Below are 1119143 nucleotides of genomic sequence, written 5' to 3'. Positions count from 1 at the left end.
CCTCAGCTCAGCTGACTCACATTCATTCCTTTTTATGGCTGAGTAATATTCCATTGTCTAAATGTACCACACCTTCTTTATCCATTCATCTGTCAGTGGACATCTACTTTGCTTCCATGTCCTAACTATTGTGAATAGTGCTTCTATGAATATTGGCATACATGTGTCTTTTTGAATTATGGTTTTCTCAGGGTTCACGCACAGTAGTGGGATTGCTGGGCCATATGGTAATTTTATTCCTAGTTTTTAAAGGAATTTCATACCACTCTCCATAGTGGCTGTAACACTTTAAATTCCCACCAACAGTGTAAGAGAGTTCCCTTTTCTTTGCATCCTATACAGCATTTATCTTTATAGATTCTTTGATGATGATCATTTTGACTGATGTGAGGTGATACCTCATTATAGCTTTGGCTTGCATTTCTCTGATAGTAAGCAGTGTTGAGAATCTTTTCTTGTGTTCCTTGGCTATCTGTATGTCTTCTCTGGGCTTCCCTGGCGGCTCAGTGGTAAAGAATCTGCCTGCCAATGCAGGAGATGCGGGTTCAATCCCTTGGTCATCAAGATCCCCTGGAGAAGAAAATGGCAACCCACTCCTGGAGTTTTGCCTGGGAAGTCCCACGGGCAGAGTAGCCTGGTGGGCTACAGTCCATGAGGTCAGAAAAGAGTTGGACATGACTTAGAGACCAAATAACAACGTCTTCTTTGGAGAAATGTCTATTCAGGTCTTCTGCCCATTTATTTCTTAGATTTAAAGTCACAGTTTAAGTTACCAAACTTATAAGCACTAAAACAGTTAATACTGTCCTTCACTGAGCTTTGCCTCTGTTCATTGCTGGTTTAAAGAGACTGATCAGTTGGCTGACTTATTTTTAATATGTTTTTTTTAAGTTTTGAACAGAAAAGTTGTGGAAGTAGTAAAAAGAGTCAAACTGCAAGTGTCTGTGCATATTCATGAAGCACATTTTTTTTTAAACTGGACAAACAGAGGAAGGTTAAATTTTGCATGATGGAAAAATTAACAAGTTATATCTCAAGCATCAGAAGTAGGGACTTGGCTTTGCTTCATTCATCGTTTTTTTACTTCTTAATTTAACACAGAGTTAGAGCAGATACTTGAACCCGTAACAAATATTAGGCCCTATCCTTGTCCCTTACCAACAGTTCTTACTGGAATTTGTGTATTTAGAATCCAATTAAAGCAAGGAGTCATCTGCTGGCTTGAAACTGCTAATTTCATAGCACAAAAGCTCTGAATACCCATATTCTACATCCTAAAGACCCTTCAGTCTGTAAGTTACAGCCTTCAAGAACAGCAAAGAAAAGAGAGCTTTCACAAATCATTAAGTAGGTTTTTAATGTGGTAGGACAGTCGGTGGTTTCCGCATGAATCATGTATAAACATGTATATATACCTGAATATATATGAATTTATAGGAGTGGCCTAGGATATAAAGAGCAGTTAATGGAAATAAAGAATTCAAAATTGATAAAAGTTATTTTTATGGTGAAGTTTAGTTTTCTTTGAGTGAACTCAAATTTACCAATTTCTTTTCTCTTAGTTATTCTCACTATGATTAAAAATGATTTTTTTAAAAGATGCAAACATTTTCCAAGCTAGGAATTTTCAGGCCTTTGAAAGTGGAAGTCATTCCCAGACAGGTCGTGTTCCCAAGGCCTGTGCGTTAACCAGAGCACTTTTTTCTTCATTTTCCACCTTGTTAATTTTCCAGTCTAGTTTTCTCTTGTTGAGCACTAGTACATGATGAGAGATCATGTAACTATTATTAATATTATAAATTAATCTTGAGTGATGCCATGTAATTTATGCTTACTCTTGACTAGAAGCACTTTGCCTCTCTCTCTTCTTTTTTTCAAGAGAAAAGCAATAAAAATAGGACTCAGCAATTACTCAGCACTTGTACTGGAGAAATGCCAATTGACTTTGAAATAATCATGAGTATTCTCAGGTTCGCTAATCTACCAAAAGGAAGAGGTAGAGAGAGGAAAGATACATTGGTTTATTGAGTAATACTCAGGTTTTTTTTACTCTCTATTGTCCTGGTAATTAAGTGCTGTTGAAACTATTTTAAAGAAGAGAATTCTGAGGCTGAGGAAGGTATAAAAATGTGCTCAGGCCTATCATGCTTAATCAGTAGTCAGAAGAAAATTTAAAATCTCTGAATTCTGACATAGAAGGCCAATGTTTCACCATTATATGATGTCATATCCCCAAGGTAAACCTTTGGAATACAGTATCGGGAGTTTTAAGTTCAGAAAATTTCTCATTCAATTTGATGCTCCAAGATACAAAACAAAGTTCAGAGAATAAGCAGTTTAGTTACAGGACAAATTAGTTGACTAGATGAATGAGTACAGAACATATAATCTGAGAGCAATAAGGCCCCAGGTTTTTTTTTTTAATAGGATTGCCATATGTCTAAAAGAAATTCATTCCTATACTTGATTTGATAAAACTGCTCATTACTCTATTTCTGTGTCACTTTCCCTTCATCTTTCTAATTATTTTGGCTAAACTTAAGCTAATCACCTCATGACCATGAGATTCAGCAATATGTGGATCTGTCATTGAGTATCCAAAGTTCAGTTAATCACAAAATATGCGAACTTCGTTATATTTAACATAGTCAGCTTGTATGAAGTTTTATCGGAGGTTCTCACACTTCGCTTTACTGGCTATGTATAATTCAGTCTTCCCTGGTTGCTCACATGTAAGGAATCCTCCTGCAATGCGGGAGACCTAGGTTCGATCCTTGGGTTGGGAAGATCCCCTGGAGAAGAGAATGGCAATACACTCTAGTACTCTTGCCTGGAGAATCCCAAGGACTATACTCCATGGGGTCACAAAGAGGCGAAAACAGCTGAGCGGCTGACACATACACACATAATTCAATAATTCAGTGTACGCCCTTCACTCAGCAGAAGCATTGAGTGGAATTTCTTAAAGTATGGTGCACACTATGATGCGTGGTAATGTGATTTGTTAGGGAGAGCAACAGTAGCTAGAAAATGAGGTCTCTTTTTACGTTTCTTTTTATATTTACGTTTGGACCATCCAGAATCCCAAGAAATGATAGAAAACACAGAGCTAGTTTGGCTTTCAGAATCTTAAAATACTTTTCATGTCATGATTTTCAGCAGCACTGTGGGAGGGGTCAGGCCCCATCTTAAATATACCTCAAGGGAAGTAGATTAACAATGTTCTATCTGTTACTGGGATATTTTTTCAGATTTTGCTCCAGACTGCTGCCTTTGCTTCTCAACAGCATAACAGATAACTCCTCCTTCACCAAAGGCTCAATTAGAAAAACTCATTAGCCAAAAAAAAAAAAGCAAATAAGCAGGCATTGATGGTTTTCTCTTGTGGGTTGTGTTTTCTTTTTGGAATTGTGCAAGTGTAATATCTCTTTAGTCAGATTTTCCAATCATTCCAGTCTCGCCAGCATCCATCAATCATAAGTTCATTCCTTGGGTGTGTTCTCCTTTTGTTTTAGCAGCAATATATCCAAAATTTTAACTTGCATAGATTTACATTACAGAAAACAGGAAGACGCAACCTTCGTCTTTATGTATCAGGATTATCCATGAATCTTTTTAAAAATTAAAACTCTTGGTAAGGACATTGGAATTCTGGTTTAGTAAGGTTCAAGTGGTGCCAGAGAGTCTGTACTCTTCAAAATTCTTTTAACTAAAAAGTTACAGAGGGGAAGAAGGGGGCGACAGAGGATGAGATAGTTGGATGGCATCACTGACTCAGGGGGATAGTAAAGATAGGGAAACCTGCCTTGCTGCAGTCCATGGGGTCGCAGAGTCAGACATGACTGAGATACTGAACAACACCAACAGAGGCTATAAGCAATCTAGAGTGAAAGAAAACCTCTCTAGATTCTAGCCTTGAGTTTCAGAACCATGCAGGAGAGATGTACAATGTAAGGGAATATTGTTCATATAGAAAATAAAAGAATGGGATGATAATGATTAAGTAAGTAAGCATGTATATTTCAATATGTCACCCTGAGAAAAATATCACTTTAGTATAAGGTTATTTTGCATATACTTACAAGCCTGTGGGGAGAAGAAAAACAAACTGAAAGTTTAAAACCTAGGTAAGCATCCTTGAGACTGGGGAGAAGAGGGAAGTCTAGAAGGCAAAGAGATGTGATCAAACAAGTATTGGTGCCATGGCCCTGTTTATGTTTGCTCCTGGTATTTCATTTAACAAGATATTATTAATAGCAGAATTAAAATGTGCTGGATTAGGTTTGGTAGACAGCAATTTTGTACTTTTGGCTTTTGCCAGGGCTTCTTGCGATAATGTGAAAGATAGATGTGCTGTGAAGAGAATTCTCACTTTAACACAAAGTTACATATGAAAGATGTCCACATATCATGGTTTCTGTACCTCCCACTCTGCCCCATTCAGACAAAATGCAGCTTCACCGGTAAAGTGATGTGTGCCAAGGCAGTCAGTGTCTAAGGATGGCTAATTCCTTCCAGGCAGGAGATGTGGGGTATCTATGTAACAATGGCATCCGGCGGCCACGTGGCACCCTCAGAAGACTTGCCTTATCCTGTACAGTATCCTACAGGAACAAAATCATCAGGCTGCTAATTTGCATCAGTAAGTCAAAGAATACTAAATAAATAAATGCATGTTTAATGCTGTTTTGAATTTTTCCAGAAAAATCCATCCTAAGTATATAGCTTGTATAAAATGTTTATCAGTCTGTACTATTCACAGGGTGGAGAGAGGCTTAGTGAGACCACTGATTGTATGGAAGCTAGAAGAAATCAATTTGCTGGTGAAGCAGTAGCATTTATTTCAAAGAACAGTCCTTATTTTAAGAAAACTCTATCTAGAATCTAGATAATCAGTATGGAGGGTTTTGTTTTTTAATTTGTTTTGATCACATGGTTAGTTATTTTTAATTTTTGAAAGAATTTTATTTGGGGAAATAGTTTTAAATATACTCTTCTATAAGTATGCAATGTAATAGAATGGATTTTTGTTTAATTAATAAGTATGTGTGTGTGTACATGCATACATTTGTGTGGGTGTAAATGAATGAAAGCGAGAGATAAATCTTGTTTGGCACAGTTTAGACAGTTACTCTACCAGTAAGCGCTGTGTAATCTGTTCATAATATTTTGAAGACAGGAAATTCTTCCATGTTCTTAAACACTAACATGATGTGTCCTGTGATGAAGTGCTCCAAATGAAGTTAAATTCTAAATATATTAACTTAGTAATTAACAAGAATTAAAGCAGTTGTACCTTACAAACCCTTACTAAGTAATACAAATTTGGTCTGATGTATTGAAATCGTTGAAGGGTAGTTTTTTTTTATTATTGACCAGTTTCAAGAGTCCATTCAATCTGATGAAGACTTATTTAGCAACTCTTACATTTAATTATTCATTCATGAAGAGTTATCTTACAGGGGCTCATGTTGAGTGGTTTGTTGTTCAGGCTCATCTGTGATGTCTGATAGCGTAGTATTTTTTAATTTGTGGGCTGAGGTTTATCTGCATCAAAACACCTCCTACTCCCAGGGCTCCCTCTCAGACTTAAGGAATTCAGACCTCAGGAGATGAATTCTAGCATCTACAAAAATAAATAGCTCTTGAGAGATAGGGGGTGGTTCTTTACACCCTAAAATGGAAACATTTATTTTCTATGGGAAAAAGAAGGTTAATATATCCTCTGATATTTAGCAAGAGATTTTGTGCCCCAGCAGTATTTTTTATGTTTCAAAAGCTTCCTTTTGAGCTTATGATGACTGGTTCCTGAGTAATTTGGAATATTCTTTCCCACTGTCCATAAACAAATGATTCTTCTGTCCCTTTCACTACAATATTGTAAAGTAATTAGCCTCCAACTAATAAAAATAAATGGAAAAAAATAAGTATAAAAAATAAAATATGAATGCTATGTAATATTTTCAGCAAAATACCCAGGACAACTTTTAAGTTTAAAAATAAACTTTCCCCCAAAGAAATGCCTTAATTTTTAAATTTTTAAATTTATTGCAATATTGATTTACAACAATCTGTTAATTTCTGCATATAGCAAAGTGACTAAGTATATATATATTATGTAACTGTGGGCTTCCCCGATGGCTCAGTGGATAAAGAAGCTGCCTGCAATGCAACAGACACAGGAGACGCAAGTTTGATCCTTGAGTCAGGAAGATCCCCTGGAGGAGAAAATGGCAATCCACTCCAGTATTCTTGCCTGGAAAATTCCATGGACAGAGGCGCCTGGCAGGATACAGTCGGTCCTTGAGGTTGCAAAGAATCAGACACAACTGAGCACACGGCACACACACACACACACATATATTTATATATACATACATACATTCTTTTGTATATTCTTTTCCCTTATGGTTTATCCTAGGGGATTGGATATAGTTCCCTGTGCTATACAGTAGGACCTTGTTTTGTATCCATTCTAAATGTAAGTGCTTGCATCTACTAAACCCAAAATCACAGTCAATCCTCTACCCTCTCCTCTCCTACTTGGCAAAAATCTATTCTCTATGTCCATTAGTCTGTTTTGGTTTCATATATAGGTTCATTTGAGCCATATTTTAGGTTGTACATATTAAGTATATCATATGGTATTTGTCTTTCTATAAAGTTATAACATGAAAAATAAAGCCTCCTTCATCGATTAAAGAATCCTAGAACAATTTACAAATTGTCATTCTTAGTTTTCAGACATGCTTCCCTTTATAATTCCTATTGTCTTTGCTTTGTGTTTTCTTTTCAGTTCCTTCCATTTCTTCTCCCATGCTCATCTTTCCTACTAGTTAAGTTAAAGCAGTTTTATATGAAGTATGGTCTACTTTACCTGCTGTAGACTTATGGTCACATGTTGCTACTAGATGATAAATTACTTCTTTGCCCTTCTTTTCATTCTTATGGAGAGAAAAATCTCAGGTAGTCCCTCACTGAATACTTCCTCTGAAATTAAAAATAATTGCTCACTGCTTAATAACACTAGGAAACCTTGAGTACAGGCACTACACAAACAACTCAGGAAATTCAGGTCGTAGGATACTGATGAGTCTAGTGAGACTCATGGAACAGTAGGGGAAGTCCCAGAACACAGGAGGAAATTCCTTCCTGACAGTACCAGGAAAACATGCACGTTTTAAATTTATTATTAAATGTGAATGGTAAACAATACTCATTTAAGGAATTGTTATACTTTTTCAGAAATGTAACCTATCAGCTTAAAAATGCAGCAAGAAATTGTTTCTCTACTTACCTCTCTGTACTGAAATATATGAGGCAAAGGCCATATAAAATGGCTTTTGGCTTTATTTGGACATCTTGATAATTGAAAATCACCGTCACAATCTCATGAGACCCCAGAGAGTATGGGGGGGGGAAAGTGATATACATGTTGTATGTATGTGATATACATGCATATATATGTATATATACATATATATACAAGTGATATACATGTTGATAGAAAAGTTTGCTCCTGAAAATTCTGTTGTTTGACAAATTCAGCAGCAGTGATTGCTGCACAAAGACTTTTGCTGGTGGCTCACCAACTGTTTCTCCAGGACTCCTCTTGTGATTCTCAGTAATTCAATCACATAAGTGATCTCTCTATTACACTAGCATCTCAATTCCTTGGTCTCCTTGCCCAGTGATTTTGTTGTCCACTTTATATCAGGCATGTTGTCATTACAATAACTGTAATTCACACATAGTTTGTTCAAACGTATCTCTGAGCACTGATCTCTCTTTTCAGCCCACTGCCTTTGGTACGCCACGGCCACCTTTGCCCCACCACGGCATCTCCACTGCCTTTCCACCTCCTCTCCCTTTCTTATGTTCTTACTTTCTTGTGTGTGTGCATGAAGTCCCTTCAGTCATGTCCGACTTTTTGTGACTCCGTGGGTCACAGGATTAAACAGGATAATGAAGAGGACACATCTAAAACAGATAAAGTGTGTGTGTGCTAAGTCACTTCAGTTGTGTCTACTCTTTGCGACCCTATGGACTGTAGCCCACCAGGCTCTTCTGTCTGTGGAATTCTGCAGGCACGGATACTGGACTGAGTTGCCAGTATTTATTTTCTAGATAGTTGAATTTCATGGTCAATCATGATAACTGCTCTTTTGGTCTTAGTATTGATACATCACCAAAACGATTAAATCCAACTATAGGTCTTCTGCATGTTGGTCCTCTTGTAGCTGAAAAATGGATAGAGAAGTACACAACCATGAAAATGACCTATGGCTGCACACCTCAAGTGAGCTCTTAATTCTGTTGAGCTGTCATGCTCTCCTCCCCCAGTTCTGTTCACTCCTCCATTATCCTTGATTACTGCTTCCTACTCCTCAAACTTCCAAAATGTCCTCAGTATTGGTTAATGACCTTGTTCCTTTTTTCACTGAAAACAAAACAAAGAGAACTTCACCTGTCTAACCTACCACCCAAACCTGTGTCTATTAATGAGCTACTCCTGCTCTTAAATAAAGCTAACCTCTGCGCTCAAGTCACAGTTTCCATCTGCTTTAGCAATTCTCAGTTTTTCTTCTATGTGTATTATTTCTGTCAATGTACAAAAATGCTGTTATTTGTCCCAACTTTAAAAAAGTTATTAGTTCATTCCTCCTTTGCTTTTAGCTAGCCCTATTTATCTCCATGTCCTAACTCAAATTGCCTTCAAGGAGTTATCTATAATCCTTGTTTCTCATTTCTCTCTTCCCATTCTCCCATGGACACACCCTAGTTGGGAATTTCTACCCTTCCTGCCTCTCTGAATTTGCTCTTTCCAAAATAGCACAGTGCTCAGTTGTTAAGTCCAATCACCTGTTCAAGGCCATTCCATTGCTGGACTTCTCAGCAGCGCTGACAGTTACCATGCTGCTGCTGCTGCTAAGTCACTTCAGTCGTGTCCGACTCTGTGCGGCCCCATAGACGGCAGCCCACCAGGCTCCCCCGTCCCTGGGATTCTCCAGGCAAGAACACTGGAGTGGGTTGCCATTTCCTTCTCCAATAGTTACCATACTGTCCTCCTTCAAATACTTTCTTCCCTCTGTTTACAGAATAACTCACTTCACTAGTTTTTCTATGAACTTATGGACCCCTCTTGCTGGGTTTTCTCATCTCTCTCTTCCCTAATCCTTTCAGTGTTCAGGGCTTAGAACTCAGTCTTTGAGTTTTCTTGATGTCTATGACTGACAGCACCAAGCTGCGACGGCGCAGGAGCGGCCGAGAGGAGCTCACACATGCCCAAGGCCAGGGGCGGCAAGCCAAGAGGAGCTACCCCACGTTCAAGGTCAGGAGCGGCAACCGTGAGGAGATACCCCTCGTCCAAGGTAAGGAGCAGTGGCTGCACTTTGCTGGAGCAGCCGTGAAGAGATACCCCACGTCCAAGGTAAGAGAAACCCAAGTAAGATGGTAGGTGTTGCAAGAGGGCATCAGAGGGCAGACACAATGAAAACATAATCACAGAAAACTAGCCAATCTGATCACAGGGACCACAATCTTGTCTAACTCAATGAAACTAAGCCATGCCGTGTGGGGCCGCCCAAGATGGACAGGTCATGGTGGAGAGGCCTGACAGAATGTGGTCCACTGGAGAAGGCAATGGCAAACCACTGCAGTATTCTTGCCTTGAGAACCCCAAGAACAGTATGAAAAGGCAAAATGATAGGATACTGAAAGAGGAACTCCCCAGGTCAGTAGGTGCCCAATATGCTACTGGAGATCAGTGGAGAAATAACTCCAGAAAGAATGAGGGGATGGAGCCAAAGGAAAAACAATATCTGTTGTGGATGGGACTGGTGATAGAAGCTGGGTCTGATGCTGTAAAGGGGAATATTGCATAGGAACCTGGAATGTTAGGTCCCTGAATCAAGGCAAATTGGAAGTGGTCAAACAGGAGACAGCAAGAGTGAATGTCGACATTCTAGGAATCAGTGAACTAAAATGGACTGGAATGGGTGAATTTAACACAGATGACCATTATATCTACTACTGTGGGCAGGAATCCCTTAGAAGAAATGGAGTAGCCATCATGGTCAACAAAAGAGTCTGAAATGCAGTACTTGGATGCAATCTCAAAAATGACAGAATGATCTCTATTTGTTTCCAAGGCAAACCATTCAACATCACGGTAATCCAAGCCTATGCCCCAGCCAGTAATGCTGAAGAAGCTGATGTTGAATGGTTCTGTGAAGATCTACAAGACCTTTTAGAACTAACACCCAAAAAAGACGTCCTTTTCATTATACGGGACTGGAATGCAAAAGTAGGAAGTCAAACCTGGAGTAACAGGCACATTTGGCCTTGGAGTACAGAATGAAGCAGGGCAAAGGCTAATACAGTTTTGCCAAGAGAACACACTGGTCATAGCAAACACCCTCTCCCAACAACAAAGAGAAGACTCTACACATGGGCATCACCAGGAGGTCAACACCGAAATCAGATTGATTATATTCTTTGCAGCCAAAGGTGGAGAAGCTCTACACAGTCAGCAAAAACAAGACCAGGGGCTGACTGACTCAGATCATGAACTCCTTATTGCTAAATTCAGACTTAAATTGAAGAAAGTAGGGAAAACCACTAGACCATTCAGGTATGACCTAAATCAAATCCCTTATGACTATACAGTAGAAGTGAGAAATAGATTTAAGGGACTAGATCTGATAGAATGCCTGATGAACTATGGACGGAGGTTCATGACATTGTACCAGGAGACAGGGATCAAGACCATCCCCATGGAAAAGGAATGCAAAAAGGCAAAATGGTTGTCTGAGGAGGCCTTACAAATAGCTGTGAGAAGAAGAGAAGTGAAAAGCAAAGGATAAAAGGAAAGACATTCCCATTTGAATGCAGAGTTCCAAAGAATAGCAAGGAGAGATAAGAAAGGCTTCCTCAGCGATCAATGCAAAGAAATAGAGGAAAACAACAGAATGGGAAAGATTAGAGATCTCTTCAAGAAAATTAGAGATACCAAGGGAAAATTTCATACAAAGATGGGTTCGATAAAGGACAGAAATGGTATGGACCTAACAGAAGCAGAAGATATTAAGAAGAGGTGGCAAGAATACACAGAAGAACTGTACAAAAAAGATCTTTACAACCCAGATAATCACAATGGTGTGATCACTCACCTAGAGCCAGACATCCTGGATTGTGAAGTCAGGTGGGCCTTAGAAAGCATCACTATGAACAAAGCTAGTGGAAGTGATGGAATTCCAGTTGAACTATTTCAAATCCTGAAAGATGATGCTGTGAAAGTGCTGCACTCAATATGCCAGCAAATATGGAAAACTCAGCAGTGGCCACAGGCCTGGAAAAGGTCCATTTTCATTCCAATCCCAAAGAAAGGCAATCCCAAAGAATACTCAAACTACCACATAATTGCACTCATCTCACACTTTAGTAAAGTAATGCTCAAAATTCTCCAAGCCAGGCTTCAGCAATACGTGAACCATGAACTTCCAGATGTTCAAGCTGGTTTCAGAAAAGGCATAGGAACCAGAGATCAAATTTCCAACATCTGCTGGATCATCGAAAAAGCAAGAGAGTTCCAGAAAAACATCTATTTCTGCTTTATTGACTATGCCAAAGCCTTCGACTGTGTGGATCACAATAAACTGTGGAAAATTCTGAAAGAGATGGGAATATCACACCACCTGACCCACCTCTTGAGAATCCTATATGCAGGTCAGGAAGCAACAGCTAGAATTGGACATGGAACAACAGACTGGTTCCAAATAGGAAAAGGAGCACATCAAGGCTGTATATTGTCATCCTGCTTATTTAACTTCTATGCAGAGTACATCATGAGAAACGCTGGGCTGGAACAAGCACAGGCTGGAATCAAGATTGCCAGAAGAAATATCAATAATCTCAGATATGCAGATGACACCACCCTTATGGCGGAAAGTGAAGAGGAACTAAAAAGCCTCTTGATGAAAGTGAAAGGGGAGAGTGAAAAAGTTGGCTTAAAGCTCAACATTCGGAAAACTAAGATCATGGCATCTGGTCCCATCACTTCATGGGAAATAGATGGGGAAACAGTGGAAGCAGTGTCAGACTTTACTTTTCTGGGCTCCAAAATCACTGCAGATGGTGATTGTAGCCATGAAATTAAAAGACGCTTACTCCTTGGAAGGAAAGTTATGACCAACCTAGACAGTGTATTAAAAAGCAGAAACATTACTTTGCCAACAAAGGTCCATCTGGTCAAGGCTATGGTTTTTCCAATGGTCATGTATGGATGTGAGAGTTGGACTGTGAAGAAAGCTGAGCTTTGAAAAATTGATGCTTTTGAACTGTGGTGTTGGATAAGTCTCTTGAGAGTCCCTTGGACTGCAAGGAGATCCAACCAGTCCATCCTAAAGGAGATAAGTCCTGGGTTTTCATTGGAATCACTGCTGCTGAAACTGAAACTCCAATACTTTGGCCACCTCATGCAAAGAGTTGACTCATTGGAAAAGACCCTGATGCTGGGAGGGATTGGAGACAGGAGGAGAAGGGGACGACAGAGGATGAGATGGCTGGGTGGCATCACCAACTCGATGGACATGAGTTTGAGTAAATTCCGGGAATTGGTGATGGACAGGGAGGCCTGACGTGCTGCGATTCATGGGGTCACAAAGAATCGGACACGACTGAACTACTGAACTGAGCTAAACACTCACTGTCTAGATGTCACCCAATCATAGTACTAACATCATCTGTAGAATGAAACCCTTAAATGTGTATCTTTAGCCCATAATTACCCATCTTGTTATAGGCTCTTATCCATTGTCTTTGCCTCTTCAAACATAGTAGAGAAAAATGAAATCTTGTCTAGCACTTACGATGTGCCAGACACTATTCTTTTTTTTACATTTTTTAACTCGTTTGATTCTCACAGTAGCCTTTTGAGGTTGATGGTATTATCCTCGCTTTTCACCTTCAGAAAACTGAAGGAGATTAAGCACTTTACACAAGTTCAAACAAACAGTAATAGCACTGCTAGTATTTGAACCTAGACATTCTGTCTGATTCTAAGATATATATGTGTGTGTGTGTGTGTATATATTTTACTGAGTTATAGTTGACTTATAATGCTGTGCTAATTTCTACTGTATAGCAGTGATTAAGTTATACATATATATATTCTTTTTAAAATTTTTTCATTATAATTGATCACAGACATTGTATAAAGTTGTCTGTGCTATACAACAGGATCTTATTTTTTATCCATAAAATCTACACTGTTATCCCCTGTAACTATGCCACTACACCTCTTAAATTAGATAGTTAAAAGGTGTCCTTCAGGTGTTGAAAACTGTGTTCTTGTTATGCCTCTTTTCCAGTCCTTTGCATCTTGGTTGTAAGCACTTCTCACTGCTCAGGCCAGAAACCCTGGAATTGTCATAAAAGTGAAAATGTTAGTTGCTCAGTCATGTCCAACTCTTTGCAACCCCATGGACTATAGCCCACCAGACTCCTCAGTCCATGGAATTCTCCAGGCAAGGATACTGAAATGGCTATTCCCTTCTCCAGGGATCTTCCCAACCTGGAACCTGGGTCTCCTGCATTGCAGGTGGATTCTTTACTGTATGAGCCACCTTCTTTTTTCTCCTTCCCCACCTACAAACCTCTCGCAAAACGTGTTCAACAAACCTCAAAATATATTCAGAACACCACTCTTCTCACATTCTTGCCACCTGCCACTTTGGTTCAAGCCATTACCCTTTCTTCTTAACATTACAGTATTGTTCTAATTTGTCTCCATGTTTCTAACTTCTTCTCTTTAGTCTCACTAGGCAACCAGAAGGATTCTGTCAAAATATGTCAGACAATGTCATTCTTAAAACCCTCCAACAGCTACTTATCTACTCAGAGTAAAACATACCAGCGAACTATGACTCATAAGATCCTACATAATCCTGCCAGTTCATACAACTTCTCTGAACCCGTCTTCTCAGGCACCCACCCCTGCTTCACTTCTCTCTAGCGATACTGGTCTCCTCATCGTTCAGGTCTCCCTGAACTTGCATTAGGAATTTTTACCCTTGCTTTCTTCTGCCTGAAATGTGTTCCTCCACTTGTAGGCATTATTGGTTGAAGTGTGTCCACTCAAAATTCACCTGTTCGAGTCTTCACCCCTACTGCAAACCTGAGAATGTGCCCTCATTTGGAAATATCATAGTTAACAGAAGTAATTAGGTTGAGATGAGGTTATACTGGAGGTACATGGACCCTAACCCAGTGTGACTGGTGTCCTTATAATGTGGAACTTTTGACACACATACACACAGGGAGAACGCCAAGTAAACATGAAGGCAGAGATCAGAATGACATACCTACTGGTCAAGACACCAAGATTGCCAGCAAGCTACCAGAAGCTAGGAGAGAGGCATGCAGCATATATTCCTTCACAACCCTAGCAAGGAACCAACCCTAGTGACACTTTAATTTTGGACTTCTAGCCTCCAGAACTGTGAGATCACAAATTTCTGTTGTTTCAGCCACTCAGTTTGAGGCACATTGCTATAGAAGCCCTAGCAAAGTGATACTATTTGTATAATTTGGCCTCTCAATTTAACAGGTCTTTAATTAAATGCCTTCTGATTGAGGTTTTCTCTCACTAATATCTCATACACATCCCAAAAGAGTTTTTCTCTTTATTTTTCTCCATATTATTTGCAAGCCTTAGTTTCCCTAATTTTTCTTGCTTATTTTCTTTAGATCAAAAGAGAATATTTAGTACTCTCCACTGTGTCCTCAAGAGCAGGGATTTCTGGGATTTCTGGTTATTTATTAGTGCTGTTTCCCCAACTACTGAAGTAATGACTGACACACAGGAGGTACACGATAAATATGTGTCCTGCATGAATTACTGAACTCCCTAGTTATTTCAGTTCAGTTCAGTTGCTCAGTTGTGTCCCACTCTTTGCGACCCCATGAATCGCAGCACGCCAGGCCTCCCTGTCCATCACGAACTCCCGGAGTTTACCCAAACTCATGTCCATCGAGTCGGTGATGCCATCCAGCCATCCCATCCTCTGTCATCCCCTTCTCCTCCTGCCCCTAACCCCTCCCAGCATCAGGGTCTTTTCTAATGAGTCAAATCTTCGCATGAGGTGGCCAAAGTATTGGAGTTTCAGCTTCAGCATCAGTCCTTCCAATGAACACCCAGGACTGATCTCCTTTAGGATGGACTGGTTGGGTCTCCTTGCGGTCCAAGGACTCTCAAGAGTCTTATCCAACACCACAGTTCAAAAGCATCAATTTTTCAGCACTCAGCTTTCTTCACAGTCCAACTCTCACATCCATATATGACCACTGGAAAAACCATAGCCTTGACTAGACGGACCTCGTTGGCAAAATAATGTGTCTGCTTTTTAATATGCCATCTAGGCTGGTCATAACTTTCCTTCCAAGGAGTAAGCATCTTTTAGTTTCATGTCTGCAATCACCATCTGCATTGATTTTGGAGCCCCAAAACATAAAGTCAGCCACTGTTTCCACTATTTCCCCACTTATTTCCCATGAAGTGATGGGACCAGATGCCATGATCTTAGTTTTCTGAATGTTCAGCTTTAAGCCAACTTTTTCACTCTCATCTTTCACTTTCATCAAGAGGCTTTTTAGTTCCTCTTCACTTTCTGTCATAAGGGTGGTGTCATCTGCATATCTGAGGTTATTGATATTTCTCCCGGCAATCTTGATACCAGCTTGTGCTTCTTCCAGCCCAGAGTTTCTCAGATGTACTCTGCATGTAAGTTAAATAAGCAGGGTGACAATATACAGCCTTGATGTACTCCTTTTCCTATTTGGAACCAGTCTGTTGTTCCATGTCCAGTTCTAGCTGTTGCTTCCTGACCTGCACGTAGGTTTCTCAAGAGGCAGGTCAGGTGGTGTGATATTTCCATCTCTTTCAGAATTTTCCACAGTTTATTGTGATCCACACAGTCAAAGGCTTTGGTGTAGTCAACAAAGCAGAAATAGATGTTTTTCTGGAACTCTCTTGCTTTATTGATGATTCAGCAGATGTTGGTAATTTGATCTCATTAGTTATTTAAGACCATATATTAACCCGAAGTAAAACTGATATTCTTTCAACCTCCATTTTGGCTGAATCCCAAGGTAATAGTTGGCTTCACAGGTGACACAATGGTAAAGAATCTGCCTGCCAGTGCAAGAGATGCAGGAGACGTGGGTTCGATCCCTGGGTCAGGAAGATCCCCTGGAGGAGAAAAATGATAGCCCACTCCAGTATTCTTGCCTGGAGAATCCAATGGACAGAAGAGCCTAACAGGCTGCAGTTCATGGGGTCACAAAGAGTAGCACAATGACTGAGCCACTGAGCACACACACGTACAAGACAATATTAATAGTTACCAGCTAGTCCTAATTCCAAAGTGAGATCATGGAATGCTAGGAAAGACCTCCATCATCTAAAATTAGTGCTAAGTTTCATGATTCCTCACAAGAAAGAAGATTTGTGAGTTTAGGAAGTGAGGACACGAGAATTTCTGGAGAGAGCTGGATGGGGTGGAGACTCCGCCTGTCCCTCCTTTCATGTGGGGAAAGGTGGTGGTGCTTCCTTCCCGTTCCCTCAACTTTGGCACGTGACACTTCAGAAAGTCGAGTTAAGTGCATACTGTCATCCCCTGAAGTTTGTGGCATGTTTCAGCGGACTCCTGTCTGACCCATCCCTGTCTGGCCAAGCAGCCAGTGACTGCATGTGGAAAGTAACCCCACTCATGGCACTGAATCTCATTTGCAAGTTTTCCCATGAACTGGGAACCACAGTGAGTGTGAGAGCTGGCATAGGACAGTTGTGGGGACAGGATGCTGGCTGAGAGATGCTGGGAATGTACAGCCAGATGCTGGCGTGAGGGTGGAGCCAGGAGCCGCAGCTGGGGAGTCATCACTATTGTCGGGAGTTGACCCGAGAGATCCTAGTGGACACAGTTAGCCTTAAACACCCAGGGTGTGGGGGAAATGGCAGGAAATCAATGGTGGCCAGGAAGGCTTTTTCCTGACTCTTCTGCTTCAACCATGACTAAACTCTGGGCGTTAGGAGAAAAGATGTGACAAAGAGAAGCCAAGATCTAACCCCTAGTATTCCTCCGACACAACACACACACACACTCACACACTCATTACATACTTCTCACCTGCAGCAAGCCAAATTGGAATGTAGGAGGTCACAGGAGAGGAAGAACATCTGATAAAGTTCAGAATTGCTTTTCAACCAGAGACACTGACATATTCATTTTTGAACTGAGAATATTTGTACGACTAAAATGATTAAAGAAACTATAGATTCAAAGAGGACTTACGTCATGTATAGATACTACTCAAGATTCGTTCAAGGGCAAAGAAATGACTGACTTTACAGAGAGAAAGGAGGGGAAATGGAGAAAATTAAAGCAACTGTTTTGTTTTCTGTGAGTATGCTACATTTTCAGCATACTGGTTTCATACTCTGCTGCACAAACAAGGAAGAGCATCTCTTTATGAAAATTATTTGAAAATTACAGGCAGGATGCAATCTATCTGCTTTAAGTAAAGTAAACCCCAGACACTCTCATTTTCCAAATCTGCATCATTTATAACTGATTTAAAAACAATACAATTTAAACAAAATTATTAAAGTTTTTTTTTAATGTAGACTAACTCTCTTGAGACTTCTGAAAGATGGTGTGATCAGATTATTTATCTACTTTTTAAAAGTTAAAAAAAAAACATGACTTTATAAACCAATTTCTGTTGCTAGCAGCGTGGGAAAGGTGAATAGGTCTAAAGTAATTTTTTTTCTGTTTCAGCACTTTTGAAAGGCACAAAAGGAAATAAGACCAATCCAGAAAATTCATTATTTCTCTCCAATTTTTCCTTTTCCCATATGAGCAAGGCCTGGAAGTGTGCAGACACAAGAGGGAATGTTTCCACTGTGTGGGAGTAACATCTGCAGACTAGGCCTTGGACCACCAGAAGTGGAGAGAAAGAAGCATGTGGGTGTAGAGGGAGCAGACACTGAAAAGAAAAACTGGGAGCTGCTTTGGCCCTACATCTCCCTGACTTGCCTAACCTTCAGTTTACCTTTTCTGTTACATAAGACATCTAAGAGCAGTCACATTCATGTAAAAAACAGCTTTTAAGTAATGGTGGTGAGATAGAGATCAGAGCATGCCCTTCAATTTCTTTTTTTTCCCCCTGTGAGTATGGGAAAGGACACAGGGCTTCTGAGATGGCTCAGTGGTAAAGAATCTGCCTGCCAATGCAAGAGACATGGGTTCAGTCCCTGGGTTGGGAAAAATCCCCCTCCTTCCCCACCCCCAGCAGAAGGATATAGCAACCCACTCCAGTCTTCTTGCCTGGGAAATCCCATGGATAGAGAGAGGATTCTGGCAGGCCGTGGTCTATAGGTCACAAAGAGTTGGACACGACTGAGTGACTAAACACACGTGCACTCTATAGAACCTAGGCTGGTGGTTTTCATGGGTTTCTTCCTGTTGGTCCTTTGCAGCCATTTATGAAGATGGCAGGTGGCGCTAGTGGTAAAGAACCTGCTGCCAATGCAACACAGGTAAGAGAGGCAGGTTCGAGCCCAGGGTTGGGAAGATCTCCTGGAAGAGGGCATGGCAACCCACTCCAGTATTCTTGCCTGGAGAATCCCATGGAAAGAGGAGCCTGGTGGGCTACAGTCCATGGGGTCACAAAGAGTCGAACACAACTGAAGTAACTTAGCATGCTCGCAAATGAAGATGGCTAGGCGGAAGCCCAGAAGCTGCAGGCCTCTGCTAAAAGCACAGGCAGGCCCAGTGAAGAGGAAGCTAAACTCTGGGTGAATTCCTCATAAAATACCAGGGACAAAAGGGACCTTGAAAATGCAAATGATTATAATGATCATCATAATGAAAGTAATATGCGACTACTGCAGAAACATTTGAAAGCATAATGTGGTCTAGGAAAACAACCCTGCAATGTGCATTTAATCACCACTGACCAAAAATGCTTGCAATGGGCCTTTGTTTTGTAGGGAGCCAAGTGTTTTCTGGAACTCATGAAGCCGGTTTCACCAAGTGGCAAATTACCAACAGAATGTAAGTGAAGAGACAACAAGCCTTAGACTGAACTTTTCCAATAAAGGGGAGACTCTTCAGCTGTAATGACCAAGGTATTGAAAGCAAAAAGAATATTGATAGACATACCTGTAAATGCCCACAGATGAGTTTTAGGGGTTGGTTTGGTTATGTCTACAGCATGTGGGGCTTGATAGCTTGCCCACTGAATAGCTTATGCATGAGGACAATTAAAATTCAGTATATAAAATTTTGAAATTATGTGGGGCAGAGGTATATTTAGAAAATTGGGCAGGAAAAATACATACCATGAACTTTTGGAACCTATTTAATTAATTTTGATTCTAGGACAATTTAATAAGTCTCTTTGTTACAGTGGTATTGAAACTCTATCAACCTTTTTCTCATAGAAAACAAGATACACATTCTTTAGAGATCATGGTGTGGGCTTTACTGTTCACCTTTGGTTCAGAGCCTTAGTGAGCAAGGCTCCTGGATTCCAATCTTCAAGAAGAAAGTTCTAGCCCTGGTGATGATTAAGTTTCAGGAAATCATCTGCCTTCACCCCTCACCGTTCACACCTGGCATCCATGAGAAGGGGAGCCTTCCTGGGATGTGGACTGGACGTCAGAAGGCAGAAGCCCTGTTGTCTTTCATGAAAGAACTACTTATCCTAGAGTCATATATCATATTTGGCCAAAGTGTGTGGTTTAGGAGATGTCAAACATACTCAGAAATCCTAGGCCTCATTCACTCAGCTACCAAAAACGGAAATATATTCATAAGAAGACTTTCAAAGTTAGAATGAAGTTGAGACCCAATGTGTTTACTGCCAAAAAAACAGGCAAAGCAAACTGAAAGACCTTAGATTTTCTGACTTACATCTATTGTGTCTTTTATTTTATTTTTCTGAAAAGAAAAAGAAAAGGTCAAAATCAATATTCAACCAAAATGCGCATTAACAACTAACAGTAAATGAGATAATGACCACTTTGAAGGTATTTTTAAAGACATTACAGTAAATTATAATATGGATATGAAAGAAATGCTGTCATTAATTTTTATCTTACAGAATCTTTTTTACTTTATATTCTGGGGAACATTTAGAAGAATAGATTCTTCAAATGTTATTGTTAATGCCAGTGTCAGATAATAAAATAATTTATTAGTAGCTCTCATGATTCTTATAAAAATAGCCTTCATTCTCTCTCCATTCTTCCTTCCTTGTTTCTTTCCTTCATTCCTTCTCTCCTTACTCCCTCCCTCCCTCTCTCCCTCCTTTCCTTCCATCTTTCATCTTTCTCCAAAGAGAAATGCCATTTTATTTCTTTTAAAGCTTCAGAAATTCAAATTCAAGTGAGTGTTCTGATATTTGAGATGTAGATTAAATATAGGAAAATTGTCAAAATATTCAGATTGGTGGCGATAGAGAAGATTACATTAAAAGCTGTTTCTCCAGGAGGTATTACTTTTAAGAGTGTTTTTAAAGGAATGATTAGAACATCTGTTTTTTGTCTAATTAATATGGACTTGACTAAGACAATCACGTTTTAGAAAACTGTGCTTTCAAAGAAAACATGTATCTAATTTTGTGAGTTTAATAAACTGAAAAATCCCTATGTTGTCTTTGTTGTGCCCCTTGTGGCATCAAAGAGAATTGGTTTTATACATGTTTTTACTTGAATATAATTCCTTGGTGCTAAAAGGCCTAATTCACTCTAACTTCAGTTTGGCCCCCAAATATTCATAGATGCTGACAGGTTATCAGTTTCTTGACTTATATGCTAACTCCTTGAATCTTCACACTGACAATATTAATGACTGACAGTCATTTTTATCTATTTGGTAGCTGAAACACTGAGCCTTTGAGAGAGTGAGCAACTTGCTAAAAGTCACATGTACGTGCGTACTAAGTCACTTCAGTTGTGTCTGACTCTTTGTGACCCCATAGACTGTAGTCCATCAAGCTCCTCTGTCCCTGGAATTTTCCAGGCAAGAATACTGGAGTGGGTTGTCATTTCCTACTCCAGGGAAGCCCATGGTGGTGGTTAAATGGAAGGATCTGAAAGAGAACCAGGAATATTTGAATCTATAATCTGGCATATTACCTCATCTCTCACTGGACTGAAAGTCAAGAACGAAACCTAGACAAATAAAGGTGTTTAAGCCTGTTTTTTTCCCTAGGAAAATGAATAATTTAAAACATGAAATTAACATTTTATATGTTGCAAATTGAAACATTAGAATATCATGAGAGGTAAAAAAAAATGAACACTTGCAAACTTCAAACACCTGGTCTATTGTTCTCTTTCACCCTGCAGGATGGATGGGGACCCTGAGATCCATTTACTTGGATCTTCTTCCAAATGTGTGGGTTTCGGATATGAGCAATTTTATTTTCTCTGAAGTCAGGAAGGGGAAAGGAAAATATATAAAGAGGATGAAGTAGACATATAAATACAGAATTCTTCTCAACTGCTGATACATGCCATCATGATCAATAATGAAAAGCATATGTGAACAAGAAATACATTCTCTAATATGTTTTACTAGTGTTTATTGTGGTAAAATACACATAATATAAAACTGACCATTTTAACCATTTTTAAGTGTACAGTTCACTGGCATTAAGTATATTCATGTTGTTGTGTAACTCATCCCACCATCCATCTCCAGAGCTTTTCATCTTCCAAAACTGAAAGTCTGTGGCCATTAAACACTAACTCTCCCTTCCTCCTCCCTCCATCCCTGGAAACCACCATGCTACATTCTGTTTCTATGATTTTGAGTATTCTAGGCACCTCATAAAAATGGACTTATACCATATTTGTCCTTATGTGCCAAGTTTATTTCACTTAGCATAATGTTTTCAAGATTCATCCATGTTGTATGTGTCAGAATCTCCTTCCTTTTGAAGGGTGACTAGTCCATTATATGTACATACCACATTTTGTTTATCCTTTCATCCATTGATGGGCATTTGGGTTGCTTCCACTTTGGGGCTCTTGTGACAATGCTGATATGAACACAGTTGTATAATGTATGTGTTTATAATTATGTGTGTGTGCTTGCTCAGTCGCTAAGTCATATCTGACTCTTTTGCCACCTCATGAACTGTAACCCTCCAAGCTTCTCTGTCTATGGGATTTCCCAGGCAAGACTACTGCAGTGGTTGCTTTTCCTTCTCCAGGGAATCTGTCCGACCCAATGCATCTCCTGCATTGCAGGCAGATTCTTTACCACTGAGCCACCTGGGAAGTCCATCTATAAAATTAACTAAATAAACTATCTGCAACACCCTCAGAAGCTTTTGAAGTCCCTGAGTTCTACTACCTGCTGCTGCTGCCAAGTCACTTGTCGTGTCTGACTCTGTGCAACCCCATAGATGGCAGCCCACCAGGCTCTGCCGTCCCTGGGATTCTCCAGGCATGAATACTGGAGTGGGTTGCCATTTCCTTCTCCAATGCATGAAAGTGAAAAGGGAAAGTGAAGTTGCTCAGTCGTGTCCGACTCCTAGCGACCCCATGGACTGCAGCCTACCAGGCTCCTCCGTCCATGGGATTTTCCAAGCAAGAGTACTGGAGTGGGTTGCCATTGAGTTCTACTAATTCACTATTAACAGAGTAACAAAGTTTCCTTTTAAATATAATAAAATCAAGAGAATTAGATCACAGATATCCAAAACTCCAGTAATTTTACATTACAATGAATATTAAAGAAAAAGGGAAGGATTCCAATTTTAGATGATATGTTGGACCAACAAGTCTATCTTCTTTCCCTCTAAAAATCTATTCCTTTAGGTGTAATGGAATAAAAAGTATGTATCTACAAATAAAGAAGAGAATACTAATGGAGGAATTAGAAAGCTAGAAGCTTTGGGGAGACGAAAGCTGATTCATGGATGAGTAGTGACTGGCAAAGTAGTCAGGCATAGGATCCAGTGAAGAATATGGGGCTCTGGCTCAGAAAAAAGGAGATTTGTCCCTGAGGAATTTCAATAGATAGAAATGGATAGGGAAGAAATGTGGGAATTAAAATAAGAATCCATTAAAATTTCATGTGGAAGACTTCTCTGCATTTAGCACAAAATGCCAAGTGCCAGGTGATTCTGCCCAAGAAAAAGAAAATAAGCATTTTTCTCCACTAATGAACTTTGAACATTGGTACTCCAGGACAAAGTCTGCTTCATTTGGGCCTTAAATGGTTTCAAAACTTAACACAAGGCTTCTTGACCATTCACCTACAACCTAAGTAGGAGAGACAAGAATCTGTACTTGTGGATGAAATACATACAGTCATTTTAATTAGAGCCTCATTCTCATTAACAAACTAGATAGAAGGGGAAAGCCAGCAAAAAACAACAACAACATATAAGACAAACAAATAACAAACCAATTTACACATGCAGGAAAACAAAAACCACAGAAAAAGATCAATAATCAGACACATCACCATGAAATTTCTGTGAGTTAAGGATCAATCTTAAGTGTTTCCAGAGCAAAAGACCAGGTTATGGGCCAAATGTTTTTCAGATTTCCTTCTCCATAGCAATAGTCTGGGGAAAGATGAGGTAACAATGCCTTCAAAGGGCTAAGGGAAAATGAGGTTTAACTTAGAATTCCAAATCAGGCAATATATCAGTGAAGTAGGTAGATAGAATAAAGACATTTAAGTCATTCAGAAAAATTGTCCCTGGAAATCTCCTTTCTTAGTGAGTTTTTCAACAAAATGCTCTGGCAAAACAAGGAATAAACCAAGAAAGAGAAAAATATGGTATAGGAAACAACAGATTCAACATTTCCAAGAAGGTAGTAAGAGGATTTTTTAGGATGAAGCTAAGTACCAAGAGATTGGAAGAGAAAGGAAGTGTGCAGAGTCAGGAGGGCTGGAAGGAGTGGGATATGTAGATAATGTGATCTTGGGCATAACTGGGGATTTCTTGGGATATAAATATGAAATAAATTTTACCCTGAATTTTTGCTATGGAGAGACACAGGAAAGAATATGGGCACAAGCAGGAAAAAGAAAGAAATAATATTTATTCTTAGAATGCTTCTTGGAAATAGTATACAATATAACTGGCTATTGAAGAGAATCTATGCATCTTTAAATTCAAAATTATAAAAGAGAATCACACAGAAAGTAAAGAGTGGGGAAGAGACAGAGAAAAGTGGAGGTATTGGTGGAAGATCTAATGTCTTCCATTTTACAGAGAAAGGGATCAAACAATGCTGTTGATGATGGAAAATGGATGAAAAATGGAGGTTTAAGACAGTTTTCTGATGTAGAGAGGGGAGAGAGATGTGGCAGATGACATATGTGAGCTAATTAATTTCTATTAATAGACATTTTATGTGTACATGCTAAATCACATCAGTCATGTCCGAATCTGTGCAACCCTATGGACTGTTGTAGCCCACCCAGCTCTTCTGATTCTCCAGAGAAGAATACTGGAGTGGATTGCCATGCCCTCATCCAGGGGATCTTCCCAACCCAGGGATCGAACCTGCATCTCTTAAGTTTCCTGCACTGGCAGGTGGGTTCTTTACCACTAGCACCACCTGGGAAGCCCAGACATTGTATATGTTTTGTGAATTCCAAAAAAGTGTTAAAAAAGTTAAAAGATCAACATAAATACCAGTGCAACTGAAACCAAAAAATAGTAGGGGGATTTGTTTCTGAAGAGATAGAATTTGTAGTTGACTGGGAGGATACTATTCATTTCATTATATTCTTTTCATTATAATCCTTCTTACGCTGTTTGGGTTTATTTGTTTTGTTTTACAGCATTGAGTTAATTTCAGGTGTGTTATTATTGCAAATATAATTAAATACTCTTTAAAATCCCTGTACTCTAGGTGTATAGCAAAGTGAATTAGTTATGCATACATATATGTCCACTCTCTTGGATTCTTTTCCCATATAGGTCATTACAGAGTATTGAATACAGTTCCCTGTGCTATATAGTAGGTCCTTACTAGTTCAGTTCAGTCGCTCAGTCATATCCAAATCTTTGCGACCCCACAGAGTGCAGCACGCCAGGCCTCCCTGTCCATCACCAACTCCTGGAGTTTACTCAAACTCATGTCCATTGAGTCAGTGATGCCATTCAACCATCTCATCCTCTCTTGTCCCCTTCTCCTCCTGCCCTCAATCTTTCCCAGCATCAGGGTCTTTTCCGATGAGTCAGTTCTTCGCATCAGGTGGCCAAAGTATTGGAGTTTCAGCTTCAGCATCAGTCCTTCCAATGAACACCCAGGACTGATCTCCTTTAGGATGGACTGGTTGGATCTCTTGCAGTCCAAGGGACTCTCAAGAGTCTTCTCCAACACCACAGTTCAAAAGCATCAATTCTTCAGTGCTCAGCTTTCTTTATAGTCCAACTCTCACATCCATACATGACTACTGGAAAAACCATAGCTTTGACTAGATGGACCTTTTTTGGCAAAGTAATGTCTCTGCTTTTTAATATGCTGTCTAGGTTGGTCATTACTTTCCTTCCAAGGAGTAAGCATCTTTTAATGTCATGGCTGCAATCACCATCTACAGTAATTTTGGAGCCCCAAAAATAAAGTCTGCCACTGTTTCCCCATCTATTTGCCATGAAGTGATGGGACTGGATGCCATGATCTTAGTTTTCTGAATGTTGAGCTTTAAACCAACTTTTTCACTCTCCTCTGTCACTTTCATTAAGAGGCCCTTTATTTCTTCTTCACTTTCTGCCATAAGGGTGGTGTAATCTGCATATATGAGGTTATTGATATTTTTCCCTGCAATCTTGATTCCACAATTGTAAAGCAATTATCCTTCAATTAAAAAATTAATTTAAAAAATCTGTTGGGACCTAATTTATACTGATAACATATGATTAAATACAAATTTCAGAGTAAATTCCTTCCCATTTTTGACAAAATTCTAAATCCTTGATTTTCTCCAGTCTTGAATTCTATATGTTGTTGATGAATAATTTGAAAACTCTGGTAACTAATATTTATTCTTAATATAATGTCTCATTTAAGGTAAGTTAAAATTCTATGATAGTAAAAACAGAATGGAGATAAGGACTAGTGATGTTGTTTTAAAAAAAAAACACTGTGCATTTCAAAGGCCATGTAAAAATATGTCAACTCCTTTTTTGAACAGAAAACCATTTGTGAATTAACATTTGGAAATGGAAACTAACAAGGAGGAATTAGATCTTTATACAGAGAAGAGGCATAAAGAAAGAACTAGGGATTATTTAGAATACACTCAGATGTTTCCTTCATATTTTCTTTCACTGGAAGTACCATAATTCCTACCTACACTAACTATATGAATTACTACCCCCTCCAAAAAATAATAACCATTGTGTGTTTTAAAACTACTTTCCCTTGTTGAATCATTTAGACCAACTCTAGCAATTAAAATGGCAACCCGCTCCAGTATTCTTGCCTGGAGAATCCCAGGGACAGAGGAGCCTGGTGGGCTGCCGTCTGTGGGGTCACACAGAGGCGGACAGGACTGAAGTGACTTAGCAGCAGCAGCAGTAGCAATTCTGAATACATGAAACCATAAAGAAGGGAAAAGAATATTCTCCTTTGTACTGCAAGACAGTTACATTAAATGACTAGACTAGCTCTTTTCTTTTTTGATACTGACATCTATTGGAAAACAGGAGAATATGTGTATGTTTGTCTTTTGAAGGCAAATAAAAACTGATTCATTAAATTTAAAATCCCAATTAAGTTAAAAATTAAGAATGTAAAATAAATTAATCATTTTAATGACAATATTTTCTAGTTGCTTGAAAACACATTTACATGAGTTTTCAATATTATAGACCTTTTTAAGAAGCCAGTAGTTGTTACTACAAATATAATTACATACTCTTTAAATTCCTGTACTCTAGGTAATATGTTCATGATTCAAACTAACAATTGAACATTACCCAGAGAAAGAAAAGAGGGAAGTTTGACTTAAAATAGAATGTACTCTATCAGACTCTAAAGAAAAGATTTTTTTTTCTATCATGAATCTATAACATAAAAAAAGGAAGTGATTTGAAATAAGTTCATTGATTCAACACATGAATATCCTTTTAAAAATATTTGGGAAATAGTTTAGCTAGGTTTTTCCAATCTATTTATCACTTGAGCAAAAATATGTCTGCCCAATAAAGCATGGGCTTCCTGGTGGCTCAGACAGTAAAAGATCTGCATTGCAAGAGACTTGAGTTTGACCCCTGGGTCAGGAAGATCCTCTGAAGGAAGGCATGGCAATCCACTCCAGTATTCTTGCCTTGAGAATTCCGTGGACAGAGGTGTCTGGCAGGCTACAGTTCCTGGGGTTGCAAAGAATAACAATAAATAATTTTCAATAAATTATGCATGTTATTCTATAACTGCAACTCAAACTTCTCTTCAATTAAGTATGTCTGGGTATACCAGTTCTACAAAGGGCATTTTGTATCTAAAGGAACTAATTCTCAGACATTTCCACGGAAATACAGAACACAAAACTGTTTTGTAAAACAACCTATAAGGTACACATCTTCTCCACACTGAACTGGTTTGCAAACCTTACGAAATAACTCGTCATTTTTCTTTGAGCTTTAATCAATATAAGAAAATCATGCATGTGATGGAGAAAAGTGCTCTTCTTAAAATTTAACTTCTCTCTTTTCTTGATTAAAAATTTGACATTTAGAATTATAAAAGTAATATAGGATTGAATGCAAATAGTATATAGAGAGTAAAAAGGAATCATTCCTTTTTTCCCTTCCCTAATACCACTTCTCTCTTGCCCAGAAAAACTGCCAACTTAATTTTTCTAGACTACATGAATTTATATATATATGGATGTGTATGTACAAAAGGATGGCATATGTATCTATTTATTTTATACACACATGCATCTATGTACTTGGGGGCAAATATCAAGTCTAGCTCGATTCCTGGATTGGGAAAATCCACTGGAGAAGGGATAGGCTATGCACTTCAGTATTCTTGGGCTTCCCTCACAGCTCAGCTGGTAAAGAATCCACCTGCAATGCAGGAGACCTGGGTTTGATCCCTGGATTGGGAAGATCTGCTGGAGAAGGGAAAGGCTACCCACTCCAGTATTCTGGCTGGAGAATTCATGAACCGTATAGTGCATGGGGTCACAAAGAGTCGGACATGACTGAGTGACTTCCACCTTCACGTTTTGTCATCAAGTCTAGCAATTCAAAAATACATAGAAGTATTATAAAAATTCTAAAAAAGAAGTAAGAATCCCCCCAGTGTCAAGAAATATTGGCCCTCAGTTTTTACAAACAGCAGTTCAGACCTCTTGCATCAATAACAAAGATATAAATAAGAAAGATAAAATGTGATCATATTCTTCATGTTATTTTAGTTAATATGACATTTACAGAACTAGAAGAAATTTAAATAAAGCCAAAGAAATCACTGAGCTTTAAATAATGTTTTTTGACACTAACAGATACTAATTCCTAAAGATAAATCCTTCTAAACATAGGAGAAAATATGAAGGTAATATTAAAGAAATATAAATAAAAACATACTTTTTCCTTACGCTACATTTCCAGATTCCTACGTTATTTATTGACTCTTTGTTAAATGAAATAAGAAACTTCACAAACTTAAGCTCTCAGCTTCTTTTTTCATTCCTCATTCCTTTTTCTTATAGCCATATTGATTTCACAGGATCACAGCTCTATAATCTAAGTACTACAGTTTAGTAATTTTATATTTCTCTGTTTTATATTTCATTTATAAAATTTAATTATATTAAACTCATCCCTTTCCCCATTCCAGTCATAGTTTCATGTTGAATCTTGGGGTGATAATCAATGGGCTAGATATATAGCTTAATTTCAACCTGGTTTTCAGGGGACTGATATTATGCATGTTGCTAAAGAAATCAATGTGGATTTTAAAATGTTTGGAGTCAATACTACATAAAAGTCCAAGAGCTGGAAAATTTATTTCATAAAAATAGATATTTTCTCCCTTTCAATAAAATGTGCCATGATGTTTCTTTGTCTTTAACTTTTGTTTTTTAAAAATCTATACAGGGGTATCCTTTGAATGAATTCCTTTGCATGCATTTGGCCTTTCTGCTGTGATATAAGGAGTTGTATTTAACAGAACTCGGTGCAAAATCAAATTCAGTTTAAAAAATACATATAATAAGAGAAGATATAAAGACATATTTTGCCTTTTAAGTAGATGTAATGGGATATAATTATTGATATTTCAGAAGTAGTTATCTTTAAGATTTTATCACTTATGTTTTTGTGTCTGTCAATCGTGCTGGTCAGAGGTTTCAGACATAAAACCTTTACCGGGTGAAGTTCATGTTTGGATGCAATGGAGAGAAAGGCAAAAGAGCACTCCCCACTTTCCCAGCACCTCACCTGTTTGTTCTTTTCCACCCATTTTGGATTCTGGAGAAGTATCATCCTTGTCTCCAGCCTGTGGAGGCACTAACAAGCTTGGCTTGCTGAGCCTTCAAGTCCACTACTACAATGCTAGGACTGGAGTTCAAGGAACTCTCTTGGGTCTCTCCCACTCTAACTTTCAGAAGAGAATGTGTTCAACCACCAGTGAAAATCTTAGGGTTGCAGTCTGTCAACAAATTCTGCTCTTCACCACAACCAAGTCAAAGATCTTCTTGAGGTCATGATGCTTTCATTAACCCAGACATACCAATGAATCTCCTCCAACTTTGCTGAGGCTTACAGAATGACTACTGCCATCCCACTTCTGGCCATCTCTGTGGGACTAGAAGTAACTAAATAAGTACCGTCTTCAACCTGAGTCCTCAGATGGCTGTGGGAGGAAGATGAATTGGAATGACTTAACCCATTCAACCTACCCACTGATACTCCCTTATCAGAGTCACTTATCAGTGTTTGGGGGATATCCACTATAGACAGCTTCTTATCTCTGTCTGAGATCCTGACCATTCTGTGCTCAGAGGGTAGGCATGAATACCTCTTTCCTCCTCATTCCTGAGTCTGAGAGTGTGGTATCCTTGAAAGAAATCTGGAGCAGCAAAAGGACGTTAGGTAAAAACTAATGAATATGAATTTAGTATGGACTTTAGGTAACGATCATACATCAATATTGGTTTATTACTTGTGATAGATGTTCCATACTAGTGTAATAAACTGGGCACAAGTTACAAGGAAAGTCTGTTGTTGTTTAGTCACTAAGTCCTGTCCAACCCTTTTGCAATCCCATGGACTGCAGCCGGCCAGGCTCCTCTCTCTATGGGATTTTCCAGACAAGAATATTGGAGTGGGATGCCATTTACTTCTCCAAGGGATTTTCTCGACCCAGGGATCTGGGTTGCCATTTACTTTTCCAGGGGATCTTCTCAACCCAGGGATCAAAGCCATGTCTCCTGCATTGGCAGGCAGGTTCTTTACCATTGAGCCACTTGGAAAGGCCTCTGGAGGACTGTACTTTTCTGTTTATCTAAAACTATTTAAAATTTTTAAGTTGCTGAAAAACAAAAGTAAACATTATGCATGGTATATCCTTGTTAACCTAAAATACACGCATGTGTATATATACCTAGGGCAACATCTGGAGTGACATGATAATATGTTAACCTTTGTTGTCTTTTGAAAGCGGACTTTTTTCCTTTTTATCATTTTTTAAATCACTAATAATTTATTATTTATGCAGTGAAAAGAAAAGCAAGTGTAAAATCAGCGTGTTCCCCTTTAATTCACTTCAGTTCACTTGCTCAATCATGTCTGACTCTTTGCGACACCATGGACTGAAGCACGCCAGGCCTCCCTGTCCATCACCAACTCCCGGAGTTTACTCAAACTCATGTCCATTGAGTTGGTGATGCCATCCAGCCATCTCATCCTCTCTTGTCCCCTTCTCCTCCCTCCTTCAATCTTTCCCAGCATCAGGGTCTTTTCCAATGAATCAGTTCTTCACATCAGATAGCCAAAGTATTGGAGTTTCAGCGTCAGCATCAGTCCTTCCAATGAATATTCAGGACTGATTTCCTTTAGGATGGACTGGCTGGATCTCCTTGCAGTCCATGGGACTTTCAAGAGTCTTCTCCAACACCACAGTTCAAAAGCATCAATTCTTCAGCACTCAGCTTTCTTTATAGTCCAACTCTCACATCCATACATGACTATTGGTAAAACCATGGATTTGGCTAGCTGGACCTTTTTTGGCAAAGTAATGTCTCTGCTTTTTAATATGCTGTCTAGGTTGGTCATAGTTTTTCTTCAAAGAAGCAAGCGTCTTTTAATTTCATGGCGGCAGTCACCATCTGCTGTGGTTTTAGAGCCCCCCCCCCCCAAAAGTCTGCCATTGTTTCCACTGTTTCCCCTTCTATTTGCCATGAAGTGATGGGACAGGATGCCATGATCTTAGTTTTTCTGAATGTTGAGTTTTAAGCCAGCTGTTCCACTCTCCTCTTTCACTTTCATCAAGAGGCTCTTTAGTTCTTCTTAGCTCATTATATATATAAGCTACAGAAGTCTTGCATAATGCATAAATGCATTTGCTTACAAAAGAAGACATCCGGGGTAAGACGGGCCCTACTCATGAATGAGTCAGAGCTGTGGAAGCTTTCCCCGTCTCTCTCAGCTCTGTGTCCCCTGCCTGCCAGCTTTGTCCTTGGGTTTGCTTCCTTTATGGTCACAAGATAAATGCCAGCATTAATCACATGGCAATGCACTTCCTTGTTCATATCCAGTGACGGAGAAGAAAAACAGCTCCTCCAACTTTGAAAAAAGATTTGAGTCAACTCAGGTTGCTGTGCCCATCCCTAAGTAGTAACATTTACCATCACTTGTTACAGATGCTCAATGGCCTTCAGCCAAGTTTCTTGAACCAGTTACCTTTGGAGGAGTTGGAAATGAAGGCTTAGGTCTAATCAGGATCCAGTCAATTTCCCCTGATACATGGGCTGACTGGAGAGGCCTGAAACAAAGTGTGTTAGACAACTCCTTGGGACAAAGTCTGCAAACGGGACACGCTTGCCTCTGCACTGACTCTCAGAGAAGTAGGGAGAATACACACCAATGATTTGCTGTCTACCTGCAATAGTTTACTCCTGTACGATTGAGAAATATGAACTAATGCCATGATCCATCAATATGGTAAATCTATACCCACAAGAAGGAGTAAAGGGTAGAACAAGAGACTAGAAGTATAGCTTTGACAGATGGCTCAAATCAGAAAAAGAGACATCATGGTGGGTAAAAAGAGCTCCACTTTAACACAGTAGTTAAAGTTACCTGTCAACTTAGTATAAGGATCAGCAGACACTAGCAGCCTTTGGGCCATTCCAGCCTACGTCCTGTCTTTGTATAGCCTAGGAGATAAGAATAGGCTTCAGGGACTTCCCTGGAGGTCTAGTGGTGAAGAATCCGCCTGCCAATGCAGAGAACACAAGTTTGATCCCTGGTCTGAGAGGACCCCACATGCTGCGGAGCAACTCAGCTCACGCACTGTTGAGCCTATGCTCTAGAGCCCAGGAGCCACAACTGCTGAGCCCATATGTTGCAACTACTGAAGCCCTCACCCTAAAGCCTGTGCTCTGCAACAAGAGAAGCCACCGCAATGAGAAGCCTGTGCACCTCAACCAAGTGTAGTCTCTGCTCACTGCAACTAACTAGAGGAAGCGCAAGCACAGCAGTAAAGACCCAGCACAGCCAAAAATAAATAAATAAAATCTAAGAAAAAGAAAAAGAATGGGTTTCAGTGTTTTAATGGTTGCTATGTGTGCTAAGTGACTTCAGTCATGTCCGGCTCTTTGCAACCCCATGGACTGTAGCCCGCCAGGCTCCTCTGACCATGGGATTCTCCAGGCAAGAATGCTGGAGTGGGTTGCCATGCCTTTCTCCAGGAGATCTTCCCAACCCAAGGATTAAACCCACGTCACTCACGTCTCCTGAATTGGCAGGCACATTCTTTGCCACTAGTGCCACCTGGGAAGCCCTTTAAATGGTTAAAAAAAATCAAAAAGGGAATAATTTGTGTAACACATGAAAATTAAGTGGAATTCAAATGTCAGTGTCCATAAAAAGAGTTTCACTGGCCATAGCCACATTTGCTTGTTTACATATTGCCTATGGATGGCTACATTTGCACTACATATTGGAACAATTGAGTAGTTGTGATAAAGGCCGCCTGGCCTGCAAAGCCAAAAATATATACTGTCTGGCCTTCACAGGAAAGGTTTGCTGGCCCCTGACGTGGAGTCAATCAGGGGCTTCACTTCCTCTCTTAACAGCATACATTAGCAGTCTTTCTGGCCAAAATGCATCTACCTTCATGAGGGCTCCTCCAGTACCAATCCCTGCTTTTCTGGTTATCATCCTAAGGGTAATAAGCAGATGGATGTTGCCCCTAGAACGACACTCCCAGAAGGTTCTGAACTAGATCAGAGCAGCATATTCACCTATGCAATTCCAAGGCTAAAAATTATCTTTTTCCAGGGTCCAATCCAAATTATTTCCAACTGTGCTATTGCATATAGCCTAGCAGGAATTTCTAAAGTACCCTCTTGCAAAATTTCAACATATGTATAATACCATCCCCAATCACCAGGTTTAAGTACCTTTTTCCCCCATCTAATATGTTTTGTATTTGTGCATCTTCTTGCATGCTCAGTCATTTGTGACTCTTTGCGACCTCATGGAATGTAGCCCACCAGGCTCCTCTGTCCATGAGATTTGCCAGGCAAGAATATTGTAGTGGGTTGCCATTTCCTTCTCCAGGGGATCTTCCCGACCTAGGGATTGAACCTGTGCTTCCTGAGTCTCCTTCATTGGCAGGCGGGTTCTAAAGGATTCTAATTCTCCTGTTGGTTTGAGTCTGTTTCTAACACCCCAAAACTGAATTGAGTGTGGGCTCCATCTAGTGACTGAGCGTGGATACTCTCTTGTGAGTATTTTCAATTCTGTCTTTTAGGAACTGTTCTACCGCTTCTTTCTGTGAAAATGCATAGGCTTAAAAATAGCCAACTTCCTTGAAAAGAGTCTTGTCTGTGTGTGCGCAGTCCTGTCTGGCTCTTTGTGACCTGCCTGAGAAGCCCCCAGAAAGAGTCTTCCTCTCATATAATTAACCATTGAAGAACCAAATGGAGACCACGTGGTGGGGGCGATATTCAATGATATGAACAAGCCCTTGAATCCAAAGCTCATCCTCCACTATCCCTTCTTAGCTCTGTGTGAATATTAACATCTCTGACTTGACATGCTTGCTAACCAGGTAATGTCCTACCAGTTTTGTTTGTTTGTTTTTTAATTTCTTATTGCAAGATATTTGCTTTACAATATTGTGTAGGTTTCTGTCATACATCATCGTGAATCAGCCATAGGTATACAAATGTCTCCTCCCTCCCATCTCCCACCCCATCCCCTCCTCTAGGTTGTCAGAGCACTTGGTTGAGCTCCCCGTGGCATACAGCAAGTTCCCACTGGCTATCTATTTCATGCATCTTAATGTAAATGTTTCCATATTACTCTCTTCTTTCGCCCCACCCTGTCCTTCCCACACTGTGTCCACAAGTCTGTTTTCTATGTCTGTGTTTCCACTGCTGCCTTGCAAATAGGTTCATCAGTACCATTTTCCCAGATTCCATATATATGTTAATATACAATATTTGTCTTTCTGACTTACTTCGCTCTGTACAGTAGGCTCGAGGTTCATCCACCTCACTAGGGCTGACTCAAATGCGTTCTTTTTGTAAAGCTGACTAACATTCCTTTGTATATATGTACCACAATTTCTTACACCTAGGATCTTTTAATGCTTTACAGTTTAAAAGAAGGAAATGTTGCTCTGACCATCGATATATAAAAGGACTACAAAGACTCCCTTTGTTTTTTCTTCGCTTTTTTTTTTTTTTTTTGAATCCTTACTTCTGTTGCACCTGCTTAGTAAAGCCCCTGAGACTTGCCAGGATGCTCATCTCCTTTCCCTGCAGTAGCCATAGGAGGCAAAATGAGAGCTATCATCAAATGGAGCATATGTACCCTGAGGCTCCCCAGGCTTGCTAATGACCTGTGACCTTACTGAGGTCAGTGCAACTGGCATTGCTTGCTAGACCCTGTGCACCCAGAATTTGCCTTGGATACCTGCATGCCTAACAGATGTGTATTTGCTGAGATATGTTTGGCCCCTGGACCATTCCTGAGACCTGCTTTGACCCAGTATGCTCACTGAATTTCGATAGAGATAACCCGTTACCTGTAGACAAGGTCACTTTGCGTGCATGCATGCTAAGTCACTTTAGTCGTGTCTGACTCTTCATGACCCTATGGACTGTGGCCTGTCAGGCTCCTCTGTTCATGGGATTCTCCAAGTAAGAATACTGGAGTGGGTTGTCATTTCCTCCCCCAGGGGATCTTCCCAACCCAGGGACTGAAGCCGTGTCTCCTGTGTGGCAGGTGGATTCTTTACCCACTGAGCCACCTGGGAAGCCCCAAGGTCACTTTGCGCAGCAATATATGATGATGTCTACATCTTATATTTATTAAGGTTTAGAAGTGTTCCCCTAGGATACAGCATTTAATAGTCAATTACACTTCCATTTCTAAAATATTTTGCAAAACTCTACGACTGGGAATTTTACATGCCTGTTGTTACACAGTTACAAACAGGCTCATTATGCCATAGCACAGATATTGATGGTAGATGTAAATTTTTTGTTGAATTGGCCTTGAAGAAGCTTCTGAAGTGATTGTCAAGCTCTCAGAACAGTGATCTTAGTCAAGTAATTTCAGGTAGACGTGAACTTCAGTTTTCAGTCAGATCTGAGAACCCAGTGAGCAGCTGAAATGTGTTAAAGTTGCTTTGCTTTTAAAATGCTCTCTGGTTTTTTTCTTTCCTTTTTCATGTTTGGAGATTCTAATGGCTTTCTAAATACATTGATTATAAAACACATAGTATGCTTTTAATTGTGCTTTTCAAGAATGGGGGTTTCCCAGGTGGCTCAGTGGTAAAGAATCTGGCTGCCAAGCAGGAGATGTGGGTTCAGTCTCTGAGTCTGGAAGATCCCCTGGAGAAAGAAATGACAACCCACTCCAGTATGCTTGCCCGAGGAAATCCCATGGACAGAGGAGCCTGGCAGGCTGCAGTCTCTGGGGTCACAAAGAGTCAGACCTGAATTAGCAACTACACAGCAGCAGTAGAATTCAAGAATGGGGACTGTGTGGAAAGTAGTATAAGAAAGAGTGTTGTGTTTTTCAGTCACTCAGTTCATGCCTGACTCTGTGACCCCAAGAACTGCAGCAAACCAGGCTTCCCTGTCCTTCACTATCCCAAAGTGTGCTCAAACTCAGGTTCATTGAATTGGTGATGCCATCTAACCATCTCATCCTCTGTTGTCCCCTTCTCCTCCTGCCTTCAAACTTTCCCAGCATCAGGGTCTTTTCCAAGGAGTCAGTTCTTTGCATGAGGTGGCCAAAGTATAGGAGTTTCAGCTTCAGCATCAGTCCTCCCAGTGAACACTCAGGACTGATCTCCTTTAGGATGGACTGGTTGGATCTCCTTGCAGTCCAAGAGACTCTCAAGAGTCTTCTCCAGCACAATTCAAAAGCATCAATTGTTTGGCACTCAGCCTTCTTTATGGTCCAACTCTCACATCCATACATGACTACTGGAAAAACCATAGCTTTAACTATTCAGACCTTTGTTGGTAAAGCGATGTTTCTGCTTTTTAATATGCTGTCTAGATTTGTCATAGCTTTCCTTCTAAGGAGCAAGTATCTTTCAATTTCATGGCTGCAGTCACTGTGTACAGTGATTATAGAGCTCAAGAAAACAAAATTTGTCACTGTTTTCACTTTTTCCTTATGTATTTCTCATGAAGTGATGGCACCAGATGGTATGATCTTTGTTTTTTGAATACTGAGTTTCAAGCCAACTTTTTCACTCTACTCTTTCACCTTCATCAAGATGCTCTTTAGTTCCTCTTCACTTTCTGTCATTTGAGTGGTGTCATCTGCATATCTGAGGTTGTTAATATTTCCCCTGGCAATCTTGAATCCAGCTTGTGATTCATCCAGCCCAGGATTTTACATGACGTAGTCTTCAAAGAAGTTAAATAAGCAGGATGACAGTATACACCCTTGACATACTCTTTTCCATTTTGGACCAGTCAATTGTTCCATGTCTGGTTCTAACTGTTGCTTCTTGACCTGCATACAGGTTTCTCAGGAGACAGGTAATGTGGTCTGGTATTCCCACCTCTTTAAAAATTTTCCAGTTTTTGTGATCCACATAGTCAAAGGCTTTAGCTTAGTTGATAAAGCAGAATGCTGTCCTTGATGTCAAAAAATAAAATAAATGACTCATAAAAGGGAAACCTCTGTTTTCAGAGCTTCTCCTGTGTCTGCTGTTTCTTAAACATAATCCTTTTACCAAAGAGATATATTTTGCGATGGCAAATTTACCCCCAACCTTTGCAGGAAAATATCATTATTTTTCTAGAATGAAGCAGAAAAGCTGAGGTATTTCAGGTACTTGTTTCACATAATGCATCATGAGCTGAGACATAATCAAGATTAAATCTTTAGTTTCTGGATGTTTTAATTGCCTAGTGTATTAAGTTACACTGTCTTGCAATATATTTCCTGAGATTTCTGGTTATTTTTTATTTTTTGTATAAGAAAAAAATGTCAGTAAGAATTAGGAATAAACCACTTCATAAACCAGTAAATAAATCATAATTAGTTCATACTCATGGCATCTGTATCCTCACGGCTCTTCTTTTGGTTTAAAAGGCTCTGGCCACTTGGTGTGAACATCTCTGAGAGGGGCTGCAGGAGACAGGTGAATGGAAAGGAGCAAATGGTGATTTCATGACCACACTTCACTTGGCTTGAAACTCTATCACTAGAGAAAGTTCAACTCCTAGAAAAGAATCAACTCCATTGGCCCAGAGTTGGTGTGGAATTTGGGAAGAGTACTAATGAAAATAATCAACTTTACCATAATCATGAGTAAGGAATGAGGGAATCCTTTTGTCTCAGCAACAAGGCTCTCTAGGGTAGCTTATGGGGTCATATATTCCTTCACTTCTCCAAAGGACCTATTGTTTAATCCTCTCATATGATTATATCCACTTCCATGCTATTATACTGATGTCCCCAGGTTCCTGGGAGTAATTTTTATCTTTCCTTCTTAATGACAAATTATAGTCACCATTTCACATTTCAGGTGTATGCCAGATGCAATAGTTGTTTCCCATAAAGTCTTCAAATGTGTATGTTTGTATGCGCTTAAGATGATCAGTCCTGTCTGACTCTTTAAGACCCTGGAGACTGTGGCCTGCCAGGCTTCTCTGTCCACGGGATTTTTCCAGGCAGGAACTGGAGTGGGGTGCCATTTCCTCCTCCAAGGGATCTTCCCAACTCAGGGATTGAACTTGCATCTTATCTCTCCTGCATTGGCCTGTGGGCTCTTTACCACTAGCGCCACCTGGGAAGCCCCTATTGAGGAATTTTTCTTCCCCACTTTTCTGTGGTTTTTTTTTTTGTTTGTTTCCTTAGACATTAAGGAAACCAGAAAATCAGTGCACACATTTTTCATCTCTTAGAAAGTGGAAGTGGCCTATTCAAAGCTCAAAAACTGGCCAAAGAGATTCTGAAAATCCCCCCAGTCACTGTGAATTACACATGTGATCACTTTGAAAAAATGACTTCAGCTACACCTCAGTACTGCCCCTATATACATTTTATTTGATCAACTCATATTTTTGTTGTGCTGAAAACCAGTAAAACCCATGAAACAAAAATACTTTCCACTTGTGACCTCTTATTTGGGATGAGAATTCCTCTGGGTACACTTGCCCTATATCACCGTCTCGTCACTTGAGATGAGAAAAATCACTAAGAACAGCAGTGAAAAAGGAACAACACTGACATCAGTTGTACTAGCCGTTGGCACAGCAGACAGTTCTCACACTTCCTGACTAATCAGGATAGGGACCACCTTTCTGTGCTCAGGGTATCCCCTCCTCCTCGGACCTTTGAGTGAGTAGTGCCTATCTGTCCGTGGGAAGCTGAAAATGGCAAGCTCATTATTTCCCAGAATCCTTTGCATCCTCTGCTCTGCTAGGCTCTGAAATGTGTCCTAATGATGCAAAGAAGCAAGACCTACAGAATTCTCCCCAAGAGTGTCAGGTACAGGGAAACCAGTTCCTGAGGTGGAGTGCTGACTCTGTGGAGAGCCCGATAAAATATCCACGGCAGCCAGTTTTGGGTTGTGGGAGCTCCAGTTAATAGTGCCTTGGGGCAGACACAGTGTCCTGGCTAGATCAGTTTTCCAGGACAGCTTTAAGCATTATTCACTGTACATCACTTACGATCTTAGTTCTTCAGCCCTTCTCATTAGGCTGAGTATTACTCAGTATTGGATAAATTCATTTTCTGCTAATTTATAGTCAGAGCTAATTTATTTTACTTACAAGTAAAACTACTGACTGCCATACCAAGCAATTATTTCTGCCTTATATGAAGAGAAGTATATGAACTTTTGAACTTTTGAAAAGTTCAATCAAACCACTGACTGTAAATTACTTTCAAAGCCAAATACTGTATAATGAACTCTCCAAAGGATGATTAAATTATTGTATGATGTGACTCCTTCAGAAAATTAGAGGGAACAAATTTTGTGTGTTTAAACCACCCCCACTCTGAAAATTTTCTAAAAATTTACTGAATAGATCACTCCTTTTCACATAGTCAAGACAGTCTGTTATGGAAAAACTATGTGTTCTCATGTGAATTGCACTATTTTCTCTTTTCATTCTTCACAGCTCCAATATTTTAAAATAATTATATTCAATTAATGTTTGGTTATTAGTTTATTTTTTGATTGTTTTGGAAATGTGAGCAGGCAGCAGAATCAGAAAATCATCATTGTACCTCTGAACATATGGTTTGTTATTCATACCTGTGAATGCAGGTCAATTTGATGTCTTGGATAAATTGCATAGAGAAAACAAAAACATGTGCAGTTGATTGGGCATTAAAATGTTGGAAGAAATTAAAATAATTTTCTGGCCAATATTTGCAAGTGATAATTACAGGATGATGCCTTAGAGATATTTGGGCTTCATATTATGGAAACATGCTTAGAACAAGCATGTGCAAAAAAGAGGAATTTATTTTGTGAGGATAGAACTATCTTATGAAAACTAAGAGTAAAAAGTACACTGGGAATTCATAATGGAAATGATGGAACTAGAGATCCACAGAGTCATTTTCTGATTTCTTTTCTTTTTTTGTCTTTGAGTCAATATGTCTCATCCTAGCAGCTTTTTTACATCTCCAACATTGTTCTTTATCTAGTTCAACTTATTTGTTTCTCAACAGACAGGTTCTTCACCTCAATACTGACCTGACCACCTTCAATAACCTAACCTGGTGCAAAATACCTGCTGACCTCAATTTCCATTTTACTGGAGGGAATTTGGTTAAAGTTGAGTAAAATGTTCACCCCTGGCATAACCAGTGCAACACAGATGGTAAGTCTCATATATAAAGAAGGCTCCTAAGGGCCCTTCCTAATGAGGTCTTTGGTATGGGAGATGGAGATCTCAGGAAACCAGTATTTGTGAGATTGGAACTACATCAAAACTTGCCTTCTACTGAATTTAATAAAAGCATCCTCCTAAAGAAAAGTTAAAAGTCATTCCATTTTGTTTTAACACTTTGAGATTTAAAATAATTTCAAAGTCAAAATAACTCTTGTAAGTCATAATATTTACAAAATAAATGTTTAAATTACACATAAAGTTGTCAACTTGTTCTCTATCCTGTATATTATTTTAATGAATTTGTTTGTATTCTGAGGTTTCATTACAGGAACATCTTGGGAAGTAGATATAAGGAAGAAGCAAAATACGCCTCTGTGTGTGTGTGTGTGTGTGTGTGTGTGTGTGTGTGTGTGCGCGCGCGCTCAGTCACTCAGTGGTATTGATCTCTTTGTCACCCCATGGACGATAGCCTGCCAGGCTCCTCTGTTCATTGGATGTCCCAGGCAAGAATACTGGAGTGGACTGTCATTTCCTCCTCCAGGGGATCTTCCTGACCCAGGGACTGAACATGTATCTCCTGTGTCTACAGCACTGGCAACTGGATTCTATATCACTGTGCCACCAGGGAAGCCCAAAGTGTGCCTAGTTCAAATATTTGGAAAACTTAACTGCCATTTCCCTGAGGAATCAAAAAAAATGCCCAGTAACCTCTATCTCTTTTCAGATTTCTATGAAAAATGTTATCTGAATATACATGATAGTAATTTTAGTATTTATACCACCCTTATAAAGAGAAAAGCACATACCAGGAGAAAGGCTGGCTCAAGAACTGCTCCATCAGGAATATTTTTAATGCCTGTGATCTAGCAAATCAACAACAGTTAATTTAAGGACAATTCCATCTGAGCTATTTCAAATCCTAAAAGATGATGCTGTTAAAGTGCTGCACTCAATAGGCCAGCAAATTTGGAAAACTCAGAAGTGGCCACAGGACTGGAAAAAGTGTTTTCATTCAAATCTCAGAGAAGGGAAATGCCAAATGTTGTTCGAACTACTGCACAATTGCACTGATTTCACATGCTAGCAAGGTAATGCTCAAAATTCTCCAAGCCAGGCTTTAACAGTATATGAACTGAGAACTTCCAGATGTACAAGCTGAATTTAGAAAAGGCAGAGGAACCAGAGATCATACAAAAAGCAAGAGAATTCCAGAAAAACATCTACTTCTGTTTCATTGACAATGCTAAAGCCTTTGACTGTTTGGATCTGATTTCTTTTCTTTTTTTGTCTTTGAGTCAATATATCTCATCCTGGCTGCTTTTTTCCACAACAAACTGTGGAAAATTCTTCAAGAGATGGGAATACCAGACCATCTTACCTGCCTCCTGAGAAAACTGTATGCAGGTCAAGAAGCAACAGTTAGAACTGGACATGAAACAGGTGACTGGTTTAAATTGGGGAAAAGAGTACATTAAGAATGTACACTCTCACTCTGCTTATTTAACTTCTGTGCAGAATATCATGCAAAATGCTGGACTGGATGAATCACAAGCTAGAATCAAGTTTTCCAGGAGAAATATCAACAGCCTTAGATGTGCAAATGATACCACTTTAATGACAGAAGGTGAGGAGGAACTAAATAGCATCTTGATAAGAGTAAAGAGGACAGTGAAAAAGCTGGCTTGAAATTCAACATTAAAAAAACAAAACAAAACAAAAAACACTAAGATTGTGGCACCCAGTCCCACCATTCTGTGGCTAATAAAAGAGGGAAAAGGGGAAGCAGTGACAGATTTTGTTTTCTTGGGCTTCTAAATCACTGCACACAGTGACTACAGCCATGAAATTAAAAGACACTTGCTTCTTGGAAGAAAAGTTATAACAAACCTAGACAGCATATTAAAGAGAAGAGACATCACTTTGCCAACATCACTTTGTCTGTATAGTCAAAGCTATGGTTTTTCCAGTAGTCATGTATGCATGTGAGAGTTGGACCACAAAGAAAGCTAAGTACCGAAGAATTAATGCTTCTGAATTGTGGTATTGGAGAAGACTCTTGAGAGTCCCTTGGACTGCAAGGAGATCAAACCAGTCAATCTTAAAGGAAATCAACCCTGAATATTCATTGGAAAGACTGATGGTGAAGCTGAAGCTCCAATCTTTTGGCCACCTGATTTGAAGAGCTGACTCATTGGCAAAGACCCTGATGCTGGGAAGGACTGAAGGCGAAGGAGAAGGGGGTGGCAGAGCATGAGGTGGTTGGATATTGTCACCAGTTCCATAGACATGAATTTGAGCAAACTTCAGGAGATAGTGAAGGACAGAGGAGCCTGGCATGCTGTAGTCCGTGAGGTCACAAAAATTCGGACATGTTTTAGTGACTGAACAACCACCAGTTTTATGTGTGTTTTACTCACTCTTTAAAAGATTCTACCTCCTCTCTGGTTCCTGTTTTCTCTAGGAAGGCAAAGGCAGGACGTTTTTTAACATGCATAACTGCGGATGAGCATAGGGAGAATTCAGTAATCCTCCTTTTTTTTGGCTATGCTGGGTCTTTATTGCTGCACACAGGTTTTCCCTAGTCTGGCAAGCAGGAACTACTCTTCATTGCTGTGTGTGGGCTTCTCTTTGCCGTGAGATCTCTCTTTTCAGAGCACAGGCTCTGTGGTGTGCAGGCTTCAGAAGTTGCAGTTCGGGGGCTCAGTAATTGTGGCACATGCGTCTAGTTGCTTCGCAAAATGTGGGATCGCCAAGAACCAGGGATTGAACAGGTTTCCCCTGGATTCCAAGGCAGATTCTTAACCCCTGGACCACCAGGGACTCTCCAGTCCTCTGTTTTGTTTTTTTTTTTTTAAGTCCTGAAAAATAGGCCCTGAAAACATGTAGCGAGGAGAAACAGAAAAGATGGAATCTCAGCAGAATTAAAAACAAAGCAGTGAGTCTCCACTGGGTCTCCTAGATTTTCTTTTAGAGCTTCAACGCTTTTTTCACAGTTAAAATCTGAGAGATTTTGAAAAGTTTGTTTCAACCAAAGTCTGTGTTGGAGAAAGGAAAAATCTCCTTTATCTTTTCTCGGTTCTTCTGGATGGTCTAAGAATTAAACTGCCATGTGTGTGCATTAGTCGCTCAGTCATGTCCAACTCTTTGTGACCCCATGGACTGTAGTCCGCCAGGCTCCTCTGTCCATGAATTCTCCAGGCAAGAATACTGGAGTGGGTTGCCATCCCCTTCTCCAGGGGATCTTCCCAATCCAGAGATTGAACCCCGGGTCTCCCACATTGCAGGCAGATTCTTTACTGTCTTAGCCACCAGGGAAGCCAAATTGACATGAGACATGAGGAAATCAAATATAATTTTTTAAAGGTGGCCCCATAAGAAAAATGAGACTTATCAGCATTCAGATGGTTGAAGCTTATGTGCGGTCTTGAACTAAGCACAAGAGGGTAGCCGTGCGGGACTTCAAAGGGGAGAAAGATGATTTACAGGAAGATGGGAAAAGCAAGTGTTTGATAAGCAGATGTTTGCTGGGCCATGCAGAGAAAACTGGACACAGAAAGGACCTTGGGTTTCAGGCCCTGCCCGGTTCTCCCTGCCACACCTAGACCAGATTCTTTACAGATAACTCTGGTGCTCGTGCTCTTCCTAGACCAGGTCTTTTATCTAAATTATTTTTTAAAAATATTATTTACTTTATTTATTTGGCTGCGCCAGGTCTTAGTTGTGTCATGCGGGCCTTTGATCTTCATTGTGACATGGAGGAGTTTTTGTTGTGGCATAAGGAATCTTTAGTTACGGCATACAGAATCTTAGTTGCAGCCTGTGGGATCTAGTTCCCCAATCGAGGATCGAACCCTGGCTCCCTGCTTTGGGAGCACAGAGTCTTAGCCACTGGACTACCAGGGAAGTACCCTTTGTCTGAATTCTTTTAGAAGGCTAAGTGAGAGGTAAAAAGAGAGACTTCTATTTCTTAAAAATAATGAGACTAAAATAATCTTTATGCCAAAAAGACACATTTGGGGGCAGCAAATTTTGCTCCCCCATATTTGCAAACTTTGCATGCATGCAAAGTCACTTTAGTCGTGTCTGACTCTGCCACCCTATGGACCATAGCCCACCAGGCTCCTGTCCATGGGATTCTCTAGGTATGTATAATGGAGTGGGTTGCCATGCCCTCCTCCAAGGGATCTTCCTAACACAGAGATTGAACCCGCATCTCTTACGTCTCCTGCATTAGCAGGCACGTTCCTTATCACTAGCACCAGCTGAAAACTGATTCATCCTCAGTCAGTTCAATTCTGTTCAGTCACTCAGTCGTGTCCAACTCTTTGCGACCCCATGAATCGCAGCACGCCAGGCCTCCCTGTCCATCACTAACTCCCAGAGTTTACCCAAACTCATATCCATCGAATTGGTGATGCTATCCAGCCATCTCATCTTCTGTCATCTCCTTCAATCCCTCCCAGCATCAGGGTCTTTTCCAATGAGTCAACTCTTCCCATGAGGTGGCCAAAGTATTGGAGTTTCAGCTTCAGCATCAGTCCTTCCAAAGAACACCCAGGTCTGATCTCCTTTAGGATGGACTGGCTGGATCTCCTTGCAATCCAAGGGACTCTCAAGAGTATTCTCCAACACCACAGTTCAAAAGCATCAATTTTTTGGTGCTCAGCTTTCTTCACAGTTCAGCTCTCACATCCATACATGACCACTGGAAAAACCATAGCCTTGACTAGACGGACCTTTGTTGTAATGTCTCTGCTTTTTAATATGCTATCTAGGTTGGTCATAACTTTCCTTCCAAGGAGTAAGTGTCTTTTAATTTCATGGCTGCAATCACCATCTATAGTGATTTTGGAGCCCAAAAAAATAAAGTCTGACACTGTTTCCCCATCTATTTGCCATGAAGTGATGGGACCAGATGCCATGATCTTAGTTTTCTGAATGTTGAGCTTTAAGCCAACTTTTTCACTCTCCTTTCTTTCACTTTCATCAAGAGGCTATTTAGTTCCTCTTCACTTTCTGCTATAAGGGTGGTGTCATCTGCATATCTGAGGTTATTGATATTTCTCTCAGCAATCTTGATTCCAGCTTAGTTTATCCCATTTCCCAGCCCTCACAACGAATGACCAGAAATATGATTTTGTAACCTGTCTCAAATTGTTTCTTCTTTCATTAAGTGCAAAAAGTTATCTTTGAGGAATCTCAACTTTTATGGTAATATAGAGGTGCTATTGGGAATCAAATGCAAAAAATATATAATCAAGAAAGCATCTAATGATAGAGATAAGATATACACATATATAAGTGGCTTAAGAGAATATATTGAATAGTTTCACAAGGACAACGTCTTGCAGTACTGAGTACTATATTTGGTTGTGCTCAGCACTTTTGTATTTATATTCATGGTTGAATAAAATATTAAATTTACTTGTTTTCTTGGTTTTCATCATTAGCGTTTCTTAAGGAGTCCCCATCGATTAAAGAACTGTCCTAAATCCTGGAATATATTATACAGTTTATTTCCCTGCAGGAAGGAGATTAAAATTTAATTCAGAGACAGGAAACGAATAAAAACAAATCAATTTTATGCTGGAGCTTTATAAACACAGCAGTCTGGGAAATTCTTTACGAATGGACCTAGTTTATCATAACTTTCTTTTGCTTTTGGACTTTAATTCTCAGAGGGGGCTTGTAAGATGAATTCATTGGTCTAGAACTATTTCCTACAGCAGTAACGCTATTGTGATTCTATTGCAAGATCAATCCATGGGAAAGAAACAAAACTTGAAAATCAGATGTGTTATAAGCATAAGACATAGGGTGGGGTGTCTGCTATTTTTCAGAGCTAAATTTTGCCATCAATATACTTTTTAAATAGAGAAGAAAATGGCAAACCACTCCAGAATTCATGCCTGGAAAATCCCATGGACAGAGGAACCTGGCAAGCTATAGTCATGGGGTCACAAAAGAGTTGAACACGACTAAGTGACGAGATAACAAATTCTTTTTAAAAAGTGCCTCCCCACAAATATGTTGCCTTCCATATGAAGGTTGGTTTTGTTGTTTATCCTTCAACATGATCACAGTTTCCTTCAGGTCCTGAGACTCTCAAGTCCTCTAGCAGCACTTCTGGAACTTGTCTAATGAGCAGAATCACCAAGGGAGAGTTACTAAAATGCATATTCCTGGTCCCTAGTCAAACCTAGTAACAGGACTAACTTCTCCATTAGTCATGTAGACACAATCCCTAGGGTCTATGATGTGTTGGTTTTTGTGTGTGCTCAGTCATGTCTGACTATCTACAACCCTTTGAGCTGTATCCCACCAGGCTCCTCTGTCCATGGGATTGCCCAGGCAAGAACACTAGAGTGGGTTGCCATTTCCTCCTCCAGGGGATTTTCCCCACCCAGGAATCAAACTCCCATCTCCTGTGTCTCCTGCATTGCAGGAGAATTATTTACCTACAAGAGTATTCTAATATCTCTCAAAATTGGCAGTTAAAAGAAAAACAAACAAACAAACAAACAACTTAGATTATATTTGTCTTTATATCAACAGTTGTAAAATATAATGTTTAATATATTTTTTATGGATGAAAAGGTACCCTGAGGACAAAAGTGTCTAGGGCCCATAAAAGTCACAACTTGGCCTTACTTAGCAACCAGAATGTCTGCACTTAAGGAGCACACACAAGAAGGTTTTGGAAACAGTACTTGAGCAGTATTTCAATGCTATATTCCCTCTGGGTTCAGTCAGGGTTCAGTTAGGGATATGCGATTACTTACTGTATAATAGAATAAGCGATGTATTAGAGGCGCAGGACCACACACTATCGTGGGAGGCCTGGAGAAAGAAGGTCCGGAAAGGGGGTTTGGAGGCCAGCTCCCTGAGGACGGGCATGGATGGCAAGGTGGACGCTGGCCGGGGGTTACGGGAGGCAGTCTTTTGCAGCCGAGGAAGCAGGACACGCAAGCCCAGAGAAGTCTCTGCGGGGCTGCGACCTCTGCATCTGTTGGGGTAGGAGGCTGCGGACGGGGTTGCCCTTTGCCACCACGGCTGGCTGCTTGGCCGAAGAGTAGGACATGGAGCGAGGGACAGCGAGGCAATCTTGAATTCACCGGTAGGCACTGGATTTGGGACACTGACCGCAGCTAACTGGATGCCCTATAATGGGTAATGACTGCTTCCCTCACGCCTTTCAAACCTCAGGCAAAACTCTCCTGTGGCCAGGCGCCTGAGGCCTCTGAGAAAAGGATTCTGGGAAGTGTAGTTCTGGCTTAGCCCCGCAGGCTGCGAGTCTCTGCACCTCCCGACCTTAAGAGGATGAGGCAGTTTCACGGGTTGAATTAATTTCACCGGAGCAGGGCTGTGTCGTCCAGGTGAATCCAGTCTTTTCCCTGCTGCTGACTCACTCTCTAGCTGAGGGATATGGCAGAGATTTCCAAACTTCGTGAGCCGCACATTTCGAACATGAAACAGAGATGAGAAGAGCGCGTGCAGCAAAAGTTTTATTGTGAGAACTGAGTTAAGACAAATAAGGTGAGAAATTTCCACTGCAGTGTTAGGCACATGGTTAAGTGCTAAATAAACGTAACTGTTATCTGTCTTCGTAAAGTAGGCCACAATTCAAGTGTGTGACTCTAATATAATTGTGAAAACAGTTCTAAAACTACGTCAAATAACAGTGTTATTTCCTGTCTTAAGAATTGAATCTCAGAGAGAAGCTTCAGACTAAAAGAAAAAGTCATTAGATGACCGAGTTTATAACTTTGAGAGCCAATAGAAATCAAGGGAATATTGTAATGTGCTGAGAGAAAATAACTGTCAACATAATACTATCTTGAATATAGCAACATTTCACACATAAGAAATTTGCTAGTAGAGAAATTTTTTTTTGAATTTTAAAACTATTTTTAATGAAGCATTAGAGAACCTTTTCATAATGGAAATTCCAAAATATGTACTTTAAATGAAAGGAAAACAATTCTGGGAAGAAAAACTGAAATGTAAGATGAATGGTAAGCACAGATGTAAAATGTAACTGAAGTTAAATCAGAAACACTGCTAAGAACAGTATTAATATAATAGCTTTAGTAACCGATTCCTTCTGATAGCCTTTACAAGACTCACCTGGGTTTCTGCGACTTGTTTTGAATCTTTGCTGTAGCAAACCCCCCCAAATTTAGCTGTCTTGGTTGAGTTGGGGCATCACTCTTACAGGGTTGGGAAAGATTCCAAAATTGACACCTGAATTTGATCCTATGACAGGCATATTATTGAATAAAAGTCAAAATAATGATCATCGATCTAGGACAAGTATAATATCTAAATCAAGGAAGGACTCTTATGTTTCAATATTCTTTTAACCATCATAGTTTTTCAGGGACTAGACTCATGTCCACTAGATCCCCACACTGCTCTGGCAGCCTCCAAGCTGATCTGTGAATCTTCTATAAGCCTGTTGTTTTTCCTTTCTTCTTTTTCATTCTTTTTTAATGACTGGGTAATATTCTGTTTTTATGTATTCATTATTCATTCATACAGCAGTGGACACTCAGGTTATTCCCATATCCTGGCTATTGTGAATTGTAATGCAGTGAACATGGGGGTATATAAATGTTTTTGAGTTACTGTTTTCGTTGTCTTCAGCTAAATACTCAAAAAGTGGGATTGCTGGGTTATATGATAGTTTCAGCTTTTTGAGGACCCTCCATACTGTTTTACACAAATGTGCACCAATTTTTATTTCCACCAGTAGTGCACAGGGATTACCTTTTTTCCACATCCTCATCAAAACTTGCTATTTCTTATCTTTTTGATAATAACCAGGTGTAAGGTCGTATCTCATTGTGATTTTGAGGGACTAGACTTTCAAAGTTTATGCAAATCTGACTACGGCAAGTGCCGCTTCTTTTCTCCTGGTATATATTCTTCCCTTTGATAGAGACAGAGCTCTTTATTGTTAATTGATTACAAAGCCATTCAGAGTAGAAGTTACAACTTCCAGTCTCCCTGGTAGCCAGCTGCAGCTTTGAGATTAAATTATGAGCAATGAGCTACCTTAAACGGTAATGAATGCAAGTTCCAAGATGTAACCTTATAAGGGGAAGGACTGTGCAGTCGACTGCCTGCCACACAGTCTTTTAAGACAAAATTGTGAATGTGGCAGTGAGCAGTTTTGGACCCTGAGGAGAGGAAGTCAACCCTAGAGATAGCAGAGGAACAAGAGGGAAGGAGCCTGGGTCTTTGACACTGCAGAGTGCTCATTAGTCTGGACTTCCATGCTTTAAAGTTTGTCATTGCTATTTTATATCTGTGATACTTAATTGAACTATAGAATATGAACTAAATAATAGAGTGACTATTAAAAAGCACATGTAAATTTACAAGCACGCTGAAATCTTATTGCAAACCTAGCTTTTATCTTTATATTTCATGAAGACATTTTATGAACTATTATATGCTGTGAATACTTCAGTAATTTTGAAATCTGTTTTCATGAGAGCACTATAGAAAACTGTAGGGGATGTTCTGTGGTAATACTTTTATCTGTAAAGCATGCATCCTCCAGAAAAAAAAAGCTGTACCTTTAAGACTGAATTTTTATGCCTTGTTCAACTATATAGGTCATTTTAAGTAGCAATAAAGATAATATGATATGGTCTTTTTTGGTTTAATTTTAATAAAATTGTAATACATTCTCACAACCAAGACAACTTATATATCTAATTACTTCATTTTAATGAAAAGAACTTTGAAAAAAAATGCTGATTATTTCCTTTGTCTAGACAAAATCACTTTGTAAAACATAAAGCTAACCTTTTTTAAAAAAATTAAGAAATTATTAAAAGGCACAATATGTAAGCCTACCTTTCATGCGATATTAAATAATTCTATCCTTCTTTCTTTTAGTAATTCATTTGGGATTACAATGTTTGAGTCACATGCTAAGCTTCGTTTCATATATAAATTATTTAGATTCTACCTTTTCTTTTCTTTTTTAAAAATTATTTATTTATTTTACTTTACAACATTGTATTGGTTTTGCCATACATTGACTTGAATCCGCCACGGGTGTACATGTGTCCCCATCCTGAACCCCCCTCCCACCTCCCTCCCCATCCCATCCCTCTGGGTCCTCCCAGTGCACCAGCCCCGAGCATCCTGTCTCATGCATCGAACCTGGACTGGTGATCCATTTCACATATGACAATTTACATGTTTCACTGCCATTCTCCCATATCATCCCGCCCTCGCCCTCTCCCACAGAGTCCAAAAGACTGTTCAATACATCTGTGTCTCTCTTGCTGTCTCACATACAGGGTTATCGTTACCATCTTTCTAAATTCCAAATATAGGCGTTAGTATACTGTATTGGTGTTTTTCTTTCTGGCTTACTTCACTCTGTATAATAGGCTTCAGTTTCATCCACCTCATTAGAACTGATTCTTAAGAAACTAGTGACTTAAGTTAGATTTACAATAAGAAAATACTGACCTTGCAGACTTAAAAGAATCAGTTACCAAAAATCTAAAATTTTTATAGCATTGACATGACTTAATGCTTATATTTCAAACATTATAAAGTATATCAGAATTAACTATATGATTGTATATCAGGATTTTATTATGTTTTGAGCACAGGGTTAGATCTATGCTTTAGTTTTCATAAGAAATATGTAATTGTAGATATTTTAATAAGAAAAGTACCTTCTCCTTCTTTTCTAACATAAATTTTCCTTTAAATCATTATTTATGAACAACACTTTAGATCATACTATCCCTAAAATTTGAAGGTGAAATCAGAGCTTTCCAATTTCCTCTGGTTTGGAAGAAAGTGGATATAGATAATAGTATTTGCTCTATGGTGTTATCATGTAATAACCATTAAATTTCTCTGTTACAGAATCTCCTAAAGAGACATCAAATTATAATCCTAGCATCTTCTACTGTGAGAATAATGGAAATTGACATTGTGAAGTACATGGAGAAACATGAAAGGTGAGAATAGTTTCATTTAAGATATGGTAAAAAAGATAGCATTTCATTTTTCTTTTAAACACTACAGTTTATTGTTTTAAAAACATGGAAAAATACAGAAAAGACAGTTATCCATAATACCACTGTCTTGAGATAACCATCATTGATATCTTGATGTATTTATATTCTGTTGTTTACTCTGAATATATGTTTATATAGCTGCAACAAACCCTCAACTATTATAATAATAAATTTGCATTGTATTCATGCTTTCCTAGACCTAATACTTTTACATAATATTTTTTTATTGTGGTATAATTGCTTTACAATGTTGTGTTTGTTTCTGCCATATGATGAAGTGACTCAACTATATATATACATATATATATATATATATATATATATATATATACATACACACACACGCACGCACGCACACATATATCCCCTTTCTCTTTTGAGTATGCTTTTTAATAACTTTATTTAATATGGTTTTTGTAGTCATTTGCATTCAGAAAGCAATTATTTTTCAAATATTATTAATAGGAAGCAAGTTGAAGATGACATTTGAGACATTATTTATTCAATATCTTATTTCATCTTCTTTAAAAATTTTAGTGCAGGAATCATGTGATATTTTGACCCTATTGATGTAAATAAAGTTATTATGCCACCTGTCCTATTCCCTTGCAAATAAGACATTAAAATTTCTCCAAACACTAATGATTCTTTAGAACATCTTGGCACTTAAATTCTAATAATACCTAAAACTTTGTAGCCTGCCTTAAAGGGGCAGGCATAGATAGGTATGTAAATATATAATCATAATTGAGGAAGTGCTACTAGAGGTAAATATAATATATTTTGGAAACATCTATTATTCCTTACTAAAAATATGTGTGAACCACTCCCCCCCTACACTCACACCACTTGAGAATGTTAGAGTATTTGTAAGAGTCATGTACTTGTTTATTTTTTTTATTTGCATTTTTTGATGCTTTCGTGGGTGACAGATAAATAACCTTTTGAGATTATTTGATTGAATTTTCAATCTTTATATTCTGTGAAACATTTGAATAAAGTACTATACTCCAGTGTTATTTAAGTAACTAAAACATAATTATTGCTTATAAATCAAAGATACGGTATAGAATGGTATTGAGAAAGTCAATCAGATGCTAGTTTCTTTGGAATGTTCTGTAGAAAGTTTGACTGCACTTATGTGGCATGCTCATCTGCCTAGCAACACAAATTTTAGCCGAAGATTCCAGACCTTAAAAAATCAGTGTTCTTTCTGGGTCTGATAACTCTTTATGCATGTGAAAGAGAAACATTTGTAAATACAATATTCAAGTTTGACACAGATACTTTTTATACTGGCTAAGTAATAAAAATGTAAGATTTTTCAGTTGATCAGTGGTATAGCAAATACACATTTTATCATAGTTTGATTATATTATGAAATTTTCTATTATATAATTTACCATGTGCTATTTATCTGTTTTTAAATGTTCTTGCTTTCTAATTTCTGCCTAATCCACCATATTGGAATATTTGCAAAATGAGCAGTACTAGGATAGTGTTCGCCAGGACAGTTAAAGTCATTCTCAAAATCTGCCCATCACTCCTTCTGTTCTAAGAAAACATGACATGTTAACGGGCAAACTAATTTATAGTGGTGGAAAGTTTTATGGTATGTGTTTTACATATTTTAACTAGAAGGTTTCCATGCTATTTTCCCCTGTAAGACTTTCTTGACTGAGTAGAAGTGTATTTTTAAGTTCCTTCTGATTATAAATATGACACCAAAGACCAAATGTTTATAGAGTGTAAATATTTTACTCATTGATCAAAATGACTTTGACTGTTAAAGTACCTCTCAGCTGACTGGAGTCTACATGCTTCATTCATTGTACCTTGGCATCCAGTGCGTCCTCCCAGATGTCTAGTAAGGGAAAGAAATGAGAAAAGAGAGAGGCGCAAAACATAGCCCTGCTGACGGGACAGACACGGTGAGCAGCCTGTGCGCCCACTTCACAGAAGGGCTTAGGGCAGTAGCAGCAAGTCGTTTCAGCAAATTTGCAAAGCATGACTTTTGGGGACTGTATGGAATGGCTGGCTGTGAACAGAAGTTCTCATTAGAGAAGTCTGTCAACAGACAGGGAGATTTCCATTCATCAGTCTGAGATTCAATAACAAAAGGAGTCCAAATCCTTGGAGAAAACTATCAGAAGGCAGACAAGACATCTAAGGCTAATTGAAACTCCTAGGTGGGTAACTTTGTTTGGTTGCTAGGTCATGTCTGATGGATAACTTAGGTAGTTACTGAAAGAAGAACTGGGGCTTCCCAGGTGGCTCAGTGGTAAGGAATCTGCCTGGCAATGCAGTTCAGTCACTGGGTTGGGAAGGTCCCTTGGAAAAGGAAATGACAACCTGCTCCAGTATTCTTGCCTGGGAAATCCCATGGGCAGAAAAGCCCGGCAGGCTACAGTCCATGGGTTTGCAAAGAGTCAGACATAACTTAATGACCAAACAACAACAGAAGAAGAACTAGGGAACAAGCAAGATTTCAGGAGCCTAATCAATGACCAAAGGCAGTATAATTTATAGTCAGATTGTTGAGGTTTAAATCCTGGCTATTCAGTTTACTAACTGTGAGATCAGGGTCTGTGATTTAAACTCTTTTTAACCTTTTGTGAAATCAAGATAATAATAATACCTATTTCATAAGATTATTTTGAGAGGAGATGACAGTACGTTTCTTGGCTCCATCTCTTACACATATTAGGCATTCAAGAAATATTAGCAGTAATTATTGTGACAAGATAATACTTTGGTCTTGTCTCTCTGCCATTCTCCCTCTCCCTATCCTTCCTTGAGGTAGCCAGGATCTTTGGTGTTGCACCAAAGCCTCAGGACAAATTGCCTTGCTGGGCCAAAAGTAAATGTCTTTTAAAAGATACATCTCTTCTTGCCATTTGATGCCTAAGAGCCTTGGGATGTAGGAATTAGGGAAATGTTTATGAATGTAAGTAGAGGAGAAAAGGAAAACTTGAAACATCAAGAGAAAAGACAGAAATATTTCCTCTTATCTGACAGTAGGTTAGAAGACACCAAAACCAAGGTTGTAAGGAAAGACTATGGATACTGAACAATGAACATGAGAATTCCCAGTCACATGCGCACTACAAGTAAACCATTAAAACTGTTTCCAGGTTAGAACCTCTTCACACTTATCCAGTAACAGTTTTAGTTGTGACTACTACAGTTCAAATGTTAGTGTGTCTGACTTCCTTTTCCAGGCCATATTTCACTAAGACTGAAAAAGAACGGGGCCTTAATAATGGCTTAATTAGAATTTCCCACCTGCCACGTACTGAGACTTAGAATCCATTCTAATTTGATTATTTTAATACATATTTAAGATGGCCATTTGCTGAGTACTTGGGTTTGTGGATTGTGATTCATATGTTCTACATTATTGTCATTAGCATGCATATGTGAGTAAGGACCAAAGGATTAGGAATGTTATGAGAGTTCTGAAACTTCACATTGAACCTCCTGGTGGCTCGGATGGTAAATGATCTGCCTGCAGTGCAGGAGATTGGATTCAAATCCTAGATTGGCAAGATCCCCTGGAGAAAGGAGTGGCTACCCACTCCAGTATTCTTGCCTGGATAATTCCATGGACAGAGGAGCCTGGCAGGCTACAGTCCATGGGGTTGCAAACAGTCAGATACAACTGAGCAACTATCACTTTCCTTTCCATTTTCACATTATATACAGCTGGGGCTCAATGAATCCCTTGTTGAATAAATCACTTCTAGTTGGTAGCTCCCTGTTTGCTGAGAGGAGGAAATAAATATCGACTCTGAAAGATCACTAATTCAACTAAATACAAGCCTATCATCAGAGAACACCAAACACATAGGAAAATGAAGGACCAGGAGTGAGAGTTAGTAGAAAATAAGCATTAGTTTAGGAGCCCGATTGCCTCAGGCATTAGAATTGTATGAGAAGCAAAACTTAACCTTTAGTTAGTTCAGGTTTTCAGATGGGCCAGAGAATTTAATTGACATAAAGTGTATTACCAAGAGACAAACACGCAGATGTCAGTTTTATGCGACAGAATGAAAGGAAGACCCAAAGAAGTAATAAAACCTAAATATTTTTTATATTAGTTTGAACAAAAAGAGGCAATTATGAAAAAGTAAGATATATAGGGAGGCTAATCGAAGGTAAGAATTATTTTAGCAAGATCTGTTTGTACAGAATTCTCTAGGTTTTGGCACCCATCAAAGAATATTTCTTTTCTCCTGGTACAGGGAAGAAATTTTTTTATGAGGGTTTTAACTCTTGTTCTGGGAAGAAAGGGCTTCCTCAGTGGTTCGTAAAGAATCTGCCTGTCAGTGCAGGAGACACAGGAGACTCAGGTTCAGTCCCAGGGCTGGGATGATCCCCTGGAAAAGGGCATGGTAACCCACTCCAGTTTTCTTACCCAGAGAATCCCATGGACAGAGGAGCCTGTTGGCTTCTACACTCTACAGGGTCACCAAGGGTTGGACATGACTGAACACACACCACCGAGAAGAAAGATTAGAGTGCTCTTACATGTGCTGTTTTTCAAGTACCTTTCACTGAGAATAATCCTTGTGCCAAAGTGGCATACTTTGGTATGTATCCTTCAGAATCATCATATATAAAATATAAAATAATTATACATGAAATATTTAGATAAAAACATAAACCATAACATAATAGGAAGGAAGGGCTTTCCAGGTGGCTCAGTGGTAAAGAACCCGCCTGCCAGTGCAGGAGATGCAAGAGGCGTGGGTTCAACCCCTGTGTTGGGAAGATCCCCTCGAGGAGGAATTGGCAACCGAGTCCAGTATTCTTGCCTGGAAAATTCCATGGACAGAGGAGACTAGCAGGCTACAGTCCATGGGGTTACAAAGAGTTGGACATGACTGAGCATGCATGCAATAGAAAGGAAAAACCAACAAACTTTTTGAAATGATTGAGATATCTGGAAGAACCAAAGTAAGCTTTAAGAAAGAAAAATATAATTATTGAAATAACTTTAAAAAAAATCAATGTAGAGTTTGAACTGTAGACAAGACTAATGAGAGACTGGTGAACTGAAAAGCAGATCTGAAGAAATTGCAGTATTATACAAGGAAGCAAGGGGATTGAAAAAATAAAAGTGAGCTCTAGCTATTTAGTGAAGTCCTGGTATATATGTAATTTAAATCCCAGAAAGACAGAATAAATGAGGGAAAGGAAATATCTCGGAAAATGACCACTGGACAGTTTCTATTACTGCTGAAAATAGAGTAGAGGTAACTAATGTTTAAAACTGCTGGAGGGAAACACAAAGTGGAAAAAAATAAAAGCAGATCTTTAAAGATACTAGAGGACAAACTTCAAAGTAGTGACAATTTGATGGACAGTGTTTGCAAGAGCAATATGGATGTGACAGATCTTAGAACAGTTATCTTCAAAATGCAGAGAAAATAAGTGTAAACCTAATTTCTTATAGTTAACCAAATTAATTTTTATTCATTATTGCTTTAATCCCTTCTAGGTAAGTTTCAAGTATTTAATGAATTATTCTCTACATTTCATGGCATATTTTTATTATTTTGTACTACATTTTTCTACTTTTATATATACTTAAACATAATATTTGTGAAGAGTTGACTCATTGGAAAAGACCCTGATCCTGGGTGGGATTGGGGGCAGGAGGAGAAGGGGACGACAGAGGATGAAATGACTGGATGGCGTCACTGACTCCACGGACATGAGTTTGAGTAAACTCTGGGAGTTGGTGATGGACAGGGAGGCCTGGCGTGCTGCGATTCATGGGGTCGCAAAGAATTGGACACGACTGAGCGACTGAACTGAACTGAACTGAAACATAATATATGTTATATTACATTTTTATTATTGTCAAGTGCAACCTCTCTTTTTGTTAGTTTATTTTTGCTGCTTTTTAGCCTGAATCTCTGATTTTAATCTATTCCCTCCTGCTCTCTATGATGACCAGGATCTAATATATTTAATGCATAGCCCATAGGTGAATATATTTTGGCAAAATGTGAACTAAAAGCAAAGATGTGAATCAATGCAACTTTTCCATATTGTTGGTATACACTGGAAATCAATCAAACAGTCTCGTAAGATCAACTATTCATACACCAAATGATCCAGCAATTCTATTTCTAACCTCCACCCATCCCCTGCCCTCAAAAGATTCCGATATCTCAACACCAGTCCACAAAATATTCATAGCAATGCTATCAAGAATTTTAAAAGCCCACTTATAGAAGAATGAATATTGTAAGCAGTGAAAAATGAATGAGCAGCAACAGTAACAGTTACCAATTTGTGTGAAATTTAGAAACAAGTGTGAAAAGCAAGTCAACGATAGCGACATATACCATAATGTTTCAGAGACTTCAAAAATAAAGTCAAAAGTACATGTGCTAGAGTTGCATATTATATATGATAAAGATAATAAATATGAGAAAGGAATGATAAATATAAAATTGCATATAGTGGCTCCTCAGTTGGTAGTATGCAGAGGAGGGTGTAGGAAGGTACAGATCAAAGCAAGAGATGCTAGAAATGCTATAGATCTTAATTTGAGTGGTTAGTTCTGAGAGGGAAGTTTGTTTTGTTATTAAGCTTCATAGTTTATACATGTATGATATTTGTATATGTCAAATGTTACCTAGTAACATTTTAAAGAACTTGATTTTAAAAGCTGTTTTATCATTTTTAAGAGTCTTATTTATGGAATCAGCATGTGTACTGCATTTCATTTATTAATTCTGCCTTCATGGATATTTTATCTTTACTAGAAAGGGTTTCATTTTCTTTTGATCAACTTCATTAAGGTTAATTGAGAATTTACTATCTTGAGCTGTACATTATTTGTGAATAGGTAAGTACTGAAAAGTCAGTATTTGGGTAACAGGTTGTTCAGCTCCTCCCTGCTTAACTAAGTCTTGGTTGTATGTGCTGTAATGTATCATCCAGACAACCATGTTGTTTTAAATGCTTTCACGTTAATTTATGTCTCTGCAGTTTTGTATAGAATATACTTCTCACATAGATAATTGGAATTTTGTTTTGTATGCCTAAACTTGATGAATACTGATTCAGCAGCTCATTGCCTCGAAGTATTTTCAATATTTAGGATGTCATGCTTATGATTTATCTCGTGCAGGTGGTACAGTGGAATCTAATTACATGCTGTGTCTGTTACTCTTTGCTTAAATCATCTAGGAGTAAGGAAAATCATCAGACATACAACATGTACCTTGCCATTACTATTTAACTCAAATTTCACAAGCAATTTTTTCTGAGTATGTGAGTGACTAAAACAGTTTCCTGTCTTTAAGACATTCTAGATGAACAGGTTCAGAACTAAGTAACAGGCTCAGTGGTAAAGAATCCACTTGCCACTGCAGGAGATGTTCAGTCCCTGGGTTAGGAAGACTCCCTGGAGAAGGAAATGGCAGCCCGCTCCAGTATTCTTGCCTGAGGAATCCCACGGACAGAGGAGCCTGGCAGGCTACAGTCCATGGGGTCAAAAAGAGTCAGACGTGACTGAGCAACTAAACAAGAGCAACAATTCAAGATAAAGTAGCAATAATAGGTGTATTTTTAAAAAGAAATGTGATCAAAGGGGAGGGAGTGGAAGAAGGGAAGAGATGGGGCTCTGAGGAGCAAGTGGGCGAATTTAGAGTTGAGCTAGAATTGGAGAAGGAAATGGCAACCCACTCCAGTACTCTTGCCTGGAAAATCTCAGGGACAGAGGAGCCTGGTGGGCTGCAGTCCATGGGGTCACAAAGAGTCAGCACGACCGAGTGACTAACACAGATTTGAAATGGGTGTCCAATTTCACTTGGTGAATACAGAGGGGAAGAGCCTGACAGGGCCAGGCTACACGTTGAATGAAGGGCAGAAGAGTTTTGGGGACTCAGAAGCGAGGAGACTGGCCTTCTCAGAAAACAGTGAAGCAGGGCAACAGTTCTCAAGCAAAAGTCTTCTATATCATTTTAGTGCCTCTTACCTCATCTCTCTGCTATCTTCCCCCCCTACACAGTCAGATCACTCTTTTAAAAATACTTTCAGTCATGTTACTCTCCAGCAAAAATATTCACTGACCTCCCCTTGCATGTGGTAAAATATTTCCTGGAGCTTGAGCTCAATGACCTCCTCAATGTGATCGTAATAGTTCTTTTGGACTATCATCCCTATCAATCTCCTGCTGTAAAACTTTCATGGAAAGGAAATCTGTCCACTGTCTTCAGTCTTTGATGTGTATGCCGACCTGCATTCGATTTTACCTGTCTGCCCCTACTACGTGTCTACAGGATTCTGCCCCAAGTCAGACCTCAGGCCTTTTACCACCTGTTTAAGGACACAGAGCCAGTACTGTGTCCTACAAAACACTCTCCAGATCCCTGGGGAAGTATTTCCTCTTCAAAATTAGAGTACAAAATTAGAATATACTAAACACTTAACAATTAAAAAATAATAATAATAATAAAAGACAGAATATGGACAGGGGAAAATCATAATTAAAAAACATAGGTTGTCATATCAAAAGTACTTACTGCTTTCCAAGTAAAATGAATCAAAAAATAATTGCTCCAGTATATTCCCTAATGGCTCAGACAGTAAAGAATCTGCCTATATTGTGGGAGACGAGGCTTCGATCCCTGGGTCAGGAATATCCCCTGGAGAAGGGAATGGCAGCCCACTCCAGTATCCTTGCCTGGAGAATCTCATGGTCCGTGGAGACTGTAAAGCTACAGAACGTGGGGTCTCAAAGAGTCAGACATGACTGAGCGACTAACACTTTCACTTTTCATGCATTTCGGTATTTCTGAACAGTGTGGATGAAAAGTTTATTTTAAAAATTTCCAGAAATACGAGTCATGGACAAATGGACAAAAAGTGTTCAGAAATTCTGCATATTTGAAGGCTGTGGAAGAAGCCCTTCATATTCAAAGAGAAAATAATTTTCAATGTAGGAAAAGTATCAACCAATTGGGGAAAGTAATAAAAAATTCTCAGTGATAAGTTTATATAGCTTAACCTAGTTCTAGAGCCCAGGGATTGACTAATATCATATCATTTTATCCAAAAAATTGCAGAACTCTAACTTCATTTTGCAAGCAATTAAGCAATATTCTGCCCTTCCTGGAGCACTGTTTTATTCACCAGTGATAGAAACTGTTCTACAGATAACCAATTTTCCATTGGTTGATGGAACCAGTGTTTACACCAAGACTCTCAGGAAGCTATGGAAAGAACCTGATCCTTCTGATCTCTTTCTCCACTTACCTCCTCTTTAACAGAGTGGTTAAAAAATTATAGGCAGAAAGATTTGAAACAGTGTGATGTAACTATTGTCATTGAGAATTTTGAGTTTTTAAGCTCATTAAATTATTTTGATGTTTTAGAATTATTTTTCATAAACCAATGTTCTGTGTTCAAGGAAGTTAATTATTTTTAACAACATGACAGATGTGATACTCAAGATGTGACTGGAAAGCATTGTCACTCATTACTCACTCCTGGTAAATATATGTATTATATATATTCGTAACACACACATATGCCAGATGTTATATCATTGAAATTTAAGTGATAAGTCATTTTTAACACTATTTTTTTAATTCCTCTGTTCTTTTAATCAGTACTTCAGGTATACACAGAATTTCCTTCAATATAAAACCAAGAGCCAACAATTACGTGGATTACATGACTGAAATACTAGCATCCTAACCTGTTCCCTGTTTTCAAGTATTCCTTTACTTGTTCAATCCTTGCACTATAGTTTCCTTGCTCGCAAGTCACAGTGACTAGAGATTTTTTTTTTCATATTGAAGCATTTTTTAGAATGACTTTCAAACTCAATCATTTTTTTGCAGGAGAGAAAGAGTACAGAAACGATGTTAAAAATATGATACCAACATTCATGAAAATATTCCATTGTTCTAGAATATTATTTTCAACTGTAGGAGAAAAAAACAAAAGGGTAAAAGATTGTATATAAAAGTAGGAAAATATTGGACCACGTGCAGAAAAAAAAAAAAGATATCATGTTAAACATGAGAAAAGAAAAAGAAAAAAAATTTCTACATTATAATTATAATTATTTTGGGAACTATTGCCCTAAACAAACCCAAATAGTCAGAAATCAAAGTAAATATATTTTATGATGTTTAAAAGAAAAGTGTACTTCTAGTTTAATTCATACACCAATAAAATAACATAGAAAATTGCAAAAGGGGGGGTTGTATGTAGCATTTTACAATTTCCTATTTCTAGAACATATGTCCTAGACCCTTAACTTTTATACAATGCAGGTTTTCCATTTCTCTCTTTAAATTAAACCATTGGGATTACTCAAGCATGACTGATACACTTAGATATTATCGGGTATTCAATACACACCATGTGCCTTTGACTTCCTTGACAAGTGACAACAAGGCCGTGTTGAGTTAAGTGCAGACACTACCAATAAATGAATATTTGCGGGTCCCCCCTGTGATTATTATCATACCAGAACAGAACTCTTACTCAATATCCTGTCTGTGAAGCAGCCTCTACCAGATGGTTACAAAGAAAGGCAGAACCACCCATAATGCAATTGGATGGATATGTAATTCTATACCCCTGAGGGGAAAACTCTTCATGCTGGCCCCAGGTGGTGAGCTACTCACACTCTTCACATTCCTGTGAGGACTGGTCTCTTCAAAGGATACTTTTTTACAGGACTTTTTTGATTCTAAAATTACTTTAAGTTTAGTCACTCAGTCGTGTCTGACTATTTGCGAACCCATGGACTGCAGCACGCCAGGCTTCCCTGTCCATCACCAACTTAAGTTTGCTCAAACTCATGTCCATCCAGTTGGTGATGCCATCCAACCATCTCATGCTCTGCCGTGCCCTTCTCCTCCTGCCTTCTGTCTTTCCCAAAATCAGGAACTTTTCAAATGAGTTTCTTCACATCAGGTAGCCAAAGTAATGGAGTTTCAGCTTCAGCATCAGTCCTTCCAATGAATATTCAGGACTGATTTCCTTTAGAATTGACTAGTTGGATCTCCTTGCAGTCCAAGAGACTTTCAAGAGTCTTCTCCAACACCACAGTTCAAAAGCATCAATTTTTCAGCGCTCAGCTTTCCTTAAAGTCCGACTCTTACGTGCATACATGACTACTGGAAAAACCAGAGCTCTGACTAGATGAACCTTTGTTGGCAAAGTAATGTCTCTGCTTTTTAATATGCTGTCTAGGTTGGTCATAGCTTTTCTTCAAAGGAGCAAATGCCTTTTAATTTCATGACTGCAGTCACCATCTGCAGTAATTTTGGAACCCAAGAAAATAAAATCTGTCACTGTTTCCCCATCTGTTTGCCATGAAGTGATGGGACTGGATGCCATGATCTTCATTTTTCGAATGTTGAGTTTTAAGCCAGCTTTTTCACTCTCCTCTTTCACTTTCATCAAGAGGCTCTTTAGTTCTTCTTCACTTTCTGCCATAAGGGTGGTGTCATCTGCGTGTCTGTAGTTATTGATATTTCTCCCATCGATCTTGATTCCAGCTGATGCTTCATCCAGCCTTGCATTTCACATGACGTACTCTGCATATAAGTTAAATAAGCAGGGTAACAACATAAAGCCTTGACTTATTCCTTTCCCAATTTGGAACCAGTCTGTTCTATGTCCAGTTCTAACTGTTGCTTCTTGACCTGCATAGAGGTTTCTCAGGAGGCAGGTCAGGTGGTCTGGTATTCCTATCTTTTGAAGAATTTTCCACAGCTTGTTGTGATCCACACAGTCAAAGGCTTTGGCATAGTCAGTAAAGCAGAAGTAAATGTTTTTCTGGAACTGTCTTCTAGAACTCCAGAACTTACACAGGACTGGGGAAAGAGACTCTTGGAGGGCACAAACTAAACCTTGTGTGCACCAGGACCCAGGAGAAAGGAGCAGTGACCCCACAAGAGACTGAACCAGACTTGCCCGTGAGTGTCCAGGAGTCTCTGACAGAGGCGTGGGTTGGCAGTGGCCTGCCGCAGTGTCAGGGGCACTGAGTGTGGCAGTGTGTGCATGGAGTCTTTGAAGATGGTTGCCATTTTCTTCATTACCTCTAACATAGTTTGGTCTCAGGTCAAACAACAGGGAGGGAACACAGCCCCGCCCACCAATAGAAAATTGGATTAAAGATTTATGGAGCATGGCCCTACCCATCAAAACAAGACCTAGTTTCCCCCAGTCAGTCTCTCCCATTAGGAAGCTTCCATAAGCCTCTTATCCTTATCCTTCAGAGGGCAAACAGAAAGATATCTACAATCACAGAAAACTAATCAAACTGATCACATGGACCACAGCTTTGTCTAACTCAGTGAAACTATGAACTATGCTGTGTAGGGCCACCCAAGATGGACGGGTCATGGTGGAGAGTTCTCACAAAATGTGGTCCACTGGGGAAGGCAATGGCAGAAAGTTGGATTAAAGATTTACTGAGCATGGCCCCGCCCATCAGAATAAGACCCAGTTTCCCCCACAGTCTGTCTTCCCCATCAGGAAGCTTCCATAAGCCTCTTATCCTTATCTGTCAGAGGGCAGACAGAATGAAAATCACAATCACAGAAAACGAATCAAACTGATCACTTGGACCATAGCCTTGTATAAAACTACTTTAAATCATCAGAAATAAGTTTTTTTTTCCCAAATTACTTGAAGTCATCAGAAAAAAATTAGTTTTTTTTTTTCATTAGAGGACTAAATTTTGTTTTAAAAATTAAGACAAATCATATGTTCAAAAGAAGTATCACAAAGTTCATAGTAGGCACATAGCTGAACACAAGATACTTGTAACATTATAAAATAAAAACTAAAAAAAAGGGGGGGTTACCTAGAATATGCTCTTTGAAAACTGAGTAGTTTCTTCAGCTTCAATCAACCTAAGCTACTTTCTTTTTTTTCCTTTCCCTTAGAAAACTCCCCCTCCACCCCCTTAGCTACATGGAGATATGTCCACAGCTGCTTTTCTTCTGTCTGCCCAGGGCATCAGGCATATCTACTGTCACACATGCTTGAGTAGCTGCCAGCCATCTTCTCCTTTGAAAAGGTCTGCATAGGGAAAAAAGCCCCACCAACCAGAGGCAAATTACTAGCTAGCCCTGTTCGGATTCAGGGCAAGCAAGACAGGAGCTGTGCTATAAAACACAGAGAAGAAAATAACCAAGAAATTCATTTTCAACCCTGTGGTTGTGTTTCAAAACTGCAAGCAGTGATTTAGAACAAGAGGACTTAAGTAAGACTATGAATGGCAAAAACTGAAGGCTGGGCACAGGAGGGTCAGCAGGGGAAGAGGGAGTGAAGAGGAAAATGCTCTAAATTTCTGAAGAAACCATTAGAAGGAAGAGAAGTTAGATGAATTATGATCAACCACTTTAACTTAATTTCCAAGAATGAAAAATTAAGGTAACAAGTAGATTGACAGCCACAGAGTATCAGATTTAAAAGATTCTGTAGGGAATAAAAGAAGGGTGATTTCATTAAAATATTGACTTTATAAATATTAAAGCACATTATGAATATTAAAATACACTATTCTTAGGAATAATTCTAGATTAAAACATTCAATTTTACTTTAGGGTTTATTGTGAAGTGATTTGGATTATTGTCTCTAGACCAACAAAAGTGGATTATCATCACTCAGTCTTTGAAAGGAGAAGATTTTGTTTCCATTCATTAATTTGCAACATAATTCTCTCAGTATCTTCCATTAAGCTGATTTAAACTTTTTCTCAATGTGAAAAGATCCTGGAGACCCTGATGCTTTTACTAGAGAATAGATTTGTTGGGAATTGTTTTACATATTACTCAGTAACTTCCAAAGTTGAGAAAATGTTGGTCATTTCAGTACAGGGGACCATAGCAGTGCTACATTATGAACAGGGTATCTGAGGAAAGGGAAGACTTTGAATCATATGTTTACATGATGGTCTTTCATTTTTAGATCTGGTCACTTGAGTTTTATTTTTACATGGTACCTATACATATCCTTTTATTTCCCATGATTACAGGCAGCAATAGATTACACTAAGGGGCTGTTATAAAATTTTCATCAATTTTTATACTTCTGTACTCAGTTGCTCAGTCATGTCTGACTCTTCCAGACCCCATGAACTGTAGCCCACTAGGCTCTACTGTCTGTGGGATTTTTTTCAGGCAGGAATACTGGAGTAGGGGAAGATCCTCCTCCAGGGGATCTTCCTCACCCAGGGATCAAACCTGCGTCTTCTGCATCTCTTTCTATACTGCTGAGTCACCTGGTAAGCCCTTTATTCTTCCATTTAGCCAAAAGTCATGCTCTATGATTGATTAAAATTAGATATTATTACACTTCTTACACTATACAGTGTACATTATGTTTTACAAATGTCTTTTTTACAGTGTTACTAAGGTATAGTGGGGCTTCCCTGGTGGCTCAGATGGTAGAGATTTTGCCTGCAATGCAGGAGACGTGGGTTTGATCCCTGGGTCAAAAGGATCCCCTGGAGAAGAGAATGGCAACCCACTCCAGTATTCATGCCTGGAGGATTCCATGGTCAGAGGAGCCTGGCAGGCTACACAGTCCATGGGGTTGCAAAGAGTCAGACACGATTCAGTGACTAACACTTTCACTGTTCAGTTCAAGGTAGAATGCTACTGGTTTTATATGAAAACACTTAGATTCAAAGAGATTACATGTTTTTATGGAAATTTATAATCAGTAGGTGGTAATTTCTAATTCCAAGCCCAAATCCTTTAATTTTCAACAGTGTAATTTCTGTTAGGCTGCGTGTCTCTTGTGGCTGGTTCCAAACTTGCTCTTAGTAGAGTATACAACTTTACTGAATGCCTGAGCCTAGTTATCAATACAAGAAATCCTAGCATTTGCATAGCAAATTAATATATATACATAGAATATCTCTGAAATACCAGGTACTATATTTGATGACTTATAGATACTGTCTTTGATGCTTACAATAATTTTAAAAGATAGTTGATATTATCTCTACTTTTAGATAAGAAAATTGAGAGTCACAGAGAGTAACTAACATGTCTGAGTTCACAGGTTGACAGAATTCATACCCATGTCTATTTAGTTTTATGCTTCTTCCAGAATCTCCTGCATGTTTAACAGACAGAACACTTCTTTATTTTTATGTGACTCTTTTGTAAAGTCTTTTTATTTGCACTCCTTCCCCCAAGGACTTACCAATCGGTTTACTTATTTAACTTGCCTAGTCTTTGACTGTGTGGGTCACAACAAACTGTGGAAAATTCTTCAAAAGATGGGACTACCAGACCACCTGACCTACCTCCTGAGAAATCTGTATGCAGGTCAAGAAGCAGCAGTTAGAACTGGACATGGAACAATAGACTGGTTCCAAATTGGGAAAGGAATAAGTCAAGGTTGTATATTGTCTCCTGCTCATTTAACTTATGTGCAGAGTACATCATGCAAAATGCAAGGCTGGATGAAGCACCAGCTGGAATCAAGATCGCTGGGAGAAATATCAATAACTACAGACACACAGATGACACCACCCTTATGGCAGAAAGCGAAGAAGAACTAAAGAGCCTCTTGATGAAAGTGAAAGAGGAGAGTGAAAAAGCTGACTTAAAACTCAACATTCAAAAAATGAAGACCGTGGCATCCAGTCCCGTCACTTCATGGCAAATAGATGGGGAAACAGTGGAAACAGTGACAGACTTTATTTTTGGGGGCTCCAAAATCACTTCAGATGGTGACTGCAGCCATGAAATTAAAAGATGCTTGCTCCTTTGAAGAAAAGCTATGACCAACCTAGACAGCATATTAAAAAGCAGAGACATTACTTTGCTGACAAATGTCCATCTAGTCAGAGCTCTGATGTTTCCAGTAGTCATATATGGGTGTGAGAGTCTGACTTTAAAGAAAGTTGAGCACTGAAGAATTGATGCTTTTGAACTGTGGTGTTGGAGAAGACTCTTGAGAGCCCCTTGGACTGCAAGGAGATTCAACCAGTCAATTCTAAAGGAAATCAGTCCTGAATATTCACTGGAAGGACTGATGCTGGGGCTGAAACTCCCATACTGGCCACCTGATGCGAAGGACTGACTCCTTAGAAAAGACCCTGATGCTGGGAAAGACTGAAGGTGGGAGGAAAAGGGGACAGCAGAGGATGAGATGGTTGGATGGCATCACTGACTGGATGGACATGAGTTTGGGTGAGCTCTGGGAATTGGTGATGGACAGGGAAGTGGGGTGTGCTGCAGCAGTCCGTGGGGTATCAAAGAGTCAGACCCGACTGAGTGGACTGAACTGATCTTACTAATCGGTTTTTTGTATGTATATGGATGCCCACTGTCTAGAAGACAAACATAAAACCTCTAGCAAACATAAACATTATTACAGGAGGTTTTTTGTTTGTTTGTTTGTTTTTGTTTTTTGTAAAGCAGCATTGCGCAATGAAGAGATTAATAATAGCTAAAGCATTCTAGAGTTGAGGCTGAGGCAAAAGATAAAACATGGTTGGGAAAGATGTATTAACCTTTTATCTAAGGGCCCACCTTTATATATAGTTCTTATTATCAAAATAAATTACTTCTTTGCAATAACATCTGGGTCTCTTGACAATAGTTTGATAATAGAAACCTACCTCTAACATGTTTTTGACCCTAACCTACAGATCAGAAACCCCTCAGAGCCCCCCTCCCTCACTGAACACTTTGTAAATAGGACATGGAAGCAGGGTAGGAGGAAAACACAGTTCTAGCCCCTGTGTTCTGAAGACAAACTCATGTATTCTCACTGTACCCCCACCCTCCCTACTAGGGAAGACTCTTGCCTGGGAAATCCCATGGACAGAGGAGCCTGGCGGGCTATAGTCCATGAGGAAGCCAAAGAGTTGGACATGACTCAGTGACTAAACAACAAACGACAGCAAAGTTATACATAATATAGAATGCTGTTTTTATGAACTAGAAAGTCAATTTGAGCTTATACATGAAAGTATGTTGGTCTTGATCATAATAAAAATATTCCCACAATGTGGTTTATACTTCAGTGGTCATTTGTTTCCTGAGGCCATCCTATGCCAAAAATATTTCTCTTTCTACCTTCTAAATTTCTATGGTACTTCATGACTTTATTTTAAAATATATCAAGCCCTACTGTCGTGATTGATTTCTGTGCCCTTCTCTGCTCATTCTCAGCCATTATATTAACGTTCTCTTTGGTAGGAGCTCCCCTGGTACCCTGTATGGTTTAAGTGGGACGATGACTTCAGGCTGTGTAGGATATACCACTCTTAGGGACATTCATTTGCTATCTGAATCCAGTCACAAACAATTCTAGCATTTTAACATCTTGGCAGGTGGTTAACTGCTATTACCCCTGAGTCTGCTATCCTCCAGCTGTTACTGAGTCCAAGCTTGCTCTGCTCGGTGCACAACAGGCTAATAAATCTGAGAGATGTTGAGACAAGGAGTACCAAAAAGATGGCAGATTAATGTCTCGAAATAACCATCTTATAGGGGTCTGGATGCCAGTTTCTTTATGGAACAAAGATGGAGGGAGGCGGGGAAACAAAGTAAAAAGCACATTAATCTTGCCAATGTTTCCTGAAATGGCAAGCCTAGGGAAGGAGTGTGTTAATTTCTTCCTTCCTGTAGCCATCCACAGGTGGACAGGATCCTGAACAAAGGCACTTTGGTTTAATATTCAGGTAGAGGGGCAGGGTTCCCTGAAGCAGGTCAGTATGTATAATTACAAAAGCAACAAAAAGCAAATCTAAGAAATGGATCCAACATGGACTCAGAACTGATTCTTCCTTGCAGCACAACATTGTTGAAAAATGTCTCTCTTTAGTTCTGCATAAGAAATTATATGAAAAAGAGATGAAGAGGAGTACAATATCATCTTTTGCATCCTTTCTAAGACCAGACGATATATCAGTGAATTAAACATTTTACAAACAGGAAAAGGCTTTATCTGGTTCAAGTTAAGTGACTAGATTCAAAACTAAATTCCTCCAGCTTTTGTCTAGAATCTTTCTATATCCTGGATTATTTAGGCCAAAAGCAGCATAATATGGACTGATGAAAAATTCTATTGTCATGATAAACTGACAACCCAAAAGGCTATGGAAAAGATCTGGGCTGTGCCTTTTGAGTCACACAAGAAGAGCGTTACCAAGGAGACCCCATAGCTACGACAGAGATAAGTGGCTCAGGTAAAAAGGTCGGGAGAAAGCTGATCAGCCACCAGCAAGCAGAGGACAATACTGTTAATGGACTTTTGGTTTGTTGGTTTTGATCTTGCTTTGCCTGCCACTTATCACCTGTAACTATATGTGTGAAACAATGGTTGTGCAGTTAGCCTTCTAATCAGTTATACTATCTCCACTGAAGCTCTTCATCACAAATATAGTGAAACTCTGAGCTTTTTAGTTCAGGCTGTGCTATGAGTTACTGATTTGAGACATTTCACAAGAATATTTGAGATCAGATCAGATGCAGATTTAATAGAAAAGCTACAGAAAGTTAGCTGAGTAAGAAAAGTATCTTATCAAAGAGTCTGTGTGCATGCCCAGTCATTAAGTCGTGTCTGGCTTTTTCCAGCCCCATGGACCATAGCCCACTAGGTTCTTCTGTATGGCATTTCCCAGGAAAGAATCCTGGAGTGGGTTGCCATTTCTTTCTCCAGGGGATCTTTCCAATCCAGGGATTGAACCCATGTCCCCTACATCGGCAGGTGGATTCTTTACCACTGTACCGCCAAGGAAGCCCCTAGCAAAGGATACATCCACTTTATTATGATAAATTATTTTATTTTATTACTTCTTACATCACAGTTTTTATGTAATTAAATGAACTCATCGAAGGTTTTAAAAATCTCAGTTGGTTAACTTATTTCTCTGGTTCAGTAGTACTAAAGTAATACCCATTTTTTAAAAGCAGAATGGCCTTGTTTAACCTGTCCCATTATTACTCATCTATGGAAGAAAGCAATAAGGCAGAGAAGTTAGGAGCAGATGCTGGGATGTGGTGTTGGGAATGTGTGGGAGTTATTTTTCTGATTGTTTCAGTTTTCTCTGTTCAGTTCAGTTCAGTCCCTCATTCCTGTCTGACTCTTTGTGACCCCATGGACTGCAGCATGCCAGGCTTCCCTGTCCATCACCAATTCCCGAAGCTTGCTCAAACTCATGTCCATTGAGTCAGTGATGCCATCCAACCACTTCATCCTCTGTCAGACCCTTCTCCTCCCACCTTCAATCTTTCCAAGCATCAGGGTCTTTTCCAGTGAGTCAGCCCTTCCCATCAGGTAGCCAAAGTATTGGAGTTTCAGCCTCAACATCATCCTTCCAATGAATATTCAGGACTTATTTCCTTTAGGATGGACTGGTTGGATGTCCTTGCAGTCCAGGGGACTCTTCAAGAGTCTTCTCCAACACCACAGTTCAAAAGCATCAATTCTTCGGCGCTCAGCTTTCTTTATAGTCCAACTCTCACATCCATACATGACTACTGGAAAAACCATAGCCTTGACTAGACAGACCTTTGTTGGCAAAGTAATATCTCTGCCTTTTAATATGCTGTCTAGGTTGGTCATAGCTTTTCTTCCAAGGAGCAAGTGTCTTTTAATTTCATGGCTCCAGTCACCATCTGCAGTGATTTTGGAGCCACAAAAAATAAAGTCTGTCACTGTTTCCATTGTTTCCCCATCTATTTGCCATGAAGTGATGGGACTGGATGCCATGATCTTAGTTTTCTGAATGTTGAGTTTTAAGCCAGTTTTTTAACTCTCCTCTTTCACTTTCATCAGGAGGTTCTTTAGTTCTTCACTTTCTGCCATAAGGTGTCATCTGCATATCTGAGGTTATTGATATTTCTCCTGGCAATCTTGATTCCAGCTTGTGCTTCATCCAGCCCAGCATTTCTCATGATGCACTCTGCATAGAAGTTAAATAAGCAGGGTGACAATACACAGCCTTGACATACTCCTTTTCCTATTTGGTTCCATGTCCAGTTGTAACTGTTGCTTCCTGACCTGCATACATATTTCTCAAGAGGCAGGTCAGGTGGTCTGGTATTCCCATCTCTTTCAGAATTTTCCACATTTTGTGGTGATCCACACAGTCAAAGACTTTGGCATAGTCAATAAAGCAGAAATAGATGATTTTCTATAACTCTCTTGCTTTTTTGATGATCCAATGGATGTTGACAATTTGATCTCTGGTTCCTCTGCCTTTTCTAAAACCAGCTTGAACATCTGGAAGTTCACGGTTCATGTATTGTTGAAGCCTGGCTTGGAGAGTTTTGAGCATTACTTTACTAGCGTGTGAGATGAGTGCAATTGTACGGTAGTTTGAGCATTCCCAAAGAAAGGCAATGTTACAGCATTGCCCCAGCGCCATGCAGCTGCCGCTAATTTTCTCTGTAGGATACAAAATAATTAGTATCTTAGATTTAGGCTGGTGGGGAAGTATTGAGAATTAAGAAATTGTGAAATATTTGACTTTGGAAGTATAGTATAATTGTACGAAAGCATGAAGTACCAGTGTATTTGAGATTAATAGTCTTCTATTATAGGTGGAATCATGAATAGGTCATGTGTCTCCCTTCAGCCACATTCAGTTACAAGTGTTCAGGGGTTCATAAATTGGGTGTAATAAGCCAGGTAAATTTGACCATGTCAGAGATGTACAAAGAAACTCAGGGCATATGTAAGGGAGTGTGTGTATTGACTGACCTTAGAAATTAAGTTGGGTAAGGAAGACAGATAGAAATTGAAAAAAGCAGGGTAGTGAAATGATGGTGGGGTCAGTTTTAACATTGTAGAAATTAGAACTATCAAGTTAGAGAAAATTATATTGCTTATATGAATCAGAATACTCGTTCTTGATGTAATCATTAAAATTATACCTCACTTGATGTGATTATATTCTATAAGACAGGGTGAGAACATCTCATGCCAGGCATTATTTATTATAAATCAATTTAAAATATATGTGTATTTATTTATATATTGTTATGTAGCACTATTCCTAATTTGTTTTAAGTTTAGTAATCGTCACAAACCAATTTGCCAACTATATTATATTTTAATCATTTGCCATTATATTTTCCATTTTTAAATTTCATTTGTTACCATTTCTAAGGTTTTAAACATGGCCACATTTATATTATCATATATGTATATATACTATAATATATGAAGTAAAATTTTAAAATTATATACATATAATGTCTATTATTTGTGTATAATCAAAACATCTCTGTAGCTGGATATAGCTATACAAGTCAGGGGTACCAACTGCCTCATCCACAGGGCTATATTCAAGTTGTAAGGTGTAATTATACCTAAATGTAAATCAATTTATCCATCTATCTCCATATCTACATTTCATCCTTATATCTTAGATGCCCAAGATTCTTTCATTTCTTATTCATTTATCTTAGAGCAGGTGGAAGGAATCACTCTAGTGACATTCATATCAGCCAAGTTTTTCCTCTTATTCAGTTCTTATAAAGGTCAAAGGAAAAAAATCAATAGCTTAACTTGGTGTTTTCCATTGTTGGATATATGACAGAATCTCTTGGTAAGCTTTTAAAAATGACTGACACCTGGGCTCTGTCTCAGACCAAATGAAAATATTTGCAGTGAGAGGGGGTGGAGATCTGGGCTAGACTTCTCCACTTGTATGAATCAAATCCAGTGTTAATAGGCTGCCCATCTATTTCACTTGTAGGGATGTGGTGATCCCCTAGTCAATACAAAGATCTCTGTGGAATCAGACAATTCTGATTGATGTCTTAGCTCCATGTCAGCCAATTAACTATGTTCACTGTGTCCTTGACAATTAAGTGCTACCACCTGGCTTCTGAAACCCTCCAGGATTTTAATGGTATTTAGAAATTGATTGTAGCATTTTCATTTATAAATGGCTTACAAAGAAGAGGCACATTCAAAATGGAGGTGAGGGGCTCCCTTCATATTTTTCTCACAAGCTTGGTTAAGACATTGTTTTTTAGACTCTAGGGAGCATAGTTAAGGTTTGGGGTGAGTAAGAATGTGTTACATATTAAATTCACTTTACCATTCCAATCACACTAAGCCTTTGGTTAACTGCCTTTTCAGTTTAATAAGGAAGATACGGAAGTTGAGTTTTATTTGATATAGACTGTCTTTTGTTCATATTTTAGTCAACCAACCAACCATTCTGAACCATTGAAACTAATATATTCGATCTGGAATCAACATGTCAATAAATTCACCCTAATCAAACATTATATTATGTTCTACCCTAATCTCACACATATTCCTATGTTTCTATTAAATATAAATGGTAGAATCATGCAACTCTTCTTTTTTGCATTGCACTCTTATCAATCAAATTTTGTATCACATCTTTTGATCTAATGAGATTTATTGTTGTTGTTCAGTCACTAAGTTGTGTTTAACTCTTTACAACCCCATGGACTGCAGCATGCCAGGCTTCCCTCTCCTTCACCATCTCCCAGAGCTTGCTCAAACTCATGTCCATTGAGTCAGTGATGCCATCCAACCATTTCATCCTCTGTCATCCCCTTCTCCTTCTGCCTTCAATCTTTCCTAGCATCAGGGTCTTTTCCAATCAGTCAGCTCTTCACATCAGGTGGCCAAAGTATTGGAGCTTCAGTTTTAGCATCAGCCCTTCCAATGAATATTCAGGGCTGATTTCCTTTAGGGTTGACTGGTTTAATCTCCTTGCTGTCCAATGGACTCTCAAGAGTCTTTTCCAGCACCGCAATTGAAAAGCATCAGTGAATTTGGGGTTTGATTATAATGTCTAGAAGCAAGAAGCGAGAGTTAGTGGTAGCTGTAAGGAATATAAGCACCACTGGCAAGACAACTACTTCTGGGACAGACCTTACATGGTCTTCAGGTCAGGAAAAGTGATCTCTTCTGCAGGGTTCAAAGGGCCATTTCTGCTGGCCAAGTGGTCACCATAGAATTTATGGTTTCAGAGTCCGTAGCTTCAGTGGAATTTGTACATAAGCCACTGTTCCAATTTTCAGGGTCTTATTTCCTAAGCCATGATGATAACTTTAACAAAAGAAACTTTGAGAAGTTGGGAATTGAATTTGTGTTGTAATTCATCCATCTATAAAGTGAGACTTTGGGTCTGGTTTTTAGAAATCTTGATGGCTACAGGAAATAGAAGGATTCACAGAAAATTTGATGTCTCTTATATGTGGTCCTTATGCTAAAAACTTAAACCCTTCAGCTCCTTATTTTCTTTTATCCATGTTCTTCAGTACAGGTAGAAGGAAGAGCAGAGTTATTATTGACTTTATCACATCAGAGAACAAAAGGCATATTATCTTTAAAATTCTGTGCATTTGGAATCATACCTGGTACATTCAATTAGAAAAGCAGACTGAATATAGATATAGATAAGCTATTGTAGATATACAGTTTTTTAGAATAAGGAATTTGTTACAGATATTTGGCCTTATACAGAGACATACTGTTAGAAAGAGAAGATGGATATAAAATATAAACATTGAAGGTATAAAATTTCTTACCAGAAAGCAATAGAGATGCTTGGGTAATCCAAATAAAAGGCAAACAAAATTTCATCCCCCAAGACTTGCCCTTCTACTCATTCAACAAAACATGAAGGACAGCAGAATTTATGACCCCAAATATAATTCTTTGGCATAAGAATTATCCTGAGCCTATTATTTAAAAAACAAACAAAAAAATAAAAAACAGGAGACATGAGGGAAGTTCTGAAAACTAGTAGTTTACTCTCTCATGGAAAATACTTATAAGGGAAATCTCCATTTGTAAAGGTTTCTTCTCTGTACCAGGAAGAGAAGGATGAGTGACTCTTTAGAAATGTATCATGGAAAAGACATGGACTTAGATCGCATGGCAAACATACCCTTGTTTTCTGTGCTTTGCTTGAAAACCTCCCATAACTGCCCTCTCACAACGTCTTCTTTTGTTTTTAGCTAAAGATGGTGTTTCAGGTGGTGGGCTTAGGCCATGTCAGAGAGCTTTTCAGTTTTCCTAGGTCTCTCCCAAGTATACAGGAGCTATACAAGTTATGAAACTCTGTTTATTGTTTTCCTGTTAATCTGTCTTTAATTACAGTGGTGTCTTAACCAAGAATTTAGAAGAGTAAAGGGAAATCTGTTTTTCCTCTCCAACACTGGCTACTGCTGTGGGGAAATTTTGCAGATGTAATTGAAATTTTATACAATTGACAAGGTTATTGAGGACCAGATAAATAGTCTGCAAATGAAGTGCTTTATAATCTGAGGAAGTCTACTGAAGTATTACTAGGTGTCCTCAGTTACTCGTGGTGGAGTCGGGGTGGGGAATAGAATAAGAATTTTAAGATATGCATCAAAATATTTTATCACAGTCTCTAAGCATAATAAGACAATTATCAGGATTCCAAATATTTAATTAGCAAGTAATCAAAGCCTGAAGTAAATTTTTGTGCACCAAGTAGGATGAGGAATAAATTCCAAACAACTTTAAGATTATAAAATGATGATCCAGAATATCATGCTTCCCAGGTCTGTTTTCAAAACATTATAAAATTGAATAGATTTTGAAGTTCCATCTAAATGTATTTTAAATTTTAAACACTCATATTTATTTTAAACACTCATATAAATAATTTTTAAACACTCATATTTTAAAAATATTAAGTTTTCCTTTAATAAAACTGAAATACTAAATCCAATCCATAATTTTATATTATTCTAACGTAGCAAAATTTACAAGATTCAGTGCTCCCCAAACCAATTGCCATCTTAACACTTAAACTACAAAAATTGGATCTGTTAGATAGAATAGGAAACAGGAGTCCAGAATGGTGGTCGCTAAAAAGACAAGGAAGGGAAAAGCCCATGAAAATAGAACAAAGGAAGGTCCGAGGACCGGAGTGAGGGCCTCAGGTAGAACAAACAGCCCTCCTGGCTAGCCCAGTTTACATAGGGCAGGACCAGGGGGGAGGAAAAAACTTATAAAAAGAGGAGCCAAAGGGCTGGGCTCTCTCTCTTCTCTTTGCGTCTTTGGGTCGGCATGCCTTCCCACCTTGAGGGTGTATTTGCTTGCTATTTTCTAAATAAAACTGAGCTGTAACATGGAGCTGTAACACTGATCTGTCTAAGAGCTATAACATGGTCTGTCCGAGACCTGAAAGCTATAACACAGTCTGTCTGAGATCTGTGACACGCCAAGGGCTTTAATGTCCGTTGCTTCAAATCTTTGTTGTGATGAGACAGAACCGAGGCGATTACAGTCCCCTGACAGATCCATAAACAATACTGAAAAATGATGGAAAGCCTACTAAAGATATTGAAAGTAGAACAAAAAGGAAAGGAAATAGAATATGAAGGAATTACATAGCAAGTGTATAAACAAATGGGAAAAATATTGAACTATCTTGTATGAAAGGAGTAAAAAGTGAGGGAATCTAATTAAAAGTTGACTCCTGAATTATTTTTTGTATTTATCGCCATAGCAATTTTCATGGATATGAAACAGACTGTTTCGCTTCTGGCTTAAATAGAAGTCCAAGTATGTGGATGACAGCTCCTATTTAAACATTTGGTATTTTTGTTAACTGTATTTGCCTTTGATTTGATGAATCTGTTTGAATGAGGGTACACATTTGTTCATGATCCTTAGCCTTAAGGAAACAAAGCTCTTTTACAATGCCCTGCTCAGGAAAGTTAATTGGATTAATTTAGATAATGCAGCTGTAAGAACATTTCTGAGATGTCTAAATAAATAGTTATTATGCCAAGAACAGATCTAGATAAAATTATGACATGTAAAAAATGTTCTCAGTTCCTCACTGCCCTACTCTGGTGATAATTCCTCACCAGAGCAGAAACTGTGTTCATCTATCAAAATTTGCCCTGAGGAAATTTCTGGGACATGTTTTGTCTTATATGGAGATATAATCATGTATAAAATGTGGCTAGTAATAAACACATGAGTAAAAAGTAACAGAACCAGCATGACTTTATATCTTAGAGCATCTCTTAAGAAATATGTTTTTAAGTATTATCTTAATCTTCATTAAGCAAAGTGAAAGATTCTTCATTATTGAAAATTCAAATATTACCCAACAGAATTGGGTGGTTCTGTTTGTGTACTTTGTAGTTTTGGGTTTTAGAAAAGCTGTACCAATATTCCCTGAAATTTTATCATACAAATAAAGGATTGTTACACATATGGTTTTGGCTGAGATTAGAGGTTGGTGTTTCCTAAGTTTCTGTTGGAAAATTCACTTTAGGAAAGATCCACATAAAAGAATCTCTTTAGATAAAAAGTACAATAGAAGAGTGTACCCTTTAACCAGTGTCTTACTTTATAGTCTCAGTCATTTATTCAGATAGCATTAGCATTTAACATATACCTAGTACATGGAAGGCATACAGTTAACATTATTTGAATTAATGAATGCATGCTGTCTTACAGTGGGTGTGAAAAAATTGCATTTACCTAAAAGTGTGAAAGTGTTAGTCGCTCAGTCATGTCCGACTCTTTGTGACCCCATGGACTGCAGCCTACCAAACTCCTCTGTCCATGGAATTCTGCAGGCAAGAATATTGGAGGGTGTTGCCATTCCCAACCCAGGGATTAAACCCAGGTCTCCTGCATTGCAGGCAGATTCTTTTACCCTAAAGAAGAGATTAAAAGGAATTTTACTAAAAACATACTTAAAGCAGAGTCATGTTTGCAGGTATGGCTTCAATGTGATCAAGTAACCTCAGAATCCTTTTTGGAAAGAAATAGGTTATTGATAATTTTTAAAAAGCAGAATAATCATTTTTAGTGAGATTATATCTCTGAAAATATTTTTTAATACCTAGAAAATACTGATGTTCAGCCTTTATTTTAAGAGAAAATTTTATTCTTCTGCTCCCACCAAAATTCTCAAAACAAATTATTTAAATTCATGTGGATATTTGAGAGATATCCATGACACTGTTGTTGTTTAGTCGCTAATTCGTGTTCAAGTCTTTTGTGACCCCACGGACTATAGCCTGCAAGGCTCCTTTCTCCGTGGAATTTCCTAGGCAAGAATACTGGAGTGGTAGCCATTTCCTTCTTCAGGAGATCTTTCCAACCTAGGGATCTAACTTGAGTCTCCTGCATTGCAGGCAGATTCTTCACCGATGATCCAAGCCCACCCATGACACATAGGACTTAAAATAATAGAGGTAGATTTTTAAAGTGAAAAGGAATTTCACAGCTATCAAATGATTAGAAATCCTTGATAAAGTGAAGTAAATACCAAAAGTAATATGCTTTTCTGCTTGTATGTCCAGTATGTTTAAATTGATTAAAGTGGCTGTCAGACTCCTCTTCACAGCAGTCTAAATCAAGAAAGTTTCCATCTTCATGAGCCCATATTTACAAATGGCCTCAGGTTTTCAGCCTGTGTTCATTCAAGTGAAACATGATCCCTTGCTTAATTAGATATTCATCAGCTATTTAAATGTATACATTTTTGTTTGTTTTTGCTATTCATTTTTAAATTAATGTTTATTGAAGTATATTGAAGTATATTAGTATATTTACAGTTTTGTGTTAGTTTCTGCTATACAGCAAAGTGAATCAGTTATATGTATATACAAATCTCCACTCTTTTTTAGATTCTTTTCCCATGCAGATCTTTACAGAGTTTTGAGTAGAATTCCCTGTGCTATACAGTAGGTCCTTATTCATTATCAGGATTTTTATAGTAGTGTCTCCATGTCAATTCCAATCTCCCAATTTATCCTTCTCACCCTTTCCCTCTTGTTAACCATAAATTTGTTTTCTACATATGTAAACTCTGTTTCTGTTTTGTAAATAAGTTCGTTTGTACCAATGTACAATGTACCAATGTACACTTTTAAATGAAATCAATAATCTAACTTGGAAGAGAGAGATAAGTTTGTCATGATTTATGAGTAGTAAAATGACACCTTGACCACAAAGCAATTACATCCTGATACTGACACAATGAAAAATTACCACTAACAACAGAAAAGCAAGATTATGGTATTAGAAAAAAAAGTTGACCTCCAAAATGCCAAGAGAAAAGGCATGAAAATATTTCGTTACTCTGAATAGAACCCTGGTAATACCTGAAGTATTTACATCAGCTTCCCAATAATAAGCTAAGTTGCTTATCCATGACTTTCATTAAACTACAAGTTTAAAAAACATATGGGGTTTAATTTATTTGATCTAAAGGGCAATAACACTGTTGGCCTTATTTTTAAGGTGGAGTTAGTTTAAGTAGATATAATTTAGGCTGAAAAGTTCATGTGAGAAGTAGAACATATTAGGTATCTTAGGAGAATAACAAAGTTCTCTGAGGATCCTAAGGAACATATATAGTTGCAATTACATAACTGGAATATAAATAGAAAATTTGTTGTTGTTGTTGATTTCAGGAGGGAGCATATAAGTTTAAAGTTTGTGTATCTTATTGGTAATAGTTTGACCAGTTAAGGTGGTAGAGTAAGACCATTGCAACTTAAAATAACAGTGGAGAATACCAAAGATTTAAGAGGGAGTCAAATCAGAGAAGAGGAAGTTTGTGTGTGTGTGTGCACGTGCATGCAGTGGAAATTCAAACAGAAATACATTTTAAAGAAAATATGAGTGGCCTGATTGGTGAGTCTGAGCTTGAGAGTAAATTCATTCCCCCCTCTCCCTCTGGAAGATCGATTATAAAACCATGTAGAGGTGCACTATACAAAGGAAAAAATAGAGAACAAATAAATTGGAAGCTGATGAAGTTCGTGGCATCAGAAGGAATTGGGATTGGCTGTATAAATTACTGGGAAATTTACCTCTGGAGGCTTCTGTAATAATTTGATGCAGTTTGTTGGAGACAATAAGATCAAACACAACAAGAAGTCTTTACAAAAAGGAAGGCTGAAAAAAAAAATAGCATTCATTCCCCATTCATGTATATTTCAGCTATGCATGAGGCACTGTGCAAGGACTAAACATACAGAATGTATAGCCTCTAAACTATGAAGCATAACATCTATGTGGAGAGATAGTTAACCGTAAGACATGTGATGTACATGAGAGAGATCTGAATGAGATGCTTTCAAACCACAGAAGCACACATCTATACTAGGGGGACATGGACAGCTTTCCAGAGGGAAAGAGGGCATGTTTTTTCCAGGTGAACAAGGGATTGTGACTGGGTGGAGTTTTATGTTAAGAAGTGCTTGCACTTCTGAAACACCTGGAGTATAGTTTCCTTAATAGATGGATTGTGTGAGATGAGTCAGATGAGACACATGATGATCAAATCATCAAAACTTATATATTCAGGAGTTGGATTTTGCTGTAGATATATTTTAAGTAGGGGAGAGACATGATCAATTTTCATTCAAAATTTTAAAAAAAGACATTACTTTCAAAGAGTGATAAATTTGAAAAGAGGTAGAGTAATTAGGAATGTATCATATTAACCTAGGTCAGGAGCTGGAGATCAGATTAAGCCAGAGGAAGTATGAGTAGAGAGGTAGGAATAGATTCAAATGATGATTATGGTAATTATGATGGTACTGATGATGGTGATGCTAATGCTGTTTCTGTTATTCTTGCTGCTGCTACTGATTACAGGTAACATTTCTCAGTACTTACTATTTGACATGTTCTGTGGAAAGTTTATTATATAAATCCTATCACATAATCCTCTGGCATCCCTAGACCTATTTTTATCTTCATTTGAAATAAAATAGATTAGCACACGTATTTGAAGAATGATTTTCTCAGTTTAATGACAATAATGCCTACTCATCCTGCAATTCCACTTGAAATAAAAGATTCCTGCCCCTTGTCATCTAGTTTGCATACTCACCCATGCTCTTATATGACACACTCTAATAACGGTGCCATCTCTAATATTTGCATCAACCAGTCCATCCTAAAGGAGATCAGTCCTGGGTGTTCACTGGATGGACTGATGTTGAAGCTGAAACTCCAATACTTTGGCCACCTGATGGGAAGAGCTGACTCATTGGAAAAGACCCTGATGCTGGGAAAGATTGAGGGCAGGAGGAGAAGGGAACGACAGAGAATGAGATGGGTGGATGGCATCACCGACTCAATGGACATGGGTTTGGGTGGACTCCAGGAGTTGGTGATGAACAGGGAAGCCTGGTGTGCTGCGGTTCATGGGGTCGCAAAGAGTTGGATACGACTGAGCGACTGAACTGAGCTGAACTGAACTTACTGGCTTTTATGTGTGAGGAGCTAGATTGATAATTATAATTCTATTGCTTCTTTCATGGGCATCAGTTCTCATGAGAATTGAAAAAAGAGAAAAAAAGACTGAGCACATCCCTTGAAAATTACCTTTAGTACATGTAATTTTTTACTTGTAATAAATTTATACATTAGGGTGATTTTTAGTATTTAAATGTATGACAATCAGTCTATAAAAGAAGAAAGCCAATGCTTTGTCACGTACTCTTTCCATTATGCTGAAAAGTTAAGACTGATAATGAAGATTCAGAACTTGCACAGCAAAACCAATAATTCTAAGGTTTTACTTGGATGGCTCCTTGCATTATCAGGAACACCTTTTTGACACTATAGATGAAGATTGTGCATCCAGGCAAGCTTGATAATGGCATTCTGTCACCATAGAGCACAGAGTGAAGCCCCTGGGGCGAAAGGGAACGTCTTAAACTAAATGGACAGCTAATGAGATACTTGAAGGCACAGACAGTGAAACGTGTTATGGGAGCAAGGTCTATACAAATTTGTTTGAGGCCTCTGGTTCATTGATCTGTTTATGGAGATGTCATAGGTTGATATATCCTTTATTGCTGTTGCCAAGAATAGATTGAAGACATATTGAACACATCTTATTTGGTGAGAGTTCCCAGAGGGAGTATGAGAATGAGCAACCTCCATCAATAACATTGGAGGGTATCCTGCTTGATTTAAAAAAAAAATTAATTGTATAGTAATTGCTTTTCCAGTGTTGTTTATATTGCAGCCAATTCTGAATGTCAGTTATTTACCCTGAAGAAGCAAGCAAAATCACATGTCCTTAACATTGTCATGAAACTGTCCATCTCATTTATGTATAATTTAGCTGTGTCTAAACAAAGAAAGTAAATGAAGAATCAAGCAAGTAAAGAGGAAATTTATTTCCACCAGCCACACTAGATCACCATTTTATCAGTTTTCTCAGTAGTGCCATGGACTCTCCACTTCTGTTTCCCATGAATATAGGTGAAAACACAAATTAAAACTGAAGCACATATTTATACAATTTGTAATCATGAGTTTGAGCAGAAAGCTGATTAAGATGGTGGCTCACTGGGAAAGAACCTGCCTGCCAGTGCAGGAGACATGAATTTGATCCCTGGGTTGGGAAGATCCCTTGGAGAAGGAAATGGCAACCCACTCCAGTATTCTTGCCTGAGAAATCCCATGGACAAGAGGAGCCTGTTGGGCTACAGTTCATGGGGTTGCAAAGAATCAGACACAACTTAGCAACTAAACAAGGCAATGATATCAGCACTCCTAGAGGAGAATAAGAACAGCTCAAGGTATATACATCTCCTTTAAATGAGAAACTGGGAGAAAACTGATATTCTCAATAGGATTTTTCACATTTAAGTATTTGGATGCCAATTTACCAGAATCCCGCAGAAACACAGAAAAATCAAGTTAATTATAAAGCCCATAAAAGCAAGTCTAAAATGAAAAAATTTAAGTCAGTAGGAAAGCTACAAATACATTTAAATATATTACAGTAGTCATATCCTTGACTAGTTAGTAAAAGAGAATACTTACTCTATTCACCACATCATATGTATTTCAATGTAGTAGGAAATTGTTAATGACACAGCAGATGAAAATTTCAGTGATTCAGATTTTCTTCAATATATCACCTTATAATTTAACCATCACAATGATACACCTTTTTTGGCCAGGTGGCTAAAAATTGTAATGATGTGCAGTTTATAGCTGGAAGTTACAGAAAATCATAACATAAAAATTTAGCATTATTTTAAAAATCATAATTTCTACTGCAGATTTCAGTAACATACATTAATGATGAAAATGGACTGCTTATAATTACTAAAAGTACAACGGTGTGTATACACCTGTCATTCATCTTATTTCACCTTTTGAATCTCTCTTCTCTTTACTGTTGGACGAATTAAACTATTTGAAAAAGAGGATTCTAAAAATATTTTATCCTTTGAAGTGAAGTACTAACCACTCAGTCATGTCTGACTCTTTGAAAACCCATGAACTGTAGCCCGCCACAGTCCTCTGTCCATGGAATTCTCCAGGCAAGAATACCGGAGTAGGTTGCCATTCCCTTCTCCAGCAGATCTTTTTGACCCAGGGATCAAACCCAGGTCTCCTGCATTGCAGGCAGCTTCTTTACTGTCTGAGCCACAAAGGCTCCAGATTTTATCCTGTATCTTCACTATTTTGAGCAGAAGAATTGTGATGATTAATTTTATGTGTCAACTTAACTGTGCCATAGGGTGCCCAGGTTAAATATTATTTCTCGGCATGTCTGTGAGGGTGTTTCAGAAGGAAATTAGCTTCCGAATCAGTAGACTGAGTAAAGATTGCTCTCCTCAGTATGGGTGGGCATCATCCGATCATGAGGGCCTGAATAATAGAACAAAAAGTTGGAGGGAAGAATGTATTCTGTCTGCCTGGCTGTAGAGCTGGTACATTGATCTTCTGTCCTTCAACTAGGACTTATACCATGAGTGATCCTGGTACATTTTGACTAGATTTTATACCATCAGTTCTGATTCTTTTGGTTTTCAGGCCTTTGTACTTGGAGCTATACTAGAACTAGAACTAGAACTAGAACTATACAATTAGCTTTCCTGGGTTTTCAGCTTGCAGATGGCAGGTCATGGTAGTTCTCAACCTTGATAATTGCATTAGCCAATTCTTTACAATAAACCACAATTATAGAGGAGATGTGTGTGTGTGTGTGTGTGTGTGTGTGTGTATAAAGGAACATGGTGAGCTACAGTCCATGGGTTGTAAAGAGTTGGGTACAGCTGAAGCAACTGAGCACACATGTGTGTGTACACACACACACAATATATACATGTGTATTAGAGAGAAAGTAAGAGAGAACCATGACTAATGCCAGGATATTTCAAAGACAGCTAGTCTTTCATGGTCCTGGTAAAGAATTCTCATGTTGTACGTCACCTGTATGGAGGCATACGAGGTTATTTACAGATTATCTGTTGATGAGCATTTTAATCCTTATTTCTTAGCATATCATTGGATTTATTAATGGATCATTGGATTAATCCAATTAATAATAATTAATAATAATACATAATAATAAATGCAATTAGTCATTAGTTATAATTCCAATTGAGTTTGGAATATGACTAATAACCCATTAGTCATAAGTAAATATGAACTAGCTTAGTTACATTTGAGATTCAGTTTAGTCTACTAAATGTTTGCATCAATTCACACTGTCATTTTTGTCATGCAGAACACAGTGGGTTATGGTCACTTAACCAAAAATACCAACATCTCAGTTTAGAACCAGGTGGAATATACTTACAGCTGATTCACACTGTTGTACAGCAGAAACTAATGTAAAGCAATTATCCTACAATTAAAAAGAAAGAAAGCATGTTTGTTTCTCTTCATGACATTTCTTTGGTGAGTTCCTGTGGGTCTTCCTCTAGCTCACCTCACTACAGGCCCGAGGCTAATAGGGAAGTGGCCATCTAACTCACGCTTTGACAAATTACAGCCCGCAGGCCAAAAACAGCATGCTCCCTGTTTTTGTAAATACATTTTTATTGAGATTCAACCATACCCATCTATTTACATATTCATTTTTTCTACTTTTAACTAAGACAGCACAGTAAAACACCTGCATCAACGACCCTAAAGCCTGCCAAACCTAAAATATTTGCTATGTGACCCTTTTTGAAAAGTTTACTGACCCCAATCTGGTACATTTCTGTTGCTAAATGGGGTAAATGGAAAGAAATCGGGTGTGATGAGCCATTCTCTGGCTCTTAAAGTTTAATTCCTAAATTGAATTTCATCACATTTTATCTTTTAATCAAGGGATCATGTGTTTTATTTACCTTGACTTATTTCAATTTAGCAATATCTGCCCATTAATTTTATACTGTAAGGAGAGCTAAACTGGGGATAAAAAACATTGAATCACATTATTTTTTCCCTGGAATATTTCAGCCTTTAATTATCTCATGACACTGGATATTGATGAGAAGTCTGAGACCAGTCTGATTTTTTCTCCTCCACTCCCATAACCTCTTTCCCCCTTACTTTTGTACTCATTGCCTGAAAAAAACTTTTTTTCTTGAAATTACAGCACTTTAAACAGGGTCATTTTTCCTGAATAATCCAGTTTGTGTTTTTTTTTTTTTTAAGTAATACAACATGCCTCTTCAGTGTACTTATTTAATTCTTCTTTCAGTGGAAGAAAATATTATTCTGTTGTATTGGTTCTTTTTCTAGTATTTGGTATTAACTGTGATTTTTAAGTCCTTCATGTCATTTTATTTGGATATTTTCATTTACTCTCAAACTGATTGCTTTTGTAATATTGTTGCTTGGTTCATGATTTCATTCCCCTGAGTCTCAAATCCTCCTATTCATTTAGTTTTTCACACTAATCATCTCATGTTTAATATCTCATTTCATTCAAAGTATGCTGTCCTTACATTCTTTTATGGAAACACTTATAACATTAGTGGAGTTATTTTGTGTGTCTGGGTTTTGTTTAATGTCAGAATTGAATACTTCATTACTCTGATATTAATATCTTTAGTGTATCTTCTTATAGTGTTATGGATAGATGTCGTTTTGTCTCATTTCTCCTTTCACTCATGTCTTAAAAAAAATTTTTTTATTGTAGTAGAGTTGCTTTATACTGTTCTATTAGTTTCTGTTGTAGAGCAAAGTGAATCAGCTATAAGTATGCATCAATTCAGTTCAGTCGCTCAGTCATGTCTGACTGTGACTCCATGGACTGCAGCATGCCAGACTTCCATGTCCATCACCAATTCCTGGAGCTTGCTCAAACTCATGTCCATTGAGTCAGTGATGCCATCCAGCCATCTCATCCTCTGTCATCCCCTTTGCCTCCTGCCTTCAATCTTTCCTAGCATCAGGGTCTTTTCCAAGGAGTCAGTCCTTCAAATAAAGTGGCCAAAGTATTGGAGTTTCAGTTTCAGCATCAGTCCTTCCAATGAATATTCAGGACTGACTTCCTTCAGGATAGACTGGTTGGATCTCCTTGCAGTCCAAAGGACTTTCAAGAGTCTTCTCAGTTCAAAAGTATCAATTCTTTAGTATTCAGCTTTCTTTATAGTCCAAATCTCACATCCATACATGACTACTGGAAAAACCATAGCCTTGACTAGATGGACCTTTGTTGGCAAAGTAATATCTCTGCTTTTTAATATGCCGTTTAGGTTGGTCATAGCTTTTCTTCCAAGGAGCAAGCATCTTTTAATTTCATGCTTGCAGTCACCATCTGCAGTGATTTTGGAGCCCAAAAAATAAAGTCTGTCACTGTTTCCACTGTTTCCCCATCTATGTGCCATGAAGTAATGGGATGGGATGCCATAATCTTAGTTTTCCTAATGTTGAGTTTTAAGCCAGCTTTTTCACTCTCCTTTTTCACGGTCATCAAGAGGGTTTTTAGTTCTTCACTTTAGACCCTAAGGGTGGTGTCATCTGCATATGGGCTTCACTGGTGGCTGAGATGGTAAAGTGTCTGCAGTGCTGCCTCCTGGGCTGCAGTCCTCGTTTTGCCCCAAATAAAACTTAACTCGCAACTCTCAAGTTGTACATCTTTTTTTAGTCGACAGTTATGGCGACCAATGAAGCGACTCTGAGTGGACTTCCTTCCTTCAACCTGACTCCATGAGGAACTGGAGCTTTGGTACAAGCAGTGGTTCTTTGTGCCCATCCACCTCCTCGGGGGGTGCAGATGACACTCTAGGGTAGTTTCTGAAGCTTATCTCAGTAATCTGTGTTTGGATGAAGATCAGATGCCTCACGCATGACCTGCAACCAAGACTGGAAGAAGACATAATTTAAGGAACTGTCTCCAACCTGGATGGAAGGACCTGTCTATCAGGTACTCTTAGCTAGCTCATACCCAGTGAAACTGAAGGGAAATTGACTCTTGGGTTAACTCCCACTTCCAAAGGACCCTAAGCTGGTCTGGTCTACAGAGAGCCTGCTGACTTCAAACTCAGCTTAAAACAATGCTCAAACAGACGAAACTGCACTATACCAGGATGAGAAGACAACATCAGAAGCAGAAGCTTGCCCAAGATGCTGATCTGACTTTTATGATCATTTATAATGTTTTCTTGGTTCCTTAAACCTATGCCTATCAATCAAATATTTTCTATCATGGACATGATTCTATGCTAGTTTAAAACTCAATCCAATTGTTCGGTTATGACCAATTACCTACCTGTGTCTAGTACTTCTGGGTTACCTTGGGGGATTTCTGTTCTCTAGGGCTCTGTTGGATACACCCTAGGAAATTTATTTCAGATGAATGCTCAGTCCTGTTCTATCTGTTCATGATATTACTAGATGGGATCCTCTCACCTGGCCAATTAACAATACCTGCTCTGATGCTGGCCATAGATTTAAGTTTTCTCTTAGGGTCATTCAAACTCAATTGGAATGATGAGCTAAGTCTCAATAAAAAATTAACCTCTCATCTGTTAAAAGGAAAACTTCCACAATTATGGGGTGAATCTACATGGTTAACACCAGGCTGTGGTCATTTAAGTTTAAAACCTCGTCTATGTTGGGAATGGTTAAATCATACTAAAAATGATCAACCTGATAATTATGAGACAAGGCTGGGTGCTTTATGACCTATGCCTATTATTACGCTTAGAGAGAGTGACTGGTATGGAACTCAATGGATTTGTGGCACAAATTTATGGCCCTGACATCTACAAGGATGCATATGAAAGTGTAGCATGGGAGTCCCATGAATTTAAGGTCATACATGTTAAAAAATTAGAGGTAAGCCCAACCAATCTACCATTGGTATGATCTCAGTGGGTCAAAGATCTGTATTCTATTGGTATGACCATCTAGCAGCTTTATGTGTGTGTGTGTGTATGTAACTTCAGTGGGGTTGGAGGATGTAATTCGCCCTATCGAAGCCTTAAATTTCATAAGCTTTAAATGATAGTAACTGGGCTATTAGCCTATTGAATTCTGAGACCTCTCTGTTGAGAAAGGCAGTGCTACACAACTTCAAGGCCCTTGACACCTTACAGCATCTCAGGGAGATATCTGTGCTGCAATTCAAAGTGAACACTATATTTTCATTCCTGAAAATCCTTTAATGTATGTAACACATTTGATGAACCATATGAAAAATCAGATTTCTGCTTTAAGTCACCCATTCCCTAGTCTTGATGATCTTTTAAAAACCTGGTTTGATGTGGGAGGTTCGTGGCTAAAATATTTGCTTTTAATTTCACTAATAATAACTATACTATTTGTATTTTGCCTGTTTCACAAGATTATTGCTTCTTGTATTACCAAATGTATGACTGAGCCTCGAACAAAAATAATGATGACTGAACTTAAGCGGTTGATCAAATTTATAGCTCGATATATGATCAATGATTGCAATAGTGTAACTCTAGATATAGGAAGATGCAATGAAAGGGAATACTCTCCTGGACCATAACTAGAAGACAGGTGTCCAGAGAACTTTGACTTTTAAGACCTAGCCCAGTAATAAATAACACATTGAGTGGCCTATCAACAAAAACCTTCTTCAGAACTGGGAACAAGCCTTCCCAGCAATGTGGGACAAAATGGTCATGAAATGCCCCCCAAAGTATGGTCAGATTTATGACCACAAGAGGGCCATGTCAGCCAGAAACTGGCACTTACCAAGAGCATTGCCAAGAACTGAACAACAGAGGCATTTGCCATCTGCCTTTATAGGAGATTGAGCCCCATGCTGCTATAGCTGTTGACCTTCAATGACCCCCGAGGGAGTTCAGGGTGGAGTGAGGTGCTCCAGGAAATCTGGTGGGACAGGTCTTTAGATAGTTGGATGCTTTTAGGAGAACTTTTCAGGAGAACTCAGAGACCCTGGCTTGATCCCTGGGTTGGAAAGATCCCTTGGAGGAAGAAATGACAACCCACTCCAGTATTCTTGCCTGGAAAATCCCATGGACAGAGAAGCCTGGCGGGCTGCAGTCCGTGGGGTCACAGAGTCGGACACGACTAACGTGACTTAGCACAGCACATCTGCGTATCCGAGGTTATTGATGTTTCTCCCGGCAACCTGGATTCCAGCTCGTGCTTCATCCAGCCCGGCATTTCCCATGATGTGCTCTGCATAGAAGTTACATAAGCAGGGTGACAATACACAGCCTTGACGTACTCCTTTCCTGATTTGGAACCAGTCTGTTGTTCCATGTCCGGTTCTAACTGTTGCTTCTTGACCTGCATAGAGGTCAAGAGGAGGCAGATAAGCTGGTCTGGTATTCCCATCTCTTGAAGAATTTCCCACAGTTTGTTGTGATCTACACAGTCAAAGGCTTTGGTGTAATCAATAATGCAGAAGTAGATGTTTTTCTGGAACTCTCTTGCTTTTTCAGTGACCCAGCAGGTGTTTGCAATTTGATCTCTGGTTCCTCTGACTTTTCTAAAATCAGCTTGAACATCTGGAAATTCATGTACTGTTGAACCCTGGCCTGGAGAATTTTGAGCATTACTTTGCTAGTATGTGAGATGAGTGCAATTGTGTGGTAGTTTGAATATTCTTTGGCATTATCTTTCTTTGGGACTGGAATGAAAACTGACCTTTTCCAGTCCTGTGGCCACTGCTGAGTTTTCTAAATTTGCTGGCATATTGAGTGCAACACTTTAACAGCATCATCATTTAGGATTTGCAATAGCTCAAGTGGAATTCCATCACCTCCACTAGCTTTGTTTGTAGTGATACTTCCTAAGGCCCCCTTGACTTCACATTCCAGAATGTTGGGCTCTAGGTGAGTGATCACACCATCTCCTCTTTTTTTATTTAGCTACAAATATTTTGATTGTGAAAAGTATAATAATAATAAGCCATTTGCAAGTCCCAAAGCACCAGAATTAAGGAGAACACACAATTTTTATACACACATTTTTCGTACAAAAGGTTGATCTTTGTAGACATGTAAAATAAATGATCTATACATTAGTAGCACTGATTGCAAAATAAGTATCTTGCTCTCTGTCTCAAGATGACCAGCCTCCTATGTGGCCAAAAATTTCCTTCATATATAGATCACCACTGTCTTCCCAGGTATCTCAGATGGTAAAGAATCTGCCCGCAGTGCAGGAGACCCCAGGTTGATCCCTGGGTCAGGAAGATCCCCTGGAGAAGGGTTTGGCAACCCACTCCAGTATTCTTGCTTGGAGAATCCCATGGACAGAGGAGCCTGGCGAGCTACAGTCCGTGGGGGTCACAAAGAGTCAGACACGACTTTGTGACTCACACACACACTAGGTCCCCACAGAGCACTGAGTAGAGTTCCCTGTGCTCTACAATAGGTTCTCGTTAGTTGTCTGTTTTAGTTTCACTCATTTCTGATTTGAACAATTGTATTAATATTTTGTTTTTCTCAAGTGATTTAGTTAAATTTTCCTTAACTCTTCTTACTGTGTTATCTAAGACTTGTTTGTCTCCACCTCTAACATTTTATCTGTGAGGGATAAATTGTATGTTCTCTTTGGTTTTCCGGGAGCCTGAACATATGCCAGTATTTGTGCAGGGGAAGGTGGGAGTGGGTTAGGGCCAAAAGTGCTGAGTTAGAACTATGTATTCAGTTTGGGAACTGGCAGCGAGTCAGGAGCTCTGTCACAGGGCTTACACCACCTGGTGGGAATATGTTCTATCCTTTAAAGAGATATTTTTGAGCTTTGAATTTTTCCCCAGTGCATTTGGATCCTTTCGCTTTTGGAAAACGCACAACCCAGATATCCTCATCAATTACTTTTGTTAGTTTTTGAGTTAGGAAATTCCAGGATCAGCCAGTCTTTACTCTGCCACTTTATTTAGGATGTTAAAAGCTATTACAAATGTTTTGTCACTTTTAGAAATGCCCCAGATCATTTTTGGAGGAAAGCAATGAATAAGTAATAAATGATAGAAATGTTAGCCCTACATAGCTGGTTCTTCCACGTAAAAACCCTTTATCAACAGTTCGAGAGTATGGCTTCAGGTTATACCAACAAAATATTTTGAATGAAATTTAAACCAAGTCTCTTAAACAGGTTTCTAGCATATCTTTTTTTTCTTTATCATCCATTGCACTGCTTGATATACAAGTGGAAAGAATATTAGCTGTCAAGGTGACACATAATTGCTATTAAGAGTTCAAAATGGAATCAAATAGGCATGGGTTCAATCTTGGTTGTTTCTGACCAACTGAGTGACTTTGGGTGAATCACTTACCTCTCTGAGCTCTAGCTTCCTCTTAAATTATCCATATCTTTGGGTTGTTGTGACTTCAGCTGTGGGTTAAGTATCTGATTTAGTCTATCATAGAATATCCTCAATGGATAGTTATTACTGTTAGTTAATAACTGAGGGTTTTATTCAGTTTAATAAAAGCATAAGGTGATAACTACCCTATGGTTTTGCCATAAATGTAAAAACACATCAGTTCAGTTCAGTAGCTCAGTCGTGTCCGACTCTTTGCGACCCCATGAATTGCAGCACGCCAGGCCTCCCTGTCCATCACCAACACCCGGAGTTTACTCAAACTCATGTCCATCGAGTCGGTGATGCCATCCAGCCATCTCATCCTCTGTCGTCCCCTTCTCCTCCTGCGCCCAGTCCCTCCCAGCATCAAGGTCTTTTCCAATGAGTCAACTCCTCACATGAGGTGGCCAAAGTATTGGAGTTTCAGCTTCAGCATCAGTCCTTCCAATGAACACCCAGGACTGATCTCCCCTAGGATGAATGGGTTGGATCTCCTTGCAGTCCAAGGGACTCTCAAGAGTCTTCTCCAACACCACAGTTCAAAAGCATCAATTCTTTGGCGCTCAGCTTTCTTCACAGTCCAACTCTCACATCCATACATGACCACTGGAAAAATCATAGCCTTGATTAGATGGATCTTTTTTGGCAAAGTAATGTCTCTGCTTTATAATATGCTATCTAGGTTGGTCATAACTTTCCTTCCAAGGAGTATGTGTGTTTTAATTTCATGGCTGCAGTCACCATCTACAGTGATTGATGTAAATATTGTGGCTATGTATTGCCACAACAAGATATGAAAAATAGCTGTTGAAAAATTTGAAGACCTGAAAACAAGTGTGTGAGAATTATTCCACATAATGTCTTAGTATAATAGATCTGAAACTGTTCAAGTAAATCTCATTTACTCTAGGGAGTAAACAATACTTTAATTCTTTAATTTTTAGTTATTTTTAAATAACTGTTGATTTTCATTTATTTTGTTTCTTTCCCATTTGGAATAGTAATTTCAGTTAAAAATTTCATAGCAAATTTATACCATTTAAATTATTTAGAAAACTGAAGATTTAACAAATTTCTTCATGAGGCACATACTTTCCAGCTTTTCTTCTTTGGTAATTAATTCTCTCATATCTGCTTAAATGAGATAAACTTCCAATTGCTACTTATGGTTGCAGAAGTATAGTATATGAATCAATAAATGTAAATTAAATTAACTGAGTTTATTAACTGTTGAACTCTTCAAAACCCTCAACATCAACCAAAGGAAATACTTAAAAAAACAAAAAACAAAAAACCACATTTAAATAGAGCAATCTTGTGCTTGCACAAAATGGTAATGATTAATGTTATGTTAATGCTACATTTTTCTGAGTGTATTTTTTTAGTTTCCTCCAGGATAATCAGAGAAAGGGCAGTTTTTCATACACTGGTTGTGGGTGGTTCATGTTTTCTTCCTTGTATCTATTTATTATGTCTGCATTTTTAAAAAAATCAATAGAAAGCAATAAAAAAAATCTAAAAAACAAAATTAATTTAAAACTTTCTAAGGAAAAGTACACATAAAATCAGAAAGTTTGATTTACAGGAATTTTTGATTTGACAGAGAATAAGTGTTCTATAAAGCAAACTCCACCTAATTACATTATTTCAGTGTTTATAGGAATTATGTTTGTCCATTTATTCATTTGTTCCTTTATTTCAAAATAAAGCAACTTTTTTCCATTTTAAAAGATCTTGACTTCACATTTATGTACATCAACAAATCCATTTGATTTTCTTACAGTATCCACCTAGTGACCTGTTAAAGTCAGAAGGACAACCTCTATGAAATCTTCATAGATTTTGTTGACCTTTAACTGCCTTTTTAGTATGACTGTGGACCTCTGAACCTGTGACCTTTAGTATCTTATGAAAAATAGAAATATTATTTTACCTCCATGTTGACAGTTTTATACAAATATTTTTCCTGAAAATAATTTATTTCTGCCTAATTATGCAATCATAAAGCTTTGTTCATTATAACATGGTATTCACCATTTTATTGAGGAATTTATTTTCAAGATTCTAATAAATCCTTGTTTACATGCAGAAAAATTTTACAGGCAATTCTTAATCCATAAAGGCAGATTTTATAAGGAGCATAACTTAAATGCTTAAGCAGAGATTTCACAAAGCAAGACCACCTGACCTTAATATTCTGAGAAATGCTTCCAAGTGTTAATAGTCCAGCCTTCGGTATTATCCCACCAATGTGTACCACTTGTCTTTAAGCACTAGGTTCTCATAAGGATGCTGCTGTCTGTGGCAAGTTGACCTTTCACAGAGCAGTTGAGCTACTCAAAAAGTGTGATCACCATATATTAAGCAGTATAAATAAAGAGATAGTGCATACCTTCTGACCTAGAGGGTCTTCAGACTTTTTCATTACCTCTGCCTTTGTCTTTTCCCTCATTTTCAGAAACTATGACATATTTAATGCATTCTCGAAGGAAAGATTAGAAGCAGCATTCTCCTGGCAATTACACGTTGACTTTAGACTCTGACACAGAGGATAGAGCTCAGCCCAATGCTTTATGGGACTAAATACGACCTTTCATATTGCATACGTTCAACAAAAGAAGCCCAAAATACATCATCAGAAGATTGATATATAATAATCTATTTTTTTAGATCCAAGAGCCATTGCTCTTTGAAGGATCAACTAATCACTATTTTTCCCATTCTTTGTCTCCATCATAAGACAATTATGATGTCGTACTTGGAAAAACCAGAGCCCAGCTAAAATGGCATATGGCATTTAACAATATAAATCTCCATTTTCAGTGCTTGCATAAATCTAATGATTTTTTTCTCTTGAGCAAAGAGTCTTTAATGCCTTCCTGGTGTGTTTTGCAGAGCACTGGATCAACATCACACATGGAATATATTTGTAAAGAGACAGGCAGGATTATGTCATACCCAGAAGGGATAATAATCAGGTAACAAGCCTGCATTTGCTGTATTAATCATATTTTTGTGACTGAGAGAATTAAGAATAGAGTTGGTTAATATATTCAAGTTGACCTTGTTCTCAGTCTCTAATTTTGGTGTTTGAAATCTGTTGACCTGTCTGCGCATTGTGTCATTGATAAAGTAAGGCTAATCATGCTTAATACCTCCTCATTGGCTTAGGGCTTTGGAAAGTAAAATTTCACATTTTGCATGTTAACTTGAAAACTTTTATACTATTCAGGTGCTAATGGCTTTCTCTGGCAAAGAAAACTAAAGCATACCCTCTTAGGATTATTTAAAGATTTCTTTCTTTTTTCTTTTTTTTTAAGATTTTGTTTTGACGTGTATACACTGCTTTATTTATTTGTTTTTATTTTGGGCTGCTCTGGGTCTTCATTGCTGTTCACGGGCTTTCTCTCGTTGCGGAGAGCGGAGGCTACTCTCTAGCTGCAGTGTAGGGACTACTCCTTTTGGGGTCTTCTCTTGTTGTGGAGCACAGGCTGTAGGCACACAAGCTTCAGTAGCTGCAGCACACAGCTTCAGGAGTTGTGACTTGCCTGCTCTAGGACGTGTAGGCTTCAGTAGCTGTGGCTCTGGGGCTCATTTGGTGTGGCTGATGGGCCCTAGAGCCTGGGCGGTGTAGTTTTGATGCACAAGCTCAGTTGCTCCACGACATGTGGAATCTTCCCAAACCAGGGATCGAACCTATGACCCCTGCATTGGCAGGCAGATTCTTATCCTCCATGCCACTAGGGAAGTCCTGATTTGAAGAAGATTTTAAGTGAATAATTACATTAATATTTTAAGTCAGTTGCACATCATATTTATATCATAATATTTAGGGTTATTAGCATAAAGTAAAAATTAAACTTTAGATATTAAGGGTATTAAGATTGAAGTAAATGATAAAATGCAGTTTTAAGGAGATGATTTGGTTTTCGCTAAGATAATGTTACATTACACCTGGTAAAAGTTAATTTAGTAAAACTTTTCGGTATAGTTTAGCATCTAATTGGAAATGAGAATGACTGGAAATGGTCATGCTTTATTAGTAAGCTCTTGGGATAAATTTTATGGAATAATTGTATGAAACAAGGTAGTTGTAATACTCATCAAAAACCTATCAGTTGAACTAGAGTTATAAGTGCTGTGCTAATAAGATATTACTATTTGTCAATCTAAAAATCATATAATAGTGATGCTATAATTGATAAAAGTCAAGAGTTTGAAAAGTCATGGATGAAGGGTCTTTCTATTAAGAAATGGTCCATTTCCTAAATGATACCTCATTGCAAAGCAGTTGCACATGTCTGTCGATGTCAGCTTGCATATAGAGAAGAATACAGAATAGGGTAGAAAGTGTGTTTCTTTTTAAATTAAACAAGGTAGACTTTATAGCCATTTTTCATTTTTTCTTTTTAACAGAATGCCACTTTTGTTCAGGCACTGGAGAGCCAAATACTAAAGGTCATATATTTCAGAGTGTATGTACCTGGGGCTAATTTTGTTCAGCTAGGCCTATGATTATAATTCAGTTTTCATGCTGATGGCTGAAACATGTGGTTGACTTCTGGCTCAATAGAGATGAGGGAAAATCTGCAAGGAGGGTTCTGGAAAAGACTTATTCTCACTGATAGCAAGAAAAAGTAGAGGCAAAATAAGTCTTCTCTCTGATAGATTCTTTTGTGACACCTGAAACTTTGGCACTCATTTGGGAACATGACTTGAGCCAACATAAAAGACTTAGTCAACATACATGTAGGCAGAGAAAAATCTTAGAAAGAATGACTCATTATGATGTAATGTATCCACTAAATTAGCCAATCATTCTAACTCTGATCTTTTTAGCTGCAATATGAAATTTCTATACTGCCAAGTTAGCCTATTTTGGTTCTTCTCTAACTTGCATATAGTTGATGCTTGAAGTGTTAGTCACTCAGTCATGTCTGACTCTTTGCGACCTCATGGACTGTAGCCCACCAGGCTCCTCTGTCCATGGGATTTCCCAGGCAAGCATACTGGAGTGGGTTGCCATTCCCTTCTCCAGGGAATCTTCCTGACCCAGGGATCGAACCCTGGTCTCTGCTTGGTATTCAATATATTGAAGCACTTATTTGTGATAGACATTCTTTCTGAGTGGATTTGAAAGCGTTGAAAGTTTATATCAATGGCATGGGTGTATCAATTGGGGTTGCTTTCATCCAAATTTGTAGGACTTTTAGATAATATTGTTAAAATTTAGAACAGAGAGGACCTAAGTTAACATTTTGTACATTTTCTTTCTACCCCACCATTTTATAACAAATACAATGAAATCCTGAAACTTTCATTGGCCTACCAAAGACAGTCTAGTTTTCTGTATTTAGAGCTATATTTAAATACTTGTCCTTATTCTTGACTCAACTCTCTTTATGTTATACTATGATTTTTCATGAAGCTTAGGAACTAAATCATATATCTGATTTTAATTATTACCTTAAAACCTTGTTATGTAGTTAAGTCTTCTTTAAAAAACTTGATGGTATTTATGAATTTTCAATATTAACCAACAGACTTGGTTTAACTCTTGGTATTGGCTAGTCACTGTCCATGGTGCTATCATAGTAAAAAGAGGAAAAAAGCTTTCTAATGTTGACTCAGTTCTTACTTTTTGATATTAGGCAGTCATAGACCTGTGGTATCATTTAAATTTTATTTAAAATAAAGATTTATTTAAAAATAACTTTTAAAGTTATTGCCCACTTTAAAAAAAAATAGCATATTCACTGTATTTGTCTTGAAATTAAGATTTTTAAATTGTCTTTATTTCTTTGGGGCATCCTTGGTGGCTCAGATGGTAAAGAATCTGTCCACAATGGTTGAGACTTGGGTTTGATACCTGGGTCAGGAAGATCCCCTGGAGGAGCGTATGGCAACCTGCTCCAGTATTCTTGCCTGGAGAATCCCATGGACAGAGGAACCTTGCTATAGTCCCAGGGGTAGCAATGAGTCAGATAATGATTGAGCAATTAACACTTATTTGTTTATTATACTGGTAAGAGTTTAGATGAACATCTTTTTAGATTCTATGTGGTCTATAATAGACCAGTTTAAAATTATATCAGGATAATAAAGTAATTGCATGATTTGAGTTTTAGTTAGAAGTTTTGAGCACTGGTTTAGAAGTGGTAGTTTAATATGTTTAAATTTTTTTACATATATATCAGCATCTCAGACTGCCATAAATCAATTATTCATATTAAATATAAGGAAAGTTACATACTTTCCTCAAAGTACTATAATTTCCTTACCAAGGCCAATGAGACTCTATGTGATCTAGCCCCCCTAATCTCTTTCATGTCCTTCCAAGCTCCTCCTCTTTTGCTTGTGCCAGCAACAACTGCCTTTGTGCTGTTCCTGAAATATACCAGCATGCTCCAGTTTACACTTTTAACTCTTTGTTGTTCCTGCTTCTAGACAGCTTTTTTCTTCAGTTTCATATGAACCCACTTATCTCCTTCCTTCTGGTGTTATTTAAAATGTCACTTTCTGTAAATAAATGACAAAAAACAATGTAAAGTTGATTTACAATGTTGACAACATGGTAACAAGTCACATGATAAAAGGCCCAGTGAACCATTTTCATAAACCACCTAAATGGTTTTCATGTCACTGATAATAGAGGTATCGTCATGAGTGCTTCTTCCACCCTATTGGCACAGAACAGCTTTCTTTGTAGTTATTTATTCAGCTCAACTATGAAGAATTTCACATTTAGTTTTGTATCAACTGACATAAGGACTTACCTTTTACACATTTAGAGATAAAGAAAAAGTCAGATAACTTTCCCAAGGCCATCTGACTTATAAGTAATGCAACTGGGAGGGTATATGTTTTTAAGTAGTAGAAGTTTTTTTTTTTTTTTTTTTTTTTTTTTAATAATAGAGATCTTTAACTATCTGAAAAGCATTATATTTATTATAAACCTTATAAAAGTGATAATTGAACTTCAGCAAACTTTATGCTTTTTTGGGAAGAGCATTTTAGTGTTTTTCAAATACAGGTTGTGTTATTTTGCTTCAAAATGTTTTTTGCTTTTTAAAAAAAAAATAGTTTAAAAACTATTTTTAGGAGAAGAATCTTTATCCAGTCATACGAAAAATTCAATAAACTTGATTTTCCATAAAAATGTAGAATTGTATGTCATTCCAGTATATAAAACTCTGCAGAATTTAAGCCAGCATTGTTAGGTTCCATAAACTTTACAGTTCTCACCTTGACCCTGGACTCCAGCTCAGTTTCAGGTGTGGCTCTGTTTTGTAAAGAATATGAGCAAGACAATGATTTAAAAGAGAATAGGCTGCTAGCTCAGTTAGTAAAGAATCTGCCTGCCATGCAAAAACCCTGGGTTCGATTCCTGCGTTGGGAAGATCCCCTGGAGAAGGAAATGACAACCCACTCCAGTATCCTTGCCCGGAGAATCCCGTGGACAGTGGAGCCTGGGAGTCTACAGTCCGTGGGGTTGCAAGAGTCGGACACAACTTAGCGACTAAACCACCACAGACTGCAAGAATCTCTAATAATCTTGAAAGAAGCATTAAGCCATGAAGATCATATCTAAGTATGGATAATCCAGTGGATCCAAGAAAACAGTCATGGTAACTTGGGAATTTTTGAGTGTCTCTCTATCACATGAGCAAAGTGATAATAGCCCAGATAATTTAGAAACAATGAATTGAATCAACTGATTTCATTAAAACATGGCAAGTTTATACTGTGATAATTCATCTTTTCTATTAAAAGGATTTATATCAGTCCCTGACCAGGTATTCTGTTTGCCCACAAATATACAGTTCTTTGAAGCATTGTTATTTATTAATCCTGAAATAAACATTTTTAAAAATCAAAATTAAGGAGAGAGCTTGAAAGGAAGTTTGAAACAAAAACTTGAGAATTTTCATACTGGACAATCAGTGAAATAAAAGGAGTGGTGGGGATTTTATAGGAAAGAATTATTGAGGACAATATGCAGAGATGAAAACAAGTGTTGTTTCCCTAAATTCCATCATTATTTACTCTGAGAAACAGTTGACAGTAGTTCTTCCACAGATCTACCTGCTTTGAAAAATTGCCTATTGAATAAGCAGCCATGTGCCAGGTAAATGGTTTTCTGACCATGAATTTGTTGGCTTGGGTATGGCACTTCCACCTTTTGTTTATATACTTCATCCTACACTTTACTTTTCCTGCTGCCTCTTAACCTTTCTGCTTCAATTTGCAGTAGTGGTTGATGTCTAAAATGTGTAGCCCTGAGGAGACAATCCCAAAATGAAATTGGGCAGTCAGAGCTTGATACCATCAGTAGATCAGACTCATAATACTTCGGTTACGTCAGTCTAAATGTAATGGAGGCAGCAGTCTGTCCTAAAACAAAATTAAAAAAAACACCCCAAACCTGTTTTAAAACCTGCATTAAATTAGATTAAAAAGGAAAATGGCTTGATTATTCTTGTATGATACTAGACAGAAAATGCTGCCCAGGGCATGGCTATCTGTCCCTTGTCACTGATGATGAAGTGACCTTCTCTTTGACTTAAAAGGTTATGTATCTCAACTTGATTCTTCAATAATTTCTCATCTACCAGTATTTAATGGTGTTCCCAGAATCTACCAACATTACTGCAACAGTGCAGATGAGCACTGTATATATATAATAGAAACTGCCATTTTAGTAAAATCTTAAATATCACTGAGCCCTAGCTAGCTGTAAAAATACCTTTTTCTTACCCTTCATCTCTTTTCCTTCTCTTTTGCATTGTCATGAGGAAACTTGAGATCTCTAAAGTCCATAATTTCAAATATCATTAGAACTGAATGACATGTTGGAATGATTTTAAACCCAAAATTCAGGAAACCAAGTTTGAGGCATGGGTTCATAATTCTTGTAGAAGGGTGCATCTAAGTAACTGTACTCAAATTCTCTACTCTTTGTGATACAGGTTTTTATTACTTCCATCGTCTTTTGTTCTGCTGTCACGTATAGTTTCCACAAAATGCTCTGCACACTCTGGATTACTAGAATTAGAACTCTGCTTTTTTGTAGGAGCTATAAAGAAAAAAGAAAAATATGACTAGTTCACCAAATAAAGTTTTGTGTCAGCTTTTTCTGTGCAAGAAAGCTATAGAGGTAGTTTAAGTACCATTTCGAATTCAGGTCAAAAACCAAAATTTCTAAGAAAATTTTCAAGATCACTTCCAAGATCACCCCTGCTTTCCATCACTGTAACATGACACATTATATAATGCACACTTTAAAACTATAAACTGAAAGACACAATAACATTTTTGATATTTACATTTAAGATTCCCCCTTTCCTTCCTCCCTTCCTTTTCTTCTCCCCCCCTTTCTTTCTTTTTTGGTATTGTCTGCATCTTCTGCTGTCTCCGTTTATCCCAGATTTCTGGATTTTCACATTTTGAATCCACATGTGACTGCTAACCATTTAGTACTACCATTCGCCAACCCCTGTTTATATAGGCCAAGACACTGGAGCTAATTGGATAATCTATTGGAGACAGAGGAAGTTATCTTTGATAGATTTCTGTGTGTTCCACTGTATTTAGTGTTTCGGTCTCCTTATCCTCTCTTATGTCTTTTGTGTTATGTTTCCCAAAGTGGAGAAGTGAGTACCACCTCTTCCATGGTGGCTCCATGAAGGTTAATGACTTTTATTAATAGCAACAGACAGTGCAGTTGACTGCACCCTCTTTTTGGAACACTGGCTTCTGCAATTTACAGGACATCACACTTTTCTGATTTTCTGCTTACTTCTCTGACTTTCCCTTAGCAGATTTTTTCTTCTTTGGCTGATTTCTGTTCCTCATTTTACTCTTGAACTGGAATATATTGCGCTACATTTGAATCTTTCTTTTTTCTGTGATATATACATAATTATATATACATGATAATATATTTTCTCCCCATATGCAATGTGTCATCTCTGTATAATGCATCTCTTAATACACAGTGTATCTTCTTTACATGCATACAAAAGTATGAGTCATTAAAATGCTATTGAAAAAATGGAATATTAATAATTATAGCCAAACATATTTATGACTTATTAGTTTCTAAAAACTTGGAAAACAGTTGTGATCAATAGCATGTTATATAATGGAGAATACACTTTCTAATATTAAGATTGTTTATCTTTTGAGAGGTAAGTAATTTTCTTATGTTTATTGTTGTCTTATGCTATTTCTTTCATGTGCTTATATACTATATTTGCACATATATAGTACATGTGTATCATAACTAACATATCTTTGTATATAGTAGAGTAACAAAAACATTATTCTTAAAAAGTAATAGATCAATGAATAAAATAATTGTTAAATTTTACATATTATTCCATTAATGTTTATTTAGCTTATTTTTAGATACAGATTTTATTAGACTCAATGGATATTATGTGGCATTTATGAGGGAATGATAAGGGATTAAAATATTTGCATATATCATGTGGTCAACATATTTGGTGGGTCATATGACCAAAATCAACAGATGGTCAACACCAAAATCAGATTGATTATATTCTTTGCAGCCAAAGATGGAAAAGCTCTATACAGTCAGCAAAAACAAGACCAGGAGCTGACTGTGGCTCAGATCATGAACTCCTTATTGCCAAATTCAGACTTCAATTGAAGAAAGTACGGGAAACCGCTAGACCATTCAGGTATGACCTAAATCAAATCCCTTATGACTATACAGTAGAAGTGAGGAATAGATTTAAGGGACTAGATCTGATAGACAGAGTGCCTGATGAACTATGGACAGAGGTTCGTGACACTGTACAGGAGACAGGGATCAAGACCATCCCCATGGAAAAGAAATGCAAAAAGGCAAAATGGTTGTCTGAGGAGGCCTTACAAATAGCTGTGAAAAGAAGAGAAGCTAAAAGCAAAGGAGAAAAGGAAGGATATTCCTATTTGAATGCAGAGTTCCAAAGAATGGCAAGGAGAGATAAGAAAGCCTTCCTCAGCGATCAATGCAAAGAAATAGAGGAAAACAACAGAATGGGAAAGATTAGAGATCTCTTCAAGAAAATTAGAGATACCAAGGGAACATTTCATGCAAATGGGCTCAATAAAGGACAGATATGGTAGGGACCTAACAGAAGCAGAAGATATTAAGAAGAGGTGGCAGGAATACACACAAGAACTATACAAAAAAGATCTTCACGACCCAGATAATCATGATGGTGTGATCACTCACCTAGAGCCAGACATCCTGGAATGTGAAGTCAAGTGGGCCTTAGAAAGCATCACTACGAACAAAACTAGTGGAGGTGATGGAATTCCAGTTGAGCTATTTCAAATCCTGAAAGGTGACGCTGTGAAAGTGCTGCACTCAATATGCCAGCAAATTTGGAAAACTCAGCAGCGGCCACAGGACTGGAAAAGGTCAGTTTTCATTCCAATCCCAAAGAAAGGCAATCCTAAAGAATGCTCAAACTACTGCACAATTGCACTCATCTCACACATTAGTAAAGTAATAGTCAGAATTCTCCAAGCCAGGCTTCAGCAATACGTGAACCGTGAACTACCAGATGTTCAAGCTTATTTTAGAAAAGGCATAGGAACCAGAGATCAAATCCGCTGGATCATTGAAAAAGCAACAGAGTTCTAGAAATACATCTATTTCTGTTTTATTGACTATGCCAAAGCCTTTGACTGTGTGGATCACAATAAACTGTGGAAAATTCTGAAAGAGATGGGAATACCAGACCACCTGACCTGCCTCTTGAGAAACCTGTATGCAGGTCAGGAAACAACAGTTAGAACTGGACATGGACCAACAGACTGGTTCCAAACAGGAAAAGGAGCACATCAAGGCTGTATATTGTCACCCTGCTTATTTAACTTATATGCAGAGTACATCATGAGAAATGCTGGGCTGGAAGAAACACAAGCTGGAATCAAGATTGCTGGGAGAAATATCAATAACCTCAGATATGCAGATGATACCACCCTTATGGCAGAAAGTGAAGAGGAACTAAAAAGCCTCTTGAGGAAAGTAAAAGAGGAGAGTGAAAAAGTTGGTTTAAAGCTCAACATTCAGAAAACTAAGATCATGGTGTCTGGTCCCATCACTTCATGGCAAATAGATGGGGAAACAGTGGAAACAGTGTCAGACTTTATTTTTTTGGGCTCCAAAATCACTGCAGATGGTGATTGCAGCCATGAAATTAAAAGATGCTTACTCCTTGGAAGGAAAGTTATGACCAACCTAGATAGCATATTATAAAGCAGAGGCATTACTTTGCCAAGAAAGGTCAGTCTAGTCAAGACTATGGTTCTTCCAGTGGTCATGTATGGATATGAGAGTTGGACTATAAAGAAAACTGAGTGCCGAAAAATTGATGCTTTTGAACTGTGGTGTTGGAGAAGACTCTTGAGAGTCCCTTGGACTGCAAGGAGATCCAACCAGTCCATCCTGAAGGAGATCAGTCCTGGGTGTTCATTGGAACGACTGATGCTGAAGCTGAGACTCCAATACTTTGGCCACCTGATAGGAAGATCTGACTCATTGGAAAAGACCCTGATGCTAGGAGGGATTGAGGGCAGGAGGAGAAGGGGATGACAGAGGATGACATGGTTGGATGGCATCACTGACTCGATGGACACAGGTTTGTGTAGACTCCGGGTGTTGGTGATGGACAGGGAGGCCTGGCGTGCTGCGATTAATGGGGTTGCAAAGAGTCGGACACGGCTGAGCGACTGAACTGAACTGAACTGATGACCAAAATTATTACGTTAAAATGTTTCTCATGAAATATAATCATTATCTAATTCTATTTTCCATAATTCTCCCGTTCTACCTTGGATTTTTCCAAAGAATTGAAATTGGAAATATAAATTGGAATCTAGCTAAAATAATTTATTGCTTAAAATGTTATACTGACTTTCTTTTGAGAGTCTAATGCTGAATTTTGAAATACATGAACACTCAATGGCTTAAAACAATAAACATTTATTAGCCCGTGAGCATGTAGTTCATTGGTTTATCCTGGTCTTAGCTGCTCAGTTCTGTTCATTTTGACTGGACTTATTCTCAGATCTAGTGATCAGCCAGCTATAAACTGATGTAGGTTGGCTATGGGAAAACTGGTGCAACTGACTCTCGCCATTTGCCCTTAAGTGTCTAGGTTGAGCATATTTTCTCTGTGAGGACAGAGATGCAAGGGCACAATGGAAAGCTTCCAAGTACTTTTCAAGGCTCTGCTTTTAAAATACTTGCCAATATTCCATTGACCAAAGCAAGTCTTATGCCGAAATCCACAGTAATAGTGGGAGAGTTCTATTTGGTATTAGGTCAAAAAACATGAACACTAGGTGGGGAGCAGAATAAGGTCAGTAATGGAAATAGTCTACCACATGTGATATGAACACATTGGAAACTACTGTAGGGGTTATAATCATCTGTGGAACGTATTAACGTAAATATACATCTCTCCCTCAAAAGTCTCACTCAAAGTGTATATGTGTTCAAAAAGCCATACAGATGATTGGAATATCTACACCTGATTGGGAATCACTAGCTTAATAAATTTAATACCAAGAGATATGGTGTGGCAATTTGATTGGTCTAAGCAGAATGTACTTACATTTTTGGAGCAGTCAAGCAGTTTACCAGGTTCAGGGCATCCACAAAAACTTTAGAAGTAAGCCATTTATTCAAAGGAAAATTTCTTTCTAGGGCTTGTGATTTATCCCTTGTGCTTACTTTTTAAAATATAAAAATCAAGAGCAGTAAATATCTAACTTCAATAAAATGTTCCTCTTAGATTCCCCGTTTCATGTTTTCACTTGGTTTTTCTACTTATTTCATTTTATAATCCAGTTTTTTCCTTTATCCAGACTTTCCAAAGGATCTGTCTTCATTCTCAGACTTGCTCTGATTCAGTGGACTTTTCTAATAATAGCTTAGCAGTAAACTCTGACTAAAGTCTATGCCACAAAATAACTCTGCCTTTAGTATTTTAGTGCCATTTGAATTACTAACATGAGAATGTTATTTTCTAGTTCCATCATAAAATGTTATTTTAGTAAAAATATCTAAGATCAGGTTAAAAATACTGAAATAAGAAAATATATATGAAAATTGACTCATGAATACACATAAATACATACCAGAACTCTACCAGATTTTAACATAGGAAAAAAATGTAAACTATTTTCTCTTTTAATTTTTCCATTTTTTAATCTGCTTCATTGACTGGCTTTAAAATAATCTCTAGTCTAGAAACTTCAATTCTTATGAAAAAATAAGGCTATCTTTTATGTTCAAGAATTTTGTTGGTATACCCCTGTTTTTGTCTATTTTCTTTTTGTTGCCCTTGCCCTGGGTGTTTTATCTGTGAAACATTGCCAAACCAGTGTCATGAGCTTTTATGTCTGTGTACTCATCTAGAAGCTTTAGAGTCTGGGGAATTGTTTAAGTCTTTAATCAATTTTAAGTTGATTTTTGTTTATGATGTAAGATTAAGGCCCAATTCCACTTTTAAGTATGTGGATATTCATTTTTATAAATGCCATTTATTAAAGAGGCTAACCTTTCCTCATTGTGCGTTTTTAGCACCCTTGTCAAAGATCAGTTGACCATATGATACATGGGTTTATTTCTGGGTTTTCTATATGTTCTTCCATTGATGTGAATGCCTTTCCTTATGTTAATACCATACTTCTTTAATTACTGTATCTTTGCAGTGTATTTTATAATAAGTAAGTGTGATGCCTTCAACTTTGTTCTTTCTTCTCCAATTTTTTTTTTTGTTTATTTGGATATTTTGTGTTTCCAAATGTAGTTTAGATTGTATTTTCTACTATAAAAAAATGCCATTGGGATTTTGATAGGGATTGCTTTGAATCTATATATCACTTTGGGTAGTATGGACATTTTAACAATATTAGGTCTTTCAATCAAACTAAAAATCTTCTCCAGAGAAAAAGAAACAATGAATAGATTGAAACAACTACCAATAGCATTAAAAACAAACTAAGGACATGCATAAACATTTCTCCAAAGAAGCCATACAGATGGTCAACAGGTTTTTGAGAAGATATTAAACTTCATTAACCATTGCTGCTGCTACTGCTGAGTCATGTCAGTCGTGTCCGACTCTGTGCGACCCCATAGATGGCAGCCCACCAGGCTCCTCCGTCCCTGGGATTCTCCAGGCAAGCACACTGGAGTGGGTTGCCATTTCCTTCTCCAATGCATGAAAGTGAAAAGTGAAAGTGAAGTCACTCAGTCATGTCCAACTCTTAGCGACCCCATGGACTGCAGCCTACCAGGCTCCTCTGTCCATGGGATTTTCTAGGCAAGAGCACTGGAGTGGGGTGCCATTGCCTTAGGGAAATACAAATTATAGCTACAATGAGGTATCACTTCATACCTGTTAGGATGAATATTAAAAGAAAAAGATGTGTATTGTCCAGGACGTAGAGAAATTGCAACCCTTGTAAACTGTTAGATGAAGTGCAAAAATGGTGATGCCACTATGGGAAATAGTATGGAGCATCCTCAATAGATGAAAAACAAAACTTCCTCATGATCCAGCAATCCCACTTCTGGGTATTTATTTAAGTAATTGAAATTAGGGTCTCGAAGAGATAGTAGCATTTCCATATTGCAGTACTAGTCACAGTAGCCAAATATGGAAACCAACCTGAATATCCATCAGTGGATATGTGATATAAACATACAATGGACTATTACTCAGCCTTAAAAAATAAGAAAATTGTGCAATATGTGAAAACATGGATGAATTGTAAAAACATTATACTAAGTGAAATAAGCCAGCCATAGGAGGATATATATGGCATGATTTCACTTATATGAGATATCCAGAATAGTCAAACTAATACAAGTAGGGAGCAGAACAGTGGTTGCCAGGGATAGGAGAGAAGGGGAAATGGGGAGCTTCTAACCAATGGGTGTGAAGTTTCAGTAATGTATGCGGAATACATTCTAGAGATCTGCTGTATGTTATCATGCCTAGAATTAGCAGTTCTGCATTATACACTTAAAGATCTGTTAGGAGGGTAGAACTCATAGTAATTTTTTTAGTAACTACATGAGTAAAGGGAAGCTTCCCTGGTGGCTCAGATGGTAAAGAACCTGCCTGCAATGCCGGAGACCCGGGCTCAATTCCTGAGTGGGAAAGATCCCCTGGAGGAGGGTATGGCAACCCAGACTGATATTCTTGCCTGGAGAATCCCATGGACAGAGGAGCCTAAAGGGCTGCAGTCCAAAGGGTTGCAGAAAGTCAGACATGACTGAAGCAACTTAGCACTCATGCCAGAGTAAAACACAAATAAAAATAATATTATTGGATAAATTAGAATTAAATGTCATATTTGAAGAAGCTACTTAAATGAATGATCTACCTATTGAAAAGCTGAGGCCTAGTTTCAGAAAACTGGACCAAAGAAACTCTGAAATGCTTGAGGCATGTTTCCTGGCACCATCTTGCATCACCTTTTCTGAGCCTGAAGCCAAAACTCATAGCTTTAAGAGTAGGATGTTGATTGTCAATGTGTTACTAATCAAAAGCTAAGCCCTAAGATTTCCAAACCAGACGTATTTGCAAAACCATTGCAATTTCTTATTTTTTTCTCCAGTATCAGCTATTCATCTCACACTCCTGAAAAGCAATGCATGACTTCATTCATTATGATCTGTGCTTTGGTTTGAATAATTCAGGAATATTCATCAAGATTTACTATTAATCAGTTAAAGATGTTCATAAACAAAGCCAATGAATAATTCATATAAAATTGAGTACATGTGCTCTTATGATGAATAATTATGAACTGATCTGGAATTTGTTAATGACTTATGAATATTTATCTATCGATGGTACTCCTGTGCAATTCACAATACCATGAAAATGGCTTGCTTTCAGATTTCACTGTGTACTTCTGCTGAAGATGCCATTGGGACCATTAAGTATCTTTCCTAAAGGATTATAAGACAATAAAAATTGTCAATGTGATGTCATCTGCAAGACTTACTAAACACACAAAAATATTAATTTTTTCCATAGTCTCAATCCAGATTTTTCTCAGATAATATTGCCTTTCACCATATGATCTTCTTATATGACAAGAAGATTGCTGTGTGAGGCTCCCTTAACTAGTCAGATGTGAAAAATGTGAAAAAATAAGTCAAATTGAAAACCAAATGCTGGAAATACCATTTCCCTGAAGCAGCCACTAATCTTATGCCAGGTGCAGAATGCAATGCTCTTCTGTGAATGTCTTCTTAGTGTGCCCTCTGGCCGCTTGCAAATTGGAAATTTCAAAACAACTTTGGATTCAGTATTTATATGACATGAGATACTTCAGCCTAGGATTGTCATCAGCTGGCCCTTCTCAGGATGAGGAGAGTTAACAAGCAACATTTTTGGAACAGTTAAGGGGTTCCAAGTGCTTGGCAATCATTTATCAGTTAATCTTTATTTGAGGGAGGTCAATTTTCACATGAATTTTCTGCTTGAATTTTCATATGAAGTGTTTCACACAGATGTGAAATAATCTCTAAAAAGGACACAGGGCAGCAAATCTAGGGTAAAAGAAATAATTGGATACAGACCGGGAGCAAATTGAGGAACAAGAAAATTATACCTTTGGTCGACCATGTGGATGTTCTTTCTGCCGGCTACTCTTACCCTAAACAGTCAGTGAGTCAGTTCAGTCACTAGTTGTGTCCAACCCTTTGTGACCCCGTGGACTGCAGCACGCCAGGCCTCCCTATCCATCACCAACTCCCAGAGTTTATTCAAACTCAGGTCCATTGAGTCAGTGAGGCCATCCAACCATCTCATCCTCTGCTGTCCCCTGCTCCTCCCGCCTTCAATCTTTCCCAACATCAGAGTCTTTTCAAAAGAGTCAGCTCTTCACATCAGGCAGCCAAAGTATTGGAATTTCAGCTTCAGCATCAGTCCTTCCAATGAATATTCAGGACTGATCTCCTTTAGGATGGACTGATTGGATCTCCTTGCAGTCCAAGGGACTCTCAAGAGCCTTCTTCAACACCATAGTACAAAAGCATCAATTCTTCAGTGCCCAGCTTTCTTTATAGTCCAGCTCTCACATCCATGCATGACTACTGGAAAAACCATAGCCTTGACTAGACAGACCTTTGTTGGCATTACTTTAAAGTCTCTTCTTATTAATATGCTGTCTAGGTTGGTCATAACTTTTCTTCCAAGGAGTAAGTGTCTCTTAATTTCATGGCTGTAGTCACCATCTGCAGTGATTTTGGAGCCCCCCAAAATAAAGTCTGTCACTGTTTCTACTGGTTCCTGATCTATTTGCCATGAAGTGGATGGGACCAGATGCCATGATCTTAGTTTTCTGAATATTGAGCTTTAAGCCAAATTTTTCACTCTCCTCTTTCACTTTCATCAAGAGGCTCTTTAGGTCTTCACTTTCTGCCATAAGGGTGGTGTCGACTAAAAAAGATGTACAACTTGAGAGTTGCGAGTTAAGTTTTATTTGGGGCAAAATGAGGACTGCAGCCCAGGAGGCAGCCTCTCAGATAGCTCTGAGAGACTGCTCCAAAGTGGCTGTGGGGGAAAGTCAATACATAAGGTTTTGATGAAGGGGGAGTTCAATACCATGAAGACCTCAATACAAAAGGTTTTTTGTTAGTCATGAGGGTCTGATGTCACCATGAAGGGATTTAGTGCTTCTCTAGATATGAGGAGATGCAAGGACTGAGATCATAAAATCTGTTCCTAAAAACATCCAACTATCTAAAGACCTGTCCCACCAGACTGCCTGGATCACAGAGTGCCTCACTCCACCCTAAACTCCCTCAGGGATTGTTGAAGGTCAATAGCTATAGCAGCATGGGTTCAATCTCCATAGAGGCAGATGGCAAATGTCTTTGTTGTTCAGTCATTGGCAGTACTCTTGGTAAGTGCCAATTTGTAGTTGACAGTGGTATCATCTGCATATCTGAGGTTATTGATATTTCTCCCGGCAATCTTGATTCCAGCTTGTGCTTCTTCTAGCCCAGCGTTTCTCATGATGTACTCTGCATATAAGTTAAATAAGCAGGGTGACAATATACAGCCTTGACGTACTCCTTTTTCTATTTGGAACCAGTCTGTTGTTCCATGTCCAGTTCTAACTGTTGCTTCCTGACATGCATACAGATTTCTCAAGAGGCAGGTCAGGTGGTCTGGTATTCCCATCTCTTTCAGAATTTTCCACAGTTATATAGTGATCCACACAGTCAAAGGCTTTGGCATAGTCAATAAAGCAGGAATAGATGTTTTTCTGGAATTCTTTTGCTTTTTTAATGATCCAGCGGATGTTGGCAATTTGATCTCTGGTTCCTCTGCCTTTTCTAAAATAAGCTTGAACATCTGGAAGTTCACAGTTCACATATTGCTAAAGCTGGCTTGGAGAATTTTGAGCACTACTTTACTAGGGTGTGAGATGAGTGCAATTGTGTGGTAGTTTGAACATTCTTTGGCCTTGTCTTTCTTTGGGATTGGAATGAAAACTGACCTTTTCCAGTCCTGTGGCACCTGCTGAGTTTTCCATATTTGCTGGCATATTGAGTGCAGCACTTACACAGCATCATCGTTTAGGATTTGCAATAGCTCAAGTGGAATTCCATCACCTCCACTAGCTTTGTTCCTAGTGATGCTTCCTCAGGCCCACTCACTTGACTTCACATTCCAGGATGTCTGGCTCTAGGTGAGTGATCACACCATCATGATTATCTGGGTCGTGAAGATCTTTTTTGTATAGTTCTTCTGTGTATTCTTGCCACCTCTTCTTAATATCTTCTGCTTCTGTTAGGTCCCTACCATTTCTGTCCTTTATTGAGCCCATTTGCATGAAATGTTCCCTTGGTATCTCTAATTTTCTTGAAGTCTAGTCTTTCCCATTCTGTTGTTTTCCTCTATTTCTTTGCATTGATCACTGAGGAAGGCTTTCTTATCTCTCCTTGCTATTCTTTGGAACTCTGCATTCAAATGGGTATATCTTTCCTTTTCTCTTTTGCTTTTTGCTTCCCTTTTCACGGCTATTTGTAAGGCCTCCTCAAACAGCCATTTTCCCTTTTTGCATTTCTTTTTCTTGGGGATGGTCTTGATCCCTGTCTCCTGTACACTGTCACGAACCTCCGTCCATAGTTCCTCAGGCACTCTGTCTATCATATCTAGTCCCTTAAATGCATTTCTCACTTCCACTGTTTAATCGTTAAGGGATTTGATTTAGGTCATACCTGAATGGTCTAGTGATTTTCCCTACTTTCCTCAATTGAAGTCTGAATTTGGCAATAAGGAGTTCATGATCTGAGCCACAGCCATCTCCCAGTCTTGTTTTTGCTGACTGTATAGAGCTTCCCCACCTTTGGCTACAAAGAATCTGATTTCAGTGTTGACCATCTGGTGATATCAATGTGTAGCGCCCTCTCTTGTGTTCTTGGAAGAGGGTGTTTGCTATGATCTAAACACAGGCAGTAGTCAATTTATTCTTTGCTGCAGTCCTAAGAAGTTGGTGTTAGCGTTGTGTCCACTATACGGATGATTAAACTAAGACACACAGTGGGTAAATCAGTTGTTCAGTACATGGCTAGTAAGGGCAGAGCTGGAATTCAAATCCATTCAGCAGGGCTCCAGACTGGTCTGGCGTGTGCTTAGTTGCTCAGCCGTGTCTGACTCTTTGCGACCCTTTGGACTATAGCCTGGCCCTCTGTCCATGGGATTCTCCAGGCAAGAACACTGGAGTGAATTGCCATTTCCTTCCCCAGGGGATCTTCTGGACATAGGGATCAAACCCATGTCTTCTGTGTCTCCTACATTGCAGGCGAATATTTTACCCCCTGAGCCATCAGGGCTGGTGATCATTCTGATATGCTATCTCCACCACCTGTGAGATGTCTGCTGCCCCGTTTTGTGTCTTGCCAGTCAAGATTGTCCTGCCATATTTTGTCCACTCCAGCAATTAACTGTATATACATTTCTGCTAAGTTTTATCTAAGAAGCTTGTTTTATGTCCAGTTACTTTCTTGTCTCTGGTAGGGAGCTATTCAGTTATCCCTAGTATGCAACTCTTTTTGCTCTCTGAAAGTCTTTTGAAAGAAAAAAGTTTTGGAAATGCTTTTAAAATGCCATATAAGTGGGTCCATACTGTCCCTTTTAAAAGATTAGCTAGTCAGGACAAAGTGTGGAGTTTTATATCATTTTCTCTAGAAGATCCTAAAATGTGTCTTGGAAAAAGGGGATGCTTTTGCAGTTAAGCCAGGGAGGGGATCATAACTAACTGGATGTGCATATAATAGTAATGAGTGCAGGATTGAACCGGCAGAGGAGCTCACATGATCTTTGACTTTTTTCCTGTGATGCCAGGACATTTTCTTAAGTGCAGGTGTAGTGTTTCTGGGTATATTTAGGCAAACTACTTTGAGACTGGAAATCCTGTTGATGTCACACACTGGGTGGTTAAATTCTTCAGTTTTTAGTGAAAGTTAATGGTTGCTATGAGGTCAGTCTCTATTCAAAATAATTATTCTATTTGAAGAGAGGAAATGTCTTTGAACTATTTTACTTTCCTTTGAGTTTAGGACTATTTCACACAGTTTTAAGTGTTTATCTCTGGACCGAGCTTTTAGATTATATATATACATTTTTAGACTTCTCCCCATCTTATCAAAAGGATAGTAATATTTGTTAATAACCAGGAATTATAGTTATTAGTTAATTTACAAATATTATTGGTATAATGGGAATGATATCTGACAGCTTTAAAAGAGCTGTGACTATGCAATGGTAAATATAATAATATAATAAATTATGAAATCTGTTTAAGAGACCAAATTGAAAAAACCTAGGTTCTTAGAAACATTTCTAAAATTACCTAAATTGTTGATGTTCATAGAACCTCTTTCTTTTATATATAAGTTTAAGATTTTCTTCCTAGGAAAAAACTTCTAAGGGCCAGTAGTCTTCTAAATGTCTATAAAATTTTATGAAAACAATTCTATTCACCTTTTTCATAAACATTGTATACAGTTGTCTTCAAATAAAATAGTCTGATTCAACAACAAGAAAATGTAGCTTTTTTATTAGAATTAGCAGCAGTTTTAAATAGACTGATTTAATATTCAGGATTTTTCAAGATTTTTCTCTCTTTCAGTTTGCTAACACTTTCTATAGGTCTTAGATATTATTAATACAGATTATTCTTTTGTAGAGATACTGCAAAGAGATACTGTTTTCTCATTTATACTTATTACTTTAAAATCATAATTGCTATTTTAGCAAAATAAAATCTGTTTTTAAAATAAAAGTCTTACCTGTATTAGCTCATATACTGTCTGTTATGTCTCTCGTGTAGTTACTTTTATTATACCTATATTAAAAAGGAAAAAAATTGAGAGATTTAGTCACTCAGTATTTGGCCAACTTCAGTTTATAAATTAGGCCTTTTAAATAATCTCAGATATGCAGATGACACCACCCTTATGGCAGAAAGTGAAGAGGAACTAAAAAGCCTCTTGATGAAAGTGAAAGAGGAGAGTGGAAAAAGTTGGCTTAAAGCTTAACATTCAGAAAACTAAGATCATGGCATCTGGTCCCATCACCTCACGGGAAATAGATGGGGAGACAGTGGAAACAGTGTCAGACTTTATTTTGTGGGGCTCCAAAATCACTGCAGATGGTGATTGCAGCCATGAAATTAAAAGATGCTTACTCCTTGGAAGGAAAGTTATGACCAACCTAGATAGCTTATTATAAAGCAGAGACACTACTTTGCCAACAAAGGTCCTTCTGGTCAAGGCTGTAGTTTTTCCAGTGGTCATGTATGGATGTGAGAGTTGGACTGTGAAGAAAGCTGAGTGCCGAAAAATTGATGCTTTTAAACTATGGTGTGGAGAAGACTCTTGAGAGTCCCTTGGACTGCAAGGAGATCCAGCCAGTCCATCCTAAAGGAGATCAGTCCTGGGTGTTCATTGGAAGGACTGATGTTGAAGCTGAAACTCCAATACTTCGGCCACCTCATGCGAAGAGTTGACTTGTTAGAAAAGGCCCTGATGCTGGGAGGGATTGGGGGCAGGAGGAGAAGGGGACGACAGAGGATGAGATGGCTGGATGGCATCACTGACTTGATGGGCACGAGTTTGAGGAAACTCCGCGAGTTTGTGATGGACAGGGAGGCCTGGCGTGCTGCGATTCATGGGGTCGCAAAGAGTCGGACACGACTGAGCGACTGAACTGAACTGAATTGAAATATAGAACTTGCATTCTTAAGCAATAATTTGTTTGGGTTTTATTTATTTTATTTTATATTACTTTTCTCCAGCTTTACTGAATCATAATTGACAAATTCTGTTCTGTTTCTAAATCTCTAATAGTAGTACCCAGCTAGTGATAACAACACCCTCTTTTTTTTTTCATCACCCATTATCACTTCCCTTATGCCCTCCATCTTCCTCTTTCAAAAACTGTCTCCACATTTCTAACTAATGTAGTTTACAGAACCATGTCTTTATTTTTCACTGTTAAACTTTACTTATGGACTACATTATAGAAGAGGATTTACCTCGTAGAGTTCTTCTTCCCTTTGGGACTCTACTTCTATAGCCATTCTCCTAAAATACTAATATCCAACTTCCTGGTTAAGTCAGATTTCAGTGTTTACATTTTTATGGTTTTGCAAATATTGCTCTCAGTTGAGTCACTGTCAGAACTTTCACACTTCATTTCTGTACTAAAGACACTAACACTTCATTTCTTGTATGAGTTTTTCTTTATCTTGGAGTTACCTCATTCACTTCATTTGCTTTTTTCTATATACTTAACACTAACTCAGCACCCAAGTGCTTTCAAAGAACTGTAAAATTATTTTCAATATGGTCTAATACTTAATATACATCTATAAGTTTTACTATTTTTCCCTTGATGTGTCCTTCCTGGATCTCTCTGTTTCCCTTGCTCCCATATGACCTGTTTATTCACAAAACCCACTGCACATATGGCTTTGAATATTACCATTTTTTCATCATCCTGACTTCTCTGTTGGATCTCATGTGTTCCATTTTGGTATTTATTTCCTAATTTAGGTGGAGTATTTTCTAAGAAATCAGAAGTAAAGCATTTAAAGACCTCATATGTGTAATCATGACTTGACTTTAAATTGTAGGCTAGAATTATTTCATTGACTTTTAATTTTCTAGATTGATCTTCTAGAAATATCCTGAATACCTGTAGGTTGAAATACCCTGCAAATTTTGTATGTAATCTTTTTCCTTCTCTGGAAAGAAGATCTGAATATAGGTCTGAAGTATCATTATGATCTTGCCTGGCTTACTGTGATGTTTTTCTTCTTATGGAGTAATCAGATGGTCTTTATATATAATCTGAACACCCATAGGATTCAGGTCCAAGAAATCTCCCTCCCTGTATCTTTCTTTGTTATCTCTTTCTGGAACTATTAATTGCTGGTTAAAATTTTTGATTATCAAGTATTTATCTTCATCAGGGTTATCACATGTTTCTATAAAGGGCTAAATATTAATATCTGAGACTTTGGAAGGCCATAGAGTCTCTGACACAACTGCTCTTACTCTGCCTGTAAAAGCAGTCATAGATAACACCTAAAGGAATGGGCATGGTTATGTTCTAAGAAAACTTTATTTACAAATATGGTCAGTAGGCTGATTTGGTCTGCAGAGAATTGTTTACCAACCCTGATCTTGATCCACTTTACTGAAATCATCAATTTTAATTTTTATAATTTTCCAAATCATTGCTTTGGATTTTCTAGATGAAATCATTCAGATATAGATTTGCATAAACAAAACAGCACAAAAACATAGATTCTTTCTTTTCATTGCTACAACATTCTTTGAAAAAAAAATTTTTTTGGCCAGATGTTTCAAATGAAGGACTCAATACTATTGACAGCAATATTCTAATGTTAATGTGAATGATTCTAGTATCACATTATTCGCTCTTAGTTTAAGAGGATTTCTTAATTTTCCAAGTGATTCTTTTTTTATAACTTTAAGTACAGTTTAATTGAATTCCATAGAAACAGATATCTATTAAGGTAGTCATGATTATTTTTCCCTAGCAACCTAGGATATAATGTAATGATAATATAATGGTATTATTTACTTGATAGTCTAAATCTCAGTTAATCATGGTGTTTGATTTTAGTTGCTAGGATTAAGTAGGATCTTAACATATATTTATTTTAATGTTCTTACATAATCTTTTAAAAATACATATATAATTGATTAATTGAATCCACACTTCATGCATATGGAGCCTATATGAAAAAAAGAGCACATATGAAAAAAATTTTATTCAACCTAGGCAAATTCATGGGGTAAAAGTGGGAATAGTGACAGATATTATTTTCTTGAGCTTCAAAATCACTGTGGATGGTAACTGCAGCCCTGAAATTAAAAGATGCTTGTTCCTTGAAGGAAAAGCTATGACAAATCTAGACAGCATATTCAAAAGCAAAGACATCACTTTGCTGAAAAAAGACTGTATAGTCAAAGCTATGGTGTTTCCAGTAGTCAAGTACAGATGTGAGAGTTGGATCAGAAATAGCTGAACACTGAAGAATTGATGCCCTCAAATTGTGGTGCTGAAGACTGTTGAGGTCCCTCGGACAGTCAGGAGATCAAACCAGTCAATCCTGAGGGAAATCAACCCTGAGTTATTTGTTGGAAGGACTGATACTGAAGTTTCAATACTTTGGCCACCTGTGAAGAGCAGACCGTTGGAAAAGACCCTGATGCTGAGAAAGAAGGAGGGCAGGAGAAGGGGCCAACAGAGGATGAGATGGTTAGATGGCATCTTTGACACAGTGGACATGAGTTTGAGCAAACTTTGGGAGATAATGAAGGACAGAAGAGCCACAGTCCCTGTCCTGTGGTGTGCTGCAGTCCATGGGGTCAGAAAGAGTTGGACGTGACGCAGTGGCTGAACAAAACAAGGTGATCACTAACGGATGCTGACTTAGCAAATAGCACATTTTTTGTCCTCTCTACCCATGAGACATTTGAATTCAAAGCTTTATAAAAAGAAAATAAGTCATTAAAACAAAAGTAGATTTGAAAAACCAAAAGTGATTGGTGTAAATAAGAGATGCTAGATTGGGCTTCCTTGATGGCTCAGATGATAAGCTAAATTACATAGAAAAAATAAACATCTGCCAAGGATAGGATAAGATATATTGGCCAATTTTATGCTGAGTAGTCTACCAGTTCTTATTTTGTTAAGTTTGATTATTCAGCGGTTTCAGTTTTTTACCTTCTTTATGTATACCTTTTTTTTTTACCTTCTTTAAAACCTAAAATTAGGTTTTACACATACTGTTAATCTAAGAAATTTTAAAATGCTTGTATGAATTATAAAACGTGCAATTAGCTGTTCTTTTAAAGCTTAAAAAAGTTCACTGGTGAGTTATATTATCCCAGAGCTTTATTTGGATTTAATTTTTTTAATTTTTCAAAATGTTCCCAAGTTATTGATTTATTCATTTTTCTCTTTACCCAGTCAGTTTTGTCTTTACATGTGTTTAGAGAAATCATTTAGCTTAATGAGATTCAAATTAATTGGCCTAAGTGTGGGTATGGTATTTTCTTAAAATATCCTGAATCTCCTTTAAATATATTGGAAATGTTTAACCATGTAAACTCTTGAAAGCTAAAGGAGTGTTAAAGGACATAGGGGATGTAGAATGACAATGGTTTTCATTGTCTCTGAAAGTTAAAATATTCAGTCACCTGGCAACACTGCAAAACTCTTTTGAAGGTTATCTGCTCGGATTACCTCAAACTGGAAGTTGGTCTTGCAGTTATTTCTTTTCAGATGTAAATGTAGCAGTTTTCAAACTCAGATAGATATCATTTAATTGGCATACATACAAAAGGCAATTACAACATAAATTCACCTTGAAGACTGTTCGAGAATTATATTTCTTAGTTTAGGCCTATTTGGCAATGAGAATGTTGGTATTTTTTTTCTTCTATGGCCATTAAAAAAATAAATAAAACTGGTTAAATAGAAACAATTATGTGTGCATTGTAATTTTTCAACCTATTCTGTGTTTTCAAATATTTATTTAAACTTCATTTTAGCATATTCATTTTGAAAATCACTTTGACTGTAATTAAAGTTTGTGGGTGTATGTGTTAGTTGCTTTGTGTCTGATTCTTTGTGATTCTTTGTGTCTGATTCTTTGTGACCCCATGGACTGTAGCTCACCAGGTTACTCTGTCCATGGAATTCTCCAGACAAAGAGTATTGGAGTGAGTTGCCATTGCTTTCTCCAGGGGATCTTCCCAATGCAGGGGTCAAACCCAGGTCTCCCAAATTGCATGCAGATTCTTTACCATCGAGCCATCAAGGAAGCCCAGTTAAATTTTGCTTATGCTTTATTGTATAGCTTGTATTAATTTCCTTTTTCTTCTGAATTGGTAATCAAATTTTTAATTAAAAAAAGGAGAAATACATCTTCATAATATTGTCTATATATTATATGTAGATAATAACTGAATTTTAAAGGTATAAAATATATTTCATGCAAAATTTTTTTAACTTTGACAATTATATGACATTTTTCCCCCAGGAAGGGAGACTGTTGCAAAAAATTTTTAGAATCACTGATTTGTTTTGTGAGACTTTAAGAATTTCGCCATTGATTAAATATTTTAGCTCTTATTTTTCCTCTAATCTGTATTAGCTAAGGGCTTCCTTCATAGCTCAGTTGGTAAAGAATCTGCCTGCAATTAAGGAGACCCCGGTTCAATTCCTGGTCCGGAAGATCTGCTGGAGAAGGGAAAGGCTACCCACTGCAGTATTCTGGACTGGAGAATTTCATGGACTATGCAGCAAAGAGTTGGACACGACTGAGCGACTTTCACTCACTTTCAGAAAACTAAGACCATGGCACCTGGTCTCATCACTTCATGGCAAATAGATGGGGAAACAGTGGAAACAGTGTCAGACTTTATTTTTTTGGGCTTCAAAATCACTGCAGATGGTGATTGCAGCCATGAAAATGAAAGACGCTTACTCCTTGGAAGGAAAGTTATGACCAACCTAGATAGCGTATTAAAAAGCAGAGACATTACTTTGTCAACAAAAGTCCGTCTAGTCAAGGCTATGGTTTTTCCAGTAGTCATGTATGGATGTGAGAGTTGGACTGGGAAGAAAGCTGAGCACCAAAAAATTGATGCTTTTGAACTGTGGTGTTGGAGAAGACTCTTGAGAGTCCCTTGGACTGCAAGGAGATCCAACCAGTCCATCCTAAAGGAGATCAGTCCTGGGTGTTCACTGGAAGGACTGATGCTGAAGCTGAAACTCCAATACTTTGGCCACCTCATGTGAAGAGTTGACTCACTGGAAAAGATCCTGATGCTTGGAGTGATTGGGAGCAGGAGGAGAAGGGGATGACAGAGGATGAGATGGCTGGATGGTATCACTGACTCGATGGGCATGAGTTTGAGTAAACTCTGGGACTTGGTGATGGACAGGGAGGCCTGGCGTGTTACAGTTCATGGGGTCGCAAAGAGTCGGACTTGACTGAGCGACTGAACTGAACTGAACATTTTCAGGTAAATAAAAGCACTCCTGAAAGTTGAAGTGTTAGTTGCTCAGTCATGTCCAACTCTGCAATCCCATGGACTGTAGCCCACCAGGCTTCCATGTCCATGGGATTCTCCAGGCAAGAATACTGGAGTGGGTTGCCACTTCCTATTTCAGGGGATCTTCCCAACCCAGGGATTAAACCCGTGCCTCCTGCATTGGCAGGCAGATTCTTTACCATCTGAGCCACCAGAATATTAGCTAACATTTTCAGGTAAATGAAAATAGTTATATTGCCTAACAGTAGTTATTAATATTACAGTATTTTTCAGTTAATAGAAATATCTCTTCTATTGATATTTTACTAAGGATTTTATTTGTTTTATAATCGCAAATGGATGGTGATTTATTTTATAAAACTTGAGATTTCTTTAATTCATATTTTTTTCCTCCTTTGAACCATTAAGCAGTGAAGCATATTCATAGATTTCCTGATAGGTGTTCATGAATTTCTAGATTAAAGAAGCAAAAAATTATCATAAGGCAAATACAGTAAATTTTTCATTCATGATGAATATATGGTATTAAAACAAACCTACCATTAGCTGTTAAATTGATAAAGAAAAAACAGAAAAAGGCATAAATATTCAAAATAAGAAATAATAAGGAGAGATGACCATTGAGACATAAGAAATTTAAATTTAAATACATTTGTATATTTTCAATTCAAATAAATTTGAACACCTCAATGAAATAGATAATTTCTTAGGGAAATACACATTAACAAAAGTAATCCCAGTCGAGTTAGACAGCTTCAACAGAGCAATTCCCTAATCAAGAAAATGATTAAGGAACTATCATGTAAATGCCAGGCTCAAGTGGTTTCACAAAGGAATTCTACCATCCTTCAAACTAGATAATCTCATTGCTCTATAAATCATTTCAAAGCACTACCAGTAAGGAAAAACTTTAAAATTCCTTTTAGAAAGCAATTATAACACAGATAGCTTAGGCTCCTTCTTCTGTCTTTGGTATGGCTTTTCGTCATTTGCTTTCATTCCCATAAGCCTGTCCACGAGAAGGAAATGACATAATAGGGTGAAAGGTCATATGGTGCTATGTGGTGAATTACTTTTCTTCTTTAGTGAAGTTATGTTAAAGCCTTAGCGTTCTCTATCATCAGACTATATGAGGGTGTTATTTGTATTGAATATAATTTTTCATTTTGGTTTGTTGCTGTTTAGACATACATAGACTGAATTTGGGCTCATTTTCACTAGCTATATAATATTATTGCTCCATTGCTGGCATATGTTTTTAATCTTTATGCCTTTGCAGTATACGTACTTGCTTATATTATAGTGTGACTTCTTTCCACATTTATTGTTTTCTGCTGTGTGTGCTACTTTGCTTGAAAGTTATAATTCACCCCTTTATTTTTCAATATCTTCTTATGTAGATTTTTTTCTTTTAAGTTTCTTAGTCAATAGTGTCCATGACATAGGTTTGATGCAGAGTAAATTACTTAATATATGTAAATCACTTAGAAAAGTACTTGACATAAGTATTTGACAGTAGTATTTTGTTTTAAGTAAGCAAAATTTAGCTATATATTTAAATTCTGTGTGAGACTATCAGTTTTTGTAATGTATATACACTGGGCATATCTCAATCATGATGGATGTCAGATTCCTTCATCCTTACCTGCCTCCTGATCTGTTCCCTTGCTCCATCAGCTGCTACCATGACAACTCACCCATGTGCCCTTGGTCTTCCACCCATTTGAGACTGAAGCCCAAAGTCTCATTATCCTCCCACTACTTACAGATGTACGCCAAAGTCAAATTTGCCTGTTACTCCAGGTAACTCTCGACTTCCTACTTTTGCATTCCAATCCCATATGATGAAATGGACATTTTTTTTTGATGTTAGTTCTAGAAGGTCTTGGAGGTCTTTGTAGAACAGGTCAACTTCAGCTTCTTCTGCATCCGTGGTTGGGGCGTAGACTTGGAATAATGTGATGTTGAATGGTTTATCTTGGAAATGAACCAAGATCATTCTGTTGTTTTTGAGATTGTACTCAAGTACTGCATTTCAGACTCTTTTGTTGACCATGAGGGCTACTGCACTTCATCTAAGGGATTCTTGCCCACAGTAGTAGATATAATGGTCATCTGAATTAAATTCACCCATTTCCATTCATTTTAGTTCACTGATTTTCTAAGATGTTGATGCTTAATCCTGCCATCTCCTGCTTGACCATGTCCAACTTACCTTGATTCAGGGACCTAACATTCCAAGTTCCTGTGCAATATTGTTGTTTACAGCATCGGACTTTAGTTTCACCACCAGACACATCCACAACAGGGCATTGTTTCCATGTTGGCTCAATCAGCCTCTTCATTCTTTCTGGAGCAATTTCTCCACTCTTCCTCAGTAGCATAATGGACATCTTCTGGCCTGCGAGGCTCATCTCCCAGTGTCATATCTTTTTGCCTTTCCATACTGTCCATGGGGTTCTCAAGGCAAGAATACTGGAGTGGTTTGCCATTCCCTCCTCCAGGAATTGACTTCTGCAATTGCTGGCGAACGACCAGGTAATAACACCTGAAATCAGGGATATTAGCTCCTCTTGTCATGAAATTTGGCTTTGGCCAACAATGGAGGTGGGGGCAGGTGTGGGGGAGTGATATGACAGATATAGTAGTGTTAGTCTTTCAGTCGTGTCTGACTCTTTGCAACCCCATGCACTGTAGCTCACCATGCTCCTCTGTCCATGGGGATTCTCCAGGCAAGAACTGGAGTGAGTTGCCATGCCCTCCTCCAGAATGATAGATTTGCAAATAAGTTATAGTTCCCTTTCCATACTTCCCATACTTTTCTAAAGATAGTATTTGTATCGTGTTTGGCTGAATTAATGGACATGTCTGTTTGTGAAACTGGCTGTTCATGTAATTTTCTTGTGTTTTTTAGAATGTTGTTAGTTCTTTCCTGATTAGATGATCTTCACTGCATGATGATTTTCTGAAATAACCCATTTTTTCTGACTTGTAAACACAATAACATGTAGATTATGGATGGCAGTTTTGAACTTGCTTCAGAACCCTTTTCCACTAGGATCCACTCACAGCTAGCAACTATTCACAACTTATAATAAATGAGTTGGGATATTATTCTCAAGTGTATTGTATGTTACTTCTGAAATCTCAAAAGACCTAAAGCTGTTGTCTTAGTTGTTAGTGTCAGGAAGTACAGTGCAATGTAAAAATTTTCTTTTTATCTTAAATATCCAAGAACATCACAGGCAGTTGTCATCCTGACCCCTCAATATCTATAGAGTTTCTCCAATACTGTGCTGGTAAATGTTTCACAGTTAGAACTGGACATGGAACAACAGACTGGTTCCAAATTGGGAAGGAGTACGTCAAGGCTGTATATTGTCACCCTGCTTATTTAACTTATATGCAGAGTACATCATGAGAAACGCTGGGCTGGAAGAAGCACAAGCTGGAATCAAGATTGCCGGGAGAAATATCAATAACCTCAGATATGCAGATGACACCACCCTTATGGCAGAAAGTGAAGAAGAACTAAAGAGTTTCTTGATGAAAGTGAAAGAGAAGAGTGGAAAAAGTTGGCTTAAAACTCAACACTCAAAAAACTAAGATCATGGAATCTGGTCCCATCACTTCATGGCAAATAGATGGGTAAACAGTGGAAACAGTGACAGACTATTTTTTTGGGCTCCAAAATCACTGCAGATGTTGACTTCAGCCATGAAATTAAAAGACCCTTACTCCTTGGAGAAAAAGTTATGACCAATCTAGACAGCATATTAAAAAGCAGAGACATTACCTTGCCAACAAAGGTCTGTCTAGTCAAAGCTATGGTTTTTCCAGTGGTCATGTATGGATGTGAGAGTTGGACTCTAAAGAAAGCTGAGTGCCAAAGACTTGATGCTTTTGAACTGTGCTGTTGGAGAAGACTCTTGAGTCCCTTGGACTGCAAGGAGATCCAACCAGTCCATCCTAAAGGAAATCAGTCCTGCATATTCATTGGGGGACTGATGCTGAAGCTGAATCTCCAATACTTTGGCCACCTGATGTGAAGAACTGACTCTTTGGAAAAGACCCTGATGCTGGGAAAGACTGAAGGAGGGAGGAAAATTGGACAATAGAGGATGAGATGTTGCATGACATCACTGACGATGGACATGAGTTTGAGTAAGCTCTGGGAGTTGGTGATGGACAGGGAAGCCTGGTGTGCTGCAGTCCATGGGGTCACAAAGAGTCGGACACGACTGAGTGACTGAACTGAACTGAACTGAAATGTTTAACAATCAGCTAGCAAAGAAAAAAGGAAGTACTCTTTTTTAGATATGTAAATTCTTTCATAGAACTACTTCCACTGTTGCCAAAATTTGGCTCTCTGTGCACCAATTCCAAACTGAAATACAAAAAAAAAAAAAACAAACAAACAAAAAAATAAAAAAGCAAACTGAAATACAGAGAGTTATGGAGTAGAAGGAAAGACTGGTTTCATTAATTTGCCAGGCAAAGGGTGCTGGCACCTCAAAAACTGTACCCTCCTCCCTGGTGAATAGGAGAGGTTATATAGTCAGGCAGGAGTGTTGCAGGAAGAGGGACCTCTTCAGGGCCTGAGTGGGCTCTTGTCTAACACTTTGAAATGAATTGTCCAAGGAGCCCTACATGCTGACAAAGGAAGAGGTTTTATTGGTAAGGAGCACCCTGGAGCAGTAGCATAAGGGCACCTGGGAGAATTGATCTGCCGCTAGGACCTTCTGTCATAAAACAACTCATGTATATGGTTACTATGGTGCCTGACCAGGGTGGATGGTTTTGGTCAGTGCGCTTCCCCTAACTGGGGTATGTGATAAGGATCAAGGCAGTCATAATCTTCATCTCTTTTCTGCAAAACTTTGGAAGGGTGGGGTTGCTGACAAGATTATGGTATGTGCAGGGTCTTAGGTTGTCTACTAATCTTGATGTGCTTCTCTGGTCACTTTACCTTGCCTTAGATGGTTGCCTTAGATGCTTCTCCTTCGATTAGTGACTGTTCTGCCCTTTGGAACTCAGAGAAGGCCATGGAGGCTGGAGTGTTGCCTGCAAGGATGAGGAACAAAAAGGCCTCTATGCCCAGGAGTCCCACAGGGCCCTACTCAGCATCATCAACATGGCTTATTTCAAATTATCAAAGTGGCATTTCAGAATCCATACTTGGGAAGAGATACACACATTCGGATCTCAGAAGCTGTTGCAGGCCAGCTGCATGAAATCTCTTTTATATTCTGATAATGAATTACTAGGTGATCTAGAATATATGTAGCATTCTGCTCATCAGGATCAATATAGTTTTACTTCTAGTAGTATTAAGCTGTGTTTTTTTTCCAGTAGTCATGAAGAAGGCTGAACACCGAAGAATTGATGCTTTTGAACTATGGTATTGGAGAAGACTCTTGAGAATCCCTTGGACTTTAAGATCAAACCAGTCAATCCTAGAGGAAATCAACCCTGAATATTCATTAGAAAGACTGGTGCCAAAACTGAAGCTCCAGTACTTTGGCCACTTGATGTGAAGAGCCAACTCATTGGAAAAGATCCTGATGCTGGGAAAGATTGAAGGCAGGAGGAGAAGGGAAAAACAGAGGATGAGATGGATGGATGGCATCACTGACTCAATGGACATGAGCTTGAGCAAGCTCTGAGAGATGGTGATGGACAGGGCAGCCTGGCATGCTGCAGTCCATGGGGTCACAAAGAGTCAGACAACAACAGCAACAAAACGTTGAGCAGGGATCAACTTTTGAAATAATCATATAGTCCAGTAACACAACATAAACTGATTAGAATCAAGTGAGTCCGAGATGGAAGACAAGTCAACTTGTCTTGATCCTCAATCAGCAAGGTATATGACACACCCAGAAGCACCATGACAGTTCCAGTGAGTAAAAGTCAGTCAGTCATGTCCAATTCTTTGTGATCCCATGGACTAGACAATCCATGGAATTCTCCAGGCCAGAATACTGGAATGGGTAGCCTTTCCCTTCTCCAGGGGATCTTCCCAACCCAGGGATTGAACCCAGGTCTCCCACATTGCAGGCGGATTCTTTACCAGCTGAGCCACAAGGGAAGCCCATGACAGTTCCAAGACACCATCAAAAGACCAAAGATTGGTGGTGGCCCAACTCCTGGAAATCTCCACCCCTTAGACAAAGGGGGTGGAGAATAATCCTCCTAGAATAATCCTCCCACTCATTAGCCCGAAATTACCCAGCCCATAAAAGCTAACCATGCCACATTTTGAGACTGCCAGACTGGCCCTCTGCAATGGTCCACACTCTGTCTGTGGGGTGTGACTCTCTTTGAATCTGAATAAATCCACTTTGTCTCTTACTGAGTACCTTCTGTGATGAGACAGAAGTACCTTGATGATGAGACATCAAGAACCTGAGGTCCATTAGGTCCTGAAACCAGGTACTGTGGGTCTTGGCTGGGTTCAAGTCCTGGTCACATGGGTTTGAGTCCCAACCTGAGTATTGGCTGGATTTGAGTCCCAGCACAAGGGTTCAAGTCCTGGTCACATGGGTTTGAGTCCCAACCTGAGTATTGGCTGGATTTGAGTCCCAGCACAAGGGTTCAAGTCCCAGTCTGAGGTCAGTGGTTTTGTTAACACAAGTTGTGTGCTCAACAACACAGTGAGGCCAACCAAACTGAAACATTGGAGTCTGGAGTGGAGAAATGTTTATTTCAAGACCATACAAGGAGCTGAGGTGGCTCCTGCCCTAAAAGGCCTTGAATTCTCCCAAGAGTTTTGGTAAAGCATTTTTTAAAAGCAAGGTGAGGGAGAAAGAGGTGCATGATCAGATTGTGCACAGTTCTCTGGTTGACTGATGATGAGGGAACAGGGTGGTGTCACATGGGTTAAGATTATCAGTCCTTAGGCTCTAGGAAGCCTGGGGCTATGTGCTCACCCATCAGGTAGTTAACATATTCCTTTTGGTAGGGGGTTTTCACATCTGCAAAACAGCTCAGGAAATTTGCATCAAATACTGTTGTCTAAGTACTTCAGAGAGGAGCTAAAGCAGATTATGGGAGAAGGCCTGTCCCAGGACAGCCCCACAGGGTCCTGCTCCAATACAGTAGATTGTGTATGGTGTTCTGTAGACTACATATAAGAACATCATGTGTAATTTTGTATGGCATATCTAAGAAAATGAAAGCCTATGTTTGTACATTATGATAGAAGAGGAGAATTCATCTGAGTTCTACATTGAAGTTGCACTCTTAGCTTTAACATATAAAAGTAAGCTGCTGTTGGCCTCCTCATCATGGAGCTCAAGAAGAAAGTTCAGTTCAGTCACTCAGTCATGTTCAGTTCTTTGTGACCATGTAGACTGCAGCACACCAGGCTTCCCTGTCCATCACCAACTTCCGGAGCTGGTTCAAACTCATGCCCATCAAGTCGGTGACACCATCCAACCATCTCATCTCTGTCATCCGGTTCTCTTCCTGCCTTCAGTCTCCCCAGCAACAGGGTCTTTTCCGGTGAGTCAGTTCTTAGCATCAGGTGGCCAAAGTACTAGAGCTTCAGCTTCAGCATCAGTCCTTCCAGTGAATATTCAGGACTGATTTCCTTTAGAATTAACTGGATTGATCTCTATGCAATCCAATGGACTTTCAAGAGTCTCCTCCAATACTGCAGTTCAAAAACATCAAGTCTTTGGTGCTCAGCTTTCTCTTTGGTGCAAATCTGACATCCATACATGACTACTGGAAAAACCATAGCTTTGACTAGATGGACCTTTGTCGGCAAAGTAATGTCTCTGCTTTTTAATATGCTGTCTAGGTTTGTCATAGTTTTTCTTCCAAGGAGCAAGCGTCTTTTAATTTCATGATTGTAGTCATTATCTGCAGTGATTTTGGAGCCCAAGAAAGTAAAGTCTGTCACTATTTCCACTGTTTCCCCATCTATTTGCTGTGAAGTGATGGGGCTGGATGCCATGATCTTAGTTTTTTGAAGGTTGAGTTTTAAGCCAGCTTTTTCACTCTCCTCTTTCACTTTCATCAAGAGGCTCTTTAGTTCCACTTCGCTTTCTACCATAAGGGTGGTGTCATCTGTATACCTGAAATTATTGATATTTCTCCTGGCAATCTTGATTCTGGTTTGTGCTTCATCCAGTCCAGGATTTTGCATGATATACTCTGCATGTAAGTTAAATAAGCAAGGTGACAATATACAGCCTTGTATACTCTTCCCAATTTGGAACCAGTCCATTGTTCCATGTCCGGTTCTAACTGTTACTTCTTGACCTGCATACAGATTTCTCAAGAGCCAGGTCAGGTGGTCTGGTACTCTCATCTCTTGAAGAATTTTCCAGAGTTTGTTGTGATCCACACAGTTAAAGGCTTTAACATAGTCCATGAAACAGAAGCAAATGTTTTTCTGGAGTTCTTTTGCTTTTTATATACTCCAGCGAACCTTGGCAATTTGATCTCCAGTTCCTCTGCCTTTTCTAAGTTCTCTGTTTATGTACTGTTGAAGCCTAGCTTGGAGGATTTTGAACATTACTTTGCTAGTGTGTGGGAAGAGTGCAATTGTGCTATAGTTTGAACATTCTTTGTTATTCTCTTTCTTTGGGATTGGACTGAAAATAGACCTTTTCCAGTTCTGTGGCCACTGCTGAGTTTTCCAAATTTGCTGGCATATTGAGTACCGCACTTTCACAGCATTATCTTCTAGGAATAGAAATAGCTCAGCTGGAATTCTATCACCTCCACTCACTTTGTTCATGGTGATGCTTTGTAAGGCCCACTTGACTTTGTACTCCATGATGTCTGGCTCTATGTGAGTGATCACATCATTGTGGTTATCTGGGTCATTAAGATCTTTTTTGTATAGTTCTGTGTATTCTTGCCACCTCTTCTTAATATCTTCTACTTCTATTAGGTCCATACCATTTCTGTCCTTTATTGTGCCCATCTTTACATGAAATGTTCCCTTGGTATCTCTAATTTTCTTGAAGAGATCTCTAGTCTTTCCCATTGTATTGTTTTCCTCTATTTCTTTGCATTGATCACTTAGGAAAACTTTCTTATCTCTGCTTGCTATTCTTTAGAACTCTGCATTCAAATAGATATATCTTTTCTTTTCTCCTTTGCCTTCTGCTTCTCTTCTTTTTTCACCTGTTTGCAAGTCCTCCTCAGACAAACATTTTGCCTTTTTGCACTTCTTCTTGGCGATGGTTTTGATCATAGCCTCCTGTACAATGTTATGAAATTCTGTCCATAGATCTTCAGGCGTTCTATCTATCAGTTCTTATCCCTTGAATCTATTTGTCACTTCCACTGTATAATGTAAGGGCTTTTATTTAGGTGATACCTGAATGGCCTAATGGTTTCCCTACTTTCTTCAATTTAAGTCTGAATTTTGCAATAAGGAGTTCATGATCTGAACCACAGTCAGCTCCTGGTCTTGTTTTTGCTGGCTGACTGTATAGAGTTTATCCTTCTTTGACTGCAGTGAATATGATCAATCTGATTTTGGTATTGACCATCTGGTGATGTCCATGTGTAGAGTCATCTCTTGTGTTGTTAGACAAGGCTGTTTGCTATGACCACTGTGTTTTCTTGGCAAAAATCTGTCAGCCTTTGCCCTGCTTCATTTTGTACTACAAGGCCAAACTTTCCTTTCACTCCAGGTATCTCTTGACTTCCTACTTATGTATTCCAGTCCCCTGTGATGAAAAGGACATCTTTTATTGGTGTTAGGTCTAGAAGGTCTTGTAGGTCTTCATAGAACTGTTCAACTTCACCTTTTTCAGCATTAGTGATTGGGTCATAGACTTGGATTACTATGATATTAAATGGTTTGCCTTGAAAAATGAACAGAGATCATTCTGTCATTTTTTAGATTGCACCCAAGTACTGCATTTTGGACTCTTCTGTTGACTATGAGGGCTACTCCACTTCTTATAAGGAATTCTTGCCCAAAGTAGTAGATATAATGGTCATCTGAATTAAATTTGCTCATTGTGGTCTGTTTTAGTTCACTTATTGCTAAAATGTCACTGTTCACTCTTACCATCTCCTGTTTGACCACTTCCAACTTACCTTCATTCATGGACCCAACATTCCAGGTTCCTATGCAATATTGTTCTTTATGGTATTGGACTTTACTTCCGTCACCAGTCACATGCAAAACTGGGCTTCATTTTTGCTTTGGCTCAGCCTGTTTATTCTTTCTGGAGCTATTTCTCCGCTCTTCACCAGTAGCATATTGGGCACCTACTAACCTGGGTAGTTCATCTTTCAGTGTCATATCTTTTTGCCTTTTCATACTGTTCATGGGGTTCTCAAGGCAAGAATACTGAAGTGGTTTGCCATTCCTTTCTCCAATGGACCACGTTTTGTCAGAACTCTCCACCATGTCTCATCTGTCTTGGATGGCCCTACACAGCCTGGCTTATGGTTTCATTGAGTTAGACAGGCTGTGATCCAAGTGATTAGTTTGGCTAGATTTCTGTAATTGTGGTTTTCATTCTGTCTGCCCTCTGATGGATAAGGATAAGAGGCATGTGGAAGCTTCGAAGAGGAAAATTTTTGTCAAATCAATTTCTACAGAGTAAGTGCCAAAGAATGTGTGAAAAGGAGTCATTCCATATGAGCCGTGGCAGTTTTAGTTAAGATCACCATATTGATAACACCATAGCCCTTTACACCATCTTCTACTGGGATCCATGTGGTTCTAACCGAGGCCATATAAGTGAACTGAAGGGGACGTGTCTGTGTCTGTCTGTGTTAGTTGCTCAGTCCTGCCCAACTTTTTGCAACCCCATGAGCTGTAGCCCACCAGGCTCCTCTGTTTATGGAATTCTCCAGGCAGGAATACTGGAGTGGGTTACCATTTCCTCCTCCAGGGGATCTTCCTGACCCATGGATTGGACCCAGGTCTCCTGCATTGTAGGCAGATTCTTTAACATCTAAGCCTCCAGGGAAGCCCCAAAAGGGATATAATGTGGGCCAATCTTAGTGAATCCTTCACTTCTTTTTATGTAGATACATTGCTAATTGCTATATTATATATTGATATATTTTTAAACTAAAATCAAATACAGGTATAATAAAACTCACTTTTGTTTTAATTATGAATGGTAATTATTTGGAAAGAAACTTATGGTTCAGTCTACGGCCATACCACCCTGAACGCGCCCGATCTCGTCTGATCTTGGAAGCTAAGCAGGGTCGGGCCTGGTTAGTACTTGGATGGGAGAAACTTATGGTTCAAAGAAGCTTGTCATACATATATCTTTAAAACAGTAAGAGTTATAGATGAATAGTTTCATATATTATATATATTATTTTTCATAAATATAATTTCCTCCACAATATTTTATCTTTCTTTCTTCTCATGGAAGTGTTCAGGAGATAAACTTTCATTTTTGAAATTTTGTCAAAGACCATATCTCAAGGGTCAAACTCAATGAGTATTCACCAAGCTGAACACAGTAATGGAACTGCCCCCCAGATTGAAAGTCAGGACATTATTAAGATACCAAAAATCTTTCTTGAGTACCACATTGCACTTAATAACCCTAACAATAAAGGTAACTGCTGTCCTGACTTCTAAGAGCTTAGATTAGTTCTGCTTTTTTTGCTATTAATACAAATGGAATCATATATTATGTACACTTCTGTTTCTGACTTCTTTGTCTCAACATTTTACTTGTGAAATTTATACATGCTTTTGCCTTTAGTTGCAAATCATTCATTCCTGTTACTGTGTAGTATCTTTTTGTAAGGATATTCCATTTTAGTCAACCTAAAAATTTATAGGTAACAGCAAGGAATACCTTTTCAAGTATTTATTGGCTTTTAAATATCTAGTATCTTTTGCAAATATCTGTTCAAGTCTTTTGTACATTCTTCTGTTAGATTTTTGTCTTTCTCCTATAATAAATTTATTTTAAGTATAATTTTTGTTAGATATATATGCTGCAAATGTTTTTTCCACTCTGTGGGTTGTGGTATCTTTTGCCAAATTTTAAGATGGTAATAAAAGTTTAAAGAAGAGTGCTAAAAAATCTATTTGAATGTATTCTATCCTTCCCTATTCATTTTCTTTAAAAAGCTGATTTTATCTCTTGATATATTTAAGAACAAACATATTCTTTTTACCGATATCTGAATAGATAGCTTTGTCAACATTGACTCTCCATTATCTGAGTGAATTATGAGACTCTTTGCCTAAAGGGGGGCCATTAGTATACTAAGTAGTTTTTTACCAAATAGTTTAAGATTCAGATATATTAATTTTTAGCAAACCAGCATATTGTTGACAGTGGAATCAGTAATGCTACCAACTAATGCCTAAGTGTCAACATTTCAAGCAAATCATTTCTTATGTCATATTCAGTTTACTCAAGGAATAAGCAATTTATTATAATTATCTCTTCTCACCTTGTTTTTAGCAGATTAATTGACAGTTCTGTCTTTTTATGGATGAATGCATATATACATATGTGTGTGTGTGGTGAAATGACACACACACGTACATAGAGTTGAAAATAGTGACTTACTAGAGGATAAGATGCAAATAATATTTCAGGCCTGAAAAACATTTAATTACAAGTATAAGTTTGACAGCGTTTATTACTGTGATTTGCAACAAGTCTACAGGATTCAAATATAAAGATGTTAAATTTCCTCTAAGCAAAAGCATTAATCTGAAGACAACTTCTTCCCCTTGACAAAATATATCGGAAAAGTGTGGGAAAGGCCAAATAGAGCTATTTGTTCTTAAGTACTTTAAAGCACTGCATTTTTTTTTTTTAAGTATGCCCTAAGATTTCCTAAAGGAAATCAGTCCTGAATATTCATTGGAAGGACTGATGTTGAAGCTGAAACTCCAATACTTTGGCCACCTGATGCGAAGAGCTGACTCATTTGAAAAGACCCTGATTCTGGGAAAGGTTGAGGGCAGGAGGAGAAGGAGATGACAGAGGATGAGATGGTTGGATGGCCTCACTGACTCAATGGGCATGAGTTTGAGTAAACTGTGGGAGTTGGTGATGGACAGGCCTGCGGTGTTGCAGTCCATGGAGTTGCAAAAAATCACACGTGACTGAGCGACTGAACTCAACTGACGCCTTAAGAATAATCATTAAGTTTCAAAAGAACAGCATGTATACTATCTATGGTGAAACAGATCACCAGCCCAGGTGGGATGCATGAGACAAGTGCTCGGGCCTGGTGCACTGGGAAGACCCAGAGGGATCGGGTGGAGAGGGAGGTGGGAGGGGGGATCGGGATGGGGAATACGTGTAAATCTATGGCTGATTCATATCAATGTATGACAGTAAAAAAAAAAAAGAAAAGAAATCATTAAATAGTATTGTTGTAGCCACACGTTCTGGGAAGCAAACTCACTCAGAAGGACAGTGCAGATAGTGGAGAGCAGTTTATTACACCGGTGGGCCCAAGGCAGAGTCTCCTCTTAGCTGAGGACCCCGACCAACTTTTGTGGAAACCTTGTATACCTTAAGTGTACTGCTCAAGCCCACATCCCCAAATTCCTTAAACCTAGCCTGGAAAGTGTTAAAGGGAGATACAATCAGGTTACAGCCATGATTCGCAATCAGAAGGGTCAGCTGGTTACACATTGTAGCCTGTACCATTGGGTGCCATAAAGATGATAAAGATGATTGACCACATGGGGGTTATCACATTCTTTTTGGCGATGGGAAATCTTGGTATAGAATCTGGTGTTTATTAGTCGGGGAGGCCAGTTCAGCCATAGATATGTTGTCCGCATGGCTACCAGGCACATAGTCCAAACCTCACTGAAAGTGCAAGATGGAATTTCCTTCTTTTTCAAAATGGAGTCAGCTCAGCCTGTTCCTTTCCTCCCTCAGTATAAGTAGGAGAAAGAATAAAATGGAATTAGGGAAGTAGTAATATCAGTATTATCTAGAGTTTGTAACTTTAAAATTTCTAGTTTTTGAAAATAGCCTAATATTTCCTGCAGATTACATTAAAATAATTGTACAGCATTCTTTTCTTCTACAGTGATTTCTTTTTGTGTGTGACTAAGTGATTTAAGAACAAAAACAAATGTTCCTTTGAATTATTTTTCATTTTCAATCCATTCCTTAGGGGCCATTGTTTTTACTTTCTCTATTGAAAATTTTAACTCTAAGCCCAAAATGTTCTCTGATGCATTAGAAACATATTTTCCCCCTATGCTCTTGACTTTGCCTAGATGGATAAGTCATAAAAGGATGGGGGCACAAGCTGTTTTTAGAATTGTCCAATGTACAACTACTTCTCTGAATTAAAGAAATACTCCTTCCAAGTAAACTCCTCTTCATATACACACATATGCATATTCATGCATAAAAATAAGCTAAATAAGTCATAAGAGACATATTTTTTTCTTGGACTTTTATTTCAGGAAATGTAAAATCCAGCTGAAAGGAAATGGATTGCAGAGAATACACAGCTTATTTATTGTCAAATTCATTCAAGTTAAATGACTCAGTGGAGCCAGCAGTCATCAAGAGGAAGGGGAAGTGGAGTAATAGAAATATCCACAATGTATTAGTTAACCAACAGAGAGCTGTAATGGAAGAAAAGTGAGAGTTTTGATTGGGGTGTGGGGCTCTCTCTGGAGTGGGTCAGGGCACTTGCTGTACCTCTGTTTCATAGGCGAAAGCAACTGGGCCTCCAGGCACTTCATTTGTGTTTGATCTTTTACGGGGTGGAATGATTCCTGATCTCTGTGATGTAAAAATATCTGTGATGGTGTTCTGCTAAGAGCAAATATATAAAATAGCCAAATGACTATACTAATCTTCATGTTTTCACATCATACATATTTTTTGGATGTTTCATTTTGTTGGACTGAATATAGATTTTTTTTTATTTACTTAATGAATCAGCACATTGAAGTTAATATTATAGTTTTGTAGCATCCTTCACTAAAATTCCAAACAAGAATTTCTTCATCTGAGAATTTATTTCAGAAATCTTTAACTGTGTAGAAATAGCCTAAGCATCTAGATAACACCAATATCTTTGAAACATCAGAACAAATTTACAGTTCCAAAAACATCATCAACATGTTACCATCTCACTATTCAATACAGCATGCTTTTCTTTTCTAGTCAGGCCTTTGAAGGTAGGGTAGATAATTCACCTTGAATTTTTCTTCAAACTTTTAAATGATCCATAAACATCCTTCCATAAAAGACCTAATACTACTTTTTTGGAAAGCCTTTACATTTTTCTAATGGTTGATACAATTTGTGCAAAATGGAAATGTCAGCAGGGAAAAAAGGATCACTAGAAAGAATTACAAACTCTTCAAAAACAGGGAGCAACCTAACATACAGTCTCTTCATCTAAAAATTGAACTCTAAGCGACAAGTTTTGTTGCCACAGAGAATTCATTAAAAATTTTTTCTTCAGTCTTATACTCACAACCCCAACAAGAATGTAGCAAAAGATGAGGTTTCTTTTTCCATTTAGTAAAATTTTTACTTGAAATAAGATTCTGATAAATCTATTTTTATTCAGAGTTTTATTTTGTTTCCTGCTTCAACCAAAGTAACATAAAAATAAACTCCAAAAAAATTTTTTAGAGAAGTTTTTATTGCCTTTTTGCAACAGGGCTCCATTTGTAATAGGATATTTTGTAGGACAATCGTATGTAGCCCTTTCCTTCAAGGGAGTATTTGTTAAGGGTGTGTGTAGGAAAAAGCGGAAAAGTGGTGCTGAGTTTCTATTTTCAGTGAGTTTGGGATATAACATTGACCTGTCTGTGCTTCTCCATCATTCACTTGCAGACTGCCACTGTCTGACAGACCCAGTTCACATAACTAAGTAAGAAGGCATAACCAGTAGTGTCAGGGAAGGTAAGAATGGTAAGAATACTTCTAGTCAATGCAGAACAATAGTGCCCTTGAGCATATCCGAGAGATCACATACTACCACTGTATTTTGAATCTCTGTCTTATATATTTCATATATATTGAAGGTGAACTGGGTGCTCAACACCAAATAACTGTGGTATTCTTAGTTAGGAAAGAACAAAAAGTTTGACTTTCCATGTATTAAAATATTACAAAAGATAATGTATCCCCCCCTAGAATAGCTTTGCTATATCAGACACAAAATAACCTATTTTATTTCTTTTTTACTTTTTTCTGATAACAAAGTAAAATATAAAATCAATGTAAGCATTAAAAAATACAGAAATTAGCATAGCAAATTTACCTTCTCCAAGCATATTTTTCATAACTTGACTCATAAATATATAGAATGAACATGTCAAAGAATTTTGTACCCTTTAATGAAGGAACCAGTGGGCGTTAAAATGTAGTTGCCAGTGGTGTAGATGTGAGATGTTGTAGGACTTGAGGGCTTGGGGGAAGACTTATGGAAGGGAAGGGGCTTGCTGGGCTTGAAGCCTGGGTAGGATTTGGGCAAGGACACGTAATTCAGAATCACATCCCAGCAAAAAGGGAGAAGGAAGAAAGTGTTAGTTCCTCAGTCGTGTCCATGCTTTGCAATCTCATGGACTGTAGTCCGCCAGGCTCCTCTGTCCACGGGATCTCCTAGGCATGGATACTAGAGTGGGTTGCCATTTCCTTCTCCAGGGGATCTTCCTGACCCAGAGCACAAACCTGGGTCTGCTGCATTGCAGGCAGATTCTTTACCATCTGAGCCACTAGGGAAGCCTGGTAGTTACCAGTGCAACTGAGTATTTTTACACATTTTAAAAAAGGGACTGTTAGTAGATTTCTAGTTCAGATATAAAACTTGAGACAATAACATCCCGTTGAGCATATATTTTCTCCCAGGCAGAAATGACCAAGGAAATGACTGTGTGTAGTTTTCCACTTCTAGATTAAAAAACAACAACAACAACAAAAACCTCGATACCCAATTGAATCTCCTGGTACAGCCCGACCATTGTCTAAATGATGGTAGGTTTAAGCTCCAAAGCCTAACACTGTGAGTCTATTCCTATAGGTATCAGTAGTTAAAACAAAACCTTGTTTGTTGGTTTCCAGGAAAGTGAGCATACCTTTCTTTTTTGAAGATGAACATTTCCCTACATCCTATAAAGAACCAAGTATGAGATAAATGCAGAGACTATCTGTAGATGCTTGAGATAAATGCAGAGAATATATGTAGATGAGAATGAATAGCTGTGTTTAATTGATTACAGAACCAGTATCAGTGTGGAGAGGAATAAAGTTCTTTATCAGGGTATCAGGAATAATTCTTTCATAAGAATTGTATCAGCGTTGCCTCTGAGGACATGTTAAGGGGAGCGAGGGCATTGACAAATCTTTAGGGCTTTCAAATTCATTTTGAAAATTGTAGACTCTCTGAAATATTTATGTAATTCACAATTTACTTGTATAAAATCATCATTTACTTTGAAATCTCTTTCCATGCATCTCTTATAATAGTGTTAAACTAGGCCAAGACATATGGAGCATTTCAAATAAATCTAATTTTTTCTATTTCCCTTTTGATTAAATGAGGAAAAACAAGCCTTTATTATTCCCTAAATGTCTCTAAGAACTCTAAACCTAGTTTTAGATAGAAAAGGCATGCATTTTTTTTTACTAAATTTAGGGTTTGATCTAAAGGAAAGCAAAAAAGATTAGCATGGAAAATTTGGTCATCTGATTAAAATAGGCTCCTAGGTGTCTAAGAACAATTAATCAGTATGGCAATATAATCCTTTAAGTAAACATGAGAGAAGAAATCTCAGCTCCTTCTGATATGAGCAATATATTTTTCATTGTTTAAATATCAAGGACATGATAAAGTCAAAACAAAATCATACATTTATTTGGATACTCTGGTGAGGCATGAAAATGTCGCTCTTTGAGCATACCATTTCAATACTCCATGCCTGCTGCAGTCCACAGGGTCGCAAAGAGTTAGACCCACCTGAGTGACTGAACGACTGATGGTAAGAAATGACAACATACTTCAATTGTGATATTAATTGACACCTAAATTCAGTCTTGCATTAATATGTGGCAGTAAAAAATGCATCAGTTCATTTTTTAAAAAACTTGCTTGAGGACAAGTTCTCTTAAAACCAATAGCTTATTGCATATATACAGTCATTTTTTCCATGCCATTATAATTCTTAGTCTAATCTCAAACATCAATACTGATTATAACTTTCAGTCAGGTAAGTTCTATTGCAACTGAAGGTAGTGATTGATAACTGTCAATGTCAACCATGTTGCTAGACAACAAAGGATCTGGAGCAAAATAATGGGCTACCTACTGATACCCACACTACTTTTACCCATTCTTAATTAATGGGTGTGTTCATTAACTCGACCCCCAAGTATAGCCACTCTGTAACATGCTAAAGTAACGAAAAAGATGTGCATATATATGTGCGTGTGTATAAGTATATCTTACTCCTTGGAAGGAAAGTTATGACCAACCTAGACAGCATATTAAAAAGCAGAGACGTTACCTTACCAACAAAGGTCCATCTAGTCAAGGCTATGGTTTTTCCAGTAGTCATGTATGGATGTGAGAGGTGGGCTATAAAGAAAGCTGAACGCCAAAGAATTGATGCTTTTGAACTGTGGTGTTGGAGAAGACTCTCGAGAGTCCCTTGGACTGCGAGGAGATCCAACCAGTCCATCCTAAAGGAGATCAGTCCTGGGTGTTCATTGGAAGGACTGATGTGAAGCTGAAACTCCAATACTTTGGGCCACTTGATGTGAAGAGCTGACTCACTGGAAAAGACCCTGATGCCGGGAGGGATTGGGGGCAGGAGGAGAAGGGACGACAGAGGATGAGATGGCTGGATGGCATCACCAACTCGATGGACATGAGTTTGGGTAAACTCCAGGAGTTAGTGATGGACAGGGAGGCCTGGTGTGCTGCGGTTCATGGAGTCGCAAAGAGTCGGACACAACTGAGCGATTGAACTGATACTGATACTGAGATATATATATATATATAAAATTCAGACTTTGTAATATTTTACAAAGTATATAAATATTATTTGGAGGCTTCCCTGCAGGCTCAGCAGTAAGGAATCTGCCTGCTAATGCAGGAGACATGGGTTCAATCTCTGGGTTGGGAAGATCTACTGAAGGAGGACAACCCACTCCAATATTCTTGTCTGGAGAATCCCACAGACAGAGCAGCCTGGCAGGCTACAGTCCATGGGGTCTCAAAGAGTTGGACACAACTTAGTGACATCATGTCTGCCTCTGCGACTTCATGGATTGTAGCCTTCCATACTCCTGTGTCCATGGAATTCTCCAGGCAAGAATGCTGGAGTGGGTAGCCATTCCCTTCTCCAGAGGATCTTCCCAACCCACGGATTGAACCCAGGTCTCCTGCATTGCAGGCAGATTCCATTTGAACCACCAGGGAATCCCTAAACAAAACCAACCAAATATTGTTTATTAATGATTTTTTTTTTACATTTACTTTTATTTTATTCATTTTTAAAAATATCTTTGATGTGGACCATTTTATTAATGATTTTATTTCACTTCATGGCAAATAAAAGAGGGAAAGGTGGAAGTAGTGACAGATTTCGTCTTCTTGGGCTCTAAAATAACTGTGGATGGTGACTGCAGCCATGAAATTAGAAGATGATTGCTTCTTGGCAGGAAAGCTATGATGAACTTAGACAGTCTGTATCAGTTTAGTTCAGTTCAGTTGCTCAGTTATGTTCGACTCTTTGCAACCCCGTGGACTGCAGCACACCAAGCTTCTCTGTCTATCACCAACTCCTAGAGCTTGCTCAAACTCAAGTCCACTGAGTCGGTGATACCATCCAACCATCTCATCCTTTGTTGTCCCCTTCTCCTCCTGCCTTCAATCTTTTGCAGGATCAGGGTCTTTTCCAAGGATTCAGTTCTTTGCATCATTGGCCAAAATATTGGAGTTTCAACTTCCAGTGAATCGTCAGTATGATCAAGGCTATAGTCCTTCCAGTAGTTACATACGTTTGTGAGAGCTGGACCATAAAGAAGGCAGAGCACTGAATAACTGATGACTTCAAACCGTGGTGCTGGTGAAGACTCTTGAGAGTCCCATGGACAGCAGAGATCCAGCCAGTAAATCTTAAAGGAAATCAACCCTGAATACTCATTGGAAGGACTGATGCAGTAGCTGAAGCTCCTGCTCCAAACATTTTGGTCACCTGATGCAAACAGAAAACTCATTGGAAAAGATCTTGATGTTGGGAAAGAGTGAAGGCAGAAGGAGAAGAGGTAATCAAAGGATGAGATGGTTGGATGTCGTCACCAATGCAGTGGACGTGAACTTCAGCAAACTCTGGGAGAAGTTGAGGGTCAAGGAAGCCTGGTGTGCTGAAGTCCATGGGAGTTGCAAAGAGTTGGACACTCTAGGTGACTGAACAACAACAACATCAATAATATTTGAGATAAATCCATACCTTTGGGCTAGCCTTGTCCTTAAATAAGCAAGGATGTTGAACATTTTGTTAAGCTTACAGACAGAAATGATACTGAATACTTATTAATTCTTAACTAATACTTATATTAGCATAAAGTTTTAGCAGTTTTTTTCTCCCTAGGTTTCCTGAAACTTCGTTTAGTTGCTCAGTCATGTCCTACTCTTAGTGACCCCCTGGACTCTATCCCACCAGGCTTCTCTGTCCATGGGATTTCTCAGGAAAGAATACTGGAGTGGGTTGCCATGGGTTCCCTAATATTTGGTTTATGTGACCTTTATTAGTCTCTATAAGCTAATTAAACAGTGCCCCTTAAGAGATTTTATAGTTCAGTATATTGGTATAACATGAAAGAAGAAACAATTTCAAAACTCACATCAGGAGGTACAGGTGTTTCCTAATTATGAATACACGGATATGTAGAGCTTGCAGGTTTGATTTTACAACATCAGTCACAAAAATGGGCACAAAACAATAACAACAAAAAATCAATGCTGGGAGTCTCAAAGGGCTATTCTTCTTTCTAGTGGGCAAGAAATATTTTCTGCATTAAGTTCACAAAGAATGCAAATGAACAAAATAAAAAACTAAAGACAGATTTATATCATCTCTCACCTGACTGAAAAAGATCTCCATCACCTCAGAAAAGATTATCAAATGTTCAGATCATAGAACTAGAATTCTAATCGTTGCTGCAACCCAGTAAGAAATAAGTTATTGGTCATACATAAAGTAGAATCAGAACCATAGTTGATCAATAACCTGAAACAAAATGAGAACAGGGGGGTGGGGGGTAGATTAAAGTACTGTCAGCATATTGGCACTTGGAAATAACTCGAAAGATCCATTCTACACCTCAATAAAATGTCAAAGATTTAATACCCATTAATGAGGAAATCACTCAAATAAAAACAGTAAAGCTTATTTCAGAAACATTCAAGAAATTGAGAATTTATGGAAATTTTACAAAGCTAAAGGAGGAGTAGGAGGAAGAGAAGAGAAGAGTGTTGTAAGGATAAGATTGTTAATTATATACAATCCTATTTATTGTCTTACAAGGCAATAAATCCATACCTTTGGGCTAGCTTTGTCCACCAGACAGAAAGTTACAAGTTAATAGCAACATCACATTTTGTGAACTACAATTAAATAATAACTAGAAAGTAAAAAAAAAAAAAACTCAAAAAACAGAAACACTCTCTTGGGTCCAAAAAGTGAAAAGATTCTTATTAGAAAAGGTACATGATGACATTAAAAGAGCATGCTATATTCCATTTTGTTGTGGTTTTTCTTTTCCTGTTTGGAAATTTGTATATTATTCCTTGGTACCTTATAATTTCAAGTGGCAGAGAGTACTATTTGGTCCATAGATTTTTTTTCTCATATATATAATTGTACTTGGGGACTTTTTATGGGATCTTATATAGTTTAAAAGCTTCAAACTTTTCATGGTAGGATATAACTGCCTATTCCATACTTAATTCATTAATATGGCCAAATGGGGACTATTCTAGTGGTTCAGTTGCTAAGACTCTGCGCTCCCAGTGCAGGGAGCCTGGATTCAATACCTGGTTGGGGAACTAGATCCCATGTGCAGCAAGTAAAAGATCCTGCATGCTGCAAGGAAGATGGAAGAGCTTGTGTGTTGCAACTAAGACTAGGCGCAGCCAAATAAATTAGTTAATTTAAAAAAATGGCCAAATGGTTGTACATATTTTCCATTTTATCCTAATATGCCTCTGTTTGTTATGTTATTACATCATATAAACAGTAAAAATTTGATCCCCAATACTTTTAATCTGAGATTAAAGAGAAATAATTTTAGAACATAAGTATTTCTAAATTTTTAATTAATAGTATAATGAGAGGTATGTTTCTCCATTTTGTGTTATTTTTCAGTTGAGGTGTATGTCTCATGGTCAGTGAGTAAATGGTTTGTGAATATGAGTCTTTGAACCGTGTTCATTGTGTTTACTGTTTTGTATGAAAATGACAGATACTTCTGTTCAGTTGGTTTCTCAGTAATCATGTATATTCACTAGCTTTTTCTTTAGTTTGCTTTCTCAACAAAGAGAAGATATGTCTAGAGAGAATGTGTTATTCTCTACAAAGGTTCTGTGCATTTTATTTAGTTTTCCCCTAGGGGAAAGCCTGAAGGCTAGCAGTAATGTTATGATTTAGCTAGAAATTCTTGAGATGAATAAGCAAGTTTGTGAGTGGCAGAAAAGGGTCTGCAATAGAGGAGTAGAAGAATAGAAAGGGAAAAGGAAAAAAAATTACTTCGTATTGTAACCCCTCAGCAGCAAGTAGAACTAAACATATACCATCATCTCTAAGAAATTCATTATAGGTTTATTGCAGTTTTCTTCTTTTGTTATCTCTAGAAATAATTTTAATCTGCAGAAAAACAATATGTTGAAAGTAGTACATTTTTTCTGCCCTTTTAATCTATAAAAGAAAACTATTTCTTAGTTTTAAATTTCTACAATTACTTTATTTATGTTTATAGTTTATCTCCTAATATTGTTAAAATTTGTAGGCTGCTAAGTGGCTGAAATTTTGTAAACTCTCCTAAAATATGCACACATTTTTTCATGTTATAGAATTTATTAGGTTGATTCTTTCAATTTGAATGAATAATTTTTCTCAGACATCTTTATACTCACTAAATTGCTGGGTTAAGTCTGATTCTGGTTTTCAGTACAGCCAATCCCAAACTAAAAGGTATATCCTGGTGCTAAATTGGTCTTTCTAAACCAGACATTTTCCATTATGAGGAAATCTGTTATGCATCTCATTGGTTCCCTACAGTTTCATTTCCATTTGTTCTTCCAGATCTACCAAATATATCTGTATATATCCTAATGTCAGTATGGACTTGATTAGAAGTCATTTCCCTCAAGGGGGTCTCCAAAGTTCCCCATATAAGCTGATTTGCACTATTCAATGTTTTTAAGTTTACCTGTCAGGCGTATCCCCTCTCTGCTGTCACCCAAAATGGGTACATTGCTACATCTAAATATAATGCCTAAGTCGAGCTTTTTTGATATATAGTATTATTAACTTTACATGATATATTTTAGGATATTATAATGGCTTAATATTTTATTAGTAAAATCAAACATATGAAAGTTTCTATATTTTCCCTTGAAATTAAAAACCAACTGTCTCACAATGCATTGCATAGAGTATAACAAATTTATAACTTGACGCACTTCACAAAAAAGGACCCTAAATCATTTGTATCTGGGAGCCTAGAACTTACTACTAAATATTTGATGAGTATCAGTATGCTCATTTACCCCTAAGCAAATTAACTGAACAGTTTCTCAGTGACAAATATATTAAAATAAAATATTTTTTATTTGAGCAGTGTATTTTGTTGAACTGAAGCTTCATGTTCTCTTTCTATATTTTATCAATATTGCTTTCCATATTGTCTGTTATGATCTATTTATTAATACTGTATCTTTATGTGTTTAAGGTTCACAAATACCTTATTATTAAAATACAAAGCACAACTCTTAAAGTATAGATATTTTGGGTTTTGGATGCTATTATTGTATGTACAGATGAATACAAATATACTTTAATATCTTTATGGTGCCCATAGTTATTTCCTTTAGTAGTCTAAAATGTGCTCTGTATGTTTTCATTTCCTTCTTCATGAATTATTTGTTCTGTTCAAGAGTGATTCTATAAAATAAAACTAAAAGAGTATTCAACTCTATTTGTGTATGAATATATAATTAATATTTTACATAATATAAACAAAATATTTTAGTGAGCCTGCTATGGGCAAGTCCCTGTGAGAGGCTTTAAGGAGAGAAAATAAAATCATCTTTAATATATATATCATGTATGAATAAAATATCATTAATAAAATTTTTAATTTCTACATGTTTTGCATATTGGAAATTGAGATAAACTGCTAGGCCTGCTTCTTGGCTCCGCACTTGCCATATCAGCCGCAACCAGCTTTAAGAATGCTTCATGCAATTCTTTAATGCCTTTTCTTTGTAGCACTCTACGGATTTCAAGGAGTTTTCAGATTCAGTGACTCATTTAACTCATACACCTTATGAAGGAAAGTAGGCGGAAACAGGAGCAGATTCAGGGTTGTAAAGTGACTTGTTTAGGGCCAAAACTGAGTAACAAGTGTCTGTGAATTTCCTTCTGACTTTGACTCCAAGCTCAGATCTTTTTTCATGATAACTTAAATTCTTTTTTCAGAAATACGTTGATTATACTGGAAATGAAACTTTTGGTGGTTGCCCGGGTCCGCTTTTCTTCACTCTCTCTGGCATCTTTGTTCCCCAGTAGAGAGGACATTGACATACTTGATGGGCTGTATATAGACACATTGGAGTTCAAATTTCAGATGTGATGTTTTCTCACATTGATATGGAGAATTTGAGCAAGAGTCAATTTCTCTGGTCCTGTTTCCCACACACTGAAATGAAGAACTGTGCAACTAAATGTTTGTTCAAATCCATTCCAGCCAGATTATTCTGTTCTAGAAACTGGTTGTTTCTATTCTCTATTACAGAATTGAACTTAGCCACAAAATGATGGATCTTATTTGTCAACAAAGAGCTTTCCAGTCATGGCTCTTTATTTTTGTATGTTCCATTATGCAAATAAATATCTAAAGTGTACTTGATAAAATGATAAACCTTCAGTTTAGAGAGGGGGCCTCAAAGTGAGAAAAACCATTTATATAATCACAGCACTTGGATATACTGGAGGACATCTTTAAACACATGTAATTTTTATAAAAATCAACACTGACCTTCTCTACAAACACTACTTCCCAACATTAAATAGGATAAATCATTTATTTAGGAGAAGCTAATATGGCAGAATTACTGACTTTTGTAAATTTGAGATTAAAAATTCCCCAGATCTTGCAAATATTTTCAGCATCTTGAATTGCTAGTCTTTTGAACAAGAATGTTTCTTTTCAAAATGTCTTCAGCCTGATACATTATTACTACGACATATCAAATTGAGTTCTATCATGTAATAAAACATTCTGAGAAAGACATTATTTGGAAGTACAGCAGTCTCCTGTTATCTGAAGTTTCATCCATGATTTCAGTTAACCCACAGTCAGCTGAGTCCCAAAAATATGAACTGGAAAATTCCAGAAATAATAATTCATATATTTTAAATTGCTCATCATTCTTAGTAGCATGGGGCTTCCCAAGTGGTGCTAGTGGAAAAGAATCTGCCTGCCAATGCAGGAGACTTGGGGAGATCCTCTGGGAGAGAAAATGGCACTTCACTCCAACATTCTAGCCTGGAAAATTCCATGAGTAGGGGAACCTGGCAGGCTACAGTCCATGGGACTGCAAAAAGTCAGACATGACTGACTGACTGAGCATCATGACGAAATCTCACGCTGGCCCACCAAATGTGAATCACCCTTTTGTCTAACATATCCTGCCCACTAGTTACTTAGCAGTGTCTTCATTATCAGATCTACTGCGTGGTATCACAGGGCTTGTGTTCAAGTCACTCTTATTTTACTTAATGGCCACAGTGCACAAAAGTAGTGATGCTGGCAATTTATGCCAAAGAGAAGCCATTAAGTGTTTCCTTTAAGTGAAAATTCTGACTTAATGAGATTAAAAAAAAAAAAAAATCACATGCTGAGATTGCTAAAATGTTCAATAAGAACAGATCTTCCATCTGTGAAATTGTGATGAAGGAAAAAGAAATCCATGCACCTCAAACTGCAGAGTAATAGCTACAATACATAAATGCTCAGTTAAGATGGAAAAGGCATTATGCTTAGCAATAAGATATTTTGAGAGGGGGGAGACCACATTCACATAACTTTTATTACAGTGTATTACTATAATTGTTCTATTTTATTGGTAATTTTTGCTGTCAACCTCTTACTGTGCCTAATTTATACACTAAACTTTACCGTAGGTATGTACATATAGGAGAAAACATAATATATATAGAATTTTGTGCTGTTCTCACTTTCAGCATCCACTGTGGGTCCTGGAATGTATTTCTATCAGGTAGAGGGGATCTACTATAGTAGTCTTCCAAAACTTAGAAGAAAGCATGTCTTAAAAAAGATACAGATGTGCATATCTAAAATTTCTCACTTGCATTTTTTTTGGTAGAAAATAATAAATGTGCCCTAAGTATATAAGTAAATCATATGTAAATTTAGGCATTATATTAGCATGTCTTTGTCAGGCATTTTAAAACATTCCTTACTGAGAATTGCCTGCATGAAACTTTGAAAAATACAAGATTTTGGTAGGGAACCTTTAGAAAATTGAGTGTTTAGAAGAAAGTGTCATCACTTCTTCACAACAGATATATCTTGTCAACAAGGATTAGTTTTCATTCCTTGCTTGACGGCAAGTTAATCCTGTCTGCCTTTTCAGTGCAGAGCAGTTCCATCTGAAGCCAATGAGGAAATATATAGGCTTGCAATCATAGGAGATTTAGACATGATGACAATTTATTTGCCTTAATTTCTAATCTGTCTAACAAAGAAGCTTTGTCTCTGATTAGATTTTTGTTTTAAGTGAGGCCAGTATGTAGAAAAGATTATATACCCCCTGTATCAGTTAAAAATTCCTATTGTTTGAATGTACATTTGCAGTGTATATTGCCAGACTTTAGGTTTCTTAGAAACTGTTACCAACACTAACATTTAAGGATGCAAGTGTGGAAATTTTGAAAATTATTTCAAGAAATATTGAAATAGTTTTGAACTCTTGAGAATGTTACGGAATAAAGCAAATATTTAAGTAGGTTTGTTATGTTGTTTAAAAATTCCAAAAATTATACCATCTGAGGGTAAAGTAGAAAGGTTCTTACCACTTAAGTACTTCCTCAAGTCCTTACTAGTCTTGGTAACTCTCAGCTGAGTTCAGTTCAGTTCAGTCAGTCGTGTCCAACCCTTTGCAACCCCATGGGCTGCAGCACGCCAGGCTTCCCTGTCCATCACCAAGTCCCAGAGCTTGCTCAAACTATGTGCACTGAGTCTGTGATGCCATCCAACCATCTCATCCTCTGTCGTCCCCTTCTCCTTCTTCCCCCAATCCCTCCCAGCATCAGGGTCTTTTCAAATGAGTCAGATCTTCGCATCAGGTGGCCAAAGTATTGGAGTTTCAGCTTCAACATCAGTCCTTCCAATGAACACCCAGGACTGATCTCCTTTAGGATGGACTGGTTGGATCTCCTTGCAGTCCAAGGGACTCTCAAGAGTCTTCTCCAACACCACAGTTCAAAAGCATCAATTCTTCGGCGCTCAGCTTTCTTTTTAGTCCACCTCTCACATCTATACATGACTACTGGAAAAACCATAGCTTTGACTAAATGGACCTTGTTGGTAAAGTAATGTCTGTGCTTTTTAATATACTATCTAGGTTGTTCATAACTTTTCTTCCAAGAAGCAAGTGTCGTTTAATTTCATGGCTGCAGTCAACATCTGCAGTGATTTTGGAGCCCCCAAAAATAAAGTCTATCACTGTTTCCACTGTTTCCCCATCTATTTGCCATTAAGTGATAGGACTGGATGCTGTGATATTAGTTTTCTGAATGTTGAGTTTTAAGCCAACTTTTTCACTCTCCTCTTTCACTTTCATCAAGAGGCTTTTTAGTTCCTCTTCACTTTCTGCCATAAGGGTGGTGTCATCTGCATATCTGAGGTTATTGATATTTCTCCCAGCAATCTTGACACCAGCTTGTGCTTCTTCCAGCCCAGCGTTTCTCATGATGTACTCTGCATATAAGTTAAATAAGTAGGGTGACAATATACAACCTTGACTTACTCCTTTCCCAATTTGAACCAATCTGTTGTTCCATGTGAAGGTAAGTTACAAGGCAAAATAGCCTGGAGTTAAACTCCCCTCTGTGTCCTCCCCACCATCCTATGCAAAACAAAGAACTCTCTCACACCAAGAAAAGAACGGGCATTAAGGTTGATTTGCCCAGCTCCCAGCCGGTCCAGCCTCTGGCTTATCTCCAGAATCTTTGCCCCAGCCATTTAAGAGATAACTCCTCTGAACAACCTTGGAGAAGAACAGGCCCCCTTAAGACAGTAGCTTTCCACATATATGCATATATATACTTACTCTTTTCTTGGGTTAGTGCAGCATTTCACTAATCTGACTGCTGCCCCTTCTCTCCTCATTAAAGGTGATCTTTCCTGTAAAGTGCCGGTCTCATTCTTTTTCTGAGCCTCACTTTCTCTAACTCCGTACTCTGCAACATGTCGAGTTCTAACTGTTGCTTCCTGACCTGCATACAGATTTCTCAAGAGGCAGGTCAGGTGGTCTGGTATTCCCATCTCCTTCAGAATTTTCTGCAGTTTATTTTGATCCACACTGTCAAAGGCTTTGGCATAGTCAATAAAGCAGAAGTAGACATTTTTCTGGAACTCTCTTGCTTTTTTGATGATCCAGCGGATGTTGGCAATTTGATCTCTGGGCCCTCTGCTTTTTCTAAATCCAGCTTGAACATTTGGAAATTCATGGTTCATGTACTGTTGAAGCCTGGCTTGGAGAATTTTCAGCATTACTTTGCTAGTGTGTGAGATGCGTGCAATTGTGAGGTACTTTGAGCATTCTTTGGCATTGCCTTTCTTTGAGATTGGAATGAAAACTGACCTTTTCCAGTCCTGTGGCCACTGCTGAGTTTTCCAAATTTGCTGGCATATTGAGTACCGCACTTTCACAGCATCATCTTTTAGGATTTGAAATAGCTCAAGTGGAATTCCATCACCTCCACTTGCTTTGTTCGTAGTGATGCTTTCTAAGGCCCACTTGACTTCACATTCCAGGATGTCTGGCTCTAGGTGAGTGATCACACCATCGTGATCATCTGGGTCATGAAGATCTTTTTTGTATAGTTCTTCTGTGTATTCTTGCCACCTCTTCTTAATATCTTCTGCTTCTGTTAGGTCCATACCATTTCTGTCCTTTATTGTGCCCATCTTTGCATGAAATATTCCCTTGGTATCTCTAATTTTCTTGACGAGATCTCTAGTCTTTCCCATTGTATTATTTTCCTCTATTTCTTTGCATTGAGGAACACTTTCTTATCTCTCCTTGCTATTCTTTGGAATTCTGAATTCAAATGGGAATATCTTTCCTTTTCTCTTTTACCTTTTACTTCTCTTCTTTTCATAGCTATTTGTAAGGCTTCTTGAGACAACCATTTTGCCTTTTTGCACTTCATCTTCTTGGTGATGGTTTTGATCATGGCCTCCTGTACAATGTTATGAAGTTCTGTCCATAGATCTTCAGGTACTCAATCTATCAGTTCTTATCCCTTGAATCTATTTGTCACTTCTACTGTATAATGTAAGGGATTTGACGTAGGTCATACCTGAATGGCCTAGTGGTTTTCCCTACTTTCTTCCATTTAAGTCTGAATTTTGCAATAAGGAGTTCATGATCTGAACCACAGTCAGCTCCTGGTCTTGTTTTTGCTGACTGTATAGAGCTTCTCCATCTTTGGCTGCAAACAATACAATCAATCTGATTTTGGTATTGACCATCTGGTGATGTCTATGTGTAGAGTCTTCTCTTGTGTTGTTGGTAGAGGGTGTTTGCTATAACTGGTACGTTCTCTTGGGAAAACTCTATTAGCCTTTGCCCTGCTTCATTTTGTACTCCAGGACCAAATTTACCTGTTACTCCAGGTATCTCTTGACTTCCTACTTTTGCATTCCAGTCCCCTATAATGTAAAGGACATCTCTTTTCGGTGTTAGTTCTAGAAGGTCTTGTAGGTCTTCATAGAACCATTCAATTTCAGCTTCTTCAGCATTACTGGTTGGGGCATAGACTTGGATTACTGTGATATTGAATGGTTTGCCTTGGAGACTTGTAACTCTCTGATGCATTTAAAAATAAGATTTTATTTCTCTTCTATCTGCTTTGTTAATTGTTCTTGACAAGAAAATTGGTTTGATATTAATAAACTCCCCCACTTACAATGCACATTTCTCTTTCTAAAATTGAAAGATAAACCGTTAATTATAGAATGACTTGAAAATTTCAGCTATATCAATAAATATGCACAATCAAGACTTCTGGTATAATAACAGGCAAAAGTGAAGAATCCATTGTAGATGGCTCACCTGTATTTCAAGCTGCACATGTGGAAAAAAAATTCTCCCTACTTAAAGCCACACCATATTTTCCACTCAAGCCATTTGTAGATCGTAAGGGGAACACTTTATAATGATAAAGTGAAATTCATGACACTTTTAGATGTGTATGCACATAGAAAAATAGCCTCAGAGTACATAAATATTTTCAAATGTTGAGTAAAACTTGAGTGCTTAGAATTAAATCCCACTTGGTCATGCTGTATTATTCTGTGTATATATTGTTGGTTTTGATTTGCTAATGTTTTGTTAAGGATTTTGATATCTATAATCATAAGAAATATTGATTTGCAGTTTCCTTTCTTGAAATATCTTTGCCTGGTTTGGCTTCATAGAATGAATTAGGAAATATGTTCCTTTTGCTATTTTCTGAAACAGATGGTAGAGAAATGTTATCATTTCTTCCTAAATGTTCTATAGATTTACCAGTGAACCCATCTATGCACAGTACTTTATCTTTGGAGAGTTATTAATTCATCATTCAATTTCTCTAATGCATTTAGGCCTATTGAGATTGTCTGTTTCTCATTGTGTGACTTTTGGTGTATTGCGTCTTTCAAGAAATAGGTCTGTTTCTTCTAAGTTATCAAATTTGTGAACATAGTGTTTTTTATAATAATCCTTTATTATCTACTTAAAGAACATGGTATTGGTAATGATGACTAATCTTTCATTTTGTATCTGTAATTTGTATCTTCTTAACATTTGTTTTTAATTTTTAACATTTGAGATGCTTTTATTACCTATCTGGTCTTGCATATTGTCCACTTTTTAAATTATATCCCTTAGCATATTAGTCATAGGTGCTTTAAATTTCCAGTCTTATAGTTCCAACATCTCTGCCATAGCTGAATCTGGTTTTGATACCTGTTCTGTCTCTTTAGACTGTGTTTTTTGAACTTCAGCACATCTTGTTAATTTTTGTAAAAGTCAGACATGCTGTATGAAGTTAAAGGAACTGGGGTAGATAGGCTGTTAGTATGTAGCCTTAAGTCTAGCTGGCTAAGAGTCAGACTTTACTCCACAGCTGTAGCTGTGGTATCAGAGGTTAAATTTCCTAAATATCCTTGTTTTTATCTCCCCTGTTGTCATTGGGTCTAGAGAGTCCTTCAATAGGATCTAAGCCTTGTATGTCTTAGAGTTGTAATCCCTTACTATTGTACAACAGCCCTAGTGAGGTATGGAAAAAGGAGAAGCATTCTATATGATTAGGTCTCAGTCTTCTAGTAAGCCTGAGTTGGGTATTTCTCTTTTCCCACATCAAAGACTGGAGAAGGCTCTATTTTCATATTTCCCTTTCTCCTAGTGAGTTTGGGCTTTGGTAAAACCCCAGGCACTTAGGCTCTGATGAAATAGATGCTCTTGAGGCCGTTGTCTTGTTAAAAATCACAGGGAGTGCTCAGTGTATTTCAAAACATACTTTTTTCAATTTTATCACCTTTGTTTTGGTGTGTGGACTGGAGTGATGATTTGCAAGTGCCTTACATATAGAGTGGAAAATTTAAGTCCTCCCAGAATTTTACAGTAACTTCCCTGTGATGGTGTGCTCAGATGATACCCTGTCACTACAGTTGTCAGGCCCAGTGCTTCAACTATAAAGCCATCTGTGGTTTTGAAAGTCACAGATTAATTTTCTTTGCTCTCTTTATTGTACTGTCCCCTTTACTTTGAAAATTCTATTTTCTGGTCTCAACACTGAAGTTAACTAATTTCCACTTTTCTTTCAAAATTCACTTTATTGTAATTCTCGTTGATACTGAGCTTTCAGTGCATCTCACTAGGCTTGTACTAGCTTCTCTAATTTTACTTTTTGTAGTATATTGCAGACATCTTTTAACTTGCTTTTCTCCTTGACCAGATTATTTTGTAACACTAGAACTTGCCACATAGGAGTTGTCCCATTGGTAATGGCAATTTAGTCACTAATTGTCTGACTCTTGTGACCCTATGGACTGCAGCCCGCCAGGTTCCTCTGTTCATGGGATTTCCCAGGCAAGAATACTGGAGTGGATTGCCATTTCCTTCTCCAGGGGATCTTCCTGACCCAGAGATCGAACCTAGGTTTCCTACATTACAGGTGGATTTTTTAGCAACTGAGCCACCAGAAAGACAGTTGTTCCATTCAGTTCAGTTCAGTTCAGTCACTCAGTCGTGTCTGACTCTTTGCAACCCCATGAATCACAGCACGCCAGGCCTCCCTGTCCATCACCAACTCCCGGAGTTGAGTTTACCCAGACTCATGTCCTTGAGTCGGGGATGCCATCCGGCCATCTCATCCTCTGTCGTCCCCTTCTCCTCTTGCCCCCAATCCCTCCCAGCATCAGGGTCTTTTCCAATGAGTCAGATCTTCCCATCAGGTGGCCAAAGTATTGGAGTTTCAGCTTCAACATCAGTCCTTCCAATGAACACCCAGGACTGATCTCCTTTAGGGTGGACTGGTTGGATCTCCTTGCAGTCCAAGGGACTCTCAAGAGTCTTCTCCAACACCACAGTTCAAAAGCATCAATTCTTCAGTGCTCGGCTTTCTTTAGAGTACAACTCTCACATCCATACATGACCACTAGAAAAACCATAGCCTTGGCTAGATGGACCTTTGTTGGCAAGATAATGTCTCTGCTTTTCAATATGCTATCTAGGTTGGTCATAACTTTCCTTCCAAGGAGCAAGCATCTTTTAATTTCATGGCTGCAGTCACCATCTGCAGTGATTTTGGAGCCCAAAAATATAAAGTCTGACACTGTTTCCACTGTCTCCCCATCTATTTCCCATGAAGTGATGGGGCCAGATGCCATGATCTTAGTTTTCTGATGTTAAGCTTTAAGCCAACTTTTTCACTCTCCTCTTTCACTTTCATCAAGAGGTTTTTTAGTTCCTCTTCACTTTCTGCCATAAGGGTGGTGTCATCTGCATATCTGAGGTTATTGATATTTCTCCCAGCAATCTTGATTCCAGCTTGTGCTTCATCCAACCCAGCGTTTCTCATGATATACTCTGCATATAAGTTAAATAAGCAGGGTGACAATATGCAGCCTTGACGTACTCCTTTTCCTATTTGGAACCAGTCTGTTGTTCCATGTCCAGTTCTAACTGTTGCTTCCTGACCTGCATACAGGTTTCTCAAGAGGCAGGTCAGGTGGTCTGGTATTCCCATCTCTGGAAGAATTTTCCACAGTTTATTGTGATCCACACAGTCAAAGACTTTGACATAGTCAATAAAGCAGAAATAGATGTTTTTCTGGAACTCTCTTGCTTTTTCAATGATCTTGAGAAAGTAGGAAAAACCACTAGACCATTCAGGTATGACCTAAATCACTGGCATAGGTATTATTTTATTAGTATTTATTTTTGGCATTTCAATGTGTTTTCCAAAAGGAATAGACAAAAACCTGAGTATTCGGTCACCCGTCTTGACCTAAATATATCATTATGCAGATATTTTCTTCCAGTCTTTAACTATGACTTAACTAGTTACTAAATTAGTTTTAAAATAATAAGCAAATTCCTGACTCCTAACTGTTGACTGAAAGTCAATGGAAAAACAAAAGAAAGAACAAAGCAGCTTATATCCTTCAAAAACTTTACTGATGTTTTCTGATTATTGAGAATTTTTATAAGCTTCACTCTAAATTTTCTTTCCTTTGTTTAATGAAATTAAGCATCTCATACTTTACCAAAAGATTATAAAACAAAGTCTGGAGTAAAATACCTCTAATTCATATACCTATTGATTTAAGCTCTGGAATTTATTATTAATACAGCTAAATATAAGAGAGCATACCCTGAACATTATGAAGTGCATTTATGCATTTTTATGAATTGGTTTCTTTCTTAGCTGATTGCAGAGCCTCCATAAAATTGAATGCCTGAAGGATTTTAATAGCAGATCATTGACTTTCCATTCATTTATTACTGCTACTCCTCATTTCTATTTTCTTGGCACTAAATAACCTTAACCATAACAGCATATATTGAGTAGTCTTGACATAAGTGGAAAATTGACATATTATTTGCAAAGCGGAGAATTAGCTGGTTATAATGGAAGTATTGGACTGCTTTACTATAGGTCAAATACAAACTATTGTATGTCCTCATTCAAGCACCTTTTAATATTCTTGGTTTCCCACCTCCATATCACTACCTCAGTTCAGTTTATCTCCTTTCTAGATTCTTCACTCTGTTGACCTATATACATCTTGATCTTGTCCAATTATTTCCCACTTTGGAATTGGAGAGATTCTAATAATGTGCAAACCAGAGCGTGCCATTTTCTTGCTTAACATCTGTCAATATTTGCTCCTTTCTCTTAGGAAAAAAGACAAAATTCCCTCCCAGGAAAAATAACAACGTGCAGAATCATATTCCTTCCAAGCTGTCTACCATCTTCACCTTCTGTGTTTCACTCAATGTAGTCTGTTTTTCATAGCTCGTTCACTGAGATAAGGGCTTCCATGGTGTCTCAGATGGTAAAGAATCTGCCTGCAATGTGGAAGACCCAGGTTTGATCCCTGAGTTGGGAAGATCCCCTGGAGAAGGGAATGGCAATCCACTCCAGTATTCTTGCCTGGAGAATTCCATTGACAGAGGAGCCTGGCAAGCTACAGTTCATGGGCTTGCAAAGGGTTGAACACGATTGAATGACGAACACTTCCACTTTTCAATGAGAGATGATCCTAATTATTTCAGAGTCTTTGCATGAGCTGTTACCTCTGCTTGGAAAATACTTGGTCTTTTATTTTATAACCAAATGACTCATATATTTATATGTTATCTTTTTGGTCGAGAAACTGCTCTTATTAGTTACAACATACCAGGTGCTATGATAACATTGCAGATACACGGGTGAGCCCATAAGACATAGTCGTTGGCCCCAAGGAAATAAATGTCAAACTAGGAAAGCAGACCTAGAGCAAATTCTTGCACAAATAACCTGACAGTTATGAAAGTGCTGCAAAAGGAAAGCATGGAGCAGTATGAGAACATAAAATAAGAGTGTGATAAAGATATTTCACCTAATCATGGAGGTCAGAGAAAGTTCCCACGAAGAAATGATGATTAGCTGAGCTGTGGATGAGTAACCATTAAAGGCCAAGTGGAGGAGACACAGCATAAAGGCACTGCTAAGGGAGAGATCAAGGAAAAGTGAAGAAATGGCATTTCACTCCATGATTGCTCTGGACTGACTTGTGTCCTTTGAGAATACAAATGTTGAAGCTGTACCGCCCAGTGTGATGATATTTGGAGATGGGTCTTTTCAGAGGTAATTATAGTTAAATGAGATCATAAGGATGAGATTCTAATCAGATCGACTGGGGTACTTAGAAGAAGAGGAAGAGAAAGGCCAGGAGAGGACATAGCAAGAAGGTGGCTATCTACAAGCCAGGAAGAGAGCGCTCACCAGAAACTAGATCTGCCAGCACTTGACTTTGGGCTTCCAAACTTCTGCAACTGTGAAAAATAAATACCTATAAATATTACTAATGATATGTCATTATGATAGCCCAAGCAACCTAAGGGCTGCCCTGGAGGCTCAGATGGGAAAGGATCTGCCTGTGATCCAGGAGACCTGGGTTCAATCCCTAGATTGGGAAGATCTCCTGGAGGAGGGCATGGCAGTCCATTCCAGTATTCTTGCCTGAAGGATCCATGGACAGAGGAGCCTGATGGGCTATAGCCTATGGGCTCACAAAGAGTCAGACATGACTGAGCGACTAAACAACATCAAACCAGTTCCATTGCAACTACCGTTCTCTTGATCTCAGTTCAGCTTTCCTTGGTGTGTTTCTTCCTTCCCTTGACAAACTTCTGTTTCATGGTTTGGGAAAATGCTGCCCCAAATTCCAAGTTTATTTTATGTAGATCAACTTCTAGAGCAGGAATAACTTCCCACTATTCATATAAAAGAGGCTTCCCTATTGGCTCAGACAGTAAAGAATCTGCCTGCAATGTGACAGACCCAGGATCAGTCCCTGGGTCAGGAAGATCCTCTGGAGAAGGGCGTGGTTACCCACTCCAGTGTTCTTGCCTGGAGAATGCCATGGACAGAGGAGGCCAGCGGGCTACAGTCCTTGGGATCACAAAAAATCAGACACGACTGAGCAGCTGACACATACACGTTCATATAAAATTCCAGAGAAGGGTACTGATTGGTCCTGCTGGGTCGTGTGCCTAGACATTATTGTGAAGTATGCCAGGCTCACCTGTCACCAAGGTCAGAGTCGTGACTAGAAGAAAGATCAGGCAAGAACAATGCCAGGCAATCAAAAGCAACTACCATGACAGCCCCACACTGCGCTCGGGTTTATGCCCTCCACCACTTTTTGACCCTGTTCTTTAGTCATTTCTTTGAGAGTACCTCACTTTGAAAGATGGTTCCATCATCTTTAAATATTTAGAAAAACAACATACTTAAAGAAACTCCAAGAATCCATTTACAATGTGGCTAGTGTAAACATTCTTTTCCTTGATTTCAAGTATGTTACAGTAGAATACCTGAAATCATTAGAATTCAGAAGTAGTTTGTCGCTGCAAGAAAAACCGAAAATTGGAAGCCAAATTTTCCAGCTTTTATAAGCACCAAACCCTTGTCTGCACTCACTCATAGGACAAGAATTGGTTTGTACTAACTTTTCCATTTATATTGAAATCTACAATTTCACCCATGAAGTCTCTCAACACCTGGTAAATTCCTCTCTAGAGAAAACAGTCTATCAAATATGGAAATAACTCATCACCCTTAGCAAATTCTAATATGGATAAAAATACAATGAAGAAAATAAATAGTTTAGAGTAAACTAGATAATTTTAGATAAGTTAATATGTTAACTGTTATTTTAAGAGCTGACAGTATATTGGGTTGGCCAAAAGGTTATGAAAAAACCTGAATGAATTTTTTGGCCAACCCAGTATGTTGCTTATTGTAATAAATTCTAGAATAGGGAGTGGTGTTTTGCCCTATACTTCACAAAATATTAATAAATCCATCATACCAAATTGCTTATAGAAACTAAATTTATCTAAAACTTACAGTATAAGTATACATAGAAACAATGTTATTTAATGAGAGTGAGTTGTTAACAACAGGTATTAATTGAGTGCTTACTCTATGTTTGGCATTGTTTTAGGCACTTGGGATACATCAGTGAATAAAGCAAAATTGCTTGCACTCATACAGCTTAAGTTCTAAAAGATTATAATAATTATTTATACTCAAAGTTAGTTGAAAACTTCAAAGATATCTCACAGTAAATGAGGGATCTGGGATCATGTGCCTATTGAAAAGTGTTAGTTGCTCAGTCATGTCTGACTCTGCGACCCCATGGACTGTAGTCTGCCAGGCTCCTCTGTCCATGGGATTTCCCAGAGAATAATACTGGACTGGGTAGTCATTCCCTTATCCAGGGGATCTTCCTGACCCAGGGATCGAACCTGGGTCTCTTGCATTGCAGATGAATTCTTTACTGTCTAAGCTACCATGGAAGCCTATTAGACAGGTCCCTGTAAATTGTCTCTTACGTTGGTGAAATCAGCTCATTTCATAGGCCAGCCTTCAAATACATAGCTACAGAAACCCAATGTTTTGTATACCAAATGGTGCTTCATAAATCTCTCACAGGTGGAATTCAATTAAACTCACTGACACCAGTGTCTATGATAAAATCACTGATTTACTGGTTTACATTAAAAATTGTCAAGGCTGCTGTATAGGGACTTAAGCTCCTGTATGCATTCTTTCTCTGTGGACAAAAGCTATAATCACAAGATTGCTTGGAGAGCATAAAATTACAACATGGGAACTGAAGAGAGGTTTCAGATATTTGCAATATCAGATTTTTCAAAATCTGCTAATAGTAGCTTTCTGTGAAGTATGTAGCTCCCAATTTTTGTGCAAATTATTTTGCCTTCCCTAAAGTAAATGCATAGATAAACACAAACGTGCTTACTTCTTGTGGCTGATTCTATAAAGAGCTTTCCAGTTATCTAGTTAAGAACATGATTTCTCAGTCTTTTCATTGTCCTTCCCTCAGATCCATGCCCCTGGGAAAAGAAAAGAAAAAGGATTCAGAAAATGGGCTTGTTTCTCCTTTAAATAATTGCATGATCTTCATTACTTTGCAGTAGACCTGCCATAGCAAATGCAATATAAGATTTCAATTAGAAACTCCTTGTCTCTCTAAATCTCCAGTTAATACCTAATTAATATCCTCTAACACCTAATTGATATGTTTTTTCTAAATTTTTTTTCCCAGTCTGTGACACTCTGTTTCTGGGTTTAGTCTCTGAACGTGGATTTTGTACACTCTGAATGATAGTTACCACTTTTTCTCCACCAACCCCAGTTCTATTATTTTACCAAACTCTCACTAGTCTTCTCACTGACAGCTCTACTTTAAAACTGTTCTTACATGTTTCTGGTTCATCCTGTCTGGATGAATTTATTATGTTTATTTATATCCCCTGTTATGGTGTCCTATGACTTTGTGAAGAATTGAAGTGAATTTGGTTTATATACATATAACATAATAAATGCTCCCCACAGAAGACAATGGCATTTGTGCAAAGGCTGGTATTTGAATAAAGTGCAGCTGGAAAAAGCATTTGTGATATTGAATTACAAATGGATTATTCATGTCCGACAAATTCAATGGTGTATTTGTCCTTAATGGATCACTCTGAAACTGGCTTCTGATTCACAGTACAACCCTGCTTCCACAAATTAACATTGGGAGATCTGCTACAGATCATTGTTCAAAGTCTTCGTATCATGACCTGGAAGATAAACCCGAATTGACCTTTGATTATCGTAAGTCATGGACTTACCGAGAACATCTTGCTTTACTAGTGAAATTGCTGCTGCCAGAATATTTATTTTATTTGTTCCTTCATTCATTCAATTGTTTGGTTATTGAGCTACCTGGTGGCTCAAATGGTAAAGAATCTGCCTGCAATGCAGGAGACCCAAGTTCCATCCCTGGGTCGGGATCCAGTATTCTTGCCTGGAGTCTTCCATGGGCAGTTTGGTGGGCTATGTTCCATGGGGTTACAAAGAGTTGGACACAGTTGAGCAACTAACACCCTATGGTAGACATAGAAGTGCCTCGAGATCCCCCTTCAAGCAAGGACTCTGGAGAGCCTTACAGCTTAAACTCTATCAAGTCCGCCTCAGCTTTGCAACTGAGGACATGGTTCCCACAGAAAGGCTCCAGCAAATGACTGAGTCAGGCTGTGGCATCATGACAGGCATCTCTGCTCAGAGTGGGACTTCTCAAATTCATTACAGGTTTTGCAGACTGACCTATACCGTGATTTGATGTCTATCCCTTTCCAATCCTGCTTTTTCCAATTTCCCTTCCCAGATATGTCTCCCAAATGTAGCTTTTGTACTCCTAACTCCATAAGGGTATCTGATTCTCAGAGGACTCGATGATGCCAGAACTGAAGTTTTAGAATGGGATCACTTCCTGCCTAGCTGGAAATGATAACCACATATCAAGAGGACTGTGGGGCCTGGATAGTGCCTAGCTCAAGATGGCAGTCCAGTTACTAAAATTTCACCTTGTCATTGATAGCAAATGCAGAGAAAACTATGCATGCAAGGCCAATAGAATCTGTTGACTGAAATTAAATTCCATTCATACCCTTACTGAAAGATGTTGAAAACCTAAAAGCTTTTAACAAATAATTGAAAACTAAGTGTGAAAGCCAGAGGGTTTTATCTCCTTCAGGGGGAGAGAAAAAAATAATAAGGATATAAAGAGTTTTAAGATTTCAGTGACATTTTTAATATTCAGCTGAGCAGGTGGGAGAACCTGGGACCCTGACACATGGGATCTTGGTGAACAAATCTGAACATTCCATTCCTCAGATTTCTCTGAAGCCTCAGAGTGCACATAGGTGGCCAGTTCTACCTGTTAAGAGCTTATGGTCTCCCTGCAAGGGAAGACACTGCAAAACCTCTCCCAACCAGGGCAACAGGGGGCCATCAAGAGGATCTACCCTTACTTTCTCTCCTGTCTTCGAGCCATTAGCTAGGAATAAGTAACAGCTTATCTTAGTCAGGTCACATATCTTAAGGGAGAAAGACTTTATGTCAAAAGAGCTATAGCAATTATCTGCTGGAAATTGGCAGGAACTAGGGTAGTACAGGTGTTGCAGGAAGGGGGACCCCTTCCAGGGCCTGAAACTGGGCTCTTGTCTAACACTGGGAAATGAATTGTCTGAGGAGACACATATGCTGACAAAGCAAAAGATTTTATTGGGAAAGGGCACCCGGGTGGAGAGCAGAAGGGTAAGGGAACCCAGGAGAACCGCTCTATCACATGGCTCACAGTCTCAGGTTTTATGGTGATGGGATTAGTTTCCGGGTTGTCCTTAGCCAATCATTCTGACTCAGAGTCCTTCCTGGGGGTGCACACCTTGTTCAGCCAAGAAGGATGCCAGAGAGAAGGATTCTGGGAGGTGGGCGGACAGGTGGTGTCTCCTTTTGACCTTTCCCGAACTCTTCTGGTTGGTGGAGGCTTATTAGTTCCCTGGTCCTTACCAGGACCTCCTGTCCTAAAACAACTCATGCAAATGGTTACTATGGTGCCTGGCCAGGGTGGGCAGTTTCAGTCAGTGTGCTTCCCCTAACAACTCCCCCCTGAGAGACTTCATACTCAAGATACTACTTGGAAACTGGGGTGGAGGTCTGTTTCTTCTTCTTCCTGCTGTGCATGGGCTTAGGCCTGCCTAGCAGAGCAGAAGTCTTTTTCTACCTGATCTAAGTCAAGGTATTTTTTTTTTTTTTTTTTTTTGCCTGAAACCAGCATGCACACTTGTAATAACAGCAATTTAGTTTGAAACTGTTGGCTCCTCTCAACGATGAAAGGGGCCAAACAGGAAACCTAACAGGATGGTCATCACTGGTCCCCAGAAGCAGGAGGCAACATTTGGGGTGAGGGCTGCAGGGTTTGTGACTTTTTTTTTTTTTTTGATTGGCTGGTGGTGAAGCAACAGAGCTGTGCTCCAGGAATCTTGTGTTTAGTCTGAAGTTACCATCCTCCACCTGGGTGGGGGCTCCAGTTCTGTAGAAGAACTCAAAGACATTGTTATGCATATTTCTTTGAGTAGAAACTAGGACCCTGTCTCAAGGCTGTACCACCGTTTGATTGTTTCTCCTCTGTTTCTGTATCCCCTCCCTTCCCTGATTAGCAGTTGTTTGAATCCATGCTTTGGAACTCAGGGAATATCAAGGAGACTGAATGAAGCCTATATCCTACAGATAAGAAATGGAGAACACACGGCAGATCTGTACTCCAGAGGCCCAGAATCCTGCTCAGTTTTAATTTAGCGAACAGGGCAACTATAACTGTGATAACTTTCTGTCAAAATGAGGTATAGGACTGCCTCAGCTTGGAGAATAGACACTGAATTGGAAGTATCACTGAGTTCCAAGTCCTAAATCTGAGCCTTGTATGATTAAAATCTCAATCCCTTGGTCTGCCATTTTGTTGTAACAGACCCAGTTAGTAGCTGGAGGAGGGATAACTGGAATTTTTTAATAGACAAAATAAATCTCATTTCTTTTTAGAAGAATAGGCCTGAAACCCAGTCTGGACCTGGCACTTCAGGGAGACTTGTAGCCAGGTAGCCAGTTGCCTAGTTTTATGAAGAGTAAGGTTGCAGTTACTAGCTTCCAGCAGACATTGTTTTGAGAATGGTGGCATCTAAGCCTGACACGACTCAGAAAACTCAAGTGTTTAGCAATACAAAGTCTAATCTGAAATTACACCCATAGTAACACCTAGTTATTTCCCAGGATGTCTGAACCATAGCTACTATATTTTGACTTTTAACTGTAAGATTTACCTTAATAGACAAAGCAGATGTCACCATTAATGACATCAGTGTTTTTCTAGGTATGAGAACATGAGACAATTGGAACTCATAAAATCTTCTCCTGAAAAGATCTAACTCTCTGAAGGCCTGTTCTGCCAGTTTTTCCCAGAGCACAGAGTGCCTCATTCCTGATTTTCTCCCTGAACTCCTTTCAGGGGCATTGAAAGTCAGCAGTTGCAGTGGCCATGATTTAATCTTTGTAGATGTAGATGCCAAGTGTCAGTCTTCAGTTGGCAGAGTCCCTTTTTGCTCATAAACTTGACCATGATTTTGAGGGGAGCATTTCATGACCGTTTTATCCCATGGTGCTGAGAATCTCCATTCTCAGGTTTGGCAAAGATTTTGTTGACAGCACACTCAATGTGCTGTTACTGGACTAGGCCAAAAAACAGTTTCCAAAATTCTCTGGACCACCTGTCTTACTAGCCTCTTGGTTCAGGAAAATATTCCCTCTTGTTGCTTCTTCCCATATCTAGAGTTACACTGTTACCATCATCGATCTCATCAGTCAGTTCAGTTCAGTCACTCAGTAGTGTTCGACTCTTTGCAACCCCATGAATCACAGCACGCCAGGCCTCCCTGTCCATCACCAACTCCCAGAGTTTACTCAAACTCATGCCCATCGAGTCGGTGATGCCATCCAGCCATCTCATCCTCTGTCGTCCCCTTCTCCTCCTGCCCCCAATCCCTCCCAGCATCAGGGTCTTTTCCAACGAGTCAACTCTTCACATGAGGTGGCCAAAATATTGGAGTTTCAGCTTCAACATCAGTCCTTCCAATGAACACCCAGGACTGATATGGGACTATATATTATTCTATTAGAGGCCTCAGACACACATTTGGCAGTGTAAGAAACAAGAATTTGTAAAACAGGTGAAATACAAGTAACATAGCCAGCAGTATTAGTAAAATCACAAGTAATACTTAAATTAAGCACTTCCATTAGATGTAGCCCAATATATCTCAGGTCATCTGACTTAGTCTACTCTGTAGAATATTTATCTTCCAGGGAAATTATATATTGGCAACACTATCTATAAGGCACATAGCCCAGTTTTCTAGTGTTACTAGACTGATTATCCTTAGTATGATTTAATTGTTTCCAACACAGAGGAGACTTTAAACCTAAATTACCATAGTCTGGTGTTATCTGTATAAATCCATCCCATAATTGTGGGAGATTTTTTCCTCCTTTGCTAAAACTTTTCTTGTTGCTCTGATTGAGCTTAAATAATAGAAAAAGCTCAAATTTATGGCCAGAGTCAGAGCGGGCATTATTAATTGGCCCGGTGAGGTGATCCCACCTAGTAATATCACAGTGACCTGAATATGACTATAATTCTTTTTTTAAAGTAAATTTTCTCAGGGCCAACCAGTTAGAGTCTTATAGTAGAGAAATTTACCAAGGTAACCCAGAACTAGGCACAGGTAATTGGCCACAAACCCAACAACTGGATTGATTTGTAAAACTAGCATAGGATCACACCTATGATTGAAAAGCATTTGATTTATATGCAAAGGTCTAAGAAGTCAAGAAAACATTATAAATGATCGTACAAATCAGGTCCAGCATCTTGAGCAAGCTGTCTACCCCTGATGTCGTTATCTTCTTATCCTCGTATAGTGTAGTTTCTCCTGTTTGAGCATTATTTTAAGGTGAGATCAGGTCAGCTGTCTTCTCTATAGACCAATCCAATGTAGGGGCCTTTGGAAGTGGGAATTAATCTAAGAGTTAATTTCCCTTCAGTTTCATTGTGCATGAGCTAGCTAAGAGTACCTGATTAAAAAAGTCCTTCCATCCAGGTTGGAGACAGTCCCTTAAATTATGTCTTTTTCCAGTCCTGGTTGCAGGTCATGAGGCATCTGATATTCATCCAAAGATAGATCACTGAGATAAGCTTCAGAAACAAACTTAGGGTGTTCTTTAAGAATTCAATTAAACTTTACATTAATATCACAAAACAGCGAAGAACTATCCAAGAAATGAGTCTTACTACCTCCATTGGTAGACCTCCATTAACAAACAGGGATTTAACATTTACTGAAACATCTTTTTCTCCATAAAATTACCCTCATTTTAATCAAATATAACCAAATTAAGGCTAGCTTGTTTGCAAAATAGGTCTGTTCTCACTAATTTTGGTCTGATGATTTATATAACCATAATTGATCATAGACTTTTTATTTTGCTGAAACATTTATAGAATCTCAGACTGAACTTTTAAAATAAAACAAGGCTGGGAAACTCACACCAAAGGCTTATCACAGATTTTGCCTAACAAATCTAGGTGATTTGAGACCTTTTTAAGGTCTCAAAAATTCCTTGAGATTTTTGTACCTGTTAATGTGAATACCTTCCTAGCTCATTTGATAAACTTACTGGAAACCTAAGAATTTCAAGTTTCAGGAGGAGTCAGAGAGAAAATGTAATTGTTTTGTTTAGAAAATATAATTTTATCAAATTATTTTCATAATTAGTTTGAGAGGAAGGTTTTCCCTACTCCCAAAAAACACAAGATTCAAACCTGTAATTTTTCAGATAGAAACCATAAAAGTTATAAGCATATTCGCTGGTTCCCTCAGCCCTTTTGTTAACTTTTGCGAAGTCATCAGGTTTTTCATTAGAATAACAGGACATATCAAAATGTTAAGAACTCCATGTAATTTCTAGGATATCTGTATTAGTAATTTTACCATACATTATAACATGAGCAGATTTATTACTCATGTGATAATCTTTTTCACATAATTTAACCAACCAAATAAACACAGTTTAATATCTATCTTTGGGATGTTTCAGGGGCCCTCTGAAGCACCCCAAAGTTAGCTATAGGTCAAAGGAACTTCAAAACAATTCAATTTAGGAAGTTTTATTGAAAAGATCAATTAAAAGCATTTAGAACATTTGGGCAGATTTAGTCAATGTTGATGGGTGTATCATTTAGCTTGTTGATATGTCACAATGGTCTTAAATACCAAGGCTCAAGGTCTCAGTTCACTTCAGTTCAGCTGCTCAGTTGTGTCCGACTCTTTGCGACCCCATGAATCACAGCAGGCCAGGCCTCCCTGTCCATCACCAGCTCCCAGAGTTTACTCAAACTCATGCCCATCGAGTCGGTGATGCCATCCAGCCATCTCATCCTCTGTCGTCCCCTTCTCCTCCTGCCCCCAATCCCTCCCAGCATCAGGGTCTTTTCCAACGAGTCAACTCTTCACATGAGGTGGCCAAAATATTGGAGTTTCAGCTTCAACATCAGTCCTTCCAATGAACACCCAGGACTGATCTCCTTTAGGATGGACTGGTTGGATCTCCTTGCAGTCCAAGGGACTCTCAAGAGTCTTCTCCAACACCATAGTTCAAAAGCATCAATTTTTCAAAGCTCAGCTTTCTTCACAGCCCAACTCTCACATCCATACATGACCACTGGAAAAACCATAGCCTTGACCAGACAGACCTTTGTTGGCAAAGTAATGTCTCTGCTTTTTAATATGCTGTCTAAGTTGGTCATAACTTTCCTTCCAAGGAGTAAGCGTCTTTTAATTTCATGGGTGCGGTCACCATCTGCAGTGATTTTGGAGCCCAAAAATATAAAGTCTGACACTGTTTCCACTGTCTCCCCATCTATTTCCCATGAGGTGATGGGACCAGATGCCATGATCTTAGTTTTCTGACTGTTGAGCTTTAAGCCAACTTTTTCACTCTCCTCTTTCACTTTCATCAAGAGGCTTTTTAGTTCCTCTTCACTTTCTGCCATAAGGGTGGTGTCATCTACATATCTGAGGTTATTAATATTTCTCCCGGCAATCTTGATTCCAGCTTCTGCTTCTTCCAGCCCAGTGTTTCTCATAATGTATTCTGCATTTAAGTTAAATAAGCAGAATGACAATATACAGCCTTGACATACTCCTTTTCCTGTTTGGAACCAGTCTGTTGTTCCATGTCCAGTTCTAACTGTTGTTTCCTGACCTGCATACAGGTTTCTTAAGAGGCAGGTCAGGTGGTCTGGTATTCCCATCTCTTTCAGAATTTTCCACAGTTTATTGTGATCCACACAGTCGAAGGCTTTGGCATAGTCAATAAAGCAGAAATAGATGTATTTCTGGAACTCTTGCTTTTTGGATGATCCAGCGGATGTTGGCAATTTGACCTCTGGTTCCTCTGCCTTTTCTAAAACCAGCTTGAACATCCGGAAGTTCTCGGTTCACGTATTGCTGAAGCCTGGCTTGGAGAATTTTGAGCATTACTTTACTAGCGTGTGAAATGAATGCAATTGTGCAGCAGTTTGAGCATTCTTTGGCATTGCCTTTCTTAGGGATTGGAATGAAAACTGACCTTTTCCAGTCCTGTGGCCACTGCTGAGTTTTCCAAATTTGCTAGCATATTGAGTGCAGCACTTTCACAGCATCATCTTTCAGGATTCGAAATAGCTCAACAGGAATTCCATGATATCCACTAGCTTTGTTCGTAGTGATGCTTTCTAAGGCCCACTTGACTTCACATTCCAGGATGTCTGGCTCTAGGTGAGTGATCACAACATTGTGATTATCTGGGTCGTGAAGATCTTTTTTGTACTGTTCTTCTTTGTATTCTTGCCACCTCTTCTTAATATCTTCTGCTTCTGTTAGGTCCATACAAGTTCTGTCCTTTATTGAGCCCTTTTTTGCATGAAATATTCCCTTGGTATTTCTAATTTTCTTGAAGAGATCTCTAGTCTTTCCCATTTTGTTGTTTTCCTCTATTTCTTTGCACTGATCACTGAGGAAGGCTTTCTTATCTCTCCTTGCTATTCTTTGGAACTCTGCATTCAAATGGGAATATCTTTCCTTTTCTCCTTTGCTTTTTGCTTCTCTTCCTTTCACAGCTATTTTTAAGGCCTCCTCAGACAACCATTTTGCCTTTTTGTATTTCTTTTCCATGGGGACCTAGTTGGCTCCAACCAGTTTTCTTACGGCTGTGTCATTCCTAACAAAATCCATTTATCTAACTAATTGTAATCCAATTTTAGAAAATCCTGATCATGCATAACTTTGTTTTAGTATTTTTTCAAAGACTTTTTTTTTTTTTTAAGTGAAAACACACTTCCTACTTTCCTTTAGCAACCAAGAACTTACTTTTTTATTAGCATTTTATAGATTGGTGAGCATAAATACCCGTGATAATTTCTAAAATCCTTGCTTTCTTAGAACATTTTACGATGGCACCAAACATTAGTCATTTATAGTCCCAAATCTCTTTAGTTTCTCTGTAAAGGGAAATTGGTGTTTAGTAGTAAATGTTTCATTTAGTAGTAAATGTTTCAAAATCTTATTTTATTTGGAAATGACTTATCTGTGCAATAGCCTTCTAACACTTAGCACACTTGGCACAACCCTTAGAAATTCAAGTTACACCAATCTGGAGAGACTGTTTTAGACAGATATTCCTAAAGAATAATTATCCTTAATAGAGTTTATATAAAAGCTCATATCTCATTTACATTTTTAAAGAAGTTTTTCACTCGAGGTAATTTCCTTGTTGACAAAGTTGTAACATATAATATTTAACTTATATTAAAACTAGGTACAATGAAAATACTCTACTTAATGTTAATTACCCTAAGACATGTGTATATTAGATAGGTCAACAAACAAACATTAATATCAGGTATTTAATACTGAATATTTCCCAGTTAACATGAACCTGGAATTTATTGTTTAATTTAGAATTATTTGATTTGTAAGTGCTTACCTTTCCTTAAGTCAATTAAATAGAGCTCATTTACAAATTAACCTCAAAAATATTTCCCAGAGACAAAGACATACCAAGACATATTTAAACAGACACAGTGCAAGATCTAGTTTCATTTTCTAAGTTTAGTCATGAATTAGATATTACAATATAAAATTTACTAGTTTATTAAAAGGAAACAGTTGAAAGAAATAAAAAATTTAAAGGCCTTTTCCCCTTTTCCCTCAGTCTCAGGAGTTAGAGTTGGTCTAGATAAGTGTTCCTGAGAGCCTGGTCTCAAAGCACAGGGAAAGAAAATCAAGTTCTAACAAAATGGCGGCAGGTCTAAACCAAATGGTGGCCAGACAAAGCAAAATGGCCATCAAAAATCACAACACAGAACACAGTTAAAACACACACATATAAACCTGGCAGTCCTCATCAGACACTCCTTTAAATACAAGAATACAGTCTCTCAGAAAACCTCCTGTAGAGAAAATATCTCAGGTCTTCAAAGATTTCAAAGGGAGGAAAGGAAGCCAGGTTGAAAGAAGGGGGAGGAGGCAGGAGAGGGGGGGCAAAAGGGGTGACCTTACAGACGTCTCATGCCACCTGCAGATACCCAAGCATTACGGGACTTTACCCTGGGCCTCCAGAGAAGGGAGGACTGGATCTCGGCCCTACCAGAAATCAGACCAGAACCAGAATTCGAGTTCTCTGCCAAGAGGAGGTGATCAGTCTCCAATCCTCAGCTCAGGCTGAGGCCCTTCGACCAGATTCCTGCGTCCAGGACCGGGGGACTAGAAAAAAAGAGAGACAGAAGGGGTGAGAGATCAATAAAGTCTCTTGTTCCTTACTGGTTGGGGCACTCTGGCCAGTTGTCCACATCAGGAGGAGACCAGGGACAAAAAGGCCCAGTTGCAGCCGCTGGATCTGGTCCATTGGCAGGCAAGCTGGCCCCTGAGTACCCCGAGTGGTCAAGATGTCAGTCTCAGTGAAGAAGAGTCCCCACCAGAGTCGCCATTTGTTGCAGGAAGGGGGACCCCTTCCAGGGCCTGAAACTGGGCTCTTGTCTAACACTCGGAAATGAATTGTCTGAGGAGACACATGTGCTGACAAAGCAAGAGATTTTCTTGGGAAAGGGCAGCTGGTTGGAGAGCAGAAGGGTAAGGGAACCCAGGAGAACTGCTCTGCCACGTGGCTCGCAGTCTTGGGTTTTATGGGGCTGGGATTCATTTCCAGGTTGTCCTTAGCCAATCATTCTGACTCAGAGTCCTTCCTGGTGGTGCACGCCTTGTTCAGCCAAGATGGATGCCAGAGAGAAGGATTCTGGGAGGTGGGCGGACAGGTGATGTCTTCTTTTGACCTTTCCCGAACTCTTCTGGTTGGTGGAGGCTTATTAGTTCCCTGGTCCTTACCAGGACCTCCTGTCCTAAAACAACTCATGTAAATGGTTACTATGGTGCCTGGCCAGGGTGGGCAGTTTCAAGCAGCGTGCTTCCCCTAACACGGGTAGGACTTGATTTTAAGGGTGCTTGATCAAGAGGGTCATATAAGACTAAATTTGTTGTTGTTGTTTAGTCACTAAGTCGTGTTTGCCTCTTTGTGACCATGGACTGGATAGCCCACCAGGCTCCTCTGTCCATGGGATTTCCCAGGCAAGAATACTGGAGTGGGTTGCCATTTCCTTCTCCAGGGGATCTTCCCAACCCATAGGACTAGATAAAAAAGCCTTTACTGACTTGTAACTTCTTTTGATATACAGGATTTAATACCACATAAAATTACTAATTATTTAATATCACTAAAATTTGCTGTGGGAATGGTACTGGAAACCTGTAGAAAGTGATGACTTTGCTGGACACAATTGTGAAATGCCAGAAATCCTTTGGCAGACAGTTGAGAAATAAATTAAAAGGCTCAGAGAAGTGGGAATGAAAGAGTGGATATTCTGGGTAAAGCCTGATGTTCTAGCAGAAGATTACATTTCTGGGAAGATCTGAGAGATACAGCTGAGAAAAGAACTATATTTTATCCACATTAACATCCTCCTTCTAAACGTCCCCTCGTTAAAGTAGGGACACTCAAATTCTGGATGAGGGCTTCCTAAATGTATATGGGTAAGTGGACTCATGTGACATGTAGGGAGGATGGTGGCAGATTTGAAGTTGTGCCACGCAAATATTCTTCAAGAATGAGCTCATTGACCAGTTACAGAGACTGTGGTTAGTTGATAGTCTCATTGCTAACTCCGTCAAGCCAGCCTCCACTTTTGAGCTGAGATCACACTTCTTTAAAGCTGACAAGTTTCTTTAAAATTTGTGAATATTTTCAGTAATTTAAAGGACTTCATACACGAGCTCAAAAGTTCTTTTCACATATATAGTTCATTTATATAGCCAACAAATGGTGTTTTGAGGCTTGATGATTTATTCATACTATTTTCTACTCTTGGAGAGATCTTAAAAAAAATCTCCAAAATATTATCCTGGAAAATAGGGATGTATAACAGGTACAAATTTTTCAAGAACACATATATTGGGAGTCATTTTCATGTTGTTAGATGACCTGCTTTACCATCCATTGGGTAGAAGGCACACACTTTTTCCTACTGGCTGACCCACCCTCTACTTCTGTCCTCACAATAGGATTACTTCGTGGTTTCCTCAACTACATGCTTTGCTGTCTGCTCCCTCTTGTGGACTGTTCTTTAGTTGGTTTGTTTTTGCAATCAATTTTAGACAGCGCCTATTGCTGTATTTCTAAAACTGCTTGCAGTAACATGAGACTTATATTTTATCCTTTGAGCAATGACTGGTCAGTACAGACTGATGTATTTTACATTAAAAAAAAACTTTTAAATTAATTTTAAAATAGTCAATGATTTTTTTTAAAAGGCAGTCAATAATTTTATTGAGTTATTAACTATAGGTAGATTGTGAGTGAGTTTTTAAAATTTCCTCATTTCTCAAATATCCTATAATGTTCTTGTTGTTTTGCACTTATTTTTTAACCAGTTTTTCCTTAGCTAATTGAATTGTCTCTAATGTGCTAAGATAAAGTTTAGAATTGAATGCTTAAATTTAACATTCAGTCAGACATAGAAAGAAAGATGATTGAGCAGTCTTTTGTAGTATATCTCTTTATATTCTATACAATTTTGAAAGATTACTTTACATTTACAGTTATTAAAAAATGTTGGCTATATCCCCCATGTTGTACAGCCCACCCTTGAGCCTATCTTACATCCAATAGTTTGTACTTTCCAGTCCCCCAGCTCCTATACTGCACCCATAACCACTGGTAACCACTAGTTTATTCTTTGTCTCTGTGACTCTGCTTCTTTTTTGTTACATTTGCTAGTTTCTTGTATCTTTTAGATTCCATATAAGTAATATTATAGAGTATTTTTCCATCCCTATTTGACTTATTTCACTTAGCATTACTGCTCCTACTGCTGCTAAGTCACTTCAGTCGTGTCCAACTCTGTGCCGACCCAATAGATGGCAGCCCACCAGGCTCCCCCGTCCCTGGGATTCTCCAGGCAAGAACACTGGAGTGGGTTGCCATTTCCTTCTCCCACTTATCATGAATGCCCTCCAAGTCTATCCATGTTGCTGCAGATAACAAGGTTCATCTCTTTAATGGCTGAGTAGTATTTCATTGTTTGTATGTTGTTGTTGAATCATTAAGTCATGTCCAACTCTCTACAACCCCATGGACTGTAGTCTGCCAGGCTCCTCTGTGCATGGGATTTCCCAGGCAAGAATACTGGAGTGGGTTGCCATCTCCTCCTTCAGAGGAGCTTCCTGATCCAGGGACTGAACCCACAACTCCTGCTTGGCAGGTGGGTTCTTTACCACTGAGCCACCTTGGAAGCCCATGTATGTGTGTATGTGTATATATGTGTGTACATTTTCTTTATCCATTCATCTGTTGATGGGCACTTAGATGATTTGCATATCTTGATATCTTGGCAATTGTAAATAATTCTACATACATTGTGGGTTATGTATCTTTTTTAATTAGTGGCTTTTTTTTTTCTGGATACATATCCAGAAGTAGAATTGATGGATCATAGGGTAGTTCTATTTTTAGACATTTTTGTTTGTTTTTTAAGGAAACTCCATATTGTTTTCCACAGTGACCAATTTACATCCTCATAAACAGTGTACAAGGATTCCATTTTCTCTACATCCTTGACAACTATTTTTTTAAAATATATATTAGCCAATCTCACAGATATGAGGTGATATCTCATTATGGTTTTGATTTGCATTCCCTTGATGACTAGCTATGTTGAGCATCTTTTCACATGCTTCCATATGAAAATTTCTCTTTGTAAAATGTCTATTCAGTTCTTCTGTCCATTTAAAAAAATTTTTTTGGATGTTGAATTGTGCAAACTGTTAATATACGTTAGATATTAATCCTTTATGAGTCATATAATTTGCAAGTATTTTCTCCCATCTGGTAAGTTATCTTTTCATTTTGTTAAATGTTTCCTTTGCAGTACAAAACTTTTTAAGGTAGCCTTTTAATTAAGTCACATTTATTTATTTTTGCTTTATTTTCTTTACTTTAGGAGATGGAGTCAAAAAAATATTGCTGCAATTTATGTCAAAGAGTGTTTTGTTTATGTTTCCCTCAAGCACTTTTATAGTATTTGGTCTTACATTTAAGACTTTAATCCATTTGAGTTTATTTTTGTATATGGTATTAGAGAATGTTCTAATTTTATTGTTTTACATGTAGCTATCCAGTTTTCTCAGCACCACTAATTGAAGTGATTTTCTTTTCTCTATGATATATTCTTGCTTCTTTTGTCATATATTAATTGATCATAGTGCATAGTTTTATTTCTGGGCTCTCTATTCTGTTCTGTTTATCTGTGTGTCTGTATTTGTGCCAGCACCACACTGTTTTAATTACTGTAGTTTTGTAGTACAGTCTGAAGCCAGGGAGCATGATCACACCAGTTCTGTTCTTCTTTCTCAAGATTATTTTAGCTATTTGGGGTCTTTTGTGTTTCCATAAAAATTTATAGATTTTTTTTTTGTCCTAGTTCTGTGAAAAATGCCATTAAGATTTGATAGGGATTGAATCTGTAGATTGCCTTGGGTAGTATGGTCATTCTAACAATATTGATTCTTCCAATCCAAGAGCATTCTATATCCTTCCATGTGTTTGTGTCATCTTCAGTTTCTTTCATCAGTGTCTTACAGTTTTCAAAGTATGGGTCTTTTGCTTCCTTGGGTGTTTATTCCTAAGAATTTTATTCTTTTTGATGTGATGGTAAATAGAATTTTTTCCTTTATTTATCTTTCTGATAGTTTGTTTTTAGTCTATAGTTTATAATTTAATACTTAAATGTAACATTTCAATCATACATAGAAAAAAATGATAAAGCAGTCTTTTAAGTGCTAGCTGGGTAAATGGCAGTTTTATCATTTATTGGTTACAACTACAGTAACTAAGTGGGAAGAATTTCAGAAACTGATGATTAAATTCTGAACACATAAAATGTATGAGAAGATTGAAAAATATGCTATAAAGGAAATAAGGAAAAGAAGTAAAAATATTATATTATTTGGTCTTGATTCTCTTAAAATAAAAATTGGGAAGGGAAAGGGAGGTCTATTGTAATTTTCACATATATTTATCAGTTTTATCTATCAGTTTTATTATAGCATATGCCAATGTAAGCTCATTTTATATCTCAGAACTGTCCCTGCATCCTTATATCAAACTCAATTCCTCTTTTAATTTCCTTTTGTTCTTCCTAATAATCCTTTCGTGTTTTATCTTTTGGCCACCAATTTTACACCCTCATTTTCATTTATTCTAGTCACTGTGGATTTTCCTCCAAGACTTAATTTAGTTCCCTCATTAACACTTGCAAAACAGTCCACTACATTACAAAGAATTACTGAAATACATGGTTATGTAAATCTTTATTAACTTTCAGCTGTGGATATCCTATATTTTCTTAGCTTGTATTGTTGAAATCATATAATACTCTGTAAGACCTAAATTCTTTGGTCATTATGCATTTGTTTATTCTTATGTTTCTTTGGCTAAATCATTCATAAGTCAAAATAATCAGGGAATAGATTCTTTTCATGTTATATAGGAAATAGCTCTCTGGTACTCACTAGGATTTTTAATTATGAGGATGGTACATACATATCCTAATTCAAGTCTCTTAGTGATACTTACATTCCAACATCATTTAGGACTGTATGATGACTGAAATATGAATGGACAGTAAACAGCACATTTCCAAACTCATCACTGAATAATTCATTTCAAAATTAATTGGTTTGGGAATATGCCATTTATTTTAAAAACTTGTGATGAAACAAACAAAAAAAAGAATACATTTTTAAAAACAGAGTTAAAGAGACCTTTGAAAGTATCTTGAAATTCCATCTCTTTTTTTCTTTATTTTCCTAGAACAGTCAGCCATGGGAGATTTAACATAGATTTCAAAACTTTTTATAAAAATTCTGAGGCCTACTCATGGGAAAAAAAGTGTAAAGAGAATAATAATTATCTTCTAGTGAGCATTGAAAATGAAAGTGAGGAAATATTTTGTAATTTATCCGTTGAATGTTAAGGAAATTGACATTATTTACATATCAGTTATGAATAATTTCTTTTTTATAATTTTTTAGCTTTTAATTGGAGGATAATTGCATTACAATATTGTTAGTTTCTGCCATACATCACTGTGAATCAGCCATAGGTATACATTTGTCCCCTCCCTCTTCAACCTCCCTACCACCTATGATTAATTTCTTATTTTAAATAGGTGGTTGTACAACTTACGTCATTAAAGTTTAAAGCACACTAAAAAAAAATGTGAGTTTAGTTGTCCCAAGAGACTTAATCAATTTCCTGAGCATATAGTTTTTAGAATTATTATAATACAATTACATTTTTACAAACTTTTATGTATTTTAATAGACAATATGAACATTGGCCTACTTAGCTGTTATATCATTATTTAGTGCTTCCAGATATGTTGGTACCTAAAGCAAATTTACTGATAATATGATGAGTATATTTTCTCTCTTCTGTGCCCTTCTGTTTCATTTCACCCAGTCAGCCACCTTTGCTAACAATTACCAAGTTATCTGTCTCCTTCTTGTCCTCCTCCTCTGTCCCTCTTTTCCTTCTCCCTTCTTTTTCACTATTTTTCCCAGCTTCTCCTGGTACTTAGATTCCCCACTCATTTAAAAATTATCCAGAATTTTTTCATTGGCAATCACATTATGCTGGCTAATTATTACAGTGTTTTGTGCCTGTTCATTTTTTACTTCAAGTCTTCTATTATCTGTGAAAGGTAAAAGTTCTCCTGGGAGTTCAACCTTTGAACTCTTCAACATAGGACCTCAAGCACGTTGAAAGTTTGGGAAGGAAAAAAAAAAAAAACCCTCACAATCCTAGGCATATAATACAGTAGCTCCCCATCAGAAATGGAGAGTTCACATTTGCCATCACATAATTGTTCACATTTGCCATCACAAAAGCGAGTGGGCTCACTTTACCCTCCAGCTGTAGCTGTATATCTTCCTACCGTTGCCCCATGTGTGCCTGCAATCCATTGGTCTATCGTTGAGAACCTTGCTAAGTCTCTCATGAAGAAATAGTTCTATTAATTTCAGGTCTCCCATCTTGCAGAAACAGAGTCTAAGTACACATACCATATCATCTCTGTTTGTCTATTCTCCTACCCACAAACAGTTCAAAATGGGACAGCAGTAGAAAAGGGACGGCAAGGGTTTCTCCTTAATGCGGGCAGAAATTGAACTTCAACAAAACTAGAAAAAGATTTTAGTTTAATCTCTTTCCTACTGGACTCCAAACTCCTGTAAGAGAGCAAGCTGGGAAACATGATGTATCACAATGACCTGCAGAGCTCTGTGCCCCTGTCAGCCTTTCAAGATGGTTTTGGATATTGTTGAAACAAAAAATTAAATGGACAGGTACAAATAAAGAAGTCTTTTGAAAAGTAAATCCAAGAAAACTTGGAGATTAAAACTCCGGGGATTAAAGTTTTTGTTATTATAAACACTTCCAAAGAATAATTCAGACATATAGTTAATTTTTGGAAATGCTTTCACCTGTATATAAAGTATAACAATCAATAGATTGTTCTTATCCATCAAAGGAGAAAGAGCAGAATGATTTATATCAAAGATGAGAGTGAGAAGAAAACAAATACAGATGATTTTGGTAAAAGTAATTTTTTCCCTTTAGATTGGCCGGCAGCCAACAAAGAGGATGTTCTGAGTGTTCTGCCCTTGGGCAGCTCAGTGGGTCAAGAAAGAAAACCACTTTAATTGTTTATGGTTCTCTTGACAACCTTTGGGACACATCTAACAGGCTGTCTCTATATAGTATCTATCAGAGTGTCTTTTCTTAATACCTCCTTCTCAGAATTATACATGCTTCTCTTACCAGAATTTCGCAAACTGGATCTGAGAATTACATGACATGGCTATGCTTGTTAATGAAAGCTATACCATCTTTGGAAATGACATACCTATAATTTACTTATTCCTGGAACCATATTTTATAAAATCAGGATGAGATTTCCACATCTATCATATACCAATATGGTATTACTATGAATGAATAGGTATCCTAAACTTCTGATTGCAAAATCAGACTTCTAAATGAAACCCCCACCACTAATGATAACGTTCTCCTCTCTCAGTCTTTTCCATGCTGCTTATTTTTATTTTATTTTTCTAGCTGTCTGAGGAAAGAAACTTGAGGAGTGTTAAATTTCTGAACCTAATGTGCATGTTTACTGCACAGCCAGAAGGTCAGTGTAGCTGGGCCTAGCCTTAGCAGAAAAGCAGCAGACTTAGCGACAGATGAAGACCCATGGCCTTCAGAGGTCCTGCTCATGGAGGGGTTTTAGGGCATGATGAGAACTGTTGCTTTTACTTAAGTTGATTTTGTGTGGTTTACGTTTTAGCAGAATCCCTCTCATGAGTGTTGAGAACAGAATGCAGACTTGAAAAGATGGAGTAGGTGGGATCTATTAATAGGATAATAATAAGCCAGGGAGGAGTTGATTATGGCACTAAAGTATAGCTATGAAGGTGATGAGAAGGGTCAGATGCTGGATTAAGGATCTGTTGATGGAAAGAATGCAGGGTGAGAGAGAGAACTCAAGATTGACTTCATCTTGTCATTTTATGTGTCTTGAAGATTCTGTTGAAGCAGCCTTGATAGGATTGTGTGTCTGAACCTGTTGTGGAAATAGCCTAAATAATTAGATCAACTGCATTCATTGGGATTATTTCAGCCATCTAGATATGGGAAATCTAGCCATCTAGACAGTATTCTGAACTATTGAAAAGATGCTCAATCCCAATCACATTTACATAAAGGCAGTTACAACAACGACATATTTTTATCCTAATACTTTGGCAAAATAATATTTTCGTTCTTTCTTTTATTTTTGCAAAATCACATTTTGATAGTAGACAGATAAGGGCTCAGGAAGGCAGAATTTTTCATATACTGTAGAAATGTGGGGGAGAGTAGCTTGGTAGGACCACAAGAAAGGGGTGATATTTTCTATGCAAAAAAATTAGAAATTCGTATCTTTTAACTAGAAATTTTACTGTTCAAAATTTAACCCAGAGATAGATTTCTCAGGTATGTTTCATGCATATTTCATTGCTTTTCTTTTTTTAACAATAACAAAAACATTGAAACTGACAACTTCCTGTAGGTCATTGGTTGAATAAATCATTATTCTATGTATATCCATTTAATACATTACTATGCAATAGCTTTTAAAAAGTATACAATTTATCTCTAAGATATTTTCTTAAGTAAAAAGTGAAAGGTGAAAAATTTTTTATAATGTAGCCTTTTAGTATTAAAAGGGTTTATATATGTATTGATATATAATATGTATGCATAGAAAATTTCTTGAAGAGTACGCAGATGGTTAACTGACATAGCCTTTGTGAGGAGACTTTATTACCTCTGAAGAGATCCTTATGTTTGACCTCTTTTTCAGTGGTGGATTTATTTTTTTCATGTTCATGTATTATACATTTAATTAATTTAGTTAAAAATACAAAGCAACTGTAATGTAGAGGTGGTATGACCTAATATAGAACACAATAATCTATAAATATCCATCTGTTAACATCTGAATTATTTTAATTTTAGTTTATTCTGAAATATCTGCAATATCTAAGGTAGTGGTCAGAATTATCTGAGTTATTGTTTTATTAAGTATCTCAAGTTCTATTTTGTGTTCAAAATAGGCACTGAGTTCTTCTCCAGTGTCAGCATAGCTAACAGAGGCTGGAACATTGGAATACCAATGACTTCTTATTTACTGATCTTGTTTGTTTTTCAGACTTGTTTTGGTCTCCTTCAGGCATTACATTGCATTGACCACCACCTATTGGTAGTTACTCTATTCCACCCTGGTGGTTCAGAGGGTAAAGCATCTGCCTGCATTGCAGGAGACCCAGGTTCGATCCCTGGGTCAGGAAGATCCCCTGGAGAAGGAAATGGCAACCCACTCCAGTATTCTTGCCTGGAGGATCCCATGGACAGAGGAGCCTGGTGGGCTACAGTCCACAGGGTTGCAAAGATTTGGACATGACTGAGCGACTACACACACACACCTTGACTTCAAGATGATCACTCTTGACTTTTTTTCCCCATCTCTGAACTCCTTTTCCTTATATTCTTTAGCTGGCAGCCGCTTCTCCTTTGTGTCCCCTTTAAGGATCAATTCTCCCCCAGGGTTCTGTCAGTGCAAGTCGGGTAGGTATTCTGTGAACTTGAAGTTCAGACCTCAAAGTTGTTGTTATAATTCAGGGGGGGGAATCTATGAACTTGGATAAGAAAAAGAATTACAATTATATTCATTAACCTTTCATTTAAAATTTGAATGTAGATGAAACCCACAGTAGTAGTAACAGTACCTGTATCTTTGTGACTGCAATAGACTTTGAATCATTTTATATCACATGACAGTTATTATAGATACCCAATATATCACTTATATTCACCACTACTTTGAAATTATAGTAACTCAGTTTTCCACAGGATCTTATTATTGGTTTTTTAGTGAAGAGGTGGATGTATGATCATTCAAATGTGTTTTGTCAAATATTTTAGGAGTTGTATTTTAGTCAATGGTTTCTGTGCGACCCTGTGTATTTAATTCTACACATTTAAAAAGGTTGTTTAAGGCTTTCATAGATTCACCAGTCTGTCAAAGAAGTGAATAACACAGAAAAGGTGAAGAAAGTTAAGTCTTTCCATGGATGAGCATATCACTTCATCTAGAGTCTAGTAATCTTTGAATCTGTATCTTTAATAAATACTTCTTTCATGAACTAGACCATCCAGAAGTCTCATGGACATGTTAAATTCAAGTCGTCCCAGTCTATCTATCTGTCTATCTACCATTCCTCCCCCTCCCCACCTTCAAACCTGAATCCTGTTTACTCTTGGTTTAGTTATATTGTCCACATTCATCTAGCTTTGCAAACCAGATCATTCAGTTAGTCATTCTTTGTTTCAATGGCTTAACAAAGAGAGAAAAAAAAAATTATTCCATCTGGCAATTTTTGTGCCAAGAGCTATTTGGGATTTGCATCTCAATTTCATTTTATCTTCACATAATCCTACACAAAAAGAAGGTTACTGGCTGCTTGGTAGGCTGAGAAACATGAGCTTAGAGAAACTCAGTAGTATTATTAAATGAGAAAATCAAGATTCAAGTCCAGGTTTGTCTGATTCAGAAATCATGCTCTCTGTATCACATAGGAGGTCAGTAGAGTCCATTTTGCTGTTCCCACCCTAGCAGAAATGAAAGAAGGCGGAAGCCATGCTTTTCCCATTCATTCTTCAGACATTCATAGATCTTCCCCCATGCTTTACAGGGTCTTAGCTCTCTGCTAGGAGAAAAGATAAAGTTGAATGAGACATGATACCCACTCTTAAGTACCGTGTAGTTTAATCTTTTTGCAACTTAAACCTCTTCAGTTCAGTTCAGTTCAGTTGCTCAGTTGTGTCCGACTCTTTGCGACCCCGTGGAGTGCAGCACGCCAGACCTCCCTGTCCATCACCAACTCCTGGAGTTTACTCAAACTCATGTCCATTGAGTCGGTGATGCCATCCAACCATCTCATCCTCTGTTGTCCCCTCCTCCTCCTGCCTTCAATCTTTCCCAGCATCAGGGTCTTTTCAAATGAATCAGTTCTTCACATCAAGTGGCCAAAGTATTGGAGTTTCAGCTTCAGCATCAGTTCTTCCAATGAATATCCAAGACTGATTTCCTTTAGGATGGACTGGTTGGATCTTCTTGCTGTCCAAGGGACTCTCGGGAGTCTTTCTCCAACTTCTTTAGGCAGAATGAATTGCAGAAATTGGGGGAAAAAAAAAAAAAGCATTGTTTTAGTAATTGGATAGTGTGATAATAATACCAAATTTTTTTAAATGCCAACTAAAATAATAAAGAAATAGGTATAGCTTCAAAGTAGCAGTTACAGAATTTGTTCTGCTATCTTGAATTTGTTACCCAGTCACATTCTTATTTGTGAGTATATTTCATTCAGTTTCCAGCACTGTCACAGATAATAAATTTGCATACAAATGTGGAGAGGATCATGACAGAGACCATAAATTATTGTCAGTGATACAATCTGACTTTTTACATTTTTCTCACTGTGATTGAAACAAACAAAACTACCACACATTAGTAGATTCTTGAGAATTTCCCCTGTAACTGTTACGCCTATATTTAAATATTTGAATAATGTTTTAAGAAATGAATTTCTTATTTTCTAAAAACAGTGCATGCTTGCTGTTTTTAAAAGTGCAGTAAATCCAGAAGAAAAATGTGAAAGATCACCTGATATGTGCAAGCAAATACTATTAAAAGTTAGATAAACACAGTTCCACGTATCCCTCTCATATATTTTAAGAGAAGAATACATGAATAGATAGCTAGAAATACATACATGGAAAAATTTTAATAAAAATTGGATTAAACATGCCACTTCATACAAAGTATAAATAGTTTTTAAGTGAACAATGTATTTTTCCTCTTAAAGAAATATAATTTCTTAGTGTTTTTCGAACTAAACCTAGTGCAGTCTAAAAATGTGGTTAGTTTCCCAACTGAGTGAGGACAATCTGTTATAATTGCTTATGTGACTGCATCAAATATTGTTTACAAGCCTTCCAGTAACACTAATTAAAGAAGAAAACATTAGTTCAATAACTGGGAGGAAGGAAAACCTTGTCCTTGGGGAAAACCCTAAGAGCTGACCCATTTCAATAGCTACCCTCATGCTTTCTACCCAATCACTTTTGCCATGAGCCTGATGCTGTGGGTGGGTCTTTCTGATTCTGTCCACCTCCATGTTTACCCTTGGACAACAGGGAGCTTCATCATCATTCCTCCATCTATTTTCTCTTTGTGAAACCAGACACTACCTCTTGACAAGCTTTTATATCCTCTCTTCCTCCTCCCTTCACAGCCATACATTTTGGTTAAGCATGTCTATCTATTCAGAGGTGAATAGTTCACATATGAAGGAATTAATACATCTTTGTACCCATATAAGTTGCTTTCACAAACTGTATATCCACACTATACAAAAAGTTGCTCAACATAACTTAGTTTTACAAATATTTAAGATGCTTTGTGTTCTTTATCTTGTTGAAGTCTACTAGTCTCAGGAAAGTCTTCAGAAGAAATAAGGTATATTGCTCCCTTTTAAGAGATGGAGAAATTTAAAGAGTAGTCATTTCATGTTTTACTGGAAGTCATAGAATATATTAGAGCACAAGCAGAACCAAGATCCAAATGTCCTGGTTTCTAAAGCAGAACATTCTCCAGTACATCAAGACACACCCTTGGCTCACTGTTCCTAGTGAGGATACAAGTAGTAAGAAATTTGTAGCAAAGTACAGAGAGAAAACTGCTTATTGCATTTTAGTATATATGAACTATTCATGCTATCACAAATTTATTAAAACTCCAAAAGATTATGCTTAATTTGATTCAAGAAAGACATTTTACTTGATTTCTTCCAATTCACTGCCATCATTTCCTTTGAGAAGGTTCATTTACTGAACCAAAAATAGAAGTATCAGTTGTTCCATGACATTTAGAACATTTGTAACTATGGAAAGAATTTTTTTTCACAGTTGATTCTTAATGGAACCAAATATTATTATGCCTTCTAGAAAAAGAATTTTGAAATAGGCAAATTAAGTGTTTTAAGTTTGATTGACTACATTTTTATATAAGGTTATATTTTTCTTTCTGAACTAAGACACTTATTTTAGACACTTATAATTAGGCCAAAACCTAAACATTTTAAGTATCCATAACCTGACAAATCAGAGATCCTTAGTCCTACTTCAGAATGATTAATGATTTTTCTTTCCAGAATATAAAAATAGGCTTAGAAAAAACTGTTACTGTAGGGAAATCATTGTAATAGAACCCCAGTCTCTCTCTTCTGGGTTCCCTTGCCCAGCTCTTTACATATTCCAGGACCTGTATATTTGCAGTCTGGCTGTCCTTCAAAATCCATTCAGGCCACGTCATGATACTCAACTATGATGATGATTTATCTGAAAGTATGCTCTATTGATTGAGAGACTTCATTTTCCACTTGAGTTCTGTTCATTGCTTACTCTGTTCAACCTATATATGAGGTGAGAGCTGTTCCTCAGTGCTGCTTAACCTTTGACATCTTCATACCAGCTTGAAACAGACTGACAGCTGAAATCTAGACATGGGTTTCATGGCTTAAGAGTCTCAAAAGGATTATCTTTGCACCGTGGTTTTGTTTCAAGTTTATAATCCCTGCCAGACTATAGAGCATTCACTGTAGCAGCTGTGGGACAAATCACCAGGTTTTATATATTGAATCCAGAGGCCTAGAATGTCAAAGTGTGTGGCCCTGGCAATAATCATTTTTGCTTTTTTCCCCCCTAATAATGGAATGAGAATGCTACAGCAGATCTAGCCCTGGGAAGTTTTTTCACTATACTTAAGGTCAGATCTTGCCACCAGAGTTTCTGATTTAACTCATCTAGGGAGGGCCTCAGTCACCAGTAAATGAGCCAAGGAGGAGACAAGACGCCAACTAATGGTCCAGGCTAGAACTCACTTGTTTTCTCTTTCAAGCAAGATCCCAGAAAAGTACACACAAGATACAGTCAATCTCATAGCCATGCACATATTAGAAAAATAACTGACATTCATTATTTGACTTGGAATTACTTCCTTGACATTCATTATTTGACTTGGAATTACTTCCTTTTTGTTATATTTAACTTCCAAATACAATATGCATTCACTTTATTTATATAACTGGGATTTGGCTTGCTTTTCTGTAGGTAAGTAGTAGGTTGGGTTTAATGGCTTTGGTCTCTAGTATTCATTCCACTATAACAAAAGCAGGAATAGGAATACAAAAATAATGATTTAAACTATCTTTGTCCTCTTTTGTTTTAAGGATAGTGTTGCTACCAGCTATTGTGAGCATGAGTACTTTGGGCGTAAGAACCTTAGTTTGGATCATATATATGTATATCCTACATATATATATGTATGTATATCCTACGTATATATATAATGTATATCCTACATCCTATATATATGTATATCCTACATCATACATATATGTATATGTATATAGGATAAGAACCAAAAGGATGCCTCTTTTTCCACATAGGTTATTTAAGTGAAAGAGGAGAGTGAAAAAATTGGCTTAAAACTCAACATTCAGAAAACTAAGATCATGGCATCTGGTCCCATCACTTCATAGCAAATAGATGGGGTAAGAGTGGACACAGTGTCAGACTTTATTTTTTGGGGCTCCAAAATCACTGCAGATGGTGATTGCAGCCATGAAATTAAAAGACGCTTGCTCCTTGAGAGAAAAGTTATGACCAACCTGGACAGCATATTAAAAAGCAGAGACATTACTTTGCCAACAAAGGTCCATCTAGTCAAAGCTATGGTTTTTCCAGTAGTCATGGATGGATGTGACAGTTGGACTATAAAGAAAGCTGAGAGCTGAAGAATTGATGCTTTTGAATTGTGGTGTCAGGGAAAACTCTTGAGAGTCCCTTGGACAGCAAGAAGATCCGAACAGTCCATCCTAAAGGAAATCAGTCTTGTATATTCATTGGAAGGACTGAAGCTGAAACTGAAACTCCGATACTTTGGCCACCTGATGCGAAGAACTGATTCATTTAAAAAGACCCTGATGCTGGGAAAGATTGAAGGCAGGAGGAGAAGGGGACAACAGGATGAGATGGTTGGATGGCATCACTGACTCAATGGACATGAGTTTGAGTACCCGGGAGCTGGTGATGGACAGAGAGGCCTGGCATGCTGCAGTCCATGGGGTCACAAAGAGTCGAACACGACTGAGCAACTGAACTGAATTGATACCTGTGTAGGAATTATAGAGAATGAGCTCACAACTGAGCAAACAAATCTGAGGTTTTCAGATTTAAAGAATATTAGAAACTGGAAGAATGGGGGAAAAAAACACCAAAGAAAGGATAGGAAAGCAATTGCAAAGGCAAGGGGTGGTAAAATATCTCAGTTCCCATTTGGGATATGCATGTGTGTGGGCTGGAAAGTGGGGAGGAGGGAAGTGGATTTAAAAAAAAAAAAAAAAAACTCTCCCAGAAAAGGAAAATATTTTGTTAAAAAGGTAATATATTTTTTAAAAGTATTGGGTCAAATGTAATTATTTAGAGGGTGGCATATGAGTTGTATTAGCCATATTTAATACAGTGAGGTTGTAAAATACATAATTTTGTTTGGTTAAATACAATGATCAAATAACTATAACTCATGTAGCCTTAGAACAAAGTACTGCAATCTTTTCAAACTGAGATTATTTTTAGAGAGATCACTAATGCTTAATCACTCCTTCTTCTGTCTCTTCCCTAATTGCATCATACTTCATGCCAGGGAGATGTGAACTTTTCCTTTTGATACTTGAAAGGAGTAATACCTACTGCTTTCGTCACATAAAGATGCCTTTAAAAAAAAACACTCATGATCATTTATAATACCTGTCCTATCATGAAATATAATTCAGGGGGAAAATGTGGCTAGTATGCATTCAGTTTTTATGCATGATCTGGAAATCTTCCTATATATTTCATATATATATATATATATATATATATATATATATATATATGTTTCCCAGGTGGTTCAGTGATAAGGAATCTGCCTGCCAGAGCAGGAGACGTAAGAGATGTGGGTTCGATCCCTGGGTCAGGAAGATCCCCTGGAGGAGGGCATGGCAACCCACTCCAGTATTCTTTCCTGGAGAATCCCTGTGGATGGAGGAGCCTGGCGGACTACAGTCAATAGGGTTGCAAAGAATTGTGTACAACTGAAGCGACTTACTGTTCATGCATGGTCTTTGAATCTCAAATGATGACTAAGAAAATTTTTCAAGAGGTTTTAGAATCAAGCTGAAATTAAATAAACACATAATGAGAAAAAGCATAGTTTGTTCTTGAAAACTTTAAATGAATATAAATATGTATGTGAATATATATATTTATAAATCCACTTTATCTTACTATAATTTAGTCATGATTGGTCCTAATTAGAAACTTGACTTGGTTTAAATCATACTACAAAGTGCTTTACTGCACAGAAGAAATTGTCCTTGATTCATTTTCTATTTATTATGGAAATAAATGCTAGTTCAGGGCTTCATGGATTAATCATATGGATGATTCTCAGAAATCCTTTCCCTACAGTGTAAAATCAGATACTGTGCAAAAGGGAAGAGAGATGATTAACTTTTTTCCTCCTAGTGTAGATGATCCCATAGTCTAATCAGTGCCTCAAAGAGAAAATAATTTTTTTGTAGAAGACAGCTGTGGCTGGGCATCTGGCTTAGAATTAGAAGACCAGGTGTTATTTCTGGCACAACTCTGATGTCTTGGGGCCATGATTTATCTTCTCTGACTCTAAACTCTGATTGATAAAGCGAAAGTGGCAGTTTTTCCTCAGAAATTTTAAGGATTAAATTTAAATCCTTTATAAACTGTAATGAACTATGCAAATAATTGTTTTCTTCTATCATTGTTACAATTTATTAAGAGCATGCATGCGTGCAAAGTCACTTCAGTCATGTCTGATTCTTTGTGACCCTATGGACTGTAGCCCCCAGGCTCCTCTGTCCATGGGATTCTCCAGGCAGGAATACTGGAGTAGGTTGACATTTCCTTCTCCAGGGGATCTTCCTGACCCAGGGATCGAACCCACATCTCTTGTGTCTCCTGCATTGGCAGGTAAAGATTATTTACCACGAGTGCCACCTTGTGCATGCTAAGTCACTTCAGTCACGTCCAACTCTTTATGACCCCATGGACTATAGTCCTACAGGTTCCTCTGTCCATGGGATTTCTCAGGCAAGAATACTGGAGTGGGTTGCCATTTCATTCTCCAGGGAATCTTCCTGACCCAAGAATTGAACCTGGGTCTCCTGCATTGCAGGCAGATTCTTTACCATCTGAGCCACCAGGGAAGCCCTATTAAGGGCATATGCGGTATCATATTTGTACCGCATACATAATTGTGTGCCTCAGGAATTTGGAAAGTCTCAGCTGAGAGGTGTGTCTCTGACCCTCTCGGTATCAGATGGAGCAGCTGGGGGCAGAGGATCCACTTCCAGCATGACTTCTTCACTCACAGGCGTGCTCTCTCGGTGCCCTTTGGCTCCCCTGTCTCCATCTGCCATCACAGTGAGACTTTGACATCTTGCACCATGGTGATCTCAGGGTACTCACTGTTCTTATGTGGTGGCTGACTTCCATGAAAGAGGAGCTGTCAACCCCAGCTCAGGGTTGTGCCCAGAAGAGACACAGAATCCTCCCCAGTATGTGCTCCCGGTCAGAGCCATCTTAAGGACTGCATAGGTGCAAGGTGGAGGAGAAGCAGGTCCTGTCTCTTGGTAGGGTGGTGGCCAGGTCAGCTGGGCTTTGAATCAGATCTGACCCATTATCTTCTACTGCTTGAGTTTATTTTTTTTCCGATAGGCATTTAATAAATGAACACTTCTAGCTTCTTACATAACACACAAAGCATGCATGCTCACAAAACAGTATATGCAAAGGCATCTATTGCCTGCTATCTTACCATCTGGAAATATCCAATCACTGAACATTTGCACATACTTTTGTTACTATGACAATTGATAGCTGTATTGTATGATATTGAAAGTATGTGAAATGTCAGTGTAGAATATTTACACTTTATTTTCGCTAGGCTACTTTAAGTCTAAGGAATAATAGACTTTTGATGCCTAAGACAGCCTGGTGATGAAAATATTTTAAGACATGGGTACGATGGAGGCAGCCACCTCCTCTGCATAAGACTAGTCATCGTTTTCATAACTTTGCAGTGTGGAAATATATCTGTGGTATATATATGATGTATCAATGTGGGTGAAATGCCCTCTTTATTCCTTAGGATAGTTGACTAACCAGAACACCACATTCCTTCATTAAGTCAGAAAGGAGAAGATTTATGTTTCTAAAACTGCCATAAATTTTCTTATTAGTACTCACAGCTATAATAGCACAAGCTCTACAATGATCTTAGTAACCATGATAAAGTCGTATTGTGGCTATCCTTCAGTAATCTCAGGTAGACACTGAGGGACCATTTACTGTGTGTGTGTGGGGTGTGTGTGTGTGTGTGTGTGTGTGTGTGTGTGAAAGAGAGAGACCTCATCCTTCTCCATTCATTCTGGGGAAATTCCAATACCGCTCTTCCTCTGCTGTTTTTTCCCCTTGCCTTCTTGACGTCTGCTTTCTCTGGCATTCTCTTCTCATCTTCCACTGGTTCCCTTCCTGATAGGATTGGAAGGAAGATTCACATCGTTTGGAAGTGGCAGGACCTTGAACTGTGTGATGGGGCTCTTTTCTTCCCTGTGTCTACATTCCCATTCTCTTGCATGCTGTGGAATCTGATCTATGTGAGGGGATCACAGCCTTCAATACCAGTAAGTGCCTCACAGGAAACAGATGAATAAGATGAATCATGCAGGCTGAATACAAATAAAACAGGGTCTTTGGGATTATCTGTTTTCTCCCTGGTTGGTTCAGACATGAGTAAATGGAAATACTTTTGTATAACATAAATATTTTTCTACTATAAAAATTTTATCAGTGAAAACTGACACTCAGACTCATTGTGTAAGAGACAATGGGGAATGGTGGGGAGTGTGGCAAATGGAAGGGCAAAAGCCTTATAGAAGAGGCACAGGTATTACTCGGCTCCTGGTCACTGGAGTCTTGTGAGAATGCAGAGCTGTTATTACCAGATCCAATTTTATGTGAATTCCCTTGATTTTTAAAATGTTGATGACCATTTTCAAACAAAATAAAATTATATATAGATCAATAAAACATATCTTTGGGCCAAATTTTGCCCATGGACCACTGGTTCTTAAATTTATTCTTGACTTTTGACTGAGCTTTAGATTTATATCCAGCTACTCCTACGACACCTTCATCAAATGTCTAAAAGTCATCCTGCTTAAATGTCCAATCAGAGCTCTTACTATGTCCCCCTAAATTTTCCTATCTCTGGAAATGGCATCATTATCAGTTTAGCCATCTATCTTCATCATCTTCTTTCTATTCTTTCCTATAACCCAATACATCAATAAGTTATGCCATTTCTAATCTCCAGAATTTAGCTAGAACACATGTGCTTCTCTACATCTTCACCATCAGTCTTGATTTTTGCTCGATTTCACTTTCCTAGACCAAGGTGATGGCCTTTATGTTGTGTCTCTGTTTCTGTTCTTTTCCCTTTCATCCTTACTCTATCAGCACTGGAGAAGTACTAGATGACCTCAACAAAAACAGCAGCAACATTATTCTTTCACTAGAACCTTTTAGTGACTTCCCATTCCAATTGGAATAAAAGCCATAATCTTTTCCATGGCCTGCCTTTTAATAACCCCACTCCCTCGCTCACTGTTTGGAAGCCACATTAATCTTCCTAGTGTCATCGAAGAGGACAGGCTCTTGTCCTTTTCAAGATTGTGCTGGATGCTTTTCTCCTGGAACTTTGAATAGTTGGCTTCTTCTCAGTTTCAGGTCTTAGCCCAAGTGTCTTCTCAAAGAGGCATTTCAAGACCATCTTATCTAATGAAGCCCTTTCTACTCAGTTTCTGTCACATCACCTGATTTATTGTCTCCATTAATAAACTACTAATTTGGTTACATATTTTTTTTTTACTAGTTATAACTTCCCTCCTCAAATGTAAACTCTGGTTAAAGGAGAAATCTCATCTTCTTGTTTGTTCAGAAAATTCCTGAAAATTCTCAAATCATAAATTATCCTACATTTGTCTTTCTTAAAAAAAAATAGATATAAATTGACATGTACCATTGTATTAGTTTTAATTACATTAGTTTATGCTATTTAGTTTTTTAAAGTTTTTTTAATTTTTAGATTTTTATTTTGAAGTATAATTGATTTACAGTGTGTTAGTGCATATATTTTTTTACAGCACTTTATTCTCATATTTTAAAAATAATGTGACTACATGGTAAACAGTGAGTCACTTTTTCCATGATAGGGTCTAGTCTGGATCTAGCCTGGCACATGGTATTTAAGAATAAATATTTGAGGGAATAAATGGTTTGAATACCTATGCATATTTAGTATGAAGACATCACTAGTTTACAAAAAGTGTCTAATTCTAATGCCTGATGTTCTCTGGACCTGCCTAAGTTAATGACTGCAGTCAGCACCAGCGTTCCCCATTCTCTATGAATTGCATAATTCCTTCCTTTGGCATCATCACAGGCGTCATTTCTTCTGCCCCAGAGGGATCCTTCAGCTCAGACTCCTTTCAGTTATCTGGACTTTTTTCTGTTCTTCCTTCAAATCACAACTGAATATTGTTTCCCAATGAAGTTTCCCCTACCCACCTCACATCCCCTCACCTGAGACCTGCACTGTGTGTGTTAGACACTCAGTCGTGTTTGACTCTTTGCGACCCCTTGAACTGTAGTCCACCAGGCTCCTCTCTCCATGGAATTCTCCAGGCAAGAGTACTGGAATGGGTAGCCATTTCCTTCTCCAGGGGATCTTCCTGACTCAGGAATTGAACCCAGGACTCCCGCATTGCAGGCAGATTCTTTACCATCTGAGCCACGAGGGAGGCCCTCGAGACCTGCATTGGTTCCCCCCAAATATATACTTTTATGTCCTTTTTATCTATATCCCTTATCCCAGTTATAATTAACCTATTTTCTGTTAAAATTTGTTTACCATCTGTAAGGACCAAGTCTGTCTTGTTTATTGCAACATTACAAGCTTCCTAGAACAGAGTTGAAACTAAATAAATGTTCATTAACAAACATTTGTTACTTTATATTTGAAAATAGGGAACTCACTTTTCTGCTATCCCAGTTCCCTGGGGAGTACAAATTAATTACCATTAATAGAAATTAGTTAACATATCATCCTAAATTACTAATATAGGACCTTCATTCCCTAAAACAGTCTTCCTCCATTATTTTTGGGAGATCTTGAGGGATTTGCACATGTGCTCCTGAACCACTCCTGTCAGTTACCATAAGTCTGCTGTTCCCTCTCCTCTCCTCTGCGGATATTTGCCACTAAAGGACCTGTGGAAGGGATTCTGCCACTGTGCTCCAAGCTCTCAGCAAGTCAAATTCCATGTTTTCCTTTCAGGCACCAGTGCTTCCCAGGTGGTAAAGAACCTGGGAAAGAATGTGCCTACCCGTGCAGGAGATGTAAGAGATACAGGTTCGATCCCTGCGTCAGGAGGATCTCCTGGAGGAGGGCTTGGCAACCCACTCCAGTCTTCTTGCCTAGGAAATCCCATGCACAGAGTAGCCTGGTGGGCTACAGTCCATGGGGTCATAAAGAGTCAAAACGTGACTGAAGCAACTTACCAGGCACGTTGCTGGTCTCTGCCACCACATGTGCTACTGCTGCTCTGAAAGGACTGAGTGCTTTAAAACATTCTGTGTGGGCTCACCCCATTGGATAATATACAGAGAAAGAGCAAAGACTCCTCACTCTTTCCTGAATTATACCTGTAACAACAATAACATCTTGTATTCCAGTCCTCTGCAGATTTTTTTTAGAGAAGGAATTATTTATTTCCTGATACGTTTAAAATTTATACTCATCCCTTTTAGGAGTCAAGAACAAACCCATGAAACCCTGAGTGAGATACAGATTTAGTGACTGTTTCTCGCTTTTCTCGAAATCACGTTACTTTTCTGTTAACTGAGGCTTTGATGTGGTTGGGAGAACATGTCTCATCCATTTCCCAAGCTTGGAATACTGTTGAGGTATTCTCCACCCACCAAATTTTGTGTCAGTAAGAACACAAACAAACATGGCATCCGGGCAGATTCAGACCCCGTGTTAAAGTCTAATGGAAAATGGCAATTGTAGGGTAGGAAGAATAATTTTCCATCTACGCTTCTAAAATTCATGGTTGGAACACCCCCTCCATAATAAAAGTTCAACAGGAGAAAAACAAAAATTTATAGCATATATATCTCCTGTACGCATGGGAAATAACTGGGAAAGCTGAGTGTTCAGAATGGCCAAAGTCAGCCCATTAAATACTTTCTCCAGCTAAAGACAAAGGAAAGATATTGGGAGCCGGGAGACCAGTTGCGGGAGGTAACTGGAAAAACACAGCAGACAAGGCTTTGAAGGGAATGGTGGTTAAGCAGGTGTAAGTCACTGCCTTCTTCATCAATAAGAATTGCTGCAGATGTACAGATTTCCCTTATAAATGTAAAGTTCTTTTATGAAAGGGGAATTTCCACTCATTTTTCAGAGCTTTTCCTATACCTGCTGTTTCTTAAAAATAATCAAGCTAGAATAACCTTTATTTCAAGAAGGCATAGTTTGGGGTGATAAATTCTGCTCCCCTGAACAATTTCAGCATGACAAACCTCCTGCTATTGTTACCTATTGTGACACTATTCAAAGGCAAACTAGAGAATGCGGTTTCAGGATCACACAGCCTGCAATGGGCCTAGTTTTCAGATATAGCAAATCCGTCAAAATGATCAGGGATCCCAGCCAAAGTCCCCTTCTTTCTCCTTTTCCCCAAATCATTGCTGATGATTGCAAGAAATTTCATAGGCTTATAAAAGGGAAAAACACTGGTGTGAGACCAAGGACTCAGAATGGCATGGCGTCTGCTCTTTAGCAGGCAATGTTTCTTCAACGTGTACAGTGACTAAACTTTTCCATAGAAAAAATTTTCCACTCAGATAAATCTGCCATACTTTATGACCAAATGCAAAACAGGATGATAGACACTGAACAGCCTAGAGAAGGCCTGACCTGCCTTTTACATCCTTGAAAGAGCCAGTTGAGCTCTGAGCAGTGAAGAGCTTCAATGCCTGAAAAATACAGAAACACCAAGTGAGAATTCAGAGGAGGTCTGCTGTTAAAATGTGGGAGTTGGAACAAAATAGCAAAATCTTACTCTTAGAGAATTAGTAGAGATGGAACGACCTGGGAGGGCAAATGTTTAAATCAAGGGAGATAAAAATCATTAAGGGAAACAAAAATAGACTGAAGAAAGACCTTGCCAATTCTTAGGCTCTGCTTGTAAATAAAGATCAAAGGGGAAAGTGAATATGTCTAGAAACGAAAAACAACTTACTTTAACCTAGATCTCATATGTGCATGCGTGCTAACATGCATAGGTCGTGTCTGTGTAACCCTATGGACTGCAGCCTGCCAGGCTTCTCTGTCCATGGGATCCTCCAGGCAAGAATACTGGAGTGGGTTGCCATCCCCTCCTCCAGGGGGTCTTCCCAACCCAGGGAACTGAAACCACATCTCAGGTCTTCTGCACTGGCAGGCGGTTCTTTATCATTAGCACAACGTGGGTAGCCCCGATCACATATGTATTACTTTTGAAATATTTAAATATATTGCATGACTTTGAATGTGTTCACATAGCTATTGAAACTTCATGCTTTGTCATTTCTTGGTGATTTTTACCACCTGCACGAAGTGATGGAAGCGAATACTTCCATTCAGTGATGAGGGGGCATAAGAAAGCATTATTCACAAGTAGCTACTGATGTCTTCAGATGTGCTTAACTGCTCAGATTCTTGTTGTAATTAAATGGAACTCCCACAAGGGGGAGAAAGCGAACACGTCTCAAAGCCCTGTCCAGGCAACCTTCCAACCGAAGGTACGCTCGATTCCAGAGGGAACTGCTCAGTATTCCCCCCAGCCCCCCACCCCGGAGAATCATTTGCAGCCTGCATTTTACTGTGGGAAGTTTCTTTCAGATTTACTTTCTCTCTTTTTTTTCAGCTGCTTTTTTTAGTTGTAAATCCATGCTTCGGTTGAGCAGCAAAGCAATTGCTTTGCTGGAGTTCCCAGCACACTCCAGCAGGGAAGCATTTTCCTGCAGGATTTCTAAAACCTTGCAGAGTCAACAGAACCTTTCCCAGCGCGTTGCCAAAGGTAGCACTCTGATTACCCAGCTTGAGGCCTGGGAGAAGGACGACATAGACGGGAAGGAGACACTTTGCTTAGGGAAGATCTGGGAAAGAGGCTTCATGACTCAGAAGGAAGCACTGGGGAAGCGGGCAGGTCAGCACAATAGATGCAATTAGCAAAAGCAATTAGCATCGGCAGATAAATCCCTCCCTCTTGACTTTCTTCTGTGTATTGCCAAGGCAACCCAGGCAGTCTCCTCCTTTCCCACCCCCTCTCCATCCCAACAACCCCGGTTTCCACCCACTCCCCCTACCCCCCAATTCTCACTTACAGCCTCTGCCCTTGGAATTGAGTTTTAATCAGGTTGCACCTGGGTTAGCACGTGTCTGGGGGTGGAGGAAGGGCGAAATGGGTACGGAGAGCGAGGACCTAGGGTTTGCAGATGAGATTTTCAGTGGTGGGTTCACAATCTGGGATTATTTTACCCCTTTTTGTGATCCTCGGCTGGCATGAAAAACACCTTTCTTTTCATCACATGGGAGTTTGCAGCTGCAGTGCGGTGTACCAGGCACTTCACTATCTGCTCCCCGAGTGCATCTTCACACATTTAAATCTGCCATTAGCTAGTTTGTTGTACAATGAGCAACCTTTGGAGTTCATTTTCTTGGCCACTGATAGCTGCAAATTGTGAAGAGCAAAGTCACAACTCAGGAAAAGAAATGGGAATGACTTAAAAAATTGTATATATTATATATGCATATAAACAGTAATATCTGAGTGAGAAGTGGTATCGAGGAAGAATGTAGGCACTTTGATTTTCTGATTTAAACAGCTTTGCCTTTTATTAAGCAAATATGTAATATTTTTAAAAATACAAAACTACCCCCAAACTAAAATTCCTTTAAAACTAAAGACATTCTGATCAGTTGGGAAAAAAAAGTAAGATGTAGATTCGAAATGAAGCCAATAACTCCAATAATAGCAAAACCTTCCCTGAATGTTTTCTGCGTGCCAGGCAGTATTCTAAGCCCTCATTTGATTCTCACAACCACTCTGGGATGTAAGTATTTTTATCTCATTTTTGTCAGATGGGGGAACTGAGGAACAGAGACAACTTGCCCAAGATTACTTAGCTACTAGGCCACACTGCCTTTCATTTTCACAATTATGTGCTGTGATTTGTTTATAACATTGTATTTGGCCATTATTCCTATAGACGAGAAAGAGCAAAGAAAATGTAGGCAGCTTGATAACATTAAACATAATTAACCCTCAGGTCAACTTTGGTCTAGCGGATCATCATGTAGTTCTGGAGTCAGGTGGCACAGTGGTAAAGAATCGGCCTGCCAGTGCAGGAGACCTGGGTTCTATCCCTGGGTTGGGAAGATCCCCTGGAGGGAGGGCATGGTAACCCACTCCAGTATTCTTGCCTGGGAAGTCCCATGGACAGAGGAGCCTGGCAGGCTACAGTCATGGGGTCACGACTTGGTGACTAAACAGCAACAAATAGGTAAATGCATGTCTAGACTTCACCACTTAGCCGACTGGCAGTATAGCTTCTCAGCCTCAGTATCGAGGTGTGTACAGTAGGTCGGATAATAGCTACCTCCCTTCCAAACTACCCACTTTCCTTTTGGTTCTCATCCCACTCATCCAGTACCTCCCTAGCCCATATTTGGGATACTTTTTCTTCTTTCTTGATGAGGAAGAAAGGTTTGGGTAAAGACATTCAGATAATATTTTAGTTGTGCAGTGCCTTTCCAAGGAAGCATTGACACTGAAATAGAACTCAACTAGAAATAGAAACACTTAAACCAAAGACACTCATAATTGTTGAATATTGTGGGAATGAGTTCCTCATAGAAATTTTGCCCTGATTTGCACCTCTATTTATTATTTGCATTTTCTACTTTAAGGCTTCACTATAGTTTTCTCCGTGTAAGTCACATACATAGCACATACAGATATGTAGAAATGACAGGAAAGAAAGGAGAGACCTTATAGAATGCTCTGCATCCCTGCCCAGCCTCCCCATACGTGTGCTAAGTCTTGGCTAACATGGGTGATACGACCCAAATCTGACCTCACATTTTTCAACTGGTTTTTCCCTCCAGAGGCTGTTTTATGGGAAAAAGAAAGACTGCCTATTTAACCTCTCCAGCTTTCTTGAGATATAATTGAGATAAAAATAATACATTGATGACTTGCATAATGATCACCACCCTCAGGTTAGCTAACACCTGCACTATGTCATCTAATATTCTTGCCTGGAGAATCCTATGGACAGAGCCTGGAGGGCTACAGTCCATAGGGCCACAGAGAGTCAGACATGACTGAAGTGACTTAGCATGCACACATGCATGATGAAAACATTTAAGATCTGCTCTCTTAGCAACTTTGAAGTACTTAATTCAGTATTATTAACTATAATCACCATGTTGTACTTTAGATCCCTAGAGCCTCCTCATAACTGGATATTTATACTCTGACCAACATCTCTTCTTTCCCACGCTCAGCCCCTGTGAGTTCAGCTGTTTCATATTCCATATATAAATGGTACCATATAATATTTGTCTTTCTGTGTGACTTATTTCACTTAATGCCCTAAAGTCCTACTCATGTTGTCACAAATGTAAGGATGTCCTTTTCATGGCTGAATAATATTCCATTATATATATGTGTCACATCATCTTAATTCATCCATTGACAGACACTTAGCACTTAGGTTGTTTTCATATATTGGCTATTGTAAATAATGCTGCAGTGAGCATAGGAATATAGGTAGCTCTTCAAGATTCTGCTTACATTGCCTTAGGCTATATGCCCGGAAGTAGGATTGCTGGATCATATGATAATTTTATTTTTAATTTTTTAGATGCCTCCATAATGTTTCCCATAGTGACTGCACTAACTTACATTTCCACCTACAGTGCACGTGTTCCATTTTTTCCACATCCTTGCCAGCACTTGTTATTTCTTGTCTTTTAGATGATAGTTATCCTATCATTTGTGAGGTGATATCTCACTGTGGCTTTAATTTGCATTTTCATGATGATTAGTGATGTTGAGTACCTTTTCATATACCTGTTGGCTATTTGTGTGTTTTCTTTGGAAAATGTCTATTCAGTTCCTCTGCCCAGTTTTGAATCATTTTTGTTTGCTTGCTTTTTTTTTTATTTGCTATTGAACTGTGTGAATTCTTTATATATATTTTGGGTATTAACCCCTATCAGGTATTTGATTTACAAAGGTTTTCTACCATTTTGTAGGTTGCTTTCACCCTTAATTTTAGATAACATTCTTGAATGGGGTATTAAATGACTTAATCTCATGGAAAAACCTGCTGCCCTCCTTGGAGACTCAGGATTGAGAGGTAAATAACTGTTAGTTCAGAATAGACCCATATCAGTTCACTGGCTCGAATACCTATTTCTGGCCACTAAGGATCTGAAACTTTCCTTGATCTGTATTCAGGCTATGACTCTTAAACACCAGGAAAAAGGACTCCATGTACTTCTTTTGCAGGTAGTGAGTTTGGTTATATGTCCCAGCTGTTCTCTTGAGACTGTAGAGTTTGACAACTCCCTGAGCATGGGCCCGGGCATAAACACACACGCGCGCGCGCACACACACACACACACACACACACACACACACACACACAGAAAGAGAGAAAAATGGATCTCTCTTTGACTTACATTTTCAGGGACTATTAACATGGAGCCCGGAGGTTACAGTAGGGACTTTGGTTTAGATTCAGAGAAAGATGGAGAATCAGAGAAAGGTTTTCAGGCTTGTACAACCCTCTTGACTTCCCTTGTTTTAGATACTAGACATAGGGAGGTAGGATTAGAAGTGGGGAGACCAGCTAGAGGAGGGCTAGTGCAATAGACAGATGGATGCCAACTGCTATTTGGATCAAGGCGGGTGAATCTTGAAAGAAAACAGATTCAGGGTAGCCAAAAAGTAGCCCCAAAGGAGGCGGTGACAGGATGAATGTAGTACTTGAAAGAAAGAGGAGCCAGAGAAAACTACAGAGTATACTTTGATTAGAGAAAATAGGGTTTCGTGCTTTCTTGATTATGGTTAGATGACACTTGATGGCACAGTGCTACCTGTAAATTGTCAAAAATGGGTTAAATCTAGAGAAAAAACATTCCATGGCTCTTTAAGGACCATCTTTTTGTAGCAATGGAGTCCCCTGCGGCAAAATGGGCTGGGCTTCTGCCTGTCAATCGTGGTTCTGATAATATCTCACTTTGTTACCTCAGGCAGGTCATATCATCCTTCTGGATCTCGTTCTGTTTCATTTGCAAAAGCAAAATGACTTTACCAGGTTATCTGAGGTCCACCTCAGCTCAACATTCTGTAATTCTTTGTGCCTGTTACCTGATGGGGCAGACAACTCACTCTTCAAATATAATTGAAGCTAATGGTAAAAATGTCACACAAGATTATCAAATGGCTTTCTGTCAAAATGAGTTTGGGAAATATTTCAGAAATGAAAGTTAATTTATTTTAAAGCATTACCAATCCATAAATTGTAGACATTTCTAAAGGTCAGAATTTTAAGCCTCAGAAATAACTATTTGTAAATAAGTAACATCAATAATATGTTTTTGTTTGAATAAATTGCAGTGTTTGCTTCCCCCCAAGAGGGACTTTCCTGGTGTCCTCTTTAGCCTAACTATAAACCATAAAGAAGAAATGTTAAGTTAAAATCAGAGGCATTAGTTTTGTACTGTTTCTGAGTAAGAGATAAAAAGAAATCATTCCATATTCATTGATAGATTCTCCAGTTTGCACAGTTTATTAACTTAGTTCTATAATATTTATTTATGAAACATCAATCAAAGAGTTAAACTTTCTGAACAAAAGGATGTATTTTATGATCAAATTCAGTCTTCAATGAGTAATCTCAAAATAGTAAAGTTGTTTTATCCTCCTGCTCAAGAATCTAATCACATATTTGCTAAGAAACTATTTTTTATGAATTATTGCATAGGTTGGCTGCTTACAAACTATTAATTCTTTCATTCATTCAGTATACTATGTGCAAGCACTATTTTATGTATGAGGGATAGGACCGCAAACAAAGCCCTTAGTCCTATGAAACACTGCAATCATCTATTTCATGTTCACTTTGTCCATGTCAACTCTACTCTCTTTGAAGAAACTAGGGTGTGAGATTATCTGCAGGTGTTTAGAAATGTAATTCTTAAACCGATCTTGCTGCCTCATGAGTTTAAATCCAATTATTGACTACTACTTACCATTTTTCCTTCTTTAGCTCTCAGCATTGCTATATAAGCTGAAATTTTTAATTAATTTTTCGTCAACAAGGATCTTTCATGTAGACCACTGGACTGTGTACATTTCAATAAATTGAGGTTCTGTGGTTAAGAGTAAAGAAACTGGATTGGGAATCCAAAGTGTAAGCTCCGGCCCTGTCTTGTACTATGGACCCAAGCAGTTTACTCACCTTGTCTGAGCTGAGGCCTCCTAAGTAAATTGGATGCCTCTTGAGGTTTTCTTAAGATTCTAGTGAAATGATGTATCCTATTATTCTCACCTCTAAAAGAGCATGCTGAGATACTAATGTTTAAAACACTAATTCTTAGTTTTAATAACAGCAACCAAATTTGTTGTACTTTTGTAACATACTATATACACATTATAGAGAATGAGAAGATAGCTTTTAATTAACTTGAAACTTTTAATCATCACATCTTTTTATTCATCAAACTTATCGAATCAGAGAAGTTCCCAAGACATACCAATTTACTTCTATTATCTTTAACTTCTGACTGACAGATCCGAACAGCACACTCAAAACAGAGCGTGACAGAAAAGAAAATGTATTTACCTCTGTTTATCAGAAAGAGGATGAGCAAGGATAATTCATTTTACAATGAGAGTCTTATGCATTCCAAATATGTCCCCACCTATGGGGACATTCTTCTCATTTCCAGTGTGATTTTACCCTTCAGAGATTTACAAAAGGTGACAAAGGTGTTCCACAGGTGCTGCTGATTACTCATCAGGATGTATTAGGCTCAGTGAGATCATAAAATACAGTGCTCATTGAGAGATTTTAAGAGTCTCAACAGAGAATGGAAAATGAACAACACTGTTCCTACCAATGAGTTAAAGTGGTCTTTGAAATTTCCACAGTAAATTTAAAGACTCTAAGGGACAGAATAAAATAATGGCAGTGCCCAGGGCAGAATGAAGCATGGTTACATATGAAGAGCATATCAGTCATCTCAAGCAGAACAAGCCATCATTCTTAGTTGAACGTTAGCCTCATATTTTATTCTCTCTGTCTTCAAGTATGTCCCTGTTCTACGATCTTACTAGGTAAACTGTTTTATTTTAGAAAATCTACTTTAAATATTTGCAGGGAAGCATTTTATCTTTACCTATTTAGCATTCCTCATAAATATTTGTTGTTGTTGTTCAGTCACTACATCCGACTCTTTGTGACCTCATGAACTGCAGCACGTCAAGCTTCCCTGTCCTTCACTATCTCCCAGAATTTGCTCAAATTCATGTCCAGTTGGAATTGGTGATGCTATCAGCTATCTCATCCTCTACTGTCCCTTTCTCCTTTTGTGCTCAATCTTTCCCAGCATCAGGATCTTTTCCAGTGAGTCAACTCTTCTCATCAGGTCTTCAATATATAGACACTAGATTTTTAGATAAAAAATCTAAACGTGATGGACCACATTATTAACTCATGTTTCTTATTTTAAAATAAGTTGATACTTGGTCATGTGATTCCCACTTGAAAATAATTTGTTAAATGTTCTTGTTTGCTCGATGAAATACTGGACATATTATGGATCTGGGAACTGCCATGGGAAATAGATTAGCATAGGTCAGCATTGAGTTGACATTCAGAAACTGAATGAAGGAAAAACAAAACCAGATACAAATATCACAAATGATTGTATTACTTTACATCACTGTGTAAATCAAGTAATCAAATGGAAACAGTCTCATATAGAAACTAAGTAAATGTGTTTGGGGAAAGTTTCAGCTCATAAATTGATATGTGATGTATGTCTCACACTGACACTCTGAAGCCATTTATTTCTCCCATGCACTAATGATTAAATGCTCAGTGGCTGCACTTGGCAAACCATTTTGTCTCATGCAGCCCTCCATCAATTCTGTGTAAAAAGAAAAGCAAAATTAGAACTCAACTATATGCCATTGACAAAATATAAGTAGAGACCCACCAAAAATGTGATTAAAGAACAAAGGTGTGAGCAACCCAATTCTGAAGACAGTCATCTCCACCACATATAAGCCTAGTTTAATATTTCAAAGAATAAATACAGACAAGAGAATGAAGTGGGGGGTTTCCATGGTGGTCCAGTGGCTAAGATTTTGTAGGTGGGTGTAGGGGGTGTGGGTTCAATCCCTTTTCGGGGAGTTAAGAGTCCATATGCTTTGTGGCCAAAATGCAAAAAATAAAACAGAAGCAATATTGAAACAAATTCAATGAAGACTTTAAAAACGGTCCACATCAAAAAAAAAATCTTTTAAAAAAAAGAGAATGAGGTGAAAATAATTGTCAAACAGCAGTACAACAATCTATGTGCTAAAAGGGTGAGGGGGTGGTTATTTTAAGAATGTCTCATTTTTGGATTTGATAATATAGACTTAATCAAACTTGTTTCCTTAATGAATCTTAAATTAATATTTATTTCTTCAAAGGACAAATAGAAGATAATCAGATAACATGTCCTAAAACACAAAAGGAAATAAATTTGCCGCTTCTTCCTGCCTCTACTGTAGTAAATGTTGAGGTATACCAGTTAGACCACCCATTTAGAAGCAGTGCACAAGTTTCTCCTACAGCTGGGGGTGTTCCTGGCTCACAGCCCTCCCTAAGAATTGTCCCCTGCCAAAGGGAACTTTTTCTCCAGAACAGGTAGAAGAATAAAAGGAAACAAAACCTGAGCCCCTTTGCCTCAATTTGGGAAGTTTCTTAGGTGGAATGCCAATCCCAGAATTCCCCAGGGAATCAGATCAGTCCTCTGTGGTCACCCTTTCATATCTGACTTTTCCTTCTGCCCAACCCTGCCTCCTTACCTCTCTTTCTGGTGTTTTTCTAAAGAGTGCTGTTCAATATACCACGTGCAGACAAATGTCAGTTTCAGAGTCTGCCTCCTTGGGCACTGACCTTGGCATTGGCCTCCTCTCTAATTAATTATAGTTTGAAAATGCATACACTTTAACAGGAAATTGGGAAATATCTGCATTTCCTCATTACTTTACCATCATTTTATTAAATTACTTTGCTCATTGTCTCAAAAAGTCTTATACCACTTTCCTCTTTCTCCTCTTTAGCAATCTTGATCAAATTTTGATCACATCAAGAGGGCAGGAGACCAGCTTTTTCTTTTCTAGATGCATGATTTAATAAGGACAGAAAATTTTGAAAGGTCATTGAATCCAGTTGTAGTTCTAGTTTTCAAAAGCCAATAGACTGTGAACATTCTATTCAGTCTTCCAAATTAGCATTAGTCATCCCTGTTCAAAATGTCCCTGTCTGACAGTTCATGCAGATTTATATTCCCAGGCATAGGCTACTATGAAAATTAAGTTTAAAAGAAATGAACCAGGAGTTCTATCAGGAGCACTGTCAATTCCATTAGGTGCAATTTGTATTTTTAAAAATAACTTAAATATACCAATAATTACCTACTATCTACTAACGCTTACTATCTAGTATGTATAACACTAAATACTTTTCCCATATTATCCCTAAACCTCACCACATGGGCACGTGTGCTAAGTCGCTTTAGTCATGTCCGACTCTTTTGAGACTCCATGGACTGTAGCCCAGAGGCTCCTCTGTCCATGGGAATCTCCAGTGTGGAGACTCCATACTGAAGTGGGTTGTCATGCCCTCCTCCCAGGGATCTTCCCAACCTAGGGACTGAACCTGTTTCTTACATCTTCTGCATTAACAGGTGAGTTCCTTACCACTAGCGCCACCTGGGAAGTCCAAATCTCACTGCAAACTACAAGTTAAGTATTATCAGTGTTATACAAAGAAAAAGATGTGAGTTTCATGACTTTTAAGTAACTAGGCCATAATTGCATGTTCTGTTAGTGGTAATTCTGAAGCCCATTGGCCAAAGGCTACCAAGGACACATCTACAGTCATACAATGTCAAGTTTATTTAGCTTGGTGTAGCAAGGGAGATGGAGAAGGCTGTGGCAACCCACCCCAGTACTCTTGCCTGGAAAATCCCATGGACGGAGGAGCCTGGTAGGCTCTGGTCCATGAGGTCGCTAAGAGTCGGACACGATTGAGCGACTTCACTTTCACTTTTCCCTTTAACACATTGGAGAAGGAAATGGCCACTCCAGTGTTCTTGCCTGGAGAATCCCAGGGACGGGGGAGCCTGGTGGGCTGCCGTCTATGGGGTCGCAGCAGCAGCAGCAAGGGAGAGCACTCCACAGGCCAGCCTTGGGACCTTCTCAATCTGAGAAAATAGTGAGAAGCTTTTACAGGGTACTGAAGATTGGTTTGAGTGGTTTTAAGATGAGTTGTACAAAACAGATTATCAGTTAAGATTGGTAGAGTGAGAGAAGCAGGAGGTATTTACTGATTGGTTATGGGCTCTTAGTGTATGTGCTTAGTTGTGCAGTCATGTCCGAGTTTTTGTGACCCCATGGACTGTAGCCTGCCAGGCTCCTCTGTCCATGGGGATTCTCCAGGCAAGAATACTGGAGTGGGTTGCCTTGTCCTCCTCCAGGGGATCTTCCCAACCCAGGGATCGATCCCAGGTCTCCCACATTGCAGGTGGATTCTTTACCATTTGACTCACCATTAGCCACAGGGAAATGTTACCTCTAGTTTTCTTTTATTTAAATCTATTATCGTGACATGTGAGTTAATACTCTTTAGAGGGCCCATCAAGCAGTTTCTCAGTTGACCTAAACCCCATAGCCACCATCTGAAAGCCACCAGTGGACATGAGCCCATTTTATCTATTCAGCTCCATCATGGTGCTTTCAATCTAGGCAAAAATTCTAGAACATGGGTGGAGTAAAACATTTTCTCTAACATTTAAAACTTAATTTTAAATAATGTATAATGTCTATTGATGTGAGCCTCACCTCAGCTTTCTCTTTAGTGAGATAAGAATTTAACTTTTTCCTGCTCAGAATTGGATATTATTTTCTACAGTTAGATATACTGATCAGCAGAGTTTTTTGTTTAAGTAATTTTTAGAATTAGACGGCAGAAAATACTCTAGAACTGTGGAAGGACAGGAAAACAAGAATGAGAAATTGATTTTTAATATCACATATAGTTAGGAATTACTTTGCCAACAAAGGTCCATATAGTCAAAGCTATGGTTTTTCCAGTACACATGTGTGGATGTGAGAGTTGGACCATAAAGAATGCTGAGCACCGAAAAACTGATGCTTTCAAACTGTGGTGTTGGAGAAGACTCTTGAGAGTCCCTTGGACCGCAAGGAGATCAAACCAGTCCATCCTGGTTTGAAGGAAATAAACCCTGAGTGTTGCTTCCCTGATAGCTCAGTTAGTAAAGAATCTGCCTGCAATGCAGAAGACTCTGGTTCGATTCCTGGGTTCAGAAGATCTTCTGGGGAAGGGAGAGGCTACCCACTCTAGTATTCTGGCCTAGAGAGTTCCATGGACTGTCTAGTCAAGGGGGTCGCAAGGAGTCAGACACGACTGAGCGACTTTCACTTTCATTTCATTTTCATTCATTGGAAGGACTGATGCTGAAGCTGAAGCTCCAGTACTTTGGCCACCTGATGCCAAGAGCTGACTTATTAGAAAGAAACCCTGATGCTAGGAAAGACTGGAGACAGGAAGAGAAGTTGATGACAGAGGATGAGATGGTTGGATGTCATCACTGACTCAATGGACATGATTTTGAGCAAGTTACGGGAGGTGGTGAAGGATAGGGAAGCCTGGCGTGCTGCAGTCTATAGGATCACAAAGAGTTGGACATGACTGAGCAACTGAAAAACAGAAAAATAGTTAGGAATTACTGACAGTTTTTAAGGTAGAAAATGAAATCATAAAAATACTAGTGGAATGAATGTCAGAAACTATGAAAAGGAAAAGACCTCAAACTCATAAATGGGGCTAAGGCCTATATATTACAATACATTTTTTAAATGTCAGATGTTACAGAGCTCTGGTATTAATTTTATTTGAGCAATACAGTAGTGGAAAATGGTTCTGATGTCTTGAATTTGACTGAACAATCAGTGTTAGCTCTTTGACAAAGAGGAAAGTCGAACTGATCTGCTTTAGAGCCACTGATCTTAAAGGATGACATTTCTGCCCTTCTCACTTTCTCCTAGACCTTGTCAAGCAGAACATGAGTGATTTTGCATGCTTGTTATAACATTGCATAGTTTTGATTTACTGTGCAAGTGAGAGGCAGTCCTCTCCTCTATTCATCACTGTGGCCACTGCAGAGGATAGCATGGGTGATGTAAAGATAGTATGTCCAGCTCTGGAGCTTAATCTGGTAACATAGCTCGCCAAAGACTGTTTTCAAACATATAAGGTTAATTTTGCTAAAGTCAGGATGCCTGACTTAGGAGCTGTTATGGTTACCTGTTGCCCTGATAAACTCCCCTACAGCTTAGTGAATTAAAATAACAACCACTTTAATATATCTCCTGCTTTGGGGGTTAAAAATTCAGGTAGGGCTCATCTGGACAGTCCTGCTCCCTGTGGAAGTGGTTTGGATCACTGGTCCGTATCCAGTTGGCTGAGCCCAACTGGAGGGTCTGAGACTGTTAAGCTTACATGCCTTATTTCTTGGTGGGGATTGCTGGAGTGCTGGGGTTAGCTGGGTTTCTCTTCCTTTCTTTTGCTGTGTGGTTTTGGGGTCTCACCGTATGATATCTCTGTATCTCTACGAGGTAGTTAGACTACTTACGTGGATGTATGGGGCTCCCAGAGACCACAGTGGAAGCTGCCCACAGTCTTAAAAGCTGAGCCCAAAACTAGCATAGTTTCACTTGTGCCAAATTCTATTTGTCAATTGTCATCTGCCAGCCCAAATTAAGGGCCAGGGCTGTGAGACTCTGATTCTTAATGGGGAGAGTGCCAAAGCGTTTGTGGTCACATTTAGTCTGTGATGGGAGAGTGAGAAGTTGGGTGAAGCCTCCACTCACTGCTGTCTCGAACCTGGCAGGACCTCTCCCCACACAAGTAGAATCTATTTGTTTACTACCTTCTGACACATCAACCCTGAGGGAACCAAGGATGCTAGAAAGTCCGTATACCCTGAGTGGTACCCATCAAGAAGCCACTAGTTTTTTGCTGAAAATATGTTGTTTGAGCTTATCAAGAAATGTAGCTTGTAAGCAATTTTAGAGTGCTCATATTCGCCAACTCTCAAAACAACTAAACTGACTATAATGTAGATGGTTGAAACTAGAGGGAATATCTAGGATAGCAGTGTATATTTAAATGGTATGTGAGCTCTGCTTTTCAATTTTGTAGATCAGATAACATATATATTTTAATTTTATGAAGATAAGCTTTACCAATTTCAATTCTGAAAAGAAATTGGATTCTCAAATGAGATTTTTTAGACAAGCAACATGTTTTCTTTTGAATATTTTTTTTTACTTAAAGATGTGTCCAAACCTAGAGTCTTATTATTGACCAATGTACTTATTTACACAAAACTATATTTATAATACATATATAATGACTAGTTGAAATAAGCAGTAAATACATGTGTTCTTATTTTTAATCAATAATTCATTAATCAGAACATCAATATAAATGATGAACATCTTTTTTCAAAAGCTTTTTTATTGTGGAAAATTTCAAACATACACAAAAGTGAAAGGAGTGGTGTAATAAATCCCCATGAGTCCATTAATTAGCTTCAAGAATTATCAACAATTTCATCTCATCTATGTGTCTCTTTTCCCTCTCCATTTTTTAATGCAGCAGGTTTAATTGGTTATTTACTTTTTAATAAAGCAATGTGTATATGTCCATCTCAGACCTTTAACTCTCCCCCCTCAGGTGAGTTCTCTAAGTCTGTGAGTCTATTTCTGTTTTGTAAATAAGTTTGTCTGTATCAATTTTTTTAGATTTCACATATAAGCAATATCATACTACATTTCTCTTTCTCTAACATTTCATTTAGTATGGCATCCTCTAGGTCCATCCATGTTCCTGTGAATGGCTTATTTTATTCTTTCTAATGACTGAATAACATGCCCTTGTATAAATGTACCACAATTTCTTTATCTATGCCTCTGTTGATAGACATTTAGGTTGCTTACATGTCTTGGTTATTATAAACACTGTTGCAGTGAATATTGGGATTCATTTATCCTCTTGGACCATGGTTTTCTCCAGATATATGCCTGAGTAGGATTGCATGATCATATAGTCAACTCTATTTTTTTTTTTTTCTTATTCTTATAAGGAACCTCCATACTGTTTTCCATAGTGGCTATACGAATTTACATTCCCAATAGTGTAGGAGAGTTCTCTTTCTTCAAATTCTCTCCAGTATTTATTGTTTGTGGATTTTTCCATGATGGCAAAATTCTGACTGGTATAAGGTGATATCTCATTGTAGCTTTATTTGCATTTCTCTAATAATAATTCTGAAAGAGATGGGCATACCAGACCATCTGACCTGCCTCTTGGGAAACCTATATGCAGGTCAGGAAGCAACAGTTAGAACTGGACATGGAACAACAGACTGGCTCCAAATAGGAAAAGGAGTATATCAAGGCTGTATATTGTCACCCTGCTTATTTAACATATATGCAGAGTACATCATGAGAAACCCTGGGCTGGATGAAGCACAAGCTGGAATCAAGATTGCCGGGAGAAATATCAATAATCTCAGATATGCAGATGACACCACTCTTATGGCAGAAAGTGAAGAGGAACTAAAAAGCCTCTTGATGAAAGTGAAAGAGGAGAGTGAAAAAATTGGCTTGAAGCTCAACATTCAGAAAACTAAGATCATGGCATCTGGTCCCATCACTTCATGGCAAATAGATGGGGAAACAGTGGAAGCAATGTCAGACTTTATTTTTTTGGGCTCCAAAATCACTGCAGATGGTGATTGCAGCCATGAAATTAAAAGACACTTACTCCTTGGAAGGAAAGTTATGACCAACCTAGACAGCATATTAAAAAGCAGAGACATTACTTTGCCAACAAAGGTCCATCTGATAAAGGCTATGGTTTTTCCAGTGGTCATGTATGGATGTGAGAGTTGGACTGTGAAGAAAGCTGAGCTTTGAAAAATTGATGCTTTTGAACTGTGGTGTTGGAGAAGACTCTTGAGAGTCCCTGGGACTGCAAGGAGATCCAACCAGTCCATCCTAAAGCAAATCAGTCCTGGGTGTTCACTGGAAGGACTGATGCTGAAACTGAAACTCCAATACTTTGGCCACCTCACTCGAAGAGCTGACTCATTGGAAAAGACCCTGATGCTAGGAGGGATTGGGGGCAGGAGGAGAAGGGGACGACAGAGGATGAGATGGCTGGATGGCATCACCGACTCGATGGACATGTGTTTGAGTAAACTCCAGGAGTTGGTGATGGACAGGGAGGCCTGGCATGCTGCGATTCATGGGGTTGCAAAGAGTCGGACACGACTGAGCGACTGAACTGATCTGAACTGAATAATAATAGAGGAAAACAATAGAATGGGAAAGACTAGAGATCTCTTCAAGAAAATTAGAGATACCAAGGGAATATTTCATGCAAAGATAGGCACAGTAAATGACAGAACTGATATGGACAACAGAAACAGAAGATATGGAGAAGAGGTGACAAGAATATACAGAAGAACTGTACAAAAAAGATCTTAATGACCTGGATAACCATGATGGTGTGATTACTCACTTGCAGTCAGACATCCTGGAGTGTGAAGTCAAATGGACCTTAGGAAGCATCACTACAAACAATGCTAGTGGAGGTGATGGAATTCCAGCTGAACTATATCAAATCCCTAAAGATGATGCTGTGAAAGTGCTGCACTCAATATGCCAGCAAATTTGGAAAACTTAGCAGTGGCCACAGGACTGGAAAAGGTCAGTTGCATTCCAATACAAAAGAAGGACAATGCCAAAGAATGATCAAACTGCCAGACAATTGCACTCATTTCATATGCTAGCAAGGTCATGCTCAAAATCCTCCAAGCTAGGCTTCAACTGTACATGAAGCGAGAATTTCCAGATGGTCAAGCTGGATTTAGAAAAGGCAGAGGGACAAGAGATCAAATTGCAATACCCGTTGGATCATAGAAAAAGCAAGAGAATTCCAGAAAACCATCTACTTCTGCTTCATTGACTACGCCAAAGCCTTTGTGTGGATCACAACAAACTGTGGGAAATTTTTAAAGAGATGGAAATACCAGACCACCTTATTTATCTCCTGAGAAACCTATGTGCAGGTCAAGAAGCAATAGTTAGAACCTAGAATGAAACAAAAGACTGGTTCCGAATTGGGAAAGGAGTGTGTCAAGGCTGTATATAGTCAGCCTGCTTATTTAATTTCTCTGCAGAGTACCTCATATGAAATGCCAAGCTGGATGAATCACAAGTTGGAATCAAGACTGCCGGGAGAAATATCAATAACCTCAGATACATAGATGACACCACTCTTTTGGCAGAAAGCAAAGAGGAACTAAAGATCCTCTTGATGAAGGTGAAAGAGCAGAGTGAAAAAGCTGTCTTAAAACTCAACATTCAAAAAACGACGATCATGGCATCCAGTTCCATCACTTCATGACAAATAGATGGGGAAACAACAGAAACAGTGACAGACTTTATTTTCTTGGGCTCCAAAATCACTGAGGACAGTGGCTACAAAAGCCATGAAATTAAAAGATGCTTGCTCCTTGAAAGAAAAGCTATGAGAAACCTAGACAGCCTATTACAAAGCAGAGACATTACTTTGCCAAAAAATGTCTGTATAGTCAAAGCTATGGTTTTTTCCTGTAGTCTTGTATGGATGTGAGTGTTGGGCCATAATGAAGGCTGAGCACCGAAGAACTGATGCTTTTGAACTGTGGTGCTTAAGAAGACTCTTGAGAGTCCCTTGGACTGAAAGATCAAACTAGTCAATCCTAAAGGAAATCAACCCTGAATTTTCATTAGAAGGACTGATGCTGAAGCTGAAGCTCCAGTACTTTGGCCACCTGATTCAAAAAGCCGACTCATTAGAAAAGACCCTGATGCTGGGAAAGATTGAAGGCAGGGGGAGAAGCGGAATAACAGAGGATGAGATGGTTGGATAATGTTACCGACTCAATGGACAAGAGTTTGAGCAAGCTCTGGGAGATGGTGAAGTACAAGGAAGCCTGGCATGCTGCAGTTCATGGGGTCACAAAGAGTTGGACACAACTGAGTGACTGAACAACAGTAATTAGTGATGTTAAACACTTTTCCGTGTGCTTCTTGGCAGTCTATGTCTTCTTTGGAGAAATGTCTGTTTAAATCTTCTGCCCATTTTTTGATTGGGTTGTTTGTTTTGATGATACATAGCCACATGTGAAGGAGAAGGCAATGGCACCACACTCCAGTACTCTTGCCTAGAAAATCCCATGGATGGAGGAGCCTGGTAGGCTGCAGTCAATGGAGTCGCACAGAGTCAGACACGACTAAAGTGACTTAGCAGCAGCAGCAGCCACATGTGAATGTGTTAGTTGCTCAGTTGTGTCTGACTCTGCCACACCCTGGACTGTTGTATTTAATGAGATTTAAACAGCCTCTCAATTCACTTGATAAACATTAACTGAGCTCCCACTCTTGTCAGACTCTTCTGTGCGTGTAATGATGAGCAAGATGAATGAACCCCCATTGCCTAGAAGCTCACATTGTACTAGAGGGAGAGACATTAAATTAGTAAATAAAATAAGAACATACAATTTGGAATAGCAATTAGTGCCCTAAAGTTTAATTCAAGGAAAAGGAGAAAGATTGGTAGAGGGGGCAGGGATACTCTTATACATCACATGGTCAATCATCACATGGTCCTTTCTAGGGAGGTGACGTTTAACAGGTCTAAATAAATACAGAGAGTGGACTCTGTGTGATCCTGCCCTTCCCCCATTATCTCTTCCCCCCTGACTAAAGTCTTGTATGGCACTAATTAATATCATATAACTATATGTCATAATATCATATATAAGATGATTTTATTGTCTGCTCCCTTGAATGTGAATCTCAAAACTTAAGGATAGCAGATGCTAAGTCAGTCTTATCCATCATTCCATTTCTAAAGGGAATATTATAAATATATCTATCTATAAATATATCCAGTTCTCCAGATGAGGTAGCAAGGGTTCTTAAGTTATCAGGTGTCTTAACCCAAATCCTACAACCTAGTAAATAGAACGAGGAGGTAGAAGGAAGCAAATGAACACGTGCTGAGTGTTAATGTGTGCGAGATATTACAATAGGTACTTATCTAAGTCTATGATCTAATATAATCCTTAAATCAACTGTGATAGGCTGAATGTTAGCCTCCAAAGGATCCACATCCTAGTCCCCAGGACTTGTAAAGGACACCTGATAACAAAAAGAAACTCTGTAGATGTGATTTAGCTAAGGACCTTCGGAAGAAGAGACCATGTTGGATCATGAGATGAGCTGTAATCACAGGGGTCTGGTAAGAAGAAGGCAGGAGACCTGAGAGAAAGCAGATGTTTAATTTGGAAACAAGGTTGAGGTGATGTGAGAAGAGCTATGAGTCAATGAACACAGGTAGCCTTTAGAAGCTAGAAAAGACAAACAAGTGGGCAATCCCTTGGAGCCTCTAGAAAGAATAAGCCATGTCAACACCAAGACTTTAGCCCAATAAAATTGATTTGAAACTTCTAGTCTCCAAAACTTTTTAAGAGAATAAATTTGCGTTGTTTTAAGCCACCAGGTTTGTGGCAGGTTGCTATAACACTCATAGGACATTAATACAGAAGCCCAAATGGGGAACTCAGGTAAAGGTTAGCTACTTTGTTCGGTATCACAACCCCTCGGTGAAAGATAGTTAAGTGTTCTGTGTCTGTGCTTTTAGACAGCGCTCCAAAGTTTATCATCGTAGGCAGAAATCACTCCCATGCTTCAGAGTGTCAAGTAGTTACAAGTAATTCACAAAGCACTTACAAAAAGATGGCATGACATGTGTCTGGTTTTGTTTTGCTGGGGTTTTCTGATGGGAAAATATTTATTCATTTTAGGTTTTCACAAGCTCAGCATCAAATGCAGGTCTTCCATACCAGAGGCCACCTGCTCCAAAAGAACAGCAGCCCTTTATAGATTAGACATTCAGCCACATTCTTCAACCCTCAAGTGCCCTGCTTCCATCTCTGCAAAATGAACCTAGCACTTTCAACAAGGTAATTCTACCATGATTGTGCAGCAGCAAGAGTTTATTGGGGTGTGAGATCATTCCAAAGTCCAGTGCTTTCAGCTCAGAATGATTATCAGTATCAGTGGGGTGAGACAGCTGAAAAGCCTGTGACAATGATTCTTAAGAAGAAGGCCGTCAAACTGATGTACAGCAACCGCTCTTCTATCGCAGAGGTAAGTGAGGACCATGGTCCATGCGGCTTATATTTGTTGTGTCATCCTCCAGTCATATCCCTTGCCTTCAATGGACTCGCCTTCTCTGGGCCATCCTTATTGCTTTGATAAAATATAACAGGAGGAGGTGTACCATCTGCTTCTTCATATTCACTTAATATGGTTCTCTTGACCCTCACGCTCACACCTCATTCAGTCTAAATAAGATCTAGAAACAGATAATTCATCTGGCTTGTTGAGCTGTGAGCTCAGAAGAGAATACTGGGGCATGGAGGCTCTTTCCGTCCAAGATAAGGTGACCCATGCAAAGCATATAGAGACTGGCAGTGCCTTAAAGAAAGGCAGACCATGGTACACCTTGGTTGAATGCTTAGAGTCACAGAACCTCACAGGCTTATCTTGTGGGCTTCCTTGGAGCAGAACACAAGACACTGCTTAATTGAATCCCTGCAGGGTAGATGCATGAATATAATGAAGGCTTTGGGCTTCCCTCGTGGCTCAGTGGTAGAGAATCTGCCTGTGATGCAAGAGATCCAGGTTTGATCCCTGGGTTGGAAAGATCTCCTGGAGAAGGAAATGGCAACCCACTCCAGCATTCTTGCCTGGAATAGCCTGTGGACAGAGGAACCTGGTGGGCTGCAGTCCATGGGGTCACAAAGAGTTGGACATGTCTGAGCGACTAAACACAGCACAAGCAGATGAAAGAGGAAAGCTGCCAAGAAGAGATCCCCAGAGCCCAGCACCCACAAAACAATCCTATGCACTGTGGAGATCCATACCCACCTCCAAGCCCTCTGAAAAAACCCACACAATGCGCCTGAAGACAGCAAACATACAGGAATGCTGTCATGAGAGAAAACAAAGGCCGGACTACAGAAATAGGAGAAAAGACTTTTGCCCTTCTTCATTCAATTCCTCCTTTCTCACCTCAGTCCAAGAAGAGGCAGGAAAGGAAGGAGAAGAAGGATGAGGGAAAGTGAAAGATAAGCAAAAACGCCCTTTCTCATAGGAAGACTTTGAGCGGTGGGCCAGTCTTGGATTGTGGAGGAGAAAGAAGCTCTGAATGGAATTTGAGATCGGAACTGTGATTTAGGCTAGATTGAACTTTTGAAGAAAGTTGACCGAGAGTGAGTCATAACAGCTGAAGAGGAAACAGAAGTGACTTGGAGGTTATGAGATTTACATAACGTGCTCTCAGGGAGCAGGGAGGGCTGATCAAAAAGGAATGATAAGTGGGGTAGTTAGTTAAAAATAGACTTCCAGAACACATTTCTGTCAAATTTAGTTCACTCGATAAACCAGCTAACCTCAAAGGATGTAGGGTGGGATAGTTAGGGCTTGAGAGCAGACCTCCCATCTTACTTTCAGGTTTTCTTCGTCATAGCATACGTAACCTGGTGTCTAATATCCTTAGAAATCACCCTAACATGAGAATTTAGTCTCTCATGTCTTTCCACTGAATGTGCCTCTATAATGTATTATAAAATGCAGTGATTTGGAGCTTCCCAGGTGATATGTGTTAGTTGCCCAGTCATGTCTGACTCTTTGTGACCCCATGGACTGTAGCCTGCAAGGCTCCTCTGTCCATGGGAATTCTCCAGGCAAGAATACTGGAGTGGGTAGCCTTTCCCTTCTCCAGGGGATTTTCCCAACCCGGGGATCGAACCCAAGTCTCCTGCATTGCAGGTGGATTCTTTGCCAGCTGAGCCACAGTTCAGTTCAGTTCAGAATCTCATGGACAGAGGGGCCAGGTGGACTGCAGTCCATAGGGCCGCAAAGTCAGATGTGACTGAAGAGTCTTAGCACACAGTGATATTCGTGATCATCGTTCAATTCTGTTTCTGCCTTACAGAATCAGATTAACTTTAAACTTCCTTGGTAGGTATTTTTTTTCATTTTATTGTTTCAGTTTCTGGTTTGTGTAAGGTGCCACACTTTGTTCTTGCTTGGAAACTTTTCCATTGTTTCATGTAATAGTAAAGTAGTAGAGAGACATGGAATGATGAGAAGTTATAAAATGTATTTCCAGGAGCAAAATTTGGAGCATCTTTGAAAACACAGAGACAATATTTGTGTTTCTTTAGGGTTTATGCTTCTAATCGAAGGAGAGAAGGAGTAAAGGAAACATTATTTTCTAAATGGTTTCTTGAAAAATTTAAGGTGTCTTGAATGTCAGCTAGTAAAGAGACTGTCAATTTAAATTACTCAATCATGGTTATATGAAATAAAATAATATTGGGAAAGGTAAAGCCTATGTTTAGTCATTGAATGGCCTAAGGACATTTAGAAGATAAATAAAAGCATCCCCTAAATCTGAGACAAATTTAAACACTAAACATTAGTAAAGCTATTATACAAACTGGCTTTTAAGAAGGAAAACTCTCTTCCTTATCTTGTATTACTTGGAAATTTTAAGAGCCAACATGTCTCAACTTTTCATTTCTTGCTTTAAATCTTATTCCCGCACCAAAATAAGAAAAAAAAATCTAAGGCATTTAAATCGAAATATGTCAGATTTAAGGATGGAATTCTCTCTCTATTCTCGTTAAATGTCGTGAAAAGCATATTTGTCCACCAAAATGTTTTGAGCTTACTATATATGTGTCATTACAGAATGATAAAGGTCTATTCTTTTCCCTGTTATAAAATAAGCCATTCAGCAAGAGTCAGGTTGTCACATCTGGTTGGGATCTTAGGGCTCATCTAGATCACTCTCTTCATGGTTGAATTCTATCATCCAAGATTTCTCATCTGATAAGTTACAGATTTTGAATCAGTGACCATTTCTGCTGACTCTTATCCAGTCCACCCATTCTTTCTGGAGAGCATTTGTCCTTTTTAATTTGGCTTCAAATAGCATATTTGAATAGCATTCTTCCCCCTACTCCAGACCCCTCACCCCAAAATACAAAATAAATTTTGGAATAATTTTATCTTTCTACTTTTCGAAGTCCACAGTTGTGTTGCTTTGTGTAGTACCTTTCCCGTTCCATTTTTCGGTCTCAGCATTTCTTCTGCTCTAAGCCTTAACTCCTCAATTATTCACACATTGAGCATCTATGAACGATACTGTGGCCTAAAAGCTGGGACCCATTGTAGGAGAAATAGGATAACCTGTAGAAAGATGACGAACTAGAGAACTTAGACGGTTTGACCCGTTTCCCAATCACGCAGTGTGCTTACAAGGTTGTGTTGTAGTTTGTGTCAGATTAGCTATTTGTACCAGCATGAAAATATGGTGATTTTGACCATGTTTCCATAATCACTTCTGAGTTAGATAGGGGAGGCTACAGTGCTTTAACAACAGACTCTGAATGTAATGGCTGAAAAAAGAGACACAAAAGAATTAGTTTTTTTTCTATGCAGTGGTCTAGGACAGCACTTCTCAAAGTATGAGAACTCTAAGGGAAGTAGATTCTTGAGCCCCTCTCTGCATGCTGTTGCTTCAGTTGTGTCCGACTCTTTGGACCCCATGGACCGTAGCCCTCCAGGCTCCTCTGTCCGTGGAATTCTTCAGGCAAGAATGCTGGAGTTGGGTTGCCATGCCCTCCTCCAGGGGATCTTCCCAACCCAGGGACCAAACCTGTGTCTCTAATGTACCCTGCAATAGCGGGTGGGTTCCTTACCACTGGGAAGCCCCACTCTAGATGTACTGAATCAGAAACTCTCGTCTAGAGGGCCAGAAATGTATGCAAAACTTCCAGATATTTCTGATGCACATTAAAGTCTGTGGGACAGTTTTCCAACCCAGGGAGATTTATGATATATGAGATATATATGAGATATATGAGAGTTTATGATAGTGAAAGGGGGTATCTCTGCCTTACTAAGTCATTCAGAGACCCAAATTGATTATATCTCTGCCATCTTCAACTTGCGCTCATGAAACAGGTAAGAGCACAGAGCAGGGTATGTGGGAAGTTTGTTTCTCTCTCTTTTTTTTAGGTGTCATCTTTTTAAAATTTTTATTGGAGTTTAGTTGCTTTGCTATCCCAGGTGGCGCAGTGGTAAATCTTCCTGCCAGTGCAGGAGACACAAGAGATGTGGGTGGATCCCTCTGATGGGTAGATCCCTTGGAGTAGGAAATGACAACTTGCCCCTGTGTTCTTGCCTGGAAAATTCCATGGACAGAGGAGCCTGGCAGGCTACAATCCATGGGGTCGCAAACGAGTTGGACATGGCTGAGCAGCTGAACACACCCACACACATAGTTACTTTGTAGTGTTTTGCTAGTTTCTATTGTAAAGAAAAGTGAATCAGCTATATACATACACGTATCCCCTCTTTTTTGGATTTCTTTCTCCTTTAGATCACCACAGAGCACGGAGGAGAGATTCCTGTGCTATACAGTATACTATCCTTAGTTATTTATTTTATGTATTGTATCAATAACATATACATGTCAATCCCACTCTCCTAATTTATCCCACCTCCTCTTCCCCACTTGGTATCCATACGTGTCTTCTCTATTTCTGCACTGTAACTAAGATAGTCTAGACTAATTTTTTGAGGTTCCACATATACGTGCTGATACATGGCATTTGTTTTTGTCTTTCTGACTCACTGCACTCTCTATGAGAGTCTCAAGATGCATCCACATTGCTACAAATGACCCAGTTTCATTCCTTTTTATGGCTGAGTCGTATTCCATTGTGTATATGTACCACATCTTATTCATCCATTCCTCCGTTGATGCACATTTAGGTTGCTTCCATATCCTGGCTATTGTAAATAGTGCTGAAATGAACGTTGGAGTGCATGTGTCCTTTTGAATGATGTTTTTTTCTCTGGGTATATGCCCAGTAGTAAGACTGCTGGGTCTCATGGTAGCTCTATTTTTTAATTTTTTAAGGAACCCCTGCACTATTCTCCGGGCTTCCTTGGTGGCTCGGTGGTAAAGAATCCGCCTGCAATGCAGGAGATGCAGGAGACACAGGTTTGATCCCTGGGTCAGCAAGATCCCCTGGAGGAGGTCATGGAAACTCACTCTAGCAGTCTTGACTGGAGAATCCCATGGACAGAGGAGCCTGGCGGGCTACAGTCCACAGGGTCCCAAAGAGTCAGACACAACTGAAGCAACTTAGCACCCATGCATGCATACTTCTCCATAGTGACTTTACCAATTTATATTCCCACCATTGCAAAAGGGTTCCATTTTCCCCACACCCGCTCCAGCATTTATTGATCGTAAATTTTGTGATGATGGCCATTCTGACCAGAGTGAGGTGATGTGTCGTGCATAGGACCATTGTAGTGCTTCTTACTTGCCTTTTGAGGAATTTTAGCAAGTGGTCACAGCCAACTTTAAGAGAGGCTGAAAATATAGCTAGGCATCTTATATCCAGTTGCTATTAAAGAAAGAAGAGATTTTGGTGGATGGTCTTGGCAACAATCACATAATTGTTTTTGGACAATCGGGTTTACTGATGATGTGTTTTATCTCTCTCTTTTTTAATCTTACATCCCTATTGATGTTTCTTTCACTCAGGTGCTTTAATTCTGGCATTGTACAGGAGTATTGCATCATGGGAGCTAAAGTAAGAGGGTAATTAAAGAAAGAGTAAGCAGTTAACAGTGCCAGATGCTTCTGAGAAATCAATGAAACAAGCACTAAAAATATCCCCTAGATTTGGCAAAATGGAGGTCCTTGATGACCTTAGGAAAGATTGTCCCATAAATAAATGGTACATAGCTATGTTAGCATAAAGTATGCTAGTAGATGCATAGGAGATGAGAAAATGAAGACAGCAAAACAAAGTAATTTCTTTTAAAGACCAATTGTGGAGTGGCAGAGAGATAAGAATGTAAGTAAGGATGATATATGATAGAAGCCTAGGATGACTCCAAATTGATGGAAAAAGTCTCGTTGAGACAGTATAGTTAAGTATTAAGGAAAAGGAAGTTAGATAATATTCCTGAGAAATTATAATGGGGTCTATGGATAGGAAAAGAAAAACTCCCTTGAATGTAATAGGAAAGATGGAGACATACTGGGAAAGAGAAGAAAATTTGAATCAATCATTGGGGAAATTGAGAGAGGAAGTTTCTAGAGTAATGCAGATGGACTGCTGAGCCATATGAAAGACCTGATTGAAGCTACTTTGTACAAATCTACACAAAATCATTGTAGTAGCCTGTTAATGTTATATTGCATTGCTGTATTCATTTGGATGCTATCAGCCCTAAAACTTACATTTATTGGAGTGTCTGTTAATTTTTTAAAAACATTAAAAAACTGACCAAGAGTAGGAAAATTATGATTTTTTTTTTCTTTTTTGCCTAACGCTGCTTAATTAATCTTGGTAAGGATTCCTTAGTCAGCAGACTTCTTACAAATATAGCACTTTGTGAAATTCATAAACTCTCTCAAGACTTCAAAATGAACATTCAGATGGAAGGTTTTTAAGAGTTGACATCATTTATCTGTATTTCATTGGAATTTTAGAAAATTCTGAAAAGAATCTCATCAAATGAACCAGTATTTCATGTTTATAAAAAAGTAACTAAGAAAATTGAGTGCCTCATTTAAACATCCCATTTATGTGCCAAGAAGTGGAAAAAAAATAAAAGGCCTTTGTCAATCATTAGACCTTTTTTTAAAATGGAATCTGCCTATAAATTGTGAAGGGACTTGGATATTTATCCAAGGTGAGGTTTTTCAGCCTTGTCATCTGGCTGCTGTCAGCTTCCGGGTGTAGGATTCATTTTGCTGGAGCCCACCATGTTGCCCTGGAAAGTTAACTTCCCTTTTCAGGCTCTCCCAGTCTGGGCCACGTTGCATCACCCTAATAATGGCAAGTACCAACTTGCTCCTTGGAAGAAAAGCTATGACAAACCTAAACATTATATTAAAAAGCAGAGGCATTACTTTGCCAACAAAGGTCCATATAGTCAAAGCTATGGTTTTTCTAGTAGTCATGTATGGATGTGAGAGTTGGACCATAAAGAAAGCTGAGCTCCGAAGAATTGATGGTTTTGAACTGTGGCCTTGGAGAAGACTCTTGAGAGTCCCTTGGACTGCAAGGAGATCCAACCAGTCCATCCTAAAGGAAGTCAACCCTGAATATTCATTAGAAGGACTGATGTTAAAGCTTTAGCTCCACTACTTTGGCCACCTGATGCAAAGAGCCGACTCATTTGAAAAGACCCTGATGCTGGGAAAGATTGAAAGCAAGAGGAGAAGAAGATGACAGAGGATGAGATGGTTGGATGGCCTTACTGACTCAATGGACATGAGTTTGAGCAAGCTCTGGGAGATGGTGAAGGACAGGGAAGCCTGGCGTGCTGTGGCCCATGGGGTCACAAAGAGTTGGACACTACTGAGCAACTGAACAGCAACGACAACCAGACTTCTGGGCTTGCCTCATGGCTCAGGCGATAAAAAATCTGCCTGCCAATGCAGGAGATGTGAGTTCTATTCCTGGGTCAGGAAGATCCCCTGGAGAAGAAAATGGCAACCCACCTCAGTATTCTTGCCTGGGAAATCCCATGGATGGAGGAGCCTGGTTGGCTACAGTGTATGAGGTTGCAAAAGAGTCAGGCACAACTTAGCGACTAAATAGCAACAACCAGACAACAAAGGATAACCTTTATGCTCATGATTCAAATCAGCCCATCCTCACGAGCCTTGAAAACCTGACTCCACCCTGCCTGCCGAAGCTACCTATATGGCTACCGCCCCCTCCCTGGTTGCAACTCCCTGAGTGGCCCTGCCCAGCGGCCATCTCTCCTCAGTTGCCTTAAGTAACAAAGTGTTCAGCCTTTCATCCGCATGAATCAGTGTGTTGGATGCCACCATCAAAAGAATTCTTCAAGTCTTATAAAACACTATGGCACTGTGGTCAAAGCCACTGACTTTTGGATAACTTCTGGGGAGACGACTCCTGGCCCAGTAATTGGCTCCAGACCATGGAGAGAGCAGTTTGGGAATGAAATTTGAGCTTGAGCTTTAGTCTTGAAGCCGGAGGCCCCTTGAGCTGTGCTTTCCAGGCCGGAAGATTCTACAGGTCTGCTTTGAGTCCCAGCCTGTGATTGCCAGAGGCCTGTTCCAGGGGATTCTTCTTGCCGGTGCTGATGGTTTCTTTGTTACTGTTTGGGGCAAAACCCTGGTTGGTCTGTGTGTTTCATGGGGCCCCTGTGCAGGGAGGTGTTGGATGGGCTCCCCCACAGGAGAGACCCCGCCATGAGAGAGAAATGGCAGCTGGGTCTCATTTTGGTGTTGTTCGAGTAGGGGCGGAGACTACTTGCCTTTGCTGCTGTGTGTCTCCTTGAAACGTTATGCTCTGTAGATTCTCAGGAATATCACAGGCTGCACCTTCAGGGACCTGCTGTGTGTGCTTAATTGTGTCCGACTCTTCACGACCTCATGGAAGGTAGCCTGCCGGGCTCCTCAGTTCATGGGATTCTCCAGGCAAGAATACTGGAGTGGCTTGCCATTTCCTTCTCCCGGAGATCTTCCTGACCCTGGAATCAAACCAGTGTCTCTTATGTCTTCTGCATTGCTGGGTGGGTTATTTACCACTAACGCCACCTGGGAAGCCCATACATATATATAATGTACTGTATATATTTTTAAACAAAGGTCCACAACTTGAAAAAATTGAAAATCCAAAATTTACTAGAATAATTTCTTTAACAAAAGGATTCAAAGGCCGCAGATTGCCTTTTGTGCCTCTGCAACATAGGTCCTAAATTTACTTTAACAACTTCTAAAGTGCACCAGTTGACAAAGCTTCATGTTCTTACTTGTACTGGATCTCATATTACAGTTTTGTCAGAAGATCCTACTAAATTTAAACATGGAACCCCCTCTAACCTTAGGAGAGTAACTAACTATAAAAGAGAAAAAATAGGTATTCTTTATATTAAGTTATAGTCCTGCCTAGGTTTCCCGTAGTCATAATATCTGTTGCCCTAAAATATTCTATATTGGTTATGGACACTCTGAAACAATGAGTAATAAGTTGAAGCTAAGTAATGTCTCTGGCACTTAGAAACTGACTTGATATAAAAGGACTCCATGTACCTCCCAGTGAAAATAGTTAAGATGGCCCAATGAGTTAAGACAGGGCCTTTAAAAAACTCAAGCTTTATATAAGATCTGATTATGTCTACCACCCCTCAATTTAATAGTCAAATTTTACCTATACTTAAACCTCTTATAATTGAAGGAAAAAAAGAAGAATGCCTCACAGTGGATCACTACATTAAGGCTACGTATGTCAGAAGGGATGTCCACTGTGGCAGAAACATGGGAGAGAAACCACAAAAAAATGAAACAACACAATGAAGCATGCCAGGAAACATTCAGACGCAGAGGTGACAGAAAGCAACGTACAAAAACTCACATCCCAGTGTACGTCAGTGTCTGAGACAAAACTGTGGTAGAAGCCACACAACTGTGCTTGGTCTCGAGAGTCATATTTTCTCCCTGCTTGAGGAAAATCACCCATTTGTGTGCAAACATGCTAACTGGTGCTAAAAGTTTGCAGTAAAACATAGCCTCACAGGGAACACCATGCTGCATGATACTGACAGGCAGAAAATGAAATTTGAAGTAATAGCATCTCATGAAAAATTGAGTTGGGCCTTTCATCTCAGTGGATATATCCCTTCTAAAAGGAAGCGCTAGTGAGGCTTATCTCTGCCTTAAGACGGAGTCACTAAGTAGTATTGATCTCAACAGTTGTAGTAATTACTCTCAGCTAAATATCAGATTGTATTGTTGAAAGGACTGCAGACCAACAAGCTTAGTTCTTTTCTCTCGGAAACATATTTCTCTTTATTAAAAACACTGATTTAGAAAAAAAAAAAAATTGACAGGCACTCCTGTTAGTGGCTCCTTCATTACAAAGGTTTTATCAACCTCTCCTCATGTCTGCAGGAATTTCAGGATGCTTATGGGGCCCATAGCTTGCCCTTGGGTTTTTGATATTAGAAATTGAGCTTGGATTGGTGCTGTCCACCACTAGACCGAAAATCACTTGCCACGTACTGGCCTTTCCTAGAAATGGTGGCTCTCACAGACCCCTAAGCATGTGACCTTCTCTACCCAGTTGGCAATTATGCCCTGGTTTATAAATGCAGCACCCCTCAAACTTAGCACCTCTACTTAGGCCTTCTTCTTAAGGGATGAAACCAAACCTGAGCCTTCTGGGATATTCCACCTGAGGAGCGCTTGGTCTTTCCTATCCTCAGTCTCTTGCCAGATGACAGGCTGCTCAGTAAGGCTGTCTTTCTCCCAGTTACCTTAGCTACCAATGGAGTCCGCTGGGATAAACTGATGGACTAGAAGTGCAATTTTGTAGACTATTGGGTGACATTGCCACCATCATAAATGATGAAGCTCAGTGGTATAGCTATCAGGGAAGGTGCTCAGATGGTAAAGAATCTGCCTGCAATGCTGGAGACCCAGGTCAGGAAGATCCCCTGGTCAGGAAGATCCCCTGGAGAAGGGAATGGCTACCCACTCCAGTATTCTTGGTTGGAGAATTCCATGGACAGGCCTTCAGCCCACAGAGTCACAAAGAGTCAGACACAACTTGAGCGACTAACATTTTGGGCTTCCCTTATGGCTCAGCTGGTAAAGAATCCGCCTGTGATGCAGGAGACTTGGGTTCAGTCCCTGGGTTGGGAAGATCCCCTGGAGAAGGGAAAGGCTACCCACTCCAGTATTCTGGCCTAGAGAATTTCAGGGACCATATAGCCCATGGGGTCGCAGAGTCAGACACGACTGAGCGACTTTCACTTCACTTCGCTTCACTTCAGTGGTATAGCACCGCTTCCCATCTCCCAAGTGGTATGTCTGTTATAAAGGACAGGACCCAAGTGTCAGAAAATTTGCCATACTTCAGACAAGCATTTTAGCACTGGACGCCCTCATCAGTGAGTTACTCTGTATACATTTTTCTTTTCTTTTTACATATGCATATTCTTGAGTCATTGCCTAAAAGTTGTTCCCTCTGTTCAGGATAAAGAGCTCTGTGAACCTCTTTGCTCATAGCCCAGAATAGAAATCAAGGTCACACGTATCTCTGCATGTATTAAGGTCACAATATAAGGCCCCAGCAGGTCACTCCTTATCCCTTAGGGCATTCCAGACACTGCTGACAGTGATCAAGGCATATATTTCACTTCTCAGAATACACGGTCCTGGGCTGCCAGACTGGCAGCCAATAAAACCCAATTCTCCAGTAGGTCTCAGACAGCTGGTCTAATTGAGAGGCCTAATGGGCCCCTCAAAGAACTCTCTGTTCAGTCAAAAGATGACAAACCATTGCACAGTGTCTATCTTGCCCCCAGGCAATAATCCCTCTTAAGTCAAGGCTTCTTAGCCAACTCATACCACACACGAGCCTTCAGAAAATCCTTCCTTTAGATGTTTGCTTTATTTAAAGGGAAAGATGTCTGGCTACTTATATATAAAGATGCATTATATATGAGTTCCTTTAATAATGTCTCTTCCTGCTCTTATAGATTTCAGTTCTGTTCCCCTCCCATAGACCCATTCTCCACAGACTTTCTCGTGGGCCAAGAACCTGCCCATCTGACATGGGACTCATTTGAGCCCAAACTTCCACCGCTCCAGGAATCTTCATCAATATTCAGGATAATTAATCTTGGCTCTCCAGCCGATTTCTTCCAGAAAATTAAAATTACTTCCCTGGGAACATTCCCTTAGACAGTGTGGGCTACCAAAAGGGAGAAAACTGGACTTAGTAAATAAAATGAAGACAACATGAGGAGATAATAAAAGTAACATCGTACCCCGTAATGATGACGTCAGACAACGCCTTTTTGGTAATTATACATGCCAGAGGAAAATCTACATCAAACAATAAGTCTTTCAAGTGCAGTCACATACTATTCTGTTGACCTAGAGAAGGGAATGGCAACCCAGTCCAGTATTTTCACCTGTAAAAGTCCCAAGGACAAAGAAGCCTGGCAAGCTACAGTCCATGGGTTGCAAAAGAGTCAGACGTGACTGAGCAACTGAAGAGCTTGATCTTATTGCTCTTGGTCTGGATGCTTTCATTGGTTTGCAATTCAGAGGCTCCAACCCTTCAGCTAAGTGACTGTTTCAACCAAATGTGGCAGATTCTGGAACCCATATCCCTCCAACCTGATGTCTTCACTGGCTTGCCCATTACCCACCAAACCAACAACTTAGGTAAAGGGCCTATGGTAATTGGCTAAATTGGAGGGCTTGCCTATGGGGTAATGCTGGAGCTCCACACTCAGCCACAGATATTTTAATTTACAAACATGACATCTCATTAACAAGATGTACCCCAAATAGGTCATGTAATTTAAAACCTGTCTGCAGTAGAATCCCATTCATCATCCATCTAGACAATCTCTTGGATGATGGGAGCTTTTAGATTTGGCCACCCTTCATTAGGAATTTAATTATGTCCGCTGTGTTCTGGTGCATTGGTTCAATTATGGCAATTTCATTGAGGCAAACGTCATCTTTGTTAGCTGTGCATCCACAAAGCCTTGATTTAAAAAATGTTTTTAAGTCAAGCTCCCAGGATCAAAATTGTCTTCATACTTTACAAGAGGCTCAGTCTTGTTATAATACTATAGAGCCACAAAAACAAGACCCTTATTAACTTGAGTGGGTATCTATTTATAAAGATACTTCAGTCCCATATCCCAAATTGCTTTGCCCTGGACTAGGAGTTTGTTCTTGGAAAAGATACCACGTCAGATAATACTACCTGGGCCTAAGACTTGGAAATGACTTTGCACCCTGTGACAGAGACAGCTACTCCCGAACACCGAGACCACCATCCCAGCAACATTCTCCGACTGACTCTCCTAAGATGCCAACAAACTGGACGTGAACTCTTTATTTTATTTATTTATTTATTGAGATTTGGGATTCTGTTTGTCGGCGTTGCTGTTTACTTAGCCTGTGGTATGCTCCTTGCTCTATATTTACACTTACAGACCTAAAGGGAAATCTTATAAAGTTTACTGCTTTCTGTGCCATTCTAAAAATTAATCAAAATTATTTCTTCCCCAAGTAGGTAACTGCCTCACATTGGTCCACCCTTTAGTTGGACCTTCTGCTAACTGCCTCAAGGTCAAAAAGCAGGCAACTGAGGACTGCCCCTATGACCTGAGCCGGAAAAAGCATCCAAATTAGCCAGTCCACAGGGATCCCTCTGAACCTAGCTGACCCTCTCTCCTTTACCCTCTATAGCTTGCTGGTACCGGATTGGGTGGTGGGGAGGGCGATTCTTGCATGTCCCTGTCTGGTAGCCGTCTCTTCTTTGGAGCTCTAAATGACAGGGAGTTCTCCTTTTCATCTATCTACATGTCAGTGTTTTATGTCCCTCTATCAAAAAATCTTTAAATCTCATGAAACATGTAGTTTATTTTTTTTGACTATAAATCTATAACAGGAATGTTTCACCCAAATATGAAATTTCTAAATTCTTAGAATTGCCCCAAAGGAAGATAAATCATCTTAAGTTACCGAAAATTTAGATAAGACATTTCCACTTCCAATAAAGCCTTGTGACCTCAATGTCAAAAGAACCTAAATGTCAGAAGAAGATTAAACTCTTACAGGCATTGATTTATCATAATCATTGTCATTTTTTGTCTTCATATTTCTCCTGCCATTCTGTTCAAATCAGTTTTATCTGTTTCCTCTGATCTTAGTTTTTTTGAGTCAGTGGTATTCTAGAATGGCACTCTTTAATACACTAGCTATTAGTCAAAGTTAAATAAAATACAATAGAATTTTTTCCCCCTAAGTTACACTAACCACATTTCTAGGTCTCAGTAGGCACATGCTACTAGTTGTGACTATGTTGGTGGGTGCAAAGAGGCATTTCTTGCATAGCAGAAAGTCCCATTGAACAGCTGTCTTCTGGAACACCAGTGCCTATTAATTCCTTCAACTACTTCCAGTATTATTTGTAGGCATAGTCTTATGGAATATATCAGGTATTTTAGGTAAATGTTTGCTAACTGAAGGTCAAGATCAAACAACCTAGGAGAAAAAGTGATGAAAAGTAAGAAAGAAAGTATACACTTAGAGGAAAAAATCATTTTTAACCTAAAGAAGATGGATATACCAATTAGGATAAAAGATTCTGTGCAATCTTGGTATCTCTGATCCTTTTGGATTAGTCTTTCTTTTTTTTTTTTCCCTATCAGATATAGTGTATTATCTTGGATTTGATCTCTACTCTTCTGGGTGGTAAATGGTTTCCTGGGCACACAGGTAGTAATACAAAACAAAAACAGAGCAAGCATTTTCTCTTATGCAACATCCAAAAGACTTTCCTGAATGGATCTGAAAATATGCTCCTGATAATATGGCTAGTTATCCAGACAGAGTGTGGGCATGATGTGAACAGGTCATCATGAATCCTTTTGGGTTGTACTGTCTGTAAGTCTTGCTGAGTGGAAGCATGGTGACTTTCCGATTAGATATGCTTTGCAGCAACTTATATTTGTCTCAGTTCAGCAAACCACATGCTCACTTACAACATACGTGAAACGTTGTCCAGCACTGGTACTGGTTTTGAGGTAGCCTGAGCGTGTGTCTGAAAATTGGGATGGTTCCCCATATGTCATGCTTAAGATTAAGCCTTGATAAATTCACATTTTAGAAAATGCATGTTATTTGATCTGCTTTTTTGAGCAGCAGTATGTGGCCATGATTATCAGCTCATTTTATATATCCTGTGTGTATGTGTGTGTGTATGTTCACGTGTGTGAGTGTGTGTGTGCATGGCAGTGTTTGTAAACCTTGGCACTGTTGACATTTGAGTCATTTGCCACTGTGTCAGTCTCTGTTGTGAAGGCGGGCCTGTTCTATGCATTGCAGAATGGTTAGCAGCATCCATGTCCTCTACCTGGAGAGGGCAATGGCACCCCACTCCAGTACTCTTGCCTGGAGAATCCCAGGGACGGGGGAGCCTGGTGGGCTGCCGTCTATGGGGTCGCACAGAGTCGGACACGACTAAAGTGACTTAGCAGCAGCAGCATGTCCTCTACCTAATACATGCTGGTAGCGCCCCCTCATACCCAGCTGTGACAAACAAAAATGTTTCCAAATGTTGCAATATGTCTCCTGGGTGGCAAAATAGCCTGTATTGGGGAAGCTCTGTTCTATGATCATTTCTCAGAATTATGAATATGTTCATATGTATGTTTCTATAAATGTAAATATAGCATATGAACATGCTACTGACAGCAAATAATAAATATTGCTTTTGGCCTCCAATCCCTCTGCACTAAACCAGTCTGAGATGCTATGGTATAAGGTAAATACTCAAATATGCAAATATCAAATCTGTGGCTTGTGCAAATTGTATAAGTGGAAATAAAACCCTTGATTAATAATACCAAATCAAAATCACCTCTATGTAATCTATCTTTATTAATAGAGCCCTGAGTAAACACATCATTTTTTTACTTAACTAAAAGATAGTCAGTCGTTTTAGTGCAGAGAAATTATCATGTTTGGCCATGTCTAAGTCATTGTTTTTGACGTGAAATTACAAGGCTGGTGAAGATGCAGTGCTGCTTTTCAGAGTCCAGCCAATGAGACTGATCATAGTTTATAGTTTATCCTCCACAGAATGATAAATCTTACTCTGCTGGCACAGTCAGTGACGAGTCTGCTTGCAAAACAGTAGACCTGGGTTCGGTCCCTAGGTCGAGAAGATCCCCTGGAGAAGGGAGTGGGCAATTCACTCCAGCATTCTTGCCTGGAGAATTCTATAGACAGAGGTGCCCTGCAAGAAGAGTTGGACACAACTTAGCGACTAAACCACCACACAAATCAGAAAATGTAAATTTAAAAAACAACAACAACAAAAGCTTTTGAGTTTGGAATTTGGGTATGGTGAGGTCTCCTTTGCCCTGAGAGCCTCTTATGTCCCTTTATTTTAATTAGGGTTGATTACTCATAGATAAGGAATTATGACTGATCATATTCACACATGCATGAAGGGCATTAAGATCTCAAAATGAGGCTGCACAATCAGTCACAGATACATGCTGCCCGGATTGAAAAAGAAGCCAACGTTCTTCCAAACTTCAGCCTGGGATCCTTTACTGGTTAATATACACGGTTCATTAGGAATTACTATTTTTAAAAATAAATTCTATAATTTTGTGTGAAAGCTTTATTATTGTATCATAGTTTGATGTTCGTTTCTAAAAAGGCATTTTAAATATAGAGAATTATAATCCTTTTTGTATGTATTTATAAATATATGTATTTAAATATATGTATATATTTAAATACATTTATATAAATGTGTATATATATATATATATACTATATATATATAGTTTTCATTTTTAATATGCTGGTGACCTAAAAATGGGATTTCTCTCCATCTTTGAGAGGTTCTGCCAGTGTTCTTCTCCTTGCTTATCATGACATCCATCTGCAAAGTGTTGGAGTAAGAGGTAATTAAACCACTAAGTGCAACATCTGAAGTTTCAGTGACAACCCTTTGGCATGAAAGGTGAGGACTGAAAGTGTTTTGCCAAGACTGTGAGGGACAGAATCCAGAATTCAAGCCTATCATCACCATATCACTCTTGGAGTCCAAAAATATTAAAAAGGATTTAACAAAATAATTAAACCAGGCTCATGACTAGAGGAGCTTTTGCATTTGGCAGAGGCACTTGAGAGCAGGCTCTTCCTTAGCAACCACTTAATCATGATCTCATGGCTTGTTCACCCATATCCCCATCATCCATTCAGATGCTTGTTGTGTGTGTGTGTATATTTCATATATATATGGATATATTTATATATCCATCAGTTAGTCTAGAGCTTCCATCTGCTTTGCTTAAGGAAAACACATTTACTTGTAAAATATTAGACAGCCTATTTTTCAACATTTTGAAATGTAAATGCATCAGGAATCAGACCAGATATTTTCTCAGATAAATTGCTGCGCTGATTACCATGAAGTACGTTTTGTCACTATCACTATGACAACATTAGGACAAGAGCTCACTCTCAGCTACCTAGTAAAAGGAATTGTCATCTGTATTTGCGAATAAAATGTAACACATGCTAGGACCTCTATTTTCCTCATAAATTAGTACCTTAATGGCTAGGGAGTGTTGAATCACAGTTGGATGAAGAACCCATTCACGTTTCTGTTTCCCTAAAGGTAAGACCTGACTATTTGAGGACTCTATACTTTAACTTTTCAGGAGGTTAGAAAGGAATCAATTGTTTTATCGTTATAAGGAACTATTGGAGGCAATAATACTCTTCCCTTTATCTGCTTTTTTGTTTTGTTTGTTTTGCATTTAAGGAAGCACAGAGCTGTGAGATCAACAAACAGTCTGAATAAATAAATGAGCTTTGGGATCTATTTGAAGTTTTCTATGTGAAGCAGTTTTTGAATCAGTCCTTATGCTTTTAGGATTTTGCATAATTTTTAGCTTTCAGCTTCTTGTGATAGAAGTGAGTCACCCTCTTGTACTGTTCCATTTTTAATTAAGCAAGGATTCAAAACCATGTTTTCATTGTTAACTTTAAAAATAAGTTGATTCTCGTGTATTCTCTGTTCCCCTCCCAATAGGGATGTCCTACAGAAAATAAACGAAGGTATGCTGTACCCTTAGAGAGAAAATCTTAGTCCCCATAAACACACTCTGCTACCAATATTTTTAGATTATTTATACTGTTTTGTACTTGGTTTGTACAGTAGAGGGTCAGCATTCTGACATTTGTTGCTTAGAGAACTTTATCACCACACAACATGACATGGAACAGGTGACAAATGTCAGTCTTCCCAGGAATGTTTGCCTTTTTATTTGATCTGAGCCAAATACAAACTCTTTAGAGGAATTCCTACTTTATAAGACTTGGTTGACCTATAAAAAGGAAAGCAAAGGTATAACCTATTTTGAAATTCTACCTTTCATTTTGAGAGTTAAGATAATATGACAGATATCACATAGAAATAGGAGCTGCAGTCATAGAGATAGTCAAGGTGTTCCCTTAATTACAAAATCCTTAATGAACATGATCGAAAGACTTTTCTTAATTGTAAACGTATGTTGCATCATTTAGTGCCAGACACACTGAAGGAAAAATAAACATTTTTGACAAAAGGCGTACTATTCCAAGTATATTATTTGATGCAAAAACTCAAGTATGTTTTTATGTTACTCGAGTATCCATCTGAAACAGTTGGGGGAAATAATTGCAAAAAATTGAACATGGATAATATTTATCTGTAAACATCCCGAAGTTTCTCTGAGAAGTGATATGATTAGTTCAACATTCAGTATGTATATATTTTGGTATGAGTCTCTTAGAACACAAATGTACATATTTTGATTATACTATTTTTTCTCCTTCCCTGATTATGCTATTTTTTAAATTAAACAACTTTTGTTTTCCAAATTCTACTTATGATAGTTATATTAAACACCATCTAGTAGACAGAAAAGGAAATAAGTATTTCAATAGAAGGTGTTTTGAAAATATTTCAATGGCATCTTAAGCAAAAATTAAACACAGATAAGCATAGATATGAAGAGTAGAAAAATAATCACAAGTCTGTTGGATATGCAGAAACTTAAGAGAAGAGAGAATTTCAGACTTGTATTTTTAGTGGGAAAAAAAAATAACTTCAAATTGATTGCTTTAAGAAATTTGTTTCCATGAGGCATAATTCCCCTGCAAATTATAGTTTCTATTTTAAAGTAAGCCTTTAGCAGAGCATATTGTATATAACTAAAAAAACCTGCTCAGTATCATTCATCTAACCTATTTTTATCACGTAATAACACAAGCATTAGATTTCCTGTATCCTCTGTAAAGTTAACCTAATTTCGCCAGCCTTTTCCCACACATACAGACACAAACATACACTTACATGCTTCTGTGTTTCTTCTTCTCTGTAACCCATCTGATATGGTTGACAATAATTTTATTTTTATGTCTGTCCTTTAAAATTCTTACAAAAGTAAGCAAACTTAAAATTCAGTTCCCTGAGAACAATTTTTTATTTGAAGATTTAAGCAACCATAGATTTTATGGTAATCTCTGAGAGAGCTAGGGCATCAGAATCATAAAGGAGTTCACATCTTAGGGAATATAGTTTAGATCTAATCGGATATTAGTCCTACTAAATTAGTCACTTTAACGTGATGACTACTCCCTCACCTAGTGTTTTAAATCTAAGTTCTGTGATTTTATAGCACGCCAGAAATAGAAGACAGCTAAGTACTCTTCTTTTTCTTTCTTTAGGATTTAAAAAGCATTTTATTTAATTGCTCTGGAAATAAATAAAATTTACTGCTTATAAATTTAGAGCGAAAGGACAGCATAATCTCTGTGTTATACACAGACTGATTTATTGCACATTGCCTATTTAAGTTACATCAAATAGCTTTTACAGCACACAGGGAATCCTAACGTTTAAAAAAGTATTCAATTTAAAATGGAAACTTTTTTCTAGTATGTATGTTAGAGTATATATCAAGCCTTAGTTTCTGTGCAATGCATGGTAAAAATGGCATTTGTGACTAGCATGACAAAAGATCCCAGACACTGATTTTTACCTTATCCAGTTCCTGAGGCAAAGTAGTCTGTCATTACTTTCCTTAAACAGTATCATCTTGATTTAGCTTAAAGTTACATTCAGTGTTCTTTTATAAGCAGGTTTAGGCATGATCAGATATTAAAAAAATTAAAGGCTTTCATGAATCAAGGAATTTTTCCACATGCAGTATTGTATTTCACAAGCTTAATGTTAATATACGTAATTATTTTTCCTTTCTTTTTTCCTTGTATAAACCTAACTGGTTTCACAAAGTTTGTTTTAAATTCAGTTGATTTTGTCTTGTAATTAGGAAATGGAAAATTGGATAGATATTTTTACTCACCTACAAATTTTAAATCAAATAACTGTTTAAAAACTACTGTATTTAGTGTCCACAAATGAGATATCCTGGGACCAGACTTTTCTGCTATGAATATACTGTGAGTCTTTTGTTAATATTATGCAAAAGAAGGTAGGAAGCTTTATTTTCTACAATATAAATGAGATATTTTTTTCCCTCTACCTTCTCAAAGCTCAGTGTGCATAGGGATAGCATAAAATATATTTATTTATGATATTTATTTTGTGAGCCCAGACATGTTTCAGGCTCTAAAATACGTAGGTCCTATTTACTTGCTATATCACCATCTGTCAGAAAATATTTTGAGGTGAATAGAGGCAGCAAAAAAATGATCCAATGTGCAGATATTATTCAACTGAGAAATCAATTCCAACAATTGAAATTGTCGTTTAGGGAGCAGAGGAATTTTTTCTTTTTTTTTTTTTTTTCATTGTGATACAATAGTTTTCTTGATCTGACTCCTTGGGATGGAAAGAAAACGCTAATTATTTTTCATTCAGATTTGCATTTGAAATTGCACTTTAGGACTTAGCACAGAAATGGTTCAAGAGCCCTGTGACACTTCCACCCTCTGGCCCTGTGTTCTGTGCCCACCTAGTCTTTACAGCTGATCTGCACTCAAAAGAGAGATCTATAAATGATTTCCACAGCAGGAGTTCAGGGCCATCTTTTGGAAGAGAGTCTAAAGACTATTGCACAGTATGTTCTCATTAAGATTTGTTTCCGTGTTAAAACAAGGATAGATATTCCAGAAGAAAAATCACCAAAAAGGCAACTTTGGGGAATGGGCAGGAAATTCTGAGGGGCAATATCATTTGCATTCTCTTTGAGATTGATGAGGGAAGCATTTTGAGGTTGATTTCTATCCTCTTTGTCTTTTTCTCCTCCAAGCCATTCATTCATTCATTTCCTTTTCCCCTTGTCATTCATTTTTTAACTTATTCGTTCAACTAGTATGTACTAAGCATTTTAGCATTGTAAGCCACTTTGTTTGCTGAATTTGATCCTAATACTGAGAGTTTGCCTTTTCCTGCCACCATGTAGTATTTCTTCACTACCTGATACCATCCAAACAAATGTTTGCTACATTGTGTTTCCCTCTCAAAATTTGCACCCTGTGAGAAAAGAAATTCTCCATGTTGTTCAACGCTGACTCTCCCAGATCTAGTGGGTGGCTGGCAGCTAGTCAAAGTAGTGTTGATACTCAATAACAATAATAACAATAAAGCAGCTACCTTTTGCAAAAATTTTTAAATGTTCAAAAATGAAAGTATGAATGAAGGAAGTCGTACTAGAGGACTCACTGGCATTGATAAGGCCCAAACCATGTTAATGCACTTAATGACCAATTAATTCCATACATTTTCACTTCCAGATAACCCAAAGTTTCCTATAGTCGGAGGCTTTCTGCAGTCTCTTCTTTTTATCATCTTTCCAGCCTATTGGTACTTGACAGGTTTTAGAATTGCTTCTCGTGTGTGAGAGATTAACAGTGTATTAAAGGAACCATCACTTGAGGCCAAGCCCCTAACTGTCTTCACATTGTTTATGATTCAAAAATCCCTAAAGAAGACTGATGGTAACAGCAAGAGTGTATCCTTGCTTTGATTCCAACATCCTCTGCTTCTGGCACAGTTGTTATCAGAGTTGTTGTTAACTTTTACTATTATTTTAATATTTATTTATTTTGACTATGCTATATCTTCATTGCTGCACGCAGGCTTTCTTTAGTTGTAGCGAGCAGGGTCTACTCTTGGTTGAAGTGCGTGGGCTTCTCATTGCAGTGGCTTCTCTCGTGGAGCACAGGCTTCAGAATGTGGGCTCGGTAATTGCAGCAAGTTGGCTCAGGAGGTGTGATGCACGGGCTTAGTTGCTCCAAGGCATGTGGGAGCCTTCCAGACCAGGGATGGAATCTCTGTCTTCTGCATTGGCAGACAGATTCTTAACCGCTGGACCACAAGTCCCTTACAAATGGCATAATGCAGGACAGGACAATGAAAGTTTAAGGGTGCAATGAACAATCAAAATAATTTTGACAAATGGAAAACATGTCAAAATAAAGAGCTAGTGTTTTACAAAAATTAATGGAAATTTTTGTATTTAAGTTAAAAAAAAAATAGTCAACAACGCATAATAAGAAAATGCCCAGAGTATTAGTGTGAGAACAAAACATACCACCTTCTTTGAATGATGCAAATGTATAGTGTATATGCTAAAAGCATGAAATTTCATGTTCTTTGATAAAAATATATGCTCAAATAAGGGATATCATGCATTGCATTTATAAGGTGGATATTAAAATTTTACTTCTGTTTCAATAGGGATGATTTAATTTTGTTCATGCTCTTCTGGAGCAAGAAACTTGACTCTCACCCCAAGGAGATCTTTGGGGAAAGAATGAATAATTGTCTGTCAGTCAAGGTATAGGGAAAATTCGAGTAATGGATGGTAGAAAGGAGTGTATGATATTCAAGTCTCTTACAGGACTGAAATTTGACTATTGGCTAAGTAATTCAAGACTAAAAAGCAAACAAACAAAAAACCCAAACAGTAACAACAACAAAAACCCCAGAAAGAAATGGGAAAAGACAGAATCTGTTGTTTCCAATCATCAAAAGTAGTGGATATATTAATTTGTTTTTCAAAAGAGCTCTCTTGAGAATGTATGATTTTAGTTTCACCTTCTGTATTAAAAAGAGCTACAAATGGGTAATTTATTATCACAAATATTTTAATTTTCACTGTGAAGACAGCACTGTTGCATATATTTTGGTTCAGTTAGCCATACATGCAAACACATCAAATCAAAGATCTTTTAAATAAAATTTTCTAAAGCCTCAAATTAGAAGCTTATTATTTTTTTTTTTTACTTATTCACATTCTAATTGCTTATCAACTTAGTTGCTTATCAACTAGGAGCAGGCTTGTTCTGTTTAGTGTTTCTTGACTAATCTGAGTGAAAGTCAACGGAAGCTTGTTTTTGTTATTGTGATATACATGTTAGTATTTGGTGGGGAAGAAGGAAGCAAAAAGATCAAATTTATCTGAGATGTAAAGGTATGAGGATAATAGAAATGTTTTTGAATTTTCTGCTACCATCACCATTAAGAAGAAGGTAGACACAGATATTTCTGTTCTGAATTTCTCTGATACATAGAATATGGCTTCATGGGCTACCGCATGTTTCTCTCTATCTCTTTGCCAGAAAGATCCCCAGCAACTATTAGAGTAGATTCTTTCTTTTAAACTTAAACCTGCCTGCCTGTCTGTCTTTCTCCCTGTCTCTCAGTTTCTCAAACACTTTGAGCTCTAATTATTTTTCTGGCTAACATTCTCCAGTAGAATTTATTAGTTTTAACATACTTTGGTAATTTTTATATTTTAAACAATATTGTTCATCAGCAAAGATAATTCAAGTCTGTTCAACTCTACAATTACATGTTGCCCCAAAATCAAGTCTGAAAGTATGTCACATCAAAGTAGTTTTTTTTGGATAGCAGCCATCCTGACTGGCATGTAATGGTACCTCATTGTGGTTTTGATTTGCATTTCTCTGATAATGAGTGATGTTGAGCATCTTTTCATGTGTTTGTTAGCCATCTGTATGTCTTCTTTGGAGAAATGTCTGTTTAGTTCTTTGGCCCATGTTTTGATTGAGTCATTTATTTTTCTGGAATTGAGCTGCAGGAGTTGCTTGTGTATTTTTGAGATTAATCATTTGTCTGTTGCTTCGTTTGCTATTATTTTCTCCCAGTCTGAGGGCTGTATTATCACCTTACTTATAGTTTCTTTTGTTGTGCAAAAGCTTTTAAGTTTCATCAGGTCCCATTTGTTTATTTTGCCATATGACCCAGCAATCCCACTTCTGGGCATACACACTGAGGAAACCAGATCTGAAAGAGACACGTGCACCCCAATGTTCATCACAGCACTGTTTATAATAGCCAGGACATGGAAGCAACCTAGATGCCCATCAGCAGACAAATGGATAAGGAAGCTTTGGTACATATACACCATGGAATATTACTCAGCCATTAAAAAGAATTCATTTTAATCAGTTCTAATGAGATGGATGAAACTGGAGCCCATTATACAGAGTGAAGTAAGCCAGAAAGATAAAGATCATTACAGCATACTAATACATATATATGGAATTTAGAAAGATGGTAATGATAACCCTATATGCAAAACAGAAAAAGAGACACAGATGTACAGAACAGACTTTTGGACTCTGTGGGAGAAGGCGAGGGTGGGATGTTTCGAGAGAACAGCATGTATATTATCTATGGTGAAACAGACCACCGGCCCAGGTGGGATGCATGAGACAAGTGCTCGGGCCTGGTGCACTGGGAAGACCCAGAGGAATCGGGTGGAGAGGGAGGTGGGAGGGGGGATCGGGATGGGGAATACATGTAAATCCATGGCTGATTCATGTCAATGTATGACAAAACCCACTGCAATGTTGTGAAGTAATTAGCCTCCAACTAATAAAAATAAATGGGAAAAAAAAAGTAGTTTTTTTTATAGTTTTCTTTAATTATAAAAGCCATCCACCTAAAGTATCAATCACATTGTTTAAAGTTAGCAAGCTCTTCTTATTTAGGGTATGCTGTGTATAAAATAGTTTATTTCTATTTATTTGGGAGTTTAAAAATCCTCTTAAATTTTCCTTAGCACATTTGGATTTAAGTTTTAATTTAAAATTGCTTTCACCTTTCATGTAAAAATAAATTCTGTGGATAACCACCTATGTTTCAGTCTGAAACTTAGTATTAATTCAGTAGTTTAACTGAACCAATAACTATTTTGAGGCATATCATTAAATTCAGTCATTTCAAATTACTGGCTCCTAGAGGATTTCCTTGATCGACCAGTAGCTAAGACGCCAAGCTCCCAATGCAGGGTGTCCGTGTTTGATCCCTGGTCAGGTAACTAGATCCCACAGGCCACAAGCAAGAGTTCACATGCTTGAACTAAAGATCCTACATGTGCAATGAAGACCTCGTGAGGCCAAATAAATGAAATAAATATTAAAAAAGAGAAACCTCAAGTAACCGGCTCTTACAAAATTTCCATGACATGTAGAATGAGTAAAACATGTCATAATCTATTGTAAAAATCTACAGTTTATCCATATTATGTCCTTAAGATGGAATTTTGAAGGGCTTTAGCTATGAAGAATTTTCCATCATCTTATTTTTATATAATGATCTATAATGTAGATTTTATATGGTATATTTTAACAAAATTGTGTTAGTAATCCAACAGAAGTATTTCCTTCTCTAATTCTCAGTTGTTTGTCTTTACAATATCCCTGTGCTTGAGTTAACCACAAAAGAAAATTAAAAATTAATTAGACCTCCTGAGGTTATCGTGGACTGGAGCCAAGGGAAAAATTCAACTTTATCCCTCATCTGGCCAGTCGGTTTAATAGAGGCAGCACAGACCCTGGGAGTATGCAACTCTGATTGAACATCCTTTTACAAACTTCTCCGATTGCTGTCTAATTAGGATTTTTTCCCTTGAACAAGGAAAATGGTGCCAATCCATTCTGATATCACCAGCATGAATTACTAAAAAGTTATTTAGCAAAATTTTACTACGCTTTTAATGCTGTACTATGTGAGATATAAAAAAGCCTTTTAAGCCTTAGCCCTTCCATCAAGACACTGTGTCTTAACTAGGGAGATACATTGAAAAGCTAAATTGTATCTTATTCCTTCACTCCTAGGAAATGAGAGAAGGAAATGATTAGCATGGGCCTGTTATAAAATCACCACGGAAAGAAAGACTTGAGTCAGGCCTTGAGAATTTGGGAGGTTATAGTTTTGTTGACAGAAAGAATGAAAGATAGGTTATGATGGGAACAAATATAATTAAATATATGAGTCAGGAAGAAAATAGCATATTTAAGAGGGAAAAGGGAGTGGCCATTTTGGAGTATACTTGCTATGTATGAGTTGGGATTTTTTTAAATTGGAGTGTAATTGCTTTACAGTGTTGTGTTACTTTCTGCTGAACAACCAAGTGAAAATGCTATATGTATACATACATCCCCTCCCTCATGTACTTCACCCCCACCCTGCCACATTTCCACCTCTCCAGATCATCACTGAGCTGGGCTCCCTGTATTATATAGCAGTTTCCCGCTAGCTATCTATTTTATTCAAGGTAATGTATATATGTCAATCTTACTCACCCAATTCATCTCACCCTCTCCTTCCTGAAAATGATCTTAAATATATGGGAGTGCTGCCAAATAATGGGGAGCATTGAAAAGTCAAATATATGATTGTAGAACTGATCAGAAATTTTTTTCATAATATTTTATGTTCTTTTGATGGTAGGCCTATCCAGATTTAATAGGGTATGGATGGTGGTGTTAATATGCTATTATTACTCTGTTCTGTTTTCTTTTTCTATGTTTTGAATTACATCTATATTTCCTAATGATAACTAAGTGGTCTGTGTATGTAATGAATACAAATCATCACTAAACCACAATTAAGAGACAAGTGTTTTTGTTTTGTTTTGTTTAATTTAATGTCTCTTCTAAAATGCAGATTGCATTTTTTTCTTACACATCTTGCTATAAATGGTGCTCAGGTTTCTATCATCATTCTGCCAGCTTGAGCATCACTGATTTGGTTAAAGAAATTATACTTCTTGCTCTCTATCTCATTTAATGGCCAACAGTCAGTTATTCATCAGTCTTTTCTCCTCACTATTGTCAGCAAGATCTCTTTAAAATGAAAATTTAAAGATAATTTTTCACTGCCCCCAGATAACCCAACCCCTGTTTAAAATTTTTAACTATGTTAGAATAAATTCCAGTGTTCTTTTGATAATCTGTAAGATCTTTCTTTTTCTGGCTTTGACTATCCATCTAATTCTTTGTCTACTAAACTAATTTACGTTCTTTACTTGCCATTTATCTGAAATATTTAAAATTATTCAGAGTGCTATGTTATTCTGTGACTCTATGATATAGCACTTTATATTCTTATTTATAAAATTCAGCCGTTAAACACATCAGTTCTTCCAAATTTTTATCAGGCATCACCTCCAATGTGAAGTCTTTCCTTACTCCTAAATTTCTACCCTTTTCCCTAAAGATAATCAAATTTACTAATGTAAAGTTTTATATGTAAATTCCTTAGGGTAAATATCATATGTTTATATTTTTAATTTTATTTATACATTTTCTTTATTATTGCATTGTATACTACCTCAGGGAAAGGTCTATTCTATATTTATCTACGTATTTCCATTGCTTAATGCAGTGTCTGCAGTATGGTAGATTGTTATTAATATTGGTTGAATAAATCTTCCACCTACTGCAAGTAAGAATAAATAATTTTCGATACGTGTTAGCTGTGGAGTGGGTATATAGCTTGTGTCTAACACCAGGAGCTCTAGAACAAGCTTATTTACCAGTCACACCCTGCTCCATCACTCCCTAGCCTATCACACAGTTGTCTTTGGATTTTAGTAAGGTAATTGATTCTCCAGGGCAGATATCCCACCCACCTCAATCCAATGTGAATTTATTAAAAAACAAACAAACAAGTAGGCCAAGAGAGACAAAGTTGAGCAACGGAGAGAGAGAGAGAGAGAGAGAAAGAAAGACAGACGAGGGGCAGAGAGCACAAGTGGTTCACAAGCTCTCACTTCCGGTGGCCTTCCTTAGGACCTGTGGTTCATGTCTGGCCTAAGCTCATTTACCTGCATTTCTGTCACTTGAAATGAATGGAATCCTAAATAATAAAATCGAGTATGTATATGTATACATACATATACATATATATACATGCATATACATATGTATGTATATACATCAATATAGGCATATACATATACACATGTATGCTACTGCTGCTAAGTCACTTCAGTTGTGTCCGACTCTGTGCGACCCCATCCCTGGGATTCTCCAGGCAAGAACACTGGAGTGGGTTGTCATTTCCTTCTTCAATGCATAAAAGTGAAAAGTGAAAGTGAAGTCACTCAGTCGTGTCCGACTCTTCACGACCCCGTGGACCGCAGCCTACCAGGCTCCTCTGTCCATGGGATTTTCCAGGCAAGAGTACTGGAGTGGGGTGCCATTGCCTTTTCCATATACATGTATATACATATACACACATGTATACATATGTACACGTATACATATGTACTCATATACATATACATATATGTATATGTGTGTATGTGTATATACATATATACGTGTATACACACATATATTATACATAAGCATATGTATAATATATGTGTATATATATGTACATACATATATATACACATATATACATTATGTGTGTACATGTATATACATATATATGTATGCATATATACATACACATACATATATACACATATGTATGTATATATATATATATAAACAGCTGCAAGGTTTTGTATACTTGTTGAAAGTAAGATGGAAAATGAAAACTACACTTAAAATAATAGTAGAAGCATTTATTAGCTTTGCTACTAGTACCATCTTGTTTTGTATGTACACACACACACTACACCTACATCTATTTACAAAGAACTCCATAAACATTGATGTGTTCTAAAGAGGCAAAGGGAGACGTTTCATTGTATTTTGAATGAGTTGCATCAAAAATCTTGATTTGCCAGGATTGTGATGAAAAGGTTGTTTTTTCTAATGTGAATATGTACTTTCTACCCCAGAATAAATAATTTTATTCAAAACATAAAATCCTAAACTGATTCTGATCTTTGAAAAAGGCGATGCCATGCTTTTGCTATTGTTGCTGCTGTTATTTTCAAGTAAAAATGTGATGTCCTCTATATCTCTGCAGCTGAAGTGAAGAATGTCATTTAAAACAACTCTTTTCAAATTGGAAAGTACCTTATTCATTTCTGAAGTTGGAGAAAAAGGGGAGCTTATAATATGGATGTGTAATTTATTACTCAGGTTGGAGGGTCTGAAGTACCTCATAAAAACACGTAAACTGTTACATAATTAGTAATAAGTCATACTGATGATTATTGATGATTATAAACTTTCTCATACAGTGTTCATACTGACAAGTATTTTTTTCACAATTCTAGACAAATGGTTCTGTGGTTGGTGAGACTATGCTTATAAGGGAGTCATACATATATCATCCCATGTGATATCAAGGCTAAGAGGAGAAGTGTGTCTACCCAGTGGATAGATGTCATAATGAAGCAGCCTACACTACATGTCTCCATGTTATTATATTTTTTTCTATTATATGCAATGTGGATCCTCTGAGAAGTAGTTGCTGAAGATCTATCTACTCAGAAGGGCTGTGAAGGTTTATTGTGAAGTAAAATAAATAAATAAAAAAAAAGAAAGAAACTTGTTAAAAAAAAAAAATAGAAAAGTAGGTGAGGAGGAATCAGCAGGATTCTGCAGGAGAAACTTTCAGGCCAAGGTTTGAGCTTATTAAATTCTGCCAATCCAAGAGAGAAGTCTGAAAGAAAGGTTACTCATTACAAGAGTCCTTTGTTAAGCAGAAATGGCCCAACTTCTACACCACAGTTTACTCAACTATCTGCTGCATCCTAAGAGTGGCCTTGGCCATCAAAATTTGTGATGAATGAGAGATACCTTGGAAATGGAAGCCATCATCTGAACCACACTCTGCAGAGCTGGTCAAGGACGCTGTCCTTGCATCACCATGGCACATCCCTGTGATGTTCAGTCATGCCTGACTCTGAGCGACTCTACAGACTGTAACCCACTAGGCTTCTCTGTCCATGGGGATTTTCCAGGCAAGAATATTGAAGGAAATGGAGTGCCATTTCCTCCTCCAGGGGATCTTCCCAACCCAGGGATCAAACCTGAGTCTCCTGTGTCTCCTGCATTGCAGGAGGATTCTTTACCTTTGAGCCATCTGGGCACATTGGAGATACATAGACTAATAAGAAAGGTGTATGTTAATCAAGTTAGTAAGCACAGTTCTTTGAGAAACAGGACCATTGATCAGAATTCTAAATAGTGCGTTTTAGAATTAGAAAGGTTTTGCTTACTGAAGTATCTAGTGGTTACCAGCAGAAAGTGCTTGAGTGGCAAATGGAAGAAGAGATATGGAAATAAAATCAATATTCTGTTCAATAAAACTTAAAAATAAGTAGTTAACCTGCATGTATACAAATCTTTGAAACAAATGAAACACAAAACTATTTTCAAAATAGAATAAAAATTCAAGGATAAAAGGAACTAGAAGATGAGTATAAGTAGTCATGCCAAAGAAAATGGAATAAAGGGAAGACCTAAAAAAAAAATCTTTTCTAAACTGGAACATACATTAAATAAACCATACAACCCCTAAAATAACTATCACCTCCAAGAATGAGTTTGCCAGATGTGCAAGTGAGTATGTGAAATTAAAACATGTAATAAATCTGTATGTTCAGATGTCGTGTTCTCTAGTGTCTGAGCCCTTCTGCCTGAGATCCTGAGTAATGAAAAATTTACCAGTGGCTTTTATTTTATTTTATTTGGCAGCAAAAGAAGTATTTGTTATTAAAACTTTCAAAATCTGGATAGAGAAGATAAGTGGTTTCTCAGTACTGAGCATACAGTATTCACATCAACTTTAGAATGAATAAAAAGAGGATCTGCTATGGGACATTGACAGCAATATCACACTGGTCAGTATCAATATAGGTTTTGGAGGAAAATCACAATTGTCACTGTCATTTTCACTCCTTGGCTAGATTTGCTCTATTAAATAAAGTGATATTTATAAATTAAATTTTCTCAAATTATAATATAAACAAGTTTGTATTTGCATTTTTTTCTTTTTTACTTTCAGTAATAAAATCTAATGTTTAGAGCTTTTTTCTTGACAGCAAGGACTGGAAGAATAGAACTAAAATATTTAAATTACTGAGGTTTCCAGTGACCTCTTTCAGGTTGGCACATTGGAGCAGTTACTTAGTGAGCTAGCACCACAATATGTAATTTAGTAACAAAAATGGTTACTAGGTTACAAATGAGTTATGCCTTCCTTAGTGGACTGTAGGACTGTGAATACCCGATTTAGTTTCCTCCCTCAAATTTAAAAATATTAAATTCAAGAAATTGTATCGTGATGGCAAGTTCAGTGAATAAAGGCATGTGACTCTTGTTTACCTGAAATACCCTCAAAGGATGAAAAATGTGTTTTTAAAAAAGATCTCTCTCATGTGCTGGCAAATAAGAGCATCATGAGCCAGGTATAAAAATCATTCTGTCAGAATCAGCAGTTCTCATGTAAGCCAACTATAGGCAATTACACAGTGTAACTGAAAAAAACTAAATACCTAGAAATAGACCTATCAATAAAGGTGCAGTTATTTTATCAAGAAATTTACAGCATTTTACTATAAAAGTGTGAGAGATCTGAGCAAGTGGAAGCAAGTTCACTATTCCTGAATCTGAATACACATTTGTGAAGATGTCAGGTTTCTTCTAACTTCCCTTCCTATTGATTTATAACTCAGTGCAATCCCAAACAAAACACCAAGTAAAATAATCAGCATCAGTGATTTCTCTACAAAAAGAAGTTAATTTCAAAAACAATGTCCACAATGAAACTTTGGAATTACATAGCTAAGTTCTTTCTTGGCTTTTGATGTAAGAATAAAACTATTTATTTATAAAACTGGGATGTTTCCTTATGCCTAGAATTTTAGAACACCTGAAAGTTCCTTCTCAACAGAAGTTCCCATGGATGATCAAGAGACCATGGTGTGATCACTTCCATAGGAATCACTGTGAAAAGAGGAAATGTAAGGACATAAAGAGATGATAAAAAAATTGGCTGAGGATCTGCACAGTACCTGTGTGGAGATGATCAACAGAGGCTGGGGTTGAAAACCCTGAAGTAATGAAAACATCAGTTACTTTAAGAAATAGAAGTGGTATCTTTGGGAACTTTGGTCATAAAACCAATAATTAAAGGAAGAAAATCAGGTAGTTTGGGCTTAAAAGTATTGAACACATTTCCTGAAACTTTGACTTTCTTGCTCCCTCCCTCTCTTCCTCCTTCCTCTGTCTTTCTTTGCTATTTTAGTATTATCTTCTGGAAGGGGTGTGTATATATGTAGAGGGGTTGGTGGAGAGTGGTGTCAATGTAATTAAACAAGAAGGCCACTAGACCGAGATGGCTCTCAGGTGTTGGTAACCCGTGGAAGCAAACCAAAATCTAACTCAGAGTCAATGCAGCCACTAAGTCTGAGGAGATAAAACCCAAGGACAACCCATCGCATAGCCAACTAGGCTTTCCTGTTTAAGGCAACTGTCTAAACTATAGCCAGTCAATATCCTTGCTTTGCTTCCTCATCTTCTCTATAGAAAGGTCTCCCCTAATTCCTGTCAGTATAGCCCTACTCACTATGTTGGATTTCATGCCACCCAATTCAAACTGATGTATGCTCAAATCAACTCTTGAAAATTTAAATGTGCCTCAGCTTATCTTTAATAGGGTTGCTTAACAACCTATTACCCGGTTGTTTAGAAAGGAACCTTATCCGGTTCCTTTCTGCATGTTTACCATCTGCCATCTACTAAAATATCTTCTGTCATGTAAGGGTTCCTCTGCTGAAGAGCCCATCCTCATGAGGTCACCAGAACCGCCTGGAGGCCTTCTTAGCTACATCGCGGAAAACTGCAGATGGAAGGGAAACAAATGCCTGTCACAGCAGTTGGGGATGCTGAATGAGACAATGATTTGGGTGCCAGGTTGACTGGATGTTGATTTAATTCTTGTAAAAATTGTTTGAATAATATAATAATGATTTAGAAGTTGTATAAGGGTTTCAAAACAGTGCATTTAAATTGTACATGTACAATATAATAGAGTCTGCACCATAACAGATTCTGTGCAACTATACAAGTGTGAACTTAATTTTGAAATTTCACTGTATGTTATATTCACTCATTCATGCAAAATTCTATAAATGAGTCTATTTGCATTATTGTCAAATTATATTATTTAGGCCTTTATGTACAATATTTTGGGACAGATATAAAATCTGTAGTATATAGAAATAGGCATGGTAAAAATCATCAGAGACTCATGTATAAAAGAGGAGCTTACAAAACACATGTCAAGATGCAGTGTGAGGAAGAGGTATCAGGGTGATTGTTAGGTGAATAATAGCTAGTAGCAGAAAATACATGCATCACCCTTCCCATCCTTGTAGACACATCTGTAACCTTTCTCAGTCTTCCTTGGTTGGAATTAATCTATTTCCTTCTCATGTTCTTTTGCTTCCCAGTCCTTACTTTTAACATATTCTATTTTATATTTCAGTTTGTGATATAAGAAAGTATCTCCAGTACTAGGCAGTATTATTTATTTTATCCATCCCAAAGGTATCACAGGATAAATAACTCTTTAAGTGGGTCAAAGCAGCTTTCACATATTTCTTCTTGGAACATTTCCAGAAAGCTTCAGAAATAATATAGTAAGAAAAAAAAAAAAAAAAAAGATAATCAGCAATTTTCAAAGATTGTCTGAGAACTAATTTTTGGAGGCATTGAAACATGCTTAGAGTTTTTTTATGGTTTTTATGCCGTCTTTGTTTTTAAAAATGAAGCAAAATATTTAATAAGATAATATGTTTAAAAATATGAAATTTGAACTGTGAAACTAGAAAACTAAGAGGCTCACAAATTCAGATTTGGTGTTAGCATATAATGGCCTGCTACAGGTTAGAGAGACCATTCCTTTTGCAATGGAATTGTGAAGGGTGATTTAGAGAAGCCAGGGAGAGAGAAACAAGAAGGAAGGATACATGAATGTTTTAACGTTGTTCTCTGCTCATTTGCCTTTTGTATTTTTTTTTTTAAATGAAATGCCTTTTCTCTCTCTCTCTCTTTTTTATTAACCCAAAGCAAAGTTTCCTGCTTCATATACAACCAAAACTTCATCTTAACATTTGCTGTGCTGCACACATGGGTGTATTTATCTTTTTCTTCTCTAAGAGCCCATATTTTCTTTGCAATTAAGTTGGTTGGTGATGTTATGATAATATTTCTTGTACAGACACTGGAATGTTGTTAGAAGCCAAGAGGTTCTAATTAAAAGCAGAGAAGCTGTCATATTCATTCATGTAGCCTCTCTGGTACAGATAGAATGCATATTAATTTTTGGATAAATAGAATTAATTAGTAGCACACTTTCGTATCCCATAAAAATGTGAGCTCCTATAGTATGTTACTGGGTTTCCCTGATGGCTCAATGGTGAAGAATTTGCCTGCCAATGCAGGAGACCCTGGTTCGATCCATGGGTTGGAAAGACCCCCTGGAGAAGGAAATGGCTACCCACTCCAGTATTCTTGCCTGGGAAACGCTTGGTGGGCTACAGTTCATGGGGTTGCAGAAAAGTCAGACATAACGGAGTGACTAGACAACAATGAATATGTTACTACTTGGCAGCAGATTTTGAATTTCAAGAAAAGCTTCATAAAATCTTTACCAGATATTGAATGAAACTAATGAAATAACAGCACATACGTGATAATCAACTTCACAGTAACAGTACTCAGCCTTTCAACAAATTTAGAGTCCTTTACTATGTGGGCATCAGAGTCATTGTAAGGAGAAAAAACTAGTTTTGATTTGGGGAAGATTTGTCTACATAAATCACTGTATTCGAGAAAAGTGTCAAGTAGCCTACACTATGAATGGCAAAGGCAACTATTCTAGTTCATCTCTCAATATCTATCCGATTTTGCACTTCTGTCAAAGCAATCATGTTTCTTAAAAAGTTCCTTGATATGGTTCTTAACATACTTTGAATTGCAATTTTTGGCCGCATTTTGCCATCACTTGAGCTTTGCCAATGTTAGTTTTAATATCTGTCTTAAAATGGTCACTTTTTCCATGTTACAGGTATTACTGTCCCCCAGAAGATATATATCTCATACTGGCTTCGTCAATGGAACTTCTGATCATTCTTTCTAAAGAATTACATTCTAAAGGCTTATAGTCAAGTGAAGAAATGCCTACCTTCAAATATGCCTTCTGCTTATAGTGCTTGTACAACAAATACTTACATTGTTATTACCTGTATACTCATGATGCTGTGTGTCATCTGTGACTATCATCCTAGCACAGTTTCAGTCAGACATTTTTCCTGTTCTCGTTATCACTGCCTCCCCACTTTCACTGGGTATTGAAGTTTCAAAGTATGTCTTTCTGTTCTAGCTCCTGAACCCTTTGTTTCCAGCTGGTGTCTTCTTGGACAAGCAGTTCTAGGTTTTCCTGAAGCTACGTGTTCACATGAATATCATTAAATGTCTCTCTCCTCCTTCTGATGCTTTGCAGTCTTCGGAGGTGACTTTCAGATGTCTTTTGAAGTCAGTCACTTTGAACTGGAGCAATTTTGCTGGTTCTTTGAGCGAACTTGACTGTCCTTCAAGTTAAGTCATTGTCAGTCCATGAAGTAAAACTTTATAGGACTGGCTTTTTATAGGATTGGCTTTTCTGTTCTCAGCCAAGAAGGTTGACTCTATCCCCCAGTGAAAAGTTGGACCTGTTCAATATTAACATTAAATTTTGCCAAATAGAGGGTTTGTAGCATCAGAGGACTGACCTCCACTGCAGATGGTTCAAGGGCATTGAAGGTGTATGTAATGAGTTTTTTCCTCCTACTGACTTTAAGATACTCTGCCCTTCAGGCAGCAAATCCTTTGGCTAGGTCATTGCCCCTCAGAGTATGTAAACTTTTTACTGCGCAAGTAATCAAAGCAGCATAAAACAAAATTTTCAAGGGAAACTCCAAGATTTGACCCTTGTGTCCATAATTCAGACAGTATCATTGAAGTACCATGAAGCTGATGCAGGAGTAGTTGGAAAGACATTTTCATAGCCATAAACAGGCTCTCCTTGGTTCCAAAGGACATTGAAACTCTGCCTCTAGCCAGTAGCATCAGGGTTACAGCTCCCTGTCCAAAATCCTGTTTGTATTCTACTTTAAAACCACTCAGAGCCTGACAACCAGGACAGACCATCAGTAGGTATGAGGGAGGTGGACTCGTTTTGTACACTAGTGATATCTAACTTTGATGCAGTCACTGCAGAATTACAAAACATTACAATTTGTATAGTACATTGGGAAAATGGAAAAGACCAGTTACAGTCAAAGGAGATGAATTGTGGCCACTCTAGGCCTACATGGCCCCACTGGAAGGTTAAGAGATCCAAGCAGTGCTATGCTCAAACCAAACCTATTCAATTAAGAGTAAATAAACCTAGATTTCTGGTCCTTGTTCTGCCTCTTCAATAGCTTCATGAACTGGGTCTTCAAAATTGTAGCCAATATTTTGCTGAAAGCAATGCAGAACATAAATCATTTTCTTATGCAGTATCTTGTTTAAAACCTGGCTATCCTATGATGTTGGTCATTGTCTTAATTCATTCAGTCTTCTATATCAGAATCTCAGAACCTGGGTAGCTTAAACAATAAATATTTCTGACTATTCTAGAGGCTGGAAAGGTACATGATCTCAGTGCAAACACCTAGGTTTCTTGGTGAGGACTCTCTTCCTGCCTTGAAGTCAGCCACCTTCTTCTTTTATCTTCTAATGGGGAGAGACAGACAGCAAGCTCCGATCTCTTCCTCTTCTTATGGGTACACTGATCCCATCATGAGACACTACCCATATGACCTCTTCTATGTCTAATTACCTCCCAAAGGTCCCACCTCCAAATATCACCACACTGGAGGTGGGGGCTTATGGCTTCATGATAGGAATTTGAGGAGGACACATTTAGTCTGGAACACTATCCTATAGGGTCATTAAATCTCTTAAGTGACAAACTTAGGTTAAATGGTTCTCCTAGGACATTGACTATTACACGATAGTTGGATTTTGAATCAAAACCATCTGTCTCCAACTATTATTTTTTGTTTTAAACCATTGTATATGGCTTAATAATTTCACCCCACTTTGAAAACAAATAATTTTAAAACAATTTTTAAAGTCTTTGTAACTCTATAATTGTCTAATTCCAACAACATTGTTTTTGACTCTAAATACAATAGCAAAGCAACCATTTTTATCACATGTGGTATTCACCCTTTTCCTTCCCAAGCATTAACAGAATTACTCCTATATGACAGGTACTAGTGCCACAGGAAAAAAGAGCTCACAGTCTGCTCGAGGGGACAAGTTAACACACGATTACCGTTTGCAAAAGGTGCTATAATAGAAGCAATGCAAGCCTGGGAAAGAGACCCAACAGCAGAGGTTGGGAAGGGGAATGGGCTAAAAACTAAGTTTATATGGGAAATTATACCTGCTTCCCTGGTGGCTCAGACCGTAAAGAATCTCCCTGCAATACAGGACACCCTGGAGGAGGAAATGGCAATCCACTGCAGTCCTCTTGCCTCGAGGACATAGGAACCTGGTGGACAACGATCCATGGGGTCGCCAAGAGTCAGATATGACTGAGTGACAAAGAGTCGAGAGTCGGATACCTAAATTGAGTTTTGAAAGATGAGAAGGAAGTAATTTCTGATGGTGTGCCCAAAAGATAGAGTTTTAAAGTTAAAAGAAAGGGTTCATGTGAGAGCAAACAGAAATAATACAGTGCTTTGGGAAACTAGATGCTTTAACTAGATGCTTAAACTAGATGGTTTAAGAATTGGGCATGACAGTAAAAGTGATAGGATACGGTTTCATTAGATTGTCAAATAGTGATATTTTACAAATTGCACATTTTGCTAAGAAACTGTAGATTTCTGGTTATAAGGAGGAACCCCAAAATATTTCAAGGAAGGGAAGTAAGATGATCAAATTTGATTCATGGAATATATTTAATTTGGAGAATAAATTGTGAGAGAAAGAGCACTGTAGATTGGAACAACCAAATGCAGGTAAGCTGAAAATATATTTTTAAAAAGGATTGAAAAAAAACTGACATATGAACAGAGTACTTGATAGAGTGGTAGGGGAGGTAGAAATCAACAGAATGTGTGAATGACTGTACTTAGTCATGGTAAAGACTAGAAAGTCAAAGATAACTCCCAAGTTTCTGACTTGAGCAACTTTGTTGAAGTTCATGCCAATCACAGAAGAAAGGAAAACAGGAGGATGATCAAGAATGCATGTGTTTATTTGGGGTGAAGAGGTGGGGTTGAAGCACCACTGAAAAATTCAAAATAGAAATCTATTTCTAGAAAGAACTTAGGCAAATATAAAGAAATAGCTCTGAGGTCCAAGTTTTGCTTAATGGAAAATGTATAGTTCTGATAACTTATGAAAAGTGTGTAGAATGAAAGTCAAAAGAATGGAATCCCAAGATTTAAGAAATTAAAAGAGAATTGAGCTTGCAAAAGAGATTGTGAAGCACTATTTTAAAAAAAAAAAAAAAACTTTTTAAAAATTTTGATCTGGGCTATAGCCAACTAGCAAACAGTATTGTGTGAAGCACTAACTTTGACAAGAATTGTTTACAGGGATTCTCTCTACTTCTCTTATTCCCTCTGCAGTTGAAAAATCTCTGGCTTCTGCCCTAAAGCTTCCACTGGACTGGCACCTGCAAATTATCTTCATTGTTGAATCAAATGTGTGCTTCCAAGTCCTAGTTTTATTTGATGTCTCAACAACTTATAACAGTTGATCTCACATTATTCCAGACACTTCGTTTTCTTTATACCTGACAGTCTTCTGAGAAAGTGAAAGTTGCTCAGTCGTGTCCAACTCTTTTCGACCCCATGGACTATACAGTCGATGGAATTCTCCAGGCCAGAATACTGGAGTGGGTAGCCTATCCCTTCTCTAGGGGGATCTTCCTGACCCAGGAATCAAACTGGGGTCTCCTGCATTGCAGGCAGATTCTTTACCAGCTGGACCACGGGGAAGCCCTATTGAGAATTCTCCCTAACTCTTTGGCTTAAGCCTCTTTTGTTGGCCATTGTTCCTCTAGTGAGTCTTTTAATTTTAAACTTTCTTCAGGCTCAACTGTATATCAGCTCCTGTTTGTGTGTTCTCCCTACAGCTTCTATGTATTTGGAAAAATATTTACGTACTAGTGACATCTAAATTTGATCCTGAACCTAAACTTCTCTTCAGATCTCTAGACATATGTAGAAAACTATTTACTCATAATCCCCACTTGGTTTTCTAGTAGGCATCTACTTTACATATTTTATATATTCTATATTTAATATATTTTATTATATATTCTTATCTTCTTTGTCTTTACCTAACTGATGCTTTTGAACTATGGTGCTGGAGAAGACTCTTGAGAGTCCCTTGGACTGCAAGGAGATCCATCCAGTCCATCCTAAAGGAAATTAGTCCTGAATATTCATTGGAAGGACTGATGCCAAAGCTGAAGCTCCAATACTTCAGCCACCTGATGCGAAGAACAGGGTCGATTGAAAGACCCTGGTGCTGGGAAAGATTGAAGGTGGGAAGAGAAGGGGACAACAGAAGATGAGATAGTTGGATGGCATCACCAACTCAATGGACATGAGTTTGAGTAAACTCTGGGAGTTGCTGATGGACAGGGAGGCCTGGCGTACTGCAGTCCATGGTGTTGCAAAGAGTCGGACATGACTGAGTGACTGAACTGAACTGAATATCTAATATATAAATAATTATTGGATTTGGTTCTTCCTCCAGAATGTCTCAACTAGGTCCACATTTACTTGACACCAGCTCTGTAATCCAAAAGAATCACCACGCTTACCAGAATGACTCTGAGAGCCTCCTACTAACCTTGTAAGTTTCACTCTCTCCATTCTTACAGTTTATTCTCAATTCTGTGGCTGGAGTGATTATTTTAAATGCAAATCTCATCTTTACACTGCTTAAATCAATTAACGGCTCACTGTAATGTGATAAAATTCAAAACCTTGGTGCTCCTTGCAAGGCTTTGCATAACTTTTTATTTTTCAGCCTCATCTCATAACTCTCTACCTAATATTTAATGTATTTCTCCAAACTCATCCTCAGTGCTCATCTCTCCAAAGTGCTCTCTACCCATGACTAGAAGACTGTTCATCATGGCCATCACCATGGACATCAGTTGTCACTTTATTAGAAGTGAGCATCTTGGCACATAGAGAGCAATTTAAGGTGGAGGTCAAAGAGTCAGAGATGACGTCCAGGTTTTTGACTTGAACAAGCAGATCTACATCATTTTCTCTCTTCACGCACACTTAAATCTGAGATTCCCCAAACAGATGAAACTTCTTTAGAAAAACCTTCTTTGACCCCCTGATAGAGTGCTTCTCACATTAGAGCAGCATCAGAATCATCTGGAGGGCTTAGTAAATCACAAATGGCTGGGTCCCACCCCCGGAGTCTCTTACTCAGTAAGGCTGGTGTGAAGGGCTGGAATCCATGTTTCCAGCAAGTCCCCACATGCTGTTCATGCTGCAGGTCCAGGGACCACACTTTAAGAAGCCTTGCTCTGCTGAGAAGTTCGCAGTCTTAGCTGCATGGTAGGAATACCTGGTGGAGTTTTTTTTAAAACACCGATTCCTGTATCACATCCTAAGTCAGTTAGATAAACATTTCTGGGACATTCCTATGGGTCCTGAACTTAAGGTGGCAAGCATTAGCTTCTTCAGGTACTTGGGGGACCTACAATAACATCCTGATCTCTGATGACTAATATCTTAAGATAAAACACTTTTTCTTGTCTGTTATTTCTTATTTCTGCTGAAAGTTAAACTCCATGTTTGTTGTTGTAATTTACAATTTGGAAATGTCCTTCACATTCTAACTAACCCAGTAAAGTGTTAAATTTTTGTGTGTTGTAGTTAATACAGAGACAGCATATTTCAGTGGGATGGAGGGTAGGTTTCTAGAGGATTGGTCTGCCAAGTCATTGTTTTAAATGTCATGCTAAGAAGTTTGAAGTTAAAAAGTAAAATTTCAGTAGAAACATAAGAATGTTATGAATTTTCATAATGAGTGGATTTAAAGCAAATAATCTTTTAGTCCAGATTAAGAAAAAAACCAGTGGAGACAGAAAAGGGTAACATTAGGATGTTTGTAGTCTCAGAATTTTTCTATTTTGGATACTTTGATACGGTCTTCCTATCGAACCTCAATTTCTAGACCTCAAAAATTATCTTTCTTTTGTTGACAAGATTCTCTTCAGATAGGAAAATACAAGTGTCAATATGTTATACTTGGATTTGTAAACTGCCTGTTAATAGACAGCATTGCTCCAGGGGGGTTGGTTGAACAAGTGACTTTTTACCCTTTATTATTTTGACCTTGAGAGGAGTATATTTCACTTTGGGTCTTCATAATATGTTAGTTTTGTGTGGAAGCCAGTGATTGGGAAAGATTAAGAATTAATGTGGAAAGTTCTACAATGAAAGCAGTAAATGAATGGTAATGGACTGACTGGGGGTATTGTACCCACTAAAATAATGAAAAGATGAGAGATGCATGGATAATGCTTGTTTCAGCAGCACATATACTAAAATTGCATGGCCCCTGCTCAAGAATGACAAGAAAATTTGTGAAGTGTTCCATATTAAAAAAAAAAATGATTGGACAAAAATATTGGAACTGAGTACATTCAGCTATGTCTAATATATCTCTTTCAGCGTTTGCTTTTCACGAACTTCTATTTGAAGATACATAAACAATTTATGATACAAATTAAGATAATCACATATATTTTCAGATTTGTTTGATTCATGTATATAAAGTGCTTCATGTATATAAACCAAGAACAGTGTTTTCTTATGTGGATATTATTCAGTACATACAATATGTATGTATGATCATATAATTACATTAACCTGACTCCAGTGTGTTCAGAATAAATCTCATTAATACAAGAATAGCAGTTAAATATACGTATATATATTTTCTGTGTTTCAAAAAGTTAAGAGTGCAAAAATAAATTATTAGGTAGAAATTTACATTTGAACAGTAATTCACCTAGAAACAAGTGGAATGACAGAAATATAAATTAAAAGACTCATAAGAGAACAGTTTTGTTTTTGTGAAGGAATTTGTTTTACAAGCAAAATGACAAATGGCTTAAAACAATATTCTTGTTGCTAGGCTCTTAGATCCCTAAACAGACCTTATACTTTTTAGGTTTAAGCATAACAAACTGAAACATTATAAAGATGCTTAGTAAAAATAAGAAGATGACTCACTACAAAAGTTAGAATTTTGCTTTTCTACTAGTTCTTGAAACTGTATACAACAGATAATTCTTTCTTCAGATTTTCTGCCTTTTTTGTTAATCACATTGTCTTAACAACAGCCTCACTATGTGAATTTTTTTAATTAAAAAAAATACAATATTATTTAAATATCCTCTTAGGTTGTACCTTATTATTTCTTGCATGTTAGAAACAAACTATTTTATTTGGAAACAGTTTCCACTATTTATGTCTGATGAAAAATATAAAGTGGCTAGTTTTGATGAATCAATCAAGTATAACAATAGATTAAGAAACTTGATTCAAATGTTACAGGAATCTTGCCAAGTGGTATAGGTACAGTATTGAGAAAGGAATTTCAAAAGACAGAGTAATTTTCTTTTTCTTTTTTATTACTAATTGGCTATGTGATTGTGGGCAGGTCATGTCTCCTGAAATTTTTCAACTGCCCCACTTTCATGATGACATAGATTCCTTGGGTGCAAGACAGTCAGAAACTTTGAGGTCTTGATATTTGGGTTTCTGTGTATGCATATAGTTTTGAAGTGGGACTTGAGGATGCTGTCATTGAGCTATATCACATTCAAAAGATACAGAATCAACTGCAACCTATGAAGTGCAGATTTAAATTTCTTTTAATTCATATATTTTAAAATTTTATTTATTTATGTTGGCTGTGCTGAGTATTTGCTGCTGCCAGGGCTTTTCTCTATTTGTGGTGAGCAGGGGGCTACTCTCTAGTTGCAGTGCACAGGCTTCTCATTTCAGCGGCTTCTTTTGTAGCAGAACATGGGGCTCTAGGGTGTATGGGCTTCAGTGGTTGTGGTTTCTGGGCTCTGGAGCACAGGCTCAATAATTGTGGCACACGGGGCTAGTGGTTCCATGGCATGTGGGATCTTCCCGGACCAGTGATCGAAGCATTGGCAGGTAGGTTCCTTACCACTGAGCCACCAGGGAAGCCTGAATTTTTGTTTTTATGCAGCATGTGTGTGTGTGTTTTAAGGGGAGTGAAATCAGTTTAAACCAAAGATTACCATGATTAAAATAGAGAGAAATATATTAAGAAACGAGTGTAAAAGCAAGTGGAGTCTGGCCTAGAGAAAAATGTGATAGTTAAGAAAACAGACGGTGTATTGATTTTTCTCTGCAAGAACTGGTGCATGGTATTTTTTTTTTTTTTCTGAAAGCATTCTATCAAAGGCCAAGCTTAAATTCTACTGGAGGTGATGAGCAGATCATGAAAACCCAAAAGCGTACACAAAAAGAACTTAATAAACAAATACTTTAAAAAATATATATGTTTGTTTTGGGGGTGCATCAGGTCTAAGGTGTAGCGTGTGGGATCTTTGTGTTGCAGCTCTCAGGCTCTTCCCTGCGTCTGTGTAGGCTTCTCTGGTTCTGGTGTGCAGGCTCCAGAGCCCCTGTGCCCTCCACTGTGGAGTGTGGGCTCGGTTGTTGTTATTGTTCAGTGGCTCGGTCCTGTCCAGCTCTTTGCGACCCCATGGACTGCAGCACGCCACGCTTCCCTGTCCTTCACCATCTCTCAGAGCTTGCTCAAACTCATGTCCTTTGAGTCAGTGATGCCATCCAATGATCTCATCCTCTGTCATCCCCTTTTCCTCCTGCCTTCAGTCTTTCCCAGCATCAGGGTCTTTTCCAATGAGTCGGCTCTTCGCATCAGGTGGCCAAAGTATTGGAGCTTCAGCATCAGTCCTTCCAGTGAATATTCAGGATTGATTTCCTTTAGGATTGACTGGTTTGATCTCCTTGCAGTCCAAGGGCCTCTCAAGAGTCTTCTCCAGAACCACAGTTCAAAAGCATCAATTCTTAGACACTCAGCCTTCTTTATGGTCCAGCTATGTACATCCGTACATAGCTACTGAAAAAAACCACAACTTTGACTAAATGGACCTTTGTTGACAATGTAATGTCTCTCCTTTTTAATATGCTGTTTAGTTTTGTCATAGCTTTTCTTCCAAGCAGTAAGTGTCTTTTAATTTCATGGCTGAAGTCACCATATGCAGTGATATTGGAGCCAAGAAAAGTAATGTCTGTCACTCTTTTCATTGTTTCCCCACCTATTTGCCATGAAGTGATGGGACTGGATGCCATGATTTTAGTTTTTTGAATGTTGAGTTTTAAGCCAGCTGTTTCACTCTCCTCTCTCTCCTTCATCAAGAGGCTCTTTAGTTCCTCTTCACTTTCTGCGTAAGGGTGATGTCATCTGCATATCTGAGATTATTGATATTTCTCCCAGGAATCTTGATTCCAGCTTGTGCTTCATGCAGCCTGGCATTTCACATGATGTAGTCTGCATATAAGTTAAATAAGCAGGGTGACAATATATAGCCTTGATTTACTCCTTTCCCAATTCTGTTGTTCCATGTCCAGTTCTAACTGTTGCTTCTTGACCTGCATACAGATTTCTCAGGAGGCAGGTCAGGTGGTCTGGTGTTCCCATTGCTTGAAGAATTTTCCAGTTTGTTGTGACCCAGTCAAAGGCCTTAGCATAGTCAATGAAGCAGAAGTAGATGTTTTCTTGGAATTCTCTTGTTTTTTATATGATCCAGTGGATGTTGGCAATTTGACCTCTGATTTCTTTACCTTTTCTAAGTCCAGCTTAAACATCTGGAAGTTCTGAGTTCATGTTCTATTGAAGCCCTTGGAGAATTTTGAGCATTACTTTGCTAGCATATGAAATGAGGACAGTTGTGTGGTAGTTTGAACATTCTTTGGCACTAGCTTTCTTTGAGATCAGAATGAAAACTGACCTTTTCCAGTCCTGTGGCCACTGCTGAGTTTTCTAAATTTGCTGACTTTAACAGCAAATTAACAGCACTTTAACAGCATCATCTTTTAGGAACTGAAAAAGCTCAACTGGATTCCATCACCTCCACTAGCTCAGTAGTTGTTCCAAAGCATGTAGGATCCTAGTTCCCATATCAGGGATTAAACTGATTTCCCCTGTGTTAGAAGGCAGATTCTTAACCACTGGACCACCAGGGAAGTCCCCCCAAAATAAATACTTTTAAAATTTTATTCTATATCAAATTGTAGTGTGGATATCCTGTTTAAAAAAAATCCAGAAGAATAACTTTAAACTCCTTATTATAAATTCCCCCCAAATTTTATCATCAGCAGTTATTGCTTAGTGCATCTCTTCACAAGTATCACAGATTTCTTCTTTAATTAGCTAATTTCAGCATCCAAAAAATTCTAATGCAAACTGTTGTGGTTAAATGAGTCCAAAAAATGCTGGGTTCCTGAACCTACCATTTACAAATCTTGTAATAGTAGATAAGCTAGTGAGTCTCTATTTTTCCCAATCCTCCCATGTACAGAATATTGCCATTAGCATGTAGGGTTATTCTGAGGTTTGAATGCAATTCCCCGTGTAAAGTATGTGAAACATTGGGATATTAAAGCACAACACTAATGAATTTATTTGGTCATTCAACAAAATCTAATTGTCTAGATGCCATTGACAATGAGCCTGAATTTATTTAAAAATGACCCCCAGAAAAACCCTGCTGCAGTGATAAAGTGACCTTTGATGGGCACATTTCTTGAGAGAAGGAGGGACAGTCTTTGTAGGATGATAGCTTAAGAGCAATCCACAGCTAAAGAATTGTGGGGACCAGACGAGGAGTGAAATGCACTTAATAATAGTAAAATGTAGTAATTAGAAGACATTGATTTGCATATTTATTCACTTTATTTTAATGTACCTTGTTTAACTGTATGTTAATTTTAGCAATAGCTGTGTTTAACAATTGAATCACCAGAGTTTTGAAAATTCGGTAGTACAGTTGACTCTCCTGAGTTGGTACAATTGCCTTTTGCAAACCACTGAGGAACACTGATTGTGAAAATGCATGAGTAATACTTGCACATGTGCTTTGTTATCTCAAAACAGGCATTACAACCAAAGTTCTGTTCAGAGCTTTGGCCAAATATCTGGCCAAAAATATCTGCATATTATCACACTATCTAGAAACCAGAGTCTAAGACTCACCTTCATCATTCCCTAACAGTAAAGTTAATGTGGATAATTTCTTCTGGATTATGTGTTCATACATTCCCTGAACAGAAAATGTGTCTATAAAATAACCATCTAGTTGTAATCATTGTTATGTATTGTAGGCTACACTTGATTTATTACGATAATCTGACTTTTTTGTGGGGTTTTATTTTCCTATGACATATTATGTATAGCATTAGAATTCAGAAAAGAAATTCATTGATGTGTATAAACATGATTTTTTCCATTCTAAAACTAAGACTTCATTAACTTTAATAACATCTGGTTTCATCCTTCTAAAAACAATGTTACAGTACAACAAAAAATGACCTTTCATTATATCTCAAGTGAAGGAATCTGTACGTATTTTTTAAAAACTTCTGTATATTAAATACAGAGATAAAGAAAATAAACCTTACACTTTTTTCAATGTCAGTAAGTTACCCAATAAATATTTAATTCAATAAATATTTAACGAGCAATTACAGTATGCTTGTTAAATTATTCCAGGTATGGATAAAATAGAGCACATCTTTGCTTGTCCTTCATTTCATGTTGCTTCATTTACGTTTGTTCTTTGGAAAGAAGAGGATTGCAAGTGAAATGGAAAAGGTATTTTAAAGTGATGAAGAAAGGACCTTAGGAAAGATAACATTTGAGTTGAGGCTGAAGTAAAATAAGACACGGTGTCATGCACATATCTAGGGGTGAGACTACCTGGAAGAGAATTCCAGGAAGAGGTAGTGTGAAGCGCCAAAGCCCTGAGGCAGAGGCTTGTTTGGAGAATTCAAAGGACAGAGGGAAGCGAGGGAAGCTGCACGCGTGCCCAAGTCGCTTCAGGCACGTCTGACTCTTTGCAACCCAGTGGACTACAACCCACCAGGCTTCTCTGACCATGAGATCCTCTAGGCAAAAATACTGGGTTGGGTTATCATGACCTCCTCCAGGGGATCTTCATGACCCGGGGATCGAACCAGAGTCTCATGCGTCTCCTTCATTGGCAGGCAGGCACCTCACCACTAGCGCCACCTGGGAAGCAAGCTTGAACAGTGCATATTGAGGAGAGCAGTAAATGGAAGAGGTAACAGAATCATAGACTGAATCAGTAATTGCTAAGCCCTGTTAGGATATATCACAATATTAAAAACAGGGAAATTATGACCCCCAATTGTCCCTCTATAAAAAATATATATGAGAAAGAACTTTCAAATAAAATTGTTATTATTAATAATATAATAATACAAGTGAACAGGAATGAACATAGTGTTATTCCTGTTAAATTAACCTGCATTTCCATCTTCTGTGTACATTTTTATTATAATAACCTTTCTTTGGAGAAATTTGCTTTGTTAATTCATTTATTTACTGAGTATTTATATGCATTATTTTAGTGTCAGGCTCTTTTTTAGGAGTAAGAAATAAGAAGTGTAATGAAAAATTTCCTTTTCTCTTTTTTTTTTACACTCTATATTCAATTTTATACTTGAAAATATTATAAAGACATTTTAAAATTCACTCACTTTTCTAGCCCTCTAACACACTTTGATTCATCATTTTATATGCGATTCTTTTAAAATATTACACCTAAAACTTTAGAACTTGCATGATTATAGTAGCTGTTTCAACATATGTGGTTGAAATTATAATAGACTTATTTAAATATTGCTTATCTGTAGTTTAAAACATTATTATGAATAAAACCCGGAGTTCAGCTGTAGGAATATTTCCATGTGAAACAACCTGAGATGGTGTGCCATGCACTCATTTTGGATGCTTTGAGCTGCAAGTAATAGAAATCTCTCCTCTAAGTGTCTTAAACAGTAGGAATATTCATTAATTTATTTTCATCCCAAACTAGAAGCTAGAGTTAGGCAATTCTAGGCAATTCAAAGGCTCAACAAGTCAGAATGCTACTGAAATTTATATTATACAATTTTTTGCTCTTTTTCTCTGATGACCTAAGGATTGTTTTTGTTCCTCTATATATTATGTCTTTGACCAATCTAAGAGAGAAGCAATTCTCAATGCATGTTTCACTTCCTCATGCCTCTTTCTCTTTTGGATTGATATGAAAACCTCCCTCAGGTCCCAGTAGAAATTAGTCACTGGCAGAGGAGGACAGAGTTTCTCATTTTGGACATCCTTGATTCAGGATCTAATGTGGGGACAAAGGCTCATTTTACCTAAGCAAATTATTTGCCTAATGTAATTAAAAAAAAAAAATCTGTGGTTCTGTTAAGAAGGAAGGTAAGATTGGGAAAATTTGCTATTGAGTGGGCAAAAAATATCTGTCACTTTATATTCCTCAATTTATTTGAATTGATAAATCTTTCATGCAATAGCAAAGATAAATCTGTGAACTAGGTTAACATAAATGAGTACAGCTCCAAAGAAACTATTACTAATTGGATTCTAAAATTGACTGTTAACTTGAGTTGGAAGTAATAATTTAGTAAATTGTGAAATTATGTCTTATTAAATCTATACTGCTTCTAAGCATCCATTTTGTTAATTTTTATCTAAACTGTTTAGTATAATTTTTGTATCTTTCCATTATAACCAATTTCTAAAATCTAGTATTATTTTTAAAATCATATGTGATCATTATTGTAAGTGATTAGAAATTGACCTTCTAGCTAGTTAGTCACTTCCAGAGGATTTTTCAGAATGAGTGACAAGAAACTTAAATTAGTACTAGGTATTATTCACCAATATTTAAATAATTTTTACTAATTACCTGAGAACCACCTCAAGAATTTTTGTAAACTATCAGCTATCTCCATGAACAACGTATATGTGTATAAATTTTGCACATGTTTTCTACAGTGAACACTCTCTATAAAATCCATTTAAGCACCCCTTAATTCTACAAGCCTCAGGGATTTCCCAGGGGGTGCAGTGGTAAGGAATCTGCTTGCCAATGCAGGAGACGTAGGAGATGTGTGCTTGACCCCTGAGTTGGGAACATCCTCTGGAGGAGGAAATGGCAACCCACTCTAGTATCCTTGCCTGGAAAATTGCATGGACAGAGGAGCCTGACGGTTTACAGCCCATGGGGTTGCAAAGAATTGGACATGACTGAGCGACTGAACACACACACACACACACACAAGATAGGAATTCTGATTTAAGTTGCTATTTTAAAAATCATCTTTTATAAAAAAAAAATCATCCATTAAAATCACACATTGAATTCTTTTATGGATAAGACAGTCTCTTCATAAAACCTCCCCCATACCATCTCCAATTAAGATTCCTATTCATTATATAAGACACTACTGATTTAATAATTTTTTATATGTGCTTGAACAGATGCAGTTCTTATGATAATATCAGTTCTACTTGTAATCATTCCCACTGTCTATGCTCTATTGAAGTTAGTTGACCTTTGCTCTGAGCAAGAATAAGTAATTCATCTCATAAATTTTCATGAAAAAATATAACTCCGCTTTCCTCACATCTAGTATTTAAATCATGATCCTTACCGTTACAAGAAGTAAGATCTGTAAATCAACTATACTTCGATGGAAAAAATGCCGAAGATAAAGGTATGATCTGTACATTTTGAGACTTCAAATAATAAATTTATATTCAAAGTTTTATTTTGGACATATGCTACTTGAAAGGAACAGTCTAAGGAATTATTAAAAACCTTTTAATTTCATGTTCCTATGAAATAAAATACCTAGAATCGCATCTTACTATGATGAAATATATATATTTGAATTGAAATAGGATTTATCAGCTGTCCTTATTTGTTAAAAAAAAATGGTAACATAGGAAATGTTAATTTTAGAACAGTGATTTTTAATGCTTTTGGCAAAATATGGTCCCAGACAAATGTGCCTTACAGAAAAATATTTTTGTAGTTCCAGAAGAAAATATTTAACTTTATATATTTGTTGACATGATCTGCTTTATTGGACAAGAAAAACAATGCAACTGAAAGTTTTATGTATTTCTTCTGAAAAGTGTTGTTGCTCAGTTGTGTCCGACTCTGTGACCCCATGGACTGTAACCCTCCAGGTTCCTCTGTCCATGGAATTCTCCAGGCAAGAATACTGGAGTAGGTTGCCATTTCCTACCCTAGAGGATCTTTCCAACGCAGGGATCAAACCGGGGTCTCCTGCATTGCAGGCAGATTTTTTTTTTTTTTTTTAAACCATTTGGGCCACCAGGGAAGCCTATCTATGAGGGATACTCAAGCCTTATTATCTGCTCATCTGTTTCGGTCAGGCCAACTCCAGTGCCTAATAGTTTTTACTCTAGGGCTCTTCTTGCTTGCTGTTTTCCTCTCTTAGATGTCATTTCTAAAACTGCATTTAAAAATCCTTTCAGGGACTTTTGGAAATGGACAACAGATTGATATTTTTAACCAATTTGAAACTGTGTGTGTGCTGAAGATGTACAGATAACATGCAGAACTTCCATAGGTTTCTGTGTCACTAATTGCATCCATGAGCGTAAACACATTTGCCTACTAGGGTCCTTCTGCCTTGTGTGTAGGTTTACATACACTATAGCTGGGCACAAAGGCCGTAAAAACAGGAGAGGAAAGAAAAGGCAAGGCACAGATGTTTTGTTCATGGCTTGTTTGTTTGGGTTCTGTCTAGGCGAATCATATGTGTTATTTCATTTAATTTTTGCAACAATGCTATGAAGCTGGTATTAATCATCATCCTAGTTTACAAATGAGATTACACATGTTACCTGTATCAGATGTTTTAGAGAACATACATATTGTATATTTTTTAAAATGTCATGAAAGAAAGAACACTGCCACTCTTGCCAGTCTCTCTGCTCTGTTAAATTTTTCTTAGAATTTGAGTATTGCATAAAGAAGATTTTAAGTGGAGAAAAATATTTTTGCCACCAAGGTTAAGAATAAAACACTTAAGGGAGTTTTGGACATTTCACAAATCACTAACTTTATGTTTCCAAATTAAGTGCAAGTGATTACTTTAACATTGAGGCTAACCCTTTGTAACATGCAGGAAAAAGATCTGATTTATTACTATTTCTTTCATACTGTGGAAAATATATATTCATCACCTACTTGATTGGCACAGAATAAAATGCATGGAACAGAAATATTAATGAAGTAGTCTGGCTTTGAAGAGTTAAAATTTGATGAGTAAGATGACTTTATATCATTATGTATGATATAAAGTATGCACACAGAATGCTAGAAAAGCCTGCAAGAAGAACATGTGAAGGTTTGAAGTCATCTGGGGCTTCCCTGGTGGCTCAGATGGTAAAGAATCTGCCTGCAGTGCAGGAGACCCGGGTTCGATCCCTGGGTTAAGAAGATCCCCTGGAGCAGAGCATGACAACCCATGCTAGTATTCTTGCTTGGAGAATTCCATGGACAGTGGATCCTGGTGGGCTTTGGTCTATGGGGTCGCAAAGAGTCGACCCAACTGAGGCGTCGACCCAACTGAGCAACTGAGCTTGCTTCTACAAAACCCACAAATAGAATGGTTTTACTTTAATCATTCTCTATCCTGGTGTAATACTACTAGAATATTCCTCTAAAGGCAGGTGTTATTGGCCTGGAAACTTGGACACTGGGTAATGATACAGAATGATGGAGAGTTTCCCAAAAGGAAGTGTACATCCGCTCGCGAAAGAGGGTGGAAAGGATGCTGAGCAGGCAGGTGAGCCTGCCCTTTGTTTACATGTGACCCTAAACTGTGCTCTTTTCCTTCTCAGTTCCTCTTCTCCTTCCTTTCATGATTTCTTTAGGGGGCAGAAGAATGTTCTATATAGACTAGTCAAATGTTCTATATAGACTAGTTAAGCCGGACATGTAAGGACTGGGAAAAGGAACAGAAAGTGCCCTCTAGAGACACTTGTCTGCCATTCCCCCTGTCCCCACTGTTATAACACAGAGACGCTTCTCAAGCTTTTCTTTTTCTTCATCCTCCTCTCCACTCTGCTCCTAAAATACGTCCGTATTCATTCAGGTGGAGTACTTTCACTTGTGATTTTGATCCAGCTTAGCCAATTTTTACAGGAACTGTGCTACATCAGTTTCCTTCATCCTCATTTGTACAGTTCCCAGCTGATGTACTCAGGCTTGCCCTTTGCAGAGAAAGCAAAACAAACCTTTCCTTCAATCTTAATACCCTCTCAACCAGTCTCTCTTTTCCTCCTCGTTGCTTTCTCTCTCTCTCTCTCTCCTTTTTTTCACTCTATACCTGCTAGGTTCATTTTCTTGTCCCTATTTTTCACCTACACTTTGGTGTTTGATACTGAATACTCCACAGGTTGTTTTTGAAAAGATAACTAGCAAATAAAATCGTTTTGTGTATTTCCTTACTCTTTTTACTCTCATGTTCTCTGTATTTTCAGAGATGGAAACTTTCTTCTCTTTCGTTTTTCAAGCACTCCGTGTGTGGTTACCCTCCTACCTCTGATAGCTCCATCTCTGTCTCTTCTATGATATTTCTTACCTTCCCCACCTCCAAAATATGTGTGTTTTCTAAGCTGATTTTCAACCATTTTTTTTCATTCCACTAAACATTTCATGTTTAGACCTCAGCTAAATTTATAGGTATTAAGTGTGACTTCTCCACTCGAAACTGTATTTCTAACGTTCGGTTAGGTGTCTTCACTTACTATCCTGCTGTTGCCTCAACCATACCAAAATGGAACCTGCTTCCCAGCAAGTCAGATCCAAAATAGTGACACCTCTATTCTTGCTAAGACTATCACCTTTGTCTTTTTATCAATCATCTTATTAATAATTCATGGAGATGCTCCTCATCACTCAACCTCTGGCTCTGAAAAATCCCTCTCAGTTTTATAGTCAACAGTTCCTGACTGGCTGTCCATTTGTCTTTTGCCTAGATTAGCATTTCTCAGGATGAATGCTATAGTCTTGCTATATAGGTCTCACCAGGTAATTTTTTGTTTGTTTTTTTAATTTATTTTTAACTGGAGGATAATTGCTTCACAATTGTGTTGGTTGTGTTGGGTTCTGCCATACCACAGCATGAATCAGCCAGAAGTCCTCCCTCTTGAGGCTCCCTCCCCCCATCTCCATCCCACCCCTCTAGCTTGTCACTGAGCATCAGGTGGAGATCCCTGTGTTATGTAGTAACATCCCAACAGCTATCTGTTTTACATATAATAACGTATATGCTACTCTAGAATTGAAGACTCCTCAGACCCTACTGAATTAGAACCTGCATTTTTAATAAGATCCTTTATTTTGGTAGCTCAGATGGTAAAGAATCCTCCTGCAATGCAGGAGACCCAGGTTCAATCCCTGGGTCAGGAAGATACCCGGGAGAAAGGAATGGCAGCCCCTTCCAGTGTTCTTACCTGGGAATCCCTTGGACAGAGAAACCTGGTGGGCTACAGTCCATGGGGTCGCAAAGAGTCAGACACGACTGAATGACTAACACTTCATTTTCTGTCAAATATGAGTTCCATGAAATTTTTTGGAGAAAGACAGGCAGTCAAGAATGGGGAAGGAGGAAAGTGAAGAGGTAAGGAGGAGGAAGGAAGGGACAGATGAGGAAGGAAGGGCGGGGGAAGGAAAGGGAGCAGAGGACAGAAGAGAGAGAACCGATTGTTTTTCCTCTGAAATATTCACGGTGTGTTAGAGCCTTACATAAAGAATCCTTTGCATGTAATATATTTTAGAGGTCTTGTAAAGAGCATATTGGACACTGGTCTAATTCACTGACTCCCTCATTTTCCGTTTCATATGGAATTATTGCTCATATTCATGATTATCAAACCTAACTATAAACATTTATGTGACTGTTTTATGTGAATACTTTTAGTCAAAAATGCATGTAATAGCTTTATTATATTATTTTTACACAAAGATTTTTTTTTTGTCTGGAATTATATGATAGGATATTTTTAGAAAAGTGTTTCTTGATAGACATTATCTTGTTTGAGGTGTTACTGAGTCTTTGTGAGACTCTTTCATGGTTCATTTAAAACCTACAGAGTTCATCCTGCTGTTGATGTAAGAGAAATTTTATTTTTCTCCTTGGTTAAAAAAACTACCCTCACTGTGACACACTCACCTGTCTTACACATTTTCACAGTAAAGGCTGTCTTCCTTTCTGGAGATTTCCTATAAAAACATCATGAATTCACAGATAGATAAGGCTGCCAAAGCCAATTTAAATTGGTATCCTATTTGCAAGCTCATTAAAGCCTGCAATGAGATAGGACCTAGTCACCACCGATCTGTCAGTTGATATGTCCAAAGTAAAGACGACACGTGAATGCTTTCTTGTCCAATAAAGTTCAAAGTAGCTTAAGGCTTGTCTCAGCATTAGTAAAGTGCTTTTAGAACCACAAGACTCCAAATGTAACATTAGGCTGTAGAGAAAATGATGATGGAAAGAAATACAGTTGTATGGGTTTTCTTTTGTTTGCTTCAGTCACTGGTAAAAATCATTGAATTAAAAAAATTGGGCAGATGTCAAGTACAGATCAATATACCACAGGGCATTTTAAATCAAGTTAAGGGGGCTGATTGAAACAGACATTTCTTATTGTAATTGTTTGGCTTTATTTTTCATTTGTTTAAGTGAGTATTCATTTAGAAATATATCCATTTCTGCATATTATTTTTACATGATAAAATTTATTATATTAGACAGATTATATTGTAGAGATATAAATAGGAACAAATTGTGGTGGAATATATATAAAAGATTCACTCTTGATTATTCTTAAAATTAGCATTTAATGATTTCCTATTGTTTATAAATTCTCTACCTTGAGGTCCTCAATCAGCACGTTCAAAAAGCAATAGCTTAATCTCTCAACAATGACTGAAAATAAATAAATGAAAATGAAATTTTAATTCAATGAGATCATATTGATAATTTATAGCATGCCAAACACTCTGCACTCAAAGAATTGATAATTTTCAGATTATCAGATAATTGCAATTATAAATAGCATACATTTTATTCTTATTACAAATGCTTATTTATCATATTAAAATATACTTATAGCATATTTGCATACAGATAAATAAGGTTTGCCATTAAAACTTTTTGAAGTACTATTCCTCTCCTGTGAGTGATTTATTAAATTAGTAATTTTGAATGTTAGAGATGTCAGAAGGGAAAAATAATTGAAATTATTTTTCCGCTGATCAAACGGAAGTTGAAATTATTCATGAGGTTGAAACACTGAAAGCATACTTATTGAATCTAGAGCTAACAGGTACTTTAAATGCTCACTTTCTCCTGAGGACATTGATCATCTGCAGATACAAAACAATGAAAGGGTAGTCAGAAAGGGTGTCGTTTTTTGTGATGCCACAAAGAAAAATTACTACTGACAGGGCATCTTTTTTCTACAGAGTCAGGGGGTAGATTCTGGAGAGGATATATTGAGATGTAATATTGTTAAGGAGACAGCCTTTCCCAGTTCTTCACTTCTGTTCCATAATTGATAAAAGAGAAAATAACAAAGCAGTGCCTTGTAATTTTCAAACATCAATTGAATAGAGAAGCTTCTGGAACCATTGAAAGTGAGGTATGTTTGTTCTCTTAAATATTAACTATAATTAGTGAGCAGAAAAGCAGAAAGTAGAAAAACTGGAAAAAAAATTGAGTTCTGAGGCTAGTTGAAATTTGACCTTCCTAAAATTAATGTTTGTGTGTATGTGAACATTTTTTTCTCTTTTTATACATTACTTTTGGAAATTCCATCAACTGATGGGCACTTAACATATGCAGTTATGAGTAAGACATCATTTCTACCCCAAAGGAACTTGTGAAGTGATAAAATTAGCACAATAATTACCTAAATAAAAAGGCAGAATGTAGTAACCTTGAGAGAGGTACAAATATAGATGGAACTGATTCATGCAGCACACAGTTCCCATAGATTATATGCCAACACTGTGCAAAGAATAAAAATTTAACTCTGGGGATAAGGAAAATCTTTATAAACAAACCAATTTAAGAAAGGAACTAAGGGATTGATAGATAAAATTTCCAGTGATAAAGAGAGAACAGGAAGACAACTCCAGGGATACAAAGTTGTCATGATGTAATGTGCATAATGGCAAGTTTAAGAGTATTCAGGTGACAGAGAATAATCTATTAGATTAGGTGATAATCTACTAGAGAGTATAACCTAATAATCTATTAGAAAGTAAGTGGTGATGCTTTGCTATTGTTGTTTAGTTGCTAAGTCAGATCCTTCTCCAGGGGATCTTCCCAACCCAGGGATCTAACCTGTGTCTCCTGAATTGGCAGAAGGATTCCTTACCACTGAGCCACCAGCGAAGCCTGGAGATGCTTAAGTAGATGATTCATCTGGAAGTAAAAGTATATCCTAAGTGAAGTATCCTGTGGAGGTTACTGTTTCTCAGTGCCAGGTTCACCCATTTTATAGTATTCTCTGTGATATTGGGGATGGGAGTTAACAAACTCCATTTCTGCGATTTCTTTACTATCTGGGAAGAGATGGTGTGTTATTGGAAGGTTAGAGAAGAGCAGGGATTGTCTTTCTCCCTACAGCTTCTATCTGCATCTTTTTAGCATCAGCAAACTGTAGCAGGTCTAGTGCTATTTGGTACTTCAGAGTCAACCACTTAGCACTTTCCAAGGTGGCCCAAGAACTACCGATAAAATTCCCACCATATTCCCTTACCTCTTCTTACACCTTAATCCCCAGCCAGGTCCCTGAAGGCCACCTGGAAGCCCTCTGGTCATCATTACAGTTCTTGTTGTTATTCAGTCATTCACCCCTGTACGACTCTTTGCAACTCCATGAACTGCAGCACTCCAGGCTTCCCTGTCCTTCACCATCTCCTGGAGTTTGCTCAAACTCATGTCCATTGGGTCAATGATGCCATCCAGCCATCTCATCTTCTGTCATCCCCTTCTCCTCCTGCCTTCAATCTTTCCCAGCATCAGAGTCTTTTTTTTAATGAATCAGCTCTTCATGTTAGGTGGCCAAAGTATTGGAGCTTCAGCTTCAGCATCAGTCCTTCCAATAAATATTCAGAGTTGATTTCCTTTAGGATTGACTTGTTTGATGTCCTTGCAGTCCAAGGGGCTCTCAAGAGTCTTCTCCAACACCACAGTTCAAAAACATCAATTCTTTCATGCTCAGCCTTCTTTATGGCCCAACTCTCATATCTGTACAAGACTACTGGAAAAACCATAGATTTGACTATACTGACTTTTGTTGGCACAGTAGTGTCTCTGCTTTTTAATATGCTGTCTGTGTTTCTCATAGCTTTTCTTCCAAAGAGCAAGCACCTTTTAATTTCATGGCAGCAGTCACCATCTGCAGTGATTTTAGAGCCCAAGAAAATAAAGGCTATCATTATTTCCCCATCTATTTGCCATGAAGTGATGGGACCGAATGCCTGATCTTAGTTTTTTGAATGTTGAGTTTTAAGTCAGCTTTTTCACTCTCCTGTTTCTCCTTCAACAAGAGGCTCTTTAGTTCCTCTTCACTTTCTGCCATAAGTGTGGTGTCATCTGCATATCTAAGATTATTGATATTTCTCCCTGCAATCTTGATTCTAGCTTGTGCTTCATGCAGCCTGGCATTTCACATGATGTACTCTGCATATAAGTTAAATAAGCAGGGTGACAATATACAGCCTTGAAGAACTCCTTTTCCAATTTGGAACCAGTCCATTGTTCCATGTCCTGTTCTAACCATTGATTCTTGACCTGCATACAGGCTTCCTGGAGGCAGGTAAGGTGGTCTGGTATTCCCATCTCTTGAAAAAATTTCCATAATTTGTAGTGATCCACATAGTCAAAGGCTTTAGCATAGTCAATAAATCAGAAATGGATGTTTTTTTCTGGAATTCTCTTGCTTGATCTCTGGCTCCTTTGCTTTTCCTAAATTTAGCTTGAACATCTGGAAGTTCTGGGTTCATGTACTATTGAAGCCTAGCTTGGAGAATTTTGAGCATTACTTTACTAGCTTGTGAAATGAATGCAATTGTGTGGTTGTTTGAACATTCTTTGGCGTTGGCTTTCTTTGAGATGGGAAGGAAAAGTGACCTTTTTCAATCCTGTGGCCACTGCTGAGTTTTCCAAATTTGCTGGCATATTGAGTGCAGCACTTTCACAGCATCATCTTTCAGGATTTGAAATAGCTCAACTGGAATTCCATCACTTCCACTAGCTTTGTTCGTAGTGATGCTTTCTAAGGCCCACCTGACTTCACATTCCAGGATCTGACTCTAGGTGAGTGATCATGCCGTCATGGTTATCTGGGTCATTAAGACATTTTTGTATAGTTCATCCATGTATTATTGCCACCTCTTCTTAATATTTTCTGCTTCTGTTAGGTCCATATCTTTTCTGCCCGTTATTGTCCCCATCTTTGCATGAAATGTTCCCTTGATATCTCTAATTTTCTTGAAGAGATCTCTAGTCTTTCCCATTCTGTTGTTATTCTCTATTTCTTTGCATTGGTCACTTAGGAAGATTTTCTTATCTCTCTTTGCTTTCTTTGGAACTCTGCATTCGGATGGGTATGTCTTTCCTTTTCTCCTTTGCCTTTTGCTTCTCATCTTTTCTCAGCTACTTGTAAGCCTCCTCAGACAATCATTTTTCCTTTTTGCCTTTCTTTTTCTTAGGGATGAGTTTGATCACTGCCTCCTGTACAATGTTATGAAACTCTGTCCATAGTTCTTTAGGCACTCTGTCTATCAGATCTAATGCCTTGACTCTATTTCTTATTTCCACTGTATAATAGTAAGAAATTTGATTTAGGTCATACCTGAATGGCTAGTGGTTTTCCCTACTTTCGTCAGTTTAAGTCTGAATTTGGCAATAAGGAGTTCATGATCTGAGCCACAGTCAGCTCCTGGTCTTGTTTTTGCTGACTGTATAGAGCTTCTCCATTTTGGTTGCAAAGAATATAATCCATCTGATTTCAGTATTGCCCATCTGGTGATGTCCATGTGTAGAGTTATCTCTTGTGTTGTTGGAGAGGGTGTTTGCTCTGACCAGTGTGTTCTCTTGGCAAAACTCTGTTAGCTTTCGCTGTACTTCATTTTGTACTCCAAGGCCAAATTTGCCTGTTGCTGCAGGTGTTTCTTGACTTCCTACTTTTGCATTCCAGTCCCCTTTGGTGAAAAGGATACCATTTTTTTGCTGTTAGTTCCAGAAGCTCTTGTAGGTCGTCATAGAACTGCTCAACTTCAGCTTTTTCAGCATTAGTGTTTGGGGCATAGACTTGGATTACTGTGATATTGAATGGTTTGTCTTGGAAACAAACAGATCATTTTGTTGTTTTTAAGATTGTACCCAAGTACGGCATTTTGGACTATTTCGTTGGCTATGAAGGCTACTCCATTTCTTCTAAGGAATTCTTGTCCACAGTATAATGGTTATCTGAATTAAATTCGCCCATTATTAAGTTGTTTTGTTGAACTCTCAGTTCTGATGATACTTTTGAATTTTTTTATTTTTTTCTTGCTGTAGGGCCTGCAAATACTTCTTTTATATCCCATTTTTTCTTTAGCCTTTTGATATCTGAGTAACCAATTTTTACAGTAAGCAATCATGTTTGAAAAGCCTAGTTTGTTTCCTAATTCTTGAAAGTCCCTTAATGGATATGAACAGCATTGGTAAATTTGACAAATTAGTGAGTGTAACAAAGAGAAACTGACTCAGAAATACAGAGAACAAATCAGTTGTTGCCAGTAGGGAGAGGAAGGTTTAGGGGAAATATAGGGGTATGGGATTAAGAGGTACAATAAGCTGTAAGGGTATGTTGTATAACACAGGGAAGGTAGCCAACATTTTATAATAACTATAAATTGAGTAAAACCTTTAAAAATTGTTAATCACAATATTGTACATCAGTAATTTCCATTAGTATTGTGTAGCAACTATCAATTCAGTTTAGTCGCTCAGTCATGTCCAACTCTTTGTGACCCCATGGACTGCAGCATGCCAGGCTTCCCTGTCCATCACCAACTCCCACAGCTTGCTCAAACTCATATCCATCACGTCGGTGATGTCAAGTAACTATATTTCAATTAAAAAAGTGTTGGGAGATTTTGCCGTGGATGTGGTATAACCAGTCATATGTGTTACAAAGTTTGCCTATATGATTAATAAAATACATGATAATCTGGAAGTGTGGTATGCATTTGGGAAACTGCTAGTAATTCAGATAAAGACAAAAATATAAGTTGGTTTTGATAAAAGAGAAGTCCTTGCTGACATCACTGTTGTTAAGTCACTAAGTTGTGTCCTACTCTTTTGCAACCCCAGGGACTATAGCCTGCCAGAGTCTGCCCATGGGATTTCCCAGGCAAGAATACTGGAGGGAGCTGTTATTTCCTTCTCCAGGGGATCTTCCCTACCCAGGGATCAAACCCACGTCTTCTGCATTGGCAGGTGGATTATTTACCAATGATCCAGTCAGTGGAGCAGGGAGGACCTGCTAACATTGTTAAGAGTAGTTTAAATGACACATAGAATACAGAATACAGAGAAGAGTGTGATGAAACACTGAAGATATTAATCCAGCCTGTATATATCTCTATTGAAAAAAAAGTTTGCTTTGAAAGAATAGAGAAATAGGTAACAGACAAAGAAATAGGTGTGATCAAAGAGATTTTTATAATCTGGCAGAGAAAAGAACATATTTTGTGATGCTAATGGTTTCAATAAAATTCTAAGGAAAGCTTGATTATAATTAGCAAATTGCTAGGATAACTAGGTACTTATATGGTAAGCATTTCCTATGTATATGGTAAATCTTTATGTGGCCATAATTATGTTCATTTATGAATTAATTCAGTTCAGAAGAGCTCAGTCATTCAGTCGTGTCTGACTCTTTGCGACCCCATGAATTGCAGCACGCCAGGCCTCCCTGTCCATCACCAACTCCCGGAGTTTACTCAAACTCATGTCCATTGAGTCGGTGATGCCACCCAGCCATCTTATCCTCTGTCGTCCCCTTCTCCTCCTGCCTCCAATCCCTCCCACCATCAGGGTCTTTTCCAATGAGTCAACACTTCACATGAGGTGGCCAAAGTATTGGAGTTTCAGCTTCAGCATCAGTCCTTCCAATGAACACCCAGGACTGATCTCTTTTAGGATGGACTGGTTAGACCTCCTTGCAGTCCAAGGGACTCTCAAGAGTCTTCTCCAACACCACAGTTCAAAAGCATCAATTTTTCGGCGCTCAGCTTTCTTCATAGTCCAACTCTCACATCCATACATGACCACTGGAAGAACCATAGCCTTGACTAGACGGACCTTTGTTGGCAAAGTAATGTCTCTGCTTTTTAATATGCTGTCTAGGTTGGTCATAACTTTCCTCCCAAGGAGTAAGCGTCTTTTAATTTCATGGCTGCGGTCACCATCTGCAGTGATTTTGGAGCCCCAAAAATAAAGTCTGACACTGTTTCCACTGTTTCCCCATCTATTTCCCATGAAGTGATGAGACCAGATGCCATGATCTTAGTTTTCTGAATGTTGAGCTTTAAGCCAACTTTTTCACTCTCCTCTTTCATTTTCTTCAAATGGCTCTTTAGTTCCTCTTCACTTTCTGCCATTAAGGGTGGTGTCATCTGCATATCTGAGGTTATTGATATTTCTCCCGACAATCTTGATTCCAGCTTGTGCTTCTTCCAGTCCAGCATTTCTCATGATGTACTCTGCATATAAGTTAAATAGGCAAGGTGACAATATACCGCCTTGATGTACTCCTTTTCCTATTTGGAACCAGTCTGTTGTTCCATGTCCAGTTCTAACTGTTGTTTCCTGACCTGCATACAGGTTTCTCAAGAGGCAGGTGAAGTGGTCTGGTATTCCCATCTCTTTCAGAATTTTCCACAGTTTATTGTGATCCACACAGTCGAAGGCTTTGGCATAGTCAATAAAGCAGAAATAGATGTATTTCTGGAACTCTCTTGCTTTTTCGATGATCCAGCAGATCTCTGGTTCCTCTGCCTTTTCTAAAACCAGCTTGAACATCTGGAAGTTCATGGTTCACGTATTGCTGAAGCCTGGCTTGGAGAATTTTGAGTATTACTTTACTGGCATGTGAGATGAGTGCAATTGTGTGGTAGTTTGAGCATTCTTTGGCATTACCTTTCTTTAGGATTGGAATGAAAACTGACCTTTTCCAGTCCTGTGGCCACTGCTGAGTTTTCCAAATTTGCTGACATATCGTATGCAGCACTTTCACAGCATCATCTTTCAGGATTTGAAATAGCTCAACTGGAATTCCATCACTTCCACTAGCTTTGTTCATAGTGATGCTTCCTAAGGCCCACTTGACTTCACATTCCAGGATGTCTGACTCTAGGTGAGTGATCACACCATCGTGATTATCTGGGTTGTGAAGTACTAGTGTTGACAAATAATAGTTGCTCAGTAACTATTTGAAAGACTTATTCTATATTTTAGCATATCTATTTTCATTAACTTTTATATATAAATCTAATTTTAAATAGATTTTTGTTGCCAAGTTGAAAGGACTTCTGCAATAAAATTTTTTTAATTAGATTTCACATAATTCTAAGCAACACCATTACTTGCTCTTGTCATCTCATCTAGATATAGTACTATGAGTGATGTGTTTATAATAGCAATACAGAAGAGAGAAAAAAAGAGCCAAGGTCCCACTCATTGTGGACAAGACCACCATCCTCCCCATCTGCATAAAATCAGGATGCACAAAATCTAAATCATCTTGAAACAGTTAAGTAGATATATCCATCTCCCAACAACTCCAACAACAGGAAGGAGTTGCCTGTATCGAAAACTTGATGCTTGATAAAGAGAAAATAATCTCTCTCTCACACACACACACTCACAAAAATTTAATGATATCATATTCACATGTTCTAGAGAGACAGAGTCACCACATGCCACAGATGACCAGATGGGAGGAGTACTAAGAGAATGGGTTCCTCCACGCCGTGACAAGCTGAGAAAGCAAGGACCTGTGGACAGATGCCTTCTGTGGGGTCAGGTGGAGTATACAAGCAGAAGCTGCAAGGGGATTACATTAGTTTCTTTGAATGTCATTAGGTCTCAGTTATAGGAAAGTGAACAGGGTAATTTGTAGCAATAGCAAGCCTTATCACACTGGTGCTTATTGCAGCCTCTTTGTGGGGATATTAAAGCAGCCAGAAAATAAAGTTTTAAAATTTGCAGTACAAGTTAACATTCCTCTCATCCAGTCTCAGAAGCAAAGACAGAAGTGGGACAAGAAAAGTATGCAAAGAAATGATGGCAGAAAACTTCACAAATTTGGTTAAAGCTATAAACCTAAAAGCTAAAGCTGAATTAAATTTTTTTAAAGGATAAACTCAAAGAGATCAAAGACACATTATCACTAGACTTATGAAAACTAAAGAGAAGGAAAAATTTCTCAAAAGTGACCACAAAGAAGCAAGACATTAATTGTAGAGGACCCACCAATTTGATTGATAGTAGACCTCTTATCTGAAAATTCTGGAAGCCAGAAGGAAGGACATGACCTTTTTCAAGTTTTGAAAGAAAAATGTTAACCACAAATTCTTGATGAAAACAAACATCAAGAATGAGAAAAAATAAAGACATTCTCAGACAAAAGAAAACTAAAAAAAAGAATTGTTAGTGAACATTAACTTAAAATTCCACTTTTAAAAGTAAGGTAAAGCATTCTAAAGGGAAGTGGGATTTTAAAGTTGCCTTGAAGCACTATATCGTAATACCTAGAACACCCACTAAAAAACATACAATGCAACATATCAATATTCAAAAGCACTATGAATAAATCAAGATAAAGTCTTAAAAAACAAACTTTTAAAGTCACCTATAGAAATGTAAGAAAAGAGGAAACCAACAAAATGCAAAACATTAGTTATCATCACATACTTAAGATCTAAGATATGAATAATTAGTAAAATATAAGTAGTCAAAATACAACAGTTAAAAGACAGATTAAAATAAACCCAATCCAACTATAGCAATTTTATTTTAAACCTAACATACACAGGTTGAAAGTAAAAAAATTGAAATAATATACTTTGTAGATATTAGTAGAAAAGTACAGGAATACTTATATTAATATCAAATAAAGTAGACTTCAGAACATAGAGAATTACTAGATACTAAGAGAGCCATTACATAATGAAAAAGTTTCCATCTGCCAAGAAGACACAGTGATCTTAACTATGCATGATTGTATACTCAACAGAGCCTCAAAATATATGGCTTCTGCCACTGCTAAGCTGATTACCACTGTGATTCTCTATTTTTGCTGGTCTCTCTAGTTTTGGATGATATTTTGCCTTGTGACCTCAGATCTCTGATAGTTATAAGAAAAGTCATTGATTTCCATTTTTCAGATATGTCTTGATGTGAGGATGGGAATGACAAGTTCCAAGCTCTTTATATATCAAGGGTAACATTTTGAGTCAAGAGATTATCTTTTTTTCTTTCCATTTAGCACTTCATCCTTAAAAATTCCCCTCACATATCAAGTACCTAATGAAAATTTTCATGTCACTTTCTTCCCATTTTTATTTGATTTGATTTGATCAACCTCATACCCTTCTTTGCTCTCCTTGTCCTACTTTTACTAATGCTATCGCCTTCATCTGTAATCTTTGAATTGCTTGGTGGGCTCTCTATGTTAGGAAAGTGTGTATCATTCATCTCAGTGTTTGTAATGTGTAGCACTTTATCTAGCATGTAGGGCTTAATTTTCATAAGCGAGAATAATGAATACTATGATCAATATGATGCCTAACCTTAAGTTACATGTTTTAGTTGGAGTAACAGGGAAACTAATAGGCATTCTATATACAAGGTAAAAAGTACAAAAATTGCTGAGTGCACAGGTGCTATGTATGAGAGGATTAAGTTTCATATATTCTAGAGAAGTGGAAACCTGAACTCGATTTGAAAGAGTTGCTTGAATCAAACAAAAAGGGGTCCCAGGGGGACCAATCTTGAAAGAACAGAGATGACATCTTGAGTGAGAGTGTGACTGTGACTGACCGCATGGTGGGGTGAAGACTCACTGATCCGTATGTTGGAACATTATGTGTAAGACTGGCTGAAGCTGGGCAGAAGGCATGACAGCGTCCCCTTTCTTGATGAAGTGGAAGACAAGGTCGTTTGCTCTGAGTCAGAGGAGTGTGTCAGGTGGGAGTCTCAAGGAGAACCCTAACGTCTGAAATAGTGTATTATGAAGGGAATGAGGGCAGTGACCTTTGAAAGTGGCTCAAAACAGGAAGGGGCGACTTCAAGGGGACGGAGGAGAGATTCCGGAACAAGGCAATGTGAGAGAGGGTTTGAAGGTCGGGAGGACATAGACAAGTGTGGGGCCATGATGTGTGCAGGGCACTTGGCACTCTACCAAAGAAATAAGCCTGAGGCCGCCACTGGAATCATGACAGTGATAATGGTGAGGAAGCGGACAAGGCAATGTTCAGTCACGCTCAACTCTGTGCAACCCCATGAACGGTAACCCACCAGGCTTCTCTTTCCAGGGGATTCTCCAGGCAAGAATACTAGAGCGGGTTGCCATTTCTTCTCCCAGAGGATCTTGATCCAGGAATCAAACCCGTGTCTCCTACTACGCCTTGCATTGTCCGGTGGATTCTTTACTGCTGAGCCACTGGGGGAAGTCCCAGCTAATAGTTTCTACTAAAATACTTAGCTTTGACATTGGCATCTATTTATTTCTACTGTTGTATCTAGGTAAAGCATCTGCCTGGGAGACCTGGGTTCGATCCCTGGGTCGCGATGATCCTCTGGAGAAGGAAATGGCAACCCACTCCAGTACTCTTGCCTGGAAAATCTCATGGACAGAGGAGCGTGGTAGGCTACAGTCTACAGGGTCACAAAGAGTTGGACACGACTGAGTGACTTCACTTTCACTTTTGTATCTAGGGGGAAAAATGATGAGTTTTGTGGCTGAAACTTGTTGTTTAGTTACTCAGTCATGTCTGACTCTTTGCAACCCTGTGGGCTGCAGCATACCAGGCTTCACTGAATCTATATAACACTAAATATTTTTCATTTTAGCTTCATTAAAACAGTTCTGGCTTCTCATGTGAAGTTTTCAACAATTTCCTGTATTATTCTCCTGGTGCTTGTCTCTTTTTATTCTAGTCCATTCTACTCATTATCACCAAGTGAATCATCCTAACTGTTCTCCCAGTGAACTCATTCTTCTGAAGCACATTCTCAATGTTTCAACATTACTTGATCAACTGCTAATGTTCCTGTTGCAGACAGGTGAAACAGATCCTGGCTACTTGACACAAGAACTATCATTCCACCAGTAGAAAATGGTTCATAAATTTAAATAAACCACAATAAGACCAGGCTTAAGAAAGTTTAGAAAACAGGCTGACTTGATGATCTAGACAGAAACATTGAGGATGTTTCCATGGGAGTTTATCAATTGCAATATCATCATATAGTTTGGGAAACTTAAATTTCTAGTAAGAGAGTGCCACTGGCTTAAGTTAGTTCCCTTGACATTAGGAACAAGATATCTTTATTTACCATCCAACAAAATTGTATCCAAAGGAAAATCAGAGTTTGTTAGCAGAAGACAGGGAAGTAGAGCTAAGTGGGAGTGAACAGAAACTAAAACAAGTCCAAAAATCAAAACTCAGGTATGTTTTGAATATAGTCCAACGATCTTAGCCTGATAGCCAACCTCTTCTTTTCTTATGGCTTCCATATACTGTTTTGGTGTCATACAACATTCCAACATATTGTTATATAAATAACATCACTGACTCAATGGACATGAGTTTGAGCACGCTCTGGGAGATGGTGATGGACAGGGAAGCCTGGCATGCTGCAGTCCATGGGGTCACAAAGAGTAGGACATGACTGAGCAACAACATTCCAACATATTGTTATAGAAATAAAGTCAGAAAATAAGTAATAGAAAAATGGTCCACCACTTACTGAGTCGGACACGACTTAGCGACTAAACCACCAGCAGCACTCTCACTTTTACTTTGGCACCCTTGGTCTCCCATCTTAGATTAAATGAAACACAACATCGCTACAGCTTAACTTCTCTGGCTTATGGTGCACAGCTGTTTAACAATGTAGTTTAAAGCGCCCGTGAAAATCTCAGATAATCATATACATCTTTATCAGATGATTTAGACTTGGGAAAGTCAGTGTGGTTTTTGAAGGAAAACAAACAAGTAAAAAGACTTACCACCTCTTCTTGAATTTATTAATTTTATTTAGATGTGAGTAATTAATAAATCATTAAATTTTAGTGACTATCTGTCATTGAGCTACATGTTGAAGTTATAATAGTAAAAAAAAGAGAAATTAGAATTCTCGACTCTCATTACAAGTGACATTGACAAATATTAAGCAAATAAACAACAAATGCACTATTTAATTAATAATTATCCTAAGCCCTCAAAAGGAACATATACTTCTTTTTCAACGCCTGGCTATAACATTTACATAATGTAAAATTAACTGCTTAAAGTATTTTCAGCATTTGGACAGATCCTCACACAGACACATTTATTGATACTGTGATAATTATGGCATGTTTCTAGTTTCAGTTTTTTTTTTAAGAACTAAAACTACAAAGGCAAATGAGCATCTTTTCCTCACTGAGTTTATTGTGTAATGAGGGTGAGCCTGTTCTACTGCGCGCATGCATTTAAAGTTAACAAGATTATTAAAACACATAAATTAATGGTTCTGTTAATCTTTAATTTGGTATGATGTATATCAGATACAAATTATCAGTTACAATAAATATGCATGTGCTTGAAATAAATTATAAGATGAGAAATGTAGCTTAATTAAGATTTTAAATTGTCAAGAAATCTACTTCCAAGTAATTTAAAGTTAATATAAATTATTGATGTTTCAAATATTAGTTACATCCTGTACTGATTAAACATAGATTAATTAATTAATTAATAGATTAATTAATAGTTATCTGTTGTATTGCCTTAAGCATTCTAATTTCATATCTTAAATGATCCTTCCCTGTTAGAAGTAGAGAAATGATAATGCAGAGCTGTTCAGAATATGACATCTGGAGCCACATTATAAAGTTCTAGGCCCCTCACCACTCATCATTGAATTTGGTCCTTGGATAAATTACTTAGGTACTCAGTGCTTTGTTTCTTTGTCTGAAGACTGGAAATCACAACAGTATCTGCCTTTTGAGATAGTTTTGATTGTTAAATGAGGTACCATTGTGTATTACATAACTTTTAATTAGATTAGTGCCTAGAAGAAAATGATTTCTTATTGAACATGAATATATTTTGGTGGATGAAAAGGAAACAAAAAGTTAACATAAAGCTTTTTTAAAAAGCTATCAAGCTTTTAAAAAATGTATTTTTGAATAAGTCTTTCCAATAAAAAATTTGCTTACTATAGGTGTTTGTTTCTCTAGCTTTTAAAATAATGTCATCATTTTTTTGTATAAAGTATCATGACATCACAGCTTCCCAGGATTATCATAATAGGTGTAAACTTTCCCGTAAGCATTTGACGTCAATTCCCATTGATATAGAAGTGCTTATGAGCCAGTATTTCATGGAACTATTCAACCTCAAAAACCATTTTTAGATAAATCATCCAGGACAAATACAGTGCCTGGAATTCAGGTCATGCTAACTGAGGAAACGTGACTGATTTTTAAAAATATATTTAGTCATTGTCTGTTTTAATTATGCAATTTATTTGTAGGCTGACATGTAGTGAAGCCCATTTGCAAATTTAATTTTTCATATTGGCCAAGAAATTTAAAACAGTGGGTTGGGTATATTTATAACATAAATCTGCAATGAAAAATACTGTTCTTTGTGTTTCTCCTCATAATACTCTAAGAAGAACCACAAGGCTGAATCCCAATAATGCAATGTATACCTGAAATTAGTATACATAAGAAGAATGACAAGATCATAAAAATTGTTAAGAATGATTAGAAAAGGATGACATGACATCAAAACACCCCCTCTTTCAGGAGATCTTTCTATATGCTGAGTTTTTTGAGAATCTGACATTTAAAAATAGTTTCAATCTGAAGAGAAGAAATTACTCACTGTAGGGAGAAATGAATTTGCCTTAATAGGTATAGCTGCTTGGGGTGTACAGGTCACATATGTGATTTTTCCCTCCTTCAAACTCTTCAAACTAGATGCAAAATTCATAGAAAGCCATCACAAAGAAATGAGTTCAGTTTAAGGGGAAAAAAAACAACAACACATTTACTTAAGGCTTAGAATGAGCTTCTCTATTTTGTGCATGTGCTTAATATTTTCGTATTATATTTATCTCTTGGTAAATATTTATCTCACTGACACTGAGAAGTTTCATTGAAAAGATACATCCTGAGTTTCTCAGACTAACTTCAAATACCACACAGATGGCTGATTTCATAGTAGTGAAGATAAAGATAATGAATCTTGTTAAAATTTTCACGATTGTATAGCATTTGTCTTTTCAACAAAGTGCTTTGTTAAATTCACCTGAAACAATTTGTATGTATATACATTGTCAATGAATAGTGCAGTTGGGCATATTTTCTGTTACAGATTTTAATACAAGTTCTTCTCTTCAGGTTACCTGCCACTCTAGAAGTTATAGAAATGTAAGTTTCAGTTTAATAGAAATTTAACTTTAAATCACATAAAGAATACAATAGAAAGCTTTTCAACCTCTACCCCTGGCCAGAAATTCCTGCATTTCATCTTATGGCAGTCTTTCCTAAACTTAAATAATGTAAACCATATTTAACCAGTTAAATAGCTTAAAGCTAAAGTATCTATAAATTATCAAGCTAATAAGCTTGAAATTATCCATGGGATTTCCCGGGCAAGAATACTGAAGTGGAAAAAAAAAAAAGAATACTGAAGTGGGTTGCTATTTTCTTCTCCATAGGGGATCTTCCCGACCCAGGAATCAAAACTGGATCTCCTGCATTGCAGGTGGATTCTTTGCCAACAGAGCTATGAGAGAATCCCACAATTGCTTTTAAATATTCAGCTATTAAATGAAGACTTAGGTATTCTCTTTCAAAAATTGCATTTAAAAGGATTATTTATTACAATTCCATATCAGTGCAACTGAAAAATCTTTCAGTGTTTTCTCTTTTTAAAATTTTTAACTGAAGGATAATTGTTTTACAATGGTGCTGTTTACTGCCATACATTAACATGAATCAGCCATAAGTATACATGAGTGTTTTATGTTTGTAAGCCATGTACAAATATAAATACAATTTGACCTGTAAATCTAGGGAAAGACAAACAAATAGCTCTAGAGTGTTAGAGAGAATGACGAAGATGTTGTTCTGGGATTAGAGAATTATTTAAATCCACCTATCTGGTTTCTTAGTAACAAAAAACCAGTCATTGCAAAATAGGTATGCTTTGTCTTCTTTTAAGTCATCGGTCCAATTAATAAAGTGGGACCATACAATATAAAATATGACCATTTTCAGGAATTGTCTTGCAATTCACTCTGTGGATGACCACTGCTAAACCAATTACAGTGTAATCCACATCGATCATGGAGACAGTCAAATGAATGGCTAGACTGCTAATTTCCCATGTAAACCTTCAATTTCAATACTCCAATTTCTCTGTCATAGGTTTTCTATTTTGTGCTTTAAATCATGTTTTGCTGCATTTTCTGTAATGCTCAAGCGTGTTTGTAGCTCAGGACTTCACACAGTGTGGATGCTTTAAAAAATTTTGTTGAGCGGTTTCTTCAGTAATTATCACTGTTCTGTCAGACCTCTTTACAACACCATTTACCTTCCTTGAAGTAGAGGGGGAGTTCTGTGTGATTTTAAAAAGTGTCTTTTGTCAGACCAGCAGTGTGCTTGCTGCTCAGAAGAGAATCATGCAGATTCTACATTGTTATTCATTTAAAATAAATTAAATAACAGGACAGCCATTTACTTAAACCTTAACCTCCAGTGAGGAGGAGAGATGATCATCATAAAACTGATAGTTCTTGCGTGTGTGTAGTGTGTGTGAATGTGTGTGCATGTGAATGTGAGCATGTGTGTGTGTGTGAAAGTGTGTGAATGTGTGTATATATACGTATGTGTGAATGCATGTGTGGATGTGTGTGTGTGTATACATGCACAGGCATACATGTGCATAAGTGCATGGAGAACTCTAGCAGGCAGTGAGCTGTGAGCTGCCGAGTTCTTTGATTCTCTAAATCACTCTATGGCGCTGTTATCATCCTCACTTTGAGAGGGACCGAGATGGCAACACAGGCTCCCGAACATCTTGCATGAGCAGCTCACGGCGGCACCCCTTGCGGAGCTGCACATACAGAGCTGAGAGAAACCCAGAAACTAGCTGAGCGACTCCTCCACCTCAGGTGACTGAGAAGATACCAACATCAAAGTGGGTAGAAAAAGCTGAGACATCCTCTCCCCAGAAACCCCACTCCTGGCACAGAGCCACATACTTAGGAGGGAACCCCTAACTACTAGCTTCTCTCTGAGGAGTGAATGGTTTGAAGCACACCTCTAACGGACCAACTTTTAAGGCTTCCATGTGAGGGACGGTTCTGAAAGTCAAAGGGGCTTATGTCCACAAGACCATCTGGGCTATAGAAAACCAAGAACACCCAGTTCTTAACAAGCACTCAAGAATTAACCACACTATCACCCCAGGGCTCAACATAGAAGGAGCAGGCAAAAATGCCCAGGCTCTCAGTCTTTACTTGGAAGGGATTTTATTACATGCTTCACATGATGCTTCCTTTCTCAGGTCTAATTTGCCTGTGTCTAGGAGCAAGCTGCGATTCTCCATGATGTCAGGAGGCAGTGGGCACTTCCACTGCTTCCTTCCTCCAGCGCACTCTAACAATAAAACCAGATCACCAACATTTTTCTTGAAATAGCGCATTTAAAGACCCTGGGTCCCAGTTTTTATGACAACCACCTGAGGGGTGTGACCATCAGATCGCCTGTCTCTGACAGTCAGTACAGCTTGCATTCACAACACCAACAGAACTACAGTGGAGTTGTTTGGTTTTGTTGTTTTACTTTTTTTAAAAAAGTTGAAGTATTGTTACAATATTGTGTCAGTTTCAGGCATATAGCAAAGTGATTTGTGTGTGTGTGTGTGTGTGTATTCTTTTTCAGATGCTTTTCCCTTTAAAGTTATTACAGAATTGAGCATAGTTCTTTGTGTTACACATTAAGCCCTTGATTGTTTTTTGTTTATATATCAGTTCAGTTCAGTCGCTCAGTCGTGTCCAACTCTTTGCGACTCCATGGACCACAGCACGCCAGGCCTTCCTGTCCATCACCAACTTCCGGAGTTGACGCAAAGTCATCTCCATTGAGTCAGTGATGCCATCCAGGCATCTCATCCTCTGTCATCCCCTTCTCCTCCTGCCCTCAATCTTTCCCAGTGTCAGAGTCTTTTCAAGTGAGTCAGTTCTTCACTTCAGGTGGCCAAAGTATTGAAGCTTCAGCGTCAACATCAGCCCCTCCAATGAACACCCAGGACTGATCTCCTTTAGGATGGACTGGTTGGGTCTCCTTGCAGTCCAAGGGACTCTCAAGAGTCTTCTCCAACACCACAGTTCAAAAGCATCAATTCTTTGGTGCTCAGCTTCCTTTATAGTCCAACTCTCACATCCATACGTGACTACTGCAAAAACCATAATCTTGACAAGATGGACCTTTGTTGGCAAAGTAGTGTCTCTGCTTCTTAATATGCTGTCTAGGTTGGTCACAACTTTTCTTCCAAGGAGTAAGCATCTTTTAATTTCCTGGCTGCAGTCACCATTTTCAGTGATTTTGGAGCCCCAGAAAATAAAGTCTGACACTGTTTCCCCATCTATCTGCCATGAAATGATGGGACCAGATGCCATGATCTTAGTTTTCTGAATGTTGAGCTTTAAGCCAACTTTTTCACTCTCCTCCTTCACTTTCATCAAGAGGCTTTTTAGTTCCTCTTCACTTTCTGCCATTAAGGGTGGTGTCATCTGCATATCTGAGGTTATTGATATTGCTCCCGGCAATCTTGATTCCAGCTTGTCTTCTTCCAGCCCAGCGTTTCTCATGATGTACTCTGCATATAAGTTAAATAAGCAGGGTGACAATATATACAGCCTTGACGTACTCCTTTTCCTATTTGGAACCAGTCTGTTGTTCCATGTCCAGTTCTAACTGTTGCTTCCTGACCTGCATACAGGTTTCTCAAGAGGCAGGTCAAGTGGTCTGGTATTCCCATCTCTTTCAGAATTTTCCATGGTTTATTGTGATCCACACAGTCAAAGGCTTTGGCATAGTCAATAAAGCAGTAATAGATGTATTTCTGGAACTCTCTTGCTTTTTGGATGATCCAGCAGATGTTGGAAATTTGATCTCTGGTTCCTCTGCCTTTTCTAAAACCAGCTTGAACATCTGGAAGTTCATGGTTCACATATTGCTGAAGCCTGGCTTGTAGAATTTTGAGCATTACTTTACTACCGTGTGAGATGAGTGCAATTGTGTAGTTGTTTGAGCATTCTTTGGCATTGCCTTTCTTTGGCCACTTCAGCATTCTTGCCTTGAGAGTCCCATGAACAGTATAAAAAGGCAAAAAGATAGGACACTGAAGGTTGAACTCCCCAGGTTGGTAGGTGTCCAATATGCTACTGGAGATCAGTGGAGAAGTAACCCCAGAAAGAATGAAGAGACGGAGCCAAAGCAAAAACAACACCCAGTTGTGGATGTGACTGGTAATAGAAGCAAGGTCCGATGCCGTAAAGAGCAATATCGCATAGGAACCTGGAATGTTAGGTCCATGAATCAAGGCAAATTGGAACTGGTCAAACAGGAGATGGCAAGAGTGAACATCAACATTTTAGGAATCAGCGAACTAAAATGGACTGGAATGGGTGAATTTAACTCAGATGACCATTATATCTACTACTATGGGCAAGAATCCCTTAGAAGAAATGAAGTAACCATCATAGTCAACAAAAGAGCCTGAAATGTTTATAGATATATACACACACACACACACACACACACATATATATATATATAAATGTATATATGTTAATTTCAAACTCCTAAATTATTCCTCCTCCCTATTCTCCCCTTTGGTAATCATAAGGTTGATTTTGTGTCTGTGAGTCTCTTTCTGTTTTGTATATAAGTTCATAGCTTTTATTTAAATTTTTTGAAGTTTCAGTCTTATTGAGGTATAATCAACATGACAATTATAAGATATCTAACGTGTGTATTGTGATGATTTGATGCATGTATACAAATGAAAGGGTTTCTGAGTTGTTGTACATGGCAGTATTATCTTTCTCATCACTGAATAAAATTCCACTGTGTGTGTATGTATTATAGGTGCAAACACATTTCGCCTTTAGCCATTCATTCTTTGCTGGGCACTTAGGTTTCCATAGTTTGCCTATTGTGAATAATGATGCCATGAACATGGGGGTGCAGATGTCTCTTTGAGATCCTCTTCTCAGTTTTTGGATATATATGAAGTAATGGAAGTTCTGGGTCATATGATAGTTCTATTTTAATTTTGCTAGAAACTTCCCTACTGTTCTCTGCACTGACTGCACCAATTATATTCCTACCCACAATGCACAAGGGTACCCTTTTGTCTATATGCTCAGCAATACTTGTTATCTCTTGTCTTTTTGATGAGAGACATCCTAACAGGTGAGAGACAATACCTCATTGTAGTTTTAATTTGCGTATTCCTAGTGACTGGTGATGTGGAGTGCTCTTTCTCATATCTGTTACCATTTGTATGTCTTACTTGAAGAAATATCTATCATATCTTTGTCCCATTTTATAATTGAGTTATTATCTTTTTGGTTATTGAGTAATGTAAATGTCATTTATGTTTTGGATGTTAACCCTTTTGGATATGTGGTTTGCAAATATACTCTCTCGTTGCATACGTTGCCCTTTTATTTTGTTAGTTTCCTTTGCTGTGCAGAAGCTTTTAGATTCTTGTAGTCCACTTTTTATTTTGGTTTCCTGTGTTTTGGTATTATATCTAAAAAAATCTTTGCCAGAAACAAAGTCAAGGAACTTGGACTTCTCAGGTGACAAAAGTAGTAAAGAACGCACAGGAGATATAAGAGACACAGGTTTGATCTCTGCGTCGGGACGGTCCCCTGAAAGATGGCAGGGCAACCCACTGCGGTGTTCTTGCGGGGAGAATCCCATGGACAGAGGAGCCTGGTGGGCTACAGTCCGTAGGCTCGCACGGAGTTGGACATGCCTGAAGCAACGTAGCACCACGTAGTATGAAATGAGGAACTGTGTCAGCAGCTTTGTTCTTTCTCAAGATTGCTTAGACTGTTTGAAGTGTTTTGTTATTTTACACCCATTTTAGGGCTTTTCTATTTCTGTAAAAAGTGTCATTGGATTTCTGATAGAGATTGCATTTAATCAGTAGATTGCTTTGGGTGGAATGGTCACTTTTAAACATTAATTCTTAGAATCCATGAGCACAGGGTATCTTTTCATGTATCTGTGCTTCTAAAGATCCAGTTGTTAGCATGGTGATGTTTGGCAGAAATGAACACAATACTGTAAAGTGATCATCCTTCAATTAATAATAAATAAATTTAATTTAAAAAGAAGCAGTTTTTAAATGGGAGCAGGAGTACCTCACCCCCATACCATGATTATACACCCATACTCAACACAGAAGAAACAGGCAAAATTGCCCATCTCCTAGTTTTTCCTGCGTGGAGGCTTAACTGCATACTTTTCCAGCTGATACTTGAGGATCTGGCTTCTAATTACCCTGCTAGGTGCCGACTGCAAGCATTCCCTTTGGTGTACTGACAGGTCTTGGCACACCCTCAAATACTGGGAGCCCCTGAGAACAAAGACTGCGGCTTGGACAATCACAAAGGATTGAGCGAAAACCTAGAGCTTGAACTGGGCTGACTGATAGACTTCATCTCCTACAAGAGAGCAGTCTGTCAAGATTAGGAGACGTGAGTGTCTTACCTAATGTTCAAAAACCAACTTGGAAAGGCAAGGGAAAGGAAGAAATATGGGAATATGTTCCAATCAAAAGAACAAGATAAATCTTTAGAAAATGATCTTAGTGAAAAGGGGGTAGGTGATTTACCAAATAGAGGGTTCATGTAGACAAGCCAAAGAAAGCAGAGGTAGCTATATTTATATCAAAGAAATTAGACTTTAAGCCAAGATGGCAACAAGAGACAAAGAAGGCCATTGTATCATAATAAAGAGGTCAATTTATCAAGATTATATAACAATTATAAATATTTATACACCCAATGTCAGAGTACATAATTATATAAAGCAAATATTAACAGATCTGAAGAGAGATATAGACAACAGTACAGTAATAGGGGACTTCAATACCCCACTTTCAATAATGGTTGATTATCCAGAGAGGAAATCAATAGGGAAAGAGTGGACTTAGGCTAAATGATAGATATAACAAGCACACACAGAACATTCATTCTAACAATAACAGAATACACGTTCTTCACAATGCCCTTTGAACATTTTCTGGGACAGATTAAATGTTACGCCACAAAACAAGTCTTAATAAATTTAAAAAGATTGAAATCATATCAGACATATTTTTTCAAGCACAGCAGTATGAAACTGGAAGCCAACTGCAAGAGGAAAAAGTGAAAATGCACAAATATGTAGAGATTAAACAGCCTGCTCCTTAACAACAAATGGATCAAAAAAAAAAAAATTGTGAGACAAATGAAGTTGGAGACACAACATACCAAACTTATGAGATGCAGCAGAATCAGTTGGAAGACAGAAGTTGGTAGTGATAAATGCATACATTTAGAAAAAGGAAAGATCTCAAACAAATGACCTAGCTTTAGACCTCAAGGAACTAGAAAAAAAAAGAACAAACTAAGCTCATTAGTAGAAGGAAGGAAATAACATAGATCAGAGCAGATCAAAACCACAGCGATATGTTACCTTACACCTGTTAGGATGTCTGTTATCAAAAAGACAAGAGATAAATGGTGGCAAGGATGTGAAAAACTGGGACTCGTGAATTGTAGGTGGGGAAATAAATCAGTGTGACTTCTCTCTGAAGCAGTATGCAGATTCCTCAGAAAATTAAGAATACTGTATGATCCAGCATTCTCACTTCTGTGTGTGTATACATATATTTCCAAAGGAAAGGAAATCATGATCCTGAGGAAGTATTTCTACTTGCATGTTCGTGACAGCATTATTCACAATAGCCAAGGTATGGAAACACCCTAAGTGCCTATGAACCAATGAATGAATAAAGAAAATCCTTCTCCTCTGTCCTTGGACTTCTCCAAGGAAGAACACTGGAGTGGGTAGCCATTCCCTTCTCCAGGGGATCTTCCCAATCCAGGGATCAAACTTCAGGTCTCCTGAATTGCAGTTAGATTCTCTACTGTCTGGGCCACCAGGGAAGCCATTATTCCCATACCCACACTCACACCCCATAACAGCATGCACCTCCACCTCAGCAGGTGAACATTGTCTGGCCACTGCAGAGCATCTGCTTCTCCTTGCCCTTCAGCCTAAGTTGCATTTTTCATTCTAGACATCCTGTTCTGTGTCCTGGTGGGTACCCTCTGGGAATCAGAGAGTAACTCTCATTCCAGGCAGCAGCATTAGCTGCAAGAGTCAGCAGTGAGGTCACTGTGAGTCCCACCCATGACCTGCCAACAGTGTTGATCCAAAAAGAGCATTCTCCATTTTGTGGCCTCCACCACTCTGACTCTTGAGAGTCCCTTGGACTGCAAGGAGATCCAACCAGTTCATCCTAAAGGAGATCAGTCCTGGGTGTTCACTGGAAGGATGGATGTTGAAGCTGAAACTCCAGTACTTTGGCCACCTGATGCGAAGAGCTGACTCATTGGAAAAGACCCTGATGCTGGGAAAGATTGAGGGCAGGAGGAGAAGGGGACGAGGATGAGATGGTTGGATGGCATCACCGACTCGATGGACATGGGTTTGGGTGAACTCTGGGAGTTGATGATAGACAGGGAGGCCTGGCATGCTGTGGTTCATGGGGTTGCAAGGAGTCGGACACGACTGAACTGAACTGAACTGAACCACTCTGCAATGACCTAGAACACACAAACACACACACACACACACACACACACACACACACACACACACATATAAAACTCAGCCTTAAAAAGAAGGAAATTCTGTAGTTTTTAATAATATAGCTGATCCTGGAGGGCATTAAACTATGTAAAATAAGTAAGAGAAAAAAAGATACTGCATGGTTTTATTTATATATGGAATTTAAAAAAAATAGTTGAACTATCAACAGTAGTGGGAGAATTAGGTAGAGGCTGGTAAAAGGATACACACTTTCAGTTTTAAGATGAATATATTGTGAGGGCCTAATACATAACATGGTGACATAGTCAGTAAAACTATATTTTATAATAGAAGTTTGCTAAGAGAGTAGAAGCATTAAGTGTTTTCACAAAAATAAGAGAAAAATTAAATACATGAAGTGATGGGTAATTAAGTTGGTAATGGGAATTCTTTCATAATGTATATGTACCTCAAATTATCACACTGTACACTTTAAATATATTCTAATTTTGTTGATTATACCTCAGTGAAGGGACTTTTTCATCCATTATTGCATCAGTTGCATTTTCTGCCCATTTCTCTCCTTCTGAGATCCTTATAATGGACATGTTGCTCCTCGGGAGCTAAGTTGTGTCCGACTCTTTGTGATCCCATAAACTGCAACACATCAGGCCTCCCTGTGCTTCACTATCTCACTGAGCTTACTTAAACTCATGTCCATTGAGACAGTGATGCCATCCAAGCATCTCATCCTCTGTCGCCCCCTTCTCCTCTTGCCCTCAGTCTTTCCCAGCACTTGGGTCTTTTCCAATGAGTTGGCTCTTTGCATCTGGTGGCCATAGTATGGGAGCTTCAGCTTCAGTATCAGCCTTTCCAATGAATATTCAGGACTGATTTCCCTTAGGATTGACATGTTTCATCTCCTTGCTGTCCAAGGGACTCTCAAGAGTCTTCTCCAACACCGCAGTTCAAAAGCACCAGTGCTTTGACACTCAGCCTTCTTTTATGGTCCAAACCTCACATCTTTACATGACTACTGGAAAAAACGATAGCTTTGACTATACAGACCTTTGTCAGCAAAGTGATGTCTCTGCTTTTTAATATGCTTCCTAGGTTTGTCATAGCTTTTGTTCCAAGGAGCAGGCTTCTTTTAATTGCATCATGCAGTCACCATCCACAATGATTTTGGAGCCCAAGAAAATAAAGTCTATCACTGTTTTCATTATTTCCCCATCTATTTGCTGACAAGTGATGGGACCATATGTCATGCCTTCATTTTTTAAATGTTGTGTTTTAAGCTAGCTTTTGCACTCTCCTCTTTCACCTTCATCAAGAGGCTCTTTAATTCCGCTTTACTTTCTTGCCATTAGGGTGGTATCATCTGCATATCTGCAGTTACTTCTCGTTGTAATCTTGATTTCAGCTTGTGCTTCATCCAGCCTGGTACTTTGCGAGATGTGCTCTGCATAAAAGTTAAATGAACAGGATGACAGTATACCGCCTTGATGTACTCCTTTCCCAGTTTGGAACCAGCCTGTTGTTCCATGTCCAGTTCCAACTTCTGCTTCTTGTCCTGCATACAGATTTCTCAGGAGGCGGGTAAGATGGTCTGGTATTCCCATCTCTAACACTGTGCTGTTCCTTCACAGTGGAGAAACTGGTAAATAACCTTCCCAGCAATAAACCATGATGAAATAAGATGTTAGTTTCTAGCCTATAAAATATGAAAATTGAACTAGATGAGGTCAAGGGCCTGTCCATAGCCAGCATGTTGTGATTATTACTTTTTAAAGTCAGTTCCCTAAGATTGTATTTTTTCTGGATCTTCCCCAACCTCCCAGCCTACATCTATTGATTCACGGATTGGAAACCAGTGGAATATGCCCCATGTGACAGTCTGCTCAATTTAAGAGGTAGCTCTCCTTTCATCACCTAAGTCAAATTTGGCTAGGTTTTAAATCATGTTTGATATAAGTTTGAACTATTTTATTTTTCTAAAACATAATATGCTTAAATCAAAAACTTTTAATTACAAAGTAGGAATACATTTTTTATGGGGCCATATGTCCTTTAAATGCAGTTGGACTGTGTTTGTCTTTCCAATGCTTTGCAGTAAATGGATGTTCAGTAAATGTTTGTTGAATAAAATTAACATGACAAGGTGTTTTTAAATACCAGTTTACATAAAAGTATGTGATTGAACATGGACTTATATTTACTGTAAGTAATCTATGGTATTACATTATTTAAGCTCTGCTTCTCATAATGTTTTTATTTGTATAAGATTTACTTTATTTCTGTTTGTAGAAGGTCAACAAAGGTCTTGCTTGTAATCACTAATTCAGGACTATTATTTTAGAAACACATACTTAAGTGTGTAACATCCTATTTTCTTTAAGCATCTGGCCCAGTACTCACTTGACCACTTGCAGATTTAAGAGTCAAAAGTGGGAGAAAACCATGTGTTTCTTAGAGATTATATGGGTCCTGTTGTTACTTGTTTGTACAATGCTCAGGAAATGAGATTTTAGGGAATTTTATTGATTGAATTTGTATAGTAGAAAAACCATTTTGGAGAAGTACTAGGGACAGGCATTTATTACAGTTTTGTGGGGTCTGAGGGATACGCCTGAAAGGATGCTTGAAACCACAAGTGAGTCACTTCCCTAAAGTGCCACAGTTATTTACCAGCAGAGTAAGGGCTGGGTGAACTTAAACATCTTTATTCTCTGTCCACTTATCTTTCCAATGCCCTGCATTCATAGGCTAATTCATTGACTCATTTTCTCATTTATTTAAAAAAAAAAAGCAACTATTTACTATGCATACACATATTTTAAGCACTTTGATGGATTTCAGAGGTACATGGGTGAGCTAGAAAACCAGGACTTCTGCCATTGCAGGTTTACTGACCTTTGGCTTTTCTTTGCAGTGAATGAGTATTATTAAATCACTGAATTTAGTTTGAGAATACATGTTTCTATGGCAAAAGAGATTTAGTTGAAAGTTAAGAAATTATTTCTTTCTGTATTCCCATAAATTGTAGATTTTTTTGACTAATGGGAATTTATAGAACAAGTTCATTTTTCTATCACTATCTTTTTAGATTAAGTAAGTATACAATGATCCTTATGAAGTTTCTGAAAATTTAGAGCTGGGGGCCAAGAGGCATCTTAGAGAAATGGGCATGAGGTTATAAAGCAGTTATTTTTAAGTTTTCCTCCAAAATGGAAAATACTGAGTTACAAGGGTCAGAGATAAGGATCAGCCATCAATCCCCAACCAAAACTTTTCTTCTTCCGTTGTCAAACCTTGGGGATTGTGTGGTAGTCTTGTTAAGAAAGTGGTTTCTTCTTTAAATCTCACTAATGTTGTAAGCAATTTTTTAAAAGCCAGCCAAACTAAGTGCTCATGATCAATTATTTCAATTCTTCCTGGTTCTTCCTTTTCTATCTAGACTGGATCTTTAGTTTCCTGTTTGTCTGTAATAAAGACATCTAAGAAATTCTCTCTCTGTCTCAAGAATGTTTACAATGTAACTACTCTTCCTAAATATATTTGAATTTTAAAGTGAGAATAAAAGTAAAGCTGAACCCCCACACTGCCCTCCCCCCCATATTGCTAAACTATGGGATTTGAAGGGCAGGATAACTTTCACATCACATCACCTAGGAATAAAATTAGCCTCTGTATCAAATGTGTCTTTAAGTGATGTCCACTATTTTTGCCTAGTTCCTTAGGTTCCATTGTAGATAAATAGGAAATGTGGAATTACGCTTCACATTTTTTATTATGTTTTTGTTTATTTTTAATTGAAGGATAATTGCTTTACAATATTGTGTTGGTTTCTGCCATTCATCAACATGAATCAGTCACCGGTATACATGTATCCCCTCCCTCTTGGACCTCTTCCCCACCTCTCACCCCACTGCACCCCTGAGGTTATCACAGGGTCCCGATTTGAGTTCCCTGCGTCATATAGCAAATTCCCATTGGCTATCTATTTTACGTATGATAGTGTATATGTTTTCAATCTACTCTCCTCTTCAGATTTTTAATATCAGTTACATGTTGTATGATATTTAGTAGACAAACAGAAATTGAGGCAAAAATATGTGGCTGTTCGGCATCAGTTTTCATTAGAATTTGACATTTGAAAAGTTGTAGGTACTCTGAATTTACTGTATTGTGTGATTTTTAAAAGAAGACTTTTTTTTCTGTTATAATTGTAGTTGGGTTGGTTTAGTAAAATTGATACTTATTGGATAATTGAGAAATGCTTTGAACATTAACTGGGCTTTGTTTTGGTAAAGGCAGAGATTTTTCTAATGTAAACAGATCAGGAAAAGATGTACTATGTAATCCTTTTGGGTTTCTTCCCTCCTTCTGGGTTCCCTGTTGTATTTCCAGGGGCTTTTCCTTTTTTTTCATTAACATCTGTTCAATTTAATCCTGACTCTACAATCCCTAACAACTGGGAAAATGTATGGCATATATGAAAATTGCTCAGAGCAAAGTAGAGATAATTAAAGGTGTCCATTACTAATAAAATAAAAAATAATTAAGTTTATTTTTAGGTCAGAAAATTGAATGCTGAAAGCAGATTAAAAGTAATATTCAATTAAGGCGTGTGCGTGCATGTTCGTGCGTGTGTTCATAGTCTCCCATCCTATTACAGAACAAGAACATGATAGCAAATACATTTAGTCATTAAGAAGTATTCTAGTCTTAGAGGGTTTGGAGACCCTCTTTAACTTATAAATTCTGCTGCATATCACCTTATGTGAGAATAATCTGGTGATATAACAGGGCAGGGAATGAGCAGCCAATAAGGAGAAAGGGAACATACATAGACAGCGGTAACCAGTAGGTTTCACCAGAATTTGTAGCCGACAGTGGTATTAACACATTGAAATCACAGTAGATGTATCACAGGGGAGCTGAGAGACACCCAGGGGCATGTATATCAACATTCTCTGCATTTAAGCTGTTAAACAAGCTCCTTAATAACTGTCTGGCTTTGCACACATTTTGTAAAGCAGGCATGCTTTTTTTACTGACTTATATTTTTATTACCCCCCCAATGCATTATTTTATACACATAGCTCAAAACTTTCATTTTTACCTGTGCCCCAAATGGTTAGACATATGTACAACTCTTTTAATATTCGCCTACTCTCCCCCATCGTTTCCTTCTTCATCCTCATCCATCCCCCAATCACCTGTTCCCAGGTTACCAAGTCCGAATATAGAAAGAGTGTGCAGCTGCTACAGTTTCCAGAAGTGGGTTAGGCAGGTCATTGATGAACAATGACCCATCAAGGACTACAGTTGGCTGAAGGGAGAGGCAGACAGGTATCAGGTTTCCTGTTGGAGGGGAATTGTATTCTGAATGGTAGTAATTGCCCTGAATCAAGCTCAGAGCTTCAACGACAGCCACTCCACCTGTCCAGCCTCCTCCCTTGTCCTGTAACTGCTCCAGCAGTGAAATAGCCGTGGAGCCCCGTCTCTCCTGTCTCATTCTCCCTGAGTTCCAGCAGCAGTAGTAGCAACAGCAGCTGTAGAAGCGGCAGCCAGAGATAGGCAAGGCTGTTGCTTGCAGCCGCTGCGTGGATCGCCTCCTTCTCGCTGTGCACACACACACACACACACACACACACACACACACACTTCAATATCAACGCATCTTGCTATAAATCAAGGACTCAAAGACACGAGAAGAGCATTAGTCATGGACAACAGGTATTTCATCTCTGACAAATTCCTCCTGATGCTTATTGGTATGGGTAATAAAATAATCATTCGTGATACCTAGTGGGAGCCTGGAGGCGGCCGCGGTAGAGGAGGGGGGAAGTGGGAGGAGTGAGGGGTGGGGAGGGGGGCTGCCAAAGATGACTTTGAGGCTCCGGAAACCTCCAGCTTTCAGCCTCCGCGGTTTTTGAGTTGCAAATTGTCAGGAGCCAGGAGGCTGCCGGCAGCCCGTGTTGTTGACTGGAAGTGGATTTCCATCTCTCAGACACTAGTTAGACTGGGCTGGGTGTTCTGGAAGGGGGGTGGAAGTCGAGAGGAGGAGATGCTGTGAGCAGAGTTCTTGAAGCTCCACTCCTCTGGGGAGGCCGAGCTGTGAGGGAGCCTTCTGACTGAGCGGAGCGTGTGAATTGGAAGGGATCCTGCGAGCTGGCGAGTCCCGGTTCCTCTCCGGAAAAGCAGTCGCTCTGGCTTCAGAGCTGTGGCCAGGCTTCGCCTGCATCACACTGCAGTAAGTTCAGCTCGACACGGCTGGTAATTTGAGTGGCTTCTGGGTATGTGGTGCGGGGGGAAGGGAAGCTGACCAGAAATGGCGAGGAAAGTTAGAAAAGCAGAGCTTTGGATTCACCACGAGATATTAAATCGGTTTGCCTCTTTGACTTCTGTCCTAGTTATGCTGTAATCGAGTTACTCTCAGCTAGGTACCTACGGACACTGCTTGTCGGGTAGGTCTGCAGGAAGCACCCTGTTTATGGTGATTTTCGGCAGCACCACTGGTAAATGCGTTTTCTAGATTTACTTACAAGAGTGGGCTTCTGAAAGTTACTAATGGGTAACAGCTTGCATTTTCAACAGAAAATGTGTGAGGAGGCTGGCTTAGATTTTCAAATGCCCAGTTAATTAAGTTTCATTCCAGACTTATTCCTAACCTGTAAAGAAGCCATCAAACAAAACAAGAGTCTTTGATTTACTTTATTAAGACGTGAAGTAGGTCTTTAAATAATTGCTAGGCAACAACCTGAGGCGACACTGATGATATGAGAAACATTCAAGTACTCAGTAGTGGGTACAGGATTCCCCCACTTTCTTACAACTGCAATAATCTCTTCCACTTGCTAAACGGTGCCTTCTTTGAAATTTCTAAGTGTTGGTTTATTACATACATGGACTTATACTTAGATCCAAGCAGCATTGTGTTCACTGGCAAAAAAAAAAAAAAAGAGGCTTAAAAAACTTTTTAAAAAAAAAATGACTTCTACTGGCTGCTCAAATTGCAGATAACCAACTTTTAAAAGGAGGTAGAAACAGGTCAGACCATTGTAAAGCAAATGACCAAATGAATGTGAATACAGGCAGAACATGAAAGGTCTTTTTCAAAAAGGAAACCAGGAATAATCTAAGAACACTGGAGTATTTCTAACCAGGTCCTCTTTTACACTGACTAGATTTTTATAATGGAGAAAAAAACGGGACTCTCTCAAGCAGAAAGAATATGTCACAAAAATACTAGACCTAGCTACTGGATCGTTGAAGACAATACTATGTTACTATAGTTTTCTCCAAGAAATATTAATGGAAAAGCAGAGGTTATCCAAAACAGAATCCAGAATTTTGAGCTAAACACTTTCATGTACTGCCATAAATTCTATAGGTGGAAACGGGTGTCAAAACCTTATCAAGCAACTATTGTGAAATGTAAAGTAATCTGAATTCTCCATTATTAGAAAAGAGGAAACAAAAGACCAGACTTTTCCAATTATTTTAGTTTAATAATCTCCAAATATTTTAGTTTTCAGTTTTACCAATATTTCTCTAACCACCTAATCTTGTTTTATTATAAACATATTCTGAATATAATTTAATTACTTTGCCTACGCTTCTTAGGGATCTCCAGGTATATTTGTGTTCTTATCGTAATACCCAGCTTGTTGGAGGTAATCCATTCCATACATGCATAATTTCTCAGTTTAAAAAAACTTATATCACAAAGTCAAATATAATCCAGGGGATATATTTGTTATGTTAGTGCATGCATGATGGTGGTTAAAGTTTTTTGCAAATATGAAAAAATCACATCTATACAAAGACTATAAGAATATGTTTGTGATGAGTTTATAAGTAGTTCCCAGATAACTTTAGAATAAATCATTACCCAAACCTCAAGAATTTTGCTGCTGCTGCTAAGTCACTTCAGTTGTGTCCGACTCTGTGCGGCCCCATCTAGATGGAAGCCCACCAGGCTCCCCCATCCCTGGGATTCTCCAGGCAAGAACACTGGAGTGGGTTGCCATTTCCTTCTCCAATGCATGAAAGTTAAAAGTGAAAGTGAAGTCGCTCAGTCGTGCCCGACTCTTAGCAACCCCATGGACTGCAGCCTACCAGGCTCCTCCGTCCATGGGATTTTCCAGGCAAGAGTACTGGAGTAGGTTGCCATTGCCTTCTCTGCAAGAATTTAGCTAAAGAGAATAAAAATCAGCCTGAGAGCCTGGTTGAAACTGATAAGAATTTAGATTGAATAGGAGTCCTTCAGGATTTCTTTAAAGAAAAAACTTAGGCAGGTGGTATTGAGTTTGGGGAATACCTTTGCTTGGTATTTTGGTTGTCCTATTGGTAAACAAACCTCATGTTATATCTGAGGATAAGATTTTCAAAGCCATTTTTGGAATAAAATAATTATTTTAAAGTTTAAGCCATTAGTAAGATTTGCTGGAACAGAGTCTGAACTAGACAAGTATCCTGTGACTCATGCTTTTCCTTGCACACGTGAAAGAAGGAAGAGTTGTGGCCAGACAAGCCAGACGAAGATCATCTGGTCCCTCAATCTTATTCTGCCTACCAATCACGACTGTGATGTTGATATCTAGGCTTGAAATGATATTTTAAGAATATCCTTTCCTGGGTGCTTCTCTTCCTGGCTGGACTCAGGAATAGAACTGTACTTATGTATGCTTGGACTCTAGCATTATTCTCTTTACAAGAGCAACACCTTTAGCTTAGAAGCCCCTGCCTGGAGGAAGCTCTAGACAAGATATTGGAGAAGCCTCTTCCTATTGTTCCTCTTGCATCTATGGCATTTTCTTGCTCTTGCAAAACACCAACACAAAATAGGACCTCCAGTAAGAATCCCATGCACCTGTTCATCCTTAGGTATTGACTGTGAAGTAGGTTCAACTCCTTGATAGCTCCTTAAGTTATTTGCATGTATGGCTTTCTCACCGTGTGAACCATAAGAAGTTCCTGGTTATGGTGAGTGCAGTAATGGCAGGACTTAGGTTCAGCACTTTGTTTATTTGCTTTATAATTGTAGTCAATTTACAGTATGAGTTTCAAGTGTATAACATAGTGGTTCAGTATTGTTATGATTGCATTCCATTTAAAAATTCTAAAATGTTGGCTGTATAACATCTTTGTATTTTATTTATTTTAAACCAAGTAGTTTGTACCTTCCCCTGTCTTGCCCTTTCAAAGGTTAAGCACTTTGAATATGTTTTCTCACTTATAGGATAAGAGCTACAAGAGAGAGATGGTATTCTCTCCCATTGATAAGAAATTCAGCCCCAGAGGGAATAAGCAAATTACCAAAGGAACATATTTAGTAAACGGTGGGCTTGGATTAGCCCTCAAGTGTGACTAGCTCCAACTCTTCATCACTTTGTCACTTTGTTTTATTACAGCGGTACTCTACCATGGATCAAGTGGAATGAGCTTATTGTTTTGTGGATGGTGTGGGCTCAGAGTGCTTGAAAAATTATATCAGTCAAGAGAGAACTCTCAGCTTTACTGATACCCAAGATTGAATCTGCTTAAATTGGAACCTAAATTGACCCCAAAACCAAATTTGGCGTACTTTACAATTCCAATTTCAGTGTTCTGCTCTGGCTTCATGAATCATGAAAATGAAGCCGAGGGCATCTTTGCTGGGAAGAATGATGATGGAGTTAATGTGGGAGTAAAATAAAGAGATCACATGGTTGGAGGCTGGGCTGAGACCTTGTCTAGATTCTGTGCTCTGAGGAACTCTAAAAAAACAACCTATTTGGGCTGTGTGTGGGGTGGAGATGTTTAAAGACACAGATAAAGCAGAGAATCAAAATATCTCCTTAAATAGGTCTGATTATAAAAATTAGATTAGCCTTGTGTTCAGGTAATCTCCTTTGCGTATGTGTGCTTGTTTGTGTGTTTAAGAGTAAAAATGATGATTCAAAGAAAAGGAGGGAGAAAGACCAGATGATGACTGAAGAGGTAAAACAGTGCTTGGAAATATCACTGGCTCTTGCATAATCACCTTCTGAAAATTTGCCAGGAAATGAAAGGCCATCTTTAACTGGTGAGGATAAAAGCAAAATGGTTCATTTAGGTAAAATTTGAAGTGTTAAGGAGAATAACATGATTACTGTCATTTGTCGTCTCATCACAGAAGACAAATACTAACAAGGAATAAAATGAAAATGTTATGGGCATAATGCCAAACAGTATTTTAAGATTGGTCTTTCTCAGCATGCTAAATTTAAACAGCTGAAATTCTTTTTTTTTTTTTAAGTATTATCTGAGTCAACAATTGGAAATGAAGAATTTGCCTTGTAACAGGGAGTCTGTATGGCATTTTAAGTTTGAAACAAAATATCCTTGACTCATTTATTTCTTATTGGCAATATGCCAATCACAACAGATTAAGGAGCACAAAAGCTGTCATCTTCAAAATCAATGTATAAATGTACATGCTCCATAAGGAAAGGTGATGCTACTGAACTGCTATCATAGATCTGTATGGTGATGGGGCTTTGCAGATACATTCATGATGTCAAACCCAGTTCTTTCTCTTTTCTTTGTCATTTGTGATACTGCAGGTAGAGGTTTGGAATAGAGTTAGTTTCAAGGGTTGATTTTTGAATGTGGTGCCTTGGCTTTCTTGCCCTCATATTTTAAAAATAGTGACAGTAATTTTTATCGTGTGCTTCCTACATGCTAGTTGCTTGTTTAAGCATCTTTGAGCATTTAATCTGGAAAACACTCATATGGGATAATCCTATTATCATCATCATTTCCATTTTATAAAGGAGAACACTGAGGCACAAAAGGATTAAATGACTTACCACCCACAGAGATTAGGATCCAGCTGGGATGGGAACCCATCTGGACAGTCTGGCTCTAGAGCCCATGCTTTTAACCAAAAGCTCCAAGTCTACTCTTATCACTGGTTTGTTATGACCCTGCATGTTGCAAGCTATTTGTTCATCTCTTTTGTCTCTGCTTATGGCTATTTTTGGGCTTTCCTGGTTGCTCAGATGGTAAGGAGTCTGCGTGCAGTGTAGGAGACCCAGGTTTGATCCCTGGGTCAGGAAGATCCCCTGGAGAAGGCTATCTCTGTCTACAACTTCTTTCTGGATACAGTCAGTCTATTAGGTTTTACCTGATGATGCATCTGTATCTCTTAAGCTTCTTGTCTAGTATCATGACCTTCTTGAATTCTGTTTGTATTCTACCACTGGCCCCACTAGCCTTCTCAATGGTTCCACTGAAATGTGTGCTTGACTTTAAAATTGAATATGCCACAGAAGGTTGAAATAATCTTATCTACATTAAGGAAGAAAACCAAGCCTTTTTTATCTCTGGGACTTCAGTGCTGCAGATAGCGCCTAATACATTATTGGAGTTCAGTAATAACTTCAATAATAAGTTACACTTTTGGTACACTGAATTCAAAGCTCTAATTCAATTCTATGAAAAAAATAGACAGTCCCTTTCACAGGCTTTGTTGTTCAGTTGCTAAGTCGTGGCTGCCTCTTTGCGACCCTATGAACTATGGTCTGCCAGGCTCCTCTGTGTTCTCCAGGCAGGAATACTGGGGTGGGTTGCCATTTCCTTCTCCAGGGGATCTTATTGGCAGGCAGATTCTTTATCACTGAACCACCAGGGAGGCCCTTCACAGGCTTTACCCTCTGCAAAAAAAGGCTAGAGAATAGAGAATAGTTGTAAGTTGTAAGGTCTGAGACATGAATTTAATACATTGAACTCATAATTATTGTAAAATTACTCACAAGATATTTCTCACCCTGTCTGGAATTGCATATCTAGAACATAGGAGATAATGTTTTATGATATGATAGATGTCATACTTCCAAATCATAATATTGAAATTTTTAATGTTATCTAGCTTATGGTACTAATGTATTTTGAAGGGGGAAAACAAATATTACAATAAGTTATTCATTAAAAATGTTTTGCTCTGTGGGACAATAAAGTTGTGAAATGGTGCTTTTTATAAATTGTTGAACTCTTTTTTCTTTTGAGGAAAAGTCTTGAGGCTTTGAGTGAGTCACTGCTCAAAAATATTGAGTCATATCTGTGACCAGATGATAGAAACTTGACTACCACTAGAGAAAAATGAAGAAATGGATGAAAGTGAAAGTTGCTCTGTTGTGTCTGACTCTCTGTGACCCCATGGACTATACAGTCCATGGAATTCTCCAGGCGAGAATACTGGAGTGGGTAGCCTTTCACTTCTCCAGGGAATGTTCCCAACCCAGGGATAGAACCCAGTTCTCCTGCATTGTGGGCGGATTCTTTACCAGCTGAGCCACAAGGGAAGCCTGGAGAATGGTGGGAAAATCAATCCCATTTCTCCTCCTCCAAAAGAAGCATTTTTTGTTTATGGGATAATTTGGGTTTTACTTGTTAAATGATTTTTATTCTTTCAGTAAGTATGTAAATATTATAACAATGTGAACTAGATGGACATCACATAAGGCTTTCCAAAATACAATATTTTTATTAAAAATATCATCTTAGGTCAAATGATTCTATTTCAGTCTCTTTCTAATCCACATGAATTAGTTATGAAATATTAAATTATAACCAGGAAAAGGACAGACGGAATGAGAAGTGCGGTAGCTATTTAAAATCTCTTTGAAATTCTGTCAACAGAATATCTCTGGATAAGCTTACCCCATTGAGGTGGCTAGGCCTTCTTTGTAATATAATTATAATTAAGTTGAAAGAATCTTAGCTCATTTCATAGTTTGATGATTCATCTTGAAGATGTGGAGAAGTTGACTCCATGTATAATTTCTGAACATGCAACAATGCTCATTTGAATTTTATTATTCCCTTCTTAGACACTATGATCGGAGAAGGCAATAGCACCCCACTCCAGTACTCTTGCCTGGAAAATCCCATGGATGGAGGAGCCTGGTAGGCTGCAGTCCATGGGGTTGAAAAGAGTTGGACACGACTGAGCGACTTCACTTTCACTTTTCACTTTCATGCATTGGAGAAGGAAATGGCAACCCACTCCAGTGTTCTTGCCTGGAGAATCCCAGGGATGGGGTCGCACAGAGTCGGACACAACTGCAGTGACTTAGCAGTATCGGTAGCAGCAGACACTATGATATAGGGGTTAAAACTTACATTTTATATTCAAATTGCCTAGCTGCAAATCTTTACTACTTGGATGACCTTGAGCAAGTTAGTTAAATTCTGTGCTTTAGATTTCTCTTTGAAAAGCGGGGATAAATGAAAATGATACCCACTTCATAGAATTAAATGATTTAATCATGCAAGGGTCTGAGAACAGAAGGTACATAATAAATATTTAAAAGTATTAGTTATTTATTATTTCCTATTAAGTTTGGAGATGTTGTCTCAGGTAAAGAATGAAGTATCAATAACAGAGAAAATATTTGAGATAAAATCTAAATCTAAAAGTGGTTTTTATTTTAGTTTTATATTAAAATATGAGTCATATTAAAATATGACTCATAAAATCTATTGAATGTTATAATCAACATTCTCTATAGAGAGTCTTCTTCTTATTTTTCCCAAAAGGGTTTCATTGAATTATAAAAAATGGTAACAGTTAACCCAGATCATTTAAATAACACATGTAAGCACCACCCATAGAGTGGCTGGCAAAATTTTAAATTCACCTCCTCTTTTTTTTTTTTTTTTATTATTATTATTATTTTTTTTATTATTATTATTTTTTTTTTCCAGTGGGTTTTGTCATACATTGATATGAATCAGCCATGGATTTACATGTATTCCCAATCCCGATCCCCCCTCCCACCTCCCTCTCCACCCGATTCCTCTGGGTCTTCCCAGTGCACCAGGCCGGAGCACTTGTCTCATGCATCCCACCTGGGCTGGTGATCTGTTTCACCATAGATAGTATACATGCTGTTCTTTTGAAATATCCCACCCTCACATTCTCCCACAGAGTTCAAAAGTCTGTTCTGTATTTCTGTGTCTCTTTTTCTGTTCTGCATATAGGGTTATCGTTATCACCTTTCTAAATTCCATATACATGTGTCAGTATGCTGTAATGTTCTTTATCTTTCTGGCTTACTTCACTCTGTATAAGGGGCTCCAGCTTCATCCATCTCATTAGGACTGGTTCAAATGAATTCTTTTTAATGGCTGAGTAATATTCCATGGTGTATATGTACCACAGCTTCCTTATCCATTCATCTGCTGATGGGCATCTAGGTTGCTTCCATGTCCTGGCTATTATAAACAGTGCTGCGATGAACATTGGGGTGCACGTGTCTCTTTCAGATCTGGTTTCCTCAGTGTGTATGCCCAGAAGTGGGATTGCTGGGTCATATGGCAGTTCTATGTCCAGTTTTTTAAGAAATCTCCACACTGTTCTCCATAGCGGCTGTACTAGTTTGCATTCCCACCAACAGTGTAAGAGGGTTCCCTTTTCTCCACACCCTCTCCAGCATTTATTGCTTGTAGACTTTTGGATAGCAGCCATCCTGACTGGCGTGTAATGGTACCTCATTGTGGTTTTGATTTGCATTTCTCTAATAATGAGTGATGTAATTCACCTCCTCTTAACTAGAATCATAATAAAAGGTCTTTCATTTTCATTCTTCCTCTTAAAAATATAGTCACAGCTATCCCACTCCAGTATCATGCCTGGAGAATTCCACGGGCAGAGGGGCCTGACAGGCTACAGTCCATGGGGTTGCAAAGAGTCGGACACAACTGAGCGACTAACACACATACATCATTCATTTAAGGTACAGAATGATATTCTGTTTTCATTGATATTGACTGCTCTGCTGTTTATACCCAAGCCTGCTGGGAAATGTGACCTCTTCTGTGAGGAGACTGATTACTCCCTCCATCAGCTCCTTTTGAATTAGATGAAGTGGAAAGAGGAGGAAACAGAGGTGCTATGCAAAAGCTTTATAGGATCCTTGACCTGAAAACAGACTCCAAGCACAAAAGATGAGTTTGTAGTTTATTCAGCAAGCTGTTTTGCTGAGACAGAGAATGTAAGGAAAAGTTCTTCCTGGGCTTTTGACCAAGGAATCCCTTTGCTGGTTCCTTAATCAAAAGACATAAGAGCTGGGGAATTCTCACTTGTCTGCCCTTTGTAGTATATGTCGTAGAGATTGTCAGCAACACAGCGATTTCCGGGAAATTTAAGGGTCAGTAGACATAATTATTAAAACCATCTCCTTAAGAAACACAGCTCCTAATACCATGACACTGGGTTCTATTTCATCTCAGTCATGGATGGGCTACTGTCCTTGGCAGGCACTGGGCCAGACTCAGGGGAGGCAGTGGAAAATAATAGACAAGTTCCTACAGTACTGAACTCGTTTCATTGAGAGAGAAACAGGAAGCAGATACACTAAACAAAGACACCAGGGCATGATTTATTGTTGTGGTTGTTATTGTTGTAATACATGCTATGAAAAAAACTAAAAGCTGAATTAGAGAACAAAGATCCCATTTACTGGAGGACAAACTGGTTTCAAGACCCATAAGAACTACTCCCCCCACTCCGCCTTGCTTTTTTTTTTTCTTTTCCATTATAGAACAAATTTCTGGTGTTCACAGTGAATAGAAGGGGATTATACACCTGAGATAATCCTTAAAACCAAGACAGATGAACTCATGGTGAATCAGAATGTCAGAATTATTGAGCAAAACATTTTCATTGAGGCAAAAACATGACTCCCACATTGCTTTTCCCTTTACCTTTATATTACAGGATTATTCAGCTCGTGGCAGCTTTTAAAGATGAGAAAATGCAAGTACTTAATGTTGCTTAGTAACTTCTCTTGCCTGTCATTTTGGGCTGCATATAAACAACTCGTAACTTCCCCACACTTGTCCCAAATTACTAGAATCGGGAAAGAGCACAGAGGCTGATGAGTCATTTTGCAATCCTGTTGTTCCTAATAAGAGTTCTGATTACCAGGATGGGTGCTTTATTGTTATATAATGTTATTTGCCACGCCATATGTCAGAACTTTCTGTTTGGCAAGTAGAGTTTCCTTCCCTGTAACACATGGAAGAAAGCAAAGCATAAACGTCTTTCATGGGAGGGCTGTTGTTTTGTTTTGGGTCCTTGGTTTTAAATGTGCTGTATCCAAAGTGTACTAGACAGCATTTTGTGGGAGTAAAGTGGTAAGGTTTTTGAGCTTTAAATGGGGATTCTGTTTTAGAGCTATGAATGCTTCTGTCATTCAAACTACCTGTGTAACTGTCTGGTGGCACAGCTGGTGTTGAGGTAACTATATTATCTTAGTGTGCTAAGTCACTTCAGTCATGTCCTACTCTCTGCAACTCTATGCACTGTAGTCCGCCAGGCTCCTCTGTCCATGGGATTCTCCAGGCAAGAATACTGGAGTGGGTTGCCATGACCTCCTCCAGGGGATTTTCCCAACCCAGAGATTGAACCTGTATCTCTTATGTCTCCTCCATTGGCAGCTGGGTTCCTTACCACTTAGCGCCACCTGGGAAGCCCGTATTATCTTTATAAGCGCACTTTCAAAAAAACCCAAAAGAATGGTTTCAATGTGGCTGTAATAATTTTCCCATTCTATTGGTTGAATTTTTGAAATTAATACCTTTGCAAAAAAGAAAACACTAAGAATCTGTTAGACTTGATGTATATGTCAGTAGAATGGTAGGGCTATGTTGATCAAAATTTCTTTTCTGCTAAGAAGTGTCAGACCTCTTTTGAAGGAGTTATACGTTGATGAGTATCCTGGGTGGAGGATGCCCCATACCCTCTGGGTCTTCGACATCTGTTTTGCTGACCCTAATAAGTTAAAATCCTAACTATCTCAAGACATAAGGAAAAATTGTTTGAGAAATACCAATGTGTTTTAAGACAAGAAAAGGGAAAAGGAAGCTTTCCTTATCCAAACGTTGTTTAGTTGCTCAGTTGTGCCTGACTCTTTTGCAACCTCATGGACAGTAGCCTGCTAGGCTCCTCTGTCCACAGGATTTTCCAGGCAAAAATACTGGAGTGCATTGCCATTCCTTCTCCTGGGGATCTTCCTGACCCAGGGATCAAACCCACATCTCCTGCATCAGCAGGCAGATTCTTCACCACTCTGCCACCTGGGATGCCCATCTACACATTAAGCAAAGTTAAATAGTTTTCTATATTAAGGATGTCTTACAGTTCTTCAGGTGCAAGTGTGTGTTAGTTTCTGTTGGAATGAGATTTAGTACAAACTTCCTTGACCTTATTTAATCACAGAATCCCTCTTTACGGAAGTATCTATTAATATATACTTGAAAACCCCAGAACACAATGTGTTGTTCTAATTTTCAAGCATCTACCATATATCAGATTAGTAAGTTCTGGGAAGAAAATTATAAATAGAATCTGGCCCTAACATTAAGTAGCTTCTAAATTGGGTGTTGCGGGAAGACACATAGATGTAGAAGTTATAATATCATGGTCTATGTGCAGCAATAAAAATAGATGCAGAGGATTACCTGATTGCTATAGGAGATGAATAAATAAGACACTAAGAAATTAATCACAGATCATTTAGAGCTTGAGTTGGGTCTTGAGGGAAATTTGGAATTTATCAAAAAAAAAGGACAATAAAAGTATTCACAAGGATATATTCACAAGAGATCATTATTCTTTTACCCTTATGTGGAAACCAATATTGCTTTCATTCATCCAGCACAACTCTTGAGTGAACAGTTGGCTACATGAATAAAGAGATGAGAGCAGCAAACAGGGAAAGAGATATATACATTTTGTGGTACAGATGGTAATTCATTCCTTTGGAATATATAATAATTCATGAGAAAATACTGTAGAATGAGAAAGATGATGATTTAGGGAACAAATCTTGATGAATTCTAATATTTTTGAGTGTATTGGAGTAGATGGGATTGTGAAGAGGAAAATGAATTGTCACCGAGGAGGAAAACAGTGAGAGATTTGTGGTATTCCAAAGACCAGAGAAAAACCTCCCACAAGAAAGATGAAGTGTTCATAGCTGCCAGATGTTGCTGAGAGGTTAAGATGAGGAGTGAAAAAAAAAAAATCCTTGGATTTGAACACAGGGTGCTCATTGCTGATCTTACTTAGCTAATGATGTGATTGGGGTGAAGCCACATGAAAAATGTGTTAGGGACTGAGTAGGAGCTCAGGAAATGGAGATAGAGTGACTCGTGCCACATGTCTGTCTACAAAGCTTTTGAGAAAAGATAGGCTGGGTCTGAAGAATCACAGAAATTCGAGGAAGCTTTTTCTTTTCTAATGTGGGAGATTCTTGAGCATGTTTACATAACTATGAGATGTTGAAATAATTAAAATGTAGAAGCAAAAGGGATGTTTGATGGATACCACAGAATGTGGAATTGAGTTGGTGACTTGGACCACGAGTAACATTCTCTGTAAAGAAAGAGGAAAGGAAGGGGGAGAAGAGCAATCTGAGTAGGTGTGTGTGTTTTGTAGTGCTAAATTGAGGATATTTCTGGAATTTAAATTTATTTTGTAGAATTTGTACAAAGTGGAGAAAGTTTAAGGTTTTTTGACAATGCTGGAGACTTTATGATGAGAAATCTAGAATCTGGATTATATTGGGGGCATTTAAGTAATCAATTTACAGTGATAGTAGTAAATTACTATTTATCACTCAACCTGTGACTCCTTTCAGCAGTTCAGGGTATGGCGTAAAAAACAGTTCATCTGAGATACATTGTTTCATTTTGCTTTGCTTTTTATATTATCATCCCCAACTGCCTTTGGTATCATCTGTCATCTTCTCTATTACTCTTTCAAATTTAGAAATCTGGATGACAGTTTTTTATATCTCCTATTTTGATAATGATTAATGAAAGTATATAGGCAGATAAGTCAATCAATACCCTACAGAAATTCCTTAGCCGCCTTACCTTCATTAACATACCACTCTATTTCAGGTTAACCACTGGACAATGACTCCAGTCTGGATCTTGGTATTATCTGAAATTTATCATGTTTGAGATAATGAATCATGAAACAGTCATCACCTAATTCTCTCTACCTCCCACCAGTCTCTAGTACTTTAACATACCTTCTTTTCTTCCAATGATTTTTTTCTCATTCACCCTTTCTATACTATTCAGGCAAGGCCTACTGTACAACTTAAATAAATAACTCTTTGCCCAACCAGATCTTTATTCTTTTGTATTCTTTCATTTTATATCTGACAAAATCTACCATTTCTCTATTAAGCACCCTGGCTTTGCTTTTTCACCTGGGGTCCTGAATGCTAGTGAAAATAAAAAAACATGAAAACTAGTACCATAATAAATTTGTGATCTCCCATCTTCATCTCATCTTGATAATTCTTCAAGTGCCCATGTTTTATTTTCCTTACCATTCTCCACAGCAGCCTTCTCATAAAACCCTGCCACACATGTTCTGTATATTTCCTTAAGAAAAGAAACACTTGAGTATCTGTAACTTTTCCTCTGTGTCATTTCCTTTTCTGTACTGGCATTTAAATATTTTAATTAACTTTGGTTTTAATTTAAAAAAATATGAATAGCCACAATAACTTCAACCTTGTTCCCCATTGCCACCCACCTTCTCTATACCCTTGTTCAATGGAGAAGGAAATGGCAACCCACTCCAGTATTCTTGCCTGGAGAATCCCATGGACAGAGGAGCCTGGCGGGCTATGGTCCTAGGGGTCCCAGAGAGTCCGACATGACTGAGTGACTAAGCATGCACGGAGATAAAACTCCATGATACTGCCCCTCTTTATCTCTTCAAGAATGTCTGTTGCCACTCTGTTCTCCTCCAGCCCAGTATTCTTTTGACATTAAGCTGCTTAAAATACCCTTTCTGTCAGCGCTCCTTTCTCATCTTACTTGTTCTCCATGGTGTCTCAGGCTCTTTATTTCTCAGAGCTTAGAACAGTAGCTGGTGTAAAACAGGTACCTAAAAAAAATCACTGAATATGTAAGTGAACTTTGAAAATGTCTCTTTCTAGACTAGGGACGATGAGTTATCTTGTAGAGCATCTCCCTGGGTCAGCAATGTTTTTATCCTCATTCTCTTTAATACATTGTTTCTTATGTCTTCCCTGTGCATTTCTCAGTATGATTTTTTTACTGATTCTGAACAACTGTCTATGCTTTAGCATATGTTTTTCCCCTTGGAATATAATAGTAATGAATATATTTGCTCACTTTGGATATAAGTCATGTGATTGTTTTGAGAGAATGAGATTAATTTTTTCTTTAAATTTTTAAAAATTTGTAATTTTTAATTGGAAGATAATTGCTTTACAATGTTGCATTGGTTTCTGCTATTCAAGAAGAGATTATTTTTTTATATGAGTGTAGGAATTAGAGCTTTATTTCTCCAAGATTGGCAGCTTATATTAGATTGAGGCTTTTGTTTTATTTGTGACATTTATCTGTGGATTGATGATTGGCATTCAGTTGTGAACCTGGATATAAGGAGGGAAAAGGGTCAGGGTTGTTTTCAATAATTGACAAGAACAAGCAGGGAGACTTTGAGGGCTTATAGGAAGTAAACAGAAAGCTGAGGTCACCCATGTGGAGAGAATAGAAAATAACCTAGTCTATTTTCCCCCGTGCTAGGACACTTTCTCAGAGCCTCATTTAAATGATGATGTGCCAATAAAAAAAAAAAAAATAGTTTTCTCAGACACATCAAATACATATTAGAAAAAATGTGGAAAAATTCTTATAGAAAGCTTTCATTGTGATTTCCAGGCACAATTAGTGTGTGGGTGGTCACTTGTTCAGATTCTTGCTTTCCCATAACCCCATTCTCCCTCCATTCTTCCCATAGAAGCAGATATCAACTAAGGAGATAACTGAGGGCATTTTCTGGAGGAAATATTATTCATGTCATTCAATAAATTCAAGTGAATTTATTCATAGCTGTACATTAGTCTGCTTTGCAGTTTGGACTTTTCACTTACATGCAGCCTCAGATCATAGACTGAGGGTGTCCCTGAAAAAGCTCTTGAATTTCCAGGTTTTTTTTTTTCCCCTATGTACTTTTACCTAAGCAATATAAATAAGTAAGGTTAACTGAGACCTATAAAATCTTGTTTAGTTGCTAAGTCATGTCTGACTCTTTTGTGACCCCATGGACTGTAGCCCGCTAGGCTCCTGTGTCTATAGGATTCTCCAGGCAAGAATACCAGAGGGTCACTTTGCCTAGAACGCAATATAATATGTGCCCTCGTTAATTTTATTTCGGGGATTTGAAAAAAGTATAACTTCACAAGGAAATTAAAACTGTGTGGAAAAGCAGCCTTTCTTTTCTTTTCTTTTTTTTGAGAAGCCTTTCAAACCGGGAAGCTATTATATTTTAGATTTGGTGAATTCTGGTAAGCTGATACATGTAACTGCATATGCTAGATTTTTTTTTCCTTTTTATTGGTTTTCTACATCACTGAAAGAGGTCAATGTATTTCTGTATAATATTTATTGTAGGCCAAACAGGGCTAGCTCACTTGGTAAAGAATCTGCCTGCAGTGCAGGAGACCCGAGTTTGATTCCTGGGTTGGGAAGATCCCCTGGAGAAGGGAAAGGTTACCCTCTCCAGTATTCTGGCCTAGAGAATTCCATGGATTGTATAGTTCATAGGGTTGCCAAGAGTCGGACACGACTGAGTGACTTTCAGTTTTTTAAACAGGAAAAAAAATGAAAAACTAGTTTTCGGTTTTGAAAAATGACTTCCTTGATTGGTCTAAATTGAAGGTGGTGGAAGTCAAGGTTCCCCCTGTCTTACTTGTCCAGAGTCTGCTTATTCCACGTTTTTGTTTCTGTCAGTTGGGGTTGGAATTTTATTTTCTTATTTGACATCTTTTCATTTTCCACTTTATATTGCCAAGGGATTAATTACAAACCATTCGTTGATTCACCCGCAGACTTGTTCTTTCCTGTACGATGAGCACCTGGTCTTCCAGGTGGTTCTGTGCTAATGAATCCACCTACCAAGCAGGAAACAAGGGTTTGACCCCTGTGTTGGGAAGTTCCCCTGGAGAAGGATATGGCAACCCACTCCAGAATTCTTGCCTGAGAAATCCCATGGACAGAGGAGCCTGGCAGGCTACAGTCCATGGGATACAAGGAGAAGGACAAGACTTAGCCAGTAAACAGCAGCAATAGCATACAATGAGCAACGTGTTGGTGGCCTGTTACAAACCAGGGACTGTTCATTGTCTGTTAGGTAATATGCAGTTCTGTTTCTTAAACTGAGCAACTGATTTATGAGATGACCTTCCTCTCCCATCTGTTTTGGAGTGGGAGGATTTCCCAAGTGGGCTTTATGGTAGGCTAGAGCTAGGCCCTCTGCAGTTTGTTTGGTTGGCCTGATAAAGGACAGGAAAGAGAAGAAAGAAATAGCTCTTTGGTGCAGCAAGAGTGCCAGTAACATGAAGAGGGCTGGTCCTTTAGTACTGATATGGTCCTCCTACCCAGATGGTGATGAAAAGAACCAAATCCCAGGTCCTACACTGTGTTGGCAGGGAGGATTCCGCCCTCTGCATGGTATTCTGGTACTTTGAACTTTGACTCTGCCCTTGTGTGGAATAAAACAAAGCCTCAGGGAGCATCTACTCACTTACATTCTTAATCCTGTTTTTATTCTCTGCAAGGATTATTTGCTAGTGTAATTGTGAATCAAAGTGAAAGCCAAACAGAGCTGAGTCATGGTCCTAATTCTTGCCAGTGCTAGAATCTGAACCAGATTTTTTTTCTTCTTACCATATTAGAGTCAGTGATAGAAAAGATCTTTATTGGGCTAGACATAGATTCCTTGCCACTTTCTCTATAACATCAACACTACCTGGTTCCATGGTGTTCCTTTTTATCCATATCATACCCCCTGAAGTGCAAGATGTATAGTTTTAATAAATATTTCAGATATCATTAAGTTTTAAAAAAATTCTGACAGGTAGATATTACACTTACCAATGCTTATTTACTTACACTTCCTAATTTCAGTATTTAAATAAGAGAGTTCAAACACTACATACATGTAACCAACTTTGAAACTTCAGAGCAATGCTCTACATTCTATGATCTACAAACTCAGATCATGGCATCCGGTCCCATCACTTCATGGCAAATAGATAGGGAAACAGTGGAAACAGTGAGACTTTATTTTTGGGGGCTCCAAAATCACTGTGGATGGTAGTTGCAGCCATGAGGTTAAAAGATGCTTGCTCCTTGGAAGAAAAGCTATGACCAACTTAAACGGCATATTAAAAAGCAGAGACATTACTTTGCCAACAAAGGTCCATCTAGTCAAAGCTATGGCTTTTCCAGTAGTCACGTATGGATGTGAGAGTTGGACTAGAAAGCTGAGCGCCAAAGAACTGATGCTTTTGAACTGTGGTATTGGAGAAGACTCTTGAGAGTCCCTTGGACATCAGGGAGATCCAACCAGTCCATCATAAAGGAAATCAGTCCTGAATATTCATTTGAAGGACTGATGCTAAAGCTGAAACTCCAGTACTTTGGCCACCTGATGCAAAGAACTGACTCATTTGAAAAGACCCTGATGCTGGGAAAGATTGAAGGCGGGAGGAGAAGGGGGTGACAGTGGATGAGGTGGTTGGATGGCCTCACCAACTCAATGGACATGAGTTTGAGTAAACTCCAGGAGTTGGTGATGGACAGGGAAGCCTGGCATGCTGCAGTCCTTGGGGTTTCAAAGAGTCGGACACGACCGAGCAACTGAATTGAACTGAACTGAAGGTTCTAAGCAATGACCTTGCCTTCTAACTTTCAGATGTATGGCTCTCTTTTCACACAAAATATGAAAATGAAGAGGGTCGGTCCTTTCAATTGAAGATAGCAATTGGAAAGAGGACTCATTAAACACAGGGAAGAGACGTATTAGAGTCTTGGTTGATTAAATGATTCAAGAAATACCAACACTGGCATGTACAACGAAGGAGACCCCGGTGTTAAGAATAATGTCTACTATAGAATTCTTACTCTGGTGGCCTGTGTGTGTGTGTTCAGTTGCTCAGTTCTGTCTGCCACTTTGCAACTCCAGGGACTGTAGCCCACCAGGCTCTTCTGTCCATGAAGTTTTTCAAGCAAGAATACTGGAGTGGTTGCCATTTCCTATTCCAAAGGGATCTTCCCAACCCAGGGATTGAATCTGGCTCTCCTGCATTGGCTGGCAGATTCTTTACCATTGTGCCACCCACTAATTCTTTAAACAATTACAATTGCCATCAACATGCACCTAGATTATAATTGACCTTATAATTTATTAATAATTTCTGAATTATCAGGTGCATTTACCTTCTACCATTTCTTGTCATCTTCACCCTCTTCAGCATTAGCCATTTTTGACAGCTTCACTCACTGTTACATCTCTATCCTCTGTCATATGTTAAGAATGCACTACTAGAGCATCATTTCCATTTATTCAAGCAGTCAAAAGCACTTAATGACCATTATTTGCCAGGCACTTAGAAAACAATGCTATTCAAACACACAAATGGTTTCTGTCCCTACTGACCTTATAGTTTAGGGAGCTGGATTGATATTAATCATTTATTATTTAATTTAATAAATATATTTGGCCACCATTGTGGGAGATGTGGGTTTGATCCCCGGGTCGGGAAGAACCCCTGGAGAAGGAAATGGCAACCCATTCCAGAACTATTGCCTGGAAAATTCCATGGACGGAGGAGCCTGGTAAGCTACAGTCCATGGGATCGCAAGGAGTCAGACATGACTGAGTAACTTCACTTCACTTCACTTCAGACCACCTGGTGCAAAGTTCTATTCTAGGCATCAGAAATAGAGTGTAAAAAATAGGACATTGAAAAACTTAAATCTTCTTAGAGGAGTTGTCACTTAGTTATGTCAGACTCTTTGTGACCCCATGGGCTGTATAGGCTGCCAGGCTCCTCTGTCCATGGGATTTTCATTGTCTCACCTAGGAAGCTCAACAATTAAATATATAATTTTATATATGAGTGTCATGAAGAAAACTAAGTCAGGACAAGAAGAAAGTGATAGAGAACAAGTTTTAATGTAAATACTCTACTATTTTGTATTTATTTTAAAAATTTGTCTCATTCTCTGTATACATATTACATTTGAAATTTTTTATTGAAGTATAGGTGATTTACAGTGCTGGGTGAGTTTTAGATGTATAGCAAAGTGCTTCAGTTTTATATATATATATATACACACATATACATATACATATATATGTATATATAGGTGTGTGTATGTCTTTTTCATAGTCTTTTACATTATGATGTTTTATAGGATATTGAATAAAGTTCCCTGCACTCAACGTAGAACCTTGTTGTTTATCTAATTTGTACATAATAGGTTAAAATGTTTTTAATGTATTCAAGAGGCGGTATTAAGTAGGCAGTTGGATCAACAAAGTTGAAATTAAGGGAAGTTGTTGGAGACAAAAAATGTGAGCATCAACAAGTCAAATTAACAAACCAAGCCAAACAAAAACAGAGATACAGGGAACACAGTAGTGGTTACCAGAGGAGGAGGGTTGGAAGGGAAGAAAAGTGGGTAAAGGGGATCAATTATATGGTGATGGGGGGGAGCTCTGCTGTTGGTCACGGTCATTGTGCAATGTATACAGAAATAGAAATATAGTGTTGTATACATGAAACTTATATAATGTTATAAATCAGTATTACCTCAATTTAAAAAAGTGAACATGTGTACAGACCTGGAACCAAGGGAGGTCACCTAGAGATTGAATGTAGGTAAAGAAAGTCCAGGGCTGAGCCTTGGGGTAAATCAGCATTTCGTGGGATAGAGAATAGGTGGAAGAATCTACAAAAATAACTGAGAAGGAGCAGCAGGAGCTATCCAGGAGAATATATCACTGCTTCCCAGGATGCCAAATAAGAAAGTGTTTCAGTAAGGTCTACTGAAATGTGCAATTGCCACTGAGAAGACCAGCAGGATAGCTACAGGTCGATCACAGGATTGGAAGAGAGAGATCTTGGTTGACCTTACAAAGGGCAGTTTCAGGGAAGTGGTGGGGCCAAAGTCAGACTGAAGCAGACTGAAATGTGAGTGTGGTATTAATGTAGAAAGAAAACAAATTAAATACCAGTGCAAATAAGCTGGGAAATCACACACAAAATGAATGGTCCAAATATAACAGTATTACTTGACCTACTCAAGAGGGCTTGAAAGGTTTTATGAAGTGCTAATAAACTGAGGTCTGAAAGTATTAGCTAGATAATAAAGCAGAAATTGAAAATGATATAAGAAGACTTAATTGCATGGCATACTTGAGGGCTGAAAGAGAAGTCTTTGCAGTTTGGAGTGAGTATGTATGAGCTTGAAGAGGGGTCAGATGGTATAAAGCTGCTTTAAGGTCTGATGATTTACGGGAGCTGCTGTTAAGGGGACAATGTTATCTATTTTGATTAGATTACTCTACCTGTAGTGTGTATAGAATGAAGAGCAGGCTGATGGCAGTTGAGTAACCCATTAGCAAGGCATTGTGGTGATAAAGGTTAGTGATTATTTTAGTCTAGTTTATAGCAGTAATAGTGTAACTTGTTGTTGTTCAGTTGCTAGTTTGTGTCCAACTCTTTGCGACCCCGTGAACTGCAGCATGCCAGGCTTCCCTGTCCTTCACCCTATCCCAGAGTTTGCTCATACTTATGTCCTTTGAGTTGGTGATACCATCCAACCATTGCATCTTCTGCTGCCCCGTTCTCTTCCCGCCCTCTATATTTGCCCAGCATCAGGGTCTTTCCCAATGAGTCAGTTCTTTGCATCAGGTGGCCAAAGGAGCTTCGGCATCAGTCCTTCCAGTGCATGTTCAGGGTTGATTTTCTTTAGGATTGACTGGTTTGATCTCCTTTGCTGTCCAAGGGAGATAAAGATAAATCTGAGTGATATTTATGAACTGTGAATAGTGCTTATAGCAATCTGGTTATGAGATGATGAGGAAATGAAGTAGAGAAGCTGATATGACCTCTAAACTTCTATCATTTGGTGTAGAGAGCAGTACCTTGGCACCAAATGGAGAGAAAATTGGAGCAGGATTCCAGGGGTTCGCTGTTAATTTTGCAGACCTTAATGAATTCAGCTGCATTTGAGGGACTTTTGAGCCATCTTCATCTGCCTACTAGAATTTCCTATCATCCCACTGACTTCTCAAGAGTATTATTAAAACTGAGTTTATTTTTATTCTCTCAACTTTCTCCTTTCCATGATCCCAGGCTCAGTCACCTGAAATGTCCCCTTTTCCTGGTACCCTCTCAGCTTCCATATTAGCTGATTCAAGACAAAGCCTCTTGATCTTTCCTGTCTGTTCTCTCTCACATTTTTTCCCTTTTCCATTTTTCACCCAACCAGGCAATTTCAGACTCTTAAATTTTACTCATCTGTACTCTGAACCTGCTTTGTAGTGTCTTCATTTTCAATCCATTCCTTGCTTTGTACTTCTTTTTTAATCCTCTGTATCAAATTTTCAGTATAAGATTCTGATTTTTCTCATGTCTGTGCTCAAAATAATTCAGTGTCTCCCCATTTCCTTTGAAATAAGCCATAAGTTCCCCTTAGGTTTGCATTCAGCTAAAATAAATAAATAAATAAAATTGTTGATTTTCTTTAACTTGCTACACTGTCTAAGACAATGCTTAGGTTTAAATATTGACTTTAGCAATTACCAGTTGTGGGATTTGGGTTGCATTGGTTAGTTACAATTTTCTGTTTTTCAAATGGGGTTAATAAAAGCAACTATTTACATGGTTGTTTTAATGTCAAAATACATGAAATTCTCTTTGCACAGCCCCTGGCACAAAGTTGACACTCATTTAATACAAATTCTGGGGTAATTCTGTGAGTCTTGCACTATGTGCCTGCTCTGTATGCAGACACAGATTTAACCACATCGTGAGCACCCCTTCCAGTTCCCTTTGGTCTGATATTAGACTCCTTCCCCGATAGCTCAGTGGGTAACAAATCCACCTGCCAATACAGGAGACAGAGGAGATGTAAATTGTAACTAAACAATGCAACCCAAATCACACAACTGGTAAGTGCTAAAGTCAAGATTTGAACCTAAGGATTGCCTTAGACAGGGTAGCAAGTTAAATAAGATCAGCAGTTTTGATCCCCATATCAGGAAGATCACCTGGAGGAGGAAATGGCAACCCACTCCAGTATTCTTGCCTGGAGAATCCCGTGGGCAGACGAGCCTGGTGGACTACCATGGTGGCCTACCAAAGAGTCGGACATGATTGAGCATATGGCATATCACACATACTTCTGCCTAGAATGCTTTCTCCTTCTCTTGGCAGATCCCCTCCCCCGCCACCGCCAACACCATTTCTTCCTGTTTGAATTATTTCATCTCTTGAAGGAGTAAGTCCATTCTCTGTCTCTCCTCTCCCTTCCCCTCCCTCCTTACTTCTCTCTCCCTCTTGTACACATTCCTTATTCAGCCCTTCCGCTCCCCAGTCTCAGGTTCTGTTCCCCCACATTTTTATATACCTCAACGTGTAACATCTTACAGAAAAGCTCAAGTGAACATTTTGCCCAACCCAGTATCTTATCAGCTCTTTGTCTATAGCCTTGTCTGCTGCTTTCTTGCCTTAACCACCCAGTGGTCCTTGAACATAGGACATTTATTTGTGTAGCATCCATAGTGTTTCCAGTGTTTGTAAAGAAATGACTACGGTCTAAGTGGGCAATTCCTTCAATCACCGGTACATATTCTCTCTTCCTTCTCACACTCTGATTTTGGCTCTACTCCACATCCAGAAACATCAAATTACCTGTCCCAGATCTTTTTCCTTAAGGATAGGAGCTTTTAAGTCAGCAGGCTTCTAAACCAATCATTGCTAATGTGTTTTCCTGTGCTCTCAGGAACTCTGAGTACATTTAACTAAGCCCTTCTGGCAACAATGGGCCTGCTTTTGTGTTCCAAGTCATTAGTTGGGGGATTTTTTGGTGTCTTTTTCTCCCAGTTATACATAATTTGGAGGAAGCAGTCTTAGCAGAGGTAGCCAAACAGCCGGCTTAATACTGTTCCACTCAGAGATCTCCAATAATTGGCTTCTTTAAAAAAAAAAAAAGTGTCATAAAAGAAGAATATTTAATATCTTTTCTGTTTCCTGCCTAATTTCCTGTGGTCGAAGTTTTGCCGAGTCCTGGCCTTTGGAGCATGAGCTGCTGGTTTTTAGGATGTTCCAAAGGCATGAATCAGGATTGATTCTTATTTTATTCATGGCTATACTTGGTGGTAATTTACACAGCCTGAGATGAGGGTTTATTTTTCCCCTCTGAAGGTTTCAGGGATGTTTTTGTCAGGTTTTGGAAAATGTGCTCCAGGAGCAGTGATAAATTGAGTGCTGCCTTAGAGAAAGTCAGGCTGTCAGGGAACATATTTATCTCCACGTTTGGGAAGCAGGGCAGGATAAGTACAGACCTTTTAAAAACCTGTGTGAGAACTTTTTAAGGTAAGGGAGAAGGTCAGTCTGACGTGGCTTTCCTTCCATTTTGTTTACAATTTATGGGCTGCCTGGGCATAAAGAATAATCTCAAATCTATGACTATTCAAAGATGAATATTTCTTTTTCCTGCAGTAATGCAGAACTGAGGGAGACTGGCTAGTTAAGTTCTGTTCCAGGAATAGATATCCTGATATGAGAAATAAATAACTATATTAAAAAGTACTGTCCCAGGTTTGCTGAAAGCAGAGATCGGCCTGTTTTTGTAAACAAGACATATGGCAATGTGGCTGAAGTCATTTGTTGATATTGTTCGTGGCAGCTTTTGCACCACAACAGTAGACCTGTGTAGTCACAACAGAGACCTTTCGTCCTGCAAAGCCTAAAGTACTTGCTTGGTGACCCTTTAAGAAAAAGATCGTTAACTTCTGGCCAAGACGGACATTTTTTTCTACTCTGTTTTCTAGAATGACATGAATAAGAAGCTTGCTCTAATTGTGATAAATGACAGAACTGTGATGGCAGCTCTGTTTATTGTGTGTGTGTATGTTCAGTCACTCAGTTGTGTCTGACTCTTAGTGACCCCATGAACTGGAGCCAGCCAAGCTCCTCTGTCCATGGAATTTCCAAGGCAAGAATACTGGAGCGGATTGCCATTTCCTCCTCCAGGGGATCTTCCTGACTCAGGGATCGAACCCACATCTCTTGTGCCTCCTGCACTGGCAGGCAGATTCTTTACCCATTGGATCACCTGGGAAGCTCATCTGTTATTAATATACTATTTTACTGATTGATTCATTTGTCAGATATAATTGGGTTTAAAATAGGGCTAACAGTGAAAAGACAATAAATTTATATCAGCCTCATCCAACTAAAGCATTGATGAGGGGCTTAATTAGACATCACAGAGTTAGGTATTGGTTGTAGAGCTAGACAGTCTACTGGTGTGAGCAAATTGCCAATTAAACCTGTAGGTTCAAGAGGTTTCCAAAGAGTGATTCTCCAATTTGTTCAAAAGTACAAATGGTCACAGTGGTTAATGTAAAACCACAAAGCTTCAAGCACAGACTCCTAGCAAAAACCCTATAGACAGTCTCACACTCTACCTCTGTCTCTGTCTCTTTCCATCTCCCTATAGACTGTCTCACACTACCTCTGTCTCTTTCCATCTCTAACATCTCAATCTTTGTGTGTGTATTCTTCCATCTTACATATTCACTCAAAGAAACTAGAAAATTTGAATATATTAATACCTTATATATATCCACATATTTTGTGTTCTAGTTATGTATTAAGTGTTTACAAGCACGCATTAATGATCATCTAAGCAAATATTAGCACTGTGATAGGTACTAAAAGGGAGCAAAAAGGCATCACTCCCAAATTTATCAAGTCTTCACAATTGGTGAAGAGAAATATTTAATACATCACAAACAAATTCATATATTCATGTGCATGTATTTTTTTCCCCTCCCATTTACGTTTTATCTGAAAGGAAAGGTGCAAATCTTAAGCGTATGACTCCATGAAATACAAGCTGCACACACCCATGTAGCCAAGCCAGATCAAGAAGGAGAAAATTCCCAGTGTTCCCCCAGATGTCCCATCCTGGTCATCCCCATCCTTCAGGGAAAACCACTGCCTGACTTCTAACCTCAGAGATTCAGACCTGAAATTCCTAAAACACTGAGTTTCTGATACATACAAATCAGGAAATGTGCATGCCTGCCATCCTTTGAGAAACAGATCTTGGCTGTCCTGGGTGTGTGGACTCCCTTCTCCAGGCAACAGGAGCAGACTGACTCACCTTGTCTGGCCACCTGCCTGGCCTGCTGATTGCAACACTTGTCTTTTTGCATCTTTTGATGGCAGTTTCAAAGTCTTGGTACGTTTGACCACCTTGAGCCTTTTGTCTTTTGTGTGACAAGGTAGTGTTAGAGATATGTAAGTACCAAAAAGGAAGAACAAATTATATGTAAAATGACAAATTTATCATGTGCCCTATATAGAAGGTAAAAACAGAGTTTGTTACAGGGCAAACTTAATGTCTTTTCGTCATTTGGACAGAAGAGTTACAGAAGCTTTTTCTAATAAAGTAATTATTTAACTACTACTAAGGCAAAAAGTGAGAAGTAAGGAAAAAACAAGATGAGAGGAGAAAATATATCCCAGAGAAGTCTCTTTATACAGTCACAATTATACTAAGTACTTCACTGTGGGACTTCCCTGACAGTGAAGAATCTGCCTCCATTGCAAGAGACCCCGGTTCAATCCCTGGGTTAGGAAGGTCCCCTGGAGAAGGGAATGACAATCCACTACAGTATTCTTGCCTGGAGAATCCCATGGACAGAGGAGCCTGGTGGGCTACCGGCCATGTGGTCCCAAAGAGTCGGGCATGACTGAGCAACTAACACTTTTACTTCACTTTTTTTTTCACTTCACTCTACTAATCCCATTAATTTTTTCTGTTTGACTCTTGGTGACCCCATGGACTATACCTGTCAGGCTCCTCCATCCATGGGATTTTCCAGGCAAGATTACTGGAGTGGGTTGCCATTTCCTTCTCCAGGGGGTAGTCCCAACCCAGGGATCGAACCCAGGTCTCCTGCATTACAGGCAGGCTCTTTACCATCTGAGCCACAAGGGGGCTTCTAAAAGCTTGTTTTTATATGCTTAAAATGACACTTAACTTTTCCATTCTCCTTAAATTTTCAGCCATTACTTTTCATGCAAATTTCAGATCACTGCGGCTCATATTTCATGTCGAAACATGTAACAGAAATTCAAACATTTGAAACAGGAAATACAGCACTACCTACCAAATTACAGAATGGTCCCATCCCCACCTCTCCTTCTTTCTGCTAGTATGAGAGGAAGATTAGGTCCTCCCGTGGAGTCTAACAGACTCAGTATTTGTGGTGGTTTGGTCACTGTCATGTCCAACTCTGGGACCCCGTGGACTGTAGCATGCAAGGCTTCCCTGTCCTTCACTATCTCCCAGAGTTTGCTCAAACTCATGTCCAGGGATTCAGTGATGCCATCCAACCATCTCACCCCCCTGTCATCCCCTTCTCCTCCTGCCATCTACCTTTCCCAGCATCAGGGTCTCAGTATATCCTCTGTCAGACTCTCTCCCCTTCTTGTGGACTGCCTTGTTGCCCTTAATAATTCTCATTCTTTCTTTCTCTGTCTTATCCTTTACTCCTCTTTCTTCCTCATTCTCTCAAATATATTTACAGTTTCTGTCTTCTTCCTTCCAAACTCCACTACTCTTTATTTTCATCATTCTATTTGAGACCACCAAATTCTCTTTCTTAGGAAACTTCTGTTAAAGCTGATATATCCAGTATTTCCAAATAGGTATGTGTGTGTGTGTGTGTGTGTGTGTGTGTGTGTATGGTTTCTTTGATTGTATTTTTGGGAAGAACACTTGACATGAGATCTAACCTCTTAATATTTTAAAATGCACAATAAAGTTTCTATCATGTAAGATAAGTTCTAGAGAGCTACTGTACAACATTAGTACCTATAGTTAACTTCTTGAAATTTAAACCATGTGTATGTACTAATTTAAATGGTGTGGTTGTGTCTGTGTATATATCCATATGTACATATTAAATATATAAAAACAAAAAGTGTGTATACATTTGTAGGTGTATATAATAAATGCAGAATATTAATAGCAAAAAATATGACTTTCATAGAAGTGATTCAATATGGGCTCATTCCAAAGATTTTATTCATCAGTTACTGAAGGACCTAGTAAAATGCCCAGAATGATTCAAAAGAGAATTAGACAGTGTTGAGATTGTTACAGAGTTGGTCACTTAGGAGGAATGAAAAATTAACTAAACAAAAGATACAAAAGTGGTTATTGTAGTCATACAAGGCAATAAATAATAGCACTTGAGTTTTGTCATAGAAGTCATCTGTATTTCTCTTAGACAAAAATCATTTAAAATTTTCTCAAAGAAGGGTCATCAGCATTTCAATTAGTTCTACAAGTTAACCTTTACTTTTAGGTAGTTGCAACATATCCTGATCAATAGGAAACAGGAAGTTGAACAAAAGTACCCAGCCCTGGAGAGTCAGAAAAATCTCCCCTTTGGATGTGTCTGGTATAGAGCACCCAGCTACTATACTGATAGAACACCAAGTAATCCTTTGGCTGTTTCCAAATAGAGACAAGTGCATGACTTGATTTTTCTGTATATACTCTTAACTCCTAACATTTTCTCTAGGAAATTGTAAAATGTTATTAATATTTTGACAGTCTTATTATATAGAAATTTAAATCACCTTTATGAAAAAGGTATCAATTAAAATTTCACAAATGGTTTGTTGGGAGGAAATACATTTTATTCAAATAATAGTCAAAGTGCTAAATTCTCTCATGTTCAATGATGTGTAAAAAAACAATTTTAGAAAAGGTGATAGAGCTATAGAAAGAACAAATTATAAAAGTGATTCTGATAGCTAAGCCTATGAAATTATGCCGGTCTCAACTGTTGTCATAGAAACAAAATGATGACCATACCACCAGCACCGCCAACAGTAATATAATTCAGAATTCACCCATTAGATTGGAGAAATTTAAAAACATTTAAATGCATCCAATATTGACAAGGATATAAAGAAATTGCTCTTAGGAACTGTCAGCAATTCTGTAAATGCTGTGGAAAATTTGAAGAGCATCTTGCCAGAACTAATTAAAATTTAAATTTTCCATCATTTTTTGGCCCAACAGCTCCACTAATTTTTATTCAGTAAAGATACCTGAACATAAAATATGGCAGTGATTTTTTTTTATTGTGGCATTATCTGTTATAGCATAAAACTGGAAATAAGAGCAAATAAACATCAATAGATATTATTGAGTAAATTATACTTCCATACATGTAATATTCTGTGGATATAGAGAATGTTAGAATCAGCTGTATGTCTTTTCTGTTTTTAAAATAATAATGGTAAACTATGGAATGTGTAGCTTATGATCAAATTTTTTTTCTTCCAGTTTTATTGAGACTAAAATGGACATATGGCATTGTATAAGCTTGAGGTATACAGCATAGCGACTTGACTTACATAAAGATCATATCTTTAAAAAATAAAAATATCTAATAGAAAAGCATTAAGTATTTCCTATTTATGGTGAGGTTGTATCAGCAGAGAAAAGTTACACACAAAGTGTTACCGGTGGTCACATTGCAGTTATGAGACTGATATGAGGCTCTGAAATACATTTTTTAACTTGATAATTTCGCATTTTGTTTAAAAGAACATTAATTTTTTGAGTTTACATGTTAATTTATCTTTCAAGGGACTTCTTATGGCATTAAGAGTGCAATCTAAACTTCTTTCCCCATCTGTAACTCTTTTGTGATTCAGTTCTGCTCCAACTTGACCTTGAGCAAGTACTCTGTAACAGCCTTGAGGAACAATATCTAATTTTTAATTTATTTTGAAAGAGAGTAATTCGTTCTTAACTTAAACACTTTCTATTCACTACCATGTTTCCCAATTTTTTTTTGGCTGATTCACTTTGTCACTTGCCTGTAATTGTGCCTTTGATCCTTTAGTAGAAATTAGGTCCCCCTGTCATGAACTCTCACAAGGATTCTGAAGAATGTAGTTTTTTAATAGAAACCAAATCGACCTCATATGAAGCTCAGAATTGCTACTATGAAGGTTTTAAGCATGCTCTGCAAGATGAACTAGATAAATATTCATTAAATGTAATTTTTAAAAAGTAGAACCCTATTATGAAAGAAAATAAGGGTCAGGCATAAATTCTGGATTGTTTCATTTAGAAAGAATTTCCACTTGTCATGCAAAAGTCTCATGTGGCAAGATTATTTCAACATAGTATTAATTTGCCTTGGATAGGAATGAATGTCTTTGCTTGATCTTTATTCCCAACTATAAGGTGGTTATTGGAAACATTTTCATTGGATAAATTAAGGGAATTTTACAAGTTTGTTTACTAGCCTAAATATTTAAGATCATAGGCCTATTTTTTGGACTTTATAGACTTAGTTTGTTTCAGATTAAAAAAAAAAAGGTTTGACTATTTGGTTTAGAACCTTCTAAAGACAAATATTTAGATAGAATGAAGCATTATTTTGGATGTTCTGACAAGATGAAGTATAAACTACCCAACTAACTTGGAAGAAGAGTTAAGTGTTTTATATTTAGGGGGCAAACTCCCACTGAAGTAATAGAAACAGTCTCTTTCAAATGATTTATCTGACCAGAGTCATGTACTGAATACAAAGAGTGGGAGCTTATCATATTAAATTGCCTCATTAGATAGGCCTGGCCAGCTAACCATAGACAAATCATATCTTTAAGAGGATACCCTTTACCTCAGGTCATGAAGATTTTGAAAGGCACACATTTTGACTGTGCTGGGTCTCAGCACATTTGTGGCAGGCAGGGGCTCCCCCCAAGGAGTGGCGTGCAGGCTTCCGGCTGGCGCGGCCTCTCTTGTTGCCCGAGCGTGGGCTCCAGGGTCTGTGGGCTTCAGTAGCGGCGGCACGCGGGCCGTTCCGGCTCCCAGGCTCCGGAGCGCATGCTCAGTAGCGGCTGCTCCGCAGCACGTGGGATCTTCCGGGATCAAGGATCGAACCCCTGTTTCCTGCGTTGGCAGGTGGGTTCCTCACCGCTCAGCCTCCAGGGAAGCCCAGGTGATGAATATTTTGAAACACATCAGTATAGATCTTTTTGTTTGTTTTGCTTGGAAGGAGTTACATTACCCTGAGCTGTGAGCCTTGATACACAATACATCCTTAATAAAACAGATGTATCAGAAATCTGTATGATAGATTATTCTGTCTGGTTGCATGAGGCTATGAGTATACAATTCATTATAAAAGAAAAGCATGAATTTTTGTGTCCTAAAATAGAATGGTTTATAGAACTATAGGTTTTATTTTGGTGGTGGTGTTTAAGTAGTTGTTGGGTTTTTGATACAAGTTGAATGGCCTTATGACCTACGCTTGTAAGCTAAAATATACGTAAGATATAAAATTAATTCAATAGGAGGGAAGCAAAATTAGTATGTAAAATGTTTAAGTAGATCACATAATATAAAAATATTTACGTCTGAGTTTTTAATACCCAATAAAAATGTAGTTTATAAACTACAACTCTTCACCAGCTTACAAATTATGTAGTAAAATATGTAGTTGTATAACTACCCTAGTTGCTGGCATCACTTAAAGCTTCAATGCAAGGACATTAGTCCGAGTTTTACGCTCCATTATTATTTATGGATGTGCATGAAATAAAGGGAATGGTGGAAGTGTTAAATTCTGGATTATTATTGGCATAAAGTTTTCTAGTTCACTTGATTTATAGATGCATATGTATAACAGTCAGACATAAAAAATTTGTTGACAGACTTTATTTGTATATGTACACAGTTCACTGATAAAATATTACCAGCTTCCCCACTAATTGGACAATTTCAAAGTCACTGTAAGTTAAAATGAAAAGTCTGTTTCTGCTCTTCTGTAAAAATTGGCACAAATATGAATTCTTTTTTGAACACATATAAATTAGGCACTAGAGTTACAAAAAATCATAAAATGACAATCAGTCCCTCAAATCTAGGGCTTTGGTTTAATTCTCCTATATATAATTTTTCCTCATGACAAATCAGCATAATTTCAAAGGCTTCAAGGGACTATTATCTGTGGAACTCTGCTCTGTGGAGAGTTACTTCATTATCCCCTAGGAAAAGTTTCCTTAGTAAATAAGCAGTGAGCATCAATCACAAGCTTCATATTCTGGAGAACATTCCAAAGCTAAAGAAGGTATATATAACAGTTATAAGCCACTGACACATGCAAACCAGCACCAGCTGTGCACAAGGGTGATGGGAATGCAGTGCCCGACGGAAATGATTGCCCAAAGCAGAAGTTTTCAAAAGAATATATAAGTAGGAATGAGACCAAAAAAATTGGCTGAATTTCAGCAATAATATTGTAGAGGTTAAATTACATATATGCATTCTCAGTGGCAACAGTAATGATATACAGTAGTTACCGAACTCCCCTTAGCATCCCCAGCATTGTTTCACAAGGAGAAAAACTCTTAAGTAAAACTGTGGTCGAGACTTCCCTGGTGGTGCAGTGGATAGGAATCTGCCTGCCAACGCAGGGGACACGGACTCAATCCTTGGTCCAGAGAGATTCCATGTGCTATGGAGCAACGAAGCCCGTGGGCCACAAGTACTGAGCCCATGCTCCAGAGCCCATGAGCCACAACTGCAGAGCCCAAGTGCTGCAGCTACTAAAGCCTGTGTGCCTGGAGCCTGTGCTCTGCAATGAGAATAGCCACCCCAATGAGAAGCTCCTGCTTGCCGCAACTAGAGAGAAGCCTGCACCGCACAAATACCAGCCCAGACAAAAAGCAATGAATGAATGAGTTTAAAAAACTGTGGTCATGTAAGTCCTCTTAATTTTTTCACATGCGTGTCTAAATGTCCTTTTATTATCTTCTCAGCCCTAAGCACAGTTCTTAGCACCGAAAAAGCCTCGAGATCTTGAAACAGCAAACATTGAGAAATTTTTATTTTCTAAAACAGAATTTGGTGGCTGTTACTAATCTTCCCTAAAGAATACACAGGATATGAGGAAAGCAGTTTGAAATAAAGGTTAAAGGTTTTTTTATGATTTGATTCTATTGATTACAGTTATTTACATTGAATATACTAAGATAGTGCTAGGCACAATGGGTTTGAAGTACAGAACACGTATGTAGCCTGTTTGTTAAGGAGACATTCCTGTGTCATCAGATGACACTGTAGAGCATCGTGAAGTTCAATTTGAGCACCAGCTGCAAAGGAAAGACAAGTCCAGAAATGCAGGTGAGTTACATTGAGTTGAATTTGTTGCAACTTACAATTATAAAAAACAACAGTATAAAGCTGATCCAGTAGCACTGATATAAATAAGCATGATATATATATATATATGATATGAAGTCGCTCAGTCGTGTCCAACTCTTTGTGACCCCACAGTCTGTAGCCTATCAGGTCCTCCATCCATGGGGTTTTCCAGGCAAGAATACGGGAGTGGGTTGCCATTTCCTTCTCTAGGAGATCTTCCTGACTCAGGGATCGAACCTGGGTCTCCCTCATTGTAGGCAGACCCTTTACCATCTGAGCCACTCGGGAAGCTCAAAAACCTAACAAATATAAGAAAAACAGCTGAGGAAAGTTATTTGGGTTCTAACTTGACTCTTAGTAGTCAAGGCAAAAACGTAGCCATGACAGTTACATTATTTACTTGAATGATGCTTAATAGTGTATTAGGAAAGATCATTTCTTTCTATGAATGATTGTGAGTTAAGGATATAGTATGTGTGTACTAAAATCTAACATTTAGCATGTATGTACATATTAATTCACATTAATTTCTAAATGGTCTTCATAAGACATTATATCGGTAGTTACCATAAGCAGTTTTATTTTACAGAGGGGTGCAAATTGGTATAGTTCAAATATAGAACGTTCACTTACCTCTGTGGCTTAATGAATAAAAGCATGATGACTTCTAAAAAGTGACTGTTAAAGTATTCCTAGATTTTTAAGCTACAAGCAGATATAGGAAGCAGAATTTCCCTTCCAAAATAAAAGAAGTAGCTTTTGGCATTTAGTGAGGATGCCTGAAAAAGAATAGAAAGTCCTAGATGGCAAATAGCTTTAGAGGAACAGAACTTATATTGTCCGCAGCTTGCAGAGACAGCTTCATTTGTTCATCGTCACTTCTGTTAATATGTTGTTGATCGAACTGTGGTTAAATTCTTATTCTTTGAATGCTGTCCTGGATTTCAGGGAAATTCATTTTAACCCAGGGAAATTCATCACACTGCAATTGTTAATGACACATCGAACTCCTCTATAGATAATGAGCATTATTTTCTCACACAGAAGAAAAATCCCTTACCATGCAAAGATGCCTATGGAATTATGCAAAATATCTAGTCATTTAATTTTCTTCCCATAAGCTAGCAAGATGAAAAAAGAGTTTGGGAAGTGAAGATATTGCAAAGCTATTTTTTCCTCCTTCTTATTTTAGAAGAACAACTTGAAAATTTACATTCAGGGGACTGTGTGATCTAAGTTTTTTGTTGTATCTAATAATAAATCCATGTAGGGGGATTGATTTCAAATAATGCCTCAAAGCTCAGGATATAATGAATTTTGTTGAAATTGTTACTTTTTTCCAGTTGTTACTGAAAAGAAGTCCTATTTCAGATGACTTAAATCTTTTGTAGCAATGCTCTCCTTTTTTATCACATATGTATATACAGTATTATAAATTGTATGTTAATGTTTAGTATTATCTATTAGTAATATCACATTGTCTACTGTATTTTAAAGTAACATAATATGTTTCCTAATTATAATCTCATGGTGAGATTTTGGAGATAGGAAAATTGAAATTCTCATACATTAATCCATCTGATATATTAGGACAAATGGATGTAAACAGTGTGTTTGTATTATTAACCTTAATGGATTGAATTTGAAATATGGAAAGTATATTCTATTTCCAGTGCTAAGCTGTATCAACTAACTTTTCTCCACAAAAATTGCATTATGGTGAATGCACGTATACTGAAATGATCCATGAGTTCAATTATGATGAAATAAATCCTGATTAAAGAGAAGTAAATGGGGCAACCAAAGAGATAGACTGGAGGAACTCAGGTCCTTATTTTATCATCATTTGCAAAACAGATTTCTTAAGGGCAAGTGTGTATATATGTGTGTATGTGCATATGTCTGTAGGCATGTGTGTATGTGAGTTTGCACATGTACATATGTGTGCACGTGTGCACTTACATAGGTGCACACAGGATAACAGCATACATCTCTTCAATTAGAGAAATTCATCTTCCGATACCTTGACCAAACTAGTAGAATTTTATTCAGATGACAAAAAGGTATTACTAAAAATATTTTAAAATCACAACTGTATATTTTTTATTCATTGTTAGTAACTCAGCATTCTAGTTTTTCACATTTTGACTAATTAATAAAAATTATTTTTCCATATACATGTATTCACCACCTATGTAATATTTTATAATTAATTTACTAAAGAAATACATAAATACTGCCATTACTGAATCTGCCACTTTTATTTCTTTGAAGAAACTGAAACAGTTTTAAATAACTTTTACTCAGCTCAGACATCTTCAGTAATAATGAATTTGTAAGTTTGTACTTTGGTACCTTTGCCCAGGAATAGTGGAGCTCGAAAGTAACTACATCATTGTACACCTATGTGTCATAAAAAACCATACACATGTGCAAATGTATGTATATATAAACATGTGTTTGAATATATGTATTTAAGCATGTGCATATGTATATATATAAACATATAAAAAGTTAATTGACAGAAAACAACAGAACTCTGTAAAGCAATTATGCTTCAATTAAAAAGTAAGTTAATTTTTAAAAAGTTATTGGGATAGTTGATACTAGGTTGGTGATATTTTTATTTGTTTTGTTACATTTGGAATGTTTCACACCAAAATCATAGGTATAGTCTTCAAAAAAATGTAATGTGTTTGAACTTTTAGTATTTGCTATTCTTTGGTAACTTTTACTTGAATAACTTTCTAAATTTATATCAGTTTTATTATAGTCTTTCCTTACGTTTTTATTTTGTCATTGTGATCAGAGTATAGGGTATTAATAAATATTTTCAGATGTTAATTATGGTACTCCTAAGAGGACTGTTGTTTAGTCGGTAAGTTGTGACCAGCTCTTTGCGACCCCATGGACTGTATCCCTCCAGGAGCCTTTGTCCATGGGATTTCCCTGGTGAGAATGCTGGGGTGAGTTGCCATTTCCTTCTCCTGGGGGTGTTCCTGACCTCAGGGATCAAACCTGCATCTCCTGCTTTGGCAGGAGGTTTTCCTACGACTGAACCACCTAGGAAGTCCACTAAACAGGCTACTTTCATGATTAAGAACAAAATGTGAAAATGTTTATTTGTCCTTCATACCAACACAAGTAAAGGTGAAGTTGAGTGAGTTCATATTTGAATGGAAGACTGCAGAAGGGTAGTAGAGAGGAACGCTGGCTGTGTTGAACGTGTACTTTCTAATTAAGAAACTATCTGCAGTCATGAAATTAAAAGACGCTTGCTCCTTGGAAGAAAAGCTATGACCAACCTAGACAGCATATTAAAAAGTGGAGACAGTACTGTGTCAACAAAGGTCCATCTAGTCAAGCCTATGGTTTTTCCAGTGGTCATGTATGGATGTGAGAGTGGACTATAAAGAAAGCTGAGCGCCAATGAATTGATGCTTTTGAACTGTGGTGTTGGAGAAGACTCTTGAGAGTCCCTTGGACTGCAAGGAGATCCAACCAGTCCATCCTAAAGGAGATCAGTCCTGGGTGTTCATTGGAAGGACTGCTGCTAAAGCTGAAACTCCAATACTTTGGCCACCTAATGTGAAGAACTGACTGATTTGAAAAGACCCTGATGCTGGGAAAGACTGAAGGCAGGAGGAGAAGGGGACTACAGAGGATGAGATGGGTGGATAGCATCACTGACTCGATGGATATGAGTTTGAGTAGGCTCTAGGAGTTGGTGATGGATAGGGAAGCCTGGTGTGCTGCAGTCCTTGGGGTTGCAAAGAGTTGGACACAACTGAACGACTGAACTGAAAGAAAATATATTATTCCTAAGAAGTTTAACAGAGCTTTTGGAAAGTTCTATTTTTGAGCCAGGATACTTTTCTTACTTTTGACCACGATTAGAATTTTCCATTACACTGGTCAATTCTTGTAGATGACTCCACTCTTCGATGACTTTTTTGAACTTACATTTTGGATTGCATTTAAGTATGTTATGATTATCACTAAATAGTTGTATTCCTATTCTGTTGTTTATCAAATAAAATGTTAAATTCTTTATGCCTTTCACATTGACTATTTCAGAGTTGAAGAAGCTTCTCAGAGAAATATGTATTATTTACAGCATGCAAATATTTTAATAAGCAAGTTTCTTTGCTGGGAGCTAAGCATGAGGCTGGAAGAGTGTCTTAGAGAAAAGGCACTTATAAAGGGCACAATTCTGAAAATAACTAAAGGCAGCAAAACAAGCAGAGTTCATTTTCAGAAGTTTTGGAGCCACTTGGGTTCTTGAAACAATGCTGATGATGTCACTGCTATAGAAATATTCACTAATAATTATCTTATTCATTCAACAAGCATTTATCTAGTACCTACTGTAAATCAGTAACTGTGCTGGGCATTTGGAATATAATTAAATATATGACAGATACTTTGTCTAGATACTTCCTGTAAATTCCTTGATTTTAGAGCAGGCAAGAAATAGGTTTCATTACATATGCCAGTATTAATCAACTGGTAGTATTTGCCTCCAGTGCTTTGTACAAAGGAAGTGTCTGAGCCTGCCTCTTGGCTCAGCAGTAAACTATTTTTTTTTTTTTTTTATTAGTTGGAGGCTAATTACTTCACAACATTTCAGTGGGTTTTGTCATACATTGATATGAATCAGCCATAGATTTACATCCCGATCCCCCCTCCCACCTCCCTCTCCACCCGATTACTATTTAAATTGTTTATTTATTATCGTGGCTGTTTGAGTGTCTAGTGGTAACAGGTATGTGATGTATTTGCTATCCCTGTTCTACAATTTTCTTTTTTAGAATTGGCATTTCACTGAAAAAAGTAGTTGTGCTTTATAGGTAGCATATTTATATAAAGGATAATATGAGCAGTTTAATAAATAATAGTTCTTAAACTGCAGAAATGACTTATGATGCTCGAGTCTTCATCCTTTACAAACTCATATTTATTTTTAGGTCTAATGAATCACCATTTGCCCTTTGCTTCACAGTGAACTTAGAGAGGTGAATGTTGTTGAGAATTTTAGTCCTGTCTCAATGATAGCTTGTTTTTGGCCAAGTGCCATAACCATGATAGAAGTTTTAGCAAAAAACATTAGAGAATGTTAACATTTCAAGCTTCTAAAGATCACTTAAGATAAAAGTACAGAAACTAAATGGGTAAATACTACAGTTCATTTTGATAATGATCAGCTATTGTCTGCACCATGCCATCTGTCTTTATATCTCCCCATATTTAGCAATTAACAATAAACTTGTTTATGTTTTTACAAGATCTAAACAGTGCTGGGTACTTAGTAAAGGCTCACTGAATGCTTGTTATTTGATAGTTGGCAGGTCTATGTGTCCTAAGACTTTTTCAGCTCTATACTATGCATGTTTTATAAGAAACGAAAAGCCTAGTCTTTCTGAGTCTGAATTCTAGGTAATATTAGCATGCCAAATGTTTAGGTATATTAACATTATCAAAGGCAGAGAACAATAAACATGTTATAAATAAATAATAAACTGTATAGGACTGACCTTAAGGATAGTAAATCAGAATAAAGTTAACCTTGGAAACTAGAGACAAATTTTCTCAAGGTCAGGCTTAAGTTAGTCTTTGGCAGGATTTCCATAATTAGAGAAAACAAGAAAAGATTTTTTTTTCAAGGCATTAGAGAAAATAGCCTTAGTAAAAGGCCAAAGTGTTTTCTAAAGAATTAACTCATTATTTCTTGTGTGTATTTATTTCATTTCACTCATTTATTCAGTGTCCAAAAAATTGCTTGTGTACCTATAGTGCAGATTACAGGAAGCTGTAAAACGGAATAAACAGGGGATTGAAGCAACCACTTAATTTAAGGTATTTGTGGAATACCTAGATGAAAAGCTCAATTTAATATATGACTCTGTGGGCTTGGATGTCATGTGAGAATTAGGGACTCAGATAAGTTTAGAAGGCTTTTTTATATAGGTGTCAGTGTATCCATAGATATGGTGAGGTCACTCAGGCAAAAAGTATGTAAAGTCAAGACCCACAAGATAAAACTCTGGGCAAAGGTGTTACAGAAATTAAGAAAAGTTGAGAACAGAAATTAGAAAATAGAGAGGTGGAAGTATCGTCAGAGAGAGCATAATATAAAAAGTAAGTGCTAGATTGTAAAACATAATTTAGTATTGTCTCTCAGATTATAAACTAGATCTGACATAGCATGACCATTAATGAGTTATCTCTTATTTGTCCACTGCTGTGTCGTGATTCATTGATAGTGACTGCTGCTGCTGCTAAGTCACTTCAGTCGTGTCCGACTGTGCGACCCCATAGACAGCAGCCCACCAGGCTCCTCCGTCCCTGGGATTCTCCAGGCAAGAATACTGGAGTGGATTCCCATTTCCTTCTCCTTGATAGTGACTAGATACAATTAAATTATGATAAATGCACAGCATAATTTAAAAATCTGAATGTATTTTGTATATATAATTGTTTCAAAGAAAAATTGGTTATAGAACAGAGAAATGCCCATGTATAGTAAATGTATGTTTACTTTCCTATGAATGAACTACCTTTATAAAATTTAATGAGAATAAACTTTCAGAAACTTTTATTGAGATGATTGATTATATATTTTTCAAAGTGAAGTACTTAACTGCTATGAATTGATTGATTTATTTTAGAATGAGTTTTGATAACCATATGATACAACATAACCGCATAAACATTTTCCTACAAGTGGAATGAATATTTAATTTTTGGAGGAATGTATGCTAAATTATAAAATTGTGATAAACTGCATTAGTTAAAAAGAAAATATACAGGAAATTATGGGCTGAGGTAAGCCCTACGTATTTAATTGTTAAAACATGATAAAGTCTCCCAGTCTCTAGAGTGGACCATGATGTAAAATAAAAACCTAGACTGAATTCTTAATTGCATTTTCCAAGAATTACATAGGATATTTTTGGCTTTTCATTACTTATTTTGACGAGCAACATAACTCTTTTTCTTTGTATGTAATACTCCCTTTGGCAAGATGTCATTGCTCATCTCTGTAGGTTTACATTTTAGTGATTGCCATCTCAAGGATTTGTAACATTTAATTATAAAGAATTCTTACAGTGTTTAGATTATAAAATCTAGAGGATGTGTCCTTGCAGTTTGATAAAAACGTTCTGTCTTGAAGATGCAGTGGCAGGGATTTCTTTTTTCACTATCTTCTTGGAACTGCTTAATGTCTTTATCTTCCTTTTGAGCTATCTGAAATTTGCCTTTGTGCCAGGAAGCAAGGAGTGCACAGCTTATTAACATTGACTGAGTGCTGAAATATGCAACAGAGACTAGGGTAGTTCTTAGGGTTACACTTTAATTCCACCAGAACTCCTTGAGCTAGGTACTGTCTTCTCATGTCATACATTAGGGAGGATTTACCCTCTTCTCCACTTCTAAAGAGGGAAACTGGAAAATGGAACATTAGAAAAGCTGAATGGAAGAGAAACTGTTCATGAAGGTAAGTGGAGAGTTAAAGGGAAGGTGGGAGGAAGGCACGAGATTGAGGGTGGAACCAGAGTCACAGTGCATAGAGCTTCTCTAAGTGAGAATCCATGGAAGAGGACGGGTGAGCGTGGGAGCTATAGAGGAGCAGTGACCAAGGAGGTTAAAGGGAAATGTGTGCAATAGCGCCTTCTTATGTATTGTATTGTAAAACCTTCCACATAGTCCACATTGTTGTCAGTGAAAACCTGACCTCAGGAGGGTTCTTGGTCAGATTAGAGCCAGAACAAAGTTCACTTAGATGAAGATTACGTGTTGATGATGAAATGGAGATGCAGAGATGTTAAAGACAATGCAGTCCAGGTCTGTCTGATGCCAAATCTCCTATGTTGCTACTCCATTAGCATGCCATTTGAGATCAGCTAGATATCCAGGAGGAAACACCTCATAAACACTGCTGTATCCTTTGTTGATGATACCTTAGTTATTATTATGTTAATGATATCTGGATAGCTGATTTGATCGTTTTGACCGATAGCTGAGAATTAGACATCCATCAGAGAACCAGTGCTACTGGTTGTTGCATAAAGTCATATGTCCTAAGGAAGTGTACTTCTCAGCTCTGCTGGTATTATTAAGGATGATTCTCAAAGGAGTAAATGGAAGCCTGAGTTGGTTTCACATTGCATTAAAAGTAAAGGAGAAAATATGATTCATTTCAGATATTTATATAGGTTAACTACATTTTCTTTTAATAATTTAAAAACATTCAGAGCTTTATTACTGTTTTTCCTAAATACTGCTGAGCAAATGAATTTGAAAAATTAGTGTTCCAGCTTTAAAAAACACAAAGTCAGGATTTAGAGAGCAATTTAGCAGTACCATCTCATAAAATGAAACACAGTTCAAGAATGTATATTTTTTTTTAAATGTAAGCAGAAAAATATTGGCTTTAATATATTTTGCCTGCTGCTGGAAATTAGTTCTTAAAGTGCTTGAAACTCAAGAGAAATGACATTTTAGAAGAACAGTGTAAGTAGAAAATGTGTATTTTCTGAAAGCATTTCATAAATTTATGTGATTGGATTAGAACACAGTACCACTCTCTTCAAATAATTAAGTGGTCTCTAAAATAGTCACCAGCCTTAGAAATATAGTAATTTACCTAAGACTATACATATCAATATCTAAAAAATACCAGTTTACATTGCAGTGCTTTGTAAGAGAATTTCTCAACTTTGCCACTATTAACATTTGGGGCCAGAGAATTCTTTGGGGCTTGTCATGGGCATCACTGGGTGTGTAGCCACATCCCTGACCTTTACCCTCTGGATGCCAATAGTGACTTCAAACCCACCCCACAGTCCTAACAATCAAAAGTCTCTCCAGACATTGCCAACTGTCTCCGGGTGAAAAATTGTTACAGCGTGAGAGCTTGTGCCCTATCAAAGTCATCTTTAACTCCATCTGAGCTACCTTCGTACATTATTCTAAGGCTTACTACTTGCTTATATTATTCATGATGGCTCAGGCAATTAAGAACCTGCCTGTAAGGTAGGAGATGTTGGTTCAATCCCTGTGTCAGGAAGACCCCTTAGAGAAGGGAATGGCAGCCCACTCCATGTTCTTGCCTGGAGAATCCTATGGACAGAGGAGCCTGGCGGGCTCCTCTGGGGTCATGAGAGTCGAACGTGACTTAGTGACTAACACTTTCACACTTTCATATTATTCATAATTCTTACAAAATAATTTAGGTTTCCTGTTTGTGCTAACTTTCTCAAGCTTTGTATAATACTGTAGCTCCAAAAATTAGTATTATGACCCTCTCCATCTGGGCCAACCAAGATTATTTATTACTAATGAATGAATTAATTAAAGTCGTTTTATTTGAGGATGCTCTTCAGAAGAGTTAAAACGATATTTGTGGAACATTCTGCCCGTGACTAGACTTACTTTGATGAATGTCAATTTCTTTGACAACTACTCTCATTTTGCTTTTTAGAAATGGACTTCTTATACCTAAGGAAGAGTCCAATAAATTCAACTACAACTAAAAAAAATAGGTGCCATCTGTAATTTTAAACTTAGTTGAAACTTTTAAAAACCAGATTAATTTTTCTGACTCTCCTGTGAGCTGGTTTCTGTATGGGAGTTATGTCACAGTTGGCTAAACTCAGATAGCAAAGGAGCTAAGGTTATAGTAGGAATAACAGGAATTGCAAATAAGCAGACTGGAACTCATATGTCTCAAAAATAAAAGATCATTTTATTAATGTCCTTTTCCTTGATGATAACAAATCCATTCCTCTTCTGAAAGTGAAAGTGAAGTTGCTCAGTCATGTCCGACTCTGTGCAACCCTATGGATGGTAGCCCACCAGGCCCCTCCATCCATGGGATTTCCCAGGCAAGATTACTGGAATGGTTTGCCATTTCCTTCTCCAGGGCATCTTCTTGACCCAGGGATCGAACCTGGGTTTCCTGCATTCCAGGTAGACTCTTTACCATCTGAGCCACCAGGGAATCCAATTCTAGAGTCCTATTAATGGAATTAATATTTACTTGGGTTGTTTGTGATCATCTTCTAGTTTATCAATAGGTCAATTCTTTACAAAATTAGCTCTGGAATATCTCTAGAATTTGCCATTTCCTCTCCATCCCCACCCCTGTGACTTTTGTGTCTAACTAGGAAAGTGAAAGTGTTAGTCACTCAGTTATGTCTGCCTATTTCGACCACATGGACTGCAGCCCGCCAGGCTCCTCTGTTCATTGGATTTCCCAGGCAAGAAGACTGGATTGGGTTGCCATTTCCCTCTTCAGGGGATCTTCCTGACCTAGGGATCAAATGCAAGTCTCTTATGTTTCCTGCGTTGCAGGCAGATTCTTTTACCGTCTGAGCCACCAGGGAAGCCCATTAGAGCTCTATTTGTACCCTTACAGAGCTGCCTCCAAAATCACTGCAGATGGTGACTTCAGCCATGAAATTAAAAGACGCCTGCTTCTTGGAAGAAAAGCTATGACAAACCTAGACAGGATATTGAAAAGCGGAGACATGACATTACCAATAAAGGTCCGTCTAGTGAAAGCTATGGTTTTTCCAGTAATCATGTATGGATATGAGAGTTGGACCATAAAGAAAGCTGATTGCTGAAGAATTGATGCTTTTGAACTCTGGTGCTGGAGAAGAATCTTGAGAATCTCTTGGACAGCAAGGAGATCAAACCAGTCCATCCTAAAGGAAATCAACCCTGAATATTCACTGGAAGGACTGATGATGAAGCTGAAGCTCCAATATTTTGGCCATCTGATGTGAAGAACTGACTCATTTGAAAAGACCCTGATGCTGGGAGAGATTGAAGGCAGGGGAAGAAGGGGATGAGATAGTTGGATGGCATCACTGATTTGACGGACATGAGTTTGAGCAGGCTCCAGGAGTTGTTGGTGGACAGCCAGGAAGCCTGGTGTGGGCAGTCCCTAGGGTGGCAAAGCGTCAGACGTGACCGAGTGACTGAACTGAATTGAGAGCTGCCCCACAGGAGCCCTGCCGCTAGACTTCACTGCTAGCGCAGTTCTTGCTCAGATATGAGTACAGCCGTGAGATTCTCCTGCTTATATTTTTGCAATGATTACTGATTGTTCGGAGACTAGTCTGAAGGCCTCAGCCTGGTCTCTGACTCCATTTCTTTTACTCCAGTTATCATCTATCATCCCTTTTTCCATAGCCTCTCTTCAGTCCTGTTAAATGATTTAGAATACGCTTAGCTGTTACCTGTTTATTTTTCTTTCTTTATATGTATTGTTCCTTCAGCCTAGCTAGTTTCTAATGCTTGTATAGGATTCTTCTCAAATGCCTCACTTTTCACAAAACCTTTTCTCTAATGCCCAGGCATATGTAACTCTATTTGTATTTATCTCCTTCTCTCTTACTGTACTATGCTCAGTTGTGTATGACTTTCTGAGGCCCCATGGACTGTAGCCCACCAGGCTCCTCTTTTCATTGGCTTTCCCAAGTAAGAATACTGGAGTGGATTGCCATTTCCTTAATCAGCAGATCTTCCTGACCCAGGGATCAAACCCAGATCTCTTGCATCTCCTTCATTGGCAGGCAGATTCTTTACCACCGTGCCACCTGGGAAGCCCATATTTATCTCCTTGTATTTAATAATTTAATACATATACTCTGTCATTTGACTTAAGAACAAGTAGGAATACCTACAGAAGCATATCTATTATGTAAAATAAAGATGATTATAAAGTAGCTTCTATAGGCAAATTAAGATAAAAGTTCATAATTTTAATTTTGCAAAGTCAGTATCCTACTTTTAATATGGTATTTTTTAAGTTTTAATACATGCTACCTAAAATTTTAAAATTATATTTTAATTTATCTTATAATATTCTTAAATCTTTACACAACTAGAAATATGTAGTAAGTATACATTCCTTTTAGGTTTGAAGTGATTTTCCCATTTTCCTCATATTAAGTGGTATATTGTGAAGTGTAGTTTTCTATTTAGTTCTAAAATATGCAACTTTAATCAAGATCTTTTTAGTTTTTGTTTTGCCTTTTAGGTTTGGGCTCTGACTTTGAAGGAGTAGGTGTAGCAGATAACCTTAAAAATCTTCTCTGTGATTCATCCTTCACCTTGACTCCTTTAGCATCCCTTTCGGCCTGGAAGGTGGTCCACTCAGGATGGGGGTTCGAGGGGAAGATTACACACAGCAGGTACTGGTCCAGTGCAGTGGGGCAGGTAGGAGCTGTCCTTTCAGCACCCATTGCTCAGCTACCTGCCCGCAAAGCCAACAAAGCCCCCGAAAACCTGTCAGGTGGCTTCCTTAGGTCTTTATGTTCCCACACCTTGGAACCCTACCACAGAATGATCTGTTTTGTTTTTTTTCTTTTTGCTATAATTGCAAATTATACCCAATATTTTTTGAAATTTAGATGAGAGAAATATTAATGACATATGATACCCAAGTGATTAATACTTAATATAAACTATTAATTAAATATACAAGAAAACGGAATCCCAGTGGAAAATGGACAAAGTGAAAAAAAAGAGGCAATTCATATGCATACAGAAAATTGCAAATGTCTAATAAATATCAAAAGTTCCTCAGAGCTTCACTGCAACTTAAAGAAGTGTAATTTACAATGGTTTACCATTCCCAGACCATCAAATAAAATAAATTAAGAACAATTCAAAAGCATTCAGCATTCTCTCAGAGCTCAGCGCTATGGGCAAGTCTGCAATTCCTGACTCTGTACTAGTCCTCTTATCATCACCTCTTGTTGTGTCTAATTGAAAATGAGTTCTACTGAGAATTATTTTAAATAATAATTCCTGAGGGAAAGCACAGAAAACAAAGTAAATTTAAGGATTTTTGTGACCTTTATAAAACATTTAATGCAATAGATGTAGAGTGGTTGAAATAAAACAGAAATATACAAAATGTTTTGTAAATACACAAATTTAAAAAAATTATAAAGGTGAATAAGGAGATCCATCCAAGCCACCAGGGAAACCCAAGTTAATGATACAACTACACTATACGTTAAAAAGAAAAAAAGGAAAGACAAGTAATGAGGGCCCTTTAAAACATTTAGTCTATAAATAAGGTAGCAGTACAATTTAGTGGTTCTAATCCACTGAGAGGAGTCTCCTCCACTAGACCCCATGAGTTTGAATTCTGACTCCATCATTTATTAACTGTGTAACTTGAGGCAAATAAATCTTCATCTCAGTTTTCTTATATGAAATATGGAAATAATATTACCTCACTGGAAAGTTGTTATAACCATTAAATAAATATAAAGGGCTAAACATGTATCTAGGTTATAGAGAACACTTAATAATTGTTACCTGTTTTTTTATATTTTTCTATTTATTGATCATTTACTATTTTTAACCATTTCAGTTCACTTAAATATAGATTATGCTGAAAGTTATAATTTCATTTAACCATTTAAACACATTTTCTTCTGTTGTAAAATCTATTTAAACACATTTTCTTCTGTTGTAAAATCTGTTTAATATACTTATATTTGAAAGTATAACTGAGCAGAAATATTTTTATATATTTTACTGGATGGTTTAGAGTCTGACAAGGGCTCAGCAATAAAGAATCCATCTGTAATGCAGAGATGTGGAAGACTCAAGTTTGATCCCTGGGTTGGGAACATCCCCTAGAGGGGAAAATGGCAACCTACTCCAGTATTCTTGCCTGGGAAATCTCATGAACAGAAGAGCCTGATGGGCTACAGTCTATAGGATCACAAAGAGTCTGATATGACTGAACAACTGAGCACACACTAGAATGAGAAAGATAACATATAAAAATACAAATAGTGAAAAAAACCATACATTTATATGATTCATATACTAAATATAGTGGCCAAAGATTTTCAGGGGCCTAATATTATATATATATATGCCAGCTATCTTGAAATAAAATGAGATTGTGGGAAAATGATTCTGAGTGTGAATTCTGTGTTTGAATTTTCCCTACAGTGGTATCTTATATCACTACTAAGAGTCACTTTCTTACCCCAGTATAGTAATACAGGGATATAATGCATCATTCACTGTTTATGAAGGAAGTATTTGGCATCATTCAGAATTCCCAGGCTAAGTCAATATTTAGCATCTTAGAGACTTGATAGAATGTCACAAAATCTGTGAATTTTCTCTCTTGTTTATACACATAGTCACACAATTTTGCACATATTAATAGGGTGTTCAGAGATTCCCTGACACTGTCCGTGAATGATTACATATCCTGAGGGGAGAAACTCAAGGAAGGAGATTGTTATACATTATTCACATAATAATATTTAACTATGCCATTTGAAACTATAAAATTAGTAAATAAATATAGATTGTTATCGCTGTTTAGTTGCTAAGTCATGTCTGTCTCTTTTGCAACCCCATGGACTGTAGCCCATGTAGCTCATCTGTCCATGGGATTTTCTAAGCAAGAACACTGGAGTGGGTTACCATTTCTTTCTCCAGCGGATCTTCCCCACCTAGGAATCAAACCCGTGTCTCTTGCATTGCAGACAAATTCTTTACCAATGAGCCACCAGGGAAACCCAGATTAACACTAGAGAAATGAAATACCTCTTAGTATTTACATATCATCCAATTTTACAGTATAACAAAAAAGAGTATAGAGTATCTGTCTTTAGAAGATGATACCAAAATGCCATTTTAAAATCATTTTCTTTTACTTCCTGTCTTATCTCAGTTTTTGTCTGCCCTTCACAAAATCATTTCCTGAGTTCCAGTTTATTAGGCATTATGTACACACATAAAAGAAATACATAATGGGAGATCAATATAGGTGTACATGATTGTTGTCAGAGCTCAAAGTTTGTTCAAGAAGCACTTATGTTATGAAAGAGGCCAAGAATTTTCAAGAGTGGATGACTTTTGTCATTCAAAAGTGAATTTGTGTTTTGTAAGAAAATACTTAGTCCCTTATAGATTTAAAATATAAGACTTAAAACAGGTGCTTGAAGTTAGAAAGTTTCAGTTTCTAAAATGACAGAAATGATAGATTATATTTAAGGTATTTATTATGCTGTCTTTTACAGTCAAAGAAGTTATTTAACAAAGGAAATACCTGGCACATTGTTGTTAGACTGTATCATTGAAGTATGAAAATATAAAGCCACTTCTTCCATATATGTATAGTTAATGAATTTTTTTCTTGTCATTTTGTTTGTTACAATGAAAATAAGTAAATACATGTCATCAAATTGTTTCTTATTTCTTGCTCCTATTTTCTGACCAAAAAGCTGTTTATTGAAATCACCTTAATTCTTGCTATTAGGCCTTTTGTTACAACTTTGGCTATATGTTGCATCTCTTTGGGTGCCCTTAATGTGTATTGAACATAACATTATTGCATAAAAGAATTTGTGGACCTAACATAACTGTTGTGAGATGTGCTTTAATCTAGTTTAGGTATTAATATTTGCATTTAGCCAAGAAAGGAGGTAAGAAAGGAAGATATTTATTCCATAATTAAAGCATCAGTAATTTTCAGTGGTTTGGTAGGAGGAGACTGGAGAAGGAAATTTGTGAACTCTTGAAACAATAATGAGAAAAAAAAAAACAATCCAAAATGTCTTTCCAGCATCCTACACTACTAGTTACCTCCTTCTCTACTCTTGTATGTCTGAAGATAAAAACCAGTGATCCTTGTACTTCAGTTCTCTTGGTTCATCTTTTTGGAGTCAAGCTTTCCTATCTTTTGTGGGGCTCGCTTATATAGTCTGTTTCTGAGTCTGAGAAAATGCATATTTGATAATGACAGTACATACTTGTCCCTGGGTATGCACTGGGGATTGGTTCTAGAACTTATTTCCTCCTCACCCAATATTGTCACATATGACTGCAGAATCAAATGTCATTACCAAGACTAATAAGCAGACCCAACTCTGATACCACATCCCTTTACTACCTTCTTTTCTTGATATTCGGGCTTCCCTGGTGGCTCAGATGGTAAAGAATCTGCAATGTAGGAGACACAGGAGACGCAGGTTTGAATCCTGGGTTGGGAAGATCCCCTGGAGAAGGGAATGGCACCCCACTCCAGTACTCTTGCTTGGAGAATTCCATGGACACGGGAGCCTGGCCGGCTACAGTCCTCGGGGTCACAAAGAGTCAGACATTACTGAGCGACTAACACTTTAAATTTTCGTTATATTCAGATCGCTTGTCCAGGTGCCAGTCCCCTTTTGTTTAGATTTTGGTTTTCATTCCTGACATACCCTACAATCCATACTGTCTGCCTGGGTTATCTCTTGATTGCTGACCACAATGTTTTTGCTGCCTGGAAAGCCCTCTGTCCTGTTCTCTGTCTCCTGGTGAACATGTTATTCAAGGTCAAACTTGGATTGTACACTTCCTCTTTGTAGCTCACCCTGATCTTTCCAGCCAGAATCACATTCTCACCTCTGTGCTTCCAAAAGGGCGCCTGTTCCCCAAGCTGCCTCATGTGAAGGTGAATGTGTTTATGTTTGTCTTTCCAAATAGACTGTGAGTTCACTGAGATCCAAAAGCACTGCTTAATTATGTTTATTTTCTTCAGAACCCATGACAGTGACATGCACTTGTCACTTGATGAGTGTGTGATTTGAATACCAGTGCCTTATCCACTCTGGCTAGTTTTTATCAGCTCCCTTGACGATCTGCCTCCTGGCTTTGCTGGTCATTAATGGAGGCTCCGATTCATATCTTTTGACTTCCTGCTATTCTTGTGGTTCTTTCTCTTTCCTCTCAACCCTTGATCTGTTGCCATGTGACACTGTGACAACTTAATATCCCTCATGGTGCTCTGCCACCTAATTATAATACACATTTTGCAGGCCAAGTAATTGTGCTACCTTCAAAGCAAGTGCCACCTCATTGAACAAATTTTGTTTGTGTTCCATGGGGCAGGATCTTAATCTCATGTAGAGCTGATTGTGCCCTTTTACATATGTCTTCCATTGCTTCTGCATGCATTTCTATCTCCATATACACATACTTTCTGTTTTTACTTTCCTCAGGATGTATACATTCATACCCTACAAAAACATGAGAAGGATGTAATCATGCTAGGTCTTTGATGTATATTACTGTTGGTCTTCAACGGTCCTTTTAATTGTTGTTATCTTTTAACCTAAAGATCTGCTGTGGACAATCTCTGTGAAGTATCATCTTATGGAGGCAATTGGAAACAAATAACCTAAAGTGTGGCTCTTGGGTTTTCTTCTTTTAATAGTGCTATAGGCCAGTATTGGCTCCCCAGGAGGCTCAGTGGTAAAGAATCCACCTGCTAGTGTGGGAGACTCAGGTTCAGTCCTTGGGTTGGGAAGATCCCCTGGAAAAGGAAATGGCAACCCACTTCAGTGTTCTTGCCTGGGAAATCCCATGGACGGAGTCTGATGGGCTGTAGTTCATGGGGTCCCAAAAGAGTTGGACAGAACTTAGTGTCTAAATAATAACAACAGGCCAATATTAGAAAACAGTTTCAGCTCACATTGCAAATTCTTAACACAATCTTGAGTATTTATTTGGATTCTGTTGAAAGAATACTCTTAGAGGTCTTATAGGACTTTTACTATCTACAACCCCCTTGGCATATAATGAAACTTCATCAAAGGAGTGACCACTGCCATATTCTGTTGGTTGAAAGTAAATCAGAGTTCTCATCCACAGTTAAGGGGAAGGGATTATTTAAGGGTGTAACTCACTGAGATTCACCCTCAGATGTGTCTCTCACACTCATCTTATGGGCAAAAACTTGAGCTTACTAAAATAAGTTCAGTGTGAGGAGAAATTTTGCAGCATATAGTAAAGCGTGTTCTAAAAAGCCAGCAATCACATGTACACTTATGTGCCTGATAGATATATGGAAAAATGTCCAATGCATTATTGTTTTTAATAATGAAAAGTAAGACTTAAAATATAAATTCTATAAATAGAAAAGTAGATGGATAAATTTGACATATTCATAAACATTTTATTGAAATATAATTGATTTATGATGTGTCAGTTTCAGGTGTACCACAGTGCTGCAGTTATATGTAGAGAGATTGTTCTGCACGTATGTTCCTGTTTAGATTATTTTCCACTTTTCCACTGTGCCATACAGTGTGTTCTTGTTGATTATCTATTGTATATATAGTGGTGGGTCTATTCTCATCCCTCCTATTTTATCACTCCCTACCCCCTTTCTCCTTTGATAACCATACATTTGTTTTTTAATGTCTATGAGTCTGTTTCTGTCTTGTAAATAAGTTCATTGTATCATTTTTTTTTTTTTTTTAGATTCCACATAAAAGCAGTATCATATGGTATCTCTTTGTCTGACTGACTTCACTTAGTATCATAATCTGTAGGTCCATCCAGGATGCTGCAAATGGCATATTTCATTCATTTTTACAGCAGAATAACATTCCATTGTGTAGATATACCACATCTTCTTTATCCATTCATCTGTCATTGGACCCTTAGGTTGCTTCCATGTCTTGGCTGTTGTTAATATTGCTGGATTAACATTGGGGTACATATATGTTTTTGAATTTTAATTTTCTCTGGATATATGCCCAGGAGTGGAATTGCAAATAACTCTATTTTAGTTATGCAAGGAACCTCCATACTGTTCTTACAGTTCTTACTGTTCTTACTCCAACTTAACAGTTCCTCAACAGTAAAGGAGGTTTCCTTTTTCTGCACACCCTGTCCAGCATTTATTATTTGTAGATTTTTTGATGATTGGTACTGACCAGAGTGAGACAATACCTCATTGTAGTTCTGACTTATGTTTCTCTACTAATTAGAGATATTGAGCATCTTTTCATATACCTGTTAGCCATCTGTGTGTCTTCTTTGGAGAAAAGTCTTACTTAGATCTTCTGCCTATTTTTTTACTGGGTTGTTGTTTTGATATTGAGCTATATGAGCTGTTTGTGAAATATATTTTGGAAATTAAACTCTTGTCAATTGCGTAGTTTGCAATCTGTAGGTTGTCTTTTTGTTTTATCATTTCCTTTGCTCTGCAAAAGTTTGTAAGTTTGATTAGGTCCCATTTGTTTATTTTTGTTTTCATTTCCATTATTCTAGGACTCACATTCAAAAAGATATTGCTGCAATTTATGTCAAAGAGTGTTCTGCCTATATTTTTCTCTGAGTATCCAGCCGTATAGTTTGGTCTTTAATTTTGCCTTTATTTTTGTGTATGGTGTTAGAGCGTGTTCTTATTTCATTCTTTTGTATGTTGTTGTTTAGTCACTAAGTCGTGTCCAACTCTTTTGTGACCCCCATGGACTGTAACCCATCAGGCTCCTCTGTCCATGGGATTTCCCAGGCAAGAATACTGAAGGGGTTGCCATTTTCTTCTCCAGGGGATCTTCCTGACCCAGGGGTTAAACTCTCGTCTCCTGTATCAGCAAGCAGATTCTTTACTGCTGAGCCACCAATGAAGCCCTCTTTTATATGTAGCTGTCCAGTTTTCCCAGGACCACTTGTTGAAGAGACTTTCTTTTCTCCACTGTGTTTTCTTGCTTCCTTTGTCATAGGTTAGTTTACATAAGTGCACGGGATTTTTTTCAGGACTTTCTACCCTGTTACGTTGATCTTTGTGTCTGTTTTTGCACTAGTACCATACTCTTTTGGTGACTGTGGCTTTGTAGTATAGGCTGAAGTCAGAAACCCTAATTCCTTAGCTCTGTAATTCTCTCTCAAGAATGCTTTAGCTATTTAGTGTCTTTTGTGTTTCCACAAACATTTAAATATTTTTTTCTAGTTCTATGGAAAATGCCATTGGTAATTTGGGATTGCACTGAATCCATAGATTGCCTTGGGTAATATGGTCATTTTGAATATTAATTCTTTAATCCAAGAACACTGTGTATCTTTCCATCTGTTTGAATTTGCTTTAATTTCTTTCATAGTTTTCAGAGTACTGGTCTTTTCCCTCTTTAGGTAGATTTATTCCAAGTTATTTTATTCTTTTCTGATGCAATGTATTGATACAATGAATACTTTTGCTCCACAGAGCAGTAAAAATGAATGAATCAGAGCTATACATATACACACATACACACACATATATATATTATATATGTATGTATGTAAATATTTATTTATAGAAGAATTGAGTGAAAATTGCAAGCTATAGAAAGTGTTATCCAAAGTATATAAAGTGACAAAACATATAAAATGATACTATATAGTGTTTATACATACACACACACGTGCATATATATATATGTTACAGACACAGTAAAAGAATAAAAGAAGCTAGAATGATAAATACTGGTGTTGACATCTGAACTTTAGAAGATGTGAGTGAGTTTGTATGCATGAAAAAAATGTACACTTACCAGTTGGAAAACATATCAGTTGTAACTAAGAACTTTTATATTTGTATTTCAATGAGAAGCTTTTTTCAAAGGACACCTGGGGATCCATGTGTTATATTCCAAGCAGACAGTTTTTAAGATTTAATCTGGAATTTTTCTGTTCTTAGAAATAAGCCTCAGGAGGCTAATAAGGCAAAGTTTATTCCTTGAAAGTTGTTCAGTTATAAGTTCCCTTATAAAAAGTATCTTGAATATTATGAGATTTCATGTTTGACTATGGTATTATTTCTATCATTAAAATTGATGGAAATTCAAAAATTCAATTGTACTTTAGGTTTAGGAAAAATTTAATTACTAGTATTTATTGCATCATCTAAATTGACACTAAATGCCATAGTATAACTATAAAATGATATTTTTATATATTGTCGTCTGCATGTTTTACATTATATTTTGTTTCTATTACTTTTACCCTATTCTCAGGGTAAACAAATATCTTCTAAAGTACACACGAGCTATTCTTCAAAAGAATAGAGCTTTATCAAAAGTCATTTGCAATCAAAATAGAGTGTTAATATTTAGAAATTAAAATGAGAACAATGAATTGAGTATAGAAAGAATCTGGTCTTTCCAAAATGTGTATTCAAAAACACTTTTGGTAAATAGATCTGAGACTAGAAGAGTTTAATCACTTATAACTTAGGAAAGCAACACGCTCAACCAGTCTCTGACAAAACGGGTACATGTATTTTGTGTGTGTGTGCTTGTGTGAGTGTATGAGAGTCAGCTATGTCTGCTGATTAATGGAAATACACATTTACAGAATCAAATGTTCAGTTCTTCATCCTTGTCCAGTATGTCGTAGAAACAATTGTAACAAACATCTCAAGATTAAACGTATATGCCTTAAGTGGAAGGGACATACATCTTGCCTCTGAAAGAACTTTGAAGCTAGAATCTAAGTTCGTTGGAAAGAGTTCTCATGGGTGATTTAGGCTCTCCTTGAATTTACGAGTGCTGCTAAATTTAGGCCATTCTAACCAGGAGACGCTGAGGTGTGCTATTTCTCTGCCGATCTCCAAACAGCTGCTGCTGTTCCTCAGTCTTTTTTGAGCTAGACCTGATTTAAAATATTACAACCTCGTTTCACAGCTTGAATTCTTCTCAGAAAGAGTCATTTAATTTCGGTATCTTTTTAAAGAGACCTATTGTTCATTACAGCCTTTGCCATAAGGTTCAGTCCGTCACTGTTTCCGGTTTCTGAAGGACGTCCTACAGGCTGTCCGGAACGCATTACCCTACAGCATGCTTCTCCTGAGGAATTACTCCACAATTTTAGAATAATTCCAGAACTAGAACAATTTTTTTTGTGTATATTTCCTTGGTCATAGAAATGTTCACTTTTTTTTTTTCCCCCTTCAGGACAATTAACATATGCCTGATTTCATTAGATGATTTGTTCTTTTGTAATTCTGAGGACAAACTTCTGCAGGCTAAGAGTAAAAGCTTAACTTGTAAAAAAAAAAAAAAAAAAAGAAGTCCTTCTTTCCATTCACTTATTCAGTGTAGTAAATATGGTGCCTTCCACAACATATTTAATACCCACCAAGATTATTTATATTATCATTTTACCCAAGATAAGATATAAAGAAGTTAAATATTGTTCAAAGTAACTGTTTTAGGGCAAATATGGCTTTGAGGTTACCATGCTAAAATTGTGTTATCTTAGCCAGTTTAGAGTTTATGGTTGACTTCTATTTGCTTAATGATACAAATTGGACATTATTCTATAGATAATAAAGAACCATTAAAGGATGTCAGAGGTCAGATCGGAGGTCAGAGCCACAAATGCTGATGGATTCTTAGAAAGGGTACCTTGATTGCAGTGCTGATAATAGAATAAAGAGGGCTGAGGTCAGATGAATGAGGGAAGATGTCATATAGATATTTTGTAATGCAGTGACCAGAGGGATGGAGACAGTGTATGTTTTGCTTATAGAATGTCATGTGAAATTTAAACCAACCACCATTTTTTTACATAAATTTTAGGGAAAATAGTTACATTCAAAAAATGTCCAAGCTCACTTCTAAAAGTTTCTGTAGTTTATGGAAAAAAAAAAAATCACTAATCTTGAACACTTGGTAATTTTAAAAGATGTTTTATATTCTATTGCTGATATCTACTTGTGTGTCCGTAAAGTGAATACAGCTCTGTGTTTTTATACTGCGGATTTACTGCAAGCATTACTTGTTCCTCAGAGCAAACATCAAATTTAATTTGGTAAAAAGGTCCCTGGTGTACTTCAATAATGATTTTCCTTAGGCAGTTGTGTACTGTAACTTGAAGTTGAATAACATCTTTAGAGTTGATTATTTTCGAGGGATTAAAGGTTTGAAAGATATTAGTTCTTCCAGCAATCATCAATTTACAGGAAGTGCCTGAGACTGAATTTATTATTTTTTTTAATTAATAGAAGAAGATTATAAGCACATGCATTCTTAATTCAATACAAAATCTGAATGTACTATATTGGAGGCTCTTCAGGAAAGGAGTTAATATTTGGAGAATTATTTTTAGTGAATTTTTGCTTTCTTAAGCTAGATGTGGAAAACAGTAAAGAAACATTTTTATCAGTTTACCATAATCAGCATTCTAGGTACTGTTTCTGTTGAAGAAGTCCCAGGTCAAATAGATTGAAAAAACAATTTAATGGCATTCTTCCTTAATCAGTGTTCCATCCTGGAGGTGGAAGGAAAGGGTTATCCTTTTTCCTTTTCATTTTCTCCTCTTTATTTGGGCTTAAATTTATACTTGGAAAATCTTTATAGGAGACAAACAAGCCTTGTTTCCTGTCAAGATATAACACCAACAGGTAATTGGCATATGAAATGTATCTTTTCTTTTTCTGGGTTCATGATCTTTGCCGTTGTGTAATATATCCTGCTAGGTTTTGATTTTTTGCTCCAAGATTCTCAGTCTGTGAGCAATCCATCACTGTAAAGTCCAAAGTTAGAAGAAAACCCACATTAAATATTTATATTCCACTCCCAAAGGCTCTATTCCTTCCTTCAGAGGGAGACAGAAAATACTTGGCCATACGAACTTGACTGTGTAATGTAAGAATAGTAAAATTAACAGTTAAACACTCATAGACTCACATATATTTTGCATATTTGAACATCTGTGAAAATGTAATCAACATCACCATAGTAAAATGATATTTTTTGTACTTTGTGTGTGTGTCAAATATTGCTCCAAGTCGCTTGTTCATTTCACTGTCCCATAACAAGCCACAAAATACTCTATGCTTTAAAACAACCATTTATTGCACTCATGGACTCAGTGGGTCAGGCTTTTAGAATGGGCTTAATGGGTTCACTTGTTTTTTTCTTTTCCCACTCTCTTTGGTGCCTCTTCTGGGGAAACTGCCAGCTTGGAGAAGGGGACTGCTTGATAACTTGGGGTGGGATCATCCACAGGCATCTTCACTCACATACTTGAGAGTGATTCTGGAGGTTGACCAAGACTTCCCTAGACTGTTGGCTGGTACACCTACACATGATATCTCCAAGGGGTCCCTTCACGTGACTACTTCAGGATTTCTTCTAGAGCATCATAGAGCATCACTCCCACTGTAATCTACTGGCTAAAAAACAGTTGTAAATGTACTCATGACTACACAAGGAGGAAACAGACAGCACCTGTTGGAAAGGTATATAGCGGAGTTTTAGAAGGGCATTTATACTCAATATTTCACATTGAGAAAGGTTGTACCCAGTGCATGATCATCATTTCCCCTTACCTTCTATTCTCTATCCTAAGAGGTATCCTCCTTGAAACTATGTGTGAAAGGAAAAAGAAAATTCACATAAGGTAATTTTCTTAAGAAGAATAAAACAGTCAGGTTAAAAACCAGGACTACAAAATGCAGACTATTAATACAAAGCTTGATTTATTTCCCTGTTTTACATCATCAAAGATTTCCCTTGAAAGTGTTGGCAGAGTTAGAAAATAACACAATTATGAGTGTTTTATTAAGCCACCCACACAATCTTCTGAAAGGTTTGTAGACTTCTAATCTGGTTCCCACATATGCATACTGTGTATATGTATAAATTAAATACTATAGATATATCTTAGATCCTTACTTACAAAAGCAAGGCGAAAGGAACCGCTATTGAGAATCTTTTATTTGTTATGCACCGAGCACATGTTATTTCATTAATAATACCTGTGGGAGGTGCATGGTATTACCTACTTTTCATGAAAAAGGAATTAAAGCTCAGATAGATTAATTGAATTGCTTTACCTCAGGAAGACAACTGCAAACTTGAATGGGGATACAGAGCTATCAGATTCAGAAGTGGTAGGTTAAGAATATATTAAGAAGTAATCAATTAAAATCAGGCTGTTATAATTTTAAATTAATGAAAAGCAATATCCCATTAACTTTTAACTCTGCCTATTGTTTATACTACATACCTTTAGTGAGCTCAGTTTACGCCATTGGTGTATAATTGTTTTCAATTATACAGTGTTACTTTCCTCTTCCTTTTTCATTGCCTAACTAATCTCTCATCTAATAATAGATATATCGAGATATAAGATATAAAATTGAGAAAACCAAAATCGTCAATCAGAAATCTTCCATTTTATCAGCATCAAATCTATAAAACCACTTGTATCTATACACATTGGTAAGATTAATTTTGGTCCTCATGTAATGCATGGAACTTATCTTCTGCTGCTATTATGGACTTTTAAAGTCCTTTATGAAAGGATTTTGAAACCCCCGTCAGTTGCTCTCTTTCCTGAAGTTTGAATCACTCTTACTATTAATTCTTCTCTTCAATTCACAAGTTTTTTCCCAGGGAGTCCTACAAACAAATGAAATCCATTCATTGTACATTCTTCTTTCCTCTCCATAGCTCCTTTGGACTCTCCATTCATCCCCACAATCACACTTCTCAAGCGGTGGAAGATATTCACAGTCTTCCCAAATTCAGTTCTACTATGCAATCCATTTCAGTCTGGCATAGTCAGCTTCAGAGAAGTTGCTTTGTTGAAGTCACTAGAGACCAGCATTTTGCCATTGGATATTTCAGTTCTCTACTTATTTAACTGCTTAGCAACTTTTGAAAAGTGCCTTTCTTTCTTGTCCTTAAAGATTCTTTTCTTCCCCTTCTGTAGTTGGTTTAACACCATAGTCTTTTTCCCCCCAGTGTTTTTCCACTTGTAATCGCTAATTTGAAAATGCCCTGAAGCTTTGTCTGGGCCCACTTCCTCATACCACACCCTGTGCTAATGTGCTTGATATTTCATATCTGTCCCTTCAGACTCCCTACTTATCCTCCTCCCATTTGGGTAGGTGACTCATGGGGCGATTTCATATAGACTGCACCAATGGCTGTCTTTGCCCTATGGCTTATGATTGGGTTTGGTCAGTGTGAGGCAAGGAAAGATACTGGAGAGTTGAAAGATAACATGGTGGGGGAAGTTATTGCCCATCTCCTCCCCAGCTAAATCATTGAAAAGGAGGTACATTCTAGTATCCTACTGTTCAAGTCTATGGCTCTTATCAGATGATGTTGTATACTCTGAGCTTTCTTAGCTGCAACATCTCTAGTCCCTTTGGGCTTAGGGTCAGTAAGTTAGCAGTTTTTGCTAGAGCAGGATACAGCACCAGCCTCTAATAGCTTTTCTAATCTCTGTCCACACTTCCTAAATAATCCTTTTATTAAACTCCGACTTACTCATTTTAATGGTATCTTCTGTTTCCTATTGGGATCCTGACACATGGGATCCTTCACCAGGACACAAAGACTGAGATGGAGTTACAGAAACAAAGGCTTATCAGGAAATTATTCCTGTGAAAGATAAAAAAGAAGAAATGGAAGATAAGGCAGAAAGAGCCTTTAGACAACAATGCGGCTCAAATACCTGAGAAAAGAAGGAAGGTGGAAGAGGCAGCATTGGTTATGCATAGCATCAGATTATAATGCAGACAGGCCAGTCTCAGCCAGTCCACTGGGGAGTTTTGGAGCAAATTTGGATCTTTAAAGGCTTCCCCCATTGGACAAAAGTGGCATGACCTTCATACATCCAACACCTTTCATCATTAACCTCTACCTCTAAAGAATGTGACTTTGCTTCAAAAGCTACATGTATTCTGAAGAAAAAAGAACTCAAAACTGTCAGCTAACTGTACCCTTTGCAGCTGAATGAAAGTTCTTTCTTGAAGGCAGAGCCTAGTAGCACAGCTTTATGGTTGCCATATCAGGGAAACTGTATTTCCGTATCTTCACATATTGTCTGTATCAGACAATTCACAATATCATGCCTCTGTATTTCTTTTATTAGTTCTAGGCTTGTCTCACTGTCTACTAATCCTTTAAATCTAGAGTTCTCTTCACAAATTTGCTACATCCCAAAACAAATATACTGATTTTACTCTTCTTCTTACTCTTGATACTGCTCTAGTATTTAGAAACTTTAAACTCCAGCCTTATGTTGTTGTTGTTTAGTTGCTAACTCATGTCTGACACTTTGTGACCCCATGGACTGTAGCCTGCCAGGCTCCTCTGTCCAAGGGATTTCTGGAATATTCTGGAATATTCTGGCAAGAATAACTGGAATGGGTTGCTATTTCCTTCTCCACGTCATCTTCCTGACCCGGGGGTTGAACTCTTGTCTCCTGCAATGCTTGGTGGGTCCTTTACCACTGAGTCACCAGGGAAGTCCTCTGTGCACTGTGCTCAAGCCAAAACTGTAGGAGTCATTCCTGACTCCCTCATCCTGCACACAGTGTATCCTGTTCATTATCAGATCTGACTCCAGGAATGTATCTTGAATTTGGCTTATTACTTTCATCTCTACTATGACTTTCCTACTTAAAGCCACTACCAGCTCTCATCCAGTTACTGGAATAGCCCTCTGTTTTGGCCTTCCCACTTCCATTCGTGTTATCTTCCAATTCATTGAAGGAAAAAGAACTTTGTAAGATATATGGGGAATATGTTTGTCTCCTTCTCAAAAGATGTCAGCGGCTTCATAATTTGTTGCTGCTGCTAAGTCGCTTCAGTCATGTCCGAGTCTGTGCGACCCCATAGACGGCAGCCCACCAGGCTCCCCCAGTCCCTGGGATTCTCTGGGCAAGAACACTGGAGTGGGTTGCCATTTCCTTCTCCAATGCATGAAAGTGAAAAGTGAAAGTGAGGTCTCTCAGTCGTGTCTGACTTGTAGCGACCCCATAGACTGCAGCCCACCAGGCTACTCCATCCATGGGATTTTCCAGGCAAGAGCACTGGAGTGGGTTGCTATTGCCTTAATAATTTACTTGTGCTAAATCCTCAACATGGCCCCTAAGAAAGTTCATGTTGTGGCTTTTACCTGTTTCTGTGGTCTAATCACATGCCTCTTTCCCGCTTCCTCACCAGGCTTCAGTCATACTTGCCTTCTCTGGAGGTCTTCTCATATTTATATTCTTTTGTTTTGTGTTTGTTTCTACACTTCCAGGTTCTGCTCAAAATGTTTTTCTTCTCACTCAAGTTTATAACTATTACTCAATTTTTATGATTTAATTTAAATAAAACTTCTCTGTGTATTCCACTTTGGAACTCTTAATCTAAATCAGGGCTCTTTCATAGACTTCCGTTACCTGTATCTCATATAACTTACTCACAGTTTGGGGTGGTGGTAAAGAATCCTCCCGCTAGTGCAGGAGATGCAGGAGACCTGGGTTTGATCCCTGGGTTGGGAAGATCCCCTGGAGGAGGAAATGGCAACCCAGTCCAGTATTCTTGCCTGGGAAATCCCATGGACAGAGGAGCCTGAGAGACTACAGTCAATGGGGTGGTGAAGAGTTAGGCGTAATTTAGTGGCTGAGCACATACATTGCAGCTTATAATTATTTATTTGAGTAGTTGGTTTGTTGATGTGGATCTTTCAACCAAACAAGATCCAGGAACTGTCTTATAACTGCATTATGAGCATTTGGCTGAGTGCCTATCATGTTATTGGGTCTCAATGTACACTTCTTTTCATAGATAAATGAACAAATAATTATAAACCAAGTGATAACTTTAGTATTCCATTTAATTTCATCCTATTTTAATTTCATAAATTGTATGATTGATATTTTGGCTCTCATCCTTTTTCAGTCCTATGATTTTTCCATGGGTTACCTTATTTTTGGGGATTTATGACCCTTGAATCCCAGTAAATATTTTCAGTCATCAGGATTCATGTACATGGAGTCTTCCGTGTGCCTTAGCATGTATTAACATTATTCAGTGATTGGAGTCATTACACACTGACTTTGAATAATTATTTAGAAATCTACATTTAATATGAGTAATATGCATCCAGCTAATCGGATCCATTTATCTAGATGATGTTATTGTTGTTTAGTCACTAAGTTGTGTCTGATTCTTTTTGTGACTCCATGGACTGTAGCCAGCTATGTTCCTCTGTCCATAGGATTTTCCAGGCAAGAATACTGGGGTGGGTTGCCATTTCCTTCTCCAGGGGATCTTCCTGTCACAGGGATTGAATCTGCATGGCTCAGAGGATTCTTTACCCCTGAGCCACCAGGGAAGCCCCTTATCTAGACATTCCTTGTGCCTTATTCCTGAAGAGATTGATTTCCTTTCCTAATTCTGGGGAAATGTTTTAATTCAGGTACAACAGGCCAAAGAGCCTTCTCCAACTCCTCCATTGTCAGTATTTCCTACCACCAACTAAGCAAAATGGCACATCCATTGACTAGTTGAGAATGCATTCCAACAGCCAGCAGAGTGGATTCTTCCTGACTTTGATTTTATGTGCCCAAAGAAAACCCCATGCAGGAAAACAGGAAGTCTGTTGAAAGCATCATAAGAAATCTCAGCTGAATACTGTGATTTTCTTTGTATACATTTATAAAGAGGCAGAGACTATAAGGAAATGTTGCCATCATTCCCATCTCCTTCTGAGGCATAGCTGTGCCTCTTGATTTAATATGACACATGCAACATTTTTCTTTACAGACTTATGATACATTATTTCAACTAGTTTAAAATATTTGCTTAGGAAATATGATATGTTAGTTCAACTAGTTTAAAACATTTGATTAGGAAAACTGTCTTCATTACCCCACCCTTACTTATTTTCTTATTTGGCTGCATATGTGAGAGCTGGAAATAACCAGAATTGTGAAAATCAAAAGGCTTCCATTAGGAGAAGAATCAGAAGGAGAAATTCTATTCAGAGCATACTGGTGTTGGAGTTAACCAGATCAAAGAACCAGAGAACTTACTTTGAGTCCTTCAGGGATGTCATTACCCTTTAAATACCTCTTGCTAAAATGCAAATGGATTAGATCAATTCAGAAATCCTGTCCTTGATGCAAAAAGTGCAGACCTAAGGTGACAAGATGATGCTAAATAAAGAAAAGCTATGTAGTGTTTTTGTTAAATATCTAGATGTAATTTATATATTGTCCTGATGCTCCTGTGTAAGTGTTATTATTTTATATTGTTTAACTGACAGCTCAATTAATGCATCCCTTGGAAATGCTCATTCATACGAAGTCAGTTATATTTAACAACCAAACATAGAACCTATGTGAAGTAAAGCTTTTTTTTTTTTTTAATTGTACAAGCTTTGTATCTCTAAGCACAACTTATTTGTGCTTAGTGTTTGTGTCCAGTCAGTTGAAGGGAGGGGAGGTGGCTTTAGGGAAAGTGAAGCCTTTAGTGACTTCTGTTCCTGATACCTTCTTTATGAGCCATTTTTTCTTTATCAACTTCAGGGTCTCCTTTTCACGGCCCTATCCTTGTTTTTCATTATGGAAAAAAGCATTTAAGTGAATTCATTCTATAAATATTTACATATCCCAAGCACTCTTCTAAGCCCAGTGAACCAGCTGTGAACAGATAAAACTCCATGCCTTCATGGAACTTCTATCTTAGAGCACATGAGAGGATGGTGACTCAAAATCTAATAAATATGGTTCAGATGAAAGGCAAGTTCAACAAGTATTTTTAGTTATTTTATTTGTAGCTCAGCTGCTAAAGAATCCACCTGCAATGCAGGAGACCCTGGTTTGATTTCTGGGTCGGGAAGATCCCCTGGAGAAGGGACAGGCTGCCCACTCCAGTATTCTTCAGCTTCCCTGATGGCTCAGCTGGTAAAGAATCGCCTGCAGTGTGGGAGACCTGGGTTTGATCTCTGGGTAGGGAAGATCCCCCTCGAGAAGGGAATAGCTACTCACTCCAGTATTCTGGCCTGGAGAATTCCATGGACTGTGCAGTCCATGGGTTTGAAAAGAGTCGGACATGTCCCTTTTTGACATTTGATAATAAGACGGTGTATTCCAAACAAAAGTGTAATGGAGGGGTGGTGTGTATGAATGTTCAAGTGTAAATTGAATGACCAGGTGAGACTTTACTGAGAAAACATAATTTGTGTAAAGATCTGAAGAATGTTAGTTAATCAGTCTTTTTAAACATTTAAAAAATAAATGTTTATTGGTGTATAGTTGCTCTACAATTTGTGTTAGTAGTTTCTGCTGTTACAGCAAAGTGAATCAGCTGTGTATATACATATATTCCCCATTTTTGGAGTTCCTTCCTATTCAGGTCACCACACGCATTAAATAGAGTTCCCTGTGCTATACTCATTAGTGATCTATTTTATATGTAGGTGATTTATTTTATACATATTATCAATAGTGTGTATATATATGTCAATCCCAATCTCCCAATTCATGCCACAACCCCACTTCCCCACTTGGTGTCCATACATTTATTTTCTACATCTGTGTCTCTATTTCTGCTTTGCACATAGATTATCTGTACCATTTTTCTAGATTACACATATATTGTTAATATATGATGTTTGTATTTCTCTTTCTGACTTATTTCACTCTGCATGTCAGTCTAAACGCATCATTTTAAATTTGAGTTTCTTATACCAAATTAACTGAGGAATTTTAGTAAATTTCAGAGCAGGTATCCAGGTGGAAACCTGTAGTTAATTAATAAATTGCTATTGTAATTTTAATTAGCTTGTTGGTAATTTATCAGACAGACCTCTGGAGTCATGTCAGTTCATGAATACCCATGGACAGGCCATGTTAAGGAAAGTAGAGAGACCAGGGCAGCGGGTTAAGAAGCTATCACAATCCGAGTGAGTGAGAAACTAAATGAAGACATTGACATTTTTCCAAAATGACGTTTTCCCAATGTAATCAGGGTTCTCGCCTTTCCTGTATTTCTTTTTGTTCCTTGTTACCTTCAGAATAGTGCCCCAACCTCTTTATTTAGCATTGAAATTCTGTAAAAAATTGGCCTCTTATTGGTTTCTCTAATAGGTTTGTCTGCATTCCAGTAAAACTTGATTTACATAAAAAGCTGGTGAGCCAGTATTTTCTGTAATCAGTTGTTTGCCTAACCTTGGTCTACTTTATGAGACTTCCATTCTTAGCATATGGCTTCCATTCTAAAAGTTATCTCACTAGAATAAAAAACTGCTAAAATTGTAGCCAACGTGTCAACATTCCAGGTAGGAAGTTGGAGGCAGAGTGAAGAGATTAAAAGAGCACTTTCCAGCTCTTTCCTCAAATAGAACCTTCCTATATATCTCACCCAACATCTGCCACATCTTACTGACCACTTCTTCATGCAAAGACCCCAAGGAATCTGTTTAGGTGGATGTATTTTCATTTAATAAAATTAGGTTTCTTGTTACCAACAAAGCAAGAAAGAATGGGTATTGTGTGGGTTTCTAGCAGTCTCTGTCCTGTCTGTCAGATTCCTAACAGGCGGGTCAATTTCTTCATTTGTCAAAATGGGAGACTGTTAGTGCCTCACAGAGTTCTTTGGTAAAGATTGAATAATCCAACACATAAATGCTGTCAGGAGAATGTCCTGCATACTGTAAGCTGTTAGTAAAACTGACACATTGCTGAAATTGCCTTATTTTCATCTTTTGTGTGTTTCTTTGTTATATTTCTGGTGTCTGGAATGCTTTCAAGCACACAAGAGATTGATAAACATTTTTTGGAATGAATTAATGAACTGCCATTATCATCAGTTGAGGCTTTTAGGTTGTAGGTAACAGAAACTGATTCTGGCCCGCTTATTTGTTATTAAAATAATGATACCTTTAGAAGTGACAGGATACCTAGAGCGTCAGGCTCAAACAGGGACAGGTATCCTCATTATTGCTGTAATCATTGAGACCAGAGCTATTTTCATGCTGTTCTTGCATAACTCCATTCAGCAGTTAAAGCCCATGAGATGGAGTCTGATGATCAAAATGTTACTGAATCATCTGTCTCCCTCTGGATACAACAGGGCACCTTATTTTACAGTTCCACCAAAATGGCATCTAACTGGAGAGAAGCAAAGAGTCAGGATGAAATCAATGTGAAGGATGAAATCAGCAGAAAGAAACTGGGTGGAAAGTGCAAAATTATCTATCACATAGTCTCATTCCTTTTAGTTTGTGTTGCTTCCACAATGTTATGGTTGTGATGTAAGAGCATGCTCTGGGAGAAAAAAAAAAGATCTAGCAATTTGGCCTCTGTTAATGCATGGGTATCTTCATTTTTTTTTTTCCATTTAAAAGCAGACTGTCACCTTGTAAAACTAATTGCCGGAACCCTAAACATATGAGACCAACACAAAGAGATTTTTTGTTGTTGTTGTATTTTTTTTTTAGGGTAAGATGACAGAATATGACAGTAAGGTTGTAGGGTTGATAGTGGAGAAGAGTAAAGAGATGTTGAAAAAAGATTAGGCGTTAATGCCAAATACAGGTTCCATGCCTTTAGGTGATGACATCTATACCCTTAAGCCTTCCAGTGATTTAATTGCATAAACTAAGTAATTGTTTCTAAATATTTTAGTTTTCAATAATGATTACAGTGCCAGTCTGGTGGGTCACTGAGCGATTGATTACTGTCTCTGATAAAAAGTTAAAGCCAGATGGTTTTTCATTTTGTTTGCTTTTATAGATATTGCAGTGAATGGAGGGCCATGACAACCTAGGGGTTTATTTTTAAGCATGATTCACAGTAGTTCTATCTACTATCATTATGAAAGTCAGTCAGACATTTGAAATTGCTTTAGTTTGGTAAGTTTTATTGGGAGTTTTAAATGGTATAATTAATTTTTCTTTTTTACTGTTAGGAAAACAGTCAGTTTATACGACTCCCATACTGATGTGCATAATTGTAAATATACATGCTGTGGGCTTCCTCAGTGGTCAGTGGTAGAGAATCTGCTTGTAGGGCAGGAGATTCAGGTTCTGTCCCTGAGTTGGGAAGATCCCCTGGAAGAGGAAATGACAACCCACCCTAGTACTCTTGCCAGGAAAATCCCATGGACAGAGGAGCCTGGCAGGGCACAGTCTACGGGGTCACAAAGGATCAGACAGAGTGACTGAACACACACACACACACACACACACACACAAATCTGTGCTACCGTTGATGACCATTCCAAACCATTGTTAGAAAATTGACAGACCAGCAGATTGTTTGTTTAGGTAACTTAGATCTTACTTAGCTTCATTTAAAAATTTGGGTTTAAACATAACATTCATTTAGATATTTAAAAAACTGATCAGTTCAGATTGATAAAAATGGCACCTTTCTTTACTCTTGGAATATGGAGTTTATAAAGCTGAACAACATAAAAAAACTACTTGTATGAAACTAGACCTTATAAAATTTTCTTCATACTTTGTATTTTTAATCATATTTCTTCTATGATTTGGCATTAGAAAATGTATTTTAAATGCCATTAAAGAGTGAGCAATGAAATATTGTTATGCAAAATAGAATAATTTTGAAATATATTATTTAGGAATTAAAAATCTTTAGCATTCTATAACTTGTCAGTTTTTTTCTTCATTTAATAAAGCTAATCTTTCAATCTTTATGTTTTTCTTTCTACAGTGATTTAATACTTTATTGAAACTACAAACTCATATCCACAGCGGTCTCATGTTGACAGATTGCATAGTTTGAAAGCATGACATATTTTAAAATGAAACTTGCCATGTGGAAACTTTGAAGCCTAAATTCTGCCAAAGTCTGAATAAAGAATTCCTCACCTGGCATGTAAGAGATCTCCTGACCACCACCATGACAAACCAGGAAAAGTGGGCCCACCTCAGCCCCTCAGAATTTTCCCAGCTTCAGAAATATGCTGAGTGTAAGTATTCTTATTGATATGATTTTACTTGGTATTTATTTTAAATGACATATTATATACCTACAAAAACATATTATGGGTCCTGTTCAGCATCGGGATAAATGTCTTTTGTGTTTGCAAATAAGTGGACTTGAAGCTACTTGTTTGGTGTGAGGAAAAGGAAAATCACTAAATCTAGAAGAAAAAGAACTGGATGTTAGATGCAAAACTGAACTTGGAAACCCTCTAGCTGTCATAGGTGTGACACAAAGGATAAAGCAGTTTGGGAAAATAGAAATTGGTGAGTCTGTAACCAAGAAGGATCAGCAGAAGTAAGAGGGAAAGTGAGATTTTTTTTCCCGTGTTTTTTTAGCATAACATTTCTGTAAGACTGGGAATAGGGAGTCTTAGATACATTGTGGCCAATCCCACATGTATAATAAGAGGTTGTAAAATAAAAATAAAGAATAGAATAAGAGATTGTAAAAGAAAGAGAAGGTGTTAGGGTGTGTGTGTTAATACAAAGATAAGCCATGATGATTTGCTTTATAGTGTGCAGTTTTTAAATGTGATTATATTTACACATAAACAGCAAGATTGTATTTACTGTTTCTACCATGGATTTTTGAAAATATATATATTTCACAAATTGAGTTTCAACTGTAAATATGAGGGGACAGCTGTGTCAAGGTATTAGAGAAAATGAAGCAACGAAGAAAGCAGCAAAAGGTTGCTGGGAGCATGATGAGTAGAGAAAAATTAAGCAGAGAATGTCATAAGAATGGTGATTATGAGTGACTAAAATGCAAGAAATGGACAGTGAGAAAGAACCAATAGCACACAGTAGTGAAGGAGGCAGAAGGTGGAGCAGCTGGCTGGAGATGCTTATGCCAAGAGTTGGGGTGTGTAGGAGAGAAGTGACAAGAATGAACTGAATGATGTTTTGAAGGAGAGGTGGAGAAAAGGATTAAACTCAAATGAGGGATCTTGAATAATAATAAGTAGATAGGTGAGTGAATAATAACACTCACATTTATGGGGTACATATTATAAGACAGGAACTGTCTTAGAATGTCTGTTTATCTGAAGCGGCCAATATGTAGGTATTCCAGTCTTTCTAACTGGAGGGCTGAAGTATTCTGGGTAAGGTTTTGAGAGTGCTTGTGGGTATTTGCAAGGAAGATGCAAATTCCTTTAAGAACCTGTGAGTTTTCTCCATCAATAATGATTAAAAATAAACAAAACAAAATAAACAGCGACTACCAAATTGGGAGGGGGAGGGCAAATAATTGATATCAAAATGTGGTCCCAGCTTCAAAAACTGTTTGGAGCCCCTGAAAGCATGGTTCGTCTACTTATGTCGTCAGGACAGTTTAGTCCAGAATGGCTAAATTCTTGGCAGCATGTTTATACTCAGTAGTTTTGAAGTTGACTAAAAATTGATTTACCTATGTTTTCTAATTTTTATATGCTCTTTACTGTAAATATTTCTGAACATTTTTACAGAGAGTATTCTGCTTTGCACGGTGGGAAATGCAGATATGCATTTTTGGAATTTACAGTTCAATGAAGGCTAGGAACTGATGGATAAATGACTCTAGATCTAGATAAAATATAATCTAAGGGCTACAAGCAAAGTTTAGGTATCCGTAGGGTCACAGTGTACCACTTGAGATAGGGAGAAAGTGAAATCTTCATAAAAGAAGAATCTGAAATGAATTAAAACAAAAGACAAGGTACATGCAGAAAAATGATATATTTTAAAAGAAAAATTTAGCATCTATTTGAGAAAGTGACATGAGCCACATTTAGCTACAACACAAATTAAAGAAGTGAGTGAATTAAGGCTGAGATGAGATGGAATTATGAGATGGAATATATATGAGATGGAATTAAATATATGAGATGGAATTAAAATATACAATACACAACTTGAGTTAGACAGTGAAAAGTATTTGTAGGATGCTAAGGGTAGGTTGTTATGAACAGGACTGTAGCCCAAGAATCTGAATTTGCAAATATGAAAATAGTATTTGAAACAGACTGAAATTATGGCAGTGAGCTACTGCAATAAACTAAAAATTTGAATGGAGAAAGATGATAATAAAAACATAGATTTAATCTTATATCATTAAAACTAATGGAAGAGAATTTAGGCAATAATAAAATATGAGAATTGAGAGAGAGACAAGCAGATTTCAGCTCTAAAAATTTGATTAGAAAGACAGGGAGTTTGGTGACATAATTCCCTAAGTAAAATAAACATAATGGTTTTGTTTAGGTTATGTTGAACTTAGCTGGACTTTTAAAGTATATTTTCCAGTGCTCAGGTACCTACAGGAAGCATACCTATGGAGGCACTAATATAAAATAGATAAATTATTGCCACAGCAGCTAAATTATTATTTAGAATAACTTTTGCTCAAATATTCAAATTTCATTTGAACTGATAAGTAGAATTTAATGCTAAAGTATTAAATATATTATTGACCACTACTTTTATTTTATTGGCTAAGGAATATGGGAGTACATTTAATTACATCATTAAAATACTTCATTTTGTAATAAATTTGCAGAAATACCTATGACAGGTATAATAAAAATTGTCAAATGTAAAAGTTGTAACCTATTGAGACAAAAACTAATGGGCATTCAATAAAATAGTGAGCAGTAACACAGAAAGTATAAGAACATTGTTGAAACAGATTTTTTAAGAAGACAAGTTAACTGTAAAAGAAATAAATAGTGCTAATTCCATGATCATTAAACTTCTACTCTGTTTTAAATAACCTTGACAGCAATGAAAAGTGCTAGATTTAATCCTTGAAGTTTTCTGTATAATTAAAAAGCAAAGACCATTACAATTCAGATGTATCTTTGTGTAATAAATTGCCATTGTCAAAACATAACAGGAAACAAACTTATTAGCCTGAAGATTATAAAAGGGATATCTTTACCATGCTATTCAGTACATGTCATCAGTTTATTTGCAGCCTTTAAGGATCAGATTTTTCATGTTGCAATGCAATGTTGGCAAAGTGACATTCTTCCATAGTCTGTTGGAAAAATGCTATATTAGATTTTAATTGCTTTCTTGATTTTAATTGTTTTGTGACTTTCAATAAGAAATTGTTTATATATATTAAATGACTCAACTTTTAAAAGTTATTAACTTAAGTCTATATTTGTAGCATGCCAAGGTTATATGTCCTGGAGAAGGAAATGGCAACCCACTCCAGTATTCTTGCCTGGAAAATCCCATGGACTAAGGATCCTGGTAGGCAACAGTCCATGGGGTCGCAAAGAGTCGGACACGACTGAGCGACTTCACTTTCACTTAAGGTTATATGTGGTACATTTCAAACAAGTGTTTTATATGCTTTTGGCGAATGAAGGTGTGGTTGTCAATTTCTTGGTTGAGATGAATGAATTCATGGAACTCTTACCCCCACAAAACCAAATCACTGTGTTAGTCGTATAATACCATATAGATCTTTTCCTCAAGTCATCTGATTTTGAGTTCTCTCCACAATTGCCATAATATATAATGTCTTACTTTGTTTGGGCTGCTAAAATGAAATACCACAGACTGGGTAACTTATAAAGAATAGAAATTTATTTCTCATAGTTCTGGAGGTTGAAATTCTGAGATCAGGTTACCTGCATGGATTCTGATAAAGGTCTTCTTTTGAGCTGCAAACTGTCAGCTTCTTGTATTCTCACATGGTCGAAAGAACAAGAGGAGCAGCAAGTTCTCCTGGGATGCTTATAAAGGCTCTAATCAGAGTTCTAGGTTCAGGACCTCAGGAGAAATTGTCATTTCCTCCTCCAGGGGAACTTCCTGACTAAGGGATTAAACTGGGGTTTCCTGCGTCTCCTGCAGAGCAGGCAGATTCTTTATGACTGAGTCATTGGGGAAGCCCATTTACCTCCTAAAGTCCACCCTCCCCCCATATTGCAAAATAGGATTCCAACATATGCATTCGGGGAGACACAAATTTTATTGTACCCTGCACCTGCATTATACCCTGCACCTATATATGTTGTTTCAACTTATAGGCTTTCCTCATAATTAATAGGGGAAAAATTAAATGATATTGGCATAGCGTTCCTGGTTCGGCAGCTAGCACATCAAACAGTTTGTATTCAAGTCCTGGTCCCACCATAGTACAGCAACGTACATAGTACTTTGACTTTCAAAAGTTATATAACATCTTTGTGTCCCAATTTTCATACTTCTAAAATGGGAAAAATAATAAATATGTCAAATGTCGTGAGTATTAAATTGAATGAGTTAATATATGTCAAGTAATGAGAACAGCGCCTTGTGAGTTGCAAGTAATGTAGCTGTTTACAATCATTATTTTCATAGAGAAGGAGGGACTGTTTTGTTGGCTGTTTGAACGTATTGTTGATGATCGAGTTAAAAAGTGCCACATTTTGGAGCATGAAGAACCAATGACTTTTTTCTGCTACAGGACCAAATTTTTCCCACAAGGTAGAAGCTTCTGGTGCTCTTGGCAGCCTCCCATCTGTGTTGTCCCCACAAATGCTCAAGGCAGCTAATGCGAAGCCCGCTGTGGCCGCCTACGGCATGCTGAGCGCATGCTCCGGTTTACGTTTTCAGACCGAGTCACTCCATGGGAAGCATTTCCATTGATATGTGGGAGAGGAGTATAATTTTCTCTCCCACTCTTTATAAAGTCATCCAAACTGTTGTTGTAAGATGAAGAGCTCTCACTCCTGCTGTGTAGAGAATTGAGTTTATCAGATTATTGGTTTGTCAGTGCTTCCTGCTGTGGTTTCAAGACACCGCAAAGGGTTAAGAAATTCCAAATCTTTTCATGGATGAAAATATTTTCTATGTAAAATCTACACAGTATTTCCAAGTGATTCATTATCTGCCCACATATTGTCACTTAGGATTAGCTTTTTATTTGCTATATATAAAGAATGTTATAGAGCATGTAAATTATTTTTGAGAAATACTATGTTATTACAGTGGGAACACTTCCGAACTTCCATAAATTTCGTAGTGTTTATAGCAGCTGGCATTGTAGAGAGTTGCAAAATTATATGATGAACTTGTTCTTTTCAATAAGGACCAGTATGCCTGATATTTGGACCTAGTGTACAATCTCTTCCATTGGAGATAGGCGTGCAGTATGACTTTGTGGAAAGAACACAGGCTTTGCAGGCAAATTAATATTTGACGGCATTGAACCTCTGCTCTATTTTCGACTTATTAGCCCTGGGGTCTTGGGGAGGTTATATATACTACCTGTGCCTCAGCTTTCTCACCTGGAAAAGTGGAATTCCACCTCATAGTATGGTAGGATTTAATGAGAGAGTAGCCATCATCATCAATAATGGATTTTTAGTCCCCTGTTCTAAATACAAGTATCGATTCATTTAATACAGTAAGCCTTAGAGGAGGCAGATGATCTCTTAGGAAGATTACTTGGCCATTGATGTGGCACAATAAGTGATGACAAAGATCAAAACAGTAATAATTCATTTAATATTTCTTACAAAGATCACTTTGTTATTAAACAGGCTGTTAATCATGATTCACAAGTAGGAGAATCTGGAATCCAGGATTCGTCAGGTCCTCTATCTCCAATAGCCACAACCATCTCTCAAAGGGCTTTTGTATACAGGACAGAGCTTCTAACTGTGGCTGTGGCTTTTGCCTCCAAATGTACCTCTCTGTTCTCTTATTCTGCTTCATTGCACTGGATACTGTGTGGAATTCCATGATGCCCTGTCTTAAGTGGAGTCATTTTTCATAATCCTGCCCATGTGTCTTTCTCCTGTTTCTGTAACCTCCCTTAGTCTTCCTTATGAAAAACATGGGAGGGAAAAGAGAGGAGAATAAAATCAGCACACAATCGTAATAATAATAATAATAATAATTAAAAAAAAATTGGTGGAGTCCTTTTCAATCTTAAGTAGTTTTCCTCTCCCAAGAAACCCCACCCTCCAGCACAATGATCTGTATCTCTGAGAGCTCTTTTGTGCTTATCCACACCTGATGGTTTAGGAGTTGGAGGGAGAGACTAGACCTCCCCTGTGCATATTCAGTTTATTGGTAAACAAATTTAGATCACATATTAGCCTTCCAGTTCATCTCAGTGGGATGAGCTCTCTTCCTTTGGTCCTGGGCTCTTTGTTACATTGGCTCTATTTTGGGAGGCCAGGCCACTTAATGTTAATTACTCTCTTTGCCCAGACAGAAGAATAAATGGCTCAGAGTCAATTAGCATAGTGGCTGAAAACATGTAACTCCTTGTTAGGTTAAACTGGGTTTGAGTTCAAGTGCTGTGATGCACACCTTGTTTTCCTCACTATGCCCTAGGATTGCAGTACTGATTCAGTGTGAAGAGGCCTGTAAAGTGCTCAGTACTCAACAAATTACTCTTTTGTTGAGAATCCTGATGGTGGTGACGGGGGTGATTTCCTATGAAAATGAGGACTTTGTTCTTCGATTTATGCCTGCTCACTTCTACTACTCACGCGGACTGTCTTGACTTTGCCCGGACACTTGTCTGCAGTTGGAATCTGTGACTCTATTTTAGATAATCCATGTCTCTTGTTTCCGACCCTGTTTCTTCTTATTCATGTTGATTAACTCAGCAGTTCCTGGCTCTGACCCAGATTTTATTTCTGGAATGTGTGTTGGTGCGTAATCTCTTTCGCCTCATCCCTGGCTTTGGTTCCTATTTGTTGCACTGCTTCAGGCCGAATTTCCTCTTGGTGGCTTCTCTGGGTCCATGTAGCTTGCATTTTTCAATACCTAAATCTTGTAGTAGGAAGAAAAAGTATTAACTATGAATGTCTAAGTTTCCGTTATTTCAGTATCCTGAAAAACCATCATTTTCAATGACTTTTAACATCTATTTTTTTCAACTTTTCAAAATTGCCACAAAGCCATAAATTAAGATTTATATTAAACTTTAATATTGAAGTTAGGATTTCTGTGAAATATTTTGGTCAGAGTGGACCAAATTGGGCTGACTGGAAAAATTAACAAAATCTCAGTGGCTTAACAAAACAGAAGCTTATTTCTTGCTCCTATTACATTTCCAAATCTGAATCAGCAAATGGTTTAATTTCACATTGTCCCTAATCAAGTCCCAGTCAGATGGAGTAGTCATCAGCTTTAAAAATTGGCACATGCTGTGACAGAGAGAAATAGACTTTGTACATTGGAGGCTGACTCTTAAGGCTTCTTCCTGATAATGTCATTGCTTATGTTTCTTTGGCCCAAGCAATCCACATGATCACATCTAACTTGAAGGGAGTACAGAAGTGCATTCCTTCTGTCTGTTTAGCATTGGGGAAGATAAAAATATTTGGTGAAAACTACAAATGTGGACAGTAACTCACAAGTATTTACTGTGGGACATTAGGAAAGTCATTGCAATCTCTTTAAGCTTCTGTTTCTTCACCTTATAAAATGAGACTAGTACTTCCCACTTATAAATAATTAGTCTTGTTGTTATTACTAATATTATGATGAATTGTAACAAAAGTTATCATAAAAATTCATACATGTTAAATTATGCACTTCATCCTTAACTGAGTTGTAAATTAAAGGTTGTTATTTTCTAGAAGTTTCCTTAGATGCTGCCATCCACATTTTAGCAGGAAGTGCCCCCCCCCCACATATGCACGTGCGTGCATGCACACACACACATACACTGTAATATGAGTATGTATACTAGAGGAACTTAATTTTACTCACTGCTTGTTATTTAGCCAGAAGTATTTAGTACCTTTTGGAAGGACTGATGCTGAAGCTGAAACTCAATACTTTGGCCACCTCATGCGAAGAGTTGACTCACTGGAAAAGACCCTGATTCTGGGAGGGATTGGGGGCAGGAGGAGAAGGGGATGACAGAGGATGAGATGGCTGGATGGCATCACCGACTCTATGGGCATAAGTTTGAGTAAACTCCAGGAGTTGGTGATGGACAGGGAGGCCTGATGTGCTGCGATTCATGGGGTCGCAAAGAGTCGGACATGACTAAGCGAATGAACCGAACCCAACTGAACTCTTAGGCAGTATGCTTGGTTTCAGATAATACAGAAATGAATATCATGGTTCTTTTAGTCAAAGAGCTTAGTCTATTCAGAGAGGCTAAATACCATGGCAAATGATGATAAAGCAATAAAATACTTACTCCTGATATTATATACGCAAGATTTTTTTTTAAATGAGATACAGTTGACATATAACATTGTATTAGGTGTACAACACAATGATTTGATATGTATTGCAAAATGATTACCACAATAAATTTGGTTAACATCTATCACTACAGTTATGATGTTTTCCTTATAATGAGAACTTTTAAGATGCACTCTCTTAGCAACTTTCAAATATATAATACAGCATTGTTAACTATTGTCACTATGCTGTACTTATAAGGGGAAGTTTGTACCTTTTAAACACACTTACCCATTACACTCACCCCCTGCCCCTTGCCTTTGGAGAAGCACTATTTTGTTCCTGTAAGTTTCTAAGATTCCACGTGTAAGTGAGATTATACAATATCTGTCTTTCTCTCTTCTGACTTACTTCACTTAGTATAATGTCCCTAAGGACCACACATGTTGTTGTCACAAATGTCTTTCTAGTGGATAGATAACATATGTATAGCTATGTATATAAATTATATATGTATACACATAATTTTATTTGCCATTTATTTGTCTATGGACAATTAGATTGTTTATATATCTTGGCTATTGCAAATAATGCTGCAATGAAAATGAAGGTACAGATATCTCTTCAGGATATTGGTTTTATTTCTTTCAGATAAATACTCAGATGTGGAATTGCTGGAAAATATGGTAGTTCTATTTTTAAATTTTTGAGGCATCTCCATACTGTTTTCCTTAGTGGCTGCACCAATTTATATTTCCATCCACGGTGTATAAGGTTCATGTGTACATCCTCGCTGATACTTGTTACCTGTTTGTGATGATGGCCATTTTAAGAGGTGTGAAGTGTTATCTCATTGTGATTTCATTTGGCATTTCTTCTTATAAGTGATGTAGAGCAGCCCTGTTGGTACCTGAAATAAGCACCTTTCTCTGAGCAAATGGGTGTTTCAGGCCATAGCCTCTGCACTGTGCCCTGTGGGTCAGAAAATTAAGAACTGATACTCTGTTATAGACTTGTGAGACTTTGGAACATAAACATAAACATTATCTGGCCAGGAGAGCCAGATAATCAGGGGGTACCTCCCCTGGGCACAGCTGCAAAAGCTGGGGTATCAGACCTATGTGCAAGCTCCTTTCTGGAATATCTGGCCACCTGGAGCAAGGTAGGTAGAGAGAGAGCGAAGATGGTGCCTGCCAGCCTCCTGTCTCTGGAGAGTATTACAGTCAGCCCTGTAGATGGGTATTAAATTAGATGCTTGCTCCTCAGGCCACAGCTTTTAAGCTTTTTAACTTAAGCTTAAAAGCTTAAGTCCTTTTTAATGAAAAGACTGGACATCTTTCCTACACAAAGTGTTGCTTATTTTCTCCTGGAAGAAATCATTTTACTCATTTAATATTCTGCATCACTCCATGATCTCTCTGTGGTATTGATTACATTAATATATCTATATCTACATCTCTCTGTCTATGTACAGATGTCTGATAAACAATACATAATATAGTTTCATTTTGAAATCTGAGCATTACAGATTTAATCTGCTGCCTCTGCACTGGACTTGGGGGCTTAGCCACAGTAAGTCTGCTTGGGCTGTTATGAAAATTTTCTCAGTTCCCAATAGCCTTGTGGGCCTCCTAGACACAAGCCCCATTGGCTTCCACAGATAGACGTTTTGGAGGCGCCTCTCTCGAGTGAAAGGATTCAAAGCTGGGGCACCATATGTGGTGTTCAAACCCCTGGCTCATCAGGGAAAAGCTGGTAGTTATGAGTTCCCTCCTGGTTGTGGATCACCACAGTGGGGCTGGGGCTCATGGCAGAATTGTGCCTCAGCCTTTACTACCTATTTTGATGTGGGTTTTTTCTTGTTTGCCCTATACGTAGGGGTCATTCACATCCTCCTCATTTACGGAGTTCTTTCTTAGGAAATTATTCTATGTAGCTGTAGAGGAAGTGAGTTCAGGAGCTTCCCGTGTCACCATCTTGAACCAAAATCTAGCAAGACTCTTCGAGAGCTTTTAACTCTTCTGCACTTGGATAGGTGTTGAAAGGGGAGAGGAATTTTAGTTGAAAGTATTGAACAGAGTTTTTAAAAAAGCAGAGAAACTCCAAATAGATATCAGAGCATGTGTTGAGGCATGAAAGAAAGTGACACATTAGGGAAGAGTTGGAAATGTGTGTTGGTGTATGTATATATTTGTGTCTCAGCAGGTGTGTGTGTACAAGGACATGTGTATGAAGACAATACTAAAGAATTCAGCCAGTCATATAATACAAATCTGTAAGTGGCATTAATAAAACGTTGGCTATCAACATATAGTCATTGAGAGAAATTGAAGATACTGAGTGGAAGAGAGGCAGAATATATACAAGCTCTTTATAGAATCTTAGCCATGAGAAAAAAGAGGAAGACTCAAAGTTAATTGAATAAAAAGAGGGATTTTGTTTTTTCATGTAGGAAAGAAAGACATGTTTATAGGAAACAAGTTGGGCATCATATGAAGAAAAACACTTGGTGATGAAAGATTTTGAGCTTTACGGCCAAATCTAGAATTATGTTTTGGTTTTATTCAGTTTTCTGAAGTCCTCTACTGTTTATTTTCTTAATGTATTAGTTTTGGTCATTATCGAGTTATATAACCTTTCTAAGTTTAATTTTCTCTACTGTGTAATTAAGAAAATAAAAAGCCCACTCACAAGAATGTTGTAAGTTTCAAATAAAATAATATGTGTGGAAATGCTTTGTGAATGGCAAACTACCATATGTAAGTTAATTATTGTTTTTATTGTTACTATCTTTAGAATGTCCTGAGTTATCGTTCTATTTCTTTTCTTTTTTGTAGTTCAGTATCTCTGTTTCTCCCAAATACACATTTATAATTTTATTATTTATTGAATTGTACAGTTTGTTTCTGTGAGATTATGTGAGAAATACCATCCTATTTCTTGTGGCCTAATTTCCCACAATTTATCTTCAAATCCTGTTGCCTCTTTCAAAGCCTTGCCTAGGCAACATCAGGTACAAGGATTATTTTTGCATACCCCCAAAATGTATTTTATAAGGAAGAACATTGCCAAGACTATAGTGGGTCTGAGATCTTACCCTATTTATAGTCTTAGATGTTAGCTTGCTGTGGCTTCATAATGCTAGAAGAAGATGCAAGACTCCTGGGTCAGAGAAGGAGGAGTTTATTAATCATGTCACAGAAAACATGATGTTTCTTGTGTTATTATTGGCTCCCCTACTTTAGTTTTCACAGGGAAACAGGAAAAGGGCCTGGCGACCTTTGCACAAGTAGTGAATTGAGTAAGGGGAACTGCCAAGTTTAGGGAACCTGAATGTTTTATAACAGACAGTAAACAAATATGCCTTTTGCTCAAAATGGGGTCACAATCTGTGTCTCTCATGGTTTTCCAGTCCAAAAACATCCTTGAAATGATAGTTTAGGGGAAAAAGTAGTCTGTGCCTATGCTTGCAAAACCGGCAGAAACATGAAAGAAACATTGAGAATGGTTTCCCAGTGAATATAAACGTGTGATAGTCTTTACCACCATAATCATTAGCCCACAAATTTTTGAAAACTTTCCCATCAGATTGCCTTTCAGCTCATATAAAGACAACTTCAGATCTGTGCCCAGATATCTCCTTGTCTTGGTCTCTAATTCCTCTTCTTCCCCTGTGCCCTACCACTAGGTTTTCAGGTATATCCTATTTACACCCTACTTTTCAAGATAGGAGAGTCACTTACTTTTCTATATTCATCCAGAGAAGATGAAGGGAAATACAGTTAGTTAAAGGTATTTTAGAGTCTACTGTGAAAAACAGGCATAATTCTTACATTTTATTTTTAAAAAGTCAGTCTTTTAAAATACAGTTACAGACACACACACACAACTTGTTCTTGCAAGTAGCATCGTTAATTTATTTTTCATTGTTTCATTATAGAATGAACACAGAAAGGAAGGATCTGGGAGAAGGAGACCAAAAGCTCCACTCCAGGCAAATTCTCCCCTTTTGTTGAATACGTTGCCCCTTCCCTGGTGGTTCAGCTGGTAAAGAATCCACCTGCAATGGGAGAGACCTAGGTTCAATCCCTGGGTTGGAAAGATCCCCTGGAGAAGGCAACAGCTACCCACTCCAGTATTCTGGCCTTGAGTATTCCATGGACTGTATTGTATGGTCCATGGGGTCAGAAAGAATCAGACTGAGCGACTTTCACTTTCGGAAGCTCAAATTGTAACACATTCTGCTCCAAAGGTACTGATGACATGAGGCAGGACCCTCAACATTCATGCAATTGCAAGGAGTTCTCAAAGTGAAAGTGAAAGGCGCTCAGTTATGTCCCATTCTTTGCAACCCCCTGGACTGTTCAGTCCATGGAACTCTCCAGGCTAGAATACTGGAGTGGGTAGCCGTTGCTTTCTCCAAGGGCTCTTCCCAATCCAGGGATCGAATACAGGTCTCCCCCATAGCAGGCAGGTTCTTTACCAGCTGAATCACCAGGGAAGCCCATTTGGGCTTCTACAGCTGCCAAATGATAAGTGACTTCTAGATCTTTATAGGACTTAGGATAAATTAGGATATCCTAATTTATTGCTAAATTAGGATAATCCACTGTCCCTTGAAACCTGCCCCCAAACTGAAGACAGTGGGAAATCAAAACTCTCACATTAAAAAAAAAAAATCAGGAAAAGAGTAAAATGGTGGTAGCCATAACTTTGACTTGGACCTGAGCATCCCCCAGATGTTTACAAAATTCTGCCAAATCTTTCTCGTTTACAGTTTCCCTATGGATATCAGAGGTTGGTAATGGTAATTTTTTAATTCTTTCAACTGAGGATCTTTATCTAGAAATTTACTCGTAAAAGATATGCTTTAGTTAGGTATTCAAGTAGGTAGCTTGTAATGAAAGAAATTCCAAGGAAAGCACGGAACAGAGGTTATATTCTGATTTTTGGTGGGATATAATTTGATGTGATTACTGACATATCCTGTTACCAATATCAAATAAACTGTTTGTGATGGGAAAATATTGTATACATTTTTAAGCTTATGAGCCAGAATTATTTTAAATAAACCTTTTTAGGAGGGCTTATTTTCCTTTCCACTCCCGTCATATATTCACTTCACAAATGGCAGAATTTTAAAGAAAATTAGACACCTTAAAACATTTTGGAGTCTTTGGGACCAGGAAACTTGCACCCTCATGGTATCTAGCCTCTTTTCTCTGCTTGGGTGTTAAAGACATCAGGCGTGACTCTCAGTGTCTCTGGGAAGTATTTCTGAAGCAGCAATAACTACTTTCACGGGCCTTTCATGAGGCACTGTTACATGGTACACGTCCATTTAATGATGATTTCTGCCATTTCCCAAGCTGCTTTCTGGCAAAGGAACCTTGCAGAACTCTTCCTACTTCTTCCACTGTTGGCTTCCATCAGCATTATATTGAATTCTCTGCTCATTTTCCTTATATTACATTATCTTCCAGTCTAATCTAAAAAGCCTAGAGTTGAAAAGTGAAAAACAGCACCGTTAACTTAAGAGTTCCTTAATGTAATCCTTCAAAAGCTCCATCTTGGAGAAACAGACACTTGTAAATGGATCACGGATACAATTCCATGTCTCCTGTGATTATATGTTGCTTCAGTGCTCCTGAGTCCATATTCCATATCAAATGAAAGCGCTCTTTCTCCTACTTTGTAGTTTCCCTTTCATCTACTTCTTGCAGGTCCTTGGGTATCTGAAAACTTTCGATATCACAAAAGTTTCTGCTTTCTGTTGGCTCCTTTCCACTGCAGTCTTTAGGCTGAGACATTTGATGATATTTTGACCTCTAACTGACCATACAAGTCGGCACGAAGGCACGTAAGGGCAGCATGTGAGGATGCCACTCAGTCTTTCCTGTGAGAGGAAAGAATAGGTCAGGACCTAAAGGAAGTCGAAACTGACCTTAGGTAGCAGCATTAGTCTGCTTACAGCTGCTGAGTCCACATGTACCATGTTTCTGAAGCCCTTGCTCTCCTCTGGTAACTTCAGAGCCTTCTCAGCATAGTCAACCCAGGCGCACAGATATTTTTACACTTAGACCGTAGAGATATGCCCATATTCTTTCTAGGGAAATGTGAACAGTCATGCCCAGAGGTGAACTAAATAATAACAGTCCCCTGAGACTTGTCCAGAATTCTCCCTCTGTTAGTGCAGACACCTTGGAATCATTACACTTTTCTCAGGGTCTTGCAAGTCAGGAGCTCCAACAGGACTCTATTACAAGAAGTGCAGTCAAGATGCAATAGGATGGCATTTTTGTCCAGCTCATGCTGAAGCTGAAACTCCAATACTTTGGCCACCTCATGCGAAGAGTTGACTCATCGGAAAAGACCCTGATGCTGGGAGGGAGTGGAGGCAGGAGGAGAAGGGGACGACAGAGGATGAGATGGCTGGATGGCATCACCGACTCGATGGGCATGGGTTTGAGTCAACTCCGGGAGTTGGTGATGGACAGGGAGGCCTGGCGTGCTGCGGTTCATGGGGTCGCCAAGAGTCGGACACGACTGAGCGACTGAACTGGACTGAACTGCGGAAAGAACCCATTTGCAACACACTTACCAGCCTGTACTATGCCTTTCTCCAGAGTGTCTTCCTCAGTAGTAGGTCAGATGAGTTTTTGAAATGAACCCTATAGCTTTGCCCACTGTGTCACCTCACCTCATACGGTGAGGACTGGAAGTTCTCATTTCAGCCACCTAAAGTGTCTACTAACATCTCAGCTTTCAATTGTCTGTGTCTTATAAGCTGATAGGACCCTTACTTCATCAGCTATTTTTTTTTTTCTGGTTCTCCATAACCTCTGACTTTTCTTGATTCCTTTGAATTAATAACAACCACAGAGACACCCAGACATCTATGAGAGATGGATGGCTGGCAGAGCATGACACTGGACCATATAATTGCTTCTATCAGGTCTTGTTTGAATCGTAACTGGCTTTCTTTTTCTTAGCCCTCTTCTCCAGCATATTTTGTAAAAACTTTCTGGTATATCACAGAATTGCATATATTTTATCTTCCATTGCCCATGTGATCAAGAACTTAGCATCGGTTTCTGGACATTTCCTTCTCTAATAAAAATTTGCTTTTGAAACCACTAATAGCATAGAACTCAGTATACAGCGATACTGCCACTTTCTCCAGTTTTTCCTCCACACTCGTGTGCGCTTGCGTGCGTGTGTGCGTGTGCGCACGTGCACACACACACACACACACACACACACACACACACACAGTATAGCTTCTTCCTAACTTTTGAGTGGAGATATTATTCTCAAAGCTTATGTTTCTCCTTCAGGTTCACTTAAGAGTCCAAGATATCTCCATGTTGCCAGTGCCTTTTCTCTTAAACTGCTCTGTGATTCTACTGTCAAGTAAAATACCACAATGGAAGTTTCTGAAACTGTCTATTGTATGCTTGGATGTAAGTGTAACCATTCTGAAGGTCAAAAATCCTGGGCAATGCCTTTTCCAACTAGTTCCATGATATTACTCCATACGAAGTTCAAAGGGCATTCAGGAACTGTCCATGTTTCACAAAGAATGTAATATCATGAATATCTGATCAAAAACATAACCTAGAATATAAAAAATGGGACAAAACATTTGTTCATCGGTTCTGCCCTTTCTTCTCCTGTTTTCCTTCTTCTCTCTCTTTCTTTCTCTCTCTCTCTTTTTTTTTTCCATAGCTTTTTGCAATGTCTTGGTTCCCTCCTGCCTGAGTCCCACTGGATCAAAGCTGGCAAGACCATTATTTTGGTGTCCTAGGTAGTTATGATCAGCTATTATTCATAGCTTCATCCCATGGGCGCAAAAGATAGCTCATTGCAGACCTTGGGTCTATTTTAGAGTATTCAGAGTGGTGTGCTTTTAAAGCAAGCCAAATGTTTGCATGCTGATATTTATTATTACTCAGAACACATCTTGGATGGCAAATATAATATACTGTCTAATACTTACAAAGAGTTTACCATGAGTTCATTTTGGTCACATTTTTCTAAGTACCTGCACTTTAACTGTACTGACATATTTAATCCCCATAGCAACTCTATGAGGCCAGCAATTATTTTGATTATCTCCATTTTACAGATGAAATTAAAGTCTGGAGGAATTAAATAATTCGCCTATGGTCATAGAGGTATTAAAGTACAGAGACATGGTTCAAATCAGGTGGACTGTGTCTTGGGTCCATGCATTTAATCACCATGCTATACTGGTTGATCATTAGTTTATTTATTTAATTTTTTTTTTTTCACTTATTTATATTAGTTGGAGGCTAATTACTTTACAGTATTGTAGTGGTTTTTGCCATACGTTGATATGCATCAGCCATGGATTTACATGTGTCCCCATCCTGAACCCCCCTCCCATCTCCCTCCCCATCCCACCCCTCTGGGTCATCCCAGTGCACCAGCCCTGAGCACTTGGCTCATGCATCAAACCTGGACTGGCGATCTGTTTCACACTTGATAATATACATGTTTTGATGCTGTTCTCTCAGATCATCCCACCCTCGCCTTCTCCCACAGAGTCCAAAAGTCTGTTCTATACATCTGTGTCTCTTTTTCTGTCTTGCATATAGGGTTATCATTACCATCTTTCTAAGTTCCGTATATATGCGTTAGTATACTGTATTGGTGTTTTTCTTTCTAGCTTACTTCACTCTGTATAATGGGCTCCAGTTTCATCCACCTCATTAGAACTGATTCAAATGTATTCTTTTTAATGGCTGAGTAATATTCCATGGTGTATATGTACCACAGCTTCCTTATCCATTCGTCTGCTGATGGGCATCTAGGTTGCTTCCATGTCCTGGCTATTATAAACAGTTGCTTCCATGTCCTGCGATGAACACTGGGGTGCACATGTCTCTTTCAGATCTGGCTTCCTCAGTGTGTATGCCCAGGAGTGGTATTGCTGGGTCATATGGCAGTTCTATTTACAGTTTTTTAAGGAATCCATAGTGGCTGTACTAGTTTGCATTCCCACCAACAGTGTAAGAGGGTTCCCTTTTCTCCACACCCTCTCCAGCATTTATTGCTTGTAGACTTTTGGATAGCAGCCATTATGACTGGCGTGTAATGGTACCTCATTGTGGTTTTGATTTGCATTTCTCTGATAATGAGTGATGTTGAGCATCTTTTCATGTGTTTGTTAGCCATCTGTATGTCTTCTTTGGAGAAATGTCTGTTTAGTTCTTTGGCCCATTTTTTGATTGGGTCATTTATTTTTCTGGAATTGAGCTGCAGGAGTTGCTTGTATATTTTTGAGATTAATTCTTTGTCTGTTGCTTCGTTTGCTATTATTTTCTCCCATTCTCAAGGCTGTCTTTTCACCTTGCTTATAGTTTCCTTTGTTGTGCAAAAGCTTTTAAGTTTCATTAGGTCCCATTTGTTTATTTTTGCTTTTATTTCCAACATTCTGGGAGGTGGGTCATAGAGGATCTTGCTGTGATTTATGTCAGAAAGTGTTTTGCCTATGTTCTCCTCTAGGAGTTTTATAGTTTCTGGTCTTACATTTAGATCTTTAATCCATTTTGAGTTTATTTTTGTCTGTAGTGTTAGGAAGTGTTCTAGTTTCATTCTTTTACAAGTGGTTGACCAGTTTTCCCAGCACCACTTGTTAAAGAGGTTGTCTTTTCTCCATTGTTGATACATAGTTTAAAACAAAGTATAAACAAACAAAATAGCTCTCCAACAGAAATGAGAATAGGAAGGGGAAAAATGAATGAAGGTCCTAGGAAGTTCAAATTATTCATAAAGGACACGCATATTTGCTATGACCAAGAAGACAAAATATAAAGTATAGTATTTCTTGAAGGCTGCTGGGCTGTGAAATGAATCATTTCCCAAATGTTGGAAAAGGTGTAAAAATACACCTTTTAAGGCAGTCTGGAGATAGTTCCAATGGGCAGGGAGTTGGAGTCACTTTGAAAACAGTAAGAGTCTCATGAAAAAAATCAGAGATTATGGACAGAAGCTTTGATGAAGAAGCTATATTTCCCCCGGGCAGAATCTATTTCCGGGCTTTAGTAGGAAGAAGCATGATGGGGTCTGCCAAGTTATTTGAGGAAGCATTTAAAGGTTTGGCTCCTTTTTATTGCAAGTTTAGCACTACTGCTCTGTGCAAGCCCCTGAGCAGTGTAGGCAAAATCAAATAGGCTGCCTCAGGCAGCAACAGTTAACAAGAAATGCTGAAGGTATAATCCAGTAAGTGGGCAAAGGGAAGTTTGCAATTGGAGAGTTAAAGCAATTGACAAAAATGAAATGAATTGGCCAGGAAGCCCGGGATAGCTCTGTGTTTGTGTTCCTTCTGCCCTCTACCTCATAGTCTACCCTTTGTTGCTAGGATGTAGAGGTAAGAATTCAGTTATGTTTATGTTTTAAATGGGTAGAAATTCAGTTATCCTTTTCTTTTGAACAGAGAGTTGATTTTAGGGAAAGGAGAAATAGCCTGGATCACTTGTTTAAACTGTGAATGTTTTGAAAAGTATTTTTGTAGAGTTGGGGCAGTGCCTTGTTAGGCGGTAGCCAATGACCAGCCTAGTACATCTAAAAGATACCTTGCTCTAGAAAGGAGATCTTCAGTTCAAGCCTATAGGGTGCCATGCCTTTTCCCCCACCTAGAAAACATGCAGAACAATAGCTGAATGAATGCTCTGTAATAGTTCTGCTCACCTAGTACATAATTTTCTTGGTTTGGCTCCAATTTATATGTCCATCAAGCAAGCTGTTTCTGTTGGACTAATCCATATGAAATGGGTCCTTTATCATGAGAACTGAAACATCTAAAATTATTATTTTGCAATCAATAAAAATAGACCCCTAAGTGTTGTTTTATATAACTTTGTGATGTGATCTCAAATAACAAAGACTAATCAAACCATCAATTCAGTGATTTAAATAAATGGTAGGTGTAAATAAACTTAATGTGCCCCTGATCTCCAGAATAACCCACCTTGGTTGTGATACATCAAACCATATACACAAACTTCTCCAAATCTAGGCTAATGAAGAAACTTTCAAGTACGTTAATATATTATTTTTAGCTATATAATGTAGCATTCTGAATTCTAATCAGTAATGAAAATATTTTGCTGCTAATTTTCCTCTCCTAAGTAATTGAATTTGATCCATCTCTCACCCTCTTTTCTTCTCAGGCTATATTCTATCTTCATTCTATTTCATTACTATTTTCTTCCCTCAAACACCATTTTTTAATCATAATTCTGAGGGGGAAAGTTACCATCCTAGGAAAAATTAGCATCCTTATTGGAAAAAACAAAATTATTTTATTCTCTGACATGGAATTTTGCATCATTTATTACTTGCTGTTTATTTAGGGAGAAAATAAATGAGGTGAAAAAGATAACACATCTAAAAGAAAAGTTAATAGGGTTATAGGTTATGCTAATATAGACTGGGGAGTGAGAACAATGAAATGAATTAAAATTATTTTTAAAAGCAGTGTATTTCTTTTCAGGTAATCTGTAAAATATAGAGAAAGAGGGAAAAAATGTAGTACCTTTAGTTTCACTTCCTTCTTGATTGTTAATCTATTTTTCTGAGTTGTTTGTTTGGGGGTAATTGATTTTAAACATTGCTTGTTTTTCTCTCAGTTAAGAAAATAATCATAAATTTAAAAATTTATCTCTGACATTTTGTGAAGTACTATCAACTTTTTGCATTCTCTCAGTTGAAATTAACTAAAATATAAAGCTTTCTATGTCCTTGAGATATTTTTACCTTTAGTAAGATGCTATAATAGCTGTGTGTTTTCCTCTAAAGCCTAATTTCTTTTTTAAGATAATTTTTATTGGTGTGTCATTTGTGCTACATCCAAAAACTAATTTCTAATTTGACAAAAATATCCTATATTCAGTATACACAGATATAATATTTTTAAGAAAACACTTAAAAAATCTGCTGGTTTAGGGATCAAAAGTTGTTATTGAGGATGTAAGAAATGATAGTCAATTAAAAATTAAATGTGGCAGCTTATCTACATATTTCAATATTCTATCCATTAATTTAGTCATTTCTTTGTCCTTCCTAATTTAACTTTAGTTTGCACTGAGTTCATACTGCTTCCTTAATTATAGTTTTTGAAAAGTTTTTTTCCTACTTAGTTTTCTTTTAATGTACAAAGAAATTTTAAGCTCATAACTTATCTGAAATGACATAAGTAGATATAAATTTAATTATCAAATCAATTGTTCACAATTGTCCATGAAAAAAAAAATCAGTTGATCTAAGAAAGAAATGGAAAATTTTGTCTGAGCTAACCTGAGGATACAACCTGGGAGCAGCACCTCAGAAAGCTCTGAGAACTGTTCTACCCTTTAGAAGTCAAAGCACAGTTATCTCAGTTTTTTGAAACAGAGGGCTCTCCATTCAATGATGTATTATTGAGTTTACACAAGGTAGATCTGCAAGTACAAAGTGTTGGGTCATCCTGACCCCTTACAAGATCAAGAAGGAATGTATCTTTTAAGGAGTTGTCTTGTTGATGCCAGGAGAACATTGTACTTTATGGTGGAGCAGGTATTTCTGCCAATGGGGAGGTTTGTTCAATGCATAATGTAGATATACAGTGCACAATTGGAGGGAGAATGGAGGATAAAGGGGAGAGAAAAGTTTTTTTATGTTTAAATTTTTCATGTTTCACCATAAAATATGTATACAAAAAATATATAAATTAGTTTAAATCTTTGGTGAATTTAGCTGAGAATAGATTACATCATTCAACTATACTTAAAATATTGAGTAGAAAAATATTATAGTTTTAGATATACATGATTTCTGAGATGAAAGAAAAATCTATAAATAAGCCATCATAATCAGAACTTCAAAGTGTTAAATTTGTGATTTTGTGCTTGCAAGAACAATTGTAGAACGCTCTAATAGTTGCATCTGTCATCTAGTAGTTTATGCTTCTCCTTTCATAAGCTCCCTTGTCCCTTTACGTAGTCCCTCATTATTCTTTCACTATGAAGGGGAACAGAATTTGCCATCCTCAAACATACCTCTTTGGCATAAGTATTCCGTGGACAGAGGAGCCTGGTGGGCTGCAGTCCATGGGGTCACAAAGAGTTGGACACAACTGAGTGACTAACACTTTCACCCAGGTGGTGTGTATACCTGACAGGTGAGACTTCAAAATTACAGTTTTGAGGGTTCCCACTTATAGTCCCAGACCAAAAACTGATATAGTCATCAGTTTGTGAGCAAATTGCAGGTCTAATGTCACATTAATCTTTCTTATAATGTTGTTTGCTTTATCCTATGAGTTATAGGCTTTTGTTAAGCCCTACACACAGTTGGCTAGACCTCCTCCAGGGACTCAAGAATTCCAAGACTTGCTCCCTATTTTATCTATATTGCTGCTCATCTTACGGGTAACAGTCCGTGCACCTACCGGCAGATACCCAGTCAGATACAGATACAGTGTCCAGGCCGGTCAGAAGAAAGGTCAGAGGCCTGCTCTGCTTTCTTTTCTCTAGAGCCTGAGCAAGACTATTTCCACTTAATTTCCCTATCACCTCCCCTAAATGATCTTTTCTACATCAACATCTTTCTTTTGTCTTTTGCTTGAAATGGTATTTAAGGTGGTGGCTATGGCCATTTTGGACACTCACAATGGATATTTTGAGTTTTTCTGGGTGTCTCTGACATATACAGGATATATGCTGTGCCCAGTCACTCAGTCGTGTCCAACTCTTTGCAACCCCATGGACTGTAGCCCACCAGTTTCCTCTGTCCCTGGAATTTTCCAGGTAAGAATACTGAAGTGAGTTGCCATTTCTTCCTCCTGGAGATCATCTAGACCCAGGTATCAAACCTGTGTCTCTTTCATCTTCTGAATTGGCAGGCAAATTTTTACCTTTCTGCCACATAGGAAGCCTATATAGGATGTATACATATTATTAAAATTTTAACTTGTTTGTTGCGAATTCAGTAAATTTCCAACATTTAAGTTAGCAAGACTGAACTTTCAACTTATCAAAAAGATTATGAAGCTATTTTTAAGTACATATACCTTAAAATATGGGGGCTTCCCTGGTGGCTCAGAAAAGAATCTGCCTACAATGCAGGAGTCTTGGGTTCTGTCCCTCAGCTGAGACGATTCCCTGGAGAAGGGAATGGCTACCCACTCCAGTATTCTTGCTCAGAGAATTCCATGGACAGAGGGGCATGGTGGGCTACAGTTCATGGGGTCACAAAGAGTCAGACACGACTGAGAGACTAATGCTTTTGCACTTTTACCCTAAAACATGGGCTTCCCAAATGGTTCAGTGATAAAGAATCTGCCTGCCAATGCAGGAGATGCAAGTGACATGGGTTCAGTTTCTGCGTCCAAAAAATCCACTGGAAGAGGAACTGGCAACCCACTGCAGTATTCTTGCCTGGAAAATTTTATGGAGAGAAGAGCCTGGCAGGTTGCAGTCCATGGGGTAGCAAAGAGTCAGACATGACTGAGTGACTGAGCGCGCGCACACACACACACACACACCCTAAAACATAATTATTGCAAAAGGTTTACCTAGAAACTCTTATCCTACTTATATCTATTTACAGTAAGTCACTTGCTTCTAACAATTTTGTTTGGATTATTCATGAAAACCCATGAGACATTGAACAAACTCAGCCATCATCTCAAGCTAATTTTCTTGCTGCCAAATTTTGTAAAAGATATAATATGAATTTATTTGACTAGTAAACTCAGGCAGAATTAAAGTTGTATGTCTACATTATTTGGAGTACTTATAACTCTGAAGTGTGCTGTGCTCAGTCATGTCTGACTCTTTGCAACCCCGTGGGCTTTAGCCCACCAGGCTTCTCTGTCTGTGGGATTATCCGGGCAAGAATACTAGAGTGGGTTGCCATTTCCTCCCCGAGGGGATCTTCTGAGTCAACAATGGAACCCATGACTTCTGCACTGGCAGGCAGATTCTTTAGCAGTGAGCCACCTGGGAAGTCCTTGTAGCTCTGAAGATATACTATTTTAATTAAGCCAACAAACTTCAACTAGCTTTTATTTATGGAAGATTACTCCAGATCATATGAACTTGAAAAAATTTGGGTTAGTTTCTATACTTCCAAGAATTTTAGTATACCCCAACACCACTTATGGCAGAAAGTGAAGAAGAACTAAAGAACCTCTTGATGAAAGTGAAAGAGGAGAATGAAAAAGTTGGCCTAAAACTCAACATTCAAAACTAAGATCAGGGCATCCAGTCCCACCACTTCATGCAAATAGATGGGGAAACAATGGAAACAGTGAGAGACTATCTTTTTGGGCTCCAGAATCACTGCAGATGGTGACTGCAGCCGTGAAATTAAAAGACACTTGTTCCTTGGAAGGAAAGCTATGACCAAATTAGACAGCATATTAAAAAGTAGAGACATTACTTTGCCAACAAAGGTCCATCTAGTCAAAGCTTATGGTTTTTCTAGTAGTCATGTATGGATGTGAGAGTTGGACTATAAAGAAAGTTGAGTGCCGAAGAATTGATGCTTTTGAACTGTGGTGTTGGAGACGACTCTAGAGAGTCCCATGGACTGCAAGGAGATCCAATCAGTCCATCCTAAATAAATCAGTCCTGAATATTCATTGGAAGGACTGATGCTAAAGCTGAAACTCCCAATACTTTGGCCACCTACTGCGAAGAGCTGACTCATTTGAAAAGACCCTGATGCTGGGATGGATTGAGGGCAGGAGGAGAAGGGGACGACAGAGGATGAGATGGTTGGATGGCATCACCGACTCAATGGACATGAGTTTGGGTAAACTCCAGGACTTGGTGATGGACAGGGAGGCCTGGCGTGCTGCGGTCTGTGGGGTCGCAAAGAGTCGGACACGACTGAGCAACTGAACTGAACTGAACTGAAGGCAGGAGGAGAAGAGAAAGACAGAGGATGAGATGGTTGGATGGCATCACTGACTTGAAAGACATGAGTTTGAGCAATTCCAGGAGTTGGTAATGGACAGGGAAGCCTGGCGTGCTGCAGTCCATGGGGTCGCAAGGAGTCAGACATGACTGAGTGACTGAACTGAACTGAATTCTTATATGAGGATTGCCTGCCTTATATACTTGCAATTCTTGTATGCTTGCCTTCCACCTGACTAAATAGCCCTCTTTTACTAATTAATGTTGGCAATATCATCCAATAGTAGAGATATATCATGTCTACTCTACATGTGTAGACACATATAAGCCTAAAATCAGACACAGAGAATTTATATAGTTTTAATATTTGTGGAGAGGATTTTTCTCTTGCCCAATTTCCAAATACCCTCCTTCTTATTTTTTTCTTCTTGTTGATTAGAAACATCTCTCTAAAAATTTGCATTTCAAAGAATGGCTCTTAGGTCCTAGAAAACAGGAGTGGCAGAGAATCCAAATCACAAAAGCACAGAGAAAGTATCCAAATTTTTGGTTTTGGCTTTTGTTTTCTTCCATGATGGAGTTTCAGGGCACATTTGCTTATTATCACAGGTCTAGGGTACTTAGTATTTAATTTTTTTTCTCTTCTTAGGTGGAGAACAATTCTGTTTGTAATCTCCCAGTACTTATAGGCCTTTGGGGATGAATAGGGGTTTAGGTCTTGATAGGGTTTAGACTTGGCTGTGGAACCACACCATTGGCCTTGTGAAGATTTTCTGATGGGATGTGGTTCAATCACTAAATCATGTCCTACTCTTTGCAACCTCATGGACTGCAGCACACCAAGCTTCCCTGTCCTTCACTATCTCCTGGAGTTTGTTCAGACTCATGTCCATTGAGTGGCTTATGCCAAGCAACCATCTCATCCGCTGCCGTCCCCTTCTCCCCCTGCCTCAGTCTTTCCCATCAGGGTCTTTTCCAGTTAGTCAGCTCTTTGCATCAGGTGGCCAAAATATTGTAGTGTCAGCTTCAGCATCAGTCCTTCAATACTCAGAGTTAATTTCCTTTAGTATTGACTGGTTTGATCTCTTTGCTGTCCAAGTGACTCTCAAGAGTCTTCGAGGGAATGGTTACTTCCAAATTCTCAAAGAATTTGATTGTATATTGAGTATCAAGCACTGACTCAGTCATCAGCTAAATTATCTTCTATTTCCTTTATTATATCATGTAGAAGATTTCCAGCTAAGATGGAAACCAAAAGATTTATACCTTTGTAAACTCTGGATAAAGCTTTCTAACAAAGGCATTTGGATATTCTTTTTCTAAGTGCATGATTCAATCTTAGACCAATTCACTTTAAGGGGAAAACCTCTAATGTGACTTCTATCAAGCCTTAAATATCAGCCTCTAGCTTCTGTGCCACACTGTGTGGTTTCTGGCAGTTTTGCTGGTCCCTTTATCATGTACAAATAATACTGCTTAGCCCTATATGTGTTCTGTTTTTACAGTATTGGATAAAGTATACATTCACCATTGAGCTATAGTGTTCATCCTCAAAATACAAGTAGAAGAGACACAATGACTCTACATAAAGCTTGTTAAAGTATACCATTTTTCCTACACTGCATGAAGAATTAATCAGTTGGTATAAGAAAAAAGTGGGAAATTTTCTTAGATCCAAACTGTGGATTATAACCCAGCATAGTCAGAAGTCAGCATAGTTAGAATCCACCAGTTAGAAATCAAAGCACAGTTATATGTTTTTGAAACAGAAAGCTCTGCATTAAATGATGTATAATTGGCAGTTTACACAATGCAGACCTGCAGGTACTAAGTGGGAGGTCATCATAACCCCTTACAAGATCAAGAGGAAATGGTATCTTTTAAGGAGTTGTCTGATTGGTGTTAGGGGAACATTGCACTTCCTAGTTGAGCAGGTTGTACACGGGAAAGTTTGTTCGATGTATAATGCAGTAATGGGGAGAGAGGAGGGCAGAGAACATTTTTTTTAAGTTAAATTTTTTAATGTGTTGCCATACTATATGATTGTTAGTTCACACTATAAACTTTGTAGTTAATTCCATCAATTCTTACATCCTAACTATAAGAATATAGTTAAAACTTCATCAACAGGTTTTGTTTTTACATAGTGAATAGGAGAAGTGCTCCTGGCCAGACATAATATCTTTTCCCATAATGTATTCAGGTAAAACTGACATAAGTTCTTTACATAAAGCCTGTTTAAATGTTATACTCTTTAGAATCCTATAATCCCTGACATTCCCATAGTCTTTCAGACTAACCATTGCCCACACCAGGGCTTCATCAGTGGCTTTTGGGCCACAGTGCATGAGTCTCCTGTATACTCCTGGAAACTTTCTTTCCTTCACCTCATGATGGTTTTGCTGACTCTTGTGTAAAACGCTGTGGGTACTCAGTGAGGAATTGAGCCAAGGGACATTGGCTCTTTTGTCAGCCTTTAACTTGACTAACCTGCCTAAGTACTAACCCAAATGGTTGCTGGTCAGATATTTCATTGTAATTTCTACCTTCTAGTTTTTAAATTTCTTCAAGCTAGGGTAACTAGAGTGGACTAGTTCGGGACCTTTAATTTTGGGTGACCAACAGAAGGTTCCTTTTGTCACACGAACCTTTGATTGTGTTGTATCAAAACCTTTGCTTTAAGTCCATCTATTTTATTTTTGTTGTTGTTGTTCAGTCATTTAGTCCTGTCCAACTCTTTGCAACTCCATTAACTGCAGTACACCAGGCTTTTCTGTCCTTCACTGTCTCCCACAGTTTGCTCAAATCCGTGTCCAATGAGTTGGTAATGCTATCTAACCATCTTATTCTTTGCTTCTCCCTCCTCTTTTTGCCTTCAATCTTTCCCAGCATCAGGGTCTTTTCCAATGAGTTGGCTCTTTGCCTCAGGTGACTCAAGTGTTGGAGCTTCCACATCAGTCCTTCCACTGAATATTCATAATCGATTTTCTTTAGGATTAACTGGTTTGATCTCTTTGCAGTCCAAGGGACTCTCAAGAGTCTTCTCCAACACCACAGTTCAAAAGCATCAATTCTTCAGCACTCAGCCTCCTTTATGGTCTAACTGTCACATCATACATGACTATGGAGTAACCATAACTTTGAGCCTTTACTTTGACTCCATCAGTGGTTGATTTAACCAATTCTTTTTTTTTTTTTTTTAACTTTTATTGGTTTTATATTCATGACTGCTTGTGATTTTTAGTTATTTAACAGTAACTGATGTGCTTTCTACATAGAACAATACAATATACATAACTAAACCAGTTTTTAAAATTTTTAAATTATATGCTACTTTTTATCTAAATAATTTTGATAGAATTTTGCATTTTTTTTTTTTTTTTTCTGTGTGAGGGGTTGGCATCCCTAAATCCTGCACTGTTCAAGGATCAACAGCATTTCAGTAGTTTCCTTAGGAAGCTGATGACACTGATCTACAAAATGAAACAACTCCTTATACCCTCTGATTTCAGTAGTTTTTTAAAAATCTGCTCCTGAAGTCTTTGCATTGAGGATCCAGGATACATCTGCAGAGGATGTATATAACATCCTCTTCGCCACTGTATATTGTAAAGTAATTAGCCTCCAACTAATAAAAGTGAAAAACAAAAACAAAATATCTATTACTATGCAACCATAAAACAAAAAATGTCTAAAGTTGGCAGAGCCTGATTACAGAGGCCTGGGAAGTAGCAGTGTTACTGAACTCAGGTTTGGCTGCTTGTAACTTGCAAGCCAATACTCTAGAGGTAAGTGTTGGTTGAAAGGAAAGATGGCTTTATTGAGAAGGCCAGCAGCCTGGGGAGAAGGCATATTCATGTCCAAAACCAACTCTGAGGCTTCTGCTTCACAATGAAAACATTTAAAGGGAGAATCATTTGGGGAAGGGGTCAGAATGCTTGTAATCTACCACTTTCATCTGAATGGTTGGTTTTGAGGTAACAGGGTATTTGTTGCTCCAGGAGTCTTGTGTTCAGCTTAAAGTTACCATCCTCCACCCAATGGGTGCCTTAGTTCCTATTGAAGAAATCAAAGGTATTGTTCTGTATATTGTGTACATTCCTTGAGGAAGAAACAGGACCTGCTCCAAGGCTGAACTGTTGTTTCTTGACTGATCCTCCATTTCTCTCCATCCCCTTCCTTCCCTGAGTCAGTCAGTTCAGTTGCTCAGTCGTGTCCGACTCTTTGCAATCCCATGGACTGCAGCACAACAGGCCTCCCTGTCCATCACCAACTCCCAGAGTTTACTCAAACTCATGTCCCTTGAGTCGGTGATGCCATTCAGCCATCTCATCCTCTGTGGTCCCCTTCTCCTCTTGTCTTTCTATCTTTCCAAGCACCAGGGTCTTTTCAAATGATTCAGTTCTCATCTGGTAGCATTGGAGTTTCAGCTTCAGCATCAGTCCTTCCAATGAACACCCAGGACTGATCTCCTTTAGGATGGACTGGTTGGATCTCCTTGCAGTCCAAGGGACTTTCAAGAGTCTTCTCCAACACCACAGTTCAAAAGCATCAATTTTTCAGTGCTCAGCTTTCTTCACAGTCCAACTCTCACATCCAGACATGACCACTGGAAAAACCATAGCCTTGACCAGACGGACCTTTGTTGGCAAAGTAGTCTTTGCTTTTAATATGCTGTCTAGGTTGGTCATAACTTTTCTTTGAAGGAGCAAGCATCTTTTAATTTCATGGCTGCAGTCACCATGTGCAGTGATTTTGGAGCCCCCCAAAAGTAAAATCTCTCACTGTTTCCCCATCTATTTGCCACGAAATGATGGGACCAGATGCCATGATCTTAGTTTTCTGAATGTTGAGTTTTAAGCCAACTTTTTCACTCTCCTCTTTCACTTTCATCAAGAGGCTATTTAGTTCTTCTTCACTTTCTGCCATAAGGGTGTTATTATCTGCTTATCTGAGGTTATTGATATTTCACCTGGCAATCTTGATGTCAGTTTGTGCTTCCTCCAGCCCAGCGTTTCTTATGATGTACTCTGCATATAAGTTAAATAAGGGTGACAATATACAGCCTTGACGTACTCCTTTCCCTATTTGGAACCAGTCTGTTGTTCCATGTCCAGTTCTAACTGTTGCTTCCTGACCTGCATATAGATTTCTCAAGAGGCAGGTCAGGTGGTCTGGTATTCCCATCTCTTGAAGAATTTTCCGCAGTTTTTTTGTGATCCACACAGTCAAAGACTTTGGCAGAGTCAATAAAGCAGAAGTAGACATTTTTCTGGAACTCTCTTGCTTTTTCAGTGATCCAACAAAAAGCCACTGGAGTGGTGGCTGTGTGGCGCTGTAGCAGCTGTGAGGAGATACCCCACTTCCAAAGGCAGAGAAACCCAGGGAAGACGGTAGATGCTGAAGCGGTGGCTGTGGGATGCTGGAGCAACTTTGAGGAGATATCCCACAACCAAGGGCAAAGAAAAAGCCCCAGAAAGACAGTAGAAGGTGCAAAATGGCATTTAAAATCAAACCCCATACCCACCAGAGATGCTCAGAGGGCTCAAACAAACCTTGTATGCACTAGGACCGAGAGATCCCACAGAGGCCGAGACAGAGCTGTGTTTGAGTGTCTCCTGAGGAGGTGCGGGTCAGCAGTGGACTGCCGCAGGGGCAGGGGCTCTGGGGGCAGCAGACCCGGGCTGGGTGCAGCAGACTTGGGTATGGCATAAGCCCTCTTAGAGGAGTCACCATTAACCACACCAGAACTTACACAGGACTGGAGAAACAGACTCTTGGAGGGTGCAAACAGAACCTTGTGTGCACCAGGTCCCAGGAGAAAAGAGCAATGACCCCACAAGAGACTGACCCAGACTTGCCCGTGAGTGTCCAGGAACCTCCCCTTGGCCTCAGGTAACTAACAGGGAGGGAACACAGCTCCACACATCAACAGAAAATTGGATTAAAAGTTTACTGAGCATGGCCATGCCATCAGAAAAAGACCCAGTTTCCCCCTCAGTCAGTCTCTCCCATGAAGAAGCTTCCATAAGCCTCTTATCCGTCTCCATCAGAGGGCAGACAGACTGAAAACCACAATCATAGAAAAGTAACCAATCTGATCCGAGGGACCACAGCCTTATCTAACTCAATGGAACTGTGAGCCTTCCCTGATTAGCAGCTGTTTGAATCTGCCCTTTGGAACTCAGGGAAAGTCAAGCTTATTTCCTACAAAGAAGAGACAGGGGGACATGGAAATAATTTGTACCTGGGCGAGTCCCACAGAGTCCTGCTCCATTTCAGGAGGAGTGTTGAGAGATAGCAAACTGAGCCCCCCTGCCTGTTCTAGGTTCTTCTGCTAAATTCACCTCCTGGCTTTCAGTATTTACATGACTAACCTGTATACCAAGGTCCTGGAGATCAGGCTAGAGTGACCTTTAATCTTATAAGATAAGGGAAGCTAAAACAGGCGGATGGGGAGAGATTTTGTGGAGAGAATTTACATTGGATGTAGACCTTAATTTTTGTTCTAAGTCCAATTTCTGTTCTTTCATTCTATTAAGTAACTCCTATGGCCAGGTGTTATACTTCTTTGTGTCCTTTTCCCTTAGGTATCAATAATACAGTTGTTCAGGATGAGAATAAAAGATCCATTGTCTGTCTATTGATGAGTAGGGTCTATTAATCTCAGTAGTAATTTAAACTAATAGGCCATTCTGTGGCTTGACTAAGGGTATGAGGCAAAACACAAGAAGATTCAGAAAGTTCACTCCCAAAGTTAGCCTAGGAAAGGAAGAACTTTCCTTGTCACAGAACATTCCAGGTTCCAAGAATGTGAGATGCTTCCAGCAATAGACCCACTAATCTCTGACATTGTACAGGCGCTAGCTGAATGAGACTTTCCTAGAACTAACAAAAGAATGAAGGTTGTGATGACAAAGAAAGACCCTGTATGAATTGGAGCCCATTTTTGACAAACTCCTCTGAGAGCTGTCATGGTTGAACAAAGAGAATGCTGCTTATTGGATCAGTAGCCTGTTCAGCTGTCCACCAAATGCATCCTGTTACATACATCCTCCGATTAGTGGAGACCAGAGGGAATATTCTCACTGGTGACAAAGTCAGTCTATTAGGACATAGAACAAGATGAAAGGAAAAACCTCATGAGACTGATTTTCCTCCTTATACCAATGACACACAGAACAAAACGATAACTATCTCTGAATCATAAAACAAGAGTACTTAAAAGAAATTATTACCGAAGTTGCTTTGAAACCCTTTACCTCAGATAGGGACTTGAATCCATGAGGGCAGAACTCAAACACAGCCAAAACCTAGTTTGGGACTCGAACCCACGCGGCCAAGACTCGAACCTGGCCAAAATCCACAGTCTTCTAACTGAGATCACAGACCTGGTTTCAGGACCTAATGAAGCTCAGGTTCTTGATGTCTCATTGCAGAAAGAAATCAGTGAGAGACAAAGTGATACAAAGAAGTAGATTTATTCAGAGGGAAACAATCCATAGACAGAGTGTGGGCCATTGTAGAGGTTAGTGTGGTTGCTCCAAAATGTGGTGTGGTTAGTTTTTATGGGTTGGGTATTTCATAGGCTAATGAATGGGAGAATTATTCCAACTATTTTGGGGAAGGGGTGGAGGAATTGGGCCACTGCCCACTTTTTGGTCAATTGACAGTGCTTTGGAATTGTCAGGGTGCCTCTGGGTGTGTCATTTAGCTTGCTGATTGAGGATCAAGGGCCAGGGGATGTTGCCTTGTCTGCCATCTTGGACCCATTTTATTCTAATCAGTTTATGCTGTGTTCTCTGGCTATGTCATTCTTTCAAAAGTTGTACCCTGCTGCTTTCCCTCCGGTTTTAGCTGTACTTACATAATTAATTTCACAAGTATTTTCTCCTGCTATGCTAAATTTAGAAAAATGAAAGGATTCCCACTTTCTCAGACCCTATTGGCAAAAATTTGTGAAACTGACATCATAAGAATTCTTACCTTGGACTTCCCTTGTGGTTTGGTGGTTAAGAATCTGCCCACCAGTGCAGGGGATGTGGGTTTGATTCCTTGTCTGGGAAGATCCCACTTGCCTTAGAGCTACTAAGCCCATGCAGCTACTGAACCTGTGCTCTAGAGTCTGGGACCCGCAATCACTGAATGTATTTTTGTTGTTGTTATTGTTACAAAAATGTAACTTGTACTTAGTTTTCAGAGCTTTACTTTGTGATGACCGTTTCTTAAAAACAGCCAGCTTAAATAATCACTACACTAAAGAAGCATGTATTTTATTCCTATTCACTTACCTTCTAAAACTCAACTTTCATTTCCTTTAAATGAAGTGTGTAGGACAATAACTTCCAGATGTATGTTTCTAACCCAATCCTCTCCTCTCAACTTCAGCTCTAAATGTGCAGCTGTCTAGTTGACATCTTCAGTGGGATGTCTCCTTGACATTTCACATTTAACAGATCTGAAATTGAATTCTTGACTCCCTTCTGTTCCATCAAAATAAAACAAAAATTAAAATACAATTCTGTTACTCTATTAGGTTGCTGCATTTTGAATTTGTGCTATTATTATTCTATAACTTTGGAATTCACAAGTGTATATTCAACTTTAAACATAGCATTTAACACACAGTGGGCACTGAATAAATATGACACTACTGAGTTAATGAAACTTAAGATAGAAAAAATTGCTCTAGTCTGTATATATAGAACGGGACATGATAGGATACTCAAAAATAAACAAAAATAAACTTTTGATACAAAGATAAGCTTTTCTGATTTCAAGATTCCCCTCCTCCTAGTCATGGGTATGTTATTGACTTAGATGTGAAGAATATAAATAGACCTTTATTTTTCTTCTTCTTTTTTAATCTCCAAGTAATAACGTGTCTGTAGGACACCCCTTTGGAATCTGGTTGAAGATGTTCACAGAGCATATAGAGAACTTAGCATATTTATTGCAGATATATGAAGTGTTTCTAAAAAGCTTAGTCTGAGATTAGAACTATGAAATTTTGGTCAAAAAGTATTCAGTGGACTCACTACAATTTTCCAGTTCTGATTTAACAACAGAGCCATACTTTGTTCTATACATATCAGAGTTCTAGTTCTGAGATAAATCTTTTTGATAGTTTTAGATTAACTTTGTTAGAGTTTCTGGGCTTAAACCCGATAAAAAAAAAAAAAAAAGGCATATCAAGGCCTATTTCCCCCAAAGCATTTCATACACAGTCTGCTCACATTAAACATTTTCCAACTGTCCACCCAATGATCAACTCTCAGTTCATTAAGAGTATTTTGCTTCTTTTTTGTATTTGTCTTTGAATTGAAATACTTTGAATTTTTCAACAGGATTATTTTTTTGAGCAAGCTAGTTTAATACATGACTTTAGCTAATGGGAAACCATAAATAATAAACACTATTTCCTGCTTATATATGCAGTTAAAATTTTTAAAAAATGTTTTATAATGCTCAATACAAGGGCATTTCTCCTTGTGTTATAACACCAGGCACTGCAAAATGCCAATGCCAAGTGGTTTTTGGTTTTGGGGTTTGTTTGTTTTAAGATTTTAGCACTTAACAGAACTAGATTATAGAGATGGTCAACTCTATCTTGAAATAGAGTGTGGTCTAAGCAATTTGGAAAACAATGAGATACTACTATATACCATTGTTGTATAATACGAGATTGTCTGCATATTATTATACTAAAAGTGTAGGATTTTCTGGATGGTGTTTAAAAAAAAGAGGTTATTTAAACAGTTTAAAAGTTTTGTTTTGTTTTTAATTATTTTAATTGATTTAGAACCTTTGTTGTTTATATAGAAGGTGACCAAGCATGGTTTAAGGCACAGGGCATCATTAGATGAATGATGATTAAAGGCTTCTAGGTCTTTGTTCAATGAACTGGCATGAGGCAGTGTATTGAAAGGTTGAAAAAAATGGGTAACTTTTCCTTCTCTTCTTCCCACCTTCTCTTTCTTCTTTTTCTAGCTTTTTCTCTTACCCACAGGATCCCCAAACATATGGGGTGGGGGAGGAGGCTTTTCTTTCTGAATATTTCAACCTATCCTAGTCTCTGACTTTTCAGAATTTATTACATTTATTGGATATACCATTCATTTCACTTTTCATTTAATGACTTAACCTAATGTTTATGTACTTTTTAAAACACTCTAAGTCATATGATATAGTGGTTAAGAATGTAGTCTTAGAATTAAACTGCTTAGGTTTGAATTTTGCTTTACAAGCTAAGCAACTATGGACAAATTGCTTCATTTCTGTTCTTTAGCTTCCTCATCTGTAAAATGTAGATAATTGCAGTATATATGTCATGGGGGCATACTGCTAGTAAGTATAATTTTTACCTCTTATCATTATTGGTCAATAAACCAATTAGTTTACCCAAATAGAATACATATAACTGGACATCAATGTCTCCATGCCCATTTATCCCCCTTTTGTATCATATACACTCTATACTCTGTATGTATTAGAAAAATGATAGATATTGGTCAAAAGAAAGCAAATTTGGAAAGTAAATGTATCCTTTGCATCTGGAAATGATGGAGAATGGAATAATGGAAGCAAAAATGGAAAGTGGGTAGCATAAAGGCAAGAGCAAATGCCCTAATGATTAAGTGCAGTCAGTTCTTGTAATGAATAATTAAATGTTTGCTGCTTTATATTTATTTTTAACCTGCATAAGAACTAAACCTGTTTTCGTAGCAGGCACTCATGCCTGACTTTGTGTTTCTGCACATCCTTACAGTCCCATCATCTCTAGTTGTTCTCTTTGTCCCTCAGATAGTACCATCCCTAATAGATGGATTTTGAGCATGCAGTGATCCAAATATAGTTTCAACAACACACCATCGTCTTTATCATTAATCCCTTCTTCTTGCTTGTAAGGTGGAAACTGCTTAATAACTGGAAGTTAGATTTAGGATCCTGACTAATATAATAATTGGACTGGAGGCAATTGTGTTTTTTAGTTCTTTTTCTTTACCAAACAGCCTTTGCCTCTGCTTCTGTTTCCCTTATGTTGCAGCTATTTTATTGTTCCTTTGTTCAGATCCCCTACTCACAGCCTTACCCAGTTTTCCAGTGCTGTGGCAGGAGGAGGAAGGGAAAGGGGCACCTGCAGGGGTTTAATGGGCTGATTTTCTCCTCACTGCTGGGGAGCAGAGGGGGCCAGCCCACCTGGCTCTTTATTGCTCTCCTTTGATGTAGGTGGGTTGGCATTCTCATCTTAGCCCGCTGGTTCAAGATTCTAGAACTGCATGCGTTAGAGGGGGCAGAGTTAAATGATTGAATTAAGAAAGAATAGAATTTGGACCACCCCTGATTTCAGTCACTTTATTTTTATTTCTGGAAAATACCTTTCATCCACTTTCAATAGCCCCTTGTAGGAGGATTGCGACAATGTCTCAAATTCTCCTGATATTTTTTTAAACAAATGTGCTTAGTTGGTGAGGGCTGCCCTTCAGTGAGCCTGTAGCAGTTTCAGGCTCTTAAGAATTCATGTTCTAATCTTCTGGAACATTGATATTATCAAAGTTTCCTAGCAGAAGTCACGATTTGTATACCCAAGAGAAAACCTGGAGTTTTTCCTAGTTGGCTTCTTGATTGCTTGCTCTTGTATTAGCACATAGAAGAGCAAATCAGAATCAGCCTTGGCAGATACATGCGACGCCTACTGGTACTTCATTGTTGTTGTTACATGAATTGATTCTTGCTGTCAGCATCAGGCCATGATCTCTGTGCTTCTGCAAGCACGTGTACATTTGTATTATTATATTTCACGGGGAAGTGATTAAAAATAGACTTTACTTTGTACTGTATCATTATTGTCAATATCTGTGCCAGGGATATGGGAATACACACTAAGCAGACAATTGGTTTTGACAATATAATCTAAACATTGTGTCAGTTGTGCTTGTTTTAGATGAAAACAGGTATTTCCCTTGTAAGAAGCAAAAATGTATGTTAATTAACATATCTACTTCTGATTCAAATTCTAAAATCAATATAATACTAAAGAAGCATACCTGTTAGACACCTTAAAAAATAATATTTTTTAAAACTCTTCAAACTCCAATCTAATATTTACTCGGTTTTATTACTAATCTCTCCTTGATCATTTTTGTTGTAGTTAATCCCTAGAAGCTTTTATGTTTTTACTTATATAGTTGGTTATTTGAAATAATGTCTGACTAGATTTCATCTTTTTTAAACTAAAGCTAAATATTATACCTGTTTTTTTCTTTTTTTGTAATTAAATTCTTATTCTAGTATAACTAGACATTACTATTATGGCTAACAAATTAAAACCTGCAGCACTTACTAGACTATGAGATGGATTCTTAGTGGGACAGATGACTTAAAGTATCTCAATGGCATTTAGTTTTATGTATGTGTGTGTGGTAGGTAGAGTATAAACCAATATCTTCAGAATAGCATGTCACAATCCCTGAGCGAGATTATGATCAAATTAAAGTAAGTTGGAGATGAACTTCATGATACTCTTAGCCCGTAGGTATTTCATGAAATCTCAAAAATTGGAACAAGGTCTGAAATTTAGAAGGGATTTGAAATGAGGAAAATCAAGACAAGTATTGATGCGTAATATGAAATGGAGCGTATTACAGACAGAAAACTATCAGTAGTCCGCGAGCTTGTCTTTAGTGAGTGTGTCCTAGCAGCAGTGTAGAACATAAAGTCATAGTTTGCATCAGGAGTTCATCCCTAGGTGATACATGCATAAATATGTCGGCTTGCCTACAGGGCACTTTTCATTCAGGTTTGTTTCTCTTTGTGAACGTAATTATTATAAGCAACGTTGGTTCAGAAATTTGAGTGTTTGGTATTGCAGTGAAAGCATTTACAGTGAATACAGGTATCATCCTATAATATCATGCATCCATATGTAAAACAGTGTGCTATGTCCTTTGCTATTCTTTACTTTTTAAGAGACAGTATTATTTATACTATTTTTTAGACTAAAAAGTTTAAGGGTTTTCTTGTTTCTCATTTTTATTGTTATTGAAGTTTGTAATTTTTCTGTTTGACCTCATTCTCCCCCTCCCCCCAATTTTTTAATGCATTGATTATATATTATTGTATCTGATTCATGGCTACACACTTATTCTTCTCATACTTTTTATTAACCTCTCAACATCATTTTCATAACATTAGAGCGTGAGTAGTTACATATTTTCTCTTAGAGAGATCCTTTGAGAAATTCTTTCATCTGAGCTTCCCTTGTTTTCTTTTTTCTTTCATACTTGGAGTTCCCTTTACCTTTCTTTTGAGTTTGTTTAAACCACTTCATGGATTGTATGCCTTCTTCTTTCTTTGTTTTACTCTCTTGTTCAAAAGGTTGCATCATTCAGTAATTTAGTCAGGTTGGAAATGACAAAAGGCGTGGTGACAGCTGCCCAAACCCTGTCTTCTGAGTCTCACTGCTTCAGTCTGAATAAGTGCTCCGTGGGCCTTCTCTCTTCACTACACCCCCCTTTCCTGTTTGTCTAGTTGTGGATTTTTTCTCTCTCTGTTTTTTAATTTCTCGATTTATTCCCATATTTTGGTAACAGACGTTTTCCACTCTTATTAAGGTAGGCACGCTGTTTCTGCATCCTGGTTTTGTTTTTGTTTGTTTGTTTTGCATCTTGAATATCTAAAAATATCCTTGTTTTATCTTGGCAGTTGATGGGACACTTGGCTGAGTATAGAATTCTAGGTTAGAAACAATTCTATTCCAGGCTTTTGAAGGCATTACTCCATGGCCGCCAATGTGTATTTAGATCACTGTCCCTTTATATGTTCCCTGTATTTTTTAATACATATACATATGTGCATATATATATGAAATGTGTATATGTGTATACATATGTGTATACATATGTGTGTATATATGAAATGTGTATATGTGTATACATATGTGTGTATATATATGAAATGTGTATATGTGTATACATATGTGTGTATATATATATATGAAATGTGTATATGTGTATACATATGTGTGTATATACATGAAATCATCGAAGTATAGTTGACTTACAGTGTTTCTGGTGCACAGCAAGGTGATTCAGTCATGCAGGTACACATATTATTCTTGAAATTATTTTCCATCATAAGTTATCATAAGATATTGACTCTAGTTCCCTCTGCTATACAGTAAAGCTTTGTTGCTTGTTGCATATCTATCTTTTAATTAGAAATCTAGCATTCTATTCATCCTAAGTCAAGCAAGTGGAATCAAAATGTCATACTTTTTTAGTAAAGCAAAAATTCATGTTTTCAAACAAAAATTATGTATATATATATATGTACACAAAAGCTTTTCTACTACACTTGATAAAGACTTGAGAAAGAACATTAAAAAAAGTAGAAGAGATGGAGAAATTGGAGGACATAAACTAAATGAAATGGGAGCACTGGATGTGAAATACAAAAAGTGAAACAAACTTGACAACAGTAGAGATCATCATATCTTCTATTTGTTTTTAGATATGACTGCTCTTTAGAGATGTATCTGGAGCTCTGGAGGAAAAAAGGAATACCTGAGCATTTATATTTTTCAAAAAATTTCAAGATAATTCTGATATGCATCTGGATTTTAAAAAGTGATGACAGGTTTTTCTATTAGATCTTAGTTTTGGTGATATAGAGTTCTATTATTTGTCTGTTGACCAATCATGATAACAATGGTATTAAATGAGTAATAGTTACATAATCACAATAGTAAAAGATATTTATCAGTTTTTACAATTAATAGCCAGACCAAAATAAATAAAGATAATTACAATTACAAGCCAAAATAATTGTATACAACTTGAGTGAGGGTGATCAAGCAGAGGGATGTGGTAAGTGGAAGCGCATATAGCATATATCCACCCAGTCAGTCTATGTCTTTAGTTGGTGCATTTAGTCCATTTATATTTAAGGTAATTATTGATATGTATGATCCTATTACCATTTTCTTAATTGTTTGATTTATTTTCTGTAGTTCTTTTCTTTATCTTGTGTTTCATGTCTAGAGAATTCCCTAGGTGGTTTGTTGGTGCTGAATTCTCTTAACTTTTGCTTGTCTGGAAAGCTTTTGATTTCTCCATCAAATCTAAATGAGAGTTTTGCTGGGTAGAGTATTCTTGGTTGTAGGTTCTTGCCTTCTGGTTTATAGAGTTTCTGTTGAGAAATCAGCTGATAGCCTGATGGGATTCCCTTGTATGTTGTTTGTTGTTTATCCCTTGTTGCTTTTAATGTTTTATCTCTGTCTATTTTTTGTCAGTTTGATTACTGTGTGTCTCAGTGTATTCCTCCTTGGGTTTATCCTGCCTGGGACTCTCTGTGCTTCCTGGACTTGGTTGACTATTTTCTTTCCCATGTTAAAGAAGTTTTCAGCTATTATCTCTTCAAGTATTTTCTCAGGTCCTTTCTCTCTCTTCTTCTGGGATCCCTATAATGTGAATATTGGTGTGTTTAATGTTGTCCCAGAGGTCTCTTAGACTGTCCTCATCTCTTTTCATTCTTCTTCCTATATTCTGTTATATGGCAGTGATTTCCACCATTCTGTCTTCCAGGTCATTTATTCATTCTTCTGCCTGTTATTCTGCTTTGGATTCCTTCTAGTGTATTATTCATCTCTGTTTGTTTGTTCTTTAGTTCTTTGGTAAACATTTCTTGCATCTTCTCAAGCTTTGCCTCCATTCTTCTTCTGAGATCCTGAATCATCTTCACTATCATTATTCTGAATTCTTTTTCTGGAAGGTTTCCTATCTCCACTTCATTTAGTTGTCCTTCTGGGGTTTTAGTTTGTCCTTTTATCTGGGACATAACTTTCTGATTTTTCATTGTGGTTGACTTTCTGTAATATAGTTTTTGTTTTAGCCACAAAACAAAATGTGAGATTTTGGTTCTTCTTGCTTTTACTGTCTGCCCTCTGATGGATGAGGCCAAGAGGCTTATGTAAACCTCTTGATGGGAGGGACTGGCAATGGGGAAAACTGGATCTTGCTCTGGTGGGCAGTGCCTTGGTCAGTTCAGTTCAGTCGCTCAGTCGTGTCCAACTCTTTGTGACCCCATGGGCTGCACCACACCAGGCTTCCCTGTCCACCACCAACTCCCAGAGCTCACTCAAACTCATGTCCATCGAGTCGGTGATGCCATCCAACCATCTCATCCTCTATTGTACCCTTCTCCTCCTGCCTTCAATGAGTTTTAAGCCAACTTTTTCACTCTCTTTCACTTTCATCAAGACACTCTTTAGTTCTTCTTCACTTTCTGCCATAATGGTGTCATCTGCATATCTGAGGTTGCTGATATTTCTCCTGGCAATCTTGATTCTAGCTTGTGCTTCATCCAGCCCAGTGTTTCTCATGATGTACTCTGCAGATAGGTTAAATAAGCAGGGTGACAATATACAGCCTTGATGTACTGTTTTCCCGATTTGGAACCAGTCTGTTGTTCCACATACAGTTCTAACTGTTGCTTCTTGATCTGCATACAGATTTCTCAGAAGGCAGGTCAGATGGTCTAGTATTCCCATCTCTTTAAGAATTTCCCACAGTTTGTTGTGATCCACACAGTCCAAAGCTTTGGCGTAGTCAATAAAGCAGAGGTAGATGTTTTTCTGGAACTCTCTTGCTTTTTGGATGATCCAGCAGATGTTGGCAATTTGATTTCTGGTTCCTCTGCCTTTTCTAAATCCAGCTTGAACATCTGGAAAACTTTAATCCAATTATCTGCTGGTGGGTGGGGTTGTGCTCCCTCTCTGCTAGTTGTTTGGCCTGAGGCGACCCGGCCCTGGGGTCTAGGAGCTCTATGGTAGGGTTAATGGCAAACTCCAAGAGGGTTTATGCCAAAGAGGACCTTGCAGTGCTCCCAAGCCTGTGCTGACCCCCTGCCAACTTACACCTCACAGGAGACCCTCCAGCACTAGCAGGCAATTTTGGTTCAGCCTCCTGTGAGGTCACTGCTCCTCTCCTCCGGGTCTTGGTGCATGCAAAATTTTGTTTGTGCCCACAGGACTGGAGTCTCTGTTTACCCTAGTCCTCTGGAAGACCTATAATCAAATCCTGCTGGGCTTCAAGGCCAGATTCCCTGGGGATTCCCTGTCCCTTTGTCTGGTCCCCAGGCTAGGAAGTCTGACATGGCGTTCCGAATCTTCACAACAGTGCAAGAACTTCTTTGGTATTATCGTTCTCCAGTCTGTGGGTCACCCACCTGGCAGGTATGGGATTTAATTTTATCATGATTGATCCCCTCCTTCCGTCTTGCTGTGGCTTCTTCGTCTTTGGATGTGGGGTATCTTTTTTTGGTGGGTTCCAGCATCCTCTTTTCGATGGTTGTTCAATAACTAGTTGTAATTGTGATGCTCTCACAGGAGGTGATGGGCACTTGTCCTTCTATTACTCCAACTTGAACCAGAAGCCTCAGGTTAAGGTTTTAAGAGGTGACACAGCTTTCCCGTGTAGTCAGAAATGGAATATGTGTGTGTCTGATTACACAGTCCATGTTCTTTTTTCATTTGCTCTTCTGTTGAACGGTCACAATTCCTTCTGTCCTACAGCAAGTAGAGGCCCAAAACAATGATCTGTTATAACTTCCAACCATCAACATGGATAAGAGCTCAGAAAAAACTTGGGATAAAATGGCAAGTTGGAAACAAGGAAGCACCAAAGAGACAAACAAACAAAACATAAAAGTAGCCCTTCCTTCCTAATCCCTTCATTTCCTGATTATAACCCTTTGTATTTATTCATAATTCATAGTATTTCATGTATAATTCATAGTGTTTCATTTAAAATAACATGGATCACCAGGAAAACAGAAAATATGAAGACTAGAGAAATTATAAAATACTGTAATTGAAATGCCAGAACAAAAGAACAGGAGAAGTTGATCATAAACAGTAGTTAATTATATATTAGAATATGCCTTTCTGAGCGGAAGGACACAAGTCTGCTGACCAAAAGAGTGAACAGAACTGATAAAAAGAAACACTTACCTAAAATACTCTCATAATACTTTTAAATTTGAAAGATAAGGAAAACATTTATATGTACTTAAGCAGGTGATTTCTACATAAGAACATTTGATCAGGTTTCAGATTTCTCTCTTCTGAGCCAGTTTGCAGAAGAAAATGAAGTTATGCTAGTTAAAGTTGAGAGGAGAATAGGTTTAAAATTTGAAACCTAACCCATTCTTAAATTAACACAACAGAGACGAATACCCAGATATTTATATGAGGTTTTGTGATCTTGAAATCAGTTGGTTCTTTATTAATCAAAATAGTATTACTTGAAGAAATTTTTACTGTTAACAGTATTTTGGGCCACAGTAGTAGAAATCCTGGCTCACAGTGACTCCAACATTTATATGTATGCCTATATTTTTTCTATGTCATTTCTCTCTCACTGCTTTTCATTTCTGTGATAGCTTGATGTTCCCAAGAAAGCTGGAAAAGCTGGGGAAATATGCCTGATAAGTATACTAAATATGAGAGTAGTTTTTCTGTTGCAATTGAAGCAAAATTTGAATGCTGCATTATTTACATCTGCTCATCTCTCTCTCTCTTCCTCTCCTACTAAGGCTTGCTGAAGGAAATAGCTGCAAGTTAGGAGCATTGAATGTGTTAGAAATTCAGACAGTCAAGGTCCTTGGAATAGTGCTGGTTATTAATAAAATGATCTTATGCTTCTCACAAGTCTTTGAACACTTTAAATATGGCATTGCAAAAGTAAGAGAACAGGCTGCTTTTGCTTTGCACATCAGTTTTTCATGAGCTTTGTTTTCATATTTTTAGATCATACTTAGTACATCATTGTGTTTATTTTTCTCCTTGGTTTGGATCTTGCGCCCTCAAGGGCGTATTTACTAGAGGGGAAGAAATTACAATTGAATCCAAGTTTGGGATTGAGGATAAAAGGAAACTGGAGATAGGAGAAACACTTACTGATGCTGCAAAATTGCTAAGGTGCAATTTCACAAGGCTAAATTTAACCTAACCAAGCACACATGGTATTTTAGTTGTTGAAATCGTATTGCTTTAAAAATGAGTTTTTAATACCAAGAATAGTTCACATGTGGGAGCTGAGAGAACTAATAGAGTGAAGAGGGTTGAAAGATTGAAGCCTGGAGTCTGTGACAAGATAAATTCCAGCCCAAATGTGAAACTGGGATAATTTAACTGGGACCCAGGGAGCTGAGGGTAGAATATTCTACAGATATTTTTAATTTTCTGAATTCATTATGCAAATATTTCTACATGGACAATGACTTAATATTAAAGAATGATAATCTTAGAAGAATATAGTGAATTAAGAACTAGGGAGCAAGGGGCAGAAAAAACTGAGAAGTTTTCAAGAGAATAAATTTGTCTAGTCTATTAGGAAAATATATTGTATTGCCAGCTCTAAGAGGAAAGACTTTATTTTAGAGTGAAAGAAAAATCTGCCACCATTTTAATGAAAGAAAAATAGGAAAGATAAGTGCTCCACAAACTTAGGTAATAAAAGCAAAAGCCCAGGACTCGGTTATTTGTACGCTCCAAGTTCATAGTGACATTTTTCACAAAACTGAAAGGTAGAAGCAACCCGAGTGTCCATCACATGATGCATATATGAGCAAAATGCAGTGGAAAGAAATATTACCCTTAAAAATAAGGAAGTTCTGATACATTCTCTTACTTAGATGAACCTTGAGGACATTATGCTAAGTGAGATATTTCGGTCTCAAAAGACAACTATTATATGATTCCACTTGTATAAAGTACCTAGAATAATCAAAATCCTAGGAGCAAAGAGCAGAATATTAATTTCCAGGGACTAGGAAGAGGGAAGGGGAGAGTTAATGTTTGATCTGGGTAGAACATGTCATGTCCTTGGGGGAGGAATAAAAACGTTCTGGAGATGGATGCTGGTGATAGTTGTAGAATGTACTTAATGCCACAGAACTATACACTTAACAATGGTGACAACAGTAAATCTTATGTTATGTGTATTTTACCACAATAAAAAAAAATAGTGAAGCCTCCCCCTCCCCAATTTTAGAAACTTTTAAGTGATGAGATGAAAACGGTCAACTTAGGAAATTGTGATCTTAGGGTGTTTTAACAAATTACGTGCATAATTTGAATATTCTTTCCTTCAAGGTAGATTATTTATTCATTTCCACTTTTATAAATATAGAATAAATAAGAAAAAATATTGAAAGGACTTCATATCTGAATAATAAAAACTTAATGAAAACTGAATTTTGTTTCAGAAGAGCCAATGTTTAAAAGCATGTACTCTTCTTATTGTATAACTCCTAGATATAATTCTTTTTTTTAAAATTTATTTCTGTCAGTGCCGGGTCTTCATTGCTGTGCATGGCCTTTTACTAGTTGCAGCGAGTGGGGGTGGTCTTCCCGCTGCCGTGGCCGCCCTTGTTGTGGAGCACAGGTTCTAGGGACGTGGGCTTCACTAGTTGTGGTGCATGGGCTTAGTTGCTCTGCAGCATGAGAAATATTCTCAGACTAGAGATTGAACCTGTGTCCCCTGCACTGGCAAGTGAATTCTTATCTACTGCAATACCTGTGGTGGTGGTTTAGTTGCTAAATCGTGTCCGACTCTTGTGACCCTTTGGAATGTAGCCCGCCAGGCTCATCTGTCCATGGGATTCTCCAGGCAAGAATACTGCAGTGGATTGCCATTTCCTTCTCCAATAATAATTGGAGACTGTTGTTAATCTCCAATTAATTATTAATCTCTAGTTAATTATTAATACCAGGGAAGTCCATAATTCTTTATAATTAAACACTGAGAACAATTTAACATTGCCCTTCCTATTTCTTTTCTTGAGGTATAGTTGACTTGCAATATTGTATTAGTTTCAGAAGTATAGCAAAGTGATTCAGTTATACATACATATCTCTCTCTCTTTTTTTTTTTTTCCCAGATTTTTTCCCCTAATAGTTTGAAACAAAATATTGAGTAGAGTTCCCTGTGCAATACAGTAGGTTCTTGTTGGTTATATATATATTTAGTAGTGTGTATATGTTATTCTCAAACACCTGATTTATCCCTTATTCTTTGGACTTTAAAGCAGCGCAGCTTTACAAGTATATTAATGGAGATTGAGAAGTATGGAATATTTCAAATAGGTCTCTTCCAGTCCTCCAAAGCCCCAGCTTTTAGTTATATCATGATAATCAAAGAGCATTTTAATAATCTTCCAGCTCATGGCACTCTACTTGGCACTGTTTAAAGCTTTTGAAAACTGAACATTGCAGGCTGCATGGTCTAATACGGTAGCTACTGTCATGATAGCCACTCAAGTGTGTGACTTGGTGTTAATGCCAATTTTTGACAAATATGAAGTGAACACTACATTTCAAAGACTTAGTAAGATAAAGGTATTAATTCATAATTTAAAATATCAGTACATATATTCATTCATATTTTAAAATATCAGTACATGTTGAAATTTAATATTTTAGGTATTGTGAATTAAATTATTTAAATGAATTTTGCCTATTTCTTTTTATCTTTGTTTAATGTGGAACTACAAAATCTTAATCAACTTTTGTGGCACATCTATCTTTGTGGCTTGCATTCTATTTAAATGACAGCAAGTGCTGTCCTAGAATGTTATAACCTAAACATAGCTGAACCTCACAATGAGAAAACCACTTCAGGATGAGATACATTCACTTAGAATAGAGATTAATTGTCAGGAGTGACTAGGTTTCAGCTGGATTACCAGAAACAAGACCATAGCTTGAAAGTGAAAGTGTTAGTCGTTCAGTTGTGTTTGACTCTTTGTGAACCCATGGACTGAAGCCTACCAGCCTCTTCTGTCCATGGAATTCTCCAGGCAAGAATACTGGAGTGGGTTGTCATTCCCTTCTCCAGGGGATCTTCCCAACCCAGGCATCGAACCCTAGTCTCCTGCATTGCAGGAGTATTCTTTACCATCTGAACCACCAGGGAAGCCCCAAACCATAGTTTCCTTGTTCCCAAATCTCTGCCATTCCTTGAGAGTTGCAACATGGATGCTTCTGCCACTGATCTCTGAGTAGAGCCTTTGAGAGTTATTTTTCCTAATTTCAGGCCAATTTCTAATTTAATAAGCCATTCATGTTTGCACTATGGTACATTCTTTCAAGTCTTTGGGAAAAACTTAAATTAAGAGTAACTTAAAAATATAGAATTCAGTGATCTGAAAAAGTTAACATGAGATCCTAACAGGCTTAACAGGAATTTGCATGTGCACCAGAGTTAGTGGAAAAGAGGCAGGTAAGCACAATCCTAGAAGTTTCATATTGGAAATCTACATAGATGTATTTTTTCCTGTTAATGCAGCACACTGATATCGCTAAAATGTGCCATCTGAGAAAAGGATCTGTTGTTCACTTTCATATATGTTATCTAAAGCAGAAAGATTAAAATTCTTGAGGAAAGAACTGCATTTACTGTTTTGAATGACGTTTCTCACTCTCTACCGTTTTACTGCCTAAGACTCTGCTGCACTGTTGGCTCTAAATTATTGTATGTTTTTATTTAATATCTGTTGATCAGACATTCATTCAAACTGATTTTGTAAAACCTATTTCCTAAAACCTAAGAATCTTCATGGAAAAAGGATTGCCCACTGTTATACATTGTTTACTAGTGAAAATGAACATTTATTAGAAAATCCCAAATGTGTTAGAATATTTGTTGTTAAAAAAAAAATTCTTACTTTTCTTATTGAATGGAAGGTAAAATAAGACCTCCATGTTTCTGGGAATGATGACACCTCCCATATAATTCATACACTCCTTGACCCTAGCTTCAGTTGAACTAGAAATCTTAAACTTCATGTTTCAGTTGCTTCTTTTGATATGACCTTGAAAATATGACCTCTATTAGTAGTTGACCTGAAATATCAGATATTAACCCCTGGCCTACAGCAAGAAACCGGGTGCTCATGGGTGAATAATTAATACTGTTGTAAATTGAATCACAAATTTCACATGAAAATAAATATTTAAATATAAACACTTATGTTACTTAGAAATAATGTAGTGGAATCCTTAAATTTATAAATAGACTTTCTTAAGAGATGAGCTTGACTTATGAGTTTGAGCAAACTCGGAGAAATAGTGAAAAACAGGGAAGCCTGGCATGTTGCAGCTGATGAGGCTGCAAAGAGTCAGATATGACTGAGCGACCGAGCAACAATGAGATACTCTGATTTATGCCTTCCTCTTAATTTTGTTACACTTTCCCACAAGAGCTAGAAAGAGGGTGCTGGGTGAGAACCTGGCCTACATTTTAGTTATCGCTTTCTCAAGTTTTGCTTCTAAAGTTCTCCTGTTAAAAAATAAGAGCTTTTATACCCACATCATTTGAAAACTTGAAGTGTGTCTGAAGGGTGTCTGGTATGGTCGAGCCACCCCTGAAGTAAGAGACACTTGGAACTGTTACCTCGGTTGTCACCTGTTTTGCCCCTCAGGTTTCTGGAGGACCAGGTCCGTGAGTTATACGGAGTCACATGGCTAAGGAGTGACACGGCTGGGGTAAAGACCTGGAATATCTGTATCTCGGTATAGCTGTTTCCACTATTTCTGAAGAAGCTCTTGGCCTTTCCTGGCAAAATGAATCCCGTGAATGAAAGGCAAATTCTTCTCTTGTCTGCTTTCACTTGGGTTGCTGTCCCAGCCCAAGTCCGCGCTTGGCTCCCTTTTGTAACCTCTCGCGCTGCGTTCAGGCTGTGCTGTTCAGTCCTGTCCGACTCTTGGCGGCCCCGTGGACTGTGGCCTGCCAGGCTCCTTTGTCCACGGGCATTCTCCAGGCCAGAATACCGGAGGAGTCTTCCCTACTGAGGGGTCGACCCCAGGTCTCCCACATTGCAGGCAGCTTCTTTACTGTCTGAACCACCAGGGAAGCCCAAGAAGACTGGAGTGGGTCGCCTGTCCCTCCTCCATGGGATCTTCCAGACCCAGGAATCGAACCAGGGTCTCCTGCATTGCAGGCAGATTCTTTACCAGCTGAGCTACCAGGGAAGCCCATATATATATATATGTATATTCCCTCATTTTTAGATTTCCTTCCCAATTAGATCATCACAGAGCATTGAGCAGAAGCAACTATAGGGTCGTATTTTTTATTACTGAATTGCTCTGGCTATCAAGAATTTCATTTTTGAAATGAAAAATGAAAAATTTTAAATTTTGCTACATTTATGTCTTCCCCCAATTATTATCTTCATCAAGTCTTTATCCTGCACAATACTCCTTCACTGACTACTGATTCAGTGTCCTTACACTGTCCTTGAAATCTTTTAGATTTGCCATCTCTCTCTCTCTTTTTTTTTAAATTCAGCCTTACTACATTTCTTTTGAACTCTTCAGAGTTTTAATGGAGGGTGATGAACTCTTAGTGTTTATGCCTGACTTGAATAGTTCAAAATCTTTTGTACAGCTACTCCACTTGTTAACAAATGTGTCCTCTTCATATTGCCAATTATTTATTACTTTTGTATAAAACTCTTCCTTCTGAAGAACTTATTTGCTTCATAATAATATTTTATGTATTGTAACCATTAACATTTTTTGGCAGTAGTATTTTGGGGAATGTTCAGGTAAGGAAAATCTGATTTATTTGTTCATAGAAACAGTACTCACAGAAATCCTGTTAGTTTAGAATAAAAAGATTGAATGACCACTTGCAATGCATGAATCTAATTTAAAAGAGGAGATTAATGTACTTTCTTGTGACAACTGGGGATATTTGAATATGGTTTAAAGACTAGATATGAATTTTTGTCAGTTATTATAGGTGTCATAATGGTGTTTTAACTTGGTCATGATCCTTATTCTTAGGAGTTACATGATGAAGAAAATATAGGTGAGGTGTCATTATGTCTATAACTTACCATAAAGTAACACTGAAACATGTATTTACACAGATAAATGACAGATAAACAAATATGACAAAATACTACAATTACTGAAGCTGGTTTGAGGGCATGGTTTTCATACTGTGAAATTTTTTATAAAAAGAACCAAAACCAAATAAAGGACTATCATACTAAGAAGATGCTCTAAAGCAGTTAATACCCAAATGTTTCTCTCCTATTTGTTGCATAATATAATTTTGGAATGTAGGAACTCTATGACAGAGGTGAAAAGATGTGTGTTAGGAGGCATTTCTAGGACTTGCAACACTATCCCGCAATGCCACTTATATAATTTCTGATACACATCAGTGTTAATCTTACCTCATCAGTGTGATTTGATGCCATGTTTTTCTAAACTAATGTTTCAGTTTTTCATAGTAATTCCCCATGGGGCAGTGTAGAAGGAAAATAATATTTATTTGGTACCAGTTCAAAATATTTAACTCAGACTTGTAGACAAAATATCAATTATTTTAAATTATTAAGATCTGATCTTATAGCTATGAAAATTGATGCTTATTCATTTGTTCTTTTTTTATTGAGTAGTTGAGTTGGATACTATGATAGAAACATAACATAAAAGGATTAATAAGGCATCATCTCTGTTCGCAAGAGGCATAATATAGTGGGTGATACAAAGGAGAGAATGGGAAATTATATGATCTGGGAGGTAAAGCTCCTGCAATTACAGAGAAGCTAAACTCTAATTGTCTATTGAAAAATAGAAGAGTGAGAGAGAGAGAATTTACCTAATTACCTGAAAAATTCCAGAACTGCTCTAGCATCAGGTATAGCTTTCTACCCTCAGGAATGTGTCTCCATCTCTCACCTCTGATTTTTCTCTCCCCCAAGCTTCCTTGTCTTTCCTTCTGGCAGCAAGATGACTTGAGCAGTGACCCATGAATACCTTACTGGTGTACAAACCTGGCAGAAGGAGCTGTCATTGTTTCTGATTGTTCAGGGAAATCCTAGAGCTGACGATGCTAAATAGCGTCTCAACTCACTTGCTCATTGCCACAAGTGCTGTGGCTTTGACTCTCTGGGTCTCGATTATAGTCCCATCCAAGGAGGGCCTCTGGAATAACACTGAGAGTAGGAGGGAAGTGGATTATAAGGAGATTGGTAAGTAGGCAAATATGACAGCCATTCATTACAGGCAATGAGATGTGACAAATAAGATGTTACAAGGTGCTTGGGGACGCTTAGGAGGGATACTATCCATCAACCAAGGTGATTCCATGTGAATTAAGGACAAGAGTATGATTTCATATTCAGAATTTTTCCTCTTACTAGCCATAGCACTGTACATGCACTCACATGGTTTTTATAAAGCAGAGAATAAGTTGCCTGTTTGTGTTTACTTTTTCCTTTATTTGGGATCATGTATTTACAGAACTAGTTATGAAGAACTAGGTCTTGTGTCATGATTTTCACTGTATTTTAATTTATACATGTGTAAGATCCAGATAACTTTTTAGGAACTTTATACAAGACCTATAAGACCTATAGCCATATGATCAGTAAACACAGGAAAATGCTAGGCAGTAATCCCATATATATATGTGAAAGAATATTAGAATCATTCAAATATAAACTGGTTACAGAAAATTTTTTTAATCTTTCTGAATTTCACCTTGAATTAAAGTTAGCTATTCAGGAAGATTGTAAATTAAGATAGAGCTATAAGAAAAATGGAAGCTAAACACTACTGTGTAAAATTATGATGGAGAAATCAAAGAATAACGTGACATATAAATTTGCACAAAATATTCAAATATTTTTGGAATAAAATATAAAGAACTATTAACATCCTAGTGTATATGTAAAATAATAGTGAAATTATTACCAGAAAATTTTAGAACTGCAAATTCAAGTAAGTAGAAATGATTTGAATTGGTATAAAGATCTTTTTAAAACATGATTACATGATTATAGGATATATTTTAAATAAAAATATAAATACACTTGAGATTCAAATTCTGTGAATTCTTAGTAAAATTACTTTGGAAGGAAAAGTTATAGGCTTAAAATTTTTGAGAACCAGAAAGAAGCATAGAGCTCATTTCCTTGGAATACTTAACAAGATGGAATTATAAGGTCACACCTTTTGTTTAAAAATCTTACTAGTATTGATCAGTTAGGTATTTCAGTAGTTGAAAACAAAGTCATAGTTTATCTTAAAAAAAGCTATACACTTCCATGGACTAGAAACTGGAGAGAAACGTGAAATAAGATGTGTAACTAAATATGTAGGCATGCTGGAATTTGCTTTTAGACTCATATATAAGAGGCTGAGATTTCAGTGCTTGTGTGTCATTGAGAGCTAAAAGAACCCCACGAAAGATGAGATGCCAGAAATATGGTCAAAGTTAGGAAACAGGTTCTTTGGTGAGTCTAATCAGTGAGAAGCTTGAAAATGGTGTCCTTATTGCTTAGAATATCATAAACAAGAAAGGGGAACAAGGCAGCTAGAATCTTAGAATGACTTCCCACTGGCTTATGACTTATTCTGGGATAGTCCCATTTTCACTTGAGCAGTGTTCCACAGGGCAGCAGCTTACAGCGTTTAGATGGTTTATTCTCAGGGTTATGACTTGCACTGTAGCCCAAATAAATGGATCCACTAGAGTTGTGTGGTCTTAGGATAACAATTCACCAACCTAAAACTTAAGGTTAGACAGTGGGCTTTAAGACTGAATGAAAGCAATTATATAACTTCTATAAAGAAAGAGATGAGAATAAAACAAGGAATAAATCTACCCAAAATAGACCTAAAAATGTAAATATGATAACCAATAAGGAAAAAGAAGCAAAAAAACCACAGCCAATAAAAATAAGTTCTAACAGAATTTTAATAATTTTATGACTGAAAATTTTCACAAATAACTAGAATTTATAAACAACTGCAGGAACAAGACATAATGAACTACAATAAGTAGAAGTGAAATAATAATAGGTGCATCTGAAAAGAGGCGAAGAAATCTCTGGGAAAGAAAATATCATCACTGAGATGCAATAAACTGAATAGGTAGAAAAATGCCTAAGTTGGAAACAAGTAGATGAGTAAGTTGGAAGATAGTAGAAGATGATTCCCCAAATGTAGCACAGATGAAGTTAAAATAAGAAAGGAACATTACAGAGACATGAAAAATTAGATTGAGAATATGTCACATGTGACTGTTGGGAGTGTTAGAAAAAGAGAATGGAAGTTGTGAGTTGATGTTTGAAAAATGATTCCCATGAATTATCTAGAATTGAAGGAAGATACAAATCTTCTATTTGAAAGTGAATGCCCAGTGCTGACCAGGAAAGAGAAAGGTCGAGGGATGGATAGATGGATGGATGGTTGAGTAGAAATAAAAGAGATACATACATGCATATGTAGATAAGCACAGAAACACAAAAAATGTATTGAGACTATAATGTTGAAGCTCCAGACTATATAGGAAGTAAATATTAAAAGATATTCAATGAAGAAGACAATACCTGATTTATTTTTTAAATGCTTAGGGATTGACATCTTTTTCAATAAGTGAAATCACCACACAGTGAAAAAATAATTCAAAATGCTCAAGGAAATTAACAGGAAAAAATATACTTTTTCAAATTGATGTCAACTGATTTAAGAGTAGAGTCAAGTAAATACTAAGCCTCAAAGCTTAGCCCCAAAACTACCTGAATTTAAAAAACTACTGACAAGAACACCAAAAACAGAAAGTGAACTCAATGTAAAGAAACAATACAGGAACCAATGTGGTAAATGTAATGCACTGTTGAGTAGAATAAATAATAATGAGGAATTTTTTAAGTTCCAAAAGAAAGTATTAAAATTCTAGAAATAGTTACAAGGAAAATAAGGGCAGTGTTCACTTGTTTTTTTATTTTATTTTATTTTTTTTTTTTATTAGTTGGAGGCTAATTACTTCACAACATTTCAGTGGGTTTTGTCATACATTGATATGAATCAGCCATGGATTTACACGTATTCCCCATCCCGATCCCCCCTCCCACCTCCCTCTCCACCCGATTCCTCTGGGTCTTCCCAGTGCACCAGGCCCGAGCACTTGTCTCATGCATCCCACCTGGGCTGGTGATCTGTTTCACCATAGATAGTATACATGCTGTTCTTTTGAAACATCCCACCCTCACCTTCTCCCACAGAGTTCAAAAGTCTGTTCTGTATTTCTGTGTCTCTTTTTCTGTTTTGCATATAGGGTTATCGTTACCATCTTTCTAAATTCCATATATATGTGTTAGTATGCTGTAATGTTCTTTATCTTTCTGGCTTACTTCACTCTGTATAAGGGGCTCCAGTTTCATCCATCTCATTAGGACTGGTTCAAATGAATTCATTTTAACGGCTGAGTAATATTCCATGGTGTATATGTACCAAAGCTTCCTTATCCATTCATCTGCTGATGGGCATCTAGGTTGTTTCCATGTCCTGGCTATTATAAACAGTGCTGCGATGACCATTGGGGTGCACGTGTCTCTTTCAGATCTGGTTTCCTCAGTGTGTATGCCCAGAAGTGGGATTGCTGGGTCATATGGCATTTCTATTTCCAGTTTTTTAAGAAATCTCCACACTGTTTTCCATAGCGGCTGTACTAGTTTGCATTCCCACCAACAGTGTAAGAGGGTTCCCTTTTCTCCACACCCTCTCCAGCATTTATTGCTTGTAGACTTTTGGATAGCAGCCATCCTGACTGGCGTGTAATGGTACCTCATTGTGGTTTTGATTTGCATTTCTCTAATAATGAGTGATGTTGAGCATCTTTTCATGTGTTTGTTAGCCATCTGTATGTCTTCTTTGGAGAAATGTCTGTTTAGTTCTTTGGCCCATTTTTTGATTGGGTCATATATTTTTCTGGAATTGAGCTGCAGGAGTTGCTTGTATATTTTTGAGATTAATCCTTTGTCTGTTTCTTCATTTGCTATTATTTTCTCCCAATCTGAGGGCTGTCTTTTCACCTTACTTATAGTTTCCTTTGTAGTGCAAAAGCTTTTAAGTTTCATTAGGTCCCATTTGTTTAGTTTTGCTTTTATTTCCAATATTCTGGGAGGTGGGTCATAGAGGATCTTGCTGTGATTTATGTCGGAGAGTTTTTTGCCTATGTTCTCCTCTAGGAGTTTTATAGTTTCTGGTCTTACATTTAGATCTTTAATCCATTTTGAGTTTATTTTTGTGTATGGTGTTAGAAAGTGTTCTAGTTTCATTCTTTTACAAGTGGTTGACCAGTTTTCCCAGCACCACTTGTTATTGAAATATGCTAACACCTTTTTGAAACAGTAATAGAAAAATTGAACTATTTTGAATATAGAAATATTGGCTATTGGTATAAATACATATAAGCATAATCAACTTAAAATATAGTGTTAAGTTTTCAAAGATAAAACAAAGAAAAACTGGTACAAAAAGCACACATACCCACCTACACAAATACATAGACACTCATATATACCGTGTGATAGAAATAAATTCAATTAAAAAGCAGTCATAATTAGTCAAACACATTAACTCAGTCGTGAAGGGATGGTGCCTAACAGATTTGAAGAAAAAGAAAGCCATTTGATATTTTTAAATCAACCAAAAATGAAGAAATGAGAAACAAACAAGAAAGGGTGAAATTAAAATAATGGCAGGAGATATTTAGGTAAGTTGTAATCACTCCTAGCACACAAACACACTCACACAATTAGCTGGTATAACAATACTAGATAAAAGAATTAAAAGCAAAAGCATTAATAAAAATAAGTAGGCTGTCTCCTGGTATTGAGAGATCCAAACCAATGTAATAATAGGGGAGGAAAATAAACCACTCTCTCCTCTTAAAATGTTTGCTCAAATGACACCTTCTCCTAGAAACTTAAAATTCATTCCTCTATTTATATTGAAAACTACCCTCAGCTCAAACACTTCAAACCCTCCTTTCTTGCTTTATTTTTCAGCACTGTCATTTCTGAGATTTTTCATTATGTTTATAGTTTGTTTTTTAGTTTATGAATAAAGATAAATTGCTAAAAAATTATGAAAATTTTTTCTGCAAATATTACATATATACACACTCTCTCTGTTTATGAATTCGTAAATATGCAGCAAATGTAAAAAGAAATCAGGATGGTGAAGATCCTCTTCAGTTTTATGATGTGGTTATTTGCAGGTAGTATTGACAGGAACATGTATACAGGCTTAATGAATCTTTTTATTTTGACTGAATTTTATTTTGAATTGTTATAAGTGAGCCGAAGAAAAATATAACACAGCATTTGTTAAATATGTGTGGTGGGTACACTGATGACTATAATTTTATTCTCTAAGCTTCTCTGCATTTTTGAAATATTACTAATAGAATAATAATTTCATCAATCAGAATTTGATAACACTTCAACCTTATTTCATAAATTAATTACATTAGGAATGTTAATAAATAAGGATTTTAAAAAATATTCAGAGATGATCATAGAAATTAAAAATAATATTTTGTATGATCTTCACAAAATAGCCTAAGAGAAGCCAAATACATACTACTGGCCTTAATAATACTAGGCTGGCTAGATTTTAATGGATCTGCCAACTTAAGTGCTATAACCCCCACATTCCTACTGGTTGTAATGAACATTTGCAGAAAAATAATTGCATTTGTGAAATTAATGACAGAGAAATAAGAGAGGCAAAAAAGAATTGTAGAAAAGAATACTCCTTTAAAATTAGATTGCAGTTACAGTAGTGGCAGCGATTTTGTAAACTGGAAATTAAATCAAGTACAAAAATGATTAAAATCAACTTAATAGGCTTTAATTTGTAATATAATAGTGAACTCTTGATTTAAAAGGACCATAAATTAGGGACAAAATCCCTGACATTGATAATAATTGTAACTTTAGATATAAGAATTTCTCAGGGAGATTGCTAATCTTATCACAAATTTGCTTTTAAGGTCAACTTGTGCATACATTTTTTTTTGTAAAACCTGAGATGTGTGTACATCTCTCTGCTTCTGGAAAGCAATATTGTTGTTCAGTTGTTCAGTCGTGTCCAACTCTTTTCAACCCCGTGGACTACAGCACACCAAGTTTCCCTGTCACTCACCATCTCCCAGAGCTTGCTGTAACTCATGTCCATTGAGTCAGTGATGCCATCTCATCCTCTGTCATCCCCTTCTCCTCCTGCCTTCAATCTTTCCCAGCATCAGGTTCTTTTCTAATGAATTAGCTCCTTGCATCAGGTGGCCAAAGTATACAAGCATTAGTAATTGTCTTCTTTAAAATTCTTAAGTACAAAGTGTACAAAATATTTAAGTGATACTTTAAAATCATACAGTCTTCCCTGATTTCTAAAAGCCGAGTATTGTGGTAAGATTCAGATACCCAGACAGAGAAGGCAGATGCAGGGTCAATGCGTTCTGGAAGCTGAAAGAGGAAATACAGTATTTGAATAGTGAAGGCTGGATGGAGAAGAGGCAGGAATGCCTTCTTGGGACAGTAGTGGTGGATTGACACATCCTGATAAGTCAAGATGAAGAGAGGAATCCCATTCAAATAGTTTTGTCTTTTCTGAATCTGAGAAGCTCCATGGACTATTTCTTCTAGTCCATGAGTCTTTTGCCAATAGTCTTTTGCCAGAATGACTGCCATTATTTTTCTTAAAATTTACCCCAATATTAATGCAGAATAGCAAATGCATCTTTTTCCTTTAGGAATTCTAAGTTTCTCTAACTGTTGTCTCTGATGTTTTCATTTCCTCTTCCTCTAAGATGTATATTATAATGTATATTATACAAAAGTATGGTTAATGCAGTGCAGTCTTTTTTAGGCATCTCAACTGGTAATTTTGCCTCATCTGATTTCTTTATATCTTGTATATATTTTCATAGACATGTGCTTTCCTTTTCTCCTTAATGAGGATGTTAGTGTTCTGCTGAAAGAAAATATTTCTTTAAATTTAATTGTCAGATTCAAGAAATTTAGTTTAACATGGAGATAATTTCCTATAGAATTTCTTTTTATGAAACTAATATTATGTTTCCATGTAGGGAAATTTTCTAGTGGATTGACTTAAAGGTATTTGAATGGAAAAATTATGAAGGACTTACTGATAATTCTGGAGATATGATGCATTTTCCTTAAAGACATTTTGCAAAAAGATGAGGTGTCATTATATTAAACAAACCCAAAATGCTCTAATATTATATTTACAAAGTAAGTTTCAAAGTAGAACAATTTAGTTCTATCATTGCCCAGCTACTTGAGACTGTCCTACTCCTTCTTTGAATGGCTTCTAAGAAATATTGTCTATTTCCTTTCCACTTCTATGATGAGAATGATGATTATAATGATGGCAGTTCTTTAAGGTGTATAAGTTCCTTGCAATCATTATTTCATTTAATTTTCATTACATCCTATTGATGTCGATACCATTATTACTATGAATACAACTGAAACTCAGAGATATTAAGTAACCTGCAAGTATCACATAGCTAGGAAACAAGAAAGCTAGAATTTAAACTCAGGACTGTTTGACCCAATGTCCAATCTTGTCCCAACTAACATTACAACTAAGCTTCTTGATCCTTTACTTGAATGGAACAGTAAATGATTGAGATCCTGTACTAGACATCCCTAAAAGTTGTCCTTATCAACTACTGTCCTCACTCTTCTCACTGTCTGAAATGGGTCCTTAGTTTTCTCCTTAAATTATTTTTGAATAGGTTTAATATGTATGTGGTTTAAAAGTTAGACAGTAAAAAAGAGAAAAATCTAAGAAGTCTCATTCCCATAACAGTGAAGGGCTGTCCCTATTCATTCCTTTTCTCATCTCTGGTTCCCTGTTGGTAACTCATTTTATTGGTTTCTTGTTTATCTCACCAGTGTCTCTTTTTGCAAATATAAGCAACGTCTAATACACATTATTATCTTTCTTACTTTTTAAAACTTTCCTGAGATATATATTTTTTCTTGCACTCTGCTTTTTTACTTAACTGGTACTATTTCCCTAGCTGTATATAAAGATCTTTCTCACTATTTCTTAATAGCCATGTTGTATTCTTTATTATCTAAGGAAATTTTCACTGTAGCAGTCCTTTTTCAGTGATCCCCAAAGCTATATATATATATACATATATATATACACACATATATTTTTAGAAATTGGGAAGGATCTTTTTTTCACTCCTGGCAGTTGCCAAATTCTTCTCACATGTAATTACAGAGATAAGGTCATTTCAAATTGGTGTATCAGAGGTATACCAATGATAATGTGTATTAATGTGAATAAAAGACAGTGTAGTTATTGAGATGCCAGGAAGTTAATTGATAAATTAAAAAGTGGAATTATATAATGAGAGGTTTTGGAGACCAACCCACCCCCCCCTAAAATATAGTCATTAGGATCAGAGAGACCTGGATTTGAAGTCTTCTTTGCTATTTACTGAATCCATGAACACAAATAAGTTGTTTAGCATCTCTGATCTTCATTTACCTCCTTTGTAAAATGAGAAAAATAATAGATACCTCAGAATATCATGATGAGGATAAATGAGGTAATTAATATGAATATAGAGAGTATGCAGCATATTGTAGCCATATAGTAGGCATATAGTAGAAAATTATATCTTCTTTTTTGTCTGTTATTGTTCAAGTTAATATCCTAAAAAATATGAGTCTGCTTTTCCATCCTCCTCATCTAATCTTGTCAACGAATGGTTTAAGATGAAAATGTCTTTCTTGGTGTACAGCAATGTGGTTTTCTTTTGACCTGTTATGTAGTCTCCATCTTTCTATTTGGTCTCTTTCTATGCTAGGCTTCTGATGATTTTATAAGAAGCATCTTAAGTGATCAAGGCCACCCACTGTTTTTAATCAGAGCTGCAGAACTGCATGGAGCTAAAAACCATGAGAAGGGTAGCTACATGACAAGGTTGAATGCTAATTGGATTTGGGGATTAGAGTGGCATGAATAAGCTCTGCACTTCTTCATTCTCATATTTGGTGATGTTAGAACATTTTGCTGTGGGAAGGCAAAGCAGATTATAGCTCTGAAACGAGGCGAATGACCGTACAACTCAGTCTGAATTCTGTCAAGGCTTCCTGCCACTTGTAAGCAAATCTATTCCTGGAACCGTAATAACCACCACACCCAGCTAGATGGCTATTTTAAGTAATACAGTACTGAAAATGTCAGAAAATTCTTCAGACAGTTTAAACTGGCAAGATGCCCTCTGATCTGTGATTCATCTCACTGTCCACTTTTTATTGCTTTTGAACATTTGACAGAGGACTAGCCAATAAGAAGACACATGTGTTCATATTTAATTCCTGATGGGGACTGTAAGATGCTTTGTGTTATAGCTGAAAATGACCTCTGTGAACTCTTTCACATAAGCAGATTAAAGATACTTTTTAAGACGCACCAAATAATTTTCCTGTTTATTTATAATATTTTTATGGATATTAGCAAAACAAAGCTGATTACTCCACCTCTCCTGTGCTTCTGTTAGCTCTCTCAAGGACGTGTTTGCATTTTCCTAGGTACTTCAGTGTTATTCTTTTACCTCTTGCTCTCATAACCATGAGAGTGATCATCAGCTTACAAGACTGAACTTAATAAAAATGCAAATTTAACATATCAATATTTGTGGGACGTGGTTAATGAAGACTAAGAGGGAAATCGACAGCACTAAATGCATATATTAGAAAGAGGAACAATTCAAATCAATACTCTAATCTCTCACTTCAAGAACCAAGAAAAGTAAGACCAAACTAAATCCGACCAAGAATGGAGGATGAAAATTACAAAAACAGCAGAAGTCGATAGAATTGAAAACAAACAGCAACAAACCAACAGAGAAATTACATGAAACAAAGAGCTTTGTTTGAAAAAATCAATAAAAATTGACAAATCTCTGGAAACAGTGACAGAGTAAAGAGAGAGAAGACACAAATTGCCAATAGCAGGAATGAAGCAGGAAACAGAGCCAATCTTAGCTCACATAGTATGAAGTGGATAATCTGAATAGCCCTATAACCATCAAATAAATTGAATTTGTGATTTAATAAAAGTTCCTAAAAGAAATCTCTAGGCCTAGATGACTTCACTGAAGAATTCTATTAAGCATTTAAAGAAGGAACACCAGTTCTACACATACTGGTTTACTAAATAGAAAGGAAGGAAATACTGAGCAGCTCGTTTATGAAGCTAGCATTACCCTGATACCACAACCAGATGAAGACAATAGAATATCAAAAAGTGATAGCCTGACATTCCTCATAAAAAATGGTGCAAAAATTCTTAACAAAATTTCAGCAAACACAATGTGTAAAGCAATGCAGTATAATTAAGTTTGGCTATATTCCAGGGATATCAGAGTGATTCAATATTAGAAAATCAAGCGATTCAATATACCTTGTTAACAGGCCAAAGAATGAACATCGCACAATTCTTTCAATCAATGCAGAAAAGTCACTTGATAAAATTAAATATATGTCATAAAGAAAAACTGTCAAAAAAAGAGAGAGGGATATATTCAACTTGATAAAGAGCATCTATGTAAAAGACACAACCAACATTCTGCTTAATGGTGAAAGACAAAATGTCTCTCCTGAAGACTGGAACAAGGGAAGGATGTTTATTTTCCCCTTCTAATTCAAAGAGTGTTTGAATTTCTAGCCAACCCGATAAGGAAAGGACAGGAAATGTTGTTTAGTCACTAAGTCATGTCTGACTCTCTGTGACCTTATACATTGCAGCACACCAGGCTTTTCTGTCCTCTACTATCTCTAGAGTTTGCTCAAATTTAAGTCCATTGAGTCGGGGATGCTAGCTAACCATCTCATTCTCTGCCACCCCCTTTCCCTTTTGCCTTCAATTTTTCCCACCTTCAGGGTCTTTTCCATTGAGTGGGCTCTTTGCATCAGGTGGCCAAAGTATTGGGAAGGGAAATAAAAATAAAAAAAGAAGAAATAAATCTATCACTATCTGCTGATGAAATAGTTGTCTTTGTTGAAAATCCTCAGAAATCGATTTTTTAAACAGATGGCTGGATGGCATCACCGACTCAATGGACATGAGTTTGAGTAAACTCCGGGAGTTGGTGATGGACAGGGAGGCCTGGCATGCTGCGATTCATGGGGTCGCAAAGAGTCGGACACGACTGAGCGACTGAATTGAACTGAACTGAGAATTATTAAAAGAGTTTCTGTTTTCAAGATAAAAGATAAAGATTCCAGATCTGTTGTTTTTCTGTGAATTAGGAAAGAACATATGGGCACTGAAGTTCAAAACAATATTATTTATAATTAGTCAAAATTATAACAAAATATGCATAAGACTTGTGCGCTCAAAAGTTAAAATTGAGATGAAGGAAATCTAATAAAATCTTAGTAAATGGACAGATATGTTCATGGTTTGGAAGCCTCAACATAGCAAAGATGGAAATTATCCCTAGTATACAGATTTAATGCAATTGCTATCAAAACCTCAGCAAGATATTTTTAGTAGATACAGACAGTATTTTTCTAAAATTTATATGAAAAAGCTGAAGGAACTAGAATAGCCAGAACAATTTAGAAAAAGAATGAAGTGAGAGGAATTAATTACTCACTTTCAAAATTTTATTGTGTAACCACAGTCATCAAGACTGTGTGGTTTTTTTCAGGTTAGAGACATGATTAATGTAGACAAAGGACACTGAAATAAACCCACATACATTATGCCTAGCTAATTTTTGACAAAAGTGCAAAACTTAATGGAGAAAAGAACTTTTGAAACACGAAGTGCTTAAGCGATTAGGCATGCTTTACCTAAACAAAGTTACAAATAAATGAGCCTAAATCTTAAAATTTATTAAAAGATTAACTCAAAGTGAATCACAGCCTTAATTTTAAAGATATAATACCTTTAGGGAAAAACCAAATAGAAAAATCTTAGGGATTTCATGCTAGACTTGATACTATAAACACAGTCCATAAAAGGAAAAACTGATAAAATGGACCTCATCAACATTATGCAGTTGATTCTGTTACAAGGAAAAAAGAACAGGCTACTCATTGGTAGAAGATATTTACAAAATGCATGTGAAAAAGGACCACTATCTAAAATATTCCAAGAGCTCTCAAAACTCAACAGTAAAAAATAGAACAAACATTCCAATTAGAGCATAGACAGAAGACCTGAACAGTTATATCCCTGAAGATGGTATGCAGATGGTAAATAAGCATGTGAAAAGCTGTCAATGTCATTGATGAGACATCACTACTCACCTATTAGAATAGCTAAATAAAGAAATAGTGGCAAGACCACATGGTGGAGAGAATGTGGAGAAACTGATCATTCTTTGCTGGTAGGAATTTAGAATGTTACAGCTACTCTAGAAAATAGTTTGGCAGTTTCTTAGTAAACTAAACATGCAACTACCATATAACCCAGCAATGCAACCTTGGGCATTTATCTGAGGGAATTGAAACTATGTTCACATAAAAATGTGTACATAAATCTTTTAAAAAGCATTATAATTACCAAAGACTAGAAACAGCCTAGTTGCTCTTCACCTCGTGAATGGTTGAACAAACCTTGGGAGCTCCGTACAGAAGGATGGTAGCCAGAAATACAAATGAACTATTGACACGTGCAACAGCCTGGATAAATTAAGGGAGATTATGCTGATAGAAAGAAGTCATCCAAAAAAATTACGTACTGTATGATTTCATACATATCATGGTTTTGAAAATACAAAATTATAAAAACAAAGAATAGATGAGTGTTTGTTGGACTAAGAAGGAGGGGGCAGCTAGAGGAAACTGGGAAATGGCAAGATATTACTGTTGAGAAAAGCTAGGAAAAGAACAGATGAGATCTCTCTGTTTTATTTCTTAGAACTACATATAAATCTACAGTTATCTCAGATTTAGATGTTTGACTTAACCCCCACCCCCACCGCCCAGTGGTAAACTGCAGCTGTATATTGCCGAAGTTCAGGGTGGGAGCACCGAGGGATTTTTCTCTGTGTCCTTGCTCCATCCATTGCCATCTTCCAGCAGACCCACAGCGCCTATGGCACAGATGAAGCTTTGCTGCTGCCTCCCATGCTACAGAAGTAGACTGCTGTCCCATGCTGCTCGGGGTAACGTGTTTTAAAAATACATTATATTAGAGAGTTTGGGATGGATAGGTACACACTGCTATATTTAACATGGACCTACTGTGTAGCATAGAGAACTCTGCTCGGTGAGATGTGGCAGCCTGGATGGGAGGGGGGTTTGGGGGAAACGGATACATGTGTATGTTTGGCAAGTCCCTCTGCTGTCCACCTGAAACTATCACAACATTGTTAACCAGCTACACTCCAGCAGAAAATAAAATTTAAAAAATAGATTGTATTATTATTAGGTGTAGCAAGGCTAGCAGATCAGGGAATGCTTGCAATTGAGAAGATAGCTTGTTGCATTCACAGATCTTAAGAGAAGGGGCCCATCCTGTGATGAGGGGCTAAATGTGGAAGCACCAGGGTCAATTAGGAGGCAAAGGAAGTGCAGAGAAAACTTGAGGGAGAGCCTTTGTTATGATTTCTGTGAGAAAGAATAGTTGAGGCAGGGAAAGAATGAGTAAGTTGAGGCAGGGTAAGTCAGTTTAGGATTGGTTAATTTGGATAATTAATTTCAGCAGGCTGTGGGTTGTTGGACCTGGCTCTGGTTGTGCGGTGCTTGACGCTGGGGTAATCAGAGCAAATAGATAGTGGTCCACAGTAAAAACCTGATAAAAGAGAGGCTGGACTGTAAGCTCTGGATTGAGATGAAAAGGTCTGCTCACAGGCAAGAAGTGAAAGTGTTAGTCACTCAGTCACGTTCGACCCTGTGACTCCATGGACTATTGCCTGACAGGCTCCTCTGTCCATGCAGTTCTCCAGAGTACTGGATTGGGTTGCCATTCCCTTCTCCAAGGGATCTTTGTGACCCAGGGATCGAACCTGGGTCTCCTGCATTGCACGGAAATTCTTTACCACTGAGCTACCACGGAAGCCCCACAGGCAAGATTGAAGTGAAAGTCACTCAGTCACGTCCGACTCTTTGTGACTCCATGGACTATACAGTCCATGGAATTCTCCAGGCCAAAATACTGGAGTGGGTAGCCATTCTCTTCTCCGGGACATCTTCCTAACCCAGGGGTCGAACCCAGGTCTCCCGCACTGCAGGCAGATTCTTTTAACAGCTGAGCCACAAGGGAAGCCCAAGAATATTGGAGTGGCTAGCCTATCCCTTCTCCAGGGGATCTTCCTGATCCAGGAATCGAACTGGGGTCTCCTGCATTGCAGGTGGATTCTTTACCAACTGAGTGATCCAAGGAAGCCTGCGGGCAAGATTAAGAGTTAGCTAACCCTGCAAGGGACCATCCCTTCAGGTTCAGCAAGTCCCCAAGACATCAAAGCATGATAGTACAAGAACCAAAAGGCATGGTCAGTCTACATGCTTTTGGTGGAATAGGAAGGACAGTGCAGAGTTTCATGTCATCTATTGTGTACTCAGACTCAGAAAGATTCTGTAGACCCCCTCCTCAGGGCTCCTGAGGTTCCTAATTTTCCTGGCCTTCGCTCAGAGGCAACATACCTCTGCTGTGTATCAGGGCCATGTTCTAAAAGGCACTAGAGATTTTCTTGCTCCTCTTTCAACAGCAGCAAGCTTTTGCTTGGCATCAGTTCAGAGGGCTCTCTGTCCCTCCCCAGCAGTGTCCTACTGTGGCTTGTTACTCAGTCCAGTCCCCTGGGGCCCTGTGGCATGTCTTTGTTCTCCTGCTCCAGCCTAGTCTTAGCCATGAATTTTTTCAGAATCTGTAATACTATAAGTGTATTCCTGAAAACTTTTCTGACCTTTGCTTCCTATGAAGTTTGTAACAGGGGATATCTGCACTATTGCTTAGGAACATGAAAAGCAAAAAAAAAAAAAAAAAAGGGGAGAGAGAGATAGGTGATGCTTCCTAATGACTTTCTGCTAAAGAGTTTAAAAACTATTTGTAAATAATTTGTAATAATTTGTAAATAATTCTTTGAACTCATGGGACAGAAAGTTATAATATAGCTTTCTTTTACCCACAGATCTTTCAGCTGTAGTGAAAAAAGAAAATTTCTTCATTTCATATCTGAATATTGCACTTTTCAATACTATTGAGATCAATTTCAGTTACCCCAAATTTTGATATATGAAATAAATATTTAGCTTAATCTGGTATTTCAGAAATGATCTTATTTATGATTTTTTAGAATGTTCAGTGTCTGTACAGTTTGTGATTATGATTCAATATTTGATTTTCTATTTTGGGTTTTCAGCTTGGAAAATCAAACTTAACTTTGTGTCACACTCATCCTGTTACATGCTCTTTCTCACAAGTTTTTTGATGCAGGAGGCCTTTGATTTCTAGTTCAGTTCTCTATTACATATGTGTATGATTTAGTTCTCTATTACATATATGTATGGTGTATGATTACATATATGTACAACCATGCATATATGTATGATTTTAATGACCTAACAATATTAGAGTCAAAATAAATCAAATGACAAGGCAAGGTTAGAAAAGCAGGACCAAAGGCATTTCTTAGTAACTTTGCCAGTCATTTTCTATACTTTTCTTGAGGTACTGAGAATAAGAAACCTGAAAATGATTTTAAAAAGCTGATTAGCTGATTCTAAATCTTTGAAGTATCATATTTTTATATCATACTTTTTACCAAGTATTTTTCTGAGACTTTGATTTCAGAAATGATCATATGAGAAAATAAATGTAAACTGTCAAGGGAAAATGGAAAATAGAGATGAAAGTCATTCAGAATATTTAGATGACTCTTACTTGCTCTTTATCGTAGAAAACACATTGGTACCTTCATCTCACAGTCCATAGGGATGTAGGACATGTTACTGTGACAGAGCCAGCATCTTAGTTTAGGACAGCTGTGCTCCGGTAAAGGAAAGAGAGAGTCTTTCAGCAGTGTGGCAGTCTAGCCATGTTGAGAAGTTTTGCAAAAGTAAGTATGCATTAAAATATATTGTTGTTGAACTCACAACAAAAAAACAGAATGGGTAAGAGAACAAAGAAACCTGGTTACCCTGGGGAAAAGAATACTACCAGATAATTCAATCACTCTTAGATATATATATAATCATAATAATTTCTTATGAAGACTAAAAAATGCATAGTTAGAACTCTAATCAAATAGCATATAATTTGGAAGGGAGGTGAATATGTTTAAAGTGTTCAGTGGCTCTCTTGTTGTTCAGATTTTTATTAAAATTAGACTTTATTAATATAAGTATGTATAATCTTATCTCAAGTGTAACCATTCAAATAATATGTTACAGGATGGGACATACAAAGCGGAAGAGTACAAAAAAGAACATGGGCTGAGGGCAGTGAGTCAGTAGATAGCGATAGCTGAGTAAATTATTAAAACAATATATCCTAATCTCACTATATTTACTCCAGGAATGAAAGAGTTTTTGACACTAAAAGCGCAATTAATGCAATTTACAATATCACATTACTCTTGAAAAAAGAACATTAAAAACATTTAATAAAAGTCAATAGGTATTTTTGATTAAAAATTATTTATAAACTAGAAAAACAAAAAAAAAGTCTTCAACTTGATTAAAAGCATTTAGCAGAAAAGTATAATTTGTAATGGCAAGACAGTATAGGTGTTTCCTCTAAAATCTAGAACAAGGATGCCCATTGTCACTAATTCTGTTGAATATATAATGGAGGTTCTTATCAGTAAAATAAGAAAAGAAACAAAAGATTCAGGGTTGGAATAAGAGGAGCAAATTAATATAGTCTATGGGTAATGTCTCCTGTACTGTGTCACAAACCTCCATCCATAGTTCATCAGGCACTCTGTCTGTCAGATCTGATCCCTTGAATCTATTTCTCACTTCCACTGTATAATCATAAGGTATTTGATTTAGGTCATATCTGAATGGTCTAGTGGTTTTCCCTACTTTCTTCAGTTTAAGTGAATTTGACAATAAGGAGTTCATGATCTGAGCCACAGTCAGCTCCCAGTCTTGTTTTTGCTGATGATATAGAGCTTCTCCATCTTTGACTGCAAATAATATAATCAGTCTGATTTCAGTATTGACCATCTGGTGATGTCCATGTGTAGAGTCTTCTCTTGTGTTGTTGGAAGAGGGTGTTTACTATGACCAGTGCATTCTCTTGGCAAAATTCTATTAGCCTTTGCCCTGCTTCATTCTGTACTCCAAGGCCAAATTTGCCTGTTACTCCAGTTGTTTCTTGACTTCTAACTTATGCATCCCAGTCCCCTATAATGAAAAGGACATCTTTTTAGGGTGTTAGCTCTAGAAGGTCTTGTAGGTCTTCCTAGAACCGTTCAACTTTAGCTTCTTCAGCATTACTGGTCGGGGCATAGACTTGAATTACCGTGAAATTGAATGGTTTGCCTTAGAAACGAACAGAGATCATTCTATCATTTTTGAGATTGCATCAAAGTACTGCATTTTGGACTCTTTTGTTGACCATAATGGCTACTCCATTTCTTCTAACAGATTCTTGTCCACAGTAGCAGATATAATGGTCATCTGAATTAAATTCACCCATTCAAGTCCATTTTAGATTGCTGGTTCCTAAATGTCAATGTTCACTCTTGCCATCTCCTGTTTGACCACTTTCAATTTGCCTTGATTCATGGACCTAACATTCCAGGTTACTATGCAATATTCCTCTTTACAGCATTGGATTTTACTTCCATCACAGTCACATCCACAACTGGGTGTTGTTTTGCTTTGGCTCCATCTCTTCATTCTTTCTGGAGTTATTACTCCACTGATCTCCAGTAGCATATCGGGTGTCTACTGACCTGGGGAAGACATCTTTCACTGTCCTTTTCATACTGTTCATGGGATTCTCAAGACAAGAATACTGAAGTGGTTTGCCATTCCCTTCTCCAGTGGACCATGTTTTGTCAGAACTCTCCACCATGACCCATCCGTCTTGGGTGACCAGCCCCACACGGCATGGCTCATAGTTTTGAGTTAGACAAGGCTGTGGTCCATGTGATCAGATTGCTTAGTTTTCTGTGATTGTAGTTTTCAGTCTGTCTGCCCTCTGATGGAGAAGGACAAGAGGTTTATGGAAGCTTCCTGATGGGAGACACTGACTGAAGGGGAAACTGGGTCTTATTCTGATGCGGGGGCATGCTCAGTAAATCTTTAATCCAATTTTCTGTTGAAGGGCAGGGTTGTGTTCCCTCCCTGTTATTTGACCTGAGGCCAAACTCTGGTGGAGGTAATGAAGATAATAGGGACCTCCTCCAAAAAGTCCCATGCCCACACTGCTACACTCAGTGCCCCCAGCCCTGCAGCAGGCCACCGCTGACCCACGCTTTCTCCAGAGACTCCTGGACACTCACGGGCAAGTCTGGGTCAGTCACTTGTGGGGTCACTGCTCCTTTCTCCTGGGTCCTTGTGTGCACAAGGTTCTGTTTGTGCCCTCCCAGAGTCTGTTTTCCCAGTCCTGTGTAAGTTCTGGCAGCTCTATGGTGGGGTTAATGGTGACCTCCTCCAAGAGGGCTTATGCCATAACCAGGTCAACTGAACCTAGACCCCTACCCCTGCAGCAGGCCACTGCTGACCTATACCTCCTCAGGAAACCCTCAGACACAGTTCTGTCTCAGTCTCTGTGGGGTCTCTGGGTCCTGGTGCACATAAGGTATTTTTGAGCCCTCTGAGAGTCTCTGGTGGATATGGGGTTTGATTATGAGCACAATTTCGCTCCTCCTACCATCTTACTATGACTTCTCCTTTGCCCTTGGACATGGGGTATCTCCTCAAAGTTGCTCCAGCACCACACAGCACTCAATATGCCAGCAAATTTGGAAAACTCAGCAGTGGCCACAGGACTGGAAAAGGTCAGTTTTCATTCCAATCCCAAAGAACAGCAATGCCAAAGAATGCTCAAACTACCATACAATTGCACTCATCTCACATGCTAGCAAAGTAATGCTCAAAATTCTCCAAGCCAGGCTTCAACAGTACGTGAAGCATGAACTTCCAGATGTTCAAGCTGGATTTAGAAAAGGCAGAGGAACCAGAGATCAACTTGCTAACATCCATGGATCATAGAAAAAGAGACAGAGTTCCAGAAAAACACCTACATCTGCTTTATCGATGATGCCAAAGCTTTTGACTGTGTGGATCTCAACAAACCGTGGAAAATTCCTAAAGAGATGGGAATACCAGACCACCTGACTTGCCTCCTGAGAAATCTGTATGCAGATCAAGGAGAAACAGTTAGAACTGGACATGAAACAACAAACTGGTTCCAAATCAGGAAAGGAATGCGTCAATGCTGTATATTGTCACCTTGCTTATTTAACTTATATGAGAGTACGTCATGCGAAATGCTGGGCTGGATGAAACACAAACTGAAATCAAGATTGCTGGGAGAAATATCAATAACCTCAGATACATAGATGACATCACCCTTATGACAAAATGCGAAGAAGCACTAAAGAGCCTCTTGATGAAAGTAAAAGAGGAGAGTGAAAAAGTTGGTTTAAAACTCAACATTTAGAAAACTAAGATCATGGTATCTGATTCCATCACTTCATGCCAAATGGATGGGGAAATAATGGAAACAGTGGCTGACTTTATTTTATTGGGCTCCAAAATCACTGCAGATGTTGACTGCAGCCATGAAATTAAAATACATTTGCTCCTTGGAAGAAAAGCTATGACAAACCTAGACGGCATATTAAAAAGCAGAGACATTACTTTGCCAACAAGGTCCCTCCAGTTAAAGCTATGGTTTTTCCACTGGTCATGTATGGATGTGAGAGTTGGACTATAAAGAAAGCTGAGCGCTGAAGAATTGATGTTTTTGAACCGTGGTGTTGGAGAAGATTCTTGAGAGTTCCTTGGACTGCAAGGGGATTCAACCAGTCCATCCTAAAGGAAATCAGTTCTTAATATTCATTGGAGGGACTGATGCTGAAGTTGAAACTCCAATACTTTGGCCACCTGATGTGAAGAACTGACTTATTTGAAAAGACCCTAATACTAGGATTGATTGAAGGTGGGAGAAGAAGGGGACGACAGAGGATGAGATGGTTGGATGGCATCACCGGCTCCATGGACATGAGTTTGAGTAAGCTCCGGGAGTTGGTGATGGACATGGAAACATGGCGTGCTGCAGTCCTTGGGGTAGCAAAGGGTCGAACACGTTGAGTGACTGACTTAAGTGAAAATTATTGATTAAGCCAAAAAAAAAAAATCAAATGTTTTATAAACACATTTTGAGAATTAATAATTGAATAGGTGCAAGATGTAAGACAAATACAGAAAACATGTCTACATTCCAAAAACAAAATCAAGAAAATGTAATTAAAAAGAAAAAAAATGTTATTCAAAATAACAGTGAAAATATACTGTACTTAAAAATAATTCTGACAAAATATGTACAACAGCCTAATGGAGTAAGTTATAAAATTTTTATGAAACTTTATTAAAGCAGACATAAATATAAGGAGCAATATTTCATATTCATGGCTAGGAAGATGTATAAAAAATCACCTATATTCCACAAATTAAGCCATAGATTTAAATAATATTTTTTAAAAATTTGTAAATATTATTCTTACTGTTATTTAAGAAATTTTCACTAGATTGTTAGGGAGATTTAAGAAATTTTGCTATATAACAAAACAGAAATTTTATGATGAAGTAGGATCAAAGATTAGCAAGACATCTCTGACATTAAAATTATGATGCCAATATAAAAAAATGTTGAGTAATACAATATAATATATAGGTGAAGAAAACCTTAATGCTGTGACTGTAAATAATAGATCCATTTTGCACAAAGGGCAAAATAAAAGAAAGCTGTAAAGTCTAATATTTATTTAGTAAAAGTCTTAGAAATAATAAAGATGTTAGGGAATTTGGAAAAAAATCTACATAAGAATATCATGTTCAAAATGCTATGCAGACTAAAATGTGTGAAATGGTTTGAGCTGTTGACTGTAAGAAAATGGCATCTACTTGATGCATTTCTAATAACATATGATTAGCTTTACAGCTCCTTTCCTCAGGGAGAAATTGCACTATTTGGTTAAGAAGTAAATGTTACTATTAACTGCTTATTTTTATAAATGCTAAGTGGTTTTGAAATTTTAGAATCAAGGAACAAGGAAAATACTGAAGTGTGTTTGTTACATTGGACTCAGAAGCTCAAACAGAGAGAACTAAACTTTCTTCGATTTATAGAAGGAACAAATTTATACCCTTCCTGCACAAAACGGGTAGCGAATGTTCCAGGTCTGTGGGTGGTTCTACATCACAGTCATTTCCTTTTATCTTGTGGCCTTGCCAGAGCGCACGCTAGGCTGGGAGTAGGTCCTGTTCATTTTACAGCTGGCAAAACCAGGAAAGGGAAAGCCTGAAGAAGGTGCATCACTATCAAAGTGTCCCACTTTGGAATTAGCACAGATAACTTCCTGGTATTCCATGCCCTATTTTTACATCTAAGCTGGCCATATGCCCAGCTACAACATTAGAGGAATCTCTATCACAGAATAAAAATGCAAACATAAAGACATGGTTAACAAAAATTGGGAAAAGCAGTAGTGAAATAGTGTAGATCAAACAATTTTTCCCAGACTGCATAATAGAACAGACAACAGATATTTTGAGTTTGGAGGATCAAGAGATAGAGTTTTAGTGAATTGTTTGCAGTTATAAAGTGCCAAGCAAGAAAACTAAAACTAGTGATAGAATCAGTAAAATTCTGAATACATCTGTGCGTTTTGGGAAAGGTATATGTACAACACAGTTCTTTTCTTTTATAATAAAAGATATTGTGACAAGAAATGGATCGCTGGGCAGAACAGAGATAGCAAAAATGGTTAATTCTGGCATTTGGGTGAGCTTTTTACTTTTATACCCTTTGGTACTGATTGAATATTTTAATCCAGCATAAAATAAATACTTTAACCATATTACTCTTAAATGATGGTTACAATAATAGTGTTTCTGTAATTAAACATAGAATAATGTTAAAACATGATAGCTTTGTCTCTTAATTAAACCTTTCAAGTGCCCTTTGTTAATTCAGGCCATTGACATAAAGATAAGAACACATGTTTTCTTCTCTCTACTAAGTAATTAATATTGTATTTAAAAGTTACAAAAATGAAGTAATACATATATTGAAACTGCAGAGCTATCTCTACAAGAATAAAAGGTAAAGGTCCATTCCTTCAGTTCTTTTAGCTGAAGGCAAGAAATAAGAAAATAATGCTTTCTTAGTTGACTGGATATTTTGTATCAGAAGTGTTACATGGGACCTCAACCTTTTTCTCTTTACTTTCTAGAAAAAATCAAACAATTAGGAAAAACGGTTCCATGTCCAAAGGGTTATAGAGTAATTAATACTAGAAAATCAGTTCTTAGTTTATTTTGATACAATCCTGTGAAATGAGATTTGGTTAATAAGCAGCTAGTGTACTCATTTACAAAGAGATTTTAACGTAATCAGTGTACCATAAAGAATAGACTTTTATGGAAGTATTTTATATATCAGGTGCTGTGGAAAAAACTGGGAATAAGTCATAGTCATTTACGTAGTGGAGTTTGCCATATAGCAAATACAGTGTTTTACAACTGGAAAAGGCTTAGAAATTGCTCAGTCACCTTTACAGATAACAAAAATTAGATTCAAGGAGTATATTTGCCTTAGTAGTACTACTTTCCTAACTCTGAATCTTGTGCTCAATCCACTTGAGAGTACTTTTATTCTTCAGTCTGTTTATCTTGATATGTTCAGTAATCACACTGTTACAATGCAAGAAAAAATAATTTACTAGTAATACTTATGTCTACTTAAGACTTTCCAGATGGTGCTAGTGGTAAAGAACCTGCCTGCCAATGCAGGAGATGGAAGAGATGTGGGTACCATGCCTGGGTTGGAAGGACCCCTTGGAAGAGAGCATGGCAACCCACTCCAATATTATTGCCTGGGAAATCCCATGAATAAAGGAGCCTGGTGGACTATAGTCCATGGGCTGCGAAGAGTCGGACATGACTAAAGCAACTTAATTATTAATATTCATAGCAGTATAGAATCTGCAATTAATGTGGCATTTTTACTTGAGCATATGATCGTTGTAGTTAGACTGCAAGTAGATTTGCACCACATTTGAATCATGTCCAGACTCTATACACATATACACTGTGATGACAAATTAAATTGGTTCAAACTTGCTGAAGAACAAATCAACATGATGTAAAAAAAAGTCTTAAAATACGTTAAACCTTTGACCCGCCTGTGTTTCCTTCAAGAGTTTATCCAAAGATAGAACCAAATATGGTGTAAAGATACATGTATATATATGTCATGTTCATTATGGGCCTTCCAGGTGGAGCAGGGGTAAAGAAACTGCCCGCCAATGCAGGAGAGACAAGAGACATGGGTTCAGTTCCTGGGTCAGGAAGATCCCCTGGAGGAGGAAATAGCAACCCCCTCCAGTATTCTTGCCTGGAAAATCCCATGGATATAGGAACCTGGTGGGCTACAGTCCATGGGGTTGCAAAAGAGTTGGCCATGACTGAATGACTGAGCATGCACGCATGCATGTTTATGATGCTTTTAATATTCACATTTAAAAAAAATAGTTCTTAAATATAAGAAATTCATAAATGAAACACAGCCGCACAAGGATACAATTTTCAGCCACCGTGGATGTATGTCTATCAACTTAAAAAAAGATTTAAAATACATTAAATATAAAAGCAACTTGAAAATGCCATGTAATCTGTAATCACATTTTTTATAAGTTCTGATGACAGTTTTCTAAATATATATTTATACTTGCATATTGAAAGCATTCCAAAAGGGTATCACAGTGATAATAGTAGTCATTTGCAGGTAGAGAGATTATTGATGGTTATATCTTTTTATATTTAAGTGCATTCTGTTTTTAAATGAGTATTATTAGCTATATATTCATAAAAAATACAATGATCTTGCCTTTATATATGAAAATCTTAATGGCAAAGGAACACATGCCACTTAACAGGATGTCATTCTGGGCATTGAGGGCTGAGACATGTAAAGTAATGTGTGACAGAAGGGAGGAAAGGAGCTGGAGACTACTAAGACAATAACACATTATTGTTTATAATATCATAAGTTTGGATAAATTGGCTGCCAGTTTCATGTAAGTGGCCATCTGTCTTGGTTAATTCAGACTTTCTTAGAAAATCTAATAATTTGGAAAAGATTGTTGTATATGATATATAGTTTCTTAAACTTAAAAAAAGAATGATTGATATTCCACTGTAATCTGATTAAGCTTTAAATAGCATTGGCAAAGGGACAGTTGTTAGAGACTTAATCTGATAACTTCAGAGTAACATTCAAGCAAAACCAGTCAGTATGCCACAGCAAAAAGACAATGATAATAACAAATGAGTAGGAGAAACATAAACCCTTTCACCACTTTCCATTTCACACTGGTCTCAACTTTTCCATAATTTCAGATTTTAACTGAAACAACTTTCCAAACTGTTTAGAATTTCTTTATAGTTGTGTATGTACTTGAATTATGTGCCTTAGTTATGTAAAGCTCTTGCTAGATAATAATTAGAGTTTATTTTAATTTCTTGGAATTCTCTTAAACTTTGGAGGAGATACTTTCTCAGACTTTCTCAGGTCTCTCCTATCACAAAAACAACATCAAGATGATTTCACCATAGCCTGTAAATCTCTTATGCCCAATCATTCAGGCTTGTAACTTGTCTGTATGTGTGTGTGTGTGTATTAGTCTGTCAGTCATGTCTGATTCAATGAGACCCCATGGGCCGTAGCCTGCCAAGCTCCTCTGTCTATGTGATTCTCCAGGCAAGAATACTGGAGTGGGTTGCCATGCTGTCCTCCAGGGGATCTTCACGACTGAGGGATCAAATCCGGGTTTCCCACATTGCAGACAGACTGTTTGCAGTCTGTCCAGCACCAGGGAAGCCCAATTGTCCTTATACTCTTCCCAGTTCTGTAAGTGAGAGCAAATGACACTACTGCAAGAAAGGGCCAAAAAACCAACTCGGCAGCTGGCCGTTACACATTCTAGTAACTCAAGCCAATTTACAAAAGTCACACTGTCAGGAAAATGAGCACATTGTCATTTTTTTCCTCTTTGCTGCAGACACTGCAAAAAACTTGTGAGGCAGTGTGTGTTTATCGAGGATCTCTGTGGTGGCTCAGTTGGTAAAGAATACGCTTGCAGTGCGGGAGACCTGGGTTCAGTCCCTCGGTTGGGAAGATCCCTGGAGAAGGGAATGGCTACCCACTCTAGTATTCTGGCCTGGAGAATTCCAGGGACTATAGGTCCATGGGGTCACAAAGAGTTGGACATGACTGAGTGACTTTGACTTTCACGGGCTTATGAAGACATCACTGTCTGATACAATGGTGCTTTTATCATGTATGACAGGTTACAACACAAAAGAATTTCCCAAAGATATTGCCCAGTATAGTCATTTTTACTTATGGTTCATTTATGTCTCCTGATGATCTCATATTTTGTCCTCTGATACTCATTTTCTGGCATTTTCTACAGTATAGATAATTTAATTATGTATTCTCTGCTCTTCGTTATTGATGACTTCATGCTTTTTTTTTTTTTTTTTTTAATACACCTGAATATTACTCCTTATTTAGAACAACTGATATTGGGGACCATACTGTTCAGGTTTACCTGGATCCTCTGATAGACTGCATTAAATTCCAGTGCCATTTTTGGCTTTTCTCACTCTTGTGGTCTCTTCCTCATTACCTTGGTTATTCTTCAGTTACTTTGAATTTGCTGGGTGTATACATTCCATTTCTACATAGTAATTGGAAAGTATGCATCCCTCATTATCTAGATCAAATCTATTATTGAAAATGTGTTGACTATTGATTTTTTGAAAGAAGTCTTATGCCATTATTTTTAATAGGAAAGTTAAAATGCATTCCCAGCCTATAAGAGCACCCAAATGTTCCCAAGTTGTAATGAACACTGAAGCACCTACATATTGATAAAAATTCCACAGACTTTTGCATAATGTAAAGCACTAAAGCAACAGTTACTTAATCATTTAACACCTAATTATTTAGCACTTTTGAGTGTATTAGTGTATATGTGTGCAGTATATAAAGACACTGACATGTAAAGTATTAGAAATATAAGTTAACTTTCCTTCTAAGTACAAACTTGAAGAATGATTGATGTGTTAAAGATGGAGTAAATAAAAATAACCTTTTAAAAATAGAAACAATGAAGTGACAAGGTAGATTTTAAATTAAACTCAGACTTTTTGATTGAAGTTTAGTGGTGAGGAGAGAGGTGGAAGATATAGTCAAAGTTGCTGCTGCTTGCTGAAGTGGATAGAGGAGCAGGAGGGGGCTGGTGAAACTGTGAGAGAGGCAAGGAATAAATGCCTGAGGTCTGACCATGTCTCAGCACAAGGCCATGTCCAAGTACATGCAACCAGGAGACAGCTTTGTCCTTTTGGTTCTTTTGACTGTAGAAATGGATGATTGTGAAACTGTCAACTGATGCCGTATCTAACAACAGGAGGCTGAGACTCTTAACTCCACATTCATTTCCATTCCCTTTGTTTGTGTCAATAAAACGTGATAATATGACAATCTGAGCTATTCATATTCCTGCCATGATGACATGCATTTATTTTAAAATTTATTTAGTTAATTAAGAGTGTCTTTGAATAAGCATTACAAATAATCAGTTTAATTCAACCTTTGCAGTTGAGTGTGTCTTTTTAATATCCTGGGTAATAGAAGATTAATAAGAAACATGCATTAGTAAGGGGTTTCCCAGGTGGCTCCGTGGCAAAGAATCTATCTGCCAATGCAGGAGAAGTAGGTTCAATCCCTGGGTGGGTCAGGAAGATCCCCTGGAGAAGGAAATGGCACCCCATTCTAGTATTCTTGCCTGGAGAATTCCTTGGATAGAGAAGCCTGGAGGGCTACAGTGCCCGGAGTCTCAAAGAGTTGGACATGACTTAGTGACTAAAACAACAATACCAACATGGCATTATTAATTCTGATGGACAGAGAAATATGTTTTCCCAAGGAAAAGCACTTGCATAATTATTGGAGGTGCTAGGTGAATTAATCTCTTTTCTCATAGGATACCAGTTTTAGTTGAAAGAATAATTGACAGACTATGTTTATTAAGACATTTTGCTAAATTGTTTTTTATCTGTATGGTCTAATATTTATTTAAAGATTTGCATCAAATGTTTATATTTTCTCCCAATTTACAATAATACTTTATTTGAATGAATTTCTTGCTGCAATTCCTTGCTGTTGCATACAAACTTATTCTGCAATATTTTAACTGCTCATAGTAGTAAATGTGACCTCTATACTAGACCCAAGATGTGTGTTTGATTATTTCTCTTCATAAAAATTTTGAAAGTTTAGCAACAAAGTATAGAACAAGGTCTTTTTTCATATTTTATTTATTGTTAGGCATGAGATCTGTTTTGTATCCCAGTTGATCGATTTGAGTGTCTTTTTGATATCAGGACCATTTTGATTAATTTTCTGTCAGAGCAAAATCATCTGCATCAGCACCCCACCACAGATACTGCATCACTCATATCATATCATGTATCTCCAATATTGTCAGTACCCCTGGCTGTAATAATAACAGTGGTAATGGGAGATAGAAAGGTTGCTTGTATATTGTCTCATAATCAACAATCCTAGAAGGATGTCCTTGAGCAGGGCATGCCCTAGATATAGCAGAAGAGCTATTTGCAGAGTTTTCTTTCTTCTTGAAACTTCTTTTAAATTAATTTTTATTGCAGTTTAGTTGCTTTGCAATGTTTTGTTAGCTTCTACTGTAGAACAAAGGGAATCAGCTCTATGTATACATACATCCCCTCTTTTTTGGATTTCCTTTTCATTTAGGTCACCACAGAGTAATGAGTAGAGTTACCTGAATTATACAGTAGGTTCTCATGAGTTATCTATTTTATGCAGAGTATCAATAGTATATATGTATCAATCCTAATCTCCCAATTAACCAAACTCCCCCCACCGCTGCTTCCCCTTTGCTGTCCATATATTTGTTCTTTAAATCTTTGTCTCTATTTCTGCTGTGCAAACAAGATCATCTGTACCATTTTTTTCTAGATTCCACATATATGGGTTAATATACAATATTGGTTTTTCTGACTTACTTTCCCTATGCATGACAGTCTCTAGGCCCATGCTTGTCTCTACAAATGATCCAATTTCATTCCTTTTTATGGCTGAGTAGTATTCCATGTGGGTCTTCCCAGGTGGCTCAATAATAAAGGATCCACCTGCCAATGCAGGAGGTAGAATAGACGTGGATTCGATCCCCGGGTTGGGAAGATCCCCTGGAGGAGGGCATGGCAGCCCACTCCAGTATTCTTGTCTGGAGAATCTCATGGACAGAGGAGCCTGGCAGGCTACAGTCCATGGGGTCGCAAAGAGTCGGACAGAGCTGAGCGCGCACACACAGTATTCCATTGTATATATGTACCACATCTGCTTTATCTATTCCTTTGTTAATGACATCTAGGTTGCTTCCATGTCCTAACTATTGTAAATAGTGCTGCAGTGAACATGGAAACTTCTGGTGAATGGTGACAGAAAGCTTTTCACTGAGCTGTGACTGCCTCTTCATCATTTACCTGTTACGCTTTAGACTCACCACAGTCTTCTTCCTGGTTGCTCCTAGGCAGTGACCAAGCGTGATAGTGTTGGCAATAGATCCAGTTTTCAACAGGACAGGCTTCCAGTGGGTGGTGTTTGCTCAGGACCTCCCTGCTGCCCTGGTGGAGATTTTCTCAGAGCTGCAGCACTTCTTAGGCCTGGCTTCTCTTTTCTCTTCTTTCTCATCTCCTTCCTCAAGTGCTAGACCACTTTAGAGTCTGAGGGATCTCCCTGCCTGCTCCCTCTCATCTTGCACACATGTTCTCCATTTTTTGCATGAATATCTCAGAGAACCTGATGTAACATACCTTTTAATGAAAAATTAACCTCACAAGATCCCATTAAGATCCCTGGGTTTTTCAAAGCAATGCGGCCATAGAAGTTTTGGCTGAACATCACCTTTAAAGTGTCTGCCTGAATCTAGTGTGCAGTAGGTAGAATAGCGCCACTCAAAAAGACATGGCCAAATTCTAACCCCTGGAAACTGTTTGAGGAAAATGGTCTTTGCCAATGTCATTAAAAATCTCCATATGATCTCATCCTGGATTTATAGAAAGCTCTTAGAGGCCAGTGTCCTTTATAAACGGCAGGAGAGGAGAAGATACAATGAAACGGAGAAGGCAGTGTTCCCATAGGGACAGAGATCATTATGATGGGTCAACAAGGCCAAAATGGCCAGATTGCCGGCAGCTACCAGAGGCTAAGGAGCAGGCATAAGACAGACGGTTTCTCCTTCAGCGTCTGCAGAAGGGACCGTCCTTGATGATACCTTAATATCAAACTCCTGGCCTCCAGAACCACGAGAAAATAAATTTCTGTTGTTTTAAACCTCCAGGTCTGTGGTATTTTTTTTTTTACAGCAGCCTAAGAAACACCTAAACTGAGTTAGCTTACCTTGGGCAGCTTTTGTATTCGTGGCAGTTTTTTTTTTTTTTTCCCCCTTTTCAGACACGACTGAGAATGTTCTCTGTAGTAGAACACATTGATCAATGGATTCCTGCAATTCACTGGGGAGGCTGCTACAACCTCATTCATTCTATTTCTGATTCTTAACTGGTGCAATGGTACACGGTCCTCAAAGCATTTCTGGCTGCTTTGTAATGAAACTCCTTTACAAAATCATCACCCTTAATCATTCCCTTCTTTTCTATAGATCTTCAAAAATATTTAAATAGTGTGGGGCAAGCTTTACCCCAATAGGTGAGTGGCTGAAGCACAGTTAAACTGCATCAGAAATAAATCCTTTCACTCAGAATAGCCACCACATTTATTAGTGTTTTAGCAGGATTTTTTTTTTTAAATTTGATTGCAGATTGTGGTAAAGTCAGTTTTAAATTGTTATAGCAAATATTCCAATGTAAGTTGTAGAATGTGAGAGAAACCATTAAAAAAAATCTTCTGAATTCAGATAGTGATATTCAGAACCCTAAGTGACAATATCCAAACACAGTGTTTTATCTCCAATCTATTTTCTGATCAATAACTTGTAAAAATATAAAGATTGATTGTCACATGGTAGGTAAAATTTTCAGTTTAAAATTGTCAATTTAGGGGAATGTAATCAAAGCCAATCACTTTTCAGAGTAGTCGGTATAATTCCAAATACATTTCTCAAATATAATACCTGTGCTAATGTTACTAGAAGTTCTGATGTCCTGAGAAATTTGACATGCCAGAGAAGCATTTGAACTGGATTTCTGGCTCCTCTCTCCTTTTCTTACTTTATCTGGTAGTGGGATCAGAAATCTCCAAGAGCCTCTATCTGAACTTTCTTTTTAAAAGTTGGATGATATTTAAAAGAAGTTTGAGAAGTATTTAAGAGAGATGAGCATATTAGGAAGGGAATGTTTATGGCATGTGGAGCTGAGTGTCCTTCTCGCATATCTGGTAATGTTTTCAATTATGAGTCATTGACTGTTGTGGCTGGAAGAGTCTTTAAATATTGTTTCTTCTAATTTCCTCAGTGTTAGAGGGAGAAAATGAAGGTCTGTTTTATGAGAGGGCTATACTATAGATCAGGGGTCCCCAGTCTCTGGGCTGCAGCCCAGTACCTCCTGTCAGATCAGCAGCAGCATTAGATTAGAGATAAAGTGCACAGTAATGTAATGCACATGAATCATCCTGAAACCATCCCCTCCACCTCCATCCGTGGAAAAATTGTCTTCTATGAAATCAGTCCCTGGTGCCGAGAAGGTTGGGGACCACTGCTATAGATCATCTGAGATCCGGAGGCTAGAATAATTCCATGTATGGTGACAGCTCTCCTTTTCACATTAAAGCTTTCACTTTCTCCAGAGGCATGGTAAGGATGAGTGGGTGCAGAAAGCCGCAAGATAAATATGGCCCATTTCCCTGAGTTCTGTTTTGAATTTAAAACATGGGGACAGTATTTTAGAGTTTTATGTTCTTTAAAATATGTATGTGAGCAAATTATGTTCTCTGAAATCTGTATACCAGCAAAATAAATAGGTTTCCATTTTTCCAGATTGCATAATACTGTGTTTGTTAGTAAATGTACAGAGTGCTGGAAATTTTTATGGTCAGAAACTATTTAGAAATTTTGGTGATTTTTGTATTGTCTTAAAACAGGGTATTGTTAGCATTGTGACTACAGAATATAGTATTGTTTCCAGAATGTCTGGTTCCTCAGTACATGTTTTTATAGCCCACAAAAGAACTTAAACAGTAAAATAAAACTTACATATCTGAGCTAATATGGGTTTCAGAATTTTTAATGATTTACAGATTTAAAATGATAACTCATACTTGCATTTCATTAAATATTTTGATTGAAGCACATACACATGGCCATTTAATTCTGTTGCCTGTAAGAGTGAATTTCCCATAAGATTAAAATTAACAATTTAAATACAACTTTAAAACACTTTATATTATGTCCTGGTTATTGCTGTAAATAAGAAATTTAAAACATAGTGAAAATGCAAAAGAAAATGAAAATTAATAATAATCTGAAATTAAGGTTATGACAAAACAACAACAACAACACTCCCAGAGCTCAGTGTAAATCTGACAGCACAGATGATGATAAGGGCTCACAGTTAATAATATAATAATAAAGTGTACCAGGTACTAATCTCAGCAGAAGCACAAGTAAGGTATTATCATTATCCCATTTACAGATAGCAGTTTTGTCTTCACAAATAGTGAATGGTAGTTATTTAACACTGTGCTTGGTCGCTCAGTCATATCCACCTCTTTGTGACCCCTTGAACTGTAACCCATCAGGCTCATCTGTCCATAGAGATTCTCGAGGGAAGAATACTGGAGTGGGTTGCCGTGTCCTCCTCCAGGGAATCTTCCCAACCCAGTGATCAAACCCAGGCCTCCTGCCTTGCATGTGGATTCTTTACCGTCTGAGTCACCAGGAAAGCCCAAGAATACTGGAGTAGGTGGCCTATCCCTTCTCTAGGGTTCTTCCCAACCCAGGAATCAAACTGGGGTCTCCCACATTGCAGGCAGATTCTTTCCCAGCTGAGCTACCAGGGAACCCCCTTAGTTAGCACTAGCCAATCTAAAAGTCAATATTTAGTTGAAAAGGAGCTCATTAATTTGAAGATGTCACATCATATGTGTGAAGGAGCTGCTTGAACAATACTGCATGAAATGATTGTTTCTTGCCACTATACATCTGTGTCCCTCTACCTATCTATCTGTATAGTCTCTTTCTGGAAAAAATATTAATGCAAAGTATTCAGTATGTAAAACCTACCTTCATTGAAGCTGATAAATGACTTATGATGACATTTTAAAAGAAAGAAAAAATTATAGAGAATAAATGAGCTTGACTTTAAGTTCAAGGACTGGGGAAAGAATAAGTAACTTCAACCACACACAAGTTAAAAAGTGTCATCAAGGAATGGAGAGTATCAAGAATCATTTCACTGTTATTTTTCACCCTCTCTAAAATGAATTGAGTGAGTCTGTACTGGCGTGGGTGGAGCAGCATCCGACAGGCAGGGAAGAGCAGGGGTGGTAAAAAGGGGACAAGAGTCTTATCCTGCCTCTCTAGAGAAATAATCCTTTTCATTATGAATAGTGCTTGCTTGACATAGAGCTGAACTGCATGGGCTCTCTATTTTGTCATCCTCTGGACAAGGAAGAAAGCTGAAAAGGACCATTATTGAACAGAACATTATGTGTCTAAGTGTAATTGGATGTTTAACAGAATGGAGAGAAAATTGAAGGAACGGGAACACAAAGAAGATGAGAACTACTGAGGTACTGTTGGCTCTGGGGAAGCACACATAGAAAGCAACCCGAGGTACCAATTTCTGTCTTCCACATCCCATTATAGCTGGTACAAAGGAGGTTGGTGTCTAAGTAGAGAGCGTGAAGCTCTGAAAAGCACAGTGACTGTACAAAATTGTTCTTTCAAACTCAAGAGGATGACTAGCAACATCACAGTGGAGTCTTCCCAGGTTGAAGTAATGATCTAAAACCCAAGGGCAGCCCCCATGAGAAGTCACTGAAATTGAACCCTTGTTTCCTCCTGCAGCTCTCTTGCCCTGTCTCACTCCAGAGCACTTGGGTGGACAAACCATAACCCTAGGTAACTTGAACTCTTCCCCCGCAATATATCTCACTGGTCTAGTGAGATCGCCATGCCCCATTTCTCTTATCTGTTCCCTTTTGCTGTCTTCTGAATGACTTTTCAACACCTCAGCGCATGTGTACTGTCTTCAGTTGTGGCCAACTCTTTGTGACCCTGCGGACTGTAGCCCTCCAGGCTCCTCTGTCCATGGGATTCTCCAAGCAAGAATACTGGAGTGGGTTGCCATGCCCTCCTCCAGGGGATCTTTACACCCAAGGATCGAACCCATGTCTCTTACGTCTCCTGCATTGGTAGACGGGTTCTTTACCACTGGTACCACCTGGGAAGCCCTCAAAACCCCAGACCTTTCTTCACACCTCCATCGATTCCTCTGTTCTCTTTTCTCAGCTGATGCCCTTTCTTTCTTCTTCATTGAGTAAAGTACAGTCAGTCATCCACATACAAACAAGTTCCATCCCAAGAGCTCATTTGTAAGTCCAGTTTGTTCATAAGTCTAAAACAGTTCATGAGATTCTCAAGTCAAGAATGCTGAAGTGGCTTGCCATTCCCTTCTCCAGTGGACCACGTTTTGACAGACTTATTGGAAAAGACCCTGATGCTCTGAAAGATTGAGAGCAGGAGGAGAAGGGGCAACAGAGGATAAGATGGGTGGTTGGCATCAATGACTCAATGGACATGAGTGTGAGCAAACTCCAAGGAGATAGTGAAGGACAGAGAAGCCTGGTGTGCTGCAGTCCATGGAGTCACAAAGAGTTGGACACAACTGAGCAAATGAACATCAACCAACAGAGTAAGCCTAGGTACCTTACTAACACAGTTGGCTATATAGTACTGTACTGTAATAGGTTTATAATACCTTTCACACAAATGATGTATAAAAAAGCAAGGAAAATATTTTTAATTTCACAGTTCAGTGCCTTGTACTATACAGTGGTATAGTACAACAACTGGCCTTCAAGGGCACATTCATGTTTTTGAAAGTTCACAACTTGGAGGTTTGTATGTAGAGGACTTACTCTAATCGGAAGAGAGCTTTAAAGATACCAGCTGGACACCTAGTTCCCCCAGCACATGAACTCATATATTCTCCCATCTCCCTTAGGTAAACTGTCCAAATCCCTACCCTAACCCAGGCCTTCTGACTTCCTGCTGTGAATGAGATTGCATAATTTCTTTTCCATTATTTTAGTGGTGTTTCTCTTTTTCCCCCCTTCATTTTCAACAATTTCCCATCTACTGGATCCTTTCTATTAGCATGCTGTTTTCTTTTTTCTCCTCTTAAAAACCATCTTGAGTTCACTTTCTGCAGTCTAGCTAGCTACTGCCCAAATTCGTTGCTTCCAGTTGGAGCGATCTTTTTGATGAGCTGCCTCTGTTGCTGCACCCTTCCTCATCTTACTTTCTCTTAATTCACTCTGATTGGACTTTTTTCTCAACCTCTAAACTGAAACCGTTATTGACAAAACATGAATGACGTTCTTGCTAAATCCAGTCTGCTCTTCATCTTACTTTACATTAAATAACACTTTGCTTTCATGCCTCTTTGCTTCTCCTGGTGTTCTTGTTATTTCACTCAGTTCAGTTCAGTTCAGTCGCTCAGTTGTGTCTGACTCTTTGCGACCACATGGACTGCAGCACGCCAGGCTTCCCTGTCCATTACCAACTCCCGGAGCTTACTCAAACTCATGTCCATTGAATCGGTGATGCCATCCAACCATCTCATCCTCTGTCATCCCCTTCTCCTCTTGCCCTCAATCCTTCCCAGCATCAGGGTCTTTTCAAAAGAGTCAGTTCTTCGCATGAGGTGGCCAAAATATTGGAGTTTCAGCTTCAGCATCAGTCCTTCCAGTGTATATTCAGGACTGATTTCCTTTAGGATTGACTGGTTGGATCTCCTTGCAGTCCAAGGGGCTCTCAAAGAGTCTTCTCCAACACCACAGTTCAAAAGCATCAATTCTTCGGCACTCAGCTTTCATTATGGTCCAGCTCTCACATCCATACGTGACTACTGGAAAAACCATAGCTTTGACTACATGGACTTTTGTCAGCAAAGTAATGTCTCTGCTTTTTAATATGCTGTCTAGGCTGGTCATAGCTTTTTTTCGAAGGAGCAAGCTTCCTTTAATTTCATGGCTGCAGTCACCATCTGCAGTGATTTTGGAGCCCCCCAAAATAAAGCCTCTCACTGTTTCCACTCTTTTCCCATCGATTTGCAATGAAGTAAGGGAACTGGATGCCATGATCTTAGTTTTTCGAATGTTGAGTTTTAAGCCAGCTTTTTCACTCTCCTCTTTCACTTTCATCATGAGGCTGTTTAGTTCCTTCTCACTTTCTGTCATAAGGATGGTATCATCTGCGTTTCTGAGGTATTTCACTCAGTATTCATTCTTAATCTCCTTGCATATTCCCCTTTTTTCCTGACATCTGAGCCTTGGACTGTTTGTGGTCTCAGTCCTTGGTATCTTTTCTACATTCACTCTCCACGTGTCATTCAGTTCTGCATTTAAATGTCACTTATACAAATCACACTCAAAGTTAGTTTTTTAGCTCAGACCTTCTTCTGAAGTCCACACTTAGTTTTTATTGCTTCCTTGATGGCTACATTTGGATGTTTAGTAGATTTCTCAACTATAAACTGCCTAAAACTAAAGTTGAGAACTCTGCTTCCCAATGCTCCTTCTGTGGTGTTCCCCACTCCCCTTTATGGCAACATCATCCTTCTAATTCTTCAAACATATCAACAAAATTTAGGGATCCTTGTTGATTCTTCAGTTTCACAGCCCATATCCAATCCATCAGAAAATCCTTTTGACTCTGCTTTCAAAATATCTACTCCAACACTAATACTTTCATGCAAAGTCAGCATCTCTCTAGACTGAATTAATATAATACTTCCATAATTATTTCCCTGATTTTATCCTTCTTTTCTACAGTCTGTTTTCAATACAATATAGTGCTCTTTAAAAAATATTTCGAAATAATGATAGATTCACAGAAACTTACCAAAATATATATACAGGAGGCTCCATGTACCAGGTGCAGATGGTTACTTCTTATGTAACTACAGTTTATAAAATTCTCTCAAAACCAGAAGGTAAATGTTGGTTTTATCCACAAAACTTATTCATCAGTTTTAAATGAACAGAGTGCTTCTTTTAAAATATAAATTAGATGGGGTTTTGCCCAGATCTTGCTTTTTCACAATGGTCTGCTCTAATCTTTTTATTTTAAACCATAAACTGTTCTGCAAGCTGATAATCCTTCTTACCTTATAATATTTCTCCATAGTAGATGAAATCTTTTAATATACTGTACTTGTGTATTAATGTTTATCTTCTATCTTCTTGTACTAGACTATAAACCTGATGAGCCGGAATATTTTTGGTTTTGTGCAATGATACATTCCAGGGACTTAGAATAATACTTGTTCTAGACAAAAATATTTGAAAGAATAATTACACACTTAAAGCGGGGGCTTTTGTTTTTGTCTTTATCTCTGTTTGTTATGAAAAACCTGTTCTTTCTCCCTGAAGTATATTTTATATAAACCTTTTGTGTTTATTAGTTCATTAAATACTGTGTTATCATTAAGTCCAGTGTTATCATTTCTTCCCAGCTCCACATTCATGATGTCTTGTCGAAGGCTTGAAGTGGCCATGATGGGGATATTTATAAGAGCTAAATCAGCAAACACGTCAAGTCAGCACTCTATATCCTCAGTAATTGTTAAACATTTGCAAGCACAACACTGAATCTGGCCAGTCAATTCAGCCATCAGTTAAAATTCTTAATTAAAATTGTTTTCCTTATCAATTTTGTGATACTGTATAGATGAGTGGCTCAAATAAAAGTATATATTTCCCTAATGAAATTCTCATTCAACACAGTGTGTATACAATATATGTTATTTCACAGGCTTTTAGGCCAGTATCCAGATGCCTTCAGTTTGTCAACAAAATTCTCAGATATTTTATTTATCCAAGATTCTCTCCTACGAATATCTTGTTGTCTAAGACATTGCAGCAGAGGCACACATCAAGAAGTTGAGTATAGGTAGATGAAGAAGGGAAGAAATAAGAGCAAATGCATAAAAGTGTTTTCAGGATTAGTTGTTTAAGAGCGTTATCAGCAAATAATAAATATTAAAAGGAGAAAGGAAATTTTCTTCACAGTCTCAAATCAGCAGTTATTCGGGTATTAAATATTTGTCTTTCTGGGAAAATGGCCATAGCTATTGCAGTGCCTGTAGCCTTTTCTCTATGATATTATGGCCATTGCCTTATAAGTTAATAGTAATCCCGAGAAATTTTCAAGAATATGTGGAGAAGAAACATGCACTGTAACAGCTCATATCTCTTCTCTATGTAGTTGTATACCAGAATATTCTTCTCAGGATGTTCTTTTAAAATACACAAGTATAGGTTTCCACTAGTGCTACACTGGACTCTTTACTTTTAACAAGTTACACTTTTTTTTCAGTCTCTTGGTGCTTTTACTGTAATTTTCATTAAAAGAGATGTGAACTTCTGTCTCCTGATGACTAGTTCTCCAAATATCTTATTTTATATTGCCATAGGTGTTTCTTTTCTGCTACTGAATAGCGCTTAAGTAGAGCATCTTCTGTATCACCTGAGGAATTGCTTTAAAAGCAATATCAATTTCTGGATTTTCAAAATACCATTTTTGGCCATTGTGACTGGAGTGAGAGTTCATAAATTTTTAAATAAAATGTTCTAATACGATTTTATTTCGTGGATTGAATCTAATTGAGCAATAACCAGACTACACACACACACATGCATAGGAAAATTCAGCAGGGACTAATTGCTGATTAATTCTCAGTTTCTTGGTGTATCTTTTAGAGAATCAGATCTGTGGTTAATTCAACCTTAGCTGAATATGAGAATCATATGAGAATCTTTTTTAAAAATCCCGGTCTTTGAGATCCATCCCAGACCAATGTACTGTTTATCACAATGTTTTGGGCCCAGGCATCAGTATATTTTAAAAGTTACACAGGTGATTGTAAGTTGGATCTAGGTTTGAGTACTACTGGATTAGACACAAAACTGTTTTGGTTGGAGAAAGATAAAACTTTTTATTGATGTTCAGTTGCTAAGTTGTGCCCTACTCTTTTGGACCCCTTGGACTGCAGCACACCAGGCTTCCCTGTCTTTCTCTGTCTCCCGAAGTTGGCTCAAACTCATATCCATTGAGTTGGTGGTGCCATCCAACCATCTCATCCTCTGTTGCCCCCTTTTCCACCTGCCTTCAATCTTTCCCAGTTTCAGAGTCTTTTCCAGTGATCTGGCTCTTTACATCGGGTGGCCAAAGGATTGGAGCTTCAGCTTCAGCATCAGTCCTTTCAATGAATATTCAGGGTTGATTTCCTTCAGGATTGACTGGTTTGATCTCCTTGCTTTTCCAGTACCACAGCTCATAAGCATCAATTCTTCCTCACTGAACCTTCTTTATGGTCCAACTCTCAAATCTGTACATGACCACTGGAAAAACCATCGCTTTTGACTATATGGACCTTCATCAGCAAAGTGATGTCTGTTTTTTAGTGATCTATCTAGGTTTGTCATAACTTCTCTTTCAAGGAGCAAGTGTCTTTTAATTTCATGGCTGTAGTCACTGTCTACAGTCTAGCAATCACTGTCTAGCAGTGATTTCAGAGACCCCAAAAATAAAATCTGCCACTCTTTCCATTTTTTCTCCATCTATTTGGCATGAAGTGATGGGACTGAATGCGATGATCTTAGTTTTTTGAATGTTGAGTTTTAAGCCAGCTGTTTCACTCTCCTTTTTCACCTTCAACAAGAGACTCTTTAGTTCCACTTCACTTTCTGCCATAAGAGTGGTGTCATCTGCATATCTGAGGTTATTGATATTTCTCCCAGCTATCTTGATTCCAGCTTGTGCTTCATCGAGCCTGGCATTTCTCATGATGTACTCTGTGTATAAGTTAAATAAGCAGAGGGACAATATACAGCCTTGATGTACTCCTTTCCCAGTTTTGAACCAGTCTGTTGTTCTATGTCAGGTTGTAACTTTCACTTCTTGACCTGCATATAGTTTTCTTAGGAGGCAGGTAAGGTAGTCTGGTATTCTCATCTCTTTAAGACTTTTCCAGTTTGTCATGATCCATACAATCAAGGGCTTAGCGTTGTTAATGAAGTTGAAGTAGGTGTTTCTGAAATTCTCCTGCTTTTACTCTGATCCAGCAGATATTGGCAATTTGATTTCTGGTTCCTCTGCCTTTTCTAAATCCAGCTTGTACATCTGGAAGTTCTTGGTTCATGTACTGTTGAAGGCTAGTTTGAAGAATTTTGAGCATTACATTCTTAGCATATGAAAAGAGCACAATTGTATGGTAGTTTGAGCCTTCTTTGGCATTGCATTTCTTTGTGAGTGGAATGAAAACTGACCTTTTCCAGTCCTGTGGCCCTGGCTGACTTTTCTAAATTTGTTGCCATATTGAGTGCAGCACTTTAACAGCATCATCTTTGACAATTTGAAATAGTTCAGCTGGAGTTCCATCACCTCCACTAGGTTTGTTCATAGTAATGCTTCATAGGGCCACTTGACTTCACACTCCAGGATGTCTGATTCTTTTGCTAATTTTAAATACCATATGTTGCTAAGGGAAATGTTAATTATCACATGTAATTTTGTACCATTTACAGATAGTCCTCAATTTATGGTGAATTAACTTATTGCTTTTTTGATTTTATGGTGGTTCAAAAGAAATATATACTCAATAGAAATCCTACTTTGAATTTTGGATTGTGATCTTTTCCCAGGCTAGTCACATGCAGCACGTTACTCACTCATGATGCTGGGCAGTAATAGTGAGCTGCCGCTCCCAGTCAGTTGCAGGATTGCAAGGGTTAACAACCCACATACTTATCACCATTATCTACCCATATAATTGTTCGGTTTTTCACTTTCGGTACAGTATTCATTGGAAGGACTGATGCTGAAGGTAAAACTCCAGTGCTTTGACCACTTGATGTGAAGAGCCGATTCGTTGGAAAAGACCCTGTTACTGGGAAAGATGGAGGGCAGGAGGAGAAGGGGATGACAGAGGATGAGATGATTGGATGGCATCATTGACTCAATGTTTATGAGTTTGAGCAAACTCTGGGAGACAGTGAAGGACAGGGAAGCCTGGTGTGCTATAGTTCATGGGGTTGCAAAGTCAGACACGACTGAGCAACTGAACCACAGTAACAGTATTCAACAAATTGCTTGAGATATTCCACATGAGATCCACCTAACCTTCCAGTTGGCACTATTGGTATTGGTAAAGAATTCACCTGCCAATGTAGGAGACACATGAGGCGCGGGTTTCATCCCTGGGTCATGAAGATTCCCTGGAGAAGGAAATGGCAACCCACTCCAGTTATTCTTTTCTGGGAAATCCTATGGACAGAGGAGCCTGCCGGGCTGCAGTTCATGGGGCCTCAAAGAGTCAGACATGAATAGCATATGAATGCACATTCCACACCTTATTTTAAAATTGGCTTTGTATTGGATGATTTTGCTGAATCATAAAATCATTAATGTACATGTTCTGAGCACATTTCCTTTGGGCTAGGCCATGCTGTGGTGTTTGTTTAGATATTAGGTGTATTAAATATGTTTTCAAGTTATGGTATTTGTAGCTTATGTTGGGCTTATTAGAACATTACCCCATCAAAATTACAAATATCTGTGCTAGTATGTTATACACATGAATGCTAACTCAGTACCTATATTAGAAAAGTATGTCTAAAGTGTGTCTCTCTTTACACAGTTGCAGCTATGCAACCCTACTATTACAGGGTTAAAACAGCCACTGCAAAGATGCTTCTGACTGGGCACAGGGAAGATTTCTAAGCCACAAATCTTCTTTATGATAAGGGGAACAACCTCTGATAAGTCTAGATTTTGAAGGAAACTTTTGAAAACACTGAGTTGAGATAACTAAAAGATGGTTTTTCCATAGTCCCATGTAACATGAAGATTAAAGGCATTGGTAGCCTCTTTCAGGTTATCAAAGCTTTTATTTTTCCCTGAAAACCCCATGTCCTCACTGAAGTAGGGACCCATGGCATTGTCCAGTTTGGCAAATAAAGGACAAGATTATTAATTTATTATAAGTTCTTTAAAACTTGTTATTTATAAAAAGTGCAAATGAATTTCACAAGTTGAGTAGTCATGTTGTTAACCAGTGGAATATGATTATCTTCTTTTATTAGCTATGACTATTATTTGGATGGTAAAACTATGGACTGTCCCGTGTCCCCAGGAGAGACACTGGGGACTTGTCTTTCCAAAAGGCAGGTAGAGGCTGCCTTTGGGTCCTAGATCCAAGATCAGTAGATGGGTCCAACCCAGGTTCCTTTCAAATTACTCCTTCGCTCTGGGTCTCAGATCGTGTGAAGACTTTGCGTGTGCCCTTTAAGGCGAGCGTGTCTGCTTCCTACCATCCTTCCGTTCTCTTGATTACCAGTCCCACCCATCTTCAACACCAGATGTTCTGGGGACTTGTCTCTCGAGTGCAAGTCTTCCAGGTTGTGCCTTCCAGTTTGTGGGTCTTTACCATACCACATTTCTGTCCCTTCTATAGTCTCGTGGCTTCTTTATATCTATGGTTTTATAAGATCTTTTCTGCAGTCTTTAGGTTGTTCTCATTGCTGTTTGCTCTGTAAAGAGTTGTTATTTTGGTGTGCCATGGGAGGAGATAAACTTAGAATGTTTCTACTCCACTATCTTGGCCCCTCCTGTTATAATTGTTGTATACATAGATGATATATTCTTTGTCTGTTAAGTCAGTAAAAAAAAAAGACTATTTTCTTGTACTAGAAAGATAAGTAATATAATTTTCTGAACTAACAAATGTCATGGACTCCAAAGGAGAAGACCTGGCTATAATGGAAAATTCTATTACTTCTTTTTCTATCATAAAGAGACCAGATTTATGTTATATAAAAGAGTTTGAATCACTATTTTAATCTCTTTTATTTATGAGACTTTGAATAATAATAGCTTCTTTAACCTTGATTTTGTATGTGTTATGTGGGGAGAAAGTTTGATTAAGTAGTAAGGTATTTTGAGTTTTAAATAATTTAAGATAAAGCACTTTGCAATCTCCAAAACACTCTACACATAAAAACTTTAATTCATAGTGTTCATAGTATTCAGAGCATAAGGCAGGTATAGATTTTAAGAGAATTATTATGAGGAGTTCCACACAGGGCAAATTGTTGTCTGCTATAGTTCAAGGTGACCCTGAGAGCTTTGCGGACAAGGTGTCAGATAAATATGGGATACACTATCCTTGAACTTCATCTGATATTGAAGGGGATGCGGGGTAAAAAGAACATCATGAAGAAAGGAGGGGCTCTGAAATCATGAGTTGCCTTGGGAGTTATGTGTCTGTATATTGTTGACAGGGAAGGCACAGAAAATAATTATTTGTAGGTAGCTGTAGATCATATTTTGACACATCTGTGATGCCAATAGGAGAAGCTTGTACTTCAGTTCAAAGGCAAAAGGAAGCATTGAAATATGGTGATATGTTTGAAGTCTGTTTAGGATGGAACAGGAAAGGAAGAGGAATTTATTGAATACTTGACACTTTGCTATACACAGTGTTTCCAGGCCTGTGTCATTATTACAATTTTAAGTATTAGAAAACTGAGCTACAAAGAGGTTAAATATATATACCCAGGGACATTCAGCCAAGAGTTCTGGAGCCAAGACTCAAATCCAAATTTATCTGCCTTTAAATCTTTCTAAGACTCCATGGGACCTTTGCAATTAATCTGACAAATGCACGTTGAGTTTTTTTGAAATAAGGAAGCAAAGAGGCAGTGAAATCACAAAGGAAGCTCATTTGAGATGCAACAGATACCTAAAGAGATATGAAATGTTCTATTTTTCAGCTGTGTTTTATAGGACCTTTTAGTTTGATTCTTTTATTTTCTTAACATTGCCAAATACTGATCACTTTATTTTTATGTCAGAATTATGTAAAAAGATTTAAATTTTCCTTGAAAATCATGTACACATTCAGAATGTTACTAGCTGTACATTTCTAAAATGTAACTAGTTTAGCTCTCATGGCATTAGATATTCTGTGACTCAGCCAAACTTCAGAGGATTCACAGAGACTGAACCCTTTAAAAGACTTCTGGAACAACTCATGCACTAGAGCAGGTGCTAGAAAGACAAGCCAAAATCTCCTCTATCAATTCCCAGGTAGATTTCCTCCATTCAAGCATACATCAAAGGTATTTGCTGAACAAAATTACCCCTGCTTTTAGACTTGGTACCACCTTGCTTTTTAGATCACGCTAGGAGTGATGGAAAAGACCACCTAAAATGAACCCATTCTCTTTGTTGTGGTTATTAACATTAAACTACTTCCTCGTAGGATGGATATGCTAGTCAAAAGGCAGCAATTGGTATCCAGTGTTCTTCTCCAAGTTTCCTTTCCTGGTAGTCAGGGCAAGCTTTGATGACTCTGGAATTAGTCCTGTATTTCAGAATTGCCTCAAGTCACGATCCTCCTTGGCTTTGTAAGATACTTAGTATTTTGTGCTGAGCATCTATGCTGATTCCTTATTCCAAGGGTTAAACCAGCTGTTTGAATCTGGTTGCCCAATATTTCAGTTGTCAATCTCTTTGGAAGCTGGACCTTTGTCCCATTACAAATCCGTATTAACTGTGAATTGATCTCCCAGTTCACAGCTGCCTGCCTGTTTGGCTTCCTGCCTAGATTTCTCAGCCCAGAATCTGTCACTGTGCTCTCATACTTGAAGCTCTAATATTAGCTGAACTACGACTGAAATTATGTCTTTCACTCAGCTACTATCTGTTCATCTAGGCATCACTTCTTTGGTATGTCTTCTGCTAGAGGGTAGGGTGAATATACTTAGGCAGCCTTTCGTCTCTTTGCTGCTCCATTTATTTTGTTTGTTTGTTTTTGTTTTCTGGAGGTGCCATGTGGCTTGTGGGATCTTAGTTCCCTGGCCACGTATAGAACTCATGCTCCTTGCAGTTTAAGCTAGTGTTCCAACCACTGGACCACTAGGGAATTCCTGCCCAGTATTGTTTTAGACAGACATGATTCAGAGTTGATATAAGTGAAAAGTTAGCAATGTTTATGATTATAGGCAATAGTGTGAAATCCATAAAAGCAACTGATATACAAAATAAGTTAATATGTAATTCTCCTATAAAGGCACACAGCAGTAAGTATTTCACAGTCTAGCACAATTTGGAAATCCAAGCAGATGTGTAGACAATTTACATAAGGCGATTCTGTGTAAAAAGCATGAGGCCAAGGCAAGCCATCTGGAATGCTTTGATGTTCCATACCAAAATCTCCACCTATAGAAGGTTGGCTAGAAAGTCAAGACCTCAGTCTTTGAAAGATTGGACCCAAGAGGAGTTCCTGGGACATGAATAGAAGAGCAAGATAAGGCTGCAGGTTCTAAACTAGATTATGGAGTGGGGATTAGATTGTGGGTAAACTTCAGATGTCAAGACGTTAAAAATGGAACTTGAGAATTGGGAGAGGAGTACAAGTTTTGTTGATGGTGATTCATCTGAATATGAATCAGAGCTTCTTAAATTGTCCCAGACCCTGATCATCACTGAGCCTCAGATCATGGAAAATGCAGTCATGGAAATAGAGATTTTGGTTTTTAATTCATTAGTTTATTCTTAGTGGTCTCCCTCTAAAACTATTCCAACGTGAATTATGACCAGAAAACTGTTAAAAAGTGACAAGAACAAATCTGAAGGCTGTTGTCATCTCTTGGGGCATTTATAAATGATTACTGAATGTGTTTTTCATTCCTATGCATGCTTAAAATGAAAAGCCCATCTTCAGGTGGTATCTCTAAAGTTCTCTGTAAGGCCTGTGTATCAAAAACCAACTTTTTCTTTTTTCCCTTCAATTTTATTATGGAGCCAAGCTGTGGTTAAAATAGTCCACTGGGATATATTCTATTAGGATTTTTCTAGTTTTTACACATATGGATATGTGTATGTCTGTATATGTGTATGTCTCTGTAGGTAGGTATAGAAATTATACACCTAAATCTATAAGCAAGAGGAAGTAAAAGGTTTTGTCCTAACTTAGACTAGTGCCTTATTATCTACAGAGAAGGATTTGAGAATAAAGAATCAGCTTTTTATTCTCTTTAATATTGCACCTGGTCTCTGAAATAGTATAAGTTTCTGCCAAGGTGCATGTCAAAGCAATTACTGTAGTTTGTTGTATTTTAGGAATAGCTCTGATCATTTCAATCCAAATATTTATTGCAATTCTATTGTCTCAGCTTTGTAATAAATTGAATGTTGTGCAAAAATAAAAATGTTCATTTTCTTCTCTAGGGTCACCTACAATCTAACAAGGTACACAATAAAACAATTTAACCTGAAGCACAGTATGGAAATTGCTAGCAAAATATATAATGAAAAAAATTATTTACAGAAAGCTGCACAGATGTTAAGCACGTTATGGTACACACACAAACACTCACAACCAGAGAATCTCAGCCAAAAGACAAACAATCCACTTATAAATGGCCCAAAGTCTTGAAGAGACATTTCTTCAAAGAAGATATTCAGATGGCCAATAAGCACATGAAAAGATGCTGAAGATCATTAGTCTTTAGTAAATGACTACTCCAGTACAAACCGTAATCATTTTATCCATAGGATGACTACAGTCAAAAAACTAAAAAATAACAACGATTGACAAAGATACAGAAAAATTGGAACCCTCTTTCGTTGCTGGTAGGTGTGTAAAATAGTACAGCCCTGTGAAAATCTGTTCGGCAATTCCTCAAAACGTTAAACATAGAATTACCATATGACCCAGCAATTCTCCTCTTAGGCAAAGAACTGAAGCATATATTTGAATAAAAACATGTATATGTGAATGTTTGTAGCATTTTTATTCATGGAAAAAACTCAAATGTGTATTAGCTGATGAATAAAAAATAAACTGTGGTATATTCATAAAATGTAATATTTTTAGCTGTAAAGAGGAATGAAGTACTGACACATGCTACAATGTACATCAACCTTAAAGCCTTTATGCTAAATGGAAGAAGTCAAACACAAAGACAATGCCTTATATGATTCCTTTTGTATGAAATGTCTAGAATATGGGTTTCTTTTTTGACATGAAGAAAATATTCTGGAAGTAGACAGTGGTGGTTGCTCCACAGTGACTTGTATACTTTAAAATGGTTAAAGTGGTAAGTTTATGTTCTGTGAATTTTATCACAGTAAAAATGTACAGTCGCATACACTTACAACTAAACACTCTTTGCAATATGAAGAAAGTTATAAATTCCAAATAAAAGTATGAAGTGAAGTGAAGTGAAGTGAAGTGAAGTTGCTCAGTCGTGTCTGACTCTTTGTGACCCCATGAACTGTAGCCTACCAGGCTCCTTGGTCCATGGGATTTTTCCAGGCAAGAGTACTGGAGTGGGTCGCCATTTCCTTCTCCAGGGGATCTTCCTGACCCTGGGATCGAACCTGGGCCTCCCACATTGTACGCAGACGCTTTACTGTCTGAGCTACCAGGGAAGCCCCAAATAAAAGTGTAATTTGTGAAATATAGGCATGATGCACTTAATGGGCATCTAAGAGTGAATTTTCTAAGAGTTTTTCAAAAGCTTATTTGTAAATTAGTTTTTTTGGGAATTGGAAAATGTTTTATGGTGATTCAAATATAACTGAGTTTTGAGGGTAGGCAGGAAGGATTATATTCAAGTGCTGGGAAATAGTATCCACTCCCTATCCCCTAATAGGAAACTTAAAATCTGCTTATTTCCCACATTTTAGTTTCAAGTTCATTTTATCATTGTTATTTAAACTTGATTGAATATTTAAAAGACAATGATATTTGTAGTGTAATTTTCTTCTTTAAATATATTGTAATTCTGAGATTTCTTGATCAAAATTATATTTTGACATGATAACATTATGTTAGCAGATTGACTACATACATTTTTATTGCATTTATATATAATTTTTAAACTCATAATTGTGATCTTCATGACATGATTTCCTGTGTTAATTCAATTCTTTTTTTTATCATCTTAATATGATGAAACTCCTGAAAAGTATAAAAATTTTGGAAAATCATAATTTAAAATACTTTTGATAACATATCTAAACTCTTTTCTTAATTGACAAAAAGTAATTTGAGCCTTATGGATATTTAGAAAATTCTCTCTTGCAAAATAATAAGATGTGTAGTTTGCCTCTGAATGGATCCTATTTTTCTTATCTATCCAGCAGGGCTATTTTTAGTTAATGGAGTGATATATGGAAAATGCACTATGTATGGTAAAGAATAGCTAGGTTTTCTGTTTTTTTAAAACTATGTCATTCACTTAAATGTTATAAAGAAAAGAAAGGGGAAAAACATGCTACTGATTCATTATTTGCATATTAATTCATATAGTAATAGACAGTGGCCCCATTCTTGGACAGAACATGTTTTCTTCTGTTTCTTTTATTTTATTTTATTTTTTGCCACACACACAACTTACTGGATTTTAGTTCCCTGACTGGGGATTGAACCTGCGCACAACAGTGAAAGCGCAGAGCCCAAACCCCTGGACCACTAGAAAAATTCCCATTTCTTTCTTTGTGTGTATGTGTGTGATTGCCTTTTTCAATTATATATCCCTTCAACAATGATAAAGAATGTTTTGCATATTTATCTTAAAATTTACTATCTGGTGGTATTTATTTATATTTTAAGAAGTCTTTGTTTCTGAACTGGGTTATGCAAGCGTACTAGCAGATATAAACAATGTGTTTTCTATTTCTTATAGATTCTACAAAGAAATTAAAAGATGTTCTTGAAGAATTCCATGGTAATGGTGTGCTTGCAAAGTATAATCCTGAAGGGGTAAAGCCTTTTTTTCTTTATTTAAGTTTCATATAGATGTTTGGAGTAGGGATTTCTTAACGAAGAGTTCTTGGAAATGTATATTCATATCCAAAATGAAATTCATAATGAGATGCTATTCTGGAACATACATTAAATGGTATACTGCTTATTTTCATCCCAAAATGTTTTGCTAATGAAAATAGCATTTCTATATTGTATGCTTGGAAGTGTATAGATTATCTCTAATATATGCTAGGTTCTTTTCCTAAAAGTCAGGAAACACTTTTAGGTAGAAAAAGAGAGAAAGTGTGCCTCACTCTCTCTAAGACCTACTTAATGTTAACTCGGCATTGGGGCTGGAAGTGGTACCTTGACTGAAGGAAAATTCTGTGATGGATATAAGTGATCTGTTACTTTAAAGAGCAAGCCTTGATACAAAGAGAGGAATTTATTCTACTTATCTTGTTTTTGTCTGGTACCAGTAAGCTTTTGAGTCCCTGAAATTCTTTCCCTATAAAAACTTGATGTATTGTCTAATTGCTTTGAAACTCCTTTCTTGAATGAATGCCTGTCCCTTCCTAATTATTTGTTAATAACCTTTTCTTTTATGTTAGTTGAGAAATGTTACATATTAGATGTTTGATCATCATTGCTGTAAGTTCTTTGGTAGCTTTACCAAGTGATAGTTGGGTTTTATGGGAGTTAAAACAAACTGCCCAGAACTCTTTTACCTGGATATATTATCTAGGTATTTAGACAGCTTTGTTTGCTGATTAAAATGTGATTTGGTTTGTGTTATCATTGTTTTTGTGGTTTTGAATGTTTACAAAATGACAGTTCTTGGCTATCCTTAATATTTTACTTCTCTGGGATTTATAGAACTAATGGTTTAGTCAAAACGCAGTCTTTAAATTCTGACCTCATTTTAGTATTTTCAATACTTACTATTTTTATTACAATAATTACTCTTTTTCCTTTTATATTTTTATGCTGTCTGCATTCCAATACATAACTATATCTTTTAAAACTTTTTAATCTGAGATTCATTTTGTTTTTTTTTTAAATATAGTTAATGTTTAGTGCCTACAAACGATGCAGAAAATAGACAACTTAAAGCCACTTCTATTTGCCTATATGGAAAAAATCACATATTTGCCCTCATTCTGCTCAGATTTTATTTTCCTAGATGCTTTAGAGAGAGAGAAAAAAAATGTTGGTAGATAAATTTGTAGAAGTGAAAATCTCAAAGACAAAGAAAGCAGAGTTGAAAAGGTAAAAATGACAGCTTATTGAATTGTTATAAGACCTCCAAAATTCAGTAATTATTTACATTCTCAAACATAGTTGAAAACCTGCATGTACCTATTTACGTACAGAGAGAAAACCAGTTTTTTCTCCCTGCAGATAGTTGTCATCTATAAATTCATGTGGAATGTGGGCTTGTTTGCAAATAGACTGTTTGCTTCAATTATTTCTTATTTAAAGGACGCTCAGGACTTAATCTGACTGATAAATGGATTTATTGAGGTAATTACTAGATTTGTTATTAGACACGTATGATGTCAGCCTTCTCAATAATGTAATACCTCTCCATAAATGCACAGATTTGCTCTTGAAATGCATTATTAAAATAATGAACAGTTGAAAAACAAAAAGTTAGATCTTATTAAGACTCAAAAGTATCTCTAATTTGAGTAAAACCTCTCTCAAATTTTAAAGTTGATGGGAGGGGAATTTTCCCTTCAGGAGAAAAATTTAAAGTTTTTATGAGTCTTTTAAATACTAGTATGTATTTTATAAAAATCAATAGGAAATATTTAGAAATTTCAATGTTTAGATTTGAAATTTCAAAGTCTAAAGAGTCTGTTTGGTGCATACCTTCATCAAGTTTATAAAAGTTTACTTAAATAGTAGGAAATAATTCATACTGTCAACTCACATGTAAAAATATTACTCTCTATTGATTGGTCAAGTTGAGCTCAGAGTAGACATAGTTGAGTACCTAATTAATGTTCAGCTATACAAGAAAAACTAGGAAAGCAATTAATCTAGTCATGCTTTATAGTAAATGACTAATACTTTGTTTTCTAAAATAGACATAGTCTGCATCATCCATGGAAAGTGTTACTTCAAAGAGACTACAACCTAAATATCTCTCAAATAATTTTCTCCTTTACAAAGTAAAGCTCCTTAAAGGGTAGACGTATTATTTTTGTTTTCACTTACTTGAACTACTGAATTATAAAAACTGTATATACAAACATTCCAATGAAAATGTGACCTGTTTTAGTCTATGTGAACAGAGAATATTAAGTGTAATATATGGATGAATCATTTATTTTTAATTCCTATGAGGAAATAAATGATATAATCATAAAATATATGTTTAAACAATGGCTTTAAAGATGTTTTAAGCATAAAAGCTTGAGGAAGGTCTTGAGATAACCAAATATGATTGTAAATAAAGAAACTGATTTTAAGAAAAGTAAAATGCTTTTCCCAAGATGTACCATCTAGGTTTGTGACAATAGCGATAATTAAAATCTAGATCTGTGTAATCCCAGTTTAAGATATTTCCTGTTTACTTAATTGATGAGGCTATTAGAATGAGAGGGAAAACCAAGGGATATGAGAAGGACGAGGGGAAGGAAAACATTTTTCATACGCATTGAATGGTATTACTTATGTATGAGCATGGCCTGTTCCATTGCACCCAATTATTACTAACTCATACCCAGCAAGGTAAGAGATGCCTATTAGTTTCACCTAATTTTATGTGAGCAATGTAAAGCCTATCATTATAGGTAGATTGTAATGGCCATCCATTCTTAGTGAGAAGGTTCATAGTAAACCAGTCAGAACATCGCAGATATAATAGATTCATGAGAGTAGTAGAATTTTGTAATATGAGAATCAGTTTGTCATTGAAAATGTAAATATTTTCCCCTGGATTTCAAATTCCATATCAAACTGTTTTGTTGGCTTCTAAAACAATGGGAAGAAATTAAGTAGTGGCATATATAGAGAGAAATTAAATATCTACCTTTAAAGAGATGGAGAGAAGCTAGGCATGTTATTCTAACAGGAGGAATCATTAGAAGTGGGGAATAAGTATAATCAAATATACCTTTATATATTCTATTATATTTTCATATTCTTCTCTGGAAGGCTTCCATTATATTGTATGTGTTATTCATTATATTTACCCTATGTCAATTAGAACTGTTTGCTTATTACATTCTAAGATTGATCTATTCAATGAGTCTCAGGTTTTAGCTGGCATCAGAATCACCTGGGTTCTTCTTAAAATAGTTTGCTGCCTCTCCACTTTAGTTTCTGGAACAGAGTTCAAAAATTTATCAGTTTCCCAGCTGATGCTGAAGCTATTTCGGAACCCCATTTTGAGACCCATGCATCTAAAGTGTGTTTTCAGATCAATCTGTAAACTTGACTTTATCAGCAATATGAGGTGATGAGTATAAATTATCTGACATTAACACATGTATTCTTTCTTTCCTTGCATTCACAGAAACAAGACATTCTTAATCAAGTAAGACATTTTCTTTTCTATTAAAATCTGTCTTTTCTTTCTTTATTCTGATGTGAGCTATGAATTTCTCATCCTTGTCTCTGAGCTATACTTCTGTACCAGTGAGATTCATATATAAGATTAACTGTAATACTTATAAAGATAAAAGTGACTGATTTGTGTTCAAGTTAAAGACTCAAATAGAGAAACTATACCTCAATAGAATCAAAAAGGGTCCAAAGTGCAGCGTTCAGTTTTGTAGACTCTTGAGCTTACTTTTTCTAATTTCAACAAAACATCATCAGGCTCTGGTAAAAAGATTTATTTAATGAAAGTCTTAAATTATTAATCTATGATGAGAGATTTAACAATAGGATTTAAATGCAATTGATAAGAACTTTTGATTGGTCTACAGTGCTACTAGCATATGTGAGGAAAATATGAGTGAAAAGCTCTTGAGTTTCACCCTCCTAGGAAAAAGAGTAAACCCATCTGTGCTTTCAACCACTCTCTCCTAGTCATGTCCATTTTGTAAAGCAGGTTTTAGGTCCATAGTTAAGTTGGATACATAGAATTATAATACATTGTCGAGTTCTCTGAATGGATGTTTATATCCCAGTAGGAATGTGTGCATGTGATATTACTATTAATAAAATGCATGAGCTGTCTAAAACCATATTGTCTCCCTTGGACCGACTAGGTATGTATTAGCTGCTTCTTTTTTTATTAATATATATATATATATTTTATTGAAGTGTAGTTGACTTATAATGTGTCAGGTACACAATTCAGTTATACATATGCACATATATTACATTTCAGATGATGACCACTATAGATTATTACAAGATATTGACTATAGTTCCCTGTGATATACATTAAACCTTTTTTGCTTGTTGTGTATCTGTTGTTTTAAATTAGAAATCTAGCATTCTATTCATACTAAGTCAAACAAATGGAACCAAAATGTAATAAAAATTTTAGCTAGGAAAAAATTCATGTTTTCTAAATTATATATATTATACATAATACACAAAAGCAAAGGCTTTTTTCTATGCTTGATAAAGGCTTAGAAAGAACATCAAGAAAAGAAGAGATAGAGAAATTGGAAAACATAAACTAAATGAAATGGAAGCATTGAGTATGAAATAGAAAAGGTGAAACAAGCTAGATAAAAGGTCATCATGTAGTCCAGTTGCTTTTAAATATGGCTACTCATTAGAAATACTATCTAGAGTTTTGGAGAAAAATGTACTAACTGCTTCTTATTCACTAGTTTCCCTGTTGTTTCAATGACAGCATGCCCAGTAGTTTCATCCCTGACATGTCCCAGTATGATTGATTACATCAGAATGAACTTGACTGACTTTGACGCTGGTCCTACCTATTATAATCGCCTAGGTTGCAACACAGCTGAAATGGAAATTCGTTGCTGGTGATAGTTGTTACTAGCCCCTTTCAGACCTGACCTCTGAGGAAACCTACTAGCTCCCCCAAAGGCAGTTTCCACGAGGTTCATGTTACTAGACGGCAACTCCCATGGACAGAGGAGCCTTGCGGGCAACATTTCATGGGGTTGCGAAAGCGTCTGACGTGATTTAGTGACTAAACAACAACAACCCCTTCAGAATAAACAGTTGTTTTGTGAAGCAGGCTCTAGCTTCTGAAGGGCATTTGTTGTGTATTTTGGTTCACAAACACACCATTCCACACAAGCTGCCTTCCCGCCCCAGGCTGTCTGAAAGCTGTTGGCAGAGGAGCCTGCCTCTGCATGGGGTCAGCCTCGTGAGCTGCTTGCTTTCTCTTCCTCGTTCAGTCTTTGTTCTGTGTGCAGTTTAGCAGGGAAGCCGTTTCAGTTGCAGAGTATAAACAACGTGGAAAGCTGAGGGTAGCCTAAGGGAAAAAGCAGTGTGAGGCATGCGTACTTATTGCTCCCCGTGTGTTTTTTGTCTATTGTGTCCTGTGAGTGTAAGATGCTCTTTTTACATTTCCTGTCAGTAGATGATTCTTGGCCCAAGGCTGAGCTAACTTTTTATAGCTCCCTGGGTATACCTTAGCTCTGTACTCAGTACTCTGTACTGGGTTTATGCTAATGTGCCTACCCTTTATATTCAGACAAGTGAGTTGCCTCAATCCCTTAATAAGAAACCTGGGAATTCAGAACCTACATTTTGTAGTGCTGCTGCCTAATGTATATTTTAAATGTCTTTAGAAAGGATATTGATGCTGTTATAATTAGTAGCAAAGATAAACACCCTTCTATTTTAAGCTGTAATTGTCCTCCCAGAATCAAATTCAACCTTTGCCATTAAAGAAACCTCCTTGAAAGTATAATAGAGAAAATACAGTCTTGGGAATCCAACTGAACCGAGTTCAAATTCCATGTCTGCCACATACAAGCAGGTCTTCGACTAGTTGCTTCATCTCTCCCGGCCTCAGTTTGTTCACCTATCCAATGAAGAGAGTATTGCCTCAGCTTAGTTGTTGAAAGGGTTAAATTCTAAAGTAGACGTAAAATACTTAGCCCTGTGTCTGTGACAGGTGTTCCACTGATGTTCTGAGGCAGTGGTTGTTGGTCACACTGTAGGGAGGAACAGGCTTTCAAATGAAAGTTCTGGAGAACATATAAAAGATAAAACCAAGAATATCTGAGATATTCCAACCATTCCTAGAACCTCAATTTTCTCAGAGCCTCGGTGTTTCTCATCCAAAAAGTTAGGAGGTATAACACAGTGACTCTGATGTCTTTTTCCATCGTTCAATTGATTTCCTTCTAAGGTGTGAGTGGAGGACAAGTCGTGTGATTTGCTTCCCCCACCAAGCCTCGTTGCGATCTAGAATGCTGTCCTGGTGGTAGAGTTAGGGAGTCTGTTGTCCCCCACCCCCCACAACTGCATAAATGCCAGGACAATTAGTTAGCAAGGAATGGATGTAACATGTTTACCAATGTTTCTGCTTCACTTCTACCCTATTGCTATCAACACATTTTCAGTCATCTTCCTTCTCTTATCAAACTTGTAGCGAGAACACAGTTTTGAAAACATACCATGAGATGGAAGAATAAAATGCCTACTATCATCCTGTCATTAACCTGATTTTGATTATGTATTACTTATTGTTGAAATACTTTGTAACTTTTATTTCAACATGTGGCCTCAGTATTTATGCCCTTGATACTCCGAGAACTGCTCTCACATAGAATGGACCATGTCCAAAAATTTGAGAAAATATTTGCATAGCTCCTTGTGAGATTAATTAGTTATGCCATAATTAAACAAATCAATTTGAATAACTCCTTGCAGGTTTCTAGTAATTGCACTGAGGAACAAATCTCAACGTTTCCAAAAAACACACTGTTTTATATCTGTGAAAATATTTAGAATTTGAGAATGGACCATCTGCCACATCTTATTCTAAATTGCAAGCTTAATGATTTAACTACTTAAAATGACTAGGTGATATCTGTCACAGTCAACATGTCACAAATGATCCATTTCTCCCTTAATGTTCTGTAATAAATATACAAAAATTTGAAAATAGGTAAATATTTAGAATATATAAAATGTAATTATACTAACTGCTTCCAATTGCTTTTTCTACAGATGAGCTGCTAAAACAAGCTTAAATTGAAAAATAGACTGGTAACTCTCTTTAATTTGATGATAAGCACTAACTTTGACATGTAGTAAACATTCTGTATAGGTTACTCTTTCATTTCTTTTTTTTCCCCTAACACCGTACACAAAGATAAACTCAAAATGGATGAAAGACCTAAATATAAGACCAGAAACTATAAAACTCTTATAGGAAAATGTAGGCAGAACACTCTATGACATAAATCACAGCAAGATCCTCTATGACCCACCTCCTAAGGAAATGGAAATAACACCAAAAATAGACAAGTGAGACCTAATTAAACCGAAAAGCTTTTGCATAGCAAAGGAAACTACAAACAGGTTGAAAAGACAGAATGAGGGAAAATAACAGTAATTGGAACAACTGACAAAGGATTAATCTCCAAAACATACAAGCAGCTCATGCAGCGCAATACCGGAAAAACAGACAACCCAATCAAAAACTGAGCAGAAGACCTAAACAGACATTTCTCCAAAGAAGACGTGCAGATTGTCTTTTATTTCTTTCATAGCATTTATTAAATAATTCATGTAAGAGTTAAAAATCAGAGAAAAAGTGATGTTGGGAACTTCAGGTGATCTCTTTTACTTGTTTAAGGACAAATAGGGGCTTCCCTGGTAGCTCAGCTGGTGAAGAATCCACCTGCAATGCACGTGACCCCCGTTTGATTCCTGGGTTGGGAAGATCCCCTGGAGAGGGATAGGCTACCCATTGCAGTATACTTGGGCTTGCCTGGAGGCTCAGACAGTAAAGAATCTACCTGCAATGTGGGAGACCTGGGTTTGATCCCTGGGTTGGGAAGATCCCCTGGAGGAGGGCATGGCAACCCACTCCAGTATTCTTGCCTGGAAAATCCCTGTGGATAGAAGAGCCTGGTGGGCTACGGTCATGGGTTTGCAAAGAGTCAGGCAAGACCGAGCGACTAAGCACAAAGATAAACAGAGAAAATTCTTTAGGTGCTTGCTACACCTAACATTTATCTGAGGGTTTGTCTGCTGTGTTTGTTTGTGTGTTTGCATCAATAGGAATAGATTTTTTCAAAAGGAGTACATTTAAGGATATTAGTGGAAAATCTGGACATTTGTGTATAAGGATTTAGAGTGTCTAAGGATTTTGTTTGTTTTTTTTTTAAGTAGCTAGAGGAAATGATAAATAATATTCTTAAAATCAATAACCAGTAACACTGAAGAAGCTGAAGTTGAACGGTTCTATGAAGACCAACAAGACCTTCTAGAATTAACACCCAAAAAAGATGTCCTTTTCATTATAGGGGACTGGAATGCAAAAGTAGGAAGTCAAGAAACACCTGGAGTAACAGGAAAAGTTGGCCATGGAGTATGCAATGAAGCAGGGCAAAGGCTAATAGAGTTTTGCCAAGAGAACGCACCAGACATAGCAAACACCCTCTTCCAACAACACAAGAGAAGACTGTACATATATACATCACCAGATGGCCAACACTGAAATCAGACTGATTATATTCTTTGCAGCCAAAGATGGAGAAGCTCTATACCATCAGCAAAAACAAGACCAGGAATTGACTGTGGCTCAGATCATGAACTCCTTATTGCCAAATTCAGACTTCAATTGAAGAAAGTGGGGAAAACCACTAGACCATTCAGGTATGACCTAAATCAAATCCCTTATGACTATACAGTGGAAGTGAGAAATAGATTTAAGGGACTAGATCTGATAGATGGAGAGCCTGATGAACTATGGACAGAGGTTCGTGACATTGTACAGGAGACAGGAATCAAGACCATCCCCAAGAAGAAGAAATGCAAAAAGGCAAAATGGCTGTCTGAGGAGGCCTTGCAAATAGCTGTGAAAAGAAGAGAAGTGTAAAGCAAAGGAGAAAAGGAAAGATATTCCTATTTGAATGCAGAGTTCCAAAGAATAGCAAGGAGAGATAAGAAAGCCTTCCTCAGCAATCAATGCAAAGAAATAGAGGGAAAAAAATAGAATGGGAAGGACTAGAGATCTCTTCAAGAAAATTAGAGATACCAAGGGAACATTTCATGCAACGATGGGCTCAATAAAGGACAGAAACGGTATGGACCTAACAGAAGCACAAGATATTAAGAAGAGGTGGCAAGAATACACAAAAAACTGTACAAAAAAGATCTCCATGACACAGATAATCATGATGGTGTGATCACTCACCTAGAGCCAGACATCCTGGAATGTGAAGTCAAGTGGGCCTTGGGAAGCATCACTATGAACAAAGCTAGTGGAGGTGATGGAATTCCAGTTGAGCTATTTCAAATCCTAAAAGATGATGCTGTGAAAGTGCTGCATATGATATGTCAGCAAATTTGGAAAACACAGCAGTGACCACAGGACTGGAAAAGGTCTGTTTTCATTCCAATCTGAAAGAAATGCAATGCCAAAGAATGCTCAGACTACTGCACAATTGCACTCATCTCACACACTAGTAAAGTAATGCTCAAAATTCTCCAAGCCAGGCTTCAGCAATACATGAACTGTGAACTTCCAGATGTTCAAGCTGGTTTTAGAAAAGGCAGAGGAACCAGAGATCAAATTGCCAATATCCACTAGATCATTGAAAAAGCAAGAGTTCCAGAAAAACATTTATTTCTGTTTTATTGACTATGCCAAAGCCTTCGACTGTGTGGATCACAATAAACTGTGGAAAATTCTGAAGAGATGGGAATACCAGATCACCTGATCTGCCTCTTGAGAAACCTATATGCAGGTCAGGAAGCAACAGTTAGAACTGGACATGGAACAACAGACTGGTTCCAAATAGGAAAAGGAGTATGTCAAGGCTGTATATTGTCACCCTGCTTATTTAACTTCTATGCACAGTACATCATGAGAAACGCTGGGCTGGAAGAAGCACAAGCTGGAATCAAGATTGCCGGGAGAAATTTCAATAATCTGAGAAATGCAGATGATATCACCCTTACGGCCGAAAGTGAAGAAGTGCTAAAGAGCCTCTTGATAAAAGTGAAAGAGGAAAGTGAAAATGTTGGCTTAAAGCTCAACACTCAGTAAACTAAGATCATGGTATCCGGTCCCATCACTTCATGGCAAATAGATGGGGAAACAGTGGCAGACTTTATTTTTCAGGCTCTAAAACCACTGCAGATAGTGATTGCAGCCATGAAATTAAAAGACACTTACTCCTTGGAAGGAAAGTTATGACCAATCTAGATAGCATATTAAAAAGCAGAGACATTACTTTGCCAACAAAGATCCATCTTGCCAAGGCTATGGTTTTTCCAGTAGTCATGTATGGATGTGGGAGTTGGACTATAAAGAAAGCTGAGCACCGAAGAATTGATGCTTTTGAACTGTTGTGCTGGAGAAGACTCATGAGAGCCCCTTGGACTGCAAGGAGATCCAACCAGTCCATCCTGAAGGAGATCAGTCCTGGGTGTACATTGGAAGGACTGATGCTGAAGCTGAAACTCCAATACTTTGGCCACCTGATGCAAAGAGCTCATTCATTGGAAAAGACCCTGATGCTAGGAAAGATTGAGGGCAGGAGGAGAAGGGGATGACAGAGGATGAGATGGTTGGATGGCATCACCGACTCAATCGACATGAGTTTGGGTGAACTTCAGAAGTTGGTGTTGGACAGGGAGGCCTGGCGTGCTGTGGCTCATGGGGTCGCAAAGAGTCAGACGCGACTGAGTGACTGAACTGAACTGAAGATCAATAAGTTAAATTTTCCATTTAGGAAAATATGTCTAAAGCCAATGGGAACAACAGACTTGCGTTCAAGAGGAGACTAGTATAAATTACTGAAGAAGTCCAATCAAATGATGAAAACTGGGATGGCAAGGAGGATTATAATGGAACCTGAAGGCAGATTTAATATATAGTTCAGATATGTGGTCAAAAGTAATAGGTTACATTTAGAATATCAAAAAGAATTATAGTCAATTCAGAGTTTTCAAGATTGTGGAACTGAGATAATTATACCATCACTGTTTATTTTTATAGTTTCCCGTTTTTAGTCTAATGACTATCTTATTGATAGACTAGTCAGCAGAGTTGATGGTGACAAACCAGTTGTACTTGATATGGATATTGAAAACTTAAAATCTGCCTATAGAGTTATACTTAACTATAACATGGAAGCCTTTGAAATAATAAATATTTAGGTCCTTGGCGATAAATAGGAACTTTTGGCTTTGGGCTTTTTACTTGATGTTTCTGAGCCTCAGAAAAATCCTTTTACAGCCTTCCTGTCTATAAAATAGGAGTGATAGTGGCATTTGCTTATGGAGTTATTGTGATGATTGAATTACAGCATACACATAACATACTTAGTGCAGTTCCTAGAACACAATAGCATTTAGATAGTTTCCATTATATACAACAAACACTTTTAGGAAATTCGAATTTTATTTTTCCATTTATGGATAATAGAGCATATTACTGACTATAAAGATTGAACGGAGAGGTTGAAGGCTTTAAGAAGTAGTTTGGCATAAAAACATCTACCAGTGAGGATAAACATATAGAAAGTGAGAAAAGCACTTGGAACAAAAATTATTGGTTGCATCCCAAATAATGCATGCATATTATGTATCAGATATTGTTCCCTTGTGGCTCAGACAATAAAGAACTGGCCTGCAGTGCAGAAGACACGAGTTCAATCCCTGGGTTGGGAAAATTCCCTGGAGTAGAAAGTGGCAGCACTTTCCAGTATTCTTGCCTGGAGAATCCCATGGACAGAGGAGCCTGGTGGGCTGCAGTCTATAGGGCTGCAGAGAATCGAACAATACTGACTAAGACTTTCACTTTTACCTTCATTGCATCTGGACATGTGGAAGAAACAGAAATGGTCAAGATGATCTTTGCTACCAAGAAGTATCAATTAAATATATTTTACAGATTGCTTGCAAAGTACTTCCCTGTAGCTCAGACGGTAAAGAATCTGCCTGCAATGCAGGAGACCCCAGTTCGATCCCTGGGTCGGGGAGATCCTCTGGAGAAGGGGATGGCAATCCACTCCAGAAATCTTGCCTGGAGAATCCCATGAACAGAGGAAGTTGGCGGGCCACAGTCTAGAGGGTTGCAGGGTCGGACACGACTGAGCGAGTGACACTACACTACTAAGGAATTCTTAAGTCCTGAAAATAATCAGTGAATTCCCTGGTGCTCCTGTAGACTCTCCTTCCCTCACTCTCACATGCTAGCTGAGCACTTCCTGACTTGTCTTCTACACTTTTTCATCTTGATGTTTCTCCCTGTAATAACCCAGACATATTTGGGCCTTGATGGATTAGAAAGAAGAGATTTTTTAGGATAATATGTATTTGAAATCATTCCAAATTTTTTGTTATATTGTTATCAATACTTTTGTTGATTTTGTTTTAATTTGTTACAATATTACATATATAGCCATGTGCTATCATACTTTAAAATAATCTCATTTGAGATTTATTAAAACAATATATTCCTGGTCAAAACCTTTTTGTATTTATTCTGTTTCACAAATTCTTACCATACTACTTGAATCAGTTTTCTTTCTTGCTAGATGTCATACAAAGAGGTATTGAGTGAAATTGTGCTTATTTCTATTTTTTTGCTATTGCAGTGTCCATACTTCAAATATATCATGCTAACCTGCAATGTAAAAGAATTATGTTAAGCACTGTGTGGTTCAGAGTTGTGTTGGATCTTATAGTCTAGCGGGGAACAAGAGATACTTGTAATTTCTGCCTATACACATACCTGCATTAAGAGGCTCATTTGGGGACTTTAAAAAATTAATTTATTTTTTTCATTGAAGGATAATTGCTTTACAGAATTTTGTTATTTTCTGTCAGACATCAACATGAATCAGCTATAGGTGTACATATGTCTCTTCCCTCTTGAACCTTCCTCCCATCTCCCTCCACGAAGATGCAAGTATGCAGTCCTTAAAAACTGACATTATTAATGAAAATTATAGATGCATAGTTATTCACAAAATCTTTATTCTGTTTTATTTTTCGAGGAGAAATAACTTTTAGAGCATTTGGTGTGTGGTCCAGTAATAACTCACACCAGTTCTAGTGACAACACGAAACACAGGCAAGACAGCGTCCTACGAGATGAAGGTGGAATCTATTTTTTAAAAAATGGTACAAATGAACTTCTCCACAAAACAGAAATAGAGTCACAGATGTAGAAAACAAATTCATGGTTAATGAGGTTAGAAGAGGAGGGATAACTTGGAAGGTTGGGATTGACATATATATATATATATATATATATATATATATATATATACTATGTATAAAAGAGATAATTAATACTGTATAGCGTAGGGAACTCTACTCAATACTCTGCAATGGTCTATATGGGAAAAGAATCTAAAAAGAGTGTGTATATGTATATGGATAACTGATTCACTTTGCTATACACCTGAAACTAACACAACTTTGTAAATCAACTATACTCCAGTAAAAATTTTTTCAGAGTAGATTTCAGCTGAAGTACAAAATTTAGTGGTATACAGACTCTTGATCACAAGATATACTGAAAATCACAATAAAAGTAACCCGCTTAAAATTTTTATAATCGATAATGTGCATTTCATAATTACTAAAATAACTTGGAGTATCATTGTTTGTTATGCTTGCCATTGGCCATCTCTTACTGAAAAACACATGTCTATTTCTCTCTGTGAGACTTAGTAGATGTTAGTTTTAGGTAAAGACTGGTACAATTAATAAATTATGCACTTCTGAGGTAGTGAAGATAATTTCATTTGCCAAAACTAAGTTTCAATCCAATGTGAAATTCACACTTTCACTCTTTCTTGTTAATGGAAGTTTCTCCATGGCCGTGTAGGAGACTATCAAGGAGTGCTCTGAAAATGTACAGTCTATTGCAGGATCAATTTCAGTACAAGATACACATTAGCAATGAGGCATTTAAAATGTAGATTTTCTTTCCTGAAAATATTTTAATATCAAAATTATGTATTTGGAATCTCAGAAAGTTAGCCATACTACATATTAATGTATATGTTTTGGTTCAGTAACCTTTACATCAGTGTTTGATTTAACATAATTAGTTAATGATGTAAATTAGATATAAATTTGCATATAATGATACAGACTAGGAAAATTGATATGGAAATGGTGAAAGAAAGCCTCTGACTAACTTAAATTGCTGCCTACCTCATTTGAGTTCTTTTGCTCGGTAGCCAGCACTATTGTACACATAGTAGGCACTTAGTCAACACTTAATGATAAATGAGTTGAAGTAATTTCTTTGTTCATGGTTTTAGCTACTTAGTCTTTGATACTTCAGTGATTAATTTTTGTCTTTTAAAGATCACCTAGTGGGAAGGGGGATCGGGATGGGGAATACATGTAAATCCATGGCTGATTCATGTCAATGTATGACAAAAACCACCACAATATTGTAAAGTAATTAGCCTCCAACTAATAAAAATAAATGAAAAAAATAAAAAAATAAAATAAAACATAAATAAATAAATGTAAAGAAGAAAAATTATTCATAATTAAAAAAAGATTACCTATTAATCAGCTGTGTATGCAAGTTCATTAGCAATTGTGAAAATTGGACTTTTTGTCTGATATAAAAGTTATAAGATCCTGTTATGTAAAATGATCCTATTATTATTAGTCTTACTATCCTATTGTGATCATGAAAGTGTTAGTTGCTCAGTCATGTCCAACTCTTTGTGACCCCATGGACTGTAACCCCCCAAGCTCCTCTGTCCATGGAATTCTCCAGGCAAGAATACTGGAGTGAGTAGCCATTCCCTTCTCCAGAGGCTCTTCCAGACCCAGGGATGGAACCTAGGTCTCCTGCATTGCAGGTGGATTCTTTACCATTTGAGCTGCCAGGGAAGCCCTATTATGAGGATATGATCCTGTTAAAATATGTTAGATCACATGATTTCCTGCTGCAACCCTCCAATAACTGTTCCTCTCACTCGACTTTAAGCCATAATGGTTTATTTTTAATATTTATATATCTTTATTTACTTATTTATTTGCCTGTGCCAAGCTTAGTTGTGGCTTGTGTAATCTTAGTTCCCTGACCAGGGTTTGAACATGGGCCCTCTCATTGAGAGTATGGAGTCCTAACCACTGGACCACCAGGAAAGTCCCACCATGGCACTGTATTGATGGTCTAAAATATTTTTTACAGCGTCTGCCCCCATATACACACCACCAAAGATCCTGTCTTTTACGTCCTCTCTATAATTCTAGTCCTTCCTCAATCCTGCTCTAGTCTCTTGCTTTTCTTCACTACCTCTTATAGAAAATCGTCTAAAACAAGAACATCTTAATGCCTCAGGACATTTGCACCACTGTTTTTATCTCTCTGGGATGTTCTTTCTCCAAATGTGTGAAGCTCGCTCCCTCATCTTATTTCAGTCTTTATTTAAAGAACAGATTCTCATTTCCTAATCATCAGATTTAAAACTACAAGCACCATCCCCAATATATAAATTTCTTCCTTCTTTATTTCTTGTACAACATTTAATTGGGCTCCCTGGTGGCAGTGCTAGTGGTGAAGAATCCACCTGTAATGCAGGAAAAGCGGGAGATGTGGGTTTGATCCCTGGATGGGGAAGATCCCCTGGAGAGAGGGTGGTGGCAACCCATTCCAATATTCTTACCTGGAGAATCGCATGGACAGAGAAGCATGGTGAGCTACAGTCCATAGGGTCACAAAGAGTTAGACATGATTTAGCACATACGTACACACTACTTAATACCTTCAGACACTGTACATTTAAGCTATTTATTATTTTTCTTATTCCCTTTATTAGAAGATAAGCCCCCTGATGGAAGGATTTTGCATGTATCAGTAACATCTTTACCCCATCACCTAGAACAGAGCCCAGTACAAAGTAGATATATGCATAATGTACATTTGCTGAATATGAGAAAATCTTTATCCTGAAACTGCCAAAATAAATTAATGATAGAGTGACGACATTTATTTTCATTCACTTTGAATCTACTTGGATGAATACTAGAGTTATTTCTTTATTATTAGCAGGAATTTAAACATCACGAATCCAGATGGTCAGATAGAATAATGAAAGGCACATAGAAATGTGTTTTGAATTTGTGCCAACTTGGCAGCAAGCTCTGAGCAGCTTCCCGAGTTTGTATTCTTTAGAGATTCTATCTCCCTAAATAGTCTGTGGCTGCTCCTTCAAGAAAAAAAAAATGGAAAAACAGGTTTCAAAATCTTAAATATAATTTGGATTGTGTGTCTCTGAACTTCTAGCCAATTTGATTTTTGAGAACTCATTTAGTTGTTTGATCCTACGTTTTGCATTAGTGTTTCTATTGCTTTGCATATAAATGAGTTCATTCTATTTAAAGGTCACGATCTTCAGAAACCAATGCTAGTGCTGCTGCATGACGGCAGTAGAAAATAAGAGATGTAAATTTGGAAATATTCTGCTAAATTGTGAAATAAGAAAAATGTACAGATTGAGGATAGTATCAATTTATGGAAGTGTTAATATTCTGGAAAACACAAAATTTTAGAGAAGATTGGAAAAATCTTCTGCTAATGAGAAGTAAATGACTTAACCAGGAAAGGCATTGAAGATTAATTCCTCAATGAACATGAAACCCTGAAGCAGCTGCCTTTTGGCTTTGAAGAAGTTTGGGTTTTACAACATTGTAAGCTGTGTGTAATGACAGGAAATGTAAGAGAAAGGAAGTTTGCTCCTACCAACACTATAAAGAAGCTGGAGGAAGAAGTTGACGTCATCACTAAAACTTCAGTCATAAATAGGATGACGTCATCTTGTGGAAATCATTTAAGAACTAAGGAAACTTTTATTCTATTCTTATGTCTAAGAAAGGCTTTTAGTTATTTTAAAGTAAGTTAATCTCTTTTTAAAGGCTTACTTTCTGAAGGCAATCATTTGCCAATATTGCCTGACTCAGAACAATTACCGCACAATATCTAAGACACAAAAACTATGGGTCCAGTTTGGAAAAATGCAATGAATTTTCTAATTTTCTGAATCAATAGACTAGGGCAAATTAAGGTTATAAAAATCTAACCTCAAATCAGTACTTCTTTTTATTTATTCCCTTTCCTTTTTTAAGCTATTTTATTTCTTTTATATCCTTTGGGCCCAAGGGTACATTAAATGCTTTACATCAATTTATTATTATGTTTAGGCAGCACTGCTGAATGGGTCATCTTATATGGAGGAAATTAAGGTATAGAGGTGACAGATAATAAAACTAAGCTATTTTTTTTTTGCTTGTTGAGCAAGGGAGAGCTACGACACTGGAGCTAGTTCAAAAAGTTTTCCTGAGATCTGAAAAAGAAGGTGTCAAGGAGAAATGTATTCCTTATCAAGAGAGATGTCATACATTAAGTTCACTTTTCTTTTTTTCCTTTGGACTGGCTATTTTCCTGGTTTTCTTCATTAAATCACAGGCACTGATTTCAAGGGTGTTCTATGTGGGTTATGTAGGGCTCTATGAAGGGCATAAACATACTTGGGATGAGGCAGATTTTTCCTTAAAAGAGCCGATACATGTCTTGCCCCAAATCACTCAGGTGGTGAGTGGAGGTATTAGAATATGAAACAAAATTGTTTTATTCTGAAGTCCTTGTTGTTGTTTTTGTTGGTTTGCTGTTGTTGTCCTATGTTAAACCCTTGACATGAAAGAATTCTGTTTTAAAATATAATCTTACTGTAAAGGAAGAGCCAGAGGAAAAAATTCAGTCATTATAGTCCTTTGTTCACATTTAATTACCAGATTTCTCAAAAGCAAAGACAAAGGATAAGCAAAAAACAAACAAACAAAAGTGCCCAACAACAAAAAAAGGGGACCCATGTAATGATCTATTAAATGCAAATGGAAACATTTATGTTAATGTGGTTTAAGGTTCATTCTTCCAATATTGTGGGGAATTTTTCCTAACAAACTAAGAGATTGTTATTATAGATGAAGAACGTGAGTCACAGAGAGATTAATAAATTGCCCACTGTCACCCAGCTGGATAGTGTTGGGTCAAGAGTTGATCCAAGGAGTCTGACTTCAAGACCATGCTTCTATCATGTTATGTTTCCAAACATAATGCTGACTACCAAAGGGTACAGAGAGAAGAGATACTATAAGTAACTTTGATTTTAGTCATGATACTTGTGAATATGTTTATCACACACATTTCCTATAACCTTTTGAATTAACCCCTGGTTCCCTTCTTTATTCGTTGTAGCAAATACTTTCTGAAAGTATTTCAGCTGATTGATGCTGTTCTTTGTATATTCATGGATTTTAGTTTGTGGTTCAGTCTGCTTGTAGACTGCAGTCCACGGGTCACAAAGAGTCGGACATAATTGAGAGACTGAACTGAACTACTAGTAGAATTTGTAATATTCTGTGCTGGAGATGATTCATTGAACATGGAAAGAAATGAAGTCTTTTTACCACCACTAATATATAACCAACTGTGTGTGTGTGTATATATATATATATATTGGAGAAGGAAATGGCAACCCACTCCAGTGTTGTTGCCTGGAGAATCGCATGAGCCAAGAAGGCTGGCAGGCTATAGTCCATGGGTTCTTGGCTCATGCGATTCTCAGGCAACAACACTGGAGCTGGGTAGCCATCTACCTCTCTCCCAATATATATATATATATATATACACACACACATACACACACATATATATGTATAAATATTTGAAGTGCCCTACTGAGAATGAATAAGCAAAACAAAACTTAATTAAAAATGTCAGATTAAGTTGCAGGCGGGATCTTGGAACCATTAATAAACATAATGTTTTTTTCATATTGGCTTGAGATAATATTAGGTACAAAAGCATACATAGTATATATAGTTAAATGTTATATGATCTAATCTGCAAAAATTTACTTTCTCATATTGATATCCTTATACATCTTATTCTATTTTAGGTCTATTCAAAATAGTACAGTGATAAAATTGGTCATTTTCTGCCACCGTATCCCAATACTTTTATGTAAGACAAAATAAGCTTTTTGTATACGAAATTTGCAGTTTATGGAATTAAGTTTGTTCTCTTCTGCCAGGAGTTTGAAAAAAATTGGGAGCATTAATCTGCCAAGTTTTGTTTTTGCCTTATTTTTAGTTTCATCTCCATTATATTGAACTAATTGGTAAGGAAAAAATAAATGTATCTTTCAAGGGCTTCCTATGAGGCCTATAGCACTTGCAGTCCTTTGATCTGGACAGATGTGGCTGCATTTCAGTTTCTTCTCTGTAGGTCTCCTAGTCCCTTCAAATGGCCTAGTAGATAGTATCCAACACAACTCCAGGGGCCTTCTCTTCCATGAAGTCTACATCTATTTCCCAGGCAACGTTTATGCACTAGTGTCCCTGCAGTGACAAGGAGAGTTGGCCAAGCCCAATGCAGCACCATTGTCCTGTCTTGGCCCTAAAGTACCTGCACCCTTGTTCTCAGTTTCCCAGGCAGGAGTCAGATCTCGGCCCACTGTTCTCATCTGCTTGGAGAAAGCAAGCTCTCTCAGTAGCTCCTGTGAAATTCTCCCTTGAACTTGAGACTAGAAGGTAGCTCCCATCACCATTTCCCCAAGTGGACGTGGAGATTCTCAGTGTAGCAATGGTTCTTTGCATGCAAATGTCAGCTCTTTTATAGCTCTGTGCTGAGTAAGAGTGGGCAAAGATCTTGCAGTAGATTTCTTTGACAATTGCCTAGGAAGATTTAGAATTTCACTTTAGGATTTTATATCCATTGGTCTTGGTGTTAAGGTAAAACTTTCATGTTCACCACTTTCTCCAGTGGTTGAACACAGTATTTATTATCAGGGACAAAGAAAGGAGACAAGGGGGGTAACTTTCTGTATTCGGGCTGTGTTCTTGATTCTACGTCAGCACCTTCACGTAGTTGTCTGATTTAATCATCATAACTCTGTGGAACTGTGAATATTCTCCCCAATTTACAGAGGAGGGAATTAACTTTCTAAGAGTAAAGTTTTTAAGGCCACACAGACACTGTGGAAATAGGGATGCCTGACTGGAAAGCTCCTGTTTTTCTTACTCCGTTGCTGCAGGTAAGACATCTAAATCTAATCAGCACTGTCAATGTAGGCCTGCCTGGTTTATTTCTCAGAGAGTTGCCTTCCTTTTGTAGACTTGGATGTAAGAATGTTTGAGATCATTTCTCCTGCTCATGCTCTTGAACATTGCAAACAATCTTAACATTGACTGAGTCTTAAAATATATATTAAAATTTTTTTTTCAGACAATAGATTTTGAAGGTTTCAAGCTGTTTATGAAGACATTCCTGGAAGCCGAGCTTCCTGATGATTTCACAACACACCTTTTCATGTCATTTAGCAACAAATTTCCTCATTCTAGTCCAATGGTAAAAAGTAAGCCTGCTCTCCTCTCAAGTGGTAAGTCTAAGTATTTACTAAAAATGTATATAATGCAAAAACCTCAAAGGGAAATGTCAGTATAAGTTCTCTGTAAGATGAGATGATTTGCTTAGAAATTACCTTTCTTGCAGGATTTATCTTTTCATACTAAGATTGTGCAACTAAACATTAGAGAGAATATACTTTATCATTATTCATTACTTGTCATTACAATGTCTTAGAAGTCTATGTTTAGGTAATAATTTGAAGAGATACTTCCATAAAATTTAAGAAAGTGCTGTTTTAAATGATTGGAATATATATAATATCATATATCATATGCCATGTATCATGTATTAGTAGTCACAAGGCAGTTATGTCTAGAAAACATAGTATTTAATATCACTTGTTCAAATTACCAGTATTCTTTCACATTTGTAGATTTGTAAGCTCAGAGTATTAATTTTTCCTTTTAGATACTTAATTCAATTTTGTCACCATAGAGATGGTTAGTTCTCTTATTAGGTGTAGGTTTTAATGCATCACTACCTGTCACTGATTGTGTCACTCTCCACATAGTCAGGAAAACAGAAATCTCACTATATTACTTTAGGGAATATGAAACAGGAAACTGGTAAAACAGTGTTGGAGAGTTTGAAAAGCAAAGATGAACACTGAGGCATGTGGAGGTACAACCATGGGAAGCTTATGCCTCCCCCAGCTTGGAGTCATCAAAACCCGGAAGCTAGGAAGGAGGACCTCTTAGAGCCGGAAGGCAGAGTTTGAAGGTGGGGGATTTTGCCTGGCAGATGGTGACCATCAGACTCCTGTGCAGAGGAGCCTTCCTGACAGCCTCTGGTAGCTCAGGGACTCAGGGAGGAGCCCACAGCCCTAGAAGTCAGACCTCTTTTAGCATCACCATGGCTCTGCAGGACTGAATGGCGGGCTGTAAGCTGCAGACTGGAGGCTAGTTGCTGCTGGAACCAGGTTCTGTGAGAGTGAGATGCTGGAGAGATATAAGAGGAAGTGCAGGTAGAATGGCAGGAACCAAGCCCTTCTCTCTCCTCCCTTCTCTGGTCTCTCTCATGCCCTCTCTGAACCCAGCCAGTTTCCATCAGTCAGTGGAGAAATGTAATCAGCAGTATGTCTCAAACTCTGATCTAGGATTCTTTTAGGCTCCTGAAAAATCCTTGAAGACCCCCAAATGGTTTTGTTTATATGTGTGATATTTATTTCTATTTATCATATTAAAGATGACACAGACTCTGTGACCCCATGGATTGCAGCACGCCAGGCTTCCCTGACTTTCACCATCTCCTGAAGATTGCTCAAACTCATGTCCATTGCAACGGTGATGCCATCCAACCATTTCATCATCTATTGTACCCTTCTCTTCCTACCTTCAGTGTTTCCCAGCATCAGGGTTTATTCCCAGCGAGTCAGTTCTTTGCATCAGGAGGCTAAAGTACTGGAGTTTCAGTTTCAGCATCAGTCCTTCCAATGAATATGTAGAACTGATTTCCTTTAGGATTGACTGGTTTGAGCTCCTTGCAGTCCAAGGGACTCTCAAGGGTCTTCTCCAATACCACAGTTCAAAAGCATCAATTCTTTGGTGCTCAGCCTTCTTTATGGTCCACCTCTCACATCCATACATGACTACTGGAAAAACTATAGCTTTGACTAGATGGACCTTTGTTGGCAAAGTAATGTCGCTGCTTTTAACATGCTGTCTAGGTTTGTCATAACTTTTCTTCAAAGGAGCAAGCATGTTTTAATTTCATGGCTACAGTCATCTTCTAAGTGATTTTGTAGCCAAAAAAAATAGTCTTTCACTGTTTTCACTGCTTCCCCATTGATTTGCCATGAAGTGATGGGACCAGAGGCCATGATCTCGGTTTTTTTAATGTTGAGTTTTAAGCTAGCTTTTTCACCCTCATCTTTCACTTTCATCAAGAGGTTCTTTAATTCCTCTTTGCTTTATGCCATAAGGGCAGTGTCATCTGCATATCTGAGGTTATTGATATTTCTCCCAGCAATCTTGATTCCAGCTTGTGCTTCATCCAGCCTGGCATTTTTCATGATGTACTCTGCATGTAAGTTAAATAAGCAGGGTGATAATATACAGCCTTGATATACCCAATTTGGAATCAGTCTGTTGTTCCATGTCTGGTTCTAACTGTTGCTTCTCAACCTGCATACAGGTTTCTCAGAAGGCAGGTAAGGTCATCTGGTATTCCATCTCTTCAAGAATTTTCTACAGTTTGTTGTGATCCATGCAGTCAAAGGCTTTAGCATACTCAATGATGCAGAAGTAGATATTTTTCTGGAATTCTCTAGCTTTTTCTATGGTCCAATGGATGCTGGCAATTTGATCTCTGGTTCCTCTGCCTTCTCTAAATCTAGCTTGAACATCTGGAAGTTCTCAGTTGATGTACTGCTGAAGCCTAGCTTGAAAAATTTTGAGCATTACTTTGCTGGCAAAGTGAAATAAAGTGCAATTGTGTAGTAGTTTGACATTCTTTGGCATTGCCTTTCTTTGGAATTGGAATGAAAACTGACCTTTTCTAGTCCTGTGGCCACTGCTGAGTTTTCCAAATTTGCTGTCATATTGTATGCAGCACTAAATCATGTTTTAGGATTTGAAATAGCTCAGCTGGAATTCCATCACCTCTACTTGTTTTGTTTGTAGTGATGCTTCCTAAGGCATACTTTACTTTGCATTTCAGGATGTCTGGCTCTAGGTGAGTGATCACACCATCTTGGTTATCAGGGTCATTAAGATCTCTTTTGTATAGTTCTTCTGTATATTCTTGCCAACTGTTCTTAATATCTTCTGCTTCTTTTAGGTCCATATCATTTGTCCTTTATTGTGCCCATTTTTGCATGAAATATTCCCTTGGATAAACCCCTTAGATGTTGACAAAAATATCATCTTTATGAAAAATGATTATTTTCAAGCTAAATAATGAGAAGGTGAACATTATATTACATTGTTACAAATGACTAACGTCCAGCTACATAGACAACAGCTGAGTAACCACATTTGCTTCTGTGTTGACATCATATGTCATGTAACCCCCTGAAAATTCCACTGTACCCTCATAAGAAAATGAGAGTGAAAAAAACAAATGCTAGTTCAGAATCCACACTTATACCATTTTGACCTTACACATCCCCTGAGAGAGATTCATGTACCCTGTGGGAGCCACAGGTCGAGAGACTTCCTGCCCCAGCATCACAATGTAGAATATCAAAGTGTGGGTAAAGAAGTGAGGGGATTTTTACTAGCTAGCACTCTAATGAATAAAAAGTTTAAAACATGTAATTAAGAAATAGGTGATTGAGTCATAAACCAAAATTGGGCACTCTGATGACGAGGTCACACTGTTAAGTCTTATACTGTACTCCTTCCCTTTCTGTTAAAGAAGTCACATATTTTTCCTTGGGTAATTATGTTGTTCCCTGCTTTTTAAAACAGATGGATACCTTTCATATGCAATATTTTGATCCCTTCAAAATATTAAACAATTAATATGCTTATAGCCTTTACCCATCAAATATTTTAGTTCCTCAAATAATTCCCCATATCTCATGAATTGAGAGGACTCCCCACACTCACTGGCTCTCTGAGTGAAATTCATTTAGTTTATTCTAATGTATGGTTTCAGCTTACCAGTGTTCTGTGCTGAATATTTTTAAATGGTACAGATTCTTACTTGGATCTAGAGATTAAAACTTCTGTATTCTCTGTTTCATTCTATAAATGGTTTGCACATTCAGACATAGCAAAGTTGTCCCTTATTTAAATTTACATGAGCAAACAATACTGTCCTTGGGTTTTGAAAAAGAAGCGGGAACATTTTTTGATATGTTCTCTCTCTGAGTCAACAGATTCAGACTAATTGTGTCAGACTTGGAAGAAAGAGACAAGTTGAATTATTTTGGTACTTTCATAAGAAATTCAAGTCTCAAACCCTCTTTTCTTTAGATAGCATATAGTAAGTACTACATGTAAGATGCCAAATTTACAAGGAGTAGAGATCAAATGGGGTTTCAAAATGGGGAAAAAATAAGGACTAACAGCTTGTACTTCATTTGGGATAATCACACATTCTGGAAAGACCTACTTGAAAGGAATTATAAGGTAGGCTATGTAACTCTCACACCACAAGAATAAATTAAACCATGATGCCTTTTCAAAGCATGGTCTACAATTTTAAAACATAGGTACATAGTATCCTTGGTAGCACTCTTTCTCATCCTATGTACTTTTCAGGATTACCTTTGATAGTCTTTTTTTTTCTGAGAAATAAAGAACACTTGACAGTAATAAAATTTTTAAGACCTGGGGTAACCTTGACTCCGAAACCATATATATATACATATATATATATATATAAAATTCCTTGAGACTTAAAATAATCTAAGTTATCTACATAAGATATATTCATGTTTGAAAAAAAATCACAAATTATTATTGAATAATCTGGTGCTATAATCTGCTTTGTTGATCACTCTGAGTTCATCTGTTTCATCACCACATTACCATCAGGAATATGATAGCCATTCTTGATTATATATAGACTGGATAATAAGGGCTTCTTAACAAGAAGACATACATTTTAAAAGGAAAAACTATTATTCTTGTTAATGAACAATGATCATGTATTTGACAAAAGTAACATATTTAGTTTTTATAGAATAAAATATTTTAAGATAAACATAAATAGGTATAAATGTGAGTGTGTAGGTAGTTGTGTTTGTTGAATGCCTAATGATCCATCTGGCATTTCATGTAGCAGATGATATGTTGTTTTGGAACATTTTGTTGCCATTAAGTGCTTATCACCGATTTCGGTATATGATGATTAATTCTGTTGTTCCCATGTTGGACTCTTACTTTTTGAATGTTTCTCCTATGTACCATTTTTCCACCTTTCCCATAACCTCTTCTGCTTCATTGTAAATGCCAAATCCTTAATCCCAAATCTCTACTAGTCCGATGACCCATTACTCATTTTACACTCTCTAGAATCTATCACTTGACCTATCACCTTTACAAAACCGTTTTCTCTTTTGGAATCCTTTTTTTTTTTTTTTTCCTGCAAGAGGCTCACAAACCCTCAGTCATGGATCACTATTATGATCCCGTATTTCAGTCCTTACAATTTGAACACAGCATAACCAGGGAGAAATCTCATAAATATACAGATTTTTGCCCCTATAAATTCCTAACACCAGGTATGTTTTTTCTTTTGATTTTTGCTTGGCGTATAATTGCTTTACAAGGCTGTGTTGGTTTCTGCTATACAACAGCATGGATCAGTCATCAGTATACATGTATCCCTTTCTTCCAAGCCGCCCTCCCGGTCTCCATCCCTCCCTCCCCCCAGGTCCTCACAGAGCACAGAGCTGAGTTACCTGCACTGTACCACAGCTTCCTGCTGCTGCTAAGTCGCTTCAGTCGCGTCCGACTCTGCGACCCCATAGACGGCAGCCCACCAGGCTCCCCCGTCCATGGGATTCTCCAGGCAAGAACACTGGAGTGGGTTGCCATTGCCTTCTCCACAGCTTCCTGCTAGCTATCTATTTTACTCATAGTGGCTGAACACCCACAGGCTTCCCTGGTTGCTCAGTGGTAAAGAATCTGCCTGCCAGTGCAAGAGATGCTTGTTCGATCCCTGGTTGGGGAAGATCCCTGGAGAAGAAATGGCAACTCACTCCAGTATTCTTGCCTGGGAAATGCCATGGACAAGGGAGCCTGGTGGGCTACAGTCCATTGGGTCTCAAAGATGATGGATACAGCTTAGGGACTAAAGAGCAACAGGCTAACACTCAGTATTAACATGGTCTTAACACCTCTTCAGCTTTAAAAAAAAAAAATTCTGAAAAGTATTTATTCTTGTTCCAGTCTCCTAGATCATTAAACTTTCAAAACCTCCTTTAGTTTATTTGTATCTTTCCCCTCACTCTCAACAGATGACATTTCTTATTCACATCACACACACACACACACACACAACAGGCGTTGTCTAACATAAAATGCCTCAATTATTTCTCATACAATCCAAAACTCTTTATTATCCTTTTGGGGAATATATATTACTGTATTCCAGATGGAGCCCTTCATCTGAGTGTTCCATAAGGAATCAAACTAATTGTATCTGAAAGTCAAATAATCATAGTCTATCCAAATCTGCTTCTATACCTATCTTCTTTCCTGGTGAATGGAACCTGAATATTTATCAATTTCCCTACCGGAAAATCTTGGACTCTCCCTACCCTTCACTGCTTTTCTCCTCATGTTTAATTAATTGAAAAGTGCTCTCTGTTACTCATTGTAACTTCTTCTCAAACGTTCTGCCAGCGTCATTTGATTCATCACGGTGTCATAGACTTTTAGTTCGCATGACTCCCAGCCAGGCCCTACCCTTCTCTGTGCAAAATGGTTTTTCTAACACAGTAGCGTGCTAATATTATTTTGGGGTTCTGGCTTTCACTGTCACCTGGTGGAATGTTTTTTTAAACCTTTATTTTCCAAGTAAACGTAAATCTTAGTCATTTAAAGTCAATTAAAGCAAAGTTCCTTTGCTTTGGGGATGGTACAGGAGAGGTCTAAGTACAGGGAAGTCCTAATCTTTCTGCCTCCGTCCTACCCCTTCATCTCCCCCTTCCCCAGGCTGGATATACCCGCTTCCGAAGTGCCCTTGCTGAGCCTCCAGGGCCTGTGCAGGACAGTTAAGAAGGTGACAGAGTCTGAGTTTCACAGCATTAAGTCCATGCCGTGGGCTTCCCTTGTGGATCGGCTGATAAAGAATCCGCCTGCAATGCAGGAGACCTGGGTTCAAAAGATCCCCTGGAGAAGGGAAAGGCTACCCACTCCAGTATTCTGACCTGGAGAATTTCATGGATTGTATAGTCCATGGGGTCGCAAATAGTCGGACACAACAGACTGACTTTCACTTCACTTCACTTCAAGCCCATGCCATGAAGCTTGCAGGAGGTTTCTCAGATGCCACTAGTGGTAAAGAACCCATCTGCCAGTGCAGGAGACCTAAGAGATACATGTTCTATCCCTGGGTTGAGAAGATCCCCTGGAGAAGGGCATGGCAAGGCACTCTAGTATTCTTGACTGGAGAATCCCATGGACAGAGGAGCCTGTTGGGCTACAGTCCATGGAGTTGCAAAGAGTTGGGCATGACTGAGTGAGCACACATGCATGCACGCACATGCAGCTTGCATAGTCTGCCTCCAGCCCTCATTCTCTGTCTCCTTGCCCCATGCACCCAGATCCTTTTCATGTCCAACTGTTAGCTTTCACTTAACACGTGCTTTGCTTACTCAGGACCCTGAACTTTTCTGCATGATGTTTCCTCTGCCCTTATTTCAAAGCATACCCAGTTTCTTCATGTCTCAGAGAGTGCTTCATTCTAATTCAAAAGGGTATGCTGTGCTCCATATTAGGGATGCAGTGATGAGAGAGATGCGGTCCCTAGAGAATGCAGCTGGGAAGCACCCTGGGCACCCTTGTAAAAGTCCCACCATCTGCTGCTTGCAGGATAGCTGGTGTATCCCTGCCCATCTCCAGCTCCCACCTGTGACTGTTGTCGCACATGCGTTTCTAGAATTAACTCATTTCAGCTAAATTTTATTTCTTTGTGTGTAAGGTAGCAATTCACAGTAGATATTTGTAACATTTGTAATGTTCCTTTCTCTAAGAATAGAGCAATTAGAAGAGGAGGTTGTATGGTTTATCAGATGCTTCAAACACTCATTCCATGTATTCCTGTGGGCTCCCAGGGTCCAAAATATCAACTTTATAACAGTAAACGTTCTTCATCAGCCATCAGTTCAGTTCAGTCACTCAGTGGTGTCCGACTTTTTGTGACCCTATGGACTGCAGCACGCCAGGCCTCCCTGTCCATCACCAACTCCTGGAGTTTACTCAGACTCATGCCTATTAAGTCAGTGATGCCATCCAACCATCTCATTCTCTGTCATCCCCTTCTTCTCCTGCCTTCAATCTTTCCCAGCATCAGGGTCTTTTCAAATGAGTCAGCTCTTCGCATCAGGTGGCCAAAGTATTGGAGTTTCAGCTTCAACATTAGTCCTTCCAATGAACACCCAGGACTGATCTCCTTTAGGATGGACTGGTTGGATCTCCTTGCAGTCCAAGGGACTCTCAAGAGTCTTCTCCAACACCACAGTTCAAAAGCATCAATTCATTGGCGCTCAGCTTTCTTTATAGTCCAACTCTCACATCCATACATGACTACTGGGAAAACCTTAGCTTTGACCAGATGGACCTTTGTTGGCAAAGCAATGTCTCTGCTTTTTAAAATGCTCTCTAAGTTGGTCATAACTTTTCTTCCAAGGAGTAAGTGTCTTTTAATTTTTGGCTCTGGTAACCATCTGCAGTGATTTTGGAGCCCCCCAAAAATAAAGTCTGCCACTGTTTCCCCATCTATTTGCCATAAAGTGATGGGACCTGTGGCTTATTAGCCACATATTGTATAAGACGTAGGTGGTTATTTCTTATTAGTTGTTTTATAGGATACAAAGAGAACATTTTCCTAGCATCCTTTAAATCAGATCATGCAGTGAATTGACCAGTTGTGCCATTTAATTATTCATTTTACCATTTATTAATTCATGCATACGTTCATTTTTAAAAACACATTTTGTGTCAGGAATTCCATAAGAAAACAGAGGATCCTTTAGAGTTAGGGAGAGAAACAGGCAGTTAGGCGATCAATTATCTAACAGGAAAATAAGTGCTGCACCCTATTTATCAGGAATGTCTGAGATTTGAACCATAAATTAAACATATCCAGGTTAGCCAGAGGTAGGGGTAGGTATGGGTGGGAGTGGATTGGGAGTTCCAGGAATAGGAAGCAACCTATACATTTCTCTTTAAATATGAAAATCATGTCCCATCACAGTACAGAGCACGAATTTAAGATGGTCAATATTTATTTATTCAAAAATATGTATCGATCACTTACAATGTGCCAGATACTGTTAAAATTACTGGGAGTACATCAGTGACCAAAATAGAACTAACCCTCCCATAGTCACTTACATTCTAGTGGGGAAAGAAAGACTAATGAAAAAGTAAAAAAAAAAAATTATATCAGGTTGGATGGTAATGAGTGCTTCTGGCAATAATGAATGAGAGACTGTGGGCAGAGACTGAGGATGAATGAAAGTCCTAGGTTTCTCATGGTTGATTGAAACTGGGATGAGGGTCAGAAGGAGGTAATTTTTGATGGTGCCAGAGTGGATAGTAGTCACGACTTTGAAAGTATTGTGCTCAGTCTGGAGATAGGGTTGCGGGGGTGATTCTGGCAGGGTGAGAGTCCTGATGGCGTTTGGAGTGGGCAGGAAGGTAGGCTTTTTGGGCACCCTGAGAGATCTAGGCTGGGCCTTGACTCATTTAGACTGGGGCAGATGACGTGACCAGAGCGCGGATGAGTTGGGTAGCCAGGATCCCGTGGTGGAGAGGGTTGTCCATCATGCTGTGTTTTGAGTTTTATCCAGAAGAAAGTGGAGAGCCATACAAAGGATGAAAGGCAGAAAAGAACCACTATCAGGTGCGTGGAGGCTATCATGAAGGCAGATGAGGTTGACAGTACAAAAAAGATTGAGAATAATGAAAACCATTTCTGACAAACGCTAAGGTACTTTTAATCTTGGGTCCCCCTCATTGCCTGTTTGATGTGGCCACGGTTAGAGGATTTGTGCTGTGATGCTCCATTATCAATAATGGTATTTCGCTCTGTTCATATTGTCTGCATAACCAAAGAGTCATACCACAAGGGCTTGTTTTAGACAGAAAAGGTAAAGCAAATCCTTTTTGTTCATAAGGAGGTTAATCAACTTAAGAACAGAAAATTGTATAGTGAAAACGAGGTACTTAAACTTTGGGAAAATGTTCCTTCGCCAAATGACCTTGCTGAATGGTCTTGCCAGAAGACGCACTTTGTTCATCGTGCTGAGAAGAAAGTATTACTCTTATCAGGACTGTCTTAAGGATATTCAGTGTATGTGTGTGTTTGTGTGTGTTGACTGTAAAGTAGTTTTATAGGTCTTTTGTGTCTCATAAGCTGTTCAGTTTCCACCATGCAAACAGAGGCAGGGCAGTTGCCCCCAAACACAAGCTGAACACAGTACACGGCTGATGTAACTATGAGATGGGTAGATTCTCGGCACACAGTAGGCCATTTTAAATATATTTGTGCATTTATTAATGTAGATATACTTTATTGATAATAATGATTACAGTCTGTGCAGTTTATGTGCCTACTTAACAAATGCTTTAGAAATAAAGATAAAAGAATTTTTATCCATTGGCCAACTAGCATTTATATATCAAGCATTACATTTTTCATACCTCTACAGTACCAAATTCAGACTTCTAATTAGTATTATTAGTAGTAATAATGCTTACGTTATTTCACTCCAATAAATCTTTGATCCTGAAACCCTATAAGGGCAATATAGTATTTATTAGTTTACAGAGCCTCAAGTCAATCATGGGTATCATTTACTTTGCGATGTGTTCTAAAAATATTTAGTAGCAAGCTAGAAAATATGCCATGATGTTGGGTATTTGCTTTTACTCCGCTAGAACAGAAGCCCTATGAAAATAGGATTTTCATCTGCTTTGTTCAATATTTGATCTCCAGTGCCTAGAACCTAGTTTCCCATGAATAACACTAAAGGTCTTTAATATTTATTTAGGTTTGGGACTTCCTTGGTGGCTCAGCAGTAAAGAATCCACCTACCAATGCAAGAGGCAGTTTTGATCCCTGCATTGGGAAGATCCCCTGAAGAAGGAAATGGCAACCCACTCTAGTATTCTTGCCTGGGAAACCCAGAGAGCTTGTTGAGCTACAGTCCATGGGGTTGTAAAAGAGTCAAACGTGACTTAGTGACTAGATAACAGCAGCCTGCTTATAAAGGATATGCTAGTTGTATACCCCTGAAAAAACACAGTTAAACGAAAAGAAGAGTCATTCATAATCCATTTCCCTATGAGAAAATGCAGGTAAAGATTTGGTAAATATGTATTTTATGTGTGCATGTGTATACATGCAAGCCAGTGTATACAGTCTTCTTACGAACATGTATTAAGTAGATGGCCCAAGGACAGATCTGAATGGAGGATGAGCATTTAAGAGCTCTCAGCCATGGCTAGGATTTCTAATTTCCTTCCAGAAGTTTATGAAATAATCAATGTAGGTACTCTCGAGAGTCTTGAAAAGCAGAGTCTTAAAAGGTCATTTATTGAGAGGCAGGAGACAGATTTCACTGATTTGGTTTTTGCTCTCTAGCGCCACAAAAGTACACTTAGAGCTTGAAATAATCCTGCGTGGGGTTGCCTTTTAAATTGTGGGTGCACAGCTGGTCTTTGTTTTCTTGAATGCAAAATGGAAATAATGCCTGTCTTCCTGGGTCCTGTGAGACTCAAAAATGTAATTTACATTAACAATGCCAGCTATTACTGTTATTCACAAACAGGTCATTTTTCTGTGTTTCAGTTTGCAAATACAGAATAAAGACCAAATTCAATGTGTTTTTTTTCCCCCTTACAATATCATACATCCAGAAAGAGTATAGTAAAATTTAAAGAGTATTATTAGGGACTTCTCTGGGTGGTACAGTGGATAAGAATCTGCCTGGCAATGCAGGGACCCTGGGTTCGATTCCTGGTCCAGGAGGATCCCATATGCCATGGAGTGACTAAACCCATGGGCCCCAAATACCGACCCAGTGCTCCAGAGCTGAGAGCCGCAACTGCTGAAGTCTTGTGGGCCCTAGAGCCAATGCTTAGCCAAAAGAGAAGCGCCACATGAGAAGCCTGTACACCGTAACTAGAGAGGAGCCCCCACTCACCTCAACTAGAGAAAAACCTGCATGCAGCAGTGAAGACCCAGCGCAGCCAAATTAGTTAATTATTTCATTCAAAATAAAAAGTACCATTGAGATTTCGTTTTAATGTGACAAATATAGGAATTCTGGTAACATGACTTTTCACATGTGGTGGTCTAATTCCCTCACTTAGAGTATATTTAAGGAACTGAGATGAATTCAACCAACTCTCAATATGCTGCCTGTGGACACACAGTGTGTTGCCTGCATTATGGTTGCCACTAGCTCAAGGTAGCATTGAAATCTAAATTTAACAAGCGATTAAAACAGTTCAGTTCTTTATTCAAATACCAGCCACATCTCACGCTCTAAACCACTGTGTGTGGCTAATAGCACTGTATTAAACAAGGCAATGGTTAGAACATTTCTATCATTGCAGAATATTATACTGGTCAGGACTGATAGAAAAGTCTTATTTTTACTGCTTTTTGAAAAGAGCCTGAAGTTTGGAATTAGATGTGCTTGCATGCTCAGTCGCTGAGTCGTGTCCAACTCTTTGTGACCCCAGGGATTGTAGCCCACCAGGCCCCTCTGTCCGTGGGATTTTTCGGGCAGAAAAATTTTGCGGACAGATTTTTGTGGCAAAATCCAGAGCGGATGGCCATTTCCTCCTGCAGGTGATCTTCCTGACTCAGGGACTGAACTCACGTCTCCTGTGTCTTCTGCGTTGCCCGGAAGATTCTTTACCACTGAGCCGCCTGGGAAGCCTCAATATGTGACAAATTGCTTGAGAAGCCTGACAAATTTCTGCAAATTGAACCAGTATAAAAACTGGAAAAAACAAATTACCAGAGTGTTTTCTTGCGTGATAACTTTAGAATTTTAATTTGTATTATTAGTTTTGAATATTTCATTTTAATAGAAGAAGGGAAATAATGGAGATAACACTACCGTTTTCATTATCTGGAATGCTAGTGTTTGAAAATAAAATAAACTGGAGCAGAGACGGTAATTGAACATGTACCAAAACTGATTTGCTAATAATTGAACCTTGAGACTGGAATTAAATGTATCTATTAAAACAGAACCGTTAAAGTCATTGTTTCAAGAAATGGAGTATCCATATCAGAATACAATGAAAATAAGGTGTTTGAAGAATTTGTTAGTTATAAACAATATCCAATGTGACTAGTGCTAATTATTTTTGTACTTAAAACTTTGCAGAGAATGTTTATATATATGTGTGTATGTATACACATATATAAAATCATCATAAAAGCAGAAAAATGCCATCAGAGTACAATTTAATTATTCCCAGTAAAACCAATAGACTCTAATTACCATGCCTATTTTTCACTTTATTTTGTACTTTGTTGTACCTTGTAATATGTATTATATGTGTATAGCTATATATGGGTCTGTGGACATAAATGACATGTGTGTAGGTGTACACACTTCACTTTTGTGGGGAAATATTTAAAGAAGCATAACCTTGGGCAAGTCAGAGAATGTGCGAATTTGGGTGTCAATCACATGATCTTCAGAACTAAATATTGGCCACTTGAGGCAAAACAAACACACATTGCTTTTATACCTGCTTCACGTATAGTTCCAATTGTGAAGAGGGAGTTTCACCAGTGATTGGATAGGTTAGAGTAGGCTTTATTAAAGGGAAGTAGACTTTTGAGCCTCTTCTTCAGAGGCTATTACTGCTAAAGAGAAGTGTAGATTTCCATTTACCATCTCACTTCATTGAGATGCTCTAGGCAGGAAACCAGGCTTTCTGTGTTCATTTTCCATTTGCACGGTCTCCTGTATTTTCTGTATAACCCTTAGCACAAACTGCTTAAAAGGAAAAACACTTTAATTCAGGGAAGTGAACTTTCTGAGAGATGAGTAAGTACTGGGAAAGACCTACCACCAAATTTAGGGACAGGAAAAAAATTTTTACAGGGTAGAGTACAGATGTAAAAATAACCTCTGTGAAGACAGATTGAGGCCCTATGTATGACCTGTTTTCAAAATATTAAATGAAAAAATAAACATTTCATCACATAAGGAAAAGTGGGCTGATCTAAGGGAGAGGGTTGGGGCAAGAACTATCCCAAGCTTCTTTAATGCAATACCTCAAGATTTAGTAGTCCAGCTCTGTATTTTTTTGTTGTTGTTGTAAAGTAATTGTGAAAAAGGCCTTTGACATTTTATTTGTTTTCTCCGATGCACCCTATAAATCTTTGCAAAAAGTATACATTTTACCTCTCAAATTTAGCTGAAATTGGGCTTAAGGAAAATTGGGTTAGTTCTTCATTGTGTGTTGTCATATATGCCCATAATTTCTTTTTTTAATAACTTTTAAATTCTTTTAAATGTGAAATTATGATGCAATTCAAGGCATCATAAAACTTTTAGTTTACAATATATCATGAATTGCAAATGGCAAATAGTCATTTTGTCAAGCAGAAACAATCTTAGTAGAGTAACATGTTTCTTGACCAAAAGTAGTATTAAATTTCAATTATACATTTATGTTCATGTTCAGTAAGTACATGACATACAAGAAAGGCAAGCAGAAAACTATGATAGTCATATTCTCCAAATTTTTGTGTTCAGTATTATGAAAACTGATACTGAGATACCATAACCTTTGTTTTATAAATACAGATGGTCAGAAATGAAAATATGTAAGTAAAAATGGATACGTTTTGGCTTTCTTGCAGATGAATGTGACAACACACGCTTTTTATTCTTTCTTGTTTTGTGGTGAGTTGTAGTGTAAAAGAGTTAAATGTAACTGATTAAAGCATTTCAGTGCCATAAAGGGGGAGCATGGAAGAGAGGATTAGCTCATCATGCAGGATGAGTTAGGTCATAGTTTATCCAACCGTAATTCAAGTGCTGTGTTCTCCAAGTCTGGAAGTTATGGCCATGTGAAGGATCAGTGCCAAAATGTCTTTTATCATAGACTGAAACTGCTTATTCCTGCAGCTGGTGAGGCTTTAGATGGTTAGTTAGAAGTAGTCAGATATTTTCTTTTTAAAGCTCAGGATTGTCTTCTATTCTCTGCCCTTGGTTAATAAAAGTGACCATATTACTTTGTAGTAGATATACAGTGACACTTTTGTCAAGGGGGGAAATCAATTTATAATGTATGTATTTGTGTATATGTGTGTGTGTGTGTGTGTGTATCTTTTTCAATGATGGTAAACAGAAGTAGCATTAAGGTGAAGCATAGAGGTATATTTGAAATAAGGCTTTGGTGAAAATGAAAGATATAAAGCACTGTTTTACAAACTGTGGGTTGTGGCCCATAATGAATTCAACTTAAGGGGCCTTTGACAAAAGAATTTTAAGAATGAAATAGAAGAGAATAGGTTAACATAGGAAAGAAAATATTGGCACATTTAGGAAACCTACTAGTATGTGTGTGTGTATTTGTGCTGGATTAAGATATAAATTGTTTTTCTTACTTTTTCTTCCTATTGGCCTTGAACAAAAATAGTCTGTAGTCTGTAAGCTATTAGTGTAGACTAAAGAGGACAAATTTGCTAGTTATGAAACTCTGGCAATTCATTTCACTAACGTTGTTTCTCATCTGTAAAATGGTAATAATGTAGTCTCCTTCACAGGGTTAGTGGGAGAGTTAAGTAAGATGATGCTACATGTTCAAGTGCCCAGCATGGTTCCTGCTGCATATCATACACTCAGTAAATGACACATTTTCTTAGTAGTAACCTTGTGACTACTAAACTAACTTCTGACTTTTCATAAAGCATGAAGTTGTATTCCTGGATACCTTGAAATGGCTGAAGGAAATGACAGGTATTTTATCAAAGTTACACCTGGAAGGAAATAAACTAGAGCAAGAGATGTTGTTAGGTTGAGGTGTGCTGGTGAATGACAGATGAATGACAGGCTTTTAGACAGTATTTGGTTAAGGTTATTCCTTCCATTCCAGTAACTCCTGGTTGATTAGGAACCTTGAAGCCATTCACCCCATTAGCCACCTCACCCTCATACTTTTCATATGACCAAACAGACCTCAAAGGATAATCGAGGTATACCTTGTCAGATGCATATGGTCTTGTTTCAGAGGCTTCTCTCATAAGATGGAACTATTTATTGTGAAAAGGGTTCAGCTTAATTATCATCATCCACATAATCTGCAATCATCAGCTCTTATGAATAGGCATTCAAGTTCACTACCCTTGTCTTGGAATAGGCACAATGAATAGGTGTCAGAAATAAAGTATGGACCGTTTTAAAACTACAATTGTGTAGTCTTACCTCGCTAATGGAATCTGTCATGTTTATCCAGATTTTTTGTATGTTCTTTTTCTCTCTTACCCATGGGAAGATTCCTGGATGGCAAAAAGGATGTCTTTTGCATGATTGGACATAAATACATGTTTTTATGTATGAATGATACCTGGTTGTCAGTATATAAATCATATTGTGACAGATTCACATTTCCTCAGTTGTTTTTTTTCTTTTTAATGAAAGACCATTTTTCAGTCTTCCCAAATGATTTACAGCTGCCACTACCTAAAGTGGAGAAAGGTGGAGTAGGGAAGTAGTTCTTCATGCTTTGGATTCTGTCCACCAACCAACCCTGGGCAACAGAATTCTGACCCACATACCCTCCAGTGAGTCTGCAGAGCAGCCCCAGTGTCCCTGAATGCCAAAGATCTCTCCATTACTTAAGAGTCATGGAATGTCTGTCTCCGTTATGCTAGTACCAGAGGTTTGGGTTATTTGATGCCTAAGAAATATACGGTTCTTTATATGGTCTATGCATTATCTCTCCATTTCCTTTTTTTTTTGTTTGTTTGTTTGAGAGCACTGTGAATTTCTTTAAGTATGTAAAGACAAATGTTCTTTTTTCCAGGTCTGAAAATGAATAAAAGTGCCATCACCCCTCCTCGTACTTCTCCAGCAAACACGTGTTCCCCAGAAGTGATCCATCTGAAGGATATAGTCTGTTACCTGTCTCTCCTGGAAAGAGGAAGACCTGAGGATAAGCTGGAGTGTATGTGCGCCTTCACAATATTTACTTATCATGACTGGGGTGGGGGAAGGGACTAGATATTGACAAACGTAAAATTGTTTCGACTATGGTTGCCTACATTCTTATTAAATGAAGTGACCTTGGTTATTAATAAAAAATCCTCCAAAGGAAAATCAGACATTTAAAAGATATTAAGAATCTACCAATTTTAGGTTATTATTGATCAAGGTCCATTTATTACTGAGTATTTCTTGAGTATGTTTATCAATTGACCTATTTTTTAATTTGCTCAGTTTGTTAACCAGGTTATGTCGAAAAGTATCTTTGTGTTCTTTTGAAAAAACGCTTACTTCTAATATATAAAAGATCTTTTCATTAGTCAGAAAGAGGGTTCAGTTCATTATATACAGTCAACCTGAGCCTTTCTCTTTGGAAATCTTCCTTGAAACCTTCTGCACTAAGTTTCTTTGCCAGGAACAAATAATATCTTAAATGCCAAATATGAGAGTTTCATTTCTAGAAACTGACTCTGAATATTATAATTAAAGAATAGCTATTTTCCTTCTAGCATGTAGCAGGCATTTCTGATAGAGAATTTCAATCTAGTTGAAAGGAAATGCGATCTCTTTAATAAAATACAGTTACTGAGCTCTCTCTGGTGGCCGACTGTACTCATTGCAAGGCAGGAAAATACTTTTTTTAAACCTTTTCTGTAAGCCCAATCATTTAATAATCTATTCTGTCTGTAAAGTCCTTGCTACATAGAGAGCTGGTGGTTTGTTCAGTAATCTGATTAGCCTGGTTATATTAGATAGCATTAAAATGAATTAAACATTCTTGCTACTGGAATGATAGTAAAGACAATGAATCCTAAATTTGATATTTCTAAATCAAATATAGAATATTATGACAGTTCAGAATTATGGTTAGGTAGCATGCTTGGTTAAATTTAATGATAACTTTTTTAATAATATTTCTGTTACTAATAAAGAATTTAATATATGATTATTTAAGTCACACCTGCTTAGGTTATGAATAAACCATACTAACATCATTCTTTAAATACATATTTATTAGTTCTAAATGTTGAATATTTGCATTTCAAGATTTATTTGTATTCCTAAGAACCTGTAGAAATCTCTCTCATTCCAAAATAAATATTAATGTTTAGTGAATTTCTATTGAAGTAAAGGCCAGCAAGAAAGTTTTCTCAGGTGTTATCAGGACCAGGTTTGGGATGATGTTAAAACTCCAAAGACAAATATTCTATTCCAGGTCTGAGAATGAATAAAGACAACATCGCTTCTCCCAACACAGTCTTTCTGTTCCAGTTTAATTATTTTTAGGTCAACTAGAAGTATTTTGTTTTTAAGGTAGAATTCCTAAGAGGTATGTTTTGGTATGTTTTAAGTTCTCTGTTTGAATCTTTGAATCCATAGTCTTTGTCTGCTATTGCAAGGCAGACTGTTAACCCAGGAGTGATTCAAAAACATTTGATGAATCAAGTCAAACCTGACCTGCCACTTACCTTTCTTCAGTGTAATCAATCCCCTTCTCTCGGTTCTTTGAGTTTTCCAGCTCTTTTTTGAGCTTATAACTTTCAGTTGCATTTTCTTTTTGTCTTAACCATATCTTTAGATTTTCCTCATAGATAGATCTGTTAGCTCCTGACATTACTGCTGTGGTTTTCACCAGGGCTGCAAAGTAAATGCATTTCCATTTCAGAAGCACAGGCAGGTACCAGCTATGCTGTGGTTTTCTTCTCTACCACCCTCAGGCTTGGAGGACCTTCACCTGGTTCTTACTCATCTGGACCTTGTGTTTCTGTCTGGTTTTTAAATGCCAGTGCTTGGCTTCTTGCTCTACCAATTAAATCAGACACCATTTCTTTCATGTACTTCCCTAGCCATGTACTTATACATCTTCGCTTTCACAGTTGCATGTTTACAAATTCCTAACATTCATATGTTGTATTACAGATTCTGAAAAGTTTTTCAATACATTTTTTAAAAAAATTTAATGGTTGTTAATTTGTGTCCCTGTGTACTTAGTCACTGAGTCGTGTCCGACTCTTGGAGACCCCACGGACTATAGCCCCCCAGGCTCCTCTGTCCATGGCATTCCCCAGGCAATAACACTGCAGTGAACTGCCGTTTCCTTCTCCAGGGACTCTTCCCAACTCAAGAATCGAAACAGCATCTCCTGCAGTTCTTGCACTGCAGGCGGATTCTTTATCATTGAGCCATCAAAGAAAATCCTGGATAGTTAAATTAATACATACTTATTTACAAAATGGTTATGACTTATTAAACACAATATGTACTAGAGAGAAGAAACTAAGAAAATTAAAATTAACACAAAAGTGGATATGATGAAGCACCTGATAAAATTAACTTTTGCAGCTGAGTGTTGTTTTGGAATCTCGGTTTTCAAGTAGCTAAGTAATAAAGGAGTAGGGACACATTGCCTTAGGTCAGAGATTCTTGAACTTGATCACATGTAACAATCACCTGCAGGACTTATGAACACACTTACTGGGCCCCAACTCCAGTATATGTCATTCAACAGGCTTGGAATGGGATTTTAGAATTTTCAGGTCATGCTTATGTGGCAGGGACCACATTTTGAGAAGTATTGGTTTATGCAATTCCTTTTGTCTAATGAAAATACGTAACACACACACACGTACACAGGCACACAATTCACCTGAAACTACAATTGTTTCTTGAATTATCGGTGACAGTATTTGATATGCTTTTACCTGGATTATTACAGAAGGAAATGGCAACCCACTCCAGTATTCTTGCCTGAAGAATCCCATGGACAAAGGAGCTTGGCAGGCTACAGTCCACGGGTAGTAGTCCATGGGGAGTCCATGGAGACACAACTGGGTGACTTTCACTTCACTTGCCTCTGGGTTATTACATAAATAAATGGCACTGTTTTAAATTTCTTCCCCCCACAAAACAATGTTTTATAAATCTATTCAGTGATTGCTGCCACTTCTAATCTCTTCACCTCTCTTCTCTGCCAGGCATTTACAAATCGTTTATAAGAAAGCAATTTTTTTTTTTCCATTGAAGGGAACCTAACAAACCAAAGCTCTTGAACTTTCCCCTGATTACATCATCTTCAACTTGCTTTCTGTCACTGATCTTTAACCCAATCCTAATGCCCAAATGTGGGCTTTGCAGGTACTGAGACCCCCCGATCAGTACAAGGTATTTATTCACCTGCTCCCATGCACCCTTGGAAAGTATGTGTGCATGCACGTGTGTGTGTATCCTGAAGTTGTGGAGGAATTCTATTTTTATGTCTCCTTGTTGGCACAAGTTACCAACCATCCAGACACATCAGTTCAGTTCAGTCGCTCAGTCGTGTCCGACTCTTTGCAACCCCATGAACTGCAGCACGCCAGGCCTCCATATCCATCACCAACTCCCGGAGTCCACCCAAACCCATGTCCATTGTAGTCGGTGATGCCATCCAACCATCTCATCCTCTGCCGTCCCCTTCTCCTCCTGCCCCCAATCTTTCCTAGCATGAGGGTCTTTTCAAATGAGTCAGCTCTCCACATCAGGTGGCCAAAGTATTGGAGTTTCAGCTTCAACATCAGTCCCTCCAATGAACACCCAGGACTGATCTCCTTTAGGATGGACTGGTTGGGTCTCCTTGCCATCCAATGGACTCTCAAGAGTCTTCTCCAACACCACAGTTCAAAAGCATCAATTCTTTGGCACTCAGCTTTCTTTATAGTCCAGCTCTCACATCCATACATGACCACTGGAAAAACCATAGCCTTGACTAGATGGACCTTTGTTAGCAAAGTAATGTCTCTGCTTTTTAAAATGCTGTCTAGGTTGGTCATAACTTTCCTTCCAAGGAGCAAGTGTCTTTTAATTTCAAGGCTGCAGTCACCACCTGCAGTGATTTTGGAGCCCAGCAAAATAAAGTCTGTCACTGTTTTCACTGTTTCCCCATCTATCTGCCATGAAGTGATGGGACTGGATGACACATAGATGAGAACATTGTGCCAGGGCCAACTTGCCCTCTTCCCCTTAAGCCCACAGCAGTGCTTTATGGAGAGTCATTCAGTACATCCCTCTTAGCGTCTCCTTATATTCCTCAAATTCTGTGACCTCACCTCCATTTTATTTCAGCACTCACTTTTAATGCTATACCCTAAAACTTGTAGGGCTTCCCAGGTGGTGCTAGTGGTAAGGAACCCACCTGCCAATATAGGAGACAGAAGAGACACAGGTTGGATCCGTGGGTCGGGACGATTCCCCTGGAGGAGGGCGTGGCAACCCATTCCAGTATTCTTGCCTAGAGAATCACATGGACAGAGGAAGCCTGGCGGTCTACAGTTCATAGGGTCAAAAAGGGTCAGACACGACTGAGACGAATTAGCACACATGCACAAGCCTTGTAATTTCCAAAGACTACTCTTAATTCTAAAAATTTAAATTCTGGGATTTTACTTGTACCACGGCCTGTGTTCACTTAACTTACTTTCCAACTTTTAATTTAAATATTTATAGCACAATTCTCAAGAACTTAGACCCTTCATTTCACTAGTTGAATGAATCTTAGCTTTGACCCGGACTATCTTAGTGATCTGGGCACATGTGTAAAACCTCTCAGACCTTAGTTTCCTCAGCTGTAAAACTGATATAATAATAATGTCTATCTTGTATGTTTCCTACAAGAATTAAATGAACCATTATTTGCTCACGTAAATTCCTTTACATTTATGTGAATATTAAGTTCAATAAAAATGAGAATTCTCAGCCTTTGACCACTTCCTTTTGAGCTTGCCTGCTTTCTTTGCATCTCCCACCCCATCATGTAAAGACCGATTCATCATCTGTGGGGTCAACCATTCCTTCTCACTTAGGTTCCGACAATCCAGTTTATTTGCTAATATACTAAGCTGCCAGAGATATTGTGAAATAAAAATACAATTCAATGGATGTAACTCTACTCACAAACCTCAGCTGGCTTTCAGTGCCTCTGGTGTTTCTCTAATCATTGATTTTACTCTAGTTAGAAGTTCATTTAGGTGTTTTGTTACTTCATCACCTACTACGTAATCATCATTTCACTGAGCTGTGAATTCTTATAACTTCCTCTCATTTTACCCAAAACTTGTCAGCCTCTACGCCTGTACTTTCCTCTTTCTCTTCTGACTCAGGATGAATGTGTGCCTTTGATCATTCCCTACTGAGTAACACACAAAAGTGAGCCCTTAACTTAGCATCCATATACAAATCTAGATCCACAATTTGACCCCAACTTAATTGTCCCATTTTGCATTTGGCTTTGACTTGTATAAAAAGTCCCAGGCTCATGAATCTCCTTTTTAATCACTGGATAAACCTGGAGCTTTTCCAGCTTCATGCCTTTGCTTAAAATGTGCCTTTGCTAGATGTGTATATGTTTTCCACAGTATATTAGATCCATTCTGTGCATACGTGCTAAGTAGCTTTAGTTGTGTCTGACTCTGTGCAACTCCATGGACTGTAGCCCGCCAGGCTCCTCTGTCCATGGGATTCTCCAGGCAAGAATACTGGAGTGGGTTGCCATGCCCTCCACCAGGGAGTCTTCCCAACCCAAGGATTGAACTTGCATCTCTCATGTCGCCTGCATTGGCAGATGGGTTCTTTATCACTATCGCCATCTGGTATAGTCTGCACTTAAAGTCCTGCTCACATCATGAATCGTGTTGCCATCTCTAATTGAAGTATTTCACTCTCCTTCCTTGCACCCTTATGCTGGGTATAACTTCCCATTCTTAGTACCTACCACTTGTGTCTGTGTATTTTTCAAAATATAGATGCTCGATTAAGGATAGTTAAATGTAACTGAAGACTATGGGTGCTTGACAAGAGAAAAATAATGGAAATTATTGAAGGTATCTCAGATAACCATTATATCTACTACTGTGGGCAAGAATCCCTTAGAAGAAATGGAGTAGCCATCATAGTAAACGAAAGAGTCCTAAATGTGGTACTTGGATGCAGTCTCAAAAATGACAGAATGATCTCTGTTTGTTTCCAAGGCAAACCATTAAATATCACAGTAATCCAAGTCTATGCCCTGACCAGTAATAATGAAGAAGCTGAACATTCTATGAAGACCTAAAAGACCTTCTAGAACTAATATCCCAAAAAGATGTCCTTTTCATTATATGGAACAGGAATGCAAAAGTAGGAAATCAAGAGATACCTGGAGGAGTAACAGGTAGATTTGGCCTTGGAGTACAAAACAATGCAGGACAAAGGCTAACAGAGTTTTGCTAAGAGAACCCACTGGTCATAGCAAACATGTTCTTCCAATGACACAGGAGAAGACTCTACATATGGACATCACCAGATGGTCAATACCAAAATCAGTTTGATTATATTCTTTGCAGCTGAAGATGGAGAAGCACTATACAGTCAGCAAATACAAGACTGGGAGTTGACTGTGGCTCAGATCATGAACTGCTTATTGCCAAATTCAGACTTAAATTGAAGAAAGTAGACTATTCAAGTATGACTAAATAAAATCCCTTACAATTATACAGTGGAAGTGACAGATAGATTCAAGGCATTACATCTGATAGAGTGCCTGAAGAACTATGGATGGAGGTTTGTGACATTGTACACGAGGCAGTGATCAAGACCATCCCCAAGAAAAAGAAATGCAAAAAGGCAAAATGGTTGTCTGAGGAGACCTTACAAATAGTTGAGAAAGGAAGAGAATCTAAAGTCAAAGGAGAAAAGGAAAGATATACTATTTGAATGCAGAGTTCCAAAGAATAGCAAGGAGAGATAAGAAAGCCTTCCTCAGTGATCAGCGCAAAGAAATAGAGGAAAACGATAGAGTGGGAAAGGCTAGAGATCTCTTCAAGAAAATTAGAGATACCAAGGGAACATTTCATGCAAAGATGGGCACAATAAAGGACAGAAATGGTATGGACCTAACAGAGACAAAAGATATTAAGAAGAGGTGGCAAGAATATACAGAACTGTACAAAAAAGATCTTCATGACCCAGATTACCACAATAGTGTGATCACTCACCTTGGGCCAGACATCCTGGAGTCAGAAGTCTTGTGGGCCTTAGGAAGCATCACTTTGAACAAAGCTAGTGGGGGTGATAGAACTCCAGTTGAGCTATTTCAATTCCTAAAAGATGATGCTTTGAAAGTGCTGCAGTCAATATGTCAGCAAATTTGGAAATCTCAGCAGTGGCCACAGGACTGGAAAAGGTCAGTTTTCATTCCAGTCCCAAAGAAAGGCAATGCCAAAGAATGCTCAAACTACCGCACAGTTGTACTCATCTCACACGCTAATGAAGTAATAATCAAAATTCTCCAAGCCAGGCTTCAACAGTACATGAACCATGAAATTCCAGATGTTCAAGCTGGTTTTAGAAAAGGCAGAGGAACCAGAGATCAAATTGCCAACATCCGTTGGATCACTGAAAAAGCAAGAGAGTTCCAGAAAAACATCTACTTCTGATTTACTGACTACTCCAAAGCCTTTGACTTTGTGGATCACAACAAGCTGTGAAAAATTCTTGAAGAGATAGGAATATCAGACCACCTGACCTGCCTGTTGAGAAATCTGTATGCATGTCAAGAAGCAACAGTTAGAACAGGACATGGAACAACAGACTGGTTCCAAATCGGGAAAGGAGTGCATCAAGGCTCTATATTGTCACCCTCCTTATTTAACTTATATGCAGAGTACATCATGAGAAACGCTGGGCTTGAGGAAGCACAAGCTGGTATCAAGATTGCCTGGAGAAATATCAATAACCTCAGATATGTGGATGACACCACCCTTATGGCAGGAAGCGAAGAAATGAAGAGCCTCTTGATGAAAGTCAAAGAGGAGAGTGAAAAAGTAGGTTTAAATCTCAACATTCAGAAAACTAAGATCATGGTTTCTGGTCCCATCACTTCATGTCAAATTAATGGGGAAACAATGGAAACAGTGACACTATTTTTGGGGGGCTCCAAAATCACTGCAGATGGTGATTGCAGCCATAAAGTTAAAAGACGCTTGCTCCATCTCAGAAAGGCTATGACCAACATAGTCAGCATATTAAAAAGCAGAGATATTGCTTTGCCAACAAAAGTCTATCTCGTCAAAGGTATGGTTTTTCCAGTAGTCAGGTATGGATATGAGTGCTGGACCATAAAGAAAGCTGAGCACCGAAGAATTGATGCTTTTGAACTGGGTTGTTGGAGAAGACTCTTGAGAGTCCCTTGGACTGCAAGGAAATCAAACCATTCCATCCTAAAGGAAATCAGTCCTGAATATGCATTGGAAGGACTGATGCTGAAGTTGAAACCCCCATACTTTGGCCACCTGAGAAAGAACTGACTCATTGGAAAAGACCCTGATGCTGGGAAAGACTGAAGGTGGGGGAGAAGGGGACGACAGACGATGAGATGGTTGGATGGCATCACCAACTCAATGGACATGAGTTTGATCAAGCTCCCGGAGTTGGTGATGGACAGGGAAGCCTGGTGTGCTGCAGTCCACGGGGTTGCAAAGAGTCGGACTTGACTGTGTGACCAAACTGAACTGATTGAAGTTATCAAATAATATTAATTTTACACTTTTTATTTAAAATACTTGTGATTCACTTTTGAGTTAGTGTTTATCAAATTATTGATGACTTAGCTAGAATAAGTTCTCAGTTAGCTTACAGTTGCTGAAAAAGAAATCAATACAAAAATATCCAGAAAATAGTTAATTGCCATGCAGATAATGAGAACTACCTGTATGTTAAAGTTACTGCTATGTCTAGTGACAATCTTTGAACTACTGAAAATTAACATTGAAAAGACCTTAGACATTATCTAGTTAACCTTCCTGTATTGTCAATGAAAAATCTAAAGCCCAGAGAGTTTGATTATTACTTATACCATGAGTTTATCTGGCTGTGACTAAAATGCATGATTTCTGGCCTGTTGTGTGTCTGTTAGTCATTCAGTCATGTCCGACTCTGAAACCCCATGGACTGTAGTCCACTGGCTCCTCAGTCCATGGGATTTCCCAATCAAGAATACTGGATTGAGTTGCCATTTCCTTCTCCAGAGGACCAACCCAAGTGTCCTGCATTGCAGGCATTTCTTTTTTTTTTTTTTTTACTGTCTGAGCTATCAAGGAAGCCCCTCTGACTTGATGCTCTTTTTGTTTTGCAAAGCTGTCTTTCCTTTTTTAGATTATTGTTTCTATTGTAGAAAATAGGAAAAAATATAACACCATTACCTTAAATGCCAAAACTCTAAGTACTATTTTTGCCACTGCCTCTATGGTTTATTAAGTAGGTCTTGAAATACATAAAACAGTAAAAAATTATGAGTTAAAGAAATTCTGGCTTAAATGTCTTTTAAAATATTTACTGTAATCTTTAAAAACAATTTCCATAATAATATTTTCATATCAATAACATATTATACAAAAAACAAAGAAATGTTCAACACAAAGATAGATTAAAAACCTGCAAATCTCTTGGAAAACAAATTAATTCTAGATAGAAAGAGTTATCCTCATATTACATAATGTGCCTTTCCTTTGATCTTTTAACCAAATTCATGTGTGGGCACATAATTGTTTCTATATAAAGTGTAATTGCATGAGCATAAAAATAGAAAAAAGTGGTTTAAATGAGTGATTGTTGTGATTTCGTAACAGGTACCCATCTTTGGAAGCTATCATGTTGACAGAATAATTTTAATATTGAGCTTAAATTATTTTTGCACCTAAAAATCTATGTCCTTATATATTGGCTTTAAAAATAAAACCTATTAGTTCAATAATCCACTTGACCTTGGAGACTAATGTATTTTTAAATTCTAACAAAAATAGGTTTATTATCCTCTTTGAGGATAGGTATTAATTTTATCAATATTATTCAGGCATGATTTTAGAACAGAAAGTTTCTATAGGCTTACCAAGCCAAATAATTTTTATCTTCCATGATGTTAACAACTGCCTTATTTTCTTTTTTGATTAGTTTTTCTATTCCTATAAAACTAATTAATTTTCAAGTCTTCCACCCTAAATTCTGGTTTAGAAACTTCTGCTCTTCATCTGTTCCCTCATCTTTTCATTGGTAGTTACCCTCCCCTTTATCTTAATTGCTCAGTCTTTGAAATCACTGTTTTTAGACGTTAGAGTTCCAAGACAGAACTTTGAATTATAATATTGTTAACTTTTTCAACTTGTTTTCTTTTGTCTTTTACTTGACATCTGAGACATCTGCTGCAGGCTTCCAAAGTGGCACAGTGGTAAAGAGTCAGCCTACCAGTGCAGGAGATGAGACACAAGAGATGGGGGTTTGATCCCTGGGTTGGAAAGATCCCCCGGAGGAGGAAACAACAGCCCACTGTATATTCTTACCTGGGAAATCTCGTGGACAGCAGAGCCTGGCGATATACAGTCCATCGGGTCCCAAAGAGTTGGACATGACTGAGCACATCTTCTACATCTATGATGACTCTTTTTTTTCACTCTTTTAAGCATAATTTGCACATCACAGAGAATCCATTTTGTTCTCAGCACCATCCTTATTTACCTTTATTATTATTTCATAGCTTGAAACTTTCCTCTTAGTTATAAGATCCCCCTTCCTCCTTTCCTGCCTCCTGGTTTCTTCCAAAATACTTTGCTTTGATCTGAAACAGCTGCTTGGTACTTGTGGGTAGGTGGGTGGGTGGGTGGGTGAGGTTTAAGTCTGACTCATGAGAGATGAGGAAGGGGGAATTAACTTTTCTCAGTGTTCACTGTATACACCTTCATGGGATTACAGTCTGTTTGGTATGAGACACCTACCGTCAGAATACCTGAATACCCTGAGCTCAGAGCCCCTGTGGTTTGACTGTTGTAAAGGTCAGAGATCCAGTATCCTATAAGTTAGGGGGGTTGGCATACCCTCAGGTCCAAGGTGTCAGGGGTTACATTTAAAGGACTAATTTCTCTTCATGAAAAATATGAATTAGTTTCCCTCTGTGTGTGAATCTGTGCCCCCTCTTCACCGCCAGCTTAAGTTTATATTTCTTAGGTTTCTCAGTCAATCACTATGTGTTATCCAGCTTCTAAAACTTTATGATTCTTATTTCCCCTCACGTTTTCTTTGTACTTGGGGGTTTATGCCTGTTTCATCCCTAATTGTTGCCAGTGGACTTGCAATAGAAAGATAACATAAATACACATGTTTAATATTTTATATTTTGCATAACCCCACTACAATTTTGAATTAGGAAAGTAGACTTACCTTTGAAAAGAAGTTTTAGAATTCCTCTCTCTCCTCCAGGATCAAAGAAAATTTTTGTCTTTGATTTATACTTGATGAGATTTAGACTATTGGATACTTAGTGCTCAATATATGTATGTTTTTTTTTATTGCTATAATAACTAAAACTTGAAGTTCTCTAGCTTTCTTCCCTGATGAATTTGAATTTGTAGACAGCCCTTAACTCCTGTTAAAGTGTTTAGAAATCAAGGCTAAAAATATACTAGGGCTTCTATTTCATTCAATAGTAACATTGTTTCTGAGTCCAAGCTTCCTCTGCTTGCCTATGACAGGCCAGTAGATCTGAGATAGGAGGTGTTGAGGCAAGGAAAATGACTTTATTTGGAAAGCCAGGTGACTGAGAAGATGGCAGGCTACTGCCTCAAAATAACTGTCTTATCAGGGTCTGGATGCCAGGTTCTTTTATAGATCAGAGATGGTGGGGTCAGGGAAGGTGAGGAAGCAAAGTAAAATGGCTATTAATCTTGCAAACATCTTCTAGAATGGCAAGCCTCTGGCAGGGGATGTGTTAATTTCTTCCTTCCTGCCAATTCCAGGGGGACCTAGTTCTGAACAAAGACACTTTAACAGGCAGGTAGAGGGGCAGGATTCTCTGAGGCAGGCCATTCTGTATGATAATAACAACAAAAACAACTAAATGCAAGTCAAAGAAATAGTTCCAACATGGAGTCAGAATTGGCTGCTTTTCTGCAACAAAGTGTTTTCAGATCAACTTTCCTGCTCAAAACAACCAGAACATTTAAACTCTATATTAAAAAAAAAAAATTGTAAGTTTTAGGAAACTTATCAAGACAAGGTTGTCCAACTTGTGGGTCAATTTCGTGGGAGTGGGGAGCCAGGTTTTTGCCACTATTTTTAAACTGTAATTTCTTAGATGGCTGAGAGGCTGAAAAGGTAATGAGCTTTGGTAGACAAATCTTGGGGAAAAAATTTGAATTCTGGAGTCTTTCTAGCAAGTATATTATGCTTCTAAGCGTGGTTTAAATTTCCAGTTTCTTTATAATGGATAATTTTGAGTACTTTGTTATGATCAACTACTCATACATCTTCCTTTTTTGAAATCTTATGCTTGATTTTTTTCCCTCTTTTTACTTAAAGGCATTGTTTTTAATTACTGAGCTATATGGTCTGTTCAGAATCTAGAAACAAGTCCTTTGCTATATATATGTGTGTGTGTTCTGAAAATATTTTTTTCAAATCTGCAGCTGACTTATTTTCTTAATAGTCTTTTTTTTTTTTTGATGAACAGAAGTTCTAATTTTGATGAATTTTAATTTACCTACTAAAAAATACAATATTTGATGGTTCATATTGGCTTACATTGAGGTTATAAGGATGTTGTGCTATATTTTCTTCTAGAAACTTCAAAGCTCTGCCTTAATGTAATTCCGTTCGAGCTAATGTTCATACTTGGTGTGAAGCAAGGGTCATGGTAACTTTTTTAGTATGAACATCCATCTGTTCCATCATCATTTTTTGTAAAGACTTCTCATTGAATTGTTTTGGCCCTTGTTGACCATACATGTATGGATCTCTGTCTGTCCTCTATAGCTCCCGTTGTTTTATTTGCATAGTCAGTATGCCACTGTCCTAATTCCTTGGATTTTCCCAGCTCTTGAAGTTAGGTCATGTAAATCCTTCAGATTTGTGTTTTGTTGTTTTTTTTTCAAAGTTGTTTGGATATTCCAAGTTTCTTTTTTAAATTTTCATATATTGTGCTTAGTCGCTCAGTCGTGTCCAACTCTTTGAAACCCTTTGGACTGTAGCTCACCACCAGGCTCCTCTGTCCATGGGCTTTCCCAGGCAAGAATACTGAAGTGGATTACCCTTTCCTCCCTGATGGGATCTTCCAGACCCAGGGATTGAACCCAAGTCTCCTATGTCTTCTGCATTGCCTGAAGATTCTTACCTGCTGAGTCATCAGTCATGTGACTATTTAAAACAAGGCTGCTGTTATTTTTGCTGAGATTGTCTCCATTATATGGAACAATCTGAAGAATTTACATTTTAATGATATTAAATGTTCCAATTCATTAACATAATATATCTTTTCATTTATATAGGTTTTATGTAGTTTTTCTTGGTGAAGTTTTATAGATTTTGCACAAAGGTCTTGTCCAACTCTTGATAAAGTTTTCTTATGTATTCGCGTTTTTGGATATTATTTTAAAAGATATATTTTATGTTTCAATTTCTACTTGTTCTTTTCAAGTAATAAAACTGCAATTGCCTTTTTATCTTACCACATCACTGAATGTGTATACATATATATATTTATATGTAAACATATATATCAGTATTTATACATTATAATTTCTAATATATGTTATATAAGATATACTACTTAACATAGTTATATAAGTTCTAATATATATAATAAATATGATATATATGTTTTAATGTAAGACATATCTACATATATATATGATGGGGCTTCCCTGGTAGCTCAGGTGGTAAGAGCAGGAGACCCAAGTTAGATCCCTGGGAAGATCCTCTGGAGAAGGGAATGGCAACCCAATCCAGTATTCTTTCCTGGAGAATTCCATGGACAGAGGAGCCTGGTGGGCTACAGTCCATGGGTTCGCAAAGAGTCAGACATGACTGAGCGACTAACACTTTCATATATATGTATGTATATTACATATTTGTTATGTAAGTTCTAATACATATGTAAGTTCTTATATATATGAAATATGTATTTTTATACATAAGTTCCAATTCATTTTGATGATTGAATAGAATTTTCTAAACATACAAACACATCATTTGTAATTAAAGATAGGTTTAATAATTATTTTCTTACATGTTTGCTGGCCCCTCGCTGCTCTGTGCACAGACAGTACCTTTCGGTGTTAGCGCTGTCAGACACCCTTCTCTTCCATTACTACTGCTGCCTGTCGTCACCATGGATTATGTAAAGGTCCTTTTCTCTTGGGTCACTGCCATCTGATTGATCTAGGCTTGTGCTTCTGATTGGTAGAGGCTGCCCCTTGTGCAAACTCTATTTTCAAGTCAGGCTACTGAAGAAAAGGTATCTGACTTTTCATCTGTTATGGTGCTTTATAAAGTCTGAATTTTAGAATCTAGGAAGAAGTTTCAGATGCTGCCCAAAATGAATGACAGATACCCACACATTCACACCACTTGTGTGTGTGTCTTTGAGCTCGTATTTCCACGAAAACTTGCCAGGAGGCATAGGTTTTCCACCTTGCTGAGCTGTATGAAATTGTTTGGCATTTGCTTAATCCTTATTCCAATAAGGATTAACAGAGTCACAACTGTCCCTTGGGACATCGTTACCACCTTTCTAGATTCCATATATATGCGTTAGTATACTGTATTGGTGTTTTTCTTTCTGACTTACTTCACTCTGTATAATAGGCTCCAGTTTCATCCACCTCATTAGAACTGATTCGTATGTGTTCTTTTTAATAGTTGAGTAATATTCCATGGTGTATATGTACCACAGCTTTCTTATCCATTCGTCTGCTGATGGACATCTAGGTTGCTTCCATGCCCTGGCTATTATAAACAGTGCTGCGATGAACATTGGGGTGCATGTGTCTCTTTCAATTCTGGTTTCCTCGGTGTGTACGTCCAGCAGTGGGATTGCTGGGTCATATGGCAGTTCTATTTCCAATTTTTAAAGGAATCTCCACACTGTTCTCCATAGTGGCTGTACTAGTTTGCATTCCCACCAACAGTGTAAGAGGGTTCCTTTTTCTCCACATTCTCTCCAGCATTTATTGTTTGTAGACTTTTTGATAGCAGCTATTCTGACCAGCGTGAGATGGTACCTCATTGTGGTTTTGATTTGCATTTCTCTGATAATGAGTGATTTTGAGCATCTTTTCTTGTGTTTGTTAGCCATCTGTATGTCTTCTTTGGAGAAATGTCTATTTAGTTCTTCGGTCCATTTTTTGATTGGGTCACTTATTTTTCTGGAATTGAGCTGCAGGAGTTTCTTGTACATTTTTGAGATTAATTCTTTGTCAGTTGCTTCATTTGCTATTTATTTTCTCCCATTCTCAAGGTTGTCTTTTCACCTTGCTTATAGTTTCCTTCATTTTGCAAAAGCTTTTAAGTTTAATTAGGTCACATTTGTTCATTTGCTTTTATTTCCGTTACTCTGGGAGGTGGGTCATAGAGGATCCTGCTGTGATTTATGTCGGAGAGTGTTTTGCCTTTCTTTTCCTCTAGGAGTTTTATAGTTTCTGGTCTTACATTTAGATCTTAATCCATTTTGAGTTTACTTTTGTGCGTGGTGTTAGAAAGTGTTCTAGTTTCATTCTTTTACAAGTGGTTGACCAGTTTTCCCAGCACCACTTGTTAAGGAGATTGTCTTTTCTCCATTGTATATTCTTGCCTCCTTTGTCAAAGATAAGATGTCCATAGGTGCGTGGATTTATCTCTGGGCTTTCTATTTTGTTCCATTGAGCTATATTTCTGTCTTTGTGCCAGTACCATGCTGTCTTGATGACTGTAGCTTTGTAGTATACTAGAAAATCTTGAAATGCATGGTATCTATTTTGTGATAAGTTTTTTTTTCTTCCTGAATTTTATTCTTATTTAGTATATAAGAACAATTATCATGGTTTGCAAGATATTTATGTCATTTAGCAAGCATAATATTGTATCCTTTAATTTAATAGCTATACATTTTCCCCTTACTTTTCAACATTTTTAAAGTCTGTTTCCATTTTATAATAAATAGGTCATCATAGCTAGTTTGGTAGCATTTTTTTTTTTCCCTTTTAGTGATATGCAGGCTAGTTTTCATCACTGACTCAATGGGCATGAGTTTGAGTAAGCTCCAGCAGATAGTGAAGGACAGACAGGGAAGTCTGAAGTCCTGCAGTTCTTGGGGTCACAAAGAGTTGGACATGATGTAACAACTGAACAAGAACAGTAGGCTAGTTTTGCATCTTATAAATATCTTAGAATTTTGAAATATAATACTTATTTTAAACATGAAAAATAATGAGTTACAGAGTAAAGTCATTTCATAACCATGTCTCCTGGTTGTCATTGCCTTTAGTTCATGTTATAAGCCTCAGACATCAAGACTCTTTGGGAAATTATACAAACCCAACACAAGCCCTCATTTCCACACCTCTATTTTTACAGCTGTGGCATTCTTCTCTGTTTATCTCAGCCCAGCACCTGCAGCCTTTTCTGTAGTCTCCTGGTGGTGTGTGAGCTCTTCAAGAGGTCCTTAGGCCAGACATGGACCTCTGCCATCCCGCTTTCCTGAGCTCTCTGTGGTGGAGCCAACAGTATCTTTTTCATGTTTGATTAGTTCAAACATTGGTTATCCCATGAAACTACACCTTTGATTTAAACAAATATATCATTATACCCATGACAGTAACGCAGTTTTGTTTCTGCATCTTCTATCAGGAAAGTTCCCTTATTTTACACTAGTTTTTCCTTTCACATACTGTCTAATGATCAGTCAGATCAACGGCTTCTGTGTGTGTCATGACCTATAGCTTTCGTATATGTCTGTGTGTGTCCCCTTGCTTAACTTTGACAACAAATGTGTGTCTCAGGACACAGTGAGGATTCTCATATTATAGATGAGAAAGCAGTGTTTCACTAAACTCACACAACGGCGGATGGCAGTTTTCAGATTATAATTGATCTCCAGACCTGTAAATCAGTTATTTCTTCATATCCACACTGTTCTTTAATATCCAGACTCTGAATGTCTAAACTCCTTCTCTTCTGGTATTTTTGAATTTCCATTTAATGATCTTGTAAAAAAATTTGAACAAACAATAGCAGTTTTCCATGATTTCTAGCTGAATAACAAAAATCAGTAGAACTTATATCTGATATCCAGTACTTTTATTAATGATTAATTCATCTTGAAAGCTTGCGAAATGATCCCATAAATCAACTACTTTAAGGTGGGGAGGGATTTAGTAGTATTTATTTCTGACAGAAAATAAATTTTCAAGAGTAGCATTGATCTTACTCACCTCTAATCTTTTTTTCAACACCTCTTTTATTTCTAGTTATGTTTCGCCTCTATGACACAGATGGAAATGGCTTCCTGGACAGCTCGGTAATTTTTTTCTTCAAATTTTCTGTGAAAATTTCAGAGTAGTTTGTTCTGAAAAATGCAATGAATAAATTTATAGCTATTACCACAGAAGACACAATATAATTTCCATGCACTCACGCAGCATTTTTATCATCCGACTTTTTGAAAGCAAGTGATCTGAGGAAACTATTAGGATTATAGCTGTTCTAGTAAATAAGTTTACTACAAAAAAGTGACTTTTTATATAAAGAAAGATAAAAAAGACTCCAGCCCTGACTGAATAAAGTGTAAGAGAAAGATGAGGCCAATGCTCTAAAAACATATCTATCTATGTGTGTATATATATATATATATATATATACATATATAAATGAGTGTTGACACTTAGGAAAATATCAAGAATACAGGTAGAATTTAGAGGAATTATAAAGTCAATTCAGTCATTTTATTATTTTCCCACTTTTTAAAGAGGCTTCCCAGGTGGTGCAGCGGTAATGAATCCGCCTGCCAATGAGGGAGACACAGGTTTGATCCCTGGGTTGGGAAGATCCCCTGAGGAAAGCATGAGAATCCACTCCAGTATTCTTGCCTGGAGAATATTATGAACATAGGAGCCTGGCAGGCTACAGTCCATGGGGTTGCAAAGAGTTAGACATGACCACACATAGCGCCCACACACGTTTTAAAAGTACTCTTAGTCACATATGTTGATAAAATAGGCAGTTATCTTTAAAACTGCTTTGGTAAACTTCCCTTTGAAAAACACCTTATCCAATTTTAAATCCAGCTTACACTCTATCTATAGTTTTAGTTATAAAAAGAAATAGAAGAAAATATAATCTCACAGAAAGCGATAAATAGATGTTTATTTTATTCATAATATAGGTGTATCATTCACAGCTTTCAGAGGAGTAGTTAGCTTCTTAGTTCTCAAATCAGAGCCTTATAAATACATCTGTTTAATATGGATGTATATATGTATTTCAGATGTATTTTCTGTTTAACATTTTGTATATCTGTCCTATTGTATGAAGAAAATATAAGAATATTACTAAAAGAGTGTCAGATTATGGAAATTTTGAAGTACATGGGTACATAGCCAGGACATGGAAGCAACCTAGATGCCCATCAGCAGATGAATGGATAAGGAAGCTGTGGTACATATACACCATGGAATATTACTCAGCCATTAGGAAGAATTCATTTGAACCAGTCCTAATGAGATGGATGAAGCTGGAGCCCCTTATATAGAGTGAAGTAAGCCGGAAAGATAAAGAACATTACAGCATACTAACACATATATATGGAATTTAGAAAGATGGTAACGATAACCCTATATGCAAAACAGAAAAAGAGACACAGAAATACAGAACAGACTTTTGAACTCTGTGGGAGAATGTGAGGGTGGGATGTTTCAAAAGAACAGCATGTATACTATCTATGGTGAAACAGATCACCAGCCCAGGTGGGATGCATGAGACAAGTGCTCGGGCCTGGTGCACTGGGAAGACCCAGAGGAATCGGGTGGAGAGGGAGGTGGGAGGGGGGATCGGGATGGCGAATACGTGTAAATCCATGGCTGATTCATATCAATGTATGACAAAACCCACCGAAATGTTGTGAAGTGATTGGCCTCCAACTAATAAAAAAAATAAATAAATAAAAAATAAAAATAAATGTTGAATAAAAAAAAAAAGCCAAAAAAAAAAAAAACCAAATGTTTTGATATACTGAATACTGATTAAAATAAACACTTCTGACAATGAGTTTTTCTCATCATCTGATGTTCTTCCCAAAGGAAGAACTCAAACAGAATTTTGCAAGCAGAGCAATAAAGTTGGACACACATTAATGTAACACTGAGTAGGATGATGGTACATTAGCTTCTCCACAGAGAGATAAAAATATATAATTCCTCATTTAGAAAATGACCACCAATCTGAATTGATGCTGTGATTGTGGGATTTCTTACGTTAGGGTATTTCTAATTTTTCAAATGCTGTTATCTTTAGTGCCTAGTACTGTTCAGTTTTCCACTTAGGAATATTAAGCTGCATGATACATTAGTTTATTTTCTGGTGTCATTTCATGGCTAGGCATTTAGATTTCCTCTGCATATGTCAATATGCTTATTGTAACACTCCGACTCTACTAATGTAAATTTATTTTCAAATCAGATTTGTTTTAATTTTTTAATAGTTCTATTACTTTATTTTTAAAAATTAATTTTTTAAAATAATTTTCTTTTTAATTAAAGAATGTGTCTTTACTAGACTTTTAGCCATGGGTTGGCAACTGATTTGAAAATCCAGTCAAATGCTTCCTTTGGTCTCTGGCCATTTTTTGGTTAACATTTAGTAGATTACTAACAATATTTATAATTATATTCTGAATATTATACAACAAGCTGAGGATAAATGTTTGATTATGATTGAATCAGTCATTTTTGTAAATAAAGCTCTATGGTTTTTGGCCACACAATTTTCTGCCCCAGGAGATTTCCTTCACTACCAGGTTGGAACTGCAATTCCAACGTCATTTTCTTAGAAATTTAAAGGCTTAGCTATTCATATATTGGAGATACAGCAGAAGAAAATTAATACTTTGAGAAATGACCAGTATGTCTAATAATGCTAGTTAATGTTTATTGATTACTTGTGTCAGATAAGATCAATGTATTTTATATAATGTATTTAATCTTTGTAGCAACTCTATGAACAGGTACTATTAGCATATCCATTTTTACTGTTGAAGGAACTGAATCTTTGAAACGTTATATGACTTACCTGATATCACATGCCCATACAATAGCGCACCCAAAATAGCTTCAATTTCTCAAAACATATCCAGAGACTTCAGTGGTCCCAAATCATTGTTGTTTAGTCACTAAATCATGTCCACTTCTTTTGCAACCTCAAGGAGTGTAGCCCACCAGGCTCCTCTGAGCATGGGATTTCCCAGGCAAGAATACTGGAGTGGGTTGCCATTCCCTTCTCCAGGGGATCTTCCCAACCCAGGGATGGAACCTGTCTCCTGCATCTCTTTCATTGGCAGGCAGATTCTTTACCACTGAGCCACCAGGGAAGCTCAGTGAGGGGATTGGCAGAAGTAGGAAGGTGTATGTATGCAAAGATAAAGCACCTGGAAGATTAGTTACACACACACACACACACACACACACACACACACACACACACACACAATTCTTGCCTCTAATTCCAAAGTAGTAGTGTTAATTGTTCAGTCGTGTCCGACTCTTTGCCACCCAACCCACTGTAGCCTGCCAGGTCCTCTGTCCATGGGATTCTCCAGGCTAGAATACTGGAGTGGGTTGCCATTCCCTTCTCCAGGGGATCTTCTGAACCCCAGGGATTGAACCCGGGTCTCCTGTGTTGCAGGCAGATTCTTTACCCTCTGAGCTACAGTGAAGTCCTGATACTACCCTTGATCCTGGCCAGATGTGTTTACAATTTTTTCTTATCTGTAATAAATAAACACATTTGTATTTGCATTGTTTCTGAGACAACCTATGTTATAAAAATAATACTTTTATGATTAGAGTTATATTTTTCAGTTTCTCAGAGGGATCCACAAATTCTATCAAGAGAACCTCTTTAACCATATTTACTTCTTCATTTTATATTAACCATCTATATTAGATTAGAGATTTGAGTAGGATATATTTTATTAATATGCTTTCAAGCTTTCTTCTTTTATACTTCTTATACTTTAAATTATCATACTATAAAACACTACTTCTAATTATATCATTTACTGACTGTTAAAATTTTTGACATTCACAAAGTACATTTAGTCTGTTCTAAAGATACAGAAGAATTAAAACATTAAATAAATTGGTATGAAAATATTTTTTAAGTTATTTAGCCAAGGCATCTATATTAACCAGCAGTTCTTCACAAAGCTGACATTGAGCAGAAGAATGTGAAAATTCAAACTAAAATTCTGTCTCTTCATAAAATAAATTCTACATGCCTTCACCTCCAAACCTTGACCAGAACACACCACTAGCAGAGCAAATTATACCAATAAATGGCTAAAATAGTCAATGTACATTCTCATTATATCAGAATAAAAATAAACCTCAGAGTTACCCTCAAACACTTCCCCCCACCCTTCCACACCTGTTCTCAAGCCGTGGAGTAAGGATACTTGGAGGGAGGTTTGGAACGGGGGGAACATGGGTGTACCTGTGACTGATTCTTATCAAAGTTTTACAGAAAACAACAAAATTCTGTAAAGCAATTAACCTTCAGTTAAAGGATAAATAAATTTTAAAAAGTGACCGCTTGTGAAATTATGTGTGCTCCTGCTTTCATCAGATACTGCTTTCCAAACAAAACTTTTCCTAAAAATCTTCTGCTAGAAGGAAATCTTTCTTTGTATAGTTGTGCCCTCTCCTGGTGAAGCTTTCTAGACAAAGTTCAGAAAAAGCAGATATTTAGTATAGTTGACTTCACAGTTGACACAATGGTGAAGAATCCTGCTGCCAATGCAGGAGACACAGGAAATGCTGGTTAGATTCCTGGGTTGGGAAGATACACTCGAGGAGGAAATGGCAGCCCACTCTAGTATTCTTGCCTGGGAAATCCTGTGGACAGAGGAGCCTGGAGGACTGTAGTTCATGGAGTCTCAAAGAGTTGGACATGACTGAGCATGCATGCATATGTTTAGTTTTTATATAAAAGTAATCATTGCACTCTTTTAGTGTTTGAGCTACATGTTGAACAAATCAATTCCTCTAAGTCAAAGTTGAAGAACTTACTAAGGCCTTGTATTCATTCTCTCTCTCTCCCTCCCCTCCCCTCCTCCAGGAACTAGAAAATATCATCAGTCAGATGATGCACGTGGCCGAGTACCTCGAATGGGATGTCACTGAACTGAATCCAGTAGGTATAGGGATGATTTAACTCTTGGCTACTTTCTAGAAGGCACTTGCCTCTTTCATCTTTTTTGCCATCCTAGTATGTAACTGGCATTTGATTTTATCTTTGCATTAGTCTTAAGTTACTATTTATACTCAGTAGTCAAAGTGGATTCTGCGTATAAAATAATGTTTGTGGTTTTCTGAAGTTCTTAGCAGTAATATCTTGCTTTTCTTTCTCATGGAAATTAATTCGAATGATGGTCTTAAATAAATGTAAGTAAACAAGCTGTCAATGACACTACCAAGGTCATACCATGCCATAAAAAAGTCAAAATAGATGCGTATTTTATGATCTCCATGTTTTTCCTTATGTGGAAATAGCTGGAGTAGTCAATCTGAAAGAGGATGAAGGTGATTTTAAAGATGATGGTTGTCTGTGCACAGTACACTGTTATCTTTCCATCTGTGTTGTTTAAGGCTCACAACCCCAAGAGGTAGATACTACTATTTTACTCATTTTACACATGAGGAAATTGAGACCCCCAAAGGTTTTTGTTTTTTTTTTTAATTTATTTTATTGAAGTATAGTTGATTTACAATGTTGTGTTATTTTCTACTGTATGGTAAAATGATTCAGTTATATATATATATATATATATATATATATATATATATATATATATTCTTTTCCATATTCTTTCCATTATGGTTTATCACAGGATTGAGTATAGTTCCCTGTGCTATGCAGTAAGACCTTGCAGTTTATCCATCCCCCAAAGGTTTTTGTTTTTTTTTTTTAATTTATTTTATTGAAGTATAGTTGATTTACAATGTTGTGTTATTTTCTACTGTATGGTAAAATGATTCAGTTATATATATATATATATATATATATATATATATATATATATATATATATATATATATATATATTCTTTTCCATATTCTTTCCATTATGGTTTATCACAGGATTGAGTATAGTTCCCTGTGCTATGCAGTAAGACCTTGCAGTTTATCCATCCTATATATAACAGTTTGCACTTGGTAACCCCAAACTCCCCATCCATCCTTCCCATCCACCTCCTTCTTGGCAACCACAAGTCTGTTCTCTATGGCTGTGAGTCTGTTTCTGTTTCACTGTTAAGTTCATTTGCATTGTATTTTAGATTCCACATATAAGTGGCATCATATGGTATTTGTCTTTGTCTGGCTTGCCTTGCTTTAAATGGTAAAATTTAGGTCCATCCTTGTTGCTGCAAATGGCGTTATTTCATTATTTTTTACGACTGAGTAATAATCCACTGTGTATATGTAACAGGTCTTATTTATCCACTTTTCCATCAGTGGACATTTAGGCTGCTTCCGTGTCTTGGCTGTTGTAAAAAGTGCTACAGTAAACACTGGGGTGTATGGATCTTTCTGAATCGTAGTTTCCTCCAGTTACATGCTCAGGATTGCAGGGAGACCCCAAAATGTTAGTGACTTGCCCCAAACTCTCCAGCTAGGTAAAGATCGAGCTAGGAAACATTAATCAAATTGTTTAAAGAAACAGTGTCGAACAGTGCCTATAAGAGCATAAAAACCTCTTGTTTTCTATAGATTTATATCCAAGTTACCAATATTATTCAAATGTGTATTAAAACATATGTGGTTTGAAATTTTTACTTTGGTCACAGGTAATATTTGGGGGAGAGTTAATGGATGTTATTGATTTTAGTTTCTCTTTGAAACCAACTCAATTTAGCAAATTGTACATTAATTAAGTAAATACAAATCAATTTAATTTAAATGGTTTACATTTTATCTGAATTCAAAGAGCCTATTTAACCACATAAATTCCCATTTATGCAGTCAGCACCATGGTAATGGCATGATAATGTGATAGGAGAGCTCAAATCACATTTTCTTTGCATTGCAAACTAATGCAGTTAAAGTACAACCAAATCAGTGCAATGTTGTGTACGGGGCCAGCACCATTCTTACTGGGATTAGGATTTTCCAAGTTTTAACTCAGCTGGTTTTTCTTTTTCCTTTTTTTTTTCCCCGTTTTGAATGTGGAAATGCATGCACATAATGAGTGGCAGATATCATTAACAAAATTTCAGTTTGCATATGGAATAATAAAGTAGATGGTAACATGTATTTAATTTGAAGAATATCTCTTGATTCACTGTGATACAGTTTTCACTGAAATCAAAGGACTTCTTGTAAGTTCTGCTACCTTTGTTGGTTGTGTTTATGTAAAACAGCTTTCTCCATCATACTTAATACCTGTGAATATAGTTTATCTATTAATGGAGCTTCTTGTGCTCACTGGAGTAATAAAGGGAAGAGAACCTTATTTTAGTCATCTTTCAAAGCAGACGGAAGCACCACTACATCACAACAAAAGTATTCGGTGGTGGTGGGGTTTGAGAAAATGGGAATCTGGATGCTCTATGGAAGGGATAGTGGTGGCTGGGTGGTCTAATTAGAACAAATACATACTGGAAAATGCGATTAATAAGCTAAATAGCAGTATCAGTTATTTGTGGCATATACTGATAAGTCTGTCCTTTCTGTGGGCAGTATAGAGTGTCAAGATAAAAGCCTTGCCTGTGTCTGTGGTTGCTGTCATAGTAACTGCCTCATTCTGCCTGATGATTCAGCAGCTCTCCCCATTTCAAGCGTGTGTGTACTTTTATACACATTGTTTGACTCTTAAGTTGGCGTGATAAATAATGAGAAGGATACATTTGATGTTGATGGCAGTTAGCAGGGAGATGAGATGTCCTTGAACAGAGTTCTTAAAAACTAACCCAGGCTCTCCCATTAGATATACTAAGTACAAAATGAATGGATCAGTTCTCTGAAACAAATGCTCTGTGTTTTAGTTCTCTTCCTATTTGTTCATTTCTTTTAGTTCATGAGGGTGCCTTCAAGAGGGCCTTTTAATCAGACCTTATGCCCAATTTTAAGTGAATTCCCTTGTCCTTCATTTTGAGATTAATGAAGCTATTACAGCCTCATTTTTCCCCAACAAGACTGTTTCCAATACCTGTAGATGCATTTGTTTATATGGAGGAAAATAATCTGATTTTAAAATACTTCTTGAGGAAAAACACCAATCAACCAAGTTCAACGATGTTGAGGCAAATGATCCTGCTATCAACAAACATATCAAGTATTCCATTTATTGCACCTTTTCAAATTTTTCTTCTAATGCGCTCTGTGTTTTGTTCATTTTTTTTTTTTGAATGGATTAAAACTTCCATGTTAGATAGAGGTGGTGAGATACTTTCTTCACTGGATTCTTCCACATTTTCCTCTTTGGTGCCATTAGATAGGAGGTACCACGCCTTTCCAGCAGCCGAGGGTAATATGTTTGGGACTCAAATATAATTTCTGCTAATGTAACATGGGGCTTCCCAGGCGGCACGAAGGTAAAGAACCTGCCTGCCAATGCAGGAGACACAAGAGACACAGGTTTGATCCCTGGGTTGGGAAGATTCCCTGGAGAAAAACAGGGCAACCCGCTCTAGTATTCTTACCTGGAGAATCCCATGGGCAGAAGAGCCTGGTGGGCAACAGTCCATGGGGGCCACAAAGTCAGACATGACTGACCCACTGAACATGCAATATAACACTAACAGCACCTCTATTAAACTTACTATGTGTGCTAGAGACTCTTCAAAGATACTTACACTGTATTAGCACATCTAACTCTCACACCAACCCTTGGAGTTAACAACACATATTAGAACTATGCAGCCAAGAGGTAAATGTATTACACATACTGTGGAGAATGGGATACTGTATGCACGTCATCTTTAGAAAAGAAATCTAATCCAAATGGTCTGATTGTTTAACTTCTTGGCTCTATTAAGTTCTGATAGGCAATTAGAAGCAACTTAATTCCCCTGCCCCATACCACTTAGCAAAGAATTATTTCAGCTCTTTGCCATGAAGTTAATTTGTGCAGTCATTATCTGGCATATATTTGAATTAAAAAAAATAATCTAGAGACAGCAATTAAAGATCACTTTCATCCATAAATTAAAGATACCTTTTTGTTTGAGTGCTGCCATTCATGTGACAAAATATTAAAAAGTTAAGCAATTATGTCTAAAGTTGATCAGTGTAAGTAGTCATGTTCTAGCAATCATAGCAAAACTACTATTATTCTCAATGACAGGAATGACATTGTACCAAGTTATCTAGACAGTTATTCCAACTGTACAATTAGCTGCTGTTTTGTGTGTAAAGTGTGTGCCCGTGCATATGTGGGTGTGCATACTGAGTCATGTCCAACTCTTTGCGACCCTCTGGACTTTTAACCTGCCAGGCTTCTCTGTCCATGGAATGTTCCAGGCAAGAATACTGGAGTGGGTTGCCATTTCCTTCTCCAGGGGATCTTCCCCACCCAGGATTGAGCCCGTGTTTCCTGCATTGGCAGCTAGGTTCTTTCCACTAACACCACCTGGGAAGCAGTTCGCTGCTGGTCACAGTTTATTGGGCTTTCCTGGTGGCGCAGATGGTAAAGAATCTGCCTGCAAGGCAGGAGACCCAGGTTTGATCACTACCCACTCCAGTTTGATCACTACCCATGTTGCCTGGAGAATCCCGTGGACAGAGGAGCCTGGAGGGCTATATAGTCCATAGGGTCGCAAAGGGTCGGACACTTCTGAAGCAACTTACACATACACACACAGTTTATTATAATCAATTCATTGTAATACTTGGTTGTGTCACATGAAACTTATTGTATTGATTCATTTTCAAATTTTTCCTCATCTCCTCTATTCCAGATCCTCCATGAAATGATGGAAGAAATTGACTATGATCATGATGGAACAGTCTCTCTGGAGGAATGGATTCAAGGAGGCATGACAACAATTCCACTCCTTGTGCTCCTGGGCTTAGAAAATGTAAGTATTTACATAGAGGTGTAACCTGGTGGTAGGTCAGTGGAGTTCTCTTTTATACATTTTGATTATAAATTCATCTATTTTCTACAATTAAGTGTTTATTGAGTGCCTGATCCTTCTAATATGTATGACACTGTGTGATTTAACAGTAGCTCCTTGTAGAGTAATACTTGCCATGAATATATTAGTTCATTTTAGGTATTACCTTATTACTTAGTACATGATTACTCTCTTTCCCCCACTGTTTAAAGTGCAATCTAGTTTAAAAATTATTGACCTCATTTTATCTAATGGAAGAAATACCCCAGTATGACTGCATGCTATGGTTCTTACCACACTCAATCAATTTCTATACTTCCTCTCCTCATGAAGATGATCTAGTTTATTGATAAACAAACCCATAAGTGGAGGAGCCAGGTATGATCGAGGTGGTTGACTATATATACATGTAAGTGTATGTGTATTTTGGACTTTCCCTGGTGGCTCAGATGTTAAAGAATCTGCCTGCAATGCAGTAGACCTGGGTTTGATCCTTGGATCAGGAAGATTCTCTGTTGAAGGAAATGGCAAACCACTCCAGTATTCTTGTCTGAAGAATCCCATGGACAGAGGAGCCTGGTAGGCTACAGTCCATGGGGTCGCAAAGAGTTGGACACGACTGAGTGGCTAACCCTTCACAGTTCTCCATATGTGTTGTTGTTCAGTCGTGTCCGACTCTTTGCGACCCCATGGACTGAAGCACACCAGATTCCTCTGTCCTTCACTATCTCCCAGAGTTTGCTCAAATTCAAGTCCATTGATGCAGTAATGCCATCTATTCATCTGATTCTCTGCTGCCTTCTTCTCCTCCTGTCCTCAATCTTTCCTAGCATCAGGGTGTTTTCCAGTGAGTCAGCTCTTTGCCTCAGGTGGCCAAAGTATTGGAGCTTCAACTTCAGCATCAGTCCTTCCAGTGAATATTCAGGGTTGGTTTCCTTTAGGATGGACTGGTTGGATCTCCTTGCTGTCCAAGGGACTCTTGGAGTCTTCTCCAGCACCACAATTAGAAAGCATCAGTTCTTCGACAGCCTTCTCACATCTGTACATGACTACTGGAAAAACAATAGCTTTGACTATACAGACCTTTGTTGGCAAAGTGATGTGTCTGCATTTTAATACGCTGTCTAGGTTTGTCATAGCTTTTCTTCCAAGGAGCAAGCATCTTTCTGTTTTTCCTTGCATATCAGTAGTCTGTCAAAGTTTTTCCTTCTAATCCTGTTAACATTTTCTCATGTCACTGCCTCCAGTGGTAATTAAAACTGGTGGTTTGGGGAATAATATACCAACCTAAGATCAGAATGTGATCTCATAGTGACTTTGAATCTAGAGCTTACTACCCCAGTTTGGTTGAATTTCGGTAATAGTTAATTTAAAAATTCAATACTAGATTTTTATACTTAGCTTTAATAAATAAGAATTAACTATCACATTCAGATAGTATAATGTTAATTAGATTGAAAGAGCATTACTTATGGAAAGCAACATGGCACATAGAATAGTTAGAGTTCTGAGATGCAAGATCATAGTGTTCGTTGCTTCTCTGCTGACCCCTAGACTTTTCATACTTTTTGAAGTATTTACGGATCTGGCTGCCCTGAGTCTGTGTTGCTGTGTGTGGAATTCTCTAGTTGCAGAGAGGGCTCCTCTCCAGTTGCGGTGCCTGGGCTCCTCACTGCAGTGGTTTCTCTTGTTGCAGCTTCCATTCTCTGGAGCAGCTTCTGTAGTCGTGGCAGCTGAGCTTAATTGCCCTGCAGCGCCGGGGACTTCCTGGACCAGGAATTGAACTGGTATCCCCGGCATTGCAAGACAGATTGTTATCCACTGAACCGCCAGGGAAGCCCCTTTCATACTTCTTGTTACCAGCAATAACAGTTTTTCAAATTCAAGACTCTCCTATAGTTAAGATACCCAATTTTTAAGTCAGTTCTCAAGAGCTCTTGCAGTCTGTGTAAAATGTGTGATAGTGTGTAAAAGTATGTTGTACAGATTTACATATTATTTTGGGAATGTATAAATGGGCTTTGGGACGGTGGAATTTGTTTCATCTGGATCTTCAAATTCTTTTACATTCAGGTTAATCTTATGGGGCCCATGGGATTTTAGAAATGGTCAGAGGAGGGAAAAGTAGAATTACTAATAGATGATAAGTAGGAAATTAATCTTAAGGTAAATAATTTATTAAAACAAAGATAATATAGGCCTTATTAATAGACACATAGTTCCACATTTTGAGAATTAATGAAGCAATAATTCTTGTGTCTGATGTTCTTATATATACATAACCTAGTATCTTCTTGTAATAACTTACTATGTATCTCTGCATCAAAAATATTTGTTTCATTATATAATATACCTTCTGACAAAGGCATATGTAAATCAGAATATTGGGTGAAAACAGAAAATAAACTGACAAAATCTTAACTTCAGAAGGTTTGGTATATATTCTGTACTGAAAAATAGTTGGCAAATGACTATTCAATATGTTCCAATGATAGTGGTTCCCAAGAATGGAATTTTATATTTTTAAAACTAAAATGTTTTTATTTTAAACATTTATGGAAATTCTAGTATGAGAGAAGATGTAACAATGAGCAAGTAAATTATTTAATAGTAGCAGGTTTGACAGGAAACTGCAGAATTGGAAACATCTATATTTTTAATATCCCAGAAAAAATTTGAAGTAATATTTTTCTTTGGAAGACATTGCTTACAAATTTTTTACAGCTTTACTAATAAGTACAGATATTTGTGAAATTATGAACATTGCCTGGGTAAATATAGTCCACAAATCTGTGTGAATGTTAACTAGAAATATTTTAAACAAATATGGTATACCCCTGATTCTAGAGGGCTTCCCTGGTGGCTTAGAGGGTAAAGAGTCTGCTGCAATGCAGGAGACACAAGTTCGATACCTGGGTCGAGAAGAAAATGGCAACCCACTCCAGTATTCTTGCCTGGGAAATCCCTTGGACAGAGGAGCCTGGTAGTCCATGGGGTTGCAAAGAGTCATACACGACTGAGCGACTTCTCTTTCTTTCCTTCCAGTTTCTAGCAGCAACTTCTTTAATTCAGCGGAATGAAAGTTCTTTGCCATTAATTTCCATCATGCTCATGTTACATAATTTACTTTATATTGATATTCTTAGATTTATAGTGTATGTGTTTTGTTAAAAGATTTTGGGGAGTGGTGCTTAATGGGAGAAATTAATTCAGGGTTCAGAGAAACCTGAGCTGCGTTCCCAGTGATGGGCACTAGATGGCAGGGCTGCATTGTTTAACATTTATAGATGGACTATGAGATTGGATGTTTTCCCTGTGAAGAGCAATTCTGAGTGTTTTCTCCACTTCTTAAAAAAAAAAACAAAAAAAAACTGATGTTTTTAAAATTGTCTTTTATAAAATGGATAAGCTATTAACGAATATATTCACGAATCAGAGCATCTATTTGTTAAAAAGAGCTTTTTAATTCCCAGACATGGTAAGTATTTTACAAATCAGGAATGACACAATGATAACTGAGTGATGAGGGCCTTTTCTTTTTAGTAATTGAGATTTATTTCCTTTTCTGTAGGCGATTAATGTGCTAGATGATTACCTGTAGAGAATTTAATTCAAGGAGCCATTTCCCCCATTCCTCACCCCCTACTTTGACTTATCAGATTAGAAGTCTAGAAGTTTTAGGTCAAATTCAGCCACTTAAATGTAAGGCCTGTCCTATTACGTTGTCCTATATATTCTTGTCTATTGTCAATTATGAGCTCAGGGCGTAGATGCTAAAAGATAGTGCATGTTAAATACCACAGTGTATTTGAAAATGACCGTGGAGTCCTCCCCCAATTACACAGATAGAATATTGTCCTGGGAAAGCAGTCCTCACTTGTAATGTTAGGCAGAGCAGTTGTGATTTTACTGTAGTTCAGTTTTCTCCACCAACAAGATATTTAAAACTATGCTGTTTTACATTGTACCTATTTTGGTGCCAAAATCAGAATCGTAGTTTATCAGAACCTTGTTCTTTATCAAATGCTAGAGGGTAAGAGTCATTTTCTTTCCCTTATAAGAAGTCCTTCGAACTTCATGAGACCGAGTATAAATGGTATAGTCTCTCATTTTGGGGGGGCATTTGATTACAATAAAAAAATTTATGTATGAGACTGAGTCTGAGTCATTCTTCCTTCAGCACTCATCTCAATTAAGAATTTTTTTTAAAATCTTACTTTAAATGAATAAAAATTTTAAAATAACTGCTAGCAGTAAACTCTGAATGATGACAAAGTTTGGCAATTAAAGGAGAGATAGCAAGTAGATTAAACTTTGTGGGTCATAAAGTCTCTGTTGCAATTGCCGGACTGCCACTGCAGTGCAAAAGCAACCACAGGCAGCACCTAATTGAGAGAGCAGGGCTGTGGTTTTTTTTTTTTTTTTTTCCATTTATTTTTATTAGTTGGAGGCTAATTACTCCATGGCTGATTCATGTCAATGTAGGGCTGTGTTCTTATAAAACTTTATTTACAAAAACAGCTTGTTGGCTGTGTTTGACCCAAGGACCACAGTTTGCTGACCCCTGACTTATTCTATTGTTATTATGCCATATCACAAATTACATATTATATATGTACTATTATATATATTACATATTATATATTCTGTCATAAAACACAATGAATTTTAACTGGTTTTAAATCATTTTGGAAAGAGAGGTCTGATTTTTTTTTTTTTAAAAATTAGATTAGATCATTCCAGTAAGGGCCAGTGAAGAGATGATAGAATGGCTGTTAACATTATAAAATTGGTCTTCACCCTGACTTGGTTTGGAGAAGGAAATAGCAACCCACCTCCAGCATTCTTGCCTGGGAAATCCTGTGGACAGAGGAGCCTAGTGGGCTACAGTTCATGGGGTCACAAAGAGTTGGACACAAACTTAGCGATTAAACAACAACTGGCTTGGTTATGAACTAACCAGGTGATTTTGTGCTAGACGGTCATCTTCTCTGGACATGTTAAAAGAAGTTAGTCAGGAATATCCCTTTCCTTTTCTAATATTCTTTCAGTTCAAACGTTTATTATACTAGATGAACAAGATGATTAATGATGCTGTGAGCGTGTCCTAAGTTGCTCAGTTGTGTCTGACTCTTTGCGAACCTTTGTACTGTAGCCTGCCAGGCTCCTCTATCCATGGCATTCTCCAGGCAAGAATGCTGGAGTGGGTTACCATTTCCTCCTCTAGAGGATCTTCCCAACCCAGGGATCGCATCCACGTCTCTTATGTCTCCTGCATTGGCAGGCAGGTTCTTTACCACTCGTACCTGGGAAGCCCCAATTAATGATGCTCCAGTTCCTGAAATCTTTAATCTGGGATCATTGTTAGATTTTTCAAAGAAAATTCCTAAATTCACACTATCGTAAAAACTGGAATACAGATTTAAATAGAAGCCTGGCTTAAAATAAGAATACCTTAAATTCTTAGTTTGGCATTGTTGGTGCCAAATCTGGCCTGTGTGATTTTTGAATGGTTATTTATTTTGATTTCTTTATTTTTGCTCAGAGTCCTGGTTTTTAAGCCCTATAGGCAATTTACAGTTTAAACTTTGCCATTGTTTGAAATGTTTTGGTATATATATTTTTGTGCCTGGTTCAATAAAGTAAAAGTATTGTTTGGTTGGATTTCTGATGAAATTTGTCCCCTGGTGACTATGAAGGGAAAGCAGAAGATGATGTATTCTTCTAAGCTGTATTTGGAAAAGTAATGTTTCACACTCTATTTTTTTAATTTGGTTGCATTGTTGCTCTGCTGTTTATACATTGCTCAATCAGGAAAGGAGTTATGAAACTGGATAAATGCAACCATTCTTGAGATTCCACATCGGGTCATTCAAGGAAAATAACCATGTGATGTTACAGTCTGTTGAATCGGCATTTGAAACATAAGATTATCAGGGTCTGAGCCTGACTTCAGAACGTGCTATCTGGAGAAGGCCAGTTGGTTGTAGCTCTGCTTAGAATTTTAAAACTTCTTTCTACATTTTCTTTTTGTCTAAAAGAGCAGTTTCTTTTGTATTGTTATAATTTTTGGAGACCTTGAACAGAAAAGTAAGGTAATTTAATGGTGCTTATTGTTGATTGAGTTGGAATCCATTTGCAACATTAGCTCTCTATGTGTTTTAATTGAGGTCAGTTGAAATGAGCCTGGCAGGGGGATGGGAGCATTCTGGCTTTGCTATCAGTGAAATTTCTCCATGAGATCTTTAGAAGATGTGTGTGTGTGTGTGTGTGTGCATGTGTGTGTGTGTTAGTTGCTTAGTCGTGTCTGACTCTTTGCAACCCCGTAGACTGTAGCCCACAAGGCCCCTCCGCCCATGGGATTCTCCAGGCAAGAACACTGGAGTGGGTTGCCATTTGCTTCTCCATCTTTAGAAAATAATGATATTTATAACATCCCTAGTTCACTTGAGCACTGTGTGCAATCCTGGGGGTATTTAGGGGAAAAAAGCTAAAACTTTATAAATCACTAGATAAAGAAATAGTTTTCAATATTTTCCAAAGAACATTCTTCTCTTTGAAACTTCCTTTTGACTTAAAATGTCAAAAGGAGTTAAAAGGTGAGGAAGACCCGGATGCCACTCTGGATTTTCCTGGATTTCATTAAACATTTCTCTGACATCAGCACAGAACTGAACTACTTCATTATAAAATACAGTGCTTACTAAATATCAGGAGTACATTTTTATTAAGAGTAATGTCTAATGATGTAAAAAAATAGAACACAATTTTTATGAAATAAACCATTTTAAATCTACAAACATCCTTCTCAAATCTTTTAGCTGAAATGCTGGGATGTTACACAACTCAAGCCAATGATGGTAATAATATTTGCTGTTTATGTAACACCAATCTTCTGAGGAGCTAAACTGACTTCACAGGTATTGTATAATGAAACCTCACACCATGGTCTGGGCGAGGAAAGTGGTTACTGTCATTTTATTAGAGAGGAAAATAAAGGTGAAATGGCTTATCCACATTTTCATCAGAGGCCAGGAATCAAGCCTTCCAGATTTGCTCTTCATTGCTTTTTTAGAAAAATGAATTCCTTTCTATGACAATAAATATTTATTTGCAATAGAAGTACTAATAGGCATATGCTGTCCCCGCTGATGGAATAGAGTCAGGGACCCATCCCCGCCTCCCCCACCAAGTTTACCATCTAAATAAGACAAACAAGACAAGACACGAAAATACAGAGCGTTGGAGTGTAATTTGCACTGCTGAGAAGCAGTTGGCTCCTGGTTTCAATTTCTTCTCTTGAAGTCACATACATATTTCATCCTTTGCATAGTTTGGCAATGTATCCGGCTAAGAGCTATAAAGCTATTTAATTTGTTTTTTGGTAAAGCGTTTTATGTCTGGATAATGGATTTGTACATCAGTGGCAGCCTGTAACATGGCTAAGTGTTCTGATTGACAGAACACCCACGTTCAGACTTGTTTATTTTTTGATAAGGAAAATGCCAGCTAACTTATCCATATGTGCTCTTCAACAGGAAGAGGCTTATTCACATGTAATGGACACTCATTTAAAAATAAAATGACAGGGATTATGAGAACAGTAATACATATGAGAATTAAATTTTCCTTTCACTTTTTCACTTAGAAATGTTTTTTAAGCATCTATCCAATAATGCTTACTGCTAAATTTATCAATATATTTTTAAAAAATTATCCTCTTGATCTTTTAGTATCAGGCTACCTTATTCTTATTTGAAGGAATAGAAAAATTTTAAATATAGACAGTTTATAAACTATAGCAGAATTAAGCAAATATATAAAGTTTTCCCAACGGGGCTTCCCAGGTGACTCGGTAAAGAATCTACCTGCCAATGAAGGAGATGCAAGAGTAACAGGTTTGATCCCTGGGTTGGGGAGAACCCCTGGAGAAGGAAATGGCAACCCACTCCAGTATTCTTGCCAGGGAAATGCCAAGGAGAGAGGAGCCTGGCAGGCTACATGGGGGTCACAAGGAATCGGACACAACTAACCACACACTCGCGTAAAGCATTCCATTCATATAATGAAGATACTAGAAATCTTATGACTCAAGCAAACCAGAATTGGATTCAGAAATTACTACAAAATCTATTTCTTAAATTTTGGGGGAAAAAATGAAACCCCATTGTCTTGAGATGTCCCCTCCATGACACCCTCTGCAGAAGTGCTTTTGTGGAGACCTTGTGAGTCTTTTGTCGGGAAAATGAAGCTGAGTATTATCAAGAACTGTGACGGTTCTGAGAGTTGCCTACTTGTATGTGAACAAGTGAACTTGCCACAGTTCTGTGGGTGCTGGCAGAGGACATGAGTGTCTGGGTCAGAAACCAAGGTTGTTCTCTCACAGCAAAGAAGCAGTAGGAGTCTCAGAGCTGATCTAGTTCTCCAGGCCTGCAGAGTCTCCTGGGGTGATGCAGAGAGGCCCAAGTAACACGACATCAGAGCCAAGAACCCTCTGGCTTGGGGTAACTAAAGTGAAGGCAAAAATGTTAGTCACTCAGTCATGTTCGACTCTGCAACCCCGTGGACTGGAGCCTGCCAGATTCCTCTGACCATGGGGTTCTCCAGGCAAGAATACTGGAGTGAGTAGCCATTTCATTTTCTAAAGGATCTTCCCCACCCAGGGATCAAACCCCGGTCTCCCGTGTTGCAGGCAGATTCTTTACGGTCTGAGCCACCGGGGAAGCTATTATCATATGCAATAAACAAGCTTGCTTAACCTTTGCCTGTAAGAGGCATTATTTTCATCATATCAGACTATAAGTAAACTTGCCCTCTGCTCTGGAGGGAGATAATGTCTCTACAATGTAAGGTTGTACGTTGTTGAAAGAGGACAGTTCTTCTGCTTACAAAATGTGCAAATGATCAAGAGACTCATGGAGAACTATCTCCCAGGAAGCATTTTCGTCAGTTCTTCTGCTTACAAAATGTGCAAATGATCAAGAGACCCATGGAGAACTATCTCCCAGGAAGCATTTTCATTAATGTTTCATATTATGATGCAAATTTGACATTTCTGGTTCTAATGTAAGAATTAGTTTCTATGAATTTGATTGAATGCTTCAAATCTGGTGGATTATGCCTTGACTAGGAATAGGAAAAAGTGGTTAGGAAGCATTACTATTAATATTTTATTATTTAGAGAAACAAGATGACCGGGACATGTTTATATTATCTCACTCCCACAGAATTTGTATTAGTGACTCAGCACATAACAGGTGCTCAAAAAATTACTAGATCTGTGTGTTCTAAGAAATATGGCAACTTGACTGACCTGAAGAACTGAGGCCTACCATGGTTTCTATAAAATACCAATAAATGATGTCTAAAATTAATCTGAGTTGGATACAATTTGGTGAATGATGTACAAGGAGTACATGTTAATACAGAAAATGATGGTGAAAAAAGTAATAAATGTATAATAACTTCATTTAATATCTTGACCTCCTTGTAAGGAATTCAAGAGATCTGTAAGCATCCTATTATTTTGTTTTACTTCAGTGTTGGACAATGCAGATGTAATTAAGTATCTGATTGAGTAAGCTATTATGATATTATATAGTATTTCAGAAGAATAAGTGATAATTACAGTTTTGCCAAGATTTTGGATTAATTAAACTCAAGATTTTATTGTGGCAAAGAATGATAGAGATTGTTGCCATTTTTCCATGAAATTAAGTTCATTCATATATTTTTTTTCTTTTCTTATAAACATTCATGTTTTGCAAAACAGAAGTAAAGAAAAAAATTAATTAGAGCCTTACAAATACTTATTTTTTTAAATTTAACTATTGGAGACATACAAAAATATATGCATGTAAATTATGACATGTAAGGAATCCCCCAACTGAAGCCTTAGAATACCATCAGTAACTTACTTTTAAGTCTTATGTTTTCATCCCATCCTACCCCTCTGCTTCCTTATAAGACCTAATCACCATCATGAAATTTGTACATTCCTACTATTAAGCAAGGGTTTGGAGCTACCCTGGTCGCTTAGTCAGTAAAGAATCTGCCTGCAGTGCAAGAGACCCAGGTTTGATCCTTTGGTCTGGAAGCTCAAGTGTTAATATATTCTGTCTAGGTTTTCACCTCTCAGAATTTTCCACTCAAGAATATTTTGTCTTTCTTTATTCACATATTTGTTTATGGAATTGTCCTAAAAGTAAAATATCCAGGTGAGGCAGACACGCCTCTGTTCTCAGGAGTGCACGGTCGGTTGAGCCGACTGTGATGCTGGTTCGGGACCTCCTGTTGAACTGTTGACATTGGATGAGAACGTGTGGGTTGCTGTGGCATCTGAGATTTGTTAGCAGGATCTCATTCCACTAGAGCACATGTGTTTTTCTAGACTTCTGTGGTGATCTTGGAGAAAGTCAGGGATGAAATAACAGATTGTCTTCAAACGCTGCCGTCCAGCTCTGAATTTTATTGGCATTTTCTTATTCCACTGTTTATTTCATTAAGTGAAATCTGTTTCTCTTACGTCCCATGCAGAATGTGAAGGATGACGGACAGCATGTGTGGCGACTCAAGCACTTTAACAAACCTGCCTACTGCAATCTTTGCCTGAACATGCTGATCGGCGTAGGGAAGCAGGGTCTCTGCTGTTCCTGTGAGTATGCTTGCCTTGCCCAGACATCATCACCTCCGGTGAGGAAAGGTTGATTTCATGGCACAGTCCTGTTTGTAGACAGAGTCAAGAAATTAACCTGACCCTTCCTGTACCTATGATTTATGTCTCCCTGTAGTATGTTTCTGAAGGTTTAGGCCATTCTAGTTTTAACTTCCTTCAATTTTGGAAAACCCTCTCCTTGGGAAAGGAAGAAGGACATTTTCCAACTCACAAGCCATTTTCTTTCCACTGTAATTTAGTTTATTCATGATTCTCATTGCTTCTGCGAGTATTAGGAAAATATCCACTGGCCTCTCATACTTATATCTTACATTTATTCATATTTGTCCTTTTTTTCCCAAGTTAGCTGCTTTATTCACATTGTTTTCCTGTAATGAGCGTATTCCTTTCAGTCTTTTAAAAATAATTACTTGATCAGTTTGCACTCAGATTAAGAAATCACAAGGAATAAAAACTAATCTTGTACCTCAGACACATGAGTTTTAATTCTATCATGGAGTTCTTCATATATGGTTAATGGGTATTAGAATGCAAAGTTTCGCCTGTTCGTGAATTGAGGTCATTATTTTTATTTCAGCACACATATCTTTGCAATATTTATGTTATTCTACAGAATACTGCCCACTAGAATTTTCAGATAGTGCTTGCATCAATTTACAAAAGGCACTTAAGAATTTTTAAACCAACAGCATGTATGCCTGAGGAACTTTTGCATTCTGTGATACTTCTGCTAAAACAGGGGGAATCTGAGTTCTCCTCACTAAGGGCGACTTTGTCTTAGTCCAGCACGTTGTCCAGCCACACTCTTTTCTGCAGTGTATGTTTACTGAACCGGTCAGGTTTATTGGATACATCCCATTTTTGTGCATTTATAATAAATCTAATTTCTTACCTGGCTTCCATATAATACATAATTTTTAGATATTAATTTTAGCTAATGGCTTCTTTGGTAGCATATTTGGGAGGAGACTTTCAGTTATTTGACATTAAAAACCATATTTTAGGACCACTTTTAAGTGTTTAAGGACTTTAAAAAAGTAACATGAAATTACCTCATGCCACTTCAGAGGGCTGTTTCTGGTGGCCACATTTAAGAGGCTGGTTACCCCAGAACATTCTCCATGTACAAAGGAAGTAATTTGTTTTCAAGGCTTTATTATTTTTAAGGAAAATACTTTTTTCAGAGTATTTCTGTTTATGGGACCTTATGAAAAAAATGGTAATAATGTGGGCAGTGTCATGTAAGTGTGAGAGTCTTACTCACAAATTTTAACTGGTAGGTGTAGCAAACGTAATATACAACATTATTTGCACTAGGGAAGAGAAGAGGAACTGTTTTCTTCCTCACTGTTGCCAAAGGAACTCACAGATGTGGCTATTGGGGAAGAGTTTTACTATATGAACTTAGTATTTATTCATTCTAATTCCATGCAGTGGTTAATTTCTTTTTGTTTTATTGAGAGAGCTACCTGGTTGCTTTTTTACTTAATTTTTATTCCCTGTGTTTATGCATTTGTTACTCTTAATTAGAAACCAGTATTTTATTAAAGAATATCTTTATAAGACCCTGAGTTATACCCCAAATCAAGCCATGCAGTGATTTACAGATGCCAGTAATGTGTATGTGTTGGCTTTATGTCACATTTTACACACCCACACCCCCATATATATCTTTGTATTTGTGAATATATTCATATTTGTGCTTAGTCGCTCAGTCGTGTCTGACTCTTTGAAACTCCATGGACTATAGCCTGCCAGGCTCCTCTGTCCATGAGGATTCTTCAGCCAAGAATACCGGAGTGCGTTGCCATGCCCTCCTCCAGGGAATCTTCCCAACCCAGGGATTGAACCCAGGTCTCCTGCGTTGCAGATGGATTCTTTACCATCTGAGCCACCAGGGAAACCCATACACATTTGCATATACATATTAATTTTGTGTGGGTGTATATATATGTATGTATATATATATTTACATACCATAAAATACATATATACATACACATGTCTATCTTTGTATATGTGTATATATACACATTTGTATATATATATATTAATTTTTGCAATCATATATCACAAAATGCATATATACACACATGCGCGTGCACACATACACACACACACACACACACACACACACACACACACACACACCCCATATGCTGTCTAGCAAAGGTTTTTCCTTTTGGAGACAGATTGCCATGATGACTATGAAGGATGAAGTTTAACTGAAGGCCTGGCATGTATGAGGAAATCTATTCTCTGGAAATAGACTAACCAGCTATTTAAGATTTAGATAAATCAATAGACAAAACAGTATAAACTCATGGGCTTTTACTCCCATGCCTGCCAGCTGCTCTCATGCCCATACTCTGTAAAATATAGATCTTTTCCTTCTAACAAATGACACCAAGCCATTTGGCAGTCATCAATTTGTCTTTAATATTTTTGTCATCTGGGAATTATTGTGAAAAATTTGAGTAAGGCCTGATTTAATTAAGCATTTCCTGCTATGCCATGATAGAAGAGTCTTGGTTTTTCACATGCATAATATTTCCTGTACTAATTGGCCTTTTGTATTCCATGGTAAAAACTGTAGACTTGGACATTTTCTTGATGTCGCTGATTGGATTGATTAGGGAGCAGAGGCTATGAAACAAGGTTCTGTTAATATCATTCTTTCTCCATAAAATTGCAGTCTGGGCCAGGATTAGCTCTAAATTTGCGTACATGTTTTCTTTCAGTTTGCAAGTACACAGTCCATGAACGCTGCGTGGCTAGAGCGCCTCCTTCGTGTATCAAGACTTACGTGAAGTCCAAGAAGAACACTGATGTGAGTGATGGCCCTGCTGGCGTTTGGAGTGTGTTGTTTCTGGATGCTTCTTCTCACTGCAGTGCTCTCGTTCTGTTCTAGGTGATGCATCATTACTGGGTTGAAGGCAACTGCCCAACCAAGTGTGATAAATGCCACAAAACGGTCAAATGTTACCAGGGCTTGACGGGACTGCATTGCGTTTGGTGTCAGATCACAGTGAGTAACATCGGAGAATATGTCTCTGCCATTCACTCTTGACGAAGACGCTGTATCCCATGCTCTCTGATGAGTCTTAGAAGGCCATCTTGAATTTTAGACTAAGTCCAAGTTAGCATAGCATAACAGGAGCCTCTCATCTCATGTGTGGCTCCCAAAGGGATAAAGGTCAGAGTCAAATTTGGCCTCAGAGGGTCCAGAATTTTAGAGCTAACCTTTGAGATAGTATCGTCATGATGCTTTCCAATTGTGCTCTGTGAAATTACAGAAAGGTAACAAACTAGGCCGGTGGCTGTGGGTGGGCAGTGAGCTTGGAATATTGACTGGGTAGAGCTCAGCTAGCCCTCTGCCCTGAAACTCTATTTTGGTAGAGTTTTGTATTCTACATATTCTATATTTATTTTAATCATGGGATCTATTAGGCTTAAAAAGGGTAGAGCCATGAATAATGTGATCCAAAGACTTAATTTTATAGTGAAGGTACTCAGACCAAGAAAATTTAAGCAAATCATTAATGACCACAGGGCTAAATAGAGATGCAGGCGTGTCCATATTTTAGTTCTTGATGATTCTAAGAACTCACTTAACCCTTCTTTACAATGTGTTGTTGCCTTGCTCCTTTAGTTAAGCCATAAATTGAGGGATACAGGTATGGATATAAATGCTAACCATTAATGGTATTGACAATGAAGAAGATGTTGCTTGGTCTTTCCTGGGAAATCTTTGCACTCTCCCTGGCTTGCATAATTAAAAAAGCTGCTTCACATAACTTCTGGGATAAACACATTTGTTAGGTGGTACCTCTAGTATTTCATGTTGTGTTTCTGGAAATTAATTAAAATGCACATTTTTAAGAATAACCATTTTTTACCAAGTAGTACAAAAACATTTATGGGGCTGAATTTTTCCCCGATTGACTGTTTTCTCTTTACACCTAGTGTATGAGTTATCTTATTTATAGGACAAATTGTTCTTGCATTGCGGGAATTAAACAGTAGAGAGCAGTGTATCAGTTAAGCAAATAAGTTTCTGTGTAATGTCCCTGAGCACTCCTCCCCAACACACACACCATTTAAAAGTTTTCTTAAGTACACATGAACGCACACATACACACAGGATAATGAGAAAAATAAGCTGTGACTTGTATTTCAAAAGTACAATTAAGTACTTTTTTTTAAATGAATACATTTTCTTCAATCATTTTCAGCTATTACTCAGTTAAATTATATTTACATTTGAGATTTCCTCAATTATGAAAGACAGTTTTATTTTTTGAAGTGATTGGGTATTATAATAAAATGTCTAACAATGATTTAAACTATACATGTAAATTACTTAAACATGTTTATTTCTCAGTTTTAAGAAGACCATAACTATTTTATTTCTTAAAAACCTTGTGCTCATTAAAATATTAGTTTTCTTTTCTAAGCATCTATAAAAAATTTTGTTTCAGATCTTAAATAACTCTATTCCTCTTATTTTCCCCATGGAGTACATCTTTTGTTAGTTATATCTTTATTTTACCGTCAACTGAAGTTGGAGAGTATCAGAATTTGTTTCTCCTTTTTATTTCAAGTTACTTTCCATCCTTCATACATTTCAAATGTGTTATTTTCTTTCCCATTTTTAATTTCTTTTTTTTATTGGAGTATAGTTGCATTACAATGTTGTGTTAGTAGTTTCTGCTGTACAGCAAAGTGAATCAGCTCCATGTATGCGTATAGTCCCTCTTTTTTGGATTTCTTTTTCATTTAGGTCAGCACAGCGCTGAGTAGAGTCCCCTGTTCTATGCAGTTGGTTATCATGAGTTGCCTATTTTATGCATAATAGTTTATATATGTCAATTCCTATCTCCTGATCCATCCCACCTACCCTTCCCTTTCTGGTATCCATACATTTATTCTCTATGTCTGTCTCTATTTCTACTTTGCAAATAAGTCCATCTGTACCACTTTCTAGGTTCCATGTATTCATGTTAATATATGACATTTGGCTCTCTCTTTCTGACTTATTTTAGTCTGTATGACAGTCTCCAGGTCCATCCACGTCTTGGCAAATGGCACAGTTTCATTCCTTTTTATTCCATTGTATGCATGGACCACATCTTCTTTACACATTCCCCTGTTGATAGACATTTAGGTTGCTTCCATGTCCTGGCTGTTGTAAATAGTGCTGCGGTGAACATTGCAGTATTTTTTTTTTAATTATGTATTTAAAATTTGAGCAGTATAAAATTACACACTGCCTCCTTTCCTGATACAAAAGCTTTTAGAGATTTTAAGTTTCTTTATTTGGCTCCTCTTCTCTTTCCCCGATTTAATATCTTCTGCCTTTTTCATTCTATGGGAATTACTCTCCTCAGAGTTACCATTGCTAATAGTGTCTTATTGATAATCAAGGCATCTTGAAATGTTTTTTTCTTGTTTAATATTCCATTTTGCTTTTCTTGTTTTCTTTCTTTTGTTTCAGTGGTTCTGACACTGAAAATTTACATTTCTAGCCCTGTCAATCTCCAGTTATACACTTATTTTTTGTCTTGATCGTGGTCCTAGTCTTAGAAGAAATTAGGCCTTTCCTTTTACAGGAAAGAAGATGCTGTGTCTGAATAAACTCTGCTTTTATAATCTGAGGATTTCAGGTCCAATTCAGTTCAGACAACATGCCCCTAACATCTTACTCTTAAGGTCAAGGTGTACCTGGAAGTGATTCTTTTGTCACTACAACAAAGTATAATATAAGCTATAAATGTCTTCAAATCCCACCTTCTACTCAGAGGAAGGGCTAACAGGGAGCCCTGAAAGGCTTAATGCAGAGTCAGAGAGAAATGGGGCCTCTCAGGGTGCTTCTTAGCTTACTGAACTCTCCCAAGACTGGAGGCTTCTGGCTAACTTCAGCTTTATTTGCTATAAACCATGATCTCCAGGGTTTCTGTGAGTGTTTGGTTCATGAAACAAAACTCAAAAAAATTTTTTAAAAGTTCTCATGTTTCCAGAAGAAAGAAAAAAACACAAATATATATATATAACACCTTCTTATAAGTAGCTTCAGCCTCTGTACTCTTTTGGATTTTTAATGTTAAGCAACTATAAGAATATATTTATTAGTTTATTGATTTTCTGCCTAGGTTAAATAGAAGATATCTACCTCAGACCATTTCTATATTTAGTATGAGCTATACTTTGTTTTTGAACTATTGTACGAAGATTTCAGCCTAAAGTTGATCTGGTCTTGACTGACACACTCCTGATTGCCTTTATTTAAAAAAAAAATTATTTATGTATTTCACTGCACTGGCTCTTAGTTGTGACACATGGGTTCTTCAGTTGCAGCACGTGTGATCTAGTTCTTTGACCAGGGGTTGGACCAGGGGCTTCCTGCATTGAGAACATAGAGTCTTGGCCACTGGACCACCAGGGAAGTCCCCTGATTGCCTTTAAACAAACTGAATCTACTTTCTTATGTCTTTATGCTTCTCAGAAAGTGCTATAAATGTAGTAAAGAGCTAGCAGAAGGTGTGAAAGGGATGGGATATGTACCGTCAAAGCTGAGTATTAGGAAGGCCTATCTGAATGGAGTCTGTATGGAATAGATTGTAGAGAGAAACAAAGAGAATGAAACCTGGTTTCATTTCAGTGGTTTTACAAATGCTATCACTTCCTTTAAACATGGGACTTTTGGCAATTGCTTGAGTCTTAATTTAGTCGTAAGTTAGACTGACCATATTTCTAAAAGTGTCTCTGTTCAACAACTAGGGCAGTAGTTGTATAATCTTGGGCAAAGTATATACAAGGTTTGGCCAGTTTCCTAATTGTCAAAATGGATATCATGATACCTATCTTGTAAGATTTTTCTAAAAATTAAGCGAATTTTTAAAAATCTGTGTAAGTATGTTTAGTGCAGAATCTCATACATAATAATGCTTGCGTGTGTGCTAAGTCGATTCAGTTGTGCCTGACTCTTTGCGACCCCATGGACGGTAGCCCACAAGGATCCTTTGTCCATGGGATTCTTCCGGCAACAATACCGGAGTGGGTTGCCATTTCCTTCCCCAGGGGATATTCCAGACCCAGGCATCAAACCCGAGTCTCTCAAGTCTCCTACATTGGCAGGCATGTTCTTTACTTCTAACCCCATCTGGGAAGCCCGTGGTCGTGCTTAGTGATCGGCAATTACTTTCACAGTGAAGGCTAGGTAAAATGTCATGTGTGTGCATGTGTGTGTGTGTACATGCTCAGTCGTGTATGACTCTTCGCGACCCCATGGACTATAGCCCACCACACTCTTCTGTCCATGGAATTCTTCAGGCAAAAATACTAGAGTGTGTTGCCATGTCCTCTTCCAGGGGAGTCTTCTCAATCCAGGGATTGAGCCCACATGCCTTGCGTTATCTTGCATTGGCAGGCAGATTCTTTACCAGTAGTACCAGCTGGGAAGCCCAGGTAAATTGTCATATGGGGGCACAAAACCCAACCTCTGGCTCACAGAGGGTACTCCATGAATGTTACTCAAACCACCTCCCTCCCTTCTGGAAGGATCTCTAATTTCCCAGTCTAAGAATAACACCTGCATGTTCTAAAAGCATCCAGAAACATGTGGTCCTGAATCTCACCAAAGCCTAGACTAAGCTGATTTATTTATATTCACAAACTCTCTTCTATGAAACATAGTAACATCATGCTTGCAATGATTGGAAATAGAGCTGGAAGTCAATCTCTTATCCTTGTCTTTCACCTCTATCTCATATATTCAACCTATCACTGAGCCTCTAAGTTTCCTCCTTAAAATATCTCTCTCAGATTTGGTTTTTGTCTTCACCATTCACAGCCCAAGTGCAAGCTCTTAGCACCTCTTAACTAGATTAGAGTCAGAAATCTTGGCTTACCTCCCTAACAGAAGGTACTTTTCCTATAACACAGGCTGCAAACCACCTCCAGAATCAACTTCTGAAAATACTGTTTTGTTATCATATGCCACCTTTGGCAACCCATAATAGTTCTGTGAAAATAAATGCAGCCCTCACCTCTTCCTACCTCAACCTGGTTTTCATTTCCCCAAATATGAGGCCCAAGCCTAAGCACCTGATGTATGTAACATTCCCCTTCATGCCCAGGCCCTGCTTTAAGTTGAGCATGTCTATGGAGAGTTCCCAGGGAAAGCCATGCTTCACCCATGTTATTTAACTCACTTTGCTTTATTTTATTTTTTAGTATTGTTAAAATTTTTATTTATTTAATTTTCTGTGTTTTGGGTCTTGATTGCCACAAGTGGGCTTTCTCTAGTTGCAGCAAGTGAAGGCTACTCTCTAGTTGCCGTGTTCGGGCTTCTCACTGCCGTGGCTTTTCTTGTTGCAGAGCACAGGCTCTAGGATGAGTGGACCTAAGTAGTTATGGCACATGGGCTTAGTTGCCCTGTGGCATGTGGGATCTTCCTGAACCAGGGATTGAACCCGTGTCCCCTGCATTGGTGGGTTTTAACCACTGGACCACCAGGGAAGACCCTTGCTCACTCTGTGATTGTCCTGAATGCACCCACCTCAAATTCTAACTACACTTCAAGAACCAAGTTAAGTTCCATATTTCCCTTGAGATTCTCCTTGACACAATATGTTTCCTTTTTCTGAATACCTTCTAAACTTTTATTCCACACCAAAAGAAGACCGAAATGCTGTCTAGAACGGTCATGTCTGCATGCTAACATTGTCTACACTGCTCGATCACAGTCTTATCCAGCTCCAGATCCAATATACACCTTTGGATCACCCTCATCACCCTAAATCTTGATTCAGTGCTGAATATAGAGGATATCCTCAACAAAATCACTTTCATGACAGGTATCCTATTCTTACTGCTAAATAGTGAATTTTAAATGTATGACTTTAATTGTTTTTTTTTAAATCCTGTAATCCTCAAATATACATCAGATATACAAGTACGTGTAAACAAATACTTAAAGATAAAAAAAGTGTTAGTCGCTGAGTAGCATCCGACTCTTTGCAACCCCAGGGACTGTAGACCACGAGGCCCTTCTATCCATGGAATTATCCAGGGATGAAGACTGGAGTAGATAGCTATTTTCTTCTCCAGGGGATCTTCCCAACCCAAGGATCAAACCCGGGTCTTACACACTACAGGCAGATTTTTTTACAGTCTGAGACACCAGAGAAAACACTCCTTTTTATTCAGAACCTGTGCATTCTTGATGTTACACAATTTTGCCATCATATAGATAGAAAGTTAGACTCTTAGAACTGAGTTTTATCTCCTTTTGTAAGTCTCACCACTTAAAAATAAAGATAGGAAAATCCTAAGAAAGAATATAAACTGCCTTCTGATTTTTAGGCAACCATTTCCCAGTGCTTTGTAATTTGATCAGCTGGGCTGAATGTCCTTACTGCTTCTTTCTTCCTCCTCTTACTGACATTCTTTGATCCTTAAGATATCACTGTTTAATTACTATTATTAGAGAGATGCAAATCCAAGCTACAGAGAGGTATCCCCTCACATGGGTCAGAATGACCATCATCAAAAATCTACAAACAATAAATCCTGTAAAGGGTGTGGAGAAAAGGGAGCCTTCTTGTACTGTTGATGGGAATGCAAATTGATACAGCCACTATGGAGAACAGTATGGAAATTCCCCCAAAATCTATGAATAAAACTACCATATACCATATACCATATACCATATGCCATATACCATATGCCATATGCCATATATCATATACCATATGCCATATGCCATACCAGCAATCCTGCTACTAGGCGTATACCCTGAGGAAACCAGAAGAGCTAAGACATGGACACAATCTAGATGTGAATCGACAGATGAATGGATAAAGAAGTTATGGTACATATACACAATGGAATATTACTCAGCTATAAAAAGGAATGCATTCGAGTTGGTTGTAATGAGGTGGACAGACCTAGGGCCTATTAAACAGGGTGAAGTAAATCAGACAGAAAAAGAGAAATATCATTTATTAACGCATATATATGGAATCTAGAAAGATGGGACTGATGACCCTATCTACAGGGCAACGGTGGCGAGGCAGACATAGAGAACAGACTTTTGGACACAGTAGGGGTGGGAGAAGGTGGGATGGTTTGAGAGAGCAGCATTGAAATGTATACATTACCATATGTAAAATAGATAGCCAGTGGGAATTTTCTGTGTGACACGGGGAACCCAAAGCTGGTGCTCTGTGACAACATAGATGGGTGGGGTGGGGAGGGAGACAGAAGGGAGGTTAGGAGGGAGGGGGCATATGTATAGCTATAACTGACTCTTGTTGATATATGGCAGAAACCATCACAATATTGTAATCATTCTTCAATTAAAAATAAAATTTTTTTTTTAAAAAAAGATCTCACTCTTTATACCTGTTGATTTCTACCACGAAAGCATTCTCTTGACATTCTATTAAAACAGGCTGTCATTTGCTCCTGGTTGTGGTTAAATGTCCATGGTCAGGCAGGACTCACAGTATCGGTGGATGATACTTTTCATTTGAGCTTGGCAAAAGCAAGCCTATATTGTGGCTATAGATTATTGACTTTTGGTATCATGTAGGACTACTATTTCTTTTAAAATAGTCAACTCCTAACAATATTTAAAGGTTTCCAATGCCTTTACAATAGAAAGACTCAGGCCTTAGCAAATGCCAGCATTAACGCAGCACCTGAAATGGAAAAATGTCAGAGATAAAAATACATACAAATCAACAAATATTTCTCTAATCTGGTCACTTTATTTTTCTGCAGAAAACTATTTCTTTTTTCTTCCAAATTCTTATAGAAATTTATTTTCTGTTTTCCTTCCTTTCAACTTTTTAGATTCTGTTTTCTTCTCAATGTAACATCTTCACTCTTTTCTCAACTCCATCCCATAAACGCATATACATATACACACAAACTTATTCACACATTTTCTTTTTCTTCCTAAATTGAGACAGCTTTTTTCAATAAACATAGATCTGGCTCTAAATTAAGTGCTATTAGAAATGTTGTAAACTCTGAAATTATTTCCAAGTGTTTAATTCACTTCCAGAAATAGCTGGTTTATATTTTATGAATTTTCTAGCTATAACACCAATTCCCTTACACAGAAATGGAAGTTTCTGTACATATAATAAAATATGACCTGATGATTTCTATGCCTTACTCTAAAAATGCAAAGGTAACTGTGAACAAAAATAAAAACACTGTTTAAAAGGTAACAATTTCTTTACTCTGGGGCTCTATTGGCCAATCCATTTAAGAGGCAGGACTCATCAATGTTCTATTTTATTGCTCTTCTTAATGAGGCTTTTTCTCTGTTTTGCTGATTTACAATCTGGGTTATCTTTAAGATAATTGTATCTACTGTCACTGAGAAGGACTCAGCTTTGCCTTTTTTTTTCCTGTAAAATGGCATGGTGATGAGTTTAAACAACTTGTTATTATTACTGATTATACTCACTTTATTCCTTTTTACATTTTTATTTAAAACATCATGCATGCTAAGTCACCTCAGTCGTGTCTGACTCTGTGCGACCCCATGGACAGCAGCCCACCAGGCTCCTCTGCCCACAGGATTCTCTAGCCAGCAATACTGGAGTGGGTTGCCATTTCCTTCTCCAAAACATGTCATACATACAGAAAATTATAAATATACCAGGGAGAGAGCTCAGTGAATTTTGCACATGAACACTATGTGTAGCTAACACCTGACGGAGAAACAAAATATGACCAGTAACCTAAGATACTTTTAGGCACTAGTGGCTTTTAAATTCCATTATATGGTTTCTATTTTGTTGATATTTTCTATTTTTTAATAGACATTCGTTGCAAAGTTTTAATTTCACAGCAAAAATGATGTACACTTTTAATCTTGATAGTCTTGAGAACCATAAGCGTTTTTTCATTGTCCTTCATATTTTATAGTTTGTGTTCAAGTATGTTTATGAACAATATGGTCAGTGCAGTAGACCTGCTATACACATTGTGGAAAAATCAGTATTTTCCAATGTGGTGTCCTCAGCTTTGATACTTCCAGCTACAAATAATGTCATGATGTTGATGGACACCCACACATATTTAGCAGCTGCCAGATTCCGTCTTAAGAGAAGTGTAAGGTACCTTGCACGTTATTAGTTAATACAGCCTTCTTGAGGAGGAGAATTTTCTTGCACTGTGTCTTCCTGTTTCACTGATGATGATATGGTTACTGACATCTTTGTAGATCCTGCCATATGCTTATGTTCCTGCAAGACTCTGCCCCATAGCCACCTGGACCACATGGCAATCAAACTGGGCAGTGCCATGTTGATTTTATTTAACTCTGCAGGGAAGACAGAGCATCCCAGGTGATGGTAGTGGTAAAGAACCCACTTGCCAATGCAGGAGACACAAGAGATGTGGGTTTGATCTCTGGATTGGGAAGATCCCATGGAGGAGGGCATGGCAACCCACTGCAGTATTCTTGCCTGGACAGAATCCCCATGGACAGAAGAGCCTGGTGCAAAGAGCCTCTTTGCAGTCCATGGGGTTGCAAAGAGTTGGACATGACTGAAGTGACTTAGCACGCAGCACACAGGCAGGGAGCAGTGTTTCAAAGGACCCGTTCCAGTACCTGTGCTGTGAAACCCTCAAACCTCAATGTGAAGAGGTACTCCGTATATTCTGTTTGGCTTATCAGCTTTGCAATTCTTTCTGAGTGCTCAGTTCCTTTTTTTGTTTTGCTGGAAAACTAGCTTAAATACCAAAAAGCTGTCATTAAATTCATTTTATTTTTGTTGTTTTTTTAATTACATCTGGCAACCCTCAAATAACTATGTAGAGAGGTTAGTCATCCCTGCCCATATCAGTTGCAGATTGTTAGAAATCCATGGGATGGAGGCTCAGCTTGTGTAGGTGGTCAGTGCTGGCAAGATCTCAGTTCCCTGTTGTTATCCTTCAGAGTTGCATGTAAAACTTCAGTCACTGCAAGCAAGTGTGAAAATTTAGCTTTCTCTCACTCTATGCACACAGAAATTTTATCTTAGAGTCTTGCATTGTCAGTTTTAAATAGGTAGTGCAGGATCGAAAAGCAGAAGCTTTTTCTCTGTGACACCACGGTACAAAAGAGCCTTCGAGACACGCAGCTTGTCTTTGATTTCTGGTTCCGTTTTCATAGCAATTGGTACATTCCATTCCAAGGGCTACCATAACGAAACACCACAAAATGAGAGCAGAAAGTTATCCTTTCATAGTTCTAGAGGCTAGAAACCCAAGATCAAGATGTTAGCGGGCCATGCCCCCTCTGAAGGCTGTAGTGAAGAACCCACCCTCACCTTTTCCTGATTCTGAGAGTGGCCCCCAATCATTGGTGGCCCTTAGCCTTTGGCTCCATCACCAAATCCCTGCTTCTGTTGTCACATGACCTCTTCCCTCCAGGTCTGTCTCTTTATATCCAGATGTCTCTCATCTCATAAGAAAGCCAGTCATTGGATTAAACTCCAAGCTATTTCAGTACAACTTGAACTGAACTTGAATATGCCTACAAAGATTTTATTTCTCAATGAGTTCATATTGTACAGGTACTAGAATTCAGGACATTAATTGGGGAAAGTCCCAATTTAACCTGTAACACTTGGTAATCTGTTTGGTCTGAATCCCAAATTTCAGGGTCATGATTTATTCTGAGAAGATTGATGAAGTCTAATATATCAATAATATATTTAAACCAGTCGCTAATTTTATTTTGTGGAAACTATGCATTTCCATTTGCCAGATGATTGCCTGTCAATTTAGTTGTATTTTGCATATGGCTTCAAGTGCTTCTTTATCTTGAGTACCCCTTGCCTCTTGACAAAGCAATGCCTGGTAAGATGAAACTACTTTTTTAATAAGGAGTTTACATGTCACTGAGAAGCAAAACTGCTAATTATGGATGAATGTGTAAAGGTATTTTTAGTTCATGTAATGTGGCCTAGTGTGAGTTAATTACAGTACAAGTAGCCTTAATTCCAAGGCAGGGCGTTACCATGATAGATGTTTTAGATCCAAGGACAACAGAAATACCCCTCTAGTAGTGAACTACTCAGGTGAGCTATTATCGCCAGTGGCCCATCTACTCTCATTAGACTCTTGTGCTTGGTTGGTAATGAACTGTTACAAAGGTAGGCTTGTGTTGGAAATTAATGTAACCAAGATTTAAATGGGGTGGGTTTTGGTTCAGAACTTAAGTCAGCTCCTTTTTGTTTCTGAACAAAACATGTTATTTTATTAACATCTGTCATTTTTTTAAAAGCATGACTGTTTCATATTACATTGACAACTATTACCTTAACAATTCTATATGGCTCCAATCAGAATTATCACCTCAATTAAAAAAAAATCACTTATTTAATATACCATATTATAATACCTTAATTTCAACTTGCGGCCAGGTTTGATAAAAATATCGGTTTAAATTCATCCATGTTGAAAAGTAAATTACACTTATGATTATACACTTACTTAATGTAGAGCTGATAAATACAATATAAAGATAAATTTTGATAATCATAATCATCTTCTTATATTTATATCCTGCTCCTACTGAGATGAATCTCTGGTTACATTTACATATTGAATTAGAAAGTTAAAACTAATGATGGGATCAATTATGCCCCATACTGAGCTGTGCACTTTGGAATGACTTTGAGAAAACAGGAGGGTCAAAAAAAAAAAGCAGCCACAGTGCACAGTGGTTTCAAGATTATGCTAACAGATAAGCGTAGGAAGGATTGTAATGGATGATAATGTGTGTTTGTCAAAGAAATCAGGCTTTTCAGGGGAAAAACCTAAAGGGCATTTCTAACATAAACATTTCTGAGAATTAGAAAATATATAGGCTGGGTCACGGAAGTTGCTGCACAGTTTATTTAAGGCAGACTGTATAAGAACAGATGTCATAGGAGTCCCTTTATGATCCTGTTTGTTTGTTCTTGTAATTCTTTAAACGTATTTGCTGCATCTCAGGTGAAGTAGGATCTGCTTCATGTTTGCTGTTGTTATGCAAAATGACAGTTTCCTCTTTCTCCTTTCCTAGCTGCATAATAAATGTGCTTCTCATCTGAAACCTGAATGTGACTGCGGACCTTTGAAGGACCATATTTTGCCACCCACCACAATCTGTCCAGTGGTACTGGTGAGTTTTTCCTTCTCATCATTCTGCTATAACTTGGGATTTCTGTAACTAACCTTTGCACTCTGCCACTTGATGCTTTCAGAGATCATTTTCCATTGATCAAGGCAGAGCTCAGTAGACCTAAAATACCTCCTTACTTCAGAGAAGACCTCTTTGCCCACTATATTTCCTTTTGCCTTCATGGCACAATAAACTTATCAGTAAGGTATGCTCTAACTGAAGCTGACTCAGGTTTTATCACTCAGTCATGTTGTACTTACCAGAAATTGTATAGGCAGAACACTTCCACATTTTACATGTTTTATAGATTGAGCTTCCCAGAATAATGAAGTTATTCTTATGGGCAGTTTTGCTGGAGATGCACATTATGTATCTGCAAGTGGGAAGTCTCTCACCTAAGTCAGAGGCTACTTAGAATGAGGACACACACCTGGAAGAGAGCTATGCACTGCCACGAGGTGTATTTTATCTTTTATTAGTGAACAATAAATTTAACTACCTGCAAAACAGTTACTTGATTCAAGAAATATACAAGTGAAAAAATGCCTAAGTAAGATAACCTTGATAAGAGCAAATCCTGATAGAAAGAGAAGCAGCTATTCAAAGATAATATTCACATTACCTTTCAAAATCCAAATTGTTTCTAAAGTGAAGCAGTTATTTTACAAAACAAACCATTTTATATCCATAATGCAGTTCTCATTTTTTTTAAACAACATGGAAATTAACTAGCTGGAACTTCAGTTTGATGTGAAAAAATACAACAACTAAGAAATGTTAGACAAATACTTTTCTAAAGGTCAACTTAGAAATTAATCAAATTACTCAATTTGCACCCACTTATGATTCATTTTGTAATTATCTGTAAAATACTGGATGTATTTAAATGCCTTTATTTAAAAAAATTAAAAACTCTTTATTTTCTCAAACTGCAAAGAAAAAGCAGAAGAAAATACCTCCATGTTGCTGAGGATAGCAATAACCAATTCTAAATTTCCCTTCATCGTGTAAGAATTACTAGACATCCTGTAGTAAATAAGATTAATTAAAATTAATGAGAGCCATATTAATTTTTTTATTCTTTTGTAGTATTTTCTTAAAGAGAAAGAACTTGTGGAATTTTTATATATTTGCATTTAAAAAAATATATAGTAATTTGTACTGGTTTAGATGCACTCAATCTCAGATTTTAACTCTAAGAAAAAAATCTATTACATCATTCTATTATCCAGCTATCTGTGTAAAACCCTACTAAATTCAGTGAGCCAGGGGACTATTTCTCTGACCTACTTATGTCAGCCTCTCATCTTATAAGCTCAAGAATGAGATAAGTTCTTTTATTATCCCATCCTTCTTTTCTTTGAAAGAATCAAAGGTAAAGAACATGTGTTGAATAAATGGTTTTGTCTTGAACAATCTTGCAGACTCTTTCGTTGCTTTTGTAGACACTTTTGATTCTGAAGATTTATTTTCTCATTAAATCTTCCTAAGGTTTTTTTTTTATCATGATTTGTATCTCAGCATTTGCTGTATTCTCATTTTCTTGGTACTAACTGAAGTGTTAGGCACTGTTAACCACCTCATCCTTCATGAACATCTACCTTCCTTGACTCCCATTATCCCACCCTCTCCTGATTCTTCTTGTGTTTCTCTGGATACTTGCTTTTTATATTTTTCCTGGTTTTCAAGAGTTCAACCTGCCCCATGTTGGCTTCCATCCATATGCCCTCCCCTCACTCGCATGCCATGGCTTTCTGCTCTTAACATTCTTCCCAATGAGATCTTGCTTATTCATTTATTTCATTATTGTGTTAATTTATATTAAGTTCAACCTCTGCTTATGAGTCTCAAGTGCTTCAACTTGGAGGTTTCATGTTGTTTACATGCATGATATATTATTATAAGTAATAACAATAACTCCTACTTATTGAGCACATATATTATACCAGCTACTATGTTAAATATCTTAGTCCATTCAAAAAGTGTTTATTGTTTAGTATGTGCCCAATAGTATTAACAGTGGAAAGAAACCCAAATAAAATCTTTACCTTCATCAGGTTTTCATTCCAGTGGGGTGAAATAGGCAATAAGCAAAGCAATAAGTAAGTTATTTAGTACCTGTTTGTGCCTCAGATGGTAAAGAATCTACCTTCCATGTGGGAGACCCAAGTTCAATCCCTGGGTGGGAAAGATCCCCTGAAGAAGGGAATGGCAACCCACTCCAGCATTCTTGCCTGGAAAATTCCATGGACAGAGGAGCCTGGAGGGCTTTAGTCCGTGGGGTCACGAAGAGTTGGGCATGACTGAGCAACAAACACTTTCGATTTTATATTAAATTACTGGTGGTATTTAAAGTTGAAAGGACAAAATTAAAGTGGGAAAAGAAAAGGAATGTTGGAACTGCAATTATAAAAGAGTAAGTTAAGAGTTCAAGGAAAATAGTACGAGTTCAAAGGAACAGTAGGGCGAAGAGTTGAGGACTGTGAGAGAGTTGCTATTGTGGCTCTCTGGGGACAGATCTCTGTAGACAGAGGAGTCAGCAAGGAGAAGCCTGACATATCTGAAGAGCATCAAAGGCATCAATGCCTGGGCCTGTTTTACAGGGTGAATAATAGTAGACAAGTTCAAATATGTCTTCAGATTTTCATATGCATAGGACAACTTAGGGATTCTAAGGTCTTTAGCCTTTACTGTGAAAGAAATTGGAAGTCAGACCAGATGAGGGAATGATCTGACTTCTATATTTAAAAGAACATCAGTCTAACTGGTGTGTTTAGGGGCTAACAGTGGGAAAAGGAAAGGATGCCTAGATTTTCTTTAGAAAAGTAGGAAGCTGGCTCATTGCTGAGAGCAGGGTGGTTGGAGAGTTTTGCAGATCAGGAAGAAATTAGACAACAGTCACTTGGAGAATGGGAGCTATGTGGATCAAGGAAATACCAGATGATTGCCAGGGAATAAGGAACAGTCTCGGGTTAATAATAGTGAGTGTAGAACAAGGTCAGTAAACTTGAATGGGTACATTTCTCTGGTGATATTCAGTCTTATTTCTCCAGTTATATTCTAACTTCAGGAGTAGAATAGCCGTGGGTCAGCTTTAATGAGACTGTGTTTTACCCAATATGATCAAGGGAGAGGGAAGCAAAGGACTTGAGAGTGTGTGCAAGTGAGTGATTGTAGGAATTGGTTGTGGAATTTAAGCTGGGAAACGAGGGAGCTAAGGACATGGACAGTAATATACAGTAAGGGGTGTTAGCAAAATACATTTGTGGATTGCAGTGGGATCAAAGGTTGTTGAAATCAACCTTAGTAGTGTCAAGTTACAAGAATGAGTGAGATAACAGTTGAGATTATGGAGGGGTTGCAGTTACTGATGATGATAGGTATGAATTAATTTAAACATCACAGTGATGCCAAAAAGTAAATATTGTAACTTTCTCGATTTTACCTATGAGAAAAGTGAGAAACAGAGATTAAGTAAATTTTCGGTGTCAGATGGCTATGAAGTAGCAATCCGAGATTGGAACCCCAAAACAATCATTCCAGAGCTTGTACACTGAGCTCATCATTTCTAGCCTTTCTCCAAGTCCCAAGATAGATCTTCTCCTATTGGCCTTTTCTAGAACCTTCATTCTCCAACCTTCCCAAGCCAGAAGCCTAAGAATTATCATTGGTGCTTCATCTTGAATATCAAATTTATCATCAGGCAGCCTATACTGATGTTCTTACTTCTCTCTTTTGCCTTCAACCCAACTGTAACTGTCTCATATGTTACTCGCAAATTGTTTTTCAGAATTGTCCTCATATTAGTAGAATTTTTATAGAATTGCCTCTTCTTTGCATTCTCCACACTGCTTCCTGGATCCACTTTCAAAAACACAATAAAATATTTTCCTACTCAAATATTTTAAAATGCTTAAAATGTTTTTAGTGATTCCTATTTGAGTTACAAACTCTCTAGTAAGGTAAACAAGGCTCTTTAACTGAATCACTCCACCTAATCCATTACACACCATCTTACATGCTAGAAATCAAGGATTTGACCTACTTGAAATTCTCTAAGTATATCTGCTCTCCAAAGCCTTTGTGCTTTTGTACAAGTCAATAAATTGGCCTGAATCACTGCCTTGCTGCCTTGCTAAGTAGAAATTAAAGTTTACTGTCTGATCATGGAATTAGTACTTGATTCTTAAACCCATTAGCTATTTAAATACTAAAACTTTATACAAGTTAATAAAGTTGTTCTGCACACAAAATTGCTTAATATGCTTCAACTGATAGGCTCTGAGGCTTTTCAATTTGTGAACTTTCAGTAACTTCCCAGGAATGATTTCACACTGTATCTGCTGCTGGAATTTTTAAACTTTCATTGAAAGAAAATCCTTAGTCCTCACACATAATACAATATTTTTTATCCTCTAATAACAACTTTCTTCTTAAAAACTATAAGTTCTCAGATTCTCATGATCATGTGAGTTTCAAACTCAGTAGCAATGTGGTGATTAACATTATTTATAGCTCATTTGAGAAAATATGGAATGAAGAATTAAAACATAACATTTTATTGAAGCTTTTATCCCTTGTCTTTGACTCTATTGTCAGGAATCAGTTATTTAATGAGCAATGTAAACTCACTACAGATTAGATGTCTTACCTCTGTTTGAAGCATTTTAATGGCATACTTCTAGGTCAGGGTCAGTAGCAACAGTCTTCTTATATTTTAGAGCATCCCTTCAGGTATTAATTTTATTCATTTATTCTTTAAAATTTCTATATCTCTCTTCTCAGCCCCCAGACTCTCCCAGATACTTATTAGCTTTAATGATTCAATAGATATGTGCTCACCTGTTATGAAGATTAGCCAAGTCAGCATGTTCTTTGCACTGATGACATGCTTTTATAAGTGTACACTAAAAATTACTTCCACAGTTAATTTGTCTTGATAGTGTCTATTTCCATAAAAATATACTAAAGCCAACTACTCTGAAATTAAAATAGAAATGTAATCAATGAGTCTGTATATCAAATATAATCATAGATTTCTGGAATTGCAGTTGATTTCTAGCATATTTTGAGTATACTATCAAAAGAAGCTTTACCGTGTAAAAGTTATCTAGGTTCTTTGTGACTGTGTTTATGTATCTCTAATGCTTTCTCTGAGGATTTTCCAGCAAAAAAAAAAAATAAAAATGATTAGAACTATTATCTCTCTACTTCCATATTGAAGATAATTCAGAACTGTTTACAAAGGTAGATTTCTTGAAGGTCTATTCTCATCTCACCTCCAAACAACTGGAAAGTGAATCCAATCCAATCCAATTAGTCAGGACTCTTGATCAGCAGCTTAATTTCTAGAAAAAGCCATTAACCCTTACCAAATGATAGTCAAAACAGATGTTCTTCCTTTAATGGACTCCATCAAAAATGCATTCCTGATTCTTGTTTTGGATCACACTCAGAAATCTCACATTCCCAATCCCAATCAAATGTCAATGTATAAATTGTAATAATTTCATATAAATCATCACCTGATAAGCATGAAAATTGCCCACTCTTTTATGAGTTTTACTCCTAACCCAAGCAGATTTGGTCCATGTTGTTTCAGTCCCTCAGAGGTTTGCTTTAGTTATTTTGGACCACTGTGTCATCAACCTACACTGAAAGGCTTTAAAAAAATAATATGAAGCTGCCCCATTGTAACGAAAAAGGTATGTTTTTAGAGATGACTTCATTTTCTAATAGAAGTCCCTTTCCACTCTGTTTATCATGGTTTAATAACCTCTGAATGTTATTATTGTTATCATGTTTCATCTTCTATCCTTAAGAAGAATAGAGTTAAATTTATACTGACATTTGACTGTGATGCTGGGTTGTATGTTTTTTATTTCCTTGTGCTAATCTATAAGTCTATTGTTACCCATTTCATAAATTTTGTTCACTATAATGGTCTCATTCAATACTTCTGAAATTATTTTTGAAAGTACAAAATTTTTTTAGGTCCCAGAAATCAATGGAATGGGCCAGACAGAGTACATCTGATTTTCAGAATAATTTTGTAGTGGAAGCTTTAAATTTGATACTTCCCTAGAGCTATGGTCTAGTCTTACATTAATTATAAATTTTATGTATTTTTTTTCTAATGATCAGGCTGAGTGTCTATAATTACATGTGTTTTTATAATAATTTTTCAGCTTGTGTTAGGGTTTTATTCAATTAATTCTGCTCCTGTTAACAAATGAATACTTGAGATGTCTCCTGAGGAAATAGCTTTTTTAACTTTATATTTGAACAGCAAAAACATATCATCATAAAAATCATTTCTATTATATTTAGCTCTGTGATTTAATTTTCTCTTTATAAAATAATTACTTTACATGATAATTTAAAAGCAAGCTTCTATTCTCTAACTAAGGGGCTAATTATTTAGTAATTTTCTATATCAATGTATATTAGTAAAGTTGATAAAACATGAAGACTATGTAATGTTGATTACTTTAAATCTGGATTTATATTACATGTAAGTATCCATTCTTCATGTAACTGTTAAGACTATGCCTTTAAATTGTTTTTAAGATCATTGTTGATAAACAATGTATATTATTTTTATTTATAATAGCGGCAGTGCCAGATTCCTCCTGTTTTTTCTTTTCTTTCCTTCTTTCTTCCTTCTTTCCACTGACTTTTATTGAAGTCACCAAAGCTAAAAATTCAGATAAGAACAGTTCTCTTATTTACTGTAATTTTGACTCTGTTGGGCAAGACAGGCAAAGAGATTACATATTCCAGTGTGGTAAATATTGACTTACTGGGGCTTTTCAGTGAAAAGAATCTTCATCTATTCTGAGGGTAATTCAAAGAGTAAATGAAAATTTTCTTAAATGTAGGATTCTTGAGCTGAATCTTGAATAAAACAAGGATTTGGCCAGTGAATGCAAAGTGAGCTTTGTACGGTTAGTCTCAGAAATAAGAGAGCACAGGGTGAGATCTTGAAACAGCAAAATGTTTATTAAGTTTTATGAATAAATGCGAGGTGTGGAGAGACAGACAAGACAAAGTCTGAGATGGTGAAAAGCCTGACCTTTCTTTTAAGGAAGTGGGCTTTATCCAGTATAAATAAGGGAGTACATGATCAGATTTGTGTTTTCGAAAGATAATTCAATTACAGTAAATTTAAAGCAGGGAGCAGAGGAGATATGAGAGTACAGTCACTAGGTTGTGAGGGAAAAAAATCACAAAACACCAACAGAGGAAGAAAATGAGGGAAAGAGGATAGAAGATCATAGCAGAAAACAGAATATTAGGGATTGATTTGATTTCAGGATAAATTAATTTCAGAGGATGGTAAAGTCCATTATGTTGAACCAGAAAATGAGTGTTAACACTTTATTATATGAGAACTATGCATTTATTGTATATAACTTATTAAAAACAATATGAAATGACTAGAAAAACATTTAAAAGTCTCTAAAACAGTTATATAAGAACAATTATTAACATATCAATAGAACCACTACTTAAGTTTACCTGTTGATGTTTAAATGTTTATTTTGGCATTTTTGTAATTAGCCTTGACATATCATGTACTATCCTATTTTACCATATAAACTGACATCATTAAGTGTCTATATATTTCTACATACTGTGTAACATCAATTAATGGTTGTATAATATCTCATTAATTGAAGATATAGTTCAGTTGAAACAGTGTTTATATTTAGCATATTTGCAAGTCTTACTTTGACCTTATAAATAACACTTTAGTGAACATCTTTATGAAGAGTAGCTTCTCCAAGTTGCTCTCTAATCAGAACTACAAAGTATTACTTTTTCCCCAAACATACCTATTTTCTTCTGCAAATGGAACAGATTTCACAGTTGTTTTTTCTGTACTATGAACACACCTCCAAATCAGGAATACAGGACAGCGATGCATCCTAAATCAAACACTAGTTTTACAGTCACAAAGAGTCGGACACAGCTGAGTGACTGAACTGAACTGAATTGATTCCTTATTTAAATATTTAAAAGATTGATTAGGTGGGACTATTTTATCTTACTTTTAAACAGACATAATATTATCAGAATATACTGTAAAGATAGTATTCATTGACAGGAAGTGATAGAAAACAAAGAATATGTTTAGCAACCTGCTTCTTTGGACCAGTTGTGGTATGTTCTTCCTGGAACAATTTTCTCTTATTGTAATATCCTATATTACCTGAAATTCACCTTTATGAATGCCAACAAAATAAATAATAAAACTTGTTAGCTCAGAGAAAGGAAGGCAAAACTTCTGAGAGAATATATGTGTTAAACATAGTCTTTAGATTTGATTCATATGGTTCCAATTCTACCTTTCTCTTCTTTGCTGTGACTTTGCAATGTGGCCAAGTCATGGTGCTGCTGAGGCAGCAATATGTTTATCTTTAGGTATAACAGCCTCAGAGAACCATATGTCTCTATTAACTTTTCCTCTTATTCCGGTCTTTCTTACTCTTCCACTATTATAAGAATTCTACTAAATTATGCATTGTAGATATGGTAAGTCTTAAATAGCAGAGAGTATGTTAAATCTTTCCTCCGAGCATGTGTTTACCCCTCAGTGATGTCAGAGGCCTGTTAGGGAGTGGAAGTATCACATACGCTTTCTTTGTCACAGTCCCAGGATTCTAAGTTCTTCCTGTCCCATCTTTCACTTAACCCTAACCAGTCACTGTTAATAGCAACAAGCTCCATACCAAACATCAGCTAATTAAAAGGAGGAGGGAGATATTTGAATTCTCTGTGATTTTGAATGTTAGATATTGAATTCTCATTAACCTTATTTTCTGAACTAGTCAGAGAGTGCACAGAAGTGTCGAGAGTCTGGGAGAGAGGTGTGAACAGTTGGCTAAGGATGTGACTTGCTGCACGTTTTACTTAACATCATTTCAGCTGCTTCATTTTCCATTTACCTCTTTAACCTTAACCACAGTTACTAAAGTCATCTATTTCCTTGAAAATTCTTTATGTAAGGTACCATAGGTTTGTGCCTATGTAATTTTCATTTTTTGTCTAAAGAGTGGAACAAAGCACGTTGTCAGTGCTCAATAAATGTTTCATCAATGTCATTACTTAATATTCATTTAATTAATATTCATTATAGATCAATTCATAATTGTCATCAGAGTAATGATAGGCAAGAAGGAATCTCATTTTTCCCCATATTTTGAAAATCTAACTCAGACCCAATTTCACGGTAGTATTCATAAAGGAGAGCTGCTTTTTTAAATTTATTTTTTACATATATAAAATTAAATTCTGAATGTTCTTATATTTTTGCCTGTGGTTTTTTGCTTCAAAATCAAATGAAGGATATATTATTGGAGAGAGCTATAATGTTTATAAAATATCTGTAGATCCATTTTGTTTGGGTGTAGTCTTCATGTACTTTAAAGGGCCATACATAGTACAAGAAGGCTGAAAAGGACCCAGCGTCATTTAGTGATGATTCCATCATCTGCACTTGTGAGGTTAACCATTTATATATTACTTTGTCTTAGTTAGTTTTATTGGTTTCTGAAGAACCCATCTTTATGCTAACCTAGGCTATATTATACAAACTATGTATACCCGTAGGCAGGGTCTAATATAGAAGAGAAGTTAATATATCATAGTAATTATATTCTTACCCAATGATTATGGTAGAATTCTATTTCTGAGGCTAAATATTTTTAGTTTATTTTTTAATAGGACTACAGAAATATTCCTACAAGTTTCTATGATATTTTATGTCTAAAATATTGCTGTATCCAGAACAAGTTATAATATTTTTTTAAAGAAACAAAATACCTTCTTGGTTTTGTCAAAAACAAAACACTGGTACTTCCCTGGTAGCACAATGGATAAGAATCTGCCTGCCCGTGCAGGGGACGTGGGTTCAATCCCTGGGCTGGGAAGATTCCACATGCCTCGAGGGGCTAAGCTGTGAACCACAAGCAGTGAGCCCATGCTCTGGAGGCCACAAGCCCCAACTGCTGAGCCCATGTGCTGCGAGCTGATGTCTGCGTGCCTAGAGCCTGTGCTCTGCAACAAGAGAGGCCAGCACAACGAGAAACATGTGCACTGCAGCTGGAGAGGTGCCCCCACTTGCTGCAACTAGAGAAAGCCCGTGCAAAGCAACAAAAGCCCAGCACAGCCACAGTTAAAAACAAACAAGCAACCCCCCCCCCAAAAAAAAAAAAAAATGACTAATATGGCATAAACTGGAAGTTCAGTTACTTGAAAATCTGACTGAAATCTAAAACATGTAGACAAAAACGAAGCGTTAAAAATCTTCAAAACCTAAAATCTCTGAAATAGACTCAAAATAAAGAACATCATGTATATGCCTGACTCTAATGTGAGGATGTGAGGTTAGCTCTTAATGAATTGTTATTCCACAACTTATTACCAACAATATTCTAGGCAACTTATATGAATATACTGTGAGCAGTAATATAAAACGGAATGTTTGTGCCAAATTGTTAGACTTAGAAATTTATGTGAAAGTATCCTAAAAAGATGACAAAGATAATTCAAAAATTTGTAGCTGAGTTACTTAGTAGCCTTCAGAAAAGGGGAAAATATTGATTTGACAGCATTCACACCTTAAAAACAAATGATTCTCTTAGAGGAAACTCTTCTTTTTGTCAGTGTATTACTAAGACTCAAAATTAACTTCTTCCATGTGAGATCATATTGGTGTGGGACTACACATCAGTAATATTGCTGTAATTGGTCTGGTAGTGTTTTTTTCCTTTGGTTTTGCTTGTTATAACAACTGTCAATGCAGACTGATGGCTTGTGGCCAAAGTGCACTTTAGTGTAAATGAGTCTACCTATTGCCAAAATAAAAACAAAATAGTAATAATTCTGCAATAAGTAAATAAACAAGCATAGCAGTTAAAAATTAGATGGATGTAATACATAAAGATTGATTGCGGCAATCAGACAGATGAAAATGCTGGTAAAGTTACAAGACCAAGAATACTAAATAAAACATCTCTTTCACAACATACTGATTTGAAAGGGATATCTAGCAGGTCAAGAAAATATGTGGAGGAAAAAAGTAATGCCTTGGCAGAAACTAAAATGTATCAGTATCTACATAGGGAAAATCAGCATTGAGAACAACTGAATCAGTAATTTGGAGGAAAACGTTAAGAAACTCCTCCAATGAAAACGAGGAGAATGAGAAGATAGAAAGAGACCTTGCTACCCCCTAAACAAAAAATTAACACTATTCTGTCTAAATATATTGAGGAAAATTAAGTTGAACTAAAAACTGAGTGCTCAGTCTTGTCCAACTCTTTGAGACCCTATATACTGTAGTCCACCAGGCTCTTCTGTCCATGGGATTTCCCAGGCAAGAATACCAGAGTGAATTGCCATTTCTTTCTCCAGAGGATCTTCCCAACCCAAGGAAAGAACCCATGTCTCTTACATTTCCTGCATTGGCAGATTGATTCTTTACCACTGTGCCATCTTGAAAAAGAACCTAAAGAACCTACATTTCTTCAAATTTACTTATCTACCTAATGCAATTTCCATGTAATACTCTTTGCTTGACAAAATGATTCCAAAGTTTGCCTGAAAGAATAAATGTGCACAAACATATTATAAATTCTGAGGAAGGAAAGTAAGGAAAGACCTGTATTAACAAATCTTAAGAATATATTTACTAAAGCTACAGTAATCAAAATCATGGAATAGTAGCTCTGGGAGTTACAAAGAACTGGAAGAAGATATAAAACATACTGAACTAGATGTAATCGTGTGGTATGTGATGAATGTTGCATATCCAATCTGGAAGGGGCTAGTGGAATTTATGCATGTTGAGATTACTCTATAGCCATATAGTAAGCTAAACTAAGATAAATTCTACTTTCCACCTTTTCCAAAATCAAACGTGAATTGAGGATTTAATTTTTGCCTTTTTAAAAATTTTTTAATTTTTATTATTTTTTTTTATTAGTTGGAGGCTAATTACTTCACAACATTTCAGTGGGTTTTGTCATACATTGATATGAATCAGCCATGGATTTACACGCGATCCCCCCTCCCACCTCCCTCTCCACCCGATTCCTCTGGGTCTTCCCAGCGCACCAGGCCCGAGCACTTGTCTCATGCATCCCACCTGGGCTGGTGATCTGTTTCACCATAGATAGTATACATGCTGTTCTTTTGAAATATCCCACCCTCACATTCTCCCACAGAGTTCAAAAGTCTGTTCTGTATTTCTCTGTCTCTTTTTCTGTTTTGCATATAGGGTTATCATTACCATCTTTCTAAATTCCATATATATGTGTTAGTATGCTGTAATGTTCTTTATCTTTCTGGCTTACTTCACTCTGTATAAGGGGCTCCAGTTTCATCCATCTCATTAGGACTGATTCAAATGAATTCTTTTTCATGGCTGAGTAATATTCCATGGTGTATATGTACCACAGCTTCCTTATCCATTCATCTGCTGATGGGCATCTAGGTTGCTTCCATGTCCTGGCTATTATAAACAGCGCTGCGATGAACATTGGGGTGCACGTGTCTCTTTCAGATCTGGTTTCCTCAGTGTGTATGCCCAGAAGTGGGATTGCTGGGTCATATGGCAGTTCTATTTCCAGTTTTTTAAGAAATCTCCACACTGTTTTCCATAGTGGCTGTACTAGTTTGCATTCCCACCAACAGTGTAAGAGGGTTCCCTTTTCTCCACACCCTCTCCAGCATTTATTGCTTGTAGACTTTTGGATAGCAGCCATCCTGACTGGCGTGTAATGGTACCTCATTGTGGTTTTGATTTGCATTTCTCTGATAATGAGTGATGTTGAGCATCTTTTCATGTGTTTGTTAGCCATCTGTATGTCTTCTTTGGAGAAATGTCTGTTTAGTTCTTTGGCCCATTTTTTGATTGGGTCATTTATTTTTCTGGAATTGAGCTGCAGGAGTTACTTGTATATTTTTGAGATTAATCCTTTGTCTGTTTCTTCATTTGCTATTATTTTCTCCCAATCTGAGGGCTGTCTTTTCACCTTACTTATAGTTTCCTTTGTAGTGCAAAAGCTTTTAAGTTTCATTAGGTCCCATTTGTTTAGTTTTGCTTTTATTTCCAATATTCTGGGAGGTGGGTCATAGAGGATCTTGCTGTGATTTATGTCGGAGAGTGTTTTGCCTATGTTCTCCTCTAGGAGTTTTATAGTTTCTGGTCTTACATTTAGATCTTTAATCCATTTTGAGTTTATTTTTGTGTATGGTGTTAGAAAGTGTTCTAGTTTCATTCTTTTACAAGTGGTTGACCAGTTTTCCCAGCACCACTTGTTAAAGAGGTTGTCTTTTTTCCATTGTATATCCTTGCCTCCTTTGTCAAAGATAAGGTGTCCATAGGTTCGTGGATTTATCTCTGGGCTTTCTATTCTGTTCCATTGATGTGTATTTCTGTCTTTGTGCCAGTACCATACTGTCTTGATAACTGTGGCTTTGTAGTAGAGTCTGAGGTCAGGCAGGTTGATTCCTCCAGTTCCATTCTTCTTTCTCAAGATTACTTTGGCTATTCGAGGTTTTTTGTATTTCCATGCGAATTGTGAAATTCTTTGGTCTAGTTCTGTGAAAAATACCGTTGGTAGCTTGATAGGGATTGCATTGAATCTATAGATTGCTTTGGGTAGAATAGCCATTTTGACAATATTGATTCTTCCAATCCATGAACACGGTATGTTTCTCCATCTGTTTGTGTCCTCTTTGATTTCTTTCATCAGTGTTTTATAGTTTTCTATGTATAGGTCTTTTGTTTCTTTAGGTAGATATACTCCTAAGTATTTTATTCTTTTTGTTGCAATGGTGAATGGAATTGTTTCCTTAATTTCTCTTTCTGTTTTTTCATTGTTAGTATATAGGAATGCAAGGGATTTCTGTGTGTTAATTTTATATCCTGCAACTTTACTATATTCATTGATTAGCTCTAGTAATTTTCTGGTAGAGTCTTTAGGGTTTTCTATGTAGAGGATCATGTCATCTGCAAACAGTGAGAGTTTCACTTCTTCTTTTCCTATCTGGATTCCTTTTACTTGTTTTTCTGCTCTGATTGCTGTGGCCAGAACTTCCAACACTATGTTGAATAGTAGTGGTGAGAGTGGGCACCCTTGTCTTGTTCCTGATTTCAGGGGGAATGCTTTCAATTTTTCACCATTGAGGGTGATGCCTGCTGTGGGTTTGTCATATATAGCTTTTATTATGTTGAGGTATGTTCCTTCTATTCCTGCTTTCTGGAGAGTTTTAATCATAAATGAGTGTTGAATTTTGTCAAAGGCTTTCTCTGCATCTATTGAGATAATCATAGGCAATATGTACGGCAAACACTAACGAGTATGAAAGAGGAAATTAATAGTAACACAATAATAGTGGGAGACTTTAATACCCCACTCACAACTATGGATAGATCAACTAAACAGAAAATTAACAAGGAAACACAGACCGTAAATGACACAATGGACCAGCTAGACCTAATTGATATCTATAGGACATTTCACCCCAAAACAATCAACTTCACCTTTTTCTCAAGTGCACACGGAAACTTCTCCAGAATAGATCACATCCTGGGCCATAAATCTGGTCTTGGAAAATTAAAAAAAAATTGAAATCATTCCAGTCATCTTTTCTGACCACAGTGCAGTAAGATTAGATCTCAATTACAGGAAAAAAAAATGTTAAAAATTCAAACATATGGAGGCTAAATAACACCCTTTTGAATAACCAACAAATCATAGAAGAAATCAAAAAAGAAATCAGAATATTTATAGAAATGAATGAAAATGAAAACACAACAACCCAAAACCTATGGGACACTGTAAAAGCAGTGCTAAGGGGAAGGTTCATAGCATTACAGGCTTACATCAAGAAACAAGAAAAAAACCAAATAAATAACCTAACTCTACACCTAAAGCAATTAGAGAAGGAAGAAATGAAGAACCCCAGGGTTAGCAGAAGGAAAGAAATCTTAAAAATCAGGGCAGAAATAAATGCAAAAGAAACTAAAGAGACCATAGCAAAAATCAGCAAAGCTAAAAGCTGGTTTTTTGAAAAAATAAACAAAATTGACAAACCATTAGCAAGACTCATTAAGAAACAAAGAGAGAAGAACCAAATTAACAAAATTAGAAATGAAAATGGAGAGATCACAACAGACAACACTGAAATACAAAGGATCATAAGAGACTACTACCAGCAGCTCTATGCCAATAAAATGGACAACTTGGATGAAATGGACAAATTCTTAGAAAAGTATAACTTTCCAAAACTGAACCAGGAAGAAATAGAAGATCTTAACAGACCCATCACAAGCAAGGAAATCGAAACTGTCATCAAAAATCTTCCAGCAAACAAAAGCCCAGGACCAGATGGCTTCACAGCTGAATTCTACCAAAAATTTAGAGAAGAGCTAACACCTGTCTTACTCAAACTCTTCCAGAAAATTGCAGATGAAGGTAAGCTTCCAAACTCATTCTATGAGGCCACCATCACCCTAATTCCAAAACCAGACAAAGATGCCACAAAAAAAGAAAACTACAGGCCAATATCACTGATGAACATAGATGCAAAAATCCTTAACAAAATTCTAGCAAACAGAATCCAACAACATATTAAAAAAAATCATACACCATGACCAAGTGGGCTTTATCCCAGGAATGCAAGGATTCTTTAATATCCGCAAATCAATCAATGTAATACACCACATTAACAAATTGAAACATAATTTTTGCCTTTTGAAAGCCTTTTTATTTTTTTTCCTAAAGAGAAAAATAAAAGTTGACAGCTTTGGTCAATCAAAATTTTCTTTATAAAATGGTAAAGGTTAAAAAAAAAAAAAAAAGAAAATGGTAAAGGTTAAACTTTACGAATCAAGATAAACATAAGCATTGTAACAAAAAGCCCTGTTTTGTAAAAATAATGCAAATAACTAAAAAAAATAGTTTTAAGACTTAAAGCTTATAAATATTCAAGACCATCACACTGAAAAATGAAATAAACTTTTTTGAAATGATATTGCTCATTGTTGAAAAGGATTACAAAATTGGCTATTCTCTTTAAACATTGGTAAGATCAAATTGCCCCAAACTGTCCTAAAAGCTTCCAAATATGTCTTAGTGTTGATATTTCTGCTTGTTCCCCCAATCCCACCCCCCCGGCAAAGAAAGATTGAGGTTCAGTTCAGTTCAGTTCAGTCGTTCAGTGGTGTCTGACTCTTTGTGACCCCATGAATCGCAGCACGCCGGGCCTCCCTGTCCAACACAAACTCCCGGAGTTTACGCAAACCCATGTCCATCGAGTCGGTGATGCCATCCAACCATCTCATCCTCTGTTGTCCCCTTCTCCTCCTGCCTCCAATCCCTCCCAGCATCAGGGTCTTTTCCAATGAGTCAACTCTTCGCGTGAGGTGGCCAAAGTATTGGAGTTTCAGCTTCAGCATCAGTCCTTCCAATGAACACACAGGACTGATCTCCTTCAGGATGGACTGGCTGGATCTCCTTGCAGTCCAAGGGACTCTCAAGAGTCTTCTCCGACACCACAGTTCAAAAGCATCAATTCCTCAGTGCTCAGCTTTCTTCACAGTCTCACATCCATACATGACCACTGGAAAAACCATAGCCTTGACTAGACGGATCTTTGTTGGCGAAGTATTGTCTCTGCTTTTTAATATGCTGTCTAGGTTGGTCATAACTTTCCTTCCAAGGAGTAAGCATCTTTTAATTTCATGGCTGCAGTCACCATCTGCAGTGATTTTGGAGCCCCAAAAAATAAAGTCTGACAGTTTCCACTGTTTCTCCTTTATTTCCCATGAAGTGATGGGACCAGATGCCATGATCTTAGTTTTCTGAATGTTGAGCTTTAAGCCAACTTTTTCAGTCTCCTCTTTCAGGGCTAATATACAGATCTGATTTCATTACAGTAGAAATACATGCTTTATATCATTCCTTTCTTCTACATTTTAAATTTTGAGTTCAGTAAAAATGAGTCCCTTCACCACTAGACATTTAAGAATAATTCCACCTTGGAAAGGTAACCTTTGTTGGTTAAGTTTTTGGGCTTTAATGATTCTAGGTGAAATGGTGGCACTCATGAAGTATTTATATACATGCTTTCTTCTGTTTTCCTGTTTAAATATAACTTGTCTATTCTCAACTTTCACTTGAAACTTGAGCCAGAATTGATTTATATATAACATTTTGTCCATACATCAGTTTAATGCAATTTAGTGCAGTGATTTTTTTTAACTCAGTCTTAGTTCAACCTATGTTTTCTCTTAATATGGAATAAGGATAGTTTAGTTCTGTGAGAGACCTCCATGCCCACTCTTTGCTTTTCAGTCCAGATGATAAAAATCTATCATTCTAAATTCTGTTCCTAACACTAATAGGAACTTTCACCAATTCCTTCTCATTTACCCAAGAAAACCCAAGTTCTAGAGGAATACAGCACATCACCTCTTGTTTTATTCCTATGACATTACTCTTATTTCATCCCCGCCACTAATATTCTCAAATTATGTCATGTGGTTACCAGTTCTCCAACATCCTTGAGTTATCCAAGGCCTATATTCCTCCAATTTCTTTCATTCAAGCATTGTCTGCCTCTCTCTTTCCTAGAGCTCCTGAATTTTTTCCTTTTATGGTATTAGTCACAATCTAATAATATACTGATTTGCAAGCTTCCAATTGAAAAAATCTCAAACAAGGTGTAGTTTAACATGCTTATGATAGGTAGCATTTGATAGCACTATAATTCGAGCCCAGCACTTGAACTTCTCTGTTTATACACTTAGTTGTTTATTTGTCAAAGAGCCCATACCGGATGAAGGGGCTGTTTTTTCTCACGTGAATGTTGTTTTCCATATTTAGGTATGGATGTGGTCTTTTCCTGCCTCTTACTGTAGCCATAGGGATTTGCAGGTGTATATTCAGTGTATAGGTATCTGCAGGTGTAGATACATTCACTGTATCAAATTTCCTCCTTCCTCCTCAACCTACATTATTCTAATTTCTGACTGTAAAATGGGTCTAAAACTACTCTGGCCTTCCTAAATCCAATGTCACTCTTTGTAGTTGGATTCCCAAGGAGTTTATATGTGATATAAGAGAGAGGAATATTTCTTTATTAAAAATAATCTTTGAAGAAGGAAATGGCAACCCACTCCAACATCCTTGCCTGAAAAAATCCCATGGACAGAGGAGCCAGGCAGGCGACAGTCCATGGGGTCGCAGAGAGTTGGATACCACTGAATGACTCAGCAAAAATAATCTTTAAGGGAGGAGAAAGCAGAAAAGGAAAGAGGCAGGCTTTGAGCAAGGAAGTGGTCACAGAGAGAGTTTAAACCTTCATCTAAATCTTGAAGGCTCTCGGACAAAATCATATCATAGGATTTTTCAAACAAGGGAGTGGCATTCTATAACCCGTGTGTGCGTGCTAAGTCGCTTCAGTCGTGTCTGATTCTTTGCGACCCAATGGACTGTAGCCCACCAGGCTCCTCCATCCATGGGATTTTCCAGGCAAGAATACTGGAGTGGGTTGCCATTTCCTTCTCCAGGGGATCTTCCCCACCCAGCAATTGAGTTCATATCTCTTATGTCTACCTTCACTGGCAGGCGGGTTCTTTACCACCAGCGCCACCTGAGAAGCCCCTTTGTAACCTGTATCAGTCATTTATTAGCTGTGGCCTCCTGCAGGATAGGAGGTGCTCCCTGGAGAGCCTGCTCCAATGAGCAAAGGATAATTCTGCCGAAAATGGGATAGCTGGGAGTTCTCAGCAGTCAATACTCAGAGCAGCTGGGGATCGATGCCCTGTTCAGGTAACTGTGGATCTGCTTTGGTCTGCTAGCAGCATCTACGAGACACCCTTTCCAAGAATGGTCTTTTTTGAATCCTCGACAGTATTTGACAGTATTTGAAATGCTCTGTTGTTATATTCTGTTAAATTCAACTATGGCATTTCTACTAGTTTTTCTTCTGCTTCTCTAGCCACACATCCACATCGCTAAATTCCTAGTCCTCTATCTATTCTTAAATATGTGTAGATATCCATTTTAAGTTATATTCTCATGTCATTATGCTCTGTATAAATTACCTCCAATTTCATGAGCACAACTACCGCGTTTGAATATATCTGTTCTCCCTTACGCCCTTTAGATCTGAATAGTCAGTGTCACGTTTTAAATTTCCTTTGAGAGGCCTCAAAGCCGATATACCAGGAATGGTGTATCTCTTTTTGTCTAGCACCTAATTCAATTTGACATATAATAGGTGCTCAATGAATATTTACTGAGTTAATGAATAACAGTCAGCTCTTTTATTCCAAACAGTCATCACTCTCTTTCCTGAGTCAGAAAGAAAATACATCACACAATGATAGAAATATTCAATACAAATCAAAGTGAATAGGCAATAACAAAGCTTATTTTTTAAAAAATCATTGATAACCAATGATAATTGAATTTTATTGTTATAAGCTAATAAAATTGAGTTTGAAGTGTGTCATGATAACATTAGTGAATGTCAAATTAGCATGGCATTTCTGGAGTGGCATTTGAAGTATTTTATAATTATTACTATACTTTGAAAAACTTGTGATTGTTATGTTGTTGTAGTTATATAAAGTATCCAATAGATGGTACTGTAAAATGCCTAATGTTTAAAGTGGTATTGCAGGTAGAGAGTTTAAGCAAAGAGAAATTCTGGGAGAATTAAGATGTTTTCCCCTGGATATTAAATTATATTTAAAATTGGATTTTAAGAATATAGCTTAAGTAGCACAATAGTTCATGTGAAATATTATAAATATTTTCTTAATTCTCAGAAAATTCATGTATACTACAAGATGTAATTTTTAAATTATTCATATTATATTAGATTTTTTGGTTCTTTTTGTGGTGATTACTATTAGTACCTGTGCTATTTTAGTTAATGCTATTCAAATCACAGCATTTTCAGTAAGCAACCATAGCTGCATGTCTGTTAACTGAAGTTCTAAAAAACCTTTTATGTTTAAAATAAAACAAACTAGTATGCGATAATCTTCTTGCTTAGCAAGAATGAGTCCATTATTTCTTTCAGTTTTGGGTTTTCCTGAGACCAATTTAGTATCTGAATGAAGCATTATATCATTTTGTAAATATAACATGCATTCAGAACATTTACAAATATATAATTTACGAAGTTAAAATTTCTTATGAAAAGTAAGCTATAATTGTCAATATTGACAGATTGGTTGGAGGCATGTATGAAAAAGAGAAATTTGTAGATGGCTTAGTTTATCTTAGAGCTCATTCAGAATTTCCATTACAAATTTCCTCTGTATATTTATTTGTAAGTATGAATACCAAATTTTGACTACCAGAATAAAGTTTTATTAAACCTACTTCTAAAGCTAAAAATGTCTGAGGAATTATGTAGTATAGAAGGTTTAAAATTTTCTGTTTATCTTAAATATACAGAGATGCTGCATAGCTTTAAAATTTTTTGCTGCTGTTTATGATACTGCTCTTGAATAATGCTGAGTATTCCTTTGTGTGATGGTTATTTATCTTTTAATTTATTCAGTAAAATTTTATTGTATATGACATTATGCCAGGTATTAAACTAAGATAAATAGCTTTTAGGAAGAATGATTTTATGTGAATCAGCAGCTTCTTATGGGATATGCATCCGATGTCCTGTGGCTTCTTTATGCATTTACTATTTTTTCCATATTTTGTATAATCAGAACATGTGGTGTGATATTATATGTACTCCTACATGGAATATATCCTTAGGTACCCAGGAATCTTCTACTTAAAGGAAATATACAATTGAAGTAGCTTGATCCAGCATGAGTAATTGAGGATATCTTCTCTACTAAAAGAAAATAGTGCTTTCCCAACCATTATCTCCTAAGCCAGATTAGAATAAATAGATGAGACTTAAATAAAAAGGTATGAGATGAACATCTAATTGCCTGAATACTTCAAGTTAAAAATAACTTTTTTCCGCCCAACCTGTTCCATGTGATGATAAATTTATGGATTCATTAGGGAATAATGGGGCCTCTGGCATTTTATCCAGATTCTTTAAGATGTGTGTATGCATGTTGTATTATTCTCTTTTCAGAAATAATGGCACACACTGACTCATTTACTCAGATTTCCTAACATGCTGGATGTATGTAACATCATGGCAAAGTTCCTACATGAGCTAAATGGGATTAAATATAAACTGCATGCAGAGCTCAAGTGATAGTCTCTTAATAGATATCAGATACTTTTTATTGCTGCCCTCTTTTATTTCAGTAACATTTTAATTAATTCACACTGATTGAATAAATGTACATTGAGACTTGTTTCCTAATGAGGGCGCATTTAGAGGAAAGGTTTTGCATCATTCTGATATCCTGTGGGTAATTATATTCTAATTATATGGTCGGGGGAAAAGAGTCTATAACTCAGTACTGATATTGTTCATTGGACCCAATTAATTACATGCACATAATGAAAGTTCATGATAAGGTTGACTGGCAGTCAATGTAAAATTCTAGCTCAACTGAATCTAATCCAAATGTGAATACAGAATTGGACTTTAACCTGGTTAGAAAACGCTTTGGTGTGAGATCAGTGGGTATTTAGAGGGGCAAAGGATGAAAGCAAATTTCATTATAACTTATTTGTTTCTTAATTCAAGGTCTTTTCCAAGATTGATGAAAAGGAAAACATAGCAGCCTAATGCTTTAATTCTAAATACTATTATCAACATTATTTCATTACCTTGAGAGATTTTTCTGTATTTTAGAAAGTAAGTCACTAAAGATACAATGAATGGTACATTTCTAGAACAGATTCATATATTTGTTGAGAGAAAAAAATAGGCATAGCAGGAAGATTTACTCATTTTATGGAGGTAAATTCAGTAGATATTAATCTACTGTATTAGGGTGCGTTATTATTTCAAGCCAACATATTTCATTCAGACTCTTGTCCCCCACTTTCAAAGGATAATTGCATATGAAGTGAAAGTGAAGTGAAGTCGCTCAGTCGTGTCTGACTCCTAGCGACCCCATGGACTGCAGCCTACCAAGTTCCTCCGTCCATGGGATTTTCCAGGCAAGAGTACTGGAGTGGGTTGCCATTGCCTATATATACATGCCCATAAATAGGTAACTTTTAATTATCTATTTATAAAGTAAGAGTTGTAAAGAACAGTCTGAAAAATAACCAATAAGTCAGTTATGTTTCATTTTGGAATGCATATTGGCAATGTTTAAAAATCTGATATTTAGAATTTTGTCATATTTCAAGCAAAAGTCTAAGGACATGGTCTAAATATCAGTTCTCATCCTTTCTTTATTCAATTTCATTGTTTCCTTTGCTCAGATTTTGGAAGAGACAGTCTCCAAGATTGAGGAAGCTAGCTTCTTCCAACCCTGCTGTCTTCAAAGCCTCTTTGCTCACCCTCTCCTTTTTGTTCATTGCTTTCTGGCTTTGATCACTTCTCCTCACCCCCCTGCCCCCTTTCTTTCTTTCTCTCTTCTAATAATCCTCACATAGATATTTTCATTAAAAGATAAATCTGCCCGGTCCCATCTCCTTATTAGCAACAAAAGTGTTTTCTGATGAGGAAAATACAGTCAGTCCTTTCTTGCTGAGCCCTAAGCAGGCAGTGGAAACATTTGGGTTATACGGTTCATAAAACAGTTAACAGTAATTGGGAACTTATTTGCCAGACATCCTTTTAATTCTGAAGGTAGATATAATGATGCTATTCCCTCTACATTTGAGGAAAGTGAAGCTTAGAGAGAAGAAGGGATATACTAAGTTCACACAAGATGCAAGTGTTAGGAGCAATCCCTGCCTTATCCTGAATCCCATGTTGTAAACTTATCTTTTATGTTTATGCTACCATCCTCCAAAATTGGCGAGGTATGAAATAAATTTGTGGCATCTAGACCTTCAAAAAAGGAATGAGAAATGCTGAAAAAAAGTACTGAAGTAAAGTACAGGGGAAGAGGAATGAAAAGAGAATAATAGATCAGAGAGTAGGCAAGCAGTGTAAGTAGTCTTTGTGAAGTTATATTTATTGTGAATCACAGCCAGAAAGAAATTGAAAACACTCCCTTCACTGTACTGGCTTCTGATAATTTTATGAGACCAAACCAAATAGGATAATATCTCTAATGGCTTTATTTCATTAGGTAATCAGGGAGGCAAGACGATAACATTATTCTTGTTGATTGTTTTTATATATAGATAGTGACGTTTGAAATGATTTTGATATCACCATTAAACATACTTTTAATATTTATATTGAAAACATTTGGCACCACTTATGTTTCCAGTTGTCCATTTTCCCAGGTGTATGCATTCCCAGATGGTTCAGTGTGATTTCTTTCTGGACACAGAAAGGTTTGGACACGAGTATTGAGTGAGCTGTGTAGGAGGGAGCCCTTATCTTCAGTATCTCCTGAACAAAACTCTGCAAATACACAGAAACAATCACATCAACAAAAGGAAGAATAGAACATCTTTGTGAGTGATTATAAGAGGAGTGAAATCATCTCAGTTAAAAATATGTTTACCTTTAAATTTATGTTGGTGCAAGCTTCAAAATTTTGCTCCAGTGATAAGTGGTTAGGCTAAGAACACTGGATAAGAGTACAGTATGTGTATTTTCTAAAAAAAACAATTTTTGATTGAAGTATAGTCAATTTACAATGGTATGTCAGTTTGTGGTATACAACAAGGTGATTCAGTTTTATATATAATTCAATCATGTATATACATATTCATTATTTGTAATGAATATATATATTCAGTCATATATATGTTCATTATATATGATGAATATACATATTCTTTTTCATATACTTTTCCATTGTCATTTATTATAGGATACAACAGGATCTTATTGTTTATCTGTTCTATATATAAGAGTTTGCACCTGCTAATCCCAAACTCTGAATCCATCCCTCCTTCTCACATATTAATTGATATGTCAAGGGCCCAGGGAGAAGAGAAACAATTCATGTTTCTTCTAACTGAAACACTTGCCATACATTGAGATAACCTTTGGTTAAAGACGTTAATAAGCAACAGAAGTATAAAAATCATTTTTGATCCATTTCCTTTAAAAATTTGTATTGTGTTCAGATTTATGAGTGTACATACTTAAGAATGTGCAAAATCATAAAAGGTTAAATAAATTATGACACTTCAATGTAAAACATAAAATTCCTAGAAACATATTTGGTTTCTATACCTAGAGATGTCCTCGAGATATATATATATATATATATATATATTTATTTATTTATTTATTTATCACGTGTGAGGAAGGAATAATTTACCCTCTTAGGGATAAGCAGTGCATCATTTTACAAAGACCATTTTTCTTTGCCCAAAACTGCTTTCCTTTTTTAATGCCAGAAATATCCATTATATATAAGGAAAACAAGCTTTTTAAACTAGTTTTATTTGGCCACTTTAGGTTTATCATGGCATTGAAAGTTTTTGTGTTAAACTAATCCATACTGATATCCAAGCCTGTTCTCTCAGTCAGAACAGGGAAACATTGTGGTTTCTAACTGTTTGACTGTGTGTGTCAACACTTAAATTAATTTTGTTTCCAAATCACTTAAAAAATAGAGATGTGGCTATAAAACAAAAGCTTTGAAAAAAAGTTCTTGTTAAGTCTGCTTTTGTTTTAATAAGTGACGCCTGCACAGGGAAGCAATAAGTTTGAATTCTGTCACTAACTTTATTTCTTGGCTAGTCATCTAAACTTTTTGATTCTGTTTTCCAATCTGGAAAATGGGATATCTTGTTTTACTGGGAGGATTAAATGATACCCTAAGCATATTGAAAAATGTATGAATATTCTTATATTGGTATAAGGTGTTAATATAATTAATAATTATTCATAACTAATTACACATTTTAATAAGTAAATACATTTAATGATATAATTCTGTTAATTTGGCATCCTCTTAAAATAACTATGACCCTTTTAATGTTAGTACTATACTATGATTATATTTTAAACATTGTCAAACTTCTGACGTCTCCACCAAAGATTTATTTCTTTGTCTTATGACAATTTGAATTAAATTGTCAATTTAAAATGATTACATGTTAGAAAATATGAAGACAAGAGATATCTCAATACTTAAGAATAATAGGATTTTTAAAAATTCTTAATATTAAGTTAAACTTAATAAGTGCCCTGAAGGCAAATGTATCTTTTAAACTAATTATCTGTTCTTTGTATTCTGTTTAATATTAAAATGGTACTGATTAAATAAAATCAATCACATTCCTCTGTAGTCACACCTCACATTTGCTTAAATAAAACAATACACAGCTCTTGTACTAATTCTGATTAAAAATACATTACATTTAGAATTACACACTCAAGATAATTTTTAAAAAACTGAAACATTTACTCTGCTCACCCTTGATATTTAAAAATTATATACAGAGATGAAAAAAAGAAGTAGGCAGTTTCTGAATTTGTTTTGTGTCGACTTGCTTCTTTTTATTTTTCCCAGATGCCATGTTTTCTTATTGTAACTCAGGATTAGGCTACTGATAAGCAAGTTAATTTAATGTATACTCTTTGCCTACATATCTTGATTGAAAATGAGCCTATGTATATGTTGTTTTCATCACCTTTATTCTTGGAGTGAATTTCTAGTGTTGCTGTCAGATGGCTGAGCATTGATGGTGAAATTCTCGGAGCTGGTTGCTTTTTCTCTTATGTCTTTATTACTTCTAGTTCCCACTGAGCTCTTAATTTCTCTTGATCCTGTTATTTATCAGCTGCTTTCCCATTTTCTGGGAAATAGTGACAAAATTTTTACTATTTCCTTACTTTCTTCCTCTCTGCTACCTCTCTGCCAACTTGATCCTCTCTCTGTAGATAACTCACATCCCCCCTACTCTTGAGAAAGATGAAGCTTACAAACATAAGTATCTGTAAATAACAGATTCTCTACGAAAATGGTAGGAAAATGGCAGCCAGGCTTCAATTACATCCCATTGTGTTTTCATGGGGGATACCTTAAAATGGGATTTTTATTATCCAACTTGGCACAGTCTTTGCCTTTTGTGGCATTGGGCCCATTTGTATAACCTTTGTGGTCCCTGTAGACTTTTGCATTCCAAACCCCTGTGAGTACAATCTCAGAGCTCTTTTTTTTCACCATTTGACACTCCCTCAAAATGAATAGTGGCTTAGAGAATTCTCCAGGCCAGAACACTGCAGTGGGTAGCCATTCCCTTCTCCTGGGGATTTTCCCAACCTGGGAATACAACCCAGGTCTCCCGCATGGCAGGCGGGTTCTTTACCAGCTGAGCCACCAGAGAAGCCTGTGCCATGCCCGCCTCCCCTTGCAACCCCCGCTCCAAAAGCGGTCTGGTAAAGAATCTGCCTGCAATGCCGGAGACCCCAGTTCAGTTCGTGGGTCTAGAAGATCCTCTGGAGAAGGGACAGGCTACCCACTCCAGAATTCTTAGGATTCCCTGGTGGCTCAGTTGGTAAAGAATCTGCATGCAATGCAGGAGACCTGGGTTGGATCCACGGGTGGAGAAGATCCCCTGGAGAAGACAACGGCTACCCACTCCAGTATTCTGGCCTGGAGAATTCCATTGACTATATAGTCCTTGAGGTTGCAAAGAGTCGGACACAACTGAGCGACTTTCACTTTCTTTCTTTTCACTTTCAAAATGAATAGATTTGGAAAAGACTAATAGCTTTTATATACGCTTCCACCTCATCTGAAAAAATTTTTTGAAGAACCTCCTTTTATTTTTTATTTTCAAATAGTCCCTCTGTGTGTCTCTCTGCTTCTTTCTCCCAGCAACCTGGATGCATACCTGTGTTTTTTTAACTTTGAAAAGAGAACTCTTTTGAGTCTCCATGAAAATAGTGCTCATTACTGCCTCCCATGCACATCATGCTGTCTCCATTCAAACTTTTAGAATTATCATGTTTTCATTGAGAATGTGTGTGTATATATATATATATATATATATACACATATATATACACATATTTTATTTCACTATAGATTTTTGCAGTCTTTCAGGCTTTAGAGGATATAGTAAGAAGGTAAAAAGAGAGATCAATTTTTTCTGCAAATTTCATTACAAGTATTCTCAAACACAATACATATGAATCCAGTATATCCCCAAGCTTGTATGAATTATCAGTCATTCTTATGATGAGTTATATATGTATATATGGCTATATGTATGCATGTGTATATATTTTATAAAAATACACACACTAATATATAATTTATTAAGTTGGACCCTTTGGAAGTAAATTGCAACTAGTATGACACCATATCTCTAAATATTTCAGCAGGAAAGTTCTAAGATAAGAACAACATTTATAATATTATTATGAAAATATTAGTTATTCCATAAAATCAGTAATAATTCTATGCCAATAATTACCTAAAAATGACTTTCATAGATTATTTTATCTCTTTGTTGGTGGTGCTGGGGTGGACAGGAGCTATTTGAAGTTCTTGCACTGCACTTGGCTGTTATTCTGAACCATTTGATAGCTATAGTTTTTTCACCTGGCTCTCCATTGCATGTGCAGAGTGAGCATAGACGCTTCACAAGATAGAAGGCATACGGGATTCATGCCCTTGTTGTTGTTCAATCTCTCAGTCATGTCTGACTCTTTGTGACCCCATGGACGGCAGCATGCCAGGCTTCCCTGTCCTTCACCATCTCCTGGAGTTTGCTCAAACTCATATCCTTTGAGTTGGTGATGACATCCAACCATCTCATCCTCTCTTGTCTCCTCCTCCTGTCTTCAGACTTTCCTAGCATCAGGCTCTTTTCCAGTGAGTCAGTTCTTCACATCAGGTGGCCAAAGTATTGGAGCTTCAGCTTCAGCATCTGTCCTTCTAAAGAAGTCAGGGTTGATTTCCTTTGGGATTAACTGGTTTGATCTCCTTGCTTTCCAAGGGCCTCTCAAGAGTCTTCTCCAGCAGCACAGCTTGAAGGCATCAGTTCTTTAGTGCTCAGTCACTTTTACTATCCGACTCTCACATTAATACATGATTACTGGAAAAACCGTAGCTTTGACTATATGGACCTTTGTAGGCAAAGTAATGTCTGAGCTTTTTAATACCTTGCCTAGGTTTGTCATTGCTTTTCTTCCAAGGAGCAAGTATTTTTTAATTTCATGGCTGCATTCACCATCCACTGTGATTCTGGAACCCAAGAAAATAAAAGTCTGTCACTGTTTCCATTGTCTCCCCATCTATTTGCCATGAAGTGATGGGACCAGATGCCATGATCTTTGTTGAATGTTGAATTTTAAGCCAGCTTTTTTCACTAACCTATTTCACCTTCATTAAGAGGCTCTTTAATTCCTCTTTGCTTTCTGCTGTAAGGGTAGTGTCGTCTGCATATCTGAATTTATCGATATTTTCCCTGCTCTCGTTTCCAGCTTGTGCTTCATCCTGCCCGGCATTTCACATGATGTACTCTGCATATACGTTAAATAAGCACGGTGACAATATACAGCCTTGATGTACTCCTTTCCCAATTTGGAACCAGTCTGTTGTTCCATGTCTGGTTCTAACTCTTGATTTTGACCTGCATAGAGGTTTCTCAGGAGGCAGGTATGATGGTCTGTTATTCCCATCTCTTGAAATATTTTCTACAGTTTCTTGTAGTCTACACAGTCAAAGGCTTTAACGTGGTCAGTGAAGGAGAAGTAGATATTTTTCTGGAATTCTCTACACATTTTTATGATCCAGTGGGTGTTGGCAATTTGATCTCTGGTTCCTCTGCCTTTTTAAATCCACAATGTACATCTGAAAGTTCTCAGTTCACATACTGTTGAAGCCTAGCTTAAGGATTTTGAGCATTACTTTGCTAGCATGTAAAATGAGTGCAATTGTGCAGTAGTTTGAATATTCCTTGGTATTGCCCTTCTTTGGGATTGGGATGAAAGCAACTTTTCTAATCCTGTGGCCACTGCTGAGTTTTCCATACCTGCTAGCATGTTGAGTGCTGCATTTTAACAGCATCATCTTTTAGGATTTGAAATAGTTAAGCTGGAATTTCATCACCTCCACTAGCACTGTAGGATTTCTGGCTCTAGTTGAGTGATCACACCATTGTTGTTATCTGGGTCATTAAGATCTTTTTTGTACAATTCTTCTGTGTATTCTTGCCATGTCTTCTTAATCTCTTCTGCTTCTGTTAGGCCCATACTGTTTCTGTCCTTTATTGTGCCATCTTTGCAGGAAATGTTCCCTTGGTATCTCTAATTTTCTTGAAGAGATCTCTAGTCTTTCCCATTGTATTGTTTTCCTCTATTTCTTTGCATTGTTCACTTAGGAACACTTTATCTCTCCTTGCTATTCTTTGGAACTCTGCATTCAGATGGGTGTATCTTTCCTTTTCTCATTTGCCTTTCATTTCTCTTCTTTTCTCAGCTATTTGCAAGGCCTCCTCAGACAACATTTTGCCTTTTGCATTTATTTTTATTGGGGATGGTTTTGATTACTACCTCCTCTGCAGTGTTACAAGCCTCCATCCATACTTCTTCAGGCACTCTGTCTATCACATCTAATCCCTTGCATCTATTTGTCACTTCCACTGTTTAATAGTAAGGGATTTGATTTAGGTCATAACTGAATGGCCTAGCGGTTTTCCCTAACTTCTTCAATTTAAGTCTGAATTTTGCAATAAGGAGTTAATGATCTGAGCCACAGTCAGCTCCCAGTCTAGTTTTTGCTGACTGTACAGAGCTTGTCCGTCTTGCCTGCAAAGAATATCATCAATCCGATTTTGATATTGACCATCTGGTGATGTCCATGTGTAGTGACGGCTGGTTAAGCATCTTTATTTGATTTCTTGAGAGTCCCTGGAGACGCTTTCAGGACAATGCCATAGAATAGGATAAGCCACTTAATCTGGATTTAGTAGATCACACACTTGTATATTGTAATAAAGATAGAAGAACTACATCTGTGTCTTTAAATGTTTATTTAGATCTAAACTTCAACCAAGAAGTAAGAAAGGTAGAAGGCTGACAAAATGCTCTGAGCTGGCCCAAACAGAAGCTAACACACACAATTTCCCTACCTCCAATTGTCCTGGGTGTTATGTTGACTGACTTGGACTCAGAAGTCAAGCATATTACTAACGCCAGAAGCTTTCAATAAAGGTTCTATCAAACCTGTTGTCAATCCATCTGAGAAACAGCAGCAGTGGTCCCCAGAGGCTTCTCCTGTTAATGGGATAGTTGTCCCAAGTTCATCTTCCAAGACTCCATAACTTTTTTTGATGAAAATCGGTTGCTACAGTATTTTATATTTATACTCTGGAAATATATTCTAGTGTTGTATTGTTGTTGTTATTGTTGTTCAGTCACTAAGTTATGTCCAACTGTTTGCAACCCCATGGACTGCAGCACACCAGGTCTCCCTGTCCCTCCCGGAGTTCTCCCAAGTTAATGTCCATTGAACTGGTGATGCTCTCCAATCATCTCATCCTCTGCTGCCCTCGTCTCCTTTTGCCTTCAATCTTTCCCAGAATGGGGGTCTTTTCTAGTGAGTCAGCTCCCCAGATCAGGTGGCCAAATTATTGGAGCTTCAGCTTCAGCATCAGTCTTTCCAATGAATATTCAGGGTTGATTTCCCTTAGGATTGACTGGTTTAATCTCCTGGCTGTCCAAGGGACTCTTAAGGGTCTTCTCCAACACCACTATTTGAAAGCATCCATTCTTCGGCACTCAGCCTTCTTTATGGTCCGGCTCTTACCTCCATACATGACTACTGGAAATACCATCGCTTTATATGGACGTTTGTTGGCAAAGTGGTCTTTGCTTTTTAATATGCCGTGTAGGTTTGTCATAGCCTTCCTTCCAAGAAGCAAGCATTTTCTAATTTCATGGATGCAGTCAGTGTCCACAGTGATTTTGGAGCCCAAGAAGAGAAAATCTGTCACTGCTTCCACCTTTTCCCCTTCTATTTGCCATGAAATGACGTCCCATGATCTTTTTTTAATGTTGAATTTATTCCAGCTTTTTTCACTGTCTTCCTTCACAGTATAAAAAGGCAAAAAGAGTTTTATTCCTGAACACTAATTTCCTCTAGGGCTGTCTTACACTTGTTTGGTTCTGCTCTTGGATGTGTTGGATCCTTCTAGTACATCTCTGTACAAGTAGCCACGAACCTCTCATGCAGGAATTTATTCTTCTGGGTTTTGCTTCCTTTCTGGTGTTCTAGTCAGTAAGGGAGTAAACTAATATCTGAACTCTCAGCTCTTTCATTCTCATTTTGGGAGTTCTCTTCACATGGCTTGGTACAGGAGAGGAAACTCAAAGATTCTGAGTGTTCTCTTCTTTCTAGAGACACATGGTGTCTAAGAACTAGCTTCCTATCAACCTTTCCTACTCCTGCCTGAACCAAAGAAAATATTTATCTAGCATGATGAGTGTAATTTATCACCTATTCTTCCAGATTTGTGTTTTATGGTATAAAGCCCCATAGGATAAAGCCTTTTGGAATTAGATAAATGAATCTCTGTTTCTTGCCGGAAAAAACAAAACAAAACAAACAAACAAACAAAAGAAAAACAACTTTCCCCATGTGACTCAGAAAAGGAAGGGTAGTGGGTAATTAGAGATATACTGCCACAAAGACTGGTTTCAGTGTATTTAACTTAATCTTTTAATAATTATTCTCAAGTAAAATTTTTCTACTTATTTCATTATATTTTGAATTCTTACTGCTATTAATGTAATATACACTTTTTATTTCCAGAATATCACAAATTAATTCAACTCCATAAGCTGTATCTACATCAAAAAGAAGATGAGTGTTTTTGAGATAGGATTGAGAGTTGGACTGGAATGTGAAATAGTGGGCGGGGTAAATGGGCAAGTTAAAAAGTTAGTAAGAATGGTTAATGAATGATAATGGAACTTGGAGATGAGATCTTATTCCAAAATATGAGTGTAATATATCACTGTTATTATTGAGAGATCTGTGAAATTGACCAAATATTAGTATACTAAGTATATGAATTTGTATTTTAAATAAGTAACTCTATAACATGATCTCTTCTGCTTTAGAATGATCTTTATTTCATGAAGAGATCTTTGCTTATTAAAGAAAGTAAGAAGAAAAATTATGACAAATAAATGCATTTGTAAGGTACTCAAATTATTTCACAGGTGTGTAGTGATATAATAATTTTCATTGGTATTTGCTTTCAGTATGACTTTTTTTTCAGCTTTAATATGAACTTCTCTTTTTCAGCAGACTCTGCCCACTTCAGGAGTTTCAGTCCCTGAGGTGCGTAAGCAAAAAAGGTTTTCACACTTATAATTATAGGTCATTATCCATCCTGTATTGTTATAAAGACCATTTTGGACTGTGAGAGTGACATACTAATGTTAATTTATATGTTTTATTTTGTCTCATATTCTTATATTTGGAATTGGGATCTTTGCATTAATATTTACATGTTGGGATAGACTTGAAGCCTTTACCATCTACCTTCGTGACAGGCATTAGGGAAATAAGAAGTTATGTGGCACAGAATAAGCAGGATAAAATAACAGTGACTTTGCAGAGTTTTGACCAGTGTATAAGAATAGCGTTATTCCTATTTGTCACATTTAAACTTTGCAGAAAATCCAAACAGTTTACTAGTGTAAGCCCTTAAATGTAGCTTGCAGTGATAGTAAATCGAGAAACTCTTGTTCACATTGAAGTGCCTATTATTTTTAAAACATTAATCACTTAACATATAACATTGCATAGGAAGTCATAGGAATACAATACAGTCACTAAATAAATGACTTTGATTTTGAAAATAAATGTAGGCATTGCCACAGCATTTATTTTCAGTAAAGTGTTAACTTTACCTTCAAATTAATGAAGTAAAGCCTCCACATTTTTCTGTGACGATACACCATTCAGTTGCTATTATCTCTAAAGCATATGCTCAGATGGTATTTTTTCACTTAAAATTATAATTTGAATCTGCTTGGTTAGAATATATTACTCATGATATCTAAATACTATATGAATATGATTTATTTTCAGTTCAGTTCAGTCGCTTATTCGTGTCCAACTCTTTGCGACCCCACAGACTGCAGCACACCAGGCCTCCCTGTCCATCACCAACTCCCGGAGTTTACTCAAACCCATGTCCATTGAGTCGGTGATGCCATCCAACCATCTCATCCTCTGTTGTCCCCTTCTCCTCCTGCCCTCAATCTTTCCCAGCATCAGGGTCTTTTCAAATGAGTCAGTTCTTCGCATGAGGTAGCCAAAGTGCTGGAGTTTCAGTTTCAACATCAGTCCTTCCAATGAACACCCAGGACTGATCTCCTTTAGGATGGACTGGTTGGATCTCCTTGCAGTCCAAGGGACTCTCAAGAGTCTTCTCCAACACCACTTAGAAGATTACATAATTGCACAAAAATGTAATAACCTCTCTTCTCCTCTAAAATATTTTCTAGTCAGTGTAGACTGCCTCATACATTTTTTAAAATTTCATTTTATAACTACAGACATACTTAAAATATACTAGTAGCTATGATTGATATATAATGTTTCTACTGAGAGATATTAAACTATTTTGGTATTCCTTAAGTCAGCTGATACCATTATTATTATAAATTTTCTAAAGTAGACATGTTAAATTACACACTCAGGTAAGATAGGTATTAGGAAAGCCTATTATTTATGCTAATTTTTTTAGTGTCAGAGAATTAACTTTATGGTTAAGATAATTGAGTTTATTTTTGCCCCATCATAGCTCATCAGATAATTAACTGAGATTTAAAAAATTTTCTCTTTAGACTTGTTGATCTCAAAAGCTCTCCCATATTTAGTTATATAATTTGTACACTATAAATAAAATTAATACACCAAAATTGCTGTTTTCAAAACATGAATTTTTTAATTTGTCAGTGTTTTCTGCTATGAAGTTTTAAATGTCTTCCTATACTGGATATATATATATATATATACTGGAGCTATATTGGTTTTGTGTGTGCATATATGTAAATGTATATTTATTGGCTAAACTTTTCACATGGGAGCAAGAACTCTTCTGTGTGGATACATCTATTATTTAGAAATGTCATATACCCTTTCTTGCATACATCATAGCCTTATTGCCCATGATAAGTTTCAATTATCAATTGTTTCAAAGTATAACAAAAGCATACCTTATTTTGTGAAAAGGCATTTGTTTATTAAGAAAATACTTTTAATTGTTTAAAAGTATAAGAAAAACTCACAAATATCTACAAATCAATTTCAGTGTAAAATAACCTCTCACTTTTTATTACTAATTCTCAAATCTTTTATAGACATTGTGTCCAGGCCAACTTGACTGTTCTTCCTACACACACACACACACACACACACACACACACACACACACACACACACGTATCTTGTTTTATGGTCTTTCCAAAGGATGTAAGTAATTTTTCATGGTAACACCTTATTTTATACTCAAAACTCATTGGTTTGAGTGATAATTAAATTACACAGTTCTAATTATAAGATAAATTCTACTTAGAACTTGCATAAACAGATAGGGGGCTACATAGAAATGACTAAATTAAGCTTTTAACTCAGCTGCTAGAAAGAGACAATGACTATGAAAATACAAGAGAGCTACTTAAAGGTTTTTAAACTTCAGTTTTCCATGGCCATCAATTATTATGGTTTATCAAGGGAATGGAGAGTGAGTGGTGTTGAGGTCTATATGCTGCTGCTGCTGCTAAGTCACTTCAGTCGTGTCCGACTCTGTGTGATCCCATAGATGGCAGCTCACCAGACTCCCCCGTCCCTGGGATTCTCCAGGCAAGAACACTGGAGTGGGTTGCCATTTCCTTCTCCACTGTGTGGAAGTGAAAAGTGAAAGTGAAGTCGCTCAGTCGTGTCCAACTCTTAGCGACAACATGGACGGCAGCCCACCAGGCTCCTCCAGGCAAGAGTACTGGAGTGGGGTGCCATTGCCTTCTCCATGAGGTCTATATACCCTGACCTAATTTTCTAGTGGCCCAGCTATAGCTAGTAAACAGCCCAAATGATTTTCACATGGACTTTCCCATTCCTAAATTTCATTTCTTCCAATCAGAATTTCTTGAATAGAATTCTAATCTTTCATACTTAACATTCAGTATGAACTTGTGCTAGATGAGAATATGCATATCATGTGTGATATATGAAAACCAGGGCTGTGGATCAAGGTATACATTTTACCTTCAGGCTGAGTTGGTGAATAGCACCTGCAGGTATGTTAAGACTAGGATTGATTCTGTCTCGTTTGTTTTCCTCTGTCTTCCTACAAAAGACTCAGATTATCACACCAAGTTATGGAGACATCCTGGAAAAACAAATAAAATACTATAAAGTAAATAAAGTACTTCTTCACAATACCCATCTTTACTAAACAGCCTGAGTTGTTTTTTTTTAGCTATTTTAAAAATTACTGTCATTTACTGAGTGCATAATTTATGCTAGTACTTTATCTGCTTTTTCTCAATTTATCATCACATAAAATTTCCCATTTTACAGATGAATTAAGGGATGGCTTTAGAGAGGTAAATAACTTACTTGCCCAAGTCTTTACAGAGACAAAGCTCGAATACAACCTCCAAGCCCATATTTTTGCCTTTGTACAAAATATTTTTTGCTTTTTGAATAAGTACGTATCTAACTAATTAAAAAGAAATGGAAATCTTTATATCATTTGTCATAGCTATGCTTAAAACTGTATAAAATATTTCTAAAAATTCAAGACTATTTTGCTACTCAGCCGTGTTTCACTGCAACTTCTAAGCATTTCTTTATGGTAGATTTTGAGCCTTCTCCATGATTGGAATGATTTAATATTTCTCAGCAGGAACATGTTTAAATCTTGTAATAAGGTTATGATAATTAAAGGTGCAGCTTTGCAACTGTCATTAAGTTAGTTTCTTGGAGTTTGTAACTTGTTTAAACCCTGATGAACATGGTTACACTCCTGCTTCAGGGAGATCTTTTACATCCTGTTCCTTAGGTTAAAATCCTAGAGTTTCAGGGAAATGCTTAGGGACTAGCTCCAGTGGCAGAATGGGCTAAGTCACCATTTGGGCAAGTGATACAGTAGCAGAGAAAGCAGGTTATGAGATTCCAGTAAAGGATACTGTTGGTGGGCAAGCAAAACTCGCCCCCACCCTTTGTGGCTTTTGTACCAATCAAGGCGCTTTGCCGCTGCCTGTCTCTCATGCTGAGATTGGACAAAAAGAAGAAAATCCTATGCTTGAGGTAATCATCACTTGCTGCTTGTCATTTGTGAGTGATCAATAACAGCAGGCTTAAGTATTGTGGTAAACATCTCTTTTGTGAAAGCACTTTTCAGCAACTTACAAATACTCTACTTCTGAGAACCAGCATGAGATAGAAAAAGACTTTTTTTAGAGCACATATTTAAGGTGACGTCTTTTTATTTCATTTATCGTGTCTTTCTGTTTTCTGTGGATTGTCTTTTCATCTTTTCTTCTCTGTTTATGATGATGGTGATTATTTGGAATTCTAATAGAACATATTGCCCAGTTAAGATCTGTTGTGCTACTAGTGGAGTCTAAGGATCAGAAGACACTGAATTCTATGTTTTAAATGTCTGCATAGCAAACACAAATGGTTGATATTTGAAAATGCTGAAATATCGATAACTGTGTTTTATATTTTGTAGTTATATGTTCTGTGTTCTTTCATTTTTTTGGTTAAAGCAGCTCTTTTCAGTGTTTGAATAATTCCTATTGATTGAAGCAATAATTTTCCAACACTTTATATCTAGGATAATTTATCTGGCAGAACAAAATTTACCTTAATTATAATAAAGTAATTTAGTTTGTGATTTAGAGCCCCAAAACTTAAAAAAAAAGAACTGAAGGTGAAGTGATAAGTACTGCCCTGTATTATCACAGCGCAATTTTATCCTGAATAAAGATGCAAAATAATGCTGGCGAGCTCTTCCTGAAATTTTTCTATAACTTCAGCATTGGAAGTAACATTCTTAGATATCATAATAGAATTTGGCCAGTCAGGGAGTATCAACCCCCAATGCGGGCCAGTGACATTTTTGTGGACATCAGATTTTTCAAAGATGTAATTGCTTGACCATTCCTGTGCCTCATATAGAATCTAAAAGAAGTAAAGATGTTCTTAGTGGAAATAGGGAAAAGTATTCAACTACCCTCCTGTTATCCTATGCTGCTTAAGTACAATATAGTGAATAGCTCAGAGGGACTTCCATACAGTTTGGAAATAAACATGAAAAAAATGAGTATAATGCAAAGAAAACCATGGGAAAATATTAAATGGTTTATGAGTCTTTCCTGTTTTTAAATTGTCAGTCTGATTAATTCTAGGAATTTCAACCACTAAGCATATTTCCAACAAACAAAGAAACCACTTTATTCTTGGTGGTGGTGGGGTGTGTGTGTGTGTGTATTTGAATAAATATGTTTTATTATCTAGATCATATAGTAAAATTCACCTGCTGATGAGTCAACTGAAGCTTTTTCATTAATCTGTGACATACCTCTTATGATTCTGGACTTTAAAAATAAAATTTTAACAATTGAAAAGTTAATTTAGGGTTTTAAAATTTTTTTATTTTACAATTGCTACTAGAAAGCATTAGTTTGGTCTAGTCCACAGTTTTCTCAGAGGGATGACCCCCCAGAAAGACACAAAATCACTTAAACAAGTGCTTTCTGCCAGCTAGAGATTCTCAACCACACAGGATTTCCCCCAGCTATACACTTTTTTATTGTTTTGTTGCTAAGTCATGCCCAACTCTTTTGGGACCCCAAGGACTGTAGCCAACTAGGCTCCTCTCTCCATGGGACTTCCCAGGCAAGAATACTGGAGTGGGTTGCCATTTCCTCTTCCAGGGTATCTTCCCAACCCATGGATCAAATGTATCCAGCATTGCCAGGTGGATTCTTTACCGCTAAGCTACCAGGGAAGCCCAGCTCTATGGGCTAAGAATAAAATACTATTAATTGATAACTTGGTAATTCTTTACAGATATACACTCACATGTTTTATTTATTTATTTATTTTTATTTTTTTCACTCACATGTTTTAAATGCCCAGAATTACATTTATAAATAGTATGGACACAAATGCTGAGTTTCATTGTGACTAGTCAACTTAAATTTTGTTTAGATCTTATAACTCAAGCATTTGAGAATTTAATGCTAAATAAAAATGTTGGATTACAAGGCAGAATATATGATATATAAATAATAACTTTCACAATGTAGATTTTTACAAAATATTGTTACCACATTTTATTTACCTGCATGTTAGAACTCAGAAAAAAATAACCCCACACCCACCAAGTATTACATGCTTGAACTCAGTGCAACATGCTATGGATTTTCAAATGTAGGTTGCTGAGCTTTACTCATCTAAAAATATGCCTATTGTAATTAGTTAACTTTTTCATATATATGTATTTGAAAATATAACAAACATTTTACATAATGATGATATTAAAGAGCACCCTAATGGAAGAACCATACCTATTTTACATTATTCACAATAATTTTCATTTATTTAGCACATGCACTAATATACGCACAATATTAGAACTTTATACATTTTCTTTTAAGCCATACACAACTTTGAGAAATAGGTATTGCTAACTCCATTTTGAGTAAAAGTCAATTCTCTAAGGCTACATAGTATTTAAGTAGCGAAGATGGATTCCACTTGGGATTTCTGACTCCAAATCTCATCCTATAATTCACTCATTTATTCATTATACCCTTAACTATCTGTGGACAAAATGTAATTTTCAAGCTTAGAAAGAATGATCTGTTCCTTAAAATATGAATATTTTTGCCAGAAATTCTGCTTATATGAAAATACATCAGTTTCCAAAGAATTTGAATTTCAGGACTCCTATTGCACAAGCCATTTTTATCTACACAAAAATATATTCAGTGCACCATGAAATTGCAAGGACTATAAAAGGGCTATGCTGATTAGCATTTATTTTGGTCCAAGAAGTTTTCTGTTCCATTTGGCCTTAATATATATCAAAAGAGCTTTACTTTTAATTCCACTTAAAAATATTTTCCTAAATGACAGTAATTGAGAAGTAATTGACAAAATACATGCAAATATAGGAACAGAAATGTATATATGTATCTGAATATGTAATAGAGAATACATGGCACTCAGACCTTTAAACACACATGGGAGACATTGCTAATTGATCAGGACAGTTTTTCACATCAAGTTTAGACATGCCTTAGGAGTTCTTCTCAACACAATATTTCAGGCACTTTAAATTGCTTGATTTTTTGAATGTTAAGATTGATTTATATCTGCATTCATTTTTAGTGATTTTTTTCAGGCACTGATCTAGGATTTAATGTGAAACAGTTAAGCAAAGTCATTTCTCTATGGAGCTTTGATTTAAAGTGTAAGAAGACCAGTATTAAATAGATAATATTTTAAATTATATAAAAAATATGCATACACACAAACATATAAAGGAATAGAGTCTAATGTTTGACCAGGAGCAAGAAAAGCTGTCTGGCAGAGTGCAGAATGGTTGTGAGAGCCCTGTATTAAAAGCACAGTTATTGTGATCAAGAAACAAAGATGTAAAGAAAAAAGAAACAAAGATGGGGTTGGTGTAGCTGGAGTGCAGTAATTAGGGATGAGTGTGGCTGTTACATAGAGAATCAACTGGAGGGAGACAAAATGGAAAGTGATTGACTCATTAAGGTGATGGCCACAATAATTAAGGCAAATAAGATAATGGGGGCTTAAAACATGTAATGATAGATGTGATGAATAATCATCCAGTTTGGGATTTATTTTTAAGGTGGATAGGGAGAAACTTTTTAATAGTTTTTATTGTTTCAGGATTCATATGCATTCTAGATACTTATGTGGACAGAGAGAAAGGGCATTTGTTTATAGGAATTAAGCTCCTGGGGGATCTCTGAACAGTGTTGACTTAAAAAATAGTTACAACCTAAAAGCTCAGGGTTATGTTTTATTTGGTGGGAATTTTTAGGACTTCAAGCCTGAGAGACAACATTTCAAGTAACCCTGAGAGAACTGCTCTGAGGATGTGAGGGCAGGAGTCAGGTTATATAGAAATTTGCAACAAAAGGCAGGTAGTATGAACATCAAAAACATTTTTGTGAATTAAAACCATATATCTCAAGTTAAGAAATTTGGAGCTTCTTCTGTATGGGCAGATGCAAGAATTTGGACACTGAAATCATTCCTTTCATATGCATCTCAGCTATCTAGGACCAGTATCCTGCATTTTTTTCACACCCTGAGTTCCTCAGTGCTCACCATAGGGAGTGGCTGCAAGGTGGTATTGTTCTTCCAGATTGCCCTTAGGGGTCAGAAATCCACATTTAGAGGGATGAAATTGCTGATCTCTGTGATATTCTTGTTTACTGATATGGCAAGAATATTCCTTTTCTCAACAGGGAATATAAACTTAGGCTTCATTATCAAATTGAAGTTGAAAGCCCTGGGTGTAAATGAAGTTACCTAGGGAGTGTGTGTAGACAGTGAAGATGAGAGGCCCAAGGGAAAGGTCAAGGGTTAAATGTTGAGATTATAAGGTTGGAGGAGGAATAAGAGAAAAGACTTAGGGAGAAGTTAGTAAAGAGGAGCGCTAAGGAAAGTGTTCTGGAACCCAGCTGAAGCAAATTTCCTAGAGAGAAAAGGTCAATTCTGTCAAATGCTGCTTAAAAATTGAGAAGTTGAAGACTGATCAACAAGTGCAGCAAATGAGCATGTCATTGGTGATTTGCATAAAAGGTGAACTGGTACATTAATGGTAATAAAAGCTTTTTAGGTTGGGTTGAAAAGAGTGAGAGGAGAAGAAATAGAAACAGGAAGAAGACAACCATGAAAATGTTTTCTGTTATGGTGAATATAAGTGTTAGCTGGGAAGGAATGTGTGTTTTAAGTTTTATGTCACTCTTGATGATCAATAGTAGTTTAAGGGTCTATCATGTATTCATTTTCAATATTGCATGTATTCATAAGCACTAAATTTAGTGCTTGGTACAAATTTATTTACAGTCCTGTAGTATTATCTGTACCATTGTTTATGAAAGTGATTAGCTTTAGTAGTCCTTAAGAAATTTTAACAGAGTCATAATTGGGCACCTAGGATAATATGTTTTGGTTTTCTTTTGCAACCTTTCTTTAACTGATACTTTGGCCATGCATCTATCATATATTTTGAGCCAGTAGAAAGCATCTGGTTTCATATTATTCACTAGAAACACCAAATTAGGAAGCTGAGTCCAAGTTAGTAGCCATGAAATTCTTCTTTATGTTGCCTTTGTAGTAAAGCAATTAAATATTTTCAATATTTTGATAAAAGATTTTTTCCTAACAGGAAAGACAAGCAACAGTGAAAAGGGAAAAGGGTAGTTCCCAGCAGTCAAACAAAGTGACTGACAAGAACAAAATGCAAAGAGCCAACTCTGTTACTGTGGATGGACAAGGCCTACAGGTAGGATTATTTTAATCCAAATTTTAGTAGCTTTCATATTTGTTACTTTGGTGCTCTTAGAGGGGCATATGTCCAGCTATCAACACATTTATTTAATGTGCAAATTTGTTCAGTAGATAATTTTAGAAACATTTTTATTAATTTATCAAGATGTCAGTTTTAGAGTTGATTGACAGAGTGACATTCTGATTAGATTAATCATTTATGATGGTGTCTTCATTTAAACTCAAATTGATAAGAGATCTTTTGTCAATCTGAAGCTTTTGCAAATTATTATTAAATATAATATTTGTGTTATATATGTGCATTATTTATTTCAAAGCATGCTTTCTCCCTATATATTATTGTATCTATTTGGTAGTCATTTTGATTGAAAAAATGTTTTCAGAAAATAATAAAATGAACTCTTCTGTGTGGAATTTTTTTCAAATCAATAATAAAAATAAAGAATCCATTATAATTTATCCATATCTTCCATTGTTTTAAGTTGAAACTGAAACTGCATATATGTATCTAGTTTAACACAGGTAACTCAAAATCATGCTCTTAGTACTTTAAAAACCTCTGAGTTACCCCTAGGGGTCCCTGACATCAAGAGGAACATTTCTTCCCATCTCTATTTTAAATGTTTAATATTATTTAGCTCATTAATTTTACTGCGCTATGTCTTTGCCGCTGGGCACAAGCATTCTCTAATGATGGAGAACAGGGCTGCTCGCTCTTGTGGTGCTCCGGTTTCTCACTGTCCGCGTCTCTTGTTGCAGGGCACAGGCTCTAGGTACTCAGGCTTCAGCAGTTGCAGCGCACAGGCTCAGTGGTTGTGGCCCCCCAAGCTCAGTTGCTTCATGGCATGTGGAATCTTCCTGGACCAGGAATTGAACCTGTGTCCCTTTCAAACATGAACACAATCAAAGAACTCGGCTTAATCTATGGATTAAGTTTTTGTGGTTGTTGTTTTGTTTTCTGAAGTTATTTTTCTTTTGTTTTCCTATCTGTATGTTTCTCTCTTCCAATTTCTAATTCTTTTCCTTAAGAATATGCTGCAGTTTTTATGTTCTCCAAGAAAATTTACCAACCTCTTACTACACAAAGATATAGTATGTTACATACTTGAATTCGATATATATTATTTTATATCTTTTTCACTTATTATTTTGTCTGTGATTCTATGGGTTATGTCTTTTATGTCCTTAGTTTGCAAGGACAGTTGAGATCACATGGTAGTTGCCTAAATGCTTGCTTCTTCATTGTTTTGAGTGTCTCACTGAAAACAATAATCATTGCTTACATATTGATAATCAGATTACTGATTTTTTGACATAATAAAACATATTGTGAATAGAAAATTGCTTATGAATCATTAAATTCAAATGTGAAAAGAGGAAATTCTGAATGATAAAATTATTTACATTGGTCAGAGAGTATAGAAGTTAATTATCAAAAGAGGAAATCAATGTCTACACATTTTGAAAGGCATACTTGTGTATTAAGCAATCTCACTGAAAGTCCCAAATATAAAATTTATCCACAATTTTTTTTTAAATAGATAAAAATGCCTTTATTTCTAAAACATGGCTTAACTACACCCACGGTGTGCTAAGCTTGTTTTGGAATCATCTTGCAGCTGTAAGTAAAATCAGGTCAGTGGAGGCTGGGTTATCAGTTCCCAGCACCAAGGTGTCACTACCTCAGCAATTCAATCCACACAGTTATTCTCCAGATGTTTTTTGTGATGTATGGAGAGTCGTTTTGGACACCTCTGTATGACAGAGAGGTCCGACCTCGAGGAAGATCGGTAGCCCACATCCTCCGCTTTGATAGGCTTAATGCTGTGGCCTGGCCTGGTGACAGCCTTGGGCATGGTCAGCTTTTGGAGGGCCCTCTGGGTGTTCCACGTGGATCCTATGGGGGTCTGGATGGTCCTTTGAAATTGCTGATGGTGTGTGAATGGATGCGGAAGCACCTGCACCTGATGAGCTGCTGCATGGATGTTCCGCTTCTCATTGATAATCACATTTGGCAAATTCTTGTCTTTCCTTGGAGGACCCTCAGGGGCTTTAATGAGAAACTGGCGTCTCTTCTTGGCGCTGGGCTTCAGGCCCATACCACCCCACTCGCCCCAGCCAGGCAGAGTCAGGTCCAGGTCCTTTGGCTTACTGGCCTCCACAGCTTCCCTCTTCTCTTTCAAGAAGTCTCTGATGACATCATCCCCAGCAAAAGCTTCCTTTGACATCTGCCTTTGATCTTTCTCTTCTCTATCTTCCAACTCCTGTACAGTCATGGGAACTGCCAAGGACTTCATGGAAGGCGATTTTGTGGTTAGGAGGTTCTGGAGATCAATCATTTGTTCCTTCCTTTTCTTCTCCTTGGGGGCACCAATATGATTACTTAGATTCTTCTCCAACTGCAGCCCTTCCACTGCAGTTCTGGGAAGCTCCTTGTTTTCCACACACCCTTCTCTGCCCAGCCCCTCCAGCTCATCCAGAGTCTGAGCTCTCTCTGGCCTCTGCAGCAACACAGGCTCCTCGTCCTCCCTGGCAGGTTCCTCTCTCTGAGCTGTCCTCGCTGAACTCAGTTCTTGCTTCCCCGACTGATGGTTCTCCATGATGAGTTTCTGAGACAGTGCCCTCAATTCGGACAGCACCTCCTGGCTGCTAGGATCCTTTGTTACACGTCTGTGCACTGGCTCCGCCATGTGGTTGAGCTCAGACTTCTGTCTAAGTGATCGCCTTTCCTCAAATTCTTTCAAGAGAGTTTCTTCTTCCACCACTGCTCTTTCTTCCTCACTTTCAGAAGTCACCTGGGCTTCAGGCTCAGCAGGGTCTTCCAGGTCTTTCTGGACCTCAGCCTCTTTGGCATCACTGAAGTGATTCCGCAACATCCAGGGGTTCAGTCCATTTGCCTTTATCTGCACCCCATTCACCATGTCAGGGACAAGAGTTTCTTCCTCTTCCTCCTGGCCTTCCTCCCCTTCCTCACTCTCAGAGGCCGTCCGGACCTTCTGCGTCAGCTCTTTGTTCCTGGCCAGCTGTTCCTGCACAGCCTGGCACGCCTCCAGGTCATATTTGGCCATAATTGCCTTTGATTTTGCCCATTTCCCACTGTTCTGGTGCTTAAGGCTCATTCGCTCCATCATTCTGGCCTTGTCAAGTTTTTTCAGTTCTTCCAGTGCTGCAGCAGGATTGACCTTCTGCAGCTTCTCAAAATCTTTTAAGGCTTGCTTGGCCTTTCCTTTCTTCAGAATTCTGTGATACTTTTTGCTTTTGATTCTCTTCTCCCTTCGAGCCCTGGCCTCATAGTAGGACTGCAGGGCCCGGGCCCTTTGAAGCTCTGCTTGGCGTATCTTTACCTCCTCCAGGCTCATAGCTTTGAGAGAGGCCTTTTCCTTGGGAGTCAGGAAAGGGTCCATCACGGGCTGCTTGTTCTTATGGAGAAGATTAAATATCTCCTGCTCCAGGGGAGTTCCTGCCTTCCAGCCACTGACCACATGTTCGATGGGAGCAAAGGCTGACTGGGGCTTGCTCAGGGGAAAAACCAGCTGCTCTGCTTGCCGGTTCTTCAGAACGACAGGATCCCATTTGGAGAGGATTTGGGAGCTTTTATTGAATGCCACTTCTCTGTGGATCCGCTCAATCTCTTCTCTCTGAAGTGGTAACTCCACAGTCTTCTTTGATTTCACTCGATTCAGCTGCTTTTTCACAGCAGCCAACAGGGATGAAGTTTTAACAGGCTCAAGCAGATCTGAAAGGACCAGCTTTTCTCCTGATCCTTCAGAACTTACATTGAACTCTGACACCTTCAGACTAGCCTCAGACCTCTCAGCCAATTTCTGCCTATCCTTTCCATTAAGTGAACTGATTGATTCCAGAAGCTTCTGATGCTTTCTTTCTCCATCATTGTCCCCTTCATCTTCACTGGTGCTCAAGGGGTAGTCTTTTGGCAAATCCTCTAGTTCTTTCTGTTGGTTCGAAGCCAGAAGGTTGCTCTCTGCAGCCTGGTTCGCGCTCATCTCAGCAGCCTGTCTCTCACATGGACCAGGTGTGGAAGTCGAAAAGCAAAATGTATCCACAATTTTGATAGCAAAAACTTTTAGTTTAGTGATCCTGTGAAATTTTTAGTGAAAAATAATCAACATTTGTAGTTTTAGTAGGTCAATTGATGATATTGAGTTTAAATCTTTAGTTACTCTGGGTTCCTGCAATGAAAATAACAAAAGGAAACCTAATTTTGACTTTTTCACACATTTTAAAATTCAAATATATTTCACACAAATATATTTCACAACATACTTCCAACATACATGGATGGGAAACATGCATCATTTGTTAAACAGTATATGCTAGCCACTGTGATAATATTTTATGCCTATTAAGTGATCCTTCTCAATGATATCTGAGATAATTATGAATTCTTAAGTCTCCAACATATAATAAATATTATTACCACTTTAAAAATGAATACATTGATGTTCTAAAGTAAAATTATTCCTAGGGCCTCTCAGTGAGGTGAGAATGAAGGCCATCAGACTCAGAGTTTGTGTTACCCTCCTGAGATCCCTGTTCCCTTGGTTAACAAATTTTAACAGGTGTAGAAATGCTAAATTTCTGACCTCCTTGCTCTTCCATGTACTACTTTTGCAAATTTTTTAAACAAAAATTTGAAATTGTTAGAATTATAACTGCTTTAGTCTCTTTCTTAATATTTCTATAGTTACACCTGTCTTTACTTAAACGTCAAAACCAAAATTAAATGGTGCATGCAGAGACTTTAAACTGACATAGGTATATAAGATGTATTTTCTTTTATATTCTAAAGGATGCAAAATTTTCAATCTTATTACAACTAAATCACATCAAAAACAATAGATGATTAACTTTCTCTGTGTATGTGTTTCCTTTCTCTAACCAGATAATAACTTTTTATAGATTTCTTTGACATATAAAATTGTCAGGTAAATTTGTTGGTTAGCAAAGGGAAAGCATCAGCCCTTATAACACATCAGTAAGTAAATACTATGATCATCATCACTTTGATTTTTATCTTAAAAATATTTTACATAATCACTTCACTTTCACATGCAGTAGTCTATTTCACCTCAGCAGAATGGACTAAAATATGATGCACATAGGTGTTCACATAACTTGGGAGAAAATATTTAAAAAGTGGACAATAAATTATTGGATAACTATTTCATACAAAATGTAAAAATAATTTTTGTTGTGGTAATCAATTTTAAAATCATAAAATGCTTATTCTTTGTCACAAAATTTTAAAAGATCTTCCAGAAAATTAATTTTCTGTGAGTTATAAAAATATATATCACCAAAAAGCATTGAGTTGCAGCCCAGTTTGCATATAACTCAGTGACAGAAGAGATCTACATGGCTTACAGACTATTAATCATAGTTAAGCACATTCATCTTACTTCTTTCCAGCTAACCAGCATAATGATCAGGATTATTATTTCTAATTAGAGGAAGTAATAGATCATGTATAACCTTAGGATGAGTCTCATTAATTAACCCGAGTCCTAGGGGACTTCAAATAGAGGTGGTTAGGCACTCCGTCTTTGTCATCGCTCACACCATAGGTTTACATTTAATACATATGATCAAATGTAATTGAAACAATTCCTTAACATGCAAGAGATGTGAAAATACAGATGATTAGCTACATGAGAACAAACAATTAGAAAAAGAGAACAGTTGTTTAAACTGTATTATGCCCATGTTACCTTGTCCCTAAATATTCTTTTGAGAAAAATTTCCAAATGTGTCACTTGCAAACCAAAAAGTCTATAGTTTGTAATACTCTTAGCAAAAAATAAAGAGGAACCTTTATAATGAAATATCTAAAAGTGAACTAGTGTTGTCCCCACCATAGCTGCTTTTCTCTTTCCCTACTGTTTTTATTATTTACAATTATCTCATTCTTATAATTCCCAAAACTGTAAATTAAACATGCATATATGCACTATACAGAAATGTATAGCATGGATATCAAATTTATTCCTTTTCTTTGATTATATGTATATGTATGTCCACTTTGGGATCCTCAGGCTTATTGATTCTAATAATCAGCTCTTCATTGTCATTTTAAGTCTCTAAGTCCAAAATTCCTATTCTATATTTTGGGTATTATAACAACCTCTAAAATGAGTTCTGGTCTCCATAGATATAAAATGTACTCGATTATAAATGAAAATATGGAACTGAATAAGATAAGATGTGTCAGGGCTGAGAATCAGCATTGTCTATAATTTATGTAAGACAGGGAGATTAGGTCTCATTAAGAAGTGAAGAGTAGGGGTATTACCAAGAACTTTGGCCCATGGAACTGAAATGATGGAGTTGCCATTGACTGAGATGGAGAGGGTCTGGATAAATAAAATTTGGAGTAAAATATCTGATGCTGTTCAATATCCAAATGGAAGTGTTTAGTGGGCAGACAGATGTATGAATCTAGAATTCAGGGGTGAGAGTAGATATGAATTTGGGACAGAAGGGCATATTGATTGCACTTAATACCATCACATATGAATTTGCTAAGGGAGAGAGTATATGTAGACAGAATGGTTGAACTGGGATCCCAAACCAGTCTGACCCTAAAGCCATATTCTAAAGTGTTTCCAATATATAAATGAAACTGCTCCTTTATATGACTAAATGTGATCTTGCGTGATTTATTTTTATAGAGGAGAATCCAGTCTGAACTGTTTCTTACTGCATGCAGTGCCTTCACACCTAATTTAGAACCACTCTGCAGGATTTCAAGTATCACACATGCTCTAAAATATTCCTGAACATTCCCCCCACCATCAGTATTTTCTTTGCTATACTGTATTACCCTATCCCAATGTTTTGTTTTTGTTTTTTAAAGACTGCTTTGAGAAGGATTCCATAGACATACCTCAAGCACAAAAGTGGGGCGATGGGAAGCTGAGAACGGGATCAGGGTTCTCTCATACATCAGACAGAGTAATTTGCTTTTCATCTGTTTTATATACTGTTCCACTTGAACTTATTTCAAGTGCTATATAAATATTTACTTCCAAGGTCAAAGAGTTGGGAAGATCCCCTGGAGTGCAAAATGGCTGACCACTCCAGTATTTTTTCCTGGAAAATTCCATGGACAGAGGAGCCTGGCAGGCTACATACAGTCCATGGCATCACAAAGAGTCAGACATGACTGAGCATACACACATGCACAACAGGATTTTTAAAATATTTGTATTTTTGTCTTACTCTTCCCATCCCACTAAAATTTATAACCAAATGCATATGAGATTTTAGGATGACAATAATTCAGTTTTCAAAGTAATTCTTTTATATTTTATTTCAGAATTATTATATAAAAGTAAAAATTCAAAATTTGTCCTGTTAAATACTATATTAGGTACAATTCAAAAGACAATTAGTGAACTTGAATGTGACATTGATGCCTTAGTGCTATCTAATCTTCAGATCTCACTCTAGTTTCATCAGTTGTCTCAATAATGATCTTATAACAAAAGAAGCTAGTTCAGAATCATGCTAGCTTCTTGATTTTTATGGTTGTGTTATGTTTATGTAAGAGAATGTTCTCATATGTAGGCAATCCTAAAAGCCTGGGGTTCTTTTACTAAGGATGAAGAGGAATATGAGAATTAATTTACAAATTATAGTCTCTGTCGGTAAGATGCTGCTTCTTGTTGTTCAGTCGCTCAGTTATGTCTGACTGTTTACGACCCCATGGATTGCAACACACCGGGCTTCCCTGGTCCTTCACCATGTCCCAGAGCTTGCTGCTTCTTACTTCAGGACTATAAGTGAACACAGTAGTTGTTTACTTTTAACTCATCAGACTTGAAAATGGCTACGTAGTACTGTAGGTCTTTGGCTCTCAAATCTAAAAACACGGTCTTTGGTCTCCTGGCCCCCAAATTTAGTGTGCTAGATTTTATAGTAACAAAGTTTAGCAGAATTCTAAAGCTTTTTGAATGAGCATTGAAATGCTCAAATGAGCATTGATTGCCTGAAACCATAACATTTCTTACATAAATACCACCATTGTTAAATGATCCCATAATACCAGAATTTCTGTGGTTCTGATATGGAATCATGTATTGCTCCTTAAGTGGAGGCTATGTTAGGTCAGGTGACTTATCTGTTAGAATAATTGTCAAATAGGCACTATTCTGTAGTCTCTGATAACTTACAAATAAATATTGAAGTTTTTAATGTCTTATTTTTATACAGTATTATTTTACAAGTCTAATTTATGGTAAGGGGATATGTGAGGAAAAGTTTGATGGCTTAGTTTTATTTCTGTTCTTCCATTTGCTCGGTACTTAACTTTTGTGACTTGTAGAGTATCATCGTTATCCTAAATTCTTTATTTAGATACTCTCATATTTTTTAATCCATTTGATGTAATTATCCATCTGCTGACTCCTAAAAATGACATCTAGGTTTTTGTATTTTGAGATCCTCTGCAGACTATATTGGGGCTTCCCAAGTTGCTCAGTGGTAAAGAACCCACCTGCCAGTGCAGATGTGGGTTTGATCCCTGGGTTGGGAAGATCCCCTGGAGAAGGAAATGGCAACCCACTTACCTGGGAAATCCCAGACAGAAGAGCCAGGCAGGCAGGCTACAGTCCATGGGGTCACAAAGTGTTGGATATAGCTTAGTGACTAAACAACAGACTATACTATATTCTAGTGGGATCTTCGTAATAATGTCTCCTCAGAACACAATTGTCTGTAGCATGCTACTGACCTTTTTTTGATAAATCATAATTATGTCTTTCAACATTTCAATTAATAAACCTTTCTGAAAGACACTCCAGAATATATTTTCAAGTCAGTTAGAAAATTTGCCCAAATAAATGTAATGTAATCTCATGTAATGGTAAGCTGAATGTTGAATTTTTGGATGATCACCCTAACTTAGTATTTGGGTTCAGATGCTTATGTTTTCCTGAAAATTTTTATTTACCTTGAGAATGCCACTTCCTTTTAAAAATAAGGACTAGCAATTCAAATTAAGTTAAAAGATCAACTAAAATCCACATGTTACTTTTTTGCATGTAAAAATGCTAGGACTTCCACCCGATTTGTAATAGAATGAGAAGTAAAGGAGGCTGAATACTAGTTGTCAGAGGTGTGTTTTGGTGTTCAGCTTTTAATGAGGGAGAGCGGAAGACACTGCAAGTTTGTAACACAATGGCTTCACCTCGGAGGCACCTTCTATACAGTAATAATTGAGCTCATGGAATTCAGGGGAGAAGAGCTGGGAAGTTACTCCAGGTTCAGCTCATCCATCTCATCTCCCAACTGAACGAGAGATTAATCAGAAACAAAATCCACGTGCCCTCTTTACAAAGGGAAGTTAAACTGAGTCAGAAAGATTAGCTTGTGAGGAGAACAAGTTAAATAAGAGTAGAACTGCGAATGTTTTATTCAAGCTCCTCCTACAGTCTGAAGATGTTACCAATTTCTCAGTGCCTATAATCATTAGAAAAATGGCATCTCACAGGAATTAGAAGAAAATAGATTGGTATGATATTTTAACATATTGTTTAACAAGCAAAAGGAAACAAGATGACATGGTGAAATGGTTGTTTTTAATCTCCTCATTGAATATTTCAGGTACTTTCTAAGGGAAAAATACCAGAGCAATAAAGGATATTTTGAATCTACTTTGAAAAAGTAGACTGATCTAAAAGCTTTCAACTTAATATTTAGAGAATTACATTAGTTGCATGTTTTATTATTAAAATATTGTTCTAATCAAACTATGTTTAAATGGGAGTTACATAGTCATACATTGAATAGAAGTACTTTTATTTAAAAGAGCTTATCTCTTAACATTGAACTTGAGTAAAATACAAGTGTTCTTTGCTACTCTATCAAAAGATAATTTCTCCCCCTCATCAATGAAATGCTATTACCTTACCTACTTTATTTCTGGTGATACTTTTTACTACTAAATATATATTTATTTGTTTCTCATGTTTCTCTACCAGATTATAAGCTCCACTAGGACAGGAACTTTTTTGGATTAAATCAAGTATATAATGATGAAAAGTGCATGGCATATAGGGACTCGGTCAATTTAATGAATTCCTGTTTAGCAAGTAGCCTGGATTAACTGGCATTCTGCTTCTCAAGTAGGAAAAGAAAGCATTGAGGAAGTGTTGTGTAGATGGGGACGCAGGCTAAAAGTGGCCCCAAAGGATCTTATCTAGAGTCTTGTTCACAAGTCACTGGGAAGATGGATTCCAAATGTGCTACAAAGCTCTGGAGTAGGGATCATGTCTAAGACAGATCAATAATCTGAGCTCTTTCTTTCCTAACTTTCTTCCCCACTATATTCTGCTTTATTCTGGGTGGTTTACTCAGTGTCCTGCGAGTGGACCTACTGTTTTCATCTCATAGTACTGACAGATTATTCTCTTTTCATATTATACCTACCTTACCCGCTGCCCCTGTTCTTAGTGGCGTGGTATTCCTGTTGGAGATAAAGCACAGGGTTTAAATTCGTTATTAAATAGATCTAGTGTCTATTATCTATCTCTGCTGTTTATCTCCTCATTCCAGGACAAATGAACCATATTTTTGAATTTGCTAATTGGCACGTCATAAAGTAGAAATAACAAGGAGTTCTCTTTATATCTAATGTAAATAATTTGTCCACATATTCAACTTTTCTTCTAGATCACTCCAGTTCCTGGTACTCATCCACTTTTAGTTTTTGTGAACCCCAAAAGTGGTGGGAAGCAAGGAGAAAGGTATGTTTTTAAAAATCAGTTCTATTTACTGATTTTTAAAAAAGTCAGCTTTATTTACTGATTTAAAAAAATCAGCTTTATTACTATTTCATATACATGTGAAAAGAGAAACTAAATTTATGGTATAAAAACATTTAAAACTATTATCCTTCATGGTTCAATAATTTTAATTTGAAATAAATGGTGCTGTCATCTCTGTGTAACAATGTATATTGGTATGATCTCTCCCTATTTTACAGTTGAAATTTTAATATAGTAATGGCCTTTTGTAGAGATTTTATTACCATAAGTCAGATATCTGAATTCTCTCCACCCTGCCTATTACCTCCCTAGCTATTAACAAAGAGTTTTGCATACAACACAGCTCCATAAATACTGTTGAATGAAAATTGGTTCTTGAGATGGTCAACAGGTGACTTCAAGTAAACCATCCCCCAGTAGTAAGGAACGGAATTCGTCGCCTGCCCAGTAGGAAGAAACAGAATTTACATTCAGCTTCTAGACAAAATATATTTTAATGATTATCTGCATGTGTGTTTGGAGAACATGATGACATATAAACTGGAGAAGAATAGTATATTTATTAAGAATTTTAATGAGCTGCATTAAATTCTGGTGTCTCAGTTTTCCTGTGGACAATATTTTTTTTCTTTTTGTAAAATTAATGATTAAATTCTAATAATTACTAAAAATATGAAAATTGCCACACTGAAGAGTAAATCTTATGTTATCCTAAGGGGTGTCATAAACAGAAATTTAGTTGTTACCTGTTACCTTAATAATTTCTAGAAATTTTTACTAATCCCAGTCAAAAAATGAGCAATCAGATAAAAGCACTCACACAAACACTATGATAATAAAATAGAAATTTCTATTGTGGTTTTACCAAATAATGAAGTTGAAATGTTTCTATGAATAATGGAATTTTGAAAAGTAATTTCCTTTCCTATCATTTAACTTTCCAACTTTATTTCAGTTAAATGAAGAATGGTCATTTTCCACTCAATAAAATATTATTTCTGCTTAAAAAGTTTTCCCTCTTTACCACCATACATATATATTTTAAACTCTGCTAAATATGATAGAAATTATTTTAAATAACTAGTGGCTTAGTGATATAAAGTATTTATAATGCTTTACTAAAGAGACTACTTGCCTTACCTTTTAGACACATAAATAGTAAATGATGATGATAAAATCATTCCTCCTTTACTACTTATAGTTTGTTTGTTGTTTATGATATTGATATCTTGAAAAGAAGCATACTCTTCACAAAGCAATAGATGATACTAAAATTCATATTGGAAATTAGAAACAAATGGAGTATAAAGTGAAAAATAATTTCAAATGGAAAAATCCCCCTCAAATTAAGAGAACATTAATCTTGCTGAATGACCCTTAAATGAAATATCTTTCTCCCTCTTCTCCCAGTACTTAAAAATAATTCTTTAAAAAATATAGATAGATACACTGAAATGATCAGTAAATTAAATTTAATGGGGCAAGGAGGATATTTGAGTGTTCCTGTATACACACTCACTTACGTTTTGTCCTTTATACACTAACAAGGACCAATTCAAAGTCAAAAGAACTGTAAATATATTTAAAGGAGATCTATTATGTGTGTGATCACAAATTGTCCTGAATGCATAGCAGACATCTTTCACAAATAAACAGGATTCTATTCAGGGTTTTCTTTTCAAAATATATTTCTTCCCTGGCGGCTTAGATGGTAAAGAATCCACCTGCAATCCAGGAGACCTGGGTGCGATCTCTGGGTTGGGAAGATCCCCTGGAGGACAGCATGGCAACCCACTCCAGTATTCTTGCCTGGAGAATCCCCATGGACAGAGGAGCCTGGCGGGCTACAGTCCGTGGGGTCACAGAGAGTTGGACACAACTGAGTACCTAAGCACACGGCACAGCATTCAGGGTTTTCCTTTCAAAATACGTAAATTTTCTTCTTTGATGTATTAGGTAAGCAGGAAAAGGTCACAGAAATAAATATGCACACATAGGTAGTTTCCCATACCCATCAACAGTTGTGGAAGTGCTCACACATCATTCAGACAGCAACACTTGAGAGAATCTAGCCCCTGCCAGAAACTGGGGATGAGACAGAAGACACAGTCCTGCAGGAAGGCAGACACATAGATTTTCTACAATAACCCCAAGGTAGAAGCTTAGTTAAGAGTGTTTAAAATAAAGGTGCCAGGAGTGTTCAGAGGAAAACAGTGATTGTCTCTGAAGACTCAAAAGTCTAGCTTTTGAATTGGCTCTAAGTAGGTATTAGACAGGTGAAGGAAGAAAAGAGACATAATTGTGGACGGGTGTGCTGGTTTGGTAGGGAGCCAGAAGATATTCATTGGGGTTGAAATTTAAGAGGAAGAAGGAGAAAGATGAGATATATAAACTATTTTAAATATACTAAAATATTTTATAAGTTTCCTGACACTGGCAGTGATTTTTCTTGTTGGAAACAGCATGGCTGCACTTAAGTAGCAGTACAGAAGAAGGCTGGATAGGCAAGACTTTCACAGATCTGGGGAGAGAACTTGAAAGCCTGCAGTAAGACATGAGATAGAATGACCAGGTATGGTAGACATTACTCAGTTAGAAGGTACAGGATTGTCCTCTGTTTCGGGTGCTGGGAAAAAAGAGGTTCCGAGAATGACTAAAATCATTCTTAAGACACTGGGTGGTATCATTATTCAAGATCTAGAATGCAAGGGTGTTGCACAAGGGAGTGGGAAGACATAAGCAGATATTTGGAGATTTCTATCAGTGAACGTGTGTGTGTGTGTGAAAGCCGCTCAGTCGTGTCTGACTCTTTGTGACCCCATGGACTATACAATTCATGGAATTCTCCAGGCAAGAATACTGGAGTGGGTAGCCTTTCCCTTCTCCAGGGGATCTTCCCGACCCAGGAATCAAACTGGGGCCTTCTGCATTGCAGGTGGATTCTTCACCAACTGAGCTATCAAGGAAGCCATATCAGTAAACATGATATGGATGTATTAAGATATATAGTCATATTTTCACATGTATGTAAAAACTAATTTTAAAAACTAAATATATTCCTTTATGTGTGATATTTTGCCTTAGAATGGGATGTGTGTATACTTAGAAACATTTCTATTGTATTGGTTATACAATGATTAATTTATTTCAGAAAAAATGAATTGTTTGATATGTTCCTGGTGAAATAGTTTAGCAATTTTGTGAGCTAGCTCATCAAGCTGATTGTTTGTGTGAAGTAATTAAGCAGATGGATCACAGTCTTCACTAACATACATACATACATATAAAGTATCCAAAACCATTATATATATGGGATAAATAACTTTCATCTCTGTTAGGGTGGTCCAATTTGTAAATTACACAAGGACCTATTAAGAAAAGATATTTAACTAATTTTATCCTGGTATTTTAAAGTATTTATTTGAAATTGTATTAAGTAATATTCAAAAGCAGGATAGAGAATGTTCCAAATCCATGTGCATTGTAGAATAAAAACTTGGAGGTACCACTAAATTTAATTTTTTTCTACTATGTTTTCACCTTTATAGAATTTACAGAAAATTCCAGTACTTACTAAATCCTCGTCAGGTTTACAGTCTCGCTGGAAATGGACCAATGCCAGGGTAAGTCTAAATATATTATTGCCGTTAACTTATTTAATACTAATTAATTAAATAAGCAGCCTGACAAACCTAGAAATAATGTTATTCAAATACGGCAGCCAGATTAATATAGATAACAATATTGAATATCAACTACATAAGAGTAACTAATGCAGATGTTTTTCAAAATGACCTGTTTCAATCAGATTTTCCTCCTTTTAAAAATATTGTGAAATAATTCTCATACTACTGCTAATGTTAATAATAATAAGAATAATTGCACAAACATACATGTATATTAGCTGGATGCGGAAATAACTAAACCATCTACTGGTTGGAAGTGCTGCTCTCTTTTCCTTTCTTTATTAAATGTAAGATATAGATCTATTACAGAAGAAAAAATGCTGGTTAACAAAGACTGGAAATCATAATGTGATTTTTTTCATTTACTACCTACAAAATCCAATAACTATCACTCTCTTATATGATATTTTGTAATAGGCAAGATGTAGTGAAATACAATTATTTTTCAACAGATACCATATACTTTTGATGTCATCAGTATGCACTGAAATAAATCATTATTAGCTTGACCTGTTTAACTAATTAATGTCATCTTTCACTGATCTGATTTCTGTCTATCAACATGATAGTAAACATTATACCAGATGAAGTAGAAAAAAGCTCCATAAACAAAGTTCTTTTTGAAAAATATGTCAGTATGATCAAAGTAAGTCTCTAGGTTATTCTCAGAAATGAGAAAGCAAATGTTTAAGTTGTCTTTTGAATGCTCAGAATAAAATGTACGCCATCTAATCTTCTATTAGATAAATGAAACTATACGCAATTATTTAGCACAGGCTCCCACACATATACTCATCTTTCTCTTCCCTCCCTGCTACCTGTTGTCCAGGGCCAGTTTCAAATGCTGAGCAGTGATGGGTGGAACCTCCTTGCTGTAGAAGGCAGGCTCCCCATAGGAATTTAGTTCAGAACACAGCCTTTGTCAAACTCCAGTAGAGGATCATGATCAGATTACTGACTAACTCAGCCACATGCAGTAAGTTCCAGCCTTGTCAAAGACAAGCAAAAGTAAAGCCTTGATATTAACACAGATGCTCAACCAGGGTGCCTCTTTTTCTTGTTCTTTAATATTCTCTGCACTTCAAAAAAATAGCTCTTACTCTGCAGGGGCTTCCCAGGTGGCGCTAAAGAACCTGTATGCCAATGCAGGAGCCATAAGAGATGCGGGTTCCATCCCTGGGTTGGGAAGGTCCCCTGGAGGAGGGCAAGGTAACCCACTCCAGTATTCTTGCCTGGAGAATTTCATGAATAGAGAAGCCTGGCAGGCTACAGTCTGTAGGATCACAGAGACTTGGACATGACTGAAGAGACTTAGTATTCAGCACGTACTGCAGGATTAAGGAACCGTGCTTTAAGAAGTTTAGCTACTCCAAGACCTCTGTAGCTCCACTAGACCAAGTAAATCTAGGATTTGCTTGTATTTTATAGTTAAACTAAATGTCTGCTGACTCTGATCATTATAAACCTCATCATTTAACTGCCCTGTGTTGTCATCATCTTCATGAAACAAAGAAATAGTACCAGCCTCATAGGATAGTTATGAAGTAAAGTTGGGATGATTCCCATGAAGCATATAGAAATGCACTTATTACATAATATGTCCCTGATGAATTTTATTTATCAGTATCATTTATAGTAGTGTTAATTAATAACATAATCGCTGTGTAGCTCTATATAAAAATACTGTAGTAACATTGATTTTAGCCTTATTTTCACATTTCATTTTTTTCCCTACTGTACTTCAAATATATATTACATGTTTGCTTTTACTCTCTGTTAGGCATCCTAATACCTTATATATTTTAATATTTTGAAACATGAAAGTAAAATATGTACTTTTATAATTTCACACTACAATGAATATAATTTAGAGATTAAGTTAAGGGCCCCACTTTAAGGTCTAGCACCTTTCAGGGTATTATTATTGTGAATTGTTTGTATGTATCCTCAAAGATCTCCTATAAATATAGATATTAATATATGTATATTAGGGTTTCTCAGGTGGTGCACTGGTAACGAATCTGCCTGCCAATGTAGGAGATGCAAGACATGTGGGTTCGATCCCTGGGTCAGGAAGATCCTCTGGATTAGCAAATGGTACTGCACTCCAGTATTCTTGCCTGGAAAATTCTATGGGCAGAGGAGCCTTGCAGGCTTCAGTCCCTGGGATCACAAAGAGTCAGGCATGACTGAGTGAACGCATTCATATATATACAATGTATTCATATATAGACCTACATGTATGTTTTGTATAGAGAAATAGATCTCTTATATAATTTAGAGTATAGTTTTTTTGTTGCTTTGCACCTTGCTTCGTTTTGCTCAAAAGCATATGGTAAATATTGTTTGAATTCAGTAGATACTGATAAGTTTAAATGTTTTTAAGAACTGTACAGTATTCCATAGTTTTTTTTTTTAAAAGCTACTCTTACTGGGAAATATTTATACTGCCTGCACTTTAAAATTATTGGAATAATTTAAGTTAACAATCAAATTGTTTTTAGAAGCATATTCAAATATCTTAAATCTTACTTGTCAGGTTCTGCTGAATTACTATACAGAAACTTTGTATTGAATTATAATCCCAAAAGCAATATATGATGTTTTATTTCCCATAACATCTTTTAAATTGGCTATCTTCAGTAATTTTTATTTTTGTCAAAGGTAAAAATATATCCTTATTTTTATTTGCATGGCTAATCAGTTGTAAAGTTGAATATGGCATTAGTTAGACTGACTTTTCTATAAACAACAGAAATAAAATCTAGCTTCTGATCCAAAATAGAGTTTACTGAAAAGTTATGAAGTTGATCATAGAATTAATGCAAAAATGAAGAAATATGTTTCAGAAAAGATAGGAATCAGAGCAGTTTGAGGAAACTCAAACTGGAATGGCTGATTCTTGTTGATATATGACAGAAAACCACAAAATTCTGTAAAGCAATTATCCTTCAATTAAAAAAAAAAAAGAAAGAAAAGGACAGTTTGAGGAAACTCTGACTAAGAAGACATAGTCCCTAGGTTACTGCTAAGAGAAATTGACTCCAAATGCTTCAGGTGTCCTTATTCCTCTATTCAAGATGCAAATCCTCAGGAGAATCATATTTTTGGTTTCTCTTGTTTCCTATGTCATAGTCTTAGCACTTTGGAACAGGGCTTCTTGATTAACAAGATTACTATCAAATTATTTGTGTCCTCAAAGCCAAATGAGGATGCCATAACCTGAAGATGAAAGATAAATTCTTGGTGGGAGTAAACAGTATGTGTTCACCACCATCCAACCATTTAATTATCCAATATCTTTTCTTTTCTGAAGATAAAAGTTGAAAAAAAAAATACCAATCATTACTAATGCCACTAATTATGTCAGCAAAAATACACATCTTCCTAAAATGTAGATAACCCAGCATCTTGTATAATTACTATATCCAGCTTTAAGTCCTGGTTCTTGGAAACATTTCTGGGGATGACTATTTTCTCCTTTATCTTGATCCATTTGATCTCAATGTACATAAATATAATTAGAAAAATGTATATTTAACTATAAGTGAATTTCATTAAATGACATTATTAATAATACAAAGAATGAAACACATGTAAAGCCTATAGGCCTATAGTCCTAGTTTTACTACCGGTTGAAAGCTGTAGCTGAAGCATAACACATTTCTCAGCTTCCTGGAAATGTTTCCCCAGTGTAGGGACTCAAGTAGTTTTAGCTGATGGGTCTGAGATTTTGGTAGTACTGCTTGTGTAGAGCAGAATTCATTTCTCACTTACTTTGAGTGACAGGTGTGGTAGTGCATGGCACTATTAGTACTGTTTGGCAAATATTTCCAGATCTCCTTCCAGGCACTTGATTTTGATTTCACTCCTTTCACCTTGGTATTAAGAGTGGCCTCTGACTTTCTCTTATAATAAAGTGTGACCAGAAAGTAGAGTTTCCACTTTTTCTCTTCCTTTACCACAGTGATCAGCAGTATTGGCCTGAAAATATGGAGAGAGAGGGCCCCCATCCCCAGCCTTACCCAACCAAGATCTCCATAGAATGAATGATAAATAAGCCTCTGTAAGATTATGCCACTAATATTGGGGGTTGTTTGTTACTGTGTGTAACCTCACCCTTACAACTAAACCAGTGATTGGAGCAGAAATCTTATCAGTACTCCTTACTTCCACTGTAGAGCAGCAAATCTATTTCTCCTTGGGAATTAGAGTCAGTTTTATACCAACCAACATCATATTTGTCACTTATGCCTATTTGTCTAGTGTTACGAGGCACCTCAAAATGTCCAAGTATCAGTTTTCAGCTTCAATTGAATGAAAATTTTGTCTCAAATGGTAGCATTCCTCTTTGGTGTTAAAACATTTGAAAACATAAGAGTTAAGGACCTAGAGAGTGTGAAGCAAAATGTTTGAAAGAGTGTATTAGCCAGTGTTCTTTACTGAAACAGAACCAATAGTATATATTTTGAAGAAAGATTTATTATATGGAATTAGCTCACATGTTAATTGAGGCTGACAAATCCAAATTTATAGCGTGGATATTTATTTTTGCGCTCACAGGCTGTCAAGCTGCTATAGAACTAAGAAGTGTCAATATCCTAGTTCAAAGGTGATCACACTGGAGAATTCTCTTTCCTGGGATAGGATCAACGTTTTGTTCTATCAGACCTTCAAGTGACTGGATGAGGCTCACCTGTTTTAGAGAGGGCAATTTGCTTTACACAGCCTGCTGATTTAAATGTTAAATCTCATTGAAAAATACCCTCACAGAAACACCCAAAGTAATGTTTGATCAGCTCTCTGGACATACATTGCCTAGCCAATTTGACACATAAAATTAAGATTCACAGTGAGTATTAACTATAATAAGTTGTAAGTTTCAATACCCAAACTCCAGAATCATTTTGGCTCTAGAACCATATTTTCTGAATTGGGTAAAACAGCAAAATATAGTTCAGAACATATGACATAGCTGTTTGATAGTGTAAGTGCTCCTACTGATTCAGTGACTGAGTCTTTTAGTAGGTTATTTCAGTGTGCTCTGGACAACAGTTTCTCCCTAATAAAACATGTAAGACGACCTTTACATCTCTAGGGCATCAACACACTCTCTTTCTTCCTTCTCAGTGAAAGGCATTCCTTGAAAGGAGACAGCAATACGTGAGATTCCATGTTAGTTTATTGGAGAAAGAAATAGCAACCCACTCCAGTATTCTTCCCTGAATAATCCCATGGACAGAGGAGCCTTGTGGGCTACAGTCCATAGACTCTCAAAGAGTGGGACCTGACTGAGTGACTGAGCATATGATAAAGCATTCAGTAAGTCATTTGCTGTGACCACTGACAAAGGCATAATGGGAAGGAAAAGTTGGTACAATTTCTAGAACACATGTCTAGTTAGTAAGGACAAATGGCTGCAGTTGTATTATGGAAAGGAACCAGTGACTTTAGGCTACCCTTAAGTAGATGGGTTAAATTCCCTTGAGTTATAGTAACATATTGGAATTCACTAATTGGTTCACTCAATGACAACTGAGTACTCCAGAGTTAGTAACTACTCTTTTTGTTAAATTCCTGTTGTTTATCCCTTCCAGAGCTTCTATCCCTACCAACATGAACATGAGTGTTCAAAACACTCATGGAGTGGCTATGAAAAATTGCTAACTGGCATTTCTTTGGAGCAGTAATAGTCCCAATATTGGGTCCACTCTGAGAAATTCACTTACATAAATTCCCCTCCCATCACTAATCATCCATTCTTGTCTTTTCCAAGTCCTTAATAGTGTGACACATATTTTTTATTAGTCAGTACTATTGAACTCGAGTGTTTCCTAAACTCTGAACATCTCTCTATACAGAAAAGGTAAACAGGAAATTTTATTGTTTGATATACTGCCCACTGGTGAAATGTCATTTTTTCCCTTTATACTCAAATTAATCCTGGTTTAGTTGTACTGCCACTGTAGCCTACTGCTGGCTACTTCTGATATATCATGGAGAGGCACTGGAAAATGAGGGCCTCTCATTTTACCCTTAAACAGGGAGAATGGAGAACTCCCTATGAGGGCATAGGCATGGGTTGTAATAGGGGTTGGGAGTACAGCCTGATTTAGAATATCTGAGGTGTAGGCCTAGACAAAGCTCCCCAACTGGTTATATGGAGATGGCATGGATAACCACTGATTTAGGAGATTAATTGCTATATAATAGATATTACAGGCCATAATAATATCCTGAAATTAGAGTAACTTCCCAATTAATAATAAACAATCACTTTAAATTCGTAGACAACCATGAATCTTTTGTGTTACCATTTTTGCAGGTTGCCTCATATGGCTGAATCAGGAATCTATTTTGATCTTTATTCAAATTTAGAAAAACGATTTCTCACAGACCTAGGTTTGGCTACATGCCTATCCCATTGGTTGGGTCAATATATAGCTGGTTTCCTTGTTTGATAGATGTTCCAATATTGTATTCAGCAGCATGTTTCCTCTATAATCAAATAAGGCCAAAACAACAGATGATCCAAACAAACACTATTTCTTTAACTTTTTATTTCCTATGTAAAGCATATGCCCTTTTACTTGCATATTTTCATTTTGACTTGCCTTTTCTCATGTTCATTTTAAAATCTTATGGCATAAGTATTTACATCATCATTTTATATTTGTTGGAAGAGTTTTCTTTTACTTTGTTCTAGTTGCTTTCCATTTGTATAGTTTGTTCTTTTTGTCCATATAAATATACAAAAATTTTATCTGTTAATTCTATGTTGAATACTTTCTCAGTTTTACATTTTAGAAAACCTTTCCTCAAGCCAAAGTTACTGAAATATTCTTTATATATTTTATTTTTTATATTTTGTTTTAAATTCTAACCTTTAATCTTTGAAAATTGCAAGTTTCTTAGAGATGCATTGACAGAAAGGATGAGATCAGATGGAATGCTTTTTTCCTTCAGATCAAAATCTAGCTGTCCCAACAAAAGTTGTTCATTAGTTCACCGTTTTACCACTGATTTGACATCCTTCATATAAAGTGAAAGCATATTTATGTTAGACTATCATTGCACTTTTCTTTGCTTCATTGATCTATTTATTGATTCTCACTAGTGACTCTTTTTGTAAGTCCCTATTATGCCCTCAAAATTTAATGACATTTACTCTCCTCAATGTGTTGTTCTTGTCTTGAATCTTAAAATATGAGTTTGAATGGAATTGGATTGAATTTCTAGTTTCATCTTGATCATTTCTTTTTACATTGTTTAATTTAAAAGCTTTATTTCCCCTCACAATTAGTAAATGGGTTTCATATTAGTTCAACTGGAAATTTTCTTCCTATAGTTGCCTTTCTCATTGACCACACTGTTGGCAGGAAAATTACTTTCTCACTGGGGAAGGGTGTCCTGTTTTATCTCTGATGTCAGTGCCCAAGCTGCATGGCTAGTGGTAGATCACATTTCTAAGAGAGCTGCTCCTCAGATGTATTCCAGGAGGCAAATACCATAGGTAGCTGTTCTGAAACAGGATTCTGGCAGGCGATGCTATAACCCTTCACTAATACCATAGCTGACCTGCTCACTTGTTATAACTCCTCCCATCCCTGCTTCCAGCTGTACCATCCCTGATCCTGGGTCAGCTGCAGAAGGTGTCTTTACAGGGGTGCCCTTTCAATGTATTGTTTCTGAAACTATTCTATTCTGTAAGGTTTCTTTACTAACCTAATAACCATTGTGATTTGATTTTTATTTTTGGTTTATTACTTTTCCAAGGCTACTGTTAAAAAGTAGATATACTTTTTTTTTTTCATTTTTTAAATTATTATTATTATTTTTTTTTCCAGTGGGTTTTGTCATACATTGATATGAATCAGCCATGGATTTACATGTATTCCCAATCCCGATCCCCCCTCCCACCTCCCTCTCCACTCGATTCCTCTGGGTCTTCCCAGTGCACCAGGCCAGAGCACTTGTCTCATGCATCCCACCTGGGCTGGTGATCTGTTTCACCATAGATAGTATACATGCTGTTCTTTTGAAATATCCCACCCTCACATTCTCCCACAGAGTTCAAAAGTCTGTTCTGTATTTCTCTGTCTCTTTTTCTGTTTTGCATATAGGGTTATCATTACCATCTTTCTAAATTCCATATATATGTGTTAGTATGCTGTAATGTTCTTTATCTTTCTGACTTACTTCACTCTGTATAAGGGGCTCCAGCTTCATCCATCTCATTAGGACTGGTTCAAATGAATTCTTTTTAATGGCTGAGTAATATTCCATGGTGTATATGTACCACAGCTTCCTTATGCATTCATCTGCTGATGGGCATCTAGCTTGCTTCCATGTCCTGGCTATTATAAACAGTGCTGCGATGAACATTGGGGTGCACGTGTCTCTTTCAGATCTGGTTTCCTCAGTGTGTATGCCCAGAAGTGGGATTGCTGGGTCATATGGCAGTTCTATTTCCAGTTTTTTAAGAAATCTCCACACTGTTTTCCATAGTGGCTGTACTAGTTTGCATTCCCACCAACAGTGTAAGAGGGTTCCCTTTTCTCCACACCCTCTCCAGCATTTATTGCTTGTAGACTTTTGGATAGCAGCCATCCTGACTGGCGTGTAATGGTACCTCATTGTGGTTTTGATTTGCATTTCTCTGATAATGAGTGATGTTGAGCATCTTTTCATGTGTTTGTTAGCCATCTGTATGTCTTCTTTGGAGAAATGTCTGTTTAGTTCTTTGGCCCATTTTTTGATTGGGTCATTTATTTCTCTGGAATTGAGCTGCAGAGTTGCTTGTATATTTTTGAGATTAATCCTTTGTCTGTTTCTTCATTGGCTATTATTTTCTCCCAATCTGAGGGCTGTCTTTTCACCTTACTTATAGTTTCCTTTTAGTGCAAAAGCTTTTAAGTTTCAATAGGTCCCATTTGTTTAGTTTTGCTTTTATTTCCAATATTCTGGGAGGTGGGTCATATTACAGGCTTACATCAAGAAACAAGAAAAAAACCAAATAAATAACCTAACTCTACACCTAAAGCAATTAGAGAAGGAAGAAATGAAGAACCCCAGAGTTAGCAGAAGGAAAGAAATCTTAAAAATCAGGGCAGAAATAAATGCAAAAGAAACTAAAGAGACCATAGCAAAAATCAACAAAGCTAAAAGCTGGTTTTTTGAAAAAATAAACAAAATTGACAAACCATTAGCAAGACTCATTAAGAAACAAATAGAGAAGAACCAAATTAACAAAATTAGAAATGAAAATGGAGAGATCACAACAGACAACACTGAAATACAAAGGATCATAAGAGACTACTACCAGCAGCTCTATGCCAATAAAATGGACAACTTGGATGAAATGGACAAATTCTTAGAAAAGTATAACTTTCCAAAACTGAACCAGGAAGAAATAGAAGATCTTAACAGACCCATCACAAGCAAGGAAATCGAAACTGTCATCAAAAATCTTCCAGCAAACAAAAGCCCAGGACCAGATGGCTTCACAGCTGAATTCTACCAAAAATTTAGAGAAGAGCTAACACCTATCTTACTCAAACTCTTCCAGAAAATTGCAGATGAAGGTAAGCTTCCAAACTCATTCTATGAGGCCACCATCACCCTAATTCCAAAATCAGACAAAGATGCCACAAAAAAAGAAAACTACAGGCCAATATCACTGATGAACATAGATGCAAAAATCCTTAACAAAATTCTAGCAAACAGAATCCAACAACATATTAAAAAAATCATACACCATGACCAAGTGGGCTTTATCCCACGAATGCAAGGATTCTTTAATATCTGCAAATCAATCAATGTAATACACCACATTAACAAATTGAAAGATAAAAACCATATGATTATCTCAATAGATGCAGAGAAAGCCTTTGACAAAATTCAACACTCATTTATGATTAAAACTCTCCAAAAAGCGGGAATAGAAGGAACATACCTCAACATAATAAAAGCTATATATGACAAACCCACAGCAAGCATCACCCTCAATGGTGAAAAATTGAAGGCATTTCCCCTGAAATCAGGAACAAGACAAGGGTGCCCACTCTCACCACTACTATTCAACATAGTGTTGGAAGTTCTGGCCACAGCAATCAGAGCAGAAAAAGAAGTAAAAGGAATCCAGATAGGAAAAGAAGAAGTAAAACTCTCACTGTTTGCAGATGACATGATCCTCTATATAGAAAACCCTAAAGACTCTACCAGAAAATTACTAGAGCTAATCAATGAATATAGTAAAGTTGCAGGATATAAAATTAACACACAGAAATCCCTTGCATTCCTATATACTAACAATGAATAAACAGACAGAGAAATTAAGGAAACAATACCATTCACCATTGCAACAAAAAGAATAAAATACTTAGGAGTATATCTACCTAAAGAAACAAAAGACCTATACATAGAAAACTATAAAACACTGATGAAAGAAATCAAAGAGGACACAAACAGATGGAGAAACATACCGTGTTCATGGATTGGAAGAATCAATATTGTCAAAATGGCTATTCTACCCAAAGCAATCTATAGATTCAGTGCAATCCCTATCAAGCTACCAACGGTATTTTTCACAGAACTAGACCAAAGAATTTCACAATTTGTATGGAAATACAAAAAACCTCGAATAGCCAAAGTAATCTTGAGAAAGAAGAATGGAACTGGAGGAATCAACCTGCCTGACTTCAGACTCTACTACAAAGCCACAGTCATCAAGACAGTATGGTACTGGGACAAAGACAGAAATATAGATCAATGGAACAGAATAGAAAGCCCAGAGATAAATCCACGAACCTATGGACACCTTATCTTTGACAAAGGAGGCAAGGATATACAATGGAAAAAAGACAACCTCTTTAACAAGTGGTGCTGGGAAAACTGGTCAACCACATGTAAAAGAATGAAACTAGAACACTTTCTAACACCATACACAAAAATAAACTCAAAATGGATTAAAGATCTAAATGTAAGACCAGAAACTATAAAACTCCTATAGGAGAACATAGGCAAAACACTCTCCGACATAAATCACAGCTAGATATACTTTTTTTAAAAAAATAAATATTTTATCTGCCACCTTGAACCTGCAGAACCTTTATTCATTCTTTTAATTTCCTTTTTTTCCTCATTTTTCCTTTTTCCCCATTTTTAAAATCTTTTTGTATGCGTCTCTTCTTTCATCCTATCTTTATTTCTTTTCTCACATTTTGTTTAGAAGTTTTTTTTTTTTTTTTTTTTTTTTTTAATGTATTGAAACCTTGATAATACCTGGTATGAGTTAGTTAGAATTACCAAAACTCTCTGGTCACTTCCCTTGTTATCTTTAAGACATAAATAGGTGTGTGTTTTTATTATGTCTCTTTACATAAATTCTTTCACTCTGTAATGACTATTTTAGTTAAAGATATCTGAAACTAGAATCTGTATCCTATAAAGTTGTTTCATCCTGATGAAGCATACTGTGATATAACTGAATAATTTGTTTGCTGGTATAAATTTTTTGCAAAAAAGAAATATATATATATCTCACTGGTCTTCATAGAATGAGTTTTCTTTCCCTCACAACATGATAATAAATATGCACATCTCTAGCTGTTATACCAACTGCATATGCTAATATGACTTATGAAAAGTTAATATCAAGTTTTCTGTATACATGTGATATTGGTTATTCCCTCTGACTTTAAGCTTCATGAAAGAACAGATGGCTTATTCTGATATCATCCCTAAAATATTTAAGTAAAAAATAACAAGTATTTATTGAATTGAGAAAAATATACAAGATCAATATTTTTAAATTATGTAAATTATTTTCCAGATCTTTCAGCATAGGTAGGCATAAAGAATTGTTCTGAAATGAGTGCTTTATAAAAGTCTTTGATTTTATCTACCTGAACTAAATGTATAACATATATAAATTTTAAAAAAATGAAATGTAACAGTCAACATACAGATCCACATATTCCAAGTATTACACATATTTCCATATTAAAGCCTTGGAATATATTCTCCTGTTAAAATAAATTTGTAATTTAGAAAACACATAACACATTCCACAGATTTCATGACTTTATTAATTTAAAATGCTATTTTATATAAAAAAATTTCTACCATATTTTACTTAAATAAAAACCCTTTTGAATCAGAATTTATGACCTATTGCTTATATCTCTTTTATCAAATCTTGTTATGTCAAAGAGCTGAACAAATCCTTAAGATGCTAAGAAAATGTTAATCAAAAGAAGAAATGAAGAACCCCAGGGTTAGTGAAGGAAAGAAGTCATAAAAATCAGAGCAGAAATAATTGAAAAAGAAACAAAGGAGACTATAGCAAAAATAGGATATAAAATTAATAAACCAAAATACCTTGCATTTGTATACACTAACAATGAAAAAAACAGTAAGAGAATTAAGGAAACAATCCCATTCACCATTGTGAGGAAAAGAATGAAATACTTATGAATAAATCTACCTAAAGAAACAAAAGACCTTTATGAAACACTGATGAAAGGAATCAAAGATGACACAAATAGATGGAGAAATATACAGTGTTCATGGATTGGAAAAATCAATATAGTGGAAATGAGTATACTATCCAAAGCAATCTGTAGATTCAATGCAATCCCTATCAAGCTACCAATGGTATTTTTCACAGAAGTAGAACAAATAATTTCACAATTTGTATGGAAATACAAAAAAACCTCGAATAGCCAAAGCAATCTTGAGAAAGAAGAATGGATCTGGAGAAATCAAGCTGCCTGACTTCAGACTATACTACAAAGCTACAGTCTTCAAGACAGTATGTTACTGGCACAAAGACAAAAATATAGATCAGTGGGACAAAATAGAAAGCCCAGAGATAAATCCACACACCCACAGATACCTTATCTTTGACAAAGGAGACTAGAATATACAATGGAGAAAAGATGATCTCTTTAACAAGTGGTGCTGGGAAAACTGGTCAGCCATGTGTAAAAGAGTGAAACTAGGACACTTTCTAACACCATATGCAAAAATAAACTCAAAATTGTTTGAAGATCTAAATGGAAGACCAGAAACTATAAAACTGCTAGAGGAAAACATAGACAAAACACTCTCTGACATAAATCACATCAAGATCCTCTATGACCCACTTCCCAGAGTAATGGAAATAAAAGCAAAAATAAACAAATGGGACCTAATTAAACTTAAAAGCTTAGCACAACAAAGGAAACTATAAGCAAGTTAAAAAGACATCCTTCAGAATGGGAGAATAAAATAGCAAACAAAGCAACTGACAAAGAATTAATATCAAAAATATAGAAGCAGTTCAATACCAGAGAAGTAAACAATGCAATCAAAAAATGGGCCAAGGAGTTAAACAGACATTTCTCCAAAGAAGACATCCAGATGGCTAACATACATGAAAAGATTCTCAACATCACTCTTTATCAGAGAAATGCAAATCAAAACCAAAATGAGGTATCACCTCATGCCAGTCAGAATGGCTGCTATCAAAAAGTCTACAAACAGTAAATGCTGGATAGGGTGTGGAGAAAAGGGAACCCTCTTACATTGTTGGTGGGAATGCAAGCTAGTACAGTCACTATGGAGAACAGTGTGGAGATTCCTTAAAAAAAATGGAAATAGAACTGCCATATGATCCAGAAATCCCACTGCTGGGTGCACACACCCAGGGAACCGAATTGAAAGCGACATGTTTTCCCCAATGTTCATTGTAGCACTGTTTACAATAGCCTGGACATGGAAGAAACCTAAAGGTCCACTGGTAGACAAATGGATAAGAAAGCCGTGGTACATACACAGAATGGAATATTACTCAGCTATTAAAAAGAACACATTTGAATCATTTCTAATGAGGTAGATGAAACTGGAGCCTATTATACAATGTGAAGTAAGTCAGAAAAACACCAATACAGTATATTAATGCATATATATGGAATTTAGAAAGATGGTAACAATGACCCTATATACAAGACAGCGAAAGAGACACAGATATAAAGAACAGTCTTTTGGACTCTGTGGGAGAAGGTGAGGGTGGGATGATTTGAAGGAATAGCATTGAAACACGTATATTACCATTTGTAGAATAGATGAGCAGTCCAAGTTCGGTGCATGAAACAGGGAACTCAGATGCGGTGCACTGGGACAATCCAGAGGGATGGGGTGGGGAAGGAGATGGGAGTGGTGTTCAGGATGAGGGACACATGTACACCCGTGGCTGATTCATGTCAATGTATGGCAAAAACCACCACAGTATTGTAAAGTAATTAGCCTCCAATTAAAATAAGTAACTTAATTTAAAAATATTCAATCTGGCTCTATTGGAAATTTCCAGAAAAATAAACATTGCTTTGCCAGTGTAAGAATAAAGCTCTCAACTTACCCTTTCAGTCCTAATTAATAATAAAATATGATGTAGATGATTTTGCAACCCCCCAATTAAATGCATGGGCATAATTCTGTCTCTGGCTTGATCATAATTCTGTCTTAGCAACTGAGTCTGAGTATCAATCTGTGCTTCTGTACTAAAGATCTGCAGGTTAAACAAGTAATAGAAATACAACGTGCTCCTAGAGTTAACAAAGTCATATAACGTCCAGTCCTGCAAAAGAATTTTGGGTATTACAATTCTATAGTCACTTTCCACAAACATCAACAAATTGATTATGACTTTAAAGATGTTGAAAAATCTGAACTTTTATTATTCATTTCACAGAGAAAATAATAGGTAAACAACAGGTTATAGATCCTAAGCTATTGTTAGAGGTGATTACTTATCCAAATTTGTTGAACACTGTAAAAAAATGACATTTTCTCCTAAATTGGCTGTTGGAAATGAATGATTCATTTATCTATATCCTTTTACCTGTTGCTCATTTTACTCTACAAAAGTCAACTTTCTAATAAGTATCATAAGCTATTTTAGTTGACTGTCCTCAGTTTGCTGTTACTAAGTCTGTTAAGCAAGCTCCCTGGCACAACTTTATTGTCAGCTCCAGGGAGTCACATAGCAATGTCTTACTAATGAGTGAAAATAAGAAAACTCATAGCAGATGATTATCTCAGAATCCTTTATTAATGATAATTTAGTGAACCACTCCTATAATTTAATTAGAAATAATAACTGGACTATTAAATGTAGTCTACTCTAAACAGAATAATGATGCAACAACTAAGTAAAGTGTGAAATGGTAGTTTAATAATAACAACATGTATGTGTGTATATGTATATTTAATATTAGTAATGTAAATTGATTCAGCATATATTAATTCAGTGGCTACCCGTTGCCAGGAAAAAGTCTTAGCAATGCCAACCCACTATGAACAAAAGAGACAACACTTTCTGCTCTCCTAGTCTTATATTTTAGTAGAAAATGGCACACATTAAAGTAATAAAATATATACATGTCAGCAGGGAAGGCAAAGAGTGTACATTGGTAGTCAGTGTTCTGTGACGGTTTTTTTAAATAGGCTGAGCAGGGAAGAACTCACTGAGTATAGACATGAAGGAGATGAGGGAACAAGTCATTTGGTTATTTATAGAATAATATCTGGGCTTCCAAGGTGGCACTAGTGGTAAAGAACCTGCCTGCCAGTGCAGGAGATGTAACATTTAAAGCAGAGGAAAGAGCAAGAGTAAAAGCATCATGACTGGAGAATATCTGACATATTAGGAAACATTAGCAGGAAGGTCAGAGTGGCTGGAGCAGAATGAGTAGAGGTAGCATATTAGGATAGTACTGATGGGTCAAATCACATAGGGTCTTACAGCTACTGTGACCATAATAATTAATTTTACCTGGGATTCTCCTGGTTTATTCCTGGTGTTCCAGTATCCAACCCAATTTAGTATTAGCATAAGAATTTGGTATTTTTAATTTAAGTATGATTATTAATGGGTACATTATATAATGAGTACATCATAATAAACTTGAGCAGTTTGAGATTTGTCTAATTTGTTCATCAGGCTTCTACTGTTATCCTCTAACAGGATGCAAAATGTCTAATGAACAGAGTTCATGAACATATCTAATGAACAGAGTTTTCATTTTGACTTATAATTATTTCATCTAAAAAAGCAGAAAAAAGAAAACTCTTTTCCCAACCCTTCCCACATAAAAGCAACAATTTCTTCTGAAATACAATATACAGAGAATTCAAAGATAAAATTCAATGTTTACTGGAAAACCTTGTTGGCCGACTGGTATACTTGTTATGATAGTCCATTATGCTGTGGCCTGTGCCTCTCATCTTGTAAGATGTGAAGGGGAACAGATAATGATAATCAGCATTGTCAGTGTAGAACTGAGAAATCATAGAATAGATGGACATGAAATATATGTAAGGAAGAGAAGTTGAACAGTCGTTTAATGAGGTTTGATAAGTACGTTTAATGAGGTTTGAATACTCTTCCTAGATGTCTTATTAAACAAACATGTCATATGTAAATATTGTGTTGAGCCTCTCCAATTAAAAAAAAATACTTTTATATAATACATTTTTATTTTGCAATAAAACTTTTCAGCAAATATTTCTTGAAAAGGAAAACGCATACTAAATGAAAAATTAAGTTCTGAATTTCTGTGTTTTAAAAAGTATTGATGATGAATACATAATTTGTATCAAATATTTATCAATCTATCCCATTTGTGATGGGAACTCTAGTGATGTCACGGACCACATGGAAACCATGAACACAAATATGCTAAATAAGCATCAGTTTCTATTTCAAATTAATAGTGAGCTCTCTGCTTGTAGGCAATCTTTTAAACTGCAGAAAATCCGTTTGCATTTCACTCTTTTAAATATGGGGCTTCCCACATGGTGCTCATGGTAAAGAACCCTCCTGCCAATTCAGGTAGACATAAGAGATGCAGGTTCGATCCCTGGGTAGGGAAGATGCCCTTGAGGAGGGCATGGCAACCCTCTCCAGTATTCATTCTCGCCTGGAGAATCCCATGGACAGAGGAGCCTGGCAGGCTGTAGTCGATAGGGTTGCACACAATCAGAGACAACTGAAGCAACTTAGCATGTGTGCAAATTTTTAAATATGATTTTTTCATTTAGACATAGTGTGACTTTTAAATTAATGTACATTTTTTATTTCAAGCTTTCTTATATGTGTTATAAGTAAGAATATTTATTAAGTTTTTGGTTATACAAGTAAAAGAAAAACTTTTAAAACATAAAGTAATGCCATTTTTACATCAGAGTGATCAGAATGTTTTAAATAGAAAATTCATTTTTTGCAATAAATATTTTAGTGCATTCAATTTTTGAACTCTTTTGGAAGTTTGTTTCGATGATGGAAAATACTGGACATCATTGATAATGTTATCATAGACTCAGTTAAAAAGTACAGCCCTGAAGATTCAATTATTTGTTTTTGTGGTGATAATTTAAATATACATCTGATAAACCACATCATTATGACAAAAATGTTTTTTTACTAAAGTAAGAAACATATAGAAAAAGATATATGCTTTGAATTGGTAGTGGCATGCACATAAATCATAATTGCTTTCAAAGACACTTTAACAGTCTTATGAATTACAATGAAAGCCTTAATTGTCAAGTTGTATGCATATGCACATGCTCACACACATTCACAAATTATTCAATCATTCTCTTACTGATTCTACAGACACTAAGGGACCTTTGGGGGAAAAAAAAGTAAGACTCAAATCTTAGGTCACTGAGGTAATGAAGTCTTTAAAATCTCTATGGATAACACTATACTGGCTTGACTTTTTCAGATTATGCCCTCCTTATCAATGTAGAACTGTAAAATTCAAGTTTAAGATAATCTGATATGGAAGCAATCAGCTTATAGAAATATACAATTTGATCTTATCTTTTCATTTTTTCATAAAATTATTGTTCAAAATTGTTCATATGAAAAGTCGATCAAGTAAAAAAATTAAGTATATCAAGCTAATTAATATAATTGTTTTTATTCTAGATTTTATGATATCTATGAGCTACCTTAAATTTTCAGTGTTCTGATTTATTTTAATAAATTTTACGTGTATATTATATATTGCATTTATATATTTATATATAATCTATATACGCCTAAATTTGTATACATTTTTGCATATTTTTTTGAAGAGGATTTCCGATTTTTCTAAACATCATATTCCAGAAAATCAGTATTCACCCTTAATCCTAATTTATCAATCAGAGGCCATCGGAAGTAAATTATTTCAATTTATTTTCATTACTCCTGCCCTGATGAACACGTTGATATTCATACCCATCCTGACTTCCTTCCCTGTTCTCTCACTGAAGAGGCATCTCTCCTCCTACGTAAGGTGTATTCAGCTTCTGTTCTGGGTGCCTGCCCCTCTTGATTCTTTGATACTCTATTATCCACCTCATCTCATTGCTACATATTGAGCTATTCCTATACTACTGGCTTTGTGTCTCAAGTATGTGAGCTCTCTTAATATATGACTACTCTGTATAAAATAATATGGGTTAGTGTATGGAAGCATGTGTGATGATTACAGTGTTATAATCACAGATTAAACAGGAATGGTTAGAGGAGAGAGGTTCAAGACCAAAGGGGAAAGCAGAATAACAATTCCTAGGTCATTGCAGAGTTGCAAAAATGTGAGCAACATGTAAATTTGAGGACACTCTCATTTTTAATTTGAAAATCTCTGTACAAATGTATAGCTACTTACCTTCCCAACTCTGTATGCATATATATAAACATATATATATATATATATATATATATATATATATATACATGCATACATACTTATATATACACACACTCCCAACCCTAATAATAATCATATATATATGTATATATATGTATACATATGTGTGTGTGTATATATATATATATATACACACACCACATCTTCTTTATCCCTTCATCTGTCAATGGAAATTTAGGTTGCTTCCATTTCTTGGCTATTGTAAACAGTGCTGCAATGAACATAACATTGCACCTATGTTTTCAAGTTATAGTTTTCTTTGTATATATGCCCCTAAGTGGGATTGCTGGATCATACGGTAGCTCTGTTTTTAGTTTTTTAGGGAACCTATTCTCATTTCATGATTTTGATCATCAAGTTACATGGATTCCTTATGAATATTTTCTTGCATCTCAGATTTATCTCCCCATGTAGACTTATTTTACTAATTAGTCTACAATTCCATGCTAATGTCCCATTAGTTAAATTTAGTTCAGTTGCTCAGTCATGTCCTGCTCTTTGCAACCCCATGGACTGCAGCACACCAGGCTTCCTTGTCCTTCACCAACTCCCAGAGCTTGCTCAAACTCATGTCAACTGAGTCGGTGATGCCATCGAATCATCTAGTCCTCTGTCATCCCCTTCTCCTCTTGCCTTCATCTCAAATTTTACATTCTATACATTTTATTCTTTTCCAAACTTGCTCACTGACTATAACTTGATGAATGGAAAAAAAATTTTCACTTTGCTATGCATTTATTCTCCTCTCACTAATTTGCATTAAATGCATTAACTTTTTTCAGAAAGCATCCCGTAGTGATGTGAACTAGATGTTTTCTTGTCTGCCTTCTCAATTAAGATGCTTGATGGCAAGGACTCTACCTGCTTTTGAGTCTCTGGACGGAACCCAGTTTCTGGTACACAGTTGTTGTTAGTAAATGCATATTAAATAAAAGCAATGATGCAGGTCCTATATCATACATTTTTTTTAGGTATATGGATTTTTGATGAAATGTAACCCTTTATACAGATATAATTATTCTTTTGTATTTGATATTAGTCAAAGTAAAATTTTATCTTTATAGATGTCTAGATTATTTCCTAATTTAGAATAACTTCTTACCTCTGAAGTTCACTTGGTAGAATGATCTGATGCATATGAAACAAAATTCATCCTAATTATTAAAAAAACTGGGATAACAATGGATTTGAGTGACCTTGCCAAACAGACCCAAACAAAGTAATTTTACTGCTACATGGTAGGGGTTTAGACTGTTGTTTGCACTACAGATTATATCTCTGTGCTTTCCAATTGAAAGTATTAAGAATTAGCATGAGTTTTTCCCAAGTTAACTTTGAAAGATCAGGAAATATGTGTAATTTCTGGCTAAATTAACCCCTTATCTTTTTCAGTTCATTCTAAAATTGTTAGTTTTACCTGTGTGACTTACAAACTGAAGAATATTTTAATTACATTTCCTATATAATTATATGCCTTTCCAAATATATATTTTTAATATATAAAAATGCATAGTTTATTTTTTTCAAATTGGTTGCAACAGCAGTAATAATATCAATGATATCAAAGTATGTATAGACACAGTGTGGGTATCCTAAATCAAGGTGGAAGGTATTAGGAACTGGTTTTTTAGACCAAAGAGAAAATAGTTTCAAACCATAACAACATCACAGACCCAAAATTTTTGCCTGATTTTAGTGAGACAGTTGTGAAGCCATCTAATCTTATAAGTGTAAGAATAATATGTATCTGTGTATATGTAGGCATGAGGGCTTCCCTGATAGTTCAGTTGGTAAAGAATCCGCCTGCAATGCAGGAGACCCTTGTTCGATTCCTGGATTCGGAAGATATGCTGGAGAAGGGAGGTATGAATATGAATTGAGCTGAATAATAAGAGTTAAATATGCTTATTTCTGGCTCAAAATGTTTAAATCAAAATGTAGACCTTTTTAAAGGCAAACTCTTGAAGTAAACTATTTTAAACAAAGAGAAGGAAAAAAATGAAAGTGAAAGCGAAAGTCCAGTCCATGGAATTCTCCAGGCCAGAATACTGGAGTGAGTAGCCTATCCCTTCTCCAGCAGATCTTCCCGACCCAGGAATCGAACCGGGGTCTCCTGCATTGCAGGTGGATTCATTACCAACTGAGCTATCAGGGAAGCCCTTATTTTTGATCCTTAATACAAAGAAGTGAATATATACAATGAAATGAGCATTCACTCTGGATCATTATGCTAACAATATTTATCAGTCTCACATTGATTTCCTACAAGTATCAAAGAATATAATTTTGCAATATATAATGTACACTATATACATTTTAATAACCATGTTTATTTTTATTTATATGCTCAATCTGATATATCAAAAAATTATATACAAATGGCAGTATCACTTATTTTCTATGAATAATAAAATGTGAAATTGGAATTAAAAGAAATTCCTACATGTCGTCCTTTAAAAAATCTGGTCATAAGACACTTTCCAAGATAATGGAATCAGTGCTGCAATTTTTCTTCTCTCTTAGCAAGTTTTTCTGGTATGCTTTTTAGATATTGTTATCAGGCATAAATGAAAACTTCCTAATTTTTCTATACTTGTTTTATCCTAATAGTTACTTAAAATGGAAAGAACACTTCTGAATCTTAGATGAAATACTTTTACTTGCTTTTAGCGGCATTAACCATCTTGATCTTACTACTCACTTTTTTTTTTTTTTAAGTGTGAAGGCATTAGACACAGAGTTACTTAACCCACACATTACATAGGATCTTGCTCGAGTTTAGCTATCAGGGATAAATAAAAAATACTCTAGGAGAGTCGGTGCTATAATGATGAACACTGAAAACTCAAGAATCATTGATTTGCTTTAAAAAGTGTTCCAATTTTTTAAAATTTCCATTAAATGGCAAAAAAAATAAATTCAGGACCCATACATGATTATTTCATTGCAAAATGCAAAAAAAGGAACCCTTCAAGTGAAATGTTTACCTTCACAGGTAAAACATATAGTCTACAGTACCAAAGGGTCCACAAAGGGGAATCTTTTCAAACACTCCTCATTCTCTCATCCTCCACATCCTTAGTATGACTTAAGAAGTATGAGCCTCACATCTGCTGGTTTTTGCAGCTTAATGAATGAAAAGTCAATTGTCACACCAAGTCTCGCATTTTGACTCTGCCAAGTCTCTTGCTTTGTTCTCAGTCAGAGCTGTTTTCCTATGCACCTTCTGTCCCCATTGCCATAAGTAGATCTCCCAGTAGTTTCTGCTGGGAGATAGGACTTTCATCACTGTCCAGCTTTGCTCCTAGAAAAGGCAATTTTGTCAGAACATTATGGGTGAAGATGGTGGTAAAATGGAGGAGGGGCAATCTGATTTACAAAATATATTTACTACTTTTCATAAAGAGAAAATTCCTAAATTAATATCTCTGGATTGTTGTTGCTGTTCAGTGCTCAGTAGTGTCTGACTCTTCATGACCTGATGGACTGCAGTGCACCAGGCTTCCTGGTCCTTCACGGTCTCCTGGAATTTGCTGAAACTCATGTCTATTGAATCAGTGATGCCATCCAACCATCTCATCCTCTGTTGCCCCCTGTTCCACCTGCCATCTATCTTCCCCATCATCAGGGTCTTTTCTAATGGATTGGCTCTTCACATCAGATGACCAAAGTTTTGGAGTTTCATCTTTAGCATCAGTCCTACCAGTGACTATTAAGGGTTGATTTCCTTTGGACTGATTGGTTTGATCTCATTGCTGTGCAAGAGACTCTCAAGAGTCTTCTCTAATACCATAGTTTGAAAGCATCAGTTCTCCAGTGCCCAGCCTTCTTTATGGCCCAACTCTCATATCCATACATGACTACTGGAAAAGCCAAGCTTTGACTATATGGACCTTTGTCAGCAAAGTAATGTCTTTGCTTTTTAATATGCTGTCTAGGTTTATCATAGTTCTTCTAAGGATCAAGTGTCTTAATTTTATGGATACAGTCACCATCTGCAGTGATTTGGGAGTCCAAGAAAATAAAGTCTGTTACTGTTTCCATTGTTTCCCCATCTATTTGCCATGAAGTGATGGGACCAGATACCTTGATCTTAGGTTTCTGAATGTTGAGATTTAAGCCAGCTTTTTTACTCTCCTCTTTTCCTTTCATCAAGAGGATCTTTAGTTCCTCTTTGCTTTCTGCCATTAAGAACGTGCCATCTGCATATCTGAGGTTATTGATATTTCTCCCTGCAATCTTGATTCCACCTTGAGCTTCATCTAGCCCAGCATTTCACAAGATGCACTCTACATAGAAGTTAAATAAGCAGGATGACAGTATACAGCCTTAACGTACTCCTTTCCCAATTTTGAACCAGTCCATTCTTCCATGTCCAGTTCTAACTGTTGCTTCTTGACCTGCATATAAGTTTCTCAGGATGTAGGTAAGGTGGTCTGGTATTCCCATCTCTTTAAGAATTTTCCACAGTTTGTTGTGATCTACACAGTCAAAGGCTTTTGTGTGGTCCATGAAACAGAAATACATGTTTTTCTGAAATTCCCTTCCTTTTTCTATGATCCAGTAGATGTTGGCAATTTGATCTCTGGTTCCTCTGCCTATTCTAAATGCAACTTGTACATTTGGAAGTTCTCGGTTCACATACTGTTGAGGCCCAGATTGAAGGATTTTGAGCATTACCTTGTTAGCATGTGAAATAAGTGCAACTGTGTAGTAGTTTGATGTTCTTTGGTATTGACATTCTTTGGGAGTCGAATGAAAGCTGACCTTTTCCAGTTGTGACCACTGCTGAGATTTCCAGAGTTGCTGCATATTGAGTGAAGCAGTTTAACAGCATCATGTTTTAGGATTTTAAATAGCTCAACTGGAATGGGACCTTCATTAGCTTTGTTCTTAGTAATACTTCCTCAGGCCCACTTCACTTCACCCTCTAGGATGTCTGATTCTAGGTGAGTGACCACTCCATCCTGGTTATCTGTGTCATTAAGACCTTTTTTGTACAATTCTCCTGTATATTTTTGCCACCTCTTCTTAATCTCTTTTGCTTCTGTTAGTCATACTCTTTTTATCCTTTATCAAGCCCATTTTGCATGAAATATTCTCTTGGTGTCTGTAATTTTCTTGAAGAGATCTCCAGTCTTTTGCATTCTATTGTTTTCCTCTATTTCTCCTCACTGTCCACTTGAGAAGGCTTTCTTATCTCTCCTTGCTATTCTTTGGAACTCTGCATTCAGATGGGCATACTGTTCCTTTTCTCCTTTGCCTTTCTCTTTTCTTTTCAAGGCTATTTGTAAGGTCTTCTCAGACAACCATTTTGCCTTTTTACATTTCTTTTTGGAGCATAATTTGATCACCACCTCCAGTACCATGTTACAAACCTCCATCCCTAGTTTTTCAGGCACACTTTAAGATCTAATCCCTTGAATCTGTTTGTCACTTCCACTGTATAATCATAAGGGATTTGATTTAGGTCATACCTGAATGGGCTAGTGGTTTTCCCTACTTTCTTCAAATTTATCTGAATTTTGAAATAAAGAGTTCATGATCTGAACCACAGTCAGCTCCTGGTCTTGTTTTTGCTGACTATATAGAGCTTCTCCATCTTAGGCTGCAAAGAAGATAGTCAATCTGATATTGGCATTGACCATCTGGTGATGTCCATGTGTAGAGTCATACCTTGTATTGGAAGAGAGTATTTGTTACGAGCAGTTCATTCTCTTGGCAAAATTCTGTTATCCTTTGCCCTACTTCATTTTGTACTCCAGAGCCAAACTTGCCTCTTACTCCAGGTATGTCTTGACTTCCTACTGTTGCATTCCAGTCCCCTATAATGAAACGGACATCTTTTTTGGGTGTTAGTTCTAGAAGGTCTTGTAGGTCTTCACAGAACCATTCAACTTCAGCTTCTTTGGCATTAGTGTTTGGGACATAGACTTGAATTACTGTGATATTGAATGGTTTGTCTTGGAAATGAACTGAGATCATTCTTTTGTTTTTGAGACTGCACCCAAGTACTCCATTTTGTACTCTTTTGTTGACTATGAGGGCTACTTCATTTCTTCTAAGATTTGTCCAAAATAGTAGATGTAATGGTCATCTGAATTAAATTCACGCATTCCCGTCCATTTTAGTTCACTGATTTCTAAAATGTTGATGTTCACTCTTGCCATCTCCTGTCTGACCCCTTTCAAAAGTTTACCTTGCTTTCAGGGACCTAACATTCCAGGTTTCTATGCAATATTGTTCTTTACAGCATCAGACTTTACCTTCACCACCAGACGCATCCACAACTGGGTGTTATTTCCACTTTGGCTCAGCCTCTTCATTCCTTCTGGAATTACTTCTCTGCTCTTCTCCAGTAGCATCTTGTACATCTGCCAAGCTGGAGGGCTCATCTTTCGGTGTCCTATCTTTTTGCCTTTTCATGCTGTTCATGGGGCTCTCAAGGCAAAAATGCTAAGTGGTTTGCCACTCCATTCTCCAGTGCACCATGTTTTATCAGAACTCTCCACATGACCTGTCTGTCTTGGGTGTCTCTATAGAGCATGGCTTATAATACAATGAAATTTATATACATCCTTTGTTTATACCACAAAACAGGCAAGTAAAGCAGGGGGTATTAATTCCATTTTAAAGATACAAAACTGAAGCTCACCTAAGGCTACTTATTCAAGGCCCTGGAGAAGGGAATTAAACCCACTCGAGTATTCTTTTCCTGGAGAATCCCATGGACAGAGGAGACTGGCAGGCCAATGTCCTTGGGATCACAAAGAGTCAGATATGACTGAGAGACTAACACACATATGATATTCAAGGAATGAATGAAATAAGTAACTAATTAATCTCTAGGGAAAACTGCATGGATGGAGTGGAATAAGAAGATAGACAGGTTAGTTTTTCAATCCATTTAGCAATCAGTTTACAGAGAGTAAGCTGATCTGACGGTCACACGTGGTTTATGTTTGGGGGTAGGATGTTGCAAAAGAACCAAAGATGACTATTTTAAAGAAAACAAGAATGAATAACAGATGAAACATCATCTGGAATAGAAGAGCAATGGTGAGTCATATGGGTGATTAGGCTTTTACTTGAAACAGTTATGGTAAACATTTCAGATACTGGCATATTTGAAAAGTTTTTATAGACTTTACTGACAAGATCTTTGAAAACGTAGGAGACAGACAAATTAATACAGAAATATAGTTGGTATAAACTAATTTAGGAAGAATTAGAAAATATTACCTCTTTCAATAATTATTAAAGGAATTATAATATTTAATACCTCTTAATTAAGAAATATCAAAGACTCACCAGAAATTGGATAGTTGATTTGCAAGTGCTAACATTTTAATATACAGATACTCCAAAATTAGGGCATATTCTGCAAGGGGTTTTATGAGATGAAATAATTTGATAAAAAATTAGATGTGGTATGAAGAATAATATATTAAATCTGTTGTGTCCATGAATATACATGAAAAGTTGTAAATAAAATGTTAGCAAACCAAACCCAGTTCTCTATAAAAATGTTAATAAATAGTGTCAATTTGAGCACATGAAAGTATAGTAAGAATGGTTTAGTGATGCATAAATATGTAAATGTATAATCCCATGTTACCAATTAAGTGAATCATATCAGTATTTCACAAGGTACAGAGAATATTAACATTGAATTACAAGAAAAATTCCTTCTATATAAAAGAATTGAAGAAAATTTTATTAACCTTATCTAAGATGTCACTCAAAAAAGAAAAGAAGAGAATGCCTACAACAGACATCATCCTAAGTGGGGAAATTCTGAAAGTATTCCATTTAAGTTCAGGGACAAGATATGTATATTCTGTATGAATGCTCTAATTCATCAAACTATTGACGCCATCCATGGCCAGCACAATAAGACAGGGAGAGAAATACCAATTATAAGGACTGAAGATCAGTAATGTTACCATTGTCATTAGCACATGATACAGTTGTTTATATAAAAATCAAAATAAGTCTACAAATAAAATATAGGCAATAGAAAAAACCAACCAAGAATAAATGTAACAAAGACTTGCAAGCAAAAAATTTTGAAAATTTAAGGGTGTTAAAGAGTAAATTGAAACATCCTAGATCCATGGATAAGGAAATAAATAACATCATACATAGGATTCATGTAACTCCAGTTTTTAAAAAATAATGATTTTTTTGTGTCTTTATTGTTACTTTTATGGAATATGAGAAATTAAATTCAATATGTATATAGAAAAGCAAAAAAGAATAGCTAAAATTTTTCATGCTTAATGAGATATACACTAACTATAAAGCTGTATTATAATAGTGTGGTACTGGTGCAGAGATGGACACATTCATGAATAAAATAGAATAGAGTCTAAAAGAAAAATACCCACATGTGGAAATTTGATTTATGATGGATCTGTGTGATAGAAAGTTGAGTTATCCAAAACATGAAAAGGTGGATTTATAGATGGAAATTGTCACACAAAAGCTTAAAGGAAGGAAGAAAGGAAGTGAGAAAGGGAGAAATAGAGAAAGAGGGAGGGTGGAGGAAGAAGAAAGGAACTGAAGAAGGGAAAAGAAAGGGGTCCCTTTTTGACACAACCAGTGTAGAATATTGTGAATACTTTATGTATAATATATATTCTCATCTATGCTAATATTTCATACCATCCTGTCTCACATCACCACAGACAATTTCTTTGTCAAAAATAAAACTGAAATTTTAAGAGAGTAAATGTGTTCTCTTCTGACCACTGAGGAAACAACTATTTTGTTACACAAAACAAGCTAAAGTGCTAGCCATTTATCAAAAGATGGATAAACTTCAGTACATTAAAACTAAAATCTTGTTTGTTAAAGTACACATTTAGGAAAGTAAAAGAAGAAACTTTCATCCTGTACGAGGTATTTGCAAAAAACCACAAACTAAACAAACAAACAAACAAAAATCCTCTCAAGGATTAAAATTAAGAAAAAGTAAAGAATTTTTACAAATCAGCAACAAATAAGGAGTAAAGATGGGGAAGACATTGCACATATGAGGAAACACATGAAATTAAAAAAAAAGTGACATTACAAGTATTAGAGCAGATGGGCTCAGCACACTTTTTCTCATATTCCGGTAAGTACATGCATTGCTATAACTACTATAGGATACCATTGGTAATATCTTGTCAAATTGCAAGAGTGATCACCATCCATGTGCATTAGAAAGTATTTCCAAAGATGGATTTTTATAAGAATATAAAATATTCCAAATATATAATGGCATGGATTTTAAAAAGCATAATCATAGAAATGGTATTGAACACAGCAGTAGGTATAAAATAACTTCAACTACTCATGGATGGAAATTCAGCTACTACATGGATGAATCTTAATAACAATGCTGTAAAGAAAAAGCAAAATATAAACAATGTGTTGTTTATGGCATGTACATTATAACCTGAAATTCAGAATAATGCCCACCTTTGTTAACAATGGACGAGGCTCCTATGGGGAAGGAACACAGAAGGATATGTAAGTTCTTAGAAATGGTCTACTCTCTGGGGTGGACAACTGGTACATTGTAGTGCTTATATAATCTAAGCAAACTAACCCAGTGATAACCTGGAAGAAAATTTTGCAACGTGTCTAACAAAAGGTAAATGTCCACAATATAATACACAACGAAATACAGGACAATTTTGTGTTCTACGTATCTGTGCTTCCTGTTACTAGATAGGGGTGGTTCAGTTGATTTGTTTACATTACTATTGTATTTACACATTTTGTATTACATTAACCAAAATTTTAATGATGCTAATTTGAATGAAAATATTACTAATAATGTCTAGTGTTTATAAGAATAAAATACAACTCATGGGAAAGAGATACAGTGCTTTGATGGTGCAGTTTACAAAGGAGGTCACAGGTCTGTGAGCCTACAAAAATATGTTCAATCAAGTAGTAAACAGGGGAATGATTTTATGATAATCCACCAGGGTATTTTTTTTTCCTTATTGAAGAAATATATAAAGTTGTTTATAAGTAGTGTTTTGGAGTTTCAAGGAAATGGACACATACATGTTCTGTAGTGGGAACCATCCAGAGGGTAATGTGTTGTTGTAATGGAATATTTCCCTTCTAGAAGATTAGCTTTCAAAACTGATACACTTGTTCAAATAAATGTATTCAAACAATATTAACTACAATACCTGTTACTTTGTGGCAGTGAAACACTAAAAATACTTTAAAAGTACAGGAAATGACAGTATTTTTAATCATAGAATGTTATATTTTGTCAGTCGCTCTGTCGTGTCAGACTCTTTGTGACCCCCGTGGACTGTAACCGGCCAGGCTCCTCTGTCCATGGAATTCTCTAGGCAAGAGTACTGGAGTTGGGTTGCCATTCCCTTCTCCAGGGGACCTTCCCTACACAGAGATTGAACCTGTGTCTCCTGCACTGCAGGGAGATTCTCTACTATCCGAGCCACCAGGGAAGCCCCAGAGTGATAAAATTGATGTGTACATTTATATATGTAATCTTAAAATTTTCTTAGATGACTGCATACAGTCTTCCCTTGATATCCACAGGTGATTGGTTCCAGGACTCTTCAGATACCAAAATCCACAGGAGCTTTAAGTCCCTTATATAAACTGGCATTTGTTGGCATACACTTAAATGAACTTTAGGCTACTTATAATACCTAATAAAATGGAAATGCTATGTATATAGTTGTAAAATACAATATACATGCTGTGTAATAAGTTGTGGTTCACCAAATTCAAGTTTCACTTTTTGAAACTTTCTGGATTTTATTTTTAAAGATTTTCAATTCCTAGTTGGTTGAATCCACAGATGCAGAACCTGCAGATAGGAAGAACCAGCTGTATTATATTGTTACCACCAGGGCTAGAAAAGTGAAGAGACACATTCCCAGATATTCTGTCCTGTTTCAATTTTTTTTTTTTCAAGAAAATAGGCATGTATGATTGTATAACTAGATGCATTATTTGTCTTTGTGGTTCTCCCCAAGGTAGGCTGCATTAATAAGCATGCTACATGCAGTAGCAGCAGAAGTGGTGAGCATTTACCACAATCAACCCAGACATTTTTGTGTGTTCCTGGGTGGTAAACACTGCCTAGGAAGTCAAAAGAGTGGAGGAAGCCTGGCTTCTATTCGCAGATTCAAAGTCAGAAGGAAACACTGAAAACAGTTGACTAAAACCTCAGATGCGGCCTGATCAATTTGTCCCAGTAAGGGAGAAGGCAGAAAACTCTCAAAGACATTTTTTACTGAGCTATTAGTCACATTTATATAATTGTTCAAGAGAGAATTGTTGGTCAATAAAAATCAGTAAATAAAACAAAATTGTATACATATGTCTAGGTAATCTGTATAGTCTAGGTAAACTGCATATCACATATGGGATTGTACTTTAATGAAAATTATTATAATTTATTCATTTTATTTTTTTACTTTAGAGTTGTTAAAAGAAAAATATATTTATTATGGAATATAGAATTTATAATGATAACATTTAAATTAGGACATGTTGATACTTCTATTTTAGAACTTCATTGTAGATAAGGGTTTACAAAACCCTTTGTAAACCCATTGTAGTTTAGGTTTACAAAACCTAAATCTTTCATTAGATGAAATGCTAAATATACAAAAATTAAAATGTCCTAATTTTGAAACATCAATCATGTGCTGTAACATGCTTATTTTTCAGGTTAAACTTTTTCCGTGATGTTCCTGATTTCCGAGTGTTAGCCTGCGGTGGAGATGGAACTGTAGGGTGGATTTTGGACTGCATAGGTAAAGACGACACGTATTTAATGTGGCTTGGGTGAGAGTGGAAACCTTAAGTTCTGTGTATTTCATTTGTTTAACACATCCATATCTTTATTAAATAAAATACACAGTGATACAATTAGACATCTGGAATGTTGCTGGCTTAATTTATTCTGTATTTCAGATTTTTAACAGTCAAAATAATTTACAAATAACTAGATGTGCTTGTGTTCTCATTCATTTTTTTTCATGGAATTTAATAAACCTACTTCCTTGGTGGGTCAGCTGGTAAAGAATCCACTTGTAATGCAGGAGACCTGGGTTCGATCCCTAAGTTGGGAAGATCCCCTGGAGAAGGGAACAGCTTCCCACTCCAGTATTCTGGTCTGGAGAATTCCATGGACTGTATAGTCCATGGGGTTGCAAAGCGCTGCACACAACTGAGCGATTTTCACAGATACTTCCAGATCTGTACTGGCGAATTCTTTGTTAAAAATAGATCCTTTCATAAAAAGGAAAGACTTGATTCAAAAGAAGTTTTATTATCTATATGTATTGAAGCTAAGTTTTATTCAGTCAATGCAGTTGAGAATATTCGACCTTTTCATACCTCAAAAATATTCAGATTACAACTGAATACATATTGTCAACACCCTTTTGGTAAGCACCTAACAATTTTAACCTACTAAACTTTTTTTTTTTTTAATTTTGAAAAAGAAAAGTGAAAATTGTATTCTTTGGCCCTCCAATAAACAAAGTCAGTAGTACTGATATTTTAAGTACAAAACCAGAGTTCAAGAACTGCCAAAATTAAGGAGTCCCTTGAACAGTGTCTGAGGACTTGTAAGAATTTTAGTGAAGACGGTAGGAATGATTGGTTTTCAGTAGCCCCTAAAATCTAAGCCTTTGGTAGTATTCTATGGCACATCCCTACATAATTACCCACATATGCTTACTCTGAGAGGCTGAGAAGGGAGAAAAATAAAGTAATATATGTTTGTGAGATGTCTTCAGTGGCTCAAACAAAAGCATGTGGAATTTCAGTGATATGATCTTTTCTGAACCCAAACACTATGTTATATAAACTTGAATCTCAAACAAAACCTGGTAATGTCTTCTGTTGTTGACTCTGACACAGAGCAGCACAACCATTGTTAGCATTTCACTAACTTTTAGAATTCCACTGTTTTCAAACTATATTTTTCTTAAAGTATACCTAGACTCAATGTTGCCAAAGGACTTTTCTAAAGAACCTACTTTTCCACTTTAGTGATATCCTTGTGTTGCATATACCTGCACCCTTGAGCATTTCAACGGCGTGCTAAAATTTTTAACTAAAGTCACATATTTAAAAATCTTTCCTCACATGTAAGTCTTAAAAATTCCTGTCACTCTGTGAATTATGGTATTTCCTTGCTTTTATAAATTGCTACAAATACATATAAGTTAATCATAATTTATAATTGTATATATCTATAAAATGTGACTTTTTCTCAGTACCGTGTAGAACGTCTTCCATGCCAAGCTGTGTTTTGTTTTTTTTCAAATGTTGTTCAGTCAGTGATCAACTTTTTTTCTTTCAATTTTTCAATTATACAGAAAAGGCTAATGTAGTCAAGCATCCTCCAGTAGCTATTCTGCCTCTCGGGACCGGCAATGATCTAGCAAGATGCCTGCGATGGGGAGGAGGTAAATATATATGAAAAACCACCAACAACAAAAAGTCTTAAAAAACAGTAATATAGTGGAGAGCACCCTCTTTCAAAAAACTAAATTTAGCATTTCTTCACTGCATGACAGCTTTCATGTGCTTTTAGCAAATGTAATGCTGTGAGATATGTAATATAATTTTGAACAATAGTCTGGGGTAGAGAAACAAAGGGTGGACCAAGAGTTATGTGATTGCTAATTATACACTAGATGGGAGGGCAAGCATCTAACTTTCTCTCTCTCTGGTTTTTGGGTTTCCAACTTAAGAAATGAGGTAAGCATAGGTTAAATTTAAAATAATGTTCATATTTTTAATCTCTGACTTGTGTGAAAGAATAATAAACAAAGGAAAAATGTTGAAAGGTGAAAGAACAACTTGTCCAGGAATGAGTACAAGATGAAACCAATTTTCTCAGACTCACTTGGCACTGCGTGGTATGTTCTGCACTTGGAATAGACAGTTAAGAATAGAAAGAACAGAAGATCTGCTTTATACAGGGCCTTAAATTCTAGTGGAATATGAAGTCATATGTAAATTTTGAGACTTCTTACTGACAAGCAAGATAATAATCAGCATAATGAATGACCTTACCTAGGAACTGACAAGGTAAAATAGGGAGAACTTGAGGGGTGGTGGTGGTTTAGTCGCTAAGTCGTGTCCCACTCTTGCGACCCCATGGACTGTAGCTCACCAGGTTTCTCTGTCCATGGGATTCCCAGGCAAGAATACTGGAGTGGCTTGCCATTTCCTTCTCCAAGGGATCTTCTCAACCCAGGAATCGAGCCCAGGTTTCCTGCACTGTAGGCAGATTCTTTATGGTCTGAGCCAAGAGAGAAGCCCCAAATAAGTTCAGTCACTCAGTCGTGTCCGACTCTCTGTGACCCCATGGACTACAGCACAGCCAGGCTTTCCTGTCCATCACCAACTCCTGGAGCCTACTCAGACTCATGTCCATCGCATTGGTGATGCCATCCAACCATCTCATCCTCTGTCCTTCCTTTCTCCTCCCGCCTTATTTCCCAGCGTCTGGGTCTTTTCCAATGAGTCAGTTCTTCGCATTAGGTGGCCAAAGTATTGGAGCTTCAGCTTCAAAATCAGTCCTTTCAATGAATATTCAGGACTGATTTCCTTTAGGATTGACTGGTTTGATCTCCTTGCAGTCCAAGGGACTCTCTCAAGAGTCTTCTCCATCACCATAGTTCAAAAGCATCAATTCTTTGGTGCTCAGCTTTTTTTATAGTCCAACTCTCACATCCATACATGACTAATAGAAAAATCATAGCTTTGACTAGATGGACCTTTGTCAGCAAAGTAATGTCTCTGCTTTTTAATATGCTGTCTATAGGTTGGTCATGGCTTTTCTTCCAAGAAGTAAGCGTCTTTTAATTTCACGGCTGCAGTCACCATCTGCAGTGATTTTGGAGCCCAAAAAAATTAAAGTCTCTCTCTATTTCCATTGTTTCCCCACCTATTTGCCATGAAGTGATGGGACTGGATGCCATGATCTTAGTTTCCTGAATGATGAGTTTTAAGCCAACTTTTTCACTCTCCTCTTTCACTTTCATCAAGAGGCTCTTTAGTTCTTTGCTTTCTGCCATCAGGGTGGTGTCTTCTGCGTATCTAAGGTTATTGCTATTTCTCCCTAAAATCTTGATTCTAGTTTGTGCTTTATCTAGCCCTGCATTTTGCATGATTTACTCTGCATATAAGTTCAGTGAGCAGGGTGACAATATATAGATTTGACGTACTTCCTTCCTGATTTGGAACCAGTCTGTTGTTCCATGTCAAACCCAGGTTTCCTGCATTGCAGGCAGATTCTTTACCATCTGAGCTAAGAGAAAAGCCCCAAATAGGGAGTACTCTAATAGGTGAATAATGACAGAGCCATATAGTATTGAAGGTGGACTTGACAGGCAGAAGAAACATCAGGCTTAAAGCCCTAGAGATAGGAAGTCACTTGACATACTGAAGGAACTCAAAAATGGAATATTGTAGATGGAGCAGATGAGAAAATGGAGACTATTTCGAGATGAGAGCTTAAAACAATTTGAAATATCATTAATAGGCTAACCTTACCTGAAGATATCAAAGAAAAGAAAACCATATTTGCTAAAGAAGCAAGAACTTAATCCTAAATATTTTTAGCATCTAAACCCAGTGAAGTTTGAAAAGTGTCTACTAAGACAGTGTAAATTAGAGACCCTTGGGGAGCTTGCTAAAGATACAGTGGACTGACCTCACCTCATATATGTTGTATTGGAATCTCTAGGGATGAAACTGCACAGGTGATTTCCTTTTTAAGCAAACTCCCTAAGTAATTTGATTCACAGAAAAATTTCTGAACAATTGCTCCATTTGTACCTGGCTAACTTATGGACTCAACGATGTGTATATGTACTTGTGTATATGACAGAATTCGAAACCAAGTTAAAAACATGGTATATGATATATTTGTGATTTTCATTAAGGATATAACAATAACAGAATATTATAAAATGATGGGTTAAATTGTATAGAATCTAAAGATAGATAGATAGAAAGAATGAACCACTGCTTATGAGATGCTCATATATTCCAGTGTTAATATTTGTATATTGATTAAAAAGAAGATACTCATTCATGTGGCTTCTTATATATTCTTCTCAAAAGTATTTTTGGTATTTGAAAATTAACAACTTTATTTGGTTCCAAACTGGCAAATGACTTAAATCTCAAAATTGAGTATAGAAGTTCCAGAGTATCCTCTAATTATTTCCTTATAAAACAGTTTTCAAGATATTATTGTCAGTGGACAGAGACAGGTGGATTATAGTATTTGTTAGAGTGTATATTGATGATGAACTCTTTGTGAGTATCTGGAATATGTTGGCAGTGTTCAAGGTGCTAAATAGTGAATGAGAAATAAAGGGCTTTTACTTTTTGAGAATTATATTTTCACTGAGTATCCAGACAATAGATCAGTGAATAATGAAATATATAATTACAAAATAAGGTCAAGATTATAAAAGAATCAGAATATATTTTTAGAGAAGAATAGAGGGAAACTCCCTTGGAGGAAGGCATGGCAACTCACTTCAGTATTCTTGCTTGGAGAATGCCATGGACAGAAGAGCCTGGTGGGCTACAGTCCATAGGGTTGCAAAGAGTCGAACATGACTGAGGCGTTTTAGCACAGCAAGGCCCAGAGGGAAACTATTCAGCTATATAGTCAAGGAGATGTCCTTTAGGAAGTAACATGTAAGCTAGGTTTAGAATACGCAGAAAAAGAAAGAGCACTCTGTATTGAAAGGAATGAAGGAAGAGTGATGATGTAACTCTAAGAGGTTGTGGGGTGATGGGAGGTATGGCCTCAGGAGAGGGGTGGGAATAGTATGATGTTGGAGAGATAAGTAGGAGCAGGTTATGTAGGTCTTAGTGGTCATGGTAAACAAATTTATGTTATTGAAGCACACAGCAAAACTTTGGAAGAGTTTCAAAAGCGGAGTGACACAATGACATTTACGTTTTCAAAATAAGTTCATTTGGGGACATAAAAATGCTAAGAAAATGTGGAGATGTGAGGAAGCATAGTTTTAGAGACCAGAACTTGGATTACCATTGAAATTAGAGGATGAAAAGACCAGGCTAGGGCAGTGGTCATGCTAGTAAAACAAGTGGACACACTGACATTTTCAGGGATAGGCTGATGCAGCTTGCCCATGGATTGGGTGGGGGCTTTGGTGAAAGTGGGGTGTTAAGGGGGCACTGCAGGATGCTCAAGATGAACAGTTAGGACAATGGGAGTGCCATTTGATAGAGTTTACTAATAAAGACACACACTCTGAAGTGGTGTGAATTATTTCTCGTCAGGTGTCTGACTTTGAGCAAGTTGCTTAAAGCTGTGTGCTTCAGATTCATCAGAACTTGAAGAAAACAGCTGGAGGTGGCACTAGTGGTAAAGAACCCCCCTGCCAGTGCTGGAGGCAGAAGAGACACGGGTTTGACCCCTGAGTCGGGAGGATCTCCTGGAGAAGGGTATGACAACTCATTCCGCTATTCTTGCCTGGAGAATCCCATGGACAGAGCAGCCTGGTGGGCTATGGTCCACAGGTTCTCCAAGAGTCAGGCATGACTGAGCGACTAACACTTTACACTAAGAACCCTACCTTGTGGGTTCTTATACCCCAGATACCAAGTTATATCTGCCCAGTGTCTGAGGCCTTCCTGTAATTATACTAATTATCACCATGCTTAACATTTGGCAAAGAAGTTACTTTATTCGACTAGTAATCATTTGGTTCACTTAATTTCACTGGAATCTACTGACTTGAAGTTTAATTTTTATAAGTGTATTTGCAAATCTTGGAAAATATAACATGTACAAATGTAGGACTTCTAAGGGCATTTAAAAAAAAATACTTTATTTTCATCTCCTTTGCAGTTTTTTCTGGCAATAATCAATCCCTCAAACAAAATTCTGGAAACTATTGCAAGAAAAAATGCTGTGAAGAGTAAGGGAGTAAGAGCAGAGTTTTAGATGGAACACATTCTTACAAATATTGTCTTCATATGACTCTAAATTTGTAAAAATGACTTTTTAGATACTGCTTTTCTTCATGTGATCTTAAATTTGTAAAAATGGCTTTTTAGATAGATTCAGTTATTATGATAACATCATATCATTAAATGGAAGATAAATACCAATTATGTTTTCATTTGATTTCTTAGCCTAGAGTGATTATAGGCTTTAAATCAAAATAATAGAAGCAAAGTAGCATCATTCTTTTCCAGAGCAAGCTTTTGTTTGCTTATTAGTAAGTTGATCTTTTTTAAAAAAATATAATCTTACTGAGTTCAGGAATGCTATTTATAGTTATGAATCATTATTTAACAAGCTCGAGCACAGATAAATACAAACAAGTAGGGCATAGATATCTGTTAAATGGAGAACAACAATTTGGAATTCTTCACCTTTGTGAATTAATACTGAACTTCACGTATGATTCTCAAAATAGATATATTGCCTCTCTCTTTCTGTTTTTACTTGGCTAGAAGACTGATTGATACCAGCCTTTTTCATGTGTATGTTAGTTGCTCAGTCATGTCAAACTCTTTGCAACCCAGTTTACTGTAGCCTGCCAGGCTTCTCTGTCCATGTAATTCTCCAGGCAAGAATACTAGGGTGTGTTGCTATTTCCTTATCCAAGGTATCTTCCAGACCCAGGGATCAAACCGAGGTCTCCTGCATTGCAGGCAGATTCTTTAACATCTGATCCACCAGGGAAGCACAGCCTTTTTCATACTTAACCCATAAAAACTTTGAGAACATGTCCAGTGCTAAACAATTTAAGCTGATTGACCCTACTTAATCTCACTTTATTAATACTTTCATTAAATTAAATTCTGTTGTATTCTTTGTCAGTTTCATTCCTCCATTTTTCCAGTGTTATGTTGAACAATGCTTTTATTAACATAAGCTGTAGCTGAAAATAAGCTCAGTGTTTGTTTAAAGCATTATCATTTACTTATATTTCTGATGAGTGTGTGTAATTTTCACACTATATTATACAATATTAGTTTAATATATGTAAATTATTTACATCTAAAACCATCAAACTTATTTTCAAATAAGAGTAGAATTTGGAAAATATATGAATATAAACTCATTTTATTCCATTCAATGTGATATATATATATATATATAATTGGGAGTTTAAAAGAAAGTTAAAAAGGAAATAAATATTGAGAATGAGAGTGGAACTATTAAGATCTGAAAATAAGTACACTTAATTTTTGTAGTCTTGTAGTTGAAACAATTCAGTGTTTTATCACTGATACTATTCTATGCATTTTATATATGTTCATCAACTTTGAATTATGCTATAAATATGAAATGGCATCTATTATTTCCTTTAATGTTTATGTCAGTGTAATCACTGTTTATTGTACTATTTGTGGTGTGTACTGAATAGTGCATAATTATTTTTAGACCTGTGTATGATAAGAGATGTAGCTTCCAGGATGAGTATTCCTGATTTCTGGCTAATAGTTAATCCTCTAATAGTTAATTCAACAAATACACCATAAATATAATTTATTTGTCTTTAGAGAATGTTGGCATATTATGGTACCTATTCTTTTTTCTTTTAATCCAATTCATTTTTTTAAAGTTTATGTATGTTAACACCTCTAATGAGGACTCATAGCCTCTGGCATATACTTATTCAACAGATAAATTATTAAAATATAAACCCGAGTTGGACACAGAAAAACATCTATGAAAATGTTGTTCCAACTTAAAACATCATTTCAAGAATCTGTGTGTACAGAGTTAGAGAGAGATACATTATTTAATTTAGCATAACATTTCACATCCTAATATCATCAGTATTATTGTTGACAACTTTCTGTTCTTATGCCTCATAGACTAAGACCTTTTATGCATTTTCTCTTTTTTCCTCACTTCATTCTCACACCCAAACTAAGTTTTTATGGAGAAAGAAGCTATTTAGAATGTTAAAAGCAATCACTTCAGTAAATAACATAGCCAGGATTAACCACAGCCCTAATTAACTATAATGTTAGATAACTAAAGGTACGTTTAAGAGAAAATATAATATTAAGCAATAACTTTCAGGCCATGGTTACTATCTATAGTAGATTTATTTAAAAATGGATTTGTTGAGCATTACTGGAGGGTACACCTGGGAAAAGGAACATCTAAGGAGAAAGATGTACATAATTATAGTGCCGTATACTAGTTCTGTGGTACAGCTGGTTGGAGAACTGTGTGCTGTGGTACTGTATAGACTCTATCATTTTGGGAGGGTGGCTTCTGGGAAAAAGTATTAACAAATGTAAAGCCTGCAGAGAGAGGAGAAGCAAAGGAAGGTTCAACATGGCAGCAAGAACTTGTATTTTAGCAAGTGGGTGGAGGGTGTCATCTTTGGGAGGGAGAATTCACAGGAGGATCATATCCAAACAGATCATCAATTCCATTTTGAATATATTGATAAAAAGTTTTGTGAGGGCTATGCAGTGGCTATACTGAGAATTTGTACCACAAGAGAGAAATATGAGTTGGAAGTTAAAGCTAGAGATAAGATATTGATGTGAGTATAATAAGATTGGTCTTAATTCTTCAACTTGCATTAAATTTGCTTTGAAATGCGTTATTTAGCTTTAGAATGATACAACCATTCAAACACTGAAATACATATAAGCAATAGCTTTTATTGTTTGGTTATATATTTTCTCAAGATAATTTTTTTTTCCATTAGGTTATGAAGGTGAGAATTTGATGAAAATCTTAAAAGACATTGAAAACAGCACAGAAATCATGTTGGACAGGTGGAAGTTTGAAGTCATACCTAATGACAAAGATGAGAAGGGAGACCCAGTGCCTTACAGTATCATCAATAATTATTTTTCCATTGGCGTGGTAAGATTTTCCACTAAATGTTCTTTTTTTTTGAATCAGTTCTGCATAATCACTGACATAAACTCTTATTTATGAAGATTTACTGCTTATAAGTAATTTATTTTACCTTTGTGTCAGCAAAACACCTCTTCTAATGGGTAATAATAGTAAAACTTCTGAATTTATTTAAAATTAGAGAATCAGTGATAGATTTTTAATGTGCTAAACAAAGGAAAGAAACTATATGTAATTTTTTGATCATTTTTTAGTAAAATTAAGCTTAGAATTGTTTAAAAGGTTTATAAAATGGTTTATAAGGTTATAAGTTTCACATTACTAAAAGTGTGACAAGAATGCGTCAAATGTTATCTTATTTTGAAATCTATATTATAATATCACAACATATTAGGCTTCTATTTATAGACATTATTTTTAAAATTATGATTTAGTTTAAAGTCTAAGAATAATGCTGTTAGTATTCTCAAGTGGTTAATTAGTCAAAAAACTAATTTTTGACTTAATTTCTTGAAAAATTTGAGACTGAAAATATCATTTGGCAATTTAAAGTTATTGAAATTTCAATCCCTAATGAATTAATAAATTTAACAGTGATTTTTCATGTATTTATATAAATATATTACCCAGACTTATGAAGTCTTAAAATATATATCTACAGTGTTACATGTTATTGAACATATTCACCCAATATTAATCTATGTCATGTCTCATTTCTCCCTTACGGATGTTCATGTACACACAGGCACACACACACACACACACACACACACACACACAAATAGCAAACTATAGAAAGTATTGGTTGAGTCCATGAACCTAGATGTCAAGCTACCTTGGTAAGAGTTCTTTAATAGTATTTTCTTGTCTTAGTTTCCATCAATTTACCTGTGTCATGATGGCTATTATTTTCCCCCTCATAGTTATAAATAATGTGATTACACATTTAAAGAGCCTCATATAATAATGCATAATGAAGGCTAAGTATACAATTGTTACAATAGTATGATAATAATTATTTATTTCAAGAAAAATGTAATGCATTTGATCATAAAAATCCTGTTTATATTTGATATGAATGTGAATAGCAATATTTTAACAGCTTTATTGACCTAATTCAATCATTTTAAGTAAACCTTTTAGTGATTTTAATAAGTCTGTCTCATTTTAAAATGTTTTTATCACCAAGGCAACAATCCCCGTGCCCACTTGTAGTCAATTCTGAGTCCTTACCCTAGCTTCAAACAACAACTAATCTTTCTACCTCTAAGATTTGCCTTTTATGGATAATTCATATGAAAGAAACAATACAATACATAGTCTTTTGCATTTGGTTTCTTTCACTTCACATAATGTTTTGAGGTTCACTTATATGCACTACATGAAATACTGTATTCCTTTTATTGCTGAGTAGTAAGTATCCCATTGTATGGACATATAACATATTGTCTATCTATTCACAAATTGATGTAGGTTTAGGTTGTTTTCAGTCTTTGGATATTATGAGTAATGTTACTCTTTTAAGTCCCTGTAATTAATTTTTTTTTCATTTTGGTTAGTATACTTTTTTAACTCAAGGATTTCTATTTGGTTATTTTTTAAAAATATTTCTAGGCATTTAATTGGCATTTTCTATTTGAACAGTCATCATTATTTTTTCATTTTTTTTCATTTATTATTTAAGCATAGTTTACATTAGTTCTTTGAAGTATTTATAATACATCATAATTTGATATAATACATCAAAATACATATAATACTGTTTTGAAATCTTTGTCTGCTAAGTCCAACATCTAGAATCTATCGGAGACATTGTTTGCTTTTTTTCCAAAGTATGTGTTACACTTTCCCATTCCTCTGGTGTTTGTGAATATTTGGTTGGAAACTACAGATTATTATATATTCTAACCTCTGTGGGTTTGCATTCTCCCACAGGGGTTATGGTTGTTCCTGTGTTTGTTTAGGGACTTCCCAGAACTAATTATATGGAGCCATTCTCCCTTGTAGTGTATGGATATACTGATGCCTCTGAATTTTTAGATTTTCCTTTTGCTTTTATATTAACACTGGCTTCTGGGGATTGTTCCTACGTCAGTATGGTTGACCAAAGTTTGTGTTTAAACCCCTCAAGACAGGAGGTTGTCATCCCTTTGCTGCTGTATCTGTATGTTCATTGGGGAACACATACAAACTTCAGGCAGTTATTAATCTAATTCAGCTTCTAATATCTGTTGGCCCTTTTATGTCTTATGCTCACGTACAAGGCCTGTCACTTAGCCAAGGATGTGCAGATAACTAGGGCCTGCTTTTAGTCTGCCCTGAATACATCTGTACCCCCCTTTAGTCTGTCCTGCACATATAGACAACATGCATACAGTGTTTCAGACAGCAAGGGATATGTGGCAACTTATCGAGGCCCATGGGGCTTCCCTGGTGGCTTAGATGGTAAAGAATCCGCCTTCAATGCAGGAGGCCTGGGTTCAATCCCTGGGTTGGGAAGATCCCCTTGACGAGGGCATGGCAACCACTCCAGTGTTCTTGCCTGGAGAATCCCACGGACGGAGGAGCCTGGCGGGCTACAGCCACAGGGTCGCATAGAGTCGGATACAACTGAAGCAACTTAGCAGCAGCAGCATTGAGCCCCATTACAGCTGCATCATTCCCAAGACCTCCTGCTGAAAATATGACTAGTTGCCTGGTTAGCTGCTTGCCTTAATCAGTTTTGCAAACTCGGGCAAGCTGCTACATTTGCCACTGAGATGACTATTATTTTAGATAACTCTCTGGGTAATGGAATTTCTCCAGCTTCCACTCCAAATCATGCTAGCTCCCCCGACAGTAAGGTCGCTTGCTTTCTTAGTGTGCCCAGCCCTGCTAGAACTATCACCTTGGTGGAGCTGAAGTGTGAGGTAGCAGCTCAACGTTGACACGTCACAGACTGCCAGCGTTCTTATCTCAGGTTCAGTAGTGGTTTTTTTTTTCTTTTTTTTGGTAAACAGTTGTCAATTTGCTATATGCCTCTGATGAGTTTTCAGTGGTCTTCAACAGAAATTATTTCTGTCCCATCACAGGAGACATCTGGCAATGTTTGGACACACATTTGCTTGTCATGGGTGAGAGAGTATTGCTCTTGCCAGCTAATGGGTAGAATATAGGAATGCTGCTAAACATTCCCAGTTCATAGAACAGCCCCCCCAAATGCACAAGAAAGAACCACATAGCTCAACATGTCAATACTGGTGAGGCTGAGAAACTCTGACATTAAGAAACAAATATTAATTACAAAACTCAAGATGTTGGAAAAGGGAAAATAGCTAATACCTAAAGAAATGAGAAGGAAAGCTGTAAGAGAAATGACAGGACATATAGCAAAGAATAACAAGAGCAAAAAAGAGTATGTTAACAAAATAAAATTTGATTATTGGAAATAGTCAAATCTGCAAAACTGATGTTTTAAAAATACTGTAAAGAGAATTGCAAATAATATAGAATGATAAAGACCAAAAATCCCTCCACAAAGACAAAAAGTAATATCCTAACTGAAAATATATTAGGACTAACTAAGGAAGTGTAGCAAAGTTACTAAATATAAAATAAATTTATTCAATAGCATTCCATTATATAAGTAATAATCAACACATTTAAAAAACAGCAAGCAAAAATGGGAAGTATCTAGAAATTGATAAGGAATATACAAAACCTACAAATAGAAATGTTAAAACCCTCTACAAGACATAAAAGATGAGAATAAATAGAGATAGTTTCTATTCTTAGATGAGATAGCTTAATATAATATTGCACATTAATGTATACCTTTAACCTATAACTAATCAAAATTAGAGCTGGATTTGTATGAAAAAGTTGAAAAACTTTTCCCAAAATATATATAACAAAGTAGCTCATTACATCTTAATAAGAAGAAATAGAGAACTATTTTACCAAATTAGACATGCTACAAATAAACTGGATAATTATAATAAAATAGTGTAATGAATGAGTAGATGAAGAACTCAGTGGAAAAGCAGAGAGACACATATAGAAACTTGACAGAATGGATGTAGCCTGAAATCTGGAAAAATAATGGTGCTCAGTTGATATGTGTTCAAATACTAGCTTCCTAGGGGGAGGAAATTTTGCTAGAACTCTGTCTCACATTACATAGGCAATTGCTAGAAATACCAAAGTACTAAAGTTGAGATGCAAGGTTTAGGGCCTAATAAAAGTATAAAATAATATGCAATGGCACTCATTTATGATTTTAAGGTAGCACAGAACTAAACCAGGCAGCTTTGGATTGTTTTCTTTAGAAGAGTGCTGTTCTATTTAACTTGCAGCCTCTTTCACTGAGTATGACAGGGGAAAGAGAGGTGTGAAAAGAGGGAGAGCATTCTTGCCTGAAATATTTACGTCTGTCCCAGCAAGACGGAGGATCAATACTCAGAGTCAAATCAGACCAGTAGACCTTATAGAGTTCAAGTTCTGGCTGTCACTCAGTGAGTTCTATTTATCAACTTTTGATCCTATGTCCCGGTGAGTAAATCCAGCAGACAACAAAAAGAAATGAATCATGTACCTCAAGCTATTTCTGAGTATGTAATGAACAGTTGAACTGGAGCAATGAAAGCATAAGGGGGACATTTCAATTTTTTTGCTATCACCAACATGAGAAAGCTTAAGATGGCACATAATTTGTACTCGAAATTATCACTAGGAACCCTCCTACTCCTAATTATAAGATAGTCTCAAAACTTTACTGTCAATGTTGTTTTCATTGTTTCAATAGTTGCCTTTCATATGCTGACTGTAGGTGCTTTACAGTTTACATAAAGCCTTGCTTCAAATTTTTAGAAAATCTATGAGTTAGAAATATATAATCTTCATATACAGCATGATATAACCTTTATATTAGAGTGGGTTTTGGCACAACCTCAAAATATTAGTGGCCTGACAACTGAAAATTAGTTCTTCCTCCACATGTGTTAAGACAGAGGAGTTGGCTTTTTGGGAGAGGCTCTGTTCCAGTTGGTCATTGACCCAGGCTCCTTTCTGTCTTATGGCTCTATCCTCATCTAGATACATACAGTCCTCTCTATTCAACAACTGGTTGATAAAAGAGAGTGAAATATTGGCATTTGTAAGTGTTTTTCTTTTTAAATGGACCAGGCCTGGAAAATGTTCAGCTTATAACCCACTGGCCGTATCCTAATCAATTAATTACACCTAATTGTAAGGACGGGCTTCCCAGGTTTTACCAATGGTAAAGAACTCACCTGCCAATGCAGGTTAGATGTAAGAAACGCATGTTCGATCCCTGGGTTGAAAAGATCCTCTGGAGGAGGGCACAGGAACCCACTCCAGAATTCTTGCCTGGAGAATCCCATGGAAAGAGGAGCCTAGTGAGCTATAGTCCATTGGTTCGCACAGAGTTGGACATGAGTGAAGCAACTTAGCATGCACACAAGGAAAGGAAAGGAATTGTGTTTGCCCAAGAAGAAAAGGGGAAATTGGTAAATAACTAATTTAGTTTCTGCTAATTTTTTCTTGGTAATGCTTTTCACTTTTAGCCAGAACAATGGAAATAATTCTGAAGTCATACTTAACTCTGAAAATAGGTATTCATCTACAGTGGTGACCCTTAAATAAAAGCTTATTTATTATCTTCTTGTGTTAGATACTATTTGAGGATTGGCAGTGAACAGGATAGAAGTCTATGTAATCACTAAACTTAGGATATTGTGAGGTGAGACAGAATTGTCATGAGAGACTTACCATCTAGTATTAGAAATACAGATGATGGAAATTAGTAAGAAAAACTGATAGTTGCTACCTTTTAGTCTGATTTTGTACTTTAGTGACTACAGATAATCTCAGAACTTACAGTTAGAAAATTTTTCATCCACTGGATCAACGTCAAATTCATATATGCCGTTAGTTTCACCCTCACTGTTGACTCTTCATTCGTTTGTGTAATAAACAAAAAAATATCTTTTTTCTTTTTTTTCGGTCAGGCCCTGGAGTTGTAGAAATGAATAAAAGAGACAGATCACCCCATTATTAAAATCTGGAGCTTAATAGTAAAAGTATTAAAAAATGCACAAATACAACTTTTGGGGGAAATTTGTGATATATACTGTGAAAGACAACAAAAGTTGCCAAGAGCTCAAATAAATTTAGCTCTCATAGTCAAATTTAGTTCTCATAGTCAAAGAAGGTCAGTATAAACAACATGCATTTAAGAGAGGATCTAAGGAATACACGTAAGTCAGGTGGACACCAAAGAGATGGAAAGTGCATACCAAGCAGGTATAACTGTATGTGAAGAGCCTGAGGAGAGAAACGGCCTGGTGTGTTCAAAGACCTACAAGGTCAGTGTGCCTGAAACTTAAAGAGAGAAGCTGGGAATGAATGACAACAAAGACAATAGCAGAAGTGGCTGCTCCTGTGTCTTGAAACGACTTCGAAGCCAAGATGTGGTTTTTGTTTTTGAAGAGAGGCCATTGAATGATTCCGTGAATACAATCAGGAAATGAAGTAGTCCAATTTATGTATAGCAGAAGGTCTTCTACTAGAGGTGAAGTTAGACATTAATAGAAAGGTAAAATAAGTATCATAAAAATGACCCATATTGCATTGGATATTTCATTTTTACCTAAAATCTATAAATATAATTGAATTGACCAATTTTTTCTTAAAGGCCCAGCTACTGTCATTTCTTTGAATGTTGGTCATCAATGGGGGTTCTACAAAGTTTACTTGTATAAATCACACTCCATAATAAACCATCTGTTATTTCCATTTTTAGATTCTTTTAGGTGGAACAAAAACTCAAAAGACACTTGTGAAGCAATCTGAGTATAAAAATCCTTCTAGATTTTAACAATAGTTTCAAAAATCTTTTATAATGCTCTCTCTTACATATAATTCTATGGCAAAGAACATATAATTCTATAGCAGTTTCACAACTGCATTTATATCCAATCTTCCCAAATCATCTTTGTTTTCATATATAAAAGAAAGACTCTTTTTGTAATCACATTTTCCATTGCTATAATAGGTAATTAAATTATATAATTATAATAAAGACTAAAATTGGCATAAACAGTGTTGGAAACCACACAAATGACTCTTGGTAAGTATAAACCTCAAAATGTGGAAACACTCGCAGACAGAAATAGTTGAGAGGGGCTGGAATTATACTGAGTTACAGGCAGCTTCAGTATCTTCAGGGGACAATAGGAAAGATGTAAGTGGGCCTCCTCTGGGGCAGGGATGAGCGTGCCTCCTTCTGGATCCCTGAGCAAACAGGACCCTGGTACCATGGCTAAGAGGGACTGCAGCCAGGTTACAGGGCAGCCTCAAGAGCCATAGTCTTGGGACTTCCTGGTGGTCCACTGACTAAAGACTCCAAGCTCCTCAGTGCAGTGGTCAAGGGTTCGAACCCTGATCAGGAAGCTAGATCACACCTACTACAGCTAAGAGTTCTCATGCCTCAAGTTAAAGATTTCGCATGTCGCAACTAATACCCAGGACAGCAAAATAAATAATAAATATATATTTTTAAAAATAGATCTGTAGTCTACATTTTAAAAAGCAGTCAATTTCTCCAGTCTCAATTAACCAGGCTGGAGAGAGATACACCTTGTCAGCCCAACTAGGGATCCTGAGGCATTCTAGGACCCTTTTCTCTAAATGCATGAACTCTCTACGTCTCTTTGAGAAAGTACGGGAGAGGCAGTTTTAGGATTGCTTTCTCTCCATTCCCCAAAGCCTGGCTGGGTGCTGACGCGACCTGTGTGGTTCCTTAGGGCAGAGCCCCCCAATGCTCACATTTAGAACCTTCCTCCAGTCGCCTGAAGTTAGCCCGCCATCTGGAGGTGATCACCTGCTCTCGGCTTGCTCTCCCACGTGGGACGCACGCACGCACGCACGCACGCACGCACCCGGCACGCACAGGGCACGTGCGCAGAATGCCAGCCAGGAGGTGGGGAGGGAGGAGGCCCACAAGTCTGTGCGGGCGCCCGGTGGGTCCGTTGATTGCTGAAACCATCAGTGTAGGCTTCCAGAAGCAGCTCATGGGCCATGCTCCGGGAGGAATCTCTGCATTGATCTCTAGGCTCCATCGCCGCTCATTGAGGTCCAAATGCCCTAGTGACTGTGCGGCCTTCTCTCTCCTACCTGCTCCCAGCCTCTGCCACCCACTCCTCACCAAACTGGTGCTGAGACCCTCGGTGCTGCAAGTGAGACGAGAAAGAAGTGGCCTCTGCGGTAACGGCAGCATCCTGCAAGGCGCAGGAGCTGAACACTCCATCCCAATACTGGGGGAAATCTGGGACTGAATGGAGCCTTTTTTGGCACTGAGCTGGGCCACGCTGGGGGAGGGGTCACGCCGGTAGAGGAAAGGTGTTCTCGCCCCCTTCAGTGGATCTGTTCTTGGATGTTTTGCTGTGCTGGAACTTCTCCGCTGGACTCCCTGACTCGGCAAAGGTACTATCTATTCCTTAGTGATTGTCGAAAGCTGTATTCCTTGAGGAGGGGATGGGGGAAGGGTGACTGCTGAAAACGCCCCCTGCGCTATCTTGCCCACTTCTCTTTCCAAGATTTTTTTTTTTTAAACAAAAGGAAGTAAACACAGAGCATAATAAATCTGAAAATACAGCCACAGTTATGGAAGATATTTCAATGGTTATAAGAGTAAATCATGTGCATCTGTGCCAGTAAACTTTACAATGTGGAAGAAATTGAGTATTGCCCATCTAAAAGGAAAAAGGTGAAATACACTGAATGGCAGTGGTGCCCAACATTTTTTTGGCACCAGGGACCGGTTTCGTGGACGACACTTTTTCGGGGGGTGGGGGTGGGGTGGTAGTTTCAGAGTGATTGAAGCACATTACCTTTATTGTGTACTTTATTTCTATTATTATTATCTCGGCTCCACCTTAGATCGTTAGACATTAGATTCAGGAAATTGGGAACCGCTGCTGAAGGGGTAGGACCTCTAAGGCAGTAGTTCTCAAACTTAACTAAGTATCAAAGTAACCTGCAGGACTTTTTAAAATGCAGATTGTGACCCTCAAGCCCAGGCTTTCAGTATATCTGAAATGGGGTCTAAGAATTGATGATTCTAACATCTCCCAGATGGTCCCAGTATCTCTTGTCCATGGTCACACTTTGAGAACCATTTCTCTAAGCATACAACCAAACAGGAAGAAGTAAAAACATAGTAAAAGAGCTGTCAAAACTGGTGTCATTTAAACAGCCTTTCATAGCACAGATAATTCTTATATTTTAAAAATTGTTTCAGAGTATAAAGATAGAATGTTTGCCCATTCATTTTGTATAGCTAGCAAACCTCAATATAAATACCTCACTAACACAACCCCAAGAAGAACATGTATGTAAATACAACAGTTGCAAACCACAAAATTAGCAAGTAAATTCAAGTCTTGAAATTAAGGAATACAACCTATTGACTGAGTAGGGTTTATTTCAACAAAGGCAAATGTGTTAATAACATATCGCAAGTTGCAATTTTTATAGTTGAAAACTACTAAAAATGTGTAACCATTTTCTACAAGTTAACATGTAATATCATATTAATAGTGGCATATTAGAGGCATCCCAGATGAGAAAGAATGCAGGGATTATATTTGTCACCACTGTAGTTAGCATCTTTAGAAAAATGAGCTAATTTAATAATAAAAATTTAAATGTGTAAATATTGACAAGAGACAAGCATAATGTTATTTGGAGATGATACGATATCATATATAGTCAATATGCATCAACTAAAAATAAAACTAGTAAATCAACTTCAATTGCCAAATACTAGATAAATATACAGGAAAATGACCCTAAATCCTCCTTTTATAAAATTACCTGTTAATATGAATATAAGTTTAGTTAACGTTATCAGAAATCTATGAAGTATCAAGGTTCAAGTCTAGTAAGAAAGACATCAAACCTGTTAGAAAACTAACAATGCAGATTTATAAAGTAAAACCTGAAAAAATCATCTTGTGTTTCTCTATGTGAATATATATTATTATTAAGATGTAAAATCTCAATATATAAATTTAGTCCATTGCTACTGAGAATTCTAGTAAGATTTCTGTACTTGTTTTGATAAACAATAGTTTACAATTATACAAAAATGCAATTATATTTTTTGAGGTGATTAATATCCTTTAATGGTCAGTTTTCTTACCATGTGCAGAATACTATCAAGTTAATATAACTAACGTAGAAGGCAATGGCACCCCACTCCAGTACTCTTGCCTAGAAAATCCCATGGACGGAGGAGTCAGGTAGGCTGCAGTCCATGGGGTCGCTAAGAGTCAGACATGACTGAGCGACTTCACTTTCACTCTTCACTTTCATGCATTGGAGAAGGAAATGGCAACCCACTCCGGTATTTTTGCCTGGAGAATCCTAGGGACTGGGGAGCCTGGTGGGCTGCCGTCTATGGGGTCACACAGAATTGGACACGACTGAAGTGACTTAGCAGCAGCAGCATCAATGTAACTAAAATATGGTAGCACAAAAATCGATAAATAGAGTATAAGATTAGACCAAAAATTATAAAGATATGCAGAGAATTCAGTATTTGTAAAATTTTGTAATTTCAGATCATTGGGTAAGAATGAAGTGCATAATAAATTAGTTGACAGAATTGGTTACTCTTTTGAATGAAAATTTATATTTCCATTCATATCCATGTTAAATAGACATCCAGTAGATTAAAAATGCAAATTGTATCCTATATATTAATATATTGTATAGGATAATGTTAATATAATAATATCTTTTAGGTAATACACTTATAGGATATTGGAAGAAGATATCAAAGTATGTTGCTTAGGGTAGGAGAAACCTGTGTGAGGCAAACTAGAAACCTAGAACTTATAGAAGAAAAGGGAATCAAAATTGCTTTTCATAATCTTTCATTCAAAACAGTATGTTAAAACTCATTAACAAGTCAAAGAAAATATTTCCAGCACAAGTAATAAGCATGGTGTTAATAAACTAAAATATGGAATTCTTAATAAAAAGAATCTAATATGAATGAAAAGCCAGATAATAAGACTACTAATGTTTTAAATTTGTAAGGAAATGAAAAATGCAGTAGATTATCTTGTTTCAGATTATTGAAAATTACAGATAGTGGTAGTATCTAATGTCAGTGAATGTATACAAGAATACTCATAATTGCGTGATGGGTCTATAAATTTAAATACTTTTTTGGAGAATAATTTGATGGTATCTGTTAAAATGTGAGTACCCTTTGAGCCATCATCCCTCTTTCTAAGAGTCCATTCTGCAGAAATAAATGATACAGAAGCCTAAATGATACCAGTATTATTTAGTGACATACAGTTTGGAAATATCTAAAAGTTTATTCAGTTTGAAAATGATATACAACAGGAAAAGAGGTCCCAATATTATAATGTCAAGTCACAAAGCAAATTGTCCGTAAAGAAACACTATGTCACCTATTCTTTTGAGAATGAGGATAATAGCTATTTTAAGGAGATATTTGGGATTGACTTAAGGACTTGCAAAGTTTTTACAACATTAACACTGATGCCTAATAAATGTTAAGAATGTTGATGTGATAAAATATAATTTTTTATGTAGCTCTGTCTCTAAGAACATGCTAAAGAGTCAGCAAATATATATACCTAAATGTTAACAATATTAACATTGGTGTGTATAGGTTTGGGGAGGGAAATGAAACTTACTCTTATGATTCAAAATATTGTGACACTTTAAAATTTCTCAGGGTTATTCAAATGTATTTAACTGTCGCTTAGCCTGCTGCTATGATGCTTACATTTACCTTCGAATATTCATTCTGACCTGCTCTATACCCCTGCCTCTTATAAAAATTGTTTTAATAATGATTTGAGATTTGATGTGTTTTTATGTGCTCAAGTGGATAGACTTAACTAAATTGTAATTGGTATTCTGATGATTCTTGTTTGTTTGATGCAGTCTCATATTTTGATATATTTATGTTCAGTGTTGCTGGACATTCTTGAAGTACTGGGTAGTATAGTGGAAGTCGGTATTGGAGAACAGAGCAGGCATAACCTCAGCTCTCAGTCTTCGTTTTCTTAGAGGGGTTAGACAAATGGATTTCAAAGTAGTGATAAGTTTTATGAAGGAAAAGATGCAAGGTACAGTGATATAAGGTGACCAAGAGTCACTTATGCTTATCACCTAGGATCTTTGTTTCACTACAGGATGGACATATTTTTGTTTTGTATGACATTATTTGGTGTACTTTGCACAGTGTATTAATGTCTATTGGGTTGCCTGTACCAGACCATAATGAGTGCTTCTGTGTCAAATGTTCTGTTTGTTTCCTCTTTTTAAAAATTGGGCTATGATTGACTTAGAGCATTGTTAGTTTCAGGTATACAATATGATTCAATATTTGTATACATTGCAAAATGATCATGAGAGTAAGTCTAGTTAACATCCACTGCTTTATTGACTATGCCAGCACCTTTGACTGTATGGATCACAATAAACTGTGGAAAATTCTGAAAGAGATGGGAATACCAGACCTCTTGAGAAACCAGTATGCAGGTCAGGAAGCAACAGTTAGAACTGGACTTGGAAAAACAGACTGGTTCCAAATAGGAAAAGGAGTACGTCAAGGCTGTATCTTGTCACCCTGCTTACTTAACTTATATGCAGAGTATGTCATGAGAAACGCAGGACTGGAGGAAGCACAAGCTGGAATCAAGATTGCTGGGAGAAATATCAGTAACCTCAGATATGCAGATGACACCACCCTTATGGCAGAAAGTGAAGAACTGAAGAGCCTCTTGATAAAAGTGAAAGAGGAGAGTGAAAAAGTTGGCTTAAAACTAGTTTCAGGAAACTAAGATCATGGCATCTCGTCCCATCACTTCATGGCAAATGGATGGGGAAACAGTGGCTGTCTTTATTTTTGGGGGGGCTCCAAAATCACTGCAGATGGTGACTGCAGCCATGAAATTAAAAGATGCTTACTCCTGGGAAGGAAAGTTATGACCAACCTAGACAGCATATTAGAAAGCAGAGACATTACTTTGCCAACAAAGGTCCGTCTGGTCAAGGCTATGGTTTTTCCAGTGGTCATGTATGGATGTGAGAGTTGGATTGTGAAGAAAGCTGAACACTGAGGAATTGATGCTTTTGAACTGTGGTGTTGGAGAAGACTCTAGAGAGTCCCTTGGACTGCAAGGAGATCCAACCAGTCCATCCTGAAGGAGAACAGTCCTGGGTGTTCATTGGAAGGACTGATGTTGAAGCTGAAACTCCAATACTTTGACCACCTGAAGAGAAGAGCTCATTCATTTGAAAAGACCCTGATGCTGTGAGAGATTGAAGGCAGGAGGATAAGGGGATGACAGATGGTATCCCTGACTCAATGGACATGAGTTTGGGTAGACTCTGGGAGTTGGTGATGGACAGGGATGCCTGGCGTGCTGTGGCTTATGGGGTTACAGAGAGTTGGACACGACTGAGTGACTGAGCTGAACTGAACTGAACCATACACAATTACAGGTGTGTTATTATTATTATTATTTGCTTTTTTCCTCATGGTGAAATCTTTTGAGACTTATTTTCTTATTTAGCACCTTGGAAATATGCAATTCAGTATTACTGACTGTAGTCTCTATACTGTACATTACATTCCAATCACAGGTGCTTTATAGTTGGCAGTTTATACCTTTTGACCCTGTTCACCCATTTGCATCCCCTCTCCTGGCATCCACTAGTCATTTTCTGTATCTATGAGCTTGGTTTTATTTATTTATTTTTTTTAGATTCCACATACAAGTGAGAACCTTACAGTATTTCACTTTCTCTAACTTATCTCACTTAGCATAGAGTTCTCAGGGTTCATCAATGTTGTCACAAATGGCAAGATTTCTTTCTTTTTATGGCTAATATTCCATTGTGCACTATACCTCCTTTTTCTGTTCATCCATCAGTTCAACTTAGGTTGTTTGATAGCTTGACTGTTGTAAATAATGTGTGAATGAACTTGGGGGTGCATGTATCTTTTCCAGTTAGTGTTTTCTCAGTTTGCTTCTTACAACTCCACTTTTTCTTACTGTCTTCCCTTTAGGGGTTTGGCCTTACACATCCCAAGTGTATCAAGGTACTTATTATTAGCCTTAAGACCCCTGGCTCATTAATTTTTGTTGATACTCATGGGAAGCGTGCACATTTGGAAATTGTAGAACCCATACTCTATGAAAGTTCCCTGTTGATTCACTTTTCTTACCAGTACAGAAAGCAAGAGAGATTATATATTTAAAATGCAAAGGGTATAGTTCAAATTAGTAATAGCTGCCTCAAATTCACAAAAGTTCATTGAAAGTGAAAGTCACTCTGTCGTGTCCTACTCTTTCCGACCCCATGGGCTATTCCATGGAATTCTTCAGACCAGAATATAGGAGTAGGTAGCCTTTGCCTTGTCCAAGGGATCTTCCCAACCCAGGGATCAAACCCAGGTCTCCCGCATTCCAGATGGATTCTTTACCAGCTGAGCCACAAGGGAATACCCAAAAGATCATTATAAGTCCCTTTAACTATTAAGTTTTCCCTGCCCTATTTGTAATTATCCACCTAAACAAAACATGCCATATTGCAACAAGGAGATCATTCATGTATAAGATCAGAGAAGGATGGATGTTAATACCAAGGATACTCCTAGTGCAGGGTCCAGTTTAAAAGAATAGCAGAATATTCATACGGGCCATTTACTAGAATTTATAAATGGCTTATAGAATGAATATTTCATAACTTCTGATTGTACTTGCATTAACATATAAAATCTAAAATATTGGCTCATCATGCTCACTTAGTACCCTAGTTCTGATTAGTATTTTGGTGACAAGGGAGTTCATTTATTAGTTTATTCTACAAATACTTATTCATTGCCTATTGTAATTCCTGATAAGCATTATAGTGGATACAGAGATGAACTCTGAGCCAGAAAAAAGTGTGAATTCCACCATGTCGAACATAAATCATAACAGACATTCATCTTTCCTTTAATGTGGCTAGAAGATATACCAATAAGTAATGTTTCAGGAAATTAATTTTTGTCCCTTTAAACTGTCAGCATATTTATCTTATTGGTGGTTTACTTGCTGAATCGTGTCCGACTCTTACGACCGCATGGACTGTAGCCTGCCAGGCTCCACTGTCCATGGAATTTCCCAGATAGGATATTGGAGTGAGTTGCCGTTCCCTTCTTCGGGGGATCTTCCCTACACAGGGATCAAAACCAGGTCTCCTGCATTGCAGGTAGATTCTTTATAGTTGAGCCATCAGGGAAGCCTTTATCTTATTATTTTAAGGTTATGATATTACCTGAGAAATCTGTATGCAGGTCAAGAAGCAACAGTTAGAACTGGACATGGGAACAACATACTGGTTCCAAGTCAGTAAAGGAGTATGTCAAGGCTATATATTGTCACCCTGCTTATTTAACTTATATGCAGAGTACATCATGTAAAATGCCAGGCTGGATGAAGCACAAGCTGGAATCAAGATGGCTGGGAGAAATATCAATAACCTCACATATGCAGATGATACCAACCTTATGGCAGAAAGCAAAGAAGAACTGAAGAGCCTCTTGATAAAAGTGAAATAGAAGAGTGAAAAAGTTGGCTTAAAACTCAACATTGAGAAAACTAAGATCATGTCATTCAGTCCCATCTCTTCATGGCAAATAGATGGGGAACAATGGAAACATGAGAGACTATTTTTGGGGGGCTCCAAAATTGCTGTAGATGGTGATTGCAGCTATGAAATTAAAAGATGCTTACTCCTTGGAAAAAAAGTTATAACCAACCTAGACAGCATATTAAAAAGCAAAGACTTTGTCAGCAAAAGTCTGTCTAGTCAAAGTTATGGTTTTTCCATTAGTCCTGCATGAATGTGAGAGTTGGACTATAAAGAATGCTGAGCGCTGAAGAGTTGGTGCTTTTGAACTGTGGTGTTGGAGAAGACTCTTGAGAGTCCCTTGGACTGCAAGGAGATCCAACTACTCAATCCTAAATGAAATCAGCCCTGAATTGGAAGGACTGATGCTGAAGCTGAAATTCCAACACTTTGGCCACCTGATACAAAGAACTAACTCATTTGAAAAGACCCTGATGCTTGGAACGATTAAAGGCAGGAGGAGAAGGGGACGACAGAAGATGAGATGGTTGAATGGCATCACCAACTCGATGGACATGATTTTGAGCAAGCTCCGGGAGTTGGTGATGGACAGGGAAGCCTGGCATGCTGCAGTCCACGGGGTTGCAGAGTCAGACACGACTGAGTACTGAACTGAACAATGATATTAAGTATTAAAGAGAACAATACATAATTATAAGGAATACTTAGCCCTCCAAAATAGATAGAAAGAATTTTTAGGATGCATGTCAGCTATTACCTTACTGCTAATTGGAGCATCAGCGTATAATAAAACAAATATACAAACATCTGTATTACTTTTCAGTTAATTTTGCATAAAAAAAATTTAGAGACTCATTTTGAGGAGAACTCTGCAATGTGGGCACCTGGGTTTGATTCCTGGGTTGGGAAGATCCCCTGGAGAAGGGAAAGGCTACCCACTCTAGTATTTAGGCCTGGAGAATTCCATGGAGTGCATAGTCCATGGGGTCGCAAAGAGTTGAACACTACTGAGCGACTTTCACTACAGTAGCAATAGTATGACTCAGTGTTTCAACCATAATAAATGTTAAAATGATGGAAGATTTAAGAAAACCCATTTCTCACTAAGTATATCAGTGATCTTCTTTGCAACTGGGAATATGCATAATTATGCATAATTAAAACCTATGAGTTATCTCCCCCACCCTCTAGGTTTCTAAGGGCGATTCTGAAAAGACCATGGATTATATCCGTGGGAACGCTTCCACTAACATAAATTGTATCTGGCTTGTTGACATTGGTAGATATTCAGTCACAGACTAGTGCTCATGTAAGATCATCTTAGTCCAATTCTGTTTTCCCTACATAGAGTATTGATTTTGTAGCAGCTGTTAATCATCCCAGTAAGTTCCAACTTGGACCCTCTTCAACACAGAAGTCAACACTGTGAGCAGAAACAAGCAAGGCAATAAGAATTTCAAAGGCTTCTGGAAAGGTCCTCCAGTTTTTGCAGAACGTATCCAGAAACAAGTTAGTATCACACGCTGTGTAAAAAGTGAAAGCCAACATGAAATTTAAAACCTTATTCATATTTGTACTTCTGAAATTGGAAGTGGGTCTGTGATCCCTGTAGAATTACTCTCTGAGTCTGGAAGAAATCTGAGAAAGACTAGGAGACTTGTAGTGCATCATATATATTTCCACCCAGATATCCTATCAAATAGATATTTGTATGGCTGTGATTTGATAGCCTTCAACCCTAGTCTGTCACTAAGAGGCTCTTACTTCTTCAGTATAGGAAAAATGTGACTACTTAATTCTCATAACCATAAATATCAGGTTAGTCGAATAGCATTCAGAATTCTTATAGTCATTAGCCTTGTCTTTCATGTTTCCCTCTGCCTTTACTGCAAATACAAAGGAAATATCTTAACCTTATACATTTAACTGGACTTCCCAGGTGGCAATAGTGGAAAAGAACCCACCTGCCAATGTAGGAGACCTAAGGGGCATGGGTTCAGTCCCCGGGTCACCTGGAGGAGGGCATGGCAGCCCTTGCCTGGAGAATCCCATGGACAGAGGAGCCCGGCAGGCTACAGTTCATACAGCTGCAAAAAACGACTGAAGCAACTTAGCACACATGCATACATTTAGTTATGAGCACAGACTGGTTAACAACGTAGAGTTTTTGGTCTGGTCCTGAAATCAGTTAAATTAGACTCAACAGATTTGAGGCTGTTTAAATTTAAACTGATTTAAACCAAATCTCTTTTGTTTTAAAATCTCATTTCCTTGCTTTGTCCACTTCATTTACCTTTTTATTAAAACATTATATAATTTGTAAGCTACAACCCATGTGTTACTTAACTTTAAATTTGTTTTGGCCGAATTCTATTGGTCTAAAGATAATACTGTTATTAAGCCAGCAATAATCTGTGTATTTTCTTAAATGGGGAATTTGGATTATACATTTTAGAAATTAGAAACATTAATCAAGTAATGTCTACAATTCTCATTATAAAATGACATGGTTTTGAAATGTATGTTTCCACATTTTATGACAAGGGGAAATTCATAATGATATTAATGCTATATTGAATAATATGTTTTTTCTGGATATCAACTTCATATTTTAATTGGAAGATTCCATTTCATTAGACATTTGTTTCTGAAATAGGCTATTTAAAAAAGTATTTGAGTAAATTGTCAAGCACCAAAACTTAGTGATCTCAAATACTTGATAAATTTACCTCACAGCAGTTTATCTACAAATTTTCAGTGCAAATTCAGTTCTAACCATTTTCTTAAAATTACATAATGTTTCTCTTTTATTGGCTCAGCCATATTAAACTGGTTAGTAAATTGCAAAATAATCCACTTGCTCTTTACTGAATGATAAAAAATTTATTCATTAAGTGTCATATAAAATATTGAGAATTTTTTTCAAAACAGTTCAGTTCAATTGCTCAGTTGTGTCCAACTCTTTGTGACCCCATGGACTGCAGCACCCCAAGCTTCCCTGTCCATCACCAACTCCCTGAGCTTGCTCAAACTCATGTCCATTGAGTCAGTGATGCCATCCGACCATCTCATCCTCTTTATCATCAACTTCTCCTCTCGCCTTCAGTCTTTCCCACAATCAGGGTCTTTTCCAACAAGTCAGCTTTTCACATTGGGTGGCCAACGTATTGGAGTTTCAGCTTCAGCATCAGTCCTTCCAAAAAAATATTCGGGACTGGCTTCTTTTAGGATTGACTGGTGGGATCTCCTTGCAGTCCAAGGGACTCTCTAGAGTCTTCTCCAACACCACAGTTTAAAAGCATCAATTCTTCCGTGCTCAGCTTTCTTTATAATCCAACTCTCACATCCATACATGACTCCTGGAAAAACCATAGCTTTGACTGTATGGAACTTTGTTGGCAGATTAATGTCTCTGCTTTTTAATATGCTGTCTACATTGGTCATAGCTTTTCTTCCAAGGAGCAAGCGTCTTTTAATTTCATGGCTGCAGTCACCATCTACAGTGATTTTGGAGCCCCCAAAAATAAAGTCTCTCACAGTTTTCATTGTTTCCTCATCTATTTGCCATGAAGTGATAGGACAAGAGTCCATGATCTTAGTTTTCTGAATGTTGAGTTTTAAGCCTACTTTTTCACTTTTCTCTTTCATTTTCAACAAGAAGCTCTTCTGTTCTTTTTTGCTTTCTGCCATAAGGGTGGTATTATCTGCATATTTGAGGCTCTTGGTATTTCTCCTGGCAATCTTGATTCCAGCTTGTACTTCATCCAACCTGACATTTCACATGATGTGCTCTGCATTTAAGTTAAATAAGCAGGGTGACAGTATACAGCTTGTCGTTCTCCTTTCCTGGCTTGAAACCAGTCTGTTATTCCATGTCCGGTTCAAACTGTAGCTTCATGGCCTGCATACCAATTTCCCAGGAGGCAGGTCAGGTGGTCTGGTATTCCCATCTCTTTAAGAATTTTCCACAGTCTGTTGTGATCCACATAATCAAATACTTTGGTATAATAAACAAAGCAGATGTAGATGTTTTCTGGAACTCTCTTGTTTTTTCAATGATTCAGTGGATGTTGGCAATTCCATCTCTGGTTCCGCTGCCTTTTCTAAATCCAGCTTGAACATCAGGAATTTCATGGTTCATGTTCAGTTGAAGCCTTACTTGGATAATTTTGAGCATTACTTTACTAGCGTGTGAGATGAGTGTGGTTGTGCAGTAGTTTGAACATTCTTTGGCATTGCTGTTCTTTGGGATGGAATGAAAAGTGACCTTTTTCAGTCCTGTGGCCACTGTTGAGTTTTCCAAATTTGCTGACGTATTGACTGCATCACTTTAACAACATCATATTCTAGGATTTGAAATAGCTCAGCTGGAATTCCGTCATCTCCACTAGCTTTGTTTGTAGTGTTGCTTCTTAAAGCCCACTTGACTTTTCATTCCAGGATGTCTGGCTCTAGGTGAGTGATCACACCATCGTGGTTATCTGGGTCATGAAGATTTTTTTTTTTTTTGTATAGTTCTTCTGTGTATTCTTGCCATCTCTTAGTATCTTCTGCTTCTGTTAGGTCCATACCCTTTCTGTCCTTTATTGTGCCCATCTTTGCATGAAATGTTCCCTTGGTATCTCTAATTTCCTTGAAGAGATCTCTAGTCTTTTTCATTCTATTGTTTTCCTCTATTTCTTTGCATTGAAGGCTTTCTTATCTCTCCTTGCTATTCTTTGGAACTCTGCACTTAAATGGGTATAGCTTTCCTTTTCTCCTTTGCCTTTCACTTCTCTTCTCTTCACAGCTATTTGTAAGGCCTCCTCAGACAACCATTTTGCCTTTTTGCTTTTCTTTTTCTTGGGGATGGTTTTGATCACTGCCTCCTGTACAATGTCACAAACCTCTGTCCATAATTCTTCAGGCACTCTGTCTACCAGATATAATATCTTGAATCTATTTGTCACTTCCACTGTAAACTCATAAGGGATTTTATTTAGGTCATACCTGAATGGTCTAGTGATGTTTTTCTACTTTCTTCAATTTAAGTCTGAATTTTGCAATGAGTATTTCATATTATCCTAGCCATAGTCAGCTCCCAGTCTTGTTTTGCTGACTGCATTGAGCTGTTTGAAAAACAGATCCATCAAATAAAAACTGGTAATACTATAATTCGATTTTACCCCCCAATCCAAAAACTCCACACTAAAACATTGTATCTGAAGTTGGGACAAATTTGTTCATATATTAATAAATGTTCAAGTATTTCTCTTTCATTAAGTCTCTGATTGCTGTATTTTCTGATTTTCTTTTTTCTCTCCAGGTATTCTATTTCTTTAATATGCAGGTTTAAATACTTTGAGTTAGTTATCCTGCACTTCATCACCCAAGAAAATGTACAGTGAGTTTTGATTATTGACACAGATCTTTGATCTGTGAAGATGATACATGAAGTGTTTAATTTAAAATCCTTAATTAAAATATAAAGTAATAAAATATAATTTCAAATGAAATATAAGATTTTATTTTAAAATTTTAAATAGAATATAAAATTTGGGGAAAGAAGGAAAGTGTAAAACATACATTACATTTAAAAAAAGAAATATTTATTCCTAGGTAAATTCTCAGTCCAAAGAATTTTAGTTGCCCCCACTTCCTCTCCCTTTTGAGGAACCAGTACAAGATGGCTTTGTTATCTCTTCTTTCTCTCATACCACGTTCCCAAAACTTCTCTTTCTTTTGTTATTCTTGACCTTCAGATTCACCAGTTCAGTGACACTGGTTTCCCAGTATTTTGCTGCACTTAACTGTGAATCACTTTGTATTTCTTGGTGACTCACTGGTAAAGAATTCACCTGCTAATGCAGGAGGCACGTGTTTGATCCTTGGATTAGGAAGGTTCCCTGGAGAAGGTAATGGCAATGCACTCCAGTTTTCTTTTCTGGGAAATCTCATGGACAGAGGAGCCTGGTGGGCTACCATTCATGGGGCTGCAGAGTAGATACAACTGAGCTACTGAACAACAACAAACTTTGAATCACTGTCTATTTATTGAATTTCTTTTCTCACTTCTTTGCACTTCCTGGGCCCCATGCCCTCTCAAAACTTAGAATTCTTTTCTGACCACTGTGCTGATTATGTGTCACCTTCATGTACTTTTCTAAATTCACCTCTCCTTTACTTGTAAATAATTACCAGATCTGCTCTTTTTTCTCTGTCTTGTAGGCTATTTCATTCCTCCTCATGGTTTTAATCATTTTCTGAAAATAGGGTAGCAAACTTTGTATCACACATGTAGATGTCATCTGGAGTTTCACAGATCTCCACACCTAATCAAGGAATTGTGATGGTTCTGTATGTGAATATTCTGTGTTTCCTTTTCAATTTTCTTTTATTCTGTTTTGGTTTATTTATGTTTTATTTGTTCAATTTTATTGATGTATTTTGCCTCTAAGGAGCTCAGACTCATCCCCTCTAATTTTCACTGTTCTGGTTTCTCCATGTGGCTCTTCTCTGCCTGAGCAGCTACGCCTTCAGTGGCTCGATACGTCACACAGCTGAACTCTAACCTCCGTATCATGTCTGGCCTGACATATCTTCAGCTTTATCTCTGTTTTGGAAACTGCCTGTCCTTTCTGAAATGCTTTTCCCTAATCTATAGTTTTTCTCATGCCAGCAGTTCTGTCAGGGTGAAACAGATCACCTTCATCACTCCCCCAGCCCCCATCACTAACTTTTCCCAAATATATCTACCTTTTTCTTATTCACAAATTATAAGGTTAGCAGTAGTACATTTGTGAATAATCAACTCATGCTATTTTTCACTTAAAAATCCTTTCCTGAGCTGTCAGACTAGGTTTGACATTTTTTTGTACCTCATGTTTCTCTTCACATACCTTTATTTAACATTAATCACTTTTTATAGCCATCTGTTTGTCTTTCCCTAGAATCTGAGCACTTTGAGATTAGCAAGGTAAGTTATTCAAGTGTGCCTACTCTTTGCACACACATTAGCATATAGCATTTGTTAATAGATATTAAATGCTCATTTATTGTGAATGAATAAATATTCCACTCTTTTCCAAGCTACAGTCAGATCTCTGTCATTCTTTTGCTTGCTCACATAAAATTAAGAACATTCTCATTGTTATAGAAAAGCAAGCATTAAAAAATTTCCATAATAACTTAAATAAACTTTTGTATATATGTAGAAAGTTGAACATGGTATTCTTTTGACTATTTTTACTAATTTTGGAAAATAGGAATATTGTAAATCTGCTTAATGTGCATAAATGAATTCATAGTGTGCTGTATAGTTTTCATACATGTATTTCAAACCATGGAGTCTTCTCAAACAATCTGTAAATATAGGAGAGGCCTTTGTCAGACTTGAACAGTTTTAACAGAATTTTATTTTCTTATAGTCATTTAATTTCTGGGACATGGACTTTCCTAATGTTCCATAACTAATTTAATCTTACCTGGTTTTAGCTGTCATGTGCTTTTAATGACTAAACATGCAAAATGTATCACAGACAAGGAATTTTTTTAATATTAAAAAAAGCCCTACACACTTGGCAAGAGCTATAACGCTGCAAGTGACATTGATAAATGAGACTGTATTCCTGAAGATGTAATTAATCTGCAACAGGGTGAGAACAGCTCCTTAGGTAAATGAAACTAAATCAGCTGTGTAGTCTATAATTAACTTACAGCCATATTAGTCCAAGTGTAATGTTATTCATTATATATGTAAGGTATTATTTTCTCCATATGAAAGTTGTAATTTGCTAAGTAATGATTAACAGTTCATCTTAATACTTTAGTCATATTATTGTAATATAATTGTCATACATTTTCATTTTATTCCATTTACCCGTCTGTTTGAAAGGCAGGATTAGATGTCAGTTCTTCATGTTGCATGTACAGAAATGAATAAATTGAAGATAAAGCCTGATTTATTGTGATTACCTCTCACTGACACTTCATACAGCAGGTCTATTCAATAAATATTAAAGCAGAGGTGTGGCATTCAGTCTGCATTGAGTACATGTAAAGGAGAAAAGATTCAAAGAAAGTAAGTATATACTGACTTTTAAAACTAGGTTTTTATTCCATACATTCCATACTGAATCTTCACAAGTTTAGGCATGCAGTGATTGTTATGGATATGAGTTACCCAGGAGAGAGCTTACCTTGTTCAAAGTATGGTGCTTTTCTAGACATATTCAAGAACATTTTAGTGAATTAGGAAAACAGATGAGACTCAATGCAGATATAAAACATGATTTCTAAGAACTGCTTGGGATTCACATGGTCAAAACCCAACTCATGCTAGTTTAAGCTGAAATGGGAATAATTTGACTCACATAGCTGATCAAATAGTGTTTCAGGCTTCAAGCTTGTTTTAGAGGCTCAACACAGTCGTCAATACCATATTTCTTATTCTATCCCTCAATTCAGTTGATCTTTGATTTGTTTTCTAGCTTAGATCCAGATAGTATTATCTGGATTCAGTATTATCTGGATAATTCTAAAATTATCTCTATTTTCGGGTCTACTTCAGACTCGCCTCATCTAGAGGAAGAACTCACTTCCTGAAATTCTACATCCATAGTAGAAAGATGCAGTCTCGCCTCATAGTTACAGCCACAAACCCTAGGGAAGCATTTGATTGAAAAACTTTTATACCTACATTCAAGATGGGCTACATAATTTGTGAGGCCCAGTGCAAAATGAGAAGGAAGAGCCTTCTGTTCAGCAGTTAAGAGTTTCAAGAATAAAACAGTAGAACCTACTGAAAGACCCTCCTGATTATGAGGCCCTTTTTGACTGCAGGAGTCTTATGCCCCTGAAGCTCAGCTCAGCGTGGACTCTTGCCTGAAGCAATTCCCGTGTCCTGAGGAACTGTGGCGCCAAAGAAGGGTGGTGCTGATGGTGATGAGTTTATTTCTTCTTGAGTCACAAGGAATAAGTTGTCCTTTATAAGGAGAGATTTTATTATGAAAAAAAGAGGAAGGGATATTTGGTAGGCATAGCCAAAACCATGCTTACCGAAAGTCATTAAAAACCTGGGAAGTTACTAAAGAAGGAAACTGAGAGATTAATTCAAGTAAAAATGTATTCAAATCCTTGGTTTCTGCTTATGTGTGTGCACTAAGATGCCTCAGTCATGTCTGACTCTTTGCGACCCTATGGACTCTAGCCCACCAGGCTCCTCTGTCCATGGGATTCTCCAGGCAAGAATATTGGACTGAGTTGCTATTCCCCTCCTCTGGGGGAATTTATCTGACCTAGGGATCGAACCTGTGTCTTCTGTGTCTCCTGCATTGCCAGGTGGGTTCTTTACTACTAGTGCCACTTGGGAAGCCCTGGTTTCCACGTGCATGGACATAATTCCTTGTTGGTAAGAATATTACTTAAGTACCATAATAAGTGTTATTTCCTCTAAAAATGATTGCAATCTAGCTGAGAAGATTTGAAGAATCATGAAAAAATTGAGTTGTTATTTCTGACTTATTTTTACAGATGCAATTACTAGATAAAAGCAGAATAACAATTAAAAATAAAAAACAAAACTATGTGTATTTGCCAAAACAGACTAGGTTATGCTGAGGAAACAAATCCTAAAAATCTAGGAGCTTAAAAAAATCAGAGGTTTATTTCTTGCTAATGTGTTACATATTCGTCACAGTCCAGGAGGTGTAGTATTCTGGGTGTGCTAATTCAGGGGACTCGGGCTGATAGAGTCTTCCCCATCTGAAACATCTCCTTTCATTATGGCAGGACAAAATGGTATTGGATTTGATGTTGGATTTAAAAACTTTTGCCCAAAGCTCACACAAAACAGTTTTACACTTATCAAAGGAAATGTGCAGTCCCAGATAACTGCAAGGTGGCAGGGAAGTTTATTTTTGCTATGTACCCATTAGAAGAACAAGCTCAGTGGTAAAGAATCTGCCTGCCTGTGCAGGAGACCTGGGTTTGATCTCTGGGTTGGGAAGATCCCCTGGAGAAAGAATTGACAAACCGCTTCAGTATTCTTGCCTTGGAAATCTCATGGACAGAGGAGCCTGGCAGGCTGCAGTCCATGATGTCACAAAAGTAGGAGGTGACTTAGCAACTAAAACACAACTAAATAACACACAACCCATTAGAATAACAAGAATATTGAGGAATATGTGCAGTGATTAGGAGAATTAGATCTTTTGGTTAGGAAATAATGTAATCTCTACACTATACCCAGTACACTTGTGCTCTGATCAAGGATGCCAACCTTACACGCCTAGCCAGTCATATCCAAGCTGGTCACAGTTCACAATCTCTGACCTAAGCATACTTGTTTCTTCTTCAGGAGCTGAGAAAGTAGTCTATCTCAGTTCTGTGTTTGACTCTCTTTAGTTAGAAATGTAGAATTGAAAAGAGCAATTTCCTGCCCTCTTTCTCACCATATATATGATGATTTAGAACAAGATGACCCACATACATGCTCCCACAAAGGGAAAGGATGGAAATCACCCAGCGGACCCTAATTTTTAGCATTTCTTAAAGGTTCTTGAGCTTATATAACTGTGAGGGTTCCAACAGTGGGAAAGTGTTCAATTCAGTTCATTTGTTCAGTAGTGTCTGACACTTTGCGACCTCATGGACTGCAGCACTCCAGGCCTCCCTGTCCATTACCAGCTCCTGGAATTTACTCAAACTCATGTCCATCAAGTCAGTGATGCCATTCAGTCATCTCATTCTGTATTCCCCTTCTCCTCCTGCCTTTAATCTTTCCCAGCATCAGGGTTTTTTCAAATGAGTCAGTTCTTCACATCAGATGTTTCAGCTTCAGCATCAGTCATTTCAATGAATATTCAGGACTGATTTCCTTTAGGATGGACTAGTTGGAACTCCTTGCTGTCTAAGGGACTCTCAAGAGTCTTCTCTAACACCACAGTTCAAAAGCATCAATTCTTCAGTACTCAGCTTTCTCTGTAGTCCAACTCTCACATCCATACATGACTACTAGAAAAACCATAGCTTTGACTAGACAAATGTGGTCCACTGGAGAAGGAAATTGCAAACCACTTCAGTATTCTTGCCTTCAGAACCTCATGAACAGTATGAAAAGAAAAAAAGATAGGACACTGAAAGATGAACTCCCTAGTTTGGTAGGTGCCCAAGATACTACTGGAGAAGAGTGGAGAAGTAACTCCAGAAAGAATAAAGAGACGAAGCCAAAGCAAAAGCAACACCTAGTTGTGGATGTGACTGGTGATGGGAGTAAAGTCCGATGCTGTGAAGAGCAGTATTGCATAGGAACCTGGAATATTAGGTCCATGAATCAAGGCAAGTTGGAAGTGGTCAGATAGGAGATGGCACGAGTGAACATCGACATTTTAGGAATCAGCAATCTAAAATGGACTGGAATGGGTGAATTTAACTCAGATGACAATTTTATCTACTATTGTGGGCAAGAATCCCTTAGAAGAAATGGAGTAGCCATCATAGTCAACAAAAGAGTCCAAACTGCAGTGCTTGGATGCAATCTCAAAAATGACAGAATGATCTCTGTTTGTTTCCAAGGCAAATCATTCAATATCACAGTAATCCAAGTCTATGCCCTGACCGGTAATGCTGAAGAAGCTGAAGTTGAATGGTTCTGTGAAGACCTACAAGATCTTCTAGAACTAACACCCAAAAAAGATGTCCTTTTCATTACAGGGGACTGGAATGCAAAAGTAGGAAGTCAAGAAACACCTGGAGTAACAGGCAAATTTGGCCTTGGAGCAGGGCATGAAGCAGGGCAAATGTTTATATAGAGTTTTGCCAAGAGAACGCACTGGTCATAGCAAACACCCTCTTCCAACAACATAAGAGAAGAACACATGAACATCACCAGATAGTCAAAACCGAAATCAGATTGACTATATTCTTTGCCGGCAAAGATGGAGAAGCTCTATACAGTCAGCAAAAACAAGACCGGGAGCTAATTGTGGCTCAGATCATGAACTCCTTATTGCCAAATTCAGACTTAAATTGAAGAAAGTAGGGAAAACCACTAGCCCATTCAGATATGCCCTATATCAAATCCCTTAAACGATTATACAGTGGAAGTGAGAAATAGATTTAAGGGGTTAGATCTGATAGGCAGAGTGCCTGAAGAACTATGGACGGATGTTCGTGACATTGTATAAGAGGCAGGCATCAAGACTATCCCCAAGAAAAAGAAATGCAAAAAGGCTAAATGGGAAAGTGTGATGGAACCTAATTAAACCTGTTTCTGCTTTCCAGAGACCCTGCTTTCCATTGTTCACAGTTCCTTTGCTTTAGTCTTTTTCATTGTCCTCTTTGGCTACATCTAGGGTAGGTGTTTGGAAATTAGTCTCTCTTGAGAAATGGTATGTGTTCTCAGCAAAGGTTCTACTCAAAGACTGTTAGGGCCTCATGGGTCATTACAATCTTGTAGATTTAAGCTTTTTTAGTTCTTGCTTTTTAAAGTATTTTGACTACTGGAACTTCCCTGGTGTTCCAGTGGCTGATACTCCCAGCTGGCAATGCACAGGCCCCAGGATCAATCCCTGGTCAGGGAAGTAGATCCCATATGCTGCAACTAAGGATCCTGCACGTGACAAGAAAGATCGAAGATGCAGTGTGCTGCAACGAAGAGCCAGCACAGCCAAATACATAAATAAAAGTGTGTTAGGACCTATGGTGAGAATGATGTCATAAAAAGAGTAGGGAATAAGTATACAGTATTTTGACCCCTAAGTTGACTTGCTAACAATTTGATTCCAATCAGCAACATGGTCCAACACATATACCCACAGTCCCTTTTAATTGAGGATACTTAATTTATATAAACTACCTTGTTTAATCTTATTTTTTTCTTTGAGCCATCTTTTGCAACTATAAGAATTTACTGTGTGCCACACACATTAGCCTAGCCTTTTCTGTAATGAATACTAATTTTTCAGTGGTTCTAACACTGTGGAAAGTGAAAGTGAATGCTCATTCATGTCTGACTCTTTGCAACGCTATGGACTTAGCCACCAGGCTCCTCTGTCCATGGAATTCTCCAGGCAAGTATACTAGAATGGGTTGCATTCCCTTCTCCAGGGGATCTTCTTAACCCAGGGAACAAACCCGTGTCTCCCACATTGGCAGGCAGATTCTTTACCATCTGAGCCAGCGGGGAAACCCATAACAATGGGAGAAAGACTGTAACTTGAATCACATCCTTATCCTGAGCCAGTTTAATAAATTGAACGTTTTTAATAATAGGTATAAACCTTGTACTTTTTCTTTATAAAAACTGAGTTTTAATCTGCTTTTTTGTTTCTCTAAAACCGTTGTCAGTTTTATCTTGTACTGTATGAGACTGAGAAATTTCCTCTTCCAGCCCTAATGAATTATCTTTGTCTTCTTTTATTTTTCATTACAAATCTCCAGTTCTTTCCTGTGCTCATTTCTTTCTTGAAATACCTTGCCAAATGCTAGCAGAGGCAACAGCACACAGTGCTTGCATTAAAGGTTTCTCCTAGAGCTCTAGATATTTAGTGTATGATCCCGTTCATTTTCACCAAGGTGTAATAACCTTCTTTCCTACTGTCTTTGATAATAATTTCCTTACTACACAGCATCCTAGGCCTAACTGCTAAGCCAGAGTCGTAAGGGTTTCTTTCTTTTTTTTCCTTTTTCTTCAAATCATGATAATATCCTCTCTAAGATAACAATTTCTGTTACAGTGTGGTAACAAAAAACACTCCAAGTCTCAGTGGATTAAAAACAGTTTATTTTTCATTCAAGCTCTGGGTCCAGCATATGTTGCCAGGATTCTCTGATCCATATCATCCTCATTCATGGACCATAATTGGATGTTGTCTCCACAACTTGGAAAGTTGATGGTTGTCTTGGCAGCGGAAAAGAGATACAGTGAATTACACACAGGCTTTTCAAAGCATCTGACTGACAATGATATGTATCACTTTGGTTCACTTATTTTTTTTTTTTCCTTTAACAAGTCACATGTCCACTTCCTAATTTCTGTCAGTGCCTGGGAAAAGGAAACTGAAATATGGATAAACAGCCCTAATGACTATCCTAGCTTGAATGCATACAGAGGAGTAGAAAAAGTAAATGCAATTTTAGGAAAACATGTAAAACGGATAAAACATTTAGCAATAGAGGGAGGTTAGAGGGATGGTGATAGAATGGGTAGAATAGCAGATATAAAGGAAATGGTAAACTTTCAAAACCTGAGTTTATTAAAAAAAAAAAAAAAAGAAGCAGCATATCTTGGCATCAGCATGAAGAAGCAGCTGACAGTAGGAATACAAGTGGGAGTGAATGAAAGGGAAAATTGACATTTGGGAGCAAGCCTAGAAAGCAAAGAAAGAACTGACTTACAGAGAGAAAAAAAAAAAAAAGGTGTGATAGGCCTGAAAAGCAAAAATGGATTTCTATAAAAAGAGAAAACAACACTACTAAGAAATTTATTAACACTTTTCCTAGAAGAAGTTTCCTGTCAAAAACAGCATGTGAGGTCTTATCATTACTATTATTCATACCCCAACGTATTTGACTATCCATGCAATCCTAATAATAAAGGTGCCATATAATCTGAATATTCTTTGAAAACCAACCCCAAATTGTTTTCCACTAAAGACAAAAATCTGACTTGTGTATCAGCAGTGTTAGGGACCCATGAGAATCAAATATAACTGCACATTTTTATATAAAAAATGAGGGACTCTCCACACATGTGTTAGTGAATTTTAAATTCCTTTAGTTAAGATTTTCTATTATTTGAATGATTCTGTATGTTAGGTGTATTTCCTTTGTTTTATAAGCCTATATTCCTTGATCAGTATCTTCAAAGCTCATGAAACCACTGCTCTTCTACTAAACATTTATAAGTACAAAAATACGTAGGATTTTCTAACCTTATTGAGATGTAAATGGCATATAAGTGACATATAACATTGTCAAAGGTTAAGATGTATAGCATGTTGATTTGATACACTTATAAATTACAAATGTTACCATCATTGTGTCAGCTAACACTTGCAGCATGTCACATAATTACTATTTCTTTTCAGTGGTGAGAACATGTGAGACCTGTTCTCTTAGCAAGTTTCAAGTATATAAGAGTATTGACTATGGTCACCACATTCTACTTCAGATCCCCAGGACTTAATTCATCTTATAGTTGGAAATTTGTGCCCTTCGACAAGTGTCTCTCTGCTCCCACTACCCCTCAGCCCCTGGTAACTACCATTCTCATTTGTTTCTATGAGTTCAGCTTTTTTAGGTTTTACATTTAAGTGATATCATACAGTGTTTATCTTTCTCCAATTTATTTCACTTAGTTTAATGCCTTCCATGTCCAACCATGTTACAAGCAACAGAATAGCCTTTCTCATTGCAGAATAATATTCCATTATATTTATATAGGTGTCCTTGCTGTCTCAGTCAATAAAGAATATGCCTGCAATGCAGGATACTGCCTGCAGGAGGCCCAGGTTGTATCCCTGGGTCAGGAAGATCCCCTGGAGAAGGAAACGGCAACCCACCCCAGTAATCTTGCTTGGGAAATCCTTGGACATAGGAGCCTGGTGGGCTATAGTCCGTGGGCTTGCAGGAGTCATACATAACTATGTATATGTATCATTTTTTCTTTAGATAGATATTTTGATTGTTTCCGTAACTTGGCTATTGCTGCAGTAAATATGGCAATGCAGATATCTCTATGAGATCTTGTTTTTACTTCCTTGTCATATACACTCAGAAATGGAATTTCTGGATCATATGATCAAGAATCTGCTTGCATTGCAGGAGACCCAGGGTCAATTTCTGGATCTGGATGATCCCTGGAGAAAGAAATGACAACCCACTCCAGTATTTTTGCCTGGAGAATCCCATGGACAGAGCAGCCTGGGAGGCTATAGTACATGGGGTCGCAAGAGTTGGACATAGCTTAGCAACTAAACCACCACCACCACCACTTTTAATTTCTTGAATAATCTCCATATTGTTTTCCATAATGACTGTACCAATTTATATTCCCACCAGCTAAATATTCATAAATACAAAATTATAAAAAAATTATATTGTGTAATTTTTATTTGGTGAGTTTAGTCATTTAATATTCACAATGACTGCTAAAGAGGGTATTATTTTCTTTCATTTTTATAACCTGAACCAACACAAAGACTGTCTTGTGATGTTCTGCTGAAATGTCCTAAATATATGTGATTTTTAAATATCTGATGGTTATCTTGTAACTGTAACTTGAATATTTTTTAATTATCTCAAGGTGATTTGAAATTTCAGAATTAATGACTAGATCATAAAGAAGTAAACCTTCTATCCTGAAAACAAAGTAATATGTTTAATAATGTATTAAAAAGGAATTTTAGTTTATATTCTTTTTTATCAAAGTGAAATTTTTATGAAATGCATATGGTGTTTTACATCTACAATGTTCTTCCTATCTTTTTTGAAATCCCTGAGATATATGAAAATGTCCAAAAAGAATTTGTGGAACTCTCTCCCTAACATTTATAACCAATCCATAGACTTTGAGGTAGCAGTGTCTTGATTTTAAATTTATTGCCATAATAATGACCTATTGTTTACTGAGCTGCTTCTTGTGTGAGAGTTGCTTGGTACTAGATGCTTTACAAGTGTGAATTCATTTGATGATCTTCACATCACTGTGAGCCAGTGACTACAACTCCTCTCTCATTCTTGTTGAGAAAAGTGAGATTCGGGGAGGTCAGTTTTACCATATTGATGCAGCTGGTAAAGGAGAGGGTCATATAAAAATCCTTACTTTTTTCCCCTTTTTTCAGGTAGGTTTTATAACTGTTATTATTATCTCCTATTTATAAACACATCCTTTTAAAATATTGTAGCCTTGATAAAATGGAAATTTGTTCATCACTGTATATATAAAAATTAATTTCTCACCTTTTTAAGAAAGAATAAAATATGATATGGACCTGTAATATATTATGGTCCATAGTATAATACTGTGCAAATAACTCTTTATCTCAGAATCCTTAAATGATTCTAATGGAACCACTCTGTTTTCAAAGCCATCACAGCAAAGTCAGATAATCTTTTTTTGGGGAGCAGTTTAGTTGTAGAGATAGGGCATTTTATTTGTGCATCAATATCTCCTGAAGTACTGTGGCCTCAATAGTAACCTGGCTGGCAATCTACTGGGAGAGAGGAGGGGAGGCGTGTCTCAGGAAGACATGCCCAAGCAGGATCTTCCCCAATGGAAAATCTGCAAATTATGTGCCTGGACCACTGATAGGCAGAAGTGTCATATTCATATCTGAATGTCTGAATCTTTTGGCTCCACAAGAGAGAGGCAGCTACAGGTTGGTTCAGGTGACCAGGCAAATTAATGAAATGCAAAATTGATAAAACTAGACAGAAAATCTTTTTCTCCAGGATCATTTAAGGGAGTGTAAGAGTTATCTAGGAAAATGAAGTATGCACAAGTTTCCTGGACAAGAAGAATGATGTGAGCAGTTATGAAGTAGGGAATTTAGGTAGCACCGATCATGTTCAGGGAGAGGGAGTGACCACTCGGACTTAACAGGTGTTTGCTGGTAGATGACCCTGTGAAAGTTCAAAAATAGCAGTCTGGTTCACCATGACAAGATTGATAAGGAGTGTGGAGGTTAAGATATAGTCTATAAAGAACCATTGAAGATTTTGGGAAAACAGTTGATCATTTGAAAGGAATGATATTTTAGGAAGAATAGTATGACTGCAGCCAATATATGTATTTAAAAGTCCTGGCAGGCAGACCAGTAATGAGCTCAGAGGCTCGCGGTTTCCATGGTATTAGATGATGATGTAAGGGAACAGAACAGGATTATTAGAATGGCGATATTGGAAATCAAGCTGTGCTAAGGACCCAAGGAACAATTGAGAAATTTTGGTAATGGATTTGAATTGAGGTCAACATGGCTATTAAAAGTGTTATGACTTCAGAACCTTCTGACTGAGTTGAAAATTCAGGTCTGTAGCACAAAAGAGGGTGTGGTAGTAAATTTGAGAGTAGATTAATATGGGATATAATTGGGAAAATCCTATAGAAAGTAAAAATAAGTGGTCTCTGAATGAGAGAATAAATCATTTACATACCTTGGGGACTTTTAAAATCTTTAGTTTGCTTCTGTATAGTTCTCTAAGTAACCCACTCCAGTGTTCTCGTCTGGAGAATCCCAGGGACAGGGGAGCCTGGTGGGCTGCCGTCTCTGGGGTCACGTAGAGTTGGACAAGACTGAAGCGACTTAGCAGCAGCAGCAGCAGCAGTTCTCTAAGTATCAGAAACAAAAATGTCTAGTGTTTCTTAATGTAGGAACTCTAAAGCACAAATAATTATTTAAAAATATGTTATTCTATACGTGTATTTGTGGGGAAATCTCAGTGATATTTTATCTTTTATTATTTATACTTGGGCTCAGTTCATTTTTGCTTCATTTTTCATGTATAGCAAGTAACAATATATATTTCCTACAGTCCCAATTGGGCTATAAAGCACTGCCAAGTCTTTAATTCAGTTGGGAAGCACTTCACTATGCCTTATAAGTGAAATGGTACTATAACTGACCCACATTTCTGAATGATTTTTATTTCAATGTTTATTAGTATAGAATCATTATTTTTGTAATGCTGCAGTTGTCATTTACTTTGAGTTATTCTTTGTTCCCATGAACAAAAGAATATCACAGACATTTGAATAGGGCATCACTTGTCATATGAATGTGTCTGGAAAAAACATTTTTAATGGAGTATTTTTCCAAGTGTAAACCATGGACAACTAGTGAATATTGATGACCTGTCAAATGTCAGCAAGGTGTCTGGTGGTTTAGATGAAACCACTGTGAAGTTTTGTTCACATATATTGCACTAATTTGAAAATAAAGTTAATTACTATTTTCATAAATACCTTATTATACTATAATAATAGTTACATTTGAAAGGGTATATCCATTTTAAAAGGACAGTGTTGATCAATTGTCTTAGAACATGTTCTGATAACAGGGTGAATTTCCTTTCACCTGATATGTTCATATTACTTGCATTTATTGCTTGCATGTTATAAATATGCATTTGTCATTTTTACTGTTACATTGAGTTTTATCCACAATTCATTGAAAGTTAACTAGAGCCTCAAAATGGGCCATTCAAATATAAATATAATGAAATCAGTCATGAAGTTGTAACTCAAATCGTGAACCAGACTGCATTGTAAGTATGGAAGGTAAAACTGAATATTCTCAGGGAAGCACATTAACAAGTGTAATGACTTTGCACAAGCAGCCAAAACAGAAAATGATACGATAGGAATTATGAAGATAAAAATCTTTTAAAATTAGATTTTATTGTATTAATGACTTTTTATACCTTACCCTAGAGCTTTTTAGGTTAGATATCTCTGACAATTGGGGGTATGAACTTATGCTTAATTTTCAAACAAAGCACAATAACGTCTGTGGCAAACCAATTGAGTTATTTCAGAACAGTCATAATACAGTGTTTACAAAATTGATTACTATTACTTTTGCCAAAGGCAAAAGGAGAAGAGCAGCATTTCAAAGGCATCATTAAAGTCACATTTTCATAGTAAATATGTCACATGGTTGCTGAGAGTATTATAACAATATCTGCAAGGTTAATAAATCTCATACCCCCCAAAAATGATGTATGGGAAAATTCCTGTATCAAATGGTACTATTGATTGTATCATACTATTACTGACCTATACCTTAGAAGAACAAACAAAGGAGTTTTGCATTCTATCACATATTTTGCTTAAGTGATAACAGTGATGTGATGAGAGAAGTGGGCTCAGTGATGTTTTATCTGCTTATCATGCGAAAATTTGTACTGTGGGAGATTAGTCAAATTTTTTCAAATCACCACAGAGAATTAACAGTATGTTGCAATCAATAATTAAAAAGTCTAAGTATTACACTTGAAGGGGTTACTCCTGAAAGACAGTCCACATACTGGGACTATTTAATGATCAGTATCCATCTCTGGATCTTGATTAAGTATAGACACAAGTCAGTAGTGTGAAGGTGACCAAAAGGCATGTCCTAAGTATAAACTATTTCAGTGTGCTGCTTGAGTAATTGGATAGCAACTGTAGGATTGTGCTATTTTCTTTATTGATTTTTTTATTGCAGTGTAGTTGCTTTTCAATGTTAGTTTCTGCGGCACAGCAAAGTCAATCAGTTTTACATATACATATGTCCCCTCATTTTTAGTTTTCCTTCCCATTTAGATCATCACAGAGCGCTGAGCAGAAGCAACTCTAGGGTTATATTTTTTATTACAACCTGAATGCCTCTGGCTGTCAAGAAGAATTTTGTTTTTGAAATTATAAACGAGAAATTAAAAAATTCTTGTGAAATGTAAATGTAAGTAAGTTACTCGAGTTTCATATCTCAGCAGTATTTTAAAAACATTTAGGAAATAAAATTTACACACCATAGAATTAACTCATTTAAGAATAAAGTTCAGTGATCTAGGGAGGCTTCTCAGGTGACTCAGCGGTAAAGAATCCAGTTGCCAGTGCAGGAGACATGGGTTCTATCAGTTGGTCGGGAAGATCCCCTGGAGAAAAGAAATGGTAACCCACTCCTGTATTTGTGCCTGGAAAATCCCAGTCCCTGGGGTTGCAAAAAAGTCAGACTTGACAGGGTGACTAAAACAACAACAAATAACATCATAACATCTAGTTCAGTATCATGAGGCTGTTCCCTAGTTACCCACTATATAGCTGCAAATGTCACAAACTCTTATATATATAAATAATATATATATATAAATAAATTTTGTGTGTGTGTGTGTGTGTGTGTATATATAAATGCTTTTCACAGTAAATAGTACTCAAGTTGGCTTCCCAGGTGGTGCTAGTTGTAAAGAATCCACCTGCCAATGCAGGAAATGTAAGAGATGCAGTTGGATCCCTGGGTGGGGAAGATCCCCTGGAAGAGTATATGGCAACCCACTCCAGTATTCTTGCCTGGGAAATCCCATTGACAGAGGGGCCAGTGGGCTATAGTCCATGGGGTCACAGAGAGTCAGACTTGACTGAGCGCACACACACAATGATTTTTACTGAATTTGTATCACCGTGCAACCATCTGCATAAAACAGTTCTCAGACATTTCTGTCATCCCCAGAGTCCTCATGTTTTTGCTGTCAGTCCTTCATGCAATCAGGTCTGCGGTCAGTCACCTCCAACATCTAGCAATTTCCTTTCGGTCTCTTTTGTTCTTTACTTTATTGCACTGACTACAATCCTGTAAGTAGGTATACTTTTCTGGTTTACAGTATTATAAATTTGAGATTAGCAGTTAAATTCAAGTGTATTTTCTAAAGATGAGAAACTTGCTTTTTCATGCCGGATTGTTAATAAATTGTCAGGATGAGTTTTATTGTACTTTACCAAATTATTTTTCAATACCTATAGAAATGATAGTGTTTTAAAGATATCAGTTTTCCTCTGTTCATTGCTTTAGCTGCAACCCATACTTTTTTTTTTTATGTTTTGATTTGTGTTCAGACATTTTCTAGTTTCTTTACTGATTTCCTCTTTGACTAATGTTCATCTAGAAGTGTGACACTTAACAAATGTTTGGTAATTTCTCTGTATTTTTTATGTGGTTGATTTCCAGTTTCATGTCGTGACTGAAGCACATCCTTTGAAGTGATCCATTACAGTAAATTTACAGTTGCTGATACTTTTTCTTGGTTTAATTATTGTTTATTTTGGATGATACTTCCCATACATTAGAAGAGAATGTGTAGCTTCTATTGTTGGGTCTAGTGTTCAAGAAATGTCAGCTTAGTCAATATGGTTGGTAGTGTTGTTTTAACCATCTATTTTTAAGTTGATTTACCTAATATTAAGAGTGAACTGTTTAAATTTCTAAACATAATTGCTAAATTGTCAGTTTTTCTTCCAATTTTGTCACTTTTTATTTTATGTATCTTGGGATCTGTTGTGATGTGAGCATACTTTATGATTATCATACCTTCCTTTTGTTTGACAGGTTGTCATTGTGAAACTTGTTGCCTCTAGTGGTCTTTCATGCTTTAAAGTTTATTTTCTTATGTATTACTATATTGACTCCAGTTCTCTTAGGATTACTGTTTACATGTTATCACTGTTTTCCACCCCTGTGCTTCCAACCTAGTTGTGTCTTTGAATTTAAAGCATGTTTCTTGTAGACAGATTATAGTTGAATCTTGTTTTGTATCCAAGTTGATCATCTCTGCATTTTGTTGCAAGTAATAATTCCTTTCATATTTCTATAATTAGTGATATGTTTTTCACATCTGTTGTTTTGTGTTTACTTTCTTCAGATCTCATTAAATTTTGTTCCTTTGTTCTTCATTTACTGCTCATTTTTTGGATTTTAACAAATTTCTATTCTGTATCATTTTTATTCTTCTAAATTTTTTTACAGCAGTTGAAGTATAATTTACACAGTCTAAAATTAAGTCATTTTAAATATACAATTCATTGGCTTCTTGTTCACTTGAAGCTACTGCCAGTCCCCATCTTCAAACTATTACTGATATACTATGTATGAATATATTTGTCTTTTCTAGACATTTTAGTGAAATATAATTGACATCCAACACTGTGTAAGTTTAAGTTGTGCAGCATAATGACTTGAATAATATATATCATGAAATGGTTACCACAATAAATTTAGTGAACATCCATCATCTTATATAGATATAAGTTGAGTAAGTTAGTCGCTCAGTTGTGCCTGACTCTTTGCGACCCCATGGACTGCAACCCACCAGGCTCCTCTGACCATAAGATTTTCTAGGCAAGGATACTGGAGTGGGTTGCCATCCACAACTAAACAGATAGAAAGTGTTTTTCCTTGTGATGAGCTCTTCAGATTTACTCTCGACAACTTTCATATATAACATACAGCAGTGTTAATTATTTATCATGCTGTACATTCCTAGTACTTATTTATCTTATAACTGGAAGCTAGTACCTTTTGACTGCCTTCATCTAATTCCTCCTCTCCCCACCCCCTACCCCTGATAACCACAACTGTTCTCTTTTTCCATGACTTTGTTGGCTTGTTTACTTACTGAAATTTAAGTGATCTGTAACACTGTGGTAATATCTGATAAACAACACAATGATTGATATTTCTATACATTTCAAAATGATCACCATGATATGTCTAGTTACTGTCACTGTACAGAAATATTTTTATTTGTTTATTTGTTTTAATTGGTGGCTGATTACCTTACAGTACTGTAGTAGTGTTTGCCATACATTCACATGAATCACCCATGGTTGTACTTGTGTCCCCCATCCTGAAGCCCCCTCCCACCTCCTTCCCCTTCCCGTCCCTCAGGGTCATCCCAGGGCACCAGCCCTGAGCACGCTGTCTCACACATCGGGCCTGGACTGGTGATCTGTTTCATATATAGTAATATACATGTTTCAGTGCTATTCTCTCAAGTCATCCCACCCTCACCTTCTCCCACAGAGTCCAAAAGACTGTTCTATACATCTGTGTCTCTTTTGCTGTCAAGCATATAGGGTCATCATTGCCATCTTTCTAAATTCCATATATATGCGTTAATATACTGTATTGGTGTTTTTCTTTCTGACTTTCTTCACTCTGTATAATAGGCTCCAGTTTCATCCACCTCATTCGAACTGATTCAAATTCATTCTTTTTAATAACTGAGTAATATTCCATTGTGCTGGGAAAGATTGAGGGCAGGAGGAGAAGGGGATGACAGGATAAGATGGTTGGATGGCATCACCAACTTGATGGACATGGGTTTGGGTGGACTCTAGGAGTTGGTGATGGACAGGGAGGCCTGGCGTGCTGTGGTTTATGGGGTCACAAAGAGTTGGACATGACTGAGCCACTGAACTGAACTAATATTCCATTGTGTACATGAACCACAGCTTTCTTATCCATTCATCTGCTGATGGGCATCTAGGTTGCTTCCATGTCCTAGCTATTATAAACAGTGCTGTGATGAACATTGGGGTACACGTTTCTCTTTCAGTTCTGGTTTTCTCGGTGTGTATGCCGAACAATGGGATTGCTGGGTCATATGGGAGTTCTATTTCTAGAAATATTATGTAATTGTTAACTATATCCTCCCACTGTATATTTTATAGCATGACTCATTTATTTTCTTACTGGAAGTCTGTTTCTCTTAATCTCCATCACCCATTTTTCTCCTCTCCCCATCTCCTCCCCTCTGGAAAACACTTCCTTATTCTCTGTTTCTGACTCTGTTTCCATTTTGTATATTTGGTCATTTGTTTTCTTTTATAGATTCCATAATAAGTGAAATCCTACAGTATTTGTCTTTCTCTAACTTTAGTTAGCATAATACCCTCTAGGTCCATTCATGTTGTTGGAAAGGGCAAGATTGCATCCTTTTTATGGCTAAGTGATATTCCATTATATATAATCATATATTTCTGTGTATATGTATATATATTAATATAAACATATATACACATGTCACATCTTTTTGATCCATTTGTCTATGGATAGATACTTAGCTTGATCCTATATCTTGGGTATTTTAAATAATGCTGCAGGGAATATAGGGCTGCACTTATCTTTTCTAATTAGTGTTTTCATTTTCTTTGGGTAAATACCCAGGAGTGGAAGTGCTAGATTAAATGGTGATTCTACATTTAATTTTTTGAGGAATCTCCATACTGTTTCCATAGTGATTACACCAACTTACATTCCCATCAATAGAGCAAGAAGGCTCCCTTTTCTCCACATTCTTGCCAATACTTATTGTTTGTTATCTTTCTGATAGTAGACATTCTGCCAGGTGTGAGATGGTATCTCATTGTGATTTGGATTTGCATTTCCTTGCTGATTAGTGAAGCTGAACATTTTTACATGTGCTTGTTGGCCATGTATATATCTACCTTGGAAAAATGTCTATAAATATTTATAAAACTAGAATCATAAATAGACTTTGGCATTTCTTTCACTTAGCAAAATGTTTTAAGTTTTGTAATATAGCATACATCAGTAGTCTATTTTTTTAAATTCAGTGGTGTTCTGCTACATAGTTATATCAAGTAGTGTACATTCTTTCATTAATTAATATGTATTTGGATTATTCCCAATTTGAAGTGTTAGTAATATAAATAATACTGCATTCATATGCATTTCTTCGTGTGGATACACATGTTCATTTCTGTCAGATAGATTTCTGCTTAGTTGTTTGGCAAGTACCTGTTAAACATTTTAAGAAACTGTGAAACTGTTTTTCCCAGGGGCTCTGTGTGCCATTTTATATTCCTACCTGCATTACACTAACAGTTCAGTTTCTCCACATCATCACTAACTCTTGATATGGTCATTTTTTGAGTCATCAAGAAAGGGGTGTAGTGTGTCTCATGATTTTAGTTTGCATTTTCCTATTGACGATGATCATTTATTCATGTGTATTTTAGCATATATAGGATTTATCTCTTTTTGGTTAAATATCTACTTAAAACTTTGTCCCATAAAGAAACAAAATGGTCTCTACTTTTAATTATAAGAGATGTGTGTGTACTCTGGGCATTGTCCCATCATCAGATATATGTTTGAATGTTTCCTTCCAGTCTGTGACTTGTTTTCAATTTCTGAATTGTGTCTTTTGATATTTAACAGTTTTAATTTTAATGATGTCCAGTTTAAAATTTTTTGTGGATCTTTGTTTTTTGGTGTCCTGTCTGCAAACTCTTTTGTCTAATCCAAAGGCCATGAACACTTTCTCCTATATTTTCTTCCAGAAGCTTGGTAGTTTTAACTCATCTATTCAGATGTAGGATCCATTTTTAGTTAATTTTTGTATATAGTTTGAAGGAAAATCCTAAGTTCTTTGTGTGTATGTGTTTATTGATATGCAGTTATCCCACTGCCATTTGCAGATATTCTGTCCTCTTCATCATTAAATTAATTTGATGTCCTTGTCAAAATTCAGTTGGCTATAAATTTAAGGGTTTATTTTGGGACTCTTAAATATGTTCCATTAGTCTACATGGCTATCATTATACCAATACCATATGTCCCATTGCTACAGCTTGTAGTAAGTTCTGAAATTAGATTGTGTGTGTCTTTCCATTTTGTTCCTTTTGAAAATGGTTCTTACTATTCTGGGTTCTTTTTATTTCCACATATGTCATATGACCATCTTGTCAGTATCTCCAAAATATCCTCCTGGCATTTGATAAGTTAGTCAGGAAGTTCAGTTGCTCAGTCGTGTCTGACTCTGTGACACCATGGACTGCAGCACGCCAGGCCTCCCTGTCCATCACCAACTCCCGGAGCCTACTCAAACTATGTCCATCGAGTTGGTGATGCCATCCAACCATCTCATCCTCTGTCATCCCCTTCTCCTGCTGCCTTCAGTCTTTCCCAGCACCATGGTCTTTTCAAATGAGTCAGTTCTTCGCATAAGGTGGCCAAAGTATTGGAGTTTCAGTTTCAGCATCAGTCCTTCCAATGAATATTCAGGACTGATTTCCTTTAGGATTGACTGGTTGGATCTCTCCACCATAGAAGCACCAGATCTTATACAGGACTGGGGAAGCAGACTCTTGGAGGGCACAAACAAAACCTTGTACACACCAGGACCCAGGAGAAAGGGGCAGTGACCCCACAAGAGACTGATCCAGACATGCCACGAGTGTCCAGGAGTCTCTGGTGGAGGCGTGGTCGGGGTGGCCTGCTTCAGTGTCAGAGCCACTGAGCGCAGCAGTGGGGGCACGGGCCTTCTGAAGGAGGTCGCCATTGTGTTCACTGGCTCCACCAGAGTTTGGCCTCAGGTCAAGCAACAGGGAGGGAACACAGCCCTGCCCATCAGCAAGACCCAGGTTCCACCCCCAGTCAGTCTCTACCATCAGGAACCTTCCATAAGCCTCTTATCCTTCTCCATCAGAGGGCAGACCGACTGAAAACCACAATCACAGAAAAATAACCAAACTGATTACATGGATAGCTCAATGAAACTATGAGCCATGCAGTGTAGGGCCACCCAGGACAGACAGGTCATGGCGGAGAGTTCTGACAAAACATGGTCCACTGGAGTAGGGAATGGCAAACCACTTTAGTATTCTTGTCTTGAGAACCCCATGAACAGTATGAAAAGGCCTTTGATAAGGATTTCATTAAATTAGTAGTGCATTTCTGTAAAGTTGTGATATTGACAACACTCAGTTTTCCAACCCATGAAAAATAAAATGTCTCTCACTTATTTAGATTTCCTTAAGTTCTTTTAGCAATATGTTGTTCAGGTATTTTTTAAGAATTTTAGTCTTAGGAATTATTATAAATAGTATTTTCTCAGTTTGCTTTACGATTGTTCATTACTAGTATATAGAAATAGAATCAATTTTCCTAGATTGTGACTTTTGTAACTTGTTTTAGTAATTAAAAAAATGTTTATTTTTGACTATGCTGGGTATTCATTGCTGCTTGGGCTTTTCTCTAGTTGCAGGGAGTGGTGGCTAGTCTGTAGCACAGGCATGTCATTGCAGCGGCTTCTCTTACTGCAGAGCACGTGCTATAGGATGTGGGAGCTTCAGCAGTTGTGACACATTGGCTCCGTAGTTGGTGCTGGGCTCTCAAGCACAGCCTCAGTAGTTTTGGTGCACAGGCTTGGTTGCTCCATGGCATGTGGGGTCCATCTGGATCAGGGATCAAACCCATGTCCCCTGCATTGGCAGGTGAATTCTTTACCACTGAGCTACCAGCGAAGTCCTTGTTTTAATAATTTTCTACTGGGCTTGTAGGAGTGGAGAAATCCTTTTTCTGCACAGTGGATTATGTCATCTGCAAATAAAATGCAGTTTTCCTTTCTTTCTTTTTGGACAGATGTAATTCCTTTTTTTTTCTTTGTTGTTCTAGCTGTAACCTTTAGTGGAAACTTTGATTATAAGTGATGAAAGTGGATATTCCATTTAGTGTAGCAATTTTTAAGGGCTATATTCAAGTGAATTTGAGGACACAAACTTTGCTTTTTATGTGTTTGCCAGTATAAAAATGTGACGTAATTGCAGAATATTTTTGACAATATTTGATAGTGTTATTAAAATTACTTTTTATTCCATATTACATAGCAATTTTTGTTTTAGATTTAGAGTCTTTAGCTCTACTAGATATTTTCTGTAATTATTTTATAGGGGGAAACAGCCTATATTAAATGAACTGGAATACTTGGTATCCATTCATGGCATTTTATGCTACCTTCTTTATCTTGTGAGAAATGTTATCCTGTACTAGAGCAATTAATTAGTAAGGGAAAGAAAGACAAAGGAGGTGTTTAGTCTAATGGTAAATTACAGAAATGATTCATGGTGTGATTGTTAAGTTGGTTTGATCCACCTTTGCTGTTTTTTGTATGATGACATGTTTCTTCTCAGGAACTTAAATATGAATAGCTTGATCTCATGGATGTGTTCATGAGACACCCAATATTGTATGATAAACACACTTAAAACATATTTTCATGTTTTATATATGCCATTCACTTTTCAACTTTCCCTCTTTATAAAGGAGATAGGGATTTTAAATTGTAGGCTATTTCAGTTGAACAATCAAAGGAGGAGGCAACTTGAGATGAGTTATTGTACATACAGACTGCCTAGCCATGTTAATTACTTACCAGCTCCCTTCTTCAGGCTGACCAAAGGCATTACTCAATGCAGGATCTTTATTTATTACCTCCCAATTTTTTATGCTTCACGAAGCAGTGTTTAGTAATTTATTTTAAAAATTAATAGTGTAATGATTCACTTTGGGAAAGCGTTTATAAATAATTTTTAGTTACAACATTAAAAAATATAGCCTTAGTAAAGTGGCATTCCTGTCTCTGAAAGATTATTGACATTTTTATATAAGGCAGGAACCTTTAATGAGATCTCAATCAAAAAAATGCTTCATTAATGACATAAGAATTAATCGATGCTGATCAAATAAATCTACCACAGTCCATTCTGGATTTCACTTTATGAGTAGCTGCTCTGGTCAAAAGATTAACAAATTCATAAGTGACTACTAATAGCATTTCACTTGACTCTGCATTTGTATCTTGCTAATTGTACAAGACAATATTTGAAAGTACTTCAGATTACAATTTATTGTAGTATAGAATTCCTTGGAGAAGAAACATAGCAGGCAAAACAATATAAATTAAAGCTTAATCTAAAATAAACCATGCAGAAATACCTGAAGGTATATGTTGTATTTATAGAACTGTGGGAAAAAAATAGACAATTGCTAAAAAATAACAGCATTTGGATTATGTTGAAAAATTTTGCAAAGAATTTGAAAGTAAGCAAGCTCCAACATGATAGCATTATTATTTCTTTGGATGCTGTCTAATCACCTTTATCCATTAGGCAAGAAAATTTTATCTCTTGCTCAAAACATTTTTTCACGGACAGTGATGGTGCTGACACATTCCAGAGCTCCATTCCAACATTACATACAAAATGTCATCATAGTTACTTTGTAATAGAATTGACATTATCTCTGTTTTAGGGCTTATGTTACTGATGTTTTTAATCATAATATTAAATAAGAAATAGTTGTTTAAATTTATTTTACAGATTTTTAATTCCTTCTGGAGTCACAAGGAATAAGTTATCCATTGTAAAGAGAGATTTTATTATGAAAAAGAGGAAAGGGTTATTAGATAGACAAAGCCAAAAATAGGCTCACCAAGAGTCATTAAAAAACTTGGGAAGTCACTAAAGAGGAAACTGAAAGATTAATTCAAATCCTTGCTTTTCACCTACATGAATGTAATTGTCCCTGTTGGTAAGAATATTATTTAAGTACCATGCTGCTGCTGCTGCTGCTGCTAAGTCACTTCAGTCGTGTCTGACTCTGTGCGACCCCATAGACGGCAGCCCACCAGGCTCCCCTGTCCCTGGGATTCTCCAGGCAAGAACACTGGAGTGGGCTGCCATTTCCTTCTCCAATTAAGTACCATAAAAAGTGATATTTCCTCTAAAAATGATTGCAATGTAGCCGAAAAGATTGAAGAACTATGAAAAAATTGATTTGTTATTTTTGACTTAGTATTTTTGCAGATACAATTACTGGATAAAAGAGTAACAAGTTAAATACAAGTAATATGTGTATTTGCCATATAGATAGATTTGTTTATGCTGAGAAGACAAATCCTCAAAATCTAGGAACTTAAAAAAACAACGAAGGTTTATTTCTTGCTAATGTGTTGTATATTTGTCACGGTCCAGAAGGCACAGTATTCCTGGTGTACTAATTCGGGGTACTCAGTCTGATAGAGTCTTCCCCATACAGAACATCTTTCACTGTCGCAGGGAGAAATGGTATTAGATTCAGTATTGGGTTTTAAAGACTTTTACCTAGAGTTGACAAACAGTTTTACATTTTATTACCAAAGTAAATATCAGTTCAGTTCAGTCACTTAATCGTGTCCGACTCTTTGTGACCCCATGAATCACAGCATGCCAGGCCTCCCTGTCCATCGTCAACTCCCTGAGTTTACTCAAACTCATGTCCATTGAGTCGGTGATGCCATCCAACCATCTCATCCTCTGTAGTCCCCTTCTCCTCCTGCCCTCAATCTTTCCCAGCATCAGGGTCTTTTCCAGTGAGTTGGCTCTTCACATCAGGTGGCCAAGGTATTGGAGTTTCAGCTTCAGCATCAGTCCTTCCAATGAACACCCAGGACTGGTCTCCTTTAGGATGGACTGGCTGGATCTCCTTGCAGTCCAAGGGACTCTCAAGAGTCTTCTCCAGCACCACAGTTCAAAAGCATCAATTCTTCGGCACTCAGCTTGCTTTATAGTCCAACTCTCACATCCATACATGACCACTGGAAAACCCCAGATAAGTATAAGAGAGCAGGGGTATTCCTCAGCAACATAGTTGATCTTCACCCTCAGCAAACACACATGTAAACCATATTCCACAAAATCCTTCTCCTGGTATATATCCTTGCCATGCTGCACTTTTAATATTTGTTTAGGTTTTTTTATTCAGACAATATGAGATAAGTGTTCAGGACAGAATCCATAATTATCCATTTCCAAACTTAAAGTCGAAGCTTTGAAAATAATTTAAGTAAATATCTTTGTTGTGCTTTGTCACTCAGTCATGCCTGACTCTTTGCAGCCCCATGGACTACAGCCCACCAGGCTCCTCTGTCCATGGGACTCTCCAGGCAAGAATACTGGAGTGGATTTCCATGCCATCCTCCAGGGAATCTTCCCAACCCAGGGATCGAACCCAGGTCTCCTGCATTTCTGGTGGATTTTTTCTTTCTTTTTTTTTTTTTTTACCATCTGAGCCTCCAGGGAAGCCCTGAGCCACCAGGGAAGATTCCAACTTGGGTCCTACCAATAGGTAATACATTTTAAGTTTCACTCTTGGTTTGGATTCTGCCACTAAACACCAGTGCAAATGATCAATCTCTGAACTTCTTCTGCTTTGACCTTGTAATATCCATTCCACTTCTCTTTCCCTATCTTAGTTGTTTGCCATTTGCCCTGTCACCTTTGTTGAAGCAGTGTGCAAAAATATTATACAACTGTCAAAAGATACAATCAGAGGTTTACTACCTATCTTGTAAAATATATATCCCCCTTCACATGTATTTCTAATGAACTGTGTGATATGTTTGGTTACCCATATGCATGCTCCATTAGTATAACATATTGATGACTTTTCCTGTTATCACTTTAGAGAATGTATATTACAATATAGCTACTCTGCAATTACCTTTGAGGAGACCCACAATAAAAATACGATTTCTACAGATTACTTCATAATTATACTTCAAGTTAGCATGTAGTTCAATGAGTAATCATCATGTTACGTGCAATTTTTATATCTTGTAAGCCTGCAGTTTAAAAGACAGAAATAATTAGATAATGAGTCTTTGATTACATAGTACTCACCCTGTTCTTAAATGTACTTAAATGGTCAATAATTACCATGTAATTACAGAGCAATTATCATAGTGCATTCACACCAGCATATGTAGGGCATGTCAGTGATTTCGTCCCCTATGTTTAGGCATTCGTGACTCAGACGTGGAAAGGTCACTGCAGGCTGCATCGGGAAAGAACTGCCTGAGGGAGTGGGGCCATGTTCTAAAGGTGAGAGCAGGTGGCGGTAGGGTAGGAAGGCCTATTAAAGTGGAGTAGTGGTTTTGGGGATTTTTGACATTTTTAAAAATAAATATAAAATATGTACAGAAAGAAAAAACTTAGAATTTATATTAGCTGTTTAAAATTTGGTAGTCCATCACTTTGTTCTTTTCAGCAAGTCATTTTTGCTGCAGTATCTCTTTTCACTTTATCCAAAGATGCTTTTTGGGGGGCTACTAATAGACCATTTAAAATTATACAGTACAAGGTTCACACACTAAAAATTCCCATCTCACATTCGTATAGCTAGAAGTTTTAGGTGCCAGCACCTGGCACTCAGCAAAAGATCATAGTTAGCACATTTTCTTTTTATTGAGTTGTTGCATGGCAGGAATTGATAATTTTTCACTTTGAGAGTTAAATAAAAGTTGATGCTTTAAAAATAGCTTTCCATGGTTGAATTTCATACTGAGCTATGTAATTCTTTTAATGCTTTATTTCCTACATGTTTATTTTAATTATAGTCAAGTTTCATTAAAAGAAATTGGCATTATTGGTGTTAAGAGGAAAAAAGTAAATCTCAAACCCAACCAAATTTATAACATTTATGGTAATATTGTCCTACACTTTATTTGAAACTCCCAAAAGTAGTTCCGACAGAATCAGGCATGTCTAGAAATCCCAGGAAAACTTTGAGTTGAAATCCATCTAACCTTAATTCTCTTAAGTAATTTATCTATGCCAAAATTGGCGAAGTTGGTAGTTCACCAGTGGTTTGGATGTGTACTTTTATTATTCTTTAATTTTGACTTTTCTTTGATGGAGATGCTAAAAGTTAAGGTAACCACAAAACAGGGAAAATGTTTCTCAATTTAAGTCTTAAACACTTACTCAGATTTTATTGTCGTCCTAATACTTTTCTTTGTACAGTGGACAATGTTAACCAATGAGTTTCCTGTTTAGTTGTAGGCATAAAGTCAACCAGAGATCAGTGCTAAGATAATGCAAGCATATTCAAAGTAGTTCAAGGCTGGTTTTGAACTTAAGTGTTCATGCTATTTAAATATATTTTCAAAGGCCAAATAAATGAATCACTTATGCTTGCAGGCTTTGTAAATGTGTGTGCGTGCTAAGTCACCTCATTTGTGTCTGACCCTTTGTGACCATATGGACCGTAGCCTGCCCAGCTCCTCTGTCTGTGGGGATTCTTCAGGCAAGAGTACTGGAGTGGGTTGCCATGCATTCCTCCAGGGGATCTTCCTGACCCAGTGGTTATTGAATCCATGTCTCTTATGTCTCCTGCTTTGGCAGATGGGGTACTTTACCAATAGTGGCACCTGGGAAGCCCAGGCTTTGTAAATACCTAAGAGGAAATTCAGTTAGCTGTTCAACTGTATTTAACATTATCACTTGATATTTTAAAAAGGGTGGTGGGAGAGTAGGTTAAATGTTAAGTAACTAAAAATTAAGTTTTCTCATATCAAAATGTGTGTGTGTGTGTGTATTTACCTTCGGCCGGTTTTGGTTTGGATGTGTCAAGGTTTAAAATTAATTCCTTTTCTATGATGAACTATTCTAGATCAAAATATATCAAAACAAATTGGTGAAAAATGCATTGCTTGCCATCCTACTATTTCCTGGGCTTTATAAGTAATTTAAACTTTAAAGCAACAGCTCATTGTGGTGCTTTCTTTTAGATCCTCACATTCAGTAAACATTACTTGAAATTATTTAGTTTAAAAATGTTTTTAATTGAAAACTTCTAATATCAGTGCTTTTTTCAAAATTCTTCATTTCTTGTTCTTGTTTAACTCTTCATGTTATTTGACTTATAATCCTTTGGGAGTCATTAGAATTTAGGTAGATGCAAAGCAAAATGTACCTTAAAGCATTGGTTCTCAACAGCAGGTAATTTGGTCTCTCTAGACACATTTGACAATTTTTGGAGATGAGTTGGTTGTCACAACTTAAGAGGGATATTACTGACATCTATTAAATAGAAACCATGGATTTTCCTAAATAGTATATAGTACAGTCCTTAGTATAAACACTATACACAGCAATGTACAGCCCACCACAATGAAGAATTACTCAGTTCTAATTCTATAGACCTGGGATTGGAAAAACCTGCTTTAAAGGAATGAACATACATTTGCCTTAATAGTCTATTATTAACCTTATAGAATTTTAGCAGAATGTTTGCTTTTTTTGCTCAAAATCTTTTAAAACATACACAAATGAAGAAAAAATTACATTAGATTGAGTTTGAAAAGTATTATATAAAGTGTAAAGTAAAAATTAGCCTACCTAGCTTTTTGGAAGCAGGCAGATCATTTTCAGCATATGTAAAAAGCTACACTAAATCATTATTCTTAATGACATAAAAATCCTGAAAATTTTCCCTTCTTATTGCAAATTTTCTTCAGATACTTCTTTCATAACCAAACTGTGGATGCAGTTGTTATGGTGCTATTAATAGAGATTAATAACTCATGGGAAATATGTTAAGATGGGTAGTTTGCTTAGTAAATAATAAAAAGGCTAAAATATTTTTACTGTTGCACACGTAAAACTGTCTCAGTCTGACTACTGATTATTTCTTTTGAATTACTGGTGTCTCTACATCCATTATAGCAATTGGATCATCAGGTCTTGCCTTTTATGAGCAGTGTATGGCTCTAATTTAAAGGTCATTAGACCAAGTCACTTAAGTGACCTGCCAAGGGCATGTACCCAATGATTAGCCAAATGAGAGAGAATTCCTTGGTGGGCAGAATGATTTTTCCTGTGCTGCTTCATGGAGACAACTTGATAACACTCTTTTCGAGACATGGTAGAAATGCAGCAAAAGAGTATAATTTCCAGAAGAGTCATTCTTGTTTCCAGCAAAGTCTAACTTTTTAAACCACTCAGAATGTCTCTCTCTCTCTTTTATTTTCCTTCAATCTTGATCTAACATCACAAATGAAACTTAGAGGTCCTCTGAAACAAATGAAGATGAAGTTTGGAATCATGCATAAAGAAAATTTTAACTGAAGTTGGAGAAAGTTACCTAGATCAGAGCTACAGAGTGGACAAAACAGAAAATACTTACCCACTTGTCTTAAAAATGGTTTTTCCATTTGTATTCACGGCAGGGCCACCAAATCAGAGATAATGCTAAAAATAACTTATCAAGGGGATTTAAAGTAGCGATAGTTTTCTAAAATAGGGGAAAAAAATAAGGAATAGTAAAAAAAAATAATAATAACTTTTTACCATGGAAATGTTTAAACCAGAAAATGTAGAGAATGGTTATGTACTTTTAAAGCCACTTCAATAATTAATAAAATCTTGCCAATTTTTATTTCACCTGTAAGGATTATAGTATGTGTCTCTAACTGCTAAAGGCATTATTATACAGTTACTATTTATCACATTTAATGAAATTAGCAATAATTCCTTAATGTTTTCACAATCCTAATAGAAAAAGATGGCACATTCAAAGTGGGCTAATTGGGTAGAGTTTACTGGATGAACTATTTTGAAAATGTAGATAGGATCTGGGGATTTCATGAGTAACAAGTGGCGTGGCTCCAATTTGGGAAGAGAGTATTGCTTTTACAATTCTCTCGTCTGGAATTCAGCAGGGAGTGAGGGTAGTTACCTACACTCAGAGAAAGGAACTATAACTGATTCACTGGGAATGCTGTTTTCCAAGAACATTGGATTTTGTTTTCTTCAAGTTTAAATTTAACTACTAGTGTGTTTCCTAGGAAACTCTTTTGGAATGTATCTTATATTTTGAATGTAACACAATAAATATACAATACAAAAATTTAATAGACAGTCACTCTCAGGTCTTAATAAATCAATGTTAGACATTTCCACAAAGGAAATGGCAGCCCACTCCAGTACTCTTGCCTGGAAAATCCCATGGACGGAGGAGCCTGGTGGGCTGCAGTCCATGGGGTCACTACGTGTCGGACACGACTGAGCAACTTCACTTTCACGCATTGGAGAAGGAAATGGCAACCCACTCCAGTGTTCTTGCCTGGAGAATTCCAGCAGGGACGGAGGAGCCTGGTGGTCTGCCGTCTATGGGGTCGCACAGAGTCGGACACGACTGAGGCGACTTGGCAGCAGCAGCAGCAGTTTCCAAAATGACTCTTTGAGAAGATAGAAAGCAATTGATTTATTCAGTATGCCTTCATGCCTCCGTTCAGAGTTGGGAGTGCAAAGAAAAGGACAGGTTTTACTTCTAGCATATATGTCAAATACTTTAATAATTGTCTTTATGCAGTATAGTGCATCATTTAGTTATTAGAGATATACAGTATAGATGCTACTGCAATCCTTGTTGTAAAGATGAAACAGAGAAAGACTTCATCACATAATCACCCAGCTACTAGGTAGTAGAGTTGGCATTCAAACGTTGATGTGTCTTAATCTGAAACTCATGCTCTTTATACTGCAGTATGCTGTTTCCTGTGAAACACATTTAGCAGCAGCTTTATATCTTATGACTCATAATTATTTGTAGAGAACATTTGTATATAATAATTATATCCAAACAAGATGGCATATGACTGTTTTATTGACATCGTCCATATTACACTGTGTTCTAATATATAAACATTTATATTTTGTATGTAGCCTTGATTTGGAGTATAGTTTTAACACAGATATTCTCAGGGATCTAGAGCTTACTGTAGATGAGCCTGTCTTCTAGGTTGTTAACTGTGGGAAGGAAGCATTTCTTCAGTATAGATGAATAACCTATTTTTGTTAATCAAAAAGGCTGTACCTGTGGCAAACTTGCTTGGGGAATGTCTTATACCGGTTGTTTGAAACACTATAATCTCTTTTGTTTAAACAACTTTCATGAACAAGAGAAATTGAAGTCTGTCTTTTCAGTTTCCATGATATTTTCTGTCAAAGGAAATGTTATCAAATACCTTCAAATATGTTTTTAAAGAGAATTTTTTAAGAAACAGAGGAAAGGATGTTATCCATTTGATCTGAATTTGCAGCTTCCTATTAATGACATTTATCTTTTAGCATCAACGAATTCTGACTTTTTTGACTCAGAAAGCACCATATTATCGATAGTCCATTCACGTGTTTGCTCAGACACTAAGTTGTGTCTGACTCTTTGTGACCCCATGGACTGTAGCCCACCAGTCTCCTCTGTCCATGGGATTTCCAGAGTGAATACTGGGGTGGGTTGCCCTTTCCTCCTTCAGGGGATCTTCCTTGCCCAGGGACCGACCCTGTGTCTCCTGGCTCAGGAAGCATAATAGGATAGACGGTATGAGGCTGTTGATCAGAGGTGGGTTTAGGTTCAACTTGGTTGAATACATTTAGTTCAGATCTGGTTAGTTCTATGCTTTTTCTTGTCTCAATGTTTTCTTCACAAAAAGAGTTAGGTTTCTGGATCTCAATGGCTTATTTTATTTTTTTAGTAATCTTCTGTAAATCAAAAGTCAGTGGGTGGCATAACCAAGTGAAGAGTCAACAAATCCTTTCATCCCCCAAACAAGTGTAAAGCTGGACAGACCTAAAGCAAACAGTTATTTGCTCTAGAATTAAAGCAAAAATATAAGGTGAAAGGTGTTGATTCCTGAAAAATGTGAACTTTAGGAAAGAACACTTCAAGTCTGTATCATTTTTGCCTGGGTATGCTCCTACACTCCCTTCCCCTGTGTCAGTCTGGTAGTTAAATCGGGGAGGGGACTTGCTTGCTGCCCTTGCCAATTGTGGCTCAGTTAGTTTGGAGTATTGTCACTTAAAGTGGTCATCTCAGGAGCAAATTGACAAAGATGATGAATATTTTATTAGGACTTAGTGCACAGGCCCCCATGGCCTATGCAGGGCCAGGAGACTGTCCACAAACTTAACAGAAGTTTGGGAGGTCAGGCAGACATAGAGGGCTTGGCAAACGTTCCATGTATCACAAGTTGACTGAAACTTAGATGCATCTTTGTTATTTATTTGTTATTAACTTATTTTAATTGGTGGCTGATTACTTTACCATGCTGTGGTGGTTTTTGCCACGCATTGTCATGAGTCAGCCATGAGTGTACATGTGCACCCGCTCCTGAGCGCCCCCCCGACCTCCCCACACCTCTGGGTTGTCCCAGAGCACCAGCTTTGGGTGCCCCGCTTCAGGCATCAAATTTGCACTGGTCATCTCTTTTACACATAGTAATAGAAATTCAATGCTATTCTCTCATTTTGTCCCACCCTCACCTTCTCCCACATTGTCCAAAAGTCTGTTCTTTACATCCCTCCCTGTCTCTTTCGCTGTCTTGTTACATGCATTCTTGTAACAAAATAGTCCTACGAAACCCACAGTCTTTGGCCTGTAGAACCACTGGGTGGCAGAGACGTCTGAGAGCCTCGTAAGAAGTGAAATCCAGGATGAACTTGAAAACACAGTCTAAAGTTTAAGTATACTATCTGGGTCACAAGTAGATCCATCAGAAAATAAAAACCTCAATGGCTGAGGTAGGTGAGCATAAACATTGACCAAATTTTTCTTTGGACACTAAGCTATATAATAACAGAGGCCGCTCTTAGAATGCCAGGCTTAAAAAAATCAAACTGAACAGAGATATACATTGTAGATCATGCATTGCTGGAGAGAGAGATTTCATAGATCTAGTCTAGGCAAGCTAAACAAACTAGCAGAACAATAGCAATAGCTTTAAGCAAAGAAAGCAACATAATCTGATTGTTTTATTATCTAAAAAGACCAATATTCAACAAAATTATGAGATGTTCAAAGAAACAGTGTGACCCTACTTATGAAAAAAAATTAGAGAAATTTGCCTGAAATTTTCCAAATGTTGAAAATAGTAGGCTAAGATTTTGAATTAGCTATTATAAATATGTTAAAAGATAAAATAAACTTTATTAAAAGAATTAAAGTATATATGTAAATCATGACTCAGTGAATAGATTATATACAAGGACAAAAATATTTAAAAAGCACTGGGAATTGTGAAAGTGATAGTCCAATAACTGAACAATGAAAAATTCACTAGAAGGGCTCAATAGCAAATTGAGAACCAGTGGACATGAACACAGAGCAATAGAAATTTTCTTATCTGAGCACACAAAAATACTGAAGATAAATGAACAGAGTGTGGGACTTTGGGGACAACATTACATAATCCAAAATACAGATAATGAGAGTCCTAGAAGGAGAAAGGGGGTTTGAGATACAGTGGTTGAAAACTCTCAAAACTTGATGAAAAATACTAATTGAAACTCCTGGAAATCAAGAAGTAAGCAAATAAGGTAAGTATTAAGTGAATCACACTGAGACATGCCATATGTCACACTGTTCAAAGATGAAGTCAGCATCTTGAAAGTAGCCAGAGAGAACAGCTCATACAGTGGAATGACAGGACGGAAAACGGCCGACTTCTAATGAGAAGCAGTGAGGGTGATAAGAAAGTGGAGAAATTTATTCAAAGTACTACAAGAAAAAAAACCTGTCAACAAGAATAATTTATTGGGCAATATTATCCTTAGTAATAAATATGAGTAAAGATGTTTTCAGACAAAGACTGAAAGATTTCATATGCAATTTCTTGCCATGCAAAAAGTACTATAAGAAGTCTTACACGATGAGAGAAAGTGACACAAGTAAATAACTCAGATTTACAGGAAGTAGTTAAGATTGCCAGAAATGAATATGTAAGGAAATATGAGAAGATTCTGTGAGTCCTGTTTTTCTGTTTCATCTGTTAATTATTTTAAAATACACAATATGGTACAAAGTAGTCATTATAATTGGAAGTATAATATATAAAGGTTATATAATATATTGATTATAGCAGAAATTCAGCAATAATATAATAAAATGGAGAGAGTAAAAGATATATTCGAGCAAGATTTCTATATTTTAGCAGAATTAAGTTAAATTAGATTTTGATAAGTGTAGATAAATACTGATACCACTAGCAAATCCACTAAGAAAATAACTGACATGTTTAAAATTAACAGAGAAACAGATACACTGGAAACATTTATCACAAAATAAGGCAGTGAGAAACAAAATGAGAAACAAAGTGAGAAACAAAAAAGTAAAATGCCATTAGAAAATAGGAAACAATAACAAAATAGCAAGCATAAATTCAGCCTGATTAATACTTTCATTAAATGAGAATGGACTAAATAACCAAATCAAAAAGTAGAGATTGTTAGACTGGATTTTAAAAATCCAGTTATATATATGTTATATAGAAGAGACTAAAGAATAGTAAAAGAAATACCATGCAAATAGCAACCATAAGAGAACTGGAGTGCTTAAAGATGACAAATGGCAGTACATCAGGATGATTTAAGACTTACAAATGTATATGTACCCATGGAATACAGGATGTAAATGTACATAGACTTCTAAATGCATGAGGCCCCTAAATACATAAGCAGGAACTAAAATATTAAAACAAAAATGAAAACTTTAACAACATTGCCTTGATTTTCTGATACTTCACTCTTTGTAGTTTATAGGAAAACTGACAGAAAATAGCAATAATATAGGAGTTTTCAACAACACAGTGAACCAACTGTATTAAATTGGTGTATATGAAATGACTGTAGAATGAAGATTCTGTTCACTCACTCACACTCATGGCACATGTTCTTGTAGAGATTACTTGCTGTTCCACAAAACAAGTCTCAATGAATGTAAAAATATTGACATACAATATATATTTATGTGGTATATAATTTGACCACAGATTAATTACATGAAAAAGCCACAACAGAAAGAATCCTGGGAAAACCCCAAATAGTGGAAATTAAAGAAGACACTTCTAATCATACATGAACAAAGGAAAAATCGCAAATAAAATTAAAAATATTTTAGCTAAATGAAAATAAAACCCCAGCATATTTACGAGAGATAGTGAAAGCAGTGTTTAGAGGGGAGTTCGTAGATTTAAATGCCTCTATCAGAGAAGAAGAAAGGTCTCAAATCAGTTACCTAAGTTTCCATCGTAAGAAACCAAACTCAATCCAAAGCAAACAGAAGGGATGAAATAGTAAATATTAGAGCAGAAATCAGTGAAATAGAAAATAGAAAGTAATAGAAAAAAATCAGTGAAACAATTGAAGATTTATTTTTTGATAAAATGAACAAAATTGATGAAATATAGCTAACCAAGGAAATACGAGAAAAAATACAAGTTACCAAAAACCCAGAATAATAACTAAAACTTACAGAGGAAAACTAGGCTTCCCTGGTGACTCAGATGGTAAAGTATGTGCCTGCAATTCAGGAGACCTGGGTTCGATCCCTGGTTTGGAAAGATCACCTGGAGAAGGGAATGGCAACCCACTCCAGTATTCTTGCCTGGAGAATCCCATGGACAAAGGAGCCTGGTGGGGCTACAGTCCATGGGGTTACAGAGAGTCGGTTACAGAGAGTGACTAACTGTTTCATAGAGGAAAACTGGTGAACTTCTTTGTGACTTTGGGTTGCTGCTGCTGCTAAGTCACTTCAGTTGTGTCCGACTCTTGTGTGACCCCATAGATGGCAGACCACCAGTTTCCCCCATCCCTGGGATTCTCCAGGCAAGAACACTGGAGTGGGTTGCCATTTCCTTCTCCATTGCATGAAAGTGAAAAGTGATGGTGAAGTCACTCAGTCGTGTCCAACTCTTCACGACCCCATGGACTACAGCCTACCAGTCTCCTCCGTCCATGGGATTTTCCAGGCAAGAGTACTGGAGTGGGTTTTCATTGCCTTCTCCGACCTTGTGTTAGGCAAAGTGAATTTAGGCGTGCTAGTGAAAACATGACCCACAAACTAAAAATTGAAAACTTTGACTTCAATAAAATTAAACATTCGTGCCCTTTAAAAGACAGATGTAAGAAAATTTTCAAAAAGTTAAAGTGGGAAAAATATTTGCAAATCCTCTGTCTGATAAATGACTTGTGTCCATATTATGTAAATGAGTATCATCTAAGAATAATAAAAACTCAATTAATAAAATGGACAAATGAATATATTTTTCACCAAAATCTTTTATTTATTTTTATCAGGTGCAGAGTAAATTATATTTGATTTACTGCTTTTAGTAACAAACATTAATTTGTTCAAATGTATATGAACCTACAGGTTGAAAAAACTCACTTTGACTCTCACGTATTCCTCCCCATTGTATGCCCTCAAATGACTGATGTCTAGGAAAGTGTAATTTTGAGAAAATAATTCTGGGTTATTTCAGCATTGTGTATAATATTGACTATAACTTTTTTCTGATACCTTTAAAAAAGCAAATAAGCACATGAAGAGCATAGAAATCTTAATCAATAGGAAAATAAATTACAATAATAAACTGCTGCATCAGTTCAGTTCAGTTGCTCAGTCATGTCCAACTCTTTGCAATACCCTGTACTGTACTGTAGCACACCAGGCCTCCCTGTCCATCATCAACTCCTGTAGTTTTCTGAAACTCTTATCCACTAAGTCGGTGATGCCATCCAACCATCTCATCATCTGTCGTCTGCTTCTCCTCCCACCTGCAATCTTTCCCAGCATCAGGCTCTTTTCAAGTGAGTCAGTTCTTCGCATCAGGTGGCCAAAGTATTGGACTTTCAGCTTCAGCATCAGTCCTTCCAATGAATATTCAGGACTGATTTCCTTTAGGATGGACTTGTTGGATCTCCTTGCAGTCCAAGGGACTCTCAAGAGTCTTCTCTTACACCACAGTTCAAAAGCATCAATTCTTTGGTGCTCGGCGTATAGTCCAACTCTCACATCCATACATGACTACTGGAAAAACCAAAGCTTTGACTAGAGACGGACCTTTGTTGGCAAAGTAATGTCTCTGCTTTTTAATATGCTGTCTAGGTTGGTCATAACTTTTCTTCCAAGGAGCAAGTGTCTTTTAATTTCATGGCTGCAGTCACCACGTGCAGTGATTTGGAGCCCCACAAAATTAAACCTGCCACTGTTTCCACTGTTTCCCCATCCATTTGCCATGAAGTGATGGGACCGGATGCCATGATCTTTGTTTTCTGAATGTTGAGCTTTAAGCCAACTTTTTCACTCTCCTCTTTCACTTTCATCAAGAGGCTTTTTAGTTCTTCTTCGCATTCTGCCATAAGTGTGGTGTCATCTGCATATCTGAGGTTATTGATGTTTCTCCCAGCAATCTTGATTCTAGTTTGTGCTTCTTCCAGCCCAGCATTTCTCATGATGTACTCTGCATATAAGTTAAATAAGCAGGGTGACAATATACAGCCTTGACATACTCCTTTTTCTATTTGGAACCAGTTTGTTGTTCCATGTCCAGTTCTAACTTGCTTCCTGACCTTCATACAGGTTTCTCAAGAGGCCGGTCAGGTGGTCTGGTATTCCCATCTCTTGAAGAATTTTCCACAGTTTGTGGTGACTCACACAGTCAAAGGCTTTGGCATAGTCAATAAAGCAGAAATCGATGTTTTTCTGGAACTCTCTTGCTTTTTCAATGATCCAGCGGATGTTGGTTTTTTGATCTCTGGTTCCTCTGCCTTTTCTAAAACCAGGTTGAACATCTGGAAGTTCACAGTTCACATATTGTTGAAGCCTGGCTTGGAGAATTTTGATCATTACTTTACTAGCGTGTGAGATGAGTGCATTGTACGGTAGTTTGAGCATTCTTTGGCATTGCCTTTCTTAGGGATTGGAATGAAAACTGACCTTTTCCAGTCTTGTGGCCACTGCTGCGTTTTCCAAATTTGCTGATATATTGACTGCAGCACTGTCACAGCATCATCTTTTACGATTTGAAATAGCTCAACTGGAATTTCATCACCTCCACTAGCTTTGTTTGTAGTGATGCTTACTAAAGTATACAGCTGCATACACACTAGAAAATCTATGATCAAAAGCCAGATAATACTAAGTGACAGAGATAATGTGCAAAACATGAAACCCTCATTAATTTCTGATGGGTTATGTGGAACAACCACGTTCAATAAGTTAGGCAGTTTCTTAAAAATTTAATTCATCCAAGAGAAATAAAAAATTATGTCCATGTAAATACATGTATCTCTATTCAATAAAATTTAAAAAAATTAATGGAGGCTTATGATTTGTTACTTCTTACTCAAAAGAGAATAATGTACATCAGTGTCACAATGTAGCAGAAGTAGTATCACCTGGGAACTTGGAAATGCAAATTATCAAACATTACCCCAGACCTTCTGAATCAGAAACTTTGGGCAGGGAGGCTGCAATCTATTTTAATAAGCCTTCACCTTGATTCTATCATATGCTCAAATTTCAGAGCCGCATACCTTCATATTCCTATAGTATTGTGGTTCTATTTCTCTGAGAAAAAATAAATACACACCTCCTAAGTCTCCAGCAGCCAAACGCTGTTTTCATTTAATTTTTTAAGGTTGAATAGGCAAATGTTTTTAAAACATAAAGTATTACATACGAAAGCCTAAATTCATGTTTCTTTTGGGAAAAAACCACAAGGTGATGCAATACTTCTCTGGTCTTCCCTCCATGGCAGTATTGAGCTGGAGCAGATCCTGTGTCTCCCTTGAGACGCAGAGGGCTCTTCATGTGTCTTCATCCCACACAGCTTCCTTCACACATCTTCATTATCTGCATGACCCTTTTGGGTCTAATTTCCTTACCTTTAATTTTCAATTAAATCCCAAACTACTTCAGTACAAATCACAGATTTTGCAAACTACATTGAATTATTCAAGTATGCAAGAAAATATTTTTAATATAGTATTGTTGTAACAGTTCTGGGAGATAATATGTAGAGTTTGATTTTGTAGCTTATTTTCAGTTAGTTCAATGACTTTGTTCACATTGTGTACTTACTTGGAGAGTTTACATTTTCTTTAAGTCCCAGGAATCTCAGTCACAGTTTATTTATTCCTAGAGTGGATAGATTTGCTTGTGTTGTAAAACAGTTTTCGTCTTTTAAAAAACAGAACTTCTGTGCTAGCAATTTTGAATGAGAAATCTTACATTTCTGTAATAACACACTATTTATTAATAACCTACATAGCTTTAATAAAAAAAGGTAAGGTGATTATTCAGGTAATTTAATGATGAAGTTCTTATTTCTAGGTGAAAAGGTGGAAGGTTGAGGTGGTGGCCAGATTGTAGCAAACTGTGTGAATATTTTGTTATTAAACCCTTGAAATGTGAAATTTATTGGTTTTTCCCTCTCCCTGATTGATACTTTTTTTGACTAGATGCCTAAGTCTTTTTGAAAACAGTGATATTCAACTTAATAGATTAATGAAAAGATAGTTTAATAAATTTAAATTATTGAACATGTTAGGTTGTTTGAATCAGTTTCTGATTTATTCATAATAGTGGAAGGAGAAGTGTTTGATTTGCCTGTCAGGAACAACTATGAGATAATCCATCTCAGAGCAAACAACTCCTTTCGTTATTTTGAGACCTTGAACACTGCCACTGCTGATTTCATTATTTTCCTGGCAAATAGTCACAGAATCTGCTGTAATCAATTTTCTCAAAGAAAGATTTGGTATAATTTTCCTCAAATTAGTAATGAAATAGAAAAAAATGAAATTATACTGAGTGTCCCCATTTTTTATTTTTGCTGATTTTAATATTTATTAACTGACTTTCTGATTCTCTAAACATAAGAATTGTTAGTTAAAAGTTTATATTGTTGAAGGAATATTTCAGCTCTGAGTGGGGGATCTTGAGGTTGCTAACTCTTCATCTACTAATCTTTTAAATTGGGAATTTAATAGCACCTTTCTTGTAAAGTTATAGTAAAAATTAATTCAGAATATTCATTTTATTACTATACTTGATACAGGGTAAAATTAAAAATAGATTAATTTGATACAAAATAATAGTTCAATATCTGTTGATATCTGTGTGCTTCTGATTAGCATGTTTTGCTCATAACATATTTAATCACTTGCTTGTTTTATAATTAGATTACCAATCCATAGTATATTTCATATTCAGATATTTGAATAAAAGATTATTTACAATTATAAGCAAACTCTGTGAAGTATAAGTAATAGTATTCAAGTAATAAATTGATACTTATACAGTTCTACTTGAGTATAACTTCTAAGAAAGTCAAGTTAATGTCCTGTTTTTCATGTTATTTTGAGGTAGGAATATAACCCTCATATATTTTCATATCATAAAATCTAAGATGTTTGAAAACAACTTACTTTTATGGTGGGCGAGGTACCTACATGATTTAAAAAGATCAAAGTTTGGTTTATTATTTAAATCACAATTTAGAAAGATTTTCCAAAATGTATTTCATTAGCTAGAACTATAAAAGCCTTGTGATTTAAATAGTATCCAAAATATAATCGGTTTTCAAGTTAATTAGTAGGGTTTTCATTGGCACTTTTATACATTTAACATTTATCATTTATCTCCTGGGTTTAAAGATTTTAATTTGCCTTGAAAAGAAATGGAACTTTAAAATGAGAATCAGATTACTTTTTGGTAATTAACTGCCTAGAAATGTCGGTAACCCAAAAGCAGAACCAGCAAATTTAGGCACAAAATAGCAGGTAGAACATTTTAACCAGTAGTGATCAGTGGAGCATAGTAACTGCATAGAGGAGTTTTATATTTAGAAAATCATCCATATGTTCACAATTTTAATTTCATTCTAACACTCTTTCATTAAATGAAACATTATTCTAGGTCCTAGGGAATAAGCAAAGCTGAACAACATGTAGTTCTACCCATAAGAACATTTACAGCCTAGTGAAAGAATGTATTTCACTATAAAATTTTGGCAACACTCATGATAAAAAATTGACCTTCAGCTATAAAGTTTAAAATCTAGTAGGTATGCTGAAAAAATCTTGTTTTAGTAAAACCTTTTTGTTGGTGTAATAGGAAAATGTAGGTAGTAATTATTTAAGTCTTAATTGCTTCCAGAATTAGAGTGAGTCTGTGTCTTAAAATTTAAATGTATAAACTCTGAAAAAACTTCCCCTCATCATGGTCACAGAGCTAATTCATTTTATTTATTTTTTTAGTGAGTAAAAGTAAAAGTTACACAATTTTGCATGTAATAAAAGCAGAATAAGCATTTGACATAGATACAATTGCTCTAAATGGACATAAGCATCTACTATGTTCCATAGACATTAATTTTCTTTTTTTACTTTTATTCTTAATTATATTGTAATACCCCCAAATGTGGTCAAACCTACTTAATACATAGAAGATAGAATAATAAAGTATGGATTCTGTCTTAATCACTGTGTTCTATTAAATATTAAAGGTCTGTTATTAATAGCGCTTTTATAATGGATGTCATTTTCTATCTTGGATGAAAATCTCATCTCCTTTCATGTATTCATTGCAGAAGTTATATAATCTTTTCAATTTGGAATCTTGTACCAGAGGAGTTTTCTGTTGACCACATACCATATTTTCTTTGTAACTGCCTCAGTTCTTGACATGTAATAAATGCTCACCAGTTGTTTGGTGAATGCATAAATGCCCTCATGATTAAATGAAGGAAAGAATAAAAAAGAGAAGGAATGAATTGTCATAAAGCAGAAATCTCTTTATTTAGTTCAGGTAAACTGTTTTCAGGTTTTGGCGTGTAAACTTCTACTGTCAGGTAGATTTTTTGGTTTGTCATCTTTTGAAACCTCTGTAATGGTGAACTGTTCAATAATTGAGTACTATGGTATGTTAATGGACCGGGGCTCTCAACTATATTTAGTAGGAAAAATGGATGACAAAGTAAGTTTTTACAAGTTGTATACCTTAATTATAAGTTGAGAGATATGTATGATGCCCTTTGTTTTGGCAACAGCTATTAATCCATTTTCTAAAGCCTGATCTGTCTAAGGAACGTGTTAAGAAAAATTAAAGATACAGTTCTCCGGATGACATTTTAGAAGATTCAAGCTATCTAAGGGCATAATACTATCACATGTGCAAGTAAACTTCAAGAGAAAATTTATTTCTTAACGTTTTAGTATCTTTTAAGAAAAACAAAGTTATGTTTGAAAAAACTTTACTATTTGGGTAGTCATTAAATATATATCCCTTACATAGATCCTCTTTGGTAATCAAATGAAGCCAAATTATTCTGTCTTATAGGAAAATAAGCATTATAGTACTTCTCATATTCTGTGACTGTATTTAATGTTGTACAAATGTGAATATGTTGTATTGGAGGTATGTATTCATCATTTGGTAAATAAGATACCTATAGACAATGGATGCAAATTGACTGGGATCAAAATTAAAATTTGATACCAGGTCAAAATCACTGTAGATGGTGACTGCAGCCATGAAATTAAAAGACGCTTGCTCCTTGTAAGAAAAGCTGTGACAAATCTGGACAGCACATTAAAAAACAGAGACCTTACTTTGCCAACAAATGTCCATATAGTTAGAGCTATGGTTTTTCTAGTAGTCATGTGTGGATATGAGAGTTGGACCATATGGAAGGCTGAGCGCCAAAGAATTGATGCTTTTGAACTATGGTGTTGGAGAAGACTCTTGAGAGTCCCTTGCACTGCAGGAGATCAAACCAGTCAATCCTAAAGGAAATCAGTCCTGAATAGTCATTGGAGGGACTGATCCTGAAGCTGAAGGTCTAATACTTCGGCCACCTGATGCAAAGAGCTGACTCATTGGAAAAGACCCTGATCCTGGGAAAGTTGAAGGCAGGAGGAGAAGGGGATGAAATATGATAGTAGACATTTCAGAAAAGGTCACTTGAAAATTGAATATAATATTCCTATTCACATCTTAAGCTGTAAATGTTATGTAGATGAACTAATTAAACTCTGTAAGATGGAAGGATAATAGGATAATAACAGTAGCATTGGATTTAGGCTCAAGAAACCTGAGTTAAATATATGACTCAGTCACTTTAAATATATTAATTTGATTATCTAGGTCTTAAATTAATTTTCTAAGTATTTTCAGCCTCAATATCAACTTACTAATATATGTGATCTCTAAAACTGCTGTAATAGGAATTATCCTTAGTATGGGTGTCCCTGCTAGCTCAGATGGTAAAGAATCTGCCTGTAATGCAGGAGATCTAGGTTTGATCCTTGGGTTGGGAATATTCTCATATAGCTCATAAGTAAGGAGAAGGGATTCTGGGAGTCTTTCCCAATAAGTCCACAGGGCCTTTGCTGCAATAATTGCACATTATCTGTCCTCCAAATCAAAATCTTCTGTTGTTTCTTCCCTAAGAAAATGTTTTCCTTTGAATAGGCATCTTCAGGAGGTAAAATAGCTTAACCTAAGTAGCAGTAATTTAAGAAATTTCAGGCAGCCTGTCAAGACAGTAGGGAAGGCATTCTTTAAGTGGATGATCCCTTTAAAGATCCTCAAATCATATACTGTCTATTTCATGTGATCAGAAATGAACAGATCCAATCCTGATAATAAAGTTTACTAGTTTTTACAAGAACACATTTTTGAGCACTCCCCCAGTTGTCCAGTGGCTAAGACTCTGTGCTGTCAATGCCGGGGCCTCAGGTTCCATACCTGATCAGGGATCTAAATCCCACATGCTACAACTAAGAATTCACATGCTGCAACTAATGGTCCAACACGCTGCAACGAAAATGGAGTATCCTGCATGCTACAAGTAAGACCTGGCACAGACAAATGAATAAATAAATATTCTTTAAAAATAGTAAAATGAAGCATTTACATTTACATTTTTTGGTCGCACAAGTAGAAGGGTGAAAGATGAATATTAACAAAGCCACAGTTTGAAGCCTGCTGTGTAATCGTTGGTCCTAGCATATAGTTTATTAACATTTGTCTCCTGATTTTATTGTACAGTGTATAGGAATAAAGTCAAGATACACTTTTTCCATTGTTTAGAACTGATTTAGCTAGAAACTGTTTTTTAGAGTCCTGCCCAGTTGTCTCTTGGAGAGTCACCTGGGTGACAGAAGACTGTCATCAGCCTTTGTAGCAGTATTGCCTTGTAGCTATTATCCTCAGCAACCAAAGGTGGCTTTAAAAATATTGTATAATATGAATCCATCAGTGCTAGATTGCTGTTGACAAATCTGTGTCTCTGTGAGCATGCACTACTGTAAGCTTAGGATGGACAAGTGTTTGGACTTTCATGTCTGGGAATCCTGCCATCAGTACACACAGTTAAGTCACATGTTTTGTGGTTTTTTTTTTTTTTTTTTTGGCTCCCCACCCCATGCCATCTGTGTGTTTGGCGTTATGCCCGCTTGCAAGTTGGTCAGACCTGTGCCAACATAATGGAATGTAGATGGATGGTACATAGAATGCTGCAAAATGTAACATTTTAAAGGAGAAAACCTGCTTCAGGGGGCACCACATTGGTTCAACATATGGCCTTCCATGGATACCTGAGGAGAGAGGGTGAAAAGAGACATGAAATCCACAGATATTCCGAAATGGCAACAAAAGTAAGAATGCTGTGATGATGTCTATAGAAGTACAAAATGAAAACATTCTCATGCACCTTATGGCTTGACATATTTAGCATTAAGTCATATGTGGATCCTCCATGAAAATGTTGATTAGTAATAGACCATTAGGATTTTTATAGTCACATTTACTATTTCAGGAGCATATCTGATAATATGTTCAGAGAGTTAAGTATTTTGTTAAAATTGCAGTATTCCTTGGAGAAAATATCAGAGCTTAAATGATACTTTTGAGTTTTGCGGGTCAAAGAATAAGATGCTAGGTTTTAGAATTTTCATGAAAAGCACTGGTTGATCTTAATTTTTTATGTCAGTGAGTGAGACTTTAATATTATATAGTTGTTTGAGTTAAGCATATATGGTAGGTTATGGTTGGATGATCAGTTTAATGGATATGAGTTTGAGCTAACTCCAGGAGACAGTGAAGGACAGGGAAGCCTGATGTGCTACAGTCCATGGAGTTGCAGAGTCGGACATGACTGAGCAACTGAACAAGGACAAATGCTAGCTTATGCTGCAACAACAAACAAGCCTTTAAATCTCTTTAAACCTCTAAACCCAGTAGACATCATGTCTGGTCTGTGGGTTTCGGCAGTTGTCTTCTAAATACCCCAGGCTCTTGCAGCTGCTATCTCTGCCATGTTGTAAGGACATTGTCACCTTGGTATCATCCAGCCTACAGATGGAGTGGGGAATAGGGCAAAAAGGAGTCCTGGACAGGTAACTACTCCTGGACACAACTGTTGCTACTACTCCTACTTCGTCCTCTTAAAATCTGCTGGCCGCTACTAGTCAGTGGCTAACCTGCTAGGAAGTACAGAAGAGAACAGAGTATCAGGGAGTGTCAGCAGCCAATGCTACAGCAGAAGATGTCAGCAGTAAATATTTTTTTGTGTGTGGAAGATCCAAGGGTGTCATGATGCTCCTTCCCATTCACCTGCCAACAGATTCTTGAATTGACAGGAGACCTGTCATCTCCTCACAGGTCTATTCATGGCTTTCTAATTCCAAGTTTCCAGTGCCTTGCACAGACTATGGCATGTTTTTGTTTTATGAATGAATGAAAACTGAACTCCTATTGTACTGCTCAGCTCAAAAGAGATTAAATGATTCTTATAAATTCCTAGAATAGCCAGATCTTCTGATTCCAGGTGAGGCTCTGTTCCAATACAGAGACACTTTATTTGCAGATTTTCTACTTTTTTTTTTTTTTTGGTGTAAATATTTTGAAGCTAGACAACATCATTGTTCCCTTTAAGAAGTTTAAAAAATGATTAAGAAATCATTTTTGACTGTAGGAGTTTGCCATTTTGCCTCCACACAAACCTGCATTGTGTGATGGTCTGGACTCGCCATAAGCATGCTCTGTGCAGTCAGGACAACGTCCTTCCTATGGGTGCGTTTACAGTTATTAATTTGTGGGAGGCCTGGAATTTTGTTCTTCCCTATTAAGAGGATTCTGCCAAAATCTTTCTTCTGAGTTAGCAGGAAGTGTGGTTAGTCATAGTGGTAGTGCACTGTGAGTTAGGGAATATACATTCAACAATGCCATAAGTCCTGCTTGTGGTACTTACACTTGAACATGCGATGCAGCCCGTACAGAAGAATCTGTGTGTAGCTAAAAGTGAAAGCATTTTAAGTCACGTTGCTGGCAGGGAAGAAGGTTGCTCTGTCTTTAGAATCACCAGTGAAGAGACCTAGATATTAAACAAACATGGTGCAGATCAGAGAGAGGATAGAGAATTTACATGTGGACTTTGTAAAAGAAGCAAAGAATATAAACTGGGGTTTTGCGCTTCAGTCGCATGTGCACTGCCCGAACACTTTAGTGTTTCCATGCTCTTTGTGACCGTGTGGACTGTGGCCCACCAGGCTCCTCTGTCCAAGGGCTTCTCCAGGCAAGAATACTGGAGCGGGTTGCCATTTTCTCCTCCAGAGGATCATTCCAACCCAGGAATCTCTTTAAGTCTCCTTCATTGGCAGGCTGGTTCTTTACTGCTGGTGCCACCTGGGAAACCCATCTTCCTGATGAACGTCAGTTAAAGATTTGTTTTCTGTTTCAAAAAGAGGAAGGGTCTAAAGAATATTTAATCAAAGCCTAAGGCAAATAATTATATACATATACGTTTCGGAGGCAATTTTAAAGTGATTTTTGAAGGTATAATTTGAATAACATGGACTATGCACTTTTAAAATCTTTGCAAAGGCAGTGAACTTGTGACAAGTAGAAGGTAGTTTACAAGATAATGGAGGATGCATATGAGTGTGGGAAATAAGGTTAGGCAATCTTGAAACAAGATGAAACAAAAATTAAGTACTTGAAATAAATAGTTGACAAGTTCAGAAAAGGGGATATTATTTCTGAGCTCTATGCCTTGACCGCAGCAAGGGCTAAAAGAACAACATTAGAGAGCTTTGTTGTAATGTAAAATCTTATTTTCGGCTTCTGATCTTCAGAGTGTAACAGGTATTGAATGCAAGTCCTTGTGAATTTGAGGATTTGAAAATATTTTAACACATCCAAGGGATGATTACATATAGAAGTAACTAAGTTACATGACATACTTTACCTGGTCTGTTAGGTTGAAAGAAATTTCGTTGTCAGTGACACACAGACTAGTGCAGTTGGAGTCAAATTTTGGAGATTATCCACTAAAATGCATGAAAAGAAGGGTCTCTAAATAAAAATCAATTTCAATTCAACTATGAAGTTTTTGTTAGAACCATGTCTTTATCTATTTGGTTTAAAGAAGAACAGTACTTATTGGTAATGATTTTGTTTTCATATATTGACAACTTTTTAGTGATGCATTTGACTAGTCACTTTAGAGTATTTGTTCACTTTAAACACAGTAATGGAAGAGTACTTAAAATTTTATAGTACATTAGTAATTACACATCTCAAATGGATGAATACCCTGTGAATCACAAGGAGAGAGCTATAGGGGAAAAAAGTCAACAAGTTCATTTCTGGATGCCTCTTAGCTACAACCTTCTAACCACTCTTCATTTGTCAATACTGAACTTTAATGAGTCCGGATAAGAAGCACGTCAATGGATATCCATTTAGCTAGAGATAATCTGAACTCCAGCTGATTGTCCTGCAGCTGTGTGGCTTCATTACCATGAGAAAGGCATGCAGCCAAGCCAGCTGGTGCCCAAACCAGCTACTCAGTACACAGAGCATATCCATTTTGGTTTACACATCAAATTACACAGGCTCCATGAAAAGTTTGGAGTAGGAAATAGAATCTGCATAAAGCTTTAATTTAAAGGGTTTGTCATTACTATGCCAAGTATAGCTAGTTTGTTTTGTTTTTGTTATAATATGGTATATTGTGGTGGTTTTCGGTTCTTTCATAAATGCAGCCTCCATGCAGAATTTGCATTGACATACCAAACACAACTGCACATCATAATTTCCCAGTTAAGAAAACATTTTTTGGTTGTGTTTGTTTTAGTACTTAACAACAGTACATTTTAATTTTTTGTTTCAAGGCAGCTTTTATAGAAAACAGTTGCACAATCTTATTAATAGCTAGTTTAGCTTCCATCTATCCCCTCCTTTCTATCCATAATTCCACTGTTTAGATCAGGCTTCTGGTGGCTCTTCATTACACTTTTACAAAGGTTTTCTTTTTTTTTTTTTCATTTATTTTTATTAGTTGGAGGCTAATTACTTTACAATATTGTAGTGGGTTTTGTCATACATTGACATGAATCAGCCATGGTTTTACACGTATTCCCCATCCCGATCCCCCCTCCCACCTCCCTCTCCACCCGATTCCTCTGGGTCTTCCCAGTGCACCAGGCCCGAGCACTTGTCTCATGCATCCAACCTGGGCTGGTGATCTGTTTCACCATAGATAATATACATGTTTCGATGCTGTTCTCTCGAAACATCCCACCCTCGCCTTCTCCCACAGAGTCCAAAAGTCTGTTCTGTACATCTGTTTTCTAACTGAACCCATTTGCTAGTCTGTCACTTCTTTATGATACTAGGAGACAATTGTCTTGACTTTTAATCTCATTGTATAGAGCACTGTTTACACTGTAGTCTCTGGGTCAGAAACCTGTGGAATACAGATTTTAAGCTCTTTTCCAGATCCTCTGTGTAAGTCTAGGAATTGATTTTATCTATACTAATCTTTGAAAAACGCTTCTGTAGTGAAAATTGTTTATTGTTTAGTTGCTAAGTTGTGTTCAACTCTTTTGCAGCCCCATGGACTGTAGCCCACCAGGCTCCTCTGTCCATGGGATTTTCCAGGCAAGAATACTGGAGTGGGTTGCCATTTCCTTCTCCAGGGATTCTTCCCAACCCAGGGATCAAACCCACGTCTCCTGCATTGTCAGGCAGATTCTTTACCGCTGAGCCACCAAGGAGGTCCCACTTTGGGCAGAAGCCAGTATGTAAAATATACTCCCAGTTTAATAAAATGATTAAACTTTTACCTAAATAAAAAGGAGTCTAATTTAGATCATAAGTTCAAAGTATGTGAAAAATCAGTGTATATGAGTAACCCTTGTAGTGTTATAGTAGAAAGAAAGAGGTTTGTCAGTCTCCTCCATAAGGATAACACGGTAGACGAGACTTGGTCACTTCCTGGAGAAGATAGTCACAAATGCAGAGTTTGTGCAAGAATGCAGACATTTCTAAGGAAAGACTAGCAACAGCATACAGTCACCTACATTACATCCTGGAGAAACCCAAAATCACAAGGAGAAAAAGACAAAAACTTAATTGATGGGGTGAAAGCAAATATTCAAAAGAAGGACAGAGCAAGACCTTTGAAATCTTAAGCTCTCTAGTGATGCTTTCATTGATTCCAGTTTTTGTTTTGTTTTGTTTTTAACAAGGAAACTGATCCTTGAATGAAAGATTGGAGGACAATGTAGCTGAGGGCAGTAGAAAGTTCTTAAGTGAAGGAGAAAGGAAGTCTGAGAGTCAGAACATTAGGTGAGGGTTTTGAAAGCTGGTAGGAAATGTAATGGGCTTTGGGTGATATGTACGAGCAGCGAGAGCAGTTTTGCAGTTGGGATGCACTGTGCTGGGAGCAATGGTACAGGTCTTATCATGTTTTCAAGGACTATATGTTGGCATTCTAACAGCAATTACAGAACTCAAGACAGTCTAAATCCAACTTTGAATTAAGTTGTCAGTCTGATGTCAAATTTTGTGATCTTTTTATTTCCATCAACTGCATTCAAGGCTTAACTTTTATAAATAACATTTTAGTGCCAGAAAAAAAAAAAAACCAAACAATTACCAAAGGATTTCCAAATCATAAATGAATAGTGAAATGACAGGATAGGTGTGTTTGGCATAGTTAAAAATTATTTTGTCATTGTGTAACACACTAATTCAAGCTGTGAGGACTTAAAACTACCATTTTGTCTTTCTTACAGTTTGGAAGGGCACAGATTTGGAAAGTGATCAATGGGTGATTTATCTCTAATTCATGGACATTATCTCTGGCAGCTGGGGCTGTGGGATCTAAATCCAAAATAGGTTCTTCACCGACATCTGGTCCAGTGGTGCTCTGCTTGACTTTTCTCACTCCCTCGAGGATGGGAAAGCTCTTCTCTCTCTTCTTAAATCATGGAGGTGTCAGCTTAGTTGAGCTTCTTACATGGAGGCCTGGCGGGTCCCCCACAAAGCAAATATTTCAGAAACAGCTCTCCAGGAGACGAAAGAGGAAGCTGCAAGACCTGGAATATCACTTCCACTCCATTCTGTTAGTCAGGCCCAGGTACAAAAAGAGGGTAATAGACTGTACATTTGACTGTACTACATTCCATGTGGGTATGATACAGGAATAGAAAACAACTGCTTTTGAGACAAGCTATAACATTCACTCCTCCTCAAAATATGGCCATATTACATGCAGAATATGCCATCTCCTTCAAAAGCTTCAGCCCAATATGACATCAGCTCAAATTCTAGAAAGTCCTTATTGAAATCAGGAGCAAGCATAGGTGAGGTTCCTGAGTGCACTTCCTCTACTACAATTCCTTAAGTATGATTTATCCTGAAATAAAGATCTATTACCTTAAGAGCCAAATTATCTCTACCCTCTATACACACCCAACATGCAATGACATGGAAAAAGAGGCCATAGACACTCCCATTCAAAAGTAAGGAAATAGAAAGTATCAAGACATAGCGGTGACTGGTTCATAACAGTTCTGAAGTTCACCAGCACACATATTGTCAGTTTTGTATTTAGCGTCTAGTTCAGCTTTTTGGAGATGATTTTCTGAATGCCTGATCCTGCTTTCTGAAACACTGTTTTGTTTCCAGAAAAATATAGTTTGTATTTTCTGTTAAACTTTTTCTCAGCCTGCTACCTTCCCATAGTATGATGGGGCTGCAGCAACTTTTCATTCTGTTCTGTCCCTGTCCCCATTGGCCCAACTGGAAGAGTTTCTTTAAAAACTTTTCATGCTGCCTACACATCAAACGATAAATCCACCCCACTAGACAACAGGCATACCCCTATATATCTTCCTGATAGACTTTTCTCTAACTCAGGTTGCCTAAGAGTCTCCTGTGGGAGAATTCTCTTAAGATTTTTAAAACCCTATTAACTGAAAGTCTATAAAGCATACTGTTAAGAGTCTTAGAAGACCCACTAAGCAAGACCTTAAAATTTTTTGAGATCTTAACAAAGAACCTGAGTAGCAACTTTGTGATCTTAAGCCTGTTTCCGTATGTTATTTGTAGTACGTGGGTTTTAGCTTCCCTCTGAAGCCAGTTCTTAAGAGTATTTGATGAGAGGGATTGAGAATGAGAAACAGTTGTTTCAAACCCATCAAATCCTGGCTCATTATTTTTTCCTTTACATTTTACTTTAAAGCTTCCTTTGTTATTTGGTCCATCTTGCCCTCCCTCTCTGTCTTGCATTTTATTACAGGCAACTAGAAGATGTGAAAGGGTTTTTTTTAACATTTTGCCTAGAAATTTTTGTGACCATATTCATGAATTTATTAGATACCATTCCTTTCTTCCATGTAAGAAGGAGGAGAAATGTTACTCAGCATTGCACCACTATATAAAAAAGGTCCTCTTTTCTCAAGTATAGACTTCCCTGGTGGCTCAGATGGTAAAGCATCTGCCTACAGTGTGGGAGACCGGGGTTCAATCCCTGGTGGGAAGATCTCCTGGAGAAGGAAATGGCAGCCCACTCCAGTATTCTTGCCTGGAAAGTCTCATGGACGGAGGAGCCTGTAGGCTACAGTCCATGGGGTCGCAAAGAGTCGGACATGACTGAGCAACTTCACCTTCACTTTCACTTTTCTCCAGTTCCCAGAACCATTTTTGCACTGACTCAATGGACATAAGTTTGAGCAAACTTTGGGAGATGGTGAAGGACAGAGAAGCCTGGCATGCTGCAGTCCATGGGGTCGCAAAGAGTTGGACACGACTCTGTGACTGGACAACAATTCAAATTTCACCAATAGAAACTCTGATATCCTTTGAGTTTCTGCACATCAGCCACTCCCCTGACCAAAACTTTCAGCAAAAATGCTTACAGCACCAGTAGATTATTTATGTTTAGTAGTATATATCATTTACTTGTTATTTTTATTATTGTTAACAGTAACTGTAGAATCAGAAGGGTGGAGGTGAGATTTTACAGAGTACATGGGAATACTACTAGAGTTACTTATAGTGCTTCTGAGTATCCCACTTTAGGAAAGTTATACTAGCAATAGAAAATCAGGGAACTTTTCAATCATGTCCTTTTTCTTACTCAAGCTCTTATTCTGGTACTAAACGTATACTAAAATTCAAGTGAATTAATAGTAAAAATATGAGCAGATTTAAAAAAATGTATTTGTTTTATTGGAATCTAGTTGTATAAGGTTGTTTGGGTTTCTGTTTTACAACAATGTGAATCAGCTATAAGGATAAATAGCACCCCCTGTTTCTTTAGGCTCCCTCCCACCTTCCCCATCCCACCCCTCTAGGTCATCAGAGAGCAGCTTCCCGCTAGTGATCTGTTTCACACATAGTACAGTACATATGTCAATGCCACTTTCTCAGATGGCCCCACCCTCTAGATCCTTTCTCTCCTAGATCTATTCCTGCCCTACCATAGAGAGTACCATAAGAGAGCATCAGAAGTATCATCACTACCATCATCAGTACCATAAAAAAGAGCAATTTTTAAATGCAGAGAAAGGTGAGATAATTTTACTTGAAAGGTTGATCAATAAAACCATGAAAGTCTTATGAACTTTTTATCCAAAAAGATGAGGTTTTAGATAACTTATAGTCTAGGTTGGTAAAGTTAAAAGGGCAAAGATGTTAATCAAAGTAAAAATACAAGAAAATTAGCCATTGTTTGATTCTTGAAAGTTAACATTGATTTATACCAAATAAAAACTCAGTCAAGAATATTATTTATAGACCATGTAAAATCGGGAAACAGAGAAATATATAAAATATTCAGAAAAGCTATAACAGATTCATGATAATAACATCACAGGGATAATTGTACTTCAGTTCAATGTATTTTCTAATTTGGGGCTTGACCTGTGGGGGAAGAAATGTGTCCTCTTCTCATTGTCATGGCCAGAAAGAAAATACTAGAATAGCCGGGTGTCTGATCCATTTTGACAGTTCTTAGATTTTTCTGTTTTTAGTATGTAGAAAAATATTAATTATTCTATATTTTATATTATTGCACTAAGCCATGCTTTGAGCAACTTCTGCCACTCTTCAGAAAGTATTTGATTCATTTGCTATTTGGCATTGAAGTTAGATTATGTAGTATAAGGGCATATGCTAGGACTCAAGAGACAGATAATGCTGCCACAGCTCGTTAACTATTTGCAAATCATTCCATTCAGAGTGTTTCCCTCAGTTTTCTTGCTTGTAAAAGAAATTTTCAAACAAGATGATCTGCGAGATTACATATTTATGATTATGTTAATCTCTCCCTGATCTGAAATATCTTAATTTCATTTTTGGTATTTAAGAATTCTTGCACCGGAAGACAGAGGAGTCAAACCAAAAATGAATCTTTCAAAAGTGATATTGATAGCCAATAAAAATCATGTCCTTGTAGATTGTTGTTGTTTGGTCACCAAGTTGTGTCTGACTCTTTGCAACCTCGTGGACTGCAGCACACCAGGCCTCCCTGTCACTCACCATCTCCCAGAGTTTGGTAACAGAAAACTCACTCATCTCTCTTGAATAGTTCCAGATAAACAAAACATACTGAAAAATGGAAACGTTTATTATTTTAATCAAACAAAACCTTGCTTCCCACTAAAGCTGGTAATGCTGTGCCTCAAATAACTCCTTGATGCCAGCTCAGAACAGAGATATTGCTGTGCAAAACCAGTGAAAGGGACAGAAAATGAGTTTGAGCGTAAATATATTTGGGACATTATTTGCTCCACTTTACCACTTAAGAAACACATGTAAAAACCTTTTATTAATGTTGTAGTAAAGTAAGCTTTCCAAAACAGAATCACACCTATCTTCTTAGATATTGAGACTCTAAGATATACCCTTTACCCACTCTGTTTAAGAATATATGATGAGGACTCAATTGTCAATCAAATCAAATTAAAACTCTTTACCTTCACATTGTCACAGCCCTTTCATGTTCATACAAATGTCTTTTTTTTCTCTTAAAAAATCCAGTTTTCTTCTAACTTCATCTCCAAGTGATTCTTCTGCTTCCCTATCAATTATCATTTGTTTCCCATATGCAAGCAATTAATAAATGTCAGGCAAGTAAATATATATCACTATTTAAAGTAATTAGTAGTTTTGACATTTTCAGTCTGTTGGGTTGAGTGTTTTCTCATTGTGTACAATCCAAATTAGTTTGGTCCTATATGCCCTTGCTAGCAAAAAGCTGACAAGTGCTTATAGATAAATCCTGATACTCATTGATAGAATTCTATACTTTTTGAGACAAAAAAATGGATAATTCCATGAAATTACTTTGTGACCTTAATTAAAATGATTTAATGTACGATGGATTTTTATTTCAAAGAATTTGTTGTACAGATTATCCTCTGAATCTATGAGTTTGAATCTCAAAAACCTCTTCAAGTTTTTAGAATTCCATGGCTTATTACTTATGCTATTTTTCTTTTCAGTTTTTATCTCTATAATTTTATAATACTGTGTGTTAATTAAGTTAGCTATATTAATGCATCTTTAGTAGGGAAGTTTTTTTAATGTAACAGTTATGTTTGTGAATATATTTTAATGAGCTTTAAAGGCATTTAAGCAAAGTAAGCATCTTCAACAAACGCTATTAAGTAGAATGTATAAGGCAGCAAATGTGCTTATCCAAGACAATTTTTGTTTGCTTTAAAAGGTACTTTTCACAAATTAAGGAATAGAAAAAATTACATAACTTTTGAAATGGAAAACATTCCTGGATTGGACTTAAACCCTTCAGATAGAGTAAAATATGATTATTTCCCCATATATTTTAAAATTATAAGAATTTAATTCAATATAAGTGGGATATAAAAGTCTAGAATCAAAGCACTTTAAATATATGTTTTTATTAATAAAATTAAGTGTACAACCAAACTTTTGCTTTGAGGTTTAGTAATGCTAGGATGTCAGTTGCCCTTCCTTGAGTAGCATTTGGTGATAGCAGTTTTATCAGCATCAGTGGCATGTAAATCAGATACCGACTATCTCCTAGAGCAGAGCCACGTTTGAATACCACTTGAAACCAGATATTGGTTTTGAAACATTGCATGGTTATTGAGCATTGTTGAACATCAGTTTGTTCAACTATATGTGTAGTAATATCCAACTCTGGATTGTTTTTATTTTCAATTAATTTTTTTGAGTGTAGCTGATTTCCAATGTTGTATTAGGTTCAGGTGTCCAGTGAAGTGAATCAGTTATACATGAACATATACCCACTGTTTGTTAGATTCTTTTCCCAGATGGGTCATTGCAGGCTTGAGTAGAGTTTACTGTGTCATACAGTAAACACTTATTAATTATATCTATTTAATTATGGTAGGGTGTATATGTCAGTCCTAATCTTCCAGTTTATCCCTCCCTCCCTCACCCTGTTGGTAATCATAATTTTGTTTTCTATGTCCATGACTCTATTTCAGTTTCATAATATGTTCATTTGTACCAGTTTTCAAGATTCCACTTACAAGCGATATCACATGACATTTGTCTTTGTCTGACTCACTTCACTCACTATGACCATTTCTGAGTTCATACATGTTATTGCAGGTGGCATTGTTTCACTTCTTTATGGCTGAGTAATACTCATTGTGTGTATATGTATATGTATGCACACACACACACACCTCCCAGTCTTTATCCATTCCTCCGTCAGTGGGCATTTGTGTTGCTTCCATGTTTTAGCTGTTGTAAATAGTGCAACAGTGAACATTGGGGTCCATATATCTTTTTGAATTATGGTTTTCTCTGATGGTTATTCTTGGTGATCCTGCCAATTTTCAGTTCTTGCCTACAAACTCTGGGTCATTTGGTATTCTCTTAAGTTATGTAGTACAGGCTGTTTAAGCTCACTTGTGCCTGTCTAGATGTGTGTTGGGAAATAAAGTGACACATTCTATTAGATGCCTTGTTTGAAGAACCCAGGAGCATGAAGTTAGCCATAGAAGACACTCTCTGTAACATAGGGGATGAAGTTCAGAGTTTGATGTACTTTTCCCAAATAAATTAAGTAATGTCAATGTGGAGGGCTGGTGTTTAAAGATTTTTCACTTTTTATACCACACTCCTTCCATGTACAACCTACATCTTGAAGCATTCTCACATATTTTTAGAAATACATTCCTATTAGGTATGTTGACTTTTTGATACTCCATCTGAAATTGGAATTGCATAATCACCAACATAATTATAACAATAATATAATTTCTGTAAATACCTGAAGCAACTCCACCTTCTGTTTTCAGTTTTATTGCAAAAAACATTGCTTCTTCTGTTTACAAGAATGTCAGAGTATTGTTCCTGCCTTTTTGTGACTGTTACATCAGTGAAAAGTAAGAGAAATAGAAATTTACAGCTGTTGTGTTTTTCCTAAGCACAGGTCTAAGTATGTTTAATTTTGTCAGCTTGGGACCCAGCACAATGTTTAGCCAATAGTAGGTTCTGAATAAATAATTTATACAAGAAATTACTTTGAAAGTTAGTTTTATGAAAATGGTCATTTTCAACAAAGTATAATGATAATATAGCCCTGTGCCATTTTTTTTTTTTTTTTTGCCAAAATCACTCTGATTTGAATAAAAGAACCTGAGGGTGCTCTGTTTGTTAGGAAATAACAGCCATTTGTAAGTAAGAAAAAAATACTCATACATTGCACTATCTTATCACCTTTTATATTTTTAATATGCCACTAAGGTTTATCTTTAAAAATCCAACAACAAAATGCTTCAGGCAGTTATTGTAAGTTTGACCATATGGGCATTGCTTCTGCAATCTACATGTGAAATAGGAAAACAAATCTTATACACGTTTGATAAAACATGGACTATCTATTTGTTAAAGGTAAAGCAAGAAACTGCTACTTCAATAAATTTTTGAAACTGCAAGTCAGTAGGTTAAATATTAATTTCAATGTCTACAATAATGGGTACTTCTGCTATTTAAGGAAGTCATTTTTCTACTGTGTAGTCAACAAGCTTATTGATTAGAATTAATTCACTGCAGAAAGTCTCCCATCATTTTTAACATAAGTTTTTCCTCTTTAACCGTAGCCTGAAGCCTCTTTTTTTGAGTGTGGTCAATTTAGCAACAAATTTGCAATTAATCATTCCCTGATTGCAATGAATGATCTGTCAATAATATGCAACTCACATTGCTAAATGGGTTATTCTGAGCTTTATTGTTTTCTTTTTGTCTCGGGAATGCTTTGACTAGCTATATTTCCTAGAATGGATTTGAATAGTTGTTTTGAGGTAATGCATGCCAGTTTTAAAGAGACACTTCAGACTGCTCTGAGGGTATTAATCAAGATATGCCCTAACTTTCTTTTGGCATTACAATATTTGGACATCTGTTCTGACTCCTTATATGTGAAACAAAACTCATACCAGATAGTAGAATAAATGAAGGGTTTCATTATCTTAAATGTCATAACATTTGTTTGAATTATCATGTGTAAATTTTAAATGCTGAAATTGTCATTTTGGTTTTGTTTCATCTATTTTGCTGTCCTTTCAAAAGACTATATGCCTGAAAAAATTCTTTTTTCTATTGAATTAATAATTTAAAAGAAATAATTTACTATTTTATGCAATAACAATGAAATTGTTGTGGATGAGCTATATATTCTGGTAATTTATAAAGCATAAATATTTTACTGAGAGAAAGTTACCCTTTTAAAGCACAAAAGGTTTCTTGTTATAATGGGAGTGTGTTTAGTGACAAATAGTACATTTTTAAACAGCCATTTGTTGACTATTATTATAGTTCTCTTTGTGTAATGGTATTATAGACTCTTAGGCATTCACTTATTAAAGTCTTTTCCATTGTGTGTATCAGGAAAGACTTGTCTCTGAATTCCATGGTGCCACTAATTAGTGGCAACTGCATCTAGATGTCCACAGGTCAACCTGAAATATAATAGGAATGCATTTGGACTTTTCATTTAAGCTATGAAAATAATTTGATTTGCTAGATATCAAGAATAATACCAAATTTGATTTTAGCCACCTTAATACCTTTGCCTTTCTGAAGGATTGTTTTTAGTTTATTTGTTGAACCGCTATTGCTAATCATGGAAAGGTAACTGTTTATCATGAAGCCATATCACATATATTCACTAGGCTTGCCAACAGTAGTCGTACTGGATAATGGATTAGTGCCTATATATTTATGTTTTTTTTTTTTTCATTTCACATTAGGGTGAAAGAATAGCATATAATTTAACTTACATAAAATGTTAACTAAATCATGGAACCAAAGTAGTGTTTTATAGACATTTAATTTTGAATATCTTTAGAAAGCCATAGGTGCTTTCAGCCTTCTATTTACATATTTGATGTCAGAGTCAGTGTTGTTTTGCCTAGCAAAACATTTCAGTCCAAGGGGCCCCATAATATTTTGCTTGCGAGACTAATTTTAAGTGGTTATAATTCTTAATTGAAAACTGTTTTTATAAATGTTGATAATTTGAAAAGAGATAAAGTTTAAATTTATATTTTTATATTTGCAAAAACTGAGAAATTTTATAATTCTTTTAAATAATGGGATCCTGAGTTATGACCAGCACAAAACTGAAAAAATTAGCCCATTGGAAACATTAAGTATGGTTTGTCTTAAGCTGTGCATACATTTTGAGTCAGACATCTAAAATCTTGTCATTTTATGAAACACTAAATAAAGTAAAATACCAGGTTACCATATAGGATAAAATTATAAATACTAAATGAGATAAAATACTAAATGTACTAAAGATTTAGTCTTTAAAGGACAGTTTTTATAAGACAATACATTTTAGTCATACATCTTCTCTAAGCAGGGAGAATTTGTAGTTTGAGTTGGAAAGCACTTTTATATGTTTAAACATTCAAAGCCCCTAAAAGATTGAAACTAACATGTTGGTACTAAAATATGGAACATTTTGCCCATTCACATATTTATGGCATTTGATTAAGATCTCATTTCTGTTTAAGTGCTCTGATGAGTAAATAACTACAATGTGTAATTCTGTGATGATTTTTTTTGTGCTTAGAGTTAAAATGATACTTTTATATGTGGAAGTTTTCATGGTGAATGAAAATTTTCAGAGTCTTAGAAACTTAATTTTCTAATAGCAATGTGAAATGTGAACCTCCATATTTAATTTATTCAAATAAACAGAATTGGACATCATTGTCTGCCTAATCATAGAACCATTTTGCTAAACACATTGATATAAAATTATTTTACCAGAAAATAATAACAGTAGGCAAATATGTCTCTAAAAGTGTTTGCACAGATTAAGCATTCAAAGTAGATACATGGAAAATGCTTATGTCTGAGTAAATATATGTGATAGTTTGACTTATGCAAAGTTTGACTGTAGTTATTACTATTCATTAAACCTATTACTATTACTATTAAACCTATTTCTAAACCTATTAAACCTATTACTATTCATTAAACTATTCATTAAACTATACAAACAGTATAATTAACAGATTTTTCACCTTTTCAACTCCACTCAAGTTTAAATATTTTATTTTCATTACTGTAAATAAACACTTTTATTGTTAGGATTTGTGTTGCTATTGAATGTAGAATATCAGAATGATTTAAATTTCTTGGCATCTGTTTCTTTTAGAGATGACCCCTGATTCTTCAGTTTGCAGGTTCAGTAATTACATGAGGTGCTCAAAGCAGTTTTATGTTTGTGAAATTACTTTATAAATGGCATAATAGATATATGTACTAGTTAATTGCAAACAGAGGCATTGTGGTAGTAAAAGTATAAGGATTATATTTAAATATTTGTAAATATTGAATAGATTCTCAGAGGCTAGTAAATTTTAAATGTTAGAGTGGCCAGGGAATAAAAGGGCTTGAAAGCTAAGCCTGAAATTTTGAACTTGCATAGCTTCAGTTGAACTTGGTGGCTTCAGTTAGATCTATAGCAACTGATTATTGACTAGATGTGGAAGAAAAGGGAAAATAAGAAATAACTTTTGCTCAGAATCCACGTAGCTAGGATTTGGATGAAGACAACAGTTTGAGGACTGCATCCATTTTGGGGGGAAAGATGGTGTTGGATTTGAATTTTCAACATGAGACCTGATTGGCAGAATAACGTATGGATTTGGAAGCCTGGGACTGAATAGCACGGGAGCAGCCAAGGCTGCAGGTACTGAACTAGATTTTATCAGAACAGTTGAAAGCTGTAGGTAAGAGTGTAAACAGAGATGTGGAGGTTTGAAGAGCATTGGATTTTAAGACTGTTTCTTTTGGAAGAAATGGAGGGCAGTGTTGCAGGGAACAGGAGAACAATTCTGAAAGAGGCTTTGGAGTTCAGTGACTTGGAATTATTTTCTTACACTGTGGACTTTCTAGTAACTTTGATTTCTCATCAGAACTGTCAGTGAAATATTTCTCAATATCACTCAACAAAGATCTTGAAACAAATATATGGAAATGTGTAAATTTTAAGAATTGCTGAAAAGATACAGAGAATCTAGGAATAAACCAGTAATTACATCTATATTAAGTGTATGAAGTTACTTTTCTGAAGGAGACATTTTATTAAAAAAAAAATAGATCCATATATTGTATACAACATGCAAGTGAGGAGTATTTTAATTGGTACCCTTAAAAGATAATAATACATACAGTTATTTAAAAATCTTGTGAAATCATAAATGTTACACTTTTCTTATAATAAATTTCCAGTAACAAGTTTTACATTAATCATTGATCAGTGGTTAATGTAAAGAAATAGAGGAAAACAATAGAATGGGAAAGAGTAGAGATCTCTTCAAGAAAATTAGAGATACCAAGGGAACATTTCACGCAAAGACAGAAACAATAAAGGACAGAAATTGTATGGACCTAACAGAAACAGAAGGTATTAAGAAGTGGTGGCAAGAATACACAGAAGAACTATACAAAAAAAGCAAGAACCATATAACCATGATGGTGTGATCACTCATTTTGAGCCAGACATCCTGGAATGCAAAGTCAAGTGGGCCTTAGGAAGCATAACTACAAACAAAGCTAGTGGAGGCAATGGAATTCCAGTTGAGCTACTTCAAATCCTAAAAGATGATGCTGTGAAAGTGCTGCACTCAATATGCCAGCAAATTTGGAAAACTCAGCAGTGGCCACAGGACTGGAAAAGGTCAGTTTTCATTCTAATCCCAAAGAAAGGCAATGCCAAAGAATGTTCAAACTACTGCACAATTGCATTCATCTCACATACTAGCAAAGTAATGATCAAAAATTCACGAAGATAGGCTACAACAGCATGTCAACCATGAACTTCCAGATGTTCAAGCTGGATTTAGAAAAGGCAGAGGAACCAGAGATCAATTGCTAACATCCGCTGGATCATCGAAAAAGCGCGAGAGTTGCAGAAAAACATCTACTTCTGCTTTACTGACTATGTCAAAGCCTTTGACTGTGTGGATCACAACAAGCTGTGGAAAATTCTTCAAGAGATGGGAATACCAGACCACCTGACCAGCCTCCTGAAAAATCTGTATGCAGGTCAAGACGCAACAGTTAGAACTGGACATGGAGAACAGACTGGTTTCAAATCGGGAAAGCAGTACGTCAAGGCTGGATATTATCATCCTGCTTGTTTAACTTCTATGCAGAGTACATCATGAGAAATGCCAGGCTGGATGAAGCACAAGCTGGAATCAAGATTGCTGGGAAAATTATCAATAACCTCAGATATGCAGATGACACCACCCTTATGGCAGAAAGCAAAAAAACTAAAGAGCCTCTTGATGAAAGTGAAAAAGTTGGCTTAAAAACTTCAGAAAACTAAGATCATGGCATCCAGTCCCATCACTTCATGGCAAATAGATAAACAATGGAAATAGTGAGAGACTTTATTTTTGGGGACTCCAAAATCACTTTAGATGGTGACCGCATTCATAAAATTAAAAGATGCTTGCTCCTTGAAAGAAATACTATGACCAACCTAGACAGCATATTAAAAAGTAGAGACATTACTTTACCAACAAAGGTCTGTCTAGAGAAAGCTATGGTTTTTCCAGTAGTCACATATGGATGTGAGAGTTGGACTATGAAGAACGCTGAGTGCCCAAAAATTGATGTTTTTGAACTGTGGTGTTTGAGAAGACTCTTGAGAGTCCCTTGGACTGCAAAAAATCAAACCAGTGAATCCTAAAGGGAATCAGTCCTGAATATTCATTGGAAGGACTGATGCTGAAGCTGAAGCTCCAATACATGGCCACCTGATGTGAGGAACTGACTCATTGGAAAAGGCCCTGATGCTGGGAAAGATTGAAGGCAGGGGGAAAAGGGGACAACAGAGGATGAGATTGTTGAATGGCATCACTGATTGATGGACATGAGTTTGAGCAAGCTCTGGGAGTTGGTGACGGACAGAGAAGCCTGGCATGCTGCAATCCATTGGGTTGCAAAGAGTCGGACACGATTTAGTAACTGAACTGAAGCAGTTTTACATTAGTAAATCCAAAAAAATGAAAAAAGAAAATAATTATCATTTTCATTATCAAGTAATTTCTATATTGCTGTTAGTTTGACTACTTTACCAAATTATTTTCTAATTTATTCCTTACCATAACTTCAAAGAGTAGAAACATGTTCCCCAGGTTCCACTGCTAATAAGTGATGGAGAAAATATTTAAAGTAAGAATTATGTGCTACTGAATCATATTTGATTTTTTTCCCAGTGAAAAATTGAATGGTTGTTCATTTAACATATAACAAAGAAGAATAGACATTGCTGGAATAATGAAGTGGCAGAATCTGAATTATTCATATACATATAAACATTCCATAAATTTATTCATATATGTAATTTTAAGTTTTTATCTAAGCATTGATGATTGCTAGTTCTCAAAGAAAACAAATTCTAGGAAAAAAAGTCACTTTGTTAATACTATAGCAACATATTACATAAGTTTAGATTTGATATTCTGATAATCTTAGTATTTTCTAGTTAACACAGACTTTCTTATTAATAATAGTCTCAGTAATCATCAGTCTACTCCACTGTTTTGTTATTTAAAAGCCATTCATGACACCATGACCTAATTATAGTTTCATATAAGTTCATGAATTCCAGAAATAACTTTAAGTTGGCTTTTAACGATTGAGCCTTTCAAAGACATAGGCAGTGATTCTAGTCAGATCGCATATTTTACTGTAATATTTAGGTGAGACTTTGTGTGTGTAGGTGTTTGTGTAATTTTTATATATGACCTACATTTGAGTCAAGTCAGGGACTCACTAGGAAATGTTATAGAACTAAAATTCTACTTTTCATGATGGGGCTGTACTTTTGGTGACCACACAAATGTGCAATTTTTTGTTGTTGTTCTAAATGTTGGTTACACAGTTGTGTTCGTTTATTCATTGTATACACTTTCATAAACTGGATGTTAAATTTCAATGCAAGGTTTAGCAAAAAGTTTCAGTGTGACCAAAGAAGGTTTCGTTATCTCTGATGAACATCCTAATCTTATTCTATCTCAATTGGAGGGACATATCTTATTAATCAAATTACCCAAACCCAAAACCAGTGAGTCATTTCTAATCCTTTCCTCCTGCTTAGCCCTCAGTCAGTGCCTAATCAATCAATCAATCAATCAGTCATCAGGTATTGATTTAAGTATTGACCTCATAAATATTTCATGAGCAGGTACCTTCCTTTCCACACTTACTATTATACATATTGCAGTTCTAACTCAGCAGTTATTTTGTATCTCCCTAATATTGAGCCCACCAAATAAACCATTCATACAGTGTCCAACTGATAGTTCTAAAGTGCAAACAAGATGCCTGGTTGTAAAACATTTCTGTAGTTTCATGGTTTTAGAATAAAGTCTCATCTTCCTAATATGAATCGTCTTTCCTTTTAAGACCCAGTTGTGTAGAGTTAGTAAAAAGGAGTATGAAGCCTGAATTCCAAGAAAGGTCATTATTGAAGTGATATAACGAAGAGTAACAAAGTAATCCAAGATGAAGTGGCCTGGAAAATAGAAGGAAAACCATGAGTTGAGTTGCTCTGATACACATCAACAAAAGAGAGTATTAAAGGAATAAAACAAATTAGAATCAGATTTACCTTGAGATCAGGGCTATCAGTGATAATGGACTGATAAATTATACTGTAGATGGCAATAGGGTAGGGAGTAAAAGTAGAGAAAGCAAAGAGGGAAATCATAGTTGAAAATTTGAAGTTGTGATATTGAAAGCCAGACTTCGGTATGGTCAGAGAGACTGAGGAAATGAAGTCAGAAAGTCTAGTCAGTATTTTTAAGAAGTTTGAGTGAAAAGTGAAAAGGAAAGTGTCAATGTTTTGTGGTACAGGAGTTTAAGGGGTTATTGTTTACATTATGGATACCTAAGCAATTTTAATGTTACAGAAAAAGAGCCAATAAAAAGGAAGAGGATGAGGTACTGGAGAGAAAGGATATAAACTCCTCAGGTGTTGTGATTCCTAAGAGATCGCTAAGAGATAGGATCTAAGCACCGGTTTGGGGGCTGATCTTGGGATGGATGAAGGGTCCTGTGTTATAACAGAGGGGAAGAGAACTGGTATATTTGGAAAGTTCCTTTGGTTAGCTCTGTGTGTGTCTGTGTCTGTGTCTGTGTGTGTGTCTGTATAGGCAATAAGACCACCTTCACAGGTGTGAAAAGAGTAAGAATGTCTAATATGTCCAAAAGGTCAAAGCCATTCTGTTAAAAACTATAGGCCAACTAGCTTATTTGGCAGTAAAGTTCAGTTTAAAGGATGAGCCAAACAGAATCATTTTCCTTGAAACAACTCATACGAACTCCCGATCCACTCTCATCTCTAGCACCTCTGAACTCCCCAGTTCCAACAGCAGTCAATGGTTTCCCTTGCATTACATTGCCTTCTTCATCCTGTCATTCTTTTTGATGACACAGCCCCACAGAGTGTGCATCAGATATATTATATTCCCGTTCCGATATTATATCCTCCCCCTGGATAGTGTAATTATTTTTATGTTGTTTTTTTATGGTAAAAAAAACACTGAGATTCAGCCTCTTAACAAAATTTTAAGTGTCCAATATATATTGACTCAGGTACAGTGTTGTACGGCAGATCTCTAAAGTTTATTCAGATTATTTGACTGACAGTTTATGCCCTTGAATTAGTAACTCTGTTTTTCCCTTTCCCCAGCCCCTGACAACCACCATTCCACTGTTTGATTCTATGAAGTTGACTCTTTTAGATATCGCATAAGAAATGGAATTATTTGTCTAATAGTGCTTTTCAATTTCAAAAATCCATTTTTAAGAGGTATCTGAACTTTCCATTTGCAATAGCTAGAGAAAGAGAAAAAAAAGTGGGCAAAGGTCAGAGGAGGCAGTTGTGAGTCCTTGGGTGTTACCAGTGTGTCCCTTCACAGTTAGTGTGGTATACATTATAACACGTAAGGGTTACATGTCTTTATTTGCCACTATGAGAAATCTTTTGTAGGACCAACAGTTTTGTTTTGGAGTTGTGTAACAACTTTCCCTTGTAATTTTAACGTTTCCTAGATACCGAGTTTTTATTATGTTAGAAGGAAAGTAATTTTATCTCTGAAATCTCTTGGAAATTTACGTACCAATATTACTAATTCATAAGGGTAATGTTATAGCCCTTTATCCTTATTAAAGAACTAGTTTACTTATGTGTGAGTTCTGTAGTCACTTTGTATGATGTTCCTTGTAGCACTAAGGCAAGAGGTATCTTGGCTGAGGGATTTTGGAGTCAGGTTTTTCTACTTTAGATGAATCAGGAGTCTGCTTATGGTCTCAAGCCACTGACTTACTGATTTTATTCTCTTCAAGGAGAGAATATGATTACAGGAAAGGACAGCTAATGTTACATTTGTTCTTGAGGACAAATAATAAGGGCAAATTTATTTATTTAATGATTACCAGTCAACTTCATTTTGTTTCCCAGCCTCACCTAGGAAGCACCTCATTAATTAAATGAAGCTTACTGTTACATTGCAAATAGAATTATGGATGCAAGCAGTGTCTCCTGATTCTCTAAATAATAATAGTTGTTTTAGGAAATACGCTGATAGCATTAATAGCCATTAATGGTGAAATACCTCTTGACGAGAATGTGATCAAAAGGAACATTAAGTGACCTATCCATATTGCTGGATTAAATAAGGGGGTCACACCATGAGCAATGGACTGGGGGATGAAAGACTGAAGTCGTTTGTCCCTGTGGTGAGGTGTGTCACCTCAGGAAATGCCATTAAACCCAGATAGATCTTTGCATTCTGAAATAAAGATATTACTATCTGTCTTTTCTGTCAAAAAAGGCAAATACCTAATTTTGTAAAAGTAATGGAGTCAAAATAGATAATTTTGCAGAAATCCTTTAGAAATCATGTCTCTGTACAAATATAGCATTTCGAGTTTTACGCAGAAGGAAAAATAGTTGAGGGAACTACTTCCCAAAAATCACCATGACAGAATTTGTAGACTCACTTCCATTATGTTTTCAGAGGAACAAGTTGCTCCCTGATGGTTCAGACTGTAAAGAATCTGACTACACTGCAGGAGACTCAGGTTTGACCCCTGGGTTGGAAGATCCCTTGGAGTAGGAAATGGCAACCTACTCTAGGATTCTTGCTGGAAAACTCCATGGACAGAGGAGCCTGGCGGGCTTCAGTCCATGGAGTTTCAAAGAGTCAGACATGACTGAGTGGCTAACATTTTCACTTTCATTGTCATTATGTTTTCAGAGGGATGAGTTGCTTGAGAAGTTATCACCTGTGTTTTCTTGTATTGTATTTGACTTCATGAAGCAATTACAAAATGACAAATCAGGGAATCCTTTTTTTTTGGCTGGACATCTACTGCGGCCATCAAGATGTTTTAAAGAATCAGGCTTCCTATTTTTTCCTTTGCAATTTTCAGCAGTGACTTTTATCCTTGTATTTTCAAGTTATCTGCTTATACCTCTTAGGAATTACATCTACATTCCTGCGATTAAATTGGTGAGGGTGGTGCTGGTGGTAAAGGGTGAAAGGAACTGTATCTAGATCACAATTCTTTGCCATAACGAGGAACCTTGGGGATTTAGGGTTTGCTTGCTTGCTTGCTTGATCACGTGTTTATTAGCTGGGTGGGTACACAGCTGCCCAGAAGAGATGAGTCCCAATGGTTAAAAAAAAGAGGAGGGAAATACATATTGGGAAGGCATCAGGCGGCATCTGCCACAGCCCAGATTAACCCTGTTAGAACCAATCTGCCATGGGTAGGTATACAGTTCTAGGAAAGGGATCTCTTGGAGAAGAAAAGATGAAATCTACCTGCGGGACTTTTAGTATGTGTGTATTTAAAAGGACAGAGAATGATGGCAGGAAAGAGAAGGTGGTGGGACAGGAATGGGAAAGAGGACAGGAAAAGGAAATGGAGTGCAGTACTCCTCAGCGAGTTTGTCCTCCAAGATAGACCAAGTGAAAAGAACATACACTGTCGCTTTCAGCTACCTTACTGAAGTCAACCATTTCTTAGCATCATTTTTCAGACATAAAGAATATAGTCATATTTGGAAATCATTTTTTAATAAAGCTAGAATAATTTTGGAGGCAGTTGGCCTTTAGAGACAGTGGATTACTATTTTCCTGTGTGTATGTCTCAGTGTGTGACTCCTCCAACTTGATGACCTGTGATAGGTTACTCGAACTGATGAAGCTTCACTGTTTTCTTTACCGTAGTATTTACCTTATAGATTTACATGGCACTGTTGTTGTTCAGTACTCTCTGCGACACCGTGAACTGCAGCATGCCATACTTCCCTGTCCTTCGGTATCTCTCTAAGTTTGCTCAACCTCATGTCCGTTGAGTCAGTGATGCCATCTAACCATCTCATCTTATGTCATCCCCATCTCCTCTCGCCCTCAGTCTTTCAAGCATCAGAGTCTTTTCCAGTGAATTGTTTCTTTGCATCAGGTGGTCAAAATATTGGACTTTCAGCTTCAGCATCAGTCCTTCCAGTGAGTATAAGTTCATATGCTTTAGGATTGACTGGTTTGATCTCCTTGCAGTTCAAGGGACTCTTAAAAAGAGTTTTCTGCAGCACCACAGTTCTAAAGCATCATTCTTTGGTGCTCAGCCTTCTTTATGGTCCAGCTCTCACATTCATACATGACTACTGGAAAAACCATAGTTTTGACTACATGAACCTTTGTCAGCAGAGTGATGTCTTTGCTTTTTTTTTTTCTCATTTATTTTTATTAGTTGGAGGCTAATTACTTTACAATATTGTAGTGGTTTTTGCCATACATTGACATGAATCAGCCATGGATTTACATGTGTTTCCCATCCTGAACTCCCCTCCCACCTCCCTCCCCACCCGATCCCTCTGGGTCATCCTAGTGCACCAGACCTGCGCACTTGTCTCATGCATCAAACCTGGACTGGCGATCTGTTTCACACTTGATAATATACATGTTTCGATGCTATTCTCTCAGATCATCACACCCTCGCCTTCTCCCATAGAGTCCAAAAGTCTGTTCTGTACATCTGTGTCTCTTTTTCTGTTTTCCATATAGGGTTATCATTACCATCTTTCTAAATTCCATATATATGCATTGGTATACTGTATTGGTCTTTATCTTTCTGGCTTACTTCACTCTGTATAATGGGCTCCAGTTTCATCCATCTCATTAGAACAGATTCAGATGTATTCTTTTTAATGGTTGAGTAATATTCCATGGTGTATATGTACCACAGCTTCCTTATCCATTCGTCTGCTGATGGGCATCTAGGTTGCTTCCATGTCCTGGCTATTATAAACAGTGCTGCGATGAACATTGGGGTGCACGTGTCTCTTTCAGATCTGGTTTCCTTGGTGTGTATGCCCAGGAGCATACACAATCCCTGATTGCTGGGTCATATGGCAGTCTCTGCTTTTTAATACGCTGCCTAGGTTTGTCATAGCTTTCTTCCAAGGAGCAAACGTCTTTTAATTTCATGGCTGCAGTCACTGTCCACAATGATTTTGGAGCTCAAGAGAATAAAATCTGTCACTGTTTGTGCTTTTTCCCTATCTGTTTGCTAAGAAGTGGTGGGGAACCAGATGCCATGATCTTTGTTTTCTGAATGTTGAGTTTTAAGCCAACATTTTCACTCTCCTCTTTCACCTTCATCAGGAGGCTCTTTAGTTCACTCTCTGCCTTTAAAGTGGCACCATCTGCATATCTGAGGTTGTTGATATTTCTCCCAGCCATCTTGATTCCCGCTTGTGATTCATCCAGCCTGGCATTTGACATGATGTACTCTACACAGAAGTTAAAGAAGCAGGGTGACAATATATAGCCTTGACCTACTCCTTTCATAATTTGTACCAATCCTTTGTTCCATGCCCAGGACTGACTGTTGCTTCTTGACCTACATACAGGTTTCTCAGGAGGCAGATCAGGTGGTCTGGTACTCCCATCTCTTGAAGAATTTTCCACAGTTTGTTGTGATCCACACAGTCAAAGGCATTAGCTTAGTTAATAAAGCAGAAGTAGGTGTTTTTTCTGAAGCTCTCTTGCTTTTTCTGTGATACAATGTATGTTGGCAATTTGATCTCTGGTTTGGCCTTTTCTAAATCCAGCTGGAACATCTGGAAGTTCTGGGTTCATGTACTGTTGAAGCCTGGCTTGGAGAATTTTGAGCCTGGCTTGGAGAATCTTCAGATATACTTCATTATTTTATGACTGTTTTAATCACACCTCTAGTCAGAAGTCTCATGTATCTGTCTTCACCTCACAGTACCAAATCCCATCTTCTAAATCATCAGAATTAGTTATAGATGAGACTCAGAGAAAAATTATTTATTGTGTAAAACTAGAAACCAAGTTAACGGCTTTGTATGGTGATAAAACAAGTGCAATATAATAGTTAAACATTCCTCCTTTAAAGAAAGGGCAAGATAGCACAGGGTCATCGACCCCAAGAAATACCAATACTTCAGTTGGAAACATCTGCAAGAACTTTACAAGGTTCTAGGAATTAGGTTTTAGTACCTTCTAGGAATTAGGTGGCCACCTTTCAGCCTACTACAGATGACATCATGAAAAATACTGACTTACATGTAAAGAGTAAACCTATATAGATCACAGAAATTTTAAAAATTGTCATAATGTTGCTTCTTCCAAAAACTGCTAGGCCAGTAATTCATACATAGTCCTTTAAAACCTTCAAAGAACAAACTCTTTGCTGTATTAACTATTGTGAACCAGAAAATGGAAACCTTCTGACTCCCTTTATTAAGCCAGCACAATGAATATCAATATCTGACAAAAATCTGCCTATGAAATAATCTTATCTGTAGCCATTGGTGTAATGTTCTCAAATAAAATATTAACAGAACGTACATTGTCTATTCAGATATTCAGGTAAAGAGTGTCAGGAGAACACAGATTGTTAACTGCAGATGGGAAATGTATTCTAGGACTGTAATCTCTTATTTAAAATTTCAAAATCTAACAAAGCTTAGAAAACTAATATTTTCATTATTTACTTCATGAGATGTATAGTCTGAACTGGCATATTCTTTGCAGTGTTAATTTATCTTTCTTTAAGTCAATATCCATATGTCCTAGTACAGAAATATGTGAATTTTACAACATGTTGTTCCTGACCCTTTGGGTTTGTTATTTAATGTATCTTTTATGCATAGTGTAACTTTTCTGAAGCCCACAAAGTTTTAAATACCAAAGCCCAACTGTCTCTTAAGTACTTCATCTAATGCATATAGGAATTTATTTAATTTACTATACCAGTAAACCGAAAGAGAAAAATCATGTGATTCTCAAAGTGATTAATATGTTTCTGTAATAATAAGAGCTAGCATTTATTTACTTGCTTGCTTCATAGTGCCAGGCACTATTTTATTAGAAGATCCACATCTTCATAGTAAAGCAGGTAGTACTAGTATCATTCCTATTTTAGAAACAGGAAATTAGAAACGCTGATAGCCTAAGCAGCTTTTAAGGTCAAAGATCCAGTTAGGTTTATAGCAGGTCTTCAACCAGGCAGTTTAACTCCAGAGTCCAAGTTCTTAACCTGTCTGCATCGTCAGTCCGTGTCTGCTGATTATTTTAATAATTCGTCCATTCAGTCAATCACAGTTTGAGTGCTTGGTCTTGCGTAGGCTAGTAAAATGATGTGCTGTCCCATTCTGTGGTATGGAAGTGAATCCGGCAGGTAGAAAATGTGTATACTCACTGAGCTGGCATCACCTTGCACAGTGCGTAAGAGGAGAAGATGATAAAAAGGCTGCAAAGACAAGTACATAGCCTGTCAGATTGTGTTAGCATGCTGTGTATAAGATGATAATTGGTATTACAGAAAAATAAAGCAAGAAAGGGAGACAAACTCTTAAAAATATATAACTGAATAAAACATCTCAAAGTCTGATAAAAACATAATTTCTCAAAAGTGAAGCAAGCATTTTGAGTAATAACAACATGTTACATATATTGTCATTAAATTAAATATGCAAAATGTGTACCAGAATTCCCATTTGGTATTGTTCTGGATGTACTATGTAAAGCAATTAGATAAGAAAAAAGACTTAGAGGTGGAAATGTCTGAAAGGAGCTGGAGCATATTTATAGATGGTAGGACTGTGTTCCAAGAAAAAAATGAATCAATTGAAGGGAACCATATAAAATAACAGAATTATAAGGTTTAAAAGATTAATAATAAATAATCAAAATGTTTTCTATATAAAACATAGCCAGTTAAAAAGACAAAATAATAAAGAATCATATTATGGTAAATACAAAAGCAAGATAGTTCAGTTCAGTTCAGTCGCTCAGTCATGTCCCACTCTTTGTGACCCCATGAACCGCAGCACGCCAGGCCTCCCTGTCCATCACCAACTCCCGGAGTTTACTCAAACTCATGTCCATCGAGTCGGTGATGCCATCCAGCCATCTCATCTGTCGTCCCCTTCTCCTCCTGCCCCCAATCCCTCCCAGCATCAGGGTCTTTTCCAATGAGTCAACTCTTCGCATGAGGTAAAGTAAGATAAGTATGTATGAAATTAATAAAAATAAATATATTGGACTTAATGTGAAGAAAATTTTGGACCCTACTAAAAATCATATGAGAAAATATAGTAAGCAGAGAAATATATCTTAAAAAATATAACCTGATATTATAAAACATTCTAGTTCTCCCAAAATTTATCTATCAAATCAGATCTAATTGCAGTACCCAAAGATTTTAGCTGAGTATCATAGCAAGGTAATGTGAACAAAAATGGTGTCAAATTTTATCAAATCATACATTTTTAAAAGCGTTAAATGAGGAATATGACCCTTGCCCAACAAATATGAAAATTGATTACAGAATTACAATAATTGAAATAATTATGTATACTGGTTCAGAGTAACAGAGAAATGCAGAGATGAACATTTATTATACATAAGTTGTGTCTTTCAAACAAAGAGGGAAACGTAAACTGTTGACAAACTCGTATTAACAAAAATAATATGTATTTTGGCAAAAATTCAGCAAGATTTCTACTTAACTCTTATGCCAAAATAATATGAAATGATTCAAATATTACACTGTAAAATATGAAGTCGTAATGGCCAAGACATACAAAGAGTAGTATTATTCCTAAATTGGAGAAAAGAGATTTCTAAGCATGACTCAAAACTCTGAAAATTTTGATATAACTGAAGTTTAAATAGTTTAAACTTTACAAGGTAAAAAAGTCAAAAAACAGACTTGTGAGATATTTGCAATGCATGACTTTCTGCACTCGAAAAAAGAACATGAAATGCCTGCATTCTAAAGATGTTTCTTGTATTCAACTGTTAATTCCACAGGCCTTTCTTATATGATCTGGGATGATTAAAAGTTCTGTAATCCTATTTTCTAATTTGTAACTCTAGATAACAATAGCTAGCTCATAAAATTTTTTACGGGCTTAAATGAAATACTACATATAAAGCTTTTAAAACAGTGCTTCAGTAGGAGTAAATATTTAAGCACTATTTCCTCACTATGGTTATTAACATAAATAGTTTCTTAATGTACATAGACAAAATGGATAATGTACTTAAGTTAGATTGTCCCCAAAAGAATAAATATGAACAAAAGCATATGAAAAGAATATCATTCAATCAACAAAACTTTATTTAAACAATTGTGTCATACTTTTTAGCCCATCAAATTCAGAAGCTGATAAACTTAATGATGACGCGTCACGTTAAACACTGTTAGTGGGATTGTGTTAACATTTTTGAGAGTAATTTTTCACTGCACAATAAAACGTAATACTTAACTACACTTTCAGCCAGGAATTCCTCTTCTGAGTATTTGTTGTAAATATATATTCACAGAGATGCATGAAGGTTGTATAGAATTTGGTAACAAAACATTAAATAATATTAATTTTGGTAGCGAAATAGTAAACCCAAACCACTACAAATAGGAGGTATCTGCATAAATAATAGCACATCTATTAAGGACAATAGACTTCTGGTATTAAAAACATTAGGAAAATTCCTGTTTCCTGGATAAGTATATGCTTTATTGATAAATGAAAAAAAATCCCAGTTTCAGCACAGTTTGTATAAGTCTATTTTTGTAAATATACAGTTGTGCATATGTATTTTCATACATTTGTGCTTTTTAGATAGGCTGTTTTCAAAATGATGCATGAGAAAGGACCTCGTTTATTATCTCTCAGAATTAAAATCGGGGGAAATGTGCGTCTTTCCCATTTCATATACGTCTATATACTTTGAGTTTTTTAATATTGCTTTTATTTAAAGTGTATGGGCTTCCCTGGTGCCTCAGACAGTAAAGAATCTGCTGCCATGCAGGAGACCCAGGTTCAGTGCCTGGGTTGGGAAGATCCCTTGGAGAAGAGAACGGCTGCCTACTCCAGTATTCTTGCCTGGATAATTCCATGGACAGAAGAGCCTGGCAGGCTATAGTACATGGGATTGCAAAGAGTTGGACATGACTGAGCAACTAACTAACTAACTAATGCTACATATCAGTCCCTGGGTCTGAAAGATCCGCTAGAGGAGGGCATGGCAACCCATTCCAGTATTCTTGCCTGGAGAATCCCGTGGACAGGAACCTCTAGGGCTACAAAGAGTTGGACACAACTGAGGCAACTAACAATTTTACTTCACTTTGAGAGCTCAAATTCTTTAAAAAGAGAGACCCTAAGAATGTATTCTCTGAATATCTTTTGAAGGAATTTAAAAAAAAAATCCTTTGAAATCCTTGAGGCTGTGCATGGGATGAGTGTTGAGTAGAATGCACAAATGGACTTTCAGAGTGCTCATTGCTATTTTGTAATTGTTGAATATAGCAAAGCTGAGAAGATATATTAAAAACTGTGAGAATGAATGAATTGTGATAAAGCTGGAAGCATTTATTAAATCTGTATCAGAACTTTGAAATCCTATAATTTTGCCAGAATTGACAAACCCTTATACTGAAGCAATAGTGTGACTCAATAAGGGTTAATGCTCTAAAAAAGAATACCATTTCTTAGGAGGGTAAAATTTAAAAAGACTATCAAGAATGGGTGTAGATGTGGAGTATTGGTAAAGATGTGGTAAAGATGTGGAGTAACTGGAACCCACATACTTTACTAGTAGGAATGCAAAATGGTACAAGTACTTTGAAAAATAAGGTTTTGTTTTTTTTATATAAAGTTAAATGTACTCATACCATCCAACACAGCAGTCTCATTCCTAAGTTTTTACACAAAGGCATAATCACACATGTCTACAAAAAGAATTGTGCTCAAAAGTTCATAGCAAATTTATGCATAAGAGCCAAATGTCAGCAATTAATAAATAAACAAACAGATTGTGGTATACTTATTTAATAGAATACTACTTAGCAATAAAAAGGGACAAACCCCTGACACTGGAACAAATGACTGAATCTTAAAGGCATTATAGTAAATGAAAGAAGTCAGACATGAGAGTACTTTTAATTTCCATTTATAGGAAATATTAGAAAAGACAAACTATAAAGACAGCAGATCAATGATTTGTATGTGTTTATATGTATGAAAATACATAAATGCAAAGGGCCTTAGGGAACTTTTGGGGTGATGGAAATTTTGTGTATCATGGTTGTTGAACGTAGTTATTGAAACCTTCCTCAAGACATTTAATTGTACACTTAAAATTGGTGAACTTTATTATATGTAAATAATACATCAAAATTTCATTTGAAACTCTTTGAAAAATATTCAAAAAATAACAAATGGAACATCACACATTTCAGCTTTTGAAGCTCTTGAAGAAATCGCAGTTATTAAAGAAAAAAAAAGCTCACACACAGGAAGTCATTTATTCATCCAAAGCTAAGAAGGAACTGAACTATTTCAGGAAATCAATGAAAATTCATCTAGTATGCAAAGTTTCATTTTAAACTCTATGGTTGCATTTGGAATAACTCTTGATAACAGCCATTTGTCATTGGTTAGATTTATGTTCTATCCTTAAATGTAATGGAATTGAGAAAATGTTTAATTTGCTGTAATATTCAGAAATAAATTATTTGTCAAGTTTTGTAAAAATAATTGTCAGAAATATTCTTTAAATGGATTAAAAATATAGCACCTATGATAATATTTGGGTAAGTATATTTTACACCTCAAGTAAAAGATTAGTATTGATAATGTCCTCTTCTTAGTAGAGTTTGCTGTTTATAGACATCTCAGCAATTTTGTTTTCTTAATTTAAAATGTTATAACCTATAGAATATAACAAGTTTTTCATATTATTAACTTAAAATGCAATTTTGGAGATTTAGGGTAACTTTATTTTTTATCTTATTATTTTTATTTTAAAATTTATTTTATTATTTTATTTTAATAATATATAAATATTTTTATATATTTATAAAATTATTTATAATATAAATAAATTACATTTATTTAATAAAATTATTTATTATTTATTTTATTATTTTATTTTATTATTTAAAAAAATAATAAGCTGTCATAGGAAAAGAAAAAAATCAGTCTTTAGAAAAATACCAGTACAGAGTATTAAAGGTAGATATGGCTAAGAAGCTAATTCTTTGATATGTTTTTATGCATGTGTGTGTATATATATATATATATATATTTATATTTATATATTTATGCATATATATGCACACATATATGTACATATTTACATATTTATAAATTATAAAGTACTACACAAAATACTCTGCTTTGAAAATCAGCCTAACGAGATCTAATTTATTTTGCTTTAAAAAAGATGAAGAAGACACAGATGTATAGAACAGACTTTTGGACTCTGTGGGAGAAGGAGAGGGTCGGATGATCTGAGAGAATAGCATTGAAACATGTATATTATCAATTGTGAAACATATCGCCAGTCCAGGCTTGATGCATGAGACAAGTGCTCAGGGCTGGTGCATTAGGATGACCCAGAGGAGTGGGATGGGGAGGGGGAGGTGGGAGAGGGTTCAGGATGGGAACACATGCAAATCCATGGCTGATTCATGTCAGTGTATGGCAAAAACCACTACAATATTGTAAAGTAACTAGCCTCCAACTAATATAAATAAATGAAAAAAAAATTAAAAAAAAAAAAAGAAAAATACCAGTACAGATTATTAAAGGTAGATACAGCTAAGAGGCTAATTCTTTGATATGTTTGTATGCATGTGTGTGTATACACACACACACACATATTTGTATATGTAGGCATACATATGCACACATATATGTACATATTTATATAAATTATAAAGTACTACACAAAATACTCTGCTTTGAAAATCAACCTAATGAGATCTAATTTTTTTTTTGCTTTAAAAAAGATGAATAAGTTTTATTTTCTCTGATTTTATTTTTTAAATTAAGATGAAATTTTTTTTTAAATTCAGGAAATAATAAAACCAAATTGAGAGTCAGTAAATATATCTTTCAAAATTATCCAATTCAGCTATTTTTAACTGTTCTCTTTAACTTTCAGTAACATCCTAATGTGGATATAGAATATATGAACACCCCAGTTATACCGAAGACAATTGCAATTGCTATACAGAATAATCTAAAAATATCTCACCACAGTACTTTTATAAAGGGGTATTAGAATGGCAGCCCACTCCAGTGTTCTTGCCTGGAGAATCCCAGGGACGGGGGAGCCTGGTGGTCTGCCGTCTGTGGGGTCACAGAGTCGGACACGAATGAAGCGACTTGGCAGCAGCAGCAGCAGTATCTTCTTTTAAAGATAAGAAAGCTATGACTCATGGTAAATAAGTAATTTGCTCAAAGTCACAAGTCTTGAAAGTGAAAGTCTGTCTGAACTCAACATTTATCCATTCTAGGGTATGAAAGTGATGCCAATTTAAGTTTTGTTTCCTAAAAACTGCCTTATATAGAGACTGAAAGGGCAAAGTTCATGTTAAAAACCAACATTGTGTGTGTGTGTGTGTGTGTGCATGCTCAGTAGGGTTCAGCTCTTTTGTGAACCCGTGGACTATAGCCCATCTGGCTCTTCTGTCCATGGAATTTTCCAGACAAGAATACTGGAGTGAGTTGTTATTTCCTCCTCCAGGGAATCTTCCTGACCCAGGGATGAGACCTATGTTTCTTGCACCTCCTGCATTGGCAGGCAGGTTCTTTACACTGTGCCACTTGGGAAGCCTGTGTTTTCTCATTTGGTCTTTTTAGAGAACCTTTAGTGTCCCTGAAATATGGCTGCTGGGTAAGTTTGCAGGGTTTGGCAGTTCTCTTTCAAGCCTCTTGGGGTTATGCCAAAGGGATAGGGTCCCATGGGAATTTAGTCTGAATTTTCATCCAAATGAACACCTGCTGCCATTGTTCCTTATCCATCCTTTAGTCAGCAATGCCAGCTCTCTCTTTGTGGTGGGACCCATTCAACACAAGGAAAATGCATGCCAGTGTTCTTCACTAGCTTTTATTTCCCCCCCTCTCTTTCTTACATGATTCATTGCCTGAGTGTCTTGGAAATAGACGAGCTAAGGCTAAGTTTATCTTTGGCTATGTGTTGTTCTATATTTCTAGGAATTTAGTCAGTTATAGTCCAGTCTACATAAATGGTCTTTTGATCCGATCCTCTCCTTTCTCTTCTCTTCTCCTCTCTCCCTTCCTCCATCTGTCCTATTTATGTTGTTTTGGAAAGAAGAGATCTATTATTGCAAAAATATATGCTTATGAAGCAATCTACTTTTAAAAGTTTCACTTCTATAACTTAGAAACAAATAATTCAAGCAGAGGTAAATTCACTGATCATCTCCCCGTGGATAACTAATATTGACCATTCATTCTTAGTACTTGATTTATGTTTCTTTACTTTTGTTTAAATAGTCTATTGGATGAAGGCATTTAACTAAATAATAAGGTATTACAAATTGATTTTGAGCCAGATTAGGGATAAATTAAAAATAAATGATTTTTTAATATTAATTAATGCTGTATAATACACCATAAATAGCCCAACTCAGATTTTTCCTATAATTTCATACCATAGTAACAGAACTTTGCTTTATTTAAAATGTATTTTTATGAGTTATTAGCATTTTTTTAAAAGGAAGAAACTTTAGGTTTTAGAGCTACTGGACTAATAAGAGTGAACACTTTGATATTCATACTTAGTAAACCAGGAAATTGACCATGTATGTATAACAAAATTATATCAGAATATCAAATCATAGAATTTTTCAGTAACTTTTATTCTACAAGTGTTATTTCAGTACACATCTGTCTATACCTTTGTGTTCCTTACCCTTGTGGATTAATTTAATTACTCAATAATTTTTAGAGGATAAAATGTACAAAAAAATTTAAGAGTTCTATCACAGCTCTATCTTGGGAGAAAGCTGCTCTCTGTCTGCCATCTGCAGAGGGCATTGGTCCCTCTCTTGTGGCTAATGCTTTGTTATGCATAAGTAAACACATTAGTCTTTTCATTTCATTCATTAGACTTTAATCCTTGATTAGTGTTTTCAGGATTCTTTCAAATACACAGCTTCTTTATTCCCTTTGTGTTTGGTTTTTCTTTTTCTTTTATCCCTACTAGGAAACAAAATTAACAGTCATTCGCTAAAATTGCCCCATTTCTTCTGAGATGACTGGTAAATATATTAGTTTCTCATTGGAGTGATTAATCATGTGTCGATGAAGAATGGGAAAGTATCTCCTTGCTTAGACTAAGAGACAACTATTTAAAGTTAGAAAGAACAGTAAGTTGAGAAGCATGAATCACAATATTCCACCAGTCTCACATATTGTGTGATTCTGTGTCAAAGAAACTCTGAATGAGTTTCCTAAATGGAGAAAACATCCATTAGGGTGTGGAACTGGTACATTTGGGATCTCAGAGTTTAGATACACTTGTTACCAATTCTCCAAAACTTAATTTCCCCTTTGTTATTTTTCTGTGGTAAGTAAGATAAGTCAGAAAGTAGCTTATGGAATGAGCAGTTAATAACTACACATCCAATAGATTGTTAGCAAACTTTGAAGTCATATATTAAACTTACCTTTACTAGATAGAAACACTCACATTATATTTTTACCCATAATTAATTTCAAAAAACGAGGAGACTAGGAGTTTCTCCACTTACACCATCCTTCTAGCTTTTGTATAATAAGAATTTTAAATATTTGTTGGCATTTATGTCCATATGAACTATCTTAAACATTCTGTAAGCATAGTCCAAAAGCAATTAGAGGAGGTGTATGCATTATATAGACGTTCATTCCTTGAAGTAAATTTCAAAAGTAACCAACAGTGACTAATTCATACTTGTACAGAATTTTTGTCTATTACCCATTTCTGCCTAATTGCACAATATCTTCTTAACAATGGTATTTTTTTAGGAAAGTTTAATTTAAAATATTATTCTTTAATTTTTTTTCTTTTAATTGTTTCCACAAAATATTAGGATCATAAAATGTCCTGTCTTTTGTTTCTCTTTCTCTCCTTAGGATGCTTCCATTGCACATAGATTCCATATCATGAGAGAGAAACACCCAGAAAAGTTCAATAGTAGGTAAGATGAAAAAATGCTTCATTGTAATTATGGTTGCTATTGATGGACTGTGTCATAAAAAGGGTCACTGTATGGTATAAAGCATTTAACATATAAATGACTGATTAGAGCTTGGTGTAAGTATTAAGACATAAATGTAAACACATTTAATTTTCCTTGCTAGATTTTAGGGAGGTTATAATGGGGGATACAATGTGGTCATCTTTGGTCCATTTTCATACTAAGAAGAAAGATATCAAGTATAAGGTAAAAGTAGTTATTGGGATATACTGAAAGTCTTTACATGGCCCAGTATGTAAGGGGGTGATCATCCTAAATTTGAAGGAGAAACATGAGGCTCTGTTTGGTCATGCTGAGTAACTGTACATTCCATAGGTATCATATAAGACCTCTAATTTTTGTCCTATCAGTCCTGTATTGGCTTCAGCTAAATGCAAAATAAACCAGAGAAATATCAATGCTGACAAAAACTACTGTTACAGACTTTATCTTCAGAGCAAAAGCCCTTGAAAGCCAAAACTAGTTTTGCTGCTGTAGCAATACACAGACATTATTTCCTCAGAAATGTAGATACTGACTTTTGCTGATATTCAGGAAAATTGAGAGAGATTGACTTTGTTATCTTTCCCATCTCTAGAAGGAAATATGGCCATCTCCACCCCACTACCCAGGAAATTTTGGGCAGAAGGATATTTTGTTTAATTATACCCATTTCTACTCTGTTCATTTCACAGTTGAAAAATAATAATCAACATTTATATATACATATTTAAGTGATTTATATATTAATGTTCAAAGTCAAAGGCCCTGGGGTCTCTCTATCTGGCTAGGTTAACATTATACCATGAGTGTTATAGAACACTTACAACTACTGGAAATTTTTCTATTTCAGTTTTGTTATACACCAGGAGATTGACATAATTTTCTTCCATGTGATTCCATAATAAATGAATGTATTTAAAATGTATTTTAAATCTATTTTAGATGTTTTAACAATAGACTTTAGTGTACTACTTTATGTGAGAATTATCATATTAAATAGTTTCATGCAAGATCCTACTTAATTTTTCATTATATTGATCTATTTAAATGTTTTAGCAAGACATATGAAAATGTTTTTCTAAAATGTTCCCCAGGTATCACCTTGAGATCTTTCTAACCCTACAGATGACAAATCATGATGCTGTGGTTTACTTTTTCTTTCATAGTTGAGGCATCTATGATTTTGTCTTAAGGAAAATGGAAAAAAGCATGTAATAGATATGTGTATGTGCATAATCTTTAGAAAGATTTGAAGAAATCTTTTAACTTTGGTTTCTTCTAGAAAAGGGAAAGAAGTAGATGGGATGGGTACTGAGTTTTTATTGCAGTATTTTAATTTTATGCTATGTATATTACAAAATTAAGTCCAAGTTTCTTTAAAACTTTGCACCTTTTTTCTTTATATCTAGAATATACATTTTCATTTTATAAGATTTAATTTTATTTCATGAAATTTATGTAAAAATGATGTAACAATAAAATTATATTTATAAGTATTTTAGCACTTGATCCACCTTGGTTATACGGGAAATGAACACATGTATTAATGCGCATAAAGCCGTATTATAGAGTCAACTCTCTTATGCTTACCCCAGTGCCATTCTATGCATCTTTCATGTGTGATACTCATTTATTAAAATAGATTTGAAGCCAAAAAGATGCTATTTGAGAAATGCTGCATCCAGTGCACCCCTTTAGGAGTTTTACAATTTAAAAGCCCGTTAAAGGCATTAAAATATGCTTAAGGGGGGAAATTTTTGTTCCAGACTTATTCAACAGAGATAGGATGAGAGAGAGGGGAGAAAACCAGAGAAACAGAAAGAGAGACATGTGGGATGGGGAGGGAGAAGGAGTACAGAGCAGTGTATCGATACATTTGAGATGCCCAATTTGATGGCCTTTATTAGAGTGCCAGTATTTATGATGCTCTTTCGAAGCTAATCAATTCTGTTCTCCTGAATAGTTTTAATTATTTTAATAATAAAGACTTCTATTATTCATATATGTCTATTTTAAGTTTTTTATTATTAACTGCAGTACTAATCTGTGACATTGCTCACTGCCTCACATGTGGTTAGATGTCATTGACTACAATGTGTTTATGTATCCCAAAGTGTTTAGAAGATGTAAACTTGCATCTTACTAAAACTTCAGTGTAAATTTAAGTCACAAGTCACTCTCGCTTATATAATTTAAAGGGAGTTTTTCATTTGGAATAGTAATAACATAGAAAATCCCTTCTGTATTGACACAGCTCACATGTTTCTAGTGTGAGTTCAAAGAATGCCAGCTACATCAGTCGTTGCTCAGTGCATTATCCCTGACTATATTTTTAAGGTTACAGTCAGCCCTAAAATTATATACATTGCCAAGTTAATTGTCCATATATATTGAGTCTGTACTTTTGTAGGTTGTCTTCACTCAGTGTTATGAGCATTTAGGTAATTCCCTACACTGCAATGCAGCATGTTCAGAATATGAACATTTTCTGATAGATTTATATGAACAGGAATGCCAGATAGTGTGCACAAGCACTTTCATCCTCACAAGGACAACTTTCTAGATTTCAGCATTGATACAGGTTCAGCTGTAGCACTTCCATATTTTCAGGAATTTGCAAATGGATTTTTTAAGTACTCCTAATAACGGTGTTTCAGATCAGATCTCTTGTCACAATTAATCATGCGCCATTAATATTATCCTCTAGCATGCTCACCTTGAAATTCATTTATATTTTAAAGAACATGATATTTCTAACATTATCTTAAGGAAATTAATTACCAAAATATATAGTTCTGTTCTCTATGCTTCTTATGACAGAAATTGAAAGAACTGGGAAAGATAATGATTTCTCTGGTGGTGCTTAAGCGAGTGCTAGTTGAGAGGTTTATATCATACTTTTTTCCAGATTTCTACATGAATCTATGTTAACTGTTAAAAGGAAATGTGCTTTTCAACTTTCTAAACTTTAAGATAGTCTTTAGTCAAACTGAATTTAAATAAATATTTCTGTCCTTTTAGGAAAAAAAAATTCTTGAAGTGTCTGTGCTACTATGTCTTATGCTCATAATTCAAATTCATTATACCTTTTCCAATTTTATTTAGAAGAAGCATTTTAAGTTTTTGCTTTTCCTAAAAGAATTAACTATACCTAAACACACTAAAATATCTATTACTGTAGTTATGAAGGGTTATAATAATTTGGAGAAAATGGTTGAATTCTATGTGTAAATCTGTGTAACATTGACAGGGACTTATAAGTATTATGCAAAATGCAGCTAACTATAGAAAAAGCCTTAGTGACTTACAGAAATTTCTTAATAATGTAGTCCTAACTTGTTTTTAAAGTACAAATTCCAATTCTTAATATACAACACTTAATGTACCTGCTATCAAACACCGAGGGCTAGCAGTCCTCCACAGAGATACTGTTTCATTAAGTCACATTGATCACTTAAAAGTATCTTGTCTCTAACTCCCTAAATGAAACAAAGATCATTTTCTTAGTCCCCTGTTCAAGAGATATGTCCCTTATTTCTGTCCTACTTTCTGCTGTTTTATGAAGAAATCTATAAGTAGAAAACTTAAATTGGTATGTAAATTTTAATATTGCAGTTTAACTAAGAGTCTAGGTAGTGATATAAGATATGAGAGAGAGCCTTGCCTTCTAAATGTGTGAGAGGAAACAAAACTGAAAAATTAATGTTCCAGACTGATAATTTGATCCTACCATATTAATAAGGGGCCTCCCTCACAGCTCAGTCGGTAAAGAATCTGAGGCTAGAGTCCATAGTGTTGCAGAGTCAGATGCGACTGAAGTGACTGAGCCAGCGTGTACCCTGTGATGGTGTTTAACTAAAGAGTGAATAGGCAAGATCTCTCTGTCTTACCTTCTGTGCATATATGTGTATACAATAATTATTTTGCATTTGTATATCATGTGATATTAATTATTAATTATTATTTTAATATTTTATTATTGATTAATAAAATTAAATCTTGCCTAAATTATAACAATCTGAAGAGATATTTTACTACACAAATATTTTTTATCAGTCAAAACCAGTCATAATATATTCTTGTGTGTGTCTGTTCAGTTGATTAGTCATGTCCATTTCTTTGCCACTTCGTTGACTGTAGCCCACTAGAGTCCTCTGCATGGAATTTTCCAGGCAAGAATACCGGAATGGGTTGCTATCTCCTTCTCCAGGGGATCTTCCTGACGCAGGGATCGAACCCATGTCTCTCTCGTCTCCTGCATTGGCAGCTGGATTCGTTACCACTAGTGCCACCTGAGAAGCCCGATATATTCTTAGAATTCAATAAAATAAATGTTCTAAACTTCGCAAGCAATGTTCAAATTCTGTGTGGCATTTTATTTTAGGCCTTTGACCCCACTTTTGCATCCACCAATCAAGACAACTTCATTATTGTATAGGGAAATATTTTTTTCTATTTAAAAATACAGATTATGCTTCATTGTAAACTTCCACATTTGTAAATTATACGATTTTTTTAAAAACCAACTAGGGAAACGACACTGTTGAAATTAAAATTTTTAACATTTGTCATTTCATATTTTGAATAAAGCTGTATTCATTAGAATTGTTCACATTGAACAGGGATGTTTTGGAGAGAATTATATACCCATGAGGTTGTCATGACCTAAAGCATTTTTATGTCTTTATTTCCTCTGTACGTAACCAACTTTGATCTATTTTTAAAAACAAAACTTACTCATTTTTCATTGGCACTTAGAATGAATACTCAATTGTATCATTTAAATAACATTTTTTTTTCTTCTTTTGTATAAGCATTATTAGGTCAGCTTTTCCAGATGGCTAAAATATTATCCTCATATAAGACATATTGTGCAGATAAATAGATGGATATATAAACTATAGATTTATACTTTTGTGTACATATATGCACACCTTCCCTGGTGGCTTAGTTGGTAAAGTATCTGCCTGCAATGCAGGAGACCCAGATTCTATCCCTGGGCCAGGAAGATTCCCTGGAAACGGGAATGGCTACCCACTCCAATATCCTTGCCTGGAGAATTCCATGGACAGAGAACCCTGGCAGGCTATATAGTACATGGGGATGCAAATACACCTTTGTGTTGCATAGATTTATTTATTTGTGTACATTAATGCTATGTATATTTTCTGAGAGTTTCAGCTTTTCATACCATACTTCTATTAAGTTTTTCATAATTATATCTTATTTCTGTATTTGTAATATAAAAGTTAAAATAATTTAGTTACTATGCTATCCTATCCATATAGTTTCATTTGTATGTTGAAACTCATTAAATATGTGATGATCTGAACAGATGAAAACATAAATGGTTAAGCGAGTTGAAGTCGTGTGCACACTGACACAAGAGATTCGATTTCCCTGAATCTTTGTGCATTATTTCCTGGTACCATTAAACTGAAATGCTAACTTTTATATCGGAGTTGTTCAAAATCATTTTTGTAAGATAACTCTTTAGGATAGAGTGAGTGAGAACTGGAATATAAATCAGGAAAAGATTCAGTAACTTTTCTTCCATCTTTGCTTCTCACTCTGTCTTTTCTTCATTCTCTTCAGCTTTCTTATTCCTGCTCTCTCTTTTTTCTTTTATTTTTGACACTGCAGGGAAGTAACAAAAGGAATAGTGATGGTCTTGAAGTTGTATAAAATATGGGTATCTGCTATTGATTTGGTTGACTATTCTGTAGACATTTAATAAGTAGTTCTTTTCATGTGATGGGCATTGCACCAGATACTGAATTTTTAAACTGTCTAAGGCAAATGAGGAAAAGTAATTTGGGGTTATACAAAAACCATAAATGGTTCTAGGTCCTGTGAAAGAATGTAAACTGGGAGAAAAGTCTACATTATAACAGTTCAGGTCAGTTCAGTTCAGTCTCTCAGTCGTGTCCGACTCTTTGCGACCCCATGAATCGCAGCACGCCAGGCTTCCCTGTCCATCACAAACTCCCAGAGTTTACTCAAACGCATGTCCATCGAGTCGGTGATGCCATCCAGCCATCTCATCCTCTGTCGTCCCCTTCTCCTCCTGCCCCCAATCCCTCCCAGCATCAGGGTCTTTTCCAATGAGGCAACTCTTCGCATGAGGTGGCCAAAGTATTGGAGTTTCAGCTTCAGCGTCAGTCCTTCCAATGAACACCCAGGACTGATCTCCTTTAGGATGGACTGGTTGGATCTCCTTTCAGTCCAAGGGACTCTCAAGAGTCTTCTCCAACAGCACAGTTCAAAAGCATCAATTTTTTGGCGCTCAGCTTTCTTTATAGTCCAACTCTTACATCCATACATGACCACTGGAAAAACCATAGCCTTGACCAGACGGACCTTTGTTGGCAAAGTAATGTCTCTGCTTTTTAATATGCTATCTAGGTTGGTCATAACTTTCCTTCCAAGGAGTAAGCGTCTTTTAATTTCATGGCTGCAATCACCATCTGCAGTGATTTTGGAGCCCCCCAAATTAAAGTCTGACACTGTTTCCACTGTCTCCCCATCTATTTCCCATGAGATGATGGGATCAGATGCCGTGATCTTAGTTTTCTGAATGTTGAGCTTTAAGCCAACTTTTTCACTCTCCTCTTTCACTTTCATCAAGAAGCTTTTTAAAGTTCCTCTTCACTTTCCGCCATAAGGGTGGTGTCATCTGCATATCTGAGGTTATTGATATTTCTCCAGCTTGTGCTCCTTCCAGCCCAGTGTTTCTCATGATGTACTCTGCATATAAGTTAAATAAGCAGGGTGACAATGTACAGCCTTGACCTACTCCTTTTCCTATTTGGAACCAGTTTGTTGTTCCATGTCCAGTTCTAACTGTTGCTTCCTAACCTGCATACAGATTTCTCAAGAGGCAGATCAGGTGGTCTGGTATTCCCATTTCCTTCAGAATTTTCCACAGTTTATTGTGATCCACACAGTCAAAGGCTTTGGCATAGTCAATAGAGCAGAAATAGATGTTTTTCTAGAACTCTCTTGCTTTTTCAATGATCCAGCAGATATTGGCAATTTGATCTCTGGTTCCTCTGCCTTTTCTAAAACCAGCTTGAACATCTGGAAATTCTCGATTCACGTATTGCTGAAGCCTGGCTTGGAGAATTTTGAGCATTACTTTACTACCGTGTGAGATGAGTGCAATTATGCGGTAGTTTGAGCATTCTTTGGGATTGCCTTTCCTAGGGATTGGAATGAAAATGGACCTTTTCCAGTCCTTGGAGCCAAAGCAAAAACAATACCAAGTTGTGGATGGGACTGGTGATAGAAGCAAGGCCTGATGCTGTAAAGAGCAATATTGCATAGGAACCTGGAATGTAGGGTCCATGAGTCAATGCAAATTGGAAGTGGTCAAACAGGAGATGGCAAGAGTGAATGTCGACATGCTAGGTTTCAGCGAACTAAAATGGACTGGAATGGGTGAATTTAACTCAGATGACCATTATATCTACTACTGTGGGCAGGAATCCCTTAGAAGAAATGGAGTAGCCATCATGGTCAACAAAAGAGTCTGAAATGCAGTACTTGGATACAATCTCAAAAACAACAGAATGATCTCTGTTCGTTTCCAAGGCAAACCATTCAGTATCACGGTAGTCCAAGCCTATGCCCCAACCAGTAACGCTGAAGAAGCCAAACATTATAACAGTACAGAGGGATATTTTATGGGGCTCCCAAGCTAAGGTGAACATTGAGCTCTAAAGAATATTGTAAGGGTTGCTTATATATTATCTGATTTAGCTGAAGAAGAAACATTCCTAGTTTTTGTTTGCAAGATACTTTTAGATATTTTATTAGTATCATCTCCATGCAAATATTCCAAATTTTTCTTGCTTGATTTTGCCTCTCTATTCTCAGGATTTGTGTTTTTGCTTTACATGAATTTGCAAGTGTTTTATGCAAAACTTTTGACTCACACACAAACACAATTCCTAGGATACCAAATTAAGAAACCAGATTTGTGAAGTAACAGTGGTTAATTCAGAGATGATGTCTGAAAGTCACAAGTGAATAATCCAAGACATAAATAATCAAAGATATAAACTATTTTCTTACAGGGAAGAATTTAAACAGAAGGCAATTTAAAAAGAATTTCTGCTCATTATTATAGATTCTTTGTGTACATGGAATCTTTCAGAAAGTAATTATCAAATTGAAACACTAACTTATTTCTTGTTTAAGCTGACAGCATATATATGTAATATATATAAATGTGTACATATATATATATATATATAATTTCAAGCAGTCCATGATAAATGATCAATTTTAAGAGAAAAACTGAATAAGTTAAAGCTGCTGTTTTTTAAGCTCTGAATTGAGGATAGAGCTCTAAGAACCCTATCCTCAATTTACCAAATGTTTTAGTGTTAGAAACCTCCATTTCCTTTGTGTTCAGGCCTTCTCCCTGGTTTAGCATTAGTCTAACAAGAACCAAGTGTGCTCTAGGGGCTGAGGGGATCCACTGCACTAATTAGGCAGTGGACAGAAGACTTTGGGAAAAGAGCTTGTAACACTAACCAGTGTGAAACCAGAAGTTTTTTTTTCCTTTAATGTTCACCAGTAATCTAGAGGCTAGCATTTGTAATTCATTAAGAGTTCAATTCCTACATTCTTTAGTATAGATGAAGTTAGTCCCAGATAAGTTAGTTAATTTGATGTGAAGTTTAAATGCCTCATTTATAGTATCCAGATGCTTTAGGATTTATTCCGTCAGTAATACAATAGAAATATGTTGGGGTCTTCCAAAATAAAATCTATTGATTCCTGTTAAAAATTACCCCTGGCGTGGATCCTTGAGGACCCTTGTTATACCAGTTCTTTATGGGACATATTAAGTGTAAAGTAAGTCTATCTTGAACTCTTTCCAAAGAGGTTAATCACCTCATTATAAGGTACTTTTACCTGGAGAGTAATCCTCCTGCATGGCTAATTGGAACTAATTAGATGCTCTCCATCGCTTCTTGCTCCACCTAAGCATTAGTTACTAATGCTTTTCCTTTTGGAATACCTGTTCTCATATGGATATGTTCAGCATTATTTTCTGACTAAATATAATTAATTCTAAAAGATTAACCTTGAATGGCAGATTTACTGTTTAAAAAAAAAGGTTTTCCCACATAACATTTTTCTTTGGAGGTAAAGATGATATTCTCAAATATGCAGCATCTTTAAGTTTGTGTTTTCTGCTTTGTGTTTCTACATGACCAGTATTTTCACAAAGTCGGGAATCTTATTTAAGTCACCCTCATTATTCTATGTACTAGCCCTAAAATGTGAAGAAAAATCTTTCCTTAATGGATACATTTCTGAGGAGACTTAGAAAGTAGAAGTACAAAAATTCTTGGTTTATTATGAATTTTTAATTTTAACTTCTTAGAAGTTATCTCCCTCTCCACCTCAGCTTCTATCAAGGAAAATGGCAAACATGGTGTAACTTTATTGTATTTTTTAAGATTTTGTTTGGCAAACACTTATAAGGGGCCAAAAATATGCTAACTATCACCAAGGTATTCTCTTTGCTATTGCTCCATAACAAGCTTTTTGCCACCATAAGAGTTCAGTTTCTTCTCTTTTCCAGTAACATTGTTCCTATATTGTTGAAGCCCTCACTAGCAGTATCCTAAGGCTTGTCAGTGTCCTCCTGTCTCTCCCAGGTTCTTTTCAACCTTCAATTCCAAAGCAGTTGTCACATGTTTTCTGTTTTGCTGCCTTTCACTTCCATGTATCAAAATCTCTTTCCTTTACTACTGCTAAATAATAAAGTACTTGAGGGCTTGACAATGTAAAACAACCATTTTGTTATATGCATAACTTCCGTGGGTCAACAGTTCAAACAGGATGAAGCAACGATGGCTTTTTTTTTGCTTCATCATGTCTTGGTCTTCAGCTGGGAAAGCTCACTGGTTGGAAGTGATTTGATAGCTAGTAGATGGGATCGTGACTTCCCTGGTGGCTCAGCGGAAAAGAATCTGCCTGCCAATGCAGGAAACACAGGTTCGGTCCCTCATTTGGAAAGCTCCCCTGGAGGAGGAAATGGCAACCCACTCCGGTATTCTTGCCTGGGAGATCCCATGGATAGAGGAGCCTGCTAGGCTGCAGTCCATGGGATCACAAAGAGTCAGACGCGACTAAGCAACTAAACAATGGAGGGTGTCTGGTGGGTGATGCCAGTTGTTGGCTGAGACCTTATCTGAAGCGTTTACTAGTCAGGGTCTCCATAGAAATAGAACCAGTATATGGTATCAGCCATGTGACTGTAGTGACTGAAAAGTCCCAGAATTTACCTTCTGCAGTCTGGAGACCCAGGAAAACACTGGTGTAATTCAGTTTGAGCCAAAGGCTCAAAGGAGCAGATGGTGATAATCTCAGTTTGAAGGCCAGAGAAGATAAGATGTCCCAGTTCAGTCAGTGAGGCAGGGGTAAAGGGGCAAATTCCTCTTTCCTTTGCCTTTTATTCTCTTCAGGTCCTTCACAGTATGGATAATGCCCACTCACAATGGGGAGAGTACCTTACTTTACTGAGTCCACCAATTCAAATGCTAGTCTCGTCCAGAAACACTATCACAAACACACCCAGACAGGATGTTTAATTGGAGCACCCTGTGACCAAATTATCACGTAAAATTAACTATCACCAGTACCTACAAATGACTTCTCCCTGTGGCCTGGTCATTTTCAGAGTCTGGTGGTCTAGGACAGCCAGACTTCTACCATGGCAGCTCAGGCCTCCAAACATGAGTGTCCTGAGAAGACAGGGAAAAGCCGTATCACTTAGCTTTGGAAGTCACAGAGTTTCATGTTCACTGTACTTTTTATTGATTGAAGTAGTCAAAAGGCTTAGTCAGATTCAAAGGAAGGGGACATTGATATCACTTTCCAGAGGAATACTAAAATATATTCTGTAACCTTCACAGAAGGGATTCAGTGATGAAGAACACTAAGGTCTTGTTTCAAAGCAGCTTAGTGTTTAATGGGAAAAATATCACAACATACCATTTAATAAAAGCTACTGTTATTTAGGAATGACGCTTTCACATCATTGGTTGTTGCTCTTGTTCGGTCCCTCAGTCATGTCCGACTCTGCGACTCCATGGCCCGAATGCAGCATGCCAGGCTTCCCTGTCCTTCACTATCTCCTGGAGTTTGCTCAAACTCCTGTTGATTGATTTGGTGACCCCATGCAACCACCTCATTCTCTGTCACCCCTTTCTCCTCCTGCCCTCAGTCTTTTCCAGCATCAGGGTCTTTTTCAGTGAGTCGGTTGGCCCTTCACATCAGGTGGCCAAAGTGTTGGAGCTTCAGCTTCAGCATTAGTCCTTCCAATGAATATTTATGGTTGATTTCCTTTAGGATTCACATCATTAAGTTGAGTTTATCATATGATATCTTCTTTAGTCCTTAAAGAAAGGCTGCTCTGTAACTATTGCTGTCTTTATTTTGTAGTAGTAGTAGATGTGTCGTAGACATGGTTACTGTCCACAAAACACTTGATAATAGGAGAACCAAAGCTCATGCCCTTCAGACATAAGCATAGTCAGGAGTAAATGATGTCTCCACAGTATCTTCATGCCCTGCCCTTGTTCCTATGGCACTTACTTTCTTTTGGTTCTTGACTCAGATCTTCTGTTGGAATTCCCAATTGCCTTCTTCATTTTCTGGATCCTCTACATCTGGTAACATTTCAGTAGTCTTAATGCTGACTGTGTTTCACTAATACCAGTTACTGCTAACCATGGTTGCTGAGTTTGAAACCTGTCCCAGGTACTCAAATCTTCACTGTGCTTATTAGGTGCCTATAATTTGCTAAGGATGGGTGAGGGTGACAAATGGAATGCTAGATTTTACATATAATCTTCTTTAGATAGGTTATATAAATAACACAGACACTATTTCATGTCTACAGACAGAACTGAGTTGACCTGGTTTGGAAAACAGGCTATTGTAACTTAAAGGACAACTTAAATTTTAAGAGCAAATTGTTATTTTGGGGAAATTACTGGCACTTTATCCCAAACTCTATTGGGATAATGACTTGTATCTCAGAACTTCTGAAGAAGGAACAACTACTTTAATGATCCTCTTGTTATCATTAAGTGATGAATAAATTATTTCTGAGAGTCTTTCCAGAAACTTCTTTGAGAGTGATCTTTTTAAAAAGTTACTTTTTAGAAAAAAAAAAAAAGTTACTTTTTTCCTTTTTCAAGCTCATTAATTTCTCAAATCCCCACTAGTTTAGAAGGCCATCCATGATTTGTTTCCTGGCCTGACATCTGACGTTTTCTCTGTCCCTTGCTGTTTCTGCATCTCCCTGCCTTTTAGATTGGCTGCTGCGGTTCATTAGAATGATATTGACTGAGTTACTGCTTCCTAAGGATGGTTCCCTCTTGTTTCACTCGACTGGGTTTTAGGCTCCTGAACTACCTGATGCTTTCTGTTTGTATATTTTTTGGAGGATCAGTCTTTGGTATGTTTTTAATTCCTTGGGGAATTTTGATTTAGCTTCCAGGCTCTTCCTTTTTCCAAACCGTATTTTAGTGCATCTTCTACTCTGGGAGATGGTGAATGACTGGGTACCTGGCATGCTGCAGTCCATGGGGTCGCAACGAGTTAGACACGACTTAGCAACTGAGCAACAGCAACTACTTCATGATAAGGTTTGGGAAGAAGGGGTCACAAATCTCAGTTATTTCAGAATGCTTGAAGTTCATGTCAGAGATAAAAGTTTGAGAATAGATTTTGAAATTTCATAATCCTGGCTTGTGAATATCAAAAGTGGAAGCCTGAAAGACTCAGGGCATGATATTTATGTTGTAGTCATAATTCTGATATTACAGAGTCTCTGAAGTGATCTGAAACAACAGAAAAGCTTTATTTAAAAGTATGCAGTTTTATGGCACTTCAAAGCAATTTGACAATAAAGAGCAATGTACTTAGGAAACTAATGTTGGAATTGGTCATGTCTGGGAATGAATGACAATTGCATTAAGCCATGAAAATATTAAAAAATAAAGGAAGACCTTACTGATTGCTATTTCCAATGTGCTTTATAGTTGTTAAAATTTCCTAGTTTTACTTCTCAAATCTAGTTATGGTTGTTTCATAATTCCAAATTTTCAGTTTTCAGACTTCAGTTTTTTTAATGTAAGCTTCATCATATACAACACATGACAAATTTTTTATGCTGAATAAAGACTATTAATGTAGACACACTTGTATGACTTTTAATAAAGTCATCAATTCAGTTCAGTCACTCAGTTGTGTCTGACTCCTTGTGACCCCATGAACCACAGCACGCCAGGCCTCCCTGTCCATCACCAGCTCCCGGAGTTTAACCAAACCCATGTTCATTGTGTCGGTGATGCCATCCAACCATCTCATCCTCTGTCATCCCATTCTTCTCCTGCCCTCAGTCTTTCCCAGTATCAGGGTCCTTTCAAATGAGTCAGCTCTTCGCATCAGGTGGCCAAAGTATTGGAGTTTCAGCTTCAACATCGGTCCTTCCAATGAACACCCAGGACTGATCTCCTTTAGGATGGACTTGTTGGATCTCCTTGCAGTCCAGGGGACTCTCAAGAGTCTTCTCCAACATCACAGTTCAAAAGCATCAATTCTTTGGCGCTCAGCTTTCTTTAAAGTCCAACTCTTACATCCGTACATGACCACTGGAAAAACCACAGCCTTGACTGGACGGACCTTTGTTGACAAAGTAATGTCTCTGCTTTTTAATATGCTGTCTCGGTTGGTCATAACTTTCCTTCCAAGGAGTAAGCATCTTTTAATTTCATGGCCTCAGTCACCATCTGCAGTGACTTGGAGCCAAGAAAAATTAAAGTCAGCCACTGTTTCCACTGTTCCTCCATCTATTTGTCATGAAGTGATGGGACCAGATGCCATGATCTTAGTTTTCTGAATGTTGAGCCTGAAGCCAACTTTTTCACTTTCCTCTTTCACTTTCATCAAGAGGCCTTTTAGTTCTTCTTCACTTTCTGCCATAAGGTCGTAAATATAGTCCTAGTCAGATGTTTATTTTCTTTTGATGATTTTTTTTCAAAATTTGATTTACATTTAGTGTTTTTAACTATTTAAAGTTGTAAAATACATATAGGAAAATTGTACTGCTTTAATTGCTTTTATGTGTACAGTTTAGTGTCGTTTGGTACATTCACATCACTGTGCAACCATTCCAATTACTCAGTCACGTCAAACTCTCTGCAGCCCCATGGACTGGGGCCCACCAGGCACCTCTGTCCATGAACTCTCCAGGCAAGTACACTGGAGTAGGTAGCCATTCCCTTCTTAAGGGGATCTTCCTGACCCAGGGATTGAATCTGTGTCTCCCACATTGTAGGCAGATTTTTTACTGTCTGAGCTACCAGGGAAGCCCTTACCACCATCTATCTCCAGAACTTTTCTTTCTTCTCAAAGTAACGCTCTGTACCCTTAAAAAATAATCCCCTTTCTCCCCTCTCTCCAGTCCCTGGTGACCACCGTTCTACTTTGTGTCTCTCTGATCTGACTCCTGCATGTAAGGGGAACCATACAATATCTGTCCTTTTGTGACTGGCTGCTTTCGCTTAGCATAATGTCTTCAGGGTTAATCCATATTGTAGCATTTTTGTAGTGTATTGTAGTCAGAATTTCTTTCCTTTTTAAGGCTGAATAATCTTCCATTGTGTAAATATACTACAGTTTGTTTGTTCATTCATTTGTTGATGGACATCTGGGTTCTTTTCGCCTTTTAGCTATTGTTAATAACGCTGCTCTGAATATTGGTATATGAACATCTGTGGAAGTCCTAAGCTCATTTATAAAATTACTTTTAAGCTTCCTGAAAACTTTAAAGGAGTTACAATCAGCATTAAAATGATTTTATTCTATAAAAGATGATAGGGCCTAGCATAGCTAGATCCTCAAATAATTAAGTAAATGTGGATCTTCAAATAATTAACTAAATGTCAATTCTTTGGGTCTCATTTTTTCCAGCTGTCTCTCTGTCTCCTCTGTCTTTGGTGTTCAGTGGCTCATCTCTGAAAATTTTTCTAAGTGCTGAAAGAAAACTTGAGTATAAGTTTCTAAGAAACTGTCTAACTAATCAACAAATAGATTTACCCTATAACTAAAATGTTAGAAGTGTTCCATGTATATACATCAAATATATATAATTCTCTTAGGCAAACATTGACTCTCAAAAAATTAATCACCCCTTAGTTTATGGCTGAATGTTTTAATATTCCAAGAATACTCATGTATCTTATTCAATAGAAAATTAAAGATTTACACAGTTATAGTCTATTGATAAAAGCAAAACGATTACTACCAAATTTTAAAAAGCTCTACAATTTTAACACAGACACCCTTAACACAGTTTCATATTTTTCCATTATTTTTAAAATTTATCTTTAATTGAAGGGTAGTTGTTGTACAGCACTGTGTGGGTTTCTGCCATACATGAGCGTGGATCAGCCGTAAGCATACATGTGTCCCCCCTCTTTCCTCCCCCCCACTCCCACCGTATCCCACCCCTCTAGGTTGTCACAGAGGGACTGAGCTCCCTGTGTCATGTAGCAGATTCCCACTCGCCGTCTATTTCACACATGGTAATGTATGTGTTTCCCTGCTACCCTCTCCATTCAATGTGTGTGTTAGTCACTCAGTCATGTAACGTGAGAGAAATGTTTATTCCAGGTCTCTAATATAAAAGTGCTTGGAAAATAAATGAGGTTAATAATTAAATATCCTCCATGCCCTTGAAAAGCCTCTAGGGCAGTGGGGAAGACAAAACAAACGTATAATTACAATAAAATGTGGTAAAAACTATCGCTAAAGTTAACTGCAAAATTGAGTGCAGTGTGCTGCTAGGAGGAAGTGTCTGGTTCTGTTGGAGGTAAGAAGGAAAGAGGATATTACCCTTAAAAATTAGCCTTTTCCATAGCCACGTCCACTGCTTACAGCATCGTCACCAAGTACCTCCTCTGAAAGTCACACATGTCACTTCTGCTCATGGTGTGATTCTGAAACAGCCATCCTGAAAGACAAGAGCTCAGGAAGATGTGGTCTCTCACTGTGGGGATAGGTGCCCACTAGAAGCCTGGGGAGTGCTACGCATAGAAAGAAAGAATGGAAGTTGATCAGCAAACTCTGCCAAAATCTAAATGTATTGTAAAAGTGAGCTGGGCTGTTCATGGACTTTAGGATACTTAGTTCACTTTCTCAGGTTTTCAGAAGTCAGTTATGTCTAAATTTCTACGGTCTTCATCTTCTATTATGCGTGCTTAATGATGTAACAAAAATACTTAAAGATAGTGTGAAAAATCCTTACATAATAAACCTGTTCATAGTACAAGTGGTCAGTCCCATATTTATCAGCTTTGTAACTTTAAATCTTCAGTTGTCGTTTGATCTCTAGGCCGGGCACATGCCACTTATGTCACCCTTCTAGTTTGCTGAAAAGTTCATTATTTATTCTGACAGAATAATTTGTTTTATTTTTACACATAGACATATTCAGTTCTTCACATGTATTTTTTACATATTTTCATCTTGCTATCATTACATTTTTCCCTTATTTAATTGATTTTGCTTTAGTTTTTAAGGCATATTCAAATTACAAATGTCATTTGGAATTTTGATAATTTCTGAAGTACAGAACATTCATGTCCTTTAATTCATGTAATCTGTGAATTTATGAATATAAACTGTAGTTATATTCATATTCAGTCACTTTACATTTATTGGCATTTTTACATTTCAAACTGGATGTTTTATCGTGTTTCGTATTATCTAAACAATATTCAGATATATATAAACTAGCTGAAACAATTACGGAGCATGCATAAAAGAATACAAAGTCTAGTAAATACTGTATTGTTTCTCTTTATTAATTTTTTCATTATTTATTGGAAAAATTATTTCATTAAGAAGAAATACCATGGATTACCATGAACATTTAACATAACATCACATTTGTTAGTACCCATCTTATATTCTCATAGCCTAGTAGTTACAAATCTGATAGTAATATTTTGTTCTAACCATGTCCTATGATAAAACTCATCACAAATGTCTTAAAGGCTCCACTATGTTCTAGTTACTCTACCAAATGGTTTTTGTATATTATTTTATTTAATCTACATACAAACCTATGTCATTAGGGCTATTATTATGCCCACTCTTTGTTGGAAGGTGGAGTTAGAATTATAAGGAACTTGTTTAATTTACATATTCAGCAAGTTACAAGCCTTCTGTTCTGATGAACAGTCATTTAATACATATCTACTAACCAGAAAATATCTTTATTGTTCAGGGTAAGAGATGAGTTTGATACCATTCCAGTGACATGGAATCTATGGCTTAGTAGCAGCTTCCCAAGTGGCTCACTGGTAAAGAATCCCCCTGCCAATTCAAGTGATTGCGAATTTGATCCCTGGGCCAGGAAGATCCCCTGGAGGAGGACATGGCAACCCATTCTAGTATTTTTGCCTGGAAAATCCCATGGTCAGAGGAGCCTGGTGGGCTACAGTCCATGGGGTCACAAAGAGTCAGACATGGCTTAGCAACTATGTACACACATGGGAAAAATATTTACCATACTATGAAATGAATGCAGTAATCACAACATCATACCTAAGTACATGAAGGAGAAGATAATTTTCATGTGGTAGCTCAAGGGAAGGCTTTGTGGAAAATGTCATTCTTGAACATGGTTCTGAAAGATGATTGTGGAGTTGACAGAAAAAATATCATATGTTAAGGTAACGAGGCATAAAACACACCCATATGTAGTGGGAACCATAAATGGTTCCAGATAGATGGATGGATGGATGGATGGATGAGTTTGAAATGTAAAAAATGGAAAATTGAAGGGTGTTTGTTGATCGTACTCCGATCACAAAGAACTTGGATAGTGCCACTGGAAACTGGGACTTTATATCCTTAAGGTAACATGAAACAATAATAGGGGTTACAACAAGGATAAAGACTAAGGAAATGGATTTTTAGAAAAGAAGATAATGTTATCAAACTTAGTAATTGATATGGCTGTGAATATGAACTTTAAGGAAATAGGGAATGAAAATATTTGAATGAAGGCAGAATGGTAGCAATACCAACCAAGAGGCGAATACAGGAAGAAGAGGTGGTATGTGGAAGGAAGATTATGAATTTGATTCTGTGCTTGTTGAATGTGAGATATCTGTCTATGGAAAAACCAGATCAGTTCCATAGACAGTAGATCCTTTTAATGGCCTGGCATTATGTGGAATGTCTGGGATTGAGATGAAGAGGTATTAAGAGAACCATTCTTGCTGCATCATCTATAAACTGGGGCATTGGTAAAATCCAGGTTAGTGATAACTCTGTCATTTGACTGGGTTTGCATACTTTGAACTATACTTGTTATAGTAAGTGGCTTTTTGAAGACACAGACTTAAAGTCATTAGTGAATTATTAATGTATTTTCACATATTATAAGATAAAATTATATTACATATAACTAGTAATATATGTAATTATATACATTATTAATTACTAGTTTTAGAAGAGGCATTTGTGTAGATTGTTTTGTTTATTTGCTTATTTAGGCTATTTTTTCAGAAGCATTATTTGTTATTTTGGAATATTAGCTTATTAAATTGTCTTTAACTGTTTTTGGGTAAGATGTTTAAAGTTCACATTCTTACATAGTCTCCTTTCCATAGAGTCTTAATTCCAGAAAGAAAGACAAGACATCCTTATAACAAGTCTTGAAATGATTCTTTAAAGAAGTTGAAGAATCAAACCAGCAGAGGGCGGTGGCCCACATGCACTCAGTCATTGCAGCGATCCTTGTCATCAAGACGAGGCAGGGAGAGTCCTTCTTAATAAGCTCACTGGCAAAGTAATTGTTTTCCAGAGTTTTGTTAGTACCAGAAGGTAGATATTTATACCAATAGCCCTTCTCTTGTGTAAATATGCATCTCTTTTAGCAAAGTGCACTTTGAGTTGTATTTGAACACTTCAGAATTTGTTATAAAAAGTCAAAATCTGAGCCATCTGTGTTGAGGTCAAAGGACATTTGTGTACCCTGGTCCTGCTAACCAACTAAGGAGGTTTTGATCACATTTGTTAGACAGAACCAGATTTAATCTGATGTGGAAAGGACGTTACTTAAGCCAAACTGAATGTCAAAGTTTTGATGCTTTCTTAATTGTAGCATTACTAATTTTAAAAAAAGCCCAAATGTCTGTAGCAATTGTCTAATTGGAACTGAGGGCATTCTAAGAAAAAATATAACTTAAAAAAATTCTTAGGTAATTAAAGACCAATAGCATTACTATGCTATAATACATAAATTATTTCTAAGATTTTTTTTCAACATCCCTCCCTTCCCGGACTTAAAATATTTAATGATCTTGCAAAAATATTATCTTATAAATATTAGAAAATGTAATATTTCTTTAAAAAGCATTTTAGCTAATTTCATATTTTACATATATTTATTATTATTTTCTTAAATTTCCCATTTAGGTGAGAAAATAAGGAAAACATTTATTTTTCTAAGCTCAAAGAAGCTTTTTAATGTACATACTTTATTGGCTTATTTTAGGTATTTTAGGTAATTGCTTAGTAATATGAATTTGTTTTAAATGATGCTGGCCCTTTTAAATGCCCTCTTTACTAGCACACACTGATTTCTTGTTGTTGTAACATGCAGCATACTTTTAAACTGTGTACAATTAAATACATGCTATATCTGTTGAGTTTCTGAAATCTGTTTACTTTTAAAAGCTGTTGTGAAATATGGTTGCTTCATATGTTATAAAGAGAAGTTAAAATTTTCATTTCTACTTTATGATCCAACACAGTCAAAGTGTAGTAAACTGTTTAGAAACCTGCAGGAAGTTAATTTTAATGTTTAATAGTGTGAAGGGGTCCAGCCTCTTTTCTTCACTTGATAAAGCTTGTAACAATTTTGTTTGCCATGTTTGCGAAGATGATGATTATTTAATAAAGTGACAAACTGTCCCACTGATAGGATACATTAATTTGCCTCTAAAGCTGTTCCCTGTCCATAAGAAGGTGATAATTAGGTTTTCAGATTAGAATAAAATAATCATGTCTGTTATATAGATGCATGTTAAAATATATTTAATCCTTTATACAAACTTGAAACAATTAAAAGCTGTAAAATATTTTTCTATGTGAACTTTTAGGTGAATACAGCTAATATACCAGGTTAATGTTAAGCTAACATTACTCTTTGGAAGGTTAACAACTGGAAAAATAATGTAAGAGGTGATTAACTTTTTAGGTAAAGCAATAGTATTAGGCTTTGCTGGAACATCTACCTAATAAAACTACACTCATTCATATCCTGATTTAATTTCTCGCTGTGTCCACACAGATCTTGCAGTTTAATCTTTCAGAAGTCACATAGAATTAGTTTGTACATGTATATTAACATCCTCAATTTCTAATGTTGAGAGCTTAAATTATTGTCAGATACTACAAATGATTATATTTCATTTTTAACTTTATATTACACAAAATTCACTCAGTCCCACAGATAGGCACTTAAAAAGTACTGTATGGTGTTTGAATTTCCAACAGTGAAAACAGAATTTATAAAGCAAAACACTAAGTGATTTTTTAAAAAAGAAAAACTCTTTCATTGCCTTGTGCTTGATGAGAGCACGTTGTCTTAAAGTTCTAAAGCCTCATTTTCTCTAGCTTTAAATAACCAAAGGTAATTTCCTTTTCAGAGTATTAAAAACTTTCCTAAATCTATTTCCTGAACCAAGTTGGAGACTGTTCAGTGCACATTCATTTAAAATACCTTTAAATGTTCTGATTGACTTATTTTTAATAGAGTGAAGAATGTTTGCTGTAGCTTTGAGTGTACAGCATGAAAGGTTGGGTTTTAGTTAGAAAACATTCAGAGTTAGCTCCTGTTCAAAGATAGCCTGTAGAGAAATGTAAGTAACCAGAAAACCTTGTTACATGTGCTGCAAATGTCATGTACTTTCTTTATGAATGTTATATACAGAATTGTGACATAAATGAAGTTATGGTAAGACATTGGCAAGATAAAAGGAGATTTTATTGATAATATGCAAAAATGTCACATCTGTTTTTATTCATTCTGCAGTTATTTCTTTGAGGGAGCTTTTATACAGCTGTGAAAACCTAGAGAATTTTGTACAAAGCAACTTGACAAATGTTCATGACTCCATACCAATGAAATGCATTTTAATTTCGTTCTGAATGTTTCAAGCTCTCTAGCACATAAACAGTAATAAAACTCATATTTGAAGTTATTTCTGTGATTTTTAACTTTATTGTTCAAATGATACAAGCAAGTTTTCCTGGTCCTCTTAAATTGTTGAGACTCTAAACAGGGCTTACATAAGAAAAAGTACACTGATGCGGAAATTTGAAACTGACATGTCATGTTGCCATAGTAAGTGCACACAGTGTGTGAATTCTATTTCTGCTTTCTACCAGCTCTGAAACTTCGGGCAAATTATTTAGAATCAGCACCATTTTATCACTTAACAGAAACAGTTACAGAATAATAATAGAATTATTATTCTCAGGGTTCTTAAAAGATTAAATTGAATAATGCAGAGGATATAGCTAAAGTAATATCATTTTCTTTCCTTTTTATTCCCATCAGAATTTATTATCATTTGAAGTGTATAAGGAATACTGATGTCATAGTACAGGGGCCAGTAATTCTCTGGAATTTAGGAAGACAGGTCAGAAATATTAAGTGATTTACAGGAAGTGGAAAATGAAGTAGGAGGTTTTTGAAAAATTTAGTATTTAACAGGTAAATAGCATGGGATTTCCCTGGTGGCCCAGGGGTTAAGACTCTGCTTCCAGTGCAAGGAGCACAGGTTCAATTCCTAGCTGAGAAACTAAGGTTCCCACATGTTGCATGGCCAAACAAAACAAAAAAAACAAAAAGGCAGCGTGTATCTGATAATCACATATGATTTTTGTATGTAATGCAAAAATTATGTGATATAGTAAAAAGAGCAGAGAATTTAGATTACAAAGCTGTGTTATTATTCCTGGTTGTGGAAGTTACCTCTGTCTCTATAAACTGGAAAGATTTTGATCAGACATGTCATCGGTTTGTTGTACCTCTCTGGTTGATGATGTTCGTGAAAACACAGGCTAGCACAAGAATTGGCTCAAGATGATTTTCCAATAAAAATCACGGTCAAGAAGAGAAAATAAGTTTGACAGATGCATATAGGTGGCACTAGTGATAAAGAACCACCTGCCAGTGTGGGAGACATAAGGGATATATATGGGTTCAATCCCTGGGTTGGGAGTTCCCTGGAGGAGGCCGTGACGACCCGCTCCAATATTCTCCTGTGGAGAGTCCCATGGACAAAGGAGCCTGGCAGGCTCTAGTCCATAGCGTCACAAAGAGTTGGACATGACTGAAGCAACTTAACCCACATGTACATACAGAGAATGCTGTAGAATTAAGCGGTATCTCTAGATGGAAGAGCATTTTCGGAATATCCTTCCCTTCTGAAAGGCAGCACAAGATATGATCACTTTCTAGTATAGCCAAGCAAGGTAGATCAGGGATCAGAAAACTATGGTGCCCACACCAGTTCCATTTCTCTACTTACTTTGTGGGGGAAAAAAAAAAAAAAAAGTATTTTTGGAACACAGCCAAGTTTCTGGGTTTTTCCTGCTGTTTATGCCTGTGTTCAAACCACATGGGCAGAGTTGAATTGTGACAGAGACCATGTGATAGCCTAAATAGTTACTATCAGGTCCTTTACAGAAGAATTTACCCCCGGAATAGATGGGAAACTACAATTATGGAGAAAATGTTCAAAAGAGTGAGGGTAGATATCAGAGGATATGAAAGGTGGGGAAAAACTCCAGTTCTATACCATAGGGACATAAATAATAGATACAATTGAGAAATACAGGTTTCCCTCACTACCCGAAAATGGGCCATTCTTATGAAATCTTTTGTTAAGCCGAAATGGCGTAAAGCTAAGAAGCTTGCTAGTGGATACACAAGATAATTCAGGATAAAGTAGAGATGCTCACAGATGCAGTTCAGAGCTAGGATGACTTGCTGTTGAAATGCTGAGTTTAGTTCTCAGGGAAGGAGCTTGAAGGTGTTACTCTGCTGTTGAGGTACATGCTGCTTACTACAAAATCAACCTGAGCGCTACTTTTGCTTTTCTCCTTTTTCCATGAAAGTGAAGACCCTGTTAGGATTTCTTTAGGTTAGGGAAAATAGTCTTTCACAAAAGTGAAACGACGTAAAGCAAACTTGCAAAAAGTGGGGGCTTACATGTACTGTGGATGAGGAATTTAAATAGGCTTCTAATCTTAAATCATGTGTGAATTTTGAGCAATTGTGGAGAAAGGAGTTCTCTGCAAAAGGTAATACATTCTAGTTCTGATCCATATGTGTTACATAAAATTGTGAACTAGGGCAACATGTGAGATAGATACTCTGCGTTTAGTCTGTATCTGGTTCAGCTTTTGCTTGTTAGGAAAGGCAGTGCATACCAGAAACGTTTAATTTGATCTTAGAAATGGCTATAGTGATGATGATGGTGATGGTGTCCTCAATGACATGGACACACTCTGGAGTCCGACAGCTTGGATCTCAGTCCAGGCTGCTTTGTTTACCAATTGGGTGAGCAAGCACCTTAGCCCTCTTTGTGCCTTGGTTTCCTTCTCTGTAAAAAGGCATGACTGTGGTTCCTGTCCTTGGGAGTAGGAAGCAGTGTATGAGTTAATGTAAAACTCAAAGAACTATGACTGGCATGTAGTAATCACAATACGCATAAGCCATTGCTACTTGTATTTCCATGCACATGCATATATTAGTTTATATTAACTGTACCATTTCTCTTTACTATTTATGATTAACATTGTGCAGTGTGAACTCAGTCAGTCTCATTTGACCTTTTTTTTTTTTTTCCTTGGCCTTCACAGGGCTCTGGTTTAATTTTACCTTCATATAGATATATCTGTTTGGACAAATGGGATCTTATCTGAACATTTCAGTCAAGAAAGTGTATTATAAAGTGATTTACAAACATAGTTATCTAAATGTTAGTCACTATATAAATATTTCTTTAGGGCCTCAATAGATGAAGTGAAGCATAAGTACTTTTGTACTAAAGGACAAAATTTGCAATTCTAGGGTTCCAAGTTTTTCCTTAATTTCAAAATAAATATCATCTTAAATTACATAGTTGAATAGTTTTAAATTCATATGAGAATAAAGGTGTTAACCTAGCCTAGGTAATTATCAGCTTGTTTTTTGTGTTCTAAAAAAATTTTTGACCCTTGTCACTATTGTTGAAATAATAAAATACATGTACATACTGATTTACAGTTTTAAATTTACTTTTTATGCATTATTTTATGTGATCTTGAGATGTTCAAGCTCAGAGATGTATGTCACGTATGCTCTTTTCTATTTGGCAGGAAATATTGCAAGCATATTGATGGTGATAATTAATATTTTCTAAACAGTCAGAAAACAGGTGTACCTTTCCAAATAGACCTCAAAACAAACTTGTTGAATGACTTCAAAAAGAACTTTAAAAAAAAGTAGAAATTGTCTTGAAAGTCTTCAAATTTTGAATGTTGTTACAAATAATTATGTTAAATTTTTAAAGATAGAAATCATGCTTTATTCATCTTTGTATCTTCTTTATCAAGTGCCTAGTATACAGTAGATATTGAAAGTGTATTGAAGAATATAAATTTTAAATGTCTCTTGTTACCTTTCAATGGAAGTTTTAATGATCTCTAAATATTTGTGGAATAGAGTTAATGGTAAGAGTAGCTAAGTTCATTTCATATTATATAAAAATTACTAGCCTTGGCAATAACCATATTAATATAAGCAATAAAATATAAAGCAATCATAAATCTGTGCCAAAAAAGTGCCTTTCTTTAATTTCTATAACTGATCTCATCTTGTTTTTGAGTCCCTGTTCTCACCGAAGGGGTAAACAATTGGTTTTGTCAATTAAAATGCTTGTCATTTCTATTAAAAATTTTTTTTCTCTTTATTGTATGACATCCCTTACATGCAAAATCTAAAGAGAAACAATACAAATGAGCTTATTTACAAAACAGAAACACTCACAGAGAATGAACTTATGGTTACCTGGGGGGAAGAACGGTGAGAAGAGATAGGGAGTTTGGGATTGACATGTACACACCCCTCACTGCTGTATTTAAAATGGATAATCAGCAAGATCCTACTGTATAGCACAGGGAACTCTGCCCGGTGGTATGTGGCAGCCTTGATATAAGAAGAGTTTGGGGGAGAATGGATACATGTATATGTATGGCTGAGTCCCTTTGCTTTCCTTCTGAAACTATCACAACTTTGTTAATTGGCTATACCCCAATATAAAATAAAAAGTAAAAAAAAAAGTTTTTTCTCTTTCATTTAGCTTCCCAATTTTTCTAGGTATCACTGCTTTTGATCTATCTACTCACTGCCTTTGTCCTGCCCATTTTCCTTCCCAGAACAGTGTTTGGATACAAAAGGCATAAGACATTTCGTCTTAACACAGAAAAAACTCTGATCTCTATCAGGTGATCTCTAGCTCTAATAAAATGCAGCAGAAGTCACTGGGCATCTTCCTCTGTCTGGTATCCTCTGTGGAGATGGCTGATACCTGCTCCTCAGGACTGTGGACTGTGTAACGGCTTTCTCTCTCAGTATTCTGCACTCACTACCAACTTGTTCTTAATCTATGCCCCCTCCTCTTTCATCCTCTTAACACTTTTGATTCCATGTTTTGGAAGGATCTTAGAATTCCAAGATGCTTTTTCTTTGCCATAGTAAGGTCTCTGTCACCCTCAAGGTCTTTCTTCAGATGCATTTGACTGGACACCTCTCTGACCATTACTACTTCACTTAACCTATGCCATGCAGGGCATGGAATTATACAAACATTGTTCTTTCTACTCACAGATAGGATATCTCTAGATTACTCATAGGTTCTTTGATTGCCTCATCCTAGGTAGGTATCTTCCTTTTCCAATCTGAGAGGTTGACCAGAAGAGTGAGGGAAGCAACACTTAGACACAATCTCTTGTCTTTCCATTACCAGCGTTTTGTCTCCATCTTGTCACCCACCGCTGCAGCCCAGTAACAGGAGGGCTTTGCCCTTCTCGTTTAGCAGAAATGCCTGCTATGTCTCCTTACTCTGCATTTTCTGTGCATTAATTCATTTCAGTCTTCTGGTACCTGTCTCTTGAACTGTAAATCTCTGCTGTGGAAATACAAAGGCCCTTTGTCTTATGTGTGTCTTTAGGTGACTACCTGGATAATGCCATCCCCACAAAGATATGCATGTGTATGTAATTAGTAGGGGATTCACAGGCATTCATGATTTTGTTATTAACCAGCAAGACAAACATGAATGTAATACTTCAAAAGTAAGAAAAATTACTTTTTGTATCTATGTTGCATAATCATAAAATGTGTTCTTACATTATTTTTTATTCTCTGAAACAATTTATCAGAAATATCATAAAATTGCCGTGAGTTATTTTTGCCCTAAAAGTAAACCATACTGAGCTTTGAAAAATCAAAGTCCACTAATTTAATTACACAATTCACTCCTTTGTTTAGAAGGTAGTGTGTAGTATGTTTATAAAGTCTCCAATTAGATGGCTTCACTGAATGTTCTCCATGTGAGTCTGGCACAAAACCGGATTAGAATAACTAACTGGGTTGGCTAAACATTTTGATTCAAGAGCCACACACAAATTAAATGTTAATTCTCTTATTCTTTTGAAGCTGATATTTCCTTAATCGGCCATGAAAGAAAAGCTTGCAAGAATATCTACTAAGGGAATGTAGATGTTTGAGGGGAGGTTAACTACCATGACAAGATATTTAAAAAATATCTTATGGAATTTGTAATGGTAAAATATGTCAGCTGTGCTCAAGAAAGTGGATGTAGATATTATAGGCAATTGAAAGGAGTAGGTGGTTATTTTAGCTGGAATGCCTCCCGGAGCAGATGGTTTTTTAGGAGTTTTTGAAGGAGAAGAGCAAGGTGGCCTGCCTGGCTGGCATATATTAATTGAGTGCCTGTTCCAAGTGTAGGGGGTGGTTGGAAGAATGTGTGATATCTTGAGTGGGCGAATGATACAAACAGGCATAACTTCAAAATAACCTGAAATTTATATCCCAGAAAGCTTACAGACAATTCACAAAGACATAGTTATGGCTGTGAGGAATCAGAAAAATGCAAAGTTACACAAACAGAAAGTTAACACCACATAAAATAGAACTTAACAAACCATGGTCAATATTTTCACATTTAACACTTGGCCATTGCTTATCAACAAAAAATAATTTCCTAATTAGAAAAACCTTACTAATATGCCTTCTGAGTTTGAATTTTAAAAGATCAGATTCCATCAAGCATTTTAAAAATATGATTAACATCTAAGATTTCTGTTTATATTTATACACATAGATTGTTTGAGAAATGACATGGATTAACTTGTGTAGTCATTATGTTTGTTTTGTGAGTTCACAGTGACTCTCGAATTTTTCCAATCCAGCCATTACTGACAACCTCCATTCTGGTTTAAATAACATTACCCAATGCAAGTACCACTGAAAAATCTAATTCCGTTCCCAGCCTTGCCGGTTAAAGAAACCAATATGTTACATTCAGATTGATTTTCTTAAAAATTGGTTTTACTCATTCACTTGATAGCTTCATGGATAAGAATATAGAACTTGGAAACAGACTACCCAGGCTTGAGTCCCAGTCCGGCCTCTTCCTAGTTATGATCTTGGGCAACTTACTTAACATCTCAGTTTACTAGCTCTCAAAGTATGTATCAAATACATGGGTGATAAATTTACTTACCTTAGAAAGTTGTTATGGATACTGAAAACTCAACCTCTGTGCACCAGTGCCAAATCAAATATTGGAGACAGTTTTGGGTGAAGTCTAGCATTATTGCTTTGCCAGGCAAAAGGGGACAGAGGGGCTTGTGCCCTTAAAAACTGTGTCCCAACCTGTGATGGGTGGATTTGACTAGGAGTTTTATGGCAATGGCTCAAGGGCAGGGTTGCTGATAAGAATCAGTGTGTGCCTGGCCTGCGTCCTTTTATTTATTTTTTTTTCTTTTTTTTTTTTTTTTTAAATTAGTTGGAGGCTAATTACTTCACAACATTTCGGTGGGTTTTGTCATACATTGATATGAATCAGCCATAGATTTACACGTATTCCCCATCCCGATCCCCCCTCCCACCTCCCTCTCCACCCGATTCCTCTGGGTCTTCCCAGTGCACCAGGCCTGAGCACTTGTCTCATGCATCCCACCTGGGCTGGTGATCTGTTTCACCATAGATAGTATACATGCTGTTCTTTTGAAATATCCCACCCTCACATTCTCCCATAGAGTTCAAAAGTCTGTTCTGTATTTCTGTGTCTCTTTTTCTGTTTTGCGTATAGGGTTATCGTTACCATCTTTCTAAATTCCATATATATGTGTTAGTATGCTGTAATGTTCTTTATCTTTCTGGCTTACTTCACTCTGTATAAGGGGCTCCAGTTTCATCCATCTCATTAGGACTGATTCAAATGAATTCTTTTTAATGACTGAGTAATATTCCATGGTGTATATGTACCACAGCTTCCTTATCCATTCATCTGCTGATGGGCATCTAGGTTGCTTCCATGTCCTGGCTATTATAAACAGTGCTGCGATGAACATTGGGGTGCACGTGTCTCTTTCAGATCTGGTTTCCTCAGTGTGTATGCCCAGAAGTGGGATTGCTGGGTCATATGGCAGTTCTATTTCCAGTTTTTTAAGAACAGTCATCAAGACAGTATGGTACTGGCACAAAGACAGAAATATAGATCAATGGAACAGAATAGAAAGCCCAGAGATAAATCCACGAACCTATGGACACCTTATCTTTGACAAAGGAGGCAAGGATATACAATGGAAAAAAGACAACCTCTTTAACAAGTGGTGCTGGGAAAACTGGTCAACCACTTGTAAAAGAATGAAACTAGAACACTTTCTAACACCATACACAAAAATAAACTCAAAATGGATTAAAGATCTAAATGTAAGACCAGAAACTATAAAACTCCTAGAGGAGAACATAGGCAAAACACTCTCCGACATAAATCACAGCAAGATCCTCTATGACCCACCTCCCAGAATATTGGAAATAAAAGCAAAACTAAACAAATGGGACCTAATGAAACTTAAAAGCTTTTGCACTACAAAGGAAACTATAAGTAAGGTGAAAAGACAGCCCTCAGATTGGGAGAAAATAATAGCAAATGAAGAAACAAAGGATTAATCTCAAAAATATACAAGCAACTCCTGAAGCTCAATTCCAGAAAAATAAATGACCCAATCAAAAAATGGGCCAAAGAACTAAACAGACATTTCTCCAAAGAAGACAAACAGATGGCTAAGAAACACATGAAAAGATGCTCAACATCACTCATTATTAGAGAAATGCAAATCAAAACCACAATGAGGTACCATTACACGCCAGTCAGGATGGCTGCTATCCAAAAGTCTACAAGCAATAAATGCTGGAGAGGGTGTGGAGAAAAGGGAACCCTCTTACACTGTTGGTGGGAATGCCTGCATCCTTTTAATCTGGCCTCTGGTGGTCTCCTGATGGTCTGTGGTTTTTCAGTGTTATCACTGTGACCTTCTCTTTGGAGTGAAGAATGCTTCCACTGGATGGGGTGGTAATTCTGTAGATGAGCTCAAAGATATTGTTATGAGTATCCCTTGAGGTGGAACCAAGACCTTGCCCGAGGACTGCACTATTGTTTCCTGGCTTTTCCTCCCTTGTGTCTGCATCTCCTCCCTTTCCTGGTTAGCAACTGTTTGAACCTGCCCTTTGGAACTCAGGGAAGGTTATGGAGGCTGAAACTTACTTCCCACAAACAAGAAACTGGGGACACAACAGAGAAAGGCTTTGATATCCAGGAGTCCCACATGGTTCTACTTGACTTCGTTAAGAAGAATAAATGTGTTATTATTTAAAGCGATGCTGGACACCTTTCAAGTGCACTGTGTTTAGCTAAATGTCATGATCATGCTCAGAAAACTTTAGGACTCTCTGCTACACAACAGAAAATTAAAAATTCTTAAACATTCAAGGTCTTTTCATCCGGCCTTCAATTTTCCTGTCTTAATCAACCTTGTTTCCATAGGCAGGTATTCTGCTGTCAGTATTCCATTCCTTTTGTATTTTCTTGCTTGCATCTTTTAACCTGTAGCTTTCCTCAAACTAAGATGCTAAATCAGCATTCCGGTGCCATACCCATCTCCACCCTCAAGCTATATATTAGGTCAGGCACAACATTCAGGTAGCTCCTCTACCCTGTATCCTGTGGAATGGTTTTCTTTTTCACCTTCTCCTGATGTAATTTTCCCCTTCCAAACTCCTCAAACACACATATAACGATGTTGTGTTGGTAATAAATTGCTTTTGTAATTCATCGTGTCTCTCTAGCTAAGTTGCTAAATTCTTAAAGAGTGTATGTAGCATCAGCACTCAGCATGTATCCTTGCACACAAAACATGCTCCTAAGTATAGGGTGAATGAGAAAATGAATATGCACATAAGTAAATACATGCATAAATTGGAGTATCCAACAAATGGATTTCTTGTGTTTTAAAGAGATTAGAAGGCCTGAGGTTCTCAGAATTTCAGTATCATTCTGTCAGGTTTAAGAAAATGTCTCTTTAGTCAAGAGCCCACTAAAAATCAGATAGTTTAAAATTTTCAATGAAAGCACAGAATTAGTGTTGCTTGAGATGACCAAAGTCAGAGAAATGTTCTAATACACACAGAAGCTTATAAACAGCTAATGGGTTTTATCTTGGAGAATGCCAGTGGGTGTGCTATGACAGAAGCAACAGTTGTAGCTGTCAACTAAAAAAAAAGATACACTTTAGAGTTGTAAGTTAAGTTTTATTTGAGGCAAAATGAGGACTGTAGCTGGGAGGTAGCATCTCGGATAGCTCTGAGAGACTGCTCCAAAGAGGTGTTGGGAGGACAGTCAATATATACATATGAGGAAATGCAAGGATTGAGATCACAAATCTGTTCCTAAAAATATCCACCTATCTAAAGACCTGTCCCACCAGCCTCCCTGGAGCACAGAGTGCCTCATGCCACCCTGAACTCCCTCAGTGGGGTTTGAAGGTCAACAGTGCTCAGTCTCTGCAGAGGCAGATAGCAAATGCCCTTCCTCTTCAGTCATTGGCAATGCACTTGACAAGTGCCAATTTGTAGTTGATGTGTAAACTACAAATTGGCACTTGATATGTCAACTTCATCAAATTGACACTTGACCTCGTGTCTAGAAAAGCACTAAATCCCTTCATGGTGATATAAGATCCTCCTGACTAGCAGTAAACCTCCTATAAAGTACACACTTGATTGCACTGGACTCCCCCTTCTCCAAAACCTTATATATTGAACTTCCTCCCAATGCCTCTTTGGAGCAGTCTCGCAGATCTTTCTGAGATACTGCCTCCTGGGCTGCAGTCCTCATTTTGCCCCAAATAAAATTTAACTCACAGCTCTCAAGTTGTGCATCTTTTCTTCAGTCAACATAGCCTCTGCATGATTGTTAGCATAGGCCTGTTCATATTAAGAAGGGTTTTCATTATTTCAAGTCTGAGAACTGGATGTGTTGGCAGTTTTAGTTTTAGTACCCAGTGACTGAGAAAATAATTATACAAAGTAGCATAAATATACCAATGCTTTAAAATGAGTGTATCTTATAACCTAATTAAGATAAGTATCTTTGAGAATTATTTGTGTATATAGGTGCAAAATATTTCTAACTTGTTTTCTGGATATGTGAATTTTCAGACCTCTTGTAATATACTGATGTCCCCTACCCATGATCCACATTTTGAAAGCTGCTAGAATAGAACCTGACATTAATGAGGTAAAAAAACCCTGAACTCACCTATCATTTTGGGGGGAGAAGCTTTTAAAGGCAAAATTTGGTGTGAGGGCTACAAGGTATGTGACGTTCTTCTCTTTGACTGGTGGTGAGGTAACAGGGTGGTATTTCAGAAGTCTTTTTTTCATTGTGTTCGGCTTGAAGTTACCATCCTCCACCTGGGTGGAAGCCGTAGTTCCTCCAGAAGAAACTCAAAGATAATGTTTTATATATATATATATATATATATATATATATATATTTCTTCAGGAAGAAGTAGGACCCTGCCAAAAGGCTATAATTGACCATTCCTCCTTTATGTCTGTATTCCCTTGCTTTCTTGATCAGCAACTGTTTGAATGACCCCTTTGGAATGCAGGGGAGGTCAAGGGGAATGAATGGAGCCTGTTTTCTGCAAACAAGAAACAGGAGACATGGAAGGGATTTGTACCAGGGTGGGCCCTGCAGACCCCTGCTCCATCCCATTAGTTTCTGCTGTACAGCAAAATGACTCAGTTTTATACACATAAATACACATATATTTCAGATTCTTTTCCATCATAGTTTATTAAAAGATAGTGGATATAGTTCCTCGTTCCATACAGAAGGTCCTTGTTGTTTATCTATTTTATATATAGTAGTATGTATCTGCTAATTTCACACTTCTAATTTATCCCTCCCACCATTTTTCCCTTCAGTAATTATAAGTTTTTTTGTGTCCATGAATCTGTTTCTCTTTTGTAAATAAGTTCATTTGTATTATTTTTTTTTAGATTCCACATACAAGTGATATAATGTACTTATCTTTGCCTGGCTTCATTTAGTATGATAATCTCTAGGTCCATCCTTGTTGCTGCAAACAGCCTTATTTCATTCTTTTTGTGACATTCTTTTCTGCTGTATAAATACACCATATCTTCTTTATCCATTTATCTGCCAGTGAACACTTAGGTTGTTTTCATGTCTTGGCTATTGTAATAGTGCTGTTGTGGGGGTGCAGGTATCTTTTTTAATTAGAATTTTCTCTGAGTATTAGCTAAGGATTGGGATTGCTGGATCATATGTTAGCTCTATTTTTAGATTTTTAAGGAGCCTCTGTACTGTTTTCCATAGTGGCTGTACCGATTTGCTTTCTCATCAGCAGTGTAAGAAGGTTTCCTTTATTCCATACCCTCTCTAGCATTTATTGTTTATAAACATTTGGTGATGACCATTCTGACCTGTGTTAAATAATACCTATGAGCTCATTTTTATTTGAGCCTCCACATGTCCTTGGACAAGTTCTTAGCCAGAACTCTGGAGGAGAGACTTTAAATTTGTTCTTAGATACAAATTGAGCAAGTGGTAAGCAGAGTAAGAGAGAAATACAAAAAGCTCTTAAAACACATGGAATACAAGTTGGTATTTTATCATACTTTTTTGGAAATATTATTAATCAAAGATTTGATCATTGGTCGATGTTTAATTGAATTTTTTTTAATTGACACTCATGATAGCATGTAGTTTCTGGCTGCATGCCATGTGTTAAAGTCATATGTGGAGTGTGAGAAAGCTAACAAAGCAAGTTTCTATTAAAGAAAACTATACCTCTTTCCCCACTTGTATCACTCTTAAGGAGTTAATAGAGCAATTGATAAAACAACTAAGTAAACCAGTTGACCTAAGTTCTCAGAAAGGTTTGATGAGGATCTTAGAAGTGGTTCTAAGGATGTGCAGATAACTGTCCTAGAAAAGAACACATTTTGTTGGAGTGGAACATTAGTTAAGCAGCTGCCTTTCAAAACACACAGAGTTTGTATGATTCTTGGGTCCACTGTTGACAGGATCTTCTCCATTCCTTTTAGAACACAAATTGACTTCAAAGGGAATTCATTTCCTGATGTATGGGGAGGCCCTATACATTGACTGAATAGGAGATTGCTAGAAGTGTTGAAGACAATTTTGATTGTGATGCATATAAAAGAGAGGATAAAAAGCCAAAGAAGTCAATGAAAAATGGATTTTTCTCATGTTACAAGTTATACTGATTGAAATTTAACTTAAAATTTAAAAAAGAAAAAGCCTCTAAAAAATTCAGTGTAGACTTCCTCTACTGATAGAACTGTGAATTCAAGGGAATTTCTGCAACAAAACGTAGCTGAGTTTCATAGAAGGCATTATTTTAAGACTTGCATTTGTTTTGAAAATCATAATTCTATTAAAAAAATAGCATTTTGATAGATGTCTTGGTTTATAAGAGACATGAAACTTGTGGCTGTGTTTAATGAATATGTGGCATTATGGACACTTTATCTTTGAAGATGCAAGGTTTTCTTTATGATCCTTGGAAATAGTTTCCACCTTTTAAAATTAAAAAAAAGATTTATCTAGTCTTATAATCATGATCAATTAAAGCCAAAGTTCATACTTGGGGCTCCATTATTATGACCTTCTCTCCATTATTTCTTTCCTGCTGGTTCATCTTATTTAAATATATTTCTAAATTTTATGTGTCCTAATAAAGCATTATTAAATAATTTGGAAAAATAAAAAGAAATATGATTAACAAGAAAAAAGACATGCAAAATTGGGATATTTCTATTTGGATTTTTTTTTTCAGTATAGATCAATTTTGGCTTTGATAATGAACACTAATATCACCTTGCAGATAATAATGCAGTGGTCAGTCTATGAGATAGTATATCCAAAGTATATCATGAAAATACAGGAAATTAAGAGATAAGAGGCTTTACTTCTTCATTTTCTTCACAGTTTTTCATGCTAGATGCCATGCACACTGAAAAATGTATGTCATGACAGGGTGCCACAAAGAAAAGAAACAGCAAGAAGTAAGAAATAAGCAGGGAAATGATTAGTTCAAATTTTTAACAACTATATTTTTTTCTGAAAAGATTTTGCAGTATGTAATGAGTTGTTTTGATATTAGACAGAGTTTGTTTGTTTTTTTCTTCTTCTTTTTTTTTTTTTTTTTTTTTTACAACTGGAGCATTAGGACTTGGACATTTCCCCCCAATTTTCTTTCCTATTATATGTCTTTACAGAATGGTCATCTGCTAAAAGATGTTGCTAAAATTTGCTTGCACAAATTTTTCCTGGGAATGTTTAATCATTTTTTAAAAATTAAATTGGCCATAATAACCTCTAAGTGCTCATTTATTTTTGAACAATTCCTTGAAAATAGTCATCTTGAAGATCCTGTTAGTTTATGTGAACTTAAAATAAGAAATCATTTAAGGATTAGCATTAAAAGTGACTGTTGATCATGGTTTGTTTTCTGTTTTAAGTTTTTAAATGATTTAGATATGTGATTCTATGTATTAGTTGGTCTTTCAAATTAAAATTGTATTTTCTTTTGTCTTCCATGTGTCTTCCATGTTTTGTAACTTAAATGCCTTCATTTTATAGCTAATAAATATGTATCTTTTGATAGATTTTATACTATTTTAAACTCATTCAGTGAAGGAAAAACAATAAATGCAGTCTTTTTTCATTTGTAACATGGAAAATAGGAGACATTATAAAAATGTCATAATGAATAGATCCTATACTTGAGAAAAGATTAACATTGCTCCTTGATTTTCTTTGTTTGACCTTCAAAATATACTCTGCTATTTGTTTTGTATTAGTGTAAGAAACCTGGGACTTGGTATCAGGTAACCATAATGATCAGAAAAGAAATTAGTCCTAGATCTTATAGACAGATAAAGGAACCATCAGGATGGCTATTAAAGGAAGATGTAGAAGTATACAGATGACAGAGATGTTGAGGACAATAGTAGATAATCTGAAATATATTAAAGGTTAATGCTATGTCTTTATTACTTATAATTGGAAAGTTAATTTTTTTTAATTTAGCAAACAAATAGCTAATTATCATATTTCTCAAATGAATTTGCTACAGGACATAAATAGGTATATTCTGGGGTGATTTAAGTGTTTCAAATATATTGTTTATTATTTTATAACATTTTAAATAACATTTCTAAGAACACAGTATTCATGAGCTTATCTTGAAATTGTAGGTTTTAAACTTAGTAATACTAACTGTAACAATACATAAGGATAACAAATATTAATTTGGGGGGTATTTATAATTTAGTAGGTATTAAGCTAAGGGCTTTATATACATCACATATATTTGTAAAGTAGGAGTAATAATAGGACCTCATTTATCATCTCCTGTGAAGATGAAAAGTCTAATTAATAACAAATGTTTAGTGCAAATTTCAGTAAATTTTCAGCATTATCTACTTTGTCATTATTGTTATTTTTATTGTTACTTTACCACTTAATGATACAGTATTCACTGTCCAGTTTTCCAGATTTGGAACTGAAGGTAAGTAAGAGAAGTCACATAAGTTGTAAACCTTGTAATTATTGGATACAATATTTGAATTCCTATCTATCCATCTTTCAAGTCTATACATCCTTAAAATATGTCCATCTTTGAAGTCTATGCATTTGGCAAACATGCTATAATATGTTAATAAATAAGTACACCATATCTTTTTTTCACACGATATTGCTGTGGCATTAAAGTTTTGTAAAGAAAAACAGTATACAGTTATTACTGAGAAAAACAGTGCTAATACATACCAATTTAATAATACAAAAAATTATAACCATATATTAATAGAATATCAAAATCTGACCCACAAATTTAGAATTGTTAGGGATGGATAATTTAAAATCCCCATGTGACTTTATTACAGCTTACAGATATAATAAATCATTATGAATATTGTTGAGAACCACTATTATCAAATTACTACAGTTGTAGATATAAAAAGGATTTATAAAATTTGCCAGTATAATAACCAAACTTGTTGACATTATAATCTAACATATATGTAAAAGAAGAGTCTTTGCAGTGAATATGATTTTTAATTATATTTATAAAGTATAATTATTTCCATGTAATAGCCAACATTTATAAATTTCTTTTCCGAAGTAAAAAATGCAGGTAATTAAATACAGTCTTTTATTTCTTGTCATTATGGTGGATGGGCTTCCCTGGTGGCTCAGTGGTAAAGAATCCACCTGCCAATGCAGGAGATGTGGGTTTGATCCCTAGGTCAGGAAGAGCCCATGCAAATGGCAAATGGCAACCCTCCTCAGTATTATTGCCTGAAAAATCCTATGGACAGAGGAGCCTGGTGGGATACAGTCCATGCAGTCATAAAGAGTCAAACATGACTTAGTGACTAAACAGCAATTATAGTGGATAGATATCATGACGACCCTCAAGCCAAACACTTAAAAATGCTGAGTAAAATATAAATTCTTGGCTATGATAAAATGTAAAATATAAATTCATGGCTGTGTTGTGATTCAGAGAGAGTTTCTCAGTGTTCAAAAACTGGGAGTGGAACACTGATGATCTAAGTTTAACTGGAAGCAAAGCTGCTTTGGGCATGTCTACAGAATTTAGTATTCTCAAAAATTACATTTTGCCTATTCCATTGGGGTCATTAGCTAAGATTTTCAGTGTCTTTAATTTGGTGTTAGAAGGTTACCTTCCCAGAATGCTAAACACTTGAAATGCTTTAAACTGAATGAAAATACAGTTGAAAGAAAAATCCATCCTCAGCCATGAAAAAAACAACAACCTGTTTCAGCCTAGACACAAAGCTGATATAGTAAAAATTTACATAAAAATGAAAACCACAGACCAAACTTACTGCAAATTTTGAACTGACGTTTCTACTATCTTGGAGGTAGCAAAAAATCCAACAAGAAAATTTAAAGTAATTCTAGGTTGATATCACCACTGGTTACCTTGCTGAGCGAAAAGTAAATTCTACATAGAGATATTAACTCTCAACTTAGGACTTGTACGGTTCCTACCCATAAATCCAGAAAGAGCCTCAATGAATAAGTCACAGTGGAAAATTTAAAGTGGTTGAGAATATAAATTGTCATGAACAAAAGACAGCAGAAACAGAACAAAGCAGATTTACACCAAAGGGGGGAGAGAATAACTCCCAAAACAAATAGTAAAATTAGCAGAAATTAAAAATAAGTATTTAAAAAAATAACTATTTTTAAAGGTTAATAATTACAAAAATGAACATCTGAGAAAGAAACATGATTATTTTAAACAATATTAATTATTTTGGAAAACAAACAATGTAATTTCTATAAATGTAAAATATGATTATTGAAATTTGAAAAAAATCCTCAATGGAGGATTAATAAACACATTAGAACACAGCTAACACAGCTGAAGATAGTATTAGAGAAACAGAAGATATAGCAAGACATATTATTGTTTTAAATAGAGAAGGATATGACTGGACTCCAGAAACATATTATCAAGAGGTGAGGAAACTAATATTGGAAAGTGTTAGTCACTCAGTAAGCATCCACCTCTTTGCAACCCTGTGGCCTGTAGCCAACAAGGCTCCTCTGTCCATGGAATTCTCCAGGCAGAGATACTGAAATGGGTTGCCATTTCCTTCTCGATGGGATTTTCCTGATCTGGGAATCAAACCCAGGTCTCCTGTGTTGCAGGCAGCTTCTTTACTGTCTGAGTAACCAGGGAAGCACCAATATTGGAAATGATAGTGGAAAAAAAAAATGTAGAATTATAAAACCATAAATTCTGAATCTAAGAATCATAACAAATTCTCTGCAGGATAATAATCCAAAAGTAAGAAAAAAAAATAAAACTTCCAAATTCATCTTAGTAAAAACTACAGAGGACCAGAGAAGGAAAGAAGCGGAATGAGAGAGGCTTAAAAAAGTGACAGAGAGAAAGGACAGGTTCTCTTCCAAAGAACACAGCCCAAGGGGCTGTTAATTATTTAACATCACCAATAAAAGTCAGTACTGCAGAGTACCATCACATTTCTGAGAAAGTAATCAATAACCCATGATTGGAAAATCAGTCAGTTTATCATTTGGGGACTGCAAAACAAGGAAACAAAAAGTAAGAGGGTTTATCTCCAATAAACTTTCTCTTCAGGAAGTTCTCAATTTAGCTTATGTTCAGAATAAAATTTAGCTTGTGAGAAGACATTTGTATAAACGAGGACAAGTCTAAGTATTGGCTGAATAAATCAGTAATGTCTGAGAAGTAGATAACAGTATAATTCAAACACATAAGTTGAGAGAGAACTGAAGGGATATAAAGATTTTAGGTTTACTGTATGCTTCAGAAGTAGAACCCTACTTCCAAACCAGTAAAGAAAAAAATAAGGAATCAAATGTCAAGTAAAACAAAGGAAGATAAAAGAATTTGTAAAAGAGCTACAGAAAATGGAATAAAATAGAAAACATAAAGGCATACCCAACATATCATTTTGAATTAAACTTGACAGGTACAGAACAGTCATTGGCAATTTATATTTATGAAATTGACTCATATGTAAGTGATATTATCTATGTTTTCAAGAATCATGATAATGAAAATTATATTTTCATACAAAAAGTTAATCAGCCATATCAATTATAATCTAAAACAGAAAGAAAATAAGTAAAACCCTGATTTAGAAATGCCAAATTATAGATCAAAGAAAGTAGTCATATGGACAGCAGAAAATATTTAGAAATGAAGTATAATGAAAATATATTAAAACTTTTATGATAAAGTTAGTGTGTAATTAAAGAAAGTTATAGTTGTAAACACTTACCTTAGGGGAAAAATGGTAAAAAATTAATGAGTCAATCATTTAACTTAAAAAGTTAGCATACACTCAAATAAGTTTAAACATACTTTAAAATATTTATAAGAGATGGTATTAAAGGTATATAGAACAAAAACCTAAATTTGAAAAAAGAAGTAAAATATTTGCTTATGGAGAAGACAAAATTTTTAGCAAGTTAGGTCACAACAGAAATAATAAAGAATTTTAGGAATTTTGTAAGAGAATTGAAATGCAGAAATCAAAATAATAAAAGTAAATTAATATTATAATAAATTGATTACAGTGCATCTGGAAAGAGGGTAATTTGTAACATTAATACAGTTTATACAACTGTTAACAAAAGTAAAACTTGGGTATAAAATAAAAAATTTAAATAGTAATTAAAAATTAAACCACTCCTTCATTAACAAATGTTTTTTAAAACATCCTTGGACAAATACTCAAGGATGTGTGAATTTAAATAGTGTACATACCAGCTAGAGAGTATAAAAGAGGATACCCTTAACCATTCGTTTTATTTTTTGAACATATCGATAAGCATAGTCCAAGACAGAATGATAAAGGAGAACTAAACCTGATTTCAAATATTAGCATAGCTGCAAAATTCTAAGCAAATGCTTGGAAATCAAATCCTAAACCAGATTTTAAAATATTAACTACACTATAATCAATTTGGATTATCCCAAGATTACAAGAGTTATTCAAAATTAGAATATTTTTATAATAGACATATATCTAAAACAAACATTTTAGAATAATTTATTATATATCCCATTAAAATATTAAAAGAAAGACAGTAAATACAATTAAGAATCTGCTATTTAAAATCCTTAGCAACTGGGAATAAAAGATGAAGAATATCTATTAGAAAATTTAACAAACTTGATAGATAATGGTGAAAATTGTAAGTATATAGTTATGTTGAGGAAGAATACAAAGATGCTTACAATCTCATTATTCACTGTACTGAAACATATCAGATTAGTAAGTCAAAAACATGAAGTAAAACAAAATTTACTATGACCGGGAAAGAAGAAACTAGATTGTTCTTGTTATTTGTTATATACATGATTATATGGAGAACACTAAACGGTCTACATTCAAATTATTAGAAATAATAAGAGCTATCTGATATTTGGTAGTTTTCAAATATAATCAAAAGGAAAGAGAATTAAGTCCTATTTATAAGCATGGCAGAAAATAAAAATCACACTGTATAAATCTAACAAATTTGCAGAAGACCCTCAAGAACAAAAAAAAAGATGCATTTATTGTGTTAGTGTTAGTCGCTCAGTTGTGCCCTGATTATAGAACTTGTTCAGGAGGGCACAGCCAGTAAATGGTGAAGTTAGGATTAGACCCTGTGCATGTCTGCTTATTGCTTGGTGGTGTTTTAGTCTTGCAACCCCATAGACTGTAGCTTGCCAGGCTCCTCTCTCTATGGAATTCTCCAGGCATGAATACTGGACTGGGTTGTCACTCCTTTCTCCAGAGGATCTTCCTGATCCAGGGATCAAACGTGAGTCTCCTGCATTGCAGGCAGATTCTTTACCATCTGAGCCATTATGGAAGGGCATTAAAAAGCTATTCATTAGTAAGAAGACTACCATCAAAATATCAGTTCACCTTAATTTTTAATTCATTTACAATCCTAAAAATGTATTTTTAAAAATGGAACTGGACAAGCTTATCTTAAAATGTGTATGGAAGGCAAATGTTTACAATCAAGATAGAATACAAGAGTTTGTGCTACCAAATATTAATATGTATTATGAAGCTATGAAAATTAAGGCAATGTGAAATGTGGTTTTGGTTGCAAGAATGGAAAAATACTGTTAGAAAGGAGAGCCTGAAAACAAGCCCCCTCCCCAACAGGAAAGCATAATATATGACAAATAGCACTGTGAATCAAAGAGGATATTACTTAAATTAATTATTAAATGCTGTAGATATTGCATAGGAATCTGAAATGTTAGCTCCATGAAACAAGGTAAATTGAAAATGGTCAAACAGGAGACGGCAAGAGTGAACACTGACATTTTAGGAATCAGTGAACAAAAATGGAGGAGAAAGAGTAGCAGGGTACAACAGAGGATGAGATGGCTGGGTGGCAATACTGAGTTGATGACCATAAGTTTGAGCAAGCTCCTGGAGTTGGTGATGGACAGGGATGCCTGGCATGCTGCAGTCCATGGGGTCACAAAGAGTCAGACCCGACTGATCAACTGAACTGAACCAAGATGGACCAGAATGGGAGAATTTAATTAAGATGACCAGTATATCTACTAATGTGGGCAAGAATCCCTTAGAAGAAATGGAGTAGGCCTTATAGTCAGAGTCCAAAACACGTACTTGAGTGCAATCTCAAAAATGACAGAATGATCACTATTTGTTTCCAGGGCAAACCATTCAATATCACACTAATCCAAGTCTATACCCCAACCACTAATGCAAAAGAAGCTAAAGATGAATGGTTTTATGAAGACCTACAAGACCTAGAACTGACACCAAGAAAAAAGAAGTCCTTTTCCTCATAGGGGAATGGAATGCAAGAATTAGAAAGTCAAGAGATACCTGAGGTAACAGGCAAGTTGGCCTTGGAGTACAAAATGAAGCAGGGCAAAGGCTAAAACAGTTTTGCAAAGAGAATGCACTGGTCACAGCAAACACCTTCTTCCAACAACAACACAAGTAACAATTCTACACATGAACATCGCCAGATAGACAACACCGAAATCAGATTGATTATATTCTTTGCAGCCGAAGATGGAGAAGCTCTATACAGTCAGCAAAAACAAGACTGGGAACTGACTATGGCTCAAACCATGAACTCGTTATTGCAAAATTCAGACTTACATTGAAGAACGTAGGGAAAATCACTAGACCATTCAGGTATGACCTAAATCAAATTCCTTATGATTATACAGCGGAAGTGACAAGTAGATTCAAGGGATTAGATCTCAGGCTGCCTGAAGAAATATGGACAAAGGATCATTACATTGTAGAGGAGGCAGTGGTCAAAACCATCCCCAAGAAAAAAAAATGCAAAAAGGCAAATGGTTGTTTGAAGAGGCCTTACAAATAGCTGAGAAGAAAAGAGAAACTAAAGGCAAAGGAGAAAAGGAAAGATATACTCATTGAATGCAGAGTTCCAAAGAATAGCAAGGAGAGATAAGAAAGCCTTCCCAAGTGAATAATGCAAAGAAATAGAGGAAAACAATAGAATGGGAAAGCCTAGAGATCTTTTCAAGAAAATTAGAGATACCAAGGGAACATTTCATGCAAAGATGGGCACAATAAAGGACAGAAGCAGTATGGACCTAACAGAACCAGAAGATATTAAGAAGAGATGGATACACAGAACTATACAAAACAGATCTTCCTAACCCAGATAACCATGAGGGTGTGATCACTCACCGAGAGCCAGACATCTAGAGTGCAAAGTCAAGCGGGCCTTAGGAAGCATCACTTTGAACAAAGCTAGTGGAGGTGATGGAATTCCAGTTGAGCTATTTCAAAGCCTAAAAGATGATGCTGTGAAAGTGCTGCACTTAATATGCCAGCAAATTTGGAAAACTCAGCAGTGGCCACAGGCCTGGAAAGAGGTCAGTTTTCATTCCATTCCCAAAGAAGTGCAAAAGAATGTTCAAACTAATGCACAGTTGCACTCACCTCACACACTACCAAAGTAATGCTCAACATTTTCCAAGCTAGGCTTCAACAGTACATGAACTGAGAACTTCCAGGTGTTCAAGCTGGATTTAGAAAAGGCAGAGGAACAAGAGATCAATTTGCCAGCATCCATTGGTTTATAGAAAAAACAAGAGAATTCCAGAAAGACATCTACTTCTGCTTCATTGACTATGCTAAAGCCTTTGACTGTGTGTATCACAACAAAGTGTGGAAAATTCTTAAAGAGGTACTAATACCAGAACACCTTAACTGCCTCCTGAGAAACCTTGTATGCAGGTCAAGAACCAACAGTTAGAACTGGACATGGAACAGTGGATTGGCTCAAAATTGGGAAAGCAGTACATTAAGGCTGTATATTGTCATTCTGCTTACTTAACTTTTATGCAGAGTACATCATGTGAAATGCCAGGCTGGATGAATTTCAAGCATTACTTTGGTAGTGTTTGAGATGAGTACAACTGTGCATTAGTTTGAACATTAATCGAGATTGCTGGGAGACATATCAATATCCTCAGATATGCAAATAACACCACCCTTATGGAAGAAAATAGGAATAACTAAAGAGTCTCTTGATGAAGGTGAAAGAGGAGAGTGAAAAAGTTGGCTTAAAATACAACATTCAAAAAACTAAGATCATGGCATCCAGTCCCATCACTTCATGGAATATTGATGGGGAAACAATGGAAACAGTGACAGAGTTTATTTTCTTGGTCTCTAAAATCACTACAGATGGTGACTGTGGTCATGAAATTAAAAGATACTTGCTGCTTGGAAGGAAAGCTTTGACAAACCTAGACAGCATATTAAAAAGAAGAGATATTACGTTGTCAACAAAGGTCCATCAAGTCAAAGCTATGGTTTTTCCAGTAGTCATGTATGGATGTGAGAGTTGGACCATAAAGAAGGCTGAGTGTTGAAGCATTGATGTTTTTCAACTGTACTGTTGGAGAAGACTCTTGAGAGTCCCTTGGACTGCAAGGAGATCCAACCAGTCAGTCCTAAAGGAAATCAACCCTGAATATTCATGAGAAGAACTGATACTGAAGCTGAAGCTCCAGTACTTTGGCCACTTGATGAGAAGAGCTGATGTGTTAGAAAGGACCCTGAGGCTGGGAAAGGTTGAAGACGAAGGACGAGATTGTTGGATGGTGTCACCAACTCAATGTACGTGAGTTTGAGCAAGCTCTGGGAGATGGCGGAGGACATGGAAGCCTGCTGTGCACAGTTCATGGGGTCACAGTTTTGGACATGACTGAGCAACTTAACGGCAACAGCAATTAGAAAGGAGTGCCTGGATATAAGTCCCACCACGGGAAAGCATAGCATATGTCAAATAGCATTGTAAATCAAAGAGGAGATTGTTTAAATCGTCTTCAGGGATTATTTGTCTATTTCGGAAAGAGTAAATTAGATTTATATATCATATCACAAACTTAAAAAAGTTTAATATTAATAAAATTGACTTCATATAAGTTGATAACATCTGTATCTCAAATAAAACTTCAATACAAAAGATATTCTGCATCTAGGGAGAAATAATTGTAATGTCTGTAGCTGTTAAAGGATTATTATTTAGAACATGAAAAAGCTTTCTGTGGTTATAAACAGAAAAGTGAGGGTTTTTTTTTTTTTTTTTAGATGGACAAAAGATATGAATAAAGCAATTCTATAAGGGAAAATGTATACCCAGCGAATACAGATTATTCAGTTGGTTTCAATTAGGAAAAAGCAAATGAAAAGTTACCATTTTATATCTTTCAGAATAATTAAAATTAAAGGTCTGATAACACCAAGTGCTGGCATGCATGAGAAGCAAAGGCAGATCTTAAACACTGCGCATCATGTTTATGTTGATAGAAACAATTTGAAGAACACTATATCAGTAGATGTAAAGATGTGCATATGCTAAGACCCAGCACTTCTATTTCTAGCTATGTATTCTAGAGAAATTCTAACATACATATGCCATGAGACTTGTTTGAAAATGGTCAACATTCTTTGCATTGTTTATACTTGAAAGATAAATTTGAGTCTTCCTACTGTGTCATCAGCAGTGAAGTGAAAGTCGGTCAGTCGTGTCTGACTCTTTGTGACCCCACTGACTATATAATCCATGGAATTCTCGAGGCCAGAATACTAGAGTCGGTAGCCTTTCCCTTTTCCAGGGGATCTTCCCAACACAGGGGTCGAATCCAGGTCTCCCACATTGTAGGCTGACTCTTTACCAGCTGAGCCACAAGGGAAGCTCGTGCCATCAACCGTAGGTCAATAAACTGTGGTAGCAAATTCAGACAGTGGAATAGTGTTCAGAAATGATAATCAAAGAATTTGAGTTACATATGTCAGCCTGAATATATCTTATAGATATATTCTTGATCGGAATATAGGAAATGCTTGATCTGAAAAAGGAAAGTGCAGTAAAATGCATATCTCTAATAATATTTTCAGAAAGTTTTAAAACATACAAACATTTTTATGTTTTAGAAATTCATACATAGAGAAAGCATAATCAATCCATGGAGATGATAAATGTCAAAGACACTAGTGAAAGAAAGTAGTTATCTAGGTGAAGAGAGGAGGGGAACTATCTGATGGGATCACCAGTATTTTTGTAATACTTCTATTCATCATGTTATATATAAAATATTTTGTAATAATATCTCAATAGAAATAGAAAAGGATATGGCTTTTATATTGAAATATTTTAAAAAACATTTGCAAATGCCATAAAATCTCATTTTCTTCTCTACTGAAGTAGGAGTAACACTATTTCAGGAATGAGTGTGATAAAGAGTAAGTACAAAGAGGAAGTTTAGATATAAATACATATACTAAAAGCAAGCCTACCTTAGGAAAGTCACACCTCCTTTCATGTTTGTTTCCCTTAAACATACTTTAGTTGGCAATGTCTCATCTGACTATGTTTTCAATTAAATATCAGGAACTCTTGACTTGGAGAAAGCCTGAATTAAAAATTAGTAAGGCTTTCTCTCAGTATTATATAATTTTTTCATCATTAAAGGATTTGAAATGTTTAAAATGTTAGAAATAGTTAAAGGTTAGGGAATATATTCAGGTCACTATGTATTTTTTTTTCTTATTACTTAGATTTTAAGACATGGAAGTGTTAACCTTTCAAAAGGCATAGAGAAGATAATTAGGTGATACTTAATTGAATGTTTCTTTAAGGAATATATTTCTAGATTGAAACTGATTCTTGCTGCCAACACTTACTTAGATTGCTAGAAGGACATCTTGCTTCACAATGTCAGGTCTAATTTGAGATAAAATAATGCATCTAACAATGCTGTCATCTATAATTCATGGCCACTCCTAAGTGAAGTTCATTGAAAACTCACCCATGCTCCAACCTCTGTCACTCCAGGAAGCAAGATTCACTGCACTTTCTGTTTTTATCTAAATTACTATGTTGACTGTATAGTGGGTTTGGGTAGTAAATGGTTCTCAATAACACATAAGTCTAGCTTGACAGTATTCCTTTAATAAGAGAGTCTACGTTTACTTTTTTTTTTTTCCTTTTTAGAACATGAATACAAAAATAACACTGCTTTTGATGGTTTCTTTACTAAGTCCTCCTCCAAAACGTCACATTTTCGTGAGACTGAAAAAAAAAAAAAAAAAAAAAAACTACCTTTGCTCTGTCTAAACTCCATCAGGCTCACTAAGCATCAGCGTCAGGGTAAAACGCGATAACGCGGTGGAGAGACTGAGCCCCATTTTCTTAATCCCGGCTATTCTAATGTCACACTGACAAGTTGGATCAGCAAACTCTCCAGTCAGAATTAATTTGTCCTAGTATCCTTGCATTTCTGTCTGATTTAGATAGATACACATAGAATACAATACTTAAAAACTTCAGAAGCTGCAGACTTGACAATAAGGCTTTGCCGTCTAGGTACTGTCACGTACTAATGATTTCTGTTATTTGTTATCTTGTAATAAGGTATTTAAATTTTGTAATTTCATCCTTCCTGTACTGAGTGGAAAATGTTAACCTATAAGCTTCCTTTTCTTTGTCTTATTTTTCAGTTCCTTAAAGGCCAATAAATTCTGCCTTGAAAATGCTTTCCCTAGGATTCTCTAAGGCACAATCTTACAGTTATTTTCTAAGAAAGACTTAAAGGAGAATACTAGGGGAAATTTGAGGGGTTATAGAGTGTAAGTGGGGAAATTGACTTTTGAAACTTTCATGATAAATTGTTGAAAATATTGTATATCCCCAGAGATTAAAGACAATTCTCTGTCTTGGAGATTGCCTTTAAAGATTCCAATTAACACAGTTATCTTAGTTGAAAATACATTTAGGAGATAATGCAATTAAAAATAATAAATCAGGTAAAGAAAGCTGGAATGTACAGTCACATTTGGTAAGTAAATAATTTCTAATGAGAATTTTAATGAATATGCTTAGCACACTTTAAAGAGTGGGACATACTTTCTGTATTGCTCCTCAGCTTAAATTAAATCTTACTTTTCTAACCCAGGAACCAGTAAATGTGGAGAAAATTTGAAATCAGTATAAAAATATGAATAGTTCTAAAAGTATCAAAGTCATTTTATGTTAATTCTGTGGTAATAAGTAATGTAAAAATTGAATCTCTACTTTCGTGGACTTGGTTACTGAATCAATCAACTCCAGCTTACTTTTTAGTTATTATCACTTTTTCTGAGCCTCAACATAAAGTTTTTTTCTGTTATCATTTCATCTCCTTTATATATTTAAAAATGAAATGCATCTCCATAAATCATAAAGTCTTGGTTCCCAGAAAAGTGTTTTGTGTATAAAAATGAAATTTATGGTTTGCTGAGGTTGCAGGTCTTTACTGCAGAAACACACGAATAAGCAAAAAGAGAACCCCCAAAAAAAAATAGCCTTCATGCAAATTAAGTTCATTAAGGAACATGAAATTAGTTGTCTTAGTAAATTCTGTGAAAGCATGTTAACAATTATATAGTTTTTAATAGTTCACTTAGGTAATTTCAGTCTTGAGAGTCATTAAATATTTTCAAAGATTACACTTGCTTTTTTGTGTTCTAGTACTTTTAATAATATTATACTGAAAATTCTAATTAAAATGAAGGTCAGCCTCCTAGAATTTGATTAAGGCAAGACTATCTTGAATGAACTTTTTGAGAGAAATAGATACACTACTTGCTGATGAATCACTAAGAAAGAAGTCACTAAGAGTGAAATGAAAAACTTAGTTAAAAAACAAACACTGTTTTTGTTTTTTTTTTTTAAGGGGAGTCTTCCCAAGTGGCACAGTGGTAAAGAATCCCTCTGCCAGTGCAGGGGATGCCGATGTGGCTTTGATCCCTGCTGCAGTCCACAGGGTTGCAAAGAGTCAGACACAGCTAAGCGCACACAAACGCTCTCTCTGAGCTAGAGAGTGGTCAGAGTTTCAGAGCAGCCTTCCCCTGGACACCATCCCAACACAACTCTCCAAGGAGGCAGAAATGCCTGTGAAGACAGGGACCAAGAATTCTCAGTCATTAGCCAAACAAGAGGTGCGATATCCATTCCGTTGTTAAATGAATCCAGCTCTTGTAAAAACTATTAGTTTGATGAATTTAATGTTTAACTTTTATTTATTTCCTAATTCTCTTTGATCAAAGTTAAACATTCAGTACTGTTAAAATTAAATAGGAATTAATATTGGTATTGGAGATTAATTTTTAAAATACTGCATTTTCTAAAGTGCTAATGCATGTAATGAGGATAGTTAGGCATTAAATTCCATTTGAAATACTCTTTGCCTGAAGAACACTGATAATTTCTATTGATCCTTTCTTTGGTATTTTTCTAAATTATAATCAATTATAGTACCCATTTGCCCTGTATTTCCAGAAAAGAAATGTTAGTACGACATGTGTCACATTTAATAACTATATCTTCTTGTTTGGAGCTTGGAACATATTTCTAGAGATTGCTTTCATAAATATATTCAGAAAACTTGCTTTCTGTCATGATTTAACAGTAGAAAATTAAATAAATGTTATTTTCAAACATAATTAAATTTTCAAATTGATAAAAGCAATTAAGTTTGCTTTTTTCTTGCATAAGAGAAATAGCAGAAATTAGAAACATATGTGAAATGAAGCAGATAAACCATTGAAGATAATATGACATTGATTATCACGTTGGGAGCATTGTCACGGCATTATTTATTACTTTCATTGATTCTTAAAATAATAATAATGCCATTTATTAATAAATTGTTTATTTTTTTATTTCATTGCCACAATACTTTAACTACATTTACTGTACTCAAAATCACCCCGTTGGGTCAGTACAGCCTGCTTTTCAGAAGAGATAACTATGATTTTTACAGTAAAATAAATTTCTCAACATTACATACTGACCCAATGAGGGAGCAAAAACTGAGCTTATATCTGACCAATTAGTCCTATGCATGAATCATGAAGATTATATTAGTTTTCTTTTGCTGCTGTGCATATTACCTCAAACCTAGTGTCTTACAGCATCAGGGGGTGATGGGGCATCGATGTGGTTTGGGAAGGGATATTCAACTTTGTCTCGTGATTTGTTACTTAAGATCTAAAAATTTCAAATAACAAATGCTTAAGATTTTGGTTTATCAAAACGACCATGACATGTTACAAATATGTGATAAACACTGTACTGCAGACACGTTTTGTCATCCTGCACCACTGGTTATCTCCTTTTGAGAATCTGACCAAAAATGAGTTCTTTTCAGACAAAAAAAGAAATTCATGTCTATACAGAAATAGTCTAAATGTGGTCTATGCTAAATGTAGCCTCTAGGAAATTACAAACTGCTTAGAAAGGAAATAAAGAACCCCCAGAACTTTATTATTTATTATTTTGCAGTTCTCTAGGTCAGAAATTTCTGACACATGTTTGTGTTAAGGATCAGGTATTGGCAGGGCTGCATTCCTCTAGAGGAGAATCCATTTCCATGACTTTTCCAGCATAATCCCTGTTCTCTCTCTTCAAATCCAAGTTGAGTTCTTTTCACATCATGTCTTCTAATCTCTTTTGTACTACCACATATTCCTTTGATTTTCTTCTGCCTTCTACTTTTAAGAACATTTGTGATCATAGTGAGCTCAATTAGGTATCCAGAATAATCTCCCCATTGCAAAGTCCTAAATTTAATTGTATCTGCAAAACTCTCTTGACTATGTACTGTCACGTTGTCATTGCTTTTGGGGGGTGAGGACATAAAAGATTAGACAACTTTGAGGGAGGTGGGGATTATTCTGCCTAATACAAAGAGTAAACTTCCCTGGTCAAAAAAAAGCACAACAAACAGTAGTGTTAAACTGCTTGTCAAGTTTAGATTTATTGGTACAGTTAAAGTAGCTTAAAGTCTTTTTGATTCTGAGATGACTGTCTCTATTCCAAAAATGGTAATTATATTTTTTAATTAACTGTGCTTGATTTCCCTCTCATTTTCATCAATCTCCCTAAAGTTAGAAAGGAGTGTGTGTGTATATATATATATATATATATATATACACACATATATAATTATTGAGTCTTTTCTACAAAATAATGTGTTTTAAATATACTATTTGATTTTTCACTTAAGTCATTTTTCTAGGTAATCAGGTTGCACAAATCTATGATGCCATTCTCATAAAATACAATACTGTTGCCTTCATATTGCCATTTTTTGTTGACAAAAGCTGAGGATGCTAAAGAACCCAAGGTCACACAGCACGTTCAAGTGCTTTGTTTCAAACCCAGATTTCTCTGACCTCAATACCTATAGTTTCAGATTAAGTTCCCTAGAAGATGATTCTGAAATGGAGATTTGTATACAGAAAATCATTGGTATCAACAATGGTGAGGGAACAAAGAAATTATGATTACAATGCGGGAGACTCAGTTTTAATCCCTCGGTCGGGAACATCTCCTGGAGGAGGAAATGGCAACCCACTCCAGTATTCTTGCCTGGAAAATCCCATGGATGGAGGAGCCTGGTGGGTTATAGTCCAAGAGGTCACAAAGAGTCTGACATGACTGAGCGACTTCACTTTAGTGTTGAATTTTAATTAAATCTCAAAAAAGTGTCAGTTGATCCCATAGAGAGTTCTAGAGCTAGAATGACTCTTGAGAATAATTCTTAAAGCAAAAGGTGAAACTCTTCTGTCTTTGATTGACCTTCTTCCCTAGGAGAAGCTGTGATGTAAGGCTAGAGGTTCTTCCCTGCCCAGCTGTGATCAGCTGTCAGTATTTCCAGCAACTAGAAAAGTAGGAACATTAGTGTTCGAAGGGAGGAACTAGGAAGATAACTAGAATATCCACTATCCTCATATGTTCATTCCATCTATGCTTATTAGAGTTCCATCCACTTAATGCATTTGATTTTCTTCCCTAGGGCTGGTTTCTGGGCTTCATGCTTCCTTATTCTTCCTACACACATCGGAAATGTGTCACTTGCAAAAGGAAAATGGCTCTGGAGCAGACTGAAGAAAAGAAAACAGGAGGAGAGATAGAAAGTGAAACATGGAATGAGGGAAATGGAGGCAATGAAATTAGAACTGGGACAAGGCTAAAGAAGTCAGAATTTTGGCAGTGGGTAGACACACAGGGGAACCACTCCTCAAATATCCTTCTTTTGGGGGATTGTGGTTCATAGATTATGGTTCATAGATTATTGGTTCATAGATTATGGTTCGTAGTATCTCCCTGAATTTGTGCAAGCTCATTTCCATATGGATCTTACAGGTCAATTTCTGTGTATAACTTTTAAAAATAGTAGCAAGCCAGTAAACCCAGGGGATACAAATAAAGCCAAAGACGATGGAGGATAATTGAAACTCTTTCTGAGAGTTCAGGGCCACAGACCAAACCTGGGGAAGTAGAATTACGAATAAGAAACAGAGAAGAGGTGGAAAGTCTTTGGGGCTGAATCAATTTAGAAATATATCCTGAAAGAGCAAAGAGATTTGGAAGAGACTGCAATACACATTGATCATTGCAGCCCAGTTTTTCACTGAAAGAGGTGGTGAAGTGAGCGAAAGTCACTCAGTCGTGTCTGACTCTTTGCATCCGCGTGCACTGTAGCCTGCCAGGCTCCTGTCTTGATGGAATTTTCCAGGCCAGATACAGGAGTGGGTAGCCATTCCCTTCTCCAGGGGATCTTCCCAACCCAGGGATTGAACCAGGTCTGCCTCATTGCAGGGTCTCTGGCATTACAGGCAGATTCTTTACCATCTGAGCCACCAGGGAAGTCCAAAAAGATGCTGGTGGTGGTATATGAATACATGACTCTTGTTGCTGTTATTCAGTTGCTAAGTCATGTCCGAGTCTTTGCAACCCCATGGACTGCAGCGTGCAAGGCTTCCCTGCCCTTCACTATCTCCCTGAGTTTGCACAAACTCATTTCCTTTGAGTTGGTAATGCCATCCAACTATGTCATCCTCTGTTACCCCCTTCTCTTGTCCTCCGTCTTTGCCAACATCAGGATCTCTTCCAGTGAGTTGGCTCTTCACATCAGGTAACCAAAGTGTCGGAGCTTCAGTTTCAACATCAGTCCTTTCAGTAAATATTCAGAGTTGATTTCCTACAGGACTGACTGGTTTCATCTCCTTGCTGTCCAAGGGACACTCAAGAGTCTTCTCCAGCACCAGAGTTCAAAAGCATCAATTCTTCGGCACTCAGCCTTTATGGTCCTACTCTCACATCCATACATTGAAAAACAATAGCTTTGACTATACGGACCTTTGTCAGCAAAGTAATGTCTCTGCTTTCAATGTGTAGGTTTGTCATAGTTTTTCTTCCAAGAAACAAGTGTCTTTTAATGTTATGGCTGCAGTCACAGTCAGCAGTGATTTGGGAGCCCAAGAAAACAAAATTTGGCACTATTTCCACTCTCTCCCCATCTATTTGCCATGAAGTGATGGGACCAGATGTGATAATCTTAGTTTTTTGAAAGTTGAGTTTTAAGCCAGATTTTTCACTCTCTTCTTTTACCCTCATCAAGAGGTTCTTTTGTTCTTCTTTGCTTTCTACCATTATAATGGTATCATCTACATGTTTGAAGTTGTTGATACTTCTTCAGCAGTCTTGATTTCAGCTTGTGACTCATCCAGCCAGGCATTTAGCATGTTGTACTCTGCATGTAAGTAAAATAGGATAATTCTTAGAAGGGTTATTATATGGACTTCATACTACTTTCTCTTCTGAAAATTGCATCATTCATAGCCAAAGTGACAAAGAGAACCATTTATAGGTATAACAATAATGACAGAAAGTTACAAAGGGAAACATTTCTGATTTGATGGTAGCAGTTTCTTCACTTACCAGTGAGAAACCAATAATTGTAAAGGATTTTGTGAATTGGGGATTTTGCATATATATAAGCTGCAGCAGCAGCAAGAAAGCATATTGAAGTATGTTTTTATCAACAGAAATAAAAACGTGTAAATATTAGAAGAGTCATCATTGTTTTTATGTTTCTGGGCAAGCACTTTCATTTTCCACTGAAGCATATCTGGCATACCCTTTCACAGCTAACAAATGTCAAGACATTGCAAAATGTACCTTGTAAATAATCATGTTAATGTGCAAGTGAAGATCATAATAAAGACATGATCTCTCTTACCATATATTCATGTGGCTTTCCTGTAATTCAGTTCAGTTCAGTTGCTCAGTTGTGTCTGACTCTTTGCGACCCCATGAACTGCAGCACGCCAGGCATCCTTGCCCATCACCAACTCCCAGAGTTTACCCAAACTCATGTCCATTGAGTCAGTGATGCCATCCAACCATCTCATCCTCTGTCATCCCCTTCTCCTCCTGCCCTCAATCTTTCCCAGCATCAGGGTCTTTTCAGATGAGTCAGCACTTAACATCAGGTGGCCAAAGTATTGAAGTTTCAGCTTCAACATCAGTCCTTCCAATGAACACCCAGCACTGATCTTTAGGATGGGCTGGTTGGATCTCCTTGCAGTCCAAGGGACTCTCAGGAGTCTTCTCCATCGCCACAGTTCAAAAGCATCAATTCTTTGGTGCTCAGCTTTCTTTATAGTCCAACTCTCACATCCATACATGACTACTGGAAAAACCATAGCTTTGACTAGACAGCCCTTGTTGGCAAAGTAATGTCTCTGCTTTTTAATATGCTGTCCAGGTTGATCATAACTTTCCTTCCAAGGAGTAAGCATCTTTTAATTTCATGGCTGCAGTCACCATTTGCAGTGGTCTTGGAGCCTAAAAAAATAAAGTCTGCCACTTTTCCCCCATCTATTTGCCATGAAGTGATGGGACCAGATGCCATGATCTTAGTTTTCTGCATGTTGAGCTTTAGCCAACTTTTTCACTCTCCTCTTTCACCTTCATCAAGAGGCTCTTCAGTTCCTCTTCACTTTCTGCCATAAAGGTGGTGTCATCTGCATATCTGAGGTTATTGATATTTCTCTCAGCAATCTTGATTCCAGCTTGTGCTTCTTCCAGCCCAGTGTTTCTCATGATATACTCTGCATATAAGTTAAATAAGCAGGGTGACAATATACAGCCTTGACATACTCCTTTTCTTATTTGGAACCAGTCTGTTGTTCCATGTCCAGTTCTAACTGTTGCTTCCTGACCTGCATACAGGTTTCTCTGTCTATCAGATCTAGTCCCTTAAATCTATTTCTCACTTCCACTGTATAATCATAAGGGATTTGATTTAGGTCATACCTGAATGGTCTAGTGGTTTTCCCCACTTTCTTCAATTTAAGTCTGAATTTGGCAATAAGGAGTTTATGATCTGAGCCACAATTAGCCCCCGGTCTTATTTTTGCAGACTGTATAGAGCTTCTCCATCTTTGGCTGCAAAGAATATAATCAGTCTGATTTCTGTGTTGGCCATCTGGTGATGTCCATGTGTAGAGTCTTCTCTTGTGTTGTTGGAAGAGGGTGTTTGCTATGACTAATGCGTTCTCTTAGCAGAACTCTATTAGCCTTTGCCCTGCTTCATTCTGTACTCCAAGGCCAAATTTGCCTGTTACTCCAGGTGTTTCTTTACTTGCTACTTTTGCATTCCAGTCCCCTATAATATACGAAAAGGACATCTTTTTTGGGTATTAGTTCTAGAAGGTCTTGTCTGTCTTCATAGAACCATTCAACTTCAGCTTCTTCAGTGTTACTGGTCAGGGCATAGACTTGGATTACTGTGATATTGAATGGTTTGCCTTGGAAACGAACAGATATCATTCTGTCATTTTTGAGATTGCATCCAAGTACTGCATTTCAGACTCTTGTTGCTATGATGGCTACTCCATTTCTTCTAAGGGATTCCTGCCCACAATAGTAGATAAAATGGTCATCTGAGTTAAATTCACCCATCCCAGTCCATTTTAGTTTGCTGATTCCTAGAATGTTGGTGCACTCTTGCCATCTCCTGTTTGACCACTTCCAACTTGCCTTGATTTGTAGACCTAACATTCCAGGTTCCTATACAATATTGCTCTTTACAGTATCGGACCTTGCTTCTATCACCAGTTGCATCCATAACTGGGTGTTGTTTTTGCTTTGGCCCCATCCCTTCATTCTTTCTGGAGTTATCTCTCCACTGATCTCCAGTAGCATATTGGGCACCTAGTGACCTGGGGAGTTCATCTTTCAGTGTCCTGTCTTTTTGCCTTTTCATACTGTTCATTCTGGTCTCCAGTGGACCACGTTCTGTCAGACCTCTCCACCATGACCCGTCCATCTTGGGTGGCCCCACACGGCCTGGCTTAGTGTCACTGAGTTAGACACGGCTGTGGTCCATGTGATCAGATTGGCTAGTTGTCTGTGATTATGGTTTCAGTCTGTCTGCCCTCTGATGCCCTCTGTTAGCACCCATCATCGTACTTGGGTTTCTCTTACCTTGGATGTAGGGTATCTCTTCACGGCTGCTCCAGCAAAGCGCCGCCGCCACTCCTTACCTTGGACATGGGGTACCTCCTCTCAGCTGCCACTCCTGACCTTGGATGTGGGGTACCTCCTCTCAGCTGCCACTCCTGACCTTGGACATGGGGTACCTCCTCTCAGCTGCCACTCCTGACCTTGGATGTGGGGTACCTCCTCTCAGCTGCCACTCCTGACCTTGTATGTGGGGTACCTCCTCTCAGCTGCCACTCCTTACCTTGGACATGGGGTACCTCCTCTCAGCTGCCACTCCTGACCTTGTATGTGGGGTACCTCCTCTCAGCTGCCACTCCTGACCTTGGATGTGGGGTACCTCCTCTCAGCTGCCACTCCTGACCTTGGACATGGGGTACCTCCTCTCAGCTGCCACTCCTGACCTTGGACATGGGGTACCTCCTCTCAGCCGCCACTCCTGACCTTGGACATGGGGTACCTCCTCTCAGCCGCCACTCCTTACCTTGGACATGGGGTACCTCCTCTCAGCCGCCACTCCTGACCTTGGATGTGGGGTATCTCCTCTCGACCGCTCCTGCACCACGCAGCTGCTGTTCCTGTGATTACATACATATAAATTGTTCTTGCTTCAGTATAATTTTTATGATAAATCTCATATAAATCAATATACACCTCTTTCTCCTTAAGAATTTATCAATACTTTAGTAATATAAATATAACTTAATTATTGGAATAAGTATAAAACTAAAGTATTGTCAGAAAATATTTGTTTAGTACTTAATTACAGATGGAGCTTAAGGCTGTTAGAGCATTGCCTTAAAAAAAGTAAGTACTTACTGTTATTTGAAGATAATTTAAAAATCTGCTGTGTAAGAGCTGTCAGATTGTTCCTTTAGTTCATGAAATGGTTTTAGAGTGTTTATGTCTACCCTTAAGATTAAGTTGATCCAATTAAATTTCTGTCATTCAACTACTTTTTCACCTAGAAAAGCAGAAGATTTGTGTTTCAAATGGATATTACAGTGCAACAGTTTAAAGTAGTATCTCACTGGGGGTAGATAAAAATGTGAAGTTTAAGGAAATCCATCTGGTAGAAAAAATGAAGTTGTAGAATGAATAGTAGGTCAGATGCCAGGTAAGTGGCCAGGAAAACAGACACCAAACCAGATGAGTCAGGGGAGAAAATCACCCAGTCAAGAAAGGAAAAGTCTAATACAGATACGTAACAGTGAAGTAGAAAACCAGCAGTGCAGGAGAGAAGTAACCATTTACACTGGGAGGTGATCAGAGAGAGATTCCGAGTATTGGCCACAGCGGGGAAAGGAAGCCATGTCAACTGACAGAGCAGAACGAGGAAGGCAAGAGACTGAAGCGAGGAAACGATGCTTGAGAAGAAGTCCCTCCCTGATACAGGCAATTCCAGGTACATGCTTCTAGTTTAGATGTTTCTATGTAGAACTGAAAACAAATCTAGAGCTAGAATTGTCTGGAGTGGGGGGTGATGATTAGGGTTAGAAAAGTAGTGTGGTGTGGTGTGAACGTGCTGCACTTAGGAGCTCAGTCAGGTCCAACTCCTGTGGCCCAAGGACTGTGGCCTGCCAGGCTCTTCTGTCCATAGGATTCTCAGGCAAGAATACTGGATTGGATTGCCATTTCCTTCTCCAGGGGATCTTCCCAACCCAGGGATCGAACCTGGGTTTCCTACGTTGTAGACGGATTCTTTACTGGCTGAGCCACCAGGGAAATTAGATAAGGGTTATTTTCATCTTAAATATAGGCTAATGATATCTAAGTGCTGGACATAACAAATATTTACTGACTCAGCATATTAGAGAATTGGTTTGGAATGTTTTGTTGCTTATTAATCATAGAAATATGAGATTTTAGATATTAAAACTATGGATGTAGCTTCCAGTTATTTATTTTGAATAAGAGTAATGGAACACACATGGTAAACAGTCATGGATTTTTGTTTCTGGATGTAATTTAAAATAAATTGACAGATTAAGATATCTTTCATGTCTAAATATGCAAAAACTTATTTTACTGATTCAAAATTACAGATGAAAGTCACATGAATTCCAAAAGATCAGCCAAAATGTAACCAATATTATTAGACATTAAAGAAAAAGCACATTTTGAAATATTTTATTTATTCATTTTTATTGAAATTTAGTTGATATAAAATATATTGATTTCAGATGTACAACATAAGGATTCAGTACTTTTGTAGATTATATTCCATTTAGAGTTATCATAAAACATTCTCTGTATCCTCTCTAATGTACAGTGTACCATTGTATCTTGTTTTGTACATGTTAGTTTGTGTGTCGTAGTCTCCTATCTCTATGTTGCCCTTTCCCCTTCTCCTCTCACTGCTGTTAACCGCTAGTGCATTGTCTGTATCTGTGAGTCTGCTCCTGTTTTGCTATATTCAATTGTTTATTTTTTATAATCCACATATATGAAATAACATACAGCATTTGTCTTTCTCTGTGTGACTTATTTGACTAAGCATAATGCTGTCTAGGATCATCCATGTTACCAATGGCAAATTTTCATTCTTTTTTATGATCAAGTTGTATTTCGTTGTGTGTATTTACCACATCATCATTACCTGTCATCTCCTAATGAACTGTTGGTTTGCACCCATATCTTAGCTATTGTAAATAATGCTTTATGAACATTGGGTTACATACAGCTTTTAGAATTAGTGTTTTCTTTTCTTTTGATGTATACCTAGGAGTATATCATGAATAACAGAAAAATTTCTATTTTTCCTGAAAAAATAGAATTTTTCCTTCCTAAAACAAGTAGCCTGTTTATTAATTATATGAAGGTTTCTAGCTACATATGATACAAAAGGCACAATATCCTTTGCTTTTAGGTCTTCCCTTACTCTGAATTAGTAACTATCAAGGTTAAAAGAGGAGAGAGTTTATAATGTAATACAGAAATGCATACCTGCACATATTTGCACAAATATGTTTTTCTCCTAACAAGCTTTCTCTAAATCAAAAATGTCTCTGCTATCCTGCCTTAGAGTTACCAACTTATCCCCATGGTCCAAATAAACTAAATACTTCATTTAAGAGCAATAATCAAGAAAAGGTATCAGTGCAGACTCTGTACAATGGTACAGCAATAGAGAAATACAGGCTGAAAAAACACACCAGAAAAGTATTGCCATGAGCAGAAAGAAATCACGTCTGTCTTATTGTTGTGAAATGTACATGCCCTCAGGCCCCTCCAAAGCGTCAGTGCAACAAGTCAAGAAGGCAAAACTTCAGTACCTCAGAATTTACAAAGATAAAACCGGCACTGGAAGAGAGAGATTAAGAAAGGTGTGGAAGATATATTCAAGAAAACAATTACAGAAAAGAAAATCCCAGGGAGAGTAACTCGCAACGCCCCTGAGGGAAGGAGTCAGGGAGGCAGAGAACAGAGCTGATGAAGTAGAGCAAACTGAAGTTAAATGAAAGTGGAGGTGACTGTAAAAAAAAGTTTTCTGACACACACACATGTATATATCAGAAAAAATTATAAGACAGAGCCTAGAGCAGTGTCTAGCACATAACAAGCCTTATTATTGCCGATTGCCAGTTGAACAAATAATAAACCTATGTAAAGTAGGTGTTCCGAAAGAAAACTGCACACATAAAAAAAATAATATAAACACATACTTAAATGAATATGGGCTTCCCTTGTAGCTCAGTCGGTAAAGAATCTGCCTGCAGTGCAGGAAACCTGGGTTCAATCCCTGGGTTGGGAAGATCCCCTGGAGAAGGAAATGGCAACCCACTCCAGTATCCTTGCCTGGAAAAATCATGGACAGAGGAGCCTTGTGGGCTGCAGTCCATGGGGTCGCAAAGAGTTGGGCACGACTGAGCGACTAACACTAACTAAGGGCCAAATGTAAATGACCAACACTAAACCATATCATATTATTGTACAGAAGAGCCAGTTCTGACTCTGTGATCAATTTGTTCCATTGACTTTGACCTTTGTTTTTCATTGCTTTTGCTTTTATAATCATACATAATGCCCTGCCTCCAGGAGCCCTGTCCCTCTGCTTGAAGACATTAATACTTCCCTGCCCTGAGGTTGGCCATTCTGCAGGATATTTGCAAGATAATAGTCTATACTTCCTCAACCCCTCCCTTTCTCTGACCTATAAAAGAATCTGACATCCAGACCCCCATGATGGTTATTTTGAAGCATTAGTCTGCCATCTTCTTGGTCAGCTGGCTTTCTGAATAAAGTCCTATTCCTTGCCTCAACACCTTGTCTCTTGATTAATTGGCTTGTCCTGTGGCTAGCAGACCAAACTTGGACTCAGTAAAAATATTACATTAGGTTTGAAATATAGAAAAAGACTCTCTGGAGTATCTAGGCAAAAAATTTCAAGTTGGCCCTAAAGAAAAACATTTCTGGTTGATCTGAGACTTATCACAAAAAAAACATTCAGTGCTAGAAGATGGTAGGAAAAATTTCCTATGAAATTCTTAAAGGTGTAAAGAGTGAATCCCAAGATTTTTAACCAGCTAAAATGTTATTTTGACATAAATATTTTTAAAAATGCAAAAAACATTCCTAAAAATACTTCAATGAAAGAACTATACCGTTGCATGTTGCTGTTCAGTAGCTAAGTCATATCCAAATCTTTGTGACCCCCATGAACTGCAGCAAGCCAGACTTCTCTGTCCTTCACCATTTATCACTTTGCTCAGATTCATGTCCTTTGATTGGGTGATATTATGTAACCATCTTATCCACTGCTCCCCTCTTCTCCTTTTGCCTCAATCTTACAGGTTGTATATATGTGTAACTGAGACTGAGAATGCCATTCTGTAGATATTGTTAATAAAACAAATGAAAATATAAATAAAAATAAATAGGAGCTGAAAAGTTAATTTTTAACATTTTAAATTCAATATTTTTTAAAATAATTGTAAGTTATTTTTAAAAATTCAGCTGAGTTTATTTGAAGATCTAGTTGGTTTATTCAACATTTCATGAATCAGGCAGCATCGTATCTAGTAAGTTGAAAGACACTGGGATGTGCTGTACAAAATGGAAGGCTTTCATAGGCAGAAACACTGTGGGACAGGAAGGGTATTAGTGAAAGAAAATAATACATTGTTTTAAGTAAGGTCACATCCTCTTAGGGACCAGGAAGCACTAGGGTCTTAGCAGGCAGATTATTTCGCTAGCCTTGATCAGGAAATTCCAGACAGACTGGTTTAAAATTCTACTGGGAGAGGCTCAAACTGCAATTAGGTTAGGTATTAAGTTTTGATGGGGCTTAAAAGTGACTCCATTTTGGACCACTTATATCTTTTTAATAATTTTATTTAAATAATGAAGCAATACAGGTCTATATATTTAATAATATATGAAGTATATTATTATTTATTATAGTATATAAATTAATTCATTATAAGCTGAACTGTTTTAATTTATCTTAGGTAAAATGTTAGTTGAAACCATAAGCAAAGTCAAAAAAGTCTTCATATGACGTCAAGGAAGTTGTTTAAGTGCTTTTGATAAATGAAAGTACTTGATTCTTTTGTCTTAGCTGCGTTTAATCAATCCTTGTTTGAGATGAATTGGATCTAAGATGTCAGGTCACATAAATGTGCATAATAAAATAATCCATATGGACAGCTTTATCATTAGGAACAGTAAAGTGGTCACCTGTTTATACTGACCGTTGTTCAGCGTTGGTATGAACATTGTGGGGTAAGGTGGCACTAGTGATAAAGAGCCCGCCTGCCAGTGCTGTGCCTAGTCATTCAGTTCTGTCTGACTTGCTGCAACCCTGTGGACCATAGCCCAGGAAACATGAAAGATTCTGGTTTGACCCCTGGGCTAGGAAGATCACCTGGAGGAGGGTATGGCAGTCCCTCCAGTATTCTTGCTTGGATAATCCCATGGATAGAGGAGCCATAGGGTCGCCAAGAGTCAGACAGACATGACTGAAGCTACTTAGTACATTCACATGACTGTTATGGTCAGTTTAGTTTTCACATTGGAGAAATGTGAGCTATGCAAACTGAACAAGTAGATATAAAATACTTTAAAACTGAATTCAAGAAGAAACAAATGCAAATTAATGGAAACTTGAATAGATTGAATTAAAGTAAAGTAAATAGATAACAAGGAAATGGCTTAAGTACTTTAAGCTGGGAATACGCTGATACCTTTTAGTGCTATAAGAAATATTTAATTATTTTAGGTTTTGAATCATTTTTTTCTGCAAACAGACTTATTTCAAATCAATTTTTTAATTAAAAAGTCATAATTTTCACTCATTAAACAATAAAACAATAATGGAAGAAATGGATTTAGAGATATGACTGTCCTTAAGTAAAAATAAAGTTTCCATAGTAGTATTGCCTAATACAGATTTAGTAGAAGTAATTGTACTGGAGTCAACAAACTAAACACAAGGCTCAGTGATAGCTTTCATGACAATCGTAATCTGCTTAATAGTTTTTCTTCTACTTATAATTTGAGTAAGAAGTGACTGGATTACTTTGTTATCAAAAAATCGCTTAAATCTGAGGCCAGGCAGAGGGGTAGAGTAAGGCTTAAAATCTTTTAGTGAAATTATTTTGCAAAGACTTTTTATTTCCCACTCTGCCCTTCCTTACTGTGATGGTTGGCTTTCTTACATAAGGAAGTCAGGCCATCTATCCATACTTCATTTAACAAACATTTATTGATCTCCTACTCTATTCAACGGGAGGTTTATTTTTACAGTAAAGAATCAGGTTTTGATTTCATATATCTCACAAACAGATTGCATATCTTCAAATCACTTATCTTAGTGTATAGATTTCTAAGTCCAGCTTTACTCTTTAATATACATATAGCAAATTTCCATTGAAATAAGCTTTTTTTAAAAAAACCAGAAGTAGACTGAACAGCTTCAATACCTGCAGGTGATTTGGGCTAGGTAATTCATGTTATATGATACACAAGGTGTGTGCTGTGCTGAGTCACTTCAGTTGGGTCTAACTTTTGTGACCTTGTAGACTGCAGACCGCCAGGCTCCTCTGTCCGTCAGATTTCCCAGGCAAGAACACTGGAGTGGGTTGCAGTTTACTCCTCCAGAGGATCTTGTGGACCCAGAGACTGAACCCATGTCTCCTGCATTGCAGGTAGATTCTTTACCAGCGAGCTATGAGGGAAGCCCCAAAGGCTCATTTATATATAAACAAATGTATGGCACAATCAATCTTTATCTTTCACTAAATATAAAAGCAATACAAGAGAATTTGTGTTATGGCCTTAATGCCAGTGGTCCATCACAAACATTATAAAAGAATATGCTTTATATTATAGTTAAAGGTATATTTAAAGGCATTCCTAGTTATTATTTTAGAGGAATTTTAATGCATGCATTTGTCCATTGTAAACATTGAAAAGTGAGAAGTTTAACAGTTACATTATTAAGAGGATAGAATAAATTAGCCAATAAAAGGAGGAAAAATCTGTGGGAATCATAAGTCCCAACTCTAAATAATTTCTGGGATAAAGTCGGTATTGGTGATGTTCTTTATAACATGAATACTTTTCTTATATTTCAACTCCAACCAAGCCATAGAACTGAAGTAATCATTTACTTAAAAGAAAGTTGGGTAAGTGAATAAGAAGCTGAGAGGACATACAGGATTAACACACATCTTAGACAGTGTGATACAAGGGAGTAATCACCAGGTTTGATCAACCTGGGTTTGAATCCCTTTTCTTCCATCTACTTACTGTGGGATCCTGATCAGTTTTCTTGAACTCTTCATTCTCATGTCCCTTTGTAAAACTGGGAGAATTCAGAAGAATACACAAGATTGGGTAGTTGACACAGAGCAAGAACTAAAGAATCTGGAGACTCAGTTTGAATCTTAGTCATATGTCTAGAGAATTTGGTAAATTTTAGTAAGTTACTTAAATTCTCCAGCCTTCTGGATGAAAGAGAAAGAATAAAACCTACTTCTTAGAATTGTTTTGAAGATTGTGAGATAGTGTATATAATACATTTAGCAAGGTGCCTGGAATATTAATATAATGAAACTTCCAGAAAGAAAGTGATGGAGCTTAATTCTTGTATATAACAGAGGTCAAAAAAAGCTTTTGGCTAAATGGCATTTGGGCAGAGACTTACGAAAAGGAAGGGGATTTGGGGACTTCCCTGGTAGTCCAGTGAATTAAGACTGTGCCCTCCCAATGCAAGGGGCATGGGTTTAATTCCTGGTCAGGGAACTAAGATCCCGCTTGCGAATGTGACATACAGAAAATCTGTAGTGAACAGTATTTTGAGCAGCAAGAACTGGTATGAAAAACCAGGAACAAATCCAGGCTTGGTATATTCAAGGCAATGGGGCAATGTCACAGGAAGAGAATGAACAAAAGGGAAAAGGCGGGGTGGAGGGAGCAGAATGAGGACAGAAGAGCAGAGGTCCAAGCCACACTGGGCCTCTTAGAGTGATAAGGACTTTTTACTGACTGGTGGGATTTGGCAAGTTGTATTGGGTCAAGTCTGATTTCTGCCTGGAGTAATGACTGAATGGAAGTAAGGATTTAAGTGGCAAGACCAGATTAGGCGGGGAGTGATACTAGTTGGAATGGGGTGAGATGAGGGTCAGTTCTGGATATGCTTTGAAGGTGATTAATGGGATTCATTGATTGATTATATGTACGGTGTAAAAGAGAAATACATGGTAAATTTTAAAATGTATGCCTGAACAACTAGAAGAGTAGATGAACCATTTATTAAGGGGAGACTATTGTAGGAGAACCAGATTGATGATGAATAGATCATGAGTTTTATTTTCAGTTTATTTCCATGTACCAAATTCAAAGATTGGAGTAGTCATAAATGTTAAATGTATGTTAGTGGTTTAGTAATCACTGTGTGAAATGTCAAAGATTTCAGTTAACTTTTTCCAGAAATTCTCCTTTCTGAATTTTAGTTAAATTTTTTATGGAATAACATTCTTGTGAGTTAAAAGATGCAAAGCTATTGCTAACTCTTTCAAAATATTTCCAAACCAGTTTAATGAACTGCTAAGGAGTAATGACAGTTAAATAAAAAATTTATGCATAACCAGATTCATTGGCTTTTATATACTAATTATGGCCAAGATGATATTTGAGCACCTATTTGGTAAAGACTAAACGTGTAAATTATGAAGCCATTTAAAACTTCTTAAATGTCAGATAACTTTATTAGTGTTCATACAATTAATACTCCATTGCTGATTTCAAAAGACAAATAGCATTATTCTCTTTGACAGTTATTTTAAAGATAGGCCATTTTATTCATCTTACCTTTCAGACTGAAATACAAAGGTGTGTTATAAATTTAAAGGATAATTTCTAGGATAGCAAAACTACATTATACTATTGAGTCTCAATATCATATAGATACTGTATTATTTGCTGTCTAGCCATCTGGCTATCTTGTCATGTAGTTATCTATCTATTAATTAGGTCCCCTGTAATGTTCATATTGTTAGGACTTTTAATTTGCCAAATCATAATGGTGTTTTCTAGAAGAGAGAGAGAGCATGATCATGAAATACAGGCTATATTCTCAGAGAGAAAAAAGAAAAAAAAAAAAAGAAAGAAATACAGGCTATATTCTCAGAAAAAAATTAAGTCCAAGCATTTCCAGTGTTTACCTATAAAATAGTATATCAGTCACTTTGTACCCTAAAGCCTTGTTTTCCTCAAAATATGCATTGACTTCATAGAGGTAATTTACTGATGTAATGAATATGAAGAACTTAACACCACACCAGAGATATAGATAGTACCAATAATTGCTTGCTGGTAATATTTCTATATTGTTCTTAATCTTTGTCATTATTTTTAGATTTTTATGATTCTATTGTACTTATGGAATTTTTAATAGCTCAAACTCGAGCATGAATAACAAGCCTTAAGCATTAAAAATATGTTAATGTGAAGAACTTGTTAGCAGTTAAGATTAAAAATATCCTGTGAGAGAAATAGAATCTTAAAACAATACTATCAAATAAAATACATCAAGGGCATTTTCTTTTCAAGAGCATCCTTTGATATTTGAAATAAATAAAGCCTGGGAGTCCTTTTTGTTCCATGTTGCTATATGTGAATAACTGTGGAAAAATTGGATGGTCATTTACCTGAATAAAATGTTCATGAATTTTAAGCTTTTCTGATTTTAAAGTGATCATTTAAAGACAGTATTTGTTGTTGTTGTTCAGTTATTAAGTTGTGTCCTACTATTTGCAACCGCATGGACTGCAGCACGTCAGGTTTTCTTGTCCTTCACCATCTCCCAGAGTTTACCCAAACTCATGTCCGTTGAGTCGGTGATGCCATCCAACCATCTCATCCTCTGTCATTTTCCTTCTCCTCCTGTCTTCAATCCTTCCCAGCATCAGGGTTTTCCATTGAGTTGGTTTTTCAAATAAGGTGGCCAAAGTACTGCAGCGTTAGCTTCAGCATCAGACCTTCCAATGAATATTCAGGATTGATTTCCTTTAGGATGGACTGGTTGGATCTCCTTGCAGTCCAAGGGTCTCTCGAGAGTCTTCTCCAGCACTACAGTTCCTAAGCATCAGTTCTTCAGTGCTTACTTAGCCTTCTTTATGGTCTGACTCTCACATCTGTACATGACTACTGGAAAAACCACGTGTAACATTGATCCTGTTTGTGATGCAGTTGTCTTGCTGTTCACACTGTCCACGCTGCTTGCTGAACCCAGGGTAGGCAAGGGGCAAGATCAGAGGCTGGAAGAAGACTCGAGGAGCTGTGGGAACTGCAAGCGTATTTATTCTTTCCTGGCTGACCCAGCAGCTGTGGGAGCAGTCATAGCATAACTTAACACAATACAACCTCTCTTCTGGCTGACGCAGCAGCCATTAACAGTATTCTCTCCTGGCTGACGCTGCAGCCATAGCAGAAGACAGGCTATATTCTCTTCTCTCGTGGTAGACCCAATGGACACAGCTGTGACACAGCAGTAATGGCACGACTTTATAGGTGAAGCTCATATATGCATACAGCACACAGCCTGTGTCCAAATAAGTACCTTTCAATGCACATGCGCAGTGCTATAAATGATCTTAGCTGTTCAGTTCAGTTCAGTCGCTCAGTCGTGTCTGACTCTTTGCGACCCCATGAATCGCAGCATGTCAGGCCTCCCTGTCCATCACCAACTCCCAGACTTTACCCAAACTCTTGTCCATCGAGTCGGTGATGCCATCCAGCCATCTCATCCTCTGTCATCCCCTTCTCCTCCTGCCCCCAATCCCTCCCAGCATCAGGGTCTTTTCAAATGAGTCAACTCTTCGCATGAGGTGGCCAAAATATTGGAGTTGCAGCTTCAACATCAGTCCTTCCAATGAACACCCAGCTCTGATCTCCTTTAGGATGGACTGCTTGGATCTTCTTGCAGTCCAAGGGACTCTCAAGAGTCTTCTCCAACACCACAGTTCAAAAGCATCAATTCTTCAGCGTTCAGCTTTCTTTATGGTCCAACTCTCACATCCATACATGACTATTGGAAAAACCATAGCCTTGAATAGATGGACCTTTGTTGGCAAAGTAATGTCTCTGCTTTTAAATATGCTATCTAGGTTGGTGATAACTTTCCTTCCAAGCCGTAAGTGTCTTTTAATTTCATGGCTGCAATTACCATCTGCAGTGATTTTGGAGCCCCCAAAAATAAAGTGTGACACTTTCTACTGTTTCCCCATCTATTTCACATGAAATGATGGGACCCAATGCCATGATCTTAGTTTTCTGAATGCTGAGCTTTAAGCCAACTTTTTCACTCTCCTCCTTCACTTTCATCAAGAGGCTTTTTAGTTCCTCTTCACTTTCTGCCATAAGGGTGGTGTCATCTACATATCTGAGGTTATTGATATTTCTCCTGGCAATCCTGATTCCAGCTTGTGCTTCCTCCAGCCCAGCGTTTCTCATGATGTACTCTGCATATAAGTTAAATAAGCAGGGTGACAATCACAGCTTTGAGGTACTCCTTTTCCAAATTTGAACCAATCCATTTTTCTATCTCCAGTTCTAACTGTTCTTGTTGACCTGCATACAGTTTTCTCAGGAGGCAGGTAAGGTGGTCTGGTATTCCTATCTCTTTAAGAATTTTCCAGTTTGTTGTGATCCACATGGTCAAAAGTGTTAGCGTAGTCATTGAAACAGAAGTAGATATTTTCTGGAATTTTTTGTTTTTTCTATGATCCAGCAGATGTTGGCAATTTCATCTCTGGTTCTACTTCCTTTTCTAAATCCAGTTTGTACATCTGGAAGTTCTCAGTTCACATACTATTGAAGCCTTGTTTGAAGGATTTTGAGCAGTACCTTGCTAGCAGTCCATGGGGTCGCAAAGAGTTGGACACAACTGAGCGACTGAACTGAACTTGTTAGCATGTGAAATGAGTGCAATTGTGTGGTAGTTTGAACATTATTTGGCATTTCATGTCTTTGTGATTGGGATAAAAACTGACCTTTTCCAGTCCTGTGGCCACTGCTGAGTTTTCCATATTTGCTGGCATATTGGACGTAGCACTTTCACAGCATCATCTTTCAGGATTTGAAATAGCTCAGCTGGAATTCCATCCCTACACTAGCTTTGTTTGTAGTGATGCTTCCTAAGGCCTGCTTGACTTCACACTCTAGGATGTCTCCCTCTAGGTAAGTGATCACACCATCATGATTATCTGGGTCATTAAGAATTTTTTGTATAGTTCTTCTGTGTGTTCTTTGCCACCTCTTCTTAATATCTTCTGCTTCTGTTAGGTCCATACTGTTTCTGTCCTTTATCGTGCTCATCTTTGCATGAAATGTTCCCTTTGTATCTCTGATTTTCTTGTCGAGGTCTCTAGTCTTTCCCATTCTGTGGTTTCCCTGTGTTTCTTTGCATTATTCACTTAGGAAGCCTTTCTTATCTTTCCTCTTATGTTTCTTTCTTTCTTTAATAGAACAACAGATTTTGTTTGCATTCATTTATGCAAATGGCAGTCCTCAACAATAACAACACAAAAATAAACTTCAAAAAAATAAATATAAATTTATTCCCATTAAGGGAACTGACCCTTCTCTTGATTTTTCTAGAGGCCAGCAAGCAAATTCTGAAGTACAGTGATACCTGGTTGACACTAGATTAATCATATTTAGAAACAATTAAAGGGCACTAAATTTAATTGTATTTTTTCTTTTAGGTTACTAGAACTGTAGATGATAATATGATTCAGCAATACAGTAAAGGAGATTAGTTGTCACAAGTGCATTTTTAAAAATAGATAAATATAGCATATCAATATTTATATATATATACATTCTATAAATATTCTTATTATTTACCCAGGAGGCTGTAATAGCTTTTATGGATGGATGCTTAGTATTGTCTGAAGTGAATTTTTATTGCCTGTTATAAACCCCTAAAAGAAGGGTTTATAATGGGAACATGGTGAGACGTTTAATATCAGCACTGAAATAGGTACTTTTGAGTACCATATTTGTTTGAGATCAGTAACAGCAGTCAGAGTTTTTCCCAGAGGTATAGTTTCTTTAGCTGTCTGTCTAAGTGTGTCTAATTACAGGAGTGTGCTTTTTGCATATTCAATGTTGATACTAAACATTATTTTCCATTACAACAATATTCTTATTTTAGAGCTTTTAAAATATACTCTACCCAATAAAATATCTGTGGAAATTATATTTTAAGATTGAGTGAAATATTTTCCATTGATAGAGGGTGAAAGGCAAATTTCTTCTTTTTTAAACAGTAATTCTAGATAATTTGAGTGACTTATTTTAGAACAAATATCCATTTTCCACTTTATTTGACTGGGGGTGGGGGAGAAAACATGGACAATAACTGATAAATTATGTAATAATTTACAGTTTAAGAAGTACTTTTAAAATAAATCATTTTATTAAGCTTGAGCAAAATCCTATGAAATGTGTTATCTTTATCATTCTGTCTCTGTCTCTCTATTTGCAAACATGTGTGTTAAGTTGCTTCAGTCACGTCCCACTCTCTCAGACCCTGTGGACTGTAGCCCTCCAGGCTCCTCTGTCCATGGGGATTCTCTAGGCGAGAATACTGGAGTGGGTTGCCATGCCCTTTTCCTGGGGATGTTCCTGACCCAGGGATTTATCTGTCCATGAAAGTCATTTGTTTATGGCCTAACAGCGAGAAACTACCACATAAGGCTTTTCCAAAATACCATGAGCCTTTTCTTTTTTTTTTTTTTTTTATTAGTTGGAGGCTAATTACTTCACAACATTTCAGTGGGTTTTGTCATACATTGATATGAATCAGCCATGGATTTACATGTATTCCCCATCCCGATCCCCGCTCCCACCTCCCCCCCCACCTGATTCCTCTGGGTCTTCCCAGTGCACCAGGCCGGAGCACTTGTCTCATGCATCCCACCTGGGCTGGTGATCTGTTTCACCATAGATAGTATACATGCTGTTCTCTCGAAACATCCCACCCTCGCCTTCTCCCACAGAGTTCAAAAGTCTGTTCTGTACTTCTGTGTCTCTTTTTCTGTTTTGCATATAGGGTTATCATTACCATCTTTCTAAATTCCATATATATGTGTTAGTATGCTGTAATGTTCTTTATCTTTCTGGCTTACTTCACTCTGTATAATGGGCTCCAGTTTCATCCATCTCATTAGAACTGATTCAAATGAATTCTTTTTAATGGCTGAGTAATATTCCATGGTGTATATGTACCACAGCTTCCTTATCCATTCGTCTGCTGATGGGCATCTAGGTTGCTTCTGTGTCCTGGCTATTATAAACAGTGCTGCGATGAACATTGGGGTGCACGTGTCTCTTTCAGATCTGGTTTCCTCAGTGTGTATGCCCAGAAGTGGGATTGCTGGGTCATATGGCAGTTCTATTTCCAGTTTTTTAAGAAATCTCCACACTGTTTTCCATAGTGACCATGAGCCTTTTCAATGAATGAATCAAGTAAATCCTGAGAAACAAATGAGCATATACATTTGTAATGTGTAAATGATAGCTTCTTTCTCATCACTTAGGTAAGGATTTAGTTAGGTCATATCTGAATTGAACTATCCATCACAGGGCAGACAGAATGAAAAGCACCATCACAGAAAACTAACCAAACTGATCACATGGATCACAGCATTGTCTAGCTCAATGAAACTATGAACCGTATTGTGTAAGGGCCACGCAAGACAGACGGGTCATGGTGGAGAGTTATGATTAAACGTCATCCACTGGAGAAGAGACTAGGAAACCACTTCAGTATTCCTGTCTTGAGAACTTCATTAACAGTATGAAAAGGCAAAAAAATACGACACTGAAAGATGAACTCCCCAGGTCGGTAGGTGCCCAATATGCTACTGGAGAGGAGTGGAGAAGTAACTCAAGAAAGAATGAAGCAAAAACAACACCCAGTTGTGGATGTGACTGGTGATGAAAGTAAAGTCCAATGCTATAAAGAACAGTATTGCCTAGGAACCTGGAATATTAGGTCCATGAATCAAGGTAAATTGGAAGTGATCAGGAGATGGCAAGAGTGAGCAATGACATTTGAGGAATCAGTGAATTAAAATGGACCAGAATTGGTGAATTTAATTCAGATGACCAGTATATCTGCTACTCTGGGCAAGAATCCCTTAGAAGAAATGGAGAGCCCTCATAGGTAACAAAAGAGTCCAAAATGCAGTACTTGGGTTTAATCTCAAAAATCACAGAATAATCTCCGTTCAATTCCAGGGCAAACCATTCAGTATGATAGTAATCTAAGTCTCTGCCTCAGTCACTAATGTGGAAGAAGCTGAAGTTGAACAGTTCTATGATGATGTACAAGACCTTTTAGAACTAACACCAAAAAAAGATGTTCTTTTCATCATAGGGGATTAGAATGCAAAAGTAGGAAGTCAAGAGATAACCTGGAGTGACAGGCAAGTTTGTCTTTGGAGTATAGAATGAAGCAGGGCAAAGGCTAACTGAGTTTTTCCAAGAGAACACACTGGTCATAGCAAGTACCCTCTTCCAAAACACAAGAGAAGATTCTATGCATGGACATCACCAGATGGTCAGTATCAAAATCAGACTGATTATATTCTTTGCAGCTGAAGATGGAGAAGCTCTATACAGTCAGCAAAAACAAGACTGGGAGCTGAAACTGGCTCGGATCATGAACTCCTTATTGCCAAATTCAGACTTAAATTGAAGACAGTAGGGAAAACCACTAGACCACTCAGGTATGACCTAAAGCAAACCTCTGATGATTATACAGTGGAAGTGACAAACAGATTCAAGGTATTAGACCGAGTGCCTGAAGAACTGTGGACAGAGATGTATGACATTGTACAGGAGGCAGAGATCAAGACCATCCCCAAGAAAAAGAAATACAAAAAGTCAAAATGGTTGTTTGAGGAGGCCTTACAAATAGCTGAGGAAAAAAGAGGAGCTAAAGGCAAAAGAGAAAAACAGAGATATACTGATCTGAATGCAGAGTTCCAAAGAATAGCAAGGAGAAATGAGAAAGTTTTTCTCCATGATCAATGCAAAGAAATAGAGGAAAATAATAGAATGGACAGGACTAGAGATCTCTTCAAGAGAGAATCTTCTCTAACACCACAGTTCAAAAGCATCAAATCTTTGACGTGCAGCTTTCTTTATGGTCCAACCCTCACTTCCATACATGACTACTGTAAAAACCATAGCTTTGACTAGACAGACCTTTGTTGGCAAAGTAATGTCTCTGCTTTTTCATATGCTGTCTAGGTTGGTCATAGCTTTTCTTCCAAGGAGCAAGCGTCTTTTAATTTCATGGCTGCAGTCACCATCTGCAGTGATTCTGGAGCCCAAGGAAATAGTCTCACTGTTTCCATTGTATCCCCATCTATTTGCCATGAAGTGATGGGACTGCATGCCATGATCTTAGCTTTTTGAATGTTGAGTTTTAAGCTGTCTTTTTCACTCTCCTCTTTCACTTTCATCAAGAGGTTCTTTAGTTCCTCTTCACTCTCTCATAAGGGTGGTGTCATCTGAAATAGCTCAACTGGAATTCCATTACCTCCACTAACTTTGTTCATGGTGATGCTTCCTAAGGCCCACTTGACTTCACACTCCAGGATGTCTGACTCTAGGTGAGTGATCACACCATCATGGTTGTCTGGGTCATTAAGATCTTTCTGTATAGTTCCTCTGTGTATTCTTACCACCTCTTATTATCGTCTGCAAGTTCTCATTAGTTATCTATTTTATATATTGTAGTGTATATACTGTTTGGATGCATGCATATTCAGTCGCCCAGTTGTGTCTGACTCTTTCTGACTCCATGGACTGTACCATGCCAGACTCCTGTGTCCACGGCATATTCCAGGCAAGAATACTGAAGTGGGTTGCCATTTCCTTCTACGGGAGATCTTGACCAAGGGATCAAATCTGTATCTCCTGTGTTGGCAGGCAAATTATTTACCACTGAGCCACCAGGGAAGCCTGTTAATTTTTGTATATATCAACCCCAATCTCCCAATTTATCCCGTTCCCCTTTTCCCCTGGTAGCCTTAAGTATGGTTTCTATATCTGCGACTCTAGCTGTTTTGTAAGTAAGTTAATTGTATGGTGAATGATTTTTATTCATTTTAAATGTTAGTTATCAAATCTCTCTGTTGAAGTTCAAGAATAATTTTTTCTTGGGTGAAGTAAACAGGAAAATGTTCAGAAACTATATGAAAATTTTCATATTCTGAAATAATAGATGATTACTTACTCTAACAGCTTTTACCACTCAAAAAATTTATAGCTTATCTCACTGAACCATATTAGCCCTGTTTTACTATGTTTCCTGAAGTGTTTTATGTGAACATTGAAGTTCCTAGTTATTTCACAGTTTTTGTTTTATTCTAGTGTAATGTCTACATATAACAACAAAAAAATAAGTGTAAACACTGAATTCTTTGATATTATGAAATTAATCATCATAAATATACTCAAAAATGTAGAATCCTATAAACTTAGAGGCAATGCGATTTCAGAAAACACTTTTTGTCATTGCTCCGTCGCTTAACCATGTTCAACTATTTGCTACCCTATGAACGGCAGCACGCCAGACCTCCCTGTCCTTCACTGTCTCCTGGAGTTTGCCAAAACTCATATCCATTGAGTTGGTGATGCCATCCAACCATCTCATCCTCTATTGACCCCTTCTCCTCCTGCCTTCAATCTATCCCAGCATTATGGTCTTTTCCAATGAGTTGGCTGTTTGCATCAGCTGGCCAAAGTATTGTAGCTTCAGCGTTAGTCCTTCCAATGAATATTCAGGATTGATTTCCTTCAGGATTGATTGATTTGATCTCCTTGCTGTCCAAGGAGTTCTCAAGCGCCTTCTCTAGCACCACATCTTGACAGTATCAGTTCTTTGGCACTCAGCCTTCTTTATGGTACAACTCTCAAATCCATGCATGAGTACTGGAAAAACCATAGCTGTGACTAAGCAGACCTTTTTCAGCAAAGCGATGTCTCTACTTTTTATTGCACTGTCTAGGTTTGTCATAGGTGTTCTTCCAAAGAGCAAGTGTCTTTTAATTTCATGGCTTCAGTCACCATCTGCAGTGATTCTGGAGCCCAGGAAAATAGAAATCTGTCAATGTTTCCATTGTTTCCCCATCTATTTGCCATGAAGTGATGGGGCTGGATGCCATGATCTTTGCTTTTTGAGTGTGAGTTTTAAGCCAGCGTTTTCACTCTCCTGTTTCACTTTCATCAAGAAGTTCTTTAGTTCTTCTTCACTTTCTGCCATAAGGGTGGTGGTGTCTGCCTTTCTGAGGTTATTGATATTTCTCCTGGCAATGTTGATTCCAGCTTGTGCTTCATGCTGCTGCTGCTGCTGCGTCGCTTCAGTCGTGTCCGACCCTGTGCGACCCCACAGACGGCAGCCCACCAGGCTCCCCCGTCCCTGGAATTCTCCAGGAAAGAACACTGGAGTGGGGTGCCATTTCCTTTTCCAATGCATGAAAGTGAAAGGTGAAAGTGAAGTCGCTCAGTTGTGTACGACTCTTAGTGACCCCATGGATTGCAGCCTACCAGGCTCCTCCATCCATGGGATTTTCCAAGCAAGAGTACCACAGTGGGGTGCCATTGCCTTCTCCATGTGCTTCATCCAGCCCAGCATTTTGCATGATGTACAGTACCTAGAAGTTAAATAAGCAGGGTGACAGTATACAGCCTTGATGTACTGTTTTTCCAATTTTGAACTAATCCGTTGTTCCATGATTTGTTTCTGTTACTTCTTGACCTAATTACAGGTTTCTCAGGAAGCAGGCAATGTGGTCTCATATTCCTGTTTCTTTAAGGATTTTCCACAGTTTGTTGTGATCCACACAGTCAACGCTTTAGCATAGTGAATGAAGCAGAGTAGATGTTTTTCTGGAATTCCCTTGCTTTCTCTATGATCCAAACAGTGTTGGCAATTTGATCTCTGGTTCCTCTGCCTTTTCTAAAACCACCTTTAGTACTTCTGTAAGTTCTCAGTTCATGTACTGTTTAACTTGTACAAGTTAACTTTAACTTGAAGGATTTGGGGCATTACCTTGCTAGCATGTGAAATGAGCGCAATTGTGCCATAGTTTGAACAGAAAACAATCTTTACTGAAAATAGTAGAGAAGCAGAGAACTTAAATATCTTCCCCAATGTCATAGAGTGCTTTATTGAAAAAGCTAAAATATTATATCTATTCCTATGATCCTTGCTCTTTCCATTAGAGATATATACCTTTAATATCAATGATATGCATAGTAACTGTTAGAATGTGATTGTATCAGAAACTTAACAAGAAGAAAAAAAAGTCATCCCAGAGTGATCCCTGGTGAGCAGAACACAGTCTTGACCATTGAAAGCATGAACTGAAACTTAGAAAAGATTTCAGTGAGTTGCCCACCAAAGGAAATGTTGAGTTATTTCGATTGGAGTTATAGAAATGAACTAATTTAAATTATTTAAGAGTAAATTTAAGGTTAAGTGCAAGATTTTGGTCATGGTACATACTCTAAGAAAATTTTAAATTCTGGTCTTGATAATTTAAAAAATGAAAGTGAAATCTTCCAAAATATCAGAAGTTCCCCAGTTCCATAAGACAGCTGAGAAGAAGCACCACAGAATTTTATTCATTTAGATATAATGAAATCAAAGCAAAACCATATTTAAAAATACATGAATATAATATGACTCAAAGTTAATCATTGAGTTTATGCATAAAGCCAAACCAATTTAAATACTTACTAGAAAATAAAACTTCCAAAAAGAAATAGATGTATTTACTTGTAATTACTTTATATGTCATTCATTCACTATTTTTGCACACCTTTTTTTTAACATGTTTACTTCAGAAAATATGTGTTAACTTTTAAATCCATTCTTTACTAATACTCTGTTGTATTTTGTTGATTTAAACATAGATCACATTAAAAAGTCTTGAAATGATTGGCTATCTTATTTATAGTATTTAAATTATGCATAGTTGTCAAATTTTGTACACAAGAAGTTAAGGTCTTAATGGATAAGTTACTGAGGGGATTAAGTCAAATGACTCAGCTTGTCAGAAATGTGACGTGCCCTTCACACATCTCTAAGGCTGGAGAATGTCATTTCACAACTCTGCCAACCTGTTCAGTGTTAAGCCAAGGTATGTGTGGAGCTTATATTCCCGGTTACACAGGGATCTACAAATTAAAAAAAAGTTCTATCATGCTATACAGATACTTAAGATTATTTCAGGTTTTGTTTGTTTGTTTTATTTTTATTTTATTTTTCTTGCAGCATACCTATCCTCTTCTTTAGTTAGCGGAAATAAAGAATTTTAGAGCTGTAAGGGATAGATATGGAGAAGGCAATGGCAACCCACTCGAGTACTCTTGCCTGGAAAATCCCATGGACCAACAAACCTAGTAGGCTGCAGTCCGTGGGGTCGCTAAGAGTCGGACACGACTGAAGCGACTTAGCAGCAGCAGCAAGGGACAAATAATGTAGGCAAATTCTTGAATTACACTTGTAAACAAACTAAAACCTGGGTTAATTAAATATCTTAAGCGGGTGTCCCTCTTTTTTTATTGGCGGAGATGAGAGCAAGCCCTTGCACCTGACTTCTGGAAAGGGACTTCTCAGCTGTACCATACTGTTACCATCTCCAGAGCAATATGGAAATGGCCTGCTTGATATGCGATTCTTTTCATCTGTTCAGATATATCTAAAAATCTTTCCAAAATTTGCTCTGTTCTACTTTCAGAGTGTAAACTTTGCTTAGGCTCCTTCATATTCCTTATACACACTTCTTCTCTGACCTGTCCAGTATCTTACAAACTTACACTTTCCAAACTTTCTCACTGTGAGTTTGGAAAGTTTCACTTTCTAAACTCTAGACATGTGGAAGGGATATTCATTAGTCCTTAATATGCATCTGCTTCATCTTTTTATTGTTATGTATTAAAACATCTTTTACCACTATTCATTTACTCTTTTTATTGAACTGTGAAAGATTGTAAGCCTGTAAAGTTAAAATATGTACAATATATTTAAAATAATGTAAATATTATTGATTCATTCTTCTGCTCATTTTTTAATAGTTTTATCTGTATTTTTTGATGTTGAGTTGTGTGAGCTATTTATGTATGGTGAATATTAAGCCCGTATCAGTCATATCATTTGTAGATATCTTTTTTTCAGTAAGTTGTCTTTTGGTTTTGTCACGATTTCCTATGCTGTACAAAAATTTTTAAGCTTCATTAGGTCCCATTTGTTTATTTTTGCTTTTGTTGCCTTTGCTTTAGGAGGTGGATACAAAAATATATTGTGATCTATGTCAAAGCCTATTCTACGTTTTCCTCTAGGAATTTTATAGGTTCTGGTCTTACATTTAGGTCTTTAAACCAATTTTATTTTATTTTTATATATGGTATTAGAGAATGTTCTGATTTCATTATGTTACAATTAGCTGAATTGTAACATATTTTCTCAGCACCACTTACTGTAGAGACTGTTTTCTACATTGTATCTTTTGTTTCTTTGTTGTAGATTAACTGTAAGGGTGAGGGTTTATTTCTGGACTGGATTATTGTAGATTTAGCCTCTCACTTCTAAGAGCAAACCTCTCTATTCCTAATCTGCCCTAATCTCTCCCCCTGGAAAACAGATTCTTTTATTTTCATAGTTTATTCCCTTCGCTGGTGGCTCAGATGGTAAAGACTCCACCTGCAGTGCAGGAGACCTGAGTTCGATCCCTGGGTCAGGAAGATCCCTGGAGAAGGGGATGGTTACCCACTCCAGATTCTTGCTTGGAAAATCCCATGGACAGAGGGTGTCCATGGGATCGCACAGTTGGACACAACTAAGTGACTTACACTTTCGTGCCCTTCTAGCTAATATGCTTTATTGCCACTTTTGTTTATAGCCAAAATGCTGACGGAGTTTTCTGTATTTCCTGTTTCTACTACTCAAGTCTGATCCAATCTTACCTACGTGGATCACACATTTTTCTGTGGGTGCCAGTGACCTTAATGTCACTTTCTTCAGTGAGATTCCTTTTAGCCAGTTCTTACATGAGCTTTCGGCTGGGTCCATTACAGTTCAGTTCAGTTGTATCTGACTCTTTGTGACCCCAGGCACTGCAGCACGCCAGGCTTCCCTGTCCATCACCAACTCCATGATCTTGCTCAAACTCATGTCCATCAAGTCGGTGATGCCATCCAACCATCTCATTCTCTGTCCTCACCTTCTCCTCCTGCCTTCAGTCTTTCCCAGAATTAGGGTCTTTTCCAGTGAGTCAGTTCTTAGCATCAGGTGGCCAAAGTTTTGGAGCTTCAGCTTCAGCCTCAGTCCTTCCAATAAATATTCAGGATTGATTGTCTTTATGATTGACATTACAGTTGGATACTTCTAAAAACATTTTTTTTTCACTTGAATACTATGATAGCATATCTCTAGCAACTTCTGCTCTATCTCCCCTTCAGGATTACTCCCCTTTCATCTGGAATAGCTAAAAACTCATTATTAACCCCTTTTACCTTTACTTTGTTGACCCTATATGTCATTCTCAAATGTACATGCAATCCAGATCTCTCCTCAGAACTAGGCTAATTTATCCAACTGTCTCATTGGCATCTGCTCTTGCATGTTTTGAAGGTAAATTCAAGGTAAAGATATATAAAATGGATTTAATAACTTTCCTTCTGAAACTTGAGGCCATTCCAACATTTGTCGTCTCTTGCAGTGGCAACCCTGCTGTTCTCATTTTGCAAGTTAAGATCCTATGAACCACCTTCATCAGCTCCTTCCCACTCAGTATTGGCCCTTTCTGTGTCCTGGCCATGTACTGACTGTTTAAGTGATGTACTGTCTTTTGGTTTTCTTAACTCTAGAGAGAAGATACTGTCATTTTCTTCACACTGTGCTCTCCATATCCAGTCCACTGTTATATAATTTTAGTTTTGCCTCATAAGTAAATCTTAGATTTATCGCTTAATTTCATTTCTGTTGCTACCTTCCTCATCCAAGGTCCTGTAATCTCTCACTTGCATTACTCAGATAACTTCACAGTTCTCTTCACTGACTTGTTAGCCTTCATTCTGTATCCAGAGTGATGTTTTTCAAACAGATCTTTGATCATTTCCCTCTATGAACACCTCCTTAAATCTTAATAACGCCTATATCCCATGTTTAATTGGTCACTCACCTGACCCTTCCGCCTTACTGGATACTATACTTATCTATTAAAACCACGTCAAGTCCCTTGCTTTTTTCCAACCCAGGGCATTCTCTGAGCTATCTTTCCTCCAGTTTTTACTGTGTATAGCCTGCTCTTCCTTCAGATCTCAGTTTCATTCCATCTTTAGTAGGTAAGTCTGATCTGACTTCTTTTCTGATCTGACTTCTTTTTAGAAGTCAGTATCCCTGTTACAAACTTTTCTATAAATTTTTCCTTTATAGCATTATTCCAATTACTATTTGAAATCTGTTCATGAGATTATTCTGACAATATCTGTCTCCCCAGATTGTATTATACAAATCTATGCTTTGTGTTTATCTTCTCTGAGAACTTTTATCATCAGATATTAGTGTGGTATCTGCTTTATAGCAGGACTTCATTATATATTTTTTTAATAAATGAATGTTTAGATGTCCATTTTTCTCTGTGCTTACACATGTATGCACACTATTATGCATACATATTGTATCATGTGCACACATGACCTTCACATATAAATAGCTGCTCTTACACCTATCCCATATACATATGTATACAAATTGTGATAATCAAACATATTTATACAATCTTTTTTTCTTGTATCAACATGGCCTAGTTTTATTAAATAATTTTATTATTTTTCTATATTTCTATTATTTTTTCTATAGTAATACTTAAATGGCTGTGTATTATCCCATCACATGAATGTGAAAAGATGTTTTAAATCACCATCATCTTATTTTACTGTTACAGATGATAACTTGGCTAGCATCTTTGATATTAAGCTCTGTTTATATCTGTAATTAGTTCCAGATTAAAATAAGGAGATAAAGGAAAAAATAAATAAATAAATAAAATAAGGAGATAAAGGAGCATAATGAAATACTAGCAGTTTTAATCCTTTAGATTAATTGCTCTTAAAAGCAATTATTATTTGTCAGATCTAATGTTTGTTATGTTGTTTACTTGACAAGCATCCTGGAAGATGGTTATTATGATCTCCATTGTACAGAAAGATAAGTTAAGCCTCAAGGCATGAAGGAAACTAGTAGGATTGTAAGACAAGCAAATGGCGAGCCAACAATTTGAGTCCTAGTCTGTCTGATTACATTAAGACTTATTAATAATAGGCTATACTCATTTTAAATTTCTTTCCCTCCAGAGAATTTATACTAGTCCATACTTCTCTATTTCCATATCTGTGCCATTGACACTAATGCTCTCTTTAGTCTTACTGAGGAAATATATTTTTTCCATTTAAAGACTTATGAATTTATTTTTAGTACATTGTTATATGTTTGAGTATAAATAAGTTTCAGTACATTTGTATCTGTCTCTGAGTTGTCTGGTCTTTTATCATTGGTTTTGGTATATTTTTTTAATATGATTGATTCTTCAGAGCTCTTTCTATATTAAGGGCATTACTGTGTGCCTCATATGTTACAGGTGTTTTCCTATTTTGTTAATTTTCTTTTAACTTAGTTTATGAAGTATATGTGTATATGTGTGTGTGTACTTTTAATGTTGCAATCAATTTAACTCTTGTTTAGTCAATAATTTAAAATTATATGCTTTTATCATATTCAGGATTTGACTTTTGACAACATTTTAATAATGGGTAAGGGTTAAATAATTATTGAAAGAAATGTGCTTGGAAATATAAATTATAAATATGGTTGGTTATGTAAGTAGATAAAATTTATTTTAGGTGTGTCTTGCTGAGTAAAAATGTCTTAGAGATAGGAATAGCAAAAGGTTTTAGAAATAGAATGAATGTACACATAAAATGAGTATGGAACAAAATGAATAGAAAGTTACCCATAACCAGACTTTATAAAAATATATGCTATTATAAATTTTAAAATATGTTAAAAGATTCTGCTGAAAGATTATTTTTGAAAAGTATATATATATATATATGTGTGTGTATGTATATACATATATGTGTGTCTATATGTGTATATACATATATGTATGTATATACATATGTGTATATATATTTACATGTATATATGTAAACAGGCTTGGTGTGATTAAAATATCAGAATAATTGATGGAAGAATAGCTAGGGGATTTACATATGGATAGGATGTTGTAAATTGTAGTATCATAATGTTATATTAATTGAAATTCCTTGACTGTTGCTATAATGAAGAAACAAATGCAAAATGTTAAAAAATTTAAAATAAAAAATCCAGTGAACTAGAGCAATAAGATTATAGAATAAGTTAGAAATGGCAATAGTTGCATAACTTTCCAAGGTACCTCCCCAAATGACTTTGCTCTCACCTCAGTATAATAAAGGAAAGTGGAAGTGTTAGTCTTCAGTCTTGTTGACTCTTTGCAGCCTCATGGACTGTAGCCTGCCAGTCTTGTCTATCCGTGTAATTAACCAGGCAAGAGTATTGGAGTGGGGCCATTCCCTTCTCCAGGGGATCTTCTCGACCCAGGGATCGAACCAGTGTCTCCTGTGTTTCCCGCACTGGCAGATGGATTCTTTACCGACTGTGCCACCAGGAGCACCCCATGAACAGAGGAGCCTGGCAGGCTGCAGTCAGTGTGGTCTCAGAGTTGAATATGACTGAGTGACTAACAGTTTCAATATAATAATCAAACATTTTTTGTTTACCTAAAAGCCTGGTAAACATTAATAATGTGGTCAACTTCACTCTCATATATGCTGTGTATATGAATGCTTTGTCCTATAATCCTTCCATGTAGCCTATTGTGTGTGTGTGTGTGTGTGTGTGTGTGTGTGTGTGTGTGCATGCGTGTGTGTTAGTTGCTTAGTCATGTCCGACTCTTGGCAACCCCATAGACTGCCATCAGGCTCCTCTATCCATGGAATCCAGGCAAGACTACTAGAGTGGGTTGCCATTTCCTTCTCCAATTGCCTATTGTAACTAAACCATACTGGTCATGTGGTTGTCAATAGATACATAGTTGTTTGCTTATTCATTTGAAAAATTTATTTATTTCGGTGCTTACTCTCCCCAAGATAAAATTTGGAGTACTTCCATGGTAATTGACTTGTCCCTGCTTTCTTCTGACACCCAGAGCTTATTAATAATGCCTAGTTGATTGTTAAACCTTCAGAGACCAAAACTTCAAATGAGTAACTGATCGCTCCACCCTAGGTGAAGGATATGTTTTACTTTGTCAAGAACCACCATATTTTTTCTTCACAACTTTATGTGCAGAATGTATTCTACCTTCTTAGAGTATATATTATACAGCCTTAGCTCCAAGTGAATAACAGTTATCAATATGGACCCCCAAGAATTGAAAAGTGATGTCTTCCAGTGTTGTTGGAGTTTGTATTTTGTACAAAACTGTTTAAGAGTTGACAATCCTCTTACCTCTAACATCTCCCTGTGTCAATATGCATAGTTTCAAACAAGTGTATTTTACTGATCATATACTGTTTATGCAGAGAAAAATACAGAGAACAGAGTTAACACAAAGATACCCACACACCCCCTCCATGTGTTTCCCAGAGGATGGGAGCTTCTATTCTTAATGCTGCATTATTGTTCTATCCAGGCTGTTACTCTTTTGTTTTCTTTTAGACGAGAGTGACAGGGTTTAATCTTTGAAATTTAATTCATAATTCTGTTTATTCTATCTGTCCTTATTGGTGGTGTCTGTTGACCTCCCATTCACTTGCCAGTAGTCTCAAGGTACTGTCAGGGTGCCTGATTTATAATATTTGTCTTCATTCTTATTGCATCATCATTTGAATTCTTCACTCTCTGTCTTTAATCACAGATTTTGCCGTATTACTTCATAATACAACTCATTAGAAAAGGTGGATTATTTTTCCCCACCTCATTAGTGTCAGTTTGAGTCATGTAATTTATTTTGGGCAGTGCAATGTTAGTATATATTAATTGAGCTAAGGCTCTCATTTGTTTGCATGGTTAGACTTGCCTCTTGTCCTCTTGTCACCCCAAATGGGAAGAACATGCCGAGGAAGTTTCTTTCCCATCAGCTTGGCTGCTCAGAGGAGAACATAGGGGAGATATAAATACTGGACCAGAGATCCCACACGAGCACTTTAGCACAAAGTGGCCCAGGTGAGCCCAACCTTGATCAACTAAATACAGTCAGACTGAACACCCATGGGCTTAAGACCATAATGTTTGTTATTATATACTAGTGAGATTTTTGAAATTGTTTATTAGTGACCAAAGCTAATTAGCAGATACTATAATTACTTAATACATTTGATGAAGCCAAATCCATTTTAGCATGTTTTTAGCTTTTAAGATTATAGTTTCTGAAATTCATGAACTAAAAGAACTATCATTTCCATTGCGTTCCTCTACTCCTTGTCACAGTCATACGTAAAATATATCATTGCCCTCACTCTCTGACTTCTGTTTTTTATCCTTTTTGCTCTCTAACTCCTGCACTCCTTCTTAATTGCTTTTCAACCTCACAAAAACCTCATGTATTGATGCCTCCATTTTTTCCTGTAACTGTCAGCATCTCCTTGAGTTAAACTTTCTATTCAATACAGAACCTATAGTCACTCACTTGAGTAAATCCTCACCCAGTCTTTCTCTTTCATTTGCTATATATTTTTCCTGCAAACCCCAAACATAGATCAAGCTGCAATTTATATTCTTTATTCAGTCAGACTAGTAGTATAATCATGGGAAATCATATAACTTAAATAACTCCACAAAATGAGATGCAAATATTGCTTTAGCTCATGAATTATTCAAGATGCTACTTAGCTTAAGAGCAGAAAGTGTAAGATCTTCTAGAGGTTTCTCTCACTCTCTTTATTTCCCAGAATGAAGAGGTTTAGGCAGTCACAAAGTGGGCCAGTTCTCTGCACCCTTAAGCTTGTTTTCCTTCTAAAGAAATCAAGGTCACCATCACAATTTATTTCTACTTTTCCAAACAGAGCCATCTTTCTGGGAGTCAGCCAGATAGGGCCTAAGTGTGTGGTCTTGATCAGGAGTATATAACTTTTGCCTGTTTCCCATCTTATTATATCAGGGCTAGGCAGTATTTTTCTTTATATCCCTAAAAATATAGTATCTACAGATCATCATCTTTCACTTCACAGTAGAGTCCTTTCCCCAAAGTATTGAATATGGTGAGCCTTATGACCTGAAGAATCTTCTGCTACTTCTGGCCCACTATGTTCTCAGATCAATTCCTTGTCCTTTGCTTTTTCTTCTAGAAGGTTGAATTCTTAGGGTGGATTTGCCAGGTTGTTGAGTCACCTGGCATTGGATTTGGCGTTCAGCCACTGAAAGCTGTTGATAATGGAGATTTTGATTAATAATGGTACAATGGGGGGAAAGGAAAGAGTAGCAAAGAGCACTTTTGGTATATTAGAGAAGACAGACGATTATCGTATGCTAACGCATATACATAGAATCTGGAAAGATGGTACTGATGAACCTAGTGCAGAGCAGAAGTGGGGACACAGACATTGAGAACACACTTATGGATGTGATTGGTGGGGAGGAGGGTGAGGGTGAGATGTATGGAGGAGAGTAACATGGAAACATACATTACCAGATGTAAAATAGATCTAGCCAGTGGGAATTTGCTGCATGACTCAGGCAACTGAAACCAGCTCTGTAACAACCTAGAGGGATGGGATGGGGAGGGATCTGGGAGGGATGTTAGAGTGGGAAGGGACATGAGTTAAAAAAACAAATTAAAAAAAAAGACAACTGAAGGGTTGAGGTTGAGTGGGAGCATGTAGGCTGAGGTAATCAAAAAGTACATACATATGTCTATTATCTGTGTCTGTTTCTCCATTGTTGCCCTGTAAATAAATTCTTCAGTACCATTTTTCTAGATTCTGTATATATGCATTAGAATTTGGTTTTTATCTTTCTCTTTCTGACTCACTTCACTCTGTGTAATAGGTTCTAGGTTCATCCACCTCATCAGAACTGACTCAAATGGTTCCTTTTTATGTTCCTTTTTATGGCTGAGTAATATTCCATTGTGTGTATGTACCACAGCTGCTTTATCCATTCATCTGTTGATGGACATCTAGGTTGCTTCCATGTTCTAGCCATTGCAAATAGTGCTGCAGTGGGGAGGTGAGGGTGAGAAGCTTACATTACCATCTGTAAAATCGATAGCCAGTGGGATTTACTGTGTGGCTCAGGAGACTCAGACGGGCTCCATAGCAACCTAGAGGGGGGGACGGGGAGGGAGATGGGAGGGAGGTTCAAAAGGGAGGGTTATATGTTTACCTTTGGCTGATTCTTGTTGGGGTTTGACAGAAAACAGCAAAATTCTGTAAAGTTATTATCCTTCAATAAAAAATAAATTAATTTTTTTAAAAAAGCACTTCAGACCATTGCATTGGAAAGTTCATTATGAAATGAGGTTGCATCTCTCTTTTCATCACTGGACTCAGTTTCTGGCTTATAGTGACTACCCAGTAAATGTTAATTTCACGCAACAGGATCACCTTGAATATTGAGTTATAATTTGATTTGAGAAATAATTTATAGCAGAGTAAATCAGTTGAGTGCATATGCTAGTTTGCTCCTAGGGAGAATGAATAATGAAATAAAGTCTGTTTGTGGATTTGCTCTTTTAAACGTTTAGTTGAAGGTTGGAAAGGTTTGGATGACATAGCATAGCATTCAATAAAGAGAGGCCAGTGATAGCATTTTTGTTTAGATTTCTGAGGTGGAAGCCAGAGTGTGGCTTCTGAAGGAAACAGTAGGTTAAATGGAGAAATCTTAGAGTGTGTGTAGATGCATCTCACAATATCAGCATTCAACAGTTTCTAGCCTACTTTACTCTGACATTTTTACCTAATACCTATGTTTGACTGTAGGAAGAAAGAGGATTTTCAACCTTTCTAAATTGACTTTGTATATTACAGTAAGCATGACTTTGTCCAGAAGGATATATGCTTCTTTCTGACATGACAAAATGGATGAACTCTCTGCAAACTATCTTCCTCAAAGGAATTCTTTTTCTTCTTTCTTAAAAGAAGGTCTTGATCTCATGGCTAAAGAATTATAGCAATTAGATAAATGGAGGTTGCTATTGTAATGTAACCTTGCTTACATATTCAGTGAAGCTGGTAATCACTAAACCAATTAACAAAGTACACACGCACACACACACAGGTGAGTATCACAGGTCTTGATTTTATGTGTCTTTATCCTCCCAGTTTCCATGATTCATTTAGAATTTACTGGTTTCAATAACAATCTTTGTCAAAGGCTATTTGAAAAGAGCAAGTCACTGTGGTGGTTAGGTAGATGGCAAAGTGGTCATATGTAAATAGTTTCTGAGGTCTTTATGTGAGAAGTTCACTTCCTTATTGAAAACTAATGGATACTTTGGGACACTAATTAGCGTTCCCTAAGAGTTCTCCAAGAGGAATTGCGTTGGAATTGATGTGAATTGGCAGAAAGCAGCATAAATTGATTTGATCACTAAAAGGTCTTGCATTTGAGGCTTTTTTTTAAAGTAGAAAATGGTCCCCCAATGAAAACATATATCATAGAAGAATGAGGGAAGAGAAGATAAAGAAAATTGAATGTTTGTCACTGATCAATTATTCAGAATCAATTATGGTTTGTGAAGGAAAGCATGCTGTGCCAAAGCCAAACCAAACTCAAGTAAGCATGAGAATTATTACTTTCATGCTTGCATGAGGCTAGAGGAAGGAAGATGCAGTATCTGTTGGCAGAAATGTAGTAGGAGCAGAAAATTATGATGACACAGTGAGATGCCTTACTCCAGAATGTAGACATTTTGTTATCAAGGAAGGGATTCTGAAGTAAGTTTAGAAGAGAAGTGTTGGAGTTCTCTAGAGAGAGAGAACCAATAGAATGGATATATACTATAGTATATATGTAACATATGTAATAAAACATATAAAAGCTTATATGCACATGGTATATATGTATTTATGTATGTATATATGTATATATACACATAAGTATATAAGAGAATGCATGCTAAGTCACTTCAGTCATGTTCAACTCTTTGCGACCCCATGGACAGCAGCCCACCAGGCTCCTCTGTCCACGGAATTCTCCAGGCAAGAATACTGGAGTGGGTTGCCATTTTCTTCTCCAGTGTAAGAGAAGGAGACTTATTTTATGAAATTGACTCATGTGATTAGATTGTGGGACTGACAAAATTTACAGGGCAAGCTAGCAGGCTGGAAATTTTTGCTAAAGCCAGTATTACAGTCATGAATGCAATGACTGAAAACTCAGGCAGGTTTTCTGTGTTGCAATCTGGGGAGCAGAATCCCTTCCCCCAAAGGGACCATTGTCTTTTCTCTTAATGCCTTCAACTGATTGGATAAGGCCCACCCACATTTTGGAGGGTTACCTACTTTATTCAAAGTCAGCTAGTTTAAATGTTAATCTGAAAACTACCTTCACAACAGCACATAGACTGATGTTTGACCTACTATCAGTGTTTGAGCATCATGAGCTGACTAAGTGGACATCTACATTTAACTAACACTTAACTGTATCTACTTGTAGCCAGGTCTGTGCTGTGGATAATAAGCTTTCACATTTTAATAACTAGTTTTATATACTATATAGTCATAAATTTCATATTCTCCCAACATTATTGCAAGTTAAGCAGGGAAACAAATTTGAGTCCATTTACATAAATAAGGGAACAGAATCATTCAAAACATTAAAGTCTTAAATTGTACATTGAAGTTCACATCCAGTGTCATAAAGAATATAATTAGCAGCCAATAGAAAATTGTTAATAAGAAATTCAAATTAGGTGTTTTTTGAGTTATTTGGTATGAACAGGAGCATCATCTTTATCATTAAATTAAAATTATTCTATGTATTTGAATTTGTAAGCAGCTTCAATTTAGCTTGAAACATTTTTACTTAACAGAAATTGGTGAACTGTGATAAAATAATTTTGCTGGTAAGAATGATTCTGTCTTCTTCTTTTGAAAAACGTGAAAATCATTCAAGAAATGAAACATACCTACTTCTCTCTGATAACCTGTATCTATATCTAGAGAGAAGGAGAGAGAATTAAAGAGAAATCCTTCAGTCCCTGCAAAGGAATCTGAAGTCCCCCTCCCTCTGACGGAGATTGAAAAGTCTTTTGACAGTAGAAAAGGGGCAGTGATTCGTATTTGTTGAACAGGATGTGTGTATGCATGTGTGCGTATATAAATGATAGGTCTTCTCCCCTTGAGATGGATTATCCCCACTATGAAATTACTCTTATTCACAGATGTCATACATAAAGAGAGAAATTTTTCTACCAGTATTTAAAAAGTCTCCCCCAGTGAGGCAGTGTTTCCCTTTCACTGCCCTTGAGTTGAATTTTTTGAGCTGAGAAAGATTGAAGAGTCTGTCCGTTTTTAAAGAGTGAATTTGTTAACTATGAAGCTAGAAAGAGACTATTATACTAATTATCTAAAACATTTTAAAACTAGCCTAATGCAAGCGATTATGTTTGGAGTTAATGAAGCACCGATTCCCCTAATCTAGTCGAGGAAAGGGGAGAAGGATCTTTTGCCAATAAAAATCTCATCAGGTGATGGCCTTGACAGAACATCCCACTATTCCTGTCAGCCAGAGCTGTCATAAACAAACCGCTGATGAGACAATGACAATAATTAACACTGTGTTAATGGGGTATGGAGCTTCACAGTTATTTTTTCAGCTACAGTGAACTGAATGGATGCCAACCAGTGCACATGGCTTAACATCATAGCATGTTTCTTCTTTATTTACTGGGGTTATGTTGGCGCTCTTGTTGTTACTAACTAGAGATATGCTTCCTCAGGCTCATGGGATGGTAGATAAGGATACTAATATGCTGGAAATACAACAGCTATGTTCACATCATCAGTAAAGTTTAAGAGTAAAGAAAATTGACTTCCTCTGGACTTTGTTTTGATTAAGACTATGGCAGTTTGCCCCTGCACAATGGAAGATACTTCGGATTATGATTGTAATTCTAAGGGAGGACATTGTTTTTAAAAAACAGAAGTTTGGACCCACAATTAAAATAATAAGAGGCAATGGAGTGTATGAGAGATATGGTCACTGGCAGAATTAGATTGTTAAAGTCAGGAGAGGTGCTGGCTACTGCTGTTACAAGCAAGAATTTTTGGTGGTATTTTTGTAGCAAGGTGTCACATTCTGAATACAGGGTAGCAAAGTTAAGAAGCAGTGAAGGAGAGCTTGGCCCATCGGTTCCATGGAACTTACTTTACTGTGCATCTCTAGACCCATCACTTCAGTCTAACGTGTTTATACTCTACCATAATTTTAAGTGTGTATCTAAAAGATCTCTCCCTCTTGGCATTGCTTCTTTTCAATAAGATATTTATGGAACACATGAATACTTTTTAAAGCCACATTTTAGGCTTAATAAATTTCATCTTACATGAGGAACAAACATGGTAAGTCTAGACAGATTTTTTTTTCTTTCATTTTAGCTTCTCTACTTGAACTCGAATCAAAGGAAGTAACTGTATTACATAAAATGCATTCACTTGTAGAAATGGAACTGTTTTGATCTCTATTAAATACTGGAATTTTTTTTTTTTGAAGTTTGAATGTACTCTAAAAAGTGGGATTATTTTTACCCTCCTGAATGACAAATCTTTCTGAACAGGCTTTCCAGCAATTAGTCTTGCTCTAATGCTATTTCTACACTGGCAAGATGAAGCCTGTGACTTGCCAGATATCTGGAGAATATGGTGCTTTCTGTACAGACACCAGCGTTTGTCCAAAAGCCAGAGTATACGCTTGTACTTGGCCAGTGTAGAAACAGCAGAAGAGGCCTGAAGTACTCAGATTGTTATTGGATTAGTTGGGTGATTTCTCTCAGGAATCACTGCTTTACTTCTCTAAGAGTGACAAATTATTAAACATAATGCAAGGAAATCTGTGGGTTATTCTGTTTACTGCATATGCATTATGTTTGGCATGACTGAGAATCGGAAGGAAGTAACATCATGATCTTAACTCTAAGGGAGACCGTAAAGGGTGTTTTCATCTTAGACTCACAACTTAATTGAAAAAAATTATATGGGATTTCAAAATGAACTTTTAGAAAACTATTGTCATACACACTCTAGTGTACAAATGGTTTTAATAGTTTCATAAATACTTGTGTAAACCATTCCTTGAAATACTTTGAAATGAAATTCTATTATTCTTGTCAGAATTCATGGTCATTTTCATAATAATTTTTTTGTTGTTGTTGATATTGTCATCATGTATCTCTTCTATCAAAGGGGAAAAGTCCTGGCAGTCTGAAGATTGTTAAATTTTCATTTTGTTAGATTCAAAGGTTTCAAAATAATCTGTTCCCTGTTCTGCCTCATTCTGAGAACTTCAGGAGAAATGGCTTTTTAAAAGGACACCATGTCGAAGTAGATTTTCTTTGTCATTCTAGAAACATACACTTTGAATGTCACTTCCCAGTCTGTCTCAATTAAAGTGTGATCCCATCTAAATTTTTTTTTCCCTTAAGCCGAAGGCAAAGTTCACTTTTTCATAGGAGTAAATGTATAGGATAATCACTGTATATGGTAATCAACTTACTTGTCTCAAACCTTAGTGCTTGGCTATAGAATTAGTTAAAGGTTATAATGTGAGTCAATATAGAGTCTAAATGTTCATCTTTGTTTCTATAAGAGAAATATCCTTGTTTTAGAATTGAGATACTAAGTGATCTCAAGTGTTTAATGATACAATGTAATGATTCTGGATTTGACTAATATCAAATAAATTCTTGTGAATAATATTTCAGTTGATGGCATAAAATAGAGCTGTAGATAATTATTGAAGAACTGAACATTCAAGTGGTCAATTCCTTTTTTCCCCCAGAGTTACATCCATATTCAAAACATGGTTTTGTTGCTATTCAATTTCTCAGTTGTGTCCAACTCTTTGCAACCCCATGGACTAAAGCACAGCAGGCTTCCCTGTCCTTTACTAACTCCCAGAGTTTACTCAAACTCATGTCCATTGAGTCAGTGATGCCATCCAACCATCTCATCCTCTGTCGTCCCCTTCTCCTCTTGCCTTCAATCTTTCCCAGCATCAGAGTCTTTTCTAATCTTTTCTAAGGCTCTTCGCATCAGGTGGTCAAATTATGGGAGCTTCAGCATCAGTCCATCTAATGAATATTCAGGATTGACTTCCTTTAGGATTGATTGGTTTGATCTCCTTACAGTCCAAGGGACTCTCAGGAGTCTTCTTCAACAACACTGTTCAAAAGCATCAATTCTTCCATGTTCAGCCTTCTTTATGGTCCAACTCTCACATCTATACATGACTAATGGAAAAACAACAGCTTTGACTAGATGGACCTTTGCCAGCAAAGTAATATCTCTACTTTTAATATGCTGTCTAGGTTGGCCATAGCTTTTCTTCCAAGGAGCAAGCATCTTTTGATTTCATGGATGCAGTTACCATTTGCAGTGACTTTGGAGCCCAAGAAAATAAAGTCAGCCACTGTTTCCACTGTTTCCCCATCTATTTGCCATGAAGCAATGGAACCAGATGCCATGATTTTAGTTTTTTGAATGTTGAATTTTAAGCCAGCTTTTTCACTCTCTTCTTTTCACTCTCATCAAGGAACTCTTTAGTTCCTCTTCACTTTCTGCCATAAGGCTGGTGTCATCTTCATATCTGAGGTTATTGATGTTTCTCCTAGCAATCTTGATTCTAGCTTGTGCTTCATCCAGCCTGGCGTTTTGGATGATGTACTCTGTGTATAAGTTAAATAAGCAGGGTGACAGTATACAGCCTTGACATAATCCTTTCCCAATTTGGAACCAGTCTGTTGTTCCACATCCAGTTCTAACTGTTGCTTCTTGACCTGCATACAGGTTTTGCAAGAAGCAGGTAAAGTAGTCTGGTATTCCCATCTTTTGAAGAATTTTCCACAGTTTGTTGTGATCTACACAGTCAAAGGCTTTAGCATAGTAGTGAAGCAGAAGTAGATGTTTTTCTGGAATTCTCTTGCTTTTTCTACGATCCAACAGATGTTGGCAATTTGATCTCTGGTTCCTCTGCCTTTTCTAAGTCCAAGTAGAACATCTGGAAGTTCTTAGTTCATGTACTGTTAAAACCTGGCTTGGAGAATTTTGAGCATTACTTTGCTAGCATGTGAAATTAGTGCAATTGTGTAGTAGTTTGGACGTTCTTTGACATTGCCCTTCTTTGGCATTGGAATGAAGACTGATCTTTTCCAGTATGGTGGCCGCTACTGAGTTTTCCGTATTTGCTGGCTTATTGAGTGTAGCACTTTAACTGCATCATATTTTTACTGAGCATGGCCCTCACCACAGTGAGACTCAGTTTTACCCCCAGCTAGTCCCACCCACCAGGAAGCTTCCACAAGCCTCTTATCCTCATCTGTCAGAGGACAGACCGAATGAAAACCACAGTCACAGAAAACTTACCAAACTAATCAACTGGATCAAAACCTTGTCTAACTCAATGAAACTACAATCCATGCCATACAGGGCCACTTGAGATGGACAGGTCATGTGGAGAGTTCTGACAAAATATGGTTCACTGGAGATGGTAGTGGCAAACCACTTCAGTATTCTTACCTTGAGAGCCCCATGAATAGTATGAAAAGGCAAAAAGATATGACACTTAAAGATGAACTTCCCAGGCCAGTAGGTTCCTAATATGCTACTGGAGAAGAGTGGAGAAATAACTCCAGAACGAATGAAGAGGCTGAGCCAAAGCAGAAACAACACACAGTTGTGGATGTGTCCAGTGGTGAAAGTAAAGTCCAGTGCTGTAAAGAACAATGTTGCATAGGAAACTGGACTGTTAAGTCCATGAATTAAAGTAAATTGCAAGTGGTAAAACAGGAGGTGAGCAAGAGTGGACATCGACATTTTAGGAATCAGTGAACTAAAATGGACCAGAGTGAGAGAATTTAATTCAGATGACCATTAAATTTACTACTGTGGCAAGAATCCCTTAGAAGAAATGGAGTAGTGCTTATAGTCAACAAGAGTCCGAAATGCAGTACTTGGATGCAATCTCAAAGACAAAAGAATGATCTCTTCGTTTCCAAGGCAAACCATTCAATATCACAGTAATCCAAGTCTGTGCCCTAACCACTAATGCCAAAGAAGTTGAAGTTGAATGGTTTTGTGAAGACCTACAAGACCTTCTAGAACTAACACCAAAAAACTATGTCCTTTTCATCATAGGGGACTGGAATGCAAAAGTAGGAAGTCAAGAGATACCTGGAGGAACAGGCAAGTTCCTTGGAGTACAAAATGAAGTAGGGCAAAGGCTAACAGAATTTTGCTAAGAGAACTCTCTGGTCATAGCAAAACCCCTCTTCCAACAACACAAGAAACGACTCTACACCGGGACATCACCAGATGGTCGATACCAAAGTCAGATTGATTATATTCTTTGCAGCCAAAGATGCTGTGGACGGTGACTGCAGCCATGAAGTCAGAAGACGATTGCTTCTTGGCAGGAATGCCATGACAAACCTAGACAGTTTGTTGAAAAGCAGATATATTCTTCTGCCAAAAAAAGGTCTCTATAGTCAAGCCTATGGTCTTCCAAATGGTCACATATGGTTGTGAGAGCTGGACCGAAAAGAAGGCAGATTGCCAAAGAATTGACACCTTCAAACTATGGTGCTAGAGAAGACCCTGAGAGTGCCTTGGAGAGCAAGGAGATCAAACCAATCAATGTTAAGGGAAATCAACCCTGAATATTCACTGGAAGGACTAATGCTGAAGCTGAAGCTCCATTATTTTGGTCATCTGATGCGAACAGCTGACTCATTGGAAAAGTCCCTAATGCTGGGAAAGATTGAGGGCGGAAGGAGGAGAGGGCATCAGAGGATGAGATGCCTGGCTGGCATCACCAATGCAATGGACATGAACTTGGGCAAACTTTGGGAGGTGGTGAGGGACAGGAAGTCCTAGCATGCTTCAGTTCATTATGTTATAGAGTCGGACCCAACTGGGCAAGTGAACACAAAAAATATATTGTTTATGTACTAAAGTGCTTTCTTTAAGCATTTTTAATATATTTCTTTGAGAAATACATTCTCAAAAGCTAGAGACTGCTTTTGTTTTAGGAGTACTAATGGTGATGATGATAGTAGTTATATTCCTGTTTTACCAGTAAAAAATTGAGGCTTACAGAATTTAAAACGTGGGTTTATATTGATATGTTTTATAAATTACAGGGTAGATTCAGGAGATTCATTTTTTATTCAAAATTTCTTACTAATTTCATACCTTTTTTCCCCATTTGCACCAGGTATAAATGTAAGTAGGAATCCTTTATCTGCAGAGTTGGCAGGTGTATTTCAAGATAGCTTGCTAAAGTTGTATTTAAATAGTCCCTAATATTTGTAGCCTTACACTGGTCCTACCACTGATTTAGCCAGGTTAGAAACCCATATGACTTTTAAAATAAGACCTTAGGCAGGCCGTTACCTTTTGTTTTTGCATCCTTTTAATCGTAGACTGTGGGTTAGCATCTGTGCTCACATTACTTGACAGATGACTCCAGATAATAAATGCCAGCCACTGTTCTTTCTAATTCCATTCCCATGATGTGTTTGTAACCACTGTTCTGTCTGCACCCTCATTCTAGTTCATCAGAGATAAATTACTACTGAGTCCTTTATTCCAGTAGATAATTTCCTCTTTTGAGAAGAAGAAAATGATAGTATAAACAGAGTTCAAGGTTTTTGCCTTCACACATGACAGTTAGTTTTCCTTTTTATGGAAGTAGTTGTAGCTTTGCCTCACTGTTCATTTTTGAAGTGATAACATGACTTTGTCAGAATCATAAATCTGAATTTGTGCTCAGAGCCCTAATTGTCAATTGTGAAGCCTTTGAATGAATTATACCTTTAGAACCATGTACCAATCACAGTTATATCCATTGTAAGGTGTCTTTCTGTTTTTTTTAATTACTCATTTTGTATTCACAAGGACGTTTTCAAAACCTCAGCTCATAGGAAACATAGGAGACTATTTATTGGTAAATGTGGTTTTGCATAATGTTTTACAATGGATACTATAAAACTTGGCATTTCTTGTTTTTTACCATCTTTAATCTTTCAGCTGGTCATTATCATTGATCAAAATCCTTCAAGAGGATGAGATCAAAGTAGATATTTAGGTAGTTGCATACAGTATGTGAGCATTTATGGTGCTTATGTCACATTTTCTGCAACGCATAAAGCATTCTTTGAAGTGAATCCAATTTTTCTATCAATGCTAAGTGTTCAGAGATTTCAGTAAAATTTTGGTTATCTGAAACCAGACTTCTTGTTCCCCCATTCATCTCGAAAGAACATGAGTAGAAGGAGGCTCCAATTCCTTGAAAACAAAGTCTAATTGTTAGGCAACTAGGAACAACTAAAGCTTTCTAAAAGAAACAGAAGACTCAAAGATTATACTTGATATAATAAAGCAGCCAAATAGTACATACTCTCATCAGCTGATGAGAACCATCCACTTTTTTTTTTTTCACATGAAAGCTAAGAAGCAAAAGAGGAGCAATATTGAGCAAACCCAAATGAAAGTGGAAATGTGTAGTGAAACGGGAAGATACAGTAAAGAAGGGTTCATTGGACCATGGTAGTAATGACGCAGGTAATGATAGTGATGCAAGTGGTCAAGGAGACTATAATGCTAAAGAAGATGAACCGAGCCATGAAGAGGCATAGTAGGAAAAGTAGCTTTGTTGGTAGAACCACAGTGGTTCTGGACTCCAGAACTCATGGAAAGTATAGACTAGAGGTGAGCTACCTTAAAAGGAGAAAAGAAGCTAAGATCTAACTAAACACATTAGAACCTGAAGATATGCCCATAGATTCTTTCTAGTGACTGGGTAATAATGGGAAGGGAGAAAGAGGTAAATGAGAAGAAACTTCTGTAGTTCCCAAATAGTCTGCATGTTAAAAGTAGACCAGCCACTATGCTTAAACAGTCTGAGGATGGCAAAGATCCACAGCTAATGCACTGACAATTCTTATCCCCTCTTCAGTTCTGTACTAGTAAAACTGACACTTCTAATTTCAGCTCTTCACAAAGTGTAACACAAGTCATTAATGTTAATAATCTCATCTGCCATCATTAATAGAGTTTGTCATGTTCTGACTGCCTAAACAATATTGAAAGAAAACAGTAATTCTTTTGGCAATTCCTGTGCCCCAGTTTATATAAATCAGTATAAAACTCTCTCAGAAAACTTGAAAAGTTCCTTGGACAGAATATTATATCGCTCCAATATATTCATGCAGCATGATTTTTGTAATAGAAAGCTTGGGAATTGATTAGTGGACACTTCGCAACCCAATTCAGAGTTGGGAATTCTCCTTTCTCTGAATTAATCAGATGTAGATAGCAGGGCAGCATATTCTGCCTCTTTTATTCAGTAACAAACCTGTTTGGTTTTATTCTTCACTTGGTCCTTAGAGTTCTCGCACTCTATCAGTTTAGTAGATATTTGCGTAGCGTGGCAGCTTCTGCTGTGGGAGAGCTGGGTGTGGATTCAAGCGTATTCTCACCCTGGTATGAAAGGCAGCGAGAAACACTAGAAAGTGCAGTTCTCACAGCATTTTAAAAGTGAAATGCTGATTCTCTTTAAATGCGCAATCTGCTTTGTTCTTGCAGTTATTTCATCACTAAGTCACGTCCTACTCTTTTGCACCCTATGGACTGTAGCCCGCCAGGCTCCTTTATCTGTGGTATCTCCCAGCAAGAATACTGGAATGGGTTGCCATTTCCCACTCCAGAGGATCTTCCTGACCCAGGGATCGAACCCACATCTGCAGCATTGGCAGGCAGATTCTTTTCCACTGAGCCGCGTGGGAAGCCAGTTTGACGTACATATCATCAATGTTGTTAAATATGCAGTTTGAAGAATCCCAGTCAACAAACAAAAGCTCACAACAGCCTTTTGGCCCATAGCAACATAGACCTGGGCTTCTTCCTGCTTTGGGCTGACCTTGATTATTGTCTTTGTGCTAGATCTTGGTATGTAAGGTTTAACTAATAATGGCTCTGAGTCCATAATTAATGAGATTCCTAATGGTAAGCCAGTATACTTTATTTAGAAAAGATCATCTTTTAATAATTTAGACACATGGCCTAAGATATTTGTTCCATATAAAGTTTTGATCACTTAATCACCATGCAGAACTAAACTTCTGTGCTTCTTATTTTTTATAGGATTGCTATTGGATTTTTACCTTCATACTGTTTTTTTTTTTTTTTTTTTTAAATAAATAAATCGTCAGCAAAATTTAGAATAACATTTGGGATTTCTCTGGCAACATTTTGCGATCAAACTAGACTCTGGGAATTTGCATTTATTTACTTTCATTTAGTTATTTTATTTAAAATATATTATTTCCTAACTTACTCCACATATAAAGAAGAAAATAGAAAGCATCTTTACAGAGGTGTAAGGTTGACCTTCTCTGTCATTCTTCGGTGACATAGTCACATAATTACAGTCTAGGATAGCAAACTAATTCTTATATTGATGACTCACAATGGGAAAACTTATATTGAAGGCAGTTCTTCAAATGCATATTTTATAACCAAGAAGTTTTATGTTATGAAAGTGATATATGGAGTAGCTTGTATTGCTTCAGTGAAGTCATTTTTAGGGGGAAATATTTACCATTTTCTTGGAGAAATTCAATGGGTAGGCCTAAATGTTCAAGGATTTTATTATCTTACATGCACTGAGTTTATTGTTTTATCAATACATAATTTATACCTTGATTTTTTTAATATAATGTCAATAATACATTAATTAAACCTATAATTGTTTGATAGATCCAGGTATCTAAGATATTGCATATTAGGAATTTGTACATATTTATATGCATGGTATGGTAATGTGCATATTTGTACATATGGTAAGATATCATTTAGACATGATGGCTCTCTAAAATGTTTTTATATGAATTTCAGAGTGCTGGAATTCTCATTTATATCTTAAATGGTAAATTTGAACATCAACATTTTAGAATTAGCTTCTTTAAATTTTTTACCTAGATCTTTAACTAAAAGATTTTTTTCTTTTCTTACATTTATTACAGAAACAGTATCAAACCGTTAACTAACAGATTTATCTATTATATATTTAAAACGCATAGTAATAAAATTATGAAGAAATGTTGTTAGCCAAAATTTGCTTTGAATTACAAAGATTATTTTAAAGATTTTTCTAATGTATGAGCATGAAAAAGAGCAAATGGTGGGATGGAAGTAAGAGATAGTAGTGAAAATATTTTATCATTGTGTTCATTACCATAAATCAAAGGCACTGTAAGATTTGCCTTTATGTTTGGAAGAACAAGCTTTTTATTGACTGTCTTTCATAATTAATAGCATTTACTCTTTAAATCAAATTAGTCCACTTTTCTTGTTAAAGCCTCATTGTAGGATCATTTTTTAAAACGCAAAATGACCTTGACAAAATAAAGGATCGATAATATGTTGATTAGAAGTCTATTTGGTCTAATAGCAACTGTTTCCTTGTCATTAGTTCCTGCTGCAAAACTCTCAGAGGTCATAGTTCATTACTGTCTCCTGGCAGTGTTATTTTCTCCATGCAGAAGAAGTTGACCCTACTGAACAAAACACTGATGGATTGACTTAGTCATATATATGGATTTTCTTAATACTTCTTTAATCAGCTGATTTTGTGATTCAGGGTTGTATTACAGGATATCCATCAACTGGGCAGGAAGAAGAGAACAATATGTCAGGGAACCAAGCATCCTCAGAATTTCTTGTTAGCCATAATCAATGAAGGGTAGAGAGGCTGTACTTTATTGCAGAAAAAGAAATGCATAATGTTGATTGAGGTTTCAGAAAATCAAAATGCAAGCATTGCTAAGGAAACACATAGCAGGAAAAACTGTACATATAAGAGCAAGTTATATAGGTGTTCATGGTTTGACATGTTGAAAAATAAAGCTAGAAAATGTTCCACATAAGCCCTTGGAATCCTTGCTGAATTTAAGAATTTCTCCTATGAAATGTGTTAAATTTTAATATAAACACCTCCCTTTCACAGTAACTTGTGCAAAGGAACACAGATATTTATGAAACAATACATCCAATAAACAGAAACCATTACTTATACATTCTTTATCCATAATATATGTGGACTTCACTGGTATAAAATATATGTAGTCAAAGAAAAAAGTAGTTTGCTTTGGTTAGCCAAGGGCAATAAAGGACGAATGAGATGCAATTAAGTACAGAACAATTTAGGATAATTCTAATAGCAAAGTCTTTAATGATGCTTTGATACAGATGAATTTGATTTAGAAATAGCTCCTAAGTTAAGTTGTGGAAACCTATCTCTTCAGTCACTTAAATTTGGACAGGCAAAAGTTATTATGCTGAATGAGAAAATGGAAACCTTGGAAAGGAGCTAAATGACCTAATTGATCTTCTTTTCCATCACTGATTTCTAGATACTACTGTAAATTAAATGGGAAAAGATTACCTTCTTACTATTTAAAACAAAAAGAAATGAACTGGACTTGCAAGTACTTATTATATATTTTTTTTAAAAGTTTAGCAAGGTGGCATTAGTGGTAAAGAACCCACCTGCCAATACAGGAGACATGATGAAATGCAGGTTTGATCCCTGGGTCAGGAAGATCCCCTGGAGGACTGCAGGACAACCCATGCGAGTATTTCTGCCTGGAGAACCCCATGGACAGAGGAGCCTGGCGGGCTAGGGTCCATGGGGTAGCAAAGAGTCAGACACAAGGGAGCAACTTACACACACACAGCATAAAGCCATGTCTCAGTTCAGTTCAGTCCTCAGACATGTCCGACTCTTTGCAGCTCCATGGACTGCAGCACACCAGGCTTCCTTGTCCACTCCCAGAGCTTGCTCAAACTCAGGTCCATTGACTTGGTGATGCCGTCCAAGCATCTCATCCTCTGTCGTCCCCTTCCCCTCCTGCCCTCAATCTTTCCCAGCATCAGGGTCTTTTCAGATGAGTCAGTTCTTCACATCAGGTGGCCAAAGTATTGGAGTTTCAGGTTCAGCATCAGTCCTTCCAATGAATATTCAGGACTGATCTCCTTTAGGGTGGACTGGTTGGATCTCCTTGCAGTCCAAGGGACTCTCAAGAGTCTTCTCCAACACCACAGTTCAAAAGCATCAATTCTTCAGCGCTCAGCTTTCTTTATAGTCCAACACTTTCATCAAGAGACTCTTAGTTCTCTTGATGATTAATACTAAGAACCAAGACTCTTAGTTATTCTTCACTTTCTGCCATAAGGGTGATGTCATCTGCATATCTGAGGTTATTGATATTTTTCCCGGCAATCTTGATTCCAGCTTGTGCTTCATCGTGCGAAATGCTGGGCTGCATGAAACACAAGCTAAAATCAAGCTGTGTCTATAGCCTCCTTTTTGCCTGTGTCCTTGCCTGACATTGTTCCTTGTGGCTCTGAGGTGATGTACCCAATATTTGTGTTATATAAATCACTTCAGATAGCTGGATGATAGTTTTTCTAGAACAGAGTAGTAGTCACTGTTTACAAGTAAATCACTAGAAACTATAAAACCATTATCCTCAGATTGCTCCATCAGCAAGTGGAAGACCAGTGAGACGGGTAAATAAATGGTAAGGGAAACAGAAAAGATGAAAGCCCCAAGATGTTGTATCAGGTAAATTAGCAGTGTAAACATTTTATGATCTTGCAGGAGTAGAGCAATACTACCCTACTCTTAAAGGGGTTCACAAACTTTTTCTGTAAAAGCAAATAATAAATGCTTAGGACTTTCAGGGTAAGGTGCAAAATTAACGATATTGTATATGTTATTACATAGCAAGAAAGAAAATAATTTTTAAGATTTTTATTGATAACATTAAAATATAATATTTGTTGAGTGCTATATTGGTAATACATGTCTAGTAAAGAAGAGAATGGATTTTCTATTTTAAGAGAGTAACACTTTGCTTACTTGTGTTTCAAATTTTGTGTTCCTTGTCATCAAATCAGTTGTAAACATACAAACTATATGGAAACAGATTTATTTTGATCTGCAAGTCCTTACCAAGTCCTTCCTTAACGTATTTCGGACCTATGCTAGAGCTTTTTCTGATGATGTTTTATCTCTTGTATTGGGAAATTAGGTGAAATCTTAGCCCGAAGTTACCTGAAATATCTGTATTTGGACCCCAAACTCGAGCTGTACCCAAAGTGTAGAATAAAGATTTTCTAGTCAATTAAATGTGATCAAATATCCCTGAATTCTTTTTTTTCTTATTTATAGGCTTTGTTTTATAATGGACATTGTGTGTCTTTTTAACTAAGATATAATCAACATAAAACATTGTATCAGTTTTAGGTATACAAAGATGATGATTTGACCTGCATATATATTGCAAAATGATCACCACAACACAATTAACATACATCACACTCAGTTAACAATTATTTTTTTTTTCCTTGTAAGAAGAATTTTCAGGGGAAAATCTTCTCAAAAGATTTCAAATAGACAATAAAGTATCCTATTTTGTTAGTTGTAATCGTATATCAAAATTACTTTTTACCCATGGGTTTTGGAATTTCCAATAGATTTTGACCAAAATCATATATACTCTTTACTTCCTAAGTGCAGCCCGGAGTACCAAATCTGCTTCACTTGCTGAATTCACTCTGACAGTGATTCTTGGTGCCCAAGTGAGACCCAAAAGATCTGTGGATAAATGGCCTAAGCTTCTATTAGAGAAACAAAATGATTATTTATATTCATATGTGTTAATTTACTTATTAATTATGTATACTTTCTAAACAGTCCTGTTGAATACATAGACTGTTCCACTCACTGATAACTATGAGGACACAGAAATATTTTGGGAGTATTTTCATGAACGTGCTGCCCTAAGTCGCTTCAGTCATGTCCGACTCTCGTGACCCCATGGACTGCAGCCCGCCAGACTCCTCTGTCCATGGGATTCTGCAGGCAAGAATACTGGAATAGGTTGCCATTCCCTTTTCCTGGGGAATCTTCCTAATCCAGGGATTGAACCCACATCCCCTGCAGCTCCTGCATTGCAGGTGGCTTCTTTACCGCTGAGCCACCAGGAAAGCCCCGTTTTTATGATTACATCATGATATTAGCTACATAACGAAATAAGCTAGACCTTTGTTACCTGTCTTCTTGTACTCACACTCCCCCAAAAAAGGTTAAAATCATACAATCTTAAAAAGTTTTGCCTGACAAATTCAACAGTGTATTTTCTATGTAAATTAGTGTTTTTCCGAGATCAGAAGAAGGAAGAAAATAAAAGTAGAATATATACATGCTTTAAAATTTCCAAAGCAGTTAATATCAAAAGAACATAGAACTTTCTTAACAAAGAAAATACAGCCAGGTACTTTTTGGTGTTATCATGCTCTTCATATATTATTTGAGGAAGCACATGAAGTTTATATAAAATATACCCTTGGAGGTGTTGCTCTTATGTATATTTTCAAACAGTTTTAATATAGCTCTTTTAACAGGGATATTCAAGTAAGTGTGTGTGTGCATGCTAAGTTGGTTCAGTCGTGTCTGACTCTCTGTGTCCCTATGAACCATAGCCCACCAGGTCCCTCTGTCCATGGGATGCTCCAGGCAAGAATACTGAAGTGGGTACCCATTCCCTTCTCTAGAGGATCTTCTCTACCCAGGGCTCAAACTCGGGTGTCTTGTGTCTCCAGCACTGGCAGGCAGGTTCTTTACCACTAGAGCCACATGGGAAGTGCAATCAAAGATAAAAATCAGCTCGATATTCTAAATCAACTGTTTGTCTAATTCTCATCTATAGGTTTAGTATAGTCTCTCAGTATTACATCTTTTCAGTCCAGTGATACAATAAAAACATAGAATTTTTCTTATTATGTTTAGCATATGTGTATTACCAAAGAATTAGAAGTATGAATTTAAGTGCCCGAGTATCATGTCTGAAAGACACAAATGGTCATTTTCCAGTATCTTTCAAGTTATCTTCTTCCATTCTCCTTAGAATCTCATGGCTCAAGTAGGATGATAGAATATGAAAGGTTGTGGGGAAGGAAAGTTGATTCAACTTGTAAGTGGCAAAATTTCAGTCAGACTCTTACACAGACTTAAACACAGCAAAAAATGAAATAGATAAAGTTATACATTTCCATACACAGTTGGTTTTACATGGATACTTAAAAGTGAATTAATGTGATATTGTTACTAAATTTGTTCTTTTAATCACAAAAATACCTCTAACTAGCAAGTGGAGATAATAAACATGTCAAACTGAATATATACTGGTTTCATGTTGATTTTTCTTGAATTTTATTAATTTTTGCTAAAAACAAATTTCCAAAGAATTAAATATTTTCTCTAATTATAACTTATTTGAAACCAAAACAAACATTCCAGAAATTGAAGAGGTGAGTTCTTAAAGGAAACAGCAAAATTGTCCCCTCAGAACAAGTCCTTTTAACTAATCTACATCAATACTGGTTAACTGGTACACCTTTCTATCCTAAATGTATATTTTATGCGTACCTATTCCATCTTGTAAATTCTTTTGCAGTATTTTATGTAAATAATTATATGTCCCCTTCTCAGTTCTCTTGTGATAATTTAACTTAAGTCGTGGAAAAGATCTCTGAATGAAATATTAACCAAAGATACAGTGAAATACCTTTGACTCTTGGATATGTGAAAAATAACCCCAATTTCTTCTGTTTTGTTGTTGTAGTTGTCTTTTTGTTGAAGAAATGTCTTGTGCACTATACATATCTATGTTCAAAATTTCAAATGATTATAATTCGTCTTTTTCTTTGTGGTTCTTGTCAAGAAATCGATGAAATGACCTAAGAATTAAGTGTATAAAATAGTTCAAAGATAAATTGTTCCTTCATTATAACTTTCTCATGTTAAGCCATTGGTGGCACTTAAAGGAGAATTTTACTTTATCAAGCCAAAAAGGACAAGTAAAAATTTATTTCTTCAAGAAAATCTCTCTTCTTCAAGAAAATCTCTATTCCCTAAGATTAACCTCTTCTAGAATCCTCAAGACCTTTATTATCAAGTTATTAAGACAAATTATTAAAGTGAAATTTTATGAGTATGAGAGATTTTCATTTGCTGACATAAGACAAGGAAACGTTTTGGCTTGCAGCATCAGAAAAGAAGTAAGTTCTGAATAGCTCTTACCACTTGGAATTACACTAGTATTTAAATAGAAATATTGAAGAGGGATTAGTAGGCATAATGAAAGATTCTGTTAGCAGATAGCTTTATGTGTGGCTCACAGTTTACTCAGAAAATGGGAAGTAGTATTTTCTCTCTGCAAATATCTGTAATATACTTCTGTCTCCTTACATTCAAATGACTGCCTGCACCCCCGCGCAGGGTTTGGAGGTCATTTGCCAACCGGTTATGATGCCCCCCACCCCATACATGTTGGAAGTGTTTCACTATAAAGGGGCTTAAATGGCATGCCCTCATCTTTTAACTTTAACAAGGGCTGTTGATGGATGTGGTCCATTTAAATGTACAACAGAGAGCTGAACTAGATAACGAACTTATTATTCCTCTCGGAGGATTATAGGTTAGTCCCGACGGAGTGCAGTAAGCCAGAGCAAATCCATATCTACTGGCTAAACAATAGCCAGAAGGCTGACTAGAAATATTGATTTACTTTCTAGGCCATTTAGACCTTAATGGCGGAGAAAAGCTGAAGTGCTGTTTACTTTTCTGCCAGAATCGACCAAACAACCAGTCCATTTTTTACAGGTTTTTGATTGATTTCGCTTAGAAGAATTAGAGGTGATTTATTTTTAAGCTGAAAGCAACTCGTAAATATCTTCAACTGCATGGGTTCCCTAAGAGGAAATGTTAAGTGGAAAGACTTATTGAGAAAGACTTCGTTGCAAATCAATGGGAACAAGGTATCATGCCTCACTATGAACTGTCAGATGTCATATACCTTTCCAGAGCCCTGTCAGGACTGTAATCTCATCCCTTCAGTGTCTGTCCTTTTGAAAGCTCTCAAGTTCACCAAGCTTGAATAAATTTAATCGCCTGACTGAATTTCAGCCAAATGCACCCCGCTGACTTTCAAAGGGTCCTAGATGGGACAACATAATGGTGTGCAAGGCTCACATGGAGCATTTTCGATGTTTGATGGGTGAAAACAGTAATTTATCACACAAGTGGCAATTTTCCATGATTCCTCAATCCCACACACAGAAAATGTGTAACTCCAACAAAGGAATGAAGCCTACACACAAAGGAGGGCTCATCCCAGATGGTACCTTGTTAGTCCAGCTTTTAAAAAAAGACGTCAACACTTAAATCAGTTATAATATTGAAAGATATGCTTCAACAATAACAGCGAAAAATTGTCTGTGACTTACTGTTCACTCAGGCAAGGGCATGACAAGACTGCAATGAAAGAACAGTTAAGTGTTTTAAGTGACCTTCCCAAGAGTGCCTGCCTTCATGTTTAGAATGAGTTAACAAAGGGGCAAAGGATGGCCCTTGAAATTCTATACGGAAGTTCTCTATTCTGCTTTGGCCACAGAGGGAGAAAGCAGTTCAACACTTCACATTTCATCTCTGTGCTCTTAGTTGTCATCACCATAACTGTCTTTTAAATTTTTGATATTTTGCTGTTTGGGAAAGTTATCATGGATTCTTCTTTCTCACCTTGCTGAAAAAATCTTAACAATCATATTATCAGTAAAAATCAATTGAGAACTTTGCATTCATCAATCTATTATAATTTTTAATAATATACAATTATCTTTATAATATTTTCTTTCTTAACAATAAAATCATACTTGCATGTGGCAGAAAATTTAGGTAATAAATAAAATTTTTAAGTATTAAAAAGATCACCCATAAGTCCTTCAGTCTAAAATAGTCACTGTTATCTTTTAGTATTTTTCCTTTCAGTCTTCTTCTGGGGAGGGAGGTTTAGGTTGCATGTATATTTGCTTAATATTAAAAGCAAAACTTTGGAAAAATTGCATATTGTTTCATTTGAAATTATTTTGGGAGCATTTTTACATAATCTGTAAAAGAGAATTTTCCTTCAAATCACAGTTCCACTATTTTCTAGCAGTGGGGTTTGAAAAGGACACTTCTCCATCTGACAGTAATAACCTGTAAAATGGGAATAATAATAGAGCACATACTGCAGGAGATATTTGAGAGGATGAAAGTATTTCATAAAATAATAGCAGTGGTGATCAATCATTTGAGTTTATAGCTTAAAATTTGGTTTACCTGATTCTTTCATTTATTTTGCTTTCACAGTACAAAATTTAGCTACCTGACTGTTTTCTGTTATATCTATTAATTGTCATTAAAATGACAAGTGCCTCTTAGTGAAACCATAAAATAGAAGCCTCCTATTTGAAAGACCTTTTAAATATAATAAATGCAAAAATCTAATTGATGTTAATAATCTTTTTGTTTCTCTCTCTTCCCCCTCCCTTTTGTCCTTCATTTCCCCTATCAAAATATTTGATCATTTAGAGGTGGCTAGACCTCCTGGGAGAGGAGCAGTACACGTCAAGCTGATAAGCTTCAAAAAAACATGTTTGCTGGAGTTCACCAGAGGGACAGTTAGCCACCGCTTTGCTGTAATTACTGTAGACCAGGGACAGCAGTAATTCATGGGCTGACAATTCACACTTTCTTTCTCACTTATCTCTTTCCTTTTACTAAAATCCGTGCCACTGTTTCAGCAACTGGCACATAGTTGTGTCATGATCCCTGTGGCATAAAAGTACCTTCTCATCACAGATCTTTCTTGATGAATGAGGTTATTGAATTAGAAAAGAATCATCCTTGATATGTAGTCACATGTTAGGGCAGAAGGTCACACTCAGCCCTGAATCCCTAAGTGTATAAAATTTTATCCTTGGAATTTAAATGGAAATACTTGATAGAAACAAGTAGGAAGCTCAAAGAAAATTTTTAAAAATTTATTTCTGAAAATGAAATGTATCATTAAAAAAAAAAACAACAACAACAGCTGTTATCAGGGAGCTGAACTGGATTTGAAAATGCTAGCTTAAAACAATGATTATAAATGCAATACTGCATTATGACATTAGACGCTTCCAGGCCAAAAGCACTAGCTCAGAGCAGAATTTCCCACATGCCATGTGGAACTGTAGTTTTGAAATAAATTAATAGTTCTCATAATTAGACAAGTTCAAATAAGTACTATAACTCTCACTCTTGGAAATTCACAATCCACATAACATTTTAAAGGCTCTGTGATATTTTATATTTTAGTTTTTTGCTAGCTTCTCATTGAAATTCAGTATTTCCTTTGACTTGAATGAAGATACAAAGCTCTGCTAGTACCTGAGACTTTGTCTCCAGTTACAAATTACAAACGTTTTCATATCAAATTAGGGTTGTTGCAACTATTATGAAGAATTATTTATACCCAACTCTATTTTAAAATTTTTGTAGTTATTTGACCTATTACTAGATCTTACTTAACATGATAACAAATACTTGCATTGATATTTGCCACAAACTTATCTTTTGATAATGGCACTTCAGTACAATTCATTTCCTTTGAAACTCTATAGATTTTGTTTTATATATTTAATAACATTATTCTGAAAAGGGATCGATGACTGTCAAAAGGATCTGTTACATGAAAAGTGGTTAAAAACCTTTGCTAGGAATAAACTTATTCAACTATGTCTAACCTAGTAATTTCAAAATTATTTATTTTGGAATCCTTATTTTTCCCACTGACAACCAAGTTGGAATGAGTCTTCCAGGGAACACCTTTGAGAAAATTTTGGCATGACCTTTGCTCCACTGACCTACCACATTATTCTAGAGTTCTGTCTGTACTTGGCTGCCTCAGTGGGACCAACATGCCCGAGGTTCCTAGGTTTTTTTCACCACCAGACTTCTCAGAACCTATGAAATGTGAATCTCCAAGATGATGTTACTATGATATTCTAAGCCTCCTTCCACCAATTCTTTTTTGCCATAGAATCCTTTTCTCTTTGAGAACAGAACTTAAGAGCTAGCATTCAACATGACAACCTGTGTGGGAAACATTGTGTTAGCACATTTTAAGTGATGAATGGAAAACATTGAGTTGATAAGTGCAGGTAAAAATGGTGTTTTGGTTCAGAGAGAGACGAAAAAAAAAAAAAAATTGGTGAGGTATGAATATAGCATAGGTCCCACCACTGAGATAGAATACCACAAGACACTTTCTTTCAAGGGAAGTGCTTTATCATTGGCAACCACTTGCTCACGTTTCTCACTTGCCACTGGGTTTCTCAACACCCACACTGTTGGCCTGAGGGGCCAGGTAGTTATGGTAGGCTGCTGTGTCCTGCGCATTGCAGGGTGCTTATCATCCCCCTTGGCCTCTGCTCACTAGATGCCAGTGGCAGCTTCTTGCACCCTTCCCTGCCCCAGTTGTGACAACTAAAAATGTCTCCAGATACTGCCAGCTGTCTCCTGGCAGGCAAAATTGGCCCCACTTGAGAACCAGTGGAGTAAATATCTATAAGAGAAAAGAATGTGTCATTCTTTAGGAACATTTTAGAGTCAAGGTGAACACTAATTGATCTGTTATATAATTAATGATACAGTTACACAAGCAGTTTTTCAAGAGTGTTCTGTGGCCCTTCCTTCTAAATGTGAGGAAAATTCAGTATGTCCTGCTATTTATTTTGTTAGGCCTTATATCAAGGATCGGGATACTTTTTCTGTGTCATCAGATAGCAAATATTTTAGGCTTTGTGGGTCAGACTGTCTGACACAGCTGCTCAGTTCTGCCATCATACAGTGAAAGTAGACACTGACAATATGTAAACATTTGAGTCTCTGGGTTTCAATAAAACTTTATTTACACAAAAAGCATGGTAAGTTAAATTTGGCCAGCAGTCTAGGTTTCTCACCCTTGCTTTAAATGCTATTTATTAATTTTAGATATAGAATAAGGAAAGATGATTTTTAAAAAACATATTTTATGTATTCAGTATACATTCAGCTAATAATTATACTAATTTTCAAAATTGATGCTGTGTCATATCTAAAATTTTGTTTATATAAGTTAATGAATCGGTTTGATGTATTCCTCACAGATTTGTTAACATTTATGTATCTTGTGCCTGAAAGTAAGGTGGAAATGAGTAAGTGGATTGTTACAGAAATGTTAGACAATACATACCTCATCTTTAAAAGCCTTTCAGTACATGATTGATTATAACCAAAGACAGCCACACAGTACAGTCAATCTTGGTTCCTATAAACAAACTACATGCTTTATTAAAACCTCAGTATGAAAGCCAATTAACATGTCCTCTATGGACAGGCTACGTTAAATGATACCACTGCGTAGCCATGTTCCCCTTTCTCCTTAGAATTAGAAACTGGGTTTACTGCAAGGTTATAATGCATTCAGCTAAAAGACTACATTTCTCAGGCTCTTCTCCAATTCCAGGTGACTGTTTGACTCAAGCTGTGGCCTGAAACATAGCTCAAAGATGTGTTGTGCAGGATATTCAGAAAGGGTGATTTTAAATAGTTTACTAGCAAGGAACCTCTTTCTGCTTTCCTTGGCATCTTCGTTTTCTTGGCCTGACATGTTGATATGAGGGCTGGAGCAGTGGAGGCCATGTTGGACAATGGGCATAGAAACCACACATTGAGGATGGCTGAGCAGAAGGATAGGAATCTGGGTCCCTTATGACACTGAGAAGCCAACACAAAAGACGTGTACCTACTGATGTCTGCTACATGAAAAATGAATACACTCCTAACTTTTTAAACTAATGTGGTTTTGAATTTTTATGTTATGGGCTATAAAATATGATCACACTTGACTGAATTAGTCATAAGTTTGAAAATGGTTATAATGTTCATTGGATGATCATATGAAACCCTGACTTCCTGAGTACTTAAGGAACTGGTATACTTCAGACCAACTACCTGGGCGTGCACGCTAAGTCGCTTCAGTTGTGTCAGACTCTTTGCGACCCTATGGACTATAGCCCGCCAGTCTCCTCTGTCCATGGAATTCTTCAGGCAAGAATACTGAAGTGGGTTGCCATACCCTCCTCCAGGGGTATTACCTGGACGGACACCAGTCCCAAGTGAAAAGAGGTGAGGAGACCTGAAATGTTATCTGGAAACCCTGTGTTCTCCAGAGACATTCTTCCCTAAGAACCATTATAAATAGGAACTATTTATTACAAAAAAAAAAATCTTTGCTGTTGAACTTTGTTTTTATCATAAATCTTACTTTTCGGTCTACTCTGAAAGAAGAGGAGGAGGAAATTCTTATTGCTCTGAACTCTCAAAAAGTTACCCCATGGACAATCAGAATAGCAATGAGATTATTTAGTTTCTTGTCTGACCTGAAAGACAGGTTATTATTATTATATTTATTATAATATTTTCATATTTTATTATTATATTTTTCATAGTTTATTATTTTTATATTATTATATTTTTCATATTTTAAATTTCCTGAAGGATCTCCTCTTGGCTCTTCACTTTCACTTCCACATTCACCACCCAGTGGCCCCTGTTATTGATGCATAGTCCAGCTCACTGAGAGTCACCAGCATTGGCTATTCAGGTTCAGAAACATAGTCCCAGAACCCCCAGACACCATCTTTGTTCTTCTCAATCTGTAGCTACAGGGGAAAGCCCGTGGCATTAAAAATGTGTAAACTTTAGGATCCTTCCTATTGTAAACACTTTTCTTTTGCAAAATACCTTTGCGTGCTTGGGCTTCCCAAGTGGCACTAGTAGTAAAGAACCCACCTACCAATGCAGGAGACATAAGAGGCACAGGTTCCATCCCTAGGTAGAGAAGATCCCCTGGAAGAGGGCATGATATCCCACTCCAGTATCCTATTGTAAACACTCTCATTTTACAAAATATCTTTAGGTCCTCTGAAATGCTTAATTTTTTAAGAGTTGTTATTTTGATTTTAATACTACCTTAGTAAGTGGTTATAGGTAATCATACCTATCAGTAAGAAGTATAGAAATTTCTTTTGTGAACAGAATCAAGGTCTTTTTCTTACATAATATTTTACCCATTTGGGGACATGTAGGTTTATGCGTGCATCAATGCATGTGTGCATATGTATGCAAGTACTTAAAAAGGTCTTTGGGGATGGTTGATAAGAAAGTAAAAGGAAAGGAAATATGAATGAGCACAAGGCATATTCCTCTCTATAAGTTGTGTGCCTCTTTGAATAACACTTTCCGTTCAGTTCATTGCTCAGTTGTGTCCTACTCTTTGCGACCCCATGAACCACAGCACGCCAGGCCTGCCTGTCCATCACCAACTCCCAGAGTTTACCCAAACTCATGTCCATTGAGTTGGTGATGCCATCCAACCATCTCATCCTCTGTTGGCCCCTTATCCTCCCACCTTCAACCTTTCCCAGCATCATGGTCTTTTCAAATGAGTCAGCTCTTCGCATCAGGTGGCCAAAGTATTGGAGTTTTAGCTTCAACATCAGTCCTTCCAATGAACACTCAGGACTGATCTCCTTTATGATGGACTGGTTGGATCTCCTTGCAGTCCAAGGGACTCTCAAGAGTCTTCTCCAACACCACAGTTCAAAAGAATCAATTCTTTGGTGCTCAGCTTTCTTTATAGTCCAACTCTTACATCCATATATGACCGCTGGAAAAACCATAGCCTTGACTAGATGGAGCTTTGTTGGCAAAGTAATGTCTCTGCTTTTAATATGCTGTCTAGATTGGTCATAACTTTCCTTCCAAGGAGTAAGCGTCTTTTAATTTCATGGCTGCAGTCACCATCTGCAGTGATTTTGGAGCCCCAGAAAATAAAGTCTGACACTTTTCCCCCATCTGTTTGCGGTGAAGTGATGGAAAAGGATGCCATGATCTTAGTTTTCTGAATATTGAGCTTTAAGCCAACTTTTTCACTCTCCTCCTTCACTTTCATCAAGAGGCTCTTTAGTTCTTCTTCACTTTCTGCTATAAGGGTAGTGTCATCTGCAAGTCTGAGGTTATTGATATTTCTCCTGGCAATCTTGATTCCAGCTTGTGCTTTATCCAGCCCAGCATTTCTCATGATGTACTCTGCATATAGGTTAAATAAACAGGGTGACAATATACAGCCTTGACGTACTCCTTTTCCTATTTGGAACCAGTCTGTTGTTCCATGTCCAGTTCTAACTGTTACTTCCTGACCTGCATACAGATTTCTCAAGAGGCAGGTCAGGTGGTCTTGTATTCCCATTTCTTTCAGAATTTTCCATAGTTTGTTGTGATCCACATGGTAAAAGGCTTTGGCATAGTCAGTAAGGCAGAAATAGATGTTTTTCTGGAACTCTTGCTTTTTTGATGATCCAGCGGATGTTGGCAATTTGATCTCTGGTTTCTCTGCCTTTTCTAAATCCAGCTTGAACATCTGGAAGTTCACATTTCACATATTATTGAAGCCTGGCTTCAAGAATTTTGAGCATTACGTTACTAGCATGTGAGATGAGTGCAATTGTGCAGTAGTTTGAGCATTCTTTGGGATTGCCTTTCATTGGGATTGGAATGAAAACTGACCTTTTCCATTCCTGTGGCCACTGCTGAGTTTGCCAAGTTTGCTGGCATATTGAGTGTAGCACTTTCATAGCATCATCTTTTAGGATTTGAAATAGCTCAACTGGAATTCCATCACCTCCACTAGCTTTGTTCATAGTGATGCTTCCTAAGGCCCACTTGACTTCACATTCCAAATGTCTGGCTCGAGGTTAGTGATCACACCATCATGATCATCTGGGTTGTGAAGATCTTTTTTGTACAGTTCTTATGTGTATTCTTGCCACCTCTTAATATCTTCTGCTTCTGTTAGTTCCATACCATTTCTGTCCTTTATTGAGCCCATCTTTGTATGAAATGTTCCCTTGGTATCTCTAATAACACTTTAGTGGACAAAAATGCTACCTCTGTGTACAAAGAACCCTGTTAATTGTGGGTAAGAACCTCATAGATCGCATACGCCAACTCTAAGTCTTCTAAATTACTCCATCCTACTGTATCCACATACAATTCCATTGTCCTTCTCTGTAGGGCCATTCAGGCAAGTGTTACCAGACTAGCAGGTGAAATCTGATATGAAGGCTATTTGTAGTCTAAGACTTTTAAATCGTCTTATGAAACTAAGTTGAATAAAGATGGCTGAATTTGAAACCATTTGAAACACATAATTCAGGATCCAAAAAGATATCACGCTGACAAAATGAAAAGATTGCTTATTATTACAAAGAGTTGGCAGTATCAGTAACCACAGCTAAAGGTTGTTGTTTGGGTGCTATTCCACTTTAAGCACAGAAGAGAATTGAAATTGTGGTGAACATCATCACCATTCCTCTAAGACCAATATGTTTTAGGGAATGGTTTGTGATTGTTGTTGTTCAGTCAGTAAGTCGTGTCTGACTCTTTGCGACCCCATGGACTGCAGCACGCCAGGCTTTCCTGTCCTTCACCATCTTACAGAGTTTGCTGAAACTCATGTCCACTGAGTCAGTTATACTATCCAATCATCTCATCCTCTGTTGTCCCCTTCTTCTCTTGCCCTCAATCTTTCCCAGGATCAAAATCTTTTTCAGTGAGTTGGCTCTTTGCATCACGTATCCAAATTATTGGAGCTTCCACATCAGTCCTTGCGGTGAATATTCAGGGTTGATTTCCTTTAGGGTTGTCATTTAGGTTTATGATTAGGCCATGGCTAAATACAGAAGGAAACTGAAGAGGACATCCATTACCTCTATGCCAAGAAAAGAAATATTCCTACAAACTCTGTGACTAAAAGGAAAACCTGTTAGCAAGATATGTTTCTACTCCTGTAACTTCCGTTTTCTCATCTCTAAACTGTGTGTGCAAAGTGGTTTATCTTAGTGAGTTGTTATCTGAATTCCATAAAGTAGTACATGTAGAAAATTTTACATAGTGTCTGACACATAGAAGTCACTCAGTTAAATTCTGGTCACTGGATTATCATTCTCAGGTTTGTACCTGCGGATTTTAGAACTTAGAAGAAAAAGTAAAAATGGAGGTCCACATACCATACATATACCTAAATATAAGATTTAAGTCCATCTAATCAACTTGTTTATTGATGCTGAACAAAATAAGTTGTATCTGATTACCTTGGCACAACAGCAGAGAGGGCCATGTTCCAACTTTGTGAAGTTTCTCACTTGGAGATGACAGCACAGAGAAAATGAGGCCCAGGCCACAGCCCTCAGCCAGACCTTTCCTCTTCTTTTCCCAACCCCAGCTCAATGGAGCATTGTAAGGGGCTTAGCTTTCATCTACAGGGCACCTCAGTCTGCACATACCTCCTGAACACAGCATCTCCTTGGACAACCCTTGAGCCTAAGGGTCCCTACCAGCATATTCTGTCATCAGGAGCAAGGACTGTCCAGTCTCTCCAGGTGGGCACAGGTCTATCTGGGAAGAGATTAAAAGAGGAATTATTGTATTAAGAGCAGTTGCTTAAAATCAGCTGAAGTCATCAACTAGCCAAACACATGGCATCAGTCAGAATTCCCCCCACCCCTCTCTAGTTCCTCTTTCCCTGAATCATCAAACGTCCACATATGGACTAGAAATGAAACTGGGGGAAAAATCAACTCCATAATTTCTTTGAGGCACCTAATGATGGATTTATCTTAGAATTTCTAGTAACTGTGTGGTGTGTGAAGTTAGTGCAAGAAAAAATGATTTCATACATGGAGTGTCAGGTATAGTTTGGGCCGAGGCCAAAAAGAAGGAGAGACGACCTCAAGGGAGGTAGGTTACCTTTATTCAGGCAAGGAGGGGCGACAGCCAGCCTAAAGACCAGGCTGAGGCGAGAGGGATCAGGGAGGCTTCATATTTAAAGGGAGGTTTGTCGAAGTGATAAGGGAAACATTAGTCACGTGGGACATTTTGGGTAATCTTTAGTTGAGATGGCATTTGTAGTTGAACAGGGGGTGGGAGGTTTCTAGGCAGGGGGTACTAAGTCCCAGGTAGATGTAACAGGCCAGGGGTATCAGGCTGGGTCTTAAAGTTCAGTTTTGTTTTCCCCGAAGTCAGATGATTCAGCAAGGGCCTTTGAGACAGTTGTTTTCTTTTCTAGACCCAAGGACTCCTGCATGGAGGACTTACAGATGAAAAAAAACAAATAACAGGTTTTACTTAAAGAGGGTTCAAAACACTCACTCACTGAATTTAGCTTAATAAGACAAAATGAAGTCAGTAAAATGAATTTGACTTAGAGGTAACACTTTAGAAACTGAAGGTATCTATTGTAGTGGGGAAAATTCTTAAAATGTGTGTTTGTAACATAAATGCCTTCAACAGTCTCAAGAAATGATGTTGGCTAAAACTAAAAAATAAATTTAAAAATTCTTCCACAGATGACATTTTCCTCAATGTCATTATGCTTTCTTTTTAACCAACATTTCCTCCTACTCTTTCAAGCCAACTTTTCTAACAACTTCTTTTCTATTTCACCAAATTGTGTAAGTATTTATAATAGACAAGAACAAAAGCATTCATTTACCCCCTTCCCTTCTTAATCCTTTGCATAAGCACCTAGTGAAAAAGAGATCTGAAGAAAATAAGTAGGTTGGTGCTCGCAGATACACAGTTTATTAAAAATAAGGGTTGGTTTTGGTCCTTTTGAGTTTTTCAGTGGTCAGTATGTTATCCACTGCAAGCACTCCCCTGAGTCTGTAAGTGTGTTATACAGAAGTACTTCGTTGAAGCATTTGATGTTAGTCTGTAATAAACGGACTTCCGTAATGGCTCAGACAGTAGACAATCTTCCTGCAGTTTGAGAGACCTGGGTTCGATCTCTGGGTTGGGAAGATCCCCTGCAGAAGGGCATGGCAACCCACTCCAGTATTCTCACCAGAAGAACCCCTGTGAACAGAGCCTGGTGTGCTCCCATCCATGGGGTTGCAAAAAGTTGCACAGGACTTAGCAACTAAGCACAGCACACACAGCTCTAATGAAAACCATCACTGCATCTAGGATGGAGGTTAGGTAACTTTCCATCCTGTATATAGAGTGAATCCATCATTCCCTAGTGTGTAATTGACTTTTTTTTTTTTTTCCTGTTTTTCCCTTTTACTTTTTTCTTTTAATTTTTTGATTTATTTTAATTGAAGGCTAATTACTTTACAATATTGTGGTGGTTTTTGCCATACATTCCCATGAATCAGCCATGGGTGTACATGTGTTCTCCATCCTGACCTCCCGTCCCACCTCCCTCCCCATCCATCCCTCAAGGTTCATCCCAGTGTGCCAGCCCCGAGCATCCTGTCTCATGCATCGAACCTGGACTGGCAATCTATTTCACATATGATAATATACATGTTTCAATGCTATTCTCTCAAATCATCCCACCCTTGCCTTTTCCCACAGACTCCAAAAATCTGTTCTTTACATCTGTGTCTCTTTTGCTGTCTCACATATAGGGTCATCATTACCATCTTTCTAAATTCTATATATATATATGTGTTAATATACTGTATTGGTGTTTTTCTTTCTGAGTTACTTTGCTCTGTATAATAGGCTCCAGTTTCATCCACCTCATTAGAACTGATTCAAATGCATTCTTTTTAATAGCTGAGTAATATTTCATTGTGTATATGTACCACAGCTTTCTTATCCACTCATCTGCTGATGGACATCTAGGTTGCTTCCATGTCCTGGCTATTGTAAACAGTGCTGCGATGAACTTTGGGGTACACGTGTCTCTTTCATTTCTGGTCTCCTTGGTGTGTATGCCCAGCAGTGGGATTGCTGAGTCATATGGCAGTTCTAGTTCCAGGTTTTTAAGGAATCTCCACATTGTTCTCCATAGTGGCTGTACTAGATTGCATTCACACTGACAGTGTAAGAGGGTTCCGTTTTCTCCACACCCTCTCCAGCATTTATTGTTTGTAGATGTTTTGATAGCAGGCATTCTGACCAGCGTGAGATGGTACCTCATTGTGGTTTTGATTTACATTTCTCTGATAATGAGTGATGTTGAGCATCTTTTCATGTGTTTGTTAGCCATCTGTATGTCTCCTTTAGAGAAATGTTTGTTCAGTTCTTTAGCCCATGTTTTGATTGGGTCACTTAATTTTCTGAAATTGAGCTGCAGGAGTTGCTTGTATATTTTTGAGATTAATTCTTTGTCAGTTGCTTCATTTGCTATTATTTTCTCCCATTCTGAAGGCTATCTTTTCACCTTGCTTATAATTTCCTTCATTGTGCAAAAACTTTTAAGTTTAATTAGGTCCCATTTGTTTATTTTTGCTTTTATTTTCATTACTCTGGGAGGTGGGTCATAGAAAATCCTGCTATGATTTACATCAGAGAGTGTTTTGCCTATGTTTTCCTCTAGGAGTTTTATAGTTTCTGGTCTTACATTTAGATCTTTAATCCATTTTGAGTTTATTTTTGTGTATGGTGTTAGAAAGTGTTCTAGTTTCATTATTTTACAAGGGGTTGACCAGTTTTCCCACCATGACTTGTTAAAGAGATTGTCTTTACTCCATTGCATATTCTTGCCTCCTTTGTCAAAGATAAGGTATCCATAGTTGCATGGATTTACCTTTGGGCTTTCTATTTTGTTCCACTGATCAATATTTCTGTCTTTGTGCCAGTACCATACTGTCTTGATGACTGTTGCTTTGTAGTATAGCCTGAAGTCAGGCAGGTTGATTCCTCCAGTTCTGTTCTTCTTTCTCAAGATTACTTTGGCTATTTGAGGTTTTTTGTATTTCCATACAAATTGTGAAATTATTTGTTCTAAATCTCTGAAAAATACTGTTGGTAGCTTGATAGGGATTGCATCGAATCTATAGATTGCTTTGGGTAGTATACTCATTTTCACTACATTGATTCTTCTGATCCATGAACATCGTGTGTTTCTCCATCTATTTGTGTCATCTTTGATTTCTTTCATCAGCATTTTATAGTTTTCTATATATAGGTCTTTTGTTTCTTTAGGTAGATTTATTTCTAAGTATTTTATTCTTTTTGTTGCAATGGTGAATGGAGTTGTTTCCTTAATTTCTCTTTCTGTTTTCTCATTGTTAGTGTATAGGAATGCAAGGGATTTCTGTGTGTTAATTTTATATCCTGCAACTTTACTGTATTCATTGGTTAGCTCTAATAATTTTCTGGTGGGATCCTTAGGGTTTTCTATGTAGACGATCATGTCATCTGCAAACAGTGAGTTTTATTTCTTCTTTTCCAATCTGGATTCCTTTTATTTTTTTTTTCTGCTCTGATTGCTTGGCCAAAACTTCCAACTATGTTGAATAGTCGTGGTGAGAGTGGGCACCCTTGTCTTGTTCCTGACTTCAGGGGAAATGCTTTCAATTTTTTACCATTGAGGATAATGTTTGCTGTGGGTTTGTCATATATAGCTTTTATCATGTCAAGGTATCTTCCTTCTATGCGTGCTATCTGGAGGGTTTTTTTAATCATAAATGAATGTTGAATTTTGTCAAAGTCTTTCTCTGCCTCTGTTGAGATAATCACATGGTTTTTATCTTTCATTTTGTTAATGTGGTGTATCACATATATTGATTTGTGAATATTGAAGAATCCTTGCATCCCTGGGATAAAGCCCACTTGGTCATGATGTATGATCTTTTTAATATGTTGTTAGATTCTGTTTGCTAGAATTTTGTTAAGGATTTTTGCATTTATGTTCATCAGTGATACTGGCCTGTAGTTTTCTTTTTTGTGTGGCATCTTTGTCTGGTTTTGGTATTAGGGCAATGGTGGCCCCATAGAATGAGTTTAAAAGTTTACCTTCCTCTGCAATTTTCTGGAAGAATTTGAGTAGGATAGGTGTTAGCTCTTCTCTACATTTTTGGTAGAATTCCCCTGTGAAGCCATCTGGTCCTGGGCTTTTTTTTGTTGGAAGATTTCTGATTACAGTTTTGATTTCTGTGCTTGTGATAGGTCTGTTAAGATTTTCTATTTCTTCCTGGTTCAGCTTTGGAACATTATACTTTTCTAAGAATTTGACCATTTCTTGCAATTTGTCCATTTTATTGGCATATAGTTGCTGATAGTAGTCTCTTATGAGCCTTTGTATTTCAGTGTTGTCTGTTGTGATTTCTCCATTTTCATTTCTAATTTTGTTGATTTGATTCTTCTCCCTTTTTTTCTTGACGAGTCTGGCTAATGGTTTGCCTATTTTATTTATCTTTTCAAAGAACCAGCTTTCAGCTTTGTTGATTATGGCTATGGTCTCCTTTGTTTCTTTTGCATTTATTTCTGCCTTAATTTTTATGATTTCTTTGCTTCTACTAACCATGGGGTCCTTTGTTTCTTCCTTTTCTTTTTGCTTTAGGTGTAGAGTTACGTTATTTCTTGGATTTCTCTCCTCTTTCTTGAGGTAGGCTTGTATTGCTATGAACCTTCCCCTTAGCACTGTTTTTCTTACTGAATTCCATAGGTTTTGTGTTGTTATGTTTTCATTTTTGTTCATTTCTATGCATATTTTGATTTCTTTTTTGATTTCTTCTATGATTTGTTGGTTATTCATAACTGTGTTATTTAGCCTCCATATGTTTGTATTTTTAATAGTTTTTTTCCCCTCTAGTTGACACCTAATCTTACTGCATTGTGATCAGAAAAGATGCTTGAGATGATTTCAATTTTTTGAATTTACCAAGGCTAGATTTATGGCCCAGAATGTGATCTACCCTGGAGAAGGTTCTGTTTGCACTTGAGTAAAAGGTGAAATCCATTGTTTTAGGGTGAAATGTCCTATAGATATCAATTAGGTCTAACTGGTCCATTGTATCATTTAAAGTTTGTGTTTCCTTGCTAATTTTCTGTTTAGTTGATCTATCCATAGGTGTGAGTGGGGTAGTAAAGTCTCCCACTATTATTGTGTTATTGTTAATTTCCCCTTTCATACTTGTTAGCATTTGCCTTACATATTGCAGTGCTCCTATGTTGGGTGCATAAATGTTTATAATTATATCTCCTTCTTAGATTGATCCTTTGATCATGATGTAGTGTCCTTCCTTGTCTCTTTTCATAGCCTTTATTTCAAAGTCCATTTTATCTGATATGAGTATTGCTACTCCTGCTTTCTTTTGGTCTCCATTTGTGTGAAATACCTTTTTCCACCCCTTCACTTTTAGTCTGTATGTGACCCTTGTTTGCAGGGGTATCTCCTGTAGACAATATTGAAAGGTTGTTGCTGAACGATAAGATGCCAGGATTCTTGGCCTCCGGAGGAGACGAATTCAATCCGGGGCCGGAGACAAGGCTGGATCACTCAGAGCTTTTGTGTAATAACATTTTAAAGTATAAAGGAGATAGAGAAAGCTTCTGACATAGGCATCAGAAGGGGGCAGAAAGAGTACCCCCCTGCTAGTCTTCAGGTGGATGTTATATAGTCAGTAGCAGTCTGTTAATGAAAAGAAAGGAATGTCTTAAAATTCAGAATGGCACCAGATAATTCATCCCCGGCCATAAAACTATTGACTTGAATCTTGTAGAAGGGCAGATTACCATTCAAATAGTTTCATTTACATAGATTAGGGGAACAATATCTGAGTATAACATACTGGTTTGTCAAGTAGGTTGAGCCATTTGGGGGAACCAACTTGAAGACAGCGTCTGGGGTACATTAACATAGCTTAAGACAAACATTTCCATAAGAAAGAATGTATTGGTTACCTCAAGTTTTGAGAATAGTTAGCTTCAGGTGAAACCAGGTGTCATGGCAACACAGCATTTTAAGAGAAACCTCCTTTTAAATTTGTATAGAGAAGGGAAAAAATATCCCTAGTTTGTTTCCTCCTGCCGCTTAAGAGAGATAAAAATGTCTGGCACTTGAAGCCTATTTCTTCCATTTGGAGACCCCTGGCCTTCCTGTCTGTTACCCTCTCAGTATATATAGGGGCCTTTTTTTTGTATCCATTGAGCCAGTCTTGCCTTCTGGTTGGGACATTCACCCCATTTACATTTAAGGTAAGTATTGATAAGTATTATCCCATTGACATTTACTTTGTTGTTTTGGGTTCAAGCTTATACACCCTTTCTGTGTTTCCTGTCTAGAGAAGATCCTTTAGCATTTGTTGAAGAGCTGGTTTGGTGGTGCTGAATTCTCTCCGCTTTTGCTTGCCTGTAAAGCTTTTGATTTCTCCTTCATATCTGAATGAGATCCTTGCTGGGTACAGTAATCTGGGTTCCAGGATTTCTCTTTCATCACTTTAAGTATGTCCTGCCATTCCCTTCTGGCTTGAAGAGTTTCTGTTGAAAGATCAGCTGTTATCCTTATGGGGATCCCCTTGTGTGTTATTTGTTGTTTTTCCCTTACTGCTTTTAATATTTGTTCTTTGTGTTTGATCTTCTTTAATTTGATTAATATGTGTTTTGGGGTGTTTTGCCTTGGGTTTATCCTGTTTGGGACTCTGTGGGTTTCTTGGACTTGGGTGGCTATTTCCTTCCCCATTTTAGGGAAGTTTTCAACTATTGTCTCCTCAAGTATTTTCTCATGGCCTTTCTTTTTGTCTTCTTCTGGTATTCCTATGATTCGAATGTTGGGGCATTTAACATTGTCCCAGAGTTCTCTGAGATTGTCCTCATTTCTTTTAATTGTTTTTTCCTCTCTGCTTCATTTATTTCCACCATTCTGTCTTCCACCTAACTTATCCTATCTTCTGCCTCAGTTATTCTACACTTGGTTCCCTCCAGAGTGCTTTTGATCTCAGTTCTTGTATTATTCATTATTGATTGACTCTTTTTTATTTCTTCTAGGTCCTTGTTAAAGTTTTCTTGCATTTCTCAATCCTTGTCTCCAGAATATTTATCTTTAACTCCATTTTGTTTTCAAAATTTTGAATCATTTTTACTCTCATTATTGTGAATTCTTTTTCAGTTAGACTTCCTGTCTCCTCTTTTTTGTTTGGTTTTGTGGGCTTTTATCATGTTCCTTTACTTGCTGAATATTTCTCTGCCTTTTCATCTTGTTTAGGTTGCTGTGTCTGGGGTGGCCTTTCTGTATGCTGGAAGTTTGTGGTTCCCATTTATTGTGGCGGTTCCTCCCTGTGGGTGGGGTTGGACAAGTGGCTTGTCAAGGTTTCCTGTTTAGGGAAGCTTGTGTCTATGTTCTGGTGGGTGGAGCTGGATCTCTTCTTTCTGGAGTGCAATGAAGTGTCCAGTAGTGAGTTTTGAGGTGTCTGTGGGTTTGATGTGACTTTCGGCCACCTGTATTTTTGTGCTCAGGGTTATGTTCCTGCTTTGTTGAAGAATTAGCTTGGTATGTCTTGCTCTGAAACTTGTTAGCTCTTGGGTAGACCTTAGTTTCAGTGTAGGTATGGAGGTTTTTGGATGAGCCCTTGTTGATTAATGTTCCCTGGAGTCAGGGGTTTTCTGGTGTTCTCAAGTTTTGGATTTAAGCCTCCTGCCTCTGGCTTTCAGCCTTATTCTTACAGTAGCCTCAAGACTTCTCCATCTATGGATGGATCAGCACCAATGATGAAACATCTAAGTTAATGGTGAAAAGATTCTCCACAGTAGGGGACACCCAGAGAGGTTCACAGAGTTACATGGAGAAGAGAAGAGGGAGAAGGGAGATAGAGGTCACCAGGAGGAGAAGAGGGGGAATCAAAAGGGGACAGAGCAATCTAGCCAGTAATCAATTCCCTATTTGCTCTCCACAGTCTGAAACACTCAGAGAGGTTCATGGAGTTGCATAGAGAAGAAAAGAGGGAGGAAGGAGATAGAGGTGACCAGGAGGAGAGGATGGGGAGTCAAAAGGAGAGAGACCAATCCAGCCTTTGATCAGTTCCATAAATGTTCTCCACAGCCTGGAACACCCAAAGAGATTCAGAGTTAAGTAGGGAAGAGAATGGTGAGGGAGGAGATTGAGGTGACCTGGGGGAGAAAAAGGAGAGTCAAAAGGGGAGAGAGCAATCAAGCCAGTAATCACACTCCTAAGTGAAAATGGGTAATGAAGATTGGATTCTTAAAGGTACAGAATTGATAACAAATACCAAAAAGCAAAGATTAAAAATCGAGAGTAGAGGTTAGACTCTCAAAAATACAATATTAAAAAAACAAAACAAAATTGCAAAGTTACTAAAAAAAAATATGGAATTTGCTTTAAAAAATAGGGCCTTTTTCTTTTCAAGGTAATAGTAGGTTTTAAAAATGAAAATTAAAGGAGTAATAAAGAACTTATAAATTAAAAAAAACAAAAACAAAAAGTGATAATAGTAAAATATATCTAGGTATTTCTCTGGAACTGTTGAGGGCAGTGTGGAGTCAGTTCAATTCCAGATAGGCCCTTGTTCCAGCTTATCCTTTTTCTCAAGGTCTGTTGGTCCCTTTTAGTGTAGCCAGTGCTAACTTACAGGGCTTTAATCTGTTGCTCCCCTCACTTCCAGAGCCGTTCCCTCTGTTTATTTTGGCTTCCTCTGTTTGCAAGTCTCTTCAGTGTCTAACTTCTGCCCTGACACAAGGGGATGATGGTGGTCATTTATTTAGGCTCACTTGTCCAGTTGTGCCATGGGGAGGGAGGAACACGGCAAACAAACATCACTGGCGTGTGTGGGGCGTGCTCGCAGTGTCTGGGCCACACTGGGTTTCCCCCCCTCACGGCGTGTGTGCTTTCCCCGTCTACACTGCTGAGGCTCCAGGTTGCTCTGCAGGGGAACTGTCTAAAGTGGGCCCTGGGTTGGGTGCACTTCCCAGGTCTAAGCCGCTCAAGTTCAGGTTCTCGGGTATTTCCCAAAGGTGCAGACTTGGTTGGGCCTGCGTTTTGTGCCCTTCCCAGGTCCGAGCAGCTCAGGTGACAGGTGCTTGGCGAGCACCCTCTCCCCGAGTGCAGTGCATCTTATCGCCTCCCCGTCCCGGCCACTCGGTTTCCTGGGTGCGCAGCGGGAGCGCCGTCTCAGGTGTGCGTGTCTCCTCTGGGGAGCTGATCTCTGGCTGCGACCCTCCCCGTGGATGCCCACTGTCCAGGATCCCAGGAAGACTTGGTTAGCAACTGGGAGCCTGCTCGCAGTTTGCTGGAGGATGCCGTCTCTGAGGCCAAGTTTGCCCCTTGCCTTCCGGCTCTGGCTCTGGCTGGTGCCTGCCTGCCCCCTGCCTCCGGCGGGGGATGGGCCGGTCCGCAGCTGGCTAGCTCTCCTCTGGTATTCACTCAGTCCTTTGTTCTGTGAGCAGCCCAGCAGTGCCTTAGGTTAGAGCTTTTCGTGGCAAAGTTCCCTCTCTCTCTCCTCTTTCTCTTTTCTTCCTTCTCTCTGGCTGTCCCACACTTTGCGTTGCTATCTCACATTGGCTCCCTCAGGTTGCCCTCAGGGCATTCAGGCCTAGTCCTTATCCTAAGCGGTGCAGCCTGCGCCTCCCTGTTCAGCCCCCACAAGCGTCTGGGCTACTTCTCTGCTGGGAGTTGCAGTTAGGCACGTAATCTGTGCGTTTTATTTATTTATTCTTTCCTCCTGGTTATGTTGCCCTCTGAGCTTCCAAAACTCCCAACAGACCCGCTGGTGAGAAGGTTTCCTGGTTTCCTTCTCCTCTTTTATCACTCCCTCCCCCTCCCCGGGATGGTTCTTGGTCCCTAACTCTTTTGTCTGTCTTTTTATCCTTTATTTTTTTTTTTGTCCTACCTCCTTTATTTTGTCCTACCTCCTTTCGAAGACAGTGGGCTGCCTTTCTGGGTGCCTGGTGTCCTCCACCAGCATTCAGAAGTTGTTTGGTGGTATTTGCTCAGCATTCAAATGATCTTTCAATGAATTTGTGGAGGAGAAAGTGGTCTCCCCGTCCTATTCCTCTGCCATCTTAGGACCGCCCCCTGTACTTGACTTTTTTAATTCCTGGAGATGACTTTGAGAGCTTATGGTGAAGGATGTAGGATTCATGTTGGATTCATGATCTCTGAAGAAGATTTAGCTTTGGGATCAGGGACCAGGCTTGATCACTCAAAGCTTCTGTGTGACAGAAGTTTTATTACAGTGAAAAAAGACAGAGAAAGCTTCTGATGTAGACATCAGAACAGGAAGGGAGAGGACTCTGTCACTAGTTTTAGCAAGGGAGCTGTATACTGGTTATTAATAATAAGGGTTTCCCTTGTGGCTCAGACAGTAAAGCGTGTGCCTGCAATGTGGGAGACCCGGGTTCGATCCCTGGGTCAGGGAGATCCCCTGGAGAAGGAAATGGCAACCCACTCCAGTACTCTTCCCTGAAAAATTCCATGGATTGAGGAGCCTGGTAGGCTACAGTCCATGGGGTTGCAAAGAGACAAGACTGAGCGACTTTGCTTCATTAATAATAAATGGAAAGAATGTCTCAAGGTTGCAAAGGTCTTACCAGACCCACTCCCATAATTTATATTTTAAGATAACAGGATTAGAACTAACAATAGAATGAACTTCCCACTCCCGTAATATATGTTTTAAGATAACAGGATTCGTGAGAAGGTTCTTAAGAAGGAGAAGCATGTCCTCCAGCAGCATACATTGTTGTTATATAATGTTTAGAACAGCATTTAAGGAAGAACATACCCTTGAGCAAGATGAGTTGTTTCGTTGTGGGCTTAAGGGGAAAAAAAACATTGTGACTAAGAGGAAGGAATGTAGGGGGAAAAAAAAGAAAGTTTGTCTTTTTCTCCTCCTCAGGGACCCCAGACTTCTTATCAACCTACCTGAGAATTAACTCTCAACTTCTATCACTAAATAATATTTTGAGTCAGATATATATTTTGGAAAAAGTTTTGATTTACAGAAAGTTTGCAAAGATGGGATAGAGAATTTCTATGTACCCAAAGATGCAGAGAGATGGGGAAATCCAGAATGATGAATAATTTCTTCTTCTACCCACTTTCCACTAAAGTTAACAGCTTAGTCATAAAGCATTTTTCAAACTAAGAGGTAAACACCCCAAATTGATAAATTAACATTACTATGTTATTTTACTGTTTATATATGCAAATGGATTAGAATGTCATTCTCTTCCCCTAGAAATGACTGAATCTCTGAAGAGAACCAACATTCATAAAGAGGTCAATTTCAAAATTAGTAGGGAGGAGAAGGTCCTCTTGAGCCTCAAATTAAATTCATTTGTTTTTCATTATTTTTTTGCTTTCAGTAGAAGACTTTCACCCCTACAATCACACAATTTACACAGTTTCAGCTGAGCCATCCTGAGCACAGTCTAAACTATCTTGAGAATGTCTGACAGAGTATCTCTGATAGATTTCAGCTGCACTGCAGAATCACAGGGGCACTGAGTAGGCTGGCAGGCCCGGTGCATTTCCAGTCTAGGAAAGCCCTCTGTGGATTGAAAAGACAGTCGTTTTAGGTCACCATCCAAGGAGCACTGTGAGGACAGGATGGTATTGTACTGTCTACAAACACACTTCAGAGGGAAAACCACAAGCCCTGGCTGCGAACAGTTGTGCACAAAGCTAAAGAAGCACATTCTCCCATGGGAGCTGGTGACTGCATTTGGCAAGAATCCCCAGAAAATCCAGGGGTCCTGGATAGAGGCTCAATGTGAGGTATACGATTATTGACGGGAGACATGGTACTTTGTTGTTACCGTAGATAACTTGGAGTCCTGGTAAGGTATGTTGTTTTGATATGCACTTTTTGTATATGCAGCTTTGGGGGCTGCATTTGTTACCAAGTTATATGGCGCTAGTGGTAAAGAATCCACCTGCCAATGCAAGAGATTTGGGTTCAGTCCCTGAGTCAGGAAGATCCCATGGAGAAGGAAATGGAAACTCATTCCAGTATCCTTGCCTGAAAAAGTCCATGGACAGAGGAGACCGGTGGGCTACAGTCCATGGGGTCACAAAGAGTCATGCACAACTAAGCACTGCATTTAAATACATATTACCGTTTTTATTAGTCAGTTCAGTGATTCCATACTTGTCCTTAGAAAGGTAAGAATGTACACTGAGGAGTTTTAAAATAGAAGACAAAAGCATGCCCCTCAAGAAAAGCAAGTCCATACTTTAAATCATAAAGTGAATTTAAAAAGTTTAACTAGACTACCATCATTGCAATTTTTCATGTTTCATTTTAGATTAAATCATGGGAATAAAACAATTTTCTTTTATCTTTCTCTTTAAGAGTTTAGTACATTGTAATAGATATGACGTTGAATGATTGCTAAATTAATGAAACCATTGTTAGAATTCTCTACAAGTTTAGAGATTTATAAAAGGTACACTTGGCAGCTGGCTGCTTGACCCCATTTTTGTCCCTGTTAGCTTTGAAAGAGCCTGATTAGGAAACTATTCTGTACAGTGGGTCAAAGGATAAAGTCCCTTGAGCAAGAGCTCAGAATCTCATGGCACAGAATTGTCCCAAATTTAGGGGTGCTCATGGTTCATAACTGCCCCTCCCCACTTTAACCCACGTACTGTAACATCATCACTGGAACCTGCAAAATGCAGAGACAGTTGGGCACTTAACACTACCTAGATACTGGCTTAAGTTATAGAAGCCTTGGGTAGTGCCCTGGCTCTCCTGGAAATTTTCCCCATGGTTTTGGGGGCAAGGAGGAGGTCTCAGACTCTCACACCAACTGCAAACTTCTCTTCCAAGTTCTGTTATTTATAGAAAGACTACTTCTTCTTTAAGAGACCAACTTCTTACCAGTCTGCCTGCATGGAAATTTCTGGGTGATCCTTTATCACCTTAGAAAATTATTTAGCACAGAAGTCTTCATAAGTTGGCTCTACATGAGTTTATATTTCAATAAGCAACAGACATGCTGCTTAAGGGGCAGAGGTGGGGCAGTCATGGTTTTTCTGAGGCTTCTATCATTCTGTTTGCTAGAGTTTGGAGCAGTGTAACAATGGTTTTTCTAATTTGGGAACATTCAGTATTACCTCTGCTATAAGGTGCTGGACTTTTAATAGGTTTCTGGAGACAGGAATTTAAAATGGAAAATTGCATAATTAGTAACTTTGTTAGTTTTGGAGGCATACTGGTAGAATCTTCAACTGGAGTAAGGTTATTTTTATGATGAAAATATACATCTATTTTCATAATCTTAGTGACAAGAAAGATAAAAATATATTTAAAATATTACTTGATGGATTAGGTAACTCATGAAGTTAAAGAGAGTGTTGAGAAATATAAACAGTTACAGTCCTTTGGCCAGCAAGGAACTCAAACCAGTCAATCCTAAAGGAAATCAACCCTGAATACTCATTGGAAGGAGTGATGCTGAAGCTAAAGCTCCAAGACTTTGGCTACGTGATGTGAAGAGCTGACTCATTGGAAAAGACCCCGATATTAGGAAAGATTGAGAGCATGAGGAGAAGAGGCTGATAGAGGATGAGATGGTTGGATAACATCGTTGACTCAATGGACATGAACTTGAGCAAACTCTGGGAGAGAGTGAAGGACAGGGAAGCCAGGAATGCTTCAGTCCAAGGGATTGCACTGTGGGATGCTTTCTGGTGAGAAGAGCTTATTTAATTAAATAGTGGGTTGCTATTCCCTTCTCCAGGGGTTCTTCTCAATGCAGGGATTGAGCTCAGGTATCCTGCATTGAGGGCATGGAAACCCACTCCACTATTCTTGCCTGGAGAATCCCCTGGACAGAGAAGCCTGGTGGGCTATATTCCATGGGGTCACAGTCTGACACGACTGAGCAGCTAAGTACACACACACTGTTACATTGCAGGCAGATTCTTTACCATCTGAGCTACAAGGGAAGCCCAGTAGATGCCAGGGGTGCTGCTAAACATTCTACAACACACAGGACAATGCCCACAACAAAGAACAATTTGGCCCTTATCCTGCTATAAGGCAGGAAAATGGTCTCATGTAAAGAAAAAGGAAGACCTCTATGACTAGATTTTATCATCGGAGGGTGATCAAGCAATCACATAGGACTTTATAGGCTTAATTAAATTGTATCCTAAATTCAAATGAATTCACTGTAGGATTTTAATCAGAGTGTATGTGGGGGGCAGTGGTGTGACATTGTTGGCAAAAAATGGATTTGGCAAAACTTGACTTATATTTGGAACAGGTTATGATAATGGGAGTCTCCGCTGAGGCATGTACATTCCAAAGAGGGGTGCTCATACAGAACCAACTTGTGACTTGTTAAAATGTTCTACCACAGCAAACCCTGGAGAAGGAGCTGGCAACCCACTCCAGTATTCTTGCCTGGAAAATCCCATGGACAGAGAAGCCTGACAGGCTACAGTCCATGGGGTCGCACAGAGTCAGACACGACTGAGTGAGCACACACCATACCAAAGTACCAAAGTCAATGGGTATAAACTGGAAGATCTTTGAAGTGGATTTATCTGGAGGAAGATGTGCTGTCAGGTCCTCTTCACCCTCCTAGTGGAGCCAGTCCCTGCAAATTCCACCTAACCTGTGTTGGGAAAGGAGATTTAAGGAGCTGACTTGGAGATTTTTCTGTCTCTGCCTCTTTGTGGGACACTGCGTGCGATTTGTTTCTGAGAGAGGTAAAAGGTAGGTGGCTGACTGAGGCAGCTGTTGATAGCAGAGTGGAGGACTGCAGTTTGAGAAAGGTTTGTGCTCTCTGGGTTTTCCAGGGCAAATCATTCAGCTTGAGGGCAAGATAATGTGCCATGTGCCAGGAGAGGAAGTGAGGTAGGAGAGGGGAGAACATGAGCTGCTCTAGGTTTGTTTCAGATCCTTCGGCAAGGACAAAGTGGCTGCAGCAGAAGGAGATGGAAGTTAAACTGTCTTCCAGAGTGTGGAGAAGAGCAGAATGAGCTGGAGTGACAACGATCTTGACTGTGTCAGGGGACTGTGGTTGAAATAGCTCCAGTGTTGGAGGAAGGGGGTGGAGGACAGTGTTGGGAGAAATTTCTAAAGAATGAAAGCAAGGGCCCAAAGGTAAAGGGAATTTTTAAGCTGTTACAGAACTAAAAGTACTAGTGGAAGTTTTCCCACTGTGGTAGAAAACAAATGAGAACTATCTTGCTCTCCTTGCCTCTTCTGCTCCATGCTGTAAATCAAAAGGGCAGAGAATATAGATAGTAAGATGGAGCAGGAAAAGAATAAGGCCTAGGTGAGAAAGGAATGAAGAATTTGACTCCCTTTTCCTTACCATAAGCATTCTTCTCACACCAACCATTAGCTATGGCAGGAAAGAAATTTCAACTTTAAATTAGATTAAGAGTTTTGATGAAGCTAGCATTTTAATTAATGATGTAAAACTTTTATTTTGAGCAAAGCACTAATTATGGAATAAATTTAAAGCAAATCTCAAAAGTTATTTTTTGTGATAACTTCACTTTAATCATTTTAATTCAATATAACTGTTACATAACTGAACAAATGAACAAAAAAATGTCTACTTTTTGAGAATAGTTTGGGAGTGGAACAGCATGTTTGGAAAGATGTGTTAGAGCATGTTTTGAACATGTTAAGAAGTGTTATGCTAAGATAATAAACAATCCCAAAATAGGGTGACCGAAAGCCACCAAAGATTTGTCTCCGTCATGCCCCCAACTTCTTTGCAGGGACAGAGGAGCTTGGTTTACTGTGCCCAATCAGGAATCCAAGTTGATAGCACAGCCGTGTACTTGCACTTTGTCATTCAATGTTCAAGAAAGGAGAGAATTTCAGAGGCGCTCTCTTTGACAATTAAATATTCCAGTCCTGAAATGACCCACGTTGTGTTCATTAATATCCCACTAGTCAGAAGTAGCCACATGGCCCCATCCTACCATACAGGGACTAGGAAATAAAATTCATCTTGTTCCCCATAGGGAAAATATTTATACAGCTGTGTGATTAAATGATCAAGGCAATTGATGATAATGACTGAGATTAAAGTAACAGAAATAAAACTTTAAATGCCTGGATTTGAAGGATATACTTTTTCTAGAGCTATAATTTTGAAAGCATATTTATGATTTATATGAGTCCTAAGAAAGTGTATGAGTGAATAAAACAATGTGAATATGTAAAGTAATAGATTAATAAATATAAATGTAACACCGTTGTTACCATCTAATTGCTCTAGGAATTGCCTTAGGAAATCGTGACTATATTTAATTCTTTCCGTATGTACATTACTCTAATGGTAAAGATATCATGAAACAAAGAGAAGCTGAGTCACAGGGATACAGATATTTCTATTACAGTGCTTTGGCGTATTTTTTAAAACTCTGCTACTTGTTGCCACAAGTTATGATGTATTCAGTACTTTCATTATAGGCTATATCACCAACTATATTTTCCTTCATATTGTGGTTTGCAGAATTTCTAATATGTTTAATACAGTCAAGGATATAATTACAAAAGTATATTCCTCTCTAGAGGAAATCCTTGAGGCAAACTTTAGGTTCAAAGCTAATATTTAGCTTTTAATAACCTCTATCTTGACTACTAATTATTTCAAAAATACACCTAAGTGCAATGTTAGATGACAAAATCACTATGTACTTCATATTATTTGTGGAATAAGAATATAGATTGGGATTTGGCTTCAGGCATAATAATTTGTAATATGAAGCAAAAATTAGTTCTTTGCTATGTATTAAAATAAATGAGAGAAAAAGACAAATCAGAGTGACAATGATATGATGCATGTAAAAATACTTCTCTCTCTAACAGCAAATTAGGGACTTTCTTGGTGGCTCAGATGGTATAGAATCTGCCTGCAATGTAGGAGACCTGGGTTTGATCCCTGGTTTAAGAAGATCCCCTAGAGAAGGGAACGGTAACCCACTCCAGTATTCCTGCCTTGGAGAATCCCATGGACAGAGGAGCCTGGTGGACTACAGTCCATGGGGTCGCAAAGAGTTGGGTACAACTGAGCAATTAACAATTGCTTTTGTTTAATTAATTGACTTAATTAAGAAGTGTTATGCTAAGATAATAAACAATCCCAAAATAGGGTGACCGAAAGCCAATTAATTAAGTCAAATGTCAATGTATTTAGGATACAGCAAGGTAAATTTGCAGGAGGTAGGATTATAGACTGAGGATTAAAACTCATGCATAAAATATAACCAACTCTAATTTTGTGGATTCTTGTTAGAGTATCAAAACAGTAATATATCTCTAATATCATATCCTTAGAATATCTACCAAATAGTAAAATATGGCCTGTCAGTTTAAAATGATGCTTCCTCTTTCTGGCTTACTTCACTCTGTATAATGGGCTCCAGCTTCATCCATCTCATTAGGACTGGTTCAAATGAATTCTTTTTAATGGCTGAGTAATATTCCATGGTGTATATGTACCACAGCTTCCTTATCCATTCATCTGCTGATGGGCATCTAGGTTGCTTCCATGTCCTGGCTATTATAAACAGTGCTGCGATGAACATTGGGGTGCACGTGTCTCTTTCAGATCTGGTTTCCTCAGTGTGTATGATAAAGAACATTACAGCATACTGACACATGTATATGGAATTTAGAAAGGTGATAACGATAACCCTATATGCAGAACAGAAAAAGAGACACAGAAACACAGAACAGACTTTTGAACTTTGTGGGAGAATGTGAGGGTGGGATATTTGAAAAGAACAGCATGTTTACTATCTATGGTGAAACAGATCACCAGCCCAGGTGGGATGCATGAGACAAGTGCTCGGGCCTGGTGCACTGGGAAGACCCAGAGGAATCGGGTGGAGAGGGAGGTGGGAGGGGGGATCGGGATTGGGAATACATGTAAATCCATGGCTGATTCATATCAATGTATGACAAAACCCACTGGGAAAAAAAAATAATAATAATAAAAATTAAAAAAGAAAAAAAAAATTAAAAAAAAAAATTAAAATGATGCTTCCTAAGGCCCACTTGATTTCACATTCCAGGATGTCTGACTCTAGGTGGCTGATCACACCATCGTGATTATCTGGGTCATGAAGATCTTTTTTGTATAGTGTATTCTTGCCACCTCTTAATATCTTCTGCTTCTGTTAGGTCCATACCATTTCTGTCCTTTATTGAGCCCATCTTTGCATGAAATGTTCCCTTGGTATCTCTAATTTTCTTGAAGAGATCTCTAGTCTTTCCCATTCTATTGTTTTCCTCTATTTCTTTGCACTGATCACTGAGGAAGGCTTTCTTATCGTTCCTTGCTATTCTTTGGAACTCTGCATTCAGATGGGTATATCTTTCCTTTTTTCCTTTGCTTTTCACTTCTCTTCGTTTCACAGCTATTTGTAAGGCTTCCTCAGACATTTTACTTTTTGGCATTTCTTTTTCTTGGGGATGGTCTTGATCCCTTTCTCCTATACAATGTCGTGAACCTCCATCCATAGTTTATCAGGCACTCTGTCTATCAGATCTAGTCCCTTAAATCTATTGTGTAATTGTAAGGGATTTGAAATAGGTAATAACTGAGTGGTCTAGTGATTTTCCCTACTTTCTTCTATTTAAGTCTGAATTTGGCAATAAGGAGTTCATCATCTGAGCCACAGTCAGCTCCCTGTCTTGCTTTTGCTGACTGTATAGAGCTTCTCCATCTTTGGCTGCAAAGAATATAATCGATATGATTTCAGTGTCGGCCATCTAGTGCTGTCCATGTGTAGAGTCTTCTCATGTGTTGTTGGAAGAGGGTGTTTGCTATGACCAGTGCGTTCTCTTGGCAAAACTTTATTAGCCTTTGCCCTGCTTCATTCCATACTCCAAGGCCAAATTTGCCTGTTACTCCAGGTATTTCTTGACTTCCTACTTTTGCATTCCAGTCCCCTATCATGAAAAGTGAAGTGAAGTGAAGTCGCTCAGTCATGTCCCACTCTGTGGCCCCATGGACTGTAGCCTACCAGGCTCTTCTGTCCATGGGATTTTCCAGGCAAGAGTACTGGAGTGGGGTGCCATTTCCTTCCCCGGGGGATCTTCCCAACCCAGGGATCAAACCCGGGTCTCCTGCATTGTAGGTAGATGCTTTACCCTCTGAGCCACCAGGGAAGCCCTATCATGAAAAGGACATCTTTTTTGGGTGTTAGTTCTAAAAGATCTTGTAGCTCTTCATGGAACCATTCAGAGTGACTAAACTGAACTGAACTGAATTTAAAATGAAATAAGTTATCTAATTATTTTATGTAGATAATGGGAAAATACAGTTTGAAAACTACATTTGTGCTCTAACATGATAAATGCTGTATCAAGTAACTTTGAGTAAGAAATTAAAGATACTAAGATCTATCATGTAGAACACATATGACCTAAGATTTTTGTTAGTCCTCAAGGTTGCAAATATGACCATAGTCAGGAATTTTAACTTGAATTTACGTAGTTGTGGACAGTATGAGTAGAATTCAGGAAGACTGTAAAACTCTAGAGGTTTTAGTCATAACCTTTACATATGTGTCCTGTGTATTTCAGAACAGAAGGTTCCTGACTCATTGAATTCTCAAGGTGTCCATGACCCATAGAAAATTATGAACCATTGCTCTTTATCTCTACTTCACATAAATCATAAGCTAGTTACAGACTAATTGGCTGTTGCGTCTAGATTTCTTTTATGTGCTTTCTAATTTATTTTTACAAAAGTGAGAGAAAAGACTTTTTAGCACTTCACTGGAATTGCATACATGGTAACACGTGGAGAATGATGAAGCCACATTACACTGGGGATGGCAGGAAATTCAGGTTGACTCAAGTGTTGGTATAAAACCCATACCTCATCTTTACCTGTAATTCCAGGTCCTTGCTTTTGTAGTATTTGCAAAGGGTTAAGAATATAATCATTAAAAATCATGGGGCTAGATAAAGTCCATGTTGAACAAGAGCAGTATTTTTTCAAGTGCTTAGTACTGACTGAATCCTTTTTCTTGTGCGTGTGACAGAATCTGATTGATACTGTAGATGCTGGGCTGTTTGTTACCCCTCTTTGTGTTGATTCATATTGTGGATATTACTTCAACAGTGGTTGAATGAGGCAAAAAGTGGAGAATTATGATGATGGAGACAGAAAGCCGTAGAAGACATTGTCATATTGATTGATTCTCAGAAGACTTGAGTCTAATCCCATGGCTGGCCCCAATTCTACCCACTTTAAATCCTCATTCACTGGAGCGGGGGGGTGGGGGGGGGGGTTAAAGAAAAAAAGCTCTGCAGTACTTTTCTGCTCTAAAAGTGGGATTCCACAATTAATGTTTGTTTTCACCATTGATTTTCTAAGTATTGAGAACTTTTAAGTCTGTGGCACTCTGAAGAAGATTAAAATGAAATTATCATGGAGTCTCAATCCTTAAAATGTTGACTCTCTGGGAGGAAACTATAAATGATCACAATACTTTAAAATGATGTTTCAAAAGAAAGGTATATATTTGATGTTCATAGCTAGTGTCATAAAGTGGAATTAGGACTACCAAATATATTCATTTATGTGACACATTTGCAGATGGTGACCTTCTATATGATAATCTTGGTGCATTTCCTTAGGAAATTCTGTTTTTCTGAAGTCTGTTGCTCCACAACTTTTGGTTCTTGAGATTTATGCTCCCGTGCAGTCTGGGCCTGAGCTTCATTAGCACCTGATTTACCATGAGTGCAGATGGTTATTGGAAATAAAAAGTCAGCCATTTCCTATGATTAAATCTCTCATGGGCTGCATCTCCCTCTTAGCTATTTCCTTACTATTGCATATGATTCATTCGCAAGCAGAACAGTGATTATTAGATGATTGTTAAATCTAAAGTGGAGAGGAAAAGTACATTATTAGAAAAAGTCTAGTAGCTTATTAATATATATTATGTGCTACAATGAAATGATTTTACCGAAGTATTAGCAGGATGATAGATTTATGGATGATGAGAGAAAATTACTCTATTGTGACAATTGGGTATAACAAAAAGAATTCAGATTTTTTTTTCTTTTCTTTTCTTTTTTCCTTCTGCTTGCCTTGCTTTAACGGGTTCTTGCTTAAACCAGTAATCTCCCCAAATGCCTCCTCATCCTTCTAAGCAATCTTGTAACTGTGAGTCTAATAAGCAAAGGAATGGAAATCCAGGAACATTAATTCGCTGTGTCTATATTATTTGAGCTGAGAGGAAAGCAAGACCTTGTTCCCAACAGAAATATTTCAGTAGTTTTATCTGATTGGAAGTAATTGATTGTTACTTTTTCACTTGACACTTTCCTTTTATGCAAACAGTGAGTCTGAGAAATTGTATCTCCCTTTCAGAATGTTGCATCCTCTTTATGTGATGCTGAATTAATGAAACTGATGACCACATAGTACAGAGTCAACTTGTACAACAGAGACTTGTTGATTTGCCTGGTTATTACTGTGTTTAATTGCCCTATCATATTCCTCTTCGTCTGTGTAAAAGTCTAAATCATTCAATTGAAAGACAAATACAACCACAGTTACCAGAGCTCTCTTCTCTCTAATTCATTTCCATTATTAAATTTATTCAGGTTACTTAGTTTCAGTTCTGAGGCTTTGATTATGCACAGTGTTTTAACAATGAAATTCAAGCATTTATCTGCTGATCTTTTAGGAACTATTTTGCTGCCACTTCCTGAATGCTCATGCAGCAAATAATTGTATCAAAAGAAATAATATACATAGACAAAGAAATACAAATTCAGTATAAGTGCTGCCACTGACAATATTCATCATGAGAAAAATATACTACACGGCAAAGTGCTTGGCCTACTCTAGCAGCATTAGACAGCCTGAGCTAACAGTCTGGTCCGGGTTGTTTGGTCCTCCACTTGGCTTTGGGTATGTTTTCTGCCACAGGGCCTTTGTGCCGTCACCTGTGCTAGAAATGTGCTTCCCTCCTAGTGATTATAAGCTCTCAGGAAAATAGTCTCACTTTTCCTCCTTCCCATGGTACCATAGCAATCTCACATGTGTGTGCTTGAGGAATTACTCTCTTTCCCACTCTGCTGTAGGGCAGAGTCTCTAAGGCGGAATTGATGGACACTTTTGCTGACTTCTTTATATGTTATGCTTAGCACATTATCAGGTATATAATAAGTCTCTGTCTTTTATCCATTTTTACACATCCCACCACACCAAAACTTGGTGCCTGAAAATAACAGCAATTTATTATTTTTCATACTTTTGGGGTTAGCAAGGCAGCTCTTCAGCTGCTTAGCTGGTAGATTTGCTGGGCTTGGTCTCAACTAAGGTATTAGATCTTTCTCATCACATCATTTTCCACCCTGGGCAAGAGGTTCTCGGGACATGCTCCATGAGAGGGAGGTGGCCTTTACAAAGCTTTTGAGGCCTAAGCTCCTGAACTTGCCCAGCATCATTTCTGCTGTATTCTGTTGGTCAGTCCCAGATGCAAGGAGGGTGAAGAGATTTTCCTCTGGAAAGGAAAGGTAGCATATTCCTGTTGCATGATGGCATTTATACAGGATTGGGAAGAATTTGTGTCTGTTAAACAATCTACTGTTGTATTAAATAACATTTTAATTAGTTATAAATGCAAATATAATTTAATTTTGAAGCTAGTCCAGGAATTGGCTGATGTATATGCTTTATCATTTGTTGTATTTGCTTTGGACTTTTATTTTATATACAATGTGCTCTAAGAATGAGAAGAAACGGAGAGAGTGGTTCATCAATTCTAAGAGATAATAGGTGATCTAATCTCACATTTAGATAAATAAAGGCTGTGAGCTGTATAAGAGCAGGGACTTAATCACTAATGAACTCCCAGCAATTAGAACAATTTCTGGAGCATAAGAGGAATTTAATAAATATTTGTTGAATGAATAAATGAGCAAAATTAGTAGACATCCCTTTCCTTGGTCTTCCTTTTTATGTTCCTAAGGAAGTCACTTTTTCTTTTCATCTGTCTAAAATGATTAGGTTCTAAATTTTTAGAGAAAAGGCTGAGGGACAAGTAGTGTTTCTGCTCATCCATGTATTGATTGAGTTGTCCAAAAAGTTTATTTGAGTTTTTATGTAAGATGTTATTTCCATGAATATATCCATGAACCCATAATAATGAATTCTGTCAAGATTTAGCAATAATAAAACATATTATGTACATATGAATAATCTTATAATTATTTTACATTTGACGACTTACTAAAAAGAGCCTCCAAGAGATTTTGTTTTCATATTGATCAATAAAAATAACAAGATAGCCTCTTCAATCTCTATAATCTGTTCATAATAGGAAACATCACTGAGTCACTAACCTAAATGAGTGACTATAAATATCCAATAATATTCAGTATGAAATGACTTCAGCACTGTATCTGGATTCAGCAAAATTTTTGTGAACGAAGGTATCAGTTTGTTCTTCCTCACCTGAAAAATATAGATGACTTTTTATTTAAATTCTGGGAAGTGATGGAGTGTGTTGCTAAGTATATTACTATAGCAAAGAATGTTGCTTTATTGATTTCTTGATGGTAATGCAGATTGGAAGAAGTTTTATCTTATAAAATATCTTCAACTATAATTCATCACCACTTATTATCTGTTTATTTGAGCATAATTTCAAACAGTAGAACATAGAATATGGACTTGGCATAATTTTTAAATAAAAAATAGATAATACTAGAGAGAAAAGACGAGGAAATCTTTCTTAGAATTATCTAACGTGTACTTGAATGTACCAACACAATGATTAATCCCCAAATAATAATGCCTACATCTGTCAATTAGTTCACATACAAGTCAGCCTGAATATTTTATATAAATTTTAGTATCTTGACTGGAAACAAAAATAGATCATGATATTTCAGGGAGTCATCTGGGTCCCTCAGGATATAAATCAGTGACAAAAAATGCAATCTAAATAGTAATAGATTTACTTATTCATGTGTTAGACTTTATAATTCTTCAATTTGATTGAAAATATCAGTATTTTCAATATAACTCAAGTAGTCTGATTCCTATCTTTATCATTTTTATACGAATAATTAATGTGTTGGTCAAACCATCCCTCTGTAGCATTGGGAAAAGGAGGATTGCCTCATTTTTAATTCCAGTGTGAGAGGAGTTTTAAGGTGAGTAGCATTTTCAAAATGCACAGCTGTGGTTCTTGCTACAGAATTGGAAAAGGACTGCTGATGTGTGAGTAAAAACAAAAGTAAAACATTAACTAATTTTCAGAGAGTAGAAACAAGTTTTATGAGAAGTAATTTTTTTTTTAAGTTGTGAAGCTGTGTTAGTCCTCAACAGAATATAGGCAAGGGAAATAATGTGTGAAGGAGCTGCTGCTGCTGCTAAGTCACTTCAGCCGTGTCCGACTCTGTGCGACCCCACAGACGGCAGCCCACCAGGCTCCCCCGTCCCTGGGATTCTCCAGGCAAGAACACTGGAGTGGGTTGCCATTTCCTTCTCCAGTGCATGAAAGTGAAAAGTGAAAGTGAAGTCACTCAGTCATGTTTGACTCTTAGCAACCCCATGGACTGCAGCCTACCTGACTCCTCCTTCCATGGGATTTTCCATTGCCTTCTCCGGTGAAAGAGCCAGAGAGGTGTAACTTTTTTCTTTATTTTTTGTAAGTTTTACAAAATACAGCATCTAAAAATTCTTTAAGAGAAACAGATTAAAAACATAGCAAGGTGTAATATGTTCTAATGATTCACCATTATTGATTCCAAGCTATTCTATGACACTGAGGATAGTAATAGAAAAGAATTAATTGGCCTTCAATAATGAAAAATAGATGTATTTTGCAAAAATATTCATGTAATCTTTTTCATATGTTGAATTCCCTATGTTTGAAACCAGTTTAGTAATTTCAGATGTCATTAATATTTTAACATGCAAAGCAAATGCCATTAGACAGAGTTACTTAGTTTAATAATGTGGACTCGTTCTCATAATTGTCAAATGCACAAAGTTATAAATTAATTCATATTCTAGCTTTAAAGACTTGTCCATGAGTCAGGTCAGAAAACTGGAGCTGTTTTTACTGTAAGTCTACTGAAACTATTACATTTGGTTAAATTCCCTGAAACTAGGTGTGTACCTGCGTGCTCAGTTGCTGTCTTGTCTGACTCTTTGTGACAGGAGCCTGGTAGGGCTCCTCTGTCCACGGGATTCTCCAGGCAGGAGTACTGGAGTGTGTTGTCATTTCCTTCTCCAGGGGATCTTCCTGACCCAGAGTTTGGACCTGCATCTCTTGTGTCTCCTGCACTGGCAGGCAGGTTCTTTACCACTAGTGCCACCTTGGAAGATCTTATATTTTTGTATTTAGTGCTTAAATACTTGACTGGCTTAGTACATTCAGTAAAAGCAAATAAAACAGAGAAAAGAGAGAAACAGAGACGGAGACAAATATAACCAAGAAAGTCAACTGGCAAATAGTAGAAAGAGAGGGAATATAGCAAGTAATTGTTTTACTTTCTAGATCAACATACTCCATTTGTTATCCAGCTAGTTGTCTTAGCTGCCTTTAAAGTTGCCTTATAGATGTCTTCCCAGGGAGCAGTATGTTGACTGTGTGATCCTAGTCCAATCTCATCCTCATTTTTAGAAAATGGAAAACTATCATTGCATCATGGCACCCAGAAGTGATTAGGCTCTTAATCACTTGCTGAAGTTGCCATAAAATAAAATGTATATAAACCAGTTAAAATAGGGGGGAAATAGTGGTGATTCCTCTCCAGAGTAGAATGAACAGTTCCATAATTCAAGACATCATATTCATGATATCAAAATCCATGGAATTTCAGAATAGCTCCAGATCGCTTATTAACTATGGAATTAGAGCAAAGGAAAGGGATGGGTCTTAGACTCTGAAAAACCCGGCCAATTTCCATCCTTAAAGAAATTTGCTACTCCCATTTAATGTGTTCACTCTTTTTGCATCCTATGAACCTCCTTTTTAGAACTTATCACATTTGATATTAAATCATTTCATATACTTTTTTGTTTCCTAACTAGAAGTTAAGTGTAATGTGAGCAAAGACATCTGTCCTGGTTACAGATGTAATCCCATTGTCTGTCACAGTTCCATGTCTAGAGTAGGTGCTCAGAATATGGATAAATGAATTTTTCCCTGTAGAGAGCAGAACAGTTTCTCTACTTTTCCCCTGTTGTTCAGAGTTAGGCATGGAAACTGACTAATTCCTGCATTTGTAGTGCCTTTCCCTCCATGGACAGAGGAGCCTGGCAGGCTACAGTCTGTAGGGTCACAAAGAGTTGGACATGACTGAAGAGCCTGACCACACACACACACTTGTTTTTGTTTTTATACAAACTGAAGGAAATTTTTGTATTAGAGACATTTTCTGTTTATGAATTCAACAATCAACTGGAAAGAAGTAGACCCTTATTTTATATTGGCGCATACAAACCTTCATTACAGTTTCATTGTCAACTTCAGCCAGGCTGTGTAAAGGTGTTCCCATTTATATTAGTGAGAGATACTCTACCTTAAATATTTTTGTACATAATCTCACACACCATGGTCTATTTTATTAATTCAGATATCATTGACTTGATTTCTAAGTTTTTGGATATGGGACAGAGGAAAGTGGGAAGTGTGAACTTACCCACTGGTTTCTAGTCTATAACTATGATAAGAGTATTAGTTACAAATTAGGAACACTTCAAAAAGGGTTGGTTTGTGACTTTTTCCCTGGGGTTGTTACAAGTATATAAACATAGAAATCATTCCTTAAAATTTCAAGTCATAGCTTTTAAGTGATATTTACATATCTAGTCACAAGATAAGCACAGGGAATTATGCTAAACAGAAGTTCACTATCTTAATTCCCTTAATTCAGTTACCACAAATTTCACATCTAGAAAAATAGTACTGTGTAACAAATATATATCTCTTTTGGGTTTCCCAAATATCTCACTGGTAATAATGTAAGTGAAAATTCTCTTTTGAACTATAATGGACAGTGCTGTCAGGGTGCTTTTGGCTAAAAGTAACAGAATATATGAAGTAATTAATGAGTTTATTTACAAGTCTCTCATGAGTGGAGATCCAGTAATGAACTGCAACCCCATGGACTGTAGCCCACCAGGCTCCTCTGTCCATGGGATTTTCCAGGCAAGAATGCTGGAGTGGGTTGCCATGCCCTCCTCCAGGGGATCTCCCTGACTCAGGGATCAAACCCAGGTCTCGCACATTGTGGGCAGATTTTTTACCATCTAAGAAACAGTGAGCCTTGCCTTCACTTTCTACATGTCTCTTTTTTAGAATGGAACATCTCTCAGGTCCCATTGGTCTGCTCTAGATTACATTGTCATCCTTAATTGACTTATTTCAAGAAAGGGGAATTAAAAATACTTTTAAAATAGAAATATGAACAAAAGAGTCATTTAGTGATGATCACCTATCTGACCTCTAACATTTCCCTAATGGCTTAGAAAAAGGTTTCATGTGATGCTGCATTCATTATTATATTTAATAAGAGGCAGTATGGGAAAAAAGGTAGAATTTCTGAGTTAGATTTTGCTGCTTCCCATATTAGGTTGGGTGGGTGACTTTAAACCTCCTGGGGTTCACCTGTGACAGTGCCATGCTGAATGACAATGCAGGTATTACTATGACAAATTTCATTTAATCTCCCTAATAATTTTCTTTAAGAACATTTTATGATTATAAAATACTTATTTTAATAATAGAGATCTAGTTGCTATTGAAAGATACTAAGTTCTAAACATCTTGAACACCCATTTAAACACATTTCATTTAATTATTCATTCATCCTTGTTCTTTGAGGTCTTATTATGTATATATACTTTAGATTCTGTAATGTGACATTAGTACTGCTTTTATACTTTTCCATTCTAACATTCCTAATTCTTTCTAGTGCAAGTTGCTCAGTCATGTCTGACTCTGCGTCCCCATGGACTGTAGCCTGCTAGGCTCCTCTGTCCATGGAATTTTCCAGGCCAGAATACTGGAGTGGGTAGCTGTTCCTGACCCAGGAATTGACCTGGGGTCTCCAGCATTGCTGGTGGAGCCTTTACCAACTGAGCTACCAGGGAATCAAAAAGCAGGAGAAAAGAACATTTCAGTTCAGTTCAGTCGCTCAGTCGACTGTCCGACTCTTTGAGACCCCATGAATCGCAGCACGCCAGGCCTCCCAGAGTTTACTCAAACTCCATGTCCAACGAGTCGGTGATGCCATCCAGCCATCTCATCCTCTGTCGTCCCCTTCTCCTCCTGCCCCCAATCCCTCCAAGCATGAGGGTCTTTTCCAATGAGTCAACACATCACATGAGGTGGCCAAAGTATTGGAGTTTCAGCTTCAACATCAGTCCTTCCAATGAAGACCCAGGACTGATCTCCTTTAGGGTGGACTGGTTGGATCGGCTTGCAGTCCAAGGGACTCTCCAGAGTCTTCTCCAACACCACAGTTCAAAAGCATCAATTCTTCGGTGCTCAGCTTTCTTCACAGTCCAACTCTCACATCCATACATGACCACTGGAAAACTCATAGCCTTGACAAATGGACCTTTGTTGGCCAAGTAATGTCTCTGCTTTTTAATATGCTACCTAGGTTGGTCATAACTTTCCTTCCAGGGAGTAAGCATCTTTTAATTTCATGGTTGCAGTCACCATCCACAGTGATTTTGGAGCCCAAAACAATAAAGTCTGACACTGTTTCCACTGTCTCCCCATCTATTTGCCATGAAGTGATGGGACCAGGTGCCGTGATCTTAGTTTTCTGAATGTTAAGCTTCAAGCCAACTTTTTACTCTCCTCTTTCAATTTCATCAAGAGGCTTTTTAGTTCCTCTTCACTCTCTGCCATAAGGGTAGTGTCATCTGCACATCTGAGGTTATTGATATTTCTCCTGGCAATCTTGATTCAGCTTGTGCTTCCTCCAGCCCAGCGTTTCTCATGATGTACTCTGCATATAAGTTAAATAAGCAGGGTGACAATTATACAGCCTTGACGTACTTCTTTTCCTATTTGGAAACATTGTGTTGTTCCATGTCCAGTTCTAAGTGTTCCTTCCTGACCTGCATACAGGTTTCTCAAGAAGCAGGTCAGGTGGTCTGGTATGTCCATCTCTTGAAGAATTTTCCACAGTTTATTGTGATCTACACAGTCAAAGGCTTTGGCGTAGTCAATAAAGCAGAAATCGATGTTTTTCTCGAACTTTCTTGCTTTTTCGATGATCCAGCGGATATTGGCAATTTGATCTCTGGTTCCTCTGTCTTTTCTCAAACCAGCTTGAACATCTGGAAATTCTCGGTTCACGTGTTGCTGAAGCCTGGCTTCGAGAATTTTGAGCATTACTTAACTAGCATGTGAGATAAGTGCAATTGTGTGGTAGTTTGAGCATTCTTTGGGATTGCCTTTCATTGGGATTAGAATGAAAACTGACCTTTTTCAATCCTTTGGCCACTGCGGAGTTTTCCAAATTTGCTGGCATATTGAGTGCAGCACTTTCACAGCAGCATCTTTCAGGATTTGAAATAGCTCTACTGGAATTCTATCACCTCCACTAGCTTTGTTCATAGTGATGCTTTCTAAGGCCCACTTGACTTCACATTCCAGGATGTCTGGTTCTAGGTGAGTGAACACACCATCGTGATTATCTGGGTCATGAAGATCTTTTTTGTACAGTTCTTCTGTGTATTCTTGCCACCTCTTCTTAATATCTTCTGCTTCTGTTAGGTCCGTACCATTTCTGTCTTTTATCGAACCCATCTTTGCATGAAATGTTCCCTTAGTATCTCTAATTTTCTTGAAAAGATCTCTAGTCTTTCCCATTCTGCTGTTTTCCTTTTCTCTTTGCATTGATCACTGAGGAAGGCTTTCGTATCTCTCCTTGCTATTCTTTGGAACTCTGCACTCAAATGGGAATATCTTTCCCTTTCTCCCTTGCTTTTCGCTTCTCTTCTTTTCACGGCTATTTGTTAGACCACCTCAGACAACCATTTTGCCTTTTTGCATTTCTTTTCCATGGGGATGGTCTTGATCCCTGTCTCCTGTACAGTGTCACGAACCTCCATACATAGTTCATCAGGCACTCTGTCTATCAGATCTAGTCCCTTAAATCTATTTCTCACTTTCTCACTGTGTAATTGTAAGGGATTTGAAATAGGTAATACCTGAGTGGTCTAGTGATTTTCCCTACTTTCTTCTATTTAAGTCTGAATTTGGCAATAAGGAGTTTATGATCTGAGCCACAGTCAGCTCCCGGTCTTGTTTTTGCGGACTGTATAGAGCTTCTCCATCTTTGGCTGCAAAGAATATAATCAATCTGATTTCAGTTTCGGCCATCTAGTGCTGTCCATGTGTAGAGTCTTCTCTTGTGTTGTTGGAAGAGGGTGTTTGTTATGACCAGTGCGTTCTCTTGGCAAAACTCTATTAGTCTTTGCCCTGCTTCATTCTGTACTCCAAGGCCAAATTTGCCTGTTACTCCAGGTGTTTCTTGACTTCCTACTTTTGCATTCCAGTCCCCTATAATGAAAAGGACATCTTTTTTTTGGGTGTTAGTTCTAAAAGGTCTTGTAGGTCTTCATAGAACCATTCAACTTCAGCTTCTTCAGTGTTACTGGTTGGGGCATAGGCTTGGATTACTGTGATATTGAATGGTTTGCCTTGGAAACGAACAGAGATCATTCTGTCGTTTTTGAGATTGCATCCAGGTACTGCATTTTGGACTCTTTTGTTGACCATGATGGCTACTCAATTTCTTCTAAGGGATTCCTGCCCACAGTTGTAGATAAAACGGTCATCTGAGTTAAATTCACCCATTCCAGTCCATCTTAGTTCGCTGATTCCTAGAATGCGACATTCACTTTTGCCCTCTCCTGTTTGACCACTTCCAATTTGCCTTGAATCATGGACCTAACATTCCAGGTTCCTATGCAATGTTGCTCTTTACAGCATCACATATTACTCTTTACCCCTTGTCCAAGGTAAGGAGCAGCAGCTGCGCTTTGCTGGAGCAGCCGTGAAGAGATACCCCACGTCCAAGGTAAGAGGAACCCAAGTAAGACGGTAGGTGTTGCGAGAGGGCATCAGAGGGCAGACACAATGAAACCATAATCACAGAAAACTAGCCAATCTGATCACATGGACCACAGTCTTGTCTAACTCAGTGAAACTAAGCCATGCCGTGTGAGGCCGCCCAAGACAGACGGGTCATGGTGGAGAGGTCTGACAGAATGTGGTCCACTGGAGAAGGGAATGGCAAACCACTTCAGTATTCTTGCCTTGAGAACCCCGTGAACAGTATGAAAAGGCAAAAAGATAGGATACTGAAAGAGGAACTCCCCAGGTTGGTAGGTGCCCAGTATGCTACTGGAGATCAGTGGAGAAATCACTCCATAAAGAATGAAGGGATGGAGCCAAAGCAAAAATAATACCCCAGCTGTGGATGTGACTGGTGATAGAAGCAAGGTCTGATGCTGTAAAGAGCAATATTGCATAGGAACCTGGAATGTTAGGTCCATGAATCAAGGCATATTGGAAGTAGTCAAAGAACATTTAGGAAATAAATAATTGTTTTCTGTTAAGGAAGAAAATTCTCTTATATAAAAATAATCTGCCATAACCACTGTTCTCTTTCTTTCTTCAAGAGAATTAAAACATATTAAAATATTCAATCTTTGAGAGCATCTTTCATATACTTACATATGAGTAACTTTAATCTTATAAAAGTAATTCAGGTTAAAAATTGCATTTTTAGACTCTTCATCTTTTCTTTTTTTTACATTCTTAGGTAGAATGTTTTATGATTCTGTCTGAAGTTTCTGTAGCATGTTTCATTGTCTCCTGAGGGCTTAACAAGTGTTCCTTAAGGATGTGCATTATATACAAGCATTTTTATATGTCATCTTAAAAAATGTATCTTTATTTGTTGTTTGCAAATCTGAGGAATGTTTGCTGTCTTCCATATGAATATAAGGTGTCTCCACTCCAGTCATTACAGCTGTGTTTCTTCCTGATGAAATAGTATTATCATTATTATTCTTTTGCTATGAGAGAATATAACTTCCCATTAAAAAAAAGACATAGATTTGAGGGTTTCAGTAAATGTAGTTCTTTTTATAAAATATAATCATATTAAGAGTAACACCTCACCTCGTTTAGGAATAAATGAGTAACCCTATAACTTGTGTTTGGTGTAACATCTCTTGGAAATGAAAAACAAAACTGAACTGAGTTTTATGACATAAATGTACTGCTTTCAACACTTACCCTATTGCTATAAGTCAACAGTGCCGTATCTCTCATCACCAACATTGTTAGCCAAATTCAAAATTCATGTTTCTAGAGTATTCCATCAAATTGTGAGACTGAATTTTTGTTATTAAAATAAAGTTATTGAAATGTTAGATGCATTGCTCTCCATGGAAAATAACTTTAAAACCAGTTTTGAAATGACTTTGAAATGCTTTCATAACAGGATAACAGGGCAAAAATGAAAGCAAGCTAATATAAATGAGGTTTTTGTAACATGCTTAATGAGCAAAAAAATATTCATTTAAAATCCATTTTGACAAAGCTACTGAGGGCTTCAAGTTTTTGCTTTCATTTGAAAAGCAAAGGTCAAAATTTTATTTTATCTGATGAGCATATTATCCAGATAGTATAGATATCTAAGGGGTTACCCTTAGATAAGGATGTCTGAGAATGGATTCCGGTGTCTATTAGAAAACTTCAGTTTTACACATATATAAATGGTCTTCCAGCATCTCCTACATCACCACTAAATACATGAAAAAAAAAAAAAGATGCACACCTGTGAGAGAAAAAAATGATATTTAAGAGTAATTTGACTGAATTAAAACTTTTTGTGTGTTTATGACTTTCGAGTTTGCTACAGTAAGGTAAATGAGGCAGTTTCACCCTTTTTATGTTGCATCTTTGTTACAGTGAGCTTCACATCTGATTAAGTTCTTTGGTGTTCTTTTCTGGGGATTGCACTGGCAGCTCATGCTTTGCTTGTTTTGTTTTATGTTTGCTACATTATCATTACTTAGCTGACAAAAGTTTAAAAAAAAATTGTAAACCAGGAAGACAAGTTCTAAAGTTAAATATATTGCTAGAAATTGAAATTCCTATTTGAACAAAACTTATAGAACTAAATATTACCTAAATTTCATTGTGACAAGAATAATTGCTTGTCTGAGCAGTATCTCTGATAGTTCACATTTTCCTGAGAATGTGTAAAAGAAGCAAAATTACTGGTAGTAAGGAAAAAAAATGCCTGGCAAATGAATGCTAATTTCATTTTTACCTGAACATCTGGTAGCCAATCACTTTAAACATTAAACTGAAGGCTGTAGACTTACAATTAAATTCATTGAAATAGGATTTAATATATTAACAGCTTAAAATTATAATAGTATGAATAACTCTTTTTTTTTGGAGGACATATGTCATCATACCTGTGATCACAAAACTTGTCTAAGGACACAATAAATTTGACTGTGGTGTGAACATTTCATAGTGGGTTAAATGTCCTGTTACCTTGTTCTTCAAATCCAAAACTATATGTTTCCTCTGACAAATTTGAGTTTGAATTATTTGGATCATTTTCTAATGTGAGCTGTAAAAATAAATAGCATACATGCTTAAATGTGCTTTTTTCATTTCTACAACCTAAAAACCAGTTTGGTTGAAAAAAATAAAATTTAACAGCTTTTAATTTGTCATGTGGAATCTGATCCTATGTGCTTTTTATTGCCTCCATATATTTATCTAAGTGAAACATAAAATGGTTGTAATAATGGAGAATTTAAAGCAGTTTTGCACATGAGCAGTAATGCTAACTAATATGGTGAATAAAGACTGAATGTAAATTCTCAGAATTTCTGTTTCTTGTGATGTGTTTGCTAAAGTAAGTATATCTAGGTTAGCTTATACAAGCTCCTCATCATCTTGGTTAAGCTATGAAGAACTTTGGGGAAAAATTGGGAGTAATCATTTACATGCAATTGGAAGTCATATATATATAATTTTCAAACTTCAATACAGTGAAGTTTGAAAATATCACCAAACCTGTCAAATGTAAACTCATAAGCTCATAGCCCCCCCCCTTTTTTTCTGAAGTAATACTTTAATATCCCCACATATACCTCCAGAGATGACCCAGGTATGGCAGAAATCAGTGTTATCTAATACTACCAATTCGTATTGATGTACTCTCATTTATGTCTCTTAAATTGAGCCTCTTCTTCCACTTTCCTTGCCCCTTGGTTTAGGCCTTCAATTATTTTTCACTTGTACTATTCCAGTTACCACATTTCTGTCCATAGCGCCAACAGTTCGACATTGCCACTCACTTATTCATTTCTGTGAGTTTTACTTTATCCATATAATAAGACTGGCCATATCCCTCCAGTGCTAGCAGATTTCTGTAGTATCCTATAAATCTGTAATATCAAGTCTAAACCCCTTAACTTGGCATACCCCTAGTTAGCCCACGCTTAGCAGTCTCTTTAAGTGATTCTGCATGCTTTGGAGGGTAATTGCTTTACAATGTTGTGTTGGTTTCTGCCATACGACAACGGGAGTCAGTCGTAAGTGTATATGTATCCCCCTCTTAAGCCTGCCTCCCTCCTCCCACCCCTGCCCCCCAGGTCACACTGCACTCTTTAAAACCTGCCCCAGAACTTGTCTCGCTTTCCTCCTGTTTGCCTTCTGCTTATCCATTATGATGTCACCTTCTCTTCTAAAGCTTTCTGGACCCTTGAGGTAAAAGCAGGAGATTCACCAAAGTGTTTTTTCACAATATTTCGGTCATATTTAATTTAGAGAATTAGCTTTTTAATTATTTTATATGCCCGTAACTTTAACATTCTGAGCTCCTTAGAGACAAAGATAATCATGTTCATAGTTATATCTTTAGGATAAACACAGAATATGGAAGTGAATGTTCTCACTGAAAGTTGTTGATTGCGTGAGTGATGAATGAATGAATCCAGGAAGGTTTGGATAAAAGGTCAACAGAAAAGTATTATTAGAAAACTTGTTGCATGTAGAAAGACAATTCCAAACAGTCATAAAACATATACTAAATATTATTCAAAGATTGTCTAGAGACTATTTGATACTGAACAGTGTCTTCCTATCAATTTATTGAATGATATATTTTTATGATAATGATGCATTAATAGGAAAATATTTTTAATTTTCCTAAATTTCAGCCAATGTGTAAAATTGTAAAACTACATTTATTCTATAAAGTAGACTGTTTTCATTAATTTAACATAATCGTATATGTAGGCCTAGACCCACAGGTCTTACTGTTAAATGTTTGCCGTTGTTTTTTCTAACTAGTTATCATCTATTTCTATCTACTCAGACATATTAAATCAGGCCATATCCACAGAAGACATTCTCGAGAAAAAGAATAATAATTCATAGTGCTAGAATCTTCTGAAACTTATCTAGGTTTTCAGATTATTGGCCTTAATATGGTGATTAATGCAAGCAAGGCAAGTGAAAGTTTTGTAAGCAAATAAAACCTTGTATGAAACTAAATATTATTGGATGTGTCTAGACAGATAAGATTATTTTTATAATGCCAAATTTCATATCAGAGAATTCTATACAACACAGCATAACAATAAGCACTGCATGTCATTTTTATAGCAAGTAATAGTATTTGCATTAAATAGTAAGGTCCTTTCCAAGTGTCTTTTCTAATTGTTGAGATGTTTTACATTCTAATGTGAAAAGCACATGTCAGTGTTTATAAAGAAAAAAATAGTTTGCTATTGTAGAGACATTTGAATATCATTATAAAAATTTTATTTTGTTTTGCCTTCATGTGTGAAAACATATATCTCATTTTACCTGTATTTTCTTCTAATTGAAGGCAGGACAGTGTGTTAGACTATGTATAATTAAAAACTGCAGCTTTCTGTGAAAATTAATTTTTAGATCCAGTACTAGCTAATAAAAATCTAGTCATCCTTTGTACAATTACTTTAAATGATCAGTAATTTAATTACCTGTACAAAGAAACAAAGATATGGTCACTGATTTCTGGGAGAAAATAAATTTTGAATATCTTAATTCCAGATTAAATACTGTAATAATTTAAAACTGTATTTTCTTTGCAACTTTGTTATGCTGATAAAATATTGTTATTACTTCTTTAGTTCTTTCAGGGTGTATCATAATTTCCCACTGTCGTTCATGTAACAGAGGACAGTATCTTTGATAATTGGTAGTTATCTAAAAAATGCTAAATTTTATTCTGTGGATAACTATTTTTTTCTTTTTAATATGCTTTCCAATCATGATATTTTCTAGTCAATGCATAGCCATCTAGAAAAATTGAGCATATTTAAGTTCAGTTTCCTGAAAAGGGGAAAAAAAAACGATCTCATGAAAAGTCTAGACTTTTTTTTTCTCTCTCTCTTTCTCTCTCTCTCGTTGTGATTACAGAGTGGCTGGTCTCAAATCAAGTTGTCTAAGAACTAGCTACAAATCATAAGCACTAAACCCATATTTTAAAATCTGAGCAACCACTATTATAGAAAAGGCAAAGATATACTTGAATCTGTCAGATCAACACATCCCTAAAATCCCCTCCAGGACAATCACGTAACTTGACAATAGCACTTAAACTTTGAAAATTATGTGAGCATTTTTTACATAACGGATGGTACATGTCCTCACACCTTTTCTATCACTCATAATGCAAGACAGATCTACCCCATTAAAAAAAATCCCTTCTGTTATTAATAATTGCCTAAGCTCCTTCTTCCTTTCCTTTTTCAGAATGAAGAACAAATTTTGGTATTTTGAGTTTGGCACATCTGAAACTTTCTCAGCCACCTGCAAGAAGCTACATGAATCTGTAGAAATAGAAGTAAGAAAATGAATTCTCTTTATAATTCTATGAAATGGCTTGAGTTTATTAATTTGTTGTGATAGCCCATGGAAGAAGTTAGAATTTTAGCAATCCACATAGCTTTACCCAGTATTCTAAAATGTCATTTCTGTCACTCATTGAAAATCTAGCACTATCTGAAATACTAATGTAAAGTTAAGTGTGAGTATGCATTGTTTAATACAGGATAAAAGAACTGAGAGGTTGAAAACAACTGTAGATATCACTGGATATAGTATGGATAGAAAGCTGTAAGATAAAAGAAAGTACTTGAAGGGAAAGAAAAAAGTTGCAGAATGCATGAAAAAAACATATTATTTTTAGGTCTCAATATCATATAGCCTTTAAAAATACAGTTCACTAAAATTGTACTTACTTTCATGAATAAAGGTTAAAAAGTATACTTTTCCATTCCCATTCATCAGCTAGATTTTCTTGGTTCCTGAGGTTGCCATTTCCCCATTACATTTGTAGAAATTGAAAAAGTCAAGAAAGAGAGCAAAGATAGCAAGAAAAGATAGACTTTAAAAAGGTTTGGAGCAAATAGGTCTATCAAAATTAGATACATTGTAGGACTAAAAATTTTGGAGACAAGTTAGAAAATGACTTAGTTTTATTTAGAGATTTTTAGGGGTTAAAGAAAAGGAAACGTTAAATTTTGATAAGTAGTAAAGACAAATGAAATGAACGGAATCATGAAACAAGGATGCCTAATGACTAGCTTATGTAAATTGAGAAATATTGGCTTTAACACTTTTCATTTTAAAAATAAACAACTTGTCAGCTGAGACCTAAATCTTATAGTGGCAACTTTTCAGGTAATAAGTTTGGTAGACAAAAGTAGTTAGGGACCACAGAGAAATATGATCAGCTGGCTAGGTTTTTCATTATCCCAGCTTTCTGATTTACTGTTAATAATAATAACAACAGCAAAAGTGGTACTAATTCAGACTATATCTCTACGGACTTTTTCCTCATCATGATTTGTAAATAAATCAAAGTATTACAGGTAGAATTGATTGTCATGGTATGGGAAAGGCCCTTCATGACTGAATCAGCTCATAATCCTGAAAAGGATTATTATCACAAAAGGTGAAGGATTTGGGCTAACATGGACTTTCTGTGATTGCTATTAGTGATGATAAATGTGTGCATATGTAATATATATATACTGATATAGCTATTTGTGTATATGTATTTATAAAAATCTCCCTTTATCTTAGAAACTCATTATTTAAAAAAATCATTATATAGTAGATTTTAAGTATTTTTGCCCTCAAAAACTGTTGCCCTCAAAAACTTTTGCCTCAGCAAAAGGCAACAATGGAAAGTAAAAAATTGAAGTGTGGCTTTTGGTTGAATGTAGGATAAATACTGTGAAACCTCTTGCGCTTCTCTTTACCTTCACCTACCACTGAGCATAGACTGAACATAGATTGAAAAAAAGTCATCCGAGAGAGATACTTCATGTTCATCTTAGGTAAACTCACTATGGTAGTGATGTCCATTCTTCTCAACTTGAGCTAAAGGTTTAATGCAATCCCCAAATTCCAGCAAATTCTTTTGTGAATATAAAATTTGTGATTCTAAAATTTATCTGGAGAGTCAAAAGACCCAAATAGCCAAAATAATATTGAAGGAGAACAAAGTTGGAGCACTGACACTATCTGTCTTTAAGACTTACTGTAAACCTAGATAGCATATTAAAAAGCAGATACATTACTTTGCCAACAAAGGTCCGTCTGGTCAAGGCTATGGTTTTTCCAGTGGTCATGTATGGATGTGAGAGTTGGACTGTGAAGAAATCTGAGTTCCAAAAAATTGATGCTTTTGAACTATGGTGTTCAAGAAGACTCATGAGAGTCCCTTGGACTGCAAGGAGATCCAACCAGTCCATCCTAAAGGAGATCAGTCCTGGGTGTTCATTAGAAGGCTGAAGCTGAAACTCTAATACTTTGGCCACCTCATGCAAAGAGTTGACTTATTGGAAAAGACCCTGATGCTGGGAGGGATTGGGGGCAGGAGGAGAAGGGGACCACGGAGGATGAGATGGCTGGATGGCATCACCGACTCGATGGACATGAGTTTGAGTAAACTCTGGGACTTGGTGATGGACAGGGAGGCCTGGCGTGCTGCGATTCATGGGATCGCAAAGAGTCGGACATGACTGAGTGATTAAACTGAACTGAACTGATAAAGTAATCAAAACAGTGTGATGTTGGTGAAAGAACAGACAAAACAAGGAAACAGTTTGTAGAACCCAGAAATATGTTCCCATAAATATAATCACCTGTTCTTTGACAAATGAGGAAAGCCAATACAATGGAGAAGAGAAAGTTTTCAAATAGTGCTGAGATGACTAGAAATCACAGACCGAAAAAAGAAAAACAAAACCCTCTTCACAGGCCTTCACCTTTAAAAAAATCACTGAAAATGGATCACAGAGCTAAATGTAAAATGCAAAACTCTAAAGCTTCTAGAAGATAACATAGGAGGAAATCTAAATGGCCTTGGATATAATGATGCCTTTTAGATACAACACCAAAGGCACAAAATAAGAAAGAAGTAATTGATAAGCCAGACTTCATTGAAATTAAAAACTTCTGGTTTTTGAAAGACAGTGTCAGGGGAATGAGAAAACATGTCACAGACTAAGCAATAATATTTGCAAAAGACATATTTGATAAAGAACTGTGTATATTCAAAACATACAGAGAACCCCTACAATTCAACAATAAGAAAATAACCCTATTAAAAACTGGGCCAAAGACTTTAACTGATACCTCACCCAAGGAGATACACAGATGACAAATGAGCAGGTGAAATGACACTCCACATCATATTTCATAAGGAAAATGCAAACTAAAACAACAGTGAAATACTGCTACACACCTATTAGGATTTGCTAAAACCAAAAGCTGGTGAGGATATGGAGCAATAGAGGGTCTAAATCATTTCTGTGGGAATGCAAAGTGGTACAGCCATTTTGGAAGAGAGTTTGGAAGTTACTGACAAAGCTAAACATGTCCTTACCACATGATCCAGCAATCATACTCTTCAGTACTTACCTAGAGGAGTCGAAAACATATGTACACACAAAAACATGCCCATGGATGTTAATAATAACTTATTTAATAATTGTCAGAACTTGGAGGCAAACAAGAGGTCCTTTAGCAGAGGAATGGAAAAATAAGTTGTGGTGTATCCAAATAGAATATTATTCAGTGCTGAAAAGCTACCAAACTGAAAAGACATGAAGGAAACTTAAATGCATCTTCCTAAGTGAAAGAAGCCATTGTGAAAAACCTGTATGCTGTATGATGCATATGATATTCAGGAAAAGATAAAACTATGAAGACAGTAAAAGATCAATAATTGTCAGTTAAAGAGGAGGGAGGGAGGAAGGGGCAAAGCACAGATTTTTAGGGCAGTAAAATTACTCTATGTGATATAATGATGGTGACTGCATGTCATTATACATTTTTTCAAAGCCATAGAAGGTATGCCAGGAGTGACCCAAATGGAAACTATCAACTTTGGGTGATTATGAAGTGTTGAGGTGGGTTCATCAGTTAGTTGTAACAAATGTACCACTCGGATGGGGGATGATGATAGTGGGAGAGCCTATGCACTTGCAGGAAGAGGAAGTATACAGGGTATATCTGTACGTTCCCCTCAATTTTGCCATGATCCTTAAAGTGCTCTAAAAAGGAAAGTCTTAATTTCCAAAAGGAAAATACATCAATCTACTGTACAGTATTATGTTTGTCACAAAGTGAAAAATGTTCCAGGAAAAGTTTGTATCATATAGCAAAAGATGTGTGATGAAAATAAGTATGGAAAACATTGATTTTAACATTACAAGTGATAAGATTCAGTGATTTTGTTCCACCAAGCTTTACATCTTGAGAAGAACTCTTTAGGGTCGTGTTTCTACATGTCCTCCAAGTCTGGCTTCCCAGCTCTACCTTTACTGCCTTATTCCAGCCACCATTAGGGTAGCGTTTATTAAGTCAGAGTCAGCGCTGTGCACTCCTCATTCTATTGTTGTATATCTTGAAATACTGTTATAATTTGTATGCATTTATCTTACTTCTAAACTTGGTTTGTGTGTGTGTTTGTGTGTATGGATAGTGATGTAAAATCTGCTTCTCTACTCACTTTTTAATGAATCCAGTCTATCATATTAGCAGAATATACGCCTTTGTACCCTCAAGGTTACTTCCTAATTAAATATAATAAAAACAGCAATTTGGAAATTTGATTCTGCTTGCTCTTGCTTCCTGTTTGGCCTAAAATTATACCAACTATGGTTTGAAAATATATAACAGAATAAAAGCACTTCAATACAAGAGTACCTCAAGTAAGATATATATTTTAATGACAGCTTCTTCAAAACAAACCATTTGCTGTGTGACCCTTTATTTCACATCTCTCTTTTATTTAGGAAGCTCTTTTTTTCCCAAGAAGGTGAATATTTGGAATGATATTAATGTCAAGGGGTAATAGGGTGTGCTGAAGTCCATGGGGTTGCAGAGTCGGACACGACTGACTGAAAAATAATAGTTGATAATAATAATAGTTAAGATTTATCAATTATTAAGTATACCTCATGCTTGGTGCTAAGCAATGTACATCCATTACATGATTTAGTCTTTCCCCAAATCCTTTCATTTAAAGAGATTCTATTGTTTCTTTACCACAGAGACACATATGAGCATTTTATTTTGTAATTTAATAAAACAACAAGAATTGTATTGCTTGCTGCCAAAATATTTAAATCTAAGGAAACAGATCAATTGGAGAAATAATAGACACACACACACACACACATATATATTTTTGTTGTTCAGTCACTAAGTCACGTCTGACTCTGCAACCCAATGGACTGCAGCACGCCAGCCTTCCCTATCCTTCACTGTCTCTTGGAGTTTGCTCAAATACAATGAAAGAGATTTAACAAAGGTGAAATTTTTAACTTGAAGAGTTTCAGTTATCTTCTAACTTCATAACAAAATATAAAAAAATATAAACAATGAAATGAATAGTTTAAATTTACAAGATAATGTATTAAAAGCAACGTTTGTATTAAACTATTTGGAGCATGGATATGTACCTAACACTCTCATGTCATCAACTGGGATTGAAGTTTACAAAGTTCATGAATTTTGAATTTACTCTTTGTACCGGCAAAGTTCATGAGAGAATAAAATGCCCCATACTCCAAAGTATTTCAGTCTTTTGGTATTTGGTAAGACTTGGAAGGATTGTGTATTTTAAGGCCAAAACTTCCATCCAGCAATCCTGAGCTTTGTCTTAATGATTGAAACATAAAACTTAGACATTTCCATAAAACCTAAATGAGTTCAGGAATTAACAAATTGCAAGAAGTGTGTCAGGTACACAAAGTTAATCAGCAGAATTAGAAAGACAAGATTCTGGTTGATCAGTAACCCAGAAAGCACAATTATTAAAGGCAGTAAGGCAGATTTTCACAGCTTTATTTATGCCCCATATATCAAAATCATCCTCAATGATATCTCAGCATGTACTTAGAGAACCTGAGCCCATCCTTCCCCCTCCAAAAGACTATCTTGGAGTGGGAGAAATAAAACTTGTGGATGAACATTCTTTCTTAAACCCTTTATGAGGCATAGTTGACGTACATAACGCTATACATATTTAATGTAGACAATTTGATGAGTTTGGAGAAAAGAAATACCATAGAATTATCATAATCAAAGCCATTAACATCTCATCACCTCCCAAAGTATCTCCTTGCCCTCTTTCTGTGTGTGTGTGTGTGTGTGTGTGTGTGTGTGTGTGTGTGCGCGCGTGCACATATGTGAAAAGAACAGTCAAAAGATCTTCCCTTGCTTCTAAAGCTACACAGGTGTTTTGTTTTTTGATTTTTTTTTTTTTTTTTTTGGCAATGCAATTCTAGAAGCAAAAATAAAGGGAAGCAGTAAGATGTGGACTTCAACCAAGATGATCATAGGAAATAAAAATTGAATTCATTAAGTCCAAAACAAACAAACAAAAGAATACCTCCTTATTCCAGGAAAGAATGAGAAATGTGGTGGGGGGGTCAGACGGTGTTAACCATTTCATTAAGATAAATATATTTTATATTTTCTTACTGAGGAGGGTGAGGAAGAAATGAGACAGGTAAAAGGTAAGCAACAGGTGAAATTTCTACATTTACCAGAAGTTATTTTTAATAGCTTTTAGTGAGAAATTTAATATCCCAACTATGATTTCTGACTTTGACAGAATCTCCTGAAAGGAGAAACATGTAAAATTAAAGTGGTTTTCTGTTAATACTTATGGCTAGTGCTTGGTATCTTGAACCCAGAGTACTGTTGTTATTGTCAACATGCTCAGCAGCTGTGTGTGTGCATACGTGGTACCAGCTCCAAATGTTCCTGTTTCCCAGGGATGCAGGTGCGCTGCCGTCTTCCTCTCCTTTGCCTGCTGTCTCCCATTCCACTGTAAAAAAAAAAACTGTGCGATTCTCTGTAATCAGCACTTTTATCACCACCACCAGAATACCAGCTAATACTAAAATTATCTCACAGGCATTCTGAGTCCCTATGTTACACTGTGTTTTGTGGATAATACTTTTAAAATGCATTTCAAAAAGCACGGAGCTTAATCACTGGTGAAATACAGAGTACCACAGCCTTCAAATATCAGAAGTCCTGTTGAGCCACTTAAGTGTACGTGCCTGTTTTAACTTGTAAGTTTGATGCTGTAGTTCTCTGTAAAATGTAATTCTGTCCTGTGAATTACCTATAACTTTACAGAAACTCTTTTAAATATTTAAGTCATCTTACACCATGCCATTTTAAACAATGAACAAAGCAATGTTTTATGTTTTATTAAGTAAAATTATGAATAATTTTTATCTGACCTGGTCATAGAATTAAACTCACTATGAAAAAATATTCACAGCTTATCATTAATCATATCTCATCAGAGTTATTGTGCACACTTATTGCTCTTCAAAGTTCTTGACATGTTTTGAATGCTTGTTAACTGAATCTCAAACACTAAAATCACATATAAAAATTTGTCTTTAACACTTCTATGTAGTATGGTGCACGGTATATTTATAAGCTAGGATTAAAATATATTTGAAGAAAAATGTAAGCCATTTTCTTTTCTTTTTGGTAAATTTGTCTCTAGAATAAGGTCTTCCATTTCAAGACTGAAATGAGTGGACAGTGGCCTGACAACCTTGCACTCTGCAAATGGCTCCTAGAGCACTATATGTTAATGACCTTTCTTCAGCATAATAAAAATATTCAGGATTTATTGACTCACTGAGGCTGTTAGCTTTTAAATTCTTTTCCTGTGTAGCTACCTTTTTAAAAATCGTAAATCTTCCAAGTGGATGAAAATATTATCTGACACTTGTTTATATTTCATAGCCTTCACCTCAGCTTTTATTTCCGTGCACTCAACTGGTATGCTACAACTCCTGGTCTCCATCAGAACCAGCTCTGGAAATTTCCAGACTAATCAACACAGCGTTAAAGCCAACAGAGGAAGGTAGCCTGGGGTCAAGAACTAGTGGAAACAAATTATTAATAAATAGGCATTTATGTAAGAACATTGTCTGGCTCTCACAGGAACCTCAGTGTTCTTCATCGGTCCTCCTTCTTTGAGATTTCTTAAGGGTTTTTTCCACTTTTCAGAGAGCTGCTTACTATTTCCTTAAACCTACACGTGACAAGACTATGAAGAGTGAAAACATGAATAATAGTATACACTGATGTTTTTCAGTTGTCACATGTGATTCCCTGAGTTCAATTAAAAGCAAACAAAAAAACAAAAAACCTATTTGCAACATGCTCTCCTTTTCTGCAGATGAACAAAGGAATACTCCTTCAGTAATTCTGAAACTAACTCCTCACAGTGGGGTTCAGAGGCCTAGTCAAATAATTGTCTTAGTGTACTACCTGCTGTGTTCAATATTGAGTGAAAATGGAAGCCAGGCCCCAACTCCAGCTTATTTCACAATTCTTCTGTTATTTAAATGATTTTAGTCAGTTTGGGGGAAGCCAGACCTTTATAAATTAACAGCAGGGAAATACCAAAGGTGTCAGATTGCATATTTATCATCTTTTTCGTGTAATACTTAAATATGTATTAAGAAGTGACTGACATAAATTAGGCAGATTTCAGAAGCCACAGGCCGTGGCTTGTAGAGGACCCCCTTCTGCTTGACATTTCATCCTTGTCAAAGATCAAATTATTTTAATTTAGGCTGCAAATTATAAGGAATGAAGACTTCTTTGTGGGAATTCCCTGTGGTAATCTGACTTTTGTTGTTACTGCTGCTTGTCAGCGTGCAAAAGATATAATATGCATGCAAATAAGGTTAAAAAATATGTACTATCTAATTATCCAGCCAGCACATTCCACTTGAAGGCAGTGGGGGGCCTGGCACACAGTATGTGTTTGATTCATTGAGGCCTGCAGGGTATTTACACAAGATTACTTTTAATTATGAAATTAATATCTGTTTATCTAGAATATATAGCAGTAAGTGAGTATACACATGAGCAGAATTCTTTAGTAAAAAGAAATCGTCTTAATTTAATATATGAAAAGAAGGGGGAAAAATCAGTTGTTTCTAAGGGGGAAAAAAAAGGCATCACCCAGATCTTGGTTTCACCCTCACTGAAACAAATTGAATGAAAACTTGGCACCTTCTCTAGAATTTGTTTCTAGCTCCTCCAAGTAGGCTCAAGATGTGTTGCTTTATTTCACAGTTTTTATATCTTAGTGAACAAGATACAGTGTTAGATTCAGTATGATTAGGAAAATGTGGGAGAAGCGAGGGTTTGTGGTTTTTTTTCTTTCTTTCTTTTTTTTTTTTACAATTTATTTTTTTGTTTTTTATAATTTTGGTGGCAGATTATCTCTTCTGAGTTTAAAAATCAGTGATTGCTATTTGAAAGAAAATGATGAAATTTTGTCCTCATTTTTTTTCTGTAATAAAAACACAGCAAATAAACAATCCCACTGAAGCTATACTTTAATATATGAAGTTCATATTCCTAACAATGTTTACTTGTGAGACATAGTGTTACTTACTGGTAAAGCAAGTTAATCTGCTCATATTAACTTCTAACTAAAAATGGCAGAGGAATATCTGGGATATATTTATAAACGACTCTAACAATCGTTTCAGAAAACCCAAAGCAAATGAATAAGTAACAATACTTTAAAAATACAGTATGGCCTTGTCACTTCCCACCCATATCCATCAGTGGAAATGTATAGAAAATTTGAAAAAGTAAACAGGGACCTCTCTGAATAAGTCTTGTCTGGTAGAATGTTTCCTATTTTGTACAGTCAGAAGGGTGAAGGATGTCTTATCACCCAGCAAGCAAAAAATCTGGCTGGACTAACTGATTTCATTTTTCAGTCTTTTGTTAAAGCAGTTCCGAGTAATGACAGGTCGGGAATTCCTTTTACTGCTGCTGATCTTGGCATTTCCTTTGCTCAGCCTCTCTGCTCCTCCATACTCATCTAAATAGCTGTGCATCTCTCTGCCTTTGACACTGTGCTTGGAACTTAATCTAGTCCAGGAAAATATCCTTGGCCACTTGAGTGTAGTTCATATCTCTTTGAATTACCTTCTCTTTTCGAAAGTCCTTAAGCCACTTCTTTCTCTGCTCCCCCAAAATGAGACCCTGAATTATGAATTCTGTTTCTTAATTTTCCCCCAATGAAACCTTGCCGTGTGTTCTAAATAGGAAGCAGTCATTAAAATTTCGGCCTGAAATGTGACCAAACTTAACAGAGTCAACCTCTTTGTAACACATTGGAAATCTGCAGCTCATTATATATGCAGACACTAAAGTGTGCCTTCCAAAGGTGTTTTGTAAACAAATACACATCAGTGACTTAATTTGATCATTTTTAAAGACTATTCATGATACCTGGTAAATGTTATTGACTGCTTTGTCTTTTATATTGACCTTTAGGATAGCCATTTAAGTGTTCTTAAAAGGTTAATTTAGAAAGGATAAAATTATAGATTTTAAAATTCTTACCAAAAGATGAAAAAATGCAAAAGATGAAATCATATGGTTTTTCTTCTTTTCATCTTTCTGATCAGTGTGATGGAGTACAGATTGATTTAATAAACATCTCTCTGGAAGGAATTGCTATTTTGAATATACCAAGCATGCATGGAGGGTCCAATCTTTGGGGAGAGTCAAAGAAAAGACGAAGCCATCGCCGAATAGAGAAAAAAGGGTCTGACAAGAGGACCACGCTCATAGATGCCAAAGAGTTGAAGTTTGCAAGTCAAGGTAAGTTTTCTAACATTTAATTGTTTAATGGCTTAATAATCAGCTCTTGAATGCTACTCTAAAATGACAGGGTTTTCCATTTCTCTATACATATTTATGTGGTTATATTTTTAATGATATTAGATATACAAGTGAGATTGTTATGTAATAATAGATTCTAAAAGTCATGTATAAACTGGCTATATTTTCATGGACTTTTTCTCCTTTATTCTCCTTTTCTGGATATAGTTCTTTACACAGGAAGTAAAATGTATGTGAGTTTTTAGTACATTATAATATAGGATGTATTATACATTAAATTCTGGAATGTGGTCATCTTGGTTAAGATGTTTGAGTTGCTATAACCAGGGCCTAGATTAACACTTTTCCTGAGGTGTGTTGTGAGTTTTATTCTTGGCTTTCTTACATGAAGCTGTTGTCATAAACATCATGTATAATGGCATGTTTAAATATCCCATGGTCAGTTTTGATTATCTGCTTCTGGTTTTCCAGAAATTTAGTAAAACTTGGAATGCCTGGAAAACAAAAGGTAAAAGGGCTAACAAAATAGGGTGCAATAGTGATGGATTAATTTTCAGTTCTACTGAAATATAATTCACATTGGGACATGACAACTAATTCTTGTTGATAGATTTTACAAAGACACCAAATCAGTGGTATTCTAATAATTGATCATGTCCCAGTTTATGTGTAGTATCCATACTATTTTTTTAGCCTTCAGGAATTTACCTAAAACCACTGATGGCATTCAGAGGGCCAAGAAAACATATTGGCCCAGTCATGTGTAGCAAAGACAAAATGGGAAGTGGTTACAAACTTACGGGATAAATAAAGTAAATAAAAATTTGTTTTTTAAATAAAGAATATGTGAGCATGGTTGATCAGCCTGATGATGGTGGGAAGTAGCTTCATGTTTTGGTGTTTTCAGGTTTCTGATTCAAGTTTCAGTAGAGACTTCTGTAATATGGAATTTGGTGACCATGAAGGTGGAAAAAAACTGACAAGAGGAAGCAATTAAGTATCCTCTTGAAAGTGTTTATTACAACCTGCAAATAACAGAAAGTTTTTATGCCCATTAAATGTATTGGCGATCCTAAAAAGACAAATCTTGTAGAATTGTGGAATTTAATGCAAGAACGTTTGTACCAAATTAATTAAAAAGCTTTATATTCAGAATGAATATAACTGTATGAAAACATGGAGAAAAATGGTTTTTGGAGAGATACATAGAAAAAATGAATCAATTTGTGCTATAGGAATTTTAAAATGAGGGGAATTAGATATAACTATTTATTTCTAGGAGTTGTTGACACTAATAATGTAGATTTCTAAAAAGATTCCTAAAAAATTTCTAAGTTTAAAAATTAGTTCAAGAACCATACTAAGACCAAAGCTAAAAATTTCTGCTTCTATCCCTAGGGAAGCAATGAGTACATATAATAATATAGACCTCAGAGTTAAAAAAGAAATTATATATATATATATGTGTGTGTGTGTATAATATGTATGTAATAATTTCTACATTTATTTTTTTTCTGTTTTATCACTATATGTTAATACTTGGCATGTCCTTTGCATGTAGACATTTTAGGTGTGTATCTAAATTGATTCTCAGTGCTCAGCTGCCAACTATGTTTACCCAATGAGATGTTGAAATTTGTAAAACTCATGGTTGTGCGCCATCAGGATAGTGAGTGTAGACTCACTATGGATCTAGCATCTCAGGTGGCGCTAGAGGTAATGAATCTGCCTGCCAATGCAGGGGACATAAGAGTCACGGATTGATCCCTGGGTCAGGAAGATCCTCTGAGTAGGAATGGCAACTGACTCCAGTATTCTTGCCTGGAAAATCCATGGGTAGAGGAACCTGGTGGGCTTCAGTCCATGGGTCGCAAAGAGTCAGACACAACTAAAGTGACTTAACACATACTCACAACCTCATTCATCCCCCTTGTATGCTGAGGAATACACGTTTGGAGTGAAGAACAGACAGATCAGCCAGAAGTATAGACTGTCAGTGCCTATAACTCTAGAAAAAGGTCTCTCTTCCCATCCTGTCTTCTTGCTTTGTACTATGAAACTATTGGTTTCAAGTTTCCATCATCTTGGGAAAGAAAGAAGTAAGAACTTACAGAGTTTGTGACTTAAGGATACATTTTTCTCAGTACAAGTGAGTGAAGTCGCTCAGTCGTGTCCGACTCTCTGCGACCCCATGGACTGTATCCTACCAGGCTCCTCCGTCGATGGGATTTTCTAGGCAAAAATACTGGAGTGGGTTGCCATTTCCTTCTCCAGGAGATCTTCCTGACCAAGGGATTGAACCTGGGTCTCCCGCATTGTAGGCAAACGCTTTACTGTCTGGGGCACCAGGGAGTACAAAGATGAGGAAGAACATCAGAAATCAGCGTTTTCGAAAGTTGTTATATTAATACAAAAGCTGCTTTATAGTGGGTTTGACGAAACGGTTTTTCTCCTCTCTGCACCAGCTATGCTTGTGAGTTTGGATTTAGTTTTACTTCAGGATCAGTATGCTTGCTCAGGCACTCAGTCGTGTCCACCTCTTCATGACCCCATGGACTGTAGCCCACCAGGCTCCTCTGTCTGTCGAATTTTCCATGCAAGAATACTGGAGCAAGTTCATGCTTAAAGTTACCTTATCAGCTGAATATTTTTTAAAAGATTTCTATATTAACCAGTCTTTTCTTTTATTAGTTTTATCAAGATTTTTTCATTTTGATATGTTTCACAACAAAATAGTTAAGAATATCTCAAAATATTTCTAAGTTTTGATTTTGCATTTATTCTGTCAATTTTTTTCTATCAATTCTTATATGTTATACTTAATTATCAGAAATGAAAGAAACTTACTACTTAAAACATCCGCATGTATCCCTCTTTGAAATGGTAATTGTTTCTATCATTTGATCTTGTTTTCAAATTCTTGATGTCAAAATTATAGTATTAAAGGTCAATCAGTGTTTTAAATCTAACTGTATTTTCAAATTTACATAAAAGGACAGGTATTGTGTGTAGAATGAAATACAGAGAATATAATTCTAGTCCAACGAGTTTTCTTCTTTAACCTAGGTTCAAATTAATAATTTCACTCCTAGAAAGATGAAATTAAATAAATTAAATAGGTTAACAATTTAAATTTCTTCTTTTTAAGATACACTTCTTTAAATATTAACTAGCAACTTTCTGATATGGCTCTGTAAAAATTTGAAGTTTAAACTAAATTTTTGCTGTATTAAAATGTATGCTTGTTGCCATAAACTTTTGGAAGTTTTGGTGGTCAAGGAGAGGGGGGAAGTATATCTAACTTGATTCTTGAAATAAAGAATTTTTATTCTTTAGTGGAAAGATTTAAATTAAGAAAAAGTTTGCAAGTTTGTTGTAATTTTTTAAAAAAAAAGTCATAGATATAAGGTACAAGGTCAGGTTTGGAGCATGACATACTCATTTATACTTTGCCCTACATGGTCTGTAACTCCTGCACAATCTATTTGCTTGCAATCTTTGAAGACACTCAGAGTATCAGATCAGAGTATCTTCACTTAATAAATTCACTTGTTGGAAACTTTATGGTTAATTTGATTCGAGTTGATCAAATTACAAGTAATTAATTTAATTACATTATTGTTCTAGCAAAATATTCTAGAACAATTGGATGCAATTCTGAAACATTTTTATACATTTATCTAATTCAGACATTTTCTTTGTGCATTTGTCTTTTGTTTTATTTTTGTTGTTTGCTTTCTTTTACTTCTTTAGGAAATACAAATGAGTGTATCATATATTGACAGCATGGTCTTTAAGCAAAATTGTGAAATCATCAAATTTGATTTTCAGTGCTCTTAGCCTTAATAGTCTTTCCCATTTCTTTCAGTTGCTAAGTAAATATTTTTCTCCACTTCTTCTGCATTAGATCCAAGCATCAGAAAGATATCTAATAAATTCCTTCACATTAATATATAAATGACTGATTGCCCATGAATGTAGAGGTATTTACATTTTAAGAGAAACAAAGGCCTTCAGTTAAACCATTATTTTTCACACTGTGTTCCATTGAGCTATAACTGCAGTTCTTGTTTATAATTCATTTCTGTCATATTTTGAGACAACAACAGAAAACCTATAACAAAATCCTGTGAAGTGTGTTCTATAAAAACATTTTGTCATATTGACGATTCTTAAATCATCAAATTGTGTTACTAGACAAAACAGCTTCCTTTCCTCCTCCTGTTCCACACTTCTTCTTCCCAGTGGCTGGATTGATCTATAGACAGAGAACATGATAGTCATTTCTTTCCACACACGTGTTTGTAAGCATATACATGTCTAAATGAGTAAATAGATAAATGTGCCATTAATTGGAAACATCTAGCTGTGCAATGGTCATTTATATGTATATCACTGTATATGTAATGAGGAAAATTGTACAAATGGGTACATTACCACCACAATGTATGTGAATCACAATTAAAAGGCCCCCAAGCTCAGGTACTTTTGCTTGGCACAAGCAATAAACAGAGCTTAACAATCAAAGGAAATGAAAACAAGGTGGTGATACTAATGCTAATTAATACTTTTAATAAAAATGGAAGTCACTTCTTAGAAAAGTTTTTGCTTATAAAAATTGCATTAGTCAGCTGTCTCCCCCAAATAATAAGTTTGTACTATTTTGTATATCAAATGGAGTTTTAACAGAGATTTATGATACAAACATGCTCACAACTCCTGCTAAAGAGACAAAGGTGAAACTGAAACAGTTTCAGATTATATGCAGAAATAAGACAAATTTGATGAATTGAAACTTTGAGTTAACATCTGAAGCATGCAGCAAGTAAATTTTTATTGACAAAGTTGACAAACTATACTAAAAGGATACCTATAAAAGGTATTTTTTAACAGCAAGGACCTCTCAAGTAATGTAAGCAGTTTTTACATATGACAACCCACTCCTGTACTCCTGCCTGGAGAATCCCGTGGGTGGAAGAGCCTGGTAGGCTACAGTCCGTGGGGTTGCAAAGAGTCGGACACGACTGAGCGACTTCACTTTAAGCTCTGAAGATACAAGTCTAACTATACCATTTTCCAGTAAGGAATGCAGAATGGTTCAAGACTGTCAAGTGAGCAGTACAAAGTTCATGTCATTTACAATTACCTATCTGTCTTGATCAGGATAGTCCCAATATCATACAACAACAACAAAAGAACTCCAGAAATCAATGAAAAATAGGCTGCCTATAACACTGCAGCTGCCCTCTTCATAATAACTCCATTATTCCCATAGAGTGACTGTATCACAGGTGTTAGCAATTTGAACCTCTAAAATATATTTGCAGAAATAAAATTATAATTTTCTCTTTAATTTACTGGTCTTAAAAATATTGCTTCATTTTAAAAACCAAAAAAAAAAAAAAAAGGTTGACAGCTTTAAAAAGTTTGAAAACCAGTGAGCAAAAGTAATTACGTTCAAACCGTAGAATTTCAAACATTTGCCAAAAGCTAAGGGAGGTACTACTGTCAGGAGCAGCTGGACTTCCTGCTTGAAACCTCATTAACTAGGTGACTGTCTGCCCCACATATGGATACAGATAGAAAAGTTTATTTTAAAAACTAATTAACGTATGATATTGTCGATAAAATCTTCAATGTTTTCATTCCCATTTACCAATGCTAATTCTTTTCTTTGGGCCAAATTTCTCAGGGTTAGCATATACTCCACTGGAGGAAAACTGAGCTGTACCCAGATGAATATTTTAAAGTGTGATAGTTTTTATATGTACCGTAGCTGTTGTTTTCTTTTTGGTAAGGGGTACTTTGTTCTTAATTTATAATTTTAAATAATTTCATTTTTGAAATAAGTTCATTTCATTAAAATAGTGTTGTGCTAAGTCGCTCAGTCATGGCCAACTCTTTGCGACCCTCTGGACTGTAACCTGCCAGGCACCTCTGTCCATGGGATTCTCCAGGCAAGAATGCTGGAGTGGGTTGCCATAACTTCCTCCAGGGCATCTTCCTGGCCCAGGGATTGAACTCATATCTTCTGTGGCTCCTGCATTAGAGGCAAATTCTTTACCACTGATCCAAAACTAAAAAATAATAGAGGAAGTATGTGGATATGGAAAAAACTGATGGTGGGACCAGAAAGACTAAAGTGTGGAAAACTCCATGAAGGCTAGTATTACAGATTCCAGCACTTTGTTTTATTTGCATAGCCCTAGTTTTTTGTAATCTTAGTGTAAACATTTTTTTTATTCTTCATTATCTTGTATGAAATTTACTATGTATAAGTTCCCCCCAAATAAGCTTACACTGCACATACCCCTACCCCACCATATTTGATGTCTGTACTCTGTACTGGAGAGACTAAAACCCTCATTCTTTTTAGGAGCTAGAGGTTAGAACTTTGTATCTGATTAACTGTCATGGACTGTCTATATCAAATGACTTTATTTATTTTTTTGAAAGCTCTGAAGTAGAAAGAAGAAAAAAGGTCAGTCCAAGTTGAACTAATCAAAGAAAACAAATGAGTTGATGTCTGTGACAGCTTGGCTAAAGTTGAATTTCATTTCTGAAAATAAATAAGGTTATTGGCTTCAAGGTTTTTATCGTTAAAATGGGGCTTGTGAGTTCTCAAAGAGTTGGAATTAACCTATGTGTGCTGTTACTGTATTGCCTAGAAAACTGCACAAGGGATATTTAAATAATAAGAATCAAACACTTCCTACTTCTTGTAAAAGTTACAATTACCTGAAACTTTGGAGAAGGGAATGGCAACTCACTCCAGTATTCTTGCCTGGAGAATCCCATGGATAAGAAGAGCCTGGCAGGCTATAGTCCATAGGGTTGCAAAGAGTCAGACATGACTGAGCAACTTACCCACACCTGAAAGTTGATAAAAATGGACATTTGTCATGCATTATCAATTTTTCTAGACATTTCTATAGGTTATGTAGGGTAATTTAGAAGGCAGTTTTTTTTAAAGTTGTCTAAATATAACTGCAACATTCATTTTAGAACTGTAGATGATGAATTTGGCATTCAGACACCAGCAAGCAAAACAATTTCCAAGCATTTAAATTCAGTGATTAAATCAATTACATTTAGAAGCAAAAAAAGGATTTCATGTTGCATTATTATACCTCGATGTTAAAATTGCTGAAAAAAGATCATGGCATTTGAGATGTTGCATTTTACAGAGATATATGCATATACCAATACCATGACAATTTCATTAGTTTAAAATAGATAAATCCACACATTTGCTGTCTAGTAACCTTTAAGGAGATGTCTCAAGTTGAGTTTCTAATTGTATGTTTTTAAACTACCTCCTTTGAAAATTTCTAGCAATGGATCATGCAAGTAATAGCAAGTACTTAATAAAGCCATCTAAATATCAAAATTTCTGTTTGCCATTTGAAAATTACATCATATGCTTGGATATCTTATGTGATAGGTCTCTCTCCTTTTTTTATTTTTATTTTTTACAAAAAGCATGAACTTAAAATTTATAAACAACTATAAAAAGAAGTTATAAAATACAAAACATTTCTTATGTATAAAAATATATTTTCAAAATGTAAGATCATGTGCTCTTATATTTGGACTTTCAGTTCAATTCAGTTGCTCAGTCATGTCCGACTCTTTGTGACCCCATGGACTGCAACACACTAGGCCTCCCTGTCCATCACCACTCCCGGAGTTTACTCAAACTCATGTCCATTGAGTCGGTGATGCCATCCAACCCTCTCATCCTCTGCCATCTCCTACTGTCCCCTTCTCTTCCCACCTTCAATCTTTCCCAGCATCAGGCTCTTTTCAGATGAGTCAGTTCTCAGCATGAGGTGGCCAAAGTATTGGAGTTTCAGCTTCAGCATCAGTCCTTCCAATGAATATTCAGGACTGATTTCCTTTAGGATGGACTGGTTGGATCTCCTTGCAGTCCAAGGGACTCTCAAGAGTCTTCTCCAACACCACAGTTCAAAAGCATCAATTCTTCACTGCTCAGCTTTTTTTAAAAGTCCAACTCTCACATTCATGCATGACTACTGGAAAAACCATAGCCTTGACTAGATGGACCTTTGTTGGCAAAGTAACATCTCTGCTTTTTAATATGCTGTCTAGATTGGTCATAACTTTCCTAGCTGTCTTATAAAATCATGCATGTATTGAAGAAGTATTTATGAAATTTCTGCTTGTCATGACACTATAAAAACTTAAAATATTAATATTTAGAAAATTATTTTATTCATTATGAAGCTATATGAAGTACCATTTTGTGACTAGGATTATTGCCCTATACCCCATGTTCAACAGTCAAAGTTTCAAAATCTGACAGACAGTATAATTATAGAAATAAAATCTGACATGCAGTACAACTCTTGAATTTCTTATAGTGAAATCAGTAAGGCTACAAAATTATTTTGGATATAATATGGTGTAAGTTATTTAAACAGAAATGTGGTGTTTTCTTATACATATTAATGATATCAGTGTAATTAAAGGTTTATTCCTGAAAACAAATTGAAATTAGGAAAATGAAGAAAATCCAAAGAACAGGTAGATAGTAATTGTAAAACAAGGAGCCATTTGCTTTCACCTAATGTATCTGGGAAATTTGAAAAAAAAAATGAGGTTTTAGTAACAGTTGATTTTGAAAAATATGTGATTTGGCAATTGATTTAATAGATGCAAGGGAAAAGGGAAAGGAATTTGTTTACTTGAGGTTTTAAATGAAGGTTCAGTTACCTTCTCTGTCTTCTGAGGCAAAGTATCTTCTTTTCAAATTGCTAATGCTATTCCCAGACTCTTCTGTGTTTCTAACTATTATTTCTGTATTTCTAGCTATTTTCTAACTAAAATTAAACTTCTGAGTTTAATTTTAAATTCAGAGAAAGATGGAAAATATAAATGCTTTAATGGGTCATTTTCTCCATGATGCTGATGTCTAATATCAGGGATAAGGCAACCGTCTTCCTTGTTTCTGTGATGTAACATACAGTCACGAGTCTTTTTAAAATAATGGCAGGTTACTTACCCAGGCTAAAACTGCAGTATAAATTTTAATCTATTTAACCTGTGCATGGTAGAAATACAAAGCATATTTTCAAGTTAAATAAATATTGGCTGATTATGTAAGTCTCGACTCATTAACAGTTGTAGAACATGCTTTCAAATAGTAGTCACATAAAGTTTCCCAATATGAAGCCATTCATACAAGTGTCCTAAATATAAAGCAAATAGATACGAATAACTTTGTCATTTGAGGGTGATCGTTTGACACTCAGCTAATGGGGAAGTTAAAATAGCTTTCCTATAATCAGTACATGTAAAAATGATTTCATATGTCCTAAGGTGAATTTTTTCTTTAAACAGTAAACACAAAAGAACTATCAAAAAGACATGAAATCAACTACATAAATTGTTAAATATAAGTCATGGTTCTTTTTTTTTTTTTTTTTCCTATTTGTATTAAACACCATGTTTTCTTTTCCATCGAGAGAAAATAACCAATAAAACATATAATCTTATTGAGAATGAAGCTTTAATTGTACCATCTTTTGGAGTGATATTATGCCTAGCGATTTCGTGTCATGATAGAGACACTGAACTTTTAATTTTACCCCTCTTTATTTATAAGTGTTTTATTTCTGATTACCGTAATGGATATAATGAAAATGCCACAGTCTGGCTGCTGGTATTCCTTGCACAGTTATCTTAGCTACCAAAGGGTTCCAGGGTCAGGGTAGGGTCTAGCAGAGAGCAAAGAGACTTGTTCCTTGAAAGAATCAAATCTCACCATAGGTAATTATCTTTGACCTGTATGTACCTTTAACCAAAACAACTAATCACTAGGGTTCCACTGCCATGAATTTTAGTTTTTACAAATACAGTATAGAGCTAGTTAACATAGAAATGGTAACTTCTTGGACAATATACAGCCAACTCTGTTTTTGTGGAAATTGATAGAGATTCATGTAGATCACCATTCCTTCCATACTGAATAATTATTCCACTGGTTAAATAAAAAGTTACATTGTTCTTCCTTGGATAAATTGTAGATTTATAACTTGGGTGCAGGTGGTGTCTGTTTGAGACATTGTCTATTGGCTGGTCTACAGTACAGCTATTAATCAGAGTAAATTAAAAATTGAGGCCTGAATGTTGTAAAGTGACAGTCATTGGAAAAAAGACTAAAAACCTGTATGGATAAACATAACTAATTTAAATAAGCCCCCAAGCGACTTTTTTGAGAAAGTTCAAATGCTGCACTGTTATTCTAATTATCCCATAATATGGTATAAAATAACAACCTCACTTTATCCTTATATTTATAAAGCTGTTCCCATTATCATTATATTTTACCTGTTCAAGTTCTGAAAGATTGCCACTCGTTGAGAGGTTCATTAAGAGAATAATTATATCTCACAGATTGGCAGAAGGAAAATGTATCTTTGAACAATTCCATTTCCCTGAACAGTTCATTTCAAGGTGGAAGACAAGTCTATTAAGTATCTTCTACCCTTTTTAAACATGTCAAAGCTAACCATTAATACTGAAATTAGTAATTTGGTTCTGGTTTAATGAAGGAATCAGATGCTATTTTAAATGAACTCAATTTCTATGAATGAAACAAACATTTTTAATATTGAATAGCAAAAACTATTTAAGAATCTTTTTATGTATGGTGATTTAACCTATATCTCTTCTGATAGTTAAAGCCCTTAGCATATAGCCTTCTTCAGTACTGATGCTTGAGAATATTTACTTCATCCAAATATTAAATCATACTATTTTCTTAATAAATGTCATTCACATTTTAAGAGTATCTTTTTAGAAAAATAGTAAGTAGAAAGTCAACCAATATCAAAGAACTTTCTATTTTTAAACTGACTGCAGGAAAGTTTCATAGGATTTGTGACTAAATGCCTTTTCAAAATTAAAAGGAAATTCATGTGCACAAAAATGTGGCTTCATTAAAAAATAAGTCTAAGACATAGCACCTCATATTTAAACATGTTGGTACTGTGAAATAAGCTATCCATGGTCACATGCAAGTAAATACTTTAACTCATCATAAATCTCTATGGTAAGTAACTGGACAGTAATAAAATAATATATCAATCACTGATGATTTTGCCAAGCCTTCTATACTTGATGATAAGCACTTTCTTCTTGGAGTTCTTATATTGTAGTCTTTTCTTAGCATCATCCAGCCCAGATTGCTAAGACCGAAGTTCAGGATATCATATTCAGTGAGAGTCAGTGCATCTTTTATTCAGGATAAAAATATAAAAGATGCTATTTGATTTTTTAAAGACAGTAATTGTATCAAATATAAACAGCAATTTTAAACATGTGTAGGATCTGAAGAACTCTCAGAGCTGTGAAATGAAATAATCCGTGTGTCTCATTTTATATGTATGCAACTAAAACATGCTGATATATTAACGATGCTATCTGGAGTCAAAGATTGAATATGAGGTATTGTATATTTTTATAATTAGGTATTATTTTTATAATTCTTCATTATATATTTTCTGTCCTTTTTTATTAATGAAACCTGTTTCTTTTGAAGGGATTATATAGGTCTTCATCTCTTTTTGTTAAGATAGACTATTTGATTTCTTTTTTGTTTCATTTTTTAATTTTTGCTATTTAGCTTCTGAATATTTTATATATGTTACATTTGTAAACATTCCATTCAATATTCATACAAAAGTTAGGAATTAACAAGGGATTATGATAGGTATTTTGAATCTTGAGGAAGGAAATGAATATCCTGTTTATGGTAGATATCGAAATTTAACTTCCATTGCAAGCCAAGAAATTGTCAAGTTATCCAAAATAGCAAACAAAAAATGAAGTAAATGTGTTAATTTAGGCTTAAAAATTGAATTAAAATTTTTATAAATCTGACATTTTAAATAACTTGTAGAAGAGTGTATTGAGTGAGTACTCAAATAAAACGCCTTAATCATGTACATGCTGTGACAGAGTTTGTATGCGTGTGTGTCTTTGTAGGTAGACATATATACTGACAGTTTATGGGGTAAGACATATGGACATGCAGATATCCCAATGATGCATGGAAGTGAATCACTTGAACACAATTTATTTTGGAAGTTCCAATCAGAAAGAAAAGCAGGGGAAACAAAGCGTTGCTTTAAGAAAGGAAGGGAAATTTTATTTTTGTTTTAATAGCAATAGAAGAGAGTGTGATAGAACAAAGCATTCTCTCTAAAATACAAATCATGATCCCATTATTCCAAGGGGAAAAGAGATGAAAATAGGTAGAAGGGAATTCTTTATTCTGTCTTCCTTTCCTTTTTTCCCTACTGTATGTTTTCCTTTGGGAATAATGCTGTCTTCAGATTCCCTTACTCTTCCATCTTCAGACGAGCAAGCCCATCCCAGAGTGACCTTGTCACAGTAGCCGAACACTCTTGATCTGAACCTCACTCTTGATCTTGATCAATCCGTGCAGTACATTTACACCTACTTATGAATCAGAAGACAGTAGTTTCTGAAGGTCTGTAGGAAAATTGTGTCAACTTGAAAAAACGCACAACATGGAAGTTGCAAGTTAAGTTTTGTTGGGGGAAAAATGAAGATTATCGCTGAGGAGACAGCACTCAGCACTGAGAAACTGCTCCGAGGAGGTGGGGGAAGACAGTATTCATGTGATTTTGGTGAAGGGAGAGTACATGCAATCAAGCCCATGTTTTTCTAGAAGGTTTCTACTCGTCTCCTGAAGCTTTCTGTTAGTCACGAGAAACAATCATTACTGTGAAGGATTTTAGTGCTTTTCTAAATGTGAGGAGATACAAAACTTGGGCTCATAAAATTGGCTCCCCAAAATACCTAACTATCTGAAAACCTGTTCTGCCAGTTTTTCCAGAGCACAGAATGCCTCATTTCTGCTCTCTACCCTGAACTCTTCACAGGGTGTTAAAAATCAGCAGCTGCAGAAGCACATATTTAATCCTTGTAGAGGTAGATGGCAAGTGCCATATTTATAGCTGATATTGTTTACCAATACAGCATTGACATTTCTTTCTCTCATTTTTAAAGTTGAGCTATAATTGAACATATAACGTTGTATAAGTTTAAGTTGTACAACTTTGTTGATCTGATGCATTTATATTTTGCAATGTGATCACAGCCGTGGTGTTAGCTAAACCTCTATCATGTCATGTAATTATTTCTGTTTGTGTTGAGAATAACTAAGATCTAGTTTCTTAGCAACTCTGAAGGTTATAGTACAGTGTTGTTGACTATACTGTATTCACTTTTCATTTTTTTGATTATATGTCTTCTCATGATATGTATGATGAAAAGAAGTTATATTCCATGGCAAGAAAAAAAAATGAGCAAAATAACATCACACCAATTGTTTGTCTTAAACAAAATTCTCATGCCAATCCAGGCTATATTCTTCCTACTATCTTTTCAAATCAACAGCCCCTGAGGGGAAAGACTTTTGACATGGACATTTTAGGTCAGTGAATTTCTTAGAGATAGACTTTAGCTTTTGATTTTCTGGACTGTAAAAATATGGCAATAATAAGTTATTTATGGAAAACAGAAAGAAATCTGTGACCTCAGACCAATTGTTAACTTGATAAGTCTGTTTTCTAACCTGTATATAAATGAAAATAATCTTTTCTGATGTTTTCACCTTATAGGGTGATTTGTACATATTAACACATTTCAAATAGTTTAGTGTAGAAATACAAGGTGCGTATTTGATCAACTTAAGGATATGCACAAAGCTGTCATTCTAGACTGTGTGAAGCACTTGTATGTCTGTCCCACATTTGTGAGGGAGGAGGCAAAGATTAAGCGGTCATTCTCCATCCATGGAAAATTTAGCCCTTCTAAGAATTAATCCTCACTCTTCAGAATTATAAAAATAAACAGGATTCTTACTTCAGATTATGAAAACTATTTCTTTTCCCGAGAAACTGTTTTATGGTTAAATAGTAGAATTCTTAATACTTGAAATCTTTAAATGAGATCTGACAGGGAAATAAGTACTGATCTACCATTAAATTAAAACAATTATTAATCATCCTTTCCCAAGAAAGTGGAAATTCATTTTAAAATATTTGTACCAACCAAAGTTGATTAAAATTCAGTTCACTCTTTCCAGGTGTTGGGATGATTGAAATATTTTGTTTATGCTGGTTAGTTTCTTGGAGTCTCATCTGCTCATTCATTCCTCTCTTCTTCATTGTGAATTGTGGAAAATGTTTCCTTTCTGCACTTCCTTTGATTGCACACCTTCCATCTTTCTTTCTCACAAAGAGCTTAAGATTGTGGTGGCCATAGTACTGGTTCTTTAGGAGCCAGACAAGCAAATTGCCCACCAAGTCACTTTGCCCATCAGTTTAGATTGTACCTGCTGCTGTTAAATTTTGGTTTCCCTCCTGGCAGCATTACTGGTGATTCATAGAGATGTTTGTTTATAATTGAAAGTGAAAATCGCTCAGTCGTGTCCAACTCTTTGTGACCCCATGAACTGTATAGTCTGTGGAATTCTCGAGGTCAGTATAGTGGAATGGGTAGCCTTTCCCTTCTTCAGGGGATCTTCCCAACCCAGGGATCAAACCCAGGTCTCCAGCGTTGAAAGCAGAGTCTTTACCAGCTGAGCCACAAGGGAAGCCCAGGAATACTGGAGTGGGTAGCCTATCCATTCTCCAGGAGATCTTCCCGACCCAGGAATTGAACCGGGGTCTCTTGCATTGCAGGCAGATTCTTTACCAACTGAGCTATCAGGGAATCCCTCGCTAAAGTAAGCTATACTGGAGAGGACAAGCTGCCTAACAAATTAGTGACTTTGTGAGGTGCTGCCTGCTGGAGTGAAAATAAATTTTAGGAGGGAGCAAGGGGCAGGTAATGGGACCTAGCTAAGCTGCAAAAATCTTTTGAAACTGGTACTGACTGTGTGCCAGTTGATGTGGCAATAATGGTCAACAAGATTTATGGCCCTTTAACGTAGACTTTATTGACTATGCCAAAGCCTTTGACTGTGTGGATCACAATAAACTGTGGAAAATTCTGAAAGAGATGGGAATACCAGACCACCTGACCTGCCTCTTGAGAAACGTATATGCAGATCAGGAAGCAACAGATAGAACTGGACGAGAAACAACAGACTGGTTCCAGATAGGAAAAGGAGTGTGTCAAGGCTGTATATTGTCACCCTGCTTATTTAACTTATATGCAGAGTACATCATGAGAAACGCTGGGCTGGAAGAAACACAAGCTGGAATCAAGATTGCCAGGAGAAATATCAATAACCTCAGATATGCAGATGACACCACCCTTATAGCAGAAAGTGAAGAGGAACTAAAAAGCTTCTTGATGAAAGTGAAAGAGGAGAGTGAAAAAGCTCAACATTCAGAAAACTAAGATCATGGCATCTGGTCCCATCACTTCATGGGAAATAGATGGGGAAACAGTGTCAGACTTTATTTTGGGGGGCTCCAAAATCACTGCAGATGGTGAGTGCAGCCATGAAATTAAAAGACGCTTACTCCTTGGAAGGAAAGTTATGACCAACCTGGATAGCATATTAAAAAGCAGAGACATTATCTTTCTGGCTTACTTCACTCTGTATAATGGGCTCCAGTTTCATCCATCTCATTAGAACTGATTCAAATGAATTCTTTTTAATGGCTGAGTAATATTCCATGGTGTATAACAGACTTTTGGACTCTGTGGGAGAAGGCGAGGGTGGGATGTTTCAAGAGAACAGCATCGAAACATGTATATTATCTAGGATGAAACAGATCACCAGCCCAGGTTGGATGCATGAGACAAGTGCTCGGGCCTGGTGCACTGGGAAGACCCAGAGGGATCGGGTAGAGAGGGAGGTGGGAGGGGGGATTGGGATGGGGAATACATGTAACTCCATGGCTGATTCATGTCAATGTATGACAAAAACCACTACAATATTGTAAAGTAATTAGCCTCCAACTAATAAAAATAAATGAAAAAAAAAAAAAGCAGAGACATTACTTTGCCAACAAAGGTCTGTCTAGTCAAGGCTATGGTTTTTCCAGTGGTCATGTATGGATGTGAGAGTTAGACTGTGGAGAAAGCTGAACGCCAAAGAATTGATGCTTTTGAACTGTGGTGTTGGAGAAGACTCTTGAGAGTCCCTTGGACTGCAAGGAGATCCAACCAGTCCATCAGTCCTGGGTGTTCACTGGAAGGACTGATGCCGAAGCTGAAACTCCAATACTTTGCCACCTCATGCAATGTGTTGACTCATTGGAAAAGACCCTGATGCTGGGAGGGATTGGGGGCAGGAGGAGAAGGGGACGACAGAGGATGAGATGGTTGGATGGCATCACGGATTCGATGGACATGAGTTTGAGTAAACTCCGGGAGTTGGTGACGGACAGGGAGGCCTGGCGTGCTGCAATTCATGGGTTTGCAAAGAGTTGGACACGACTGAGTGACTGAACTGAACTGAACATAGACTTAGTAAGAAAAGGGAAGTTGGAGTTTTTTAACTTTGTGTAAAGCCTCCTGCTTTAGAACAGCTCCTTCTAGGTAGCAGGCTTGCAGTGTCATTACAGGTCATTCACAGTTCTCAAGGAGCTCTTTGTATCGTCTCAAGACTTTGAATTTTTATTTTGTTATTATTGCAAGTGTTGTTTTACTATTGTTGGTGATGTTGACACTAGTATTTTTAAACTGATACAGAAAAAGTCTCACAGAGTTAGAGTGTGGTATAGTCAGTCAGTAAGTTCAGTCGCTCAGGCATGTCCAACTGTTTGTGACCCCATGGACTGCAGCATGCCAGGCCTCCCTGTCCATCACCGACACCCGGAGCATGCTCAAACTCTTGTCCGAGTTCGTGATGCCATCCAACCATCTCATCCTTTGTGGTCCCTTTCTGCTCCTGCCTTTGATCTTTCCCAGTATCACAGGGTCTTTTCCAATGAGTCAGTTCTTCACATCGGGTGGCCAAAGTATTGGAGCTTCAGCTTCAGCATCAGCCCTTCCAGTGAATATTTAGTACTGATTTCCTTTAGGATTGACTGGTTGGATGTCCTTGCAGTCCAAGGGACTCTCAGGAGTCTTCTCCAACACACAGTTCAAAAGCATCAATTCTTCAGTGCTCAGCTTTCTTTATAGTCCAGCTCTCACATTCATACATGACCACTGGAAAAACCATAGCTTTGACTAGATGGACCTTTGTCAGCATAGAAATGTCTATGCTTTGTAATATGCTGTCTAGGTTGGCCATAACTTTTCTTCAAGGAGCAAGCATCTTTGAATTTCATGGCTGAAGTCACCATCTGCAGTGATTTTGGAGCCCAAGAAAATAAAGTCTGTTACTGTTTCCATGGTTTTCCCATCTATTTGCCATGAAGTGTTGGGACCAGATGCCATGATCTTCTTTTTTTGAATGTTGAGGTTTAAGCCAGATTTTTCAATCTCCTCTTTCACTTTTATCAAGAGGGTCTTCAGTTCCTCTTCACTTTCTGCCATAAGGGTGGTGTCATCTTCATTTATGAGTTATTGATATTTTCTGGACCACCCTAGTAGAGATTGACTTTAAGTGTGATATGTCCCTTTAAAGTATGATGTTCTGTTTTTCTGTTGCCATTGATATTTCTCCCGGCAGTCTTGATTCCAGCTTGTGCTAAATCCAGCCTGGGATTTTGCATGATGTACTCTGCATATAAGTTAAATAAGCAGGGTGAAAATATACAGTCTTGATGTACTCCTTTCCCAACTTGGAACCAGTCCACTGTTTCCATTATTGCTGGATTGCTGGTGCCAAGTCTTATATCTAGCATTATCTCTATGTAAACCTTCATATATATATATAGAGAGAGTGCATATAACTCTTTTTTTTTCATGAATGATCAGTGAATGAACAGATTATGCTTTTATTAGCAATTTTTTTCTTAACCTGTTTTCTTGATTAACTAATGGTTTTTTTTTTTTTTTATTAGAAATCATGTAGGACGGACAGAATTTGAAAGATTGAGTGAAACAGGAATAAGCTCTTCAATCGAGCAATTTATTTTCCTCATTTTAAATTTGTTTTTCTGAGGTTAGTAAATAGGATTTTTAAAATCATTTTACAGTGTGCTATATACGTATACTTAGGGCTTCTCAAGTCATTTGGTGGTAAAGAACCTCCCTGCCAGTGCAGGAGACACAGGAGACATGTGTTTGATCCCTGGGTCAGGAAGATCCCCTGGAGTAGGAAATGGCAACCCACTCCAGTATTCTTGCCTGGAAAAACTCCATGGACAGATGAGCCTGGCAGGCTATAGTCCATGGGGTCACAAAGAATTGGGACATGATGAGTGGCTGAACATACGTGTATGCTTAATGGATAGGTAACAAAGAGCAATGATGTTAAGACCAGAAGCAAACATGCACATTAAGATATTCATCCACTTGTTTCATATGTGCCCAGACAATTGGACTTGTGATCATCTCCTTCTCACTCACTCCACTCAAGCCAAAGTTGTCTTTTTGGTGCTCATCACAAACACCAAGCATGGCACCATCTCAGTCTTTGCATTGATATTCCCTCTGCTTGGAATATTCCGACCTAGGCTCTTCACATGGTTTCACTCTTTCAGATTGCTGACAAAATATGCTCCCTTTGGAAAGGGCGTCCTGATCACATTCCTAAAATATCATGCCATTCCTTCCGACTCCCTGCTCCCTGTCTTACTATGTGTTATCCTTTTTAGAAAGTTGAACATGTTAATGACCTAAAACACTTGTACATAAAATTGTACATATCATAGTTGTACAACTGGTGAGTTTTGGCAAGTGAAAACATCTATGTAGCAACTCTTCCACATCAAGAAACAGAATATCATCAACCTCACAAAACACAACCCAGACCCATTTCCTCCTCAGTATCCTGGCTTCTAATAAGTTTTGTCAGTTTTTAAACTTTATATAAGTACAGTCATGTAGCATATATTCATTTATGTCAAGCTTCTTTAATTTCATAATTTCATTTTGCAATTTATTCACTGTATTAGTATGCTGTTTTTTACAGCATGGAGCTATTATAAATTCTAATGCTGTGAACATTCTTGTACAGGTCTTCTGATGCGTATATGCATTTATTCTGGGTATAGACTAAGAAATGAAAATTGCTGGGTCATAGGTTATGTGTATATTCAGCTTTAGTAGATACTGCCAGAAGTGGTTTCACCAGTTTACACTCCATTTAGCAGATAAGGCTTCCAGTTGATTCCATATGCTCACCAACACTTTGTATGATGAGTCTTTTTAATTTAGTCTTTCTGGTTTGTTTTGTTTTAAATACACATGTTACTGATTGACTAATGATGTGGGGCACCATTTTATGTGACCAGGTTATTTGGATATCCTCTAGTTTCTTGCCTATTTTTTATTGGGTCAATTTAGCTAGCTCACTGTGTATTTGTATTTGAAAGAACTAGAGACTTGTTGGTTCTATGGATTGATAATTTATTCTCTCACTGTGTGGCTTGCCTCTTTATTATTGATGTCTTTTGAAAATCAGAACCTCTTGATTTGATTTAAGTTTTAGTATATTAATTTATTCCTTTTTGATTATTGCTTTTTATCATTGGATAGGTTTTTTTATTATTTTTCTAAATCTTTTAACATTTCCTGTGTTATTTTGGAGAAGCTTTCTTTGTCTGACTTTTAAATGAAATTGATTTTTGTGCATGGCTTAAGATTGAGGTCAGGAATAATTGCTTTTTGCATATAATTATTCAATTTACAAAGCACACTTTATTGAAAAGCCTCCTTAACTCCATTGTTTATTGGTAACATAATGTTGATTCAGATATCTGTTTATGTATTGACTTATTTCTGAACTCTGTATTCTATACTAAAAATAGGCAAACTTCTCTAGTGTCAGAGAATAAATATGTAAAGTTTGGGGGTCATGTGCTGTCTATCACACCTACTGAGCTCTGTCACAGTAGCAAAAAAACAGTCAAAAACCCTACGCAGGTGAATGGTCATGGCTCTGTTCCAATAAAACTACTCCCCAAACAGGTGGTACGCCAGGTTTGACTCTTGGCTACAGTTTGCTGACACCCGCTCTCCACCATCAGCCTATTTGTCAGTGTTTATGTCAGGACCGCACTGTCCTCATTAACGTCTTGTTTTTCAAGAAGAATATTCCCTTTAAGTTTTTCTTACACATCTTAGAATCAGCATGTTAATTCCTCCCATCAAAAAATAAATAAATAACTGAGGGGATTGTAATTGGAATTACATTGGTGAATTTAGGCAAAATTAATATGTTTATAATCTATGTCTTCCAACTCATGAGCATATTATATCTTTACTTGATTTAGCTTTTTAAAAACATTTCTCAAAATAATGATTCATAATTTTTGATGTGTAGTAGTCTTATACCTAGATATTTGACATTTGGGTATGCTATTCTAAATAGTATATTTTCAGATATTTATCTCCTAATTGTCTGTTGCTGTTATACAGATATAAAACCTCCTGAAGCTACTTATCAGTTCTGACACTGTATGCATTGATTCTGTTGGATTTAAAATACCTATTTTCATATCAGATAGAAGTGATGGCAGCTGTATTTTTTTTCTTTTTCTACTCTTAGACCTTTCCATTTTACTCTTCTTAGTTCCCTTCTTAAAGTTTGCAGTAGAGTGCCAAATGCAGGTGATGATAGCGACTTTGATTTTGGAGAGTGAAGAGGTGAATTTCAGTATTTCACTGTTTATCTGATGTTTGCTGCATGCTTTTATAGGTACATCTTAGACTAACAATTTAGCCTTCAAGTTTACTGTTTCTACTATAAATGAATGTTGAATTTTATCAAATTTTGGTTCCATATGTATTGAGAAAAGCGTGCAAATTTACTTTTTCATTCCTTGGATTACTTTAATTTTCAAATTTTAAAGTAACCATGCATTCCATTGCAAAATCTAACTTGGCATGATGTTTTGTCATCTCTCTGCAGTACTGGGTTGAATTTACTGCTAATAGATTTAGCATTCATGAGAATCATCACTACTTACTTTCTTATAATGTTATTATTAGGTTGAATTAACAAGGTAAACCAGGTTGAGCTCATTATTTAAGCTCACTAGCTAGTTTAAAGTTATTAATATTATGCCAGCCTTGTAACACAAGGTAAGGAGTTTACTATCTTACTATATTGTCTGAAGCCATCTGTATCCAAAATGTTTCTTATGTTTAAAAATGTAATTATCTTAAAAATATATACTATGACTCAGCTAGTGTTTCTGCTGAACTGGGCAGCTTATCTGATGGATTTGCCCGGATCCTGGTCTTTCCTAAACTATGGGTCCTTACTTAGCCCCTTTTCATTAAGTCAGATCATGGAAGCATCAGAATACTTTCCTATAGTAACCTAAACATCAGACCTACTGTTCCGTGCTCCCTCTGTGTAGCAGCATCCATTTCCCCTTGGATACCAGGATCTGTGGCTCCACACAGCCTAAAGGTGCGGGAATCCGAGGCACAGATTCTCAAGATGCGTTATTTTAAGAGTGGTCATAAATAAGAGCGCCTGTACTTTCTTTCTTTTGTTCTCAGATGCATGCCTTCCACTTACCGGGAACAAAGCAGCAAACAGCCATTATTAATTTAGAATGTAGACTGTGTCTAGACGATGACAGTCCATCCTTACAGTACTTCTCCTGGTTGGTGCTTCAGTTGAGTCTTTAAATAGCATTCCACTTTTCTATCAGTTCAGCATTTTCTTGGTAGCTGAGGTAAATGAATCAGTGTATTCAATAATAATATGCCTTCTGCTCTACTTCTTTGCTGAAAGAGAGGTCCCTTGGTATGATTCCCTGGAGAAGGGAATGGCAACTTGCTCCAGTATTCTTGCCTGGGAAATTGCATGGACAGAGGAGCCTGATGGGCTATAGTCCATGGGATGGCAAAGAGCTGGACACGACTGAGCAACTAACGCTTTCACTGGCAACATGATCAGTTTCCCCTATTAGTGAGGTGAGTCATTCTGTCTATGTGGATATATTGTGAAGGAAATGCTGCGTCTATTCATCTATGAATAGTATGTTCATCAGGTGTTCATCTATGATACAGAGATCTTCAAACTTTGTTCCCATTCCTCTAAATTCATGCACATGCATCTTTGGAACTCTTTATCAAGATATACATGAGTCCATGTAAATTTTTACCTTACATGACTTCTCTTTCTTCACAAAGGATGACTTCCCTTTACCTCCATCCTTAAGAAGCATTTTAGAAGAACAGCAGCCTGTTTTTGATGTGCTCCAACATAACAAGGGGCTTCCCTCGTGGCTCAGATGGTAAAGAATCTGCCTGCAACGTAGGAGACCAGGGTTTGACTCCTGGGTCAGGAAGATCCCCTAGAGAAGGAAATGACAACCCAAACAAATATTCTTGCCTGAAAAATTCCATGGACAGAGGAGCCTGGCAGGCTACAATCCATAGCGTGAGATAAACCATCTATTAAGCTTGTGTAAACCTTTTCCTTCTCTGACATCTGGTCCTAAGAAATATAGGAGGGAGCTGAAGGAGAGGAGCTTGTCCAGCAGTGGTGAAGACCAGGGCTACCTTTTCCTGCAACCTTCCATACTTCCTGGCCCTACTCATGTCTGATCCAGGTGCCGCACTTTCATCTTACGACTTAGTGCATCCTTCCATGCACATTATGACAGGTCAAGAGACTTAACAGGGCCCCAAACTAAGACTCTGTGGTTTACTGTTGTCTGTTTCACATGGATATAAACTTATGTTGATTCTTCTTTTTGAAAGAGAAATAAATACGTTCTCTGTACCTCGCAGTGAAGGCTGTGTTACTCTGCTCCAGAAAAATACTGTATCTTGCAGAGCAAATGCAATTGATGTTGCTATTTTGTAAAGTTTAGTTTTCTACTATCCTAGGCCATGTTCCATCCCTTATTTTTAACAGATGTTAGGCTGGTGTCATAAATGGGAATAAGCCAGAGACTACTACCTCTGTCTTCTTTAAATCTTTGTAAATGACATTAATTATACACAGAACAAGAAACCAATGGGAAGGATCTGCCAATTAGCAAAGATGTGCAATCCAATAATATATTTAGAGGTCTCAGAAAAGACCACCTGATGGGTCTGTGGACTGCCATGTGCCAGATGAAGGCCGGAGCTCCGTTTATTAGCTGGCTCCCTCCCGTGTCTTTGCCATTAGGAGGACTGTTGAATCAGTTTGGGCCTCAGGATATCATTTTTAGTTTTGACTCTGAGTGAAGAATCCTTGAAAGTTCTGGATATTTCTCTTTATCTAATGCATAGTCCCTTGAGTAAATGGCCTTAAGAATCTTTGGGAAAGGAGTAGGGGAATTACGACTTCATGCTATCGTGATACTGCTCGGTACCACCTCTTAGAGATCTGTCCTGTCCTTCAGCAGATAGTCTTCAAACAAAAGTCTGAGACTCAACCCAGGTCTCCAAACTGTGCAAGAGATGGTGAGTGGGAAGCAGGAGTGACATAGAGGGAGGAACAGATCAAGGAGGGAAACCTGCGCTAGTCTTCTATTCATCCGTTCTTGATTTATTCTCATTGTGTAAATTGAGCAACACCCTGCCCATCTATTTTGATGCAGAAACTCTGTATTCTGTTTATCTACTCTTCTTTTTTAAGGTTATACCCAGTTTTGCCACGCCTGTGTTCCTGCTCATTGCAATGTTTTCACCTGCCTTTCTTCTGGTCATTAAGTGCCACTTCTTGGTATTTATTATTTAGAGATTCTGTCATTCCCATTTTTATCAAGAGCCCCAATTCTGTAATGTCATTCCCTACCTTGCCTACAGAAGACAGCTACCACTGAGCTTCTCAGTGATACTGACGTACCTCTCTATAGTACATTCTTTATTATTTGGTAAATGGAGCATCTGATGGGCTCTCCCCTAGATTATAGTTAGCTGGCAGGGTTTCTAACCTTACATATTTATTTTTTCTCAGGCATGCCCAATTCACTGAGTCTTTGATCTCTTCCTCGTTGGTCTCCCATGACAGTTCTGGAATTTCTACCCACTTAGCATAGGTCATAAATTTTCTCAAATTTCTAAGAACCATCCTGGCAGCTGCTAATACCATCTCCTAGGATATGTGCCAGGGTTTTAAATTCTGTATCACAGGAAAGTGCTCTTGTATCAATTAACTACTGTATCTCAGTGTCTATTCTGTCACCTGTTGACAGGGACCCTCAGGACCCATGCTGTGCATACTCTCCCAGCTCCTGCAGATCCTTCACCAACTTCACTGATAGGCCCTCCATCTCTTAGCACCCATAGCATCTCTGGTCTGGTGGTGCAGATATGTGACCATTAACATTTGTCTAGTTGTCACAGGGACTGATGTCAGCAAATCCGCAGGGAAGGCAGTATTATTTATAAGAAACCTGCCTCTTGTCAGGTCTCTACCTGGTCTACAAGTTGGGCTGTGGAGAGTAGATCTTATATAAAGAGGGATAGAGCCACTTTTTACAAGCCCAGGGAGAATCTAGGAGATCTGATTTCTGAATTGCATCTCTCCAGGTATTACAGTTGCAGCTCTCAGGATTCTTCTCTCTTTTATTTTATTTTTTTAATGTGGACCATTTTTAAAATCTTTGTTGAATTTGCTAATACTGCTTCTGTCTTATGCTTTGGTTTTTTGACCCTGAGGCATGTGGGATCTTGGCTCTTCTACCAGGGATCAAACTCACATCCCCTGTATTGGAAGGCAAAGTGTCAACCACTGAACTACCAAGGAAATTCCACAATTCTGAAGGTTCTTCTGATCATGGATTAGGAGATCAAACTTCTCTGAAGTCTGGTGCTTTCATGACTGAGTGCCAGGCCTGGTCCTTTGCTGTCCTTGCTCTCTGGCTATAGAAGGTTAGAGCTCCTTAAATTTTGCATAAGAAGCCCTCTGGCTTTCCCTTTTTTCCTGGAATTTAGTGATTAATCAAGTATATGATTTGCTTTCACTTGAGCAGTTAAAAAAAAAAATTGTGTGGAAGATCTGTTTCGTGCTAGGCCCTGAGTATACACGATGGACAAGAGAGAGTGCTTTACCTCTGGCGGATCCTTTCATTCAATCTTAGCAACAGTCCTGCAAAGAAAGCAGAGCTTTGCCGATCTTTAAAGGTGAAGAAACTCAGATCATTTATCAGTAGTAGAACAGAGAGCACAGACACTGTTGGAGACCTACTTACAGAGTAAAGTATGTCCCCTATTTTTAGCTTATTCTAGAAACAAGACCTCATTCTACCCTGGCACAGCCTCTAAGGGGCTTTGTCCCCTTAAGTTTCCCATCAGGTTTAATATTCCCTGGTTCCTCCCTCATGTAACCCATACATTTCCCGCTCTGTCTATATTAATACTTATAGTTCTACAGTTGTTTCTAGACTTACCTAATAGTTTTAAACCATTGTTTAATGTTTGTCATCTTGTAACTAATTCAATAACCTCACCTTATTTGTGTTAAAAAAAAAAAAAAGATACTTATGCCTCCATATTATTCTCTTTTGTTATAAGATTTGGCAGAGATGTTTGTAATTAAAAGAAAAACCATGTTTTTATTTTGGCTATTCTCTGAACAGGTATTTTTATACCATGTAAATAGCAGGTTAATATTAGCAGTATAGTGTAAAAATTTAGATCCTTTAATAAGCATTATTAATTAAATCTATTAGAAGTTAATAAGTAGAGAAACAAATTAATCTAGATATTTTCATTTCATAAAGAGAAATTAAGTGTCCAAATTTAGGGAAAATGTTATACTAGTTATGGCATAGCCATCAAAAATCATATGTTGAAGTATTGTTTTGTTTTACATTTATATTTTCACTTGGTCTTTTATTGAAATACAATATTGTGTAGATTTAAGGTATACATGTGTTGATTTGATACATTTATACATTGCAATATGCTTTCAGAATTTTAATAATATTTAAGGATATTTATGATGTTGAATTACATGAAAAAAGCCTGATATAAAACTATACAAAAAACATTATTATTATTTTATTTTTAGTATATCCATATACATGAAGTACATAAAGAATTATCTCCAAAAGGAGATAATAGATTATTTTTTACTTTATTTTTATTTTTTCAAATGTTCTACAACTAGTTTATGTTTGTGTGTGAGTTGCTCAGTTGCGCCCAACTCTTTGTGATGCTTGAACGGGACGTTTATCAACAGACTGGTTCCAGATAGGAAAAGGAGTCCGTCAAGGCAGTATATTGTCACCCTGCTTATTCAGCTTATATGCAGAGTACATCATGAGAAACGCTGGGCTGGAAGAAGCACAAGCTGGAATCAAGATTGCCAGGAGAAATATCAGTAACCTCAGATATGCAGATGACACCACCCTTACGGCAGAAAGTGAAAAAGAACTAAAACTTGATGAAAGTGAAAGAACAGAGTGAAAAAGTTGGCTTAAAGCACAACATTCGGAAAACTAAGATCATGGCATCTGGTCCCATCACTTCATGGCAGATAGATGGGGAAACAGTGGAAACAGTGTCAGACTTTATTTTGGGGGGCTCCAAAATCACTGCAGATGGTGATTGCAGCCATGAAATTAAAAGACGCTTACTTCTTGGAAGGAAAGTTATGACCAACCTAGGTAGCATATTTAAAAGCAGAGACATTACTTTGCCAGCAAAGGTCCATCTAGTCAAGGCTCTGGTTTTTCCAGTAGTCATGTATGGATGTGAGAGTTGGACTGTGAAGAAAGCTGAGCGCCAAAAAATTGATGCTTTTGAACTGTGGTGTTGGAGAAGACTCTTGAGAGTCCCTTGGACTGCAAGGAGATCCAACCAATCCATCCTAAAGGAGATCAGTCCTGGGTGTTAATTGGAAGGACTGATGCTAAAGCTGAAACTCCAATACTTTGGCCACCTCACGTGAAGAGTTGACTCATTGGAAAGGACCCTGATGCTGGGAGGGATTGGGGGCAGGAGGAGAAGGGAACGACAGAGGATGAGATGGCTGGATGGCATCCCGACTTGATGGACATGAGTTTGAGTAAACTCCGGGAGTCGGTGATGGACAGGGAGGCCTGGGGTGCTGCGATTCGTGGGGTCACAAAGAGTGGGACACGACTAAGCGACTGAACTGAACTGAACTGAACTGTATCTTGCCAGGCTTATCTGTCCATGGAATTCTCCAGGCAAGAATACTAGAGTGGGTACTTTTCAAAACAGGAAAATATATTATTTCAGAATATTTTGTTTTTTAAAAATCTTACTGATATTTACCCTAAGTCCCTAAGCCAGTGGGATTATTAGTTAATTGACACATCTGAGCTAAAGTGAAGGACGTTGTCGTTGTTCAGTTACTAAGTAGTGTTTGACTCTTTGTGACCCCGTGAACTGCACCACACCAGGTTCCTCTGTCCATGGGATTTCCCAGGCAAGAATACTGGACTGGGTTGCCATTGCCTTCTCGAAAAGCGAAGGATACTTACACATAATCTCAGGATGTCAATATGGGAATATATCAGTGGCTTTGAACAAATCTAAAGAGCTTATATAAAATTTTGAGTAAGATACTATGATTTTAGAAGAAAAAGAAAAATTAAGTCAATGATGCGTTACTATATTTAGGGAAAAGCACAATGGATGTAGTTAGCAACATATAAGTGAAACACATTATTTGCTTTAAGTCTGCTAGCATTACTGTTATTCATATTAACTACTGATACTGAGTTTACCATCGCAGAGCAGTTTATTTATGAGTTGGCATTCAGTATTGTACATGGTAAAATTTATATTTTATTTGTACACATATGGCCACATTTCTCTAATCCTAAGAAAGTTCCAGCTGTTCTTTTCCTATATGCATATATAGCAGCCAGCAGCTCATCTTTCATTTAGAAAATTCTCTAGTCTTTAACCTTTACAGTTATTTGACTATCTAATTAATATGCCCAGTCATACATTAGAAATATGTTAAAACTAGAATTAAATGTCTTAGATGAAAGCTTATAATACCACATCATTTTCTATTAAAGACTTTAATTAATTGAAGTCTAGAAATATTAAATGACTCTAAGCGTTTTTTTATACTGTTAAAAATTTTCCTATTTTAGATATTAGAGACAAGTACAGTTTGAGATAGTGATAATAGTTGTTAGGTATTTGATCTCTACTATGCTCCAAACATAGAATTAAGCATATTACTCAATTATTTAGCCATTTTTCTACTAATATTATTGTGCTAGTTTATATGTTAAGCAATGTGATAGATTTAAATAGAAGGTAGAAAATAAAATTAAGCCAGCAATTACAATAAAGTATGTGCTTAGTCATATCTGACTCTTTGCAACCCCATTAGCTGTAGCCTACCAGGCTCCTCCCTCCATGGGATTCTCCAGGCAAGAATGCTGGAGTGGGTTACCATTCTGTTCTCCAGGGACTCTTCCTGATCTAGGGATCAAATCCAGGTCTCCTATACTGCAGGTGAATTCTTCACAGTCTGAGCCAACAGGGAAGTCCCAAATAAAGTATATGATCAGCTATCAGGGGAAGTACTAGTGATAGAAATACATACTAGGAGCGCCACAGCTTGTGGAAGAGATTAGGGAAGTTAGAAAACATCACATTAAGTGAAGACTTGAAGAATGAGAATGAATTAAGTATCTAGAGATGGGGATAAATTTTGTATTATTCTAGGTTTCTGATGGGGTTTCACCGGTGGCTCAGTGGTAAAGAACTCAGGTTCAATCCCTGGGTCAGGAAGATTCCCTGGAGAAGGAACTGGCAACCCACTCCAATATTCTTGCCTGGAAAATTCCACGGACAGAGAAACCCAGAGAACGACAGTCATGGGACTGCAGAAGAATCAGATATATCTTAATGACTAAATAGTAACAATTCAGATTTCTGGTGGGACAGGAGGACACATTTGAAGGGCTGAAGAAATTCAGCAAGAAGTCCCAGTAGAATTGGCTAATGATTGGCCTGATTAGTTAGATTGTGTCCCCTTCTCTCCTGCTAAACTGTGAGAATCATGAGGGCAAGGAGCATTCCCTTCTGTTTCCTTTTATATTCCCCTGGACTGAGCTTGGTTCCTGGTACACAGTAGTAACCCAAGGATTATTTGTGAAATCAAAACAAAACTAGAGGAGAACTGGAAATCCTGAGGTTAAGGACAGACTTCATACACACCACATAGATAATTTAATATTAACCCTACAAGTGACGCAACTGACCCAGCTTTTAAAATAGTGCTCAAACTCAAATAAATAAATAAAATAAAATAGTGCTCAAACTCATTAAGTGGGTATACAGTGAAGTGAAGAACTCAGTTCTACCCAAAGCCAGAAGTGTTTCCAATGTACATCATATCTCTTAGAAAAAAATAAAACCACAGGCCTTTGTGTTAATTTCATGTATACAGCAAACAGATCAGTCATACATATACGTGTGTCCAATCTTTTCTAGATGCTTTTCCCGTACAGGCCGTTACTTACAGACTAAGGAGTAACAGTCCCTGTGCTTACGCAGTTGGTCCTCATTAGTTACCTGTTTTACACATGTGCTGTGTGCTTAGGTGCTGAGCTGTGTCCGACTCTTTGCAACCCCATGGACTGTAGCCTGCCAGGCTCCTCTCTCCATGGGGATTCTCCAGGCAAGAATACTGCAGTGGGTGGCCATGCCCTCCTCCAGGGGATCTTCCCAACCCAGGGATCACACCCAGGTCTCCTGCATCACAGGCGGCTTCTTTACCCTCTGAGCCACCAGGGAAGCCCCATTTTGCATACAGTAGTGTGTGTATGTCAATCCCAGGCTCCCATTTTATCCCTTCCCATCCCATTACCCACTGGTAAGCCATCTAATTTGTATTTCTGTTTTGTAATTCACTCAGTGTGACAATCTCTAGGTCCCTCCATGTTGCTACAAATAGCATTATTTTGTCCGTAGTAGCGGCTAAATAATATTGCATTGTATGTATGTACCACATCTTCATAGATAGGAATCTGTCTGTTCCTCTGTTGATGGATATTTAAGTTGTTTCCATGTCCTGGCTAATGTAAATAGTGCTCTACAGTGAACATTGAGGTGCATGTATCTTTTTGGATTATGATTTTTTGCTGATTCTAGTCTAACTTCTTTATCTTGTTTTACTGTGATTTATCACAGAGTGATCACCTGTAAACATCACCAAAATATAGATATGTGTGTGTGTGTGTGTAGAGAGAGAGAAAGAGACAGAGACAGAGGGACAGAGGCAGAGAGAGAGAGACTCTGACTGACTCAGTGCCACTGGATAAAACCAAATGATTCCAGATAAGTAAATAGTTTCTCAAAAATTTCAACTGCTTTAGAATGAATTTAAAAATCTTACTTGGGACTATCAGCTCTGAGGGAAAAAGAAAGAAAAAATATCACTTAGATTTCAGGCCAACTCGATGAATAAATCTAATCTTCAAATTTAAGTCCTAGGATTAAACTTGGTCTCATCCATTCTGTTTAACCCTTGAAAATTCATCTGCTTTTGCACTCTGCTGTTCTCATTCAAAGTGACATTATCATTTAGATAAAATTTTAAATACACACATCTGAAAAAAATACTCAAGGTAGCAATCTAGTCATCTTGTCATGCTCTGGCAATTACTACAGAACCTTCTGCTTTCTAATATTTGTTTTTTAAAATAAGAAACCTGCTGCTCTATAACACAGGGAACCCAGCCTGGTATCGTATGATGACCTAGATAGGTAGAATATGGGGAAGGGAAGCTCAAGAGGAAGGGGATAGAGATAAATAATTATGACTGATTTGTATTGATGAGACCACCACAACATTGTAAAGCAATTATCCTCCAATAAATTTTTTTTTTAAGTAAGAAGCCGGAAAAGACTTTAGGGATCACTGCTATGATAAGTTCATTACCAAATCACAGTTGTAAAAGTACACTGATGTGATGTATTGGAACAATGCCAAGAAGACCTTCTTGTCTCTGAAGTTAATGACAAGGGGGCCATCTGATGGATCACAAACCGCTGGATCTGTAAATGAAAATTGTTGTTAAACATGTTCAGAAAGCTTTGAACTACAGCATTTGAGCAGTGATTGTGAACATACATCCACATATATGAGAAAAGTCATTGTCTTTAAAATTGGTTCTTTCAAATCACGACTGCCTTATTGTCCCGCATGTCAACCTCACACCTAACTACGAGAGATTAGATCCCTACTTGGTGTCATTAGAAATGAGGTAAGAAAAAAACAAGCAAACAAAACAAAAAACATTGTGCAAGTGGATTGATTAACTCAATTATGTTAGTAACAACAGAAAAAGAAATGAGGTACAAATCTCAAATAGTATTTTTGAGATATGTATGTATTTTGAGTAAAAAGTCACAGATAATACAGTAATAAACTAAGTAAACTTCAACACTGGAAGTTGCTTTCTGTCAATGAAATAATTCTATAATATGGCCAGGTGTAGTCAGTATCAGTAATCTAAACTCATAATGGTTTTCACTAGGCTTAAAATAGGCCTACTCTGTCATAAATGGACAATTTTTTACTTTATTGAGAAGTTGACAAAATTCCACAAAATTTCTATTAAAATTCACAGCATATTAAAATAGACATTTTATTTCTCAGTTTAAAAATTGAAAGTCAAATGATATTTATGAACTCACTACTGGACACTAGACTGGCAATGATTGCTTACCAGGGGAAATGTCTGTGAATTGAGCTTTGGCTAATGTTTGAAGAGAAAACAATCTGCTTGGACTCTATTGTAAAAAACTAAACCTGCAATTTCTTTTCTTGAAGCTCATCTCATTACCTGGCCTTCTGAGGTAGAAAACTGGATGTAAGTGAATGCTATGAGGCTTAGCACAAAGTGAGACTGTGGAATGTTATGACAAGAAAATCTGGAAATATTGCAGAAATCAAAATGCTCTTAATGGTGCAATAAAAAAAAAAAAATCTATAAAACACCACACTGCAAAAATAAGCTGTCTTACATTACCTGGGTGTAATGATGCTAAATGTAGAACCCTGACAGCCTAGGCAGATCTCAAAAAAATAAATAAATAAAAACTAAAAATAAAAAGATAATTCATCAGCAGGTTAGTCATTTTAACCTGAAGCAAATAAACTTGAACATGAAGAATTACAGGTTGATTTGTTAGTTTTGAAAAAAATATATTTGCCTAAGGTTTGTGTATATATGAGAATGTGTGTGTGTGTGTGTGTGTGTGTGTGTGTGTGTGATGCTAGTTCTACAAGAGGAAGCTGTGTAGACTAACAGACATATAACATAAAAAATAAAACAAAATAAAAATGAAGAAGCAAACCCATCTTCCAATTTAGGATTTCATTAAAACTTTGAATTGTTTGTGTGTATGATAGCATTTATCCTCTAATACATGATAGATTTTTAAGTCCTCATGTGATTTTCATGATGGCAAGAGAAGACTGAAAATAAACTGCTTAAAAACTTCAGCCTGCACTCAAAGGGCTCCTGGCCACTCATCCTTCATAACTAAAGAAGCGACTTCAGTGTTTACCTGGAGCTTCTGTTTCAGTATAAGTGGCAGTTGACCTTTGGGATTTCTGTCCCTGTTTAAACTGACTTTCTCTAATGCTTATAAGTGAATAGAGAGTGCCATCATGATTCAGTGAATGTATCTGAACTTGAACACAGCACAGAGCACCTGGATCAAGACCAGGTCTGGTCTGAACAAAGAAACATCAAACAGCAAAGGAAAAAAAATTAAATGGGAAAGTAAACCAGGGTTCAAATGGTAAACGTAACAGGTAAGTTATTTTATTTAATGAAGTAGAAAGAAGCACAGTATCAAAATGATTAATAATCAGTAAGACACACACAGTTCCTGAATTCAGGCTAGGTATCCATTTATTATTGTGGAGGGGTGAATGTGGCTTTATGTGAAACATCCTTCCTAAAATGAAAGAAAGAAAAATAAATTCACCTTGCTTTTCCATGAAGGGGAAAATAGTCGTAAACACCAAGACAATTTTCCTGAAGGACCAATGCAGTTCCTGAAAATGAAATACAGTCGTGTTTGTCATTATGTTGGGCTTCCCTGTGGCTCAAACGGTAAAGAATCTGCCTGCCATGCAGAGGACTCAAGTTCAATCCCTGGGTCGGGAAGATCCCGTGGAGGAAGGAATGGCAACCCACTCCAGTATTCTTGCCTGGAGAATTCCATGGACGGAGGAGCCTGACAGGCTACAGTTCATGGGGTTGCAGTGAGTCGGACACGATCGAGAGACTAACACTTTCACTTTCACTACAGTTTGTTATATTACAATTAAACTTCGTCATTACCACCTAAGGCTTTCCCTTTCCATGTTTCATAATGTCCCTGAGAGAAATACTTCACTTAGGTATGCCAGAAAGAAAGTCATTTTGAATACATATGAAAATTTGTCTGATATAATTCTCAATAGCTGGGATAAATAAATATTCTTTTTGCCTTGCAACATATCTATGATAACCAAATTATACAATGAAATCTTGGGCTTCTCCTAACTTCCATAGTGTAAAATAGACTATTCTTGAGACTCTTAAAGATATATTTTTTTGACCAAAGATTCATTCTGTGTTGCGAATAAGGACTAGAAAGAATACCTGCTGTCATAGGTCTTATATTATTGCAAAGATTTTACAATAAGTAAATACATACAAAAATTTATAAATTCAGTTTCATCATGTGGAGCTTTCTGATATGACAGAAATAAACAAGATGGTATAGAGTAATTGATGGATGCCATTCTATTTAGAATGAGTGGTGAAGGAATGCTTCTCTAAGAAAGCTTCAGTTACTTTGAAGCAGAAAAACAGTTTGAAGCAGAGGAAACAGTTATGTAATGAGCCAGTGAAAGTATATGGCTGGTAAAGAAGGAAGTTGAAGTGCAGAGATCCTGATGTGGGCAAAATGTTTTTGTCTTTTTGAGCAAGAGCAAGGAACTCTGTGTGCCTAGAGTGAAATGAGCAGAAGGAAGCCAGCTATTTACAGATGAGAATAGGAGAAGACCATGGCAGATTATTGGAAGGTTTTCAGTAGGGAACATGATCTAATAAATACTTCATTAGTCTTAGGACATAATATAGCACTTATGTACCCAAGTGTCAAAACAAAAAATACCTTGCAGTGATTTATCATGGAGTGATTACCTGTGTAACATCACCAAAAATATACAACATTGGCAGCACTGTGGAAAATTTCCTTATATTCTCTCTTCATTTGCAAGCCTTGAACCACCACATTAGAGACCCTTATCCTGACCTTGATGATAAGTGCTTTCATGATTTTTCATCTAATTTTAACACCTAAGAATGTATCCCTAAACATTATAGCTTAACTTGTGTGTTGAAATAAATTCAGTCATTTATTCTTCTGTATCTGCATTTATTTATTCAGTATCATATTTGTGAAATTTGCTCATTTTGTTGTCTTTGACTTTGGTTTGTTCATATTTGTTGCTATACAGTATTGCAGAGACTGAGAAAATCAAAATAGAATGCAGTCCCTGTGAGAGGCGCGTGATTACAGTTGGCTCTTATCGCTAGAGTTCTGCCATTTGGGGTCCCAAACCAAGACAAACAGTATTTCGCAAGCCACCTACTTTGGTGGCCTGGAACTCAGCCCCATGACTGTGACAGAAACACTCTTCACTCTCCTGGAATTCCTCCTGAAATGAGGGAAAGCCCACAGGGTAAAAGTAGTCCACTATCCTGGGTATCTCCATCCTTAGTCAGAGGGTGACCCAGTTTCTTTACTTCATTGTTAGCTTTCTAAGCCTTCAAGTAGATGGACATATACATATACACGCACATGCACATACATACACATTTGTTGTTTAGTTGCTGAGTCACATCCAACTCTGCAACCCCATGACTGCAGCACACCAGACTTCCCTGTCCTTCACTGTCTCCCGGAGTTTGCTCAGACTCATGTCCATTGAGTCAATGATGCCATCCAGCCATCTCTCTCAGCCTCTGTCGCTCCCTTCTCCTCCTGCCCTCAATCTTTCTCAGCATCAGAGTCTTTTTCAGTGAGTTAGCTCTTGGCATCTGGTGGCCAGAGTATTGGAGCTTCATCTTCCTTCCATCAGCATCAGTCCTTCCAATGAATATTCCGGTTTAATTTCCTTTAGGATTGACTAGTTTGATCTCCGTGCTGTCCAAGGGACTCTCAAGAGTATTCTTCTGCATCACAGTGTTAAAGCATCAATTCTTTGGCACCCAGCCTTTTTTGTGGTTCAACTCTCACATCCGTACATGATTACTAGAAGAAAACATAGCTTTGACTATATGGACCTTTGTTGGCATATACACATACACCTAGGCATGTACATGTATGTGGATATGCTTATGCGTATGCACATGTATGTATACAACAACACTACTTATTTTCTTTGTAGAACGGGCCCAGATTACCTAGTTCTTATCACAATAAGTAAAGCCTCCCTAATTTATATTTTAAAAATACTGATTACCTTAAGAAGAATGGAGTTTACTTAAGTGATAAGAATTAAAGACAGAATATAAGCTAGGTCAAAAATTCTGTTGTCTGCACAATAGATGAAGATGTCTTTGGCTGGATATGATAGCTGTGGAGAGAGCTTTTTTTTTTTAGGTAGGACCCTCAGGACTTGCCAGTTGTCAGGATATGTAGGAAATGGGAAATATAGGTGTTAAATAACTTAACTTCCAAGGGAAAATTCTGTACAGGATAAACTATTCCTGTTTCATTGCAACTTGATATCTTAGTCAAATAAGATTGTTTTCTTTGGTGTTATTTTTCCATTTTTAAAATATATTCTTAGACTTTGCATTTTGGAAATATAATTATAGGGTGATGCATATATTAAAGCAAATAAAATTCAAATGCCATAGATAAACTAAAGGAAAAGTACAATAATTTTAAAAACCTTGACTGTTAAAATCATGTCAAGTGTATTGCAGGTAATGTGTGCCATATGAAACTCTGATGCCTAATAGTGTAGGATAGTTAAATCCAATCGAAGTTGCATCCAGTTGAAGGATTTCCTTAAGAAAACCTATCTGGTTCAAAACAAATGTCATCTTTGACTGATAAACCAATGTCTAATAACTTTCTCTCCCGAGTCAATCAGTGAATTCAACAACCATTTGCCTTAGTTGAAAGGAAGTCCCTTAAAGTTCCTTGTTGAAGCTAGAAGTAAAACTATTCAAAGCCAGGAAACAAACCAAAAAAAAAAAAAAAAAGAGTAGCGCTTCAGAGGAGACATTTCTGTGAATGATGTATTTGCTAAAACTGGATTCTGGATGCCTAAGAAAATTAGGATTAAAGGACAAGTATTAAAAAAACACAAAAGAAGCATGTAATGTCGGAGTGAAATATAAAGTAGAGGAAATGTTAAAATTGATTGAAAGTACCTAGACAGTATATTAAAAAACAGAGACATCACTTTGTTGTCAAAGGTCCGCATAGTCAAAGCTACAGTTTTTCCACTAGTCATGTACGGATATGAGAATGGGACCATAAAGAAGGCTGCACACCGAAGAATTGATGCCTTCGAACTGTGTTATTGGAGAAGGCTCTTGAGAGTCCCTTGGATGGCAAGGAGATCAAGCCAGTCAACTCTAAAGGAGATCAACCCTGAATATTCATTGGAAGGACTGATGCTGAAGCTGAAGCTCCAATACTTTGGCCACCAATGCGAAGAGCCGACTCACTGGAAAAGATTGAAGGAAAGAGGAGAAGAGAGTGGCAGAGGACAAGGTGGTTAGATAGCATCACTGACTCAATGGACATGAATTTGAGCAAACTCCGGGAGATAGTGAAGGACAGGGAAGCCTGGTATGCTGCAGTCCATGGGATTGCAAAGAGTCAGACATGGCTTAGCAACTGAACAACAAATGGTTATAAGTATAGGGATTTTGCTGGGTGTGTTGTTTCTGTTTGGGCTCAGTAATATCAACAAGCATAACACAAACTATTAACAACAGCCTGATAGACAGTATGTCTCAGGCATGAGGAATGTAGGTTATGCCCGATGGGGACCTGTAACACAATATAAGAGAGATACTAAATGTAAAAATACTCCCAAGTGAGTTTATAACTGTCACCCCTTTTCTGCCTCTCCAGAAACTCTTCATATACTCTCCTGTCCATGTAGTTAAAACCGTGTGACTCAGTGTTTGATTCATAAAATTTTATCACAGTGGATATACATTGTGTGTGTGATTAGAGGGGTGGGAGGGAGGGAGGAAGATAAAGAAGGATGAGCTGAAATGGGGATAGTACTTTGTAGTAGTTGTTGGTCTAACTGAAGTACATTAGTCTTAATATCAATAGTTATTTTTTTTTATTTAGCTTGCTATACTGAAGCAAATCTTTTTACCCAAAACTTTTATTAATATACTCTGTCATTTATTCATTCACCTATTCAATATTGAATCCTTAAAATGTATCAAAAACTACTCTAGAAGATTATGATACATTGATCAATTGATTCTTATTATAGAAATGTAATTCTGCATTTATTTAGGCTTTTCCACATAGGCATTTTTTCATTTACTTTTTCCCTGGAAACTCTACATTGTAGCCTGCCCGGGACTTTTACAAAGTGTCCTTTCACTTTTTCTGCTTGCTACTACCTACCTTTCCTCTAATATCCACTTCCACAGCCAGCGCTTCCACCAACTTTGGATAAATATGAATTGGAATTATGAGGATTGGTTAGAAGAGAAACAATTATAGAAGGTCATGAAACAAGGTAGAGGGAGGGTTGAAGATTCAGATACTTATTTACCAGAAGCAAGAGTGTGTTCTATGTTTTTGAGAGAGTGTGTAGAAAGTAAACTGTCCAGAAACCATGTCCAAGAAAAAGATAAGTGAAGTTGCAGGCCCCATAACCCTGAACTCAGATAGAAGATGGAGAGAAGTAAAGATCTAAAGTACAAATGCCTTTTAACAGATTCATGTTAGATACACGCAGGTTTGGAGCTTTGAAAAATTATGATTCAAACACATTTTTGGTCCCTGAGCTCATTTAAGAAATAAAAGGAAATAATATGTCTTATTCTATAATTCTAAATAAATAAATCTAATATAAAATGACCTATGAAACATTTATTTGAGGTTAAAGTTTACCAAAATGAAATCAGACAATGATGGTGACGTATTTGCTAACTGAAAGTAAAATAAGTTACCAAATAATTCATCCAGTACAGTGCTCTTTTCATAAAGAAAAAATGTGTATTTTCTATACATGCAATCATACTGACTTTCATTAAATATTTATACAAAACTTCCTGTGTGCCAGGAACTGGACTACTGCTGAAGAAACAGTAGTGATCAAGAGAAAGATCTTTTTCTCTCATAAGCTTTTGAGAGGAAAAAGATGACAAAGAAAGAAATGTAGTACCCAATGATACATCCCATCCCTCAATAGCTGGTCTGCTCCCTTTGGAAACATTTCTGGAACTTCATTAGTCTAGAGGTCAGGTAACTCTGGTTAGTCTCTTTTTAGCCCTGGTAAAGATCCTCTAAAACCTAAGCTAATTGTTCTTATTACCCATCCGATTCTCTCATTGAACTGGTGAGTCACTTCAAAGCCCAGTCCTAGGTCCTATTCACTACTATCTCCCCAAAGCCATCCCGTAATAGATTTTCAGATAACCTTTTGAATGACTGAATAACAGACAGCCACCAAAATACAAGTTGCAATAAAACACATAACGCATTTCCAAATAAATTATATAAAAAGAAAAGTAAAGAGTCTCTGGTAAGTCAGAATAAACAGATATCAGTAGAACAAAACAAGTATTTTTATTATCCTTCATAAACTTTGAATAATTTTACCCTCATCCTCATGTCCTCCTCATCTTTTATACTTTCCCCTGGCAATATTCCAACATTTCCAACTTTTCAAATGATTCGTTAGGCACAGTATGATACTCTTCACATCAGAGAGGCTGTCAGTGGGCAGCCACAGTCCCCGTGTGCTTGATACTTTTGAGGGTAGTGGAGAGCCAGCTTTGACTTTCCAGAGAATGCTTGAGAGTATAGTCAACAGAATAATGTTCCCTACACTGCAAGAGAACTGCATCCTCATTTTTGGTATCTGTGAATTATGTTGTTATGTAGCAAAAGAGAAGAGGGTTGCAGAAGGAATTAAGGCTGCTGATCCACTGACTTTAAAATAAAGAGATTATACTGAATTAACTGGTTGGGTCCAGTGTAATCTCAAGGTTCCTTATAATTGGAGGAGGGAGTTAGAAAAGAGAAAACCAGAGAGAAGGCGTCATGAGAAAGACCCGGCCAAAAGTTGCTTGCTTTGAAAGGGGCTCAGGAGCAAGCAATGCAAATGGTGTCTAGAAGCTGCAAAAGACAATGGATTCCCCTTCATATCCCTCAGAAAGGAGCATATCCACCAACGTTTTGATGTTAGCTTATTCAGACCCACTTCATACTTTTTCCCTCCAGAACTGAAAGATTAACAATTTGTCTTTGCCACTAAGTTTGTGCTAATTTGTTTCAACAATGGAAAACTAATAAAGGGGAGCAGAGTAAGAAAACCAGGCTATACACAGTCGTAGAGGAAAGTTGTGAAAGATTCAGCAAGAACAGCATATAAGGACTTTGAAATTTATTCAGAGAGAAGTAGGAAGCCATGGAGGGGTTTTAAACTATAGAATTTTAGAAATTAAACTCAGTCCACTCTGTGGAAGATGGATTATAGGCAAGCTGGGAGGATAAGACCTAGAAAAAGGATGCAGATAGAAAAAAGAAGGAAGCCCAGGAAGAGATGAGGAGTAGAAAAAGAAAAAAGTACCAGAAAGCCAAACCATGTTACCATTAGCTATTTTGAATTTTGACAGGTCAGGTGATTCATGTGTTTTCTTTTTTATTTTTTTTTTTCTTTCTGTTTTACAAGTTTCTTTATTGAGCACATTTTACATCGTATGCTAAAAAAACAAAATCAGTAAATGACAAAAAACATAGAAAATAAATCAGCCACAGATATGAGATAATTAGGTCTTGTCCTGTGAAGAGAAGAGAAAATGACATTGGGTATCCCATGATGGAATGAAATACAGAAACCATGGGAAGATTTCATGATTTCCTCTGTTCACTTCCATCCTGGCATGTACAAATAGAAGCTGGGCACTGAGATATTTTTATCCTACAGCTGCAAATTCAGGTAAACTGTCTTTCTTGACATGATATTTGAGGAGTCTTTCTATTTTTAAGTGAGCAAATTTATAAAAGAATCTTTATTTCCAAACTATTCAGTGATTGGTGTTTCTAAGTATAATGTATGCACTAAATGCACATATTCAACAAATAGGAGTATCTCTAATTTAAATATATAAAGAAAATCATTTCTAAGCAAAGAAGTTCAAAGGACATGTCAGTAGGTGTCTACTGAACTTTTTTTGCTTCTATTTGCTCATCCTAAAATGATTTAGACACAATCATTCTAGCCTTCTCAATCTGTGGTTTGACCATCCAGAAGGCCCAGTACACTAGATGATTAATTTTTGATCTGGTATTTTGCATCATGTAAAGATGGTCCCAAATAAACCCAGTAGTGGCCAAAGCTCTGCATACTTATACTGTTTTTAATGAGGGCTTCCCTGGTGGCTCAGACTGTGAAGAATCTATCCGCAATACAGGAGACCTGGGTTCGAACCCTGCATGAGGAGGATCTCCTGGAGAAGGGAATGACTGAAATAGGAGCCATTGTCAAGACCAGCACCTCTGAGAAATCTGATTTCAAAACCAGAAACTGCTCATCTCATGGTTTGAAATCAGATAGCAGGTATGCAGAGGCTCTCTTCATGTGCAGATAGGTTAAATAGTTTTCTTAGGATGGTAGTACAATTCAGCCAGTAAGTAAGACCACCCAGGATCTGAATTAGAATGAGCCATTTAATAACATGTACTTTCACCTGCTGGTTTAAGGATTGATACTCCCCGAGAAAGAATGGTAATCAGTTCAGCTCAGTTCAGTCGCTCAGTCCTGTCCATGTCTGACTGTTTGTGACCCCATGAATCGCAGCACCCCAGGCCTCCCTGTCCATCACCAACTCCCGGAGTTTACTCAAACTCAGGCCTGTCGAGTCGGTGATGCCATCCAGCCATCTCATCCTCTGTCATCCCCTTCTCCTCCTGCCCCCAATCCCTCCCAGCATCAGGGTCTTTTCCAATGAGTCAACTCTTCGCATGAGGTGGCCAAAGTATTGGAGTTTCAGCTTCAGCATCAGTCCTTCCAATGAACACCCAGGACTGATCTCCTTTAGGATGGACTGGTTGGATCCCCTTGCAGTCCAAGGGACTCTCAAGTGTCTTCTCCAACACCACAGTTCAAAAGCATCAATTTTTTGGTGCTCAGCTTTCTTCACAGTCCAACTCTCACATCCATACATGACCACTGGAAAAACCAGAGCTTTGACTAGTTGGGCCTTTGTTGGCAAAGTAATGTCTCTGCTTTTTAATATGCTGTCTAGGTTGGTCATAACTTTCCTTCCAAGGAGTAAGCGTCTTTTAATTTGATGGCTGCAGTCACCATCTGCAGTGATTTTGGAGTCCCCCAAAATAAAGTCTGACACTGTTTCCACTGTCTCCCCATCTATTTCCCATGAGGTGATGGGACCAGATGCCATGATCTTAGTTTTCTGAATGTTAAGCTTTAAGCCAACTTTTTCACTCTCCTCTTTCACTTTTATCAAGAGGCTTTCTAGTTCTTCTTCACTTTCTGCCGTAAGGGTGGTGTCATCTGCATATCAGAGGTTATTGATATTTCTCCCGGCAGTCTTGATTCCAGCTTGTGCTTCTTCCAGCCCAGTGTTTCTCATGATGTACTCTGCATATAAGTTAAATAAGCAGGATGGCAATATACAGCCTTGACATACTCCTTTTCGTATTGGGAAACAGTCTGTTCTTCCATGTCCAGTTCTAAGTGTTCCTTCCTGACCCGCATACAGGTTTCTCAAGAGGCAGGTCAGGTGGTCTGGTATTCCCATCTCCTTCAGAATTTTCCACAGTTTATTGTGATCCACAGAGTCGAAGGCTTTGGCGTACTCAATAAAGCAGAAATAGATGTTTTTCTCGAACTCTCTTGCTTTTTCGATGATCCAGTGGATACTGGCAATTTGATCTCTGGTTCCTCTGCCTTTTCTAAAACCAGCTTGAACATCTGGAAGTTCTCGGTTCACATATTGCTGAAGCCTGGCCTGGAGAATTTTGAGCATTACTTTACTAGCGTGTGAGATGAGTGCAATTGTGTGGTAGTTTGAGCATTCTTTTGGATTGCCTTTCTTAGGGATTGGAATGAAAACTGACCTTTTCCAGTTCTTTGGCCACTGCTGAGTTTTCCAAATTTGCTGGCATATTGAGTGCAGCACTTTCACAGCAGCATCTTTCAGGGTTTGAAATAGCTCAACTGGAATTCCATCACATCCATTAGCTTTGTTCATAGTGATGCTTTCTAAGGCCTACTTGACTTCACATTCCAGGATGTCTGGCTCTAGGTGAGTGATCACACCATCGTGATTATCTGGGTCATGAAGATCTTTTTTGTACAGTTCTTCTGTGTATTCTTGCCACCTCTTCTTAATATCTTCTGCTTCTGTTAGGTCCATGCCATTTCTGTCCTTTATCGAACCCATCTTTGCATGAAATGTTCCCTCGGTATCTCTGATTTTCTTGAAGAGATCTCTAGTCTTTCCCATTCTGTTGTTTTCCTCTATTTCTTTGCATTGATCACTGAGGAAGGCTTTCTTATCTCTCCTTGCTATTCTTTGAAACTCTGCATTCAAATGGGAATATCTTTCCTTTTCTCTCTTGCTTTTAGCTTCTCTTCATTTCACAGCTATTTGTAAGGCCTCCTTAGACAACCATTTTGCCTTTTTGCATTTCTTTTCCATGGGGATGGTCTTGATCCCTGTCTCCTGTACAGTGTCACGAACCTCCATCCATAGTTCATCAGGCTCTCTGTCTATCAGATCTAGTCCCTTAAATCTATTTCTCACTTCCACTGTATAGTCATAAGGGATTTGATTTAGGTCATACCTGAATGGTCTAGTGGTTATCCCTACTGTCTTAGTTTAAGTCTGAATTTGGCAATAAGGAGTTCATGATCTGAGCCACAGTCAGCTCCAGGTCTTGTTTTTGCAGACTGTATAGAGCTTCTCCATCTTTGGCTGCAAAGAATATAATCAGTCTGATTTCGGTGATGACCATCTGGTGATGTCCATGTGTAAACTCTTCTCTTGTGTTGTTGGAAGAGGGTGTTTGTTATGACCAGTGCATTCTCTTGGCAAAACTCTATTAGCCTTTGTCCTGCTTCATTCTGTACTCCAAGGCCAAATTTGCCTACTACTCCAGGTGTTTCTTGACTTCCTACTTTTGCATTCCAGTCCCCTATAATGAAAAGGACATCTGTTTTGGATGTTAGTTCTAAAAGGTCTCGTAGGTCTTCATAGAACCATTCAACTTCAGCTTCTTCAGCGTTACTGGTTGGGGCATAGGCTTGGATTACTGTGATATTGAATGGTTTGCCTTGGAAACGAACAGAGGTCATTCTGTCGTTTGAAGAATGGTAATAGATATGTCCAAAGATTGGTTCCCTAATTAAAAGTTCCAAAACACTGCTGAAATATACCTTTTACTTTGTACCAGTTTATTTAAAAAAGAGCCAGGTTTGAATTGTCGTCAAGCCAAGATATGAATGCGAGCACGCAGAGTCCCACTGACAGAGAATGGGAGGATTGCTGCAGCACTTTTCACAGCTTGGATGCCCTTAAAACACTGTGAGAAGACAGCCTTACCCTAGTCTGCATTCTGCGTCAGTGCCGATGGGGCAGTCCCACTTTGCAGGGGAAGAGGAGGAGAAAGAGACAACATGAGTGAGTCATGTCATATCCGCCACAGATAAAAGTGCAGTCAAAGAAAGGACTCACAGGGAAGGACTTTTGTACTTCAACATTATAGTTAACATGTTCCCAAAGACATTAACAATTACTTTTTAAAACCAAAGATATATTAAACCAAAGTGACTTTTCACAAACAAAACAAGTTAAGTTGTCATAATTTCTACTGCTTTTCACAGCATGTTATGTTAAAATAACATTCAGACTTCAAAAGCAAGCATTTGTCCCTCAGAGATTGTGCCTGTTTTGTGAAGAAATTGAATAGGAGTTAAATAGTAGATGTTACTAACAATTTCCAGAAGTTACTCTGTCTGAAACTCCTGAGATTAGCTTTTGGCTCTCTGGCCAGTGTTTGCTTTGTTGTGTAAAATAACCTTATGATCTGTTGCTTAGAGAAGCAAAATGTTTAGGGCGACAAGATCTTTGTTGCCTACTTATAGAGTTTGTGATTTTACTAGTAATGGCAGAATTTTCTGCTTACATTGAATAAATTACCTGGATGTATTCCTGCTCTTTACTATTAGAAATCTATAAAAATTTCTGAAAATAAAATTTTAAAACTGGAACTTTTCTCTGGGTGATGTAAAAGGTATTATACTGAAAAATTTTCTAATCAGAACAAAAATGGTAGAGAGAATTTCAAACTTTATTAGGCCAAAACTATAGATAACTATAAGACTGACTGGAGAATTTCCTCTAAGGAGGATTTTTTTAGTGATATTTTTAATTTATTATCTCTTTTTGGCTATGCTGGATCTTTGCTGCTGCATGGACTTTTCTCTAGTTGTGGGGAGTGGGGGCTACTCTCTAGTTGTCGTGTGCAGGCTTCTGATTGCAGTGGCTTCTCCTTGCAGAGCATGAGTCTAGGGTAGTTGCAGCACATGGGCTTAGTTGTTCTGCAGCTTGTGGGATCTTCCTGGACCAGGGATCAAACTCATGTCCTCTGTATTGGAAGGAGGATTCTTCATCACTGAGCCATGAGGGAACCCCCTGAGGAAGATTTAAGATTCCTGAATCAAAACAATTGGGATTACTAAGCAAAGAGCCAAAACCTGAGAAGACATTTTAGGACCATTTCACTTCAAACTCATGTCTCCTTGAGATGTAAATGAAATTATTTCTCATACCTAGGTCAATAATAAAGAAATTCCTTAAAATTTACAAGTTAGGAAATGATTTAATGTTTCATCTCTTTGTATTTAACGATGAACAACATTTGTCTACTTTTCAGATAGTGTGGTATTTTTGCACTTCGTCCCTAGGACTCTGTGAGGGTAGGGGGCACAATGGGTTTGTTATTCATGATCATTTTCCTTGACTGTTCAATCCCAGTCCATCCAAGAGTCTGACATTCCCTGATTTAGCTCTACTTAATTCCTGGAAATTAGGTTGCCTTATTATGCTATCTGTGGTAAACTGTATTATTGTTCACAAATATTCACCGATAGAAGAAAAGGATACATTTGCTCCTATAACCTCTTGACCTCCTGTGTGACATGAGACCCTTATTGTTGAATGGCATATAAGCAGAAGTAGTTGGTGTCTCCTCTGGGCAGAACCTTCAAGGAGCAATGTATAGTTAGCATGTCTCCCCCCACACCCATCACAACAGCCAGCAGTGTCCCAGATAGTTTGAAGGAAGTATGCAGCCAACTTAGAATTCATCTTGAATGTGCAGCACAGATAAAAATAAAGCTTTTTGGTTGTAAGTCACCAAGAACTTAGGTTCTTTGTGCAACAAGATAAACTAGCCTTTCTTGACAGGTTGGTCTCTCATCATTGATCTCTTAGAACCTGTGTTTTCCAATGCCAAAAGTTAAATCTAAGAAGTCATTCTTTTCAAGATGTTCAGATTGTAGAAGATGAAATAATTAACTTTCAGTCAGTCTCAGGAATTCAATTTAATGTCTTTCCCAAAGAGGGATAAGAGATCTAATGCTCACTCCTCTGTTTTCCAAATCTCTTTCTTGGAATGCAGTGCCTTGAAAACCTGAGGTTGCTTAGAGTAAGGAATATAGCTTTTTACCTTGTATACCTGTGTTGGGCTTTGGGGTCAAGCCGGAGCCTCTCTTTCCTTCACTGTGTCTATGTGAATCTTCCCATACATGTAGTTCCATGTTGATTGTAATGTATGCCAAATTTATAACAGTGTTACGTGCACTTTGGATTGGGTTATAGTATTTAATTTTGTACATTTCCTGAATGTCAATTAATGAGTTTGTAGTTCAGGTTGACCACCCCAGAGTAGCAAACATAATGGACAGAAAAATACAGCTGTTTTTCTTAATACTAATCATACAGATTTGCAAGTTCAGTTCAGCTGCTCAGTCATGTCCGACTTTGTGACCCCATAGACTGAAGCACACCAGGCCTCCCTGTCCATCACCAACTCCTGGAGCTTACTCAAACTCATGGCCATCGAGTCGGTGATGCCATCCAAACATCTCATCCTCTGTCATCCCCTTCTCCTCTGGCCTTTAATCTTTCCCAGCATCAGGGTCTTTTCAAATGAGTCAGGTCTTCACATCAGGTGGCCAAAGGATTGGACTTTCAGCTTCAGCATCAGTCCTTCCAATGAATGTTCAGGACTGATCTCCTTTAGGATGGACTGGGTGGATCTCCTTGCAGTCCAAGGGACTCTCAAGAGTCTTCTCCAACACCACTGTTCAAAAGCATCAATTCTTTGATGCTCAGCTTTCTTTATAGTCCAACTCTCATATCCATACTGACTATTGGAAAAACCATAACTTTGACTAGACAGACCTTTATTGGCAAAGTAATGTCTCTGCTTTTTAATATGCTGTCCAGGTTGGTCATAACTTTCCTTCCAAGGAGCAAGCGTCTTTTAATTTCATGGCTGCAATCACCATCTGCAGTGATTTTGGAGCCCCCAAAAATAAAGTTTGTCAGTGATTCCACTGTTTCCCCATCTATTTGCCATGAAGTGATGGGACCAGATGCCATGATCTTAGTTTTCTGAATGTTGAGCTTTAAGCCAACTTTTTTCACTCTCCTCTTTCACTTTCATCAAGAGGCCCTTTAGTTTTTTCTGCTTTCTGGGTGGTGTCAGCAGCATATCTGAAGGTATTGATATTTCTCCTAGCAATCTTGATTCCAGCTTGTGCTTCATCCAGCCCAGCATTTCTCATGATGTACTCCGCATATAAGTGAAATAAGCATAGTGACAATATACAAACTTGACGTACTTCTTTCCTGATTTGGAACCATGTCTGTTGTTCCATGTCCCGTTCTAACTGTTGCTTCTTGACCTGCATACAGATTTACAAAGCCGCACTTATATTTTATCAAGGCATTTGCTTAGAAGAGGCTAATAATATGTCTCTCTAACACACTACTGTTATAGAATTGCTTTTGTTACAATTTTGTGGAATTTTTCTTTTTCTTTTTAAAGTATAGTGATAAAGAAATGAATTTGAGAAACAAAAGTAAAATTCAGACAGTATTTAATGGTATTATCCTTTTTTGTTATGGCATGTTACCATGACTTAGAAATTTATAAGTGATTACTCTTTCAAATCACTTATAACAAAATATTTTCTGGTTAAATTTGTGGGATTAGTCCATATCTATAATATTCAAAATAGAATATATAAATTATGTGAAGCATTTATTTTTAATAAAATTTTAGTATGGTGTCTAATATAAATGCATACTTTTTCAAATATATTATTTGTGGCCAGAAATTGCCTGTGTTCTAGAATGCCTTTCAAATATATTTACTTCAGTTTTAAATACTTCACATTTATTCATAAATCTTCACTGCATTTTTCCAATTAAAGTATCAGTACATTTGTCTCATTACTAATATTATTCTTCCCTCACTCTGAAAAAACACTAAAAACTAGGTGTTTTTTTCAAGCATGAGTCTCTGTTGCAACATTTCAAAACAATTTCTAAGACATCTACAGTAAATGTTGACTTTAATATTAAATCTATCAATTGCTTCCAGATCTATAGACATTTTCAAAGACTGTTTCTATAATAAACCATGTGTCTTGGGAAATTAGGAGAAATCTGTTCTTAGATCCTGAAGAGCTATGCCAAAGAACAGCATGCTACAAACAGTACTCCAAAACTCTGTTGTCGTCACATCTTTCTGTATCACTGTATGTGCTAGGGGCTGAGTGTTGGCTGAGACCCAGCCTGCGTGGATGCTATCGCAAGCCTTGCGTTCAGGAGCAACAGTGCATATGGGTGTGGGCTGTGCTTCTGGTAGCAGAACCAGACTGACCCACCACAACACTCAAGGAACCTCCTGTTTGGGTACGCCTGTCTGTGGGGAGGTTTCCAGCTGGTCTATTTGCTATACATTTGGATGCTTTTATGTAAACAACGAAAACATTGAGGGAATTACCCGTGGAGTCTGACTAACAAGCACAGGCTGACTCTGGCTACTCGACAAGGATAAAATGATGAAGGTAAAGAGAGTAGAAAGAGGGTGTCAATTAAATGGAGGACTAAAAGGGAAACAGAAAAGCTTGGAAAATATTTTCAAGGAAGCACATAGGAGAAAGTAATGGTTAAAAGTGCAAGGGGCACTTTGCTCCTGGGAGTATATAATTGGTCAGAAGTAAATCATAGCAACTATGAGTGAGGCCTAACTACTAAAATATGTTCTTACAGTCAGTTCCTGAGTGAGTTCTTTTCAAATTTTGAATGTGCAAGTGAAAGTATTAGTCACTCAGTAGTTTCTAATTCTTTGCGACTCCATGAACTTAGTATATTAATTCAGTGTATGAAGTATACCATGCACGTGGTGGTGCTAGAGAAAAGTCTTGAGAGTTCCTTAGACTGCGAGGAGGTCAAACCAGTCAATCCTAAAGGAAATCAACCCAGAATATTCATTATAAGGACTGATGCTGAAGCTCCAATTCTTTGGCCACCTGATATGAAGAGCCAACTTATTGATAAAGACTCTGATGTTGGGAAAGATTGAAGGCAGGAGGAGAAGAGGACTACAGAGGATGAGATGTTTGGATAGCATCACCAACTCAATGGACATGAGTTTGAGCAAACTCAGGGAGATAGTGAAGGACAGGGAAGCCTGGCGTGCTGCAGTCCATGTGGTCATGAAGAGTGGACATGACTTAGCAACTAAACAACAACAATGGCACTAAAAATTATTGAAAAATAATAAATATAATCTATCCCAGGCCAAAGTCATCCAGGGTTATTAATAACTCAGATATTATTAATAACTCAGATTATAAAACTCAGATAGACGCCTCATTTCCAGAATGTCAGGAGTTCTAACACCTTCAAATTCTTTCCAACCAGTCCAGAAAGTTCAAGAAACTTTTTCTTATATACCCACAAACATGATCTTCTTGACTTAGACATGGTATTTGTCATTCTCTCCATTTCTGATCCTGATAACATCTCTCATATACCCACAAACATGATCTTCTTGGCTTAGACATGGTATTTGTCATTCTCTCCATTTCTGATCCTGATAACATCAGGATCATAAGAATCTTAAGAAAACTAGCAGAGAAAGCTTCTATTATTCCTGAAGTGTTACAGTCTTAGTTGCCTGTGCCATTTCAATTCCATTACACATTCCAGTGTACCCCAAAAGAACCAAGGTGAAAATGAGACAATGCCATGGGATTAAGTTGTGCTTGAAATTCTGACCTTTCAGATATATTTCACAGTAGGTTCTGTGAGGCTCAACTCATTGGAAATGGCCCTTCTATTAAACTAAAATTGTTAAAATGCCTTAGATCTAAGCATATTAATGAAATCTGTTGTTACTTCATGTTGTATAACAATACAACAATTTGGCACCAAGTTCTAGACCCCATGTACTGAAAAATCTCTGCATTCACTTTCTCTGCTGTTCTCTCGTTACTCCACCACCTAGTTTAAAAGAGTGCTTCCCTTAAGTTTCCAAGACCAGATTTATGGCCCAGGATGTGATCTATTCTGGAGAATGTTCCGTGTGCACTTGAGAAAAAGGTGAAGTTGATTGTTTTGGGGTGAAATGTCCTATAGATATCAGTTAGGTCTAGCTGGTCCATTGTGTCATTTAAGGTTTGTGTTTCCTTGTTAATTTTCTGTTTAGTTGATCTATCCATGTTTTGTTTGAAGCCTACGGTTATCAGTTATTCCTAGTGAAGATCTAGTATCACATGAACCATGGGCTCTAATCGTGTGTTTACAGTGACATGGCTTCCATATCAGTCATGTAGTCCATGCAATGGATGTGGGTAAAAACCAACAATCATTAAATGAGTATTAGTTCAACACATCTTTGTTGTGCATCTACCAATTGTTAACTATGATAACACATTTAGAGCAACTTAGAAGTTCCTAGAAAATTTCCATTAAAAATTCTGGAGATAAGAGAAAATGGCATCACAAACCCTACTTGATTGAATTAACCCTAACCTAATTAGAAAAGAAATACTGAAATGTAGAACTCAGGAACTCATTGTTGTTGTTGTTGTTTAGTCATTAAGTCATGTCCAGCTCTTTTGTGATCCTATAAACTAGCCCACCAGGCTCCTCTCTCCGTGGGATTTCACAGGCAAGAATACTGGAGTGGGTTGACATTCCCAATTTTATGTTTTTGGTGCTGCCTTCTCAACGGAAACATTTTTCTAACATTGTCTTAGAGTTTGGCATGTATTTTATAATTCTAATAATAACTAAAATATGTTAAGTTATAATGCTTATGTATTTATAACTGCAGTTATTGAAAAACAGTCTGGAATCTCAGAATTTATCCAGACACTTAATGATCAATGAACTTATGAAAAAGTTCTTACGAACTTACAAAAGTTCCCATCCAAAAAGATCTGAAAAATATTATGCAACACAGTTGTTGTTTTTCAGTCTCTCAGTCATGTCCAACTCTTTGTTATCCCATGGACTGCAGCACACCAGGCCTGCCTGTCCTTCACTGTTTCCTGGTGTTTACTCAGACTTCTGTCCGTTGAGTCAGTGATGTCATTCAACCATCTCATCCTCTGTTGCCCCCTTCTCCTCCTGCCCTCAATCTTTCCCAAAGGACTGCAAAAATGAGAGTTTAGAACAATGAACAGTGTACATGAATGCCATTTTTAAGTAAACTTTTCCATGTATGAATGCTTACCCAATTCTCAGTTCGGACTCCTCCTCTTTTGAACATCATTAGTTACCATAAGAGATTCTGAAATCCAAATCCAAATTTTATCTCCTCTCATATTCTTTAGTACAAGATATTAGTGCTCAAGCAGTGCTCTCTCATTATTCATTTCAGTTTTAAGAGTCTAGATGCCATAAAGCCCATATTGTTGGTATGCTAATGTATGAAGTTATATTATTCCTTAAGTTTGTCCAGTTATATGTACTCCGCCCTTCCAAAGTATTGTGCTCCAGTGCTCAGTGAAGTACACACTTTGGATAGATAAGAAGTGATACCACACAGACCTGGGCAAAGCTGGCTCACAGGTGTTGTCTATTACATAAGATAGATTTCATGAAGGGCTTCCCACAGTGGTTGAAGAGAATGCTCAGCTGTATACTTGCTCTAATTATAAATAATGATTTCTGATATTGAAAATTTTGTGGGTCAATAGGCAAAGAGGTCTCTAACATCTAATTGCTGTCACTTTCTAAAGGGAATTTTTTAAAAAAGAAAAACCTATACCAGTCCATTGATGTATACAGAATAATTTCTAGTAATACAGAAAAGGCAGTTTCAAACGTAGGTCTTTTTAAAAATGTTTAAACACAAATACTATGTGATATTTAACTATTTGAAGTTAATCCAGAAATGCTGGCTGTTACCAGGGTTATTAAGGTCAAGGTTTCTCAAACATGCTAAATTTGAATATGTCTCATAAATGTGTTCTTTGTTTCTCTAAATTACTTATGTAACGTCTTCCCACATACATAAATGTACCTTCCTGAAGTATGTATCATAATTGATTTCAAAGTAAAAAGCATTTAATGTCCATCTTTGGCACATAGTTAATTGGGGTCCAATTAATGTATATTGTGAGTCATCAGATGCAGCTTGTTATGTATAACCATCAGTGAGCCCAACCCAGCTGTTTTGTCCTCCACAAAGTGGTCTATGAGACTTTTGTCTCATAAATAACATTTCCTTACCTCTGCTAAACTGTTGTATACTTAATTTTAGTTCTTTGTTAGTTCTCAGTCTGCTGCATTTGGAATGCCTTTGAGAAAGATGAATAGGATGAGCAGCTTAAACCCCCTAGATTAGGGTATCTTCATCACCTATAAGGGCATCTTCTCCGAGACATTTACTTACTGCATCCCTCCCACCACTTAGGTCCATTACCACTTCATAACCTGTCTATTATAGCAGTAACTGTGATGCAATCAATAACTTTCTGGACACACTAGTAAGTTTCATGCCTTATTCAACTTTGTAGCACCCATGCAGTGGCAGTACCTTTTATGAGTGTACTTAGGGCTTGGTATACATAAATGGTCAAATCAATAAAATATATATATATTAGAAATGAGTTATTTCTAATAAGTTATTTTAAATTTAACATTAAGCAATAATTCTGGGTGGTCCTAAGATGGCAGAGGAATAGGACGGGGAGACCACTTTTTCTACCAAAAATTCATCAAAAGATCATTTGAATATTGAGCAACTTCCTCAAAACAATTTCTGAACGCTGGCAGAGGACACCAGGCACCCAGAAAGGAACCCCATTCTCTTCGAAAGGAGGTAGGACAAAATATAAAAGACAAAAAGAGAGACAAAAGAGTTAGGGATGAGACCCATCCCGGGAAGAGAATCGTGAAGGAGGAGAAGTTTCCAAATACCAAGAAACCCTCTCACCAGCGGATCTGTGGGGAGTTTTGGAATCTCAGAGGGCAACATAAGTGGGAGGAAAAACAAAAAACAAAAAACACAGAATATGTGCCTAACCACAACTCTCAGCGGAGAAGTAGCCCAGACGCTTGCCTCAGCCACCAGAACACGGAGGTGCAGGTTGCATGCTTAGGATAAGGACCCGGCCTGAATACCATGAGAACAATCTGGGGGAGCTAACGTGAGATAGCAACTCAAACTGTGGGATAGCCAGAGAGAGAGAGGAAAGAAAAAAAAAAAAAAACCAGAGAACTTTCCCATGAAAAACTCTAACCTAAGGCATAGCCTGACCGGCTCACAGAACAAAGGACTGAGCAAATACCAAAGGAGAGTTAGCCTGCTGTGGATTGGCCCGTCCCCTTGCTGGAGGCAGAGAGGCAGGCAGGCGACATCCAGAGCCGAAAGGTGAGGGGCGATCTTGGCCCCAGAGACAGCATCCTCCACCAAACTGTGAGCAGGCTCCCAGTTACTAACCAAGTCTTCCTGGGATCCTGGAGGGTAGACATCTGCCAGGAGAGTCACAGCCAGAGATCAGCTCCCCAGAGGAGACACACAGCATACCTGAAATGGCACTCCTGCGGTGCACCGGGAAACCGAGTGGCCAGAACCAGGGAGGTGATTAAGACGCACAGCTCACCTGGCACAGTGGCCCTCCAAGCACCTGGTCGGGAAAGCACTAGAAAGCACCATGAGCGGGGGCAAACTCAGCATTGCCCAGACACTGCGAGTGCTCCCCGCACATGCCAGTGATATGTGTTTGCCGTGTTCCTCCCTCCCCGCAGCACAGCTGAACAAGTGACCACCTTCACCTCCTTGTGTCAGGGCAGAAATTAGACACTGAAGAGACTTGCAAACAGAGGAAGCCAAAATAAACCAAGAAGAGGGAACTGCTCTGGAAGTGACGGGAGCAACAGATTAAAACCCTATAGTTAGCACCGACTACATTGGAAAGGGGCCTACGACCTTGAGAAGAAGTATCGGCTGGAACAAGGAACTATCTGAAACTTCACTGACTCCACACTGCCCTCAACAGCTCCAGAGGAATTCCTAGATACATTTTTACTATTACCTTTTTTGTTTTTTTCATTTTTAAATTCTTTATTACTCCTTTAATTTCCATTTTTATAAGCTACTATTACCTTGCAAAAAAAAGACCCTATTGTTAAAGCAAATTTCATACATATATATATATAAAATAATTTTTGTGATTGAATTTGTTTTGTATTTTTAATATTGTATTTTTAGAGTCTAACCTCTACTCTAGATTTTTAATCTTTCCTTTTTGGTATTTGTTATCAGTTTTGTACCTTTAAGAATCTATAATCTTCAGTACCCATTTTTGCGTAGGATTGTGATTACTGGCTTAGCTGCTCTCTCCCATTTTGAGTCTGCCTTTTCTCCCTCAGGTCACCTCTAGCTCCTCCCTCTCCCTTCTCCTCTCTACTTAACTCTGTAAATCTCTCTGGGTGTTCCACACTGTGGACAGCACATAGGGGATTGATTACTGGCTAGATTGCTCTCTCCCCTTTTGATTCTCCCTCTTCTCCTCCTGGTCACTTCTATCTCCCTCCTGCCTCTTCTCTTCTCTGTGTAACTCTGTGAACCTCTCTAGATGTCCCTCACTGTGGGAAATCTTTCCACCATTAACCTAGGTGTTTTATCATCTGTGCTGCATGGATGGAGAAGTTTTGAGGCTACTGTAAGAATAAGACTGAAAGCCAAAACTTAAGAATACCAGAAAACTCCCAACTCCAGGGAACATTAATCAACAGGAGCTCATCCAAAAGCCTCCATACCTGCACTGAAACCAAGCACCACCCAAGAGGCAACAAGTTTCAGAGCGAGACATACCATGCTAATTCTCCAGCAACACAGCATTAAAATACAGGCTGCTCAAAGTCACACCAAACCCATAGACACCTCAAAACTCACTACTGGACACTTCATTGCACTTCAGAGAGAAGAGATCCAGCTCCCCCCCACCAGAACACTGACGCAAGCTTCCTGAACCAGGAAACCTTGACAAGCCACCTGTCCAACCCCACCCACAGTGAGGAACCTCCACAATAAAGAGGAACCACAAACTTCCAGCATACAGAAAGGCCACCTCAAACACAGCAATCTGAACAAGATGAAAAGGCAGAGAAATATTCAGCAGGTAAAGGAACATGATAAATGCCCACCAAACCAAACAAAAGAGGAGGAGATAGGGAGTCTACCTGAAAAAGAATTCAGAATAATGATAGTAAAGAAAATCCAAAATCTTGAAAACGAAATAGAGTTATAGATAAATAAACTAGAGACAAGGATTGAGAAGATGCAAGAAATGTTTAACAAGGACCTAGAAGAAATAAAAAAGAATCAATAATGAATAATGCAATAACTCAGATCAAAGGCACTCTGGAGAGAACCAACAGTAGAATAACTGAGGCAGAAGATAGGATAAGTTAGGTGGAAGATAGAATGATGGAAATAAATGAAGCAGAGGGGAAAAGAGGGGGGGGGGGGCAAAGAATTAAAAGAAATGAGGAAGACTTCAGAGACCTCTGGGACAATGTTAAATGCCCCAACATTCAAATCATAGGAGTCCCAGAAGAAGAAGAAAAAGAAAGGCCGTGAAAAAATACTTGAGGAGATAATAGTTGAAAAGTTCCCTAAAATGGGGAAGGAAGTAGCCACCCAAGTCCAAGAAACCTGGAGAGTCCCAAACAGGATAATCCCAAGGCAAAACACCCGAAGACACATATTAATCAAATTAACAAAGATCAAACACAAAGAACAAATATTAAAAGCAGCAAGGGAGAAACTACAAATAATACACAAAGGGATTCCCATAAGGATAACAGCTGATCTCTCAATAGAAACCCTCCAGGCCAGAAGGGAATGGCAGGACATACTTAAGGTAATGAAAGAGAATAACCTACAACCTAGATTACTGTACCCAGCAAGGATCTCATTCAGATATGAAGGAGAATTCAAAAGCTTTACAGACAAGCAAAAGCTGAGAGAATTCAGCACCACCAAACCAACTCTTCAATAAATGCTAAAGGATCTTCTCTAGACAGGAAATGCAGAAAGGTTGTATAAACGTGAACCCAAAACAACAAAGTAAATGGCAACAGGACCACACCTATCAATAATTACCTTAAATGTAAATGGGTTGAATGCCCCAACCAAAAGACAAAGATTGGCTGAATGGATACAAAAACAAGACCCCTATATATGCTGTCTACAAGAGACCCACCTCAAAACACGAGACACATACAGACTAAAAGTGAAGGGCTGGAAAAAAATATTTCACGCAAACAGAGACCAAAAGAAAGCAGGAGTCGCAATACTCACATCAGATAAAATAGACTTTGAAATAAACATTGTGAAAAGAGACAAAGAAGGACACTACATAATCATCAAAGGAGCCATCCAAGAAGAAGATATACTTATGAATATATATGCACACAGCAAAGGAGCACCACAATATGTAAGGCAAATGCTAACAAGTATGAAAGGGTAATTTAACAGTAACTCAGTAAGAGTGGGAGACTTTAATACCCCATTCACACCTATGGATAGATCAACTGAACAGAAAATTAGCAAGGAAACACAAACTTTAAATGATACAATGGACCAGTTAGACCTAATTGATATCTATAGGACATTTCACCCCCAAACAATGAATTTCATCTTTTTCTCAAGTTCACATGGAACATAATCCAGGATAGATCACATCCTGGGCCATAAATCCAGCCTTGAAAAATTCGGAAAAATTGAAATCATCTCAACCATCTTTTCTGATCACAATGTGGTAAAATTAGATGTCAACTACAGGGAAAGAAAAAAAAAAAAACTATCAAAAATACAAATACATGGAGGCTAAACAACATGCTTGTGAATAACCAACAAATGATAGAGGAAGCCAAAAAAGAAATCAAAATGTTCATAGAAATGATTGAAAATAAAAACATGACAACTCAAAACCTGTGGGATTCGGTAAAAGCAGTGCTAAGGGGAAAGTTCATAGTAATACAAGTTTACCTCAATAAATAAGAGAAAAATCAAATAAACTTCACACCTAAAGCAACTAGAAACAGAAGAAATGAAGAACCCCAGGGTTAGTAGAAGGAAAGAAATCATAAAAATTAGGGCAGAAATAAATGAAAAAGAAAGAATGGAAACTATAGCAAAAATCAACAAAACTAAAAGCTGGTTCTTTGAAAAGATAAATAAAATAGACAAACCATTAGCCAGACTCATCAAGAAAAAAAGGGAGAAGAATCAAATCAACAAAATTTGAAATGAAAATGGAGAAATCACAACAGACAACACAGAAATACAAAGGATTACAAGAGAGTACTATCAGCAACTATATGCCAATAAAATGGACAACTTGGAAGAAATTGACAAGTTTTTAGAAAAGTATAATGTCACAAAACTGAACCTGGAAGAAATAGAAAATCTTAAGAGACCCATCACAAGCATGGAAATGGAAACTGTAATAAAAAATCTTCCAACAAACAAAAGCCCAGGACCAGATTGCTTCACAGCTGAATTCTACCAAAAATTTAGAGAAGAGCTAACACCTATCCTACTGAAACTCTTCCAGAAAATTGCAGAGGAAGGTAAACTGCCAAACTCATTCTATGAGGCCACCATCATCCTGATACCAAAATCAGACAACGTTGCCCCAAAAAAGAAAACTACAGGCCAATATCACTGATAAACATAGATGCAAAAATCCTCATCAAAACTCTAGCTAACAGAATCCAACAACATATTAAATAGGTCCTACATCATGACCAAGTGGGCTTCATCCCAGGGATGCAAAGTTTCTTCAGTATTCACAAATCAATCAGTGTGATACACCACATTAACAAATTAAAAGATAAAAACCATATGATTATCTCAATAGATGCAAAGAAAGCCTTTGACAAAATTAAACATCCATTTATGATAAAAAAAAAAAAAACAACCCTCCAGAAAGTAGGCATAGAAGGAACATCTCTCAACATAATAAAAGCCATATCTGATAAACCCATAGCAAACATTATCTTCAATGGTGAAAAATTGAAAGCATTTTCCCTAAAGTCAGGAACAAGACAAGGGTGCCCACTCTCACCACTACTATTCAACATAGTTTTGGAAGTTTCTTCTCAGTCAGAGAAGAAAAAGGAATAAAAGGAATCCAGATTGGAAAAGAAGAAGTAAAACTCTCACTGTTTGCAGATGACATGATCCTCTACATAGAAAACTCTAAAAACACCACAAGAAAGTTGCTAGAGCTAATCAATGAATATAGTAAAGTTGCAGGATATAAAATTAACACACAGAAATCCGTTTCATTCCTGTAAACTAACAATGAGAAAACAAAGAGAAATTAAAGAAACAATTCCATTTGCCATTACAATGAAAAGAATAAGATACTTGGGAATCTACCTAAAGAAACAGAAGACCTATATATAGAAAACTATAAAACACTGATGAAAGAAATCAAAGATGACACAAATAGATGGAGAAATGTTCGTGGATGAGAAGAATCAATATAGTGAAAATGAGTATACTGCCCAAAACAATCTATAGATTCCATGCAATCCCTATCAAGCTACCAATGGTATTTTTCAGAGAACTGGAACAAATAATTTCACAATTTGTATGGAAATATAAAAATCCTCAAATAGCCTAAGCAATCTTGAGAAAGAAGAATGGACCTGGAGGAATCAACCTGCCTGACTTCAGGCTCTACTACAAAGCTACAGTCATCAAGACAGTATGGTACTGGCACAAAGACAGAAATATCGACCAATGGAACAAAATAGAAAGCCCAGAGATAAATCCACACACCTGTTGACAGCTTATCTTTGACAAAGGAAGCAAGAATATGCAATGGAGAAAAGACAATCTCTTTACCAAGTGGTGCTGGGAAAACTGGTCAGCCACATGTAAAAGAGTGAAACTAGAACACTTTCTAACACCATACACAAAAATAAACTCAAAGTGAATTAAAGATCTAAATGTAAGACCAGAAACTATAAAACTCCTAGAGGAAAACATAGGCCAGACACTCTCTGACATAAATCACAGCAGGCTCCTCTCTGACCCACCTCCCAGAAAAATGGAAATAAAAGCAAAAATAAACAAATGGGACCTAATTAAATGTAAAAGTTTTTGCACAATGAAGGAAACCATAAGCAAGATGAGAAGACAGCCTTCAGAATGGAGAAAATAATAGCAAATGAAGCAATGGACAAAGAATTAATCTTAAAAATATACAAGCAGCTCACACAGCTGAATTCCCAAAAAAAAATAAATGACCCAGTCAAAAAATGGGCCAAAGAACTAAACAGACATTTCTCCAAAGAAGACATATAGATGGCTAATAAACACATGAAAAGATGCTCAACATCACTCATTATCAGAGAAATGCAAATCAAAACCACAATGAGGTACCATCTCATCCCCATGAGAATGGCTGCTATCAAAAAGTCTGCAAACAATAAATGCTGGAGAGGGTGTGGAGAAAATGGAACCCTCTTACACTGTTGGCGGGAATACAAACTAGTACAGCCACTGTGGAGAACAGTGTGTAAATTCCTTAAAAACCTGGAAATAGAACTGCCATATGACCCAGCAATCCTACTGCTGGGCATACACACCAAGGAAACCAGAATTGAAAGAGACACGTGTACCCCAGTGTTCGTCACAGCACTATTTACAATAGCCAGGTCATGGAAGCAACCTAGATGTCCATTGGCAGACGAATGGATAAGAAAGCTGTGGTACATATGCACAATGGAATATTACTCGACTATTAAAAAGAATGCATTTGAATCAGTTCTAATGAGGTGGATGAAACTGGAGCCTGTTATACAGAGTGAAGTAAGTCAGAAAGAAAAACACCAATACAGTTCATTAATACATATATATGAAATTTAGAAAGATGGTAACGATGACCCTATATGCAAGACAGCAAAAGAGAGACAGATGTAAAGAACAGATTTTGGATTCTGCAGGAGAAGGCGAGGGTAGGATGATTTGAGAGAATAGCCTTGAAATTTATATATTATCATATGTGAAATAGATCACCAGTCCAGATTTGATGCACAGGTCCCGGTCCACTGGGACGACCCTGAGGGATGGGATGGGGAGGGATGTGAATGGGGGGTTCAGGATGGGGGACACATGTATACCCATGACTGATTCGTGTCAATGTATGGCAAAAACCACTACAATATTGTAAAGTAATTAGCCTCCAATTTAAATAAATAAATTAATTTACAAAAAAAATAAAGCAATAATTCTCTCCACAGATGCAGACTGAGAAAGTCTAGTTAAGTAATATTATAGAAATAGAATTTTCCAGTTTATTTTTTTCAAAATAAACTTTAAATTTTTTTTAAATATTCTCTTTCTTCATCTTTAAAATGGAAGTTATAATAGTACCTACATCATTTGGTTGTTGTATTAACTAAAATAATCCACAGGAAAGATCCTAACAAAGTGGTCAGCATACAATATTTTCTAAATGCTTATATTATTTTTGTAATACTGAAATGTACCTTAGGAAAAATAGATATGCATAGTACTATGATCTAGTAATAAGTGTAATCCCTCTAATAATTTAGTGTATACTTCCAATTATTATTATATGTATATTACATACATACAATAGAAATTTGATATAGTACTGCGTGTATAATATTGCAAAACAAACTTTCAGTTAAAATGTTTTTTAACTGAAACATCTACTTTATACGGTAAATATATTTTAATGCAATTTCAGTAGTCTTTAATATTCTATCTTGTAAGTCTACTGTAATTTAACTCATTTTATGTCTTTATTAACTAAAAAGTTGCTTTCTTGAAAAAGTAGATTTTCAAGAAATGTTTACCTAATGAAAGACGTTTGTTTGAGAGGAGGAGATAGGATGTAAGAATATATGTAGTTCTACAACTCAACAACAATGATAAGAAGGTTTACTTGACTTTATTATAGGGAATAGCAAGCTGTGTGGTATCACTGATCAAAAACATTTCTGTCCCTGAATAGTGAGGCCATAGTTCTTAGCAGGGCTGATGTTACTGTGCTAATATGTTAAGAAACAGTAAAGCTTCAACTACTGCATCACAGCAACAGGAATTTAATACCTTCTGATTTTTGAGTATTAAAAAAGAGCAAAATATTTTCTGTATACTAATAGATATTAGGCTGGCAACTAAAATTATGAATGAGATTTCAGAACTTCTTGCGTTTATGTTCATAAATAATAAATATTTCTTTATGAATGAACAACTAGAAAAGCACTCACTTTAAAATACATGATTAAATGACAGTTTAGTTTGTTACTTAGAATTTGCATTGTCCTAAAATTTGATTAGCTTCATCATCATTATGAACTAGCTTTGGAGATGTGTTTCCAAACTTTGGGAGTTCTAATCTTAACTGGGAGAACATCACTGACATTTTGGATTTGTTAAGGGCTATTAAGAATTGCTAGTTGATTTTCTCAAGAAATTTTGTATTTTCTTCGTTGTTTCTTATCTTCTGTCAGAGGTCTGTGGCTGTTCTAACAAGCAGAGACCCTGTTTGAATTGAAACTATTAAATTTCCACACGTGGACTTCATTTGACTCCTTCTAGGCCTGCTGCAATTAAGTGCTTGCTAAATGTTGCTTTCCTCTTTCTGAATGAAAAACAATTAGAGGGAAAAAGTGTGGAAAGATTTTAGCGTAAGCCTTGTTCAGCTGAAGAAATGGCTTATATTGAATTATGACCCAGTACCTTGTGTTCTGTCACTGGGAAAAGAAAGTTTATAAATATTTATTTAATATTTATATTAAATATAAATATATATATTATAAATATATATTTATATATATATATTATTTATTTAATAAAGTTTATTAAATATTAGTTCAACAAATTTTCGCACAAAAACTATTTGTTGATTAACCACTCTATGGCAGGGCAAGTGGTAGGAACTAGGATTATACAGAATTGTGAGTTGTGGTATCTGCCTTAAGATTCAAAAAGATATATACGCATTTAAAAACAGAATGAAAAAAAAGCAAAACCATGGGAGTTAAGTATATCCAAAGCAATTATAACATAAAAAGTGTCCATTACTTCTGCCCAAAGGTGGTAGAGGGACGTTTCAGAGGTAGTGATGCTTAATCTGAATTTTAAACAAAGAAGAGAAATTTATCTAAGGCAAAGGAGATAGCCTTTCAAAGTAGACAAAAATGCGTTTGTGTTACACATGCAAGGAGAAACAGCAGAATGTGAGAAGCTGTAAGTCTGATGTTAAAGAGAACAAGTATCAGGTGCTCAAAACAATTTAAAGCCAGGTAGGGAAGAGTCAATTCATAAAGGGTCTTTTTTGCTATACCAACACATTTGAATTTGGAATAACTAGAAATCACTGAAGATTTTTCATAGATTTGAGGAGGTAGGCATCTTAGTAAAAAACAAAAACAAAACTCTGACGAGATATATGAAAGTAGGATTAAGTTGTTGCAAAAGGAGAAAGCAAGGTTAAAAGTTGGAGCCTATTGCCAAAAACAGGACAGATGATTGTAAAATACCTGCAAGGAACCTTCTAAACAGAATACCAAAATCCAGAGGAAGAAACTGAAGCATAAGACTGTCACATTTTGGCAGTGGGGGTGTGAGGTGCTACCTGGAGAAAGTAGGAAGTCAGTGACCACTCAGGAAGTTACCTTTTACCTCGAATCCTGGGTGGTTTATGCACAAGGGCATGCAGGTTGTGATGCTGTCTTACTAACCAAAGTCCCACCTAAGCACATTGCTCAAGCCCATAAAAAAAGGGGACATAGATGGTCAAATCTAGGACAGTCTTTCACGATTTGATGAAATATAAGTATGCTTCCAATGATTTAAATCTCTCTAAAAATCATTCTGCAAATAAAATATGAAATAACTCCATTTATTATCATATTGCTTATCTGTGGGTACAAAATGAAATTACTAATATGCAGATATATTTTTGTAAAAATGCACACACACTGTCTTCAACATGAACAAAAGGAAGGAGGGAAGGAAAGGAAAGAGAAGGGAAAGTAAAGACCATTTACTAGTAACAACTGAGTAATATCATGTCTGTGTAGTTTTAGAACATGCCTTTGCAGAGCAAGAGATGAACTTTATCAGTGGAAATATATAATACACAGCATTTGTAAGTAGAGTTGTCAGTCAATTATAATCTGTTCTCTGTACCATATTACTTGAATACCAGCCATTATATACTATGCTAACCAGAACAGTAAAGAATCTGCCTGTAATGCAGGAGACTCAGGTTGGATCCCTGGGTCAGGAAGATCCCCTGGAGAAAGAAATGGCAACCCACTTCAGTATTCTCGCCTGGGAAATCCCGTGCACAGAGAAACCTGGCAGGCTACAGTCCATGAGGTCACAAAGAGTGGGGCATGACTGAGTGACTCATGCTAATCAAAACAGTAAGATCCTTGTTGTTGTTCAGTCACTCAATCGTGTCTGACTCTTTGTGACCCCATGGACTGCAGCACGCCAGGCTCCCCTGTCCTACACTGTCTCCCAGAGTTTGCCCAAGTTCATATCCATTGAATCGGTGATGCAATCCAACCATCTCATCCTCTGTCGCCCCCTTCTCCTCCCACCCTCAATCAAGATCTTTTCCAGTGAGTCGGCTCTTCACATCAGGTGGCCAAAGCATTGGAGCTTCAGCTTCGGCATCAGTCCTTCCAAGGATTAGCACAATCCTAATCAATCCCAAATCCAGCCCTCCAGCCTTGCCATCGTTACTAGCACAGTGTGATAAACCAGAGAGCTCACAGTGCTTCATAGAAACATACTGGCTATGAGTATTAAGTAGTCAGCCTAAATCTATAAACTACTCATGCACATCAGTTTCATGTTCTTATTCTGTTATAGAATCTCATCTGAAATGAGACTGCCAAACACATCATCATCACATCTCCCGCTGAGGAAAGTTGTGATCCTTGTTATGAATTTAGACTGATGATGGGACACACATTGGGTTGCATTATCTTCACCTCTTGGTTCTGCTATACTAAATATCCTATTATCAGAAACATCCATTCATCCAACTATTTGATCTACCAGCAAAAATAGGCTCCCTAGTCTCAGTACTACCATCTATTTAAGCTGCATTTTTATTTCCTGCTTAAATCTTTTATTATTCAGAATGGATTTGCAGTTGGAATCTTTCATTTAAGATTGCTGGGGCAACAGCCATTTCTAAAAGATAAAAATTCTTATGAACTATGAACATCTCTCGGTTCTTATGTGATTTATTTTGTTATATAGAGACAGTAATGGGTCAGGGAAAAAAGTATTTTCAGTTGTGGATGTTTAAACATTAAAAGTAGAGTGAAAATAAACATAGTGAAGAAGACTCTAACAATATGGCAGAAAAGAAAACTACTGCACAGTGTAATCATCTGCTAACTGCATAGCTTCTTCAAAGACATAAATCTCAACCAAAAAAATGATTGGAAAATATGTTTTTCTTATTTAAAATTTTAAATGTTCTTTCATAGTTCATGGTCCTCTACATAGCTTTAAAAAAAAACATTCCTTTTTTATCACATGAGATTTTTCTTCCAGCCAATAATCTTACACATATGTTTATGGTAGTAATGTTCAATCGCCCAGTCGTGTATGACTTTTTACAACCCCAGAACTCCAGGCCTCCCTGTCCCTCACCATCTCCCTGAGTTTGCCGAAGTTCATGTTCATTGCATCCGTGATGCTGATCAGCCATCTCATCCTCTGATGCCCTCTTCTGCCCTGAACCTTTCCCAGCATCAGGGATTTTCCAGTGAGTCATCTGTTCTCATCAGATGACCAAAATACTGAAGCTTCAGCCTCAGCATCAGTCCTTCCAGTGAATATTCAGGGTTGATTTCCCTTCCTGTAAGATTGACTCGTTTGATCTCCTTGTTGTCCAAGAGACTTTCAGGAGTCTTCTCCAGCACCACAGTTCAAAGGCGTCAATTCTTTGCTGTCTGCCTTCTTTATGGTAATAATAACGTCTGCCATTTGTACAGAATTTTTTACAATTAAAGAACTTTAGTGTTGAGAGTCTGTGACCAAGTGCCTTACCAACCTGATCGGGATATTAAAAGGTTACCTTCACATATATCTTTTACATTTCTTTAAATTGAAAGACCATTAATTCATCTAATTCTCCAAATAAATATAATATCATCCTGTGATGTTGGTGAAGGATAACATATAAGTGGCATAATTAGCAAAAGTTGTTTGCTTTTTAGTCTAACTGCTGCCCTTCAAATCAAATTGTCACATCCACACATATAGTATTATATGCTTGTTTACTTGTTTTAAATCAAAGTGTCAAGGAGAGAAGAAGGCGAGAGACATGGAAATGTAACTTGAACTCTCTGAAGGGATATGGCCGTACGCATGATCCTTCCACAACCAAACCAGGCAAGAACACAGAAATCTCTCTTCTGCTCTCTTTATCCTCATTAGCAAAACGTTAGGGTTTTGTTCTAAATAAGAAACATAGTATTGTTAGATTTTTGGCAAATCAGAGTTTGCCCTTACCCCCACCCCCTCCTCAGCAGCACACATACAAAAGGATACTGGTAAAATCAAGTTCTTGGGAGCTATTTTCTTTTTTTTCCCCCTTATAAATCCCAACTAGAAGCTTTTGTGTTAAGGGCATTTAAGCTGAGAATACCTTTTTTGTAGTGCTCTCTTTCAGAGCACTCAGGCCATGTGCTCCGCCACTATTTTAGGACGGTGATGCCTTCTCCTTAAAGATGCTTATCCTGCCCCTCAAAGGCACCATTATCTGCCTGGGATTCTCAGTTTGGTTGCTTTTAGCCCCTGATAAATTAGTAATGGAACAGAATAGGAGGCATTGTGGCTCCTTGTGCCCTGTTATTAAATTGTGGTTTGGTGCTAAAATGTATACACCACAGCCTCTGTAATGATAGGTAACTCTCTGACTAATTGGACCAGACTCTACAGAATCACAGAAATACACAGATTTTCAAATTCTTCGGTCTATGTCATTTCATGTTTTCAAGGAAGACTGAGGCCTTGGAAATTTAAGACTTGTACAACAACATAAAACAGCAAGTAGCATAGCTTGGTCCATGACATATTCTGTTCTTCACACTATTTCCTTTTGAATGGAAGTTCTGCTGTCTATTAAAGTATTAAGAAAATGAATTTAAATTTAGGTACAGACTTCTTCTGGAAAAGGTCTGAGAGTCTTATAAACCATTTTTAAAAGTTCAAGGCAGCTCTTTAAATTTTTTCAATCGGTCATCAATTCCTAAGTCATTGTTTACTCATAAGACAGCCTGTATTCCCATAAGACTCTATCCTTTTCAAAGTGTGTTCCTACAATCTTCTCCCTTCAAGCTTGACCCATATTATATCAGGTGAAATACTGTATTTTCTATAAAGTTTTTAAGGAAGATATTATTTTCTGTGATTTATTGTGGCTCAAATGGTAAAGAATCTGCCTGCACTGTTGGGGGCCCAGGTTCGATCCCTGGATCTGGAAGATCCTCTGGAGTAGGAAATGGCATCCCACTTCAGTATTCTTGCCTGGAAAATTCCATGGACAGAGGAGCCTTGACGTTCCATGGGGTCACAAAGAGTCATACATGGCTGAGCAATATCAGAATAATAATAATAATGGTTATCCAATTTTATTCTAAATGATGAAAGTGAAAGAAGAGAGTGAAAAACTTGGCTTAAGCTCAACATTCAGAAAACTAAGATCATGGCATCCGGTCCCATCACTTCATGGCAAATAGATGGGGAAACAGTAGAAACAGTGTCAGACTTTATTTTTCTGGGCTCCAAAATCACTGTGGATGGTGATTGCAGCCATGAAATTAAAAGATGTTTGCTCCTTGGAAGGAAAGTTATGACTAACCTAGATAGCATATTAAAAAGCAGAGACATTACATTGCCAACAAAAGTCCATCTAGTCAAGATTATGGTTTTTCCAGGAGTCGTGTATGGATGTGAGAGTTGGACTATAAAGAAAGCTGAGTGCTGAAGAATTGATACTTTTGAACTGTGGTGTTGGAGAAGACCCTTGAGAGTCCCTTGGACTGCAAGGAGATCCAACCAGTCCATCCTAAAGGAGATGAGTCCTGGGTGTTCATTGGAAGGACTGTTGTTGAAGCTGAAACTCCAGTACTTTGGCCACCTAATGCGGAGAGCTGACTCATTTGAAAAGACCCTAATGCTGGGAGGGATTGAAGGCAGGAGGAGAAGAGGACAACAGAGGATGAGATGTTTGGATGGCATGACTGACACAATGGACATGGGTTTGGGTGGACTCCGGGAGTTGGTGATGGACAGGGAGGCCTGGCGTGCTGCGGTTCATGGCGTCACAAAGAGTCGGACGTGACTGAGCAACTGAACTGAACTGAACAGCTATATATTTAAATTTTCTCTCTTTTAAAAAATCATTTTTGCCCTATTTGTTTTTACACTTTAAAAAGTTTTAGGTAGAAAAACCTTAAATATTTTACCCATTTGTTTACATGCTTCATCCATCCTGTTAATCACTAGAAGCTTTTGAAGGTAAACAAACTTCTTAAGCTTCTTTCAGAACTCCACAAGTTTTAGCTATGGCTTCACAGAAAGAAGCTTTCAATATGTCTCTTTAGTTTCCAAAATGAATTTATCTTTGACAGATAAAACATATGTATAAAATTATTTTCTTGAGGTCACATAGGAAATTAGTAGAAAGATAGAGCTAAAATAGTGTATTCATAAACTTGCCTATTTTCTTAAACATTATACTGCTTGAACAAGGACTCAGAATGCCTGTTCCACCAAAAACCTCCTTCTGAGAGGAGCCAGTTTCCCAGGTCTCTTCCTGAAGAGGCAGTGTTTTGCAACCTCCTGTGCCCACATCTACCCCCAGTCAGAGCTGATGAAAAGGATGGGTGAGATCCTCGCCCAGATTACACAACACAGAACCTGGGCTGAGGAGTGACTTCGCAGCTGAGACGCTTGGTTTCCAAAGAGGTGAGAACAGCTAGGATAGCAAAGGCCAGCTCAAGTTGGGAGGGAATAGAAACTGGGAGTAAGCATAAGTGCCTGGTTAGAAGGGAGGAAGAGGGGAAAATGTAGAATATGTGCAGTAAAAAGTGAAAATGCCGTGAGAGACAGAGTGTGCAGCCTGTGAAAGGGACAGTGAGAGTGGCCCGACACTGGAACTGCATCACTTTTGATAGCTGCTCTTTTCTGTTTTAGCTTGTATCCACATACATTTTGAAAATTAAACCCTTTTCCCATCCTTCTCTTGAAATAGCAACAATAAAAAGCCTTATTCCCTGGTCTCTTGGATGGTAAAGAATCTGCCTGTAATGCGGGAGACCAGGGTTTGATCCCTAGGTTGGGAAGATCCCCTGGAGGAGTGAATGGCAACCCACTCCAGTATTCTTGGAGAATTCCATGGACAGAGGAGGCTGGCAGGCTACAGTCCATGGGGTCACAAAGAGTCTGACCCGACATGACTGAGCAACTAATACACACACATACAATAAACAATACACTTAATTAAAGGCATAGAATTCCTTGACCCCTGATTTAGAAAAATCAGTTTATTTCCATCTTTTCACAATACCTACCCATTAATTCTCTAGTTTATGAAATGTCATAGGATTTTTAACACAGATAATTAAATATCTGTGACCTGTCTGAAGAAGTGTCATAAAACCTTCCCTATATAGTTAATTCTAAGATGTAGTTTAGATTCAAATCAGATCCTGATATTTCTCAGGAGTAAAACCAAATTTCCTTAACAAATAAAACAAGAAGAATGGATTGCATCTAAACAAAAAGTTTCTAAATCTGAATGGCAATTCAGCGCTGGTTATTTTCCTCTGATCTAGCTAATACCTTGACCTGAATTGCTCCCACACTGCCAGCATATGAAGTTACATTTTGAAAGAATATATTTGATTTTTGTGAGACTGAGTGGTGGAACTGGTGAAATGTGAATTCAGAAACAGTCCTTGAAAGAATATAGTCTTCAGAACTATATGCTACCTGTGACTCAAAGCCATGCAGTGTGCACTAGACAGTCACCAAACAAACCGACGGAGTTGATTCTTGCTGAGTCTTTGAGCCTGGCAGTCAGTTCAGTTCAGTCGCTCAGTCATGTCCGACTTTTTGCAACCCCACGGACTACAGCATGCCAAGCCTCCCTGTCCATCACCAACTCCCAGAGTTTACTCAAACTCATGTCCATTGAGTCGGTGATGCCACCCAACCATCTCATCCTCTGTTGTTCCCTTCTCTTCCCACCTTCAACCTTTCCCAGCTCAGGGTCTTTTCAAATGAGTCAGTTCTTCGCATCAGGTGGCCAAAGTATTATAGAGTTTCAGCTTCAACATCAGTCCTTCCAATGAATATTCAGGACTGATTTCCTTTAGGATAGACTGGTTGGATCTCCTTGCAGCCCAAGGGACTCTCAAGAGTCTTCTCCAACACCACAGTTCAAAAGCATCAATTCTTTGGCGCTCAGCTTTCTTTATAGTCCAGCTCTCACCTTCTTGCATGACTAGTGGAAAAAAAACACAGCTTTGACTAGACATATCTTTGTTGGCAAAGTAATGTCTCTGCTTTTTAATATTCTGTCTAGGTTAGTCATAACTTTTCTTCCAAGGAGCAAACATCTTTTAATTTCATGACTGCAGTCACTATCTGCAGTGATTTTGGAGCCCAAATAATAAAGTCTGTCACTGTTTCCGTTGTTTCCCCATCTATTTACCATGCACTGATGGGACCAGATGCCATGATCTTAGTTTTCTGAATGTTGAGTTTTAAGCCAAATTTTCTACTCTCCTCTTTCACTTTCATCAAGAGACGCTTTAGTTCTTCTTCGCTTGTTGCCATAAGGCTGGTGTCATCTGCATATCTGAGGTTATTGATATTTCTCCCGGCAATCTTGATTCTAGCTTGTGCTGCATCCAGTCCAGCAGTGGTGGTTTTAAAATACGTTTAGAAATTCTTTGATATTGCTCACAGGTGGGGTCTAATTCTCCTCCTCTTGAGTCCAGGGTGGAGTGGGTGGTCACTGCCAAGGACTAGAGTAATTGCACATTGTGGTATGTGACCGCAGAAACTAGGTCATAAGAGGCGTTGCAACTCCCTCCTTTCTCTCTGATCCCTCCCTCTGCTGTGTCAGGAGAGATCCACAGGCAAGGACCTAAGGCCTTTGCCCACAGCCAGTGAGGGATTGAGGCATGCAGCCAGTAGCCATGTGAGTGAGCCGTTACCAGAAGCAGATCAGCCCTGGTAAACATTCAGATGCTTGGGGACTCCTTGGCTACAACCTCATGAGAAACTAAGTTATAATCAGCCTGTTTGATTCCTGATGAGCAGAAACTCTGCGTGTGTACATGCTTGCAATTTTAGCCTGCGAAACCCGAAGTTAGTGTCCCAGCCATAACAGATAACTAGCACACTACCCGTGGGGCCTCCCTGGTGTCTCAGACGGTAAAGAATGAGCCTGCAACACAGGAAACCTGGGTTCAATCCCTGGGTCAGAAAGATCCCCTGGAGAAGGGCATAGAAACTCACCCCGATATTCTTACATGGGAATCCTATGGACAGAGGAGCATGGTGGGCTACAGTCCATGGCGTCACAAAGAGTCAGACATGAGTGAGCAACACACACACACACACACACACACACACACACACAGAGGTACACATATAGACCCTACCCTTATATCCTGTAGAGAGACCATCAAACTCAAAGGTACTTAATGCTACAGTCCATGGCGTCACAAAGAGTCAGACATGAGTGAGCAACTCACACACACACACACACACACACACACACACACACACAGGTACACATATAGACCCTACCCTTATATCCTGTAGAGAGACCATCAAACTCAAAGGTATTTAATGTTCTGATATTCAAATTATTTGTCAATAACCGCTTCCTTATCAGAAATGATGCATAATGTACCCTATTTTCAAAATGTTTAGTGTGTGTTCTAAATATGTTATATTTTGTCTACTTTGTAAATATGTTATACTTTTAATTAAATTGTTCAACCAACAGAAGATTTGCATGCTTTTCTTAAAGGAAAACAACATTAACTTTCTCCAAAACTGATTAGTAATGCTAGAAATTCCCAAAGATTCTACATCCTCTAACATGTTTATTTCTTAAATCATGCTAGCTTCAGTTTTAAATTTTAAAAGAAACCAAGAAGAAGAAGAATTTCTTATATGTTTTTACATTGTTATTCTGAGAATTCTTTGAACACCTCTTCATTTTGAATTCTATATCAATAATCTTGCATATGCTTGAAGAATCTTGTATTTATACACATATATACACAATATATGAATACTAAAATGCATATGTTCTTTTTCGTTCCATTTTTGCTTTATTTATTTATTGCCATTGAAGATTAATTCCTCCCAAGAAGCAGCTGCTTGTGGGTGGTGGGTGAATTCACTGCTTAGCTCACAGAATCTTTATTAGATGATTTATAAAACTGGTGATGAGAAGTACTTGGAGTATGTTTGTGTTGCTTTGATGTTTAAGATAGATGTTTAAAATCTACAAGTCATATTGTTCTATTCAGTGATTAGATCAGTGGGCTAGAAACTAACAGACCTGACTTCTCTAAAACAAACATATAAACATAGGGTAAGACATGGTTGGCAACCCTGAGATTTTTCTTTAGCCCTGGGTTTGAGGGCTTAATTATTTCATTATTTGTGTATATTCTTGTAGTGAATTATTTTCTAATATTTAGATTTTTGACCTGTTGTAGCCTAGTTATTATTGGAGAAGGAAATGGCAGCCCACTCCAGTGTTCTTGCCTGGAGAATCCCAGGGTCGGCGGAGCCTGGTGGGCTGCCATCTAAGGGGTCGCACAGAGTCCGACATGACTGAAGCAACTTTGCAGCAGCAGCAGCCTAGTTATTAGAAATAGTTTCATGAAAGAGAATCACAAAATGGAGTGTCAAGCCAGAGATTCGCACCATTTACCCTTGTTGTTATTTAGTCACTAAGTTGTTTCTGACTCTTCCATGACCCCTTGTACTATAGCCCATCAGACTCCTCTGTCCCTGGAATTCTCCAGAATACTGGAGTGAGTAGCCATTCCTTGCTCCAGGGATCTTTCCAACCCAGGGGATCAAACCTGGGTCTCTTGTATCTCTTGCAGCAAGTGGCAAGTGGATTCTTTACCACTGAGCCACATGAGAAGCCCTATGTTCTGATTATTTCTTGTTCTATAACAAAATGCTCAAAGCTTAGTGGCTTAAAACAACAGTTTAGTAAAAGTCAAGGTTCTTTGGTCAGTAATTTGTTGAGTATTTCTTCTGTTCCCTGTGGTATGACTGGGATCACGTCACTTCCTGGACGCCAGCTTGGCCCTAGTGTAGAGCTGAAAGGCTGAGTCCATATGGGTCCATCTAATGGTCCATGTAGTTCCAAAAGACAGGAGGTGGAGGCTGCCAGTTTTCATAAGGGCTGCCCCAGAAATTGGCACAGTATCACCTCTGCTGTTGTCTTTTGGTTTAAACAATCCAGAGCTTTCTAAGACATGTTAGGGAAAACATCAAATAATTATGGCAGCTTTAATCTGCCACATCCTGGAAGACTTGCAAAGATATGCACTTATGCACCAGTATGTCTCATGTACAACAGATAATTCTAGAGGGATCCAACTTGTTCATAATCTATATTTCAAGTGAAATTGGTTTTAAAATACAAGGTAATGTTGTTGTTGTTTAGTCACTAAGTCGTGTTCAACTCTTTGTGACCCTATGGACTGCAGCATGCCAGGCTTCCCTGTCCTTTACCATCTTTCAGAGTTTGCTCAAACTCATGTCCATTCAGTCAGTGATGCCATCCAACCATCTCATCCTCTGACCTCCCCTTCTCCTCTTGCCCTCAATCTTTCCCAGCATCAGTCTTTTCTAATGAGTCAGCTCTTCCATCAGGTAGCCAAAGTATTGGAGCTTCAGCTTCAGCATCAGTCCTTCCAGTGACTAATGACAGAAATTAAAACACAAAGCTTCAGTTACACTGAAGCACATTTGCTTGCTTAAGTATTAGTGCATTGTAATGCTGTTGGTGATCTAATATTAGTATCAAGGAAATGGATTAGATGATCATTTTAAGTTATGAGATGATCATTCTAAGTTATGTATTAAAATGAACATGTCCATTTAGTTAAACCAATATATATTTCTTTGTGTATTAAAAGGCAACTGAGCCATTAAAATAATCAGAGTGAAACTGTATAAAAATATAAAATGATACAGTGGAATGTTGTTTTATTTTGAACATGTTGGATAAATAATGGTGGATATATTTTGGTACATTGGTATTTAGAATCTCAATAGAAATACTTAAAAGGTCAAACACACAGAAGCCTCTACCTGTAGCAGCAAAATGACATCATCTCTAGCCTTTATAGCTACAAACATTTTTCAAAGACAGCAATTATGAATGCTCTTCTAAGAACCAGTCGATATATTAGCTTTCTTTAAAATATACAGCTGCAGCTGTAAGCCACATATATTTTATTTGGCCTTGCTAATTTTCTCTGAGTTCTAGGAGCTATGGATTTTTGAGATATTTGGCTGAAACTCAAAATGAAAAATCATTTTAAAAAATAGAAAAGCGTTTCATTCTTTAAAAATGCTAAAAATATATGATGCAAAATGTCATAGTTTGGCTGTAATAGCAAAATTCTTAGAATCAATCAGTCAAAAATAACTGTGTTATTTAAGTGCAATTTGAAGACATACAAACTAAAAACAGTATTTTAAAACCATCTATAAGAGCTTGATAGCTTCTCTACACACTGATAGCTATTTGCTTTGTAAAATAACAATTGAATGAGCACAGAGAATAGACCACCATGGAAAATGTTGCCTTTTATGTAGCACTAACATACACTCAGTAGCATTTACCTACTTAGTCTGGGCCAAGGGCAAGAGGGTACTTCAACAACAACCCAAACTACCCTGTTTTAACCACCATTTTCACTATATAATCCCCTTGCAATAAAAGCAAGTAGCGCACTAAAACTCACATAAACACCCCAAATTGGAAGACATTTTCTGTATGTTTACTTTGCCAGAAAGAATATTATATTATGAGAAAATGAACAACTGCTTGGCTCAATCATTTTTTCATTTTCTAACTCATTTATTCAGAATACATTTAAAGAACCTACTATGTGCCAGATACTATTATCAATGCTTAGGGTAGAGAGAAATAAATATAGTTCTTGCCTTCAATAGAGTGAGAACCTACAGGGAAAATATACATAAACAGATAGTTGGAAAATGCAGTTACTGGGGCAAGGATGGGATAACGTAGCATCCTAACTCAGTTTTGGAAAACTGGGGAGAGATTTCCCAAAAGAAAGACCAAAAGGACATTTTGAGAATTAGCTCAGTCAAGGAAAAGATTTGGAATATGAAAGGAATATGACTATCAGGAGATAAGAAAAGATGTGTTAGCTGGAGCAACTAACAGTATGGGTGGGTAGTAGAGGAGTGTGGAAGTTTAAGTAGTAAGATGAATCACATATGAACTAAAACTTCTAAGGAAAAGAAAAAAGGAAAATGCAGGAGAAAGGGAGGCATTCCCAATATAGAGAAGAGTTCCTGAAGCCAAAATTACGTGCTGATGACTGGGGCCAGAGGAAAAAACCATGATCATGAAGGACCAGGTACAAAAGTGAAAAATTTTATCCAGTTTCTAAAGAAGTTACTTTGAAAGTTTTAAAATCTGACATGTCATATTTGTCTCTAGAATGAGCTCTGGCTTAGGAGGGAAAAAAAAAAAAAAGCGACAACCAGAGACAGGAAGGTGAAGTTGCTGTTACATAAATGTGAGTCAAGGATGGAAAGCTGAAAGAAGAAGCCTTCCAGCTCTCATGACCATCTTCTCAGAGTCCTTCCAGATTCTGCCCGATCCCTGTCACAAAGACAGTGCTACATATTTTTCGTCTATTGTTGTTCCGTCACTAAGTCATGTCTTGACTCTTTGGTGACCCCATGTACTGCCCTACACCAGACTTCCCTGTCCTTCACTATCTCCCGAAGTTTGCTCAAACTCATGTCCATTGAGTCAGTGATGCTATCCAACCATCTCATCCTCCATCGCCCCCTTCTCCTGCCCTCAATCTTTCCCAGCATCAGTCTTTTCCAATGAGTTGGCTCTTTGCATCAGGTGGCCAAAGTATTGGAGCTTCAGCTTCAGCGTCAATCCTTCCAATGAATATTCAGGGTTGATTTCCTTTAGGGTTGACTGGTTTATATTTTAGCAAAACTGTACTTCTGGTAATGTTTCAGCTTTATTCCTTATTGCCATGTAACATGTGTGTGTGTGTGTGTGTGTGTTGTCGCTAAACCAACCCAGACTTGAGTGACTTAAAACAGCCATTTTCTTTCCCCCTGATTGTGTGTGTTTACTGTACTCAGCTTGGCAGGTTTTCTGCTCCTGGTGATGTCAGCTGAGGCTGTGGCTCATCCAGGTGCACAAATGAGGGGAGACATCCAAGACACCTCACTCACGTGTTGCACCCATGCTGGGACACTTGGGCAGTTTGGCCCCTCTCTCTTACCCTGTAGTCTTGAGACTCATTCTCCACATGACCTCTCTAACGTTCACTCCGTGAGAGTAGCCAAATTTCTTATATGATGATTTGGAGTTCCCCAAAGTGCAAACACAGTAGCTCTTTAGCCTTTTTAAGGTGTAGGCCCTCTTCACTGATGATCTCTGCCACTCACAAGAGTTGAGCCTACACCCTAACTAACAGCATGCTCAGTTGCTCAGTCAGGCAGGTCCAACTCTTTGCGACCCCATGGACTGTAGCCTACCAGGCTCCTCGGTCCATGGGTTTCTCCAGTTAAGAATACTGGAGTGGGTTGCTGGGCCCTCCTCCAGGGGATCTTCCCAACCCAGGGATTGAACCCACGTCTCCTGAGTTTCCGGCATTGGTAGGTTGATTTACCACTATACCACCTGGGAAGCCATACTCTTAAGTAAGATCCTTGATTATGATCAGGACTTAATGATTGTTTTAGGATTCCTACCAGGAAAACAAAACAAGAGCATTCCTAGATGTCCTACTGAGGTGTCCTTGGAAGCAAATGTTTTCATTTGCCTTTGGGTTTATTTAATGTAGAAAAGTTAAACTCAGAATATTTGGTATGGCTTTTTCAGAGAGATTTCTATAAAAATATATGAATACTAAGAAGTTGATCTTTTCATGATTTCTTCCTTCATCTAGTTGTAGGGTATGTCATCACAAAATAAAGACATAACATATTAATACTGCCTGCTTTTAAAAGGTTGAAAACTTACAGTTTACTCAGGTATGTAGAAGACATTTAGTTTATTTTACCAATAATTAATCAGCTCTGATTTACTACCATCTGCTGAGTAGCAGGAAAGAAAAAAAAATGTAGTCCTGTCTTTTAAAATGCACTTAAGACACCTAATGAATCTCTTTACATAATGTTTAGTGATTATAAGATAAAATGTACACCCCCTTCTCAGATTTTCAGGATCTCATCTGGATGTGTGATGAGAGGGGTGTGGCCTAACTCACCTCATGATAGGAAGGAAAAGTTTGACTTGTTGAATAAAGTGTCTTCTATCTCCCTTGAGTCTGAGAGTGATAAACCTTATCTTGCTCATTGCTGCTTGTCCAGTTGGTGTTCTGAGCTACAGTTTGATTCAGTTTAGTGTGGTCCGACTAGTAGGAGCTGGTTTGGCCAGAACCCTTGTGTAGCATCTCCTATCCTCTTTCTGTCTGGGTGTTTCACAGCTCCATCTGCTTGAACTATGCTTTGCAGTAGCCCTGTGGCAGGTCCCTGGCTCTGAGCCCAGGAGGCACCCCAGCCATTCCTACAGGTACAGTATACCCATCTGGGCTTCAGCCTTGCTACAAGGTAAAAGAGATGGCTCTTTCCACTCAACACCATTAGATATTGAGTTTAATTTGAGAAGCTGAAAATTCAAATTCTCTGTTACCATCTGGGGAGCTCTGACTCTCTAGAAAACTCCCTCTGCCCTCACTATACCTCTCTTAACTTAAGGCCCGAGTAGATAAATCCCCATTCTTAATTATTCACCACAAAACCCCAGAATTTATTTGAAGTCTTCTGTAACATCTAAAGCACATGTTACTAAGCAGTCTTCTTCTCACAGTTTGTTCTCAAGTTACTTCATTAGGAAGCTTTACAGGGAAGAATTTGTTTTTGTTTTGTGTTCATAAGGATATCTTTTGGAATACTGCATGTCTAGTTGCAAAAGAATCAGACGGTAGGAATATCAAATCCTGGTACTTAAACGTTTAAAAGATACCACTAATGTAGTTTTTTTTTAATAGCAAAGATTATTTTCTTTGTTAGAATAAAATATAGCTATATAGACCATATTTTGGTTTCTCCCTACATCCATTTTAAGGAAGAGGACCTTGCCCAATCTTATTTTATATTTGATCATGTGTGTGTGCTGTGCTGTGCTTAGTCACTCAGTCCTGTCCGACTCTTTGCAGCCCCATGGACTGTAGCCCACCAGGCTCCTCTGTCCATGGGATTCTCCAGGCAAGAATACTGGGGTGGGTTGCCCTTCTCCAGGGGATCTTCCCAACCCAGGGATCGAACCCAGGTCTCCTGCATTGCAGGCAGATTCTTTGTCAGCTGAGCTACCAGGGAAGCCTGATCATGGGTATACTATATATTACATTTATTATGGATTAATTGAATCTAAATATAATGTCTATTTTAATTTCTAAAAGAGCATATCGAGTCAGTCACTAAAAAAGCAAAAATATCAACCTATTTCTAAGTGGTTTTGAATAGCTGTGTCCAAAACTTCTGTCTCTCATCCTTCACCATCTGCAGTTTACAAAGGGAGACGATTTCATTTCTTCAAATAATTCATACCAGGAGTTATTTCTGCATAAAAATATGAAGGTGCTAGCTATACATCTTGAAAATATTGCTTGAAAAATAGCAAATCCAGTCTATGCATTAGTTGCTTTATTTCTGTGATACCCAAACATATATATTTGACTGAAATGACAGCTTTTTGCCACTGTAATATTTGTCTGAATTATTTTGACATCAAGCAACCCAAAATGTTGAAGAAGGGAATGAAAAAGCACACCTTGCATGATTTAAGGCAGTTAAAACATGGTTAAAATCATCAAGAAATTGCCCAGTTCATTTATTTAATCTTCTTACATTCTGCAAATGTAAATGCAGTCATTCTAAAGAAGCTTTGATATTTATTTAGCTAACCGCACTTAGTGAATAAAGTCCCAGAATTATTTTTTATAATGGTTTTCTTGACTTTTAATTGCACTGAGTGTATAGCCGACAATATTCCCTTCCTATTGGGTAGATAAAATCTTAATGAGCAATAAAACATCTCTTTCTGTGGGCTTAAAGCAAGTCTTAATCATAACCTTACCTGAGTTAAATGTTAACATTTTGGTTAGTAGTAAGGTTCAGAGAAATGAAATGTTACTGTAATTCCATGGTATTAAGTGGTCACACATAGACCCCAAGAGTTGCTAAAATTAACTAAAAATGCCTAGTTGGCTGACCTTTAATAAGCTGGTCTCACTCTTAATTATATTGGTTGAAAGTTCCTAACCTTACTGATGTAATAAGAATTGAAAGCTAGAGATGCTGCCTTATTTTATTATTTATAATAATCCTTTTTGTTTGAATGATGGAAAATGTCTAGGAGTTCTTATGCTATCTTGGATGTCATGAAAACAACAGTCTCATCTAGCTCTGAGCCCACTGGCTTATGTTGCTGGATGATCACCAGCAAGGTTTAATTTTAAACTTGCTAACACAAAATAGTAACTGGAAAGCAGTTTGTCTCACTTTTTTCTTAGTAAAATTATGATGGAAAACTGTTCACCTGGGAAAATCCAAATTCGTATCATAAACATAATCCTGTTTATAAGGAGTACTAATGACATACTTTATGAATTTTAATTTCTGTTTGGAAGTCAGCAAGTGTGCATTCTATAAATGTAAACCATCTGTTGGCACCTCCTAAAAGACTAGATTTCAGTCCATCCCAACATGAATTATTTATTTTGATGTATTTCTTTCCTAAGCAGATTCAAGGTTGTGTGTGTATATGTGTGTATGTTTTAATCTGTTTTTAATCGGCAATAAAGTTTCAAAGTCAGGACATGCATAATTGCCAACCAAGAAGATAAAGTGCTCAACAAATTGTATTTATTTTATATAACACAATTATGAAATTAAGACACACCGTTTAGCATTAGATCAAAGGTGAAGGAGGAAACGCAATTAAAAATTTCTGTGATATTAATGTTTCAGTGACAATATCAGAAGTACCTATTGCTTATTAAAAAAGAGAAACCCATAACTTTCCATTGACAGTATCATATACTGCATAGTTGTAAGGCAAATGCAATGAAAATCAACTTTTTAAATATGTTCACTTAACTGGATGAACATTTACTGTATTTTGAAAAAATACAGAAAATCTCATTGGAGTTAACCAACCTTGTTATGTTGCCAATGTTGTATTTTTTTTAAAAAAATAATTCTTGTTGATAAATATTTGAAATAGCCCTTTTATGTCAAAGTTTATTGAGCATAGTTGTACACTTCTGAGTTTGCATTTAACTTTTTTCTTTCAATGAAAATTTTCATTAGGTGGGACAGAGACCATCAATGCACATTAGTGAATCTGTAATCTAGGTAGGAAAGAGATGGGTGTCCAGGGAATTTCTTAAATCACATTAACAGGAAATGGTGTAGAGTTCAAGTGGGAAAAAAGCTGTGCTATTGAACAGTTGCTTCAAACCTGTTGAACAAATTTCATAGACAAATACATAAGACATCTTATTACAAATTACAAATTAGAGCAGTATTTGATTTGTGCTTTAAGAATCAGAATTTTCTTGGTTTAAAATAAATGCCTTCCAATAATAATTTAAAAGCTACGGATTTTCCTAGGGCTAATCACTTTTGTTTTTTTAGAGAGGTGGACCCTCGTTGAAGCAACACACTTACCCTAGAGCTCCAGATCCCTTTTTCATTCCTTATTGAGTCATTATTCCATCTTGTGACATGGGCAAATTAAATCAACTGTGAAAAGTCTGTTCCTCTTTGTACCAAAGACCAAGTTTCTGCTGTACATAGACTTGATTGTGCTTATGTGTATTTCCATAACACTTGTTGCCAATGGAGAGCTACAGCTGCAGTTGCCATCTCTGGGTTGTTCCCTCCCATCTCTTTCACCCTCCAGCAATTTTTGTTCTCTTCCATTCAGGCAAATTTGAACTGATTGAATGTTCTTGGATTATGCAAGGAAGCTATAAGACAAAGTGTCCTGTTGCATTTCACTCTAAATTCAGCAGTCTGTAAATTGCATCTTTTGGTCTTGAAAATGTATCTTTAGTTATTCCTCTGGGCTACAAGTCTAAAATACATTTAATTCAGACAGTCTATTGATTCTTGACTATGAAAAAAAAAATCTTAAGACACCACTTCTTATCCAAATTTCCTTCCCCAAGCTCAAGTCTTCCTATCTCTAACACAAACACAGCATTTTATTCTGGTGCCCATCAAAAATTAAGGAGATCAGGGAAGTGATATCTAACACAAAACCTTATTGGCTTTAAAAACAGTGAATGTTAAGCAGAATTTATTAATATAAAGGCTTTTCACAGTTACAAGGAAGTCCTTGTACTGCTCTGCACATCGATTTATACTCATCATGGTCCTTTGGTTTATTTTATTTTTCCTAGTCAGGACACTTCCAAATAAAGAATGCCATTGTTTTACATTGACATCTGTTTACTAAGATAATAAAAATGTATCATATCTGTGTTTTTGTTAAAGGTGGAATTCATTAGTGTGGGCTCAGATAACTTAAAGCTTAGACCCAATATGAGTTACACTTATTATTTAATTAGAAAAGACTCAGAAAAAGTACTTACTCCTGGCCCTTGCTTGCTCTTTACTCACATTTTTCCTATGTTTCTCATGATGCTGCTATTTACTTTGTCTGTTGTAACTTGATATTTAGACGGAGAAATGTCTAGCTATAATGTAAGTACTAGGAATGAAGAAAGATTGAAAATTAATGAGTTAATAAATTAACTTAGAATGTTAGGAAAATAGCATAAAGGCAAAAATCATGAAAGGGGAAAATAATATAAAAGGTAATAGTAGAAATTGATTTACTAGAAAACAAAGACTCCATAAATAAGCAAATAAAAGGACTGGTTTTTCGAAAGTCTAGTGTTAGTTACTCAGTTGTATTTGACTCTTTGTGACCCAATGGACTGTAGCCTGCCAGGCTCCCCTGTCCATGGAATTCTGCAGGCAAGAATACTGGAATCGATTGCCATTTCCTTCTCCAGGGGATCTTCCTGAACCCAGGGATTGAACCAACCCAGGGATTGAACCCAGGTGTTCCACACTGCAGGCAGATTCTTTGTGTCTGAGCCGCCAGGAAAGAGTTAATATGATGGAAAAAAATTACTGAGCTTTAAAAGGAATGGTAAATAAAGAATGAGGAGAATTGTAAGAGGACATTAGAATAAAGAGATTGAAACAAGAGAATTTCTGGAAAGAGTTGTTCATAAGCCCCCTAAAATTCAAGAGAAAAAGAAATGAAATATATGTGTATTATGTCTAATACTTAGTAGGACCTCAGTGATCTTTTCTGGTACAGGTTCAGTGGGGTCAGAGCACATGATCAAAACTTGACTGCAGTTACAGAAGTGTAAATGGCAGGTGAGGACATGCAGAAAATAAAGCTCAATAATTGTGCTAAAAGTTGTGAAGGGAAGATGAGGAGAAAACAGCTGGGAGGATAAGCCAGTAAAGAAGCGGAGCTTTTTCACAAACCACAGTGACAGAATCAGGGGAGGGAGGTGAGTTTGGGAGCTGAAAGCTGGTATTCATAGCATTCTCTGTGTGAAAGTCTTTGGAAAAGACATCATTTTAGCTTTTTTCTTCACTCTTACCTTTGAAACAGCAGAGAGGTCTCCAAGTAACCTCTGGCTATGGTTCCTGTTTACAGGTCTCTGAAAATATTTCAAGATACTTTTTATAGTTTTTTTTTTTTTCCTTCCCACTTAATTAGGGGCCAAGGGAGATACTTTGAGTAGAGTGAAATGTCTTTAATTGAATTCTGTGTCTTGGTTTTTGTCATTATAAGAGTATACCCATATTGACTCTGCTGATTGCATTATGTGTAGTAGCAATAGGAGGGTGATTAATATTAAAATAGTTTAATCATTAAAACACCTCTAATTAAATTATTTTATTTTTTCCAAGGCTTAATATGGGAATGTTTTCATCTTTGTTGCAACATTTATATCTGTCTTTCAACAAGACTTTTCAAGTTTGTTTTGATTTCCAATAATTCTTACTCCAACAATGGGGACAGCTTTAAGAGAAGGCAAATTTAATTGATTTGACACTCCACTTACACTTCATCCCATTGTCCTCCACATCTGTATTTTATTTTATAACCCTTTTTCTTGCTGTAATCATTTTTACTTGAAAGAAATTTGTGAATTTTTCTTTTGAAGTTAATATAATGGATCAGATGTGGGACTTCCTTCAGTTTCCATTGACTGCTCTGCCAAGAAGAAAAATCCTCCTATTGTTTACACTTGCAGTGCTAAGGAGCATTGTTCACTCTTGGGAAATCATCAGTATTTCTGAATATGTACAGAAGGAAGAATTCTATGCGAAGTATTAAGGAAAGGTTTGAGATGGGATTTTAAAAAGCAGGGAAACTCAATTGGGTTCTAGTTTTTATTTCTTATCTTTTAGAATCAACTTGATAACACACTACTGTGTTTTCCCTCGAGGAAAAGCACAGAAACAAACACAGTTTTGGACATTTAGAAAAGATTTTTAAGTATCTAGATGTAGCTTAAAATAATTGAAATATATGAAGTACTCTGTGTGTGTGTGTGTGTGTGTGTGTGTGTGTCTGTGTGTGTCTGTGTGTGTGTGAGAGAGAGAGAGCAAGCAAGAGAAAGATTGATAAAACATATGGTAAGTGCAAGAGTGTAGAGAAGACCTCTTGCAAAGAACATGGAGTCCATTCTGGGATTCAGGTGATAGTAGGTAGTACAAGGCAAGCATCTTGCATTCAATTCAAATTTTGATACTTGTCATAGCCTCCCAAAAGTTTTTCATTCCCTCTGTGTTTCAGATTTTGCCTATATGAAATGTAGCTATTTTCTTTTCTCCTCATTCTTCCTCTTCTCTTCCTTCATCTCTTTCTTCTTCCTCTTCTTCATAAATGAGAGGAAAACCAAATGTTATTGAGTTTAAATGCCTTGTTGTTAGGAAAATGTTTCATTGTTACATTGGAGAGCCAAAAATAACTAAAAAAAAAATTTCCCCATAACCCTCATGAATTTAGCAACCATGTTTTGGCATCTAAGCATAAAATCATTTTTCAGATCCTATTAAATTGGTTATAACTGGTATTAGATAACCGTTAGTACTTAAAGCAAAGTCACATCTCTGCACAGTGTATTCGGGAGAACAACGGACCATTCTCCACACGAGGATGTGCCAAACAGACGTGTTCACGTCAGAAGATGACTGAAGGAGCCAAGCAGATCTGTCCTCTTGTGGAGTATGAAAGGGTGGAGGGCAGGAGGCCAGCAAGGAGGAGTGAGAGAAGCGGCGTGGTGAGCGTGGTGGAGTCACTCACCACTGTGGAGCAGACATGCTTCTGAGAGGAGGACAGAGGAAGGGGAGAGGCCTTTTAATTTTCAACTCCAAGCAGAAAAAGATTTTATTGAAGGTGTTTTAAAAAATTGTCCTCATTACTGTATTCAAAACTCTAATCTGGCAGGTGGGGAAAAAAAATTGGTGGCCAGAGAGATTTCAGACATAAGAGCATTAAGGATAGGGAAATAGGGAGCAGTAGCTATGTCAGTGGTTAATAATCAATTATTAAGACCAGGTAATACAGGCCTTTAAGGAGACATTAGATAATCCAGGGCTGATAGCCAGGGCCGGACAGCCGGGGCCCAGGAAATGGAACAGACCGAAACGCACAGGCTTGTCACTGTGCCTCACTTCTTAGTTCCCCTACTTCCTTAGCACCATCCCCCCAAAAGCCAGAGCAAAACATAGAACTCGATTTCAAAAGCTACTGAGTGCATTCTTTAGAATTATAGCTTGTTAACATAGTTTTACAATGAGTTATATGCCATTCCTAGCACAGAAGATTTTCATTGCTGTGGTTTAGTTTGCTCGGTCGTGTCTGACTCTTTACAACCTTAAAGACTGTAACCCACTAGGCTCTTCTGTCCATGGGATTCTCCAGGCAAGAATACTGGGAGTGGTTTGCCCTTCTCCAGGGGAATCTTCCCAACCCAGGGACCGAACCCGTGTCTTGGCAGGCAGTTATTTTACCACCGAGACACCTGGGAAGCCCACTAACTTCTAAAATACCCCTTTTCGTATGCTTACCTGGCTCATTCACCTTCCATTGTTTTGTGAGATATTTTTCCCCAAAGGGCATGGTATCATTAAGCATGTCATTTTGTTGTTGTTTTTACTTAATTGCAGTCAAATTTCAATCTTCTTTACCTGACCACATCCCTAAATAATAGCAATTAGAGTTTGAGGTTTCATCAAAGTTTTCAGGAGGATATTTATTTTACCAGATAGCCTTTTCTTTTATTATTACCAAGTTTATCGTAGTGTGTGTGTATGTGTATTTCCCTCATACAAATGAATCTGATAGATTAGTTTCAAATTTTGGGAAGACTCCTCTATGACATTTCCATGATTATCATTCCTCTCTCCACTCAAAAACTGTTTCCTATACCTCTCTCTCTACAGATGAAATATAAACAGTAAAGGTAATGAAAGTTGTGGGAAAATGAGTGGTTGGTATTTAGAGACACTGCTCAAAGATTTTATGATAAAATGAATTTTGAGAAAATTGTTAAAAAGAACAGTGGTGGGTAAATTCATTCTGACTTCCTTCTCTAGTTTTTTAACATCATTTTCATTATTCAAGGCCTGGATCGTGTTCTGTTTCCTCTTTATGTCTTCCCCCAGTCTTTCTCATTTTGCTAGAAGTCTCCTTATTCTCTTTATGTAGTAATAAGCACCTGTAAAGTGGATCTCTGCCCCTCACCCTCCCACAAAATCCCTCATAATATCTTATATAGAAGGAAAATATCAATAATAGGAATTTGCATTTAGCAAGCTTTGCGTCCTCCATGGAGTGGTTGGCATTTAGTGATCCTGCTCAAAGATTTTATGAAAAAATAAATTGTGAGAAAATTATTAAAAAGAATGATGGTGGATAAATTCATTCTTACATCCTTATTTAGCTTTTTAACATTATTTTCATTACTCATGTTTATTATTAAAATGAGAAGTAAAGTTAGAAGATTTGACCAGTATCAAATAGCAAAGATGGGACTAGAAATCAGTTATTGTGACTCTCAGTTTAGGTTCAGATTATGGCCTGGCTGTAGAAATAAAAGGATAAAGTGAAGTGAAAGTCACTCAGTAGTTGTGTCCAGCTCTTAAAGTAAGTGTTATTTCTAAGGAAACATTGACAGTATTATAGGCTAATTTCAGAAAGAGGCTACAGTCAAAGGTAATTGTCACCTCAGTTTTATTGGGAGGGCAGTAATACTATTAAGAGGGGAGATTTTATGTATCAGATGTAGTATGCTAAGGAAATAATCCAACTTGAATATTTTTTGTCTACATGGAGTATTTGAATAGCAGTGTGCTTTGGTGTGCTAATGCTTCGAAAGACATTCCTGAATCTGTTTGTTTTGGAAACTGAAATGCCATATCGGGAGCTAAAATTGTGCTTTCCCTATGTTGAGTATGTCTTAGATGGATGAGATCTTGGCAATTTCAGCATATGACCTTGACTTTTAAAGATAAAAATCAGGATATCTGAGTTAGTTACTTGATATTAAAAGCAAATAGAAAGCATCCATCTACATCTAGTTTTAAGAATTCTTAAATGTATTGCTTGTGTCTCATCACCAGCTCATCACTCACTCACTTCCTTTGACTTGTCTGCCCCTTGACAGAACTAGAAGTTCGTTTCTGTCCGTAGGAGCGGTAGGTTTCCAAACGCTGCGGTCACAGCACACAGCCCTTTCTTCAGTGCAAATTCTGTCTCCCGCGCGTCAGAAGGCACTGGGTGCAGCTTTGGCAACCTTTGTACAGCCTCGGACCGACATGCAGTTTTCTCTCCAAGTCTGCCCTTTTCCATTTTAGCTTTTTCTTATCCATCTCTTCTTTTCTTGGTCTAAGAAAAGCTAAATTGCCTAAAAATAGGCCTAATGCCTTTGCTTGCGGACTTTCTCATTTATTTGCATTTAATGTCAAACTACATTTTCAAAGAAAGATTTTTCTATTACTGTAATTCCTTTTCCATCAGATCATCTTCAAATTACTAGTTTTCATGTTGTCATCTTTATTAAGAAATATGTGTTTGCTTCCTATTTGCATGAAGTCCAAATTCTGAACCCTTGCAGTGTCTCAGAAACACACAGAAAGCTACACACACACACTCACACACACAGCCTTCATATATTTGAATGTGGTTCTTCTATATTTATTGCTGCTGAGAATTCTGTAGAATTTAGAAGCACTAACATCATCTTCAGTTATTATTATTGACTTGGAAGTTATGAAGGGTATAGTTGAATTTAAGAACCATGACCTTTCTCCGAGATCACCAATTAAATTTTATAACTTACCTTATGAAAAGCTGGAGTCAAAAGAAGAGCAGAATAACTTTGTCTTCCTTCAGGTTGTAATATAATTTATGAACAACCATCAGGATACACTCAAAGTATTTCCACAATGTAAGATATTGCTTTGAAGGGCCTGGGTGGTGTTTCTGGGTGAATTCTGACCTAGATTCCTAAGAGAAGCAGGCTGCATAGCTCTGAGCGCCTTCTCAGACAAACAGTAATCTGATTCTCAAGCACAGAAGGCTGTCAGGATTTGTGACCTTTACTGTGAGTGATATCAGCTGCACCAAAGTGGAGACAGAATTACCTCTTACCTTGCAGAAAGTCACTCTCAAGGTCATCTTCAGGACAATGCAAGGAGGGGTGCCCTACTGCTTCTTTGCCCTGTGAGGCCTTTCTCTTTGGCTGATTTATCCATCCTGGGTACACCCCGTTCCAGTAATTCAAAGAGAACTCATTCTCCACTAGATGAGATCAAGTCTGGTAACCACCAGAAACTGGTTTCTATGAAGGAAAATGATGTCAGCCTGCAGGCAGGTCAAGGACTGGTGGAATCAAATGAAATCAGTATAGGTTTTCTTGTCTGCCAGGCATCATATGCCTAATAAATATGGGCCGGAGAATGTTGATTTGTTTCACATTGGCCTTTTTGTACTGATGTGTTGAAATATATAAATCACTGTAGGTCAGTAACGTAATACAATTTGTTCTATTACCCCAGCTAGCTCGTTGATACCTGTTACTTCTAAAAATAAGATATTTCAGGGGAGTTTCTTTATACTTTATTATTTAATCACTAAGTTGCAATCATGGTTATAATATTTGTGAAATTGCTTCTTTCTTAATATTTTCTCCAGGACTTCACATGCTATATCTCTCACATGTGCCTTCTTTCTGTTCTTATATCTGCATAAATTTTCTCATGATATATATAAGTTCCCTGGAGTTCAGACATATCAATATTATTCATTCATTTTACTTTATTTTTCTACTTTCAGGTAAAAGCCAACCAGCTAAAACAGAACATTTTTAATTCAATTAAATTTTTAAGAGTCTGTTAATTTGCACTCTTTCATGTTAAGTGCATATAAGCTGCTTAAAAGTCATTTTAAGACATGCATAATAAGTATTGTAGAATATTGTATGTCATTTTTTGTAAGTTGTATGAGTTGGGTTTAGGAATATAACACTCACATATGTTAGGATTTATGTAGGACTCCTCTTCACATGATCAGTTATTCAGGATTTTGATAGCCTATATAGAGTTATGAATCACCATGGAAGAAAATGCTAAGATAAAGATCTTAGCTAGGAGAAATTGTATGTTTGAACTACTAAGAGAAAATCAGGCTTTTGTTGTTGTTCAATTGCTAAGTCATGTCTGACTCTTTGCAACCCGTGGACTGCAGCATGCCAGGCTTCCCTGTCCTTCACTATCTCCCAGAGTTTGCTCAAACTCATGTCAATTGAGTCAGTGATGCTATCTAACCATCTCATCCTCTGATGCCCTCTTCTCCTCTTGCCCTCAGTCTTTCCTAGCATCAGGGCCTTTTCCAATGAGTCCATGCTTTGCATCTGGTGGCCGGAGTATTGGAGCTTCAGCATCAGTCCTTCCAATGAATATTCAAGGTTACTAATTGTTTTTCTATATTGAGTTTTTATCTGATATACAGTATGCATAGGAATTATTAATGTTATAGTTTATAGCAATAATAATAATGACCATTTACTTTAATTATATGCCTGTGGAGTGAGCTTAGAAGAAAGCTCCATACATTTAATTAATGATCTGACTAAATCTAATGCAGTTAGCAGTTAAGTCACTTCTGGACCATTTCTTGGTGGTGCTTGAGTTTCTAACGACTGGTAGGCATTTATTTATCAAGAGTCAAAAAGGAGGATAAAGATCACATAGACTTTAATGACATATCTGTGCTCATAGTTACTTGAAAGAGACTTGAAGAGAACTTCCCCAAATGGTTTGTGAAATGATTAACTCACAGATTCTACAAATTCAATAAAAGAAAGAAAGTGAAAGTGAAGGTCACTCAGTCGCGACTGACTCTTTGTGACCCCATGGACTATACAGTCCATGGAATTCTCCAGGCCAGAATACTGGAGTGGGTAGCCTATCCCTTCTCCAGCAGATCTTCCTGACCCAGGAATCGAACCGGGGTCTCCTGCATTGCAGGCGGATTCTTTACCAACTGAGCTATGAGGGAAGCCCCACAAATTCAGTAAGAGGTACTTTAAAAATTTCCAGGGACTCCTTTGGCTTGTTAAGTTTTTTCTTTTTTTGAGATAGCATAGCACCTCTATTCATCTTTATAAATAGTAACCGTTTACTGAAGATATCTTCGCTTATCAAGAGTTAATTACTGAGCAACTGAAAAACAAGGAAGAGCAAGATGTCAGAGCAAATGCAGCTTCTCGCCACTTGCTTTCTCTTTATTTTTTGATAAAAGTAAATAGGAGTCCCACATGGCAGAAGCTAAGCCCTTTCTCCAAGGATCTTTCTTTTGGGGAAGGAACTAAAGGTAAGGGGCACTTTCTGACATTTCTGGTTGAGGGGATTGAAAGAGGGAAGTGGTTTATTTTTTCTTATAAGGCATCTTGTGCTACAGTGACTGTGCTGACAATAATATGGAGCACGGACATAGGTTTCTGAGGAGAATCCTGGATGTCACGGGCCAATATAAAGTCATTTTGCCACTTATCACTTAATGATAGCTTAACCGCTCCAAAGATAAGAACTTTTAAAATAATTGCACAGCTATTTAAACGTTGACACTTCTTGGTTATTTTGGATGCAATACAAATGGCTTGTTAAAATGCTATGATTTTTCACAAGTATTACTAGTCACCAAAGAAAAATTCTTTTAAGCAGAACCTTGGTTTTGGAGGATCACCTTGTTATTCTAGTGCCGCCCTGGGATGTAGAAGGTTGAAATCATTTAACAGAGAGATTTAATAATGAAATCTCTCAAGCATAAAGCTGTTTTCTGGATAATGGCAACATATTAGCAATGCATAATTGGTAAGGGGGATACAGAATATATGTGTACCTCTACTGTGCTGTCTTCTTCTCTTCCTCACCTTTTCCTTTCCATTAATGTTTTAAAAATAATTTGTGTATCATGGCCAGTATGGCAATTACATTATTTTAAAATTATGAATATATTTCTCATCAACATTAAATATGTTCCTATAGGGTCTATAAATTGTAATAAGGTTAAATACATATATCTCTGTAGATTTATCTTTAAGCACTCATCTCATATTAATCCCTTGTACCAACTAAATGTCAGTCTTGTAACAATCAGGACAGCTAGAGGCATGGCCTCATCACCAGTGACCCCACTCAGCCTTCTCTTGGAAATCCTAGCCTATCTTAATAGGCTCCAGTAGAAGTGTTTGGTTTTTATTGAAAGAATCTCTGGTGGCTCAAAGGGTAAAGAATCTGCCTGCCATGCAGGAGACTGGGGTTCGATCCCTCAGTCAGGAAGATCCCCAGAGAAAATGGCAGCCCACTCCAGTATTCTTGCCTGGAAAAGTCCATTGACAGAGGAGCCTGGCGGGCTGCAGTTCAAGGGGTGGCAAAGAGCTGGACAGGACTGAGTGACTTTCACTTTCACAGTACTGTTGTAAACCTGAGAAAACCTTTAGGCATCCCAAACCATAGAGTATTTTTGCATCATTCAGATAAAATTCCCACCCTAGTCAGAACCAATTCTGTGTGATATTTTCAATGTTTCTAACTCAACCAAGCCTAAGTATTGATAGTATTGTACACAAGGACTTTATCATGATTTTCATTGTTTCTTTTATTGTGCCTATCAAGATTTAAAGAATGTAATATTGTCATGGGTAATGGGCTTTATATATGAAGGAATAATACTGCAGTTGCCTTTTATAGTTATTTATGTTCTTCATAGCTGTGAAGGCTTATTGAACAGATTAATATGTATTTGAATAAGGAAAATAGCAATTAGTCCTAGTAATCTACAGATCATGTCATGTAAACATATGCAATTTTCACAAAGAAAGAATGTAAGCATATTCTGAATTCATAGGTTTATACAGATGTCTTGCTTTTGATTATCCTAATTGGCTTTATGAACCTTCAATTTTATTTTATTTTTCCTGAAAATAACCTAGCATTAGGTGTGGGCCCAATTTAGCATGTTAAATTAGATTCATCAGATTCTTAAGAAACAGTGTAGCTTAAGGAGACCAAGTTAATCATACAGAGTTGAAGTTTTTATTCTGGGGTGAATAAAAAGGCTTCAGAGAATCCATAATCATCCCTCAGAAATAAAACATAAAAATTTTGTGTTCAGGGACGCTTGTGCTTATTCGTTCACTTGTGTCTGACTCTTTGAGACCCCATGACTATAACCCACCAGGCTCCTCTGTCCATGTGGATTCCCCAAGCAAGAGTACTGGAGTGGGTTGCCATGCCCTCCTCCAGGGGATCTTACCAGGGATCAAACCTAGGTCTTCTGCATTGCAGGCAGATTCTTTACCATCTGAGTCACTAGGGAAGCCCATGTTCAAGGGTAGTGGACTTTAATTACCAATAGAGTCTTATTGAATTTGAGAATACAATAATAATTTAAAATCACACATAGAACTATGCTTACATAAACTGAGTTCCAAATTGTGTTTTACTCTCATTGGTCCACTAGAAGCCTGGGGCAACTATATTGTGGAGTTTTTCCTTGTTTACACAAGGTTGAATGGGTATCAGGTTAAGTGTAGATTCTGGTCTAGGCTTAGAGATTCATTGACCTTTTGACCTAGCAGATAACTTAACAAATTCTCTCTCTCTTTTTTTTTTTTTTTGGAGTTACTATGAAGATACTAATCATCTACCTAGAAAGTTTAGAGTACGTAATGGATGAGCAAACACATGATGAAATGATGAAGTGCTATATAAATGTAAGGAATTACCGTGACTGCATTGCTTGAGACTGGTATGAAAACGTACAGTCTACAGAAAATTGCACAAAGCAGTCTGCCATGTAAAGATCAAAGTGAACTCTTTCAGAAAGCACTTTTTAAATTCCATGCTCTCTGATTTTCAAATTTATCATACCTATGAGCTTTAAACTTTGCTGAATGCATTTTAACATTTTTTTAAACTTTTTGAAATCAGCAATAACATTCCTAGAGCTGTAAAAACATGATGTTCCAACTGCACTTTTTTTATAAGCTTTGTACCCTTTTCTTGGTTTTATTGCCAAAACAAGCCATGGAAACAAAAGATGCAGAAAAGATATGAAAGGAAGTAACGACTGCTGAGCAGTTATCCTGTAGATGAATAATAGACAAGCACATAAACAGATGCAAGCCTAACACGGATGCAAAATGAATGAGAACTAACAGAACAAGCAGTTACAAAGTTAGGCTTTGGGAGTGGGCATTCATCTATCTCCCTTGGAAGATGTTCTATTGCTGACAGAACAAAATCTCTCTTCACTGTAGTATAATCATTGCTTTATATGCCTCTATCTCCTTTTGACAAGTTAAAAGGAAAAAAAAAAAAAAAACCATTAAGACCTAAGACAAAGCATGTTAACTTTCTTAGGCTGTATTCCTATAATACTTCAACAAGCATCTGAAAGTTAATCATCATTTATACATAGATATCATATGTAGTTAATCAACTAATATTTTCCTCATATATTAGTTTGAAGAACTATATGTCAAATCAGACACAGCTTCACCTTATGTTTTTTACTAGGAATTGTTGCTGTTTAGTCACTAAGTCATGTCTTAACTCTTTTGCAACCCCATGGACTGTAGCCCACCAGGCTTCTTTGTCCATGGGATTTCCCAGGCTAGAATACTGGAGTGGGTTACCATTTCCTGGATCTTCTCAACCCAGGGACTGAACCCACATCTCCTGCATTGCAGACAATTCTTTACTGCTGATTTACTAGGAAACACGTGTTTTGATTAACTGAGTTCACCTTTTCTGTGGTTGTTGTTGTTCTTCAGTTGCTCAGTAGTGTCCAACTCTTTGTGACCCCATAGACTGCAGCACACCAGGCTTCCCTTCCCTTCACCATCTCCCTGAGCTCGCTCAAACTCATGTCCATTGAGTTAGTGATGCCATCCAACCATCTCACCCTCTGTTGTCTCCTGCTCCTCCTGCCTTCAGTCTTCCCCAGCATCAGGGTCTTTTCTAATGAGTCGGCTCTTTGCATCAGGTAGCCCAAGTATCAAAGCTTCAGCTTCAGCATCAGTCCTTCCAATGAACATTCAGGGTTGATTCACTTTAGAATTGACTTGCAGTCCAGGGGACTCTCAAGAGTCTTCTCTTTTCTCCAACACTACAGCTCAGAAGTGTCAGTTCTTCAGTGCTCAGCCTTCATTATGGTCCAACTCTCACATCCATACAAGGCCACTGGAAAAATCATAGCTTTGACTAGATGGACCTTTGTAGGCATAGTAATGACTCTGCTTTTTAATATGCTGTCTAAGTTTGTTACAGCTTTTCATCCAAGGAACAAGTGTCTTTTAATTTCATGGCTGCAGTCACCATCTGCAGTAATTTTTGGAGCCCAAGAAAATACAGTCTGTCACTGTTTCCATGGTTTTCCCACCTATTTGCCATGAAGTGATGGGGCTGGGTGCTATGATCTTAGTTTTTTGAATGTTGAGTTTTAAGCCAGCCTCTTTCACTCTCCTCTTTCACTTTTATCGAGAGGCGCTTTAGGTCCTCTTCACTTTCTGCCATAAGCGTGGTGTCATCTGCATATCTGAGGTTATTGATATTTCTCCCAGAAACGCTGATTCCAGCTTGTGCTTCCTCCAGCCCGGCATTTCAGGTGATGTACTCTGCATATGGGTTAAATAAACAGCGTGACAAAATACAGCCTTGATGGTCTCCTTTCCCAGCTGGAACCAGTCCTTTGTTCCGTGTCTGGTTCTGACTGTCGCTTCTTGACCTGCATACAGGTTTTTCAGGAGGCAGGTAAAGTGGTCTGGTATTCCCATCTCTTGAAGAATTTTCCAGTTTTTTGTGATCTACAGAATCAAAGGCTTTGGCGTAGTCAGTAAAGCAGAAGTAAATTTTTTTTCTGGAATTCTCTTTCTTTTTGATGATCCAGTGGATGTTGGCAATTTGATCTCTGGTTCCTCTGCCTTTTCTAAATCCAGCTTGAACATCTGGAAGTTCTCAGTCCACGTGCCGTTGAAGCCTAGTTTGGAGAATTTTGAGCATTGCTTTGCTATTTTGTGTGAAAGGAGTGCAATTATGTGGTAGTTTGAACATTCTTTGGCATTGCCTTTCTTTGGGATTGGAATGAAAACTGACTTTTTCCAGTCCTGTGGCCACTGCTGAGATTTCCAAATTTGCTGGCATATTGAGTGCAACACTTTCACAGCATCATCTTTCAGGATTTTAAATAGCTCAACTGGAATTCCATCACCTCCACTAGCTTTGTTCATAGTGATGCTTCCTAAGGCCCACTTGACTTCAGACTCCAGGATGTCTGGCTCTAGTGATTGTTTGTTTCCCAGGTTGTTACTGATCTTCTATGATGTTATGAAGAAATTAGAAAATGGAGGGTAAATATTACATTAAAACTTAAAGGAAAAAATGAAAAGTGGCCAGAAAGAAAAAATAGACCTAATATTCTGAAAATGTTTAGTTGCCCACATGCTTATTTTCATTAAAACCTTTCTCCAGTTAGTTTTAATTTTTGAAATATAGTCATGCTATTAGTATTTCTGGTGGAAGAACTGAATTGGTTTAAGTCTGTTGACTTGATAAGGTTGATAAATGTTTTGCTAGCAACTATGTCAGAAAAGAGAAATCTGGGATTAAATTACTTCTCATAAATAATTCAGAGTTGGGAAAAGTTTAATTGCTTTGAATTTTAGAAAACTTTATGAATGTTATTTTTTTTCAGATAAAGATTTCCCACTATTTCTAAAATTATTTAAATCAGAGGACTGTGTTACATTCATCAGCTGTGTGGCATTTGATTCTCAATTTGATTTTCATTAAAAACTCAAAATTGTCCTTTTATCAGATATATATTTTTTTATTTTTTACCTTTTTTCTTCTTTAGTGACGTTATGATAAATTATATATTCTGGAACAATAGTGATTTGTTCAAAGGGTCTCTGGTTCTTTAGCTTTGTTAATATTGCCCCAGTTTTTTGGCAGAAATAATAATTTATCATTACTTTTCTTCCTTAATTGTACTGAATACACTCTTCACTTTTCTAAGAAAATTGCTGTGCCATCCCTACTTATTTGGGAAATGATAAGCTGCCTTTTTTGTTGATAGTTACTTGTTCTGATGCTTGGTTAAATTGTAACAATTATAATTCATTTTAAATGATGATTATGAAGTATTATTGGTTCTTCAAATGGTATCTGTAATTTGAAAAGTCTGTAACTGCAAAACCGTTACATCACTCTTTGAATTCTATTTTAAAATCAGGATTAAAATGCATATTTTGCAGTAACTTTTGACAAAAATTATCAAATAAGTACATGAGCTCATTTTTATTTTATTTCAAAAGTCAGCCTGGCTTAGTAGTATCATAAATTAGCTGTGCACGTGTGTTGCGTGACTGCATGTGTTCATATGTGTGTGCATGTGCATGGGGACAGAAGCACTGGAAAAATGTGGTTTGGTATTGATGCACATTATTGCCGTAAAATTTTATAGATTTACATAACATCCAAATTAGCTTCAAGAAGCTAAACATTAATACATTGTTTTTCAGTATGTAAGGATAGATTAGCTTTTCAGAGGAGAGGTTGAAGCAGAGTTAAAGAGAATTAGTTGGCATTTTGAAATACATTTAACTATTGGTACCTTACTTCACATGGTGCCTGATTACACTTTTAGCAACTACCATAGACAATATGCTTCAATGATGTTTAATTATAAAATTTTATTTGTGAAATTACAAACCACTAATTTTCCAGGGAGTAGTGATCAGATATTGGCATTGTGCTTCACTGATGCTGACAAAAACCCCTGATAAAATTGATATTCTCTCCCACATCCTTAAATAGGGTCCCATTTCTGAAGCCCTTCTCTGCTGTACAGAATGACAGTTTAGTTTCTTAATATCAAATTCCTTTGCCTGTTCCAAGCAAAACAGATGGTTAAGATAATTATAATGGAAATGGCATGCTGAGAAAACTGTGGAGAAACCATTCCCTTCTTTTATCCTTCCTTTTTGCATATCCTTTCTTTCTGAATGCAGTGGATAAAGGTATGGAGCAGTAAACAGAATATGCAAGTCAAAAAAAAAAAAAAAAAAAAGTGAGTTCTAACTTTAACCCATGGAGGTGACCTGGGAGACTCAGATGGAATCAGCCAACCTCTGCAGGTCTCAGTCTCCTTGTCTGTAAAATCCAGATGAGGGACTTATTTACCTCGGTGGAACCTCAGTATCCACCTGGCAGAGGCTCCCTGGAGGAAGAGGAGGAGGAGCCAGCTTGAGCAGAAGAGATGGTTCCTTCAAAATCAAACCCAAGTTACTTTTTTGTTGACCAAAAGAATTTTTATGCAAAAGGCATTTCGAATGCATTTAAAACAGAGAGAGAAATGAATCCGAAATGCCTAACGTATGCTTTTTCAGCACTTTCTAGCAATTATGACAATTTAGGTGGTTATGTAAATTACACAATTCTTGTAAAATGACATAATTATGAAATGTTGGGGCAGAAACAGAAAAGGATTACATTGCTTTAAAGTGAATACTTCTTTGATCTAAGACTAGATCCATCACCTTTTCTAATTCCTCTGGGATTTTACTGTTGCCAGTGGAAAAGTATCAATAAGGAAGTAACATTCCAAGACTGTAAGTGTTGATAAAATCTGGATAGGGTGATATACTATAATGAGGCTATTTTAAACTGAATTTTATTGTTTTGATTCAGATTTTTAAATCTGTGTCTGCATAAACAATCCATCCACATGAAATTGTTTTCAAAAATATTATCTTTATTTCTAGCAATTAATTTGGCATTTAGAGCATTTGTAAATGTTTGTAAAAGTATTTGTAGCAAGTATTTCACTTAGCATTGTGTTTTTCACATTTTCAAGAAGAGGAATATTTTATTGGGGAGATATTGCTAAGATAGTTCCAAATAGTCTAAGAACCATAAAAATACATATGTGTATTTGCATATTTGCAGAAACCACATTTGCTTTTGGAGAATAGTGTATGAAATGTATTTTCTTTTTAAATCTGTGGTTAATACCTTATCCTTAATTCCCCAGTTACTTAGCAATGACAAATATATATGTAACTGTGCTTGTGAGAAGGACCCGCGTCTCCTGCATTGCAGGCCAATTCTTTACCTTCTGAGCCACCAGGGAAGTCCCTTGTTATCTAAGATCATCATTATCTAAGAATATTAAGAATATTAATTATCTAAGAATATTAAGTTATATGGAGCTGGGAGGGGGGCAGGTAGTCCCAGAAGAACATTATCTAGATTATGAATGTTAAGAAAGGGGAAGCAGAGCAGAGGGAGTGTGTGAGGGGCATGTCTCCGTAGATGGAGAGAAGAGAGCCTCCTACCTCTGTCCCTGCGATCTCTGCTCCTACCCCCAGAAAGGAAAAGAAGCAGGAAATAAAGCTTCCATTTGTCACTCCCCATGGCACAACTGAGCTTCCGCAGTGGCTCAGTGGTAAAGAATCTGCCTGCCAGTGCAAGAGATGCAAGAGTTGCGGGTTTGATCCCTGGGTCTGGAAGATCCCTTGGAGAATATAGCGACCCACTCCAGTATTCTTGTCTGGAGAATCTCATGGACAGGAGCCTGGCAGACTGTAGACTTTGGGGTCACCAAGTGTTGGACACGACTGAGCAAGCACACACTACATTCTTACCTTTACCTCGGGGAGTTATTTTCAACCCCTCTGACTAAGAATGGTTATTACTGAGCAGTACAGACCTCTGATGAGGACGGACTTTTTTTCCCAATTACCCTCTCTCACACTTGCTAAAAAGACAAAGACAAAAGCAAAAGGAACAAATAAGAATATTTACATTGTTAAGTTTGCAACTGAGAGTGATTAAAAAAAAAAAAATGAGGCCTGGGACTCAACAGAACATCAAAAAGGAAATTCTGGGACTCAATTTATGGGAAAGAAGAAAAGACGGCATGAATTCTTTACAAAATAGGAAATACAAGCATCCTCCCTTGGCTAAGAGATAAAGTAAAAGGAAAAGAAAGACAGAGATACTCACACACTGTTCTTCACTCAGTCTCTCCGTATAATTCAGTTTGTTGTTGGCTGACCAGACTAGGGTGGTGTGTTGTCTGGAAAAATCATTTCCCACTACTTCCTGTCTGTGTTCCCTTTCGTCTTTCTTTGCCTGCTCATAGCTTAAGGCAAGCCTTTTTTAATACATAGGCTCGTGTTGTCTTGAGTTCTCTTCATGTATTCCCCTCTGTCTTCCAACTCTGGCCAAGACACCTCAAGAAATCATTCTTCCTTTTTAAAACCATTAAAGCAAAATATCAAGCATGGATAATAAGCTTGAGTTGTCTCTGTGTATCAAGGACAAAATACTATTTTTAAATGGCCGGCGGATTCTTCCTGTTGTTCTGTATCTCTCAATTGTTGGAGCCTAGAAGCAGATATCTTAGGGCTTGTGAAGAATTTTTGCTTCACAAGGAGCCTGAAATTTGTCCTTTCAGCAGGCATGCTCATCATCCTGGGAGCTGCAGTTTGCAGAGCACATTTTAGTCATACAGATACCTCTTCATGGCTCTGAGAGACACCTTGCACTAGTAACTAGACAATTCACAGTAAATATTAACTTAACGTGTCTTGGGTGCTTCCTAAGAGGTGCTTGTTTCCTATTTTGGACGCCCTTAAAAGGTTAATTAATTCCAGATTAGGAATCTGAGCTCACCTGGTGCTTAATGCATGTACATGCCAGGTAGAGTGAGACTGAATCATGTAGATATTGAGAACCAGTTGTTCTCCTTTAAAGATCTGCTTGCCTTTGTCTCCATGGTCTGGATCACCCTGTATGGTAGGTTGTAAATATTCTGCTCTAGCAGATACATGTCACACTTTTAATCATACAAACACAAAGGCAACTTTGGGATCCTGAAGGAAAGAGCTCTTTTTTTTTTCCTCCTAAATTTCCCTGAACTTTGAATGGAAGGGATTTTGAGCAGCCATTTTTCTACTGAAGACACATGGCTTCTGAAACGTCCAAGTACTGAAGGACTAAGGATAAAGAGGGCCCATAGGTAGGACTTCTGGGGAGGTGAGACTTACGCATTCTAGAAGCATGAGTGCTCAGTTATGTCCAACTCTTTGCAACCCCATGAACTGTAGCCCACCAGGTTGCTCTGACCATTGGATTCTCCAGGCAAGATACTGGAATGGGTAGCCGTTCCCTCCTGCAGGGGATCTTCCTGACTGTGGGATCAAACCTGTGTCTCTTGCATTGGCAGATGGCTTCTTTACCACTGAGCCATTTTAGAAACCTGCATTCTAGAAGAGGGGATATTTAATACTTGCTGTAATCTGTTACTTTCCTTCATTTAATTCCCTCCTGTTAAATCTTTATTTAGTTGTATCATAGATGGGAGGGGAATTAAAGGAGAGGCAGAAGGATGCAGAAGGAATACAATCTGAACCAGTAGTTCATAGCTTACTGGAGTGAACCAGCAGGAGAATCTGGGCAGTGGTCACCAGGAGATAAGTCCTTGGCAGGTTTGTGTGGCATGAAAGCATTCCTGAGAACTCTTAAAAATATTAATAGGAAAATTCAGTAAAAACCTAATCAACTTCTCCCCAACTCAGAGGAAGGGGCTTCCACTAAATTGAACATTGTAAGACAGACTTAATAAATTTGGGATATTTGAAAAATATTGTTGATAGTATATACTTTTTTTTTCCTTATAAATGCATATCAATTAAACTTTTTCTTTGGAAACTCAGTAAATATGATTTTCTTTCATCAGAATTACAGTACAGTAAAACTTCAGGCTTTGCCAAAGACATAACATAGTAACTAGTTTTAGGCAATATTTTTCCTGAATAACAAAAAATTATCTTTCATTCCATACCAAGAAGCTATATGTATAAATGTACACAACATGCATATACGTATAAATCCACCCATATATGTATATGCTTCTCTGCTGGCTCAGATGGTAAAGAATCTGCCTGCAGTGCAGGAGACCCAGGTTTGATCCCTGGGTCGGGAAGATCCCCTGGAAAACGTGAATGGCAACCCACTCCAGTATTCTTGCCTGGAGAATTCTGTGGACAGAGGAGCCTGGTGGGCTACAGTCCATGAAGTTGCAAAGAGTCGGACATGACTGAGTGACTAACGCTTTTTAATATATGTACATGCCACAGATACAGCATACATGTGCAAATATGTGCATATGTGTATGCATATAAAATTTAATTTGGCCATATGCTGAACTATTCTTTTGTAGAAGTTATGTCATTAGTTTGTGATATAGTCAGTTCTTCAAAATGCTAATGAATTACTTTTTTACAGAATAGTTTTCTTTTGTAGAATAGTATTAGCAAATATGGCATCACCTGAGTAGTCCTTAAAAGGTCAATCAAACATGAGCAACAGAGACTTGATACATGTGTTCCAGGAGGACTAAGCATAATAATGAAGATACAAATATTTACATAGCAATTATTTAATTGTTGTAAAGATATTTATAATAGAGCTACACCTTTGGGACATATTTCATCTGTAGGAGAGGAAGGATGACTGCCCTGAAGTATTTAGACTTAGCAAGACCTAGGGAGAAGGTCATTTTCCAGACAGATAAATTCGCATGTGTGAGAGACACTGAGTAGAGAGGCTGGGTCTTGATTGACTTTATTGTTGTTCAGTTGCTGAGTTGTATCTGACTCTTCCCGACCCCATGGACTGCAGCATGCCAGGTTTCCCTGTCCTTCACTATCTCCTGGAGTTTGCTCAAATTCATGTATATTGAGCCAGAGATGCCATCCCCAACCATCTCATCCTCTGTAGATGCCTTCTCCTGCCTTCAATCTTTCCCGGCATCAGGGTCTTTGAAAGTGAGTTTACTTTCCTTATTTCAGCTAAGGAAAGTAAACATCAAAGAGAATGTAAAGGGACAGGACTAGTGAGAATGGTCTACTGATCTAACAAGTTTATTCTGAAATTTAGCTTTTTAAAGTACTCGTGAATTTGTATTGCTATATGAAATGTAGCAAAGTTGTTAATGTTATAATAATCTTCTGGTTATACCAGCTTTACAGTTGAATATCTTAGTTGTTGCTCTGTCTTATCTTGATGTCATTAATTTCTCCTTTTCCTTGATTTGTGGAGGATATTTAACCTTACAGATTATCTCACAAAGATATATGTATACCTGTGGCTGATTCATGTGGAGGTTTGACAGAAGACAAAATTCTGTAAAGCAATTATCTTTCAATAAAAAATTAATTAAAAAATAATTCTTCAGTTAATGACTTTTCAGTACAACAGTTTTTGAAAATATATAGACTAGATTTCATATTTTTCACAGTGAAATGACATTTTCCCCTAAGAATATACTAAGTGACTTGACTGTAAGAGGTTTTATGTTGACATTAGTGTTTTGGGCAAAAATTCACTCACCCATTTGTGGTAAGTCAGATTTTCTAATAAGATAATTCACACAAAATAAATTTGAATTGTGTGGATTTGCCAACTGAGGGACTGAAGAGAAAGCATCTTTTACCATGTGTTAAGTTAACCTCTTCTTTTGAGGCAAATTGTGTTGAGCATTTTTGTCCTAATAATGTTTTCTAGGTCCTGGTCTATGACTTTTTTTTAAACATATTTTAATGTGATTTTAGATTTACAACAAAATTGAGAAGAAAATACAGAGATTTCCCATATCACCGCTGCTTCCCACACATGCAAAGAGTCTCTAATTATCAATATCCCACACCAAAGTGGCATACTTGTTGTTTGTCGTTATTCAGTTGCTTAGGCTTATCCAACTCTTCGCGACCCCATGGACTACAGCACATTGGGCATCCCTGTCCTTCACCATTCCCAGAGCTTGCTCAAACTCATGTCCACTGAGTCGGTGATGCCATCCAACCATCTTGTCCTCTGTCATCGCCTACTGTCCCCTTCTCCTCATGCCTTCAGTCTTTCCCAGCATCAGGGTCTTTTCTAATCAGTCGGCTTTTCAAATCAGGTGACCAAAGTATTGGAGCTTCAGCTTCAACATCAGTCCCTCCGATGAATATTTGGGATTGATTTCCTTTAGGATTGACTGGTTTGATCTCCTTGCAGTCCAAGGGACTCTCAAGAGTCTTCTCCAACACCACAGTTCAAAACCATCAACTCTTCAGCGCTCAGCCTTCTTTATGGTCCAACTCTCACATCCATACATGACTACCGGAAAAACCACAGCCTTGACCAGACGGACCTTGTTACACTTGTTACAATCAGTGAATCTCCATTGAGACATAATAATTATCCAATGTTCATAATTTGCATTAGGGTTCAGCTTGATATTGTACATTCTGTGCATTTAAACAAACACATAATAACGTGAAACCAACATCATAGTCTCATGCAGAGTATTTTCATGGCCCTCACTGACTGAAAAATCCTCTGCACTCTTCCTGTTCATTTGTCCCTCCCCACTAATACATGGCAACCACTGATCTTTTTCCAGATTGGCTTTTTTCATTTGTGTGTAAATTGTTCAGTCATGTCTGACTGTTTGCAGTCCCATGAACTATAGCCATCAGGCTCCTCTGTCCATGGAATTCTCCAGGCAAGAATACTGGAGTGGGTTGCCATTCCCTTTCCCATGGGATCTTCTGAACCCAGGGACTGAACCTGGTTCTCCTGCATTGCAGGAACATTCTTTACCATCTGAGCCACCAAGTTTTCTCCATGTCTTTTCATGGCTAGATAGATCACTTCTTTTAATGTTGAATGTTGTTGTTCAAACACTCAGGCAATCACTTAGCAACCCCATGGACTGTAACACACCAGGCTTCCCTTTCCTTCACTATCTCCTGGAGTTTTCTCAAACTCATGTCTATAGACCAACTCATGTCTGTTGATACCTTCCAGCCATCTCATCCTCTGTTGCTCCCTTCTTTCCTGCTCTCAATTTTTTCCAGCATCAGGGCCTTTTCCAATAAACTGGTTCTTTGCACTAGGTGGCCAAAGTATTGGAGCTTTAGCTTCAGCATTAGTCCTTCCAATGAGTATTCAGATTTGATTTCCTTTAGGATTGACTGGTTTGATTTCCTTGCTGTCCAATGGACCTCAAGTGTCTTCTCTAGCACCACACTTCAAAAGCATCAATTCTTCAGCACTCAGCCTTCTTTATGGTCCAACTCTCACATCAGTACATGACTACTAGAAAAAACAGCTTTGATTAGAAGGACCTCTGTCAGCAAAATGATGTCTCTGCTTTTTAATAGGCTGTCTAGGTTTGTCATAACTTTTCTCCCAAGGAGCAGGTATCTTTTAATTTCTTGGCTGCAGTCACTATCTGCGGTGATTTTGGAGCCTAAGAAAATAAAGTCTCTCATTGTTTCCTTTTATTTTCCCATTCTGTTTATCATGAAGTGACGGGACCGGATGCCATGATCTTTGTTTTTTGAGTGCTGAGTGTTAAGCCAACTTTTTCACTCTCCTCTTTCACTTTCATCAAGAGGCTCTTTAATAGTACAGTCTTCCCAAATTACTACAGGTAATATATCCATTTACCTACTTAAGGACATCTTGGTTGCCTCCAAATTTTAGCAGTTGTGAATAAAGCTGCTATAAACATCCGTGTTCATATTTTTGTGAAGACCTAGTTTTAAATTCCTTTGGATCAATACCAAAGAGCATGATTTCTGGATTGTTTGGTAAAAATATGTTTAGTTTTATAGAAACCTCCAAACAGTCTTTCAAAGTAGCTGTACCATTTTGTATTCCCAGTAGAAATGTGTAGAGTTCTCATTGCTCCACATACTTGTCAACATTTGGTATTGTCAGTGTTCTGGATTTGGCCATTCTGATAGCTATTTAGTGGTACCTCATTTAATTTGCATTTGCCTGATGATGTATAATGTGAAGCATCTTTTTGTATGCATATTTTCATCTATATATGATTTTGATGAGGTGTCTGCCAAGATCTTTGGCCTATTTTTTATTTGGGTTATTTGGTTTTTACTGTTGATTTTTAAGAGTTCTTTGTTTATTTTCACTAAGTCTAGACAGATGTGTCTTTTACAAGTATTTTCCCCTTTTGAAAGTATTTTCCTCTATTTCTCTTTATGTGGTCTTTTTCAGAGGAAAAGGTTTTAATTTTAATGGAGTACAGCTTATCAATTCTTTCTTTCATGGGTCAGTATTATGTCTCAAAAGGCATCACCATTCTCAAGGTCATCTTGGTCCTCTCATCTTGTAGAAGTTTTATAGATAAATATTTTCATTTAGGCCTATTATCCATTTTTAGTTAATTTTTGTGAAGAATATGAGGTCTCTGTCTGGATTCTTTCCTTTTTCCTTCTGGATGTCCAGGTTTTCCAGTATCATTTGCTTAAAAGACCACCTTTGCCTCACTGTATTGCCTGTGCTCTTTTGTCAAAGATCAATTGACTATTTTTATGAGTCAGTTTGTGGGCTCTCTGTTTTATTCCACTGATTTATTTTTCTATTCTTTCACTATTATCACATTGTTTTGATTACTATAAATTTATAGCAAGTCCTGAATTCAGGTGACATCAGTCTTCTAACTTCAGTTGTTCTCCTTCAATATTGTGTTGACTACTTTGAGTCTTTTACTTTTCCACATAAACTTTAGAATCAACTTGTCAACATCCATAAAACAGCTTGCTAGGATTTGATTGCAATTGCATTGAATATACAGATCAATTTGGGAAGAATTAACACTTTGACAATATTAAGTTTTTCTATCCATGAACATGGAATATCTCTCCATTTACTTAGTTGTTTGTTTTATTTATTGGAACTTTGTGGTTTTCCTCTTATAGATCATGTATATATTTTGTTAGATTTATACCCAAGTGTTAAATTTAGGAGGGTGCCAGTGTAAATGGTATTTTGTTTTTAATTTCAAATTTCACTTGTTCATTATGTATATATAGAAAGCAAGTGATTTTTGTTCTGCAACTTTACTGTAATTGCTTATTAGCTCCAGGAGTTGTGGAGTTTTTTCCATTATTTGCTTTCTCAAATTTTCTCTATAGATGAGCCTGTCAGCTGAGAACAAAGATAATTTTCTATTTTTTTTTTTTTCCCGTATCTTGGCACCATTCCTTCTCTTTTCCCTGCTTTATTGCGTTAGTAAGGACAGCCAGACTGATGTTGACCAATGGTAATGAGAGAGGACAACTTTATACCTGAAAGGAAAGTTGTGACTTTCTCACTATTAAATATGATAGCTGCAGGTTTCCTGTGGATAGTCTTTATCAACTTGAGAAAGTTCTCCTCTGTTCCTGGTTTAGTGAGAGCTTTTATCAAGAATGGGTATTGAATTTTGTCAGATGCTTTCTCAGCACTTATTGATAGAATCATGTGATTTTCTATTTTATCTATTGATGTGTTGAAAAAAGACATAATTGTTTCTCCCATGTTAAGCCAGTCTTGCATAACTGAGATAAATCCCACCTGGTCATGGTGTGTAATACTTTTTATACCATTTTTGACTCAGATTGCTAATATCTTGTTGAGGATTTCTTCATGTAAGTTTCTGAGAGATACTGGCCTGTAGCTTTCTTATAATGTCACTGTTCGGTTTTGGTGTTACAGTAACACTGGCCTCATAGAATGAGTTAGGAAGTATCCCCTCTGCCTCAAAGGAATAATATAGAATTTGTATAGTTTCTTTTAAAAAAAAAAAAAGTTTGAAAAACTCACTGTTGAACCCATTTGGGCCTGGTGCTTTTTGTTTAGGAAGATTGTTAACTGTTTTTTTTTTTTTTTTTTTTTTTTTTATTATTATTATTTTTTTCCAGTGGGTTTTGTCATACATTGATATGAATCAGCCATGGATTTACATGTATTCCCAATCCCGATCCCCCCTCCCACCTCCCTCTCCACCCGATTCCTTTGGGTCTTCCCAGTGCACCAGGCCGGAGCACTTCTCTCATGCATCCCACCTGGGCTGGTGATCTGTTTCACCATAGATAGTATACATGCTGTTCTTTTGAAATATCCCACCCTCACATTCTCCCACAAAGTTCAAAAGTCTGTTCTGTATTTCTGTGTCTCTTTTTCTGTTCTGCATATAGGGTTATCGTTATCACCTTTCTAAATTCCATATACATGTGTCAGTATGCTGTAATGTTCTTTATCTTTCTGGCTTACTTCACTCTGTATAAGGGGCTCCAGCTTCATCCATCTCATTAGGACTGGTTCAAATGAATTCTTTTTAATGGCTGAGTAATATTCCATGGTGTATATGTACCACAGCTTCCTTATCCATTCATCTGCTGATGGGCATCTAGGTTGCTTCCATGTCCTGGCTATTATAAACAGTGCTGCGATGAACATTGGGGTGCACGTGTCTCTTTCAGATCTGGTTTCCTCAGTGTGTATGCCCAGAAGTGGGATTGCTGGGTCATATGGCAGTTCTATTTCCAGTTTTTTAAGAAATCTCCACACTGTTTTCCATAGCGGCTGTACTAGTTTGCATTCCCACCAACAGTGTAAGAGGGTTCCCTTTTCTCCACACCCTCTCCAGCATTTATTGCTTGTAGACTTTTGGATAGCAGCCATCCTGACTGGCGTGTAATGGTACCTCATTGTGGTTTTGATTTGCATTTCTCTAATAATGAGTGATGTTGAGCACCTTTTCATGTGTTTGTTAGCCATCTGTATGTCTTCTTTGGAGAAATGTCTGTTTAGTTCTTTGGCCCATTTTTTGATTGGGTCATTTATTTTTCTGGAATTGAGCTTCAGGAGTTGCTTGTATATTTTTGAGATTAATCCTTTGTCTGTTTCTTCATTTGCTATTATTTTCTCCCAATCTGAGGGCTGTCTTTTCACCTTACTTATAGTTTCCTTTGTAGTGCAAAAGCTTTTAAGTTTCATTAGGTCCCATTTGTTTAGTTTTGCTTTTATTTCCAATATTCTGGGAGGTGGGTCATAGAGGATCTTGCTGTGATTTATGTCGGAGAGTGTTTTGCCTATGTTCTCCTGTAGGAGTTTTATAGTTTCTGGTCTTACATTTAGATCTTTAATCCATTTTGAGTTTATTTTTGTGTATGGTGTTAGAAAGTGTTCTAGTTTCATTCTTTTACAAGTGGTTGACCAGTTTTCCCAGCACCACTTGTTAAAGAGGTTGTCTTTTTTCCATTGTATATCCTTGCCTCCTTTGTCAAAGATAAGGTGTCCATAGGTTCATGGATTTATCTCTGGGCTTTCTATTCTGTTCCATTGATCTATATTTCTGTCTTTGTGCCAGTACCATACTGTCTTGATGACTGTGGCTTTGTAGTAGAGTCTGAAGTCAGGCAGGTTGATTCCTCCCATTCCATTCTTCTTTCTCAAGATTACTTTGGCTATTCGAGGTTTTTTGTATTTCCATACAAATTGTGAAATTCTTTGGTCTAGTTCTGTGAAAAATACCGTTGGTAGCTTGATAGGGATTGCATTGAATCTATAGACTGCTTTGGGTAGAATAGCCATTTTGACAATATTAATTCTTCCAATCCATGAACACAGTATGTTTCTCCATCTGTTTGTGTCCTCTTTGATTTCTTTCATCAGTGTTTTATAGTTTTCTATGTATAGGTCCTTTGTTTCTTTAGGTAGATATACTCCTAAGTATTTTATTCTTTTTGTTGCAATGGTGAATGGTATTGTTTCCTTAATTTCTCTGTCTGTTTTTTCATTGTTAGTATATAGGAATGCAAGGGATTTCTGTGTGTTAATTTTATATCCTGCAACTTTACTATATTCATTGATTAGCTCTAGTAATTTTCTGGTAGAGTCTTTAGGGTTTTCTATGTAGAGGATCATGTCATCTGCAAACAGTGAGAGTTTCACTTCTTCTTTTCCTATCTGGATTCCTTTTACTTCTTTTTCTGCTCTGATTGCTGTGGCCAGAACTTCCAACACTATGTTGAATAGTAGTGGTGAGAGTGGGCACCCTTGTCTTGTTCCTGATTTCAGGGGAAATGCCTTCAATTTTTCACCATTGAGGGTGATGCTTGCTGTGGGTTTGTCATATATAGCTTTTATTATGTTGAGGTATGTTCCTTCTATTCCTGCTTTTTGGAGAGTTTTAATCATAAATGAGTGTTGAATTTTGTCAAAGGCTTTCTCTGCATCTATTGAGATAATCATATGGTTTTTATCTTTCAATTTGTTAATGTGGTGTATTACATTGATTGATTTGCGGATATTAAAGAATCCTTGCATTCCTGGGATAAAGCCCACTTGGTTGATTCAATATAATTAATAGATAGAGTCCTCTTTCAGATCATCTACTTCTTGTGTGAGTTTTGGCAAATTGTGTCTTTTGAGGAATTGGTCCATTTCATCTGTATTTTCAAATTTGTGAGTATAGAGGTCTTCATAGTAGTCCTCTATTATTTGTTACATTTCTATGGCATCTGTAATGATATCTGCTCTTTCTTTTTCTGATGTTAGTAATTCATACCCTGTCTCTTTTTTCCTAGTTAGCGTGGGTAGAGGCTTGTCAACTTTATTGATCTTTTCAAAAAGCTAGCTTTTGGTTTCATTGATTTTTCTCTATTGGTTCCCTGTTTTCAATTTCATTGATTTCTGCTCTAATTCTTTTTATTTTCTTCTGCTTGCCTTGAATTTAATTTGCTCTTCTTTTTCTAGTTTCTTAAGATGAAAAGTTGCGTTATTGATTTTAGATCTTTCTTCTGCACTAATATATGCATTCAGTGCTATAAATTTCCTTCTAAGTATAGCTTTTGCTGAATCCCACAAATAAGTTGTGTTTTCATTTTCATTTAGTTCTTTGATCCATGTGTTATTTAGAAATGTACTGTTCAGTCTCCATGTACTTTGGCATTTTCCAGTTACCTTTCTGTTACGAATTTTTTATTTAATTCCATTGTGGTCTGAGAGTAGGCGTTATTTGAGTAAGATGTTTTTAATAAAAGTGTGTTTTCTTGTGCAGAATGTGGTCTGTTTTGGTGATGTGTCCTATGAGCTTGAGGAAAATGCATATTCTTCTATTGTTCAATGATGTATAGATATCAGTTATACTCAGCTGACTGATGGTATTGTTGAGTTCAGCTATGTCCTTACTGATTTTCTTCCTCCAACATCTGTCTGCGTCTGAGAAGGGGATGTTGAAGTTTCCACCTCTGACAGTAGATTTGCCTATTCTTTCTTGCAGTTCTGTCAGTTTTTGCCTCATTTCATTTGCTATTCTGTTATTAGGAACACACACATTGAGACTGGTTATGTCTGCTTGGAGAATGTGTGCCTTTATGACTATATAATGCGCTTCTTTATTTCTTAAAGTTTTCCATGCTTTAAGGTCTGCTCTGTCAGACATTTAATATGGCCACTTCTGCTTCCTTTTGATTAGTGTTAGCACGATATGTTTTCTTCATCTGTTTACTTTTACCCTATTAAAATATGTCCCCTCATATTTAAGTGGTTTCCTCATGGACAGCATATAGTCGGGCTGTAGTTTTGATCCTCTCTGGCAAGCTCTGTCTCTTAACTAGGGCATTTAGACCCTTGACATTCCAAGTGATTTTTGAGGACTTTCCTGGTGGCTCAGTGGTAAAGAATCTGCCTGCCAATGCAGGAGCCATGGGTTTGATCCCTGAACCTGGAAGATTACACGTGCTGTGGATCGGCTGAGCCTGTGCACCACAACTATTGAGCCTGTGCCGCAGAGCTTGGGGCTGCAGCTACTGAGCCCACGCACCCCAAAGCCTGTGCTCTGAGGCAAGAGAAGCCTCCACAATGAGACGCCTGTTCACCACAACTAGACGGTACCCCCCACTTGTCTCCGTTAAGATAAAACCTGCATGCAGCAGGGAAGACCCATCACAGCCAAAAAATAAGTAAATCTTTTTAAAAATGTGATTATTAATACAGTTGGATTAACAGCTGCAATATTAATTACTGTTTTCTATTTATTGCCCTTTGTTCTTTGTTCCCCTCTTGTCTTCCACTTTTTTTCTGCTTCTTGTGATTTTAATGGAGCATTTCACATGATTTTGTTTCTGTCCTTTGCCTATCACTTACAGTTGTGATATTTTTAACTTTCTCTAGTGGTTATTAAAAATTCACCTTCAAATGAAGCCATATCACTTCATGAGTACTGTAAGTACCTTATAATAGCAAAATAATTTTAATTCCTTCCCCTCATCCCTTTTTTCATTGCTGTCATTTATTTCACATACATAAGCACATGTATGAATACATTGTTGTTATTATTCTGTTGAATAAATTGTTATCTGTTAGATTGAGTAAGGATTAGAAAAATAACATTTTTTCTTTTATCTTCACTTATTTCTTCTTTTTGGTCATCCTTTCTCCATATACATCTGAGTTTCTGATCTGTATTGTTATCCTCCTCACTAAAGAATTCCTTTTAATATTTCTTAGAAGGCAAGTGTACAGGCAACATATGTCTTCTATTTATGCTTGTCTAAGAAAGTCTTTATTTCCTGCTCATATTTGAAAAGTAATTTTGCAGGGTACAGAATTCTAGGTTGGTGATGGGTTTTTTTTTTTTTTTGTAACACTTTAGATATTTTATCCACTCTCCTCTTACTTGTATGACTTCTCAGGAAAAGTTGCATGTAGTTTTTATTTTTGTTCCTCTCTAGGTGAAGTGTTTATTCCTTTGCCTCTTTAAAAAAATTTTTTCTTTGCCTTTGATTTTCTCTAATTTGAAAATGACATGCCTCAATAGAGTGTTTTTGGCATTTATCTTGCTTGGTACTCTCTAAAATTCTTTGATCTGTGATTTGGTATCTAACATTAATTTGAGAAAATTCTCAGTCATTATTGTTTCAAATATTTCTTCTCTTCCTCTTCTCTTTCTTCTTCTGATACTCCCATTACATGTATGTTACACCTTTTGTAGTTGTCTTACCGTCCTTAGATATTATATTCTGTATTTTTCAGTCTTCATTCAGATTCTTTCCTCAGTCATCTTCAGTTAAGCCCATAAAGTGAAAGTGTTAGTCACTCTCATGTCCGACTCTTTGCGACCCCATGGACTGCAGCCCCACAGGCTCCTTTGTCCATGGAATTCTCTAGACAAGATTACTGGAGTGGGTTGCCATTCCCTTCTCCTTTTAAAAAATTTCTATTAACGTGTTGTTGTTTTTTTTTAATCTCTAGAATTTCCTTGGAATTCTTTGTTAGGACGCCCATCTCTCTGCTTATATTCTCTACTCTTGCATACTGTCCTCATTAGAGTACTAGCATATTAATCATACTTGTTTTAAATTCCTGATCTGAAAATTCCAACGTCCCTGCTATATCTGGTCCCGATGCTTGCTCCTTCTTTTTAAATTTTCCTTTTTGCCTTATTCTATGCCTTGTAAAATTTTCTTGATAGTGGAATATAATATATCAAGTAAAAGAAACTACTATAAATTGACTTTTAGTAATGTGGTAATGAGGGCAGTGAGTTGTCAGAGAAAGGGAGCATTCTGTAGTCCTACACTTAGGTCTCAGTCTTTTAGTTCTTTTGACTGTAAACTTCAGGAATATTTTTGCTTTTTTTCTCCCTCTTTGCGTGGTTCCTTTCTTGAATGGCTTGAAGGGACTGGAGTTGGGTCTTTCCTTTACACTGCTCAGTTAAACTCTGGTAATAAATACTACAGCAGGTTAAGCTATGATTAATTAGTCCTTCCCCCTTCCCCAAAAGAAAAAAATACTCTGGTATATTTTTAATGGTTCCTTTTACCGTCCCCATGCACAAAGCCTGAGGGGATTTTTCTCTGATGTTTAATGTGGCAATCTGGTTAAGATCTTGGAGATAAATCTTACAGTATTGTGAGAGCTCCCTATGACTGAAGCCCCCTGGAGTTTTTTAAACTCTGAATTGTTCTTACTGAGCCTCCAGCAATTTATCATTTACTTTTTAGCTTTTCCTACCTCAGGAGTGATCCTCACAGCACTTTTTGCTTGTGAGTTGAGGTCTGTTGCAGTAAGCCTAGATTCCCTACGTTTGCCTGTCAGTTGGAGACCAATTTGATCTGTGTTCTCCTCTACCTGAGGATCCAAGAAGAGTTAATTTTTTTCAGTCTTTTGGCTTTTTATTTATTTTGACATTTAAGCTCCTAATACATAGAACCAAAAATCCCCAACTTCAGTAGCAGTTTCTATCCTGTGGTCACTAGGCAAATAGCATCAGTTATAAAATAAAATTAAAATAAATTACAGAGAACCCTGTTTTTAGAGGGATTAATGAGCCACAGAAGCTGATGACATAGCAACTTTAGTTTTCAAAGCCAGAATTTCTTTATGATACTGATATTGAGTAATTTGAGCCCAAAGAACATAAGTAGTTAAACCACTCTGTACAGTAGCTAGTCAGCATAGACAATAGCCTGATAAATGCTGTCTTAATTGATGATACACTTGGCAGACACAGCAAACAACACTAATGAGCTTCACTAAACTATTTTATTTAATATTTTGCACACATAGTTGTCCAGAATTCTGAAGACAGATATGATCTTCTGTGCAAGAGATGAAAGAGAGTAGATCAAACTTTAACAGAACTTCAGGTTTAAAAGTGAAAGTGAAAGTTGATCAGTTGTGTCTGACTCTTTGCACTCTTTGCAACCCCATGGAGTGTAGTCCATGAAATTCTCCAGTCCAGAATACTGGAATGGGTAGCCTTTCCCTTCTCCAGATGATCTTCCCAACCCAGGGATCAAACACAAATCTCCCGCATTGCAGGCAAATTCTTTACCAGCTGAACCACAAAAGAAGCCCAAGAATACTGGAGTGGTAGCCTATCCCTTCTCCAGCAGATCTTCCCGACCCAGGAATCCAATCTGGGTCTCCTGCATTGCAAGCTGATTCTTTACCAACTGAGCTATCAGGAAAACATTTTATTTTACCTGCAGTTTTCCATTTTAATGAAATCATAGATAAATATTACATATATATATATGAAATGTGTATGAATTATATCTCTTTGTTCCATGCTTTTGGTATTTGCATATTTTTTTCATTGAGTCCAACATGAAGGACTGAAACAACAAACGAGGTTGCTAACTCTCTTTTTCCCTTCTTCCTCCTTCCTTTTCTTTTCTCCTTGTGTGATTTTTATCAAGGTAGAACCCAGTGAAATTCTGTACATGAAACAGAAATTCAGTTGACATATTCCTGGCGAATTGATCTTAGAAAATAATTTTTGTTTATTTTTATTATATAGTCTATTTTTAAAATTTACACTGGCTATTTTTGTTTGGCTATTTACTCATAGATTTCTCTAGTAACTTGCACATTTGGGAGAAATGTTTTGAAACTCAAGCACTTAATTATTATGATTGAGTAAAAAATTAAGAAAGGAAACTTTTCAAAGTGTTAATCTAGTTTTAATTTCCAATGTGTTATAAGTGAGGATGAAGTAACCATATATCTCTCAAACTCTCCAGAGTGAGATTTTCTGGACAGGAGTTCATCAAGGTTATGAATAAAACAGAGTTCAAAGTAGAGTGGACCAGGACTTTAATAACCTGTAGTATAACCCTGGATATCTCACTCAGTCATTAGATAAATTATGTAAACTTTGTAGACCTCGGCTTTCTTATCGTTAAAATTAAATATTTTAACCATATGACCTGTTAGCTGCTAGCTTTAAAAGTTTATGATTCTAAGTGAATGTTAAAGACAGCGTAAGTGTCTCATCTAAAAAAGTAATTACAGGAATTAATTCTAATGCCATAATTATTTTTACATGTGATTCATTTCATGTATTATAAGTAAGACCACTGGATATTGATAAGTATTTGCTAATTATCTGAAAAAAATTGCCAACATAGATTTGGTTGAACCATATGATTCATAGAACTATATGATTCAGTTTGATATGTGTATATATCATAAAATAATTATAAAAATATTTGTTATCAAAAAAAATTTGTTATCATTTGCTTTATGAGGTCTTGATTTAAAATCTTTCTTCAAGAAAAATAGTCATGAGGCTGAAATTTATAAGAGAATTACAAAAAAAGAGAATTACAGAATATCAGTTAAAATAGTTAAATGTGTAATTCCTTTAAAAAATTAATACTGGAAACCATCTTCTCTCTTTATCAGTTTGGTTGTATTTCACATTTCAAACTTAAAAATAATCTAATTTGAAAAGTCTTAGAATCAGAAAGAGGAAAAATATCTATTTTGCTTACATATAATCCTCTTCACAATCACATGCCAGATGGTGTTTCCTATCAGGTCAGAAATAAAGAAGGAATCTGACTTTAAATCTAAGAATCTGGAGGAAAATGAGTAACTAGGGATTACATATTTGTAATAACATTTTCCCTGAAATTCAACCTTTTGTAATAATTTTTGATATGCGTCTGTCTCTGTGTGTGGATTTATTTTTGCTTATTTCATTTCTATTTTACCTTGTTGGGATTCTGAAGTGTTATTTATGATGTGATTAGACATTTCTTCAATCCTTGGATCGCTATAGCCAAGGAATAATTTGACCTTCAGATATTTCAAACTGAAAGTCAGTGACTAGTGTAGAAACTAGAAAATCAATGCCTAATGGGGAGAGAAAAGTAAATAGAAATTCTACTAAGTATGAAGGAGAATAATATTTTTCTAATTCATTTTAGAGAAACTAATTATAAAATGTCCTGAATTGTTATACTAAAATAATAAATTCCCTTCATACAGAAATAGCACATTTCATTGGCATAAACCTGGCTGACTTTACAGAGTAAATTAGGCATTTTTTATTGCACAGAAATCAGAAAGTTGTATTCTTAGTTAATAAACTCATTTTTATAATTGTCTTGATTTCTGTCAGTTCATCTTAATAGATCACATGATTGTCTTTTTCTTTAGCTAACCTGACCAAAACTAATTCATCACAATATTTTACCAGTCACTGGCTTTTTAGTGTCTGTATATAATAATTATCTGGTTCTGTGGCTTGACTGCACCAAGCTATAAAAAAAAGGACAAACAAACATTTCAAGGAATAAATGTGGCTGAATTATGTAATTATGTAAATCCAGTCCCAAATCTCAGCCAAAAAAACACCTCCAAAGTTTCACTTTTGACATGGTACTCCTTTTGAACTTTTTAGTTCTGTGGATTCACTCTCTAGTGAAACTGGTAAAAATTGTTTTAAAAAATTGTCTCCAGAAGTGGTCCTAGGGGAATATTCAAAGTCTCTTAAGTGGTTCTAAGGAAGGCAAACATAGATCATATAATGAACAAATAAGAAACACTCAAAATCTGCTAGAATTATGTACCCAGCCCCATCAATTGAATATTCAGCTCATAAAGTAGAGGTGTTATAAATTCAGAGAGAAGTATCCTATTGTCCCCAGTTCTGCCTCAGAGCTGGAGCTTGGAAATTTTGCAATGAAAAAAAAAAAACAACATTATAAAATAGAGAGTTCCACATCTTTCCACAAGAACTGACATCATCTGCAATAAAATGTAGAGAAGTTCAAAGTGAAGAATACTCTCAGATGTAGTTGTGGTTATGCAAAAAAGACGGTTGGGAGGAGACTGACAGCTTCAGTGGAAATATAAGCTAAATCTTAAGTTGGCTACTTCAAGGGGAAGAATCCTGACAGATGTATCCGGAAAGTGACTTCCTTGGATTAGAACAAATTTCAAATAAGAATCTCAGGAACTGTTCTTTCAGATGATCCCAAGTTTGATTGGATCAGTCTGTCAAGCAATTTATGCCTCAAGGCGTTGTTGAAAATAACACAGATAATTACCAAGTATTAGGCCTGGTTGTAGTAAGCGAAGGAGATGAAGAAAGCCCCATGAAAATTCTTGTTGTCCCAGAGTGACTGTAGCAATATCCAAGATGGTGTTCTCTGAGGAGCAACATCAGAGGCTTCATGCTAGGGGTGTGAGTGGAGAGTTGGTAGCAGTGGGAAAATTGACTGAAATAATCACTAAACAAATAAGCAAATAATAACAAGTCCCCAGGGTAAGAGGGAAGCACCCTGAGTTGCCAAACCACATTATCTAAAGTGTCAAGTTTCCAAAAAAAAAAAATAAGAGAGAGACAACTACAGAGAAACCCAAAAGGATGATCCACACACAAGGGGGCGGCGGGGCGGGGGGGGGGGGGGGGGTGGGGCGTAGGAAGACAACAGAAACTTCCTATGATTAAACTGAATGTTAGATTCAGCAGACAAAATCTTCAAAGTAATCACTGTAAATGTATTCAAAGAAATTTAAAAAATGATAAAAGAAGTGAAAGTATGATGACAGTGTTACATTGTAAAAATGTATTTTAAAAAAAAGCACAACCAGAAAATTGAATATTACATTTTATTCAGCTGACTTACTACTTCAGTGAATCCTGCAAGTGAAAAATTCAGTAGATTTGAACTGAATTAGTGACCTGAAAATTGCTTGATAAAGATTATACAGTTTGAAGGGTAAAAAAGAATTAAGAAAAATGCAGTGCAGAGAAATATGAGACACTATCTAGTGTACCAAAATATGTATAATAGGTGTACCATAAGGAAAGGAGAAAGAAGCATAAATACCATTTAAAAATAATAGCTAAAAAACTTGCCAAATTTATTGAAAACATTACACATCCAGGAAGCTCAACAGATTTCAAGTCATAAAAACACAAAGAGGTCCATAGTCAGACACATCACAGTATAAATATTGAATCCAAAGATAAGGAGAAAATCTTCAAATCAACAAGAAGAAAAAACACTATAAAAGAAAATTCCAATAAGATTAATAGAAGTGGAAGCCCAACAAAAAATGGGGGAGGGGGGGCGAGGTATAACATTCTAAAAGTGCTCAAAGAAAAAAAGTCACCAAAAATTCTATATTGAGCAAAACTGTTTTATAAATGAAGGCAAAATAAACATATTCCCAAATAAAAGCATGAGAATTTGTTTCTAAGAAACCCACATAGTTTGAAATACTAAAAGAAAATCTTTAGACTGAAAGCAGTTGACCCCAGACAGTAACTGGAATTTACCAGAGCATATGAAAACAATAATAAAGTTAATAATGTAACTATAAAATATAGCATATTTATATATTTTTTCTCCTTTATTAACTGATTTTAAAGGCTAAAAACTTTATGTATTATTTGGCCTGTAATATATACATGTGTAATACTTTTGGCAAAATAACGTAATGGAACTGAGTGATCTAAGCTGTTTTGGCTAGGAAATTAATTCCAAATAGTAACTTGATTCACAGGAACAAAAGAAGAGATCAGAAATGATAAGGTTAATTAAAAATAGCTATGCTTATTTGTTCTCATTTCTTCTCTCAACTTCTTTAAAAGACAAAATTATATAATGTGACAATTATAAATACAATATTAAAATATAAGCATTTATAGATATAATTATAAAAATAATATCACAAAAAGGTAGAAAAAGGAATAGAGTTATAGGAGTAACACTTTTATACGTAACTGCAATTGAGCTAGTATTAATTTGAAGCTAATTTTTATAAATAAAAATGTATATGGTAGGCCTCAAGGCAAATGCTGACATGGCTCAGGAAAATCATGGTGAAAAAGTCTTTAAAGTAATTACATCATTAAATTAATTGAAATACTACATTCAAAAATATTTACTTGCAAAAAAAACCAGTAAGATTAAAAAAAGATATGATCCATACCAAAACAAACAAAAGCATAAAAGTAAAATGACAGACGTAAATCCAACTATATAAAAAAGACATTAAATATGACTAGTTTAAAAACCTGATAAAAAAGCAGAAGTTGGCAGAGGGGAAAAACAAATAAAAAACCATAATCCTACTCTAAACTGTCTGTAGAATACATTTTATATTCAAAGATAAGACTGCTGCTAAGTCACTTCAGTCTTGTCCAACTCTGTGTGACCCCATAGACGGCAGCCCACCAGGCTCCCCCATCCATGGGATTTTCCAGGCAAGAGTACTGGAGGGGGGTGCCATTGCCTTCTCCAAAAGGTAAGACTAGGAAGTAGTAAAACTATCTCTGTCTTATAAAACATGATCCTCTATTTAGGAATTTTTTAAAAATCTACTAAAATACTGTTAGAACTGAAATTGAACATGCATGTCTGATACTAGATCATTATATAAAAATCAGTTGTATTTCCAACATTTGCAATTAAGCAAAAACTGAAATTAAAAAGTCATTTATAATAACATCATAAAATAATAAAATACTATGAATTAAAATTCAAAACAAATACTCTGCAGACTAAAAAACATTGTTGAAAGAAGCTAAAGAAACTCTAAATATTTCCTCTTAATGAATGGAAAAATTTAAATTGTTAAGATGGTTCAGTTCAGTTCAGTTCAGTTGCTCAGTCGTGTCTGACTCTACAATCCCATGGACTGCAGCACACCAGGCTTCTCTGTCCATCATCAGCTCCCAAAGCTTGCTCAAACTCATGTTCATTGAGTCAGTGATACCATCCAACCATCTCATCCTCTGTTGTCCCCTTCTCCTCCTGCCTTTAATCTTTCCCAGCATCAGGGTCTTTTCCAGTGAGTCAGTTCTTCGCATCAGGTGGCCAAAGTATTGGAGTTTCAGCTTCAGCATCAGTGACTCCCATGAATATTCAGGACTAATTTCCTTTAGGATGGACTGGTTTGATCTCCTTGCCACCCAAGGGACCCTCAAGAGTCTTCTCCAACACCACAGTTCAAAAGCATCAATTCTTTGATGCTCAGCTTTTTTTATGGTCTAACTCTCACATACATACATGACTACTGGAAAAATCATAACTTTGACTAGAAAACAGACCTTTGCCAGCAAAGTAATGTCTCTGCTTTTTAATATGCTGTCTAAGTTGGTCATACTGTCTAGGTTGGTTAAGATGGTAATACTCCCCAAATTGATCTACAGACTCAGTGTGATCACTGTCAGAATCACAGCAGATTTTTTTGTAGAAACTGACTGGCTGATTCTAAAGCTCACATGGAATTGCACAGGATCCAGGATGGCCAAAATAATCAGGAAAATGATGAACAAATTTGAAATATTCACACTTCCCAACTTTAGAAAGTAGTATAAAGCACTAAGTAATCACGACAGTGCTGCCCTTGGGTAAGGATAGATGTACAGGTCAATGGAATAGAAATGAGAAAGTCATGTATCTATGGTCAGCTGATTTGGACAAAGGCACAAAGACCATTAACTGGGGAAATAAGAGTCTTTTCCACAAACAGAACTGCAACAACTAGACAAGCCAGCCACATGTAAAGAGTGAAATTGGACTCTTACCTTATAACATTTACCAAAATTAACTTGAGTCAAAGACCTGAATTGAGGACCTAAAACTATAAGTTTTTTGGAGGAAAACGTAGGGGTATATCTTGATTCCTAAATTTGACAATGGATTCTTACGTAAGACACTGGTAGCATGAGCAACAAAAGAAAAAATATATATAAATTGAACTTCATCAAAATTAAAAGTATGTGCTTCAAAGATGCTATCCAGAAAGTGAAATAACAGCACACATATAAAAGTAAATAATTGTGAATCATGTAAAGAGACTTGTATCTGCAATATATAAAGAGCTCTTACATCTCAATAACAAAAAGATGAATAATCCAATTCAAAAATGGGGAAAGTTCTGAACAGATATTTCTTTAAAGAAAATATACATATGCTCAATAAGCACATGCAAAAGTTCTTGACATCATTACTGATCAGAAAAATGCAAATCAAAACCACAATGAACTACCATTCCATATCCATTAGGATAGCTAGAGTTAAAAAGTCAGATTAATAATAAGTTTTGAAGAAGATGTAAAAAAATCACAGCCCTTATACCTTGCCGTTTGGATTGTAAACGATTGCTGCCGCTTTGGAAAACAGCCTGGCACTTACTCAAATGGTTAAACATAGAGTTAGCGTGAAAGTGAAAGTTGCTCAGTTGTTCTAACTCTTTGTGACCCTGTGGACTATACAGTCCAAGGAATTTTCTAGGCCAGAATACTACAGTGGGTAGCCTTTCCCTTCTCCAGGGGATCTTCCCAACCCATGAATCAAACCCAGGTCTCCCGCATTGCAGGCAGATTCTTTACCAGCTGAGCCATAAGGGAAGCCCAAGAATCCTGGAGTGGGTAACCTATCCCTTCTCCAGCGGATCTTCCCAACCCAGGAATCAAACTGGGCTCTCCTGCATTGCAGGCGGATTCTTTACCAACTGAGAGTTAGCATATGACCTAACAATTACACTCCTAGGTAAATTTCCAAGAGAAATGGAAGCATGTGGTCACACACAAAGTTTTACATTACTGTTTATAGCAACATTATTTATAGAAGTCAAAAGTTGGAAACAACCAAAATATCCATCAATGGATAAATAAAATATATTCATACAATGAATTATTATTCAGCCATGAAAAGGAATGAAGTATTGATACATGCTACAACATAGATGAACTATAAAAGCATTATACCAAGTGAAAGAAGCAAGTCACAAAAGGCAACATATCATATGATTGCATTTATATGCAGTATCCAAAACAAGCAAATTTATAGGAATTGAAAGTAGGTTAGTAATTGCTGGGGAGAAAATGGGACTGAGAGATTTGGGGATTAGGGACTAAGGGGACAATATTAAAGAATACAGGGTGTCTTTTAAAGGGTATAAAAATGTTCTAAAGTTTACTTTGAGTATACTGAAAAACACTGGATTATATACTTTAAATGGTTGAATTCTATAGAATGTGAATTCTGTTTCAATAAAGCTATAAAAACAAAACAAAACAAACAAAACAGTCTCTACCCCAGGTGGTTTAGCTACTCCCCCAAGTATGTAGTGTGAAAGGTCCATAAATGGACAAAAATATAATCAGCTTCCCCTTATCTTCCTCTAGGCGATCTCTTATTATTCATTATGGGCAAGAGCCACTTCCAAAGTAGATCAGGTCTTCATTCCCATTAGCATTTGGCCTTTGATCAATTCACAGCACACAAAGAGCTTTCTCTGGCAGATGGTTTTAGACCACCAACAAATTCACCTATGAGGTCGAGCAACTATCATTGTGGTTTTTACAAATTTTTTACTAGAGTGATATTTTTATATAACTATTGAGTGCTTTTGCAAAATGATTTCAATGTTGAGACATATAATCTTGATCAAGATTTATAACTCTTTTTAAAACTACCTTTTAAATATGATTTCAAGTGTCATAACTAAGATTAGAGCTCAAATTTATTATCTATTTGAAAAAGATTTCCAATTCTTTCTCCATTTTCTCTGAGTAAACCAGTACATTCCTTTTTCTGTTCTCTATTTTGAACATATTAATATTAAATACCTCATATTGAAAATGATTATTCTTTTTGCTCAAATTCTTTTTAAAAACCAGTCATAGGAACATAAAGTCACGTCTATCTATGTTTATATGAATCTACCCTACCAAATAAAACTTATCTTATTTCAAAGTCAAGTGAAATTTAACATTTGCCCATTAGTAAGAACCCTAACCTGCCTCTTGAGAAACCTGTGTGCAGGTCAGGAAGCAACAGTTAGAACTGGACATGGAACAACAGACTGGTTCCAAATAGCAAAAGGAGTACATCAAGGCTGTATATTGTCACCCTGCTTATTTAACTTATATGCAGAGTGCATCATGAGAAATACTGGGCTGGAGGAAGCACAAGCTGGAATCAAGATTGCTGGGAGAAATATCAATAACCTCAGATATGCAAATGACACCACCCTTAAAGTGGCAGAAAGTGAAGAGGAATTAAAAGCCTCTTGATGAAAGTGAAAGAGGAGAGTGAAAAAGTTGGCTTAAAGCTTAACATTCAGAAAACTAAGATCATGGCATCTGATCATGGCATGGGGACCAGATGGGGAGACAGTGGAAACAGTGTCAGACTTTATCTTTGGGGGCTCCAAAATCACTGCAGATGGTGATTGCAGCCATGAAATTAAAAGATGCTTACTCCTTGGAAGGAAACTTATGACCAGCCTAGATAGCATATTAAAAAGCAGAGACATTACTTTGCCAACAAAGGTCTGTCTGGTCAAGGCTATGGTTTTTCCAGTAGTCATGTATGGATGTGAGAATTGGACTGTGAAGAAAGCTGAGTGCCGAAAAATTGATGCTTTTGAACTGTGGTGTTGGAGAAGACTCTTGAGAGTCTCTTGGACTGCAAGGAGATCCAGCCAGTCCATCCTAAAGGACATCAGTCCTGAGTGTTCATTGGAAGGACTGATGTTGAAGCTGAAACTCCAGTACTTTGGCCACCTGATGTGAAGAGGTGACTCATTGGAAAAGACCCTGATGCTGGGAGGGATTGGGGGCAGGAAGAGAAGGGGACGACAGAGGATGAGATAGCTGGATGGCATCACTGACTTGATGGGCGTGGGTTTGGGTAGACTCCGGGAGTTGGTGATGGACAGGGAGGCCTGGCGTGCTGTGATTCATGGGGTCGCAAAGAGTCGGACATGACTGAGAGACTTGAACTGAACTGAACTGAAGGACCCTAACAGGAAACTGATTAAATGCTCAAGTAAGCCTAATTTGAGGATGGTTTATTTACAAAGGACTTACTACAAAAGCAGGGGTAGGACCAGGGTATCAGATGCAGTGAAGTTGTTACCACCTAGACCTCAACGAATGAAGGGAGGAAGAGGGTAAAAGGCAAGTGGGAAAAATAATGAAAGAGAATGAGCTTCTCTCAAGGCTCAGTTCACCTGGCAGACTTGTGGTGACTTCACAGGGGGGGGGAGGAAATTAAATAGCTTCAAGTCTGAATGGAAATTTTCATTCATCTATATGTGAAGGAATAATGCCATTTTTTTCAGATTTGTCTATACCTTTCCTTTAGCTTATCTGAGGTCTGTTTTGCTGTTTTCCATTTATGTTCTAGCCAGATCTATTGTAATTACCACTATGACCTCATCACAGATTTTTTTCTCCAGTTTTATTGAGATATAATTGACATAGAGTACTGCACAGGTTCATAGCATACATCATATTGATGTGACATATATCATGGAATGATTATCCCAATATGTTTAGTGAATGTATCTCATAAAGTTACAATATTAAATAGGAAAAAAAAATTTCCTTTTGTCGAGAACTCTTAGGATTCACTGTCTTAATAGCTTTCATATATATCATACAGCAGTGTTGATTACCTATATCATATCATACTCTTTGTTCCTAGTATTTATCTTATTATTGGATTACCTAATTCCCCCTCCCCTGATCTGCTACCTGTGATAGCAGTGAATCTGATCTCTGAATTGTTTTTGAAGTAAAATTTTCTACAACACTTTGTTAGTTCCCGTTACAAAACAGTGATTTGGTATTTCTTGTGTTTCAAGAAGACCACCAAGATGAGTCTCATTACCATTTGTCAACCTACAGAGATATTAATAAGTATTGCCTATATTCCCCACATTGTGCATTGCATACTCATGACATTTATGTTGCATCTAGAAATGTGTAACTGTTTATCTTGCTCCCCTATTTCTCTTCTCTGCTTATGCCTGGCCCCTCTGGCAGCCACCTCTTTGTTTATTGTATCTGAAAGCTTGCTTCTGTTTTGTCACATTTGTTCATTTTTTTTGTTTCTTACATTCCACATGTAAGCGAAATCATACAGTATTTGTCTTTGTCTGACTTATTTCACTTAGCACAATTCTCTGTAGGTCTATCCATGTTGTTGCAAATGGCAAGATTTCATTCTTTTTTATGGCTGAGCAATAGTCTGTTGTGTGTATGTGTACATATGTATGTATGTATGTTTATGTGGATGGACATATATATATGTATATATATATATTTGTATATCATCTCTTCTTTATCCATTCTTGGGCATTTTGATTGCTTCCATATCTTTTGGCTATTATAAATAATGCTACAGTGAACATCAAGGTATATATATCTTTTCTAATTAATGTTCTCAATTTCTTTGACTAAATACCTGGGAGTGGAAATGCTGGAGCATGTATTAGTTCTGTTTTTAATGTTTTGAAGAAACTCAGTACTGTTTTTCCTCATGGTTGTACAATTTACATTCCCACCAAGAGTGCATGTAGGTTCCCTTCTCTCCACATCCTGACCAACACTTGTTATTTGTTTTTTGTTTTTTTTTTTAATAGTAGCCAGTCTGATAGGTGTTGGGTGATATCACATTCTGATTCTGATTTTCATTTACCTGGTAACTAGTGATGTTAAGCCGTTTCATATGTCTATAGACCATCTGTATATCTTCATTGGGAAAACATCTGTTCAGCTCCTCTACCCTTTTTTAATCAGGTTGGATTTTTCAACAATGAGTTGTGAGAGTTCTTTGTATATTTGGGGTATTAACACCTTATCTGATACATTGTTAGAAAATGTCTTCTCTCAGTCACTAGGCAGATTTTTCATTTTGTTGAAAATGTGCTTCGTTGTGCAAAAGCTTTTTAGTTTGATGTGGCCCCACTTGTTTATGTTTGCTTTTGTTTCCCTTGCTGGAGGAGACAGATCCAAAAAGTATTTCTGAGATGAATGTCAAAAAGCAAAATGTCTATGTTTTCTTCTAGAAGCTTTATTATTTCAGGCCTTACATATATATATCTTTAATCTATTTTGAACATATTTTTATGCATGGTGTGCAAAAGTCCAGTTGGATTCTTTTGCATATAGCTGTCAAGTTTTTCCAACACCATTTAGTGAACAGAGTATCATTTTCCTGTTGTATACTCTTGCCTCCTCCTCATAGATTAATGGCTCATATAAGTGTGGATTCATTTACAGGTTGTTTATTCTATTCCATATATCTATGTGTCTGTTTTTGTGCCAGTACCATATTATTTTGCCTACTGTAACTTTGTAGTATATAGTCTAAAATCAAGGAGGTGATAGCTCCACCTTTGTCCTTTATCAAAGATTGTTTTGGATATATTTGGGTTCTTTTGTGTTTCTGTACATATTTTAGAATTATTTGTTCTAGTTCTGTGGAAAAATGCCATTGGTACTTTGATAGGAATTGCATTGAATCTGTGGGTTGCCTTGGGTAATATTATTTTAGCAACATTAATTCTTCCGGCTCATGAGCACAGTATATCTTTCCATCTGTTTATGTTCCCTTTAATATCTTTCATCAGTGTCATCTAGTTTTCCAAGTACAGTTGTTTTGCCTCCTTAGTTAGATTTATTTCTAGGTATTTTATCCTTTTGAAGAGATTATAAATGGAATTGTTTCTGTTAAATTTTGTCTAAAGTTTTTCTCACATTTTCTGAAATGATCACATAATTTTTATTCTTCAATTTGTTAATATCCTCTATCACATTGATTGATTTGCAGATTGAACCATCTCTTCAACTTTAATGATCTCCACTATTCTGCTTCCAATTCGCTGATCCATTCCTCTATTATCATCTAATCTACTCTTGATTCCTTTTGGTGTGTTTAGGATGTCATTTATTGTATTCTTCAGCTCTGTCAGGTTCTTTATATTTCCTAACACTTTGTTAAAAACTTCTAACTTCTTACTGTGTTCAAACATTCTTCTCTCAAGCTCTTTGAACATCTTTATGATCTTTACCTTGACCTGTTTATTGGGTAGATGGTTTATCTCCACTTCACTTAGTTATTCTGTAGTTTTGCCCTCCTCCTGAATTTGGAGTATAGCCCCCTATGACCTGATTTTGCTTGATACTGCTTTTATTGCTATACATTTGGTAATTTGGTTATGTTTCCTGATCTTGGAGAAGACTGTTGTAGATGTCCTATGCATCCCAGCAGTGCATTCTGCTCATATCACATTTCTGTATGCTCTAGGGATGCCCTCTATATGGGCTGCATAGGCCCTTCTGTTAGAACAGGCTGATTACTGTGGTCAGTCAGATAGGTGTGGCTGGCCCCATTCGGGCTGGTTGCCATACCCTACCTTGTATGGAGGCTGTGTGGCTTCTGGTTGGTGAGGATGAGCCACAAGGCTGATGTCTGTGGAACCCCAGGGGTTCCTGCGGCTAGTCCTGGTGCACAAGTGTATGCAACTGTGTCCTGAGGGCGTGGTGGCAGAACCGGAGATCCCCATCTAGTGTTGGCCTTCTGTTTAGCCGGCCGGGTCCTTACGTGGCTGGTTGAGAGACCAGGGTGTCCCAAAGCTGGTATTGGCCATTGGTGAGTGGGGTCAGATCCCGGAGAAAGGTCCGGCGTGTCTCAGCTGCTGTTGACTTGCTGGTGGGCGGGCTGTGCTCTCATTCAGCTAGCTCCTTGACCTGAGTTGTCCCAATACGAGGGTAGAAAAGCTGGGGTTTGGGGCCCAGGCCTAGTATCAACAAGCTAGAACAACATTTAAAAATGGCATTTGCTAGCTCCAGTGTCCAGGTGCAGGTGGTAAAACACGCTCCCCAAAATGGCTTTGTGTCCCCAAGATGACCTTCATTTGCCTCCAGCCTTTCTGAAAGGCTCTCCAAGATCTGTAGGTAGATTTGACCCAGGCTCCTTTCCAATTATTGCTTTTGCCCTGGGTCTTGGAGAATGTAACATTTTGTATGCATCCTTTAAAAAAGGAGTCTCTACTTCCTACAGACCTCTGCCTCTCCCCAAAAGTAAACCCCACTAGCCTTCAGAGGCAAGTGTTCTGGGGTTTTGTCTTCCTGGTTCAGAACCTGGGCTAGGAAGGTCAGTGTGGGGCTCAGACTCCTTGCTGCTTGGGCAGAATCTGTGCAGTTGCACTTATCCTTCCATTTGTGGGTTGCCCACCCGGGTATGGGACTTGACTTTACCACGTCTGCTCCCTCCTACTCATCTCACTGGGCTCCTCCTGTATAGATCTTTTCTGCTTTTCAGGTCTTTCTCATCAGTAGTTACTCTGCTAACACTTGTGATGTTGGTGCTGCCGTGGGATGAGATGAGCTCACGATATCCCCCTACTCCACCATGTTCACCACTCCTCTCCATCTGAGCAGAGTACCTTCTGATGATAAATTTTTCAGTGCTGTGTGTAAAACTAGATCTTTCCTAGCTTCTCGAGGCATCTGAATTTCTTGACCCCTGCCACTCTTCTCGCTCTTATATTCTTATCACAGACTTTTAGATACACCTGGTATGTTTAATCATTTCAGAATTTGGCAATTGATCATGAAAGATTATAAATACTTTAGACTACTAGTTCAGATTAATAATAAAAATTATTTATGATACTGCTTTTCCTATAGGTTAATGAAAATGGGAAAAGTAAAATTACAGAGATTGCAACTAGAATGCAATCTTCAGATATTTGGCATCTGGCAAAAAATCCATATAACATGGAAGCAAACAAAAATTGAAGCATTAAATTTAATTTGGGTAGAGAAAATCAGTGGACAGTTACTTACTATTATTAAAATTATTACTGGAAATATATTATTTACAAATAAAAATGAATTATTTTCACTTTTTAGAATTTAATATCCAAATAGTACTTTAGAATCCTCATGCATATCCTTTAGAAATATAATGCACTTGGGAACTGTAAGTTGCCTCAGAGACCTTCTAGAGCTTTCTCTAGTTTTTTGAGTCATATGTTCAGATGTAAAGAGAAAAGTGACTTTTTCAACCCCTTCAAGTTTTCATTAAGTGGGAAAAATGAAATAGGAATCTAGGATAGCAATTCAGAAGAATTTTTTTATATAATAGATTTATGTATTTTTTTAAATGAAATGTAATATGTAAAATTTATAAAAATCAAAGTGTTAGTTGCTCAGTCATATCTGACTCTGTGTGACCCCATGGACTGTAGCCTGCCAGTCTCCCCTGTCCATGAAATTCCCCAGGCAAGAATACTGGAGTGGGTAGCCATTCCCTTCTCCAAGGGATCTTCCCAACCCAGGGACCAAACTCAGATCTCCTGCATTGCAGATAGATTCTTTACCATCTGGGCCACCAGGGAAATGTATAGAAAATATATACTTTTGAAAAGGAATAAATGTCATTCATAAAGATTTCAAAAATAACTATGAGCAACACTTTGGTACAAATTCTTCAAACTATTTTCTGAACTCACAATCCTTCGTCTCCAGGCCGCTCCCACACGTACTCACTGACAAAAGTGATAACGTACCATTTCTATTTTCATAACCATCATTTTCTTTCTATAATTTATAATAATATTTTAAACAAAATTTCTCATTCATGACATTACAAATACACTAGAATAACTTTAAGAAGTCCAAAAACTATTGGGCATGGCTGAAATTGGAGTAATGTTCACCGTATTTTACCCATGTCATTCTATTCTTTCATAAATGTATTCCTTACCTTCAACTTCCAACCTGATTAAAAAGGTAAAGATCAAAATTGTGTTCACTTATTATTCTTTCCCCTCATAGTATATTGTTCATTTCCTTCATAATAACTTGCCAACCAGTCCAACTCTCACATCCATACATGACTACTGGAAAAACCATAGCTTTGACTAGACAAATCTTTGTCGGCAAAGTAATGCCTCTGCTTTTAATATGCTGTCTACGTTGGTCATAACTTTCCTTCCAAGGAATAAGCATCTTTTATATTCATGGCTACAGTCACCATCTGCAGTGATTTTGGAGCCCAAAAAAATAAAGTCTCTCACTGTTTCCACTGTTTCCCCATCTATTTGCCATGAAGTGATAAGACCAGATGCCATGATCTTAGTTTTCTGAATGTTGAGCTTTAAGCCAACTTTTTCACTCTCCTCTTTCATCTTCATCAAGAGGCTCTTTAGTTCTTCACTTTCTGCCATAAGGGTGGTGTCATCTGCATATCTGAGGTTATTGATATTTCTCCTGGCAATCTTGATTCCAGCTTGTGCTCCCTCCAGCCCAGCATTTCTCGTGATGTACTCTGCATATAAGTTAACTAAGCAGGGTGACAATATACAGCCTTGACGTACTCCTTTTGCTATTTGGAACCAGTCTGTTGTTCCATGTCCAGTTCTAACTGTTGCTTCTGTACCTGCATACAGGTTTTCCAAGAAGCAGGTCAGATGGGATTGCTTGCTTGCAAATCCCATCTCCAATATTAATTAATTAGGCCAGCTAATTAACTCTACTTCACTTTTCTCATCTGTAAAATAGAGATACTAGTAACTTCTTTTGGGGACAATTTGAGGAGTAAATAAGGTAAAACATATAAAACAGTTGTATACTACTGCTTCTCTTGGGCTTCCTGGTGGCTCAGATGGTAAAGAATCTGCCTCCAATGCAGGAGACCAGGTTTAATCCCTGGATTGGGAAGATCCCCTCGAAAAGGGAATGGCGACCTACTCCAGTATTCTTGCCTGGGAAATCCCATGGACAGAGGAGCCTGATAGGCTACAGCCCACAAGGTTGCAAAGATTTGGACATGACTGAGCGAAAGTGATTTCCATTTCCATACTTACTGCACTTATTAGATGTTCTGAATATTAACATTATTGTTATCATTATTATTGTGAGCTTATCTGCATGCATAGACTGCTATGAAATTTAAGAGAAAGAAATTGTGCATGTAAGTGATAGAAAAGAAAGAACATTAATATTTATGCTTACCATGAGCCTGCACTTGGCCTAGCTGGTAGGGAATCCACTTGCAATGTGGGAGACCTGGGTTCAATCCCTGGGTTGGGAAGATCCCCTGGAGAAGGGAACGGCCACCCACTCCAGTGTTCTGGCCTGGAGAATTCCATGGACTATGTAGTCCATGAGGTTGCAAGGAGTCGGAAAACTGAGTGACTTTCACTTCACTTCACTTCACACTTTGTGAAGTGCTTTTACTATATTATCCATATTTTACTCTTACAGAAAAATTGTCTTAAAACTTTCATTTTCTCCCAGGTTTGTCATTAACCAACTTGTCACACATGCATGCTGATACAATAGGTTCCTCTCTTATGAAATTTTTTTTATTGCCTAACCTGAAACATTCTTGTTTCCTACATATGAAAAATCTCACTGCATACCTCAGCCAGCAAATACATGTCCACGTTGTCTTTGAGGCTCCACTCAAATGGCACCTCTCATTGTAAGCATTGTCTTCATGCTTCTGTCTTATCATATGCCATCATGATGAGGGTAGGTGTTCCTAGATCAGCTCCTCCATTTCACCATGAGTTCCTCGACGTGTTTAGCAGCCATCCTTGCACTTAGATGGTGCTTACTGAGTGTTGAGCGGGAGGAGGAACAGAAGAGTGTGAACAGAGGGTAGCAAAAGCCAAGACAGCACTGTGTGACTCTAAAACCTCTGAAACAGTTGATGGAATTTTCCCTCAGCTTAATGCAGTTTTTCCTTAGTTCCTATTAATTTGAAGTTAGTTTAGCTGAGGATAAAGAAGTAGTTCACACACTTAATCTTCTCTTGCTATTTTCAAATTTGTGCTGCCTTCTTGCTCATAGAACCATGCACCACATTTGAAGTTTCATTGTTTTGTTGTAATAATGTGATGGAAGAGCACAAAACAATGGCCAAAAAAGGATTTTGAGAAAATATATTGTGATTAAAAGAGTAAAGTATATAATATGTTGGTTGCAGAAAAGGGAAGAATATGGAATTAAAATAACTAAAATAAGAAATAGGTATTGATCCTACAACCCAGAAATAACTGCCATGTAAAATTTTTGTGTGTTTTCTTCCTATGCTTTTATTTATATTGCGATGTACAACTAGAACACATTTTTTTAAATTTCTTATTTCCGAAATATGAAGTCATAATAAATTTCTTTGGAAATATAAACTTGAAATAGCATATTGAATTTGATTTTATAAATGAACATCCCCTAAACAAGTCTATGGCATATTCAAGAAAGGGAAAAGCTATGTTTGCTGTAGAAAATGATGACAAGAGGAGATGTTATCTGGCCTTCTCTGAGTCATCCTGTTGGGAATAGGGCTTGGGGAATCACTGCAAAACTGCTGATATTATGGCTACTACTGTTGCTAAGAGTATAAAACTAAACTTCATCTGTAATCCAGGAGTCTTGTGTCTTCCACCATTTATAAAACTGTGGTGATAACCATATAGTTTATATTCTCACCATAGGAGTATAGAGAATACCATATTCACCTTATTATAGCTGCTGATGTATAGTTTATAGTTTATTTCAAGAAAGGAGCAAAGTGGCGAGCAGGGAAAAGAAAATATGAGGCCCTGTTGGCTCTGTCAAGGGTTTAGAGTTTTGTCTTGAGGATAATCAGAAAGACTAAGTGTGCTTAAGACCATAAAGAAAGCTGAGCACCGAGGAATTGATGCTTTGAAACTGTGGTGCTGGAGAAGACTCTTGAGGGTCTCTCGGACTGCAAGGAGATCCAACCAGTCCATCCTAAAGCAGTTCAGTCCTGGGTGTTCATTGGAAGGACTGATGTTGAAGCTGAAACTCCAGTACTTTGGCCATGTGATGTGAAGACCTGACTCATTGGAAAAGACCTTCATGCTGGGAAAGATTGAAGAAAGGAGGAGAAGTGGATGACAGAGGATGAGATGGTTGGATGGCATCAGCGACTCAATGAGCATGAGTTTGAGCAAGCTCCGGGAGTTGGTGATGGACAGGGAGGTCTGGCGTGCTACAGTCCGTAGGGTCACAAAGAGTCGGACACAACTGAGAGACTGAACTGAACTGACCTGAAGTGTGTTTAGCCAGGAAAGTGATGTGATCAGATCTGCATTTGAGGGAGACTGATCCCCTGGTGATGGACAGGGAGGCCTGGTGTGCTGCGATTCATGGGGTCGCAAAGAGTCAGACATGACTGAGCGACTGAACTGAACTGAACTGATCCCCTGGTGGAGGGCATGGAAGCCCATTCCAATATTCTTGTCTGGAGAATCTCCAGGGACAGAGGAGCCTGATGGGCTATAGTCCATAGGGTTGCACAGAGTTGGACACAGCTGAAGTGACTTGGCATGCATGCACACAGAGTGACACAAGGCTACCAGTTCAGAAGCTGCTGCAGGTACTTTGGGCTCGGATGGCGGTATCAGAGAACAAAAGTGAGAAAGTGTGAGGAGTAATTGGGAAGGAGCAAATGGAAAGAGGGAGAGCCACAAGGGAAGCCCGAGTTTTAGAAAAGTGGCGATTAAAATGTGTAAGTTAGCTACAAAATTGTGGTAACTGAAATTGTGTTGGTGAGTGAGAATTCCTAAAGAAAGAGTATTAACAGGACTCAAGACAAAGAACCCTGTAGAATTCCATCTTTTAACTGTTAGAGAAAATGGGGAGTGAATACGTAACTAGGAATACGTAGCCAGAAATGCAGGAAACAAAAACGAAGGCGTGTTACAAAGCACAGGTTAAGAGACTGCCTGAGAAGGAGCAGTCACACATGTCATGTGTCACAGGCATCTCTAATAGCAGGATGAAACCCTTTGATTTTAGCATCACAAAGGGGATGACTTATGACATCAACATGATGAATTTTAATGAAATGTTAAGGAAAGCAGCCAGAGTTGAAAGATTTGAGAGGTAAGTGGGAAGGGAACAACGTAAAGAAACTTGTAACAATGTTTAGTTGTGAAAGAGGTGAGCAATGGTGACAGGTGACCATGGCAGGGGAGCAAGCATCAGTGGGGTTTTTTTTTTTTTTAAGGAGGGATTCCTGAGTGGGTTTAATTCAGAGGGCAAGAATCCAGCGGAAAGAGAATATGAAAATTCAGGTAAAGGTGAGGATATAATGTAGATGGAAATGGGTTTGCTCTATAAAGAGCCCACAAATCCACTGGAACGGGAAACAAAGGGGACCAGGTGGGTGCTGGGTTGTGTAGGCTCCAAAACAGTGGACTGTTGAAGCAGTGCCCTTCTAGCGATTCCTAGTTTCTCACCCGCAGGTGCCGTGGTCATTTCTTGAGGGTAGGGGACATTTGAAGAGAGGGACATAATCTTCGCGAGGTTCCGTGCTGCAGAGACTGCTGGATGGATGATCTCCACCATCCTCACCCTAATGCGCTGGTTGATTCTGAAGATGAATTGTGTGCAGAGGCTGTGCGCCGAGCCGAGTCACATTAAAACTCTGTTTCAATTCTCATGTTAAAATTCTGTCCTTTTCCTGGCGATAATATTTAGAGACAGAATTGTAAACTGAAGAATTAACCTTCTCCAGATTATGCTCATGGATATATATCTAACCAAATGGAAAAGATGAAAGCTGCCATCTTTCTGGAGTGCTGTCTGCTAACCAGTCTCAGAGAATTGGCTGGCTGCCCTTGATCCTGAAAAGGATTCCTCTTTGCCTTTGTGTTGAGTTAAAGAGTCAGGCATTCACCCCCCAGTAACGGAGGCATCGCTTCTTCGTGCTTGGCCATGGCACCACCAGATGTATCACATAAATGCTCTAATGGAGAACGGTGGACTAGGAACACAGGAGATAATCTCATGCAGGCAGATGCTAGCAGTCAGGATTACTCAAGCTGTATTGAAATTCCCTTTGCACCTGGCACTGGAGGTGTTAGCCGTGCCAGTTCAATCCTGGCAACACAGGTGTTCTTGTTGTGCCACTTTGTATGTGTGACATTTAGGTTTCTGTTCAGCCTTGCCACAGCACACATAAATACTGCAATCCAAAGACCACCCATTTGTTAGTGCACCTGCGTCTTCAACCAGATTTCTTCCATCCTTTTCAATAACTGCTCAACATTTTTTTAATGAGAGAGCTATAGGGTGAATAACCTCCTGTATCTGCCAGGTAACTTGACAAAAATGCTGCTGATGATGATAAAAATAACAATACCAGATCCCCCCTCCAAGAAACAGAAATGAAATAAAAACAAGGTTATTAAGACATTGAAGTAAACTGAATTATGCTTAAGCAAAGATAATTTTATGGACCTCCAGTTTAAGCTTTTATTTCTGATTAGTTAAGATAGGTTATATAAATGGATTATTTTGTTCAAAGCTAAATTCTCCTGTTCTCTTCAAATAGATTGGTAGAGCTTACCTCTTAAGGAGCAGATTTTCCTGTGTGTGAACCTCTGAAGGCCCCATTTTAAATTAATAGCAGAGAGCTCTGTGCAGCTGGAGACTGGATGTGACCTCCTGAATATGGGATAAAAAAACCTTTGGAGGGAGGCAAGATCATTACTCTAGAGGATAGCCTTGTGTAGTTGCTGTCCTACTGAAGTAGGAAAAGGGCATCACAATGTTTTGATCTTGTTTTCAGTGTGGCAAGCAGCGTCTGTAGCCTCCCAAATAGCTAATTTTGAAAGATCTCTCTCTATGAAAAGGAATTTCAGTGCTACTTAATTTTGGTCTGGGGGGGAAATGGAACTGCCTTTCATTATTCATTTGAAACAAATAAATGTTTAAACATGAGCTACATTTTAAAAATAGATAAGTGGTGATGGTTTTCAAAATTTTTTCATCAGTAGTAATAGTTTTCCAGGTTTATATTCATGTCCTGCATACTTCCCATTCTGCACATGGTCACAATTATATTCTGCCTGAGACTTATACATGTGCCCACAGAGAAAAGGGAAGCAACACATGCCATTATGTCAATATTACTGTAGTAATTTAGTAATTTGTTGTGCAGAATATTGAGGCAATCAAGAAGCCAGCTAATTAAGGGATGAAGTAGAAAGAAGAGCAGAACCCAAGAGGAAGAATGAAGAAACAAAAGAAGTAAATGAAAAAAATTAAGACGTTATACCCAGAGCCCAAAAGGCTCTGAATGTACTTTTATTTATTTCTGACAACTCTTGGAGCTCTAGGACAGGACTGAACAAACACTGGCAGTGTATTTAGTGAATAGTTATGGAATTGGGTTAGCTCTGGAGGTTACCTAGTAGTGCTGTATTCCAAAGTTAAAGACATAAAGGTGGAATGCAGAAAAATCAAGAAGAAAGCAGAAAAGTAGTTTCTTAAATATTCTAAAGTTAATGCAACTGTTTCCATTTAGAACTCTTTGATTCAGTGCAAAAATGTAGGCATATGTGTACATGTAGGCGCAAGGAATCATCGATCCACAACTTAGAAGAAAGAAGAAGAAGAAGAAGAAGACATGTTAAAGAGGAGGAAATCAGGGCTGTCTGGCAATCCCTAGCATCCAGTATAAACACGAAATGTTTGAAGTAGACTTGAGCCTCCATTAATCCTCCCTGCCACCTACCTCAAAAATGAGGATAAAATAGAATATACTTCTTTATTCTAGGCTAATCTTTGTGCTTTTTTTTATTTTTAAGGCCTTCTAATACTACACTGCCACTCCAGTTCAAGAATCTGGAGCACTGGGATTTCCCTGGTGGTCCAACTATAAAGAATCCACCTGCCATTGCAGGGGGGACACAAGTTTGATCCCTGGTCCAGGAAGATTCCACATACCTCGAGGCAGCTCACTCTGTGCACCACCACTGCTGAGTTCCCTGTGCTCTGGAGTTTGTGCTGCGCGAGAGAAGTTACCACAATAACAAGCCCATGCGCCACAACTAGAGAGCATCCCCCTCTCGCCGAATTGAAGCCTGAGCAGAGCAATGGAAACCCAGTACAGACAAAAATAAATAAATACATACATAAATAAATTCACAGATACATGCATAAATAATAATTTGTTAAACAGAATCTGGAGTACTAGTACGCACTCTTACTATTCAACCCTTGGAGTGCTTTCCTAGTTAAATGAAATGCTTTTATTGTTAACAATATTGGCAGCAACTACTGAGGACCTGGCCTGTACCAAGTATGGTGCTTTTTTTTAAACATATTCTCTTATAGATATTCTTATTTTATTTTGCAGTCAAAGAGACAGGTACTTGCGAAGTTTAAATATTTTTCAAGGTCACATAATTAGTAACCGAAGTCACAATAATGTGGATTCAGATCTCATAAAGTTTGCCTGTTTAACCACTAAATATTTTTCAAGGTCACATAATTAGTAACTGAAGTCACAATAATGTGGATTCAGATCTCATAAAGTTTGCCTGTTTAACCACTAGCAAACTTTACTGAGAAGATCATAGACCAATTTTACAAACAAAATTCTGTAGACATGTTCAAGAAGCACATGAGAAATGGTATTAAGTCATATTTAAATTTTGAGATTGCTAATTTTTAAGAATATATTTTACTTTACCAAGAGGATATAGGATTGGGTTGTGGTTTTTTCCTCCTATTTTTTCCCCCACATTTATACTCTCACCCTCACTGTCTTCATGAGTGGAATACAGCATAATTCAGGATAAAGATAACAACTTTGCTTTGTATGTGTGTATATATACATACGTATGTTAGCTTCCCAAGTGGGAAGAACCCACCTGCCAATGCAGGAGACATAGGAGATGCAGGTTTGATCCCTGGGTCAAGAAGACCCCCTGGAGGAGGGCATGGCAACCCACTCTAGTATTCTTGCCTGGAGAATCCCATGGACGGGGGAACCTGGCAGGCTACAGTACACAGGGTCACAAAAAGTCGGACTTGACTGAAGTGACGTAGCGCGCGCGAGCGCGCGCACACACACACACACACACACACACACACACACACACACAATATCAGACCTTTCAGTTGGAAACAACAGGATTCAGTCTTGTGCAAGAAAGAAGGACTTTATTTAATGGTATCGGTAGCCCCAGAGTCTCTCCAAAGTACAGAATCAGGCTTAAAAGCTGCACTGCCAGGAACCACAGGCCAAGTCCATCACCTCGCTTTTCCCCAGGGAACTCTACTGTTAGGGCCTCTGTGTAGGAGCACGGTGCCTTACAACAGAGGTGCAGGATGCTACCTTCTGACATTCTTCCCTCAGAAAACACTTTCTCCATGCCATCCTGGCCAGAGTCCTTTCTGCCTGGCACCTCCTTCAAGGCACCACACTCCAAATGAAAGCTTCACATGATGTACCTGATTGGCAATACCCATGTCACATGCTGGTGGATCCCACGTGATGGGTCACATGCAGGTAGACCGTGTGCTGCTGGGTCACAAGCTGATGGATCATATGCTGACTCCAAAGGAGGCAGAGCCGGTGAGCTGCTGCTCTCTGCTGCAGGCAGGATTTATATTCCTAAAACACAGGGAGATGACTTTAGAAGTGCTGGGCAGCAAGGAGGAAAAAAGAGCAAATGTCTTCACCACTGAATAAGACAAAGAATGTAAGAGAAAAGATGAGAAGTTATTTTCAACACCTTTATTCTCCATCTCATATTTTATTTACCTTAATACTTAACATTTTCTCTATCATATATCTTTTAGTCAAATATTTTCTTAGCAACTGCTGTAAATTGTCCTTTACCACTGCAGTCCAGTAATAAAATTTACTTCCCTATCAGAGTTCATGCTACAAAATAGTCAAAAGAAATTACTTTTATTCAATGTGATGTTTGCTTGTATCTTAGAGTTGGCTGCACTGTAGCATTTATTATTTGACCACTGCAATAGTCCAATAAGACAAGCTTGTTATATGACACTATTTTCACTTTACAAATTGAAGAAACTAGATTTCAGAGGGGTCTCAGTGCCCCAAACCTGATTTTGTTGTCTGTCACATAAAGTGTTTCAGTGGAAGACCAACAGCCCTTCAACTTAAATTCAAACTCTTTAAGGTAGTTTATAAAACCATGTGCCCAGCACTTGCTTATTTTCTGAATCTAATTTGCCTCTTCCTTCATAATCCCTGAACTTCCATGCTGCAGTCATATTGAACAATTTCTGAGTCATTTTAAGTATCAGGATTTTTCTCCCTTTTCATTGTACCTTTACACATGCTGTCGCTCTGCCTGAAACCACCATTGCCTACCTGTTCACCTAGCTGAGTGTCATTCCCAGGGTGTTGCTGTTCCCAGGTTCCTCTGAGAAATCTTCCTTAAAGATTTCCCTTCTTCCATGCTACCCGGCGTCTTAAACTTAGCCCCATCTTAATCCCTATCACATTTTTTCAGTTAGTATGTTAGTGAACTGTTTGCCTATGTGAATTCCCCACACCACTTCTCTCTTTATTAGGCTGGAATCTCTGTGAGGACACCTACCATGTCTTCCTAATTCTTCTCAGAATGCTAGCTCTTGAAGGAAATTGACAGGTTTTATTTAGTACATACATTTCTTCTGAGTATGTGCATTAATAAATTATCACCTGTTTAGTATAAAATAGAAGATACTGTCTTATTCAAAGTCTAGTTTTGCTTGTTTATGTCTGCTTGTTCGTCTTTCTGGCTGCATCTCTACTTTATTTATACACAATATATTATTATTTGACTTGTCTGCCTGTATTTTACCATTCCCAGTTTTACAGATACAGTAAAACCCTTCCATGTTCCAGCTTGGGATTTTTTTGCAGTTAATGTCATCAGCTCAGAAGACAAAGTCACAACTGCCAAGTGGAACCAAAAGTGAAACGCTTTGGGCGGGAATGTGGTTGAGTGAGACAAGGAGATTTGCAAGGAGGGCAGGTTGGCCCAGTGTGGCCAGATCTTCCCACCTTTTAAGAATCTCCGAATTACATATTTATGTGGAATCTACTTTTTTAAAATGTTAACCAGATGGGAAGAAAGTATTTGCAAACTATGTTTCTGATAATCAGTAAATATCCAAAATATATAAGGCATTTCCCTCCAACTGATTAGCAAAAACAAAACAAAAACAAGATAGGCATTTCTCCAAAGAAGACATATAAATTAAGAATAGGTGTATAAAAGGTACTCAGCAACAATAATAATCAGGGAAATACAAATCAAAACTACAATGTGTTCTCACCTCAGACCTCTTAGGATAGCTATTCCCTATGAAAAGAAGAAAAAAAAATTGTTGGTGAAGATGCAGAGAAAAGGCAACTTTGTACACTGTTGATGGGAATGTAAAAATTGGTGCAGCCCCTATGGAAAACAGTATGGAAGTTCCTCTGAAAGTTAGTAGAATTACCATGTTATCCAACAGTTCCACTTTGGGGTATATTTCCACAGGAACGAAAATCAGAATATTTAAGCAGGGTCTGTATTCTCATGTACACTGCAGCTTTATTCACAAAAGGAAAGACGTGAAGGCAACCTGAATGTTCATAAATAGAGAATGGGTGAATGAATTCCGAAAACGTGGTGTATACATACAATGGAATATTGTTTGACCTTAAAAAAAGTAGGAAATCCTGCCATTTGTGGCAGTATGGATGGATTGGAAGACATTATGCTAATGGAAATAAGCCAGACAAAGAAGAACAAATACTACATGATCCCACTTATATGAGGAATCTAAGAGTCAAATTCATAGAAGGAGAGAGTCTCCTAGAGTAGGAAATGTCAACCTACTCCAGTATTCTTGCCTGGGAAATCCCATGCATAGAGGAGCCTGGTGGACTGCAGTCTATGGGTTGCAAAGACTTGGACACAACTGAGCTAGCAAGCAGCAAAGAATAAAAAGCAGGGATACCAGGGACTGCAGGAACAGAAAAACAAGTAATGGTTCTTCAAAGGATACAAAGTTTCAGTTGTACAAGAAGAAAGCTCCTAGAGATCTATTGTAGAGCATAGAGCCTATAGTTAACTACACTATATTGTATACTTTAATAGTTTGCTAAGAGGATAGATCTTATGTTGTGGTGTTATCACAAAAAAGGAGGGAAGAAAACTTTTGGAATGGTTATGGCATAGATTATGATGATGATTCCATGGGTGTATTAATTCCAAACTCATCAAATTGTATACATTAAATATATTCAGCTTCTATATGTCAATTATTACTTAATAATGTAGTTTTGTTTTAAAAAATTGAGAGATTAATAAAAGGTTTGACATTCATGTTTGTTGTTTAGTCGCTCAATTGTGTCCAGCTCTTTTGCGACCCTATGGATTATAGCCTGCTAGACTTCTCTGTCCTTGGAATTCTCAAGGCAAGAATACTGGAGTGGGTTGCCTTTCCCTTCTCCAGGGGAATCTGCCTGACCCAGGGATCAAACCCACATCTCCTGCATTGGCAGGCGGATTATTTACCACTGAGCCACCAGGAAAGCCTAATAAAAAGTTAGCAGCAATTTTAAAGTTTAGAATATTGGATAGTATGACTCAAACAAGTGTGTGAAGCAGATTCATCCCTCTGGCCAACAATTTGTGACTTTTGCCCTCTGAAGAGATGATGTGAGATGTTCCAAAGAAAGAGGAACTTTAAGGGGAAAGGAAAGATTCTTCTAGACCAGCCAGGGAAAGGGTTGCTGTGGGTGGGTCCTGAGAAGAGTGTAGCACCACAGGCAGCACCCTGGAAGAGTCCTGAGAAGGTGATAAGATGTACTCAGATGGAAGGGCTGAGTAAAAGCCCCGAGACAAGTCTCAGGAATCTTCCCCAGTTCCACACGTTCATGGCATCAAAATGCAAGCTTGTGCCCCTTGAATAATCATGGTCATATGACACTAAAAATGAGAGCCTGTTTTCAAATTGTCCTGGCTATTATACAGCCTTCAGAGAGGAAAGGTTCTTTAAAGTATCAGATGGCGTGTACAGAGAAGATGGATAATGGGAAAATGTTAAGTACAATTAAATTGATTAACAGGAAGTAAAGGCTATAATATTTTTGTTGAACACCAACAAAATGGGCTGATCCTCACACACACACACACACACACACACACACACACACACACAGAATGCTTTATTCAAATGATTATTTTTTCCAAATAAAAGCATATCCCCTGATTTCAAAGAGTTGCATGAAAATAACTACCAGAGATAAAGAACAGAAACAATTAATTTATTTCTTGTCTCCTTGAATTGATCCACTTGAGCATGTGTTCCTCTCCCATACCCATGACCCTTCTTTCAGTATCCTTTCTAAGTGTGGAAAATAATTGCTGCCCTTTTGTTATGAGAGGGGTCTTGACTATTTCATAGTATTTCAAAGACACGGTCTCCTTGTAGTCAGTTCACTAAAAACTGAAACCTTTTAGTTCTCATGAGTAAAAAGCTAGTGAAGATTTTTATAAGATAATTTAGATCATATTAACTCTTCACCCAATCATAAACCTTATATTTTCTCAGCAATTTTATATTTCCCGGTTTAAACTGTGTGTGGCGAGTTGGTCTCATGTAATGGATTGAAGTATGGTCAGTGACTTAACCAGAGACTTCAGGCTAATCATTTCCTTGCTCATATTTATCTGGATAGACAAACACACATAGACACATTTAGAAGGTTCAGTTTACCTGCCGAGGCTACTTGTAGATCTGTGTAGAAGAGCTGAACATTTAGGTCATGTTGGAACTGAACATGAATGCATATATTAAGCCTCAATGTACAAGTTCCCAGGGCTTCCCAGGTGGCACAGTGGTAAAGAATCCTCCTGCCAATGCAGGAGATGAAAGAGACTCAGGTTTGATCCCTGGGTCAGGGGGATTCCCTGGAGTGGGAAAGGGCAACCTACTTCAGTATTCTGACCTGGAAAATCCCGTAGACCGAGGAACCTGGCAGGCTACAGTCCATGGGGCGCAAAAGAATACAGGACTGAATACACGCAAAACAAGCTTCCGTGTGTCCAGATCTCATCCACTGTAGCATAGCACGTGGAAATTTGTGAACAGAACGGTCCTGTCCTCGTTTTGCAGTATGTGGTTTAATATAACATATATCCGTGATTTGCATAAAAGTTAATCAGTTGAAAAAACATTACTGGACAATATTTTTAAGTACAGTTGCACCAATTCATTTTCCTCCTAGTCGGGAATATGCTCGTCTGTGAGGACCGTCTCCAATTTTATATTTTCTCAAGTAGATGGCTCTGGGAAGCTCAGTTAACATGACAAAAGGATAGCTAGCTTGAAATTCCTTGGGAAAGGAGAGGATAGGAATGATGCTGAAGTACCCTTTATGGGTGCCATTCAACTAGCAGCTCCAGCTGTGTCTAAATATTACAGGTTGTCAGTTGGCATCAAGTTTTCCTTTGCCCCACACCTACTGACATAGATCGGTGAAGACTGGACATCCTTCCAGAGGTCACCACGATATGTCACATGGAGACAGAAATGAAGCTTTGAGAAGAACTTGCATCTCATTTATCCCATATAAATAAAGCTATTCACATTTCCTTTTGCTTCAGGACATTTTCCAGGGCCCAGGGGTTGGTGATTGTATAGGATGTGCCCTGTAAAATCTGAGGAGAGGCCATTCACCTGACAAGGATGTGAATGGTGACCCAGAAGTGATGTGGTATGCAACCTGGACAGCTGCACGCACTGACCTGAAGCTTCAGTGACCTCTAGGATCTGAAGCTTTTCTTTTCGTTACTGTATCCTGGCTGACTCACTCCAGCTTAAATGCTTTAATGCTGAATATTCTGGTTTACACATATGACATTTCTCCAAACATGGATGAATCATTGCTGCCCTTGGAGTTTATTCATTATCAGAATAGAAACGCATGAGAATGAGATTAAATCAAAATATATATATCCATCTCTGAGTGCTACTATAGATTTTGTAGTTTGTTATTTGCTCCTCAGTCCGATTAATCACTGGCTAACGCAGTTACGAGTATTAGGGAAAATCCTGAGAATGTTTGTGTGTGTCCTTTCATGTAGTGCAGAAAAACTTTAGAGTACAGAAAGAATAAAGCTTGAAGCTTATTTTTTTGGGCCACTGTTCTTTTTGATACCCCAAGCAGAGATTATTCGCACATCTGTTGATTTTTTTTCACATTGCACACATTTGCACCTTTTTTTTTTTAATGTTGACTGAATCACTTAATTGTAGAGGAGCATTCATTTTAATGTAAATCTTACAGTATTACATGAGTGAATGTATGAAAATAGCTTGGAATAGTTTAAATTGGGCAGAATTCAGCTTTGATCATAATGTGCCTCTTCAGCATTAAAATAAACTTGCAACATATGCTGAAAAACATGTGTAATAAGTAAGTGCCTTTTGCATGGTGACTTCTTTGGAAAAAATAAATCATCATTTAATAGAATTCAAAATTCATAAAATACTTCTAACACTTAACCATGTGAAGAGATGATTAGCATCTTATACTGACAAATAAAGTATCTGTTTCTAATTTAAAGAAAGAATTTTTAAATTTTAAAAATGTTATTGAATTATAATCAGTTTTGGAAATATTTGAAAGCAAAACATTTAGTTGGCAGTTACATAACACTTTATTGTATTGTTATAGACATAATCCTAATTTATTTTTGTGGTTTAAAATATATCAAAGAATGTGGGACTTGATTTCAGTTTTTTAAAGTAAAAACAGTGAAGTGGTCAGTAAAAGTAATGAAGTTATCAATATTTTTGAGTCATGATAAAGGTTAAGAAGAGTTAGTAATGACAAACTCGTTTCCAAAAACAAAATGGCTAGATAACAACTGTTTTTGCTTTTGAAAATGACCTTGACATTATTAACTAATGACAGTTTTCCAAAGAGTCCAAAGAATTGTTCTGTGAGCATCCTTGGGTTGCCAGGAAGAATTTTGATATCCTGAGAAGAACCCTAGACACCCTAATTTGTCTTCTGTGACTTCTCCACCTGTAAAATTGTATCAGTAAGAAATCCCCATTACAAGTTAAAAATTCCACCTAACCATGGCTTAAGGCTAGTCCTTAAGTACCATGAGTGTATTAAATCATTAAAAAATGTGGGAAACTAAAAGAGCCAGATAAATACAAGAAATAACTACTACATAAAAGATAATCTGGTAAAGGACAGGGAAGCCTGGTGTGCTGCATTTCACAGGATCGCAGAGAGTCAGACACGACTTAGCCATTAAACAACAACAAAAGCTAATCTATCAGTATTTATCTGTAATCAAAAAGAGTACATTGTTTGTCCCTTCAAGAATGTTTCTCTAAAATCAGGAGCCTCTTTGTTCCCTAGCTAGTACTTGTTATAAAACAGATTCAAAAGTGAGCCTCTTTCTTTTGGAGACTCTCATAGAGAAGTATCAGAAAGCTTCACATGTACTTAATACAGTACGTTATTACTAATTCAGCAGGTGCCTATTGATTGTCTGCTCTGTGCCAGGTTGTGCATTTGAGGATCTAAAAACAAAACAACAAACTCCGAAGCAACACAGTGTATGATTCTCAGTCTTAAAGATTTTAAGTTAATTTGGTGATAGTGTTCATATCTACGGATTTGTTTTCTCCAGGCAGTCCTCTCTGGAGTTTCAGAGTGCTCTGCATGAATGTCTTCACAGAGACTGGTGATATCAGCTTGAGGGGGTGCTAAGTCACTTTAGTTATGTTTGACTCTTTGTGACCCTATTAACTGTAGCCCTTCAGGCTCCTCTGCCCATGGGATTCTCCAGGCAAGAATACTGGAGTGGGTTACCATGCCCTCCTCCAGGGATCTTCCCCACCCAAAGATCGAACCCACGTCTCTTTTATGTCTCCTGCATAGGCAGGCAGGTTCTTTACCACCAGGGCCACTGGGAAGCCCATGATATCAGCATATCCCAAACCAAATTCACCATGTTTTCTGATCTTCTGTTGACTTTCCCCATCTTGGTTGTTGGCTTTGCCATCGGCTGGCCTCACAAGCATGAACCTGGGCATCATCATGCCTTCCAACATCCACCATCTCCCAGTTCATGGTATGTCAGTTCTACTTCCTGTGCAATTTCTCTTCCATGCTCATGGTCATGGCCTTACTATAATTCCTTGTCATCCTTAACTGGGGTTCTTCAGCAGTGTTCCAATTGCCCACCCTGCTTCTTACCTCCTTTCTTTACAATATATCTTCCACCTCACTCCCTATCTGTTACTTTTAAATTTAAATGTATTCACTTCTCTACTTAGCTTAGAAAACTTAACTGGCCCCCAGTCAACTGCAGGGAAAATCCAAGCTTCCAATCAAAGTTTATAAGGCCCTTCATGGGTGAGGCCTCATTACCTCACTTCTCACAACTTTTCCCTGTGCTTCTTATAACCCAGGAAAAATGGAGGCTTTTATAATTCACTGAACATACCATGTCGTTTTAAATGTCCTTTTGTTTCTATACACTTTTCTTATCCTGGAAGAGCTTCACCTAACCCAACATCAGAAAACTAAAATTTATCATCATTATCATCAGTCCAGCAAGACTTTCCCTAAACTTCTGTCTGACTCTCCCCACCCCCAGGTACCATCCATGGAATTAAACACTCAATATTGTTTTCAATGTATTCTTAGAATATGTGTTTGCGTGTGTGCTAAGTCACTTCTGTTGTGTCCAATTCTTGGCAACCCCGTGGACTATAGCCCTCCAGGCTCCTCTGCCCATGGGATTTTCCCGGCAAGCATACTGGAGTGGGTTGCCATGCCCTTCTCCAGGGAATCTTCCCGACCCAGGAATCAAACCCGCATCTCTTAAATCTCCTGCATTGGCAGGTGGGATTTTTACCACTTGTGCTCCCTGGGAATCCTGAATATGTGTCTACTGTAGCATTATTTTTGCTGCATTACAATTTTTCTTTACTCTTTTTATGCTTTCTTGTAAGAATACTGACCTCTTTGAAGTTCGGAACTGGAACATCTTTCACATCAGTGTCAGTTGCTTTCCACAGTACCTGGCATGTATTGACCTACTGAGCATCTACTTGGTGCTCAGTGTCACTTTGTTGTATGAGATGAATGGATAAATGAACACATGAATGCTAATTATTCTGAAACAATATATATGATTTAACAAAATAGAGATGACATTTAAATCAGGGAAATAAAAATTCTTGCCAAAATTCCTAACCAAGATGGAATAAAATTAGATCATCAGAAATTCATAATAGCTCTGTAAAAGTTGGGATTATTTTTATGAGTAGTGTGGGGGAAAAAATCAGAATTGGACTAAAATGTCAATAACAATTACACTCCACATTCAGAGCTTTCATGTAGTCCATTAGGCAATGAGGTGACCAAAGTGAAAAGTGATCTGTGTCATTTTTTAATTTCTGGGTCTGGCACTCCATGGTCCACACTGTGTGAACCTTGGGTACCCTGTTTGCTGCCTCACAGTGTGGGTTGAGTGTCAAAAGGATCATGAAGATAGAGTGTTTTTATAACAGTTAGCAGTGGGTTGGTGGCATAAAAGAAAGCATTACAGAAAGAGGTGTTATTAAACTGAGCCTTAAAGGATTAACAGAGTCTAAGTAAGTGAGGAAAAAGCTTTGCTTAATAGTGAGGAGCAGAGTAGTAGCAATGGGACAGATTTTCAGGAACAGAAAAATACTAGTTTGAACAAGGTGTGAAAACTTGCATAGAGGAATACTGGAAATAAAATTATGGACAGCTGAATGCCAAGGTTGTTGCACCTTAAGGAACACTGAACTGAACTGAACTGAAATGCAAAGAAATAGAGGAAAACATAAGAATGGGAAAGATCTCTTCAAGAAAATTGGAGATACCAAGGGAAAATTTCATGCAAAGATGGGCACAATAAAGGACAAAAATGATATGGACCTAACAGAAGCAGAAGATATTAAGAAGAGGTGGCAAGAATACACAGAAGAACCATACAAAAAAGATCTTCACAACCCAGATAATCGCGATGGTGTGATCACTCACCTAAAGCCAGACATCCCGGAATGCAAAGTCAAGTAAGCCTTAGGAAGGAAGCATCACTACAAACAAAGCTAGTGGAACTGATGGAATTCCAGTTGAGCTATTTGAAATCCTAAAATATGATGCTGTGAAAGTGCTGCACTCAATATGCCAGCAAATTTGGAAAACTCAGCAGTGGCCACAGGACTGGAAAAGGTCAGTTTTCGTTCCAATCCCTAAGAAAGGCAATGACAAAGAATGCTAAACTACCACACAATTGCACTCATCTCACACGCTAGCAAAGGAATGCTCAAAATTCTCCAAACTAGGCTTCAACAGTACATGAACCGAGAACTTCCAGATGTTCAAGCTGGTTTTAGAAAAGGTAGAAGAACGAGATATCAACTTGACAACATCCAATGGATCATCGAAAAAGCAAGAAAGTTCCAGAAAAAACATCTATTTCTGCTTTACTGACTATCCCAAAGCCTTTGACTGTGTGGACCACAACAAACTCTAGAAAATTCTGAAAGAGAAGGGAATACCAGATCACCTGACCTGCTTCTTGAGAAATCTGTATGCAGGTCAGGAAGCAACAGTTAGAACTGGACATGGAACAACAGACTGGTTCCAAATTGGGAAAGGAGCACATCAAGGCTGTATATTGTCACCCTGCTTATTTAACTTCTATGCAGAGTACATCATGAGAAACGCTGGGCTGGAAGAAGCATAAGCTGGAATCAAGATTGCTGGGAGAAATATCAATAACCTCAGATATGCAGCTGACATCACCCTTATGGCAGAAAGTGAAGAGGAGCTAAAAAGCCTCTTGATGAAAGTGAAAGAGGAGAGTGAAGAAGTTGGCTTAAAACTCAGCATTCAGAAAACTAAGATCATGGCATCTGGTCTCATCACTTCCTGGAAATAGATGTGGAAACAATGGAAACAGTGACAAACTTTATTTTTTGGGGGACTCCAAAATCACTGCAGATGGTGACTGCAGCCATGAAATTAAGAGATGCTTATTATGACCAACCTAGATAGCATATTAAAAAGCAGGGACATTACTTCACCAACAATGGTCCGTCTAGTCAAGGCTATGGTTTTTCCAGTATCATGTATGAATGTGAGATTTGGACTATAAAGAAAGCTGAGCACCGAGGAATTGATGCTTTTGAACTGTGGTGTTGGAGAACACTCTTGAGACTCTTGAGATCCAACCAGTCCATGCTAAAGGAAATCAGTCCTGAATATTCATTGGAAAGACTGATGCTGAAGCTGAAACTCTAATACTTTGGCTACCTGATATGAAGAACTGACTCATTGGAAAAGACCCTGATGCTGGGAAAGATTGAAGGCAGGAGGAGAAGGCGATGACAAAGGATGAGATGGTTGGATGGCAACACAGACTCAATGGACATGAGTTTAAGTAAACTCTGGGAGTTGGGGATAGGAAAGCCTGGCATGCTGCAGTCCATGGGGTCACAAAGAGTTGGACATGATTGAGTGACTAAACTGAACCGAATCATTAAACGTGTCAGGGAAAGAGAATGATAAGCCCCAAGTACACTGAGGAGGGTGAATTTAACAATGGTAAGAACTGAAAGTCATGACACTCAGGTGCCCTTTAGTTTGCAAGTGAGAGAAACCCAATTCAACTGACTAAATAAAACTAGGCCACTTTTATTATAAATATCTAAAATGATTTTGAAAGATACAAACTGTATACATTTACTCATGTAGCTAAAAGAAATAATGACAAATTTCAGGAATAGCTGAGTCCAAGTGCACAAACTGTTAACAAGAATGACTCCTCCCATGCAGTGGCAAGTTGTAGAAGCTTCAGACATGTTCATTTTTGCACTTACATTGCAATGTGAAATTCCACTTCCCAAAGATTGTATTCGGTCTTTGTTTATATCTTGCTTACCACTGTATCCTTAGCACCTAGCTTAGCAACTGATACATATAATTTTAATCTTTCTTGGATTTTTTTCTGTTTTGACATTTTTGTTTCTGTTATTCATGATATTATAATAAGCATATAGTTAATAAGAAATGTCCTGTTTTCCAGTAGTCTTCTCAAAGATCTAAGATATTGTATACTTGCATCACTAATATTTTTATTTCAAAAATCATAAAGAATAGCAATACAATTATTGTATTAATTTAATAATCTAAGAAAGATCTTCATTACTGTGGGCTACCTATAGTCTATTTACGGTTCAACTTTGTCCTACTTACCAGTTTAATCCCACTGAACTTTTGGTTCTGCTATGTCTTGCACCAAGAACTCCTGGGCAGCATCTTTTCATCCCCATTCTTCAAAGAAATAATGTAAAAACTGGGCTTTATTTCTGCCCCTAGGTTTACAGTGAGCCCACTCCTACCCCAAGAAGCCTGCAAACTGCTGACGTGGTTTCTCTTTCCTGCCCTTGACTCTAAGGTGGAAATACTCTTTGCTTCACCTTGTGGAATCTGGAGTTCAGGGTACTCATATTAGTGTCGTGGGTAATAAGTCTTGGATCTCTGACTCCAGAAGTTCATGTCTTCTGCCAGATTCCCTCAGATCATGGCAAGCTATCATGGTAGCTTTCAAGAAAGGTAAAATCTTGTGTACTTCCTTTCTTGACCATGACGTATATTCCCTGGTATAAACTTCTCCTGTCATCTAGGTTCTTTCTAGACACCTGCTCATGAATTCTTTCTTGTTACTCTCATTCCTGGGCTTCAAAAATTTCTTTTTATTGATGATACTTGCAGAACAGTCTTTTTACTTGCAATGTATAGTAACTCTCCATTCTGAATATGCTAGTTTTATTGAATCCTTTACTAAGATTAAAAAAATGAAAGAACTGAGTATCTGAGTACAGTTTTAAGATGCTACCAAATAATTCAGTTCTTTGACCTCACACTTCCAGCCCAAAGGTATGGATTTATCAGTCCAAAATTAGTCCCTCAGCTCATTTCCCCTGCATGCACTATTTTATTTCATGCCTGATGACCTTAGTTTGGTGGCCTACATCAGAAAAAAGTTGCAGTTCCTTCCATAGAGTTTGTTCGGTAATATGCACCTTTGCCCTGGGTAGATGTCTACCAGCCATACTTGTCCAACATAAATCACTAGTAGGCATCCTTTGAAATGTGCATCTCAGCTATACAAATACTATTTGAGCAGTAGACATTTCTAATAATATTTTCCCAGTGAAATTGATACTCATTCTGCATTTTCACCCAACTAAGAGAAAAAAAAGAATAGAAACTTTCTGCACAGGAGCTTTAACCTTTCTGGTAGAAGTGGCGATTGGTCCAAACACATTAAAATTCTATTTTCCCTTCCAAGTGTTTGCTGCAGATGACCCCCACTGATCTTAAATATATTTCTGTATCTGTAACTGAATAGAGGTTTTCCGTACAGCATGTTCTAATGGCACTCTGGCCTTTAGCCAACAAGGCACTGAATACGGCTATTTTTAAAATACAGAAACTGGGAACAGCTGCAGCAATCAAATTTGATAAAAACAGAGAGGAACTTTGCTATTTTTTTTTTTTTTACGGTTTGTCCAAGTTTAGACCTCTTTCATAGAACTGCTTTTGTTCAGCTGTATGAAGGGCTACAAGACTGATACAGTAAAGCCTTTTTAAGTAAATAACTTTTCAAATGCTACTAAATAGATAATGTTACTAAATAGAATAAATTTTCTCTGTATGGAGGGTATCAATGTGGTAGTACTTTAAACTATTTTTTAAAAAGGGGTATATCTCTTATATGAGGGGGTAGGAGAAGATTGAGTTATGTTAGTAAAGTTTGTGCTACCAAAGAGGTTTTGGTTTCCTCTACACCCAGAGGCAGTCCTTGAAAGAGGAGATAAAGTCCTGAGTTTCTTAGCATTGGAGGTCTGAAAGTTTGCATTTTAACTTCTCTTGTGTTCTCAAGTGTTTCTAAGGGTGAACATACTTTGAATGTTCCGTTTCTACTTTTCCCATTACTATTAGTCATGAATGTTGCTGTATTTCCTAAAAGATGAATTAATATCAGTGCGGTTCTTTTCTAAAGTTAAAATGACATGCTTTTTAAAATGTAAAGAAAAACTTTTTCACAGAGACCTTTTGTATTTATTTGAGTCCCTCAACATGTCGACATACAAGGGCTTATTCTTTAATTTTTAAAAAAACCCAAGCTCTTTGGAAGCTTGTCAGTACATGATTAATAAGTGTCATGAGTTGAATAGATACTGCAAAGCTCCTACACAGTAGTAGGTTACAGGTTCTCGCTTCTAAGTGATCACATGTGTGTAATGGATTTCTCTCCTAACTTCCTAATTGACATGACAAAGGATATTGTATTTCTTATAAGTATTTACAAATGGGATTAATTTAAAAATCTCATCCAAATAAAACTACTTATGTCAACATTAATTCAATTTAGTAATCCAGAATGTAATTTAATTCTTCTTCTGTGGCCATAAAGCCATGAAACAAAATTATCTTACTGCATAAGGAATAAAAAACAAGGAGGATAGATAGAAAACAGAAGAATTCAGGTGTGTTTTAATCTATACTAACTCATTAACAGGTAGCATATTCGATACATTGCCCCATCTGTCTGTAATTTATCATAAGTCAAATGAAACAGTGTCTTCTCTGACTTGAGTGAATCAAGAAGTGTTCCTTTGTAAATGGTGAGGCAATAGTGATTTAAGTGTGTTGTTTGTCAGCACTTGAGGCTGTCACGGTTCCTGTCTCAGGCCTGTTCCTGTGTCCTGTCCTCGGTTGTTAGGGGTGGGTGGTGGTCCTCGCCCCTGCATAACAGTAAAACTCCTTAAACATACTGTATGTGACCCCATGGACTGAAGCACACCAGGCTTCCCTGTCTTTCACTATCTCCCTGAGCTTGCTCACACTCATGTCCATTGAGTCAGTCAGTTCAGGTCAGTTCAGTCAGTCAGTCATGTCCGACTCTTTGCAACCCCATGAACCACAGCACGCCAGGCCTCCCTGTCCATCACCAACTCCCAGAGTCTTCCCAAACCCACGTCCATCGAGTCAGTGATGCCGTCCAACCATCTCATCCTCTGTCATCCCCTTCTCCTCCTGCCCCCAATCCCTCCCAGCATCAGGGTCTTTTCCAATGAGTCAACTCTTCACATGAGGTGGCCAAAGTATTGGAGTTTCAGCTTCAGCATCAGTCCTTCCAATGAACACTCAGGACTGATCTCCTTTAGGATGGACTGGTTGGATCTCCTTGCAGTCCAAGGGACTCTCAAAAGTCTTCTCCAACACCACAGTTCAAAAGCATCAATTCTTTGGTGCTCAGCTTTCTTCCCAGTCCAACTCTCACATCCATACATGACCACTGGAAAAGCCAGAGCCTTGACTAGATGGACCTTTGTTGGCAAAGTAATGTCTCTCCTTTTAAATATGCTATCCAGGTCATAACTTTCCTTCCAAGGAGTAAGCATCTTTTAATTTCATGGCTGCAATCTGCAGTGATTTTGGAGCCCCAAAAAATAAAGTCAGCCACTGTTTCCACTGTTTTCCCATCTATTTCCCATGAAGTGATGGGACCAGTTGCCATGATCTTAGTTTTCTGAATGTTAAGCTTTGATGCCATCCAACTATCTCATCCTCATCACCCCCTTCTCCTCCTGCTCTCAGTCTTTCCCAGCATCAGGATCTTTTCCAGTCAGTCAGTACTTCACATCAGATGACCAAAATATTGGGGCTTCAGCTTCAGCAACAGTTCTTCCAATGAATATTTAGGGTTGATTTCCTTTAAGATTGACTGGTTTGATCTTCTTTCAGTCCAAGGGACTCTCAAGAGTCTTCTCCAGCACCATAGTTCAAAGACATCAATTCTTCAGTGCTCTGGGCTTTATGGTCCAACTCTCACATCTGTGCATGTCTATTGGAAAAAGCATAACTTTTGCTATGCAGACATTTTTCAGCAAAGTGATTTCAGGATATAATCCTATATTTTAACCACTACCAAAAAGTTCCAGAGAAGATTACTTGGATTAATTCTGTTTAGTCATGTAGCCTCTTTTCAGAAAACAAACTACCAGGAGAGTAAGATTTACTTCTGGCCAGCAGTACTTTTATGCAAATGAGCTGAGAAAGCACAGTAACCCCAATGTGTTACTCTTGCTAGGAGTATAATATTTATATGTGACCAGGAATAATTGGATATCAAAGCCAGCTCTGTTATACAGGACAGTTTTTACTGTAAATCACTATTCCTCACAATTATATTTGGTCTGTATTTTAATGTACAGTCTTAATGTTATAAGTGAGTTCCAGTGTATTACTATGTTTCAAAAATTTTATTAGTTCACAGGTATGTTTCACATTTCATTAAAACTAAAGGAGACTGTTGGACTATACTATTATATTCTATAATATATTTCATGAAAATAGCTGGTTTTCCTAGTGCTTCTGGGAGTTGAATATTAAGATCACATCATCCATATGCTCAGTTGCTTCAGCCTTGTCTGACTCTTTGCAACCCCATGGCCTGTAGACCACCAGGCTCCTCTATCCATGGGATTTCCCAGAAAAGAATACTGGAGTGGGCTGCCATTTCCTTCTCCAGGGCATCTTCCCGACCCAGGGATCAAACCCGTGTCTCCTGCACTGCAGGCAGATTCTTTACCTCTGAGCCACGAGGGAAGCCCAAATATCACATAGTCATATGTGAAATAAGATCAACACTGTCGTCTATTAAGTTGGATTTTAAATTGTTTTTTAATCGTTGGAACTACTTATTTCTTAGAAGAGTAAGGGTTGGTGATCTTCCTGGTGACTTTAGCCTCTTAGATACAGTTGCTCAGTTGTGTCCCACTCTTTGCGACTTCATGGACTATATATAGCCTGCCAGGCTCCTCTGTCCATGGAATTCTCCAGACAAGAATACTGGAGTGGGTTGCCATTCCCTTCTTCAGGGGATCTTCCTGACCCAGGGATCGAACCTGGGTCTCCTGCACTGCAGGCAGATTCTTTAGCACTAAGCCACTAGGGAAACCTTTAGCCCTTAGCAGGCTGCAGTGTTGGAATTCAGGACGCCGCTCCAGAAGTTGTTCAGGATTCGCTGACATCAGCCTTCATTCATGTGCACTCGCTTTGTTTAGTGATGGCACTGATGCAAGGAGACACGTAAGGTAGTTTGGTTTATGAAAGAGGGCACGGGAAGCATGATGTTGTGAAAACAGCCCCTCACACCCTAATGGCTCATTCACACAGAAAGCAAGTAACAGCCTTTAGTCCCTCCTCAGAGCTTAACAAGCACAAGCTGACTCAAGATCCCAGAAGCAGCCATGTTCAGAACCGCGGCTAGCTTGTGCTCCTAAACTCTGTGCCTACCTTCACTGACAATACGCGTTGCCAGTCGTAGCAGTGGTTTTCTGTGGGGAGTCTTTAAGCTGGCTCTCTACGGCCTTGTGTATGAAATGTCCATGATTCCTGGGGTTGTGTGTCCTCAGGTGAAAGTCCTCTTTCAAGTACGCCATAATACAGTGATGGCCAGCCCCGGACCGCTTTGATCACAGTAGGGCAGTGGTTGATAGTATGCCAGACTACTATGATTCCTTTTTTTTTTTTCCTGGATCCATTTAGGGAAGTTCAGAATTTTAGAATGAAAATACATGAAGTTATAGTCAGCTCTAGCTGGTTGTTTTTTTAAAAAACAGATGGCTTTAAAAGAGATGATCAAATCTATTCTTTAAAAGTCATTTTTAAAGTCAGGCATGTGATTCTGCTGTGTGTGTGTGTGTGTGTGTGTGTGTGTGTGTGTGTGTGTGTATTTCTATATATACCTTAACTCCTTATTTTTCAGATTTAATCAGAGAATGGGATACTTCACACTGTTAGATTTTCCAAGTAACTCTCCTTAATCCTTTATGTACTACACTTTAACCTTTTTCATTTTTAGTTTCTAACCACATTGGATAGAAATCCTTTCAAAAAGTGTTCTGCATGTCTTAGCCTTCTTATCAAGATTCTTCTAAGTATAATTCATTTACATGACCTGGAGTAGTCATAGTGAATGAGGGTCTTGTACTATATTATAATTTGGTGACAGCATCTGACCTGATTCAGTGGTATAATTATTAATAGCACTGTTTTAGGGTATCATATATTTCTTTGCTGCATTTTTGTCTTTCAGTCACTGATAACATTTAACTGGTTAGTTCTTAACTGTTGTCGATATGTCCAATTACATGGACTTTGGAGGGAAGCAACCTAGTTGGAAAACCACACTTGAAACTGTGTGTGAAGACTTGAATAGATAACATAGTTTCCTCCTTGAAAAAAAAAAAAAAAAAAGAATAGTACTGGCCTCAAGGCATTGTTGGAAGTCTTAAATGGAAAAATGCCTATAAACCCCTTATCAGAAAGTCTGCTAATATTAGGTGTACCGTATATATATATATATACACATATATATATATATATATATTTCCTTGATAGACTTATAATTGTATAATATATTCCATGAGATGCTAGAAGTTTGCTTTAAAGATACTTCGAAAAGGTCAGTTTTCACTCCAGTCCCAAAGAAGTAAAAGTGAAGTCGCTCAGTCATGTCCGACTCTTTGCAACCCCATGGACTGTAGCCTACCAGCCTCCTCTGTCCATGTGATTCTCCAGGCAAGAATACTGGAGTGGGTTGCCACTTCCTTGAGGCAAAGAATGTTCAAACTACTGCACAATTGCACTCATCTCACATGCTATCAAAGTAATGTCCAAAGGTCTCCAAGCTAGGCTTTAAGAGTATGTGAACTGAGAACTTTCAGATGTCCAACCTGGATTTAGAAAAGGCAGAGGAACCAGAAATCAAATTGCCAACATCTGTTGGATCATAGAAAAAAGCAAGAGAGTTCCAGAAAAATGTCTACTTCTGCTTTATTGACTATACCAAAGCCTTTGACTGTATGGATCACAACAAACTGTGGAAAATTCTGAAAGAGATGGAAATACCAGACCACCTTACCTGCCTCCTGAGAAATCTGTATGCAGGTCAAGAAGCAACAGTTGAAAGTGAACAACAGTTAGAACATGGAACAAAGACTGGTTCCAATTTGGGAAAGCAGTATGTCAAGGCTGTATATTGTCATTCTGCTTATTTAACTTACATGCAGAATACATCATGCGAAATGCCAGGCTGGATGAAGCACAAGCTGGAATCAAGATTGCCAAGACAAATATCAATAACCTCAAATATGCAGATGACACCACCCTTAGGGCAGAAAGTGAAGAGGAACTAAAGAGTCTCTTGATGAAAGTGAACAAGGACAGTGAGAAAGCTGGCTTAAAACCCAACATTCAAAAAATGAAGATCATGGCTTCCAGTCTCATCACTTAATAGCAATAGATGGAGAAACAGTGGAACAGTGACAGACTTTATTTTCTTGGGCTCCAAAATCACTGCAGATGGTGACTGTAGCCATGAAATTAAAAGACGCTTGCTCCTTGGAAGAAAAGCTATGACCAACCTAGACAGCGTATTAAAAAGTAGAGAAATTACTTTGCCAACAAAGGTCTGTTAGTCAAAGCTATGGATTTTCTAGTAGTCATGTACGGATGTGAGAGTTGGACTATAAAGAAAGCTGAGCACCAAAGAATTAATGCTTTTGAACTGTGGTGTTGGAGAAGACTCTTGAGAGTCCCTTGGACTGCAAAGAGATCAAAAGCAGTCAATCATAAAGGAAATCAGTCCTGAATATTCATTGGAAGGACTGATACTGAAGCTGAAGCTCCAATACTTTGGCCACCTGATGCAAAGAGCTGACTCATTGGAAAAGACCCTGATGCTGGGAAAGATTGGAGGCAAGAGGAGAAAGGGAGGACAGAGGATGATGGTTGGATGGCATCACTGACTCGATGAACATGAATTTGACCAAGGTCTGAGAATTGGTAATGGACTGGGAAGCCTGGTGTGCTGCAGTCCATGAGGTCGCAAAGAGTCAGACACGATTGAATGACTGAACTAAACTTAACTGAACTGAACTTGAAACACAGAGTTCATGTTAATACATTTTTGCTTCCGCTCTCTTCAATCAGCTGCTTTTCTAATTGCATTTTCTAGTTTATGGAGGTTGGAGAAAACAGCTTTATGTTCATGAGGAGTACATCTAAATTAAGAAGTAGAGCTACCATGTGACCCTGCAACTACACTCCTGGTTATATATCCAGAGAAAAACATCGTTGAAAGGATATATGCACTCATGTTCATTGCAGCACTGTTTAAAATAGCCAACCCATTATAGCAACCTAAATGTCCACTGACGGAAGAATGGATAAAGAAGATGTGGGGTGTGTGTGTGTGTGTGTGTGTGTGTGTATAATGACATTTGCACCAACATGGATGGACCTAGAGATCCTCATACTGAGTGAAGTAATCCAGAGACAGAAAGATGAATATCATATGAAACCATGTTTGTGTGGAATCTACAAAATGATGTGAATGAACTTACTAAACAGAAAGAGATTCACAGACTGAGAGAATGAACTTACACTTGCTGGAGGGAAGAATGGGGAGAAGGGATAAACAGGGAATTTGGGATGGACATGTACATACTGCTATATTTAAATGGATAACCAACAAAGAGAATGAATGGACAGTTACTGGGGGGAAGAATGGGGAGAAGGGATAGATAGGGAGTTTGGGGTGGACATGTACTTCCTGCTGTTTTTTAAAATGGATAGCCAACAAGGACCTACTCTACAGCACGTGGAACTTTGCTCAATGTTATGTTGCAGCCTGGAGGGAGAGGAGTTTGGGGGAGAATGAATGCGTGTGTGTGTGTGTGTGTGTGTGTGTGTGTGTGTGGTTGAGTCCCTTTGCTGTTCACCTGAAATTGTCACAACATTGTTTGTTAATCAGCTGTGCCCCAGAACAAAAATAAACTGTTTAAAAATAAATAAATAAGAGTCAATTGGCAGGGGCTTCCCCGGTGGTCCAGTGATTAAGAATCTGCCTTGCCATACAGGGAATAAGGGGTTAGATCCCTGGAGCGGGAACTAAGAGCCCACATGCCACACTCCATGGAGCAGCTGAGCCTGCTCACCACAAGTGAAGATCCCACGTGCCACAACTAAGACCCAAATACAGGCAAATAAATTAAAAATAAAGAATCAGTGGGTGATAGATGGACATGCTACAAAATCACCCTTGAAGCATTCACTTTAGTGGAGTCATTTCATATACCCCTAGGGATTTTAAAGTTTATTCTGGATCCTCAGGCATGTTTCAGACATCTGGCAGCTAAAACAAGCATTGCTGGAAGGCGTACGGTCTTAGCACTCAGAAGGCACAACTCTATAGCTAGCCTGGTGTCGCCCTTGGCGTGTAAGTCCATAAGAGTTGTGATGTAATTAGCAGTTTAGGTGATGACAATGTCCTTTCTGAGTCGCTGAGCGTGCCCCCAGGACCTAGCTGCCCCCGTGCTATAACGCGTTGTGGACACGGAGCACAAGGGAGTGAGCCCCGCCCTGTCCCCACCCATCCCCCTCCCTTCAGCACACACTCTAGTCAAGGAGATTCCAAAATGCTGCAGCCCACATTCAGTCTGGGTTTGTCATGCGTCCTCTTCTGTTCCCTACATGTGGCAGTCTGAAGCAATTACATAATGAGACGTATTATCAGGGTGTAACTGTCAAAAATGAAGAGACTAAGTTATGAATAAATATTATCCATTTATTGGCTGTGCTGCTGCTGTGTTCTCAAATCTATACTGCACTCCTGACTTTCAGATTTTATGTTCATACCCCCGGTTACCTGTATAGCAATAATGCAGCACTAGCAATGCTCAGGAAAAGGTATACAAAGTCAAAGGCAGGTTAAAGTAGCGTTTCTTACCATTTTTGTGCTATAGTCCTCTTTGCCATTCTGGTAATATCTACTGATTCTTCCTCATGGTAATGTTTTAAAATTCATAAAAAAGTATGTAAGCTGACAAAGGAAATCTATTATATTGAAATGTTAAGATTTCAATTCAGTAATATATGTGCTTCTTTTCTAAATTTTTATTTGAGAATAGTTGATAAACAGAGGTGTGTGGATCAGACAGTAGAGAATCTGCCTGCAATGCAGGAGACCGGGATTTGATCCCTGGGTGGGGAAGATCCCCTGGAGAAAGTGAAAGTGTTAGTCAGTCAGTTATGTCAGATTCTGCAACATTGTGGACTGTAGCCCGCCAGGCTCCTCTGTCCATGGATTCTCTAGGCAAGAATACTGGAGTGGGTTGCCATGCCCTCCTCCAGGGGATCTTCCTGACTCAGGAATTGAACCCATATCTCCTGTCTCCTGCATTCAGGCAGTTTCTTTACCCGCTGAACCATCAGGGAAGCCTTCCAACATTCTTGTCTGAGAAATCCCATGGATAGAGGAGCCTGGCAGGCTATAGCCCATGGGGTCGCAAAAAGTCTGACATAATCAGTTATACATATATATGTGTGTGTGTGTGTGTGTGTGCATGTGTGTGTATGTATATCCACTCTTTTTTAGATTCTTTTCCCATATTAATAAATTACTTTTAGAAATCTAGCAGAGGCTTAATAATTATTAAGATGTCAAAAATTATAAAAATAGAATTTTTAAATAGAATTCTTAAATATGAAATATAAATAGAATTTTTAAATATTGCAACTATAATGTGATATGGAAATATGTGTGATATCTATCAGTGACAAAGTCAGAGATATTTCTACTACAACTGTGGTTTCTTGCCTAAATTTATAATTGAAAGAAGTTCTTAATTTTAATTAATGTTGGTGAAAAAGTCATATTTTTCTGCATTCAGAATCACTGCCCCGGTGTTAAGAATCTTGTTCTACTATACCCAGTTTTTGTTTTTCATGACATCTGTTCCCTCTGAACACCTCTTCTAGACTTTCTCTTTTAAAAATGAAAATACTAAATTTGGCAGATTTCCTTGCTTCTGTTATACCCATGGAGGCATTTGGAAAGATATGTTAACTCTTTCAGAAATGTACTGTTTTTCCTCTTCAAAAGTAACATTAAGTTGGTAAAAAGCACCATCTTCCTTGGAATAGACACACCTCCTAGAATCAGGAGGTCAGGAATTCTCAGTACTCAGCTGCAGACTCGCACGGGTCGACCTCTCATGTGTGTCTTCAGGCCTGGATGCAACTTTCGCCTTCCGACCTGTGACTATACTTTGACACACACGAAAGTTAACCAGATGCAATGACTGAGCATTATGTTGAACGTTAAGCTGCTCTACTTTCTTTTGTAACAGGGTTATTTAGAAGCTCTGGTCTTTCACCATCAACAGCAAACTGATTATAGGAAACCTCAGTATATGAATATGGTGAGGCTCCATGGGAAGCTCTTTTATGAACCAGCACACACACTAAGGAATGAGTGCTCAGACATTATGTCTTTCAGGCAACTGTGATGCCATTAGGATTTATAGAGGCAATACTGAAGTGAAATCCAGGCTTCCCAGGTGGCTCAGTGGGTAAGGAACCTGCCTGCAGAACATGAGATGCAGGGAACACGGGTTCAGTCCCTGGGTCAGGAAGATCCCCTGGAGGAGGGCATGGCAACCCACTCCAGTATTCTTGCCTGGAGAATCCCCATGGACAGAGGAGCCTGCTGGGCTAGAGTTCAGGGGGTCGCAAAGAGTCCAACATGACTGAAGTGTCTTAGCAGGCAGCATGCACTAAAGTTGAAAACCTCAGTGGCCAGAAATAGTTAATATTTCACTCAAGCAGTCAAGCAGAGCTTGGCACTTTCTTTCTAAAGGTCTGAATAATAAACACTGTAGGCTTTCTGGGTAACGTGGTTTCTTCTGCAGCCCCTCTCTTCTGCCATTATAGTGTGAAAGCAGACATATACAAAACCTAAACTAAGGAGTGTCTGCTTCCAATAAAAACTAATTAATGAATGCTGAAAGTTGAATTTAATGTATTTTCAGGTGCCACAATGTATCAATTTTTTCCCATTTGTAAACATGTAAAAACCACTCTTGCAAGCCATACATAAACAGACAGTGGGCTTGATTCAGTTCATGGGCTGAAAGCAATAGCCACATAGCAGACCAATTAAGGAGGTGAATATGGTTGGTTATGCCATCTCAAGGGGACCTGTGCTTAAAATAAATTTTAGCTAGAATGTGAAGTGAGGAAGTTTTTGATGTTTCTAGATGATACCATAGGTAGAAACAGAATTCAAAATTATGTAGAAATTATCTTTGTCTGAAATCAGTGAGGACCCTGCCCCCAAAGACAGTATGTAAGAGGAGGCAGTTGTACACAGATCTTACAGGCTTTTGTATATAAAATTTTTGAAGTGTTATGGGAACAAATTTGTGCAGCACAAATTAGAATTTCTTTTTCTTTTTTCTGAATGCTTAATTAGAAGGAATATGGTGTTTATTTTGCACTAGTAAGTATACCACTATTTCTAAACAGTTTCTTTGTGTTAGCAAGAACATGAAAGGTTGAATGCCTACGTCTTCTAAATCTATAAGCAGAGTCTTCATTACCAGTGATTAATGGTAGAATTGATTTTTGGAGCATTTTTGCAGGGAGAAAAACAAAGACAAATTAAAAGAAAGAAAAAAATCAGAAGGAGGGTGGTAGACAGTAGCAATATGGTGTAAATGTAGACAGTCCCTGTGATTCATGGGAAAGTTAGGGCTCACAGATTAACTCTGTCGTGAGAAAGTATTTCATTTCTTGCAGAACAGTTTCCATCAACCAGATCATTACAGGAATCAGTGTAAAATTTCACCTATTTAAGAACCAAGCAGTGGAAAATACATAATACTGAACAGGAACTTCATTTTTGTGGTTGTTGTTGTTGTTGTTGTTTTATAAATATCACCAGACACACATCTGGGGTTTTAGTGCTTGCCACAGTGCAGTTTTCTGGTTGACATATATCTAAGAAATGAGTATATTAACACCCAGGCTATAGAGCCAAGCACATTTTAGTGCCGGCTACAGCTGAAAGAATATGTTTCCATTCCTTGTCCATCTGTTCTTGGCAACATAAATTTAAACTAGAACACAGAATAAGTTTGATGAGAAATCAGTCTAAATATGGTTTAGAACAGCAAGGTGAATGTTCTAAGATACTATGACTTGTTAGCATTTGATTCAGCAGCTGGATAGTTGTGTCCATATGTGAAGAAATCTCCTGCTGCAGCTAGAGCTTAAAGTTTAAAAAAACAATGGTTTTAAAAAGTCAGTTCAATTCAAAACACATACAGTGGATTGGTCACACTTTGCGTTTTCAGAGCTTAGATAAAATGTGCCAAAGATCATGGGCCTAACAAATTTTGAGGTTTCAAAGCGCTATTTACCACACACATGAACAACACTGAAAATGTATCATTCATCTCTCTGAACTTTGTGCTAAAATAGATTCACTAGTGGGAAATGAGGACTTTCTGAACAAAATGGAGTACATACACCACACATATGCTGGTTTTGCTTCAAGTCCACCCTCAGCTGTGACTAGTTGTTGCATGGTTAACTTGTATAATCATACCTTACCTTATACCACTCTATGCCACCCCTCCAGCTCTTTTTACTACTGAAAACAATATTAAACAATTTATTTGCATTTGAAAACACTTGGGATTACATGGAAATATCAGGATAGAAAAGGACCATATATGCGCACCTAAAATTTTGCCTTCAAATCAAGGGTTCAGGCATTCTGAGCCAGGTAAGTGAGTGGAGGGGCTGTGTGCCACAGTTGCTCTCTGTAGGGTTTTACTGATAAGGCTACATCCTCTGCTACTCTGGAGAGTGAACGTTTTCAGGTTGGAAGGGGACCTTGCAGCTCACACAGATACCACTGTCACCCCCTCAATAAGAAATACTTCTATAAGTTTTATAAAGGTCCGTCTGGTCAAGGCTATGGTTTTTCCAGTGGTCATGTATGGATGTGAGAGTTGGACTGTGAAGAAAGCTGAGCGCCAAAGAATTGATGCTTTTGAACTGTGGTGTTGGAGAAGACTTTTGAGAGTCCCTTAGACTGCAAGGAGATCCAACCAGTCCATCCCAAAGGAGATCAGTCCTGGGTGTTCATTGGAAGGACTGATGCTGAAGCTGAAACTCTAATACTTTGGCCACCTGATGCGAAGGGCTGACTCATTGGAAAAGACCCTGATGCTGCGAGGGGTTGGGGGCAGGAGGAGAAGGGAATGACAAGAGGATGAGATGGCTGGATGGCATCACCGACTCGATGGGCATGATTTTGAGTAAACTTTGGGAGCTGGTGATGGACAGGGAGGCCTGGCGTGCTGCGGTTCATGGGGTCGCAAAGAGTCAGACACGACTGAGCAACTGAACTCTTTGGTATGGCTGATTTACCAAATATAACATTGTGATTACACCTCAAATTTTGACTCTGTCTCTTCCTCTTTATGTTAATATAAATAAATTGAGTTAACTTCTCTGATTTTCAGTTTCTCTGTCTGTAAATTCTAATAATCATATTTGTCTTAAATAGGTTTTGCCAGGGGAGCAATGAGGTGATATAGAGCAAGTGATTAGTCAGTGACAGGTACTTTGGAAACACTCGACAAGCAATACCTAATACCATTAGCCTTTTTTTTAAACTGTCCTCTGGTTAAAAAAAAAAGAAAAAACACTGTATTAATACTGTGGTAATTATTGAGCCTACTCTAGCATTTGGTAGCATATTCTTTATCATCAGGAAAACATTTCTTTTTTCAAGTTCAAGAAAAACTCTATACAAGTTTACGTATGACTGTGGCGTAAAGAACCCGCCTGTCAATCCGGGAGACATATAAGAGATGTGGATTCAATCCCTAAGTTGGAAATATCCCTTGAAGGAGGGCATGGCAACTCACTCCAGTGTTCTTGCCTGGAGAATCCCATGGACAGAGGAGCTTGGCGGGCTACACAGTCCGTAGGGTTGCAAAGAGTTGGACACAACTAAAGCAACTTAGCCCACACGTGGACAAGTCACTCAGTGATTTAATGCCTCAAGTCTTCTTATCTTTAAAATAAGAAACTTTAATTCCATGATCTCTAAGATCTTTTGTTTGAGTAATTCAACAAAATCATGTTTGACAGCATGTCCTCATACTTTATTTATAGTACTGAAATGTGTATTTGCTGCCAAATGTCTGATGTGGAGGGTATAAATGTTCCATATATACATGTGGAATAACGTTGAGTTTGTTGATGTTAAAGCTACTGGTATATTTTTTGGCATTATTTGACTCAGAATCCTTTCTCCCCATTTTGTTTTAGAATAAGCTGACAGCACATCTTTCCCCCACAGCACCTCAGGGTTTACTTAACTGAGAGTTTCAGAAGTAAGACACACCATCTTTGTGTTACTTTTAGTATAGTATCCGAGACAGTGAAGCTTTCTTTCTCAAGAAGCTTTTATTTTTCATTTCCATAATGTCTAATGGCACGGCATTGTACACATATGCATATGCACTGTAATTTACAAGGCTTCTGTTTCCTTTCAGATCTGAGTGATCAGCTGCTGGAGGTGGTTGGCTTGGAAGGAGCCATGGAGATGGGGCAAATATACACAGGACTGAAAAGTGCTGGGCGGCGGCTGGCTCAGTGCTCCTCTGTTGTCATCAGGTAGCCCTTTCTCTCTAATTCAGAAAGGAGGTTAGCATGTGAAAAGTGAAGTGAAAGTATTAGTCACTCAGTCATGTCTCACTCTTTGTGACCCCGTGGTCTGTAGCCCGCCAGGCTTCTCTGTGCATGGGATTCTCCAGGCAAGAATGTACAGTGGGTGGCCATTCCCTTCTCCAGGGGATCTTCCTGACCCAGGGATTCGATCCCCAGTCTCCTGCATTGCAGGCGGATTCTTTACTGTCGAGCCACCAGAGATGGCATAACTACAAATTATTTAATCTTAAACAAGATTTTGATAATGATTTTGTTTCATCTGTACATTGTTATCAATGATTAATACTGATACATTTCAAAATAAAGGAAATTGACAGAATTTATAAAGATTTGATTCACTGTTACTTACCATGTTCACTGGAATTTGATAATCTTTTGTTGAGACCATGGATACAATTCTAACACACAAATTCTACCTCCTCTAGTCTGGTACACACATGGTTGAATTTACAGAAGCATTGAAGTATCTACTAGGCAAACTACCTGGTGAAAACACTGTTAAGCCATCATTAACATACATCCTTTCATGAAGTCCACCATTGCTTCTATAAATAATGAATTATTATGAAGTAAAATTTCATATGTATATTACATTTAAATCTTTTGAAAACCCTTTTTCAAACTTATGCCTGTAGAACAAAAGTTTAATATTACCCTAACATGAAACTACAGATTATAGCACAGATATAACTGATGTTATATTAACATATATGAAAGAGTTAATACTGGAAAGTGTGAGATATCAAACACTTTCCTCCACGCTTGCAATGTGGGATTGCATGAAAACAAGGAGGCTCGTTTTACCGCTGTTCTTCAGTCACACAGTCGTGCCTAACTCTTTGCCGCCCCATGGACTACAGCACTCCAGGCTTCCCTGTCCTTCACTATCTCGCTGAGTTTGTTCAAACTCATATCCATTGAGTCGATGATGCCATTCAACCATCTCATCCTCTGAGGCCCCTTCTCCTTTTGCCTTCTATCTTTCCCAGAATTAGGGTCTTTTCCAGTGAGTGGCTCTTCACATCTGGTGGCCAGACTGTTGGAGCTTCACCTTTTACATCAGTCCTTCCAGTGAATATTCAGGGCTGATTTCATTTTGAATTGACTGGCTTGATCTCCTTGCAGTCCACGGGACTCTCAAGAGTCTTCTCCAATACCACATTTCAAAAGCATCAGTTCTTTAGTGCTCAACCTTCTTTATGGTCCAACTCTCTTCCGTGCATGACCACTGGAAAAATCAAACCTTTGATTATACAGACCTTTGCTGGCAGAGTGATATCTCTGCTTTTCAAAATGCTGTTTAGGTTTGTCATAGCTTTTCTTCCAAGGAGCAAGCATCTTAATTTCATGGCTGCAGTCATTGTCTGCAGTGATGTTGGAGCCCAAGAAAATAAAGTCTGTCACTGTTTCCATTGTTTCCCCATCTATTTGCCATGAAATAATGGGACTGGATGCCATGATCTTTGTTATTTGAATGTTGATTTTTAAGCCAGGTTTTTCACTGTCCTCTTTAACCCTCATCAAGGAGTCCTTTAGTTCCTCTTCGTTTTCTGCCATTAGGGTGGTGTCATCTACCTATCTGAGATTATTGATATTTCTTCTGGCAGTCTTGATTCCAGCTTGTGCTTCATCCAGTCCAGTATTTCACATGATATACTAGGCATAGAAGTTGAATAAGCAGGGTGACAGTATACAAACTTGACATACTCCTTTCCCAGTTTGGAACCAGTCTATTGTTCCATGTCCAATTCTAACTGTTGCTTCTTGACCTGCACATAGGTTTCTCAGGAGGAAGGTCAGGTGGTCTGGTATTCCCAACTCTTTAAGAATTTTCCACAGTTTGTTGTGATCCACACAGTCAACGGCTTTAGTGTAGTCAATGAAGCAGATGTTTTTCTGGAATTCTCTTACTTTTTCTATGATCAACAGATGTTAGCAATTTGATCTCTGGTTCCTCTGCCTTTTCTAAGTCCAGCTTGTTTATCTGGTAGTTCTCAGTTCATATACTGCTGAAGCCTAACTTGAAGGATTTTGAGTATTACCTTGCTAACATGAAATGAGTGTAATTGCTGTAGTTTAAACATTCTTTAGCATTGCCTTTCTTTGAGATTGAAATGAAAACTGACTTTTTCCAGTCCAGTGGTCACTGCTAAGTTTTCTAAATTTGCTGGCATATAGAGTGCAGCGCTCTCACAGCGTCATCTTTTAGGATTTGAAATAGCTCAGCTGGAATTCCATCACCTCCACTAGCTTTGTTTGTAGTAATGCTTCCTAAGGCCCACTTGATGTTACACTCTAGGATATCAGGCTCTAAGTGTGTAACTACATCATTGTGATTATCCGAGTCATTAAGACCTTTCTTATATAGTTCTTCCATGTATTCGTACCACCTCTTCTTAATGTCTTCTTATTCTATTAGGGCCATACTGTTTCTGTCCTTTATTATGCCCATCTTTGCATGAAATGTTCCCTTGGTATCTAATTTTCTTGACGAGATCTCTAGTCTTCTGTTGTTTTCCTCTATTTCTTTTCATTGTTCACTTAAGAAGGCTTTTTCACCTCTCCTTGCTATTCTTTGGAACTCTGCATTCAGAGGTATATATCTTTCCCTTTCTCCTTTGCCTTTCGCTTCTCTTCTTTTCTAAGCTATTGGTAAAACCTTCTCAGACAACTGCTTTGCCTTCTTGCATTTTTTCCCCCCCTTTGGGATGATTTTGGTCACCGACTCCTATACAGCAGTACAAACTTTCAACCATAGTTCTTCAGGCACTATATCAGATCCAATCCCTTGAATATATTTGTTACTTCCACTATATAATCATAAAGGATTTTCTTTAGGGCATACCTGAAGGGCCTAGTGGTTTTCCCTAAACCCTGAATTTTGCAATAAGGAGTTCATGATCTGAGCCACAGTCAGTGCCCAGCCTCGTTTTTGCTGACTGTATAGAGCTTCTCCATCTTCAGCTGGAAAGAATATAACCAGTCTAATTTTGGTATTGACCATATGGTGATGGACATGTATAGAGTCAGACTCTCTTGTGTTGTTGAAAGGGTTGTTAGCTCTTGGCAAAACTCTGTTAGGCCTTGCCCTACTTCATTTTGTACTCCAAGGACAAACTTGCCTGTTACTCTAGGTATCTCTTGACTTCTACTTTTGCATTCCAGTTACCTATGATGAAAAGGATATCTTTTTTTGGTGTTAGTTCTAGAACGTCTTATAGGTCTTCTTAGAACCACTCAGCTTCAGCTTCTTCAGCATTAGTGTTTGGGGCATAGACCTGGATTAGTATAATGTTGAATGGTTTGCCTTGGAAGCAAATCAAGTAATTCTGATTGTGTCACTAACTATACACCTAACATTTGTCTTTTATTATCCAAAATTTTTTGTTTATATCATCACATTTACCAAGAAGCACTTAACATTCCTGTAACTAAGATACAGTGTATTCATTGATAGTCATGGTTTGTGCTCAGTCATGTCCAGCTGTTTGCGATCCCATAGATTGTAGCCCACCAGGCTCCTCTGTCCATGTGATTCTCCATGCAAGAATACTGGAGTGGGCCACCACCTTCTCTTCCAGGGAAATCTTCCCGGCCCAGGGATCGAACCTGCATTCCTGAATTGGCAGGCAGATTCTTCACCATTGAGCCACCTGGAGAGCCCAAGTCAAGAGCTGAAGTTCCTTTTATAAAGGATAGCTTAAAAACAGAGCCCAGCTTTTACCATATTTGCATTCCCTGGTCTTACCATTTTATATGGGGCATATAGTCTGCTGAATAAAGTATTTCTGTGCTAGACTTGAATTGTTTTTGTTTTTTTTTTTTCTCCAGGACTAGCAAGTCTCTGCCAATGCAGATTGATGGGGAACCATGGATGCAGACCCCATGCACTGTGAGTACACAGTAATTAAAATGCTATGTCATTTTCACATTTGCTTCCCAGATATTATATCCTGCAATAACGAACTAATCATATACTCCTGTAAGTAAATAACCACAATACCTAAGCTTTGGACCTGTCACCAAGTGCCTTTTTTGTTTTGCTTTTTATATGACAGAGCCATTGCATTCAGGTTTTAGGCAAAATATGCCTTTGGCAATGATTTAACAGTTGAATGCTTATGTTAGCCAAAGTGTAATCTTTAGATACCATAGTTATCTATATAGAACCACAATTACAAACTGTGGAACTAAACAAATTTGTTAAGGTTTCTCTTAACCTTTATTGTAATTATTTCCAAACACCTTATAAGAAAAGTATTTATGGAACCTTCAGACATGATTCTTCCTAAATGTATTACTCATCTCTTCTTTGCCTCCTATTGGAATTTGAGGGCTTCCTTATCTATAGAAAAACTCCATTATAGTTGTTCTTTCCATATGAGATATTATTTAATTCAGACATTTAGACCTCACTAAATTTCATATTTATTTTATTTTTTTTAATTTCATTTTTATAGTGAATATTTTATTACATTTCAATAATATGTTAGGCACTAATCTTGGCACTAAAAATAGAAACCTGATCACATAATAAAACATTGGAGTAATAAGAACATGAAATAGAATGTATTCAGTAATATAATTGTCCTCAAGGAACTTACATTCTGATAATAGGAGATTTAGTAAATTAATAAATCAATAAATATTGACAAATATGCATAATGTAACTTTTGATTACAAGAGTTATGAAATATGGTGAAGAGGAACTAAAGATGGAGTATGCAGAAGACTGCTTTCGGTAGGTGTGTCTGTGAGGCCTTTTTCAAAGAAGGACCCAAAAGCTCAAGTGTGTTAAACAGTAAGAGGGATGGTGTGACCAAAGCTTTAGATGTAGGGTGAGAGTGTAAAAGGCAAAGTAGAAAAGATGGGCAGGAGACAGACAGAGTAGGAAAAAATGATGGTGAATAATTACCATCTGATTCCGAGCACAATAGGAAGCTTGTTGAAGGCTTGAACAGTTGAAGGCTTTAAGCATCATCTGATTTACATTTTTAAAGTTCACCTTAACTGCTATGTGGAGAATGGATTGTATTGAGTAACAAGTGGGACATAAGGTTCAACAAAGCGGTCTATGCTTGGACAGCAATAGTGACTAGGAAGTGGGTGGATATGAGGGGCTGGTGTTTCATGGTTATAGGTGAGTGTTGTGTTGGGTGTTCTTTTAGAGAAATAATTAATATGCAACCTTATATTCAGTTCAGTTCAGTTCAGTCGCTCAGTCATGTCTGACTCTTTGCGACCCCATGAATCGCAGCACGCCCTGCCTCCCTGTCCATCACCAACTCCCGGAGTTTACTCAAACTCATGTCCATCGAGTCGGTGATGCCATCCAGCCATCTCATCCTCTGTCGTCCCCTTCTCCTCCTGCCCCCAATCCCTCCCAGCATCAGGGTCTTTTCCAATGAGTACTTATTAAATATTCACACAAACTCTAAATAATGAGTATCACCATTTCTCAGAGGGAGAAAACTTTGTCATTAGAGGGTCACATAACTTCCTCAAGGTCAGATATGTAGCACATATGGAACTCTAACCCAGGACACTTTGATCATTCATTAATCACTAGTTTTTGGCTACCAATTCCAGAAGCACAACTTAGTGTATAATATGGGAGTTTGGGGTTTTACCTTTCCATTGCTTTTGACTCTAAAGCATTTCGCTCAACCTTTGGTATAACACATAAATATGACTTTTTGTTTATTCCTGGCATATTTCTTTTAGGTAATTGGCCCCGAGTGTGTGAAATCTACTAATTCCATAATAATAATGTAAGACAAATTTATCAAAAAGTCTTTCGAGGATGTCAGTTTCTCATGCCTTCTCGTATCTCTGTGCTTGATTCCAAATATCTTTTTAAAAATCTCCTGTTCGTCCTTTTACCAGCACGTGTGTATTTACATCTTGTTTCTTATTCTTCACTCTCCCAATGACACTTCGGAGTTCGCCTTTGCACTCACATGAGTAGTAAAGGCCTGGTTACTGTCGTTGCCGGTGGTGGTGGTGATGTACTGGCTGTAGAGATCAGGATGATGGTGGTCATGGTGGTGGTCATGGCGGAGCTCCTGGTGATGGTGGCTTCGACGGTGCTGGTGCTGGTGGTGATGGCGGCCGACGGTGGTCCAGATGACCTGGCAGAGGTGCCGCCAGCGTTGGAGGCGCTCGTAGCCACAGCGGTGGTGCTGACCGTGGTCCTCACGCAGGGTGGCAGGGGCAGTGGGGGTAGCAGCAGTCTTGTTTGAATGAAACGTCCCTGCTCTTCAGTCTGGGTCACAAACGAGTAAATGAAAGACCATGAAACCAAGCAGCTTTCATCAGCACCCTGCCTTGTTTTGGACTCTTCTCAGACAGAAGCGAGATTTAGTCCCTCAGCCATCTTTTAAATCAAGAAAGAGTAATGGCAACAATAATATCTAGCATTTATTAAGCTTGTAGTTTGTGCCACTTGACCTGTATTGACACATTGAATTCTCACAGAAGGCATATAATAAGCTTCATTTTATGGGTAAAAGAGCTGAGGCAAAGGTTAGTTTGCCTGATTCCACACACAGTAAGTGGCAGAATAGAAGCTAAAATGCAGTTAGCCTGGCTCTACTGTCCGTCCCCTTCATGGCTGCTCCCCACCCTGGCTCTCCACCTAAGAAGGCCCCAGGCCATCCCTGTGGCCTGCCACGCTAGAGCTAGAGCATGACCTTTGCTATTAATAAATCCCTTCTGCCTCTCCCCAGCCAACAGGTGAAGTCTGTTCTCTATTAAAGTCTAATTAATATTTTATAATACTTGTAGTACATTTCACACAAGCTTTCCTAGTGACTCTTGTGTTACCCTTTCTCTCAAAGAATAATGAGATATTCATTTCAGCTATTAATTATCAAGATCTAAACAATGGTTAAATTAGTAACAAGTTTTATATAATATCTACTTTAGTTTTCTCTCTATGTAATCTCTCTTATTCATTCAAGACACTTATTGCAGTCTACACATTGGGCCAAGAACTGTACTAGACTATGGCTCATTATTGTTATTTCACATTCTGGCATACCCTCTTTTTCCTAGAACCACATGGAAATCTGAACTTTAAATTTCGTTTTAACTATAGAGAATATTTAGTATTCATAGCACTGGTATGGTTGAACTAAAGAGTGTTCTTTGCTTCACTTGAATAACACATTGTTCCTCTTACAGAAGATAAAAACAAGAGAATGTTCAAATTCTTTGCTGAATTTAAATATCCATAAGCCGATATTCAATTTATGAAGGGATTGCTCTAGATGTAATTTTAGAGCATAGCAGTTCTGCTTTTCTTTAAGTGAAATATTTAAAATAGAAAAGCAAGTGACAAATAGGTCTTGATTCTTAAATCAATGAACACTTTTAAAAACCAGAGTAATACAAATTCTGGAGATGGATGTGGTGATGGTTGCCCAATAGCATAAATGTACTTACTGCAGTTGAACTGTATATTTTAAAAGGACTACATTGGTAAACTCTACATTACATGTATTGTACCACAATTTTTTAAAAAAGCAATTGAAAAAAAATTAGGGTGATATTCACTTACAGATTTTACCAATTCTAAGTTCAACTATCGGGTCAGGGCAAAAAAAAAAGCAAGAATTCAAAGCTATCTCTTCAAATGCATGCTTTGCAATTATTTTTGTGATTATCAACTTACTAGAAAGTAGTCAGCAGAAACTTGTTAGTTATGCCTGTGTTCACAGTTTTGTAAGAGTCAATGAGTTAACAGAGAATAGATTTTAACCATTTAACAATTGTTGTTGTTCAGTTGCCAAATCGTGTCAGACTCCTTGCAACCCCATGGACTGCAACATGTCAGGCTTCCCTGCTCCTCACCACCCACCGGAGTTTGCCCAGGTTCATGTCTGTTGAATCGGTGATGCCATCCCACCATCTCATCTCCTGTTGCATAAGCGTAACAAACTAAAGACACAGTTGATTCTAGAAGACATTATGTTGCAGCAGTTCATGAAGAGCCTTTCTTCAGGGTGGAGTCTAGAACTTAACTATGCTCCCCTTCCTATCTTCTTCCTCCCCAGTCCTTCCCCCTGAGGACTTGGAATATTCTGACTTTGTTGTCAGTATGTTCTCATTGTAGGAAGGAAAAAAAAGAATAGTTTCGATAGGAGAGAAGGGAGAGTAGTAATGTATGAGAGGTCATGCACTAGGTCAGATTTCGTATTGGATCTGCACACCCAGCCCTCCCACCCCAATTCATTACAAGTGATGGGTGCCTAATTTGTTTCATTAAGTGAGGAACAACCCTTCGAAGCCTTGAATTCAGTGTAACCAAAATGGGCTCATCACGTACCTTCTTCCGTCTCCTCCCCACCCACCAATAATGACTTCTTCTTAAGCTCCTGAATCCCTGTCCTTCCTTTTACCTTATTGAGCTAGGGGAGCTCAATCTTTGTTTCCTAAGCTAGAAATATGAGAGTCATCCTGTACTTCTCTTCACACCCTAAAATTCAGTATCTCTGCCCACTTGATCAAGTGTCATATTTCTGGGTCTTTTCTTTTAATCCCTACCACCATTGTCCTAGATTTGGCCCATTTCATTTCTCTCTCTCTCTCATCAGGTACCTCTTCAGTCTTTCCCCCTCTCCATTTTTTTTTTTTTTTCTATTTAAATTCATCCTTAACTTTTCTACCAAAATGATCACTGTAAAATACTAATCTCACCATGGCACTCTTCTAACTAAAACATTTAATTACTTTCTATCTGATAAAGTATAATTTGAATCAAGCTTCCTGTTTCATTGCAATCATCAGTTACTTCTTTTTGATATTTTCGTGTACTTTGCTTGTGCCCAAATAAACCTTTCTTCGTCTTCAGTTGAGTTACACAACCCGTCTTTTGAGACTCGTTTCATGCTTCCACTCCCCCCTTTTTGAGTATCACCCCTCCCTTTACTCCATCTCATCTCTGATCCCTACTAGTCTAAAAACTCAGCCCCAGTGCTTTATGACTTTATCAAAGAACTATCTGTGTTAAACTGAAATCATTGGGTTTTTGGTAGCTTCTTGGTAGGCACAAGCTTACTGAGGTCAGGCACTATGATTTTGGTCACCTCTCTACCTCCAGAGAATAACACTGTGCCTCATACATCATTAGCTGCCAACACCATGTGTATTTTGAATTTGTGTTTCTTAACTAATTCTTGGAGAAGTGTAACAATTTTAAAAAATGCTTTCTACTAAATCTTTCACTGAACATAATATAGATTGGCTAGCAATTCATTCTCATATTTTTCATATATGCATACATGTAGAAGTTATATTAAGTTATCTTTATTCATTGCATTCTCAAAGCAAAGAATTTTGAATGTACCAGGAAGAAATACTTTCTTAACCTTAAAAGATTTAATCTCTCTGTTTCCTGATAGAGGACAATTAAATTTCTTGGGCCGCTTCCTTCTGTATTATCAGTTATGTATTCATTTTACACATTGTATAGGCTGCATTCTGTTAATATGTTGAAATATTAATGGTCATATGTGAATTATTACTTGTGTTACTTTTATGAAAAGTAATGCCAAAGAGGTTGTAATGCAATATCACTCTGGGTGCTTTGTGTATGATTAATTCAGAAAGGATGCCTGAAACTTTCTTCCATGTGGTAGAGGATGGGAAGGAAGTCAGGAACACATCATAAACTAAATGGTGAGATGACCACAGGTGAAGTGTCCATGGGCCAGCTCCCTCCTTCAGTCCCTATTCCCACTGTGTGGGCCATTCTGTAAGATACTGTTTTCTGACTTGCATGCCACTTTCCTTCCCTTGCTCTAGCATCTAGTGGATTCAGACACTGGCTAGTTGCCTAGCCTTTGCCTGCCCCCTCTCTTAGAAAAGCTGGATCTTTTTCCTACAGCCCTAAACACTGAAGTTACTTGGAGTTTGTCTTCATTTTGACACTTGTTTTTATAAAGTGAATATATTCAGAACAGTTTTAAAATGCAAACTCTTTAAAAGAGAAACAGTTTTGGGGCCTATTAAATTTTATTTATGTGCTCATTGTAATTATTTAAAATAATCATAATTTTAAAGGGTTATTTAATCTGAAACCATTTGCTGAAATACAAATTAATCTCAGGACATTAAGACAGAAAGCAAAAATTTTATAAATGTAAGATTTTCCAGTTCCAGGAATTTAGTGATATGTAGATGAAGGCTAATTGAATTTCAAAATATTTAGATGTCATTAAGATGTTTGGAAGAAACTGTAGTAATAATGTTTACCATTATTTAGCATCATTTACCAGTTTCTGTTCTGTATATTCATATTTTTATTTGAGCCTCAAAACAACCCTAAGAAGTCAATAAAGTTATTATAACTCCTATGTGTGTGCTGTTGCTCAGTCATGTCCAACTCTTTGCAGCCCCGTGGACTGTGGCCCACCAAGCTTCTCTGCCCATGGAATCTTCCAGGCAAGAATACTGAAATCGGTTGCCATTTCCTGCTCCAGGGGATCTTCTTGACCCAGGGATCAAACACATGTCTCCTGCACTTCTTGTATTGGCAGGAGGATTCTTTACTGCTACACCACCTGGGAAACAATACCATGTCATAAACTGAAAAATTAAAACCCTGAAACAGATGAGCCAGCCACTTTGTTCAAGGCCACACACTTAGAGGCCGTCAGTGGGCTCTGACGCCTTTCCCCTGAATTAGGAGGTTTTGCTGCCTCCCTCAGTTGCTTGTATTAGTAATCAGTTACAGCTTATCACTTATAACAGAATTCAGTTCTTTTTCACCTTGTTTACATTTTTCCTCTTTATTTAATGCATTATTTTTTAATTAATTAATTAATTTATTTTATTTTACAACATTGTATTGGTTTCGCCATACATTGACTTAAATCCGCCATGGGTGTACATGTGTTCCCCATCCTGAAACCCCTCCTGCCTCCCTCCCCATCCCATCCCTCTGGGTCATCCCAGTGTACCAGCCCCGAGGATCTTGTATCATGCATCGAACCTGGACTGGCGATTCGTTTCACATATGATAATTTACATGTTTCAATGCTATTCTCTCAGATCATCCCACCCTCGCCTTCTCCCACAGAGTCCAAAAGTCTGTTCTTTACATCTGTGTCTCTTTTGCTGTCTCACATATAGTATCATCGTTACCATCTTTCTAAATTCCATTTATATGCGTTAGTATCCTGTATTGGTGTTTTTCTTTCTGGTGTACTTCACTCTTTATAATAGGCTCCAGTTTCATCCAACTCATTAGAACTGATTGAAATTTATTCTTTTTAATGGCTGAGTAATATTCCATTGTGTATATGTACCACAGCTTCCTTATCCATTCGTCTGCTGATGGGCATCTAGGTTTCTTCCATGTCCTGGCTATTATAAATAGTGCTGCGATGAACATTGGGGTACACGTGTCTCTTTCAGTTCTGGATTCCTTGGTGTGTATGCCCAGAAGTGGGATTGCTGGGTCATATGGCAGTTCTGTTTCCAGTTTTTTACGGAATCTCCACACTGTTCTCCACAGTGGCTGTACTAGTTTGCATTCCCACCAGCAGTATAAGAGGGTTCCCCTTTCTCCACACCTTCTCCAGCATTTATTGCTTGTAGACTTTTGGATAGCAGCCATTCTGACTGGCGTGAAATGGTACCTCATTGTGGTTTTGATTTGCATTTCTCTGATAATGAGTGATGTTGAGCACCTTTTCATGTGTTTGTTAGCCATCTCTATGTCTTCTTTGGAGAAATGTCTGTTTAGTTCTTTGGCCCATTTTTTGATTGGGTCTTTTATTTTTATGGAGTTGAGCTGCAGGAGTTGCTTTGTATATTTTTGAGATTAATTCTTTGTCCGTTGCTTCATTTGCTATTATTTTCTCCCAATCTGAGGGCTGTCTTTTCACCTTACTTATATTTTCCTTTGTTGTGCAGAAGCTTTTAAGTTTCATTAGGTCCCATTTGTTTATTTTTGCTTTTATTTCCAATATTCTGGGAGGTGGGGCATAGAGGATCCTGCTGTGATTCATGTCGGAGAGTGTTTTGCCTATGTTCTCCTGTAGGAGTTTTATAGTTTCTGGTCTTACATTTAGATCTTTAATCCATTTTGAGTTTATTTTTGTGTATGGTGTTAGAGAGTGTTCTAGTTTCATTCTTTTACAGGTGGTTGACCAGTTTTCCCAGCACCACTTGTTAAAGAGATTGTCTTTTCTCCATTGTATATTCTTGCCTCCTTTGTCAAAGATAAAGTGTCCATAGGTGCATGAATTTATCTCTGGGCTTTCTATTCTATTCCATTGATCGCTATTTCTGTCTTTGTGCCAGTACCACACTGTCTTGATGACTGTGGATTTGTAGTAGAGTCTGAAGTCAGGCAGGTTGATTCCTCCAGTTCCATTCTTCTTTCTCAAGACTGCTTTGACTATTTGAGGTTTTTTGTATTTCCATACAAATTATGAAATTATTTGTTCTGGTTTATGTTATTCTTTGCCCCCCAGTATAGCCAAAGCCATCCATCTGATTACCAGAATTACCACTGAGCAACATGATTATGATCATCCAACTTCCTGATCTCAAAGTTCATTGCCTCTTCATTTCACGTGGCGTAGAGTTCAGTGTCCTTGTCACGCCATTAAATCACTCTCCTGAGGCTCCTATCTGCCAACCATACTTCGCCGGGACCTCTTTCCAAAGGCTTTCTGCTCATACTGCTTAATTATGTACCTAAAATCTCCATCCCTTATTTTGTGGTTTAGAAATAGACACATTTCTTGCCTTCAAGCATGCTCACGGGGAATCTGTAGTTTCTTCTAGCAGTTCTCTGGGACTCATTTAATCTTTCCTGTGGTTTATTATTTTGCCTGAATTAATTATCCTATGCTGTTGGGATATGTGTATTTTTATATGTTACTTTAAAATCTTTCTGGAAGGCACTAGAATATAAATGTACATATACCAAAAATAAAATAAGATCTCTTCCTTCAATGGCAAGCTTAGCATCAATTTCCTCACGAAACCTTTTTAACTCCCTATCTATCTGAAGTAAACTGTCTGATTCTTTGCAGTCCTGTGACTCTCTATTGGTATTTTCTCAATACCATCTCAATCACAGCTTTGTATTTCAGCAATGCACATATTTGTCCAGCTCTTCTGACTTAATTGTAAGCATTTTATGATTTCACCCTTACTTCCTCTTCATACCTCACATTCATAATATGGTTTCTGATGCAAAGTCCATATTTGAATTATTGCTCTGCAATATGTAATGCATCATTTTTCCAAGGCTGCTTTTAAGAATTTTTTTTCTTTGTCTTGACTCTTCAGTATTTTGATTTTAATGAGTCTGGTTATGGATTTCTTTGAACTTATTCTTATTTTGGTTTCTCTGAACTTCATGAATCTGTAGGTTTATGTCTTTGGCCATGTTGGGAAGTTTTCAATCATTATTTGTTCAAATATTGATTTAAGCCCACTGTCTTTCTCCTTTTCTTCTAAACCCTGATGACATGTTTTAGATATTTATATAGTATCTCAATATGAGCCTTAGTTAATTTTTTCCTTCCTCTTTGTTCTTTCTTTTCTTCATACTAGATAATATCTATTCACCTATATTCAAACTCACTGGCTTTTTCCTCTCTTATCTCCATGCTGTTCTTGAGCCCATGCAGTTAACTTTTATTTTGGTCATTGATTTTTTTTTTTCTGTTGTAAAATTCAGTTCTTTATGTTAGGCTTCATAAGGTCAAATCTATGCATATATTGCTCAGGGGAAAACTCAGGGGATCATATACTACTTTAAGAGACAGTCTCTTTGAGGCCCTCTCCACTCCAGGATCTCCCTGATGGTTTTTGACTCCCAGGACTCCTCTGATTATAAATAGAAGGCTTTCGTTTCTCTGCATTGCCATGTACTTCTTCATATAGCTTCTGCCTCCAGGGCCCTGTGGTAAGGGGATAAAGAGAGAAACCATCAGTAGGTATTTGCCCATGATTTGGGGACCGACCATAGTTTCATGGGCCAGAGAGAGCTTGACGGGAGCTGTAGGCACCTGCCACTGCTGTGGAATTCCCAGGTGACTGGGGTAGGAGAGATTGGGGTGGCGAGGGGAGGGGTGAAATGAAGCAAGATGCCTCTCTCACCCTCTCTGACCTCTCCCTACAGGTCATCATTTCCTACCCCTTGAACCAGAAACACAGGGATTTTTGATGGAGCTCTCCGTCTGTACTTGTTGTAGAGTTCCAGGTGTTAAGCCACCTTTAACTCCAGACTGGGAACTATGAGAGGGAAGGAAAAAACAGGACGATATCACTGGTTCAGGGACACTCCCTGTCCTGGTTTCCTTCCCCAGTCCACCTGCTGTCACTCGCCTCTCAGCAGTCCATACTTAGCTGGGCCATGTGTTCTGTATAGGGTTTGTAGTTGCCTTCACTGGGAGAGTCATGGAATGTGCCTACTTCTTTTTGACTAGAACGGAAAACACCACACCTCTCCTTCGATTTTGTATATGGCAGTGTTGAGCTCTGCATGAATAGTCCCCATAAGATTGGTATACTATTAGCCAGAAGTACCTGTCTGCCAACTTTAGATTTCACAGTATAGTCCCCACTTACATGTATTTTATAAAAATTCTAAATAAATCTCAGAAGTGCTCTAAACCTTGAATCATAAATCTTATTTTTTTTGAGAAAACTTCATCAGTTTTCTTCCATTCCTGTGTCCTGCATTTAAGCAGAGACCATATTTACCTTGTCACTGAGTAAAAGTAATTGACTAAAAAGGCATAGATTTTCTACCCGCCTATACAAATAAAGGCAAGCTTTAGGTATTTGTCTAGACAGTAATGATGTGGATGACCATATGAGGGTGTTCGTTTGTTTTTTTTAAGATTACTTTGTGTATAGGTAAACATGTTTTAAGACTATTGCAAGTAAGTTATGTGATTATATGGGAGGCTTTTAGAGTGCGGTGGTGAGGTTAGATGAATGTTCGAGGTCATGAAGTAAAGAGTTGTAAAACTGGGACTATTTCTAACTTATTTTTTCTAGTCTCATCCTCAGTTCATTGGGCTTATTTGCCTAAGGATAAAAAGTTCAAAGAGGAGAAAATACAAGGTCTCTGAAACTTTTGTAATGCACAGTAGTGGGAAAAGGAGCACAGGTGTAAAACAAGCAGCCAGGCAGTGAGATTTTCTCCTGCAGCTTCTGACCACTGCATAGCAAGCAGAGGGCACCTACGTAGAGAAGCAAAGTGAGCAGTTTTAAGGAAAGAGGTTGTTTTAATGGCCCTTTCAGCCCACTTGTAAAGTTGAATATCATGAAAATCCTTTCTGCTTGGAATACCATTTAAATGAGAATTTCATGTGATATTATATTAGAAAATACAGTAATATCAGATGGATTGTTTTGTTCAGTTGCTAAGTCATGTCTGACTCTTTGTGACTCCATGGACTGCAGCCAGGCTCCTCTGTCCTCTGCTGTCCCGGAGCTTACTCAGACTCATGGCCTTTGAGTGGGTGATGCTATACAGCCATCCCTTCCTTTGCCACCTCCCTCTCCTTTTGCCTTCAGTTTTTTCCAGCATCAGGGTCTTTTACAATGAGTCGGCTCTTCTCATTAACTGACTAAAGTATTGGAGCTTCAGTATCACTCCTTCCAATGAATATCCAGGGTTGATTTCCTTTAGAAGTGACTGGTTTGATAGCCTTCCTGTCCAAGGGGCTCTCAAGAGTCTTCTGCAACACCACAGTTCAAAAGCATCAATTCTTCAGCGCTCAGCCTTCTTTATGGGTCCAACTCTCACATCCATACACGACTACTGGAAAAACCATAGCTTTGACTAGATGAACCTTTGTTAGCAAAGTGATGTCTCTACTTTTTAATATGCTGTCTAGGTTTGTCGTAGCTTTCCTTTCAAGGAGCAAGCGTCTTTTAATTTCATGGCTCTAGTCACCATCTGCAGTGATGTTGGAGCCAAAAAAAATCAAGTCTGTCACTGTTTCCACTGTTTCCCCATCTATTTGCCATGAAGTGATGAGACTGGATGCCATGATCTGTATTTTCTGAATGTTGAGTTTTAAGCCAGCTTTTTCACTCTGCTCTTTCATCTTCATCAAGAGGCTGTTTAATTCCTCTTTGCTCTCTGCCATTAGGGTGGTGTCATCTGCATATCTGCAGTTGTTGATATTTCTCCTGGCAATCTTGACTCCAGCTTGTAAGTTGTCCAGCCCGACATTTCACATGATATACTATGCATAGAAGTTGAATAAGCAGGGTGACAATATACAGCTTTGACATACTCCTTTCCCAGTTTGGAAACAGTTCCATGTTGGATTCTAACTGTTGCTTCTTAATCCACATACAGGTTTCTCAGGAGGCAGGTAAGATGGTCTGTTACTCCCATCTTTTTAAGAATTTTCCACAGTTTGTTGTGGTCTACACAGCCAAAGGCTTTAGTATAGATGTCTTTCTGGAATTCCCTTGTTTTCTCCAAGATTCAATGGATGTTGGCAATTTGATCTCCGATTCCTCTGCCTTTCCTAAACCCAACTTGTACATCTGGAAGTTCTTGGTTCATGTATTGCTAAGGCCTAGCTTGAAGGATTTTGGGCATAGCCTTGCTAGCATGTGCAATGAATGCAATCATATGGTAGTTTGAACATTCTTTGGCATTGTCTTTCTTTAATGTTGGATCATTTGTTTCCACTGTTTATGTGCTTATACCTCTCTCTTGATTACCAAAGATACAATAAATATTTTTAAAGGCAAATCCTGGCCAGAACAGTGTTTCCTGACAAGAAGCTACTAAAGTCTAAATATAAACAGTCCATGAAAAGATTTATGGGGAGAATGGGGCAAATTTGAGAAACTGGCATCCATAACTAAGTCCACTTCTCTAGCCCATTAGCAGAAATTCAAAGTCGTCTGTGGTTAAAAATATTTTTCATTCCTTGAACATAGTATTTTATGGTATTTTCATAAGGAGGGGAGGAAAAAGCTGCTTAGAAATAGTATAGCAAAATACCTGTATCCCAATCGGTAGAAAACAGAAATAAAAGCCAGAATCCAGGGTCTCATATTTGTTGTATTGGTGACCTCTGGACTTCAGAGAATTACTTAATTGTGGAACTGTATTTTTATTACTAAAACCAACTACTTACAAATTATGACAGTACTGGAGGGTTGTTGAAAATTAGTTTGTATCTCATTTGTCGACACTAAAAAGGTAATATTTTCTAGTGTTTATTAGTTTTGTTATAACCAATAATACACATGAATTTTCTTCTTTTTCAGTGTTCAGACTAACTTCCTTGTTATTCTGAGTTATACAGGGAGAAAAAATAGTTAAACTCATGGTATTTTGTGCTGGGATAGTATTTGACATCTTTTTAAGATTTCGCCAAGGTGTTAATAGAAAATTAACAGTGATTCTTACTGTTTTCCTGTAATCATTTACAGATAAACTCATATTGGAAAGGATATCACTTTGCCATAATATTTAGCATCTTTAGTAATTATATAAAAGGAAAATTATATTAAAACTCATGCAGAATAGAGTAGTGCATGAAAATGCAGATTGCCTAACTCCTGAATCTCCCAAGACCCTTGCATTGTCTATTAAATTGAAATAATATTAAATAATAGTTAATGCATCAGGTTGACTTCCTGGGAAGTCTTATTTTGAAAATTTGATAAGAAAATTACTTTCTCATTAAAAGTTACACAGCTATTGTAACGTGACACTTGCTGCCTTAGCAGATACACCATTTTTAAGGAATCTTAAGTGGTTCTAATGGCTTACTTTAGAGAAGGGAAAAAGTAGACAAGGTAACGTGTATTTTTGGTGCTAAAAGGAAAGAGGTAACCCATAAATTATCAGTAGGAAAATTGTTAATGGGTGGATGTACACCTGAAAATTACTATTTACTTAATATTTAAACATAAAGTAAGGATGACTCTTAAGATTCTTTATTTGTTATGGGTCTAAATCTTGGTATTTTGAGGAAAAGAAAATTATCTATTAATAACAGTCTTCTGTCATCTTGAGACATAGTTGGATAATCAGATGGCTGTTCTTGTGGGTATACTTTTTAAGATATGAGTGGTAGTAAGACTCCAAAAGCAGTTAAATAAAACATAAACTAAAAGCATCCTTTTACCTAAGACTTCATTGGTAAATGCTCTTGCATAGATTTACATTTCTAAGCCTCTTTCCCCCCGCAAAGACTGGCATGTTAGTGTTTAGTGGCATTATTTTGTGTGTTCCCCTGTTACTTATGCATTAATTAGTTTTGTTTACCTGTGCATAATTTTTTCCTAATTTCACAACAGTTGTTATTTTTGTAATTGACAATGCAATTTACTGCATGTATGCTTTCAGGCCTGCAAACAAAGATGTTAAGGTGTAGAGCACCAACCTCTTCATCTTAGATTGTTTAAAAAAAATAAAAAAAGAATTGGTTGTGACTAATTTCTAATTAATTTGCAGTGGTTACAGGGAACAAAACAATTGCACCTACTAATTAAAATTTAAAATATTCCAAAGTGTCATCTTTAGGTGTCTGTGGAATATATAATTTCCATTTTGGTTCATTGCTGGATCTGTAACATCCGTGAGCCTGACAGCTCTATTAATTTAAAGTCTCAGTAATACCTATTAGTACAAAACATGAAAAAACTACCATTAATCATTTATTTTAATTTTGCAGCTCTGTCATTTTCTCAGTATGTTTTAAAATTATGATGACACCATAATGTGCACAAATCGACCTGGGTGAAGGGAAAACAGATCGCTCTACTTAGGAGAGATACTGATGTCCATTGTTAGAGCTTAATTGATGCCAAACTGATTAGATTTGCTTACATTTTGCACAAAAATATTTTAAACATATTTAAACCTGTTTAAATATTTTAAACATTAAAAATATTTTAAAGATTTTCTTACTGCATTGTATTTTTAAAATTATCCCAAATGAGTTATGTTTACAATTAGACTTACACCTTTTTATAGCTCTTTAATACATTCTTTTTAAATGTTGTGAAATAAACCTACATTGTTCTTTTATTTTTCATTTTGAAACCTGAATTAATCTACACTGTTTCAATTTAGAAAAGTTCATTTCCACTTAGCTCGAAGATAATAGTGTCTTTTATAGATATGTTCTTGGATAGGAACTCCAAACCCAAAGTGGACACAATGTCCAAAGACATGAAAGGACAAAAATTGAAATAAGAAATATATATTAATATAATACCTTATGCATTTTTATTGATGTGATCTGGGACTGTTCATGCTGAAAGTGATGGAATTATATGCACTTAACAGAATTTTGTCATTAGTTTTCTAAAGGACCAGTAGATATTTACATTTAAATCTGGTTCAAAATTAAATATATTTCTCTAGAATGGGTAAAGTTAGTAAGTCTCTTAATTGATGGGAATTGTTGTACCAATAGATAAGTTTGATTTTTTTCTTTCCAGAGCAGTCAGGGGTCTCTTTTTTGGATACAAACTATAGATTCATTAGGCCTGAACCTGATCTTCCTCCCTTGTGAAAGACTTTATGTAGTTCTTCATTTCTTCTGATTTTGTGCATTAAAAATTAGAAAATACGGCTAGCATATTCTAAACTTTTCTTCAAAATGTAACATAAAGTATTGCTAAAAGTTTTCAAGAGTAAACCTTCTTATTCACGAACATTTCATAGAAATATTCCCAAGATGGGTTAACAATTTGAAATAAAAATTTTAACTAAAAACAATAAATTACACTGAATAAAATTTAATCATTTATTGTCTTTATTTCCATGAATAGTTAGAACACAGGTGCACATGTCTTATTTGAGGAGACTTTTAAAAAAGAGAGGATTTTAACATATTACAGACATACCTAGGAGATATTGCAGGTTTAGTTCCATACTACAATAAAGCAAATAATACAATAAGTCACATGAATTTTTTTTTTTTTTTTGGTTTCCTAGGTCTTGTATGTTATGTTTACCATGTCCTGTAGTCTATTAAGTGTATGATAGCACTTTTCTAAAATAGAAAGTGTAAACCTAAATTTAAAAAAAAGAACATAACTTATATTTGATCCTTCAGTGAGTCATAATCTTTTTGCTAGAGGAGGGTCTTACCTGGGTGTTGACATCTGCTAACTGATCCAGGGTAGTGGTTGCTGAAGATTGAGTGATTGTAGCAGTTTCTTAAAATAAGACAACAATGAAGTTTGCTGCATTGATTCTTCCTTTCCCCAGTCAATTCCTCTGTAACATCAGTGCTATTTGACAGCATTTTACCTACAAGATAACTTGTTTCAAAACTGGGGTCATTCCTCTCAAACCCTGCCACTGCTTTATCAACTGAATTTATGTGATCATCTGCGCTCTTTGTTGTCATTTCAACACTCTTTACACAATATCCACCAGGAGCAGATTCCATCTCAAGAAACTACTTTTTTTGCCCATCCACGAAAAGCACCTCCTCATGTGTGGAATTTTTATCATGAGATTACAGCAATTCAGTCATATCTTCAGGTTCCACTTCTAATTCTTGTTCTCTTGTTATTTTCACCACATCTACAGTTACTTCCTCCGCTAATGTCTTGAACCCCTTAAAGTAATATATGAGGGTTGGATCAACTTCTTTCAGACTCCTGCATTGTTGATATTTTGACCTCTTCCCATGAATCAAGAATGTTCTTAATGATGTCTAGAATGGTAAATCCTTCCCAGAAGGTTTTCTGTTTACTTCACCTAGATCCATCAGAGAAATCACTATGTGTGGCAGCTATAACCTAACAAAATGTGTTTCTTAAATAATAAGACTTGAAAGTCAAAATTAATTCTTGATCCATGGACTGTAGAGTGGATATTGTATTGGCAGGCATGAAAACAACATTAATCTCATTGTATATCTCCATCAGAGTTCTTCAATGACCAGGTGCATTGGCAGTGATATTTTGAAAGGAATCTTTTTTTCTGAGCAGTCCATCTCAACATTGGGCTTAAAATATTCATAAACCATGTTATAAACAGACGTACTATCATTCAGACTTTGCTCCTTCATTTATAGAGCACAGGTGGAGTAGATTTAGCATAATTCTTAAGCATCCTAGGATTTTCAGAATGGTAAATGAGCACTGGCTTCAACTTAAAAACACACACAAAAAAAAAAAAAAAAAACACCACGTGAGTTAGCCCCTAACAAGAGAGTCAGCCTGTCCTTTAAAGTCCTGAAGCCCAGCATTGACTTCTCCTCTCTAGCTATGAGTACTGACCCCGGGTGGCTCGGTGCTAATCTGCTCGTAATGCAACCCAATCCCTGGGTTGGGAAGACCCCCTGGAGAAGGGAATGGCAACCCACTCCAGTATTCTTGCTTGGAGAATTCCATGGAGCTTGGTGGACTACAGTCCGTGGGGTTGCAAAGAGTTGGACACAGCTGAGCTACTAACATTTTCACTTTCTCTAGCTGACATCTTCTTCCCATAGAAGGCTGTTTTGTCTACATTGAAAATCTATTGTTTGGTATTGCCACATAATTAATTGTCTTAGCTAGATCTTCTGGATAGTTTGCTGTAGCTTCTACATCTGCACTTGCTGCTTCACCTCATACTCTTTCGTAATGGAGATGACTTCTTTCATTAAACCCCCTGAACTAAGCTCTGTTAGCTTCAAACTTTTCTCATAAAGCTTCCTCATCTCCCTCAGGCTCCATAGAACTGAGGAGAGTTAGGGCCTTGCTCTTTATCAGACTTCAGCGTAAGGGGATGTCGTGGCTGATTCAGGCTTCTATTAAGCCACTGAAACTTTATCCATCTCAATAATAAGGCTGTTTTGCATTCTTATCATTCTTGTGTTGACTGAAGTAGCACTTTTGGTTTCCTTCAAGAACTTTTTCTTTGCAATCACAACTTAGCTGTTTGACACAAGAGGCCTAGCTTTTGGCTTGTCTCAGCTTTTCACATGCCTTCGTCTCTCACCTTAATCATCTCTAGCTTTTGATTTAAAGTGAGAGATATATGACTCTTCCTTTCTTTTTTTTTTTTTTATTTTTTTTTTCCTTTTTTTTTTTTTTTATTATTATTATTATTTTTTTTCCAGTGGGTTTTGTCATACATTGATATGAATCAGCCATGGATTCACATGTATTCCCAATCCCGATCCCCCCTCCCACCTCCCTCTCCACCCGATTCCTCTGGGTCCTCCCAGTGTACCAGGCCGGAGCACTTCTCTCATGCATCCCACCTGGGCTGGTGATCTGTTTCACCATAGATAGTATACATGCTGTTCTTTTGAAATATCCCACCCTCACATTCTCCCACAAAGTTCAAAAGTCTGTTCTGTATTTCTGTATCTCTTTTTCTGTTTTGCATATAGGGTTATCGTTATCACCTTTCTAAATTCCATATATATGTGTCAGTATGCTGTAATGTTCTTTATCTTTCTGGCTTACTTCACTCTGTATAATGGGCTCCAGCTTCATCCATCTCATTAGGACTGGTTCAAATGAATTCTTTTTAATGGCTGAGTAATATTCCATGGTGTATATGTGCCACAGCTTCCTTATCCATTCATCTGCTGATGGGCATCTAGGTTGCTTCCATGTCCTGGCTATTATAAACAGTGCTGCAATGAACATTGGGGTGCACGTGTCTCTTTCAGATCTGGTTTCCTCAGTGTGTATGCCCAGAAGTGGGATTGCTGGGTCATATGGCAGTTCTATTTCCAGTTTTTTAAGAAATCTCCACACTGTTTTCCATAGCGGCTGTACTAGTTTGCATTCCCACCAACAGTGTAAGAGGGTTCCCTTTTCTCCACACCCTCTCCAGCATTTATTGCTTGTAGACTTTTGGATAGCAGCCATCCTGACTGGCGTGTAATGGTACCTCATTGTGGTTTTGATTTGCATTTCTCTAATAATGAGTGATGTTGAGCACCTTTTCATGTGTTTGTTAGCCATCTGTATGTCTTCTTTGGAGAAATGTCTGTTTAGTTCTTTGGCCCATTTTTTGATTGGGTCTTTTATTTTTCTGGAATTGAGCTTCAGGAGTTGCTTGTATATTTTTGAGATTAATCCTTTGTCTGTTTCTTCATTTGCTATTATTTTCTCCCAATCTGAGGGCTGTCTTTTCACCTTACTTATAGTTTCCTTTGTAGTGCAAAAGCTTTTAAGTTTCATTAGGTCCCATTTGTTTAGTTTTGCTTTTATTTCCAATATTCTGGGAGGTGGGTCATAGAGGATCTTGCTTTGATTTATGTCGGAGAGTGTTTTGCCTATGTTCTCCTCTAGGAGTTTTATAGTTTCTGGTCTTACATTTAGATCTTTAATCCATTTTGAGTTTATTTTTGTGTCTGGTGTTAGAAAGTGTTCTAGTTTCATTCTTTTACAAGTGGTTGACCAGCTTTCCCAGCACCACTTGTTAAAGAGGTTGTCTTTTTTCCATTGTATATCCTTGCCTCCTTTGTTAAAGATAAGGTGTCCATAAGTTCGTGGATTTATCTCTGGGCTTTCTATTCTGTTCCATTGATCTATATTTCTGTCTTTGTGCCAGTACCATACTGTCTTGATGACTGTGGCTTTGTAGTAGAGTCTGAAGTCAGGCAGGTTGATTCCTCCAGTTCCATTCTTCTTTCTCAAGATTACTTTGGCTATTCGAGGTTTTTTGTATTTCCATACAAATTGTGAAATTCTTTGGTCTAGTTCTGTGAAAAATACCATTGGTAGCTTGATAGAATAAACAAAATTGACAAACCATTAGCAAGACTCTTTAAGAAACAAAGAGAGAAAAACCAAATTAACAAAATTAGAAATGAAAATGGAGAGATCACAACAGACAACTCTGAAATACAAAGGATCATAAGAGACTACTACCAGCAGCTCTATGCCAATAAAATGGACAACTTGGATGAAATGGACAAATTCTTAGAAAAGTATAACTTTCCAAAACTGAACCAGGAAGAAATAGAAGATCTTAACAGACCCATCACAAGCAAGGAAATCGAAACTGTCATCAAAAATCTTCCAGCAAACAAAAGCCCAGGACCAGATGGCTTCACAGCTGAATTCTACCAAAAATTTAGAGAAGAGCTAACACCTATCTTACTCAAACTCTTCCAGAAAATTGCAGAAGAAGGTAAGCTTCCAAACTCATTCTATGAGGCCACCATCACCCTAATTCCAAAACCAGACAAAGATGCCACAAAAAAAGAAAACTACAGGCCAATATCACTGATGGACATAGATGCAAAAATCCTTAACAAAATTCTAGCAAACAGAATCCAACAACATATTAAAAAAATCATACACCATGACCAAGTGGGCTTTATCCCAGGAATGCAAGGATTCTTTAATATCCGCAAATCAATCAATGTAATACACCACATTAACAAATTGAAAGATAAAAACCATATGATTATCTCAATAGATGCAGAGAAAGCCTTTGACAAAATTCAACACTCATTTATGATTAAAACTCTCCAAAAAGCAGGAATAGAAGGAACATACCTCAACATAATAAAAGCTATATATGACAAACCCACAGCAAGCATCACCCTCAATGGTGAAAAATTGAAGGCATTTCCCCTGAAATCAGGAACAAGACAAGGGTGCCCACTCTCACCACTACTATTCAACATAGTGTTGGAAGTTCTGGCCACAGCAATCAGAGCAGAAAAAGAAGTAAAAGGAATCCAGATAGGAAAAGAAGAAGTAAAACTCTCACTGTTTGCAGATGACATGATCCTCTATATAGAAAACCCTAAAGACTCTACCAGAAAATTACTAGAGCTAATCAATGAATATAGTAAAGTTGCAGGATATAAAATTAACACACAAAAATCCCTTGCATTCCTATATACTAACAATGAAAAAACAGACAGAGAAATTAAGGAAACAATACCATTCACCATTGCAACAAAAAGAATAAAATACTTAGGAGTATATCTACCTAAAGAAACAAAGGACCTATACATAGAAAACTATAAAACACTGATGAAAGAAATCAAAGAGGACACAAACAGATGGAGAAACATACCGTGTTCATGGATTGGAAGAATTAATATTGTCAAAATGGCTATTCTACCCAAAGCAGTCTATAGATTCAATGCAATCCCTATCAAGCTGACTCTTCCTTTCATTTGAGCATTTTGAGGCCATTATTTGGCCAAATTTCAGTATTGTAGTGCTCAGGGAATAGGGAAGCCTGAAAAGTGGGAGAGAGATGGGGGAATGGCCAGTCACTGGAGCAGTTAAAACACACAAAATTTATCTATTAAGTTTGCCATCTTACATGGGTACAGTTCATGGTGCCCTACAATAATAAGAATAACATCAAAGATTACCTAGCACAGATCATCACAACAAAGAGAATAATAATGAGAAAGTTGGAAACATTGTGATAGTTGCCAAAATGTGACACAGGTGCATGAAATGAATGAAGACTGTTGGGAAGATTATGTGAATTGTGTGCATAGACTTGCTTGATGTGGGGTTGTCACAAGTTTTCAGTTTGTATAAAAAAAATGCCTAATATCTGCAAAGCACAATGAAATGAAGTGCAGTGAAAGGAGGTATGCCTGTACATTGCTTTATCCATGTGACAATTTGCTGTGTGAAAAGACCACATAAAAGAGGATATATAAAGTATTATTTGTGAAAAGTAGAATCACAAATTGTGAATATTGTTAATATTCTCCAGTTGCAGTCAAGGAGAAAATTTTTATTGTTTTGTTATTTTTTAAAAATTTTTGCTTTTTTCCCACATGATCAAATATTTGGAGAGACCCTTGAAAAAGAAAAATAGTTTCTAGGTTAAGTTGTGATATCATTTTTCTGCAAAGACATGAAAATTATAAAAACATTTTTTAAAAATGTCATTGACCTTCCTGGCTACCAGCTTATAATGATGAAATAAAATGAAAACCAAATTTATACCTTAAAAGAGATTTCAAACCCAGGTATGAATATTTCCTCTGCTATGTGGACAAATAGCCCATCACTTTCAGGAGAAAGTTTCTCTTTTCTTATTGCCATACCTATTTAAAATTCCTGTGAATTTAATCAGGAAGTAAACTTCTCAAACCCATTTTTTCAGAGATTTTATTGTAAATCTCCACAGTGATTTCTTTGAGCTTGATGTTAGATCAAAGACTTTGACATTAAACTTGGAAATTACTATCATTCCAGAAAATAATGGCTGGAATCATAAAGAAGCTGGCACGGGGATTTTAGAAAATTGTTATGTTTCATTGCTTTGCTTTTTGGCAGTTATGGACCTGAAAAATTTAGCATGCTCTTTATTCCCACTGTCATATGGCTCAGCTACACGCATGAATTCAAAATGGTTTCCATTATTGGAAAGAGACACTCTTATTCCAGAATCAAGCTAGGTAACTTTTAATGTTCCAGATAATTGCTAAATTAAGCTCTCTGTGCAGATATTTTATGGCATTTATTTTGCTCTGAAAACCCCTTTCATTTTTAAGGTAGCTGAATAAATCCAGTGATAATAAATTCTTAAAGAGATGACTCAGGAAAAGAAAATTTTGGCTAAATGCAGGGGGAATATTTAAAAAGGAAAATCCTACCTTCTAAGATACTTTCTAAGAAGCACAATATTATTAAGCCCACCCTGGTGCAAAGCAATAAAGAGATTAAACATTGAAGCCAAATTTGATCAGTTGATCTGTTACTAAAATTGGGAAAGCTAGTATACATTCTAATTCAGAATTTTCACAGAATAAATTCTGAATGGTGGCACTCAGTATAGCAAAGAGATGCTATATGAGACTATTTCCACTTTTATTCATCTTTTAGCTTGTTGTTCTTTAGTCGCTAAGTGGTGTCTGACTGTGACCCCATGGACTATAGCCCGCCAGGTTTCTCTGTCCATAAAGTTTCCCAGGTAAGAATACTGGAGTGAGTTACAATTTCTTTCTCCAGGGGATCTTCCTGACCCAGGGATTGAGCCTGTGTCTCTTGCATTGGCAGCTGGATTCTTTGAGCCACCTGTCAAGCAGTCTTTTAGATATTGACCCATTAAGTCATAATTGTAAATTAATGTCCATCATTTGATTGTAATTGCATCAAGGGTCAGCAAGTTTAATCTTTGGGCAAGATCTACACAGTCACCTGTTTTTGCATAGTCAGAGGGTTAAGAATATTTTTTTATATTTTTAAATGGTTGAAAAATCCAAAAGAATAATAATAGTTCATAATGTTAAAAGTATATGAAATGCAGATTTTATTTTTCATACATAAAGTTTGACTAGAACATAGTCACATCCATTTGTTTACATTTAGTCTGTGGCTACTTTTGTGCACAGTAGCAGAGTTGAGTTGTTACAGAGACTTCATAGACCACAAAGCCTAAAGTGTTTACCATCTAGCCTTTTACAGAAAATATTTGCCAACCCCTAAATTGCATAAGCATCCTACAGTTATATAACTCTCAAATATGATTTCTAGATTTAGAATTAGTATTAACAATTTAATAGTTTACATAACTTACATGCAAATCATTGTGAAAATGGAGGCATGCCTAGCCTAGATACATGTAATTTGAATGTCTCACCTTCATTAATAGAAAACGAGTAGGCCACATTGAAGACAGATTTTAAATGTTTGCATGATCATACGTCTTTCTAGTTTTTTCTCCTAACTCCCTGGTTACTTGTCCTCATGTTCTTTCATAGTATATCATTTCCTGCTTCACTGTTATATGTCCATTTCCCCCATTATGCAATATAATGTCTGATATTCACATTTGATACACACATCTGTCCTTTAGTCATCTCTTTCCAATGGATAATGTTATTTACAGCATCATTTCAACCAAATCTGTCTCGAGAACCATTCTCCCTTCTGAACACCAGGCCTACATATCCCAAACCCTGAGCATCTCCTCCAGAATATCACACTCTATAGGAGTTCACCAACTTACTGGCTCTCACTCATGCCAAAAAATACATCTCTTCCTATAAAGAAGCATCACCAGACACATAACAAGCAAAGCTAAAAGCATGAAAGTCATACTAGAATCTTTCTCTCTTTGATTACTCCCTGCATCCATCATACCCTGCAACGTGCTTCCTTGGTATCTCTCAGATCTGCCCTTTGTTCTGTTCCCATTGCCAATGCTGCAACTAAAATCCATTTTACTCCTTTTCTAGATTATTTTATTCACCTCCCATCTGATCTTCCTGTTTCTGCTATGACATGCAGCCCCTAAGCTATGCTTCAGAGTGTCACTGCTCAGACTCAGTTTAATTATGTCCTGTCCTTCACCCGTGACCTGAAGGACATTATTTCGTGCTTCCATTGCACCCTGAGGATATCTCCCTAGCCCACTGTGTGCACATCCTACTGCTACTTATGTTTCCAATGTTGACGCTGTGATATTAGCTTTCAGCAACATGTTTGGGGGATGAGTGTAAGAAGGTGCTGGTCATTCATTTATTCAGTCAGTCAACAGATTCCTATTGGTCTTACCCCCTTAGAAACAGAAGCAAGTGACAGACAGACCAAGGCTTCTCAAAGGTGAATGTATGTGCGAATTACATGGGAATCTTACTATAAAGTGGAATCTGATTCAGGCTTGGGGTGGGACTCAGTTCAGTTCAGTTCAGTCGCTCAGTCGTGTCTCACTCTTTGCGACCCGATGAATCGCAGCACGCCAGTCCTACCTGTCCATCACCAACTCCCGGAGTTTACTCAGACTCATGCCCATCGAGTCGGTGATGCCATCCAGCCATCCCATCCTCTGTCGTCCCCTTCTCCTCCTGCCCCCAATCCCTCCCAGCATCAGGGTCTTTTCTAACAAGTCAACTCTTCGCATGAGGTGGCCGAAGTATTGGAGTTTCAGCTTCAGCATCAGTCTGTCCAGTGAACACCCAGGACTGATCTCCTTTAGGATGGACTGGTTGGATCTCCTTGCAGTCCAAGGGACTCTCAAGAGTCTTCTCCAACACCACAGTTCAAAAGCACTCAGCTTTCTTCACAGTCCAACTCTCACATCCATACATGACCACTGGAAAGACCATAGCCTTGACCAGACGGACCTCTGTTGGCAAAGTAATGTCTCTGCTTTTTAATATGCTGTCTAGGTTGGTCATAACTTTCCTTCCAAGGAGTAAGCGTCTTTTAATTTCATGGCTGCAGTCACCATCCGCAGTGATTTTGGAGCCCCCAAAAATAAAGTCTGACACTGTTTCCACTGTCTCCCCATCTATTTGCCATGAAGTGATGGGACTAGATGCCGTGATCTTAGTTTTCTGAATGTTGAGCTTCAAGCCAACTTTTTTACTCTCCTCTTTCACTTTCATCAAGAGGCTTTTTAATTCCTCTTCACTCTCTGCCATAAGGGTGGTGTCATCTGCATATCTAAGGTTATTGATATTTCTCCTGGCAATCTTGATTCAGCTTGTGCTTCTTCCAGCCCAGCGTTTCTCATGATGTACTCTGCATATAAGTTAAATAAGCAGGATGACAATATACAGCCTTCACGTACTCCTTTTCCCATTTGGAACCAGTCTGTTGTTCCATGTCCAGTTCTAACTGTTGCTTCCTGACCTGCATACAGGTTTCTCAAGAAGCAGGTCAGGTGGTCTGATATTTCCATCTCTTTCAGAATTTTCCACAGTTAATTGTGATCCACACAGTCGAAGGCTTTGGCGTAGTCAATAAAGCAGAAATAGATGTTTTTCTGGAACTTTCTTGCTTTTTCGATGATCCAGCGATGTTGGCAATTTGATCTCTGGTTCCTCTGCCTTTTCTCAAACCAGCTTGAACATCTGGAAGCTCACGGTTCATGTATTGCTGAAGCCTGGCTTCAAGAATTTTGAGCATTACTTTACTAGCGTGTGAGATGAGTGCAATTGTGCGGTAGTTTGAGCATTATTTGGGATTGCCTTTCTTTGGGATTGGAATGAAAACTGACCTTTTCCAGTCCTGTGGACACTGCTGAGTTTTCCAAATTTGCTGACATATGGAGTGCAGCACTTTCACAGCATCATCTTTCAGGATTTGAAATAGCTCAACTAGAATTCCATTACCTCTACTAGCTTTGTTCATAGTGATTCTTTCTAAGGACTGCATTTCTCACGATGCTGTCAGTATTCCTGGTTTGTGGACCACATTTGGAGAACCAAAACACTAGAGAGAAAACAGTTTCTTGCCGAAGGATTTTTATTGTTAAACACATGTACCAAAATTATATGTATGCATTGAAAAGAACAAAATGTATGGAATTTCAAGAAAAATTACTAGCTTCTGTCCCATCATTTGGGTCACCAAATCCATTCTTTGATTCTTTGACTGTCTTCCGATTTTTATTGAATGTCAGTAAACAATCTGAGGCTTCCCCAGTGGCTCTGACAGTAAATCTGCCTACAGTGCAGGAGACCAGGGTTCGATCCCTGTGTCGGGAAGATGCCCTAGAGAAGGGCATGGCAACCCACTCCAGGATTCTTGCCTGGAAAATTAAATGAACAGAGGAGCCTGGCAGGCTGGGGTAACAAAGAGTTAGACACGACTGAGTGATTAACACTTTTTTCACTCAAACAATCTGCTTTGCTATAGTTTTGCGACTGGGGCGGGGGGGGGTTGTTTGTTTACTTAATAGTTTTAGGTATAGTCTACTTATTTTATGCTTTACAAAAGTGCTTTGTAACATTACTCCATTTAAATCTTACTAATAGTTAATATCTGCTGGGTGATTTTTATGTGCCAGGTAACACTCTAAGCATTTTGCATGCATTGATTCATTTAGTCCTTACAAGCAACCAATGAAATAGGCACTATCTTAAAGTCTCTATGGTATAGATAAGGAAAACAAATTAGTCATTTGCCCAGAGTCTCCAGATAGGAAGTGGGGATCCTGTCAGTCTGATTTTTTAACCAGTATTCTATTCTGCTCCTGAAAAAAGAATATTTAAATCCATATAAAACGTAGAATGATTGAGATTATGAAAATGTCATCAACTATAGAACCAAGCACTGACGCACAATTGCATTTTCTTTCCTACAGAGCTTCTATCATCTCTGTTCCTTTCTTTGTAAAGCCATCACTATAATAATTTTCGTTTCTTAAACACTGTGCCATATCAATTAATCGATTATCCCCACTCCCTTCCTTATATGGCAGAAGCCCTTCCCTGCAGGTTTCTTCCTGGGTTTCTTGCAGATCAGGGTCTCAGTTGGATCCTCTTTTTGTTGCCATTGTTGTTTTTAATAAACTTGTATTTTAGAGCACTTTGAGGTTCACAGTAAAACTAAGGGGAAGGTACCTAGATTTCCTATATAGCTCTCACCCCACACACACGCATGGCCTCCACCGACAGAATTAGCCCCACAAATGGTGCTTTTGATAGAGTCGGTAAACCTCCATAGACACGTTGTGTTCACTCCGAGTCCGTAGTTTGCGCTGAGTCCACTCGATGCTGTTCACTCCATGGGCTTGGGCAAGTGTATAAGGTCTTTATAATAATAATATACCTATTATTATAACATCATAAGGAATGTCACTGTCATGAAAATTCTCTGTGCTTCATTTATTCATCCCTCTCTCCCATAACCCCTGGCCCACTGATCTTTTCACTGTCTCCATAGTTTTGCCTTCTCCATAGTGTCATATAATTTTACTGGATATAGCCTTCTCAGATTGATTTCATCCACTTAATAATGTGCATTTAAGTTTCCTCCATGTGCATTCATGGCTAGATAGCTCATTGCTTTTTAGGACTGAATAATATTCCTTTGGGCTTCCCAGGTGGTGCTAGTGATAAAGAACCTGCCTGCCAGTGCAGGAGTCGTAAGAGACATGGATTCGATCCCTGGGTCATGAAAATCCGCTGGAGGAGGGCATGACAACCCACTCCAGTATTCTTGCCTGGAGAATCCCATGGACAGAGGACCCTGGTGGGCTACAGTTCATAGGGTCGCACAAAGTCGAACACAACTGAAGCAGCTTAGCACGCACACACACAGTGTTCCTTTGTCTTGATTGATGTACCACAATTTATTTATCCATTCACCTACTGCAGGAACTCTTGGTTGTTTCCAAGTTTTGGCAATTATAAAAAAAAGCTGTTGTAAACATTTGTGTACAGGTTTTTATGTAGATGTAAGTTTCCAACTTTTTTGTATAAATTCCATGAGTGCAAACACTGGATCATATGATGAGTATATTTAGTTTTATAGGAAACCTCCTAACTATCTTCCAAAGTACCATTTTGCCCTCCCAGCACCTATGTATGGGAGTTCTTGTTGCTCCACACCCTCACCAATGCTTGGTGTTGTCCATTTGAGCCTCCGTTTTTTTAATCTCTTTCTTAGCTCATACATCTGTTTCACTGGAGAACACCCTCAAATATGTTTTAAAAGGCATATAAAAGGCAAGCTCTCTAGATCTTTCTATGATTGAAAGTACATTCATTGTACTTTAATTTATCGATACATTTATCGATAATTTAATCGATACATCAACCACAATCTAAGATAGAATTAACTTTTCCTCTGAGGTTTGAAGGTGTTTCTCTGTTTTCTTCTACCATTAATGTTTTTGAGAAGCCTGATGCCATGCTGATTTTCATGTTTCTGTAAGTGACCCGTTTTTCCTCTCAGAGGGCATTTGTTGTTGTTCGGTCACTAAGTCGTGTTGGACTCTTTGCGACCCCATGGACTGCAGCATGTCAGGCTTCCCTCTCCTTCACTATCTCCCAGAGTTTGCTCAGACTCATGTCCATTGAGTTGGTGATGCTATCCAACCATCTCATCCTCTATCACCCTCTTCTCCTTCTGCCTTCAATCGTTCCTAGCATCAGAGTCTTTTCCAGTGAATCAGCCCTTCACATCAAGTGGCCACAGTATTGGAGCTTCAGCTTCAGAGGGCATTTAGAATCTTCTTTATGTCATTGTGCTGTGAAATTTCAAAATAATGTGTGATTTGAGCTGGGCCAGACAGGGATCAAAGTTTGCTGGAAGATTCTCAAGAGCACTGCTTGGCACAGAGATACAGAAGTGAGGATCAACAAGGAGTGCTGGGAAGATTTGAGAATCCACTTTCAAACCCAGCCCTTGCATTGGCCGACATGAGTGGGGCATTTCAGGTTATGGAACCTAAGCTTTTGTCCTGTAATATAAAACAAGGATGTTGACACCTACCTCCTTAGGGCTGTTGGGAGGGTATATTTAGATAATATATAAGTAAAGTTATGAAAAAAATATTCTTTTGGTATTAGGCATGAGAATTCCTTGAAGATAGAATAGATCCCTCCTCATTCTACTCTTATTAGGATGCTTTGATAAGCACTTGGTGTGGTGGATGGGGCATACAGAGACTGGGTGTTAAGCATGGTGTTCCTGTAACCTGAGAAAGAAAAATAATACTCTTCACAACAAAGAGTGGGTAGGAATATTCAAAGCTGAAAAACAAGGAGCTAGGAAAGAAAATACCAATAAGCTGGGCCAAATAATGCCTGGAGGATGAATCCAGGAAGACTTTCCTCTCTTTCTCAGTTTTAGTTGAGCTAACATCAGCTAAATTTGGGAAACTCAGCAGTGGCCACAGGACTGGAAGAGGTCAGTTTTCATTCCAATCCCAAAGAAGGGAAATGCCAAAGAATGTTCAAACTGCCACACAATGGCACTCATTTCACATGCTCAATTTCACATTTCACGTGATAATGCTCAAAATCCTTCAAGCTAGACTTCAGCAGTATGTGAACTGAGAAATTCCAGATATACAAGCTGGATTTAGAAAAGGCAAAGGAACCAGAGATCGAATTGCCAACATCCATTCAATCATGGAAAAAGCAAGGGAATTCCAGAAACATATCTACTTCTGCTTCATTGAATACACTAAAGCCTTTGACTGTGTGGACCACAACAAACTGTTGTAATTTCTTGAAGGGAAGGGAATACCAGACTACCTTACCTGCCTCCTGAGAAATCTGTATGCAGGTCAAGAAGCAACCATTAAAAGGAGACATGGAACAATGGACTGGTTCCAAATTGGGAAAGGAGTAGTGAAAGCTGTATATTGTCACCCTGCTTATTTAACTTCCATGCAGAAACTGTGTGAAATGCTGGGCTGTATGAAGCATAAGCTAGTATCAGGGTGGCCAGGAGAAATATCACTAACCTCAGATATGCAGATAACACCAGCCTAACGGCATAAAGCGAAGAGGAACTAAAGAGCCTCTTGATGAAGATGAAAGAGGAGAGTGAAAATGCTGGCTTAAAACTCAACATTCAAAAAAACGAAGATCATGGCATCCAGTCCCATCACATCATGGCAAACAGATGGGGAAACAATGGAAATAGTGACAGACTTTATATTCTTGGTCTCCAACATCACTGCAGATGGTGACTGCAACCATGAAATTAAAAGACACTAGCTCCTTGGAAGAAACTCTATGACTACCCTAGACAGGGTATTAAAAAGTCTAGACATCACATTGCTGACAAAGGTCTGTATAGTCAAAGCTATGGTTTTCCCAGTGGTCATGTGTGGATGTGAGAGTTGAACCAAAAAGAAGCCGAGCACTGAAAAATGGATGCTTTTGAACTGTGGTGTTGGAGAAGACTCTTGAGAATCCCTTGGACTGCAAAAAGATCAAACCAGTCAATCCTAAAGGAGATCAACCCTGAATATTCATTGGAAAGACAGATGTGGAAGCTGAAGCTCCAGTATTTTGGTCACCTGATGGGAAGAGCCAACTCATTGGAAAAGACCCTGATGCTGGGAAAGATTGAGGGCAAAAGGAGAAGGGGGCAACAGAGGATGAGATGGTTGGATGGCATCACTGACTCAATGGACATGGAAGATAGTGAACTATAGGGATGTGTGCTACAATCCAAGGGGTCACAAAGAGTCAGACATGACTAAGCAAATGAACAGCAACAAAACAATGTCTTTGGAGAGAACACAAATAGCTAGTGAACTAGACACTGCACCATAGGTTTTCAATTCTATGTACTTTGATAATAATACTTTTATGATAGTAGACTTTTGTAAAGAGCAACTCAAAGAGAAGGATGAGACAGGTAGCATCTGAATATCATGAGTAAAGCACTTAGCATAATAGTTTGCACACACTAAGAGTCAAATCTTGTCATTATTATTGTTAATATTACAGTTATAAGGTGGGGCCACCTATCATCCTATATAACCCTGACAGTTCTATACAGACAAGAAAACCATGCCTTGTAATCCTTCATCTGATTTCTATATGTGCATTTTTATTTCATATTGAATACTTATAAAACTGAAACCAGCTATTTTCATGTTTCTATTTTTAGAGGTGCTCAGTCTTAATTTGACATAGGAAGATGGAAGTAGAAAGAGTCATGAGATTTTCGTGCTGTTGCTTCCTAAAGGGATAGCTAAGTAGAAATGAAGAAATTATACAAAACATCATTCTAATTCTGACAATACTTATCTTAGCAATTCTCTTCTGCCTTCACCTAGAGAAGGAAATGGATACCCACTCTAGTATTCTTGCCTAGAGAACTCCATGGACAGAAACACCTGGTAGGCTACAGTCCATGGGGTCACAAATAGACATGACTGAGCGACTAACATTTCACACTCCTACCTTTATAGAGCCGTTCCAGCTCCTAGGAGCCCCATCACCATTGCTTAGGATTGCCTACAGTTCTCTCTCAGTTATAAGCTCAGATTCCCTCCAAACAAAACAGTCAAGGTGCAAACTTCCCTTGTCCATAGTTGGTGCTCAATAAATATTAATGTATTCAGAAACAACTAAGAAGTAACTACCCAACTCTTAAAACAACGGAAGCACTCAAAGAGATCCTAACGTTTGGTTTGTTTTCAGACCGTGGAGATTTAATCTATTCTAATGTCTTTGAGGGATATGTTCCTCCTTTCTCACTATTGTTTTCCTCATGGATAACAGGTTCTGAAAAATAGTAATAAAAATATAAGGGTGTGGAGTTGGAACAGGTATCTGAGTCCTTACTACATGCCTGTTGAGACACCCTTAACCAGGGTCCCCCAGCACGAACCACCTGAACATAAGTAGCACTTTAGTCCCGACAGCTTTCTAAAGCCTACACCTGGGCTTTCTGTGACTACAAAACCAGCAGTTCCCCTGGTACTGGACTGGTATTATTCTCATCCTCAATGAGTAGAGTTTGCTTCTGCTCAGATGTTCAAAGATCTATGATTATTTGATGAGGCAATGTATGCAAAGAGCCTGGATACATAATAGACATCTCATGAGTGCAACTTTCTTCCATGGTATCTCCGGAGGAAAACAGCCATTGTTTCTCATTTTTATAAAGAATGGACAAAAAGACATAGATTTCAGTTTTTACAGAAATAATGGGAAAGAGTCGTGTGTGACCACAGAAGTGCTTAAACAACTAAGAGAACAGAGGATAGATGATTTTAAAAGCCCAGGCTGGATGCATGAGACAAGTGCTCGGGCCTGGTGCACTGGGAAGACCCAGAGGAATCGGGTGGAGAGGGAGGTGGGAGGGGGGATCGGGATGGGGAATACGTGTTAATCCATGGCTGATTCATGTCAATGTATGACAAAAACCACTACAATATTGTAAAGTAATTAGCCTCCAACTAATAAAAATAAATGAAAAAAATAAAATAAATGAGACTGGCCACTATCCAGCTTAGAAACTAGAACTAGAACTTCAAAGTAGTCAGTAGCATGGATTAAGGGTCCTACTGCGTCAAGAGCACTTAGTGAGATAATGTGCTGTTTTTCAAAGGAATAGTAACATGTGATTTCTTATAAGAGATTGTTAATAGAAAGATAACCATGATGAAACAAAATCTAAATAACCTAAAAATATTAATACAGAAGGTAAACAAAATCTCATGCATAATAAGTTGTGATATTTTGGTTCTACTTTGTCGTAAATTGATGCTAATCTTTTTTAAGTGACTAGAATGATATACTTCTTTTCCTGCAACAACAGTGGTTTGGTAATAATGACATTGTTTTCCAAAAGACTCTAATAGTAGTGTACCCTCTAAAGGATTTAGTCCAATAACCGTGAATCAGAAATCTTCACTTTCTTACCATGGCTTCTTATATTCTGTTTGAATCTAAGATCATTATATAAGTAGCATGTGTTAACTGCATCCTCACATACTCATTTTTAAAGGACATTTTGTATGAAAAGATTCATTTTTATATTCAGCATTAAAAAATAGTACCTTTCTGCTTAGCCTCATACTTCAGCATCTATAACACTATTGAACATACTTCTTAAATTTCTGTTTCTTACTTGACTAGAATTTATTGGGGTAGAGATTGTGCTTTGTCTATTTGTTAAAGGCTCCTGGTACAGTGTCTGAAACATAGTAGGAGCTCAATACATTTTATGAAATGAATGAATGATGGTATATTAGATACTCTAGAGGAGTATGGAAATCAATGGCAAGAGGTACAGTGTAATCTAAATGTGAATTATTAGGACAGAAAGTCTGGCTGAGATCTTTTTCAGTCTACATAGATAGGTGCATTCTGACATCTTAGGTATCTGGCTATTGATTCCTCAGTTAATAAGATAACAAAAGTAAAATCAAATGAAATCAGATATCCAGAGAGTTTGAGGCTGGTTTAGCCTGGTGGCCTTTTACAGGTGCAATTTATTTTTACAGTACAAAGAACACTGAATCTTCCCAGAATAACCTGATTCCAACAGAGTTAAATAAAGTTGCTCATTTATCCTGATTTTTGACATACTTCTGTCTTTCTAGACTGTCTAGAAAGTTCTCTATTTCCCAAAAGCCTCAGTGTCAATTTTAATGATCCAGTCCATGTGACATCCCCCCCCTTTTTTTTTTTTTTTGTTTCATTGCTATTAGTGAATGACAAGTGAAGGATATTCATTTTAACTTGAAAATGTCAGCTATGCACTTTAAGAGATATATTTTTGCAGCTTGTAATGAGGTGGTGTTTCTTTTTGAAAGAAATACTCATCTCTGATGCGAGTGCTGTGCAGGTGACAACTGATATTTAATAAGCGATGGTTCTTATATTAGTCGCAGTTCTCTAAAGAAAATGTCTCAGATTGCTTTTGAAAAACTCTTAGCGTCACTAGCCCAAAGGCATGATGTGACCTTTTTATTACATAATGAGAATCATTTATTATCTTACAATGTATCTTAAAGTCACAGACAAAATGCCACTTTGATAATTGCTTTCAATTAGCTTTGAGCATAGCATATATTCATAAAATGTCTTCTCTAATTTAGACTTGAATTAGAGAAAATTACAGACATAATCTCCTTTAAGGTTGTCTCATTTAAGGTGATTCGTAGTTTTATTTCAAAGAAATCAAAAAGAAGAGCTTTAGAACAGTCTCTCAGAATGTTTTAAGCAGGCTTTTCAATATTTGATTCTATTCTATTACCAATTAATTAACAAATTAGAAAGCTAGTTCATCATTTCTGACCTTTTATGCACGTTAGCTTTTGACTTTCATTCTTAATGATTGTTTTGAAATTAAGGCTTGCAGTTCGTGTTGAAAGAGAGAAACAATCTGATTAACAGGGTAAATAAGGCTTGCCTTGGTAGCAAGTACATCTTGATGTGGGGCTATAATTGAGATTCTGAGTACTATAATGGTGCATCCTTTCCTGTCTTAAATAAATAATACATAACTAGTGGTCAATAAATTATACTAGATAATCATGTGGCATGAATGAGGAATTTGGGGGTTTAATACAAGCAAGGTTAGAAGTAGTATGATACTTAAAAATGTAATTTCAATTAAGTTTGGTTTCTTGTTAGCACCCTGAGCACTGGTATATAGTTTAAATGCATACCTTATCTTCCTTAAAAATATTTTCAATAATAGAAACTCTGAAACTACATTTTACGCTTGTGCTGTTTCAGTAACATAGGCACTGTGATTAACCTTAACAGAGATTCTCAGAAATTCGTATTGTACCCAGGGATTACTCCCTCCTCTTTCTCTCTTTTTTTCCCTAGATAAAAATTATACACAAGAACCAAGCCCCAATGCTGATGGGCCCTCCTCCCAAAACCGGGTTGTTCTGCTCCCTCGTCAAAAGAACCAGAAACCGAAGCAAGGAATAATCCTGTATCATTCCATTGTTGGCACTGTAATGAGCATGATTGGGCCATGGAACACTTATGCTGGAAATCTTTGAACAACTTCAAGTCTCCTGCTCATGTAAAATCATGGAATTGGTTTGACAGTTTTTGTGACTGAGTTAATGTAAAATTCAGCTAATAGGAAATTTATTGTCTCAGTTTTTATAGGCATCTTTGCATGAAGAAAGCAGAAGTTTACATGAAGTGATACTGCATATTTTTGTTGCATGCATTCCCATAGATTTTTATGTCTCCTATCCATTCCTTCACAAATTTCCATGTACTAACCTGTAAGAAAAATCTGTACAATAACAACAAAAAAGGAATATCACAGAAAATGTGATTCCAGTTATTAATAAGCACTGCTTAATAATGCTTCAGTGATCATAATTGCAGATTGCTGTACTTTTCCCTTTTAGACTGTAACAGCATATCAATGATCTTTGACCTATGATTTGAGGAGCAACTTTTAATTGAAAGGTTTTATTAAATAGCTGTCTATTTGCTGTATCTAAATAGTTTTTCTTCAACTTCTTGATGCTTCTGAGTGGAATTTATTAATAAAATATCAGGTGTAAAGTTTTCTTGTGCTGAGAAGTAGGAAGTGGTTTTATTTTGTTTAGTTTTGTTTTTAATTCTACACATCAGTGAAATCATGTTACTTGGCAGTAAAGTGTGTTAATATGGCAAGCCTTATTCCCTTCTGCATGTGAATCTAGAAGAAAATTCTTAATCACAACAGTAACCAAATAGATGTTTGAAACTCTGTGCCTAACTGTATTTCCCACCAAAGATTCAGAAAAAGATGCTTGAGAGAAATGGGGTATGCATAATTAATTAAGCATCATGAAGAAAATTTATGGTTCTAATGATTAATTTTGTGATGGCTAAAACTCTGGAAGAGAGGGAATTACCCATTAATTATAATTAAAAATCTCCTTTCACAGACAATAAGCCATGCAACAGAATCAAAGCTCAATAGCTGATTTCTTGCTTTTTTGGTCATTTGTGAGTATAGGTGTCTATAATTTTGAATGAGTCAGCTAAGTATACTTGAGAAAGTAAATGATTGTATCATTTCCTTTCAAGTATAAATTGATCCCTGTAATAATATTGAGCTCTTTGAAGTCAATCATGCATGCAGTTAGCACCCTCCCTTTCAACTACTGCACTCCCATCTCCATGACTTTTCAAATATTTATTTGGAAATAATGCCCTAGATTGTTATTAAAGTTTTTCATGGCATGGCTGAATTCTCTGATTGTTTGAAGAAATTATGGAGTAGTATTTTTAAGTGTTTCATTTAAACCTATGATATAAAATTAAATGCTTGTTCTGAGCAGTTTTGGTATTGTTCATTCATATTGAGCTGCATCTCCTCATTGCATGTTTTATATTTTTAAACATGCCATAAGGAAAACAAGTGCTTGAAATGCATGATTTATTAGTTTCTCTCTCCATTCTGCATTAAAGTACTAATGATTTTCAGTTCTGTTTTTCTATTGATTCATTCATCTTTGAATTACAGATAGCATTTAGTGATTCTTGAACATAATCCTGTACATGAACTTATGGATTTCAAGTTAAATTGCTATGATTTTTGTTCTTTGATTGGAAGACTCAGCTGAATGTTGTTATATCAAATAACTACTCTCAAGCAATGTGCTATCCTGGAAGATTATGTCTAAAGCATTTTCTTTTAGTGTTTCAGGAACATGGGATGGTAAATATAAATCAACAAAAGTTTAATTGCTTTAAAAATAAAAGCTTTTGAATAAATTAAGACATTATTTAGCATTCTCAGGAAAATTATCATTATAGTTGCAAATGTAGAGCAGCAATCACTTGCCCTAGTGTAATAAAAGTTATTTGGCAGAACTGTCATCTAGACCAAAAGAAATCTCAAAGCAGTAACAAATGCATTACTGACATAATGTTACATAACACACACATTAATTGTTGTGTATCTATGGTTACAGGTAATAAATATTTTCACACAGACTGACAAAATTTTCTGTAATGGGCCGGCAGGTTTTGTGTCAGAAACATACTCTGAAGGCACAAATTATTTTGTGTTCAGGACAGCATACAATTATTTCCTGGCTACCTTTCCTAGTTTGAAGGCAGCACCAGTTTGTGAATCGGTTTTAACAATCTGTGCGCTGAAGAGCTGTTGAGTAGACAGTGAGATGAGAGAAATCAAGCAACCTGCCTAAGACCTCAATAGTTGAAATGATGGGATGTAGCTTTCCTTCAGTGTAGCTATGTAATTATAATTAGTAATAATTGTAGTTACCTCTTCAGTCAGTGGGATTCATTGGTACCAATAATAAACGTTCAAACAGGAATCAAACTTTCCTCTCCCCAACTCACCTTCTAAAGACTCTGATGAGCTTGCCCTTCAAGAACACTACTCAAGGGGTTTGAAAAGTGATTTTTAAAAACTAGTGTGATAGTTTTGAAATCAGAGAAGATAATCTCACCAT

At 37.3% G+C, this 1119143-nt stretch overlaps 2 protein-coding genes across 2 annotated transcripts; one reads left to right on the top strand and one right to left on the bottom strand.

Moving 5' to 3' along the window:
* Positions 1-297460: 297460 nt before the first annotated feature.
* On the top strand, positions 297461-1117877 carry DGKB (diacylglycerol kinase beta). Its single transcript, XM_061165003.1, has 26 exons — positions 297461-297603; positions 364000-364258; positions 462453-462529; positions 466041-466061; positions 482922-483075; positions 499796-499936; positions 517254-517303; positions 522115-522189; positions 526955-527074; positions 537650-537767; positions 540530-540618; positions 540700-540816; positions 552868-552966; positions 585290-585325; positions 594447-594563; positions 605261-605334; positions 608904-608978; positions 639509-639594; positions 641170-641259; positions 648541-648701; positions 750645-750709; positions 903333-903423; positions 913580-913775; positions 1077391-1077511; positions 1081397-1081457; positions 1116532-1117877. Exons 2-26 carry the CDS (start codon positions 364189-364191, stop codon positions 1116637-1116639), a joined length of 2412 nt encoding a protein of 803 aa, XP_061020986.1. The 5' UTR covers positions 297461-297603; positions 364000-364188; the 3' UTR covers positions 1116640-1117877.
* On the bottom strand, positions 596260-598615 carry LOC133072112 (U3 small nucleolar RNA-associated protein 14 homolog A-like). Its single transcript, XM_061165004.1, has one exon. It carries the CDS (start codon positions 598570-598572, stop codon positions 596260-596262), a length of 2313 nt encoding a protein of 770 aa, XP_061020987.1. The 5' UTR covers positions 598573-598615.
* Positions 1117878-1119143: the final 1266 nt, after the last annotated feature.

Source organism: Dama dama, chromosome 18 (assembly GCF_033118175.1).
Source record: "Dama dama isolate Ldn47 chromosome 18, ASM3311817v1, whole genome shotgun sequence".
NCBI classification, from domain to species: domain Eukaryota; kingdom Metazoa; phylum Chordata; class Mammalia; order Artiodactyla; family Cervidae; genus Dama; species Dama dama.
This window is presented reverse-complemented; position numbering and strand designations above follow the sequence as displayed.

Excerpts from the sequence above, each read along its gene's own strand:
- DGKB (XM_061165003.1), top strand. The coding sequence starts at position 364,189 with ATGACAAACCAGGAAAAGTGGGCCCACCTCAGCCCCTCAGAATTTTCC. Across the intron at positions 364,259-462,452 it reads GCTTCAGAAATATGCTGAGT|ATTCTACAAAGAAATTAAAA; the intron begins GTAAGTATTCTT and ends TATTTCTTATAG. Across the intron at positions 641,260-648,540 it reads ATGCCTGCGATGGGGAGGAG|GTTATGAAGGTGAGAATTTG; the intron begins GTAAATATATAT and ends TTTTTCCATTAG.
- LOC133072112 (XM_061165004.1), bottom strand. The coding sequence starts at position 598,572 with ATGAGCGCGAACCAGGCTGCAGAGAGCAACCTTCTGGCTTCGAACCAA.